This window comes from Heterodontus francisci, chromosome 14 (assembly GCF_036365525.1).
Source record: "Heterodontus francisci isolate sHetFra1 chromosome 14, sHetFra1.hap1, whole genome shotgun sequence".
Lineage (NCBI taxonomy): Eukaryota > Metazoa > Chordata > Chondrichthyes > Heterodontiformes > Heterodontidae > Heterodontus > Heterodontus francisci.
Window position 1 is genome coordinate 99,034,506 of NC_090384.1, and position 1,153,433 is coordinate 100,187,938.

At 42.4% G+C, this 1,153,433-nt stretch overlaps 2 protein-coding genes across 10 annotated transcripts in view; one reads left to right on the top strand and one right to left on the bottom strand.

Annotated features, from left to right (window-relative positions):
- Positions 1–89,528, bottom strand: part of dnajc24 (DnaJ (Hsp40) homolog, subfamily C, member 24) — a 106,699-nt gene extending 17,171 nt beyond the window's left edge. For 2 of the 5 annotated variants that reach the window (XM_068046599.1, XM_068046603.1), the window contains exons 1-5: positions 89,310–89,528; positions 83,735–83,818; positions 79,204–79,349; positions 68,158–68,202; positions 40,583–40,721 (exon numbers count right to left, since the gene is read on the bottom strand). In XM_068046599.1, coding sequence (XP_067902700.1) covers positions 40,583–40,721; positions 68,158–68,202; positions 79,204–79,329 — 310 coding nt within the window. In that variant the 5' untranslated portion in view covers positions 79,330–79,349; positions 83,735–83,818; positions 89,310–89,528. The remainder of the gene's footprint in view (positions 1–40,582; positions 40,722–68,157; positions 68,203–79,203; positions 79,350–83,734; positions 83,819–89,309) is intronic. The other 3 variants (XM_068046601.1, XM_068046604.1, XM_068046600.1) reach the window with 2 other exon arrangements.
- A 53,125-nt stretch (positions 89,529–142,653) lies between these two features.
- On the top strand, positions 142,654–965,374 carry LOC137377181 (doublecortin domain-containing protein 1-like). 5 transcript variants are annotated; one of them, XM_068046610.1, is made up of 41 exons: positions 142,654–142,758; positions 149,407–149,456; positions 202,650–202,844; positions 373,836–374,078; positions 378,586–378,745; positions 385,499–385,661; positions 402,645–402,850; positions 410,379–410,472; positions 415,989–416,155; positions 514,422–514,514; positions 522,751–522,921; positions 529,126–529,224; positions 536,503–536,669; positions 539,989–540,111; positions 549,605–549,722; positions 552,672–552,818; positions 555,152–555,273; positions 557,766–557,826; positions 560,478–560,612; positions 570,125–570,282; positions 697,733–697,856; positions 705,224–705,405; positions 752,678–752,800; positions 769,534–769,633; positions 783,746–783,881; positions 784,989–785,166; positions 790,909–791,064; positions 792,533–792,733; positions 799,050–799,164; positions 801,408–801,578; positions 807,280–807,465; positions 810,917–811,120; positions 814,583–814,790; positions 815,419–815,583; positions 847,922–848,023; positions 849,215–849,351; positions 850,961–851,137; positions 856,452–856,602; positions 959,029–959,138; positions 960,291–960,356; positions 961,299–965,374. In XM_068046610.1, exons 3-40 carry the CDS (start codon positions 202,657–202,659, stop codon positions 960,345–960,347), a joined length of 5,598 nt encoding a protein of 1,865 aa, XP_067902711.1. In that variant the 5' UTR covers positions 142,654–142,758; positions 149,407–149,456; positions 202,650–202,656; the 3' UTR covers positions 960,348–960,356; positions 961,299–965,374. The 5 variants fall into 5 exon arrangements, with proteins under 5 accessions (XP_067902711.1, XP_067902710.1, XP_067902709.1 ...); XM_068046609.1 differs by having other exon boundaries at positions 149,410–149,456; XM_068046608.1 differs by lacking the exon at positions 149,407–149,456.
- Positions 965,375–1,153,433: the final 188,059 nt, after the last annotated feature.

Below are 1,153,433 nucleotides of genomic sequence, written 5' to 3' on the forward strand. Positions count from 1 at the left end.
AGAGACTGGGAATTCTGCAGCAAGAAATTTGCCTCCTGACTTCCCAAAACTTGTCCAGCGACAAGGCACAAGTCCAGAGCGTGAGGGAATACTTTCCACTTGCCTGCTCCAACGCACTCAAGAAGCTCGACACCATTCAGGACAAAGCAGCCCTCTTGACTGGCACCCCATCCAACTCCTTCAACATTCACTCCCTCCACCACCGACGCACAGTGGCAGCAGTGTGTACCATATAGAAGATGCACTGCAGCAACTCCTTCCAAACCCGCAACCTCTCCCACCTAGAAGGACAAGGGCAACAGATGCATGGGAACACCACCTCCTGCAAGCCACGCACCATCCTGACTTGGAACTATTTCTTCACAGTGTTTCTTCACTGTCGCTGGGTCAAAATCCTGGAATCCCTTCCTAACAAGCACTGTGGGTGTACCTACACCACATGAACTGCAGCAGTTCAAGGCAGCAGCTCATCAGCATCTTCTCAAAGGCAATTAGGGATTGGCAATAAATGCTGGCCTAGCCAGCGATGCCCAGATCCCGTGAAATAAAAAAAACTTTATAACTACCCCTTGTGGCAGAGAGTTCCATACTGTAACCACTTCCTGGGTAAAGAAGTTTCTCCTGAATCCCCTATTGGATTTATTAATGACTATTATATTTATGACCCCTAGTTTTGGTTCCCCCCCACTGCAAGTCTATCTTTTCTACGTCTACCCTGTCAAACCCTTTCATAATCGTAAAGGCCACTATCAGGTCACCCTCAGCTTCCCTTTTCTAAGAAAAAAGAGCCCCAGCCTGTTCAATCTAATCAAAAGCAGAACAGCAGTTGCACCATTACACTAGGTCAGACATGTTCAATGTGGATCAGCTGAAGGAAGGAGGGCTGCTTGCTCCACACACCTGCTGTCAAGCTGATTTACAAAGTACCTTGTGACATAGGGCATGCCAGACTAGAGCCTGTTTTTGTACCATATAGAAGATGCACTGCAGCAACTCCTTCCAAACCCGCAACCTCTCCCACCTAGAAGGACAAGGGCAACAGATGCATGGGAACACCACCTCCTGCAAGCCACGCACCATCCTGACTTGGAACTATTTCTTCACAGTGTTTCTTCACTGTCGCTGGGTCAAAAGAGGGATCTTTTCCTTTTACAAAATTAACTCATCTTTTATCACAAAAATAAATTTAACAATAGGAAGTTATCTATCCTACATGCAACTCTGTGCACTACATAGAAATGAAACATCCTCATGAATTTTATATAAGGTTTCTCAAAAATTAGACATCACACAAACATATTTGCTATTCAAAGTCTGGGAAATAAATTAGCTGATCTTCACAAATTACACATTATGTATACTACCATCTATTAACAAGATTTTATTGTATGTTTTGTCTTTAAATGTACATATTAATCATACAGTGAGCACTTAAATAAGCACTCAAGTTCTTTTTAGCAAATGTGGGAGAGAGTCTGGATTGAAAACTGTGCATTAATTAATACATAGGTGTGAACTTGTGCATTCCTGATGTAACCTCTCTACAGTTTAATTCGATAAGATCACTTTCTGCGGCAATTGTTTATATTAGGCTGGCATAAAGGTTAATGATGTCAGAATGGTGGAGACAGCAAGAGAGCGAGAGCGAAAGAGAGATGAATACTTTAGAGTACACTGTTTAGCTGAAGATGTCTGCTCCAAGATGCTGCTTTAATTGCATTACACTTGATAATTTTATTGGTTTTAAAACAAAATCAACAATGACATTCGGAGATCTACAGAGAATCGCGGCATCGCTGTGACATTCACTATACTGAGAACCGTTGCTGGTACAAAATTGGGCTGAAAGACTGACTAAATTACCCTGGAAAATTAATGCATCACAAATTAGATATCCTGCAGTTAGCCAACATTAAGGTTCAGATGACTTACTCCTGTGAAGTTCACTTTCCTGGTGTGTGGCAGGAAGCCTCTAGTTATACTTCACTTTTCTGATCTGTCTGACATCCGTTATTCTCAGTGTTATAAAAGTGCTTCTATTTTTTTTTTGAGGATTCGTGTGTTAGAATTCTGGAGATTGGTTTAAGTGGGAGAACTGAAAAGACGCCATGGATTTTTTTTTTACAAGGGTCACTCAGAAGTCTTGTTTGAAAACAACCTTTGTTGGAAGTCACATGCCTTAAGTTCAATAAACAACAGAAACCTCGGTGACTTGGGGAAGATGTTTACAAGAGAAGTGACATGTCAAGATTTATGATGGTCAGGAGGTCGCTATTGGGATATTGTTTTGACTTTCTGGTTAGGTTGTGGACTGTTTTCAGTTAGTTGGAGATCAACCTGCCAAGGGAGAAATACATCTTTCCTGCACCTCCCTAAGAGACCCAGAGTCATCCAGTGTGTCAGCTCCTCTTTACCTCTTTGAAAAACCTGCAAACCCAGAATGGGATAACTGAAACCCCTGTTGCCACAATTCTCCTGGAAAGCATACCAAACTACTTCTCGACACCTCCAGAATGAATTGCTCCAGAAGATATCCCAGTGATCCGTCTCCGTATACCCGGACGCCAGACCAAAAGGGACAACTGACATCCTTGCATATCTTTTTTATTCTTCAAGAATTAGCAAGTATTTGGTCAAAGTATTCTTTTTTGTTGTTGTTTTCTTTTGTAAAAGAGCTCTGCAGAGAAAATTTCTATTTTCCAGTTAACCTTTGTGTGTGTGTGTGTTACGGTAAAAGGGGAATTTTCATATTTCAATCTGTGTGTTGATGCTTTGCTTCATTACTAGATAAGTTTTGTTTTATAATAACATATACCAACTAGATTTCTTTAATAAACAAAATTATCAGTTTATTATAAAACAAGTCATAAACAGTAATGAAGCAAAGCATTAACACACAGAGTGAAATATGAAAGTTCCCTTTTACCTTAGCCCCTCACATACACACCCCGGTTAACCGAAAAACAGAGATTTTCTTTTTAGAGCTGTTACAAAAAAAAGACAAAAAAGAATACTTTGGCCAAATACTTGCTAATTCATGAAGAACAAAGAGAAGATATGGAAAGATTTCAGTTGTCCCTTTTTTGGTTTGGTGTCCCAAATACACGTAGTCAGCTGCCACTGGGATCTTTCTAGAACAGTTCTTTTCAGGCAATGTCGTAGATCAGTTTGGCAGGTTTCCCAGGCGAAATGGTTTCTGGCAGGCCTTTTAGGTGGAATGCAGCATCAATTTCTCTATTTCTTACATTTGCTTCAAAGAGCTGCTCAAAGAGATGGATAAGCTGACAAGCTTTTCAAAGAGATAGAAAAGGCTGAGTTGGGGGTGACTGCTCTCTTGGCTGGTTTTTTAAAAACTCCTTTCAAACACTCCACACTCCAACACACTCTCTAAAGCGAAACAAAAAACAATATCTCAACAGTCAAGACTCCTAACCCCTATAAATCTTGACCTGTTACTTCTCAGTAAACATCTTCCCCAGGTCAAAAAAGCCCCCTGCTGGGTATTTATCTGAAGACAGGTGACTTCCAGCAAATGTTATTTTCAAACAAGACCTCTCAGTGTCCTTTCAATGACCCCAGTGAAAAATACATCCACGGAATCCTTTTTAGTTTTCCCAAATAAACAATGTCCATAATTCTAAACTACGAGTGTTCAAAAAAACTTTAAAAACATAGAAGTACCATTATAACGTCATACAAAGTAGGTTGATGGGCAGAGCTCATGAAGTTTATGCTATGCTTTCTAAGGAGGCTTCTGCAGATTATGAGATGGCAAAAAATGCTATTCTTGCTGCTTATGAATTGGTCCCTCAAGCTTATAGGCAGAACCTTTTGGAACATACGGAGACAGCCTGGGCAGACTTATATAGAATTTGAGAGGGTAATGCAAATTAATTTTGATCGTTGGATTCAGGCACTAAGGTTAGAGGCCATATATAAGAACCTGGGGGAAGTGATTCTCATGGAAGAATTTAAAAATTCATTCCATCCTTTAGTAAGAACCCATGTAGAGAACCAGAAGGTTTCAACAGCCAAACAGGCAGCTGAGATTGCTGATGATTACAAACTTGTTTACAAGCCCAAACCCTTTGTCTGTCACCCCCAAAAACCCAAGAAGGATAGAAGGTGGGAGGGTGAAAGGAAGGCAAGTAGCCGGGGACAAGAAAGGACAGCTGGGAACGCCCCGGGATCTCCTCCTCAGGCATGAAAGGAAGATGCTGAGGGTGGAAGTGAGATCCAAAAGCCTAAGTATTACCATCGTCATAGGTTGGAACACCTTCGTGCAGAATGCTGGAAGTTGCAGGGTAAACCCATGGGACTTATTGGGGTACACAAGGCCAATGTAGAGAAAGGGGCCCTGACTGAAAGTACAACAAATCAGGCCGTAGCTCTGACTGCAGCTGAAAGGCCAAGTATAAAAACCGCTGTGAATGTGTGGAACGTGAACAAGATACCTGAGCGTTATAGGGAATTCTTGTCAAAAGAAAATGTAATTCCTTATCCCTCAAGTGAGGCAGGTAAACATATAATTATACTTAGGGATACACGAACTACCAAAACTCTTTTGCCGGGGCAAGGAATAACTTTTCCACCAGAGAGCACACTGAATGCCAAGGTTTTAGTGAATGTTATTGGCGAGGAGTATATACCCGTACCTTTGTATCGGGTGCACCTGGAGTGTGACCTAATGTCTGGAACAGTAACTATAGGAGTTGTTCATAGTTTGCCTGTAGACGGAGTTGACCTACTCCTGGGGAATGATTTGGCCGGAGCAAAAGTAGTAGCTTCTCCAGTAGTTACTAAAAGACCAAGTGAAGTCAAAGAGACAGAACAGTTGCAGGAAAAGGTTCCAGGAATTTTTCCTTCATGTGTAGTGACCCGAGCAATGGCTAAACAAGTTCCACTGTCTGAGATCAAATTGGCACCACAGACAGATAGCCGAATATCTGAAACTTTATTTGGGGATTTGGATAATCTGAGGGAAATGTTCAGTAAGTTATTTCTGATCAAGGCTCAGCAAGCCGATCCAGAGTTAAATAAAGTAGCACAATCGGCGCTAACTGAAGCTGAGACAAATGGAGTTCCGGAAGGCTACTATGTTAAAAATGGGATTCTGATGAGGAAGTGGAGACCCCCTCACAGACCTGCAGATGAAGAATGGATGGTAGTTCACCAGATAGCGATACTGCCCAAGTATCGTCGGGAAATATTAAGGATGGCCCATGAAATTCCTATAGCGGGGCATGTGGGGATCCGAAACGCCCAATCACGTATAGGTCGACATTTTTACTGGCCAGGACTTTTCATACATAAGGTCATAGGAACTAGGAGCAGGAGTAGACAATTCAGCCCCTCGAGCCTGCTCCACCATTCAATACGATCATGGCAGATCTCATCTCGGTCTCAACTCCACTTTCCTGCCCACTCTCCATAACCCTTCAACCCTTTACTAATTAAAAATCTATCTATCTCCTCCTTAAATTTACTCAATGTCCCGGCATCCGCCGCACTCTAGGGTAGTGAATTCCACAGACTCACGACCCTTTGAAAGAAGTAATTTCTCCTCATCTCTGTTTTAAATCTGCTACCCCTTATCCTAAAACTATGACCTCTCATTCTAGATTGCCCCACCAGAGGAAACATCCTCTCTACGTCTACTTTGTCAATCCCTTTAATCATATACCTCAATTAGATCAGGGCATACTGTCATGAATATCCCCATGAATTGAGGGCAGGTGGGGATATGGTAGGGAATATGGGATTAATGTAGGATTAGTATAAGTGGACGGTTGTTGGTCGGCACAGACTCGGTGGGCGGAAGGGCCTGTTTCAGTGCTGTACATCTCTATGACTCGATGATTGGGATAAAGGGCTAAAATTTCTTTTGTTTACCACTAGGGATTCACCTACTGAGTTCACCAGTTTTAGTCCTTTTGAATTAGTTGATGGACATGAGATAAGAGGTCCTCTAAAACTAAAGAAAAGTTTTTAGAACAGAGGGACAAATCTTCCATGTTAGATTATGTAACCGTGTTCCGGGAGTGGCTCACAAGAGCCTGCAAAGTGGCTCAAGAACACCTTAAAGCTTCTCAAACAACAATGAAGAAATGGGCAGACAAGCATGCCAAGACCCGAACATTTCAACCAGGGGATGAGGTGTTAGTACTACTGCCTTTACAGGGTGAACTGCTGAAAGCACAGTTCAGTGGTCCATATAAAGTGTTCAAGAGAATTGGTAAAGTAAATTATTTGATTAACACTGCAGATCGCAAGAAAAAGCATCGGCTGTGTCATATCAATATGTTGAAACCATATCATCACTGGAGGAGAATAAACAAGCACAGGTATGTTAGGTAGTAGGGACAGTGAAGGATGAAAGGGCTAGTGAGGATGAGGCAGAAGGAGGCTTAGGCAATTCTCAAATTGAACCTCCTACTATCCAGTTAGCTAATACTGAATTGTTAGGCAGATTAGACACGATGCTTTTATACTTAGATGCAGAACAACAAGAAGACCTAACAAGGCTACTCACAGCATTTAAAAGAGTCTGTAGGGATATACCAGGATGTACAACCTCAGCCATACATGATGTGGATGTAGGGGAATCCTTTCCTATAAAACAGCATCCTTGTCGCTTAAGTCCAGAGAAACAGGCCCAGGTAAAAGCAGAAATCCAATACATGTTGGAAAACCAGCTCAATGAACCCAGTCAAAGCAACTGGAGTTCCCCAGTAGTGTTAGTGCCTAAACCTGACGGTTCACTTAGACACTACACAGGCTACAGAAAGGTTAATGCGTTAACAAAGGCAGACTCCTATGCAATTCCTCGCTTGGAAGATTGTATTGACAGAGTGGGCAGTGCCACATTTCTTACAAAAATAGATGTTAAAGGGATACTGACAGGTTCCTTTAACATCCCGAGCTAAAGAAATATCGGCCTTTGTCACACCAGACGATCTTTTCCATTGCCGAATGATGACATTTGGGCTAAAAAAATGCCCCAGCCACTTTTCAGAGACTAATGAAGCAAGTGATGGTCAGTGTTCCTAACTGTGTGGTTTACCTTGATGATGTGCTGGTCTACAGTGATACTTGGAAGTGCCACTTGGAACAAGAAGAAGCTCTGTTTAGAAAATTACAATTGGCTGATTTAGTGATAAACCTTGCCAAAAGTGAATTTGCAAAAGCGAGAGTAACCCACCTCGGGCATATAGTAGGGCAAGGACAAGAGTTGCCAAGAATAGCAAAAGTACAAGCATTGGTGGAGTTCCCTACTCTTAAGACTAAGCGAGAAAGCATGAAGTTGACCTGGAGGACCGGAGAGGCAGACCTAGGATGAACTGGGACCGGAGCAGGAGCTATAAGTAGAGGTTAAAAAGTGTACAGCACAGGAATTTGGCAGTGTTAAAAGGTATTTATTTAAATAACAGGAATATGGTAAATAAAGCCGATGGGCTGAGGGCACAGACACATGGCAACATGTTATCATTGCTATAACGGAAAGTTGGCTTAAAGAGGGGCAAGAATGGCAGCTCAACATCCTGGATATAGAGTTTTTGGCGGGATAGAGAGGGGGATAAAAAAGGAGGGGTGTAGCATTATTGGTTAAGGAATCAATAACAGCTGTGAGGAGGGATGATATGCTGAATTAATCATCAATTGAGGCCATATAGGTTGAGCTCAGAAATAAAAAGGGGCAGCCACACTACGAGGAGTGTGCTATAGACCCTCAAATAGTGAGGAGATAGAAGAAAAAATATATAGGCAAATTTCTGACTGCAAAAACAATAGGGCAATAATAGTTGGGGATTTCAACTACCCTAATATCAACTGGGATACAAACAGTGTGAAGGGCACAGAGGGCATAAAACTCTTGAACTGCATTTAAGAGAACTTTTTTAGCCAGCACGTAACAAGCCCAACGAGAGGGGGAGCAATTCTAGATCTGGTCTGCAGTAATAGAGTCATAGAGTTATACAGCACAGAAACAGGCCCTTCGGCCCATCATGTCTGTGCCAGCCATCAAGCACCTAACTATTCTAATCCCATTTTCCAGCACTTGGCCCGTAGCCTAGTATGCCATGGTGTTGCAAGTGCTCATCTAAATACTTCTTGAATGTTGTGAGGGTTCCTGCCTCTACCATCCTTTCAGGCAGTGCGTTCCAGATTCCAGCCATCCTCTGGGTGAAATTTTTTTCCCTCAAATCCCCTCCAAACCTCCTGCACCTTCCCTTAACTCTATGCCATAATAAAAACAAGCAATGCAGGAAATACTCAGCAGGTCTGGCAGCATCTGTGGAGAGAGAAGCAGAGTTAATGTTTCAGGTCAGTGACCCTTCTTCAGAACTGGCAAATATTAGAAATGTGAAAGATTTCAAGCAAGTAAAGCGGGGGTGGGGCAAGAGATAACAAAAGAGAAGGTGTAGATAGGACAAGGTCACAGAGAATAACCGACCAGAAGGTCATGGAGCAAAGGCAAACAATATGTTGATGGTGTGTTGAAAGACAAAGCATTAGTACAGATAGGGTGTTAACGGACTGAAAACTGAACAGCTGCAAGTACAAACCACTGATGTTAGACTCACCGGTCTGTAATTACCTGGTTTATCCCTGCTACCCTTCTTAAATAATGGTACCATATTCGTTGTCCTCCAGTCCTCTGGTACCTCTTCTGTGGCCAGAGAGGATTTGAAAATTTGTGTTAGAGGCCCTGCAATCTCCTCCCTTGCCTCACATAACAGCCTGGGATACATCTCATCTAGACCTGGGGATTTATCCACTTTTAGCCCGCTAATCAGCTAATACTTCCTCCCTTTCAATGCTAATATGTTCAAGTATATCACAACCCCTTCCCTGATCTCTACACCTGCATTGTCCTTCTCCATAGTGAACGCAGATGAACAGTAATCATTTAAAACCTCACCTATGTCCTCTGGCTCCACACACAGATTGCCACTTTGGTCCCTAATGGGCCCTCCTCTTTCCCTGGTTATCCTCTTGCCCTTAATATACTTATAAAATGCCTTAGGATTTTCCTTTATCTTGCCCGCCAGTGTTTTTCCATGTCCCCTCTTCGCTCTTTTAATTACTTTTTTAAGTACCTCCCTACACTTTCTATACTCCTCAAGTGCCTCCACTGTTTTCAGCACTCTGAATCTGCCGTATGCCTCCTTTTTTTACTGATCCAATCCTCTATATCTCTTGACATCTAGTGTTCCCTGGACTTGTTGGTCCCACCCTTCACCTTAATGAGTACATGTTGGCTCTGAACTCTCACTATATCCTCTTTGAATGACTCCCATTGATCTGATGTAGACTTTCCTACAATTAGCTGCTCCCAGTCCACTTTGGCCAGATCCTGTTTTATCATCTTAAAATCAGCCTTCCCCCGTTCAGTACCATTATTTTCGGTCCATTTTTGTCCTTTTCCATAACTAACTTAAATCTTACAGAGTTATAGTCACTATTACCAAAATGTTCCCCCACTGACACTTCTACCGGCTTCATTCTCTAGGATTAGGTCCAGTACTGCCCCTTCTCTTGTAGGACTTTCTACGTGCTGGCTCAAAAAGCTCGCCTGTATGCATTTTAAGAATTTCGCCCCCTTTAAGCCTATCGCAGTTGATACTGGGGAAGTTGAAATTCCCTACGATTATTACCCTATTATTTTTACACTTCTCTGAGATTTTCCTACAAATCTGCTCCTCTATCTCTCCCTGACTGTTTGGCGGCCTGTAGTACACTCCCAGCCAAGTGATTGCCCCCTTTTTGTTTTTAAGTTCTACCCATATGGCCTCATTTGAGGAACCTTCTAAGATATAATCCCTCCTTACTGCAGTAATTGACTCTTTGATCAACAGTGCAATGCCACCTCCTCTTTTACCCCCTCCCCTATCATGCCTGAAGATTCTATACCCTGAAATCTTCATCGGCCGAGGCATTGAGTACAAGAGTTGGGACGTCATGTTACAGTTGTACATAACGTTGGTTAGGCCGCATTTGGAGTACTGTGTGCAGTTCTGGTCGCCGCACTACAGGAAAGATGTGATTAAGCTACAGAGGGTGCAGAAAAGATTCACAAGGATGTTGCCTGGTTTGGAGGGCTTGAGTTATAAAGAGAGATTGGATAGGCTGGGTCTGCTTTCCCTGGAGCGAAGGAGGCTGAGAGGGGACATGATAGAGGTATATAAAATTATGAAAGGCATAGATAGGGTAGATAGCCAGAGTCTGTTTCCCATGGTAGGGGTGACTAAAACTAGAGGGCATAGATTTAAGGCGAGAGGGAGGAGGTTTAAAGGGGATCAAAGGGGTAAATTTTCACACAAAGAATAGTGGGTGAATGAGCTGCCAGAGGAGGTAGTGGAGGCAGGAACAGTAGCAACATTTAAGAGGCATCTGGACAGGTACTTGAATGAGCAAGGCATAGAGGGATATGGAATTAATGCAGGCAGGTGGGATTAGTATAGATAGGCATTATGGTCGGCATGGACGCGGTGGGCCGAAGGGCCTGTTTCTATGCTGTACGACTCTATGAAATATTGAGCTGCCAGTCCTGCCCCTCCCTCAACCATGTCTCTGTGATAGCAATAATATCATAATGCCATGTGCTAATCAATGCCCTCAATTCATCTGCCTTACTAGTAAGACTCCTTGCATTAAAATAGATGCAATCCGCATTGCATTTTTCACTTGTGCCTTAACAGGTCTATATTTGCTCTGCCTTCCAGACTGACTCATTTTCTCTTCTATATTTGACTGTGCATCACCCCTTACTGTAACTCCACTCTGTATCCCATCCCCCTGCCAAATTAGTTTAAACCCCCCGCAACAGCACTAGCAAACTTCCCAGCAAGGATGTTGGTCCCGTTCCGGTTCAGTTGTAACCTGTCCAACTTGTACAGATCCCACCTTTGCCAGAAACAGACCCAGTGATCCAGGAAACTAAAGCCTTCCCTCCTGTACCACTTCCTCAGCCACACATTCATCTGCTCTATCCTCCTATACCTATACTCACTAGCACGTGGCACTGGGAGTAATCCAGAGATTACAACCTTTGAGGTCCTGCTTTTTAATCTGCTACCTAGCTCCCTAAATTCTTGTCGCAGGACCTCATCCCTCTTTCTAACTATGTCGTTGGTACCAATGTGTACCATGATCTCTGACTGTTCACCCTCTCCCTTCAGAATGTCCTGCAGCCGCTCAGAGACATCCTTGGCCCTAGCACCAGGGAGGCAACATACCATCCTGGATTCTCATTTGTGGCCACAGAAACGCCTATCTGTACCCCTTATGATTGAATCCTCTATCAGTATGGCTCTCCCACTCTTTTTCACCCCCTCCTGAGCAGCAGAGCCATCCGTGGTGCCACAAACTGGGCTGTGCTGCTTTCCCCTGGGAGGCCATCCCCCCAACAGTATCCAAAGCGATATATCTGTTTGAGAGAGGGATGGCCACAGTAAACCCCTGCACTACCTTCCTGCACCCACTACTGCTCCTGGTGGTCACCCAGCCCTTTTCTGCCTCTGCAGCCATTACCTGTGGTGTGATCACCTCGCTAAACATGCTATCCACGACGTCCTCAGCATTGCACATACTCCACGGTGAGTCCATCCGCAGCTCCAGCTGCGCAATGCGGTCAGCTAGTAACTGCAGCTGGACACACTTCCTGCACACATGGTCACCAGGGACACTGGAAGCGTCCCTGATTTCCCACATAGCGCAGGAGGCGCATGCCACGGGGCTGAGCTCTCCTGACATGACTGAGGCTTAGCTTAAGCTCCTTAGTTACTCCCTTTAATTTAGAGTACTAATTACAATTGGGACCTTATTCTACTCCAAACACGACCTACTACAATCTAAATTCCCTACCTTTACTTTTACTTCGATTATTGGAAGTAGTGAAAAAGGGTAGAAATACTCACCTGTTCCTACTCACTAATCAGCTGCCTCTGCTTGCAATGCATCACTTTCTGAACTGTAACCTCAGTCCTGAAACTCTCCCGCTGTCTCTGTGAGAGTGTGTGAGAGTATGCCTCTTTCCCTGGCCTTTCGCAGCCTCTTTTAAGCCGCTGGAACTCCCGCTCGCCAGTGCCTGTCTCCTCGCAGGTCTGCTCGGTCTGGCTCTTGCCCTGGCCTCTTGCAGCCTCTTTTAAGCCGCTGGAACTCCCGCTCGCCGGTGCCTGTCTCCTTGCAGGACTGATTGGTCTGGTGACCGAACAGATATACTGCTTTGGATACTGTTGGGGATGGCCTCCCAGGGGAAAGCAGCAACAGCCAAGTTCGTGGCACCACGGATGGCTCTGCTGCACAGGAGGGGGTGAAAAAGAGTGGGAGAGCCATACTGATAGGGGATTCAATCATAAGGGGTACAGACAGGCGTTTCTGTGGCCGCAAACAAGACTCCAGGATGGTATGTTGCCTGTGAAGTTGGGCAAGTGGATGAAGTAGCTGTGAGTGACCATTTTGGAGATAGTGACCACGATATAGTTAGTTTGAACATAAGCATGGAAAAGGACAAAGATAAATCAGGAGTAAAGGTTCTAAATTTGGGGAAGGCAAATTTTATGAAATTGAGAGGTGATCTGGCGAAAGTGGACTGGATACAGTCAAACCAGTAGGAGGCATTCAAATGCAAGATTCTACAGGCACAGTGTAGGCATGTGGTACGGCCAAATCTGGAGACCTCTTGAGAGGTGATCTGGTGAAAGTAGACTGGATACAGCTACTTGAAGGAAAATCAGTGGCAAACCAGTGAGAGGCATTCAAAAGCGAGATTCTACAGGCACAGTGTAGGCATGTCCGCACAAAGATAAAGGATGGTACGGCCAAATCTAGAGCCCCCTGGTTATCTAGAAGCTTACAGGGTTAAGTTAAAGGAGAAAAAGAAAGCTTTGACGATCCAAAAAAACTTAATACTTTAGAAAGCCTAGAGGAGTATAGAAAGTGCAGGGGTGAAGTAAAAAAGGAAATTAGAAAAGCAAAGAGAGGACATGAAAAATTATTGGCAGGTAAAATCAAGGAAAACCCAAAGATATTTTATCAGTACATTAAGAGCAAGAGGATAACTAAGGAAAAGGTAGGGCCTATCAGAGATGTACAAGGGAACTGTGCGTGGATGCAGATTATGTTGTGGGCAGGGTTCTTAATGAGTTTTTTGTCTCTGTCTTCACAAAGGAGAGGGATGATGCACACAGTGTAGTAAAAGAGGAGGAGTGTGAAATATTAGATACGATAAGCATAATGAGAGAAGTAGTACTAGAGGGTCTGACATCTTTGAAAGTGGATAAATCGCCAGGGCCAGATGGATTGCATCCCAGGTTGTTAAAGGAAGCCAGGGAGGAAATAGCAGATGCGCTGAGGATCATCTTCAAATCCTCACTGGATACGGGTGAGGTGCCAGAGGGTTGGAGGTCTGCAAACGCTGTACCATTATTTAAAAAGGGTGCGAGGGATAGGCCAAATAATTATAGGCCAGTCAGTCTGACCTCGCTGGTGGGTAAATTCTTAAAATCAATTCTGAGAGACAGGATAAACTGCCTCTTAGATAGGTACTAATTAATCAGGGATTGTCAGCATGGATTTGTTATGGGAAGGTCATGTCTTACTAACTTGATTTAATTTTTTGAGAAAGTAACACGCAGGATTGATGAGGGTGGTGCAGTGGATGTGGTCGACATGGATTTTAGTAAGGCATTTGACAATGTCCCACATGACAGACTGGTCAGAAAAATGAAAGCCCATGGGATACAGGAGAATGTGGCAGGCTGGATCCAAAATTGGCCCAATGACAGGAAACAAAGGGGAGTAGTCGATGGATTTTTTTGCGAATGGAAAGCAGTTTCCAGTGGCGTTCCACAGGTGTCAAGGTTGGGTCCCTTGCTGTTTTTTAAAAAATTTATTCATTCATGGGATGTGAGCGTCGCTGGCCAGGCCAGCATTTATTGCCCATCCCTAATTGCCCTAACTGAGTGGCTTGCTAGGCCATTTCAGAGGGCATGTAAGAGTCAACCACATTGCTGTGGGTCTGGCGTCATGTAGGCCAGACCAGGTAAGGACAGCAGATTTCCTTCCCTAAAGGACATTAGTGAACCAGATGGGTTTTTACAACAATTGACAAGGGTTTCATGGCCATCATTAGACTAGCTTTTTAATTCCAGATTTATTAATTGAATTCAAATTCCACTTTCTGATGTGGTGGGATTTGAACCCATGTCCCCTGAGCAATACCCTGGGTTTCTGGGTTACTAGTCCAGTGACAATACCACTATGCCACCGCCTCCCCCGTATATATTAATGATTTGGACTTAAATGTGGGAGGCATGATTGGGAAGTTTGCTGATGACACAAAAATTGGCCGTGTTGTTGATAGTGAAGAGGATAGCTGTAGACTCCAGAGTGGGCGGAAAAGTGGCAAATGGAATTCAATCCAGAGAAGTGTGAGGTAATGCATTTGGGGAGGCAAACAAAGTGAGGGAATACACATTAAATGGGAAAATATTGAGAGGGGTAAAAGAAGTGAGAAACTTTGGAGTGCATATCCACAGGTCCCTGAAGGTGGCAGGACAGGTAGATAGAGTGAAGAAGGCATATGGAATGCTTTCCTTTATTGGCCAAGGTATAGAATACTAAAGCAGGAATATAATGTTGGAACTGTGTAAAGCGCTGGTTAGGCCACAGCTGGAGTATTGAGTACAGTTCTGGTCACATTACAGGAAGGACATAATTGCTCTGGAAAGAGTACAGAGGAGATTTACAAGAATGTTGCCAGGGCTTGAAAGTTGCTGCTAAGAGGAAAGATTGGATTGGCTAGGGTTGTTTTCCTTAGAATAGAGGAGGCTGAGGGGTGACTTAATTGAGGAATACAAAAGTATGAGGGGTTTAGATAGAGCAGACAGGAAGGACCTGTCTCCCCTAGTGGAGAGGTCAGTTACCAGAGGGCACAGAGTTAAGGTGATGGGTAGAAGGATTAGAGGGAACATGAGGAAAACTTTTTTCACCCAGAGGGTGTTGGGAACGGTGGTGGAGGCAGAAACCCTCAACTCATTTAAAAGGTACCTGGACATGCACCTGAAATGCTGCAACCTGCAAGGCTACAGACCAGGTGCTGGAAGGTGGGATGATATTAGGTAGCTAGTTTTTTTTGGCCAGCGTCGACATGATGGGCTGAATGGGCTCCTTCTGTGCCAAAATATTTCTATGGTTCTATGGTTTTGGGGATTTGTGGTTTCTATCGCACGTTTGTACCAATTTTATTACTATAGCTGCTCCACTGACGGATTTGCTTCAAAAAAGGGAAAGCCAAAGTAATGTGGTCAGGGGAGTGCCAAGCATCTTTTGAGAGGCTGAAAGCCATTTTGATTAATGGACCAGGGTTGGCTGCTCCAAATTTCACTAAGCCCTTCAAGGTAGCAATTGATGCGAGTGACCTGGTGGTCAGTGCAGTCCTGTTACAAGACGATGAATCGAGCATAGAAAGGCCAGTGGGTTACATTTCCAAAAAGCTAAATCGACACCAAAAGAGATACTCAACAGTGGAAAAAGAAACCCTGGGCTTATTACAAGCTCTTACGCATTCTGAAGTATATGTCTGCCAGGACTACTGAGACACTGGTATATACTGATCATAACCCCTAGCCGTTGTAAAAAAAATCAAAAATCAGAATGCCAGACTATTCCAATGGAGTTAAATGTTGCAACCTTATCACTTAAAAGATTATCCACATTGCGGGCAACATAATGTAATTGCAGATGCTTTGTCTAGGATTTAAATCTGCTTTGAATTATCTGAGTGCAAAGATGGTACAAAGCAGAACTGTAATAGCTACAGGTAAAGAGTGAATGAGAATGAGTGCGTAAATGTGTTTTAATATTTCTTTTCATCTTCTGTTCTTCCATACTTTGTAATGAAACACATTTAAAAATGGCATTTCTTTCCTCCAAGGATGGAGGTGTTACGGAAGTGCTTCTATTTTTTTGTTAAATTTCTGAGGATTTGTGTGTTAGAATTATGGAAATTGGTTTATTTGGGAAAACAAAAACGACTCCATGGATTTTTTTTTTTCACAAGGGGTACTGTGAGGTCTTGTTTGAAAACAACCTTAACTGGAAGTCACATGCCTTAAGCTCAGTACACAAACCTTGGTGACTTGGGGAAGATGCTTACAAGAGAAGTGACATGTCAAGATTTATGATGGTCAGATCACTTTTGGGACATTGTTTTGACTTTCTGGTTGGGTTGTTGACTGTTGAGTTTCTGCCAAGGGAGAAACACCCAGCTCATCTTTCCTGCACCTCTCTAAGAGACCCAGTGAAATCCAGTGTGTCAGCTCCTCTTTCTCCATCTCTTTGAAAACCCTCCGAACCCAGAGTGGGATAACTGACTCCCTGATGCCACAATTTTCCCGGAACACCTACCACACTACTACTCCATATTTCCAGAATGAGATGCTCCGGAAAAGATGCCAGTGATCCGTCTCCGTATACCCGGATGCCAGACCAAAAGGACAACTGATTCCTTCCATATCTTCCCTTTTTCTTCAAGAATTTGCACATATTTCGCCAAAGTTTTCTTTTTGTTTTGTAAAAGAGCTCTGCAGAGAAAATCTCCTTATTTTTCAGTTAACCGTTGTGTGTGTGTGTAAGGGGGCTAAGGTAAAAAGGGAATTTTCATTTTTCAATCTGTGTGTTGATGCTTTGCTTTGTTACTGGATAAGTCTTGTTTTATAATAAACTGATAGTTTTGTTGTTTATTGAAGAAACCTGGTTGGTGTATTTTATTCTGGGATAAAGAGTAGTGTATATGATTGACCGTATTGGTACCTGGGTAAACATTTAAATATATGTTGTGACCTGTGGAGAAGTGGAACTAGAACGGACAGTGCATTTCTCCCACCTCAGTCGTAACACCAGCATCGTGCAAACTGCATTTCTTTTCCAATGATGTATTTCACCATCAATACTTTGTTAAATTACCAGTGTAAAATTACAATCCTCTTCTGATCTCTTCTTCAAACAACTGGGAAAAACATCCTTCAAGCCTTACCCTGGAAAATCTAGAGAGTTCCTATATTCAGCGCAGAGGCTATAAGCAGAGCTTTAAGGTTTAAAAAAAGGCAGCAGCTGGGCAGCTGTACAGTTCACCCACATCCCAACCTCCGCCAATATGGAAAAGACAGAAACCAACAGCTCAATAAATCTTGCTTACACCTCTGTGGAGTGCCTCAAGACTTTTTTTTCCTGCATTTAAGGTGCTATGTAAATGCAAGCTGCAGTTTTAACAAATAATTTGCACTTTCGACATTTAAGTGTACATTCTTTGTAGATCATTATGCAACAGAACTGACAGTTCAACTAACTGCACAGTTAATGCTGGCACTAAGTGCTACAGTTTTTGTTCATGTATTTGCTCCTATAATATTACACATTTATAGAGCTAAGTAAATGGTGATAAACAGCAACGTTTCAGGAGACAAATTTAGATTTTGAGTCTAGTACACGTAAATTGTCAGCAAAGTTAACCCTTTACCAAATACACTATCTGGATGCCAAGATAATTGGTTCTATAGGTAAATGCCATGAGACGTCAGTCGCAACTCACACTATTAAATACGAAGGAAAAATTGGAAATGTGAAGATTAGAAAATGCTGGAAACACACAGGTTAGTCAGCATTTGTAAAGAAAATAGAGAAGGTTATGCTGCTTTGGGTGTGTACCTTTCAGAAGTGAAATATCATAAACTTGCCTTTTCTTTTTATGCTGACTGACCTGATATATTTTTCCAGAATGCTCTTTTTATTTGCGGCTCATGCAGGTGTGGCTTGCCTCCATTCAACATTTTAAACAGATGCTGTACCTCAGTGACATGATGGAAGTAAGCAATTGCTCAGAATAATTTTCCCTTTATTAGTGACTTTTATCTTACACAAATCAGAATGTACTAAATTAAAGCAAAATTCAATTTCAAACAAACAGAGGGCAGAAGGTTAATGTTGCTTTAATACATAGCTCCTGCATTAATCTTTCACAGGTCATACATTGAACACAACCAACCTGCCTAGAAATTTTCATATGAAGTTGGGGGCAGTTATACAGTGGGAATTTTCATAACTATATTTGAAAATGCCAAAATATAGAAGCATAAAATTGTAGGGTAAGGTGCTTAGCCTTACTCAGTTAAGCCTAGAATCCAAAAGGACCGGGCTCATATCTAACACTATCGACCCATCATTAATGCTTAGAATTTTCCTCATGAGTGCAATGTCAATATTAAGGTTTGCAAAGGTATCCTGAAATGGTAGTAGCCATTCTCCTCAACCATCGTCAACCGCAGTAACTGCATTTCTTTTGTATGGGGGGTGGGGGGCGGGGGAGGTGGAATGGGAGGGCGAAGGTGCAGCCCAGTTTGCGGCTTTGAAAAATTTTTCCACACTGTATGGTTAAAAGACTACACCCGAGAACAGGACCGTGGGGAAATGAGACTATAAGAGCAAGACCAAGTCTCAATGGTCTCAAAACTGGCACTGGTAGCAGCAAGTCTGCTATGCAAGCTGAGGTAGCACCTGGAAATAAGTAGGGAAAGGACACCTGATTATTAACTTGGAGCAAAAAATTTAAAAGTACAGGAAAACATAGGCCAATACTGCTGTCTACGATATCAGCATCATTCCAATGCACTATACTGTGGAGTAACACAGTCATATATCAGGTGAATGCTTGATCTCAGCCATGCTCTGACCTGGCAGCAGGTACATGACAGCCAGTGGTTTCCTTCCCCTCCCACATCTTCCTGTGCAAAGAAACGGTTGGGGGGGGGGGGGGGGGGGGGAGGGGGGGAAAGGAGGAGTTTGAATTGCTCTTCTGGATCTCAAAACAACCAATTGCAAAGGGCCCAAAATGAGGCATACAGGCATTTCCTCGCAGAGAAGGTCGTGGTAATTCAGAACTGTTCTTCCAAAAAAGCTGGGAATCAATTGAGAATTTCAACGCTGAGATTGGTAGATTTTCTTTAGGCAAAGGTATCAAGGGATAGAGTCAAGGCAGGTAGATGGAATTAAGATACAGATCAGCCATGATCTAGTTGAATGACAGAATAGGTTCAAGGGTCTGAATGGTTTGATCCTGTCCCTATTTTCTATGTGGTATGAAAAATCAGAGTGATCCTATATTCTAGTCCTTCTAGCAAAGGAAAGCACTTGCACAAAGCTTCCCTCAAAAAAATTACAAGCGCAGGGCCCATGAATTTCTGTTTGCTGAAATGAATGGGACAAACATTTCATAGCTGCACACCTGTAATTCCCCCCACCCAAAGTGTGCTTCTTGAGAACAGCACTCCCTGCTGCGAGCACCTGATCACAGATTCATCCCTCAAAAGGAGAGAGAATATAACTTCATTAAAATATTTCATTGAAAACATGAGAGAACGTTTTTATCTGCTCGTATACATCTAATTTCAGTTACTGCAGTCTTTGAAGAAATATTGCAAGGTACTAATGTACCTCTGGTCAAAAATCCTGAAGGAACATCTACAGTCACAAGCATGACAATGATGTTACCATTAATCTTTAGTGACACACAAATGATGCAGCCTGAGGTTTAGTATGCCATGCTGCCAAGAACCTAGCATTAGAATGTGAAAGTCAAGTTTTCTTCCTCTGTTTAATTTGCTGGCCACCTTTAAGCTAATAAAATAAAAGGACGATAAAAGAGTTTTAAAAAAAAGTTGCATTTATAGAGTCATGTTCAAAACTTGCTGAACATTACAATTAATATGAGATGTTCAGAGCACAGAAGGAGACCATTCAGCCCATCATGTCTGCTCTTCAAAAGAGCAATCTCATTAGTTCCTCCCTGCCATTTCCCCATAGACATGAAAATTATTCCCCTTCAAGTATTTGTCCAATTCTCTTTTGAAAGTTACTATTAAATCTGCTTCCACCACCCTTACAGACAGTGCATTCCAGAACACAGAATTGTTACAGCGCAGGAGGCCATTCGGCCCAATGAGTCCGCACCAGCTCTCCGAATGAGCAGTTCACTTAGTGCCACTCCCCCACCTTCTCCCCGTAACCCTGCACATTCTTCCTCTTCACATAACAGTCTAATTCCCTTTTGAATGCTTCAATTAAACCTGCCTCCACCTCACTCTCAAGCAGCGCATTCCAGACCTTAATCACTCGCTGCGTGAAAAAGGTTTTCCTCATGTCACTTTTGCTTCTCTGACCCATTACTTTAAATCTGTGCCCTCTCGTTCACGATCCTTCCACAAGTGGGAACAGTTTTTCCCTCTCTACTCTGTCCAGACCCCTTATGATTTTGAATACCTCTATCAAATCACCTCTCAGCCCTCTTCTCCAAGGGAAACAGTCCCAACTTCTCCAATCTATCTTCATAACTGAAGTTCCTCATCCCAGGAACCATTCTCGTGAATCTTTTCTGTACCCTCGCATCTTTCCTAAAATATGGTGCTCAGAACTGGATGCAATACTCCAGCTGAGGTTGAACTAGTGTCTTATACAGGTTTAACATAACTTCCTTGCTCTTGTACTCTATGCCCCTATTAATAAAGCCCAGGATTCTTTTGGGCCTCCTTATCTCGAGAGACAATGGATATGTGCCTGGAGGTGGTCAGTGGTTTGTGAAGCAGCGCCTGGAGTGGTTATAAAGGCCAATTCTAGAGTGACAGGCTCTTCCACAGGTGCTGCAGAGAAATTTATTTGTCGGGGCTGTTGCACAGTTGGCTCTCCCCTTGCGCCCCTGTCTTTTTTCCTGCCAACTACTAAGTCTCTTCGACTCGCCACATTTTAGCCTTGTTTTTATGGCTGCCCGCCAGTTCTGGCGAACACTGGCAACTGACTCCCACGACTTGTGATCAATGTCACAGGATTTCATGTCGCGTTTGCAGACGTCTTTAAAGCGGAGACATGGACGGCCGGTGGGTCTGATACCAGTGGCGAGCTCGCTGTACAATGTGTCTTTGGGGATCCTGCCATCTTCCATGCGGCTCACATGGCCAAGCCATCTCAAGCGCCGCTGACTCAGTAGGGTGTACAAGCTGGGGATGTTGGCCACCTCGAGGACTCCTGTGTTGGAGATACGGTCCTGCCACCTGATGCCAAGTATTCTCCAGAGGCAGCGAAGATGGAATGAATTGAGACGTCGCTCTTGGCTGACATATGTTATCCAGGCCTCGCTGCCATACAGCAAGGTACTGAGGACACAGGCCTGATACACTCGGACTTTTGTGTTCCGTGTCAGTGCGCCATTTTCCCACACTCTCTTGGCCAGTCTGGACATAGCAGTGGAAACCTTACCCATGTGCTTGTTGATTTCTGCATCTAAAGACAGGTTACTGGTGATAGTTGAGCCTAGGTAGGTGAACACTTGAACCACTTCCAGAGCGTGGTCGCCAATATTGATGGATGGAGCATTTCTGACGCCCAGGATACTGTACGCTTTATTAACCAATCTCTCAACCTGTTCTGGCACCTTCAATGACTCATGTACATATACACACAGGTTCCTCTGCTCCTGCACCCCCTTTAGAATTGTACCCTTTATTTTATATTGTCTTTCCATGTTTTTCATGCCAAAATGAATCAGTTCACATTTCTCTGCATTGAACTTCATCTGCCATCTATCCGCCCATTCCACCAACTTTTCTATGTCCTTTTGCAGTTCTACACGATGCTCCTCACAATTCACATCATAACTCGCTGTGTAAAAAACCTGTCTCCTCATCTCCCCTCTGGTTCTTTTTGCCAATTGTCACATTCTACGATATCGTCAATGTGTGAACAACAGAGCCTTTTTTACCAAAACTATACAAGTGTTTTGGCCAAATTCGTAGGAACTTCATGAAATGTAAGAAGGGATTACATGGAACCTTTCAAGATTTTAAAATTACTAATCGGTGGTTTATTTGGTGAAGGAACTTGTAACATTCTTCAACAAATGATTAATCTTATTAAGTCTCAAGTTGTTCAAATGCGAAGCAACGGTGGTTAAATAGGAATGTTCTTGTGTGTAGTCTGCCAAACATACAATGGATTAGGCCATTTGTCAGCCATATTATTTTATTTCCAATATGTTGCATTTTCTCAATATCACTTCTCCGGCTACCATTTCCCTTATTAATAGTTCAATTGCTTCTGCATCCATGGTCTTTTGCACATGGCAATTTAGATCCTTATTTTGTGCGATGGTGCTTTTTAAAAAATTTGGATTAACAAGTTTAGTTGCAAATTCAAGATTAACTCCGCTGGCTCTGCATTCCCTGCAGAGGTGCAAATCATATGCCAGGGCAAAGGGTGGGTTGCTTTTTCACTATTTATTGACCAGAATAGCCAAATAAAGGGCCCCATGTACTGGAAGCACATGATATCATGACGCCACTCAGCCCTGGCGGCTGATGTGACACCCAACATCCAAATTTGGACCATGCAGGCTCTTTGGACAAATTCACTTCTCACTCGCCAAAGAACAATCAATCAGCTGCAGGAGGGGCCCAGGCAACCAATTTGCTGGTAAAGAAATTTTGAACAACTTCCGCTATTGCAACATCTCTGGTGTGTTTTTGGAAGTGTTGTGGAGAGTTCCTGCATCCTCAAAGGGAGGGCAGAGGATTTGGTGATCTGACCATATAAAGGCTGCAACAGGATTGGGGGCTGCACTGGCAGTGCCTCTGGATCTGCAACACGACAGGCAAATGGAGCAAAGGCTGTGGAGGGGCCAAGCTCTGTGCAATTCCTCTGCCAAGCTGGAGCCGAACTTTTCCATTCCCCTTCATAGTGATTGGAGGCTGTCTGACTGGCCTGCCAATTCACCCAGCATCTCCATGTGCAGGCCCAACAGCTTTCTCCTGTATGTCACCCCATCAGAGTCCTCTGCAGCAGAACTCATCTGCAACCTCTTCCTCAGGTGTGTCTGCAGTCCAGTCGTGCCCGGCGACTCACCATATGCAGATCCCAACTCTATACTAGCCTTTAAGGTATGCGCAGTGCCAGTATCTGAGCTGGTGGCACGAGTGTCAGATCAAGTGACGGGGACTCTTCATTAGTGATGTGGTGCTCTTTCTCTCTCCTCCTCCTCCTGGGCTGCTATGGCTGGAGCAGGTGGCAACTCTTGGGTATCTGGCATCAGAAAATCAGAAAGGGAAGGTTGGGGTGAGAGAAGAGAAAGCAAGAGGTCCATGGTCACACCCTTAGCAGCTTGCTCATCATGCCAGGTAGCAGAATGAGGGGGAGCTGGAAGGCAGCAACTTACCATAGTTCTCAATGTTCTCAGCAACATCGGATCCCATGTACTATGTCACAGCCGGCCCCACGACGCCGAGAACCATCTCCTCCATAGGGCTCAGGAGATACAGGCATCCTTGTCCCCTGCCAGTTCAGCTCTGTTCTCTTTTATTGTGTGCCAACTTGTCCAGCAACACAGAAGGAAGAGTGTCAGTGATTGTGTTGCACTGTATTTGGATGTGAAGCTGGCATCATTGGACAGTCTGGGAGGGCGAGGTGGAGTATCTGGATGTTAGGCGGAGTCTGGAGTGCCAAGGATTGCTGATGGGTAAATGATGGGGCTGTGGTGCATTGAGCAGCATTGAGAGATTGGTGGAGCTGTGGGTAGGAGATATCATGTGAAGATGCATTCACTGACCTTGACCACCTGCTTGAGATCATTAGGGCCAGACTCTGGGAATTGACCTCCTTGACCAATTGCTCCTAATCCCTTTGAGGGTGATCCTCGAAGGCTTCCTGGCTCCCAGTGGAACCTGACCACCTATACCAATAAGGCCTCCAGCACCGCATCAGTGACCCTTGAGCCCTCTCTTGGTCTTGCATTTTCCATGTTTACAATTGCAGCCATAATATTCAGCAGCAGCCTCCTGTAATTCAGTACAGCATCTCTTTAAGAGGGATAGACTGCCTTTAAGAACAGAACATTAGCAAATTTTGCTTGGCTCCCTGTTGAATGCTCGTCCCTACGTTACAATCAGGTAAATGAGGTGGCAACACCAAATGTGTGTGTTGCCTGCCCACATCTCAACAGGCACATGCAGCTCTCAAATCGCGAACCTTGTGCCCAAAAGACAGCAGGAACCAATTTTTAGCCCAATCTGTTTCGTCAACAAACTGCAAGAGAAAAGCGAGTGTGTCTTTTCATCAGATTATTGTATTATATAGCACCTTTCACAACTTCAGGGCATCCCAAAGTGCTTTACAGCAAATGAAGCACTTTTGAAAGTGTTGTCACTGTTGTAATATAGGAAATTCGTCAGCCAATTTGCACACAGCAAGGTCCCACAAACAGCAATGAGATAATGACCAGATAATCAGATGTTGGTTGAGGGATGATAAATAAATATTGGCAGGGAGAATTCCCCTACCTTTCTTCGAAAGAGTGCCGTAGGATTTTTCATGTCCACCAGACGGAACCTCAGTTTAACATCTCAGCTGACGGAGCACCACTCCCTCAATATTGCACTAGGAGCATCAACCTGGATTATGAGCTCAAGTCCCTGGAGTGGGATTTCAGCTCTCAACCTTCTGACGAACTCATCACATTGTTTCTGGTCAGTCAGGAATGCCCTCAGGAGATAGGTTCAGTAAGTGAAGAGTTCCTGGAATGTGCATGCTCAGTCAAGATCATCCCATTGTGTCTCAATATTTTAAGAGGTGCAATTATTTTTCTGACAAATGTTAGAATGGCTCTCTGAAGCACTTTAATAACTCAACTGATTTTCGCATAGCTCAAATTCTTCTGGTGCAGCAGAATTGACTTACTAACACACCATAGTTCAACAGTGTGATAACATACACCAATGGGAACTCAGATTACAGTCATAAAATTATTAGGTGTATTGTACTGAAGCACACTCCTACCTATTCTCTCTGCATGACAGTCCATTACTTGAAAAAAAAATCGTGCACAATGAAATTTGAACATGGCGTACAGATAAAAGGCAACAAAAACTGCAACTGGTGGAAATCTGAGAAACAGCAGGTCAAATAAGAAAATAACAAGTTTTAATGTTTCATCAGAGCCGGCTAAGAGTTTGTTGGAGTGCCAAGAAACAACATAACAAAACAATCTGCACATACCCACCAGCTTACAGAGCGCATCTCAAGTGAAAGTGGTATAAAATGCTTGTTACCAAGTATCGCAGTGTCGAATAGTTATTAGAAACAGGCTTTTCTGTAATTAACTATCTTTGAATAAAATGCTGAATAAAGATACATTTACATCACTAACTGTTTGACCATCACACTCTAGAACAGCCTACAAAGCCCAGACAACTCCACCTCTTTAGTGCTTATATTTACTGGTTTCTCCTATTTAAAATGCATGAGATTGGAGATTTGGAAAGAGCTATCCCTCACTGATAGATAAATTCTTCATTGGAACATCTGACCAGGAATTTCCTCAGAGTCACTCCTGCTCTGTTACCATTATATTGCCAGGAGTGCAGCGAAAATCCCATTTAACCTATGTAAAAGAGGTTATTTTCTCCACGGGCCTCCTCCTGCTCTATTTATTTCATCTCACCCTCTCAGCATATCCTGCTATTCCTTTCTCTGTACTGTTACATCAATGTGTTCTGATGAATGATAATTTTCTTTGGCCCACTGACTGGAGATCTGAATTTCTTTTGAAGAAATTTAAAAATAACATTTAAAACAAGATGACTGCTGGCAGCTTAAGATGATCACCTAGTTTGCTACACTGTATTCTACATTGCAAAGGACTGTGAGGAGAGACTAAATGTCTGCTCAGTCCCCAGCAAGAGCCAAGACCAGGAAGTTTAAAGGAACTACCTGTTCTTTTCAGCAAGCAGAGAAATACTGCTAACTGCTATGTTTGAATGACTGAGTGACTGTCATGTGACAAGCCCCTTCCCATCTGTGGCTGTATATTGGTGTTTTCTCTGCAGCAGAGGTGAAGTAACTGGATTTGACATGAGCAGACCTTAAGTGGGGGGTCCCGCCCAATTTCTCTCTCGCTCCATTCCAACTTGAAAGCTTTCAAATCCTGCTTGTTGACCGACCACCTTTGCATACTCCGGCTACAATCAGAAACCCTGCTGGAGGAAATCATCTGCATCGCTATCTTCGAGAGACTCACCAAACCAATCATCTACCTCTTCAAACTAAAAGCCTCAGTACCACTGATGTCAGCTAGAAGCCAGCAGAATCACCAAACTCCACAGACTGTATATCTTCTTTTAAATGGACTCTAACTCAGCCAATCTACCTTTCCCCACTCTGTAACCTAGTTTGTGTGTAAACCTTTAGTGTGCGTGTGAGAGTGAAGGTTGATGCGTTGTTTATTATTTTATTAGTTCTGTTTAGGTACAATAAAGTTAACCTCTTTCTTTGTTAAACTCAAGAAAACCTGTCTGATAGGTTCTTGTTATGATCATAGCAAGTAAATAATCAAACACCTACTGAATCGGCCAGTACATCCACTTTAAGGAAGAATTAAACCTGTTGTGGTCAAACAAGGAGATGGGAAAAGAGGGAAGCCCTTCGACCCCCTCCTCACTTGACCATAGCAGTACTTAACTAGCTTCCCCTTAAACCCATCTATGCTATTCGCCTCAAATCAATCCATTTGGAGTGCAATGCACTAAGCAAGTGCTGTTCCTTAGATCATCTACATTCCCAGCTTTCTGAGCTGTAATTAAACTCAGAATGGTGCTAACGCAGAGTCCTGCAGATGAACTGGTTACATAGGTCCCCTAGTGATTCACTCATATTGCATATACAATAAAGGCCATGTAGAATGAAGTGTTTACATATTATCTTTAGTGAGATATACTCTGCACATCCAAACAGGAAGTGGACATCAAATTTGTTTACCTCACTACTTAAAAAGGGTAGGTGTAGATGAAAAAGATGTTTACAGTTGTGGGTGAGTCCAAAACTAGGGCCATAGATATAAGATAGTCACGAAGAAATCCAATAGGGAATTCAGGAGAAACTTCCTTACTCTGAGTCGAGCATGTGGAACTTGCTACCACATGGAGTAGTAAGGGAATATCATAGATCCATTTAAGGAAAAGCTAGATAATCGCATGAAGGTGATAGGAATAGAAGGTTATAAAGCAGGGAGGGAGGAGGCTTGTGTGGAGCATTAACAATGGCATAGAATTGTTGGGCCGATTGTGTACTGTGATTTCTATGTAATATCAGCTTCTAATTGATCATTGGAGTATTACTGAACACCATGGCTGCATGCATGTTAAATTTTACCAGAAGCAAGAATTTTCAAGAATAGTGCCACTGAATTACTTAGTCTCCAATGATTTTAACTTATGACAGCAATCATATGATATGAATGGATAGTTGGGGGCGAGTTACAGGACTAATTTAAGCAGGGAGTTCAGATGACATTATAAACAATAGAAGCAAAAGGCAAGCAGTTTATAAATGTCAAATTATCCCCTTGATTGGATCACAGGTTCATAATTCACTACCTGACAATCTGGACTTGGACTGTGGGGATATTTCCCCTTTCTCAGCAGTATAAGTGATGGCTGATCCTGCACATCGTGTCCTTAATGTGCAATGACATTCAGACAAGAGTATTAATCCCTTGTCATATCATCAGTGCATTATTTATTTGGCAGCTGGTTACTAGAATCTAGTGCATTTAATGTAATATATATTGCATATAAAAACAGCACCATTTGATAAAATGGACAGAGAAGTTTAATTCGACATTTATTTTCACTGCTCTTAGCTCACAGCAGTGAATTACAAAAGATCCTAAATTACAGCCTTTTGCACTGTTTGTATCTTATGTAATATAATGAAACATTAGGGAGACAACAGCAGTCTTAAACTCTGCAAATGATTTTTTTCCTCTAATTGAAATGCACTCTTATTGTGAATATATCTGAAGGTGTGGGTGGTTGTGTTTCCAAGCCGCACCTCCTCTTTCACATAAAGCTTACAAACAGCACACACTCCATTAATTAACTCCTTTGACTAGCGTTCATCTACTGCTACCTGACAAATTGCACCCAGATGTTAGTGGAGTAGGAACAAGCACAGATCAAAGTTGCTGAGGGAGATGTGTTTGATCTGTCACAAGCACCAAGGCTGTTGATGGAAGCAAATTATTTCCCTTTAGATTAATCCTAAACAAGGGCCACTAGGGGAGAGACTGACAGTGAAAGCTTCCAGCCAATCAACAGGCTTTACAAGCAAAGTCCCAAAGGACCCTGGGAAACAGCAGTGTAGCCATGACAATCTGGTGCTGTACATCATTTATTAACCCAGTCCTTGCTGTATGCGTCTTTAAAGTTGGATTGGGTGGCAAGGTTCAATTGGGCCCTATTATCAGTTTGCTGAATACAGGAGATTGACTCAAGTATGTATTTAACTCATCAGAAACAATATTTTACATGGTGATACACATGTTCAGTCTGATGAGCACGATTTTTTTTAACTTGAGATATAGCATTGACATGCATTAATACACGAGAGAGAGATGGTTTGGATAATTAAGGTATAGATGATATAAACTAAGCACAAAGTTCCTTCAATTTAAACAAAATTTATAGTCTTAAAAACAGAATGTTCTCAAAATACAAATGTGAGCTTATAGTAGTGACCAATCCCATTAATAAGCTTCAGCCACCAGACGACTTGACATGTAACCTGAAAATTAACTGGATGTCACTATATGATGACTTCAACACTGAAGCAGAGATCCACGATCCTCACTCTGGTTGAAATGGAGTTCTTCATTGGTTTACATAGAACATTTGCATCAATTATGGAACTTCATCTCATCAAGACTCTAGATTAACTCCTTTACTTCTTTGCTTTTCTACTCAGCTGGGCTGGGCAGTTGTTTTACCCTAAGGATCCGTGATGGACAACTTTGGCTGTACTCCTTGAACTAACTTGCAGGAGGTGGGGAGAAGTGAAGGTCATGGTTGAGCAGTGCTGGATGGATTCACACCCCAGATTACTATTACTTTCTGCCCTGGAGGATGGAGTTGAGACTAAGCTGCCCAGCTGCAAAAGGCAGTCCAGGCTAGAGCATGGGCTCCAGTCTCCTAAGCTCCAGTGACCAGGTCACCTTCACAAAATCATTTTCTTTCCTTCCCAAATGCAAAAAACAAATCAGTAATTTAAGGCTTGTTAAAAACTCAGGGTATTTACTTAACAGAAGCACAAATTAATAAACTTCAAAAAGCTGGCACAGGTATGATGGGCCAAATGGCCTCCTTCTATGCTATAAAATTCTAATAATTCTAGATATTTTAATGAAACTAAAAACTCTTAACTTTCTGCTTACAGTAAACACAATTTGCCCAGATAATTAAAATGAGCTTTTTGACCCCAACATGTTGGTGCCTCTTCAAAAGCTTTTTGCTGGAGGTGCTAACACACAGTAATGCATTTTTACCCATCTCACCCCAGGTGAGGCAGCAGGAGGCACAAGCAACCTGTCAGACATACAAAATGCCATGGTCTCCTAGCCTGCTATATAGTGAGAGTTGTCAGGTTGATAGCAACAGATTCTACCTTCACAAGCAATCAATCCAGGATTACCGCTCTTTGCATATTAACTGACAGGTGTCCACTGGGACATCAACCTGTTCCTAAAAGATGCTGTACATATGCTTTCTCTATCCTATCAAAACCCTTCATAATTTTAAAGGCCTCTAACAGGTCACCTCTCAGACTACATGTTCAGATTTTAGAAATCCTTAAAAGATATTTAAAAATTTTGTGGTATGGGGAAAACAAGGATCATTCCAGAAATGGTTATTTTTAAACATTTAACTACTTAACCCATCCTGATGTGAAAAAAAGTGCAATTGTCACATGAATGTGAAGGCCGATTCTATTTTTATAAAGAAACCATTAATTAGCTGTTATCTTTGCAAGATTGACCTACTTGTGACTGCCCCCTGTTATGATGTGATGGTTCAAAAATTATTTTTTCAAGAAGATCCTTGTCACATATACCCAGGGGACAGAGGAGTACTGAAGCTGTTTCTTAACCGCAGGGAGCGCCATTTCCACAAGATAATAGCATATTTCTGAACAATTTTCCTGGGCAACAAACAGATGCCCAACTAGCTAATACTTATCACTACGCCAAAGATGGAAGCCACATTGAAACAACGATTAAAAACCTGTAAAATATTTCCATTATATAACTTTTGATTTGCATGCACACGATACATGTATGGGCAGATGTATGACAACTGCAAAGTGGTTTCAATTCGCACTGATGCTAACAGGCTCACTCCGCAATCCGGTGTGACCCTGCCTCTGGATGTATGCTATAATCTCACAATCAGTGTGATGCCAAAATGTTGTGCACGGGCATTGGTTGCAGCGTCAATGCAGCCTTAAAGATTTTGGTAGTTTAACAACAGTCCAAAATACAGATTTTTAATGATACACAAGAATGGGAGACAGATAATTAGACACTAAAATCCTGACCTCAAGGATCCGAACATTCTAGTCTTTGATTTCAATTTCATAGTCACTAGTTACACTAATCCGACTACTTGTGATCAAGTATAGGTTGTGGAGTCAAACCCTTCTCCAGACATCTGAACTGGTAATCTGGATGGGCAATTCTGCGCTGTATCAAGGGAATGCTGGACTATCAGAGGTGCCATCTTTCATGTAAGATATTATACTGAGGAGGCCCCATCTGCCCTCTCAGGTGTACTTAAAGGATTTCAGGGCAATATTTGAAGAAGTGGAGAGGAGTTCCTTGGTTCCCCGGCTTATCCTTAAATCAATACCACTAAAACAGACGTCTAGTCATTAATCTCTTGCTGTTTGTGGGACATTACTGTGCACAAATTGGCTGCCATATATCACCATACTACAACAGTGATTATTCTTCAATAGTGTTTAATTGGCTGTAAAGCACTTTGAGATATTCTGGGTGGGCTTGTGAGATAATATATAAATATTTTTATTCTAAAATCAAGTCTTATAAAATTACAGCCTGGTACTCTTGGCCTTTGTTTTAATTTCCATGTTACAGAGGGAATTTGAACTTCTCACCATCAACTACGATGTCGCAATGATTTAGGTAGAGAATATTCTAAACTTAATGCATCAAGAAGTAAGTTGCATTTATGAAATTATCTCGTGGAGAAACATTTCTTGATGAAGGACTGTTGAGGTGCATGGTGGTTATACTGGACAAGGAGTACAGATTCTAGGACACTAATTCTCCTGATCACTGCGCCAGTAATTAGCAGGCTGAATCAATGTTAGCACAACTTGCATGTCACATCATTCTCAATCTCTTCTGGAAATCGTTTAAGATCAGGTCATTTCAGGTCTTTCAATTTTGCTTCAGTTTTCTTTTTGCTAAGGGTGGCGAGGGGGTGGTGGTGACGACAGAACATACCATGGCTTTTTTGTATTTTATTCAACTATAGCAAGATTGTCAAAGGTAAATATCTAGTGATATTTGATACGTTTGCATTCCCATTCTTACTTCATCCCATTTATTTTTGGCAAAATAGACAGAGCTAATGATTTTTTTAAAAATTGCACTTCTTATTTTTTCCTCATTGCCTTTGCAACACCAGTAGTTTTGTAGTTGTATCTGTGATGCCTGGCTGAGTGACATGACACCAATGCTTGAACTCTATTGAAGAATTGTGCAACAACCTTCATGTTCATTATACTGTCCTTCCACCCTCCACATTTCATTTCTACTACTTTCAAGACATTCTAAGTTTCAGGTATTGCTGCAGTTGCTTTAAGTTCCTCTTCCCTCAACCAGACGATGTGCTAGTTCAGGTCATACATGGATTTCCTCCAGTATAAGGGACTCAATATGTGGGGAATTATGTTTGCAAACTCACATTCTACAATGTTGTACTGGCATACACATGTGCTATGTCACTGGATTGTCCATCTGATCACACTGGAATCAAGTTTCAGGTAGAACAAGCACACTGCTACCCATGTAACGAATTCCTGCACTTCTATATACTTTGGTATAAAATCTTTACTGTGAAAGGCAGATTTTAGTCATGCTGTGCAATATTAATGACAACAACTATAGCATTTGTATGAGATTCCTTTGGCCATCAGTTTAACAAAATTAACCAATTTATTTTATAACAGGTTAACAACTCATTTAAAACAACCAGAATTAGGTAATGTATTCAACATGCAGTCTGATTTTATATAATATAAACTCTCCAATTGAAACTAAACAGGTTCAGTGCATATTTACCTATTCAAAGTGAAGTATTTAAATGCTTTAAATTGTATGTGCAAGGGTAGCAATGCGAGTGTATATAGTGTTGTTGTGTTTTGAAATTGCAATTGCATTGTGTACTCTAGAAGCTGCTGTAGAACACACATGCTTGCAAAGGCAAAGTCAAACTAGTACAGAATAAAAGGAGAAGCCTTTATGTTCAGCTGCCGCACTCTTTGTCCCTCTGCCTTTGACTCATATCCTGTACCAAACACAACTAAACCTCGCTCAAGTCCAGAGGACATCACAGTGTACAGTAATTGAAAAATATCCTTAACCATATGCTTAACAGAATACTCTCAAATAACCCTCAGTATATTTTGCACTGGACTTTAAATTTCTTCAACAAGTAAGTGTGATGGAATACTCTCCACTTGCCTGGATGGGTGCAGCTCCAACAACACTCGAGAAGCTCGACACCATCCAGGACAAAGCAGCCCGCTTGATTGGCACCCCAGCCACAAACATTCACACCCTCCACCACCCAAGCACAGTGGCAGCAGTACCATCTACAAGATGCACTGCAGCAATGCACCAAGGCTCCTTAGACAGCACCTTCCAAACCCGTGACCTCTACCAACTAGAAGGACAAGGGCAGCAAATGCATGGGAGCACCACCACCTGCAAGTTCCCCTAAGTCACACACCATCCTGACTTGGAACTATATCGCTGTTCCTTCACTGTCGCTGGATCAAAATCCTGGAACTCCCTTCCTAACAGCACTGTGGGTGTACCTACCCCACATGGACTGCAGCGGTTCAAGAAGGCAGCTCGCCACCACTTTCTCAAGGGCAATAAATGCTGGCCTGGCCAGCGATGCCCACATCCCATGAATGAATAAAAAAAAGATAGAATTTTTATTTATTAACTAACTTTTAAAGAGGTCTGCATTTAAGTGTCAGAGTAAACTACAACTGCATTACACATCTGGCGATAGTGGGTAATTCGATTATTTTCCACCACACAGTGGCCTTTTTAAGCGACAAGTGGGTAAGGAAGAACTGCTACTGAAAGTGAACTACAGCCAGGACAACTGAGCTGAAACACTATGAATTCCTCTACCAATTCCTAAAGTTCAAGCAAGTTTTATAAGTAATGTTAACAACAACTTGCATTTATGAAAACATCTTTAATATAGTAAAATGTCATAAGATGTTTCACACAGCTCAATCCCACAAAAATTGATACCAAGCAAAAGAAGTAACTATCAGGAGGGGTGACCAAAAGCTTGGGAAAAGAAAGGTGAATTTTAAGGTGGTTTTAAAGGACAGAGGTGGAAAGGCAAACAATTCTAGGAAGGGAATTTCAGAGGCAACTGAAGGCACAGCTGTAAATGGTAGGGTGAAGACAGTGTGTGATGCACAGGTGCCAGAGTTAGAAGAATGCAGAGTTCTCACTGGGTTGTAGGGCTGGAGAGTTAGCAGAGATGGGGAAGCCTTCAAGGATTAAAACAGGGGAATGAGAATTTTCATTTGGGGGCATTCGGGGACTGGTAGCCCATGTGTGAGCACAGGAGTGGTCATGGTTCGATTTTAAGACCTTATTTTCAAATACCTCCGTGGCCTCGCCCCTCCCTATTTCTATAACTTCCACCAACTCTCCAAGATCTCTGCAGTTCTCCAATTCTGACCTCTTGCCCATCCCCAATTATAATCACTCCATGACTGACGGCTCTGCCTTCAGCTCTGAGCTAGTCCTCAAGTTCTGGAATTCCCTAAACCTCTCTGTCTCTCTTCCTTCCTTTAAAAAGCTCCTTAAAACCTACCTCTTTGACCAACCTGTCCTAATATCTCCTTTTGTGGCTCAGTTCAAATCGTCTTTGATAATGCTCCCATTAATCACCTTAGGGCGTTTTACTATGTTAAAAGTACTATATAAATGCAAGTCATTGTTGTTGTTGGGATAGCGTATCGGACGGAGATAGCACAATTTTCGATGAGTTAAAGGTTACGGGTGGGGTAGTGGTGGGGGCAGAGGAGATGTGAGGCAGGCAGAAGAGCTTTGGCATAAGCAAGGCTGGAGATGTCAAAAGCATGTTCGAGGGCTTCAGTAGCAGATAGGCTGAAGCAGGCATGAAGTGCAGGAAGTGGAAGTAGGTCGTATGGGGACAGGGTATGGGGTCAGAAGCTCAGCTTGGTGCCATATAGGATGCAAACAGTCTGACTCAACCCAATTCAGTAGGCAGGGAGGGGGATGGAATTGGTGGAAAGGAAACAGAGTTTATGTTGGGAGTTGAAAACATTGCTTTTAGTATTCCCACTGTTTAACTGGAAGAAATTCTGAATGTTGGACAAGAAGTCTGACAATACAGAGGTAGTGTAGGGGTCCAGAGAGGTGGTGTAGAGGTAAAGCTGAGTGCTGTCAGTATACACGTTGACCCTGATCCCATGTCTTTGGATAATGTCACCAAGTCTGTAGTTGAGGGAGCCACGGACAGATCTTTGGGAAACGCCAGAGATAATGGTGCGTTGGCAGGAAGAGGGACCATTTCTGGAGGTGCACTGGCTAAGATTAGCTAGGTGAAACTGTAACGAACAAAGTATGGTTTCAGTCATCTGGATAATGAAGGGGTTACATTGGACAAGAATGATTTGGTTGACTGTGTCAACTGCTGCAAAGAAGGTGAGGAAGATGAGAAGGGATAGTGCACCATGGTCACAGTCACACAGGATGTCATTTGTGAATTTGAATAGCATTATTTCCATGGCAGGACGTAAACCTGATTGGAGAGATTCAAACGCGAAGTTGCATGAATTTGGGTCGCGACAGCACATTTCAAGGACTTGGAGATGGAAGGATGGTAGGAGATTGAAAGGGCAGAGGTTTTTTGAAGTCAGGGTTTTGAAAGGGAAAGGAACAATACCTGGAGATGAGGGAATCATTTACAACATCAGGTAGCATGGGGATCAGCTCGGGAAGTTGGGTAGTCAGTAGTTCAGTGGGAATAGGGTCAAGGAAGCAGAAGGTGGATCTTATGGAGAAGAGTTTGGAGAGGGTACAAACTGAGATGGGAGAGAAACTGAATGTCATATTTATGGTAAATAAGAAGAGGTTTGATGTAACTTTAAAAGAATATATTTAGATATCATCTTTATCCATTATTGAACTTTGAGTAGGGGATATATGTTGCTGGTCAGGTATTATTGGTTTAAACAGACTATCAAGTGACAACAGTAATTACTTTTCCTGTTGAAAACGTTTTAAAAAGTAAAAAGTAAGTAATAAAAATTGAATACTTGATAAAGATTAAAGCAAACATACCTGCCCAGTGAACACTCTAAAAGTAGGGCCCTCCAAACATTTCACATGGTGGGCTACTCAGCTACACACCACATATAAACTTTAAATGAATATCCCATTACTTGTGCACAGCTCAAGATGGTGAGCTGACAGATGGAAGTGCTCTAATGTATAATATATCCCCAGTCAGGCAGCAGCACTATCCGCACCTCCAGGCCCACAAAATTCAAAATGGAGAAGCCACAAAAGAATAAATACAGGAATAAATAAAGGAAAATAGGACTGAGATGACTGGCCTTCAAGGGCCAAATGCCAGGACTCGAGAGTTGTAGGTTGGTCTCTCCTGCACTAAAGAAGGTGCAAATACTAATGTGAATAAGCTGGAGCAGACCCACAACAACCAAATTTCCCTGGCGTAATCCATTCCAGCATTCCCACTGGTTGGATGGACACCAGCAATCCATGAAAGAATTTCCTAAACTGAACTCAGATAAAACCAAGCAGGTGCCTTGCTACCAACAGTGAACCATTTCTTTTCCATAGCTTACAATAAACAAATGATACAGTGACCATATCAATTCCAATCAATGTGATCCCTTTCTGACCCCAAATGATTAGTTTTGCAATAAGCAGCCAGTGAAATGGCAGGACACTGCTTTCCTTTTGTACCTCTCCAAGTTATAAGTTCCTGATTTCATGTATGCAGTCAGGAAAATATGGGTGTGATGGGGTGATTAGCAAGAGAAAAGTTCGCTCAAGTAACTCTCAAGTAAGTCCTAGCAGCAAGTTCAAGGAAAACACTGGAAAATTGCCAAATTGCCTTGCAGCTACAGATGGTACTTGGCATTGAGGTCCAAATGAAAGTTCAGAATAAGGTTTGTCTATTAAAATGAGGGAGGAAACGATATGTATGTATAGTCTCAAGAAAGAAAAAGTCAAACTGAATAAGTGGTTATACAGTCCTAGTAACACAATTTAAGAAAAATCTCATTCCAATCTACATATAAATGATCAGATTATTTGTACTGCAACTAAATGTTTCATCTTTCTGCATTTATATAAGTCATCACCTGTTGAAATGCCCTGGAATCTGTAAGAGTATTGGTTGGTTCTTTGAATCACATTACCATATGATGGTGTAAATCTAAAATAAAAACTTACGTTTCTTACTGAGTCATTCTTAAAGCTGTGGGTCCAAATAAAGATAGCACTAAACCACCGTGTTCTCATGCGACAGCCCATGAAAGCTGTTGAGAGAGTCCTGAAATAGCCAAAAAGGACAAGCCTCTGTGACCTCCTGTCCTGCTGGGTTTGATCTGACAAAGAGAGGTGGAGTGATTGTGCAGCTCTATTGTCTCAACTGTCAGATCAGAGAAAACACTGTAAGGCTCATCATTAAGGTTTATGGGGCTGCAATTGAAGGGGATTAAAAGCAAAATCTATTGAGATCCTTTTAGACTGGAGAATAACATTAAATAACTATTAGAGACTTGGCTCAATAATGCTTTATTGTGGCTCTTGCTGGGGCATTCACAATTCCAGGAGTGCACATGTTCCCCCAGCTGCGCTACTTTATTTAGAGGGCTACCCGCAAACTAAACCTTAAAATAATTCTCAAGTATTAATGCACTGTCCAATTTTTAAGGAACACATACAAAATGGAACAACAATACTTTGAGATCAGCTTTGTAAATGCATCTGAGTTTTAAAACATACTTTCCTTACAGCATAAATATTTGTTTAAAACCTGCATCCCTGAAAAGCATATGTCCATATGCTATAGAAATTCTTCATCAACAAACCAGAGGTTAAATATTATGGCTGGTGATAGGCACGAGGAAAGAAAATTCCCAAAAATAAATGATTTATCTTGAAAGGCATGCCTTACGGAGTAACTTGGCCACATTTCGGCCTCTGACATTTATAAATAGACGTTTCTTATATGATTGGAGGAGAATCTTGTGATAAAGACCTGCACTTATCTATTGCTGTCAATATGTTGGTTCCAACAGACATCAGACTTGCCATAACCACTAGTTTGGGGAGGGGATCAAAATGATTTGAAAAGGAATAAGATCAGAATACATTCCCTCAAATTGGAACTCAGTTTTTTCTCGATAAAATGGTCATAAATAAAGCAAGATACTCCCATCTCTCCTACATTGCTAGCAATCCCATCAGACACATAGACTACAGCCTACTTGCGTTTTAAACGATTTAATGTTGTAGCAGTCACAGACAAGTACATAACATGCCCGTCAGATATGCTTGTAAAGATATTTACCATCTGTTTGCGTGTCTGTAAAGCTACCTGCAAAGTACAGATCATAATGTTTTGCAATAACATTGTCATTTTACCCATGTGTACATCTTCCAATTTCATACTAACTCGGGCATAGCTATGGAAACGATCTTTCTACGTTATTACTACGGTTATTCCACTCCAGTTTATCTTATAAGCGGAATGAACCAACAATAGAGAATGGATTCATGGGGACTCAGAAGCAAGACATCACTGGCACATGCAGAGAGCTTGGATGGCATTCTTAATTCTCAACCAATGACAGATGGTGGGTGAGGATCGAATGACAGCAGTCACTGGCTCAAATGCCAAAATGAACAGGAAAGTGGACCGCATTCCTGACTGCCCCTTCCCAGTGTGAAAACAGAGTAGATAATAGAACTCCATCAGGACATTGTTGTACAAGCTTTACATTCTCTCCACCCCCACCCCGCACCCCCCCCCCAACCACCCAAAAAGGGAGACAGCTATTTTCACTCCCAGGAAAAGTAAGACAACTCCAAAAACATTCTTTGCTACTGAGAAGAGCCACTGCGGAAACAATAGAAATACCAACCACTTTTTTGAAAGAATGTAAACTGGATGATTTGAATCAATGAAGTCAGCAACATTCTCACCCATTTTTGGGTCATCTTAGTTACAATCTTAATAATAAATAGATCCATTCCCATTTTAGAAGCACCAGATACATAACACTGCTCCTGTGAGGCTATTAACAGGCCACAGTAATATCAAGAGCGCCTCTAACTTTACAACAACATCCCAGTCACTCTGGCAATCATTTGTTAATAACTAAATAGATAAACAGATCCAATAGCCGAGGGTTCAATATCCTGGTCAGATACAAGAACATGTTCCTACATATATTTACAGAAATGCATTCACCTTTTATGACTTAAAGTAGTAGGTATAATATCTGTACAGCCTTACAACATACAACTGTGCGATAAAAAAGAGCATGGGCATGACTTGCTCTCACATCCATGGAAACATTCGAGCTATAGCTTGTTTACATTCAAGTGTTTTACGGTGCATTCCCTGAAATAATGGAAATTGGATAGAGGAATACGCTAAAGGTGCATGCTTGATCTGTTTTTTAAAATTTTTTTTTAAATTGCAAGATGCCAACAGGCAATCAAATGGGTGTTGAAGATTCTGCTGGTTATTTTTGATAAAATGTAACTGTTTATACCATCAGTAGCTGTATGGAATCACTCCCTTCAAGTACCAGGTTTTCTGATTCTAATACACAAATCAAAAGGATCATTAATGATACAGGTCGATTGGTAGCATTGATTGAACAGTAATTTGCAGAAGGAAGGTATCTGTACATCAACAGATTGAGTTTTATATTAAAGGTGTTTTATCTGATGCAGAAGTAAGATAATTATGTGGGGTGATCTGATTGGTGCCCAGCCATAGGTTTGAATGAAGGTCTCACAATCTGGCCTCACTTTAACTTGAAGTTCTCAATTGGGCCGATCTGATGTGAAAAAGATGCCCCTTAATTCAATGTAATCCAATTGAATGATACCTCCAAACCCTGAGGTGGGAAAGAAGGAGCTAAAATAATCTTACAAGATTGAACCAAATGCTCCTGTTTCCTAAGGAAAAGCAATTCTGCAGCACACACTGGTACTTGGAGACTTGCTTTAAACACAGATTTATTAATAAATTACTCTTTTAAATAGAGCGCAGCTCACGCATAACTCTTAATAACGTCTTGCATGTAATATTAGATGCAAGATTGATTGCAATATTCTGGAAATCATTAAAACAAAACATTGAAATCAGGCACAATGACAGAACAGAACTGAATTTCCTTTGGGGTGTGTAGGAGGTTGAGGGGTTGTGGTGCCAATGAGAAAGAAATTTAGCTCATAACCATAACAGCAGGGGCCTAAAAATCATTGCAATAGGGAAAGATTCAACACTATGCCATCGCAGAATAGGAGGAGTCACTAACTGGATGCAGATGCAGTGTGTCTTCATCAGACACATTGAAAAGTGATGGTGTCTTCACATCAATTTTGGACGAGAGTGTGTTGCAGAGAATGGCTGAGCGTTTTCCCCACAGGCAGCTCACAAATATTGACTTTTATTCTCCCCCCTCCCCCATTAGCTGTGTAGGGAAGATATACATTTATTGAAGGCTATAATGGAAGGCTGAGGGTTCCCTGTCCTGGGGCCAGAAGAGAAGACGAGCTATCACATCATGTAACGGCAGCCCATCTGTGACAGACCTGACCTACATTTTCCCTCCTCTTTCTCACAACTGTCTGCCTATGCTTTAAGAAGACATTTTATCAGCAGAAAGGAAGTGCATGCTGGGAATGCCTAGTTAATGTCTTTAGTGAATCTAGATTTAACCTCCCTCATAGCCAACTAATGTTCCAGCAAATATCCTGAATAATAAAGAAAATATTTTGTCCTTTCATCTAGAGTTCTCCATACAACAGTATAATTCAAAACCATTATCCATAGATTATGTTGAATTCTATTTCATTTTCAAGAATACACAAAAATATAGCAAGAATTTCGGCAATTGCAAATTAGGTTAAATACTGAATTTGGAGTTAGCAAAGAGAGAACAAATGCATAAAAATAAACCCACATAGCAGGTTCAGTAAAAGTATGCAGCAAGAAGGTTGCTCTCATCATAATTACACATAAATAATTTATTGATTTGATCTACTCGAGAAGCCTCTTTTAATTTAAGTGATACTGAATTGATGACTTAGAAAGCTGCTGCCTTCACAAAGCTCCTCGGCAGAACCTACCACGACGCTGCAGGTCATACTCTCTCTTTGTCTCTTCATTCCCTAGTATTTTCCACGCCTGATCAACTTCGATGAACCTCTGTACGCGCTCCTCAAGTTCTCCCACTGGCACATCTGCACTCTGTTTGTCCGGATGATACTGCCAATCAGAAAAAGGGGAGGGGGGGGGGTAGAAAATGGAGAGAAAAAAAGTTAACAGTGAAAAAAATAATCAATACTATAGCTCAGATTTTGTTTTGGGGAGGGTAGCGGAAAGCGAGGTAGTCAGGAATACCAGTCAAGACTGTTGGGCTCCAGAGACTGCAGCCAGGTTAATTAAACCACAGGAGTCACAGACATCGATGTCACAGCCTGCTCCGACAGCATTTTCTGGATAATTTGCTGTTGGCATTATGGACAATTTACCAAGAGATGTTGTGAACAGGAAGAATGAGAAACAAAAAAAAAAAGGGGGGGGGCAGGGATGTGCGAATGAGAAAAAAATACACAAGTTAAATGTGCAGCTGCTCAAAAATTTATAATATTCAACAAAACACACTATATTTTAAAAATTCAGTAAATATGGGTAAATACAACTCCAACAGTCAGCATCTGAGTGCATTCAGACAGCACTTATACCCAAGGCAGGAATGCATTTTGTTTATCTAACAGATAATGCAGAAAAACAATTATAAATGCAATAGGTGGTTATAAAGAAATCCTACTTCTGCTATATTGGGTTGAAAACCCAACACAGGGAGATTCTTTAACTGTCAGTTTACAATTAGTTTCATAGCAATAAATAAGAAGTCCAGCCTATTTTGTCTTTCACCCTATTAATATCACATCTTATAGCTCCTGATGGGGTCTGACATTAGCAGGGTGAAACCAGATGAAAAGTCTATCTTTCACTGCAATGATAAAACTCTGCATGTACTGTATTACATTTGAGAGAACACCACTAATTAAAACAGAGTGTGGTCTCCTTATCTACATCCCACTAAATTAATTACCAGCTGTACTTTATGCACTTTAAAATGTAGTATTAGACAACGTAAATGGTGCTTGACTTTCTCTTGTCTGAAGAGCATTTCAGTCCTTTTAAATGTAATAATAAAAAAGGCTTGCTACAAACAGGTTGCTGTCTTGGAGCACCTCTCATTTGACATTTAACTCATGGTTCTTAGTCCTCTTTTATTGTAGAAGTACCTATGTAGCATTTAATTAAAACAAGAGCACATCTGCTAGTAAACGTTTAAGCTTCTGTAATCCACTAAACACTTCTTTTGTGATCAAGGTAAGGATTCAATTTACTGAAAGGTATTGAGCACTGTACGTAAGACTAAATACACAGACTTCATGTAAGCAGGATTATATTGATTCTTAAAAAGTACAGACTTGAGTTTCATAATACAAAGCGCAAGTGTCAAGGTTTTTAAAAACAGTGTTACCTTTGAACTCAACAAACCCATTTTGAGTTCTTACTATATGATTACATTCCTTTTTCTATGCAATTTTACTACCTCAGCTGTCACGGACAGTAACTGTCTTATCACAGCACCCACACATTACAATAATGAAATGCTTTAATCACATTTTGCCCAAGTTTAAGAAAGCTCAGATGAGCAATGGGAGTTTCATCTGCCAGTCCTAATTAGCTCTTTATTTGGTTTTCACAGGTTACAATAAAAAGGAAAATCCAAAACTTTATAATGGTATCAGTTAACCCAATAGTGACAGGATTTGCTTTGTAAATCATAAAGTTCTCATTAACGGTGCAGGGCTTTGTGGTCAATGACATGATTCAGTTTTATGCAGAAAACCATTTTAAGTATCCAAGCACTCCATCAATGCCTCCAGAACACCATTCTACTTTTTACTGTTTATGTAAATCCTGCCTCTGTCAGTAGCAAGCACTAATGACTTGTTTCAACATGGGCAAAGGACCTGTTAACCCATATGAACAATAGAATTTTAGAATAATGAATGCTTCCCATAATATTCATAGAATGGCCATTTTCATAATCTTAATGCACTTGGTCATTTTGTTGGCTTATACTAGCCAACACTTTATAAGCAGCGAAAACTGACCAAACTCAGAGCACAAGTAACGTGGAGAAACCACCATCCCCAAATCGTCTTTTAGTGCACCATCGGGAAGAAGCTGCACCAGATTATGGCAGTCAGGAGGTGGGGGAAGAGACAGAGGTATCTAGAAAAGGGCATTGGGCAAATTACCATTTTCCCAGCTTGCCAAGTAAAATTGGTAGTTCAACTGAAGTATCACAATGAAACAAACCTAAAAGGGCCAACTTTAACACCTTCAAAACTGAGATTGATACATTTTTATTAAATAAGAGTATCATATGGACCAAAGGTGGGCAATTGGAGTTAAGGTACATATTTTTCATGTTTGGACAGAGGAACAGGGATTTCCAATACCTTGTGTAGAAAAAGTGCTTCCTGAGTTTGCTCCTAAATGGTCTAGCTCTAATTTTAAGATTATACCCCCTTGTTCTGCATTCACCTACCAGAAGAAATAGTTTCTCTCTAACTACCCTATCGAATTCTTTAATCATCTTAAACACCTCAATCTTGTACATTCAAGGGAATACAAAGCAGGTTTATGCGATCAGTCCTCATAATTTAACTCCCAAGTCCTGACTCTAGATTTCCAGCACAATAACCTTATATCCAAAAAGCAGTCATCCATTTCCTAGGATCTGATTCACATCATAAAACCACTCCCTCTCTCTGAACCAGGCCACATGCACCCAGTCTCTGGAACTATAGGACCTGCATCTGCTGGCCTTCAGACACCCATAACAGCATCCTGGTTCTTTAATCAGGCGATATCTTGGGCTGCCACAACGGAAATGGTGATCTTAACAATCCGAACCATTTCATCACAACATCTCTCCATGAGCCCCACAGATATGTCAAGTCTCCGTAATAATCACTGTTGCATTCACTAGTTCAGCATCAGTGTACCAGAAGTACTCCCTGCTGATTGTGAATCGTATGATGCGCTTTACTATCCTCGCATTCATGAGCTCAGCAGTGCCCCAAATTACTGCAATTTATTTTTCATAAAACCATCAAGTCCTGTCGCATGTCCTACATAAAGGATAGTCCTCTTAATGCTGCAACATTCATGCCATTGAAATAAATGCCTATGATTATGCTACATGATTCACATTACACCAGTAATGGTGGCATTATGAAGTAATTAGTTGCGTATAGTGCATCACGTCTAGCTAAAACTAATAAACTGAATTGGAGAAGTTTTGTGGCAACCTTGTTTGATCAATATAGAATCATAAGCCTAGAATGTTCCAGGTCAAAAACGGGCCTTTTGGATCATCAAGCCTTGTTTTTTGTCACATGAGCTATCTATATCTGCTCTTGCTCGCTCCCATTCCTTTTAATATTACCCTTTATCAAGCAACTATTTAATTCATATTTAAAGCACGTTTCACCAATGGTTCATGGCAGAGAATTCCACAATCTAACTCTCAGGACTATTTGCCCCCCAACATCTCTCTTAATTCTCTGTGATCATTTTAAATTTATAGCCTATTACAGCCTTGGCAACCAGTGGAAACAATCCAACGCTATTTTTCTTATTGCACCTTTCATAATCTTGAGACCTCTATCAAACCATGCCTTAACCTCAGTTAAGGTGAAGCCCTCTTAACTGTAACCTTTCATCCTTGGCTTTATCTTGGGTGAATCTATACTGCAGCTTTTCTATCGCTTTTTATTTCTTTCCTCGAATGGGGCATCTAAAACAATACAGAAGACCCAGGTCTTGCATTAAGTTCACATAACCTGCTTGCCTTTGTATTCTATGCCTCTAGATGCAAAACCAAGGAAAGTGTTTACTTTTTTAAAAAAAAGTAGCTATCTACGCATCTGGACACCAAGGACCCATTGCGTCTCTACGCCATTAGAATTCTAAAATGCATTTCCTTTCCTTATTTCCAAAGTGCATTACTGCACTTTTTTCTACATTGAACTGCATCTGTCACCTATTTGCTCATGATACTGATTCAAGTCTTAGTGCAAGACTGCAAGATCTGTTGCAATTTGCTATACCCGTCATCAATTCTGCGTCGTTGGAAAATGTTGATATCGATCCCTCAATTTCCAGATCATTTAGGTTCACTTTGGCAAGTCTAAATTCTTCAAGAGTTATCACATACCAACACCTGCTCAACACCCTCATCCATTAATTTATGCCATTCCCACTTCACTTTACAAACACCCTCATCTTTACTTCCACTGATACCAACAGTGATAACTTAGTTAGCAACTGGGGGGAAAAGCAGAAATAAACAATGCAAAAAAAAAAGCTTCCAAAAGGTAAATTTGAAGATTTAAAAACACAACACAACCCAAGCCCAACAAATAATCCCTTTCCAAACCAAATGATCGATTGCAAACACTGCAAGTAGTTTGTATTACATGCAGGCACAATAACCACGACTGATCCGTGACCCAAATCCATATACCCTCCTTTGTCCCATATCCAATCCAAAGTGATTATTGACAACGCAGCCGGTAGCTGACGTCATCAGACTGCGCCAAACTGCGCACTGGCGCAGATTGTCTCCTACTCTCTGCACATGCATTACATCCGTGTTGCCAGGACTGGTTGGTGCATACGCAGATGACGTCATCGCGTAATGCTGGCAGAGACCGGCAGTGGGGAAGCGGGGAGAGCGCAACCAAAGATCTCTTCCACCGCACCCCCCTGCCCGCTCCCTCCCCCCCGCTCCCGCCCCCCAACTCCCGCTCGCTCCCTCCCTCCATTCCACTTGCTCACTCCCCCCTGCACACTCGCTCACCCCCTCCCCCCCATTCACTCCCTCCCTCCATTCACACACCCCCCTGCTCGTTCACTCCCTCCCCCTGCCCCTCGCTCCCCCTCCCTCCCTCTCTCCCCCCACTCGTTCACTCCCTCCCTCCCTGCTCGCTCGCTCTCTCCCTCCGGCCATTGTGTGCTGCCATGTGTTGCCTTCGTGTGATTATTTGAGCAGCGCCATCTTTAGTCCTGGCAGCTGCCTGACGACGCAAACTGTGACATTTTAGTGGCAAAGGCTGCATTTGCACATGTGCCATTGCAGCACCACCTAGTGGTTGCGCTGTCAGCAAACACAGCCTATCCAATACCTTTGATTGGTTAACAAAAATCTCGGTTTTAAAATTAACAATTGGCCTAGCATCAATTGCCGTTATCAGAAGAGAGTTCCAAATTTCTAACGCTCTGTGTGTAGAAATGTTACCAAACTTCACTCCTGAAAGCCCACTAATTTTTAGGCCATGTTGCCTTGTCCTAGACTCCCCAACAAGCAGTACACACTTTCTTCTACTTACCCTATCAGTTCCCCTTATTTCTTGAAAACTTAGTTCAAATCATCCCTTATCCTACTAAATTCCAGGGAATACAAGTTTATGTAAAATACACACCTGAATATTATTGAATTCAAACAGCTGATGATACAAAAATTAATTACTTGGGGATTGCAATCTTTTTAAAATGAAGCTGCTTTTACATTGCATGTGAGCTGCTCCAGTACAGTCAGCTCCATACTGCTCGAATGCAATCTCTCAGGTTACCACTGTTGTTGCATTTTTAAATTGGTTTGGCATGCAGATCGCAACCCTTTGTCAAGCTTTGGGCCACACTAGCACAGGTCTCGCAACATATGAAAACAGTTTTATCTCGTTACAATATGTGATGAGCCACTAGCAAGTGCTCTGAGCAGAACCCATCATACTGTGCAACTGCAGAAATGGTGAGGCCCAAAAGAAAATTAAGGAAAAATGATATTTATTAGCTATGCAATAATGAAAGCATTCCAAAACAGAGTTAAATATATAGTGCAAAAATAGGACTTGTTTTTGTGAAATGTGCATGTCAGTTATTTGCACCTCTTTCTCGGTGGGCACTTTGTACCTAATTGGGGCCAGATGAACCAATGTCCTGTCAACACTTCCATGCTTTTCTTTCATTAATTGATCATTCTTTCAAATTAATAACACTGAAGTGGTGCCCCAGTATTCCCCAAGCAGTGTTGGCTGTTAACTGCTGAAAGAACAAACTATTGTAAAGGTCACAAGGTAACTGTACCTGTCCAAGATTAGAAGCAGCATTACAAAAAAGGTTAATTACTTGGACTGCTTCCTTCCACATCCAAATGGATGTGTGCAATTCCTTGATCTGTTTATAAAAGAGATTACATTTATATAGCACCGTTACATTGAAGCACTGTGCAACCAAATAATCATTTTTCAGTGCAGTCAGATATGTATGTGTACATTTTGTGTACGGCAAAGCCCCACATGGCCATTGAGATGTTCAACAAATTTTGACCGTGGTTGAGGGAGGAATGATGGCTCTTCTTCCAATAGTTCTAAGGTTCGACAGCACCTCCCAAACCACGACCTCTACCAGCTAGAAGGACAAGGGCAAGGGCAGCAAATGCACGGAACACCACAGGCAGGATTTTACCGACGGCAACCAATTAAGAGGCTGTCACCTGGACCGCCATCCAATTATGGACTGCAGCCTACCTCTTAGAGCTGCCGGTCCAATCAGAGGTGGCTTCTGCTGAGGCTGCAAGAAGATGAGGGTGCCACCAAGTTGAGGCACCCTCGAAGGCCAGGTAAGACTTGTTTAAAATAACTGTGCCTGGGCCAGGCAGGCAGGCCCCGATGACAGAGGGGTGATGTCAGAGCTGCAGGGACAGCCATTGCCGCAGAGGGCCCCTCTGTGGGCCATGGAGCGGCCATAAAGGGACACCCTTCACCACCCCACCACTGCTCCGGGAACCCGCTAGATGACAGCCACATTTTATCCGACGGTCTCCCCATGCAGCGGCGCACTGTCCCGCACCAGTAAAATGCCAAGGGGATGAGAAGTGGCCATTAATTGGCCAGTAAATTGGTTTAATTGGCCACTCGCCTGCAGTCGGCAGGCAACTGCACTGCAGCTGGCCCCGCCGTTGACAGCGTGACAGTGATAAGACGTCGGGCTCCCCTTCTGACTCCTTGCACGGCCATTTTACGACCCCTCCCACCTCCCTGCTGTTTCCAGAGGGCTGGTAAGATTCAGCCCCACCACCTGCAAGTTTCCCTCCAAGTCACACACCATCCTGACTTGGAAATATATTGCTGTTCCTTCATCATCACTGGGTCAAAATCCTGGAACTCCTACCTAATAACACTGTTGGAGTACCTTAAGCACACAGACTGCTGCGGTTCAAGAATAAAATAAGTTAAAAAGACACCCACACTTTATCATTCATTATTAGATATTGTACTCCATTCTCTGAACTATAAAATCAATTACTTAATTACCTGCCCATTAAATAGAGTTTAAGCTTAGGAGTGTCAGTTGCACCAGCCAGAAGTTTTACACTGAGGAGCAGATGAAGCAGATAATTAAAACTCTAAAACAACATTATAAGGGAGTATCCAAGTTTTCAAATGTTGTTATATTAATCAGAGCATGCTGAATTCTGGTGACCCATTCAGTACTTTCTTACCATGCTTCTAGAAATTATATGACACACAAAGTATGTCAATATACTCTTCGTGGAGGTGCCACCACCATGTAATTGACTCTTAACAGTCCGATGAAGGTGACCTGGCAAGCCACTCAGTTATATGAAACTGCGACAGTAGGAACCCTAACCATATGGAGTGCAGCAGTTCAAGGTGGCAGCCCACCACCTTCTCAGGGCAACTAAGAATGGGAAATAGATGCTGGCTTTGCAAGCACTGTCCACATCCTAAGAAGGAATATTTCAAAAAGTAAATATTTGTCACAAACACCTCGCTTCAGGAATTATTCTGCCCCAACAAATCCCCACTCTGATGATAAATGACATTAAAAATTCAGAATCTTTATAACAGTTGAAAAGTACTGTACACCCTCCAAGAATAGGGTCTGTCATTGTAAAACTCTGCAAATTATCCACCAGCATGCCAAACCTGCAAGTCCACATTTATTCGGCTATGAATTAACTGCAGAAAAATATAAGCACGGTGTCAATTGCTCAGGCTCCTCACATTTAAATTGATTATTCATATTATTGTGTTGGGAATTTCAATCACAATTTTGCAGTTCTACATTTTTGTCTATCACAAGCTGGGTTTGCTAATTTCACAGGTTTGAACAGAAGTGGAAACATACAGACTGTTAAAATTAACAGTGAAATATACATGAAAATAGTGTAAAATCTGATCCAGTAGATCGCTCAATTGAAAAAGGTTACGTTATAAATAGGCAAGTACTTGAAGTACTGACTGAAATCTAAAGTAGTCCCTGTCCCAAATTCTGATTCATAAATGGCACTAAGTGAATGCCAATTTTAGCATGGGCACAGTTCATCAGAACCATACTAAGAAGGGTCTACAGGAAGCCCTGGTCCTCCCTATTTCTCTTGAAAGGCAGTGTCAATGCTGGAAATAAAATGAACAGAAAATGCTGGAAATACTCAGCAGGTCTGGCAGCATCTGTGGACAGAGAGGGAGACAAAGTTAACACTTCTACCAAAATTCACTTTCACAGACACATCTCTTCCCTCAGCAACCGTCTCTGGCTCCAGCTCCGACTTATTCCACGTGGATTCCAACTGAAATTCTACCCTTCATGTTTCGGATCCACTCACAATCACAGATATCTCTTGGATATTCAGCGTTCCTTGAACAACTGCTCTCATCACATCCCGAGATCCACGCTCAATGCCATGCACTACCACATGCACACTCTTGACCTCTCTCTTCAGCAGCACCGACTCACTATCTCAAAGCTGCCCTAATACGCAGTTACGTTTCATGGATGCTTCTTCCCCTTCACTTTCCTTTGATTCCATCTCATCTTCCAATCTCACCTCTTGTGTTTTCGTGATCCCCTCGGATCTTCCCTTTTCTGATCCCAACTGATCAGTCCTCAGCAAAGGTTTATTCCCATATGCCCCACCTCAATGAATTTCGAGATCGGGCACAAAGCTGAGCTTCTCTTCCGTTACCTTCGGCTCCTTGCCCACTTTTTTGGTCAGGAGCCTACCCGCCGCATCAGCCATCCCAATTTCTCGCTCTGTTCACTAACTCTAACCGCTGAACTTGCAGCACTCTGTTCGCTCAGTTCCAACCTCAACATTGTCATCAAACCTGCTGTTGGGCTGTTGTTGTTTTGCGAACCGACCTCTACCTAGCAAAAGCTGAACGCCAAGTCCCTAACACCTCCTCCAACCTCTCACTTCCCCCAAAACCATAACCCACTACCAAACATCAAGCCATTGCTTCCAAGGCTGTCAATGGCCTCACCTCCTCTGAAGATCTTCCTCCATGACCTCCAACCTCATAGTCCCCCAACTTCAAACAACCCATTTCTACTTTCCTTCCAAGATACACAAACAGGACTGCCTTGGTAGATCCATTATTTCAGCCTGTTCTTGCCAAACAGAACTGATTTCTTCCCATCTTGACTCTATTCTTTTCCCCTTGTCCAGTCTCTTCCTACCTACATTTATGCCTTTTCCAACGTCCTCCACCTTTCCAGTCTTGGACATCCAATCTCTCTGCACCTCCATCCTTTACCAGAACAGGCTAAGTTCCAGCTTTAAAAGTAGGCACTTGCCCTCAAAAAACAAGTCACGATAACCAGTTGAAAACTGGCATGACGATGCCGGTACAGTAGGAAAAACTAGCCAGAATTGCTCACACAGTGAGTTCCAAAACTCAATGTGCTGTGTTTTGTTTTGAAATGGTGAGAAAGAGAAGAAAGCAAGCTGTGCAGTTCTCCTTGGGAGGGAAGAAAGGAAGGAAAGAAAGTAAATTGGAGGACACCCTTAGACCATCTCTCATCTCCCTGCAGCTAGTTTAAGAGCAATAATAGCAGAAGCAGACTACAGTGTGAAACACAATGGGACCTAAAACAGAGAAAAATTAGAAGAGAAATAAGCTTCATGGAGTGGTTATTGATTTGGTTTAAAGTCTATTTTGGCTTTTATAAAGCTCATTTCAATAACTACCTGCCTTGTGCTAGCCAGCCCTTATGGTGCATCTTAATTTGCAACAGGAGGCTGTAGTCCTACATTAAAATCAACAGCAGGGTTAATGCACAACTTAATGTACTGACATTGGGCTGCTGTAGACTCTGAAGCCCAAGGATATCCTTGCAGAGTTCAGAACTGGTGATAAAATGTCTTTATACATTGATAACCTCTCTACACCAGAATTAAACTGCTGTCATGCACTGTTCATTTCAAAACACAAAGAAATGCCAAGATAATCATGAAACAAGCCACCAACTGATCAGAGCCCGTAACCTGCATCAGAAGGAGGCATATCTAATATTTGGCATGCACAGCAACTATAGTAGGCGGCTTCTTTCATTCCTAATCCAAGGTAGTTAATAAATTATATTCTTGATTCACCCGGATGATGACAATTTACCAAGCCTAGAAATGCAGAAACTGGGGATGCTTCAGAATCCAACAATATCACACTACTGCCACCTAATGCCCATGACAAGCAAGAAAGCACTTCTGGATCCTGATACCTAAAGATAAAATAGGACTGTATGATTGTACTGTGAAAGAGTGTAGCTTTTAAAAAGACAGTGAAGCTTATTATCCACTTAGATTAATCCATACTTGTTTGAGCCTTCCCCTTTGGCCACCAAACTAATTACCAATAATTAAAGACATGAAGGCTGTTTTGTCTGACCACCTCTCTCCCAAACTCTCCAGGATTACAGCAAGAGTCTTCAAATGAATTGTTGCTTCCTAGTCTATCAAAATACTGCAATTAATACAAAGGCATTTGCTCCTCTAGTTGCAAAACTAGCATTAGAATTTTTTCTTAATACCATGCATTGCAAAAATATTTGTGACTAGTTATTGACAAAAAAAAATCAGTATGCAACAAATCAGATAGAAATCAAGTACTGCCGTATTCCTTATAACCAATGTCCAATGTAAGCTGTTTGTCAAAAGCCTACACAAGAGGCTGATTTTGTGTGCCAGCACGGTGCTAGATAATGGCTACGAATACTGGAGTGTGTTCATTGCTCCATCAGAGCAGTTGCGTACCCATTTTAATCAAGAAAATTAGTGTTTTCATTTGCAGTCTTGTTAGAGCAAAAGCAGATTTAGAAAGTTGCAAGAAAACTCGATACTCGAACAGCATTTTATAAAAAGGGTTAAATAACTGATCAGATTAACCTCCCATTCATTTCAAAAAGATTTAAAGAAAGACTTGCATTTATATAGCACTTTTCACAACCAGACATCTCAAAGTGCTTTTGAGATGTATTTTTGAAGTGTAGTTGCTACTGTATTGTCAGAAACATGGCAGTCAATTTGCAGAGCAAACTGTCGCAAACAGCAATGCGATAATGATCAGATAGTCTGTTTTTGTGATGTTGCTTGAGGGATAAATATTAGCCAGGATATCAGGTATAACTTCCCTGCTCTTCTCCCAAACAGTGCTATGTGATATTTTACATCCACCCAAGCAGGCAGATGGGGCAACGGTTTGACATCTCATCTGAAAGACAGCACCTCCGACAGTGCAGCACTCCCTCAGCAATGCTGTGCCAGCCTTGATTTTTGTACTGCAGCCCCAGAGCGGGACTCGAATCCGGAATCTTGTGACTCAGAGGCGAGAGTGCAACCAACTGAACTATGGTTAACATTAAAAATTGGCCACTACTGTGAAACCTGATGCTCTCAGAAAACAAACATTAGGCAGTCCCAAGTAACTTAGATTGTAAAGTATAGAAGAGACACTCTAAAACTACAGACACTCACAAATTATGAACTACAGACAGCCTTCAATGCATCAAGCCCTTTTTAGAACTTAAAATATGGCACACTGTCGGATGTCACACTGCAAGATGTTCAAACTCTGAAGACTGTGATGATCAATGGATTGTTACTGGATTCCTTTTTGTTCATGCAGGTATTGGCGTTAAAAGTCACATCTGCAACCGTGGTCCGATTCTAAATGCAGCCTGCTTGACAATGCAAGCTGGAAGATGCGTACACATCTGACCCCATGGACACAACCGACACCATGTGGGCCCAGAAGACGTGCATGCACCGAAGCCATGAGGACCTAGATGATGCATACACACCCAACACCACAGTTGGCTGCCACCTCAGACAGTCATTAGAAACAGCTTCTACTGTACATGGCAGACCAGTTTTGTTGTTGTAACTGCTTCTAAATTCTTAGTATTGTTGTAGCTTTTGGTACTGGTCATAATCTCAACTGGTTCTTCAAGATTGTCGAGAATTTTTTTAACTGTAAATACAATGGCCACTTTGAAAATAAGGACGCCTTCAAAAAAAGGGCATCTGATGCCCAACATTGTTCTATTTGTTTCAAAATGCTGTTCTGTAGAATAGATCTACCCTGTTATAGCTGATAACTACAAATGTTATTTTCTAACCCCCACACAGAATTCTCAAAGAACATTGCCATGTTTCCCTTCATTATAACAGTGACGATACTTCAAGAAGTATTTCACTGGCTGTGAAGCACTTTGGGACATCCCACGGTTGCGAAACTAGCTATATAAATGCAAGTTCTTTCTTTCACATGATCCATTAAATCCAGGTCCTGCCTGCTTGATTAGGTGGACAGTAAAAGATCCTATGGTACTATTCAAGAGCAGGGAGCTTTCCTTAGTGCGCTGCCCAACACTCCTGCCTCAACCTCGCTTACCAATAACTAGATTAACTAGTTTTTCATCTTATCACTGTCCACGGTTCCTTGCGGCTTACAGAAAGTCTGTGTTTGCTTACAGAACAGTAAATGATTGGATGTGAAGCAGAGACTGGAGAAGGGACATTACAAATTCAAGTTCTTTAAATAATTAGAAAACAGGTGTAGATATTTACGCTCAGTTACATGAGGTATAAATGAAGGAATATGTTGTGATATATGACAGATGATGCACACCATGAAACAATGAAAATATCTAGATTGTATTCCAAGATGCATGTATTTTAAAATCTTATTTGGATGCAAAAACACTGCTAGAATCTTCAAAAGGGTTAAAACAGGCTCGTTTTAACAAGGCAAGAATTACGGTTGAAGTACAGCTGCTGAGCTGTAGCTGCCTAAATCAAATCGAATTCTGCCCTCTAGCAGCAATTTCTATAGCTTGCAGTAATGTATGTGGTATGCATAGGGAAAATGGTCTAAAATTATCAAAAAGGCAGAAAGCTACTCATCAAACCTTGTGATCATTAACCACTGTTTACATTTGGCTCATTTGCTTGAACAAAACACCATAAATCAGGCACTACTATAGTGCTTATGCCAATTAACACATGGACACACATACTGTAGGCTTGCTAATCTGTCAACAGACAATACTGCCTGCAGTCAAGATCACAGATATTTAAATAATGTATCATGCTCTCACTAGGTGTGAGAGCATACCATGCTTGGTATGTTTGCTTGAGCATTCTGAAAAGCAGAGGTTTTTTAAAAAATGTGCGAACTGTTTAGATGATTGTTTACTTTTATATGTACAATATGGAACAGCAACAACTTCAATTTGCTTGAGGTATTTTACAAGACTAGTAGCAGTAGAACAACAACTTCCATTTATACAGCGACTTTAACAGTAAAGAGTCCCAAGGCGTTTCACAGGAGCATTAGCAAACAAAATTTGTAGCATTCCTGCCTGAGTCAGAAGGATGTGGGTTCAAGACCCATCCAGAGACTTGAGCTCAAAACCTGGGCTGACACTCCAATGCAATACAAGGGAGTGCTGCACTGTCAGAAGTGCTGTCTAATGAAGGAGATGTTAAATGTCTTATGGATGAGATGTCAGGTGGATGTAAAAGATCCCACGACACTATTTTGAAGAGCAGGGGAGTTCTTCCTGGACAATATTTAGTCATCAACTGACATCGCTAAAAAAACAGATGTCTGGTTGTTATCTCATTGCTGCTTCTGGGAGCTTGCTGTGCACAAATTGGCTGCCACGTTTCCTACATTACAACAGTGACTACACTTCAAAAAGCATTTTGGGACAGTGTGAGGTTGTAAAAAAAGCACTATATAAATGCAAGTTCTTTCTTTTCCTTTCTACTGCTGAGGAATAGAACGCACAGCTGATTACAATGATTTGAAAAGATTTTTATGGAGATGTGTTACACTCACCCTACAATACTACATAAATAATAAATCACGACATGTAACCTGGAGAAAGAGGACAGTTCTGAAATGTGGGGGCAGGGGCAGGAGAATGAAAGGCAAGTATGGGTGCCTCTGAATCACGTGGGTTTGTAATTCTTTTGTATAACAACCACCACAACCACTTGTATATATACAGCACCTTGAAAGTAGTAAAATACCCCAAAGTGCATGAATAGCAGAGTGATGTTGGGGATTGACGCGAAGTTGCAATCGCTGATCAATTTTAGACAGCAATGCACAGGATAACACCCAAATCCAAGGCTTGGGTAGCAAAAAACAATGCCAAATGGCATTTGTGAGAGCAGGTGAGAATAGCAGGAGGAATGTGCCTCTTGAACAGTCAAGGAACACATAGCTGAATTAGCATAAATTGCTGAATAAACAACCCTTGTGCGTATATATTTTAAGATCTAGTGAATCTCCCATGGTCTTGCACAGGTGACAGAGAAAAGGGTACATCTATTAGCTGTATCTTTTGGGCCTCCTTATCTCGAGAGACAATGGATACGCGCCTGGAGGTGGTCAGTGGTTTGTGAAGCAGCGCCTGGAGTGGCTATACAGGCCAATTCTGGAGTGACAGGCTCTTCCACAGGTGCTGCAGAGAAATTTGGTTGTTGGGGCTGTTGCACAGTTGGCTCTCCCCTTGCGCCTCTGTCTTTTTTCCTGCCAACTACTAAGTCTCTTCGACTCGCCACAATTTAGCCCTGTCTTTATGGCTGCCCGCCAGCTCTGGCGAATGCTGGCAACTGACTCCCACGACTTGTGATCAATGTCACACGATTTCATGTCGCGTTTGCAGACGTCTTTATAACGGAGACATGGACGGCCGGTGGGTCTGATACCAGTGGCGAGCTCGCTGTACAATGTGTCTTTGGGGATCCTGCCATCTTCCATGCGGCTCACATGGCCAAGCCATCTCAAGCGCCGCTGACTCAGTAGTGTGTATAAGCTGGGGGTGTTGGCCGCTTCAAGGACTTCTGTGTTGGAGATATAGTCCTGCCACCTGATGCCAAGTATTCTCCGAAGGCAGCGAAGATGGAATGAATTGAGACGTCGCTCTTGGCTGGCATACGTTGTCCAGGCCTCGCTGCCGTAGAGCAAGGTACTGAGGACACAGGCCTGATACACTCGGACTTTTGTGTTCCGTGTCAGTGCGCCATTTTCCCACACTCTCTTGGCCAGTCTGAACATAGCAGTGGAAGCCTTACCCATGCGCTTGTTGATTTCTGCATCTAGAGACAGGTTACTGGTGATAGTTGAGCCTAGGTAGGTGAACTCTTGAACCACTTCCAGAGCGTGGTCGCCAATATTGATGGATGGAGCATTTCTGACATCCTGCCCCATGATGTTCGTTTTCTTGAGGCTGATGGTTAGGCCAAATTCATTGCAGGCAGACGCAAACCTGTCGATGAGACTCTGCAGGCATTCTTCAGTGTGAGATGTTAAAGCAGCATCGTCAGCAAAGAGGAGTTCTCTGATGAGGACTTTCCGTACTTTGGACTTCGCTCTTAGACGGGCAAGGTTGAACAACCTGCCCCCTGATCTTGTGTGGAGGAAAATTCCTTCTTCAGAGGATTTGAACGCATGTGAAAGCAGCAGGGAGAAGAAAATCCCAAAAAGTGTGGGTGCGAGAACACAGCCCTGTTTCACACCACTCAGGATAGGAAAGGGCTCTGATGAGGAGCCACCATGTTGAATTGTGCCTTTCATATTATCATGGAATGAGGTGATGATACTTAGTAGCTTTGGTGGACATCCGATCTTTTCTAGTAGTCTGAAGAGACCACGTCTGCTGACGAGGTCAAAGGCTTTGGTGAGATCAATGAAAGCAATGTAGAGGGGCATCTGTTGTTCACGGCATTTCTCCTGTATCTGACGAAGGGAGAACAGCATGTCAATAGTCGATCTCTCTGCACGAAAGCCACACTGTGCCTCAGGGTAGACGCGCTCGGCCAGCTTCTGGAGCCTGTTCAGAGCGACTCGAGCAAAGACTTTCCCCACTATGCTGAGCAGGGAGATTCCACGGTAGTTGTTGCAGTCACCGCGGTCACCTTTGTTTTTATAGAGGGTGATGATGTTGGCATCGCGCATGTCCTGGGGTACTGCTCCCTCGTCCCAGCACAGGCATAGCAGTTCATGTAGTGCTGAGAGTATAGCAGGCTTAGCACTCTTGATTATTTCAGGGGTAATGCTGTCCTTCCCAGGGGCTTTTCCGCTGGCTAGGGAATCAATGGCATCACTGAGTTCCGATTTGGTTGGCTGTATGTCCAGCTCATCCATGACTGGTAGAGGCTGGGCTGCATTGAGGGCAGTCTCAGTGACAGCATTCTCCCTGGAGTACAGTTCTAGGTAGTGCTCAACCCAGCGGTCCATCTGTTTGCGTTGGTCAGTGATTATGTCCCCCGATTTAGATTTGAGGGGGGTGATCTTCTTGATGGTTGGCCCAAGAGCTCTCTTCATGCCATCATACATTCCTCTGATGTTTCCGGTGTCTGAGGCCAGCTGAATATGACTGCATAGGTGTTGCCAGTAGTCGTTTGCGCAACGCCTAGCTGTTCTTTGTGCAGTACTTCTGGCTGCTTTAAGTGCTGCGGATGTTAAATCGCTGGGGGCTTTCTTGTAGTTCAAAAGTGCAATGCGCTTAGCGGCTATGACAGGTTCCAGCTCTTCATTATGAGATTGAAACCAGTCTGCATTTCTCTTCGCACTTTTGCCGTAGGTGGTCAAAGCTGACTCATAGGTGGCGTCTCTGATGTGGGCCCACTTGGTCTCAGCATCCCCTGTGGGAGTGTTTTGAAGGGCTGTTACAAGTGAATTTAGAAATTTTTGTAACAGCTGTGGGTGAGAAATTCTGCTCGTGTTGATGCGCGGGTGGCCCTTCTGCTTGGAATGATGCAACTTCTTTGGTCTGAGTCTAACCTTGCTGCACACCAGGGAGTGGTCGGTGTCGCAGTCCGCACTGTGGAAGCTGCGTGTGATTTGAACACTGTTTAAGGCGGCTCGCCTTGTGACAATGAGGTCTAGCTGGTGCCAACGACGTGATCTTGGGTGCCTCCATGAAACCTGGTGACAGGGTTTAGTGTGAAAGAACGAGTTGGTGATGCAGAGGTTATGATAGGTACACAACTCAAGCAGTCTCTGCCCGTTCTCATTCATCCTTCCAACGCCATAGCGCCCAAGGCAGGAGGGCCATGAGTCATGGTCGGCCCCAACCCTGGCTATTAGCTGTGCACTTGTCGTAACTGGCTGAGAGAGGCTGCAGCGCCTCTCTGGAACAAGAACGAACAATAGTTTTTTTAAATGGTTGCAGACTGAGGTTACAGCAACACCTTTCAAGCAAGCAAGAATAAGAAGTGGAATCATTAATTGTTAGCTTTAGCATTAGTAAATCATATCATACATGAGAAACAGGAAGTTTCAAGAATTTTAATACATTTTACATAGCTTTTCCTGTCAAAAATGGCATCATAAAATGTACAAAAGTTTATGCTTTATGTTTTTGATACTTTAATAATAGTTCCTGGCTTTGGGCTGTGAATAACCTTGCACACGATAAAAGGAATACATTCTTTCCAAGTGGCTTGTCTATTTAAACTGGTTAGGCATGGAGGAACAAGAGGATATAAAGATAAAATATTAAGCAAGTAGTTAGGTTAGAAACACTAAGTGTTTATTTTCACAGTCAAAAGCCTCTGGAACAGACTTAAAGGGCAGTTCTAAGTATGGATTCATTGCAGTCTCCCAAATGGAAGCTGGACAGATTCTCCAAGTGTGGAGAATGTTACAGAGGTGGAAATGGACAGTTTTAGTGATTCCGCGAATATGTGGTTGGAAGTTCATCTCGGGGTCAAATATGACACCAAGATTGCAAACAGGCTAGTTTAAGTCTCAGACTGTTGCAAGAGAGAGAGAGAGAGATGAAGTCGGTAGCTAGGGAACGGAGTTTGGAGCAGGGATCGAGAACAATGGCTTTAGACTTCCCAATATTTAACTGGAGGAAATTTCTGTTCATCCACAGTGATAATTTAGCAACAGCAGAGGAATCAAGAGAATTGGTGGTGAGGTAGAGCTCAGCGACGTCAGCCTACATGGTGAAAACTAACGTGGTGCTTTTGGATGATATCGCCGAGGGACAGCAGGTAAAACAAAAATGAGGCGGCCAAGGATAAATCATTGGGGGACACCACAGCTAATGGGAGTAGGAAGAGAAGCCATTCCAAGTGATCCTCTGGCTACGATTAGATAGATAAGCATGGAACTGGATGAGAGCATTCCCACCCAGCTGGATGACAGTGGAGATGCGTTGGAGAAGGATGACATGGCCAATTGTGAAAAAGGCTGCGGACAGGTCAAGGACGCAGAGGTATAGTTTACCTTTGTCACAGTCACGTAGAATGTTATTTTGAGCAGTTTCGGTACTGTGCCAGGGCGGAGAACTGATTGGAGGAATTCAAAAACATGGAGTGCCTGAAAAGATGGTAACGGATTTGGGAGGCGACAACATGTTCAAGGGCTTGGGAGGGGAAAGGGAGACTGGAGGTGGTGCAGTAGTTTGCAAAGATGGTAAGGTCAAGGGTGTTTTTTTTGAGAGGGGCAATGACAGCAGATTTAAAGAAGACCGAGGCAACAGCTGAAGAGAGAGAACCATTAACAACATCAGCTAATGTAGGAACCAGGAGGGGAAGCTGGGTGGCCAGCAGTTTCATGGGAACGGGGTCGGGAGAGCAGGAGGTGGATCTCATGAACAAGATGAGTTCGGAGAGGGCATGATGGGAGATAGGAGAGAAACTAGAGAAAGATGCAAGTTCCAGGGCCAGGGCAGCAGGGAACTTTGGAGGAAGTTTGGGCCGGTGGGCTAATAGAAGGGAGGCACTTGGCAGAGGCAGCTGATTGTCACTAAGATCGAGACCATTCAAAGAAGTCCATAAGCTCCTTACACTTACTGGAGGTGAGGGTGTAGGAGACAGGACAGAGGGGGTCTCCAAAAGCAATAACATTTTAAATGCAGTATGTTGCTGTATACCTCATTTTAAATGTTTTCTCTGTAAATTTTGCAATGTATTCATCTATCCAGCTTTCTTCTCATTATACTGTAACAAAATGTTCATATTTCTTCACTGGCCCAGCATCAACCATTTTGTATTTTCCTTCAGGAGGCCAATCCCTGCAACCCTGGTCTACTACAAACAATAGAGGCAGAGATGTGGTCTAAAAAGACTGTACCATAAATAATGTAACAACCACCTCTTTTTAATCATTTTTTTCTCCTTTCATGGGATGTGGGCATTGCTGGCAAGGCTAGCATTTGTTGGCCATCCCTTATTGCCCTTGAGAAGGTGGTGGTGAGACGCCTTCTTGAACCGCTGCAGTCCATTTGGTGTAGGTACAGCCACAGTTCTGTTAGGGAGGGAGTTGCAGGATTTTGACCCAGCAACAGTGATAAATGGCAATATAGTTCCAAGTCAGGATGGTGTGGGGTTTGGAGGGGAACTTGCAGGTGATGGTGTTCCCATGCTTCTGCTGCCCTTGTCCTTCTACATGGTAGAGGTCAGAAGTATGGCCAGGGCGCCTTGAGGCCACACTCGGTCAAATGCTACCTGGTATCACCTCTTGCATTCAGCCCCTTTGTCCATGTTTGGGCCTATGGTGTAATGAGGTCTGGAGCCAAGTGCCCTTGGCAGAAACCAAACTAAGGATCAGTGAGCAGGTTATTTTAGAATAAGTGCTGCTTGATAGCAATGAAATGATACTTTCCATCAGTTTGCTTGATGACTGAGAGTAGATTGATGGGGCAGTAATTAGCTGGATTGGATTTACCCTGCTTTTTGTGGACCGGACATACCTGACCAATTTTCCACATTGTCAAGTAGTTACCAGTGTTGTAGCTGTACTGGAACAGCTTGGCTAGAGGTGCAGCTAGTTCTGGAGCACGAGTCTTCAGTATTACAGCCAGGATGTTATCAGGCCTTTGCTGTATGCAGTACCTTCAGCTATTTCTTGATATCACTTGTAGTGAATCAAATGAGCTGAAGACTGGCATCTGGGGATACAAGGGGGAACATTATAACATGTAATGGACCATGTATTATTCAGATGGTACAGTGGAGCCATGTACATTTAAGGTCACAAAGTCTAAGGTACAGGGTTTATAAAGTAGCTCTCTGACCGGTGTAATTTCTGCACTATATCCTATGTGGGTAGGAAGTACTTTACTGAAAGCTATGCAAGAAATTGCCAGAGGGAAGAATTTGGTTCATTCAAGCAGCTATGCCTCAAAGTTCTTTCCTATCTAAAATAAAAACAGAAAATGTTGGAAATGCTCTACAGGTCTGGCAACATCTGTGGAGAGAGAAAAACAGAGTTAACATTTCAGGTCTGTGACCTGATTATTTTCAACATTTTCTGTTTTTATTTCAGAGTTCCTGCAATATTTTGCTTTTGTTCTTCCTTACATACTTCAGAGAAGGCTGCTTTTAACCCTTTGATAAGCGTAGCAGTATCTCTAATTGTTGATAAGTAAACACAGCCTCAATGTGAGATAGAAGTGAACTGTTTGGTGTGGGACTGCGCAGGAGAGATCAATAGATTGAGTACAGTGGGCCTGTATACTCTGGAGTTGAGAAGAATTAGAGGTGACCTCATTAAAATGTATGACATTCTGAGAAGGCTTGACAGGGTAGATGCTGACTGCAGAGTCTCGGACTAGGGGTCATAGTTCTAGGATATGGGGGTCAGCCATTTAGGATTCAGATGAGGAGAAATTTCTTTACTCAGAGGGTTGTGAATCTTTGGAATTCTCTACCCCAAATGGCTGTGTCAAAAAGGTGTCATTAAATATATTCAAGATTAAAATTCTTGTGCACGAAAGAAATCAAGGGACGTGGGGATATGGCAAGAAAGTGGATTGATGTAGAACTTCAGCCATGATCATATTGATTGATGGAGACTGCCCCTATTTATGTTGAATTTCCATCCAGGCTGCAGGTCAGAACTACAATAAAATGCCTGGATTTCTTTTTCTTTTAGTTAATAAATATATTGGATCCAAGGTTATTTTTGAAGTTGCAGGATACAGATTGTGCTGAGGTGTTTCACATTTGTAATGTAAGAAAAAACTATTGTTAAGACCGAGGTGGGAGGCGTGCACTGTCTTTTCTAGTTCCACTTCTCCGCAGATCACGTCATGTATTTTAAAAATGTTTACCCAGTCTACTCTTTATCCCAGAATAAAATACACCAACCAGGTTTCTTTAATAAACAAAAAATTATCAGTTTATCATCAAACAAGACTTACCCAGTAATGAAGCAAAGCATTAACACACAGGTTGAAATATGAAAGTTCCCTTTTTAAACTCCACAGACACACACAGGAAGAAATGCAGAAATTCTCTCTGCAGAGGTTTGTTACAAAAAAATAATTATTTGCCAAATACTTGTTAATTCTTGAAGAAAAAGAGAAGATATGGAAGGGAGTCAATTGTCCCTTTTGGTCTGGCGTCCAGATACATGGAGACAGGTCACTGGGATCTTTTCCAAAGCTGTTCTTCTCAGGCAGTGTTGAGAATTTATTTGGCAGATTTTTCCAGCTTCTCAGGAGAGATGCAGCACCAGGAATTTTAGCTCTCCCAAACTGGATCTTTGCAAGGTTTCTTCAAAATCGTAGAGGAAGAGGTGAGCTGCATGGTTTGTTTTTCCTTGGCAGGCAAAACACCAACTGTCTTCAAAACAGTTCACACCCTAACTGAACTAAAACAATATCCAAACCCCAAACAGAAAGTCAACCTCTTAACCTCCAAAAACCTTGACATGTGGCTTCTCTGTAAACATATTCCCCAGGTCACCAAGGTTTCTGAAACACAAACAAGAAATGCTGGAAATACTCAGCAGGTCTGGCAGCATCTGTGGAGAGAGAAGCAGAGTTAACGTTTCAGGTCAGAGACCCTTCATCAGAACTGGCAGATATTAGAAATGTAAAAGGTTTTAAGCAAGTAAAGCAGGGGTGGGGCAAGAGATAACAAAACAGGTGTTGCTAGGACAAGGTCACAGAGAACAAAGGTCAGAGAACAAAGGCAAACGGTATGTTAATGGTATGCTGAAAGACAAAGCATTAGTGGAGAGGGTGTTAATGGACAGAAAACTGAGCAGTTTTCTGTCCATTAATACCCTCTCTGTACTAATGCTGTGTCTTTCAGCACACCATTAACATACCGTTTGCCTCTGCTCTCTGACCTTCTGGTCAGTTATTCTCTGTGATCTTGTCCTATCAACACTTCTTTTGTTATCTCTTGTCCCACCCCCTCTTTACTTGCTTAAAACCTTTTACATTTCAAATATCTGCCAGTTCTGATGAAGGGTCACTGACCTGAAACGTTAACTCTGCTTCTCTCTCCACAGATGCTGCCAGACCTGCTGAGTATTTCCAGCATTTCTTGTTTGTGTTTCAGATTTCCAGCATCTGCAGTATTTTGCTTTCACCAAGGTTTCTGTTGTATACTGAGTTTAAAACACATGATTTCCAGCACAGGTTGTTTTCAAACAACATCTCAGTGTCCCTTCAGTGAACTGTCAACAAAACACAGTCCAGCATTTATAAAATCTTCAGCCTTCCAGTGAATCCATCTTCACAATTTAAATGAGTCCTCAAAAAAAAGTTTAAAAATAGAAGCACTTTCGGAACATTATCAATAACTAGCTTTCTTTTTTAAAAAAAAGATTGTTGGAAATCAGCTTCATGAAATTTGTCTGGGACATATATCCCTATAATTAAGGAAGTGCGATAGAGGAAGTGCACACAGGTACATTGTTTTGGAAAGAGATATCAAATCATTGAATCGTATGGCACAGAATGCCATTTGGCCCATCGTGTCTGTGCTGGTTCTTTGAAAGAGCTATCCAATTAGTCCGATTCCCCTACTATTTCCTCATAGCCCCGCAAATTTTTCCTTTTCAAGTACGCATTCAATTCTCTTTTGAAAGTTACTATTGGATCCACTTCTACCACCCTTTCAGGCAGTGGACTCCAGGTAGTAAAAAGTCCGTGTAAAAAATATTTCTCCTCTTCTGTTCCTTGCCCATTACCTTAAATCTGTGTTCACTGGTTACCAGCCCATTTGCCAGTGTTTCTCCTTGTTTACTCTATCAAAACCCTTCATAAATTTTGACCATCTGTATGCAATCTCACCATAACTTTTTCTTCTCTAAGGAAAACAATCCCAGCTTCTCTGCTCTCTCTTCGGAACTCCCTTCCTAACAGCACTGTTAATGTACCGACACTCAATCTGTTTCAGGTGATAACTGGGCATAGCTTGGCCATGTTAGGCTAACCAAAATAGCCCATGTATGTTTTAGACGCACAAGTCCATCCAGGACAAAGCAGTCTGCTTGATTGGCACCCCATCCACAAACATTCACTCCCTCCACCACCGACGCACAGTGGCAGCAGTGTGTACCATCTACAAGACGCACTGCAGAAATGCACCAAGTGTCCTTAGACAGCGCCATCCAAACCTGCGACCTGTACCAACTAGAAGGACTAGGGCAGCAAATGCATGGGAACACCACCATCTGCAAGTTCCCCTCCAAGTCACACACCATCCTGACTTGGAACTATATCGCAATTCCTTCACCGTCGCTGGGTCAAAATCCTGGAACTCCCTTCCTAACAGCACTGTGGGTGTACCTACCTCACATGGACTGCAGTGGCTCAAGAAGACAGCGCACCAGCACCTTCTGAAGGGCAATTAGGGATGGGCAATAAATGCTGGCCAAGCCAGCGATGCCCACATCCCATGAATGAATAAAAAAAATGTTGCAGCTAAGAGACACATACAAGGGCTATATCAAGTTACTACAACTCTATTGCCCACAAAGTCATGAACATTGATATCTGCCAGACCCTTAGTGTCAGAAAAACAAATTACAAGCCAGCATAATATCAAATATATAATCATTTTCACTTTGACAGCAAAGCCATTTACCACACAGAACTTCTGAAATGAGACTTTCCCACAGCCCTACTCTGTACTTGCCTCATTCCTTGCACTCATCTCCTTTCAGCTGATGTGCTCCCTCAGCTACAGTTAACAGGATCACTGGCAATGCCCAGCCCCTTCCCTGTGCCTGTATTCATCTCATCAGAACAATCACAGGGCCCTAATCCTCACTTTGCACCCTGGCCCCAGGTGTTGCATTTTACCTTACGACCTCCTACTCACCCAACATCTTCCTCCCCCACCCCCATTCAAAAAGGTCCTTAAAATCTACCTCACATCACTGTTGGTCACTTCCCCCAACATTTGCACCTATTTGGATCTGATAACCAATTGTGAAGAGCCTATGAATACTGAAACACATTAAAGGCGCTAATATAAATGCAAGTAGATGTTATTTTAAATTCTTGCACGGGATGGTGGGGTAGTGGTAATGTTACTAGACTAGTAATCTAGAGGCCCCCACTTAATACAGTGGAGACAAGTTCAAATCCCACTTTGGCAGCCGGTGGAATTTAAATTCAATTAATTAATAAATCTAAAATTAAAAGATAGTGTCAGTAAAGGTGACCATGAAACTGCCAGATTGTTGTAAAATCCCACCTGGTTCACTAACATCCTTTAAGGATGGAAATCTGCTGTCATTACCCCTTCTGACCTACATGTGACTCCAGACACAGAGCAATGTAATTGACCCTCTGAAATGGCCTAGCAAGCCATTCAACTATACCAAACTGCTACAGAAAAGTCTGAAAATTAATAAAACTGGATGGAGCACCCAGCATTGACCTAGGCACCGGAAATGACAATGACATGCCCGGTCAGTTGACCATACAAAGTCTTTATTAACATCTGAGGACTTGTGCCAAAATTGGGAGTGCTGTCCCACAGACTAGTCAAACAACAGCCTGACACCGTGATACTCACCGAACTATACCTTACAGCCAATGTTCCAGACTCCTCCATCACCATCCTGGGGTATGTCTTGTCTCATCAGAGGTGGCAGCACAGTGGTATACATTCCGGAGAGAGTTGCCCTGGGAATTCTCAACATTGACTCCAGATCTCATGAAATCTCATTGCATCAGGTCAAACACGGATAAGGAAACCTCTTGCTGATTACCACCTACCACCCTCCCTCAGTTGAAGAATCAGCTCTCCTCTATGTTGAACAACACTTGGAAGAAGCACTGAGGGTAGCAAGGGCACATAATGTACCGTGGGTGGGGGACTTCAATATCCATCACCAAGAACTGGCTGTGTTCTGAAGGATATATCTGCAACAGGTAGTGAGGGAACCAACAACAGGAAAAAAAACTGGCTTGACCACCACCCCTCCCTCCCTCCCCCTCCCCCCAACGAATCTACCTGTTGCAGGTGCATCTGTCCATGACAGTACTGGCAAGAGTAACCATCGCACAAACACTGTGAAGACAAAATCCTGTCTTTGCACTAAGATACCGTCCATAATGTTGTGTGACACGACCATCAAGCTAAGTGGGATAGATTTAGTACAGACCTAGCAGCTCAAAACTGGACATCCATGAGATGCTGTGGGCCATCAGCAGCAGCAGAATTGTATTCAACGACAATCTGTAACCTCGTGGCCCGGCATATCCCTCACTCTACCATTACCATCAAGCCAGGGGACCAACCCTGGTTCAATGAGGAGTGCAGGAGGGCAAGCCAGGAGCAGCACCAGGCATACCTAAAAAAGAGGTGCCAACCTGGTGAAGTTACAACACAGAACTACATGCATGCCAAACAGCGTAAGCAGCATGCAATAGACAGAGCTAAGTGACCCCACAACCAACGGATCAGATCTAAGCTCTGCAGTCCTGCTACATCCAGTCATGAATGATGGTGGACAATTAAACAGCCAACAAGAGGAGGAGACTCCACAAACATTGCCATCCTCGATGATGGGGGAGCCCAGCACATCAGTGCAAAAGACAAAGCTGAAGTATTTGCAACCATCTTCAGCCAGATGTGCTGACTGAATGATCCACCTCAGCCTCCTCCTGAGGTTCCCAGCATCACAGATGTCAGTCTTCAGCCAATTCAATTCATTCCATGTGATATGAAGAAATGGCTGAAGGTACTGGATACAGCAAAGGTTATGGGCCCTGACAACATCCTGGTTGTAGTACTGAAAGCTTATGCTCCAGAACTAGCCATGCCCCTATCTAAGCTGTTCCAGTGTAGCTACAACACTGGCAACTACTTGACAATGTGGAAAATTGGTCAGATATGTCCTGTCCACAAAAAGCAGGACAAATGCAATCTGGCCAATTACTACCCTATCAGTATATTCTCAAATCATCAGCAAAGTGACTGAATGAATCATTTCATTGCTATCCAGCAGCACTTACACAGCAATAACCTGCTTACCGATGCTCAGTTTGGGTTCTGCCAAGATCACTCAGTTTCAAACCTCATTATATTCTTGGTCCAAACATGGACAAAAGAGCTCAACTCAAGGAACTCAAAGTGGGTTGGGGGGGGGGGGGGGGGTGGGGGCAAGGGGTGGAGAGAGTGGTGTCATGGCCCTTGACATGAAGGCAGCATTTGACTGACTGTGGCATCAAGGAGCCCCAGAAAAACGAAGTCAATGGGAATAAGGAGGAAAACTCTCCATTGATTGCAGTCATACCTAACAGAAAGGAAGATGGCTGTGGTTGTTGCAGACCAAACATCTAAGCCTCAGGACATTGTTGTAGGAGTTCATCAGGGTAGTGTCCTAGGCCCAACCACCTTCAGTTTATTTATCAATGACCTTCCCTCCATAAGATCTGAAGTGGGGATGTCCACTGACGATTGCACAGTGTTGCAACTCCTCGGATACTGAAGCAGTCTATGTCCACGTGCAACAAGACCTGGACAACGTTCAGGCTTGGGCTGATAAGTGGCAAGTAACATTCGCATCACAAAAGTGACAGGCAATTACCATCTCCAACAACAGCATATCTTAACCAGCTCCCCTTGACTTTCAGCAGCATTACCCATCACTGAATCACCCATCAACAACATCCCTGGGGGTTACCTTTGACCAGAAACTTAACTGGACCAGCCATATAAATACTGCGACTACAAGAGGAGGTCAGAGGATGAGGATTGTGTGATGAGTAACATACCATCTAACTCTCCAAAGCCTGTCTGCCATCAACAAGGCACAAGTCAGGAGTGCAATGGAATACTCTCCACTTGCCTGGATGAGTGCAGTTCAACAACATTCACAAAGCTCAACACTATCCAGAACAAACTGCCCACTTGATTGGCACCCCACCAACACATTAAATATTCACTCTTTCCACCAATGGAACACAGTGGCAACAGTGTATACCATCTAAAAGATGCAGTGCAGCAACTCACCAAAGCTCCTTCAATGGCACCTTCCAAACCCGCGACCTCTACCACCTAGAAGGACCAAAGCATCAGTCAAATAGGAACACCACCACCTGCAAGTTGCCCTCCAGGCCACACAACATCCTGACTTGTAACAATATCACTGTTCCAGAAACGTCAAACCCCCTTCCTAAAAGCACTCCGTGCACATGGACTGCAAAGGTTCAAGTAGGCGGCTCACCACCATCTTCTCAAGGACAATTAGGGATGGGCAATAAGTTCTGGCCTTGCCAGCAATGCTCCTATCCCATCAAATCAGCATTGTGAAAACAATAACTTAGAGTACTGTGTTCCATTCTGGGAACTACACCTCAGGAAGGATTTATTGATCTTGGAGGGGGTTCAACACAGAGTCACCAGAACGATACTGGGGCTAAATGAATTAAATTCTGAAGAATAGGGTGCATAGACTAGGCTTGTATGCCCTTGATTATAGAAGATTAAGGGGATATCTAATTGAAAAGTTTAAGATGACTGAAGGATTTGATAGGGTGGATAGAATCCATGATAGGGAAGAACCTTAAAATTAGAGCTAGACCATTCAGGGGTGATGTCAGAAAGCACTTCTTCATACAAAACGGTAATGGAAATTGCTTAAAATAGAGACATGTTGTTGAAACTTTTTGTCTTGCACTCATCAGGACAATCCACAAGAATAACCAATGTAAGAGAAAACAAGTTATACTGTATGAGAAGAGAGTGTTGATAAGTTGGCAAATGAACTGTGATTGGTAGGGGTGTTGCCATAGAGAATGCACCAGTTGACAGTGACTGACAGGTAACTGCCAAACTTTGTTTGAAATTTAAAATGGGCAGCTTGACTCTGGTCAAGGCATTGCCCTGAGGAATGAACCAGTGAATGGCTGTCACTTATTTTTTTTAGCTGAAACAGGCGCAATGTTTGTACATGTTCTGCCTACAAAGAACAGGGCCCTGTGTATTAATATATGCAGCTTCCAGTATGTGCAAATGCGCCACACTGTGAGCCCTACTACAATCTTAAATTGATTGTCAGTGCAATCCTTAGCACACTGAGGGTTATTTAGCAAATGTTGTCCAATTGCGGAATCACATCTAATGTTGAAACACGGTGTTTTGAGTTTTGCTTGCATGGGCTGGTTAGGTCCGGCCTGTACCTTGCCCGTTGCTGACAGTGGAAGGGACATGTTGTTTGGTCTTTGGTCCTGCCTATCACACAAATGAGTAACGTGATATATGAATTTCAATGCCAGTGTGATGTTAGGTGTATGGGCCGTACGTCCCAAAGACCGTTCTTTGCAGACAGAAAGAACATGTACAAACATTGCACTTGTTTCAGCTAAACAAAATAAATGACAGCCATTTGCTGCTTCATTCCTCAGGGCAATGCTTTGACCGGAGTCAAGATGCCTGATTTAAATTTCAAAGCTTGGCAGTTAACTGTCAGTCACTGTAAACTGGTGCATTCTCCATGGCAATGCTTCTACCAGAGTTCACTTGCCAACCAATCAGCACTCTCTTCTCATACAGTATAAAGTAATTGTTTTCCCTTACATTGGTATTCTTGCAGATTGTCTTAATGAGTGCAAGATGAAAAGCTTCAACAACTTGTCTCTATTTTCAGCAATACTCAAGTTCTGTACTATCAAATGACTATTGGTAATGGAAATCTGAAACTCCGCAACAAGACTTTTGAGGCTCGTTAGTTGAAAATTTCAAAACTGGGTTTTAGAGATTTTTATTAGGCAAGGCTATTAAGGGCTATGGAACCAAGACAGTTAGGTGGAGTTAAGATGCAGATCAGCCATGGCCTAATTGAATGGCAGACAGGCTTGAGGGACTAAATGGCCTCCTCTTGTTCATTTAAAAAACATTTTTCCTTAATTTAAATTCAATGTGCACCTCTCCTTCTCACTAGTTATTTTTTGTGATGCATATTTAAACAGCAGTTCCAGTTTTCTCTTTGTTCAAACTCACAGGGGAATCCATCATCATAGATGGTTCTTTCAGCATCAGTACTTAAGTAACCACGAAGGCACTCAATGAACTCTGAATGCTACACAACATTCTGGACTATAAAGGAAACCCTCCAGCACCTTGCTCAAGTAGCCTTTTAGCATAAGTGCCAGACAGTGAGTGCCATACTATCTGGCAATGGAGGGCATCACAACTAAACTGAATTTTCAACCAACAGCCACAAGCTTTCCAGTAGCAGATAATCACAGGACAGCAGTGGCACAAACTGGGAACTGAATCTAGAATCTTCCAGAACTTTATATTTTTAAGTATTTTCTGAATGCTGGACCTCTGTTCAGTGCCATACAATCGGGGATTTTTTCTCTATTCATTGTCAGATATTTTGTCTACTATCAAGGTACACAGTGAAAACAGATTTTATATGGAAGAAGAATCTAATTGTGCAATAACAGCTAATCTACAAACAAAAAAGGTTTCTTACAATAGTGACCTATCTATGCTTAAATGCATTCAGACTTACTCAGGGCTACCTACGTTATACTTAGGTTCCAGCCATGGAGGCAGGCAGTAGTATATTAATCACAGAGCCAAGTCCAGTGTCTTGTAACCAGACACAGTTTCCTACATTGCAGGTTCATTATCAAACATATTCTATTTAATATCCTTCACACATTACTACGCGAGTGTAAATTGCATCAAAACTCATAACTTCTAATTCATTAAAGTCTCTGTCACCTAAATCACAAGTACTAATGTTGTCATTAATTTGGCTTCAGAAGAAACATGATACTTTCAAACCCACCCTCAAGAAATGAAATATCCTTAATACTAAATATTGTTCGGAATTATTTTGTTTAAATCAAATAAGTGTTACGACCAGGTGAGAAGGGATCTAGGGGTTCCCTCAGCCTTTGCCTGGTTTAACCGTAACAGGGTTCAATTTTAAAGAACACCGTGTTTTTAGCTCCCCCCTCAGTGAATCCTGGTTCACTGCTTTCCAGTTGTAAGGCAAAGAAATCAGACAGGTTTTCTTAGATTTAAACAAGGTGGAAGTTTATTAATCTTAAACTCTAATTCGGTTAGCGACTACAAATATGCGACACGACCACGCTAGCGTGCATATGCGATAAACACACACGCAGATAGAGACAGAAAAAGTCGAAAGAATAAAAGGGGAAAAGTTTGAGGCAATATCTGGTAGTTACAGTCCTTTGAGTTTGACGTTGAGTCATTGGTTGCCAGTAAGTCTTGCTGTTCGTTGGGGCCCAGTGCACGCTTTAACTTGTTTCGATGTAGGAGTCTTTTCTCTCTTGAGTTTACATGTCTTCAGTGGGTCCGGAGGCTTGTGAGAAAGCGAGAGAGCCAGCCAAGAGAGAGGCTGTCTTGTTCCAGGTTCAGTTGCAGTCTGAATTCAAACTGTCCTGTGTCTAATTCAAAAGCTTGGACCAGCTGGTTAGTCATGTGACCAGCTGGTTTAACCACTTCTGCGTTTGTGGATTCCATCATCTCAGCAGACCCTGGAATGCGAGCTTCCTTACACATTCAATGTCTGATCAAGATCCATTTGGGTTAATTGGACCAGGGAGTAGTTCTGTGTCTTTCCCAGCACTGTCTTGGTATGCAAATGTCCTTCCAGCCAAGTGTCTGGTGCTCTCTTGTAAAAGAAGTAATTTCTTCAGTCCAGTAACAGTTTAAAAATTAAGGTTCATATGATGAAATTAACACGCCTCATTCTTGGCAGGTGGGGGTCTGCATGACATAAAACAATACCCTGGTGTAGGGTAGCTTGACGTGTTCATTATTTTTGTATTACTTTGCAAATCAGAATCGAATCTGATCGTACGTTCACTTGCTGCAAAATAAAGCATCTCGTCAATTCATAGCTAGGTGTCGTCACACCAAGTGTTTTCTCATGCCACTTTGAAAGAACCACAGATGCGAGAGACGTAAGTATGCAGTTAAAATCACTCCTGCAGTATGCTATCACGCTGTTAGCTATGTTAGAGAAACTTCTAAGCTTGTTTGTGAAGAAGACAGAGACTCGGATGCTTTGGTGGAGACTGTTTATTGCTTGCCGCAGAGCTTACTTCTCCACTCCGAACAACACCCAGCCAGTGCTGGCTGGCTCTTCTTTATACATACATCTGAGTACAACTAACTAATCAACACCCAACATCTGTTGACCCTACTACCTTCAACTACTAGGTATTTAAACATCCATTAACAGAACTTATTAGACACTAACAGATTCCCCTCTTTTCTTTAAATTAAATACATATATATAGAATGAAAATGAGACAAAATAATGATATTCTTCTTTATCTTACATTATTATACCATCAACCTTCAACAGCACCAGCCATTAACATACTGTATATTACCCCTTTTTTAAAAGCAAACAAAAAAACTTGTTTAATTACAAAGCAATCTTAACATTAAAAAATTCCATGTTTTCCGAACTCATCATAACACAAGACAGCCCTCTTCTAGGACATCCAATAATTTATTTTGCACCTCTCTTTGTAAAACAATGCAAAAACTGATGACTTACGTTGATCTGTTTTATTTTGGAAATTTCTTTTCCTTCCAACATTTCTTTTATACTCGTGAGATCAATCCTCAACCTCTTTTCCGTGACATTTTTTGTCGAATGGACATTGTCCCAGACAGAATGGTTATCCTTATAGCATTCTATTAGAAAATTTATCTCTGATTGCCCTTATATGAGAGTTCCTTTAAGATACTCGATAAATGCATACCCACATCTATCACTTCTACCAGTGCAAGTGTCTCAGCAGCTAAGGTGCTTTTAACTATCCTCTTCATTTTCTTCGATTCCCAGGCTAATGGACCACATTTATCATTTCTTCCCACCAAAAATATAATGAACCCTGCTGTGCTCGAATAGCCATTGGGAAGATTAGTGTGTGAGGCATCGCTAAAAATTTCATTTCATTTCTTCTGGGTCACCCAAGACTGGAAGCTTGAGTGTACATTTGTCTAAACTCAATTTCTTCAATGTCTTATTTGCTTTCAGCACTTCCCCAACAGTAGCATGTTTCAGCATGGTGCTCAATTCTAATACATCATAGCAAGCATCTGGTCTCGTGTGTGTACACAAGCAGTTTAATTGCCCAATTAAGCTCTTTAACTGGTCTGCTTCTTCCTTGGTTGCTGTCTTCCTTTTGTGAGGATCTGGTGCGGTTTATTGGGATCCTATTAACATTCTCTAGGTAAGATTGTTGATTTAGGGTTACCCCCAACTTAGTCTGCCTAATATTCAACCCTATATATTTAAAAACTCTGGAAGCCCGAGTTCCAATTTTAAATTCCTGCAGAACTTTATCTACCACAAATTTCTTAAATGCCGCAGATCCTTCCCCCATCAAGAAAATGCCTGCTAGTTTTTCTTCATAGTACCAATAAAACATTGCCAGTTCTGCTTTTAGCTGAATACCACAAGCTTTTAGTAGGACGGACCTAACTGCACAATACCACACCCTGGATGCATCGTTTAGCCCATAAACACACTTGTTTAGCTTCCATAATGTCCCCTCTATATCTCCAGCTGGCTTTAAAAATGCTTCCCTTTGAAATTTCTCCCCTTGCAAAAATGCTGCTTTGATGTCAATGGACTTACATTCCCATGAGTTAAAGGCCTGCTACCCGACCTGAACCCAACGTCATGTGTCGGGTTCGGGTCGGGTCCCACTTCCAGGTCCGGCATTCGGGCTCGGGTCGGGTCAGGCTGGATCGGACACGCTCTATTACCACCTCAGATAAGTGACTCTAATGTTAATTTATTTTTTGGACTTTAAAGGTGGTTTTGTTAGTTATTTTAAGCTTGTGCAGGTAAGGAACAAAGTGAAAAACAGAAGGTAGGTTAACTGATGGTTGGGTCGGGTCGGGTCGGGTGCAGGAAAAAATGGAAGGACTCGGGCCGGGCCGGCCTCGGGGTCGGATGGGGTTCTGTCGGGCTCGGGTTGGGTCTCATTTGCAGACCCAAGCAGGCCTTTACCATGAGTGCGTTGCTAAAAGGGCTAGGAAAATCCTCAGACTTGCTTTTCCTGCTGTTGGGGAGTCTGCCCTAACTTCTTGGTTGCCTAGTCATTCCTCAAACCTCCAAGCTACAAGTCTGGCCTTAGCTTTATACGTACCATCAGGAAGTACTTTCGCTGTACAGATCCATCTATGGGACAATGCTTGTTGTCCTCTATCTGGCACCTCTGTGTATATGCCAAACTCTCTTCAACTGTCAAGCTCTTTCTGCTTTGCATCCTTTACCAATTACCATTGTTAGTAGCCGCTCGAGCTTCTCTATTGTAACAGCTCCTACTTCTTGTGGTGCTCCTTGCTCTTGTGAAACCACGTCCCCTACTAGATTTCCTATCTCTTTCTGGACTGCTACTACTTGACCTGTCCCTCCTACAACCAGACTTCCTTTCACAAGTTTGTGACCTTTTCCTTGGACTATGATCATCTTCAGGCCCGCTTACGCTATGTTTTCTGGCCTTCCACATTTCACTTCCTTCTGCCAATCTATAGGTCTGATACCCTATCCCTTGTCTTGCACATTCAGTCAATGTTTGTATTTCCCTGTGGTCTTTCTTGCCCTTCCTATAATGGTGGCTTCCCTCCATTCACTAGCCCCTTCTGGCATATATGTCACTCTTGTCCCAAATTTTGGTAGTTGGCCTTTGGAATAAATGGCCTTATCTTGATCTTCATTATCACTTGGTTCACTCTCAGTTAGCCCGTTATCTGCCACAATATGTTGCTCGTAAAGGCCCGAAATATGTGCATGCGAAGTACATGGTTCACCATCAGTGTCCATCGTTGGTTCAGATACTGTCAATGTATAATCAGTGCCAATAAGCTGTGAGGAATACACTCTAACGGCTTGGTTACCATCTTGCAAAATTTCCATTTTGCCATCAATGCCTACAACTTTTCCTGGGCCTCTCCATTTTTTCTGCCCTTCTCTTCTGTAATACACCATGTCCCCGGTATTCAAATTCTTTTCTGGTGGCCTGATCCAATACCTCAAAGCTCTCCTGATTTTTTTCTGAAACCTCCGCCTTAATAAATGCTCTTCTCCCTGCATGCATGGCATTCAAATGTTCTGCAAAAATTGAACTAATTGTAGTCCCCTCTAAAGCCGAGGGATGATCCCACATTACCAAAGGTATTTTCGGATTCCTGCCATAAACTAATTGATAGGGGCTGTAGCCCCCAACCAACATCCATTAACATTCACTCCCTCCACCACCGACGCACAGTGGCAGCATCTACAAGATGCACTGCAGCAACACACTAAGGCTCCTTAGACAGCACCTTCCAAACCCGCAACCTCTACCACCTAGAAGGACAAGGGCAGCGGATGCATGGGAACACCACTACCTGCAAGTTCCCCTCCAAGCCACACACCATCCTGACTTGGAACTATATCGCCATTCCTTCATTGTCACCGGGTCAAAATCCTGGAACTCCCTTCCTAACAGCACTGTGGGTGTACCTACCCCACAACTGCTGCAGCGATTCAAGAAGGAGGCTCACCACCACCTTCTCAAGGGCAATTAGGGATGGGCAATAAATGCTGGCCTAGCCAGCGACGCCCACATCCCATGAATGAATTTAAAAAAATTGAAGCATGCTTCTCGCACGTACTTCCCATGCCAGAGCAGTCGTCAATTTACAATTTGGCTGGTTGGCTAAAATTTTTCAGAGCATGTCGTCAATCACGGTGTGATTTCTCTCACAAATCTCATTCCTAAAAGGACTTTCTACTGCCGTGTGCATTGCTACAATATTCATATTTTCACACATACTTCTGAACTCATTATTGGCAAATTCTCCTCCACTGTCAGTCAGAAATCTAGCCAGTACTCCCAGTGCCCTTCCTATCCACCTTTCCATTATCTTGTCCACTATTACTTTTTTTGTCTTTACTATTAATTACTGTGAACAGACCGAATCTAGTCACTATGTCTATAAACCGTAGAAAAAAAATCTTTGTCTTTATCCCAAACCTTCACGTCCATCGCTACGGTTTCATTAAAGTCCCTTGTTATTGGGAGACTCACTACGGGTCGCAATGGTGTCCTCCTGTTTTTTTTTTACATATCACATTTATCACTGATATCCTCGATAAGTTTAGTATGGTCATCATCTATTACTTCACATCTTTTAACAGAATCCCTATCCCCAGATGCCATTAATACCTCTTCAACATCCTGCTTAGAGATGTTAGGTCTCGCTAAAGGAATACAATAATATACTGACTATGTAAACTGCAAAGCTACAGATTTCCCAAAGACTTATCATGTTCCATATCCAATTTCATCTGAGCCTTTTTCATAGATAGTTTACTTAACAGTAAAAGGGATTTCACTGGATACTACACCGTACTAATAAAATGGTTTACCCCTGCTACTTTTACACGGAATTACCACTCTTTTAAGTGATTTCAACATGTTGTCATCCCCAAACCTGAAACAGGTAGAAAGGTCACATTCTCTGACCTTACTTCAGTCTTCCTTACTTAAAGGATCCATGTAACACCTTAACCATTGCACTCCACATACCGTGGACGTACACCCGCTGTCCAGTACTGTGCAACTGAACGAATCTGTGACTAGGACGTTCATTAGCAGACTGAAGCTTCTCATGAGCAGTACAATTACTTCTGATTGATCAGTAGTGTCATCCTTGCCTTCCGAACCTTCCACGTCATGTGTCATCTCAAAAACCGTTATTCCTTTTTAGACAGTGCAACACACAATGATACTTTGAGTCACATCGGAAACACCTGTTGACCACCCCTTGGTTATTCCCGGGGTTTATCCTTCTGCCATAATTGCCCAATTCCTACCGTCTGTTATAGCTGCCAAAAGGGTCTCTATCCTCATTTATTTTGTTTGTAATTCTCCTTTCGTACTAACGTTTGGGCCCCATATTTGAACGGCCTTGAAATGCTACTAGCATTGTATCCTCCACCTTCGGTGTCACTGCTGAAGAGCCCATTTGCGTCATGAAAGTGACCAGAAAGGAATGTCCTCCCACAAATTTTTTCAGGGCATCTGACATTGAGTCATAGAGTTGTACTGCATAGAAACAGGCCCTTTGGCCCAGCGCGTCCATGCTGACCATAATGCCTATCTACACTAATCCCACCTGCCTGCATTAATTCCATATCCCTCTATGCCTTGCTCATTCAAGTACCTGTCCAGATGCCTCTTAAACGTTGCTACTGTTCCTGCCTCCACCATCTGCTCTGGCAGCTCATTCCAGATACCCACTATTCTTTGTGTGAAAAATTTACCCCTTTGATCCCCTTTAAACCTCCGCCCTCTCACCTTAAAGCTATGCCCTCTAGTTTTAGTCACCCCTACCATGGGGAAACAGACTCTGGCTATCTACCCTATCTATGCCTCTCAATTTTATATGCCTCTATCATGTCCCCTCTCAGCCTCCATCTGATCAAGAAGCATATCTCTTTCTTTGTACCTAACTCCGGTTCATACCAAGAGGCTATCCATGTTCGATATCCAAGCACAATCCAACATTTTGAAGGCAAGTACTGATTTAGGAATTTCTAAGTAGAATCACTGCAACCTTGCATATAATTGGTTAAACTCCAAAATAAGAACCATCCATTTTTCTAAATTTATCAAAGTCCGACCACGCCTCATAAGCACTCAAGTCATCTTTCATATAAATTTTATCTATAAATGTTAAGAGATTGTCCAAACCTTCCTCATTGTCCAAACGATGAGCCTCTAGCTCTGATAACACTTTGCCCCTGAGCTTGCTTCTGGCGGGAAACGCTAAAATGCAAGGGTTATTCCTTGCTTCCTTTTTGGTAAAGACGTAACCCATATCCATAGATCAACTTCATTCTTCCATTGATCGTAAGGTTCGGCTTCACAAAACAGCGGTGGAAAATCATATCCCGACACCTTACACCTGGTTTCAGTCATCTTTCTTGAAAAAAACTCCAATTCTAATCTCCTATCTGAAAACAAACTTTAGACTCCAATCTTCACTTTCAGGCAGCCATCCTCTGCTACCAATGTTAGAGAAACTTCCAAACCTGTTTGTGAAGAAGAGACTGAGACTTGGATGCTTTGGTGGAGACTGTTTATTGTTTGCCACAGAGCTTACTTCTCCACTCTGAACAACACCCAGCCAGTGCTGGCTGTCTTTTCTTTATATGTACATCTGAGTATAATTAATTAATGAACACCCAACACCTCTTCACCCTATTACCTTCAACTACTAGGTATTTAAACATCCATTAACAGAACTTATTAGATACTAACAAGCTATTGGGAAGTGCAAATACATCCCTAAATCCAAGACACTCAGACCTCTTATAGGAATGACTAGCACCATTATATCCAAAATATGCCAAGTTCCCAAACTTGTAACGAAAACTAATTAAATTTTATGAACCTTCAAAAGGGGCAAGTGAACTCGCTTTTGCATGACACGACAAGTCTGCTGCACAACTAGATAGGTATTCTTTCTCAGAAAGTACACATTGGAGCAACTGGACATTTATCATGGCCCAATTTTCTCTCCAGGTTTGCAGTCCCATATTGTTCCAGTCTGGAAAGCATCTTCATACAGTCAGTTTAAATCAGATATTGCTTCTTCAGTACAGCCTTTACCAGGTCACCTGTTCGGCTTGCTCTCAGTCAGTCCACTCCTGCACAACCTCTCATTATCTACTTCATCTGCTGCCACTGTGGGTCCTTGGTATGCAAAAGTAGCTTAAATTATGTAATTCGTATCTGTTTCGCTCATGCGTTATACTCTGTTACCCATTTATATAATCTCATGTGCGCCACGTTCCTTCTCTTTGATAGCAATCTTGTAGGTCTGTTTATTTACAATTAATTTTTAGGTTTCAATTTCCTCTCAGCCTTCTGCTGCTTGAACTGCTCGATTACCACCCAGATGGACCCTACTGTTCTCTTAGCCAATTACTGCAAAGCTAAACATGAGCAATACTGCTTTTCAATGTTAGTCCCCAACTACCAAAAACAGACTTACCATTAGGACCAGTTTCTGATAATTCTGCTTGAGTTCCTGCAGACTGTCTGATGGACTTGCACCCAAAATTTCATACCAATCCTTTTGAAAAGTATTTTCAGATGTCATCCTGCAGGTGGTTTTCATATGCGTCCGACAAATCCTTGCTTTAAAAAAACAAATATACTGGTAACTGATTTTGGCCTTGTGCATAAGTCTATACTGTTAGGCTTCAGAAACTATGAACATACTTAAAAATAAATGATAAAACAGCATGACAATAAGCAATATAAAAGGAAAAATAAAAGACATCCATCATTGCAGAAGGCTGCAATAGTTGAGGAGGGAGGAATACTTTTACAGGGGCTAACAATACATTCTCTCGCAGAATTGGACACCCCGATGGGTACGAGGATTTTGCATAGGAACCTTTTCAGTTCACCACTGCCGCCTTCTTTTTAATTTTACAATTAAACTATCTATATTACCAAATCATGCATGGGACAGCCTCCAGAAACAAAATTTGTAGGAAAAAGGCCATTCTGCCCTTCTTGGGGGCTGACCTTACCAAGTCCCATTCTCCTGCTTTTTCCTCATGTCCTTTTATATTATTTTCTTCACTGTAATTATTGAGTTGCATTTTGAATGCTGTAATCAATTAGTATCAACCACCACTTGTGATAATTTACTCCATATTCTGAGCTGTGAAAACATCTCTACTGAGCTCTGCCACTACGTATTTAAAGCTAATCTCAAGATTACAGCCCCTGGCCTTTGATTTACCTACCAGTAAAAATCTTCTACATTAACATGTCTATTTCTTTTATCGTTCTGAACAACTCAACAAATTGCACCATCACTTTTCTCAGGGGAATGCAAACATTGCTTTTCCAGTCTTTCCTTGAAACTCAGACCCATCATTTGGGTTTGAGTTTTGATTCGTTCAGGGGATGTGGGCATCGCTGGCTAGGCCAACATTTATTGCCCATCCCGAATTGCCCTTGAGAAGGTGGTGGTGAGCTGCCTTCTTGAACTGCTGCAGTTCTTGGGATGCAGGTACACCAACAGTGCTGTTAGGAAGGGAATTCCAGGATTTTGGACCAGTGACAGCAAAGGAACGGCAGTATAGTTCCAAGTCAAGATGGTGTGTGGCTTGGAGGGGAACTTGCAGGTGGTAGTGTTCCCATGCATTTGCTGCCCTTGTCCTTCTAGGTGGTAGAGGTCGTGGATTTGGAAGGTGCTGTCGAAGGAGTCTTAATGAGTTGCTGGAGTACATCTTGTAGATCGTACACACTGCTGCCACTGTGCATCAGTGATGCAGGGAGTGAATGTTGAAGGTGGTGGATGGGGTTCCAATCAAGCAGGCTGCTTTTTCCTGGATGGTGTTGAGCTTCTTGAGTGTTGTTAGAGCTGCACCCATCCTGGCAAGTGGAGAGTATTCCATCACACAAGAGAAAATCTAACCATCTCCCCTTGACATTCAATGGCATTACCATCGCTGAATTCCCCACTATCAACATCCTGGTGTCACCATTGACCAGAACTTGACCTGGACCAGCCACATAAATACTGTGAACTACTTGGAACTATATCGCCATTCCTTTGCTGTCGCTGGGCCAAAGTTCTGGAACTCCCTTCCTAACAGCACTGTTGTTGTACCTGCACGGCAAGAACTGCAGCGGGTTGATTGATCTTCAACAACCACAACCATCATCCTTTGTGCTAGGTATGACTCCAACCAGTGGAGAGTTTTCCCCGATTCCTACTGACTTCAGTATTGCTCCGGCTCCTTGATGTCATTCTCGGTCAAATGCTGCCTTGATGTCAAGGGCAGTCACTCTCACCTCACCTCTTGAGTTCAGCTCTTTTGTCCATGTTTGGACCAAGTCTGCAATGAGGTTGGGAGCTGAGTGGCCCTGGTGGAACCCAAACTGAGCATTAATAAGCAGGTTATTGCTGAGCAAGTGCCACTTGATAACACTGTCGACGACACCTTCCATCACTTTGATGATGACGGGAGTAGACTGATAGGGCAGTAATTGGCCGGGCTGGATTTGTCCTGATTTGTGTGTACAGGACATACCTGGGCAATTTTCCACATTGTTGTAGCTGTACTGGAACAGCTTGGCTAGGGGCATGGCTAGTTCTGGAGCACAAGTCTTCAGTACCATTGCCGGAATGTTGTCCGCCCATAGCCTTTGCAGTATCCAGTGCCTTCAACCGTTTCTTGACATCACATGGAGTGAATCGGATTAGCTAAAGACTGGCATCTGTGAAGCTGAGGACCTCAGGAGGAGGCCGAGATAGATCATCCACTCAGCACTTCAGGCTAAAGATGGATAATAAATGCTTCAGCCTTGCCTTTTGCACTGATGTGCTGGACTCCCACATCATTGAGAATGGTAATATTTGTGGAACCTTCTCCTCCTCCTGTCAGTTGTTCAATTGTCCACCACCATTCACTACTGGATGTGGCAGGACTGCAGAGCTTAGATCTGATCCATTGGTTGTGGGATCACTTAGCCTTGTCTATTGCATGCTGCTTCCACTGTTCGGCATGCAAGCAGTCCTGTGTTGAAGCTTCACCAGGCTGACACCTCATTTTGAGATAAGCCTGGTGCTGCTCCTGGCATGCCCTACTGCTCTCTTCATTGCTCTCTTCATTGAACATGGGTTGGTCCCCTAGCTTAGTGGTAATGGTAAAGTGGGGGATATGCTGGACCATGAGGTTACAGATTGTGCTTGAACAGAATTCTGCTGCTGATGATGGCCCACAGCATCTCATGGATGCCAGATCTGTTAGAAATCTATCCCATTTAGCACGGTGGTCGTGCCACTGAACACGATGGTGGGTACCCTCAGTGTGAAGACGGAACTTCGTCTCTACAAGGACTGTGCGGTGGTCACTCCTACCAATACGGTCATGGACAGATGCATCTGCGACAGGTAGATTGGTGAGGACCAGGTCAAGTAGGTTTTTCCCTTTTGTTGGTTCCCTCACCACCTACCACAGACCCAGTCTAGCAGCTATGTCCATTAGGACTAGGCCAGCTCGGTCAGCAGTAGTGCTACCGAGCCACTCTTGGTGATGGAAACTGAAGTCCTCATGCAGAGTACATTTTCTGCCCTTGCTACCCTCAGTACTTCTTCCAATTGGTATTCAACGTGGAGAAGTACTGATTCATCAGCTGAGAGGAGGGCAGTAGGTGATAATCAGCGGGAAATTTCCTGGCCCACGTTTGACCTGATACCACGAGACGTCATGGGGTCTGGAGTCAATGTTGAGGACTCCTGACTGTGTACCACTGTGCCACGACCTCTGGTGGGTCTGTCCTGCCAATGGGACAGGACATACCCAGGGATGGTGATGGTGGTGTCTGGGACATTGTCTGCAAGGTATGATTCCATGAGTATGACTATGTCAGGCTGTTGCTTGACTAGTCTGAGGCACAAGCCCCCAGATGCTAGTAAGGAGGACTTTGTAGGGTCCACAGGGCTGGGTTTGCCGTTGTCGTTTCCTGTACTTTGGTAAATGCTGGGTGTTCCGTTCGGTTTCATTCCTTTTCTTAGACTTTGTAGCAGTTTGATGTAACTGAGTGGCTTGCTAGGCCATTTCAAAGGGCAGATTTCCTTCCCTAAAGGACATTAGTGAACCAGATGGGTTTTTAGAACATTCGACAAGGGTTTCATAGTCACCACCAGACTAGCTTTTATTAACTGAATTCAAATTCCACCGTCTGCCGTGGTGGGATTCGAACCCATGTACCCACAGCATTAGCCTGGAGCTCTGGGTTACTAGTCTAGTGACATTACCACTACACCACTGCCTCCCCAGTACTGCTATGAGGCTTTATTTTATAAATGTTGGTATTTTAAATAAATTGCTGCTCCTATGTAGAGGTTACACAGTTCCAACCAATATCAACTGATGTTCCCACATTCCATTTAATGCCGTATAACATATGATAATAAAAGCAAAATATTACGGATGCTGGAAATCTGAAATAAAAACCAGAAAGTGCTGAAATACCCAGGTCTGGCAGTATCTATGGAGAGAGAAGCAGAGTTAGCATTTCAGGTCTGTGATCTTTAAGTTACACTTTCGGCGTAACATATGATTAGTTGCAGGTCACAAACATGTGTGGCATATGCAGGACTAATCTCAGAGTGCAGAATGTCAGATTTAGAGTTGCTGAATCTCTTCACATTTAAATGCATTTGTAAATTCAAATCTAACCACACTGTTGAAAACTATATTTTAACTTCAGATTTTAAAATAGTTGCGGTAGTGAAGGAAATGCTAATTGAAATATTTTGCAAGCGTCATTAAAAATTACATAATCAACTCAAAGATTTGGTTTGTGAAAGCACTGTCACTTAAAACAGCACGTAAAATTGTTGTTTTACTGCAGTAGTATATTTTGGCATATAGGTGTAACACATAAAGGGTTCTGAAAGATTTTTTAAACTGCAACACAAACTCAACAACTGGATTCTGAACACTGCACACCTGAGGGTTTTATCAAATCTACAGGGTGACACAATACCTCACCTCACTGCTTGAGAGTTATGGCATCATCCTACTGATCCAACGACCCTCTTCCGTTCAGGGACGTTGCATCAATCTTCAATGGCGCTACAAAGAGGGACGAAGACAACATAATCAGCAAAGAAAGAAAATAGAAAGTGACTGATGCAGCACAAATTTACTCAATGGTCAATGTGAAGGAGTTCCAGTAGAATTCTCCAAGTGGCTCATTCCTGATTATTTCAGGAATTTAACCTCGTCAAGAACTGTCCAAAATGGTGATGATTAAAAAAAAATGCCTTTCACAACCTCAGGACGTTCCAAAATGCTTTACAGCAAACAAAGTACTTTTGAAGTGTAAGCATTGTTGTCGTACTCCAATAATATTACACCACTGCAACCTAATGTAACGTCTTTATTGCATTATGCACCAGCATTTACTCCAAAAGACTGGGGAGACAAGGACAGGCTGTAACTCAATCCTTCATTCACTCTTGAAAACGCTAACCTACGTTCAACATTTGAGCTGGTAACCGGGCTGTCGATCACTGTCATCCACTTTGGGAGTTAAAGGGAGTTAAATGGGTTCAGTTTCACAGATGTTCTTCATTCATTTTACTTGCAAGGTAAACATATTACAGTTCCTAAGGTTATATGAGTTATGTATGTCTGCAGTCAGGGCAACCTAAAATTTTGTATATACCTCAAGAAAAGCACTCACCCTCCTACTCTGTATTAACAATGTGGATTATGCATAGCGTTGAGACACCAGAATGACAGAGTTGGTGTTCACCTGAACCGAGGAGTGAGCCACTTCCATCTATAACAATGGAAACAGAACCATAGTGCCCCATTCTCCTTTATAATGTGACTTTAAAGTTTGCTGCTCCACTCACACTTTAAGCCATTTGATTGTTAGCTTTATCAGATTAGTGCTCCTATTTCTATCATGTTATTAAAAGTGATAGCATCATTGGTGGTTACAGGAGAAAGTAGTGTTATTCTGCTTTGTCTTTCCTCTATGGCATGTTTGCTTCTTTCTTTTTACCCCACGCACACATCTTTTACTGGTCATCTTTAATCAATTTATTGGAGTTCTTTGAAGAAGTAACATGTGCTGGATAAAGAGGCACCGGTAGATGTACTGTACTTAGATTTCCAGACGCATTTGATAAGGTGCCACATCAAAGGTTATTGCAGAAAATAAACGCTCATCGTGTAGGGGATAACATTTTGGCATTGATAGAAGATTGGCTAGCAAACAGGAAACAGAGAGTAGGCATAAATGGGTAATTTACTGGTTGGCAAGATGTAACGAGTGGTGTGCCACAGGGATCAGCGCTGGGGCCTCAACTTTTTACAATTTATATAAATGGCTTGGATAAAGGGACTGAAGGTATGGTTGTGAAATTTGCTGATGACATAAAGATAGGTAGTGTTAGGCAAACCCCCCACTTGCCAAGACTGAATTACACACGATTTTGCCACATGAGCATTAAAACTTAAAATTGCAAGCCCCTGGCTGGATGGACATTTGCATAGGACCAGACGGTGTTGAAACAAAGGAACCAGTCCTTGCCCCAATACACAGAAGAGACCTGATCAAACCAGTGGGTCACATGACCACCTGCTGGCCAACTAAGAGAGTTTTAAACTGGAAAACAGAATTTGAACTCAGAACCCCATGTGTTCCTGCAACTAAAGCTGGAATTACCTCCTCTCCTGTCTGCCTGCTCATCTCTCTGAGAACTGAATATTGCGAAGACACGTGAACCTCAAAGAGAGAACAGTTTCCTACATGAACAAGGTTTAAGCAGAATACTGGACCCCAACAAAACGCAAGACCAAACAAGGACTACAGCGAGCTCAAAGCAGAGTAACAAGATATTGCCTCAAATTGTTCCACTTTGTTTTTTCTTGTCTTTTCTGTCCCTATCTGCACGTGTATATTGCACGTGCATGCTAGCGTAGGTGTGTCGTATATCTGTAGGTGTGAACCGTATTAAAGTTAGTTTAATAAATTTCACTTTTCTTCTTTAAACCAAAGAAAGCCTGTTTGTGCTCATTACTTTGCCTTACAATCGGAAAGCTGTGAACAAGAATTCACAAAGCGGGAGCTCAAAACACAATGTGTTTAAAATTAAACTGTTACAATAAGACCAGGTGGAGATAGTAACAGCCCCTAGGTACATTTCTCACCTGGTCATAACAGTAGGAAAATAAGTTGTGAAGAGGACATAAGGAGGCTGCAAAGGGATATAGATAGGTTAAGTGACTGGGCAAAGACCTGATAAATGGAGTATAATGTGGGAAAATGTGAAATTGTCCATTTTGGCAGGAAGCATAAAAAAAGCATATTATCTAAATGGTGAGAGATTGCAGAGCTCTGAGATGCAAAGGGACCTGGGTGTCCGAGTGCATAAATCACAAAAGATTAATATGCAGGTACAGCAAATAATTAGAAAAGCTAATAGATTATTTATTGGGAGGGGAATTGAATACAAAAGTAGGGAGGTTATGCTTCAGTTGTACAGGGCATTGGTAAGACCACAGCTGGAGTACTGTGTACAGTATTGGTCTCTTTATTTAAGGATGTAAATGTGTTGGAAGCAGTTCAGAGAAGGTTTACTAGACTAATACCCGTAATGGGTGGGTTGTCTTATGAGGAAAGGTTGGACAAGCCAGGCTTGTATCCGCTGGAGTTTAGAAGAGTAAGAAGCGATATGACTGAAACATACAAGATTCTGAGGGGTCCTGACAGGGTGGATGTGGAAAGGAGGTTTCCTCATGTGGGAGAATCTAGAATTAGGGATCACTGTTTAAAAATGAGGGGTGGCCCATTTAAGACAGAGATGAGGAGAAACTATTTTCTCAGAGGGTTGAGTATCTTTGGAACTCTCTTCCCCAAAAGGCAGTGGAAACACAGACTTTAAATATTTTTAAGGTGGGGTAAACAGATTCTTGATAAGCATGGGGGTGAAAGGTTATTGGGGGTAGGCAGGAATGTGGAGTTGAGGTTACAATCAAATCAGCCATGATCTTGTTGAATGGTGGAGCAGGCTTGAGCAGCCGAGTGGCCTACTCCTAACTCATATGTCAACCAAGTCATTTCATCAAGTTAGTTATGCTACAGACATCAGAATACACAGATTGATCCATCGAGTTAGATTGTATATTTTTAACCCTAAACTCAAGAAAAGAGGAACCTATCATGCAGCTTTGCTTTTGGAACTTTTTAATCAACAAAATGTAGTGATGCTTCTGTTTAAGAGCCATATCTATTAGGCTGCTTTAACATAGATCTCCTCCCCTTATTTCAATGATTTCCCTCAACAAGTATTGCACTTATATAGCACCTTTAATGTAGTAAAACATCCTAAAGCATTTCACAGGAGCATCAAATAAAGTTTGGCATCAAACCACATAAGGATGTTAGGATAGGTGACCTCCAGGTTAACTGGCTATCCTTGTTTAATTTACTATTTTCTCTCTAATACACAGGAACTGCAGAATTTCAATCGTCCCAATCACTCAACATGTTACAAAATAAATCGACAATGAAGAATTTCAAATGCAAGGTTTTACTTGTTATTGTTAACACTCTTGCTATGTAATCAGGAAATTGAGAGATCAATAAAAGCAAAATACTGCGGATGCTGGAAATCTGAAACAAAAACAAGAAATGCTGGATTCACTCAGCAGGTCTGGCAGCATCTGTGGAAAGAGAAGCAGAGTTAACGTTTCGGGTCAGTGACCCTTCTTCGGAACTGACAAATATTAGAAAAGTCACAGATTATAAACAAGTGAGGTGGGGGTTGGGCAAGAGATAACAAAGGAGAAGGTGCAGATTGGACCAGGCCACATAGCTGACCAAAAGGTCATGGAGCAAAGGCAAACAATATGTTAATGGTGTGTTGAAAGACAAAGCATTAGTACAGATTAGGTGTGAATATACTGAATATTGAACATCAGCAAGTGCAAACCTGAAGAAAAACAACCTGAAAAAAACAGTGGGTGAGCAAACTGAACAAACTAAGATGAACTGAAATAAATACAAAAAAAGATTGTAAAAAATGTAAAAAGGAATGCCAAAAAAAAAAGGGAAGAAAAAATAACTAAAAATGAAAGTAAAGTGGGGGGCTGTCATGCTCTGAAATTATTGAACTCAATGTTCAGACCGGCAGGCTGTAGTGTGCCTAATCGGTAGATGAGATGCTGTTCCTCGAGCTTGCGTTGATGTTCACTGGAACACTGCAGCAATCCCAGGACAGAGATGTGAGCATGAGAGCAGGGGGGAGTGTTGAAATGGCAAGCAACCGGAAGCTCAGGGTCCTGCTTGCGGACTGAGCGGAGATGTTCCGCAAAGCGGTCACCCAGTCTGCGCTTGGTCTCCCCAATGTAGAGGAGACCACACTGTGAGCAGCGAATACAGTATACTACATTGAAAGAAGTACAAGTAAATCGCTGCTTCACCTGAAAGGAGTGTTTGGGGCCTGGGATAGTGAGGAGAGAGGAGGTAAAGGGGCAGGTATTACACCTCCTGCGATTGCAAGGGAAGGTGCCCTGGGACGGGGACGAGGTGGTGGGGGTAATGGAGGAGTGGACCAGGGTGTCGCGGAGGGAACGATCCCTTCGGAATGCTGACAGGGGAAGGGAGGGGAAGATGCGACTGGTAGTGGCATCACGCTGGAGGTGGCGAAAATGGCGGAGGATGATCCTTTGGATATGGAGGCTGGTGGGATGAAAAGTGAGGACAAGGGGAACCCTGTCACGGTTCTGGGAGGGAGGGGAAGGGGTGAGGGTAGAGGTGCGGGGAATGGGTCGGACACGGTTGAGGGCCCTGTCAACCACAGTGGGGGGAAATCCTCGGTTGAGGAAAAAGGAGGTCATATCAGAAGCACCGTCATGGAAGGTAGCATCATCAGAGCAGATGCGTCGGAGACGGAGAAACTGGGAGAATGGAATGGAGTCCTTACAGGAGGTAGGGTGTGAAGAAGTGTAGTCGAGGTAGCTGTGGGAGTCAGTGGGCTTATAATGGATATTGGTAGACAACCTATCCCCAGAGATGGAGACAGAGAAGTCGAGGAAGGGAAGGGAAGTGTCAGAGATGGACCATGTAAAGGTGAGAGAAGGGTGGAAATTGGAAGCAAAGTTGATAAAGTTTTCTAGTTCGGGGCGGGAGCAGAATTGAGAGATCAAACCTCACTTCAGAATTTGAGCCTATAATTCAGGTTGACATTCCCGGTGCAGCAGAGAGTGCTGCACTGTCGGCAGTGCCATCTGTTAGAATGAGACTTTCGGTCAAGGTCTGGTTTATCCTCTCAGGCGGATGTAACAAAAAAAATCCAGCGGTATTCCAGAATCTTATTAAAAAGAGAGAAAAAAGTAGTTTTTCCTGTGTCCTGCCAAAATGTTTAGGTGCTCTTGCTTCACTTTTTTTGCGGGATCTTGCTGTGCACAAAATGTGGCGGCACGTCAAAATGGGACATTCGATCAAAAGCCGCCACATTTCGAGGTTGGGAGATATGATCTGATCTGTGTATGTGTTATTTTCCGTTCACTCTCCGCCTGCTCGTTTCCTAACCGCCCCGCTACTCACAGCGATGCTGTCACTTCATGAACATTCCCCTAACAGCTCGGCTTTTGAGGCTTGTTCTGCCACCGGCCTCGGTTCTCAGGCTGCTGACACGCGGCCTCCGGAGCACAACAACGGCCCTTTAACCCAAGCCCACCAATGCGCCGTGACCGGAACCCAGTGAAGGGGCTTCAAAACAGAACTGACTGGCTCGAACAACACTGCCACCGGAAGGGAAACTTTAATGCGTCGGACCTCTTTATTTGAATATAAAAATCCGTTGCCGGCGGCGCGCGCAGTGGAACGGCGAGCAGTGAGGGATTGGCCGGTTCGGAGCGGCAGTTGGGAATCGGGCAGTTGCGATTGGGCGGTTGGGAATCGGGCAGTTGCGATTGGGCGGTTGGGAATCGGGCAGTTGCGATTGGGCAGTTGGGAATCGGGCAGTTGCGATTGGGCGGTTGGGAATCGGGCAGTTGCGATTGGCTCGAGAGGAGAATCAAGCGCTTCACCGCCATATTTGTAAAGTAGCTGAGAGCCTGGGATGGGGGATGTGGGATTGGGACGGGTCCGGGATATGGGATTGGTGGGGTATGAGATTAGGGGATTGGGGGATATGGAATTTAGGGATATGAGGTTGCATTAGTGGGGATATGAGATTACAGGATTGGGGTTATGGCAAGGGGTTGCAAGATTGGGGGATATGGGATTTGGGGGTATGACAAAGGATATCGGATTGGGCATATGGGATGGGGGTATGCTATTGGGGAGCAATAGATTGTGGGGTATGAAATTCGGGGGATATGGGATTGGGTGATATGCGATTCGGGGATTGGGAGCATGAAATTGATGAGGGGTATGGGATTGGGGATGGGATAGGGGATAGTGGTTTTGCAGAAGGGCTATGGGGAAAGGGCAGGGGAGTGAGAATAATTGGATAGCTCTTTTAAAGAGCTGACACAGGCACAATGGGCTGAATGGCCTCCTGAGCTGTAAAATTCTATGATTGGGTCGGGGGTATGGAATGGGGTCCAGAATAGTGTTGAAGGGGAAAGGGATAGGGGACAAAAGTGTAGGAAATAGAGTATGTGACGGGGAAAAGTGGGAACAGAGGGTATGGGTTAGAGCTACAGGGGAAGCGTAGGGAAGTAGAAATAATTGGATAGCTCTTTCAAAGCAAGGTGGATACAAAATTGGCTCAGTGGCAGGAAACAAATGGCAATAGATGATGGGTGTTTTAGCAACTGGAGAGCTATTTCCAGTGGCATTCCACAGTGCTCAGTCTTGGGTCCCCTGCTTTTTGTGGTATATATTAACGATTTGGACATAAATGTAGGGAGCCTGATCAAGAAATTTGCAGATGACACAAAGATTGGCTGAGATAGATAGCAAGGGGGATAGCTGTAGGCTGCAGGAAGATATTGATGGTCTGGTCAGATGGGCAGAAAAGTGGTAAGTGGAATTCAACCTGGAGAAGTGTAAGGTGATGCATTTGGGGAGGTCAAACAAGGCAAAGGAATACACAATTAATGGGTAAATACTGAAAAGTGTACAGGAAGTGAGGGACCCTGGACTAAATGTCCACAGATCCCTGAAGGTAGCAGCACAGGTTGATAAGGTGGTTAAGAAGGCATATGGAATCCTTTTTTTTATTAGACGAGGTATTGAATATAAGAACAGGGAGGTTATGCTGGAACTGTACAACTCTTTGGTTAGGCCATAACATGAGTACTGTGGGCAGTTCTGGTCACCTCATTACAGAAAGGATGTAATTGCATTAGAGAGGGTACAGAGGAGATTTATGAGGATGTTGTCAGGACTGCAAAAATGTAGCTATGAGGAAAGATTGGATAGGCTGGGATTGTTCTCCGTGGAACAGAGAAGGCTGAGGGGAGATCTGATTGAAATGTACAAAATTTAGAGGGGCCTGGATAGAGTGGAGGTGAAGGGTATATTCGCCTTGGCAGAGAGGACAGTGACAAGGGGGCATAGATTTAAAGTGATTGGTAGAAAGATTAGAGGGGAGATGAGGAAAAACCTTTTCACCCAGAGGGTAGTGGGGGCTCGAAATCACTGCCTGAAATGGTAGTTGAGGCAGAGACCCTCAACTCATTCAAAAGGAGTCTGGATTTACACCTTAAGTGCCGTAATCTGCAGGGCTACGGACCAAATGCTGGAAGGTGGGATTAGAAGAGGTGGATCGTTTTTTGGCTGGCACAGACACGATGGGCCAAGTGGCCTCTTTCTATGCCTTAAACTTACTATGATTCTTTCTATGAAAGAACTAGAATAGGCACAATGAGCCCAATGGCCTCCTTCTGTGCTATATGATTCTGTGCTGTGGGATAAAGAGGGTATGGGATGGGATAGGGGATAGAGGCAGGAGATGGGAGTATGGGAAAGAGAACAGAGGCTATGGAAAATGGGGGAGGAGATGGAGTATACAATAGGGGATGGGGTATGGAATAGGGGAAAGGAGTATAGATTTACATACGAACGTACATTTTGGAGGCATGGCTTGCGTTTAGAGGGTATGAATTAGAAGGTATGAAGTGATCGGCACAAAGTGGTCGTAAACTGAGTGCATCGCAAACTGAGTGTAAAAATTGGGATTTTGGTGCAAGTGGAACTCTTGTAAGTAGTATTGGGTGAGTTATGTCAAACTGAAAACTAGTTTCACTTTTTAAATTTAAGTTAGAACTTTAAAAAACTGTAAAAGAAACTGCAAGTTTGTCAACACTGAACAGAAACTGCCTATAAGTGGCAGTTAACTGTCAATCAGTTGCAAGTGATTGCCTGAGTAAGGGCTAATTACCGTGAGCAAGAAGCTGTCAGCAGTTGTAACTTCAGTATTGCTCAAAAAGGTTTATAAAAGTAAACAGTATCTGCTGATGCAGAGTGGTTGTCACAAAGTGCATCGTAAACAGATTGCAAAAGTTGGGATAAAAATACACAGCAGGTCTGGCAGCATCTGTGGAAAGAGAAGCAGAGTTAACGTTTCGGGTCAGTGACCCACCTTCGGGACTGACAAATATTAGAAATGTCAAAGGTTATAAGCAAGTGAGGTGGGGGTGGGGATTGGACAAGGCCCACATAGCTGACCAAAAGGTCATGGAGCAAAGGCAAACAATATGTTAATGCTTTGTTGAAAGACAAAGCATTAGTACAGATAGGGTGTTAATGGACTGAAGATTGAACAGCAGCAAGTACAAACATGAAATGTTTCTACACCTTCTCCTTTGTTATCTCTTGCCCTCATTTTTATTTCAGATTTCCAGCATCTGCAGTATTTTGCTTTTATTTTAATGCAAAAGTTGGGAATTTGGGGCAGAATTTTACCTCCAAGGTGGGGAGGTGGGTGAGTTCAGATGCAGGCAGAGGAGTTAAATCCCCGGAAAATGCCGGCATGTTGGAAACCTGACATGATCCCACTTTCAAGTTTTACTGGCGCGCATTAGGAAGCATGCAGGAAACCCCTGTGGAGCTATCGGGTCTTTAATTTCAATGAGTAATAACCCAACAAATTGTGCCATTAACTCAGAATTCTGAGTTTAATAGCCAGCGCACTAGTTTCCCAAGCTGTGTGGAACTCGCCAGGGTCAACAAGGCGAGAGCAGAGCGAGGAGTCATTGATCAATGAAACTGACAGGTTAGAAAGCCTTTAAAGAGTGCTACCATGTTTGTTAAGGCTGCCACATATGTCCACTTTGACACTGATGAGGCTAATCAGACACAGAGGGCTGTCACATTTACTGCAATGGCATAATTCGCACAAATACAGGGAATTATAGACTGCACACAGGTGGCAATCAAAACACCCACAAATCATCCGGGAGTATTTATCAATAGGAAGGGATTCCACTCCATCAATGTCCGGCTGGTATGTGACCACCTGAAAGTTTTCAAACGTGTCGACACAAAATATCGCGGAAGCTGCCTTGATTCCTTCATTCTGCAAAAGTCACATTACCCACAGGTCTTTGCACCTGCAAACAGAGTGAGCAGGTAGCTCCTTGGAGACAAGGTCTAATCTCTGAAAACTTGGGTGCTGACACCTGTGAGGAGCCCTACCACTGATGTAGAGGAAAGGTACAGCAAGAACCATATGCGCACAAGGGTGATCACTGTGCAAGCCATTGGGTTGCTGAAGATGTGATTCAGGTGCCTGGGGAGATCAGGAGGAGCCCTTCGGTATGCATCAGCAAGGATGTTGCGAACAGTAATGGTCTGCTGTGCCATTCACAACATTGCGCTGCAGAGAAAAATGGAGCTACAGGAGGAGGAAAGTGCTAACAGCTCTGCATCTTTGGACAAGGAGGAATCTGATGTGGTCAGGGTGTCTGCAGTCACTCACCTGGCTGCTAGAAAAGCCCACAATGGGCTCATACAGACACACTTCAAATAACTTATGTGCATGAAGCCATATGGCACATTTATGCTAAACCCTCTGCCCTCACATGTCGCCCTCCCCAACCCCCAACACAAAACAGACCCTCTATCAAAAAGCCCTCCCATCATGTTTACACCATCTGGAATTGAAAGCTCTTCTCAGTAATGGTGCCATGAAACCATCATCGATTGTCGTAAAAATCCATCTGGTTCACTAATGTCCTTTAGGGAAGGAAATCTGCTGTCCTTACCTGGTCTGGCCTACATGTGACTCCAGACCCACAGCAATGTGGTTGACTCTGAACTGTCCTCTGAAATGACCTAGCAAGCCACTCAGTTGACAAGGGCAATTAGGGATGGGAAACAAGTACTGGCCTTGCCAGTGATGCCCCCATCCTATTAAAGAATAAAAATGAACGTAATTAAGGAGGAAACAATGGAGATGTCAGGACAATGAAGGGTTCAAATAAAGTGCTTGTGGTTGGCATCTTTCCATCTACTAAAGGTGATGGGGGACACACAACAAACAATCCATTTAGGTAGGGTGTCTTCTCTTGGTGCACCCTTGTTGATGGCTGTGAAGGCAAATCCTTGAGAGGCAGGTTCTGCAACAAGTGCTGCACGTGAAACTGCCAAGTGACACTGTGAGTTGTTGTTTTTGACGTTGAGACCTGTTGCCACGCTTCTGTAGCAACTGGTCATTGTGGTAGTGCACACCAGTCCACAGGATGTGTCACAATTTACCTCTTTTGCCAGCTAATGACTCCCAAGTGCGATAGTCAACATTTAGAGCCCTCATGTCACGCTTGCAAGTATCCTTGAAGTGGAGTTCGGATGCCCCACTGATTGTCTTGCCCAGCTACCTCACCATACAGAAGGTCCTTGGGTACGTGACCGTCTTCCATCCTGCGGACGTGTCTGATCCACCGAAACCTCCTCTGTCAGTTAGTGCCAACACACTTGGAAGCTCTGCCTTTGAGAGACATTTGTGATTTGGTCCTGCCAGGTGCAGGTGGGATAGTCTCTGGCGGGGTCCTCACAGACTCCAAAACCCAGAGGACGTCTGCCACGGGCATCTCAGCTGTGAGAGCTGGGGATTGAGAGCCTGCCTCTAGATCTGTTGAAGCCACAGGGTAGCACCAGTAATAGAAAGTAGAAGAGGAAGACTTCTTACTCGCATAAGGGGATTCACTTGGGTGTTTACAACAATATCAATGTCATTATGTATATGAATATGTCAATGAATCAAGGTGTTGCATCTCCACCCCTGATCACACTAAATAACACCCCCTGGAAGTGGTTAGCAAATTCTGCTACCTAGGGTCCATGGTGACAGACAATCTGTCCCTTGATGCAGAGCTCGATACATGCACAAGGAAAGCAGCTACCACCTTTGGCCGACTTGCAAAATGCCAAACACCAAGCTGACCCGTAGGACCAAGTTGTGTTCTCAGCACCTTGCTGTATGGCTGTGAAACATGGGCGACTTACAACTACCAGGAAAAGAAGCTCAATAATTTCCATCTTCGCTGTGTTACGACCAGTTGAGAAAGAGGTCTAGGGTTCCCTTTCAGTCTTCACCTGGTCTTACTGTAACACGGTTTAATTTTAAACACACCGTGTTTTTAGCTCCCCTTTGGTGAATCCTTGTTCACCGCTTTCTAATTATAAGGTAACGAAACCAGCACAAACACACAGGTTTTCTTAGGTTTAAAGAAGAAAGATTAAAATTTATTAAACTTAAACTTAACCTCTAATTTGGTTAATGCCTATGGATAGGCCACGCAGCCACATTAGCATGCATACGTGATACACACATGCAGATAGGGACAGAAAGAGCAGGAAAAGAAATTGGAAAGATTTGAGGCAATATCTGAAGAGTTGTTGTTATTGTTCTTCGAGCTCACTGTAGAGTCCTTTGATTGTAGGTAGATCTTGCCTTTCTTTGGGGCCCAGTATTCTTCTTAAACCTTGTTCGCTGTAGGAGACTTTTCTCTCTTGGGGTTCATGTATCTTCAGTGGGTTTTGGAGTTCTGTGCGAAAGAGATGGGAGCAAACAGGAGAGACTGTGGCGAGCCAGCCAGGAGAGATCTTTTCAATCCAGGAGCAAACAGCTTTCTGCCAATTCAAACACTGTCTCTACAATTTAAAACTCCCCAAGTTGGCCAGCAGGGTAGTCACGTGACCGACTGGTATAACCACTTCTGGCTTTGTGTATTGTATTGGAGCAAAGGATAGCTTCTTTGTTCCAAGCAGTGTCTGTTAAAATGCAAAAATGTTCTTCCAGCCAGGGGCCTGGCAACCCCTTGTTACAGGCCTTCTCTTCTTCCCAGCAGCAATTTGAAATTTAATGTCCATGTGGTGAAATTAATGTGCCTCATTCTTGGCAGATGGGGGCCTGCATGACAACGTCTATGGCACATACGGGTAGCTGCTTCCCCTATGCGTGTATCAAGCTCTGCATCAAGGGACAGATTGTCTGCCACGATGGACCCAAGGTAGCAGAACAGGCTCGAGGGGCTAAGTGACCTATTCTTATTCCTATGTTGCTATGATTGGTTAAAGGACGTGAAACAGAGAGTACGAGTAAATGAGCCATTATCAGGTTGGCAGGGAGTGCCGCAGGGCCCCTGCAGTGCCCCATGTTGTGGCGGGCACTAGCATGAGTCTGCCATATGCTGGAAGCATGCAGAGTGATGTCAAACAGCCTCAAGCTGCAAACTTGGATTGCGCAGGTGCAGTTAATGCCCTCTCCTAATCACTCACAGCAGAACATGCGTTTAGCTGCCTGAAGGCCATCCATCCAACTTGCAGGTAAGTTGCTTTTGACTTTTTCTGTTACAAAGTTTGTAGAAGTACTGTTGTATGTTCTAGGAAGTGTTTTGGTTACTTGCTGGTTTTGGAAGGGTGTGTTGCTGCGTCCTGATATGGAGATCAGATGAGTTTTTCAACCTGTTCATAGCAAGGCTCCTACAGTTATCTGGGCTGTAGTTGCCCTTTTGGTCTGCAACACAACTGGGAGCTGAGGCTGCTGAGAGGGGTAGCTGTGTACAGAGACAGCAGGGGTAGAGCTCTGCACAGCAGGCCCTACCCATTAAGGGCCTACAGGGAGTTCTTCTCCTAGGAGACATAGCCACCATTTTCCAGCTCATCGTCCACTGCTGTATGAGAGAAAGAGGAGTGGGCATGTTGCTTTGCCAGAGCAGCAGGAATCTCAATGATTCAGGGAGCCATCGACTGCACACATGTGGCTCTGTGGGCCCCATGTAAATGGGGAGAGGCACAGGAACTGCAAGGGCTGCCACTCCCTCAATATGGAGTTGGTGTACGACCATGCCCAGAATATCATATTGGCGAATGCCCACCTTCCTGGGAACAACCACAATTTCTTCATCCCAAGGCAGTCAACCATTCCCGCCATCTTTGGCCACCATAACGAACCAGAGGCTCACTGTGTCAAGACAAGGGATACTCTCTGTAGACAGGGCTCATGAGACCCCTCCACCATCTGGCCATGTGAGGACAATGTGCATGTAATGAGAGTCATGCAGCCATGGACCATTTGTGTCCTCAAGCAACGGTTCCGCTGCCTGAATCACTTGGGGGGAGCACTCCAGTACTCACAAGAGTAGGTATCCAAGTTCATGGTGGTCTGCTGTGTCCTCCACAACCTCACTATCATGAGGGCATAGCCCTTGCCACCAGGTACCCACAGGCCACCTCAGGAGGAGGAGGAAGCATGGAGGAAGCATACGAGACCTTTTCTCCAGATGAGCTGTACATGAATGGCTACTGTGACTCCATTTTCTCCTAAGATCTTATCCCATCAGCATTGCTCCAGAATTCCCCACCTTTCAATCCATCTGATACATCCCATCACAGCAAATGCTTGGCCAAAATCAACACATCCTGTAATACATATAAAACTGAACTATTCATCCTGATGCACCCCTTAGTGCCTGTCTTGCTGGTGCCTTTGCCTGGTCTAGTGCTCCCATGCAGTGCTACCCGAGTGGCTGCAGCATGGCTGGTGGAAGGCTGCAGAGTTTCTCTTAAGGAGACTGCAGATGGCCTTGCTGGACGACCTCAACAGCAGGCCATACATCAGCATGGAGAGCAGCCATCTGGGGTGACTCGCTGAGAAGCAATAGCAAGGACACTGACAGAGTGAGAGCGGTGGGAGCACAAATGCTTTCATCCTGAGAGAGGACAGCAGGTTTGTGCTCCATAGAGCTACTGGCACTCCCCCAGGGTGGCACCTTAGCAATCCTAGTAATCTGCTGAAGGTCAGATTGCTGAACTGCTGTAAGAGCCTGCATGCCCCTTTGAGCACTGAGATCTGCAGCCATGGTGGCAGCAGTCTAAGCCTGCATGGCAGCAGGCTTAGATCTGGTGACTTCTTTGAGCTTCCAATGCAGTACTGAGATGTTGGGTGGCTTCTGCCTGTGCTACAATGGAAGCTAAGAATGTGGCCACCAGACGCTGCACCATGGCTGTGTTTGCAACTGCTGTCATGGAGTTGGTCACCTCTTTTATGCTGAAAAGGATGGCCTCCAAGCTCAACACGATACCATGTGCCACATTGAAGCTGGGCTCCTCCATGCTCCTTGATAGTGACAACAGGCTGCCAGGCAGGCCTGCCAATGCAGCAGTTAGCTTGGCGTATATTCCCTTGCTTTTGTCTCTCAGCTGTTGCAGAGGTGGTACAGTCCGAAACCAGGCCCTCAAGGGCTAGAGCTGTTTGAGGATATTCAACAAGGCCATTAACATTATCCTGTAGGGCATGCCATCAAAGTCCTCATCTGAGACCCCTGTAGCAGAACTCATCTGTGACCTCCCCCTCCAGGGAGTTGGGAAATTAACTATGCCCCAGCCTTGCTGCAGCCCACTTATGCCCAGTGACTCACCATGTGCAGATTCCGACTCAATTCTACCCTCTAACGTACGCGAGTACCAATATCTGAGCTCGTGGCTACCAGTGTTAGATCAAGTGAAGGTGCTTCTTCAAAAGAGGTGTGGTGCAGCCCTCGCCCATCATCATGAGGCTGCAGTGGCTGGGCAAGATGTAGTTCTTGGGTATCTGAAAGCAGAAATGCAGAAGGGGAGAATTGGGGTGAGGGAAGGTGTGGGGGTGGAGGTGGGGTCATGGGATGGAAAGTAAGAGGTCCATGGTGACACGATCTGCAGCTTGCACTTCATACCAGATAGCAGGATAAAAGTGAGGTGAGATTTGAGAAGGACCATAAAGCAGGAATCCTGAATGTTCTCAGCAGCGCTAGCTGTCATGTCCTTAGTCACAGCAGACCCCATGATGCTGAGCACAGTCTCCTCCACTGAGCTCAGGTGATATAGGCCTGCTTGTTTCCACACCCCACCTCCATCCCACTCCCCCAAGTTCTGCTCTGCTCCCTGCAGTTATGGACCACCTTGTCCTGTAAGAGAGACGAAAGAATGTCAATGAAGGTGTTGAACTGTGTTTGGGTGAAGAGCCTGCCATGGCTGAATAGCTGGAAGTATGTGGAGTTTGCGAGACTAAGGTGTGAGGCTGGCAAAATTGTGTGAGGGTGAGGTGGAGCATCTGAACATTAGGCCTGAATCCTGACTGCTGATCGGTGAGTGACGAGAGTATGGTGCACTGAGCAGTGTGGGAGGTTGGTAGTGCAGTGGGTGGGAGATGTCATGTGAAGATGCATTCACTGACCTTGATCCCCCACATGAGGTCATTGAATTTCTTCCAGCACTGCTGCCTGATCCTCGGGGCCAGACTCCCATTCACTTCTCAAGTATGTACCTTGGAGGCTTCCTGGCACCACCGCCCTCCCCCCAGCCCCGTGGAAGCCTGGCCTCTCTCCTCCTGTCGATCTCCTGAACTAAGGCCTCCAGCACCGCATTCGAGAACCTGGAGTCCCTTGTCTGTTGCTTTGTTCGGCTTACAGCCACTTGCACTACAGGCAGTCAGCAGTAGAGGGGCAGGTTGCCTTTGAAAGGTGCAGGCCAGCTGACTTGCCATGTGCAGATTCCGCTAGCCAGCCAACAGCACAGGTCATGTTCAGCTGAACACTACAATCGTTCAAATGAGGAGTAGCATGCCGCTTGCCTCAACTGAAGCGGGCGCAGGCTACTTGCAACCACCGTACCCAAAAAGCAATCCAATTTTTTACCCATTGTTTCAGGTCAATGACTTTTCCTCAGAATTAATCAGTCATCGACCTGCAACGTTAACTCCGTTACTCTTTCCACAGATGCTGCCAGACAAGCTGAGTATTTCTAGCACTTTGTGTTTTTATTTCAGATTATAGCATCCTCAGTATTTTGCTTTTGTCGTGTATCCAAGTTTGCTGATGATGCAAATGAAGTGGGAAAGAAAGCTGTGAGGAGGATACAAAGGGCTAAAAATTGGTCTGTGCTGTTATTTGGGATTGGGGGTCACCTACCCACGCCAGTTCCCGTGGCGGGAGACAACATGCAGATTTAGAACAAAAGAATCATAGAAAGTTTAAGCACAGAAAGAGGCCACTTGGTCCATTGTGTCTGTGCCACCTTCTAGCATTTGGTCCGTAGCCCTGCAGATTTCGACACTTGAGGTGCATATCCAGACTCCTTTTGAATGAGTTTAGGGATTCTGCCTCAACTACCCTTTCAGGCAGTGATTTCCGGACCCCCACCACCTTCTGGGTGAAAAGGTTTTTCCTCATCTCCCCTCTAATCTTTCTACCAATCACTTTAAATCTATGCCCCCGAGTCACTGTCCTCTTTGCTAAGGTGAATAGGCCCTTCAGATCCACTCTATCCAAGCCCCTCAAAATTTTGTACATTTCAATCAGATCTCCCCTGAGCCTTCTCTGTTCCAAGGAGAACGACCCCAGCCCATCCAATCTTTCCTCATAGCTGCATTTTTCCAATCCTGGCAATATCCTCGTAAATTTCCTCTGTACCCTCTCTAGTGCAATTGCTTCCTTTCAGTAATGAGATGACCAGAACTGCACACAGTACTCAAGTTGTGGTCTGACCAAAGAGTTATACATTTCCAGCATAACCTCCCTGCTCTTATATTCTATTACATCAGCTAATAAAGGAAGGGATTCCATATGCCTTCTTAACCACCGTATCGACCTGTGCTGCTACCTTCAGGGATCTGTGGACATTCAGTCCAAGGTCCCTCACTTCCTGTACACTTTTCAGTATTTTCCCATTAATTGTGTATTCCTTTGCCTTGTTTGACCTCCCCAAATGCATCACCTCACACTTCTCCGAGTTGAACTCCATTTGCCACTTTTCTGCCCATCTGACCAGACCATCAATATCTTCCTGCAGCCTGCAGCTATCCTCCTCGCTATCTACCACACAGCCAATCTTTGTGTCATCTGCAAACTTCTTGATCATGCTCCCTACATTTACATCCAAATCGTTAATATGTACCACAAAAAGCTGGGGACCCAGGACTGAGCCCTGCCAGACGCCACTGGAAATAGCCCTCCAGTCGCAAAAACACCCATCAATAATTACCCTTTGTTTCTTGCCAGAGCCAATTTTGTATCCACCTTGCTGCATTTCCCGAGATCCCATGGGATTTTATTTTTCAATCAATCTGTCATTTATTTTTATTTAGAGATACAGCACTGAAACAGGCCCTTTGGCCCACCAAGTCTGTGCTGACCACCAATTTATCCTAATCCTACATTAATCCCATATTCCTACCACATCCCCACCTTTCCTCAATTCCCCTACCAATTACGAGGGCAATTTATAATGGCCAATTTACCTATCAACCTGCAAGTCTTTGGCTGTGGGAGGAAACCAGAGCACCCAGCGAAAACCCACACAGTGACGAGAACTTGCAAACTCCACACAGGCAGTACCCAGAATCGAACCCGGGTCACTGGAGCTGTGAGTCTGCGGTGCTAACCACTGCGCCACCATGTGGGACCTTGTCAAAAGCCTCGCTAAAATCCATGTAGACCCATCAACTGCACTACCCTCATCTATCTTCCTTGTTACTTCTTCAAAAAATTTGATGAAGTTGGTCATCTATCTTCCTTGTTACTTTAGAAAATTCAATCAAGTTGGTCAAAAAAGACCCCTTAACAAATCCATGCTGACTATCCTTGATTAACATGTGCCTTTCTAAGTGACTGTTTATCCTGTCTCTCAGAATAGATTCCAATAATTTTCCCACTACAGAGGTTAGACTGACTGGCCTGTAATTATTTGGTCTATCCCTCGCTTCCTTTTTAAACAGGAGTACAGCGTTAGCAGTCCTCCAATCCTCCGGCACCACGCCTGTATCCAGTGAGGACTGGAAAATGATGGTCAGACCTTCCCTTATTTCCTCTCTTGCTTCTTTTAACAGCCTAGGGTACACTTTAGAATTAGAATTAGAACATTACAGCGCAGTACAGGCCCTTCGGCCCTTGATGTTGCGCCGACCTGTGAAACCATCTGACCTACACTATTCCATTTTCATCCATATGTCTATCCAATGACCACTTAAATGCCCTTAAAGTTGGCGAGTCTACTACTGCTGCACGCAGGGCGTTCCACGCCCCTACTACTCTCTGAGTAAAGAAACTACCTCTGACATCTGTCCTATATCTATCACCACTCAACTTAAAGCTATGTCCCCTCGTGTTTGCCATCACCATCCGAGGAAAAAGATTCTCACTATCCACCCTATCTAACCCTCTGATTATCTTATATGTCTCTATTAAGTCACCTCTCCTCCTCTCCAACGAAAACAACCTCAAGTCCCTCAGCCTTTCCTCGTAAGACCTTCCCTCCATACCAGGCAACATCCTAGTAAATCTCCTCTGCACCCTTTCCAAAGCTTCCACATCCTTCCTATAATGCGGTGACCAGAACTGCACGCAATACTCCAGGTGAAGGTCTCACCAGAGTTTTGTACAGCTGCAGCATGACCTCGTGGCTCTGAAACTCGATCCCCCTACTAATAAAAGCTAACACACCATATGCCTTCTTAACAGCCCTATTAACCTGGGTAGCAACCTTCAGGGATTTATGCACCTGGACACCAAGATCTCTCTGTTCATCTACACTACGAAGAATCTTCCCATTAGCCCAGTACTCTGCATTCCTGTTACTCCTTCCAAAGTGAATCACCTCGCACTTTTCCGTATTAAACTCCATTTGCCATCTCTCAGCCCAGCTCTGCAGCCTATCTATGTCCCTCTGTACCCTACAACATCCTTCGGCACTATCCACAACGCCACCGACCTTAGTGTCATCCGCAAATTTACTAACCCACCCTTCTACACCCTCTTCCAGATCATTTATAAAAATGACAAACAGCAGTGGCCCCAAAACAGATCCTTGCGGTACACCACTAGTAACTAAACTCCAGGATGAACATTTGCCATCAACCACCACCCTCTGTCTTCTTTCAGCTAGCCAATTTCTGATCCAAAGCTCTAAATCACCTTCAACCCCATACTTCCGTATTTTCTGCAATAGCCTACCGTGGGAACCTTATCAAACGCCTTACTGAAATCCATATAACCACATCCACTGCTTTACCCTCATCCATCTGTTTGGTCACCTTCTCGAAAAACTCAATAAGGTTTGCGAGGCACGACCTACCCGTCACAAAACCGTGCTGACTATCGCTAATGAACTTATTCTTTTCAAGATGATTATAAATCCTGTCTCATAACCTTTTCCAACATTTTACCCACAACCGAAGTAAGGCTCACAGGTCTATAATTACCATCTACTCCCCTTCTTGAACAAGGGGACAACATTTGCTATCCTCCAGTCTTCCGGCACTATTCCTGTTGACAATGACGACATAAAGATGAAGGACAAAGGCTCTGCAATCTCCTCCCTAGCTTCCCAGAGAATCCTAGGATATATCCCATCTGGCCCAGGGGACTTATCTATTTTCACACTTTCCAAAATTGATAACACCTCCTCCTTGTGAACCTCAATCCCATCTAGCCTAGTAGCCTGAATCTCAGTATTCTCCTCGACAACATTTTCTTTCTCGACTGTAAATACTGACGCAAAATATTCATTTAACACTTCCCCTACCTCCTCTGATTCCACACACAACTTCCCACGACTATCCTTGATTGGCCCTAATCGAACTCTAGTCATCCGGCCCCGGTGATTTATCAACTTTCAAGGATGCTAATCCCATTAATACTTCCTCTCTCCCTATGTTTATCACATCCAATACTTCACACTCTTCCTCCTTAACTACAATGTCTGCATCATCCCCCTCTTTTGTGAAGACAGATGCAAAGTATTCATTAAGAACAATACCAACATCTTGTGACCCTACACATAGGTTACCTTTTTGGTCTTTTATGGGCCCTACTCTGTCGCGGCATTTCTCCTGTAGCTGGCGAAGGGAGAACAGCATGTCAATGGTGGATCTCTCCGCTCGAAAGCCACACTGTGCCTCAGGGTAGACACGCTCAGCCAGCTTCTGGAGCCTGTTTAAAACGACTCGAGCGAAGACTTTCCCCACTATGCTGAGCAGGGAGATTCCACGGTAGTTGTTGCAGTCAACGCGGTCACCCTTGTTCTTATAGAGGGTGATGATATTGGCATCGTGCATGTCCTGTGCTCCCTCATCCCAGCACAGGCAAAGCAGTTCATGGAGCGCTGAGAGTATAGCAGACTTGACACTCTTGATTATTTCAGAGGTAATGCCGCCCTTCCCCAGGGCTTTTCCACTGGCTAGAGAATCAATGGTATCACTGAGTTCCGATTTTGTTGGCTGTTTGTCCAGCTCATCCATGACTGGCAGAGACTGGGCTGCATTGAGGGCGGTTTCAGTGACAACATTTTCCCTGGAGTACAGTTCTGGGTAGTGCTCCACCCAGCGGTCCATTTGCTTCCGTTGGTCAGTGATCGTGTACCCTGATTTAGACTTGGGGGGGGTGGGGGGGGGGTGGGTGGTGGCGATCTTCTTGATGTTTGGCCCAAAAGTGCCAGAATGTTAACTCGCTGGGGGCTTTCTTGTAGTTCAACAGTGCAGTGCGCTTAGCGGCTATGACAGGTTCCAGCTCTTCAAAGTGAGATTGAAACCAGTTTGCATTCTGCTTCTCACGTTTGCTATAGGTGGTCATTGCTGAGTCATAGATGGCGTCTCTGATGTGGGCCCACTTGGTCTCTGCAACCCCTGTTTTGAAGGGCTTTTCCAAGTGAATTTAGAAACTTATGTAACAGCTGTGGATAAGAAATTCTGTTAGTGTTGATGCATGGGTGGCCCTTCTGCTTGGAGTGATGTAGCTTCTTTGGTTTGAGTCTAACTTTACTGCACACCAGGGAGTGGTCGGTGTCGCAGTCCGCACTGTGGAAGCTGCGTGTGATTTGGACACTGTTTATAGAGGCTCGCCTTTTGACGATGAGGTCCAGCTGGTGCCAACGACGTGATCTTGGGTGCCTCCATGAAACCTGGTGACACGGTTTGAGTTGGTGATGCAGAGGTTGTGATAGGTACACAACTCCAGCAGTCTCTGTCCATTCTCATTCATCCTTCCACTGCCATAATGCCCAAGGCAGGAGGGCCATGAGTCATGGTCGGCCCCAACCCTGGCGTTAAGGTCCCCCAGCAGAAATAAATGTTCGGTATTGGGAATGCTACTAATGATATTATGGAGTTCCTCGTAAAACTGGTCATTTACTTCAGGTGGCGAGCAGAGTGTTGGAACACAGATGCTGAGTAGGTGTACTGGACCAGAGGCGGTGAGCAGTCGGATGGACAGTATGCATTCCGAGCCATTTGAAGGTGGCTCTATCATGCTGAGCAAAGAGTTTCTGATGGCGAAGCCCACTCCATGCTGTCTTGGTTCTTCAGGATCCCTACCCTGCCAGAAGAAGGTGTAGTCTTGCTCTCTTAGAGATCCGCTCGCAGGGAGGCATGTCTCCTGAAGTGCTGCAATGTCCACATTGAGTCTACTGAGCTCGTTGTTAAAGATGGCAGTCTTTCGAGAATCGTTGATTTGTGTAAGGTCTTCCGACAGGACAGGACACATAGTTCTGACGTTCCAGCTTGCACAACGAAGGGCTGGTACCGTCTTTCCTTTTTTTGTCGTGCTGTTTGGTGCGGTGTTACAGTCCACTTGTCGGGCAATGACCCTGAGTTCCAAGCACCCATTGAAGCAGGTGGACTGTGGCGGGACAGAACCTTACTGACCGGGGGCTGCCCAGTTTGTGGCGGGCAGTAGCTGTCCAGTGAGATGCGATGACCTCTCCCACCAACAAAGGCAGCCCGTGTCGCCAGCTACAGGAGAAATGCCGCGAACAACAGATGCCCCTCTACGTTGCTTTCATAGATCTCATCAAAGCCTTTGACCTCGTCAGCAGACATTGTCTCTTCAGACTCGGATGTCCACCAAAGCTACTAAGTATCATTACCTCATTCCATGACAATATGAAAGGCACAATTCAGCATAGCGGCGCCTCATCAGATCACTTTCCTATCCTGAGTGGCATGAAACAGGGCTGTGTTCTCACACCTACACTGTTTGGGATCTTCTTCTCCCTGCTGCTCTCACGTGCGTTCAAGTCTTCAGAAGAAGGAATTTTCCTCCACACCAGATCAGATGGCAGGGTGTTCAACCTTGCCCATCTTAGAGCGAAGACCAAAGTACGGAAAGTCCTCATCAGGGAACTCCTCTTTGCTGACGTTGCTGCATTAACATCCCACACAGAAGAGTGTCTGCAGAGACTCATCGACAGGTTTGCGGCTGCCTGCAACAAATTTGGCCTAACCATCAGCCTCAAGAAAACAAACATCATGGGACAGGATGTCAGAAATGCTCCATCCATCAATATCGGCGACCACGATCTGGAAGTGGTTCAAGAGTTTACCTACCTAGGCTCAACTATCACCAGTAGCCTATCTCTTGATGCAGAAATCAACAAGCGCATGGGAAAGGCGTCCGCTGCTATGTCCAGACTGACCAAGAGGGTGTGGGAAAATGGCGTACAGACACGGAACACAAAAGTCCGAGTGTATCAAGCCTGTGTCCTCAGTACCTTGTTGTACAGCAGTGAGGCCTGGACAACGTATGTCAGTCAAGAGCGACATCTCAATTCATTCCATCTTTGCTGCCTCCGGAGAATCCTTGGCATCAGGTGGCAGGACCGTATCTCCAACATAGAAGTCCTCGAGGCGGCCAACATCCCCAGCCTTTACACCCTACTGAGCCAGCGGCACTTGAGATGGCTTGGCCATGTGAGCCGCATGGAAGATGGCAGGATCCCCACGGACACATTGTACAGCGAGCCCGTCACTGGTATCACACCCACCGGCTGTCCATGTCTCTACTTTAAAGAAGTCTGCAAATGTGACATGAAGTCCTGTGACATTGACCACAAGTCGTGGGAGTCAGTTGCCAGTGATCGCCTGAGCTGGCAGACAGTCATAAAGGCGGGGCTAAAGAGTGGCGAGTCGAAGAGACTTAGCTGTTGGCAGGAAAAAAGACAGAAGCGCAAGGAGAGAGCCAACTGTGTAACAGCCCCGACAACCAATTTTATCTGCAGCGCCTGTGTAAGAGTCTGTCACTCTAGAATTGGATTTTATAACCACTCCAGGCGCTACTTCACAAATCACTGACCACCTCCAGGCGCTTACCCATTGTCTCTCGAGACAAGGAGGCCAAAGAAGAAGACTCTCTCCTTAGTTATCCTCTTACTCTTAATGTATTGATAAAACATCTTTGGGTTCACCTTGATTTTGCTTGCCAATATTCTTTCATGCCCTCTCTTTGCTTTCCTTATTTCCTTTTTGATTTCACCCCTCCACTTTCTATACTCCTCTCGGCTTTCTGTAGTATTGCGTTCTCGGTGTCGGACATAAGCTTTCATTTTCTGCCTTATGTTACCTTGTAAGCTCCTTGACATCCATGGGGCTCTAGATTTGACTGTCTCATCCTTTTTCTTTGTGGAACATGTTTACTCTGAACCCCTTGAATCTCCACTTTGAATGCCTTCCACTACTCGGACACTGATTTACCTTCAAGAAGCTGTTTCCAGTCCACTTGCACTAAATCACTCCTTAGTTTAGTAAAATTGGCCTTGCCCCAATTGAGAACTGTAACTCCTGTTCGATCTCTGTCCTTATCCATAATTATGTTCAGACTGACTGAATTATGATCACTACCACCAAAATGCTCTCCCACTGCCACTCCTTCCACCTGCTCATCTTCATTTCCTAAAACTAAATCTAAAACTACGCCCTCTCTTGTTGGACTTGCTACATACTAACCAAAAAAGTTCTCCTGAATGCACCTCAAGAATTCTGCTCCCTCAATTCCTTTCACACTAAAACTATCCCAGTTAATATTGGGGTAGTTAAATTCTCCGGCTATTACTGCCCTATTGTTCTTGCACTTCTCAGAGATTTGCCTGCATACCTGCTCTTCTATCTCCCTGACTGTTTGGGGGTCTATAATACACTCCCAGCAGTGTGATTGCCCCTTTTCTGTTCCTTAGCTCAATCCATATGGCCTCATTTGATGAACCTTCCAACATATCATCCCTCCTCACAGCTGTAATAGTTTCCTTGACCAAAATTGCCACTCCCCCCTCCTTTCTTATCCCCTTCCCTATCGCGTCTGAAAACCCTGTAACCAGGAACGTTGGGCTGCCATTCCTGTCCCTCCTTAAGCCATGTTTCTGTAATAGCTATGATATCATACTGTCACATGTCTATCTATGCCTTCAGCTCATCTGCTTTATTTGCTATACCCCTTGCATTGAAATAGATACCCTTGAGCACTCCCAAACTCTTTATTTTATTTTCTAACCTTTGTTTCCTCTGTCTTCCAGACTTATCCATTAATTTTCTGCCCTCCATTTTCATTTCCGAATTATTATTTGGTGCTGCCACCTCATAAGGCCAAGAATCTGCCATGCTGCTGTCTGCCTCTGCACTTCACAAGGAGCAAAGCAGCGTGTGCTAATATCACATGGTGCAGCCAGCCTTCTGTTCTCAAAGGCAGCCTGTCCCTATTAAAGAGAAGCTGCACTAGATTACAGAGACTGCTATTGAATAGTATTGCTGCAATTGTAAACAAGGAAAATGAAGCACTGAGATAAAGAGGGCTCCAGGGTCACAGATGTGGTACTGAGGCTTTAGTGGTGGAAGTAGAGAGGAGGAGAGATGTCATACTTCCATGGTGGGAAGGCCCTCAAGGTCAACCTTCAAAAAGGATTGCGAGCAGGTGGCCAGGGAGGTTAATTATAGACTTGAGGACCTGGCAGCAGTGCCACAAGACATCAAATGGCCTCACGTGGACAAGGCCGGTGAATTCATCTTCACATGACATTGCTCACCGCTCTATTAGCCTGTCATGCTGCTCAATGCACCACACCCCCGTTTCTCTCTCAGCACCAGTCCCTGGCACTCAGGGCTCTTGCAGAACATCATCTTACTCCACCTCACACATCTACCAATGCTGCCAGCCTCACACATTTCACTCACTGCCTCCATGTACCTCCAGCTATTCAGCTGTGGAAGGCACATAACCCAAACATAGTGCAACGCAATTACTGAAATTCTTCCCTCTCTCTTTTGCAGGCCAATGTGGCACACAATAGAAGGAAGAAGAGCAGAGCCGGAGGAGAACAAGGATGACTGCTCTCCTGAGCCCTACGAAGGCGATGGTTGTCTGCATCGTGTGTCCAGCTGCAACAGAACCTGTGGCATCTGGCATTGCTGAGAACATTGAGGATGACGGTATTTTGATGCCTTATGCCCCTTCTCAATTCCCAACTCATTCTCATCCTGCTATCGAGCATGAAGTGCAAGCTACAGAGAGAATCACAATGGACCTCTTTCTTTCCACTTCACACCCCCATCACTCACCCAACCATCTCCTTCTGATTTTCTGATGCTAGATACCCAAGGACTGTGCACTACTCATAAGACCCAGAAGTGGAAATAAATACCTTTTAATATTAAAAGAATTGATTTTAGAAACTTCTAGACAGACTGGAATTCCAAGCACAGACTATCCAGTCCATAACCCCAGCTATTCAAAGCTTTTACCTGCAAATGGATGGAAAATTAGAGGTGGGTTTTTCTCTAGTCTTCAATGATAGTATTTAGCACAGATCTGTCTCACTCGTTTTATTTTAAAAATTCTTTGTTTTGGTGGGTCTGTAATTAGTTTCATATTTTTCCTTCAAATAATTCCCACTTCTTTCTTAAATAAAAACAAGAAATGCTGGAAATGCTCAGCAGGTCTGGCAGCATCTGTGGGGAGAGAAGCAGAGTTAACGTTTCGGGTCAGTGACCCTTCTTCGGAACTGGCAAATATTATAAATGTCAAAGGTTATAAGCAAGTAAATCGGGGGTGGGGCAAGAGATAACAAAGGAGAAGGTGTAGATTGGACAAGGCCACAGAATAGCTGACCAGAAGGTCATGGAACAAAGGCAAACAATATGTTAATGGTGTGTTGAAAGACAAAGCATTAGTACCGATAGGGTGTTAACGGACTGAAAATTGAACAGCAGCAAGTACAAACATGAAAAAAAACAGTGGGTAAGCAAACTGAACAAACTAAGACGTAATAAAATAAACATACACAAAAATGTAAAAAAGAAAAAGTAACTAAAAATGAAAGTAAAATAGGGGGCCCGTCATGCTCTGAAATAATTGAACTCAATGTTCAGTCCAGCAGGCTGTAATGTGCCTAATCGGTAAATGAGATGCTGTTCCTCGAGCTTGCGTTGATGTTTACCGGAACACTGCAGCAAGCCCAGGATAGAGATGAGAGCAGGGAAGAGTGTTGAAATGGCAAGCAACCGGAAGCTCAGGGTCCTGTTTGCGGACTGAGTGGAGGTGTTCCGCAAAGGGGTCACCCAGTCTGCGTTTGGTCTCCCCAATGTAGAGGAGACCACATTGTGAGCAGCGAATACAGTATAATAAATTGAAAGAAGTACAAGTAAATCGCTGCTTCACCTGAAAGGAGTGTTTGGGCCCTGGAATAGTGAGGAGAAAGGAGGTAAATGGGCTGGTATTACACCTCCTGTGATTGCAGGGGAAGGTGCCATGGGAAGGGGACGAGGTGGTGGGGGTAATGGAGGAGTGGACCAGGGTGTCACGGAGGGAATGATCCCTTCGGAATGCTGACGGGAAGGGAGGGGAAGATGCATTTGGTAGTGGCATCACGCTGGAGGTGGCGGAAATGGCGGAGGATGATCCTTTGGATTTGGAGGCTGATGGGGTGGAAAATCAGGACAAGGGGAACCCTGTCACGGTTCTGGGAGAGAGGGGAAGGGGTGAGGGTAGAGGTGCGGGAAATGGGCCGGACACGGTTGAGGGCCCTGTCAACCACAGTGGGGGGGAATCCTCAGTTGAGGAAAAAGGAAGACATATCAGAAGCGCTGTCATGGAAGGTAGCATCATCAGAGCAGATGCGTCGGAGATGGAGAAACTGGGAGAATGGAATGGTGTCTTTACAGGAGGCAGGGTGTGAAGAAGTGTAGTCGAGGTAGCTGTGGGAGTCGGTGAGCTTATAATGGATATTTGTAGACAACCTATCCTCAGAGATGGAGACAGAGAAGTCGAGGAAGGGAAGGGAAGTGTCAGAGATGGACCATGTAAAGGTGAGAGAAGGGTGGAAATTGGAAGCAAAGTTGATAAAGTTTTCCAGTTTGGGGCGGGAGAAGGAAACGGCACCGATACAGTTATCAATGTACCGGAAAAAGAGTTGGGGGAGGGGGCCTGAGTAGGACTGGAACAAAGAATGCTCAACATATCACACAAAAAGACAGGTATAATTAGGATCCATGCGGGTACCCATAGCAACAGCTTTTACTTGAAGGAAGTGAGTGGAGTTGAAGGAGAAGTTGTTCAATGTGAGAACAAGTTCAGCCAGGCGGAGGAGGGTGATGGTGGATGGGGACTGGTTGGGCCTCTGTTCAAGGAAGAAGCGGAGAGCCCTCAAACCATCCTGGTGGGGGATGGAGGTGTCGAGAGACTGAGTGAAATAAGAATTTTTTTGCTCAGGATTATTTTTGACAGTGGTCTCATTAACACAGTAGCCTTTACAACAGCCACAAAATAGTGTTCAGCACTTTTTTCCCTCAGGCAATACCACCAAAACAGAATATCTGGTCATTTATCTCATTGCTGTTTTTATCTAAGTGTGCACAGATTGGCCAGCTCGTTTACCTATATTACAACAGTGACTACAACTCGAAGTGATAGAATTGGATATGAAGTGCTTTGGTAAGTCTTGAAAGCATGAAACAACATAAATGCAAACCCTTTCTTATTTACCAAACAGCATTTTCTGATCCACTATCATTCTTAAAGTTGAAAAAAAAACCTTCCAGCCCTTAAAAATGGGCATCTACAGAATGCAGTCATAATATGTCAGTGGCAAATATTTCGCAGATCACTCAAGGACTCACAAAAGAAGATCTGACATAAATGTGTGGGTCTTGCTCATGCCAGCTTGAAATAAAATTCAGACAGTACCTGCTGTTTTGAATCACTTATAGTCACATTTTGTAAGCAGCAGAATTTTACAGATATTAAATGAGCCAATGGTTTATCCATTGTGCATGTCTAAAAGCCTGGCAAACTAACAGTTAACTGTGTATGTATTTGAATTGTTTATTGTAGCTTTTGTATTGTTAAAGCCTAACCAAAATGATTATTTTCTTTTTGCCGAAATGGATACATTCGAGTAGGAATATACCTATTTGATATCATGCTTGGTAGTTTTTGCCAAATTCATTTGTATTTCATATTTTCATTTCATTGTAAATAAATGTTAATTGTTTTGAAAAACACTTTAGTCATGTGCAATATCTGCTTATTTGAAGGGAGTGTGCAGCATAGCACCAAACTACATTTAATTCAATAAACTGATTACTATAAGTCAATCTTAACAGTCATACAAGTCTGCACAGACAGATTACTAGCTTCTAGTTCTCTTACAACAATTGCTGTGAAACTCTTGAATGATAAAGTGGACCTTTAAAAATCCAAAATAGTAATCAGGTCTAAGGTGCATACAGAAAAACATTTCCAATGTTAAGCTCTTCAGAGTATGAATCTACATCTCACCTTGAATAATGCATAAATAAATACCACCAGATTTATTGACTCCCTAATCTAACTATTGAATCACAATGTGTCTCACAGTCAAGGAAAACTTGCTTTTTTACAATGGTTTGAAACTGAGAGATGTCTCAAAGCACTTCACATGCGCTACTTTTGAAATGCAGTTGCTGCTGTTATGTAGGTGAGTGTGCAGCCACTTGGCACACTGCAAGATCCTGCAAGCAACAATAAGATGAGTGGCCTGATAACTTGAACTTAATGAACTCATCATATGATGCAATTTTCTCAAAGGAATTTGTATGCCAATTACAATATTCGATATCACATCATGGGGTCAGATAACAGTTTTTTCTACACAACTGAACATTTGAAGATCACGTGATAGCAATTTCAGTCGTGAGTTTAGTAAAATTAGATAGTAGTTCCTGGTTATCTACTTAAAACTAACAGGGAGCATAGCAATTTGGAATGTCTGTGACAAATACATGCAATTGAATCAGGATCCACCATTTTAACTATGCTGTCAAACACTGATGTTTGGGTCAAGAGGTTTGAAGAGAAGAAAGTTGATGGCAGAGCTTTGAAAGAACAATTCAATATATATATGAACATTTTGGTTCACTGAAAACTATTTTGACAAAGAACTGGAGGACATGATACATGAATGTGTTCCTCACCTGATGTTGCTGTATGATTTGCGCACAAATAACAGTGAATGCATTAGCCTCACCATAATTTTGACAACAAAATCTGGGCCAATATTATTACTATTTGTACTTCATAAACTGAAATGCTTTGGAACGTCCTAAGGACATGAAAAGTATATATAAATGCAAGTATGATATTTTGTAGTTAAGCAGAAAAACTTAAGGTAATTTGGAAAGCAGACAAGTAGAGTTAATTGGAGCATAGGTGTTTCTACAGCACAGTTTGAGGAGCTGGAAAATGTAAAATTGAGATGCTATAACACTACCACTGTCAGGAGGGTATAATATGATAAATCTCCATCGTCAGTTTTCTTTAAAAATGTGGACTTAGGAATCTGTAATGAAAATAGTTAACACAGAAGTGTGGGAAGTAGGAACACGAAGTATGCACAATTTTGTAGACCAAAAGTGTGTATATATGTATGATTTTATAAGCTATTACTGCAGATGTTCGAATTCCCATGGTGTTACTCATGGGAAATTAGAGGATATGTTCAGTCTACCACCTCCAAATCACTTTTTTTCACTTTGTCCATTGTTCTCCTTGTCTTTGTCTCACCTCTGTCCCTTTTCTTTCTGTTATGCTGCATATTATTCTTTTTGGGCTTCTCTTCTGTTTTTCTTTCTTCGTCTCATTTTCTTTGGAGGGTGGATTCAGGTGATGCTGCAGGCCAGCACGTCAAAGTGTCAGGTTGTAGTTGAGGATGGAAATACCATTTGAATGTAATAAAAACATAAATGCTGGAAATACTCAGGAGGTCCAGTACTTTCTGTTTTTATTTCAGATTTACAACATCTGCAGTATTTTGCTTTTATATTTGCCATTTGAATTTGTTGAGTATTCATCTACTTTTGTTACCAACTGCAACCTGTAACGTCTACCCTATAATGATCTTTATGTATATCTTCCTCAGCAAGACATACATGCTATCCAAGATCTCAGATAATGATGATGGTGATAATATCAGTTTTTATTCTTTATGATTTCTCTGATCAATTTTTCAGTTTGTAAGTTTCAAATGCAATAGTGTTCCAAGATGATAAATCTAAAACTTATACAAACAGACAAATTAGGAGCAGGAGTAGGCCACTAGGCCTCTTGAGCCTGCTCCGCCATTCAACAAGATCATGGCTGATCTGATTGTAACCTCAACTCAACATTCCGACCTACCCCAATAACCGTTCACCCCCTTGCTTATCAAGAATCTATCTACCTTTGCCTTAAAAATATTCCTCCACCGCCTTTTGAGGAAGAGAGTTCCAAAGACTCACAACCCTCTGAGAGAAAAAATTTCTCCTCATCTCTGTTTTAAATGGGCAATCCCTTCTCATTAAACAGTGACCCCTAGTTCTGGATTCTCCCAAAAGAGGAAACATCCTTTCCACATCCACCCTGTCAAGACCCCTCAGAATCTTATATGTTTCATTCTTACTCTTCTAAACTCCAGCAGATACAAGCCTAGCCTGTCCAACCTTTCCTCATAAGACAATTCACAAATTCCAGGTATTAGTCTAGTAAACCTTCTCTGAACTGCTTTCAATATATTTACAACCTTCCTTAAATAAGGAGACCAATACTGTACACAGTACTCCAGATGTTGTCTCACCAATGTCCTGTATAGCTGAAGCAGAACCTCCCCACTTTTGTATTCAATTCCCGTCGCAATCAACGATAACTTTCTAATAGCTTTCCTAATTAAGTGCACACTAACTTTTGTGATTTATGCACTAGGACACCCAGATCCTTCTGCATCTCAGAGCTCTGCAATCTCTCACCATTTCGATAATATGCTTCTTTTTTATTCTTCCTGCCAAAATGGACAATTTCACATTTTCCCACATTATACTCCATTTGCCAGATCTTTGCCCAATCACTTAACCTAGCTATATCCCTTTGTAGCCTCCTTATGTCCTCTTCACAACTTATTTTCCTACCTTTGTGTCATCAGCAAATTTAGCAATCATACCTTTGGTTGCTTCATCCAAATCATTTATATAAATTGTAAAAAGTTAATTCCCCAGCACTGATCCCTGTGGCACACCACTCATTACATCTTGCCAACCAGAAAATGACCCATTCATGCCTGCTCTCTGTTTTCAGATAGCTAGCCAATCTTCTAAACATGCCAATGTTTTACTCCCTACACCATGAGCTTTTATTTTCCACAATAACCTTTGATGTGGCACCTTATCAAAGGCCTTCTGGAAACCTAGGTACAGTACATCCAACATAGAGTCATAGAGAGATATGGCACTAAAACAGGCCCTTTGAGTCTGTGCTGACAATCAACCACCCATTTATACTAAATCTATATTAATCCCATATTCCTTACCACATCCCCACAATTCTCCTACCACCTACCTACACTAGGGGCAATTTACAATAGCCAATTTACCTATCAACCTGCAAGTCTTTGGCTGTGGGAGGAAACCAAAGCACCCAGTCACAGAGAGAACTTGCAAACTCCACACAGGCAGTACCCAGAACACTGGAGCTGTGAGGCTGCCGTGCTAACCACTGCAGTTTCCCTTTATCCATAGCACATGTTACTTTTTCAAAGAACTCCAATAAATTGGTTAAACATGAATTCCCTTTCACAAAACTATGTTGACTCTGCCTGATTATCTAAGTGCCCTGCTATAACGTCTTTAATAATAGCTTCTAACATTTTCCCTATGACAGATGTTAAGCTAACTGGCCTGTAGTTTCCTGCTTTCTGTCTTTCTCCCTTTTTGAATATTTTCCAATCTACTGGAACCTTCCCTGAATCTAGGGAATTTTGGAAAATTTAAATTAATCTCAAGAACGAAAGAAAAAGCCATTGCAACAACTATCTCACTAGCCACTTCATTTAAGACCCTAGGATGAAGTCCATCAGGAGCCGGGGACTTGTCAACCTGCAGCTCTAACAATTTGCTCAGTACCACTTCCCTGGTGATTGTAATTTTCTTGAGTTCCTCCCTCCCTTCCATTTCCTGATTTACAGCTAATTCTGGGATTAGCCTCTATAGTGAAGCCCGATGCAAAATACTTGTTCAATTCATCTGCCATCTCCTTATTATCCATTATTAATCCCCAGACTCACTTTCTCAAGGACCAATGCTCACTTTGTTAACTTTTTTCTTTTTAAATATCTATTGAAATTCTTACTATCTGTTTTTATATTTCTAGCTAGCTTTCTCTCGTACTTTAATTTTTCTGTACTGCTGAAAGAACCATTAACGTTCCTGTTATTCGTGGTCATTCACCATGTTACCCATAATTTGCTCCGAGCTTCATTTTTATCAGCATTGGCTTCTGCATTTGTATTCATAAAACAATAATACTCCTACATTTTAATGTGCTGTAGAATGAGCCCTAAATCCTTTCATAAAATTGTTCTTGGTTTTCAATATGACTTGGCTCAGCTGGTATGTAACAATGTGTGTTAAGATTTTTTTTTGTGCATTATACTTAAATATTTCTTAATATATCTTAAATAGTTATTATACTCCATCATTAGACTCAGACCAAAGAAGTTGCATCATTCCAAGCAGAAGGGCCACCCGCGCATCAACACGAGCAGAATTTCTCACCCACAGCTGTTACAAAAATTTCTAAATTCACTTGTAACAGCCCTTCAAAACACTCCCACAGGGGATGCTGAGACCAAGTGGGCCCACATCAGAGACGCCATCTATGAGTCAGCTTTGACCACCTACGGCAAAAGTGCGAAGAGAAATGCAGACTGGTTTCAATCTCATAATGAAGAGCTGGAACCTGTCATAGCCGCTAAGCGCATTGCACTTTTGAACTACAAGAAAGCCCCCAGCGATTTAACATCCGCAGCACTTAAAGCAGCCAGAAGTACTGCACAAAGAACAGCTAGGCGTTGCGTAAACGACTACTGGCAACACCTATGCAGTCATATTCAGCTGGCCTCAGACACCGGAAACATCAGAGGAATGTATGATGGCATGAAGAGAGCTCTTGGGCCAACCATCAAGAAGATCACCCCCCTCAAATCTAAATCGGGGGACATAATCACTGACCAACGCAAACAGATGGACCGCTGGGTTGAGCACTACCTAGAACTGTACTCCAGGGAGAATGCTGTCACTGAGACTGCCCTCAATGCAGCCCAGCCTCTACCAGTCATGGATGAGCTGGACATACAGCCAACCAAATCGGAACTCAGTGATGCCATTGATTCCCTAGCCAGCGGAAAAGCCCCTGGGAAGGACAGCATTACCCCTGAAATAATCAAGAGTGCCAAGCCTGCTATACTCTCAGCACTACATGAACTGCTATGCCTGTGCTGGGACGAGGGAGCAGTACCCCAGGACATGCGCGATGCCAACATCATCACCCTCTATAAAAACAAAGGTGACCGCGGTGACTGCAACAACTACCGTGGAATCTCCCTGCTCAGCATAGTGGGGAAAGTCTTTGCTCGAGTCGCTCTGAACAGGCTCCAGAAGCTGGCCGAGCGCGTCTACCCTGAGGCACAGTGTGGCTTTCGTGCAGAGAGATCGACTATTGACATGCTGTTCTCCCTTCGTCAGATACAGGAGAAATGCCGTGAACAACAGATGCCCCTCTACATTGCTTTCATTGATCTCACCAAAGCCTTTGACCTCGTCAGCAGACGTGGTCTCTTCAGACTATTAGAAAAGATCGGATGTCCACCAAAGCTACTAAGTATCATCACCTCATTCCATGACAATATGAAAGGCACAATTCAACATGGTGGCTCCTCATCAGAGCCCTTTCCTATCCTGAGTGGTGTGAAACAGGGCTGTGTTCTCGCACCCACACTTTTTGGGATTTTCTTCTCCCTGCTGCTTTCACATGCGTTCAAATCCTCTGAAGAAGGAATTTTCCTCCACACAAGATCAGGGGGCAGGTTGTTCAACCTTGCCCGTCTAAGAGCGAAGTCCAAAGTACGGAAAGTCCTCATCAGAGAACTCCTCTTTACTGACGATGCTGCTTTAACATCTCACACTGAAGAATGCCTGCAGAGTCTCATCGACAGGTTTGCGTCTGCCTGCAATGAATTTGGCCTAACCATCAGCCTCAAGAAAACGAACATCATGGGGCAGGATGTCAGAAATGCTCCATCCATCAATATTGGCGACCACGCTCTGGAAGTGGTTCAAGAGTTCACCTACCTAGGCTCAACTATCACCAGTAACCTGTCTCTAGATGCAGAAATCAACAAGCGCATGGGTAAGGCTTCCACTGCTATGTCCAGACTGGCCAAGAGAGTGTGGGAAAATGGCGCACTGACACGGAACACAAAAGTCCGAGTGTATCAGGCCTGTGTCCTCAGTACCTTGCTCTACGGCAGCGAGGCCTGGACAACGTATGCCAGCCAAGAGCGACGTCTCAATTCATTCCATCTTCGCTGCCTTCGGAGAATACTTGGCATCAGGTGGCAGGACTATATCTCCAACACAGAAGTCCTTGAAGCGGCCAACACCCCCAGCTTATACACACTACTGAGTCAGCGGCGCTTGAGATGGCTTGGCCATGTGAGCCGCATGGAAGATGGCAGGATCCCCAAAGACACATTGTACAGCGAGCTCGCCACTGGTATCAGACCCACCGGCCGTCCATGTCTCCGTTATAAAGACGTCTGCAAACGCGACATGAAATCGTGTGACATTGATCACAAGTCGTGGGAGTCAGTTGCCAGCATTCGCCAGAGCTGGCGGGCAGCCATAAAGACAGGGCTAAATTGTGGCGAGTCGAAGAGACTTAGTAGTTGGCAGGAAAAAAGACAGAGGCGCAAGGGGAGAGCCAACTGTGCAACAGCCCCAACAACCAAATTTCTCTGCAGCACCTGTGGAAGAGCCTGTCACTCCAGAATTGGCCTTTATAGCCACTCCAGGCGCTGCTTCACAAACCACTGACCACCTCCAGGCGCGTATCCATTGTCTCTCGAGATAAGGAGGCCCAAAAGAATATCTTAAATAGTTATTATACTCCATCATCATGTTTTCTACCTGAATGCCACATATGTCCTTCATTTATCTTTAACATACCTTAAGATACCCATGTATCCATACCCATGTTCCAACCAGGGTAAGAAAAAGAACAACTGGGACAATGAGATAAATTTTAATCTTCACCGCAAACTCAGTAGTCTGGCAGAGATATTCCATTCATTATAAACCTGCTTGATTTTCACTCCATTCATTTCACTGAGGCAGGTTCTATACCAGGTGGTTGAATCACTTATTCTCTTCAAAATCCCCACTCCTCTAATCCTTACCACTTCCTTTCTCCTGTCATTCATAACAGTGTCTTGGTGTTGCTTTCCTGGTAGAAAACATTCTTGATGGAGCAGTGACCGATTCTCTGGAAACAATCTGTCTTTCTGATCCTGAGCCACCAGCCATGGCAACCCAAAAATATAACCTCATTCATTTTGCTCTTTACTGCTTAAAATTTCCATTTTGTGGTCCAGAATCAGTTCATTTAATTCTCAAGTTTATCTTTCACAACTTGGACAACATGTCTAAACTCATATATCCACAGCTGTGTTTTTTTGTTTGAATTGATACTGCATTGTATAAATTAAAATTGCAGCAGTGCATTCCAACACCTCAGTTTCAGTTTAATGTGGGCCTGTGGTGTATCCATCCAAAATGTCTTCATTGCCTTCCGTTAAAATACAACTTTTGAAAGGTATGAAAGCAAGACTAATGACAGATCTAGCATCCCAAAATTGGCATCTATAAAGCTCTGTAGGTCATCAACAGAAGCAGACTTATATATCAGCACAATCTGTAACCCTATGGCCCAGCACATCTCTCATTCGTCCATCGCAATCAAACCAGGAGATCATTCTATTTCAATGGGGAGCGCAGAAGGGTATGTTAGAGGAAGAATTGGCATACCTTAGAATGAGGCACTAACCTGGTAACCATACAATACAGGGCTACTTGCATGTTAAACAACAAAGGCAGCAGGCTATACAGAGAGCCAAGCTGTTCCACAATCAATGGATCAAAAGCATTGCTTTGTAACCCTACCACATCCAGTCAAGAATAGTGGTGGACAACCAGGAAACAAATCAGAGGAGGATGCTCCACAAACGTCCGCATTCTCAATGACAGCAAAGCCCAGCTCGTGATCATGGGTGAGAAGGCTGAAATGTTTGCAAAGAGTTTTAACCGAAAGTGTTGCGTGGACGCTCCCACTTAGTCACCTACAGAGGTAGCCGCCTACTGAGGTCTTCATCATAAATGCCAATGTGTGCACTAGTAGATCGACTCTACATAAAGTTAAGAAGCAACTGAATATACTGGACATAGCAAACAAGATGGTCGCTGGAAACATCCAGCTGCAGTGTCGAAGAGGAGTGTGGGCCAGATCTAGCCACACCCTAGCTAAGCTATTTAATCCAGTTGTGACATCGCCAACTACCTGACAATGTTGGTATTTGTCAGGTATGCATTATCCACAAAAAGCAGGATGGATCTAACCTATTTCAATGCAAAGCAGTAGAGTTAGTCAATATTTATTCCTCAACCACCATCACTAAAACAGATTGTATGGTCATTATCTCATTGCTGTTTCTGGAACTTGCTGACACAAACAGTGACTACACTTCAAAAGTACTTCATTGGCTGTAACGTGTTTTAGGATATCTTGAGGTTGCGAATGGCACGAAATAAATTCAAATCTTTCAATGGGGATTGAGGGGAAAATCATCCAGTGGCCAGAGTCCTACATGACTCAAATGAAAATTGTTGTCATTGTAAGGTGTTAATCATTGCAGCCCCATGATGTAACCAACCACAAGAGTTCCTCAGTGTATCTCCCTCAGCCCAACCGTCTTTATCAGTGATGATCCCTTCAACGTAATGTCAGGAATTGAACTTTTTATTTGAGAAGTCTACCTACAGCAGGACCTGGACAACACCAAGGCTTGAGCTGATCAGTTGCAGATAACAGTTGTGCCAGAAAACCAATGGCTGCTCCTGATCTCCAATTACATCATCAACATTCTGGGAATTACCATTTACCACAAATGGAACTGGACCAGACATAACAAGAGCAGGACAGAGACTGAGTTTTTGGCAATGAGTGACTTTCTTCCTGACTCTTGCAATACCCTTCTACCATCAACAAGATTCAAATCAGGAGTGAGTTGGAACCTTCACCACTCACCTGGATAAGTGCAGCTGTCAACACTCAAGGAACTCAACACCATCCAGCACAGAACAATCTACTTGATCAATGCTCTTGCCACTGAATTCAATTTCCATTCCTTCCATCACCAGCATCCTGTTTCAGTTTGTACCATCTACAGGATGCTTTGCATCAACTCAACAAACCTATTTCAACTGCACCTCCCAGTCTTGCAATTTCTACTGCTGAGAAAGATGAGAGCAGCAAAATCATGGGATTAACATCACCCCAAGTTCTACTCCACATACCATCCCGATTTGGACAAATATTGCTTCTTTAGCATTGCGAGGCTGATATCCTGGAATTCCCTACCTAACATCATTGTGGATGCCCAATAAGCACAAGAACTGCAGTAGTTCCAGGAGAAATGTCTACCACCACCTAATTGCAACTAGAGATGAGCAACAAATGTGGAAACCAATTTGCACACAAGATCCCCAAAATAGCAATCAGATAAAAAACTCAATTTGTTTCTGGAGGAGAGGGAAATGTTGAAGTGCAGAGAACTTCCTGGTCTTCAAATAGTGACATGAAATATTTTGAGTCAACTGATCCACAAGAATAGGCAACTGGAGTCTTAGTTTATAGTCTTACCTGATGGTTGGCAGGTTAGGGTTAGGGTTAGTATTCCCTCTGTACTACACTGAAGTATCAGATTATGTGCTCAAGTCTTGAAGTAAGAAAAAAAGAACTTGTATTTACATAGCTCCTTTCATGACGTTAGACTATCCTAAAGGGCTTCTCAACCAATGAAGTACTTTCAACCAATGAAGTGAAGGGAAACATAGCATCCAATTTGTACAAATCAAGGTCCCATAAACAGCAATGAGAGAAATGATCAATTAAACTGTTTTAGTGATGTTAGCTGAGAAATAAATGTTGGCCAGGAGACTAGGAAAATTCTTCTGTTCCTCTTCAAATAATGCCACAGGATATTTTAGATTTACCTGAGAGGGCAGACAGGACCTCAGTTTAACCTCATCTGAAAAACAACACCTCCAACAATACTGTATTCCCTCAGTATCGTCTGTGGTTATGTGCTGAGGTCTCTGGTATGCAGCTTGAACTCACAATCTTCTAACCTAGAGGTTAAAGTATTACCACTGAGCCAAGGCTGACACCCTGTAGTGGGCTTGTGATGCACTATTTTTTGCCTCAGAGCTATAAGTACTACCAAATGAGCCAGGATTTATATGCTTAATGTTGTTTCTTAACCCCCTTTATTATCTTATTTATTTTTTATCAGTCCAGTAACCTTATGATGGGGGTTGTGGCCATTGCTTCTCACCCATGATGTCACTGGCACTGAACTTTATGATGTCACAGCAGATGGAGACTACACAAAATACCTGTACCCAGGTTGCCTCTAGTCAGCAGTTGAACAAAATAAACAGGCGAGGAAAGAGTGACTGCAAAACCTTGGTGAGTGTCAAGATATTTACTGTTCTAACATTCAGGAAGTGTTGTAAGCGCTATCAGTACAGCCTGCAAACCAGCTCAGGAATGATCTCAAAGGCTTAGCCCATGTTGAATCCTGAAAAGGTTCCTGTAGGAATCAAAGACCCTGATAACTCTGAGGCATGTTCGGAGTGGGGGAGGTGGGGGGAATGAGTGCAGTATCAACTGCGAAACCCAGCAGAAGTTTCCAAAAGTTAAACACTGAGGATGCTGGAAATCTGACACAAAAACAGAAAATGCTGGAAATACTCAGTGGGTCAGGCAGCATCTGTGGAGAGAAAAACAGATAACCTTTCAGGTCAATGATCTTTCACCAGAAGAAGTTTCAGTGCATCAGTCTGTGGTATTTTAACAGAAACACCTCATTGTAATATTGCTTCTGGGTTTGGCATTGAATGCATGGCAGTGGGTGTGGTCCAGAACTGCATGACAGATTTCAACTATAGTATTTAAGCAACAATCCAATTTGGCTAACATGCAATTTGAAGGAGTTGGGAGCTTGCACAAAGAAGTTTTATCATGGATTCAGGATGGTCAAGGACTATGCCTCAACTTAATGATACATCGCTTGATGCGCGGTTGGGTGCAGTAAGGAGTAGGAGAAAGGTTCCCTTACCCAGCAATGGAAGGAAGAAAGCTGCTGCTATAGCAAAGAAGGTGTGGCTGGAGATGACAATGGAGGTCAGCAGCAGCAGCATTGTGTCACACGCCTGGCTTCAGTACAAGAACCACTTGAATGGTGTAATTTGATCAGGAAAGATGAGTATAGTTGCACATTCCCCTACACCCTGTTGTGCACATCACCCCTGCCATCCCCCTGCAAATTGTCAAACCCACTCAATAGTAACTCCTCACAATTATTTACCTTGCAAGCAAACACACGATTCTCTTTCTGTGCACATCCTCTCATCCCCATCTATCCATCGACCACTACCACTCACCGTCAACCATATGCAAATTGATGCCTTTGCCTTATAGTCATCCTCATCAAATGCACTGCATAAAACAACAACAACTTGTATTTATATAGCATCTTTAATGTAATAAACTGTCCCAAAGCGCTTCACAGAGGTATTAGAAAACAAAATATGACATTGAGCCACATAAGCAGACATTAGGGCAGATGATCAAAAGCTTGGTCAAAGAGGTAAGCTTTTAAGGTCTTAAAGGAGGAAAACAAGAAAGAAATGCGGAGAGGTTTAGGGAAGGAATTCCAGAGTTTGGGGCCTAGGCAGCTGAAGACACAGCCACCAATGCTGGAGCAATTCAAATCAGAGATGCTCAAGAGGCCGGAATTAGATAAACACAGATATAGGGCTGGAGGAGATTACAGAGATAGGAAGGGGCCAGGCCATGGAAGATTTGAAAACAAGGATGAGAATTTTAAAATCAAGGTATTGTGTAACCAGGAGCCAGTGTAGGACAGCAAGCTCAGGAGTGATGGGTGAACGGCATTTAGTGTGAGTTAGGACATGGGTAGCAGAGGTTTAAATGACCTCATGTTTATGCAGGGTAGAATGTGGGAGGCTGGCCAGGAGTGTGTTAGAATAGTCAAGTCTGGAGGTAACAAAGGCATGGATGGTGGTTTCAGCAGCAGAGGAGCTGAGGCAGGGGTGGAAATGGGCAATATTACGAAGGTTGAAATAGGCAATATTAGTGATGGCATGGATATGTGATTGAATGTTCATCTTGGGCATCAACTGAGCTTGAGAACAGTCTGTTTCAACCTTAGATAGTTGCCAAGGAGCGGGTTGAAATCAGCAGCAAGCGAGTGGAGTTTGTGGCAGGGACTGAAGAAAGTGCCTTCAGTCTTCCCAATAGTTAAGTGGAGGAAATTTCTGCTCATCCAGTACTGGAAGTAGGATAAGCAGTCTGACAATCTAGAGAGAGTGGACAGATCGAGAGGGGTCATGGTGAGGTAGAGCTGGGTGTCATCAGTGTATGTGTGGAAACTGATGTGTTTTCGGATGATGTCGCCAAGGACAGCATATAGATGAGAAATAGGAGTGGGCCAAGGATAGATCCTTGGGGGACACCAGAGGTAATGGTGTGGGAGTGGAAGAGAAGCTATTGATGGTGATTTTTTGGCTTCAATTACATAAGAATGCAACCAGGTCAGTTCAATCCCACCCCACTGGATGATGGTGGAGAGGTGTTGGAGGAGGATCGTTTGATTAACTGTGTCAAAGGCTGCAGACACATCGAGAAGGACGAGGAAAGATTGTTTGCCTTTGTCACAGTCACATAGAATGTCATTTGTGACTTTGATAAGAACTGTTTAGATTCGGCGGCAGGGGCAGAAACCTGATTGGAGTGATTCAAACATGGAGTTCCATGAAAGATGGGCACAAATTTAACAGACAACAGCAAGGACTTTGGAGAGGAAAGGGAGGTTGCAGAGGGGGTGATAGTTTGCAAGGATGGAGGAGTCAAGAATTGTTTTTTTGAGGAGGGGGTGATGATGAAAGATTTGAAGGAAAGAGGGACAGAACCTGAGGAGAGGGAACTATTAACAATGTCAGCTAACATGGGTGCCAAGAAGGGAGGTTGGGTGGTCAGCAGTTTAGTGGGAATAGGGTTGAGAGAGACGGAGGTGGGTCTCATGGACAAGCTAAGCTCAGAGAGGGTGGCATAGTAGTGCAATGGTTAGCACCGCAGCCTCACAGCTCTAGTGACCTGGGTTCAGTTCTGGGTACTGCCTGTGTGGAGTTTACAAGTTCTCCCTGTGACTGCATGGGTTTCCTCTGGGTGCTCTGGTTTCCTCCCTCAGCCAAAGACTTGCGGGTTGATAGGTAAATTTGCCATTGTAAATTGCCCTTAGTGTAGGTAGAAGAATTGTGGGGATGTGAGAGGGAATATGGGATTAATGTTCTTCTTTTGGGCCTCCTTATCTCGAGAGACAATGGATACGCGCCTGGAGGTGGTCAGTGGTTTGTGAAGCAGCGCCTGGAGTGGCTATAAAGGCCAATTCTGGAGTGACAGGCTCTTCCACAGGTGCTGCAGAGAAATTTGTTTGTTGGGGCTGTTGCACAGTTGGCTCTCCCCTTGCGCCTCTGTCTTTTTTCCTGCCAACTACTAAGTCTCTTCGACTCGCCACAATTTAGCCCTGTCTTTATGGCTGCCCGCCAGCTCTGGCGAATGCTGGCAACTGACTCCCACGACTTGTGATCAATGTCACACGATTTCATGTCGCGTTTGCAGACGTCTTTATAACGGAGACATGGACGGCCGGTGGGTCTGATACCAGTGGCGAGCTCGCTGTACAATGTGTCTTTGGGGATCCTGCCATCTTCCATGCGGCTCACATGGCCAAGCCATCTCAAGCGCCGCTGACTCAGTAGTGTGTATAAGCTGGGGGTGTTGGCCGCTTCAAGGACTTCTGTGTTGGAGATATAGTCCTGCCACCTGATGCCAAGTATTCTCCGAAGGCAGCGAAGATGGAATGAATTGAGACGTCGCTCTTGGCTGGCATACGTTGTCCAGGCCTCGCTGCCGTAGAGCAAGGTACTGAGGACACAGGCCTGATACACTCGGACTTTTGTGTTCCGTGTCAGTGCGCCATTTTCCCACACTCTCTTGGCCAGTCTGGACATAGCAGTGGAAGCCTTACCCATGCGCTTGTTGATTTCTGCATCTAGAGACAGGTTACTGGTGATAGTTGAGCCTAGGTAGGTGAACTCTTGAACCACTTCCAGAGCGTGGTCGCCAATATTGATGGATGGAGCATTTCTGACATCCTGCCCCATGATGTTCGTTTTCTTGAGGCTGATGGTTAGGCCAAATTCATTGCAGGCAGACGCAAACCTGTCGATGAGACTCTGCAGGCATTCTTCAGTGTGAGATGTTAAAGCAGCATCGTCAGTAAAGAGGAGTTCTCTGATGAGGACTTTCCGTACTTTGGACTTCGCTCTTAGACGGGCAAGGTTGAACAACCTGCCCCCTGATCTTGTGTGGAGGAAAATTCCTTCTTCAGAGGATTTGAACGCATGTGAAAGCAGCAGGGAGAAGAAAATCCCAAAAAGTGTGGGTGCGAGAACACAGCCCTGTTTCACACCACTCAGGATAGGAAAGGGCTCTGATGAGGAGCCACCATGTTGAATTGTGCCTTTCATATTGTCATGGAATGAGGTGATGATACTTAGTAGCTTTGGTGGACATCCGATCTTTTCTAATAGTCTGAAGAGACCACGTCTGCTGACGAGGTCAAAGGCTTTGGTGAGATCAATGAAAGCAATGTAGAGGGGCATCTGTTGTTCACGGCATTTCTCCTGTATCTGACGAAGGGAGAACAGCATGTCAATAGTCGATCTCTCTGCACGAAAGCCACACTGTGCCTCAGGGTAGACGCGCTCGGCCAGCTTCTGGAGCCTGTTCAGAGCGACTCGAGCAAAGACTTTCCCCACTATGCTGAGCAGGGAGATTCCACGGTAGTTGTTGCAGTCACCGCGGTCACCTTTGTTTTTATAGAGGGTGATGATGTTGGCATCGCGCATGTCCTGGGGTACTGCTCCCTCGTCCCAGCACAGGCATAGCAGTTCATGTAGTGCTGAGAGTATAGCAGGCTTGGCACTCTTGATTATTTCAGGGGTAATGCTGTCCTTCCCAGGGGCTTTTCCGCTGGCTAGGGAATCAATGGCATCACTGAGTTCCGATTTGGTTGGCTGTATGTCCAGCTCATCCATGACTGGTAGAGGCTGGGCTGCATTGAGGGCAGTCTCAGTGACAGCATTCTCCCTGGAGTACAGTTCTAGGTAGTGCTCAACCCAGCGGTCCATCTGTTTGCGTTGGTCAGTGATTATGTCCCCCGATTTAGATTTGAGGGGGGTGATCTTCTTGATGGTTGGCCCAAGAGCTCTCTTCATGCCATCATACATTCCTCTGATGTTTCCGGTGTCTGAGGCCAGCTGAATATGACTGCATAGGTGTTGCCAGTAGTCGTTTACGCAACGCCTAGCTGTTCTTTGTGCAGTACTTCTGGCTGCTTTAAGTGCTGCGGATGTTAAATCGCTGGGGGCTTTCTTGTAGTTCAAAAGTGCAATGCGCTTAGCGGCTATGACAGGTTCCAGCTCTTCATTATGAGATTGAAACCAGTCTGCATTTCTCTTCGCACTTTTGCCGTAGGTGGTCAAAGCTGACTCATAGATGGCGTCTCTGATGTGGGCCCACTTGGTCTCAGCATCCCCTGTGGGAGTGTTTTGAAGGGCTGTTACAAGTGAATTTAGAAATTTTTGTAACAGCTGTGGGTGAGAAATTCTGCTCGTGTTGATGCGCGGGTGGCCCTTCTGCTTGGAATGATGCAACTTCTTTGGTCTGAGTCTAACCTTGCTGCACACCAGGGAGTGGTCGGTGTCGCAGTCCGCACTGTGGAAGCTGCGTGTGATTTGAACACTGTTTAAGGCGGCTCGCCTTGTGACAATGAGGTCTAGCTGGTGCCAACGACGTGATCTTGGGTGCCTCCATGAAACCTGGTGACAGGGTTTAGTGTGAAAGAACGAGTTGGTGGTGCAGAGGTTATGATAGGTACACAACTCAAGCAGTCTCTGCCCGTTCTCATTCATCCTTCCAACGCCATAGCGCCCAAGGCAGGAGGGCCATGAGTCATGGTCGGCCCCAACCCTGGCATTAAAGTCCCCCAGCAGGAATAGGTGTTCGGTGTTGGGGATGCTGCTAATGATGTTATGGAGTTGTTCATAGAACTGGTCTTTAGCTTCAGGTGCGGAACAGAGTGTTGGAGCATAGATGCTGAGTAGGTGTACTGGACCAGAGGTGGTGAGCAGTCGGATGGACAGTATGCGTTCCGAGCCATTTGAGGGAGGCTCTATCGTGCTGAGCAAGGAGTTTCTGATGGCGAAGCCCACTCCATGCTGTCTTGGTTCTTCAGGATCCCTGCCCTGCCAGAAGAAGGTGTAGTCTTGCTCTGCTAGAGAGCCACTCGCGGGGAGGCGAGTCTCCTGAAGTGCTGCAATGTCCACATTGAGTCTACTGAGCTCGTTGTTAATGATGGCGGTCTTCCGAGAATCGTTGATTTGTGTAAGGTCTTCCGACAGGCCAGGACACATAGTTCTGACGTTCCAGCTTGCAAAGCGAAGGGCTGGTACCTTCTTTCCTTTTTTCATGTTGTTTGGTGCGGTGTATCAGTCCACCTTTCGGGCAATGACCCTGAGCTCCAAGCACCCATTGAAGCAGGCAGACTGTGGAGGGACAGAACCTTATTGACCGGGGGCTGCCCGGTTTGAGGCGGGCGGTAGCTGTCCAGTGAGGTGCAATGACCTCTCCCACCGACAAAGGCAACCCGTGGCGCCCAGTTTCTACGCCAATTTATCTGGACTTATAACCCGTAACTGCTGCCTTCCGTGTTGTTTCAGTCGCTGTGAGGCAACTATGGAGTGACCTCTCCATGGCGCATGCCTGGGCAAATTTATGGAGGTTGAGAGTTGCCCAGTCGTCAAAACCCCCCTCTCGGCCTTTCTGGTGGGGTCCAAAGGAGTGCAGGACACGACGTTTGGCACCAGTATGGCTGCAGGAACTGCCGGAAACATGCCAAAGGTGACACATGACCGCCTACGGGGTTCCGCTCCGGATTTTCTGTTAGGGTTTACTCCCTTAGCCTTGGTCTCTCCCGAGACGCCCACAAGGCAGTGGGGTTGTTGGGGCCCCTACACAGGTGTAGGATAGTGCCGGTGGGAGGAGGGGATGCAAGGGGGAGGGGTAGAGGGAGGGGGTGGGGGGGGGGGGTGCAGGGGAAGGGGGTGCGGGGTGAAGATGGTGCGAGGGGGGGGCGGGCTGGGACGGGGTTGTGAGGGGGTGAGCTGAGAGGGTGGAGCAGGAAAGGGGACGGGGGTGGGGGGGGGTGGAAGGGGGGTAAAGGGGGGGGAGGGGGGGTGGAATCTGGTGCAGGTAATAAGCCATTTCCTCAGTGCCCACCATCGACGTCCGGAAAGCTCATCCACGTCCTTCGGGAGGTGAAGCATCATTTGGCAGACTTAGAGGTGATTACATTTGCTAAGGGTTTTTTTTTTGCAGTGGTTTAAATAAAGGCATGCAGCATTGCCGACAGTGCGCTGCAGATGCTCTCCGAGCCATCTCCCGCGGGCGCTTTGAAGTTGCGGCCGGGGGGGCCGTTCGTGGATGTTTTGGGTGTTCGGGGCACCTTTTCACAGGACTTCTCTCGGGTCCCGCAGCTCCTTCTTCACCTCAATGGACTTACCGCACGCCGTGGCTGCAGACACTCTGGACTGTGAAGACAGCAGGATCGGAGATTAAAGTATCGGCAGCTGTGCTCGTCAGTTACATCCGGATCAATTTCATTGAGAAAACAAAGAGCAGGTGTGGCTGGGGGAGGGCAGTGGGCCCAGGTAACATACACTAAACTAACTGTTAACTTTTAGATAGGGCTAAAATGAACTGATTTAAAGAGCCAGGGGAATTTAAACAGTTTAAGAGGGCAGATTGGGGGAGAAAACGTTAGGGATGGGAGCAGATGGCCATGGATAGAGTTGAACAGCAAGGGAGCTTCCTAGGGAGCTTCCAGCCCAGGAGCCATCTTGTAACAAACTATCTATGGGATTAATGTAGGATTAGTATAAATGGGTGGTTGATGGTCAGCACAGACTTGGTGGGCTGAAGGGCCTGTTTCAATGCTGTATGACTCTAGGGCATGAGTGGAGATAGGAGAGAAACTGGAGAAGAAAACAGAGGAATCCATCAGGTGAGCACATACAATCAGAGTCACTCATAGGAGAAGATAGCTTAAAAATAAAGGGAGAGGAAGAAGACTAAAGGTTTTCCTCCACAGGAGGAAGCATTGGAGAACAGTGGCATTTTGATAATCCTGACCATCAGAGATGGAGAGATTGGGACTTCCCAGCTACACACATGTCATACAACACTCAGTCATGTTGATTTGATTTCATCAGTGAGTGAAATATCATCTTCATACCGTTAAATTTCAATATTCTTACCTTACCAGTAATAATTCTTATGATTCTCTTCGCTAGAGCCTTCATGCATATAGGAGCAATCAGTGGACTTCCTGATAGATAAATCCTCAGAGGAGCCGATTCCTTATGAGGATGCACCATCACATACGCTCGCACCAATGCAGATACTTACACTTTGGTGGGTCTGGTTCGGCAGTTAGTTGGAATTTCACCTGGTGACTCCCAGTTCACGTGAGCCACAGCAGACTATTGTGGCTACAACCACTATGAAGAGTCTATGTTGGAGGGCGCAACCCTCTCCAAGCTGTGCTCGGCTGGACACAGATGCTGTACCCCAGAGGTCATCGATGAAAAGGATAATCATTGAATGGCAGCAGAAAATCTGCAACATACTTACTGAGAAACCTTCCACACACACTGTCCACGATTCCTAAGAGAATGGAGAAGCCCTCCAACTCAGGCATGAGTTGGTTGATGTCACAGGGCATTGTGAGGATGTCTTTTTCCATGGATAGATTGGCCAACTTCACAGAACATCAATCACGGCAATCATATGAGTTCATGCAGGCCTTGATCATGGGCATACAGATTCTGAATACCAATATATCTGACACCTTAAATAGGATGACAGATACCTTAGCCTTCGCCTTAAAGCATGTCACACGGATCTGCGACAAGCGACTCTCCAGCTGAGTGGTAGGAGTGAAACCCATGAGAGATGATGCCAAAAAGGGACATGGAATTAGGAACTCACTCAAAGCACTCACTTCTCACCTGTTGACCTCCCACCCGCCACCTCCCCCTACCCCTCAGCCAGTATTCAACATGCTGCCTCATCTCCCAATGGCTGAGTCTGCATCTGCACAGGTGAAGATGAAGGGGCCTTCACGAGTTCCAATTCCTAGAGGTGGCTAGCCAAGAGCATCTCAACAGTCACAGCAGGGATCTGAGCAGGCTACCTCTACCTCTGTTGAAGGGGGTTGCACTAAATAGCAGCAGTAAAAAGATGATCAAAGCTTTGTAGTTGCACAGGGGCATGCACATTGGTGTTTGACAAAATGTTACGTTGTTAAGTTTCCGTTGTTTAGTAGAATCACATAAAATTTATTACTTTCCTACACTTTCCCATGCTGCCCATGCTTGGTTGCCTGGAGGCAACATGCCTTTTCAGTTTCTTATTGATGAATGGGTAGACATGAATTGACGGCGCGCAATGCAGGGATGTGCAAAGCGTGAATGGTTGAGTACAGGACTGTTTTGTGTCAGTAGGATTGTGGGGTAGGGGGGGAGCAGAGTGACCATTGGAGGTGATTGTTACATTAGTCCAATGATAGTGACTAACAACCTTACAGCTATTAGAGAATCCCTGGCATCCTTGGCAGCAATGTGAGTGGCTGGCGCTGCGTTAGGGTCACTATCTTCATCCTCTGCCTCTTCCTCATCCTCCAGCTAGTTCTGCTGTTACCATTTACAGCTCCTTTCGATCTATCTTTTCTTTCTCTACTTATTCCATTACTATCCCCTTTTGCCTTGTACCATCATCCCTTTTGTCATTTAATCACTCCTGCCTTTCCCCAACACAGTCCTTGCCTTGTGTTTTCTTCCCCTTTACCCTTTCCCTACTTCCGTACTTGTTTAAAAACTGTTATATCTCTAACTTCTCCCAGTACTGATGAAAGGCCATCGACCTGAAATGTTAACTCTGTTTCTCTCTTCACGCATGATGAGTATTTCCAGCATTTTCTGTTTTTCTTCCAAAAACATCCATTGCTCATTCACTTGTAAGACAAATAATGCTGTGATTGGTAAACCTATAACATTTACAGGATGTATTACCCAAACCAGACGAATCCTTAACCCTTGGGTCCTCATCAAAAAAACATCTTGGAATTTACCATCCACATTAAAGGAATTATTAAATGACTAAATTTGGCTTGCTTAAACAGTCTTACATTAACTGATCCAAATTATATTAACCTTTACACAACTAAATATTGCACCCTGAGTGAATAATTTAATCTCCTTTTGCCAAATTATCAACAAAAGAGTTAGACAATGAAATCACAAGTTAACATTTCTTTATTAGCACTTGTGGTAACACAATTAACAGCATTTTAATACTGATTGCTAAAAGTACATAAGACACATAAACAAGAATAATTAATCACTAGAATTAATAAGATAAAGATTATAAAGGTAGTTTTGGTATAAAAACAGTAATACAGGCTGGAATTTTATCAAAGCCTGGGTTGTCCTGCTGCCTGGACTGTAATGTTAAATTCAGAAAGTTTGTTGAGGAAGGATGATGCTGGAGCTCAGTTTCACATTTATTGTACTGAGTAAAGAATTACAAACATGTAGCTCCTCACTCAAAAACCTTACACCAGTCTCAGTAAGTGTCTCCTTATAAGTGCTCGAGAAAGACCCCAATCAACATCCTCCATCTGCATATAATTCAACAATTGATACTCAATTAACACGAAAGCGGGATCCAAGCCCGCGTGGATGGGCAGCGGGAAGCTGGCTGGCATTTTACCAGCGACAGCCAATTAAGAGGCCGCCACTAGGACCGTCATCCAATTGAGGATGGGGGCCTGCCTCCCAGAGCTGCCGGCCTAATTAGGTGCCCCAATTGAGATGGCCCCTGCTGAGGTTGCAGGAAGAAGAAGAGGGCACCTCCATGTTGAGGCGCCCTCAAAGGCCAGGTAAGATTTTACTTTAATGTGCAGGCAGGACCCAGCATTTGGAGGGGTGAACCCTCCAGTGGTGGCATTGTAGCCGCGGGGTGGCCATTGCCACTGGGAGGTCCCCTCCATGGGCCATGGAGTGGCCATGAAGTAGGACTCCTCTCTAAGAACCCACTGGGAAGCCTCCAATGTTTACCTTGAGATCTCTCAACGCAGTGGCAGCTCCTCCCGGCACCAGTAGAATGCTGGTAAGAGCAGGAAGTGGCCGATAATTGACCAATTAATCGGTTTAATTGGCCGCCCGCTTCCAGTTAGCAGGTGGCCACACCAATGCGGTTCCTGCTGTTGTGAAAATCCCATGGTGACAGGAAGACATCGGGCTTCCCTCCTGACACCTTCGCTGCCATTTTGCAAGGCAATCCAGCCCCCCAGCCCATCTCCAGAGGGCTGGTAACATCTATCCCTCAGCGTCAGCTGGGCTTTACTTATTATAAGTTGATATTAAGTTCAATGTCCAAAATTGGCACACAGTTGAAAAAGTTAGTTTATGAGTCGAATCCTTGTATAGCTGACAGGTTAACAGCTTTGAATGAAGAGTCTACGGGGATATAGTAGAGGGCTCATTAGTTCATCTTATTGCTGATAAGCTTTGTCATGCAGGCCCCCACCTGCCAAGAATGAGACATAATTTCGCCACCTGAACACTTATTTGGAATAAAGAAAGAACTTGCTTCTAAAAAGCCACCAGACCCTTGACTGGAAAGACATTTGCGTAGTAACAGACAGTGCTTGGAAAGGACAAAGGGGCCACTCCCTGCTCCAATTTAATCCACAATGGACTTTTGATTACCAGACATTGAAGGTGGAGAGGCTAGCATTCCAGGTTAACTGGCTGTTGGAGTTTTTAGAATTTAAACTTCCCACAGAGAATTTGAACTCAGAAAGCTGTTTGCTCCTGGACTGAAAAAGACCTCCCTCCTGTCTGCTGTCACCAGCTTCTGAAACCATTGAAGACATATGAACCCCAAGAGGGAAAAGTCTCCTACAATGGTGTGAGAAGAATACTGGGCCCCAACGAAAAGCAAGAATTACCTACAAGCAAGAACTACCTACAAAAGGACTACAGTGAGCTCAAAGCACAGTAAGAAACTCCTCTGATATTGCCGCAAGCCTCTCTATTTTATTTTTTCTTCTGCTCTTTTCTGCCTCTATTTGCAGGCGCGTATCGCGTTTGCATGCTAGCATGAGGCGCAGTGTGTATCTGTAGGCGTTAACCGAATTAGAGTTTAAGTTTAAGTTTTAATAAATTTCACTTTTTTTCTTTAAACCTAAGAAGGCCTGTTTGTGCTCATTTCTTTGTCTTATAATTGGAAAGTGGTGAACAAGGATTCACCAGAGGGGAGCTCAAAACACAGTGTGTTTAAAAACAAAACCCTTTTACAATATGACCAGGTGAAGGCTGAAAGAGACCCCTAGACACCTTTCTCACCTGGTCGTAACAGAAATTTGGGTGCTAGTTACTGGAATTTTACCAACAGACAAACGAGAGAAATTGGAAGTGGGAAGCCAAATTGTTCCCAAGCAAAAAAGAGCAAGATTAATACAGGTTTTCTTGTGGTTGTGTGTGATTGAATACCAATATATCTTCAACTGAAGTGAGAAGCTCTCCAAGCCAGGGTGAAGTAACTTGGGATAAGTTAAAAGCGCTGTCAATGGAGGAGTTGAGAAAAATGGCTGAGCAGTGTGGGATCACTGTACATGGCAAGGCTAGGAAGTCTGAACTCTTAAGGCTAGTGGCCAACCATTTTCCCCTTGAATCTGAAGAAGCAGAAGCAGTGTTAGAAGTAGACCCAGACAGGGTACTGCTGGCAAAGATACAATTGGAACTAAGGAAACTTGAATTAGAAGACAAGGAAAAAGAGGGATAAAGAGAGACGGGAGAGGGAGAAAGAGAGAACCTTCCAAAAGGAAGGTGAAGAGAATGAAAGCCAGGAAAGAGTGAGAGAAAGAATATTCCAGAAAGAATGCAAAGAAAGAGAGTTGAGAAGGCTTGAGTTAACTAGGGGGTGACAGAGTAACCCCAGTGAAAGCATGGCCAATATGGAGGAGAAAAATTCAGGGCTGGGTACAAGATCGATAAATCTTGCTTAATTAACTCCAAAATTCAATGAGGAAGATGTGGCAGTGTTTTTTGTGTCTTTTGAGAAACTGGCAAGGCAGCTAAAATGGCCAGCTGAGAGCTGGTCTCTTTTATTACAAAGCAAGCTAACTGGAAAAGCCCTTGAGGTTTATTCCTTGTTGCCAGATGAGAATTCATCAAATTATGAACTGACCAGCAATGCTATCCTCGGGCATATGAATTAGTACCTGAAGCTCACTGCCAAAAGTTTAGAACCCTCAAGAAAACAGCTAATCAAACTTATCTGGATTTGAAAGAAGTAAGCAGCTGGCTTTTGACCAGTGACTGAGGTCTCTTAAAATACAGCTCCGCAATGAAACTCTCAGAGAAGTAATTCTGTTAGAGAAATTTAAAAACTCTCTTCCATTCTCAATAAAGACCCGCGTAGAGGAGCAGCGGGTTCAGGGAGCCTGGCAAGCAGCCATTCTGGCCGATGAGTTTGCTTTAATTTATAAGTCGGTCTCCTAGAGGAGAACCTTTCCTAATCACCCCCACAAATCCAAAAAGGACAAAGGGTGGGAAGGTGATCTCCACCCAGGCAGAGAGAAGGAAAGCAGGAGACACAGGGGGCCCTGCTCCAGCCAAAAAGGAAGGTGCTATGAGCAAGAGTGAGACCCATAGACCTGTGTGCTTCCATTGTATAAGGCAGGGCATTTAAAAGCTGACTGCTGGAGACTAAAGGGAAAACCGGTAGGGTTAATCAGGGCACACCCGCTCAGTGAAGACAGGACCCTGACGGAAAGCCCAGCAGAACAAGCTGTGGCTTTAACTGCAATAAGAGTACAAACTAGGAAGCTTACTAAGGCCAGTGCAAGAAAAAGTAATAGGATTCCTGAAGGTTATCAGGGTTTTGTGTCTGAAGGGAAAGTAACCCCATGCCCCTCAAGTGGGCCAAGCAAGCCCATAGTGATTCTCCTGGACACAGGGGCCACTAGATCCCTTTTACTGGGAAAAGGCCTGACCTTTCCCCCAGAGAGTGCAGTGAACACCAAAATGGTGGTGAATGTTATTGGAGGACAGTGTATGCCTATACCTGTACACTGGGTGCACCTGGAGTGTGACCTAGTTTTGGGACCGGTGACCGTAGGGATTGTCCCTAGTTTGCCTGTGGACAGGGTTGACCTGCTCCTAGGTAATGATCTGGCAGGGGTGAAGGTGGTAGCCCCCCCCAGTAATGAAAGACCGCAGGAGGTCAGAGAGACAGGGCAGTGGCAGGAGACGGACCCCTGCAGAGTCCCTGAATGTGTAGTGGATCAGGCCATAAACAAAACCAGATCCCCCAGAGGAGACTGCATTGGCACTGCAGGCAGATGACCATGAAGTCTGCCTGTCCAAGACTTTCTTTGGAAAGTTAGGAGACCCAGGGAATGGGTTAAATGGATTTTCCCAGCCGAGGCTCAGCGAGCCGACTCAGTAGTGCGAGAGTTAACACAGGCTGCCCAGTCTGAAAGTGAAACAGAGGGTGTCCTTGATTGCTACTATTTAAAGAAGGAGGTACTGATGAGAATGCCGGTATACGAAAGACCAAAGCCCGCATAAGACAGCAGTTTGGCTAAAACTCCACAAAGATGTGGTGGAGTACTGCGAAAGTTGCCATATGTGCCAGGTTGAGGGGAAACCCCAACCTACAGTGAAACCTTCACCCCTAAGTCTTGTACCGGTGTTAGGAGGACCCTCTGGCAGAGGGCTGGTGAACTGTAAGGGACCCCCACCGAGAACAAATGGGCACAGGCAGGCACAAAGCAGGCAAGGCTTGGAAACAGAAGGGGAAAAAGTGACCAAGAGGGCTGGTTAAAGGAAGTCCGGGAGGAATGCCAGATGAAAACCCCTACTGTCCGGTCAGCCAACCCCGAAAAACGTGAAAAGTTAGACCCCACATCCTCTTATGTAAATGCAGACTCTAGAAGCACCCCACCGGAGTTGCTAACAGCATTTACAGGAACCTGCAGAGCCAAAGAGAGACCTTTAGGGGGCACAGAAACCATGAGGGTGATACCTCAGTCGCAGTGCCACAGGAGAGGGCAATCAAGCCTGTACACATACCTGCAGGTAGGAGTGTCCCAGAGAACAAAGGGGAGATTAGCAAAGAATCCTCCCCCACAGTCAGAGAAAGAGGGAACTACCCATCCCCTGAAGCCAAAAGCCTTGGAATGACTCAGCAAAGCACTGAAAGAGAGTTCAGGATAGACCCGCCCACTACTACCTCTTCTGGAAAAAAAAATGACCTCAACAGGAACAAAACCCTAAGCAGTCATGGCAATGCACAAATTGAAGAAAAGCTTCCCCAAAGAACCACATGGCTATTGGGATGCCAAAAAGGGGAAATTAAAGCAGCACTGGCACCCAGAAAAGACAGTTCTAATAGGCTTTAAGATTGATGAATGAATGGAAATGAATGAGAGACATGCATGGTTTTTCTTTCTGTATTTTATATTTCTCAAACCTTTTAATGAAATGCTCATTTTTTTCAAATAGCATTTCACTCCTCTGGGTGTGGAGGTGTCATGCAGACCCCCACCTGCCAAGAATGAGACACAAATTTCGCCACACGAACATTAATTTTTAAACTGTTATTGGAGTAAAGAAAGAACTTGCTTTTAAAACAAAAAGACCCTTGACTGGAAAGACATTTGTATAGTATCAGACAGTGCTTGGAAAAGACAAAGGGGCCACTCACTGCTCCAATTTAATCCACAATGGACTTTTGATTACCAGACGTTGAAAGTGGATAGGCTAGCATTCCAGGTTAACTGCTAAAATGGCCGAATACACAAACAGACGTGGTCAGACCAGTTTAGTCACATGATTAACTGGCTGTTGGAATTTTCTGAATTTGAACTTGCCACAGAGAATTTGAACTCAGAAAGCTGTTTGCTCCTGGACTGGAAAAGACCTCTCTCTGTCTGCTCTTATCTCAGTCTTACCAGCTTCGGAAACCATTGAAGACATATGAACCCCCAAGAGAGAAAATCTCCTACAGTGAACAAGGTGTAAGAAGAATACTGGGCCCCAACGAAAAGCAAGAATTACCTACAAGCAAGAACTACTTACAAAAGGACTACAGTGAGTTTGGAGCACAGTAACAAGAAACTCTTCTGATATTGCTTCAAACCTCTCTACTTTATTTTTTCTTCTGCTCTTTTCTGTCTCTATTTGCATGTGTGTATTGCGTATGCATGCTAGTGTGGGACACGGTATGTATCCATAGACGTTAACCAAATTAGAGTTTAAGTTTAAGTTTTAATAAATTTCATTTTTCTTCTTTAAACCTAAGAAAGCCTGTTTGTGCTCATTTCTTTGCCTTATAATTGGAAAGCGATGAACAAGGATTCACCAAAGGGGGAGCTCAAAACACAGTGTGATTAAAAACAAAACCCTGTTACAATATGACCAGGTGAAGGCTGAAAGAGACCCCTAGACTCCTTTCTCACCTGGTCGTAACAGTTTGCAGATTTAAATGGATCTTAAACAACCTTGTCCTTCCAATTGGATGTAATAGAGTTAGTTGCCTCACCTTTTTCTGGGATGCTTACATTGGCATGATGAATCATCTTCTGTTAATGGTGCTATCTGTTCCCTCTTACGTCACCTTTCTCCGTATACAAGACATAGGCATTGGGGAAGATTTTCAACTTACTACTCAATATAAGACTGAGACTTCAAATGTAAATGAAAATCAAGTGTTTTCTATAATGGGCAGCTGATCCACAATGCCAGTTTTATGCTTGGGTAATAAGTTGAAAATCTACCCCATTGTCTCTGTGGTTTCACTGTCCATAAGGTGCAGGTGCTGTGTGATGAAACAGTGTACAAGGAACAGGCACTTTATGACTTGGTGAGGCTCTCTCCTTGTGAAGATTATTCCATTTCTTTTCCTTTTCATGACTAAACCATGACTTTTGTGTAACCTCATTGGACCCTTCAGTTGCCTTCGGATCTGCCACATTATTTTGTCAGCCCTGAGTACCATGCCATTTGGATGAGTTTTGAATATCATTTGTAGCTTCTGTAGCAGGGCTTCATCAACAATGGCAATCACAATTGTGAACTGAATGCTCATTTTTGCAGGATTCAGATTCATAATGTTCAGTCAGTTAATGAAGATTTCAGATAATAGACCCTACAGTATCTCCCACTCTCTGCCTACTCTGGTGGAAGAGCAGCCTTTTAAGTTTTGTTTTAGAACAAAAAATTAATTTTTGCATCACTGTTTCATAGTTTTTGTCCTGAAAAAGTGGATAAATAAATGGACTGCAGTAAATATGGTAGATTTCAATTTTCAGAAGGCATTTAGAAAGGTACCTCAGAGGAGATTTGTTACAAAAATTCAGGCATGTGGTACAAGAGGAAATGCAGTAACATGAATAGAAAATTAGCTGACAAACAGAAAACAAAGGGTTTAGGTATTGCTCAGATTGGAGAATGGTGTACTGCAGGGGTTAATGTTGGGTAAGCTTTTGTTATCACTGTATATAAATGATTTGGACTTGGCATTATTCATTCCCTTTCTTTTGTGCCTGACATCCAGACGATCATGCTGTAGTTTTTTCTGTAACAAACTCTCCTTTTACATAGGGAGGTTGTTAGCCTGACTCACTGTTGATCTAACTATCCCGCACCAAGTCCGATTCACTCATTACCTCTGGTCTTGATGACATAGATTAGCTTCCAGTCTCCCAATGCTATAAATTTAAAATTCTCATCCTTGTGTTCAAATTATTTTATTTATTTAGAGATACAGCACTGAAACAGGCCCTTCAGCCCAGCGAGTCTGTGCCGACCATCAACCACCCATTTATACAAATCCTGCATTAATCCCATATTCCTACCACATCCCCACCTTTCCTCAATTCCCCTACCTATACTAGGAGCAATTTATAATTGCCAATTTACCTATCAACCTGCAAGTCTTTGGCTGTGGGAGGAAACCAGAGCACCCGGCGAAAACCCACACAGTCACAGGGAGAACTCGCAAATTCCGCAAATGCAGTACCCAGAATTGAACCCGGGTCGCTGGGGCTGTGAGGCTGCGGTGCTAACCACTGCACCACTGTGCCGCCCATTCTCTACTTCCATGCCCCTCCCTATCTCTAACCTACTCCAGCCCGACAACCCACCAAGAACTCTGCATTCCTCCAGCTCTAGATTCTTGTGCATCCCTCATTCCCTTTGCCTCACCAATCGTGCTTGTGCCTTCAGCTAAATAGGCTCTGAAAGTCCCTGGCTAAACTGGACTCATCTCTTACTCCTCTTCTAAGGCCAAGTTTTTAGTCACCTGTCCTAATGGCTCTTTCTTTAGTTCTGTGTCAATTTTATGCTTCTGTTACATGTGTTTGGATGTTTTTCTACACTAAAGGTGCTATGTAAATACAAATTGTTGCTTTAATGTAGCCATACATCCCAGCATGCACTATCTTCTCCTTGGCCACTGGTCTCCCCATTCCTTGCTCCACAATTCATTGATATTCTTTCAGCCACTATGCCATTGTTCTCTGGAGCTGCCTTCCAAAATTCATCTCCCATCACTTCCTGCTTTCAAAAGCCTCCTCCATACCCTTGTTTTGACTTTGCCTTCATTTCTATGCCCTACTCCCTTTTTTTCCCCTCTTCCTTTTTGCTCTTCTGCTTAGTGTCCACCTTCTGCAAAGAGTGATCAACACAGATAGAGAAATGGAGGCAAAAGCCCTGGATGCCAGAACTGGGGGAGTGTGATGACTTTCTGACTGAATGAACTAAGAGGAGGAAATAATTATCTTGTGAACACTGTTCGAATGTCAAGTGGTTGTTTACCTGGCCATTTTAAATTGTGTTAACAACTCATAGAAGAACACAGCAGTGTCATATGAGTGAGTTAGGTATCTGCTTGATAATATTGCCAGCAATATTTTCTACTATATAACTCGAGCTTCAACTCTGCCCGCCCATTGGGAATGGGACAGGCAGCATTCTCAACACTTTTCCGCTTGCTGAAGTTCCCGCTGCAGGCAGGGGATTGGGCCTCATGAATATATTAAGATCAGGGTTCAATGACACAATTCGGACCCCATACAATTTTAACCAGAAATCATGCAGTTCCTGACATGTCAGTAAAACCCAAGCAGAAGAGCCTTAGAAAATTATTTAATTTTTAATTGTTCTCTTTAGTTGTGGGGTCAGGAGCAGCAGAAGTGCCCTGGGTCTCACAACGAAGCCTTAAGCTTCCTTCTCCCTCCGCAAGCACAATGCCTCTCGAATCCCTGACACCCCATCTAAGAACATCTCATTGCTGGGGAATTGGTCCTTCGAGACCTTGCTGACAGCCTCTTATGGAATGAAATTCAGCTCCTGGCCAGCTGGTACATGCCCCTGAATTCTGGTGGGATGACACCAAGGAGTTAAAATCTCCAGGGCCCGATGTTGTCATGGGCCAGACAGTTTCCTGCCCACTTCAGCCACTGGCCCACAAAACATTTACAGGAGTTAAAATCTGAACTTAAAGGTTTGGAAGCCTAACAGGCTTTCAGTAGCAGAGATTTAAAGGTTAAAGTTAGGGAGAGATCGGCACAAAAACACTTTGAATTGTGACTTTTTCCTGAAAACACAGGAATAGGATCCAATGAACATTTACTAGTAATTTGGTAGATTTACTTAGGTAGGTGGGAAAATTGTTTTTCTTTGCTGGCTTCCACAATTAATGATTGACCTCAGAGTGACACCTGGTTACAAGTGCTCTGATCACATGGTTTTTGTGTCTAGCAACTGTTGCTAGAGATCCCAGGCTTTAGTTCTTTCCAATGCTTCACTGTGGAAGTGTTTATCAGTGAACAACCGTGATGATAGTTGTAAACTTTGAAAGAAAACATCAAAGAGCTGAAAACATAACTTCATAGAATTTTAATGCAGGTAAATCAGAATTTTTTGATAGTTTTATTAATGAAAGCACTTCTTCTCTCCTCTTAAGTATGACAGGTGCTGAAGTATCTGAAAGAGTTGAGTAAGGGCAAAAACAACACTAAAACTAAAAAAATAAATGCCTCATTCTCTATCGTTCAACCTTTACTAAAAAGTAATGGGGAATGCAGAACTTTATTTTAATGTGACAACATGAATTGCATTGTAGTAGGCCACAAATTAATTTTTGCTTTTAGTTCCATAAACATATATTCTAACTAATAATTGCCACTGGCTCTATTAATTCTAGCGATACAAAATTGAATTAGAACCATGCAAGGAATCAGGACAACAAAATGAAGAGAGAATCATGAGTGCAACACGGAGACATTGAAATTGGGATTGTCCCCAGTACAGTTTAGTGATGTCAACCATGAAAAATGAAGTGCAGCAAAATAATTTTTTAATAAGCCTTAAATCCAGAGTCTTATTTTCGTCAAGGTCAGAGTTTTACTAACGTATAAAGTCTGGTCCAACGATATGAAATACATGTTGATGGACTGAAGGGCACTGTTCCAGTTTATTTTATATTGCCCCTCTGGCAATTGTGCATGCTAAGTATGTGGGTACTGCATGGACACAATTGTCGACAGTTAAATTTTTATGTTCAGATTTAAAATAAGCACTGGCAACAACAAATGGTACAGGTAAGGTAGCATAGTGGTTATGTTACTGGACTAGTAATCTGGAGGTTGGGACTAATGATCCAGAGACACGTGTTCAAATCCCTCCACAGCAGCTGGGAAATTTAAATTTAATTAATTAAATAAATCTGGAGTAAAAAGCTAGTATCATTAATGATGACCATGAAAGTACCGAATTATCGTAAAAACCCATCTGGCTCATTAATGCCCTTTAGGGAAGGAAACCTGCCGTCCATACCCAGTCTGGTCTATATGTGACTCCAGACCTATAGCAATGTGGTTGATTCTTAACTGCCCTCTGAAATTGCCCAGCAAGCTACTGAGTTGCATTCAAGCAAGTGGCTTAAAACCACCTTCTCGAGGGCAATTAGGGATCAGCAATAAATGCTGGCCTTGCCAGCAATGCCCACATCTCAAGAATGAATTAAAAAATGGCAATCGGAATTGGATGGGTGCAGCATGTAATATGAGGAGACGAGGCATTTAGACATACAAAAAGGGTGAGACAGCATGGTTTTGTGAAGGGGAGGTCGTGTCTTACTAATTTGATTGAGTTTTTTGAGGAAGTGACGAAGATTATTGATGAAGGAAGGGCAGTGGATGTTATCTATATGGACTTTAGTAAAGCCTTTGACAAGGTCCCGCATGGCAGACTGGTACAAAAGGTGAAGTCACACGGGATCAGAGGTGAGCTGGCAAGATGGATACAGAACTGGCTCGGTCATAGAAGACAGAGGGTATCAGTGGATGGGTGTTTTTCTGAATGGAGGGATGTGACTAGTGGTGTTCCGCAGGGATCAGTGCTGGGACCTTTGCTGTTTGTATTATATATAAATGATTTGGAGGAAAATGTAGCTGGTCTGATAAGTTTGCGGACGACACAAAGGTTGGTGGAGTTGCGGATAGTGATGAGGATTGTCAGAGGATACACCAGGATATAGATCGGTTGGAAACTTGGGCGGAGAACTGGTAGATGGAGTTTAATCCGGACAAATGTGAGGTAATGCATTTTGGAAGGTCTAATGCAGGTGGGAAGTATACAGTAAATGGCAGAACCCTTAGGAGTATTGACAGGCAGAGAGATCTGGGCGTACAGGTCCACAGGTCACTGAAAGTGGCAACGCAGGTGGATAAGGTAGTCAAGAAGGCATACGGCATGCTTGCCTTCATCGGTCGGGGCATAGAGTATAAAAATTGGCAAGTCATGTTGCAGCTGTACAGAACCTTAGTTAGGCCACACTTAGAATATTGCGTGCAATTCTGGTCGCCACACTACCAGAAGGACGTGGAGGCTTTGGAGAGGGTACAGAGGAGGTTTACCAGGATGTTGCCTGGTCTGGAGGGCATTAGCTATGAGGAGAGTTTGGAAAAACTCGGATTGTTTTCACTGGAACGACGGAGGTGGAGGGGCGACATGATAGAGGTTTACAAAGTTATGAGCGGCATGGACAGAGTGGATCGTCAGAAGCTTTTTCCCAGGGTGGAAGAGACAGTTACTAGGGGACATAGGTTTAAGGTGAGAGGGGCAAAGTTTAGAGGGGATGTGCGAGGCAAGTTTTTTACACAGAGGGTGGTGAGTGCCTGGAACTTGCTGCCAGGGGAGGTGGTGGAAGCAGATACGATAGCGACGTTTAAGAGCCATCTTGACAAATACATGAATAGGAAGGGAATAGAGGGACATGGGCCCCGGAAGTGCAGAAGGTTTTAGTTTAGGCAGGCATCAAGATTGGCGCAGGCTTGGCGGGCCGAATGGCCTGTTCCTGTGCTGTACTGTTCTTTGTTCTTGTTCTTTGAGAAAAGAGCATCAGGACGATCAAACCCACCCTATCTACTTAATGGTGAAATTTCAGACGCAGATCGTCATCCCTTAACCCTGTTATCTCTTGAGTGAGAGAGAAAAGAGAGAGAAAACCTGAGGACAATTCAGGAGAAAATCAGAAATTCCTCTCTCACTCTGATGGAGTCAAACAAGGCTCGTAAAGGCAGCAGGTACCCATAACTTAACTAACCCTCTTAAAATGGAAATGTCCTTTTTCAGAAATTTGTCAAGTTCCCTTTTGAAGTGCTACAGTGACTCTATGGATTGGGTGGGAGGGAGGGAATTAGGGTTATAAATGGTCTGATTTGGCCAGGGGTTTGTTATCAGGTTATGCTAGGATTTACAGTATTTGAACCAGTCTTAAGGACTGTTGCAAGTTTAATGTCTGCCTTAGAGATTTTCTTAGGTACAGCAGTATTTACTGTAACGTTCAGGAATGCACCCGTACCTCCCAATATTTAAGCGTATGATTTTTTAAAAATGAAAGTGTAATAATGGGACCCTTCTTGTAATCTGATCTGAATAACGTGAATAATGTGTCTTTTGTGCATATCCTCATGTGCCCTTCCCAAATCTTTTTGATGATGGACTGAGAAGCTCTCTGTAGGACAAGGATAGATATAAATCTTTGAGCTGTGTTGTTTTGCAGACAGCAAGTGAACATCAAGTTACAACAAAAACAGCAATTTACATTTATAGCATCTTTAACACTGAAAAAAAATGTTCCGGTGTACTTCACAGTGAAAGCAAAGGCCACTTACATAATTTAATCTCACTACTTCCCCCCAAAATCTGAGGAAAAGTAATAAACCACACCCTGTCCTTTTTGGAAGAAAGGTAGTTCTAAAGACAAAGTCTAACTACAAAATAAAATGCCTGTCTGCCCTTTAGCTTCTAGATCTGGACCAAGGACTGCGTCTCGTAGTCCTTTGCTCAAAATCTGCTTCCCTTCTTTTCTATCAATTCTGGTCAGAGAAACCAGAGAGGCGATGTTCTGACACCTTACTGAACAGGGATCTGCCTGCTTGCTAGTCAACCAACCGAGCTACCCTCTCTCACAGGAGTATAGTCTCCACAGACACTTCATGCTGTGTCCATATGAATACAACCATCCTCATTACAATTAAGATTTGTTGACCATCTGAAATAAGATAATGAATTACTTAACGTCCCGAGTCATGCTGGCGAATGAGCCTGGATTGAGAAAATAAAACAGTTTGAAATAGACTGTGAGCTGTGACATGTTTGTCACATGAAGGTCATACCATGTATTGGTAGCAAGTTACTGTACCCAAAGACATTATTGAACCAGTTGTTTTTTGCAACAGTCCGAACAGCTTTCACGGTCATCTTTTAGTACCATTCCATGGATTATGAGGTTTAGCAAATTTACTTTCATAGCTTAAATTTCCATCTTCTCCATCTGCGGACTGTGGCCGCAGTACAACTTACAGAGTGCACTGCGGCAACTTGCCAAAATTTCTTCAGCAGCACCTTCACCGCCAAGTCAGACACCATCCTGACTTGGGACTATATCATTGTTCCTTCACTGTCACTGGGTCAAAATCCTGGAACTTACTCCCTAACAGCACATGGGCTGCGGCAGTTCAAGAAAGCAGCTCACCACCACTGTCTCAAGGACAACGACTGCTGACTTTATGATGGAGGGAAGGTCATTGATGAAGCAGCTGAAGATGGTTGGGCCTAGGACTCTACCCTGAAGAACGCCAACAGCAATGCCTGGGTCTGAGATGATTGACCTCCAACAAGCACAACCATCCTTTGTGCCAGGGGTATGACTGCAGCTATTGGAGAGTTCTCCCCCTGATTCCCATTGCCTTCAATTTTGCTCAGGATTTTTGATGCCATACTTGGTCAAAAGCTGCTTTGATGTCAAGGGCAATTACTCTCATCTCAGCTCTGGAATTCAGCTCTTTTGTCCATGTTTGGACCAATGATATAATGAAGTCTTGAGCTGAGAGGCCCTGATGGAACCAAAACTGAGCATTGGTGAGCAGATTGTTGCTGAGTAAGTGCCGCTTGATAGCATGTTGATGCCGCCTTCCATCACTCTGCTGATGATTGACAGTAAACTGGTGGGGCGGGAATTGGCTGGAATTTGTCCTGCTATTTGTGGACAGGACAATTTTCCACTTTGTCAGGTAGATGCCAGCGTTGTAACTGTACTGGAACAGCTTGGCTAGGGGCACGGCTATTTCTAGAGCAAAGGTCTTCAGCACTATAGCTGAGATGTTCTTGGGGCCCATGGCCTTTGCTGTACCACTGTTTCTTCATTGTCGCTGGGTCAAAATCCTGGAACCTCCTACTGAACAGCATTGTAAGAGTACCTTCACCACATGGAATGCAGCAGTTCAAAATGGTGGCCTTACACCACCTTCTAAAGGGCAACTAGGAATGTGCAATAAATGCAGGCTTTGCAAATAATGCCTTTATCCCAACAATTAATTTTTAAAAAGTTCCCATGGTGCAATCTGAACTTACAATCTCTGGGTTGCTCGTTTAGTATCATAATCATTAATCTATAAAATAATGTTTTACTCTGAGGCTCTACCTATTGTTTTCATAGTGAGAAGTTCTGAAACAATTACCAAAACTCCTGTGGTATTGCTCATAGTAAGTCAAGGGATGTGCTGTTTTAGAAGGATAGGAAAATTATTCCTATCACTGTGTGATTGGCCATTTAATAATTTGTAGACATTGCTGAACCAGTATATTCTTCGAGATAGGACCCGATACACACAGATTGTTTTCAAAGCTCTCTGTTTTCCTCCAGCAATTTCTTTCTTTTTTTTACCTTAGCTTGCCTTAGCTTAGTGGGTGAGTGGTTAACAGGCCATACCTACAGTTTGTTTATGACTTCAGATGTAGATGAAAGAAAATAATTGGCTGCAACATCTGTCATTGAGTCTGCTCTATTGATAGTCACATAGACACAAGCCTTAAGGATATCTACCTTGTGGCTGAGCATCTCGGCACGGCCACCAACCACTAACTAACTTGGCAATCATTCTGTCATGAGGTCAGCATCATGCCTTAGCAACAATCCTTGATTTTGAGGAAATTACTTTTTAAGCTGACATTGGGAAGTTGTATTACATAGTATACATATATTTCCAGAATGCTTTTGATAAAGGTTCCACATGAAAGACTGCTATGCATGTTTAGGCAATGGACATCGATGGTGAAATCTGAATGTGGATTAGAAATTGTCTGAAAGAGAGGAAGCAGCAGGTACTAATTGGGGGAGTAATGTTGGGTTATGGACATGCACTAAGTGCAGTGTCCTGGGGATTGTTGCTAGAGTACCTACACTCCTAATCTCCATGAAATCATCATAGCATTTTGACTGCAGCATATTTTCATGACAGCTTAGGGGTCTGCATTGTCAGCAGTTTAGTTGGATCAATGATTTTGACATTCTTTAATGCAGTATTAAGGGAGTGCTGAAGTGGGTAAGAAGAACTGTCAATGCAAAGGGGCTTTGTGGAACTGTTTAGGGAAGGGGAATTGTGTGCTGAATGATGTTCCTAGTGGTGCCATGGTTCTGCTTGTATCTGAGCTGTTCAGACCTGGTGGGATTGTAAACTGGGTCTGCACTGAGTGTTGCTGAAGGCACAGAGTGTGAAGAAAGGAGTTTTGTTTGTGAGTGGATTTTAAGGGTTAATCTCTCTGAAGTCTAGCTTTTGTTTTGTTTACATTTAGCAATTAATTGAATTACTGTTTAAGTTAAGAGGAAAGTTAGGTTTCTTACAGATTTAAACAAGGATATACAAGCTGTCTGTGAGTAGCTATAGCTGGTTAATTAGGGAACTAGCTTAAACTGGTTTCTGAACTCTAGCAGAGCTGAGACAGCATTGTTTACAGGAAGCATAAATTCAAGGGACTCTCAGTGCTGCTTGTCTGCACTGAGTGCTGCTGGAGGTACAGAGTGTGAAAAAAGGAATTTGGTAAGTGAGGGAGTTCGGTAAGGAGGGGAACTATAAATTAAGAGAGAAAATAAATTTGTCTGCACTGAGAACTACTTGGAGTGCACAGAGTGTAAAGTGTGAGTTAGGGCATGAGGGAATTCAATGAGGGAGGTGCTCCTTTCTTTTTCTACTTTTTTTCACCCTTCAGTAGCTGGCTGTCTCTTCGGTACAGGGGAAGAAGCTGATTGATGGTAACTGGTAAGTTATTTTACTTCTAATTATAATAAATAGTTTTTAAAGTTATGATATGGCAGGTCAGCTCGGCCAAGTTGAATGTACATCCTGCGGTATGTGGGAAGTCATGGATGCACCACATGTCCCAGATGAACACATCTGCAGGAAGTGCCAGTGGCTGCAGAAGCTTGAACTCTGGATTTCAGAACTTGAGCAGCGACTGGAGTCATTGTTGTGCATTCACGAGGCAGAGGACTACATGGATAGTACGTTTAGGGAGGTGGTCACAACGCAGGTTAGGAGCATGCAGGCAGATGGGGAATGGGTGACTGCCAGGCAGTCTAGGAGAACCAGACAGGCAGTGCAGGAGTCCCCTGAGTCTATCTTGTTTGCTAATTGGTTTCCATTTGGGATCCTGGTGAGGACAATGGTTCCCCAGGGGAGTGCAGCCAGAGCAAAGTCTGCGGCACCACTGCTGGCTCAGCTGTACAGGATGGGAGGAAGAAGAGTGGAAGAGCAATAGTGATAGAGGATTCGATAGTTAGTGGATCAAACAGGCGTTTCTGCGTCAGTAGATGTGACTCCAGGCTGGTGTGTTGCCTCCCTGGTGGCAGGGTCAAGGATGTTACGGAGCGGCTGCAGGACATCCTTCTGGGGGAGGGTGAACAGCCAGAGGTTGTAGTCCACATTGGTACCAATGACATAGGTAGGATGAGGGATGAGGTCCTGAAAGCAGATTTTAGGAAGCTAGGAAGGAAATTAAAAAGCAGGACCTCAAGAGAAGTAATCTCAGGATTACCCCCAGTGCCACGTGCTACTGAGCATAGGAATAGGAGGATTGATCGATTGAACACGTGGCTGGAGAATTGGTGTAGGAGGGAGGGCACCAGATTTCTGAGGCATTGGAACTGGTTCTGGGGCAGGTGGGACCTGTACAGGATGGACAGGCTACATCTTAACCGGACTGGAACTAATTTCCTCGCAGGGAGATTTGCTAGTGCTGTTGGGGAGGGTTTAAACTAGCTTATCAGGGGGATGGGAACCTGAGGGGTAACTAAAATTTGAAGGAAGTAAAGTTGGTAACAGGAGGTAGAAAAGTAGCAAGTGACATTAGAAGACAGGTGAAACAAAGGCAAGCATCAACTTGGTTTAGCATACACAATAATGTCAAGAAGACAAGGTTACCTGAATGCATGCAGCATTAGCAACAAGGTAGATGATTAAAGACCCAAATAGAGGTAAATGGGTATGGTCTCAATTGCCATTATGCAAATGTGGCTACAGGGTGACCAAGACTGGGAACTGAATAGTCAAGGATATTCAACATTTAAGAAGGACAGGAAAAAGGAAAAGGAGGTGGTGTTGTGCTGATAATAAGGGATGGAATCAGTACATTAGTAAGAGAGGATCTCAGATCGGAAGAACAAAACGTGGAATCTGAAATAAAAACAAGAAACTCTGGAAATACTCAGCAAGTCTGACAGCATCTGTGGAGAGAGAAGCAGAGTTAACATTTCAGGTCAGTGACCCTTCATCAGAACCCCTTGCTTTTATTAAAATGTGGAATTTGGATGGAGCTAAGAAACAGCAAGGGGCAGCAAACATTGGTAGGAGTTGTTTATAGGCCACCAAACAGTAGTGGTAGTGTGGAGCATGGTATTAATCAGGAGATTAGAAAAGCATATAGAATGGGTAATACGGTAATTATGGGAGAATTCAATCTACACATAGACTGGGTAAACCAATTGAGCACTAATGCTGTGGAGGACGAGTTTCTGGAGCATGTTAGGAATGGTTTTCTAGAGCAGTATGTTGAGGAACCAACTAGAGGACAGGCTATTTTAGATCTAGTATTATGTAATGAGAAAGGGATAATTAATAATTTTGTTGCAAAAGAACCTTTAGGGATGAGTGACCATAATATGATAGAATTTTACATTATGTTTGAAAGTGAGGTAATTCAATCTGAAGCCAGGGTGTTAAATGTGAACAAAGAAAATTATAAAGGTATGAGGGGCATGTTACGACCAGGTGAGAAAGAGGTCGAGGGTTTGCTTTCAGTCTTCACCTGGTCTTACCGTAACTGGGTTTAATTTTAAACACATTGTGTTTTTAGCTCCCCCTTGGTGAATCCTTGTTCACCACTTTCCAATTGTAAGGCAAATAAACCAGCAAACAAACAGGCTTTCTTAGGTTTAAAGAAGAAAAATTGAAATTTATTAAAGTTAAACTTAAACTTTAATTGGGTGGACACCTACGAGTTCCTACAGATTGGAGCGTAGCTAATGTAACCCCACTATTTAAAAAGGGAGGTAGAGAGAAAGCAAGGAATTATAGACCAAATAAAAACAAGAAATGTTGGAACCACTCAGTAGGTCTGGCAGCATCTGTGAAAAGAGAAGCAGAGTTAACGTTTCGGGTCAGTGACCCGAAGAAGGGTCACTGACCCGAAACGTTAACTCTGCTTCTCTTTTCACAGATGCTGCCAGACCTGCTGAGTGGTTCCAGCATTTCTTGTTTTTATTTCAGATTTCCAGCATCCGCAGTATTTTGCTTTTATTGAATTATAGACCAAGTCAGCCTGACGTGGGTAGTGGGGAAAATTCCAGAGTCCATTATCAAAGATTTTATAGCAGAGCACTTAGAGAACAGTGGTAGAACCAGGCAGAGTCAGCATGAATTTACGAAAGGGAAATCATGCTTGATAAATCTACTAGAATTCTTCGAGGATGTAACTAGTAGAGTTGATGAGGGGGAGCCTGTGGATGTGGTTTATTTGGACTTTCAGAAGGCTTTCGACAAAGTCCCACATAAGAGATTAGCATGTAAAATTAAAGCACATGGGATTGGGGGTAGTGTATTGTGATGGATAGAAAATTGGTTGGCGGACAGGAAACAAAGAGTAGGGATAAATGGATCTTTTTCCGAATGGCAGGCAGTGACTCGTGGGGTACCGCAGGGATCGGTGCAGGACCTCAGCTATTCACAATATACATTCATGATTTAGATGAGGGAACTAAATGTAATATCTCCAAATTTGCAGATGACACAAAACTGGGTGGGAGGGTGAGTTGTGAGGAGGATGCAGAGAGGCTTCAGGGTGATTTGGACAAGTTGAGTGAGTGGGCTAATGCATGGCAGATGCAGTATAATGTGGATAAATGTGAGGTTATCCACTTTGGTAGCAAAATCAGGAAGGCAGATTATTATCTGAATGGCTATAAACTGAAAGAGACCTGGGTGTTCTCATACACCAGTCGCTGAAATTAAGCATGCAGGTGCAACAGGCAGTAAAAAAGGCAAATGGTATGTTGGCCTTCATAGCGAGAGGATTCAAGTACAGGAGCAGGGATGTCTTGCTGCAATTATACAGGGCCTTGATGAGGCCACACTTCGAATATTGTGTGCAGTTTTGGTCTCCTTATCTGAGGAAGGATGTTCTTGCTATAGAGGGAGTGCAGCGAAGGCCTACCAGACTGATTCCTGGGATGGCGGGACTGACGTATGAGGAGAGATTGAGTCGGTTAGGATTATATTCGCTGGAGTTCAGAAGAGTGAGGGAGGATCTCATAGAAACCTATAAAATTCTAACAGGACTTGACAGGGTAGATGAGGAAGGATGTTCCCGCTGGTGGGGGAGTCCAGAACCAGGGGTCATAGTCTAAGGATATGGAGTAAACCTTTCAGGACTCAGATGAGAAATTTCTTCACCCAGAGAGTGGTGAGCCTGTGGAATTCGCTGCCACAGAAAGCAGTTGAGGCCAAAACATCGTATGTTTTCAAGAAGGAGTTAGAAATAGTTCTTGGGTCTGAAGGGATCAAAGGGTATGGGGCGAAGGCTGGAACAGGTTAATGAGTTGGATGATCAGCCATGATCATAATGAATGGCGGAGCAGACTCGAAGGGCCGAATGGCCTACTCCTGCTCTTATTTTCTATGTTTCTATGTTTCTATGGATACATGACGTGCCCACGCAAATAGAGACAGAAAAGAGCAGAAGAAAAATAGAGTGGAAAAGTTTGAGGCAATATCTGAAGAGTTTTTGTTACAGTTCTTTGAGCTCACTGTAGAGTCCTTGATTGTAGGTAGATCTTGCTTTTCGTTGGGGCCCTGTATTCTTCTTAAACCTTGTTCGCTGTAGGAGACTTTTCTCTCTTGGGGTTCATGTGTCTTCAGTAGATTCAGCGAGGTGTGAGAAAGAGATGGGAGCAGACAGGAGAGATCTTCTCAGTCCAGGAGCAAACAGACACTCTCAGTTCAAACTGTTTGTACAATTCGGCTGCATTTGCTGACAACGCAACCACTAGGTGGCGCTGCAGTGGCACACGCGCAAATGTAGCCTGTGCCACTAAAACGTCACAGTCGGTGACATCAGGCAGCTGCCAGGACTAAAGATGACGCTGCTCAAATAATCACACGAAGGCAACCTAAACACATGGCAGCACACAATGGCCGGAGGGAGTGAGCGAGCGGGCCGGGGAGGGAGTGAGCAAGTGGGCTGGGGAGAGAGTGAGCAAGCGGGCTGGGGAGGGAGTGAGCGAGTGGTGGGGGGGAGTGAGCGAGCGGGCGGTGGTGGGGGGAGAGCGCATCTGTCACCACCAAGATCTTCGGCCGCGCTCTCCCCGCTTCCCCCACACCCACTCTCTCCCCGCTTCCCCCACCCTGGCTCTCTCGCCCACCACCACCCCCCCGCTCTCTCCCCGCTCTCTGCCCGTGTTACGTGATGACATCATCTGCGCATGTGCCAACCAGCCCTGGCAATGCGGAACGCAGCGCACGCGCAGAGAATAGGAGCCAATCTGTACATGTGTGCAGATTGGTGCAGTCTGATGACGTCAGCTGCCTCTGCGTTGTCAATAATCACTTTGTTCAGGAAAACACAGGTTAGTCATGTGACTAACTGGTCTGACCACATCTTGGATTGTATCACTTTAGCAGTCTCTGGAAAGCTCCTGTTACACACAATACCTGGTGATCAAGGTCCATTGTGGGTTGAATGTGTCAGAGAATGGTCCTTTGTCCTTCCAATCACCGTCTGTTAATATGCAAATATCTTTTCAAGCCGTGGCTGATCTGTTTAACAATTCATTTCTTCACTCCAGTAACAGTTTCATATCAATGTTCATGACAAAATTAAAGTGCCTCATTCTTGGCAGGTGGGGCCAAGCATGAAATCTCCACACCCAGTGGATTAAAATGCGATTTGAGAAAAGGCGCATTTCATTAAAAAGGTCGAGAGAAAATATAAGATACAGAAAAAAACCCATGCATTTCTCTCATTCGTCACAAATCACCCCTTTTTTGGCATCTCCATAAACATGTGGTTCTATTTTGGGGATGTTTCTCTTCCGTTTGCCCATTTCCATGACTGCCTAGGGCCTTTGTTCCTGCTGAGGTAATTTTTTTTCCCCAGGAGAGTCAGCAGTGGGCGGATCTATCCTGAACTCTCCTTCAGTGCTTTGCTGAATCATGCAAAGGCTTTTGACTTTTGGGGGATGGGTGGTTTTCTTTTTTCTGACTGTGGGGGAGGATTCTTTGCTAATATCTCCTTTGTCCTCGGGACACTCGTGCCTGCAGGTATTTGTGCAGACTCTACTGCACTACCCTGTGGCACTTTGACTAGGTGAGGCATCACCCTCACAGATTCTCTGCCCCCTAGAGGTCTTTCTTCATCTCTGCAGGTTCCTGTAAATGCTGTTAGCAACTCTGGTGTGGTGCTTCTAGTGTCTGAATTTACATAGGAGGATGTGGGGTCTAACTTTTCACATTTTGCAGGGCTGGCTCACCGGACGATAAGGGCTTTGACGCAGGATTGCTCCTGGACTTCCTTTAACCTGCCCACTTTTACCCCTTCACTTTCTAAACTTTTGCAAGCCTTGTGCCTGTCCCCTTTTGTTCTCAGTGGGGGTCCTTTACAGTTCACCAGCCCTCTGCTGGAGGGACCACCTAACACCGGTACAAGACTTAGGGGTGCAGGTTTCACTGTAGGTTGGGGTTTACCCTCAACCTGGCACATGTGGCAACTCCTGCAGTACTCCACCACATCTTTGTCAAGTTTTGGCCAGTCAAACTACTGTATTATGCGGGCTTTGGTCTTTTGTATACCGGCATGTACAGCCACTGTAGTCTCGTGGGCCCTTCTTAATATTTCTCTCCGGTACCCCTGCTGCACCACTAACCGGTGAACTACTGTCCACTCCTTGCTCTCAGGCCTGTGAGGAGAACTCCATTTCCTCATCAGTACCTCATTCTTTAAATAGTAACAGTCAGGGACTCCCTCTGCTACACTGGGCAGTCTGAGCTAACTCTTGCAATACTGGGTCGGCTCGCTGAGCCTAAGCTAGGGAAAAGCCATTTAATTCATTCCCTGGGTCTCCTAACTTTCCAAAGAAAGTCTTGGACAGGCAGAACTCATGGTCATCTGCCTGCAATGCCAATGCAGTCTCCTCCTGGGGAGCTGGTTTGATCATGGCCTGATCCACTACACATTCAGGGAAACTGCAGGGGTCCGTCTCCTGCCACTGCCCTGTCTCTCTGACCTCCTGCGGTCTTTCTTTAGCTACTCGGTGGAGGGGGGGGGGGAGGTGGGGGGCTACCACATTCACCCCTGCCTGATCATTAACTTGGAGCAGGTCAACCTTGTCCACAGGCAAACTAGGGACAATCCCTACAGTCACCGGTCCTGAAACTAGGTCGCACTCCAGGTGCACCCGGTGTACAGGTACAGACATACACTGCCCACCAATACCATTCACCAACATTCTGGTGTTCACTGCACTCTCTGGGGGAAAGGTCAGTCCTTTTCCTAGTAAAAGGGATCTAGTGGCCCCTGTGTCCCTGACAATTACTATGGGCTGGCTGGCCCCACTCGAGGGGTGTGGGGTTACTTTCCCTTCAGATACAAAACCCTGATAGCCTTCAGGATTCCTATTAGCTTTTCCTGCATTAGGCATAGTAAGCTTCCTGGGTTGCACTCTTACTGCAGTTAAAGCCACAGCTTGTTCTGCTGTGCTGTCCTTGAGGTTTGCGTCTTCACTGAGCGTGTGTGCCCTGATTAACCCTACAGATTTTCCCTTTCGTTTCCAGCAGTCAGTTTTTAAATGCCCTGCTTTATTACAATGGAAGCACACAGGTCTCCGGGTCTCACTCTTGCTCACAGCATCTTCCTTTTTGGCTCAAGGAGGACCCCTGTGTCTCCTGCTTTCCTTTCTCTTCCAAGGCTGCCTGGGCAGATATCACCTTCCCACTCTTTGTCCTTTTCGGATTTGTCATAGAGTCGTACAGCATAGAAACAGGCCCTTCGGCCCACCGCGCCCATGCCGACCATAATGCCTATCTATACTAATCCCACCTGCCTGCATGAATTCCATATCCTTCTATGCCTTGCTCATTCAAGTACCTGTCCAGATGCCTCTTAAATGTTGCTACTGTTCCTGCCTCCACCACCTGAAATCTTGCCTACTTTTTCATTGGGAACAATTTGACTTGCTCCTTCCAATTTCTCATTTGTCTGTGGGTCAATCCCGGATGAGCCTGCAAATGTCTGTTACGACCAGGTGAGAAAGAGGTCTTGGGTTCCCTTTCAACTTTCAGCTGGTCTTACCGTAACAGGGTTTAATTTCAAACACACTGTGTTTTTAGCATTCCCTTGGTGAATCCTTGTTCACCGCTTTCCAATTATAAGGCAAAAAAAACAGCACAAAAGGCTTCTTTAGGTTTAAAGAAGAAAACTTATATTTATTAACTTAAACTCTAATTCAGTTGACACCAACGTATACATGACGTGCCCAAGCTAGCATGCATACGCAATACACACATGCAAATAGAGACAGAAAAGAGCAGAAGAAAAATAAAGTGGAAAGGTTTGAGGCAATATCTGGAGAATTTTTGTTATGGTTCTTCGAGCTCTCTGGAGAGTTCTTGCTTGTAGGTAGATCTTGCTTTTTGTTGGGGCCCAGTATTCTTCTTAAACGTTGTTCTCTGTCGGAGACTTTTCTCTCTTGGGGTTCATGTGTCTTCAGTGGATTCAGAGGCTTGTGAGAAAGAGATGTGTCAGGCAAACTCCCCACCTGCCAAGACTGAGGTACACATGATTTTGCCACATGAACATTAAAACCTAAATTTGCAAGCCCCTGACTGGAAAGACATTTGCGTAGTAACAGATAGTGTTGGAACAAAGGGACCTTGCTTCCCCAATACACAGACAAAGTGGTCAGACCAGTTTTAGTCACATGACTGACTGACTGTTGGAGTTTTTTGAATTTGAACTTCCAACAGGGAAAGAAATCATAAAGCTCCTTCTCTGAGAAGACCTCTCTCCTGTCTGCTCTCATCTCACTCTCACCTGCTTCAGAAACTGTTGAAGACATATGAACCCCAAGAGAGAAAAGTCTCCTATAGTGAACAAGGTTTTAGAAGAATACTGAGCCCCAACGAAAAGTAAGAGCTATTTACAATCAAGGACTCTATGGTGAGCTGGAAACACAGAAACAGTAACAAGCCCCACCCCACCCCCCCCCCCCCACCCCCACCATCTTTTTAGAAACTGCGGCAAAGGTCTCCATTTTATTTTTCTTCTGCTCTTTTCTGTCCCTATTTGCATGCATGTATAGTGTGTGCATACCAATGTGGGCATGTTATACACCAGTAGGTGTTAACCATATTAGAGTTTAAGTTTAAACTTCACTTTTCTCCTTTAAACCAAAGAAAGCCTCCTTATGCTCATTTCTTTGCCTTATAATTGGCAAGCTGTGAACAAGGATTTACAAAGGGGGAGCTCAAAACACAGTGTGTTTAAAATAATACCCTGTTACAATAAGACCAAGTGAAGATAGTAAAATACCCCTAGATGTCTTCCTCACCTGGTTGTAACAGATAGGAGCAGACAGGAGAGATCTTCTCAGTCCAGGAGCAAACAGACACTCTCAGTTCAAACTGTTTGTCCAATTCAGAAAAACACAGGTTGTCAAGCAGGTTAGTCATGTGACTAACTGGTCTGACCATGTCTTGGATTGTATCACTTTAGCAGTCTCTGAAATGCTCCTCTTACACATAATACCCGGTGATCAAGGTTCATTGTGGGTTGAATGTGTCAGGGAATGGCCCTTATTCCTTCCAATCACCGTCTGTTAATATGCAAATGTCTTTTCCAGCCATGGCTGATCTGCTTAACAAGTCCTTTCTTCACTCCAGTAACAGTTTAATATTAATGTTCATGACAAAATTAATATGCTTCATTCTTGGCAGGTGGGGGCCTAGCATGTCAGGCAAATTGGCTGAGGTGGATTGGGAAAATACATTGAAAGGTATGACAGTGCATAGGCAATGTATAGTCTTCACAGAATTATTACGTAGTTTACAGCAACTATACATTCCTTCAAGGCACAAAAACCCAAAAAGAAAAGGCAATCAACTGTGGCTAACAAAGGAAGTTAAGGATTGTATAAGATTAAAAGAAAAGGTCTATAAAGTTGCCAGCAATAGTAGTGAACCTGAGGATTGGGAGGGTTTTAGAATACAGCAAAGGAGGGCAAAGAAACTGATAAAGAAAGGGAAAATAGAATATGAATGTAAACTAGCAAAAAACATAAAAATGGACTGTAAAAGCTTCTATAGGTATGGAAAAAGTAAACGGTTGGCTAAGACAAATGTGGGTCCACTACCAGCAGAGTCAGGAGAATTTATAATGGGGAATAGAGAAATGGCAGAGAAGCTAAATGATTACTTTGTGTCTGTCTTCACTGAGGAAGATGCAGGAAATCTCCCAGAATTAGAGATCCAAGAGATGAGGGAGAATGAGGAATTGAAGGAAATTAGTATTAGTAAGAAGATTGTCTTGGAGAAATTAATGGGGCTGAAGGTTGTTAAGTCCCCAGGACCCGATATTTTACATCCCAGAGTGTTGAAAGAAGTAGCTATGGAGATAGTGGATGCATTGGTGATCACCTTCCAAAATTCTATAGATTCTGGAGCGGTTCCTGCAGATTGGAAGGTAGCAAATGTCACCCCACTATTTAAGAAGGGAGGGAGAGAGAAAACAGCGAACTACAGACCTCAGCCTTACATCAGAAGTAGGGAAAATGTTAGAATCTATTTTAAAGGATGTGATAAATGGACACTTGGATAATAATGATCTGATTGGGCATAGTCAACATGGATTTATGAATGGGAAATCATGTTTGACGAACCTGTTGGAGTTTTTTGAGGAAGTTACTAACAGAATTGATAAAGGGTGTTGCTGGGCATAGTATACTTGGATTTTCAGAAGGCTTTTGATAAAATCCCCCACACAAGTTTGGTTAGCAAAATTAAAGCACATGGGATAGGAGGTAATATACTGGCATGGATTAAGGATTGGTTAACGGGCAGAAAACAGATTAGGAATAAGCGGGTCATTCTCATGTTGGCAGGCTATGACTAGTGGGGTACTGCAAGGATCAGTACTTGGGCCCCAGCTGTTCACAAAATATATAAATGATTTGGATGTGGGGACCGAATGTAATATTTCCAAGTTTCTGGATGACACAAAACTAGGTGGGAATGTGTGTTATGAGGAAGATGCAAGGTGGCTTCAAGGGGATTTGGACAGACTTAGTGAGTGGGCAAGAACGTGGCAGATGGAATATAATGTGGAAAAATGGGAGGTTATACTTTTTGGTAGGAGGATTAGATGTGCAGAGTATTGCCTAAATGGTAAGAGATTAGAAAGTGTAGATGTACCTGGGTGTCCTTGTCAATAAGTCACTGAAAGCTAACATGCAGGTACAGAAAGCAATTAGGAAGGCTAATGGTATGTTAGTATAAGGGACCCCCGCTGAGATCAAAAGGGGACAGGCAGGCACATGGCTGGCAAAGGTTTGGAAAGAGAACTGAAAAAAGTAACTAGGATGCCAGGTTAAAGGAAGTCCATGAGGAATCCCAGATGAAAACCCCTGCTGTCCTGTCAGCCAACCCCAAAAAATGTGAAAAGTTAGATCCACATCCTCCTATGTAAATGCAGACTCTAGAAGCACCCCACCAGAGTTGCTGACAGCATTTACAGAAACCTGCAGAGACACAGAGAGACCTCTATGGGGCAGAGAAACCATGAGGGTGATGCCTCCCCGAGTCAAAGTGCCACAGGAGAGTGCAGTGAAGTCTGCACATATACCTGCAGGCAGGAATGTCCCAGAGAACAAAGGGGAGATTAACAAAGAACCCTCCCCCACAGTCATGGATAAAGGGAACTACCCATCCCCTGAAGTCTTTGCATGACTCAGAAAAACACTGATAGAGAGTTCATAATAGACCCGCCTCTCTCCTAACTCTCCTGGGGGAAAAAAATGACCCCAACTGGCACAAAGCCCTAGGCAGTCACGGCAATGGGCAAAATGAAGAAAAGCTTCCTCAAAGAACCATATGATTACTGGGATGCCAAAAAGGGGAAATTAGAGCAGCACTGGCACCCAGAAAAGACAATTTTAATAAGCTTTAAGATTGATGAATGAATGAAAATGAATGAGAGAAATGCATGGTTTTCTTTCTGTATCTCTCAAACCTTTTAATGAAATGAGCCTTTTTTTTTCAAATCGCATTTCATTCCCCTGGGTGTGGAGGTGTCATGCAGCCACCCCCCCCTGTCAAGAATGAGGCACACATATTTTGCCACATGGACATTAAATTTTAAAATTGTTACTGGGAAGAAAAGTAGGCCTATTACAAGGGGTTGCCAGGCCTCTGGCTGGAAAGACATTTTTTCATACTCGCACACAGTGTTGGAACAAAGGAACCAGTCCCTGCCCCAATACACAGAGACCTGGTCAAACCAGTCAGTCACGTGACCACCTGCTTGCCAACTAGGGGACCTTTAAATTAGAGAAACAGTGTTTAAAGGCAGAAAGCTGTTTGCTCCTGAACTGGCAAGACCTCTCGTGGCTGGCTCGCTGCAGCCTCTCCTGTCTGCTTCGATCTCTTTCTCACAGAACTGAAAACCACTGAAGATACATAAACGCCAAGAGAGAAAAGTCTCCTACAGTGAACAAGGTTTAAGCAGAACACTGGGCCCCAACAAGAAGCAAGATCTACCTACAAGCAAGGACTACAGCGAGCTCAAAGCACAGTAACAAAAACCCCGCTTCAGAGATTGCCTCAAACCTCTCTATTTTATTTTTTCTTCTGCTCTTTTCTGTCTCTATTTGCATGTGCGTATCTCATATGCATGCTAGTGTGGGGCGCGGCGTGTATCCGTAGGCATTCACCGAATTAGAGTTTAAGTTTAAGTTTGAATAAATTTCACTTTTCTTCTTTAAACCTAAGAAAGCCTGTTCGTGCTCATTTTTGTGCCTTATAATTGGAAAGTGGTGAACAAGGATCCACCAAGGGAGTGGGGGGGGGGGGGGGGGGTGCTAAAACACAGTGTGTTTGAAACAAAACCCTGTTAAAGCAAGACCAGGTGAAAGCTATAAGGGACCCCTAGACACCTTTCTCACCTGGTTGTAGCATTAGCCTTTATCGCAAAAGGATTTGAGTACAGGAATAGTTGCTGGAGCACTGTGTGCAGTTTTGGTCCCATTACCTTAGTAAGGATATTACTGCCATAGAGGGAGTGCAACGAAGGTTCACCAGACTTGTTCCCAGGATGATGGGACTGTCCAATGAAGAGAGATTGGGGAAACTGGGCCTGTTTTCTCGAGAATTTCAAAGAATGAGAGGTGATCCCATTGAAACCTACAAAATACTTAAAGTGATAGACAGGATCGATGCAGGTGAGATGTTTCCCCTGGTTGGAGAGTCTAGAACCAGGGGACACAATTTCATAATAAGGGGGAAGTTGCTTAGGACAGAGATGAGAAAAACTTCTTTACTCAGAGTGTTGTGAATCTTTGGAATTCTCTACCCCAGAGGGCTGTGGAAGCTCAGTCATTGAGTATGTTTAAAGCAGAGATTTCTAAATATCAATGACATAAAGGGATATGGGGATAGTGTGGAAAAAGGCATTGAAGTGGATGATCAGCCATGATCGTATTGAATGGTGGAGCAGGCTCGATGGGCTGAATGGCCTACTCCTGCTCCTATGTTCCTATCGTCAGCCGTGCATACAGGGTGTATCCCTTGTCCCCAAGCAGCTATCCTATTCTGTTCTTGGAAGAATGGAATAGTGGGGGGATGGATGTGTCACAGGATGAAGGTGGCATGACATGGTCTGTAAAACTGGCACAGACTTGCGACTTGCCTGATTCTTATGCAGCGATCACACACCAGCTGGGCAAAAAATTGATAGCCTTACCTGTGGATGAAAACTGCTGGCTGGTTTTCTGGTGCCTTGATGGCTACAGGAGTGCAATTTATAATGCCCCGGACATTAGGGAAGCCAGCCACTGCTGTAAATTCTTGAGCTCCTTCATTTTCAATGTTGACCTTCATTGGGAAGATGATATATTAGTTAACCTTGGAAAATGGGGCTTTGGCGACTTGTTTGATGCAGCTAAGTACTGCAGATTGGGAGACTTGGGTTATGTTTGCTGCAGTATCCTAGATGGAGCCCAACTTCAACGATAATAAAAATGTGCGGAGATATAGAACGGGTTGCCATTCGCTACACCTATTTTACAAAGTCAAAATCTTTTTTTTATATTCTTTCATGGGATGTGGGTGTCGCTGGCAAGGCCAGCATTTGTTGCCCATTCCTAATTGCCCTTGACAACTGAATGGTTTGCTAGGCCATTTCAGAGGGCATGTAAGAGTCAACTACATTGCTGTGGGTCTGGAGTCACAGGTAGGCCAGACCAGGTAAGGACAGCAGATTTCCTTCCCTAAAGGACATTAGTGGACCAGGTGGGTTTTTATGACAATCTACCCCATTGATTCTTGGGGTTGAGATATCTGGGGAAAGAGACGGTGCTAAGTTTTGCAGCACCTCTATAGATGCAGGCTGTCTACCCAAGCTTTGGGGATTGACCTTGTCCCCCTGATTTGGAACAAGGTAAACTTCCTGCAGAGTCACTGGCATGTCACTCTTACTTCTCTTTGCTCCACTAGCACCTAGCTCCATATGTAGTATCTTAGTCAAGCTTTCTGGTGCTACAACCCTATTGTGAATTCTTACCATTCTATTTTGTCCAACTGACACACATTGTGCATCCAATGCATCAAATTCTCATTCTTCCATGGCCTTGGTACATTGTGATCTCCACCCTAATCACCATTCCCAAGAACTTTGTTCCTCTAACTATGGCCTCCAGATCATTCCCTCTTTCTCTCCTTTCCAATGTAAATATTAGAACTGCTGGCTGCTTGAACCCTTACTCTCTGAAAGTCTCTCTCTCTAAACCCCTCTGTCTCTCTTCCTTTCTTGTCTTTAAATGTCTTCTCAAAATACACCTACTTGACTATGCCTTTGACTAGTTCTCTTAACTCCTCCACTCATGCTGAGTGTCCATTTTAATTTCTCTGCTGTGGGATATTTTCAGCATTAAATGCATTGGTCTAAATGCATTCTCTCCTAGTCTGAAGTCTTGCTAGAATCTAGTGGCTATCAGATAACTGGAGGCTGCAGTGTTGTAGCTGCACCTCAGCAGCTTCACTTGTTGCTAATCAGGCACTATGTCATCAAGTTACTCCTACAGTTTATGCCCTGTCTGCAATGACAGCTGACTGTGGTTCCTCTACTATTCACATCAGCACTGGTTCTCTCCATTGTACTATAGGTTTACAGGAAATCCTGCTCTGCTGCATTTCTGCTTGCAGAGTGGCAGGGGGGGAGTTTTATGCTCTCCCCCGCAGCGAGTTTGGAAGCGGGGAGAGCATTTAATCGGGCAGGATGGTGGCTGGGGCGGAGGAACCCACCACCTTCCCATCTCCATTCTAATTAAGGTCATGGCAGGAAGGCCTGTGGATGGCCTTCCTGCCCCATCACCAATGGAGGCCCGTAAATGGGCAATTAATGCCCAATTAAGGGCCTCATACCGCCTCCGGTGGTATTAGCCCAGAGGTGGGTGAGCCTGTCACCACGTGGGGAGCATGCCAAGCAAACTCGTGTGGGTTGCTTGCTCTCTCCAGGGGCTCCCTCGTTAAAAATCACTTAGTGCCTTATTGAGAGACTCAGCATCAGGAAAAGGGGAAGCCCACTGAGAGTCACCCCTGCCCTTGCTGTTGACCTCTCTACATCCCCCTCCCCCACGACCCTCACCCTGCAAAACCCCTCTCACCCTCACTCACCTGGGGCCTGGCTCCAGCACCTGCAGTGGGTCCATTACCAGCAGCAGCCACCACCTCTGCATTGGCGCTGCTCAGCGAAAGAGCTGCCAATCTCTGATTGGCCAGCAACTCTCAACAGGCTGGACTTCCATTGCTGGGGTCCTCAATTCCGGGGAAGGGCTGCTACTGTCCACTTAAGTGCCTTATTGGCACGTAATGTGGCGGGCCTTCCCCAGAGGAGGTGATGCGGGACTCTTGCTGGCACTTCAGCTGGTGGCTGAGACTCCCATCATCCACATAAAATCGCCTTCACAGCGATCCATACTTTGGGACATTTTTGTCTCCTTCTACCAAAATGGATTTAAGATAAGCTGTTGCTACATCTCTCATTTAATTAGCAGTCATCATCTTGAAATTAAGTTCTGTGAATACAAGTGTATAAAAACTTAATGGGGTGGATTCTAACAATCAAATGTCTGACTGGTGGACAGTGCTGGTTCACTGCCCGATAGTGTACTGGGGAGGCACGGTCCATTTTGAGGACTAGACCTAATTTCCATGCTGCTGTCTGTGGCAAATGGGCACCAGTGGCAGCTTGCCGGATGTGGGCTACCACCCACCCCCCCGCCACCCCAGGGTATCGGGCCCCCGATTACTCTTGTTGAACCAGAAGGAGCTCCTCCTGGCCTGACAAAAAAGATTTTAAACGTTGGTCCTTCTCAGCTGTACTGCTGGGTAAAACTGGGCAGAGCGTGCGCATTGCACAGTCCAACCAATTGTCTTCCAGAATGGCAATGTACATCATAGGGCCCCGATATGCATTTTAAAAGGGCATACCACCTTAAACAGTCAGGCGTTCCAGCCACCCAGTGGTAGGCCCCTTTCAGGATGCTATGGCTGGGTTGGGAGTGGGAATGGGCGGTTGGTTTTTCCCCATGATTTTTTGAGCACTTTTGTCCGACTTCCATCTGGCAGAGTTAGTGGGCTGGAATTTATACTCCTGCCACCGTAATCGCCAATGGTCCGCCCATGTGGGCCGCACATCGCAGAGCCGCTGCGTTATTAAGTGCGGTAACTCATTCAGATAGGCGGGGCGGACCTCCCACCCCGATGAGGGGGCGGGCAGTATGTCCCCGGCAAAGGCGTCAGCTGCCTTTGCGCAGGCGCTGACGCCATTTTTAAAGGGCCTCAAGCTTCAACATTAAATTTAAATATTTAAAGAAGTGATTTTTAAAAATTAAGTAAATTTATCCTGCCCCTCTCCCACCCCCACAATAACTATAGAATTAATTACTTTCCCTGCCCCCCCCCCCAAAACACTTAGCATGTGCACCTGACCTTTCCCCCAAAGTGCATCAGCTTTACACTTTCCCCCTTCCCACCATCCACTACAACAGTGAGATGGCTGTGAACCTGCTGTCCCCTCCCCCAACACCACACTGAAAAACTTACCTGCTGCCTCCTCCCCACCAGTGCTCTGCCTCGGATCCCCGTTTGGGGATCCGAAGGCGTGGGAGTGCCGCCACTGGCACCAATATCGCACTGGGACAGATGGCGGGAGCGAGAAGGTAATTTATTCCTTTATTTAAATTAATTTACATATTTAAATTTCACTCCTGCCGCCGCGACCTCGTTGCTGCCGGCAATATTGGGCCGGGTCTTCCTGGCATCGAGGCCCATGGCAGGACTCCGCCGGAGGCATTTTCTGCCCCCCTGCCATGACCTCTGACATTGAGGGGGGGGGGGGTGGGGGCGTGTGTAAAATTCGCCCCAGTGAAAGTCACCCCAATATGTTTGCAAGTAACTCTTTTGATACAGTCAGATGCTTATATCACATAAACCGTCATTAATAACACTGGAGCAAATTACTAAATGGCAGAGGTTGAGTTACTTCAATTATCCCATGCTCCTTGTGAGTAGCTGCACTCAGAGGGAATGTGGGTCAGAGAATCAGTACTACAGTGTTGTGGACCTATCTCTGACCAACATTCCCATCAAGTGATGCTCCCCACTGAAAAGGATTGGCAAACTCACCCTACATGTTGGAAATCACCTCTCACCATTGCCTACAAATTTACTTTTGGAAGCAATCATTTCATGTCAGTAAAATCCACATAAAAGAGAACAAAAAGTATGGCCCCCAGACATAACACAACAGAGACTATTGTCAACTCACATCACACAGCAGAGACTATATTAGATTACGCATTCACTAAAATCTATGAAAGCTTCCCTCTGTTTTTTATTTAATTTAGCCCAAAGGTATAATATGTATTGGCTCCAATTTTAGGCTGTAATTGGTAAACTTTGTCCCTCAAGTTACAGAAGTGACCTTGAACATGCAACAGTGGCTGAAGCCAAAGATACTTGGTCACTTCTGTGTTCCTTAAGGCTGTATTTTTCAACTTGATGCGTTTTATTTACACACGGTATCCTAGATGCAGTGTTGGAGATTGTATGAGCATGATGATTTGTTTATAGGGGACATGTTTACAGCTGAGCTCAGGAAAAGATTTAAGTACAAATACTCAGGATTAATGATAGTGATCCAACACTAATACTATTTATAGGCTATGTTTAGGAGAGTAGTTAACTATTGTGTAACTTGAGCTGTGTTATTAAGTATAAATAAAGAAGTAGATAACAATATTGCCTGCCGAGAGTATTCAGTTTGACAGTGCAGATTTCAAATGTCGGGTTAGTGCAGATGGCTGACACCCAAATATGACCTACATGGTCTTTTGTTACTGTAAACATGTAATGCCCAAGAACAGACTACATTGTGTTCAAAATGGAGGCTGTTTATTTGAAGCCTAATGGCCTTCTTTATATATTGCTTATTTCTGCTGAAGGTTGAAATAAATAGGCCTCTTGCGCATCCCCATTTTTTATTGCTCCGCCATTGGCGGCTTTGCCTTCAGCTGCCGGGGGCTTAAACTCTGGAATTCCTGTTCTAAACCTCTCTGCATACCTACCTCACTTTCCTCCTTCAAGTCACTCCTTAAAAATGATTTCTTTGAACAAGCTTGTTCTAACATCTCCTCACGTGGCTGGTGCCAAATTCTATCTGATAACGTTCCTCTGAAGCATCTTGTGACATTTTGACTAGTTTAATGGCATTATATAAATGCAAGTTTATGTTGTTTGTGGAAAGGGCTGCCTTGTAACCCAAAAGACAATCATAAGTTGCAGTGTCGAACATAAAAACAGGAACAAATTGCATTTAAATAGTGTCTTTAATGTTTTCCCATGGCACTTCACAGGAATATTATCAAACAAAATTTGACACAGAACCAATTAAGGAGATCTTAGAGAGATGGTCAAAAGCTTGGTCAAAGAGACAGGTTTTTAGCAGCATCTAAAAGGAGGACAGAGAGGTGAAGAGATTTAGGGAGGTCATTCCAGAGCTTAGGGCTTAGGCAGATGAAGGCATGGCTGCTAATGGTGCAGCAATTAAAATCGGGGGTGTGCAAGAAGCCAGAATTGAAGGAGTACAGAAATCTCAGAGGTTTATAGGGCTGATGGAGGTTACAGAGATAGGGAGGGGTGAGGCCATGGAAGGGGTTGAAAACAAGGTTGAGAATTTTTAACAATGAGGCAACGTAGATCAGTGAGCAGAGGGGTGATGGGTGAATGGGATTCGGTGCGAGAAAAGATACGGACAGTAAGGTTTTGGATGAAGTTTATGTTGGGTGGGAGATGGGAGGCCGGCCTGGAGAGCATTGGAATGATCGTGTCCAGAGACTAAAAAGATTAATCTTAAAGATGGAGAACAATTTAATGTAGGTCAACATGTTTTCTGTGATGGATTTGAAGACTAATGTGAGAGTTCACTCTTAAATACAGTCATTTAGAATAAGATTGTGGTACAACTTGATTATTTGTTTCAGAGAGGAAATATTTTGTTCCTCAAATTTGACATTAATATGTTTGATTCTAAGATAACACTACAATAGAACTGCAATGTGATCTAGGTATTGTATGCGTAATTGAGATGGAGGTAGGGGGAGTCTTACAATCTGTTTGGATTTATGCAGTAAGAATTCAGCTTTCACGCTGATCTTTAGAAATTTATAAGGTAAACTCTTGCCCAGGATGGTACAGTGCAATATCACCCTGTCAGGAGTTTGAATGAATGTTTTGCAAATTTGTGTTAACTTAATCATTTGAGTTTGGTTATATTATTACCTGTTTTCTGTTCATCTTTGAGCTTAGAGAAAGCTTTTCATCACTCCTCCAAAGCTCTCCCTTTGTTCAGATTCCGTACACCTATTTGTGCAATCCTTTCAGATGTTTCTTAACCTTAAAGGCAGTATTTAAGTATAATCATTGTTGTTGAGGAAACAGATATTGTCGACCAAGTTGAAGATGCTTCCTGCCAGTATCTGTGCACGATATCAAAGAATTATACAATCAGAATAATTCAAGACAGTTGCATCTTGTGACTTCTAAAGATAATGTACAGCAGTTTTCTGAGACTAGAATCTTGTAGGATATCATGTTATACAGGCCATGTATCTATTAAGAAGCTTTTAACATTCGCTTTTGAGCAAAAAGATCTCATGATAGTTTTACACTTGATGGTGGATCTGCTCGAAGACTGTGCCAAGACCGATGGAGATAATACAGGGATAAGGTTGTTATCTGGGCATTTATGATAAACAATTAAAAAAAACAAAAAAAAGCCATCCAGCCTCATCCCAGTTTTGAGCTCTTGGTCTGTAGTTCTGTAGGTTATGACACTTCAAATGCATTTTTTAAATGCATTGAGGCTTAGACGGTTGTACAGCCACAGTCATACATCTCTGATATGAGGAATGTGTTTGCATTAGTACTGGCATTGCTGTTGCAGCATTCATAGTGGGATATGCATCCCTATCACAAACACCTTCAATATAGTACAAAAGCAAAATACTGCAGATGCTGGAAATCTGAACTAAAAACAGAAAATGCTGGAAATACTCAGCAGCTCTGGCAGCATCTGTGGAGAGAGGAACACAGGTCTGTGACCTTTCATCAGACTTCATCAATATAGTATTTAGTATTGTGAAGATAAGTTTACCACTGTTTTGTTGAAATGCAGTTCATTTTGAACGCTATAAAATACTATAAATGCAATCTGAGCATGTAGCAAATTACAAACATACACAAAAGATGCGAAAAGACGGTAAGGACCATCAAGCTCCACACACCCCCACCCTCACCCAATTTTGCATTTACATAGTGACTTTAAGATAGGAACACATCCCAAGACATTTCACAGAGGCATAATGTGACAGAAATGGACTCTGAGACAAAGAAGGTCTTAGGAGCTTAGAGATGGATTTGAAGTAGCGCCTTAATGTACAAGTTTAATCAAGTGAAGGCAATCCCGCTGAACTGCACAATAGAGGAAACATATTAGAGGAGATGGTTGATTAATGAAAGGCTGCAGAGAGGTCAACAAAGACGAGGAGGGGTGGTGTACCATGGTTAATAGAGAGAAAAATTGGGCAGGGTGAAAAATGGGCTGCTGACCAGAACCTGCCCACTTCTTGCCAGATGAGTTAGGTTAAAATTTCCCCCATACTGTGTTTTTCTGACCTGGTATGAAAATTATCTGCACCTGGCAATCTTCAAATTTCTCTCCAATCAGTGGCTTTAAAGGAAAAGGCTTGGCTAGCAATAAACAGAGTCATTTATAGCATAGAAGGAGGCCACTCGACCTATCGAGTCCTTGCTGGCTCTCCATGGAGCAATCTAGTCAGTCCCACTCCCCTGCTCGATCCCTGTAGCCCTGCAAGTTTATTTCCCTCAAGTGGCCATCCAATTTCCTTTTGAAATAATTAACATCCCAACAATTTTCCAGGCTCCAGACTACCCATGATCAATGGCATGTGAGATAAGTTAGTATTTTAAATCACTTTGAATAACAGAAAGTGGTCACCTAAAACTGAGGTGCACATATCTGCAGAAGACTTGAAAGAAGTAACTTGGATGAAGGGACTGAATGTATGGTAGCTAAATAGACAGATGACACAAAGATACATAGGAAGGTCAGTTGTCAAGAGGACATAAGGAGTCTACAAAGGGATATGGATAGGTTAAGTGAGTGGGCAAAAATTAGGCAGATGGAATATAATGTAGGAAAATGTGAACTTTTCCACTTTGGCAGGAATAATGGAAAAAGCAGAATGTTACTTAAATGGAGAGAGACTGCTGATCTGGTGTCCTGGTACCTGAATCACAAAAAGTTAGTATGCAGCTAAAGCAAGTGATTAGGAAGGCAAATGGAATGCTGTTGTTTATTGCAAGGGGAATAGAATATAAAAGTCAAGAAGTTTTGCTACAGCTGTACTGGGCCTTAGTAAGACCATGGCTGGAAGTAAAAAATTTGAAAATACCAGCGGCGGTGGGAGGAGGCCCTTAAGTGGCAGTTAATTGGCCACTTAAGGGGTTTGATTGGCTTGGGACAGGCAGGCCGTTTCTTGCCGCCGCCTCACCACGTAAAATTGCAGCAGAGGCGGGAAGCCCCCCCATCCCCACCCCTCCACCTCCCACTCAATTGTACGGCCCACCCCTGCCACCAGCCTGCTCGTTGGGGTGTCGTAAAATTCCGGCCCACATCCGGAGTACTGTGTACAATTTTGGTTTCCTTACTTAAAAAGAATAAAATTGCATTAGAAGCTGTTCAGAGAAGGTTCACTTGATTGATCCCTGGGATGAAGGGGTTATATTATGAAGAAAGGTTGGACACGTTGGGCCTATACCCACTGGAGTTTAGAAGAATGGGAGGTGACCTTATTGAAACATATAAGATCCTGAGAGAACTTTACAGAGTGGATGCTGGAAGGATTTTTCCACTTATGGGTGAGACTAGAACTAGGGGACACAGTTTAAAAATAAGGGGTCTCCCATTTAAGATGGAGAGGAGGAGAAATTATTTCTTCATGAGTCTGGAATTCACTTCCTCAGAGAGCAGTGGAGGCTGGGTCATTGAATATATTCAAGGCTGAGTTAGATAGATTCTTGATAGACAAGGGATTCAAGTGTTATGGGGGGCAGACAGGAAAGTGGAGGTCACATTCAGATCAGCCATAATCTTATCAGATAGTGGAGCAGGCTCGAGGGGCCGGATGGCCTACACCTGCTCCTAATTCGTACGTTCGCATGTATAAAATTCTTTTGGGCCTCCTTGCATGTATAAAATAATCAGATACAAACTGCATGGGCTAAAAGCTTATGTGTGAAATGATAGGGACATGGATGATTTGGCCATCTGTTTTGTGAACTGTAAGATGAATGCCCTAGAAGTTACTTGGACACTGCACAGCAAAATAGTTCTGTAAAGACCAGCGAATCTTTTAATAATTTCCTCAAATAACTTTTTTTCCAGTATGATTTATATTTATGTTGGAAAACTTATATGCCATTAACTGAAAAGGCATATAAACAATGAACTGGCAAAATGGATGATTAAGTTATATAATTGTCCAATGCATTTTTGTGACTCAACCTTTGCAGTTAATTGGGATGGGCATTATCTCAAAATATTCTCCCTGCCTTCAGTGCTATGTAACAGTGGAGAGGCACTTCGACTACTGTCTTTTGTAGCTCATTAGCAATTTCTTTAATGAGCTTTTTTATCTCTCTGTGATAGATAGATAATGCAACAGACAAGTGACAGATTGTTTGCCATTAATTATTTCCATGTTTCAAACCCATTACAAAGCAATTAGAAATTTGACAGCAGATTCACTCTGCATTACTGATAATCTAAAGTGATGAGAAGTGAGAGGTGATGAATATTAATTATCTCTTTTCATATAATTATCATAAATTATTACCTTGTTTTTCATGCCGCAAAAAGTAAGAGTATATATGAAAACATTGCCATACGCAAATGGTGTTTTGTAATATCATTATAGCCATAATAAATGTCCCGAGGAGCGTGTTTTGACATGCGTTAGTATTAGCAGATTATGATTGTCACAATTAAAATATTTGTAGAGCTGTCTTTTCAGGGAATGATTTATTTCAACTTTTTTAAACTTTTGAATTTCCATATTCTCTTCGAAGTGATCCTGCAAGATAAGTATTTTACTCACACTGTTAATAGAGTACAGAAAAGTAAGTGAGTCTGGTTAGTGAGCCTGAGCAGCCTATTCAGCCCTAAGGACATCACAGTAACCTGATGACCATTGCCACATACATATTCCAGCAGGGGTCACTGGTTATGTTATGTACAGTCTTGACCTGTCTGAAGCTTTTGACAAGGTTGACCATATCAGCTTCCTCCAATGCATCTTCACTGTCGTCCAGCTGGGTGGAACTGCTCTCGCGTGGTTCCATTCTTATCTAATATAAAAGCAAAATACTGCAGATGCTGGAAATCTGAAATAAAAACAGAAAATACTGGAAATATTCAGCAGGTCTGGCAGCGTCTGTGGAGAGAGAAACAGAGTTAATGTTTCATGCCTCATTTTGCGCCTCCACTTTTGATGCCCTAGTCCCCCAAAAAACCGTTATTCTTTCTCATCCTGGCCATTCCCACTCATCCCCTCTACTTTCAGTCCAAGGGATGAAAACTGGAAAGGATATAGCAGACAACAACTTTTTGATGAAAGGTCATCAACCTGAAATGTTAACTCTGTTTCTCTCTCCACGGATGCTGCCAGAGCTGATAAGCATTTCCAGCACTTTCTGTTTTTATTCCATTCTTATCTATTTGTAGCCAAAGTACCACTTGCAATGGCTTCTCTTCTTACTCCCACACTGTTACCTCTGGTGTCCCCCAAGGATCTATTCTTGGCTCCCTCCTACTTCTCACATCTACATGCTGCCCCTTAGCGCCATCTTCTGAATGCACAGTTTTAGTTTTCACACGTACATTGACAACACCCTGCTCTACCTTGCCACCACCTCGCTCAACTCCTCCGCTGTTGCTAAATTGTCAGATTGCTTATCCGACATCCAGTACTGGATGATATGTAATTTCCTTCAATTAAATATTGGGAAGTATGAAGCCATTGTCTTTTGGTCCTTGCTCCAAATTCTGTTCCCTAGCAACCAACTTAATTCCTCTCCCTGGCAACTGTCTGAGAACTAAACGAGACTCTTTGCAACCTGGGTGTCAGATTTGACACCAAGATGAGCATCCGACCACATATCCATGCCATCATTAAGACTGTCTATTTCTACCTCTGTAACATCACCTGACTTTGCCCCTGCCTCAGCTCATCTGCTGCTGAAACCCTCATTCATGCCTTTGCTACCTCTAGACTTGACTATTCCAATGCACTTCTGGCTGGCCTCCCAAATTCAACACTCCCTAAACTTTAGGACATCCAAAACTCTGCTGCCCATGTCTTAACTCGTACCAAGTCACGTTCCCTTATCACCCCTGTGCTCACTGACCTACACTGGCTCCTCATCAAGCCACAGCTTGATTTTAAAATCCTCATCCTTGTTTTCAAATACCTTCATGGGCTTGCCCCTCCCTATCTCTGTAATCTCTTCCAGCCCCATAACCCTCCAACAGATCTCCGCTCCTCTAATTCTGCCCTCTTGTGCAGCCCTGATTTTAATTGCTTCATCATTGGTGGCTGTGCCTTCAGTTGCCTAGGCCCCAAGCTCTGGAATACCATCCTGCCTCACCACCTCGCTTTCTACCTTAAAATCTACCTCTTTAGCCAAGCTTTTGGTTATCTGGCCTAATGGCTGGAATTTTATGCTCCCCCAGTAGTGGACTGGGAGGTGGGGGGGGGGGGGGGGGTAAAATCGAATGAGAGGTGGGATGTGCCATTCCCGTCACCAATCCTCCCCCACTGCAATTTTACCAGCGGCGGGGGCAATGGCAAACAGACCACCTGCCCCAGGCCAATTTAGGCCTTAAGTGGAGACGATGGCACAGTGGTATTGTCACTGGACTAGTAACCCAGGGACCCAGGATATTGCTCTGGAACATGGATTCGAATCCCTCCACAGCAGAAGGTGGAATTTGAATTCAATTGATAAAAATCTGGAATTAAAGCTAGTCTAATGATGGCCATGAAATCATTGTCCTTTAGGGAAGGAAATCTGCTGTCCTTACCTGGTCTGGCCTACATGTGACTGCAGACCCACAATAATGTGATTGACTCTTTAATACCCTCTGAAATGGCCTAGCAAGCCACTCAGTTGTATCTAACCGCTACAAAATCAATAAAAAATGAAACCGGACGGACCACCCGGCATCGACCTAGGCACCAGAAACGACAACAGCAAACCCAGCCCTGTTGATCCTGCAAAGTCCTCCTTACTAACATCTGGGGGCTTGTGCCAAAGTTAGGAGAGCTGTCCCACATACTCACGGAAACATACCTTACAGACAATGTCCCAGACACTGCCATCAACATCCCTGGGTACATCCTGTCCCACCGGCAGGACAGACCCAGCAGAGGCGGCGGCACAGTGGTATACAGTAGGGAGGGAGTTGCCCTGGGAGCCCTCAATATCGACTCCATACCCCACGAAGTCTCATGGCATCAGGTCAAACATGGGCAAGGAAACCTCCTGCTGATTACCACCTACCGCCCTTCCTCAGCTGATGAATCAGTACTCCTGCATGTTCAATACCATTTGGAGGAAGCACTGAGGGTGGCAAGGGCACAGAATGTACTCTGGGTGGGGGATTTCAATGTCCATCACCAAGAGTGGCATGGTAGCACCACTACTGGCCAAGTCCTAAAGGACATAGCTGCTGGACTGGGTATGCGGCAGGTGGTGAGGGAACCAACGAGAGAAAAACATACTTGACTTCGTCCTCACCAATCTGACTGCAAAACTGGGCATCCAGGAGAAACTGCACTCAACCACGATCTGTAACCTCATGGCACAGCATATCCCCCACTCTACCATTACCATCAAGCCAGGAGACCAACCCTGGTTCAATGAAGAGTGCAGGAGGGCATGCCAGGAGCCGCACCAGACATACCTCAAAATGAGGTGTCAACCTGGTGAAGCTACAACCCAGGACTATCTGCGTGCCAAACAACATAAGCAGCATGTGATAGACAGAGCTAAGCAATCCCATAAGCAACGGATCAGATCTAAGCTCTGCAGTCCTGCCACATACAGCCATGAATTGAACAATTGACTGGAGGAGGAGGCTCCACAAATATCCCCATCCTCAATGATGGGGGAGCCAGCACATCAGTGTGAAAGATAAGGCTGAAGCATTTGCAAAAATCTTCAGCCAGAAGTGCCGAGTTGATGATCCATCTCGGCCTCCTCCTGAAGTCCCTAGCATCACAGATGCCAGACTTCAGCCAATTCGATTCACTCCGCGTGATATCAAGAAACGACTAAAGGAACTGGATACTGCAAAGGCGAAGGACCCTGACAATATTCCAGCAATAGTACTGAAAACCTGTGCTCCAGAACTAGCTGTGCCCCTAGCCAAACTGTTCCAGTACAGCTACAACACTGGCATCTACCCGGCAATGTGGAAAATTGCCCAGGTATGTCCCGTACACAAAAAGCAGGACAAGTTCAACCCGGCAGATTGCCGCCCCATCAGTCTACTCTCAATCATCAGTAAAGTGATGGAAGGTGTCATCAAGAGTACTATCAAGTGACACTTGCTTAGCAATAACCTGCTCAGTGATGCTCAGTTTGGTTTCCGCCAGGGCCACTCAGCTCCTGACTTCATTACAGCCTTGGTTCAAACATGGACAAAAGAGCTGAACTCAAAAGGTGAGGTGAGAGTGACTGCCCTTGACATCAAGGGAGCACTTGACCGAGTATGGCATCAAGGAGCCCTAGCAAAACTGCAGTCAATGGGAATCAGGGGAAAATCTCTCCACTGACTGGAGTCATACCTAGCACAAAGGAAGATGATTGTGGTTGTTGGAGGTAAATCATCTCAGCTCCTGGACATCACTGCAGGAGTTCCTTGGGGTAGTATCCTAGGCCCAACCTTCTTCAGCTCCTTCATCAATGACGTTCCTTCAATCATAAGGTCAGAAGTGGGGATGTTCGCTGATGATTGCACAATGTTCAGCACCATTCGGGACTCCTCAGATACTGAAGCAGTCCGTGTAGAAATGCAGCAAGACCTGGACAATATCCAAGCTTGGGCTGGTAAGTGGCAAGTAACACTCGCACCACACAAGTGCCAGGCAATGACCATCTCCAACAAGAGAGAATCTAACCATCTCCCCTTGACATTCAATGGCATTCCCATCACTAAATTCCCCACTATCAACATCCTGGTAGTCACCATTGACCAGGAACTGGACTGGAATAGCCATATAAATACCATGGCTACAAGAGCAGGTCAGAGACGAGGAATCCTGTGGCAAGTGACTCACCTCTTGACTCCCCAAAGTCTGTCCACCATCTACAAGGCACAAGTCGGGAGTGTGATGGAATACTCTCCACTTGCCTGGATGGGTGCAGCTCCAACAACATTCAAGAAGTTCGACACCATCCAGGACAAAGCAGCCTGCTTGATTGGCACCCCATTCACAACATTCACTCCGTCCACCACTGACACACAGTAGCAGCATTGTGTACCATCTACAAGATGCACTGCGGCAAAGCACCAAGGCTCCTTAGACAGCACCTTCCAAATCCGCAACTTCTACAACTTAGAAGGACAAGGGCAGCAGTCACAAGGGAACACCACGACCTGCAAGTTCCCCTGCAAGTTACACACCATCCTGACTTGGAACTATATCGCCGTTCCTTCACTGTTGCTGGGTCAAATTCCTGACACTTCCTAACAGCACTGTGGGTGTACCTATCCCACATGGATTGCAGCGGTTCAAGAAGGCAGCTTACCACCACCTTCTCAAGGGCAATTAAGGATGGGCAACAAATGCTGGCCTAGCCAGTGGCGTCCACATCCCATGAATAAATAAAATAATTAATTGCCACTTGAGGGCTTCCTCCCACTTAACTTCCTTGTGGGCTGGGGTGGCCCCTCCTGATGAAGCACACTGTGCCCCAGGGAGGGCCACACCAGTATCATGGGCTAGCTCTGCTAAAACTACCCCCTTTGCCCTAGACTCCAACCCCACCCCCTCACGGGGGCCCAGCCGATGGTCGCCGACGAGGTCCGAACCTCATTTACCGTTACCTTGCTAGGTGCAATCCCAGCAGTGGCCACTGCTCCCGGTGACGCTGCTGGGATTGAAGAGCTGCCAGCCCTCTGATTGGCTGGCAGCTCTTGGAAGCAGGACTTCCTGCCTCAGAGGAGTGGAAGTCCCGACTGAGGCCACTTAAGGGCTTGGGTTACATAAGATAGCAGCATGGCTTCCAAAGGCGGCGAAGGTGGGCTCTGCCCCGACTTTTTAGCTTGTGGACCCGCCACCGTCTTAACTTAAAATTCCAGCTGACATCTCCTTTTATGGCTCAGTGTCTATTTAATTTTCTAATGATCCTGTCAAGTGCCTTGGGACATTGTATTATGTTACAGGTGCTATATAAATGTCAGTTGTTGTTATCCTTGCAATCAAGTTTCCTATGCTTTAGATAATGTTAAGTTGGATAGTCAGCTGCATGTCATGACAAGTGTGTTGCGCCTCTTAACACACAATTCTGCTGCTAAGGGTTTGTGCTTTTTAAATTGACCATATCCCTTTCAGGGCACAAAATCTAATTTCTGTAAATAAAAACAGCCTGAGGTCAACCAAATTTTAATTATTGCTTATATAATATAAAATAAAACCAAAAAGTGCTGTAAATACTCAGCAGATCTGGCAGCGTCTGTGGAGAGAGAAGCAGAGTTAACGTTTCGGGTCAGTGACCCTTCATCCGAACTGGCAAAGGTTAGAAATGTAATCGGTTTTAAGCAAAAACGCAGGGGTGGGGAAAAAGATAACAAAAGGGAAGATGTTGATAGGACAGAGGGTCACAGAGAATAACTGACCAGAAGGTCATGGAGCAAAGGCAAAGGATGTGTTAATGGTGTGGCGAAAGACAAAGCGTTAGTGCAGAGAGGGTGTTAAATGACAGAAAAATGAACAGCCCTGGCCAAAAGCACAAACATGAAAAAAAACAGTGGGCAGGCACATGGTAAAAAAAATCAATGATGAAACAAACTAAAATAAAATACAAATAAAAAATAAAAAGTAAAACTAGAAATTAAAAAAGGAGGGCAAGTCATGCTCTGAAATTATTGAACTCAATGTTCAGTCTGGCAGGCTGTAGTGTGCCTAATCGGTAAATGAGATGCTGTTCCTCGAGTTTGCGTTGATGTTCACTGGAACACTGCAGAAAGCCCAGGACACAGATGTGGGCATGAGAGCAGGGTGTGTGTTGAAATGGCAACGGGCAGGAAGCTCGGAGTCATGCTTTCGGACTGAGCGGAGGTGTTCTGCAAAGCGGTCACCTACTCTATGTTTGGTCTCCCCAATGTAGAGGAGACCACATTGTGAGCAGCGAATACAGTATACTAAATTGAAAGAAGTACGTAAATCGCTGCTTCACCTAAAAGGAGTGTTTGGGGCCTTGGATAGTGAGGAGAGAGGAGGAAAAGGGGCAGGTATTACACCTCCTGCGATTGCACGGGAAGGTGACGTGGGAAGGTGATGATGTGTCGGGGGTAATGGAGGAGTCGACCAGGGTGTCGCAGAGGGAACGATCCCTTCAGAATGCTGACAGGGGAGGGGAGGGGAGGGGATGATGCGTTTGGTAGTGGCATCATGCTTAATGTGGTGGAAATGGCGGAGGAGGATCCTTTGGATGCAGAGGCTGGTGGGGTGGAAAGTGAGGACAAGGGGAACCCTGTCGCAGTTCTGGGAGGGAGGGGAAGGGGTGAGGGTAGAGGTGAGGGAAATGGGCCGGACACGGTTGAGGGCCCTGTCAACCACAGTGGGGGGAATCCTTGGTTGAGGAAAAAGGAACATATCAGAAGCACTGTCATGGAAGGTAGCATCATCAGAGCAAATGCATTGGAGACAGAGAAACTGGGAGAATAGAATGGAGTCCTTACAGGAGGCAGGGTGTGAAGAAGTGCAGTCAAGGTAGTTGTGGGAGACGGTGGGTTTATAATGAATGTTAGTAGACAGCCTATCCCCAAAGATGGAGACAGAGAAATCGAGGAAGGGAAGGGAAATGTCGGTGATGGACCATGTAAAGGTGAGAGAAGGGTGGAAATTGGAAACAAACTTGATGAAGTTTTCCAGTTCGGGGCAGGAGCAGGAAATGGCACCGATACAGTCATCAAGGTACCGGAAAAAGAGTTGGAGGAGGGGGCCTGAGTTGGACTGGAACAAGGAATGTTTGACATATTCCACAAAAAGACAGGCATAACTAGGACCTAGGTGGGTACCCATAGCAACACCTTTTACTTGGAAGGAAGTGAGTGGAGTTGAATGAGAAGTTGTTCAATGTGAGAACGTTCAGCCAGGTGGAGGAGGGTGGTGGTGGATGGGGACTGATTGGGCCTCTGTTCAAGGAAGAAGCGGAGAGTCCTCAAACCGTCCTGGTGGGGATGGAGGTGTAGAGAGATTGGATGTTCATAGTGAACAGGAGGCAGTTAGAGCCAGGAAACTGGAAATCGTCAAAATGACTTCGGGCATCAGAAGAGTCACGGATGTAGTTGGGAAGAAACTGGACCAGGGGAGAAAAGATAGAGTCAAGATAGAAAGAAATAAGTTCAGTGGGGCAGGAACAGACTGAAACAATGGGTCTGCCAGCACAGTCGTATTTGTAGATTTTAAGAATGAGGTCGAAGCGGGCTGTCCGGGATTGCAGGACTATGAAGTTGGAAGCTGCAGAGGGAAGATCTCCAGAGGAGATGAGGTCAGTGACAGTCCTGTGGACAGCAGCTTGATGTTCAGTGGTGGGGTCATGGTCCAGGGGGAGGTCGGAAGAAGTGGCTGAGAGTTGACGCTGAGCCTCTGCAAGGTAGAGGTCGGGACACCAGACAATAACAGAACCACTCTTCTGATGCCTAATGTCAGGTTGACAATTTCCAGTCAAACTGCAAACAGTTTGGTTCAGCCTGAGACAGTGGCCAGGGAGGGGGACAGAATTGATGGCAAAGGAACGGAGTTGGTGATGGGCACCAAAGACAATGGCTTTGATCTTCCCAAAGTTCATCCAGGACTGATTGGAATGGCTTGACCCATTCATAAGTTCTAAACAACTATCTGTGATCTATGAGATAGGTCCCTGTTGAAGCTCTATTGCAGCAATCAACCTACACATATTAAGTGTTTTGTCTTGTCTTGTCTTGCTAGTCTGGGATTCATATTTTCTACAGTCTGCAGAGCAACTAGCAGTAACCCATTGTCACCCTATGTGTGCTGTGCAATATTAGTTAAGGAGTCAGTTACTGCAGTAAGGAGAGATGATATCTTGGAGGGGGCATCAAATGAAGCTTTATGGGTAGAGCTTAGGAATAAAAAAGGGACAGCCACATTGCTAGGTGTTTATTATAGACCCCCAGACAGTCAGCGGGAAATTGAGGATCAAATATGTGCGCAATCTGCAGAGGTGTGTAAAAATAATAATAAGGTTATTATTATTATTATATTAGGTGATTTCAACTTTTGCAACATTAATTGGGATAGTCATCGTGTTAAGGGCTTCGATGGAGTGGAGTTCTTAAAATGTATACAGGAGAACATTTTAGTTCAATATGTAGAGGATCCAACTAGGGAGGGTGCAGTGCTGGACCTAATTCTGGGGAATGAAGCCGGACAGGTGGTTGATGTGTTGGTGGGAGAGCATTTTGGTGATAGCGACCACAACATGGTACAATTTAAGCTTGTTATGGAGAAAGAAATAGACAAGTTGCAAAAAATGCTTTTGGATTGGGGGAGAGCGAATTTTAGTAAAATAAGGCAGGATCTGGCCAAGGTAGACTGGAAAGAGTTACTTGTCGGGAAATCTACAGAAGAGTAGTGGGGAGCATTCAAAAAGGAAATGGAGAGGGTACAGGCCCAACATGTTCCCTCTAGGGTAACAGGTAGGAGCAACAAGGCACAGTGGCGCAGTGGTTAGCACCGCAGCCTCACAGCTCCAGGGACCCGGGTTCAATTCCGGGTACTGCCTGTGTGGAGTTTGCAAGTTCTCCCTGTGTCAGCGTGGGTTTCCTCCGGGTGCTCCGGTTTCCTCCCACATGCCAAAGACTTGCAGGTTGATAGGTAAATTGGCCATTAGCAATTGCCCCTAGTATAGGTAGGGAAATATAGGGACAGGTGGGGATGTGGTAGGAATATGGAATTAGTGTAGGATTATTATAAATGGGTGGTTGATGGGCGGCACAGACTCGGTGGGCCGAAGGGCCTGTTTCAGTGCTGTATCTCTTAAAAAAAAAACCATGGATGACCAGAAATATTCAGGGTACGATGAGAAGGAAAAGAGAGGCTTTTAGCAAATACAAGGAAAGCAAATCAACGGAAGCATTAGTGGAGTACAGAAAGTGTAGGATGGAGCTTAAGAAAGCAATTAGGAGAGCAAAGAGGGGATATGAGAAAGCTCTGGCTGGTAAAAGTAGGGAAAACCCCAAGATATTCTGTAAGTATATCAATGGGAAGAGGATAACCAGGGAAAGAGTAGGACCCATTAGGGACCAAGGGGGGAATCTGTGGGTGGAGCCAGAGGACATTGGTAGGGTGTTGAATGAATACTTCACATCTGTCTTCACCCAAGAGAATGAGGATGTAGATATGGAACTCGGAGAGAGAGACTGTGAGGTTCTTGAGCCAATTGTCATAGGGAGTGACAAGGTATTGGATGTTTTGGCAGGCTTAAAAGTAGACAAATCTCCAGGTCCGGCCGATTTGTGTCGCAGGATGCTGTGGGAGGCGAGGGTGGAGATTGCAGGGGCTCTGACTCAAATTTTTAATTCCTCTTTGGCCACGGGGGAGGTGCCAGAGTACTGGAGAACAGCAGGGAGGTCATGTTGGAGTTGTATAGAACTTTGGTAAGGCCATAGCTGGAGTACTGTGTGCAATTCTGGTAGCCACATTATAGGAAGGATGTGATTGCACTGGAGGGGGTGCAGAAGCGATTCACCAGGATGTTGCCTGGGATGGAACATTTAAGCTATGAAGAGAGGTTGGATAGGCTTGAGTTGTTTTCGCTGGAGCAGAGAAGACTGAGGGGTGACCTGATCGAGGTGTACAAGATTATGAGGGGCATGGACAGGGTGGATAGGGAGCAGCTGTTCCCCTTAATTGAAGGGTCAGTTACGAGGGGACACAAGTTTAAGGTGAGGGGCGGGAGGTTTAAGGAGGATTTGAGGAAGAACTTTTTTACCCAGAGGATGGTGACGGTCTGGAATGCACTGCCTGGGAGGGTGGTAGAGGCGGGTTGCCTCACATCCTTTAAAAAGTACCTGGATGAGCACTTGGCACATCATAACATTCAAGGCTATGGGCCAAATGCTGGCAAGTGGGATTAGGTAGACAGGTCAGGTGTCTTTAATGCATTGGTGCTGACTCAAGCCGAAGGGCCTCCTCTGCACTGTGTTATTCTGTGATGCTGTGATTCTGAGTATCAGGAAAGAATCCAATAAATAATCCATTAAAGACAAAACCGCTCCATTATTGTTGCAGAGCACTGTTATCAAGTAGTAAAATAATAATGATTGCTTTTTGGAAATTCTACATGTGTGTTGGAAGATATTTCACTCAAATTCACCTGGATAATATTGTGTCATAAGATCGTAAGAAATAAGAACGGGAGTAGGCCATTCGGCCCCTCGAGCTTGTTCCACCATTCAATAAAATCATGGCTGATCTGATTGTGGCCTTAACTCCACTTCCCTGCTGCCCCACCCCCGCCCCCGACCCAATAACCCATGTATATCAAAAATCTACAGTATTGGCAACACAAATATACACTGCCTGTCAGCCAATGAGTTGTCAAAGCTAGGCTGCCCAAGGATACCACAAGACCTGGCTAGCCTGACAGCTCCTGCAGCTATCTGTCCACTATTAATTTTCCATTCTTGTTTTTGCATAAACAGCACCACCTTCTCAGTTTTTGCCTTCTATGTGATCTTTTCTCAGCTTGCACCCATTTCATTAATTTCTCTCTGCCTTATCATTGATCAGAAATTAATGCTTCTCCTTGCACTATTGTTATGTCACTCTACCCTCAAGCTGATACCCCAATATTCTCCTTACATTGTATGTTGCAAAAGCATCAAGTTGCAGTTCCTGTACCTTTAGGAAGGTCTGTCTCTCAGCACCATACCTTAATGTGAACTGTACACCTGCCCGAACTCTTCTCTTCTTCTCTTAATATCTTGTGGCATTTTTCTTCTCCAGAGTGACTTCCATCAAAAACAAAAACTATAACCTGTGAATATCATAAAATCTGGGCATCTTAAGATAGGTTTAAGTCACATGTTTCTATTATTGGTATTTTAATGTAGTATTTATAGAGTGTGACATATTTGGAGGGACCATACATTGAATGGGACATTAATCCAAATCTCCATTTACCTATTCTGGTAGTTCAGATTGAAGATCCAATGGCACAATTTGAAGGAAACGAGTGGTTCTTCCTTATCCTGGCCAATGTTCTTCATTGAACAACACCTGAAAAAAAGAAACTAACTGATTTGATTTTGTGATTTTGCTGGCACAAAATAGCTGCTGCATTTGCCAACATAACAGAACCTACACTTCAAGATGCTATTTATTGTGTGATTGAAATATTTTGCCATGAAGAATCTTATATAGATGCATGTATATTATTAAAACAAATATAATCATTCTGCATTTAGTGCTTACAATATTGAATAAACAATATTCCGCCAGGGCCACTCGGCTCCTGACCTCATTAAAGCCTTGATCCAAACATGGACAATAGAGCTGAACTCAAGAGGGGAGGTGAAAGTGACTGCCCTTGACATCAAGGCAGCAAGTGTGGCAAGGAAGGAACCCTGGCAAAATCGAAATCAATGGGAGTCCGGCGTAATACTCTTCACTGGTTGCAGTCATACCTAACACAAAGGAAGATGGTTGTGGTTGTTGGAGGCCAATCATCTCAGTCCTTGGACATCACTGCAGGAGTTCCTCAGGGTAGGGTCCTAGGCCCAACCATCCTCAGCTGCTTCATCAATGACCTTCCCTCCATCATAAGGTCAGAAGTGGGGATGTTTGCTGATGACTGCACAATGTTCAGTACCATTCACAACTCCTCAGGTACTGAAGGAGTCTGTGTCCATAAGTAGCGAGACCTGGACAACATTCAGGCCAGGCTGATAAGTGGCAAGTAACTTTCGTGCCACACAAGTGCCAGGCAATAACCATCTCAAACAAGAGTGAATCTAACCCTCTCCCCTTGACATTCAATGGCATTACCATTGCTGAATCCTCCACTTTCAACATCCTGAATGTTACCACTGAACTGGACCAGCCATATAAATACTCTGGCTACAAGAGCAGGTCAGAGACTGGGAATTCCACTGCGAGTAACCCACCTCTTGACTCCCCAAAGCCTGTCCACAATCTACAAGGCACAAATCAGGAGTGTGATGGAATACTCTCCACAAGCCTGGATGAGTGCAGCTCCAACAACACTCAAGAAGCTCGACACCATCCAGGAAAAAGCAGTCCACTTGATCGGTACCCCCTCACCTTAAACATTCACTCCCTCCACCACCAGCGGACAATGACAGTAATGTGTATCATCTACAAGATGCACTGCAGCAACTCACCAACGTTCCTTCGACAGCATCTTCCAAATTCATGATTTCTACCACCTAGAAGGACAAGGGCAGCAGGCACAAGGGAACACCACGACCTGCAAGTTCCCCTCCAAGTCACACACCATCCTGACTTGGAACTATATTGCAGTTCCTTCACTGTCGCTGCATCAAAATCTTGGAACTCCTTCCGTAACAGCACGGTGGGAGTAACCGCACCAGATGGACTGCAGCGGTTCAAGAAAACAGCTCACCACAACCTTCTCACGGGCAATTAGGGATGGGCAATAAATGCTGGTCTTGCTAGTGATGCCCACATTCCTTGAAAGAGTACAAAATGGCGTTCACCCTTATTTGTGCATAAATAGTACAGCAACTTCAGGGGAGGAGCAGATACACAATTCAATGTGAATATCTATAGTTGCAGTCTGAGTCACGCAGCTCCGCTGTTAGCTTTGTGAAAATGGCTGAAATGCATTGAATGGTGCAAAATTGCTGTATTTGCGCAGTTGTTATGATCAGATGAGAAAGGGTCGAGGGTCCCCTTTCAGCCTTCACCAGGTCTTATTGTAACAGGGTTTAATTTTAAACACAACGTGTTTTTAGCTCCCCTTGGTGAATCCTTGTTCACTGCTTTCCAATTATAAGGCAAAGAAACCAGCACAAACAGTCTTCCTTAGTTTAGAAAAGAAAGGTTGAAATTTATTAAACTTAACCTCTAATTCGGTTCACGCCTATGGATACATGACGTGCCCACGCTAGCACGCATACGTGATACACACATGCAAATGGATATAGAAAAGAGCAGAAGAAATAAAGTGGAAAAGTTTGAGGCAATATTTGAAGAGTTGTTATGGGTCTTCAAGTTCACTGTGGAGACCTTGATTGTAGGTAGATCTTGCTTTTCGTTGGGGCCCAGTATTCTTCTTAAACCTTGTTCGCTGTAGGAGACTTTTCTCTCGGAGTTCATGTGTCTTCAGTGGATTCGGAGGCTTGTGAGAAAGAGATGGGAGCAGACAGGAGAGCGATCTTCTCAGTCCAGGAGCAAACAGCCTTCTCTGCCCAAACTGTTTGTACAAATTCAAAAAACTCAGGTTGCTCTGCAGGTTAGTCATGTGACTAGCTGGTTTGACCATGTCCATTTGTGTATTCGGCCATCTTCGCGGTCAACCTGGAATGCGAGCTCCCCCACCTTCAACGTCTGGCGATCAAAAGTCCATTGTGGGTTGAATGTCAGGGAATGGCTGCTTTGTCCTTCCAAACAAAGTCTGTTAATATGCAAATGTCTTTTCCAGCCATGGCTGATCTGTTTAACATGTCCTTTCTTTACTCCAGTAACAGTTTAAATCAATGTTCATGACAAAATTAATGTGCCTCATTCTTGGCAGGTGGGGGCCTAACATGACAACAGTAGAGACGGAATAAAACTGCTGGAGATACTTAGGGCTAGTAATTAATAGCATAAGTATTCATTTAACAACATGCTAATAATTGCCAATCAACCTCCCTGGCACCGAAAATTAAATATGGAGTCTTATTTGTTCAAGTTTTGAAATTTTGGGGAGACTTTAAACATGTCAAATTAAATTATTTTTGTTTTTTTTGGTGCTTAATGCTAGAATATGATGTAATTTGTCCTAATCACTCTTCAGTACTCCATTTAACTGACCATTCTTCATGGGTGGCCCTCGAAAGTGAATGGTTGACCATAAGGGCTATCCGACCCAAGCTGAAACCCACCTTTGTTAGATGTTCACACATAACTGTACATGTCTATTAAGAGTGGGAAAATCTTTACCCTTCCTATGCCATAAGCTTGGAACATCGCTTTAGCTGAGATCAGCTAAGGGGTGAGTGAAGGGGACCAAATCTGGGACAAAGCTAGCCTGAATGGAGTCCATCTATCAACTGATTTTTCAGATCAGTGGTTATTATTCTAAACAGCATTGAAGGCTAATACACAGCAGGGAAAATTGGAAGCAGGCATAAGTTAACCAGAATTGATCAGGATTTTGAGGTTGAACCCAGTCTGTATGACTCATCCCTGAATAATTTTATTATGGAACAAAAGGGTTTGTGTCTAAGATTTTCACCTTCTTGGCCTCAGATTCACAGAGACATCAAACATCAATATTAAGTTTCTAGTGTGTTGGCGGTTTTTTAGCAGTTTTTGACTCGGCAGCAGGTTTATCCCTATATTGAACTGGAGTGGGAAGATGCTGTGCCACGTAACGGGGTGGCGAAGAGGGAGATTCAGGGTAATGATGGATAAATAAAAGCAAAATACCGCAGATGCTGGAAATCTGAAATAAAACCAAAAAAGTGCTGGAAATACTCAGCAGGTCTGGCAGCATCTGTGGAAAGAGAAACAAAGTTAACGTTTCAGGCCGGGGACCTTTCATCAGATCAGATCAGACCTGCTGAGTATAATGATGGGTAAAATTTGGTATCTAAATAACAGTCTTGTTTTATATCCTTTCCCATTACTTGTCAGGACAAGTTGTTCAAAAGCATTTCAAGGCAATAGAGCAACTTGCATTTCCTGTGCACCACATGAAAATACAGGAGCTTGACAGTATTACACAGTTTACATTGGTAACAGCTGCACGGCAAACACAATAATTGTATGAACTGTCTAGATAAATTGGTCTGGAATCAAAAAAGTGTTCCAGTAGTAGTTGCAACAGATAAAGTCCGACGAGAGGCTCTGGTGAAAGGTTACTAACCTTAAATGCTAGCTATGTTTCTCGGTCCGCAGATGCTGCTCGGTTATTTCCAGCATTTTCTGTTTTTATTTCAGATTTTGCTTTTGTTATGGAGTCAATTTTGGCTTTAGTTGTAACACTTAAGGCTCTGAGACAGTATGTGCTGGGTCAAGCCTCATTCCAGGACTTGAGCAGATGTCACTGTAGTACTGAGAGTGTGAAACATCATCAAAGGTGACGTCCTTAGGATTAGGTGTTAAACCAAGGTACTATTTGCTTCTTCTGGTGAATTTTAAATATACCATGGTGCTATTTAAAGAAGACAATTGAGTTCCCCAGTCTGGACAAACATTTCTCTCTCATTCTTGTGACTGTTCACTGATTCTTGTTGAAAGAGCACTTGTGCGAATGTTGGGTGAGGACAGGAACAGGCTCAGGCTCAGCTCAGCTGTGAGGGAACCTCTCTGACACCTGCCCTCCATCAAATATCTTCCAACGCTCACTATTCAGGATCATGACCAGAACAATGCCCACAGTGTCTGTGGAATCTTATCCCAGCACTAGCCACTGCCTTCAAGAGAAGATTGGACAAGGGGCAAGGGGGGAATTAGAGGTGCAAAGAAAGTAATGTTTGAAGTGCCAGTGTCTTAATTCCAGTATAATAATTTTCAGTATAGATACTCACCCCAGTAGCCAACAGTAGCCAATCTGTTGTGATCTTATTTCATATAAAATAATGTGACATCCTCAAAAGCAATGCAATTTGATTTCCAATGCAATGTGATGGAAAATATTGACATGTAGACCATTGTTAACAAACTGGTTGAAAATAGATGTGCAAACTTTTTTTTTAAGACCTTCAATCACTTGAATGTTGACCTAAACCAGTTCGATCGAGGTACACAAATCTCAGTACTTTGGGAGAGATTTTTCTTTTAACACCTGGTATGGTGGGGGTGGGGGTGCTGGTGCATGGTGTACCCTTTGTAGCAACCACCTGATTCTCATTCCATTCATTTCAAAGGCCTGAAAATTGGGTGCATTCTATAAAGGATGAGGGATCTGCACTGACAGACTACCCCGCAAGTGGTGAGGATAAAAATCTGAATGTTAACCCGGCAGGCCGGATGGGTTTCTGTGTGGGCAACAGGTTAAAACATCAGAAACTGCCAGCATAACAGGAACCACTGCCTTGCAAATTTAACTTCAGCACGTTTGTTAGAGAGCAAGGAAACCCCTGTGGGATGGGCATTTGCAAATGTTATATGCTCATTAGCAACAGTTTTAATCCTGGATTCTATCTTTAACTCTGAGCGCATAGGTTTCCTGGGCTTCCTGGAATTCACCAGGTTGAATAAGGTGAGAAGACGGGGGTGTTAACAGAGATGTACAATTGGCAGGCAAGAAACCTTTAAATACTGTGATATGACAGCTGCTTCCTTGCCTAAGTTAAAGGCCTTTGCTCACAAGGACTTGCTCTGAGAGTATGCTTTCACTGCTTTGGAGGTGATTTTCAAGACATTGGATGTCATTCCTGCTACCTTGGAGTTTTTTTGTAAATTTTGATCTGCACTGTCAGCCTTAAGCAGCATGGGAGCTGCTTATGCAACTCTATCTTGAACATCTGATGAGGAACAGGAAGAGCAGCATCAACAATACCAGCTATAGCAGGAACAGTACCAGCAGCAGCCTTGTCTGCAACCACATGCCGCTGCAAAGGATAGAGCGATAGGAACCAGCTCCTGCTCACAGGAGGCAATATGCCCATCACAGGGAATACAGGCAGAGGATTAGCTTTATTGACATGACTGAGCACCAGTTCCCCAGGAGGCTCAGAAACTCCCATCAGGTGGTTGCTGACATTTGCAGCCTCCTGGAACAAGACTTCCTGCCAAGTGGACCATGTTAAACTCAAAAATGTTGTTATGGAAGGATAATGCTGGAGCCTGTCTTTCCACAGTTTCACTTTTATTGTACAGAGTAAAAAGGTGCAGCTCCTCACTCAAACCCTCCACCAGTCTCAGTAAGTGTCTGCTTATAATTGCTCAAGTAAGACCCCAAGTATAACACCCTCCATCTGCATATAATCAAACAATTGATACACAATTAACAGATAAACAGATTCCCTTTTTTCTTCCATAGTACAATGTGGATTAACATGCTCAAACAACATTTCAAAATAAATTCCATATTATGTACAAATTATTAACATGCTAAAAGAATATTTCAAACTAAATCCAAATAAATTCCATATTGGGTACAAAGTATTACATTGTGAGACACCCCTCCTCTAGCACCCCTAACAATTTCTTTGTACTGGCATTTCTTTAGTGTAACAATTGGATAGCTGATGATTTGCATCTACCCATTTAAATTTGGAGATTTCCTTTCTCTCCAGCATTTGTTTCAATCCAGCAAGGCCAATATGTAGTCTTTTCTCACTCTCACTTTTTGAAATGTGTACATTGTCCTACAAAGAATGATTATCCACATAACATTGAATGGATATCCTATCTTCAGTACGTCCCTTGTTCAGAATTTCACCCAAAGGATTTGACAACTAGAACCCACTATCCACTGCCTCCAGAAGACGTGGTGTTTTCCACAGCTAAAGTGTTTTTAACAACCCATTTTATTTTCTTAGCCTCCCAAGCTCAAGGACAACATTTCCCATTTTTACCCATCAGAAATATTATAAAGCCAGCTGCACTCGAATACCCATCAACAAGATTAGTATGAGAAGCATCGCTAAAAATTATTAGCTTCATGTTCTTTGGGTCACCTAAGGATGGGAACTCCAGTACACATTTCTCCAGATTTAGTTTCTTTAATGTTTCATTTGCCCTTAAAACATTCTTAACTTTTGGACGTTTCATCCTCATTCTTAACTCCAACACATCAAAACTAGCATCAGGCCTAGTCTGAGAGCACAACCACTTTAATTGACCAATCAAGCTTTGCAATTGCTTCGATATATCATCATCTTTCTGTGATGACCGAACACCATTAAGTGGGATGGGAATAACACTCTCTAAATAGATGGTTGATTTAAAGTTATTCCAGACTTAGTCTGATTAATATCTAAACCAATATATTTAAAGGTCCCACAAGCCTGACTCCCAATCTTAAATTCTGCCCTAATCTTATTAGTAACATATTTCTCAATATCAGCAGTATCACCCCATATGAAATCGTTAACATACATCATGAAAGTGCCTGAAAGTTTCCCTTTATGATATCAATAAAACATTGCAGGATCTGCTTTTAGTTGAACATGACCAATCAACAGATCTCAGCGAGATATACCACACCCTCAAAGCATCATTAAGGCTATAGACGCATTTGTTCAGTTTCCATAACTTTCCTTCTGCATCTGCTGTCTATTTGGGTGGTTTCAGAAACACTTCTCTCTGAATAGTATCACCTTGCAGAAATGCGGTTTTTATGTCAATGGATCTACACTCCCATGTATATGTGGCCAAAAGAGCCAAAAAGATTTTCAAGATTACTTTTCCAGCTGTGGGAAAGCCCACTCTAACATCTGTATCACCCAGTCGCTCTTCAAAACCCCTCGCAACTAGCCTTGCTTTAGCCTTATAAGTTCCATTGGGAAGGACTTTTTCAGTACATCTTTGTGCTAGCTGGTACCTCAGAATAAACTCCAAACTCTCTCCAACTTTTTAATTCCTTATGTTTTGCTTCTCTTATTAGTTTATCCTCAAGTTTATCGGCAGCCACTGAAACTTCCCGACCATGAGGACTTCTGCTTCTACTTCTATTCCGAGACTGCTCTCTAGCCTTCTTTCATTGTGGAATCTGTTCATTATTAGCACGTTGATGTCATTCGGGACTACTGCTAGAAGATCTCCCTCACACAGTATCAGAGGTTCTTTCTCCACTAAGTGATCGCTTCCAGACCAACTATTAGAAATTGCACTGCACTTTCTTACCCTCCACTCTTTCACCCCATTCTGCCAGTCTATGGACCTTGCTTCTTGGCCATCATCTTGAACATTTAAGCAATATTTAAACTTGCCTGTAGATTTTCCTGCACATCCCACAATTGTTGCATCCCTCCATTTATTAGACCCCTCTGGAATATATGTCATCTGAGTACCTACTTAGGGCAATTGGCTTTTGGATGCGATAGCTCTTTACTGAGCATCATGGTCCCTCACATTACTATCCAACCCTTGATCTACCTCATTCTGACCTTCATCACAAAACATGAGTATTTGAGGTACAAGGTGCATCGTTTCCCTTTATCAACTGCTCAGATTCTAAGATTTTATAATCAACCCTGATCAATTGCGAGGAATGAACCTTAACAGTTTGATTTCCATGCTTGATAACTACTGTCTTACCATCACGACCTTACCAGGGCCCTTCCATTCCCTATGACCCTCTCTTTTATAATACACCAAATTTTCTGAATTAAATTCCACCTCAGATGACGTTATAAGATGTCTCAGAGCTCTCTGAATTTTCTCAGAGACCTCAGCCTTAATGAAAGCCTGTTTCCCTGAATGTAAAGCATTCAAATTTGCAGAAAAAATGAACTAATTGTAGTACCTTCTAGACCAGGAGGACTGTCGCACAGTACAGAAGGCAATTTGGGATTCTGCCCATGGACCAATTGATAGGGACTATATCCTCCAACCAACTGAATCAAATTCTTCGCATGAACTGCCCATGCCAGGGCAGTTATCAACGTGCAGTTTGGTTAGTCAGCTAAGAACTTATGCAGTATTCCATCAACCACTGTGTGCTTCCTTTCACAGAGCCTAATGCTGAAAGGATGTTCAGCTGCAATATTCATAACCATAATGTTCATGTTTTCACACGTGTCTCTGAACTCATCATTGGAAAATTCCCCTAAATTATCAGTCAGAAACTTAGCTGGTCCAGTCCCCATTTCTTCATAATTTTGTCGATATGCACCCTTTTGTCCTTGCTATTTATTATTGTAGAAAGACTAAATCTAGTTACTAGGTCTATAAAATGCATACCTTTAAATCCATGGCAACTATCTCATTAAAGTCATGTGCCAATGGAAGGCTGACAATAGGACGTGATGGTGTCCTCCAAAACTTTTTACAGATTTCACGCTTTTCACTAATCTCTTCTATTATCCTTGTATATTCTTCATCAATCACACTGCATCCTTCTGCACAGTTTTTAATCTGTGACAAGAAGGGTGAGCAAATTGTCTGTGTAACTTTAAGACAATTTGTTTTTTTATCTCTCTGATTCTTAACACCTGATGCCATTAATAACTCTCCAATGCTCTGACTAGAAACATCAGATTTTGTTAAGGTGATACAATAATGCCCTGACTGGGTAAACTGCAAATTCATTGACTTTCCAAAAGCAATTGCCTTATCATGCTCCATATAAAGTTTCATTTATGCCTTTTTCATTGAAGACTTACTCAACAGTAAAGGCATCTCACTAGAGACTACATCAATGCTGATAAAGTGGCGTACTCCAGCTATTTTATATGGAATTACTACTCTCTTCAGTGAGTTCAATGTGTTGTCATCACCAAATCTAAAGCTGGTAGTACTTTTATACTCCTTAAACTTGCATCGATCCTCACTGCTCAGTGAATCCAGATAACATTGTAACCAATCAGTTCCACATACAGTCATAGTGCAAGCACTATCTAATATAGCACAGTTGAATGAATCTGCAACTAACACATTCATACATTCATCACAAATCTAAAACTCCTTGTGACTTTTACAGTTCATTCAGATTCATTAGTATCTTCCTCTCCTGCCTCAGAATTCTCTGTGTTGTGTGTTAATTCGAGAACTCTGCCCCTCTGCTTAGGGCAGTTCATTGCATATGATACTTTGAGTCACATCTGAAGCACCTATTAACTGTTCCTTGGGCATTCCTGGGGTTCATTTGCCTATGTTTGCTATTCCAATTCTGTCTTCCATTTTAATAGTCAGACCTGCTAAAGGTGCTTTCACCCTCATTCCTCCTATCTTCAACTCTTCCATTGTACTTATGCATGCTTCCAGTATCTGGACCATTTCGAAATCTAGTAAACATTGAGTCCTCCATGCTTTGTTCCACCAGAGCTGCAGGAAATGACTGTTTCCCCAGAAATTTCTTTTAGGCAGTTGACATTTGATTCAACAGGGATCTTTTTTTTTAGTTTGATTTATTTGGTTACAACAGATCACTGGACTGATCAATTATCTGTTTTATTTCTGTATTTCACTTTTATACAGGTAAATCTGCATGGCACAAGTACCTGAAGTGCACTTCGATGCAGCAGCGAGAGAACATAAGTTGCAGAGCTTGGTCAAGATTTTCCGCCTCTGAGAAAAATATATGCAAATTACTAATTAAATGACTGCGAATTGCTAATTAGCAGCTTAAAGGAATAGAATTGTGTTAATTCTAATTAGGAAGGCATGGCGGGTTAAAAATACCCACTGTGTTTTAGCACCTGTGTAGAAGGGATAGCAACATCACTTGTTTGACTTCTCAGTGCAGCACGCAAGGTAATTATTCTGCTTCCTTTAAAGATTGGATAACTGACTGAGTGATTTTCCATTTTGAAGAAAGAAAATTCCAAGTGTATGAATTCCTCCAGGTAGACTGGACGCAGGCAATATTCTAAAACAGACTGCAGTATCATGTCTACAACTGGAGTGGGCTATTAAATGTAGATGATTTGAACTTGCTCTTAGCTGAAGTTGGCTACCAGAAAGGTCCATAATCCTGTTAATATATGAGAGCCAATGTAGCTAATGTTTGTTAACTGCTATTCCTGTAACAGATATTAAGCCAATAACTATCAGTGACAACCAGATATTGCTGCTGGGATTCAACTTTGTTTGATTTATCTGCAAATGGGTGCACAGACACAGCACATTGGTAACAGGTTACAAATGATTCATAACTGCCATATTCTAGGCAAGGCACTTAAAATGCTTATTAATCTGTTAGCAAATGTCCCAGTAATAGAGTGGAGTCAAGTTCATCTTTCATTAGCTCTGATTTGGGGTTATACAACTGTAATTGGTTTGGCATTTAATAGCTGCATCTCTCTATCTTGGTAATAGGACGAGAATGCTAAAGTGAAGAGATGAGATTGAAAGTGTTGTGTGAGCAATTTTAAAGGTATGAAGCTGATCAATTTTTGCAAAGCTGCTTAGGTTTAAAAGGAATGTTTATTTTGCTGTGTGATGAGCACCTCAAGTGTGCGTCAATATATTACCAACAGCTCATCTGATTGATGATATTAAACAAATGTTTAATTTCTGCTCAGTTAGTTCACACTAAAGAAATGAGGGTGTACTTTCCTACACCACAACCAATTTTCATTTGAGGTATTTTTCATTTAATGGATGAAGTGCAGATTTTCGAAAGTTGCTTACCCATCTCAAATTCTGGTATTTTTGTATTATGTCAATGTTTTGTCAGACTCAAGCATCGATTTTTTTGGCAAACCTTTCCTGCAATATTCAACTTTAGCAGATTTAACTATTATAATGCAGTAAATTTGAAACAGTGTTGTAGCTGTTTGGGAATCTCTGATTAATCCAAAACAAAATTGTAAAATTCAATGAATGGGTTATATATATTTTTTTAGAAAAGCTTCTGTTGAGGATAATGAAAGTATAATTCATGATGTTCATAATTCATGAATGTGAATGAGATTACAAACCACGCATTAACAACAGTAGGATCTCCACTGTGGCAGACTGTTCCGATACATTTTAACCTCTTGTGCATCTGCATAGAGCGATACTGAAAATGCTTTCAAACGCGAGAGATTATGGGGATCCGGGGGAAAACTCTCGAGTGGCTGGAATCATACCAGCATAAAGGAAGATGGTTGTGCTTATTGGAGATCAATCATCTCAGAACATCACTGCTAGAATTCCTCAGGGTAGTGTCCTATGCTCAACTATTTTCACCTGTTTCATCCATTACTTTCCCTCCATCATGTGATCAGAAGTGCGGCTGTTCACTGACAAATGCAATGTTCAGCTCCATTTGCAGTTCCTTAGATAATGAAGCAGTTCATGCCCTCATGCAGCAAGACCATGCTTGAGCTGATGTGTGGTGCAAGTGGTACTTGCCAGTTAAATGCCAGGCAATGTCCAAACAACAAGAGAACCTGACCACCTCCCCTTGACATTCATTGGTATTACCATCACTGAGAGTCACACCATCAATATCCTGGGTGTCACCATTGACCAGAAACTCACTCAACTGGACTAGTCATAGGAAATAGGAGCAGGAGCAGGCCATTCAGCCCGTCGGGCCTACTCCGCCATTCAAACAGATCATGGCTGATCATCTACCTCTGCGCCATTTTTCCCCACTATCCCATGTCCCTTGATGTCATTAGCATCCAGAAATCTACCGATTTCTATCTTGAAAATGCTTAATGATTAATGATTAAGCTTCCACAGCCCTCAGAGGTACAGAATTCCACAGATTCACCACCCTCTGAGTAAAGAAATTCCTCCTCATCTCAGTCTTAAATGGCCTGCCCCTTATTCTGAGACTGTGTACCCTTGTTCTAGACTCACCAGCCAGAGGAAACATCCTATCCACATCTATCCTGTCACGTCCTGTAAGAATTTTGTAAGTTTCAATGAGATCACCTCTCATTCTTCGAAACTCTAGAGAATACTGGTCATATAAATGCTATGGCTGCGAGAGCAGGTCAGAGACTAGATATTCTACAGTGAGTGGCTCATTACCTAATTTTCCCAAAGCCTCTCCACTGCCTACAAAGGGCAAGTCACAAGTGTGATGGAATAATTTCCACTTGCCTGGATGGGTGTAGCTGCAATAATACTGCGAAAGATAAGGCTGAAGCATTTGCAACAATCTTCAGCCAGAAGTGCCGAGTTGATGATCAATCTCAGCCTCCTCTTGAAGTCCCCAGCATCACAGATGCCAGACTGCAGCCAATTCAATTCACTCCGCGCGATATCAAGAAACGACTGAAGGCACTGGATACTGCAAAAGCTATGGGCCCTGACAATATTCCGGCAATAGTACTGAAGACCTGTGCTCCAGAACTTGCCGCGCCCCTAGCCAAGCTGTTCCAGTACAGTTACAACAGTGGCATCTATCCTGCAATGTGGAAAACTGCCCAGGTACGTCCTGTACACAAAAAGCAGGACAAGTCCAACCCGGCCAATTACCGCCCCATCAGCCTACTCTCAATCATCAGTAAAGTGATGGAAGGTGTCATCAACAGTGCCATCAAGCAGCACTTGCTTAGCAATAACCTGCTCAGTGACGCTCAGTTTGGGTTCCGCCAGGGCCACTCAGCTCCTGACCTCATTAAAGCCTTGGTTCAAACATGGACAAAAGAGCAGAACGCAAGAGGTGAGGTGAGAGTGACTGCCCTTGACATAAAGGCAGCATTTGACCGAGTATGGCACCAAGGAGCCCTAGCAAAACTGAGGTCAATGGGAATCAGGGGGAAAATCCTGCGCTGGTTGGAGTCATACCTAGCGCAAAGGAAGATGGTTGTGGTTGTTGGAGGTCAATCATCTGAGCTCCAGAATATCACTGCAGAAGTTCCTCAGGGTAGTGTCCTAGGCCCAACCATCTTCAGCTGCTTCATCAATGACCTTCCTTCAATCATAAGGTCAGAAGTGGGGATGTTCGCTGATGATTGCACAATGTTCAGCACCATTTGTGACTCCTCAGATACTGAAGCAGTCCGTGTAGAAATGCAGCAAGTCCTGGACAATATCCAGGCTTGGGCTGATAAGTGGCAAGTAACATTCGCACCACACAAGTGCCAGGCAATGACCATCTCCAACAAGAGAGAATCTAACCATCTCCCCTTGACATTCAACAGCATTACCATCGCTGAATCCCCCACTATCAACATCCTCGGGGCTACCATTGACCAGAAACTGAACTGGAGTAGCCATATAAATACCGTGGCTACAAGAGCAGGTTAGAGGCATGGAATCCTGAGGCAAGTAACTCACCTCCTGACTCCCCAAAGCCTGTCCACCATCTACAAGGCACAAGTCAGGAGTGTGATGGAATACTCTCCACTTGCCTGGATGGGTGCAGCTCCAACAACACTCAAGAAGCTCGACACCATCCAGGACAAAGCAGCCCGCTTGATTGGCACACCATCTACAAACATTCACTCCCTTCACCACCAACGCACAGTGGCAGCATTGTGTACCATCTACAAGATGCGCTGCAGCAATGCACCAAGGCTCCTTAGACAGCACCTTCCAAACCCGTGACCTCTACCAACCAAAAGGACAAGGGCAACAAATACATGGGAACACCACCACCTGCAAGTTCCCCTCCAAGTCACACACCATCCTGACTTGGAACTATATCGCCGTTCCTTCACTGTTGCTGGGTCAAAATCCTGGAACTCCCTTCTTAACAGCACTGTGGGTCTACCTACCCTAAATGGACTGCAGCGGTTCAAGAAGGCAGCTCACCACCACCTTCTCAAGGGCAATTAGGGATGGGCAATAAATGCTGGCATAGCCAGTGACGCCCACATCCCATGAATGAATAAAAAAAAACTCGAGAAGCTCGACATCATCCAGGACAAAGCAGTCCGCTCGATCAGGATCTCATCCACTAACCTCCAGCGTAATGTGGTTGCAGTCTGGCTGCAGTGTGTACTATCTACAGGATGCACTGCAGTAACTTGCCAAGGTTTCTTCAGCAGCATCTCCTGAACCGATAACCTCCACCACCTAAAAGGACAAGTGAATTGGAATATCATTGTCCCCGAGTCTCACGCCATTCTGGCTTCACAGTTCCTCCATTATCACTGGGTCAAAATCCTAGAACTCCCTACCTAGCAGCATTGGAGGAATACCTTAACCACATGCACTGTAGCGGTTCAAGCAGAAAGCTCACCACCACCTTCTCAGGGGAAACAGATGAGGAATAAAGGCCAGCTTGTTAGCATTGACCACATTCCAGGAATGAATTTTAAAAAATTACACGTATAATATTTCTGTCATTATAAAATAACATACCATTTGATGAGTAAAAAAAAGAACTTGGAATATATAGCAATAAAATAAAAGCAAAATACTGCGGATGCTGGAAATCTAAAATAAAAACAGAAAGTGCTGGAAATACTCAGCAGGTCTGGCAGCAGCTGTGGAGAGAGAAACAGAGTTAATGGCCAGAATTTTACACGGACCCAGTGGGTTGGATGGTGGCGTGGGGGTGGCATAAAATTGAGCGGCAGGCTCCGGGAAGCTTACCCGCCCCAATTCCGCCTCCAAACGAGTTTACGGTGGTCCAGCAGGGAGGCGGGGGTGGGGGGGGGTGCTGGAAATGGCCCGCCTGCCTGAGGCCAATCAAGACCCTTAAGTGGCCACTTAACGGCCACTTAAGGGCCCTCGCCCACCTCCACGGGTATTTTATCCATGGCAAGCGGGTGTGCCGGGGAATTGAAAGTCCACCCAGCGATAGCTGCCGGCCTTTCCGCCAGGGGCGGGGTGCATGGCAGTCGGGCACAGGGTGCCTGATTGAGAGCCACCCCCGCCTCCCAACCCACCCCTGGGATCCAAGACGCCCCCCTCCCCGCAAACGACCACCCGAGCCTCACTAGGGCACGACCGATCTCCCTGGTGAGGCATGCCTCTACTTACCCACTCTCGGCTCCATCAGGTCAGCTGGGCTGCAGTCCCAGCAGTGGCCACCGCTCCCAGTGGTGCTGCTGATACTAAGAGCTGCCGGCCCGCTGATTAGTCGGCAGCTCACTGAGGTGGGACCTCCTCCCTCAAGTGGGTGGAAGTCCCGCCTCAGGCCAATTAAAGCTTGGGGATCTGTAAAATACGGGACAGATCCCCAGGCTGGGCGGAAGCGGGGTCGTCACCGACATTTACGTTGGAGTCCGGCTCCTGTCCGACCAGTGTAAAATTCCGGCCAATGTTTCAGGTCAGTGAGCCTTCATTAGAACTGACAAAGGTTAGAAATGTAATAGGCTTTGCGCAAGTGAAAAGGGGGAGGAGGCAGAGGAACAAAAGCAAAAGTGTGTGATAGGGCAGTGGGCAGGAGAAATTAAATGACAAAGATGTCATGGAACAAAGGCAAAGGAAGTGCTAATTGTTGTTAAGAGTTAAAAGACAAAGCAACAGTCCAGAGAGTGTGTCAATGGCAGAATAATGAACAGCTTTTGGACATTTCGAACCTTTGCCAGTTCTGATGAAAGGTCACAGACCTGAAACGTTAACTCTGTTTCTCTCTCCACAGATGCTGCCAGAGCTGCTGAGTATTTCCAGCACTTTCTGTTTTTATTTTGGAATATATAATACCTTTCACGACCTCAGGTCATCTTGAAATGCTTTGCAGTCGATGAAGTTCTTTTGAAGTGCAGTCACTGTTGCAAATACAGGAAACATAGGAGCCAATTTGCGCACAGCAAGGTCCCACAAACAGTAATGTATTAATGACCAGATAATCAGTTTACTTTAGAGATTTTGATTAAGGGATAAATATTAGCCAGGCCACTTTTACCTCCAGCGGAGAAAGCAGATGGGGGCTCAGTTTAACGTCTCATCTGAAAAAGGGCACCTCTTACATGCAGCACTCCCTCAATACTGCACTGGAGTGTTAATGTAGATTATGTGCTCAAGTCCCTGGAGTGGGACCCACAATCTCCTGATTCAAAGGTGAGAGTGTTACCAACTGAGCCATAACTGACACTGCAATGCCATATGAGATCCATTAGTATGACAAGGCTACGTTCATGATATAAAATTCTCATTTGTTATCTCCTTGTCTTAGAATTCAAATTCAAGCACAATTAAATGAATTATGTGAGTTATTATTACATTTATAAAAATTAGGGCCCCCAGCGCAGAGCTTTGCATTCTTAGAATTTGTGTGCCAATTTCTGCATGCAATGCACACTTTTCACTCCATGGCTAAGACTTCTTCATCCATGACAGAGGTATGTGCCCCTGCTGTGAGAAAACTGAATCAGGAGCACTAATGTGTAAAATCAAACTGGACTCATACTTAGAAAGAAGATCTGAATTTATCTTGTCAAAAACATATCAATTTTTATATAACTTGTCATTTTGGATATATATTAGACAGGTTAGCTACCAATAACCTGCTCTATGATGTTCAGTTTGGGTTCTGGTAGGATCACTCGGCTCCAGGTCACATTATAGTCTTCCTCCAAACATGGATGAAAGAGCTGACTTCCAGAGATGAGATGAGAGCAACTGCCCTTGACATCAAGGCAGCATTTGACCAAGTGTGGTATCAAGGAGCCCTAGTAAAAGTGAAGCCCATGGGAATCGAGAGAAAACTCCACTGCCTGGAGTCATACCTAGCATAAATGATGGTTGTGTCTGTTAAAGGCCAATCATCTCAGCCCAGGACGTCACTGCAGGAGTTCCTCAGGGCAGTGTCCTAGGCCCAAGCATCTTCAGCTGCTTCATCAATGACCTTCCCTCCATCATAAGGCCAGAAGTGGGGATGTTCACTGATGATTGTGCAGTGCTCAGCACCATTTGTAAATCCTCTAATAATAACGCTGTCCATGCCTGCATGCAGGAAGACCTGAATGACTTCTGGCTTGAACTCATAAGTGGCAAGTATCATCCATGCCACACAAATGCCAAGCAGTGATCATCTCCAACAAGACAGAATCTAAGCATCTCCCCTTGACGTTCAATGGCATTACCATCGCTGAATCCCCCACTATCAGCATCCTGGGGATTACCATTGACCAGAAACTTAACTGGACCAGCTACATAAATACTGTGGCAACAAGAACAGGGTATTCTGTGGTAAGTGACTCACCATTTCAAGGTGCAAATCAGGAATGTGTTGGAAAACTCTCAACTTGCCTGGATGAATGCAGTTCCAACACTACTCAAAAAGCTCAACATCATCCAGGTCAAAGCATCCCACTTGATTGGCACCCCATCTATCACCTTAAACATTCACTCCCTCCACCATCAGTGCACTGTGGCAGCAGTGCGTACTATCTACAAGATGCACTGCAGCAACTCACCAAGGCTTCTTCATCAGTACCTCCCAAACGCACAACCTCTACCACTAGAACAACAAGGGCAGTAAGCACATGGGAACATGTCCCACACCATCCTGAATAGGAACTATATTGCTGTTTCTTCATCGTGCCTGGGCCAAAATCCTGGAACTCCCTTCCTAACAGCACTGTGGGAGTATCCACACCACATGGGCTGCAGCAGTGCAAGAAGGCAGCTCACCAGCACCTTCTCAAGGGCAATTAGGGATGGGCAAGAAATGCTGGCCTGGCCAGGGACCCCCCCATCCCATGACTGAATAATGGAAAAAAAGCTAGTTAAGTTTCAAAAGAACTGAAAATGTGGAAATCTGAAATATTGGCATGAAATTCTAAAAAATAAAAACAGGTCTTGTAGGGTCTGAAATGATGAGTTTTGGATGCTCTGAATTTGCAACGTATTTCCAATATTTTCTATTTACGTTCAAATGGCTGGCAGTTTTTCTTCAAATAATTTTGACTCAGGCTCAGAATTAAATATTGAAACTAAGTTTTGTTAAATCATCCTGGAATATACACATGAACATGGATGAAGATGCCAAATCACAGGATTCACATTTAATCTCATTGTTCCCTGTGTCTATTTTATCACTTCTGGCAATGTCTTTGGAGTATGTCAACTCTCTCTTTTTCCCTTCTAGATACGAGATGGGTAAAAATCAGAGGCCAAAGAGTGCGAGCACATCTAGCAGCAAGACATCTGCGACTACAGCCAGAGGCAGTGTGCCATATACTGATTCTCTGAGATCGCAATGCAGTAGTCTAGAAGATGCTTTAGTGCAAGAATATATCAAAGAGATCAGTAAATTCCCCTCATCTTCACAGCATTTGCCAAGGTAATAATTTAGTGCACTGAACTATTATTATTCAACTGAAATTGGAGAAGGGTGGATTGCTTGATCAGATAAGGAGCTTCAAAATGCTTAGGTGAAATAATGAAAGAATAGTCCAACACAAATAACTTATTAGTAAAGGTAATAAATAAATAAGAAATTGTAACTATACCATCTATAATTTTAGTTTTAGAGGTGCTCATCAGAATAAGTACTGCGGTAGCCAATTGGCACCTTGGATGGATTTTTGTTACTTGACCGAAAGGGAGGATTGCAGAAAAGCAGCGGAATCAATAAGGTACAACAAAATAGACATATTTCCTTCCATTCTGAATTAATTGCAACATAAATTAGTAAATGCCACTGCATCCAGTGGGAGCCTGCCATGCATGCTTGGCTTTGAAACAATATTGCAAAGGAGCAGACCTTTCGTGATTCTGCTACACGCACAAATATTCAGCAGTACCTCAGCCAGGTTTGGCATTAGAGGGTGAGAGGGACAAGATGAGAGAAAAAGTGAAGGACTGAAGGAGTAAAAGAAAGATGGGGATGGGAGAAGTGAAATAGGGAATTAGGAGGCAAGGAAAAAGGAAGAGAGGTAATGAAAGGAGGGAAAGACAAAGTGAATAAAAAAGTGAGAATGAGTGAGAAAAAAGGGAGCGAAAGAATGAAAGGCAGCAGAGAGGGAATAAGGGAGATAGAGCTAATGGGAGAGGCAGGAAGGAATGAATGAATGAGATAAATTAGAAAAGATTGGATGATAAGGATGGGGGGAAACTGGCAATGTGAAATTACGTAACAAAGGGAGGAAAGATATAAAGATATAGGGAAAGAAAGAGGTAATGAGGAAAGAAAACTTGTAAGAGAGAGTGAGTGAAAGCATATAACACAGATTTCAAACAAATAACTGGAAACACAATAAATAATATGTCAAAAGTCATATTGGAAGGCTAAGTTTCAACCTTTCTGCATTATAGACTTATATTTTCAGTGAGAATGTTGTTCTCTCCCCTTTGTCTCTTTTGTTATTCTGTCTCTTTTTTTTTGTTCCAATGGATATCTGGAAATTCCTTTGATTGATTTTGGATTTAGGGCAAGGTCACATTTATTGCCCAACCCTAGCTGCTCTGATATGCCACTTCAAAAGCCATTAAGAATCAGCCATATAGTGTGGACTAGCATCACATGTAGGTTAAAGTGACGGGTTCTTTTCCCTGAAGGACATCAGTGACCCAGTTTGTTTTTTATGACAATCCAGCAGCTTTCATGGTCAGACTTTTTTGGTAGGTCGTTAGTGTCTAATAAATTCTGCTGATGGATGTTAAATACTTGTAGTTGAAAGTAATAGGGTGAACAGATGTTGGATGTTGATTAGTTAATTGTACTCAGATGTATATATAAAGAGCCAGCAATAGCTGGGAGTTGTTTGGAGTGGAGAAATATGTTCTGTGGAAAGCAATAAAAACAGTCTTCACCAAAGCATCCTAGTCTCAGTGTTTTTTTCACAAATAGGCTTGGAAGTTTCTCTAACATTGATAGCACAGGATGGCTGCCTGAAAGTGAAAATTGGAGACTAAAATTTATTTTCAGACAGGAGATTAGGATTGGAGTTAATTTATTTTTTTGAGAAGACTGTAATTGGAGATTTTATTGGAGAGATGACTGAAACCAGGTGTAAAGTGTCAGGAAATGATTTGCCACCCCTATTTTGTGAAGCTGAACCTTACGATCAATGGAAGAATGAAGTTGATCTATGGACATGGATTATGGCTGGAATTTTACAGTGGGTGGACGGGAGCCGGACTCCAACCTAAATGTCGGTGCCGAACCCGCTTCAGCCCAGCCCGATCCATCCTGTATTTTATGGATCCCCAGTCTTTAATTGGCCCAAGGTGGGACTTCCACCTGCTTGAGGGAGGAGGTCCTGCCTCAGTGAGCTGCTGGCCAATCAGTGGGCTGGCAGTTCTTAGTCTCAGCAGTGCCACCAGGAGTTTTGGCCACTGCTGGGATTGCAGCCCAGCTGGCTGAGGAGGATGCCATGGAGCTGGGACTGAAGGTAAGTTTGGGTTGCCTCACCAGGGGAATCAGTTGTGCCCTGGTGAGGCTAGGGTGGTCATTTGGGGGGGATGGACCTCTTGGATCCTGGGGTTATGTTGGGAGGTGGGGGTGGCCCTCAATTGGGCACCCTGTGCCTGATTGCCAGGCCCACCCCCACCCCAGGGTGCAGGAAGACTGGCAGCTATCGCTGGGTGGCCCTTCATGTCCCCGGCACACCTGCTTGCCATGGGTAAAATACCCGTGGAGGTGGGTGAGGGCCCTTAAGTGGCTGTTAAGTGGCCACTTAAGGGTCTTGATTGGCATCGGGTGGGTGGGCGGGCCACTTCTCACCCCTAGCCCCCCTGCTGAACCTCTGTAAACTTGGTCAGAGGTGGAATTGGGGTGGTTAGGCCTCCCAGAGTCTGCTGTTCAATTTTACGCTACCCCCACGCCACCATCCGACCCGCTGGGACGGTTTAAAATTCCGGCCTATGTCTTTGTCAAAGAAAAAGCAAGGAATGGCCCTTGCACTTTCGCTTCCTGCCGGAAGCAACATTGGGTGCAATGTGTTCTTGGCTCATCATTTGGAAATGAGGAATGGTTGGGCAATCTCTTAAAGTTTATCTGAAAAATGACTGATTGAATGCCTGTGAGGTGTGGTTGGGATTTGATAAATTTAGAAAAATAGATGCTTCTTCCGTAGAATATATCATGGAGTTTAACCAACTATATGCAAGATTGCTGTGATTCTCGTTGGAAGTTCCTAAATTGGTACCTCCCTGTAAAAGAAATTTTGGGGAAAACATTCCTTGCCGGCTGTTTTCATGGTACAGATGGCTCTTCAGCGATGACACAGAGGATGGAGGATACAAAGCTAGCAGTATTTTGAGGCTGTTCCAATGTGGGGCCCAGAAGCCTGTATGAAAGAAGAGCCTTAGTGCATTGCTGCAGTGCATCTTGTAGATGGTACACACTGCTGCCACTGTGCATCGGTGGTGGAGGGAGTGAATGTTTGTAGATGGGGTGCCAATCAAGAGGGCTGCTTTGTCCTGGATGGTGTCGAGCTTCTTGAGTGTTGTTGGAGCTGCACCCATCCAGGCAAGTGTGTTCCATCACACTCCTGACTTGTGCCTTGTAGATGGTGGACAGGCTTTGGGGAGTCAGGAGGTGAGTTACTCGCCACAGGATTCCTAGCCTCTGACCTGCTCTTGTAGCCACGGTATTTATGTGGCTATTCCAGTTCAGTTTCTGGTCAATGGTGGCCCCGAGGATGTTGATAGTGGGGGATTCAGCAATGGTAATGCCGTTGAATGTCAAGGGGAGATGGTTAGATTCTCTCTTGTTGAAGATGGTCATTGCCTGGCACTTGTGTGGCGTGAATGTTACTTGCCACTTATCAGCCCAAGCCTGGATATTGTCCAGGTCTTGCTGCATTTCTCCATGGACTGCTTCAGTATCTGAGGAGTCAGGAATGGTGCTGAATATTGTGCAATCATCAGCAAACATCCTCACTTCTGACCTTATGATTGAAGGTAGATCATTAATGAAGCAGCTGAAGATGGTTGGGCCTAGGACACTACCCTGAGGAACTGTAGTGATGTCCTGGAGCTCAGATGATTGACCTCCAACAACCACAGCCATCTTCTTTTGCGCTAGGTATGACTCCAACCAGCGGAGAGGTTTTCCCCCTGATTCCCATTGACCTCAGTTTTGCGAGAGCTCCTTGATGCCATACTCGGTCAAATGCTGCCTTGATGTCAAGGACTCTCACCTCACCTCTTGAGTTCAGCTCTTTTGTCCATGTTTGAACCAAGGCTGTAATGAGGTCAGGAGCTGAGTGGCCCTTGCGGAACCCAAACTGAGTGTCACTGAGCAGGTTATTGCTAAGCAAGTGCCATTTGAAGGCACTGTTGATGACACCTTCCATTACTTTACTGATTGAGAGTAGGCTGATGGGATGGTAATTGGCTGGGTTGGACTTGTCCTGCTTTTTGTGTACAGGACATAACTGGGCAATTTTCCACATTGCAGGGTAGATGCCAGTGTTGTAGCTGTACTGGAACAGTTTGGCTAGGGTCGTGGCAAGTTCTGGAGCACAGGTCTTCAGTACTATTGCTGGAATATTGTCAGGGCCCATAGCTTTTGCAGTATCCAGTGCCTTCAGTTGTTGCTTGATATCTCACGGAGTGAATCGAATTGGCTGAAGTCTGGCATCTGTGATGCTGGGGACTTCAGGAGGAGGCCGTGATGGATCATCGACTCGGCACTTCTGACTGAAGATTGTTGCAAATGCTTCAGCCTTATCTTTCGCACTGATGTGCTGGGCTCCCCCATCATTGAGGTTGGAGATATTTGTGGAGCCACCTCCTCCAGTTAGTTGTTTAATTGTCCACCACCATTCACAACTGGATGTGGAAGGACTGCAGAGCTTAGATCTGATCCGTTGGTTATGGGATCGCTTAGCTCTGGCTATCGCATGCTGCTTACGCACTTTGGCACGCAGATAGTTCTGTGTTGTAGCTTCACCAGGTTGACACCTCATTTTGAGGTATGCCTGGTGCTGCTCCTGGCATGCCCTCCTGCACTCTTCATTGAACCAGGGTTGGTCTCCTGGCTTGATGGTGATGGTAGAGTGGGGGATATGCCGGGCCATGAGGTTACAGATTGTGGTTGAGTACAATTCTGCTTCTGCTGATGGCCCACAGCGCTTCATGGATGCCCAGTTTTGCATTGCTAGATCTGTTCGAAATCTATCCCATTTAGCATGGTGGTAGTGCCACACAACACAATGGATGGTATCGTCAATGTGAAGGCGGGACTTCGTCTCCACAAGGACTGTACGGTGGTCACTCCTACCAATCCTGTCATGGACAGAAGCATCTGCGGCAGGCAGATTGGTGAGGACGAAGTCAAGTATGTTTTTCCCTCGTGTTGGTTCCCTCACCACCTGCTGCAGACCCAGTCTAGCAGCTACGTCCTTTAGGACTAGGCCAGCTCGGTCAGTAGTGGTGCTACCGAGCCACTCTTGGTGATGAACATTGAAGTCCCCCACCCAGAGTCCATTTTCTGCCCTTGCCACCCTCAGTGCTTCCTCCAAGTGGTGTTCAACATAGAGTACTGAGTCTTCAGCTGAGGGAGGGCGGTAGGTGGTCATCAGTAGGAGGTTACCTTGCCCATGTTTGACCTGATGCCATGAGACTTCATGGGGTCCAGAGTCAATGTTGAGGACTCCCAGGGCAACTCCCCCCTACTGTATACCACTGTGCCATCACCTCTGCTGGGTCTGTCCTGCCGGTGGAACAGGACATACCCGGGGATGGTGATGGCAGTGTCTGGGACATTGTAAGGTATGATTCTGTGAGTATGACTGTCAGGCTGTTGCTTGACTAGTCTGTGGGACAGCTCTCCCAACTTTGGCACAAGCCTCCAGATGTTAGTAAGGAGGACTTTGCAGGGTCGACAGGGCTGGGTTTGCCGTTGTCGTTTCCGGTGCCTAGGTCGATGCCGGGTGGTCCATCCGGTTTCATTTGCACTGACATAATCTGTACAAATGATGGACACTGATGTCCCAGGTACTTCGCAGACACATGTCAGACCTACGCCAGCAACAGGTTGTGGCAAATGACAGTCTAACCAAGAGTGGACAAAGTGGTGGTGAAGATCGAAATAAGGCAATTTATCCCAAAGGCCAACTACCGAAAGTTGGGACTAGAGTGACGTATGTGCCAGAAGGGACTAGTGAATGGAGGGAAGCCACCATTATAGGAAGGACTGGAAATGCCACAGGGAAATACTAACATTGGCTGAATGCACAAGACAAGGGATGGGATATCAAACCTATAGACTGGCAGAAGGAAGTGAAAATGTGGAAAGCCAGAAAACACAGTGTAAATTCAGACAGTGGGCCTGATGATGATCATGGTCCGAGGAATAGGTCACGAACTTGTGAGAGGACGTGTGGTTGTAGGAGGGACAGGTCGAGTAGTAGCAGTCCAGAAAGGGATAGGAAATCTAGTAGGGTCCGTAGTTGTAACAAGAGCGAGGACCAGAGAGCAGGCGAGGAGAGCCACAAGAAGTTGGAGCCCTTATGATAGAGAAGCACTAGCGGCTACTAACAGGTTAGATGGTAAGTTGGTAAAGGATGCAAAACAAAAAGAACTTGACAGTTGAAGAGAGTTTGGCATATACACGGATTTGAGGAACGAGTAGGCAACCAAAAAATTAGAGTAGACTCTCCAACAGCAGGAAAAGTGAGTTTGAGGATTTTCTTAGCCCTTTTAGCAACACACTCATGGGAATGTCAGTCTATTGACATCAAAGCAGCATTTTTGCAAGGGGAGAAATTTAGAAAGTATTTTTATAGCCACCAAAAGAAGCTGGAGATAGAGGGGAAATTATGGAAGCTAAACAAGTGTGTTTATGGGCTAAATTATGCATCCAGGGTGTGGTATTGTGCAGTGAGGTCCGTCCTACTAAAAGCTGGTGATATTCAGCTAAAAGCAGAACTGGCAATGTTTTATTGGTACTATTACTTGATGCACGCAGATGATTTTCTGTGGGGAGGATCTGAGGCATTTGAAAAATTTGTGGTAGATAAAGTTCTGCAGGAATTTAAAATTGGAAGTCAGGCTTCCAGAGTTTTTAAATATATAGGGTTGCATATTAGGCAGACTAAGTTGGGGGTAACCCTAAGTCAACAATCTTACCTACAGAATGTTGATAGGATCTCAATAAATCACACCAGATCCTCACAAAAGGAAGACAGCAACCAAGGAAGAAGCAGACCAGTTAAAGAGCTTAATTGGGCAATTAAACTGGTTGTGTACACACACGAGACCAGATGCTTGCTATGATGTATTAGAATTGAGCACCATGCTGAAACATGCTACTGTTGGGGAAGTGCTGAAAACAAAAATAGACATTGAAGAGATTGAGTTTTGATAAATGTACACTCAAGTTTCCAGTATTGGGTGACCCAGAAGAAATGAAATGAAATGAAACTTTTAGTGACGCTTCACACGCTAATCTTCCCAATGGCTATTCGAGCATAGCAGGGTTCATTATATTTTTGGTGGGAAGAAATGATAAATGTGGTCCATTAGCCTGGGAATCGAAGAAAATGAAGAGGATAGTTAAAAGCACCTTAGCTGCTGAGACACTTGCACTGGTAGAAGTGATAGATATGGGTAAGTATTTATCGAGTATTTTAAAGGGACTCTTTTATATAAGGGGCAATTGGAGAAAAACTACCCTGGAGAATACTATATAGATAACCATTCTCTCTGGGACAATGTCCATTCAACAAAAAGTGCCACTGAAGAGGTTGAGGATTGATCTCACGAGTATAAAAGAAATGTTGGAACGAAACGAAATTTCCAAAATAAAACAGGTCGATGCAAGTCATCAGTTGTCGAATTGTTTTACGAAAAGAAGTACTTGTTTAAAGAAATTGCTGAATGTCCTCGACGAGGGCTGTCTTGTGTTATGATGAGTTGCTGGACCATGGAAATTTTTATGTTAAGATCGCTTTATCACTCTCTCAACAAGTTTTTTTGTTTAAGGGGAAAAAAGCAGGGGAATATACAGTATGTGAATGGCTGGGGCTGTTGAAGGTTGATGGTAAGATAAAGAAGAATGTATCATCATTTTGTCTCTCTTTTCAGTTGTTTATATATTTAATTTAAAGAGGGGAATCTGTTAGTGTCTAATAAGTTCCGTTAATAGATGTTTAAATACCTAGTAGCTGAAGGATGACCTTTCATCAGAACTGGCAAAGGTTAGAAATGTAATAGGCTTGGAGCAAGTGAAAAGGGGGAGGGACAAGAACAACAAAGGGGAAAGTGTGTAATAGGGCAGAGGGCAGGAGAGATTAAATGACAAAGATGTCACAAAGCAAAGGCAAAGAGAATGCTAATAGTTGTATTAAAAGACAAAACATTAGTCCAAAGTGAGTGTTAATGGCAGAATAATGAACAGCTCTGTCCAAAAGCAATTCTAACCTTTTCTACATTTCTACATGTAGAAATTCTGCATTTCTAACCTTTGCCAGTTCTGATGAAAGGTCACAGACCTGAAATGTTAACTCTGTTTCTCTCTCCACAGATGCTGCAAGACCTGAGTATTTCCAGCACTTTCTGTTTTTATATCAAATATAAAGCACCTTCTGTTTTCCTACCTGTGTGAAGAAACTGATAATTTTTTTGCCATTTTTGGCAGGCTGTTGATGACTAATCAGTGGGACTTGGAGTGAGAAGTTGAGGGTTCAGTTGCTTTATAGAGTGGGTCCACCAGTAAGTGTGTCTCATTATAGGGCCATGGATCATTGTTCACAGTTCTGGATGTCAGTCTTGGAGTTGCCTGCAATTTAAAAATTCAGTGATACTTAGGATTAAGAAAAGCGATTAGCCATGTGTTTGAGAACATTACCACAGTCAAGTATTAGCCATTCATGGACACCTCTCTCAGCATTACATTTTTAATGATAGAAGCAGGGAGACATTATAGATGTGTTTATAATAAAATCTATGGACATTTTGGATTTCCAGCAATTGAATACAATCCTTTCTGCTGGTGCAAGTTATGTTATACAAAAGATGTGCGAAAAGTTCTTTGGACATGAAGTCTGAGACTCCAAAATAAGCAGACGGACAGAAACTTTTTAAAGTTCCTGTTGTGTTGGCTCTGATTTCACTGGAAGACAGACAAAGCAACCTGTTACCTGGGCCAATGCTACTGTGACCCGACTGATTCAACTGGACATTGATGACTGGCAGATGCTTGAAAAGCTGCCTGCAGGGATCCCAACAGGGTCACTGAGAGTGGGTGCTGCAGTCAGCCTCATTGCTGTTGGCAATGCTGTGCACTCTTCAAGGATACATGAAATTCATGATAATGCTTAATCAAAGTTCAACCTTTCTGGCCTGCGGAAGTGACACTTTGTGCTGGTTATTAAAAGCAGGAAAAATAAATTATGGCTGGTATCTATCAACAAAACATTATTGTGTTTTCTGATTTTGATATCTTTAATTTTGCACCTCCCCCACCCCTCACCATCTGGGGCACCAGTGTTAGTATCAAATGCTCCCAGGACAGATGTAATGTTGTTAGCAGTAATATAGTGTTCCAATCCTGGAACAGTGCTCTAGTTTCAACTGCATGAATTTTTTATTTCCAATAAACTAAATTTATTGTTTCTGTAAGTGAGGTTTGTGCAGTCGGTGCCAAATTACAGACACTTTTTTTTGTTGTGGATCGAGGGCCACTCGTAACTGGGTTTGAAATGGTTCTGACTCATATCCCGTAGCAGCCTTAAGGTCAGAACCAAGATAAGACTTGAACCCATCAGCGCCAACAGGCTTTGAACTGAGGCTCCAGGCAAAACAACATTACTCTAACTTGCTCAGCGCTCATTCCTTTAGAACATAAAAGCAGCCAATCTCTTTTTTTTGGATTTTCTTTTTAATATGGTAATACTAAAGAACACAGTAAACTAGTTCAAAATAAAACTACAAAGAAGAATACATAGAAGTCTTTACAAGGTTTTACCACATATTTTCTCAGTGATAAGCTTTGCTAATTGACCCATACATATTTATTAAAATGTTGAACGACCACATATTTAAAATTAGATGCCTGTTAGGAATAAAGGAATATATGGAATAATTTATAAATATTTCTAAAATATGATGGTAGTGCATCACATCTGTGGGGTGTAGTTTATGATATTTTACATTTCCAAAAATGTTAATAGTTCTATCCAATAGTGGAATTAACTTGGATCCATTGCTTATTTTCTAACAAGTGTAGGCATAATAGTGAGCGTATCCTGGTCCATCCGTGCGCTTTATGCTTGTAGAAAAATGAAGTGCAGTCAGAGGAAAATAAAAGTGCTGCTGGATTTCAAGAACCTTACACTCTTGAACTCACTTCTGGAATCCCCTCTGCCTTCTCTCCCTTCCTTTTCAGAGCTGTGTACCTACTCTTGCATTATGATTTAGCTTATCTCTTCTAACTCCCCTATTTCTTCTTGGCTTTGGCCCCTCCTTCATGAAGCCTATTGGGATATTTATCATGTAAAAGGTGCTAAGTTAAAAATAAATATTCCCACACAGTTCAAAGAAGTATGAAGAAACCAACAGAGCCTAGGGAGAAGCTAGGAGGGGTGATTAAAAGCCTCATAGGAGATGGGTTTTAGGAGGGCCTTAAAGGAAGTATGGGAGTTAGAGGAGTGCAGGGAGGAAGGGTTAAGGGATGGAATTCCGCAATGTGTGGGTGAATGGAGGAGATGTCAAAGGAAGCCCCGTCAATGTTGAAGTGAAGGGACGAGCGGGTGTACAAGAAGCTAGAGTTAGAGGAAGAGAGATATTTAGGGAGTGGGGGGAAAAGGGATTATAAAATCTTTCCCTCATTTGTCCATATGTCTTCTGGGTAGTGCAGATGCCATTTACATTTGCATTATCTCCCTACACTGCCCTCCTGAGGCTGGCCTGGAGCACCAATCAGAAGAAGGAACCTTCTACCCACCTACTTTCTGCAGCAACATCCCCAGCATTTCGTCACATGCCCAGATACTCATATTTGTGCCCAAATATGACCAGCTATGTAAATGCAAACTTCTCGTTAAATAACTGCTACAACTATTGCTACTACACAGAGTCAGGTTGCTCCTGGGGATCATTATCACCCAGGAGCACAAGTACTAGAAAATCTATCCTGTTGACTATTGTGATAATATGAAAACCCCTTTTCTGATCACGGGCTTCATTCCTATATGATCCTGGTATCATGGCAGTGGAAGTGCTGAGCTGGCATAGCTCTGGAGAAGGTCTTTCCCATCCCTCACATGTCTCCAGGCAACAAACGAAGGCAGTATAATGACTTCAAGCCACTGTACAACTGTCTCTTCTCCCAGCTGGGTAATTGGATTTAGAGTAAAATGTTGTGCGGTCTATGTCACTGCCAGGGCTGCCAGCCTTGGACTGCTACCCATTCAGGACTCACTCCAGTCACCATTTCAAATGCTGTGTTTGATGTTGGACCCTTTCAACTTAATTATATTTTAAAACGGTGACACTTCTCCACAGAGAATGTTTTAGACACAATTGCCTATGGAATCTATAAATTCTAAACTTGAAACTTGCTTTAATTGAAATTTAAAAAAAAAACTTTTTCTGTTACACATTTTTAACACCATGCAGTTTGCTGTTAGTTGTGTGGATCGACAACATACTGAATGCATCTGTGCGATTATCTGACTGCAAACATACAGAAACATACACATTGCACAATGCTGGTAAGTTAAGGGCATTGTGCAAAGTGACATTTCTACATTGTAGCTTAAATAGAGACGGAAAGGTAAACCTAGAAGTTAAATGGGATTTAACTGAACTGCACAACAGCATTGTGTCAGTTAGAAAGTCAAGAATACTAACACATGGTAATGGATTAGAAGGTTTTTTTGTCTTCAAATGGTGGATTGTATATTTAAGTAATGCCTGCCCGTGCGAATTCTCACAAATAGTTGTAGTGTTGGAAGAAAAAAGAGTATTTGACATGCATGTAATACTTTGGCAGCAAGCCGCAGCAAGTCTAAAACCCTGCCAACTGTCATTATCCTTCTGGTAAATTCAGTTCTTATAAACTGTGTGATAGCACAGGACTGCATAGTTCCCATTGAACGAGAGCCTGTCTGAGTAGCAGCATTTTCCGCTCTTGAATGGGTCTGTTGGCCTCATGGGGATTCATGTCTTAGAATCTGGTAAGTGATTAGATTGGCCCAGATTTTAAAATGCTCCACTGTTCTGCTACTGCTGAAAGACATTTCCTACTCTTCCCAGCCAGCTTTATCAAAGCAGTGGATTATCTCTGTGGTCTTCTTTGTGATGTGTAGCCTAACCTAATGCCAGTTCACTAAAGGCTTGCAATATGAAAGAAATGCTTTCTCTTTCTCTACATTTCTATAACTTGATAATCACATTGCTGGGTTTGGATAAAAATAATAATCTTTATTACTTTTTGTCCCTCTTGCATCAATATGGCTGGGTTAAAATGCAATTCATAATAAATATCATCAGAGATTATCAGGTTTTTAATACATACAGATATAAAATAACAGATACAACACTGTTATGGGGATCAGCTAGCATCGCAAGCAACAACAGCAACAAAATCTAATATAATTAGTACACGCACATCCTTGGATTGGAGGATGTACTACAGTTTTTAACTTTATTCCAATGATAGCCTCAAAATGACTGTTGGCAATATTGCGAAAGTACAATGTGTTCATAAGCTGTTCCCCTACCTCCTGCTACAATGGAGCTGTTAACTTGATTATTTTAAATGGGCTGATGCCTCTGTTAAAATCACAAACAAATGAATGTTTTTAGAATACAATAAGGGTTTGTCTGTGGACGATAAAATCTTAAAATGTCACAGCACAGAAATGGACCAGTTGTCCTATCAAGTTGGCCTCCATGTATCATCCAGTTAAATTCCACTATCTTGTTCTCTCTGTATATCTTTTACTATCTCACCTAGTTAAATTCCACTATCCTGTTCTCTCTCTATATCTTTTACTATCCCACCTAGTTAAATTCCACTATCCTGTTCTCTCTCTATATCTTTTACTATCTCACTTAGTTAAATTCCACTATCCTGTTCTCTCCCTATATCTTTTACAATCTCACTTAGTTCAATTCCACTATCCTGTTCTCTCTCTGTATCTTTTACGATCTCACCTAGTTAAATCGCACTATCCTGTTCTCTATCTATATCTTTTACTATCTCACGTAGTTAAATTCCACTATCCTGTTCTCTCTCTATATATTTTACTATCTCACGTAGTTAAATTCTACTATATTGTTCTCTCTCTATATCTTTTACTATCTCACGTAGTTAAATTCCACTATCCTGTTCTCTCTCTGGACCTTTTACTATCTCACCTAGTTAAATTCCACTATCCTGTTCTCTCTCTATATCTTTTACCATCTCACTTAGTTAAATTCCTCTATCCTGTTCTCTCACTATATCTTTTACTATCTCACCTAGTTAAATTCCTCTATCCTGTTCTCTCTCTATATATTTTACTATCTCACCTCGTTAAATTCCTCTATCCTGTTCTCTCTCTATATCTTTTACTATCTCATTTAGTTAAACTCGACTATCCTGTTCTTTCTCTATGTCTTTTACTATCCCACCAAGTTATATTACACTATCCTGTTCGCTCTCTATATCTTTTACTATCTCACCAAGTTAAATTCCACTATCCTGTTCTCTCTCTATATCTTTTACTATCTCACCAAGTTAAATTCCACTGTCCTGTTCCCTCTCTATTTCTTTTACTATCTCACTTAGTTAAATTCCACTGTCCTGTTCTCTCCCTATATCTTTTACTATCTCACCTAGTTAAATTCCACTATCCTGTTCTCTCTCTATATCTTTTACTATCTCAACTAGTTAAATTCCACTATCCTGTTCTTTCTCTATATCTTTTACTATCTCAACTAGTTAAATTCCACTATCCTGTTCTCCCTCTATGTCTTTTACTATCTCAACGAGTTAAATTCCACTATCCTGTTCTCTCTCTATGTCTTTTACTATCTCAACTAGTTAAATTCCACTATCCTGTTCTTTCTCTATATGTTTTACTATCTCACTGAGTTAAATTCCACTATCCTGTTCTTTCTCTATATCTTTTACTATCTCAACTAGTTAAATTCCACTATCCTGTTCTCTCTCTAAATCTTTTACTATCTCAACTAGTTAAATTCAACTATCCTCTTCTCTCTCCATATCTTTTACTATCTCAACCATTTAAATTCCACTATCCTGTTCTTTCTCTATTTGTTTTACTATCTCACTTAGTTAAATTCCACTATCCTGTTCTTTCTCTATATCTTTTACTATCTCAACCAGTTAAATTCCACTATCCTGTTCTCTCTCTATATCTTTTACTATCTCAGCTAGTTATATTCCACTATCCTGTTCTCTCTCTATATCTTTTACTATCTCACTGAGTTAAATTCCACGATCCTGTTCTTTCTCTGTCTTTTACTATCCCACCGAGTTAAATTCCACTATCCTGTTCTCTCTCTATATCTTTTACTATCTCACTTAGTTAAATTCCACTATCCTGTTCTTTCTTTGTCTTTTCCTTTCCCACCGAGTTAAATTCCACTATCCTGTTCCCTCTCTATATCTTTTATTATCTCACTCAGTTAAATTCCACTATCCTGTTCTCTCTCTATATCTTTTAGTCTCACACTTAGTTAAATTCCACCATCCTGTTCTTACTCTGTCTTTTACTATCCCACCTAGTTAAATTCCACTATCCTGTTCTCTCTCTTTCTTTTACTATCTCACTGAGTTAAATTCCACTATCCTGTTCTTTCTCTGTCTTTTACTATCCCACCTAGTTAAATTCCACTATCCTGTTCTCTCTCTTTCTTTTACTATCTCACCTAGTTAAATTCCACTATCCAGTTCTTTCTCTGTCTTTTACTATCCCACCTAGTTAAATTCCACTGTCCTGTTCCCTCTCTATATCTTTTACTATCTCACTTAGTTAAATTCCACTATCCTGTTCTTTCTCTGTCTTTTACTATCCCACCTAGTTAAATTTCACTATCCTGTTCTCTCTCTTTCTTTTACTATCTCACCTAGATAAATTCCACTATCCTGTTCTTTCTCTATATCTTTTGCTATCTCAACCATTTAAATTCCACTATCCTGTTCTTTCTCTATATCTTTTACTATCTCAACCAGTTAAATTCCACTATCCTGTTCTCTCTCTATATCTTTTACTATCTCAGCTAGTTATATTCCACTATCCTGTTCTCTCTCCATATCTTTTACTATCTCACTTAGTTAAATTCCACGATCCTGTTCTTTCTCTGTCTTTTACTATCCCACCGAGTTAAATTCCACTATCCTGTTCTCTCTCTATATCTTTTACTATCTCACTTAGTTAAATTCCACTATCCTGTTCTTTCTTTGTCTTTTCCTTTCCCACCGAGTTAAATTCCACTATCCTGTTCCCTCTCTATATCTTCTACTATCTCACTCAGTTAAATTCCACTATCCTGTTCTCTCTCTATATCTTTTACTCTCACACTTAGTTAAATTCCACCATCCTGTTCTTTCTCTGTCTTTTACTATCCCACCTAGTTAAATTCCACTATCCTGTTCTCTCTCTTTCTTTTACTATCTCACTGAGTTAAATTCCACTATCCAGTTCTTTCTCTGTCTTTTACTATCCCACCTAGTTAAATTCCACTGTCCTGTTCCCTCTCTATATCTTTTACTATCTCACTTAGTTAAATTCCACTATCCTGTTCTTTCTCTGTCTTTTACTATCCCACCTAGTTAAATTCCACTATCCTGTTCTCTCTCTTTCTTTTACTATCTCACTTAGTTAAATTCCACTATCCTGTTCTTTCTCTATATCTTCTACTATCTCACCAAGTTAAATGCCACTGTTCTGTTCCCTCTCTATATCTTTTACTATCTCACTTAGTTAAATTCCACTATCCTGTTCTTTCTCAGTCTTTTACTATCCCACCTAGTTAAATTCCACTATCCTGTTCTCTCTCTTTCTTTTACTATCTCATTTAGTTAAATTCCACTATCCTGTTCTCTCTCTTTCTTTTACTATCTCACCTAGATAAATTCCACTATCCTGTTCTTTCTCTGTACCTTTTACTATCTCACCTAGTTAAATTCCACCATCCTGTTCTTACTCTGTCTTTTACTATCCCACCTAGTTAAATTCCACTATCCTGTTCTCTCTCTTTCTTTTACTATCTCACTGAGTTAAATTCCACTATCCTGTTCTTTCTCTGTCTTTTACTATCCCACCTAGTTAAATTCCACTATCCTGTTCTCTCTCTTTCTTTTACTATCTCACTGAGTTAAATTCCACTATCCAGTTCTTTCTCTGTCTTTTACTATCCCACCTAGTTAAATTCCACTATCCTGTTCTCTCTCTTTCTTTTACTATCTCACTGAGTTAAATTCCACTATCCTGTTCTTTCTCTGTCTGTTACTATCCCACCTAGTTAAATTCCACTATCCTGTTCTCTCTCTTTCTTTTACTATCTCACTGAGTTAAATTCCACTATCCAGTTCTTTCTCTGTCTTTTACTATCCCACCTAGTTAAATTCCACTGTCCTGTTCCCTCTCTATATCTTTTACTATCTCACTTAGTTAAATTCCACTATCCTGTTCTTTCTCTGTCTTTTACTATCCCACCTAGTTAAATTCCACTATCCTGTTCTCTCTCTTTCTTTTACTATCTCACTTAGTTAAATTCCACTATCCTGTTCTTTCTCTATATCTTCTACTATCTCACCAAGTTAAATTCCACTGTTCTGTTCCCTCTCTATATCTTTTACTATCTCACTTAGTTAAATTCCACTATCCTGTTCTTTCTCAGTCTTTTACTATCCCACCTAGTTAAATTCCACTATCCTGTTCTCTCTCTTTCTTTTACTATCTCATTTAGTTAAATTCCACTATCCTGTTCTCTCTCTTTCTTTTACTATCTCACCTAGATAAATTCCACTATCCTGTTCTTTCTCTATATCTTTTGCTATCTCAACCATTTAAATTCCACTATCCTGTTCTTTCTCTATATCTTTTACTATCTCAACCAGTTAAATTCCACTATCCTGTTCTCTCTCTATATCTTTTACTATCTCAGCTAGTTATATTCCACTATCCTGTTCTCTCTCCATATCTTTTACTATCTCACTTAGTTAAATTCCACGATCCTGTTCTTTCCCTGTCTTTTACTATCCCACCGAGTTAAATTCCACTATCCTGTTCTCTCTCTATATCTTTTACTATCTCACTTAGTTAAATTCCACTATCCTGTTCTTTCTTTGTCTTTTCCTTTCCCACCGAGTTAAATTCCACTATCCTGTTCCCTCTCTATATCTTCTACTATCTCACTCAGTTAAATTCCACTATCCTGTTCTCTCTCTATATCTTTTACTCTCACACTTAGTTAAATTCCACCATCCTGTTCTTTCTCTGTCTTTTACTATCCCACCTAGTTAAATTCCACTATCCTGTTATCTCTCTTTCTTTTACTATCTCACTGAGTTAAATTCCACTATCCTGTTCTTTCTCTGTCTTTTACTATCCCACCTAGTTAAATTCCACTATCCTGTTCTCTCTCTTTCTTTTACTATCTCACTTAGTTAAATTCCACTATCCTGTTCTTTCTCTATATCTTCTACTATCTCACCAAGTTAAATTCCACTGTTCTGTTCCCTCTCTATATCTTTTACTATCTCACTTAGTTAAATTCCACTATCCTGTTCTTTCTCAGTCTTTTACTATCCCACCTAGTTAAATTCCACTATCCTGTTCTCTCTCTTTCTTTTACTATCTCATTTAGTTAAATTCCACTATCCTGTTCTCTCTCTTTCTTTTACTATCTCACCTAGATAAATTCCACTATCCTGTTCTTTCTCTGTACCTTTTACTATCTCACCTAGTTAAATTCCACTATCCTGTTCTCTCTCTATATCTTTTACCATCTCACTTAGTTAAATTCCTCTATCCTGTTCTCTCACTATATCTTTTACTATCTCACCTAGTTAAATTCCTCTATCCTGTTCTCTCTCTATATATTTTACTATCTCACCTCGTTAAATTCCTCTATCCTGTTCTCTCTCTATATCTTTTACTATCTCATTTAGTTAAACTCGACTATCCTGTTATTTCTCTATGTCTTTTACTATCCCACCAAGTTATATTACACTATCCTGTTCTCTCTCTATATCTTTTACTAACTCACTTAGTTAAATTCCTCTATCCTGTTCTCTCACTATATCTTTTACTATCTCACCTAGTTAAATTCCTCTATCCTGTTCTCTCTCTATATATTTTACTATCTCACCTCGTTAAATTCCTCTATCCTGTTCTCTCTCTATATCTTTTACTATCTCATTTAGTTAAACTCGACTATCCTGTTATTTCTCTATGTCTTTTACTATCCCACCAAGTTATATTACACTATCCTGTTCTCTCTCTATATCTTTTACTAACTCACCCAGTTAAATTCCACTATCCTGTTCTCTCTCTATATCTTTTACTATCTCACCAAGTTAAATTCCACTGTCCTGTTCCCTCTCTATTTCTTTTACTATCTCACTTAGTTAAATTCCACTGTCCTGTTCTCTCCCTATATCTTTTACTATCTCACCTAGTTAAATTCCACTATCCTGTTCTCTCTCTATATCTTTTACTATCTCAACTAGTTAAATTCCACTATCCTGTTCTTTCTCTATATCTTTTACTATCTCAACTAGTTAAATTCCACTATCCTGTTCTCCCTCTATGTCTTTTACTATCTCAACAAGTTAAATTCCACTATCCTGTTCTCTCTCTATGTCTTTTACTATCTCAACTAGTTAAATTCCACTATCCTGTTCTTTCTCTATATGTTTTACTATCTCACTGAGTTAAATTCCACTATCCTGTTCTTTCTCTATATCTTTTACTATCTCAACTAGTTAAATTCCACTATCCTGTTCTCTCTCTAAATCTTTTACTATCTCAACTAGTTAAATTCAACTATCCTCTTCTCTCTCCATCTCTTTTACTATCTCAACCATTTAAATTCCACTATCCTGTTCTTTCTCTATTTGTTTTACGATCTCACTTAGTTAAATTCCACAATCCTGTTCTTTCTCTATATCTTTTACTATCTCAACCAGTTAAATTCCACTATCCTGTTCTCTCTCTATATCTTTTACTATCTCAGCTAGTTATATTCCACTATCCTGTTGTCTCTCTATATCTTTTACTATCTCACTTAGTTAAATTCAACGATCCTGTTCTTTCTCTGTCTTTTACTATCCCACCGAGTTAAATTCCACTATCCTGTTCTCTCTCTATATCTTTTACTATCTCACTTAGTTAAATTCCACTATCCTGTTCTTTCTTTGTCTTTTCCTTTCCCACCGAGTTAAATTCCACTATCCTGTTCTCTCTCTATATCTTTTAGTCTCACACTTAGTTAAATTCCACCATCCTGTTCTTACTCTGTCTTTTACTATCCCACCTAGTTAAATTCCACTATCCTGTTCTCTCTCTTTCTTTTACTATCTCACCTAGATAAATTCCACTATCCTGTTCTTTCTCTATATCTTTTGCTATCTCAACCATTTAAATTCCACTATCCTGTTCTTTCTCTATATCTTTTACTATCTCAACCAGTTAAATTCCACTATCCTGTTCTCTCTCTATATCTTTTACTATCTCAGCTAGTTATATTCCACTATCCTGTTCTCTCTCCATATCTTTTACTATCTCACTTAGTTAAATTCCACGATCCTGTTCTTTCTCTGTCTTTTACTATCCCACCGAGTTAAATTCCACTATCCTGTTCTCTCTCTATATCTTTTACTATCTCACTTAGTTAAATTCCACTATCCTGTTCTTTCTTTGTCTTTTCCTTTCCCACCGAGTTAAATTCCACTATCCTGTTCCCTCTCTATATCTTCTACTATCTCACTCAGTTAAATTCCACTATCCTGTTCTCTCTCTATATCTTTTACTCTCACACTTAGTTAAATTCCACCATCCTGTTCTTTCTCTGTCTTTTACTATCCCACCTAGTTAAATTCCACTATCCTGTTCTCTCTCTTTCTTTTACTATCTCACTGAGTTAAATTCCACTATCCTGTTCTTTCTCTGTCTGTTACTATCCCACCTAGTTAAATTCCACTATCCTGTTCTCTCTCTTTCTTTTACTATCTCACTGAGTTAAATTCCACTATCCAGTTCGTTCTCTGTCTTTTACTATCCCACCTAGTTAAATTCCACTGTCCTGTTCCCTCTCTATATCTTTTACTATCTCACTGAGTTAAATTCCACTATCCTGTTCTTTCTCTGTCTTTTACTATCCCACCTAGTTAAATTCCACTATCCTGTTCTCTCTCTTTCTTTTACTATCTCACTTAGTTAAATTCCACTATCCTGTTCTTTCTCTATATCTTCTACTATCTCACCAAGTTAAATTCCACTGTTCTGTTCCCTCTCTATATCTTTTACTATCTCACTTAGTTAAATTCCACTATCCTGTTCTTTCTCAGTCTTTTACTATCCCACCTAGTTAAATTCCACTATCCTGTTCTCTCTCTTTCTTTTACTATCTCATTTAGTTAAATTCCACTATCCTGTTCTCTCTCTTTCTTTTACTATCTCACCTAGATAAATTCCACTATCCTGTTCTTTCTCTGTACCTTTTACTATCTCACCTAGTTAAATTCCACTATCCTGTTCTCTCTCTATATCTTTTACCATCTCACTTAGTTAAATTCCTCTATCCTGTTCTCTCACTATATCTTTTACTATCTCACCTAGTTAAATTCCTCTATCCTGTTCTCTCTCTATATATTTTACTATCTCACCTCGTTAAATTCCTCTATCCTGTTCTCTCTCTATATCTTTTACTATCTCATTTAGTTAAACTCGACTATCCTGTTCTTTCTCTATGTCTTTTACTATCCCACCAAGTTATATTACACTATCCTGTTCTCTCTCTATATCTTTTACTATCTCACCAAGTTAAATTCCACTATCCTGTTCTCTCTCTATATCTTTTACTATCTCACCAAGTTAAATTCCACTGTCCTGTTCCCTCTCTATTTCTTTTACTATCTCACTTAGTTAAATTCCACTGTCCTGTTCTCTCCCTATATCTTTTACTATCTCACCTAGTTAAATTCCACTATCCTGTTTTCTCTCTATATCTTTTACTATCTCAACTAGTTAAATTCCACTATCCTGTTCTTTCTCTATATCTTTTACTATCTCAACGAGTTAAATTCCACTATCCTGTTCTCCCTCTATGTCTTTTACTATCTCAACGAGTTAAATTCCACTATCCTGTTCTCTCTCTATGTCTTTTACTATCTCAACTAGTTAAATTCCACTATCCTGTTCTTTCTCTATATGTTTTACTATCTCACTGAGTTAAATTCCACTATCCTGTTCTTTCTCTATATCTTTTACTATCTCAACTAGTTAAATTCCACTATCCTGTTCTCGCTCTAAATCTTTTACTATCTCAACTAGTTAAATTCAACTATCCTGTTCTCTCTCCATATCTTTTACTATCTCAACCATTTAAATTCCACTATCCTGTTCTTTCTCTATTTGTTTTACTATCTCACTTAGTTAAATTCCACTATCCTGTTCTTTCTCTATATCTTTTACTATCTCAACCAGTTAAATTCCACTATCCTGTTCTCTCTCTATATCTTTTACTATCTCAGCTAGTTATATTACACTATCCTGTTCTCTCTCTATATCTTTTACTATCTCACTTAGTTAAATTCCACTATCCTGTTCTTTCTTTGTCTTTTCCTTTCCCACCGAGTTAAATTCCACTATCCTGTTCCCTCTCTATATCTTTTATTACCTCACTCAGTTAAATTCCACTATCCTGTTCTCTCTCTATATCTTTTAGTCTCACACTTAGTTAAATTCCACCATCCTGTTCTTACTCTGTCTTTTACTATCCCACCTAGTTAAATTCCACTATCCTGTTCTCTCTCTTTCTTTTACAATCTCACTGAGTTAAATTCCACTATCCTGTTCTTTCTCTGTCTTTTACTATCCCACCTAGTTAAATTCCACTATCCTGTTCTCTCTCTTTCTTTTACTATCTCACTGAGTTAAATTCCACTATCCAGTTTTTTCTCTGTCTTTTACTATCCCACCTAGTTAAATTCCACTATCCTGTTCTCTCTCTTTCTTTTACTATCTCACTGAGTTAAATTCCACTATCCAGTTTTTTCTCTGTCTTTTACTATCCCACCTAGTTAAATTCCACTGTCCTGTTCCCTCTCTATATCTTTTACTATCTCACTTAGTTAAATTCCACTATCCTGTTCTTTCTCAGTCTTTTACTATCCCACCTAGTTAAATTCCACTATCCTGTTCTCTCTCTTTCTTTTACTATCTCATTTAGTTAAATTCCACTATCCTGTTCTCTCTCTTTCTTTTACTATCTCACCTAGATAAATTCCACTATCCTGTTCTTTCTCTGTACCTTTTACTATCCCACCTAGTTAAATTCCACTATCCTGTTCTCTCTCTTTCTTTTACTATCTCATTTAGTTAAATTCCACTATCCTGTTCTCTCTCTTTCTTTTACTATCTCACCTAGATAAATTCCACTATCCTGTTCTTTCTCTGTACCTTTTACTATCTCACCTAGTTAAATTCCACTATCCTGTTCTCTCTCTATATCTTTTACCATCTCACTTAGTTAAATTCCTCTATCCTGTTCTCTCACTATATCTTTTACTATCTCACCTAGTTAAATTCCTCTATCCTGTTCTCTCTCTATATATTTTACTATCTCACCTCGTTAAATTCCTCTATCCTGTTCTCTCTCTATATCTTTTACTATCTCATTTAGTTAAACTCGACTATCCTGTTCTTTCTCTATGTCTTTTACTATCCCACCAAGTTATATTACACTATCCTGTTCGCTCTCTATATCTTTTACTATCTCACCAAGTTAAATTCCACTATCCTGTTCTCTCTCTATATCTTTTACTATCTCACCAAGTTAAATTCCACTGTCCTGTTCCCTCTCTATTTCTTTTACTATCTCACTTAGTTAAATTCCACTGTCCTGTTCTCTCCCTATATCTTTTACTATCTCACCTAGTTAAATTCCACTATCCTGTTCTCTCTCTATATCTTTTACTATCTCAACTAGTTAAATTCCACTATCCTGTTCTTTCTCTATATCTTTTACTATCTCAACGAGTTAAATTCCACTATCCTGTTCTCCCTCTATGTCTTTTACTATCTCAACGAGTTAAATTCCACTATCCTGTTCTCTCTCTATGTCTTTTACTATCTCAACTAGTTAAATTCCACTATCCTGTTCTTTCTCTATATGTTTTACTATCTCACTGAGTTAAATTCCACTATCCTGTTCTTTCTCTATATCTTTTACTATCTCAACTAGTTAAATTCCACTATCCTGTTCTCGCTCTAAATCTTTTACTATCTCAACTAGTTAAATTCAACTATCCTGTTCTCTCTCCATATCTTTTACTATCTCAACCATTTAAATTCCACTATCCTGTTCTTTCTCTATTTGTTTTACTATCTCACTTAGTTAAATTCCACTATCCTGTTCTTTCTCTATATCTTTTACTATCTCAACCAGTTAAATTCCACTATCCTGTTCTCTCTCTATATCTTTTACTATCTCAGCTAGTTATATTACACTATCCTGTTCTCTCTCTATATCTTTTACTATCTCACTTAGTTAAATTCCACTATCCTGTTCTTTCTTTGTCTTTTCCTTTCCCACCGAGTTAAATTCCACTATCCTGTTCCCTCTCTATATCTTTTATTACCTCACTCAGTTAAATTCCACTATCCTGTTCTCTCTCTATATCTTTTAGTCTCACACTTAGTTAAATTCCACCATCCTGTTCTTACTCTGTCTTTTACTATCCCACCTAGTTAAATTCCACTATCCTGTTCTCTCTCTTTCTTTTACAATCTCACTGAGTTAAATTCCACTATCCTGTTCTTTCTCTGTCTTTTACTATCCCACCTAGTTAAATTCCACTATCCTGTTCTCTCTCTTTCTTTTACTATCTCACTGAGTTAAATTCCACTATCCAGTTTTTTCTCTGTCTTTTACTATCCCACCTAGTTAAATTCCACTATCCTGTTCTCTCTCTTTCTTTTACTATCTCACTGAGTTAAATTCCACTATCCAGTTTTTTCTCTGTCTTTTACTATCCCACCTAGTTAAATTCCACTGTCCTGTTCCCTCTCTATATCTTTTACTATCTCACTTAGTTAAATTCCACTATCCTGTTCTTTCTCTGTCTTTTACTATCCCACCTAGTTAAATTCCACTATCCTGTTCCCTCTCTATATCTTTTATTACCTCACTCAGTTAAATTCCACTATCCTGTTCTCTCTCTATATCTTTTAGTCTCACACTTAGTTAAATTCCACCATCCTGTTCTTACTCTGTCTTTTACTATCCCACCTAGTTAAATTCCACTATCCTGTTCTCTCTCTTTCTTTTACAATCTCACTGAGTTAAATTCCACTATCCAGTTTTTTCTCTGTCTTTTACTATCCCACCTAGTTAAATTCCACTATCCTGTTCTCTCTCTTTCTTTTACTATCTCACTGAGTTAAATTCCACTATCCAGTTTTTTCTCTGTCTTTTACTATCCCACCTAGTTAAATTCCACTGTCCTGTTCCCTCTCTATATCTTTTACTATCTCACTTAGTTAAATTCCACTATCCTGTTCTTTCTCTATATCTTCTACTATCTCACCAAGTTAAATTCCACTGTTCTGTTCCCTCTCTATATCTTTTACTATCTCACTTAGTTAAATTCCACTATCCTGTTCTTTCTCAGTCTTTTACTATCCCACCTAGTTAAATTCCACTATCCTGTTCTCTCTCTCTTTCTTTTATTATCTCATTTAGTTAAATTCCACTATCCTGTTCTCTCTCTTTCTTTTACTATCTCACCTAGATAAATTCCACTATCCTGTTCTTTCTCTATATCTTTTGCTATCTCAACCATTTAAATTCCACTATCCTGTTCTTTCTCTATATCTTTTACTATCTCAACCAGTTAAATTCCACTATCCTGTTCTCTCTCTATATCTTTTACTATCCCACCTAGTTATATTCCACTATCCTGTTCTCTCTCCATATCTTTTACTATCTCACTTAGTTAAATTCCACGATCCTGTTCTTTCTCTGTCTTTTACTATCCCACCGAGTTAAATTCCACTATCCTGTTCTCTCTCTGTATCTTTTACTATCTCACTTAGTTAAATTCCACTATCCTGTTCTTTCTTTGTCTTTTCCTTTCCCACCGAGTTAAATTCCACTATCCTGTTCCCTCTCTATATCTTCTACTATCTCACTCAGTTAAATTCCACTATCCTGTTCTCTCTCTATATCTTTTACTCTCACACTTAGTTAAATTCCACCATCCTGTTCTTTCTCTGTCTTTTACTATCCCACCTAGTTAAATTCCACTATCCTGTTCTCTCTCTTTCTTTTACTATCTCACTGAGTTAAATTCCACTATCCTGTTCTTTCTCTGTCTGTTACTATCCCACCTAGTTAAATTCCACTATCCTGTTCTCTCTCTTTCTTTCACTATCTCACTGAGTTAAATTCCACTATCCAGTTCTTTTACAGTCTTTTACTATCCCACCTAGTTAAATTCCACTGTCCTGTTCCCTCTCTATATCTTTTACTATCTCACTTAGTTAAATTCCACTATCCTGTTCTTTCTCTGTCTTTTACTATCCCACCTAGTTAAATTCCACTATCCTGTTCTCTCTCTTTCTTTTACTATCTCACTTAGTTAAATTCCACTATCCTGTTCTTTCTCTATATCTTCTGCTATCTCACCAAGTTAAATTCCACTGTTCTGTTCCCTCTCTATATCTTTTACTATCTCACTTAGTTAAATTCCACTATCCTGTTCTTTCTCAGTCTTTTACTATCCCACCTAGTTAAATTCCACTATCCTGTTCTCTCTCTTTCTTTTACTATCTCATTTAGTTAAATTCCACTATCCTGTTCTCTCTCTTTCTTTTACTATCTCACCTAGATAAATTCCACTATCCTGTTCTTTCTCCATATCTTCTACTATCTCACCAAGTTAAATTCCACTGTCCTGTTCCCTCTCTATATCTTTTACTATATCACTTAGTTAAATTCCACTATCCTGTTCCCTCTCTATATCTTTTACTATCTCACCTGGTTAAATCCACTATCCTGTTCTCTCTCTACATCTTTTGCTATCTCACTTCGTTAAATTACAGCATCCTGTTCTCACTCTATATCTTTTACTAGCTCACTTAGTTAAATTACACTATCCTGTTCTCAGTCTATATCTTTTGCTATCTCACGTAGTTGAATTCCACTAACCTGTTCTCTCTCTATATCTTTTACAATCTCACTTAGTTAAATTACACTATCCTGTTCTCACTCTATATCTTTTACTATCTCACTCAGTTAAATTCCACTATCCTGTTCTCTCTCTATATCTTTTACTTTCTCACTTCGTGAAATTACACTATCCTGTTCCCTCTCTATTTCTTTTACTATCTCATTCAGTTAAATTCCACTATCCTGTTCTCTCTCTATATCTTTTACTATCTCACCAAGTTAAATTCCACTGTCCTGTTCCCTCTCTATATCTTTTAGTATCTCACTTACTTATATTCCACTATCCTGTTCTCTCTCTATATCTTTTAGTATCTCACTTACTTATATTCCACTATCCTGTTCTCTCTCTATATCTTTTACTATCTCACCTAGTTAAATTCCACTATCCTGTTCTCTCTCTATTTCTTTTACTATCTCACCTTGTTAAATTCCACTATCCTGTTCTCTCTCTATTTCTTTTACTATCTCACCGAGTTAAATTCCACTATCCTGTTCTCTCTCCATATCTTTTACTATCTCACCTAGTCAAATTCCATGATCCTGTTCTCTCTCTATTTGTTTTACTATCTCACCTAGTTAAATTCCACTATCCTGTTCTCTCTCTATATCTTTTACTATCTCAACTAGTTAAGTTCCACTGTCCTGTTCTCTCTCTATATCTTTTACTATCTCACTCAGTTAAATTCCACTATCCTGTTCTCTCTCTATATCTTTTACTATCTCACCAAGTTAAATTCCACTATCCTGTTCTTTCTCTATATCTTTTACTATCTCACCAAGTTAAATTCCACTGTCCTGTTCTTTCTCTATATCTTTTACTATCTCACCAATTTAAATTCCACTATCCTGTTCCCTCTCTATATCTTTTACTATCACACTGAGTTAAATTCCACTATCCTGTTCTTTCTCTGTCTTTTACTATCTCACTCAGTTAAATTCCACTATCCTGTTCTCTCTCTATATCTTTTGCTATCTCACGTAGTTGAATTCCACTAACCTGTTCTCTCTCTATATCTTTTACAATCTCACTTAGTTAAATTACACTATCCTGTTCTCACTCTATATCTTTTACTATCTCACTCAGTTAAATTCCACTATCCTGTTCTCTCTCTATATCTTTTACTTTCTCACTTCGTGAAATTACACTATCCTGTTCCCTCTCTATTTCTTTTACTATCTCATTTAGTTAAATTCCACTATCCTGTTCTCTCTCTGTATCTTTTACTATCTCATTTAGTTAAATTCGACTATCCTGTTCTTTCTCTATGTCTTTTACTATCTCAACAAGTTATATTACACTATCCTGTTCTCTCTCTATATCTTTTACTATCTCACCAAGTTAAATTCCACTATCCTGTTCTCTCTCTATATCTTTTACGATCTCATTTAGTTAAATTCGACTATCCTGTTCTTTCTCTCTGTCTTTTACTATCTCACCAAGTTAAATTACACTATCCTGTTCTCTCTCTATATCTTTTACTATCTCACTCAGTTAAATTCCACTATCCTGTTCTCACTCTATATCTTTTGCTATCTCACGTAGTTGAATTCCACTAACCTGCTCTCTCTCTCTATCTTTTACAATCTCACTTAGTTAAATTACACTATCCTGTTCTCACTCTATATCTTTTACTATCTCACTCAGTTAAATTCCACTATCCTGTTCTCTCTCTATATCTTTTACTTTCTCACTTCGTGAAATTACACTATCCTGTTCCCTCTATATTTCTTTTACTATCTCATTTAGTTAAATTCCACTATCCTGTTCTCTCTCTATATCTTTTACTATCTCACCAAGTTAAATTCCACTGTCCTGTTCCCTCTCTATATCTTTTAGTATCTCACTTACTTATATTCCACTATCCTGTTCTCTCTCTATATCTTTTAGTATCTCACTTACTTATATTCCACTATCCTGTTCTCTCTCTATATCTTTTACTATCTCACCTAGTTAAATTCCACTATCCTGTTCTCTCTCTATTTCTTTTACTATCTCACCTTGTTAAATTCCACTATCCTGTTCTCTCTCTATTTCTTTTAGTATCTCACCGAGTTAAATTCCACTATCCTGTTCTCTCTCCATATCTTTTACTATCTCACCTAGTTAAATTCCATGATCCTGTTCTCTCTCTATTTGTTTTACTATCTCACCTAGTTAAATTCCACTATCCTGTTCTCTCTCTGTATCTTTTACTATCTCATTTAGTTAAATTCGACTATCCTGTTCTTTCTCTATATCTTTTACTATCTCAACAAGTTATATTACACTATCCTGTTCTCTCTCTATATCTTTTACTATCTCACCAAGTTAAATTCCACTATCCTGTTCTCTCTCTCTATCTTTTACGATCTCATTTAGTTAAATTCGACTATCCTGTTCTTTCTCTCTGTCTTTTACTATCTCACCAAGTTAAATTACACTATCCTGTTCTATCTCTATATCTTTTACTATCTCACCAAGTTAAATTCCACTGTCCTGTTCCCTCTCTATTTCTTTTACGATCTCACTTAGTTAAATTCCGCTGTCATGTTCTCTCTCTATATCTTTTACTATCTCACCTAGTTAAATTACACTATCCTGTTCTTTCTCTCTGTCTTTTACTATCTGACCAAGTTAAATTCCACTATCCTGTTCTCCCTTTATATCTTTTACTATCTCATTTAGTTAAATTCGACTATCCTGTTCTTTCTCTCTGTCTTTTACTATCTCACCAAGTTAAATTACACTATCCTGTTCTCTCTCTGTTTCTTTTACGATCTCACTTAGTTAAATTCCACTGTCCTGTTCTCTCTCTATATCTTTTACGATCTCACCTAGTTAAATTCCACTGTCCTGTTCTCTCTCTATATCTTTTACGATCTCACCTAGTTTAATTCCACTATCCTGTTCTCTCCCTATATCTTTTATGATCTCAACTAGTTAAATTCCACTATCCTGTTGTCTCTCTATATCTTTTACTATCTCACCTAGTTTATTTCCACTGTCCTGTTCTCTCTCTATATCTTTTACGATCTCACCTAGATAAATTCCACGATCCTGTTCTCTCTCTATTTCTTTTACTATCTCAACTAGTTAAATTCCACTATCCTGTTCTCTCTCTATATCTTTTACTATCTCACCTAGTTTATTTCCACTGTCCTGTTCTCTCTCTATATCTTTTACAATCTCAACCATTTAAATTCCACGATCCTGTTCTTTCTCTATATCTTTTACTATCTCAACTAGTTAAGTTCCACTGTCCTGTTCTCTCTCTATTTCTTTTACTATCTCACTCAGTTAAATTCCACTATCCTGTTCTCTCTCTATATCTTTTACTATCTCACCAAGTTAAATTCCACTATCCTGTTCTTTCTCTATATCTTTTACTATCTCACCAAGTTAAATTCCACTGTCCTGTTCTTTCTCTATATCTTTTACTATCTCACCAATTTAAATTCCACTATCCTGTTCCCTCTCTATATCTTTTACTATCACACTGAGTTAAATTCCACTATCCTGTTCTTTCTCTGTCTTTTACTATCTCACTCAGTTAAATTCCACTATCCTGTTCTCTCTCTATATCTTTTACTATCTCACTCAGTTAAATTCCACTGTCCTGTTCCATCTCTATATCTTTTACTATCGCACTGAGTTAAATTCCACTATCCTGTTCTTTCTCTGTCTTTCACTATCCCACCTAGTTAAATTCCACTATCCTGTTCTCTCTCTATATCTTTTACTATCCCACCTAGTTAAATTCCACTACCGTTTTCTCTCTCTGTATCTTTTACTATCTCACTCAGTTAAATTCCACTGTCCTGTTCCCTCTCTATATCTTTTACTATCTCACTCAGTTAAATTCCACTATCCTGTTCTCTCTCTATATCTTTTACTATCACACTTCGTTAATTCCACTATCCTGTTCTTTCTCTGTCTTTTAATATCCCACCTAGTTAAATTCCACTCTCCTGTTCTTTCTCTGTCTTTTACTATCCCACCCAGTTAAATTCCACTGTCCTGTTCCCTCTCTATATCTTTTACGATCTCACTTCGTTAAATTCCACTATCCTGTTCCCCCTCTATTTCTTTTACTGTCTCACTTAGTTAAATTACACTATCCTGTTCTCTCTCTATATCTTTTACTTTCTCACTTAGTTAAATTACACTATCCTGTTCTCTCTCTATATTTTTTACTTTCTCACTTAGTTAAATTACACGATCCTGTTCCCTCTCTATTTCTATTACTTTCTCACTTAGTTAAATTCCACTGTCCTTTTCCCCCTCTATTTCTTTTACTATCTCACTTAGTTGAATTCCACTATCCTGTTCTCTCTCTATATCTTTTACTATCTCACTTAGTTAAATTCCACTATCCTGTTCCCCCTCTATTTCTTTTACTGTCTCACTTAGCTAAATTCCACTATCATGTTATCTCTCTATATCTTTTACTATCTCACTTACTTAAATTCCACTATCCTGTTCTCTCTCTATATCTTTTACTTTCTCACCTAGTTAAATTCCACTATCCTGTTCTTTCTCTGTCTTTTCCTATCCCACCTAGTTAAATTCCACTGTCCTGTTCTTTCTCTATATCTTTTACTATCTCACTTAGTTAAGTTCCACTACCCTGTTCTCTTTCAATATCTTTTACTATCTCACCAAGTTACTTCCACTATCCTGTTCTCTCTCTATATTTTTGACTTTCTCACTTACTTAAGTTCCACTATCCTGTTCTCACTCTATATCTTTTACTATCTCATTTAGTTAAATTCGACAATCCTATTCTTTCTCTATGTCTTTTCCTATCTCACCAAGTTATATTACACTATCCTGTTCTCTCTCTATATCTTTTACTATCACACTTCGTTAATTCCACTTTCCTGTTCTTTCTCTGTCTTTTACTATCCCACCTAGTTAAATTCCACTGTCCTGTTCTTTCTCTGTCTTTTACTATCCCACCTAGTTAAATTCCACTGTCCTGTTCCCTCTCTATATCTTTTACTACCTCACTTAGTTAAATTCCACTATCCTGTTCTTTCTCTGTCTTTTACTATCCCACCTAGTTAAATTCCACTATCCTGTTCTCTCTCTTTCTTTTACTATCTCACTTAGTTAAATTCCACTATCCTGTTCTTTCTCTATATCTTCTACGATCTCACCAAGTTAAATTCCACTGTTCTGTTCCCTCTCTATATCTTTTACTATCTCACTTAGTTAAATTCCACTATCCTGTTCTTTCTCAGTCTTTTACTATCCCACCTAGTTAAATTCCACTATCCTGTTCTCTCTCTTTCTTTTACTATCTCATTTAGTTAAATTCCACTATCCTGTTCTCTCTCTTTCTTTTACTATCTCACCTAGATAAATTCCACTATCCTGTTCTTTCTCCATATCTTCTCATATCTCACTTAGTTAAATTCCACTGTCCTGTTCACTCTCTATATCTTTTATATCTCACTTAGTTAAATTCCACTATCCTGTTCTGTTCCCTCTCTATATCTTTCACTATCTCACCTGGTTCAGTCCACTATCCTGTTCTCTCTCTACATCTTTTGCTATCTCACCTCGTTAAATTCCACTGTCCTGTTCCCTCTCGATATCTTTTACTGTCTCACTTAGTTAAATTCCACTATCCTGTTCTTTCTCTGTCTTTTACTATCCCACCTAGTTAAATTCCACTATCCTGTTCTCTCCCTTTCTTTTACTATCTCACTTAGTTAAATTCCACTATCCTGTTCTTTCTCTATATCTTCTACTATCTCACCAAGTTAAATTCCACTGTTCTGTTCCCTCTCTATATCTTTTACTATCTCACTTAGTTAAATTCCACTATCCTGTTCTTTCTCAGTCTTTTACTATCCCACCTAGTTAAATTCCACTATCCTGTTCTCTCTCTTTCTTTTACTATCTCATTTAGTTAAATTCCACTATCCTGTTCTCTCTCTTTCTTTTACTATCTCACCTAGATAAATTCCACTGTCCTGTTCTTTCTCTATATCTTTTGCTATCTCAACCATTTAAATTCCACGATCCTGTTCTTTCTCTATATCTTTTACTATCTCAACCAGTTAAATTCCACTATCCTGTTCTCTCTCTATATCTTTTACTATCTCAGCTAGTTATATTCCACTATCCTGTTCTCTCTCCATATCTTTTACTATCTCACTTAGTTAAATTCCACGATCCTGTTCTTTCTCTGTCTTTTACTATCCCACCGAGTTAAATTCCACTTTCCTGTTCTCTCTCTATATCTTTTACTATCTCACTTAGTTAAATTCCACTATCCTGTTCTTTCTTTGTCTTTTCCTTTCCCACCGAGTTAAATTCCAATATCCTGTTCCCTCTCTATATCTTCTACTATCTCACTCAGTTAAATTCCACTATCCTGTTCTCTCTCTATATCTTTTACTCTCACACTTAGTTAAATTCCACCATCCTGTTCTTTCTCTGTCTTTTACTATCCCACCTAGTTAAATTCCACTATCCTGTTCTCTCTCTTTCTTTTACTATCTCACTGAGTTAAATTCCACTATCCTGTTCTTTCTCTGTCTGTTACTATCCCACCTAGTTAAATTCCACTATCCTGTTCTCTCTCTTTCTTTTACTATCTCACTGAGTTAAATTCCACTATCCAGTTCTTTCTCTGTCTTTTACTATCCCACCTAGTTAAATTCCACTGTCCTGTTCCCTCTCTATATCTTTTACTATCTCACTTAGTTAAATTCCACTATCCTGTTCTTTCTCTATATCTTCTACTATCTTACCAAGTTAAATTCCACTGTTCTGTTCCCTCTCTATATCTTTTACTATCTCACTTAGTTAAATTCCACTATCCTGTTCTTTCTCAGTCTTTTACAATCCCACCTAGTTAAATTCCACTATCCTGTTCTCTCTCTTTCTTTTACTATCTCATTTAGTTAAATTCCACTATCCTGTTCTCTCTCTTTCTTTTACTATCTCACCTAGATAAATTCCACTATCCTGTTCTTTCTCTGTACCTTTTACTATCTCACCTAGTTAAATTCCACTATCCTGTTCTCTCTCTATATCTTTTACCATCTCACTTAGTTAAATTCCTCTATCCTGTTCTCTCACTATATCTTTTACTATCTCACCTAGTTAAATTCCTCTATCCTGTTCTCTCTTTATATATTTTACTATCTCACCTCGTTGAATTCCTCTATCCTGTTCTCTCTCTATATCTTTTACTATCTCATTTAGTTAAACTCGACTATCCTGTTCTTTCTCTATGTCTTTTACTATCCCACCAAGTTATATTACACTATCCTGTTCTCTCTCTATATCTTTTACTATCTCACCAAGTTAAATTCCACTATCCTGTTCTCTCTCTATATCTTTTACTATCTCACCAAGTTAAATTCCACTGTCCTGTTCCCTCTCTATTTCTTTTACTATCTCACTTAGTTAAATTCCACTATCCTGTTCTCTCCCTGTATCTTTTACTATTTCACCTAGTTAAATTCCACTATCCTGTTCTCTCTCTATATCTTTTACTATCTCAACTAGTTAAATTCCACTATCCTGTTCTTTCTCTATATCTTTTACTATCTCAACTAGTTAAATTCCACTATCCTGTTCTCCCTCTATGTCTTTTACTATCTCAACGAGTTAAATTCCACTATCCTGTTCTCTCTCTATGTCTTTTACTATCTCAACTAGTTAAATTCTACTCTCCTGTTCTTTCTCTATATGTTTTACTATCTCACTGAGTTAAATTCCACTATCCTGTTCTTTCTCTATATCTTTTACTATCTCAACTAGTTAAATTCCACTATCCTGTTCTCTCTCTAAATCTTTTACTATCTCAACTAGTTAAATTCAACTATCCTGTTCTCTCTCCATATCTTTTACTATCTCAACCATTTAAATTCCACTATCCTGTTCTTTCTCTATTTGTTTTACTATCTCACTTAGTTAAATTCCACTATCCTGTTCTTTCTCTATATCTTTTACTATCTCAACCAGTTAAATTCCACTATCCTGTTCTCTCTCTATATCTTTTACTATCTCACCAAGTTAAATTCCACTGTTCTGTTCCCTCTCTATATCTTTTACTATCTCACTTAGTTAAATTCCACTATCCTGTTCTTTCTCAGTCTTTTACTATCCCACCTAGTTAAATTCCACTATCCTGTTCTCTCTCTTCCTTTTACTATCTCATTTAGTTACATTCCACTATCCTGTTCTCTCTCTTTCTTTTACTATCTCACCTAGATAAATTCCACTATCCTGTTCTTTCTCTATATCTTTTGCTATCTCAACCATTTAAATTCCACTATCCTGTTCTTTCTCTATATCTTTTACTATCTCAACCAGTTAAATTCCACTATCCTGTTCTCTCTCTATATCTTTTATTATCTCAGCTAGTTATATTCCACTATCCTGTTCTCTCTCCATATCTTTTACTATCTCACTTAGTTAAATTCCACGATCCTGTTCTTTCTCTGTCTTTTACTATCCCACCGAGTTAAATTCCACTATCCTGTTCTCTCTCTATATCTTTTACTATCTCACTTAGTTAAATTCCACTATCCTGTTCTTTCTTTGTCTTTTCCTTTCCCACCGAGCTAAATTCCACTATCCTGTTCCCTCTCTATATCTTCTACTATCTCACTCAGTTAAATTCCACTATCCTGTTCTCTCTCTATATCTTTTACTCTCACACTTAGTTAAATTCCACCATCCTGTTCTTTCTCTGTCTTTTACTATCCCACCGAGTTAAATTCCACTATCCTGTTCTCTCTCTTTCTTTTACTATCTCACTGAGTTAAATTCCACTATCCTGTTCTTTCTCTGTCTGTTACTATCCCACCTAGTTAAATTCCACTATCCTGTTCTCTCTCTTTCTTTTACTATCTCACTGAGTTAAATTCCACTATCCTGTTCTTTCTCTGTCTGTTACTATCCCACCTAGTTAAATTCCACTATCCTGTTCTCTCTCTTTCTTTTACTATCTCACTGAGTTAAATTCCACTATCCAGTTCTTTCTCTGTCTTTTACTATCCCACCTAGTTAAATTCCACTGTCCTGTTCCCTCTCTATATCTTTTACTATCTCACTTAGTTAAATTCCACTATCCTGTTCTTTCTCTATATCTTCTACTATCTCACCAAGTTAAATTCCACTGTTCTGTTCCCTCTCTATATCTTTTACTATCTCACTTAGTTAAATTCCACTATCCTGTTCTTTCTCAGTCTTTTACAATCCCACCTAGTTAAATTCCACTATCCTGTTCTCTCTCTTTCTTTTACTATCTCATTTAGTTAAATTCCACTATCCTGTTCTCTCTCTTTCTTTTACTATCTCACCTAGATAAATTCCACTATCCTGTTCTTTCTCTGTACCTTTTACTATCTCACCTAGTTAAATTCCACTATCCTGTTCTCTCTCTATATCTTTTACCATCTCACTTAGTTAAATTCCTCTATCCTGTTCTCTCACTATATCTTTTACTATCTCACCTAGTTAAATTCCTCTATCCTGTTCTCTCTTTATATATTTTACTATCTCACCTCGTTGAATTCCTCTATCCTGTTCTCTCTCTATATCTTTTACTATCTCATTTAGTTAAACTCGACTATCCTGTTCTTTCTCTATGTCTTTTACTATCCCACCAAGTTATATTACACTATCCTGTTCTCTCTCTATATCTTTTACTATCTCACCAAGTTAAATTCCACTATCCTGTTCTCTCTCTATATCTTTTACTATCTCACCAAGTTAAATTCCACTGTCCTGTTCCCTCTCTATTTCTTTTACTATCTCACTTAGTTAAATTCCACTATCCTGTTCTCTCCCTGTATCTTTTACTATTTCACCTAGTTAAATTCCACTATCCTGTTCTCTCTCTATATCTTTTACTATCTCAACTAGTTAAATTCCACTATCCTGTTCTTTCTCTATATCTTTTACTATCTCAACTAGTTAAATTCCACTATCCTGTTCTCCCTCTATGTCTTTTACTATCTCAACGAGTTAAATTCCACTATCCTGTTCTCTCTCTATGTCTTTTACTATCTCAACTAGTTAAATTCTACTCTCCTGTTCTTTCTCTATATGTTTTACTATCTCACTGAGTTAAATTCCACTATCCTGTTCTTTCTCTATATCTTTTACTATCTCAACTAGTTAAATTCCACTGTCCTGTTCTCTCTCTAAATCTTTTACTATCTCAACTAGTTAAATTCAACTATCCTGTTCTCTCTCCATATCTTTTACTATCTCAACCATTTAAATTCCACTATCCTGTTCTTTCTCTATTTGTTTTACTATCTCACTTAGTTAAATTCCACTATCCTGTTCTTTCTCTATATCTTTTACTATCTCAACCAGTTAAATTCCACTATCCTGTTCTCTCTCTATATCTTTTACTATCTCACCAAGTTAAATTCCACTGTTCTGTTCCCTCTCTATATCTTTTACTATCTCACTTAGTTAAATTCCACTATCCTGTTCTTTCTCAGTCTTTTACTATCCCACCTAGTTAAATTCCACTATCCTGTTCTCTCTCTTTCTTTTACTATCTCATTTAGTTACATTCCACTATCCTGTTCTCTCTCTTTCTTTTACTATCTCACCTAGATAAATTCCACTATCCTGTTCTTTCTCTATATCTTTTGCTATCTCAACCATTTAAATTCCACTATCCTGTTCTTTCTCTATATCTTTTACTATCTCAACCAGTTAAATTCCACTATCCTGTTCTCTCTCTATATCTTTTACTATCTCAGCTAGTTATATTCCACTATCCTGTTCTCTCTCCATATCTTTTACTATCTCACTTAGTTAAATTCCACGATCCTGTTCTTTCTCTGTCTTTTACTATCTCACTCAGTTAAATTCCACTATCCTGTTCTCTCTCTATATCTTTTACTCTCACACTTAGTTAAATTCCACCATCCTGTTCTTTCTCTGTCTTTTACTATCCCACCGAGTTAAATTCCACTATCCTGTTCTCTCTCTTTCTTTTACTATCTCACTGAGTTAAATTCCACTATCCTGTTCCCTCTCTATATCTTTTACTATCTCACTTAGTTAAATTCCACTATCCTGTTCTTTCTCTGTCTTTTACTATCCCACCTAGTTAAATTCCACTATCCTGTTCTCTCTCTTTCTTTTACTATCTCACTTAGTTAAATTCCACTATCCTGTTCTTTCTCTATATCTTCTACTATCTCACCAAGTTAAATTCCACTGTCCTGTTCCCTCTCTATATCTTTTAGTATCTCACTTACTTATATTCCACTATCCTGTTCTCTCTCTATATCTTTTAGTATCTCACTTACTTATATTCCACTATCCTGTTCTCTCTCTATATCTTTTACTATCTCACCTCGTTAAATTAGAGCATCCTGTTCTCACTCTATATCTTTTACTAGCTCACTTAGTAAAATTACACTATCCTGTTCTCACTCTATATCTTTTGCTATCTCACGCAGTTGAATTCCACTAACCTGTTCTCTCTCTATATCTTTTACAATCTCACTTAGTTAAATTACACTATCCTGTTCTCACTCTATATCTTTTACTATCTCACTCAGTTAAATTCCACTATCCTGTTCTCTCTCTATATCTTTTACTTTCTCACTTCGTGAAATTACACTATCCTGTTCCCTCTCTATTTCTTTTACTATCTCACTTAGTTAAATTCCACTATCCTGTTCTCTCTCTATATCTTTTACTATCTCACCAAGTTAAATTCCACTGTCCTGTTCCCTCTCTATATCTTTTAGTATCTCACTTACTTATATTCCACTATCCTGTTCTCTCTCTATATCTTTTAGTATCTCACTTACTTATATTCCACTATCCTGTTCTCTCTCTATATCTTTTACTATCTCACCTAGTTAAATTCCACGATCCTGTTCTCTCTCTATTTCTTTTACTATCTCACCTTGTTAAATTCCACTATCCTGTTCTCTCTCTATTTCTTTTACTATCTCACCGAGTTAAATTCCACTATCCTGTTCTCTCTCCATATCTTTTACTATCTCACCTAGTTAAATTCCATGATCCTGTTCTCTCTCTATTTGTTTTACTATCTCACCTAGTTAAATTCCACTATCCTGTTCTCTCTCTATATCTTTTACGATCTCATTTAGTTAAATTCGACTATCCTGTTCTTTCTCTCTGTCTTTTACTATCTCACCAAGTTAAATTACACTATCCTGTTCTATCTCTATATCTTTTACTATCTCACCAAGTTAAATTCCACTGTCCTGTTCCCTCTCTATTTCTTTTACGATCTCACTTAGTTAAATTCCACTGTCATGTTCTCTCTCTATATCTTTTACTATCTCACCTAGTTAAATTCCACTATCCTGTTCTTTCTCTCTGTCTTTTACTATCTCACCAAGTTAAATTCCACTATCCTGTTCTCCCTTTATATCTTTTACTATCTCATTTAGTTAAATTCAACTATCCTGTTCTTTCTCTCTGTCTTTTACTATCTCACCAAGTTAAATTACACTATCCTGTTCTCTCTCTATTTCTTTTACGATCTCACCTAGTTAAATTCCACTGTCCTGTTCTCTCTCTATATCCTTTACGATCTCACCTAGTTAAATTCCACTGTCCTGTTCTCTCTCTATATCTTTTACGATCTCACCTAGTTTAATTCCAGTATCCTGTTCTCTCCCTATATCTTTTATGATCTCAACTAGTTAAATTCCACTATCCTGTTCTCTCTCTATATCTTTTACTATCTCACCTAGTTTATTTCCACTATCCTGTTCTCTCTCTATATCTTTTACTATCTCACCTAGTTTATTAACACTGTCCTGTTCTCTCTCTATATCTTTTACGATCTCACCTAGATAAATTCCACGATCCTGTTCACTCTCTATTTCTTTTACTATCTCAACTAGTTTAATTCCACCATCCTGTTCTCTCTCTATATCTTTTACTATCTCACCTAGTTTATTTCCAATATCCTGCTCTCTCTCTATATCTTTTACAATCTCAACTAGTTAAATTCCACGATCCTGTTCTTTCTCTATAACTTTTACTATCTCACTTTGTTAAATTCCACTATCCTGTTCTCTCTATATATCTTTTACTATCTCAACTGGTTAAGTTCCACTGTCCTGTTCTCTCTCTATATCTTTTACTATCTCACTCAGTTAAATTCCGCTATCCTGTTCTCTCTCTATATCTTTTACTATCTCACCAAGTTAAATTCCACTATCCTGTTCTTTCTCTATATCTTTTACGATCTCTCCAAGTTAAATTCCACTGTCCTGTTCTTTCTCTATATCTTTTACTATCTCACCAATTTAAATTCCACTATCCTGTTCCCTCTCTATATCTTTTACTATCACACTGAGTTAAATTCCACTATCCTGTTCTTTCTCTATATCTTTTACTATCTCACTCAGTTAAATTCCACTGTCCTGTTCCCTCTCTATATCTTTTACTATCTCACTCAGTTAAATTCCACTATCCTGTTCTCTCTCTATATCTTTTACTATCACACTTCGTTAATTCCACTATCCTGTTCTTTCTCTGTCTTTTACTATCCCACCTAGTTAAATTCCACTGTCCTGTTCTTTCTCTGTCTTTTACTATCCCACCCAGTTAAATTCCACTGTCCTGTTCCCTCTCTTTCTTTTACGATCTCACTTAGTTAAATTCCACTATCCTGTTCCCCCTCTATTTCTTTTACTATCTCACTTAGTTAAATTACACTATCCTGTTCTCTCTCTATATCTTTTACTTTCTCACTTAGTTAAATTACACTATCCTGTTCTCTCGCTATATTTTTTACTTTCTCACTTAGTTAAATTACACTATCCTGTTCCCTCTCTATTTCTTTTACTTTCTCACTTAGTTAAATTCCACTGTCCTTTTCCCCCTCTATTTCTTTTACTATCTCACTTGGTTGAATTCCACTATCCTGTTCTCTCTCTATATCTTTTACTTTCTCACTTAGTTAAATTCCACTATCCTGTTCCCCCTCTATTTCTTTTACTGTCTCACTTAGCTAAATTCCACTATCTTGTTATCTCTCTATATCTTTTACTTTCTCACCTAGTTAAATTCCACTATCCTGTTCTTTCTCTGTCTTTTCCTATCCCACCTAGTTAAATTCCACTGTCCTGTTCTTTCTCTATATCTTTTACTATCTCACTTAGTTAAATTCCACTACCCTGTTCCCTTTCAATATCTTTTACTATCTCACCAAGTTACTTCCACTATCCTGTTCTCTCTCTATATTTTTGACTTTCTCACTTAGTTAAGTTCCACTATCCTGTTCTCACTCTATATCTTTTACTATCTCATTTAGTTAAATTCGACAATCCTATTCTTTCTCTATGTCTTTTCCTATCTCACCAAGTTATATTACACTATCCTGTTCTCTCTCTATATCTTTAACTATCTCACCAAGTTAAATTCCACCATCCTGTTCTCTCTCTATATCTTTTACGATCTCATTTAGTTAAATTCGACTATCCTGTTCTTTCTCTCTGTCTTTTACGATCTCACCAAGTTAAATTACACTATCCTGTTCTATCTCTATATCTTTTACCATCTCACCAAGTTAAATTCCACTGTCCTGTTCCCTCTCTATTTCTTTTACGATCTCACTTAGTTAAATTCCACTGTCCTGTTCTCTCTCTGTATCTTTTACTATCTCACCTAGTTAAATTCCACTATCCTGTTCTTTCTCTCTGTCTTTTACTATCTCACCAAGTTAAATTCCACTATCCTGTTCTCCCTTTATATCTTTTACTATCTCATTTAGTTAAATTCGACAATCCTGTTCTTTCTCCCTGTCTTTTACTATCTCACCAAGTTAAATTACACTATCCTGTTCTCTCTCTATTTCTTTTACGATCTCACTTAGTTAAATTCCACTGTCCTGTTCTCTCTCTATATCTTTTGCGATCTCACCTAGTTAAATTCCACTATCCTGTTCTCTCCCTATATCTTTTATGATCTCAACTAGTTAAATTCCACTATCCTGTTCTTTCTCTATATCTTTTACTATCTCACCTAGTTTATTTCCACTATCCTGTTCTCTCTCTATATCTTTTACTATCTCACCTAGTTTATTTCCACTGTCCTGTTCTCTCTCTATATCTTTTACGATCTCACCTAGATAAATTCCACGATCCTGTTCTCTCTCTATTTCTTTTACTATCTCAACTAGTTAAATTCCACTATCCTGTTCTCTCTCTATATCTTTTATTATCTCACCTAGTTTATTTCCACTATCCTGTTCTCTCTCTATATCTTTTACAAACTCAACTAGTTAAATTCCACGATCCTGTTCTCTCTCTATATCTTTTACTATCTCAACTAGTTAAGTTCCACTGTCCTGTTCTCTCTCTATATCTTTTACTATCTCACTCAGTTAAATTCCACTATCCTGTTCTCTCTCTATATCTTTTACTATCTCACCAAGTTAAATTCCACTATCCTGTTCTTTCTCTATATCTTTTACTATCTCACCAAGTTAAATTCCACTGTCCTGTTCTTTCTCTATATCTTTTACTAGCTCACCAATTTAAATTCCACTATCCTGTTCCCTCTCTATATCTTTTACTATCACACTGAGTTAAATTCCACTATCCTGTTCTTTCTCTGTCTTTTACTATCTCACTCAGTTAAATTCCACTATCCTGTTCTCTCTCTATTTCTTTTACGATCTCAACTAGTTAAATTCCACTATCCTTTTCTCTCTCTATATCTTTTACTATCTCACCTAGTTTATTTCCACTATCCTGTTCTCTCTCTATATCTTTTACAATCTCAACTAGTTAAATTCCACGATCCTGTTCTTTCTCTATATCTTTTACTATCTCACTGAGTTAAATTCCACTATCCGGTTCTCTTTCTATATCTTTTACTGTCTCACCTAGTTAAATTCCTCTATCCTGTTCTCTCTCCATATCGCTTACTATCTCAACCAGTTAAATTCCACTATGCTGTTCCCTCTCTATTTCTTTTACTATCTCACTTAGTTAAATTCCACTATCCTGTTCTTTCTCTATGTGTTTTACTATCTCACTTAGTTAAATTCTACTATCCTGTTCTTTCTCTATATCTTTTACCATCTCAACTAGTTAAATTCCACTATCCTGTTCTCACTCTATATCTTTTACTATCTCACTTAGTTAAATTACACTATCCTGTTCCCTCTCTATTTCTTTTACTATCTCACTTAGTTAAATTACACTATCCTGTTCCCTCTCTATTTCTTTTACTATCTCACTTAGTTGAATTCCACTATCCTGTTCTCACTATATCATTTACTATCTCACTCAGTTAAATTCCACTATCCTGTTCTCTCTCTATATCTATTACTTTCTCAATTAGTTAAATTACACTATCCTGTTCCCTCTCTATTTCTTTTACTATCTCACTTAGTTGAATTCCACTATCCTGTTCTCACTATATCTTTTACTATCTCACTCAGTTAAATTCCACTATCCTGTTCTCTCTCTATATCTTTTACTATCTCACTCAGTTAAATTCCACTGTCCTGTTCCCTCTCTATATCTTTTACTATCGCACTGAGTTAAATTCCACTATCCTGTTCTTTCTCTGTCTTTTACTATCCCACCTAGTTAAATTCCACTATCCTGTTCTCTCTCTATATCTTTTACTATCCCACCTAGTTAAATTCCACTACCGTGTTCTCTCTCTATATCTTTTACTATCTCACTCAGTTAAATTCCACTGTCCTGTTCCCTCTCTATATCTTTTACTATCTCACTCAGTTAAAGTCCACTATCCTGTTCTCTCTCTATATCTTTTACTATCACTCTTAGTTAAATTCCACTATCCTGTTCTTTCTCTGTCTTTTACTAACCCACCTAGTTAAATTCCACTGTCCTGTTCTTTCTCTGTCTTTTACTATCCCACCCAGTTAAATTCCACTGTCCTATTCCCTCTCTATATCTTTTACGATCTCACTTATTTAAATTCCACTATCCTGTTCCCCCTCTATTTCTTTTACTATCTCACTTAGTTAAATTACACTATCCTGTTCTCTCTCTATATCTTTTACTTTCTCACTTAGTTAAATTACACTATCCTGTTCTCTCTCTATATTTTTTACTTTCTCACTTAGTTAAATTACACTATCCTGTTCCCTCTCTATTTCTTTTACTTACTCACTTAGTTAAACTCCACTGTCCTTTTCCCCCTCTATTTCTTTTACTATCTCACTTAGTTAAATTCCACTATCCTGTTCTCTCTCTATATCTTTTACTTTCTCACTTAGTTAAATTCCACTACCCTGTTCTCTTTCAATATCTTTTACTATCTCACCAAGTTACTTCCACTAACCTGTTCTCTCTCTATATTTTTGACTTTCTCACTTAGTTAAATTCCACTATCCTGTTCTCACTCTATATCTTTTACTATCTCATTTAGTTAAATTCGACTATCCTATTCTTTCTCTATGTCTTTTCCTATCTCACCAAGTTATATTACACTATCCTTTTCTCTCTCTATATCTTTTACTATCTCACCAAGTTAAATTCCACTATCCTGTTCTCTCTCTGTCGCGTTTCCGATCTCATTTCGTTAAATTCGACTATCCTGTTCTATCTCTATATCTTTTACTATCTCACCAAGTTAAATTCCACTGTCCTGTTCCCTCTCTATTTCTTTTACTATCTCACTTAGTTAAATTCCACTGTCCTGTTCTCTCTCTATATCTTGTACTATCTCACCTAGTTAAATTCCACTATCCTGTTCTCTCTCTATTTCTTTTACGATCTCAACTAGTTAAATTCCACTATCCTTTTCTCTCTCTTTATCTTTTACTATCTCACCTAGTTTATTTCCACTATCCTGTTCTCTCTCTATATCTTTTACAATCTCAACTAGTTAAATTCCACGATCCTGTTCTTTCTCTATATCTTTTACTATCTCACTTAGTTAAATTCCACTATCCGGTTCTCTTTCTATATCTTTTACTGTCTCACCTAGTTAAATTCCTCTATCCTGTTCTCTCTCCATATCGCTTACTATCTCAACCAGTTAAATTCCACTATGCTGTTCCCTCTCTATTTCTTTTACTATCTCACTTAGTTAAATTCCACTATCCTGTTCTTTCTCTATGTGTTTTACTATCTCACTTAGTTAAATTCTACTATCCTGTTCTTTCTCTATATCTTTTACCATCTCAACTAGTTGAATTCCACTATCCTGTTCTCTCTCTATATCTTTTACTATCTCACTTAGTTAAATTACACTATCCTGTTCCCTCTCTATTTCTTTTACTATCTCACTTAGTTAAATTACACTATCCTGTTCCCTCTCTATTTCTTTTACTATCTCACTTAGTTAAATTACACTATCCTGTTCCCTCTCTATTTCTTTTACTATCTCACTTAGTTGAATTCCACTATCCTGTTCTCACTATATCTTTTACTATCTCTCTCAGTTAAATTCCACTATCCTGTTCTCTCTCTATATCTATTACTTTCTCACATAGTTAAATTACACTATCCTGTTCCCTCTCTATTTCTTTTACTATCTCACTCAGTTAAATTCCACTATCCTGTTCTCTCTCTATATCTTTTACTTTCTCACTTAGTTAAATTCCACTATCCTGTTCCCCCTCTTTTTCTTTTACTATCTCACTTAGTTAAATTCCACTATCCTGTTCTCTCTCTATATCTTTTACTGTCTCACTTAGTTAAATTCCACTATCTTGTTCTCTCTCTATATCTTTTACTATCTCACTTACTTAAATTCCACTATCCTGTTCTCTCTCTATATCTTTTACTGTCTCACTTAGTTAAATTCCACTATCCTGTTCTTTCTCTATATCTTTTACTATCTCACTTAGTTAAATTCCACTGCCCTGTTCTCTTTCAATATCTTTTACTATCTCACCAAGTTACTTCCACTATCCTGTTCTTTCTGTATATCTTTTACTATCTCACCTAGTTAAATTCCACTGTCCTGTTCTCTCTCTATATCTTTTACTATCTCATTTAGTTAAATTCGACTATCCTTATCTTTCTCCATGTCTTTTACTATCTCACCTAGTTGAATTCCACTATCCTGTTCTCTCTCTATATCTTTTACTATCTCACCTAGATAAATTCCACTATCCTGTTCTCTCTCTATATCTTTTACTATCTCATTTAGTTAAATTCGACTATCCTATTCTTTCTCTATGTCTTTTCCTATCACACCAAGTTATATTACACTATCCAGTTCTCTCTCTATATCTTTTACTATCTCACCTAGTTAAATTCCACTGTCCTGTTCTTTCTCTGTCTTTTACTATCCCACCCAGTTAAATTCCACTGTCCTATTCCCTCTCTATATCTTTTACGATCTCACTTATTTAAATTCTACTATCCTGTTCCCCCTCTATTTCTTTTACTATCTCACTTAGTTAAATTACACTATCCTGTTCTCTCTCTATATCTTTTACTTTCTCACTTAGTTAAATTACACTATCCTGTTCTCTCTCTATATTTTTTACTTTCTCACTTAGTTAAATTACACTATCCTGTTCCCTCTCTATTTCTTTTACTTACTCACTTAGTTAAACTCCACTGTCCTTTTCCCCCTCTATTTCTTTTACTATCTCACTTAGTTAAATTCCACTATCCTGTTCTCTCTCTATATCTTTTACTTTCTCACTTAGTTAAATTCCACTACCCTGTTCTCTTTCAATATCTTTTACTATCTCACCAAGTTACTTCCACTAACCTGTTCTCTCTCTATATTTTTGACTTTCTCACTTAGTTAAATTCCACTATCCTGTTCTCACTCTATATCTTTTACTATCTCATTTAGTTAAATTCGACTATCCTATTCTTTCTCTATGTCTTTTCCTATCTCACCAAGTTATATTACACTATCCTTTTCTCTCTCTATATCTTTTACTATCTCACCAAGTTAAATTCCACTATCCTGTTCTCTCTCTGTCGCGTTTCCGATCTCATTTTGTTAAATTCGACTATCCTGTTCTATCTCTATATCTTTTACTATCTCACCAAGTTAAATTCCACTGTCCTGTTCCCTCTCTATTTCTTTTACTATCTCACTTAGTTAAATTCCACTGTCCTGTTCTCTCTCTATATCTTGTACTATCTCACCTAGTTAAATTCCACTATCCTGTTCTCTCTCTATTTCTTTTACGATCTCAACTAGTTAAATTCCACTATCCTTTTCTCTCTCTTTATCTTTTACTATCTCACCTAGTTTATTTCCACTATCCTGTTCTCTCTCTATATCTTTTACAATCTCAACTAGTTAAATTCCACGATCCTGTTCTTTCTCTATATCTTTTACTATCTCACTTAGTTAAATTCCACTATCCGGTTCTCTTTCTATATCTTTTACTGTCTCACCTAGTTAAATTCCTCTATCCTGTTCTCTCTCCATATCGCTTACTATCTCAACCAGTTAAATTCCACTATGCTGTTCCCTCTCTATTTCTTTTACTATCTCACTTAGTTAAATTCCACTATCCTGTTCTTTCTCTATGTGTTTTACTATCTCACTTAGTTAAATTCTACTATCCTGTTCTTTCTCTATATCTTTTACCATCTCAACTAGTTAAATTCCACTATCCTGTTCTCACTCTATATCTTTTACTATCTCACTTAGTTAAATTACACTATCCTGTTCCATCTCTATTTCTTTTACTGTCTCTCTTAGTTGAATTCCACTATCCTGTTCTCTCTCTATATCTTTTACTATCTCACTTAGTTAAATTACACTATCCTGTTCCCTCTCTATTTCTTTTACTATCTCACTTAGTTAAATTACACTATCCTGTTCCCTCTCTATTTCTTTTACTATCTCACTTAGTTAAATTACACTATCCTGTTCTCACTATATCTTTTACTATCTCTCTCAGTTAAATTCCACTATCCTGTTCTCTCTCTATATCTATTACTTTCTCACATAGTTAAATTACACTATCCTGTTCCCTCTCTATTTCTTTTACTATCTCACTCAGTTAAATTCCACTATCCTGTTCTCTCTCTATATCTTTTACTTTCTCACTTAGTTAAATTCCACTATCCTGTTCCCCCTCTTTTTCTTTTACTATCTCACTTAGTTAAATTCCACTATCCTGTTCTCTCTCTATATCTTTTACTGTCTCACTTAGTTAAATTCCACTATCTTGTTCTCTCTCTATATCTTTTACTATCTCACTTACTTAAATTCCACTATCCTGTTCTCTCTCTATATCTTTTACTGTCTCACTTAGTTAAATTCCACTATCCTGTTCTTTCTCTATATCTTTTACTATCTCACTTAGTTAAATTCCACTGCCCTGTTCTCTTTCAATATCTTTTACTATCTCACCAAGTTACTTCCACTATCCTGTTCTTTCTGTATATCTTTTACTATCTCACCTAGTTAAATTCCACTGTCCTGTTCTCTCTCTATATCTTTTACTATCTCATTTAGTTAAATTCGACTATCCTTATCTTTCTCCATGTCTTTTACTATCTCACCTAGTTGAATTCCACTATCCTGTTCTCTCTCTATATCTTTTACTATCTCACCTAGATAAATTCCACTATCCTGTTCTCTCTCTATATCTTTTACTATCTCATTTAGTTAAATTCGACTATCCTATTCTTTCTCTATGTCTTTTCCTATCACACCAAGTTATATTACACTATCCAGTTCTCTCTCTATATCTTTTACTATCTCACCAAGTTAAATTCCACTATCCTGTTCTCTCTCTATATCTTTTACGATCTCATTTAGTTAAATTCGACTATCCTGTTCTTTCTCTATGTCTTTTCCTATCTCACCAAGTTATATTACACTAACCTGTTCTATCTCTGTATCTTTTACTATCTCACTTAGTTAAATTCCACTATCCTGTTCTCTCTCTCTATCTTTTACTATCTCACCTGGTTAAATCCACTATCCTGTTCTCTTCTACATCTTTTGCTATCTCACTTCGTTAAATTACACTATCCTGTTCTCACTCTATATCTTTCACTATCTCACTCAGTTAAATTCCACTATCCTGTTTAATCTCTATATCTTTTACTGTCTCACTGAGTTAAATTCCACTATCCTGTTTTCTCTCTATATCTTTTACTATCTCAACTAGTTAAATTCCACTATCCTGTTCTCCCTCTATATCTTTTACTATCTCAACTAGTTAAATTCCACTATCCTGTTCCCTCTCTATTTCTTTTACTATCTCACTTAGTTAAATTCCACTCTCCGGTTCTCTTTCTATATCTTTTACTGTCTCACCTAGTTAAATTCCTCTATCCTGTTCTCTCTCTATATCGCTTACTATCTCAACTAGTTAAATTCCACTATCCTGTTCCCTCTCCATTTCTTTTCCTATCTCACTTAGTTAAATTCCACTAGTTCTTTCTCTATGTGTTTTACTATCTCACTTAGTTAAATTCCACTATCCTGTTCTTTCTCTATATCTTTTACCATCTCAACTAGTTAAATTCCACTATCCTGTTCTCTCTCTATTTCTTTTACTATCCCACCTAGTTAAATTCCACTATCCTGTTCTCTCTCTATTTCTTTTACTATCCCACCTAGTTAAATTCCACTGTCCTGTTCCCTCTCTATTTCTTTTACTATCTCACTTAGTTAAATTCCACTATCCTGTTCTTTCTCTATATCTTTTACCATCTCAACTAGTTAAATTCCACTATCCTGTTCTCTCTCTATTTCTTTTACTATCCCACCTAGTTAAATTCCACTGTCCTGTTCTCTCTCTATTTCTTTTACTATCCCACCTAGTTAAATTCCACTGTCCTGTTCCCTCTCTATTTCTTTTACTATCTCACTTTGTTAAATTCCACTATCCTGTTCTTTCTCTATATCTTTTACCATCTCAACTAGTTAAATTCCACTATCCTGTTCTCTCTCTATTTCTTTTACTATCCCACCTAGTTAAATTCCACTGTCCTGTTCCCTCTCTATTTCTTTTACTATCTCACTTTGTTAAATTCCACTATCCTGTTCTCTCTCTATTTCTTTTACTATCCCACCTAGTTAAATTCCACTATCCTGTTCTCTCTCTATATCTTTTACTAACACACCTAGTTAAATTCCACTATCCTGTTCTCTCTATATCTTTTACTATCTCACCTAGTTAAATTCCACTATCCTGTTCTCTCTCTATATCTTTTACGATCTCACTTAGTTAATTTCGACTATCCTGTTCTTTCTCTGTCTTTTACTATCCCACCTAGTTAAATTGCACGATCCTGTTCTCTCTCTATATCTTTTACTATCTCACTTAGTTAAATTCCACTGTCCTGTTCTTTCTCTGTCTTTTCCTATCCCACCTAGTTAAATTCCTCTATCCTGTTCTCTCTCTATATCGCTTACTATCTCAACTAGTTAAATTCCACTATCCTGTTCCCTCTCCATTTCTTTTCCTATCTCACTTAGTTAAATTCCACTAGTTCTTTCTCTATGTGTTTTACTATCTCACTTAGTTAAATTCCACTATCCTGTTCTTTCTCTATATCTTTTACCATCTCAACTAGTTAAATTCCACTATCCTGTTCTCTCTCTATTTCTTTTACTATCCCACCTAGTTAAATTCCACTATCCTGTTCTCTCTCTATTTCTTTTACTATCCCACCTAGTTAAATTCCACTGTCCTGTTCCCTCTCTATTTCTTTTACTATCTCACTTAGTTAAATTCCACTATCCTGTTCTTTCTCTATATCTTTTACCATCTCAACTAGTTAAATTCCACTATCCTGTTCTCTCTCTATTTCTTTTACTATCCCACCTAGTTAAATTCCACTGTCCTGTTCTCTCTCTATTTCTTTTACTATCCCACCTAGTTAAATTCCACTGTCCTGTTCCCTCTCTATTTCTTTTACTATCTCACTTTGTTAAATTCCACTATCCTGTTCTTTCTCTATATCTTTTACCATCTCAACTAGTTAAATTCCACTATCCTGTTCTCTCTCTATTTCTTTTACTATCCCACCTAGTTAAATTCCACTGTCCTGTTCCCTCTCTATTTCTTTTACTATCTCACTTTGTTAAATTCCACTATCCTGTTCTCTCTCTATTTCTTTTACTATCCCACCTAGTTAAATTCCACTATCCTGTTCTCTCTCTATATCTTTTACTAACACACCTAGTTAAATTCCACTATCCTGTTCTCTCTATATCTTTTACTATCTCACCTAGTTAAATTCCACTATCCTGTTCTCTCTCTATATCTTTTACGATCTCACTTAGTTAATTTCGACTATCCTGTTCTTTCTCTGTCTTTTACTATCCCACCTAGTTAAATTGCACGATCCTGTTCTCTCTCTATATCTTTTACTATCTCACTTAGTTAAATTCCACTGTCCTGTTCTTTCTCTGTCTTTTCCTATCCCACCTAGTTAAATTCCACTGTCCTGTTCCCTCTCTATATCTTTTACTATCTCACTTCGTTAAATTCCACGATCCTGTTCTCTCTCTATATCTTTTACTATCTCACTTAGTTAAATTCCACTGTCCTGTTCTTTCTCTGTCTTTTACTATGCCACCTAGTTAAATTCCACTGTCCTGTTCCCTCTCTATATCTTTTACTATCTCACTGAGTTAAATTCCACTATCCTGTTCTTTCGCTGTCTTTTACTATCCCACCTCGTTAAATTCCACTATCCTGTTCTCTCTCTTTCTTTTACTATCTCACTTAGTTAAATTCCACGATCCTGTTCTCTCTCTCTATCTTTTACTATCTCACTTAGTTAAATTCCACTATCCTGTTCTCTCTCTCTATCTTTTACTATCTCACCTGGTTAAATCCACTATCCTGTTCTCTCTCTCCATCTTTTGCTATCTCACTTCGTTAAATTACACTATCCTGTTCTCACTCTATATCTTTCACTATCTCACTCAGTTAAATTCCACTATCCTGTTTCATCTCTATATCTTTTACTGTCTCACTTAGTTAAATTCCACTATCCTGTTCTCTCTCTATTTCTTTTAATATCTTTCTTTTGGGCCTCCTTATCTCGAGAGACAATGGATACACGCCTGGAGGTGGTCAGTGGTTTGTGAAGCAGCGCCTGGAGTGGCTATAAAGGCCAATTCTGGAGTGACAGGCTCTTCCACAGGTGCTGCAGAGAAATTTGTTTGTTGGGGCTGTTGCACAGTTGGCTCTCCCCTTTCGCCTCTGTCTTTTTTCCTGCCAACTACTAAGTCTCTTCGACTCGCCACAATTTAGCCCTGTCTTTATGGCTGCCCGCCAGCTCTGGCGAATGCTGGCAACTGACTCCCACGACTTGTGATCAATGTCACACGATTTCATGTCGCGTTTGCAGACGTCTTTATAACGGAGACATGGACGGCCGGTGGGTCTGATACCAGTGGCGAGCTCGCTGTACAATGTGTCTTTGGGGATCCTGCCATCTTCCATGCGGCTCACATGGCCAAGCCATCTCAAGCGCCGCTGACTCAGTAGTGTGTATAAGCTGGGGGTGTTGGCCGCTTCAAGAACTTCTGTGTTGGAGATATAGTCCTGCCACCTGATGCCAAGTATTCTCCGAAGGCAGCGAAGATGGAATGAATTGAGACGTCGCTCTTGGCTGGCATACGTTGTCCAGGCCTCGCTGCCGTAGAGCAAGGTACTGAGGACACAGGCCTGATACACTCGGACTTTTGTGTTCCGTGTCAGTGCGCCATTTTCCCACACTCTCTTGGCCAGTCTGGACATAGCAGTGGAAGCCTTACCCATGCGCTTGTTGATTTCTGCATCTAGAGACAGGTTACTGGTGATAGTTGAGCCTAGGTAGGTGAACTCTTGAACCACTTCCAGAGCGTGGTCGCCAATATTGATGGATGGAGCATTTCTGACATCCTGCCCCATGATGTTCGTTTTCTTGAGGCTGATGGTTAGGCCAAATTCATTGCAGGCAGACGCAAACCTGTCGATGAGACTCTGCAGGCATTCTTCAGTGTGAGATGTTAAAGCAGCATCGTCAGCAAAGAGGAGTTCTCTGATGAGGACTTTCCGTACTTTGGACTTCGCTCTTAGACGGGCAAGGTTGAACAACCTGCCCCCTGATCTTGTGTGGAGGAAAATTCCTTCTTCAGAGGATTTGAACGCATGTGAAAGCAGCAGGGAGAAGAAAATCCCAAAAAGTGTGGGTGCGAGAACACAGCCCTGTTTCACACCACTCAGGATAGGAAAGGGCTCTGATGAGGAGCCACCATGTTGAATTGTGCCTTTCATATTGTCATGGAATGAGGTGATGATACTTAGTAGCTTTGGTGGACATCCGATCTTTTCTAGTAGTCTGAAGAGACCACGTCTGCTGACGAGGTCAAAGGCTTTGGTGAGATCAATGAAAGCAATGTAGAGGGGCATCTGTTGTTCACGGCATTTCTCCTGTATCTGACGAAGGGAGAACAGCATGTCAATAGTCGATCTCTCTGCACGAAAGCCACACTGTGCCTCAGGGTAGACGCGCTCGGCCAGCTTCTGGAGCCTGTTCAGAGCGACTCGAGCAAAGACTTTCCCCACTATGCTGAGCAGGGAGATTCCACGGTAGTTGTTGCAGTCACCGCGGTCACCTTTGTTTTTATAGAGGGTGATGATGTTGGCATCGCGCATGTCCTGGGGTACTGCTCCCTCGTCCCAGCACAGGCATAGCAGTTCATGTAGTGCTGAGAGTACAGCAGGCTTGGCACTCTTGATTATTTCAGGGGTAATGCTGTCCTTCCCAGGGGCTTTTCCGCTGGCTAGAGAATCAATGGCATCACTGAGTTCCGATTTGGTTGGCTGTATGTCCAGCTCATCCATGACTGGTAGAGGCTGGGCTGCATTGAGGGCAGTCTCAGTGACAGCATTCTCCCTGGAGTACAGTTCTAGGTAGTGCTCAACCCAGCGGTCCATCTGTTTGCGTTGGTCAGTGATTATGTCCCCCGATTTAGATTTGAGGGGGGTGATCTTCTTGATGGTTGGCCCAAGAGCTCTCTTCATGCCATCATACATTCCTCTGATGTTTCCGGTGTCTGAGGCCAGCTGAATATGACTGCATAGGCGTTGCCAGTAGTCGTTTGCACAACGCCTAGCTGTTCTTTGTGCAGTACTTCTGGCTGCTTTAAGTGCTGCGGATGTTAAATCGCTGGGGGCTTTCTTGTAGTTCAAAAGTGCAATGCGCTTAGCGGCTATGACAGGTTCCAGCTCTTCATTATGAGATTGAAACCAGTCTGCATTTCTCTTCGCACTTTTGCCGTAGGTGGTCAAAGCTGACTCATAGATGGCGTCTCTGATGTGGGCCCACTTGGTCTCAGCATCCCCTGTGGGAGTGTTTTGAAGGGCTGTTTCAAGTGAATTTAGAAATTTTTGTAACAGCTGTGGGTGAGAAATTCTGCTCGTGTTGATGCGCGGGTGGCCCTTCTGCTTGGAATGATGCAACTTCTTTGGTCTGAGTCTAACCTTGCTGCACACCAGGGAGTGGTCGGTGTCGCAGTCCGCACTGTGGAAGCTGCGTGTGATTTGAACACTGTTTAAGGCGGCTCACCTTGTGACAATGAGGTCTAGCTGGTGCCAACGACGTGATCTTGGGTGCCTCCATGAAACCTGGTGACAGGGTTTAGTGTGAAAGAACGAGTTGGTGATGCAGAGGTTATGATAGGTACACAACTCAAGCAGTCTCTGCCCGTTCTCATTCATCCTTCCAACGCCATAGCGCCCAAGGCAGGAGGGCCATGAGTCATGGTCGGCCCCAACCCTGGCATTAAAGTCCCCCAGCAGGAATAGGTGTTCGGTGTTGGGGATGCTGCTAATGATGTTATGGAGTTGTTCATAGAACTGGTCTTTAGCTTCAGGTGCGGAGCAGAGTGTTGGAGCATAGATGCTGAGTAGGTGTACTGGACCAGAGGTGGTGAGCAGTCGGATGGACAGTATGCGTTCCGAGCCATTTGAGGGAGGCTCTATCATGCTGAGCAAGGGGTTTCTGATGGCGAAGCCCACTCCATGCTGTCTTGGTTCTTCAGGATCCCTGCCCTGCCAGAAGAAGGTGTAGTCTTGCTCTGCTGGAGAGCCACTCGCGGGGAGGCGAGTCTCCTGAAGTGCTGCAATGTCCACATTGAATCTACTGAGCTCGTTGTTAATGATGGCGGTCTTCCGAGAATCGTTGATTTGTGTAAGGTCTTCCGACAGGCCAGGACACATAGTTCTGACGTTCCAGCTTGCAAAGCGAAGGGCTGGTACCTTCTTTCCTTTTTTCATGTTGTTTGGTGCGGTGTATCAGTCCACCTTTCGGGCAATGACCCTGAGCTCCAAGCACCCATTGAAGCAGGCAGACTGTGGCGGGACAGAACCTTATTGACCGGGGGCTGCCCGGTTTGAGGCGGGCGGTAGCTGTCCAGTGAGGTGCAATGACCTCTCCCACCGACAAAGGCAACCCGTGGCGCCCAGTTTCTACGCCAATTTATCTGGACTTATAACCCGTAACTGCTGCCTTCCGTGTTGTTTTAGTCGCTGTGAGGCAACTATGGAGTGACCTCTCCATGGCGCATGCCTGGGCAAATTTATGGAGGTTGAGAGTTGCCCAGTCGTCAAAACCCCCCTCTCGGCCTTTCTGGTGGGGTCCAAAGGAGTGCAGGACACGACGTTTGGCACCAGTATGGCTGCAGGAACTGCCGGAAACATGCCAAAGGTGACACATGACCGCCTACGGGGTTCCGCTCCGGATTTTCTGTTAGGGTTTACTCCCTTAGCCTTGGTCTCTCCCGAGACGCCCACAAGGCAGTGGGGTTGTTGGGGCCCCTACACAGGTGTAGGATGGTGCCGGTGGGAGGAGGGGATGCAAGGGGGAGGGGTAGAGGGAGGGGGTGGGGGGGGGGTGCAGGGGAAGGGGGTGCGGGGTGAAGATGGTGCGAGGGGGGGGCGGGCTGGGACGGGGTTGTGAGGGGGTGAGCTGAGAGGGTGGAGCAGGGAAGGGGACGGGGGTGGGGGGGGGTGGAAGGGGGGTAAAGGGGGGGGGAGGGGGGTGGAATCTGGTGCAGGTAATAAGCCATTTCCTCAGTGCCCACCATCGACGTCTGGAAAGCTCATCCACGTCCTTCGGGAGGTGAAGCATCATTTTAATATCCCACCTAGTTAAATTCCACTGTCCTGTTCTTTCTCTGTCTTTTACTATCCCACCTAGTTAAATTCCACTATCCTGTTCTCTCTCTTTCTTTTACTATCTCACCTACATAAATTCCACTTTCCTGTTCTTTCTCGATATCTTTTACTATCTCACTTAGTTAAATTCCACTATCCTGTTCTCTCTCTATATCTTTTACTATCTCACTTCGTTAAATTCCACGATCCTGTTCTCTCTCTATATCTTTTACTATCTCAACTAGTTAAATTCCACTATCCTGTTCTCTCTCTACATCTTTTGCGATCTCACTTCGTTAAATTCCAGTATCCTGTTCTCTCACTATATCTTTTACTATCTCACTTAGTTAAATTACACTATCCTGTTCTCACTCTGTATCTTTTGCTATCTCACTCAGTTAAATTCCACGATCCTGTTCTCTCTCTATATCTTTTACTTTGTCACTTCGTGAAATTACACTATCCTGTTCTTTCTTTGTCTTTTCCTATCCCACCGAGTTAAATTCCACTGTCCTGTTCTCTCTCTTTCTTTTACTATCTCACCTAGATAAATTCCACTATCCTGTTCTTTCTCGAGATCTTTCACTATCTCACCAAGTTAAATTCCACTGTCCTGTTCCCTCTCTATATCTTTTACTATCTCACCTGGTTAAATCCACTATCCTGTTCTCTCTCTATATCTTTTACAATCTCAACTAGTTAAATTCCACGATACTGTTCTCTCTCTATATCTTTTACTATCTCAACGAGTTAAATTCCACTATCCTGTTCCCTCTCTATTTCTTTTACTATCTCACTTAGTTCAATTCCACTATCCGGTTCTCTTTCTATATCTTTTACTGTCTCACCTAGTTAAATTCCTCTATCCTGTTCTCTCTCTATATCGCTTACTATCTCAACTAGTTAAATTCCACTATCCTGTTCCCTCTCTATTTCTTTTACTATCTCACTTAGTTAAATTCCACTATCCTGTTCTTTCTCTATGTGTTTTACTATCTCACTTAGTTAAATTCCACTATCCTATTCTTTCTCTATATCTTTTACCATCTCAACTAGTTAAATTCCACTATCCTGTTCTCTCTCTATATCTTTTACTATCTCACCGAGTTAAATTCCACTATCCTGTTCTCTCTATATATCTTTTACTATCTCACCTAGTTAAATTCCACTATCCTGTTCTCTCTCTATATCTTTTACTATCACACTTAGTTAAATTCGACTATCCTGTTCTTTCTCTGTCTTTTACTATCCCACCTAGTTAAATTCCACGATCCTGTTCTCTCTCTATATCTTTTACGATCTCACTTAGTTAAATTCCACTATCCTCTTCTTTCTCTGTCTTTTCCTATCCCACCTAGTTAAATTCCACTGTCCTGTTCCCTCTCTACATCTTTTACTATCTCACTTCGTTAAATTCCACTGTCCTGTTCTTTCTCTGTCTTTTACTCTTCCACCTAGTTAAATTCCACTGTCCTGTTCCCTCTCTATATCTTTTACTATCTCACTGAGTTAAATTCCACTATCCGGTTCTTTCGCTGTCTTTTACTATCCCACCTCGTAAAATTCCACTATCCTGTTCTCTCTCTTTCTTTTACTATCTCAATTAGTTAAATTCCACGATCCTGTTCTCTCTCTACATCTTTTGCTATCTCACTTCGTTAAATTACACTATCCTGTTCTCACTCTATATCTTTCACTGTCTCACTCAGTTAAATTCCACGATCCTGTTTTCTCTCTATATCTTTTACTTTCTCACTTAGTTAAATTACTCTATCCTGTTCTCACTCTATATCTTTTACTATCTCACCTAGTTAAATTCCACTATCCTGTTCTCTCTCTATATCTTTTACTGTCTCACTTCGTGAAATTACACTATCCTGTTCTTTCTTTGTCTTTTCCTATCCCACCGAGTTAAATTCCACTGTCCTATTCTTTCTCTATATCTTTTACTATCTCACCAAGTTAAATTCTACTGTTCTGTTCTTTCTTTATATCTTTTATTATCTCACCAAGTTAAATTCCACTATCCTGTTCTCTCTCTATATCTTTTACTATCTCACTTAGTTAAATTCCACTATCCTGTTCTCTCTCTATATCTTTTACTATCTCACTTAGTTAAATTCCACTATCCTGTTCTCTCTCTATATCTTTTACTATCTCACCAAGTTAAATTCCACTATCCTGTTCTTTCTCTATATCTTTTACTATCACACTTAGTGAAATTCCACTATCCTGTTCTTTCTCTGTCTTTTCCTATACCACCTAGTTAAATTCCACTGTCCTGTTCTCTCTCTTTCTTTTACAATCTCACTTAGTTAAATTCCACTATCCTGTTCTTTCTCTGTCTGTTACTATCCCACCTAGTTAAATTCCACTATCCTGTTCTCTCTCTTTCTTTTACGATCTCACTGAGTTAAATTCCACTATCCTGTTCTTTCTCTGTCTGTTACTATCCCACCTAGTTAAATTCCACTATCCTGTTCTCTCTCTTTCTTTTACTATCTCACTGAGTTAAATTCCACTATCCTGTTCTTTCTCTGTCTTACTTTCCCACCTAGTTAAATTCCACTATCCTGTTGTCTTTCTTTCTTTTACTATCTCACTTAGTTAGATTCCACTATCCTGTTCCCTCTCTATATCTTTTACTATCTCACCTGGATAAATTCCACTATCCTGTTCTTTCTCTGTCTTTTACTATACCACCTAGTTAAATTCCACTATCCTGTTCTCTCTCTTTCTTTTACTATCTCACTTAGTGAAATTCCACTACCCTGTTCTCTCTCTTTCTTTTCCTATCCCACCTAGTTAAATTCCACTATCCTGTTCTCTCTTTTTTTTTTCCTATCTCACTTAGTTAAATTCCACTACCCTGTTCTCTCTCTTTCTTTTACTATCTCACCCAGATAAATTCCACTATCCTGTTCTTTCTCGAGATCTTTTACTATCTCACCAAGTTAAATTCCACTGTCCTGTTCCCTCTCTATATCTTTTACTATCTCACTTAGTTAAATTCCACTATCCTGTTCTCTCTCTATATCTTTTACTATCTCACCTGGTTAAATCCACTATCCTGTTCTCTCTCTACATCTTTAGCTATCTCACTTCGTGAAATTACACTATCCTGTTCCCCCTCTATTTCTTTTACTATCTCACTTAGTTACATTACACTATCCTGTTCTCTCTCTATATCTTTTACTTTCTCACTTAGATAAATTACACTATCCTGTTCCCTCTCTATTTCTTTTACTTTCTCACTTAGTTAAATTCCACTATCCTGTTCTTTCTCTGTCTTTTACTATCCCACCTAGTTAAATTCCACTATCCTGTTCTCTCTCTTTCTTTTGCTATCTCACTTAGTTAAATTCCGCGATCCTGTTCTTTCTCTGTCTTTTACTATCCCACCCAGTTAAATTCCACTGTCCTGTTCCCTCTCTATATCTTTTACTATCTCACTTCGTTAAATTCCACTATCCTGTTCTTTCTCTGTCTTTTACTATCCCACCTAGTTAAATTCCACTATCCTGTTCTTTCTCTGTCTTTTACTATCCCACCTAGTTAAATTCCACTGTCCTGTTCCCTCTCCATTTCTTTTACTATCTCACTTAGTTAAATTCCACTATCCTGTTCTTTCTCTGTCTTTTACTATCCCACCTAGTTAAATTCCACTGTCCTGTTCCCTCTCTATATCTTTTACTATTTCACTTCGTTAAATTCCACTATCCTGTTCTCTCACTATATCTTTTACTATCTCACCTGGTTAAATCCACTATCCTGTTCTCTCTCTCTATCTTTTACTATCTCACTTAGTTAAATTACACTATCCTGTTCCCTCTCTATTTCTTTTACTATCTCACTTAGTTGAATTCCACTATCCTGTTCTCTTTCTATATCTTTTACTATCTCACTTAGTTAAATTCCACTAGCCTGTTCTTTCTCTGTCTTTTACTATCCCACCTCGTTAAATTCCACTCTCCTGTTCTCTCTCTATATCTTTTACTATCTCACTTAGTTAAATTCCACTATCCTGTTCTTTCTCTGTCTTTTACTATCCCTCCTAGTTAAATTCCACTGTCCTGTTCCCTCTCTATATCTTTTACTATCTCACTGAGTTAAATTCCACTATCCTGTTCTTTCTCTGTCTTTTACTATCCCACCTAGTTAAATTCCACGATCCCGTTCCCTCTCTATATCTTTTACTATCTCACCTCGTTAAATTCCACTATCCTGTTCTCTCTCTTTCTTTTACTATCTGACTTAGTTAAATTCCACGATCATGTTCTCTCTCTTTCTTTTACTATCTCACCTAGATAAATTCCACTATCCTGTTATTTCTCTATATCTTTTACTATCTCACCAAGTTAAATTCCACTGTCCTGTTCCCTCTCTATATCTTTTACTATCTCACTTAGTTAAATTCCACTATCCTGTTCTTTCTCTGTCTTTTACTATCCCACCTAGTTAAATTCCACTGTCCTGTTCCCTCTCTATATCTTTTACTATTTCACTGAGTTAAATTCCACTATCCTGTTCTCTCTCTATACCTTTTACGATCTCATTTAGTTAAATTCGACTATCCTGTTCTTTCTCTCTCTTTTACTATCTCACCAAGTTAAATTCCACTATCCTGTTCTCTCTCTATATCTTTTACTGTCTCATCAAGTTAAATTCCACTATCCTGTTCTCTCTCTATATCTTTTACGATCTCATTTAGTTAAATTCGACTATCCTGATCTTTCTCGATATCTTTTACTATCTCACCGAGTTAAATTCCACTATCCTGTTCCCTCTCTATTTCTTTTACTATCTCACTTAGTTAAATTCCACTCTCCGGTTCTCTTTCTATATCTTTTACTGTCTCACCTAGTTAAATTCCTCTATCCTGTTCTCTCTCTATATCGCTTACTATCTCAACTAGTTAAATTCCACTATCCTGTTCCCTCTCCATTTCTTTTACTATCTCACTTAGTTAAATTCCACTAGTTCTTTCTCTCTGTGTTTTACTATCTCACTTAGTTAAATTCCACTATCCTGTTCTTTCTCTATATCTTTTACCATCTCAACTAGTTAAATTCCACTATCCTGTTCTCTCTCTATTTCTTTTACTATCCCACCTAGTTAAATTCCACTGTCCTCTTCCCTCTCTATTTCTTTTACTATCTCACTTTGTTAAATTCCACTATCCTGTTCTCTCTCTATATCTTTTACTATCTCAACTAGTTAAATTCCACTATCCTGTTTTCTCTCTATATCTTTTACTATCTCAACTAGTTAAATTCCACTGTCCTGTTCTCTCTCAATATCTTTTACTATCTCAACTAGTTAAATTCCACTATCCTGTTCCCTCTCTATTTCTTTTACTATCTCACATAGTTAAATTCCACTATCCGGTTCTCTTTCTATATCTTTTACTGTCTCACCTAGTTAAATTCCTCTATCCTGTTCTCTCTCTATATCGCTTACTATCTCAACTAGTTAAATTCCACTATCCTGTTCCCTCTCTATTTCTTTTACTATCTCACTTAGTTAAATTCCACTAGTTCTTTCTCTATGTGTTTTACTATCTCACTTAGTTAAATTCCACTATCCTGTTCTTTCTCTATATCTTTTACCATCTTAACTAGTTAAATTCCACTATCCTGTTCTCTCTCTATATCTTTTACTATCTCACCTTGTTAAATTCCACTATCCTGTTCTCTCTCTATATCTTTTACTAACACACCTAGTTAAATTCCACTATCCTGTTCTCTCTCTACATCTTTTACTATCTCACCTAGTTAAATTCCACTATCCTGTTCTCTCTCTATATCTTTTACTATCTCACTTAGTTAAATTCCACTAGTTCTTTCTCTATGTGTTTTACTATCTCACTTAGTTAAATTCCACTATCCTGTTCTTTCTCTATATCTTTTACCATCTTAACTAGTTAAATTCCACTATCCTGTTCTCTCTCTATATCTTTTACTATCTCACCTAGTTAAATTCCACTATCCTGTTCTCTCTCTATATCTTTTACTAACACACCTAGTTAAATTCCACTATCCTGTTCTCTCTCTATATCTTTTACTATCTCACCTAGTTAAATTCCACTATCCTGTTCTCTCTCTATATCTTTTACTATCTCACTTAGTTAATTTCGACTATCCTGTTCTTTCTCTGTCTTTTACTATCCCACCTAGTTAAATTCCACTATCCTGTTCTCTCTCTTTCTTTTACTATCTCACTTCGTGAAATTCCACTATCCTGTTCTTTCTCTGTCTTACTTTCCCACCTAGTTAAATTCCACTATCCTGTTGTCTTTCTTTCTTTTACTATCTCACTTAGTTAGATTCCACTATCCTGTTCCCTCTCTATATCTTTTACTATCTCACCTGGATAAATTCCACTATCCTGTTCTTTCTCTGTCTTTTACTATACCACCTAGTTAAATTCCACTATCCTGTTCTCTCTCTTTCTGTTACTATCTCACTTAGTGAAATTCCACTACCCTGTTCTCTCTCTTTCTTTTCCTATCCCACCTAGTTAAATTCCACTATCCTGTTCTCTCTCTTTCTTTTACTATCTCACTTAGTTAAATTCCACTACCCTGTTCTCTCTCTTTCTTTTACTATCTCACCCAGATAAATTCCACTATCCTGTTCTTTCTCGAGATCTTTTACTATCTCACCAAGTTAAATTCCACTGTCCTGTTCCCTCTCTATATCTTTTACTATCTCACTTAGTTAAATTCCACTATCCTGTTCTCTCTCAATATCTTTTACTATCTCACCTGGTTAAATCCACTATCCTGTTCTCTCTCTACATCTTTTGCTATCTCACTTCGTTAAATTACACTATCCATTTCTCACTCGATATCTTTCACTATCTCACTTAGTTAAATTCCACTATCCTGTTCCCTCTCTATTTCTTTTACTATCTCACCAAGTTAAATTCCACTATCCTGTTCCCTCTCTATATCTTTTACTATCTCACTTAGTTAAATTCCACTATCCTGTTCTCTCTCTATATCTTTTACTATCTCACCTGGTTAAATCCACTATCCTGTTCTCTCTCTACATCTTTTGCTATCTCACTTCGTTAAATTACACTATCCTGTTCTCACTCTATATCTTTTACTATCTCACTTAGTTAAATTCCACTATCCTGTTCCCTCTCTATTTCTTTTACTATCTGACTTAGTTGAATTCCACTATCCTGTTCTCTCTCTATATCTTTTACTATCTCACTTAGTTAAATTACACTATCCTGTTCCCTCTCTATTTCTTTTACTATCTGACTTAGTTGAATTCCACTATCCTGTTCTCTCTCTATATCTTTTACTATCTCACTTAGTTAAATTACACTATCCTGTTCCCTCTCTATTTCTTTTACTATCTCACTTAGTTGAATTCCACTATCCTGTTCTCTCTCTATATCTTTTACTTTCTCACTTAGTTAAATTCCACTATCCTGTTCCCCCTCTATTTCTTTTACTATCTCACTTAGTTACATTACACTATCCTGTTCTCTCTCTATATCTTTTACTTTCTCACTTAGATAAATTACACTATCCTGTTCCCTCTCTATTTCTTTTAGTTTCTCACTTAGTTAAATTTCACTATCCTGTTCTTTCTCTGTCTTTTACTATCCCACCTAGTTAAATTCCACTATCCTGTTCTCTCTCTTTCTTTTGCTATCTCACTTAGTTAAATTCCGCGATCCTGTTCTTTCTCTGTCTTTTTCTATCCCACCCAGTTAAATTCCACTGTCCTGTTCCCTCTCTATATCTTTTACTATCTCACTTCGTTAAATTCCACTATCCTGTTCTTTCTCTGTCTTTTACTATCCCACCTAGTTACATTCCACTATCCTGTTCTTTCTCTGTCTTCTACTATCTCACCTAGTTAAATTCCACTGTCCTGTTCCCTCTCTATATCTTTTACTATCTCACTTCGTTAAATTCCACTATCCTGTTCTTTCTCTGTCTTTTACTATCCCACCTAGTTAAATTCCACTATCCTGTTCTTTCTCTGTCTTTTACTATCCCACCTAGTTAAATTCCACTGTCCTGTTCCCTCTCCATTTCTTTTACTATCTCACTTAGTTAAATTCCACTATCCTGTTCTTTCTCTGTCTTTTACTATCCCACCTAGTTAAATTCCACTGTCCTGTTCCCTCTCTATATCTTTTACTATCCCACTTCGTTAAATTCCACTATCCTGTTCTCTCACTATATCTTTTACTATCTCACCTGGTTAAATCCACTATCCTGTTCTCTCTCTATATCTTTTACTATCTCACTTAGTTAAATTACACTATCCTGTTCCCTCTCTATTTCTTTTACTATCTCACTTAGTTAAATTCCACCATCCTGTTCTTTCTCTGTCTTTTACTATCCCACCTAGTTAAATTACACTACCCTGTTCTCTCTCTATATCTTTTACTATCTCACCAAGTTACTTCCACTATTCTGTTCTCTCTCTATATCTTTTACTATCCCACCTAGTTAAATTCCACTATCCTGTTCTCTCTCTATATCTTTTACTATCTCACTTAGTTAAATTCCACTAGTTCTTTCTCTATGTGTTTTACTATCTCACTTAGTTAAATTCCACTATCCTGTTCTTTCTCTATATCTTTTACCATCTTAACTAGTTAAATTCCACTATCCTGTTCTCTCTCTATATCTTTTACTCTCACCTAGTTAAATTCCACTATCCTGTTCTCTCTCTATATCTTTTACTAACACACCTAGTTAAATTCCACTATCCTGTTCTCTCTCTATATCTTTTACTATCTCACCTAGTTAAATTCCACTATCCTGTTCTCTCTCTATATCTTTTACTATCTCACTTAGTTAATTTCGACTATCCTGTTCTTTCTCTGTCTTTTACTATCCCACCTAGTTAAATTCCACTATCCTGTTCTCTCTCTTTCTTTTACTATCTCACTTCGTGAAATTCCACTATCCTGTTCTTTCTCTGTCTTACTTTCCCACCTAGTTAAATTCCACTATCCTGTTGTCTTTCTTTCTTTTACTATCTCACTTAGTTAGATTCCACTATCCTGTTCCCTCTCTATATCTTTTACTATCTCACCTGGATAAATTCCACTATCCTGTTCTTTCTCTGTCTTTTACTATACCACCTAGTTAAATTCCACTATCCTGTTCTCTCTCTTTCTGTTACTATCTCACTTAGTGAAATTCCACTACCCTGTTCTCTCTCTTTCTTTTCCTATCCCACCTAGTTAAATTCCACTATCCTGTTCTCTCTCTTTCTTTTACTATCTCACTTAGTTAAATTCCACTACCCTGTTCTCTCTCTTTCTTTTACTATCTCACCCAGATAAATTCCACTATCCTGTTCTTTCTCGAGATCTTTTACTATCTCACCAAGTTAAATTCCACTGTCCTGTTCCCTCTCTATATCTTTTACTATCTCACTTAGTTAAATTCCACTATCCTGTTCTCTCTCTATATCTTTTACTATCTCACCTGGTTAAATCCACTATCCTGTTCTCTCTCTACATCTTTTGCTATCTCACTTCGTTAAATTACACTATCCTGTTCTCACTCGATATCTTTCACTATCTCACTTAGTTAAATTCCACTATCCTGTTCCCTCTCTATTTCTTTTACTATCTCACCAAGTTAAATTCCACTGTCCTGTTCCCTCTCTATATCTTTTACTATCTCACTTAGTTAAATTCCACTATCCTGTTCTCTCTCTATATCTTTTACTATCTCACCTGGTTAAATCCACTATCCTGTTCTCTCTCTACATCTTTTGCTATCTCACTTCGTTAAATTACACTATCCTGTTCTCACTCTATATCTTTTACTATCTCACTTAGTTAAATTCCACTATCCTGTTCCCTCTCTATTTCTTTTACTATCTGACTTAGTTGAATTCCACTATCCTGTTCTCTCTCTATATCTTTTACTATCTCACTTAGTTAAATTACACTATCCTGTTCCCTCTCTATTTCTTTTACTATCTGACTTAGTTGAATTCCACTATCCTGTTCTCTCTCTATATCTTTTACTATCTCACTTAGTTAAATTACACTATCCTGTTCCCTCTCTATTTCTTTTACTATCTCACTTAGTTGAATTCCACTATCCTGTTCTCTCTCTATATCTTTTACTTTCTCACTTAGTTAAATTCCACTATCCTGTTCCCCCTCTATTTCTTTTACTATCTCACTTAGTTACATTACACTATCCTGTTCTCTCTCTATATCTTTTACTTTCTCACTTAGATAAATTACACTATCCTGTTCCCTCTCTATTTCTTTTACTTTCTCACTTAGTTAAATTCCACTATCCTGTTCTTTCTCTGTCTTTTACTATCCCACCTAGTTAAATTCCACTATCCTGTTCTCTCTCTTTCTTTTGCTATCTCACTTAGTTAAATTCCACTATCCTGTTCTTTCTCTGTCTTTTACTATCCCACCTAGTTACATTCCACTATCCTGTTCTTTCTCTGTCTTCTACTATCTCACCTAGTTAAATTCCACTGTCCTGTTCCCTCTCTATATCTTTTACTATCTCACTTCGTTAAATTCCACTATCCTGTTCTTTCTCTGTCTTTTACTATCCCACCTAGTTAAATTCCACTATCCTGTTCTTTCTCTGTCTTTTACTATCCCACCTAGTTAAATTCCACTGTCCTGTTCCCTCTCCATTTCTTTTACTATCTCACTTAGTTAAATTCCACTATCCTGTTCTTTCTCTGTCTTTTACTATCCCACCTAGTTAAATTCCACTGTCCTGTTCCCTCTCTATATCTTTTACTATCCCACTTCGTTAAATTCCACTATCCTGTTCTCTCACTATATCTTTTACTATCTCACCTGGTTAAATCCACTATCCTGTTCTCTCTCTATATCTTTTACTATCTCACTTAGTTAAATTACACTATCCTGTTCCCTCTCTATTTCTTTTACTATCTCACTTAGTTAAATTCCACCATCCTGTTCTTTCTCTGTCTTTTACTATCCCACCTAGTTAAATTACACTACCCTGTTCTCTCTCTATATCTTTTACTATCTCACCAAGTTACTTCCACTATTCTGTTCTCTCTCTATATCTTTTACTATCCCACCTAGTTAAATTCCACTATCCTGTTCTCTCTCTATATCTTTTACTATCTCACTTAGTTAAATTCCACTAGTTCTTTCTCTATGTGTTTTACTATCTCACTTAGTTAAATTCCACTATCCTGTTCTTTCTCTATATCTTTTACCATCTTAACTAGTTAAATTCCACTATCCTGTTCTCTCTCTATATCTTTTACTATCTCACCTAGTTAAATTCCACTATCCTGTTCTCTCTCTATATCTTTTACTAACACACCTAGTTAAATTCCACTATCCTGTTCTCTCTCTATATCTTTTACTATCTCACCTAGTTAAATTCCACTATCCTGTTCTCTCTCTATATCTTTTACTATCTCACTTAGTTAATTTCGACTATCCTGTTCTTTCTCTGTCTTTTACTATCCCACCTAGTTAAATTCCACTATCCTGTTCTCTCTCTTTCTTTTACTATCTCACTTCGTGAAATTCCACTATCCTGTTCTTTCTCTGTCTTACTTTCCCACCTAGTTAAATTCCACTATCCTGTTGTCTTTCTTTCTTTTACTATCTCACTTAGTTAGATTCCACTATCCTGTTCCCTCTCTATATCTTTTACTATCTCACCTGGATAAATTCCACTATCCTGTTCTTTCTCTGTCTTTTACTATACCACCTAGTTAAATTCCACTATCCTGTTCTCTCTCTTTCTGTTACTATCTCACTTAGTGAAATTCCACTACCCTGTTCTCTCTCTTTCTTTTCCTATCCCACCTAGTTAAATTCCACTATCCTGTTCTCTCTCTTTCTTTTACTATCTCACTTAGTTAAATTCCACTACCCTGTTCTCTCTCTTTCTTTTACTATCTCACCCAGATAAATTCCACTATCCTGTTCTTTCTCGAGATCTTTTACTATCTCACCAAGTTAAATTCCACTGTCCTGTTCCCTCTCTATATCTTTTACTATCTCACTTAGTTAAATTCCACTATCCTGTTCTCTCTCTATATCTTTTACTATCTCACCTGGTTAAATCCACTATCCTGTTCTCTCTCTACATCTTTTGCTATCTCACTTCGTTAAATTACACTATCCAGTTCTCACTCGATATCTTTCACTATCTCACTTAGTTAAATTCCACTATCCTGTTCCCTCTCTATTTCTTTTACTATCTCACCAAGTTAAATTCCACTATCCTGTTCCCTCTCTATATCTTTTACTATCTCACTTAGTTAAATTCCACTATCCTGTTCTCTCTCTATATCTTTTACTATCTCACCTGGTTAAATCCACTATCCTGTTCTCTCTCTACATCTTTTGCTATCTCACTTCGTTAAATTACACTATCCTGTTCTCACTCTATATCTTTTACTATCTCACTTAGTTAAATTCCACTATCCTGTTCCCTCTCTATTTCTTTTACTATCTGACTTAGTTGAATTCCACTATCCTGTTCTCTCTCTATATCTTTTACTATCTCACTTAGTTAAATTACACTATCCTGTTCCCTCTCTATTTCTTTTACTATCTGACTTAGTTGAATTCCACTATCCTGTTCTCTCTCTATATCTTTTACTATCTCACTTAGTTAAATTACACTATCCTGTTCCCTCTCTATTTCTTTTACTATCTCACTTAGTTGAATTCCACTATCCTGTTCTCTCTCTATATCTTTTACTTTCTCACTTAGTTAAATTCCACTATCCTGTTCCCCCTCTATTTCTTTTACTATCTCACTTAGTTACATTACACTATCCTGTTCTCTCTCTATATCTTTTACTTTCTCACTTAGATAAATTACACTATCCTGTTCCCTCTCTATTTCTTTTACTTTCTCACTTAGTTAAATTCCACTATCCTGTTCTTTCTCTGTCTTTTACTATCCCACCTAGTTAAATTCCACTATCCTGTTCTCTCTCTTTCTTTTGCTATCTCACTTAGTTAAATTCCGCGATCCTGTTCTTTCTCTGTCTTTTTCTATCCCACCCAGTTAAATTCCACTGTCCTGTTCCCTCTCTATATCTTTTACTATCTCACTTCGTTAAATTCCACTATCCTGTTCTTTCTCTGTCTTTTACTATCCCACCTAGTTACATTCCACTATCCTGTTCTTTCTCTGTCTTCTACTATCTCACCTAGTTAAATTCCACTGTCCTGTTCCCTCTCTATATCTTTTACTATCTCACTTCGTTAAATTCCACTATCCTGTTCTTTCTCTGTCTTTTACTATCCCACCTAGTTAAATTCCACTATCCTGTTCTTTCTCTGTCTTTTACTATCCCACCTAGTTAAATTCCACTGTCCTGTTCCCTCTCCATTTCTTTTACTATCTCACTTAGTTAAATTCCACTATCCTGTTCTTTCTCTGTCTTTTACTATCCCACCTAGTTAAATTCCACTGTCCTGTTCCCTCTCTATATCTTTTACTATCCCACTTCGTTAAATTCCACTATCCTGTTCTCTCACTATATCTTTTACTATCTCACCTGGTTAAATCCACTATCCTGTTCTCTCTCTATATCTTTTACTATCTCACCTAGTTAAATTCCACTATCCTGTTCTCTCTCTATATCTTTTACTATCTCACTTAGTTAATTTCGACTATCCTGTTCTTTCTCTGTCTTTTACTATCCCACCTAGTTAAATTCCACTATCCTGTTCTCTCTCTTTCTTTTACTATCTCACTTCGTGAAATTCCACTATCCTGTTCTTTCTCTGTCTTACTTTCCCACCTAGTTAAATTCCACTATCCTGTTGTCTTTCTTTCTTTTACTATCTCACTTAGTTAGATTCCACTATCCTGTTCCCTCTCTATATCTTTTACTATCTCACCTGGATAAATTCCACTATCCTGTTCTTTCTCTGTCTTTTACTATACCACCTAGTTAAATTCCACTATCCTGTTCTCTCTCTTTCTGTTACTATCTCACTTAGTGAAATTCCACTACCCTGTTCTCTCTCTTTCTTTTCCTATCCCACCTAGTTAAATTCCACTATCCTGTTCTCTCTCTTTCTTTTACTATCTCACTTAGTTAAATTCCACTACCCTGTTCTCTCTCTTTCTTTTACTATCTCACCCAGATAAATTCCACTATCCTGTTCTTTCTCGAGATCTTTTACTATCTCACCAAGTTAAATTCCACTGTCCTGTTCCCTCTCTATATCTTTTACTATCTCACTTAGTTAAATTCCACTATCCTGTTCTCTCTCTATATCTTTTACTATCTCACCTGGTTAAATCCACTATCCTGTTCTCTCTCTACATCTTTTGCTATCTCACTTCGTTAAATTACACTATCCTGTTCTCACTCGATATCTTTCACTATCTCACTTAGTTAAATTCCACTATCCTGTTCCCTCTCTATTTCTTTTACTATCTCACCAAGTTAAATTCCACTGTCCTGTTCCCTCTCTATATCTTTTACTATCTCACTTAGTTAAATTCCACTATCCTGTTCTCTCTCTATATCTTTTACTATCTCACCTGGTTAAATCCACTATCCTGTTCTCTCTCTACATCTTTTGCTATCTCACTTCGTTAAATTACACTATCCTGTTCTCACTCTATATCTTTTACTATCTCACTTAGTTAAATTCCACTATCCTGTTCCCTCTCTATTTCTTTTACTATCTGACTTAGTTGAATTCCACTATCCTGTTCTCTCTCTATATCTTTTACTATCTCACTTAGTTAAATTACACTATCCTGTTCCCTCTCTATTTCTTTTACTATCTGACTTAGTTGAATTCCACTATCCTGTTCTCTCTCTATATCTTTTACTATCTCACTTAGTTAAATTACACTATCCTGTTCCCTCTCTATTTCTTTTACTATCTCACTTAGTTGAATTCCACTATCCTGTTCTCTCTCTATATCTTTTACTTTCTCACTTAGTTAAATTCCACTATCCTGTTCCCCCTCTATTTCTTTTACTATCTCACTTAGTTACATTACACTATCCTGTTCTCTCTCTATATCTTTTACTTTCTCACTTAGATAAATTACACTATCCTGTTCCCTCTCTATTTCTTTTACTTTCTCACTTAGTTAAATTCCACTATCCTGTTCTTTCTCTGTCTTTTACTATCCCACCTAGTTAAATTCCACTATCCTGTTCTCTCTCTTTCTTTTGCTATCTCACTTAGTTAAATTCCACTATCCTGTTCTTTCTCTGTCTTTTACTATCCCACCTAGTTACATTCCACTATCCTGTTCTTTCTCTGTCTTCTACTATCTCACCTAGTTAAATTCCACTGTCCTGTTCCCTCTCTATATCTTTTACTATCTCACTTCGTTAAATTCCACTATCCTGTTCTTTCTCTGTCTTTTACTATCCCACCTAGTTAAATTCCACTATCCTGTTCTTTCTCTGTCTTTTACTATCCCACCTAGTTAAATTCCACTGTCCTGTTCCCTCTCCATTTCTTTTACTATCTCACTTAGTTAAATTCCACTATCCTGTTCTTTCTCTGTCTTTTACTATCCCACCTAGTTAAATTCCACTGTCCTGTTCCCTCTCTATATCTTTTACTATCCCACTTCGTTAAATTCCACTATCCTGTTCTCTCACTATATCTTTTACTATCTCACCTGGTTAAATCCACTATCCTGTTCTCTCTCTATATCTTTTACTATCTCACTTAGTTAAATTACACTATCCTGTTCCCTCTCTATTTCTTTTACTATCTCACTTAGTTAAATTCCACCATCCTGTTCTTTCTCTGTCTTTTACTATCCCACCTAGTTAAATTACACTACCCTGTTCTCTCTCTATATCTTTTACTATCTCACCAAGTTACTTCCACTATTCTGTTCTCTCTCTATATCTTTTACTATCCCACCTAGTTAAATTCCACTATCCTGTTCTCTCTCTATATCTTTTACTATCTCACTTAGTTAAATTCCACTAGTTCTTTCTCTATGTGTTTTACTATCTCACTTAGTTAAATTCCACTATCCTGTTCTTTCTCTATATCTTTTACCATCTTAACTAGTTAAATTCCACTATCCTGTTCTCTCTCTATATCTTTTACTATCTCACCTAGTTAAATTCCACTATCCTGTTCTCTCTCTATATCTTTTACTAACACACCTAGTTAAATTCCACTATCCTGTTCTCTCTCTATATCTTTTACTATCTCACCTAGTTAAATTCCACTATCCTGTTCTCTCTCTATATCTTTTACTATCTCACTTAGTTAATTTCGACTATCCTGTTCTTTCTCTGTCTTTTACTATCCCACCTAGTTAAATTCCACTATCCTGTTCTCTCTCTTTCTTTTACTATCTCACTTCGTGAAATTCCACTATCCTGTTCTTTCTCTGTCTTACTTTCCCACCTAGTTAAATTCCACTATCCTGTTGTCTTTCTTTCTTTTACTATCTCACTTAGTTAGATTCCACTATCCTGTTCCCTCTCTATATCTTTTACTATCTCACCTGGATAAATTCCACTATCCTGTTCTTTCTCTGTCTTTTACTATACCACCTAGTTAAATTCCACTATCCTGTTCTCTCTCTTTCTGTTACTATCTCACTTAGTGAAATTCCACTACCCTGTTCTCTCTCTTTCTTTTCCTATCCCACCTAGTTAAATTCCACTATCCTGTTCTCTCTCTTTCTTTTACTATCTCACTTAGTTAAATTCCACTACCCTGTTCTCTCTCTTTCTTTTACTATCTCACCCAGATAAATTCCACTATCCTGTTCTTTCTCGAGATCTTTTACTATCTCACCAAGTTAAATTCCACTGTCCTGTTCCCTCTCTATATCTTTTACTATCTCACTTAGTTAAATTCCACTATCCTGTTCTCTCTCTATATCTTTTACTATCTCACCTGGTTAAATCCACTATCCTGTTCTCTCTCTACATCTTTTGCTATCTCACTTCGTTAAATTACACTATCCAGTTCTCACTCGATATCTTTCACTATCTCACTTAGTTAAATTCCACTATCCTGTTCCCTCTCTATTTCTTTTACTATCTCACCAAGTTAAATTCCACTATCCTGTTCCCTCTCTATATCTTTTACTATCTCACTTAGTTAAATTCCACTATCCTGTTCTCTCTCTATATCTTTTACTATCTCACCTGGTTAAATCCACTATCCTGTTCTCTCTCTACATCTTTTGCTATCTCACTTCGTTAAATTACACTATCCTGTTCTCACTCTATATCTTTTACTATCTCACTTAGTTAAATTCCACTATCCTGTTCCCTCTCTATTTCTTTTACTATCTGACTTAGTTGAATTCCACTATCCTGTTCTCTCTCTATATCTTTTACTATCTCACTTAGTTAAATTACACTATCCTGTTCCCTCTCTATTTCTTTTACTATCTGACTTAGTTGAATTCCACTATCCTGTTCTCTCTCTATATCTTTTACTATCTCACTTAGTTAAATTACACTATCCTGTTCCCTCTCTATTTCTTTTACTATCTCACTTAGTTGAATTCCACTATCCTGTTCTCTCTCTATATCTTTTACTTTCTCACTTAGTTAAATTCCACTATCCTGTTCCCCCTCTATTTCTTTTACTATCTCACTTAGTTACATTACACTATCCTGTTCTCTCTCTATATCTTTTACTTTCTCACTTAGATAAATTACACTATCCTGTTCCCTCTCTATTTCTTTTACTTTCTCACTTAGTTAAATTCCACTATCCTGTTCTTTCTCTGTCTTTTACTATCCCACCTAGTTAAATTCCACTATCCTGTTCTCTCTCTTTCTTTTGCTATCTCACTTAGTTAAATTCCGCGATCCTGTTCTTTCTCTGTCTTTTTCTATCCCACCCAGTTAAATTCCACTGTCCTGTTCCCTCTCTATATCTTTTACTATCTCACTTCGTTAAATTCCACTATCCTGTTCTTTCTCTGTCTTTTACTATCCCACCTAGTTACATTCCACTATCCTGTTCTTTCTCTGTCTTCTACTATCTCACCTAGTTAAATTCCACTGTCCTGTTCCCTCTCTATATCTTTTACTATCTCACTTCGTTAAATTCCACTATCCTGTTCTTTCTCTGTCTTTTACTATCCCACCTAGTTAAATTCCACTATCCTGTTCTTTCTCTGTCTTTTACTATCCCACCTAGTTAAATTCCACTGTCCTGTTCCCTCTCCATTTCTTTTACTATCTCACTTAGTTAAATTCCACTATCCTGTTCTTTCTCTGTCTTTTACTATCCCACCTAGTTAAATTCCACTGTCCTGTTCCCTCTCTATATCTTTTACTATCCCACTTCGTTAAATTCCACTATCCTGTTCTCTCACTATATCTTTTACTATCTCACCTGGTTAAATCCACTATCCTGTTCTCTCTCTATATCTTTTACTATCTCACTTAGTTAAATTACACTATCCTGTTCCCTCTCTATTTCTTTTACTATCTCACTTAGTTGAATTCCACTATCCTGTTCTCTTTCTATATCTTTTACTATCTCACTTAGTTAAATTCCACTATCCTGTTCTTTCTCTGTCTTTTACTATCCCACCTAGTTAAATTCCACTATCCTGTTCTCTCTCTATATCTTTTACTCTCACACTTAGTTAAATTCCACTATCCTGTTCTTTCTCTGTCTTTTACTATCCCACCTCGTTAAATTCCACTCTCCTGTTCTCTCTCTATATCTTTTACTATCTCACTTAGTTAAATTCCACTATCCTGTTCTTTCTCTGTCTTTTACTATCCCTCCTAGTTAAATTCCACTGTCCTGTTCCCTCTCTATATCTTTTACTATCTCACTGAGTTAAATTCCACTATCCTGTTCTTTCTCTGTCTTTTACTATCCCACCTAGTTAAATTCCACGATCCCGTTCCCTCTCTATATCTTTTACTATCTCACCTCGTTAAATTCCACTATCCTGTTCTCTCTCTTTCTTTTACTATCTGACTTAGTTAAATTCCACGATCATGTTCTCTCTCTTTCTTTTACTATCTCACCTAGATAAATTCCACTATCCTGTTATTTCTCTATATCTTTTACTATCTCACCAAGTTAAATTCCACTGTCCTGTTCCCTCTCTATATCTTTTACTATCTCACTTAGTTATATTCCACTATCCTGTTCTTTCTCTGTCTTTTACTATCCCACCTAGTTAAATTCCACTGTCCTGTTCCCTCTCTATATCTTTTACTATTTCACTGAGTTAAATTCCACTATCCTGTTCTCTCTCTATACCTTTTACGATCTCATTTAGTTAAATTCGACTATCCTGTTCTTTCTCTCTCTTTTACTATCTCACCAAGTTAAATTCCACTATCCTGTTCTCTCTCTATATCTTTTACTGTCTCATCAAGTTAAATTCCACTATCCTGTTCTCTCTCTATATCTTTTACGATCTCATTTAGTTAAATTCGACTATCCTGATCTTTCTCGATATCTTTTACTATCTCACCGAGTTAAATTCCACTATCCTGTTCCCTCTCTATTTCTTTTACTATCTCACTTAGTTAAATTCCACTCTCCGGTTCTCTTTCTATATCTTTTACTGTCTCACCTAGTTAAATTCCTCTATCCTGTTCTCTCTCTATATCTTTTACTGTCTCATCAAGTTAAATTCCACTATCCTGTTCTCTCTCTATATCTTTTACGATCTCATTTAGTTAAATTCGACTATCCTGATCTTTCTCGATATCTTTTACTATCTCAACTAGTTAAATTCCACTATCCTGTTCCCTCTCCATTTCTTTTACTATCTCACTTAGTTAAATTCCACTAGTTCTTTCTCTCTGTGTTTTACTATCTCACTTAGTTAAATTCCACTATCCTGTTCTTTCTCTATATCTTTTACCATCTCAACTAGTTAAATTCCACTATCCTGTTCTCTCTCTATTTCTTTTACTATCCCACCTAGTTAAATTCCACTGTCCTCTTCCCTCTCTATTTCTTTTACTATCTCACTTTGTTAAATTCCACTATCCTGTTCTCTCTCTATATCTTTTACTATCTCAACTAGTTAAATTCCACTATCCTGTTTTCTCTCTATATCTTTTACTATCTCAACTAGTTAAATTCCACTGTCCTGTTCTCTCTCAATTTCTTTTACTATCTCAACTAGTTAAATTCCACTATCCTGTTCCCTCTCTATTTCTTTTACTATCTCACATAGTTAAATTCCACTATCCGGTTCTCTTTCTATATCTTTTACTGTCTCACCTAGTTAAATTCCTCTATCCTGTTCTCTCTCTATATCGCTTACTATCTCAACTAGTTAAATTCCACTATCCTGTTCCCTCTCTATTTCTTTTACTATCTCACTTAGTTAAATTCCACTAGTTCTTTCTCTATGTGTTTTACTATCTCACTTAGTTAAATTCCACTATCCTGTTCTTTCTCTATATCTTTTACCATCTTAACTAGTTAAATTCCACTATCCTGTTCTCTCTCTATATCTTTTACTATCTCACCTAGTTAAATTCCACTATCCTGTTCTCTCTCGATATCTTTTACTAACACACCTAGTTAAATTCCACTATCCTGTTCTCTCTCTATATCTTTTACTATCTCACCTAGTTAAATTCCACTATCCTGTTCTCTCTCTATATCTTTTACTATCTCACTTAGTTAATTTCGACTATCCTGTTCTTTCTCTGTCTTTTACTATCCCACCTAGTTAAATTCCACTATCCTGTTCTCTCTCTTTCTTTTACTATCTCACTTCGTGAAATTCCACTATCCTGTTCTTTCTCTGTCTTACTTTCCCACCTAGTTAAATTCCACTATCCTGTTGTCTTTCTTTCTTTTACTATCTCACTTAGTTAGATTCCACTATCCAGTTCTTTCTCTATATCTTTTACCATCTCACTTAGTTAAATTACACTATCCTGTTCCCTCTCTATTTCTTTTACTATCTGACTTAGTTGAATTCCACTATCCTGTTCTCTCTCAATATCTTTTACTATCTCACTTAGTTAAATTCCACTATCCTGTTCTCTCTCTATATCTTTTACTATCTCACCTGGTTAAATCCACTATCCTGTTCTCTCTCTACATCTTTTGCTATCTCACTTCGTTAAATTACACTATCCTGTTCTCACTCGATATCTTTCACTATCTCACTTCGTTAAATTCCACTATCCTGTTCCCTCTCTATTTCTTTTACTATCTCACCAAGTTAAATTCCACTGTCCTGTTCCCTCTCTATATCTTTTACTATCTCACTTAGTTAAATTCCACTATCCTGTTCTCTCTCTATATCTTTTACTATCTCACCTGGTTAAATCCACTATCCTGTTCTCTCTCTACATCTTTTGCTATCTCACTTCGTTAAATTACACTATCCTGTTCTCACTCGATATCTTTCACTATCTCACTTAGTTAAATTCCACTATCCTGTTCCCTCTCTATTTCTTTTACTATCTCACCAAGTTAAATTCCACTGTCCTGTTCCCTCTCTATATCTTTTACTATCTCACTTAGTTAAATTCCACTATCCTGTTCTCTCTCTATATCTTTTACTATCTCACCTGGTTAAATCCACTATCCTGTTCTCTCTCTACATCTTTTGCTATCTCACTTCGTTAAATTACACTATCCTGTTCTCACTCTATATCTTTTACTATCTCACTTAGTTAAATTCCACTATCCTGTTCCCTCTCTATTTCTTTTACTATCTGACTTAGTTGAATTCCACTATCCTGTTCTCTCTCTATATCTTTTACTATCTCACTTAGTTAAATTACACTATCCTGTTCCCTCTCTATTTCTTTTACTATCTGACTTAGTTGAATTCCACTATCCTGTTCTCTCTCTATATCTTTTACTATCTCACTTAGTTAAATTACACTATCCTGTTCCCTCTCTATTTCTTTTACTATCTCACTTAGTTGAATTCCACTATCCTGTTCTCTCTCTATATCTTTTACTTTCTCACTTAGTTAAATTCCACTATCCTGTTCCCCCTCTATTTCTTTTACTATCTCACTTAGTTACATTACACTATCCTGTTCTCTCTCTATATCTTTTACTTTCTCACTTAGATAAATTACACTATCCTGTTCCCTCTCTATTTCTTTTACTTTCTCACTTAGTTAAATTCCACTATCCTGTTCTTTCTCTGTCTTTTACTATCCCACCTAGTTAAATTCCACTATCCTGTTCTCTCTCTTTCTTTTGCTATCTCACTTAGTTACATTCCGCGATCCTGTTCTTTCTCTGTCTTTTTCTATCCCACCCAGTTAAATTCCACTGTCCTGTTCCCTCTCTATATCTTTTACTATCTCACTTCGTTAAATTCCACTATCCTGTTCTTTCTCTGTCTTTTACTATCCCACCTAGTTACATTCCACTATCCTGTTCTTTCTCTGTCTTCTACTATCTCACCTAGTTAAATTCCACTGTCCTGTTCCCTCTCCATTTCTTTTACTATCTCACTTAGTTAAATTCCACTATCCTGTTCTTTCTCTGTCTTTTACTATCCCACCTAGTTAAATTCCACTGTCCTGTTCTCTCTCTATATCTTTTACTATCTCACCTAGTTAAATTCCACTATCCTGTTCTCTCTCTATATCTTTTACTATCTCACTTAGTTAATTTCGACTATCCTGTTCTTTCTCTGTCTTACTTTCCCACCTAGTTAAATTCCACTATCCTGTTGTCTTTCTTTCTTTTACTATCTCACTTAGTTAGATTCCACTATCCTGTTCCCTCTCTATATCTTTTACTATCTCACCTGGATAAATTCCACTATCCTGTTCTTTCTCTGTCTTTTACTATACCACCTAGTTAAATTCCACTATCCTGTTCTCTCTCTTTCTGTTACTATCTCACTTAGTGAAATTCCACTACCCTGTTCTCTCTCTTTCTTTTCCTATCCCACCTAGTTAAATTCCACTATCCTGTTCTCTCTCTTTCTTTTACTATCTCACTTAGTTAAATTCCACTACCCTGTTCTCTCTCTTTCTTTTACTATCTCACCCAGATAAATTCCACTATCCTGTTCTTTCTCGAGATCTTTTACTATCTCACCAAGTTAAATTCCACTGTCCTGTTCCCTCTCTATATCTTTTACTATCTCACTTAGTTAAATTCCACTATCCTGTTCTCTCTCTATATCTTTTACTATCTCACCTGGTTAAATCCACTATCCTGTTCTCTCTCTACATCTTTTGCTATCTCACTTCGTTAAATTACACTATCCTGTTCTCACTCGATATCTTTCACTATCTCACTTAGTTAAATTCCACTATCCTGTTCCCTCTCTATTTCTTTTACTATCTCACCAAGTTAAATTCCACTGTCCTGTTCCCTCTCTATATCTTTTACTATCTCACTTAGTTAAATTCCACTATCCTGTTCTCTCTCTATATCTTTTACTATCTCACCTGGTTAAATCCACTATCCTGTTCTCTCTCTACATCTTTTGCTATCTCACTTCGTTAAATTACACTATCCTGTTCTCACTCTATATCTTTTACTATCTCACTTAGTTAAATTCCACTATCCTGTTCCCTCTCTATTTCTTTTACTATCTGACTTAGTTGAATTCCACTATCCTGTTCTCTCTCTATATCTTTTACTATCTCACTTAGTTAAATTACACTATCCTGTTCCCTCTCTATTTCTTTTACTATCTGACTTAGTTGAATTCCACTATCCTGTTCTCTCTCTATATCTTTTACTATCTCACTTAGTTAAATTACACTATCCTGTTCCCTCTCTATTTCTTTTACTATCTCACTTAGTTGAATTCCACTATCCTGTTCTCTCTCTATATCTTTTACTTTCTCACTTAGTTAAATTCCACTATCCTGTTCCCCCTCTATTTCTTTTACTATCTCACTTAGTTACATTACACTATCCTGTTCTCTCTCTATATCTTTTACTTTCTCACTTAGATAAATTACACTATCCTGTTCCCTCTCTATTTCTTTTACTTTCTCACTTAGTTAAATTCCACTATCCTGTTCTTTCTCTGTCTTTTACTATCCCACCTAGTTAAATTCCGCGATCCTGTTCTTTCTCTGTCTTTTTCTATCCCACCCAGTTAAATTCCACTGTCCTGTTCCCTCTCTATATCTTTTACTATCTCACTTCGTTAAATTCCACTATCCTGTTCTTTCTCTGTCTTTTACTATCCCACCTAGTTACATTCCACTATCCTGTTCTTTCTCTGTCTTCTACTATCTCACCTAGTTAAATTCCACTGTCCTGTTCCCTCTCCATTTCTTTTACTATCTCACTTAGTTAATTTCGACTATCCTGTTCTTTCTCTGTCTTTTACTATCCCACCTAGTTAAATTCCACGATCCTGTTCTCTCTCTATATCTTTTACTATCTCACTTAGTTAAATTCCACTATCCTGTTCTTTCTCTGTCTTTTCCTATCCCACCTAGTTAAATTCCACTGTCCTGTTCCCTCTCTATATCTTTTACTATCTCACTTCGTTAAATTCCACGATCCTGTTCTCTCTCTATATCTTTTACTATCTCACTTAGTTAAATTCCACTGTCCTGTTCTTTCTCTGTCTTTTCCTATCCCACCTAGTTAAATTCCACTGTCCTGTTCCCTCTCTATATCTTTTACTATCTCACTTCGTTAAATTCCACGATCCTGTTCCCTCTCTATATCTTTTACTATCTCACTTAGTTAAATTCCACTATCCTGTTCTCTCTCTATATCTTTTACTATCTCACCTGGTTAAATCCACTATCCTGTTCTCTCACTACATCTTTTGCTATCTCACTTCGTTAAATTACACTATCCTGTTCTCACTCTATATCTTTTACTATCTCACTTAGTTAAATTCCACTATCCTGTTCCCTCTCTATTTCTTTTACTATCTGACTTAGTTGAATTCCACTATCCTGTTCTCTCTCTATATCTTTTACTATCTCACTTAGTTAAATTACACTATCCTGTTCCCTCTCTATTTCTTTTACTATCTGACTTAGTTGAATTCCACTATCCTGTTCTCTCTCTATATCTTTTACTATCTCACTTAGTTAAATTACACTATCCTGTTCCCTCTCTATTTCTTTTACTATCTCACTTAGTTGAATTCCACTATCCTGTTCTCTCTCTATATCTTTTACTTTCTCACTTAGTTAAATTCCACTATCCTGTTCCCCCTCTATTTCTTTTACTATCTCACTTAGTTACATTACACTATCCTGTTCTCTCTCTATATCTTTTACTTTCTCACTTAGATAAATTACACTATCCTGTTCCCTCTCTATTTCTTTTACTTTCTCACTTAGTTAAATTCCACTATCCTGTTCTTTCTCTGTCTTTTACTATCCCACCTAGTTAAATTCCGCGATCCTGTTCTTTCTCTGTCTTTTTCTATCCCACCCAGTTAAATTCCACTGTCCTGTTCCCTCTCTATATCTTTTACTATCTCACTTAGTAAAATTCCACTATCCTGTTCTTTCTCTGTCTTTTACTATCCCACCTAGTTACATTCCACTATCCTGTTCTTTCTCTGTCTTCTACTATCTCACCTAGTTAAATTCCACTGTCCTGTTCCCTCTCCATTTCTTTTACTATCTCACTTAGTTAAATTCCACTATCCTGTTCTTTCTCTGTCTTTTACTATCCCACCTAGTTAAATTCCACTGTCCTGTTCTCTCTCTATATCTTTTACTATCTCACCTAGTTAAATTCCACTATCCTGTTCTCTCTCTATATCTTTTACTATCTCACTTAGTTAATTTCGACTATCCTGTTCTTTCTCTGTCTTTTACTATCCCACCTAGTTAAATTCCACGATCCTGTTCTCTCTCTATATCTTTTACTATCTCACTTAGTTAAATTCCACTATCCTGTTCTTTCTCTGTCTTTTCCTATCCCACCTAGTTAAATTCCACTGTCCTGTTCCCTCTCTATATCTTTTACTATCTCACTTCGTTAAATTCCACGATCCTGTTCTCTCTCTATATCTTTTACTATCTCACTTAGTTAAATTCCACCGTCCTGTTCTTTCTCTGTCTTTTACTATGCCACCTAGTTAAATTCCACTGTCCTGTTCCCTCTCTATATCTTTTACTATCTCACTGAGTTAAATTCCACTATCCTGTTCTTTCGCTGTCTTTTACTATCCCACCTCGTTAAATTCCACTATCCTGTTCTCTCTCTTTCTTTTACTATCTCACTTAGTTAAATTCCACGATCCTGTTCTCTCTCTATATCTTTTACTATCTCACTTAGTTAAATTCCACTATCCTGTTCTCTCTCTCTATCTTTTACTATCTCACCTGGTTAAATCCACTATCCTGTTCTCTCTCTCCATCTTTTGCTATCTCACTTCGTTAAATTATACTATCCTGTTCTCACTCTATATCTTTCACTATCACACTCAGTTAAATTCCACTATCCTGTTTAATCTCTATATCTTTTACTCTCACTTAGTTAAATTCCACTATCCTGTTCTCTCTCTATTTCTTTTAATATCCCACCTAGTTAAATTCCACTGTCCTGTTCTTTCTCTGTCTTTTACTATCCCACCTAGTTAAATTCCACTATCCTGTTCTCTCTCTTTCTTTTACTATCTCACCTACATAAATTCCACTTTCCTGTTCTTTCTCTATATCTTTTACTATCTCACTTAGTTAAATTCCACTATCCTGTTCTCTCTCTATATCTTTTACTATCTCACTTCGTTAAATTCCACGATCCTGTTCTCTCTCTATATCTTTTACTATCTCAACTAGTTAAATTCCACTATCCTGTTCTCTCTCTACATCTTTTGCGATCTCACTTCGTTAAATTCCAGTATCCTGTTCTCTCACTATATCTTTTACTATCTCACTTAGTTAAATTCCACTATCCTGTTCTTTCTCTGTCTTTTACTATCCCACCTAGTTAAATTCCACTATCCTGTTCTCTCTCTATATCTTTTACTATCACACTTAGTTAAATTCCACTATCCTGTTCTTTCTCTGTCTTTTACTATCCCACCTCATTAAATTCCACTCTCCTGTTCTCTCTCTATATCTTTTACTATCTCACTTAGTTAAATTCCACTGTCCTGTTCCCTCTCTATATCTTTTACTATTTCACTGAGTTAAATTCCACTATCCTGTTCTCTCTCTATACCTTTTACGATCTCATTTAGTTAAATTCGACTATCCTGTTCTTTCTCTCTCTTTTACTATCTCACCAAGTTAAATTCCACTATCCTGTTCTCTCTCTCTATCTTTTACTGTCTCATCAAGTTAAATTCCACTATCCTGTTCTCTCTCTATATCTTTTACGATCTCATTTAGTTAAATTCGACTATCCTGATCTTTCTCGATATCTTTTACTATCTCACCGAGTTAAATTCCACTATCCTGTTCCCTCTCTATTTCTTTTACTATCTCACTTAGTTAAATTCCACTCTCCGGTTCTCTTTCTATATCTTTTACTGTCTCACCTAGTTAAATTCCTCTATCCTGTTCTCTCTCTATATCGCTTACTATCTCAACTAGTTAAATTCCACTATCCTGTTCCCTCTCCATTTCTTTTACTATCTCACTTAGTTAAATTCCACTAGTTCTTTCTCTCTGTGTTTTACGATCTCACTTAGTTAAATTCCACTATCCTGTTCTCTCTCTATATCTTTTACTATCTCACCTAGTTAAATTCCACTATCCTGTTCTTTCTCTATATCTTTTACTATCTCACCTAGTTAAATTCCACTATCCTGTTCTCTTTCTATATCTTTTGCTATCTCACCCAGTGAAATTCCACTGTCCTGTTCTTTCTCTATATCTTTTACTATCTCACCAAGTTAAATTCCACTGTCCTGTTCTCTTTCAATATCTTTTACTATCTCACCATGTTACTTCCACTATCCTGTTCTTTCTCTATATCTTTTACTATCTCACCTAGTTAAATTCCACTATCCTGTTCTTTCTCTCTGTCTTTTACTATCTCACCAAGTTATATTACACTATCCTGTTCTCGCTCTATATCTTTTACTATCTCACCAAGTTAAATTCCACTATCCCGTTCTCTCTCTATATCTTTTACGATCTCATTTAGTTATATTCGACTATCCTGTTCTTTCTCTCTGTCTTTTACTATCTCCCCAAGTTAAATTCCACTGTCCTGTTCCCTCTCTAAATCTTTTACTATCTCACTTAGTTAAATTCCACTATCCTGTTCTCTTTCAATATCTTTTCCTATCTCACCAAGTTACTTCCACTATCCTGTTCGTTCTCTATATCTTTTACTATCTCACCTAGTTAAATTCCACTGTCCTGTTCCCTGTCTATATCTTTTACTATCTCACCTAGTTAAATTCCACTATCCTGTTCTCTCTCTATTTCTTTTACTATCTCAACTCGTTAAATTCCACTATCCTGTTCTCTCTCTATATCTTTTACTATCTCACCTAGTTTATTTCCACTATCCTGTTCTCTCTCTATATCTTTTACTCTCTCAACTAGTTAAATTCCACTATCCTGTTCTTTCTCTATATCTTTTACTATCTCACCGAGTTAAATTCCACTATCCTGTTCTCTCTCTATTTCTTTTACTATCTCAACTCGTTAAATTCCACTATCCTGTTCTCTCTCTATATCTTTTACTATCTCATCTAGATTATTTCCACTATCCTGTTCTCTCTCTATATCTTTTACTATCTCAACTAGTTAAATTCCACTATCCTGTTCTTTCTCTATATCTTTCACTATCTCACTTTGTTAAATTCCACTATCCTGTTCTCTCTCTATATCTTTTACTATCTCAACTAGTTAAATTCCACTATCCTGTTCTTTCTCTATATCTTTTACTATCTCAACTAGTTAAATTCCACTATCCTGTTCCCTCTCTATTTTTTTTACTATCTCACCTAGTTAAATTCCACTATCCTGTTCTCTCTCTATATCGCTTACTATCTCAACTAGTTAAATTCCACTATCCTGTTCTTTCTCTATATCTTTTACTATCTCACCTAGTTAAATTCCACTGTCCTGTTCCCTCTCTATATCTTTTACTATCTAACTTAGTTAAATTCCACTATCCTGTTATTTCTCTGTCTTTTACGATCCCACCTAGTTAAATTCCACTATCCTGTTCTCTCTCTTCCTTTTACTATCTCACTTAGTTAAATTCCACTACCCTGTTCTCTCTCTTTCTTTTACTATCTCAACTAGATAAATTCCACTATCCTGTTCTTTCTCGATATCTTTTACTATCTCACCGACTTAAATTACACTATCCTGTTCTCACTCTATATCTTTTACTATCTCACTCAGTTAAATTCTACTATCCTGTTCTCTCTCTATATCTTTTACTTTCTCACTGAGTTAAATTCCACTATCCTGTTCCCCCTCTATTTCTTTTACTATCTCACTTAGTTAAATTACACTATCCTGTTCTCTCTCTATATCTTTTACTTTCTCACTTAGTTAAATTACACTATCCTGTTCCCTCTCTATTTCTTTTACTTTCTCACTTAGTTAAATTCCACTGTCCTTTTCCCTGTCTATATCTTTTACTGTCTCACTTAGTTAAATTCCACTATCTTGTTCTCTCTCTATATCTTTTACTATCTCACTTACTTAAATTCCACTATCCTGTTCTCTTTCTATATCTTTTGCTATCTCACCCAGTTAAATTCCACTGTCCTGTTCTTTCTCTATATCTTTTACTATCTCACCAAGTTAAATTCCACTGTCCTGTTCTCTTTCAATATCTTTTACTATCTCACCATGTTACTTCCACTATCCTGTTCTTTCTCTATATCTTTTACTATCTCACCTAGTTAAATTCCACTATCCTGTTATCTCTCTATTTCTTTTACTATCTCACCTCGTTAAATTCCACTATCCTGTTCTCTCTCTATATCTTTTACTATCTCATTTAGTTAAATTCGACTATCCTGTTCTCTCTCTATATCTTTTACGATCTCATTTAGTTAAATTCGACTATCCTGTTCTTTCTCTCTGTCTTTTACTATCTCACCAAGTTATATTACACTATCCTGTTCTCGCTCTATATCTTTTACTATCTCACCAAGTTAAATTCCACTATCCCGTTCTCTCTCTATATGTTTTACGATCTCATTTAGTTAAATTCGACTATCCTGTTCTTTCTCTCTGTCTTTTACTATCTCCCCAAGTTAAATTCCACTGTCCTGTTCCCTCTCTAAATCTTTTACTATCTCACTTAGTTAAATTCCACTATCCTGTTCTCTTTCAATATCTTTTCCTATCTCACCAAGTTACTTCCACTATCCTGTTCGTTCTCTATATCTTTTACTATCTCACCTAGTTAAATTCCACTGTCCTGTTCCCTGTCTATATCTTTTACTATCTCACCTAGTTAAATTCCACTATCCTGTTCTCTCTCTATTTCTTTTACTATCTCAACTCGTTAAATTCCACTATCCTGTTCTCTCTCTATATCTTTTACTATCTCAACTAGTTAAATTCCACTATCCTGTTCTTTCTCTATATCTTTTACTATCTCACCGAGTTAAATTCCACTATCCTGTTCTCTCTCTATTTCTTTTACTATCTCAACTCGTTAAATTCCACTATCCTGTTCTCTCTCTATATCTTTTACTATCTCATCTAGATTATTTCCACTATCCTGTTCTCTCTCTATATCTTTTACTATCTCAACTAGTTAAATTCCACTATCCTGTTCTTTCTCTATATCTTTCACTATCTCACTTTGTTAAATTCCAATATCCTGTTCTCTCTCTATATCTTTTACTGTCTCAACTAGTTAAATTCCACTATCCTGTTCTTTCTCTATATCTTTTACTATCTCAACTAGTTAAATTCCACTATCCTGTTCCCTCTCTATTTTTTTTACTATCTCACCTAGTTAAATTCCACTATCCTGTTCTCTCTCTATATCGCTTACTATCTCAACTAGTTAAATTCCACTATCCTGTTCTTTCTCTATATCTTTTACTATCTCACCTAGTTAAATTCCACTGTCCTGTTCCCTCTCTATATCTTTTACTATCTAACTTAGTTAAATTCCACTATCCTGTTATTTCTCTGTCTTTTACTATCCCACCTAGTTAAATTCCACTATCCTGTTCTCTCTCTTCCTTTTACTATCTCACTTAGTTAAATTCCACTACCCTGTTCTCTCTCTTTCTTTTACTATCTCACCTAGATAAATTCCACTATCCTGTTCTTTCTCGATATCTTTTACTATCTCGCCGACTTAAATTACTCTATCCGGTTCTCACTCTATATCTTTTACTATCTCACTCAGTTAAATTCTACTATCCTGTTCTCTCTCTATATCTTTTACTTTCTCACTGAGTTAAATTCCACTATCCTGTTCCCCCTCTATTTCTTTTACTATCTCACTTAGTTAAATTACACTATCCTGTTCTCTCTCTATATCTTTTACTTTCTCACTTAGTTAAATTACACTATCCTGTTCCCTCTCTATTTCTTTTACTTTCTCACTTAGTTAAATTCCACTGTCCTTTTCCCTGTCTATATCTTTTACTGTCTCACTTAGTTAAATTCCACTATCTTGTTCTCTCTCTATATCTTTTACTATCTCACTTACTTAAATTCCACTATCCTGTTCTCTTTCTATATCTTTTGCTATCTCACCCAGTTAAATTCCACTGTCCTGTTCTTTCTCTATATCTTTTACTATCTCACCAAGTTAAATTCCACTGTCCTGTTCTCTTTCAATATCTTTTACTATCTCACCATGTTACTTCCACTATCCTGTTCTTTCTCTATATCTTTTACTATCTCACCGAGTTAAATTCCACTATCCTGTTCTCTCTCTATTTCTTTTACTATCTCACCTAGTTAAATTCCACTATCCTGTTCTCTCTCTATATCTTTTACTATCTCATTTAGTTAAATTCGACTATCCTGTTCTCTCTCTATATCTTTTACGATCTCATTTAGTGAAATTCGACTATCCTGTTCTTTCTCTCTGTCTTTTACTATCTCACCAAGTTATATTACACTATCCTGTTCTCGCTCTATATCTTTTACTATCTCACCAAGTTAAATTCCACTATCCCGTTCTCTCTCTATATCTTTTACGATCTCATTTAGTTAAATTCGACTATCCTGTTCTTTCTCTCTGTCTTTTACTATCTCCCCAAGTTAAATTCCACTGTCCTGTTCCCTCTCTAAATCTTTTACTATCTCACTTAGTTAAATTCCACTATCCTGTTCTCTTTCAATATCTTTTCCTATCTCACCAAGTTACTTCCACTATCCTGTTCGTTCTCTATATCTTTTACTATCTCACCTAGTTAAATTCCACTGTCCTGTTCCCTGTCTATATCTTTTACTATCTCACCTAGTTAAATTCCACTATCCTGTTCTCTCTCTATTTCTTTTACTATCTCAACTCGTTAAATTCCACTATCCTGTTCTCTCTCTATATCTTTTACTATCTCACCTAGTTTATTTCCACTATCCTGTTCTCTCTCTATATCTTTTACTATCTCAACTAGTTAAATTCCACTATCCTGTTCTTTCTCTATATCTTTTACTATCTCACCTAGTTAAATTCCACTATCCTGTTCTCTCTCTATTTCTTTTACTATCTCAACTCGTTAAATTCCACTATCCTGTTCTCTCTCTATATCTTTTACTATCTCACCTAGATTATTTCCACTATCCTGTTCTCTCTCTATATCTTTTACTATCTCAACTAGTTAAATTCCACTATCCTGTTCTTTCTCTTTATCTTTCACTATCTCACTTTGTTAAATTCCACTATCCTGTTCTCTCTCTATATCTTTTACTATCTCAACTAGTTAAATTCCACTATCCTGTTCTCTCTCTATATCTTTTACTATCTCAACTAGTTAAATTCCACTATCCTGTTCCCTCTCTATTTTTTTTACTATCTCACCTAGTTAAATTCCACTATCCTGTTCTCTCTCTATATCGCTTACTATCTCAACTAGTTAAATTCCACTATCCTGTTCTTTCTCTATATCTTTTACTATCTCACTTAGTTAAATTCCACTATCCTGTTCTCTCTCTATATCTTTTACTCTCCCACCAAGTTAAATTCCACTATCCTGTTCTCTGTCTATATATTTTACTATCTCACTCAGTTAAATTCCACTATCCTGTTCTCTCTCTTTATCTTTTACTATCTCACTTAGTTAAATTCCACTATCCTGTTCTTTCTCTCTATCTTTTACTATCTCACCTAGTTAAATTCCACGATCCTGTTCTTTCACTCTATCTTTTACTATCTCACTTCGTTAAATTCCACCATCCTGTTCTTTCTCTATGTCTTTTACTATCCCAACTAGTTAAATTCCACTAGCCTGTTCTCTCTCTATATCTTTTACTATCTCACTTAGTTAAATTCCACCATCCTGGTCTTTCTCTATGTCTTTTACTATACCACCTCGTTAAATTCCACTATCCTGTTCTCTCTCTCTATCTTTTACTATCCCACCTCGTTAAATTCCACTATCCAGTTCTCTCTCTATATCTTTTACTATCTCACCGAGTTAAATTCCAGTATCCTGTTCTCTCTCTATATCTTTTACTATCTCACTTAGTTAAATTCCACTATCCTGTTCTTTCTCTCTATCTTTTACTATATCACATAGTTAAATTCCACTATCCTGTTCTTTCTCTATATCTTTTACCAAATCACTCAGTTAAATTCCACTATCCTGTTCTCTCGCTCTATCTTTTACTATCTCACTTAATTAAATTCCACTATCCTGTTCTTTCTCTCTATCCTTTACTATCTCACCTCGTTAAATTCCACTATCCTGTTCTCACTCTATATCTTTTACTATCTCACTTAGTTAAATTCCACTATCCTGTTCTTTCTCTATATCTTTTACTGAATCACTTAGTTAAATTCCACTATCCTGTTCTTTCTCTATATCTTTTACTAAATCACCTAGTGAAATTCCACTATCCTGTTCTCTCTCTATATCTTTTACTATCTCACTTAGTTAAACTCCACTATCCTGTTCTCTCGCTCTATCTTCTACTATCTCACTTAGTTAAATTCCACTATCCTGTTCTTTCTCTCGATCTTTTACTATCTCACCTAGTTAAATTCCACTATCCTGTTCTCTCTCCATATCCTTGACTATCTCACTTAGTTAAATTCCACTATCCTGTTCTTTCTCTATATCTTTTACTATCTGACTTAGTTAAATTCCACTCTCCTGTTCTTTCTCTATATCTTTTACTATCTCACTTAGTTAAATTCCACTATCCTGTTCTTTCTCTCGATCTTTTACTATCTCACCTAGTTAAATTCCACTATCCTGTTCTTTCTCTATATCTTTTACTGAATCACTTAGTTAAATTCCACTATCCTGTTCTCTCGCTCTATCTTTTACTATCTCACTTAGTTAAATTCCACTATCCTGTTCTTTCTCTCTATCTTTTACTCTCTCACCTAGTTAATTTCCACTATCCTGTTCTCTCTCCATATCTTTTACTATCTCACTTAGTTAAATTCCACTATCCTGTTCTTTCTCTATATCTTTTGCTAAATCACTGAGTTAAATTCGACTATCCTGTTCTCTCTCTATATCTTTTGCTATCTCACTTATTTAAATTCCACCATCCTGTTCTTTCTCTATATCTTTTACTATCCCACCTAGTTAAATTCCACTATCCTGTTCTCTCTCTATATCTTTTACTATGTCACCGAGTTAAATTCCACTATCCTGTTCTCTCTCTATATCTTTTTCTATCTCACTTAGTCAAATTCCACTATCCTGTTCTCTCTCTGTATCTTTTACTATCTCACTTAGTTAAATTCCACTATCCTGTTCTTTCTCTATATCTTTTACTATCTCACTTAGTTAAATTCCACTATCCTGTTCTTTCTCTATATCTTTTACTATCTCACTTAGTTAAATTCCACCATCCTATTCTTTCTCTGTCTTTTACTATCCCACCTAGTTAAATTCCACTATCCTGTTCTCTCTCTATATCTTTTACTATCTCACTTAATTAAATTCCACCGTCCTGTTCTTTCTCTATATCTTTTACTATCCCACCTAGTTAAATTCCACTATCCTGTTCTCTCTCTATATCTTTTACTATCTCACCGAGTTAAATTCCACTATCCTGTTCTCTCTCTATATCTTTTACTATCTCACTTAGTTAAATTCCACTATCCTGTTCTTTCTCTATATCTTTTACTATCTCACTTAGTTAAATTCCACTATCCTGTTCTTTCTCTCTATCTTTTACTATCTCACATAGTTAAATTCCACTATCCTGTTCTCTCTCTATATCTTTTACTATCTCACTTAGTTAAATTCCACTATCCTGTTCTCTCTCTATATCTTTTACTATCCCACCTAGTTAAATTACACTACCCTGTTCTCTCTCTATATCTTTTAGTATCTCACCAAGTTACTTCCACTATCCTGTTCTCTCTCTATATCTTTTACTATCTCACTCAGTTAAATTCCACTATCCTGTTCTTTCTCTTTATCTTTTACTATCCCACCTAGTTAAATTCCACTATCCTGTTCTCTCTCTATATCTTTTACTATCTCACCGAGTTAAATTCCACTATCCTGTTCTCTCTCTATATATTTTTCTATCTCACTTAGTCAAATTCCACTATCCTGTTCTCTCTCTGTATCTTTTACTATCTCACTTAGTTAAATTCCACTATCCTGTTCTTTCTCTATATCTTTTACTATCTCACTTAGTTAAATTCCACTATCCTGTTCTCTCTCTATATCTTTTACTATCTCACTTAGTGAAATTCCACTATCCTGTTCTTTCTCTATATCTTTTACTATCTCACTTAGTTAAATTCCACCATCCTATTCTTTCTCTGTCTTTTACTATCCCACCTAGTTAAATTCCACTATCCTGTTCTCTCTCTATATCTTTTACTATCTCACTTAATTAAATTCCACCGTCCTGTTCTTTCTCTATATCTTTTTCTATCTCACTTAGTCAAATTCCACTATCCTGTTCTCTCTCTATATCTTTTACTATCTCACTTAGTTAAATTCCACTATCCTGTTCTTTCTCTAAATCTTTTACGATCTCACTTAGTTAAATTCCACTATCCTGTTCTTTCTCTCTATCTTTTACTATCTAACCTAGTTAAATTCCACTATCCTGTTCTCTCTCTATATCTTTTACTATCTCACTTAGTTAAATTCCACTATCCTGTTCTCTCTCTATATCTTTTACGATCCCACCTAGTTAAATTACACTACCCTGTTCTCTCTCTATATCTTTTAGTATCTCACCAAGTTACTTCCACTATCCTGTTCTCTCTCTATATCTTTTACTATCTCACTCAGTTAAATTCCACTATCCTGTTCTTTCTCTTTATCTTTTACTATCCCACCTAGTTAAATTCCACTATCCTGTTCTCTCTCTATATCTTTTACTATCTCACCGAGTTAAATTCCACTATCCTGTTCTCTCTCTATATCTTTTTCTATCTCACTTAGTCAAATTCCACTATCCTGTTCTCTCTCTGTATCTTTTACTATCTCACTTAGTTAAATTCCACTATCCTGTTCTTTCTCTATATCTTTTACTATCTCACTTTGTTAAATTCCACTATCCTGTACTCTCGCTCTATCTTTTACTATCTCAATTTGTTAAATTCCACTATCCTGTTCTTTCTCTCTATCTTTTACCATCTCACCTAGTTAAATTCCACTATCCTGTTCTCTCTCTATATCTTTTACTATCTCACTTAGTTAAATTCCACTATCCTGTTCTCTCTCTATATCTTTTACTATCTCACTTAGTTAAATTCCACTATCCTGTTCTTTCTCTATATCTTTTACTATCTCACTTAGTTAAATTCCACCATCCTATTCTTTCTCTGTCTTTTACTATCCCACCTAGTTAAATTCCACTATCCTGTTCTCTCTCTATATCTTTTACTCTCACACTTAGTTAAATTCCATCTATCCTGTTCTTTCTCTGTCTTTTACTATCCCACCTTGTTAAATTCCACTATCCTGTTTTCTCTCTCTATCTTTTACTATCTCACTTAGTTAAATTCCACAATCCTGTTCTTTCTCTGTCTTTTACTATCCCACCTAGTTAAATTCCACCATCCTGTTCCCTCTCTATATCTTTTACTATCTCACTGAGTTAAATTCCACTATCCTGTTCTTTCTCTGTCTTTTACTATCCCACCTCGTTAAATTCCACTGTCCTGTTCTCTCTCTTTCTTTTACTATCTCACTTAGTTAAATTCCACGATCCTGTTCTCTCTCTTTCTTTTACTATCTCACCTAGATAAATTCCACTATCCTGTTATTTCTCTATATCTTTTACTATCTCACCAAGTTAAATTCCACTGTCCTGTTCCCTCTCTATATCTTTTACTATCTCACTTAGTTAAATTCCACTATCCTGTTCTCTCTCTCTATCTTTTACTGTCTCACCAAGTTACTTCCACTATCCTGTTCTCTCTCTATATCTTTTACTATCCCACCTAGTTAAATTCCACTATCCTGTTCTCTCTCCATATCTTTTACTATCTCACTTTGTTAAATTCCACCATCCTGTTCTTTCTCTGTCTTTTACTATCCCACCTAGTTAAATTACACTACCCTGTTCTCTCTCTATATCTTTTACTATCTCACCAAGTTACTTCCACTATTCTGTTCTCTCTCTATATCTTTTACTATCCCACCTAGTTAAATTCCACTATCCTGTTCTCTCTCTATATCTTGTACTATCTCACTTAGTTAAATTCCACTATCCTGTTCTCTCGCTCTATCTTTTACTATCTCACTTAGTTAAATTCCACTATCCTGGTCTCTCTCTATATCTTTTACTATCTCACTTAGTTAAATTCCACTATCCTGTTCTTTCTCTATATCTTTTACTAAATCACCTAGTTAAATTCCACTATCCTGTTCTCTCTCTATATCTTTTAATTTCTCACTTAGTTGAATTCCACTCTCCTGTTCTTTCTCTGTCTTTTACTCTCGCACCTAGTTAAATTACACTACCCTGTTCTCTCTCTATATCTTTTACTATCTCACAAAGTTACTTCCACTATGCTGTTCTCTCTATATATCTTTTACTAAATCACTTAGTTAAATTCCACTATCCTGTTCTTTCTCTATATCTTTTACTATCTCACCTAGTTAAATTCCACTATCCTGTTCTCTCTCTATATCTTTTACTATCTCACCAAGTTACTTCCACTATCCTGTTCTCTCCATATATCTTTTACTAAATCACTTAGTTAAATTCCACTATCCTGTTCCTTCTCTATATCTTTTACTATCTCACTTAGTTAAATTCCACTATCCTGTTCTTTCTCTCTATCTTTTACGATCTCACCTAGTTAAATTCCACGATCCTGTTCTTTCACTCTATCTTTTACTATCTCTCTTAGTTAAATTCCACCATCCTGTTCTTTCTCTATGTCTTTTACTATCCCAACTAGTTAAATTCCACTATCCTGTTCTCTCTCTATATCTTTTACTATCTCACTTAGTTAAATTCCAACATCCTGGTCTTTCTCTATGTCTTTTACTATACCACCTAGTTAAATTCCACTATCCTGTTCTCTCTCTATATCTTTTACTATCCCACCTAGTTAAATTCCACTATCCAGTTCTCTCTCTATATCTTTTACTATCTCACTTAGTTAAATTCCACTATCCTGTTCTTTCTCTCTATCTTTTACTATCTCACTTAGTTAAATTCCACCATCCTATTCTTTCTCTGTCTTTTACTATCCCACCTAGTTAAATTCCACTATCCTGTTCTCTCTCTATATCTTTTACTCTCACACTTAGTTAAATTCCATCTATCCTGTTCTTTCTCTGTCTTTTACTATCCCACCTTGTTAAATTCCACTATCCTGTTTTCTCTCTCTATCTTTTACTATCTCACTTAGTTAAATTCCACAATCCTGTTCTTTCTCTGTCTTTTACTATCCCACCTAGTTAAATTCCACCATCCTGTTCCCTCTCTATATCTTTTACTATCTCACTGAGTTAAATTCCACTATCCTGTTCTTTCTCTGTCTTTTACTATCCCACCTCGTTAAATTCCACTGTCCTGTTCTCTCTCTTTCTTTTACTATCTCACTTAGTTAAATTCCACGATCCTGTTCTCTCTCTTTCTTTTACTATCTCACCTAGAAAAATTCCAATATCCTGTTATTTCTCTATATCTTTTACTATCTCACCAAGTTAAATTCCACTGTCCTGTTCCCTCTCTATATCTTTTACTATCTCACTTAGTTAAATTCCACTATCCTGTTCTCTCTCTCTATCTTTTACTGTCTCACCAAGTTACTTCCACTATCCTGTTCTCTCTCTATATCTTTTACTATCCCACCTAGTTAAATTCCACTATCCTGTTCTCTCTCCATATCTTTTACTATCTCACTTAGTTAAATTCCACCATCCTGTTCTTTCTCTGTCTTTTACTATCCCACCTAGTTAAATTACACTACCCTGTTCTCTCTCTATATCTTTTACTATCTCACCAAGTTACTTCCACTATTCTGTTCTCTCTCTATATCTTTTACTATCCCACCTAGTTAAATTCCACTATCCTGTTCTCTCTCTATATCTTGTACTATCTCACTTAGTTAAATTCCACTATCCTGTTCTCTCGCTCTATCTTTTACTATCTCACTTAGTTAAATTCCACTATCCTGTTCTCTCTCTATATCTTTTACTATCTCACTTAGTTAAATTCCACTATCCTGTTCTTTCTCTATATCTTTTACTAAATCACCTAGTTAAATTCCACTATCCTGTTCTCTCTCTATATCTTTTAATTTCTCACTTAGTTGAATTCCACTCTCCTGTTCTTTCTCTGTCTTTTACTCTCGCACCTAGTTAAATTACACTACCCTGTTCTCTCTCTATATCTTTTACTATCTCACAAAGTTACTTCCACTATGCTGTTCTCTCCATATATCTTTTACTAAATCACTTAGTTAAATTCCACTATCCTGTTCTTTCTCTATATCTTTTACTATCTCACCTAGTTAAATTCCACTATCCTGTTCTCTCTCTATATCTTTTACTATCTCACCAAGTTACTTCCACTATCCTGTTCTCTCTATATATCTTTTACTAAATCACTTAGTTAAATTCCACTATCCTGTTCCTTCTCTATATCTTTTACTATCTCACTTAGTTAAATTCCACTATCCTGTTCTTTCTCTCTATCTTTTACGATCTCACCTAGTTAAATTCCACGATCCTGTTCTTTCACTCTATCTTTTACTATCTCACTTAGTTAAATTCCACCATCCTGTTCTTTCTCTATGTCTTTTACTATCCAAACTAGTTAAATTCCACTATCCTGTTCTCTCTCTATATCTTTTACTATCTCACTTAGTTAAATTCCAACATCCTGGTCTTTCTCTATGTCTTTTAATATACCACCTAGTTAAATTCCACTATCCTGTTCTCTCTCTATATCTTTTACTATCCCACCTAGTTAAATTCCACTATCCAGTTCTCTCTCTATATCTTTTACTATCTCACCGAGTTAAATTCCAGTATCCTGTTCTCTCTCTATATCTTTTACTATCTCACTTAGTTAAATTCCACTATCCTGTTCTTTCTCTATATCTTTTACCAAATCACTCAGTTAAATTCCACTATCCTGTTCTCTCGCTCTATCTTTTACTATCTCACTTAGTTAAATTCCACCATCCTATTCTTTCTCTGTCTTTTACTATCCCACCTAGTTAAATTCCACCGTCCTGTTCTTTCTCTATATCTTTTACTATCCCACCTAGTTAAATTCCACTATCCTGTTCTCTCTCTATATCTTTTACTATCTCACTTAGTTAAATTCCACTATCCTGTTCTCTCGCTCTATCTTTTACTATCTCACTTAGTTAAATTCCACTATCCTGTTCTTTCTCTCTATCTTTCACTATCTCACCTAGTTAAATTCCACTATCCTGTTCTCTCTCTATATCTTTTACTATCTCACTTAGTTAAATTCCACTATCCTGTTCTCTCTCTATATCTTTTACTATCCCACCTAGTTAAATTACACTACCCTGTTCTCTCTCTATATCTTTTACTGTCTCACCAAGTTACTTCCACTATCCTGTTCTCTCTCTATATCTTTTACTATCTCACTCAGTTAAATTCCACTATCCTGTTCTTTCTCTATATCTTTTACTAATTCACTTAGTTAAAATCCACTATCCTGTTCTTTCTCTATATCTTTTACTAAATCACCTAGTTAAATTCCACTATCCTGTTCTCTCTCTATATCTTTTACTATCTCACTTAGTTAAATTCCACCATCCTGTTCTTTCTCTATATCGTTTACTATCTCACTTAGTTAAATTCCACTATCCTGTTCTTTCTCTATATCTTTTACTATCTCACTTAGTTAAATTCCACTATCCTGTCCTCTCGCTCTATCTTTTACTATCTCACTTAGTTAAATTCCACTATCCTGTTCTCTCTCTATATCTTTTACTATCTCACTTAGTTAAATTCCACTATCCTGTTCTTTCTCTATATCTTTTACAAAATCACCTAGTTAAATTCCACTATCCTGTTCTCTCTCTATATCTTTTACTTTCTCACTTAGTTAAATTCCACTATCCTGATCTTTCTCTGTCTTTTACTCTCGCACCTAGTTAAATTACACTATCCTGTTCTCTCTCTATATCTTTTACTATCTCACCAAGTTACTTCCACTATGCTGTTCTCTCTATATATCTTTTACTAAATCACTTAGTTAAATTCCACTATCCTGTTCTTTCTCTATATCTTTTACTATCTCACCTAGTTAAATTCCACTATCCTGTTCTCTCTCTATATCTTTTACTCTCTCACCAAGTTACTTCCACTATCCTGTTCTCTCTCTATATCTTTTACTATCTCACTTAGTTAAATTCCAACATCCTGGTCTTTCTCTATGTCTTTTAATATACCACCTAGTTAAATTCCACTATCCTGTTCTCTCTCTATATCTTTTACTATCCCACCTAGTTAAATTCCACTATCCAGTTCTCTCTCTATATCTTTTACTATCTCACCGAGTTAAATTCCAGTATCCTGTTCTCTCTCTATATCTTTTACTATCTCACTTAGTTAAATTCCACTATCCTGTTCTTTCTCTATATCTTTTACCAAATCACTCAGTTAAATTCCACTATCCTGTTCTCTCGCTCTATCTTTTACTATCTCACTTAGTTAAATTCCACCATCCTATTCTTTCTCTGTCTTTTACTATCCCACCTAGTTAAATTCCACCGTCCTGTTCTTTCTCTATATCTTTTACTATCCCACCTAGTTAAATTCCACTATCCTGTTCTCTCTCTATATCTTTTACTATCTCACTTAGTTAAATTCCACTATCCTGTTCTCTCGCTCTATCTTTTACTATCTCACTTAGTTAAATTCCACTATCCTGTTCTTTCTCTCTATCTTTCACTATCTCACCTAGTTAAATTCCACTATCCTGTTCTCTCTCTATATCTTTTACTATCTCACTTAGTTAAATTCCACTATCCTGTTCTCTCTCTATATCTTTTACTATCCCACCTAGTTAAATTACACTACCCTGTTCTCTCTCTATATCTTTTACTGTCTCACCAAGTTACTTCCACTATCCTGTTCTCTCTCTATATCTTTTACTATCTCACTCAGTTAAATTCCACTATCCTGTTCTTTCTCTATATCTTTTACTAATTCACTTAGTTAAAATCCACTATCCTGTTCTTTCTCTATATCTTTTACTAAATCACCTAGTTAAATTCCACTATCCTGTTCTCTCTCTATATCTTTTACTATCTCACTTAGTTAAATTCCACCATCCTGTTCTTTCTCTATATCGTTTACTATCTCACTTAGTTAAATTCCACTATCCTGTTCTTTCTCTATATCTTTTACTATCTCACTTAGTTAAATTCCACTATCCTGTCCTCTCGCTCTATCTTTTACTATCTCACTTAGTTAAATTCCACTATCCTGTTCTCTCTCTATATCTTTTACTATCTCACTTAGTTAAATTCCACTATCCTGTTCTTTCTCTATATCTTTTACAAAATCACCTAGTTAAATTCCACTATCCTGTTCTCTCTCTATATCTTTTACTTTCTCACTTAGTTAAATTCCACTATCCTGATCTTTCTCTGTCTTTTACTCTCGCACCTAGTTAAATTACACTATCCTGTTCTCTCTCTATATCTTTTACTATCTCACCAAGTTACTTCCACTATGCTGTTCTCTCTATATATCTTTTACTAAATCACTTAGTTAAATTCCACTATCCTGTTCTTTCTCTATATCTTTTACTATCTCACCTAGTTAAATTCCACTATCCTGTTCTCTCTCTATATCTTTTACTCTCTCACCAAGTTACTTCCACTATCCTGTTCTCTCTATATATCTTTTACTAAATCACTTAGTTAAATTCCACTATCCTGTTCTTTCTCTATATCTTTTACTATCTCACTTAGTTAAATTCCACTATCCTGTCCTTTCTCTCGATCTTTTACTATCTCACCTAGTTAAATTCCACTATCCTGTTCTTTCATTCTATCTTTTACTATCTCACTTAGTTAAATTCCACCATCCTGTTCTTTCTCTGTCTTTTACTACACCACCTAGTTAAATTCCACTGTCCTGTTCTCTCTCTATATCTTTTACTATCTCACCGAGTTAAATTCCAGTATCCTGTTCTCTCTCTATATCTTTTACTATCTCACTTAGTTAAATTCCACTATCCTGTTCTTTCTCTATATCTTTTACCAAATCACTCAGTTAAATTCCACTATCCTGTTCTCTCGCTCTATCTTTTACTATCTCACTTAATTAAATTCCACTATCCTGTTCTCTCTCTATATCTTTTACTATCTCACTTAGTTAAATTCCACCATCCTATTCTTTCTCTGTCTTTTACTATCCCACCTAGTTAAATTCCACCGTCCTGTTCTTTCTCTATATCTTTTACTATCCCACCTAGTTAAATTCCACTATCCTGTTCTCTCTCTATATCTTTTACTATCTCACCGAGTTAAATTCCACTATCCTGTTCTCTCTCTATATCTTTTTCTATCTCACTTAGTCAAATTCCACTATCCTGTTCTCTCTCTATATCTTTTACTATCTCACTTAGTTAAATTCCACTATCCTGTTCTTTCTCTATATCTTTTACTATATCACTTAGTTAAATTCCACTATCCTGTTCTCTCGCTCTATCTTTTACTATCTCACCGAGTTAAATTCCACTATCCTGTTCTTTCTCTCTATCTTTCACTATCTCACCTAGTTAAATTCCACTATCCTGTTCTCTCTCTATATCTTTTACTATCTCACTTAGTTAAATTCCACTATCCTGTTCTCTCTCTATATCTTTTACTATCCCACCTAGTTAAATTACACTACCCTGTTCTCTCTCTATATCTTTTACTATCTCACCAAGTTACTTCCACTATCCTGTTCTCTCTCTATATCTTTTACTATCTCACTCAGTTAAATTCCACTATCCTGTTCTTTCTCTATATCTTTTACTAATTCACTTAGTTAAAATCCACTATCCTGTTCTTTCTCTATATCTTTTACTAAATCACCTAGTTAAATTCCACTATCCTGTTCTCTCTCTATATCTTTTACTATCTCACTTAGTTAAATTCCACCATCCTGTTCTTTCTCTATATCGTTTACTATCTCACTTAGTTAAATTCCACTATCCTGTTCTTTATCTATATCTTTTACTATCTCACTTAGTTAAATTCCACTATCCTGTCCTCTCGCTCTATCTTTTACTATCTCACTTAGTGAAATTCCACTATCCTGTTCCTCTCTATATCTTTTACTATCTCACTTAGTTAAATTCCACTATCCTGTTCTTTCTCTATATCTTTTACAAAATCACCTAGTTAAATTCCACTATCCTGTTCTCTCTCTATATCTTTTACTTTCTCACTTAGTTAAATTCCACTATCCTGTTCTTTCTCTGTCTTTTACTCTCGCACCTAGTTAAATTACACTATCCTGTTCTCTCTCTATATCTTTTACTATCTCACCAAGTTACTTCCACGATGCTGTTCTCTCTATATATCTTTTACTAAATCACTTAGTTAAATTCCACTATCCTGTTCTTTCTCTATATCTTTTACTATCTCACCTAGTTAAATTCCACTATCCTGTTCTCTCTCTATATCTTTTACTCTCTTACCAAGTTACTTCCACTATCCTGTTCTCTCTATATATCTTTTACTAAATCACTTAGGTAAATTCCACTATCCTGTTCTTTCTCTATATCTTTTACTATCTCACTTAGTTAAATTCCACTATCCTGTCCTTTCTCTCGATCTTTTACTATCTCACCTAGTTAAATTCCACTATCCTGTTCTCTCTCTATATCTTTTACTATCTCACCTAGTTAAATTCCACCATCCTGTTCTTTCTCTATGTCTTTTGCTATACCACCTAGTTAAATTCCACTATCCTGTTCTCTCTCTATATCTTTTACTATCCCACCTAGTTAAATTCCACTATCCTGTTCTCTCTCTATATCTTTTACTATCTCACCGAGTTAAATTCCAGTATCCTGTTCTCTCTCTATATCTTTTACTATCTCAGTTAGTTAAATTCCACTATCCTGTTCTTTCTCTCGATCTTTTACTATCTCACTTAGTTAAATTCCACCATCCTGTTCTTTCTCTATGTCTTTTACTATCCCACCTCGTTAAATTCCACTATCCTGATCTCTCTCTATATCTTTTACTATCTCACTTAGTTAAATTCCACCATCCTGTTCTTTCTCTATGTCTTTTATTATACCACCTAGTTAAATTCCACTATCCTGTTCTCTCTCTATATCTTTTACTATCCCACCTAGTTAAATTCCACTCTCCTGTTCTCTCTCTATATCTTTTACTATCTCACCGAGTTAAATTCCAGTATCCTGTTCTCTCTCTATATCTTTTACTATCTCACTTAGTTAAATTCCACTATCCTGTTCTTTCTCTCTATCTTTTACTATCTCACTTAATTAAATTCCACTATCCTGTTCTTTCTCTCTATCCTTTACTATCTCACCTCGTTAAATTCCACTATCCTGTTCTCTCTCGATATCTTTTACTATCTCACCTCGTTAAATTCCACTATCCCGTTCTTTCTCTATATCTTTTACGATATCACCTAGTTAAATTCCACTATCCTGTTCTCTCTCTATATCTTTTACTATCTCACTCAGTTAAATTCCACTATCCTGTTCTTTCTCTATATCTTTTACTAATTCACTTTGTTAAAATCCACTATCCTGTTCTTTCTCTATATCTTTTACTAAATCACCTAGTTAAATTCCACTATCCTGTTCTCTCTCTATATCTTTTAATATCTCACTTAGTTAAATTCCACCATCCTGTTCTTTCTCTATATTGTTTACTATCTCACTTAGTTAAATTCCACTATCCTGTTCTTTCTCTATATCTTTTACTATCTCACTTAGTTAAATTCCACTATCCTGTCCTCTCGCTCTATCTTTTACTATCTCACTTAGTGAAATTCCACTATCCTGTTCTCTCTCTATATCTTTTACTATCTCACTTAGTTAAATTCCACTATCCTGTTCTTTCTCTATATCTTTTACAAAATCACCTAGTTAAATTCCACTATCCTGTTCTCTCTCTATATCTTTTACTTTCTCACTTAGTTAAATTCCACTATCCTGTTCTTTCTCTGTCTTTTACTCTCGCACCTAGTTAAATTACACTACCCTGTTCTCTCTCTATATCTTTTACTATCTCACCAAGTTACTTCCACTATGCTGTTCTCTCTATATATCTTTTACTAAATCACTGAGTTAAATTCCACTATCCTGTTCTTTCTCTATATCTTTTACTATCTCACCTAGTTAAATTCCACTATCCTGTTCTCTCTCTATATCTTTTACTCTCTCACCAAGTTACTTCCACTATCCTGTTCTCTCTATATATCTTTTACTAAATCACTTAGTTAAATTCCACTATCCTGTTCTTTCTCTATATCTTTTACTATCTCACTTAGTTAAATTCCACTCTCCTGTCCTTTCTCTCTATCTTTTAAAATCTCACCTAGTTAAATTCCACTATCCTGTTCTTTCTCTCTATCTTTTACTATCTCACTTAGTTAAATTCCACCATCCTGTTCTTTCTCTGTCTTTTACTATCCCACCTAGTTAAATTCCACTATCCTGTTCTCTCTCTATATCTTTTACTATCACACCTAGTTAAATTCCACCATCCTGTTCTTTCTCTATGTCTTTTACTATACCACCTAGTTAAATTCCACTATCCTGTTCTCTCTCTATATCTTTTACTATCCCACCTAGTTAAATTCCACTATCCTGTTCTCTCTCTATATCTTTTACTATCTCACCGAGTTAAATTCCAGTATCCTGTTCTCTCTCTATATCTTTTTCTATCTCACTCAGTTAAATTCCACTATCCTGTTCTTTCTCTATATCTTTTACTAATTCACTTAGTTAAAATCCACTATCCTGTTCTTTCTCTATATCTTTTACTAAATCACCTAGTTAAATTCCACTATCCTGTTCTCTCTCTATATCTTTTACTATCTCACTTAGTTAAATTCCACTATCCTGTTCTTTCTCTATATCTTTTACTATCTCACTTAGTTAAATTCCACTATCCTGTCCTCTCGCTCTATCTTTTACTATCTCACTTAGTGAAATTCCACTATCCTGTTCTCTCTCTATATCTTTTACTATCTCACTTAGTTAAATTCCACTATCCTGTTCTTTCTCTATATCTTTTACAAAATCACCTAGTTAAATTCCACTATCCTGTTCTCTCTCTATATCTTTTACTTTCTCACTTAGTTAAATTCCACTATCCTGTTCTCTCTCTATATCTTTTTCTATCTCACTTAGTCAAATTCCACTATCCTGTTCTCTCTCTGTATCTTTTACTATCTCACTTAGTTAAATTCCACTATCCTGTTCTTTCTCTATATCTTTTACTATCTCACTTAGTTAAATTCCACTATCCTGTTCTTTCTCTATATCTTTTACTATCTCACTTAGTTAAATTCCACCATCCTATTCTTTCTCTGTCTTTTACTATCCCACCTAGTTAAATTCCACTATCCTGTTCTCTCTCTATATCTTTTACTATCTCACTTAATTAAATTCCACCGTCCTGTTCTTTCTCTATATCTTTTACTATCCCACCTAGTTAAATTCCACTATCCTGTTCTCTCTCTATATCTTTTACTATCTCACCGAGTTAAATTCCACTATCCTGTTCTCTCTCTATATCTTTTACTATCTCACTTAGTTAAATTCCACTATCCTGTTCTTTCTCTATATCTTTTACTATCTCACTTAGTTAAATTCCACTATCCTGTTCTTTCTCTCTATCTTTTACTATCTCACATAGTTAAATTCCACTATCCTGTTCTCTCTCTATATCTTTTACTATCTCACTTAGTTAAATTCCACTATCCTGTTCTCTCTCTATATCTTTTACTATCCCACCTAGTTAAATTACACTACCCTGTTCTCTCTCTATATCTTTTAGTATCTCACCAAGTTACTTCCACTATCCTGTTCTCTCTCTATATCTTTTACTATCTCACTCAGTTAAATTCCACTATCCTGTTCTTTCTCTTTATCTTTTACTATCCCACCTAGTTAAATTCCACTATCCTGTTCTCTCTCTATATCTTTTACTATCTCACCGAGTTAAATTCCACTATCCTGTTCTCTCTCTATATATTTTTCTATCTCACTTAGTCAAATTCCACTATCCTGTTCTCTCTCTGTATCTTTTACTATCTCACTTAGTTAAATTCCACTATCCTGTTCTTTCTCTATATCTTTTACTATCTCACTTAGTTAAATTCCACTATCCTGTTCTCTCTCTATATCTTTTACTATCTCACTTAGTGAAATTCCACTATCCTGTTCTTTCTCTATATCTTTTACTATCTCACTTAGTTAAATTCCACCATCCTATTCTTTCTCTGTCTTTTACTATCCCACCTAGTTAAATTCCACTATCCTGTTCTCTCTCTATATCTTTTACTATCTCACTTAATTAAATTCCACCGTCCTGTTCTTTCTCTATATCTTTTTCTATCTCACTTAGTCAAATTCCACTATCCTGTTCTCTCTCTATATCTTTTACTATCTCACTTAGTTAAATTCCACTATCCTGTTCTTTCTCTAAATCTTTTACGATCTCACTTAGTTAAATTCCACTATCCTGTTCTTTCTCTCTATCTTTTACTATCTAACCTAGTTAAATTCCACTATCCTGTTCTCTCTCTATATCTTTTACTATCTCACTTAGTTAAATTCCACTATCCTGTTCTCTCTCTATATCTTTTACGATCCCACCTAGTTAAATTACACTACCCTGTTCTCTCTCTATATCTTTTAGTATCTCACCAAGTTACTTCCACTATCCTGTTCTCTCTCTATATCTTTTACTATCTCACTCAGTTAAATTCCACTATCCTGTTCTTTCTCTTTATCTTTTACTATCCCACCTAGTTAAATTCCACTATCCTGTTCTCTCTCTATATCTTTTACTATCTCACCGAGTTAAATTCCACTATCCTGTTCTCTCTCTATATCTTTTTCTATCTCACTTAGTCAAATTCCACTATCCTGTTCTCTCTCTGTATCTTTTACTATCTCACTTAGTTAAATTCCACTATCCTGTTCTTTCTCTATATCTTTTACTATCTCACTTTGTTAAATTCCACTATCCTGTTCTCTCGCTCTATCTTTTACTATCTCAATTTGTTAAATTCCACTATCCTGTTCTTTCTCTCTATCTTTTACCATCTCACCTAGTTAAATTCCACTATCCTGTTCTCTCTCTATATCTTTTACTATCTCACTTAGTTAAATTCCACTATCCTGTTCTCTCTCTATATCTTTTACTATCTCACTTAGTTAAATTCCACTATCCTGTTCTTTCTCTATATCTTTTACTATCTCACTTAGTTAAATTCCACCATCCTATTCTTTCTCTGTCTTTTACTATCCCACCTAGTTAAATTCCACTATCCTGTTCTCTCTCTATATCTTTTACTCTCACACTTAGTTAAATTCCATCTATCCTGTTCTTTCTCTGTCTTTTACTATCCCACCTTGTTAAATTCCACTATCCTGTTTTCTCTCTCTATCTTTTACTATCTCACTTAGTTAAATTCCACAATCCTGTTCTTTCTCTGTCTTTTACTATCCCACCTAGTTAAATTCCACCATCCTGTTCCCTCTCTATATCTTTTACTATCTCACTGAGTTAAATTCCACTATCCTGTTCTTTCTCTGTCTTTTACTATCCCACCTCGTTAAATTCCACTGTCCTGTTCTCTCTCTTTCTTTTACTATCTCACTTAGTTAAATTCCACGATCCTGTTCTCTCTCTTTCTTTTACTATCTCACCTAGATAAATTCCACTATCCTGTTATTTCTCTATATCTTTTACTATCTCACCAAGTTAAATTCCACTGTCCTGTTCCCTCTCTATATCTTTTACTATCTCACTTAGTTAAATTCCACTATCCTGTTCTCTCTCTCTATCTTTTACTGTCTCACCAAGTTACTTCCACTATCCTGTTCTCTCTCTATATCTTTTACTATCCCACCTAGTTAAATTCCACTATCCTGTTCTCTCTCCATATCTTTTACTATCTCACTTTGTTAAATTCCACCATCCTGTTCTTTCTCTGTCTTTTACTATCCCACCTAGTTAAATTACACTACCCTGTTCTCTCTCTATATCTTTTACTATCTCACCAAGTTACTTCCACTATTCTGTTCTCTCTCTATATCTTTTACTATCCCACCTAGTTAAATTCCACTATCCTGTTCTCTCTCTATATCTTGTACTATCTCACTTAGTTAAATTCCACTATCCTGTTCTCTCGCTCTATCTTTTACTATCTCACTTAGTTAAATTCCACTATCCTGGTCTCTCTCTATATCTTTTACTATCTCACTTAGTTAAATTCCACTATCCTGTTCTTTCTCTATATCTTTTACTAAATCACCTAGTTAAATTCCACTATCCTGTTCTCTCTCTATATCTTTTAATTTCTCACTTAGTTGAATTCCACTCTCCTGTTCTTTCTCTGTCTTTTACTCTCGCACCTAGTTAAATTACACTACCCTGTTCTCTCTCTATATCTTTTACTATCTCACAAAGTTACTTCCACTATGCTGTTCTCTCTATATATCTTTTACTAAATCACTTAGTTAAATTCCACTATCCTGTTCTTTCTCTATATCTTTTACTATCTCACCTAGTTAAATTCCACTATCCTGTTCTCTCTCTATATCTTTTACTATCTCACCAAGTTACTTCCACTATCCTGTTCTCTCCATATATCTTTTACTAAATCACTTAGTTAAATTCCACTATCCTGTTCCTTCTCTATATCTTTTACTATCTCACTTAGTTAAATTCCACTATCCTGTTCTTTCTCTCTATCTTTTACGATCTCACCTAGTTAAATTCCACGATCCTGTTCTTTCACTCTATCTTTTACTATCTCACTTAGTTAAATTCCACCATCCTGTTCTTTCTCTATGTCTTTTACTATCCCAACTAGTTAAATTCCACTATCCTGTTCTCTCTCTATATCTTTTACTATCTCACTTAGTTAAATTCCAACATCCTGGTCTTTCTCTATGTCTTTTACTATACCACCTAGTTAAATTCCACTATCCTGTTCTCTCTCTATATCTTTTACTATCCCACCTAGTTAAATTCCACTATCCAGTTCTCTCTCTATATCTTTTACTATCTCACTTAGTTAAATTCCACTATCCTGTTCTTTCTCTCTATCTTTTACTATCTCACTTAGTTAAATTCCACCATCCTATTCTTTCTCTGTCTTTTACTATCCCACCTAGTTAAATTCCACTATCCTGTTCTCTCTCTATATCTTTTACTCTCACACTTAGTTAAATTCCATCTATCCTGTTCTTTCTCTGTCTTTTACTATCCCACCTTGTTAAATTCCACTATCCTGTTTTCTCTCTCTATCTTTTACTATCTCACTTAGTTAAATTCCACAATCCTGTTCTTTCTCTGTCTTTTACTATCCCACCTAGTTAAATTCCACCATCCTGTTCCCTCTCTATATCTTTTACTATCTCACTGAGTTAAATTCCACTATCCTGTTCTTTCTCTGTCTTTTACTATCCCACCTCGTTAAATTCCACTGTCCTGTTCTCTCTCTTTCTTTTACTATCTCACTTAGTTAAATTCCACGATCCTGTTCTCTCTCTTTCTTTTACTATCTCACCTAGAAAAATTCCAATATCCTGTTATTTCTCTATATCTTTTACTATCTCACCAAGTTAAATTCCACTGTCCTGTTCCCTCTCTATATCTTTTACTATCTCACTTAGTTAAATTCCACTATCCTGTTCTCTCTCTCTATCTTTTACTGTCTCACCAAGTTACTTCCACTATCCTGTTCTCTCTCTATATCTTTTACTATCCCACCTAGTTAAATTCCACTATCCTGTTCTCTCTCCATATCTTTTACTATCTCACTTAGTTAAATTCCACCATCCTGTTCTTTCTCTGTCTTTTACTATCCCACCTAGTTAAATTACACTACCCTGTTCTCTCTCTATATCTTTTACTATCTCACCAAGTTACTTCCACTATTCTGTTCTCTCTCTATATCTTTTACTATCCCACCTAGTTAAATTCCACTATCCTGTTCTCTCTCTATATCTTGTACTATCTCACTTAGTTAAATTCCACTATCCTGTTCTCTCGCTCTATCTTTTACTATCTCACTTAGTTAAATTCCACTATCCTGTTCTCTCTCTATATCTTTTACTATCTCACTTAGTTAAATTCCACTATCCTGTTCTTTCTCTATATCTTTTACTAAATCACCTAGTTAAATTCCACTATCCTGTTCTCTCTCTATATCTTTTAATTTCTCACTTAGTTGAATTCCACTCTCCTGTTCTTTCTCTGTCTTTTACTCTCGCACCTAGTTAAATTACACTACCCTGTTCTCTCTCTATATCTTTTACTATCTCACAAAGTTACTTCCACTATGCTGTTCTCTCCATATATCTTTTACTAAATCACTTAGTTAAATTCCACTATCCTGTTCTTTCTCTATATCTTTTACTATCTCACCTAGTTAAATTCCACTATCCTGTTCTCTCTCTATATCTTTTACTATCTCACCAAGTTACTTCCACTATCCTGTTCTCTCTATATATCTTTTACTAAATCACTTAGTTAAATTCCACTATCCTGTTCCTTCTCTATATCTTTTACTATCTCACTTAGTTAAATTCCACTATCCTGTTCTTTCTCTCTATCTTTTACGATCTCACCTAGTTAAATTCCACGATCCTGTTCTTTCACTCTATCTTTTACTATCTCACTTAGTTAAATTCCACCATCCTGTTCTTTCTCTATGTCTTTTACTATCCAAACTAGTTAAATTCCACTATCCTGTTCTCTCTCTATATCTTTTACTATCTCACTTAGTTAAATTCCAACATCCTGGTCTTTCTCTATGTCTTTTAATATACCACCTAGTTAAATTCCACTATCCTGTTCTCTCTCTATATCTTTTACTATCCCACCTAGTTAAATTCCACTATCCAGTTCTCTCTCTATATCTTTTACTATCTCACCGAGTTAAATTCCAGTATCCTGTTCTCTCTCTATATCTTTTACTATCTCACTTAGTTAAATTCCACTATCCTGTTCTTTCTCTATATCTTTTACCAAATCACTCAGTTAAATTCCACTATCCTGTTCTCTCGCTCTATCTTTTACTATCTCACTTAGTTAAATTCCACCATCCTATTCTTTCTCTGTCTTTTACTATCCCACCTAGTTAAATTCCACCGTCCTGTTCTTTCTCTATATCTTTTACTATCCCACCTAGTTAAATTCCACTATCCTGTTCTCTCTCTATATCTTTTACTATCTCACTTAGTTAAATTCCACTATCCTGTTCTCTCGCTCTATCTTTTACTATCTCACTTAGTTAAATTCCACTATCCTGTTCTTTCTCTCTATCTTTCACTATCTCACCTAGTTAAATTCCACTATCCTGTTCTCTCTCTATATCTTTTACTATCTCACTTAGTTAAATTCCACTATCCTGTTCTCTCTCTATATCTTTTACTATCCCACCTAGTTAAATTACACTACCCTGTTCTCTCTCTATATCTTTTACTGTCTCACCAAGTTACTTCCACTATCCTGTTCTCTCTCTATATCTTTTACTATCTCACTCAGTTAAATTCCACTATCCTGTTCTTTCTCTATATCTTTTACTAATTCACTTAGTTAAAATCCACTATCCTGTTCTTTCTCTATATCTTTTACTAAATCACCTAGTTAAATTCCACTATCCTGTTCTCTCTCTATATCTTTTACTATCTCACTTAGTTAAATTCCACCATCCTGTTCTTTCTCTATATCGTTTACTATCTCACTTAGTTAAATTCCACTATCCTGTTCTTTCTCTATATCTTTTACTATCTCACTTAGTTAAATTCCACTATCCTGTCCTCTCGCTCTATCTTTTACTATCTCACTTAGTTAAATTCCACTATCCTGTTCTCTCTCTATATCTTTTACTATCTCACTTAGTTAAATTCCACTATCCTGTTCTTTCTCTATATCTTTTACAAAATCACCTAGTTAAATTCCACTATCCTGTTCTCTCTCTATATCTTTTACTTTCTCACTTAGTTAAATTCCACTATCCTGATCTTTCTCTGTCTTTTACTCTCGCACCTAGTTAAATTACACTATCCTGTTCTCTCTCTATATCTTTTACTATCTCACCAAGTTACTTCCACTATGCTGTTCTCTCTATATATCTTTTACTAAATCACTTAGTTAAATTCCACTATCCTGTTCTTTCTCTATATCTTTTACTATCTCACCTAGTTAAATTCCACTATCCTGTTCTCTCTCTATATCTTTTACTCTCTCACCAAGTTACTTCCACTATCCTGTTCTCTCTATATATCTTTTACTAAATCACTTAGTTAAATTCCACTATCCTGTTCTTTCTCTATATCTTTTACTATCTCACTTAGTTAAATTCCACTATCCTGTCCTTTCTCTCGATCTTTTACTATCTCACCTAGTTAAATTCCACTATCCTGTTCTTTCATTCTATCTTTTACTATCTCACTTAGTTAAATTCCACCATCCTGTTCTTTCTCTGTCTTTTACTACACCACCTAGTTAAATTCCACTGTCCTGTTCTCTCTCTATATCTTTTACTATCTCACCGAGTTAAATTCCAGTATCCTGTTCTCTCTCTATATCTTTTACTATCTCACTTAGTTAAATTCCACTATCCTGTTCTTTCTCTATATCTTTTACCAAATCACTCAGTTAAATTCCACTATCCTGTTCTCTCGCTCTATCTTTTACTATCTCACTTAATTAAATTCCACTATCCTGTTCTCTCTCTATATCTTTTACTATCTCACTTAGTTAAATTCCACCATCCTATTCTTTCTCTGTCTTTTACTATCCCACCTAGTTAAATTCCACCGTCCTGTTCTTTCTCTATATCTTTTACTATCCCACCTAGTTAAATTCCACTATCCTGTTCTCTCTCTATATCTTTTACTATCTCACCGAGTTAAATTCCACTATCCTGTTCTCTCTCTATATCTTTTTCTATCTCACTTAGTCAAATTCCACTATCCTGTTCTCTCTCTATATCTTTTACTATCTCACTTAGTTAAATTCCACTATCCTGTTCTTTCTCTATATCTTTTACTATATCACTTAGTTAAATTCCACTATCCTGTTCTCTCGCTCTATCTTTTACTATCTCACTTAGTTAAATTCCACTATCCTGTTCTTTCTCTCTATCTTTCACTATCTCACCTAGTTAAATTCCACTATCCTGTTCTCTCTCTATATCTTTTACTATCTCACTTAGTTAAATTCCACTATCCTGTTCTCTCTCTATATCTTTTACTATCCCACCTAGTTAAATTACACTACCCTGTTCTCTCTCTATATCTTTTACTATCTCACCAAGTTACTTCCACTATCCTGTTCTCTCTCTATATCTTTTACTATCTCACTCAGTTAAATTCCACTATCCTGTTCTTTCTCTATATCTTTTACTAATTCACTTAGTTAAAATCCACTATCCTGTTCTTTCTCTATATCTTTTACTAAATCACCTAGTTAAATTCCACTATCCTGTTCTCTCTCTATATCTTTTACTATCTCACTTAGTTAAATTCCACCATCCTGTTCTTTCTCTATATCGTTTACTATCTCACTTAGTTAAATTCCACTATCCTGTTCTTTATCTATATCTTTTACTATCTCACTTAGTTAAATTCCACTATCCTGTCCTCTCGCTCTATCTTTTACTATCTCACTTAGTGAAATTCCACTATCCTGTTCCTCTCTATATCTTTTACTATCTCACTTAGTTAAATTCCACTATCCTGTTCTTTCTCTATATCTTTTACAAAATCACCTAGTTAAATTCCACTATCCTGTTCTCTCTCTATATCTTTTACTTTCTCACTTAGTTAAATTCCACTATCCTGTTCTTTCTCTGTCTTTTACTCTCGCACCTAGTTAAATTACACTATCCTGTTCTCTCTCTATATCTTTTACTATCTCACCAAGTTACTTCCACGATGCTGTTCTCTCTATATATCTTTTACTAAATCACTTAGTTAAATTCCACTATCCTGTTCTTTCTCTATATCTTTTACTATCTCACCTAGTTAAATTCCACTATCCTGTTCTCTCTCTATATCTTTTACTCTCTTACCAAGTTACTTCCACTATCCTGTTCTCTCTATATATCTTTTACTAAATCACTTAGGTAAATTCCACTATCCTGTTCTTTCTCTATATCTTTTACTATCTCACTTAGTTAAATTCCACTATCCTGTCCTTTCTCTCGATCTTTTACTATCTCACCTAGTTAAATTCCACTATCCTGTTCTCTCTCTATATCTTTTACTATCTCACCTAGTTAAATTCCACCATCCTGTTCTTTCTCTATGTCTTTTGCTATACCACCTAGTTAAATTCCACTATCCTGTTCTCTCTCTATATCTTTTACTATCCCACCTAGTTAAATTCCACTATCCTGTTCTCTCTCTATATCTTTTACTATCTCACCGAGTTAAATTCCAGTATCCTGTTCTCTCTCTATATCTTTTACTATCTCAGTTAGTTAAATTCCACTATCCTGTTCTTTCTCTCGATCTTTTACTATCTCACTTAGTTAAATTCCACCATCCTGTTCTTTCTCTATGTCTTTTACTATCCCACCTCGTTAAATTCCACTATCCTGATCTCTCTCTATATCTTTTACTATCTCACTTAGTTAAATTCCACCATCCTGTTCTTTCTCTATGTCTTTTATTATACCACCTAGTTAAATTCCACTATCCTGTTCTCTCTCTATATCTTTTACTATCCCACCTAGTTAAATTCCACTCTCCTGTTCTCTCTCTATATCTTTTACTATCTCACCGAGTTAAATTCCAGTATCCTGTTCTCTCTCTATATCTTTTACTATCTCACTTAGTTAAATTCCACTATCCTGTTCTTTCTCTCTATCTTTTACTATCTCACTTAATTAAATTCCACTATCCTGTTCTTTCTCTCTATCCTTTACTATCTCACCTCGTTAAATTCCACTATCCTGTTCTCTCTCGATATCTTTTACTATCTCACCTCGTTAAATTCCACTATCCCGTTCTTTCTCTATATCTTTTACGATATCACCTAGTTAAATTCCACTATCCTGTTCTCTCTCTATATCTTTTACTATCTCACTCAGTTAAATTCCACTATCCTGTTCTTTCTCTATATCTTTTACTAATTCACTTTGTTAAAATCCACTATCCTGTTCTTTCTCTATATCTTTTACTAAATCACCTAGTTAAATTCCACTATCCTGTTCTCTCTCTATATCTTTTAATATCTCACTTAGTTAAATTCCACCATCCTGTTCTTTCTCTATATTGTTTACTATCTCACTTAGTTAAATTCCACTATCCTGTTCTTTCTCTATATCTTTTACTATCTCACTTAGTTAAATTCCACTATCCTGTCCTCTCGCTCTATCTTTTACTATCTCACTTAGTGAAATTCCACTATCCTGTTCTCTCTCTATATCTTTTACTATCTCACTTAGTTAAATTCCACTATCCTGTTCTTTCTCTATATCTTTTACAAAATCACCTAGTTAAATTCCACTATCCTGTTCTCTCTCTATATCTTTTACTTTCTCACTTAGTTAAATTCCACTATCCTGTTCTTTCTCTGTCTTTTACTCTCGCACCTAGTTAAATTACACTACCCTGTTCTCTCTCTATATCTTTTACTATCTCACCAAGTTACTTCCACTATGCTGTTCTCTCTATATATCTTTTACTAAATCACTGAGTTAAATTCCACTATCCTGTTCTTTCTCTATATCTTTTACTATCTCACCTAGTTAAATTCCACTATCCTGTTCTCTCTCTATATCTTTTACTCTCTCACCAAGTTACTTCCACTATCCTGTTCTCTCTATATATCTTTTACTAAATCACTTAGTTAAATTCCACTATCCTGTTCTTTCTCTATATCTTTTACTATCTCACTTAGTTAAATTCCACTCTCCTGTCCTTTCTCTCTATCTTTTAAAATCTCACCTAGTTAAATTCCACTATCCTGTTCTTTCTCTCTATCTTTTACTATCTCACTTAGTTAAATTCCACCATCCTGTTCTTTCTCTGTCTTTTACTATCCCACCTAGTTAAATTCCACTATCCTGTTCTCTCTCTATATCTTTTACTATCACACCTAGTTAAATTCCACCATCCTGTTCTTTCTCTATGTCTTTTACTATACCACCTAGTTAAATTCCACTATCCTGTTCTCTCTCTATATCTTTTACTATCCCACCTAGTTAAATTCCACTATCCTGTTCTCTCTCTATATCTTTTACTATCTCACCGAGTTAAATTCCAGTATCCTGTTCTCTCTCTATATCTTTTTCTATCTCACTCAGTTAAATTCCACTATCCTGTTCTTTCTCTATATCTTTTACTAATTCACTTAGTTAAAATCCACTATCCTGTTCTTTCTCTATATCTTTTACTAAATCACCTAGTTAAATTCCACTATCCTGTTCTCTCTCTATATCTTTTACTATCTCACTTAGTTAAATTCCACTATCCTGTTCTTTCTCTATATCTTTTACTATCTCACTTAGTTAAATTCCACTATCCTGTCCTCTCGCTCTATCTTTTACTATCTCACTTAGTGAAATTCCACTATCCTGTTCTCTCTCTATATCTTTTACTATCTCACTTAGTTAAATTCCACTATCCTGTTCTTTCTCTATATCTTTTACAAAATCACCTAGTTAAATTCCACTATCCTGTTCTCTCTCTATATCTTTTACTTTCTCACTTAGTTAAATTCCACTATCCTGTTCTTTCTCTGTCTTTTACTCTCGTACCTAGTTAAATTACACTACCCTGTTCTCTCTCTATATCTTTTACTATCTCACCAAGTTACTTCCACTATGCTGTTCTCTCTATATATCTTTTACTAAATCACTGAGTTAAATTCCACTATCCTGTTCTTTCTCTATATCTTTTACTATCTCACCTAGTTAAATTCCACTATCCTGTTCTCTCTCTATATCTTTTACTCTCTCACCAAGTTACTTCCACTTTCCTGTTCTCTCTATATATCTTTTACTAAATCACTTAGTTAAATTCCACTATCCTGTTCTTTCTCTATATCTTTTACTATCTCACTTAGTTAAATTCCACTATCCTGTCCTTTCTCTCTATCTTTTACTATCTCACCTAGTTAAATTCCACTATCCTGTTCTTTCTCTCTATCTTTTACTATCTCACTTAGTTAAATTCCACCATCCTGTTCTTTCTCTGTCTTTTACTATCCCACCTAGTTAAATTCCACTATCCTGTTCTCTCTCTATATCTTTTACTATCTCACCTAGTTAAATTCCACCATCCTGTTCTTTCTCTATGTCTTTTACTATACCACCTAGTTAAATTCCACTATCCTGTTCTCTCTCTATATCTTTTACTATCCCACCTAGTTAAATTCCACTATCCTGTTCTCTCTCTATATCTTTTACTATCTCACCGAGTTAAATTCCAGTATCCTGTTCTCTCTCTATATCTTTTACTATCTCACTTAGTTAAATTCCACTATCCTGTTCTTTCTCTCGATCTTTTACTATCTCACTGAGCTAAATTCCACCATCCTGTTCTTTCTCTATGTCTTTTACTATCCCACCTGGTTAAATTCCACTATCCTGATCTCTCTCTATATCTTTTACTATCTCACTCAGTTAAATTCCACCATCCTGTTCTTTCTCTATGTCTTTTACTATACCACCTAGTTAAATTCCACTATCCTGTTCTCTCTCTATATCTTTTACTATCCCACCTAGTTAAATTCCACTCTCCTGTTCTCTCTCTATATCTTTTACTATCTCACCGAGTTAAATTCCAGTATCCTGTTCTCTCTCTATATCTTTTACTATCTCACCAAGTTACTTCCACTATGCTGTTCTCTCTATATATCTTTTACTAAATCACTTAGTTAAATTCCACTATCCTATTCTCTCGCTCTATCTTTTACTATCTCACTTAATTAAATTCCACTATCCTGTTCTTTCTCTCTATCCTTTACTATCTCACCTCGTTAAATTCCACTATCCTGTTCTCTCTGTATATCTTTTACTATCTCACCTCGTTAAATTCCACTATCCCGTTCTTTCTCTATATCTTTTACTAAATCACCTAGTTAAATTCCACTATCCTGTTCTCTCTCTATATCTTTTACTATCTCACTTCGTTAAATTCCACTATCCTGTTCTCTCGCTCTATCTTTTACTATCTCACTTAGTTAAATTCCACTATCCTGTTCTTTCTCTCTATCTTTTACTATCTCACTTAGTTAAATTCCACCATCCTGTTCTTTCTCTGTCTTTTACTATCCCACCGAGTTAAATTCCACTATCCTGTTCTCTCTCTATATCTGTTACTATCTCACTTAGTTAAATTCCACTATCCTGTTCTTTCTCTATATCTTTTACTATCTCACTTAGTTAAATTCCACCATCCTATTCTTTCTCTGTCTTTTACTATCCCACCGAGTTAAATTCCACTATCCTGTTCTCTCTCTATATCTTTTACTATCTCACTTAATTAAATTCCACCGTCCTGTTCTTTCTCTATATCTTTTACTATCCCACCTAGTTAAATTCCACTATCCTGTTCTCTCTCTATATCTTTTACTATCTCACCTAGTTAAATTCCACTATCCTGTTCTCTCTCTATATCTTTTTCTATCTCACTTAGTCAAATTCCACTATCCTGTTCTCTCTCTATATCTTTTACTATCTCAATTAGTTAAATTCCACTATCCTGTTCTTTCTCTATATCTTTTACTATCTCACTTAGTTAAATTCCACTATCCTGTTCTCTCGCTCTATCTTTTACTATCTCACTTAGCTAAATTCCACTATCCTGTTCTTTCTCTCTATCTTTTACTATCTCACCTCGTTAAATTCCACTATCCTGTTCTCTCTCTATATCTTTTACTATCTCACTTAGTTAAATTCCACTATCCTGTTCTCTCTCTATATCTTTTACTATCCCACCTAGTTAAATTACTCTACCCTGTTCTCTCTGTATATCTTTTACTATCTCACCAAGTTACTTCCACTATCCTGTTCTCTCTCTATATCTTTTACTATCTCACTCAGTTAAATTCCACTATCCTGTTCTTTCTCTATATCTTTTACTAATTCACTTTGTTAAAATCCACTATCCTGTTCTTTCTCTATATCTTTTACTAAATCACCTAGTTAAATTCCACTATCCTGTTCTCTCTCTATATCTTTTAATATCTCACTTAGTTAAATTCCACCATCCTGTTCTTTCTCTATATTGTTTACTATCTCACTTAGTTAAATTCCACTATCCTGTTCTTTCTCTATATCTTTTACTATCTCACTTAGTTAAATTCCACTATCCTGTCCTCTCGCTCTATCTTTTACTATCTCACTTAGTGAAATTCCACTATCCTGTTCTCTCTCTATATCTTTTACTATCTCACTTAGTTAAATTCCACTATCCTGTTCTTTCTCTATATCTTTTACAAAATCACCTAGTTAAATTCCACTATCCTGTTCTCTCTCTATATCTTTTACTTTCTCACTTAGTTAAATTCCACTATCCTGTTCTTTCTCTGTCTTTTACTCTCGCACCTAGTTAAATTACACTACCCTGTTCTCTCTCTATATCTTTTACTATCTCACCAAGTTACTTCCACTATGCTGTTCTCTCTATATATCTTTTACTAAATCACTGAGTTAAATTCCACTATCCTGTTCTTTCTCTATATCTTTTACTATCTCACCTAGTTAAATTCCACTATCCTGTTCTCTCTCTATATCTTTTACTCTCTCACCAAGTTACTTCCACTATCCTGTTCTCTCTATATATCTTTTACTAAATCACTTAGTTAAATTCCACTATCCTGTTCTTTCTCTATATCTTTTACTATCTCACTTAGTTAAATTCCACTATCCTGTCCTTTCTCTCTATCTTTTAAAATCTCACCTAGTTAAATTCCACTATCCTGTTCTTTCTCTCTATCTTTTACTATCTCACTTAGTTAAATTCCACCATCCTGTTCTTTCTCTGTCTTTTACTATCCCACCTAGTTAAATTCCACTATCCTGTTCTCTCTCTATATCTTTTACTATCACACCTAGTTAAATTCCACCATCCTGTTCTTTCTCTATGTCTTTTACTATACCACCTAGTTAAATTCCACTATCCTGTTCTCTCTCTATATCTTTTACTATCCCACCTAGTTAAATTCCACTATCCTGTTCTCTCTCTATATCTTTTACTATCTCACCGAGTTAAATTCCAGTATCCTGTTCTCTCTCTATATCTTTTTCTATCTCACTAAGTTAAATTCCACTATCCTGTTCTTTCTCTATATCTTTTACTAATTCACTTAGTTAAAATCCACTATCCTGTTCTTTCTCTATATCTTTTACTAAATCACCTAGTTAAATTCCACTATCCTGTTCTCTCTCTATATCTTTTACTATCTCACTTAGTTAAATTCCACTATCCTGTTCTTTCTCTATATCTTTTACTATCTCACTTAGTTAAATTCCACTATCCTGTCCTCTCGCTCTATCTTTTACTATCTCACTTAGTGAAATTCCACTATCCTGTTCTCTCTCTATATCTTTTACTATCTCACTTAGTTAAATTCCACTATCCTGTTCTTTCTCTGTCTTTTACTCTCGTACCTAGTTAAATTACACTACCCTGTTCTCTCTCTATATCTTTTACTATCTCACCAAGTTACTTCCACTATGCTGTTCTCTCTATATATCTTTTACTAAATCACTGAGTTAAATTCCACTATCCTGTTCTTTCTCTATATCTTTTACTATCTCACCTAGTTAAATTCCACTATCCTGTTCTCTCTCTATATCTTTTACTCTCTCACCAAGTTACTTCCACTTTCCTGTTCTCTCTATATATCTTTTACTAAATCACTTAGTTAAATTCCACTATCCTGTTCTTTCTCTATATCTTTTACTATCTCACTTAGTTAAATTCCACTATCCTGTCCTTTCTCTCTATCTTTTACTATCTCACCTAGTTAAATTCCACTATCCTGTTCTTTCTCTCTATCTTTTACTATCTCACTTAGTTAAATTCCACCATCCTGTTCTTTCTCTGTCTTTTACTATCCCACCTAGTTAAATTCCACTATCCTGTTCTCTCTCTATATCTTTTACTATCTCACCTAGTTAAATTCCACCATCCTGTTCTTTCTCTATGTCTTTTACTATACCACCTAGTTAAATTCCACTATCCTGTTCTCTCTCTATATCTTTTACTATCCCACCTAGTTAAATTCCACTATCCTGTTCTCTCTCTATATCTTTTACTATCTCACCGAGTTAAATTCCAGTATCCTGTTCTCTCTCTATATCTTTTACTATCTCACTTAGTTAAATTCCACTATCCTGTTCTTTCTCTCGATCTTTTACTATCTCACTGAGCTAAATTCCACCATCCTGTTCTTTCTCTATGTCTTTTACTATCCCACCTGGTTAAATTCCACTATCCTGATCTCTCTCTATATCTTTTACTATCTCACTCAGTTAAATTCCACCATCCTGTTCTTTCTCTATGTCTTTTACTATACCACCTAGTTAAATTCCACTATCCTGTTCTCTCTCTATATCTTTTACTATCCCACCTAGTTAAATTCCACTCTCCTGTTCTCTCTCTATATCTTTTACTATCTCACCGAGTTAAATTCCAGTATCCTGTTCTCTCTCTATATCTTTTACTATCTCACCAAGTTACTTCCACTATGCTGTTCTCTCTATATATCTTTTACTAAATCACTTAGTTAAATTCCACTATCCTATTCTCTCGCTCTATCTTTTACTATCTCACTTAATTAAATTCCACTATCCTGTTCTTTCTCTCTATCCTTTACTATCTCACCTCGTTAAATTCCACTATCCTGTTCTCTCTGTATATCTTTTACTATCTCACCTCGTTAAATTCCACTATCCCGTTCTTTCTCTATATCTTTTACTAAATCACCTAGTTAAATTCCACTATCCTGTTCTCTCTCTATATCTTTTACTATCTCACTTCGTTAAATTCCACTATCCTGTTCTCTCGCTCTATCTTTTACTATCTCACTTAGTTAAATTCCACTATCCTGTTCTTTCTCTCGATCTTTTACTATCTCACCGAGTTAAATTCCACTATCCTGTTCTCTCTCCATATCTTTTACTATCTCACTTAGTTAAATTCCACTATCCTGTTCTTTCTCTATATCTTTTACTATCTCACTTAGTTAAATTCCACTATCCTGTTCTTTCTCTCTATCTTTTACGATCTCACTTAGTTAAATTCCACTATCCTGTTCTTTCTCTCTATCTTTTACTAAATCACTTAGCTAAATTCCACTATCCTGTTCTCTCTCTATATCTTTTACTATCTCACTTAGTTAAATTCCACTATCCTGTTCTTTCTCTATATCTTTTACTAAATCACTTAGTTAAATTCGACTATCCTGTTCTCTCTCTATATCTTTTACTATCTCACTTAGTTAAATTCCACCATCCTGTTCTTTCTCTGTCTTTTACTATCCCACCTAGTTAAATTCCACTATCCTGTTCTCTCTCTATATCTTTTGCTATCTCACTTAATTAAATTCCACCATCCTGTTCTTTCTCTATATCTTTTACTATCCCACCTAGTTAAATTCCACTATCCTGTTCTCTCTCTATATCTTTTCCTATCTCACCGAGTTAAATTCCCCTATCCTGTTCTCTCTCTATATCTTTTTCTATCTCACTTAGTCAAATTCCACTATCCTGTTCTCTCTCTATATCTTTTACTATCTCACTTAGTTAAATTCCACTATCCTGTTCTTTCTCTTTATCTTTTACTATCTCACTTAGTTAAATTCCACTATCCTGTTCTCTCGCTCTATCTTTTGCTATCTCACTTTGTTAAATTCCACTATCCTGTACTTTCTCTCTATCTTTTACTGTCTCACCTAGTTAAATTCCACTATCCTGTTCTCTCTCTATATCTTTTACTATCTCACTTAGTTAAATTCCACTATCCTGTTCTCTCTCTATATCTGTTACTATCTCACTTAGTTAAATTCCAATATCCTGTTCTTTCTCTATATCTTTTACTATCTCACTTGGTTAAATTCCACCATCCTGTTCTTTCTCTGTCTTTTACTATCCCACCTAGTTAAATTCCACTATCCTGTTCTCTCTCTATATCTTTTACTATCTCACTTAATTAAATTCCACCATCCTGTTCTTTCTCTATATCTTTTACTATCCCACCTAGTTAAATTCCACTATCCTGTTCTCACTCTATATGTTTTACTATCTCACCGAGTTAAATTCCACTATCCTTTTCTCTCTCTATATCTTTTTCTATCTCACTTAGTCAAATTCCAGTATCCTGTTCTCTCTCTATATCTTTTACTATCTCACTTAGTTAAATTCCACTATCCTGTTCTTTCTCTATATCTTTTACTATCTCACTTAGTTAAATTCCACTCTCCTGTTCTCTCTATATATCTTTTACTACCTCACTTTGTTAAATTCCACTATCCTGTTCTTTCTCTCTATCTTTTACTATCTCACCTAGTTAAATTCCACTATCCTGTTCTCTCTCTATATCTTTTACTATCTCACTGAGTTAAATTCCACTATCCTGTACTTTCTCTATATCTTTTACTATCTCACTTAGTTAAATTCCACTATCCTGTTCTCTCGCTCTATCTTTTACTATCTCACTTAGTTAAATTCCACTATCCTGTTCTTTCTCTCTATCTTTTACTATCTCACCTAGTTAAATTCCACTATCCTGTTCTCTCTCTATATCTTTTACTTTCTCACTTAGTTAAATTCCACTATCCTGTTCTTTCTCTATATCTTTTACCAATTCACTTTGTTAAAATCCACTATCCTGTTCTTTCTCTATATCTTTTACTAAATCACCTAGTTAAATTCCACTATCCTGTTCTCTCTCTATATCTTTTACTATCTCACTTAGTTAAATTCCACTATCCTGTTCTTTCTCTATATTGTTTACTATCTCACTTAGTTAAATTCCACTATCCTGTTCTTTCTCTATATCTTTTACTATCTCACTTAGTTAAATTCCACTATCCTGTCCTCTCGCTCTATCTTTTACTATCTCACTTAGTGAAATTCCACTATCCTGTTCTCTCTCTATATCTTTTACTATCTCACTTAGTTAAATTCCACTATCCTGTTCTTTCTCTATATCTTTTACAAATCACCTAGTTAAATTCCACTATCCTGTTCTCTCTCTATATCTTTTACTTTCTCACTTAGTTAAATTCCACTATCCTGTTCTTTCTCTGTCTTTTACTCTCGCACCTAGTTAAATTACACTACCCTGTTCTCTCTATATCTTTTACTATCTCACCAAGTTACTTCCACTATGCTGTTCTCTCTATATATCTTTTACTAAATCACTGAGTTAAATTCCACTATCCTGTTCTTTCTCTATATCTTTTACTATCTCACCTAGTTAAATTCCACTATCCTGTTCTCTCGCTATATCTTTTACTCTCTCACCAAGTTACTTCCACTATCCTGTTCTCTCTATATATCTTTTACTAAATCACTTAGTTAAATTCCACTATCCTGTTCTTTCTCTATATCTTTTACTATCTCACTTAGTTAAATTCCACTATCCTGTCCTTTCTCTCTATCTTTTAAAATCTCACCTAGTTAAATTCCACTATCCTGTTCTTTCTCTCTATCTTTTACTATCTCACTTAGTTAAATTCCACCATCCTGTTCTTTCTCTGTCTTTTACTATCCCACCTAGTTAAATTCCACTATCCTGTTCTCTCTCTATATCTTTTACTATCTCACCTAGTTAAATTCCACCATCCTGTTCTTTCTCTATGTCTTTTACTATACCACCTAGTTAAATTCCACTATCCTGTTCTCTCTCTATATCTTTTACTATCCCACCTAGTTAAATTCCACTATCCTGTTCTCTCTCTATATCTTTTACTATCTCACCGAGTTAAATTCCAGTATCCTGTTCTCTCTCTATATCTTTTTCTATCTCACTCAGTTAAATTCCACTATCCTGTTCTTTCTCTATATCTTTTACTAATTCACTTAGTTAAAATCCACTATCCTGTTCTTTCTCTATATCTTTTACTAAATCACCTAGTTAAATTCCACTATCCTGTTCTCTCTCTATATCTTTTACTATCTCACTTAGTTAAATTCCACCATCCTGTTCTTTCTCTATATCGTTTACTATCTCACTTAGTTAAATTCCACTATCCTGTCCTCTCGCTCTATCTTTTACTATCTCACTTAGTGAAATTCCACTATCCTGTTCTCTCTCTATATCTTTTACTATCTCACTTAGTTAAATTCCACTATCCTGTTCTTTCTCTATATCTTTTACAAAATCACCTAGTTAAATTCCACTATCCTGTTCTCTCTCTATATCTTTTACTTTCTCACTTAGTTAAATTCCACTATCCTGTTCTTTCTCTGTCTTTTACTCTCGTACCTAGTTAAATTACACTACCCTGTTCTCTCTCTATATCTTTTACTATCTCACCAAGTTACTTCCACTATGCTGTTCTCTCTATATATCTTTTACTAAATCACTGAGTTAAATTCCACTATCCTGTTCTTTCTCTATATCTTTTACTATCTCACCTAGTTAAATTCCACTATCCTGTTCTCTCTCTATATCTTTTACTCTCTCACCAAGTTACTTCCACTTTCCTGTTCTCTCTATATATCTTTTACTAAATCACTTAGTTAAATTCCACTATCCTGTTCTTTCTCTATATCTTTTACTATCTCACTTAGTTAAATTCCACTATCCTGTCCTTTCTCTCTATCTTTTACTATCTCACCTAGTTAAATTCCACTATCCTGTTCTTTCTCTCTATCTTTTACTATCTCACTTAGTTAAATTCCACCATCCTGTTCTTTCTCTGTCTTTTACTATCCCACCTAGTTAAATTCCACTATCCTGTTCTTTCTCTATATCTTTTACTATCTCACTTAGTTAAATTCCACTATCCTGTCCTTTCTCTCTATCTTTTACTATCTCACTTAGTTAAATTCCACCATCCTGTTCTTTCTCTGTCTTTTACTATCCCACCTAGTTAAATTCCACTATCCTGTTCTCTCTCTATATCTTTTACTATCTCACCTCGTTAAATTCCACCATCCTGTTCTTTCTCTATGTCTTTTACTATACCACCTAGTTAAATTCCACTATCCTGTTCTCTCTCTATATCTTTTACTATCCCACCTAGTTAAATTCCACTATCCTGTTCTCTCTCTATATCTTTTACTATCTCACCGAGTTAAATTCCAGTATCCTGTTCTCTCTCTATATCTTTTACTATCTCACTTAGTTAAATTCCACTATCCTGTTCTTTCTCTCGATCTTTTACTATCTCACTTAGTTAAATTCCACCATCCTGTTCTTTATGTCTTTTACTATCCCACCTGGTTAAATTCCACTATCCTGATCTCTCTCTATATCTTTTACTATCTCACTCAGTTAAATTCCACCATCCTGTTCTTTCTCTATGTCTTTTACTATACCACCTAGTTAAATTCCACTATCCTGTTCTCTCTCTATATCTTTTACTATCCCACCTAGTTAAATTCCACTCTCCTGTTCTCTCTCTGTATCTTTTACTATCTCACCGAGTTAAATTCCAGTATCCTGTTCTCTCTCTATATCTTTTACTATCTCACTTAGTTATATTCCACTATCCTGTTCTTTCTCTCTATCTTTTACTATATCACTTAGTTAAATTCCACTATCCTGTTCTTTCTCTATATCTTTTACTAAATCACTTAGTTAAATTCCACTATCCTATTCTCTCGCTCTATCTTTTACTATCTCACTTAATTAAATTCCACTATCCTGTTCTTTCTCTCTATCCTTTACTATCTCACCTCGTTAAATTCCACTATCCTGTTCTCTCTCTATATCTTTTACTATCTCACCTCGTTAAATTCCACTATCCCGTTCTTTCTCTATATCTTTTACTAAATCACCTAGTTAAATTCCACTATCCTGTTCTCTCTCTATATCTTTTACTATCTCACTTCGTTAAATTCCACTATCCTGTTCTCTCGCTCTATCTCTTACTATCTCACTTAGTTAAATTCCACTATCCTGTTCTTTCTCTCGATCTTTTACTATCTCACCGAGTTAAATTCCACTATCCTGTTCTCTCTCCATATCTTTTACTATCTCACTTAGTTAAATTCCACTATCCTGTTCTTTCTCTATATCTTTTACTATCTCACTTAGTTAAATTCCACTATCCTGTTCTTTCTCTCTATCTTTTACTATCTCACTTAGTTAAATTCCACTATCCTGTTCTTTCTCTCTATCTTTTACTAAATCACTTAGCTAAATTCCACTATCCTGTTCTCTCTCTATATCTTTTACTATCTCACTTAGTTAAATTCCACTATCCTGTTCTTTCTCTATATCTTTTACTAAATCACTTAGTTAAATTCGACTATCCTGTTCTCTCTCTATATCTTTTACTATCTCACTTAGTTAAATTCCACCATCTTGTTCTTTCTCTGTCTTTTACTATCCCACCTAGTTAAATTCCACTATCCTGTTCTCTCTCTATATCTTTTGCTATCTCACTTAATTAAATTCCACCATCCTGTTCTTTCTCTATATCTTTTACTATCCCACCTAGTTTAATTCCACTATCCTGTTCTCTCTCTATATCTTTTCCTATCTCACCGAGTTAAATTCCACTATCCTGTTCTCTCTCTATATCTTTTACTATCCCACCTAGTTAAATTCCACTATCCTGTTCTCTCTCTATATCTTTTGCTATCTCACTTAATTAAATTCCACCATCCTGTTCTTTCTCTATATCTTTTACTATCCCACCTAGTTAAATTCCACTATCCTGTTCTCTCTCTATATCTTTTCCTATGTCACCGAGTTAAATTCCACTATCCTGTTCTCTCTCTATATCTTTTTCTATCTCACTTAGTCAAATTCCACTATCCTGTTCTCTCTCTATATATTTTACTATCTCACTTAGTTAAATTCCACTATCCTGTTCTCTCGCTCTATCTTTTGCTGTCTCACTTTGTTAAATTCCACTATCCTGTTCTTTCTCTCTATCTTTTACTATCTCACCTAGTTAAATTCCACTATCCTGTTCTCTCTCTATATCTTTTACTATCTCACTTAGTTAAATTCCACTATCCTGTTCTCTCTCTATATCTGTTACTATCTCACTTAGTTAAATTCTAATATCCTGTTCTTTCTCTATATCTTTTACTATCTCACTTGGTTAAATTCTACCATCCTGTTCTTTCTCTGTCTTTTACTATCCCACCTAGTTAAATTCCACTATCCTGTTCTCTCTCTATATCTTTTACTATCTCACTTAATTAAATTCCACCATCCTGTTCTTTCTCTATATCTTTTACTATCCCACCTAGTTAAATTCCACTATCCTGTTCTCACTCTATATGTTTTACTATCTCACCGAGTTAAATTCCACTATCCTTTTCTCTCTCTATATCTTTTTCTATCTCACTTAGTCAAATTCCACTATCCTGTTCTCTCTCTATATCTTTTACTATCTCACTTAGTTAAATTCCACTATCCTGTTCTTTCTCTATATCTTTTACTATCTCACTTAGTTAAATTCCACTCTCCTGTTCTCTCTATATATCTTTTACTACCTCACTTTGTTAAATTCCACTATCCTGTTCTTTCTCTCTATCTTTTACTATCTCACCTAGTTAAATTCCACTATCCTGTTCTCTCTCTATATCTTTTACTATCTCACTTAGTTAAATTCCACTATCCTGTACTTTCTCTATATCTTTTACTATCTCACTTAGTTAAATTCCACTATCCTGTTCTCTCGCTCTATCTTTTACTATCTCACTTAGTTAAATTCCACTATCCTGTTCTTTCTCTCTATCTTTTACTATCTCACCTAGTTAAATTCCACTATCCTGTTCTCTCTCTATATCTTTTACTTTCTCACTTAGTTAAATTCCACTATCCTGTTCTTTCTCTATATCTTTTACTAAATCACTTAGTTAAATTCCACTATCCTGTTCTTTCTCTCTATCCTTTACTATCTCACCTCGTTAAATTCCACTATCCTGTTCTCTCTCGATATCTTTTACTGTCTCACCTCGTTAAATTCCACTATCCCGTTCTTTCTCTATATCTTTTACTAAATCACCTAGTTAAATTCCACTATCCTGTTCTCTCTCTATATCTTTTACTATCTCACTTAGTTAAATTCCACTATCCTGTTCTCTCGCTCTACCTTTTACTATCTCACTTAGTTAAATTCCACTATCCTGTTCTTTCTCTCGATCTTTTACTATCTCACCTAGTTAAATTCCACTATCCTGTTCTCTCTCCATATCTTTTACTATCTCACTTAGTTAAATTCCACGATCCTGTTCTTTCTCTATATCTTTTACTATCTCACTTAGTTAAATTCCACTATCCTGTTCTTTCTCTCTATCTTTTACTATCTCACTTAGTTAAATTCCACTATCCTGTTCTTTCTCTCTATCTTTTACTAAATCACTTAGTTAAATTCCACTATCCTGTTCTTTCTCTATATCTTTTACTAAATCACTTAGTTAAATTCGACTATCCTGTTCTCTCTCTATATCTTTTACTATATCACCGAGTTAAATTCCACTATCCTGTTCTCTCTCTATATCTTTTTCTATCTCACTTAGTCAAATTCCACTATCCTGTTCTTTCTCTATCTTTTACTCTCTCACTTAGTTAAATTCCACTATCCTGTTCTTTCTCGATATCTTTTGCTATCTCACTTAGTTAAATTCCACTATCCTGTTCTCTCGCTCTATCTTTTACTATCTCAATTTGTTAAATTCCACTATCCTGTTCTTTCTCTCTATCTTTTACCATCTCACCTAGTTAAATTCCACTATCCTGTTCTCTCTCTATATCTTTTACTATCTCACTTAGTTAAATTCCACTATCCTGTTCTCTCTCTATATCTGTTACTATCTCACTTAGTTAAATTCCACTATCCTGTTCTTTCTCTATATCTTTTAATATCTCACTTAGTTAAATTCCACCATCCTATTCTTTCTCTGTCTTTTACTATCCCACCGAGTTAAATTCCACTATCCTGTTCTCTCTCTATATCTTTTACTATCTCACTTAATTAAATTCCACCGTCCTGTTCTTTCTCTATATCTTTTACTATCCCACCTAGTTAAATTCCACTATCCTGTACTCTCTCTATATCTTTTACTATCTCACTTAGTTAAATTCCACTATCCTGTTCTCTCGCTCTATCTTTTACTATCTCACTTAGTTAAATTCCACTATCCTGTTCTTTCTCTCTATCTTTTACTATCTCACCTAGTTAAATTCCACTATCCTGTTCTCTCTCTATATCTTTTACTATCTCACTTAGTTAAATTCCACTATCCTGTTCTCTCTCTATATCTTTTACTATCCCACCTAGTTAAATTACACTACCCTGTTCTCTCTCTATATCTTTTACTATCTCACCAAGTTACTTCCACTATCCTGTTCTCTCTCTATATCTTTTACTATCTCACTCAGTTAAATTCCACTATCCTGTTCTTTCTCTATATCTTTTACTAATTCACTTAGTTAAAATCCACTATCCTGTTCTTTCTCTATATCTTTTGCTAAATCACCTAGTTAAATTCCACTATCCTGTTCTCTCTCTATATCTTTTACTATCTCACTTAGTTAAATTCCACCATCCTGTTCTTTCTCTATATTGTTTACTATCTCACTTAGTTAAATTCCACTATCCTGTTCTTTCTCTATATCTTTTACTATCTCACTTAGTTAAATTCCACTATCCTGTCCTCTCGCTCTATCTTTTACTATCTCACTTAGTGAAATTCCACTATCCAGTTCTCTCTCTATATCTTTTACTATCTCACTTAGTTAAATTCCACTATCCTGTTCTTTCTCTATATCTTTTACAAATTCACCTAGTTAAATTCCACTATCCTGTTCTCTCTCTATATCTTTTACTTTCTCACTTAGTTAAATTCCACTATCCTGTTCTTTCTCTGTCTTTTACTCTCGCACCTAGTTAAATTACACTACCCTGTTCTCTCTCTATATCTTTTACTATCTCACCAAGTTACTTCCACTATGCTGTTCTCTCTATATATCTTTTACTAAATCACTGAGTTAAATTCCACTATCCTGTTCTTTCTCTATATCTTTTACTATCTCACCTAGTTAAATTCCACTATCCTGTTCTCTCTCTATATCTTTTACTCTCTCACCAAGTTACTTCCACTATCCTGTTCTCTCTATATATCTTTTACTAAATCACTTAGTTAAATTCCACTATCCTGTTCTTTCTCTATATCTTTTACTATCTCACTTAGTTAAGTTCCACTATCCTGTTCTTTCTCTATATCTTTTACTAAATCACTTAGTTAAATTCCACTATCCTGTTCTTGCTCGATATCTTTTACTAAATCACCTAGTTAAATTCCACTTTCCTGTTCTGTCTCTATATCTTTTACTATCTCACTTAGTTAAATTCAACTATCCTGTTCTCTCGCTCTATCTTTTGCTATACCACCGAGTTAAATTCCACTATCCTGTTCTTTCTCTATATCTTTTACTAAATCACTTAGGTAAATTCCACTATCCTGTTCTTTCTCTATATCTTTTACTAAATCACCTAGTTAAATTCCACTATCCTGTTCTCTCTCTATATCTTTTGCTATCTCACCGAGTTAAATTCCAGTATCCTGTTCTCTCTCTATATCTTTTACTATCTCACTTAGTTAAATTCCACTATCCTGTTCTTTCTCTCTATCTTTTACTATCTCACTTAGTTAAATTCCACCATCCTGTTCTTTCTCTATGTCTTTTACTATCCCACCTAGTTAAATTCCACTATCCTGTTCTTTCTCTCTATCTTTTACTATCTCACTTAGTTAAATTCCACTATCCTGTTCTTTCTCTATATCTTTTACTAAATCACTTAGTTAAATTCCACTATCCTGTTCTCGCTCCATCTTTTACTATCTCACTTAATTAAATTCCATTATCCTATTCTTTCTCTCTATCCTTTACTATCTCACCTCGTTAAATTCCACTATCCTGTTCTCTCTCTATATCTTTTACTATCTCACTTAGTTAAATTCCACTATCCTGTTCTTTCTCTATATCTTTTACTAAATCACTTAGTTAAATTCCACTATCCTGTTCTTTCTCTATATCTTTTACTATCTCACTTAGTTAAATTCCACTATCCTGTTCTCTCTCTATATCTTTTACTATCTCACTTAGCTAAATTCCACTATCCTGTTCTTTCTCTCGATCTTTTACTATCTCACCTAGTTAAATTCCACTATCCTGTTCTCTCTCTATATCTTTTACTATCTCACTTAGTTAAATTCCACTATCCTGTTCTTTATCTATATCTTTTACTATCTCACTTAGTTAAATTCCACTATCCTGTTCTTTCTCTATATCTTTTACTATCTCACTTAGTTAAATTCCACTATCCTGTTCTTTCTCTATATCTTTTACTAAATCACCTAGTTAAATTCCACTATCCTGTTCTCTCTCTATATCTTTTACTATCTCACTTAGTTAAATTCCACTATCCTGTTCTCTCTCAATATCTTTTACTATCTCACTTAGTTAAATTCCACTATCCTGTTCTTTCTCTCGATCTTTTACTATCTCACCTAGTTAAATTCCACTATCCTGTTCTCTCTCTATATCTTTTACTATCTCACTTAGTTAAATTCCACTATCCTGTTCTTTCTCTATATCTTTTACTATCTCATTTAGTTACATTCCACTATCCTGTTCTTTCTCTCTATCTTTTACTATCTCACTTAGTTAAATTCCACTATCCTGTTCTTTCTCTCTATCTTTTACTAAATCACTTAGTTAAAATCCACTATACTGTTCTTTCTCTATATCTTTTACTATCTCACTTAGTTAAATTCCACTATCCTGTTCTTTCTCTCTATCTTTTACTATCTCACTTAGTTAAATTCCACTATCCTGTTCTTTCTCTCTATCTTTTACTAAATCACTTAGTTAAATTCCACTATCCTGTTCTTTCTCTATATCTTTTACTGAAGCACTTAGTTAAATTCCACTATCCTGTTCTCTCGCTCTATCTTTTACTATCTCACTTAGTTAAATTCCACTATCCTGTTCTTTCTCTCTATCTTTTACTATCTCACCTAGTTAATTTCCACTATCCTGTTCTCTCTCTATATCTTTTTCTAACTCACTTAGTCAAATTCCACTATCCTGTTCTCTCTCTATATCTTTTACTATCTCACTTAGTTAAATTCCACTATCCTGTTCTTTCTCTATATCTTTTACTATCTCACTTAGTTAAATTCCACTATCCTGTTCTCTCTCTATATCTTTTACTATCTCACCAAGTTACTTCCACTATCCTGTTCTCTCTATATATCTTTTACTGAATCACTTAGTTAAATTCCACTTTCCTGTTCTCTCGCTCTATCTTTTACTATCTCACCTAGTTAAATTCCACTATCCTGTTCTCTCTCTATATCTTTTACTATCTCACCTAGTTAATTTCCACTATCCTGTTCTCTCTCTATATCTTTTTCTAACTCACTTAGTCAAATTCCACTATCCTTTTCTTTCTCTCTATCTTTTACTATCTCACCTAGTTAAATTCCACTATCCTGTTCTCTCTCTATATCTTTTACTATCTCACTTAGTTAAATTCCACTATCCTGTTCTCTCTCTATATCTTTTACTATCTCACTTAGTTAAATTCCACTATCCTGTTCTTTCTCTATATCTTTTGCTATCTCACTTAGTTAAATTCCACTATCCTGTTCTCTCACTCTATCTTTTACAATCTCACTTAGTTAAATTCCACTATCCTGTTCTTTCTCTCTATCTTTTACTATCTCACTTAGTTAAATTCCACTATCCTGTTCTCTCTCTATATCTTTTACTATCTCACTTAGTTAAATTCCACCATCCTGTTCTTTCTCCATGTCTTTTACTATACCACCTAGTTAAATTCCACTATCCTGTTCTCTCTCTATATCTTTTACTATCCCACCTAGTTAAATTCCACTATCCTGTTCTCTCTCTATATCTTTTTCTATCTCACCTCGTTAAATTCCACTATCCTGTTCTCTCGCTCTATCTTTTCCTATCTCACTTAGTTAAATTCCACTATCCTGTTCTTTCTCTCGATCTTTTACTATCTCACCTAGTTAAATTCCACTATCCTGTTCTCTCTCTATATCTTTTACTATCTCACTTAGTTAAATTCCACTATCCTGTTCTCTCGCTCTATCTTTTACTATCTCACTTAGTTAAATTCCACTATCCTGTTCTTTCTCTATATCTTTTACTAAATCACTTAGTTAAATTCCACTATCCTGTTCTCTCTCTATATCTTTTTCTATCTCACTTAGTTAAATTCCACTATCCTGTTCTTTCTCTATATCTTTTACTATCTCACTTAGTTAAATTCCACTATCCTGTTCTCTCTCTATATCTTTTACTATCTCACCGAGTTAAATTCCACTATCCTGTTCTTTCTCTATATCTTTTTCTATCTCACTTAGTCAAATTCCACTATCCTGTTCTCTCTCTATATCTTTTACTATCTCACTTAGTTAAATTCCACTATCCTGTTCTTTCTCTATATCTTTTACTATCTCACTTAGTTAAATTCCACTATCCTGTTCTCTCGCTCTATCTTTTACTATCTCACTTTGTTAAATTCCACTATCCTGTTCTTTCTCTCTATCTTTTACTATCTCACCTAGTTAAATTCCACTATCCTGTTCTCTCTCTATATCTTTTACTATCTCACTTATTTAAATTCCACTATCCTGTTCTCTCTCTATATCTTTTACTATCTCACTTAGTTAAATTCCACTATCCTGTTCTTTCTCTATATCTTTTACTATCTCACTTAGTTAAATTCCACGATCCTGTTTTCTCACTCTATCTTTTACTATCTCACCAAGTTACTTCCACTATCCTGTTCTCTCTATATATCTTTTACTAAATCACTTAGTTAAATTCCACTATCCTGTTCTTTCTCTATATCTTTTACTATCTCACTTAGTTAAATTCCACTATCCTGTTCTTTCTCTCTATCTTTTACTATCTCACCTAGTTAAATTCCACTATCCTGTTCTTTCTCTTTATCTTTTACTATCTCACTTAGTTAAATTCCACCATCCTGTTCTTTCTCTATGTCTTTTACTATCCCACCTAGTTAAATTCCACTATCCTGTTCTCTCTCTATATCTTTTACTATCTCACTTAGTTAAATTCCACCATCCTGTTCTTTCTCCATGTCTTTTACTATACCACCTAGTTAAATTCCACTATCCTGTTCTTTCTCTATATCTTTTACTATCTCACTTAGTTAAATTCCACTATCCTGTTTTCTCTCTCTCTATCTTTTACTATCTCACTTAGTTAAATTCCACCATCCTGTTCTTTCTCCATGTCTTTTACTATACCACCTAGTTAAATTCCACTATCCTGTTCTCTCTCTATATCTTTTACTATCCCACCTAGTTAAATTCCACTATCCTGTTCTCTCTCTATATCTTTTACTATCTCACCTCGTTAAATTCCAGTATCCTGTTCTCTCTCTATATCTTTTACTATCTCACTTCGTTAAATTCCACTATCCTGTTCTCTCGCTCTATCTTTTCCTATCTCACTTAGTTAAATTCCACTATCCTGTTCTTTCTCTCGATCTTTTACTATCTCACCTAGTTAAATTCCACTATCCTGTTCTCTCTCTATATCTTTTACTATCTCACTTAGTTAAATTCCACTATCCTGTTCTCTCGCTCTATCTTTTACTATCTCACTTAGTTAAATTCCACTATCCTGTTCTTTCTCTATATCTTTTACTAAATCACTTAGTTAAATTCCACTATCCTGTTCTTTCTCTATATCTTTTACTATCTCACTTAGTTAAATTCCACTATCCTGTTCTCTCTCTATATCTTTTACTATCTCACCGAGTTAAATTCCACTATCCTGTTCTTTCTCTATATCTTTTTCTATCTCACTTAGTCAAATTCCACTATCCTGTTCTCTCTCTATATCTTTTACTATCTCACTTAGTTAAATTCCACTATCCTGTTCTCTCGCTCTATCTTTTACTTCTCACTTTGTTAAATTCCACTATCCTGTTCTTTCTCTCTACCTTTTACTATCTCACCTAGTTCAATTCCACTATCCTGTTCTCTCTCTATATCTTTTACTATCTCACTTAGTTAAATTCCACTATCCTGTTCTCTCTCTATATCTTTTACTATCTCACTTAGTTAAATTCCACTATCCTGTTCTTTCTCTATATCTTTTACTATCTCACTTAGTTAAATTCCACGATCCTGTTCTCTCACTCTATCTTTTACTATCTCACCAAGTTACTTCCACTATCCTGTTCTCTCTATATATCTTTTACTAAATCACTTAGTTAAATTCCACTATCCTGTTCTTTCTCTATATCTTTTACTATCTCACTTAGTTAAATTCCACTAACCTGTTCTTTCTCTCTATCTTTTACTATCTCACCTAGTTAAATTCCACTATCCTGTTCTTTCTCTTTATCTTTTACTATCTCACTTAGTTAAATTCCACCATCCTGTTCTTTCTCTATGTCTTTTACTATCCCACCTAGTTAAATTCCACTATCCTGTTCTCTCTCTATATCTTTTACTATCTCACTTAGTTAAATTCCACCATCCTGTTCTTTCTCCATGTCTTTTACTATACCACCTAGTTAAATTCCACTATCCTGTTCTTTCTCTATATCTTTTACTATCTCACTTAGTTAAATTCCACTATCCTGTTCTTTCTCTCTATCTTTTACTATCTCACCTAGTTAAATTCCACTATCCTGTTCTTTCTCTTTATCTTTTACTATCTCACTTAGTTAAATTCCACCATCCTGTTCTTTCTCTATGTCTTTTACTATCCCACCTAGTTAAATTCCACTATCCTATTCTCTCTCTATATCTTTTACTATCTCACTTAGTTAAATTCCACCATCCTGTTCTTTCTCCATGTCTTTTACTATACCACCTAGTTAAATTCCACTATCCTGTTCTCTCTCTATATCTTTTTCTATCTCACTTAGTTAAATTCCACTATCCTGTTCTTTCTCTATATCTTTTACTATCTCACTTAGTTAAATTCCACTATCCTGTTCTCTCTCTATATCTTTTACTATCTCACTAAGTTTAATTCCACTATCCTGTTCTCTTGCTCTATCTTTTACTATCTCACTTTGTTAAATTCCACTCTCCTGTTCTTTCTCTCTATCTTTTACTATCTCACCTAGTTAAATTCCACTATCCTGTTCTCTCTCTATATCTTTTACTATCTCACTTAGTTAAATTCCACTATCCTGTTCTCTCGCTCTATCTTTTACTATCTCACTTAGTTAAATTCCACTATCCTGTTCTTTCTCTCGATCTTTTACGATCTCACCTAGTTAAATTCCACTATCCTGTTCTCTCTCTATATCTTTTACTATCTCACTTAGTTAAATTACACTATCCAGTTCTTTCTGTCTATCTTTTACTATCTCACTTAGTTAAATTCCACTATCCTGTTCTTTCTCTATATCTTTTACTATCTCACTTAGTTAAATTCCACTATCCTGTTCTTTCTCTATATCTTTTACGATCTCACTTAGTTAAATTCCACTATCCTGTTCTTTCTCTCTATCTTTTACTATCTCACTTAGTTAAATTCCACTATCCTGTTCTCTCTCTATATCTTTTACTATCTCACTTAGTTAAATTCCACTATCCTGTTCTTTCTCTATATCTTTTACTATCTCACTTAGTTAAATTCCACTATCCTGTTCTTTCTCTCTATCTTTTACTATCTCACTTAGTTAAATTCCACTATCCTGTTCTCTCTCTCTATCTTTTACTAAATCACTTAGTTAAATTCCACTATCCTGTTCTTTCTCTCTATCTTTTACTAAATCACTTAGTTAAATTCCACTATCCTGTTCTTTCTCTCTATCTTTTACTATCTCACTTAGTTAAATTCCACTATCCTGTTCTCTCTCTCTATCTTTTACTAAATCACTTAGTTAAATTCCACTATCCTGTTCTTTCTCTCTATCTTTTACTATCTCACTTAGTTAAATTCCACTATCCTGTTCTCTCTCTCTATCTTTTACTAAATCACTTAGTTAAATTCCACTATCCTGTTCTTTCTCTCTATCTTTTACTAAATCACTTAGTTAAATTCCACTATCCTGTTCTCTCTCTCTATCTTTTACTAAATCACTTAGTTAAATTCCACTATCCTGTTCTTTCTCTATATCTTTTACTGAATCACTTAGTTAAATTCCACTATCCGGTTCTCTCGCTCTATCTTTTACTATCTCACTTAGTTAAATTCCACTATCCTGTTCTTTCTCTCTATCTTTTACTAAATCACTTAGTTAAATTCCACTATCCTGTTCTTTCTCTATATCTTTTACTGAATCACTTAGTTAAATTCCACTATCCGGTTCTCTCGCTCTATCTTTTACTATCTCACTTAGTTAAATTCCACTATCCTGTTCTCTCTCTATATCTTTTACTATCTCACCGAGTTAAATTCCACTATCCTGTTCTCTCTCTATATCTTTTTCTATCTCACTTAGTCAAATTCCACTATCCTGTTCTCTCTCTATATCTTTTACTATCTCACTTAGTCAAATTCCACTATCCTGTTCTCTCTCTATATCTTTTACTATCTCACCGAGTTAAATTCCACTATCCTGTTCTTTCTCTATATCTTTTTCTATCTCACTTAGTCAAATTCCACTATCCTGTTCTCTCTCTATATCTTTTACTATCTCACTTAGTTAAATTCCACTATCCTGTTCTTTCTCTATATCTTTTACTATCTCACTTAGTTAAATTCCACTATCCTGTTCTCTCGCTCTATCTTTTACTATCTCACTTTGTTAAATTCCACTATCCTGTTCTTTCTCTCTATCTTTTACTATCTCACCTAGTTAAATTCCACTATCCTGTTCTCTCTCTATATCTTTTACTATCTCACTTAGTTAAATTCCACTATCCTGTTCTCTCTCTATATCTTTTACTATCTCACTTAGTTAAATTCCACTATCCTGTTCTTTCTCTATATCTTTTACTATCTCACTTAGTTAAATTCCACGATCCTGTTCTCTCACTCTATCTTTTACTATCTCAGCAAGTTACTTCCACTATCCTGTTCTCTCTATATATCTTTTACTAAATCACTTAGTTAAATTCCACTATCCTGTTCTTTCTCTATATCTTTTACTATCTCACTTAGTTAAATTCCACTATCCTGTTCTTTCTCTCTATCTTTTACTATCTCACTTAGTTAAATTCCACTATCCTGTTCTCTCTCTATATCTTTTACTATCTCACTTAGTTAAATTCCACCATCCTGTTCTTTCTCCATGTCTTTTACTATACCACCTAGTTAAATTCCACTATCCTGTTCTCTCTCTATATCTTTTACTATCCCACCTAGTTAAATTCCACTATCCTGTTCTCTCTCTATATCTTTTTCTATCTCACCTCGTTAAATTCCACTATCCTGTTCTCTCGCTCTATCTTTTCCTATCTCACTTAGTTAAATTCCACTATCCTGTTCTTTCTCTCGATCTTTTACTATCTCACCTAGTTAAATTCCACTATCCTGTTCTCTCTCTATATCTTTTACTATCTCACTTAGTTAAATTCCACTATCCTGTTCTCTCGCTCTATCTTTTACTATCTCACTTAGTTAAATTCCACTATCCTGTTCTTTCTCTATATCTTTTACTAAATCACTTAGTTAAATTCCACTATCCTGTTCTCTCTCTATATCTTTTTCTATCTCACTTAGTTAAATTCCACTATCCTGTTCTTTCTCTATATCTTTTACTATCTCACTTAGTTAAATTCCACTATCCTGTTCTCTCTCTATATCTTTTACTATCTCACCGAGTTAAATTCCACTATCCTGTTCTTTCTCTATATCTTTTTCTATCTCACTTAGTCAAATTCCACTATCCTGTTCTCTCTCTATATCTTTTACTATCTCACTTAGTTAAATTCCACTATCCTGTTCTTTCTCTATATCTTTTACTATCTCACTTAGTTAAATTCCACTATCCTGTTCTTTCGCTCTATCTTTTACTATCTCACTTTGTTAAATTCCACTATCCTGTTCTTTCTCTCTATCTTTTACTATCTCACCTAGTTAAATTCCACTATCCTGTTCTCTCTCTATATCTTTTACTATCTCACTTAGTTAAATTCCACTATCCTGTTCTCTCTCTATATCTTTTACTATCTCACTTAGTTAAATTCCACTATCCTGTTCTTTCTCTATATCTTTTACTATCTCACTTAGTTAAATTCCACGATCCTGTTTTCTCACTCTATCTTTTACTATCTCACCAAGTTACTTCCACTATCCTGTTCTCTCTATATATCTTTTACTAAATCACTTAGTTAAATTCCACTATCCTGTTCTTTCTCTATATCTTTTACTATCTCACTTAGTTAAATTCCACTATCCTGTTCTTTCTCTCTATCTTTTACTATCTCACCTAGTTAAATTCCACTATCCTGTTCTTTCTCTTTATCTTTTACTATCTCACTTAGTTAAATTCCACCATCCTGTTCTTTCTGTATGTCTTTTACTATCCCACCTAGTTAAATTCCACTATCCTGTTCTCTCTCTATATCTTTTACTATCTCACTTAGTTAAATTCCACCATTCTGTTCTTTCTCCATGTCTTTTACTATACCACCTAGTTAAATTCCACTATCCTGTTCTTTCTCTATATCTTTTACTATCTCACTTAGTTAAATTCCACTATCCTGTTTTCTCTCTCTCTATCTTTTACTATCTCACTTAGTTAAATTCCACCATCCTGTTCTTTCTCCATGTCTTTTACTATACCACCTAGTTAAATTCCACTATCCTGTTCTCTCTCTATATCTTTTACTATCCCACCTAGTTAAATTCCACTATCCTGTTCTCTCTCTATATCTTTTACTATCTCACCTCGTTAAATTCCAGTATCCTGTTCTCTCTCTATATCTTTTACTATCTCACTTCGTTAAATTCCACTATCCTGTTCTCTCGCTCTATCTTTTCCTATCTCACTTAGTTAAATTCCACTATCCTGTTCTTTCTCTCGATCTTTTACTATCTCACCTAGTTAAATTCCACTATCCTGTTCTCTCTCTATATCTTTTACTATCTCACTTAGTTAAATTCCACTATCCTGTTCTCTCGCTCTATCTTTTACTATCTCACTTAGTTAAATTCCACTATCCTGTTCTTTCTCTATATCTTTTACTATCTCACTTAGTTAAATTCCACTATCCTGTTCTTTCTCTATATCTTTTACTATCTCACTTAGTTAAATTCCACTATCCTGTTCTCTCTCTATATCTTTTACTATCTCACCGAGTTAAATTCCACTATCCTGTTCTTTCTCTATATCTTTTTCTATCTCACTTAGTCAAATTCCACTATCCTGTTCTCTCTCTATATCTTTTACTATCTCACTTAGTTAAATTCCACTATCCTGTTCTCTCGCTCTATCTTTTACTTCTCACTTTGTTAAATTCCACTATCCTGTTCTTTCTCTCTACCTTTTACTATCTCACCTAGTTCAATTCCACTATCCTGTTCTCTCTCTATATCTTTTACTATCTCACTTAGTTAAATTCCACTATCCTGTTCTCTCTCTATATCTTTTACTATCTCACTTAGTTAAATTCCACTATCCTGTTCTTTCTCTATATCTTTTACTATCTCACTTAGTTAAATTCCACGATCCTGTTCTCTCACTCTATCTTTTACTATCTCACCAAGTTACTTCCACTATCCTGTTCTCTCTATATATCTTTTACTAAATCACTTAGTTAAATTCCACTATCCTGTTCTTTCTCTATATCTTTTACTATCTCACTTAGTTAAATTCCACTAACCTGTTCTTTCTCTCTATCTTTTACTATCTCACCTAGTTAAATTCCACTATCCTGTTCTTTCTCTTTATCTTTTACTATCTCACTTAGTTAAATTCCACCATCCTGTTCTTTCTCTATGTCTTTTACTATCCCACCTAGTTAAATTCCACTATCCTGTTCTCTCTCTATATCTTTTACTATCTCACTTAGTTAAATTCCACCATCCTGTTCTTTCTCCATGTCTTTTACTATACCACCTAGTTAAATTCCACTATCCTGTTCTTTCTCTATATCTTTTACTATCTCACTTAGTTAAATTCCACTATCCTGTTCTTTCTCTCTATCTTTTACTATCTCACCTAGTTAAATTCCACTATCCTGTTCTTTCTCTTTATCTTTTACTATCTCACTTAGTTAAATTCCACCATCCTGTTCTTTCTCTATGTCTTTTACTATCCCACCTAGTTAAATTCCACTATCCTGTTCTCTCTCTATATCTTTTACTATCTCACTTAGTTAAATTCCACCATCCTGTTCTTTCTCCATGTCTTTTACTATACCACCTAGTTAAATTCCACTATCCTGTTCTCTCTCTATATCTTTTTCTATCTCACTTAGTTAAATTCCACTATCCTGTTCTTTCTCTATATCTTTTACTATCTCACTTAGTTAAATTCCACTATCCTGTTCTCTCTCTATATCTTTTACTATCTCACCGAGTTAAATTCCACTATCCTGTTCTTTCTCTATATCTTTTTCTATCTCACTTAGTCAAATTCCACTATCCTGTTCTCTCTCTATATCTTTTACTATCTCACTTAGTTAAATTCCACTATCCTGTTCTTTCTCTATATCTTTTACTATCTCACTTAGTTAAATTCCACTATCCTGTTCTCTCGCTCTATCTTTTACTATCTCACTTTGTTAAATTCCACTATCCTGTTCTTTCTCTCTATCTTTTACTATCTCACCTAGTTAAATTCCACTATCCTGTTCTCTCTCTATATCTTTTACTATCTCACTTAGTTAAATTCCACTATCCTGTTCTCTCTCTATATCTTTTACTATCTCACTTAGTTAAATTCCACTATCCTGTTCTTTCTCTATATCTTTTACTATCTCACTTAGTTAAATTCCACGATCCTGTTTTCTCACTCTATCTTTTACTATCTCACCAAGTTACTTCCACTATCCTGTTCTCTCTCTATATCTTTTACTATCTCACTTAGTTAAATTCCACTATCCTGTTCTTTCTCTATATCTTTTACTATCTCACTTAGTTAAATTCCACTATCCTGTTCTTTCTCTCTATCTTTTACTATCTCACCTAGTTAAATTCCACTATCCTGTTCTTTCTCTTTATCTTTTACTATCTCACTTAGTTAAATTCCACCATCCTGTTCTTTCTCTATGTCTTTTACTATCCCACCTAGTTAAATTCCACTATCCTGTTCTCTCTCTATATCTTTTACTATCTCACTTAGTTAAATTCCACCATCCTGTTCTTTCTCCATGTCTTTTACTATACCACCTAGTTAAATTCCACTATCCTGTTCTTTCTCTATATCTTTTACTATCTCACTTAGTTAAATTCCACTATCCTGTTTTCTCTCTCTCTATCTTTTACTATCTCACTTAGTTAAATTCCACCATCCTGTTCTTTCTCCATGTCTTTTACTATACCACCTAGTTAAATTCCACTATCCTGTTCTCTCTCTATATCTTTTACTATCCCACCTAGTTAAATTCCACTATCCTGTTCTCTCTCTATATCTTTTACTATCTCACCTCGTTAAATTCCAGTATCCTGTTCTCTCTCTATATCTTTTACTATCTCACTTCGTTAAATTCCACTATCCTGTTCTCTCGCTCTATCTTTTCCTATCTCACTTAGTTAAATTCCACTATCCTGTTCTTTCTCTCGATCTTTTACTATCTCACCTAGTTAAATTCCACTATCCTGTTCTCTCTCTATATCTTTTACTATCTCACTTAGTTAAATTCCACTATCCTGTTCTCTCGCTCTATCTTTTACTATCTCACTTAGTTAAATTCCACTATCCTGTTCTTTCTCTATATCTTTTACTAAATCACTTAGTTAAATTCCACTATCCTGTTCTTTCTCTATATCTTTTACTATCTCACTTAGTTAAATTCCACTATCCTGTTCTCTCTCTATATCTTTTACTATCTCACCGAGTTAAATTCCACTATCCTGTTCTTTCTCTATATCTTTTTCTATCTCACTTAGTCAAATTCCACTATCCTGTTCTCTCTCTATATCTTTTACTATCTCACTTAGTTAAATTCCACTATCCTGTTCTCTCGCTCTATCTTTTACTTCTCACTTTGTTAAATTCCACTATCCTGTTCTTTCTCTCTACCTTTTACTATCTCACCTAGTTCAATTCCACTATCCTGTTCTCTCTCTATATCTTTTACTATCTCACTTAGTTAAATTCCACTATCCTGTTCTCTCTCTATATCTTTTACTATCTCACTTAGTTAAATTCCACTATCCTGTTCTTTCTCTATATCTTTTACTATCTCACTTAGTTAAATTCCACGATCCTGTTCTCTCACTCTATCTTTTACTATCTCACCAAGTTACTTCCACTATCCTGTTCTCTCTATATATCTTTTACTAAATCACTTAGTTAAATTCCACTATCCTGTTCTTTCTCTATATCTTTTACTATCTCACTTAGTTAAATTCCACTAACCTGTTCTTTCTCTCTATCTTTTACTATCTCACCTAGTTAAATTCCACTATCCTGTTCTTTCTCTTTATCTTTTACTATCTCACTTAGTTAAATTCCACCATCCTGTTCTTTCTCTATGTCTTTTACTATCCCACCTAGTTAAATTCCACTATCCTGTTCTCTCTCTATATCTTTTACTATCTCACTTAGTTAAATTCCACCATCCTGTTCTTTCTCCATGTCTTTTACTATACCACCTAGTTAAATTCCACTATCCTGTTCTTTCTCTCTATCTTTTACTATCTCACTTAGTTAAATTCCACTATCCTGTTCTTTCTCTCTATCTTTTACTATCTCACCTAGTTAAATTCCACTATCCTGTTCTTTCTCTTTATCTTTTACTATCTCACTTAGTTAAATTCCACCATCCTGTTCTTTCTCTATGTCTTTTACTATCCCACCTAGTTAAATTCCACTACCCTGTTCTCTCTCTATATCTTTTACTATCTCACTTAGTTAAATTCCACCATCCTGTTCTTTCTCCATGTCTTTTACTATACCACCTAGTTAAATTCCACTATCCTGTTCTCTCTCTATATCTTTTTCTATCTCACTTAGTTAAATTCCACTATCCTGTTCTTTCTCTATATCTTTTACTATCTCACTTAGTTAAATTCCACTATCCTGTTCTCTCTCTATATCTTTTACTATCTCACCGAGTTAAATTCCACTATCCTGTTCTTTCTCGATATCTTTTTCTATCTCACTTAGTCAAATTCCACTATCCTGTTCTCTCTCTATATCTTTTACTATCTCACTTAGTTAAATTCCACTATCCTGTTCTTTCTCTATATCTTTTACTATCTCACTTAGTTAAATTCCACTATCCTGTTCTCTCGCTCTATCTTTTACTATCTCACTTTGTTAAATTCCACTATCCTGTTCTTTCTCTCTATCTTTTACTATCTCACCTAGTTAAATTCCACTATCCTGTTCTCTCTCTATATCTTTTACTATCTCACTTAGTTAAATTCCACTATCCTGTTCTCTCTCTATATCTTTTACTATCTCACTTAGTTAAATTCCACTATCCTGTTCTTTCTCTATATCTTTTACTATCTCACTTAGTTAAATTCCACGATCCTGTTTTCTCACTCTATCTTTTACTATCTCACCAAGTTACTTCCACTATCCTGTTCTCTCTCTATATCTTTTACTATCTCACTTAGTTAAATTCCACTATCCTGTTCTTTCTCTATATCTTTTACTATCTCACTTAGTTAAATTCCACTATCCTGTTCTTTCTCTCTATCTTTTACTATCTCACCTAGTTAAATTCCACTATCCTGTTCTTTCTCTTTATCTTTTACTATCTCACTTAGTTAAATTCCACCATCCTGTTCTTTCTCTATGTCTTTTACTATCCCACCTAGTTAAATTCCACTATCCTGTTCTCTCTCTATATCTTTTACTATCTCACTTAGTTAAATTCCACCATCCTGTTCTTTCTCCATGTCTTTTACTATACCACCTAGTTAAATTCCACTATCCTGTTCTTTCTCTATATCTTTTACTATCTCACTTAGTTAAATTCCACTATCCTGTTTTCTCTCTCTCTATCTTTTACTATCTCACTTAGTTAAATTCCACCATCCTGTTCTTTCTCCATGTCTTTTACTATACCACCTAGTTAAATTCCACTATCCTGTTCTCTCTCTATATCTTTTACTATCCCACCTAGTTAAATTCCACTATCCTGTTCTCTCTCTATATCTTTTACTATCTCACCTCGTTAAATTCCAGTATCCTGTTCTCTCTCTATATCTTTTACTATCTCACTTCGTTAAATTCCACTATCCTGTTCTCTCGCTCTATCTTTTCCTATCTCACTTAGTTAAATTCCACTATCCTGTTCTTTCTCTCGATCTTTTACTATCTCACCTAGTTAAATTCCACTATCCTGTTCTCTCTCTATATCTTTTACTATCTCACTTAGTTAAATTCCACTATCCTGTTCTCTCGCTCTATCTTTTACTATCTCACTTAGTTAAATTCCACTATCCTGTTCTTTCTCTATATCTTTTACTAAATCACTTAGTTAAATTCCACTATCCTGTTCTTTCTCTATATCTTTTACTATCTCACTTAGTTAAATTCCACTATCCTGTTCTCTCTCTATATCTTTTACTATCTCACCGAGTTAAATTCCACTATCCTGTTCTTTCTCTATATCTTTTTCTATCTCACTTAGTCAAATTCCACTATCCTGTTCTCTCTCTATATCTTTTACTATCTCACTTAGTTAAATTCCACTATCCTGTTCTCTCGCTCTATCTTTTACTTCTCACTTTGTTAAATTCCACTATCCTGTTCTTTCTCTCTACCTTTTACTATCTCACCTAGTTCAATTCCACTATCCTGTTCTCTCTCTATATCTTTTACTATCTCACTTAGTTAAATTCCACTATCCTGTTCTCTCTCTATATCTTTTACTATCTCACTTAGTTAAATTCCACTATCCTGTTCTTTCTCTATATCTTTTACTATCTCACTTAGTTAAATTCCACGATCCTGTTCTCTCACTCTATCTTTTACTATCTCACCAAGTTACTTCCACTATCCTGTTCTCTCTATATATCTTTTACTAAATCACTTAGTTAAATTCCACTATCCTGTTCTTTCTCTATATCTTTTACTATCTCACTTAGTTAAATTCCACTAACCTGTTCTTTCTCTCTATCTTTTACTATCTCACCTAGTTAAATTCCACTATCCTGTTCTTTCTCTTTATCTTTTACTATCTCACTTAGTTAAATTCCACCATCCTGTTCTTTCTCTATGTCTTTTACTATCCCACCTAGTTAAATTCCACTATCCTGTTCTCTCTCTATATCTTTTACTATCTCACTTAGTTAAATTCCACCATCCTGTTCTTTCTCCATGTCTTTTACTATACCACCTAGTTAAATTCCACTATCCTGTTCTTTCTCTCTATCTTTTACTATCTCACTTAGTTAAATTCCACTATCCTGTTCTTTCTCTCTATCTTTTACTATCTCACCTAGTTAAATTCCACTATCCTGTTCTTTCTCTTTATCTTTTACTATCTCACTTAGTTAAATTCCACCATCCTGTTCTTTCTCTATGTCTTTTACTATCCCACCTAGTTAAATTCCACTACCCTGTTCTCTCTCTATATCTTTTACTATCTCACTTAGTTAAATTCCACCATCCTGTTCTTTCTCCATGTCTTTTACTATACCACCTAGTTAAATTCCACTATCCTGTTCTCTCTCTATATCTTTTTCTATCTCACTTAGTTAAATTCCACTATCCTGTTCTTTCTCTATATCTTTTACTATCTCACTTAGTTAAATTCCACTATCCTGTTCTCTCTCTATATCTTTTACTATCTCACCGAGTTAAATTCCACTATCCTGTTCTTTCTCGATATCTTTTTCTATCTCACTTAGTCAAATTCCACTATCCTGTTCTCTCTCTATATCTTTTACTATCTCACTTAGTTAAATTCCACTATCCTGTTCTTTCTCTATATCTTTTACTATCTCACTAAGTTTAATTCCACTATCCTGTTCTCTTGCTCTATCTTTTACTATCTCACTTTGTTAAATTCCACTATCCTGTTCTTTCTCTCTATCTTTTACTATCTCACCTAGTTAAATTCCACTATCCTGTTCTTTCTCTTTATCTTTTACTATCTCACTTAGTTAAATTCCACCATCCTGTTCTTTCTCTATGTCTTTTACTATCCCACCTAGTTAAATTCCACTATCCTGTTCTCTCTCTATATCTTTTACTATCTCACTTAGTTAAATTCCACCATCCTGTTCTTTCTCCATGTCTTTTACTATACCACCTAGTTAAATTCCACTATCCTGTTCTTTCTCTCTATCTTTTACTATCTCACTTAGTTAAATTCCACTATCCTGTTCTTTCTCTCTATCTTTTACTATCTCACCTAGTTAAATTCCACTATCCTGTTCTTTCTCTTTATCTTTTACTATCTCACTTAGTTAAATTCCACCATCCTGTTCTTTCTCTATGTCTTTTACTATCCCACCTAGTTAAATTCCACTACCCTGTTCTCTCTCTATATCTTTTACTATCTCACTTAGTTAAATTCCACCATCCTGTTCTTTCTCCATGTCTTTTACTATACCACCTAGTTAAATTCCACTATCCTGTTCTCTCTCTATATCTTTTTCTATCTCACTTAGTTAAATTCCACTATCCTGTTCTTTCTCTATATCTTTTACTATCTCACTTAGTTAAATTCCACTATCCTGTTCTCTCTCTATATCTTTTACTATCTCACCGAGTTAAATTCCACTATCCTGTTCTTTCTCGATATCTTTTTCTATCTCACTTAGTCAAATTCCACTATCCTGTTCTCTCTCTATATCTTTTACTATCTCACTTAGTTAAATTCCACTATCCTGTTCTTTCTCTATATCTTTTACTATCTCACTTAGTTAAATTCCACTATCCTGTTCTCTCGCTCTATCTTTTACTATCTCACTTTGTTAAATTCCACTATCCTGTTCTTTCTCTCTATCTTTTACTATCTCACCTAGTTAAATTCCACTATCCTGTTCTCTCTCTATATCTTTTACTATCTCACTTAGTTAAATTCCACTATCCTGTTCTCTCTCTATATCTTTTACTATCTCACTTAGTTAAATTCCACTATCCTGTTCTTTCTCTATATCTTTTACTATCTCACTTAGTTAAATTCCACGATCCTGTTTTCTCACTCTATCTTTTACTATCTCACCAAGTTACTTCCACTATCCTGTTCTCTCTCTATATCTTTTACTATCTCACTTAGTTAAATTCCACTATCCTGTTCTTTCTCTATATCTTTTACTATCTCACTTAGTTAAATTCCACTATCCTGTTCTTTCTCTCTATCTTTTACTATCTCACCTAGTTAAATTCCACTATCCTGTTCTTTCTCTTTATCTTTTACTATCTCACTTAGTTAAATTCCACCATCCTGTTCTTTCTCTATGTCTTTTACTATCCCACCTAGTTAAATTCCACTATCCTGTTCTCTCTCTATATCTTTTACTATCTCACTTAGTTAAATTCCACCATCCTGTTCTTTCTCCATGTCTTTTACTATACCACCTAGTTAAATTCCACTATCCTGTTCTTTCTCTATATCTTTTACTATCTCACTTAGTTAAATTCCACTATCCTGTTTTCTCTCTCTCTATCTTTTACTATCTCACTTAGTTAAATTCCACCATCCTGTTCTTTCTCCATGTCTTTTACTATACCACCTAGTTAAATTCCACTATCCTGTTCTCTCTCTATATCTTTTACTATCCCACCTAGTTAAATTCCACTATCCTGTTCTCTCTCTATATCTTTTACTATCTCACCTCGTTAAATTCCAGTATCCTGTTCTCTCTCTATATCTTTTACTATCTCACTTCGTTAAATTCCACTATCCTGTTCTCTCGCTCTATCTTTTCCTATCTCACTTAGTTAAATTCCACTATCCTGTTCTTTCTCTCGATCTTTTACTATCTCACCTAGTTAAATTCCACTATCCTGTTCTCTCTCTATATCTTTTACTATCTCACTTAGTTAAATTCCACTATCCTGTTCTCTCGCTCTATCTTTTACTATCTCACTTAGTTAAATTCCACTATCCTGTTCTTTCTCTATATCTTTTACTAAATCACTTAGTTAAATTCCACTATCCTGTTCTTTCTCTATATCTTTTACTATCTCACTTAGTTAAATTCCACTATCCTGTTCTCTCTCTATATCTTTTACTATCTCACCGAGTTAAATTCCACTATCCTGTTCTTTCTCTATATCTTTTTCTATCTCACTTAGTCAAATTCCACTATCCTGTTCTCTCTCTATATCTTTTACTATCTCACTTAGTTAAATTCCACTATCCTGTTCTCTCGCTCTATCTTTTACTTCTCACTTTGTTAAATTCCACTATCCTGTTCTTTCTCTCTACCTTTTACTATCTCACCTAGTTCAATTCCACTATCCTGTTCTCTCTCTATATCTTTTACTATCTCACTTAGTTAAATTCCACTATCCTGTTCTCTCTCTATATCTTTTACTATCTCACTTAGTTAAATTCCACTATCCTGTTCTTTCTCTATATCTTTTACTATCTCACTTAGTTAAATTCCACGATCCTGTTCTCTCACTCTATCTTTTACTATCTCACCAAGTTACTTCCACTATCCTGTTCTCTCTATATATCTTTTACTAAATCACTTAGTTAAATTCCACTATCCTGTTCTTTCTCTATATCTTTTACTATCTCACTTAGTTAAATTCCACTAACCTGTTCTTTCTCTCTATCTTTTACTATCTCACCTAGTTAAATTCCACTATCCTGTTCTTTCTCTTTATCTTTTACTATCTCACTTAGTTAAATTCCACCATCCTGTTCTTTCTCTATGTCTTTTACTATCCCACCTAGTTAAATTCCACTATCCTGTTCTCTCTCTATATCTTTTACTATCTCACTTAGTTAAATTCCACCATCCTGTTCTTTCTCCATGTCTTTTACTATACCACCTAGTTAAATTCCACTATCCTGTTCTTTCTCTCTATCTTTTACTATCTCACTTAGTTAAATTCCACTATCCTGTTCTTTCTCTCTATCTTTTACTATCTCACCTAGTTAAATTCCACTATCCTGTTCTTTCTCTTTATCTTTTACTATCTCACTTAGTTAAATTCCACCATCCTGTTCTTTCTCTATGTCTTTTACTATCCCACCTAGTTAAATTCCACTACCCTGTTCTCTCTCTATATCTTTTACTATCTCACTTAGTTAAATTCCACCATCCTGTTCTTTCTCCATGTCTTTTACTATACCACCTAGTTAAATTCCACTATCCTGTTCTCTCTCTATATCTTTTTCTATCTCACTTAGTTAAATTCCACTATCCTGTTCTTTCTCTATATCTTTTACTATCTCACTTAGTTAAATTCCACTATCCTGTTCTCTCTCTATATCTTTTACTATCTCACCGAGTTAAATTCCACTATCCTGTTCTTTCTCGATATCTTTTTCTATCTCACTTAGTCAAATTCCACTATCCTGTTCTCTCTCTATATCTTTTACTATCTCACTTAGTTAAATTCCACTATCCTGTTCTTTCTCTATATCTTTTACTATCTCACTAAGTTTAATTCCACTATCCTGTTCTCTTGCTCTATCTTTTACTATCTCACTTTGTTAAATTCCACTATCCTGTTCTTTCTCTCTATCTTTTACTATCTCACCTAGTTAAATTCCACTATCCTGTTCTCTCTCTATATCTTTTACTATCTCACTTAGTTAAATTCCACTATCCTGTTCTCTCTCTATATCTTTTACTATCTCACTTAGTTAAATTCCACTATCCTGTTCTTTCTCTATATCTTTTACTATCTCACTTAGTTAAATTCCACGATCCTGTTTTCTCACTCTATCTTTTACTATCTCACCAAGTTACTTCCACTATCCTGTTCTCTCTATATATCTTTTACTAAATCACTTAGTTAAATTCCACTATCCTGTTCTTTCTCTATATCTTTTACTATCTCACTTAGTTAAATTCCACTATCCTGTTCTTTCTCTCTATCTTTTACTATCTCACCTAGTTAAATTCAACTATCCTGTTCTTTCTCTTTATCTTTTACTATCTCACTTAGTTAAATTCCACCATCCTGTTCTTTCTCCATGTCTTTTACTATACCACCTAGTTAAATTCCACTATCCTGTTCTCTCTCTATATCTTTTACTGTCCCACCTAGTTAAATTCCACTATCCTGTTCTCTCTCTATATCTTTTACTATCTCACCTCGTTAAATTCCAGTATCCTGTTCTCTCTCTATATCTTTTACTATCTCACTTCGTTAAATTCCACTATCCTGTTCTCTCGCTCTATCTTTTCCTATCTCACTTAGTTAAATTCCACTATCCTGTTCTTTCTCTCGATCTTTTACTATCTCACCTAGTTAAATTCCACTATCCTGTTCTCTCTCTATATCTTTTACTATCTCACTTAGTTAAATTCCACTATCCTGTTCTCTCGCTCTATCTTTTACTATCTCACTTAGTTAAATTCCACTATCCTGTTCTTTCTCTATATCTTTTACTAAATCACTTAGTTAAATTCCACTATCCTGTTCTTTCTCTATATCTTTTACTATCTCACTTAGTTAAATTCCACTATCCTGTTCTCTCTCTATATCTTTTACTATCTCACCGAGTTAAATTCCACTATCCTGTTCTTTCTCTATATCTTTTTCTATCTCACTTAGTCAAATTCCACTATCCTGTTCTCTCTCTATATCTTTTACTATCTCACTTAGTTAAATTCCACTATCCTGTTCTCTCGCTCTATCTTTTACTTCTCACTTTGTTAAATTCCACTATCCTGTTCTTTCTCTCTACCTTTTACTATCTCACCTAGTTCAATTCCACTATCCTGTTCTCTCTCTATATCTTTTACTATCTCACTTAGTTAAATTCCACTATCCTGTTCTCTCTCTATATCTTTTACTATCTCACTTAGTTAAATTCCACTATCCTGTTCTTTCTCTATATCTTTTACTATCTCACTTAGTTAAATTCCACGATCCTGTTCTCTCACTCTATCTTTTACTATCTCACCAAGTTACTTCCACTATCCTGTTCTCTCTATATATCTTTTACTAAATCACTTAGTTAAATTCCACTATCCTGTTCTTTCTCTATATCTTTTACTATCTCACTTAGTTAAATTCCACTAACCTGTTCTTTCTCTCTATCTTTTACTATCTCACCTAGTTAAATTCCACTATCCTGTTCTTTCTCTTTATCTTTTACTATCTCACTTAGTTAAATTCCACCATCCTGTTCTTTCTCTATGTCTTTTACTATCCCACCTAGTTAAATTCCACTATCCTGTTCTCTCTCTATATCTTTTACTATCTCACTTAGTTAAATTCCACCATCCTGTTCTTTCTCCATGTCTTTTACTATACCACCTAGTTAAATTCCACTATCCTGTTCTTTCTCTATATCTTTTACTATCTCACTTAGTTAAATTCCACTATCCTGTTCTTTCTCTCTATCTTTTACTATCTCACCTAGTTAAATTCCACTATCCTGTTCTTTCTCTTTATCTTTTACTATCTCACTTAGTTAAATTCCACCATCCTGTTCTTTCTCTATGTCTTTTACTATCCCACCTAGTTAAATTCCACTATCCTGTTCTCTCTCTATATCTTTTACTATCTCACTTAGTTAAATTCCACCATCCTGTTCTTTCTCCATGTCTTTTACTATACCACCTAGTTAAATTCCACTATCCTGTTCTCTCTCTATATCTTTTTCTATCTCACTTAGTTAAATTCCACTATCCTGTTCTTTCTCTATATCTTTTACTATCTCACTTAGTTAAATTCCACTATCCTGTTCTCTCTCTATATCTTTTACTATCTCACCGAGTTAAATTCCACTATCCTGTTCTTTCTCGATATCTTTTTCTATCTCACTTAGTCAAATTCCACTATCCTGTTCTCTCTCTATATCTTTTACTATCTCACTTAGTTAAATTCCACTATCCTGTTCTTTCTCTATATCTTTTACTATCTCACTAAGTTTAATTCCACTATCCTGTTCTCTTGCTCTATCTTTTACTATCTCACTTTGTTAAATTCCACTATCCTGTTCTTTCTCTCTATCTTTTACTATCTCACCTAGTTAAATTCCACTATCCTGTTCTCTCTCTATATCTTTTACTCTCTCACTTAGTTAAATTCCACTATCCTGTTCTCTCTCTATATCTTTTACTATCTCACTTAGTTAAATTCCACTATCCTGTTCTTTCTCTATATCTTTTACTATCTCACTTAGTTAAATTCCACGATCCTGTTTTCTCACTCTATCTTTTACTATCTCACCAAGTTACTTCCACTATCCTGTTCTCTCTATATATCTTTTACTAAATCACTTAGTTAAATTCCACTATCCTGTTCTTTCTCTATATATTTTACTATCTCACTTAGTTAAATTCCACTATCCTGTTCTTTCTCTCTATCTTTTACTATCTCACCTAGTTAAATTCAACTATCCTGTTCTTTCTCTTTATCTTTTACTATCTCACTTAGTTAAATTCCACCATCCTGTTCTTTCTCTATGTCTTTTACTATCCCACCTAGTTAAATTCCACTATCCTGTTCTCTCTCTATATCTTTTACTATCTCACTTAGTTAAATTCCACCATCCTGTTCTTTCTCCATGTCTTTTACTATACCACCTAGTTAAATTCCACTATCCTGTTCTTTCTCTCTATCTTTTACTATCTCACTTAGTTAAATTCCACTATCCTGTTCTCTCTCTATATCTTTTACTATCTCACTTAGTTAAATTCCACCATCCTGTTCTTTCTCCATGTCTTTTACTATACCACCTAGTTAAATTCCACTATCCTGTTCTCTCTCTATATCTTTTACTATCCCACCTAGTTAAATTCCACTATCCTGTTCTCTCTCTATATCTTTTACTATCTCACCTCGTTAAATTCCAGTATCCTGTTCTCTCTCTATATCTTTTACTATCTCACTTCGTTAAATTCCACTATCCTGTTCTCTCGCTCTATCTTTTCCTATCTCACTTAGTTAAATTCCACTATCCTGTTCTTTCTCTCGATCTTTTACTATCTCACCTAGTTAAATTCCACTATCCTGTTCTCTCTCTATATCTTTTACTATCTCACTTAGTTAAATTCCACTATCCTGTTCTCTCTCTATATCTTTTACTATCTCACTTAGTTAAATTCCACTATCCTGTTCTCTCTCTATATCTTTTACTATCTCACTTAGTTAAATTCCACTATCCTGTTCTTTCTCTATATCTTTTACTAAATCACTTAGTTAAATTCCACTATCCTGTTCTCTCGCTCTATCTTTTACTATCTCACTTAGTTAAATTCCACTATCCTGTTCTTTCTCTCGATCTTTTACTATCTCACCTAGTTAAATTCCACTATCCTGTTCTCTCTCTATATCTTTTACTATCTCACTTAGTTAAATTCCACTATCCTGTTCTTTATATCTTTTACTATCTCACTTAGTTAAATTCCACTATCCTGTTCTTTCTCTACATCTTTTACGATCTCACTTAGTTAAATTCCACTATCCTATTCTCTCGCTCTATCTTTTACTATCTCACTTAGTTAAATTCCACGATCCTGTTCTTTCTCTCTATCTTTTACTAAATCACTTAGTTAAATTCCACTATCCTGTTCTTTCTCTATATCTTTTACTGTATCACTTAGTTAAATTCCACTATCCTATTCTCTCGCTCTATCTTTTACTATCTCACTTAGTTAAATTCCACTATCCTGTTCTTTCTCTCTATCTTTTACTATCTCACTTAGTTAAATTCCACTATCCTGTTCTCTCGCTCTATCTTTTTCTATCTCACCTAGTTAATTTCCACTAACCTGTTCTCTCTCTATATCTTTTACTATCTCACTTAGTTAAATTCCTCTATCCTGTTCTTTCTCTATATCTTTTACTAAATCACTTAGTTAAATTTGACTATCCTGTTCTCTCTCTATATCTTTTACTATCTCACTTAGTTAAATTCCACTATCCTGTTCTTTCTCTATATCTTTTACTAAATCACTTAGTTAAATTCGACTATCCTGTTCTCTCTCTATATCTTTTACTATCTCACTTAGTTAAATTCCACCATCCTGTTCTTTCTCTGTCTTTTACTATCCCACCTAGTTAAATTCCACTATCCTGTTCTCTCTCTATATCTTTTACTATCTCACTTAATTAAATTCCACCATCCTGTTCTTTCTCTATATCTTTTACTATCCACCTAGTTAAATTCCACTATCCTGTTCTCTCACTATATCTTTTACTATCTCACCGAGTTAAATTCCACTATCCTGTTCTCTCTCTATATCTTTTACCATCTCACTTAGTTAAATTCCACTATCCTGTTCTTTCTCTATATCTTTTACTAAATCACTTAGTTAAATTCCACTATCCTGTTCTCTCGCTCCATCTTTTACTATCTCACTTAATTAAATTCCACTATCCTGTTCTTTCTCTCTATCCTTTACCATCTCACCTCGTTAAATTCCATTATCCTGTTCTCTCTCTATATCTTTTACTATCTCACTTAGTTAAATTCCACTGACCTGTTCTTTCTCTATATCTTTTACTAAATCACCTAGTTAAATTCCACTATCCTGTTCTCTCTCTATATCTTTTACTATCTCACTTAGTTAAATTCCACTATCCTGTTCTCTCGCTCTATCTTTTACTATCTCACTTAGTTAAATTCCACTATCCTGTTCTTTCTCTCGATCTTTTACGATCTCACCTAGTTAAATTCCACTATCCTGTTCTCTCTCTATATCTTTTACTATCTCACTTAGTTAAATTCCACTATCCAGTTCTTTCTCTCTATCTTTTACTATCTCACTTAGTTAAATTCCACTATCCTGTTCTTTCTCTATATCTTTTACTATCTCACTTAGTTAAATTCCACTATCCTGTTCTCTCTCTATATCTTTTACTATCTCACTTAGTTAAATTCCACTATCCTGTTCTTTCTCTATATCTTTTACTATCTCACTTAGTTAAATTCCACTATCCTGTTCTTTCTCTCTATCTTTTACTATCTCACTTAGTTAAATTCCACTATCCTGTTCTCTCTCTATATCTTTTACTATCTCACTTAGTTAAATTCCACTATCCTGTTCTTTCTCTATATCTTTTACTATCTCACTTAGTTAAATTCCACTATCCTGTTCTTTCTCTCTATCTTTTACTATCTCACTTAGTTAAATTCCACTATCCTGTTCTTTCTCTCCATCTTTTACTAAATCACTTAGTTAAATTCCACTATCCTGTTCTTTCTCTATATCTTGTACTGAATCACTTAGTTAAATTCCACTATCCGGTTCTCTCGCTCTTTCTTTTACTATCTCACTTAGTTAAATTCCACTATCCTGTTCTTTGTCTCTATCTTTTACCATCTCACCTAGTTAAATTCCACTATCCTGTTCTCTCTCTATATCTTTTACTATCTCACCGAGTTAAATTCCACTATCCTGTTCTCTCTCTATATCTTTTACTATCTCACTTAGTTAAATTCCACTATCCAGTTCTTTCTCTCTATCTTTTACTATCTCACTTAGTTAAATTCCACTATCCTGTTCTTTCTCTATATCTTTTACTATCTCACTTAGTTAAATTCCACTATCCTGTTCTCTCTCTATATCTTTTACTATCTCACTTAGTTAAATTCCACTATCCTGTTCTTTCTCTCTATCTTTTACTAAATCACTTAGTTAAATTCCACTATCCTGTTCTTTCTCTATATCTTGTACTGAATCACTTAGTTAAATTCCACTATCCGGTTCTCTCGCTCTATCTTTTACTATCTCACTTAGTTAAATTCCACTATCCTGTTCTTTGTCTCTATCTTTTACCATCTCACCTAGTTAAATTCCACTATCCTGTTCTCTCTCTATATCTTTTACTATCTCACCGAGTTAAATTCCACTATCCTGTTCTCTCTCTATATCTTTTACTATCTCACTTAGTTAAATTCCACTATCCAGTTCTTTCTCTCGATCTTTTACGATCTCACCTAGTTAAATTCCACTATCCTGTTCTCTCTCTATATCTTTTACTATCTCACTTAGTTAAATTCCACTATCCAGTTCTTTCTCTCTATCTTTTACTATCTCACTTAGTTAAATTCCACTATCCTGTTCTTTCTCTATATCTTTTACTATCTCACTTAGTTAAATTCCACTATCCTGTTCTCTCTCTATATCTTTTACTATCTCACTTAGTTAAATTCCACTATCCTGTTCTTTCTCTATATCTTTTACTATCTCACTTAGTTAAATTCCACTATCCTGTTCTTTCTCTCTATCTTTTACTATCTCACTTAGTTAAATTCCACTATCCTGTTCTCTCTCTATATCTTTTACTATCTCACTTAGTTAAATTCCACTATCCTGTTCTCTCACTATATCTTTTACTATCTCACCGAGTTAAATTCCACTATCCTGTTCTCTCTCTATATCTTTTACCATCTCACTTAGTTAAATTCCACTATCCTGTTCTTTCTCTATATCTTTTACTAAATCACTTAGTTAAATTCCACTATCCTGTTCTCTCGCTCCATCTTTTACTATCTCACTTAATTAAATTCCACTATCCTGTTCTTTCTCTCTATCCTTTACCATCTCACCTCGTTAAATTCCATTATCCTGTTCTCTCTCTATATCTTTTACTATCTCACTTAGTTAAATTCCACTGACCTGTTCTTTCTCTATATCTTTTACTAAATCACCTAGTTAAATTCCACTATCCTGTTCTCTCTCTATATCTTTTACTATCTCACTTAGTTAAATTCCACTATCCTGTTCTCTCGCTCTATCTTTTACTATCTCACTTAGTTAAATTCCACTATCCTGTTCTTTCTCTCGATCTTTTACGATCTCACCTAGTTAAATTCCACTATCCTGTTCTCTCTCTATATCTTTTACTATCTCACTTAGTTAAATTCCACTATCCAGTTCTTTCTCTCTATCTTTTACTATCTCACTTAGTTAAATTCCACTATCCTGTTCTTTCTCTATATCTTTTACTATCTCACTTAGTTAAATTCCACTATCCTGTTCTCTCTCTATATCTTTTACTATCTCACTTAGTTAAATTCCACTATCCTGTTCTTTCTCTATATCTTTTACTATCTCACTTAGTTAAATTCCACTATCCTGTTCTTTCTCTCTATCTTTTACTATCTCACTTAGTTAAATTCCACTATCCTGTTCTCTCTCTATATCTTTTACTATCTCACTTAGTTAAATTCCACTATCCTGTTCTTTCTCTATATCTTTTACTATCTCACTTAGTTAAATTCCACTATCCTGTTCTTTCTCTCTATCTTTTACTATCTCACTTAGTTAAATTCCACTATCCTGTTCTTTCTCTCCATCTTTTACTAAATCACTTAGTTAAATTCCACTATCCTGTTCTTTCTCTATATCTTGTACTGAATCACTTAGTTAAATTCCACTATCCGGTTCTCTCGCTCTTTCTTTTACTATCTCACTTAGTTAAATTCCACTATCCTGTTCTTTGTCTCTATCTTTTACCATCTCACCTAGTTAAATTCCACTATCCTGTTCTCTCTCTATATCTTTTACTATCTCACCGAGTTAAATTCCACTATCCTGTTCTCTCTCTATATCTTTTACTATCTCACTTAGTTAAATTCCACTATCCAGTTCTTTCTCTCTATCTTTTACTATCTCACTTAGTTAAATTCCACTATCCTGTTCTTTCTCTATATCTTTTACTATCTCACTTAGTTAAATTCCACTATCCTGTTCTCTCTCTATATCTTTTACTATCTCACTTAGTTAAATTCCACTATCCTGTTCTTTCTCTCTATCTTTTACTAAATCACTTAGTTAAATTCCACTATCCTGTTCTTTCTCTATATCTTGTACTGAATCACTTAGTTAAATTCCACTATCCGGTTCTCTCGCTCTATCTTTTACTATCTCACTTAGTTAAATTCCACTATCCTGTTCTTTGTCTCTATCTTTTACCATCTCACCTAGTTAAATTCCACTATCCTGTTCTCTCTCTATATCTTTTACTATCTCACCGAGTTAAATTCCACTATCCTGTTCTCTCTCTATATCTTTTACTATCTCACTTAGTTAAATTCCACTATCCAGTTCTTTCTCTCGATCTTTTACGATCTCACCTAGTTAAATTCCACTATCCTGTTCTCTCTCTATATCTTTTACTATCTCACTTAGTTAAATTCCACTATCCAGTTCTTTCTCTCTATCTTTTACTATCTCACTTAGTTAAATTCCACTATCCTGTTCTTTCTCTATATCTTTTACTATCTCACTTAGTTAAATTCCACTATCCTGTTCTCTCTCTATATCTTTTACTATCTCACTTAGTTAAATTCCACTATCCTGTTCTTTCTCTATATCTTTTACTATCTCACTTAGTTAAATTCCACTATCCTGTTCTCTCTCTATATCTTTTACTATCTCACTTAGTTAAATTCCACTATCCTGTTCTTTCTCTATATCTTTTACTATCTCACTTAGTTAAATTCCACTATCCTGTTCTTTCTCTCTATCTTTTACTATCTCACTTAGTTAAATTCCACTATCCTGTTCTCTCTCTATATCTTTTACTATCTCACTTAGTTAAATTCCACTATCCTGTTCTTTCTCTATATCTTTTACTATCTCACTTAGTTAAATTCCACTATCCTGTTCTTTCTCTCTATCTTTTACTATCTCACTTAGTTAAATTCCACTATCCTGTTCTTTCTCTATATCTTGTACTGAATCACTTAGTTAAATTCCACTATCCGGTTCTCTCGCTCTATCTTTTACTATCTCACTTAGTTAAATTCCACTATCCTGTTCTTTGTCTCTATCTTTTACCATCTCACCTAGTTAAATTCCACTATCCTGTTCTCTCTCTATATCTTTTACTATCTCACCGAGTTAAATTCCACTATCCTGTTCTCTCTCTATATCTTTTTCTATCTCACTTAGTCAAATTCCACTATCCTGTTCTCTCTCTATATCTTTTACTATCTCACTTAGTCAAATTCCACTATCCTGTTCTCTCGCTCTATCTTTTACTATCTCACTTAGTTAAATTCCACTATCCTGTTCTTTCTCTATATCTTTTACTAAATCACTTAGTTAAATTCCACTATCCTGTTCTCTCGCTCTATCTTTTACTATCTCACTTAGTTAAATTCCACTATCCTGTTCTTTCTCTCGATCTTTTACTATCTCACCTAGTTAAATTCCACTATCCTGTTCTCTCTCTATATCTTTTACTATCTCACTTAGTTAAATTCCACTATCCTGTTCTTTATATCTTTTACTATCTCACTTAGTTAAATTCCACTATCCTGTTCTTTCTCTACATCTTTTACGATCTCACTTAGTTAAATTCCACTATCCTATTCTCTCGCTCTATCTTTTACTATCTCACTTAGTTAAATTCCACGATCCTGTTCTTTCTCTCTATCTTTTACTAAATCACTTAGTTAAATTCCACTATCCTGTTCTTTCTCTATATCTTTTACTGTATCACTTAGTTAAATTCCACTATCCTATTCTCTCGCTCTATCTTTTACTATCTCACTTAGTTAAATTCCACTATCCTGTTCTTTCTCTCTATCTTTTACTATCTCACTTAGTTAAATTCCACTATCCTGTTCTCTCGCTCTATCTTTTTCTATCTCACCTAGTTAATTTCCACTAACCTGTTCTCTCTCTATATCTTTTACTATCTCACTTAGTTAAATTCCTCTATCCTGTTCTTTCTCTATATCTTTTACTAAATCACTTAGTTAAATTTGACTATCCTGTTCTCTCTCTATATCTTTTACTATCTCACTTAGTTAAATTCCACTATCCTGTTCTTTCTCTATATCTTTTACTAAATCACTTAGTTAAATTCGACTATCCTGTTCTCTCTCTATATCTTTTACTATCTCACTTAGTTAAATTCCACCATCCTGTTCTTTCTCTGTCTTTTACTATCCCACCTAGTTAAATTCCACTATCCTGTTCTCTCTCTATATCTTTTACTATCTCACTTAATTAAATTCCACCATCCTGTTCTTTCTCTATATCTTTTACTATCCACCTAGTTAAATTCCACTATCCTGTTCTCTCACTATATCTTTTACTATCTCACCGAGTTAAATTCCACTATCCTGTTCTCTCTCTATATCTTTTACCATCTCACTTAGTTAAATTCCACTATCCTGTTCTTTCTCTATATCTTTTACTAAATCACTTAGTTAAATTCCACTATCCTGTTCTCTCGCTCCATCTTTTACTATCTCACTTAATTAAATTCCACTATCCTGTTCTTTCTCTCTATCCTTTACCATCTCACCTCGTTAAATTCCATTATCCTGTTCTCTCTCTATATCTTTTACTATCTCACTTAGTTAAATTCCACTGACCTGTTCTTTCTCTATATCTTTTACTAAATCACCTAGTTAAATTCCACTATCCTGTTCTCTCTCTATATCTTTTACTATCTCACTTAGTTAAATTCCACTATCCTGTTCTCTCGCTCTATCTTTTACTATCTCACTTAGTTAAATTCCACTATCCTGTTCTTTCTCTCGATCTTTTACGATCTCACCTAGTTAAATTCCACTATCCTGTTCTCTCTCTATATCTTTTACTATCTCACTTAGTTAAATTCCACTATCCAGTTCTTTCTCTCTATCTTTTACTATCTCACTTAGTTAAATTCCACTATCCTGTTCTTTCTCTATATCTTTTACTATCTCACTTAGTTAAATTCCACTATCCTGTTCTCTCTCTATATCTTTTACTATCTCACTTAGTTAAATTCCACTATCCTGTTCTTTCTCTATATCTTTTACTATCTCACTTAGTTAAATTCCACTATCCTGTTCTTTCTCTCTATCTTTTACTATCTCACTTAGTTAAATTCCACTATCCTGTTCTCTCTCTATATCTTTTACTATCTCACTTAGTTAAATTCCACTATCCTGTTCTTTCTCTATATCTTTTACTATCTCACTTAGTTAAATTCCACTATCCTGTTCTTTCTCTCTATCTTTTACTATCTCACTTAGTTAAATTCCACTATCCTGTTCTCTCGCTCTATCTTTTACTATCTCACTTAGTTAAATTCCACTATCCTGTTCTTTCTCTCGATCTTTTACGATCTCACCTAGTTAAATTCCACTATCCTGTTCTCTCTCTATATCTTTTACTATCTCACTTAGTTAAATTCCACTATCCTGTTCTTTCTCTCTATCTTTTACTATCTCACTTAGTTAAATTCCACTATCCTGTTCTTTCTCTATATCTTTTACTATCTCACTTAGTTAAATTCCACTATCCTGTTCTCTCTCTATATCTTTTACTATCTCACTTAGTTAAATTCCACTATCCTGTTCTTTCTCTATATCTTTTACTGAATCACTTAGTTAGATTCCACTATCCGGTTCTCTCGCTCTATCTTTTACTATCTCACTTAGTTAAATTCCACCATCCTGTTCTTTCTCTGTCTTTTACTATCCCACCTAGTTAAATTCCACTATCCTGTTCTCTCTCTATATCTTTTACTATCTCACTTAATTAAATTCCACCATCCTGTTCTTTCTCTATATCTTTTACTATCCACCTAGTTAAATTCCACTATCCTGTTCTCTCACTATATCTTTTACTATCTCACCGAGTTAAATTCCACTATCCTGTTCTCTCTCTATATCTTTTACCATCTCACTTAGTTAAATTCCACTATCCTGTTCTTTCTCTATATCTTTTACTAAATCACTTAGTTAAATTCCACTATCCTGTTCTCTCGCTCCATCTTTTACTATCTCACTTAATTAAATTCCACTATCCTGTTCTTTCTCTCTATCCTTTACCATCTCACCTCGTTAAATTCCATTATCCTGTTCTCTCTCTATATCTTTTACTATCTCACTTAGTTAAATTCCACTGACCTGTTCTTTCTCTATATCTTTTACTAAATCACCTAGTTAAATTCCACTATCCTGTTCTCTCTCTATATCTTTTACTATCTCACTTAGTTAAATTCCACTATCCTGTTCTCTCGCTCTATCTTTTACTATCTCACTTAGTTAAATTCCACTATCCTGTTCTTTCTCTCGATCTTTTACGATCTCACCTAGTTAAATTCCACTATCCTGTTCTCTCTCTATATCTTTTACTATCTCACTTAGTTAAATTCCACTATCCAGTTCTTTCTCTCTATCTTTTACTATCTCACTTAGTTAAATTCCACTATCCTGTTCTTTCTCTATATCTTTTACTATCTCACTTAGTTAAATTCCACTATCCTGTTCTCTCTCTATATCTTTTACTATCTCACTTAGTTAAATTCCACTATCCTGTTCTTTCTCTATATCTTTTACTATCTCACTTAGTTAAATTCCACTATCCTGTTCTTTCTCTCTATCTTTTACTATCTCACTTAGTTAAATTCCACTATCCTGTTCTCTCTCTATATCTTTTACTATCTCACTTAGTTAAATTCCACTATCCTGTTCTTTCTCTATATCTTTTACTATCTCACTTAGTTAAATTCCACTATCCTGTTCTTTCTCTCTATCTTTTACTATCTCACTTAGTTAAATTCCACTATCCTGTTCTTTCTCTCTATCTTTTACTAAATCACTTAGTTAAATTCCACTATCCTGTTCTTTCTCTATATCTTTTACTGAATCACTTAGTTAAATTCCACTATCCGGTTCTCTCGCTCTATCTTTTACTATCTCACTTAGTTAAATTCCACTATCCTGTTCTTTGTCTCTATCTTTTACCATCTCACCTAGTTAAATTCCACTATCCTGTTCTCTCTCTATATCTTTTACTATCTCACCGAGTTAAATTCCACTATCCTGTTCTCTCTCTATATCTTTTTCTATCTCACTTAGTCAAATTCCACTATCCTGTTCTCTCTCTATATCTTTTACTATCTCACTTAGTCAAATTCCACTATCCTGTTCTCTCTCTATATCTTTTACTATCCCACCTAGTTAAATTCCACTATCCTGTTCTCTCTCTATATCTTTTACTATCTCACCGAGTTAAATTCCACTATCCTGTTCTCTCTCTATATCTTTTTCTATCTCACTTAGTCAAATTCCACTATCCTGTTCTCTCTCTATATCTTTTACTATCTCACTTAATTAAATTCCAACATCCTGTTTTTTTCTATATCTTTTACTATCCCACCTAGTTAAATTCCACTATCCTGTTCTCTCTCTATATCTTTTACTATCTCATTGAGTTAAATTCCACTATCCTGTTCTCTCTCTATATCTTTTTCTATCTCACTTAGTTAAATTCCACTATCCTGTTCTTTCTCTATATCTTTTACTATCTCACTTAGTTAAATTCCACTATCCTGTTCTCTCTCTATATCTTTTACTATCTCACCGAGTTAAATTCCACTATCCTGTTCTTTCTCTATATCTTTTTCTATCTCACTTAGTCAAATTCCACTATCCTGTTCTCTCTCTATATCTTTTACTATCTCACTTAGTTAAATTCCACTATCCTGTTCTTTCTCTATATCTTTTACTATCTCACTTAGTTAAATTCCACTATCCTGTTCTCTCTCTATATCTTTTACTATCTCACCGAGTTAAATTCCACTATCCTGTTCTCTCTCTATATCTTTTACCATCTCACTTAGTTAAATTCCACTATCCTGTTCTTTCTCTATATCTTTTACTAAATCACTTAGTTAAATTCCACTATCCTGTTCTCTCGCTCCATCTTTTACTATCTCACTTAATTAAATTCCACTATCCTGTTCTTTCTCTCTATCCTTTACCATCTCACCTCGTTAAATTCCATTATCCTGTTCTCTCTCTATATCTTTTACTATCTCACTTAGTTAAATTCCACTGACCTGTTCTTTCTCTATATCTTTTACTAAATCACCTAGTTAAATTCCACTATCCTGTTCTCACTCTATATCTTTTACTATCTCACTTAGTTAAATTCCACTATCCTGTTCTCTCGCTCTATCTTTTACTATCTCACTTAGTTAAATTCCACTATCCTGTTCTTTCTCTCGATCTTTTACGATCTCACCTAGTTAAATTCCACTATCCTGTTCTCTCTCTATATCTTTTACTATCTCACTTAGTTAAATTCCACTATCCAGTTCTTTCTCTCTATCTTTTACTATCTCACTTAGTTAAATTCCACTATCCTGTTCTTTCTCTATATCTTTTACTATCTCACTTAGTTAAATTCCACTATCCTGTTCTCTCTCTATATCTTTTACTATCTCACTTAGTTAAATTCCACTATCCTGTTCTTTCTCTATATCTTTTACTATCTCACTTAGTTAAATTCCACTATCCTGTTCTTTCTCTCTATCTTTTACTATCTCACTTAGTTAAATTCCACTATCCTGTTCTCTCTCTATATCTTTTACTATCTCACTTAGTTAAATTCCACTATCCTGTTCTTTCTCTATATCTTTTACTATCTCACTTAGTTAAATTCCACTATCCTGTTCTTTCTCTCTATCTTTTACTATCTCACTTAGTTAAATTCCACTATCCTGTTCTTTCTCTCTATCTTTTACTAAATCACTTAGTTAAATTCCACTATCCTGTTCTTTCTCTATATCTTTTACTGAATCACTTAGTTAGATTCCACTATCCGGTTCTCTCGCTCTATCTTTTACTATCTCACTTAGTTAAATTCCACTATCCTGTTCTTTGTCTCTATCTTTTACCATCTCACCTAGTTAAATTCCACTATCCTGTTCTCTCTCTATATCTTTTACTATCTCACCGAGTTAAATTCCACTATCCTGTTCTCTCTCTATATCTTTTTCTATCTCACTTAGTCAAATTCCACTATCCTGTTCTCTCTCTATATCTTTTACTATCTCACTTAGTCAAATTCCACTATCCTGTTCTCTCTCTATATCTTTTACTATCCCACCTAGTTAAATTCCACTATCCTGTTCTCTCTCTATATCTTTTACTATCTCACCGAGTTAAATTCCACTATCCTGTTCTCTCTCTATATCTTTTTCTATCTCACTTAGTCAAATTCCACTATCCTGTTCTTTCTCTATATCTTTTACTATCTCACTTAATTAAATTCCAACATCCTGTTTTTTTCTATATCTTTTACTATCCCACCTAGTTAAATTCCACTATCCTGTTCTCTCTCTATATCTTTTACTATCTCATTGAGTTAAATTCCACTATCCTGTTCTCTCTCTATATCTTTTTCTATCTCACTTAGTTAAATTCCACTATCCTGTTCTTTCTCTATATCTTTTACTATCTCACTTAGTTAAATTCCACTATCCTGTTCTCTCTCTATATCTTTTACTATCTCACCGAGTTAAATTCCACTATCCTGTTCTTTCTCTATATCTTTTTCTATCTCACTTAGTCAAATTCCACTATCCTGTTCTCTCTCTATATCTTTTACTATCTCACTTAGTTAAATTCCACTATCCTGTTCTTTCTCTATATCTTTTACTATCTCACTTAGTTAAATTCCACTATCCTGTTCTCTCGCTCTATCTTTTACTATCTCACTTTGTTAAATTCCACTATCCTGTTCTTTCTCTCTATCTTTTACTATCTCACCTAGTTAAATTCCACTATCCTGTTCTCTCTCTATATCTTTTACTATCTCACTTAGTTAAATTCCACTATCCTGTTCTCTCTCTATATCTTTTACTATCTCACTTAGTTAAATTCCACTATCCTGTTCTTTCTCTATATCTTTTACTATCTCACTTAGTTAAATTCCACGATCCTGTTCTCTCACTCTATCTTTTACTATCTCACCAAGTTACTTCCACTATCCTGTTCTCTCTATATATCTTTTACTAAATCACTTAGTTAAATTCCACTATCCTGTTCTTTCTCTATATCTTTTACTATCTCACTTAGTTAAATTCCACTATCCTGTTCTTTCTCTCTATCTTTTACTATCTCACCTAGTTAAATTCCACTATCCTGTTCTTTCTCTTTATCTTTTACTATCTCACTTAGTTAAATTCCACCATCCTGTTCTTTCTCTATGTCTTTTACTATCCCACCTAGTTAAATTCCACTATCCTGTTCTCTCTCTATATCTTTTACTATCTCACTTAGTTAAATTCCACCATCCTGTTCTTTCTCCATGTCTTTTACTATACCACCTAGTTAAATTCCACTATCCTGTTCTTTCTCTATATCTTTTACTATCTCACTTAGTTAAATTCCACTATCCTGTTCTTTCTCTCTATCTTTTACTATCTCACTTAGTTAAATTCCACTATCCTGTTCTCTCTCTATATCTTTTACTATCTCACTTAGTTAAATTCCACCATCCTGTTCTTTCTCCATGTCTTTTACTATAACACCTAGTTAAATTCCACTATCCTGTTCTCTCTCTATATCTTTTACTATCCCACCTAGTTAAATTCCACTATCCTGTTCTCTCGCTCTATCTTTTCCTATCTCACTTAGTTAAATTCCACTATCCTGTTCTTTCTCTCGATCTTTTACTATCTCACCTAGTTAAATTCCACTATCCTGTTCTCTCTCTATATCTTTTACTATCTCACTTAGTTAAATTCCACTATCCTGTTCTCTCGCTCTATCTTTTACTATCTCACTTAGTTAAATTCACTATCCTGTTCTTTCTCTATATCTTTTACTAAATCACTTTGTTAAATTCCACTATCCTGTTCTCTCGCTCTATCTTTTACTATCTCACTTAGTTAAATTCCACTATCCTGTTCTTTCTCTCGATCTTTTACTATCTCACCTAGTTAAATTCCACTATCCTGTTCTCTCTCTATATCTTTTACTATCTCACTTAGTTAAATTCCACTATCCTGTTCTTTATATCTTTTACTATCTCACTTAGTTAAATTCCACTATCCTGTTCTTTCTCTATATCTTTTACGATCTCACTTAGTTAAATTCCACTATCCTGTTCTCTCGCTCTATCTTTTACTATCTCACTTAGTTAAATTCCACTATCCTGTTCTTTCTCTCTATCTTTTACTATCTCACTTAGTTAAATTCCACTATCCTGTTCTTTCTCTCTATCTTTTACTAAATCACTTAGTTAAATTCCACTATCCTGTTCTCTCGCTGTATCTTTTACTATCTCACTTAGTTAAATTCCACTATCCTGTTCTCTCTCTATATCTTTTACTTTCTCACTTAGTTAAATTCCACTATCCTGTTCTTTCTCTGTCTTTTACTCTCCCACCTCGTTAAATTACACTACCCTGTTCTCTCTCTGTATCTTTTACTATCTCACCAAGTTACTTCCACTATCCTGTTCTCTCTTTTTATCTTTTACTAAATCACTTAGTTAAATTCCACTATCCTGTTCTTTCTCTATATCTTTTACTATCTCACTTAGTTAAATTCCACTATCCTGTTCTTTCTCTCTATCTTTTACTATCTCACCTAGTTAAATTCCACTATCCTGTTCTTTCTCTCTATCTTTTACTATCTCACTTAGTTAAATTCCACTATCCTGTTCTTTCTCTCTATCTTTTACTATCTCACTTAGTTAAATTCCACTATCCTGTTCTTTCTCTATATCTTTTACTATCTCACTTAGTTAAATTCCACTATCCTGTTCTCTCTATATATCTTTTACTAAATCACTTAGTTAAATTCCACTATCCTGTTCTCTCGCTCTATCTTTTACTATCTCACTTAGTTAAATTCCACTATCTTGTTCTGTCCCCATCCTCTTCAATATTCCTCTTTTTTCAAGCAATGATCTAATTGTGTCCTCAGTACCTTGCTCTACGGCAGCGAGGCCTGGCCAACGTATGCCAGCCAAGAGCGACGTCTCAATTCATTCCATCTTCGCTGCCTTCGGAGAATACTTGGCATCAGGTGGCAGGACTATATCTCCAACACAGAAGTCCTTGAAGCGGCCAACACCCCCAGCTTATACACACTACTGAGTCAGCGGCGCTTGAGATGGCTTGGCCATGTGAGCCGCATGGAAGATGGCAGGATCCCCAAAGACACATTGTCCAGCGAGCTCGCCACTGGTATCAGACCCACCGGCCGTCCATGTCTCTGCTATAAAGACGTCTGCAAACGCGACATGAAATCGTGTGACATTGATCACAAGTCGTGGGAGTCAGTTGCCAGCATTCGCCAGAGCTGGCGGGCAGCCATAAAGACAGGGCTAAATTGTGGCGAGTCGAAGAGACTTAGTAGTTGGCAGGAAAAAAGACAGAGGCGCAAGGGGAGAGCCAACTGTGCAACAGCCCCGACAAACAAATTTCTCTGCAGCACCTGTGGAAGAGCCTGTCACTCCAGAATTGGCCTTTATAGCCACTCCAGGCGCTGCTTCACAAACCACTGACCACCTCCAGGCGCGTATCCATTGTCTCTCGAGATAAGGAGGCCCAAAAGAAAAGAAAAAAGATCTAATTGCGTTTTAAATTAATTTACAGACTCTGCTTGAGTAACACTTTGTGACAGAGAATTCCATATTTTAACCACCCTATGTGTAGTAAATTTTTTTCTAATTTCCTTGTTGACAACTTTATGACCATCTTAAATATGTGACCTCTCATTACAATCTCACCAACAAATATGTACAATCTGTCATTATTTACCCTCTTATAACCCTTTATAAACATGAAGTCCTTTATCAGATCACCTCTTAATCTTCACTAATAATAATTCTAGGCTTATATCCAGTCGATAGACATGAAAAGTATCTTTCAGATCATACTGAAGTCCAGAATGAAGTTTTCTAAACTAATAGTTATTTTCTAGATTTCTTTCACCACTCCAATTCCTTGTCATTTTCTGCAAAGAAGGATATTCTGATGTTTTCACACATATGGAGCAGAGTGAGTCAGCAGACAGTGTTTCTTCCTGTCCTGGAAAGGAATGACCCCTCATATTTAATTGGAAGAAGACTTTGAGATCAGTTTTCAAAAGACTGTTTATGACTTTTGTTTTTGTCAAATATTCAACAAAGATTTCTATTAACTACAAACTGTAATCAATTTGTGCTGTTTGTGCCTCAGTTCAGGACAGCAGCATTATTTCAGGGACTGTTTTAATTCCATTAGCATTGCAGCATGAATTAAATGTTCATATTTATCTTTGTTTTTGACAATTATTTATGCCAAGGGAAGGTAGCACTGGGAAATGGAAGACTTTTATCATTTTAGACACCAAAGTTTAATATCCAACACTTTCAGATCAGTTATGGTACAGCCAACTGCTAAGACCCCTCAACTCTGGCCGAAAAATATGTTTTAGCCATAGTCCCAATGGAGCAAGCCCCTAAAATTGTGATTGTGTGACTTTTTCCAGTTTTATTTTTTTTCTCCACAAAACAGTCTTCATGAGAAAGAGATTACCAGTTTTCTGTTGTGGTACCATAAAAAATAGGTTGAGTACGAGATAGAGAATGCAAGAATTCATTTCAAATAAAGAATTCACATTTACCTGCTATCTGTCACGTCTTCAGGATGTTCCAAAGTGCTTCAAAGTCAATGGATGAATTTTGAAGAGCTGTCATTTGATTTGGCGCAATTACCGTAATTATTAAAGCATGGATTCCGCTGGACTGAGCTGTGTCTACTCGCTATAGAAACGAACACTATAATAATAGATAGGTTTGATGAGATCCAAGGATTTGTTATTTTTTCTGATGACAGTCCTGAAACATTAACTCTGTTTCTCTCTCCACAGATGCTGCCAGACCTGCTGAGTATTTCCGGCACTTTTTGTTTTGTTTCAGATTTCCAGCATCTGCAGTATTTTGCTTTTATTTGTTATTTTTTGCATTATTTTCAAATTAGAGAAATGGTGGCCGGACCTTTACACCACCCCAACGAGACGGATGGTGGTGGGGCGGCGTAAAATGGAGCGGGAGGCTCCGGGAGGCCTTCCCTATCCGCTCCCGTCTCCGCCCCACTTTAGGTAGGGTGGGGGGGGGGGGGGGGGCAAAAACGGGCCGCCTGCCCCAAGCCAATCAGGGCCCTTAAGTTGCCATAAGGGCCTTCGCCCGCATCCACGCGGATTTTACCCATGGCAAGCGGGCATCCTGGAGCCAGGAAAGTCCGCCCAATAAAAGCTGGCGGCCTCTCAGTGCCCCAGGCATGGGCCTTGACAATTGGGCACAGGGTGCCCGATTGAGCGCCGTCCCCACTTCCCCAACTACCCCCAGGAACCCTTGCCCCCACACGACCACCCTTACCTCGCTGGGGCCCTACTGATTACCCCCAGTGAGGCAACCCAAACCTACCTGGACGCCTGGCTCCATATCCTCCGCTGGGCTGCAGTCCCAACAGTGGCCACCACTCCCGGCAGCGCTGCTGGGACTAAGAGCTGCCAGCCCGCTGATTGGCCGGCAGCTCAATGAGGTGGGACTTCCTCCCTCAAGCGGGTGGAAGTCCTGCCTTGGAACAATTAAAGCCTGGGGACCCATAAAATGTGGGACGGATCCCCAGGCTGGACGGAAGCGGGTTCGGCACCGACTTTTATGTTGGTGGCTAGCTCCCGTCTGGCCAACGTAAAATCCAGCCCCGGTGTATGTTGAAATTGGACAATTCTTGATTTGTTGCTTTAAAATATTCCACTGAACAAGTTCTATCAGCTTTGAAACAATAAATACATCACAAAGTCTGGAACATTACTTTGTGTTTTTTTTTAATAAACACAGCCTAACTCAGTGACCTCGTGTCCACAGTTGGAAGCTGTGTTCGGAAAAGATACAGTTCAGAGAATCAGTGATACAATTTTGTAGCCCTGTCTCCAACCTGCACTCCTTTCAAGCATATCTTCCACTCTGGGGATCGTGGAATGAACCTCATGGATATTAGAACGTCCACAACCATTAAACAGATGTTTCATTGAATCTAGCTAAATAAAGTAAAAATCTGAATTTTCTATTTAATTTGTAATTATGGAACCTGGAGTTAAAAGCTTTATTGTCTCTCTTTGTATTTAGAAAGGGCAAATCACCATATAAAATGAGAATCCGCATTCGTACACAAAGAGCAAAACCGGTTTTGCGGTCTCCAGTTGGATCTCTTACTTGTTCACAGTCCAGAAGATCAAGATTCCAAAATTCAATCGAAAGCTGTGGTGTGGTTTCAGATTGCGAGAGCAGCATTTCAATTCGTAAAAAGAAATGCGGCCTTCGGTTTCCAAGGATCAAAAGATGTCTGAGTGCTCCCCCTGGATCAGTCAGGTAATTTTTTTTTTATCCATTCCTGGGAGGTGGCCCTTACAGCCTGCAGCATAACCTGCAGGAATGCCTCGGAGAACTGGCTGCAGCCTTCCCATCTTGAGCCTCCATCTGTATGCTTGCTCTATCTTTATTCACAGTTCTGCAACGGAGACATTGTGACTCTTGCTGGGGTCCCTTGAAGTAGAGAGTCTCCAACTGTCAGGATTGGTCAGGAAACCCAGAAGTGGGATGCTAATGCCGTAGCTGAGTTAAATAGCCATGGCAAAGCCGATTCCATGAACTTGCAGGTTCCCGTCCCCACCCCACCCCCACCCTCCACCACCCGGCTGCGAGTGGGTCCAGAAGGTCTGCCCATTCTATTTCAGGGGTCTCTCATGGTCTTGCTCATGGGCAATCTGGAGTTTAGAGTGCAGTTGCTCCATTTAGCTGATGTGATGGAGTTCTTTTTAACTTCTCCTGTCTCTTTAAGACCAATGGTCATATATTTTCTGTGGGAATAGGCAAATTCAAGAATTGTGGATGCTTGTAAATTTCAGTAGAAAAACTCAAAAGGAATTGACTGGTTTATTTTCACTTTTTTAAAGATTGTTTTGTGACTGAAGTCATTACCTCTTTGATTCTTTTCTACCTTTCTTACCCTAGATTTTTTGGCTTCTCACTGGCAGAGGAAGTTGGGAGTCACTTTATATGCATTTGTTCATATTACATTATAAATTCTAGGGCCTCATTTATGATGGAAACTGCCCGTGCAAAATTGCCACACTATAATTACACTCTTCCACCAGTGGTGACGTTTCAGTGCCTCAGTTGAGTATCACCCAACTCCTCAGCCTATATCAACTATAATGCTTCATGCAATTCTACTTCTGTGCTCTCCAAATTGTCCTAAGTTTTGCTATTAAAATCATAAATAATCAAAATAAATTAGATAAAAGTATTAACAGATTGCATCACTTTAAAATGAAGACTGAATTATTTCAGTGAATTCTGGTTCCAAAATCCACTGCCCCCCCGAACCCTGCTTTACATGAAGTGTACATGATCTCAATTTTGCAATGATGATAGCAAATCAGCAGCCTGTTTTACATCTCTCCTGATATTTATTTATGTCGATTGAAGTATCATGAGAGGTTGACTCCTATGTACAAATCTAGAGCACATTTCCTATCAGAAGTCATACTCATACTTCTATCCTGTCTGTTACACTTGAAGGGTCACACTTAAATTTTTATTTCACGCACCCAAAAGATAGAAAGAAACAAAGATAATGATTTGACACCAGAGCTAGAATACCTGTAATCTCTAAATGACCTTACAGATCACATTTAAAAACACAGAAAAAGGTCAGCGTTGTTACCTGCAGTATGAAATGCTGTAAAGCTTTGACTTCATCCACTGAGGCTTTATGAAAATTAGACTTTTGAGGCCATCAAGGGATGAAAGTTTCAGATTAGCAGCAGAATAATACATTATATATTACTTTCTATAACTTGGACCTTATAAAACAACATAAGAACTGATTTACCATGGAAATCTGCTAGTATCTTTGAAAAATGCTGGCTGTTGAAATTGGTCTACGCCAGCAGTGTGATATGGGTTTATACTGAATCGGCAGCCGATTTTTCACTAAGCCCAATTTTCTTTCCACTGAAGTTCAGATAACGATGGTTCAAACTCTTTTCGGAGTCTTGTTTCCTAATCTCGCTTTCACTTTTACTTGGTTTGAAATTTTAAAAAATTGTCAGTATTTTTCAAAATAAATGTATATAATAGGCTGCCCGTTCACTCTGAGCGTGTTCTGCATTGCTGTCATAAACCAGTTTGACCCCCACTCTGACTAACTTCTGCAGACATCATATTCCAAGTAGCTTTTGCTACAGATGCAAAATGATCTTACAGTTCCAGGTCCTCCTGAGGTGCAACCTGAAACAGAGAATCGCATTCCAATCAGCTTCCCTGATAAAACAATAATTTTACTGATTATCCTGTGTTATTCAATCATTATTAGACTTTTGTTCTTAGTAGCTGCAACATCACGCAAAATAAAGCACTGTGCGTAAACACTCCTGTCATTTCTCGTCATTAGCAATGCCATGGGAGATCTGCTAGTATATATAAAAAGGTCTTCCATTTAGCATTGCAGACTCATACCCAAGACATCACTCTTTGCGATAGATACAAAACTAACTTTTATGCCAGTCAATGAGTTGGAGTCTATACAAACAGTAATGATAACTGCTTTTGCATTGACCTCAACGGTTTATAAGAAGCTGGAATTAACTGAGATTGAATCACAGAATCATAGAATGGCTACTGCACAGAAGGAGACCATTCAGACCATCGTGTCCATGCTAGCTGTCTGCAAGAACAATCAGCTAGTCCCACTCCCCTGGCTTTTCCCCATATCTCACCAGATAATTATCCAATACCACTTTGAAAGCCACAATTGAATCTGCCTCCACCACACTCTCAGGCAGTGAATTCCAGATCTTAACCACTTGGTGCTTAAAAAAGTTTGTCCTTATGTCGCCTTTGGTTCTTTTGCCATTCACCTTAAATCGGTGTCCACTGGATCTCAACCCATTCCCCCATCTACTCTGTCCAGACTCCTCATGATTTTGAACATCTTTATCAAATCTCTTCTCAACCTTCTCTTCTCTAAGGAGAACAGCGCCAGCTTCTTCAGTCCATCCCTGCAACCATTCTTGTAAATCTTTTTTGCAGCCTCTCTAATGCCTTCACACCCTTCCTAAAGTGTGGTGCCCAGAACTGGACACAATAGTGTTTTCTAAAGGTTCACCATAACTTCCTTGTTTTTGTACTGTATGTCTCTATTTATAAAGCCCAGGATCCTGTATGCCTTATTAACTGCTTTCTTTACCTTCAACGATTTGTGCACATATATTCTCAAATCCCTCTGTTCCTGCGCCCCCTTTAGAATTGTATCTTTTATTTTATATTGCCTCTCCTCGTTCTTCCTCTCAAAATGTATCACTGCATTCTTCTCTGCATTAAATTTCATTTACCATGTGTTCAGACATTCCATCAGCCTGCTATGTCCTCTTGAAGTCTATTGCTATCTTCCTATTGATACTTCCATGTTTTGTGTCACTTTAGGGCGGCACAGTGGCGCAGTGGTTAGCACTGCAGCCTCACAGCTCCAGGGACCCGGGTTCGATTCTGGGTACTGCCTGTGCGGAGTTTGCAAGTTCTCCCTGTGTCTGTGTGGGTTTTCGCCGGGTGCTCCGGTTTCCTCCCACATCCAAAGACTTGCAGGTGATAGGTAAATTGGCAGTTGTAAATTGCCCGTAGTGTAGGGAAGTGATAGGGAATATGGGATTACTGTAGGGTTAGTAGGGTGGTTGTTGGTCGGCACAGACTCGGTGGGCCGAAGGGCCTGTTTCAGTGCTGTATCTCTAAATTTAAAAAAAATTAAAATTAAAATGGTTGTCTGAAAGTGACAGGTCAGATTAGCAGCAAGTACCACAACCATGCTCTAGACCCCCAACTATTCATGAGCAATGTCAGCAGAGATCCACTGGTCATGATCTCATTGAATGATTGAACAAGCCCAAGGGGCTGAATGACCTGCTCCTGTTCCTATGTTCCTAAACTCTTAAACAATAATTTACTCAAGCCTTCCTGTGTTTTTTTATTCATTCTTGGGATGTAAGCATTGTTGGCAAGGCCAGCATTGATTGCCGATCCCTAATTGCCCTTGAGAAGGTGGTAGTGAGCTGCCTTCTTGAACCGCTGCAGTCCTTGCGGTGTAGGTACACCCACAGTGCTGTTAGGAAGGCAGTTCCAGGATTTTGACCCAGTGACAGTGAAGGAATGGCGATATAGTTCCAAGTCAGGATGGTGTGTGGCTTAGAGGGGAACTTGCAGGTGGTGGTGTTCCCATGTGTCTGCTGCCCTTGTCCTTCTAGGTAGTAGAGCGTGAGTTGAAAGGTGCTGTTGAAGGAGCCTTGGTGCGTTGCTGCAGTGCATCTTGTAGATGGTACACACTGCTGCCACTGTGCGTCAGTGGTGAAGGGAGTGAATATTGAAGGTGGTGGATGAGGTGCCGATCAAGTGGGCAGCTGGATGTCGAGCTTCTTGAATTTTTTGGAGCTGCACTCATCCAAGAAGGTGGAGAGTATTCCATCACACTTCTAACCTGTGCCTTGTAGATGGTGGACAGCCTTTGGGGAGTCAGGAGGTGAGTTACTCACTGCAGAATTCCCAGCTTCTGACCTGCTCTTGTAGCCACAGTATCTATATGGCTGGTCCAATTAGGTTTCTGGTCAATGGTAACACCCAGAATGTTGATGGTGAGGGATTCAGCAATGGTAATGCCATTGAATGTCAAGGGAAGATGGTTAGATTCTGTCTTGTTGGAGATTGTGTGGCGCAAATGTTACTTTCATAATTCACTTGTTTAAAGTATTTTAACCATGCATCACTACTATTGCATCTTGCTCATAATTGCTTGTTTCATACCCTGGACTTATTTCACTCTGTACAGGAAGACACAGTCTCCATTATCTTCAAGGCTTCTGTCAGGTTGCCGAGATTGCAAAGAAAAGCCACTCTTTAAACGTCAGCAGTGGATCATAAAAGTGACGGCCTACAAGAATGGGACGAGTGATGTCTCTGCAAAAGTAACAGCATCTAGCATCAAACTGGTAATGGCTGATGTTTGACTTTCTTTATGGCATTAGGTATAATATTTATGCTGAGAATCATTTCCAGCTCCACTTGCTTCTCACAGGTAGTTGAATAAATTTCATCTTTAATTCTCAAATTCTTCAACAATTTCACATTTTTTAGGCAATGAAAGTGATGATCATCTTCCTAAAGGCTAAACAAGCCTCAATTATTATCCTTGATTATTATTTATTGAGGCTCCTACTAGTAGTATCATGGGGTACAAATTGGACCTCATTGTGCTCATCTTTGGGGTGTGAAATAGGGGCAATGAAGCCCAATTTTGTGCACCAACATCCTGTGCTTGAAGAAAAATATACAAACGTATGAATTAGGAGTAGGAGTGGGCCACTCAGCCCCTCGAGCCTGCTCCACCATTCAATAAGTTCATGGCTGAACTGATTACTCCACATTCCTGCCTACCCCTGATAACCTTTCTCCCCCTTGCTTATCAAGAATCTATCTACCTCTGCCTTAAACATATGCAAAGACTCTGCTTTCACCACCTTTGAGGAAGAGAGTTCCATACTCATGACCCTCTGAGAGAAAACATTTCTCCTCATCTGTGTCTTAAATGGGCAATCCCTTATTTTTAAACAGTGATTCCTAGTTCTAGATTCTCCCACAAGGGGAAACACCTTTTCCACATCCACCCTGTCAAGACCCCTCAGGATCTTATATGTTTCAATCAAGTCACCTCTAAATTCCAGCAGATACAAGCCTAGCCTGACCAATCTTTCCTCATAAGATAGCCCACCCATTCCAGGTATCAGTCTAGTAAACCTTCTCTGAACTGCTTCCAATGCATTGACATCCATCCTTAATTAAATATCTGACGCAAAATTGCCCTAAAGCAGGTGCCTGGTCTCTTTCTTTGATGAATGAGCCTAACACCTGTTTTCGGACACCTCACAGAAGTTGGGCAGCAATAAGTGGGGCAGATGGAAAGCCTCCCCCAGTCAGAAGTCTTCTGGCATCACTATGGCTGCCAACTAAAGATGTATTCTTTTTAAAGAGATTTTCATAATATATTTTTGTGGAACCAGGAGGAGCAAGAGTACTCCCCCGACTCCACAATCACCTCCTATTGCCTACTCGAACTCCCTCCGGGTTCTTTCTCTCGGGGTGTTGACAGCGAGGCAAATGGACCGACATTCATGTTGTTCAACTGCGTCAGCCTCATGTGGAGTACAACATATGTCAGCAGCTTGCACATAAAATGTTAATGAAGCCTCAGACCCAAATTTTGAGCTAGCCTTGGGTTTCTCGGTTAGGGCACACACTACCTGTGCAGCGCTGGGCCTGCGATTGAAAGTGGATCCAGGAAAACTTCTACCTCGAGTGGCATCATTAGAGCTGTAGACCCCTTTCTGTTCTATTTTTGAGGTATTCACAACATATCTTTTAAGCAATCAATTTGAAAATGAATTCCCATTGAAAAATACAAAGATAGTTGTGACTCGGTGTCTCTACTTGATGGTGTAGTGATCCCTCCATTGTACCCAAGAGCAGTTCAGCATTTTGTGTGTGTTTATACAATAAAATGGGCCAAAATACTGAAAGTGTTATGCAGATAAATAGCAGAATATCTTGACTTTCAAATGAATTTTGTTTTAAAGAATGAATCCTTGCCAAAGAGTTCGTAGAATGTGGAAGGCACTGCTTCAGAAGGTCAAGGATTTGAAATCAATTGAGCTGTTTAAAGGGAGATGGATGTTTACTTGGGAAGAGTATTAAGGGATAAAGGAAAAGGGCAAGCAAGTGGATTGAAAAAGATAAAAGTTAGCACCTTACCTAACAAAATAATAGAGCAGGCTTGAATGGCCAAAAGGCCTCCTCTAACTATTAAAAATAAATTGCTGTAACAATCAGAGTGCTGCCTATTAAAACAACTGAGATTAATACACATTACAAATCAACCATTGCACCATTTTTATGCTTCATTGCCAAAATAATTTTAAAAGTCTAATCAATCAAATTTTGGAATGCACAATAACAGTTACTTTTAATTGTATTTCACCAATGCAAAAACAGGAGAAAAATAGAAGATCTGCTTATTATAACTTTACAGGCATATTATAGTGACTGGTAGGCTGTATACCTCAGTGACCATGTTACTTCTGTAAGTATCAATATCTCTTTGACATTTACTTGAGAACATGCTTTCCTTGACCATAAGGAAGAATCGCTGAGGTTTCTATTGATGCTTTTCTGTACCGTGCCAATGCCGCATGTCCTGTACACCACCACCATAGATAAACTTACCAGATCTTTTGGTGCCAGTGACTGCAAAGACCTGGAGTCTTGTCTGCTTCCAGCCATAGAGAACCTGACAGGTCCATCTTTGATATTGTCACCTGTTGGGTAAATCCTACATATCGGGGAAACCTACGACACTCTTACAGTTAAGGGTGGATTTGCACTACGAGCATAGCTTCAGTGTGTATTGATTTCAGCTTTGCACTGACACCAGGTAGTCTAAGTCAGAAGTTGGGGTCTGACCTGATTTTTGAGCAATGCAATGAAAATACAATCTGCTTTATATATGTTTGATACAATATTAAAACCTCTGTTCTAGTTCAAATATGAGGAAAGAGTCTTTGGGGGCGAAATTGGATCAGTGCTCTGCTCTATCATGATGTGTGATTAACCTGCACCCATTGATTGCAATACAGGCAGCACATTGTTCATTGGCTGGACACACCAGCAGGAGGACAATATCATGAGTGGCTAGTATCACTTAAAGCTAGCTTGCACTGCTTAAAGCTAACCTGTACCCCCAAAGGAGAGGTGCATTGTCGCTGCAGCAGGTGCTGGGAGTCTATAATGAAGAGAATCTGACCTGAGAAAGGCACAATAGGGGAGAGCGCGGGCTTCAAGGTTTTCACACACTGCGCTGGAGGTCTAGGTGGAGGAGGTGGAAAGGAGGTGAGATGCCCTGTGTCTGCAGGGGGTAGGGAGGCCCTCAAAACACATGGTCAAAAGACAGTGGGAGCAGATAGCTGTGGATGATCGATGCCAGGAGTCAATGTCAGGAGCCAGGCACTGAGGGAATGCACCAGGGTGATTAATTGACTTTGTATGGATATAGCACAATTTCATTTATAAATTTGGTTTGGAATGTTTATTGTGTGGTGGCTTTTATTTTTGTATTGTGGCCAAGTGGATGGTGTGACGGTCAATGACAGAGGGGAGCTAAGGCATGGGACTGTTGGTGAATGGCGGATTGTGGTTGCAGTTACTAGTATCACACTAAGATGAATACTTCACTGACAACCTGGGCAAAAGGGGCTGTATATGTTGCCTCCTTCCTTCCTTTTCCTCCTATTCCTCCTTTCAGCACATCAGTGCTCTGCTCTATCACTGTTTGTATGGTCGCATGACTTTCATCACATGCACATTGCACACATGTGCATGGGGTTCGCACCAGAGTCGACAGCCATGTCATCAGTGGATAGCCCTTGTCGCCCAGAAACCACCTATGGTTTGCCACGGTGGATCAAATGCAGCTGGCATAGAGGATTGCTGCAGAATGAAGGCATAATGATTGCCGACAGTATACCAGGCATCGTGTTGCATGATTCACTTCCTATGATAACACAGCAGCTGGATGTTGAAGGAGTGGAATCTCTTTCGGTTCCGGTATAGAGCAGAGTTGACATGCAGCACCCGCAAAGCAATGTACAGTCAATAGCACCCTGCACCACAGGGAAGTCTGCAATTCTAGTGAAGCCGTTTGCTCTCTCGTTTTAACTGTCTCTGTCAACAGTGGATGAAAAGTATTCATCTGTTTTTGATTAGAGGGTCTCAGTGACCTCCCTTATGCAACAGAGCATGGCAAACTGCAAAGTGTTGCAAATATCTCCAGCTTAAGCCTAGAAGGTGCCAGGCACATAAACGTTAACCGCCACGGTCACTTCACAGCATCTGGCAATGCAGTCCTCAATCTACTCTAAGGTTGCTGTTGTGGCTGCAGCAGGTGGTAGATTTCAGTAAGGAGGTCCTGACTGAAGTGCTGACATCTCACACATTGGCCAGGATTTTACGGGACCCCTGAGGAGGGATCGGAGGTGGCCAGTAGCGGGGGCGGGTGGGGGGGTGCACGGAGAATCATGATGGCTGGTGGGGGTGGGGTGGAGGGTCAGAGAGCCTGTCACCTCCCTGTCGCCCAGCGATCTTCCCGGGGGCGGGATAGGCCAACGGTGGCCTTCCGCCCAGGGGCAAATTGAGGCCCTTAAGTGGCTTATTTAGGGCCAATTAAGGGCCGCTTCCCGCCCCTGCTGGGATCTTATCAGCGACGGGGGCGGAGGGGCCTCCTTGTAAAATGAGACCCCCTCCCTGCAGTCTTGAGAGGGGCATCCCTCCTTCATGGGAAATTTGTGGCCCACAGAGGACCCTTACCGGGAACAACTTTACCTCCTGGGACCCCTCTCCCCCTGGACTGAATGACCACACCCCTAAGTCCCCCACCCCACCTCGCTGGGGCCTTCCAGACTTGCCCTGGCAACTCCACCTCACCTACCTCTGGTCCAGAGTTCCACTGCTGGGCCTGGGTCTGTGACTGGCTGGCAGCTTTTGGAGGTAGGACCCCCAGCTCTTTAAAGTCTTTAAAACGCCTCCTAAAACTTTGACACTAAAAGACCGAAGTTTCGCTCTGGTGGGGTAGGGGGAAAGACAGAGGTGGGGTTCCGCCCGCCTTTTCGGCCTGGCGCCGGGAGCCCCGCCTCCAGCCCAAAATCCAGCCCATTGTTCCTCACTGAGGTTCAGGTTGGAGAATTGTTCCCTGAACAACCTGTGTGGATATGTCGTCCTGCTGAGAGTCCTTCTCCTCCTCCCTCTTCCAGCAGCTTGTCCTGCTCTTTATGGCTTCTGTTCATTGTCCAAGTCACATTGTATTTAAAGGGGATGCCTACCAGTGCATCCACAACTGGGACAACTGGTTTCTGCAGAAACCTTGAAGTCAGCAAAAAGTCCTTCAGCAACTGCCATGCCACTCCGTGTAGACTTCTACAACTTCAGAAACTATTGAAAGCACCAAACACTTGTAGAATCATACCAACAGCCAGAAGAAATCAACCAGCCAATAACCTGTAAGTAATTGATTGTCCCTTTAAATAGCACGGGTGAGGGGTCCTTCCTGCTGTTGAATGCGTGTTCAGTTGCGTGAGGTTAAGAAAGGATGTTGGATGGAGCGTTGAGCTCCAAAATGGCAGCGCTGGTGTTAAATCGGTGTTGTTTGCTGACTTATGTCATGATCTGCCGGCTGTGCAAATTTCTTGCAGATGATCACTGCGTGTGTGTTAATGCCTGCAGGAATATGATTTCCAGTGTGATTCACCCCACAGTGTGTGCGCGTACTGCAGATGCCATTTTGGAACTCCAAGGGTACTCATAGCACCCAGAAAATGTTGCTAATTAACTGTAGACAGCATCGACCCAAATCTCTATCCACCCTGTAGTTCTCTCTGCTGAAATAACAGGCAGGATTTTCCTTCCTGATCCCTCTGTCGGGATGAAATGCAGGTCGAGGATCCCGAATTGCCGACGGTGGGACACCAAGAGAGATTTTGGAGGAGAGGCCAATTAAGTGACTGCCCCAGAAGCCCAATCCAATTAACGATCGCGAGCGGGCTGCCTGGTCTGGAGGGCCAATAAGAGGGCATCCCGTACTGAAAGACGAGTGGGCTGCTGAAGTATGTAGGGAAGCACAAGGGCACCTCCGTTCCCGGTCACTGGCCACAAATGGTGCATATAAAGGGACCAAAAGCTTTAGGCTGTCGAACAGGAGGGGGAAAGTCCCCCCCTCCCACAGTTACGAGCTGTGGTTGTCGCCGTTTATTAACACAGTAACGTCCCCATTGAATGAAGCCTCCAGCTCCAAAGGCTACCTGGCCTGTCACTGGGAGCCCGCCAATGTTTCACGGATGGCCTCCTGGCTTGATGGGTACTCTGCACACCAGCTGGAAAATCCAGGTTACATTGGGAGAGTGTCCTTAATAAAGACTTCAATGGGCTTAACTGGTTCCCAACACGGTCGGTTGGGTAACCTGTCCCGCCGTTGCCCCACCTCCTGCAGAATCCAGTGGAAGTGGGAACATGTTGTGGAGCCATCCTGAATGAATTTTCCTCCCATTTCCTCCCACCACCTCCAGACCTGCCCCCATGGGCCCTTGAAAATTCTGCCCAACATGTCACAGCCATGCAGTTGAAATGAGGGTGATTCAACTTTAGCAAACTAGGAAAAAAACTTACCAAGAGTCAAAGTAATAGTCAGGAAAGAACTTCACAAGAGTTGCAATTTCATACTATTCCAATTGCTGAAGAGGTTAATGTCACCTTTTTCCCCTAAAGCGGTAAATGGTAGATTTAAATACAGCAATTGTTTTACTTAGAAAAAAATAATAGGAGTTGATTTCCTCAGTGCACCATTTACAGCAAAATTGGAAACTCTTTATAGGCTTCTCTTAATTAATTGACCTTGAAATCAAATTATCCGATATTTCAGTTTCTTAGCGCTGTATGCCAATCTTCTTGTATTATTTATGTTGCTCAATTGCTTTGAATTATTAGGAGTGAAATTGGTTTACATATTCCTGATATTGCTACAAATAGAAAATGGAAATTAACCCATGATGAAATGTCTAATCACATCTAATTGTCTCCTGATTAAAACAGTATATTTAAAGCATTTTTTTAGTGTTTTATTGATGGGATATTATTTCCATTCTCAGTTACTGGAGGCCTGCACTACAAAGCTCGATCTGAACTCAGCTGCACGGAGGGTATTTCTTTCAAGTGGCCGAGAAGCATTTGAGCCAAAGGACATTCCTCATAATGCTGACGTTTACATCTCAACTGGCGAGCCGTTTATGGATCCTTCCAAAAAACTGAAAGGTACAAAGCTAAAGAAGCAAAATGCTGGAAATATATAGCAGGTCAAAGGTCAAGTTAGCGTTTCAGCTGAAACCCTTTGTGAGAATTTGCCTTTTATCTTGATAAGTGCTGGCAGGCCTCCTGTGTCCTTCCAGAGTTTTTTCAGTTGTTGTTTCAGATCCTCTTCGGCATTTGCTGTTTCCTTTACTTTTTTATTTAAAATGTACAGACGGTTGCATTTACACTATGGTGGCAATTTTTAATAGGCACGCTCTCAGGGCAAACTTTCCCATCACTAGCACACACTTATAAAATGACCACTTACAAGTGAGACTCAGTATTTTGACCCGGAAACCTCTCACGGTTCAAAACCAAAACCCATACTCACTTCCAGATCAGGAATCCTTCATTGACATCTGTGGACAATTTTATGTGAATTAAAAAAGATTAAAGAGGTACGCTGGATGCCAGTTGATGGTAGATACCAAATCTTGAACTAAATGTTGAGTTGGACTAAACATCTCATTACTCAGAGCAGTTGTGAGAATCATACATATACACCTTCCAGCTGTGAATAAGTAGAAAGCTGTATGAAAGCTACGTGTACTAACTGTGGTGATGAGTTTCTACTTGTGTCTCTGCAATTCTAATCACAGATTCATACTTTTAAAAATATTACTGCCAAGGATTTTGATTGAAAGTTGCAATATATCTATCTGGTTAGCATTACTAAGCAAAATACATTTGTGCTCCTTTACATTCCAGTTTATTATGAACTATGATTTTAAGTATGCTCATTTTATACACTGAAACACTGCTGCATTAATTAATTCACTGTCTGACAGACACAGTGGAAGTCTCTTGGGGAACCAATAGTGTGCATTTTAATGGGATATGCTGTCCTGCTTACAGAAACACCCCCACTCGCAGTTTTGTTGTTGAAAATGATTAATATACATTTACCTTGAGAGCTTAAATGGGGAAATCCATTCTAAAATATACTGATGAAATCTTCACTTCACATATATAATCCAGTACAGACATGATGGGCTAAATGCCTTCCTTTTGCATTGCAAATCTCAGTGGGTTTTACAATTCTAAGTGCTTTATGATTTACCATCATAAAGTATCTTCAATTCTTCAAGGACTCATTTTACTTTGAAAATGACATTGTTTAGACTTCTTTCATGTTATAACATGTTAATATGTTAAATTAGATGCAGTTTTAATACTAAACATTTAAAAGAGATAGTAATCTAAATTAAAAAATCTAATTGTGATATTTTGGCTGAGGTACAATTAGTCGCCATAGAGTTTAAAGGATGAATGCTGAAAAGAAAGTCTAGGCTTACTAGTCCTTGTATTGCGACAGCTACTGCAAGTGTTCCAGCTGCACTTTCTCTTTTAATAGGCTAAACTGGGAGGACAGAGTTTATGCTTTGTTTGTGTTTCTTTTGGCTGTATTTCATGGCGACATGCACTGCTGTTCTTTCAGCACCAAAATGTTGGCACGCAATGCTGAAATTTCATACCAACTCTTGCTGGATCAGCAAGCTTAACCCACAGAAATCTGGTGCTCTGTTATTGCTTTTGACTGATAATCAATCTTGGTGCTGCTCGACAGTTGTCGCTGGGACACAGACAAGAGCAGGTGGCAGATGGGCCTTGTCACCAGAGAACAGGGATAGTAGGTATACTAAGGCAGAACAAAATGTGCAGTGTTCCCATAACTTTATTAAGGCATGTGAAGAAGAGAATTGCAAATGTGATATAAAGGAGCACTGTAAACAATGTGAGATCATACGATTGTGGCAACTTAATCAATATTCTACGATATCAAATAGAAAATATGCGTACACCCTTTACATGATGGGCTTACCTGTGCTAAAGCGATAGTGAAGCATTGCAAATGAATATGGAAAACCACAGAAAATTATGTCCCTCACACATCTGTTATTTACAATATGGGAATAATCCTTTACATGACTTGTAGAACTATCACAAGTGATATAGCAGAGATGGTGCAAGGAATGGATTATATTGTTACCTTGCTTATCTTATTGGAAGGTGCTGTAGTAACTATATCTAGGACTCTCATTACTTTAGCAGGTGTTTCTGAGTGTTGTAACAATTCACAATACTACTTTTCAGGGTTGATTATTTCTAGAGATACTTAAAAAGAAAAGGGCAGTGTGATGGTTTTGCCAAGTGAGATGCCACAGGAGTACAGGCCATCAGTTCACATCAATGGTGCCCTCATTGCAACTACTTAACATTAGCCATAAGGCAAGCAGGGAAGCTATTAAAATACTTGACTTCTCACACTTAATTAGTTTACTTGATTCAGTTCTACCTGAGCATTAGAGGAGTGCTTCGCTACCCATTTGATCTGTGTCCTTGATGTGCTGCTCCTCTCCCCACTCAGAGAAAGTAATAGTTTGTATATTGAAGTATAATGTGTGAGAGAGATCCTAACAAATTCTCTAACCTGTAAACAGAGGTCTTTCTTCCAATGGAATATTCAGTGTGTTAACCCATAGGAGCTGCTTTAATGCCAGTGCTCTCCTGTTGGAGACCCTCATTTGGTGAGAGTTCAGAAAATGGTGGGTGAGCTCGCCATAATTTTCCATACATTAATATGAATTTCCTGTGGTGCTTTTAGCAGGTGAGGCTCTCTACTGGAATGCGCACATTCATAATCTTGGCCCAGTCGTGCACAGTGATCCTTTCTGCATGTGTAGTCATTATTATTGATACAGTGGTTTCTGTTTCTGCTGTGAATTATGGGGAAAGTGTGCTACTATGAATGCTGTATTCACCAGTAACCTCATTTAAGCATGAAACAAATAACAGTTAATTACAATTTAGGCCATTATCCTGCCAAACTGAAGCGTAATGAAGTGATGGTTATTGACTCTGTAACATGCACTGCGTGTTTTATTCACTGTGAAATGCACAATGAGAGTTTAAAAAGTTCATATATTAGAATAATTAGACTCACAAAGTGTAAATGATAAAATGTGACCTGTTTAATAACTGGAGCTACTCCCTGTTCGAAACCTTGTCCCTTGTCTAATATTCTACCCGCTGTCCAATTTGGATTGAGTAAGATAGCAACTCTCAGGTGTCCTGGTTTGAAAGAATTTTGCTTTAATCACTGGGAAAGGAGGACTCAGAAGGATTCACCCAGGTTGATCATGCACACCTCCTAGTGGTTGATTTTAGAACCACAGGGGCAGAGCACCAAAAGCAGGTCAGTCTTTTGGCCAAGAAGTGGTTTATGCTTGGAACAGCTTGGGACAAAAAGGAAAAAAAAAAAATCCCATTATCGGTTTGATGTAGTTTGAAAACTGGTGAAAAGGAAATTTTGGACAAATGCCCGGAAGCGTTTCTTCATGCAAAAAGTGATCAACATTTGGATGACCTTCTGGGTGGAGTCGAGAAGACACATGATGTTATTGTGGGCAAGAGAGAATGGAAGATTTTCTTTATTCTGAATAGATGAGCTAAGGTGGACTGAATGAGTTCCCTCATTTAACCCTCTTGTGATCTTCTGCTATAATGGTAGAGAACCATTTGATGTTCTAATATATGAGAACTGCATTATTCTTTGTTGGGCAAAAAAGTGAGCCTGTTCGGAAAGGGAATTATTGATCGTTCACCTGACTGTTACAAATTCTCTTCCTAGAGTGAGTAATTCCATTATTCTGGTACTCACAAAGGGAAGCGGTGCTTGCGGGAAGAACATCTTGGGAAATGAAGGGCAGCTTCTGTCCAATCATTGTGCACCCGTCATTGCCTAAACTTGCACCACTCCTTGCTGGGAGCATCAGATTGCAGAATGACTCTTCTAAACTTCTCGTTTAAGCAGGGCTTTTCTCTGGCTACGACACCGGCCCTATTGTATTTTTTCAAGGGACTCAAAGCTTGGATAACACGCATGCCTAACGAAAAGCATTGTTGCCCATGAGTTTGCAACAAAGAGATTTGACTGTATAACAATGGATACCTGTTTACAAATGCCACTCAACTCAAGTGCAACTGGAGTTCAAACAGAATAGAACACGTTGATTATCTGCCGGTATGTGGTGGCATGTACTACTTAATGATTGGTTACCTGACTGTTTTATAAAGAAAAGCATTGTGCATGTAAACGGATAGGAAGAAATGTTTCTCTTGCATTCAAAAGGTGCAGCTAAGGGTTACATGACATAGAGAAGTTATCTAACAAGCAACTAGAGAAACCAGTTGGTGCAAATTTCAAACTGTAAGTGCCACCTATGGGAAGTTCGAACAGCGATCACTCAGGACAAATTTTATTGAAGGAAAAATAGGAAAGATCTTTCACTGTTCATTGAATTTCCCAGCCCATCCAAATTAGCCACTTGGGAACAAGCTGCTCACATGGTTGAGTGCATAGCACACTTTTATGTTTGAATCAGAAGTTTGTGAGTTCAAGCAGCCCTGTCCCCTTCAGGGCTCAAGCACATAATCTAGGCTAACATGTCAGTGGAATACTAGGGAGTGTTGGATTGTTGCTTGGCTGAGATCTAAATCAAGGCTTCTGCCTACCTGTTCATGTGATGTCAAAGGCCCCATGCCACTTTTCGAAGATCTCTCCTATTGCCCTGACCAATATTCATCCCTCAAATACCAGCAGCAAAGCAAATGAATTGGTCAATCATCTTGATGGCTGTTAGTGCGACTTTACGGGCACAAATTGGTTGCCCACAAAACAACCATGACTGCACCTCAAAATAAAATTAATTGGCTCTGTCATCCTGAAAGGTGCTATATAAATGCAAGTTTTTTTATGTAAGATAATTATTTGCTTAACAGCATCATTGTAAAATATCATTTTTGCAGTTATCAAACATGCAAATCCAAAAATATTTCAGAAGGGTTAACCTGTGCCATCTCATTTCAGTGACTTAGTTCTTGGTTGAAGATTTTTTTTTAATTTATATTTTTGAAAACAAATTACCATCTCAATTTATTTTTATTTTTAATTTAGCTGCCTTATTTTTATACGTGGAGCTTTTCCTTTTCTTTTATGTGAACTGTATAAGGATTTATTTATTTCACTGAGACCTGAGTCTAATGCCCTTTCCTTCATACACACATACAATACTCCAGTTGTGATTCTTGCCACTATTAGGAGACGAGCGCTCAAGGTGTTCGTATAATATGCCTCTGGTGGTTGTTTCAATAGAAGGGTTAACTTGTTTGTTTAAATGTATTAGAGTCTCTGCTAAAGTAATGAACAGAGCAATTTCACCCCAATAGTAATTGCTCAGCTAATTCTTCTGCCCAAACACTTGATACCTCCCCACATAATGATTCTCTCAAACAATACTGATTTTCACTTTATTGTAAGTTGAAAATGTCACGTGCAGGCCATCAAACTGATTGATCTTCCGGCCGTCATGGTGATTGGTGATTGTTTGGAAAAGGATTTAGTGCTCCAATTAAATTTCTAATTCAAAAAATTTCTTCATGAGTTTTTTTATATATATATGTGCTTTGCAAGTACATTCAGATCACAGATTTTAAATGATGAGGGTGTCCAGCTGCTGAGGAGAAAATTAATTTCAGATTACATATTGTTTATTAATTATTAATATGTTTCATCTGTACTTTGTTCTCTACAACTGCCATTAACGCTGCAATGCCTTGTCATTTGTAATATCCTTTAAGATGGAAGATAGATGGTTAAAGTATATATCCGCACTAGTGAGAAAGAACTTCTCTAACATTCAATTCATGCTGAGATGATCTGACGTGACAAGTCCTGATTGACAGAATATGTGTGATTTGTGTATAATAGAATGCATGTTTGCTGTAGGTGTATGTGTCAGAAAAATGATGGATTCAAATCAGCTTAATTGCTATCTAATTTGGTAATACTAGACACCAGATATGATTTCAGGTAACAAGTTAACACATCTACCTTTAGGCATCCAGGAACTTGTATGTCCTGTCATTTTCAGTATTTCAGAATGCGCAGAAATCCATCAGTTTAATGAACCTGAACTTCTCAGTAATATCACAAATGTTCTCCAGAATGTTTGCTAATTTCCATGCTGCATGCCTGCCAAAACAAGAGATTTAAATATACAGTGAAATCCTGTTCTGTGTAATGGGCTGCGCTGGGCAGAAAAAAAAAATGGGTCAAATTGAACTTGTAACCAAAAGGAATGATTATGTTGTTAGTGACTGTAAGGATTCAGTTTGGACTATGATCAGAGTTTGTAATTATGAGGCCATTCTGAGACGTGTATTCTACTAGGTCTGCACATATGGAAATTTGACTTAATATATATTGAAACTATGGGGGAGATGGTGGCATAATGGTAATGCCACTGCACTGGTAATCCAGAGGCTGAGCCTAATGCCCTGGGGACAGGGGTTCAAATCCCACCACAGCAGTTGATGGCATTTAAACTCAATTAAAGAATAAAAAAATCTGGAATTAAAAGCTAGTCTCAGTAATGATGCCATGAAACCATTGTCGATTGTTATAAAAACCCATCTGGTTCATTAATGTTCTTTAGGGAAGGAAATTGGCCATCCTTACCTGGTCTGGCCCAGACCCACATCAATGTGGTTGACTCTTAACTGCCATAAAGCCTAGTTGGGTGCCTCTCAAATTCTGCCAAATTACCATTTTTGGAATTCACTTCCCGGCCATAGCTGGGGAGTTTAGAGGAGGAAGGGTGAGACTGGGGGTCGGGGGGTGGTGGTCATCGATGGAAGTCTGGAGAGATAGGATTATGGAGGGGGCATTAATGGGGGTAATATGATGGGGGTGTGTGAGAGGTTTTCAGGGGTCCCATGGAAGAGATCGCAGGGTGGATCTGGAGGAATTGAGAGGAGGACATCAGGAAGGCATCAGATCCAAGAGAGAGTGTCCAAATTCTGGAAATGTTAACAGGTAGCTCGTTGAGTGGGGTTGGGTGGGGGAAGCGCTCCTGTTTCTCCTGGCCCACAAGCAGTTCTGGAAAGGTACTTACTTGTTCCATCCAGCACTCCTCATCTCCGAGCCTGGAAAATCCAGCAAGCCAGTGCTAAAGCTGGAACGGAGGCATGAAACCTTACTAAATATTTAAGTGAGAGGATCTGCCTCCTGAGAGTGGGTTGGTTGCTCTCCCACTCCTGCTTCCATCGAAATGGGCAAGTTTGAAGCAGGTCGGGTTTGGGTTTGAAATTTTTAAAATTTGAACTTCCTATTCGACCCAAACCCACCCTTTCTGGAGGTTGAAATTGCCTTCTGAGCATCAGTTTGAATCAGAGGGTAGCACTCTCACCTCGAAATTTGAAGGAGATGGGTTCAAGCCTCACTAGACACTTGAGTATGTAATCTAGACTTCAGTGTAGTATTGAGGGAGTTCTGCATTATCGTTGAATGAGCTGTTAAACTGAGGCCATACCTGCTTGCTCTGGTAGTTGTAAAAGTTACCTTTGCATTATTGCAGCAACATAGGGACCTGGTGCATCGCAAAGCTGCATGCACCGAATGGGGCCAACGGCAGAACCACGGAAAAGTCAGCCTTAGAGTACCAGCAAGCTGCGGGCACCAATTGTAGCCCCAGAGGCAGCTGATGGGAGAGATTGAAATTGAGTAGTGAGGGTGCCAGCTCGGGATCTGAGGTTAATCTGGCAAAGGGAGGAAGGTGGAAGGGAGTGATAATCAGTGAGGGGGTGGGGGTGACTCCTACTGATTTAAGAGTAAATTAGTTTCTGTTTTTGGTCTTAAAAAGAGTGTTTTTAGGTGGCTGTCAGGGACGGAGTGCCTGAACTAATACGGTACAGGATGTGGTTCGGGCACAGGAGATTGGCCTCCTAAATTGGACCCTTGTGCCCCTGTTTTCCACCTGCTAAATGGGCACAAGTTTATCCCTAAAAAGTTCTCCTGATCAATGGCCTGACATTTCTCCTACAACCATCATCACCAAAAGAGACATCGAATCATTTATTGCAGCATCTGTAGAGAGAGAAGCAAAGTTGATGTTTCAGGGCTGTGTCCTTTCATCAGGAGTTCTGATGAAGGGTCACAGACCTGAAACATTAACTTTGCTTCTCTCTCCATGGATGCTGCCAGACCTGCTGAATATTTCCAGCACTTCTTGTTTTTGTTTCAGAGTTCCAGCATCTGCGGTATTTTGCTCTTCATCTAATAATTTATCTTGCTTTCTAGGTGCAAATTGATTGCCACATTTGCCTACATAACAACAGTGACTACAAAGTAATCTGATAGCTATAAAGTGTTGTGGGACATACTGAGGATATGCTATATAAATGCTAGTTTTTTTAGTTCCTGGCTTAATTTGTGCTCCATGTTATCAAAGTTTGTGTTATGTCATGCCATTAAGAACTAATTTTATTAAGTGGGTTACAATGGAGACTTGCAGCAATGAATGGCCAATAGCAGATTTGTTGCTGTGTGTTTCCCCTGCACTTCCATGTTGTTGATATCAGAATGATACCAATGGTCTCCCACAAAGTGAGAGATTTGAGGGGTTGTGCCCACCATTTGCTTTGATTGTGAAACCTGAGTAAAGGACCAAAGGATGTTTGAAATTCCTGCCCCATCTACGACAGTTGTTTGATCATTTGTTAAGTCAGCTGAGATAGAGGAAAAGCACTATGGATCAAGTTGCTATTTAGCAATGGCACAGCCGAAAAAGATGCCACCCCATCTTAAAATGTATAATTTTACTGAGAGAATATTGCACAGATGCTGAATAATGAACGTGTAGTATACAAGGAAAATGTATTGTGATCCCCAATGAAAAATTTAATTTTTTTGGAAATTTCAACAGGCTTTTTTTTTATTTTACTGCTGTCATGCCCAGTATAGACATATCATATTCTTACTTTTAAAATACGAACTTTATTCAAGGTATTCTTTAAAATTGACTTTACTTTCTAAAAAAAGGGGACAATGCAGAAAAAGATGGCCACCAAAGGTCAGATGACCTAGCCTTGTGTATTCAAACACTGCCTCACTATCTGTTAAGGACTAAAGGATACATTCCAGGCTAAGATGTGTCAATTATACCCATCCTGAAGTCAACAAGAGACATTCCAGAATTGAGTGGGTTCTTCTGAAATAAAGAAGGTGTGAAGTAGATACATCATGACAGAATGATTCCCGTTCAAACATCAAATGGTCATGGTTATCATATCTTGGCTCATTGTGTGGTTATGACAGGGGAGAGGGCCATGCGTCTCCTAACAGAAGCTAATATAAGAGATGTTCACCTTAAAATGTAGCTCTGGAGAGAAAGGGAGGGAGATCACAGCAACATCACAGAAGGCAGTCAAGCCAGGGACTGCGGAACGATCCAGCCAAAACAAGGAAGGAGCCCTGCTGCGAATTCTACACTTCAACTTGATGCAGCAGAGAACTGAGAGCAACCCACCACCTCCAATCTGAAATCATAACCACCAGAAATCTACAATACCTCAACAAGTCAAGACTACAAACAACCCAGGCATGCATCATTAAAAGAGACTGTTCTACTTAGAAGATTCAACAGGTTTACTGTAAACCATGAACACCTACCAACCTTTGAACCCTTACCCTTTGCCTTCTATCTATCTTCTCTTGAGAATGCATATGAGAGTGAGTGTGTGCATGAGTGGTGTTACAAACATTTTGGGAAATGAATATTGTTCAATAAATATTTAATCTTCTCTTTTAAACCTACAAGAAAACCTGTCACTGTCTGTTTATTTGACAAGTAAAACACTCAGAGGTGAACTCATCATTTTAAGCAAAACACGACTGCAGTCAGTTGGGAGGTGAACAGTGAGAACCAGCCACCCCATTACCACCTGTCCAAAACACTGCACAGTCATAATTCTGATCATTTCAATCCTATTACTTTGTGATGACTCAGATGGTGATTCACACCAACAAGTGTCCATCCCACATTCATGTCTTTCTGATTTGAATTTTATTTTTGTTCAGTGTCTAGGGTGTGGCAGAACTTTGTGTCATTCCCAGCTTTAATGTGAACCAGTTAACCCCATACAAAGCATCCAGCTTTATTAGTTTGACAGCTATTAGACCATAGAGCAGTAAAAAGCTATACCAAACAAATGTAGGTGTAAATAACGTGGCAAGAACCTAACTACCCAACAATCTTGATGATTAGATCTGAAAAACTGACATCATGGGAGTGACTTTTGCTTGTGGCAGCAGCACAAATTGGTCAATAGTGAACTGACAACTTGTTTACACTTCGCTCAATCGCCACTGTTGTAGTGAGAGAAACATGGTGCCAATTTGCACACAGCAAGGTCCCACAATCAATAGTGAGATAAAATGTCCAGGTAATCTGCTCTAGTGATAGAATCATAGAATGTTTATGGCACAGAAAGAGGCCACTTAGCCCATGGTGTCTGTGCCGGCTGAAAAACGTTCCACCTATTCTAATCCCACCTTCCAGCATTTGGTCCATAGCCTTGCAGATTATGGCACTTGAGGTGCATATCCAGACTTCTTTTGAATGAGTTGAGAGTCTCTGCCTCAACTATCCTTTCAGGCAGTGAGTTCCAGACCATCACCACCCTCTGGGTGAAAAAACATTTCTTCATCCCCCCTCTAATCTTTCTACCAATCACTTTAAATCTATGCCTCCTAGTCACTGACCTCTCTGCGAAGGTGAATAGACCCTTCACCTCCATTCTATCCAGGCCCCTCAAAATTTTGTACATTTCAATCAGATCTCCCCTCAACCTTCTCAGTTTCAAGAATAACAATCCCAGCCTATCCAATCTTTCCTCACAGCTGCATTTTTCCAGTCCTGGCAACATCCTCGTAAATCTCCTCTGTACCCTCTCGAGTGCAATTACATCCTTTCTGTAATGAGGTGAACAGAACTGCACACAGTCCTCAAGTTGTGGCCTAACCGATGAGTTATACAGTTCCAACATAACCTCCCTGCTCTTATATTCTATACCTCGGCTAATAAAGGAAAGGATTCCATATGCCTTCTTAACCACCTTATTAACCTTCAGGGATCTGTGGTTGAGTTATAAATGTTTGCCAAGACACCTGGCAGAACTACCTTGCTCTTCTTTGAAATAAGGACATGGAAACACTTACATTCACCTGAGAGGGTAGTCGGGGTTTAAGTTTAACGTCTAATCTAAAAGATGGCACCGCCAACAGTACAGCACTCCCTCAGTACTGCACTGGGAGTGTCAGTCTGGATTATGTGCTTAAGCCTCAGAGGTGAGTGTGTGACCACTAAGTCAAGGGTGATACCCAAACATGGATATCAATGTGCTCATTTTTACTGCCTTCCAAGATGTATTTTATTTTAAAGTTAAGGTGGGTTAAATGTTGAGGTCAGATGAAGTCTGCAGATAGCTGTGTCCTAGCAACAGCTGATGCTTAGGGTCACAAGCCATGCGTATCAAGAGTTTTTCACTTTGCCACTTTTCATTCATGAAGACTTGTAGTAAGCAGACCTCATCTCATAGAGGCATAGAGTTATACAGAACAGAAACAGGCCCTTCGGCCCATCGTGTCCATGCCAGCCATCAAGCACCTAACTATTCTAATCTCAACTGAGTAAAGAAGAGTCTGAAGTCTATTTGCCTGTCACAACTCAAAGAGTTTGTGCAGAGATGGGAGTAGGGGGACAACAAACCAAATAGATTCATAAAGGTGTGGCCAGTCTCTCTATTTGACTCCCTGATGAAAGGTCACAAGATCATCCCTGTTCTGCATTTCATTCAGCCTTACCTGCCTAAGTTGGGGGGAACATTATTTAATTAGTCCTGGTCACCTTGCTGAAAGAACCACATTGAAGCAAATCAATAGTGCTCATCACGCTCACCTCATTTTTGCAGTCAGCCAATCATAATTTTGTAGTTGCAATAATCCCGGAGAAGCCTGAAAGAGGAAACATGGCAGGTGAAAATTCAACAAAGGAGGAGAGTCCAAGAGAAAATTGAAAAAAGGCTGCATCAATACTTTTGGATTTCAGACTTCAATATTAAACATATTCATGCTTGCAATTGATAAATACAATTCAATATGCTATACTCTTTTCTCCTCACCAGTTTTCTTCTTCCTGAGGATATAAGCCCTGCACACCTTATAGCATCATGCCTCAAGGTATATGCATAAATAGTAATCAGTAAGTGCGGGCAGGCTATTTCACCGGGGCAGTGAGTGGGAAGCCTGATCCTGTCCTCACCTTACAGTCATCATGCACATCCAACAGGAGGCACTAGAGAGCAAACAGGAGCAGGAACCCTGGGCCATTTAATCCTTTCTAACCTAGGGCTCTTGCAGTCTGAGGCCAGAGACGAGAAGATTGGAAAGTTCTTCTGGGGTTGATGTTGCTGCTGTATACTGAGTAATAAAAAGCACTGTTTGTCTTCATCCTTCAAATCTTCAAAATCAATTGAGTTGACGCATGAAAGGTGATTTTGTGCGCATTTTAAATGGTTAAACCTCCAAATACTGAGGAGCCTTTTTTAAAGATGTAGTTGGTTTTCTGGGTTAATATCCTGACACATGCAATGAATCCTTTACTCAGTAAAGATACCAGACTAACATCTTTTCCTTGGCTCATCTTTACGTCCTATAATATTTAGTGACATGAAGAGCAGATAATTATACGCATCATCCCTTATGTCACAGTTAGTGATATAATCTCAGCACTACAGCACATGAATGAAAATCAACCTTATTAACTTGTGAAGAGCATTGGGTAAGTTTTATGTAGCTCTACTCCCAGTGAGAATAGATCCTATTTGACTGTCTTGTCCAGTGTTGCTCCACTCAAAGTGGGGAGTTTAGTGTTATGTGATCTATTTTCAACCTGTGCTCCTGTCCAGTAAGATTGCGCTCCTAGCGAGTGTACAGTGTTTATGTGAAACAAAACAAAAGGTGCTGGAAATACTTAGCAGGTCTGGCGGCGTCTGTGGAGAGAGAAGCAAAGTTAACGTTTCAGGTGTGTCACCTTTCATCAGAACTGGCAAAGGTTAGAAAATAATTAGGTTTTGAGCAAGTGAGGGGGAGGGGAGTGGGGGAGAGAACAAAGGGGAAGGTGTTTGATAGGGCAGAGGGAGATTAAATAACAAAGCTGTCCTGGGACAAAGGCAAAGGATGTGTTAATGCTTGTGGTGAAAGACATATCGTTAGTCCAGAGAGAGTGTTAATGGTGGAATAATGAGCAGCTCTGACTACATGAAAAGCAGGCACATGGTTAAAAAATAAAATATTAAAAAAGGCCAGTCATGCTCTGAAGTTATTGAACTCAATGTTCAGTCCGCAAGGCTGTAGAGTGCCTAATGGAAAGATTAGGTGCCGCTCCTTGAGCTTGTGTTGATGTTCACTGGAACACTGGAGCAGGCTAAAGACAGAAATGTGGGCATGAGAGCAGGGGGCAGTTTTGTAATGGCAAGTGACCGGAAGCTCGGGGTCATGCTTTCAGACTAAGCGGAGGTGTTCAGCAAGGCGGTCACCCAATCTACATTTGGTCTCCCAAATGTAGAGGAGACCACATTGTGAGCAGCGAATACAGTATACTAAATTGAAAGAAGTACAAGTAAATCGCTGCTTCACCTGAAAGGAGTGTTTGGGTCCTTGGATAGTGAGGAGAGAGGAGGTAAAAGGGCAGGATTACACCTCGCCTGGACCAGCACACCCATTCACCCACCTCCAGCATTCTCCCTCCGCCTGGACCCCTCACTCTGGCCTCTTACCCACTCTTGTTCTTTTCATTGAAAACTGTCGGCGAGACATCGCCATCTCAATTTCTCTGCCCCCCCTCACTCACTCTAACCTGTCTCCCTCTGAACTTGCCGCACTCCATTCTCTCAGGTCTAACCCTGACATTGTAATCAAACCTGCAGACAAGGGTGGTGCTGTTGTTGTCTGGCATTGTGACCTCTACCTTGCAGAGGCTCAGCACCAACTCTCAGACACTTCTTCCTACCTCTCCTTGGATCATGACCCCACCACTGAACATCAAGCTACTATCCACAGGACTGTCACTGACCTCATCTCCCCCGGAGATCTTCCCGCTACAGCTTCCAACCTCAAAGTCCCGCAGCCCTGGACAGCCCGCTTCTACTTCCTTCCTAAAATCCATAAACAGGACTGTCCTGGCAGACTCATCGTTTCAGCCCGTTCCTGCCCCACTAAACTTATTTCTTCCTATATTGACTCTATCTTTTCTCTGCTGGTCCAGTCTCTTCCCACCTGCATCCGTGACTCTTCTGACGCCTTACGTCATTTTGACAATTTCCAGTTTCCTGGCCCTAACTGCCTCCTCTTCACTATGGACGTCCAATCTCGCTACACCTCCATCCCCCACCAGGCGGTTTGAGGGCTCTCCGCTTCTTCCTTGAACAGATGCACAACCAGACCCCATCTGTCACCACCCTCCTCTGCCTGGCTGAACTTATTCCCACATTGAACAACTTGTCCTTCAACTCCACTCACTTCCTTCAAGTAAAAGGTGTTCCTATGGGTACCCGCATGGGTCCTAGTTATGCCTGTCTTTTTGTGGGATATGTCGAACATTCCTTGTTCCAGCCCGACTCAGGCCCCCTCCCCCAACTCTTTTTCTGGTACATTGATGACTGTATCGGTGCCGTTTCCTGCTCCCACCCTGAACTGGAAAACTTTATCAACCTTGTTTCCAATTTCCACCCTTCTCTCACCTTTACATTGTCTATCTCCGAAACTTCCCTTCCCTTCCTTGGCTTCTCTGACTCCATCTCTGGGGATAGGCTGTCTACTAATATCCATTATAAGCCCACTGACTCCCACAGCTACCTCGGCTACACTTCGTCACATCCTGCCGCGTATAAGGACTCCGTTCTATTCTCCCAGTTTCTCCGTCTCTGACGCATCTGCTTTGATGATGCAACTTTCCACAACTGTGCCTCTGATATGTCTTCTTCTTTTTTCCTCAACCGAGGATTTCCCTCCACTGTAGTTGACAGGGACTTCAACCGTGTCCGACCCATTTCCCGCACCTCTGCTCTCACGCCTTCCCCTCCCTCCCAGAACTGCGACAGGATTCTCCTTGTCCTCACCTTCCACCCCACCAACCTCCACATCCAGAGGATCATCCTCCGCCATTTCCGCCACGTCCAGCATGATGCCACCCCTCCCCCTTTCAGCATTCCAAAGGGATCGTTACCTCTGCGACACCCTGGTCCACTCTTCCATTACCCCTGACACCTCATCCCTTTCCCAAGGCACCTTCCCCTGCAATGAGGTGTAATACCTGCCCTTTTACCTCCTCTCTCTCCTCACTATTCAAGGTCCCAAACGCTCCTTTCAGGTGAAGCAGTGATTTACTTGTACTTCTTTCAATTTAGTATACTGTATTAGCTGCTCACAATGTGGTCTCCTCTACATTGGGGAGACCAAACGCAGAGTGGATGTCTGCTTTGCAGAATACCTCCGCTCAGTCCGAAAGCCTTTTAATACTCCCTCCTGCTCTCATGCCCACATTTCTGTCTTTGGCCTGCTCCAGTGAACATCAACACAAGCTCAAGGAGCAGCACCTGATCTTTTGAATAGGCACTCTACAGCCTTGCGGACTGAACATTGAGTTCAATAACTTCAGAGCATGACTGTCCTTTTTAAATATTTTTTAACCATGTGCCTGCTTTTCATGTAGTCAGAGCTGCTCATTATTCCACCATTAACAGTCTCTCTGGATTAATGCTTTGTCTTTCACCACAAGCATTAACACACACTTTTCCTTTATCGCACGACAGCTTTGTTATTTAATCTCCCTCTGCCCTATCAAACCCTTTGTTCTCTCCCCCACTCCCCTCCCCCTCACTTGCTTAAAACCTAATTATTTTCTAACCTTTGCCAGTTCTGATGAAAGCTGACACACCTGAAACGTTAACTTTGCTTCTCTCTCCACAGACACTGCCAGACCTGCTGAGTATTTCCAGCACCTTTTGTTTTGTTTCAGATTTCCAGCATTTGCAGTATTTTGCTTTTATTTTAGTGTTTATGTGACTTATCTACCACCTTGATGAGGTTCTGTCCTCAGTGGGGAGTTTGTGTTATGTGACCTTTCTATGACCTGCACTCTTGTCCAGTGCTACTCTGGTTCTGGTGGGGATTATAATGTCAAGTGGCCTGTTGACGACCTTTGCTACTGTCCAATGAGGCATCATGCTGGAAACCTCCATGTGCAAAGGTAACTCTTATGCTTCGTGACATTTGTTGAACCAAGCTGAGAAATGAGGCCCCAGATAGGTTTTGCTTTTGGGGGATGCACTTTCATTGCTGTTTCTAACAGGATCTTGTAGCTTTAGTTCATTGCTTTCTCCGATTTAATGGACACCTATTTTAAAAAGTGAGGAAGCTGATTGTATAAAAGATCATTAAGGAGGTTTTGAGACCATGGGGTAGAAATTCATCTCGGGTGGTGACACAAAATTTACTGCAATGGAACCGATTATCAGTAACTGCGTCTTACAGGCAATTGATCCGATATCTCATGTTTTATCCACAGTCCGAGATCAATGTCCAGCCCCTTTACTTTTACTGATTTGGGTTATCTTTATCCACGATGAGCTCAATTTAGCTTATTATATGAATGAATGCAGATTTAGGGAACATTAAGCTTTTATTATACTTCATTAATGGATGGAGGCAAAATATCTCTGTTCTCTGGCAAAATAAAGCTGCAATAAAAGTAATATTGCAGATCCATTACTGAATGATCTACTGATTAGTCAGGGAGGCATGCTAAGGTGAATTTTAATTATGACTAAATTGTGATATTACTCTTTCATACCCTGAACATCTGTTCCCTTCAGGAACAATGATTTATGCCCACTATCAACATGGCCAGCTTGCTACAGCTTATGTCATGCTTAGTGGGAAGCGGTATGTGTACCAAAGTGGAGTAAGGCCAATATGTGTTAAAGCGATAAGGCAGACAAGGCACTTGATCAGATGGAGCCAAATGTTAACTTTAGCTTTTCTTACAGACCACATGTTATTGACCAAGAGGGTCAGTTGGACAATGAAAGGGGTAGTGCTTCCTATTGACAAGAAACGTGGCAAGACTAAGCCCATTCTCTCAAAGCGTCTGAAGAAGCTCACTGAAAACAGCTCTGTCAGAATCCTGGTTTTTAAGAATGGTGCTGGGCAGGATGGGTATGAGATCATCACATCACTGGAGGATAAACAACAGGTAAGGATAAGTCATCTGTGATTTTTGGTAACCATCTTCTTTCTGCTTTCCTGCAGTTTCCATCCAGAAGTGTGGCTGGAAGTTCTGGCGACGGAGAAAATTAACAGCAATTATTTTTTAACAGCGTAATTTATTCATTTGAAAAGAAAAATAGGATTTTTCTAAATTAGTAAAGTAAAAAAAAAAATCCATATGATGTGCCATATTGACATGACTGATAATTATGTAAGCATGTTAATTTTTAAACTGAGAGGCTATTTATAGTATTAGGTCATCAGGATAATTTTGATGCATATAATTGCTGAAAAAACTAATTTTTTGTGTGTGCCTGGATTGCAGGGATGGTAACATGAAACTCTTTGACAGGATGTCCCAAGCAAATGACAGCTTTGAAAATATCACATAATTGCAATTTGTTTGAATATTCTAATGGTTTTCACAGCCACTATCATTACTTCTCTTGCATCTTTATTCTATCTTTATGAAATGTAAATGTCTGCATTATTATTGGATTATTATTGCTAGATTTCACTACTCCTCAACCTCACAGCTCTCTTGCTGCCGACTCAGCTTGATTCCCTGCTAGACAAGTCTACAGCTTTCCTCTGTGCTTCTCTTGACATCCTCCCACGGGCTCATTGAGGCACTTGGCATTGGCTCATTTTGAGCAGCAACCCCATTTGCCCCATCCCACTCTCTCGTCGACCTGCCTGACAACTGCACCCGCTGGGGGCTAATCTCGCCAATCTTCTTCCATCCAACTCGCCCTTCTCGTGATGACCGTGTGGACTCTGCCAACAGATCAGTTCTCACCCCCCTCCCCAACGCATCTCATCCAGAATGTCTGTCCACTTGTGAACAAGGCTCTTGCCATCCATGAACCGATTATGGATGATTGTATCGTCTTCTTGGCCTCAGAAACCTGGCTGAGGGGTGAGGACACCTTTCCTCTTAATGAAGCCTCCCCACCTGGTTATACCTTCCACCACTTGCCCTGTCAAGACCATCGTGGTGACAGTGTGGTGCTTATTACCAGATCACATCTTGGCCTGATCCCCTACTCCTCTGGCGTTTCTCCTCCTTTGAGCATCTCACCGCATTCCACACCTCTCACCTCACATTAAAAATCATCGTTCCCTTCCGTCCTCCCAAAATGGATAAATTTTCTCACTGAGATATCGTCACTGCTTCCTCCCTCAGCCTCTACAGCGACCGACTTCTCATTCTTTGTGATTTCAGCCTCCATCTCAGCTCATCGTGTTCTCTCTCCTCTGAGTTCACTGCCCTCTTATCCTCTCTAAATCTTTCCCTCCACGTAAACTCTCCAACCCCTATTCATCAACATTCCCTTGTCCTTGCCATCTCACATGGTCTTGCTAGTCATAGTGGGCTGCATTTTGTGTTGGAGGCAGGGCTGCCGGCGCTGGCCTTTTTGTAACCCCCGACCCCACCACACCCCACACCCCGGGGGTAAACTGGTTCCTGGAGGGGGTCCTCCATGGGCCACAGATTGCCCACAGAGGAGGGATCTTCCCCCCCAAGGCCACAGAGTGGGCGCCTCATTTTACAAGGCGTCCTCCCGGCATGGTGGAGGCAGTCACCCCACCCCCCGCCCCCCACTGCTAGTAAGATCCCAGCGGCAGCGGCAAGAGGTCCTTAATTGGCTGTAAATAGGCCACGTAAGGGCCTCAATTGGCCTCAGGAGAGGAAGCCCGTTGTCTGCCTTTCCTGCTTCTGGGAAGATCGCCTGGCGATGGGGAGGTGACAGGCTATCTGCAACCCCCCACCACCCCCCCCGCCCCACCTCACCACCTGTCGCGATACCGTGCCCACCGTCTCCAACCCCGCCTCAGGGAACCACATAAATTCCTGGCCATTGTGTCAATTTTACACATAAGGCATCTCTGATCACTTCCTTGTATCAGTCACTACCCACATCCCCCTACCATGACCCAACCCTACCACCTCCAGTCACATCCCTGGAAAAGTCTATCCCCTAATTCACTTACAACGGCACTTTCAAAATCCCGATTGTTTAGCCTCTGGCTCTCCATTTGCCACAACATTTCTGCAGCTACTGATTTGCTCAACCGCACCCTCACCTCTACCTTTGATGTCCTAATCCCAAATAAAACTATTACTCTCTCTCACCCTGGCTGTTGCCCTGGTATGGCCCTCATCTCTGCTCACTTAAGTCCATGAGATACAGACTTGAAAGGGTATGGCAGACAACTGGTTTAACCATCCATCACCAGGTCTGGCTGGACCACTTAAAGCATATTGGGTCCTGCTCGTGTCTGCTAAAACTATTCCAGGATCATCCTGGAATGAGAAAATAATCCTCAGCTTCTTTTCTCTACCTCAAACCGTCTTCTTAAACCCTTGTCTCCTCCGCCCTCACCTCCAACAATAAGTGCGAGGAGCTCGTGGACTTCTTTTCTTCTAAGATCAAGACCATCTGATCAGTTGCTTCTGTCACATTCCACCCTTCCACTAGTCCACCTGACCAAACATCCTCTAACGCTCCCTGCCCTAGCCCTGAACTTGCAACCTTCTCCAGTTTCTCGCCTATTTCCCCTCATGCCCTCTGAGCTCATCTTGTTTATGAGACCTTTGTTCCCTTGATCCTAGTCCCACTAAACTGCTGACCACCCAACTTCCCCTCCTGGCCCTCAAGTTAGCCCATATTGGTAACGGTTCCCTCACTTCAGGGGATGTCCCTCAATCCTTTAAATCTGTCGTCATCAGCCCTCCCCTCAAAAAAAAATTAACCCTTGAACCCACCATACTTGCAAACTACTGTCCCATCTCCAAACTCCCTTTCATCTTCAAAGTCCTTGAATGTGTTGTCACCTCTTGGATCTGTTCCCATCTTTCCTGGAACTCTATGTTCGAATCCCTCCAATCAGGTTTCTGCCTTTGCCCCAGTACCAAAACAGCTCTTATAAAAATCACAAATGCCATCCTATGTGACTGTGACAAAGGTAAGCTATCCGTCCTCATTCTTCTTGACCTGTCTGCAGCCTTCGACATGGTTGACCACATCATCCTCCTCCAACATCTCTCCACTGTTGTCCAGCTGGGTGGGACTGCTGACAACTGGTTCCATCCTTACCTAGCTAATCGTAGCCAGAGAATCACTCCTCTTTCTGCTCCTGCACTGTTACCTCTGGTCTCCCCCAAGGATCTATACTTGGACCCTTCCTAGTTCTCATCTACAAGTTGCCCCTTGAGCACAACATTAGTTTTCACATTTACACTGATGACACTCAGCTCTACCTCACCACTACCTCTCTCAATTCCTCCATTGTTGCTAAACTATCAGACTGCTAATCTGCCATCCAGGACTGGGTGAGCAGAAATTTCCTCTCATTAGATATTGGGAAAAATGAAGCTCCAAACTTCATTCCCTAGATACTGACTCCATCCCTCTCCTTGGCAACAGTCTGAGATTAAGCCAGTCTTTTCGTAATCTTGGTGTCCCATTTGACCCTGAGATGAGTTTCCGACCTCAAACTCGCGCCATTGCTAAGACTGCCTATTTCAACCTCTGTAACATCGCCCGACTTCGCCCCTGTCTCAACTTATCTGCTGCTGTAACCCTCATCCATGCCTTTGTTACCTCTTGACTTGACAATTCCAACATAAACTTGAGGTCATCCCAAACTCTGCTGCCTGTGTCTTAGTTCGCACCAAGTCCTGTTCACCTATCACCCCTGTGCTCGCTGACCTACATTAGCTCCTGGTCAAGGAACGTCTTGATTTTTAAAATTCTCCTCTTTGTTTTCAAAACCTTCCATGGCCTCACTCCTCCCCATCTCTGTAATCTCCTCCAGCTCCACACCCTTGGAGATATCTGCAGTCCTCTAATTCTGGCCTCTTGAGCATCCCTGATTTTAATCTCTCCACCATTGGTGGCTTTACTTTCAGTTGCCTAGGCCCCAAGCTCTGGAATATTCTCCCTACACCTCTCCACCTCTCTAAATCACTTTCCTCCTTTAAGACACTCCTTAAAACCTACCTCCTCGGCCAAGTGTTTGATCATCTGACCTAATATCTCCTCATGTAGCTTGGAGTCATCTTTTGTTGTACAATGCTCCTGAAAAACATCTTGGGACATTTTATTATATGAAAGGTGCTAGAAGTTGTTGTTAGAATCATAGAATGGTTACAGCACAGAAGGAGGCCATTCGGCCTGTCGTGTCCGTGCCGGCTCTCTGCAAGAGCAACTCACCTAGTCCCACTGCCCTGCCTTTTCCCCATAGTTCTGCAAATTTATGTTGTTCCTTTGGCACTAACAAGGTGATGAATTAATATCAGTATTTCTGATCAAGATTTTCCAATATATGATAATGACACAGGTAAACAAACTGGATTTTTAAGCCAAAATTGTGTTTGGGATTTTGGAATCACCAGAATTATTATAAATAGAACACAGCAGTGATAAGGTACAGCAGGAAAAGATTCCAGAAATAAGTTGAGCAATTTTATAAAAACTTTTGCAACCCAATGCAGAGAAAGCAAAAACTGCAATAAATTCAGTAGCGATCAGGCAGGTTTGTGGAAAAAAACTCACGCGCCAATTGCCTTAACTGAAGGGACAGGGAAAAGATTAATCGGCAGGGTTCAGAAACACTTAGTGAAGCAAACAAGATGACAAGGAAAGGTCCAGCAATTCAGACATAAACCGTGTGAGAATCTTCAAATAGGTTTACTTATATATATATTTGTGTGCAATATATCTTTTAAAAAAGCATAACATTTGTACTCAAAATGTGAACTTAGCACTTCATAGTCTGTCCCTCACAACTCTGTTGAATGCAAATAATAGTTGGCTGATTTTTTTTTTTGCAATATTCCAGTCAGTTTAGCGATTTGATTTCAACAAGGAAGTTAAAGCGAAGCACTGGCAGGAAAGCATTGAGACGTCACATCTTTCTCACTATTCATCCCAAGTTTCTCAGTCAATTTTCAGATTTAACACTGTTGTACCTTAGGGGCAGTTTTCAATCTCTGCATTGAAAAGAATGCTAGATACAAGAAAGGAGATTAAATGAAAGCAAAAATTAGAAAACATAAAAAGGTGAATAGCATTCTAGGTTCAAAGATTTGGAGGTGTCAAACTGAACTGTGAAATTGATAGGGTGTCTTTGTTATGGGGTATATACTTCAGGGCTCAACAGACTCCTGACTGTGCTAATCTTAGACAGTCAGTCAGTTACATATTGTTTTGTTCTTAGGATCTTTTGCATGTAGGTATCTCTTATCACAGCAAGTGACGCTCAAAGAGCCACAAACCATTACAAAGCTTTCAATGGAGGGGCTTCTACCCCTGTTATTTAGAATAATTTGAATAGTTTTAAAAAATATTTTTAAAGCATAATATCAAGTAAGATCTCCACATAGCAGACATTGGCTTCAGTGTATTTGTATACAATCCCTTTGCTGTTTTAAATAGGCATTTATGATAAACGAGTTATAGCCTCTTTTTAAAAAAAAAATACTTTATTCATAAAATTTGTAAATGTACATTACATAATTGTTCATATTTGACATTGAATAAAATGCATACAATTCAATCTCTTTCAATACAATATGTGGCACTCCGAGGTGCCTCACTACACTTACAATATACATTTTACGTCAAACATTCTCTGGTGCGTTCAGCCCAAGGGGTTTTACACAGGCTCCAGCTGCTCGGTGTACCATTTTGGGAGGGCTTTAGACAATGGCGTTTCCCCATTGAGCCTTTGCCGTGGCTGACCCAAGCTTCAGTGCGTCCCTCATCATGTAATTCTGGACCTTGGCGTGTGCCAGTCTGCAGATCCTGGTTGTGGACAGTGCTTTGCACTGGAAGACAAGCAAGTTTCGAACGGATCAAAGAGCATCTTACACCGAGTTAAAGCCCCTTTTAACATATTAGATAATATGTTAAACTCACTAAGTAGTTGTACAGCAATATGTGTATTTGCCTATAATTTGAAGGACACTTTTAATGTGGTTTCTGCTTTAAAAGTTTTGAACAGTTTGGCTGTATTAATCTGGACTGATACATTTTTACATAACACCTTGATTCATTGTTTGTACTTAATTGGCAAAATGATGCCAATTTGTGAAGCAGAGAAGGAGGGTAGGTTGGAGCACAGGAGTTTGCCTGCAGTAGAGGCTGAGGACTGGGAATCAGGTGGGGCTGACAGAGGTACTGCAGTGCTATCACTGTGGCAGGTTGAGATTACAGTGCGGCAACTTTACGTTGGCAAAAACCATAATAAATGTAGGCATAGGAATTTCACAAGATAATTATAGATGAGGACTGTCATTTGGCCTATTTAATTCATCCACCTTGAGGTTAGAATGCATGTAGATTGGGTAATACTGAGCACAGCAGGAGTGACACTTCTCTGCTCAGGGTAAACACATTTCCAGATTTGGTCCTGAAACAGGCATTAGGCCCCTTATTAACATATTCAAGGAGGGTAATACCTGTTTTTGGTAGCCCCTTAAGGAAGCCTGTACATCATCTGAACTTATATGGTGTTGGACATGTTTCCGACTGTTTGGGCGCAGGAGGTTCGCTCCCTAACTTGGACCTCCAATTCCCTGTTATATGCCTGGAAAATGGCTGTAACAATATCCAATTTTACTCCCAATCTCTGATGTTATTAGCAGTAATATTGAAAGGTATATAGTGAAAATATAATGCTTGCATTTATATCGTGCCTTAACTATCATGTGGCTTGACATAGTGAATTACCTTTACAAATTCAGTGACTATTGTTATGTAGCTGTGGCAACCATTTTGTGTCACCGACAAACAACAATGAGCTGAATGACCAGTTAGTTTATTTTTGGTGTGACTAGTTCAAGGTAGAATGTTGGTCAGAACACTGGGAGAACGATCTTCTTCTCTATCAAAGGTGTTCTGGGACCTTTAACTCCACCTGATCTATCAGAACAGGCATATGGGACATAGATTAAACATCCAATTTGAAAGATCGGGTATTTTCACATACATGATAATTAGGACACAAGAACGTGAGAAAATCCAGATCAGGAAGAGAATATTTGTCTATTTCTCCTGCTCCATTCAGAGTCCCTGGGGTTGAAATTGGTCTTGGGTGATAGTGCAAAATGGGCAATGGCAAATTTTCAGCACCTTTTACACTGCACTTGATTCTCTCTCTTTTCTAGTGAAGTAAATGGAAAAATAAATCAGAGTGAGTTTAAAAGGGGCTGCAAAGTTGTTGTCACCCTTTTTTGCTCCACCAAAACTGACAAAGGCCAATTTCACTTCTCCCGCCAACATCCCCACTCCCCAATCAATGAGTATTCTATTGTCAATTTCCCTCCCACTCTTTCCGTGATCTCTAGTTTAGATGCACTAATAATCTTTCTTGGTCTCTCCCACCCCCTCAAAAAAAAACAAGCAGTTTTGTTAAATATCTCTGTAACCGTCAATCCAGCTTCTTAACAGAGCCATCAAAAAATTATTTTTCCCTCTTCTACTTCTTTTTACTTTCATTTACAGTTTCTGGATCAATGCACTCAAAAGATCAAATTGGCATCTCCAGCAAGGCGCCTGTATGACTGGCATGGTGATCGAATACGGGACCTCAGAACAGGTATGTCCTTACTCTGAAAAGTAGCTGCGTCATTGTACCGGGAAAGTTGCCAAATCTTGATTTATCCTCACAGATGTGCGGAGAGAACCCTGTTTTAGAACGTGAGCTAAATGATTATACTTAATATGGATAGTATTGGGGTAATTGTGGGAGGTTCCAGGGTCAGGGTGGAGCATTGGTTGCAATGAATGTGGGTTGGAGAATGAGGGCTGTAGTGTCATAACCTTGTGTTCAACCTGAGTTTACATTGAATATGGCTCCACAGTGGCAGTAGAGCCTAGTGATAATTGGACCTTATTAGTTTAGAATGGACAAAATGATTTCATTGATATCTTAGCAGATCTTTGAAGGTAAAGTTAACATTTAAATATTCCACATTGTAAGTATTTTGAGCATTGAAAACCAAATATACACAAGAATTTCTGACTAAAATGTCACTTTTAAAACATAATCTAATCTAGAAGTTGTGTTGTTTGCAATAATATAACCTAATGTAATTCCTAAATATAGTCTGTTTAATTTCCCATTTTACTCATCTTTCTCATGGAAATTAGTCAGATTTATCAAAACTCATGCCCCTCCCAATGAGTCAAATGTTTCTGTCGTATAGCGATTAAGCAACAAAGGTTTATTTGCATTGTTTGAAAAAATAATGAGCACATAATAAAATGAACCACTACTTAAGTGGAGCCTTCAATAGGCAAAGTTGTGGCAAATCCCAACACTTAAATAAAATATAAATCCTAGTCTGGCGCAGTTGTTAAAACAGTTTAAAAAAACATACTGGACGCTGGTTTGTCAACAAGACTGGAACCAAGAAATTACTGCAGCCAATATCAGTGAATTAATATGACATTCCTTTGGCTTCATTTTAACAAAGGCATCAAAGAATTTGCAATATTTGGGTCATGCCTGTATTACAACAAAAGAGTTATGTTATAGGAATGTGTTCAGTGTTCATTCCCAAATATTGCCAAAGGTAATCTCTCTGATCATGATGCTATGATAAAATCTCACACGTTAATTGTTGTGGTTTTCCAAAGATCTAGTTACACGAAACAAAGTGCACCGAATTAATGTATTGTGGGGAAAGAAACAAGGAATGGGATATATACTCAATGGAAAGATCTAGGGGTTCAAACACCTAATTCTCTGGAAGTGGGAGAGCAAGTAAATAAAGCCATAAAAAAGGCTAATAGGCTTTTGGATTTTATAAATTGGGAATAGGTTGTAAGAAATAATGATGAGTTTATATAAACCATTGGTTAGGCCACATTAAAATCATAGTGAGCAGATAGTGCAGAATCACCAGGATGATGCCAGAGATGGGAAATTTGGGACTTTTTTTTAATTCATTCATGGGATGTGGGCATCACTGACTTTCTTCTTTTGGGCCTCCTTATCTCGAGAGACAATGGATACGCGCCTGGAGGTGGTCAGTGGTTTGTGAAGCAGCGCCTGGAGTGGCTATAAAGGCCAATTCTGGAGTGACAGGCTCTTCCACAGGTGCTGCAGAGAAATTTGTTTGTCGGGGCTGTTGCACAGTTGGCTCTCCCCTTGCGCCGCTGTCTTTTTTCCTGCCAACTACTAAGTCTCTTCGACTCGCCACAATTTAGACTAGGCCAGCATTTATTGCCCATCCCTAACTGCCCTTGAGAAGGTGGCGGTGAGCTGTCTTCTTGAACCGCTGCAGTCCATGTGAGGTAGGGACACCCACTTTCACTTTAACAGAAAAGGCTAAGAGGAGATTTCATAAAGATTTTAAAAATTATGAAGGGTTTTGATAGAATTAATAGGGAAAGACACTTTGCTCTAGTTGTGTTAGTGGTGTGCAATGATCAATTTGAAATTATCACTAAGAATGAGAGGAGAAAGATTAGGAAAGGCTGCTGGAGCATGGAATGCTTTACAAAGGAAATGGTTGTGGCATCATTTAAAGGAAAATTAAATAAATATTTGGAGTAGAGGAATATACAGGGCTGTAAAGAGAGAACAGGGCAGTAGAATCAGCTTTGGTTTGCCCCAGCAAAGAGACAATTGGCAGAAGGGTCTCCTATGCTGTAAACATAAAGTTCTATTTTGTTAACACTAATGCAAATTAAACTTTTAGTCAGAGGTAAATGGAAATTTCTTAATTGGCTTATTTTGTTTATGGCAATGGAACTGCTGACTACAAGAGACCAAGGTGATGAGGTATGTGATACTAATTGATATGTGTTGTTCCATTATCAGGGCATAAAATGGGCACAATGCATACCAATTTAGCAGTAGGATGATCGGCATCAAATCAGTGCAGGTGTTAGTCCCACTGCTATATTTGTGAGGTCTTGAATATGTAAATTAGTGGCCTAATGCCTGTTAAAAGACCTCTTTGACAAATTGGTCACTGATGAATGGGGCAGGCATTGGGTCTATCCAGCTCAGGATTCCAGTGGCCTCTGAGTCTGCCAGCCAAAGTTAATGTTTCTTTTAAGATACAGAAGTTGTAATCACCCACTCACCTCCCGCTGTCCCCCTCTCACGTTCGTTACCCGCTCCAACCCTTCTCCTGAGACTTACCCGAGGGCCACTGAAGGTGCAACCATTACGGGCATCTTGTCTCAATCATTCAGATGAGGCCCAGAGACCGATTTCCATCGATCTTCAGGCCTCTTCCTTTGGGTATGTATTATGCACGCCAAGCTGGCTCTAAAGAAGGATCCAGACTGATTTTTACTCCACGGCCTACAGGAACTCTTAATACTCACTGTTTAAACATGTATTAAATCATTGCTGAAAAAATTTTGTACCAGTGACGATGAAACCAACTATAACAAAAATGCTTATACCTCTGAATAGATCACTTTCTAACAATATATTCCTCCATAACATAATCCGACCCCTGGAGGAAGTCTATACAAAAGGTGTTGCTTTTTCCTTAACCAGCATCCCATCTACTTACTCTGTCTAAAGTGGCAGTGCATACAATTTTCTTCCCTTACCATTATTCATGTTCAGAATATTCACACTTCTATTAATAGTGGCTTAAGTAATTAAAATAAATCACCAGAGAAAATAATTTTCTTTGTTTTGAAAAAAAAATCTATTTTCAAAGTTTTTGGACAGATAGACGTTGAAGTTGTAGGAAAGCTCCACATTTGAAATGCTATTGAAGCATACAACACCAATGTATTATTAGCTCCATCTGCACAGTAGTCAGGTTCAGGAGCAGATTAACCTGCATTTTCTTATTACGTTTTGATACTCTTCTCTGTGTACGGTGACCTTATAATTTAGGTCAGTTAATACTCTAAATTGTTATCCTACACCCCGACGGTAGTTAAGAGATGAGGAAGCTGGGTGGTAGAATAAGTAAGAGAGATAAAGAATATTGTAAAAGCCCAAGCATTTCCTATGACTGGGCCCCATTCAGAACCAGCAAGCGTATGATGAGTGTAGTGGTTTTGAATATCACCCTTAGATCCCATGCTGTTTTGAGGCAGGCCTGGAACATGGCAACTCTCTTTTACAGACACACAGCCTCTTCACTCTCAATTTAACCCTACATCTGATGAACCCATTACTCCAAACTTGATTTCATGGAACAAGGAGTGGATATAGTTACAAATGATCAATGACAATCCTTGAACTGAAGCAGCAAGGCATGAACGATTTACACATTTTGCTCCACTTGCTCAAGCAGAAGATCTGCCAGCATATTTAATGCATAACCGCTTCAACAATTTAAGACGAAAAAAATGCACGACACACGCTACTTTCTCTAAAGTAGCGAAGAATTACTTGATTGCGTGCCTGCTGCCCATTTATTGGCAGACTGCAAGCCCCCCTCAGACGCACAAAGCTAAAGAACCCAGGTGCTGAACACAGGCTGCAGCGAGAGGCGTTTGAATTTTCTTTATGGTTGTACAAATATATTACGCTAAGTAATTTTTTTTTATTTTCTCGGGGATAAAGCCATGTTTCCATTAGGTGCACTATGCAACAAAAAGAAAAATCAACATCATATTCCACAACTGTAATGCTGCAAACCCTCCAGGCTGATCCTGTCAATTTAATGGGATCACTGAAAAGCAAAGCAGCTGTGAAAGATTGCTTTAAGTACAGCAATCGTGCACTTGTCATTCCATTCAGTGGTTAATAAAAAAAAAATTCAAATTCAGATAGGCATCAATATTTAAGAAAAATGACTGCTTAACCATTTCTCGTCAGCACCCGAGGGACAATAAATGTGACGGCAAACGTATAAACAAAGAGTCACAGCGGCTGTTGGTTTAATTTTGTCTGAGAAAGAGTGATCAGGATGACATATATGGGTGTTTAGACAGCTATTTGAAAGCTTGTTGTTGGTAAACGAGGGCTCTTGCATGTCAATCCCAAAACACCTGAACAGAGGTTTGAAAGTGTAGAAACAGAAAATGCTGGAAATATTCAGCAGGTCAGGCAGCATCTGTGGAGAGAGAAACGGAGTCAATGTTTCAGGTCAATGACCTTTGGTCAGACCAGAAGGTCATCGAGCTGCAACATTAATTCTTCTCTCGCTCTACGGATGCTGCGTAACCTGTGGAGTATTTCCAGCATTTTCTCTTTTTATATTTTGGATTTCCAGTATCCGGAGTATTTTGCTTTTGAAAGCGTAGAGATGTTTTAAAAAACAATGTATTTAATATTGCTGATAGAATCACATATTCCTGTATTTTGCATAGAAAGGTAATGAGAATTAAAGTGGATTTCTAAGATCTGTTTGTGTACTTTGTGAATTTTAAGTTGTAAACTCAATAGTTTTATAATTAATTTAAACCAGTAATGTGTGCCATGAACATAAATGTTATAATATTGCTAATTTGCAAGTAAGTTATCCTCATTTTTAATGTTTCAATGCAACTTCATCATAAGTACTTAAATAATCAGAAAAACATCGACTGTGAATGGCAATAGCTGCAGAGGCTAATTTCTGAATGGAAATGATAGTGCAATTCAGTACACTTGCAGTTCAGTTGCAGCTCCGTAAAGGTCAGTGGGATATGTGTTTGCTCTATATCATCTATGACAATTGTAATTATTATCCACATCTGCTCCCCTGGGCTGGAAATCACTTTAAAAAAAACAACAGGGCTAATGCAAGTTTCAGAACAATGCAAGTTATGTTTCAGCAAGGCTTGCTTCAACTCATCTGTGATAAATGAGAAGATAAGGCAATCAGTGCACACCGTGACACTGTGTGCAGTTAGTTAGGCACACTTCAAACCAATTCAGGTGTACTTGGGAAGCTTCACAATTCCTACAGTTGGGGGCTCAGTTAATATGTATATATATCTTTACACTTGATGGTGACCACTAGTCATCTAGGAGTTGCTCTTGTCAGAGCTTCTTCAGGTCACATATAAATAATAGATATTGAGAGTTAGGCCTGGTTCGGAAGGCAATGTAGCTTCTGAATTACAGTTCAGACTGGTGTCTGCAGCTGTGGGTTAGAATGGATGTAAGATCCTTGTCTTTTTAATGCTGTTTTACTGCAGTTCCATTGCTCGACAAGTGCCTGCAGAATTCCAACACACCTCTCCGTGGACCTATCTGGGTCTCTAAGGGGGAAAAGTTCATCCCATCAGGAGCTAAGACATACATCCAGGGAGTCCTATGGGCCATAAACCAAAAGCTGACGCCTGCAAGGAATTACAGTAAGCAGGTGAGATACAACACTTTTAAAGAGGCTACTTTTCAGTTGTGCTTGTTATAGTTATAGACAGTGATTGGCACTTATGTCATTAAATAAATGTGACATGTATTACATGTGTTCCAGTACCCAGTGGAGGCCAGAATACTTTCACTGTGATCTCTGAGCCAACAATAATGATGCTAATTGTATCTGTCTTTCAGTGTAAGATGTCATGTGCCTAATCTTTCTGCGACACACTGTGAAATGTTACAGCAATTCACACACTCGGGAATGCTGTGAATGCAAATATTTCATTCTCGAAAAATGACAGACCTCTCTTCCCCTTTCCTTCATGGCCACAGAGTTTTTTTAAGCTACAGCAGAAGTACGAGTGTTTCAAAAGGCGCATTTTAAAAGCATAATTCTGTGATTGATTCGGTGAATTAACTCACTTTCAACAAAGTAGTGAGCAAAACTGATTTTAAAAGAAAATAGTAAGCAAAGCAGAATAAATAGTTAACGGTTGCTGTTTGGGTTACAGTGAAATAGTATGAAGAGGGATATTTTAATGATTAAGCTCGACCATTTATAAGTGCTTTTATTGGTAGTTTAGCCTATAGATATATGAAGAATCTAGATTGAAGGTGGTGTGTGTGGGGATTGTAAATGTAAATTGATATTAAAAACCAGTTGCTTTGATTTCACCATGCGTCAGGCTGAGTTAGATTGTTGAATAGTCAAATACCCTCTCTGTCCAATTAATATCTATTAAGTCAGCAATTGAGACTTAAAGATATGCAATTACACTACAACCCTCCCCCACCCACCAAAAAAACCCACTTCTTTACTACTTATAAAATGAAGTTTAGAAAACTTTAACACTTTCAGCCACTCTGGGTAGTAGCATCTAATTAGCATACCCATTACATGGTTGTTTTGGTGGCAAGGATGCTGCAGCTGGAATGCTATTGTGCTCCATTCCTCTGTTTGGGGACAAACACTGCTGGGGAAGGAACGTGTGAAAAAGCCACACCATAGTGACTGAAAGAGGGAGGCAGTGTTTTCTAGAGGCTTCAAGCTGGGTAGCTGTCATTCACTGCCTCTGCACAGCTAAACAGCTCAAAAAGAGAAGACAGAACCACCTTTCAATTTGAAGTCTATTCCTTCTTTTTTTCTCCTGAATGTAGCATTTTAATTTTGCCTGCATTCCCTTAGAATCAATCAAATAAAAATTCCACTGAGATGAAACATATATTTTTGCTCCTCAAATCCAGTTTGAATTGATGCGATTGCTATTTATAAAAGTACTCTGTGAAATGTACAACCATTACTGTTTATTGAGTAGATACAGCACTCAATGGTGATAGTGGGTAGGAGTTTCTTGAGCACTGTAAGATGCCAGTTTCTCTGCAGGGGTATAATTCAACAGGTTCTGTACATTCATAGTCCTTTCAACAGCTCGGAGAGCTTAATATGTCATCAAGCACTGTGCTGGAAATTTTATATTGTTTATAAAATGTCAATTAAAGTGTGCATTTATTAGTTTCTTTTCTTCAGTATTTCAGACAAGGTTTCAAAGCAGAATATAGTTTGCTAAATCTGGATGACACCACATGTCATCTTTTATTTATAATCTTTATCTTCTTCACAATTATCCTTAATTTTCTTGATCTTGTTCACTCAACACATTGGATACCTCTAGCAACAAAAGCACTGCAACGATGCTCAATGATAGTTGATGTTGCGATTGGAGTTTTCTTTTCTTGTTTTACAATACTAACCCATCTGCAGTACAGGCTCCTTTTTTCAGTTTTGACCGCTCAGGCATGGGCAATGACAGGAGTGTTGGGTCGGTCCATTATGCACAACATTTTCCTTAAATTGATTTTTTATCTCACGACCTTAAAATATTTATGAAGCAGCATCTGCTTCCTGCGCTCTCCATCCTGTGAGTGCTATGGAGTTAGTGGCACAAAAAGGGAAATAGCAGCAAAGCCCTGAATAGAAGGCAACCCATTATAAATGGGCTCTTGTAGTAAAACCAGGCCTTGCATTGGGCAGTGCTATTAGAATATAGGATCAGTGATTGACAGTTTAAGTGTAAAATATTATGAAGTGTCCAAAGTAGTTAGAGCTTTCCTTGTTACCAAAATTGGGAAAGCTCTGATTATTTTCTGAGGACCAGTATGACTGCTAAAGGAAAGTGGTGAATCACGCTGAATGTTTTCCTTTTTTCTCTATAACAATTTTCATTTCAGAACTGTTATGAACTTGCTCGCACTAGATATAAAATGTGACAGAATTGACATATATTGTAACTGGGTATTAACGTGACATAAAGCAGTGCAGATCATCTGCAAAAATGCTGTACATTTTAAACTCTGGGCCTAAATCCATGTATAAAATGGACATGGACAAAATTTTTCAATAGTTGGCAGATGAAAATTGAATGTGAATATCAAACTGGAGAGTGTTTATGATTGTCAGGATTGCATTCTTTCTAAATTTATCTCAGTAAATTGTATACATACAATAGAATCATTTTAAATATGTCACTTATTTTATATGGCTCAATCTTATAAATCACTTGCTATATATTTTGATACATTTATATATTAGATATGTGAAATTTATATATGGTTTTAAAAATATAATGTTAAATATATTGTTAATCTACATCTATTGCTTTGTTTAGATATATTCATACATGTAACTGTCATATTGGGTCAAGTTCATTGTGGGTGAGATACGTTACTACATATATAGATTGTTCCCCTACTTCAGGGTAAAAATTTCTGATCGTGCAATTTCATCATTTGTCAAGTTAGAATTTGAGAAGTTTTATCTGGGAGATATTAAGTTTTTAATCCAGGAGATATTTACATGTCAGTTTTAGTATGTATTTGCATTATTTTTTCTTTAATAATTGAAAATTGTGTAACAGGGATGTGAAGTTGTCAGATAGAGTTCAGTTGCTGAATAAGGGAGTTGTGACTGACTCGTGTAGAAAGTAATTAATCCATGAGACCGATTTAAAAAAATCTTTTTTCTTATATTAGACTGCCAGTGTAACTGCATCCAACATGTAGCATAGTATAAAGCATGAAAATTTATCTGGCATTCAGAAGTTGAACCTTATTCACCCTGCCCATAACACTGCTGCCTCCTGCTGGAATCTTCAAAGGGATATCCCAGGTTCGGCTTGTAAAAATGGTATTTGTGAGTTTTGCTTAATTATGGCCGGAATTTTACACCACCCCAACGAGCCAAACGGCCCACCTGCCCCAGGCCACTTAAGGACCTTCACCCGCCTCCACGCAGATTTTACACATGGCGAGCGGGCGTCCTGATGCCGAGAAAAGCTGCCTGGTAAAAGCAGGCAGCTTCTCAGTGTCCTGGGGTGGGGTGGAGGGGCCCTGCTCATCAGGCACAGGCTGTCCGATGGAGGGCCGCCCCCATTTCCCCAACCACCCCCAGGACCCAACATGCCCCCCCTTCCCCCCAAATGACCACCCTTGCCTCGCCGAGGCCCGATCGATTACCCCCGGCAAGGCAACCAAAACATACCTTAAATACCGGCTCCATGTCTTCCTCTGCGGTCGGCTGGGCTGCAGTCCCAGCAGTAGCCACCGCTCCTGGTGGCGCTGCTGGGACTAAGAGCTGCCGGCCCGCTGATTGGCCGGCAGCTCAATGAGGTGGGACTTCCTCCCTCAAGCGGTTGGAAGTCCCTCCTTGGAACAGTTCAAGCCTGGAGATCCGTAAAATACGGAATGGATCTCCAGGCGAGGCGAAAGCGGGTTTGCCACTAACTTTTCAGTCGGTGGCCAGATCTCATCCGCCCAACGTAAAATCCAGCTCTATGTGCAAGTGGTTTCTAGTGTAAGAAATTGCAATCAAGGGGCAGCTGTCCTGCATGTTGACATAGTCGCAACTAATTTTCCATTCTGTGCTCATTTACTGTTCTTAAATGATGCAGCACACTCTGACTTCAATGTCAAGTTGAATGCAGAACATTGTGCTGCTATCTCATCAGGCATGCCGATTATACATTTTACCCTTACAAAAATGTTCAGTTGAGTCTAACAAATAGAATGAAAATGAGCATTACTCTGCAGTATTTTTTAAATATGACTGCGATGGAAAAATGTACGGAAACCATAAATAATAGCTGTGTTGGTAAATACACGCAGAAATATGGGTCTGTGACTGAGCCACACAAAGCAGGTGGGGTCTAGATTTGTTCACGGTCTGCCTTCAGTTAGTTTTGTTCAGCCTCGTCAGAGGTAGAGTGACACAATCACCCTCAGTGCTCCCGAGTGAGGGGCAAGGAGAAATAAGGCAAATATTTACTCTTCAGTTCACTGCGCCATCATATCTGATGGAAGGTAAGTGCAAGTGGACATTGGCTGCTGACTAAAATTGGCTTGGCTGCAATGTGGTGGGATTGCCTTCCAACACTGAAATCACACAGGCAAGAATGGGTACTGGGGTGATTTACCGCATGAGTTCTGGAACTGTCAGCCAGCCTGAGTTTGTGGTTCTAGGCAAGGAAGGGAATTGGGAAGAAGCATTTGCTGCTTTTATAGTATTCCTAGTCTATCAGAAGAATTATACCAATTAAGAAAGGTTCTTCTACTATTTATGACAATACTGTTCATAACATGAGTTACTGCGCTTTAAAGCAATTCAAGGATGTGAAGAGCTGTGGGACATTTTAAGAAACATGATTAGGTGCTATACAAATGCAAGTCTTTGTTTCCAGATATATGAAAAAAGCAGGACCTTAGCTTGTAAACTGTAAAGGTCTTTCAGAATGCAAAGGATTGGATAGTTTCAACAAGTATGGCTCAGCAAGGTCATTGTAGACTAGCTGCAGGTAACAACATTTTACAAAGCATGCTGAATACTTTGCACGTCATAAAACAACATTTGTATTTTGTGATGATTGTATTATCAATCTCTCGACTGTTTAGGATAATGCCACATTGAAGTGTATTTGAAGATTTGTGCACACAGATCATTTCTGAAGCAATCTAATCAACCAAATACTATTTGGTTGTGAATTTTATTCTTGGGGAATGAATTTCCAAAGGGGTTCTCCTGATCCTCCCATAACTTTGGTGGGAGATTTGTGGAAACCCCAGATAAAGAACGTAAACAAATAAACCTTTGTGGAAATTCGACCTCATATTGTTTAGACTTGGCAGTTATCCTTTGGAGTTTATAATTTCAACCCACACAGACAAGGCATGACTGAGATTATGTGCTCAAGTCCCAGAATGCGGTTTAGACGACTCAACCTTCGGGTTTAGAGGTGAGAGCACTGCCAGTTGCACCAAGTTGAGGATTGTTGTGAGTTTGGATAATCTCATAGTATAATATTCATGTAAAAAAAAATTGCATACCAATTAAATCCATTTTTTGAATGGCAATCAAAACATCAAGCTTTTTTGTCATATTGGCAGAGTTTGACTTTTTGTCCATCCCTAAGTGCTCAGAGAAGATGGTGGTGGGGGGGGGGGGCGGGTTTCTCCTTGAAATGCTGTAGTCCATGTGGTGTTCAGTGCTCCCAAATACAGTATTAGGCAAGGAATACAAGGATTTTAACCCAGCATTTATGAAGCAACAGCGATATGTGTCCAAGGCAGGATGCTGTGTGATGCAAAGGGGAATTTGCAGGTGATGGAGTTAGAAAGATGATGTTGTCCTTGTCCTTTTCAGGACTTGAAGTCATGCAATTGGGAGATGCTGGTTAATAAATATACTAAAACATTAACCAGCTATATTTGTGGTTGCTAGAAATAATTCTGAAAAGCTTCAGCCTACCATTTTCAGGATTTGGGCATTGCTGGCAAGGTTGGCATTTTTTTGCCCATTCTTAATTGCCCTGAGATAGTGATGGGCTGACTTCTTGAACTGCTGCGCGCTTTGTAGCGGTTTGATATAACTGAGTTGCTTTCTGGGCCACTTCAGAAGGCAATGAGAGCCAGCCATATTGATGTGGGACTGGTGTCACATATAGGCTAGACCAGGTAAGGACAAGGAGATTTTCTTATCAAAAGGGCATTAGTAACTCAGTTGTGTTTTTAGACAATGGTAATTTTTTTATTGATATGAGTTATTTTTGTTTCCAACTTTTATTGAAACTGAATTCAAATTCTGAATCTGCCGTGGTTTAATTTGAATCCACGCTCGCTGGATTACTGGTCCAGTAACCCAACGACTACACTACCGTATTGATGCATCATTATATTATATGTAAACTTTCCACTGACAGAAGCCATTGATTGATCCAGCTTATCAGAACAGTTTGTTAAGAGAACATGTCAATGTAGGGAAAGCAACAAAAGTACGAAACATTGTGTCCCCCCCAGCAACTAACCCAATCCTTCAACACCCCTGTTTTGTTCAATTTTCAGTTTTTGAGACCAAACTTCAGGAAAGATATATTGGCCACAGATGTATGCCAAGGAATAATGGGTTCTCCCAAGGATGTAGCAAAGGATCAATTTCTTGTGTGGGAGGAGCTAAAGCACAACCCACACAGACTCATTCTAGTGTAAATTAGTTTTCAACTGCTCTTCGTTCAGATTGTGGGAGACCAGCATCTGTCAGCTGCCTCCCAACATCCACACCACTGTTTACTTCCCTTATCCTGGGTGCAGAATAGTAGATTTTGGGGATCTACACATCAGCTGCTCACACAAGGGAACTGGATATACTAGCAGAAGTACTGGAAGGTCGTGGACATATGATGCCCAGCATCCAATTTAAAACAGTGCCAGTCTAAAAGCAGCTTTTATTATTTTAATCAGCTTTTTTTGCTCCTTCACTTTAGGTGAGTGTTACACCCCTGCAACACATTCTCACTAACCATGACTAAGCCATACATGCAGTGCACAGGGAACAAAAATAAATCTTTCGCAAAGACCTCAGCTATTCAAGAACTTGCCCCAAATCGAGGAAAGATATGTGGATGATACAATTGCAGGCAGATTTGCAAAATGCTCTAAATTCCAGTAGAAAAGCAATTGAATTCATTCGTGAAATTAAAAGAGATAAATGACCATTCTAAGGTGTCATGGTAACAAGTCTTCAACAGGGACACTTCATCAGCAAAAGATCATAAGCTAACCCACACAGACTCATTCTTAAAAGCTTGATATCCAGTTACACCTGAAAAGCAGTCAAGGAGCCATTGTCAGCTGCCTGATAAGCAGAGCTGAGAAACTGCACTTCAATGAAAAAGAGAGTATGTTGTCGCAAGAACAAGGGGGCACAGTCAAAAAGTTAGTTTCACAAATGTAATGATAAGAAGTGAAAGAATTAAACTTGCACACCTTGTGGTCTACCAATCAATTATACCAAAAGAATTTCTGGCATGTAATGCATCCTTGATACACAGTTTTAGTGCATGTCATCTAAAATAGAAAGTCTGTCTTCCACATTTGCTTATTTCACACTGCATTTATACTGCAGTTGCTGGTCAGTGAGGGAGCCACTGAGGTTAGGGGCGGGATGTCAGAGAGGTCGTGACCCCCGCATCCCTTTAAGTTCAGTCATATTTGTATCGGGATTCGATCAAAACCGATCTCAAAAGAATTTACTCCCTTAACATTTAAATTTCCATTGGTGATTGGTCTGCCATTTTGAGGTGACCTGAACAGCAATGCAACATCGGAGACTGCCAACAGTGGTTATGCTTTGCCAAGTTGGCCAAATCTGGACTTTGGCCCATTTCCCCCTTCAATCCTTTGATCTTAGCTCTGCACCTCTTTTGTTTGGTTTTGGGGCCCAAACCTCAGGAAAGACAAACTGGCCATGGAAGGGATACAGATTCCCTGAAATGACACCAGGGCTTAGAGGGTTAAATTATGAGGACAGGTTGCATAGACTTGGCTTGTATTCCCTTCGATTTAGAAGACTGAGAGGTGATCTAATTGAGCTATTTAAAATGATCAAGGGATTCAATAGGATAGATGAGGAGAAGCTATTTCTTTGGGGAGGGCATCCAGAATGAGAGGAAATAAACTTAAAATTAGAGCTATGTGATTTAGGTGTGATTTAAGGAAGCACTTTTTCACACAGAGTAGAGGTAATCAGTTCCGAAGAAGGGTCACTGACCCGAAACGTTAACTCTGCTTCTCTTTTCACAGATGCTGCCAGACCTGCATTTCTTGTTTTTTTTCTAGAGGTAATCTGGAACTCATTCCCATAAAAGGCCGTGGATGATGTAACAATTGAAATTTTCAAGTCTGTGATTGATAGATGTTTATTAGTTAAGGTTTTCAAGGGATATGGTGCAAAGGCTAGTAAATAGAGTTGAGGGCAGATTGGCCATAATCTAATTGAATGATGGAACAGGCTTGAAAGGCTGAATGGCCTACTCCTGTTCCTATGTTCCCTGGTTACTTGTCTCAGACTGGTGAGCTGTGGTATGAGTTCTAGGCAGCCAGTACCCTCTTTACACTGCTTGATTCCTGTTTGGTTGGAGTGAAATCTGCATGTTTATAACCACACAAACACTCTTCCAACAGTTAAAAATTTAATAAATAGTATCGCAAAGAAAATCTCTGCTTTCCAAACACTTAAGGTCAGGCAGATTTACATGTTATGAGCCAGGTTTGACATGGCATTGGAATTGGACCCCATGTAATGTTAAACCGAAGCAGTCTAAGACTACAATTTACATCACTTCTCCCTAGGGTCAGGCTGGCCTGAGTGCAGAGTTAACACTGTAAATTTAGCATCCTAACAAAGAGGAAATGGCTTCATAATGAGCCCCTAACTGGCGGTATAAACACACAGAAAGGTAGATCACAGACAAGTAGATCTTAGAATGAAATATTGTTCCCTTCTTTAGTCCTATAGAATCATAGAATCTTACAGTACAAAAGGAGGCCATTCAGCCCATCATACCTGTGTCAGCTCTCGAGCTATGCAATTAGTTCCATTTCCCCGTAGCCCTGAAAATTTTTCCTTTTCAATTACATATCCAATTCCCTTTTGAAAGTTCCTATTGAATCTACATCCACCACCAGGTAGTGCATTCCAGATCATGACAACTTGCTGCTTAAAGCAAAAATGTATCTCTCCTCTGGTGCTTTTGCCTTTAAAGTGTGTTTGCTGGCTACAGACCCACCCAACACTGGAAAAGTTTATTTTTAGGATACTTTGCAGCCAAGTATGAATGGGTGAAGCATTCATGGTACATGCTGTGCCTGCTCTTACTTGAAAATTGCACCAGAGTCCTATTCTTGTCATAAGATCCCAATTTGCACGGGTCACTCATTTTATAGTCCGTTTCACAGTGTTACTGTCACATGCCCCCTCCCCATGGGAAGCTGAGAATTGGTGTTGCTTTCTCTAACACTTTTTCAGTCCGCATTGTTATAAAATAGTGTATCCTGAGTAATGACATGGGAGATTTGCCAATATAGCTATGGAATCAATGCAATAAGGCGGGTTCGATAACAGGCAGATGATGATTACTGGTCAGGTGGTGAAGATGAGAATCTACTCCTATTAAAAACTTAACATTTTTTTGGAAGTGCTTGACTGGATTTGGTCTCTTTTTTCTTGTTGGCAGTATTCAACACACACCTCATAACTCCAATATAGGGGAATCCTAGGAATAGTTTAGTTTAGTTTAGAGATACAGCACTGAAACAGGCCATTCGGCCCACCGAGTCTGTGCCGACCATCAACCACCCATTTATACTAATCCTACACTAATTCCATATTCCTACCACATCCCCACCTGTCCCTATATTTCCCTACCACCTACCTATACTAGGGGCAATTTATAATGGCCAATTTACCTACCAACCTGCAAGTCTTTGGCATGTGGGAGGAAACCGGAGTACCCGGAGGAAACCCACGCAGACACAGGGAGAACTTGCAAACTCCACACAGGCAGTACCCAGAATTGAACCCGGGTCGCTGGAGCTGTGAGGCTGCGGTGCTAACCACTGCGCCACTGTGCCGCCCCTAAAATATACATCTTTAATTAGCATTATATAATGCAATAAACCAGGCTAATACCCTGGGGACATGAATTCAAATCCCACCAGGCAGTTGCTGGAATTTAAATTCAATTAATAAATTCAACTAATTAATAAAAAATCTGCAATTGAAAGCTAGTCTCAGTAATGGTGCCATGAAGCCATAATTGATTGTAGTAAAAACCCATCCGGTTCACTAATGTTCTTTAGGGAAGGAAATCTGCCATCCTTACCTGGTCCGACCTACATGTGACTCCAGACCCACAGCAATGTGGTTGACTCTTATATGCCCTCTGAAATGGCCTAGCAAGCCACTCAATTGTCAAGGGCAATTAGGGATGGGCAACAAATGCTGGCCTTGCCAGCGACACCCACATCCGATGAAAGAACAAAAAAAAAAGCTCTTGTAACAATCCCATGCATCACTGAAACCAAAGTGATTCCTCAGGGGAAGGGTGCTCATTGTTTGTTTGGCAAAGCAGCTTATGAATTGTTATCAGACCGAAAATTTGACAATTCCAAAGTTAACATTATCGTTTAAACTTCCGATCTGCTTCTGCAGTTCTGTAGCTATTTCTCTGCACTGCAGATCATTCTTCTGTCTATATGACTGCCAGGCAGCCTGATACAATTCCTCTGCTAATGGCAGGAGCTGCATACAGTGGCCCAGGTTGGAGGGCACTCTTACTTAGTTTTGCTTTTCTCCTTATTGGCACCTGCCTCAATGACTTTAATTGAGAAATCACTGAGAATTCCCTAACGAGAAGCTCCTGGGGGTCTTTTTTTTATTTGTTCCTGGGTTGTGGGCATCGCTGGCCAGGCCAGCATTTATTGCCCATCCCTAATTGCCCTTGAGAAGGCGGTGGTGAGATGCCTTCTTGAACCGCTGCAGTCCAAGAGTACTGTTAGGAAGGGAGTTCCAGGATTTTGACCCAGCGACAGTGAAGGAATGACGATATAGTTTCAAGTCAGGATGGTGTGTGGCTTGGAGGAGAACTTGCAGGTGGTGGTGTTCCCATGCATTTGCTGCCCTTGTCCTTCTTGGTGGTAGAAGTCGTGGGTTTGGAAGGTGCTGTCTAAGGAGCCTTGGTGCGTTGCTGCAGTGCATCTTGTAGATGGTACACACTGCTGCCACTGTGCTTGGATGGTGGAGGGAGTGAATGTTTGTGGATGGGATGCCAGTCAAGCGGGCTGCTTTGTCCTGGATGGTGTCGAGCTTTTTGAGTGTTGTTGGAACTGCACCCACCCAGGCAAGTGGGAAGTGTTCCATCACGCTCCTGACTTTCACCTTATAGATAGTGGACAGGCTTTGGGGAGTCAGGAGGTGAGTTACCCACCGCAGGATTCCTAGCCTCTGACCTGCTCTTGTAGCCACAGAATTTATATGGTTACTCCAGTTCAGTTTCTACAAGGTCATCAGATATCTGTAAGTCTACCATCAGATTTCTGTACTTGTTCACTCATTCGTATATTATTTCTGCTGCTGTGCATTAATAAAACAATGTTTTCTGCAATGATAGCATTACTTCACTTAGGATAGTAGGCTTTTTCTTTGGGTAATTAGGATGGGTATCCTGGGACTGTGCCAATATTTTCCAGGTTCCCGAGGTTCATCTATACTCCATTTCCCTTTATTAACTTGCCCTCCCACAGATTTGTTTGAACTGGCAGGGGAATGGGCACCAAAGAGGAATAAAAGGTGCATTAAGGAGTGAGAGTGTTGGATAGTACAAGAGAAGGACGTAGTACAATTTTAGATAGGAGCAGACTCAGAAGGACGATGCGAAATACAAGGGCAGGTTTAGATTGCATATATATGAAGCATGTGTGGTGAATAAGGTTGTCCAGTGACAAGTACAAATAGTCGTGTGGGAATATAATGTAGTGGCAATAACGCAAACATGGCTTAAAATGATAAGGACTAGGTGCTTAATATTCAGGGATACAAAGTGTTCAGAAAAGATAGAGAAGGGAAAAAGGGAATTGCTTTACAGAGAGTAGACATGGACCTGATGGGCCAAATGGCCTCCTTCTGTGTAATAATGACTCTATCACCCCATGAGCCCCGAAGCCTCGCAATTTCACCAATTCCAATGTTAACAAAAAAGCAACCATCAGTCATCGTGGAAACAGAACCTGACACAGAGTTAGGTGAGACATAACTCTTATCTGACTCATTGAAGACTTATTAACACATTTATGCTGAGGTTGCTTAGAACTTATATTTTAATTCTCTCAAAGACGTGGAACTCATATTAAAACTGTGACAAGAAAGTTCTGAAATTCTGTCACTGCTTAGAGTCTCTGACAGTAAAAGATTAATAGGCAATGTAGGCGGAAATCTAAAGAATTTCAAGAGAATGATGGACAATTTTTTTGGCAGACAGGATTTTTGACGGGTAGGTGGGATCAAGTGGGTTGGGAAATCTCTGATCTCTAGGACCAGCCTGATGCATAGAAACGTTTTGCTTCAGTCTTGTGTGTTCCTAAGGACATTAGAATACATCGCATATATGTGAGTGGGTTAGTTAAAAGTCTGCGTAATGATGAATCACAGTCTCCTGGAACCTTATGGAGTGGGAGAGTAATTTCTCAGAGTTTTTCCTGAAACTGGCCACTTATACTTTTCTCTGTTTTTGTGCCTCCTTCAAGTCAGCATTGGGGAGTGTGGTGAATGAGGTTGCACAGTCCTTTCTATCTTCTTTTCTTTTTTTCTTTTCTTCTTTTGGGCCTCCTTATCTCGAGAGACAATGGATACGCGCCTGGAGGTGGTCAATGGTTTGTGAAGCAGCGCCTGGAGTGGCTATAAAGGCCAATTCTGGAGTGACAGGCTCTTCCACAGGTTTACATCTATTAATACTGAAAACTTCACATTCTAAGTTGTCATGCAAGTAATTAGGAAGGCAAATGGAATGTTGGCCTTTATTGCAATGAGGATGGAGTATAAAGGTAGGGAAGTCTTGCTGCAATGGTACAGGACATTGATGAGACCACACGTCTCCTTGTTTAAGGAGGGATAAACTTGCATTGGAAGCAATTCAGAGAAGGTTCACTAGGTTGATTCCTGGGATGAAGAGGTTGATGAGGAAAGGTCGAGCAGGTTGGGCCTATACTCATTGGAGTTTAGAAGAATAAGAGGTGATCTTATTGAAATATCTAAAATACTGAGGGGGCTTGATGGGGTAGATGCTGAGAGAATGTTTCCCCTCATGCGGGCACAGTTTCAGAATAAGGGGTCTCCCATTTATGACGGAAATGAGGAGGAATTTCTTCTCTCAGAGGGTAATTAATCTTTGGAATTCTTTACCCCAGAGAGCAGTGCAGGCTGGGTCATTGAATATATTCAAGGCTGAGCTAGACAGATTTTTGATCGACAAGGGAGTCGAGGGTTTATGGGGGCAGGCAAGAAAGTGGCGTTGAGGCCACAATCGGATCAGCCATGATTGTATTGAATGGCGGAGCAGGTTCGAGGGGCTAAATAGCCTATGTTTGCTCCTATTTCTTATGACCTTGTGTCAGTATGCTGAAAACCTGAATCAAGGGAGAATGCTTCCTATCAGAAATAAAAACAAAAAGTGCTGGAAAATACTCAGCAGATCTGGCAACGTCTGTGGAGAGTTAATGTTTCAGGTCAGTGACCTTTCATCAGAACTGGCAAAGGTTAGAAATGTAATAGGTTTTAAGCAAATAAAGTGGGGGTGGGGCAAAAGAGAACAAAAGGGAGGATGTTGATAGGACATAGGGTCACAGAGAATAACTGACAGAGGTCACGGGGCAGAGGCAAAGGCAAAGAGTGTGTTAATAGTGTGGAGAAAGACAAAGTGTTGGTGTAGAGAGGGTGTTAAATGACTGAATAATGAAAGCCCTAGCCAAAAGCACAAACATGAAAAAAAAAAGTGGGAAGGCACATGGTAAAAAAAATTGGGTGAAACAAACTAAAATAAAATGAAATAAAAAAAAGTAAAACGAAAAATAAAAAAAGGGGGAGCCAGTCATGCTCTGAAATTATTGAATTCAATGTTCAGTACGGCAGGCTGTAGCGTGCCTAATCGGTAAATGAGGTGCTGTTCCTCGAGCTTGCATTGATGTTCACTGGAACACTGCAGCAATCCCAGGACAGAGATGTGGGCATGAGAGCAGGGGTGTGTGTTGAAATGGCAAGCAACAGGAAGTTTGGGGTCATGTTTTCAGACTGAGCAGAGGTGTTCCGCAAAGCGGTCACCCAGTTTGCGTTTGGTCTCCCCAATGTAGAGGAGATCACATTGTGAGCAGCGAATACAGTATACTAAATTGAAAGAAGTACAAGTAAATCACTGCTTCACCTGAAAGGAGTGTTTGGGGTCTTGGATAGTGAGGAGAGAGGAGGTAAAAGGGGCAGGTATTACACCTCCTGCGATTGCATGGGCATTGCGATAGACTTCCTATCAGACTGGATGGGTAAAAGTCATTTCTTGCTAAAGACTTTAAGTGCCATAAATAATTTATATTTTATCTAGGTTCCAATGCTTTATTAAATATACTGGTAGGATTCTTTGAGGAGTGGTCCCTCTGTTTTGGTATTACATCCTGTTATCATCTGTGCTTATTCCTCTAGAATATTGGAGATATTTAACAGAAAATGTAATTGAAATGGATCTTGAAAACTCCATTGAATCTTACGGAAATGCCAAATATGGAACTTAATGCCGATAAAGCAGTTGTTACGGCCAGGTGAGGAGGGGGTCACAGTCGCCCCTCTTGGCCTTCCTCTCTTCCTCTTATTTGACCGCAGCAGGGTTTATTCTTTTTTAAACAGTTGTTGTGTTTACCACCTCAGTGAGTGTTTTATCTTTTACCTTTAATGTGAACATGAAAGAACCAATTGGACAGGTTTTCTTGAGTTTAAACAAGAAAGAGGTAACCCGATCTAAAATAATAAAAAAATACGCGACTCATTCACGCACACATTCACATGAGGATCACACACATACAAAAAGATAACAAAGTGGAAAGTAGGTTTTTTGGTTGGATTAAAGTCCAGCATAAATATAAGTTAAAACACAGTCTGAGGTTGGATGATTCACTGGTCTTCCGGCTGGAGTTGTGTTCTTCAAGTCTTAGGCTGTTCAAAGTGTACTTTGCGGCTGACCCGCTTTTCTCAGGGTTTTCTTGGAGACAGACTTGTAGGTGGCTCTTGTCCACTGGTCTCTGGCTGTAGTGGTATGTAGGCTTGGAGGGTGCACAATCGTAGATGGTTTCCAAACTTGATGTTTTCTGGAGAGAGAGAAAGGGAGGCACACAGCCTTCTCTGCTGCTGCACACTCAGTTACTGCTTGTCTCTTTCTGAGTGCAACAAAACGCCCAGTTTTTTCAGAGATGGACAGATGGTCACATGGTTTCTCTCAATCCCCTTTGTTTTAATGAGGTCCAAAGTCTAAAACCCAAAAGCTCTCTCAGGTGATATTGTCAGTGTTTAACCCCTAGAGGACGTCTCCACTTGTGAATGCCTTGAGATAGCTTTGAAAATCCCACTAATGAGGGTGATCTGGATAATCTACTCAGTTAGCCAAAGCATTGTCCTGGCTGGGCTTCTTGTTAGACTTGTGTCTCCAATTCGATCTCCTGGTACTTCAGATGCAAATTGTGGCGGACATCATGGTTGTCAGCTTTTAAAAAAAAAAGTTAACTAGGATTTTCTCCATCAAAAAGTCTAATGTAAGTTTCCAACCGATAAATTAATATTTCTCATTCAGCATCTAGTGTTTTCTTGACACCTCTGCACGACGCGGAATGAAATGGGATGATGGAAGCATTTCATTAGTTGTGGAAAAGGGAAGAAAAAGAAGAAAACACACATTCATTCTTAACGCTCACTCCTCAAATTCACTCATTAATCTTAGATTTGCTGCAGCTGGCTTTGTCTGCAACAGCTATGCTGATTTAATAATTCTTTGGAGTTTTGTCGGGGATGGTCATGTGTTGTCAAATGGGGTTAAATTTTCTCTAGCATTAATTTGTAATACCCTGGGGATGTGCATCTCAGTAAACGTGATTGTTGGTGAAGCTTGGGGTCTGCAAATTTCCATTATTGCTTAAAGCAAGTTTTCCTGTTTATACAATCTTTAACCCCTTAGCTTCTGTTTTTGCAACATGTGGCTTTAACCATTCAGGTTCCAGTACCTTGATAACTTTTTTCTTTATAGTAGCAGTGGGTAATAAATTGGTTTATAGCCCCTGTGAGATGTCTGAGATTTAATCTGGGCCCTTGTCCTTGCTGACTTCTGAATTGAAATTGTTGGGTTTGATTAGCTTTGGGTTTGGGACCTGATCATTGGGTTCTTCAGTGGGTAGATCCACACTGAACTCACTCTTAGTTTTCTGGTGAGTCACAAGTACTATTTACTTTAGGGCATTTTTCTTTTCCTTTTCCCTTTACCAGGGGGAGGGTCTCTTTGCTTATCTGCCCCGTGTCCTCTGGGACATTCCTGCTCACAGATGTCTGTCCAGCTTTCACTGCACTCCCCAGTGGCACTTCTACTAGGTGAGGCATCTCCTTCACTGCTGATATGCCTTTTTGGAAACTTTCCTTGTCCCTGCAGGTTTCTGAAAATGCTGTGAGCAGCCTGGTAGGGTGCCACTTTGGTTTGCATTTAAGTAGGAGAGTGTGGGGTCTAATTTTCCCAACATTTCAGGACTTGCAAACTGGACAGTAGGGGGTTCCAGTTGGGAATCCTCCCGGCCCTCCTCTAACCTGTTCTCACTATCCTTTTCATCCCCTTCCTCCCTAACTGACAGACCTGTGCTTGTCTGTCCCCTTTTTTGTTTTCGACAGGGTCCCACACAATCCACCAGCACTCTGCTGAAGGGTTCCCCAAAAGCCATTATGGGAATTAGGGGCGCAGGTTTTATTTCAGTTTGGGGCTTCCCCACAACCTGGCACGTGTGACAAGTTTTACAGAACTCCACCACATCTTCGTGGAGTTTTGACCAGTTAAAATGCTGTCTTATGCGGGCTTGGGTTTTTTGTATACTGACATGTCCAGCCATTGGAAGCTCGTGGGCCATTCTTAGTATCTCTTTATGTTTCCTCGGCGGCACCACTATCTGGTGAACCACTGTCCACTCTTCATCCACAGGTCTATGCGTAGGTCTCCACTTCCTCATCAGTACCTCATTCTTTAAATAGTAGCACTCAGGGACTCCCTCTCCTTCAGTTTCATTTTGGGCAGTCTGTACTAACGTCTTTACTACTGGATAGGCTTGCTGAGCCTCACCTAGAGAAGATCTATCTAACCCATCCTTTGGGTCCTCTAACTTCCCAAAGAATGTTTCAGTCAACCAGACAGTTGGGTCATGTATCTGCAGTGCCAGTTCAGCCTCCTCTGAGGGAGCTTTTTGGGCCATGGACTGAGTCACCACAGAGTCAGGGAAAATACTGGGGATCTTCTCCTGCAACTGCTCTGTCTCCATGACCTCTTTTGGTGTCTCTAAAACTACTGGGGAAGCTACCAGCTTTGCCCCTGCCAGATCATTACCCAGGAGCAGGTAAACTAGGGACAAACACCATGGTTACTGGTCCTGAAACTAGGGCCGCACTCCAAGTTCACCCTATGCCCTCCAATACCATTCACTTCACTCTCTGGGGGAAAGGTCATGCCTTTTCCCTGCAGAAGGGATTGGGTGGCCCCTGTATCCCTAAGTATGATTATGGGCTTGCTTGCCCCACTCGAGGGGTATGGGGTCACTTTTCCTTGGGATACAAAATTCTGGTACTCTCAGGGATTTTGTAAAATTTTCCCGCACCCACAGCAGTAAGTTTACTGGGTCTTACTGCTGCAGTTAAATCCACAGCCTGCTCTGCTGTGCTTTCCATCAGGATCCCTTCTCCTGCACTGGTCTGGTGTGCCCTGATTAATTGATAGCTTTTCCCCATTTCCAGCAGTCGGCTCGAAGGTGACCTGCCTTGTTACAGTGGAAACATATAGATCTTAGGGTGTTGCTCCTGCTCTTAGCACCGTGTTATGACCAGGTGAGAAAAGTGTCTAGGAGTCTTTTGCTGTCTTCACCTGGTCTTATTGCAACAGGGTTTAATTTTAAACACACTGTGTTTTGAGCTCCCCCTTTGTGAATCCTTGTTCACAGCTTTCCAATTATAAGACAAAGAAATGAGCACACCAGGTTTTCTTTAGGTTTAAAGAAGAAAAGTGAAATTTATTAAACCTTAAACAAACTCTGATATGGTTAATGCCTACGGATATACGACGCACCCACGCTAGCATGCAGATGTGATACACACATGCAAATAGGGACAGAAAAGAGCAGAAGAAAAATAAAATGGAGAGATTTGAGGCAGTCTCTAAAAGGGGGTTTCTTGTTACTGTTTCTGTGTTTCCAGCTCGCTATAGAGTCCTTGATTGGACTTTTCGTTGGGACCCAGTATTCTTCTTAAACCTTGTTCACCGCATGGGAGACTTTTCTCTCTTGGGGTTCATATGTCTTCAATGGTTTCCGAAGCTGGTGAGAGTGAGATGAGAGCAGACAGGAGAGAGGTGTTCTCAGTCTAGGAGAAAACAGCCTTCTGCATTCAAATTCCTTGCTGGAAGTTCAAATTCAAAAATCTCCAACAGTCAGCCAGCCATGTGACCAGACTGTTTGTGCATTTGGCCATCTTAGTAGTTAACCTGGAATGCTTCAATGTCTGGTAATCAAAAGTCCATTGTGCATTAAATTGGTGCAGGGAATTGCCCCTTTGTTCTTTGAAGTGTTGTCTGTGGATATGCTAATGTCTCTCTCCAGCCAAAGTCTCCAATTGTTTTTAAAGCAAGTTCCTTTTTCACCAACAACTGTTTAAAATCAATGTTCATGTGGCAAAATTAATTTTCCTAATTCTTGGCAGGTGGGGGGCTTGCCTGACACTTCCACATCCAGGGGAATGAAATGCAATTTGGAAAAAATATGACGCATTTCATTACAGGGTTTGAGAGAAATATAAGAAACAGAAAGAAAAACCTTGCATTTCTCTCATTCATTTCCATTCATTCACCAATCTTAAAACTTATTTAAAATGGTCTTCTCTGGGTGCCAGAGCTGCTTTAATTTCCCTTTTTTTTCTCAGGAGAGTTAGTAGTGGGCGAGTTTATCCTGAACTCCCTGAGTCATGCAAAAACCTTTGACTTCAGTTGGTGGGTGTTTCCCTTTTCCTCTGACTGTGGGGGAGGATTCTTTGTTAATCTCCCCTTTGTTCTCTGGGACACTCTTACCGATAGGTGTTTATGCAGTCTTGGTTGCACTCTCCTGTGGTACTTCGACTAGGTGAGGTATCATCCTCATGGTCTCTGTACCCCCTAGAGGTCTCTCTTTGTCTCTGCACGTTCTTGTAAATGCTGTTAGCAACTCTGGTGGGGTGCGTCTAGAGTTTACGTAGGAGGATGTGGAGTCTAACTTTTCAAATTTTTCGGGGTTGGCTGACCGGACAGTGGGGGTTTTCATCCGGGATTGCTCCTGGACTTTCTTTAACCTGCCCTCTTGGTCACTTTTTCCCCTTCCCTTGTGCCTTTTGTTCTTGACGGGGGTCTCTTACAGTTCACCAGTCCTCTGCTGGGGGGTCCTCCTAACACTGGTACAGGACTTAGGGGAGCAGGTTTCACTGTAGGTTCGGGTTTCCCCTCAACCTGGCACATGTGGCAACTCCTGCATTGTGGAGTTTTGGCCAGTCAAACTGCTCTCTTATGCAGGCTTTGGTCTTTAGTATACTGGCATGTACAGCCACTGTAGTCTCGTGAACCCATCTTAATATTTCTCTCCGGTACCTCTGCGCCGCCACTAACTGGTGAACTACTGTCCACTCCTTGCTCTCAGGTCTGTGAGGAGAACTCCATTTCCTCATCAGTACCTCATTCTTTAAATAGTAACAGTCAGGGACTCCCTCTGCTTCACTTTCAGACTGGGCAGCCCGTGCTAACTCTGGCAATACTGGGTCAGCTCGCTGAGCCTAAGCTAGGGAAAATCCATTTAATTCATTCCCTGGGACTCCTAACTTTCCAAAGAAAGTCTCAGACAGACAGGCAGACCTCGTGGTCATTTACCTGCAGTGCCAATGCAGTCTCCTCCTGGGGAGCTGGTTTGATCATTGCCTGATCCATTACACATTCAGGAAAACTGCAGGAGACTGTCTCCTGCCACTGCCCTGTCTCTCTGACCTCCTGCGGTCTTCCTTTCACTACTGGGGGAGCTATCACCTTCACCCCTGCCAGATCATTACCTAGGAGCAGGTCAATCCCGTCCACAGGCTAACGAGGGACAATCCCTGCGGTCACCGGTCCTGAAACTAGGTTGCATTCCAGGTGCACCCGGTGTACAGGTACAGGCATACACTGCTGTCCAATACCATTCACCACCATTTTGGTGAACTCTCTGGGGGAAAGGTCAAGCCTTTTCCTAGTAAAAGGGATCTGGTGGTCCCTGTGTCCCTGAGAATTACTATGGGCTTGCTTGCCTCACTCGAGGGATATGGGGTTACTTTCCCTTCAAGCACAAAACCCCGATAACCTTCAGGAATCCTATTAACTTTTCCTGCATGGGCCGTAGTAAGCTTCCTGGATTGCACTCTGACTGCAGTTAAAGCCACAGCTTGTTCTGTGTTTTCCATCAGGGTCCTGCCTTCAATGAGTGGGTGTGCCCTGATTAACCCTACAGGTTTTCCCTTTAGTTTATAGCAGTCAGCTTTTAAATGCCCTGCCTTATTACAATGGAAGCACACAGGTCTCCGGGTCTCACTCTTGCTCACAGCACCTTCCTTTTTGGCTGGAGGAGGACCCCCTGTGTCTCTTGCTTTCCTTTGTCTTCCAGGACTGCCTGGGTGGAGATCATTTTCCCACCCTTTGTCCTTTTTGGATTTGGGGAGGTGATTAGGAAAGGTTCTCCCTGGGAAACTGATTTGTAAATTAAAGCAAACTCATTGGCCAGAACAGGCTCCCTGAACCTGCTGCTGCTCTACATGGGTCTTTATTGAGAATGGGAGAGAGTTTTTATTTATTTTTTTATTTAGAGTTACAGTACTGAAACAGGCCCTTCGGCCCACTGAGTCTGTGCCAACCAACAACCACCCATTTATACTAATCCTACATTAACCCCATATTCTCTACCACATCCCCACCATTCTCCTACCTACACTAGGGGCAATTTACAATGGCAAATTTACCTATCAACCTGCAAGTCTTTGGCTGTGGGAGGAAATTGGAGCACCCAGCAGAAACCCACACAGACACAGAGAGAACTTGCAAACTCCACACAGGCAGTACCCAAAACTGAACCTAGGTCACTGGAGCTGTGAGGCTGCGGTGCTAACCACTGCGCCACTGTGCCTCTAACTGAATTACTTCTCTGAGAGTCTCATAAGTGAGCTGCATTTTTAAAACCCTCAGCTACTGGTCAAAAGCCAGCTGCTTACTTCTTTCAAACTCCAGATAAGTTTGATTGGCTTGCTTTTTGAGGGTTCTAAACTTTTAGCAATAGGCTTCGGGTACTAATTCATATGCTCTGAGGATAACAGGTCAGTTCATAATGTGATGAACTCTCATCTGGCAACAAGGAATAAACCTCATGGACTTTTCCAGTTAGCTTGGTTTGCCGTAAGAGAGACCAGGTCTCAGCTGGCCATTTTAGCTGCCTTACCAGTTTCTCAAAAGACATTAAAAAAAACTTCCACATCTTCCTCATTGAATTTTGGAATTAATTGAGCGAGTTTTAGCAATTTTGTACCCAGCTCTGAATTATGTTCCTCCATTTTTCCATGCTTTCACTGGGGTTATTCTGTCGCCCCCTAGTTAGCTCAAGCCGCTTCAGCTCTCTCTTTTTGGATTCTTTCCGGAATATTCTTTCTCTCTCTCTCTCCTGCCTTTCATTCTCTTCATGTTGCTTTTGGAAGGCTCTCTCTTTCTCCCTCTCCTGCCTCTCTGTCTCTCTTTTTCTCTTTCTTCTAATTCAAGTTTCCTCTGGTCCAGTTGTAAGTTTGCTAACCGTACCCTTTCGGATTCTCCTTCTAACCCTGTTTCTACTACTTCAGATTCAAGGGAAAAATGGTGGGCCACTAGCCTTGGCGTTCAGACTTCCTAGCCTTGCCGCGTACAGTGATCCCACACTGCTCAGCCATTTATCTCAACTCCTCCATGGACAGTGCTTTTAACTTATCCCAATTTACTTCACCCTGGCTTGGAGAGCTACTCGCTTCAGTTGCAGACATGTTAGTATTCAATCACACACAATCACAAGAAAACCTGTATTGAAATTTGCTCTTTTTGATTGGGAAAAATTTGGCTTCCCACTTCCAATTTCACGCGTTTGTTGATGGGTAAAATCCCGGATGCTAGCACCCAAATTTCTGTTACAACCCGGTGAGAAAGGTGTCTAGGGAGTCTGTTACTATCTTCACCTGATCTTATTGTAACGGTTTTTAATTTTTAAACACACGGTGTTTTGAGCTCCCCCTTTGTGAATCCTTGTTCACAGCTTTCCAATTATAAGGCAAAGAAATGAGCACTCCAGGTTTTCTTTAGGTTTAAAAAAGAAAAGTGAAATTTATTAAACCTTAAACTTAAACTCTAATACGGTTAACACCAACGGATATACGACACGCCCATGCTAGCATGCAGATGTGATACACACATGCAAATAGGGACAGAAAAGAGAAGAAAAATAAAATGGAGAGGTTTGAGGCAGTCTCTAAAAGGAGGTTTCTTGTTACTGTTTCTGTGTTTCCAGCTCGCTGTAGAGTCCTTGATTGTAGTCAGCTCTTACTTTTCATTGGGGCCCAGTATTCTTCTTAAACCTTGTTCTCTCTTGGGGTTCATATGTCTTCAGTGGTTTCCAAAGCTGGTGAGAGCGAGATGAGAGCAGACAGGAGAGAGGTGTTCTCAGTCCAGGAGAAAACAGCCTTCTGTGTTCAAATTCCTTGTTGGAAGCTCAAATTCAAAAAACTCCAACAGTCAGCCAGCCATGTGACCAAACCAGTCCGGCCACATCTATTTGTGTATTCAGCCATTTTAGCAGTTAACCTGGAATGCTAGCCTTTACACCTTCAATGTTTGGCAATCAAAAGTCCATTGTGGCTTAAATTGGAGCAGGGAATAGCCCCTTTGTTCTTTTGAAGTGTTGTCTGTGAATATGCTAATGTCTTTCTCCAGCCAAAGTCTCCAATTGTTTTTAAAGCCCGTTCTTTCTTCATGAACAACTGTTTAAAATCAATCTTCATGTGGCGAAATTAATTTTCCTCATTCTTGGCAGGTGGGGGGCTTGCCTGACAACCGCTTTTTTTTGGCTTGAGGAGTGCTCTCTGTGTGTCCAGATTTTTGTTCTTGCCCATGGCTCTTCTGGCTCCTATCACGCTCCCACCTTTTACCCTATTCGGGTTTGTGGGGGGGACTGTGGTTTCCCCTTGGGGTAAATGATTATGTACAAGGGTAAATTCATCAGCCAGAATTGAGGCCTGCCTGGTTCTTTGAACCTTTTGTTCCTCTATTTGGGTTTTAATAGAACGAGGAAGTGAGTTTTTAAACTCCTTGCGAAGGATCACCTCTCGGAGTTTGCAAATGTGGGCTGTACCTTAAGTGCTCTTACCCACTGGTCAAAAGCAAGCTGCTCAACTGTTTCAAACGCGAGGTAGGTTTGGTCAAGCTGCTTTTGGAGGGTTTGGAATTTCTGATGATAGGCTTCCAGTGCTAGCTCTTATGCACCCAGGATAGCAGTTTTAGTCATCTCATACTCTGAACTTTCATCTGGCAACAGTGAATAAACCTCATGTGTTTTTCCTTTTAGCTTGCTTTGTAACAAAAGAGTCCAGCTCTCTGCTGGCCATTTCAGCTGTCTTGCAAGCTTCTCAAAAGTGACAAAAAATGCTTCCACATCCCCCTCACTGAACTGTGAAATCAACTGGAAAAACTTTAAGAGCTCAGCGCACGGTCCTGAGCTAGGGGTAACTTCCTCACTAGCCGTGCCCTCACAGGGTGCATTGGCTCTCCCCCTAGTTAATTCAATCTGCCTTAATTCTTTTCCTCCTCCTCCTTCTGGAAAGCTCTCTTTTCCCCTTTCTTTTACCCATTCTTGACACACACTTTGCTCTTTCTCCCTCTGGAATTCTAATTCTCGTCTCGTCTGCTCTAATTGTATTTTTGCCAACATTACCCTGCCTGTTTCTGACTCTAACCCTGTTTCTGAATCTTCAGGTTCAAGTGAAAAATGGTTGACCACAAGTCTTAGGATTTCGGATTTCTTCCATTTTGAATGGAAAGTAATCCCTAACTCCCCAGCTACATTCGTCAGCTCTTCAATAGATAGGGCCCTTAACCTGTCCCAAGTTACTTCACTCTGGTGTGGAAGGTACTGGCCTCGAATGTGGACATGTTAGTATTCTAACAGTGAAAACCACAAGAAAACCTGTATTGAAGTTTAATTTTTTTGTTTACTGGTGATCAATTTGGTTTCCCACTTCCAATTTCTTGTTTGTTTTTGGGTTACGATCCCAGACTAGAGCCCCCAAATTTCTGTAATGGCCAGGTGAGGAGTGGAGTGTGGGGTGGGGGGTGGGAGTCACAGTCTCTCCTCTTGCCCTTCTTCTTATTTGACCGCAACAGGGTTTATTCCTTTTTAAACAGTGGTTATCCTTACCATCTCAGTCAATGTTTTACCTTTTACCTTTAATGTGATTCTGAAAGAACTAGTCGGACAGGTTTTCTTGAGTTTAAACAAGGAAGAGGTAAGTTTATCATACTCACCAAGCTAAACCTTATCTAAAATAATAAAACATATACTACACATTCACATGAAGAGCACACATGTACAAATAGATTACGAAGTGAAAAGTAGGTTTTTTAGGTTGGATTAAATTCCAGAATAAATAAAAGTTAAATACACAGTCTGAGGTTAGATGATGCGGTGGTCTTCTGGCTGGAGTTGTATTCTTCAAGTCTCAGGCTGGTCAAAGTGCATTTTGCTGCTGGCCCGCTTTTCTCAGGGTTTTGTTGGAGACAGACTTGTAGGTGGCTCTTGTCCCTGTTCTCTGGCTGTAGCAGTATGTAGACTTGGAGGGTCCACAGTTTTAGACGGTTTTCAAACTTGATGTTTTCTGGAGAGAGAGAAAGGGAGGCACACAGCCTTCTCTGCTGCTGCAGTCTCAGTTACGGCTTGTCTCTTTGTGTGTAACAAAATTCCCAGTTTCATACAGCTTGGGGGAGATGGTCACATGGTTTCTCTCAATCCCCTTTGTTTTTAATGAGGTCCAAAGTCTAAAACCCAAAAGCTCTCTCAGGTGGTATTGTCAGTGTTTAACCCCTGGAGGGACGTCTCCACTTATGAAAGCTTCGAGATGGCTTTGAATGTCTCGCTGAGAAGGGTGATCTGGATAATCTACTCAGTTAGCCAAAGCATTGTCCTGGCTGGGCTTCTTGGTAGACTTGTGTCTCCAATTCGATCTCCTGGTATTTCAGATGCAAATTGCGGTGGACATCTTGGTTGTCAGTTTTTAAAAAAAAGTTAACTGTCGGAGTTTCTCCATAAAAAGTATAATATAAGTTTCCAACCTATTAATTAATATTTCTTATTTGGCATAGAACGTTTTCTTGACACAGTTGTCAAGTCTTTCCGGCCCCTGCTCAGCTGAGGGGTGAACTTACACTCCAGCTGGATTTAGGCTGCTTTCACATTATAATCAGCTTCACTCTGAAAAGTAAATGCAGCCTAAATCGGAGCCTTCATGATGTACTTATTGTGTATTAAAATGAATGGGAAGAAAATGATTGGCTGATGAGGGCAGACAATCCAGGTCCACAAGTTGAGGGCTGGTGTGAAGCAGCAACACATTCACACCAATGTTAACTTCTAGTATAAATGCAAATCCAAACTGTACAGGATTGAGAAAAATATGGGGATAAAATACATAAAGGAAAATTAAAAACCTCGTCCTGGAGCCTGCAATATGTACCATGCATGGATCAAACCTAACATCAGTTAAATGAAGTGAAAGTTGTATTCTTGTCTTGATAGAGATGAAAATGGATTTCTGCTCATGAAATAGATATACTTGTCACTTTTCAAAAAGGTGTTAGCAATTTGCCTCCCCAACAAAAGTGCAGATTCCATATGATACCAGACTCACGATCTGAGCAATCAATAAAAGCTTTAATAACTTCTGCTTCATTACACTTATAATAAAAGGCTATAGATCCACACAACATAAATGTAAGTACATGTTGGGATGTCGCAAGGGTAGGTTTCTGTCGACTCTTCATCTAGTACAACATTGCCACCTTGAGGCACAGTGCAGACAGTGTTCTTTGTATCTATACTAACAAGGTCCCAGATGGAAACAGCAGGGTGAATTCCTTGATCCTGCAGTTTCTAAGCTGGATTTAGTGAGCCCGCCACAGGTCCCGGGGGAGTGGACCCGGAAAAAGGTGCCGTTCCCTTTTATCACGTGGGTGACTGCCCCACTGCAATCATGTGGCAGGCGGCCATTTTGCATAATAGAGGCGGGGGGGACTGCCCAATCAGGGCAATGCTAGGGGTTCACAGCAGTTTGATATCTGACATGTGATGCTTCAGAAAGAGTTCATTTGTTCAATCCATGAACGTGCATTGTGTAAAAGTGATTATTCTATTGTGCCTTAATTGGGAGCCGCCGATTTCACCCTTCCCCCTTAGTAGGTTGAAATTGTAGGCACAGCCCTCATTTAAATATGATCTCGCATGGTCACTAACGTGTGTTTCAGCTGGGCACGAGGCACGGAACACAAATAGAAAGGAGGCAACAGACTACATGCATTGAGGTGAACCTTTATTGATTTCTGTGTGAGTGGCTATCAGGGTGACTGGAAGCGAGTAAGTATGAGACTGTCTCTTGCCTCCTTGGCCTCAATCTGCCTGGTGCGAGGGCTTTCAACATCCAGTACTGCCTGCTCAACTCCCTCCTCTGCATCCCCCTCTTCTGAGGAGGAGTAGCGTTCAGGCATCTCATCGTCATGCAAGACCTCTCCTCTCTGCAGTGCTAGGTTGTGCAGAGCACAGCAGGCCACCACGATACACGAGACCCTCGCTGGGACATACTGCAGGGCTCCACCGGATCAATCCAGGCAACAGAATCTTATCTCCAGCCGCCCAATGACCTGCTCAACAGTCATTCGAGTGAAGCAGTGGCAAGTGTTGGACCTTTCCTCTGCTGCAGTGCGAGGGTTCCTCACAGGAGTTTGTAGCTATGTATTTAGTGGGTAGCCCTTGTTCCTGAGAATCCATCCCTGAAGGTGAGCGGGGGGCCTGAAAAGCTGTGGCACCTGGGACTATCGGAGTATGTAGGTGTTGTGGCTGCTTCCCGGGAAGCGGGCACAGACCTGCAGGAAACACTTTCGATGGTCACAGACCAGTTGAATGTTGATGGAATGGAAGCCCTTCCTGTTGATGAAGGCGGTTGGCTGGTCTGTTGGTGCCTTAATGGCCACATGCTTGCAATCTATCATGCTTTGCACCTGTAGGAATCCAGCGATGGCCCCAGATCTGATGGCCTTCTTGGCATGACTGTCAGGGTCAGTCCGGTAGCTCACTGGCCCTCTCGAGCAAGGCATTGGTCACCTCCTTAATGCAGCAGTGGGCTGCTGCCTGGGAGACCCCACACATATCCCCCGTGGATCCTTCAAATGATCCAGACACGGAAAAGTTTAATGCCACCGTGATCTTCATTGAAATTAACCGCTCAGCAATTTAAAATACATTCCCGATGCTTCCAGTGTGATTCTCTGTACCCCCCCCCCGCCCCCAATGCCACCATTCCCGCTCCAAACGGCCGCACAAAATTCTGCCCCCAGTGAGCATGACTTTCTCGCAGGAAGTGTTGGATCAGAGCAATAGCTGTGATGTGCTGACTGAGCCCAGAAAAGACTATCAACAATAATAGAGTGTATAATTAATATTAGTTATCATAGAGAACAAGGTAACCCATTTAAAACAAACTGATTAGCAACCCTGTCAAAATAGCATTTTAAGAGTTAAGGAGATAGGAAATGTAGTCGGCCATTCTGCCCCTTGCGTCTGCTGCTCGATTCAATTAGATAATGGTCAATTTGCAACTCAACTCCAAATCCAGTGATACCCTTACATAAAAAAAACCTATCAATTTCATCCAGGAAAGCTCCAATTGCCCCAGCCTTTGAGGGGAGAGAGTTCCAGATTTCAACTATCCTTTTGTGTGAAAAATGCATTCTGGTTCACTCCTGAATAGCTTCGCTTTAGCTTTATGATTATGTCCCCTTATGTTCATTTGCTGGTGCCGCAAAATTTCTAAACTCATGTTTCTTGATTTCCTTATGCGTCAGATCAGGAACACGAGTTGTTCCTCAAAGGTCATGATGTTAAATGACATTTTCTAATTTGTTTCAGAGGTGGATTACTATGATTAATTAATTTTTGCTTTGTTCTTTATTCCTGCTACACATTCGTTTACAATAAAAGTGCTCGCAGCAATGTGGACCTGCTTTCTGCAAAGGAATTAAAAGGAAATGTATTTTTTATTTCGTTGTTATCCCTTTGCTAACGACTGAGCACAGCCTGCTCCACTCAGAAGGGTGGGATATTCTGGTTCACAGATTTAACCAGGACTGTTATCAGTGAGCCCGCTGTTACGGTTGGTTGTTAGTGAAGAGTGAGTTGGTCAGCGCCCTGAACTAGATGCAACATCAAGGTTTAATTCCACAATCTTGCATTCACAGTCAGGAGATGCACCTGCAGGGAGCCAGGGCTGCTGAATGTTGTAGCCCTATCTCCAACCAGCAATGGTCCAAGTGTGGCTTTCCTATTGATGGAGAATTTTCTGTTATACATTTCCAAATGATATGACCATCCAATGACTCAATTGAAAGTTGGCAAAACTCACAGAGAAAGGCAGATGAGAATTAGTGCATGAGGCACACAAGGGTCAGACTTCGAATCATGCTGTGCCACCTTTGTCATATGGCAGTCTAACCCTAATCCCACTGCCTTGCTTTCTCTCCATTGCATCCTCCTCTGTTTCAATTATTTATCCACTTTGCATGAAATGATGTGATGGCCTCTGCCTGAATTACTTCCTATGGCAAAGCATTCCATTTTTTAACAATCCTCTGCATAAAGAAATTTCAACTAACCTCTCTCTTCACTCCCCATCCTGGGGAAGTAATTTTTCCCCATTCATCCGATCAAAACCTTTCATAATTAAAGAACATTTTATTAAATCTCCTCTGAGCCTTCTCTGTTTCAGTGGAAATAGTCTGCCCCCATTACTCTAATTTCCCATTCCTGCTATTATCCTGGTGAATCTATGCTGTACACGCTAAGGTCGAATTTTACGCCACCCAAACGAACCGCATGGTGACGGGGAGGGTGGTGTAAAATGGAGCGAGAGGCTCCGGGATGTCTTCCCGACCTGCTCCTGCCTCCGCCCCACTTTATGTAGGGCGGGGGGTGGAGGGGGGGTGGTGGGGGAGGACAATAAACGGGCCGCCCACCCCAGGCCAATCAAGGCCCTTAAGTTGCCAATTAACAGCCACCTAAGGGCCTTCGCCCGCCTCCACGCGGATTTTACGTATGGCAAGCGGGCGTCGTGGATCCGGGAAAGGCTGCTTGGGAAATGCTGTCAGCCTCTCTTTGCCCAGGGAGTGGGCACTGACAATCGGGCATAGGGTTCCCGATTGAGGGCCGCCTCCGCTTCCCCAACCACCCCGGGACCCATGTCCTCGGCTGGGCTGCAGTCCAGTAGTGGCCACTGCAACCGGCCTGCTGATTGGCTGGCAGCTGAATGAGGCGAGACTTCCACTCTCAAGTGGGTGGAAGTCCCGCCTCAGAATAATTAAAGCCTGGGGACCCGTAAAATGCAGGACGGATCCCCAGGCTAAGCAGAAGTGGGTTCGCCACTGACTTTTACGTTGGTGGCCAGCTCCCGTCCGCCCACCACAAAATCCAGCCCTATGGCTTTAATGTCCTTTCTATGATGGGGTGTCCAAAACTATATACAGTATTCTAACTATAATCCAGTGACTTGTAAAAAATTATTGCTGCCTTTTTGATCTTGAACTCTAATTATAAAACTCATATGTCTTTTTGCTATTTTTGAAGATTCCATACCTCTGGATTAGTCTGAGATTACAGGCCGGAAGATTGTTGCATTGGATAATGAAGACGAATGCCTTCCAATTTTCTGTTATTTAGTTCAAAGGAATTTTGAGTCATCCATGTTATCATGACGGATAGTTAGAAAGTAGAGGCTCTGATCCTGGGATTGATGGAGGAGGCTGGCAGGTAGTGCTGAACGTCATCGGCATTCATGTGGAACTTTATCCCATGATTTAAATGCTGAGGAAATATGTGAAAGATGAAGAGGGGGTAAGCAAGATGAGTTCCTGGGGTATGAGGGGTGACTGAACAGGCATTAGAGGAAAAGTTTTCCATAACTAGGCCTACCTTTGGATTGTGTTTCAGGAACTATTTGTGAAATGCCAGTGTGATTTTGTAACAGAAAATTTGCAGAGCTCATTTAGACTCTCTCATAGCCCAGCGAATCCCCAATTATGCAACCTGATGTTTGGCAGTGTTTCTGTCAGGTGTTTGAAATTTATCCATCTGTATTTATTCTGGTTATATTTTTGCAATTTCTTTAGCCTGTCAGCATCTCCCTCGTTTCCAAGGTCCTGTGGACCACAGACGGACCCTCATCTCTGGCTTATGAATTCCAGTGTAACACAGTTCCATTTGCTGTACTATTTTATAACTTGCTGTTTTGTCCTGCTTGAATTTTCGTTGTCCTGTAAGCGACTGTTGTCTGTGCTGTTACCTCATCGGTGGATAAATCCAAAATCCCAGGAGCTGTTTAGGATCAGCAACTGGAGATATGCACAAATGAATGGGAGCATGGATTTAAACTTCAGAGGGAAATTGGAAATTAAGCTACGTGCTGCATGTGATTTTCCAACTTTTCATTTCAAATGGTTGTGAACTTGCTGTATTTGCCCAAATTTCAGATGTGCGAGGACAGTGGGTGAAGTTCCCTGGCAACAGCATAGTTAGAAAATTCTTGCCTTCAATGTGGCCCCCAATGCTTCATGATATGTACCCATCTATATAGGAAATCTTATATATTCCTGTGTAATACTTTCAATCCATTAACTTGAATAACATCATTTACACATTATTAGAATTATCAAGAAACATTGAACAGGTTGTGTCTCTTTTCTCTAGAAAAGAGATGAAGTGATGACTTGATAGAGGTGTTTAAAATTATGAAGGAATTCGCTAGGATAGATGTAGAGAAGATGTTTCCACTTGTGGGGGAGTCCAAAACTAAGTGTTGTAAATATAAGGTAGTCACCAATAAGTCCAACAAAGAATTCAGGAGAACTTCTTTACCCTGAGGATAGTTACCATGTGGAACATGGAGTAGGTGAGGCAAATAGCATCAACGTTTTTAAGGGGAAGTTATTTAAGCACATGAGGGAGAAGGAATAGATGGTTGTGCTGATAGGGTTGATGAAATGGGGTAGGAGGAGGATTGTATGCAACCAGTTGGCTTGTAAATTCTATGTGACTCCAATTATGTAATTCTATTTGTCAACCAGACATATTTACAAAATGAAATGGTGGAAATGTAAATTCCCACCAATGCTACTCTGAATTAATCAAGTGACATGAAGTATTTTGGGAGATAGCTCACTCTGTAATTCTCCATTCTCTAATGAGGAGGTCCTTCCAATGTAGCACCTCAGCTGTATGGAGGTCTCTTCGGTGCCCTACTGTAATGCCACTGCCTGTTTGTACTCCACAGCATAGCATCGCCATAACTGATGTCTTGTCTGCACTTGTCTTTACATCTGCAACTACAATATTTAATCAAGAGCTACAACAGTTCCAATTCTAAAGAAAATTCCAATTTCTCTTTCAAATTTACATATTCAGGAGGACACAAAGGTCAAATTCTGTTCTGATGATAGGTGAGAAATGGCCCGCCTGCCCCAGGCCAATCAAGGCCCTTAAGTGGCCAATTAACTGCCACTTAAGGCCTCCTCCCGCTGTCATGGGTATTTTACCCTCGGCAGCCGGACGGTAAAGGCTCCAAGAACCCTGCCTGGTAAAACCAGGTGGCCTCCTTGTGGGCTGGTGGAGGGGCCCTCCTGATCGGGCACCCTGTGCTCCATGGAGGGCTGCCCCCGAAGCCCCAACCGCCCCCAGTGCACAACACTACCCCCACCCCCCAAACCGATGGCTGATTGGCTGGCAGCTCCATTAGAAGGGACTTCCTGCCTCAAGGAGGTGGAAGACCCGCCCCAAGACAAATTAAGGGCCTGGGAGAGAAAAATCCTGGCCTGGCTCCCCAGGCCTGGTGCAGGTGAGCTCGGCCCCGACTTTTTGGCCAGTGGGCGGGGCCTCCCATCCAATGTAAAATTCCAGCCATTACCTCTGTTTCTCTCTCCACAGATGCTGCCAGATCTGCTGAGTATTTCCAGCATTTTCTATTTTTGTTTGATAAATATTACATTGTTAGATACTAAAGATACCACAACTTAAACCATCCGTGTTTAAATCAGGTAATCAATTAAATTGGCCAAAAAGCACTAACCATTTGACATTTCTATTGTGGTCAATTATAAAGTTGTCGGGTATTCCGGACAGGAAGTTTACTCTGTAGTTTGCACCTTATTAAGGTGCAATATCCTTGTATATTTAATCACCTCTCACCTTGGCTCACAGCTTGCACTGCTCAGCACTGACTGTAATAACACAAACATGGCAATAAGTAAATAGCATCTCATTAAGGCCCAATTACCTTGTGTACTTAATCCCCTCTATGAGTGGGGTTACAGCTCAATAGCAATTTGCTACAGTCCTGTTCAATAGTCGTAGCGCTAACCCTTTTAAACTGTCCAATGCATATAGCAGGCAAACTGCATTAGAACCGAACGCCTGCTATAAGTAATGGGGGCTATACCTGTTAGTTCATGTACATTAAACTGCACCGTCCATAATTACATTTAATTATTGAATACATATGTTAAGGAAGCTCACATCAAAGATTTATTCCAGACTTGCTCTATTTTTACAGTACAGTGGCACCTCAATGCAACACACTCACCTATTACAAATTGCTTATAGCTCTATTTTTTATTGCATTTCATGAAGGTATTGAACACATTGACAGAGCCTGCAAGAGGGGTACATTGATGCATAAAGGTTTCTTGGCATACCTATGCTTATAGTTAGAGTAACACAGGTTTAAGCCATACAAGAAACCTTAGGGTAGCACTTCCTCTTCGGTGCAGCTGTTGGGTAGCCTACAGGGTCTTGGAGAGGAAAAATTAGACCTTTTTCTTTCCCTACCTCACTACACTAGGGCCTGTTATAGATCTGAAGGCAGCCTTGTAGAGCAACTGAAAGAACTTGTGTGTTTGTGTGTATGGCATGTTTCATGGCCTCAAAACATGCCAAACACTTCATAGGCGATTAATCACTTTTGAAGCCACTTTTTTGTGTAGGCAAACACAGCAACAAATTTGCACACTTAGCTGTTTTTAGTTGGGAGAAGAATTTTGCCTCGGACTCCCTGCTCTTCTTCAAATAGTACAATGGGATCTTTATGTCCACCTGAACATGTAGATCATAAAGACAAAATTGGAATATTTTCTAATGGTGAGATTCTAGGATTGTTGGAAGAGCAACAAAATTTGTCTGTGCACACAAATCACTAAAAGCTAGTGTGCAGGTACTGAAAATAATCAAAAAGCTGAATGGAATGTTGGCCTTTATCTCAAGGGGGCTGGAATACCATGTGGTGAAAGTTATACTCAGATCCTATCTGGAGTACTGAGTTCAATTCTAGACATCACATTTCAAGAAAGGATACTCTGGACTTGAAGGGAGTACAGTGCAGATTCACCAGAGTGATACTGGGGCTTAAAGGGCTATATTATGAGAGCAAACTTTATGAAAATGGCTTGCATTCCCTTAACTTTTGAAAATGGAGGGGTGATCTAAAAGAGATACAGAAAAATTACTTCCCCTGCTGGGAGAATTCAGAACAAAGGGGCACAATTTTCAAATTAGAGCTAGGCCGTTCAGGAGTGAAATCGGGAAGTACTTTATCACACTAAGGGTAGTAGAAATCTGAAACGCTCTCCCTCAACAGCTGTGGGTGTTGGGGTGGGGGGGGGCAATTGAACTCAAGACTGTGATTGATAAATTTTTATTACGTAATCAAGGGAAATGGATCAAAGCTGGGTAAGTGGAGTTGAGGTGAGGTTCGGTTGTGATCTAATTCAATGGTGGAACAGGCTTGAGGGACGGAATGGCCTCATCCTGTTCCTGTGTAGACAAGGCTTTGGTGCAAAATCTCATCTGAAAAACAGCATCTGCAACAATGCAGTGCACCGCCTCAAAGTGTCAGATTATGTGGTCAAATCCCTGGAATGCGGATTGTACTCAGAACCTTCTGAATTTAGAGTCAAAAATGCTATCAATTTAGCCACTGACTATAACACTCAACCATGCTACAATAAGCTTTATTATGGCTCTAATAGCAGCCAGTGGATGTAATATCTCCAGTTCTTGTTATGTCAAGGCAGAGTTTGTGTACTTATTGTAGTAATATCCGTTTGTCACCTCAGTTGCTACTAATCATAGCACCAAAAAAGAGACACATGGACATGGGCTTAAGCTTTAAAACAATTTGTTTATGCTGGGAAAACAATGAACTGTTTTTAAAATGAATACAGTTGGCTTGTTCAGCTCTTACCTACGTCATAGGAAAAAGATTTAGAGCGATCCAGCCTTGATGGTGCAATCAAGTAAATACAGGTTAACATTGCAGGAGGCTGTTTATACATGCGAGTGTTGGGTTTGCTCAATTGGTAGCGCTAATGCATCTGAGTCAGAAAATTGCGACTTCAACCAGCTCTTGTGCACATAGTCTTCAATGTAGCACTGAAGATGTGCTGCTTTGTCAGTGGACTTTTGGGTGAGATGTTAAACCAAGGCCCTGTCTGTTCGGATGGATATTAACAATTCTACAGCATTATTTAAAAGAAGAAAAGGAGAGGTCCTGCTGTTTTGGCCAATATTCCTCCCTCAGTGAACATCACTAAAAGAAAAAAGAATTGAATTAATATAGTCTTTCATCTCATTGCTGTTTGTAGGACTTTGCTGTGTCCAAAATGGCAGCTACTCTTGCTTTTATGACAACAGTAATTTTTTGTGGATATAAATCTTTGGAACATCCTGAGAGACATGATAAAGTGTTATATCAATGGAAGTTATTTCTTTACTTGGCTATAAAATTGAATTAAAAGATGCTCTACAGCATTATTGCATCAAGGAACATTTTTGCGATTAACATAGCCTCTAATTTGGCACAGCTGCTAATGCGGTACAGAAATAAATTAGCAGCTGTAGTGTAAATGGATATTTAGTGAACCTTATTGACCTCAAGTAAATAAATGTAAGTGCATATTCCGCCAGTAACACTGAGGATTTGGAATGTGCTTTCTTATACGATGTTGACATTCAATGCAATAGCCAGTGCTATAAAGTATATTAACTATATATGTACGTACTAAATAAGCAGGGACTATTATTTGGCGTAACGGAATATACATCTAGTATGAATGCCATGTAAAATATACATCTGTCAGTTCATGAGTCCCATTTATGGCTTTGAATTGGATGAGAAGTGCAGTAAAAAGAAACAATAGATTCACAATTTTATTTCAAATTAGTTCACAGTTTAAAAAAATAACAATTAACTGGAACATTTAGCAAAATCTTTTTTGGTGATCCACAAAATCCTAAAATTTGTTATTAAGCTATTTGAATTTACACAGTTATATGTGCTGTCAAATTAGCGCAGGAGACTTTGAGTGTGGGAGAGGAGTGGGGGAAGGGTGGGTGGGGTTGTCACAATAATGGAAGTGTGGGTTTGACAGTTCTGCCTGAACAGCTTCAACACCCACAGGTATTATTCATGTGACAACAATCACAAAGCGTCCCCTTGTCAAATCGAGGGGCACACTGGCCATAGCATTCCATCTTCACCTGACATGCCGCCTATTCTGTCATGGCCTAGCAGTGCTTTACTCTTGCATCTGAAACTCCCACACTTCATTTTGAGGGTGGGGTGATGAGTGGACAGAGATATGGTTGATTTTGCAGATTTTCAACTGCTTTTGTCTTCACAGTAGAATAAGAGAAAAACCTTTTGTAGGACATGTTGTGTTTTTTTTGCTCCTTCAATGGTGTTTTCTTTGTCTGTCAGAATGAAATACGGATGATAAAATGAATCCTTTTAATCACTCTTAGTCTCTCTATGCTTTATTGGGTTGTGCTCTCTCCTCTTGCCCTGTCTGTAGAATGTTAAATATACTATAGTAAAATAGTTACCCTCTGTATAACCAGATCTTTAAAAGATTACATTCTTTAGATCCCTTGTTTTCTTATCTCTATCAATGAGTGCTGGTCCCTTTCTTCATCTTGTTGAGTATATATTTTTATAGTGCCTAATCCTGTAGTTTGCAAAATGTCTTTACGATTAGTTGAAATGTCACTGAACAAAGAAGTCACAAAATATTTAATCCAACATTACTGATAGCAGTGGAACTTGATGTCAAAAGTAATAAAAGTCAACAAAAAACATTCACCCTTAGTTTTCGAGAATAACAATACAAACTTTAGACAGAATTAATAACATAGGAATCAGGACATAAGACTGATAATATGAGTATCTTTGTTAGTGCTTCACATCGCATTTAACCCTTTAAACCTAATGCAGGATACCAATAACTTTCACTGGAGAATACTTAAGAGGGTTACTCCATAAAAATGCAACCCCCAATATTTTAAAGAAAAAATAATATAATAAATGAACCAATTGTAAATACCTTTGAAAGTATTAGTTTTGATATTACTTTTGAATAAATTCTATCCCAAATAGTTAATCAGCAGATCTGCTTTTATATATCTTTCACCCTTACATATTCTGTAGTGTTCAAATAACTTGTTCAAATTGTGAGTTTCTTTTTGGAAACTAAAGTTGTATGCGGCATGTACTTTAAAGTGAAGAGGTTTAAAGAAGGAATGACATGGAATTAGACCCAGACCTTCTGCAAATGCTTCTGCTTCATGTCACTTCATATTATTTTGAACTTGTTCATGAATCCTAGAGGGAATCAAAGCTTGATCTGCTCCCTTATGAATCTACATAATTCTGTGTGACGGCCCAGTCAAGAGGTGTCTCCCTGTGATATTTAAATCCTCGCGTAACCAAAAATTTATTAACCCTTGGAAGGCATCTGGTGAACTTGACGGACATTATTAGTGGGGCTTGTTTATTTCATGCTGTTATGGAGAACAAATTCAGGATGCACTCAATATTATATAATGGTTCATAAAGGAGCCCTTTCTCAAAAATCTAGTTCCGTTGAAACTTAAGAGTCATAGAAAGTTTACGGCACAGAAAGAGGCCACTTGGCTTATTTGTCTGTGCCGGCAAACTTTGTAAAACAACAAGGATTTCTCAAAATACTGTGGGGGAAAGGTAACCCCCAGTATCACCTTAGGTTTGTATCTTATATACAAACCATGAAGTGGTGCCAGGCATTACCTTTACCTCAGAGTTTATATCTTTATGTGTGTGTAGATATCTGAGTGTATCTGTATAAATATACACACAATGTATCACCATTTCTACTTAAAAAGCAACAACACTTTACAATGGCTAACTCTCAGTCTTGAAAGTTTTCAATCTATTTTGCTTAAAGATTATTGTATTTTGTTAAACATCATTGAAAAACTCTGAACGGTGTTGATGAGAAAAAAAGCTTGGGGACTCCAGACTCCAGCAACAAATAGCTTAGTCTGAGCTCATTGCACCCTATATTCTCTGAAGGACAAACTACCTGGTGGCATACAGAAACTGTGCTGCAACATATTACTGCTCTGCACTTTCTTTCACTCTAACAAAAGAAATAGTTTTGTGCTGTAAAATCAGTGAATGCCTATCAATTGAACTGCATGAAATATTTTGGACTATTATGTTACTAGCTTAAATCAACCATCAAGGAGTTCCTGCATAATTTTAATAATTTAAATGAAATATTATGTCATATGTCTATGTATATATGCAACACTATGGATCAAATAATTAAATACCTGTAATTAAATTACGTGCACAGTTTATTGTGCATATTTGTGTGATTAATAGTAATCCTTAAAGTGCAATACCCTATACTGAAGATTATATAAATGTGCAAAGATATACTTAGAAACATAATTTGCTTTGCTAACTTATTCCGGGGGTAGGTTTACTGTTGGTACTGCTCTCATTTAAATGTTTAGCTTTCTTGTATCAAATTTCCCTCCATGCTATTTTAATAGAGGGTTAATTTCAAACCAGCTAGTCTCCTTTAAAAGAGTAAAGAGGATGGACTGCTGTATAGGCACATTAAGCAATGTGTATGTCAGCATTTCCCAAAGGACTTCTAAACCTTGTGTCTTTGAGAAATCACCATAAAGTGTATTTTTTCTGTTCAAGAATGTAAGCAACACTTTAAAATACTGGCATAGACCAGTTGCACTGAATGGCCTGTTGCTGTGATATTAGTTCTATTTAAATCCTATGTAAAATTATTGATGATCTGGAGTTCTGAAAAAGAGCTCAAAAATCAGTACATTAATAAAAAGAATTCAAGTTTTATAACAGTTAAGTAAAGCATTTATAAACAGCAAGGCAACTACAATTTTTTTTTTCTATTCACAATGTAAAATAGTTGACTTTGTATTATAAGGGATATAGATTCCTGTCAGGAGCTAGACTATTTTTCAGTAAAGAATATTTTTCTGTGCCGATCGGTCTTGAATCACTGGGTTGGAAATGACTGCTGTTGATATTAGACGAACGTTTAACACATTTGTACAACGTTCCTCAGTCCGATATTGTTTAAATAAATGATAAACTGACTTATAGAGGAAAGTCATACGAAATGTGGCAAACATTTAATGACTAATATCAGCGAGTAATTTTCCTGGCTATTTCATAATAACCACAGCAGGTACATTTTTTCCATTTAATCAATAGTTAAGAAAAGGTTTGTTTTGATGCTATTGACTGAAAATATGCAGGGACAGATTTTTGTCTTCACCTGCTTGGGTGGTAATCTGGAGCAGTGCATTGCCCACTTTATATGGAATCCGCCTAGATTCATTCCATTCATTTCACTGGAATGACAATCGGGCAGGTTCTATAAAAGGCGGTCAATCTGTTCGACCAGATTACCACCCAGGCGGTGAAGGTGAAAATCTACCCCCAGAACTGCTAGCAGCAAAAAATGTGGATGTTGTAGAAAAGTAGTGCAGATTAGTAAATGAATGTGATGCTTGTAAAGTCCACACACTACCTAAAAGTTGTCATTCGTGTTCAATAAAAGGTGGCTGCAATCAGCACCTACATAAGCGCTTGTCACGTTATTCAGGCTGTTTAAAGTGTGATTGTCTGAACTTAACATTATATAGTGTGCAGAGAAATATACGTAGATAGAAATGCAGTTTTACTAGAACGTTATGGGATCAGTGGTGCTATAATATAAATGCTTCACTTGCTCATACCAAAGTGTGCTCTGCGATCTTAATGGAGGCTCTCACCTTTAAACCTCCTTTAAATGATAGAAAACTCTGGTAACATCAAAAGCAGGAATTTTACAATGTAATGTTTTAGCAAAACTGCCAATGGGAAAACAGAGAAGAATTTGAAAAGAAATATGAAATGAACCACCTGACCAGCCCTGCTTTTGAATTATGGTTAAAATCTTAGCTGTCGTCTGCAATTGGGTTTGGTATTCAGAATTCCCGAAAATGTGTAGTTCTTAACTTATTAATATTAACAATCTCTAGCAGAACTTTTTATATGATTGAAACTTAATTGCATACAAAGTGTAACATGAATATAGTCACATGCAAGAGGTTCCCATGCTTGATATATTATAAATTTTACATTTCCTTTTAAACATCAACACTGCCAATTTAAAAGGCATTACCAGCTTATTAATTAATGGTGAAAACTTCAGCTATCACAGTTTAAACTTTCAGCAAGTCCAACATCCTGTCAAAAATTTTGGTTCTCCTTATGTGCACATTGAAAATAATATGAAATTGTCAAAGATTTTGTTTACTATCTTAAAATATCTATCACCAAAGATCCCTTATGAAATTACAAACTACACAATAGAATTTGGCAGTTATTTGAATTAGAGAATCTATCTTGCCTTACCTGTTTAATTTATCACAGAATAAAAATTTCTTACTGTAAATCAGGTTTCTAATTTAAAATGCTGCATTACAAATTTATGAGAGCAAAACCTTTGTCTGTACAGTTCCAGGATAGTTGATTTAGCCTCAAGAAAAGATGACCGAAGCTATAATTTACTTTTATATCAAATGTAAAGGTGCATTGTGTTCAACGGATGTTATTCTCATGCTCACTTATCTTGCTTTAAACATCCAAAGAGAAACAAGTTGTTGATTTTGGTCTCCATCTAAAACCTGCTTTTCTTTGGCGAGTTTCTTGTCCTCCCCTGCCCCCACCTCCCATGTAACCATGTCTCTCTACCCACCCATCCAGCAATTAGTGCACATACACAGCATCCAACCCTCTGAAGAGTGGCATTAGCAATGTTGTCACAGTTAAGCTTAATGAAGGGTGAACAGTGGCTGGGTACAAGGCCATGGCATGCTTTGAGGAAATGACAGGGCATTCAGTATCCCGAACCATTAGCCTTTGTCAAAAATAAAGGAGAAAGAGATCCCATCCTTATAGTAGGACAGACTCGGCTGTTTGTTTGGAAAAGGGTCAAGATATTTTCTGTTGTTTGGTATGCTTTTAAAAAGACAATTCAGTCACTGAGCATCCCTCTTTTGATCAATTTTCAGAATATATCCTTGGCCATTTACTAAATATTTGCTTTAAAAAAAAACCCTCAGAACAATTTTTTTTTACCTACCTCTTTAACACATTGGTATTAGTACTTTTTAAAAAGCATTCTCTGCAGAGACACTGTCCCAAAAATCTTCATCTCCGTGGCCTGTTGTCCTGCATTAATGTATGTGCGCATTCAGAGCACCGCATCATATATTTCATAGTCGCCTCCTTCCTTTTCTTTTTCACATTACCTTTCCTGTTTTATTCCTCTTCTCTCTCTGCTCTCCTTGTTTTCACATCGATCTCCAGGAACATCTTCTTCATCCCAACTACTGAATGCTCAGAATCTACTTCCTTCTGTTATTATCTCTTCCATCACATTGTTTAAAGCCACTGCCCACCACAATTTGTGTGAAAAATCTCTATCTACTGGCATCCAGTAATTATGTGATAGCATTAAATACAAGGTAGATATTCTGTGATGTGGAAAAAGGCAATATGTTCATGTAGAATTAAAGCATAATTGAGGATTTGTTTTGCAGTTATTTTGTGCCACACTGAATGAGAACCAAAGCATTTAATTCATTTTTGAAAATATTCATTTTACAACTGTATATATATGTAATTCATTTGTTATATGTAAAGAGATTTTTTTTGGGCAGCTGAAATCTGGTAAATATATTTAGTTAATTAAGAAATGTAATGCTAGGTTCGGGGATTTATAGACTGATGATAAACAGGACTAGCAATGAGTAGATTTTGTGTACTAGAACTGCTAACAATTAAACTTAGATCATCAAGGGACAATTTTATGCTTGCTTCAAGATTTTGTATGAATGAGAAATTCCTTACAATAGGAGTGACATCATGTATTAGTATTCAATGTCTTATCCTAGTTATTTTTAAATCTGGAATGCATTTTATCTGTATTTCACTTGATTTCCCAGTTCACCATAATTATATTCATTGTTTTAAGGATTGTACTGACAGGCTGCTTGGGAAGAAATATATAAAACAATGTAGCTTTTGCAGGAAAAAATCTTTAAAATTGTTTAAAAAAGAACGCTAATGTGGTCTTTAGAATGTAATATTATACAGTTTCTTGTAAGGTTCTGTTTGATTCCCAATTCAGATAATTGAAGTTCTGTTGTGTTATTTTAGAATGCTATGATGTGCTAAATCCTAATGAATGTTTAACTACTTTTCTAAGGTAGTTTTTTTTCTAGGTCAGGGTTTCCATTCACTTCAGGTAAAAAAATAACCAGGTTTGCCTGAAGTTTATTTAGAAATTTGTAACTCACTCTACAAATAAATCAGCCAGAGCCAAAACAAGGAAAACAAATAAAAATAAAATTAAACAAAAATAAATAGATGTTTAGAATATGTTACTGTTAGTAAGTGGTTTGGTAAAAAAAAGATATGATTGCATCTCTCAGATATTCCAAAACATTTCATGTATAATAAAGCTACTTTGAAGTGCAGTCACTGTTGTTATGTAGGCCTTAGTGACCTGAACATTATCTGACCATAGTTCATTTTTGATTTAGCTATTGTATACCAGGCTATGAAATGTATATAATCGAGGCAGGATAATATTGTCAGATCAGGTCTGTCAAACTGTGTAGCTAATGTAGGATATAAGTCATTCATTCTAATACATTCCGTTCTTTGATTAGAAATTTCCTTCATGTGCCGAACAGGTTTAAGGAAAAAAACAGCAATTGTAATCAGTTTCAACAGATGGTTGTGAAGCAAATTAGTCTCATTCTTGTAAATCAGGAATTGCTTTACCCCTCCTTCCAGGCATTTATAGTGGACAGAAATTCTCATTAGCATCAAAACAAAATGTGTGTGAATTCTGTTACCTATTTATATGCCTTTACAGTAAGAATTCTATTTCTTCAAACGATCTCCTGCCAGGTTTTCACAATCCATTAATTCCTGGATCAACATCAGAAGGAATGTCAGACCAAACTGAAATTCCTGTAAGATACAGATGTCAGGATCAAAAGTCAGAGACATTCTGAAAACAGCAGGGAAGCATGCATGCTAGACCATAATCGTAACAATTAGTATCTGCCATGTGACAATCCCCTTTCCATTTATATATCTGTAAGCCCAAGCATGCTGAAAAGCCACAGTGTGTGTTTTCTTCAGTTGAATGTAAAATTGTATTTACTGGTGGACTGATGACTGCCCTTTGAGTTTTACCAGTGCCTTCCACTTCTATGTCAATACTGTATCATTGCCGTGATAAAGTTGTTCCTTCACCCATTAGTCACTGGTCATAGTATTTGTTGTATGAACAATATTGAGTTCCTGTTTATCACAGTCTTGTGGACAGTCAATTGTGGCAGTATTTGCTACATCAAATTGACTTGGCAACATCGCTTAGGCCACGCTATGGCTTTTTCCTCCCATCTGCTTTAAAAGCAAACACAAACCTTTGTGCAACTCAGCTCTAAACTCGAAAATGTAGCAACCAAGGAACAATTTTTTTTCGTTTGCACTGCTGAAGTTGACTGGAAATAAAATTCTCGTACTTAGATGTACCTTCTACATAGCTGGGAGCACAAAGATTGAGAAAATAAATTGCTTTGGAATTACCTCCTCTGTTCAGTCCAATACAGAAATCTGGTAACAACTGGTGCTCAGGAAGAAAACTATATCAGTAATCATATGTTAAAGGACCTGAGTCAAGTGAAGGGACGATGTGAAACTTAGGCATGAGCAGTGTAAGAAGGCTTTTCTCAAAGTAGTACATCTCCGAAACACACTAACAATGGCTATGTGGGTGCTTTAAAAGGCATTTTAGATGGGCCAGCATTACACTTAATGGGGCAGGATTTTCCTGGCCCCAGGGTAACAGGCTGGGAGACAGAGGACCCAGCAAAATAGTGGGAAGCTGTTCCGGGATGGCTTCCCGATACTGTTCCGCTGCTGGGGAAGTTTCCCAGTGGCAGGACTGGATGTGGAGCTGCTGCCCGCCAGATAGAGGCGGGCAGCAAATTAAAATTTTTAATTACCCTATTCGTTGGGCCCACCAGCATTTTGCTTCTTCATGGAGGTGGCCCCCTTGTGGGGGGAGCCATGGAACTGGAGGCTGTGGGCAAGGAAGGCTGTGGCTCCAATCGGCCATCCGGAGGGGCCTGCCTGCTTGGCCCTTATGAATTTTAATTTAAAAATTACTTCTCCCAGGGCGCCTCCATGTTGAGGCCTCCTCTCCATCTCCGACCTGCCTCGACAGCGCCCACCTCCCTCAGTGGTGCTTCCGAGGCTCTGGAACTGCTGGCCCTCGGGGCATTAGGAGCCAACCTGCCATCCTCAATTGTACGGCGAGCCTGGAGGCAGCCAATTAGGAGGCTGCCTTTGGGAAAACTGCTGAGGTGGTCCCCATTTCATCCTGACGGTGGGGTCCTGAAGCCTGCAAGAAAATCCTGCCCAACGAATTCATCTATGGATCAGGAATTCTGATCCAGCTCAAACTGATGCGAGGAAGTTGTTAATCATTGTTGGCAACAAGGGAGCTTTAATGAAACAAGTTTGGACAATCCCAATTTATTTCCCAATGAGCACAGGTTGACAGATGAAAATCATCCATAATTAGGCACTAAACTGCGATTTTATTTTACTTTAGAGAGGCCATAAGGATTGCTGGTTTTGGAACTGGAAAAAAGAGCAGTGGGGTAATGCTTTTCTGGGAATACAGTTAAGGATAATATTTGTGGCAGAGTAGAGGCATCCACTTCATGCTATACATCATCTGGGATTGCTTGATACTGATAAAGCACTGACCTTCATCAAATTGATGGATACAATTAGTCCCATTACTCCACAATAAATATTAAAACCAACAAATTAAGTTCTTAGGCTGTGAACATGCCATCAAGGCCCGTTTAATAAATTGCTATGTTGAGCCAGCAGTAAGATCTGACTAATAAGACTGAGTCATGAACAGCCATGTGAATGCAGGAGATATTTATCACATCAAATTTCTGGCCATGACGTGTATCCCATTTAAAACTATTGTAATATCTTTCTCAGCTGTAAAAAGATGTGTTTGGATAACTGTGTGATGCACCAGTGGAGAATTGAGTTTTTACTTCCACCAGTGTATCTGTGCCTTTCTGCGATAGGATATTGGCAGCAGGAGCAGTAAAGACCATTCAATCTTCTTTTGTGAGTGTGGACCTTGAATGTTCATTCTTGGATGTTATGCATAATTTTCATTTTTTCTCCACAAGTGTCTCTTCTACAAACACCTGAGCAAAATAAGTCATGAGCTTGCCGTTCGCCTCTCCCAGGAGATGACATGGTTGTGGAAGGGTAGGAAGTGTTTAGCCAATGATGCTGAGGTATCATGAATGTGGGGCAAGTTTGATGGACCAGTTGATCTATTCCTGCCTGTCAGTTTTGTAAGTTCGTATCTTTTAGGACCAGCCTTTTAAAGTGGAAATGAAAATTATGTCACACACTTATGTGAAATATGTACTTAATAACTTTTTTTTAACCATTTTTTACTGAAAAAGAACTGAAAACTTTTAATGACTTCTTGGCGGATAAATAATGTGAAGATGGAAATTACTGCAGGCGCTGTTATGCTAATTTTCTCTCTCTACTATTTTAATGGAGGCACTAATTTGATGTGTTGATAGCTCTGTTTTAAAAGGTTATCAATTTATACCTCGGCGGCTACTGAATTCCTGTCTCCACTATTTTAACGAGGAGTTGACCTGACACTGAGTTTGGTACAAGCACATTAACCATTTGTACGATAATGTCACCAATTCTAAGTTCTGCTCTGTGGTGATGTGAATGCCTCTCTGGTTTCAGAAATATGCCTTTATAATTTATCTTGTTCTGTAAACACATGGATATTATAAATAGATAGAAGAAAAGAACCTGCATTTTTATAACGTCTTTCACATTTTTTGGATGTTCCAAAGCGCTTCACAGATAATGAGTTACAAAATATACGTGGGCAAATACGACAGCCACCTTGTACACAGCAAGATCCCACCACTGGGTAATTAGATAAATGCCCAGTTAATCTGTTTTGATGATGTTAATTGAAGGATGGATATTTGCCAAGAAACAAAGAGAACTGCTTCTTCTTCAAATAGTGCATTCACCTGAACAGGCAGATAGGGCCTTGTTTTAATTTCTCCGAAAGACAGCATCACTGACAATGCAGCACTCCCTCCTCAGCACCGCAGTGAAGTATCAGCCTAGTTTATGTGTTATTGCACGTTTAATGAGCACGAGGCTAGTACATTGCTTAGAACACATGCTGTAGTGGGGAAGAAAAAAATTATGTTTAAATAATCACAACTCCAAGGCATTAAGAAGGTTCACACCCAATGATTTACTTGTGAAGAGTAATCACTTTTGTTATGTAGGCAAATACAGTCGCCAAATGTGCACAGCAAGATCGCAAAATTAGCAATTGAGATGAGTGATTAGATAGTCTGTTTTTTTTTTAGTGGTGTTTGTTTTGGGAGCAATGTTGAACAGGATATGAGGAGTACTCCCCTGCTGCTCTTAGAATGATGTTATGGGATCTTTTACATCCATCTGCACAGGTAGGGCTGAATTTTTTGGAGCTGGCATGGGTCCTGGTGCCAGGCCTAAAAGATAAGGGGATCTCCGCCTTGGCCCTTTCAAGTCCCCTGATTCTATTTAACGGCGCTTGGTCAATTAACTGCCCGGTGCTGTGGTCTCTGTCCCTTTAAGGATGGGGATGCTGCCCTCAAGAGCTGCCAGCCAATCAGAGGGCTGGCAGCTCAGTAGTATCAGCAGCGTCACTAGGAGCGATGGCCACTGCCAGTACTGCAGGAGGCCGAGGACCTGTGCTGGAGTCCCAGTGTCTTCGGCCTTTCCCGCCCGTGACAAAATCGCATGGCGATGGAAAGGCGACGGGCACTCCACCCACCATCTTCCGTTGCTATTTTATGGGCCCCCTCCCAAAACCTGCGTTCACAACCCTAGGGGACCCCTAAAATTCTGGCTGTAGAGAGATCAGTTTATAATACAGCACTCCCTGAAAAACTGCAGTGAAGTGTTATCTTAGACCATTTGCTGAAACCCTGGAGTAGGACTTAAACCCACAACCCTCTAACGTAAAGGCAACAGTGGTACCAATTGAGGCCAGTGATATTGTCGGTATGATAGCAACATGGTTGAGCATGAGTTATGTAAATGCAAATACAATGAAGACTTTATTCCCTCTATTGCCATTAGCTATGCTATTTATATAATTTGAGTTGAAAGCAAGGCACAGAACTCCTGAAAGGTGAATTTGGTTGAATTGCTGTGCCAAATCTACTGGGCTGCTTTCTTGAAGCACAACCCATCTGTGGTGTGTGAGCTGCATATTAGTCAGCATGTGTCTGTGGAATTTTTTTTATGCATAATTATTGGGGAGGAGGGTATATTTTGTGTTGGTGCCTGGCACGAGGATGTGACATGAGAGAGGCGATAACTGGCAACCGAGCAGTGCTGTTGGGCATCGATGCAAGGTGTCTCATGCTGTTGTCTAGGAGATTAATTTACCAGCTGTTCTGAGGAAGTGTCCCGGTCTGTGCCATATAATAAATTTCATACGGCAGTGCGGAGTGAAACCATCTTTTCTATCCAATATAAAATTAATCAAAATCCCAGTTTTAGTAAAACCAATGTGAATGATTGATTTTTTTGTTGTCACTAATGCAAGATTTTTTTCTGCAGTCAGTGATGGGCTGGTTCGAAGTTTTCCGAATACAGAGATCTCTAAATTATCACACATCTTACCTGTATTTGTATAACGTTTCAGAATGTGCCTGTCTGTCATCGTCCAGGTATTGCATTTTGCATGAATTGCAACCGGACAACCTTACCAAAAAAAAGTTGTAAGAAAACAAGCAAGAAACCCAATCATGTCCTGTTGTTATTTTTTCTGACCTTGAGATAACCTGGAGAGGTTGTTGAGATAATAAGGAGAGGAGCCAATTCACTGCCAATCTAGAGAAGCAACAATAATTAGCCTCTCATTGACCTCCAAGCACTTTCCCACAGGAAGTACCTTAAGGAGGTTAACAACGAAACATTGAAACCCTGTATCAGACCCCAGACTACCTGTGAGCAACACCACAGGAGAGCAGCTAGTGTGTAATATATCCAAATTCACAGCAACATTTATAATTTATATGATTTTAATACATTTTGCTTCCTTCATTTTGTAATACTATTTCTCTCTGAAACCTTGCTCCTTCCACATGCAAAACATCTGTCCGTGACTTAATTCAAACTGTGAAAGTCATAATTTTATCAACTGACAAATTTGCAAACCTCTGCACTGTGGTTTTTAGTGGCAGGGCAGTGTTTTCAGATATTTGCACTGTCTTAGTTACAAATACCAAAAATGTAATTTTATTCAGTACTTGCTAATATTTGATGAGCTATATATGCCATAAATTTTGTCCTTCAGACTACATAAATTTTGATTAATATTGTATTTCAGCCACCTGGGACATACTTATAATCTTTGTCCTGTATTTTAAATAATAGCAATTGAAATCTTAAAAAAGAACAAATATTAATGTCTGAAAGTTTATTTAAATTTAAATTATTACATCTTCCCTTCGTACTTAAATGGTCATAAACCACGTTTCTATAGAGAAACAAACTTCAAAGCCAAGATGACAAGCATTGAATTACATATTCAGGAAAAATACTATGGCCATTCTTTTTTAAGTACCACATGCTGAATTTACCTTTTACAGATATTTTATTGTGGAATTCAGTAATAAAATAAAGCAGTTTGAATCAGTGGGAAACGAGTTCCATTGATTGCTACTTTAGTGACGTGAGTTGAATTGCCTTAATGGCTCTTAAGATTCTTCAATGAAAGAACTTGTGGCACAACAGTTACAGAGACCCTTCACTTAGCACTAAAGACCACTTAGCATTTAATAGGTTGATTGATACACTTGTGGTACAATGAATTTGCCAGTAAAAGCAAGGCAAGATAAACAGCACTTTGTCCTCTAATCCTTTATGCGATTCACTGTTTAATTTCTTACACTTTAGCCATCAAAATACAGCCAGTTTCTTGGCTTTAAAGGGTATAATTGTATAGCTGCAAGAAGGAAATCATTTTCTGTACTGGTTATATTTATTTATATGTCTCATGTTTAAATTCATTCTCCATATATTCTTTCGTGAATGCAATATAATCAACTAAATCATTTAAAAGCGAGACCAGGATTCGGTTTATATTCAGGTTTTTCCAATATGAGTTCCAGTTAACCCTGCCCTTATGAAGAATCATGTGTACAGATGAAAAATGTTCAGCAGAGCAATGATGCCGACACAAGGCTCTGTTGAAATACAAGCAAACGCACGTTTTGAATTATCACAGTTTCGGTGTAAATCTCTTGCTGTAACTTTTTTAACTTTTATTTTTTCGTTAATGGACTTTCCCATCAGCTGCTATCGTATCAGCTTGAGTCAGTTCTCTGGCATGGTGTTTCTTAAGGGTCAGAGATTGTAGCTGTTCTTGTAGCTTGACAGCGGTACTTTAACTGAGCAACATGATCATTTAAATACACACAGTTTGTATTGTTTTTTTAATTTTGATTTCTAATGCTTCGGGTTGTCCAGCAGCAGAAGGCCGTTGATCAGATGGCCATTTAGTATGATTTGTACCTGAAGGATTTCAGTGATAATATAGCTTTTTTAAATTTTGGGGAATATAGGCATGCTTGGCATTTTATTGACCATCTCTAGTGGCCCTTGAGAAAAGGATGGTCGTGATGGAGATATGTAGCATTGATACAGAAATGGAGGCGGGAATTTTATGCTCTCCCCTGCAGCAGGTTTGGAGGTGGGAGAGAACATATAATCGAGTGGGATGGTTGCGGGGGTGGCGGGGGGGGGGAGCCCCCCACCACCTTCTCGCCTCCGCCAAAACTAAGTCCTGGGCAGGAAGGCCTTCAAACGGACTTTCTGCCCCACTGCCAACTGAGGCCCTTAACTGAGCAATTGATGCCCACCGAAGGACCTCATCCCACTGCCACCGCAATTAGCTGAGTGGCGGACGGGCAGTCACCGCATGGGAAGCAGGGCGCAACAAACCGTGCGGGCTGTCTGCTGGCTCCAGTGGGAGGTGGGAGGTGGGGGAAACGGTCCTTCATTAAAAGGGAATGAGGGACCTGGCATCGGGAAAGGGGGCGCCCGCTGAGAGCCATCACCCTGCCCAGGCCCACGACCCCCCCTATAACCCCTCCTCGAGATCCCCACCCCGCAAGACCCCTCCCGTCCTGATCTACCTGTGTCCTGGGTCCAATGCCACTCCTGGGCCTTGGGTGGGTGCGAGGATCCTTGATCCAGTAGAAGACCTGCGCTGTCCATTTAAGTGCCTAATTGGCACTAGATGTGGCAGTCCTCCCACGAAGAGGCATTTCCAGATGTCAAGATCCCCATCACCAGGATAACATCCTGTCTGGAGAGTAAGGTACAAACTATCCAAGATCAGGAGCTGAGCCAATACCCTTGACACATCTAGGTCGTTATAATCTTGTTCATAACTCCTGACACAGAAAGTTGGGTACAGTCCCAAAATAAAACAGCCAGTGGAATCCTACTTTGGGACTTTGAGCTGCCATAACAACCAAAGAAAGTATAGAATACAAAAAAAAGGTCAACTGTTGCATCAGGCCTGTTCTCGAGGGGAATTGAATACAAAAGTTGGGAGGTTAATTTTTTTAATTCATTTATGGGATGTGGGCGTCACTGGCCAGGCCAGCATTTATTGCCCATCCCTAATTGCCGTTGAGAAGGTGGTGGTGAGCTGCCTTCTTGAACCCCTGCAGTCCATTTGGGCTAGGTACACCCACAGTGCTATTAGGAAGGGAGTTCCAGGATTTTGACCCAGCGACAGTGAAGGAACGGTGATATAGTTCCAAGTCAGGATGTTGTGTGACTTGGAGGGGAACTTGCAGATGGTGGTGTTCCCATGTATTTGCTGCCCTTGTCCTTCTAGTTGGTAGAGGTCGCGGGTTTGGAAGATGCTGTCTAAAGAGCCTTGTTGCATTGCTGCAGTGCATCTTGTAGATGGTACACGCTGCTGCCACTGTGTGTCGGTGGTGGAGGGAGTGAATGTTTGTAGATGGGGTGCCAATCAAGCGGGCTGCTTTGTTCTGGATGGTGTCGAGCTTCTTGAGTGTTGTTGGAGCTGCACCCATCCAGGCAAGTGGAGAGTATTCCATCACACTCCTGACTTGTGCCTTGTAGATGGTGGACAGGCTTTGGGGAGTCAGGAGGTGAGTTACTCGCCTCAGGATTCCTAGCCTCTGACCTGCTCTTGTAGCCACGGTATTTATATGGCCACTCCAGTTCAGTTTCTGGTCAATGGTAGCCCCTAGGATGTTGATAGTGGGGGATTCAGCGATGGTAATGCTGTTGAATGTCAAGATGGTTAGATTCTCTCTTGTTGGAGATAGTCATGCCTGGCACTTGTGTGGCGCGAATGTTACTTGCCACTTATCAGCTGAAGCCTGGATATTGTGCAGGTCTTGCTGCATTTCTACACGGACTGCTTCAGTATCTGAGGAGTCACGAATGGTGCTGAACATTGTGCAATCATTAGTGAACATCCCCACTTCTGACCTTATGATTGAAGGAAGGTCGTTGATGAAGCAGCTGAAGATGGTTGGGCCTAGGACACTACTCTGAGGAACTCCTGCAGTGATGTCCTGGAGCTCAGATAATTGACCTCCAACAACCACAACCATCTTCCTTTGTGCTAGGTATGACTCCAGCCAGCGGAGGGTTTTCCCCCTGATTCCCATTGACCTCAGTTTTGCTAGGGCTCCTTGATGCCATACTCGGTCAAATGCTGCCTTGATGTCAAGGGCAGTCACTCTCACCTCACCTCTTGAGTTCAGCTCTGCTGTCCATGTTTGAACCAAGGCTTTAATGAGGTCAGGAGCGGAGTGGCCCTGGTGGAACCCAAACTGAGTGTCACTGAGCAGGTTATTGCTAAGCAAGTGCCGCTTGCTGGCACTGTTGATGACACCTTCCATCACCTAACTGATGATTGAGAGTAGGCTGATGGGGTGGTAATTGGCCGGGTTGGACTTGTCCTGCTTTTTGTGTACAGGACATACCTGGGCAATTTTCCACATTGCAGGGTAGATGCCAGTGTTGTAGCTGTACTGGAACAGCTTGGCTAGGGGCGTGGCAAGTTCTGGAGCACAGGTCTTCAGTACTATTGTCGGAATATTGTCAGGGCCCATAGCTTTTGCAGTATCCAGTGCCTTCAGTCGTTCCTTGATATTACGCGGAGTGAATCGAATTGGCTAAAGTCTGGCAGCTGTGATGCTGGGGACTTCAGGAGGAGGATGAGATAGATCATCAACTCGGCACTTCTGGCTGAAGATTGTTACAAATGCTTTCGCCCTGATGTGCTGGGCTCCCCCATCATTGAGGATGGGGATATTTGTGGAGCCACCTTCTCCAGTTAGTTGTTTAATTGTCCACCACCATTCACAGCTAGATGTGGCAGGACTGCAGAGCTTAGATCTGATCCGTTGGTTATGGGATCGGTTTGCTCTGTCTATTGCATGCTGCTTATGCAGTTTGGCACGCAGATCGTTCTGTGTTGTATCTTCACCAGGTTGACACCTCATTTTGAGGTATGCCTGGTGCTGCTCTTGGCATGCCCTCCTGCACTCTTCATTGAACCAGGGTTGGTCTCCTGGCTTGATGGTAATGGTAGAGTGGGGGATATGCCGGGCCATGAGGTTACAGACTGTGGTTGAGTACAATTCTGCTGCTGCTGATGGCCCACAGCGCCTCATGGATGCCCTGTTTTGCATTGCTAGATCTGTTTGAAATCTATCCCATTTAGCACGGTGATAGTGCCACACAACACGATGGACGGTATCCTCAATGTGAAGGTGGGACTTTGTCTCCACAAGGACTGTGCTTATGTGTGGTTATGCTTCAGTTATACAGGGCATTGGTGAGACCACAGCTGGAGTATTGTGTACAGTACTGGTCTCCTAATTTACGGAAGGGTGTAAATGCATAGGAAGCAGTTCAGAGAAGGTTCACTGGACTAACACCTGAAATGGGTGGGTTGTCTTCTGAGGAAAGGCTTGTATATGCTGGAATTTAGAAGAGTAAGAGGCAACTTGATTGAAACATCTAAGATCCTGAGGGGTCTTGACAGGGTGGATGTGGAAAGGATGTTTCCCCTTGTGGGAGAATCTAGAACTAGGGGACACAGTTTAAAAATAAGGGTCGCCTAATTAAGACAGAGATGAGGAGAAATTTTTTTCTCTGAGGGTCGTGAGTCTTTGGAATTCTCTTCCTCAAAAGGCAGTGGAAGCAGAGTCTTTGAATATTTTTAAGGCAGAGATAGATACATTCTTGATAAGCAAGGGGGTGAAAGGTTATCGGGAGTAGGTAGAAATTTGGAGTAATCAGCCATGAACTTATTGAATGGCGGAGCAGGCTTGAGGGGCCGAGTGGTCTACTCCTGCTCCTAATTTGTATGGTCATATGTTTGTATGTAACATTTTGCATGGCTAGAAGACCCAGACAGACATCTTGAATTTGCAGCTACTAAAGATATTACGAATAGCTGAAGCAGCTCCAGCACCATTGTAAATTGGCACGCTGAAATGTATCCTCTTATTCATAATGGCAGAGCTGATACTCGGCAGATGAGATGGTCTCATTTTCACCTCTTTATCAGAATCCATTTAAAAAAACTCCCTTATGAAGTACTGGGAAATGGAAGTCTTCTCATTTCCCTTTTCAGACATCCATTGCCAGTATAGGTCAGGTATAACAAAACAAATATGAGGTAAAGTGCCCCAACCTCAGAACAGCACCCCTTATTCCACTAATGTAATATTTTTCCATATCCTACATCAGCCACCATAAGTATTGGGTTTATCTGAGTGGCCTTGTTAATTCTTGGCAAATTAGGGACAGTTTAGGCCCATACCCACTAATAACCATGGGGACATGTTGGCGTAGTGGTATTGTCACTGGACTAGTAACCCAGAGACCCAGGGTATTGCTCTGGGGGCATGGGTTTGAATCCCACCACGGCAGAAGGTGGAATTTGAATTCAATTAATAAATCTGGAATTTATAAACTAGTCTAATGATGGCCATTGTTGATTGTCGTAAACACCCACCTGGTTCACTAATGTCCTTAGGGAAGGGAAGGAAACCTGCTGTCCTTACCTGGTCTGACCCACATGTGACTCCAGACCCACAGCAATGTGGTTGACTCTGAAATGGCCACTCAGTGGTATCAAACCACTACAAAGTCAAACTCCCTTCCTAACAGCACTGTGGTTGTACCTACCCCATATGGACTGCAGTGGTTCAAGAAGGTAGCTCACCACACCTTTTCGAGGGAAATTAGGGATCAGCAATAAATGCTGTCCCAGCCAGCGATGCCCCCATCCCATGAACAAATAATAAAAAAAACTCATTGCACATGGGACCCTTACTCCCAACAGACAGGGGTGACTTTCGTCCCAAAAGTCCTGAATATATTTGAGCCCAGAGTCCAAGGCCTGTGTCGGACTCACTCTGCTGCTTAGATTCCTTAGTGTTCTTTGTGTGAATTATTCACTGTTCATTAGTGTTTATCACAGAAACAACTCAAAGTCAGTGTGTTGCTACTTAATGTGCAATGTGCAACCACACAAGTATTTCCTGAACTTATTGTCTCACTCAGTAGCATAGCTGAGCAAAGACCAAATGCTTTTTCACTTCGGACTTTAGAAGAAAATTAGGCAATTGATTCAAGCCATTGTTGTGCACCTGCTGGTGGCTAACTGAAGGAATGCAATGGTTGGAGGAATTAGAATAACTTTCTTGCTCACCCACTCTGCTCAAGAACAATGTGTTTAGTTTAGGAAGGCCGAATGAGAAAGGGAGAACTTTGTGTAAAAGAAAATGGGGGAAAAATAGTAGCCCAGATTTTAACCTAATCCACTCATTGGGAGCAGGACAGGTTGATGTTGGATTCTCATTTTACACCCTACCCAATTTTACACTTCATGGATTAGTAGGGAATTAAATCAGATGGGATGAAAAGCAGGTTTCCCATTGCTGTCGGGTGGTGGTTGATGGGGAGGGAGGTTAAAATTACCCCAGTATTTCTGATTTATTGCTGGGCTTGTGGTGGGGGGTGGTCAGCTGGGATTTCACCACCAGTCAAAGATGGTTTTTTCCTCATCTCTTCAGTCTGTTCTCTTTGAATACAACAATTCACTTGCTGATGTCCCATTAGCAGTTAAAGCCATATAACCCTATTATTTCATGCTTCAATGGCCCCAGACCTGCTTATGAAAGAAGCTAACGGAAATAGCAAGACGATGGAATCATTCATATCTGCAGTTCTGGCAGAAGCTCAGGAGGTCTCATCCTTTTAAACCACACTGATAAAGAAGGCACATTTTTTGCATGCTCAAATGTTTACATCACATACAGAGGAGCAGAGGTTGCAAAATCTTCAATTGATATAGTCTCAAGTAGTTGCCTTTGTAGTGGCAATCAGTCTCATTCTCCTTAATCCAGCTAAGTATGAAAGCTCCCTGTGAGGTTTTATGCATTTTTGCTGGATCGTTCCCTCATCAGATTTCCCCATTGTCATAGCTGTCTGTTAGCCGCATTTGTTAATGGTTCTCTCTCTTCAGGTGCTGTCCCTCTCTCCTTTAAGTCTGCCGTCATCACCCCTCACCTCAAAAACAAACCTTGACCCCACCGTCCTTGCAAACTATTGTCACATCTCCAACCTCCCTTTCCTCTCCAAAGTCCTTGGCTGGAATTTTACCTTGTGGCAGTGGCCCTGCCCACCGGGGGCGAGCCTGCCTCCACCAGGCCTGGAAGTCAGGCAGCAATTTTATGTGGCCCAGGCCCTTAATTGGCTTCGGTTAGGACCAATCAGAGGACTGGCAGCTCTTCTGTCCCAGCAGTGCCAGCGGGAGGGGTGGTCACTGCTAGAGCTGCACTCAGTGAGAGGAACCATGTCGGACACCAACGTAAAACAGGTGAGTGGGGGTCGGGCCTCGTTGGGGACAATCGGCTAGGCCCTAGCATGGCGGGGAGGTGGGAGCTGGAATATAGGGTGGGGGGAGGAGTTTTAGAGGGAGTGGCCCATGCTGCTGGTTGGGGGGGGGGCCTCCATGGGGCACAGGGCGTCTGATCAGGAGGGCCACAAAAATCCCACAATGAGGTATTACTGGGTGGCCTCCACAGCTGGGAAGTGCTCGGCCACCGCTGGTATTATGCCAGCGGTGAAGGGACAAGGCCCTCAAGTGGGAATTACTTGGCCACTTAAGGGCCTCAATTGGCCTGGGGCGGGAAGGCTGTTTGCTACTTCCCCCACTGTTGGTAAAATAGCAGCTGGAACAGGTAGGCGATGGGAACGACAGCAACCCCCCCCCAACCCCCATCTCCCACTTGATTTTACGTCCCTGCCCTGCTTCCCATCCTGCACCCGGGTGGGGTGGGGGGGACATACAATTCCAGCCTGTGAATGTGTTGTCACCTCCCAAATCTGTTTTCGTTCTTCCTGGAACTCCATGTTTGAATCCCTCCAAACACATTTCCACCCCTACCACAGTACGGAAGCAGTTTTTATCAAAGCCACAAATGAAATCTTATGTGACTGTGACCGAGGTAAACTTTCCCTCCTCATCCTTCTCAACCTGTGACATGGTTGACCACAACCATCCTCCTCCAATGCCTCTTCACTGTTGTCCATCTGGTTGGGACTGCTCTCACCTGGTTCCATTCTTCCCAGGCTTGACCAAAGAATCACCTGCAGTGACTTCTCTTCCTGCTCCTGGTGTCCCCCAAGGATCTATCCTTGGCCCCCCTCCTATTTCTTATCTACATGCTGCCCCTCGGTGACATCATCCAACAGCACAGCATTAGTTTTCACCTGCACACTGACAACACCCATCTGTACCTCACCACCACCTCTCTCGACTCCTCCACTTTTGCTAAATTGTCAGATGGCTTATCTGACATCCAGTAATGGATGAGCAGAAATTTCTTTCAAATACATATTGGGAAGACTGAAGCCATTGTTTTCAGTCCCCACTCCAAACTCCGTTCCCTAGCTACCAACTCCATCCCTCTCCCTGGCAACAGTCTGAGATTAAGTCAGTCTGTTCACAACCTTTGACCCCTGAGATGACCTTCTGACCTCATTGGCAACATCACTAAGCCCGCCTATTTCCACATCTGTAACGTCACCTGACCACTCGTGTCTCAGCTCATCTGCTGGAGAAACCCTCATTCATGTCTATGGTGCCTCCAGACTTGACTGTTTCAATACACTCCTGCTGGTCTCCCACATTATACTCTTCATAAACTTGAGGTCATTCAAAACTCTGCTGCCCATGTTTTAATACATACCAAGTCCTGTTCCCTAATCATCCCTGTGCTTGCTGGCCTACATCAGTCAAGTAATATCTTAATTTTAAAATTCTCATTCTTGTTTGCAAATCCCTCTATGGTCTCACCCCTCCCTATCTCTATAATCTCCTCCAGACCCACAACCCTCCATGATAATTTAAGCCTCTTGAGCATCCCTGATTTTAATCGCTCTACTATTGGTGGCTGCGCCTTCAGTTGCCAAGGCCTCAAGCTCTGGAATACCCTTCCTACACCTCTCTGCCTCTGTACCTCACTTTTCTCCTTTAAGACACTCCTCTTTGACCTAATATCTCCTTTTGTGGTTCGTTGTCATATTTTATTTCATAATGCTCCTGTGAAGTGCCTTGGGACATTTTTATTATGTTAAAGGCGCTATATAAATTTGCTTTTGTTTAGAAGCCTGCTATGGGACCTGACGACATGTATCGGGTTCGGGTCGGGTTGGGCCCTTCTTCAGGATACGACTTTCGGGCTTGGGTTGGGTTGGGCCGAGTCCAAGTCGGGTTGGGCTGGGTTGGGCCGGACATACACGGTAAGTGCACTACTGGTAAGTATTAAAAATAAAAAACTTGCCTGAGCTGGGAGTCCGGGACGAAACTGAGTTTGCGCAGTGAGCGAGTGATATCATAATGACGTCACCGCGCATACGCTGCAGCTTCATGGAGATTCCGAGTCCGAAGGTGAGTAAAGAGATGGTCGGGTCGGGCTCGGGTCGGGTTGAGTCAGGACGGGTTCGGGTCGGATTGAGCTCGGGGCAAAATTGGAGGGACTCGGGCCGGGTCGGGCTCGGGTCCGCAGTGGTTCAGTCGGGTACGGGTTGGGTTCTTTTTTCCCGACCTGAGCAGGCCTCTACTGTTGTTGTTGTTTTCTGGTGCGAGTTAAGTGGGGCAGTCAGTTACTACCAAGAAAACAAACCAGAGAAGAAAATTGACACTAAATGCATTTTTTAATTGTTGTGGTTGGAACTTGGTATGTTTTCAGCATTCAATTCCATTCAGTTTGCAAATGGAACTAACTTCAATGTCAGGCACTGGATAAAGAAAAGTTGTCTTAATCCTAAACCTTAGTTGTTGGAGAATGATTTGTCTCATTCACTTTATGGATACAACTGATTCATGACGACTCTTTTATCATGAGATGGGACTTCAGCACAGATCACTGGAGCCATTAGGCGGGCACAACTGTACCTGCGATATCTACCAGTGTGCATATTTAACCAATTGTTCATCTATCGGTATTCGCATTCCTGATTTCGTTCTCCTGAAGGTCTGCCTTAGACCTGGACTAGACTGCTAGGCTTAGAGTGTTCCAGTTATCCATGTCTAAACTTTTCCCACTGTTGAGAAACAAAGCGCTTCATATAACGGAAGTACAATCCTTGAGTCAAGCCCTAATCTTTCTTTGATGGCAATAGCTTTTGTAAGATAATTTGAATCTGACAAACCAAAAATGGTTGCAACATGCAAGTGGACAGTATTCCATCACACTCCTGACTTGTGCCTTGTAGATCGTGGACAGGCTTTGGGGAGCCAGGAGGTGAGTTACTTGCCGCAGGATTCCTAGCCTCTGACCTGCTCTTGTAGCCACGGTATTTATATGGCTACTCCAGTTCAGTTTCTGGTCAATGGTAACCTTCAGGATGTTGATAGTGGGGGATTCAGCGATGGTAATACCGTTGAATGTCAACTGGAGATGGTTAGATTCTCTCTTGTTTGAGACAGTCATTGCCTGGCACTTGTGTGGCGTGAATGTTACTTGCCACTTATCAGCCCAAGCCTGGATATTGTCCAGGTCTTGCTGCATTTCTACACAGACTGCTTCAGTATCTGAGGAGTCGCGGATGGTGCTGAACATTGTGCAATCATCAGCGAACATCCCCACTTCTGACCTTATGATTGAAGGAAGGTTATTGATGAAAAACTGAAGATGGTTGGGCCTAGGACACAGTGTGTTGACAAAAGTAATCAACCGGTGCATATTCTGCACTTTCAGCAGAAGCGAAACAGCACAATGCCAGCTAAATTGTACCCTAACACATCAAACCCTAAAGCATCCTGGGAAAGAACAACTTAAATCATTTCATTATTTCTAGCTACAATACTAATCCACAAGCCATGTATAAGTTAAAAAGAAAGCAAAAACACTAATCATGTGAAAGTAAACCAAATACTAACCAACGTACATATGTATAGTCAATGAGTGTATTTTACACTGGTGAGGTAAAACATTAAGGGCTGATGCCCTCTTTGCCAAAGTTGGACAGTACACTCTTTTAACAACAAACACGACCTTGCAGGGATAGAGGGCACTGGGTTTTGCTGCCATCGCTGGATTCCCCCAGGTGCAGGGCAACATCGATTGCACCCATGTGGCCAACATGACACCCAGTGTCCAACCTGTGAGAGTCATCAATAGGAAGGGCTTCAACTCCCTCAATATTCAACTGGTCTGTGACCACAAATGGTTCCTCCCTATTTGCCCTCACTTTCCTGGCAACTGCCATGACTCCTTCATATTCCAGCCATTTAGGCTGCTGCATCTCTTCACTCTAACCCCCAAAGTGCATGGATAGATCATAGGGGACAAGGGAAATCCATTGAAGAGATGGCTACTGACCCCTCTATGAGAGCCCCAGACAAGGCATGGAGGCAATATATCCAATGCCACCTGCGCAGCAGGCCAACCATCGGGCTTCTGAAGATGCGATTCTAGTGCCTGGATTGGTTGGTTGGTGCCCTCGACTTACCCTCCCTCCTCCACGGGTCGCTGTCATTGTGGTGGTCTGCTGCACTCTCCATAACTTGGCTGTCTAGAGAGGTGTGGACCTTGAAGGTGGTGAGGGCCTGGAAGAAGACAGCTCATCAGGGAGAGGGGCAGGAGCAGGAGGTAAGAGAGGAGGAGGAATTAGAGGCAGAGGGAGATGACACTGAACAGAGAGGTGCCCTTGCTGCATGACAAGGTGGCCTCCTCCTGCCTCCGTCTGGGAAGAGGACTTTCCTCCTCTCTCTCACAGCGTCTAACATTGGATCCAGGTTGGCACTGATGAAGCAAGGGGCAGCCCTAGACCAGGTTCCAGGCCTCTGACTCTTCTGTGACTTCTCACTACTCTCTGGTGTAGTGGGAGATTTTGTCACAATCAGCAGATCCCTCCCTCAGGACAACCAGCAGCCTCAGTGATTGTTGTTGTGGGGAGTCTAAATCAGTCTCACACTTCATCTGACCCACCTCCGTTCCCACGCCCACTGGCTCTAATTGGACAGGAAATCCATCTCCATCTCAATTTAGGGCTCACACCTTTGAAAATCTTAAAATCACTTGAGGCAGGTTTCTGACCCGAAAACAAACATGGTTCCTGTTTCCCGCCTCCATGGTGAAAATGCAGCCTTTGATCTGATACTCTCAGCCACCAGCTCAGATACTGGCACTGCATGTACCTAAGAGGCTAGTATAGAGACCGGATCAGCACATGGTGATCCTGGGCATGGGTAAGCTGCAGTCAGGCCAGGGAGAAAGGATGGTTCATGCACCAGCTCACCAAAGGGCGAGTTTCGCAGATGAGTTCTGCTGCTGGGGACTCAGATGTGGACTTCGATGAGGCGACATACAGGACAATGTGGATGAGATGTTGGGTGCATTGGTAGCCCTGTCAAACAGTCTCCTGTCACTGTCGAGGAGCATGGAAGAGTTCTGTTCCAACTTGGCAGAGGGCACTGTGCAGAGCCTGCCCTCTTTGCAGACTCTGTTGCATCTCCCTGTGGTGTTGCACACCCAAAGGCATTGCAACTGCAGCCCCCATACCTGTTGGAACCTTTGGAGGTCAGCAAATTCTCTGCCCTCCCTGTAAGGACAGAACCACACACCCTACCAAATTCAGGAACTCACCATAAAACCTCCAAAAAATGCTCCAGATAGCTTTCAGAGACTATGAAATAGCAGAAGTTATTCTAAATTACCTTGCCTGCAGTTGGGTGCCTGGCCCTCTAATTAAAGCTACTGCTGGTTTACTGTTGCAACTGAATGCATATTCTTTGGTGAGTGACAGCGAATATGTTGAATGCACTGGTAAGGCTGTTTGTTGTCATGACAGCACACAGGGGGTGCCTGCATGAACTTCCTTCCCAGCATGAGGCACTGCACTTGGAGAGCTGTCTCCAGCAGCACGACAAATCCAAATTTTGCATCCCATAATTCATGGTTCACTTGGGATCAGTTGTGTCCGCTGGAAATCTCCCCTCAGGTCTACTAAGAATATTTTTTAAAACCATTTTATTTTACTTTTTTTACTTAATTTTCTCTGCCATATGTCTGCAACCTTCTGCTGTCCTTTTTAAAAAATTCATTCATGGGATGTGGGCGTCACTGGCTCGGACAGCATTTATTGTCCATCCTTAATTGCCCTTGAGAAGGTGGTGGTGAGCTGCCTTCTTGAACCGCTGCAGTCCTTGGGGTATAGGTACACCTACAGTCCTGTTAGGGAGGGAGTTCCAGGATTTTGACTCAGCAACATTGAAGGAACGGCGATAGAGCTCCAAGTCAGGATGGTGTGTGGCTTGGAGGGGAACTTGCAGTTGGCAGTTGTGTTCCCATGCATCTGCTGTCCTTGTCTTTCTAGGTGGTAGAGGTCGCAGGTTTGGAAGGTGCTGTCGAAGGAACCTTGGTGCATTGTTGAAGTGCATTTTGCAGATGGTACACACTGCTGCCACTGTGCACTGGCAGTGGAAGGAGTGAATGCTTAGTTATTCCACAAAATATGCTTTTCACTTCTCTCATGCATTACACCAGATGTTTATTTCCGTTAGGACCCACATTCTGCCTTGCTGCATCCTCACAGGATCTACATTTCATCTTTAAGTTAACATTTTACTCTTCTAAACTGGCGCTTTCTTTAGTCAAGGTCATATCATCGAAGTCAGTGCTGAAAACAGGCCTAGTGGATGAGTACACTAAAGGTGACGAATTAAGGTGCCAGTTCTTAGGCTGGCAGTCTATATGGGATTGACCTGAGCCCCAAAAAACACATTAGCCATTTGTAGTTTTCAGAAAATACCTCCTTTTGTCATGTCATAGAGTCATAGAGTCATAGAGTTATACAGCACAGAAACAGGCCCTTCGGCCCATCGTGTCTGTACCAGCCATCAAACACCTAACTATTCTAATCCCATTTTCCAGCACGTGGCCTGTCGCCTTGTATGCTATGGCATTTCAAGTGCTCATCTAAATACTTCTGAAATGGTGTGAGGGTTCCTGCCTCTACCACCTCTTTGGGCAGTGCGTTCCAGATTCCAACCACCCACTGGGTGAAAAAATGTTTCCTCAAATCCCCTCTAAACCTCCTTCCCCTTACCTTAAATCTGTGCCCACTGGCTATTGACCCCTCCGCTCAGGGAAAAAGTTTCTTCCTATCTAACCTATCAATGTCCCTCATAACTTTGTATACCTCAATCATATCCCCCCTCAGCCTTCTCTGCTCCAAGGAAAACAACCCCAGCCTTTTCAGTCTCTCTTCATAGCTGAAATTCTCCAGCTCAGGCAACATCCTGGTGAATCTCCTCTGTACCCTTTTTTTTTTAGAATTAGAATATTACAGCGCAGTACAGGCCCTTCGGCCCTCGATGTTGCGCCGATCATCTGACCTACACTATTCCATTTACATCCATATGTCTATCCAATGACCACTTAAATGCCCTTAAAGTTGGCGAGTCTACTACTGTTGCAGGCAGGGCGTTCCACGCCCCTACTACTCTCTGCGTAAAGAAACTACCTCTGACATCTGTCCTATATCTTTCACCCCTCAACTTAAAGCTATGTCCCCTCGTGTTTGCCATCCTCATCCGAGGAAAAAGACTCTCACTATCCACCCTATCTAACCCTCTGATTATCTTGTATGTCTCTATTAAGTCACCTCTCCTCCTCCTTCTCTCTAACGAAAACAACCCCAAGTCCCTCAGCCTTTCCTCGTAAGACCTTCCTTCCATACCAGGCAACATCCTAGTAAATCTCCTCTGCACCCTTTCCAAAGCTTCGACATCCTTCCTATAATGCGGTGACCAGAACTGCACGCAATACTCCAGGTGCGGCCTCACCAGAGTTTTGTACAGCTGCATCATGACCCCGTGGCTCTGAAACTCGATCCCCCTACTAATAAAGGCTAACACACCATATGCCTTCTTAACAGCCCTATTAACCTGGGTAGCAACTTTCAGGGATTTATGTACCTGGATACCAAGATCTCTCTGCTCATCTACACTACCAAGAATCTTCCCATTAGCCCAGTACTCTGCATTGCTGTTACTCCTTCCAAAGTGAATCACCTCACACTTCTCCGCATTAAACTCCATTTGCCATCTCTCAGCCCAGCTCTGCAGCCTATCTATGTCCCTCTGTACCCTACAACACCCTTCAACACTATCCACAACTCCACCGACCTTCGTGTCATCCGCAAATTTACTAACCCACCCTTCTACACCCTCATCCAGGTCGTTTATAAAAATGACAAACAGCAGTGGCCCCAAAACAGAACCTTGCGGTACACCACTAGTAACTAAACTCCAGGATGAACATTTGCCATCAACCACCACCCTCTGTCTTCTTTCAGCTAGCCAATTTCTGATCCAAAGCTCTAAATCACCTTCAACCCCATACTTGCGTATTTTCTGCAATAGCCTACCGTGGGGAACCTTATCAAACGCCTTACTGAAATCCATATACCCTCTCCAGTGCAATCACATCCTTCCTATAGTGTGGTGCCCAGAACTGTACACAGTACTCCAGCTGTGGCCTAACTAGCGTTTTATGCAGCTCCATCATAACCTCCCTGCTCTTATATTCTTTGATTCAGCTAATAAAGGCAAGTATCCCATATGCCTTCCTAACCACCTGTGCTGCTGCCTTCAGTGATCTATGGACAAGTACAGCAAGGTCCCTCTGACCCTCTGTATTTCCTAGGGTCCTACCATCCATTGTATAATCACTTGTCTTGTTAGTCCTCCTAAAATGCATCACCTCATACTTCTCAGAGCCACTGCTCTGCCCATCTTACCAGCCCATCTATATCATCCTGTAATCTAAGGCTTTCCTCCTCACTATTTACGACACCACCAATTTTCGTGTTATCTGCGAACTTACTGGTCATAACTCCTATATTCACGTTTAAATCATTAATGTACATTACAAACAGCAAGGGTCCCAGCACTGATCCCTGTGGTACCCCACTGGTCACAAGCTTCCACTCTCAAAAGCAACCATCGACCATCACCCTCTGCCTCCTGCCACGAAGCCAATTTTGGATCCAATTTGCCAAATTGCCCTGGATTGCATGGGCTCTTACCTTCTTAACCAATGCATGGTCTACAAAAATGATTTGCTCTGCAGAGTATGTTTTCTTATCTTGCTTATATCCAAATTCCTGCCTTATTTAAAGCATTAATCTACTGTGCGCTCATACCAAGAACAACCGCAATCTGAAAATATACCCTCACATTTCCAATACTGTCCATACTGTCAGGTGCACGGGGGTAATCTTTCCGGTTTTTAATATCATGTGGGTGGTTGGAGAGGAGGGGAGGGTTGGGTTCGGGTTGAGAGTGAGGCTTCGCTGCTGCTGCTATAGACTCAGGAAACTACCTCAACAAATCGGAATGTGCCTGGATGCCACCGCAGTTCTGAAAGGCTTAAAACTTTGTCTCCTGCTTCCACTTTGATTAATAAGTGGAGTTGATGTATAACTATATGAAGTGCGTGCTATTGTTCAGTAAGGTTATCAAAAACAGATCAGCTCGTGCGACAGTGCAAGATGCAGACCCAAATACACATGATCGGAAGGGGAGAGGGATTTTAACATCGACCAGCTTTCCAGTGGATAACCTTTCCGGTGCATTCATTTCCCGCCCGCTAGTGTTGGTAGGAGGCTTTTGCCGATCTAACCTCTTGGACTCATTTAAATACTGCGGGTCCACTTCCTGCCTGGAACAGGAAATATAGAGGGCACAAAGCAACTGTTGGCAGCCAAAGATCATGCAATCCTTGAACGCCCACCAGCTTCCAGGTAAATTTTCGGGAGGGTCACGTGGGTGGAAAAGTAGGGGCATCCAAGGCATGGGAGCCTGTGACTTTCCTTGTCTGGCCCATAAACTAAAGTTTACGACTTACTTTTCTTGCCTCTCTATCTTTCCTGACAGCTGTTTTCACCTGGTGGAAAGCCATGGATGAGGTGTCAGCTGTGGCTCAGTGAGTAGCACTCTTGCCTCTGGGTCAGAAGATTGTAGATTTAAGTCCAAACGCAGGGGCTTGAACACAAAATCTAGGTTGGCACTCTAGTGCAGTACTGAGGGAATGCTGCACTATTGGAGGTGCCGTCTTTTGGATAAACTGAGACGTTGAACCAAGGGCCTATCTGCTCTCTCAGGTGGATGTAAACAACCCCAAAGCATTATTCTGATGACGAACAGGGGAGTTTTCCCCCTGTGTCCTGGCCAATATTTATTCCTCAAACAAAATCACAAAAACAGATTATCTGGTCATTATTATCTTGCTGTTTGCGGGACTTTGTTGGCCCACATTGGCTGCTGTGTTTCCTGCATCACAACAATGACTACGCCTCAAAAATACTTAATTGGATGTAAAGCACTTTGAGATGGCCTGAGGATGTGAAAGCGCTGTATAATTGTGAATCCTTCTTTTGTCGCTGCTCAGAGAGGAAATGCAATTGGATCCTGTTGCTGTCCGTAGAATTCTGTAGGCAGCAGGAAAGGCGGGTTCTGAGTGAGTAATTAACCTGGTCGGTTTGAACTGCCCAGCGGCCAGGTTATGTCCATGTGGGTAGGGCTAAAATTGAGCCTTCCTTACACACTTAAATGTGCCAATAAGTGAAAGCAATCAGCAGGGGGAATTCATTCACTTAGTTTATACTGGTGTGCACTTACATCCATGAGCTCAATTTACACTGCTAAATCCGATTCTCTTATCTTGGTGGCAGAATCACAAATGCATGAGTTCGGAGAAAAGAAAACCTAGATTAAGCTGTGTGTGGACCCAATGAGCCCAGTCACTTATTACTAGTCTCCCCTTGTTAAATCTGAATAATCACCAGTGTAGAAGTATTTTTTAAGTTACACGTTGCTCAGCTCAGATCACTGACTCTTCAAAATGCTATCAGTTAGTTGTAGCAAAAAAGACATTAGTTAGCATTTCACAGAACTATTTATATAACCTGTATATCATTGAAAGCACCTGTTCTCTTGGATTCTTCTGAGCCCTGTGTGAAAAATTTGATTGAATAATATGATGGCGCACTTCTGCAATTACATTCCCTCGATTATTTAATTTGATTTATGCTTCAGTTACAGTTTTCTCTGCTTCTAAATTAGCACAAATGTCACTTAGTAGGTAGTTGTGAAATTGAATTGAAATTGACAAGTAGATGACGGTGAAATGGAAGTTGAAACAGACTGGAGACGAGCATCTTACCCATATGTCTTGCCTGTATCATCAGCACAATGCTCAGTTTAATTTCAGCTGGCTTGAACTGTAACAAGCAGATATCATTCAATAATTCACAATTTATTTCAACATTGAAGCTGATGCCTATGTAGAATTTGTTGGTAATGTAACAAAGATTATGAGGTCGCTTAGAGGCCTAGAATTAACTAATGTTACGTTTCTGTATTTAACTTAATTCATAGAATCATAGAATGGAATCATAGAATGGTTGCAGCACATAAGGAGGCCATTTGGCCCATCAAGCCTGCTCTACCATTCGATAAGATCATGGCTGATCTGGTTGTGGTCTTAAGTCCACTTTCTTGTTTGCTCCCCATTGTACTATATTGTCAGTGTGCTGTTAGTATTAAATGAGGATAGTAGACTTTGGGTCCAAGTAACAAGAGTTTATTTACAGGGGTCTTATCTCTAAGGTATCTACAAGAACACTGAGCAACATGAGGTTCAGACTCGTGACATCACATCCTGTGATGGTGCTTAAGGTCTACATACATAATCTATCCAGCAACCGCTTATGTACATTATACTGCATCTCCCCCCAAGTCTCTGACTTCATTCATCAGGTCTGTAACACTGTGGGGTTCTCACAACTCTGCTATAGCGTGTTCTTCTTTCACTTGTTTGTGGTATTGGTTCTTTCGGTTCTTCTTCACTTTCCTATGGTTGAGTGGAACTGCTGGATGACTCAGGTTCACTGTCTTCACTATCGTCTGGGTGATTTGTTGTTGGTTGTATCACCAGTTCATCAGCTGTCTCTAGTAGTTGATTCTCTTGATCTTTCCCTAATGGTTTGTTTGGAGATGTCAGTACCAAAGATCTTCGGTTTCTCCTTATCCATCCCTGGTCCACTTGGACTATGCATGAGCGAGAATATGGAGATTTCTCCATTACTTCTCCGTATCCACCCTGATCTTTAATCCAAACCAAATATGCAGATCAAAGGTCTGTTGATTTTTTTCTCTGTAATGTCTATCATGATTCTCCATTTAGGTTGACCTTCCTTTCTCTTCTCTTACTCTCACCCTTTCGCGGTCCTCTACACCGATTCATGGCTGAAGGGTTCTTGGGTGTGTGGGTAGTTGAGTTCTCAGTCTGCTACCCATTAGCAACTCACAGGGAGCCAGCCCGTTCTGGAGTGGTGTTGACCGATAGTTTAATAGTGCTATCCGAAAATCCTCATTCTTTTTCAGTAGCATTTTCATGGTTTGAACACCTCTCTCTGCTTCTCCATTGCCCTAGGGGTACCTCGGTGACTTGTAACATGGGCAAACTCATATGTTTCCGAGAAATGTTGGAAGTCCTCATTCATGTCTTATTTTATTTTATTTAGAGATACAGCACTGAAACAGGCCCTTCGGCCCACCGAGTCTGTGCTGACCAACAACCACCCATTTATACTAACCCTGCAGAAATCCCATATTCCCTACCATCTACCTACACTAGGGGCAATTTACAATGGCCAATTTACCTATCAACCTGCAAGTCTTTGGCTGTGGGAGGAACCCAGAGCACCCGGCAAAAACTCATGCGGTCACAGGGAGAACTTGCAAATTCCGCACAGGCAGTACCCAGAATTGAACCCGGGTCTCTGGAGCTGTGAGGCTGCAGTGCTAACCACTGCGCCACTGTGCCGCCCATGACAATTCAATTAAAAAAAAAGTGTCATTAAAAAAACTTATAAGGATACAAAATTCATACCTCAATATAAATGATATGTCCATTAATAAACTCCTAACACTATTTCAATGAAAGGCTATTATGATCGGTAATTGTCCAAACTTACAAGGCATTGCACAATGATGTTAAAGCTATTGGTTTAGGGTTGTGTGCAAGTCGCTGCTGTCATTTTTAAAATTTTTTAATTTTATTTTATTTAGAGATACAGCACTGAAACAGGCCCTTCGGCCCACCGAGTCTGTGCCGACCAACAACCACCCATTTATACTAACCCTACAGTAATCCCTAATAGACCTGTTTTATTTCCTGGAACCATCCCAGAGCACCACCTAGTGGGTTTAGGCACTGCGGAGATAACTCCTTGATTTATCATGGCATTAATTTCCTGCTTCACTTTTTCTAGGAGCGGGTGCGGGACCTTTCTCAGTGTGAACAAACATACCGGTTCTGCCTCTTTGTTGAGAGTAATATGATACTCTTTTTTTAATTTCCCTAAACTTTCTAATAATTTGGGGAATTCCGCCCTCAAATCGCTGAGCTATTTCTCCTGTCCTTTCATCTCTTCCACCCTGCATAACAGCTGTAACGCTAGGCAAGCTTTCTGACTGAATAGCGAACAGGTTTGGTTCCTAATAACATAGAGATTTTCCAGCATGGTGTTATTTCTGTGTGTTAAGGTTGTACGTATTTCTCCTACAACCTACAACTGAATGCCTCCTGGCCCATATAATTTCTTGTTGGTTTTCCTAAGCCTTTCCTTCCTCAGCCAAGGTGTTTGACCAGCCAGGATAGAAACCACTGCTCCTGTGTCTAACTTGAAATGGATTTTATTTTCCCCCACCAAGATTTCCGCTTCCTAGCATTCTTCGTTTTTCTCTTGCACTTCCCCAAGGAAGAGAGTGTTGTTTGCTTGTCCCCCCTTTATTTCCACTATCTTTTTACTAGTCTGCGGCATTTGTTTTCTGCTGTGACTGAAAGTGCTCTCTGCTCTTGCACCAGAAACATTCAACTTTCTGGACGGTGCAATTTTCCCGCCAGTGCCGCTCCCGGTCACACCTACTGCAATTCACTGTTGCTGCCTGTAGGTATCTTTCCCGCCTCTCGGGCTTTTTGGTGCTATTATTCTCTGTCTTCTCTACGGACCTAACTGATTCCAGAACCTTCAAGGCTTGACTCCCTGATACCCCTGATTAATACTAGTCTATTAACCTTTCAGACTTCTGCCTGCCTGCTCAATAGAATGGCTTTTTTGAAAGTCAAATCCTCTTTCGACTGAAGTTGGTCTGACAGTGCTTTGTCTATAACCCTGACGAAGATTCTGTCCCAAATCAGTTCCCCTTGCAAGCTCGCATAGTCGCAATCCTCAGCTACTTTATGCAATCATTAATAAATGAATCGATACTTTCACTAACTTTTTGGGTCCCTTTGTTGAACTTAAGCCCTTTCCACAATTACGTTTTTTCTGATCTGAAAGTATCCTTCCAATGCTTTAAGGACTTCGCCATAGGGGGTTTATTTTTCGATCCCTGGGTAGTCAGAATGTCGTCCGCACTGTCTCCCATGGCATAAAGCAAAACACTGACCTGTTCCTTGTCCAGCTGGGCCATAAACCTGATGCAGAATGATACCTGTCAAAGCTTTGAATCCATCTCAGCCACGTTTCGGCCTGGTTGGGCCCCCCCCTACTTCTGCGAAGCTCTCTGGCAAGGGTATCGACTTTTTCATGTTTTCCCTCAATGTTTTTGATCTATTCTGTTTTCTATGCTACAAAAGTCATTTTTACCACAGCCACCATATACTATATTGTCAGTGTGCTGTTAGTATTAAATGAGGATAGTAGACTTTGGGTCAAAATAACAGGAGTTTATTTACATGTACCATCTTTGCACTCAGATAATTCAAAGCAAAATTTTATTATAGATAAAGCATCTGCAATTACATTATTTTTGCCTGTAATGTGGATAATCTTTAAGTGATAGGGCTGGAATAGTAAACTCCATCGGAATAGTCTGGCATTTCGGTTTTTAAATTTTTCCGCAAAGGCGAGGAGGTTATGATCAGGATATACCAGTGTATCTGTGTAGTCGTGGTGGACATAGACTTCAAAATGCTTAAGAGCTAAAAATAAACCTAGGGTTTCTTTATCCACTGTTGAATATCTTTTTTGGTGTCAATTTAGCTTTTTGGAAAAGTATCCCACTGGCCTTTCTATGCCCGATTCATCGTCTTGTAACAGGGCTGCACTGACCACCAGGTCACTAGCATCAATTGCTACCTTGAAGGGCTTGGTGAAATTTGGAGCAGCCAATACTGGTTCATCAATCAAAATGGCTTTCAGCCTCTCAAAAGATGCTTGGCACTCCCCTGACCCTGACCTTGGTTTTCTTTTTCTGTAGTAAATTTGTCAGTAGAGCAGCTATGGTACGAAATTTGGTACAAACTTTCGGTAGAAATCACACATGCCAAAAACCTCATGATTTCTCGTTTATCCTAGGCATAGGGATCTCCACCAATGTCTGCACTTTTGCTGTTCTTGGCAACAGTTGTTCTTATCTTACCATATGCCCGAGGTAGGCCACTCTCACTTTTGCAAATTCACTTTTGGCAAGGTTTATTACTAAATCAGCCAATTGTAACTTTCTAAACAGAGCTTCTAGTTGTTTCAAGTGGTCTTTTCAAGTGTCACTGTATATCAGCACATCATTAAGGTAAACTCCACAGTTGGGAACACTGGCTATCATTTGGTTCATTAGTCTCTGAAAGGTTGCTGGGGCATTTTTTTTAGCCTGAATGGCATCACGTGGCATTGCAAAAGACCATCCTGTGTGACAAAGGCTGTTATTTCTTCAGCTCGGGGTGTTAAAGGAACTTGCCAGTATCCCTTTAACAAATCTATTTATGTTAGAAACGTGAATTACACGATCAGCCATGATCTTTTTTGAATGGCGGAGCAGGCCCAAAGGGTCAAATGGCCTACTCCTGCTCCTATTTTCTATGTTTCTATGTGGCACTGTCCACTCTGTCAATACAGTCTTTCAAGTGAGGAATTGGATAGGAGTCTACCTTTATTACAGAATTAACTTTTCTGTAGTCTATGCAGAGACTAATTGAACCATCAGGATTAGGCACTAACACCACTGGGGAGCTCCAGCTGCTTTGACTGGGTTCGATTAGATGGTTTTCCAGCATGTATTGATTTCTGCTTTTACTTGGGTCTGTTTCTCTAGACTTAAGCGGTAAGGATGCTGTTTTATAGGAAAGGATTCCCCTACGTCCACATCATGTGTGGCTAAGGTTGTACATCCTCACTTATGCTGACAGACTCTTTTAAATGCTGTGAGTAGCCTTGTTAGGTCTTCTCATTGTTCTGCATCTAAATATGAAAGCATAGTGTCCAATCTCCCTAATAATTTAGTGTCAGCTAACTGGATAGCAGGAGGTTCAATTTGAGAATGATCTAAGCCTCCTTCTGCCTCATCCTCACTAGCCCTTTCATCCTTCACTGTCCCTACTACCTGACATACCTGTGCTTGTTTATCCTCCTCCCAATAATGATATGGTTTCAACATATTGATATGACATAGATGATTCTTTTTCTGGCGATCTGGGGTGTTAGTCAAATAATTTACTTTACCAATTCTCTTGAACACCTTATATGGACCACTGAACCGTGCTTTCAATGGTTCACCTTGAAAAGGCAGTAGTACTAACACCCCATCCCCTGGCTGAAATGTTCGGGTCTTGGCATGCTTGTCTGCCCATTTCTTCATAGTTGTTTGGGAAGCTTTAAGGTGTTCCTGAGACACTTTGCAGGCTCTCGTGAGCTGTTCCTGAAAAATGGATACATAATCTCATGCAGAAAATTTGTCCCTTTGTTCAAAAAACCTTTCTTTAATTAGTCATAGAGTGATACAGCGCTGAAATAGGCCCTTCAACCCACCAAGTCTGAGCCAGCCATCAACCACCCATTTATACTAATCCTACATTAATCCCATATTCCCCACCACTTGCCTACACTGGGGGCAATTTACAATGGCCAATTTACCTATCAACCTGCAAGTCTTTGGCTGTGGGAGGAAACCAGGGCACCCAGCAGAAACCCACACAGTCACAGGGAGAACTTGCAAACTCTGCACAGGTGGTACCCAGAACCGAACCCAGTTATCCCGCAAAGAGCCCCCAGTTATATGTTACGATCAAGGCAGGAGGAGTGCACTATTTATTCTAGTTCCACTTATCCACAGGGCACAACATATATTTAATTTTTTTCTACTTACCGATACAATCATAGACTTTATTTTATCCCAGAATAAAACACACCAACCAGGTTTCTTTAATAAACAACAAAATTATCAGTTTATTATAAAACAAGTCTTAACCAGTAATGAAGCAAAACATAAACACACAGATTGAAATATAAAAGTTCCTTTTTTACCTTAGCTTCACACACACACACACACACACACACACACACACACACACACACACACACACACACACACACACACCAGTTAACTGAAAAAATAGAGATATACTCTTTAGATCTCTGGTACAAAAAAAAACAAAGAAAAGAATTCATTGGCCAAAATACTTGCTAATTCCTGACGAAAAAAGAGAAGATATGAAAAGATGTCAGAAGTCGTTTTTGGTTTGACATCCTAAATACATATAGATGGCTGTCACTGGGATCCTCCAAGAACAGTTCTTGTCAAGCGATGTTGAAGATCAGTTTGGACAGGCTTTCCAGCGAAAATGCAGTAACAGGGGTTTCAGGCAGTTTCTTACACTTGCTCTTGGTTTCTCAGGAGATGGAAAACTGGCAGGCCTTTTCAAAGAGCTGGAACAGACTGAGCTGGGTGCTGCTCTCTTGGCAAGTTTTCTCCAACTGTCTTTTCAAGCCATTGTCCATATCCCAACTCACTGTCCAAAATGAAACTATAAACAATGTCAGGAGTCAAGTCTCCTGACCCCTATAAATCTTGATCTGTCACTTCTCGGCAAACATCTTTCCCCAAGTCAAAAACAACCTCTGCTGGGTAATTATTTGAAGACAGGTGCCTTCCAGTAACTGTTTACAGTCCAGACTTCTCATTGACCCTTGTAAAAAAAAAAATCCATGGACTCCTTTTCAGTTTTAAACCACAAATTTTCAAAATTTAAGAACAAACAATGGAAGCACTCGTAACACTAGGATTAAATAAAAGACAAAATATGATTGTAGAATTGGGAGGAGGGCATTGACAGAATCAACAACCATTTGGTTGAGGGTGAGGGGTTGTTTACTTAGAAAACGTGGCAGTATTCTGTATGGCCTAATCCAGCTTTATCTTTGGTATGTTGAGTTATTCATATAAGTGAGCTTGAATTGTGCACTTCTGTGTAATCATCTTGGCAGCATCTTTAGAATTTTATTTCTGCTGATTGAGGGATGCAAATATTGAATTATAAGTTACGGTAACCTCGTGGATATGGCACTGATCTAGCAAAGGTAATGAGTTCAAATCCCATCATGATCAATTATGAAAGTGAATTTATTAGATCTGGGGGCTGGTGCCAGATACAATGACCACAGAAGCAGCTGGATTGCTGTAAAAACCCTACTGGCTCATTGGTATCATTCAGGGAAGGAAATCTGCCACTCCTACCTGGTCCAGCCAACATGTAACTCCTGCCCCACAAGATGTGGCTGACTCAGTGCCCTCTGAAGCAGTGCCCCTCACCACCCTCTCAGGGCAACTGGACCCCGTTGCCAATGCTGCCCACGTCCCAAGGAGGAAATAATGAGGATGCAGCAGAATACCAGAAGTACATATTTCTACAGCTGTTTAAAGGAATGATTTGGTTATTAGAAGAACATTGTAGTGATTGTAGCTGGTTTATTTTAATTCAAGAAAAAATATGACTTCATAGTGATATTAGCAGAGAATGTTTATGTACTTGTGACATTCCTGTTTCATGGAGACATTTAAATTAAAGAGGTGAACTAAGCTGCCAGACCCAAGAGGTGCTGGATAAAAAAATTCTGGTTAGTCAAGAATTGTACTTACCAAGGCAGGTGGAGATCTAACCTACCACTCCAAAGTTATTTCCAGGAGAGTGAAGGGTACCTAGGGCCCGGCATTGGGAAAAGCGATTCTTAATTTTTCCTTTATCCTTCTGGGTCGGTGCACCAAGCTAGTAGTCGGGAGAGTACACCCTTTCCAATGAGCCATCCCTGGTGGAGATTGGATGCGGAACTCCGGAGCAAAAAACATCCGATTGCAGGGACCAAGAATCCCATTATAATGAATGGGGAACCAGTCACCGGGGCAAGGTAGCATTTCCACCTGCGGACGGCAATCTGAATTCCCGTGGAAATTCTGGATAATAGAGCTTGCTGGTTGGTAAAATGCCAAATATCAAAGCTTTCACTGCATCTGAAAATTCAGTTTCTTTTAAGCACTAAGTTTCTACTGTCCTGTGATAGTTACATTGCTTCATTCAAATTACTGGATAATTCGGTTTTTTTTTTGTATGTACAAAACAAGACTTTGAATAATCAGGAGAAGACTGTACTTAGCCATTGCTATACTTCATATTTTCAAACTTTAATAACTGGAGAAATGATATCTGATTGTTTCTAGCTGTGATTATGATAAAGTAGAATTAGTGAACTGGGAAGTTGCACAGCATACTGTTTAAGTGAGGATACTCTGAAAATACTAAATGCAGTGACAAAAGGGTTAATAAATGTGTAATGTTGAAAATCGTAACAAGGGATGAGCAAAGCATCATTGTGAAGCTCATTATATTTCTGAAATGGTGCAGAAGGCTTGCTATAAAATTCAACTGATATTTATTATCACTTTCAAACTTTGTACACAAAGGAAGGTTGGTGCATAAACGTGAGTGCATACCCTAGAGTCATAACTGATTTTGACCCTGTTTATTTGATCTAACTTTTTTTTAATTGTAATGAAATCCCAGAATAATTATAATCCACATATTTCTAATTTGTACATTTTCATCCCTCTGGTAATATTATTCCGATCATTATCACAACAAGATTTCTGTAATGTCCCAGTGACGGTGATGTCAATGCCAATGAACCCTGCCTCAGTGAACCATGTGTGTATTTTACTTCAGGATAATTTAGATAACTCTCTAACCTTTACATTTCACCAGTCCATCAGTAGGCATATACAATCTTTATGATGATGGGGCGGAAGTCACGTGTAGCAGCCCAAATAATAGGCTTGCGCAGGCTCTGAATCACTAGCCCTTGAAACTATTTGAACATAGATTCATTCGAGCAGATCTTATAAGATAGAAATGTGCACATTTGGTAATCCAAGAAGCCTTAACAGCAACAAGCAAAATATTAGCCTAGAAGTAGCTGTTATTGCTAACAGCAAGCATTATGAACACACTTTTGCCATTCCTTTGTCTGCCTTTTGAGAGGAGGGGTTTACCCATTAAAAAGTAGTGGACAGAGGAATGACATGTCAATTTGTCTGCTAATGTTGCCAGCAGTAATCTCTGAGCTGTAGATATTACAGCGCAGTAGCATTCAGAACAGTATTGAAACAAGTCAGACATCATCCTAACTTCCTTCATTGTTGTGGGGTGGGGGTAATAAATTTCCTACCTAACATCATTGTGGGATTACCATCCCCACAAAAACTTCAGTGGTTTAAGGAGAAGATCCACGGGGCGGCACAGTGGCGCAGTGGTTAGCACCGCAGCCTCACAGCTCCAGGGACCCGGGTTCGATTCCGGGTACTGCCTGTGTGGAGTTTGCAAGTTCTCCCTGTGTCTGCGTGGGTTTTCTCCGGGTGCTCCGGTTTCCTCCCACAAGCCAAAAGACTTGCAGGTTGATAGGTAAATTGGCCATTATAAATTGTCACTAGTATAGGTAGGTGGTAGGGAAATATAGGGACAGGTGGGGATGTTTGTTGGGAATATGGGATTAGTGTAGGATTAGTATAAAATGGGTGGTTGATGGTCGGCACAGACTCGGTGGGCCGAAGGGCCTGTTTCAGTGCTGTATCTCTAATCTAATCTAATCTAATCCACTACCACCACCTCAGGACAACTAGGAATGGGCAATAAATGTGGCATTGAGAGTGTCGCCTACATTTCGAGGACAAATGAAAATTCATGGGAAAATGTATTAATTTACTTTTCGCTGGGTTGGCCAGCCATACTTTTCCTCACCATAGACTGCCATACCTCCAGCTGTTAAGGTCCCACACTCTGAAGTTCCCTCCCTAAACCCTCTTGCCTCTCCACCTTTCTCCTCTTTAAGACCTTCCTTTCAAACCCACCCCTTAAACAAAACCTTTGGTTGGCTCTCCTAAAAGCACCTTCTTTGGCTTGGCTGATGCCTCTGTGAAGCGCCTTGTGGTGTTTTTCTATGCTGAGGGCACCATATAAATGCGAGTTGTTGTTGTTGGAATGTGCATATAGGGAAATAAATTGTTTGGCAACATGTTCACTAGAATAGTCCGTTTTTGCCAGCATCAAATATTGTTTCCTAGTGCATTGCCAGTAACCCCCTTATTGCCCATCTCTCTTTTGTTAAACAGTCCAAATTAGTCAAGCAGCTTTTTAATTCCTTAATTGACCTTTGATTAGATTAGATTAGAGATACAGCACTGAAACAGGCCCTTCGGCCCACCGAGTCTGTGCTGACCATCAACCACCCATTTATACTAACCCTACACTAATCCCATATTCCTACCACATCCCCACCTTCTCTATATTCCCCTACCACCTACCTATATTAGGGGCAATTTATAATGGCCAATTTACCTATCAAACTGAAAATCTTTGGCTGTGGGAGGAAACCGGAGCACCCGGCAGAAACCTACACGGTTCACAGGGAGAACTTGCAAACTCCGCACAGGCAGTACCCAGAATTTTTTGTAATGTTTGTATCTTATTTATTAATTTAAAACTGTTGTCTAAACCATGAATGATGTCACAGGGTACTGGCCAGGGCGGCACAGTGGCGCAGTGGTTAGCACCGCAGCCTCACAGCTCCAGGGACCCGGGTTCGATTCTGGGTACTGCCTGTGCGGAGTTTGCAAGTTCTCCCTGTGTCTGTGTGGGTTTTCGCCGGGTGCTCCGGTTTCCTCCCACATCCAAAAGACTTGCAGGTGATAGGTAAAGTGGCCGTTGTAAATTGCCCCTAGTGTAGGGAGGTGATAGGGAATATGGGATTACTGTAGGGTTAGTATAAATGGGTGGTTGTTGGTCGGCACAGACTCGGTGGGCCAAAGGGCCTGTTTCAGTGCTGTATCTCTAAATAAATAAATAAATTGAACCCGGGTCGCTGGAATTGTGAGGCTGCGGTGCTAACCACTGCGTCACTATGCCGCCCCTCATTGTTCTCTCATTATTTATGTAGTTGTACGGTGGTGAAGATGCAGAGGAGTCGGTCTAAGACTAGTATTTTAAACTTAAATAAGGGCAATAATGTGGGCATGAAAGCTGAGCTAGCTGAAGTGAACTGGGTTACTAGGCTAGGAGATAGATCAATAGAGAGGCAGTGGCAGACATTTATAGGGGATATTTCAGAATACTCAGAATAAGTATATTCCTGCTATAAAGAAAAATTCTAAGGGGAGGACCCACCATTTGTGGTTAACTAAAGAAGTTAAGGAAAGCATCAAACTTAAGGAAAAAGCATATAATTGTGTAAAGATGAGTGGCAGGTCAGATGATTGGCCGGAATATCATGAACGGCAGAAAGTACCTAAAAGGTTAATCAGGAGGAAGAAATTAGAGTATGAGAGGAAGCTAGCTAGAAATGTAAAGACGGATAGCAAGAGTTTCTACAGGTATTTAAAAAGGAAAAAAGTAAGTAACGTGAGTGTTGGTCCTCTAGAGAATGAGAATGGGGAGTTAATAATAGATAATAAGGAAATGGCAGATGAAATGAACAAATATTTTGCTTCTGTCTTCACTAAAGGGGATACAAAAAACATTCCAGTAATAGCTGTAAATCAGGAGATGGAAGGAAGAGAGAATCTTGCTGAAATTACAATCACCAGGGAAGTGGTACTGAGCAAACTGATGGAGCTGCGGGCTAACAAGTCCCTGGGTCCTGATGGACTTCACCCCTAGGGTCTTAAAAGAGGTGGCTAATGAGATAATAGATGGGTTGGTGTTAATTTTTCAAAATTCACTAGATTCTGGAAAGGTTCCATCAGACTGGGAAGTAGCAAATATAACCCCTCTATTCAAGAAGGGGGGAGGCAGAAAACAGGTAACTATAGGCCAGATAGCTTGATGTCTGTCATGGGGAAAGTGTTAGACTTGATCATTAAGGAGGCTATAGCTGGGCACTTAGAAAAACTCAAGGTAATCAGGAATAGTCAACATGGTTTTGTGAAAGGGAAATCATGTTTAACCAATTTATTGGAGTTCTTTGAAGGAGTAACATGTGCTGTGGATAAAGGTGAGCCCATTGACGTACTGTACTTGGATTTCCAGAAGGCATTTGACAAGGTGCCACATGAAAGGTTATTGTGCAAAGTAGAAGCTCATGGTGTAGGGGGTAACATATTAGCATGGATAGAAGATTGGCTGGCTGGCAGAAAACAGAGAGTATGCATAAATGGGTCCTTTTCTGATTGGCAGGATGTGACGAGTAGAGTCCCGCAGGGGTCTGTGCTGGGGCCTCAAAATTTTACAATTTATATTAATGACTTAGATGAGGGGAGTGATGGCGTGGTAGCTAAATTTGCAGATAGTAGGAAAGTATGTTGTGAAGAGGACATAAAGAGGTTGTAGACCGATATAGATAGGTTGAGTAAGTGGGCAAAAATCTGGCAGATGGAGTATAATGTAGGAAAATGTGAAGTTGTTTACTTTGGCAGGAAGAATAAAAAAGCAGAATATTACTTAAACGGAGAATGACTGCAGAATTCTGAGGTGCAGAGGGATCTGAGTGTTCTAGTGCATGAGTCGCAAAAAGTTAGTATGCAGGTACAGCAAGTAATAAAGAAGGCTAATGGAATGCTATCCTTTATTACGAGAGGAATTGAAAATAAAAGTAAGGATATTGTGCTTCAGTTATACAGGGCATTGGTGAGACCACCGCTCGAATACTGTGTGCAGTTTTGGTCTCCTTATTTAAAGAAGGATGTGAATGCGTTGTAGGCGGTTCAGAGGAGGTTTACTGGATTGATACCTGGAATGAGTGGGTTGTCTTATGAGGAAAGGTTGGCCAGACTGGGCTTGTTTTCATTGGAGTTCAGAAGAGTGAGGGGAGACTTGATTGAAGTTTATAAGATCCTGAACGGTCTTGACAAGGTGGATGTGGAAAGGATGTTTCCTCTTGTGGGTGAGTCCAGAACAAGGGGGCACTGTTTTAAAATTAGGGGTCGCCCTTTTAGGGCAGAGACGAGGAGAAATCTTTTCTCTCAGAGGGTTGCACGACTTTGGAATTCTCTGCCTCAGAAGGTGGTGGAGGCGGGGTCATTGAATATTTTTAAGGTGGAGGTAGATAGATTCTGTTAGGCAAGGGAGTCAAAGGTTATCAGGGGTAGATGGCAGTGTGGAATTCGAGAAACAGATCAGCCATGATCTTATTGAATGGCGGAGCAGGCTCGAGGGGCCGAATGGCCTACTTCTGCTCCTAATTCGTATGATCGCAATAGGGTCAGGCAACATCTGAAAGAGAAAGAGAAAGACAGGCTAAGGTTCTGTAAAAAAAAAAGGAAGAAAAAATAACTAAAAATGAAAGTAAAATGGGGGGCTGTCATGCTGTGAAATTATTGAACTCAATGTTCAGTCCAGCAGGCTGTAGTGTGCCTAATCAGTAAATGAGATGCTGTTCCTCGAGCTTGCGTTGATGTTCACTGGAACACTGCAGCAATCCCAGGACAGAGATGTGAGCATGAGAGCAGGGGGGAGTGTTGAAATGGCAAGCAACCGGAAGCTCAGGGTCCTGCTTGCGGACTGAGCAGAGATGTTCCGCAAAGCAGTCACCCAGTCTGCGCTTGGTCTCCCCAATGTAGAGGGGACCACACTGTGATCAGCGAATACAGTATACTACATTGAAAGAAGTACAAGTAAATTGCTGCTTCACCTGAAAGGAGTGTTTGGGGCCTGGGATAGTGAGGAGAGAGGAGGTAAATGGGCAGGTATTACACCTCCTGCGATTGCAGGGGAAGGTGCCATGGGACGGGGATGAGGTGGTGGGGGTAATGGAGGAGTGGACCAGGGTGTCGCGGAGGGAATGATCCCTTCGGAATGCTGACAGGGGAAGGGAGGGGAAGATGCGACTGGTTGTGGCATCACGCTGGAGGTGGCGGAAATGGCGGAGGATGATCCTTTGGATATGGAGGCTGATGGGGTGAAATGTGAGGACAAGGGGAACCCTGTCACGGTTCTGGGAGGGAGGGGAAGGGGTGAGGGTAGCGGTGCGGGGAATGGGCTGGACACGGTTGAGGGCCCTGTCAACCACAGTGGGGGGAAATCCTCGGTTGAGGAAAAAGGAGGTCATATCAGAAGCACCGTCATGGAAGGTAGCATCATCAGAGCAGATGCGTCGGAGACGGAGAAACTGGGAAATACTGTATGAGTTTGCCAAATTATTTTGTACTTGAATCAAGAATTCTGCAAACTGCTTTTAGAAGGTGCCTAATTTATAATAGTGGTACCTCAGCCCATTTAGCCGTGCATGCTGCAACAGAATCTAAATGAAAATACTTTATAATGTAAAATCTAAAGATATGAGTGTGTGGAAGGTGACTGGAATGGCAAACAGCATGCTGAGCAGTGAAACCATGAACAGCTTATGCTCGAATCGGGATTGTACGCTTAAAGGTTGTACTCCTGGATCAAGGATTCTACATAGTGGGCTCACGGAAATGTTGTCCTTTAATGACAACTGTACTTGTGTATTTATCTGGCGTTAACAGTACTTTTCAGAATGAAATCTCTACTCCTGTTAAAGGATCTTAATTTGCTAATAATTGCATTGCAACACATTGCTTATATTGCAAATATTCCATGCTGGTGGCTTAGAAAAATATTGTTGAGTTGATAATGCATGCAACCACCAAAATTTTCGAAAGGCATTTTTAAAAATGTAGTTTATCTCTTTTTATTTTGCTTTATTTTCCAGAAATAACCATGAGGCCCCTTTCTGCATGACTCCTGTGCGATGCAGCATTCCTGAACCAGTCAGCCTGGCCCCTGGCAAGGCCTACTGTTTAGCTGGTCATTTGAAAGAGCAGGGAGGCAGCAGGGAGTGACATGCCTGCTGTTACTACCACTGCCCCTGTATGGAGACACCTCGTCTTTCATCAATACCTTCACTGATGACCCAAATAAAAATTGGGAATTCAGCTTTGGGGTTTGGAGCAAGCAAATCAACATCCCTTCGTACTCTTGGCTACCTGAAAAAGCCTTTGCTTAACTCTTTAATCTCCTTCCATATTTCATATCAGGATCTGCATTCTGACAATTCATTCTAGATATACCAAGCTCATAGAAATATATAAAGCAACTGCATCTTTAGAATCAATTAAAAAGATTAATTTTGTGGTATTTTATTTTCGACGTTGAAATCCTCTCTCACGTGCTTAGTGGTTCAAAGTAACTGCTATCTGTATAACTTTTACATTAAATGCATCAGGCCGGCAAGAGAAGGAGATTTCCAATTATTTTCCTATCAGTGATAGCCTCTTTGTGATAACAACCAATGTTGGCTCTCTTGGTGCTTTCACTATGAATATAGCCTGATGGTAAATTGAATACTTTATGAGGACTATACTTAAACATCAAAAGACCAACTGCAGAACAAAATTTCTTGCTTCATTTAGTGTGTCTACAGTATCTGACTCAGTTCCGACTCATTTTAGTAAGGAAGTCTTAAAGCTGTACTAAACAACAGAAGAACATCTCCGCTCAGTCCGCAAGCAGGACCCTGAGCTTCCGGTTGCTTGCCATTTCAACACTCCCCCCTGCTCTCATGCTCACATCTCTGTCCTGGGATTGCTGCAGTGTTCCAGTGAACATCAACGCAAGCTCGAGGAACAGCATCTCATCTACCGATTAGGCACACTACAGCCTGCCGGACTGAACATTGAGTTCAATAATTTCAGAGCATGACAGCCCCCCACTTTACTTTCATTTTTAGTCATTTTTAGTTATTTTTTCTTCCTTTTTTTTTACATTCCTTTTTACATTTTTTACAATCTTTTTTTGCATTTATTTCATTTCATCTTAGTTTGTTCAGTTTGCTTACCCACTGTTTTTTTCAGGTTGTTTTTCTTCAGGTTTGCACTTGCTGCTGTTCAATATTCAGTATATTCACACCTAATCTGTACTAATGCTTTGTCTTTCAACACACCATTAACATATTGTTTGCCTTTGCTCCATGACCTTTTGGTCAGCTATCTGGCCTGGTCCAATCTGCACCTTCTCCTTTGTTATCTCTTGCCCAACCCCCACCTCACTTGTTTATAATCTGTGACTTTTCTAATATTTGTCAGTTCCAAAGAAGGGTCACTGACCCGAAACGTTAACTCTGCTTCTCTTTCCACAGATGCTGCCAGACCTGCTGAGTGATTCCAGCATTTCTTGTTTTTGTTTCAGCCATGATCTTGTTGAATGGCGGAGCAGGCTCGAGGGGCCGAGTGGCCTACTCCTGCTCCTAATTCGTATGTTCATATGTCACAGAGGCCAGGTTACCTGTCCACTTGAAATAAAAACAGAAAATGCTGGAAACTCTCAGCAGGTCAGGCAGCATCTATGGAGAAAGAAAAGACAGTTAACGTCTCAGATCATTGACCTTTCATCAGAACTGGAAGATTTTAGAGATGATTAGCTTTTAAACAGGTGCAGAGCCAGGGAAAAGGGAAAGATCAGAGATAGGGTGAACAGCAGCACTGATTAAATGACAAAAGTGATGATGTAAGGAAAAAGGAGGTGATAATTAGAGTCATAGAATCATTACAGCACTGAAGGAAGCCATTCGGTCCACTGAGTCCATGTCAGCTCTCTAGAGCAATCCAGTCAGTCCCATTATAATGATGAAAGGTCACTGACCTGAAACGTTAACTTTGCTTCTCTCTCCACAGATGCGGCCAGACCTGCTGAGTATTTCCAGCATTTCTTGTTTTTATTCCAGTCAGTCCCATTACTCCACTCTATCCCTGTAGCCCAGCAATTTTATTTCCCTCAAGTTCCTATCAGATTTCCTTTTGAAATCATTCATCTTCTCTGCTTCCACCACCCTTGTAGGCAGCGAGTTCCAGGACATAACCACTTGCTGCATAAAAAAGTTCTTCCTCACATCCCCCCTCCTTCTCGTGTCTAAAACCTTAAATCTGGGTCCCCTTGTCATACGTACATATGAACATATGAATTAGCAGCTTTTCTTTGTCTACCTTATCTAAACTTGTCAGAATCTTGTACACCTCTATCAAATCTCCCCTCAATCTCCTTTGCTCCAAGGAGAACAACCCCAGCTTCTCCAACCTAACCTTGCAGCTAAAATACCTCATCCCTGGAACCAATCTGGTAAATCTCTTCTGCACCCTCTCAAGGACTCTCACATCCTTCCTCAAGCGCAGAACTGGATGCAATACTCTAGTAGTGGCCTAACCAGAGCTTTATAAAGGTTCAGCATAACCTCCCAACTTTTGTACTCAATGCCTCTATTTATGAAGCCCAAGATCCCATATGTTTTGCTAATTACTCTCTCAATATGTCCTGCCACCTTCAAAGATCTATGCACATGAAACCCCCAGGTCCCTTTGTTCCTGCACGCTCTTTAGAACAGTGCCATTAAGTCTATATTGCCTCTTCCTATTCCTTCTGGTAAAATGCATCACCTCACACCTTCTCTGTATTAAATTCCGTCTGCCATTTGTCTACCTCTTCTGCTAGCCTATCATTGTCCTTTTTCAGTTGATGGGTATCATTCTCACTGTTTGCCACACCTTCAAGTTTGGTATCATGGACAAATTTTGAAATTTTACTCTGTATTCCAATATCCAAGTAATTTATATATATCAAACAAAGCAGTGGTCCTAGTTGGGAAACACCATTGACTACCATCCTCCAGTTTGAAAAACAACCATTTACCACAACTTGCTGTTTTCTGTCTTTAAGCGAATTTTTTTTATCCAATTGGACACTGACCTTCCTATTCCATGAGTCTCAATTTTGTTAACCAGCCTTTTATGTGGTACTTTGTCAAACGCTTTCTTAAAATTCATATAGACAACATCCACTGCATTCCCTTCATTAACATTCTCTGTTACTTCATCAAAAAATTCAATTGGTAGTCAAGCATGATCTGCCTTTTACCAATCTATGCTGGCTCTCTTTAATTGACTGAAACCTCTCCAAGATTCTGTTAATTTTTTTCCCTTGATTATTGGGCTGGATTTTACAGGCCTCCCTCTGTCGGGGGTTGTGGCAGGTGTCTCAGAAAATGCCTCCGGGAGAGGCCCGCTACGGGCCTCAATGCCGGGAAGGCCCGGCCCCATACTGCCAATGGCAAAGCCTTGTGGCGGCCACCCCCCGCCCCCCGGCCCTTCACCGCTCGACGACGGGCCCAACATAGTCACAACAATGCAAATGAATGAATTAACTACTTACCCGTTCGGAGATCCGATGCGGGACACTGGTGGGGACGAGGGAGCAGGTAAGTGTTTCAGTGTGGGGGGGGGGGTGTGGGGGGAGTAGGGTAAAACTATTCTGATGGGTGGAGGGGATGGTGGGAAGGGGTTGAAGGTAAAAGTTAATGAACTTTGGGGAGGAAGGTCAGGTACACAAGGTAAGTATTCTGGGGGTTGATAAGGCAAGGAATGAACTGAATGAATATAGTGGGGCACTGGGAGAGGGAATAGAAACATTTCTTTAATTTTTCAAATTAAATCTAAAGTGCCTATTCCTTTGAATTTTTAAATTAAATGTAAGGACGAGAAGCCCTTTAAAAATGGAGTTGGCGCCTGTGCAGTGGTGCCAGACGCCTTTGCCGGGGATGGACCACCCACCCCCTCCACGTCATCGAGAGGTGGGGGGGGGGGGCGGGGGGTGCAGTCTGCCCTGTCCATTTAAATGAGCCGCTGTGTTTAATATCACTGCGGCTCCTTGACGAGCGGTCTGCACATGCGGACCACCATATTTAACGGCTCGGCAGCGGTAATGTAAAATCCAGGCCATTGGTTCTAAAACCTTACCCACCACTGATAAATTAACTGGTCTGTAGTTGCTGGGCTTGTCCTTACACCCTTTCTTGAATAATTTGCCACACTCCAATTCTCTGGCACTTCCCACGTATCTAGGGATGATTGGAAGATTATGGCAAGCCCTTCCACTATCTCCACCCCCACTTCCTTTAGCAACCTGGATGTAAGCCATCCGGACCAGGTGACTTATCCACTCTAAGCAGAGCCAGTGTTTCCAGTACATTCTGTCTATCAATTTTCACCTACCCATTATCTCTACCATCTCTGCTTCTACCGATATTTTGTCAGCATCCTCTTCCTTAGTAAACACCGATACAAAGTACTCATTAAGTATTCTAGTCTTGCTTTGTGCCTCTAAGCATATACTATCTCCTTTATCCCTAATAGGACTCACCCCACTTCTTACTCTTTACATGCCAGTGGAAGATTTTTGGGTTCTTTTTTTGTTAAGTGACATTCTATTTTCATATTCTCTCTTTGAAGTCTTATTTTCCTCTTCACTTACCCCCTCAACTTATAGTATTTGGTCTGGTTCTTGCTTGAAGAATTCACCTGACATGCATCATATATCATCTTTTTTTGCTTCACACATTTTCTAGGCCCTCATCATCCAAGGAACCCTGACTTTTGTTCCCCTAACTTTCTCCGTTGTTGAGTGTACCTAGTCTGTACCTGATCTCCTTAAAGATCACCATTGTTCAGTTACAGTTTTTCCTGTCAGTCTTTGGTTCCATTTTACCCTGACCAGATCCCCTCTATCCCACTGAAGTTAGTTCTCTTCCAATTTAGAAGTTCGACTTTAGCTTATTCGTCGCTCTTCTCCATTACTAATCTAAATACAATGAACACTCTAACCCAAGTAAATAAAAACAAGAAATGCTGGAACCACTCAGCAGGTCTGGCAGCATCTGTGGAAAGAGAAGCAGAGTTAACGTTTTGGGTCAGTGACCCTTCTTCGGAACTGACAAATATTAGAAATGTCACAGGTTATAAGCAAGTGAGGTGGGGGTGGGGCAAGAGATAACAAAGGAGAAGGTGTAGATTGGACAAGGCCACATAGCTGACCAAAAGGTCATGGAGCAAAGGCAAACAATATGTTAATGGTGTGTTGAAAGACAAAGCATTAGTACAGATAAGGTGTTAACGGACTGAATATTGAACAGCAGCAAGTGCAAACATGAAAAAAAACAGTGGGTAAGCAAACTAAACAAACTAAGATGAAATGAAATAAATGCAAAAAAAAATTGTAAAAAATGTAAAAAAGAAAAAAAGAAAAAATAACTAAAAATGAAAGTAAAATGGTTGCTGTCATGCTTTGAAATTATTGAACTCAATGTTCAGTCCAGCAGGCTGTAGTGTGCCTAATCGGTAGATGAGATGCTGTTCCTCGAGTTTGCGTTGATGTTCACTGGAACACTGCAGCAATCCCAGGACAGAGATGTGAGCATGAGAGCAGGGGGGAGTGTTGAAATGGCAAGCAACTGGAAGCTCAGGGTCCTGCTTGCGGACTGAGCGGAGGTGTTCCGCACCTTATCTGTACTAATGCTTTGTCTTTCAACACACCATTAACATATTGTTTGCCTTTGCTCCATGACCTTTTGGTCAGCTCTGTGGCCTTGTCTAATCTGCACCTTCTCCTTTGTTATCCCTTGCCCCACCCCCACCTCACTTGCTTATAACCTGTGACATTTCTAATATTTGTCAGTTCCGAAGAAGGGTCACTGACCCGAAACGTTAACTCTGCTTCTCTTTCCACAGTTGCTGCCAGACCTGCTGAGTGGTTCCAGCATTTCTTGTTTTTATTTCAGATTTCCAGCATCTGCAGTATTTTGCTTTTACTCTAACCCAAGTGTTCCCCTTACAAACACCTGGTCTACCTGGCCCACTTCATTCCCCAGCACCAGGTCCAGCAATGCCACCTTCCTAGTTGGACCGAGAACATACTGGTCAAAGAAGTTCTCCTGAACTTCAGAAATTCCTCCCCCTCCTTTCCCTTTACTCTAACATTACCTGAATTGATATTGGGTCTCCCACTTGTGTTATCAATTCCTGTCTTGGCAATTCCTCAAAATCCCTCTTGACCAAAATGGGCAGGCCCCTCCTCTGGAAAATCTTAAAGTCATAATATTAGCCCTGGTTGACTTCTCCCACCTTTTATGTGGGGAAGTTCTTTCTTCTAATGATTGCACATTGCTGGGAACGCACAATGGCAAAAATGCTAAGATGCATATATTATGTCGCAGTACTCTGGTAACTGCTAAATCTTGACAAACATATCCTGGTTTTAAATAGATTACAGATGTGGAATAACTGAAATGCATAAGATAATGCTGTAATCTTTGGGATATTCAGTCTATTAATGTATATCTTGAATTTATGTTTATATATCAATATGCAGTACTGAAGGACTGTTGCACTCTCAGAGTTTCTATCTATCCTTCTATGAAATGTTAAAGGACCAATTTGTTTGTGCAGGTGGATGTTAAAGAACATGTAATTGCTCAGGATGATACCCGGGATGAGAAACGAGTTATGAGGATAGAGATGTTGGGATTATTTCCATTGGAACAGAGAAGGCTAAGGAAGATTTAATAAAGGACTTTAAAATTAAGCACTTTAAAAAGTAAATGTGGGAAATCTATTTGGGGAGACAATTACAAAACATCATGAATTTGAATAGTCACTACGAAAGTGAAGAAATAGAGTGGAGAAATTGCTTTACACATAGAGTTGGTGCTTTCCCATGTGGAGTAATTGAAGCTTCTTTAAGGAAAGAGTAGATAAACATTGTGTTACGACCAAGGTGGGAGTAGTGCACTGTTAATTCAGTCCCACTTCTCCACAGGTGACAGCATATCAATAAATTTTCTCACTTACCGAAATAGCCAATCAGATACTCTATTTGTCTCCAGGATAAAGCACACCAACCAGGTTTCTTTAATCAACAACAAAATTAATGATTTATTATACAACCAAGTCTTAACTAATAATGAAATAAATCTATATACGAATTCTCTAGCCCTCATGCACATACATCCAAAAACTGGCTAACCGGGAAATGAAGGGATTTTTGGTTTACAGCTGTTTCATAGGAATAAAATGAGTTAAAAAAAAACTTAGACTGCCATGATCTGGAATAAAGTTCTTTGGTTTGGCGAGGTGTCCCAAAGTCGAACGGTTGGATGCCACACAAAGTGCTGAATTTTATTCGGGCGCTGTGCTCTGCGGCGGTGCCCTTTGAACTCAGCGGGTGCCTGCATTCGGCAACGGCCGCCAAGCCCCGCTATATTACACGCGGGGGCTCATTAGCGTCACTGCACTGAGTGAGACCTCTGAATATCAGAACTTACCTTCGATAGCAGAACCTTCCACCTCCGATGACCCGCCAGCTTTTCTCATCGTGAATGGGACGGCATGTGACGGCTGCCCATTCATCGAAAAATCTGGAAGTGTGCATGCAGAGGCGGTGGGCTGCATAATCTGCAGAGGTAAGTACCGTTTTACATATAGTAGTTGGGATGCCACTGCCCTGCGGCGAGGGGCCGCACTGAGGCCCCCCCACCGCCGATAATTTGTGGTGGACCCTTCTCAACATTGTGGGTTGAGGCGGGCCTCCATCCGCAGAATTTTACTGGCCCCCATGCCGCAATCCATGGTGTCAAGGGGCTGGTAAAATTCAGCCCAAAGTCTTTCCAGGCAAGGTTGTTGAACAGCATGGGTTGGGTAGGCGTTCAAAGAACTTCAATTGTAGAAGGCTTCACTTAGGTCTTCCATCAGGTGTCAGTTCTCACAGTCGATGCAAAAGCCCTTTTTTAAAAGATGCAAGATTTCTGCAAATTCAGGGTTTCTTCAAAAATGCAGGAGGCAACAGTACTGATTCATACAAGCTTTTGCTTTTCAAGAGCAAGGATTCTTTACAGAGAGGTTATATATTTCTGGTTCTTCTTCTGATCTCCACGCAGGTCTAAATCAAATTACAGTTGCCTTTTTGTTCAAACCCACTGGCTTTTAAACAGTTCAAAATGAAAGCAAAACCTTCCAGAAACAAGTCACATGCTAAGTCACAAATTCTCTCTTGTCACAAAAAGGGTAGCTCTGAGGTCAAACCCCCTGCTGGTTTCCTTGAAATTACCTGGTTTCCAGTATTTGCTTATCGGTCAAAACCAGGAACCTCTCGTTGACCCTGCCTTCCTTCCAAAAGCATCCATAAAGTTCAGCTATCTCCAGATTGTTCAATGTCCAAAAGACTTGCAGGTTGATAGGTAAATTCGCCATTATAAATTGCCCCTAGCATAGGTAGGTGGTAGGAGAATATAGGGACAGGTGGGGATGTGGTAGGAATATGGGATTAGTGTAGGATTAGTATAAATGGATGATTGATGGTCGGCACAGATTCGGTGGGCCGAAGGGCCTGTTTCAGTGCTGTATCTCTAAATAAATAAATAAAATAATAAATCCTTTTCAGTTTTTAAAAATATAGAATCCCAGGTTTTAATACAAAAATTGAAATCCTCGTAACAATTGAAGCACAGAAAGATACAAAATTATAGGAGTGCAGCAGGCAGTTTAGAATTGCTCTACTATATAGGTATGATGGGCTGAATGATCTTCTATGCTAAACTTATGTGGTTCTGTACTTCTAGAAGAGCAGGGAGTTCCTTTAACCAATCCACTAAAACAGATAGACAGATTCATCTTGTAGCTATTGGTGGGATTTGTTTGTACACAAATTGCCTACCACGTTTGTTTATGTGACATTGAGTGGACTTCAAAAATGCTTTGTGAGAAGCACTTTCAGAAATTTGATAATATGCTATTGTTATGATTGTGTAGTTTTATTTTGGGAAGAATGCGGTGTGTCTTTAAGGCTGGGGAAAGAGCCATACTGCTTTAAGGCAGCAAGCTCTAAAGACTGAGTCAAAGAATGCATTCTCATTGCCTTGGATACTGCCACTCGGACTGAGCATCGAGAGATACATTTGTTACAGTTTAATTTTGAACTGGCTTGTAGTGCAAACAGCCTGTTCTAACAGAGGACACAGACAGACAGCTGTGTGTTAGTACCTGAAAGAAGAGCTCTCAGCCCATTTAAACTGAAGGAAGAGAATTTAGTCTTCATTTATTATTCTCTCTCAAAATTCTAAAAAGTCAAGCCAAAACAGAGATCTCTGATAATTTAAACTGAAGGAAGGGAAGTTAGACTGTGACTATCTTTTATCCCGCAAAAATTCTAAAGCCAGATTGATGCTATTGAAAGTGGTTGTGAGTTGTTGATCTACTGTGGTCATCGCTGAAAGAAAGAGGAGTTTGAAACATCGGGTGTTGGACTGTTTTCCTTTCCTCATCGGAAGATTCCCTGGAAGATTGCGAGTGGACTTTAATCAGAGGATTGTTTATTGGGACGTGTAAATTTGCAAGGACTCTAATTTTTTTCTATTTTAAATGTTGTTTATATCTTCATAGTGTTTAAGAATTTAGTTTTTCTAATTAAACTGTTAATTTGTTGATTTAAAGACACCTGGTTTGGTTAGCCTCATTCGGGGCATAATAGATGGTACAATTTGGCTGGATCTTTCTTTAATTTGGAAAGTTTAAATGATATGTTTGGTGATCTGTGGAGGGACAGGATTGAATTAACAGTGCGTTGCTCCCACCACAATCAGAATTGTATATTTTGTTTGGGGGCTTTGACTGGTCGTAACACAATCTAAATGCAGCGTTTTTATCATTACCACAACAAGTCAGGAGTGTGATGGAATACTCTCCACTTGCCTGGATGGGTGCAGCTCCAACAACACTCAAGAAGCTCGACACCATCCAGGACAAAGCAGCCCGCTTGATTGGCACCCCATCCACAAACATTCACTCCCTCCACCACCGATGCACAGTGGCAGCAGTGTGTACCATCTACAAGATGCACTGCAGCAACGCACCAGGGCTCCTTAGACTGCACTTTCCAAACCTGAGACCTCTACCAGCTAGAAGGACAAGGGCAGAAGTCGCATGAGAACACCACCACTTGCAAGTTCCCCTCCAAGCCACACACCATCCTGACTTGGAACTATATCGCCGTTCCTTCACTGTCGCTGGGTCAAAATCCTGGAATTCCCTTCCCAACAGCACTGTAGGTGTACCTACCCCACATGGACTGCAGTGGTTCAAGAAGGCAGCTCACCACCACCTTCTTAAGGGCAATTAGGGATGGGCAATAAATGCTGGCCTAGCCAGCGCCGCCCACATCCCATGAACGAATAAAAATAACAACAACTTGTACTGATATAGCCCCGATCACAGTAAAATGCCCTAAGGTGCTTCAGACAATGGAATAGAACCTTGTTAAGGATAATAATGCCCCTATGTCTGTGTCAGTTCAATGACTTAAGGCTTGTAAGATACCCATTAAACTTAAACTCGACCTAAAAGCTGATGACTTAAGTGAATTGTAAAAGTCATAAATGTAACCATATTTGGTCAATGGAATGCCTATCAAGTGGGAAAAACTCTTGAAATCTGTCACTTTGAGTGAAAAGAAGACAGCATCTGAACCCAGCCGTGTTCCAAGTGTGAGTATCCCCTATCTGTATCCTATCTGTCTCCTTTCTCCTGCCACCTTTATGGGCCACGCAAGAATTCTCTTTGCCAGATTTTCTGATTCCCTCCCACTTGTCTTTGCTTCACACTGGATAAAAGTTATTACATAAATCTGGAGTGAAGGCCAGCCTTGATTTTGGAGTGGAGACTAAGCCTCCCTGGAGGAGCGAATCTCACTTCACTTGGCCCTGGAATCAATTCGTGCCTTACACTGCAACTATTCAGCATTGGTGTGAAAGGAAACCTCTTTATACATTTCATGGGCAGGTGCAGCCCACATTTACCAACTTCTGCTAAGTGGGCCTAATATTGTTTTGAAGTGAAGTATGAAATGAAAAATAGCTGGAAAATAAGTGACTAAGAGAGATTGATAGCAAAAAAAAAATGCCTGGAATTAAAAAATTATGCTAGCATGAAAGCTTCTGAATAAATAGGCCCAAGCACTGTGGCTGTAAGCTGGCCACAGAGGAATAGAAACCAGAGAAGCAATAATCCTGGTTACAGAATGTCTCCTGGAACTTGTAGAATTTTCTTCAATGTAACTTTTTCTTACTTATGTTGAAATATATTTTATAATTATTTACTATTTGTCATTAATATGGTACAAAGTAAGATGGACATTTATTGAGGTCTCTGTAACAAAAGCTTTTATATGTTTAGCACTGAAAGGATAAAACTCCATAAAGTACAACCTGGGTCATGTTCTTGCTTAAGTTATCAGCTCTTTGGGTTGCCGAGAATGGTTGATTAATTCCAGTAAGTTTTAGAGGTTTTTTTAATGGAAGCTAGGGAATACAGTAATAGTAATCTGAGAATGTCTGACAAATCTGCAGCACAAAACATGTGTTTTCCCATTCTATTGAGGCTCTCTTTTACCACCGCCCCCACTTCCCCCCCGCCACTCTCTCTCTGCCTTTCGTGTTGTATAGATTCTTAAAAAATAAAACACAAGCAGGCAGCAGGGAGATTACACTTCAGTGCAGTCTGTATTCTAGTAGAGAGAAATAAAGTTGTTTAGTGAACACCTGCCATGGTGTCAATAGAGAGGCTGTGAACTGAAATCACACCAAGCATAAGAGGCTGATGAAGGGGTGCAGGTTTTCACGCTGCTAGCAGTCAGAATTTAAAGGGAGAATTGCTATTATAAAGCAGAGTTCATCAAAATATGCACTGGCAGACTAAAATTACACCTGGTGTTCTGGTGAAACCTGGCTTTGTCCATGACCAGCAGTAATTTTTTTTATTATTCTTCCACATGCACTCTGTGACTTGCTTCTTTCTATTTTAGACTTCAATTGGCTTTGCTGCTTTCATTTCAGTGATGGGGAGATGATTTTAAATTCCCATTGAGTCCCTTTTATGTGCTGAAGTTTTTTTTCCCCTCTTCTGTGCATTTTGTACTCCAGGTATAGGTTACAGGGTTAGGCAATGCAGGTGAATGCAGCATGATACGCTAGTGTGGGATTGGAATTAAAAATAATGCCATATAGTTGCCATTCCTGAAACAATTGCTTATTTGTGCAACTTTCCAGCTCGTTCAGCTGCAAAGAATTTTTTTTCCAACGTCTCCTCTGTGCAAACTTTGTAGCCTAGAAATAACAATGTTCATATTAACAGACGGATGCTTAACATTTTCATATGACATTCTTCTGTGTGATATTTTAATGCAGGCAATACTTGCTTATTTTAGACAAATTAAATCCTCTGTTAGAATAGTGGACAAGGGAATGTCTTACATGGACATTAAACATTCATCTGTTCCTAGGCTGCCATTCTAGATTCAGTGAGCACATGTTTAATAGACAGAGAAATGAAATTAGTGTTGTACAGAGTGCCATTCAAATATGTGAACGTAGCTATATGATCTTAATGACGTTTCTGAGGTGGGGGTGGGGATATTATTGACAGTTCACATTGCAGAAAGATTTATCCTATTAACAACTATGAGCTCAAGGAAAAAAATGGTTTTTGAATTGGGTTTTTAGTAAAGAGAAAACCAAGAATATATTTGATCACAATTTGCTTCAAATCATGCCCTAAAATAATGTAAAACTGAGTTTACTATTACGTGCATACTCAAAATCTCGTACTACAATTGTTGGAAGTGATGTAAAATTAAATGTTGCATTGCTCCTAACATTATGGCTGTTTGCCAACAGAAAAGACAGACTCAGGGTACAGCATAAGGATCAAGGCCTTTGATGTCCTAGGCCACTGATTGTACCCATCATCGAGAAAGGTTTTAGTCAAAAAAATCAATCCAGTGCTGCCTATCGATTTGAGAACATCACAGCTGCTTCTAATAAGTGGAATAGAAGGGCTGGTTTCTATGGGGCTGGAATTACCTTTCGATTGCCAATGCCTGAGTGTTGGTCCTCTCAATTGCTGTGCTACCTTTTCTGATCAATACTGCATCATCCAGTGGATAGTAATTAGCTTTTAGCGAAGCACTCAACAAAGATCTGTGGTGAACTCTGATAGACTTCACCAGAAAAGGTCAGGCAAAATCAGCAGTGAACTAGAAGGTGATGGATAAAGAAAAAGACCCCTTGCCTGAGAAGTACTTAGCTCTTTTTTAATTACTGTAATTTTCAACAAAAGTAGGAGAGTGAGATGATGAAGTACGGCACTTTCCTCCCTGCTGTTCCTGATGAGGCTTGATAGTCCTCAAAATTACGCATTGACTCTCGTTGATTTCTCCCAGTGTTTAGTACTAATAACCTGTAGGGTCTTTTTTCTCTCTACCTCTCAGTCCTAGTGTCACTGCAGTAATTACACTGTGTGAAATCTGCACTGCAATCACAGCTGCCAACTCTGAGCTTCACAAGCTAGGTCAGACTTTGTACTGCACAGAAAAATGCTAGACCGACAGATAAGGCAGGAAGGAAAGAGTTGGGGTTTAATTCAGAAGTACTTTTGAAACAGAAACCTCCAGCCTCCAGATTGTGCACAGTTGTGTTCATGAGTATCTTTTAAATTAGAAATCTAATACGTAGCAGCTTAATTTTGTAATGAATTTCTCCTTAAGCTATTTACATACACAACCTCCATTTAAATGCACCTCCAGGGCTTCATTAAGCTGTATGAAAATTTACAATGTATTTTTCCTTTGTTTTTCCATAAAACGAGTCAAACTTTGTTTTTTTTTATCCGGTGACCATGATAAGAATTTTTTTCTTATTCATTCATGGGATGTGGGCATTGCTGGCAAGGCCAGCATTTGTTGCCCATCCTTAATTGCCCTTGAGAAGGCAGTGGTGAGCCGCCTTCTTAAACTGCTGCAGTCTATGTGGTGTAGGTACACCCACAGTGCTGTTAGGAAGGGAGTTCCTAATGCACATCAATAGAAACAACAATGAAGATATTAATATGAAGCAAAATAAAAATAGTTTTAGCTGTACGGCATCAGGAGACTCTGAATTCAATCTCTGGGTCTTGCCTCTATTTGAACCTTGTGGCAAGCTCTCACCTGCTCTTGGTTGACTGGCAATGGAGGATTGCCCGACAGCAGAATAATCTGCCTCAGGAAGGGAGGAATAACGCTGGCATCACCAGTTTTGTTCTCCTCTCCTCCCAATTTTCTTCAAAACCTTTTTCTTATCAGCCTACCGTACAATACCCGTTGAGGCTGAAGACTTGGTACCAAAGGTCAGAACTAGGCTCCCTTAAAGTAGGAGGAGAGCAATCATTATTCCAATAAAGAAAATTGAATTTGCTAGCATTCTTGAACTTAATAAGGAATTTTACCCTGATGGGTTATTCAAAAGGGTTACATAATTGTGTAAAATTAATTACTTCTACTCTCTGCTTTTTGTTGTTAAGTATGAAATGTTTAACATTAAAAAGCATCCACTCCAGCATAGACCATTCTCTCATTAGTGTCTCCTCAGCAGCTTGAGAGAATTACTCTGCAGTCTGTAGGTAGACGACCAGCAGCCCCAAGATTAACGTGGAGGCTTACTTAAGCATCAGTGCAAAGCACAAGCAAGAAAATAAAATATAATTCTCTTGTTGCTGCAGTGGGATGCACACTGTATACAGAGGCTTGCCAACAATCCAGCAGTCATTGTGCATTTACATTTTAAAAGGTAATCAATTCAGCCGGGGACTATCGAGAACACATTGGCAAACTTCTCCATTAGCCTTTCGTATTTTTTTCAGCACATTACAAAGTTTGTAACATCAGTGCCTGCTATGTGGTATTTCAATCAAGCATGTTAACTGCAGCAGCCAGTCCTAGTTTTTTTTTAAAGAATCTCTTGCAGTTACAAATAACTGTGGATGGCTATTTTGATGCAAGAGTGCAGATTTGAAGCTCAGAGAGGCATGGTAGTGTTAAAGAGGTAAGTAGGTGTAATGGCATATCTAAAATCACTTGTTCACGTTTAGCAGAATAAGAACAAATAAGTGCAGTGCACGATGGTGGCAAGGTTTCTTTTTCGGGGGGACTCTAATCGGTCATTTCTCTTTCCCATACATAAACGCCAGCCAGTACCCGATCGAAACAAAGGAACCTCTCCCAGTGTCTGAATACAGTGACACTCATTCTAAGAGGAGTGGGGCAGCTTTTTGTAAGCACACTGCTTCAGACAAACAATAGCACACAATGAGTTATTGACTTGTTTATATATAGGGCTCTTTTCACTAACTAAATCTGACTCCCACAGTCTGGACAAATGATTGATTTCGCTGGTAGAATGGGAAGCCCTATGCGTTTAACTCTATAGTGTAAACTGTTTCTTCCCCATTTGTACACCCTGAATAGAAGCTTATTAAAATGCACTTTCCAAAAATACCTGCAGCTGGCCATTATGAGTGAGTTCTGTATATATAAATAAGTAATTTGTCCCAGTCTTTTGTACGGCAACAGGGCATTGGAGTTTCATGTGGGTAGATATGAATGCTAGTATAATCTGTCTTTCACCAGATTGCAGCAGTTAATGTAAATGTATACATGATATGAAGTTATTTTATTCTTCAAACAATTACATTCATATTACAAAACAGAAAGGAAATGAATTCCTCCGCCAAACTGTGTCTAGAGGCAAATCTGTTGAATTTCATGCTCACGGCAACGAATGAGTTCAAGCCACATAAACTGTATCAGGGCACCATCCATTGAGCACAAAATACTATTATGGTTTGGTGTAGCATAAAAGCAGTTTGGCTTCTAAATGAATAAAATTCACTCTGGGTAATTTTCACAGCTGCACGAATCTTCATACTGTATTAATAAAATAAAATTGCCTTATAAGGAAATAAACTTTAGAGCAGAGACCTGCTGTGTGAAGATTTTATTTTTGCCTTTTTAATGCAGATCACAATAATGAAAGAAAAAGAATGGCAATTTAGGAGCTGTTCCGATTTTTCTTAGTCGTATTGTACCAATCTTTCCTGAGCCCTCCAATCTACAATGTATAGATTTCCGCCTGTGAAATGTTGAAGTTGCAAAAGTCACCTTGACTGTGCAAATAGTTTCTTTAATATGTATTTTTACAAGTCTGTATATTAGCAGAAATTCAAAATGTCATTTTTTTATGCTGGTAGAAAGGCTTTATAAATTCAAGCAGCAACATGCCCATCATCACAGAAATCCTCAGGAAGCAGACTGAACAATTAAACTGTTAACAGAGTCAACCTCTGTACATATAATCACTTGTAAGCTTATTCGTGTCAGCCTCCATTGATTTTATTTGAACATAATTGCTACAGAAGCAATATTTATTAAGAGGCACTTTGAAGTTTTTTACTAAACTGCTAATGAATTTTCTCAAAGCCCTTTCAGCAGAATCAGTTCAGTTTGACAAAAGATGTTTACTAACGGCAGGCTTTTAAAAAGAAAAAGAAAGACAACCAGAATAGGGAGAAGTCAGATTATGTGCAAAACCATCAGAGAAATAAAATTTTAAAATTTGTTTTACTTCCTTTTAGGTATATCATGCCTTGAATGGATGTGCACGGAAGGTTACAAACAAAGCCCTCCTCTCTATGACTACAGGAGAACTGTATAAAATAAGTGAAGATGTGAGAACATTTTTTTCAATGCTCTTTATTAAACAAGTCAGTCGCCCCTATGGGGGAGGGGCAAAAAAATGTGCTTGCTGGGAAAAGGTAGCCTTGTCGCTCAAAAGAGAGCATGATCTTTGCAAAGCATCTTGTCTAAATTCTGAGGCAAGCTGATGGCACAAGAAACTGTGCAAGTTATTAAGTTGATCTTATGTCTAACGGGAGGATAGTTGCAAGGCCGTCGAAGGAAGGTGGCTGGGTCTGAGTGTAGCATTTTCATGTGGCTGGCTGCCTTTGCACACAAACAGATTGAAATATGAACAGGCCCTAGTTATGTGGGGTCATGAAAGGCCAAGTTTTGTCTTCTTTTACTCTATTCAGATTGCTTTCGGTTGTGGGTGGGGAAAGCTTTGGTTGGAAAGAGAATTCTTGATATTGTATTTTATGGCCGTGTAGTTTAAACTTTACAACGTACGATGAGGAAATAATTCCTGCACCCCAAGAAAAAGCAGACCATATGCAACATTCAACCAATTACTTCAATAATTAATAGCAGGTTTTTATAATTCTTATGTTCAAATGCTTTATTGTGCAGGAATTAGGAGCTTAGATTTTTTAACATGTTGAAGATATCCTTAAAAGGACAGGCAATTTTTTTTTTGTTTGCTTTTAGTTTTATTTGAAATCTGCATAGCACCTCAATCGGAAATGCAATGCGATATTACAATTTGTCAAAATAAAATCTCATGGGTTATTTAAAAAAAAATGTAACTAATATGTTTGGACTGCACATAGTTTAAATGTAGTCATAAAATGAAAAATAAAAGGAGGAAGGAGCAGGCAATTTCAGCATTTTTGTGATCTTGGAGAAATTAATTTTGAATAGCTAATTTCACAATCATTAGATATACAAAACAGAGCCTGTGAAATTATGCTGTGGGATAATAGACGCAAGTACATAGCGTGTGCATCTGAAATTTCACTTGCCACTATTTTAGTGGAGATGTTGAGCTATTGAGTGGGGTTTCACCTCTGCCAGAGTGACAGAGTGAACATTTTGGGTTTATACACTGATTTCAAAATTAGGGGCAGAATGGTTTACGTCTTTTGAATTTAAATTTAGTGACATAATATATCAATAACTGAAAACAAAAGATAGATTGAAATCTATGAAGCCATGCAGCTGTACACTCCTGGCTTTCAATCAGAGTGTTGTAAGAAATATTTAAAAATAAATTATTTTTTGTATTAAGCAGTTCACAAATCATAGTGAATGCTTCATGGAGGCTCTAGTGAAGCGATTTGCATTCCCACACGTGTGAGGCCTATGTACCTTGGGAGGAGGAAAACCAGAGAGGAATTGTGGTGGCCTTTTGGGTTTAAACTATAAGGTAGAACTTCTGATTTGTGGAGTGTCTGTGTGTACACTTAGTGCACTTTTGATACATTCCTGTGTGCATTATATAAAATTAATATGTTAATGCCTGCATAAAAATAGAACATGGAGAAATCTGGCACCTAAGTGGTAGATGGTGGCGTAGTGCTAATGCCGCGGGACTAATAATCCAGAGGCCCAGGCTAATGCCTGGGCCACAGGTTCAAATCCCCTCATGGCAGGTGGTGGAATTTAAATTCAATTAATTAATAAAGTCTGGAATTGAAAGCTACACCCAGTAATGGTGCCATGAAACTATCATCGATTGTCATAAAAAAAACTGGTTCACAAATGCCCTGTGGGGAAGGAAATCTGCCATCCTTACCTGGTCTGGCCTACATGTGACTCCAGACCCACAGCAATGTGGTTGACTCTTAACTGCCCTCTGAAATGGTCTAGCAAGCCACTCAGTTCAAGGGCAATTTACAGATGGGCAAAAATTGCAGGCCTTGCCAACGATGTCCACATCCCATGAAAGAAAAAAAAAGTGAGATAAACTTTGGGAGGTGTAAATTAATGATCAGAAATTCTGGCTGCAAATCTGGGCTGTGTAGTGCCGCTGGTGGTCGATGGAGCTACCGGAGCCCGGAGATCTGTAAATGCCGGCCAATCTGCTTCAGGCCACATATGTTCAGCTGTACTCAGTATCCCGCACTAGTGCGAGTTAAAGGGATGGGCATGGGACTTTCAGGTGAGCTGCTTTTGTCAGTGAGTGGGTTGCAAGGTTTTTGGGTGGTGTGCCTGTCATAGCTGAATAGCTGGCAGTTTGTGGAAGGTGCAAGATGTGTGTGTGAGGTTTGCAGTAGGGGCAGGCCTCTCCCAGAGGCATTTACCAGAATTCCACCCCCCCCCCCCCACTATGACCCTGATCCCTGATGTGGGGGGAGGGGGGGCTGTAAAATCTAGCCCTATAATTTTATTTAATGCAGAAATCATTTTTGTTACTTCACAGTGTGAAATGAACATGAAATTTCCCATCGCTGCCATTCCCAAAGCCACAGCGTTTAAAAGGGTTAAACGATACATTGAAAAAGTCAGACTTAAATCCATACGCTATTCAAGCTTCTGTTTTTTCACAAACCTCAGAAGAAAGGCCCAATATGTTTGAGTGGTAGCCCTCTCTCCACTATCAGTGCAGGGGCTAATCTGTATAGTTTACTGCATCTTCCTGCTAAAATCGCCAGCAGAGGAAAGCTTTATTTTTGAGGAATTTCAGCAGCAGAAATCTCTAGGCTTTTTTGGAAAAATATATTCATCATTTAGTAGAACCTAAATGGCTACTTCACTGGACTGTTTGTGGAGGAAGGGATGTGTAAAGTCAATCTCAGGGACAGGTTTGATTTTTCGTTTTTTTTGTCCTCATTAAAGTGCTAGTGCTAGGGAATAGAACTCACCCAATTCTTGCACACAGTATTCAGGTCAGCTCAGTACAAAGTAAAGCTTCCTTTTCTCAGTCCTAACAAAATGCTTTAGTCCCAACCCCTTGCACCAATGGCTGGAATTTTTCATTGGGTGGGAGGCCTTGCCCACTGGCTGAAAAGTCAGAGGAGAGCCTGCCTCCACCAGGCCTGGGGAGCCATGCTGGGATTTTTTTGCTCTCCAGGCCTTGGGTGGGAGTTCCTTGAGGCAGGAAGTCCTGCCTAATGGATCTGCCGGCAGCTCTTCGTCCCAGCAGTTCCACTGGGACCTGTGGCCACTGCTGGGACTACACCCAGCCAAAGCAGCAAAAGAACAAAGAACAAAAGGAAGGATGGACCCGGAACAACAGTAAGATTTTGGGGCCTCGCTGGGAACAATCGGCCAGGCCCTGGCGAGGCAAGGAGGGTCAGTTAGAGCGGGGGCGGGGGGGGGGGGGGTGGGTGGGTGCTAGTGTTGTATGTTGGGGGCGGCCGGGACTTTGGGGGCGGCCCTCCATGGGGCACAGGGTGCCCGATCAGAAGAGCCCACCAGTCCTCAGGAAGGCCGCCTGGTTTTACCTGGCATTGTTCTTGGGGCCTTTGCTGTCTGGCCACTATGGTTAAAATACCAGCGACGGTGGGAGGAGGCCCTTAACTGGCAGTTAATTGGCTATTTAATGGCCTTGATTGGCCTGGGGTGGGCGGGCCGTTTCTCATGGGAACGTGTGTTGTGAGGAAGATGCAAAGCGACTTCAAGGCGATTTGGACAGACTTAGTGAGTGGGCAAAAAAGTGGCAGATGAAATATAATGTGGAAAAATGTGAGGTTATCCACTTTTGTAGGAGGAATTGATGTGCAGAGTATTTCTTAAATGTTAAGAGATTAGAAAGTGTAGATGTACAAAGGAACCTGGGTGTCCTCGTCAATAAGTCACTGAAAGCTAACTTGGAGCTACAGCAAGCAATTAGGAAGGCTAATGGTATGTTGGCCTTTATCGCAAGAGGATTTGAGTACAGGAGTAGTGAAGTCTTGCTTCAATTGTATAGTACCTTGGTTAGACCGCACCCGGAGTACTGTGTGCAGTTTTGGTTCCCTTACCTTAGGAAGGATATTATTGCCATAGAGGGAGTGCAACAAAGATGCACCAGACTTGTTCCTGGGATGTCGGGATTGTCATATGAAAAGAGATTGGGGAAACTGGGCCTGTATTCTCGAGAGTTTCGAAGAATGAGAGGTGATCTCATTGAAAGTTACAAAGTACAGAAAGGGATAGACAGGGTAGATGCAGCTAAGATGTTTCCCCTGGTTGGGGAGTCTAGAACCAGGGGACACAATTTCAAAATAAGGGGGAGGTCACTTAGGGCAGAGATGAGGAGAAATTTCTTTACTCAGAGGGTTGTGAATCTTTGGAATTCTCTACCCCAGAGACCTGTGGAAGCTCAGTCATTGAGTATGTTTAAAGCAGAGATTGACAGATTTCTAAATACCAATGACATTAAAGGGGTTTTGGGGATAGTGTGGGAAAAAGGAATTGAAGTGGATGATCAGCCATGATCGTATTGAGTGGCAGAGCAGGCTCGATGGGCTGAATGGCCTACTCCTGCTCCTATGTTCCCATGTCCTGTGTTCCTGTGTTCCCTGTGTAAAATTGCAGCGGAGGTGGGAAGGCGTTGGGAATGGGCCCTCTCCCTGGCTCCCACTCAATTTTACGGCTCACCCCCACCACCAGCCTGCTCGTTGGGGGGGGCTGTAAAATTCTGACGGATGCGTTTCCCCCCCGCCATTTCTCTCAACATACATTCCTGAGAGAGATTTGTATGAAGTTAGGGACAGTGTTGTGCTGTAGGCCCATGCCAACTAGGAACTGGATCAAGCTTTCCAAGCTCATTTCACATTGGACCCTTACAGCAAGTGTGGGCAGGATTTGAACCAAGGTCATAGAGTCATAGACAGCATAGAAGGAGGCCTTTCGGTCCATTGAGCCCATGCCAGCTCTCTGTGGAGAAATCCAGTCAGTCCCACTCCCCTGCCCCATAGCCCTGCATGATTATTTCCTTCAAGTGCCCATCCAATTTCCTTTTGAAATCATTGATTGCCTCCACTTCCACCACCCTCGTAGGCAGCGAGTTTCAGGTCATAACCACTTGTTGCGAACAAAACGTTATTCCCCCGCAACTCTTCCCCAAAACCTGCAACCTGCATCCCCTAGTCCTTACACCATCAGTTAATAGGAACAATTTTTCACTGTCTAACTTGTCTATGCCCGTCATAATCTTGTACACCTCTATTAAATCTCCCCTCAGTCTTCTTTGCTCCAGGGATAACAAACCCAGCTTTTCCAACCTAACCTTGTCACTAAAATCCCCCATTCCTGGAACCAGTCTGGTAAATCTCCTCTGCGCCCTCTCAAGGACCCTCACATCCTTCCTGAAGTGTGGTGACCAGAACTGGGTGCAATACTCTAGTTGGGGCCTAACCGGAGCTTTGTAAAGCTTCAGCATAAGTTCCCTGATTTTGTACTCTATGACTCTGTTTTTGAAGCACAGGATCCCATACTCTTTACTAACCACTCTCTCAATATGTCCTGCCACCATCAAAGATCGATGCACTTGCACCCCCAGGTCCCTCTGTTCCTGCACACTCTTTAGAACAGTGCCATTAAGTCTATATTGCCTCACACTTTTCCTTCTGCCAAAATGCATCACCTCACACTTGTCTATTACATTCCATCTGCCACTTGTCTGCCCATTCTGCTAGCCTATCAATGTCCTGTTGCAAGCGGTTTGTATCATCCTCACTGGGCTGAATTTTACCAGCTGCGGTGAGCTTCAAAGATGGCGGGGCACACGTGTGGGATTTACACCTTAGAGCCTCCGTGATATTCAACACAGTGGCTCACTTACATGGCCCGGGTGGACCGCACCCCACCCCCTCCCCCGATGATGTACAGGGGCCGGGCGATCCATCCCCGGCAATGGCGTCTGGCGCCACTGCGCAGGTACCGGTGCCATTCTGAATTTTTAAAGAAGCCTGATAAAATAAAACAGAATAAAATTATCGCGACCCTCTCCCACCCCCTCCAATGACCTTAAAATGTATTACTTGCCCTCTTTCCCCGCCCCCCCCAAAAAAAACTTATCTTGCGATCCTGACCTTGCCCCCCCACCAGTGTTAATGAACTATGAACTTTACCCCTTCCCACCATCCCCTAGACCAGTCAAAACAGTTTAACCCCGCTCCCCCGCCCCACCCTGAAAACCTACCTCCTCCCCCCTCCCCAACAGTGTTCCGCCATACGTCACTAGTTGAAGTTCAGATGGCGCGGGAGTGCTGCCGCTTACCATCGGGACGGCCGGCACGATGAGGTAAGTAATTATTCGTTCATTAGCACCATTAACATATTTAAATTTCGGCCCTGTCGTCGAGTGGCGAGGGGGCTGCCACTAGGCCTCACCACCGCTAGTCATATGGGGCTAGGCCTTCCTGGTGTCGAGGCCCATGACGGGCCTCTCCCAGAGGCATTTCCTGCCCCCCCCCCCATCATGAACCCCACCGTCAGGGGGCCAGTAAAATTCAGCCCACTGTTTGCAACTCCTCCAAGTTTGGTATCATTGGCAAATTTTGAATTTCTACTCTGTATTCCAAAAGGCAAGTCATTTATATATAGTTAAAAAAATTAGTCCTAGCACTGACCCTAGGAGAACAGCGCTGTCTACCACCCTCCAGTGTGAAAAACAACCATTTACCACGACTTGCTGTTTTCTGTCCTTGAGCCAATTTTTTTATCCAGTTGGACACTGGCCCTCAGAGGTGAAAGGCCAGAAAAAAACTGTCTAACCTATCAGGTCACCCAGTTCCCCCCACAAGATTTATTTCTGATTTTTGGAGGTTTAATCTGCAGATCAAGCTTAAGCAGATGGGTGGTGAGACATGTGTTCTGATTTCATGGCCCCGATTATAAAGGGTGGGGGTGTTGGGGATGGTGCATGTGAACCCACTGTGGGTGGTGAACCCGGGCTTACGGGGTGAGGAGGCCCACCCGGGCCTCATTTTTGTTAATTTTCCCAAAGTCCACCCAAACCCAGCCAGATCCACCTGGCAGGAGGGGAGATTCGGTGGAGGAGCAGGAAGCAGCAGCCAGGGAGCTGCAGGACCGGTCCCCTGCAGTCAGTTGAGAGGGGAGAAGGGGCACTGGAGGCCATTGGGGAGAATCGGGGGTAAAAGAGGCTCTAGGCTTCCTTGTGAGCCTTACACCAGGCAGAGGGAGTTAAAATTGGGTTCTACATTGTTTCAGCTGAGAATCATTTATCTCATACTGTGATTTGTCACATACAAGTGATATGTTAATGCAACTTCTGATGTATACAGACTGCAAACCAGCATTGTTCACCCTGTATCCTGAAGGAATGGCTGAAAACCCAACTGCAAAGTTGAACAGCCGTTCTGCATTTTGCAAAACCTATTCTTATATTGGACTTTTATACTACTTTGCAAACACTGTTTTTCACTACAGTACAGGTGCACTCAGTCCAGCTTGGAACTGCCTTGTCTTTAGAAAACTGTATCCCTCAATTAGCATCACAAAACAGATGATCATTATCGCATTGCTGTCTGTCTGTGGGATCTTGTAAACAAATTGACTGCCACGTTCCCTAAATTACAACAGTGACCGAACTTGGAACAAATAATTGGTTGCAAAGTGCATGGGACATCCTGTGGTTGTGAAAGACGCTATTTAAATGCAAATCTTTCCTTTTTTGGGATTTTAAAACATTTTAATTTAAAAAGAGATTTTGATGCATTGCACCATGGCGCTTATTCATATTCTTGTATAGGCAAGTTTATGATCGCTGCAGAATTAATAAATACCAAATATAACTGACATTTTATTTTAATTGGGTTTACATCTATAAAATGGTGGATCAAAGAATTTCAGATGAACACATTAAACACTTGTCGTCTCATATCACATGGTGTAATTTCAGGACTTAGGTATTCAATTCACCAAAGTATACAGCAATGACCATTCTGAGATTAGATTTTATAAATAACTCCAAACCTCCGCAAAATATTGGAGCCTCTTATACTTTCTCCTTCCTGCTTATGACATTTCACAAAAATCCCGATGGACAACTCACATTTCACATTGCAGTCAGTGAAATACAAAGACATAGATTATTTTTGTGACTGATATAGGCTCTAATCAGTAAGAGATGAAGTCAAAAGGAGTCAATGGAGGGGCAACAGCTATATAATGCACCCTACAACACATGTCAAACCTTGGGAGATGTTTTACTGTCAAAAGATTGTCAGATTCAAGTTGTGTAAAACTTTCGCAACAAAATAACATCAAAAAAGTATAATAGGTGTGACTTCAATAATTATCCCTTGCTAACAGCGTCTCGTATTTTAACCTCTTTAGTTGGACAACTTGATCGATGAACTGCGAGCTGTTATCAAGAAGCACAATGGTCAACTCTCCAAACTCGGCCCACAATTACAGGCTGAAGAGGAGTTGCAAGGTGCCCTTGTATCCCAGCACATTAATAAGCTTCCAGCAAGCACCACTCTTCCAAAAGGCCTGCAGCTAAAAGTGGGTATCACTTCTCTCATTGTTATATACACAAGGTCAAAATGTTCCATTTTCTTTTTGAATTATGTTTCATGTTGGTGGATATATAATAACAGTTTTTTTCAAAGACTGATCAAGTGTTTGTTCTTACCATCTATGTAAACTGACTCATTCACTTCCCACAGATATTGCTGCCCATTCGGTCCTGTAATCCCAATCAGCAAGAAAAACCTTGCATTTATAAATCACCTTACCACACCTCTCAGGACATCCAGAAGGTACTTCACACACTTTTGAAAGTGTAATCACTGTTGTCATGTAGGCAAATGCAGCAGCCATTTTGAACACCGTAAGATGCCACGAACACCAATGCATTGAATGACTAGATAATCTATTATTAATTAGTTGAGAATAACAATATTCAAAGTTGTTTTAACTGACTATTTATTTATTATCGTGACATGACCTGCATTACATCTTCTTTAATATAAATAGTTTTGCTGAAAAAGAGACATTATGTCAAAGCTTTTTGTCTTACACTCATCAGGACAATCTGCAAGAATACCAAAGTCAGGGAAAACAACAAATTTATACTGCATGAGAAGAGAGTGCTGATTGGTTGGCAAGTGAACTGTTATTGGTAGAGGTGTTCCCATGGAGAATGCACCAGTTAATGGTGACTGACGGTTAACTGCCAAGCTTTGTTTGAAATTTAAACCAGGCAGCTTGACTCTGATTGGTCAAGGCATTGCCTTGAGGAATGAACCAGCAAATGGTGAATGTTTTGGCTAAGCAAAATAGGTGACAGCCATTCGCTGGTTCATTCCTCAGGGCAATGCCTTGACAAGTCAGAGTCAAGCTGCCTGGTTTAAATTTCAAACAAAGCTTGGCAGTTAACTGCCAGTCACTGTTAACTGGTGCATTTTCCATGGCAATGCCTCTATCAATCAGAGTTCACTTGCCAACCAATCAGCACTCTCTTCTCATGCAGTATAAATTTGTTGTTTTCCCTTACTTTGGTATTCTTGCGGATTGTCCTGATGAGTGCAAGACAAAAAGCTTTGACATAATGTCTCTATTTTCAGCAATACTCAAGTTCTGCACGACTAAACAACTATAAATAGTTTGTGGCAGTTTGCTTCCCAGAACCTTGGTCAAGTTCTATAATGCTATTGCCTGTCTTTTACCCAAACAACCAAATCTGTTAACTGACTGTCCCAGTTCAAAGGTTCTTAAATTGCATTTATTCTGTTTCCCTCTGTACACCTTGGACAATTGGTGTACACTGTTCTGTTTCCCAATCACATTAACAATTTGTGTCTTGTTTTATGACAAAGAGAACATGATTATATCTTCCTAAATTTGAAGTAATTTAGCTTATTATTAATGCTGTTGTTTATTTGAGAATCTGCAGCCTCCTCAGTTAAAGGCAGCCATCCTGTTTATTACCCATTGCTCTGTATACCAGAGCCCATGAGCTGTTGTGTGGCATCGTTACACTTTGGTTCTAATGAGAAAAGACATGTCAAGGTTTAAGTAAATAGTTTTTCCATTGCTGTATGTTACAAATCAACAAATAACCTCCTTTCAGCCGTGAACTGCCCAGATTTTAAATCTCTGTGTCTTTTGAAGTTGTAAACACTTGTTCAGGGAAAGTTTGTTGTTTGTGCCTTGAAAACAGATAAAACACACAAATAGCGATTAGTTGTCATTAACAGCCTAAGGTGATGTTTTCCTCATTGCATGTCACCCAACGGCAAATATCGTGTTACTAATCTGATTTGGACAGTTTGGGCCTTGAATTTTGTTTAAAGTGTCACCCCATCCCCTCCCCCTACATAACGCACTTTGGAATGAAGTACATCCTTTCCTGTGTGTGTGGCATCCTGAAGCTGCCCTAGGAAATGCCAGCAGGAAGGCAGTCAAAACCAAGCTGCAATACTATCCCAGTGACAGACACATGGTAAATGTAAGCAGTCAACCTAAAACGCATTGACACATGCACAGGAGTGTGTTTGTCCTGCTGCTTTATTTGTTTCTACTTCCCAATTAGTGACTTGTCGGGGAGTATTTGATTTACTCGTGTTACTGGTTCATCACAGTCACATCTGACGGACAGGTTCAAAAAGTTTGTTCACTTTGGCAGTTTGGTTTGCTCACGGTGATTGTAAGTGACGTGACAGAAACATTTAGCAAGACATACAGTGCACAGGTAAAAAGACAACTGCCTTTGGTGAAATTCTGAAATCTAAGCAGAAGGCTGCCATTTCCAAATGTCTTTTGTCTTGCTTTTTTAGATGCTGCATTTCTAGTATTTTTTGTTCATATTAGGAGGTTATCAATAATAGAATACAAGTGTTTAACATTTTTGTGTGCCATTCCCCGTGCACTATTTTAACAGATATTATTTCAGCGTGCCTCAGACACACACTCCAGATCTCATACTCCAGGCTTTATGTTTTTTACTGATGAAAAATAGTCTTTAAAAAAAAAGGGACTCGTTGGTTCTGTAACTGGTATCTAGACCTCAGACAGTGCTCTTGTACTCCCTAGTAAATGTCATCTAGATTTTGTTAGCAATTTAGGATGTTAGTGCCTTTCATGTGCTCCTGTACAATTCAATTGAGTTAGGATTGGACTAACCCAGGGAACCGAAGATCAGACTAATCCAGCAAAGCAAAGATTGCATTAACCTGGGGAATCAAAGATTAGACTAACTTGGGGGATCACTGAATGGACCAACCCAACAGCAAACTGTATTTATATAGCACCTTTAAACATAACAAAATTCCCCAAGCCACAAAAGCTTGGTCAAAGAGGTAAGTTTCAAGGAGTATCTTAAAGGAGGAAAGAGAGGATAAGGGCATAGGCAACTGAAGGAATGACCACCAATAGTGGAGCCATTAAGATTGTGGATACTCAAGGGGTCAGGATTGGATGAACACAGATATCCCAGAGGGTTGTAGAGCTGGAGGAAATTACAGAGATGGGGTGGGGGGAGTGGGGGGCGGTGGCGGGGGTGCAGAGAACTAAGATCGGACTAATCCAGGGGACTGAGATTGGACTAATCTGGGGAACACATAATTTGGCTTGAGGGTGTTGGACTAGGGAGGGGAATGATCAGCTAATTAGTGATATTGGATGAGGAATGAAAAGAGCATACTCACACTCAGTGCCCAGGCTCACATGTAAAAGTTGTCACTTGGGGAGGAATCAAAGGGCTGCTGGTGCTCACGGAAGTATCATTGCCATTAGACAAAGTGGGGAATTGCTGCAGATGTGGCATAAATCCAACCTTGAAGAATTCCTTCAGATTTAAACAATGTTTGCAAGTTTTGTGTTTGTGTTTTGATAGAAACTGATTGGCTTCACAATGGCTCATTGAAGCTAGCCTTGTCTCCTATGATTTAGAAGCTGTATTTTTTTTTCAGCTCCCTCATTGCAGATGTATGCACCAGAAGGGTTAGCAATGCCCGCTTTGCTGTAACCTGTTTACTGGATTTAACGTAGCCTTGCCCCATACTCCCATTCTCTTTAAAACAGTGCACATTATCATATAGATCAAAGGCTTACAGAATTGACAGGAAATATAGTCCAGTGGGAAAGGCTGTAAGGAAGGACATGTGACGTGTTTACTCCTGGCTATTGTTGCGGGGAACATTTGATATAAATCGAAATACCACTGAAGTGAACATGATTATAATCAACCCCAAACCAAAATGGAAACTATAACAAGATTAGAAATTGGTTGTTTTATTCAGTGAATTGAAACAAATTATTTTGGGGTTCAAGGTGCTTCTCTAGTTTTTCTTGGTATTACCAGCTTCAGAAATGTAGAGAATATCCACTTTGTAGCTGGCAAAAAATATGAACAAATAATCTAAGTGACAAAGAGGCAATGAAATTCACAACATGCCAGCTTTATCATTACCTCAAAGGACAAACATCAATGAGAACACTGGCAGGCTTGGTCTACTTAGTATTGCAGGTTTGTGCTGAACTGAATTCTGAAGCCAAAATGACCTGAATTGGACTGGCATGGGTTAATTTCAGCAAAGCTTGTGGCCAATTGTGGTTTGCAAAATGGGACAGAAATGGAAATGTGACCAGTCCCCTGTTTACGTGTGAATGGATCAGTAAAATGTATTTATCACTAAGTGGTGTAAAATTTATTAATGATATTATCTTTGTTCAATTACTGTTATGATGGTTTTTAATTGTTAATGATTCTTCTGATTATATCCCACTGGTTTAGACTTTGAAGGCATGCATGGCTTACGGTGTACAGCTAATAATACCATCCTCTGACCTATGTGGCCAGTATTGGCCTGAAAGTGTATGTACTTACTGAAACTGGGAATGAAATGAGACCTTCAGGACAGAAAATCACTGCAGTGCTTGAAGAGAGTGATGTTACCACTGTCATTATCCAACTACGTAGCCCTTCTTCAGATTTTGAATGTCATATTGGTAATTCATTGTGCTCTATTTACCCTTTCTGTGAAAAACATGCCATTCCCTGCTCTCTGACAACATTTTCAACTTTCCAATAAACATGTCTTACATCACTGGGTATCTGGCACGCTTGTAGTTTAGCTGCTGTTGAACTCCCTCCTCAGCGGTGTGTCAGCCAATTGAAGACAAGATGCTTGATTAGCTGGTTTGCCATAGGTTAATGAGTTATCAGCCTTCACATTGTTCAGTGAGTGCTTGGCCTAAATGAACATTGAGCTATGAAAACTGATCCATCCATCTATCTACAAGTATTCTAGTCTTGGTGTCAGAAGGTCAAAGGTTCAAGTCCCACTACAGGTTTGATCATGCAATCTAAACAGGCACTTCCTTGTGGTAAGAAGGTACTTCTGAATTCTCTGAGGCATTGTCTTTCCAATTCCTGCTTTGGTAGATGTAAATATTCCGTTGCTGCTGTTTGAAGAAAAACAGGGACAGAAATAACCCTTCTCCTTCAAACAACGCAACCAAAAACAAATCATTTGCTGTTTGTGGGATCTTGCTCTGCACAAATTCGCAGCTGTGTTTGCCTAGATAGCAACAGAGATCGCACTTGACAATCTATTGGTTGCAGTGTGAATTGAGACAGTATGGGGTGCTACATTTAAAAAAAATACTTCTGTTTGGCTTCAAGAGTGACCATCACACTTCAAAGTATCACAGATATTTAAAAAGAAAGCTAATCATTTCAGGCAGATTTTTTCTGACACCTATCTTCCAATCAGCAAACTTCCCTTGCCTAACAGCAATTATACTCTAATTGATCTCATGTTGTGTTTACTTACTCCTTTAAATGGACTGGGCACTTTAATACAACTTTGCCTTAACAGAAAAGTGATATTTTCCATTACAATAATCCTGACCTATAAATAAAACAACGCATCCTCTGACTTATCACAAGCAATTCCATTGAAAATCCTTTAGTAGAGGATAAATCAGTGGTTTACATGGGACCAGGGGTAGGCCATTCAACCCCCTGAACTTGATCCACCATTGAATTCGATCAGGGTCATCTGTAATTCAACCCCACCCACCATCTTAGCTCCATATCTCTTGATACCCTCACCTAACAAAAATTTGCTGTTTTACTGAAATATAACCTATTAAGTGACAGCAGACCTGAGACCTCCAGGCTCGTGAGTTATCCAGTGTCACTATCAGGAGTTGCATTACCGTTCAGTTGTTTATTTTACAGCACTATTGTTAAACCAAGGCCACCTCTATCCTCTCAAAGTGGACTTAAATGATCCCAAGGCAATATCTTTAAGAGCAGGGGAGTTCTCCTGGGTGTCCGAGCCAATTTGTAGCCCTCGGTGAAAAAACAGATTCTCTGGTTATTATCTCATTGATGTTTGTGGGAGCTTGCTGTGTGCAAATTGGTTGCTGCATTCCTCTACATTACAACTGTGACTACACTTCAAAAAAAGTACTTCAATGGCTGGGAAGTGCTTTGGGATGCCCAGGGGTCACGACAAGTGTTATACAAATGCAAGTTTTGTCTATATAAATTGTTAAGCAACACTAGCAAATGGGAAGAACTGTAATGTCTGAAACAAATCTCTGCTGGACACAGCATGTTGTGTGTTGGAATAAATAATAGCAAGAAATATAACGTCTTCACTTCAAAATACCATAAAACACTCCAGAAAATGTCACACTGTAAGTGGATATTAACACCCCTGCAAACAGTAACTCCTTTGGTTAATTTATTAGGTGTATCGAAATGGTCACAGCACTGGAGAGGTTCTCATCTATATTAACATGAAGGTCATCGAGAAAGAGTCTGGAAATGACAAATTCATGATGGAAAGAGTAAGGATATTTTTTTTTGTTTGATTTAAAAAAAAAGTATCATTGCAATAATAATGATAGCGTTGGCTAAATAAAATAAAACAAATTGAGAGCAATTTTAACATAACTTACCATTTAGGATATCAATGGGCTTGGGTGCAATGTTGGATTACATCTTGCCCAATTTTACCCTCCGTTGAAGTCAACAAAAAGTGATATTGGGCAGTGTCTGAAACCAATGTTTCACCCTCTCCTTTGGGTTTCCCACCCAAAAATTACCCCCTTTGCTGTTTAGGCTCTATTGTTGGTTAACAGTTGCAGTTGGTTTGCATCACAACACTCAACGAGAGAACTCACACTGGCTGGATGCTCACAGAATAATAGGGAACATACTTCATTTTTCTTCATAACCTCTCTATTTTTAGGGCACTGTCCTGTGCCATCTACTCGAAAAGCTGTCTTGATAAATAATTCCACAGCATTCACTTCCTGTTGGTATCCCATTGAGATATAATCCAACCATTTAAAGAATTCATTTATTGAACAATGGGAAAATGAGAAAGCAATTTTAAGATCTAAATTATTCAGCTACGTTCCATGCAGCCACCCGATTGTGCTTCATATATCTACCCTGTATGAATAGTTTTTATGAGAAGGTAAGACTCCTGGATGATTCTACATTTGTGCTGCTCAGTTTCTAACAAATGTAAATTCATATTTTGTTCTGGCCTCTTTCCTCCTTTACAACTCACAATCTGCGCTATTAGAGCCAAAGTCATTGTCATGTATGGCAAAGAAGGAGGCCATTCGGCCCATCGAGTCCATGCCAGCTCTTCACAGACCAATCCAGTCAGTTCCACTCCCCCGCTTGATCCCCATAACCCTGCAGGTTTATTTCCTTCAAGTACCCGTCCGATTTCCTTTTTGAAATCATTGATTGGCTCCGCTTCCACCACCCTTGTGGGCAGCAGAGCCAGGTCATTACCACCCATTGCGTAAAAAAAGTTCTTCGTCACATCCCCCCTGCATCTCTTGCCCAAAACCTTCAATCTGTGTTCCCTAGTCCTTGTACCATCAGTTAATGGGAACTGTTTCTCCTTGTCTAACTTATCTAAACCTGTCATAATCTTGTACACCTCTATCAAATCTCTCCTCAATCTCCTTTGCTCCAGGGTGAACAACCCCAGCTTTTCCAACCTAACTTTGTGACTAAAATCCCCCATCCCTGGAACCATTCTTGTAAATCTCCTCTGCACCCTCTCAAGGACCCTCATGTATTTCTAAAGGTATATTTCTAAAGGACGGGCACTTGAAGGAAACAAACTTGCGGGGTTATGGGGATCGAGCGGGGGAGTGGGACTGACTAAATTGGTCTGCGGAGAGCTGGCAAGGACTCAATGGGCCGAATGGCCTCCTTCTGTGTCGTAAATGACCAGAACTGGACGCAGTACTCTAGTAATGAAACAACATACAGGTGGCCTGCTGCCACTTTTGTTAATTGTACTCTATAGCCGCCCACAGGAGGCACCCAAGAGCAGTCCAAAATGGTTAATTGTTGTTTTCCCATCGATCTCTGCAGGGAATGGAAAGTGAAACCTCTACTTGCTTCCTTCCCCCCGTGTAGACTGAGGTTATTGTGGGCAAAGTTCAACTTTTGCAGGACTGCAAAATGCGTAGTAGCGGATCTTCAATAGAAACCAAAATTGGACAGGGTGTATAATGGGGAACCAATCTACCACTACCCATTTTGAGTCCCTGCTGAAATTGAATTTCCCCCTTCCCCCAGTATTTCTTGTACTGGATGGAACTAAAGCTGTTTAATCTCACTCTGCAGTACATTAAGCAACAGCCTTTCAACATTCAACATAAATTCCAACCCAGCTCAGACTGATAGGATGGAGATCTGTTGTGCCTGATGGACGTGGGTTTTGGCAGCCTCAACACAATTCTTTGTGAGCTTGGGACACAGTACAAAATGACCAAATTTGACACTAAACGTCCCTCACTTAGAGAGGCTACAGGACAGACAGTGTAGGAAACAGACAATTTCACATAGGTGTAATAGGATTCTGAAGTAGGTACTAAGATGCATTGTCATGGCATGATTTAGAGAGTTTTACTTTACTCCATTCTGAAGCATGATTACAAGATAGGCACAGAGAAAGAATTGCACAGCAGTGAATTTGTTTTCCATTATGTCTCTGATTAAATATTACTTTATTAAACATGGCAGGGTGCAATAATAATAATAATGGTGGTGGAAGTGGAGACAATCAATGATTTCAAAAGGAAATTGGATGGGCACTTGATGGAAATAAACTTGAAGGGCTGCGGGGATTGAACGGGGTGGGGGGTGGGTGGACTTACTGGATTACTGCACAGAGAGCTGGCCTGGTCTTGATGGGTCGCATGGCCTCCTTCTATGCCATTAATGACTCTATGCTCTAATATTTGACTTCTGCCTGAAACAGGTGCCAAGTTGGTAGAGTGACCATGCTGCCTGCCCACTAGTACCAGCGTGTTGTCCTGGCCTCATTAACAGGCCACTGGTGCAATGCAGGAACAAAGTCATTGCCCCATTGCAGCTCACTATTTATGGGAGGACAGGATATCAGCCCACTTCTATACTAAGCCAGCGGGTAGGTCAAATCTAGGAAGTGTAGGGGTGGGGGTGGATGTTGGAGATGGGCAGCGGTCAATCAAGGCAGCAACAGGCTGGAGTTATTTTAGGGCAGCCCAGGAGCTCTCCTCACCCATGACCCATCAAAGACTCGGTGGGCCGAAGGGCCTGCTTCAGTGCTGTATCTCTAAATAATATAAAATAAAATTTTAAAAAACTTACCTGGGTTATTAGGTCATAGATTCGTTGCAGCATAGAAGGAGGCCATTCAGCCCATCATGACCATGCCAGCTCTGTGCAAGAACAACTCAGCTAGTCCCACACCCCCTGCCTTTACTCCATGGCTCTGCAATTTTTTTCTCTCGGGAATCTGCCTCCAGCACAATCTCAGGCAGTGCATTCCAGATCCTAACCACTCGCTGCATAAAAAAGTTTTTACTCAGATCACCTTTTTTTGCCAATCACCTTAAACTGGTGTCCTCTGGTTCTCAACCATTTCACCAATGGGAACAGTTTCTCCCTATCTACTCTGTCCAGATCTCTCATGATTTTGAACACCTCTATCAAATCTCCTCTCAATTTTTCTTTTCTAAGGACAACAGCCCCAGTTTTTCCAATCTATCTACAAAACTGAAGCTACTCGTCCATGGAACCATTCTTGTGAATCTTTTCTGCACTCTCTCTAATGCTTTCACATCCTTCCTAAAGTGTAGTGCCCAAAATTGGACACAATACTGCAGTTGAGGCTGTACCTGTGTTTTATAAAGGTTTACCGTAACTTAGAACATAGAACATAGAAAAATACAGCACAGAACAGGCCCTTCGGCCCACGATGTTGTGCCGATCCTTTGTCCTCTGTCACAGACAATTTAATCTATACCCCATCATTCTCCTTTATCCATATACCTATCTAAAAGCCGTTTGAAAGTCCCTAAAGTTTCTGACTCAACAACTTCCCCAGGCAAGGCATTCCATGCCCCGACCACTCTCTGGGTAAAGAACCTTCCCCTGACATCCCCCTTATATCTCCCACCCTTCACCTTAAATTTATGACCCCTTGTAACGCTTTGCTCCACCCGGGGAAAAAGTTTCTGACTGTCTACCCTATCTATTCCCCTGATCATCTTATAAACCTCTATCATGTCACCCCTCATCCTTCTCCGTTCTAATGAGAAGAGGCCTAGAATGTTCAGCCTTTCCTCGTAAGACTTATTCTCCATTCCAGGCAACATCCTGGTAAATCTCCTCTGCACCCTCTCCAAGGCTTCCACATCCTTCCTAAAATGAGGCGACCAGAACTGCACACAGTACTCCAAATGAGGCCTTACCAAGGTCCTGTACAGCTGCATCATCACCTCACGGCTCTTAAATTCAATCCCTCTGCTAATGAACGCTAACACCCCATATGCCTTCTTCACAGCCCTATCCACTTGAGTTGCAACCTTCAACGATCTATGCACATAGACCCCAAGGTCTCTCTGCTCCTCCACATGCCCAAGAACCCTACCGTTAACCCAGTATTTTGCATTCGTGTTTGTCCTTCCAAAATGGACGACCTCACACTTTTCAGGGTTAAACTCCATCTGCCACTTTTCAGCCCAGCACTGCAACCTATCCAAGTCCCTTTGCAGACGACAATAGCCCTCCTCGGTATCCACAACTCCACCAACCTTTGTATCATCTGCAAATTTACTGACCCACCCTTCGACTTCCTCATCCAAGTCGTTAATAAAAATCACAAACAGGAGAGGACCCAGAACTGATCCCTGTGGCACGCCACTGGTAACTGGGCTCCAGGCTGAGTATTTACCATCTAAGACCACTCTCTGCCTTCTATCAGTTAGCCAATTCTTAATCCAACTGGCCACATTCCCCACTATCCCATGCCTCCTGACTTTCTCCATAAGTCTACCATGGGGGACCTTATCAAATGCCTTACTAAAATCCATGTACACCACATCCACTGGTTTACCCTCATCCACTTGCTTGGTCACCTGCTCAAAGAATTCAATCAGGCTTGTGAGGCAAGACCTACCCCTCACAAAACCGTGCTGACTGTCCCGAATCAAGCAGTGTCTTTCCAGATGCTCAGAAATCCTATCCCTCAGCACCTTTTCCATCAACTTGCCTACCACCGAAGTAAGACTAACTGGCCTGTAATTCCCAGGGTTGTTCCTATTCCCTTTCTTGAACAGGGGCACAACATTTGCCACCCTCCAATCACCTGGTACCACCCCCGTCAACAGAGAAGATGAAAAGATCATTGCCAGCGGCTCTGCAATTTCATCCCTTGCTTCCCATAACATCCTTGGATATACCCCGTCAGGCCCGGGAGACTTGTCTATCTTCAAGTTATTCAAAAACCCCAACACATCTTCCCTCCTAACGAGCACTTCCTCGAGCTTACCAGTCTGTTTCACACCGTCCTCTTCAGTAATACACCCCTTCTCATTCGTAAATACCGAAGAGAAGTACTCATTCAAAACCTCACTTATCTCTTCCGGCTCAACACACAGTCTCCCGCTATTGTCCTTGACCGGACCTACGGTCCCCCTAGTCATCCTCATATTTCTGACATACGCGTAAAAGGCCTTGGGGTTTTCTTTTATCCTACCCGCCAAGCATTTTTCATGCCCTCTCTTAGCTCTCCTAATCCCTTTCTTCAGATCCTTCCTGGCCATCTTGTATCCCTCCAGAGCTATGCCTGTGCCCTTTTTCCTCAACCTTATATACGCATCCTTCTTCTTCCTAACAAGACTCTCAACCTCTCTTGTCAACCACGGTTCCCTCACATGACCATCCCTTCCCTGTCTGACAGGGACATGCTTATCAATGGCCCCTACTATCTGCTCCTTGAAAAAGTTCCACATTTCGACCGTGCCCTTCCCTGCCAGCATATGCTCCCAACTTATGCTCCTCAGTTCCTGCCTGACAGCATCATATCTACCCTTCCCCCAATTGTAAACCTTGCCCTGTTGCACATACCTATCCCTCTCCATTACCACAGTGAATGCTACAGAATTGTGATCACTATCTCCAAAGTGCTCGCCCACCAACAGCTCTATCACTTGCCCTGGTTCATTACCTAGTACCAAATCCAATATTGCCTCCCCTCTGGTCGGGCAGTCTACATACTGAGTCAGAAAAGCTTCCTGGACATACTGCACAAACACTACCCCATCCAAACTATTCGATCTAAAGAGTTGCCAATCAATATTTGGGAAGTTGAAATCCCCCATAATTACTACCCTGTGACTTCTGCTCCTTTCCAAAATCTGTTTCCCAATCTGCTCTTCCACCTCCCTGCTGCTATTGGGGGGCCGATAGAAAACTCCCATCAAGGTGACTGCTCCTTTCCTGTTCCTGACCTCAACCCACAGTGCCTCAGTCGGCAGATCCTCCTCGAAAATTCTTTCAGCAGTTGTTACACTATTTCTAACTAACAATGCCACCCCCCCACCTCTTTTACCACCATTCCTAATCTTATGAAAACATCTATAACCAGGTACCTCCAAGAACCATTCCTCCCCCTCACCTATCCACGTTTCAGTGATGGCCACAACATCGTAGTCCCAAGTGCCCATCCACGCCTTCAATTCACTCACCTTATTCCTGATGCTTCTTGCGTTGAAGTATACGCACTTTAACCCTTCTCCGTGCCCATCTGTCCTCTGCGATAGTGCTACCTTCCCCAATACCTCACTACACTCTTTGTCTTTCTGAGTGGACCCACTGGTCCCTGGACTACAAGTCCGGTTCCCATCCCCCTCCCAAACTAGTTTAAACCCTCCCGAACAGTACTAGCAAACCTCCCTCCCAGGATATTGGTGCCCCTCTGGTTCAGATGCAGCCCGTCCTGTTTGAACAGGTCCCATCTTCCCCAGAATGCAGTCCAATTATCCAAGAACTGGAAGCCCTCTCTTCTACACCATTCCTTGCTTTTGCACTCCATGCTCCTATTTATAAAGCTCAGGATTCCATATTCCTTATTAACCACTTTCTCATCCTGCCCTGCCACCTTCAATGGTTTGTGTATATATGCCCCTAGGTCCCTCTGCTCCTGCATCCCCTTTAGAAATGGGTGAGCCCATTTGTATCTGAAAATTGGAATCTGCATTTTACCAACTGTGTGGGAACCCAATTTGCCCATTTAAGTAGATGCTCGCTTATTTACAGAGCTGCCTCATTATTGCTTTGGGTGTCAGTGGTGTTTTCCCTTCCCGCTCATCAATTGCTGGCCACCCGTTATTCAGGCTGGAAACGGGCAACCGACAGTTGACAATCGTCTCCAGTCTCAGTTTCTCCATATCATTTTCTGTGTGTGCACTGGTTTTGAAGGAAAATTAATACGTAACCTGCACTGGATGGTGTCGCATCATGAACCCAGACTTAAGAAGATGAGTAAAATGAAGAGCAGGCTGATGATTACATTGAACAATCTCCTGTCTGTAACCAGCACAGGAACAGGAGTCAAAGCCAATGGTAATACAGTTGCACCACCTGCTGGTAAAAAGCCTGTGTTCTCCTTGGTTTCTTACAACAAGATAACAATTCAATCATTTCACAATAGTCGAGCACTCTTTTGAACTTAATTAATGTGTGTTAGGATTGCAATTGCCCAAGACCTGAAACAATTTTTCAAATCATTCTTTTTTTTTCACCCTACGGTCCTATCCCAGTTGCTTCGGATGATTTGCCAAAGGCTCCAGTGCTCACCAGGATACCATGCTTCAGGTCTTAACCTTAGTCCTACTCGGCTGTTTGATGAAAATGGACAAGAAATAAAAAATCCCCTTTTTCTTGAAAATGATCAGAAGGTTTGGGTTTCTTACGGAGAGGACTACAGGTAAATGAAAATGCACTTGTTATCTCTGTGATCTCGGGCTGACCTTCCCCCTTTGCTTAGCTTGCTGGAAAAGGGGAATACAACAATCCCAGGTAATAACTGTTTTAATACATCCCTGGGATTTTTCTTTTCTGAGGTTGTGTCTGTAGACGTACTGGGGAAGTATGACATCTCTGTCTGTCTAGCCTCATCTATAGAGCCCTGTCATAGTTCCTGATGTCTGCCTGTCAGCACTCCGAGAAGGAATTTTTCATGTTTGAATAGTCACCTTAATAATGGCAGATGGAAACACTACAGGGGGCACAGCCCATCATCTTGTCGTTGTTGTGGGCTGCTCTGACCTGTTCTACAACATTCATGTTTTGTCCATTTTTTAAGGCGAAATGGACAGTAATTGAAAAGTATCTTAAGTGAATTTTATCAAACCCTTTGACAACATGGTCCCCGTTGTTTGTGTCGCTCCCAATAATGTCTCAACCTTTTATACACCAGTGACAATAAATGGAATGACAAATAGATAGGGCTCGCACTCTCTATGGTTGCTTTCTGAAGCGATGCAATCTACTTGTAAGAGAGGGGAAGAGGTACGACGATGTGTTTCACGAATCCTTCAATATACTATCAAAGCACAAATCAAAAATTGAGTGGCTTGGGGAGCACAAACCAAAGCTGCAAATCTGACATTTTATTTTTTTGAGAGAGGTGCTTAAACTACAATCAAAAGAAATACTAAGGAACTTCTTAATATATAGTTTCTGTAGTTTTTCTTTAAAAAAAATTTATCAGTTTGATTCCTTTGAATTGGGTTATTACATCCAGCTAAAAATGAAAGGTTTTATTCAGGGAGTAATTATGACCGACAGTTTGTTTTCGCAGATTTAAGGAAAACGGCCTGTGCAGTTCATTTCCGTTTTCAGCAGGAAGTGAGGGCATAGAGTGAAGCCCTTGTTGACTCACTTGGGAGGTAAACCACAGGAGTAGATGGAAAATTGGTTGGGGGTGGGAGGGGGAATTCTGTAATGGGCAGATACGATGTTCCACTGGTGTACCATCTTAAAAATGGCCCCTTTTGATTCTTGGGTCAGTAAATTATTTAGTTTTTGAATTATCCCTTTAAAAAGTCATTGAAACTGATAAGGATCATGAACTGAGGGAATAGGTTACAATTAAACACTGCTTTCATGTAAAGCATCTGGAAATCTTGTATTATTTGCAGAGGGAAAAAAATAATCATTTTTGTCATGCTGGCATTGTACCGAAGTTGATAGCTTTTGGACTGCAGCGGTTCAGGAAGGCAGCTCACCACTACCTTCTCAAGGGCAATTAGGGATGGGCAATAAATGCTGGCCTAGCCAGCGATGCGCACATCCCATGAACAAATAAAAAAGTGTCAGATTATTGCAGATGGGTGTTTGTAAACAGGGGAAAAATTGCCCGATTTATTTACATGAAAAGAAGTGAGCCATGAAGTGTGAATGCAAGCTTCCAGTGTGAAGTTTTAGAGCTGTTCGATGTGAAACCTGTACCTGTACCAGTATCAGCAAAGGATGAGACATGGGTGGTGTCTCAGAATTGGGCTTTCTTCTGCCAGTGAGAACAATGACCCAGCCACTAAGCAGGAATACTCAATTGCTCCCTAAAGTTTCATGAATTTGCAATTTTTATTGGTGTTCTGCAGTCTTTATTTCTGGAATGTAATACACTAGAAACAGGAATAGGTCATTTAGCCTCTTGAGCCTGTTCTGCCATTCAATGAGGTCATGACCTAACACCACATACCAACCTTTGCCCCACATCTCTTCGTACATTTGGTGAACAAAAATCTTCAGTTTTACAAATGAACAATTGACCCAGCATCAATTGCTGTTTGCAGAAGTTCCAAACTTCTATTACCCTTTGCACGTAGAAGTGCTTCCTAACTTCAATCCTGAAAGGCCTGGCTCTAATTTTTAGGCTATGTTTCCTAGTTCTAGACTCCCCAACTATCAGAAATAATTTATCTCCATCTATCCTATCAGCTCCCTTTAATATCTTGAAAACTTTGATCAAGTCACAGATACTGTTCTATATTCTAGGGAATACAATCCTAGTTTGTACCTCCTTATGATTTAAGTCCAGATATCATTCTAGCTGCACTCCCTCCAAGGCCAATATATCGTTCCTCAGGTGTGCTGCCCAGAACTGAACACAGTAACTCTGGGAGTGGTATAACCAGGGCTTTGTAGAGCTGTGGCATAACTTTTGACCTCTTGTATTCTAGTCCTCTGGATATAATGGCCAGTTTTCGATTAGCCTTTTTGATTATTTCTTTTGTACCTGTCAAGACATTGTACATAGACCTCTAAGTCTCTTTGGACCCCCACTGCTTCTAGCTTTTCACCATTTAGAAAGTACACTGATCTATATTTTGGACTTTCAACCAGGGACTTTGTTATAAAATGAAAACTGTTAATGTAGAATTTCTGAAGGATGCTAATTATTGAACGAGTAGCAGATCTCCCGCACATCAGAAGCTGGAATTTGTACTCTTTTATGAAGACAATGCCATTACAGCATGTAGCACGCAATATATTATTCTGCTGGTAAGGTGGATTGGAGTTTTAATCAACCTGTCCCTTTAAGGCCACAAGGACTAATTGCTGTGAACAGATATGTCTTGAGGTCAATTAGAAAGGCTAATTGCTGTTAGACATATGCTAAAATCAACTAGAGACTAATTGCTTCTTTGAGTGTGACAGAAATTTGTATGCTGAAGGGTTAAAACCTCTTTTATGTACGCAGAATTATTTTTGTACAATATGTACATTTCCTATGAAGGAATCAAGCTGTATTCAAAATTAATTTGTCATAAAAAGCATTGCATAAGGCCTAATCTTACAAATGAGATTATGCATTAATTTGCAAGCTCGAATAGTTCATTTTTTGGAATTATGTATATCTTTTTATTTCAATTAGCTACCCATGTCAACTATATTATATGCAGTATAATTATGATTTAAGGAATGTAAAATATTTAAGCAAGAGACAGACAGCGACAAAAAAAATTCCTCAGGCAGAGTCCTGTGGTAATATAAATGTAGAGGTCACTGGAAATTTTAAGTAATTATTTCAATTTTACCATTTCATCAAGTTTTAAAAAATTCTTTTGTTTTTGGCGTCCTTAATTATGTAGTTTGTTTTAAATGTATAAATAATTGGAATCATGGAGTTAATCATTCACGTGCATTGGAGTTAATTGTCTGATTTTATTTTGTTCAACAGAAGAAAGATTTTTAGTTTTTTCCTAACAATTACTTGTTGCTATCTCTCTGTTTTACAGGAGCATCTGCAAACCATTTCTCTGTGTGAGGTTTGACCGGGTAATAGGAGTTATAGAGCAGGACCAGAAGGTGGTTTATAAAACTTCACTGGAATATGATGGCCCCTTAACTGGCTTGGAAAAGTATGCTGCTTTGACCACATTTTAATATCTTAGACTTCCCTTTTTACATTGCTTTCATGAGTTACTGTATTAAATTTGAAAGCCATTTAATGGAGACTAGCTCACTGCTTGTAAGAGACTCAACGTCATGGTTTCTGTTGGTACGAGGCATCAGTGCCCCTTTACAGAAGCATTGGAAGATCTAGACAAGATTTTACACTATTACTGTATTTTTTGTTCAGTGTAAAAGCCCCATTACCCACAAGCATGCATTTCTTTCTCAGGAACAGAGGAAGAACAGGTGTAATATGACCTGCTGTATTATTCCATTCATTTTTTGGATTGGATTTTAAAATTTGAAGCACAAAACATTTCATGGATTACCAGCAGAGGCTGAGTTCTGAGTGGTTGAAGGCTGGATTTTCTATGTGCTCAGGATCCCTGCCAATACAACCCATGAAACCCTGGGAACTCAGCCCCATTTGCACTTCTTTCCTTTTTCAGTGGTTTGACCTGGGGATTTAAAAAGGTTTGTTTTTATTGCCATTCAAGTCTTGTTTGTTAACGTTTCTGCAAAGTGCTATTTTACTAAGTTAAAGATGCTATGTAATTGTAAGTTGTTATTGTTCCTTCATTGGTGAATTGATCCTCAATCAGAATATCAAGCTGTTGAATCCACATACTTAGATCTGTGCAAGTTAAGGAGAATATGCCGTCTCCTGGCTGGTAATAAGCATTTATGTGTTCAAATTCATCACAAGTAGGTTCCAGTCCTTTACACATGGAGTCATGCACCTAGACATTGGTCAGTGAAACCCATGACGTCCGGTCGAGGGCAGCAAACTTGGATAACTGTTTTCTAATGAAAACAATGCTATCTTTTGTTATGGGATACGTTGGGATCCTTCCTCAAGGTTTAGTTCATCTCATTTGAAATGTTGAGAACAGCGTCAAGGGTTCCTCCCAGCTGTTTGTACCACCAGCCCCAACTGACACTAAGGAACCTAAACTTAAGTTGCGTAATTTGTTAAAGTCTATGGCCGCCAAATTAAGCTCCATAGTGCCCATAGTATTGGCGAGACTGAACATCATCTTGGTGAGAGTGTTAGCCTGGTGTTAGGAGCGTGCACTGGAAGAATGCAGATTGTGATGTCAGCCAGTGTGTAACGTTGATTTATTCCCCAGTGCTGCCACTTTGACCTCACCGCTTCAACTAATGCCCTCTCTTAAACACTTAGAGCTGAACACGCATTCAACAGCAGGAAGGAACAGGTGCCAGTGCTATTCACAGGGATCACCAACCACTCTCTGCTTAGTTGCTGTTAATTTCTACTGGCTCTGTTTGGGTTCATGGAAATGCTTGATAGTTTCCAGAGTTGGTTAAAGTTGGTGAAGTTGACAGGTCATGGTGCTAGCACATGGAGAGGCTTTGGTTCTGACTTCAAGTGTTCTGGCCAGACCATCTTCTCCCACTCATGGGTGTATAGTTACATTCCCCTTGGGCTGCAGGATGAGAGGGAGATGGAGCAGAGGCAATGAAGAGGATAAGCTGCTCACACAGGAAGGAAGATGCCGGGGAGAAGGGCTCTCAGCAGGAGGTCTTATCCACCTAGGGTCTTCCAGGAGCATTTCTCTTACCCCAACCTAAGCCAGGAGCAGTATGTGCATCATCTATGTTTTACAAAGGAGGTGCTCACAGAACTCGGCCACATCTAGTAGACCAGTCAAGCCTGAAATAGTCATACTCACAGAAACATAAATTACAAGGGAAGGCAGTGGCGTAGTGGTATTGTCACTGGACTAGTAACCCAGAGACCCAGGGTATTGCTCTGGGGACATGGGTTCAAATCCCACCACAGCAGAAGGTGGAATTTGAATTCAATTAATAAAATCTGGAATTTAAAAAAAACTAGTCTAATGATGGCCATGAAACCATTGTCAATTGTTGTAAAAACCCATCTGGTTCACTAATGTCCTTTAGGGAAGGAAATCTGCTGTCCTTACCTGGTCTGGCCTACATGTGACTCCAGACCCACAGCAATGTGGTTGACTCTTACACGCCCTCTGAAATGGCCTAGCAAGCCACTCAGTTGTATCTAACCGCTAGGAAGTCCAAATGGACTGCAGCAGCTCAAGGGCAATTAGGGATGGGTAATAAATGCTGGCCTAGCCAGCGACGCCCAAATCCCATGAATGAATATAAAAAAAATTATGTCCAATGTCCCAGACACCACCATCCCTATCCCTGGGTATGTCCTGCCTCACCGGCAGAGGCACAGTGGTATACAGTGGGAGGGAGTTTCCCTGGGAGTCCTGAACATTGACTTCGGACCCCATGAATTCTCATGGCATCAGGGCCTGCTGATTACCACCTACTGCCTCCCTCGGCTATTGAATCAGTACTCCTCTATGTTGAATGCCACTTGGAAGAAACACGGAGGGTCGACAGGGCACAAAATGTGCTCTGGGTGGGGACTTCAATATCCTTCACCAAGAGTGGCTTGGTAGCATCATTACTGACTGAGCAGACTGAGTCCTGAAGGACATATCTGTTAGACTGGGCCTGCAACAGGTGATGAGGGAAACAACAGAGGGAAAATCCTACTAGATCTTGTCCTCACCAATCTACCTTTTGCAGATGCATCTGTCCATGACAGTATTGGTAGGAGTGACCATTGCACAAGCCGCGTGAAAATGAAGTCCCATCTTCACATTGACGATACCGTCCATTGTGTTTTGTGGCACTACCACTGTGCTAAATGGGATAGATTTCGAACAGCTCTAAGAGCTCAAAGCTGGGCATCCATGAGGTACTGTGGACTATCAGAAGCAGCAGAATTGTGTTCAACTACAATCTGTAACCTCATGGTCTGGCGTATCCCCCACTCTACCATTATTATCAAGCCAGAGGATCAACCCTGATTTAATGAAGAGTGCAGAAGGACATGCCAGGAGCAGCACCAGGCATTCCTCAAAATGAGGTGTCAACCTGGTGAAGCTCCAACACAGGACTACATGCATGCCAAATAGTGGAAGCAGCATGCAATAGATAGAGCTAAGCAATCCCACAACCAACCGATCAGATCTAAGCACTGCAGTCCTGCCACATCCAGTCATGAATGGTGGTGGATAATTAAGCAACCAACCGGGGGAGGAGGCTCCACAAATATCCCCATCCTCAATGATGGAGGAGCCCAGCACATCAGTGCAAGAGATAAGGCTGAAGCATTTGTAACCATCTTCAGCCAGAAGTGTCGAGTGGATGATCCATCTCGCCCTCATCCTGACGACCGCAGCATCACAGATGCCAGACTTCAGCCAAGCCGATTCACACCATGTGAAATGGCTGAAGCAACTGGATACTGCAAAGGCTATGGTCCCTAAGAACATTCTGGCAATAGCACTGATGATTTGTGCTCCAGAACTTGCCGTGTCCCTAGCCAAGTTGTTCCAGTACAGCTACAACACTGGCATCTACCCGACAATGTGGAAAATTGCCCAGGTATGACCTGTCCACAAAAAGCAGGACAAATCCAACCTGGCCAATTACTGTCCAATCAGGCTATCTCAATCATCAGCAAAGTGATAGAAGGTGTTGTTGACAGTGTTATCAAGTGCCATTTAAACAGCAACAACCTGCTCATTGATGCTCAGTTTGGGTTCTGCCAGGGCTACTCAGCTCCATACCTCATTACAGCCTTGGTCCAAACATAGACAAAAGAACTGAACTCCAGAGGTGACGTGAGAGTGACTGCCCTGGACACAAAAAGCAGCATTTGACCATGTGTGGCATCAAGGAGCCCTAGCAAAACTGAAGTCAATGGGAATCAGGGGGAAAGTTCTCCACTGTTTGGAGTCATACCTAGCACAAAGGAAGATGTTATGGTTGTTGAAAGTCAATCATCTCAGCCCCAGGACATCACTGCAGGAGTTCCTCAGGGCAGTGTCCTAGCCCCAACCATCTTCAGCTGCTTCATCAATGACCTTCCCTCCATAATAAGGTCAGAAGTGGTGATATTCGCTGATTGTACAATGTTCAATACCATTCGCAATGCCTCAGATACTGAAGCAGTCTGTGTCCATATGCAGCAAAACCTGGACAACATTCAGACTTAGGCTAATTAGTGGCAAGTAATATTCGTACCACACAAGTGCCAGGCATTTGTCTCTAACAAGAGAGAATCTAACCATCTCCCCTTGCCATTCAATGGCATTTCCATTGCTGATACCCCCACTACCAACATCCTGCGAATTACCATTGATACTGTGCCTACAAGAGCAGGTGAGAGGCTGGGAATTCTGTGTTGTATAACCCACCTTCTGACTCCCCAAAGCCTGTCCACCATCTATAAGGCACAAGTCAGGTGCGTGATGGAATGCTCTCCACTTGCCTGGATGAGTTGGCTCCTACAACACTCAAAAAGCTTGACACCATCCAGGGCAAAGGAGCCCACTTGATCAGCACCCCATCCACTACCTTAAACATTCACTCTCTCCACCACTGACATATCATGCCAGCAGTGTGTACTATATTCAAGATGCACTGCAGCAACTCACTACGCCTCATTTGACAGACCTTCCAAATCCTTGATCTCTTCCACCTAGAAGGTCTAGGGCAGCTGACACATGGGAACACCACCACCTGCAAGTTCCCCACCAAGCCACACACCATCCTGACTTAGAACTATATCTCTGTTCCTTCACTGTCGTTGGGTCAACATCCTGGAACTCCCTCCCTAACTGTGGCTGTGCTGACACCACATGGACTGTAGCGGTTCAAGAAGGAAGCTCACCGCCACTTTCTCAAGGGCAATTAGGGATGGGCAACAAATGCTGGCCTGGCCAGCGACACCCACATCCCATGAAACGAATTACAACAAAAAATGTTGAGTTGGCCTGCACTTCTACGCTGGTAAGGATGGTCTCTGAGCTCTGCACCAAGCCCTGTAACAAGTTGGAGCCAATCACCTGCACTATGCTTTCTTTTCCCTTGCCCTGGCTAAAGGCCCCTCACCATGTGCAAATCCTGCCTCTAAGCTACCCTCTACAGCATGTGCAATGTCACTATCTGAGCAGGTGACTGCAAGTGAAAGATTATGTTATGGTGTTTCTTCTTTCTTAGTGTCCTGCTCCTCTTGCACTTCACTCTCCTGCACCAGTACCTAACCAACTGGCAGTTCTTGGCTAACCAAGAATTTTGATTCTATAAAGGCACGAGGCTAGGGTTGTGAGGTGGGAAGCTGCAGCTTGTAAATCAGAAGAGATTGCGGGATGAGGGGGAAGTAGGATGTAAGGAGATGAATTAGGTAGGAACATACCATTATCCTCTACAGTTTCAGCCCCGCTGCTGGCCATGCTTCAGTCATGGCCACTTCAGTGGTGGTCAGCACTGTCTTCTCCATGGGCATGAAGGTGTACAGATGTGTCTGACCCCTGACAGTTAGGTGTTGCTGCCTCCAGTTATGGGTCACCCAATTCTGCAAGAGAGAGAAATGTGTCAGTGAGTGTGATGCAATGTATTTGGGTGATGTGCCTGTCAGAGTTGACTATATGTGCAAGCTATGAGATGTGACTGTGAGGCTTGCAGCAGTGCTGAGTGTGAGAGGGTGAGGTGAAGCTATTAATGTTAGGCATGAGTCGTGCTTGATTACAATTGTTGATAGGTAAGTGAAAGGGGGAGTGGTGAATGGAGCAGTGTGTGAAGCTAGTGGTTCATTTGTAAGGATATAGCATGTGGCACATTGGGGGACTGGTTAGCTCAGTGGCTAGATGGCTTGCATGTGGCTTAAAACAATGTCAATAGCATGGGTTCAATTCCTTTCTGGTCTGTGGAAGGCAATGGGAACCACATCATCCCAGTCATGATCATCTCTCCTGTTTGGAGAAAAAGAGCAGAGGGCCTGCTGTTGGGTAGATTACCACCATGGCACAGCATGTGAAGTGAGCTTGACTACTTGTGAAGCCATTGAACTTTCTGTAGCACTGCATCCAGACCCTTGGGGCTAGACTGCAGCAGTTGCCACTGCTTTTAATGTCTGTCTGGGGGGCCTTCTGCCCCCCTAAGGGAAGTGGACCTCTCTCTTCCCACACCAAGGCCTCCAGTGCCTCATCTGAGAACCTTGGAGCACAATCTGTGGCCCGTTGTGCTAATTCCACTCTTTCAGCTCAGAGACACTTCTGTAACCATTTCCAGCATCTGCTGCAGCCAGACTGTACCTCGCCTTTAAGTAGTGCAGGCTAGCTTTAAGTGGTGCTAGACTCTGCTGCCGCAGTCATGTGCAAAACAACAGTGACTAATTCATTGGCTGTGCAGCACTTTGAGACATCCTGAGGTTGTGAAAGGTGCTATATAAAAGCAGATTTTCCTTTCTTTAAATATTGTGTGTTCAGTGAAAACTGGCTTCCTGGTTGAAGGCCACATACAGGCCATTTTAATCTGTTATCACAAACGGCATCCGCACCAACCCCACAAAGCGGATGAAGATTTTTACACACCTATAATTGTTGCCAATTTCATAGCCATAGTCATTTACGGCACAGCAGGAGGCCATTCGGCCCATCGAGTCCATGCCAGCTCTTCACAGAGCTATCCTAGTCAGTCCCACTCTCCTGTCAGATCCACGTAGCCCTGCAAGTCTATTTCTGTCAGGTGGCCATCCAACTTCCTGTTGTAGTCATTGGTTGTCTCCACTTCCATCGCCCTTGTGGGCAGCAAGTTCTAGGTCATTATCACCCACTGCATGTAAAAATAAAAAGGGCTTCCTCACATTCCCCCTGCATCTTTTGCCCAAAACTTTCAATCTGTGTCCCCTAGTCCTTGTACTATTAGTTAATGGGAACAGTTTTTTCTTGTCTAATTTATCTAAGCCTGTCATAATCTTATACACTTCTATTAAATCTCCCCTCAATCTCCTCTTGTTTTAAGGAGAACAAACCCAACTTTTCCAACCTAACCTTGTAACTAAAATCCCCCATCCCTGGAACCATTCTGGTAAATCCATTCTGCACCCTTTCAAGGACCATCACATCCTTCTTGAAGTATGGTGACCAGAACTGGATGCAGTACTCCAGTTGGGGCCTAACCAGAGCTTTATAAAGGTTTACTATAACCTCCCTGCTTTTCTACCCAATGCCTCTATTTATGAAGCCCAAGATCCCATATGCTTTACTAACCCTTTACTTAACTCTCTTAGTATATCCTGCTACCTTCAAAGATCGATGCACATGCACCCCTAGGTCCCTCGGTTCCTGCACACTCTTCAGAACAGTGCCATTAAGTATATATTGCCTCTCCCTATTCCTTCTGCCAAAATGCATCACCTCACACTTGTTGGTATTAAATTCCATCTGTCACCTGCCTGCCCATTCTGCTAGCCTATCTATACCCTGTTGCAGGTGGTTCATATCATCCTCACTGTTTGCCATACCTACAAGTCTGTTGTCATCGGAAAATTTTGAAATCCTACTCTGTATTCTAACATCCAAATCATTCATATATAGCAAAGAAGTGGTGGCCCAGCACTGACCCTTAGGGAACTGTTTACCATCCTCTAGTCTGAAAAGCAACCATTTACCACAATTCATTGTTTTCTGACCTTAAGCCAATTTTTCACCCATTTGGACACTGACCCACCTATTCCACGAGCCTCAATTTTCTTAACCAGCATTTATGTGGCACCTTATCAAATGCTTTCTTAAAATCCATATAAACAACATCCACCGCATTCCCTTCATCAACCTTCTCTGTTACTTCATCAAAAAATTCAATTAGATTAGTCAAGCATGATTTGCCTTTTACAAATTCATGCTGGCTATCCTTAATTAACTCAAACCTCTCTAAGTGTCCATTGATATTTTCTCCGATTACTGCTTCTAAAACCTGACCCGCCACTGATGTTAAACTGACTGGCCTGTAGTTGCTAGGACTGTCCTTACATCCTTTCCTGAATAAGGGTGTCACACTTGTCACTCTCCAATTCTCTGACACCACCTCCATATCCAGGGAAGGTTGGAAGATTATGGCAAACCCTTTCACTATCTCCATCCCTACTTCGCTTAGCAACCTGGGATGCAAGCCATCCAGACCAGGTGACTTATCTACCCAAGCAAAGCCAGCCTTTTTGGTATGTCCCTCCTCTCAGTTTTTATCCTATCCATTGCCTCTACTATTTCCGCTTCTACTGATATTTTGTCAGATTCCATTTCATTAGTGAACACTGATGCAAAGTACTCATTAAGTATATTAGCCTTGCCCTGTGCCTCTAAGCATATATTACCCTCTTCTTTTCTAATAGGCCCCAATCCACCTCTTACCACTCACTTACTATTTAAATGTCAGTAGAAGATCTTTGGGCTCCCTTTTGTGTTGACATCATGAAATCTAACCTTCGCGGAAACTGTTTCCACTGGTTGATGGATCAGTCACCAGTGGGGAAAGATTTAGAAAAACTGATAAACGAAACAGAGGGGAGAAGAGAGACAATTTTAAAATGAGTTGTGATCTGGAGTGCACTACCTGAAAGGTGTTCATTTCTGGACAGCCTTCTATCATTTATTTACAAAGTTAAACATTACGATCATGTACTTCCTAACTCAACCACATCACAGTTTCAATAAGTGTCTCTTTATATGTGCTTGAGTAAATCCCCAGTTAATGTCAACCACCTACATACAATTAAACACAATTAATATACAATTAACAGGTAGAAGCAGATTCCATGGTAACTTTCAAAGGGAAACTGGTTATATACTTGAAAAATAAAACTTTTCAGGGCTAAGTGGAAAGGGTGGGTTACTGGGATTAATTGGACAGCTCTTTCAAAAAGCCTGCACAAGCATAATGATTAGATTAGATTAGAGATACAGCACTGAAACAGGCCCTTCGGCCCACCGAGTCTGTGCCGACCATCAACCACCCATTTATACTAATCCTACATTAATCCCATATTCCTACCAAACATCCCCACCTGTCCCTGTATTTCCCTACCACCTACCTATACTAGTGACAATTTATAATGGCCAATTTACCTACCAACCTGCAAGTCTTTTGGCCATAATGGGCCGTAAAGTCTGGAAAGTCTGTGGGATCTTTTACGTTCACCCCGACAGTTTAATCTTAAAAAATAGCAGCTTTGACAATATAGCACTCCCTCAATCCTGTACTGAACTGTCAGTCTACATTATGTAGAGTGGAGCTTGCACCTGTGACCTGATTTACAGGAAAAAGTGCAACCAAGTGATGAAGCTGACATCAACGAAAGGCAATAAGAGTTTGAAAACCAAATTTTGTTGATTTTTTTTCTCCTTTAAGTGGGACAGAGTCCAACCTCTCCACCTAGGAAGCTTCCAACTGTGTTCAAATTACATTCTATTTAAATGAAGAAAATGCAGCCATAAATTGAAAAACAAATTTTACAAAAAATCTTTTAACCTTAGTTAAAATGAAGAAACTTTGTGGTTGATACAATGCACAAAAAAATTTAAAGATCTTAACAACACACTATTGACTTTGCAGGTGTGAGACTTGGGAAGTATGCACTGAGTTCCCAGAAAACTATGACTGGACACAAACGAATCAGTCCTGTCTTGAGAAGATGGACATGACAAGGAAGTATCACTTCCTTCAATGGAAGGTAAGTACTACTCAGGTTCAACTGTTAACTAAACCTGGCACAGTTTTAATTGTGATATTTGTTACGCTAGAGCTGAAAACCTTCAGCCCTACTCCACTGATCTAGGTATGGCAGAAAAGGCACTGGTGACCTCTGTTTCTGACCCTCCTTGGGGTCAGGCCAAAGTCAACTGATTTAAATATCTTCAATTGATGCCTGTGACAGTGCGCCACACTAGTGCCAGGCAATGCCCATCTCCAACAAGAGAAAATCTAACCATCTCCCCTTGACATTCAAAGGCATTACCATCGCTGAATCCCCCACTATCAACATCCTAGGGGCTACCATTGACCAGAAACTGAACTGGAGTAGCCATATAAATAACGTGGCTACAAGAGCAGGTCAGAGGCTAGGAATCCTGAGGCGAGTAACTCACCTCCTGACTCCCCAAAGCCTGTCCACCATCTACAAGGCACAAGTCAGGAGTGTGATGGAATACTCTCCACTTGCCTGGATGGGTGCAGCTCCAACAACACTCAAGAAGCTCAACACCATCCAGGACAAAGCAGCCCGCTTGATTGGCACACCATCTACAAACATTCACTCCCTCCACCACTGACGCACAGTGGCAGCAGTGTGTACCATCTACAAGATGCACTGCAGCAATGCGCCAAGGCTCCTTAGACAGCACCTTCCAAACCCGCAACCTCTACCAACTAGAAGGACAAGGGCAGCAAATGCATGGGAACACCACCACCTGCAAGTTCCCCTCCAAGTCATACGCTATCCTGACTTGGAACTATATTGCCGTTCCTTCACTGTCGCTGGGTCAAAATCCTGGAAGTTCCTTCCTAACAGCACTGTGAGTGCAGCGGACTGCAGCGGTTCAAGAAGGCAGCTCACCACCACCTTCTCAAGGGCAATTAGGGATGGGCAATAAATGCTGGCCTGGCCAGCGATGCCCACATCCCATGAATGAATAAAAAAAAGGTAATTTCATACCTCAAGAACCCTTTCGTACCCACTAGAGGGAGTGCAGGAAATGGGGCATAGCCCAGACTCTTTCTTCAGTGACAATGCTGGTTGCTGGAAGGACAATGAAGGTCCTTCATCGGACCTTCTGCACTAACCTCTGCCCAGGGATTGCTGTTGTGGGTGGCAACTTATGGCCCTAGTGTTCTTTATTAATAATACTAAGGCACTGTCACACCTATATGGTTAACAATTTTGTTGCAGCTGTTTGGCAGAGTATGTAAAACATAATGTAACTTGGCTTATGTTAAGTGCTTTTGATCTGCTTGACCTCCTCTGTGGATTGATGATACAACACTGACAATAGTAGTTCAATTTGAATTGTATAGACTATCCACAATTTGTCTATTCTGGGAATCCCAATTTCTGATAGTATTCCTTTGCTGAGAGATGGGTGAACGATCTGTGTGGAGAATCTTATCTGGGTCACTTCGAATAACCTAGTAGGCCATGAGAGCAGTGCAGGTTGATTTCTTGCTGGCTTTGTTTCATCAGATACTGCTGAGAAAAAGGATGAAAATTCCATAAGGGTCTGCGTCGGACAGTACATACACTCATATTCTGTATGTTGCTAATGACTTCATCTATCTATGTATACAAATCTTGCATCAAGGGTGTGTGTATGTGCTGTCCAGTGCAGACCCTGGTGGGGTTTGCAGGGTCAGTGGGAGGGCATCTCAGTTGCATGGGGCAGGTGGATTCTTGTGACACTACAGGTGCATGGCTGGGGCCCACCCTCCCTGCCCTACTAGAAAATTCAGTCCCTGTCCAATTTATTTTTGCGGGGTTGTGCGGGGCGGGGGGGGTGGAGGGGGTGGGCGGTGGTAGATGAGGGGGTGGGGAAGGCTGTCCAGAACCCATGCACTCTTCCATCAAGCTTTCAGCTAGAGGTCTAGACCCTCAGTGTCCTGGACGCTTCCACTCTTCCCTCCCCCACCAACCCCACCACCCATCTGGAGGTCGGTACACCAACAGTCGGCTTTCTCCCAGACATCTATCAATGCCTCTTTAATGTCATCGTTGAGGAAATTCTCAAGAGCAGCTGAGAGTGCTTAGCCCGTCAATCTTTCCTGTCTTCCTTTGGGAAAAGGCCTAGCCTATGCTTATCAACTCTCTCATGATGGTAGAGTCCAGATCAGGAACTCACCATTTAGGTGAATGACAAACATGAACATTTGGCCGATTGTTTTGTTTCATCGCACCTTACATCGCCTACTTCACACAATATCTGTTGGAAGTAGGGGGTTGGAAGGCATTCAAGTTAAGAAGGGCTACAGAAGTTTAAGCCACTCCCTCTCAATCAAGTGATCGCGAAGAGGCAGGAGTAGCAACAAACGTTCCATAACAGAAGAGATTTTCAGAGAGATTTGGTCATCAAATTAAGGATAATTTGGCAAGTACTTTATTACAACTGTAAAACATGCATGGAAATTGCAGCTTTAAAGGGTTAATGGTTCGCCATATTAGAGGGTATGCTCTTTTAAAATATTGCTGACAATAGCAAAATGCCTGCTGATACAATTATGCTTTGTGTTACCCCATGTCAACTAGATTTGACTCCCCTTTTTCCTATTTAACAAGTATTTCAATATGTTTCTTTTCTCTCGAAAAATAAGCTTGTAATTAGTCTGTACTGCCATGTAGCTCTAAGCTGCTGGCTCCAGCAGCTTGTCTGATTGTAAGGATCCAGCGTTTTGTGTTTTGACCTGCTGCTTGGTTTCTTCTATGCTATAAACAACACTGCTTTGTGGTGTGTTTATCTTCACCACGGCTGACAAGTACCATTTTAAATGGAAGTTAGGAAGGAATGAAAGCCAGAGCTGAAGATTTGGATGGAGTGGTGGAGCATGCAGAGCAATGGAGGTACGAGCCAGTAAAAGTAGGACCAGAACATCAAAAAAAAAAGCCAACTCAATGTCTTTTATGCTTTGCAAATAGAACGATCCCCAGCTGGTCCTATACCCTTCGATTACAATTGAAAACAGGAGTGACAAAGCTGCTTCCATTAAAAAGGAGCAAAAGAGAAACAAGACTTCAGTAGGAGCGTCAAAGTTGTCTTTCTCTCACATCTGGGTCATTGCAAAGGTACTGAACTAATCAAATACTTGATGTCCGATTGATTAGATCCAGTTTAAAAAGGCTGGCACTTCTCACAATATTGCCAAAAATATCCTAGAGGGGAGAAAGAAAGTCGCACGTGAGTCAGTTTAAAATTGCCATAAAGAGAGAGGTTAAGGAAAAAAAGGTCCTTTACACAGTAGGCTATTGGAGCATAGAAGGCTTTGCCACAGGGTGTGGTTGAGGCAGAGACCATTACATCTTTTAAGGGGAAAGTGGATAAACATTTGAAGTGGAGGAAGATATGTGACTATAAGGAGAGGGAGACAGTGGGATTGATTTTCAATTGCTCCAGTGTGGACCAACTGGCTGACCTACTGTGTAAACCTTTTTGGTTCTATGAGGAATAATTTGATAAGGAAAGCATTATAAAATAAAATAGGAAATCTGTTAAACTTTTCATTTGAAATGCCACGTTGTTTATATCTCATTATCTTAGAACATTGTTTCAAAAGGATCCAAAGAATTAAGGCAATCTTGCAGCAAGGATAATATTTATCCAGTGACATATGTCAGAAAATATACCTGTGAGAGCGGGACTGAGCTGCATTGTGACGGGCCCTTTCAAGGCTGAGTAGTCAGCGGATTATCACGGTCAAGAATGGCCACCTGAGCAAGGGACCAGCAGACTGCCAGTGCCTGTGGAGCCATATTCTGCTGGTGGGGAGTGGGAGGGGTTGGGATAGGGGGTTGCAGGGGTGCGGGGGGGTTGTGTGTGGGTCAGCATGTTCGGGAGGGGTGAAGAACTGAAACATTTTACTTTAAAGAATTTTTGTTTTATTCATTCATGGGATGTGGGCGTCGCTGGCCAGGCCAGCATTTATTGCCCTTCCCTAATTGCCCTTGAGAAGGTGGTGGTGAGCTGCCTTCTTGAACCACTGCAGTCCATGTGGGGTAGGTACACCCACAGTGCTGTTAGGGAGGGAGTTCCTTTTTTATTGACTTCGTAGTGGTTAGATACAACTGAGTGGCTTGCTAGGCCATTTCAGAGGGCATGTAAGGGTCAACCACATTGCTGTGGGTCTGGAGTCACATGTAGGCCAGACCAGGTAAGGACAGCAGATTTCCTTCCCTGAAGGACATTAGTGAACCAGATGGGTTTTTACAACAATCGACAATGGTTTCATGACCATCGTTAGACTAGCTTTTTAATTCCAGATTTATTAATTGAATTCAAATTCCAGCTTCTGCTGTGAAAGAATATTTTCCTGCAAACTGTCATCAATGAGTTTGGTCAGCAGAATCATTTAAAGGTAGCAGTGGCATTGGTAGCAGAAGACTTTTCTGGTTATTAAGTATAGGGTTATATTTTCCAATTGGGCTAATGGCCGCATTGAAACGGACAGGAATTTGGTGCAAAAGCATTAAGTGTTTGTACCAAAACGGTGCCATTGAGAATATATGTTTCATTATATGCAGGACTAAGATAATATAACATAAGGAGAGTAGGCGCGTTTTACTTTTAGAATTCACTCTTGAACTTCCAGGAACAGGCACATGTGGATTTAATGAGTCTTCTCTCAGTAGTTTTTAAAATGCCACGAGTAATCTTAAACTCCTGCTTCCAGTCCCCAAGGACCAACAAAATAGTCTTGCTCTCCGCATTGAGATGGCAACCTTTTTTTTTTAATCCTCCCTCCCTAACAGCACTGTGGACTGCATGGACATGACTACCTCACATGGACTGCAACGGGTCAAGAAGGGAGCTCACCACCACCTTCTCAAGAGTAATTAGGGATGGGCAATAAATGCTGGTCTGGCCAGCGACGCCCACATCCCATGAACGGAAAAAAAATTCCTGTGGTGTTTTGTAGCTAGTGTGCGAGTGTAAAACGCAAGTGATAGGAACAGGCGGAGGCTATTCAGTCCCTTGATTCAGTTGGATCATGGCTGATCTGTATCCTAACTTCATCTTCATATGGAACTGCCTTGGTTCAATAAATCTTGATACTCTTGCCTAACAAAAAGCATCAAAATTGATATTGATAGATTTCAGTTAAACCCCAACCTCAACAGCCTTCTGGGGGAAGAGAGTTCCGGATTTTTGTGTTGGCCTCAGATCATTTCAGTGCACCAAAGAGGAAAAGAAAAAGTAAGACCAAGAGACACATGATGATAGGAAAGCCTGTGGTGGACTTCAAATTACCACCATGGTGTATGATCACGATGACTGTTTACTTGACTATGATGTTTTACTTTCTGACAATAGTAATGTCCTGACCTATTTAAGCATAATGACCTCACCATGTCTTCTCCTTTTCTCTTATTCACCTCTTTCCTTCTGTGGAACGTATGAAAAGGCTGGAATGATCCTGTGTCGCGCTATTCCACAGCTCTGCCTTGCTGTTAGTGATCAACAACTCAGGTTGAAGAGCAAGGATAACCTGGATTTGGAAGGATATAAGTTAGTTGTGCAGAAAAGGTACAATATTTCTTCACTAGTAAAATCATTAAATCTGTTTGTGATATACCATGCATACAGTTAAATATATATGTACCCATACAGCGGAGTCTATATCTTTTATTTGAGGAACAAAATTAACCAGTACTTTCCGGCTTCAATTGAATAAAATTATTCCTAAAATTTGGAATAAAAAAAAGTATTCAATTGTTTTTTACACTCAAAATTATGATAGAAATAACTGCAGGGTAAAAATTACTGTAGGTGATTTTAACAAGCTGATACTTGATAAGTTCATGTGACTTTCTTTTGTCCACTGTTTTAATGGAGATGTCATCAGGTTAGCACCTTCATTAAAATAGTGAACAGAGGAATGTCACCCCCACACTCTGAATGCTCATCTGCTATTATCGCTAGCAATATGTTCATTGACTTATGGGTCTTGACACCATTGGGTTAACATCCACTTACACCAAATGCATGGGTCATCTGGGTTAGAGCTGTAGGTTTTTAACCCCTTTGTGTCTGAAGCCTCCTGCTGTTTTCCCCTCATTTGTAGACATCTGCTTTTTGGAAACTGTGACTGCTCCAAGACACACTCTGTAGGGGTTGATGTCAAAAAACTCAGAAGGAGATTCACACAAAGGAACACAGGGACATAGGAACACAGGAAGATAGGAACAGGAGTAGGCCATTCAGCTCCTTGAGCCTGTCCCGCTATTCAATGAGATCATGGCTGATCCGCGGCCTAACTCCATATACCTGCCTTGGCCAATATCCCTTAATATCTTTGCTTAACAAAAATCTATCTATCTCAGATTTAAAATTAACAACTGTTCTAGCTTCAACTGCTGTTTGTGGGAGAGAGTTCCAAACCTCTACCACCCTTTGCGTGAAGAAGTGCTTCCTAACATCTCTCCTGCATCATCTCAAAGAAAAGTCAGCAGAGCAGTTTGTTCACAATTTCACTTTAGGGTGAATATTATTATTTTGAAAGAATCTAGAAGAAAGCGAGCAAATGTATAACCACCTTCCAAAAATGTGCCAAATATGCTCCTTTTTAAAATTTTGGTTCTGCTCCTGTGTTTTGCCAATACCACACAACATTCTCAGACTGAAAAAAAAGGTTTGTCAAACAGCCTGGTATTAGTCCACTATCAACACTGCTCTTGAGCAGTAGGTAGGGTGAGTTGAGTGAAGATTTCCTTTCCCTCCCTCTCTGTTACAACATTTATGATTGTCGCTCAGCGTGTTTTCAATCCAGTAAGCTTAGAGTTATGGATTAGAAATTATGTTGACAATGCATTACAAATGCTTAATGGGTTCCCGACAAATCTCTTTGTCCAACATTTTAATAAAGATGTTATTAGCCCATTCATTCTAAATGCGTTAGTACCCCTGTTAAAGTAGTGGAAAGAAAATATTGTTAGGAGTGGGTTTGAGAGTTTTCATGAAAACATCCACAACAGGATTTTGTACCCGGTAGTTGTTATAGTGAATGTAAGTTTGTCCTTATTTATTTTTGCACCGTGGTGACACTGACACAGTCACATATATTGCCCATCCTTGGTTGTCCTGAGAAAGCAGTGGTGGAGGTGGGCATCCTTCTCCTTTTTCAACTTTATAACTCAGTAGCTTGCTGTTCCACTTCCGAAGGCATTAAGAGTCAATCATTTAGTGGGACTGATCTGTAGTCCAGACTGGTTAGGAGTCACTGTGTCCATTCCCTGAAGAGCATTAGTGAAACAGTTGGCTTATTGCAGCAGTCCGGCAACTGTTAGGAAGAAGGAAGAGAGGCAATATTGTAAAACAAAACCATTCCAAAGCTGGTGCAGGAGCAGAGTGACTTGGGATTATATGTGCACAAATCATTGAATGTGGCAGGGCAGGATGAGGAAGAAGTTCATAATGCATATGGTTCCTGGGCTTTGTAATAGAGGTATACAGTACAAAAGCAAGGAAGCTATGACGAACCTTTATAAAACACTAATTTGGCTTCAACTGGAGTATTGTGTCCAATTCTGAGCACTGTACTTTAAGAAGGATGTGAAGGCATTGGAGAGGGTGCAGAAGAGGTTTACAAGAATGGTTCCTGGGATAAGGGAATTTGGTTATGTGGATAGATTGGAGAAGCTGGGGTTGTTCTCCTTGGAGACGAGAAGGTTGAGAGGAGATTTGATAGAGGTGTTCAAAATCATGAGGGTTCTGGACAGAGTGGAGAGGGAGAAACTGTTCCCATTGGTGGAAGGGTCAAGAACCAAAGGATACTGATTTAAAGTAATTGGCAAAAGAACTAGAGATGTCATGAGGAAAAACTTTTTATGCACGAGTGGTTAGGATCTGAAATGTACTGCCTGATTGAGTGGTGGAGGCAGATTCAATCGTGGCTTTCAAAAGGGAATTGGATAACTATTTGAAGAGAGAGAACTTGCAGGGCTATGGGGAAAAGGCAGGGGAGTGAGACTAGGTGAGTTAACAGATTTTTACGCTTTCTTTCATTTTTCTCTCCACAGAATGCGACAAAGTCCACATCAGCAGTGGGGGTTTAACACAGCCGGTCACATTTACTCTATGGTTTGTGTTGTGTCTATTACTTTAAATTAAATCATTTAAGTGAAGAGTGAAGAGTGTGACCACTGCAGCAGATGCTGTTTCTGTTGGAACCCAAGTTCTTTCACAGATGGCAGGTTTGCTCTGTTCACTAGTTGTAGTGAAATCGCAAGTATCTCTGTAACAAATGCACTCACAATTTCACTACGAGTAGTGAACCCAGAGGAAATCCTGCCATGGAATAAGGCTTACATAGTTTGTATATCTTGGAATGCATAGGTAACTCGCCAGGCATTCCAAAAATCTAAGTATTCATTTGAACACTTCCCCGCACATTTAGAATGTGTATTTGGCCCCTCTTTAGTACTCTCTCTTCATTATACACTCTATGGCTGAGGGCGAGGCAGGCAGGCATTCTGCTTCCAGACCTCTGACTTTTCCTGTAACTAGGAAATGCTGGAGATTAAGCTGTTAGTCAATTTTACCACACTGTGACAAAGTTCCTCTTCAGTCCCCAGTCATTCCAATTGATCGGGATAAGGAATTATGAATGTAGGCCTTTGCCTAGGGCCATACAATTTGCATGGATTGTTTATTTCCTGCCGAATGCATGAAGATCTAGGAAATTGGGGGAAGGAGGAGAGTAACCTGATAGATACAGGAGATTGGGAAGCTGCAGGAATTCGGCAGAAAATATGCACACTTTGTAAAAAGTACAGCTTTCACCTATATCCGAGTACTTCTAGGAAAGAAAGACTTGCATTTATATAGCGCTTTTCATGACCACTGGATGTTTCAAAGTGCTTTACAGCCAATGATGTACTTTTGAAGTGGAGTTGTTAATTGTGTTGAGTATCATACAGGTGGAGGGTGTTAGTTAGGGTCTTATTTTAGTATATATAAGGAGACACATACAGAAACTGGGTGAAGGTTTGAGTGAGGAGCTGCATGTTTGTAATCTTTTTACTTTGTAAAATAAATGCAAGACTGAGTAAAGATTGGCTCTAGCATAATCCTTCATCAACAAGCTTTCTAGAGTATAATATGGTGGCAGCAGATGGTTGCTGAAAGGTGAAGGTTGGAAACTAAGAAAAAATAAATTCACATAGAAAACTAAAATCCCAGTGGCTATGGTGGAAAATGGCAGAAAGCAAGTATAAATTGTCAGGGTTTGATTACCATCAGATATCCTGAGTCTGAACCATACGACCAGTGGAACAATGAAGTGGATATGTGGACGTGGGTTACGTCCCTACCAAAGAGGAAACAAGGTGTGGCCTTGGTGTTGTCACTTCCTACCAAAAGTAAAATCCAAAATAAAGTATTTTGCAAACTGGATGTTGGATGTTGGACAGTTGGATACTGATGACGACTTGGATCTACTGTTACAATTCTTGGATGAGATGATCTATTAAATGCCTATGAGGCATGGTCAGACTTTGATAGATTATGGAAAACAGATGGTTAGAGGAATATATCATGGATTTTAACAGATTGTATTGAAGATTGAGGAAATTCAATTTAGAGATTCTTGGTTCAGTGCTCGCATTTAAATTGTTAGATTGTGCAAAGGTGTCACACATGGACTGGCTCCTGGTTCTAACTGGAGTTCGGTTCTCAGGAAAAAGACTTGCTGTTGGATCAAATGTCTGTTGTCTTAAAAAAAATTCAGGGGAAACAGTCATTTTCTGCAGCCTTGGTAGAACAAATGGGAAATTCTGCGGTGACACAAAGAATAGAGGACTTGATGATTGCCAGATTTTGAAATGGTCCAGATACTGGACGCAGGCACCAGTACAATGGAAAAGTTTGAAGACAGGAGGAATGAGGATGAAGGCACTTCAAGCAGATCTGGCTATTCACAAGTCATCAGAGGGTGTCTTCATCTTGAGGCTCCCTCGCGGTCTCCCACCTCTCCCGGTGGGGCTGCTGGCTGCCTAGAGCCTTGGGCACTCCCATTGGCCCTCCCAGCTACGGAGCCCGCCTGCCATCCTTAATTGGACTGTGCTCGTGGAGGCAGCCTGCTAATTGGCCGCCTCCTCAAATTTCCTCCAGGGTCCCGCCATGGCCACCTTCTTGACACGGAATTCAACCTGGCATCAGGATCAGGAAATAAAATTCAGCCTACAATCTTGGCTAACACTCCAGTGCAGTACTAAGGGAGTGCTGCATTTTTGGAGATGACATCTTTCAGATGCGATGTTAAATTGAGGTCCCATCTGCCCTCGAAGGTGGACGTAAAAAATTCCATGGCAGTACTTGAGGAAGAACAGGGGAGCTTTCCCGGTGTCCGGGGCAACAATTACCTAGACTAACATCACACAAACAGTGTAATTAACTATTCATTTCATTGCTGTTTATGGCACCTTGCTGTGTCCAAATTGCTGCTACATTACAACAGTAAATCTGCTTCATTGGCTTTGGAATGTTTTGGGAGGTCCTGAGATTGTGAAAGGTGCGATATAAATGTGAGTTCTTTCTTTCTTTAGTTTTTGCAGCTAAAATGCTGACCGGGTTAGATGAAAATTTTACTTCCACATTTTGTCATATTTAGTCTGTAAAAAATGTCCAGTGAAAGTATTTTCTCCTTTGTTCGACAAATTGCTGCAATTCCGCAGATTCTGTGACATCCAAGCTGTTCCCTTCAGCTTCTTTTGTTTATTTTTCCCCTGCAGGCTCACCCTGAAATGGTTCTCACATACCTTGGGGAACTGAAGTTAAGGGGGGAGGTGAGCCAGACAACGCACCAGGTACATTTTGAGTCTTGTTCCATTGATGGCCAGGGGAGATACAGCAGTTTGGAAGAAGAGGTCAGCATTAGAAAAAGAGAGACCGAAATCTTATGCAAAGCCATAAAAAGAGATCGAGTGCATGTTATAATTCGCTGTTGATTCAGCTTGCTTTTCTCTGAGAATTACATACTTTGTTTTGGATTGAACTACAAGTTACGAATGGAAGCAACCAGCAAAATATAAACACCAGCTGAAATGCAGTTTAACATGTAATTGTAAAACAAAAGTAAAATGCTGTGGATGCTGGAAATCTGAAATAAGAACAGAAAATGCTGGAAACACTCAGCAGGTCAGGCAGCACCTGTGGATAAAGAGTTAATAGCCAGAATTTTACGCCCCCAAACGAGTGGGCTGGTGATGAGGGGGCGGGGGGAGGGGGGGCGTAAAATGCCCCCGTTGCAAATTTACGTGGGGTGGCGGCAGTGGGAAATGGACCGGCCACCCCAGGCCAATCAAGGCCCTTAAGTGGCCAATTAACTGCCACTTAAGGGCCTCCACCTGCTGCCACGAATATTTTACTCTTGGCTGGAGGGCAGCTGAGGCCTCAAAAAGCCTGCCTGATGAAACTAGGTGGCCTTCTTGTGGGCTGGGGGGGGGGGCCTCCTGATCGACCACCCCCGCCCCCCCCCCCCCTTGCCTCGCAGGGGTCTGACCGATTGTTCCTGGCGAGGCCTTAAAAACTTACCCTTCTTCTGGGGCCGTCTTTCATCTTCTTCGGATGGCTGGGTGTAGTCCCTGCAGTGACCACCACTCCCGGTGGCGCTGCTGGGACGAAGAACTGCCGGCCCGCTGACTGTCCGGCAGCTCCATTAGATGGGACTTCCTGCCTCAATGAGGTGGAGGTGCCGCCCAAGATCAGTTAAGGGCCTGGGGATCGTAAAGTCTGGTCTGGATCCCCAGGCCCTGCGCAGGTGGATTTGCCACCAGCTTTTCAGGCCGGTGGACGTGGACCCCTGCTCAACGAAAAATTCTGGCCAATATTTCAGGTTGATGATCTTTTGTTGATATTTCAGGCCATTGACCTGAAATGTTGACTCTGGTCTTTCTGTTTCCACGGATGCTGCCCAACCTGCTGAATGTTTACAGCACTTTTTTTTATGATTTATGGATTATTTTAAAATGGCATTTGTCATCTGTTTTGATCAATGCTTATCCTTAATTCTGAAGCAAGCATTATAGCTCAGAAATGACGCTGTAATGCAGGAGTATGAACATTACAGCATCCTGTATGGCGTTCCTTTCTCTGCTAGTTTATCACAGACAAGTATCTGTTAATTTTCGATGGTTTAGCGACTCCCTTAAGATGATGAACAACTGAACATCATGGGAAAGAGTTAAGCAGTTGTATTGGTGTCATTTCCGGCCTCAGAAACTCATGCGCATTTTTCTAAAATATAACAAACACCACAAATTTATTGTTTTAAATCCCAGCTCTGAGATTGGCAATTCAAAAATGTCACTGTGCCATCACTTTCAAAATGGCATTACCAATCCTCCCCCACTTCATGTTTAAAAGCTTAATCAATTATGTCAATGGGTCAACTTACCAGCCAATATACCCCAATTAAAGAGGAGGTGTTCAGACCCGTTCAAATGAACCTTTAACTTGAGTAATGAAGAGGCCAGAAATGCATTGAGTTTCTAAAGAAATCATGTAATAATGTGAGTGGATATTGTTTTAATAAAACAATTTTTCCTTCAAACAATTCAGATAGAAAGGCTTTGACTATTGGTTTTTATAACCTGTCTGGTAAACACACAGCGAGAGATGTCAATTTGTTTAGTCAGTCTCCAAACTCATGCTTGATAAATTATGTTGTCAGAGCTTGATGGAGACAGCAGCATGTTCAGAATGGAAGTGAAACCTTCTGAATGGCATAACTTTATAGTCATTTATTTGTAACAAAAAACAGTAACACAAATAATGTACATTCTTCATGGCTCATTAGCACTTTGAAGTGTGCAGTAACATTTGTCTGACAAATTACAACTATATCCTTTCCTAACTTGAATCAAAAGGTAATACATTTTTACATTATACGTGGCCAGGAAATAATTTTTGCAATATCAAGCCTATCTCTTTTCTTTAATTAATTGAGAAACCTAGGTGGGGGGGTGGGGGGTGGTGGACAATGCCTATACTGCTGTGATGCCAGGGTTGAAAAGGTTAGGAAATATGAAATGAATCCAGAAGTAGTGGTTAGATGACATGAAGCTTGTCTTTCAGAAGACTGATTTGTAGGGAAGACTAAGGGAGTTGAGTAGTTTCCTTGCTTTGAGGAACGCGGTAAAAATAAATTAGAATGGAGGTGGTGCAATGAATGTTGAGCTTAACACAGCCAGGATATGGGGAAGAGGAAGTGTGTGTAGGAAGGAGATATATGGAGATTTCTAACCATATTTTGAAAGTATCTTTTAGTATATTGTATGGAAATGATTAAATCATTACTGTGAAGTTGTGTACTATTTTATTGTTGGCACATTGACTGTGACAGGTAAATATTTTCAGCAGACTTTGAGTGTCATGTAAAAGTAATAGATGGGGCTTATTTTACAATTGAACCATCCACTATGCCAATATAACATTTTAAATACAAAGCTCTCACCAACAATCTCTGAGCTGTCCAATTAGTGCCAAGTTTAGTTTAAGTTTAGAGATACAGCACTGAAACAGGCCCTTCGGCCCACCGAGTCTGTGCCGACCATCAACCACCCATTTATACTAATCCTACACTAATCCCATATTCCTATCACATCCCCACCTGTCCCTATATACTTCCCTACCACCTACCTATACTAGGGGCAATTTATGATGGCCAATTAACCTATCAACCTGCAAGTCTTTGGCATGTGGGAGGAAACCGGAGCACCCGGAGGAAACCCACACAGACACAGGGAGAACTTGCAAACTCCTCACAGGCAGTACCCAGAATCGAACCCAGGTCGCTGGAGCTGTGAGGCTGCAGTGCTAACCACTGCGCCACTGTGCCGCCAAAATTAGGAACTATACAAGGGGCTGGATTGAAACTTCCCAAAGTCACCACATAGGACACTTGCATCTGGCAGATTGAAAAGTATTTCCTCCTGTCAGTCTATGCTGGATTTAAACCCATATCCCAGAGGTCAAAAAAGTGTCTAATCGATGGCAACACCTAGTTTGCCAGGTGAACCGCTCTTTAATGTGACCTGGTGCTGTAAGGCAACAAAGTCTAATCACTGTATATACTATTTGCTGTTGGGAGAAATTTGTGCGCACATTTGCAGCCTCTTGTGAATTCTCAGTTACCTCACTTTGGTAGAGGACAGGTTACTAAGGTGAGATTACCCACAATTGGTTCAGTTCAGTGGAGCTGTGGCCTGTCCCTTTCTAAGCTCATAGCTCGGGTATGCTCCCATTCGGAAAGTAATCGCTTATCAGGCATGCCCCTGGGTCTTTCACCCAGATCTCTTAATAAAGAAAAGGTAGGTTTAGCATTGCATGAGGGCCATGTCAATTTGTGGCTAATTACTGATCAGCAAAACAAAAAAAACAGGAAGATTTCAGGAACCTGCCTCTCAGCAGATTGGTATGAGTGGGGTACAGGGAGTTTTGTAGATAGCGACTAATTTGAGCCTACAGAAATCAGGCCTCACATTAAAAAAAGACCTATTGAAAGCCTCTCTGTGCCCATTTTGATGGGATAAACATGTAATGCTGCAGGATGCTACTGAATAAGGAAATAATTCAACTTGAGGGCCCACAAATGACTTACAGGCTACATTGTTGTTCATGTGTTTCCCAATTTTGCTGACTAATAATTCAAAGAATGGGAATTCAAATCCCAGCACAGCAGCTTGTGAATTTGTATTCAGTTTTTAAAAAAATCTGGAACTAAAAAAACCTGTATTAAAATGACTATGAAGATGTCAGATTGCTCTTACAAGCTAACTTGTTCACTAATTCTATTTTGGGAAGGAAATCTGCTGTCCTTACCCAGTCTGGCCAATATGTGACTCCAGGCCTACATCAATGAGGTTGATTCCTAACAAGCCTAGAGGAGTATAGAAAGTGCAGGGGTGATGTAAAAAAGGAAATTAGAAAAGCAAAGAGAGGACATGAAAAATTATTGGCAGATAAAATCAAGGAAAACGTGGATGCAGAAGATGTGGGCAGGGTTCTTAATGATTTTTTTGTCTCTGTCTTCACAAAGGAGAGCGATCATGCAGACATTGTAGTAAAAGAGGAGGAGTGTGAAATATTAGATATGATAAGAATAATGAGAGAGGAAGTACCAGAGGGTCTGACATCCTTGAAAGTGGATAAATCCCCAGGGATGGATGGATTGCATCCCAGGCTGTTAAAGGAAGCCAGGGAGGAAATAGCAGATGTGCTGAGGATCATCTTCAAATCCTCAGTGGATACGGGCGAGGTGCCAGAGGATTGGAGGTCTGCGAACATTGTACCATTGTTTAAAAAGGGTGCAAGGGATAGGCCAAATAATTATTGACTGGTCAGTCTGACCTCGGTGGTGGGCAAATTATTGGAATCAATTCTGAGAGACAGGATATAACTGTCACTTAGAACAGCTTGGATTAATCAGGGATAGTCAGCATGGATTTGTTAAGGGAGGGTCATGTCTTACTAACTTGAGCGAGTTTTTTGAGGCAGTAACAATGAGGATTGATGAGGGTAGTGCAGTGGATGTGGTCTACATGTATTTTAGTAAGGCATTTGACAAGGTCTCGCATAGCAGACTGGTCAGAAAAATGAAAGCCCGTGGGATACAGGGGAGTGTGGTAAGTTGGATCCAAAATTGGCTCAGTGACAGGAAACAAAGGGTAATGGTTGATGGATGTTTTTGCAAATGGAAAGCAGTTTCCAGTGGTGTTCCACAGGTCTCAGTGTTGGGACCCTTGCTGTTTGTGGTGTATTTTAATGACTTGGACTTAAATGTGAGAGGCATGATTGGGAAATTTGCTGATGACACAAAAATTGGCTGTGTAGTTGATAGCGAAGAGAATAGCTGTAGACTCCAGATTGATATCAATGGTTTTGTTTGAGTGGGTGGAAAAGTGGCAAATGGAATTCAAACCGCAGAAGTGTGAGGTAATGCATTTGGGGAAGGCAAACAAAGTGAGGGAATACACAATAAACGGGAGGATATTGAAAGGGATAGAATAAGTGAGAGACCTTGGAGTGCATGTCCACAGGTCCCTGAAGGTGGCAGGACAGAGAGATAGAGTGATGAAGAAGGCATATGGAATGCTTTCCTTTATTGGCCAAGGTATAGAATTCAAAAGTAGGGATGTAATGCTGGAACTGTATAAAATGCTGGTTAGGCCACAGCTGGAGTATTGCGTACAGTTTAGGTCACCACATTACAGGAAAGACATAATTGTTTTGGAGAGAGTACAGAGGAGATTTACAGGAATGTTGCCCAGGGCTTGAAAGTTGCAGCTACAAGGAAAGATTGGATCGGCTAGAGTTGTTTTCCTCAGAACAGAGGAAAAGGGTGACTTAATTGAGGCATACAAAATTATGAGGGGTCCAGAGAGAGTAGGTAGGAAGGACTGTTTCCTCTAGCAGAGGAATTACCAGGGGACACAGATTTAAGGTGATTGGTAGAAGGATGAGAGGGGACATAAGGAAAAATGTTTTCAATCAGAGGGTGGTGGATGTCTGGAATTCACTGCCAGGAACCGTGGTGGAGGCAGAAACCCTCAACTCTTTTAAAAGGTACCTGGACATGCACCCGAAGTGCTGTAACCTGCAAGGCTACAGACCAGGTTCTGGAAGGTGGGATTAGATTGGGCGGCTAGTTTTTTCGGCTGGGACAGACACGATGGGCTGAATGGCCTCCTTCTGTGCCGCAATTTTTCTATGGTTCTATGATTCCTAACAGCCTTATGAAGTGGCCTAGCACGGCACTCTGTTCAAGGAAAGAGGCCCACCACCACATTCTCAAGGCAACTTGTGATCATCAATAAATGCTGACCTCACCAGCAACCCCTACATTCTGAGCCATGAATTTAAAAAATACTGTTCTCCTTTTGTCATCCTCTCTATTTATCTTTGCACATTGTGACGGAAATCACACCTGCCAAATGGAAACATATTAATTTTGTCATATGGGACACTACTGAAACTTTTTTTACTGGACATTGTACATAACTTGTTTAAAAAAAACAACAGAGCTGACCAGCTGAAAACATGGTTGCACATTTGCATTCTGAGAGACAGTTGAATAGAGAGACAATGGGAGTGCTCACTGATTCAATAAACAATGTCAGGCAAACACCCCACCTGCCAAGATTGAGGCACACGTGATTTCGCCACATGAAGATTAAAACTTAAAATTGCAAGCCTGTGATCGGAAAGACATTTCCATGGTAATCGATAGTGTTGGAACAAGGGACAAAGAGCCATGCCCTGACTCATTCACCCAGCAATGAAATTTTGATTACCAGACATCAACGGTGGGGGGAGTTAGCATTCCAGAGACTGCTAAGGTACAATCCACAAACCTCGCAGGAGAGACTGTTCCATATAAGGAGCTAGTCACATGACTAACCTGCTGGGCAACCTGGGAGTTTTTTTGAATTTGAACTCCCAACAAAGGAATTGGAACAGAGACAAAGCCGTGTACTCGTGGAGTAAAGATCTCTCCTGGAACTGAAGCAAGAAGACTTCTCTCCTGCCTGCTTCCATCTCCTTACCACGGAACTGAATCTTGTGAAAACACGTGAAACTCAAAGAGAGAAAGGTTTCCTATGTGAACAAGGTTTTAAGAAGACTACTGGGCCCCAACGAAAAGCAAGACTACTTACAAAAGACTACAGTGAGCTCAAAGCACGGTAACAAGATATTGCCTCAAACTGCTGCACCTTGTCTTTTCTTCTCTTTTCTGTCCCTATTTGTATGTGTGTATTGCATGTGTATGCTAGCATGGGTGCATTGTATATCCGTAGGTGTGAACCGTATTAGAGTTTAAGTTTTAAGATTTAATAAAATTTCATCTTTCTTCTTTAAACTTGAGAAAACCAGTGTGAATTGGTTTCTTTGTCTTATAGTTGGAAAACTGTGGGCAAGGATTCACAAAGGGGGAGCTCAAAACTCAGTGTATTTAAAATTAAATCCGGTTACAATAATACCAGGTGAAGATAATAACAGACCCCTAGACACCTTTCTCACCTGGTCGTAACAACAAGATTGCTCTGGGAAATCATGATAATCAACATTCTTTGTCTGTGTAAGAGCCAGAACTCCACAACCCACCATGTGTGTCTGGGAAGTTTTGAAATCAACAACCCTCCCAGAAGCAGCTGTTTCACACAAAGAGATGGTCTCATGACCTACCTGCTGGCCAGATTGGGGACTGTTTGAATCGTGCCTCACAGAAAGGTAACAGACTGCACTGAACTGTAAGAAGAAAGCACCTCTCTCCAGCAAAGTCCCAGGGAAACCACAGTGGCAGCGTAAGCCTCAAGACCACAGAACTTTACAGGCGACCAGCAAGAACACAATTGAAACCTCTCTTCAGCCTTCTGGTACCAGAGAAGCAAGCTTAAAATTGTGCAATGGGCCCCAGCGAGAACTCCAAGACCTTAACTTCAATCAAGGACATTACATCAAAGACAAAAGACGAGTAACTGAATTCCATTCATTGCCAACTCTACTTCTTTCCCCCAATTCTTTCTTCCCCTCTGTATCTATTTGCGTGTGTGTTTATTTCGTGTGCATGTGAGCGTCGTTGTGTCACATATTTTAGTAATTTTAATGGGGTTAGAGTGGTAAGGCTAATAAACTTGCATCTTTCTTGTTTAAACCTAAGAAAACCTGTTTGATTAGTTCATTTTTAAAAATTTCCCAAAATATACTTTATTCATAAAAATCTGCAAAAAATACATTACCAAACAGTTCCAAACAGCACCAAGTCAAAAATTACAAACAGTGCAAAGGAGGTCAGTTTCCTTCAATACAATCATGAGTTGCCTCACAACCCTTCCATTTCATTTGTCATGCCATATACATTTTTACATTTTACAGCAAACGAAAATTTTCCGGATACAGTTCGAGGGGTTTCCCATGGATCCAGCCCCTCCGTTCAACTTGGTGGGGAGACCTTACACAGTGGTCTTTCCCCATTGAGCCTTTGCTGCGGCTGCCCCAAGCTTTAGTGCGTCTGTCAGCACATTGTCCTGGACCTTGGAATGTGCCAGTCTGCAACATTCGGTTGTGGACAACTCTTTGCACTGGAAGACCAGCAAGTTTCGGGCAGACCAAAGGGCGTCTTTCACCAAATTGATAGTCCTCCAGCAGCAGTTGATGTTTCTCTCGGTGTGCGTCCCTGGGAACAGCCCGTAGAGCACAGACTCCTGTGTTACAGAGCTGCTTGGGATGAACCTCGACAAAAACCACTGCATCTCTTTCCACACCTGCTTTGCAAAGGCACATTCCAGAAGGAGGTGGGCAACTGCCTCTTCCCCACCACAGCCACCGCGGGGGTATTCTGTGGAGGGGGTGAGAGTTCGGGCGTGCAGGAAGGATCTGACGGGGAGGGCTCTTCTCACCACCAGCCAAGCTACATCTTGGTGCTTGTTTGAAAGTTCTGGTGATGAGGCATTCCGACAAATGACTTTGACGGTCTGCTCGGGGAACCATCTGACAGGATCCATCGTCTCCTTTTCCCGCAGGGCCTTGAGGACATTCCGTGCAGACCACTGCCTGATGGATCTGTGGTCAAAGGTGTTTTTCCGTTCATTGCAATTACAATTAGAGAGCAGTAAGCAAAGACTCACTGAGGTGGTAAGCTAAAATCACTGTGTTTTAAAAGATAAACCCTGTTACGGTCAAACCAGGAAAGGGGCCAGAGGAGAGCCAGATACCCCTTCCTCACCCAGTCATAACAACATCATTTTGAAATGTTTACTCGCTCTGGAGTTTAATATTTTTGTGCTGCTGTTATTGGATAACATCACATCAAAATATATAATATTTTGATGTGTTTTTATAACCTGCAGTGACCCTGTTTATCTTTTTTTTTAATTTTGTAGTACTAACTCTTTATGTCAAAGCACGAAATGACAACTGACTTTAAGTATTAAGCACATCAGTTTTAACAATGTCCTTTTAAGTTCAGAGGAACAGGAGTGTCTGAGTTTCTCCATTAAATACACACAACTGCAAGCATTTTTACTGCTTTTACCATAATGCCCCAAAATGCCAATTAGTTTGAAATGAAGTCAGTTAGGATTAGTTAGTCTGATTTGCAGTGATAAATGTATTAGTGTCTTTCCATAAAATGGCTCTGAAGGTTTTTTAATTACCGTAGAATTGCCCACACTGCCTTCAGTTACTTTCATTAGCTGAGGGAAATATTGTGAGTAATTGTGCCATTTAGCCGTAAGGATTTTAGAAGCATGATAAGTAATTATGCCAGTGCCTTTTGAGTGCTTTATGGAGACTTAAATACTGTAATAGTATGACAGTTTATTAAGGAGAATTATGTATCCATTTAATGAAAAGTTGTAATAATTGTGCTCAAACTCAGGTCTCTGCAAATAGTCCCAAGAAGGTCAGCCACAAACAAGTTTGCAAGGCCTCTGAAGTCCAATTAATACCTGGAGGATCCCTCGAGGGTGATAAGCAGCTGACTGCAGCACTCTTCAGAAAACTGGAAGAGAAACACCCTTGGACTGCAGCCCAGAGGTAAGCTGATGACAGTGCTGATATTTATTGTTCAATGACATTAGATGTTTTCCTTTGGTTTCATGTGAGATTGATGTTTTGGATATTTTTGAAATACCTTTGAAGCCCTGGGGCTGGGCATCATCAACAAAGACAGATGTTAGAACAAATCTAGGTGAAAATGACTTTTAGAACTCCGGCGTGGGCACTGGGCCTTGCCAGGAAGCATTTGTTGGTTTGATATTTACCCACCTTGGCTCCAAACAGCTTAAATGGGGCACCGTACTTCTCGATATAGCGACTGAAGAGAGGTAGCTAGCTGTCATAGGGAACTTCCTTTCCGATTTTAGAGTAAGTCTGTCAAGAATTCAATGTTGCTTCATTTGGAAGTACAAGACATAGTATATTTTGGATATAAGACCATTGGTCAATATAGCTTTGTAATAGATAAATATTTGAAAAATAGTTTTTTTTCAAAGGGTATGGGGAAAGGATGAGGGAATCAATCTCAGTGAATAGAACTTTCAGAGAGCCAGCACAGGTGTAAGGGGCTGAATGACATCTTGCTGTGCTCTAAGATTCTATGATTCTCTAATTCTAGCCTAATCTTTCCAAATCTGAAATCGGTTTGCATACCATAATTCTGGAACTAATCGACCTGGAATTCCCTTTATTAATAGTGAACCACCTTTATATAGTCCTTTTATAAAATTTGTCATGGGCTTTCTGTTCAACACTTGCTGGCAATCATTACCATAATTTTGCCACTCTGTTATTGGGAAAATGTTGCCTAAATTTCCTATCCTCCTACATCGATGGAAAGCTGTGGGATTTGTTTTTTGAATCTGTGGAGCCATGAAGCCATTTGTGTATTGTGTATCTTTTGCAGTTACACCTTACATTTTGTTTTGTGATAACTTTGGTAATTCTCAAAATAATTATTGGATAAATGTTCCATTGCATGGGATTCCTGGCAAATTTATGTAATCAAGAAATTTTTCAGCAAATGCTTCAGGCATTTTGGGGCCAATTCTGAGTCGTTGCACAAGAAGGCTATAGATGCAGAATCAATTGAGGCGTGGAGCTTCATGACAGAGGAGTCTGGGACCCGGAATCAGCCTATAACATCATAATTAAATCTCAAACCCACGTTCTTGTCCAGTGAGGTTCTTTTTTTGGGGGGTTGGGGTTAGGGGGTGAATCTTGCCTGACAGAATTGCTCCTTGCATAAACAAGTACAAACCTAATTTTGTGAAACATGCCCAGATCGATATTTTACAGCTTACTGCAGGCACACATCCTAACTGATCCAGCACCCGAACCTTGGATGGAATTGCAGGCCAGATGCAAGTTATTCACGTAGGAAGGACATACTTCCCCATAGAGGGAGTGCAATGGAGGTTCATTAGCTAGGTTCCTGGGTTGAGGGGATTGTCCTATGAGGAGAGATTGAGTAGACTAGGCGTACATTCCCTGGAGTTTAGAAGAATGAAAGGTCATCTAATTGAAACATATAAAATTCTTAAGGGGCTTGACAGGGTTTTTCATTTGTCAAAGGTGAGATGCAGCATTAGAGGCTCTGATTAGTACACAATAGCCCATGTCAGCATTATTTAAAAAGCAACACATCCAGAAATCAGCATTATCAGGTTAAACTGAAGTGGTATGAATGATCAAATCATGCAGTATCTGAGTTTTAAAACTCAAAAAGGGACTGGCCTCATGGCACATGCTGTGTGCAGGACGTGGGCATTGCTGGCAAGGCCAGCATTTATTGCCCATCTCTAATTGCCCTTGAGAAGGTGGTGGTGAGCCGCCCTCTTGAACTGCTGGAGTCCATGTGGTGAAGGTACACCCACAGTGCTGTTTGGGAGGGAGTTTTGGGATTTTGACCCAGCAACACTGAAGGAACGGCGATATAGTTCCAAGTCAGGATGATGTGTGACTTGGAGGGGAACTTGCAGGTGTGGTGTTCCCATGGGTCTGCATCCCTGGTTTTTATAGGTGGTAGAGGTTGCGGGCTTGGAAGTGCAGTTGAAGGAACCTTGACGAGTTACTGCAGTGCCTCTTATAGTTGGTACACACTGCTGCAACTGTATGTCGGTGGCTGATGGGGTGCTGGTCAACTAGGCTGCTTTGTCCTGAATGGTGTCGAGATTCTTCAGTGGCGTAGGAGCTGCACCCATCCAGGCAAGTAGAAAGTATTCGATCACATGCCTGACTTGTGCCTTGTAGATCGTAGACAGGCTTTGGGGAGACAGGAGTTGAGTTACTCACCGCAGAATTCACAGCCTCTGACCTGCTCCTGTCATCACAGTATTTATTTGGCTGGTTCAGTTAGGTTTCTGGTCAATGGTAACCCCCAGGATTTTGGTTTGTGGGGGTTGGTGGCAGAGAGGGATCCAGTGATGATAATGCCATTGAATATCAAGGGGAGATCGTTAGATTCTTGTTGGAGAGGGTCATTGCCTGGCACTTGTGTGGCGTGAGTGTTACTTGTCACTTATCAGCCCTTGCCTGTATGTTGTCCAGGTCATGAGTAAAGGCATAGACTGTTTCTGTATCTGAGGAGTCATGAACAGTACTGAGCATTGTGCAATCATCAATGAACATCCTCACTTCTGACCTTATATTGGAGGGAAGGTCATTGATGAAGCAGCTGTAGATGGTTTGGGCCTAGGACACTACCCTGAGGAACTCCTGCAGTGATGTCCTGGAGCACTACCACCATTGTAGATGCTGAGCAAATGCTTCCCCTGGCTGGGGAATCTGGAACATAGGGTCACAGTTTTAGAGTAAGGGGTCGGCCATTTAGGACTGAAGAGAAATTTCTTCACTCAAATGATTGTGAATCTTTGGAATTCTCTACCTTTGAGAGCTGTGGATGCTCAGTCGCTGAGTATATTCAAGTCAGAGGTTGATAGATTTCTGGGTATTAAGGAATATGAGGATAGTGCGGGAAGGTGGAGTTGAGGTAGAAGATCAGCCATTATCTTGTGCAGGCTCAAAGGGCCAAATGGCCTACTCCACCTCCTATTTCCTATGCTCTTATATTCTAACCCATCGAGCACGAAGCTTAAAATCAAAACAGAAAATGCTAGAAATACTCAGCAGGTCTGGCAGCATCCCTGGAGAGAGAAACAAAGTTAACGTTTCAGGCTGATGATCCTTCAGCAAAACTCAGAACGAGAAAGTTAGTCATCAGATAGGCCACCTCTTTTACTGGCTGTTGACTTTAGCGGAGAGTAATATGAGACTGGGTGTGGTGTTGTTATCTGACTCGAACCCAACCTGTTCCCGCTAGATTGGTTAGGTTAACATTAGTGTTAGAGAACTGTGAGAACATGGAACACATTGCACCAGAAAGATATAGATGCAAAATTAATTGAGGTGTTGAAAAGGGATATAGCAGTATATTGGGATTAAAAAGATCGAGCTTTCAATACTAGTAAAATGGTAGAGTACAATTCTTTGGCCTCCTTATCTCGAGAGACAATTGGTAAGCGCCTGGAGGAGATCAGTGGTGTGTGGAGCAGCGCCTGGAGTGGCTATAAAGGCCAATTCTAGAGTGACAGACTCTTCCACAGGTGCTGCAGAAAAATTTGATTGTCGGAGCTGTTACACAGTTGGCTCTTCCCTTGCGCTTCTGTCTTTTTTCCTGCCAACTGCTAAGTCTCTTTGACTCGCCACACTTTAGCCCCGCCTTTATGGCTGTCTGCCAGCTCTGGCGAACGCTGGCAACTGACTCCCACGATTTGTGATCAATGTCACAGGATTTCATGTCGCGTTTGCAGACGTCTTTAAAGCGGAGACATGGACGGCCGATGGGTCTGATACCAGTGGCGAGCTCGCTGTACAATGTGTCTTTGGGGATCCTGCCATCTTCCATGCGGCTCACATGGCCAAGCCATCTCAAGCGCCACTGACTCAGTAGTGTGTATAAGCTGGGGATGTTGGCCGCCTCGAGGTCTTCTGCGTTGGAGATACGGTCCTGCCACCTGATGCCAAGTATTCTCCGGAGGCAGCAAAGATGAAATGAATTGAGACGTCGCTCTTGGCTGACATACGTTGTCCAGGCCTTGCTGCCATAGAGCAAGGTACTGAGGACACAGGCTTGATACACTCGGACTTGATACACTTGATACACTTGATACACTCGGACACTGAAGAGTGCCTGCAGAGTCTCATCGACAGGTTTGCGGCTGCCTGCAATGAATTTGGCCTAACCATCAGCCTCAAGAAAACGAACATCCTGGGGCAGGATGTCAGAAATGCTCCATCCATCAATATTGGCGACCACGCTCTGGAAGTGGTTCAAGAGTTCACCTACCGAGGCTCAACTATCACCAGTAACCTGTCTCTAGATGCAGAAATCAACAAGCGCATGGGAAAGGCTTCCACTGCTATGTCCAGACTGGCCAAGAGAGCACATTCGGTGAGCAAAATGGCCTGCTCTTGTTCTTGCGTTTAACTGTAGATTATGAGCAATGAATGATGCTTGGTAACGAACATGGCATAAGACCTGGTTCAATTCAGTCTCTAAGAATCTTAGGTGTGAACTACAGTCTCTAGACTTGTCACAAAGCCCTAAATATTATCAGAAATTAATGGTTTTGCCACCTTGTATGTGCTGATTAGCGCAATATAGACTAATTGCACTGTCACACATGGCTTGCAATAAGTGCTTAAGGGGAGACTCAGGACTCCCAGGAGCACATATGGGAAACGGCAGCACAGCCTGCACTTTTTGTCCATTACAATTACTGGAAGTGAAATTGGGGGTACACACCCCAAAATCCCCAATGTGTATGGCTGGTCAGAAAGGCTCCCCGCCAGTAACTAGAATTTAGATAATTGACGCATGCACACGTGCGCAGATCGCAAAATGAGCAGGTAAGTGCACGACTTTAACAGAGATGGTAACACATCCACTAAACTGCCTGACAAAGAGTATTATATATGCGCGTTGAGTATTAGTTTGCTGATATAGCCAATAGAAATTTCTAGACATGCATCTGTTAGCACTGCAAGAGTTTGGTAAACAATTTCTAGATGTGTTTTTTGTTAAAACTCTAGAAATTAAGAATAATATATAAATAACAGTGGACGCAAATGCCAATGCAGCAACATCATTGTTTCCTTCTGTATTCACTAATGACACTGTATGAGACTGTATCTTGACGACTTTAAAGCCACAAGCTGACATGGTACCCTTTTTGCTAAACTTTAGAGCAGGTTGTTGAAGTACCTCTTGTGTTGAAAGGGTTGAACTTACATCAGCTAGGGAGAGAAGCAGCATGCACTGTGGAACCAGCCATTTTACCGGGGATCTTGCTTTTCTCAGTGGCACTGTTTAACGGTGGATCAAAATGGATCAAAGTGATTAAAATGGTACATTTGGGAAATATGTTGGAGATGAAGATGTTTGACAACGTCCTGCACACTATATTTGAGATGCTGCTTGCTGTAACTCTCACTAACTCTACTGAGTCATTGCGATGGTTTTCAGTGGTCAATGAGGTATATTGGACGTCGGAGGTCGTGGCGTGGGCGGCCTGGAAAATACCTCTGGGAAAGGCCCACATGGGAAGGCCCCTCCCCATTTTACCGGCGGCGGCAAGGCCTCGTGGCGGCCCCCCCACCGCTTGGTGACGGAACCGTTTCGGAGATCTGAGGCGTAACACTGGTGGGGAAGGGGAGGAGTGAAGTTTCAGGGTGGGTGGGGGGGGTGGTTGGAGCGGGGAAAACTATTCCTATTGGTTGTGGCAATAGTGGGAAGGGGTTGAGGTTGATGAAGTTTTGGCGGGACGGTAGTTCAGGATCGCAAAAAATGTTTGTTTTGAGGTGATAGGACAATTTACATATTGATTACTCATTGTGGGGGTGGGAGAGGGGATTCAAAGTGCAATTAAAAGTTAAATTTTATTTTGGACAGCAGGACCTATAAAAATTTAAATCTCACCGAAGGGCTAAAAGCCCTTTCAAAGTGGCGCTGGCACGGAACGCCATTGCCGGGGATGGAGTGCCCACCCCCTCTATGTCATCTGGGGTGGTCGTTCCGCCCCCTCCATGTTAATGAGCCGCCGCACGGAATGTTGTAGCAGCTCCGCGGTGCACATCCCGTGCGTGCGCTGCGCTGTTCGTGAAGCATCTCGGCGGTGAGCTTTAAAAATTCAGCCCATTATTTAAAATAAATTTGCAGTTATACAATTTGTTGTGCACATTACTTGCAGGCGGGGGTGGGGGGGAGGGGAGCTCAGTAAATTAAAATTAAGCTACCGGGTTTTCTTTACACGAGGGTTTGTTTCTCTAGGGTTTGTTGAAGCATGAACTCTTTTGCTACAGAGAATGATTGTGGCCATTTCATCTTATAAGGGAAAATTATATTCGAAGCAGACTATCATACAGGAATATGGGAAGAGAGAGCAGGGCAGTGGCATCAGTTTTAAATTGCTGTATTGAAAAACCGACAGATCCAATCGGCTCAATGACCTCTTTCTATGCTGTAAATGGCTATGATTCAATCACTTTGTTTTCTGAGCAGCCCTGTTCCTAATTGGCTTGTACTAAATCTCTCTGTGCACTTTTTATCACAGATTGGTTCAGTATTAATGCGTTCAGTGTATGTTTGGGAACATTGCTGACCAGAAAATGTACCTCGTGTATTTGTGCCAGGAAAAGATATCATGTGCGCTGATTGAAACAGGCTACAATTCTATTGCTATATATATAGTGATCTCAGTGAAGTGTTAATTCTAAGTCTTACCTTCTCAATGGGCCCCCATGTGATTCCCTGAGTTTTAGTACTGTCATCAGACAAGAGCATAATCAGAAAGTTGTCAGTAGCTTGCATTTCCTATTACTGGCAACTGGAAGATCATAGGACTGCAGGTGGCACTAACATCTCCTATTGCCACTGTAGGGAGACCATCCATGCTTTGAGTCAAAAGTACTGACCCCCCCCGCCCGCCCCACCACCTTTACAATATGTGTTCAGTAGAGCTCTGTTCACCTGCTGCAGCAAAGTCATGATGCTGTGTACCAACTGGACACAAGTACAAAAGTGCCCCACAACCACCAAATCTCTACTAACGTCCATTGTAACAAGTTATTTGGAATGAAAGAAAATGATCAGTTACTCATGAAAAAGGCTGCGTAACTTTCTATCTCTGCTAGGAATGGTACAGGAAAGGTTGTAGAGAACCTTTGCAATATTAGTTATTCTAGTTGCATGGTTATTTAAAGGTGGACATTACTATGTGTTGTACTCCGAAAATACTGATTACAATATTATAAAAATAGTAGTAGTTGATCTATTGTATTGCACATAGGGAGTGAATAACATGTGAAGGAAGGTTAGAGGGTAAGGGCATAATTGGACCTGACCAGGCACACAAACATAATCAATTTTAAAGTCATGCCATCTGTACTTAGCTGTTATAGGAGGGTTTGACTTTATATGATTTTATAATGACAAAGCTTATAGAAGTTTGGGGAACAGAGAAGTAGAAGTTAGTTGGAACAGAGAAATCATCTAATAGCGGAGCACAGAAGAAGACCATTCGACCCATTGAGTCTGTGCTGGCTCATTTGAAGAGCAATGCAGTTAGTCCTACTGTCCTGTTCTTGCTCCACATTGCTGCACCCTTTTCTCCTTGAAGTATTTGTCCAATTCCCTTTGGAAGGTTACTATTGAATTTTTATGCACCACCCGATCAGATAGTACATTCTAAATCCTAACCACTAAATAATTTTTCTTCATGAGTTTGTCTGCAGTACAACCTGAGGAGCTGGGAGACACAACACTAAGGTGCTACAGTGCCGTCACTGGTGAGAGGGTATGATTACAGGATGACAAGTTTACATAGACATTTTCCATCATAAATGTGCAGATAGGAATTTATAATGGAAAAGTTGATACTCAAGTGTGACAGAAATTTACCAACAGAAGGGAAGGTTTTGTAGACAAGTGTGTGCCTGACTGTAGAATTTTTAATTTATCAGTGGTTTCTTAGTCCCAAGCTGCTAAACTAAAGCAAGACAGGGGATTGACTTTGATAAAAGCAAAATACTGCGAATGCTGGAAATCTGAAATAAAAACAAGAAATGCTGGAACCGCTCAGCAGGTCTGGCAGCATCTGTGAAAAGAGAAGCAGAGTTAAAGTTTCAGGTCAGTGACCCTTCATCGGAACTGACAAATATTAGAAAAGTCACAGGTTATAAGCAAGTGAGGTGGGGGTGGGGCAAGAGATAACAAAGGAGGTCTAGATTGAACCAGGCCACATAGCTGACCAAAAGGTCATGGAGCAAAGGCAAACAATATGTTAATGGTGTGTTGAAAGACAAAGCATTAGTACAGATTAGGTGTTAATACACTGAATATTGAACAGCAGCAAGTGCAAACCTGAAAAAAACAGTGGGTAAGCAAACTGAACAAACTAAGATGAAATGAAATAAATGCAAAAAAAATTGTAAAAAATGTAAAAAAGAATGTAAAAAAAAAAGGAAGAAAAAATAACTAAAAATGAAAGTAAAATGGGGGGCTGTCATGCTCTGAAATTATTGAACTCAATGTTCAGTCCAGCAGGCTGTAGTGTGCCTAATCGGTAAATGAGATGCTGTTCCTCGAGCTTGCGTTGATGTTCACTGGAACACTGCAGCAATCCCAGGACAGAGATGTGAGCATGAGAGCAGGGGGGAGTGTTGAAATGGCAAGCAACCGGAAGCTCAGGGTCCTGCTTGCGGACTGAGCAGAGATGTTCCGCAAAGCAGTCACCCAGTCTGCGCTTGGTCTCCCCAATGTAGAGGGGACCACACTGTGAGCAGCGAGTACAGTATACTACATTGAAAGAAGTACAAGTAAATTGCTGCTTCACCTGAAAGGAGTGTTTGGGGCCTGGGATAGTGAGGAGAGAGGAGGTAAATGGGCAGGTATTACACCTCCTGCGATTGCAGGGGAAGGTGCCATGGGACGGGGATGAGGTGGTGGGGGTAATGGAGGAGTGGACCAGGGTGTCGCGGAGGGAATGATCCCTTCGGAATGCTGACAGGGGAAGGGAGGGGAAGATGCGACTGGTTGTGGCATCACGCTGGAGGTGGCGGAAATGGCGGAGGATGATCCTTTGGATATGGAGGCTGATGGGGTGAAATGTGAGGACAAGGGGAACCCTGTCACGGTTCTGGGAGGGAGGGGAAGGGGTGAGGGTAGCGGTGCGGGGAATGGGCCGGACACGGTTGAGGGCCCTGTCAACCACAGTGGGGGGAAATCCTCGGTTGAGGAAAAAGGAGGTCATATCAGAAGCACCGTCATGGAAGGTAGCATCATCAGAGCAGATGCGTCGGTGACGGAGAAACTGGGAGACTGGAATGGAGTCCTTACAGGAGGTAGGGTGTGAAGAAGTGTAGTCGAGGTAGCTGTGGGAGTCAGTGGGCTTATAATGGATATTAGTAGACAACCTATCCCCAGAGATGGAGACAGAGAAGTCGAGGAAGGGAAGGGAATTGTCAGAGATGGACCATGTAAAGGTGAGAGAAGGGTGGAAATTGGAAGCAAAGTTGATAAAGTTTTCCAGTTCGGGGCGGGAGCAGGAAACGGCACCGATACAGTCATCAATGTACCGGAAAAAGAGTTGGGGGAGGGGGCCTGAGTAGGACTGGAACAAAGAATGCTCGACATATCCCACAAAAAGCCAGGCATAACTAGGACCCATGCGGGTACCCATAGCGACACCTTTTACTTGAAGGAAGTGCGTGGAGTTGAAGGAGAAGTTGTTCAATGTGAGAACAAGTTCAGCCAGGCGGAGGAGGGTGGTGGTGGATGGGGACTGGTTGGGCCTCTGTTCCAGGAAGAAGCAGAGAGCCCTCAAACCATCCTGGTGGGGGATGGAGGTGTAGAGCGATTGGACGTCCATAGTGAAGAGGAGGCGGTTGGGACCAGGAAACTGGAAATTGTCAAAATGACGTAGGGCGTCAGAAGAGTCACGGATGTAGGTGGGAAGAGACTGGACCAGCGGAGAAAAGATAGAGTCTAGATAGGAAGAAATAAGTTCAGTGGTACAGGAGCAGGCTGACACAATGGGTCTGCCGGGACAGTCCCGTTTGTGGATTTTGGGAAGGAGGTAGAAGCGGGCTGTCTGGGGTTGCGGGACTATGAGGTTGGAAGCTGTAGAGGGAAGATCTCCAGAGGAGATGAGGTCAGTGACAGTCCTTTGGACGGTGGCTTGATGTTCGGTGGTGGGGTCATGGTCCAGAGGGAGGTAGGAAGAAGTGTCCGTGAGTTGGCGTTGAGCTTCTGCAAGGTAGAGGTCGGTACGCCATACGACAACAGCACCACCCTTGTCTGCAGGTTTGATGACCATGTCGGGGTTAGACCTGAGAGAACGGAGTGCCTCAAGTTCAGAGGGGGACAGGTTAGAGTGAGTGAGGGGGGCAGAGAAATTGAGATGACCAATGTCTCGCCGACAGTTTTCAATGAAGAGATCAAGAGCGGGTAAGAGGCCAGGGGGAGGGGTCCAGGTAGAGGGAGAATGCTGGAGATGGGTGAATGGGTCTGCTGGTCGGGGGGAGGACTCCTGGTCAAAGAAGTGAGCCCGGAGGTGGAGGCGACGGAAGAAGAGCTCAACGTCATGCCGAACGCGAAATTCATTGAGGTGGGGGCGTAAGGGGATAAAACTGAGACCTTTGCTGAGTACAGAACGCTCAGCATCAGAGAGGGGGAGGTCAGAGGGTATAGTGAATACACGGCAAGGGGTCAGATCAGAAGGGGTGGGGTCAGAGGGAAGTGAAGCGGAGGGAGGATCTGGAGGGGCATTAGTCCCCATCAGCTGCTGGAGCTTGCGTTCCTTAACACCTGAAAGGAAGAAAAAATGTTTTTTGTTAATGCGTCAGATGAGATGAAAGATGAAATGAAACTGCGGAGTAGAACAGCTTTGAGATAAGGTGAGGCGGTGCTGCTGGAGAGAGAGGTCCAGTGTGTGCATGTGGCGGCGCATAGCACTGAGTGTGGATCTCAGGATGCGGCGAGAGTAGCAGTCCGAGGAACGTTGTATTTCTCGGAGATACCTGTGATCCTGGGTGGTTTCAAAGCATGATGGTTTGACTTTGACCCTGCTTTTATAATACAATGTTTCCCAACATCTACCCTCAGAGAGGTACACTTTCATGCCAATATGAGATATCAATATGCCACTCATTTAGACCAGAGGTTTCCAAAGTTTTCTTTTTACGGGCTGCTTAAGTTCATGACACAGAGCCTCGTGGGCAATGTGTAAAATTTAAATCAACATTCTCATGAATGTATGTTAAATTCTGTGAACCCTAACAGATATGGTGCTCCAATTTATGATTCATCTATCGTAAGAGGCTACAGTACTGAGAATAGGCTCCTGAAAAGCTCAAGATTCAAGCAGCATATTTGAAATATAAGAGAAAGTAGAAGTGAGCTTCCTGGGCTTGCCAGGACTCCAGGGGTTGTATGTCGTCCAATGGCTGTTGTTTCGACACTTTTTATATGCACTGTGAGAATCAATGCAGTTTCATGGTATGCATCGCCTACTGTAAATGGGGTAAAATACATCAAATTCTCCGGTGAAGGGCTTAGAGTTCCTTGGGAAGATTACAGAAAACTGAACCATTCTGAAAGACTGAAAGGTGATTAAATCTCATTAAAACACTTGTGTGTAAAATGCAACCCCTGCTGGTTTTCAAAACATTTTGCTGGAATATATTGCCCTGCACCATAGCTACTTTGATATGAGCGGTTTACTGCCATTGAATCACTTACCCTCTAATGGCCTTCGAAGGCACTTTACGCTGTTTTTTTTATGTTAATGGTTACTTTCTTTTACATGACTATAATGTCTGTAATTGGGCTTTAATTTGCCAAGAGCTTCTGAGTTGCTTGTTGTTTTACGGATGCCAACTATATTTTAATATAATCATCCACTTCCCCTTGTGCTTTTAGTGACCATCTAACTTGACAGCAACCGTACTAACCGTAGATAATTTGTGCAGGCCTTTCAATATGAAAAACTCATTGAAGATAAACATAGGAACAGGAGGTGGTCATTTAGCCCCTTGTGAGCCAGTTCTGCCATTCAGTGAGATCATGGCTAGTTTGCAACCTCACTCCATATACCAACCTTTGCCCCATATCCCTTAATACCTTTTGGCTAACAAAAATCTATCAATCTCTGTTTGCAGAAGATTTACAAACTTCTACCACCCTTTACATGTAGATGCATTTCCAAATTTCACTCCTGAAAGGTCTGCCTCTAACCTTTAGATGATGCACCCTAGTCCTGGACTCCCCAACCAGCAGAAATAGTTTCTCTCTATCGGCCCTATCTGTTCCCCTTAAGTTCTTGAAAACTTTGATCAAATCACCCCTTAACCTTCTTAATTCCAGGGAATACAACCCTAATTTGTGTAATCTCTCCTCATAATTTAACTCTTGGAATCCAGGTATCATTCTGGTAAATTTACATTGCAATCCCTCCAAAGCTAATATATGCTTCCTAAGGTTTGGTACCCAGAACTGCTCAGTCTAACCAGGGCTTTGTATAGCTCTACCCCCTTGTGTTCCAGTCCTCTGGATATAAAGGCCAGCATTCCATTAGTCTTTTAAAACAATTTCTGTATCTGTCCATGACATTTTATTGATCTATGTACATGACCCCAAAGTTCTTTTAGTTCCAAAGCGTTATTGCTAGTTGAAGCTAATCATAATTGTAGTGTGCACCCGGTCCCGACAATACCTATTAAAGAAAACAAAATGGACCATATTGCTGGACCCAACACCTATGGATTACTTTCTCCCAAATCTGCATTAAGGCCCAACAACACAGTTCAGTAACATACTCAGGTCCCAATAAGACTAGGACATGCCATATTTGACATACACCATCATATACCCTGGTGCAGACAGTGAGGGATACTCACTGTGCAAGAGCTTGATATTTCATGTAGACTCGCTCAATCACCTAGTTTGAATTTTGACTCTCTTGATCATGTTGGTGTGGGACAAAGAACATCTGCAAGTATTAATGTGGTTACAACAGGCATGCTGGGGCTGTGCACTGCCTGCTCAACTGTTCATTGGTCGGCTAAAATGAAAATTGTTCCCAGTGTGATTATTTGAGCTACTTTGAGACCATACCATTTCTGACATTCTGCCGTGTATCCCACTTCTGGCATTCCTCATGTGGTGGTAGAAATATCAGCCACCTGGGTCCCCACCCGTTGGAATTCCTTTCCTAAATCTCTTTGCTTTTCTAATCCCCTCCCCACCTTTAAACATCTCTTCAAAGTATGTTTTTCAGTTTTCTATCTCAGTGTAAAGCTGGCATTGCAGAACAGTTTATATAGCAGTAATAAAAACAAGAAATGCTGGAACCACTCAGCAGGTCTGGCAGCATCTGTGGAAAGAGAAGCAGAGTTAACGTTTCGGGTCAGTGACCCTTCATCGGAACTGACAAATATTAGAAAAGTCACAGGTTATAAGCAAGTGAGGTGGGGGTGGGGCAAGAGATAACAAAGGAGGTCTAGATTGGACCAGGCCACATAGCTGACCAAAAAGTCACGGAGCAAAGGCAAACAATATGTTAATGGTGTGTTGAAAGACAAAGCATTAGTACAGATTAGGTGTTAATACACTGAATATTGAACAGCAGCAAGTGCAAACCTGAAAAAAAACAGTGGGTAAGCAAACTGAACAAACTAAGATGAAATGAAATAAATGCAAAAAAAAGATTGTAAAAAATGTAAAAAAGAATGTAAAAAAAAAAGGAAGAAAAAATAACTAAAAATGAAAGTAAAATGGGGGGCTGTCATGCTCTGAAATTATTGAACTCAATGTTCAGTCCGGCAGGCTGTAATGTGCCTAATCGGTAGATGAGATCCTGTTCCTCGAGCTTGCGTTGATGTTCACTGGAACACTGCAGCAATCCCAGGACAGAGATGTGAGCATGAGAGCAGGGGGGAGTGTTGAAATGGCAAGCAACCGGAAGCTCAGGGTCCTGCTTGCGGACTGAGCAGAGATGTTCCGCAAAGTGGTCACCCAGTCTGTGCTTGGTCTCCCCAATGTAGAGGAGACCACACTGTGAGCAGCGAATACAGTATACTACATTGAAAGAAGTACAATAAATCACTGCTTCACCTGAAAGGAGTGTTTGGGGCCTGGGATAGTGAGCAGAGAGGAGGTAAATGGGCAGGTATTACACCTCCTGCGATTGCAGGACGGGGACGGGGATGAGGTGGTGGAGGTAATGGAGGAGTGGACCAGGGTGTCGCGGGGGGAACGATCCCTTTGGAATGCTGACAGGGGAAGGGAGGGGAAGATGCGACTGGTTGTGGCATCACGCTGGAGGTGGCGGAAATGGCGGAGGATGATCCTTTGGATATGGAGGCTGATGGGGTGGAAAGTGAGGACAAGGGGAACCCTGTCACGGTTCTGGGAGGGAGGGGAAGGGGTGAGGGTAGAGGTGCGGGGAATGGGCCGGACACGGTTGAGGGCCCTGTCAACCACAGTGGGGGGAAATCCTCGGTTGAGGGAAAAGGGGGTCATATCAGAAGCACCGTCATGGAAGGTAGCATCATCAGAGCAGATGCGTCGGACATGGAGAAACTGGGCGACTGGAATGGAGTCCTTACAGGAGGTAGGGTGTGAAGAAGTGTAGTCGAGGTAGCTGTGGGAGTCGGTGGGCTTATAATGGATATTAGTAGACAACCTATCCCCAGAGATGGAGACAGAGAAGTCGAGGAAGGGAAGGGAAGTGTCAGAGATGGACCATGTAAAGGTAAGAGAAGGGTGGAAATTGGAAGCAAAGTTGATAAAGTTTTCCAGTTCGGGGTGGGAGCAGGAAACGGCACAGATACAGTCATCAATGTACCGGAGAAAGAGTTGGGGGAGGGAGTAGGACTGGAACAAAGAATGCTCGACATATCCCACAAAAAGACAGGCATAACTAGGACCCATGCGGGTACCCATAGCGACACCTTTTACTTGAAGGAAGTGCGTGGAGTTGAAGGAGAAGTTGTTCAATGTGAGAACAAATTCAGCCAGGCGGAGGAGGGTGGTGGTGGATGGGGACTGGTTGGGCCTCTGTTCCAGGAAGAAGCAGAGAGCCCTCAAACCATCCTGGTGGGGGATGGAGGTGTAGAGCGATTGGACGTCCATAGTGAAGAGGAGGCGGTTGGGACCAGGAAACTGGAAATTGTCAAAATGACGTAGGGCGTCAGAAGAGTCACGGATGTAAGTGGGAAGAGACTGGACCAGCGGAGAAAAAATAGAGTCTAGATAGGAAGAAATAAGTTCAGTGGGGCAGGAGCAGGCTGACACAATGGGTCTGCCGGGACAGTCCCGTTTGTGGATTTTGGGAAGGAGGTAGAAGCGGGCTGTCTGGGGTTGCGGGACTATGAGGTTGGAAGCTGTAGAGGGAAGATCTCCAGAGGAGATGAGGTCAGTGACAGTCCTTTGGACGGTGGCTTGATGTTCGGTGGTGGGGTCATGGTCCAGAGGGAGGTAGGAAGAAGTGTCCGTGAGTTGGCGTTGAGCTTCTGCAAGGTAGAGGTCGGTACGCCATACGACAACAGCACCACCCTTGTCTGCAGGTTTGATGACCATGTCGGGGTTAGACCTGAGAGAACGGAGTGCCGCAAGTTCAGAGGGGGTCAGGTTAGAGTGAGTGAGGGGGGCAGAGAAATTGAGATGACCAATGTCTCGCCGACAGTTTTCAATGAAGAGATCAAGAGCGGGTTAGAGGCCAGGGGGAGGGGTCCAGGTAGAGGGAGAATGCTGGAGGCGGGTGAATGGGTCTGCTGGTTGTGGGGAGGACTCCAGGTCAAAGAAGTGAGTCCGGAGGTGGAGGCGACGGAAGAAGAGCTCAACGTCATGCCGAGCGCGAAATTCATTGAGGTGGGGGCGTAAGGGGATAAAACTGAGACCTTTGCTGAGTACAAAACGCTCAGCATCAGAGAGGGGGAGGTCAGAGGGTATAGTGAATACACGGCAAGGGGTCAGGTCAGAAGGGGTGGGATCAGAGGGAAGTGAAGCGGAGGGAGGATCTGGAGGGAAATTCGTCCCCATCAGCTACTGGAGCTTGCGTTCCTTAACACCTGAAAGGAAGAAAAAAAGTTTTTTGTTAATGCGTCAGATGAGATGAAAGATGAAATGAAACTGCGGAGTAGAACAGCTTTGAGATAAGGTGAGGCGGTGCTGCTGGAGAGAGAGGTCCAGTGTGTGCATGTGGCGGCGCATAGCACTGAGTGTGGATCTCAGCATGCGGCGAGAGTAGCAGTCCGAGGAACGTTGTATTTCTCGGAGATACCTGTGATCCTGGGTGGATTCAAAGCATGATGGGTGAAACTGCAGTTGGAATCCACGTGGAATCAGTCGGAGCCGGAGACAGTCACTGAGGAAGGAGACGTGGCTGTGAAAACGAGTTTTGGTAGATACCTTATCAAACACCAGGAGAGAAATAGAAAGCAATGAAGGTGAACAGGGTAAAAGAGACAAACGAAAATCCCGTCGGAGAGAAGAGCAGATCTTTTATTCTTTTATATAGCAGACAAGTTTTACACCAGGGCGGTAAGTTGAAAATCTACCCCCATATCTTCCCAATTTTACTTGTGGTCAAGTCTCCTACTTCTCCGACATCTGAAGGTTGGTTGGTTTGTTCAATACTTCCAAAGCACCTTCAGATGTTTTCTTATGATGGTGAAAGTTCATTTTCATTCTTTGCCTTCTGTATTTCCGACTGGCTCATTTTTCTATTCTTTCGTGGGATTGGCCAGCATTTGTTGCCCATCCCTAATTTCTCTTGACACCTGAATGGCTTGTTCGGCCATTTCAGAGGGCAGTTAAGAGTCAATCACATTGCTGTGGGTCTCGAGTCACATGTAGGCCAGGCCAGGTAAGGACAGCAGATTTCCTTCCCTAAAGGACATTAGTGAACCAGATGGATTTTTACGACATTCGATGATAGTTTTATGGTGCCATTACTAATTCGATATTTTTATTAATTAATTGAATTTGAATGCCACCAGCAGCCGTGGTGAGATTTGAACCTATGTCCCCACGGCATTAGCCTGGGCCTCTGGACTACTAGTCCAGTGATATTATCACTTCGCAACCACCTCCGCAATTTTTGAGCAACAATGAGGCAGCTACAGAGAACAGATTAGGGCCTTGTCATTTGGGATCAATGTGGATTGAGGGAAGGTGGGGATGTGAGAGGGAAAATGGGATTCATGTAGGATTGGTATAAATGGGTCGTTGATGGTCGGCACAGACTTGGTGGGCCGAAGGGCCTGTTTCGGTGCTCTATCTCTCTATGACTCTATGACTCTAATATGTTTTTTTTTAAATTAAGAAATCTGTCAGTGGCCAAGACCCATAATTGAGAACAGCTCCAAGGTTGAAAAGAGTTGGTGGGGGGTGGTTGTTGGTGTTTCCCTGAGAACTAAGGAGCAGGAGCAGGCCATTTAGCTCCATCATTCAATAAGATCATGGTTGATCTACGTCACTCCACCTTTCTGCACTATCCCCGGATCCTTTGATTCTCTTCGCATCCAAAAATGTTTCAATCTCTGTCTTGAATATACTCAATGACTCAGCAAAAACAGCTCTCTATGGTCAAGAATCCCAAAGATTCACAACCCTCTGAGTGAAGAAATTTCTCCTCATCTCAGTCCTGAACGGCTGACCCCTTATTCTGAGACTGTGACCCCATGTTCTAGACTCTCCAGCCAAAGAAAAATCCTCCCATCATCTACCCTGTGAAGCCCCTTAGAAATTTGATATATTTCAATTAGATCACCTCTCATTCTTCTAAACTTGAGGGAATATAGGCCTAGTTTACTCAATCTCTTCTCATAGGACAATCCTTTCATCCCAGGAATTAGGCTAATGACTGATTTGTTGCATTCCTTTTAAAGCAAGTATATCCTTTCTTAGATGAGAGACCAAAACTCCACGTGTGGTCTCACTAAGGCCCTATATAATTGCAGTAAGACTACTTTACTCTGATACTCCAATCTTTATGTAATGAAGGCTTACATACTATTTGCTTTCCTAATTACTTGCTGCACCTGCATGTTAACTTTCTGTGATTTGTGTTCAAGGACACCAAGTTGCCTTTGAATTCTGTTTCCCAGTCTCTCACCATTTAAGAAATATTCTGCTTTTTCCACTTTTCCTACCAAAGTGGATAACTTCACACTTCTTCACATTATATTCCATCTGCCTCATTCTTGCCCACTTACTTAACCTGTCTATATCTCCTTGAGGTTTCTTTGCATTCTCCTCACTGCTTACTTTCCCACCTAACTTGAATACATTACACTTGTTCCCTCTATCTAAGTCATTAATGTAGATTGTAATTAGCTGAGGCCCAAGCACTGATCCTTATGGCATTCCACTCGTTATAGACTGCCGATCCAAAATGGCCCTTTTATTCTTACTGTTTTCATTCTGTTAACCAATCCTCAATTCATAACGAATATAATACTGCTAATCCCATGATCCCTAATTTTGTGTAATAATCTCTTGTGTGGCACTTTATCCAATGCTTCCTGAAAATCCAAAATACACTACATCCACTGGTTTCCCCCTCATCTACCCTGCTAGTTAGATCCTCAAAAACTTTTAACAGATTTGCCAAGCATGATTTCCCTTTCATAAATTGGGCTTGACTCTGCCCAATCATATTACGATTTTATAAGCACCCTGTTATCATTGTCCCACAACTGATGTCAGGCTAACTGGCCTATAGTTCCTAGTTTTCTTTCTCCTTAATTCGGGGGGTTATGTTTGCTACCTTCTAATCCACAGGGGCGGTTTTAGAATCCAGGGAATGCTGGAAAATCAAAACCAATGCATCCACACTCTCTTTAGTCACTTCTTTTAAAACCCTAGGATGTAGGCCATTGGATCCAGAGGATTTGTCAGCTTTTAGTCCCATTAATTTCTCCAATATTATTTCTTTATTACTACTGATATCCTGAAGTTTCATGGTTCCCATTATTTCTGGAATGTTTTTGCATCTTCTATCATGAAGACAGATACAAAGTATTTGTTTAATGTCTCTGCCGTTTCCTTATGCCCATTATTATTTTTCCTGTCTCTGCCTCTAAAAGGCCCACAGTTACCTTTGCCAATCTCTTCCTTTTTACATATCTATAGAAGTTTTATGATCTTTTTTCTGTCTCTTGGTAGTTTACTCTCATTCTATTGTCTCTTTATTCATTTCTTGGTCATCCTTTGCTGAATTCTAAAATCCTCCCAATTCTCAAGGCTTACTCCACTTTTTTGGCAACATTATAAGCCTCTTCCTTTAACATAATACTATCTTTGACTTCTCTTTTTTGCAATGGTTGGACCACCTTTCCTGTGGGATTTCTATTCTTGAAATTCATTGTGAATTACGAATTAATTCTTTCAACGTTTGCCATTGCTTATCTACAATAATACCTTTTAATCTAGTTTCCCAGTCCACATTAGCCAACTTGCTCCTCACCTGCGTAGTTTGCTTTATTCGGATTTAAGACCCCAGTTTGATACTTTATTAAATTGCTCTCAAACGCAATATAACATTTTATAATTTCTATCAAACTCTGCATGTGTCTGCAGTAAGTACCTGAGGCAGGCCCCACATTTAATTCCTGCTCTGTCCTGAGTAAGGTGTTGGTAGGGATGCTATTGGCAAGAAAGAAAGAGAGAAAATGAAGCAAGCTAAGAAGTGATAATTAGGTAATGCAAGCCAAGGGGTGGGTAAAGAAGGAGAAGTTTTGAGAGATATGACCGAGTAGACTGAAGGTGGCACGGAGGGATGCAGAGAAGTGGGGGGAAATTGTAGAAAAGTATGACTACAATCTCCACCACTTATACCAACCACGATTATCAAAGGCACTGCTGACAGTGGGATTGGCTTGGCAATTTTACCACAGGTGGTTTCCTAATTGGCTGCCTGTGGGCCTGCTGTTCGATTAAAGATGACAGTCAGGTTCCTGATGCTGTTGGCCCAATCAAGACTGGCAGCTCTGAAGCCTCAGCAGCGCCATTGGAAGAGGGGATTACTGCTGCGGCAGGCAGGAGACCTCGAGACTCCAGCAGATACGTTTAAAGTCTGCCTTCCCTGCATGCAGCTCCCTCTTTGGGCCATGGAGCCTCTGTCTCCGATGGCCCCCTGGGCTGCCTCAGGAAGGCTGCCTCCATTACCCGGCTGCCAGTAAAATTCTAGCCATTGATCAAGAGACGAATAAACTAAGCCTATTTCTAGTAATAGGTGACAAGTACTTTCTGCTGTTCTTTTTCCATTGTGATGACTTTAATGTTTGACGCAGTCATATGTATTGTTTTTCTTACCCATTGGACAATTTAGATAGTATTGGTTTTGATATCGATGGAATTAAATTTAAGAATTTGAGAAAAGCCCAGGATTTCTTTTATTGTCTGAATCGAACAAAAGCCTTGAAACAAGCATCCCTTATTGAAAGGTGAACGAAAATTCCAGTGATGTCAAAAAAGGGCCCAGCTTGCTGTGCCATAACAAGAATTGTTCATTTAGCAAAGACAGTTGAACTTTATTAGAAGTTGCACTAATGGAGGATGGTTGACCCATCATATCCTTACTCTTTGTATGTATCTTTACTTTTTAGAGTAAGTTTAGTTATTTGTTTCCATTATTGTGCTTCATGTTATGATATATTTGTAAAAACTTTTGTACACCAATATTCTGTATGGTAGCATCCAGCATTTTGATCCAGACCACCTAATAGCTCCTTCGTTGGCTCAATGTTTATTTTTTTCCCCATTATACCTTGGGTTAATTTTTCTACATTAAAGAGCTACAAAAATGGAAGTTTGTTGTTTGCGAGCATGGGGTGAGATTGTTAAATTCCGATTATTGCAAGTAGGGCAATGGCTAGCTCCTCAGGTATGTGCAAGGACTGCATATAGAAAAGGTATCATTCAAGATCTTAAAGAACAAGACCCACTTATGGGAACTGCTGTTAGACCATGAGAGAGGCAACAGTTCAGAAAACCCAGAGCCATAACAATAATAATAACCATGATCTAATTGAATGGCAGAATAGGCTGAAGGGGCTGAATGGCCAACTCCTGTTCCTATGCTCCTTCCTTCTTATGATGTACAAACATTGCAGTTGATGGACTTGGAAGGTTTGAAGAGTTGATTTGTTGGTATTAGTTTTCCAATCATTATTAGCACACCTTTATTTAAATCAGTTGTCAAACCTCACGCAGCTGATGAAACGTGCCGACCCGACTTGTCACCAAGTGACCTGTGATAAGGAAATAATGAACTGTGAGTATCTGTCATCATAACCGTTTCTGACAGTTTGGCTATAGGCTCATCTGCGTTACTTGCACAGAAAGGCCTTTGTTGTTCCCACTAGTGACTTTGCAGACTGCTGTGGGGTTTGCTAGCTGCTGCACTCCTCCTACAATATCTTGCTTTAAGGACGAGCAGCTGTCAATGACAAATCTAGCCTTTGTCCTGATGATGCACTTGGCACTTATTTGTATCTCCTTTTGTTTAAAAAAAATTATCATGCAATAAGAGAGAGGGGATTTTTTTTTTATTATGCTATCCACACTCTACTGCTTTCTATTTCTCAAATATAGCACTTCCAGATGTAAACAACAGAACAAGGTTTGTTTAATGCCTATTTTAAAAGTGTACTCTAGCCAATTAAGTATTTATAAGGTGGTCTGACACTTTACTTAAGAACCTCATTTTCTATATAATGATGCAATCTGAATTATTTAAAAAGACTTGCTAATCTTTATTGCACTTTCAATAATTTAGTGATGGTTGTTTGAACACTGTTTTCCTTCTGAGTCCCTGCATTAAAAAATATATGGGGTGTAAAGGAATAAAATGGCTTGCCATTTTAATTCTGAGGCTATAAATATAATACAGGTTCATTAGCATAAACTCATTAAGAAAACTACATTTTGCTGTTTAACAGTCAGTGTTTAGGGCTTTGAAGGATGTATTAGGTTTCTGAGAATTAAATGGTACCCGTCATATATTTCTTCTATAATTATGTTCTTGAATTTTACATGAAGTTGAGAGAATAACTAGTTCGTCTAAGGGAACATCTCCATTTTACTGCTTTCAGAAGTCAATGAAAATGTCATCCTCTGTTTTTGGAGGTTCCGTCTTTCTACTCGGATGATTGCTAGAAAATATAATTGAGGTCAGATGATCTCTTATGGCATTTGTTCTTGGGTAGTAAGGGGTCTGGATCACAGCTGTGCTGTTTAGCTGCTAACCTTACCTGTTACTTTAAAGCCACTGGGCTAAATAGGTAATTTAGGTTCTTATAAACTGCTCGATTCAGTTTGGGAAATTTCAGGACGTTACTGGATCCTTGCCTTTGTTTCTACCTTTTTTTTAAAAGATCATTTTATATTTATAGCAAAGGGTGCCATTTGGTGTAAACTGGACACATGATAAATACAAGACTCTAATATGTATAGCTAGCAGATCTCCTATGTCATTGCTCATAGTCTGTTGGATTACTCACTGTTATAAGTACTGAAGCATTATACTGTCTAAAAGTGATGTATTGTTCTGCCAAGGTGAACTTGTGTCCAAGGCCACAAAGTCCAATCATTGTTAAGGCAGCAGAGCTTCAGGTTAACTATTCATAGAAACATAGAAAATAGGAGCAGGAGTAGGCCATTCGGCCCTTCGAGCCTGCTCCACCGTTCATTATGATCCTGGCGGATTATCCAACTCAGCAGCACAGTGGCGCAGTGATTAGCACCGCAGCCTCACAGCTCCAGTGACGCGGTTCAATTCTGGGTACTGCCTGTGCGGAGTTTGCAAGTTCTCCCTGTGACTGTGTGGGTTTTCGCCGGGTCCTCCGGTTTCCTCCCACAGCCAAAGACTTGCAGGTTGATAGGTAAATTGGCCATTATCAGTTGCCCCTAGTATAGGTAGGTGGTAGGGGAAGGTGGGGATGTGGGAGGAATATGGGATTAATGTACAATTAGTATGAGTTGGTGGTTGGCACAGACTCGAAGGGCCTGTTTCGGTGCTGTATCTCTAAATAGAATAAAATAAGTAGCCTGTTCCGGCTTTTGCCCAATACCCTTTGATCCCTTTAATAGAAACAAAATATTCTGTAAAGGAACTGTACATAGTGAAAATGTTTGTATGTTGCACGTCCCAAATCAGAAGTGTTAAGCAACTAGCTCTCCTCATTTTTAAACCCTATTTTGAATTTGTAAGCGAATCTGTTACATAGGAACATAGGAAATAGGAGCAGAAGTAGGCCATTTGGCCCCTTGAGCCTGCTCTGCCATTCAGTTAGGTCATGGCTCATCTTCTAATTCAATGCCATTTTCCCGCACAGTCCTCATATCCCTTGATATCCTTAATATATAGAAATCTATCGATCTCTGTCTTGAACATACTCAATGACTGAGCCTCCACAGCCCTCTGGGGTTGATATTTCCACAGATTCATCACCCTCTGAATGAAGAAATTCCCCCTCATCTCAGTCCTACCTCTATTCTGAGCCTGTGTCCCCTGGTTCTAGAACCCCCCAGTCAGGGGAAACATCCTTCTTGTATCAACCTTGTCGAGCCCTGTAAGAATTTTGTATGCTTCAATGAGATCACCTCTCATTGTTCTGAAGTCTAGAGAATATAGGCCCAGTCTCCTTAATCTCTCCTCATAGGACAATCCCACCATCCCAGGAATCAGTCTGGTGAACCTTCGTTGTACTCCTTCTATGGCAAGTGTTACCACCAAGAGAGAAGGGGTCACAGGGTTCCCTCTCAGCCTTTGCCTGGTTTAACCATAACAGGGTTTAATTTTAGAAACAGTGTTTTTCGCTCCCTCTTAGTGAATCCTTGCTCGCTGCACCAATTGCAAGGCAAAGAAATCAGACCGGTTTCCTTAGAATTAAACAAGAAAGGTGGAGGTTTATTAATCTTAAACTCTAATCCGGTTGACGACTGCGAATATGCGACGTGACCACGCTAGCATGCATACGCGATAAACACACATGCAGATAGAGACAGAAAAAGTAGAAAAGAATAAAGGGGAAAAGTTTGAGGCAATATCAGGATTATAATTATAGTCCTTTAAGTTCAATGTGGAGTCTTTGATTGCTGCTAAGTTCTTCAATTCTTCGGGGCCCAGTGCACATTTCAACTTGTTTCGATGTCAGAGTTTTTTCTCTCTTGAGGTTTATGTGTCTTGTGTGGGTCTGGTGGCTTGGGAGAAAGCGAGAGAGAGACAGCCAGGAGAGAGGCTTCCTTGTTCCAGCTTCAGTTGCAAACTGCCTTCTCAATTCAAACTGTCCTGTGTCTCATTCAAAAACCTGCATTAGACAGTTAGTCATGTGACCAGCTGGTTTAACCAGTCCTGCCTTTGTGGATTGTATCATTTTAGCAGTCCCTGGTCTGCACTTCCTTACCCCTTCAATGTCTGGTGATCAAAATCCATTTGGGTTAATTGGATCAGGGAGCAGTCCTTTGTCTCCACAGGCACCGTCTCTTAGTATGCAAATGTCTTTCAGTCAAAGGTCTGGTGATCTCTTTAACAAGTCACTTCTTCACTCCAGTTTAAAATCAATGTTCATATGGTGAAATTAATATGCCTCATTCTTGGCAGGTGGGGGTCTGCATGATACAAATATATTCTTCCTTTGGTAAGGAGACCAAAACTGTACACAGTAGTCCAGGTGTGGTCTCACCAAGGCTCTATACAATTGGAGCAAGACTTCTTTCCTCCTGTACTCAAATCCTCTTGCAATAAAGGCCAAAATACCATTTGCCTTCCTAATTGCTTGCTGCACCTGCATATTAGCTTTCAGTAACTTATGAACAAGGACACCCAGGTCCCTTTGGACATCAACACTTCCCAATCTCCCACCATTGAAGAAATACTCTGTTTTTCCTATCAAAGTGGGATAACTTCACATTTTTCCACATTACATATTCCATCTGTCATGTTCTTGCCCATTCACTTAGCCTGTCTAAATCGTGACCTTTGGAGTGTAATGGATAAAATACATATTCGACACAATTGCAGTTTGTACTAGAAATGTCTGCCACTCGATCAAACATATCATTGTGACTTTTTCCAAATTGGTACAACTTTTAGAACTGCATTTTAATGAGCTGATTGGACATGATTTTAGTAAACTGCTAACAATTCCAGATTACATAGTCTTACATAATATTTACAGCACAGAGCATTAGTTTAGTTTAGATTTAGAGATACAGCACTGAAACAGGCCCTTTGGCCCACCGAGTCTGTGCCGACCAGCAACCACCCATTTATACTAATCCCATATCCCTACCACATCCCCACCTGTCCCTATATTTTCCTACCACCTACCTATACTAGTGACAATTTATAATGGCCAATTTACCTATCAACCTGCAAGTCTTTGGCATGTGGGAGGAAACCGGAGCACCCGGAGGAAACCCACGCAGACACAGGGAGAACTTGCAAACTCCACACAGGCAGTACCCAGAATTGAACCCGGGTCGCTGGAGCTGTGAGGCTGCGGTGCTAACCACTGCGCCACCGTGCCGCCCTGCCGCATTTGTCCAAAAGGTCTATGCCAGTGTTTATGCTTCACATAGGCCGTGGCCTATCATACTTCATCTCACTGTATCAACATAAAAACAAAAGAACATCAGAAATAGGAGCAGGAGTAGGTCAATCAGCCCCTCAAGCCTGCCCCGCCATTCAATCAGATCATGGCTGATCTGCCCGAGACCTCAACTCCTATTTCGTGCCGGCTCCTCATAGCCCTCAACTCCCCGATATTTCAAAAATCTATCTACCTCCTCTTTAAATGCTTTCAGTGATCTAGCCTCCACAACTCTCTGAGGTAGAGAATTCCTGACATTCACTAACCTCTGAGAGAAGAAATTCCTCTGCATATCCAGTTATTCCTCTCCCTCATGTACTTACCTTTCTATTCCTTTCTCCCTAATGTACTTACCTGGTTTTGCTGTATTCTTTAATCTGTTATTGTACAAGTGGCTGTTCGTTATTTCCCGATTAGTATTACACGGGAGATTATTATGAATTGCTGCAGTAGGTTTCAGACATCCAAAGAACAGGGGATCAAACTAAACCTGTTTCACTCCATGTCGGTTTGGTTTGTTTTTTTAAAAAAAAGTCAGCATGCATGTCAGCAACTCGGGTTAGTGCTTTTCATTTGAGAGTTTCTATCTGCAGCTGAGGTACTGATGCAGAATTAATGTAATCCAATTCAGAGAATCTTTTCTTTATACAGCCCCTGACCTATTTGTTTCTGCCACTGAGTCTTTCTCTGCAGTTTCAAACTATGGTTATAAAGCTTGAGGTTTATCTTGTTGGTTTTACTTATCCAGGACTGCTCAGTTCCAAGACTCAAACAGATCCAACTGGTTAACTCTTGCCGAAGAGCGTGGAGTTTTCTGGATGCGATGTTTAAGTTCAGTACCTTCCAATACCCAAGGTGCATTCTCAAGCTGCTCTCTTTGGCTTATCTTTCTGAAACGTTGTAATCCTCTTGCACAATACTTTGTGTATGTGGCATTTTCTATCAATCAATAGCACTTGGGGCAGCGCAGTGGTTAGCACTGCAGCCTCACAGCTCCAGCAACCTGGGTTCAGTTCTGGGTACTGCCTGTGCAGAGTTTGCAAGTTCTCCCTGTGACCGTGTGGGTTTTTGCCAGGTACTCTAGTTTCCTCCCACAGCCAAAGACTTATAGGTAAATTGGCTATTGTAAATTGCCCCCAGTGTAGGCAGGTAATAGGAGAATTGTGGGGGTGTGGTAGGAAATATGGGATTAATGTAGGATTAGTATAAATGGGTGGTTGATGGATGGCACAGACTCAGTGGGCTGAAGGGCCTGTTTCAGTGCTGGATCTCTCTATGACTTTCAATAACACATTCTATGTACAATCCTTAACTTTTTCAGAGAAATATTAGTTTCTATTTTGAAGTTTTCATGAATTAGTATTTTACTGCTATCCATATTATGTTTGTACTGTAAAATGAGATTTCCTTTGTACTTCAGGATCAGTGCCACTTTCTGCCAGATATTCATTAGCGCATATAATTATAGCCAAGCAACATCATAAGGCAAGATTATAGAACTGTAGAAATGATAAGTAAATTCAGGGACTCTATACATAGCTCTAATGGGTAAATTTGTTTTCCTTCAACTTTCACTTCAGTACTAAGGGAGGTTTTCTCTAGTTTTGAGGCAGTGTTGTATCATCAGATGTGGCAATGAACTGAGGCCCCCATATTCTTCTTCAAAAGGTCCCACGGCGTTGTTTCAAAGATGTACAAGGAGCTGTCCCTGTGTCTTAACCTGCATTAGCTTCAATAAACATTACTGAGACAACAGCTCATCTGGCCATTCATCTCATTACTGTTTGTGCCACAATTGTCAACTGTTTTCCACAGATTTTTGCCCCTTTGTAGAATGAGAAACGCACTTCATTACTGTCTCTCTCTGGTATGTCCTCCTGTAGCCAGAACCCTTTTACTGCTGGACTGGGGTAAGTCATGTTGGCTCTTTCTCCCTGTGTCACATGCGTGCACATCACTCAACATTGCAAAGACTTGGTGTGGGCATGTTTTTGTCCTTTTTAAAAAATAAAATGTAATGGATTTTTGGCTGGTTGATTATTTGGGATCCTCCTGATCACATTTTGAGCTGCACTGCAGTTCCCTCAATCTACATAACGCACATATTTTTATAATCTGATTTGTTTAAGCGTGTTCCATCAGTTTGTTTTGGATGTTCTCGTTAGTTTTTGGATTCAAGGAGCTGAGGTAATAATCTAGGCTGACAGTCCAGTGCATTGTTGAAGGTGCTTTCCTGTGGAACAGCCATTAAAGCTGTTCTGTAGTCCAGCTGGATGTTAAACACACCGTGACATTATTCAAAGAAAAGCAAGGAGTTGTCTTGAAATAATAAAAACAGAAAGTGCCTGGCAGCATCTGTGGAGAGAGAAACAGAGTTAACATTTTCAGGTTGATGACCTTTCAACAGAACAGATGAAAGGTCATCGATCTGAAACGTTAGCCGGAATTTTACTCTTGGCGGATGGGAGCGGGGCTGTGTTGGGTGTTGGGGGTGGTCGGGACAGGGTGCCCGATCATGAGGGCCCCCTCCCAGGCTGTCAGAGAGCCACCTGCTTTTGTCAGGTGGCTTTTCTCGAACTTGGAACGCCCACTTGCCAAGGGTAAAATCCCCATGGCAGCAGGCAGAGTCCCTTAAATGGTCTTGATCGGCCTGGGGCAATTTTGCGCTGCCGCTGCCCTGCGTAAAGTGGCAGCTGAGGCAGGATCGGGTCGGGAAGGGCTCCCCGAGCCTCCTGATCCATTTTATGCCCTCCCCCCCACAACCCCCCGCCACCGTCCCGCTCTTTGGGGGGTGTGCAATTCAGCCCGTTAACTGTTTTTCTCTCCACAGATGCTGCCTGACCTGTTGAGTATTTCCAGCACTTTCTGTTTTTATTTCAGATTTCCAGCATCTGCAGTATTTTGCTTTTATTTGAGCTTTCTTGGTGCCTTGGCCAACATTCCTTCAACTACCAACATCACTCAAGATGAATTAGTTGGCTATTCATACTGTGGGATCTAGCTTTATGCAAAATGTTTGCCGTATTTGCCTATATAACAATTGTCGCTGCACTTCAAGGTAATTCATTGTACGTGAAGCACTTTGAAAAGGTCCTCGGAAACATAATAAGGTGCGATATAAATACAGGTTTTTAAACCTTGTATTCTTTATGCTTGTTCTCCTTTACGGTTTGCAATTTGAAAAATCAAAGATAAGAGAAAAAAGAATTATCTTAGATCACAGCCAACACCTGCTCCAAACACACCACTGCCACACTTTAGCCAAGGCCCAAGCAAAGGTCTCTGGTTTCACATGTCTCCCCTGCTGTCTCTATTTAAAAACAAACTGTTTGATTCCCATTTTTAATAATCTCCTACTGCTTGGTCAGGGACGGAGAGAGATGGGATTGATGGCCGTTAGGCTTGTGTAAAGACACCTGAGTAGGTGTGGGGCCAAGGTGACAAAGAATTAAAGTGGAAGAGGCTAAATACCCTGCATCCCCACTAAATCTGGCACTGAATTAACTTGCAAACCAGTACCTTATTGTGGTATTGGATATCCCCTGTTATTTGCAAGGCAATACAGTTTGAAGCAGTAATATCTTGGAGTTAAATTTCAATCATACGTGATAATATTTTCTGACTTTGATTTCTACAAGGGTAGTTATGTCTCCAGATCCTCTGGTGTGACTCAGAAACCTCACAGGAATTCAACCCCTATGTATTTTTCACCTTTTCTTGTGAACAGACTACATGATTACACAGGCTTCAAAGTTTTCCTGGGTGAAGATTAGAGCCTCAAATGTTTTATTAAACTCTCTCCCCAGCAGTTTTAACAGAGGTCTCGGTCCATATTGTACTCCTGCTCCACTGGGGCCCACACAAATAATTCACCACTTACCATTGGTGAGCCTCTTTGGTTCCATTACACATGGAACTGATTGGAGCCAGGACAGTCCGGTGTCTCTGCATGGTCTTAATATGTAATGATTTTACATGTGGGTGATAATAGCTTCTAACCTCTTTTCACTGGGGTTAGCTAGAATTAATCTGCAGTTGATTACTGTGGAACCATGGGGCATTTTGGCTTTGTGCGATCATGTAAAACAGAAGATTGCGAATTGGCAACCCATCTTGCCTCCCTCCTGATTTATGTTCAATTGATCTACCCCCATGTCTCCAGTATACATCAGAATCCTGTTATGAGCAGGTGAGAAAGGTGTCTAGGGGTCCCTCTCAGCCTTCACCTGGTTTTACTGTAACAGGGTTTAATTTTTAAAACACCATGTTTTTTGGCTCCCCCATGGTAAATCCTTGTTCACTGCTTTCCAATTATAAGGCAAAGAAACCAGCACAAACAGGCTTTCTTAGGTTTAAAGAAGAAAAGTTTAAATTTATTACATTTAAATTTAAACTCTAATTCGGTTGATGCCTTTGGATACACGACGCGCCCATGCTCGTATGCATATTCGAATCACACATGCAAATAGAGACAGAAAAGAGCAAAAGGAAAATAAAGTGGAAAGGTTTGAGTCAATATCTGAAGAGTTGTTGTTACGGTTCTTTGAGCTCACTGTAGAGTCCTTGATTGTAGGTAGATCTTGCTTTTTGTTGGGACCCAGTATTCTTCTTAAACCTTGTTCACTGTAGGAGACATTTCTCTCTTGGTGTTCATGTGTCTTCAGTGGATTCAGAAGTTTGTGAGAAAGAGATGGAAGCAGACAGGAGAGAGAAGTTCTCAGTCCAGGAGCAAACAGACTTTCTGCCCAAATTGTTCGTACAAATTCAAAAAACTCAGGTTGCCCAGTAGGTTAGTCATGTGACTAGCTGGTTTGACCATGTCCATTTGTGTATTCGGCCATCTTTACAGTCAACCAGGAATGCAAGCTCCCCCACCTTCAAAGTCTGGTGATCAAAAGTCCATTGTGGGTTGAATGTCAGGGAATGGCTGCTTTGTCCTTCCAAACACTGTCTGTTAATATGCAAATATCTTTTCCAGCCAGGGCTGATCTGTTTAACAAGTCCTTTCTTCACTCCAATAACAGTTTAAAATTAATGTTCATGACAAAATTCATGTGTCGCATTCTTGGCAGGTGGGGGCCTAGCATGGCGATACAATAATCCTAGAGAAAAACAGCGCCAAACTGTTACTTTAACTCTCAGGTTTTTATTTAACTAATTCTCGGGATGTGAGCAAAAGAATATTTACTGCCCTTCCCCTGTTAGAATCATAGACTGGTAACAGCACAGAAGGAGGCCATTCGGCCCTCATGTCCATGCCATGGTCTCTGTAAGTGCTACTCAGCTAGTCCGAATCACTTGCCTTTTCCTCTGGTTCTCAACCCTTCCGCCAATGGGAACAGTTTCTCCCTATCGACTCTGTCCAGATCCCTCAAAATTTTGAATACCTCCAGCAAATCTCCTTTCAACCTTTTCTTCAAGGAAAACAGTCCCAGCTTCTCCAATCTATCCTTGAACTGAAGTCCCTCATCCCTGGAATCATTCTCATGAATCTATTCTGCATCCTCTTGAATGCCTTCACACCCTTCCTAAAATGTGATGCCCAGAAATAGACACAATATTCCAACAATAAGTGCGGGCAGCTCATGGACTTCTTTGTCACTAAGATTGAGACGATCTCAGCTGCCTTTGCCACATCACTCCATTCCACTATCCCACCAGGCTAATGTTCCCCTCTGTCCTAGCCCTGTTGCTCCGAGAGCACAGATTGGGCTGGATTTTGTTGCCTGTCGAAGAGGGATGGTGGCGTGTTGGTACTATCACTGAACTAGTAATTCAGAGGCCTAGACTATTGCTTGGGGAATGGGTTTAAATCAGTTTTTTTTTATTTGTTCATGGGATTTGGGCATCATTGGCTAGGCTATTACCCATCCCTCATTGTCCTTGAGAAGGTGGTGGTGAGCTGCCTTCTTGAATCGCTGTAGTCCTTGGAGTGCAGGTACACCCACAGTACTGTTAGGAAGGGAGTTCTAGGATTTTGACCCAGTGACAGTGAAGAAACAGCAATATAATTCCAAGTGTGGCTTGGAGGGGAACTTGCAGGTGGTGGTCTTCCCATGCATTTACTGCCCTTGTCCTTCTAGGTGGTAGAGATCGTGGGCTTGGAAGGTGCTGTCGAAGGAACCTTAGTGAGTTGCTGCAGTGCATTTGTAGATGGTACACACTGCTGCCACTGTGAATGTTAAAGGTGGTGGATGGGGTGCCAATCAAGTGGGCTGCATTGTCCTGGATGGTGTCGAGCTTCTTGAGTGTTGTTGGAGCTGCACCCATCCAAGCAAGTGGAGAGTATTCCATCATGCTCCTGACTTGTGCCTTGTAGGTGGGGAAGGATTTTGGGGAGACAGGAGGTGAGTTAATTCCCAACCTCTGTCCTGCTCTTGTAGCCACGGTATTTATGTGGCTGGTCCAGTTCAGTTTCTGGTCAATGGTAACCCCCAGGATGTTGATAGTGTGGGATTTAGAGATGGTAATGCCATTGAACATCAAGGGGAGATGGTTAGATTCTCTCTTGTTGGAGATGGTCATTGCCTGGCACTTGTGTGGCACAAATGTTACTTGCCACATATCAACCCAAGCCTGGATGTTGTCCAGGTCTTGCTGCATCAGTATCTGAGGAGTCATGAATGGTCCTGAACATTGTGCAATCATTAGCGAACATTCCCACTCCTGACCTTATGACGAAGCAGCTGAAGATGGTTGGACCTAGGATACTGCCCTGAAGATCTCCTGCAATGATATCCTGGGACTGAGATGATTGACCTCCAACAACCACAGCCGTCTTCCTTTGTGCTAGGTATGACTCCAACCAGCAGAGCGTTTTCCCCCGATTCCCATTGATTCCAGTTTTCCTGGAGCTCTTTGCTGCCATACTCGGTCAAATGCAGTCACTCTCACCTCACCTCTTGAGTTCAGCTCTTTTGTCAATGTTTGGACCAAGGCTGTAATGAGGTCAGGAGCTGAGTGGCCCTGGCGGAACCCAAACTGAGCATCACTGAGCAGGTTATTGCTGAGCAAGTGGCGCTTGATAGCACTGTCAACGACCCCTTCCATCACTTTGCTGATGATTGGAGTAGACTGATGGGGTGGTAATTGGCCGGGTTGGATTTGTCCTGCCTTTTGTGCACAGGACATAGTTGGTTCCCTATCACCTGAATTAATGAACCAGTTGGGTTTTTAAGACAATCTGGTAACTTTCATGGTCATTTACTGGTGCCAGCCGTAAATGACCAGCTTCATTGAAATCAGTTTAATAGCTCGATCTGGTGGGATTTGAACTAGTTCAGTGCCATCAACACCAGGTTATTGTATCCCAAGGAATCTTTACCACCTGTATTTTCTTATCCAAATACAGGTCTGTGGTAAAATGTGCTGTCCTGATTAAATGAATCTTCCTACAAAGCTGGTATTATTGATATTGAATCAAAATAGAGTAGAAATTACTTCTGATATCATACAAACTTTTAATGAACTCATAAGATTCCTTTCCCCACTAATTTCATAGGTTAACACCCTGAAACAAGAGGATGCCATTCAGCCCCTTGAGCCTGTTCCATCATTCCATTAAATCATGGCTGATCTGTCAAAATAGAGGAGTAGGGGAATTTGATATAAGTATGTTATGTTTCTGAATGATTTACTGACAGTAATTTCCACCCTTTCTTGAAATGAAAAGCAAATCAATTCCCCATCTTGACATAAAGTTGAATTAGCAAAAAGGGTTAAATTCTGGAAGGGGAGATTCCTGTAACACCACAAATTGGAAAACCAGACCAATTCTAGCATTATTGTACACTCAATAATCAGTACTCCTTTGTCTTAGCTGTGCTGTGCTGTGCTGTGCCAAAAATGTTGTACTGACAGAGGAAGCATTTAGAGCAGTGCCCCCTTTTGCACGGCCAGTGGGGAATGGGTTTTGTATCCTGCAGATGTGAATTTAATTCTGATGCAAAATCCGGTGCAGGGCTAGAATTAAAGATGGTGAATGCGATGGAATAGACCAAATCCCAGATGTGGTGCGTGCCCAAGATGTCTGCTAACACTGTAGACATGGGATTCTCTGGAAGTATCACAGGGGAGTACCAAGAGAAGCAGCTTTAGTATATCCGTGGTCTGTTTTGGTAACAGAACAACATGAACTCTCGCCCTGCCTTGCAATCGCAAACAGCAATAACAATTGGAATTTGCAGCTGAGAATAGGAATGATGAAGTCTGCACACATTGGAAGCAGGTAGAAAAATTATTTCAAATGAATGTTGAGATTCATATTACCAGATGTTGACTTAAAACTAGATCAGCTGATCCTAGTTGGGTCAGATTTCAGTAGCTTCTGACAGGGACAGAGCTTGGCAATGCGGTATTAATGTTGCATTTTCAAATAGCATTGAGTGAGTCTCCTGTCTTCTGTTTGGTGCCTTTTTCAACAGCTTTCTGTGACTCGTGAAGCCTTTGAATTAATTTCTGCCACAATTGTAGGAAGATTTTATTTTTAAGATTTACAGAAACCGTTCACAATATTAAAGCCGAGAAGCTGTACAAGGGGAATTTTTCTTCCATCATCCTGCCTGTAACAGCAACCAGCTTCTGCTTTCTTGAAGATTTTGTTTTTCTCATTTACAGCTATGACACTGAACCATTCCATGTGTAATAGGCAGTATTATTTTTCTTTATCGGAGCTTGGCTATTGATAAGGGTCTGCTGTGGCTCAGTTGGTAGCCCTGTTGGCTTAGTGACGGAAGGTTCTGGGTTCAAGTCCCACTCCGAAGAATCAGTGCTGAATTCTTGCCATGGAGGTGGGGAAAGTAGCCAGGTTAGTTTTCAGGTCAGCAACTTGCCTCTGGTGGGAAGCTGATTAAAGTCAAGACTTTCACATGGGTGAGCCCTTAATTGATATGTAGATGGGTTTCCTGTCCAGTTAGGGCCAGTGGGCATGGGCACAGAGGTGGGTTAGTGTAGTGTTTTATTTTGAAACTGCATTGTGCATTGTTTACTCTAGAGGCTGCTGTAGAACACACATGCTAGCAAAGTGTAACTAAAACAGGCAGAATAAAAGGAGAAGCCTTTATGTTCAGCTGCAGCAGTCTTTTTGTCTCTGCCTTTGCTTCATCCGATACTAAACTCGGCTAAACCTCACTCAAGTCCCGAGGACATCACAGTCAGATGGAGTGTGGGACTGATTTAGATTCCGTGCAGTAGCCATCACTGGAGGGCATGAGGAAGAGGACGGAGTCCTCTTCTTGGAGTGTGGCAGGAGGAGGCCACCTTGTCATGTCACTGGGGCACCTCTTCAGCATCATCTCCCACTGCCTCCATCTCCTACTTCACACCCGATGAGCTGTCTCCTTCCAGGGCTTCACCATCCTCACCTCTCTGGAAGGCCATGTTATAGAGAGCGCAGCAGATCACCACAATGACAGAGACCTTGCAGGTGGGTATTGGAGGGCACCACCCAACCAGTCCAGGCACCAGAATCGCACCTTCAGAAGCCCAATGGCCTGCTCAATGATTGTCCTACTGAGCAGGTGGCATTGGTTGTATCACCTCTGCCTCTGTCTGGGGCTCCCAAAGAGTGGAGTTGTAGCCATGTCATCAAGGGATATTCCTTGTCCCTGAGGATGCATCCACACACTTTAAAGACTGGAATGAAGATCTGCAGCAGCGTGGACTGGCAGAGGAGATGAACGACTCATGGCAGCTGCCTTGATGAATCTGATTGGCCGATCACATGGGTGCCTTGATGTTCACATGCATGCAATCTGATGCCCTGTACTTTGACGAAATCAGCGAATGTGGGAAAACCTACTGTTCCTGCGAGGCCGCATCTGACAAAAATGAATGTACTGTCTAGCTCTGAAAAAGAGGGCATCAGTGACCTGCGAAATGCAGTGCTGTGTAGCCACTTGTGAGATGCCACTAAGGTTCTCCTTGGAAGGAGCCAGAAGCAAAAAAGTTCAAAGCCACAGTGACTTTTGTGGCCATTGCCAGGGCGTGGTGACCAGTGCTGTGAGGTCTTTGGCGGTGAGGTCACAGTTTGTGACCATCTGCCTGGAGAGTCGCAGTCTCCTGTGGCACTGGGTCTCTGTCATCGCCAGGTAGCTCCATCTTTGTTAGATCCTGTGTTGAGAGTGTGGCTTCTGTTGCCATCCTACCCCTCATTCCTCTCACCTGCCCTCCTGCTGCTTGGGGTTCCACCCTTCCAGCTGAGGGTGTTGCCCCTCATCGCCACTGGGCCCAAAATCTGACAGTCGTGCCCTCGTTGCCAGATTCAGCCTTTCTTTTGGACAGGTAGCTGTTCCATTTGTACTGGGCAGCCTTGCTCCCACCCCCTCTGCTCCTTTGATGCAAGGGCAGGGGTGACGACTCTGTTCAATTCCCAAGCGCTGAGTGCCCACTCTTCCTGCCACCTGCGCAGTGCCAAGGGCACCTCCTATCCAATGCCGAGTCCCCCTTTGCCCCGCTGACCCTCTTATGGGGCTGAAGTGGTGCTCTCTACCCACCCCCCTTCAGCTGATCTGCAACAGACAAAACCTGGGCGCCCCCTTCAAAATTCCACCCTCTCCAAGAAGCTCCTAACAAGTTTTTAAAATACTTTAATTGGCCTCAATAGGGAGGAGAGCAGCCCCTGTCCTGCCCTCACCCCACCCTGGTTAACATTGCTGGGGTTGGGAACAGTGTCCTGGAACTGACATGCCAATTGGCACTGGTATTTTCAGGCCTCCCATCCGCCCCATTCACTTTTGTTCCTGTCTTTAGGGGAGGGGCCTGAAAATTCAGCCCATGCGCACAAAATCCTAGACTGACACTTCAGTGCAGTATTGAGGGACGGCTGCACAGTTGGAAATACATCTGCCTTCTTAGATGGCTGTAAAAGATCCCATGACACTATTTTGAAGGAGAGCAGGGGAGTGCTCCCCGGTCTCCTGCCAATATTCATCCCTCAATCAACGTCAGAAACAGATTACCTGGTTGTTTATCTCGTTGCTGATTGTGGGATGTTGTGTGCAAATTGGCTGCTACGTTTCCAATCACAACAGTGACTGCACTTCAGATGCACTTCATTGGCCATAAAGAGCTTTGGGACATCCTGAGGTCATGCAAGATGCTATATAAATGCAAATCTTTCTTTTGAAAGGTCTGGTTGGCTGTTAGGCAGTATATCTAATTCTTGTCGTCCTTCATGGTTTTTTTGCACAGTTTTATTTTTTAACAATAACGGGATTGTATCACATTGTTATTGTTATTTTTCTATAATAAACCCACATTCCTCTTGGTAACTGAGAAAGTGATGAACAGGCAAGGTTGCCATCAGTGGGACCAGGAATTCAGTGGCACACAGGTGCCTTATGTAGTTGATCAGTGAGCATGTTAACCTCTGCAGCAAAAATTAAATTCCCACCCTTTTAAGTGGGAGATTTTATCCCATAGCAAGCTCCTGGCTGAAAATCTGCTGCAGTTCATTGATTGTATGTAAAACTAGGAGTAAATGGTGTTGGCAATAATTTATTAAAATTATGGATAAAACTCCTTCACCTTTCACAGAGCTTTTCAAGATTAAGGAACTATAAAGAGTTGGTATAAGATCTGACGCAAAGCAATTCCTTAAAATTGCTAACAGCAAAATACTGCAGATGCTGGAAATCTGAAAACAAAAATAGAAAAAGGCTGGAAATATTCAACAGATCAGGCAGCATCTGTGGAGAATCAGAAGTTACAGTTTGTGGCTTTAAGGGACTGGTTAGCTTTAGTAGTGTCATCTTGGCTCAGTTGTTAGCACTTGGCTCCGGTTCAGAAAGTTGAGAGTTGAAACCCTGCTACAAATTTGCTCACATGATCTAATCTGACACTTCACTGTGATTAGTGCTGCCTTTCAGATGAGATATTAAACTGAGGTTCTATCTACCTGGATGTACAACAAAATCTTATGGTACTGTTGGTATGGGTGTGGGAAATTCTCCTGGTGCCCTGATTAGTGTATGTCTCAACCAACGGCACTAGAACAAGTTAATTGGCTAATCATTCATTTGCTGTCTGTAGGACCTTGCTGTGTTAAAATTGGTTGCATTATCTACCAAACAGCACTGACTGCACTTCAATAGTGATTCATTAGTTCTGAAGCACTTTGGAACTTTCCAAGAACGTGATATAGGGCTATCTATATGCAATGTCTTTTTTCTTCACCCATCTTGCCTTAGCATCTTGCCTTGTGTAATATGTGGTATAACAATCCTGTCATTACAAAACAACACACCATCTGACTTATTGTAGCACCTTGGTAGATCCATGAGTACAAAAGAATTGTGGCACTATAATGTTGAAATGTGTAGCTAGTTTGCCAAACTGATGTTTGCATTAGGACTTATCCTACCAGACCAACAAATCTTTGCATTGTAGCCCATTTAATTGTTCATTTAGCAACTGTGCACTGATAACACTTAACAAATTCTACATGATGTGGTTGTCTTCCGGTGCAAATGCGTTGTGGATTTGCCTTTGTGTAATGCGCTGAGTTAATTAAGAAACATCTTGTGCTTGAATTGTGACTTGTATCTGATTGAAGTCAACAGAGCACAGTTGGATTTGAAGGGCCGGGAGTCTTCGGAACTGTCTTCCTCAAAAGATGGTGGAAGCAGAGTCTTTGAATATTTTTAAGGTAGAGGTAGATAGATGCTTGATAAGCAAGGGAATGAAAGGTTATTGGGGTAAGGAAATGTGGAGTTGAGGTTACAATCAGATCAGCCATGATCTTGTTGAATGGCGGAGCAGGCTTGAGGGGCCGAGTGGCCTATTCCTGCTCCTAATTTTTATGCTCATGTGTGTTGTGCTAAGAGCAGGCCTGTATTTATTTACATGGAATTGTCTATGTACAAAATAATACTAACTGACAGGAAAAAAAGGAAAATTAACCGTTTGAAAGTTAAAGTTGCTGTACGGTTATTGCAAGTTGCACTTAATACCTTATTGTTGGCAATTTTAATGGATGAATGCTTCGCCCATTCACGTGACATTCCTCTGTCCAGCATCTCAGTAAAGAGGAATTAACCCGTGTAAAATTAACAGGTGAATGCCTGTATTGAGATTGGGGACAGAAAATGAAACAATGATCCACTAATAACTGCAACAACAAATTCTGCCAACGTAATCCACAAGCCAAGCAAAAGAAAATCTATTATTGTGCAACAATTGAAAATAGAACCCACGAAAAATGCACAGCAAACTTCTCTGCAGCATTCTTTGAATCCAATATAGACATTAACACTGCAGTTGCAGAAATTCAACCGGAGTTCTCAGTCAGCTCAGCAGGATTATTTAAATGTACAAGCAACTGATTTATTTTTCTAATGAGCAGTTCAGTGCACTGCACCTAATTTCTAGCTGTTTAAAAACAGTTTTGCCTGTTACTGATTATTATTGATGAGAACAGCCTTTTTGAAAGCAATAGCTATACTACAAGTTCCATTCGCACATCCATGAAATATTCATCATAATGGCCTATTTGATGATGTAAATCCCTGTAGCATTGTGTGCTGTAATTTGTTTAGGGTTAACAAAACTCAGGCATGAAATCAGACACACACACAATAGGATACTGTTTATGTGCCTGTTACTGGAGTTATAATGTAACAAGATTGAAAGTAAATCTATTATTTAGGAAAAATCTGTCGGGTTTAGTACATTAAAAGGTGGTGGTAAATTAATTTTGTAGAGACTTAACCCTCTATCCCCGAAATTACAACCCGATATGCTAATTAGTGCACAAGCACTGAATGCATTCATCTGAAATTCCTCTCACTGTTATCTTAACAGGCATTTTAATATATTTACTTTCAACGGAAAGTAATAAACAGTCAAACAAAATGTTTGTATTCCAGTCTCCCATGGGGTAAAGTCTGGGCCTCTGAAGCTAGAGTTTTATGATTTTCAATCATGTATTTTCTTTTAAAACTGGGAAACCTTTCCATTTCAGAAAAAAAACCTGGGAAAATATTACACTGTGGAGAGACAGGTTAACCTGACACAGTTAATCCTCTGCCTCTGAAATTACAATGTGGGATACTAATGCACAAGCATTCTTTTTGTGTGGCAGTCACATGAGTGCCATGTCTGTCTGTTAATGTCTGCTATGTTCAAAACTTATTCGTAGATATTCCTGACTTTTTACAGGACAGGAGAATATCATGAATATATGACTTAATTACCTGCATACTTGGGATTGGTTGTTACGGTAGGCTTTCATTAGCTGCATTTAAAACATATGAATTCCACGATATTATTAGGCAGACAGTTACGAATTTACTGAATGAGTACTGTACCACTTTACAGAAAGCAATGGATTCCTAAATTAGCAGTTTGCCACATGAAGAGATTGTATACATTGTTTAAAAACTCTAGCTTTGTTAAAAAATTCTAGTTTTGCTTTTAATACTCTTTCTTCATGAGTTTTGGTTAAATTGCTGTATACTAGGTTAGAATTGTTATCTTGAATGGTACAATGGGGAATAGAATTAATTTTTTTTACTGCAATATTAACCCATGTTGTTTGAATTTTATTTAGTAAAATCTAACACTTTTAAGCAGACATAACTGTACCAGCACAGAAAAAAATCTGTTCATTGACTGGAATTGTATTCAGCCATTTATTTTTCAGATTGGCACATGCTATACATGGGTTTGGTTTTGCACTGGACACTGCAGCAAGTACATATGAACATGTGAATTATGAGCAAGAGTAGGCCACTCGGCCCCTCAAGCCTGCTCCACCATTCAACAAGATCATGGCTGATCTGATTGTAACCTCGACTCCACATTCCCACCTACCCCCGATAACCTTTCACCCCCTTGCTTATCAAGAATCTATCCAGCTCTGCCTTAAAAATATCCAAAGACCTTTTGAGGAAGAGAGTTCCAAAGACTCACAACCCTCTGAGAGAAAAAAATTTTCATCTCTGTCTTAAATGGGCAACCCCTTATTTTTAAACAGTGACCCCTAGTTCTAGATTCTCTCACAAGAGGAAGAATCCTTTCCACATCCACCCTGTCAAGACCCCTCAGGATCTTATATATTTCAATCAATATTACTCTTCTAAACTTCAGCAGATACAAGTCTAGCCTGTCCAACCTTTCCTCATAAGACAACCCGTCCATTCCAGGTATTAGTCTAGTAAACCTTCTCTGAACTGCTTCCAATGCATTTCCATCCTTCCTTAAATAAGGAGACCAGTACTGTACACAGTACTCCTCATGTGGTCTCACCAATGCCCTGTATAACTGAAGCATAACTGACATTTGTATTCAATTCCCCTCGCAAAAAAAGATAACATTCTATTAGCTTTCCTAATTACGTGCTGTACCTGCATACTAACCTTTTGCGATTCATGCACTAGGACACCCAGATCCCTCTGCATCTCAGAGCTCTGCAATCTCTCACTATTTAGATAATATGCTTCTTTTTTATTCCTGCCAAAGTGGACAATTTCACATTTTCCACATCCACCCTGTCAGGACCCCTGAGGATCTTATATGTTTCAATCAAGTCACCTCTTACTCTTCTAAACTCCAGCGGATACAAGCCTAGCCTGCCCAATCTTTCCTCATAAGACAACCCGTCCACTCCAACGCATTTTCATCATTCCTTTACATTTTCCCACATTATACTCCATTTGCTGGATCTTTGCCCACTCACTTAACCTATCTATATCTCTTTTTAGGTTCCTTATGTCCTCTTCACAACTTACTTTCCTACCTATCTTTGTGTCATCAGCAAACTTAGCAACCATACCTTCAGTCCCTTCATCCAAGTCATTTATATAAATTGTAAAACGTTGAGGCCCCAGCACTGATCCCTGTGGCACACCACTCATCACATCTTGCCAACCAGAAAATGACCCATTTATGCCTACTCTCTGTTTCCTGTTAGCTAGCCAATCTTTTAACCATGCCAATATGTTGCCCTCTACACCTTGAGCTTTTATTTTCCGCAATAACCTTTTGTGTGGAACCTTATCAAATGCCTTCTGGAAATTGAAGTACACTACATGTTATGCCACACAACCTCAAGGCCCAGAAAAGGAACAGTTGAACTTGTGGAGTATTACTCCTGCAGGTCGTAAATTGTTTCTAGAGGTTTTAAAATTTAAAATTTTTGATTTTTTTTTTTGTTCCCCTTTATCCACAGCACGTTACTTCTTCAAAGAACTTCAATTAATTGGTTAAACATGATTTCCCTTTCATAAAACCATGTTGACTCTGCCAGATTGCCTTGAATTTTTCAAATTGCCCTGCTATAATGTCTTTGAATAATAGCTTTTAACATTTTCCCTAAGACAGATGTTAAGCTAACTGGCCTGTAGTTTCCTGCTTTCTGTCTCCCTCCCTTTTTAAATAAAGGAGTTACATTGTCTATTTTCCAATTTAATGGAACCTTCTAGGGAATTTAGGAAAATTAAAACCAACACATCAACTATCTCACTAGCCACTTCTTTTAAGACCCTAGGATGAAGCCCACCAGGACCCGGGGACTTGTCAGCCCGCAGCTCCAACAATTTGCTCAGTATCACTTCCCTGGTGATTGTAATTTTCTTGAGTTCCTCCCTCTCTTCCATTTTCTGATTTACAGCTATTTCTGGGATGTTACTGGTATCCTCAATAGTGAAGACTGATGCAAAATACCCGTTCAATTCTCCTATTTCCCCTTATTAATTCCCCAAACTCTCTTTCTATAGGACCAACGCTCACTTTGTTAACTCTTTTGTTTTTTAAATATCTATGGAAACTCTTACTATTTGTTTTTCTATTTCTAGCTACTTTTCTCTCGTACTCTAATTTTTCCCTCCTTGCTAATCTTATAGTCATTCTTTACTGTTTTTTATATTCTGTCCAATCTTCTGACCTGCCACCCATCTTTTTGCAATTATATTCTTTTTCTTTAAGTTTGATACTATCTTTAACTTTTTAAATTAACCCCAGGTGGTGAGTCCTCTCCTTGGAATTTTTCCTTCTTGTTGGAATGTATCTATTCTGTGGATTCTGAAATATCCCCTTAAATATCTGCCACTGCATCTTGTTACGACTGAGGTGAGAGGAGTGCACTGTCTTTTTCCGGTTCCACTTCTCCACATATATTTAATTGTTTAGCCAGGTACCGATACGACCAATTATGTACTCTATTTTTATTTCAGAATAAAGTCCACCAAACAGATTTCTTTAATAAACAACAAAATTATCAATTTATCATAAAACAAGACTTATTCAATAACGATGCAAAGCATTAACACATAGATGGAAATCTGAAAATTCCCTTCTAACTTAGCCCAACAGATACACACATGCACACCAATTAAAGAAAATATAAAGAAGTTTTCTCTACAAAGAAAATGACAAAAAAATTAATTTGGCCAAATACTTGTTAATTTTTGAAGGAAAAGGAGAATATGTGGAATGATATCAGGTGTCCCTTTATTCTGGCGTCCCAAATACACGTAGATGGCTGTCACTGGGATCGTTTTGGAGCAGTTCTCTTCAGGCAACTTTGAGGATTAGTCTGGCAGGCTTTCCAGGAGAAATGCGGCATCTGGGGTTTCAGCGATCACACCAGATTCTCAGGGTTTCTCAGAGAGGTGGAAAAAGGATGAACTGGTTGCATTTCTGTTGGCAGGCTGACTCCCCAACTGAATCAAAAAAATATCCAAAACAAAACCAACTCTTGACCACCATAAATCTTGACATGTCACTCCTCTGTAAACAACTCACCTAGTCACCAAGACTCTTGCTGTTTATTTAGCTTATGGCATGTGACATCCAGTAAGGGTTTGTTTTTAAACAAAGTTCCACAAGTCCTTCCAGTGACTTTAAAAAAAAACAAAGTCCAGCACCTACGGAATCTCTTCAGTCCCAAATGGATCCATCTCCACAATCTTCAAGCATGAGTCCTCAAAAATATTAAAAACAAATGGATGCACCTGTCCCTTAACCTAATTTGCCTGTTCTGCTTTCATTCCCTCATAATTGCCCTTATTCAAGTTTAAAATACTAGTCTTAGACCCACTCTTCTCTTCCTCAAACTGAATGTAAAATTCAATCATATTATGATTGCTGCTGCCTAGGGATGCCTTCACTATTAGGCCATTAATTAATCAGATCTCATTGCACAATACCAGGTCTAGTATAGCCTGCTCTTTCGTTGGCTCCAGAATGTTCTGTTCTAAGACACTATCCTGAAAACATTTTATGAACTCCTCATCTATTCTACCTTTGTCCATTTGATTTTTCCAATCTATATGTAGATTAAAATCCCCCATGATTATCCCCATACCTTTCTGGCAAGCTCCCATTATTTCTTCCTTTCTACCCCGTTCCACCGTATGGTTACTGTCAGGGGACCACAAGTTACTTCTTGCCTTTATCATTTCTCACATCTACCCAAACCACTTCTACACACTGGTTTCCTGAATTTAGGTCATCCTGTCTATTGTGCAAATACCATTATTAATTAACGGAGCCACCCCTCCACCTTTTTCTAGCTTCCAGTCTGTCGTAAATGTCATGTATCCTTAAACATTCAAATCCCAATCTGTGTCATCCTGCAGCCATGTCTCTGTAATGGCTATCAGAGTGTACTTATTTATTTCTATTTACGTTATCAGTTCATTTTTTTTTCGAATGCTACATGCATTCAGATACAGAGCCTTTAGTTTTGTCCTTTTATTATTTTTGTAACCTCTAGCCTTATCTGCTGATTTATTCTTAGATTTGTATTCTCTGTCCCTTCCTGTCATGGTCTGTTTAGTTCTGTCTTGCCTTGTCTCTACTCTTTGATTTACCACATCTCCCCAGATTTGATCCCTTGCCCCCACTATTTGGTTTAAAACCCTCTCTACTTCCCTAGTTATGCGGCTTGCTAGAACACTGGTCTCAGCATGATTCAGGTGTAGACCGTCCCAACGGTGTAGCCTCCACTTTCCCCAGTTTTGGTGCCAGTGCCCCATGAACTGGAACCCACTTCTACCACACCAGTCTTTGAGCCACACATTCATTTCTCTAATCTTATTTGCCCTATGCCAATTTGCATGTGGCTCAGCTAATAATTCAGAGATTATTACCTTTGAGGTTCTGCTTTTCAATTTAGTGCCTAGCTCCACATATTCCCTACGCAGAACCTCTTTCCTCATCTGATCTATGTCATTGGAACCTAGATGGACCACGACCTTTGGATCCTTCCCCTCCCACTGCAAGTTCCTCTCCTGCCCTGAGATGATGTCCTGAAACCTGGCACCGGGCAGGCAACACAGTCTTCTGGACTCTCGCTCTCCAATGCAGAGACCAGTGACTATACCCCTGACTATACTGTGCCCATTACCACAACATTCCTTTTAACTCCCCCCACTTGAATGGCCTCCTGTACCATGGTGCCGTGGCCAGTCTGCTCATCCACACTATAACTTTCACTCTTGTCCATACAAACTGCAGGAACCTCGAGCTTGTTGCTCAATTGCAAGGGCTGAGGCTGCTCCACTCTCACCTTTGCGATCCCCTTACCTGCCTGACTTACTGGCACACCCTCCTGTCCCTGACCACTGACCAAATCAGATGACCCTATCCTAAGGGGTGTGACTGCCTTCTGGAATAAAGTGTCCAGGTAACTTCCCCCTCCCTGATGTATCACAATGTCTGCAGCTCGGCCTCTAGCTCATCTACTCTGAGCCGAAGCTCCTCAAGCTGCAGACACTTACTACAGATGTGGTTGTCACGGATTGCCATGGCATCCAGGAGCTCCCACATACAGCAGCTGTGACACACCACCTGTCCTGTCATTTTTATTGTGCTAATTAAATTAAATTAATTAATTTATAGTTCCCCTCTTCACCGAGCTCCCTCACTCGGTAAACTGACCCACATATCTGTCCTCTTGAAAGCACAGGTTTAAGTAACATTGTAGCCTTTGGTCTCTGGTAAAACATGAGTACGACATATTCCAGTTATTCTTTGAACAGATTTCTCAGCCAAGGCCCAGAGCAGAAATGGAAACAGTTAATAGCCTCATTTATGGGACTGATTTGGAACAGGGAGGTTAGAGACCAGCAATGGCTGTTTATATTATAAATGCCTCCATCAAAATATTGGACAGACAGGTGGGATATATCCTCATGTTCCAAACAATTTCTAAACCTAAAAGAAAAAGCCTCTCCTTGATCTAAAGGATGAATCTCAGCTATACGAAGTTTATTCTTAGAAAGGTCTTATTCCCATTACATATTGACAGAGTTTCTCTGCTTCATGTAAAGGATGATTGCCATTTCACTCTGATTTGCTTGTTTTTGGTTTGCACATGGACACAGGTGCTTATTTTACACTTGTAAAATGGGTGTGGAATCGATGAATTTCAAGGCCAACATGTCAGCTGAAAATACACTCAAGTTTTACAATAATAGTAAATTGAGGCAATGTGATACTCAAAGCCTAATGATGTAAGATATCTGATTCTTATACCTGAATTTTTTTAAACATCAACCATGTTATATATTCTATTCAGGTTCTATAATTCTCCATAAAACAGATGTATTCTTTAGTGACAGACAATTAAACATTATGAGGTGGAATGAAGTTCAGTTCATTTACTACAGATTCCTTAGTGTGCCTTATTTTAAATGATCATTTAGCATCGTTGGAACTCATTTTAAATTGGTGAAAAATACATGATAGATTTATTAATGAGGTGTGGATTGCTATATCAACAGAGGACAGTGCTCTTCAACTCTCTCAGTACCTCAAAGTATGGCAATGTATGAAACCAGAGTAGGCTATCACTGAGAGGGAGGATGACGAATTACTTTTTGTTAACTTATGACTGCCATTCTTGAATGTTACGCTCATTCCTGCGCATTAATCTGTCAGAATATTGATAGGAATTTGTGTGTGTGTGTGTGTGTGTGCTGCTCGTTAAATGTCCTGAAATCCAATGCATTGATCTTTTCCACATGAACGATGTCCTCACTCAGCTGAACATCCGTCACTCTCTGAGCTCAGGAGATTGGGGAGGGGCTGAGATTTCTGACAAGCTCACGCTCAGTATTCCCATTGGTGCCTTGCTTCAGTGAAGCGAGCACCCCAAGCTCAGTGGCATTTCAAAATGTAGCTCAGCTGGAGGTCTGCACTTATTGAATGAAGGGTACGTACGGGGGGTCCATTGGATGAGGAAATATATAATCTTTTTCGAAGCAATAGACGGCGTTCTGGCTTTTCACACCCCCCCCCCCCCCCCCCTATTTCCAGCACTGTACACTAACAGCTCCTAATAAATACAGACTTCTTGCACATTTCAAGCACAGCAGTAAAGGTCCATTTCTAATGCATAAGTGGAAAAGTCCTTCACTTATTTCTGCCAACTGCACAATGCCCTTCTCTGCAATAATGCCATTCACTCAATGGTGTTTGCATTACCACGAAGGCAGTAAATGATGCTTATTGTACGAAGGTAATTGATTTTCAGTGAGTGGAAGTAAACAGCACAGGGATATTCAGAGAAAGGATAGATGAGACTGAGGAAGAAAATAAAATCCTTTCCTAATACTCCATAATCTGCAGATTTCACCCTGAGTGCCACTTTATGACTGGAGAATTTTGGAAGGAGCTAGATGGGCTTCACGTGTAGATGGTCTGATTTATTATGGATTACAGGTTCAGAGATTTGAGGCTGTGCACTTATGCAGGTTTGAACGAGTTGCGGTATAACAGCTGGAAGCTATTGCATTTTAATATCTTGGAATACCTCTGCCGTTAACCACTGAAATTAATGAAGTATCTTGTTAATCATTGAAAGTAAGTGTTTCCTCTGCATAGATATGGCAGACCTGTCTGGACAGCTCAATTACTTGTGAAATGATACTCTGATATTTATTGAGTACCATAAAACCATCCTGGAAAAATAAATACACATTGGGCACAGAAATAAAATGCATGTTGTATTTCCATTCAAAACCTTTGGTGCTGATGTTCCGATAAGACCGCACTGTTGGTGGAAGTGAACCCGATGGCCAGAATTTTACACCCCCCAAAAGAGTGGGCTGGTGGCGGGGGTAAGGCGTAAAATGGAGTGGGAGGCTGGGGCGGGGGGCCCTTCCCGAGCTGCTCCCGCCTCCGCCGCCAATTTACGTGGGATGGAGGCGAGAAACGGCTCGCCCGCTGCAGACCAACCAAGGCCCTTAAGTGCCCAGTTAATGGCCACTTAAGGGCCTCCGCCCACTGCCACCGGAATTGATAAAATTAGGTGACCTTCTGGCGGGCTGAGGAGGGAGCCCTCCTGATCGGGCATTCTGTGCCCGATGGTGGGCCGCCCCCGAAGCCCCAACCGCCCTCAATGCAGAACACTCCCCCCACCCCATCCCCTAGCAGCCCCCCCTTGCCTCACTGGGGCCCAACCGATTGCCCCCGGAAATGCCCCAAAAACTTACTTCTTTTTCCGGGACCGTCCTTCATCTTCGCTCCGTTGACTGGGTGCTGCTGGGACTAAGAGATGCCGGCCTGCTGGTTGGCCGGCAGTTCCTTTAGGCATGACTTCCTGCCTCAATGAGTTGTAAGTCCCACCCAAGACCAATTAAGGGCCTGGGGATCATAAAATCCATTCTGGATCCCCAGGCCCAGTGGAGGCAGGATCCCCACTGACTTTATGGCCGGTGGACAGCTCCCTGCCACTGTAAAATCCAGCCCTAAGTCTATCCAAGCCAGGGGCTCCTGACACCAAATTATGGAGGCCCTGTCATTCACATACTTGGGGCAGGTGGCATTAGCAGTGCCCATATTGAACCGCCCTTAGCAAAGTCACACATAGGAACTCTAGGAAGTGCCCGCCAAACAGCTTCTTCAATCCTCAGCTCATCAGGGAGCTATTGGGGCACTTTTATTTTGGAGGCTATCAGTCTTGTATGGCTTCACAAGTTATGGGGTCTTTCCACACGCCAGTGTTAAGCTTGTGTAAGATTCCCGAGGTCTGCTAAGGACATATTGGGCAAAAATCTATGGCCAGCCTCCCTCAGATGTCTCCTTTTGTTGTGGGTGGGGGTTAAAACAGGCAGAACAATCTCCCCCCTCCCCTTCCCTCTACCAGAAAATTAGTTTGGCATGCAAGTGGGACAGAACCCCAGTGAAACCTTGTTCCCCATTTTCTGGTCCTTTTGGGGCCCTTTTTGCATTCTTAGGTCTTAGTCAAGGCACCAACCCATTGTTCCTCCATGCCACCCTTCAGAGCTTGTGGTACATTCCTGAAACGTGTTACCATCTCTACTCTACCTATAAACCCTACTTACTTGGTCCCTCTCTTGTACCTACCAGTTGTTTTCTCTTCAACAATATCATTTAAGTCTGGGTTCATCCAAAACCTAATCCCTGGCCCCATGTCTAAGGATGGTTTGACACCTCACACACCTGAATAAACTTTTTGTATTGATACAATTCCTTTCTCAAGTCCACTGTCTAACCTTTGTCAGCATTTTTTCCATTGCTGCTACAATAGCGCTTTGCTGATATGACTCTCCCCTTTTTGTTACGACCAAGACGGGAGGAATACACTGTCTTTTCTAGTTCCACTTCTCCACGGGTCACAACATATATTTAAATGTTTACCCAGTTACCAATAGGGTCAATCATATACTCTTTATCCCAGAATAAAATACACCAACCAGGTTTCTTTAATAAACAAGAAAATTATCAGTTTATTATAAAACAAGACTTATCCAGTAAAGAAGCAAAGCATTAACACACAGATTGAAATAGGAAGTTGCATGTTTAAATACCCAACACACATAGGTTAAAGAAAAAAATAAAGGCATTTTCTCTGCGGAGAAAAGAAATAAAGAATACTTTGGCCAAATACTTGTTACTTCTTGAACAAAAAGGATGAGATATGTTATGTCCCAAAAATGGCATATAGTTGTTGGCTTTGGGTTATCCCACACAGAGCCCTCAATTATACATCATGCCCAAGACAGGAGGAGTGCACTGACTTTTCTAATTACACTTCTCCATGGGTCACAATATATATTTCAATGTTTACCCAGTTACTGATACGGTCAATCATATACTCTACCCTTTATTCAAGAATAAAATCCACCAACCTGGTTTCTTTAAAATTGTCAGTTTATTATCAAACGAGGCTTAACCAGTAAAGAAGCAAAGCATTAACACACAGATTGAAATATGAAAATTCTCTTTTTAAATATCCAACACACACATGCACACATTGGTTAAAGAAAAAAAATAAAGAAATTCTCTCTGCAGAGGAATTTTACAAAAAATTGAATACTTTGGCCAAATACTTGTTAATTCTTCAAGAAAATAGATGAGAGATGTCGTGTCCCAAAAATGGCATACAGTCTGGTGTTCAAGTACATGTAGATGGATCACTGGGATCTTTTCTGGAGCAGTTCTTTCAGGCGGCGTCAAAAAGTAATCTGGCAGGCTTTCCAGGAGCATCTCAGGAGTTTTAGCTCTCACACACTGGATTTGCAGGGTTTTTCAAAGAGGTGGAGAAAGAAGAGCTGGGTCTTTTCAGTAGGCAACAAACCCATCTGCCTTCAAAACAGTCCACACCCCAACTCAACCAAAACAATATCCCAAAAAAAACCTCCAGACCACCATAAATCTTGACATGTCACTGCTCTGTAAATATCTTCCCCAAGTTATCAAGGTTTTTGTTGTTTATTGAGCTTAAGGCGTGTGACAAGCAGTAATGGTTAATTTTCAAACACGACCTCTCTCTCAGTGACCCTTGTAAAAAAAATCCATGGAATATTTTTCAGTTTTTCACATGAACTAATGTCCATAATTCTAAAATATGAATTATTTATATAATTAAAAATAGAAGCACTTTCATAACATTTTTCTTCTGAGCTCTAAATTGCCCATTCTACATGCCGTTCCTCCCTCTACCCTCAGTATATCAAATCAAGACTTATTGCACTATCCCCTACTTTGATTCATTCCTTTTCAGTTACTTGAAATTCCTTGCCTCTCCGCAGCTTATCCTTTTGCCTGAAATTTACTAGACAAGCAATGTCTCCGCTTCTCGTAGTCGTGCTCAATGTCTTGCTCATGGAGGGAACAGTGATAAAATATGAAATGAGCTGGAGGAATTATGAAATAAAAGTAAACTGTTAAACTAAGCTACAGGAAAATGAACAGTTTGCTACCTGGCAACATGGAGGGAGAGGTCAGGTGATCCCCTCCTGTTCTACCAATTAACCTGTCAGTCTGTTGAAGACGGGACCATTTTTAATGTCTTGAACTGCCTTGAGGAGGCATATTGATATGTAAAACATCCCATTTCGTGCTAACAACTCCTATCATCAAAAATTGCCCTAGTAAAGGTTTTTGCAGACAGACTGACTCCAAAGCCAAAGCTAAAATAATAGGTGTGAAATAACACTATTTGTCAAAATGGAGCACATTCAGATGCCACTATGTAACAATGGTCCCCACATTCTGGGACATTGAATGAACATCCCAGGGGAGAGCCTCTTGAGTTACCTGACTAAAACCAGAAACTGATAAGTTATTACCTTAAAAGAAATAGCTGCTCTGAGAGACTCAGAAAGCCGTTCCAGCCAGTGAAGCTGTGAGTTTGATCCAGCTGTGCAATAAGCCCCATTAGGACCATCTTTAATTAACAGAGTCAGAGACCACAAAGGCGACTTGAAAAACTCCCCATCTGAGAAATTGAACCAGGATGCCCACCACCAATTCCAGACTGAGTTTTAACTAAATTGGTCTGCGACACTTCAACAGTTCTAAGACAATGAACACCAAGCCTGCAATACAGTTATAAAATTTCCTCCTGGAAAAGCTCTGAAGGTTTTAAACAACAAACCCTTTTACAGCAATCAGACTCTAATTGCCTGCTGCCCTCTACTCTCTATCTTTTCTTGCATGTGTGTGTATGTGAACGTGTGTGAATGCATGAGTGGGTGAGGTTACAAACACATTTGGGCATTGTTTAAATAAATTATTTTTAAACCTATGAAAAAACCTGTCATTTGTTTATTTGATCTTTAAACACACAGGAACTAAAACACTATTTTGTAAAAATACTATCTGTGGTCAGTTCAGAGGCAAAAAACAGAAGTGACCCACACCATTTCCCAACATCCCATAACATCATGTTCTTCAGTATCAACCAATCAGATTGGTTAGATGATTGGACTGAAGGCTTTGGAAGTAATTAACTTGGCATTCCCCCCCCCCCCCCTCACCGTTAGTTGACACCAACTTATAACTGAAATGTTTTCAGATAAGCTGATGGATTTTGAGAGTTGCAGTTAGAAGTCTGTTCATTTCATGTATGTCTCTGGAGAAGTTATATGTAAGATTCTAAATGCATCTTAAATGAATTTCATTTTCTTCAAAGGAACTTTCAAGAGCATGATCAAGGGTTGTCTCATGTGAAGATTGTCTTTGAGACTAAATCAAACTGTACATACGCTAACCAGCTTTATTTGAACATTCCTGTCACTGCCTTTTATAATTGTCAGGGTTTAGAACTAATACAGAGAATGGAATGAACTGGTATGAGTTTTACGTAATTAAAAAATGACGCACTAATTCTCATGTAGGATTTTTGTGCTTTTTATGACTCAGGACATCTGAAAGTGCTTCACAACCAATGAAGTACTTTTGAAATGTTGTCACTGTTGTAATGTAGGAAATGCGGCAGCCAATATGTGCACAGCAAGAGCCCACAAACAGCAATGAGATAAATGATCAAGTAATCTGTTTTTTAAGTGATGTTGGTTGGCCAGGCTGCTGGAGCGAACTCCCCAGTACTTTGAATAGCACCATGGGAGCTTTCATGTCCACCAGAGAGGACAGAGAGGGCCTCCGTCTAAAAGCTCATCTGAAAGATGACACCGCCGACAGTGTAGCACTCCCTCAGTACTGCACTTAGGTGATCGGCTAGATTATGCGCTCAAGTCTCTGGAGTGAGGCGTAAACACACAACCTTCTGACTCAGAGGTGAGATTGCTATCGCTGAGCCAGTACTACAGTATACTACAGTATAATGTATGGTGCATAATGAGGACAGTTGGCTTTTTTGTGGGTGAGTGTTAGTGCCTGCTTATGCTTATTAACTTTGGAAGCTGTCTTCAGTTTGTTCAGATTGTCATACAACCACAGAGAAAACCTATCTGTGGGGAATTATGGAAAGTTATATTAATAATCCATAATAGATGACCAAGCCTCAGATATGGGACAGTCAGTCAATTGTTATAATTAAAATAAATACTGTAACATGGATGGGGAATTTTATTGGAGTAACCGGAGTTTCCAGCGAAGAAGCAACAACAGTGGAGCTGCAGTAGCTGGTGTTTGTGTTTGTATGGCCGAGCAATCTCAATGACTCGACAAGTTGCCAGTTGGATTCTTGAGCATCCCCAGTTTTATTCGCTCGGCCATGGGCGGCCATGCCTTCAGCTTCCTCGACCTGAGATCCCTCCCGAAACCTGTTCATCTCTCCTCCTCTCTCTCCTCCAGAAAGATGCTCTTTAAAACATACCTCTATGACCAAGGTTTTGATCACTGGTCCTAACATTTGCTGATGTGCTTAGCGTCAAATTTTGTCTGATTCCCCGCGAAGTTGCTTTGGTTAAACGTGCTATATAAATGCAAATTGTTATTTATCCAGTTAGTAGCTGAAGCATATGCACCAGGCAGGAATAGGTTTGATCCCCAGTCTATGCTAAGTTAACTGATCACAGCTAGGTTGGCAATATGATTGCCAACTCAAAGGGCTTCAAGGGCCAAATGGCCTCCTCCCGCTCCTGTTTTTCTATTTTTATTTCTATGATTGCTGCAGTTATTGGGGTAAAGGGAAATCAGCAAAGGTTCCTGCTTCCGATCACTTTCAAGTCATCCTTCCTAGACTTGCACATGTGTAAGGACAGAATCAGACTCAGCTGTGATGTCTGCATTAGTCAAATAGCTTGCCACCACTCACTGTCAAGGCTAATAAATGGACTGCAGACTGAGCAGGACCCCCAGCTTCAGGTTGCTTGCCATTTCAACACTCCTCCTTGCTCTCATGCTCACATCTCTATCCTGGGATTGCTGCAGTGTTCCAGTGAACATCAACGCAAGCTCGAGGAACAGCACCTCATTTACCGATTAGGCACACTACAGCCTGCCGGACTGAACATTGAGTTCAATAATTTCAGAGCATGACGGGCCCCCCATTTTACTTTTATTTTTAGTTACTTTTTCTTTTTCCTTTTTTATATATATATATATATTTTGGGTTTATTTTATTTTATTTCATCTTAGTTTGTTCAGTTTGCTTACCCACTGTTTTTTTTCATGTTTGTACTTGTGGCTGTTCAATTTTCAGTCCTGTAACACCCTATCTGTACTAATGCTTTGTCTTTCAACACACTATTAACATATTGTTTGCCTTTGCTCCACGACCTTCAGGTCAGCTATTTTGCGACCTTGTCCTATCTACACCTTCTCCTTTGTTATCTCTTGCCCCACCCCTGCTTTACTTGCTTATAACCTTTTACATTTCTAATATTTGCCAGTCCTGAAGAAGGGTCACTGACCTGAAACGTTAACTCTGCTTCTCTCTCCACTGTTGAGTATTTCCAGCATCTCTTGTTTTTATTTCAGATTTCCAGCATCCACAGTATTTTGCTTTTATTTAAATAGACTGGGCCTTTATTCTCTGGAGTTTAGAAGAATGAGAGGTGATCTCATTCAAACATACAGAATTCTTACAGAGCTCAATAGGGTTGATGCAGGAAGGATATTTCCCCTGGATGGGGAGTCTAGAACCTGGGGACAAAGTCTCAGAATATTTAAGACTGAGATGAGGAGGAATTTTTTCACTCAGAGGGTGGTGAATCTTTGGAATTCTCTGCCCTAGTGGGCTGTGGAGACTCAGTCATCGAGTATGTTCAAGACTGAAAACAATAGATTTCTATATATTAGAAACATCAAGGGATATGGGGATAGTGCAGGAAAATGGTGTTGAAGTGGAAGATCAGCCATGAATGGCAGAGTGGGCTCGAAGGGCTGAATGGCCTACTCCTGCTCCTATTTCTTATGTTCTTATGAAAGGGCAGTGTAAGTAGATTCAATAATAACTTTCAAAAGGGAATTGGAGAAATACTTGGAAGGGGGAATATTTTCAGGGCTATGGGGAAAGGGAAGGAGAGTGGGACTAATTAAATAGTTCTTTCAAAGAGCTGACGCACACACGATGAACTGAATGGACTCCTTCTATGCCATGACTCTATGAAACAAAAGTGGATGTTTTAACACTCTCTGCCTGGCAGAGATGAGACAGTAGCAGAGTTAGAATCGAAATGATGCCCCATTGTTGCCATTTTCCCAGGCACTTCCACTGGCAGCTCAGGCACCTGCCTGAATCGGGCAATAACCACATTAATCTATGCAACTCCAAATCCTGTGACATATATTAGATGCAGACACGTTTTAACTGCTTACTTGGTGGAGCATCAGCCATGAACACACTGCTCAGTCAAACCTGGCGTTACAGCAGAAGTGGCCTGGCGAAAGAAGTGCTAAAACGGTTCTTGTGGAGTGTAGAGGAGCAATGTGAGCAGCTACCACCTGGGGCTCGCCCAATAAATAGGGAAAATTGAGGAGCTCTCTTGTGCAAGCCTTAGTGTGTGCTTACTGTGCTTGTTTACTTACGTTAGTGCTCCTATGAAGTCTTTTTCCCTGGTGGTTAGATCTTGGGAGGTGGAAAGTCACTGAGCTCCCATTGAGGATACTTCAGATGGCCATGGTGGATGACGGCGAGCAGCTCTGGGCCTTGACCGATCTGTAGCCAGCATGATCTCAGCATGACTGGGTGTTCTGGCCAGACTGGTGAAGTAGCACTAACAGGGGCACTGGTGCAATGGATGGTGGGGAAGCAGGTATACTCATAGAGAGATACAGCACTGAAACAGGCCCTTCAGCCCACCGAGTCTGTGCCAACCAACAACCACCCATTTATACTAATCCTACATTAATCCCATATTCCCTACCACATCCCTCCATTCTCCTACCACCTACCTACACTAGGGGCAATTTACAATGGCCAATTTACCTATCAACTTGCAAGTCTTTGGCTGTGGGAAGAAACCAGAGCACCTGGCGGAAACCAGAGCACCTGGCAGTTACAGGGAGAACTTGCAAACTCTGCACAGACAGGACCCAGAACTGAACCCAGGTTTCTGGAGCTGTGAGGCTGCAGTGCTAACCACTGCACCACCCACAGAGCCAAAGCGCACTCCTGAGATTGCATCTAATTACTCTGACCCCTCCTCTGTCCTAAAGCATGGGTGGGGCTATTTAGCTTTGGCTGCTGCCCAAATGGGAGAAGGTACTCAGAAGATAAAAGCCTTGAAGACAACGTGAAACCACCTCAACTACTCTTCCCTAATAAGTGGCTTAAGAAACTTGTGTGAGACTTGAATCAGGTCCTGCCCTAGGGCACAACACAACAGATGGACAGATTACATGGTGGTCAAAAACACTGTGAGACTCATCACACTGACAGACTAAGATGATGGGAATTAAGGAGCTGTGTGAGAGTGGACAATATCAATAAAAAATAAATATGAAAAGCAAAGGTGGGAATAGCAATGAAAATGAGTTACACTAAAAAGTAGGAAAGGACAAAAAGATAGAATCAGATGGGCAGAGAAGAAAAAGAAGACATCGACTAAACAAACATCAAACAGAGGCAGAAAGACAGTTGCTGACTTGCTGGCTGGCTGTTTTGTTTTAGTTATAAATTTATTCTGCTTGTTTTTTGCATTCCCTTCTCTGTTTCTGTCTACTATATTTTTGTCCTTTGCGCATACTCACTTTCTCTCTCTTTCCATCTCTGTCTTTATTTTCCTCCCTCGTCCTCATGTTCTTTCTCTTTGCGGGTAATTTTGATTTTGGACACTTATGTAACATGGTTAACATTGGGTCTGCCACCCCATTATACAACTCCTGAAAATTCAGACAGACGTATAACGGGTGGCTGATCTGAAACTATACCCATTCTACGCTATCATCCAAAGTCAAAATTACCTCCAATGATCTTTGTCTGTCTGTTTCACTGTTGTGCAAATCCAACACATCAGTATTTTTTGCTGTCTCTACTGCAGTTTCAGAGTAGCCCAAGTTATTAAAAAATATGCCCCAGATATATTCTAATGAGTGCTGTCTTGCTCACTCTTTCTCCATCAACTCACATTGACCATCCCTCGCACTCCTAATTGCTACTTCCCTTTTAAGCCACTTAACTTCTGTTTTATTGTTTCGAACTCTGGCCCAGGTCTCCTCAACTTATCATGCTCTCACAGCAAATCCCAGCAGGAAGCCCTGGCCTGACATCGAATGCCCTTTCGAGGGATTATTTCCCTCGCTATTATGACCAAACATCAAGACCCCTGTCTTCCTCTAGTCCCTGCTGAGCATTGCATGACATATCATGCTTACATTGTTCTGTTTATTTTCTTATTCTTCTTCAACACTCTTAGGGAAACATGTGCAGGCAGGAGGCTTGCATTCCACTGAGCTATGTCAAGTTTAATATATCATTTTAAACTCAGCATCACAATTCAGCTATCAGACTTCAACTAAACTCTAATGTAACTCACAGGGGGAAAAATTACATGTTAATCGTTGTGCATTCTTGAAAGTAACAAGTAAGCTTGTTATGACTGAAATATTACTGTTCAATGATGTTCTTCCATCTAAAAGGCATTCTATGGTGGGGAGTGCATAAATGACTTGTCAAACTAGCCTGTAGAATCTTAAGGAGCAGACTCTTGCCTGAATGTTAGAATATGTTCATCACATGTCAAACAATCCACATAATCGTTGGGAAGCTGTCTGACAGGAAATAAAAAGTAAAATATTCAACATGTCAACCACAACTGAATATCTCGAGAACTTTAGTTCAGAGATTACAGGATGGAAAATAATGAAAAATGACTTTGTCACTGACCCAGGGGAGAAACAAGTATTTACACACTTTGAAATAAACATGCAAGTCACTGTCACTCTAGATGTTTGTTCTCCAGGATGACTTTCACTTTAAGGATAGGATAGAAAACAGAGAGTGCATAGTTTCATTCACGCAGACCCAGTCACAAAGTGATGCTGTGATATGATTTCTGTCAGAAACAATCTGTTTGAAATTTCTGTCCCTTACTTATGAACAAGAGTCTCTTGTCTTGTTTCCTAACCCTAGGTGATACGATCTGCTGCCTTGTCAGATAGCATTTGATGCCAGTGACTACCTGCTTGTTGACTAAATGTAGAATCACAGTGGTGGCAGAAGCCTGAGGGCAACTTGGGTCCTGTCTCTTCCTGTAATTAGCACAAGCCTCGGGTGTTGCAACACAATGCAAAATGTTGCTGGGACAAAGTAATTCACAGGGACAGCAGCTTTTTAAGTTGGAAATAAAATCAGGGTGCTTAGCCCATCAGATGGTTCTCACTTGTGGAAAGCATTTCCACTCGTATAACTGAGGAAAAGTACGCTTGGTACAGAACATGCCATTTGAAAGGGGCACTGTTGTCGGGAATTCTCTTCAGCTGGTTGTAAACTGAACAAACCACCTCCTATTTCAGGGGCAGTGATTACTGCATTTAAAGGGAAACTAGACAAGTATATGAGGGAGATAGGAGCAGAAAGTTATACTGATAGGGTTAAATGAGGTAGTGTGGAAAGATGCTCATGCAGACTACTTGTGCAAAATAATTATGGTAATACAGTGGTTATACTACAGGAACAGCAACCCAAACAATCCAGCTGTTAATACCCAACCAGAGTGGTCGACAAAACTGAATTCAATAAGTCTGGTCATTTTTGGGCTGCCGCCAGGAAATAATTACCATAAAACTTGCCTGACTGTCATTAAACCAACTGATTCAGAAATTACATTCAGCAGGAAGGGAACCTACTATCTCCACTTGATCTGCTCTACACATAACTCCAGTCCCATGTTATGTGGTTAACTCTTAATGCTCCAACAAGTTACTCAGTTCTTTTATTTTTAATTATTCTTTCGTGGCATGTGGGTGTCACTGCCAAGGCCAACATTTGTTGCCCATCCCTAATTGCCCTTGAACAGAGTGACTTGCTGGGACATTTCAGAGAGCAGTTAAGAGTCAGCCACATTGCTGTGGGTCTGGAGTCACATGTAGGCCAGACCAGGTAAAGACAGCAGATTTCCTTCCCTAAAGGACATTAGTGAACCAGATGGGTTTTTGTTTCATGACAATTGATAGTTTCAAGGCACCATTACTGAGACTAGCTTTCAGTTCCAGATTCCTATTAATTAGCTTAATGACTTGTATTAATTAATCAAATTTAAATTCCACCACCTGCTCTGCTGGGAATTGAACCCATGTCCCCACAGCATTAGCCTGAGTCTCTATTTTACTAGTCCAGTGATATTACCACTACACCAACATCTTTAGTGCAACTACAGCTGGGCAATAGCTGTGACCTTGCCAGTAGAGCCCATATCACAAAAATAAATTCTAAAATGTACCTTCGATGTTAACTGTTGAAAGCTCCAAAAGATTATGCCTGCCTTTTAACTTATCTGACTCGCTGGGAGCAGGGAGATCAGTAAGGCACTGTGAACCCAAAAGTTAGGATTCCGGGAGGTAGGGGCATTCCCGGGGAGGACTGCTGATTCCTGTGTCTTGGTAGGGAGGAAGGTCGAAAGTCTTCATGGGGTGGGGGGAGGGGGAGGTTCAGAGGCTGGGAGCGGTGGGGGCGGTGATGGGTATCAGTGGCCTCAGTGATGGGGAGGTACCCGAGGCCCTGGTGTGATGGGGGGAGGTCAAAAATCCTGGGGGCTATTGGAGGCCTTGGGGGTGACAGGTCAGAGGTGTGGGGGAGGTATTGGAGACCTTGGTTTGATGGGGGGGCGGAGGTCACAGGCCTGGGTGAGGGGGAAAGTGGGAGGCATGGGGGAGGTGGGAGAATTGGAAGGCTTGTGCGAAAGTTCAAGTAGGTGGGGATGGTTTACGATTACAGGGTGTTGCACAGGCAGGCATGCTGGTGTAAAGGCATTCGCTTCCTGGATCCAGTGCCCCTTTCCTCGATGTAACTGCAGGGTTTCCCTAGGCTCGGGAAATTTGGCCATTTGAAAAGCTGCAGCCTTATTATCTAAAGTGCAATCCTGCCTCCTTGGAGCAGGTTGGTCGCCCGCCCATTTTCCCCGCCTCAGTTAAAGCTGGAAGTGGGTGGGCTAGGGTGAATGTCTGGATTCTGATATTTCAGATTTTAACCCAAATCCACCTGTTTTCTGTGATTTAAACACCCCCCCCCACCCCCCCTTACCCCAGCCTATACATTTTTACAAGAAAAATGTTGTGGTTAAGGCCAAATCTGTGAGGTTATACTTTACTTTTTCTCTGATGCGTCTTAATTAAAGTTCTTAATTAAATTTAATAGAGAATTCACTTCCTGAACCCCTCTGCTTTAGTACATTATGATTTGAGTTACACCAGAGAAGCATTAATGGGATATAATTAGTGTTCCTAGGGAGGGGGAGGGGGGGATTTGGAGTGTCTTTATTTGGTGTTAACAAAGCAATGATAGTCTTAAAATGGGGTCCGTATTTTTCCTGCCCTGCTACCACCAGCAATGCAGCTGGTTCCATTATGAACAGGGCCTACTGCCAGGTATCCAAACTGCCAGGTATCCTTCTGCCCTCCCGTTTCACGCAATAGGCCCTTTTAAGGTGGAAATTGGGGTCCCATGTTGTAAATCGGATGCTAGTTCCCATTTTAGGTGAGGCCTTGTGCAGCAGATGTTCCAACAAGTTACACAGGCAATTGAGCTGACTAGGCCTGCCACAGGCAAGTGTAAAATTATTTTTTGTGAGCCCATGGCTGAAACCCTCTGGGAGCGTGACCCCACAGCTCCCCCCTACCAACCCAACCCAACTTATCATTCTGGCAGCTGCCTGATTACAAGTCCTCGATCCAGCAAGCTTGGTTCCCTACAGTAATATAAAAGCAAAATACTGCAGATGCTGGAAATCAGAATTAAAAACAGGAAATGCTGGAAATACTCAGCAGGCCTGGCAGCATCAGAACCTTCTGATGGAGGGTTACTGACCTGAAACATTAACTCTGCTTCTCTCTCCACAGATGCTGCCAGACCTGCTGAGTATTTCCAGCATTTCTTGTTTTTATTGGCTCCCTACAGCTTGTGTTCCAGATTCGAAGACTCAAAATGATGGAGAGGGTGGTTGGGAGGTGGTGTGGATGGCTCCCCCACTATATTTGAGCGAGAGAAAGAGTTACATATAATTGCTGAAAAGTAAGCAACTCAATGGTGAAAATTAGCATAGATTTTGCATTAGAAGAATGTTGTGTGCCTTGAAGAGTGATGTCCCTTTAACATCATAGTATGCAAATGAGCTGAGTACCAGGATGCAGTCATGTGACGACATGCAATTCTCTCTCTAGCCGTAGCACCAAGAGGCAAGACCTGTAAATAGTTAGCTCTGCACTGTATATACTTGTTAGCTGTGAATAAACCTGTTTGAGATCTTCAATCAACTGAACTCCATGCATCTCATTTATGTTGCATCAGACAACATAAAAAGATTCTCATTTCAAAGAACAGGCAGTTTCTTCTGCTGTCCTTGGCAAAAATTCCTTCCTTAACAAACACCATCAAGCTCACTAATATTTCATTTATCTCCCGGCCATGTGTTACTGTGTGCAAAATGGCTGCTGCATTTAGTGACCTAACAGCAGTCACTGTGTGTGTGAAATGCTTCAGGGCTTTTCTGATAAGATGTTGTATAAATGCAAGTTTTTCAACATTTTTTGTCCTGCAAATCATACACTTGAATGAAAATGGCTTACAGTTATTTTTGCTTCTGATACTTGCACAATGAGTAGATACAGAATGACAACTGAGCCTTGGTCTCTGATTTTATAGTGCAGAATTCACAAACACACGTCATGTTGGAAATATAAAATGTAAACAGTAAATACATTCACTTCATTTCCCATGTTTGTGGTTCTGATAACATACTCTTGGATGCTTAGATATGTATTAATTCCTTGTGGTTAGATATCTTTCCACCACATTTCATCCTTTTTATTATCCCTGGAAGTATTCTTTTAGACATATTATTAGACATTTTGTGAGTCATAAGTCCACACAGTAAAATAAACATAATTCATGAGTAAGGCACCACTGATAACAGTCTTATGAGCTTTTGAATATCATGTTCTGATAGGGGAGGCTCAGTGTCATAAACACTTGTGTTGACATGAATGACCCCAGTAGTGCTGTGACGAAGGCATCGAACACTGCCTTACAATTAAACCTTCCAAACTCCCATATTTCAGATGGATGCATGCAAGCAGAGTCCATAAATTATTTTTAAATTAGATAGTTGTTTGAAAAAGAAGCATCTTAAAAGGTATACGAAACCAGCAGGGAACAGGATTGGACAAACTGTTTCATGTGTACAAAGACTGCAGCATAAATTTGATCGGCCAAGTGATCGACCTCTGTGCTATAACATTTGCTAAAACTTTGTACAGGCGTCCAAGAGATTCTGGTTAGTCCTCAGTTAGTCTTCTTCAAGAGATTGAACGGCTCCATTTGTTTTACAGATGATCAACATTTTTGGTCTAGGACCCTTGCTTTTCCTGATATATATTAATCATCTAGACCTTGGTGTACAGTTTGCGGATGATATGAAACTTGGAAGCATTGTGAACTGTCAGGAGGATAGTGTAGAACTTCAAAAGGACATAGACAAGTTGGTGGAATGGGCAGACAGGTGGCAGATGAAGTTCAACTCGGAGAAACGTGAAGTGATACATTTTGGTCGGAAGAACATGGAGTGAGACAATATAAACTAAAGGCTACAATTCTAACTGTGGGGGTGGGGTGGGGGGGGGGTGGGGGGTGGTGGTGGATGGTGCAAGACCAGAGGGACCTGGGTGTATATGCACATGTCATTGAAGGTGGCAGGACAGGTTAAGAGTGCAGTTAATGAAGCATACAGTATCCTGGGCTTTATTAATAGGGTAATTGAGTACAAGAGCAAGGATGTTATGTTGAACTTGTTTATGACACTAGTTTGGCCTCAGCTGGAGTACTGCGTCCAGTTCTGCGTGCCGCACTTTAGGAAAGACGTGAAGGCGTTAGAGAAGGTGCAGAAAAGATTCATGAAAATGGTTCCAAGGATTAGGAACTTGTGAAGATAGATTGGACAGGTTGGGATTGTTTTCCTTGGAGAAGAGAAGGCTGAGAGAAGATTTGATAGAAGTATTTAAAATCATGAGGGGTCTGGACAGAGTAGATAGAGAGAAACTGTTCCCACTTGTGAAAGGATCAAGAACGAGAGGGCACAGATTTAAAGTAATTGGTAAAAGAACTAAAAGCAACATTAGGAAAAACATTTTCAGTACAGAACTTGAGTATTGCTGAAAATAGAGACATGTTGTTGAAGCTTTTCGTCGTGCACTCATCAGGACAATCCGCAAGAATAAACAATGTAAGGGAAAACAACAACTTATACTGCATGAGAAGAGAGTGCTGATTGGTTGGCAAGTGAACTCTGATTGGTGGAGGTGTTGCCATGGTGAATGCACCAGTTTACAGTTACTGACAGTTAACTGCCAAGATTTGTTTAAAATTTGAACCAGGCAGCTTGCCTGTGATTGGTCAAGGCATTGCCCTGAGGAATGAACCAGCGAATGGCTGTCACTTATTTTGTTCAGCTGAAACAGGCGCAATGTTTGTACATATTCTTTTTGTCTGCAAAGAACAGGGCCCTGTGTATTAATATATGTAGCTTCCAGTACGCACAAATTCGTCACACTGCGAGCCCTGCTTAGCATCACACTGGCCGTCTTTTTGGGCCCTGAAAAGTGCCCTGAAAATTACCCCGGAAGAGTAATGTATCCCAAAAATTTGAGCAACAGATAAAGTTGGCTGTTTCACGCTGCTACTGTGCAGTAGCAACACATGTGGTGTTCGCCACTAACAGGATGCTGCCGACAAGCCAAAAAGACATTCTGCCTATCACACAAATGAGTAATGTGATATATGAATTTCAATGCCAGCGTGATGCTAGGTATATAACCCGTACATCCCAAAGACTGACGGATCGTATCAAACGGCATGTCCCTTCTGCTGTTCGCAATGGGCAAGGTTTGGGCCGTACCCAACCAGCCCGTGCTTGCAAAACTCAAATCACAGTGTCCAACATTAGATGTGATTCCGCGATTGGATAACATTTGCTAAATAATCCACAGTGTGCTAAAAATTACGCTGACAACCAATTGAAGATGGTCAGTAGGGCTCGCAGTGTGGCGCATATGCACATACTGGAAGCTACATATATTCATACAGAGGGCCCTGTTCTTTGCAGACACAAAGAATATGTACAAACATTGCACTTGTTTCAGCTAAACAAAATAAGTGACGGCCATTCGCTGGTTCTTTCCTCAGGGCAATGCCTTGACCAATCACAGGCAAGCTGCCTGGTTTAAATTTTAAACAAAGCTTGGCAGTTAACTGTCAGTTACTGTTCTTTTCTTTCTTTTCTTTTGGGCCTCCTTATCTCGAGAGACAATAGATACGCGCCTGGAGGTGGTCAGTGGTTTGTGAAGCAGCGCCTGGAGTGGCTATAAAGGCCAATTCTGGAGTGACAGGCTCTTCCACAGGTGCTGCAGAGAAATTTGTTTGTTGGGGCTGTTGCACAGTTGGCTCTCCCCTTGCGCCTCTGTCTTTTTTCCTGCCAACCACTAAGTCTCTTCGACTCGCCACAATTTAGCCCTGTCTTTATGGCTGCCCGCCAGCTCTGGCGAATGCTGGCAACTGACTCCCACGACTTGTGATCAATGTCACACGATTTCATGTCACGTTTGCAGACGTCTTTATAACGGAGACATGGACGGCCGGTGGGTCTGATACCAGTGGCGAGCTCGCTGTACAATGTGTCTTTGGGGATCCTGCCATCTTCCATGCGGCTGACATGGCCAAGCCATCTCAAGCGCCGCTGACTCAGTAGTGTGTATAAGCTGGGGATGTTGGCCGCTTCAAGGACTTCTGTGTTGGAGATATAGTCCTGCCACCTGATGCCAAGTATTCTCCGAAGGCAGCGAAGATGGAATGAATTGAGACGTCGCTCTTGGCTGGCATACGTTGTCCAGGCCTCGCTGCCGTAGAGCAAGGTACTGAGGACACAGGCCTGATACACTCGGACTTTTGTGTTCCGTGTCAGTGCGCCATTTTCCCACACTCTCTTGGCCAGTCTGAACATAGCAGTGGAAGCCTTACCCATGCGCTTGTTGATTTCTGCATCTAGAGACAGGTTACTGGTGATAGTTGAGCCTAGGTAGGTGAACTCTTGAACCACTTCCAGAGCGTGGTCGCCAATATTGATGGATGGAGCATTTCTGACATCCTGCCCCATGATGTTCGTTTTCTTGAGGCTGATGGTTAGGCCAAATTCAGTTACTGTAAACTGGTGCATTCACCATGGCAACACTTCCACCAATCAGAGTTCACTTGCCAACCAATCAGCACTCTCTTCTCATGCAGTATAAGTTGTTGTTTTCCCTTACATTAGTTATTCTTGCGTATTGTCCTGATGAGTGTAAGACAAGAAGCTTCGACAACATGTCTCTATTTTCAGCAATACTCAAAAACTATTTCATGCAGCAAGTGATTAAGGTCTGGAATGCGCTGCCTGTGAATGTGGTGGGAGCAGGTTCAACTGAAGCATTCAAAAGGGAATCAGACTGTTATATGAAAAGGAAGAATGTGCAGGGTTATGGGGAGGAGGCGGGGGAGTGGCATGAGGTGGTACAGACACGATGGGCCGAATGGCCTCCTACTACGCTGTAACAGTTCTGTGAATTCTGTGATTTTGATGCTGCACCCAACAACGCAGGTTGGATATTACAACAAAACAACCATAATCCCACTGGGATACATGCTGGTAATGCTGATATGGTTTTTTTTTATTCATTCACGGGATGTGGGCATCGCTGGCCAGGCCAGCATTTATTGCCCATCCCTAATTGCCCTTGAGAAGGTGGTGGTGAGCTGCCTTCTTGAACCGCTGCAGTTCATGTGGGGTAGGTACTCTCACAGAGCTGTTAGGAAGGGAGTTCCAGGATTTTGACCCAGTGACAGTGAAGGAACGGCGATATAGTTCCAAGTCAGGGTGGTGTGTGACTTGGAGGGGAACTTGCAGGTGGTGGTGTTCCCATGTATTTGCTGCCCTTGTCCTTCTAGTTGGTAGAGGTCGCGGGTTTGGAAGGTGCTGTCGAAGGAGCCTTGGTGCGATGCTGCAGTGCATCTTGTAGATGGTACACACTGCTGCCACTGTGTGTCGGTGGTGGAGGAAGTGGATGTTTAGTTTAGAGATACAGCACTGAAACAGGCCCTTCGGCCCACCGAGTCTGTGCCGACCATCAACCACCCATTTAAACTAATCCTACACTAATCCCATATTCCTGTCACATCCCCACCTGTCCCTATATTTCCCTACCACCTACCTATACTAGGGGCAATTTATAATGGCCAATTTACCTACCAACCTGCAAGTCGTTTGGCTTGTGGGAGGAAACTGGAGCACCCAGGGAAAACCCACGCAGACACAGGGAGAACTTGCAAACTCCACACAGGCAGTACCCAGAATTGAACCCGGGTCGCTGGAGCTGTGAGGCTGCGGTGCTAACCACTGCGCCACTGTAGATGGGGTGCCAAAGATACCGATAATACCACGCCAATACTTGGATCATCTTTTGCTATTAATCAGCTAACAAGAGAGTTGTGGATAGTGTGGAAGGCTGTTGTAGGTTGCAATGGGACATTGACAGGATGCAGAGCTGGGCTGAGAAGTGGCAGATGGAGTTCAACCTGGAAAACTGTGAAGTGATTCATTTTGGAAGGTCGAATTTGAATGCGGAATACAGGCTTAAAGACAGGATTCTTGGTAGTGCGGAGGAACAGAGGGATCTTGGGGTCCATGTCCATAGATCGCTCAAAGTTGCCACCCAAGTTGATAGGGTTGTTAAGAAGGCGTATGATGTGTTGGCTTTCATTAACAGGGGGATTGAGTTTAAGAGCCGCGAGGTTATGCTGCAGCTCTATAAGGCCCTGGTTCGACCACACTTGGAATATTGTGTTCAGTTCTGGTCGCCTCATTATAGGAAGGATGTGGAAGCTTTAGAGAGGGTGCAGAGGAGATTTACCAGGATGCTGCCTGGACTGGAGGGCATGTCTTACGACGAAAGATTGAGGGAGCTAGGGCTTTTCTCATTGGAGCGAAGAAGGATGAGAGGTGACTTGATAGAGGGGTACAAGATGATGAGAGGCATAGATAGAATGGATAGTCAGAGACTTTTTCCCAAGGTGGAAAGGGCTATCACCAGGGGGCATAATTTTAAGGTGATTGGAGGAAGGTATCGGGGAGATGTCAGAGGTAGGTTCTTTACACAGAGAGTGGTGGGTGCGTGGAATGCGCTGCCAGCGGTGGTAGTAGAAGCAGATACATTAGGGACATTTAAGCGACTCTTGGATAGGTACATGGATGATAGTAGAATGAAGGGTAGGTAGTTTGATCTTAGAGTAGGTTAAAGGTTCGGCACAACATCGTGGGCCGAAGGGCCTGTACTGTGCTGTACTGTTCTATGTTCTATGTTCTAAGCCCGATAGAAATTCAGAACTAGTTTCTTTTTAGGAAAAGCACAATTGATAGAGGCATTGACTGATTACATTTAGGATTTCTAAAATGGCTTGCTTTAAATATACTGTTACCACAAGAAAGAATGTTCTCTTCTATAGTGACAGTGTGTCCCTAAAACAAAAATCCAAAATACTTCGATTATTTAAATTGTGTCATTTCTATGGATAAACCAGGCAGCCATTTTTCATACATCAAGATCCCATGAGAGGAACAGACAGGTAGTCTGTTTTGGTGGTATTGGTTGAAGAAGGATGCTGCAAGAACCTCCTCTTTTTTTCAAAAACTGCCACAGGATCTTGAATGTCACCAGGACAGAAAGGCAAGACCTTGGTTTAACTTTTCATTTGAAAGGTGACACTTCTGATGATGCTGCACTCCCTCAGTACTGGACTGGAGCGTCAACTTTGGTTATGTGCTCAGGTGCATCGATATATATGTACACACTTTCTGCCCATTGCCTCTGCATTGAGTGACTTTTCATCCGCGGAGTTTTCAACCTCCATCTCAATTCTTCTTGTTCTCTTGCCTCCAAATTTACTGGTCTCCTTTCCTCCTCAAGTCTCTCCCTCCATTTAAACTCTCCTACCCACATTCACAGCCTCAATCTCGTCATCCCACATGGCCTCAATATCCACATTGTTACGATCACTATTAATGCAATCTCTGATCATTTCCTTGTATCACTTTCTATCTACATTCCCCTCTCCGCTCCCAAGCTCACTTATTTGCGTTCGATCCTGGAAAAAACTCTCCATCAAGTGTCTTGTGTGTACACCTTTAAGAGGTGTGGCTAAGTTATCTTGCTAGCAGTGTAAGAGCTATGATGTAACACACCATGTGACTTCAGGTGGTGGGGAAGTCATAAGTAAGTACCTGTACAGTGAAGACCTGTGAGTACATGCAGAACCATCGTTAAATAAAGAATCAATGTTACTGCGTTTTTGATCCCGTCTTCAATAGTCACTTATTTGTATATAGTATCAGATAATACACAGGTTAAGAGAACAAGCAACATATCTTACCACTGTGCTCTGAAATTCCCAACTATATAGCCTTTGACCTTTCATTCATCATGACATCTTGGCAGCTAGTGAATTGTTAAATCACACCCTCTCCATCTGCTTTGATGTCCTTGTCCCTACTGGAACTAATGCACTCTCTCACCTGAGTCATTCCCCCCTTGTATACCCCTCATCTCCAATCCCTTAAGGCCAAGGGACCCAGGCTTGAATATCTTTGGCGAACAGCTGGTTTAAGCATTCATCACCAGACCTGGCGAGATCACTTAAAACATTATTGAGCAATGCTCTCCATTACTAAAACTACCCACTACTCAAAGATCATCTAGGAAGGCAAAGGAAACACCTGGTTTCTCTTCACTGCTAACCCTTTTCTTAAACCACCCATCATCTCCAACAATAAGTGTGATGAGCTCATGGACTTTTTAGTTACAAAGATTGACATCATCTGTTCAGCTGCTTCCCTCCCTTCTCTGGGCAACTGGGCCGCATTTCCTCTAAGGCTCCCCAATGCCCTTAACCCTGAATTTGCATCTTTCTCTACTTTCTCCCATATCTGCCCTCATACCCTCTCCAAGCTCATCATATCGATGAGACCCATCTTTTGCTCTTTCGACCCTATCCCACTAACCTGTTGACCACTCAACTTCCCTTCCTGGCTCCCATGCTGGCTGACATTATTAATGGCTCACTAAAATAAAATCAAAATACTGCAGATGCTGGAAATCTGAAATACAAACAAAAATGCTGGAAATGCTCAGCAGGTCTGGCAGCATCTGTGGAGAGTTCTGTGCCAGCTCTGATGAAAGGTCACTGACCTAAAACATTAACCGTGCTTCTCTCTCCACAGATGCTGCCAGACCTGCTGAGTATTTCCAGCACTTTTTGTTTTTATTATTATTAATAGCTCCCTCTCCTCAGGTACTGCCACATTCTCCTTCATATCTACTGTCATCACCCCTCTCATCAAAAACCAACCCTTGACCCCTCTGTCCTTGCAAACTGCCTCCCCCATTTTGCACCACTTTTTGCCTCTCGAGGACCTTGAACATGATGCTTCCCAAATTTGTGCACACCTTTCTCAGAACTTTGAATCCCTCCAATTGGGTTTCTGCCTCCGACATAGTATGAAAACGACACTTACCAAAGTTACAAATTACATCCTGGTTGACTGTGACAAAGGTAAACTAGCCCTCCCTGTCATCCTTGAACTGCCTGTAGCCTTTGACATTGTTAACCTCAAAATTCTACTCCAACGCCTCTCCACTGTCATCCAGCTGGGTGGGGCTGCACTTGCCTGGTTTAATTCTTATCTATTCTGTCATAGCCAGTGAACCACCTTCAAAGGCTTCTCTTCTCATTCCTGCTTTGTTATCTCTGCTGTTCCCCAAGGATCTATCCTTGGGCCCCTCCTTTTTCTCATCTACATGGTCGCCCTCAGCGACATCACTCAAAATCATAATATTGGTTTTCACATGTTCGCATGATACCCTGCAGTCCCTCTCCTCCACCTCTCTTGACCCTTCCTCTGCCTCTAAATTGTCTGACTGCTTATCCGACATCCAGTATTGGATGAGCAGAAATTTCCTCCATTTAAATATTGGGAAGACCGAAGTCATTGGCTGCAAAATTGAGTTCTGGAGCATCGCTGGTATGAAAGCTCTGAAGTGAAATGATGAGGGTTGGAACACTTCTGGTTACCTCCGGTGTGGTCCCTGTGTGCCCTGACTAACAGGGCACTAGTGTGGGCATTCTGTGTGCATGCCAAAAGCATTACGATTGGGCAGTTCATGACCTCAGCTTCTAATACTGATTTGTTGCACTGAATGCCATTTTGGGCTTTGCAGCTCCAGTTAACGTCCTCTCACAGTCACTTCTAGCTGAACATGCATTCAGCTGCATGAGGGACTTCCCACTCAGCATTTCTCCTATCTTCACCTCAGCCAGGTGAAGTGTGTGAAGCACCTGCCTTTATCCAATGAGGTGGTCACTGAACTGTGCCACCTCCTGCAACTTGACCTGCAGCCCTACAGCTTGGGCTACCACTTTATCAACGTGCAGTTGGTGTACGATCATTACCAGTAGATTCTCTCCGTCAGTGCCTGCTGTGCTGTCAGTAGACATGACACATTCATCCGGCGCCAGTCAACCATGCATGTACGTGTTGTCTTAACTTCTGTGTTAGCTGCTACTATACACCAAGCACTGACCACTCAAGATGGGACCAGTAACGTGGGCTCTTTATTTAAGGATGGTTCCATATGTACCGACAGATCTTCACTGTACAGGTACTTACTTAAGACTGTCCCTAACCCAGAAGTCACATTGTTTTTTACATCACAGCTCTTATATTGATGGCAAGCTAGCATAGCCACACTTCTTAAAAAGGTACATACGTACACAATTCCCCTTTTCCCAAATAGTAACTTGACCCCTCAAATCAGTAGAAGCTAATTATATACCATTCAACGACAGTAATATTAACTATATACAATTCAACGACAGTAATAGAAACATGCAAGTGCAGTAGTCACGGTAACGTAAGGGTGGTTTAATCAAACGGCCTGATTTAGAAACAGGATAACAGTTCTTGGAATCCAGAGCAGATGTGCGTGGACTCGGTTCTATGGAAATAGAATGCATAGACTCTGCCTGGGGCGTCATCTTCGATCTCGCCCAATTTGCAATGGAGTCTTTCATGGAACTAGGATCATGGACTGTCTATTCTTATCTGACCTCTGTTCCTGTGCAATGTAGCACCAGTGGAAGTAATCTTGTATGAATGTGGTTCCGCTGTCCTATACTAATTTTGAAAGCTCACTCCCAACATGACTCATGCATCTCTTTCATCTTCCCTCATTGCCAAAAGAGTGTCCTTCGGGGTAGATTGTTTTGTTTGGGGTGTGCTTTGTTTTGGGTGCCTCTGCACTGGGCACAGTCTGAGCTAGAGATGATGTAGACTGGGTGGTAACAGGCTGTACTTCTTCCTCAATCTCTTCTCTAGGTATCTTGAAGCCACAAGGTTGTCAAAAGTTGAAAACAGCTTCGATCTGCTGGCCACAGTATGGGCAAAATTTAAAGATCAGTCTGAGCCCGTGGCGTTCCTTGCGCTCACTTGCTTCAGGGCCTTTCTGAGTCACTGTCTGAGGCCTGGAGGGAGGCGGTGCTTGGCACTGCCCAGTGCCATGTATTGTTACCAGGCTCAAATCCTTGCATGACTGTAGTCCAGCGATAGCAGGTCCAATCATACAAAAAATGAGCTGGGATTTCCAATCCGAATCATTGTATTTGCATTTAATCGTGATGGAGCCTAAACATAGGATCGAGGAGCCATTTTATGCGGCTAGTTGGGCATTTATCAGCGCCACTATGGCTCGACATTTACCTGGATACATGCCTTGTATGATGCATAGAGGTAAATATTTGTGCTGGTGCCTGTGCCCACCTTTGCCCCGAGAACATGTGGCCTTCCTTTTTCCGACATAGAACGTGAATCGATACAAACGGTGACAGTGACAACGTGAAACGACTGTTCCTCTTGCCCACTTGAACTTGGACCCTCACCATCATCATCACTAGTATTGACGTCAACTGCAACCTCATGGATGTATCAGTTGTGAAGTGAAGTATGACCGTGACGCTTGTCAGGGCGTGAAGCCTCCTTATGGCCTGTTTGAGTGTGGTCTTGACTCTTACCAGCAGCATCTGTCTTGGCTTTTCAACACTGACGTTTCCAGTGAGCCCCCTGACCTGAGTGGTCAGTGTTTTTTTGATAGTGCCAGCTAACACAGTGGTTAAGACAACATGCAATATAGAATCACAGAATCATTACAGCGCAGAAGGAGGCCATTCGGCCCATCATGTCTGCACTGGCTCTCTGAAAGAACAATTCCCTCTGTTCCATTCCCCTGCCTTCTCCCCGTAACCCTGCACATTCGTCCTATTCATATAACAGTCTAATTCCCTTTTGAATGCTTCAGTTGAACCTACCTCCACCACGTTCTCAGGCAGCGCATTCCAGACCTTAACCACTCGCTGCGTGAAAAATCTTTCCTCATGTCACTTCTGCTACTCTTACCAAATACTTTAAATCTGTGCCCTCTCGTTCTCGATCTTTTCACGAGTGGGAACAGTTTCTCTCCATCTACCCTGTCCAGACACTTCATGATTTTGAATATGTCTATCAAATCACCTCTCGGCCTTCTCTTCTCTAAGGAAAACAGTCCTAACATCTCCAATCTATCATCATAACTGAAATTCCTCATCCCTGGAACATCCTCGTGAATCTTTTCTGTACTCTCTCCAATGCCCTCACGTCTTTCCTAAAGTGCGGCACCCAGAACTGGACGCAATACTCCAGCTGAGGCCGAACTAGTGTCTTATACAAGTTCAACATAACTTCCTTGCTCTTCTACTCTATGCCCCTATTAATAAAGCCCAGGATACTGTATGCTTTATTAACTGCTCTCTCAACCTGCCCTGCCACCTTCAATGACTTATGCACATAGGCACCTAGGTTCCTCTGCGCCTGCACCCCCTTTAGAATTGCACCCTTTATTTTATATTGTCTCTCCATGCTCTTCCTATCAAAATGAATCACTTCACATTTCTCTGCATTGAACTTCATCTGCCACCTGTCTGCCCATTCCACCAACTTGTCTATCTCCTTTTGAAGTTCTACACGATCCTCCTCACAGTTCACAATGCTTCCAAGTTTCATGTCATCCACAAATCCAAATTGTGCCCTGTACACCAAGGTCTAGATCATTAATATATATCAGGAAAAGCAAGCGTCCCAACACTGATCCCTGGGGAACTCCACTACAAAAAAATGATTAACCACTACTCTTTGTTTCCAGTCACTCAGCCAATTTCATATCCATGTTGCGACCGTCCCTTTTATTCCATGAGCTACAAGTTTGCTCACAACTCTGTTGTGTGGCACATGCTTTGCAGATGTCATTAAATGCTGGGCAACCCTTAGGTTTATGTAAGAACCTGTACTGTTTACATGGTTCCCTGTACTTGAAATCCTTACTCAATGCAGCAAAGGTATTAGCAGGGATTATGAACTCTGTTGGCCCGCAATGATGGACTCAAAAGTTTTGACCATTTTTGAGCAGGGCGTCCACTGTAAGTCTCTTAGACTTCTCTAAAAGATCCCTCTGATATACCTTTGTTGTTGTGGATGCAGTCACAGGCTAATGATACAGTCTGCCAGCTCAGTCTCAGTGAAATCACACTTGCGGTCCTTAGCTCGACACTGACTGACAAACTGGTCAATAGACTCAGTCAGCTGCTGTCGAAAGGACATGAATTAGAGTTGATGGACCCAAAAACTGAGTCTGACATGAAGTGGCTCCTTTAATGTGGACCAGATTTTTGTAGGGTCCTTCTGCTCTTCTTTGGTCAGATCAGTAGTGTTAAGGTGGTGTAAGCCTTAATTGCCTGCTTCTGTGGATCTGTGACTGCTATAAGTCATTGAAACCTAGTTCAACTCTTTTATTGAAGAGCTGAAATTCTAATAGTAGGTCAGATGCTTTCCAGTTGATAGTCTGGAACTATGCTGTCATTCTTGTAATGACTCACTGCCATTTCTCTTCAAAGAAATCTCCTGCTGTACAGGCAAACAGAAATAACTGCCTGCAGTTCCACTTGTGAGCAGGCTTGGAGGGTGTGACGCTGTCTCCTGCTATACAGAGCTGGCTGCAGTTCCACTTGGAGGATGTGGCGCTGTTGCCTGATATTCACGTGCTTTTGTTAGGCCTCGCATACAAAGCAATCAACCTGGGAAGAGGCCTTGCAATGGCAGCCCAACTTTTCAAAAACTTTTGGCTGGGTTATAGAGTCATAGAGAGAGATACAGCACTGAAACAGGCCCTTCGGCGCACCGAGTCTGTGCTGACCATCAACCACCCATTTATACTAATCCTACATTAATCCCATATTCCCTACCACATCCCCACCTTCCCTCAATTCTCCTACCACCTACCTATACTAGGGGCAATTTACAATGGCCAATTTACCTATCAACCTGCAAGTCTTTGGCTGTGGGAAGAAACCAAAGCAACCGGCAAAAGCCCACAGGGTCACAGGGAGAACTTGCAAACTCCACACAGGCGGTACCCAGAACCAAACCTGGGTCGCTGGAGCTGTGAGGCTGCATTGCTAACCACTACGCCACTTAGAATGGTGTGGAACCCAAGAAACCTGTAGCAAACCTGGACAGCGTTATCCTCGACCGACCTGCTTCTTCAATTGACCATCAGTTTGGCAATTTTAAAATCAGATACTCACAGCTTTAAAGAGACTTTGCCTTTTCCTGTGTGTGGCTCTTCCTGACTTCAGGCTGGTTCCTCTCCACAACCTTGCACTGAAGTAAAGTAGCACAATCCTGATCTTCTGATCCATGTTTCATGTTTATTTTTTTTAAAGTTCTGCAGCATCCCTGGTGGTCTAGTTGTTAGGATTCGGCGCTTTCACCACTGCGGCCCGGGTTAGGGCGGCACAGTGGTGCAGTGATTAGCACCGCAGCCTCACAGCTCCAGCGACCCGGGTTCAGTTCTGGGTACTGCCTGTGCGGAGTTTGCAAGTTCTCCCTGTGATTGTGTGAGTTTCCGCTGGGTGCTCTGGTTTCCTCCCACCGCCAAAGACTTGCAGGTTGATAGGTAAATTGGCCACTGTAAATTGCCCCTAGTGTACATAGGTGGTAGGGAATATGTGATTAATGTAGGATTAGCATAAATGGGTGATTGATGGTCAGCACAGACTCGGTGGGCTGAAGGGCCTGTTTCAGTGCTGTATCTCTCTCTCTCATGGTCTGGTCTTCAAACGCACACCGCTGCCACCATGTTGCGTGTTGTCTTAACTTCTGTGTTAGCTGCTGCTATACACAAAGCACTAATCACTTAAGATGGGATCAGTAACGTGGACTCTATATTTAAGGATGGTTCTACAGGTACAGAGAGGTCTTCACTGTACAGATACTTCCATGAGTCTGCCCCAACTCAGAGGTCACTTGGTGTGTTACATCACTGCTCTTGCACTGTTGGCAAGATAACAGAGCCACACCTCTTAAAGGTGTACACACATAATGCTACCCATCATCTTTGCAACGGAACAGAGGTAGGCTGCAGGATAACCAGGATTCCCACTCCATGGTTCGACTCACAACCACCACCCAACCATGCAATGACAGCGCACCTATAGTGAGATCCATGCAGCAACAAGGAATGTTGTGGAGCACACCACTGCCATCTTGAAGTAACAGTTCCACTGCTGGGTCCATTCAGGGGCTGCTCCAGTACTTACCAGAGAGAGTGTCCAAGTTCATCCTGGTTTACTCTGTCCCCCACAACCTAGCTATCATGAGCGCGCAGCTATTGGCACCAGGCATTCGGAGACCACCTCAGGAGGAGGGGGAGGAATGGGAGGCAGGGAGGAGGCATCCAGGACCTCCGCTCTGGATGGGCTCTCCATGAGCAGATCCTGAGACTTCAGTTCCCCTAACCTGTCATCACAGTTGCCCCAGAATTCCCTACCTTTCAATTCTTTTGGCCCAGATCATCACCTCTTGGCCAAAATCCTGAAATACATGCTACCAACAAAAAAAAATTCTTAACAACTTTATCGAATAACACTTCCAATAATACTGAACTATGCCACCTTGTACATTCCTTTAGTGCCTGTCTAGTGGGTGCTTTTGCCTGTCCTAGTGCTCCTACACTGTGCTACCCCAGTGGCTGCAGCATGGCAGGTGGAATGCTGCTGTTCTCACTAGGGGAGATTGCAGTTGGCCTTGCAGGATGACTTTGAACAGCTCTATGGCTTGAGGGCATGGCTTTGGATTGTACCACCTCGGTATGAAGGGCAGAAGACCGAGCTGGCTGGCTGAAAGGCAGCATCAAGGGCATTGGTGAAGTGGCAGGGGTGGGAGAATGAATGCTGTCATCCTGAGAGAGGACAGCACGTTCACGCTCCATGGAGTCACTGACACTCCCCTGGGGCAGCACCTCAGCAATTCTGGTAATCAGTTGAAGGAGAGCCTGCATTTCCCTTTGAGCACTGAACTCCACAGCTGTGATAACAGCAGTCTGTACAGAGATGGAACCAAGCATGGATTTCACAACCTCCCTCTGAGCTTCCACTGCAGCACTGAGATGTTGGGTGGCTTCCGCTTGTTTGCATTGGAAGCTGAGACATCGGCCACCAGATGCTGCATCATGGTCTGTGAGCTGTCATGCATTTAGCTACCGCTTCCATGCTGCAAAGGATAGGCTCCGCAAAGCCCAAGTTGGAACTCATGCTCCTCAGCAGTAAGAACAGGTTGCCTGGAAGGCCAATGTACAAAGCATCGCTGTATGCATGACCATCAATGTTTCCTGTATGCTTCCCCATAGAAGTGCTCACCTGACTCCCTTGCAGCAGAACCCATCTGTGATCTGGTCTTCCAGTGAGCTGGCACGAGGGGCTGAGTGTTACCAGCCCTTTGGGAATGCCCTGGGAGACGGGAAGGCTGGAACAAGGCACGGGAAGGCGTTGGATAATATGTCTGATCTCTCCCCATTCCCCCCCACCACCCCCCCACTTCATGCTATTTTGCCAGCGGTGGGAAAGCTGACAGATGGCCCATTCCCCCAGCCCAATTGAACCACTCGTGTAATCAATTAAGGGCCTCCTCCCACCTCCGTTGGCATTTCACCAGTAGTGGGGGACTTGCTGCTGCGTGGAAAGGCTGCCAGATAAACCCTGGTGGCCTCCCAGCGGGCTGCAGGTTGGCAATGGGAGGGACAGCCCTCCTTTTTTGGGCAGTCTTTGTCCCACGGATGGGCTCCCTCGCGGCAATGGCCGCTGCCTGCCCTAAGCAACCACCATCCCTGCCCCCACCCTGCCGGGCCTGCCTAAATGGTCCCAACGCCCCCAGATCCCACTTACGCGACTTTGAGGGGGCGTAGCCATCAATGTGCCCTTATTCTCCAGGTACAAACATAACAGTGGCCAGCACTCGCTGTAGTGTTGCTGAGCTGAGAGACCTCTCCTGGGGGCAGGCCTACGTCCTTAATAGGGATGGCAGCCCCGGCAGCCACTTTATTGGCTACCGCTGGGAAAATGGGGTCCTGGGTCCTGCCACCCAGCAAAGTGGGGTCACCATCAGCTTTCGTCCCAGGTGGCAGGACCCCTGCCAACTCTGCAAAATACAGCCCAAACTATCCTTTCCTCCTGCCTTGTTGCAGCCCACTTGTGCCCAATGACTCAATGCATGCAGCTCCCGACGCTAATCTACCCTTTCATGTATACACAGTGCCAGTATTTGAGCTGGTGTCTGCGAGTGTCAGTACAAGTGGCGATACTTCTTCAGAGGGCTGGTGTTGCTCTCTCCCTTCTTCATGAGGCTGCAGTCACTGGTCGGATTGCAATTCTTGGGTATCTGAATGCAGAAGGGCATTTTATTTTGAAATTCTAGCACTTCAATCGCCTTGCCCCTCCCTGTCTCTGTAATCTGCTTCAGCCCCAAAACCCTCCAAGATTTTTGCCCTCCTCCAATTCTGGCCTCTTGAGCATCCCCAATGTTAATCACTCCACCATTTGGCGGCTATACCTTCAGCTGCCAAGGCCCTAAACTCTGGAATTCCCTCCGTAAATCTCTCCACCTCTCCTATCTCCTTTTAAGGCACCTTCAAACCTACCTTTTGACCAAACTTTTTGTCATCTGTCCTGATATCTCCTTGTGTTTCATGGTGTCAAATTTTGTTTGATAACCCTTCTGTGAAGCCTCTTGGTGCGATACACCTTTTTTTGTTGTTAAATGTAAATGTCTAATTCCATACTTGTGCACATGATCCATTGCGCTATGTGGCAGTTGTGTGCAAGCAGCCATTGGATCCTGGTCTACAAGTGGAATTTGAGTAAAATTGCAAGTTCCCATGTCCATAGTAAGTGGGATACAATAGTAAATCAGTTGCTCACAATTGTGTAATTTTTATGGAATTCGTATCCATTTTAAGCAATTGATTCAATATTGGACACTCTCACTTTGGTTTGAGATTTATGATATTGCAACTGATTGGTGCTACATCCAAGGCAACTAGAGGCGGAATCTTCCCGTTCCTGTGGGGGCGGGCTTCAAGGCAAGACCAAGAGGAATTTCTGAGGAATATGTGTCGGGCAGTGGCAGGTAGTCAATCTGCATAATTAAGTGCCTATTTGTGTGCTGATTGGGTTTGACGCTGGGACCTTCCCGTTGCCAAATGGACCCCCACTGAGGTCCAACCCTGACAGGTGCCTGGAGGCAGCTTGCCGGTGGCTGACTTGGGCGGGGGAGGAAGGAGGTCCTGGTGTCCCTTGTTTTAACCACTGCCACAGGGATAACCTCGCAGATGCAGCCACTGTTTATTTAATTGAATTTAGTACTTCATCAGAGGGTGCCTTAAGATAGAGGCACCCTCGCACTCCTCCTCTGATAGTGGCAGTGCCCACTCTGGACGGCTTTAATTGGACAGGGGACTGAAGGCGGCCTGTTAATTGGCAACCTCCAGGAAGATCTCCCAGGCGGGCGGGTTGACAGGCTATTGGCCTAAGAGCAGAAGATTCCGCCCTCTAAGTGCAGCCATCTGCAATCTTAGTTTACGGAATATTCCCGGCCGCGCCTAGGTGAATTAGGAGACAGGACTGTGTGGAAATTAGCCTCTGAGCAATCTTGCCAGAAATTGGGTTGATGTGGCAGCAGCTGGTAGCCAATTAGGTTCATTAGGGAGCCATTTGGCGGGGGAGGTTCATGGCACACCGGAATCTTCGATGGTGGATGGACCTCCTGATGAGGCTGGGGCCCAGCAGGTAAAAGGGGGCAGCCTCCCAGCAGCAGACCAGGGGGGCTATCCATGCCTTCTCTTAATTACCCCAGCATGGAGCTGCTGGGAGGAGAGGGCCATAGCCATAAAGGTTTCCCCTCCACATGGATGGCTTGACAGCTGTGTCCCCGAATGATTTTTAAATTTTTGGAACACTGCAAGAGCGCCTCTGTATTGAGGCTCCCTCCAGTCTCCTGCTTGCCTCAGCAGCGCCTATCTTTCCTGGTGGGGCAGCCGACTGTCCAGGCCTTCAGGCCCTCTGGCCCTCACACTTTGCGAACCCACCCACCATCCTTAATTGGATTTATTTGGAAGGTGCTGTCAAAGGAGCCTTGGTGAGTTGCTGCAGTGCATCTTGTAGATGGTACACACTGCTGCCACTGTGCGTTGGTGGTGGAGGGAGTGAATATTGAAGGTGGTGGATTGCTTTGTCCTGGATAGTGTCAAGCTTCTTGAGTGTTGTTGGAGCCACATTTATCCAGGCAAGTGGAGAGTATTCCATCACACTCCTGACTTGTGCCCTGTAGCTGGTGGACAGGCATTGTGGAGTCAGGAAGTGGGTTATTTGGCACAGAATTCCCAGCCTCTGACCTACTCTAGTAGCCACAGTATTTATGTGGCTACTCCAATTCAGTTTCTGGCCAATGGTAATTCCCAGGATGTTGATGATGGGGGATTCAGTGATGGTAATGCCATTGAACATCAAGGGAGATGGTAAGATTCTCTCTTGTTTGAGATGGTCATTGCCTGGCACTTGTGTGGCACGAATGTTATTTGCCACTTGTCAGCCCAAGCCTGGATGTTGTCTAAGTCTTGCTGCATTTGGACACGGACTGCTTCAGTATCTGAAGAGTTGTGAATGGTGCTGAAATTGTGCAATCATCAACAAACATCCCCACTTCTGATCTTATGATGGAGGGAGAGTCATTGATGAAGCAACTGAAGGTGATTGGGTCTAGGACACTACCCTGAGGAACTCCTGCAGTGATGTCCTGGAGCTCAGATGATTGATCTCCAACAACCACAACCATCTTCCTTTGTGCTAGGTATGACTCCCAACAGTGGAGAGTTTTCCCCTTGATTCCCATTGACTCCAGTTTTGCTTGGGCTCCTTGACGCCATACTCGGTCAAATGCTGCCTTGAGGTCAAGGGCAGTCACTCTCACCTCACCTCTGGAGTTCAGCTCTTTTGTCCATGTTTGGACCAAGGCTGTAATGAGGTCAGGAGCTGAGTGGCCCTGGCAGAACCCAAACTGAGCGTCACTGAGCAGGTTATTGCTAAGCGAGTGCCGTTTGATAGCACTGTCAATGACTCCTTCCATAAATAAGAGGAGGCATCATGGGATGTTAATAACAATAATGGTGCCCATATTTAATTGGTAATTATAATTAATCTTTAGATGACTTGAGAAATGAAGCCATTCAAAAGCATAATAGAAAACTAGGTTTAGCAGGCAAAGGGGTAATACACATTTTTACCAACTGCAAATTTTAGACACCGAAGACTCCTAAGTAATTGTCATATTTTGATGTTTCTATTCTACAACAGTCATAAAAGTCATTGGGACTGAACTTTTCTCATTTGAAATTCACTCTTAAACTCACTGATATCATAGAGCCCAGAACCCACCTAACTAAACCTCTGTGTGTCTTCATTATATATTCAGGGTGGGTTCATGGAGTTATTAGTGCCCTCTCTACACAGCTTAGCTTCTGGAGATGAGGAGGCAGATCCATTGCTGCTGCAGCAGCTGAAAGGTTCAAGGCAGAAGTTTTGGGGATGAAGTGAATAGAAAAGTTAATTGGATGCTGACTCCCATTGACCAATTTCACCCTCTTTGCACCTTTGTGGCCCAAATCAATGTTTGAAGCCAATGCCTCTTCAGGGCACTGTACCCATAGCTGATTTGATTGTAATCTCAACTCCTCATTCCCGCCTCCCCCCAATCACCTTTCACCTCCTTGCTTATCAAGAATCTATCTACCTCTGCCTTAAAAATATTCAAAGACTCTGCTTCCACCACTTTTTGAGGAAGAGAATTCCAAAGACTCTCACCCTCTGTGAGAAAAAATTTCTCCTCATCTCTGTCTTAAATGGGCGACCCCTTATTTTTAAACAGTGACCCCTAGTTCTAGATTCGCCCACAAGAAGAAAGATCCTTTCCACATCCACCCTGTCAGGACCCCTCAGAATCTTATATGTTTCAATCAAGTCGCCTCTCACTCTTCTAAACTCCAGCGGATACAAGCCTAGCCTGTCTAACCTTACCTCATAAGACAACCCACAAATTCCAGGTATTCGTCTACAAATCAAAGACTTCACCCTACTTATATTGTGATATTAACTCCCGGTGAAATAAAATTACGATGCAAAGCTAACATTTCATTTTAACTGATTTGCGATTTCAGAGTCAACACATCAGCTGCTGTGCCTCACATTGGGAAATAGTTAACTTTCCTGTTGTCATTTGTGATGGACTAGAACAATGCATTTTCCATCAAATATGCCAATAGAGATTCCAGTTGGCAGTGAACTTTCACTAATCACGTGTAGTCACAGTTTCTACAATGTAGAGTCTGAGTTAAAAGTGATAAACAAATCAATTGTCGTGTCACTTGACTTTGAAAATAAATGTACTTTTTGCCTGTGTCACTTTCACGGCACATTGAAGAAAACTTAATGCAGAACAGCTGTAGAGTATTGAAGAGCTGATTTTTTTTACATTAAGTACCGCTCAATTAGTCTTTGTTGATCCGCATGATTCAGGTGAGGTAGGAGCAAGATCAGATCAGTTTTTGCATAAAAATTTGTCATGAAAAATGTAAATTCGTAAAATTTTACCTCTTTTTTTCCCCCCCATTTGGGCCTCCATGACAGACCCACAGCTGTAATCATCTCAGTATGGTGCCACATTGGATGTAGTACAAATGATCACATTTGTGTTGAATACTTGCTCATTTAAATGTCATCCTTGATGGGACTGTACATCAGCAAAGCAAGAAAATAAACATCTAGCAGCTGAAGACAAGCAAATCAGTACACAGTCTCTGAAGATGCTGTGATCCTAATGCACAGAAATTGCCTTTTAATTACCCACATTTCCTTTCACACTTGTAATTGTTTCAGTATCACGGAGAAAGTCCTGTAATTTGAAAGCTATTTGCAGCTCACATAAGAAACCGTAGCATTTTATACATCATTGCACTGCAAATATTTTATTGATTAGACGGCTGGCCCTTCTTTAGGACCAATGTTTTGGTCAAACTAACTTAATGACATAAAGCAGTGCAATTAGAGGGTGCAATTGAATTTTGTGAAACATTTTTTGGGGCGGATTTCTTTGAGGTGGATTTTAACCCAGGAGCTTATAAAGTTAAATGTCCTTTGGCAGGATTGAGCAGGTGATGCAATCTTCCTCTGCCTGCATTTATTTTAATTGAGAATGGTACATTGGTTTTGACAGTAGTTTTCACCTTCACGTTGGATGTTCCATATCAGAAGTAATTTTGGACGTGCTTCGAAAGAAGGTGGCGTGGGGTGGGAAGGGGAGGGTTAAATGCAGTTTTTCTTGTTGAGTTAAATCAATGTTTAGCAATATGGAGTGCAAAGAGTAAAAGTCTCTTTCAAGAAGAGGGTACGTACAATGTTTCCGAAGGCAAATGTTCAATGAATTGCACAGAAACAGGCCATGTGACCCAGCTAGTGTGCGCTGGTGTATATGCTCCACACAAGTCCCTTCCCACCCTCCTTCATCTAACCCCATCAACGTATCCTTCTATTCCTTTTTCCCTCATACACTGAGCTAGCTTCCCTTTAAATGCATTAATGCCTCAACCACTCCATGTGGGAGTGAGTTCCATATTCTGACCATTCTCTGTGTAAAGAAGCAGTTTCCTGAGTTTACTGCAGTCTAGCATTAGACCAGAAATTAATCAATCTATACATCACATACTTTCACTGGTGGAATACTATGCACTGATTCTGCAGCTTACAATTCTGGAGGAGGGCAGAGATCCTTCAATGCATGAGATTCAGGACAAAAACAATTGGCGTGCAGCATTTCAGTGGCAGATTGTTAGTTGTATTGTTTGGCAATGGATAATCTCAGAAAGCATAACAGGTTTAATCTGGTTTTAGCCACATCAATGTAAGAAAATCTCTTGCCACATGGGCATTATAGGATATATTTTCTTTGGTTTGCTAGTATTAGGGGAAAGCACTTGTCTCTATTCTTCCGCACACTGACCTACTGACCTTTTCATTAACATTACTGTACTGTGGGAAATGAAGGCTAGCAGTGATGATTGCTGATATTAACAGATCAACAATTAGCACATTTTTATGATAATGCTCTGTTCGCTGTTTTAACAAAGATGTTGGAATAAACAGAGAATTGTCTCAATTAAAATAACAGACCAAGGAATGTGACATGAATGCGGATAAGGGTTCATCTGCTCATATCTGCTTATGTGCGTTTGCAGGGTAGAAATAGCCCAGGATTACACCAAAACAGTGTTTTGAATTGCATTCTTTGAAATACTGTTACACTTCCTTTTTGTGGCAAGTTTTGGGCAATAGATAGGCACTTCTAGTACATACCTCAACGGTAATGGAGATAAAGATTAGTTATGTTGCACACTTAACTAGTGTTAACAAAAGGCCTCAACATCTGCTGTAGTCTAAGATGCTGGTTGTTGACTTGTGTTAGGTTTAATAGTTCACATTATTGCCCAATTCAGCATGTCAATTGAAACAAATATCTGTTGCTCCCAACATAAAATCCAATCTGGCTTTAAATACTACCAGAAAATATGAAACCTGACTACATATTTAGTTTAGTGCAACTGTTATGGCCAGGTGAGGAGTGGGGTCTCAGGCTCCCCTCTCGCCCCTTCTCTTGTTTGACCGCAACAGGGTATATTCCTTCTTTAAAAACAATGGTTATGCTTACCATCTCAGTAATGTGATTACAAAGAATCAATCGGACAGGTTTTCATGAGTTTAAGCAAGAGGTAAGTTTATTACATTTAACACTCTAACCCAATTTAAAATACTAAAAATACACTACACATTCATGCCCACATTCACACAAGAGTCACACACACACAAATAGATTACAGAGGGAGACAGATTGGGTGGTTGGGTTAAAGTCTGGAATAAATGGAACTTAAATACAGTCTGTAAGTCCAGTAGTCCTCAGCTAAAGCTGTAGTCGTGAAGTCCTCGCTGGTCCAAATGCACTGTGGTTGGCTTGTTTTGCTCAGGGCTCCTGAAAGCAGAATTGGTTGTTGATTCTCTTCCCATGGTTGTTGGCTGTAGCTGTCTGTAGGCTTGGAGGGGATCCCCCAGTTGCAGCCGATTCTTTTCTTGATATTTTCTGGGGAGAGGGAGGGAAAGATAGACACAAGGGGAGCAGCTTCTGTCTTCGCTGCTACACCCTCAGTTACTGCCTGCCTGCTGTCTGTTTCACAAAACCTTAGTTTCCGCAGAGATGAGCCAGCAGTCACATGGGTCTACCAATCCCCTTTGTTTCCAATGAGGTTTTTTCTGGAACCTTCTAATTAAATTCAAGGTGCTACATGCCCCATAGTGTCCATCCACGCTTGGAGAGGTTTGGCTCTTTCAAAGCCAATGGGTGGGAATGGCCTTGATGGCTGTGCTGATAAAGCCATTCTAGGTAATTCAGATTAACTTTCCGCTCCTGCTATCCATCCCAGAGCGATATTGGTGCCAGTGGCCAGCATTCCTGGGCTAATCCCCATCTGGGGATCCGAGGTGGAACACTGGTGCGGAGGTGTGGTGGGGGGGGGGTGGTGGGTGGTGTGGGGAGCAGGTAAGTTTTTCAGTGCGTGAGGTGGGGAGTGGTATCAGATTCATTTCGTTGGTCTAGGGGATGGTGAGAAGCGATACATTTTAAAGTTTATGAACTTTTGGAAGGGGAAGTTCAGGTGCACAAGTTAAGTGTTTTGGGGTGGGGAGAGGGCAGGTAATCCATTCTATGGTTATTGGGTTTTTTCACAGCAAATGTGAGCCTGTCGCCAGGTTCAACAACAGTTTAATGGTCTTGCTTCTAAAAGATCCAGGACAAAAAGAATTGGAAGTGGAAGAAGAATTGTGAATGGCTCTAGGTCCTTCTCTAAACCTAGGATTGAACAGTGTTGAGACAACTGTGCAGTGTTGCTGCTAAACTCTATTCCGACTTAGAGCCAAAGATATTTACAGCATGGACGTAGGCCATCCCACCCTTGGTGTCTTTGCGAGATCAATCCAAAATTAATCCCAGTGTCCTGCTCTCTCCCCATAGACCGCTATCTTTCTCTGCTGCAAATGTTTATCTACTATTCCCTTAAAAGGTGCAATAGGCTCTGACTTAACCAGTCCATGCAGCAAAGCATTCCACGCCAGAACAGTCATGACTTAAAGTGGCACATTTTCCAATCTCAGCCATAGTTAGACTAATATTTCTGATAACCTATATAAATTATTCTCTTACATAACATAAACATACATTGTAAAAACCCATGAGATGGAATTAAATCGCATGAATAAGCTGACCTGATTACTTTGAGCAACAGAAAGGTATGGTGAGCACCATGAATAGAATATAAAATTGTTTCCTGTGGGTCTTAATGTATTCTGTTTGTGCCATGCATTAAGAATTAATTAGGTGAAGTTAATTACCTAAGAAGAATATGAGTTTAATAGCTCACTAGCATTAATGTTAGCCATGGCTCAGTGGGTAACACTCTTGCATCCTACTTAGAAGGTTCTGGATTCAAGTCCCACTCTAGGGACTTGAGCACAACAGCTAAGGCTGACACTCCAGTGCAGTATTGGGGGAGCATTGTGCTGTCTTTCAGATGGGACATTAAACCTCTTGGGTGGATGTAAACATCCCACAGCACTATTCTGAAGAAGAACAGAGGGGTTCTCTCTGGTGTCTTGGTCAATATTTATCTTTCAACCAATGTCACTAAAATAGATTGTCTTATCATTATCACATTGCTGTTTGTGAGAGCTTGCTGTGTGTAAATTGGCTGCCATGTGTTATGTTACAACAGTGATTATACTTCAAACATACTGAGCTTATACTGGGATGTTGGCCCTGTGGATATTTGGCCTCCTTAAGGGATTTTTTTTTCCATTTTTGTTACCATTGATCTTTATTAGTGCTCTGAGTGACATTGCCAATTTAGCAAGAAAGGTGAGCAATTTTGAACAGGTTAAGGCTAAGGGTTAATCTTATGCAGTCAATTTTTGTCCGCTGGCATAGGTCAGTTTTAAATTTTAAGAACTGTTGCAAATCTTGCCAGATTGGTAATGTGCTAAAGGCACTCAATTTTCCAAAGTCAGCTCATTGCCATAACCATAAACCCAAGTACAGATCTGGACAGGAGCTGGGAGATAGCCGAGTGATGATAATGGAAAATTGTTTATTGGTTCAGATTTAAAGGGATGTAAACAATTAAAGGGAGTGGCAGAATTCAGGGACTAAACATCTCTACAGAGACACTTGCCATGCTATAAAATCCAACCTTTGAATAGTTCAACTTATCTGAGTTTGCAAAATACAGAATGCCCGTGAAATTGGACAATCAATCATACTGAATAATATAGCAGAGCTGAACATGTTCATCATTGTAAAACAAATCAAATCCTGCATCATTAAGCTGATGATGTGTATGACTTTCAGCAAAACTTTCAAAAGAAAATTGCAGGGTAAAGCATGTCTGCTGCAAAATTGGAGTACTTTACTCTTGCAAATGCATCTCCCATGGAATTGCTCGGTAACTCAGAGGAGATAGTGTTTTATATTAACAGGAGTGTGATACTATGTAGCATGCAATGCATTATTCTCCTGCTATGTCAGGCTTTGTTTCATGTGGCCTATTCCTTTAAGGCTACAAATTCTAATTGCTCGATGTGAACAAAGCCTGAGGTCAATCTGAGTTTAATAGCAATTTGGTGAGTGACATTTTCAGATTGGAAGGTACTTAAATTTATGGCTCTAGATTAGAATTCCTTTTTAATGCATTTGGTAATTTAAAATGTGCTGTCTGAAATCTGGAGCTGAATTTTCGCATTGGGAGTGGAAAACGGAAGTCAAGACTGTTTCGGGTCCTGAACCCACCCCCGCAGGGGGCAGCAGAATTGAGTCATGATTTTCACAGGGGCAACCCCTTAATCGGTGGGGAGACGGGTTTGATAGCCAATTAGCAGCCACGGAGTTGGGCCAGATGAAGTACGGGCCCGATTTGAAACCCCCCAGGGGGCAGCCATTACTGTGGCTGCTGTGTGAGTAGTGAAGAGGCACAGAGAAGATTGCCATTGAGCCTTGATGTGGATTGCAGTCTCCCGTGATGTCACAGGAAAGCCAGAGGCCAGGCACCCGAGGCAGGGCAGCCCCTCTGTTCTCTGACAATGACCTTGAAGTGACGCTGGAGGCCATGAGGGAGAGGAGGAAGGTCCAAATTCCTCAAGAATGGCAGGAGGAGGCCACCCATACAAACAAAGCTGGCCTGGGTCGAGCTAGCAGCCACTGTCAGCAGCAGATGTGTCATTATACAATCCTAGATTCAGTCCAGCAAAAGATTCAATGACCTCATATGATCACGCAAGGTGAACGCAAGCCCCAATCTTCAGGACAGGTCGCTGGGCATTCACCCTCCAGCAGGCACAACGCCTGAGGACCCTGAGGGCACATTCTGCTCCTGAACATGGGAGGGGTGTATGCCCAAAGATTGGCTCATAGCCATAGTTCTTTGGAAATCATTGATCATCTCCACTTCCACCACCCTCCAATGCAGTAAATTCCAGTTCATTAACACTCGCTGCATAAAACAGTTCTTCCTCACTTCCCCCTCCCTGCATCTCTTGCCCAAAACCTTAAATCTGTGCCCCCTACTCATTGTACCATCAGCTAGTGGGAACAGCCTTTCTTTGTCTACCTTATCTAAATCTGTCATAATCTTGTACATCTCTATCAAATGTCCCCTCAATCTCCTTTTCTCCAAGGAGAACAACTCCAGCTTCTCTAAGCTAACATTGTAGCTAAAATCCCTTATCCCTGGAACCATTCTGGAAAATCTCCGCTGCAACGTCTCAAGGATCCACACATCCTTCCTAAAGTGTGGTGACCAGAACTGGATGCAATACTCTAAACATGGCATAAGCAGAGCTTTATAAAGGCTCAGCATAACTTTCCTGCGTTTGGACTCAATACCTCTATTTATGAAGCCCCAGATCCCATATGCTTTGTTGACTACTCTCTCAATATGTCCTACCACCTTGAAAGCTCTGCACATGAAACCCCAAGTCTCTCTGTCCTTGTACACTCTTTAGAACTGCACCATTGGGCTGGATTTCCCTACAAGGGCAGGAAACAGAGGTCGGGATTGTTTCCGAGTCCCAAACCCGCTCTGGGGGAGAACAGTCACTCACTGAGATTTTCATGGAGGCTTTAACATGGAAGTGCCCTCTCACCAACATTTTAAAAGTTTAAATAACAAATGGTTCTTGCAGCCAGGCCACCATTGTGGGTCGGGAGTGGTGCAGAGGAAGACACCCTCTACAGGGCAGCATGTGGCTGGCTCGCACCCAGGTGGGAAGGGAGGGCCTCTAGGCCTGCCTGGAGTGCTGACCCCTGGTGCTGCTGCTGGTGCCCCTCGCCAGGTACTTAAAGTGGCCCCTGCTGGTGCAGGAAACAGGAGGCTGACTGTGGTGGCTTAGTGATAATGTGGTAGTGGAACCAGAGGACCAGGGTAATGCCCTGGGGACATGGATTCAAATCCCACCACATGAGCTGGTGAAATTTTATTTCAATTAATTAATTTTAAAAAAATCTGGAATTGAAAGCTAGTCTCAGTAATCATCAATTGTTGTAAAAATCCATCTGGTTCACTAATGCCCTTCAGAGAAGGAAACCTGCTGCCCTTACCTGACCCACAGCAACGTGGTTGACTCTTAACTGCCCTCTGAAACAGCCTAGCAAGCCATTCAGTTGTCACGGGCAATTAGGGATGGGCAAAAAATGCTGGCCTTGGCAGTGACGAACACATCCCCTGAAAGAATTTAAAAAAACTTAAGGCTCTTAACAAGCCTAATTGGCTACCTGCCATGTGGGGGCAGGTAGCCCTGCCAGTCCTGAATCTGCTGCTGCTAAAATGGCTGGCACCGGGAACAGCATCAGAAAATTGGCATGCAGGCTGGCGCCAATATTTTCAGGCCCTGCCAGCCTCTGTTGCTGCCACCGGCAGGCCTGAAAATTCAGCATTAAGTCTATATTGTCTCTCCCTATCCCTTCTGCTAAAGTGCACCACTTCATACTTCTCTGTGTTAACTTCCATCTGCCACTTGTCTGCCTATTCTGCCAGCCTCTCTATGTCTGGTTGCAATTGATGGGTATTGTCCTCACTGTCTGCCTCTCCTCCAAGTTTGTTACCATCAGCAAATTGTGGAATTCCAATGTCCAAGTTGTTTATATATATCAAAAAAAACAGTGGTCCTAGCACTAACCCTTGGGGAACACTGTCTGAGAAACAACCATTTACCACAACTCACTGTTTTCTGTCCTTAAGCCAATTTTTTTTAAATCCTTGCTGACACTGACCCTCCTATCCCATGAACCTCAATTTTACTAACCAGCCTTTTATGTGGTACTTTGTCAGGTGCTTTCTTAAAATCCATATAGACAACATCCACTGCCTTCCCTTCATCAACCTTCTCTGTTACTTCATCAAAAAATTCAATTAGATTGGATTAGTCAAGCACCATCTGCCTATTACAAATCTGTGCCGGCTCTCCTGAATTAACTCAAACCTCTCAAAGAGTCTGTTAATTTTTTTTCCATGTTTATTGTTTCTAAAACCTTATTCACCATTGAGATTAAACTGACTGGGCTGTAGTTACAAGAATGTCCTTACAACCTTTCTTGAATAAGGTTGCCACATTTGCCATTCGCCAATTCTCTGGCACCTCCCCCATATCTAGGGAAGATTGGAAGATTATGGCAAGGCCTTCGCATCTCTACTCCCACTTCCTTTAGCAATCTGGATGCAAGCCATGCAGGCCAGGCGACTTATCCACTCTAAGCACTGCCAGCCTTTCTAGTACATCCGGCATATAAATTTTCACCCCATCATTTTCTCTACCATCTCCGCTTCTACCAATATTTTGTCAGCATCCTCTTCCTTAGTAAACATTGTCATGCAGACCCTCACCTGCCAAGAATGAGGAATATTAATTTCACCACATGAACATTAATTTTAAATTGTTACTGGAGTGAAGAAAGAACTGGTTAAAAAAAGCCACAATGGTTCCTTGGCTGGAGAGACATGTTTTGCATATTAACAGACAGTACTTGGAAAGGACAAAGGGACCACACCCTGCTCCAATTTAATCCACAATGGACTTTTGATTACCAGACATTGAGGGTGGAGGAGCTTGCATTCCAGGTTAACTGCTAAAACGGCTGAATACACAAACGGACGAGGTCACACCAGTTAGTCACATGACTAACCTGCTGGGCTACCTGAGTTTGTTTTTTTTTGAACTTGCCAAATTTCTGAGTTTTGAACTCAGAAAGCTCCTGGTTCCTGGACTGAGAACATCTTTCTCCTGTCTGCTCTCATCTTATTCTCACCAGCTTTGGGACACATTGAAGACACACGAACCCCAAGAGAGAAAATTCTACTACAGTAAACAAGGTTTAAGAAGAATACTGGGCCCCAACGAGAAGTGAGATCCACCTACAAACAAGGACTCTACAATGAACTTGAAGCACAGTAACAAGAAACTCTTCAGATATTGCCTGAAACCTCTCCACTTTATTTTTCTCGTACTCTTTTCTGTTTCTATTTGCATTTGTGTATCGCGTATGCATGCTTGTCCCTAATAGGCCCCAGCCGACCTCTTATTACCCGCTCATTATTTCCATACTGGAAGAAGATTTTTGGGTTCCCTTTTAATGTTAACTGCCATTTTATTCTCCTATTCTGTCTTTGTCAAACTTATTTTCCTCCTCCCTTCTCAACTTATTGTATTTGGCCTGTTTCTCACTTGAAGAATTCATCTGACATGCATCATACACCATCTTTTTTATTTCAGCATATTCTTCATCTCCCTCTTCATCCAAGGAGTCCTGGCTTTGTTTCTCCTACACTTCCCTCTTGTTGGAATGTACCTAGCCTGTACCTGAGACATCTCCTCCTTCAAGATCACCTATTGTTCCGCTACAGTTTTACCTGTCAGTCTTTGGTTCCATTTTACCCTGGCTAGATCCCCTCTCATCCCGTTGAAGTTAGGCCTCTTCCAACTTGGACGTTCTACTTTAGATTGTTCCTTACTCCTCTTCATTACTACGAACATACAACCGTACGAATTAGGAGCAGGAGTCGGCTCCTCGAGCCTGCTCCGCCATTCAACAAGATCGATCTGATTGTAACCTCAACTCCACATTCCCGCCTACCCCCTATAACCTTCCACCCCCTTGCTTATCAAGAATCTATCTACTTCTGCCTTAAAAATATTCAAAGACTCTGCTTCCACTGCCTTTTGAGAAAGAGAGTTCCAAAGACTCATGACCCTCTGAGAGAAAAAGTTTCTCCTCATTTCTGTCTTAAATGGGCGACCCCTTATTTTTAAACAGTATCCCCTAGTTCTAGATTCTCCCACAAGAGGAAGCATCCTTTCCACATCCACCCTGTCAAGACCCCTTGGAATCTTATATGTTTCAATCAAGTCGCCTGTTACTCTTCTAAACTCTAGTGGATACAAGCCGAGCCTGTCCAACCTTTCCTCATAAGGCAACCTGCCCATTCCAGGTATTAGTCTAGTAAACCTTCTCTGAACTGCTGCCAACGCATTTACATCCTTCCTTAAATAAGGAGACCAATACTGTACACAGTACTCCAGATGTGGTCTCACCAAGGCCCTGTGTAACTGAAGCATAACCTCCCTACTTTTAACATAAGAACTTACATAACATAACATAAGAACTAGGAGCAGGAGTAGGCAGTTCAGCCCCTCGAGCCTGCTCCGCCATTCAATACGATCATGCCTGATCTCATTTCGGCCTCAACTCCACTTTCCTGCCCGTTCGCCATAACCCTTCAACCCATTACTAAATAAAAATCTGTCTATCTCCTCCTTAAATTTACTCAATGTCCCGGCATCCACCGCACTCTGGGGTAGTGAATTCCACAGACTCACGACCCTTTCAGAGAAGTAATTTCTCCTCATCTCTGTTTTAAATCTGCTACCCCTTATCCTAAAACTATGGCCTAGATTGCCCCACCAGAGGAAACATCCTCTCTATGTCTACTTTGTCAATCTTCTTAAGCATCAATTAGATCTCCTCTCATTCTTCTAAACTCTAGAGAGTAAAGGCATAAACTGCTCAATCTCTCTTTATAAGACAAACCCCTCATCCCTGGAATTAATCTAGTGAACCTCCTCTGAACTGCCTCCAATGCAACTACAGCCATCCTCAAGGGGACCAAAATTGTACACAATACTCCAGGTGCAGTCTCACTAATGCCTTGTACCATTGCAGCAACACTTCCCTACTTTTATACTCTATTCCTTTAGCAATAAATGCCAAAATTCCATTTGCCTTCCTTATTACCTGCTGTACCTGCATACTAGTTTTCTGTGATTCATGCACAAGGACACCCAGATCCCTCTGCACTGAAGCATTCTGAAGTTTCTCTCCATTTAGATAATAATTTGCCTTTCTGTTCTTCTGACCAAAATGGATAACCTCACACTTATCCACGTTAAACTCTATCTGCCAAATTTTGGCCCATTCACCGAACCTATCCATATCCATTTGTAAATTTCTTATTTCTTTATTGCAATTTACTATCCCACCTATTTTAGTGTCATCTGCAAATTTGGCTATAGTACCTTCTATCCCTGCATCCAAGTCATTAATATAAATTACAAATAGTTGGGGCCTGAGGACCGAACCCTGTGGCACCCCACATCTTGCCAACCAGAAAAAGGATCCATTTATCCCGACTCTGTTTTCTGTTGGTTAGCCAATCCTCTATCCAAGCTAATAAATTGCCCCTAACCCCATGTATTCTTACCTTGTGTATTAACCTTTTGTGTGGCACCTTATCAAATGCCTTCTGGAAGTCCAGATATACTACATCTACAGGATCCCCATTCTCCACTTTACTTGATACATCTTCAAAGAACTCTAGCAAATTAGTCAAACATGATTTACCCTTCATAAAAGCATACTGACTGATGGATTGCGTTTTGACTTTCTAAATGTCCTGTTATTACTTCCTTAATAATGGATTCTAACAATTTCCCAATAACAGATGTTAAACTAACTGGTCTATAGTCTTCTACTTTCTGCCTCCCTCCCTTTTTGAATAAGGGCGTTATATTAGCATTTTTCCAATCCACTGGAACCTTCCCCGCATCCAGGGAATTTTGGAATATTATAACCAATGGATCCACTATCTCCGCTGCCACTTCCTTTAAGACCCTAGGATGTAAACCATCAGGCCTTGGGGACTTGTCTGCCTTCAACCCCAATAGTTTGCTCAGTACTTTTTCCCTAGTGATGCTGATTGTATTTTTGTATTCAATTCCCCTTGCAATAAATGATAACATTCTATTAGCTTTGCTAATTATGTGCTGTACCTGCATACTAACCTTTTGTGATTCATGCACTAGGACACCCAGATCCCTCTGCATCTCAGAGCTTCACAATCTCTCACCATTTAGATAATATGCTTCTTTTTATTCTTCCTGCCAAAATGGACAATTTCACATTTTCCCACATCATACTTCATTTGACAGATTTTTGCCCACACACTTAGCCTATCTATATCCCTTTGTAGCCTCCTTCTATCCTCTTCACAACTTAGTTTCCTACCTGTCTTTGTGTCATCAGCAAATTTAGCAACCATACCTTTGGGTCCTTCATCCAAGTCATTTATATAAATTGTAAAATGTTGAGGCCCCAGCACAGATCCCTGTGGCACACCACTCGTTACATCTTGCCAACCAGAAAATGACCCATTTATGCCTACTCTCTGTTTCCTGTTAGCTAGCCAATCACCTATCCATGCCAATATGTTACCGCCCCTCCCCCCCACCCACACCATGAGCTTTTATTTTCCACAATAACCTTTGATCTGGCACCTTATCAAATGCCTTCTGGAAATCGAAGTACAGTACATCCACCGGTTCCCCTTTATTCACAGCACATGTTACTTCTTCAAAGAATGCCAGTAAATTGGAGTTGATTTCCCTTTCACAAAACCATGTTGACTCTGCCTGATTGCCTTGAATTTTTCGAAGTGCCCTGCTATAACATCTTTAATAATAGCTTCTAACATTTTCCCTAAGACAGATGTTAAGCTAACTGGACTGTTGTTTCCTGCTTTCTGTCTCTCTCCCTTTTTGAATAAAGGAGTTACAATGGCTATTTTCCAATTTAATGGAACCTTCCCAGAATCTAGGGAATTTTGGAAAATTAAAACCAATGGATCAACGATCTCACCAGCCACTTCCTTTAAGACCCTAGTATGAAGTCCATCAGGACCCGGGGTCTCGTCAGCCCGCAGCTCCAACAATTTGCTCAGGATGACTTCCCTAGTGATTGTAATTTTCTTGAGTTCTTCCCTCCCTTCCATTTCCTGATTTACAGCTATTTCTGGGATGTTACTTGTCTCCTTTATGATGAAGACAAATGCAAAATACCTGTTCAATTCATCTGCCGTCTCCTTATTTCCCATTATTAATGCCCAGATTCATTTTCTATAGGACCAACGCTCACTTTGTTAACTCTTTTCTTTATTAAATATCTATTGAAACTCTTACTATTTGTTTTTATATTTCTAACCAATTTTTCCCTCCTTATCAATCTTTTAGTTATTCTTTGCTATTTTTTATATTCTGCCCAATCTTCTGACCTGCCACCCATCTTTGTGCAATTATATGCTTTTTCTTTAAGTTTGGTACTACCTTTAACTGTTTTAGTTAACCACGGATGGTGGGTCCTCCCCTTGGAATTTTTCTTTCTCATTGGAATGTATCTATTCTGAAAGATCCCCTTAAAAGTCTGTCACTGCATCTCTATTGACCTATCCCTATTGCCAGTTCACTTTTGCTAGCTCTGATTTCATGCCCTCATAATTGCCCTTATTTAAGTTGAAAATACTAGTCTTAGACCCACTCTTCTCTCCCTCAAACTGAATGTAAAATTCAATCACATTATGATCACTGCTGCCTGGGGTTGCCGTCACTATGAGGTCATTAATTAATCCTGTCTCATTGCACAATCCCAGGTCTAGTATAGCCAGCTGTCTGTTTGATTCCAGTACATGCTGTTCTAAGAAGCTATCCCGAAAACATGCTATGAACTCCTCATCTATGCTACCACTGCCCATCTGATTTTTCCAATCTATATGTAGATTAAAATCCCCCATGATTATTGTGGTACCTTTCTGACAAGCTCCCATTATTTCTTCCTTTATACCCCATCCTACCATGTGGTTACTGTTAGGGGGCCTGTACACCACTCCCACTAGTGACTACTTGCCATTATCATTTCTCATCTTGGCCCAAACTGCTTCTATATCCTGGTTTCTTGAAATTAGGTCATCCTTCTCTATTGTGCCAATACCATTAGTAATAAACGGAGCCATCCCTCCACCTTTTCCTAGCTTCCTGTCTTTCCTAAATGTTATGTCCCCTTCGATACTCAGATCCCAATCTATGTCATCCTGCAGCCATGTCTCTGTAATGGCTATCAGAGCATACTTATTTATTTCTATTTGTTTCGAATGCTATGTGCATTCAGATACAAAGCCTTTAGTTTTGTCCTTTTGTTATTTTTGTAACTTCTAGCCTTGTCTGTTGATTTACTTTTAGATTTGTACTCTCTGTCCCTTCCTGTCACAGTCTGTTTATCTTTTCCCATATTAATACCTTTTTCTGTTGCCTTGTCTCTACTCTTTGATTGACCACATCTTCCTAAATTTGATCCCTTGCCCCCATTATTTAGTTTAAAACCCTCTCTACTTCGCAGGTTATGTGTTCACTACAACACTGGTCCCAGCACAGTTCAGGTGTAGACGGTCCCAACGGTACAGCCCCACTTTCCCCAGTACTGGCGCTCGTGTCCCACGAACCGGAACCCACTTCTACCACACCAGTCTTTGAGACACGCATTCATTTCTCTAATCTTATTTGCCCTACTCCAATTTGAACATGGCTCAGGTAATAGTCCAGAGAGTCCTCATACTGACTATGCAGAACCTCTTTCCTTGTCTAATAATAAGGATAGTTACAGTGGATCCATGGGAATGTCTTGACATTAGTAAGAGTTGCCTGGGAGTGTGTCAATATTTGCAAGGGTCCGTACATACAGAAAGATTGTACATCACTGTTCTAAAGAGCAATTAGATGAGATGAAAACCTAAAAGTGCAAATTCGTACTTAGCTTGGCTGTATTTCTTCTCTTGTTCTGCTATTTAATTGCATTAGCTGGATAAAACATTATAAACTTATCATTGTTATTCCAGTGATGTAGAAAAGATCCTTAAACTAATTCATGTTGATGATGATGGTGATGATGATGATCACACTACAGCTAACAGCTGCCTTCAAAATTCCACAATAGTATTAAAATCCCAAGGTTTAACAAGTTGAATCCCAATGATACTATAATGCACTTTATTAATTCAAAATGAATTGACATCACACAACAGGCAATATAGCTCAAAAAAATTACCTAGTTTATTAGCAACCACAACAAGCAAGCAGTGTCAGCATGACAACAACAACAATAACAACTTGCATTTATGTAGCCCCCTTTAATGTAGTAAAGTTTTCCAAGGCAACTCAAAGGAATGTTATCAGACAAAATTTGACACAGAACCACACAGGTGACCGAAAGCTTGGTCAAAGAGGTAGGTTTTAAGGAGCATCTTAAAGGAGGAAAGAGAGGCAGAGAGTTTTCAGAAGATGTCCAGAGATCCAGCCCAGGCAGCTGAAGGCATGGCCGCCAATGGTAGAGCAATAAAGTTAGGGGATGCGTAAGAAGCCAGAATTGAAGAACCACATACATCTTGGAGGGTTGTAGAGCTGGAGAAGGATACTAAGATAGAGATGGGAGAGGCCATGGAGGAATTTGAACACAAGGGTGAGAATTTTAAAATTGAGGCATTGCCAGACTTGGTAGCCAAAGTAGTTCAGCAGACATGGGATGATGGCTTTACGTGGTAACTTAGTAAAATAGATATGGACGAGGAACACCTATCAGTCCATCTAAAGCTCATCCAGCCAGACTGAATGAGCAATCATCCAATCACAGCATCCTTCTATTTCTTAAAAATTCCTGGAGCTTCTGTCTGCAGTGCACTAACTAGAAACCCTCTACAGCACGTTGATCACTTGGCCTTACTGAGTACCACCTCCAGGGTTTGATTGTTTCCTTTGTGTTTTGGTGACCAGAAATGGGCACAGCACTAAAATGTTACCAGAGCATTGTATAAATTGACATTGGCTTTCTCAGACTAGTACTCGAATGATTTGGCTTTACCTTATTGACACTTGCCCCACAGTGATCATCAACTGCAGCCATCACTGAAGCTATTTTTCACCTCTCCTTGGGATGTAGTTTAGACAGCTTAACAATAAAGTGGGAGTATTTTGGCATTAGTTCCTGATGAGTGAGTCTCACTGGGCAGGCAACAAAACTAAAATGAACTTGCCAGATCCATTAAGGGAAGCAGCCATCAAACCCATTTTTGCTTTCGGTCTTTCCAGCAGCTATATGTATGTGTGCATAAATCATTGAAGGTGGCAGGGCAGGTTGCGAGAGTGGCTTCATTAATAGAGTACAAGAGCAAGGAAGTTATGTTAAACTTGTGTAAAATACTGGTTCAGCCTCAACTGAAGTATTGCGTCCAGTTTTGGGTGCCACGTTTTAGGAAGTATGTGAAGGCATTAGAGAAGGTGCAGAAAAGATTCATGAGAACAGTTCCAGTGATGAGGAACTTCAGTTACGTGAATAGATTGGAGAAGTTGGGACTGTTTTCTTCGGAGAAGAGAAGGTTGAGAGGAGATTTGATTGAGGTATTCAAAATCCTGAGGGGTCTGGACAGGGTAGATAGGGAAAAATAGTTCATATTAGTGGAGGGATCGAGAACAATAGGGCATAGATTTAAGGTAATTGGCAAAAGAAGCAATGGCGACATGTGAAAAAGCTTTTTCATGCAACGAGTGGTTAGGATCTGGAATGCATTGCCTGAGTGTGGTGGAGGCAGGTTCAATCGAGGTTTTCAAGAGGGAGTTGGATTGTTATCTGAAAAGGAAGAATGTGCAGGGCTACTGTATGGAGGAGCTGATGCATTCAAAGCTCTGAGCCATAGAGGCGCACATGAGCTGAATGGATTCCCCCATTCTCAGCCCATGACCCCACATTGCTCAGGGAACTCTGACGTGTGGGCACACATCTCCAACTGCTGATTAAAGTAGAACCTCCTTTCTTATGACTCCCAGGACCCTGCATCTGCACCCAGCTGAGCATGGCTATGTCCATTCTCCATCCTCTGAGGGGCATTGTCCACACCTGCCTCTGCTTCTTTCACCTTCTGCTGCTTAATAGTGCCGTGCTGTTCACCTAGTGCCACCCTATCTAAGCACATGCGTGAGTGTATCTGTGCTGGTGGAGGGTGTGCTTGGATGATGTGATGTTGCTGAGCTGTTGTTTCGGGTGCTTGAGAGGCCTCTGATGATGCTGCTGTACTTGCATGCTTCCCCTCTGCAACTGGCCCTGTGGGAGACGTAAGAAGGAGATCATGAGAACTCACCTGTGACAGTAGATACCTCTGCAGTTCTGAGGCTTCCCAATGCAGATGAGACTTTAGCATGCTGTCAGACGGGGCGAAGTGTGCTCCATTCCCTTCATCTACAGATCTCAATATCTTTTCACCCTCTCTTCCAGGAATTCCCATCTTTCCATCACCCACTCGTTTATGTGGGGTCATCCTGGTGATTTCCATCATTACCTCCTCTATGGCAGTGACAACTGGGAGCTGGGGCACTCCCCCTCCTGTGCAAGCCCTCTCCCCTAAATTAGGTGCCGTCTTCTCCTGCAGTGACAGAAGAGGGAGAGATAAAGCACTGCTGGCCTCTCTGACCGATGCTAGCAGCTCATTTACAGAAGAATCTGCATGTATCAGTGCTTCCAGGTCCTCAGTAGCATGAGGGCTTTGAGCCTTGCTGACAGGTCAGTGAACATAAGATCATAAGAGATAGAAGCAGGAGTAGGCCATTTGGCCCCTCAAGCCTGCTCTGCTATTCAGCAGGATCACGACTGATCTGATTGTGGCCTTAATTCCACTTTCCTGCCGGCCCCCCTGCATAACTTTTGACTCCCTTGTAGATCAAAAATCTGTCTAACTCAGCCTTGAATATATTCAATAACCCAGCTTCCACTGTTCTCTGGGGAAGAGAATTCCAAAGATTAACGACACTCTAAGAGAAAAAATTCTTCCTCATCTCCATCTTAAAAGGGAGACCCCTTATTTTGAAACTGTGCCCCCTAGTTCTAGATTGCCCCACAAGGGTAAAACATCCTCTCAGCATGTACCCTGTCAAGCCCCCTCAGAATCTTAAGTGTTTCAATAAGATCACCTCTCATTCTTCTAAACTCCAATGAGTGTAGGCCCAACCTGCTCTACCTTTCCTCAGAAGCCAACTCTTTCATCCCAGGAATCAGCCTTGAGAACCCTCTCTGAACTACTTCCAATGAAAGTATATCCCTCCTTATAAAGGAGACCAAAACTAAACGCCGTACCCAAGGTGCAGTCCCATCAATGCCCTGTACAGTTGCAGCAGGACTTCCCTACTTTTATACTCCATCCTCCTTGCAATAAAGGCTAACATTCCATTTGCCTTCCTAATTGCTTGCTGTACCTGCATGCTAACTTTTTGTGATTCATGTACAAGGACACCCAGGTCCCTCTATACCAAAACATTCTGCAGTCTCTCTCTATGTAAATAATATTATGCTTTTCTAGTCTTCTTGCTTCACATTTTCCCACATTATACTCCATCTGCCAAATTTTTGCCCACTCACTTGTCCTATCCATATCTTTTTGAAGACACTTTGGGTCCTCACAACTTGATTTCCTACCTATCTTTGTGTTGTCCACAAATTTGGCTACAATACACTTGGTCTTCATTCAAGTCATTAATACAGATTATAAATAGTTGAGGCTGCAGCACTGATCCCTGTGGCACTCCACTAGTTATAGCTTTCCAACCTGAAAATACCCCATTTATCTCGACTCTCTGTTTCGTGTTAGTTAGCCAATCCTCAATGCAGGCTAATATATTACGAAGTGAGTCCTGACAACACAGAGCATGTGCAGAGCAATCACGGATGTCATCAGTGTGTTCGAACATTTGCTAGCTTGTAGTATGAATGCGCACATGCATGCACATGACGTCACCACGCAATGATTTCCTCACCCCTCAATAGCCGCCTTCATTCCCTTGAACATTACCCCACTCCCTCCCACCATCCCTGCTTCAATCGGTGCTTCCCCCCCTCGGCCACTCACCCCTCACCCCTCGCCTCACCGCTATCTTCGCTCAGCCACTCTGTCCCCCATTACACCACCCCCCGGGGGGGGGGGGTGTAGCCTCTTTCCCCCACTCAGCTATTCACTCCCTTTCATAAAACCATGTTGAATTTGCCTGATTGCATTATGATTTTCTAAATGTCCTGCTACTACTTCCTTAATAATGGATTCTAGTGTTTTCCCAATGACAGATGTTAGGATAACTAGCCTGTAGTTTTCTGATTTCTGTTGGCCCCTTCCCCTATATCGAATAGGGGTGTTACACTTGCGGTTTTCCAATCCGCTAGGACTATCCAGAATCTAGGGACTTTTGGAAGATTACAACCAAAGCATCCACTATCTTTGCAGCCACTTCTTTTAAGACCCTAGGATGCAGATCATTAGGTCCAGGGGACTTGTCAACCTTTAGTCCCATTATTTTCCTAGTACTTTTTCTTCTTTTAAGTCTGAAACTTAAAGGGTATATCAACAAAACATGTGACTTCCAAAATGTGAGGCCAGTGATAATGTACAGTCACTCTGTAGAGCTCTGACCTCTTCTACAGCAGACTGCAGTCGATCAGACCTTTGCTTAAAGTACCTTCCTCCCTTTTGCCTCTCAATTTTCTGCTACTCTTGGGATGCTTTTTGTATCTTCTACTGTGAAGACAGACACAAAATACTTGTTCAAAGTCTCTGCCATTTCCTTGTTTCCCATTATTAATTCGCCAGTCTCATCCTCCAAGAGGCCAACACTTTCTTTAGCAACTCTCTTCCATTTTATATCTTTGTAGAAACTTTTACTGTCTGTTTTTTATATTTCTTACTAGTTTACTCTCATACTCTAATTTCTCTCTTTTTTTAAGTCATCCTCTGCTGGTTTCTAAAATTTTCCTTTGTCTTCTGGCCTACCAATAATCTTCACAGCATTGTACACCTTTTCTTTTAATTTGATACTATCCTTAACTTCCTTAGTGAGCATTGGATGGTGTATCCTTTTCATAGTCTTTCCTTTTTAATGGAATATATCTTTGTTGAGAGTTATGATCTATTCCCTTAAATGCCTGCCACTGCTTCTCCACTGTCTTACCTTTTAACTTATTTTCCCAATCCACTTTAGCAAATTCTGTTTTTGTGCCCTTTTATTTGCCTTTATTTAGTTTAAGACACTAGTTTCAGATCCAAACCTCTCACTCTCAAACTGAATGTGAAATTCTATTATGTTATGATCACTCTTGCCTAGCCAATCCTTTACTGTGAGGTCATTTAATAATCCTGTTTCATTACGCTACCAGGTTGGTTCCAGAACGTATTGTTCTAAGAAACAATCCCTAATGTAATCTATGAACTCATCCTCCAGGCTGTCTTTTCCAATTTGATTAGTTCAGTTTATATGAAGATTACAATTGCTCATGATTATTTCAATACCTTTACTACAAGTCTCCGTTATTTCTTCATTTATATTCTGTCCGACAGTGTAGCTACTGTTAGGGCACCTATAAATTTCTCCCACCAATGACTGTTTTCCTTTGCTATTTCTTATCTTCACCCATACTGATTCTACATCTTGATGTTCTAAGCCAAGATCATTTCTTACTACTGTGCTGATCTCATCTTTTATTAACAGAGCTACCCAATCTCCTTTTCCTTTCTTCCTATCCTTCCAAAATATCAAATACCTTTGAATATTTAGTTCCCAGCCTTGGTCACCTTGCAACCATTTCTCTGTAATGGCTATCACATCATACCCATTTATTTCTACTTGTGCTAGCAATTCATCCAACTTGTTACGAATGCTGCAGTGATCACCTTGGACACCCATTTCTCCAATGTTCAGGAACACCATGCGCTCTCAGGCTGCTCAGCTGCTATGTCTGCTGGAGACTGCAGAGCTGGAGGCCTGTCATCTGGGTCTCGCGTTACACTCACCTTGACAAAATGAACAAGGTCATTAAAACTCTTGCACTGCACCCAATTCTTTTGCATGACACTTCTATTGCTCACTATTTCTGTGACTGCAGCCAGGCCTGCTTTATTTGGTCGAGTGACTTTCTGCTGCTGCTCTCTGGAAACAAGACTGCCCTCTTCTCGCTTGTAGCCTCCAGCAGCACCTGTATCAGTGGAGCATGGGGCAGCCCTGCCCCAGGTGCCTGGCCTCTACATCTCTTCCCTGTGAGCTGGAGCTTGCATACTGAATCAAAAATGACTGCCACAATCATGGCTGCTGTGATACCTTTAAGTCAGGCCCACAATTTACAAGTCCTGCAACCATCCTGCCACTGCTTATTGGCTGTCAAACTCATCCTCCAGCCAATTGGAAGCAGACAGTGAGGAAAATCATGGGCTGTGACTACTTTCCACTACCCTTTCCCACCCTGTGGGGTTGGGACCCAGAAATGGTTCCGATGTTGAGTTCACGACCCCGGAGGCAAAATCCTGTCCATAATCTTAAAATTAGAGTTAGACCATTCAGGATTGAAACCAGGACACACTTTTTCCACACTGAGTATTGGAAATGTGAAATTCTCTCTCCCAAAAAGCTCTGAGTTATTTGAAGCTTTCGAGACTGATACCGAATAGATTTCTGTTAGGTAAAGATGGCAAGGTATATGAAGCAAAGGCAAGAATATGGAGCTGTGGTGCAGATCAGCCATGATGTGATTGAATGGGGTGTTGCAATCAGGCAATTGGTGGGAGGTGGGGGGGGGGTTGTTGCTTCCTTCTTTTCCCTCCTTGTTTGACTGCAACAGGTTTATTATTTTTTTTGAAAAGGATATACTTGCCAATTTAGTGAGAGTTTAACTGTTTAAATGCTGTGACCATAAAAGAACCAATCGGACAGACTTTCTTGAGTTTAATAAAGAAAGAGGTTAGCTTTATTATACTTGAAAAAATGTAAGTAAAATAATAAATTAAACAATGACTTTCACACTCACACAAACACACACACACACACACAAAGTTCACACATGCACACAATTAAATAACAGTGGGGGAGGCTAGATTGATCAAATTAGAGTCCAGAGAAATAAAAGGGGTATAAGGTTTATGGAGGTTGGCGACTCAGTTGGCTTCAGGCTGAATTCGGTGGTCGTGATGACTATCCCTCAGTAGTCCCAATTCTTCTGATTTAAGGATATAGACAGCTGATTTAGCTGTTGTCCTGGGGAGAATAGTGTGGGGTGATTTTCTTCAAGGAGTCTCTGTCTGCAGCATGGGCATCCCTGAGTGGTTCCGGTCAGAAAACAGGGTTCAAAGCTTGCAAGGTGGGTTGAAGAGAGAGAGCGGAAGGAGGGACCCCATTTGGGTTTTCTCTCGTCATTGTCTCAGCTCCTTGTTCACTTACTGCAGAGAAAGCAGAAGCTTAAACATACGCAGGGTGGGCCTGTCACATGACCATCACCCAGTGACTCAAAGTGTAGTCCCCCTTATAACTTAATCAGTTCATGTCTGGGAATCCCCCTCTCACGGCTAGGGTCCCATTGTTCAATTGATTGGGTTTAAGGCATTCCCATTATAGCTTGATGAGTTCATGTCTGGGAACCCCCTCTCGGCTAGGGTCCATTGTTCACACTATTCGGTTTAATTGTTCATCTCCATCAGTTAAATACCCCAAGTGATTACCTCTATGTCCCACTAAGGGGGACAGGATATGTGGTTTACACATACTCCCCAGGTCATTGTCCTTGATGGATCTTTGCAGACATGTTGTCTCCATCTCAATGGATTGGAATGTTGAAGGTACAGTGATGCAAATTGGGGTAGCCATCTTTAGCTGCACGTTTAACTCACCTTTTGTTTCTGTTTTTTAAAATTCAAGTTGGGTTTCCAGCCGGTGGATTAAAAATCATCATTTGACAATAAATCACATTCTTGTGATAGAAGGAAGAGGCTTAAGGGGCTGAACAGGCTCCTCCTTTTCCTAATGTTCCTAAGGATAGAGAAGTGGATGAAATTTTGGCTTACATTCTGAAGTTTGCACTGCTCCTGATGACAATCGATTTAAAACATTAATAAAGAACTTGCATTTGCACAGTGACTTGTTACTTGGTCAGCGAATTCCAGATTGCTTCGCCAAATTACGTCTGAAGTGCAGTCACCGTCGTTATCAATAGTATCATCCGAAAGCATGATGTCAGTTTTCACATGTATACTAACAACGGCCAATGCCACCTCACCAGCTCCTCTCTTGACCCCTCCGCTGTCTCTAAATTGTTACAATGCTTGCCCAACATCCAGCTACAGACGAGCAGAAAGTTCCTCCAATTAAATATTGGGAAGACCGAAGCCATTATCTTTGATCCCTGCTACAGACACAGCTCCCTAGCTTCCGATTCCATCCCTCTCCCCGACAACTGTTTGAGGCTGAACCTGGCTGTTCATATTTGACCCTGAGATGAGCTTCCAACCATATATCCACTCCATCACTATTTGCACCTCCAAAACGTCATTTGATTCCATTCCTGCATCAGCTCATCTGCTGTTGAAACCCTCAATCGTGCCTTTGTTACCTCTAGATTTGACTAATCTAATGCACTCCTGGCCGGTGTCCCACATTCTACTGTCCGTAAACTTGAGATCATCCAGAACTCTGCTGTCCTAAATTGCACAAACTCTCATTCATCCATTACCCCTGTGCTCACTGACCTACATTGGCTCCCAGTTAAACAACACCTCTATTTTTAATTTCTCATTCTTGTTTTCAAATCCCTCTATGGCCTCTCCCCTCCCATCTGTGTAATCTCCTTCAGCCCCACAACTCTCTGAGATCTCTGCTGTCCTCTAATTCTGGCCTCTTGGGCATTCTCAATGACTTCACCATTGGTGGTTGTGCTTTCAGCTGCCTAGGTCTTAAGCTCTGGAATTCCCTCCTTAAACCACTCCAACTCTCTACCTTGCTTTCCTCCTTAAAGACAATCTTTGAAACCTATCTCTTTGACCAAGCTTTTGGTCACCTGTCCTAATATCTCCTTATGTGGTTCGGTGCCAAAGTTGTTTCTGCTATGTGGGGAAATGCAGCAGCCAATTTGCGCACAGCAAGCTTCCATCGGTAGTAAACAAACGAATGATGAAATTATCTGATTTTGGTGGTGTTGGTTGTGGGACAGACGTTGTCCAGGACACAAGGAGCATTCCCTGTTCTCCATTGGTCAGTGCAATGGGATCTTTTACATTCATCTGAGCTGACAGATGGAGCCTCAGTTGAATGTTTCAACTGACAATATAGCATCCCCTCAGTACTGCACTACAGTGTTAGCCTATGTGTTGAAGTCCTAGAGTAGGGCTTGAATGCATGAGCTTCTGACTCAGGTATGAGTGCTACCAACTGAGCCAAACTAACACCATAACGACTGGAATGTATCTTGACAAATGAGGGTAGATTCATTGGTTCAGTGCTCCCAGCATGAAGCTACACATGAAGGGAATGTGGATTGCAAAATGGGTGCTTCAATACTATAGCGCTGTCTCCAATCCACACTCCTTAAAGGATGGCTTCCTGTAAGATTGGTGAATTTGCCCCATAGGATTAAGAGGGGGAAGAAAATGGAATTATAACAACAGGCCTTTTTGTATCTGGACATATATTCAACAGTCCAGTCCAAAACCAGATGGTTGGCATCTCTCTGACAGTAATATCGACAGCTTGTGCTATGCAGATATGTTGTAACATTTTCTGCAAAATTTTGCTCCGAACAGATTCTAAGTAAACATATTTTATTTATAGGTTGAAATGCCATATAAGGTTACCGAGAGCAGCTGTGGATCATGAGTGTTAATGACAACAATTACAACTTGTATTTATATTGCCTCAGTGTCACAAGGTTCCAGGTTCAAGTCCCACTGCAGGACCTGAGCATAAAAATCAAGGTTGTCACACCCGAGTGCTGCACTGTTGGAGGTGCTGTCTTTTGGATGAGAAGTTAAACTGAGGCCCCATCTGCTTGCTCAAGTGGATGCAAAAGATCCTATGGCACTATTTCGAAGAAAAGCAGGGGTGTTCTCCTTGATATCTTGGCCAATATTTATCTCTCAATCAACATCACAAAAACAGATTATTTGGCCATTATCACATTGCTGTTTGTTGGAGCTTGCTGCACACAGAATTGGCTGGCACAATTTCTGCATTGCAACAGTGACTACACGTCAAAAAATACTTCATTGACTATAAAGCGTTTTGAGACATCCAGTGGTCACTAAAAGTGCGATATAAATGCAAGTTTTTCTTTCTTTTTATACCCTAGGTGTTTCACAGGAGCATTATAAAACAAAATTTGACACTGAGCCACATAAGAAGATATTAGGGCAGATGCCTAAAAGCTTGGCCAAAGAGAGAGGTTTTAAGAAGCAGTTTAAAGGAAGAAAGACAGGTTTAGGAAGGGAATTCCAGAGCATTGGGCCTCCATGGAGCAATTATAATTGGAGATGCTCAATGTAGTATAATGTACATAAGCTGTTGCTGGGTAGATTATGTATATAGACCTTAAGCATCATCACAGGATATGATGTCACGAGTCTGTACCTCATGCTGCTCAGTGTTCATGTAGATACTCTCGTAAGAAGACCCCGGTAAATAAACTCCTGTTAATTTGATCCAGAGTCTACTTTCCTTATTCAATACTAATAACACACTGACAAGATAGTATATGGTGGCAGTGGTAAAAACGACTTTTCCAGCACAAGAAAACAGAAGAAATCGAAGACTGCAAAGAAACATGCAAAAGTCGATAACATTACCAGAAAGCTTACAGCGAACAGTGGGGACCAACCAGGCTGAAGTGTGGTCGAGATGTATTCAAAGATTCGACAGGTACCATTCCACTTCTGGTTTAACAGCACAATCAGACAAAGATCAAAAGTGGGGATGTTCGCTGATGATTGCACAATGTTCAGCACCATTCGAAACTCCTCAGATACTGAAGCAGTCCGTGTAGAATTGCAGCAAGACTTGGACTGATAAGTGGCAAGTAACATTTGTGCCACACAAGTGCCAGGCAATGACCATCTCCAACAAGAGAGAATCTAACCATCTCCCCTTGACATTCAATGGCATTACCATTGCTGAATCCCCCACTATCAACATCCTAGGGGCTACCATTGACCAGAAACTGAACTGGAGTAGCCATATAAATGCCATGGCTGCAAGAGCAAGTCAGAAACTAGGAATCCTGCATCGCGTAACTCACCTCCTGACTCCCCAAAGCCTGTCCACCATCTCCAAGGCACAAGTCAGGAGTGTGATGGAATAGTCTCCACATGCCTGGATGGGTGCAGCTCCAACAACACTCAAGAAGCTTGACACCATCCAGGACAAAGCAGCCCGCTTGATTCGCACCCCATCTACAAACATTCACTCCCTCCACCACCGACGCACAGTGGCAGCAGTGTGTACCATCTACTACAGCAATGCACCAAGGCTCCTTAGACTGCACCTTCCAAACCTGCGACCTCTACCAACAAGAAGGAGAAGGGCAGCAAATGCATGGGAACATCACCATCTACAAGTTCCCCTCCAAGTCACACACCATCCTGACTTGGAACTATATCGCCGTTCCTTCACTGTCACTGGGTCAAAATCCTGGAACTCCCTTCCTAACAGCACTGTGGGTGTACCTACCTCACATGGACTGCAGCGGTTCAAGAAGGCAGCTCACCACCACCTTCTCAAGGGCAATTAGGGAAGAGCAATAAATGCTGGCCTGGCCAGCGATGCCCACATCCCATGAATGAAAAAAAAACCAGGTCAGTGTTTTGTTTTACGCCATGGGAAGCAATGCGGACAAAATTCTGACTACGCTGGAGATCGACGACGAAGAAACCCGATATGGCAAGGTGATTAAAGCGTTAGGATACTTTCAGATCAGGAAAAATGTAATCATGGAGCGGGCGAAGTTCAACAGGCACATCCAAAAAGTTGGTGAAAGTATTAATTCATTTATTAATGATCTGTATAAAGCTGAGGCTTGCGACTTTGGGAGTCTGTGAGAAGAACTGATTCGGGACAGAATAGCAGTCGGAGTTATAGACGAAGCGCTGTTAGACCAGCTTCAGTCAAAAGAAGATTTGGCTCTGAAAAAGGCCATTTCATTGAGTAGGTGGGCAGAAGTATGAAAGTTTAATCGACTACTAGTTCGGCGGAGTCCAGCCTCAAAAATTCTGGAAACAGTCAGGTCTGTTCAGAAGGCAGAGAATAATGGTGCCAGAAAGCCTGGGAGGGGGGAAAGATACCGACAGGCTCAACACTGAATTGCAGTAGGTGTGACCGGGAGCAGCACTGGCGGGAAAATTGACCAGCCCGGGAAGCTGAATGTTTCTGGTGCAAGAGAAAGAGGCATTTTCTGCAGGTCTGTTGCAGCAGAAAACAAATGCTGCAGACTAGCAAAAAGATAGAGGAAATAAAGGGGGGACAAACAATGAATACTCCCTTCCTTGGAGAAGTGCAGGGAAACAATGAAGATTGCTGGAAAGCAGAAATTTTAGTTTGGATAAAATAAAACATTTTTAACTTAGATACAGGAGCAGCAGTTTCTATCCTGTCTGACCAAACACCTTAGCTGAGGAAAGAAAGGCTTAAGAAAACCAACAAAAAGATTATACGGGCCAGGAGGGATTCAGTTAAAGGTTGTGGGAGAAATACAGACAACCTAACACACAGCAACATCACGATCCCATAAATCCAAAATCCTAGGAACCAAGCCTATTTTCTCTTTAGTAATAAAAGTGCGCCTCGCCTTACAGATGTTACGCAGAGTGGAAACAGAACGTCCCTGAAAACTCTCCATTGGTGGTCTGAATGCTGAAACAAATGAAGAGGCACTTGAAGCAGTGTTTGGCAAATATGGAAGAATAGTAGAAGTCCTCCTGATGAAAGATCGTGAAACAAGTAAGTCGAGGGCGTTTGCTTCCGTTACCTTTGAAAGTCCAGAAGATGCGAAGGATGCAGCCCGGGATATGAATGGGAAGCCTTTGGATTGAAATCCTATTAAAGTACAGCAAGCTATTGGACTGGCATTTGAAAATAGTAGATGATGTAGACCACCTTCACCCCAAGAAGCTGTGGTCCTCTTAGGAGGATTCATGGAGAAATGAGAGGTTCCACCCCCAAAAAAGGTGGGCATGGCGAGTGATTTCAGGAGAAGGAACAGGGCTACCTCAAGAGGAAGTTACCACCAACTAAAAGGCCCCATCCAACGCGATGTGTAGAAATGGGGGAAGGGGAACTGACTCAAGAGGACCTCCCTCAAGCGAAAGGGACGGTATGGTTTGCCTCCATCACAGAAAGAAATGATAGCATCCAAATAAAGAATTGATGACCGGTGACACAACCAACAACAGATCACCCAGATGACAGTGAAGACAGAGAACCTGAGTCATCCAATAGTTCCATTCACCCACAGAAAAGTGAGGAGGAAGAACCGAAAAACTCAATACCCCTAACAAGTGAAAGAAGAACACGCTAAGGCAGAGTCGTGAGAACCCTACAGCATTACAGACCTGATGAATGAAATCAGAGGGGGGGAGGTGTACTATAATGTACATAAGGAGGTGCTGGATGAATGATGTATATTGTTATGACCGAGGCAGGAGTAATGCACTGTCAATTCAGTCCCATTACTCCACAGGTCACAGCATTTTATTAAAGTTTCCCACCTGCCAGAAATTAGCCAAAGTAAACACTTTATTAACCCCAAAATAAAATGCACCAAACCAGGTATCTTTAAACAACAACAAATTTCTTCTTCTTTGGCCTCCTTGTCTCGAGAGACAATGGGTAAGTGCCTGGAGGTGGTCAGTGGTTTGTGAAGCAGCGCCTGGAGTGGCTATAAAGGCCAATTCTAGAGTGACAGACTCTTCCACAGGTGCTACAGATAAAATTGGTTGTCGGGGCTGTTACACAGTTGGCTCTCTCCTTGCGCTTCTGTCTTTTTTCCTGCCAACTGCTAAGTCTCTTCGAATCGCCACTCTTTAGCCCCGCCTTTATAGCTGTCCGCCAGCTCTGGCGATCACTGACAACTGACTCCCACGACTTGTGGTCAATGTCACAGGACTTCATGTCGCACTTGCCGACGTCTTTATAGAGGAGACATGGACGGCCGGTGGGTCTGATACCAGTGACGAGCTCGCTGTACAATGTGTCCTTGGGGATCCTGCCATCTTCCATGCAGCTCACATGGCCAAGCCATCTCAAGTGCCGCCGGCTCAGTAGGGTGTATATGCTGAGGATGTTGGCCGCCTCGAGGACTTCTGCGTTAGAGATACGGTCCAGCCACCTGATGCCAAGGATTCTCCGGAGACAGCGAAGATGGAATGAGTTCAGATGTCACTCTTGGCTGACATACGTTGTCCAGGCCTCGCTGCCGTAGAGCAAGGTACTGAGGACACAGGCTTGAAACACTCGGACTTTTGTGTTCCGTGCCAGTGCGCCATTTTCCCACACCCTCTTGGCCAGTCTGGACATAGTAGCGGACGCCTTTCCCATGTGCTTGTTGATTTCTGCATCGAGAGACAGGTGACTGGTGATAGTTGAGCCTAGGTAAGTGAACTCTTGAACCACTTCCAGAACGTGGTCGCCGATATTGATGGATGGAGCATTTCTGATCGTTTTCTTGAGGCTGATGGTTAGGCCAAAATTGTTGCAGGCAGCCGCAATCCTGTTGATGAGTCTCTGCAGACACTCTTCTGTGTGGGATGTTAATGCAGCATCGCCGGCAAAGAGGAGTTCCCTGATGAGGACCTTCCGTACTTTGGTCTTGGCTCTAAGATGGGCAAGATTGAACAACCTGCCATCTGATCTTGTGTGGAGGAAAATTCCTTCTTCAGAAGACTTGAATGCATGTGAGAGCAGCAGAGAGAAGAAGATCCCAAGCAGTGTAGGTGCGAGAAAAACAAATTAACTATTTATTAATAAACTAAATCTTCAACAATACTGAGATAAATCTATGTCTGAAAAGACTTTGTAACTTCTTATTCCTCCTAACCCTCATGCACACACACACACATTCAAAAACCAACGGTTAACCAGTTCTAAATTGATGTTTTAAATTAGAGCTATTTCTTAGGAATAATAAAACAATGGGGATGCAATTCCTGGTTGGTTACTTTCCTGGATCAGTGAGGTGTCCCAGAGTCAAATAGTCAGATGCCACTCAAAGTCTCCAGGCGAGTTGATGAACAGTCTGTAATGGATAGGCATTTGAGGCACTTTGGCTGCAGTAGGCATCACACAGATCTTTCATCAAGGAGTATAACAACAGGTCTATATGGATTTCGAATTAGCAATCTATCAGTAGAAACTTTACTGTGTTTCCAGAACTCCCAGAAACTCAAAATACAACAGAAAGTCACTCCTGAGGCAGAGACGTCTTAGAGACAGGAGTAAAAAGGAATTTACTGCCTCCAATAATGCAAAGATCAGAGAAAACTTATTGAACATTTCCTTCGGATTGTCCAAATCTCCAAAGAAAGTTTCAGACATTCAGTTATCTGTCTCTGGTGCCAAATTGACCTCCGACAATGGAACTTGCTTAGCCATTGCTCGGGCCACTACACATGAAAGAAAAATTCCTGGAACCTTTTCCTGCAACTGTTCTGACTATTTGACTTCACTTGGTCTTTCCATGATTACTGGAGAAGCTACTGCCTTCACTCCAGCCAAATCATTCCCCAGGAGTAGGTCAACTCCGTCTACAGGCAAACTATGGACAGCTCCTACAGTTACTGTTCCAGACCATTAGGTCACACTCCAGGTGCACCCGATACAAAGGTACGGGTATATACTCCCCGCTAATACCATTCACTAAGACCTTAGCATTCACATTCAGTGTGCTCTCTGGTGGAAATGTTATGCCTTCCCCCAGCAAAAGAGTCTGGGTGGCTCCTGTATCCCTAAGTATAACTATATGTTTACCTGCCTCACTTGAGGGATAAGGAGTTACATTTCCTTTTGACAAGAATTCCCTGTAACTCTCAGGTATCTTGTTCACATCCCCCTCACTCACAGCAGGTTTTGTACTTGGTCTTACAGCTGCAGTCAGACCTACAGCCTGATCTGTTGTACTCTCAGTCAGGGCTCCTTTCTCTACATTGGCTTTGTGTACCCCAGTAAGTCTCATGGGTTTACCACGCAACTTCCAGTATTCTGCACAAAGGTGTCCCACCTTATGGCAATGGAAACACTTAGGCTTTCGGACCTTACTTCCACCCTCAGCATCTTCCTTTCTGACCTGAGGAGGAGATCCCGGGGCGTTCCCAGCTGTCCCTTCTTGTCCCAGGCTACTTGCCTTCTTTTCACCCTCCCACCTTCTATCCTTCTCTGGTTTGTGCGGGTGATGGACAAAGGGTTTGGGCTTGTAAACAAGCTCGTAATCGTCAGTGATCTCAGCTGCCTATCTGGCTGCTGAAACTTTCTGGTTCTCTACATGGGTTCTTACTAATGGAGGGAGTGAATTTTTAAATTCTTCCAGGAGAATCATTTCCCTAAGGGTCTCATACATGGCCTCCACCTTTAGTGCCCGCATCCAGTGAAGTTAATTTGCTTTACCATCTCAAATTCTATGTGAGTCTGCCCAGGCTGTTTCCAGAGGTTCTGAAATTTCTGCATATAATCTTCAGGGCCTAACTCATAAGCAGCGAGAATAGCCTTTTTTGCCATCTCATAGTCTGCAGAAGCCTCCTCAGAAAACATGGCATAAACTTCATGAACTCTGCAAATTAACCTGCTTTGCAAAAGCAGTGTCCAGCTTTCCTTAGGCCACTTCATTTGTCAAGCTATCTTTTCAAAAGAAATGAAAAATGCCCCTCTACGTCTCTTCCCTCAAACTTCAGCAGAACTTGCACAAATTTAAACAGCTCTCCACTGGGTCCTGGGCTGGAGTCAGTGCTTTCCTCACCAGAATTTTCATCGAGGTCAAGGCGACCCTGTTTTTTTAGTTCTGGTTTTTAAAATTTGAATACCCTTGCTCCCTTTCTTCTTTTTCTCTTTTTTTCTCTCCTGCCTCTTTTCTTTCCATTTGAAATTGTAGTTCAAGTTTTCTTATTTCTTTTTCCTGTTCAAGCTCAAGTTTTTTTTGTTTCCAATTCTCTTTCCTGTTCAAGCTTCTTCATCTGTAACTGAATCCTAGCTAATTCAACTGGGTTATCATCTGGATTGCCTTTTCCTTCTTCCAATTTCAAATGCTGTGCTATTACTTCAATTATGTCTGCTTTCTTAACTCCTAGTTTTAACCCTAACTCCAACTTTGCTGTCAATTCCTTTAGGCTAGTCTTGGTTAAGATTTGCAAATCACTCATGGATAAGTCCTCTTTGCCCAGAAAGGCCGTAGCAATTGGAAAAGCCATTCCAGTGGTGTAAAGTTTAATCTAATGCACAAGAAACCTGGTGTTTTCCTTTACCCCTTTTCAGTTCTTATTACCCCACTTAGATTTGCATGTCGTCAGCTTTGGGTTATCCCGGACAGAGCAATTATATGTTACGACCATAGTGAGAAGAGTGCACTGTCTTCCTCTAGTTCCACTTCTCCACAGGTTACAGCAGATATTTAAATGTGTTCCCAGTTACCGATGTGGCCAATTATATACTCCATCTACTTTAGTTTCAGAATAAAATCCACCAACCAGGTTTCTTAAATAAACAAAAAAAATATATTTATTATAAAACAAGACTTTGTCAATAAAGATGCAAAGCTTTAACACAGTTTGAAATATGACAGTAAATATATATATTCCCGCTAAATACTCAAAACACATACACACCACGGTTAAAGGAAAAATAGGGATGCTTTGGCCAAAGTACTTGTTAATTCTTGAAGAAAAGGGATAAGATACATGATGTTCCAGATGGCATACAGTCTGGTGTCCGAGTACATGTAGACGGGTCACTGGGATATTTTCAGAAGCAGTTCATTCAGGAGGTGTCGAGAGGAAGTCTTCCAGAAGCTTCTCAGGAGAAATGCTGCTTTGGTTTCTCTATTTCTTACACTTCAGTCTCAGGGTTTCTCAAAGAGGTGGAGAAACGATGAGCTGGGTGTTTCTTTCAGCAGGCTACAAACCCAACTGACTCAAAACAGTATTCAAAAGTGAAACCCACACTTGAGCATCATAAATCTTGACATGTCACTTCTCTTGTAAACAACTCCCATCGTTAGAAGGCACCTGTTGTTTTCTTAGCTGAAGACATGTGACATCCAGTAAATGTTTTTAAACAGTGTCCTTCCAGTGACCCTTTAAAAACCACATCCATGGAACCCCTTCATTCTCAAATGAATCCATCACCACAATTCTAAAACACAAGTCCTCATAAAATATTTAAAATGTAAAAGCACTTTCATAACACACCTTATGTGGCTTGTGTCAAATTGTGTTTAATAACACTCCTGTGAGGCACCTTTGGCTGTTTCACCACATCAAAGGTGCTATATAAATGCAAGTTGTAGTTCTTTCCCCGGCAGGATTGAAAACACTGGAAGGATTATCCATGTGAATAAACCATTGAAATTCTATTTGGAGTTGAAATGTAAGCTGTGACCCATGGGTCACCTGCAGTCCATAAAGCCTGGCAACGTGCCCTGTGAGGCTCATGCAACTCAGTTCTACTGTGTTTCTTAGGAGACATTTTCCCAACTTAGTGCTCCCAGCACTTTGAAAATTTGGGGGCATGATTTCCTGACTGGTCAAAAAAGCATACACATGACATTGTACCCTCTTGGAGGCCGAGGCCCCTCTGCCAGGAGCTTGTTGTCAGAAAATTACTCCGAAAATATTTCCCTCACTGGCTTGTCAGCTGTGGCTTGCAAGTTTGAAAAGGGATGTTCTGTTTTTAATACTGTTGCTTCGATGGTGGAGAAATCCTGAATCGCAATACTGAGATCAGTTAGAGAGATGTATGTAAATGAATGAGAATACTGATATAAAACGTTAGAAGGTTCCATGATATTCCTCTCAGCTGCCCATGGAGGTAAGCTTGGGTAATTCTATCATTAGACGGATATTAATTCAGCTGCACTTTAGACATCTCTTCCGATATCCATTTCCAGGAGAGATGCTTAACAGGCAGTTGAATTGATTAGTTGCACAAAGTGAAAATTACCTTCAATGTTCTTTAACTGACCAGTTCATTATCAATACAGAATTTTTGTTTATATATAAATCCCCATTTCTAACACCATTAAATCTCAATTATTATAATAATGTTCCTCCCCTTTAGTGTTGGAAAAGTGGATTAGTTCAGTATAAGAACATAATAAATCTTGACTGCCCTAGTCAGAGTGCATATCTTTTTATTCTTTACTGGGATATGGGTGTTGCAGGCTAGGCCTGCATTTATTGCCCATCCCTAAATGCCTGTGAGAAGGTGGTGGTGAGCCGCCTTCTTGAACCGCTGCAGTTCATCTGGTGTAGGTGCACCCACAGTGCTGTTAGGGAGGGAGTTCCAGGATTTTGATCCAGCGACAGTGAAGGAACGGCGATATAGTTCCAAGTCAGGATGATGTGTGACTTGGAAGTGGTGGTGCTCCCATGCATCTGCTGCCCTTGTCCTTCTAGAGGAAGAGGCCGTGTGTTTGGAAGGTGCTGTTGAAGGAGGCATAGTGAGTTGCTGCAGTGTATCTTGTAGATGGAACACACTGCTGTCACTGTGGTGGATGAAGTGAATATTTAAGGTGGTGGATGGGGGTGCCTATCAAGTGGGCTGCTCTGTCCTGGATGGTGTTGAGCTTCCTGAGTGTTGTTGGATTCGCACTCATCCAGGCAAGTGGAGAGTATTCCATTACACTCCTGACTTGTGCCTTGTAGATGGTGGACAGGCCTTGGGGAATCAGGAGGTGAGTTACTCATTGCAGAATTTCCAGCCTCTGACCTGCTCTTGTAGCCACAGTATTTATGTGGCTGCTCCAGTTCTGTTTCTGGTCAGGATGTTGATAGTGAGGGATTCAGTGATGGTAATGCCATTGAATGCCAAGGGGAGATGTTTAGATTCTCTCTTGTTGGAGATGGTCATTGCCTGGAACTTGAGAGGCGCAAATGTTACTTGCCACTTACCAGCCCAAGCCTGGATATTGTTCAGGTCTTGCCGCATATGGACACGGATTGCTTCAGTATCTGAGGTGTCGCAGATTGTGCTGAACATTGTGCAATCATCAGTGAACATCCCCACTGCTGATCTTATGATGGAGGGAAGGTCACTGATGAAGCAGCTGAAGATGGTTGGGCCTAGGACAGTAGCTGGAGGAACTCCTGCAATGATGTCCTACGACTGAGATGATTGACCTCCAACAACCACTACCATCTTCCTTTGTGCTAGGTATGACTCCAACCAGTGGAGAGTTTTCCCCTTGATTCCCACTAACTTCTGTTTAGCTAGGGCTCCTTGCTCAGTCAAATACACAGTAGGAAATGTGGCTTGCCCACCACCCCACTCCTCCTCACCCCTATAATTGTCCAGCCATTATGGGCAGCTGCAAAGGAGAATTTGCCCAGTAGCTTTTCAGCTTGTTTGTTTTCTTCTCATCAATCTGGAATGGCGTTCAACTCTGTTGGACTCTGTGTCCTGCCTCCTGATTCAAATTAGAAAAGTTTTCCTACTGAGAGTTCAAGTGATATTTGAGACTGAAATGTTGAACTTCAAAGTCCTGAATGCTGATACACGTTGCTCTATTTTTTGACCTAAGTTTGAAATTGATGCGCGGTTTTCAGATTGGGCTGACGCTGACTGCAAGGTCTAAAATTGTGAACCTTAAAATTTGTATCAGGGTACTTCAAATACTGTGCAGATTACGTGCTTGGATCTTAACCCTGTTCCTGGAACCGAAACCGGTTCAAAATCAATTGCCTGCAGGTGGCACCGTGGTTAAGGGCAGTGCAGTGCCTCATTGCGTTGGTGATGGCTTTGTGCCCACTGCTACCCACAGGATCAGGTTTTGAACAGGTTCACAGCAAAGGCTGCTTTATCAGAGGGGAGGAAAAACCATCCAACAAGCCACCTCAGGGTGCAATTGTGCAGTTCCTCACACTTGGCCTAGTGGCAGCAGTGATTAAAGTCTGACAGCAGATTGCCTATCTCTCTCTCGGATGGTGAGTGGCAAAGGGACAGCAAAAAGGGGCGATAAGAATGTGTTTTATGCAAGGTATTATTTTTCACTTTAAGTGATTTTAGTCTGAAGGCCTAAACAGTGCCACATTACGTTAATGCACGATAGGAGCAGGAGGAGGTCATTCAGCTGCTCAATTCTGTTCCACAATCAACTAAATCGTTGTAAACATAGGTCACATCTCACCAACACACCTTTGCACCAATGCTACAAAATTAAAGCAGTTAGCCAGCAGAGGTCCTCCCTCAACCATCAAAGGATAGCTACAGGACTGGAAAGTCCCATCACCCACATCCCCTGTAAGGGGACCTAAAATAAAACATATTTGGTTTAAAGATTTTGAACTGGAGTCCGGAAGTAAGCTGCACTTATTGATTTGAAGCCTGTTCACCTCTGAAAACTATTGGACATACAGTATGAGTTGTAACACTATTAACTAATAATATGAATTGTTGTATCCCTTAGGTCCCTTGGAGTAGCCCAGAACTCCTACAGTTCTATAAATGAAAGAGTTGAGATGAAAATTAAACACTGGCCAGCAATTTCTGTGTGGGTTAGGGCTTAGGTCAGTGGTCTGACATAACCCCGAAATGCATTCTGGAGGTCCTTTGCTAGGGTAGCCAACCCTCCAGAAATTGGTAATTCATCTCCAGGACACAGCTGCAAGCAAATAGCCTGGGAGAAACATCATAGGGCCATTAGGAATAAGGTTGTGGTTTGTCCTTTTCTTTGAACATTTCCGTTTAATAGTTATAAAAAATATTGGAGATGGGAAAGAAAGGCTGCTTGACTGACCGTCAAGAATCATCCAGTTGGATAATAAGTCTTCCTGCTTTCCAATTTAATGGGTTGAGTGATCAATGATGGGCAGTGAGAGGCAGGAGTTCATGTGATAAAACCTCGAGGAACACACGGATCCAGAGTTGGCAATTCCATTCATGGAGTATGTGACTAGTGAGCTTCGGACATTTTCAAATACTGAATTCATTTTTACAATATTTTTCGTGCCTGGAAGGTTAAAGCATTAAAGGCAGCAACTGACGAGGTGAACTACAACAGTGTTATTAAGCTGTGTTAAAAAGTCAGCCATAAGACTAATCGGGGCTTTTCCTGTGTTTTCTAAAGCTAAACAAAATGGCAATGAAGGCCAGCTTTCACTAGTCTAAACAAAAGTCCTACTCCTTTGTTTGATTATATGAATGAATTGGATATTGGAATTCTGCATAAAATTTCAAAATTTGCCTATGATACCAAACTTGGAGGTGTAGCAGACAGTGAGGATGATATCAATCAACTGCAACAGGACATAGATAGTCTAGTAGAATGTGCAGATGAGTAGCAGCTGGAATTTAGTATTGAGAAGTGTGAGTTGATGCATTTTGGTAGAAGGGAGAGGCAATGTAGACTAAATGGCGCAGTTCTAAAGAGTGTACCAGTACAGTGAGACCTAAGGGTTCATCTGCATAGATCTCTCAAGGTGACAGGTCATATTGAGAGAGTGGTTAGTAAAGCATATGGGATCTTGGGCTTCATAAATAGAGCTATTGAGCCCAAAGCAGGGAAGTTCTGCTGAGCCTTTATAAAGCTCTGGTTAGGCCACAACTGAAGCATTGCATCAAGTTCTGGTCACCACACTTTAGGAAAGATGTGAGCGTCATTGAGACGGTGCAGAGGAGATTTACCAGAATGGTTCCAGGGACGAGGGATTTTAGCGATAAGTTTCGGTTGGAGAAGCTGGGGTTTTTCTCCTTGGAGCGAAGGAGATTGAGGGGTGATTTGATAGAGGTGTACAAGGAAGAATGTGCAGGGCTATGGGGAGAAGGTGGGGGAGTGGCACTAGGTGAATTGCTTATTCAGACAGCTGGTGCAGGCATGATGGGCCGAATGGCCTCCTTCTGTGCTGTAACAATTCTGCGATAATGACAGATTTAGATAAGGTAGAGAGAGAAAAGATGTTCCCATTCGCTGATGGTACAAAAACTAGGGGACACAGATTTAAGGTTTTGGGCAAAAGATGTGGGGGAGGGGGGATGTGAAGAAGAACTTTTTTACACTGCGAGTGGTAATGACCTGGAACGTGCTGCCTTCGAGGGTGGTGGAAGTGGAGATGATCAATGATTTCAAAAGGAAATTGGATGGACACTTGCAGGAAATAAACTTGCAGGGCTACGAGGATAGAGCAGGAGAATGGAACTGACTGGATTGCTCCACAGATAGCCGTCGTGGACTCGATGGGCTGAGTGGCCTCCTTCTGTGCTGTAATGACTCTATGACATACAATTTTCAAAGAGAACCTTCTTGGACACAATTTGTGCTGACATTTAGAATTTTAACACCAATTTAAAATTTGACCAAGCTGTAAAGTCTGCTGTTTTATTGTGTGTGTTTTTTCATAGTTTTTTTTACTGCAATTAAGATTGAGTTAGATTTGACCAGTTAAATGCCACCAGTCCATCAAGTCCATTAAAAAGCAGTACATTAGCTTTCACATTAATGTAGCTTGTATTGCATGCATGATTGAACAGTTACATCATGCTTCAATCCCTTTACCCTTTCCGGCTCCTCTTCAGTCAATCAGTTCCTTTACAATGAAAAGGAACATTTTTAATTTAGTCGAGTAGGGGTGAAATCGGTCTTTGATGAAAGCCCAGCGTGGGCCCCAGCGAAATGGCAGCCCCTTTTACACCAGTTTGCATCTCAATTGCTGCTGATTCGCTATTGGCCAATTGTACTTTGGCCTGACACAATTCAGCCCCAGAAACTGCCACAAAAGATAGTGTTGTATTAACACTTACCGCCCTCATTCCAAAAGGAACATAGGAACAGGAGCAGGCCATGCAACCCCTTAAGCCTTTTCTGTCATTCAGTTAGAACATGGCTGACTCGTACCTTAATTCCATCTATCCCCCTTGGTTCCATGACCATTAACAGACTTACCGAACAGAAAATCTGTCAATATCACTTCTAAAATTTTTTTTTTATTCATTCATGGGATGTGGGCATCACTGGCCAGGCCAGCATTTATTGCCCATCCCTAATTGCCCTTGTGAAGGAGGCAGTGAGCTGCCGTCTTGAACCGCTGCAGTCCATGTGGGGTAGGTACACCCACAGTGCTGTTAGGAAGGGGCTTCCAGGATTTTGACCCAGTGACAGTGAAGGAACGGTGATCTAGTTCCAAGTCAGGATGGAGTGTGCCTTAAAGGGGAACTTGCAGGTGGTGGTTTTCCAAGGCATCTGCTGCCATTGTCCTTCTAGGTGGTAGAGGTCACAGGTTTGGAAGATGATGTCGAAGGAGCCTTGGTGAGTTGCTGCAGTATATCTAATAGATGGTACACACTGCTGCCACTGTGTGTTTTTGCTAAAGGGAGTGAATGTTGAAGGTGGTGGACGGGGTGCCAATCAAGTGGGCTGCTTTTTCCTGGATAGTGTCGAGCACCTTGTGTGTTGTTGGATCTGCACCCATCCAGGCAAGTGGAGAGTATTCCATCACACTCCTGACTTGTGCCTTGCAGATGGTGGACAGGCTTTGGGGAGTCAGGAGGTGAGTTACTTGACGCAGGATTCCTAACCTCTGACCTGCTCTTGTAGCCCCAGTATTTATATGGCTACTCCAGTTCAGTTTCCGGTCAATGGTAGCCCCTAGGATGTTGATAGTGGGGGATTCAGCGATGGTAATGCCATTGAATGTCAAGGGGAGATGGTTAGATTCTCTTTTGTTGGAGATGGTCATTGCCTGGCACTCGTGTGGCGCGAATGTTACTTGCTACTTTTCAGCCCAAGCCTGGATATCGTCCAGGTTTTGCTGCATTTCTACACGGACTGCTTCAGTATCTGAGAAGTTGCGAATGGTGCTGAACATTGTGCAATCATCAGCGAACATCCCCACTTCTGACCTTATGATTGAAGGAAGGTAATTGATGAAGCAGCTGAAGATGGTTGGGCCTAGGACGCTACCCTGAGGAACTCCAGCAGTGATGTCCTGGAGCTGAGATGATTGACCTCCAACAACCACAACCATCTTCCTTTGCGCTAGGTATGACTCCAGCCAGCGGAGGGTTTTCCCCCTGATTCCCATTGACCTCAGTTTTGCTAGGGCTCCTTGATGCCATACTCAGTCAAATGCTGCCTTGATGTCAAGGGCAGTCATTCTCACCTCACCTCTTGAATTCAGCTCTTTTGTCCATGTTTGAACCAAGGCTGCAGTGAGGCCCTGGTGGAACCCAAACTGAGCATTAGCGAGCAGGTTATTGTGAAGCAAGTGCCGCTTTATGGCACTGTTGATGACACCTTCCATCACTTTACTCATGATTGAGAGTAGGCTGATGGGGCAGTAATTGGCCGGGTTGGACTTGTCCTGCTTTTTGTGTACAGGACATACCTGGGCAATTTTCACAATGCAGGGTAGATGCCAGTGTTGTAGCTGTACTGGAACAGCTTGGCTAGGGGCGCGGCAATTTCTGGAGCACAGGTCTTCAGTACTATTGCTGGAATATTGTCAGGGCCCATAGCCTTTGCAATATCCAGTGCCTTCAGTCGTTTCTTCATGTTATGTGGAGTGAATCGGATAGGCTGAAGACTTTCATCTGTGATGCTGGAGACTTCAGGAGGAGGCCGAGATATATCATCCATTCGGCACTTCTGGCTGAAGATGAATGCAAATGCTCCAGCCTTTTCTTTCGCACTGATGTGCTGGACTCCCCCATCGTTGAGGATGGGGATATTTGTGGAGCCTTCTCTTTGTGTTAGTTGTTTAATTGTCCACCACCATTCACGACTGGATGTGACAGGACTGCAGAGCTTAGATCTGATCCGTTGGTTGTGGAATCGCTTAGACCTGTCTGATGCATGCTGCTTCCGCTGTTTGGCACGCAAGTAGTCCTGTGTTGTCGCTTCACCAGGTGACACCTCATTTTGAGGTTTGCCTGGTGCTGCTCCTGGCATGCCCTCCTGCACTCTTCATTGAACCAGGGCTGGTCTCCCGGCTTGATGGTAATGGTAGAGTGGGGGATACGCCAGGCCATGAGGTTACAAATTGTGGTTGAATATAATTCTGCTGCTGCTGTTGGCCCACAGCACCTCATGGATGCCCAGTTTTGAGTTGTTAGATCTGTTTGAAATCTGTCCCATTTAGCACAGTGGTAGTGTCACACAACGTGACCCTCAACGTGAAGATGGGACTTTGTCTCCACAAGGACTGTGCAGTGGTTGCTCCTAACAATACTGTCTTGGACAGATGCATCTGCGACAGGTAGATTGGTGAGGACAAGGTCAAGTATATTTTTCCCTCTTGTTGGTTCCCTCACCGCCTGCTGCAGACCCAGTCTAGCAACTATGTCCTTTAGGACTTGGACATCTCGTTCAGTAGTGGTGCTACTGAGCCACTCTTGGTGATGGACATTGAAGTTCCCCACGCAGAGTACATTCTGTGCCCTCGCTACCCTCAGCGCTTCTTCCAATTGGCATTCAACTTGGAGGAGTACTGATACATCAGCCGAGGGAGGTGCTACAGATGGTAATCAGCAGGGGCTTTCCTTGCCCATGTTTGACCTGATGCCATGAGACTTCATGGGGTCCAGAGTCAATGTTGAGGACTCCCAGCGCAACTCCCTCCCGACTGTATACCCCTGTGCCGCCACCTCTGGTGGGTCTGTCTTGCGGGTAGGACAGGACATACCTAGGAACGGTGATGGTGGTGTCTGGGACATTGTAAGGTATGATTCCGTAAGTATGACTATGTCAGGCTGTTTCTTGTCTAGTCGGTGGGTGAACTCTTCCAATTTTGGCGCAACAGCCTTTTGGCAGGAGAGGGCTCCAGATTTCCACGACCCTATATTTACCCTATTTTAATGCTAACCTGCTTATGCAAAGTTAAAATAGTGGAGAAAATGAATTCGCAAGTTCAGCATTCCTAAGAGTATGTTCTCAGACAGTATTTCTGTCACCATCTTTGTAAAAAATCTTGCTTTGCATTCTTGAAATATGTTAGGCAACTGGCCATTTTGGTATTTATAACTACTGAGAGATGGTAATTACAACATCCTAAATTTGGAGAATTCTGGCTTGAAACATTTAATGTGTAATCGTCAAATAAAGAACAAATAAGAGAAAGAGGAGCATGTGGGGAAGGGGCTACATGATGGAGGAGATGCTTTTAAAATAGTGCAACATTGCCACCATGTGGTGAATCTTCTCCGATGACTCCCAGGTAAAGTAACTGTCCAGTTCCATCTGCAGTGCGTAATTTTGCTCACTGCGAAAACATTGTTCGTATAATCAGGGCCTAAGTCAGTGCACTTGATTCTAGCCTGTTGCATTTCACGGTGAAGGAAATTTTTTTTTCTAGTGGCTGCACTGCTGACTAACACGAATCTCATCCAAACTCCTAATTCCTTTGTAAACGTCTCACACTGTATTTTACGACTTTTGAACCCTCTCCTAAGCCACAGCTCAGCTTACCCATAAAGTGGCCTGTTCTGCAGGATTTGTTTTCTTAAAGGTGGATCAAACTTTTCAGTATCGAATCCAAACCCAGCGTTATTTTTGCTTATTGTAATGCTTTTCTGCATTTCCATCAGTGTATCCCTTTTTGGTGTTACTATTCATAGAATGGTTACTGCACCAAAGGTGGCCATTTGGCCCTTCACATCCGTGCTGGCTCTCTGCAAGAGCAACTCAGCTAATCCCATTCCCCTGCCTTTTCCTCAAACCCATGGAATTTTTTCCTCTTCAGGTGCCTATCTAATTCTCCTTTGAAAGCCACTACAGTTCCTAACCTGTTACCATTTTTAAAAAAATGAATCCATCCTTTTTTTAGTCCAAAATCGATGACCTCTCACTAACCTACATTGAGATCCATCTGCCACACTTAGGACTGGATTTTACCGGGCCCCCGCTGTCGGGAGTCGTGGCGGGCGGGAGTGGGGTGGGGGGGGGGGGCCGAAAAATGCCTCCGGGAGAGGCTTGCCATGGGCCTCGATGCTGGGTAGGCCTGGGCCCATATTGCCGGCAGCGGTGAGGCCTCGTGGCGGCACCCCCACCCCAACTGCCACTCGGCGATGGGAGCAGGATTTAAATATGTTAATTCATTAAAATGACTGAATTAATGACTGACCTTCCCCTGCCGGCCGTCCCACTGTGATATTGAGGCAGGTTGCTGGGACTCTGGCGGCACACTGGTTGGGAGGGGGCAGCAGGTAAGTGTTTAGGGCGGGGGTTGGGGGGAACGGGGTTAAACATTTTCGATTGGTCTAGGGGGTGGTGGGAAGGGGTAAAGTTCATAGTTTATAAACTTTGGGGGGGGCAAGGTCGGGATTGTCAAGTAAGTTTTTGTGGGTGGGGGGAAGAGGGCAAGTAATAAATTGTTTATTCATTGCGGAGGGTGGGAGAGGGGCTTGAATCTTTTATTAAATTTTTTTGCATTAAATTTATAATGCCTACAACTTTAAAAATTCAAATCCAATGGAAGGGCTTGAAGCCCTTTAAAAATGGCACCGGTGCCCGTGTAGTGGCGCTGGATGCCGTTGCTGGGGATGGAGCGCCCGCCCCCTCCACGTCATCGGGCATGTAAATAAGCCATCGCATATACTATCGCGGCGGCTCCACGGAATAAAACCCGCGCATTCGGGCCACCATCTTTCGATGGCAGCAAAATAAAATCAAGGCCTTAATCTATTAATGTCTCGTTGTAATTTTGTGCTCCAGTCTACACTACTTTCTATGCCACCAATCATTGTGTCATCAGCAAACTTGAGTGTATGGCTGGCTATTGTATTATCTGCGTCATTAATAAATCGAGTGAACAGTAGAGGCCCCAGTACAGATCCTTGTGGGACACCATTAGTCACTTCATTCTAATCTCTTATCATTATTGTGAAGATCATTACTACATTAAACTTGGTGGGCACTGGATCATTCAAAACCATCATCAGTGACATCTTTATCATTTTAAGAAGCATGGAGAGGACTCAATTATTCACTATATTTAATAAATAATACAATTGGGAGCCATATATCCAGAATTGCCAATTACACAAAATTGAATGCTGTGACGGTAATGTTATTGGGGCTTGCTCGATGTTGCCCACTGGACTGGTGGAAATGGGATCTTGCAACCAGATTTAATTATCGCAGTTGATTCTGCACAGCACTGCTCTCCACATTGCTTTCATACTGCCAGTTGCATGCCTGTATTTTATCCTGGCAGCTACAGTTCCTCCATTATGGCCCAGCCACTAAGTACAGCAATCAGACTGGGTTGCGGGGTCAGGGGGAGGGGGGAGGAGGGGGGGGGGTGGTGGGGGAGGGGGGAGGTGATCACCAAACCTGGTCCATGTGAAAGGCAAGCACATTTTTCAGACAATGAGATTAACATAAAGTTATCAAAAACTCAAAAAAAAAATTGTGGCTGGAAAATAACAATGGCCCATCAAGTCCTGGAATATGTGCACAGTGAATCCCAGGAGACATTAAAGACCAGCAGTGTAAAGTAAGCAGCAAGACGCATTCACAAACCTCCCCCATTTCAGCGATAGAGAACACATCTATCCATTCAATAGCGGGTCTTTAGTTGTAGGAACCCCAACACCATTTCCATGAACCAATGTGTGGAATGAGCACCACGCAGTCTCCAATCATTGATAGTTGGTGATGCGCAGCCTAACCTGCGGTCTTTAAAGAGACCACTACAGGACACTCAAAAACAGAAAGGTGAAATTCTCTTCAAAGTTTTTTGGTGAGCCTAGGAGCAGCAAAACCTTCTGTCCTGCTGCCAGTCATGCCCTCAGCCCCCATGTTTGCATCTCTCCCACTCAAATCCCCCAACTTTAAAGTCTTCCGGCCTCGGAGTAGCCAAATGTCCCACTTCATTAGAACTAGTGAGCTGCCTGTGAGCACTATTTCCACACTTGCAGCTCACCAGCATTATGTAAATGAGATCCTGTTAAATTAGCACACTGCCCTGCCCCCACCCCCCCATGACATTGTTGAAATCCAATCTGCATATTTAAAGAAAGGAAAAATGAAAGATTTGTATTTATACAAAGGACCTTGCCAGCTTGGGGTGGATTGTCCTTGTACCTGTAATTTAAAATTGCAATTGGCCTAATTGGTGTGAGAAAGGAGTGGGTAAATTCCCCCTGCTCCATTTTAACCATATCACCCCACCCCCACCCCAGTTTCTGCCAGATGGAAGGAGTTAAAATTCCTCTTGGAGTGTGAAAATAGTGTTCTGTTCCCCACAATCAGCATCCTGTTCATTCACAAAAAATCTAACTAAAAAAATGAAACTGGATGTAATAATTTTGTTAACGGTTTAGCAATTTAGTAGCAGCAAGCTCCCATTTCTAGCTCTCTCTCAGTCTTCGGTACCAAACGAGTCCTTTTTCAGTTTCAGGCCCCAAGATCTGTTTATATAGCCAGGAGACAGCTTCAAGTCGTAGTGTTGAAACATTTATGCTGATTAATATTAGTATTTCCATGTTTGGGAAATAGTTCTGGCTTGATATTTCTTTCAACAAACAACATTATTGTTTCATTAGATGGGCTATCAAGCATGAAGGAACAGCAAAGCCCGGTCAATGGAAGCATTCGAAATTGGAGAATCCGCTGTGGAACAAGTTAACCTACATGTGGCCTGTGCTGCCAGATGGTGAATTGAATGAGGTAATAGCACTTCACTGATGAATAGTCAATGTACAACATCTCGCTATAAATTTTTCATATTACATAGAAACCCAGCAATTGAAGTTGCCCAGGCAAAGAATGCATTAGTTCAGAAATCTCAGAAATGTAGGGTAACATGTTGGAGGGCTTCAATCATGGAGGCCATTTTTATAAACTTGAATATTAAATGCATAACAAGTTTTATGGAGGTATAATTATAAGGGGAAAAAACATTTATAAAAAAAGAGGGAGAAGACTTGGATTTATCCAACGCTTTATCACATTGCTCTGAAACATGCCAAAGCTCTTCAGAAGTAGCAAGCTGATATGCAGGCAAATGTGGCAGCCTATTTTGAATGCAGCAAGATCCTACAAATGGCAACACATGACGAGTTGATCTATTTTTGGTCATGGTTGTTGAGGTAAGAAAAGTTGACCAGGATACTGAAAAACATGAATGAGTTCTTTGAATTGTGGCATGGGATCTTTGATGATTAATGTTCACCTCAACAATTAGGCAGACAGGGCTTTGGTTTAATGTCTTATCAGGAAATGGAGATGAATTACAATGTGGTAAAGGTGCACTATCAGCATTTGTGTAGCACATCAATGTAGAGTTGCTGGGGACTTACTATAGAATCATAGAATGGTTACAGCACAGAAGGAGGCCATTCAGCTTGTCGTGTCCGTGCTGGCTCTCTGCAAGAACAACGCAGCTAGTTCCACTCCCCTGCCCTCTCCCCCTCAGCCCTACAATTTTTTTCAGTTTCCAATTCCCTTTTGAAAGCCCTGATTGAATCTGCCTCCACCACACTCTGCATCCCAGCTCCTAACAACTTGCTGCATAAAAACATTTTCCCTCATGTTACCATTAGTTCTTTTTGCCAATCACCTTAAATCTGTGTCCTCTGGTTCTCAACCATTCCACCAATGGGAACAGTGTCTGTCTATCATTCTGTATCTAGATCCATCATTATTTTGAACACTTCTATTAAATTTCCTCTCAACCTTCTCCTATCTTAGGAGCACAGCCCCAGCTTCTCCATTCTATCCACGTAACTGAAGTCGGTCATCCTTGGAACCATTCTTGTAAATCTTTTCTGCACTTTCTCTAAAGCTTACACCTCCTTCCTGAAGTGCAGTGCCCAGAATTGGACACAATTGGTAGTCGTTTGATACAATAATAGTGGAGTTGTTGACTCATGATCCCAATCAATGTCTATCAATCAGTCTACAACAGACCTAGACATACCACAATCAAGACATCAAGGCGGAATTTGACTGAGTGTGGCATCAAGGAACCCTAGTAAAATGGAAGTCAATGGAAATCTTTTACCTTTTTCCTTTTGTCAAGGGCAGTCCCTCTCATCTTACTTCTTGAATTTAATACTTTTGTCCATGTTTGGACCAAGGCTGTAATGACATCTAGAGCCCAGTTGTCCTGCGGAACCCAAATGGTACCATTATTGCTGAGTAAGTGCCGCTTGATAGTACTGTCAATGAAGGGAAAAAAATTAGAAAGCAATGGGTCTCAAAAGAAATGCTGAAGAAAATAGAAGAGAAAAGGAAGTGGAAGAACCAAAACACTACTAAAGGTGAACAAATGTATAGAAAACTAAACAATGAGCTAAGAGAGACTGGCCAGGCAAGACATAGTTGGTGGGGAGAGCAATGCAGAAAATTGGAAGAACTACAAAAAAAAGGAAGAACGGACAGTCCCTATGAGAAAATAAAAGAATTGGCTGGAGGAAGGAGAGGTAAGCAAGTGCAAAGAGAGTTAGAGAGTAGAGATGGCACATGGCTTATAAAACCTGAGGAAATAATGAATAGATGGAAAGAGTACATGGAAGACCTGTATGTCAAAGATGGTAAGCCAACAGCACTAGAACCAGTGAAACATTTCCAAGGATGATTTTGGATCGGACCTTCTGGAGTGTGAAATAATTAGAGCTATTAGAGAACTGAAGCCAGGAAAAGCAGAAGGATGTGATGGAATCCCTGCAGGAATGATAAAAAGACTTGGAGAGAAGGCAACAAGAGAATTAATTAACTTGTGTAAAGGAGATGAACACTAAGGGAGAATGGTCAGAAGACTTTTTGAGGGGAACAATGGTCCAATTGCAGAAGACAACAAATACGAAATGTGAAGAGCTCCACACCATATCTTTGATTACCATATCCAAGGTAATGTTAACGATCCCAGCAAATAGTTTGGAAGCCAAAGCAAGCAATTACATAGGCTGTGATCGATTCAGTTTTAGGAAAGGTTGTGGATCTAGAGAGCCTACAGCAGTGATGAGAGTGTTAAGTAAAAGAAGCATAGAATACCGGCAAGAGGTTTTCACCTGCTTTGTGGATTATGAAAAAGCTTTCGACTGGGTGAACTGGCAAAAGCTGTTGAAAGTGCTCAAAGCAATCAGAGCTGACTGGAGAGATAAGTGAATGATTGTAGCTCCGTAGGTGGGACAGACTGCTATAATCAGGACAGTATTCGGTGAAACTGAACCTGGTGTAATCGGGCGCGGGGTGAGATAAGGCTGTCCACTATCTCCATTGCTCTTCAGAATCTATGCAAAAGCCATGATAAAAGAAGCACTAGGTGAAGTACAGAAAGGTGCCAAAGTAGAAGGTCAGTTGGTGAAGGCAGTGAGATTTGCAGACAGCCACGCCCTAGTGGCAAGCACAGGAGAAGATCTACAGATACTACTAGATAGAATGAAGTGTGAAGTGATGAAAGCTTATGGAATGAATGTTAATGTAATACATACCTAAGTTATGAAGATTGAAAGAAATAATAGTGGGAAAGCAAAGGTGATAATAAATGGTCAACAGCTGGAACAGGTATCACAATGAAGAGTTCAGGAGGGCATGCCAGGAGCAGCACCAGACGTACCTAAATATGAGGTGACAGCCTGGTGAAGCTACAACACAGGACTACATGCATGCCAAATAGCAGAAGCAGCATGTGATTGACAGGGCTAAGCGATCCCACAACCAACGGATCAGATCCAAGCTCGGCAGTCCTGCCACATCCAGCCATGAATGGTGGTGGAAAATTAAACAACGAACAGGAGCAGAAAGCTCCACAAATATCCCCATCCTCAATGATGGGGAAGCCCAGCACATTAGTGCAAAAGACAAGGCTGAAGCTTTTGCATCCATCTTCAGCCAGAAGTGCCGAGTGGGTGATCCATCTCGGCCACCTGAGGTCCCCAGGATCACAGATTCCAGGCTTCAGCCAATCCAATTCACTCCATGTGATATCAAGAAATGGCTGAAGGCACTGGATACTGCAAAGGCTATGGGCCCTGACAACATTCCGGCAATAGTACTGAAGACTTGTGCTCCAGAACTAGCCACGCCCCTCGCCAAGCTGTTCCAGTACAGCTACATCACTGGCATCTACAATGTGGAAAATTCCCCAGGTATATCCTGTACACAAAAAGCAGCACAAAGCCAAACCGGCCAATTATCGCCCCATCAGTTTACTCTCGATCATCAGCAAAGTGGTGGAAGGTGTCATCGACAGTGCTATCAAACGGCACTTACTCAGCAATAACCTGCTCATCGATGCTCAATTTGGGTTCTGCCAGGGCCGCTCAGCTCCTGACCTCATTACAGCCTTGGTCAAAACATGGACAAAAGAGCTGAACTCCAGATGTGAGGTGAGAGTGACTGCCCTTGCTATCAAGGCAGCATTTGACCGAGCATGGCATCAATGTGCACTAGCAAAACTGGAGTCAATGGGAATCAAGCGAAAAACTATCCTCTGGCTGGAGTCATACCTAGCACAAAGGAAGATGTTATGGTTGTTGGAGGTCAAACATTTCAGTCACAGGACATCACTGCAGGAGTTCCTCAGGGTAGTGTCCTAGGCCCAACCATCTGCAGCTGCTTCATCAATGACCTTCCCTCCATCATAACGTCAGCAGTGGGGATGTTCGCTGATGATTGCACAATGTTCAGCACCATTTGCGACTTCTCAGATACTGATGCAGTCCGTGTCCATGTGAAGATAGACCTGAACAGCATCCAGTCTTGAGCTGATAAGTGGTAAGTAACAGTTGCGCCACACAAGTGCCAGGCAATGACCATCTCAAACAAGAGAGAATCTAACCATTTCCCCTTGACGTTCAATGGCATTACCATCGTTGAATCCCCCACTATCAACATCCTGGGGGTTACCATTGACCAGAAACTGAACTGGACCAGCACATAAATACTGTGGCTACAAGAGCAGGTCAAAGCTGGGAATTCTGTGATGAGTAACTCACCTCCTGACTCCCCAAAGCCTGTCCACCATCTACAAGGCACAAGTCAGGAGTGTGATGGAATACTCTCCACTTGCTGGATGGGTGCAGCTCCATCAACACTCAAGATGCTCAACACCATCCAGGACAAAGCAGCCCGCTTGATTGGCACCCCATCCACCACCTTCAACATTCACTCCCTTCACTACCAGCACACAGTGGCAGCAGTGTGTAACATCTACAAGGTGCACTGCAGCAACTCACCAAAGCTCCTTCGGCAGAACCTTCCAAACCTGCGACCTCTACCACCTAGAGGGACAAGGCCAGCAGATGCTTGGGAACACCGCCACCTGCAAGTTCCCCTCCAAGCCACACACCATCCTGACTTGGAATTATATCACAGTTCCTTCACTGTCGCTGAGTTCAAATCCTGGAACTCCCTTCCTAACAACAGCACTGTGGGTTTACCTATACTGCAGGGACAACAGCGGTTCAAGAAGGAAGCTCACCACCATCTTCTCAAGGGCAATTAGGGTTGGGCCATAAATGCTGGCATGGCCAGTGACGTCCACATCCCATAAGCGAATAAAAAAAATTGAAATAGCTGGGAAACATCTTGTCAGAAGATGGTTACTGCTATAAAGAAATCAGAGCTAGAATAGCAATGGAAAAGAATGCATTCCCGAAACATAAAGAATTACTCAGTATAGGAATGAGCAGAGATCTTAAGAAAATAATTATCACAACTGTGAATTGGAGTCTCTCGTTGTACGGAGATGAAACGTGTACCTTGAGAAAAGCGGACATCCAAAGACGAGAAAGTTGTGAAATGTGGTTCTGGAGAAGGAGGGAATGGGTCACTTGGTGAGAAAACAAGAGCAATGAGCAATTTCTCAGGATGGTGGAGGAGAGTAGATTGTGAATGAATATCATCAAGAAAAGGCAACAATGTTGCATTGGCCAAGTTCTAAAGCATGACAACTTGCTGAAGGAGGTGATTGAAGGAAGATTAGAAGGATATAGACCAAGAGGAAGAAAGAGAATGATGATGTTAGATAACTTGAAATTGAAAATGGGAAGCACCTATGAGCTGAATAGAAGCGTGCAAGGCCTCGAGGCATGGAGAAAAGAGCAGAGGACCTGCCCTTTGGCAGATCGCTGTAACCCAATGGAAATCAGGGGGAAAATGCTTCACTGTTTGGAGTCATACCTGGCATAAAGGAAAATGGTTGTGGCTGTTGGAAGTCAATAATCTCAGTCCAGGACATCTCGACAGGAGTTCCTCAGGGCAGTGTCCTAGGCTCAACCATCTTCAGCTACTTCATCAATTTACCTTTCCTCCATTATAAGGTCAGAAGTGGGGGTGTTCGCTGATAATTGCACCATGTTCAGTTTCATTGCATATCCTCAGTTAATGAAGCAGTTTGTGCCCACATGCAGCAAGACCTGGACAACATTCAGACTTGGGCTGATAAGTATCAACTAAAATCTGTGCCACACAAGTGCCAGGCAATGACCATCTCCAAAGAGATTCTAACCACCTCTTCTTGATATCCAGTAGCATTGCTGTTGCTGAGTACCACCCCCCTACCCCCCCACCCCAACCGTCTACATCTGGGGGATTACCATTGATCAGAAACTTAACTGGACCAGGCACATAAATACTGTGGCTGCCAGAGCAGGTCAGAGGCTGGGAATTCTGTGATGGGTGACTCACTTCCTGACTCCCCAAAGCCTTTTCACCATTTGCAAGGCACATGCAGTTCACTTGCATGTATAAGTGCAGCTCCAACATCATTCAGGAAGCTCAACACCATCCAGGACAAAGCAGCCCACTTGATTGGCACCATATTACATGTATAAGATGCAGTCCAGTAACTCCCCATGGCTTCTTTGACCCACCATGTTCTATGAGAGATCTGTATCACAAGTCTTGTCCGTAGCACACACTTGTATAAGCATCAGCTTAATTTCAGCTTTACTTTAGTTGCCTCACTTCACTTTTGCATATCTTCCAACTCACTGTGAGATCTGTTATCTCTATTCAAAAAACTTGTACCCAGCACGTACCTGTCAGGCGACAGACATCACCCTTCCAACCGCCACACTTTGTTTTAGCAACAACAATTTACATTTATATAGTCCCAAGGGACTTGGCAGGAACATTATCAGACAAAATTTGACATCAAGCTACATAAGGAGATATTAGGACTGCTGACCAAAAGCTTGGTCAAAGAGGTAGGTTTTAAAGATTATCTTAAAGGAAGAGAGAAAGGTAGACAGGCAGAGAGGATTAGGGATCGAATTCCAGATCTTAGGGCCTAGGCAGCTGAAAGCATGCTGAATGTATGCAAAACAATCTTTAAAAAAAGCAAGGAAGCCAATCGGTGAGTTTACAAGCAGCTATCATTCTCTGGATTTATCTATTGACACCATTTTCACAGAGGGGAGTGATGAGAGGGGGAGTGGTGAGAGGGGGAGGTTTAACGGGGAGATGGTCTTAAAGAGGCAGGCAAGAACGGCAGCTCAACATCGCAACCATGATGCAGAGCCAGCCTGCTGTCGGAGATTGTGCTTTCTAACAGGATATTGCAGTAGATCTGTAGTCAAGTTAACACGAGCCCAGATTTTGCAGTATTAAGAACGGTGTATCTGACAGCATTTGCCGTTATTATTCTGTGAAACTGACAGTAACGTTTGGCATCGGCACCTGCACAGTTAAGCACAGAAATCCAGAGGTTGCATGTCAGTGATTTCCCACTCATCCTCAACGTGCACTGTTGAGGTGCTCACATATGTAAATATTAGAAATCACTTGAATTGATGTGAACTTACACTTTTAAAGTGAGACTAATAATGTAAAAACACTTGAAAAAGTTATGCCTCGTTGAAGGATGTGTTACTGGATTTTTAATGAAATACTAAGCCACAATTACTGCTGAATAACCTCTCTGGCTCTGAAAAAACTAATCTTATACTTGTGGAATATCAAATTACTCCATTATGATAAAAAAAAATCCATAGATGTTTGAAATAATTTTTAAAAATCTTTAAAGTTTATGATATCTCAGCTCTACCTTTAAAAAAAATTATATTATTTTTACCTTTTAAAACTAGGAATATGATTGGCCAATTGAGGGGTCCCTTCTTCCTAATGCACCGCCACTGCTAAAACCAGCTCAGAAAAGTCAAGAAGGATACACGCCTGTGAGAATAAAGGTTCTGAAGAATGGGGAGAGAGATAGGTCCAGGATATTAACGGTTACAGGACCGGATATCACAAACATGCTCAAGAAAACGTAAGACCGCAAAATACCTTTTTCACTCCAGTCACAGTTACTGAATAACAGTGTGAAGGCAGTTCCTATTGGGAGTTTGGCACAAGTAATGTGCATGCTGAAGTTCTTCTGAAGATTTCTCCTTTCCACTGTAACTAGATAATCCATATTCTGAGTAACATTAGGCTGCTGCACTGTGAGAACAAAGAAAATGTAATTATTAGCATGTTTTGAAAGATGGATTAAAACTATTTGAAATGGAACAGAAAGCCTCAGGAATCCTTAAAGGGTTAAAAACAGAGTCACCCATTTATGTCTTTAACAGTAAGCCATATAGATAACGTCACATCAACCAAGGTATATGACCTGTCAGCAACCAGGCAATGGGGCACCTCATTTTTGTTCATCATTCAGTTTCGGGCTTTTAATTCTCCCTGCTTTCTTGTTTTTTTACTCTATTCCTCTATTTATAAAGCCAAGGATCTGATATGCTTTTTAACAAACTTATCAACTTGTCCTAGGTGCAAAAGGTGCCCAGGAGGCTCATTGGATTTCTTGGCTAGCTTTTAAACCAACCTGAAATTAATTCAAGCATGTTGAAACGGCCACCCACTCTAAGCATGTGGAATCCAACTGATGAGAGAAGTATTTCTCCATTGCACATATCTTTAGACAAAACAAGCTCTCTCCTGGTCTGATACCTGTAGCTTCAGGATGACAGTTGGAGTTCCTCCTAGTGTGTCCTACCTCAGATCTGAAAAAAGAAACACTGGCACATTTTCAGACTTGTCTCATCTAAGTCAATTAGTATGTTTATTATTAATTGTGTGTTGTTTCTGATTTTTTTTTTAGCAGCACACTTACTGATTGTCAGTTTCCTGCACAGAGGTCTCATTCTCTGTGTCATCTCACAGTGCATAAGGAAGTGGTGAGATGGCACTTGTAATTTGCAGCTGGTACAATGAACACATTCATTGTAGATACTGTGCACAATCCTGGCCAACATTACTGAACACTCTCCCACTGTGAATGACACAAAAAAAGCTTCAAATCTCCATTTCGCAAGCTGGCTTTCCAGTAATGGTCCTCTTTCTTGATTACAAGCCTCCCTTGCACAGGATGTTTCCCTTCCTTTGAATACAGTCTAGACAGAGCCACCCTGAGATTCTGGTTCATCTCCCTTTCTGTGGCTGGGTGTTTCTCAGTTTAATTGATAGATATTTCAAGCCAACCAATCAGAAGTCTATGTTCATCAAGCAGTCACGATTTCCACAATGTTCCCTTTTGCTTAGTGCCGCTCCTGAAGAAGATGGATTAATACTGTGTCAGACACTGTGGTAGTCTAATTACCTAAATGGCCATTCTTTATTTGTTACTTCGTTGGTTACTGGTGGTGACTAATTCCTACGAGGTGCATCTGTACACGTTCCTTTCCAATATAAGTCTCTGAGTGGCAATCAGGAGCGGGCATCCTGAAAAATATTAATGAAGACAAATGTAGGTTCCTTACAGTCAGAAACGCGGGAAATTATAATGGGGAACAAAGAAATGGCAGAACAATTGAACACATACTTTGGTTCTGTCTTCACAAAGGAGGACACAAATAACCTCCCAGAAATGTTAGGGAACCAAGGGTCTATTGAGAGGGAGGAAATGAAGGAAATCGGTATGAGTAAAAAAATGTTCTAGGGAAATTAATGGGGTTAAAGGCTGACAAATCCCCAGGGCCTGATGATCTACATCCCAGAGTACTAAAGGAAGTGGCCCTGGAAATAGTGGATGCATTGGTGGTCATCTTCCAAAATTCTACAGACTCTGGAGCAGTTCCTACAGATTGGAGGGTGGCAAATGTAACCCCACTATTTACAAAAGGAGGGAGAGAAAAAACAGGGAATTACAGACCAGTTAGCCTTACATCAGTAGTGGGGAAAATGCTAGAGTCTATTATAAAGGATGTGATAGCAGAACACCTGGAAAGCATAAATAGGATTGGGCAAAGTCCACTGGAGTTTTTTGAGGATGTAACTAGTAGAATAGATAAAGGAGAACCAGTGGATGTGATGTATTTGGACTTTCAGAGGCTTTTGATAAGGTCCCACATAAGAGACAAGTGTGCAAAATCAAAGCACATGGGATTGGGGGTAATGTACTGGCATGGATTGAGAATTGGTTGACAGACAGGAAACAGAGAGTAGGAATAAACAGGTCTTTTTCCAGGTGGCAGGCTGTGACTAATGGGGTACTGCAGGGATCAGTGCTTGGGCCCCAGCTATTCACAATATATATGAATGGGTGAGGGAACTAAATGTAACATTTCCAAGTTTGCAGACAACACAAAGCAAGGGGGGGAATGTGAGCTGTGAGGATGATGCAAAGAGGCTCCAATGTGATTTGGACAAGTTGGATGAGTGGGCAAATGCATGGCAGATGCAGTTTAATGTGGATAAATGTGAGGTTATCCACTTTGGTTGTTAAACAGAAAGGCAGATTATTATCTGAATGGTGATAGATTGGGAAAGGGGGAGGTGCAATGAGACCTGGGTGCCCTTGTACACTAGTTGCTGAGAACGAGCATTCAGGTGTAGCAAGCAATTAGGAAGGCAAGTAGTATGTTGATCTTCTTTGCGAGAGAATTTGAGTACAGGAGCAAGGATGTCTTACTGCAGTTATACAGGGCCTTGGTGAGACCACATCTGGAGTATTGTGTGCAGTTTTGGTCTCCTTATCTGAGAAAGGATGTTCTTCCCATGAAGGGAGTTCAAAGAAGATTTACTAGGCTGATTCCTGGGATGGCAGGATTGACATATGAGGAGAGATTAGGTCGACTGGGCCTATATTCACTAGAGTTTAGAAGAATGAGAGGGGATCTCATAGAAACCTATAAAATTCCAACAGGACTAGATGCAGGGAGGATGTTCCTGATGGCTGGGGAGTCCACAACCAGGGGTCACAGTCTCAGGATATGGGGTGTGCCATTTAGAATCGAGATGAAGAGAAATTTCTTCACTCAGACGGTGTGGAACCTATGGAATTCTCCACCACAGAAGGTAGTGGAAGCCAAGTCATTAAATATATTCAAGAAGGAGATAGATATATTTCTTAATGCCAAAGGGGTCAAGGGATATGGGGAGAAAGTGGGAACAGGGTACTGAATTAGACCATCGGGCATGATCTTTTTTGAATGGTGGAGCGAAGGGCTGAATGGCGTCCAGATCACCTTTCCCTAGCCAAGGGAACATTGGAATATAGGGACATGAGAAGGCCATTTAGCCTGTTACGACTGGATGAGGACGGGGTCTTAGGCTCCCCTCTGGCCCCTTTCCTGGTTTGGCCATAACAGGGATTAACTTTTAAAACACAAGTGTTTTTCGCTTAACACCTCAGTGAGTCCTTGCTCACTGCTCTCTAATTGTAATTGTAAATGAACCAACTAGAAAGGTTTTCTTAGGTTTGAACAAGAAAGATGTATGTTTATTAGCCTTATCACTCTACCCCAGTTAAAGACTTGCAGGTTGATAGGTAAATTGGCCATTAGCAATTGCCCCTAGTATAGGTAGGTGGTAGGGAAATATGGACAGGTGGGGATGTGGTAGCAATAAGTGTAGGATTAGTATAAATGGGTGGTTGATGGTCGGCACAGACTCGGTGGGCCGAAGGGCCTGTTTCAGTGCTGTATCTCTAATCTAATCTAATCTAATCTAAAATTACTAAAATACGCAATACAATCATGCTAGCATGCATACGAGATAAACACGCACACAAATAGAGGGGGGGAAAGAATTAAGGGGGGGTTGGAGTAGTAAATGGTTTTTTGTCCTTTGTTTCTGTCTTTTGTTTTGCTGTGAAGTCCTTGGCTGAAATTGCAGTCTTGGAGTTTGCACTGGGGCCCAATGCACACTTTCAAACTTGCTTCTCTGGTACCAGAAGGCTGAAGAGGTGCTCTGTCTTGAGGCTTAAGCTGCTGCCGTAAGTCCCTGGGACTTTGCTTGAGAGAGAGAGAGACAGGGAGAGAGATCTTCAAATTGCAGTCTGCCCTAAACCTTTCTGTGAGGCACAATTCAAACAGTTCCCAGTCTGGCCAGCAGGTAAGTCATGTGACCAGCTCTTTGTTTGAAATAGCATCTTCTGTGAGGGTTGTTGATCCTCAAAGTTCTCCAGTCACACTTGGTGCGGTGTGGAGCTCTGGCCCTTACACAAACAAAGAAGGTTGATTCTTATGATTGCCCAGACCAATCTTGTTAATTGAATCAGTGAGCACTCCCATTGTCTCTCTATTCAACTGTCTCTCAGAAAGCAAATGTGCAGCCTTGTTTTCAGCTGTTCAACTCTGTGGTCTTTTTTAAACAAGTTATGTGCAAAGTCCAGTAAAAATGTTCGAGTAGTGTTCCATCTGACGAAATTAATATGTTTTCATTTGTCAGCTGTGGTTTCCGTCACACCTCTGCCCCTCGCTGAATGAAATGCCATGTTAGGGGAACATTTCATTATAAATTAGAAGGAAGAGAATATACAGGAAAGCATTTCTCTCATTCATTCTCAATCATTCAGAAATCTTAAAATTGTTTCAGCCTGTCCTTGCTTTGTAGCAGTCCTGCTTTAAACTGCCCCTTTTCCCTTGAGGTGGGTCTGAGATAGTTATGTCTTGCCCTCGGAGTTTAAAGTTTCTTCACTATCAGCCTGAAATATGTTGGGAATGGGCATCCTAATAAACATGTGATTTTTGGGAAAGTTTGAGGTATGCACGTTTCCATGAATGTCTCGGGTACCTTTGTTCTTGTTGGGGTCTGCAGGGGGATGATTATATTTAATTAGCCCTGGTTTGGAACTCTGATCATGGGAGTCGGCAGTGGGTGGATCCACTCTGATCTCCCTTTCAGTGCTTTGATGAGTCATGCAAGTGCTTTTCACTTTAGGGTATTGTTGGTTCCCTTTTCTCCTGGCTGTGGGGTCGGATTCTTTGCTAATCTTTCCTTTGCCATCTGGGGCATTCCTGCTTGCAGGTATTTGTCCAGATTCTGCTGCATGCCCCATGTGGCACTTCGACTAGGTGAGGTATCACCCCCACTGTTTCTCTGCCCTCTTGAGGACTTTCTTTGTCCCTACAGGTTTCTGTAAATGCTGTTAGCAACCCTATGGGGTGCTTCGATTGTCTGCATTTACATAGGAGGATGTGGGGTCTAGTTTTTCCAACATTTCAGGGTTGGCTGACCGGACAGTAGGGGTTTTCATTTGGGAATCCTCCCAAACCTCCTTTAACCTGTCTTCTTTGTCCCTTTCTCCGCTTTCCTCTCTAACTTTTTGCCAGCCCTGTGCCTGTCTGTCCCCTTTTGTTCTCGGCAGGGGTCCCTCCAAATTCACCAGCCCACTCCTGGAGGATTTCCCAAAAGCCGATAAAGGAATTAGGGGTGCAGGTTTCAATGCAGGTCGGGGTTTCTCTTCAACCTGGCATATGTGGCAACCCCTACAGTACTCCACTACATCTTTGTGGAGTTTTCGCCAGTCAAACTGCTGTCTTATGCGGGCTTTGGTTTTTCGTATACCGACATGTACAGCCATTGTAATCTCATAGGCCATTCTTAATATTTCTGTCCTGTACCTCTGTAGCACCACTAACTGGTGAATCACTGTCCACCTTTTGTCGTCAGGTCTGTGAGGAGAACTCCATTTCCTCATCAGTACCTTTTTCTTTAAATAGTAGCAATCAGAGACTCCCTCTGCTTCAATTTCAGACTGGGCAGCCTGTGCTAACTCTCTCAATACTGGGTCAGCTCGCTGAGCCTCAGCTAGGGAAGATTCATTTATTCCATTCCCTGGGTCCTCTAACTTTCCAAAGAAAGTTTCAGACAGACAGACCACATGGTCATCTGTCTGCATTGCCAATTCAATCTCCTCTGGGGGAGCTGGTTTGGTCATGGCCCGATTCACTACACATTCAGGGGAACTGCAGGGGACCGTCTCCTGCCACTGCCCCATCTCCCTGACCTCCTTCGGTCTCTCTTCCACTACTGGGGGGGGGGGGGGTGGGGGGAGGGGGGAGCTATCACCTTTGCCCCTGCCAGATCATTACCTAGGAGAGCAGGTCAACCCTGTCCACAGACAAACTAGGGACAATCCCTACAGTCACCGGTCTAAACTGACTAAAAATGCTATCCTCGGGGCAAATAAGGTCCCGAAACTCCAAGTGCACCTGGTGTAAAGGTACGGGCGTACACTGCCCTCCAACACCATTTACTATCATTCTGGTATTTACTGCACTCTCTGGGGGAAATGTCATGCCTTTTCCCATCAAAAGGGATCTCGTGGTCCCTGTATCTCTAAGTATTATTATGGGTTCTGAAGAAGGGTCACTGACCTGAAACGTTAACTCTGCTTCTTTCTCCACAGATGCTGCCAGACGTGCTGAGTATTTCCAGCATTTCTTGTTTTTATTTCAGATTTCCAGCATCCGCAGTATTTTGCTTTTATATTACTGTGGGCTTGCTTGTCTCACATGAGGGGTACGGGGTTACTCTCCCTTCAAACAGAAAATCCTGACAACCTTCAGGAATCCTATTAAATTTTCCGTTTCCCGCAGCAGTATGTTTTCTGGGTCTTACTACTGCTGCAGTTAAAGCTACAGTTTGCTCAGCTGTGCTTTCCATCAGGGTCCCTTCTCCTGCACTGAGCAGGTGTGCCCTGATTAACCCTATAGGGTTTCCTCTTAGTTTCCAGTAGTCAGCTCTCAGATAACCTGCCTTATTACAATGGAAGCACACAGGTCTCTGGATCTCACTCCTAGTTACAGCACCTTCCTTTTTGGCTAAAGGAGGGCCCCCTGTGTCTCCTGCTTTTCTTTCCCTCCCAGGACTGCTTGTCTTCTATCACCTTCCCACCCTTTGTCCTTTTTGGATTTGTGGGGGTGATTAGGAAAGCTTTTCCCCTGAGAAACTGACTTGTATAGAGCAAACTCATCAGCCAGAACTGCAGCTTGCCTCGCTCTATGTACTTTTTGTTCCTCCACATGGGTCTTTATGGAGAGGGGGAGAGAGTTTTTAAATTCTTCGAGGAGAATTACCTCTCAGGTTTTCATACGTGGGCTGTACTTTAAGAGCCCTCAACCACTGGTCAAAAGCCAACTGCTTACTTCTCTCAAATGCCAGGTAAGTTTGATCAGCTTATTTCCGGATGGTTTGGAACTTCTGGTCGCAGGTCCACAACCGAAGCCTAACTTAACTAACTTAAGCCACCTCAGCTCTCTTTCCTCCTGTTCCTTCTGGAAATGTCTTTCTCTCTGTCTTTCTTTCTCTCCTCTCTCTTTTTCTCTCTCCTGTATCTCTTTTTCTTTCTCCTGTCTGTCCCTTTCTCTCTTTCCCTGTCTTCTAATTCAAGTTTCCTCTGTTCCAATTGTATCTTTGCGAGAAATACCCCACCGGAGTCTATTTCTAATCTTGTCTCTGATTCTTCGGGTTCAAGGGAAAATGGTTGGCCACTAGTCTTGTGAGTTCCGATTTCCTAGCTTTGGCATGGAAAGTGATCCCACACTGCTCAGCCATATTCCTCAACCCTTCCGTAGACAGTACCTTTAAATTATCCCAAATTACTTCACCTTGGCTTGGGAGTGTACTGGCTTCGGTTGTGGACATGCTTGTATTCTAGCACACACAACCACAAGAAAACCTGTATTGAAATCTTTCCTCTTTTTGATTGGGATCAATTTCATTTCCCACTTCCAATTTCTCATTTGTCTGTGGGTCCAATCCAGACTCTAGCCCCCAAATTTCTGTTATGACCGGGTGAGGAAGGAGTCTCAGGCTCCCCTCGTGCCCCTTTCCTGGTTTGGCTGTAACAGCGTTTAACTTTTAAAACTTAGTGTTTTTAGCTGAACACCTCAGTTAGTTGTTGATCACTGCTCTCTAATTGTAATTGCAAATGAACCAACCAGACAGGCTTTCTTAGGGTTACACAAGAAAGACATAAGTTTATTAGCCTTATTACTCTATCCCAGTTAAAATTACTAAAATACGCGGCGCAACCATGCATACAAGGTGAACACGCACACAAATAGAGGGGGAGAAAGAATTAAGAGAGGGCGGTTGGAGTAGTAAATGGAATTCAGTTACTGTCTTTTGTTGTAAAGTCCCTGGTTGAAATTTCGGCCTTGCAGTTCTTGCTGGGGCCCAATGCACACTTTCAAACTTGCTTCTCTGGTACCAGAAGGCTGAAGAGGTGCTCTGTCTTGAGATTTTAGCTGCTTCCATGGGTCCCTGGGACTTTGCATGAGAGAGAGACAGGGAGAGAGAGCTTCCTTCTCTTTGGCCTTCAAATTGCAGTCTGCCCCAAACCTTTCTGTGAGGCACAATTCAAACAGTTCCCAGTTTGGCCAGCAGGTAAGTCATATGACCAGCTCTTCGTTTGAAACAGCATCTTCTGTGAGGGTTGTTGATTCTCAAAGTTCTCCAGTCACACTTGGTGCGGTGTGGAGCTCTGGCTCTTACACAGACAAAGAAGGTTGATTCTTATGATTGCCCAGACCAATCTTGTTAATTGAATCAGTGAGCACTCCCATCGTATCTCTATTCAACTGTCTCTCAGAATGCAAATGTTTAGTTTAGTTTAGTTTAGAGGTACAGCACTGAAACAGGCCCTTCGGCCCACCGAGTCTGTGCCGACCATCAACCACCCATTTATACTAATCCTACACTAATCCCATATTCCTACCACATCCCCAACTGTCCCTATATTTCCCTACCACCTACCTATACTAGGGGCAATTTATAATGGCCATGTTTTCAGCTGTTCAACTCTGTGGTCTTTTTTAAACAAGTTATTTGCGAAGTCCAGTAAAAATGTTCAAGTAGTGTTCCATATGCTGAAATTAATATGTTTCCATTTGTCAGCTGTGGTTTCCGTCACAAACCTCTCAAGTGTTTTCCACCATTCAATTAGGTCATGACTGATCTCTATTTTAACTCCATCTACCTACCTCAGTTCCATAACCCTTTAATATTCCAGTCTAACAAAAATCTACCAATCTCAGTTTTTAAATCTTCAGTTGGTCGCCAGCTTTTTAGGGAGATAGTTCCCAATTTCCACTACCCTTTGTGTGAAGAAGTGCTTCCTGACGTCACCCCTGAATGACCCAGCTCTAATTTTAAGGTTATGCCCCCTTTCTCTGGACTCCCTTAGCAGTTGAAATAATTTCTCTCATTCTACTCTATCAACTCCTTTAGTCATCTTAAACACCTCAATTGAATCACTCCTAATCTTCTGTACTCAAGGGAATACAAGCCTAGTCTATGCAACCTATCTTCATAATTTAACCCTTATAGTCCTGATATCTTTCTGGTGAATCTGTGCTGCACCCCCTCCGAGGCCATTATATCCTTTCTGAGGTACGGTGCCCAGAACTGAACTCCAGATGGGGATCTGACCAGAGCATTATACAATTGGAGCCTAACTTCCAGGGATAGTGGGAACAATTGTAACATCTCTTGCTGCCAATGCAGTGAAGTCGATAACTCAACATAAAGCATGCACTGAATCTAGCACCTGCATACCTCTTTGTATTACACTGGGTGGTGCTCTTACCCAACTAAACCATTAAGAGAGCTGAGCAGTATTCATGAACCAGGCAATCATTAAATCAGTAAAATGCACATGAATATAGAAGGTATATTGGAAACAATGCTAAAGGGCCATCAGAGGGATAACTATTATCACAATAACTTAATAAGAAACAACCAGCCCTGCTTAATATTTTTTGAGGGTAAATGGGATAATGGCACATAAAATGTTAGAGTTTATTTCAGCTTTCAGAAAATTGTTGAAAGTTCGAACAAGACTGTAAACCACTGGAATCCAGGGTAAAACAAAGGACTGGATAAAAATCTGGTTACAAAACAGAATGTTCGAGAGGCATAACACGAAGAATTCCTGTGGGAACCGAAAACATCAACAGTGTGATCAGATTCACTGATAACCTAAAAAACAGGTAGGGCAGTAAAGATAGGGGATGCAGCAATGGATTTTCAAAAGGATTCGGATTGGTTAGCAATATGGGCAAACACATAGCAAATGAATTTTTAACACTCAAAGGCCAAATATTGTGGGACATTAGTAAAATATGCATGCAACTGAATTAGCACTTGATGATCCAGAAAGGCCCTGGGCGTGACAGCAGGCTCATACTTACAATGGCCAATGTGGTTAAGAACCCAGTAGAATGCTGGGAGACATAACCAGAACAGCAGAAGGGGCAGTAAGTTGTACTGAGGCTTTATGATGCACTGGTGAGTTGCAATACTCTGTTTAGTTCTGGACACCACTTCACAAAAAAGATGCAAAAGTAGTTGAAAAGGCACCGAATAGAGTTATAGAGTCATAGAGTTGTACAGCATAGAAACAGGCCCTTCGGCCCACCACATCCATGCCAACCATGATGCCTATCTATACTAATCCCATCTGCCTGCATTAATTCCATATCCCTCTATGCCTTGCTCATTCAAGTACCTGTCCAGATGCCTCTTAAATGTCGCTACTGTTCCTGCCTCCACCACCTCCTCAGACAGCTCATTCCAGATACCCACTATTCTTTGTGTGAAAAATTTACCCCTTTGATCCCCTTTAAATCTCCTCCCTCTCACCTTAAATCTATGCCCTCTAGTTTTAGTCACCCCTACCATGGGAAACAGACTCTGGCTATTTACCCTATCTATGCCTCTCATAATTTTATATACCTCTATCACGTCCCCTCTCAGCCTCCTTCGCTCTAGGGAAAACAGACCCAGCCTATCTAATATAGCTCAAGCCCTCCAAACCAGGCAACATCCTTGTAAATCTTTTCTGCACCCTCTCTAGCTTAATCACATCTTTCCTGTAATGCGGCGACCAGAACTACACACAGTACTCCAAATGCGGCCTAACCAACTTAGAGCAATAAGGCAAATCCTCAGTGGAAAGAGGATGAACTATGATGACAAATTAAAGAGTGAAATAAGGCAGCTAAGAGGGAGTCTAATTGAAGCATGTAGAATATAATTAATATGGATAAGGTAAACCCAGAAGATTAATTACATCAAAGTAAGCTAAGGAAGTAGGAGAAGAGGACAGGAAAGGAAATTAGTGAAACATAAATTCAGAGCAAATGCGTACTCACCATAAATTGGACTTGAATATAGAAGGTTCAGCTGGAGTCTATGTGAAAGGGCAGGTCAGAGCAATAACTGTTACAGACTTGGTAATCAAACCTTTGGGAAAGCTACTGCAGGCAAATAAATATTTATGGTGAGAAACGAAGGGTGTGGCCAAAAATGGCCGCAGAACCTGGCAAGGTTGGGGTTGCGGATGTCCTGTTAAACTTAACGGCGGAGACTCATTTTCACCCTGTAGCTCCAACTCCCACCAAGCAGCCAGTCAAATGCACAATCTGACTAGTGGGCAGGAGGGTACACCAGCAGCTGGAGAGCCTTGGGGGTGGTCGCTGGCAATTGGTGGGGTGGATGCAAGGTCTGCAATCTCAGGAGGGAAGGAAGATCAGCAATCAGGGTTGGGGGGTGTGAAACGGTAGGAGGCCCACAATCAGTAAGCCTGGGAGAGGCTGCAAGCTTCATTGAGGGACCAGCAAGGATGCAGTCCTGCTCCTCTGCACCCACAAGGAGTGCTGCAAAAAGTAACTTACTTTGGGGAGACGTCAGCTCGCACCACCGTTTCCTGACCCATGCAACAGCAATTAATTTCTAATCCACCTCCCAATTACACAGTGGGAACCTGATATAAATATGTCAAAAAGCGTTCCATCTCTCCACGGCTATGACTTGGAGTTCCTGATATCCGCCACTTGAAAAATGGCAGCAAGCGTGTTGCATGGCTTGTTGGGGCTGTGGTCTGCGCATTTCATTTTGTACTTGCCTGTTGTGTCGGGGTGGGTTAATATCGAGGCCACTAGATTTATTTAAATACAGATAGATGCCGAAGTGGTGTGATAGAGGGTTGTGTTTTGATGAGTTGAACGGGACTTTTTCTGACTTGTCTTCTATTCTCGCCCAATCTGAACAGAATTTAGTGCAGAGACTAGCAAATTAGAATAACTTGATTCTAGGCAACTCTGAAATATAAGATGTTGATTTCCCCTGACCTTTGCATCAATTCTCTGATCTCTTGGTTCTCGATCTATTACCTGGGCCTTATCATCAGACCCCGGCAGCCAGTGAAGTGTTGTTGGCTCCAGGTAGCATTCAGGCACCAGGTAAGGAGGGCACTGATGCCGGGGCATGAGGTGGAAAGGGGCAAAGGTGCTTGAACTTCTTTTTTATCGTTTTTGGTAGCCTGTCAGCCCTGGGATTACAGACCACAAAGTGTAGGCAGTTCAGCTTTATTTCCATTTAAACGCATTACTGTCCTGTTTTTACAACAATTGATAGCTTCATGGCACCCTTACTGCAATGAGATTTCAATTCCAAATTTATATTAATTAATTGAATTTAAATTCCACCAGCTGCCGTGGTGGGATTTGAACCCATGTCCCCAGGGCCTTAGCCTGGGTGTCCTGTTTGAATTTTGTGAACCTGGAGGTGTGAAAAGAAAGAAATATTTGCTTTTCTATAGCTCCTTTCATGACCTCAGGACATTCCCAAAGTGCTTTACAACCTATGGAATACGTCTGAAGTGTAGCCACTGTTGTTATGCAGGGAAAGGCCGTTCTTCATGCTGTTGCTCCATCAGTGGATGAGGAACACAAAGAGCTTCTACAGACAGCAATATGAGAGATATTTCAAATTAATATGCAACCCATGAACTGCATGGTGTCAACCTATTGAACTCGTGAATGGAACAACCATAGACACACGCACTGTAGAGCACTAATCCATGATAAACTGCCACTTCGAAGCAAATGTAAGATTTAATGAAGAGAATTCAAAAGTAGCGTCAAGACAGTACAACCAATACACTGATGAAAACTATGACTTGATTTATTATTATTAACAAACCTCTTAGAAATGATGTGAAATCATTCCAATCAGCTCTGTTCAGTTCAAGCAGAACTAACAATTATCATGACTCAGGACACCCCATAGCTCTTTAACATCAATGAAGTACAGTTGAAGTGTTGTTACTGTTATAATGTAGGGACAGCTGCCCATATCCGAACTCACACCATGTTCCTTTCACCCCTGTGCTCACTGACTTACATTAAACCTGGTTCAGCAACACCTCAATTTCTTTTTTATTTGTTTATGGGATGTGAGCGTCACTTTCAAGGCCAGCATTTGTTGCACATCCCTAACTGCCCTTGATAAGTGAGTGGCTTGCTGGGTCATTTCAGAGGGCAGTTAAGAGTCAAAAACATTGCTGTGGATCTGGAGTCACATATAGGCCAAACCAGGTACGGACAGCAGATTTCCTTCCCTAAAGGACATTAGTGAACCAGATGGGTTTTTACAACAATTGATAGTTTCATGACACCATTACTGCAACTGGATTTCAATTCCAGATTTATATTAATTGAATTTAAATTCCACGAGCTGCCATGGTGGGATTTGAACCCATGTCCCCAGGGCATTAGCCTGGGTGTCTGGATTACTAGTTTGGTGACATTACCACTACGTCACCATCTACCCGATTTTCTATCTTCCCCTGTTCCCCCCGCAATGCCCTCCCTATCTCTGTAGCCTGTCTCCTCCAGCCCTTAAAGCCTCTGGGAACTCTGCATGCCTCCCATTCCAGCCTCTTGTGCATCCTCCGCTTCCTTCACCCACCATGGGGGGCCATGCCTTCAGCCATGTAGACCCTAAGCTCTGCAATTTCCTGCATAAACCTCTCCCTCTCTACCAATCTCTCGTAATTTAAGATGCTCCTTAAAACCTAACTCTTTGGTAAGGTTTTTGTCACCTACTATCTCCCTCTTTGGCTCTGTGTCAATTTTTGTATGGTTATGCTCCTGTGAAGCATCGTGGGAAGTTTTATTGCGTTAAAGTTATTATTTAAATGTGAGTTGATCAAAACATGGCAGCCAAATTGCACACAGCAAGATCCCACAAACAACAACGAGAAATGTCTGTTTTAGTGATGTTGGCTGAGGATAAATATCAGCCAGGATACCAGAAAGACTCCCTTGCGTTCCTTTTCCAGGATCATTTACTTCCGCCTGAGAGGGCTGACAGAGGGCTGGATCTTGTTCTTCTCCTGAAGTCTGGTTCCGAGACGGTGGGGGAGGGGCCGGAAGATCGGAGTGGCAGCGGCCAGCACGGAAACGGAACCCGATGCTGGAATTGCCGGGCCTGGTCTTCCCGGGAGCAGGAATGTTCTGTGGTGGCAACTCCACTGCTCTGCGACGGGACCCCAGTTTAAATATTTAAAATACCTCTCTGCATAAATTTCAATGCCATCCGCTGTGATCGTCCCATCTGTTGTTGATCTTGAGCTCGTCGTGCGGCACTCACGCGCCTTCACTTTCCCGTCCATGAGGAGCTGACGCCACTGAGGAGGAGGGGAAGGGGTCGACTCTGCATTCTGTGTATAGATGGGGGGCGGAAGGGGTCGACTCTGTGTTGTGTGTATAGATGGGGGAAGGAGTCAACTCTGCATTGTGTGTATAGATGGGGGGAAGGGGTGGACTCTGCATTGTGTGTATAGATGGGGGAAAGGGTCGACTCTGCATTCTGTGTATAGATGGGGGGGAAGGTGTCGACTCTGTGTTGTGTGTATAGATGGGGGGAAGGGGTCGACTCTGCATTGTGTGTTTAGATGGGGGGAAGGGGTCGACTCTGCATTGTGTGTATAGATGAGGGGGGAAGGGGTCAACTCTGCATTGTGTGTTTAGATGGGGGGAAGGGGTCGACTCTGCATTGTGTGTATAGATGGGGGGAAGGGGTCGACTCTGCAATGTGTGTATAGATGGGGGGAAGGGGTCGACTCTGCATTGTGTGTATAGATGGGGGGGGAAGGGGTCGACTCTGCATTGCGTGCATAGATGGGGCGAAGGGGTCGACTCTACATTGTGTATTTCGATGGGTGGGGAAGGGGTCAACTCTGCATTGTGTGTATAGATGGAGCGAAGGGGTCGACTCTACATTGTGTATTTCGATGGGTGGGGAAGGGGTCAACTCTGCATTGTGTGTATAGATGGGGCGAAGGGGTCGACTCTACATTCTGTGTATAGATGGGGCGAAGGGGTCGACTCTACATTGTGTATTTCGATGGGTGGGGAAGGGGTCAACTCTGCATCGTGTGTATAGATGGGTGGGGAAGGGGTCAACTCTGCGTTGTGTGTATAAATGGGTGGGGAAGGGGCAAACTCTGCGTTGTGTGTATAAATGGGGGGGGAAGGGGTCAACTCTGCATTCTGTGTATAGTTGGGGGGAAGGGGTGGACTCTGCATTGTGTGTATAGATGGGGGAAGGGGTCGACTCTGCATTCTGTGTATAGATGGGGGGGAAGGGGTCGACTCTGTGTTGTGTGTATAGATGGGGGGAAGGGGTCGACTCTGCATTGTGTGTATAGATGGGGGGAAGGGGTCGACTCTACATTGTGTGTTTGGATGGATGGGGAAGGGGTCAACTCTGCATTGTGTGTATAGTTGGGGGGAAGGGGTCGACTCTGCATTGTGTGTTTAGATGGGGGGAAGGGTTCGACTCTGCATTGTGTGTATAGATGGGGGAAGGGGTTGACTCTGCATTGTGTGTATAGATGGGGGGAAGAGGTCGACTCTGCATTGTGTGTATAGATGGGGGGAAGGGGTCGACTCTGCATTGTGTGTATAGATATGGGGAAGAGGTCGACTCTGCATTGTGTGTATAGATAGGGAGAAGGGGTCGTCTCTGCATTGTGTGTATAGATAGGGGGAAGGGGTCGTCTCTGCATTGTGTGTATAGATAGGGGGAAGGGGTCGTCTCTGCATTGTGTGTATAGATGGGGGGAAGGGGTCGACTCTGCATTGTGTGTATAGATGGGGGGGGAAGGGGTCGACTCTGCATTGTGTGTATAGATGGGGGGAAGGGGTCGTCTCTGCATTGTGTGTATAGATGGGGGGAAGGGGTCGTCTCTGCATTGTGTGTATAGATGGGGGGAAGGGGTCGACTCTGCATTGTGTGTATAGATAGGGGGAAGGGGCCGTCTCTGCATTGTGTGTATAGATAGGGGGAAGGGGTCGTCTCTGCATTGTGTGTATAGATGGGAGGAAGGGGTCGACTCTGCATTGTGTGTATCGATAGGGGGAAGGGGTCGTTTCTGCATTGTGTGTATAGATGGGGGGAAGGGGTCGACTCTGCATTGTGTGTATAGATAGGGGGAAGGGGTCGTCTCTGCATTGTGTGTATAGATGGGGGGAAGGGGTCGACTCTGCATTGTGTGTATAGATAGGGGGAAGGGGTCGACTCTGCATTGTGTGTATAGATAGGGGGAAGGGGTCGTCTCTGCATTGTGTGTATAGATGGGGGGAAGGGGTCGACTCTGCATTGTGTGTATAGATGGGGGAAAGGGGTTAACTCTGCATTATTTTATGGATGGGAGAAACATGGACAACTCTGCATTATTTTATGGATGGGGGAAACAGGGACAACTCTGCATTATTTTATGGATGGGGGAAACATGGATAACTCTGCATTATTTTATGGATGGGAGAAACATGGACAACTCTGCATTATTTTATGGATGGGGGAAACAGGGATAACTCTGCATTATTTTATGGATGGGAGAAACATGGACAACTCTGCATTATTTTATGGATGGGAGAAACATGGACAACTCTGCATTATTTTATGGATGGGGGAAACAGGGATAACTCTGCATTATTTTATGGATGGGGGAAACAGGGATAACTCTGCATTATTTTATGGATGGGAGAAACATGGACAACTCTGCATTATTTTATGGATGGGGGAAACAGGGACAACTCTGCATTATTTTATGGATGGGGGAAACAGGGACAACTCTGCATTATTTTATGGATGGGGGAAACAGGGACAACTCTGCATTATTTTATGGATGGGGGAAACAGGGATAACTCTGCATTATTTTATGGATGGGAGAAACATGGACAACTCTGCATTATTTTATGGATGGGAGAAACATGGACAACTCTGCATTATTTTATGGATGGGAGAAACATGGACAACTCTGCATTATTTTATGGATGGGGGAAACATGGACAACTCTGCATTATTTTATGGATGGGAGAAACATGGATAACTCTGCATTATTTTATGGATGGGAGAAACATGGACAACTCTGCATTATTTTATGGATGGGAGAAACATGGACAACTCTGCATTATTTTATGGATGGGGGTTAACATGGACAACTCTGCATTATTTTATGGATGGGAGAAACATGGACAACTCTGCATTATTTTATGGATGGGAGAAACATGGACAACTCTGCATTATTTTATGGATGGGAGAAACATGGACAACTCTGCATTATTTTATGGATGGGGGAAACATGGACAACTCTGCATTATTTTATGGATGGGAGAAACATGGACAACTCTGCATTATTTTATGGATGGGAGAAACATGGACAACTCTGCATTATTTTATGGATGGGGGAAACAGGGATAACTCTGCATTATTTTATGGATGGGGGAAACAGGGACAACTCTGCATTATTTTATGGATGGGGGAAACAGGGATAACTCTGCATTATTTTATGGATGGGGGAAACAGGGACAACTCTGCATTATTTTATGGATGGGGGAAACAGGGATAACTCTGCATTATTTTATGGATGGGAGAAACATGGACAACTCTGCATTATTTTATGGATGGGAGAAACATGGACAACTCTGCATTATTTTATGGATGGGAGAAACATGGACAACTCTGCATTATTTTATGGATGGGGGAAACAGAGATAACTCTGCATTATTTTATGGATGGGGGAAACAGGGACAACTCTGCATTATTTTATGGATGGGGGAAACATGGACAACTCTGCATTATTTCTGCAGGTCTGGCAGCCTTTTCAAAATAGCACCAGCATCTGCTCCCACATCAGATGACACCGTTTACGGCATTGCTGATGCCACAACCTCCACGTGATTGGGTGGAGCGGCCTCCGTCAGTATGTTAAGTGGCCGCCCGTTGGAGAATCACAGCAATGCAGTGGCACAGGGCCCATGCAGGGCAGACACCGTTTTCTGCACCAGCTGTCACTTCCGGCAGCAGGACAACATGAACTAGCCGGGGGCCTCAGTTTAACAGCTCGTCTGAAACACAGCGCCTCTGACAGTGTAGTTTAAATTATTGGAAGGAAAGCTGGCTTGGTTCTGTTCCAGGCGTGTGTTCCAACCACTATCATTGTCCAATATCTGTTGCACCCAGGTGGTCTCCACATCTGCAGGAGGATCCGGGAAATTCTCCCCCCCTATTTTCTGCTGTAAACTCAATTCAAAGCTTGAAACTCTGGGTGGCTTTAGCATCTAATTGGACCTGAACATGTTCAAGGAATGGGAGCTTGATTCTCGACTTAATATCACTGTAAGGAATCAGGGATGCTCAATAATCCAACCAGTTATACAGGCAACAAAATGTTTTAGAAAACCATTGCAGTGCTTGGCCAGAAAAATGAGAGAGATGGTATTAACAGTCAATCAGTGCAAACTCAGTCAAAGTAGATCCAATTTTGAGTTGGCAATGACCTCATAGCTCCAACAAAGGACCTCAAACCACCAATCTGTCTGTTTTCGGACACTATCCATTGTGCATTTTCTGTGTCAACCTCAGAATTCACAGAATTTTTTTTTATAATTGCTCCAAGCTAATTTCATGGATAACTGAATGAGAAGATATAGGCTTGTTTTTTTAAATCTGTTTTGAAATTAAAAGGAAAATGAAAATCTCACTTCTGTTTATTCCCCTCATTCGAGTTCCCTGAACCACAACACTACCCTGAACTGACAATCTGCTTCTTTGGTGCCACTCCTGCCCAATGATTTGCCTTCCCTCCTTCTGGGATGCAAAGTTATTTCAATGCTATTCTGAACATCATTTATGGCTCAATGAGGGTACCCCTCTCACCTCTGTGGCCGAAGGTCATGGCTTCATTGGGCCATTCTAGAGGTGTGAGCACAAAATCTTGGCCAACACTCCAATGTAGTACTGAGAGAGTGCTGCACTGTCAGAGATGCTGTCTTTCAGAGAAGATGTTAAACATTAAATTGTCTTCCCTCTCAATTGGATGTAAAAGATCCTGTTTGAAGAAAAGTAAGGGTGTTTTCTTGATATCCTGGCCAACATTCACCCCCTTGACCAATGACACTAAAACAATATTATCTGGTCATTTATCTCATTGCTTATTGTGGGACCATCCTGTGCACAATTGGCTACTGTATTTCCTTTCTTAACAGCATGACATAGCCTGATTCATTTACTGTGAAGTTCCTTGGGACATCCGGGGGTGTGAAAGGTGCTATATAAAGTTCTTTCTTACCCTTATCCAGCGGAATCAGCTTTGACTCAGTGGTAACACTCTCACCTTTGATCTCTGATGCAGAGGTCATGGGTTCAAGTCCCATTCCAGGGATTTGTGCACGTACTTTAGGTTGGGATATCTGTGCAGTGCTGAGGGAGTGCCGCTCCTTCCTGCTTAAATGTACTTTGCTGTTTGTTCACATTGCCTTTTTCTAAATGACCCAGCTGTGATTGGGAACTTGCCCAATAAGCAGTACTAGGCAGCAACTTCCACTTTACTAGTACAGTGCTTAATGTATTGGCAGTCAGTGCATCTGATATCTTGGTATTCTGTTACTCTGCCCCAAAGAAATCCCAATTAGTAACAATAACAAGGCAGTGCTTTCAGAGTCCTCCTATTAAAATGAAGTAATAAAGGGAGCTGTGTTTTTTTTCGTTAATGGGAGTTGGTATTATTCAATCTGATTCATCCCGCACTCTCAGTACAGGCCTGCGAAAATGCTAATGCTACAAATTAGTCCATAAAGCAAAGCCAAGCCTGAAATTGAAATCTCTGATGCATGGATTTTCATATCAAATACATTATTAACCAGACTGCGATAGCTAAAATCTTTTCAAATATTTTCTGCACACTTTGAATAAAACAGATCATTTAGACATCTAGCCAAGTAAATACGACTGCTGCACTTTTATTACCGCCTCTGCCTGTGACAGGGAAAAGCCACTCCATTATTCTCATTAATTCACACTGTGTCATATCATTCTTTCAAATGGACATTACTCTTCACCTCCTGCCTCTGCCATCACATCACCCCACATCAAAGAGGATAGAATGAGTGCATGCTATTTTTATTTTCACTGAGCAGTTGGAGACACACATAAAATGCTAATACATCGTTATTTACTTGCTTCTTGCATATTAGATTAAGTGTATAGATTGCCAGCAGTGCAGTGTAAAAAATTGTACTTTAGAGGATTCTTGTCTGCGATGGAAATAAAAGGGGACACTTAGACAAGAGCAGAAAAAGCACACAGCACTCTACTTTTAATTCAAGCAGAAAATGTTGGAAACACTCAGCAGCTCTGGCAGCATCTGTGAAGAGAGAAGCAGAGTTAACGTTTCAGGTCTGTGACCTGCTGAGTATTTCCAGCATTTTCTGTTTTTATTTCAGATTTCCAGCATCTGCAAGATTTTGTTTTTGCACTTTTAATTCAAAGTTGCTTATTTCAAACTACCAAATAATTCATTTTTTCCACTTCTTACAGTTAAATATTCCCGTATCTTAATTGAAGTTGGTAGTGACTCTGCTCTGAGTCAGGAGGTCATGGGTTCAAATCCTATTCCAGACAGAATCAGGGCTAACACTCCAGTGCTGTGGTGAGAGTGTGCTGACTGTCGGAGGTGCTGTCTATCAGATCAGACAATAAATCAAGGCCCCATCTGCCATCGCAGATGGATGTAAAAGATCCCAAGGCACTATTTTGAAGAAGAGAAGTTGAGTTCTCCCCAGTGTTCTAGCCAACATTTATCACTCAACCAATATCACTAAAAATCAGATTATCTGGTTATTGCAACATTGCTGTTTGTGGGAGCTTGCTGTGTGTAACTTGGCTACATTACAACACTGAGCACGCTTTGAAGATACTTTATTGGCTGTAAAACGTTTTGGGACATCCTACGATCATGCAAGATCATGACATCTTGCATTCTTTCTTACAAATTATTAATTTGTTCAGGACAAAACAACTTTGAATTATTAGAAGTGAGCTGTATTTTTGCCTTGGTGGATTTATTACTGTGAAAATATAATTCATCCACAGCCTATGAAACAGTAAAAGCTGTAGGCTGGGTTGGTACAATGTACACTCAGCTCAGAGACTGGCAAGAGTTTAAGCAGAGTGCCTGAGCTTGGGTTTTTGTTCGATTTTATTGAGGTGTGCAAAGCTCACACTTGACTGGGTCACTGTACATTCTGTACACTCAACACTTCTTCATGCTTGCATTGAGAATTCTCCAGTTTTGTCCATCTGGATAGCGCTACAGTCAAGGTCTTAACTCAGCAGTAAGCTGAGGTCAAACAGTTGGATGCTTTGATGTGGTGCAGTAATTGGGTAGGGGAGGCATATCTACTCATAGGCAAATCCAGTTCTGATGAAAAGTTATAGATCTGAAACATTAACTCTCTCTCGGTCTCTGTCTCTCTCTCTCTCTCCTGACCTACTGAGTCTTTTCCAGCACTTGCTGTTTTTATTTCGGATTACATGCCCCTGTGGCATTTCACCCTTTTATGTCAGTTCTGGAATGCCATCCTGTCACTGAATGTAAATATACATTTTTTTATTTCAGCATTTTCCAGTTATGTGAAAGCCACCAAGCAGATTAATTCCTTCAGTTCTATAAAGTAACCACAGTAAGATTTTTGGCGTCACAATTTAACACAATATGCAGTTGAATAGATGACTGCCAGATCTTTTGAAATAGGCAGTCAAAGGGCACAGCCCAGTGAAAACCTATGAAGTTCCTGCAAGTGTAACCTAACACAAGGTCTTCCAGTGGTGGTGTGATGTATGATGATCACGATCCATAGCACTTCACTCCAGCGTCTCTATGGATATACACAACACTCTACTGAATCAAGAGACAACCCCATTGCCAAATCTTTGATATGACAGAGATTTAGACAAGGTAGACAAAGAAAAGCTGTTCCCATTGGTTGATGGTACAAGGATGAGGGGACACAGATTGAAGGTTTTGGGCAAGAGATGGAGGGGGAATGTGAGGAAAACCTTATTTATGCAGCGAGTGGTAATGACCTGGAACTTGCTACCTACGAGGGTGGTAGAAGTGGAGACAATGAATGATTTCAAAAGGAAATTGGATGGGAACTTGAGGGAAATAAACTTGCAGGACTAGAGGAATAGAGCAGGTGAGTGGGACTGATTGAATTGCTCTACAGAGAGCTAGCATGGACTTTTTAAAAATTCATTCACGGGATGTGGGTGTTGCTGGCTAGGCCAGCATTTATTGCCCATCCCTAATTGCCCTTGGGAAGGCTGGTGGTGAGCTGCCTTCTTGAACCGCTGCAGTCATGTGGGCTGGGTACACCTACGGTGCTGTTAGGAAGGGAGTTCCGGGATTTTGATCCAGTGACAGTGAAGGAACGTCGAAATAGTTCCAAGTCAGGATGCTGTGTGGCTTGGAGGGGAACTTGCAAGTGGTGGTGTTCCCATGCATTTGCTGCCCTTGTCCTTCTAGTTGGTAGAAGTCGCAGGTTTGGAAGGTGCTGTATAAGGAGCCTTGGTGCATTGCTGCAGTGCATCTTGTAGATGGTACACACTGCTGCCACTGTGCGTCAGTGGTGGAGGGAATGAATGTTTGTAGATGGGATGCCAATCAAGCGGGTTGCTTTGTCCTGGATGATGTCGAGCTTCTTAAGTGTTGGAGCTGCACCCATCCAGGTAAGTGGAGAGTATTCCATCACGCTCCTGACTTGTGCCTTATAGATGGTGGACAGGCAATGGGGAGTCAGGAGGTGAGTTACTCTTCTGCACTCAAATCCTCTCGCTATGAAAGCCATCATACCATTTGCCTTTTTTACCGCCTGTTGGACCTGCATGCTTACCTTCAGCGACTGGTGTACGAGAACACCCAGGTCTCGCTGCATATTCCCCTCTCTCAGTTTATAGCCGTTCAGATAATAATCTGACTTCCTGTTTTTGCTACCAAAATGGATAACTTCACATTTATCCACATTATACTGCATCTGCCATGCATTAGCCCACTCACTCAACTTGTCCAAATTACCCTGAAGCCTCTCTGCAACCTCCTCACACTCACCCTCCCACCCAGTCTTGTGTCATCTGCAAATTTGGAGATATGATGCTGGGGACTTCAGGAGGAGGCCGTGATGGATCATCAACTTGGCACTTCTGGTTGAAGATTGTTGCAAATGCTTCAACCTTATCTTTTGCACTGATGTGCTGGGCTCCCCCATTCATTGAAGATGGGGATAGTTGTGGAGCCACCTCCTCCAGTTAGTTGTTTAATTGTCCACCGCCATTCACGGCTGGACGTGGCAGGACTGCAGAGCTTAGATCCGATCTGCTATTTATGGGATGGCTTGATGGGCCGAATGGCCTTCTTCTGTGGCGTTGTGATTTTATGACTCGATGACTTTGCTTGGTTAGGGGACACTTTGAGTATGTAGGTAGCTCTGGGGCAGGAATAGTCAGTTTTCCAACAACACTTATACTGAATGATATGGAATCCCATAACCTTTACAGTATTCCTTTGGATTGGAGCACAGTAGATAATACTCTATGTGCTACACTGACATAATGGCCCCTGTGGAGAGCCCAAATTCTGCATCAATGTATACCTTAGTAAAAACATTGGAGCAAGCCATTTCATGTATGCTAAAGGAGTTCCGTGGTGCTGCTCATGATAAGTCAGATGCTTTGCGTTTCCAGAATGTTATATCTTGCACAGTGTAATAGTCTGCTACTAAGGTGGGATTGTGTTTGTGACAGCCTGCCCCTTTAAGGCCACTGCATTTAATTATTGCAAATCTTGAGGTCATTTAAAGTTCAACTTCTTTTTGGTGAAGGGAATAGATGCCTGTAAATTTCCAGCTTTGGTCAGAGGAAACCAGCATGAAATTACTGTCTTTTCCCAAAATAGATTTCACACTTTGAAGTGTGATGTTTCACCCACCTATGTCTTTTCCCCATAGCCCTGCAAATCTATCTCTTCAGATACTTATCCAATTCCCTTTTTGGAAAGCCATGATTGAATCTGCCATGGCTATACTCTCAGGCAGTGCATTCCAGATCCTAACCACTCGCTGCATGAAAAGGTTTTCCCTCATGTTGCCCCTGATTCTTTTGCCAATCACTTTAAATCAACTCTACTGTTATCACATCTCTCAACCTTCTCTTTGCTAAGGAGAACAACCCCAGCTTCTCTGATCTATCCAGGTAACTGAGTCTCTCATCCCTAGAATGATTCTTGTAAATCCTTCCTGTATCCTCTCCAATGCCTTCACATCCTTCCTAAAGTGTGCTACCCAGAATTGGGCGCAATACTCCAGTTAAGGCTGAACCAGTCTTTTATGAGGGTTCACCATAACTTTACTTTTGTACTCTGTGCCTACATTTATAGTGTCCAGGATCCCATATGCCTTTTTAACCACTTTTTCTCAACCTGCCCTGCCACTTTGAACGATTTGTGAACATATACTCCCAGGTCCCCCTGATCCTGCACCCACTATAGAATTGTATCCTTTACTTTATATTGTCTTTCCTCGCTCTTCCTACTAAAATGAATAACTTCACACATCTTTGCATTAAATTTCATCTGCCATGTGTCTGCCCATTCCACCAGCCTGTCCATGTCCTCTTGAAGTCTATCACTATTCCTTCTTGTCATCTGCAAACTTTGAACTTGTGCCCTGCACACCTAAGTCTAGGACATTAATATAGATCAAGAAAAGCAGCAGTCCTAATACCAACCTCTGGGGAACCGCACTATAAACCGTCCTCCAGTCCGAAAAACAACCTGTCACCACTACTCTTTGTTTCCTGTCACTCATCCACCTTCTTACCCATGCTGCCACTGATCCTTTTATTCCATGGGCTTCAACTTTGCTGCCAGGCCTGTTATGTGGCATTTTATCAAATGCCTTTTGGAAGTCCATGTACACCACATCAACTGCATTACTCTCATTCAACCCTCTCTGTTACCTCATCAAAATACTCAATCAAATTAAATACGATTTGCCCTTAACAAATCTATTCTGGCTTTCCTTAATGAATGCACATTTGTCCACTTGACTGTTGATTTTGTCCCAAAATAGAATCATAGAGTCATACAGCACAGAAACAGGCCCTTCGGCCCATCGTGTCTGTGCCGGCCATCAAGTACCTACCTATTCTAATCCCATTTTCCAGCACATGGCCCATAGCCTTGTATGCTATGGCATTTCAAGTGCTCATCTAAATACTTTTTAAATGTTGCAATGGTTCCTGCCTCGACCAGTTCTTCAGGCAGTGCATTCCAGATTCCAAGCACCCTCTGAGTGAATTTTTTTTTTACCTCAAATCCCCTCTAAACCTTCTGCCCCTTACCTTAAAGCTATGACCCCTGGATATTGACCCCTCCACTAAGGGAAAAAGTTTCTTCCTATCTAATCTATCAATGCCCCTCATAATTTTGTAATGCTCAGTCATGTCCCCCCTCAGCCTTCTCTGCTCTAAGAAAAACAACCCTAGCCTTTTCAGTCTCTCTTCACAGCTGAAACGCTCCAGCCCAGGCAAAATCCTGGTGAATCTCCTCTGCACCCTCTCCCGTGCAATCGCATCCTTCCTATAGTGTGGCGCCCAGAACTGTACACAGTACTCCAGCTGTGGCCTAACTAGCATTTTATACAGCTCCATCAGAACCTCCCTGCTCTTATATTCTGTGCCTCGGCTGATAAAGGCAAGTATCCCATATGCCTTCCTAATCACCTTATCTACCTGTGCTGCTGCCTTCAGTGATATATGGACAAGTACACCAAGGTTCCTCTGACCTTCTGTACTTCCTAGTGTCCTACCATCCATTGTATATTTCCTTGCCTTGTTAATCCTCCCAAAATGAATCACCTCACACTTCTCAGGATTAAATTCCATTTGCCACTGCTCTGCCCATCTTACCAGCCCATCTATATCGTCCTGTAATCTAAGGCTTTTCTCCTCACTATTTACGACACCACCAATTTTCATGTCATCTGCGAACTTACTGATCATACCTCCTATATTCACGTCTAAATCATTAACATACACTACAAACAGCAAGGGTCCCAGCACCGATCCCCGCGGTACACCACTGGTCACAGGCTTCCACTTGCAGAAACAACCCTTGACCATCACCCTCTGCCTCCTGCCACTAAGCCAATTTTGGATCCAATTTGCCAAGTTGCCCTGGATCCCATGGGCTCTTACCTTCTTGACCAATCTCCCATACAGGACTTTATGAAAAGCCTTACTGAAGTCCATGTAGACTACATCAACTTCTTTACCCTCATCTACACATCTAGTCACCTCCTCGAAAAATTCAATCAAGTTAGTTAGACACGATCTCCCCCTGACAAAGCCATGCTGACTATCCCTGATTAATCCCTGCCTCTCCAAGTGGAGATTAATCCTGTCCCTCAGAATCTTTTCCAATAATTTCCCAACACTGATGTTAGACTCACTGGCCTGTAATTACCTGGTTTATCCTTGCTACTCTTCTTGAATAATGGTACCACATTTGCTGTCCTCTAGTCCTCTGGTACCTCTCCTGTGGACAGAGAGGATTTGAAAATTTGTGTCAGAGCCCCTATTATCTCCTCCCTTGCCTCACATAACAGCCTGGGATACATCTCATCTGGGCCTGGGGATTTATCCACTTTTAAGCCCGCTAAAACAGCTAATACTTCCTCCCTTTCAATACTAATATGTTCAAGTATATCACAATCCCCCTTCCTGATCTCTACACCTACATCGTCCTTCTCCATAGCGAACGCAGATGAAAAGAAATCATTTAAAACCTCACCTATATCCTCCGACTCCACACACAGATTGCCACTTTGGTCCCTAATGGGCCCTACTCTTTCCCTGCTTATCCTCTTGCCCTTAATATACTTATAAAATGCCTTAGGATTTTCTTTTATCTTGCCCGCCAGTGTTTTTTCATGTCCCCTCTTCGCTCTCCTAATTACTTTTTTAAGTACCCCCCTACTGTTTCTTTACTCCTCTAGTGCCTCCGCAGTTTTCAGTGCTCTGAATCTGCCATAAGTCTCCTTTTTTTACTGATCCAATCCTCTATATCCCTTGACATCCAGGGTTCCCTGGAATGAAATTATCGTTTTTAAAAGCTTTTCCACCACTGAGGTTAAACTGAATGGACTGTAGTTGCTGGGCTTATCCTTACATCCTTTTTTGAACAAGGGTGTGATATTTGCAATTCTCCAGTTCTCTGGCATCACCCCTGTCTCTAAGGAGAATTGGAAGATTATGGCCAGTGCCGCCACAGTTTCCTCCCTTGCTTCCCTCAGTATCCTCAGATGCATCTGATCCTGTCCTGGTGACTTATCAACTTTAAGTAAAGCTAGCCTTGCTTATACCTCCTCTTTATCAATTTTTAGCCCATCCAACAACAACAACTTAAATTTATAAAGCACCTTTAACGTAATAAAATGCCTCAAGGTACTTCTCAACATCATAAAGCAACATATGACACTGGGCCACGCAAGGTGACATTAGGTCAGATGACCAAAAGCTTGGTCAAAGAAGTATGTTTTTAAGGAATGTCTTAAAGGAGGCAAGCGAGGTAAAGAGGCAGGGAGGTGTAGGGACAGCATTCCAGAGCATAAGGCCTAGGCAACTGAAGGCACGGCCGCCAATAATGGAGCGATCAAAATCAGGGAGGCTCAAGAGGCAAGAATTAGAGGCTCAAGAGGCAAGAATTCTTTGACCAAGCTTTTGGTCATCTGACCTAATGTCACCTTGCGTGGCCCAGTGTCATATGTTGCTTTATGATGTTGAGAAGTACCTTGAGGCATTTTATTATGTTAAAGGTGCTATATAAATTTAAGTTGTTGTTGTTGGATGGGCTAAAAATTGATAAAGATATTTCGGAGGGTTGTGGGCCTGGAGGAGATTACAAAGATAGGGAGGTGTGAGGCCATGGAGGGATTTGAAAACAAGGATGAGAATTTTGAAATCAATATGTTGCTTGATCGGGATCCAATGTAGGCCAGCGAGCACAGGGGTGATTGGTGAATGGGACTTGGTGTGAGTTAAGACATGGGCAGCAGAGTTTTAGATGACCTCAAGTTTATGGAGGGTAGAGTGTGGGAGACCAGCCAGGAGTACATTGGAATAGTCAAGTCTAGAGGTAAAAGAGGGTTTCAACAGCAGATGTGCTGAGACGGGGTGAAGTCAGGCGATGTTACGGAGGTGGAAATAAACAGTCTTAGTGATGGCACAAATATGAGGTCAGTAGCTCATCTCAGGGTCAAATGTGACACGAAGGTTGCAAACACATTGATTTAATCTCAGACTGTTGCCAGAGATAGGTATGGAATCGGTAACCAGGGTTTGGAGCGGGGATTAAAAACAATGGCTTCAGTCTTCGCAATATTTAATTGGAGGAAATTTCTGCTCATCCATTACCGGATGTCAGATGGGCAGTCTGAAATTTAGCAACATTGGAGGAGTCAAGTGAGGTAGTAGGTTGGTAGAGCTAGATATCATCAGCATACATGTGAAAACTAACACTGTTCTTTCGGATGATGTCGCCAAGGGGCAGCATGTAGATGAGAAATAGGAGGGGGACAAGAATAGATTCCTGGGGGACACCAGAGGTAACGGTGTGGGATCTGGAAGAGAAGCCATTGCAAGTGATACTTTGGCTATGAATATATAGGTAAGAATGGAACCAGGTGAGAGCAGTCCCACCCAGCTGGACGACAGTGGAGAGGCATTGGAGGATGATGGTGTGGTCAACCATGTCAAAGGCTACAAACAGGTTGAGGAGGAAAGTTTACCTTTGTCACAGCCACACAGGATGTCATTTGTGACTTTGATAAGAGCTGTTTCGGGACCAACCAAGGTGAGTGTGTCTGTGCTGGTGGAAGGTGTGGAAGAATAATGTGACAGTGCAGTCTTTGGAACATCTCTACCCGCCGAGGCAGCCGTCGACAACTGTCCTGAGACACTCTGCACCCCCTCCGCTACTGGTCCTGTGCGAAACACAAGAAGGCCGTGATGAGAACTTGGGCTACTCAGCAGGTGCATCAGCACAACCAACCCAGTAGATGAGAGTGGTCAAGGAGTCACAGTGAGCATTGGACAGAAGTTGCCTCCAAGCCCTTCACCTGAAGACAGAGCCATCAAATTACCCTGCTCTTCATAGCCTCCCATCTCGCCATCACCCATGGCCTGCCATAATGGCACCCTCTTAATGTCCAACCCCACTTCCTCCATCAGTGTCAGATTGTGCAGGTCTGTCTGTATGCACTGCCTGTATGAGACATCTCATGACTGTGAGCTCTCTCTTTCTGCAGGATGAGGAGAGAATGATGTATGAGTGGCCTAACCCCCCCCACCCCACCTATTACAGCATGACATTGGCAAGAGTTGTCGTGCTCCTCAGTGATGCCCATTTATCAATCGTGCTCCGTATGTGAGAGGGCTGACTTCTCAGTGATGTAACTGGCCACTTGATCTGACAATGTTAGGGAGAACTATGTGTGTCTTCTGCTGCATGCAGAGTTGGAGACCTGTCGCCTGTGTGTCGCTTGCCACCTCCCTTTCCAGACTTTATCAGGCCATTGAATCTTTTCCAACACTGAACCCACATCCTTCTGGTTACTCCTGTACTATTAACACCATTGCCATCCCCATCTAGGTCCTATTGGTGTCTCCAGGCAATTTCTTGTGCAGAATGCTGGGAACAATGGGCTGAATTATAGCAGCCCCTCGACACTCTGGGTCATGGCGGGGAGGCCTGTAAAATACTAGCGGGAGCAGCCCGCCTTGACCCACGACGCCGAGAAGGCCCCGTCGGATATTAGCAGCAGCGGCAAGGCCTCGGTGCGACCCACCCCACCGCTTGGCAGTCGGGCCTTCATTAAAATATTGAAATGAGTTAAGTTAAACTGCAAGTTAACCTACCTGCCTCCGGCTGCTGTCCCACACTGATTTTACAGCCAACCGGCCGCAACTCGCACGCCTTCGGAACTCCGTTGGAGTTTATTAATTTTTTTAAGCTCACCCGCACCTTTTAATGTTTAAATATATCCTGAAGGACTTAAAGCCCTTTAAAAATGGCATCGGCGCCTGTGCGGTGGCGCGGATGCTGTTGCCGGGGTCACGGCGGCCGCCCCCTCTATGTCATCAGTGTTGGCCACTCTGCCCCCTCCATTTTAAATCAGTCCCCGTTCGAAATATCGCAGGGGCTGTGCGGCGGCACTTCTGTGTCAGAAGGCTGTGGCCCACACAGCGCGTTGCCACGGAGCGAGGCGCGCTGATAAAATTCAGCCCAATATCTCTCACCTGTCAACAACTGCCTCAGTTAATGACACAAGAGAGTCATCGGAGACCCTTGGGTCGCCCTGTGGTTGCCTGCCTGTGCCAATACTGGCCCTCTGCCAACTCTCCTGCACCATCTCCTCAGCGAACGCCAAGCCCTGTCATTGCTGCCGCTCGCCTTTTCAAAGGGCCCTCCATTTCTAGCTCCTGCCTCCAGGCAGCTGCCGACACTGCTCATTGGGCGCCAAACTTGCTCCCGGGCCAACTAGGCCCATTGTATTTTAAGATCGTGTCGCGTCACTGACGCTGACATGATGCGGGGTCCGGACCCGGAAATGTTCTGGGTGTCATGTTCCTGACGCTGGATTATCTGGGTTTCATCATCCAGGGAGCCTGAGTTTTGTTTGTCCTATCTTTGTGGGAAAGTACCTCAACTGTGTCTGAACCATCTCCTCTTTAAAGGCAGCCCATTGTTCAGTTACAGTTTTGCCAATCTTTGATTCCATTTTACTTGGGCCAGATCCATTCTCACCCCATTGAAATTGGCCCTCTCCCAATTAATTATTTTTTACTCAGAATTGCTCCTTGTTTTCTTCCATAGCTAACCTAAACCTTATGATACGATGATCATTGTCCCCTAAGTGTTCCCGACTGACACTTGTCCCATTTCCTTCCCCAGGACCAGATCCAACAATGCTTCCTTCCCTGTTGGACTGCAAACCTACTGATCTGGAATATTCTCCTGAATAGACTTCAGAAACTTTCCCCCTCTCTGTCCTTTACACTATTACTAGCCCAGTCTATATTAGGAGAATTGAAGTCCCCATTATAACTACCCTATAGTTGTTGTACCTCTCTGTAGTTTCATTTCAAATTTGTTTCTTTATATCTTTTCCATGAGTTGGTGGCCTATGGAATACAGCCAGTAGTGTAATGGTACCTCTACTGTTTCTTAGCTCTAACCAAATAGATTCTTGACATCTCTAGTACATCCTTTCTCTTCGACATTGTATTGTTATCCTTAATCAATACTGTTACGACCTCAGTTGAGACCGTTAACTTAAAAACAAAAGATATGAACTCCCCAGGCCAATTTAAAGAATTACACAATGTTACGGCCAAGGCGGGAGGTATGCACTGTTAACTCAGTCCCACTACTCCACAGGTCACAGCATATTAGTAAAGATTCTCACCTACTGAAAAATAGCCAAATTAAACACTTTATTTATCCCCAGAATAAAGCACACCTAACAAGGTTTCTTTCAACAACAACAAAATTAACTATTTATTAATAAACCAAATCTTAAACAATAATGAAATAAATCTATATATATATGAAAAGTTTTTATAACTCTTGTTCTTCCTAACCCTCATGCACACACACACATACATTCAAAAAAGACAGTGAACCGGGAAAAAGGATGTTTTGAGTTGCTACGGTTTCTTTGGAATAATAAAATAATTGGTTGTCACAGTCTGGTAGGATATTTCCAGATCGGTGAGGTGTACCAGAATCGAATAGTCGGATGCCACTCAAAATCTCTCCAGGTGAGATTAATGAACAGTCTGTGATGGGTAGGCGTTCAAGGCACTTCATCTGTAGCAGGCTTCACACAGATCTTTCCACAAAAGGGTATAGCAACAGGTCTACTTGGATTTTGAAGTAGCAGTCTAACAGTAGAAGCTTTCTTGAGATTTCAGGATCTCTCAAAAACACAGGAGTAACAGGAATCACTCTTGAGGCAGGGAGTCTTGAGAGACTGGAGGCAATAGTAACCATCCACACCTGAAACACAAGAATTCCTCTCTCCAAAGCCGTGTTCCTCCACAGGATGTAGCAACACCCCTTTTCCTGGGTCTTTCCCTCCCTTCAGGCAGGTCAAAACCACACCTTAAATGTAGAATTTCTTTCTAAGAGATGCAAGGTTTCTGTTGCAGAGAGTGGTAACACTTTCTGTGTCTTCCTGTCTTTCCAGGTTGTGCAAAGCAAAGATTTCAAAGCCTGCTCCTTGTACAGTACACTGGTCCCTTTTAATCCCAAGATGAAACTAACTTTTATTCAACAGCCAAGTCACAAGACAATTATAAATCTTCCTGGTTGATTGGAAACAGGTCTTGCACTCTGCACTCTTCAAACACCAAGGGCTGGATTTTATAGAGCCCTCGATGTCTGGATCCGTGGTGGCGGGGAGTGGGGGGGCGTGGCAATGAAGATTGCCCCGGATGAGGCCCACCATGGACCTCGACACCGGCAGGGCCCTGCCTGATCTTGCTAGCAGCGGTGAGGCCTCGTGTCAGCACCCCCCCCCCCCAACCCATTGCTCGGCGATGAGACCACAACATCCATATTCAAATTGAGTAAATTAAGACATTTATATGTACTCGCCCACGATCTTGAGGGCCCACCGTGATCTTCATCCTGGCGGCCGGCATTGACGTGCCTTTGGATCCCTGTCTGGGAAGCGAGGCGTGACACCTGTGGGGGGCTGGGGAGGAGGTAAGGTTATCTGTGTGGGAGCGGGGTCAAACTTTTCTGATTGGTCTAGTGGGTGATGGGAAGGGGTAAAGGTAAACGGTTCGGAACTTTGTGGGGGGGGGGGGGGGTGGGGGGAAGGTCAAATATTCAAAGTAAGTATTTCGGGGCAGGAATGAAGTGTACATTTATTGGGAGCGGTGGGGGGTGGGGGGAGAGGGGCTGGGAATAGTTCTGCACTTATTTTTAATAATGTAGGACGCAATGTCCCTTTAATAATGTGCGCTGTCAGTAAGGGCTCTAAGCCCTTTAAAAATGGCACTGGTGCCTGTGCATTGGTGCCGGACGCCCTTGCTGGGGACAGCTCACCCACCCCCTCCAAAGGATGGAAACCTTTGGCGGGTCGGTTTTTGGCCTGCAGGCTGTATGTTCGACAACCCTGTTCTATACAGTTGAAGCAAGACTTCGCTACTCCTGTACTCAAATCCTCTTCTGATAAAGGCTAACATACCATTAGCCTTCCTAATTGCTTGCTGCCCCTGCATGTTATCTTTCAGTGACTTATTGACGAGGACACTCAGGTCCCTTTGTACATCTACACTTTCTAATCTTTTACCATTTAAGAAATACTCTGCACATCTATTCCTCCTACTAAAGTGGATAGCCTCACATTTTTCCACGTTATATTCCATCTGCCATGTTTTTGCCCACTCACTAAGTCTGTCCAAATCCCCTTGAAGCAGCTTTGCATCTTCCTCACAACACACATTCCCATCTAGTTTTGTGTCATCCGTGAACTTGGAAATACTACATTTGGTCCCCACATCCAAATCATTGATATATATTGTGAACAGCTGGGGCCCAAGCACTGATCCTTGCGGTACCCCACTAGTCTCAGTCTGCCAATGCGAGAATTACCTGTTTATTCCTACTCTCTGTTTCTGCCTGTTAACCAATCCTTAATCCATGCCAGTATATTACCTCCTATCCCATGTGCTTTAATTTTGCTAACCAACCTCCTGTGGGGGACTTTTTCAAAAGCCTTCTGAAAATCCAAGTGTACTACATCCACCAACTCCCCTTTATCAATTCTGTTTGTTGCTGTCTCAAAAAACTCCAATAGATTTGTCAAACTTGATTTCCCGTTCATAAATCCATGGTGACTATGCCAATCAGATTATTATTATGTCATGCAGACTCCCACCTGCCAAGAATGAGGCATATTAATTTTGTCATATGAATATTGATTTTAAACTGTTGTTGGAGTGAAGAAATGACTTGTTTGTAGATCACCAGACACTGGGCTGGAAGGACATTTGCATACTAAGAGATGCTGCTTGTGGAGACAAAGGACTATTCCCTGCTCCAATTAACCCAAATGGATTTTGATCACTAGACACTGAAGGTGCATTCCAGGGACTACTAAGATAATACAAGCCACAAACCTCACAGGAGAGTCTGTTCCAAATAAGGAGCTAGTCACATGACTAAACTAAAATAAAAACAAGAAATGCTGGAACCACTCAGCAGGTCTGGCAACATCTGTGGAAAGAGAAGCAGAGTTAACGTTTCGGGTCAGTGACCCTTCTTCGGAACTGACAAATATTAAAAATGTCAAAGGTTATAAGCAAGTGAGGTGGGGGTGGGGCAAGAGATAACAAAGGAGAAGGTGTAAATTGGACAAGGCCACATAGCTGAAGAGATCAAGCGGGTAAGTGGCCAGGGGGAGGGGTCCAGGTACTAAACTGCTGGGCAACCTGGTGTTTTCTGAATTGTGCCACACAGAAAGGGACAGAAGGCAGTTTTGCAACTGAAGCTGGAACAAGGAAGCCTCTCTCCTGGCTGTCTCTCTCTTGCTTTCTCCAAAGCCACCGGACCCACGGAAGACATGTAAATCTCAAGAGAGAAAAGACTCCTACATCGAAACAAGTTGAAGCGTGAATTGGGCCCCAACGAATAGCAGGACTTACCTGCAACCAAAGACTCCACATTGAACTCAAAGAACAGTAAATAACTAACAGATATTGCCTCTAACATTTCCCTTTTATTCTTTTTACTTTTTCTGTCTCTATCACGTATGCATGCTAGTGTGGTTGCGTCACATATTCGTAGTCGTTAACCGGATTAGAGTTTAAGATTAATAAACTTCTACCTTTCTTGTTTAAATCGAAGGAAAATCTGTCTGATTTATTTGCCTCACAATTGGAGCAGTGAACAAGGATTCACGGATGGGAGAGCTAAAAACATGATGTTTCTAAAGTCAAACCCTGTTACGGTTAAACCAGGCAAAGGCTGAGAGGGAACCCCTAGACCCCTTCTCACCTGATCGTAACATTATCCAAGTGTCCATTTATCATATCCTTTAGAATAGATTCTAGCATTTTCCCAATGATTGATGTAAGACTAACAGGTCTGCAGTTCCCTGTTTTCTCTCTCCCTCCCTTCTTAAATAGTGGGGTGACATTTGTGACCTTCCCAACTGCAGGAACCATTCCAGAATCTATAGAATTTTGGAAGATGATCTTCCTCAGTGAAGATGATCACCAATGCATCCACTATCTCCATATTCACCTCTTACAGCACTCTGGGATGTAGAATATCAGGTCTTGGGAACTTATCAAACTTCAGCCCCTTTAATTTCTCTAACATAACCTTCAGTACTAATTTCCTTCAATTCCTCATTTTCCATCGTCCCTTGGATCTCTAATTCTGGGAGCTTTCTTTTATCTTCCTCAGTGAAGACAGACACAAAGTAATCATTTAGCATCTCTGCCATTTTTCTATTTCCCATTATAAATTCTCCTAACTCTGCATGTAATGGACCCACATTCGTCTTAGCCAAGTGTTTCCTTTTTACATACCGATAGAAGCTTTTACAGTCCATTTTTATGTTTTTTGCTAATTTACATTCATATTCTAATCTCCCTTTCTTTATCAGTTTCTTGGTCCTCCTTTGCTGTATTCTAAAATACTCCCAATCCTCAAGTTTACTATTATTTCTGGCAACTTTATCAGCCTTTTCTTTTAATCTTATACTATCCTTAACTTCCTTTGTTAACCATGGTTGACTGCCTTTTCTTTTGGGGTTTTTGTGCCTTGAAGGAATGTATAGTTGCTGTAATCTATGTAATAATTCTTTAAAGACTATCCATTGCCTATTTATTATCATGCCTTTTAATGTATTTTTCCTGTCCACCTCAGCCAATTTGCCCCCCATACCTTCATAATTTCCTTTGTTCAAATTTAACACCCTGGCTTCAGATTGAACTACCTCACTTTCAAACATAATGTAAGATTTTATTATATTATGGTCACTTATCCCTAAGGGTTCTTTTACAACAAGATTATTAATTAATCCTTTTTCATTACATAATACTAGATGTAAAACAGCCTGTTCTCTAGTCAGTTCCTCAAATACTGCCCGAGAAAACCATCCCTAACACACTCCAGAAACTCGTCCTCCACAGCATTAGTGCTCATTAGGTTTACCCAGTCTATATGCAGATTGAAGTCACCCATGATTACATGCTTCTCTAATTTCCTGATTAATACCATGCCCCCCACACTACCACTACTGTTTGGTGGTCCATAAACAACTCCTATCAATGTTTGCCGCCCCTTGCTGTTTCTTAGCTCCATCCAAACAGATTCCACATTTTGTTCTTCTGATCTGAGATCTTCCCTTACTAATGTACTGATCCCATCCCTTATTATCAGTGCAACTCCACCTCCTTTACCTTTTTGCCTGTCCTTCCTAAATATCGAATATCCTTGAATATTCAGTTCCCAGTCTTGGTCTTATTTGTGCCTTTAAATCATTTACCTTGCTACGAATGCTGCAGGCATCATCACTCTCACCTGTATTCAGCATGGAATACTGGTTCGAGAGCAAGATGCAGTCAGGGGACACCTGCACTACCTGTCTGGTCCTCCTTGACTGCCTGGTGGTCACTCATTCCCTCTCTGCTTGCACACCCATAAGCTGCACGATGACCACATCCAGAAACGTGTTATCCAGGTAGATCTCAGCCTCACTTTAGCAGAAGCCAGTTCCTGCACTTCCTGTTGTCCAGCATATGAGAAGCATTCTGGAGTTCCCACATGGAACAGGATGTGCACTACACACATCCTGCCACACCTCTATTTATTAGACTTAACAGAAATAAACTTAAGACAAATAAACAAACACTCACCAGCTACTCGCCAACCTTTATTTTATAGGGAGCTAACTGAAATGTTTTTACTGAACTCTTATCATCTATATACCTCAGATTTTAATTTACTGAAATATTCAGAATACTTTAGTGTTACTATTTCTTGCTATTTAATTTTAACTTTATTCCCTCGATCTGATTAATTAATTGAATACTGATTTTAATTATAGATAAATTATGGCTTTAGATTTTTATACTCATTAATTGCTCTAGTCTTACTTCATAGTTGATCAATTTAAATTAAATTAAAAGCATACCAGTATACTCGCTCCCTGTGACTTTCTGTCCTGTGATGCCACTTCACGAATTTTTTCTCATCTGGTTCAGACTCAGAGTGCTGCTCCTCTCCCGGGCCTCTCCTTTCGTGCTGCTCCTCTCCTGGGCTTCCCCTTTCATGCTGCTGCTCTCCCGGGACTCTCCTTTAGTGCTGCTCCTCTCCCGGGCCTCTCCTTTAGTGCTGCTCCTCTCCCGGGCCTCTCCTTTTGTGCTGCTCCTCTCCCGGGCCTCTCCTTTCATGCTGCTCCTCTCCCGGGCCTCTCCTTTCGTGCTGCTCCTCTCCTGGGCTTCTCCTTTCGTGCTGCTCCTCTCCTGGGCCTCTCCTTTCATGCTGCTCCTCTCCCGGGCCTCTCCTTTCATGCTGCTCCTCTCCTGGGCCTCTCCTTCTGTGCTGCTCCTCTCCTGGGCCTCTCCTTTCATGCTGCTCCTCTCCTGGGCCTCTCCTTCTGTGCTGCTCCTCTCCCGGGCCTCTCCTTCTGTGCTGCTCCTCTCCTGGGCCTCTCCTTTCGTGCTGCTCCTCTCCCGGGCCTCTCCTTTCGTGCTGCTCCTCTCCTGGGCCTCTCGTTTTCTGCTGCTCCTCTCCCGGGCCTCTCCTTTTATGCTGCTTCACTCCTGGGCCTCTCCTTGTGGGATGACGCATGTGATATGCAAGATTTGTATAAAACTAGCTGATCGCCTGTAGTATTGGGAAGGGGAAGTCTTGGGAGTAGTTATAGGGTGGGAGGAGGAAGGAGTGGAGGAAGGATGATGTCCTTGCTACCCTCAGTGGTGTTTCCCTCACTCCCCCATTACCATCACGTGAGGGGACAAACCCTGGTTCAATAAGGAGTGTAGGAGACCATGCCAGGAGTAGCACTAGGCATACCATGAGGTGTCAACCTGGTGAAGCTGCATGACTACATGCATGCTAAGCAGCAGAAGCAGCATGCAATAGAGCGAAGCAATCCCACAATCAATTGATCAGATCAAAACTCTGCAGGACTTCCATATCCAGTCTGAATGGTGATGGGCAATTAAATAACTAACGGGAGGAGCAGGCTTCATGAAAATCTGTACCCTCAATGATGGTGGATCCCAGCATGTTACTGCAAAAGACAAGGCTGAAGCATTTGCAACCATCTTCAGCCAGAATTGCTGAGTGGATGATCCATCTCAGTCTACTGCTTAGGTCCCCAGTATCACAGATGCCAGTCTTCAGTCAATTTGATTCACTCCAGTTACTAGGGGACATAGGTTTAAGGTGCGAGGGGCAAAGTTTAGAGGGGATGTGCGAGGCAAGTTTTTTACACAGAGGCTGGTGAGTGCCTGGAACTGCTGCAGGGGGAGGTGATGGAAGCAGGTACGATAGCGACGTTTAAGAGGCATCTTGACAAATACATGAATAGGATGGGAATAGAGGGATACGGACCCCGGAAATGCAGAAGGTTTTAGTTTAGACAGGCATCATGATCAGCGCAGGCTTGGAGGGCCGAATGGCCTATTCCTGTGCTGTACTGTTCTTTGTTATTTGTTCCACATGATATCAAGAAATGGATGAGTGTACTAGATAAGGCAAAAGCTCTGACAGCAACCCCCTGGCTGCAGTACTGACGACTTGTGCTCCAGAACTAGACATTCCACTAGCCAAGCTATTCCAGTACAGCTGTGACATTGGTATTTACCTGACAAAGCAGAAAATTGCCCAGGTATGTTCTGGCCACAAAAAAAACAGGACAAATCCAGTTTTCCCAATTACTGCTTCCTCAGCCTACTCTCAATCATCAGTAAAGTGTTGGAAGGTATTATTGACACAGCCATCAAGTGGCACTTACTCAGCAATAACCTGTTCACTGATGCTCAGTTTGATTTCCACCAGTACATTGCAGGATCAGACCTCATTACAACTCTCGGTTTAAGCATAGACAAAAGAGCTGAATTCCAGAGGTGAGTTGAGAGTGACTGCTGTCGACATCAAGGTAGCATTTGACCATTTTACAAGGAAGTCTAGTAAAATTGAAGTCAATATGAATCAGAGACAAAACTTTACACTGGCTGGAGTCATACCTAGCACAAAGGAAAGATGGTTGTGGTTGTTGGAGGCCAATGATGTCAGCTCCAGACAGCGCTTGCAGGAGTTACTTAAGGAAGTGTCCTAGGCAAAACCATCTTCAGCTGCATCATCAATGACCTTCCCTCCATTGTAAGGGCAGAAGTGGGGATGTTCGCTGATGATTGCACAGTGTTCAATATCATTTGCTACTCCTCAGATACTGAAGTAGCCTGTGCCCGCATGCAAGACCTGGATAACATTCAGGCTTGGTCTGGTAAGTGGCAAGTAATATTGCATCACACAAGTGCCAGGCAATGACCATCTCCAACAAGAGAGAATCCTAAACATCTCCCCTTGACATTCAACAGCATTACCATTGTTGAATCTCCCACCATCAACAGCCTGTGGGTCACCATTGACCAGAATTGTAACTGGACCAGCCATATAAATACTGTGGCTACAAGAGCAGATCAGAAGCTAGGAATTCTGTGGCAAGCAACTCACCTCCTGTCTCCCCAAAGCCTTTCCAGCATCTACAAAGCACAAGTCAAGGGTGTGATGAGCTTTTGCCTACTTGCCTGAATGACTGCCGGTCTAACAGCATTGAAGAAGCTTGATACTACTATGGATTAATTCAGGAAAGCCAGCATGTTAAAGGCAAATTGTGCCTAACTAACTTAATTGAGCTTTTTGATGAGGTAACAGAGAGTGTTCGCGAGGATAATGCTGTTGATATGATGTATATGGACTTTCAAAAGGCCACATAATAAGCTTGCCAGCAAAGTTGGAGCCCACATAATAAGATGGACAGTGGCAACGTGGATATGAAATTTGCTCGGTGACAGGAAACAAAGAGTAGTGGTAAACAGTTGTTTTTTTGTACTGGAGGAAGGTATATACTGGGGTTCCCCAGGGATCGGTAATAGGACCATTGCTTTTCTTGATATATGTTAATGACTTGGACAGGGCACAATTTCAACACTTGCAGATGACACAAAACTTGGAAGTATTGTGAACTTTGAGGAGGATACTGATAGACTTCAAGAAGAAATGGACATGCTGGTGAAATGAGCAGACATGTGCAGATAAAATTTAACGCAGAGAAGTACGAAGTGATACATTTTGGTAGGAAGAATAAGGAGAGACAATATAAAGTAAAGGATGCAATTCTGTAGGGGGTGCAGGAGCAGAGGAACCTGGGGGTGTATGTACACATTTCATTGAAGGTGTCAGAGCAGGTGGCAGAAAGCAGTTAATAAGGCACATGGGATCCTGGGCTTATAAATAAAGGTATAGAGTACAAAAGCGAAGAAGTATGATGAACCTTTATAAAACACTGGTTTGGTCTCAACTAAAGTATTGTGTCCAGTTCTGAGCATACACTTTAGGAAGGATGTGAAGGCCTTAGAGAGAATGCAGAAAAGATTTACGAGAATGGTCAACAGAATCTCAGAATCGTTAGAGTGCAGAAGGAGGCCATTCGGCCCATCGAGTCCGCACTGACTCTCCGAAAGAGCAATTCCTTCAGTTCCAATCCCCTGCCTTCTCCCCATAACCCTGCACATTCTTCCTTTTCATTTAACTGTCTAACTTCCTTTTGAGTGCTTCAATTGAATCTGCCTCCATCACGTTCTCAGGCAGCGCATTCTAGACCTTAACCACTCGCTGCATGAAAAAGTTTTTCCTCATGTCACTTTTGCTTCTCTTACCGAATACTTTAAATCTGTGCCCTTTTGTTCTCGATTCTTTCACGAGTGGGAACAGTTTCTCTCCATCTACTTGCACCAAGGCTCCTTAGACAGCACTTTCCAAACCCGTGACCTCTATCACCTAGAAGGACAAGGGCAGCAAATGCATGGGAACACAACCACCTGCAAGTTCCTCTCCAAGTCACACACCATCCTGGCTTGGAACTATATCGCCGTTCCTTCACTGTCGTTGGGTCAAAATCCTGGAACTCCCTTCCTAACAGCACTGTGGGTGTACCAACCCCACATGGACTGCAGCGGTTCAAGAAGGCAGCTCACCACCACCTTCTCAAGGGCAATTAGGGATGGGCAATAAAATGCTGGCCTAGCCAGCGACACCCACATCCCATGAATGAATAAAAACTCTGTCCAGACCCCTCATGATTTTGAATACCTCTATCAAATCACCTCTCAGCCTTCTCTTCTCCAAGGAAAACATTCCTAACTTCGCTAATCTGTTTTCATAACTGAAATTCCTGATCCCTGGAACCATTCTCATGAATCTTTTCTGTACTCTCTCCAGTGTCCTCACATATTTCCTAAAGCGTGGTGCCCAGAATTGGACTCAATACTCCAGCTGAGGCCGAACTAGTGTCTTAAACAAGTTCAACATAACTTCCTTGCTATTGTACTCTATTCGCCCTATTAATAAAGCCCAGGACACTGTATGCTTTATTGACCACGCTCTCAACTTATCTTGCCACCTTTAATAAAGGTGAGAGACTTCAGTTACAAAGATAGATTGGAGTTGCTGGGGTTGTTCTCCTTAGAGAAGAGAAGATTAAGAAGAGATTTTATTGAGGTCATAGAGTCATACAGCACAGAAACAGGCCTTTTGGCCCTTGGTGTCTGTGCCGGCCATCAAGCACCTATTTATTTCAATCCCATTTTCCAGCACTTGGCCCATATCCTTGTATGCTATGGTGTTTCAACTGCTCATCTAAATACTTGTTAAATGTTGTGAGGGTTCCTGCCTCTACCACCCCTTCAGGCAGCGCATTCCAGATGCCAACCACCCTCTGAGTGAAAAAATGTTTCCTCAAATTCCCTCTAAACCTCCTGCCCCTTACCTTAAATCTATGCCCCCTGGTTATTGACACCTCCGCTAAGGGAGAAAGTTTCTTCCTATCTACCCTATCAATGCCCCTCATAATTTTGTAAACCGCAATCGTGACCCCCCTCAGCCTTCTCTGTTCTAAGGAAAACAACCCTAACCTATCCAGTCTCTCTTCATAGCTGAAATGCTCCAGCCCAGGCAACATCCTGGTGAATCTCCTCTGCACCCTCTCCAGTGCAATCACATCCTTCCTATAGTGTGGCGACCAGAACTGTACACAGTACACCAGCTGTGGCCTAACTAGCATTTTATACAGCTCCATCGTAAACTCCCTCCTCTTATATTCTATGCCTCAGCTAATAAAGGCAAGTATCCCATATGCCTTCCTAACCACCTTATCTACCTGTGCTGCTGCCTATGGACAAGTACACCAAGGTCCCTCTGACCCTCTGTACTTCCTAGGGTCCTACCATCCATTGTATATTCCCTTGCCTTGTTAGTCCACCCAAAATGCATCACCTCACACTTTTCAGGATTAGATTCCATTTGCCACTGCTCCGCCCATCTTACCAGCCCATCTATAGCGTCCTGTAATCTAAGGCTTTTCTCCTCACTATTTACGACACCACCAATTTTCGTGTCATCTGCAAACTTACTGATCATACCTCCTATATTCACATCTAAATCATTAATGTACACTACAAACAGCAAGGGTCCCAGCACCGATCCCTGCGGTACACAACTGGTCACAGGCTTCCAATCGCAAAAACAACCCTCAACCATCACCCTCTGCCTCCTACCACTAAGCCAATTTTGGATCCAATTTGCCAAATTGCCCTGGATTGCATTGGCTCTTACCTTCTTAACCAATCTCCCATGCGGGACCTTATCAAAAGGTGTTCAAAATCATGAGGGGTGTAAACAGAATAGGTAGGGAGAAACTTCCCATTGGCGGAAGGGTTGAGAACCAAAGGACACATGTAACCACAATAGCGCATGTCAGAAATCTCGATATGCTGCATCAGTGAATGAAATATTTTGGGCAGCATTTGGCCAAATTTCTGACTTGTTCTGGTAAGTGAAGCTTTCTCCCAGGAGTCTGGGCTTGTTAAATGAATCCTTGTAAGTATAGTGTCAGTAGGTACAAGGCAAAGCTGCTTTGTGCCGACTCTACTCTGAGGTGATGCATTTTGGGAGGTCAAACAAGGCAAAAGAATACACGATTAATGAGAAAATACTGAGAACTGTACAGGAAGTGAGGGACCTTGGAGTGAACGTCCACAGATCCCTGAAGATAGCAGGAAAGGTCGATAATGTGGTTAAGAAGGCAATCCTTTCCTTTATTAGCCGAGGTATGGAATATAAGAGCAGGGAAGTTATGCTGGAACTGTATAACTAATTGGTTAGGCCACAACTTGAGTACTGTGTGCAGTTCTGGTCACCTCATTACCGAAAGGATGTAATTGCACAAGAGAGGGTACAGAGGAGATTTACGAGGATGTTGCTTGGACTGTAAAAATGCAGCTATGAGGAAAGATTGGATAGGCTGGAACAAAGAAGGCTGATGGGAGATCTGATTGAAATGTACAAAATTTTGAGGGGCCTGGATAGAGTGGAGGTGAAGGGTCTATTCACCTTAGCAGAGAGGTCAGTGACTAGGGGGCATAAATTTAAAATGATTGGTAGAAAGATTAGAGGGGAGATGAGGAAAAAGTTTTCACCCAGAGAGTGGTGGGGGGTCTGGAACTCACTGCCTTGAGGCAGAGACCCTCAACTCATTCAAAAGGAGTCTGGACATGCACCTCAAATGCTGTAATCTGCAGGGCTGTGGACCAAATGCTGGAAGATGGGATTAGACTGGGTGGATCGTTTATCAGCCGGCACATACACGATGGGCCAAGTGACCTCTATTATGTACCATAAAATTTCTATGATTCCATGATTTAAAATGATTGACAAAAGAGCCAATGGCAACATGAGGGAAAAATAGTTTTACGCAGCAAGTGGTTATGATCTAGAATGCACTGTCCACCAGGTGGCTCTCAAAAGGGAACTGGATTAGCAACTAAAGGGGAAACATTTGCAGGGCTGTGGGGAAAGGGTGGGAGAGTGGGTCTAGATAAATTGCTCTTGCAAAGTGTCTGCATGGGCTTGATAGGCCGCAAGACCGCCTGTGCTGTAACCATTCTATGATTCTATGACACCATCCAGGACAAAGCACTCTCCACCACCTGAAACATTCACTCCCTGCACCACAGACACATCATGGCTGCAGTGTGTACCATCTACAGAATGCATTGCAGCAAAATCGCCAAGACTTCTTCAAGCACCTCCCAAGCCCACCTTTATCTCTCAGAAGGACAAGGGCAACAGGCACATGGGAACACCACCACCTCCAAGTTGCCCACCATCCTGACTAGGACATTTACTGTTGATCCTTCATTGTTGCTGGGTCATAATCATGGAGCTCCCTCCCTAACAGCAATGTGGGAGTGCCTTCACCACACGGACTGCAGTGGTTCAAGAAGGCAGCTCACCACCACTTTCTCTAGGCAGTTAAGGATGGGCAATAAAAATGCTGGTCTTGACTGCGACGCCCACATCTTGTGAATGAATGAAAATAAACACAGTAGCCAATCTGTGCACAGCAAGCTCCCACAAACAGAATTGTGATAATGACCAGATAATGTGTTTTATTTTTTAGTGATATTGGTTAAAAACTAAGTACTGGCCAGGCCACAGGGGATAAATCCCCTCCTCCTCTTCAAAATAGTACCATGGGACCTTTTGCACCCACCTGAGAGTGCAGACAGTGCCTTGCTTTATTGTCTCATCCAAATGACACACAGTCAGCTGCATCAAAATGGAAAACAAGGACTGATTGGAGGATTAAAATATTTATTTACATGCTAGAGGAGGTTTGGTGAAGCAGTCCCAGTGCAGGGTGCTCGGTGGGGGGAATGGGTGTTTGCTAGTCACAGGTAGCAGATAATGACATTTTAATAAAATTTCAAACTTGAAGATAGTTAAACCACTTACAAGTACAAATCCGAAATGGACAAGAAAATACCCGGTGGTCCATCTAAACTGATCCACACACCCATGATGCCAGATATAGAAACTGTGGGGTTTTTCATTTGCGACAGCTTCAGTTTTACGCCCAAAGACTGCAGGTTCAAAATCTGCCCCAGCGTCTTTATTAAAATGTTTCCCCGAAGCTTCACAGAGGCAAAAATAGATGCTGAGCAACAGCAGGAGAAGAACCAGGAGAGGTGACTGGAGGTGTGGTCTGGCCAGCTTGGGAAATGATCCAGTACAGTCGCTATGACAGGCATTAATATTCTCCCGAGATCCAGTCCCCTGTCTGCTCGACCTGGCTCGAGGGATGGGAGATTCAAGGCGATTATCATTGCCAGCAGTAAGAAGACGCACTCCTCCACTGAGCTGAAACTCCTGCCAGTCACATGTGAAATAGGCACCTGTGAAACAGTATCTCAAGGGGGCTTTAATATAAAGGAGTGGAAGTTATGTTACAGTTGTAGACCCTATCTGGTTTACTGCATTCAGTTCTGGGCACCGCACCTTAGGAAGGATATATTAGCCTTAGAGGGGGATGCAGCACAAATTCATCAGAATGTTGACTACAAGGGTTAAGTTATGAAGACAGGTTATGCATGTATCCCAGAAGAGTAAAAGGTGATCTAACTGAGGTGTTTAAGTTGATTAAAAGAATTGATAGAGATAAACTATTTCCTCTGGTGGGATAGTCCAGAACAAGGGAGCATAACCTTTAAATTAGAGCTCGGCCATTCAGGGATGATGCCAGAAAGCACTTCTTCACACAAAGGGTAGTGGACATCTGGAACTTTTTTATCTTTTCATGGGATGTGGGTGTCACTGGCAAGGCCAGCAGTTGTTGCCCATCCCTAATTGCATTGACAATTTGCTACACCATTTCAGAGGGCAGTTAGGAGTCAACCACATTGCTGTGGGTCTGCAGCCAGGTAAGGACAGCAGATTTCCTTCCCTAAAGGACATTAATTAGTCAGTTGGGTTTTTATGACAGTCACTGATAGTTTCATGGACCATTACTGAAACTAGATTTCAATTCCAGATTTTTAAAATTAATTAAATTCCATCAGCTGCCATGGTGGAATTTGAACTCATGGCTCAAAGGCATTAGCCTGGGCCTCTGGCTTACTAGTTAGTGACATTACCACTACGCCACCACCACCCTGGGCACTGTGCCAGAAAGCTGTTAAAAGATTGTTAAATTTTTGTTTGGCAAGGGTTTTAAAGGTTATGGAACTAAGGCAGGTCGATGAAGTTAGGACACAAATCAGCCTTGATCTAACTGAATGGTGGAACAGGCTCGAGGGGTTGAATGGCCTACTTCTGCTCCTAAGATCCTATATGCCAATTAGAGTGTGTATGCAGAACTGGGAAAATATTAAACTTCCCGATGGTCTCCCTGAAGCTTTATACAATGGGTCACCTTTCACAACCCCTCACAATACAGCCCTGCAATGGGAGTTAATTCCAATGAGAACACACATCACCACTGGATCCCAGCTGTACAGAACAAGTAACTGAACCCAAATTCAGCCTGAGAGGATGGGAAAGCCCCTGTGTTCTCCTGGCCATGGTCATGCTTACTTCAATCCCGAATCTGCCACGGTCCAGAAACATGTTAAATTTTTGTTCAAATCTGGCAACATGCACTCCTGTAAACCATGTTGAGACTTTACACAAATATATCATTGTCAGAATACAAACCAGTACTGTATCAGTGTCAGTATCTGTACTGTGAATATATCAGTGTAGAAACATACACCAATACTGTAGACGTTTGAGTACATATCAGACAAATATATCAGTGTGAGAATACACATCAGTACTGTCTCAGGGTTATAATCCAGGCAAGTACTGTCACAGTGTCAGAAAATAGAACATCGGAATTAAGCATCATTAGTGCCAGTTAGTATTCTCATCATGACTTGAAATGAATAATTTGAATATGCTATTAATAAAATACTTGATTCTCTGTTTCCAGCCATAATGCTGCAAGGAACAAGATTCGACGGACAGGGGACTGTGAATTCCAGAAAAGTAAAGATACACAGGAGGACACTACAATTAAAGTACATGAGCTTGAATTTGAGCAGTTTCTAGAGAGGTAATAAATTGCCATTAAGAAGATTTCAGATACCATGCTTGTGAGCTAAAACTGTTTAAGTGAAGGATTAAAGTCTTACCTTCGCTGGTCGTCTACCCACTTAGGTGCACATTATTTGCATTGGAATTAGTTTTGACAGATTATTTTCCTGTTCCAAAGAGGCAGTAAGTGGCTCAGAGTTTGCTGGCGTAGGGCATCTGACAGTGTGCTCTGTCATTTGGATCTTCCTCCTCAGCCGTTAGCTCCAGGTATCGCTGTGCTGCAAGTTGCTGGTTGTGTCAACCGATAATAGCACAGCAATCACCAATGGGTGACTGGGACGTCACTGACCGACAGGCCCAGCAGTCTGTCTCCTTAACCAATTGGATTTAAGGATTGAGAAAGAAATAGAGGAATGACAGAGAAGGAAATCGGATGAATTAGAATTAAATCAGGCCTAGAAAGAGAAATAAAGAGAAGGGAAAAGAAATATTAGATTAAGAGAGAGAGAACAAATGCTGAAGGAAAAGTAACAAAAAAGTTTAAATTTTTTAGGGAGACTCTCATTTCAAATGTTCCCCTTCTGGGGGTTGAATGTTAAGTAACATGTCAGGGGCCATAAATCACCCATTAATAGGGATCTTACGCAGTGAAATAGCAGCCCTAACTTTCTGTGGCAATTTAGTTCATATTTCTGTCATGCACAGATCCATGTGACCTCTAAGCACTTGCTGCAAACAGCCATGGGAACAACAATGTAAAGCACCTTCCCAATATTGCCATGTAAGTTAGTATCTTCAATCAAAGAATCTACCTTTTAGATTTACTGATCTTGTCTGTGTAATTGGCGTGTCCATGTTATAACACAAAACGTAATGGGAGAGAGCATGAACATCAGGGAGCAAGGATAAAAATATCTATAAGTATTTTTAGCGCAAGGAAGGGTGCTGACTGGTGAGTTTTTTTTAATAAGCTTTTCACAAGTCTTTAGTTTATTTCTGTTATGATAATATAGAGGCATGGCTAGGATTCTCAGACCCATGGAATGCACATCCTGTAACATGTGGGAACTCCAGAACACTTCTTGTTTCCTGGACAACTACATGTGCAGGAGGTGTTGTCAGCTGGAACAGTTCAAGCTCTGGATTTCGGAGCTTCAGATGCAGCTGGCATCGCTACAGTGCATCAGCGAGGCTGAGAACTATGTGGGTAGCACTTTTCTGGATGTGGTCACCCCTGCAGCTTAAAGGTGTGCAGGGGGAGAGGGAATGAGTGACTGCCAGGCAGTCAGGGAGGACCAGGTAGGTAGTGCAGGACTCCTTGAGTGCATCCCGCTCTCCAATCAGTATTCAGTTCTGAATACTGGTGAGAGTGATGGTTCCACAGGGGAACGCAGCCAGAACCAAGTCCACAGCACCACAGGTGGCAGGAGGAATATTGGAATACAATTGTGATAGGGAATTCTTTAGTTAGGGAAACAGGCAGGCATTTCTCCATCTGTAGACATGAATCCAGGATGATATGTTGCCTGCCTGGTTCTAGGGTCAAGGAGGTCAATGAGCAGCGGCAGAGCACTCTGAGGTGGGAGGGTAAACAGCCAGAGGCTGTGGTTCATAGTGGTATCAATGACATAGGTATAAGAGGGATGAGGTCCAGCAGGTAGACTTTAGGTGCTAGGAAAGAAATTAGCAAGCAAGACCTCAGAGGCATTAATCTGCGGATTACTCCCAGTGCCACGTGTGAGTGAGTATAGAAATAGGAGGATGAGAGGACGAATGCATAGGTGGAGAGATAGTGCAGGAAGGAGGGCTTTGATTCCTTGGACATTGGGCATGGTTCTGAGAGAGACGCGACTTAAACAGGCCAGATGGGTTGCACCTGAACAGAGCTGGGACCAATGAGCTTGCAGGGCGACTTGCTCGTACTATTGGGGAGGATTTAAACTAACTTGGCAGGGGGGTGGAAAGCAGGAGGTAAGATTAGAGAATAAAAATAAGGTGTTCAAAGAATTGGGAAAGACAAAGAGTAAGAAATAGTTAGGTATTAAGTGGAGTCAGAGTAAGAGAGAATGCTATAATACCTAAAATAGGTTTACTGTGCATTAATGGGAACACACGGAGTGTGGTAAATAAGGTTGGTGAGCTGCAGGTACAGGTAGCTATGTGGGAATATAATATTGTGGCAATAATGGAGACCTGGCTTGAGGAAGGACAAGACTGGGTGCTAAATATTCCGAGCTAGGAGGCATTCAGGAAAGAAAGGAAGAGGGTGGCAGTATTGATTAAGGGCAATATTACATTGCTGGAGAGAGGGTGTCCTAGACGGATAAATGATATAATCTATTTGGTTAGAGCTGAAAAACAATAGAGGTATTATTACACCATGGAGCTGAGTGACAGGAAACGGGGTAGAGGTGAACGGTTGTCTTTTGGACTGGAGGACAAACAGTCTGTATTGGGACCACGGTTTTTCTTGATTTATATTAATCACCTAGACTTGGGTATGCAGGAAAGAATTTAAAAATTTGCAAATGATACAAAAATTGGAAGTATTGTGAACTGTGATGAGGATAGTGATAGACTTCAGAGGACATTGACATGCTGGTGGAATGGCAGATGAATTTTAATACAGAGAGGTGTGAAGTGCTACATTTTAATAGGAAGAATGAGGAAAGGCTATATAAGTAAATAGCACGAAGCTCTGCTCAACTGAGTGCTGTGAGACTGAGTGCTTAACTCGGGAATTTGGTAAGTGTGGGAATTTGGTGCAGTGAGGGAGCAAGTATGTTCTGGTCTTCTACAGAACAAGCAGTGATGCAAGAGAGGGAGAAGGAGACAGTGAGACCTGACAGCTGAACCCCAGAGGCATTAAGTAGGTCAGCAGGTAGATGACTGGTTGGTGAGTTTTAAGGTTTTTTCCTTTCTAAACTGGGGCACTAATTTAAACTGGTACTGGGGAGATATAAGTATCGTATTAAATTTGTAGCTCGACTAGCTAAGCTGCTTGATATATCTAGAAATTATCAGTGATATTTCTAAACTTGAAACCTAATTAGTTAGATAAAACACAATACAGATAGCAGGGCAGGGGATGTGTTGCAGCGGTGGCATGTGAGAGATGATGGACACTAGTGTGACCCACTGCAATCACATCTGCAGAAAGTGTCTGTTGCTCAAGGAATTTCACGTTAGAATTGATGAGCTGGAGTCTGAGATTCGGACACTGTGATTCATCTGGGAGGGGGCAAGTTACCTGGACACTTTGTTCCAGAAGGCAGTCACATCCCTTAGGCTAGATACTTCTAATTTGGTCTGTTCTCAGGTATAGGAAGGGTGTGACTGCGAGTGAGGCAGTTATGGGGATCAAGAAGGTAGCAATGGAGGATCCTCAGCCCCTGTAATTGTCCAACAGGTTCGAGGTTCTTGCAGTCTGTGCGGACGAGAGCAAGAACTGCAGGGAGGGTGAGCAAACTGACCACAGCACTGTGGTACAGGGGGCCATTCAAGTGGAGGGAGTAAAAAGGAATGTGATAGTAATAGGAGATAGTATAGTTAGGGGGATATATACTGTTCTCTGCAGCCGAGAGCATGAGTCCCGTAGGCTGTGTTACATGACCAGTGCCAGGGTTAAGGACATCTCCTCGGGGCTGGAGAGGAATTTGGACTGGGAAGGGAAGGATCCAGCTGTCATGGTGCACGTGAGTACCGAGGACATAGGTGGGAGTAAGAAAGAGGTTCTGCTGAGGGAGTGAACAGCTGGGGGTTAAATTAAAAAGCAGAACCACAAAGGTAATCTCTGGATTATTACCTGAGCCACAAAAAAATTGGTATAGGGTAAATAAGATCAGAGAGTTGAATGCGTGGCTCAAAGATTGGTGTGGGAGAAATGGGTTTTGATTCATGGGGCACTGGCACCAGTACCGGGGAAAGAGGGAGCTAAATCATTGGGATGGCCTTCACCTGGGTAGTTGTGTTAATAATGGATGAGATCTGTACAGTAATGAGAAATGAGCCTGGCTCAAAATATCAAGATGTTGAATCAATTTGGGTGGAGATAAGAAATGGCAAAGGAAAGAAGTCACTGGTGGGAGTAGGTTATAGGCTCCCTAACAGTAGCTACACTGTAGGACAGAGTATAAATCAAGAAATAATGGGGACTTGTAGGAAAGGTACTGCAATAATCATGGGTGATTTTAATCTTCATATAGATTGGACTAATCAAATTGGCAAAGGTAGCCTGGAAGACGAGTTCATAATGTTTTAGGGACAGTTTCTTCAAACAATTAATTCTGGAAACAACCTGGGAGCAGGCTATTTTAGACCTGGTAATGGGACAGGATTAATAAATGACCTCATAGTAAAGGATCATGTAGGCAAGAGTGATCATAACATGATAGAATTTCACATTCAGTTTGGGGTGAAGAGTTGGGTCTGAAACTACTGTCTTAAACTTAAGTAAAGGCAATTTCAAGGGTGTGAAGACAGAGTTTGCTAAAGTGGACTGGGAAATTATGTCAAAAGGTAAGACAGTAGAGAAGCAGTGGCAGACATTTAAGGAGATATTTCATAACTCTCAACAAAGATATTCCATTGAGAAAGAAAGACTCTATAAGAAGGATACACCTTCCATGGCTAACTGAGGAAGTTAAGGATGGCATCACATTAAAAGAAAAGGTGTACAATGCTGCAAAGCTTCATGGTAAGGCCAGAAGATTGGGGAAATTTTAGAAACCAGCAGAGGATGACAAAAAAAAGAGGGATAAATTAGAGTATGAGAGTAGGAAGAAAGACAAAAGCAGGCAGTAAAAGCTTCTACAAATATATAAAAAGGAAGGAAGTAGCCAAAATAAGTATTGGTCCCTTCCAGGATGAGACTGGGTACCTAATGGGAAACATGGAAATGACAGAGACGTTGAACAAGTAGTTTGTATTTGTCTTCACAGTAGAAGACACAAAAAGCTTCTCAGGAGTAGCAGAAAATCAAAAGGCAAAAGAGAGGGAGGAATGTAAAACATCCACTCTCACTAGAGAAAAAGTACTAGGAAAACTAATGGGACTAAAGGTTGATAAGTCCTCTGGATCCAATGGCCTGCATCCAAGGGTCTTAAAAGAAGTGGCTTCTGAGATAGTGGGTGCATTGGTTGTAATCTTCCAAAATTCCCTAGATTCTGGAAAGTTCCCATGGATTGGAATATCACATATATAATGTCCCTATTCAAGGAAGGGATGGGGGGAGGGGTGGTGGGGGCAGTGGGAGAGAGAAAGTTGGAAACTTTAGGCCTGTTAGTTAACAGCTGTCATTGGGAAAAGACTAGAATCCATTACTAAGGAAGTAAGTAGTAGCAAGACATTTAGAAAATCATAATGCAGCCAGGCAGAGTCAACATGATTTTATGAAAGGGAAATCATGTTTGACAAATTTGTTTGAGTTTCTTGAGGATGTAGCAAGCAGAGAAGATAAAGGGGAACTAGTAGATGTAGTGTATTTGGATTTCCAAAAGGTATTTGATAAGGTACCATATAAAAGGTTACTATGCAAGATAAAAGCTTATGGTGTTGGGAGTGATATATTAGCATGGGAAAGAGGATTGGCCAACTAACAGGAAACAGAATCGGGATAAATGGGACATTTTCAAGTTGGCAAACTGTAACTAGTGGAGTGCCACAGGGATCAGTGCTGGGGCCTCAACTATTTACTATCTATGTTAGTGACTTGGATCAAGCGTATTGTAGCCAAATTTGCGGATGATACAAAGATAGATAGGAAAGCAAATTGTGAGGAGGACACAAAGTGTCTGCAATGAAATGTGGATTGGTTAAGTGAGTGGGCAAAAAATTGGCAGATGGAGTACAATGTGTGAAAATGTGAGGTTGTCCACATTGGTGGGAAGAATGGAAAAGCAGAACAGTATTTAAATGAAGAGAGACTGCAGAATGCTGTGATATAGAGGGAGCTGGGTGTCCTTGTACATGAATCACAATAAGTTAGCATGCAGGTACAGTAAGCAATTAGGAAGGCAAATGGAATTTTGGCATTTATTGCAAGGGGGATTGAGTATAAAAGTAGGGAAGTCTTGCTACAACTGTGCAGAGCATTGGTGAGACTGCATCTAGAGTACTGCATACAGTTTTGGTCTCCTTACTTAAGGAGGGATGTATTTGCATTGGAAGTAGTTCAGAAAAGGTTCACTAGGCTGATTGCTGGGATGAAAGGGTTATCTTATGAGGAAAGGTTGAGCAGATTGGGCCTATACTTATTGGAGTTCAGAAGAATGAGCAGTGATCTTATTGAAACATATAAGATTCTGAGGGGGCTTGACAAGGTAGATGTTGAGAGGATGTTTCTCCTCGCGGGGGAATCTAAAACTAGGGGCCACAGTTTCAAAATAAGGGGTGTCCTTTAAAGATAGAGATGAGGAGGAATTTTTTCTCTCTGAGGTCATTGATCTTGGAATTCTGTTCCCCAGAAAACCGTGCAGGCTGGGTTATTGACTATATTCAAGGCTGACTTAGACAGACTTTTGATTTACAAGGGGTGGCGCAGTGGTTAGCACTGCAGCTTCATAGCTCTAGGGACCCGGGTTCAATTCTGGGTACTGCCTTTGTGGAGTTTGCAAGTTCTCCCTGTGACCGTGTGGGTTTTTGCCGGGTGCTCCAGTTTCCTCCCACAGCCAAAAGAACTTGCAGGTGATAGGTAAATTGGCTGTGCTAAATTGCCCCTCGTGTAGGTAGGTGGTAGGGAATATGGGATTACTGCAGGGTTAGTATAAATGGGTGGTTCTTGGTCGGCACAGACGCAGTGGGCCAAAGGGCCTGTTTCAGTGCTGTATCTCTAAAAAAAAGGGAGTCAAGCGTTATGAAGGTTAGGCAGGAAAGTGGAGTTAAGACCACAATCACATCAGACATGATCTTATTGAATAGTGGTGGAGGCTCGAGAGGCCTAATCCTTTTCTACTAAAGACCTGATCCTTTTTCTTATGTTCCTAAAATAAAGCATACAATTTTAAATGTGTTACAAGAGCAGAGGGGCCTGGGGTATATTTGCACAAATTGTTGAAGGTGGCAGGGCAGGTTGAGAAAGTGGTTAATAAGACAAACAGGATCCTGGGATTTATAAATAGAGGCATAAAGTACAAAAGCAAGGACGCTATGGTGAACCTTTATAAAACACTGGTTTGGCCTTATTTGGAGCATTGTGTTCAATTCTGGGCACCACACTTTGGCAAGGATGTGACGTCATTGGAGAGGGTTGCTGAAAAGATTTACAAGACTGCTTTGAGGGATGAGGGACTTCAGTTACGAGGATAGATTAGTGAAACTGGGACTGCACTCCTTAGAGAAGAGAAGGTTGAGAGGAGATTTGATAGGGATGTTTGAAATCATAAGGGGTCTGGACAGAGTAGATAGGGAGAAACTGTTCCAATTGGCAGAAGAGTCGAGAACCAGAGGATATCAATTTAAAGTAATTGGCAAAAGAACCAGGGACGGCATAAGGAAAAGCTTTTTTACACAGCTAGGGTTAGGATCTGGAATGCAGTGCCTGAGAGTGTGGTGGAGGCAAATTCAATCGTGGCTTTCAAAAGGGAATTGGATAATTATCTGGAGAGAAAATTTGCAAGACTATGGGGAAAAGGTGGGGATTGGGCTAGCTGAGTTGCTCTCATAGTGAGCCGGCACAGACAGGACAGACTGAATGGCCTCTTTCTGTGCTATAACCATTCTATGATTTGCAACTTATGCTGTATCTTTTCCTTACAACGAATTCCTGTCTTTTTTACACACTAATAATGGACTGCTCTATTGAACTCGCCATTGTTTTCACAGCCAATTCCGACCCATCATGTCGTCCAATTACTAAAGCAGCTAAGAGAGTCATTACTGAGAAAGACTGGACACTGCCTGTCAAAGAACACTGACATAATGAGATTTGACTACAGATGAAATCTAATTTCATGCAGAGTAGCAATGGTTGTGCTTGCCTTCCGGCGTTCTAAGGTGTCCAGTGCCTTATCTGGTGGTCCTACTAATTCATCGTTGCTTTGGGTTATCCTTCATTCAGCAGCTGAATTTATTTCAAACATAAAATGTAGTGATTACCCTGTGGTACTCGATTACTGTACCAAAGCTGTTCTGATGATTTGTGCAATGGTTAAAAGTTGATTGGAATGCAGGCACCGTGCTGCTATTTCATCGTTGCAGAACTGACAAGATTCTGCTTTTGTTAATTTTGTTTGGACAAAAATGAGAAAGAAGCAGTTCTGAAGCTAAATAAGTCACACTTGTCATATAACTATGGCGGGGGTGGTGGTGGAAGGTGGGGTGGGGGACGCGGGGTGCGGTAGGTGACGTCTATAGATCCTTGGGATCACGAGGACATTTCAGAACTCCATGACATCTTTATGTAAAATTTGGAATTCTGTCCATGTTCTTCTGGCAAATCAGTATTCCCAGAGCAATATTCCTGACACCAATACTGGTTAGAGAACTGTTCTGTACGTCAGGATGTGATCCATGCTGCAATTGGTGTAATGCACTTATACATTTGAAGGTGAGAATGATGCGAACACTTACAGGGTTAAATTATGAGGACCAGTTGCTTAGACTGGGCTTGTATTCCTTTAAGTATGGAAGATTGAGGAGTGATCTGAGTCACGTGTTTAAAATGTTAAAAGAATTCGATTGGGTAGATACAGATTCCTCTGATGAGGAATCCAGAACAAGTGGCATAATATTAAACTTGGAGTTAGGAGGGAGATCTGGAAGCACTTCTTCACATATAGGGTAGGGGAATGTTGTGTGATTGCCTTTAAGAGTAATGTACCTTTAAGATCTTAGTATGCTAATGAGTCAAGTGCGCGGATGCAGTCATGTGACTACATGCCAGTCGGACTGTGTTACTGTAACACCAAGAGGCAAGTCCTGTAAATAATTAGCTCTGTATTGTATATAGTTGTTAGCTGTTAATAAAGCTGTTTTGAGATCTTCAACTATCTGGACTCCATGCATCTCATTTTATGTTGCATCAGACAACATAAAGAAGCTTCTCATTGCATGGCGGCAGCGATGGGATAAAAAAAGCTTCTCATTGCATGGTAGCAGATGGGTGAGAAGACAGAATCCAAGTTTGAAGACCACAGGAAAACAGCTTTAAAAGCTACCTACAGCTAGAAGAGAGAAAGTTAAAAGAAACACTGGCCCAAAGTGTGTAAAGAAAAAACTCACTATCAGCTGCAGAGACAGAGCTCTGAATGACAGGCTGCAGATCAATCACTGTGATCGGGTGCCATCAATAGAGGAAACCCCGTTTTAAAAAAAGAGAGAAGCCTTGATGTCCTTAAAAAATTGATTTCTTTTGTCTCTCAAAGACTTCCTGGGGGAGTAAAAATCCAGGGGAGATCCAATCCCTTTTATGAGCTGAGCAGGTCGCACCATTACTGGAGGCGACTGACAGTGAAAAGCGCAGGAATCCTCCATTGACACAGCTCGCAGCTGAAGCTATAAATAGAAACCATTAAATCACAAACACTGAAGAGATTTCATTCACTCAACCTGAATTCAAAAAAAAACTCAAAACCACTCAACCATGAAGAATTGCCTGTATAAACAAACTACCAAAAACAAGGCACTTGAAATACCTGTTACACAGCTGTGTAAACAAACAGGCTTAGTGCTGGAAGCTAGACAAACAGACAAGCTGCTGCTGTCAATCAAATTAGCCAAGAGAGTTTCTTAAAGAGGAAACAAGCACAGAGTCTTAAAGCAAGTTCTTAAAGCAAGCTGTAAAGGAAAATAACAGCAGAAACATGGATACCAATGTTCCCAACATGAACTGGAAAGCCATGGATCTCCTATCTGAGTCCCAACTGTTCAAACAGAGAATTCAATAATGCTTTACAGGCCAAGTGATGTTAGAACCAGGGAAGCAAGCTCTAAAAATAATGTTAGCGATTGGAAATGAGGGATCGCACATAATCAATACCTCTGGGTTATCTGAACAGGACCAGAAAGATCCCACTAAGTTATGGAAAATGCTGGAATATCAGCTCCGTTTATGAGTGAATTTCAGAATTCATTGCCTAGAGTTGATGTCCTGCAGGCAACAGCCACAGGAATCAATAGACCAGTTCGTCAGCAGATGCCTAAGTAAGGGCAATGAATGCAACTTCTCAGAAACTGAGCTGTCAGACCAAATAATGGAGCTGGTGATCATATCAACAGCCATTGAAGCATTTCGGAAATACTTCTTGGGGTAGAAGAAAGGTCACAACATTGACGCACTGCTGGAAGATGGTAGGAAATATGAAGCCATTCTGGTTGGACAACAGAACCTGCAAGCACTAGGTACAGTCAACAGACCTCAACATCATAACTATTCATGAGAGCATTGTCAAGTGGAAATCTCCAAGGGCCGGTACCCATCTTGCAGACTCTGGCCAGCTCAAATGGTGCAGTCTGGGAATCCAGCAACAGAACAAATATGTCGCCCCTTCACTTCTGCTCTATAGAGAACTGCCAGCACCACAACGAGCCAGAATGGACAGGTATCTCCATGAGACCAAGTACTCTTTCCTCCAACAAGTCCTCGACCTTGAGCCCCAAGCCTTCAGATGCGGAGGATGAGGAGAGGCAGAGGACATGCAATGTCCTGAAGAGGCAGAGGAGGAATGAGTTGAAGCATTGTCTGTTGGCTCTTCAAGATGAGGTTCCAGAACTTTCCAAGAATGACAAGATCCCAAAAGTGGTCATCTTGGGAAAAGCAACAGATTATGTTCGCAGGCTGAAGGCAGAGCAACAGAAACTGAATGCAGAGAGGGAGAAACTTCAGAAAGAACAGCAACAGATGAGACGCAAACTCCGAGTAAGAGTTGTCAAACCACCAAGACAATATATGGACTTTTGAGCCTCTATTCTTGTAAAGTTCATAATCTCTAGCCATGTCTAAATAATTTTGATGCTATGTTATGTGTTTTTACTGTTAGTATACAAGACGTATCTTTGGAAAGAAGGGGGATGTTGTGTGATTGACTTTAAGAATAATGTACCTTGAAGAGCTTAGGATGCTGATGAGCCAAGTGCCAAGATGCAGTCATGTGACTACATGCCAGTCATACTCTACTATTATAACACCAAGAGGCAAGTCCTGTAAATAATTAGTTCTGTATTGTATATAGTTGTTAGCTGTTAATAAACCTGTTTTGAGATCTTCAACTACCTGAACTCCACGTATCTCATTTTATGTTGCATCAGACAACAGAAAGAAGCTTCTCATTTCAGGGAAATCTGGAATTCTGTCCCCGAGATTGATAGATTTTTGTTACGTTTTGTTAGGTAAGGGTATTAAGGAATATGGATCCAAAGCATGAAAATTAAGTTGAGGTACAGTTCAGCCATGATTTAACTAAATGGCAGAGCAGGCCCGAGGGGCTGAATGGCCTCCTCCTGTTCCTGTGTAAGTTGTGCTAGCCACCAACCTCATTATGAGGGGATCATGATGACGGCACAAACCAGTATTTGTCAGTTGTCTAAGGACCCACTGGTGACTTTCCTCCTTGGTAGGGGCAGAAGGGGAGGGAATTGCGGTCTCTTTGGAGCTCATGGTTGGTGGTCTAGTTCACGGAAGGTAATAGCCAAAGTCAACCTTTTGTGGTAAACTTATGGATCAGAGAGTCGGGCACCTCTGCATTACTTCACAGCCTGGTTTAATAAAGGGACATGAAGCAGCAGGTGTGGACTGAGATTCTTCACACATTGCACCAGACAACCTGCAGGAACGTTACAAGTGCTCTGCATTGGTAGGCTATCTGATTTAGCAAGTTAAACTCCAACAACAGAGTGGGCACTAAGAGTATGTGCTGTATAATGGCAGATCGGAAACTTGTACGGATTTCTCAGTTGTTTGTTTTGAAATATCTTAAACATGGTGATGGGTTTCTGTACATGTTAGATACTCAGTGACCAAGAATTATGTTTTCTGCACAGTAACTTGAATGATTGATCCATTTTTGGTGATATGATTAGCAAACTAGCAACAGTTATTCTTTTTACGTTGGAAGCATACCATGATGGATTAAGAAAATGTAATTAAAGCACCACCTATATTCATGATTATGGATTGAAATCTACCATAGATAACTTCTCTGGTTCGCTACTTATTCCTGTGTGTGGCCTTTACCTGTTACTTTTATGGGAGTTGACTGTGGGAGGGGCCGGGAAAATTAAAAAAAAGAATGCCATTGAAAAGTTATGCTGACATGTTCCCACCTCCTCCCATTTTTCTGAGCCGGCTTGTATGCATTGCTGGCAATCCACCTGGCAGTGGTGAGAAACCAGTTGAACTTGTTAATGAAATAAAAACAAAATACAGGGGATGCTGGAAATCTGAAATAAAAACAGGAAGTGCACGAAATACTCAGCAGGTCTGGCAGCATCTGTGGAGAGAGAAACAGAGTTAACGTTGCAGGTCTGTGTCCTTTCATCAGAACTTGTTAATGAGACAATGATCAGCCTATTTGCCAGGACAATGGAATCTTTCCAGCATAGCACGGACTCCCGCACTGTCTGAAACTCGCCAACTCACAGGAGCAGCATGAAAGTGACATGCAATCTGAGTGTTAAATGGGGAAAATGGAAAACCTGAGGAGACAGTGGTGTCGTGGTAATGTTACTGGACTAGTAATCTAGAAATGCAGGCTAACATTCTGGGGAGTATGGGTTTGAATCCCACCACAGCACATAGTGAAACTTACATTTAATTAATAAGTCAAGAATTAAAAAAGCTAGTCTACTGATGACCATGAAACCATTGTCAGTTGTTTTTTTTTTGAAAAAAAACACATCGCGTCCACTAATGTCCTTTCGGGAAAGAAATCTGCTGTCCTTACCTGGTCTGGCCAACATGTGACTTGCAACCCACAGCAATGTGGTTGATTCTTAAATGCCCTCTGAAATGGCCTCGCAAGCCACTCAGTTCAAGGGCAATTAGGGATGGGCAATAAATGCTGGCCTAGCCAGTGATGCCAACATCCCATGAACAAATGGTAAAAAAAAATCCTGCAAGCAGAGGCTTGGTACTGCATGAGAAGCTCCTGGAGACTGCCATTATGGATAATACTGGCGGTGAAGGAATGGCTGCAGCTATCTGCAGCCTTATCTCACATCCATTTCGCTCCACCCTCTCTTGTGCCATTCACCTCAGCAGCACTCTCAGTGCAGCCTCAGTGAAAGCTGCCGGCCGCCCTTCCAATAGCATATGCTGAATCACCCTCAACCCACCACAAACTCCATTCCCTAGCCACTTACTCCATCCATCTCCCTGGCAACTGTCTGAGGCTGAACCATACTGTTTGCGGCTTTGGTGTCATATTTGACATCGCCCGACTCTGACACTGTCTCAGCTCAACTGCGGCTGAAACCCTCATTCATGCTTTTGTTCCCTCTAGACTTGACTTTTCCAATGCACTTCTAGCTGGTGTTTCATGTGCTATCCTCTGTAAACATGAGGTCATGCAAACATCTGCTATCCTTATCCTAACTCGCTCTAAGTCCTATTCACCCATCACTCCTGTTCTCGTTGACCTATATTGGCTCCTGCTTAAGCAATTCCTCGATTTCTAAAATTCTCATCTTTGTTTTCAAATTCCTCCATGGCCTCCCCCTTCCCTATCTCTGTAATCTCTCTCATCAGCTCCAGACTTACGACCCTCCTAAATCTCTGTGCTCCTCCAATTCTGTCCTCTTGAGCACCTCCAATTTTAATTGCTCCATCATTAACTGCCTTGCTTTCAGCTGTCAAGGCCCTAAGCTCTGGACTCTCTCCCTAGTCACACTGCCTTTCCTCCTTTAAGATGCTCCTTAAAACCTATCTCTTTGACCAAACTTTTGGTTATTTGCCTTAACGTCGCCTTATGTAGCTCAGTGTGATATTTTATTTTATAATGCTCCTTTGAAGCCTTGGGATATTTTACTACATTAAAGGCACTATATAAATACAAGTTGTTCTTGAAGTTTGGTTCGAATCATTAAACTGCTTTGCTCAATGATAAGGTAAGATATACAGATATAATCAGAAATGCTTACTTCAAGCAACAACTTATATTAGTATGTTGCTGCTGCTGCTTGCAGCTACTCCTACCAGGAGATCTGCTGTCATGGTATGTCATGCTCGTCTTTTGTTTTATTCATTCAGGGATGTGGGCGTCGGTGGCCAGGCCACCATTTATTGCCCATCCCTAATTGCCCTTGAGAAGGTGGTGGTGATCTGCCTTCTTGAACCACTGCAGTCCATTTGGGGTAGGTACAGCCACAGTGCTGTTAGGAAGGGAGTTCCAGGATTTTGACCCAGCGACAGTGAAGGAACAGCGATATAGTTCCAAGTCAGGATGGTGTGTGACTTGGAGGGGAACTTGCAGGTGGTGGTGTTCCCATGCATTTGCTGCCCTTGTCCTTCTAGTTGATAGTGGTCGCGGGTTTGGAAGGTGCTGTCTAAGGAGCCTTGGTGCATTGCTGCAGTGCATCTTGTAGATGGTACACACTGCTGCCACTGTGCATCGGTGGTGGAGGGAGTGAATGTTTGTAGATGGGGTGCCAATCAAGCGTGCTGCTTTGTCCTGAATGGTGTCGAGCTTCTTGAGTGTTGTTGGAGCTGCACCCATCCAGGCAAGTGGAGAGTATTCCATCACACTCCTGACTTGTGCCTTGTAGATGGTGGACAGGCTTTGGGGAGTCAGGAGGTGAGTTACTCGCCTCAGGATTTCTAGCCTCTGACCTGCTCTTGTAGCCACGGTATTTATATGGCTACTCCAGTTCAGTTTCTGGTCAATGGTAGCCCCTAGGATGTTGATAGTGGGGGAATTCAGCAATGGTAATGCCATTGAATGTAATGCAGGGTTGTTACTGGGCAGAATATGTTGTCATGCTAGGCCCCCACCTGCCCAGAATGAGGCACATTAATTTTGTCATGAACATTGATTTTCTACTGTTACTGGAGTGAAGAGAGGACTTGTTGAACAGATCAGTTGTGGCTTGAAAAGACATTTGCATATTAACAGACATTGTTTGGAAGGACAAAGCAGCCATTCCCTGACACATTCAACCCACAATGGACTTTTGATCACCAGACATTGAAGGTGGGGAGCTCACATTCCAGGTTGACTGCTCAGATGGCCGAATAGGCAAACGGACATGGTCAAACCATTTAGTCACACGACTAACCTGCTGGGCAACCTGAGTTTTTTGAATTAGTACCAACAATTTGGGCAGAAAGCTGTTTGCTCCCGGACTGAAAAGATCTCTCTCTCGTCTGCTCCCATCTCTTTCTCACAAACCTCTGAATCCACTGAAGACACATGAATCCCAAGAGAGAAAAGTCTCCTGCAGTGAACAAGGTTTCAGAAGAATACTGGGTCCCAACAAAAAGCAAGATTTACCTACAATCAAGGACTTTACAATGAGCTCGAAGAACCATAACAACGACTCTTCATATATTGCCTCAAACTTTTCCATTTTATTTTTTTCTACTTCACATTTCTGTCTCTATTTGCTTGTGTGTATTGCGTATGCATGCTAGCGTGAGCGTGTCGTGTATCCGTAGGCGTTAACCGAATTAGAGTTTAAGTTTAAGTTGAATAAATTTCAACTTTTCTTCTTTAAACCTGAGAAAGCCTGTTTGTGCTGGTTTCTTTGCCTTATAATTGGGAAGCGGTGAACAAGGATTCACCAAGGGAGAACTAAAACACAGTGTGTTTAAAAATAAAACCCTGTTACAGTAAGACCAGATGAAGGCTGAAAGGGAACCCTAGACCTCTTTCTCACCTGATCGTAACAATGTAAATAGACTGTGAGCATCATCACAGGAAGTGATGTAATATAATCCGTGCAGCACCTCATGGAGAGTTGTAGAGGAAGCCATAGATGCAAAACATGTTCAATAAACTCCTGTTATTTCAACCATCAGATTCGTATATATTCTGTGCTAAGCCTTAATAGTTATCAGAATATTACAAGTTCGACCACTCTTGCTGCTGCCCTTCACTTTGTCCTCTGATTAAATGGTCAAAATACTGATATTTTCTTTTCTGGATGTCACTTTTTAAGAGTTCTTTTGCTGTTGCAATTTGAAGCACCTCTTTGTTTGTCTTATGGTCTGCATAAGGAATTTTAAGCATCCACATTTCAAAGGCCTCTATTTTCTTCCACACATCTTTACTTATTGTCCAGGTTTCTGAGGCATACAGGAAAGTGTTAAAAGCTTGAGCATTCTTGTTTTTAACACATGCTTCATCTTCACGAAATTACTTCTGGCTATCTCTATCCTTCTTGTGACTTCGGGATCGTATCTACCATCTTCTGTTATCATTTGTCCTAATGGACAAACATATCTACTTGTTCCAGTATGGCACAATCCACTTCAATCTTCACTCTGGTTTCTTCTAACGTATTTCATCTAACTACCATTAGTTTTGTCTTTTTGGGGTTCATACTTAATCCATATTCTAAACTTCTAAATTTTACTTGAAATACTATATATTAGTATAACGATACAAAATAAAGAACAGACCTGTATTCCCACATTGGTAGGTCAATGAGAATTCTGCCCATTGAGGCCAATGTTGCTTCTTACCATTGAGGTCAATGATGATGATGTTAGCACAGAATGGTGTAAATGAACAGAAGTAGGGCATTACCATTACCCATGTGATCAGTGCTACATGCTATTCCCACTGTTAATTTAATGAGTTGATTGAATTCTTGCTGCAGATGTACTTCAATGCTGGGACTGCCTTTTGCAGCCCGTCGGCTGTTTGATGAAACTGGAAAGGAGCAGACACTTCTGAAAGATCTCCAGAGGGATCAGTTGGTAAGTTTGATCACTCAAGAGCACAGGAGTAAGCAATTCAGCCCCTCCAGCTTGCTTCACCATTCAATCATCATTCATCGCCACTGGGTCAAAATCCTGGAACTCCCTCCCTAACAACAACAATGTTGTATGTTTGTTTGGTATGTTGCCACCTTAATTAGTCTAGCTGATAGAGATACTTCAGTCTGGGCTAGTTAGAACATTAATATTTATTATATGAGAGCTATACACATCTTCATACTAGTCTTTTGATACCCCCCAAAGCCATGCTGCATCTAGCTTCAAGTCTCTCTCACATGTGATCTCTTACATCATCATGGTAGGAGGTATTCTTTACACTCTCTCAAGATTAACCCTTTCAGACCCATATACTACATACACCATGCAGATTGCAGCAGTTCAAAAGGCACCTCACTGCCACCTTCTCAAGGGTAATTAGGCATGACCAATAAATGCTGGCCTCGCCAGTGACACCCAGAATGAATACAAACAAAATGATGTCTGATCTGTATCTTAATTTACCTTCCTTTGCTCCATATCCCTTGATACCCTTAACTAATAAAAGTTTATCAATCTCAATCTTGAAATTGTGCAACATCCACAGCCTTTTGGGGGAGAAAATTCCGAATTGTTACTACCTTTTGTGTGAAAAAGTCATTTCTGATTTCTCTCCTAAATGGAGAGAAACTTCAGAATGCTTTGGTGCAGAGGGATCTAGGTGTCCTTGTGAATGAATCACAGAAAACGTCTTTGCAGGTACAGCAGGTAATAAGGAAGGCTAATGGAATTTTGGCATTTATTGCTAAAGGAATAGAATATAAAAGTAGGGTAGTGTTGCTGCAACTGTACAAGGCATTAGTGAGACTGCACTTGGAGTATTGCGTACATTTTTGGTCCTCTTACTTGAGGAGGGATGGAGTTGCATTGGAGGCAGTTCAGAGGAGGTTCACGAGATTGATTCCGGGGTGAGGGGTTTGTCTTATGAAAAGAGATTGAGCAGTTTAGGCCTTTACTCTCTGGAGTTTAGAAGAATGAGAGGAGATCTAATTGAGATGTATAAGATGATTAAGGGGATTGACAAAGTAGACGTAGAGAGGATGTTTCCTTTGGTGGGGCAACCTAGAATGAGAAGTCATAGTTTTAGGATAAGGTTTAGCAGATTTAATACAGAGATGAGGAGAAATTACTTCTCTCAAAGGGTCGTGAGTCTGTGGAATTCACTACCCCAGAGTGCGGTGGCTGCCAGAATGGCGTGGCACAGTGGTTGGCACTGCAGCCACATAGCTCCAGTGACCCAGGTTCGGTTCTAGATACTGCTTGTGTGGAGTTTGCTAGTTCTCCCTGTGACCATGTGGGTTTCTGCTGGGTGCTCTGGTTTCCTCCCGCAGCCAAAGACTTGCAGGTTGATAGGTAAATTGGCCATTGTAAATTGCCCCTAGTTTAGGTAAGTGGTAGGGAATATGGGGTTAATATAGGTTTGGTATAAATGGATGGCTGTTGGTCAGCACAGCCTCGGTGGGCTGTATCTCTCAATGACTGAGTAAATTTAAGGAGGCGATAGACAGATTTTTAATTAGTGAGACCGCACCTGGAGTATTGCGTACAGTTTTGGTCCAACTAGGGTTATGGAGAATGGGCAGGAAAGTCGAGATGAGATCAGCCATGATCGTAATGAATGGCGGAGCAGGCTCGAGGGGCTGAATTGCCTACTCCTGCTCCTAGTTCTTATGTTCTTATGTAAATGACATAGCTTTAATTTTAAGATTTTTCCCCTTCATTCTTGATTCGTGTACCAGAAGAAATACTTTCTCTGTATCTACCCTATTGAATCCTTTTAAGTTTTTCAATACCTTGATCAGATTACCCCCTCAACCTTCTATACCCAAGGGAACACAAGCCAGGTTTATGCCACCTGACCTCATAATTTAACCATTTAAGTCCCAGTGTAATACTGTTGAATCTGTGCTGAAGCCCCTTCGAGGCCAATACATCCTTCCTGAGGTACAGTGCCCGGGAGTGAACACAATATTCCAGATCGGGTCCGCCCATGGCTCTGTACAACTGAAGCATCACTTCCTCCCCTTTGTATTCCTGCTCAATTGAGATAAAGGTCAACATTCCATCAGCCTTTCCAATTGTTTTTTTGTGGATAAAAAGCATTATTCAAAATATATTCAACATGTTTTAGTGCTTTTTAAACCACAACCACACTTAGAATAAACATTAATACCCAATGGCTGGAATTTTATGAAGCCGGCCGAAAAGTCGGTGGCGAGCCCGCCTCCACTGGGCCTGGGGATCCACGCCAGGATTTTTCACTCCCCAGGCCTTTTAATTGGTATCGGTTGGGACTTCCACCTCCTTGAGGCAGGAAGTCCCGCCTAATGGATTCGTCCCAGTAGGGCCGCCGGGAGCGGTATCCATTTCTGAAACTACACACAGCTTCAGCAGGAAGAGGCAAGATGGCTCCCGAAAGATGGTAATTTTTTGGAGCCTCACCGGGGACAATCGGCCGGGCCCCGGCGAGGCAAGAGGGGTCGGTTACTTGGGGGGGGGGGGGGGGGGTGGAGAGGGTGTGGAGTGTTGTGCATTGGGGAGGATGAGGAATGGCCCGGGTGCAGTTAACAGCCGTGGGCCGGATGGGAACCTTCGGTGGGCCGGATCCTGGCCCGCAGGCCGTATGTTGGACAACCCTGAGCTAGAAGGACAAGGGCAGCAGATGCATGGGAACACCAACACCTGCAAGTTCCTCTCCAAGCCTCACACCACCCTGACTTGGAACTATATCGCCGTTCCTTCACTGTTGTTGGGTCAAAATCCTGGAACGCCCTTCCTAGCAGCACTGTGGGTGTACCTACAACACATGGACTGAAGCGGTTCAAGAAGGCAGCTCACCACCACCTTCTCAAGGGCAATTAGGGATAAGCAATAAATGCTGGCACACATCCCAGGAACAAATAATAATCATAAAAAATGAAGAAGAAAGGCTTACATTTAGTTAGCACCTGCACGATCTCCAGACCTCCCAAAGTGTTTACAGCCAATGAAGAACTTTTTAATGTGTAGTTACTGTTGTAAAGCTGGAAACCCGGCAGTCAATTTAAGCACAGCAAGACCCCACAAACAGCAATAAGATAATGGCCAGATGATCTGTTTTAGTGATGATCGTTGAGGGATAATATTGGCCCAGGACGTCGGGATGAACTGCCCTGTTTTTCTTCGAATAATGTCATGGGGTCTTTTACACTTACCCGAGAGGGTGGACGGAGCCTTGATTTAACATCTCATCTGAAAAACAGCAGTTCAGTGCAGGTTGTAAGTGCAAACCTGACCACAAAATTTAAGCATCTACTCTTAACTAATGCCACTGCATTACTGAGGGAGTACAGCACTGTCAGAGGCACCATCTTGTGGATGAAGCATTAAACTGAGGCACCGTCTGTCCTCTCGGGTAGGTGTAAAAGGTTCCAAGAGATTATTGAAAGAAGAATAGGGAGTTCTCCCGTTGTTATGAATATACAGAAAGGCATTAGGATTCAAACTCAGGCATAACTGGGAGGGCTGCAGTGCTTCACAGACTCCACAATGATCCTCTGCTTTGTACGTCAGCTGGTTTCATTCATTAACTTGTCATTTGGGATCTTGCTGTGAGCAGATTGGCTGTCACGTTCGCCTACTAAACAAAGTGACTGTACTCTAAAAGTAATCCATTGGCTTTAAAGTGCTTTGGGATTTCTGAGGATGTGATTAGTTCTTTATAAGTGCAAAATCTTCCAATCGTATCTTTCGAGGTATGGTTCTTTGGAACCAAAAATCCACATTTAAGCTTCAAGATGTGCCTGCCTGTGACTCCACCACTGACCTTGCCAGATTCTGTGGGTTCAGGGAGCTTGAATAAATTAAATGCCATTTGCAGCTGCCAACACCACTGGGTGCTCATCTCGGGGTCCCAAAGGCTACAAGTTGCTGCTTCGGAATGCGGTGCTGAATTCCCCCTCTCAAAAACTTTGAACGTCCTTCAAGCAGCTTCCATCGCAATTAAATGAAAAAGTCTTGCATTTATGTAGTGCTTTTCATGACCACCAGATGTCCCAAATTGCTTTACAGCCAATAAAGTATTTTTGAAGTGTAGTCACTGTTGTAATGTAGGGAACACAGCGGCCAACTTGCATAAACTCCCACAAGCACCAGTGTGACAATGACCAGATAATCTGTTTATTGTGATGTTGACTGGCGGATAAGTATTGGCCAGAACAGTGGGGATAACTCCCCTGCTTTTCTTCAAAATAGTGCCATGGGATTTTTTACGTCCACCCAAGCAGGGAGATCCTCAGTTTAATGTCTCACTCAAAAGGCAGCACCTCTGACAATGCAGCACTCACTCCCTGAGCCTTGATTTTTGTGCTCAAGCCCTGGAGTGGCTCTTGAACCTGGAACCTTGTGACTTGGGTGAGATAGTGCCACCAACTGAACCATGGCTGCTATCTTTAAAAAAAAATGCTTTTTACGAATTCCGATTTGTATTTGAGTGTCCAGGCCATGATTCCAAAAAAAGAACAAAGAACAAAGATAATTACAGCACAGGAACAGGCCCTTCGGCCCTCCAAGCCTGCGCCGATCCAGATCCTCTCTCTAAACATGTCGCCTATTTTCTAAGGTTCTGTATCTCTTTTCTTCCTGCCCATTCATGTATCTGTCTAGATACATCTTAAAAGACTCCATCGTGCCCGCATCTACCACCTCCGCTGGCAATGCGTTCCAGGTGCCCACCACCCTCTGCGTAAAGAACTTTCCACGCATATCCCCCCTAAACTTTTCCCCTTTCACTTTGAACTCGTGTCCTCTAGTAATTGAAACCCCCACTCTGGGAAAAAGCCTCTTGCTATCCACCCTGTCTATACCTCTCATGATTTTGTACACCTCAATCAGGTCCCCCCTCAACCTCTGTCTTTCTAATAAAAATAATCCTAATCTGCTCAACCTCTCTTCATAGCTAGCGCCCTCCATACCAGGCAACATCCTGGTGAACCTCCTCTGCACCCTCTCCAAAGCATCCACATCCTTTTGATAATGTGGCGACCAGAACTGTACGCAGTATTCCAAATGTGGCCGAACCAAAGTCCTATACAACTGTAACATGACCTGCCAACTCTTGTACTCAATACCCCGTCCGATGAAGGAAAGCATGCCGTATGCCTTCTTGACCACTCTATTTACCTGCGTTGCCACCTTCAGGGAACAGTGGACCTGAACACCCAAATCTCTCTGGACATCAATTTTCCCCAGGACTTTTCCATTTACTGTATAGTTCACTCTTGAATTGGATCTTCCAAAATGCATCACCTCGCATTTGCCCTGATTGAACTCCATCTGCCATTTCTCTGCCCAACTCTCCAATCTATCTATATTCTGCTGTATTCTCTGACAGTCCCCTTCACTATCTGCTACTCCACCAATCTTAGTGTCGTCTGCAAATTTGCTAATCAGTCCACCTATACTTTCCTCCAAATCATTAATGTATATCACAAACAACAGTGGTCCCAGCACGGATCCCTGTGGAACACCACTGGTCACACGTCTCCATTTTGAGAAACTCCCTTCCACTGCTACTCTCTGTCTCCTGTTGCCCAGCCAGTTCTTTATCCATCTAGCTAGTACACCTTGGACCCCAAGCGCCTTCACTTTCTCCATCAGCCTGCCATGGGGAACCTTATCAAACGCCTTACTGAAGTCCATGTATATGACATCGACAGCCCTTCCCTCATCAATCAACTTTGTCACTTCCTCAAAGAATTCTATTAAGTTGGTAAGACATGACCTTCCCTGCACAAAACCATGTTGCCTATCACTGATGAGCCCATTTTCTTCCAAATGGGAATAGATCCTATCCCTCAGTATCTTCTCCAGCAGCTTCCCTACCACTGACGTCAGGCTCACCGGTCTATAATTACCTGGATTATCCCTGCTACCCTTCTTAAACAAGGGGACAACATTAGCAATTCTCCAGTCCTCCGGGACCTCACCCGTGTTTAAGGATGCTGCAAAGATATCTGTTAAGGCCCCAGCTATTTCCTCTCTCGCTTCCCTCAGTAACCTGGGATAGATCCCATCCGGACCTGGGGACTTGTCCACCTTAATGCCCTTTAGAATACCCAACACTTCCTCCCTCCTTATGCCGACTTGACCTAGAGTAATCAAACATCTGTTCCTAACCTCAACATCCGTCATGTCCCTCTCCTCGGTGAATACCGATGCAAAGTACTCGTTTAGAATCTCACCCATTTTCTCTGAGTCCAAGCATAACATTCCTCCTTTGTCCTTTAGTGGGCCAATCCTTTCTCTAGTTACCCTCTTTCTCCTTATATATGAATAAAAGGCTTTGGGATTTTCCTTAACCCTGTTTGCTAAAGATATTTCATGACCCCTTTTAGCCCTCTTAATTCCTCGTTTCAGATCGGTCCTACATACCCGATATTCTTTCAAAGCTTCGTCTTTCATCAGCCGCCTAGACCTTATGTATGCTTCCTTTTTCCTCTTAGCTAGTCTCACAATTTCACCTGTCATCCATGGTTCCCTAATCTTGCCATTTCTATCCCTCATTTTCACAGGAACATGTCTCTCCTGCACGCTAATCAACCTCTCTTTAAAAGCCTCCCACATATCACATGTGGATTTACCTTCAAACAGCTGCTCCCAATCTACATTTCCCAGCTCCTGCCGAATTTTGGTGTAGTTGGCCTTCCCCCAATTTAGCACTCTCCCTTTTGGACCACTCTCGTCTTTGTCCATGAGTATTTTAAAGCTTACGGAATTGTGATCACTATTCCCAAAGTAGTCCCCTACTGAAACTTCAACAAGCTGGCCGGGCTCATTCCCCAACACCAGGTCCAGTATGGCCCCTTCCCGAGTTGGACTATTTACATACTGCTCTAGAAAACCCTCCTGGATGCTCCTTACAAATTCTGCTCCATCTGGACCTCTAACACTAAGCGAATCCCAGTCAATGTTGGGAAAATTAAAATTTCCTATCACCACCACCCTGTTGCTCCTGCATCTTTCCATAATCTGTTTACATATTTGTACCTCTATCTCACGCTCGCTGTTGGGAGGCCTGTAGTACAGCCCCAACATTGTTACCGCACCCTTCCTATTTCTGAGTTCTGTCCATATTGCCTCACTGCTCGAGTCCTCCATAGTGCCCTCCTTCAGCACAGCTGTGATATCCTCTTTGACCAGTAATGCAACTCCTCCACCCCTTTTACCTTCCTCTCTATCCCGCCTGAAGCATCGATATCCTGGGATATTTAGTTGCCAATCATGCCCTTCCCTCAACCAAGTCTCAGTAATAGCAATAACATCATACTCCCAGGTACTAATCCAAGCCCTAAGTTCATCTGCCTTACCTACTACACTTCTTGCATTAAAACAAATGCACCTCAGACCACCAGTCCCTTTATATTCATCATCTGCTCCCTGCCTGCTCTTCCCCTTAGTCACACTGACTTCATTATCTAGTTCCTTACAGGCTTTTGTTACTACCTCCTTACTGTCAACTGACCTCAGTTGGTTCCCATCCCCCTGCCACATTAGTTTAAACCCTCCCCAACAGCGTTAGCAAAAGCACCTCCAAGGACATTGGTTCCAGTCCGGCCCAGGTGTAGACCGTCCAATTTGTAATAGTCCCACCTCCCCCAGAACCGGTCCCAATGTCCCAAAAATCTGAACCCCTCCTTCCTGCACCATCTCTCAAGCCACGCATTCATCCTGACTATTCTTTCATTTTTACTCTGACTATCACGTGGCACTGGTAGTAATCCTGAGATTACTACCTTTGAGGTCCTACTTTTTAACTTGGCTCCTAACTCCCTAAACTCTGCATGTAGGACCTCATCCCGTTTTTTACCTATATCATTAGTGCCTATGTGCACAATGACAACTGGCTGTTCACCCTCCCCCTTTAGAATGTTCTGCAGCCGATCTGAGACGTCCCTGACCCGTGCACCTGGGAGGCAACATACCATTCGGGAGCCTCGTTTTCGACCACAGAACCGCCTATCTACTCCCCTTACAATCGAATCCCCTACGACTATAGCCCTTCCACTCTTTTTCCCGGCCTTCGGAACAGCAGAGCCAGCCACGGTGCCATGGACCTGGCTACTGCTGCCTTCCCCTGGTGAGCCATCTCCCTCAACAGTATCCAAAACGGTATACTTGTTTTGGAGGGAGATGACCGCAGGGGACTCCTGCGCTGCCTTCCTGCTCTTTCTCTGCCTTTTGGTCACCCATTCCCTTTCTCCCTCAGCAATCCTAATCTGCGGTGTGACCAATTCACTAAACGTGCTATCCACGACCTCCTCAGCATCGCGCATGCTCCAAAGTGAGTCCATCCGCAGCTCGAGAGCCGTCATGCGGTCTAACAAGAGCTGCAGCTGGACACACTTCCTGCACGTGAAGGAGTCAGGGTCATCAGCCATGTCCCTGAGCTCCCACATTGAGCAAGAGGAGCATGATACGGGTCTGAGATCTCCTGCCATTTTTAATCTTAAGTTTAAACTTAGTTAAATGAAAAAGGAACGAAAAGTTTTGACCAATCACAATAAAACCAGAGAAATCGAAAAAGCCTTACCTTATAAACACCCCACCGAGTCCTTTTTTTTGGTTAGAGGAGGAGGGCGGGTGGGAGACACTACAAGTGTGGTGTCTCGGGTTTAGAAACCGCCCAAATATATAGTGTTTTACTTACCCAGCAGCCCCCTGGCCTCCGCCGAAAAACAAAAGGAAATTAAATTTACTTTCAAACGGACTTTCCCAGCTGCTCACTCGCTCACACGCTGCTCCCGAAAAAGCTGCTGCACTGAAAGGAAAGTTATTTTAAACCGCCCAAATATATAGTGTTTTACTTACCCAGCAGCCCCCTGGCCTCCGCCGAAAAACAAAAGGAAATTAAATTTACTTTCAAACGGACTTTCCCAGCTGCTCACTCGCTCACACGCTGCTCCCGAAAAAGCTGCTGCACTGAAAGGAAAGTTATTTTAAACCGCCCAAATATATAGTGTTTTACTTACCCAGCAGCCCCCTGGCCTCCGCCGAAAAACAAAAGGAAATTAAATTTACTTTCAAACGGACTTTCCCAGCTGCTCACTCGCTCACACGCTGCTCCCGAAAAAGCTGCTGCACTGAAAGGAAAGTTATTTTAAACCGCCCAAATATATAGTGTTTTACTTACCCAGCAGCCCCCTGGCCTCCGCCGAAAAACAAAAGGAAATTAAATTTACTTTCAAACGGACTTTCCCAGCTGCTCACTCGCTCACACGCTGCTCCCGAAAAAGCTGCTGCACTGAAAGGAAAGTTATTTTAAACCGCCCAAATATATAGTGTTTTACTTACCCAGCAGCCCCCTGGCCTCCGCCGAAAAACAAAAGGAAATTAAATTTACTTTCAAACGGACTTTCCCAGCTGCTCACTCGCTCACACGCTGCTCCCGAAAAAGCTGCTGCACTGAAAGGAAAGTTATTTTAAACCGCCCAAATATATAGTGTTTTACTTACCCAGCAGCCCCCTGGCCTCCGCCGAAAAACAAAAGGAAATTAAATTTACTTTCAAACGGACTTTCCCAGCTGCTCACTCGCTCACACGCTGCTCCCGAAAAAGCTGCTGCACTGAAAGGAAAGTTATTTTAAACCGCCCAAATATATAGTGTTTTACTTACCCAGCAGACCCCTGGCCTCCGCCGAAAAACAAAAGGAAATTAAATTTACTTTCAAACGGACTTTCCCAGCTGCTCACTCGCTCACACGCTGCTCCCGAAAAAGCTGCTGCACTGAAAGGAAAGTTATTTTAAACCGCCCAAATATATAGTGTTTTACTTACCCAGCAGCCCCCTGGCCTCCGCCGAAAAACAAAAGGAAATTAAATTTACTTTCAAACGGACTTTCCCAGCTGCTCACTCGCTCACACGCTGCTCCCGAAAAAGCTGCTGCACTGAAAGGAAAGTTATTTTAAACCGCCCAAATATATAGTGTTTTACTTACCCAGCAGCCCCCTGGCCTCCGCCGAAAAACAAAAGGAAATTAAATTTACTTTCAAACGGACTTTCCCAGCTGCTCACTCGCTCACACGCTGCTCCCGAAAAAGCTGCTGCACTGAAAGGAAAGTTATTTTAAACCGCCCAAATATATAGTGTTTTACTTACCCAGCAGCCCCCTGGCCTCCGCCGAAAAACAAAAGGAAATTAAATTTACTTTCAAACGGACTTTCCCAGCTGCTCACTCGCTCACACGCTGCTCCCGAAAAAGCTGCTGCACTGAAAGGAAAGTTATTTTAAACCGCCCAAATATATAGTGTTTTACTTACCCAGCAGCCCCCTGGCCTCCGCCGAAAAACAAAAGGAAATTAAATTTACTTTCAAACGGACTTTCCCAGCTGCTCACTCGCTCACACGCTGCTCCCGAAAAAGCTGCTGCACTGAAAGGAAAGTTATTTTAAACCGCCCAAATATATAGTGTTTTACTTACCCAGCAGACCCCTGGCCTCCGCCGAAAAACAAAAGGAAATTAAATTTACTTTCAAACGGACTTTCCCAGCTGCTCACTCGCTCACACGCTGCTCCCGAAAAAGCTGCTGCACTGAAAGGAAAGTTATTTTAAACCGCCCAAATATATAGTGTTTTACTTACCCAGCAGCCCCCTGGCCTCCGCCGAAAAACAAAAGGAAATTAAATTTACTTTCAAACGGACTTTCCCAGCTGCTCACTCGCTCACACGCTGCTCCCGAAAAAGCTGCTGCACTGAAAGGAAAGTTATTTTAAACCGCCCAAATATATAGTGTTTTACTTACCCAGCAGCCCCCTGGCCTCCGCCGAAAAACAAAAGGAAATTAAATTTACTTTCAAACGGACTTTCCCAGCTGCTCACTCGCTCACACGCTGCTCCCGAAAAAGCTGCTGCACTGAAAGGAAAGTTATTTTAAACCGCCCAAATATATAGTGTTTTACTTACCCAGCAGCCCCCTGGCCTCCGCCGAAAAACAAAAGGAAATTAAATTTACTTTCAAACGGACTTTCCCAGCTGCTCACTCGCTCACACGCTGCTCCCGAAAAAGCTGCTGCACTGAAAGGAAAGTTATTTTAAACCGCCCAAATATATAGTGTTTTACTTACCCAGCAGCCCCCTGGCCTCCGCCGAAAAACAAAAGGAAATTAAATTTACTTTCAAACGGACTTTCCCAGCTGCTCACTCGCTCACACGCTGCTCCCGAAAAAGCTGCTGCACTGAAAGGAAAGTTATTTTAAACCGCCCAAATATATAGTGTTTTACTTACCCAGCAGCCCCCTGGCCTCCGCCGAAAAACAAAAGGAAATTAAATTTACTTTCAAACGGACTTTCCCAGCTGCTCACTCGCTCACACGCTGCTCCCGAAAAAGCTGCTGCACTGAAAGGAAAGTTATTTTAAACCGCCCAAATATATAGTGTTTTACTTACCCAGCAGCCCCCTGGCCTCCGCCGAAAAACAAAAGGAAATTAAATTTACTTTCAAACGGACTTTCCCAGCTGCTCACTCGCTCACACGCTGCTCCCGAAAAAGCTGCTGCACTGAAAGGAAAGTTATTTTAAACCGCCCAAATATATAGTGTTTTACTTACCCAGCAGCCCCCTGGCCTCCGCCGAAAAACAAAAGGAAATTAAATTTACTTTCAAACGGACTTTCCCAGCTGCTCACTCGCTCACACGCTGCTCCCGAAAAAGCTGCTGCACTGAAAGGAAAGTTATTTTAAACCGCCCAAATATATAGTGTTTTACTTACCCAGCAGCCCCCTGGCCTCCGCCGAAAAACAAAAGGAAATTAAATTTACTTTCAAACGGACTTTCCCAGCTGCTCACTCGCTCACACGCTGCTCCCGAAAAAGCTGCTGCACTGAAAGTTTGGATCCAGTTTGGATCTCGAGGTTGTGATCCATGTTATTGGCTTTTGGACAACCTGACCCCTTGACCTGTCAAATGGCCTTGCAAGGGCTGAGAATCAGGCAGGTTCTATAACAGCAAGCAATTCACTCTGTCAGTTTACCGCGCAAGTGGTCAAGGTGAAAACTACCTCCTAAGACTGCTTTGGTCTAAATTACTCATGACACCTTCTCTGATTGTAAATGTTTATCCTTCTCTACTCATTTTTCTCTCCCCATTGCTTTGATAATGTTGGATCGAACTAACCCCTCCACCAACAGGGCACTACTCTTCACTGGTTCCATTCATTCTTCTGCCAACCGTAATGATACAGGTGAACGCTGATAATTCAAAGTCACTTTTTCAAGTTATTGAATAGTTGGAATTGTGCTAAAAAGCCTTGAGTGCCTCCTTTCCCTCACTTGGATTATTGGATAATTTGGATAATTCAAATACTTTTAGAAACAAAGATGACTTTGATTAGGAATAGACTGTAGAGACGTTTTAATGGTTTCACCTCCTTGACCCAACAGTTTCCATTGCTATACCTAGAACTTCTACCTTGCGCCCCCTCCCCCATCTACCCTCCCTTTCCACCCTCTCCCCCCATCATTATCTTTCGCTGCCCATTTTCTGCATCTTTAGCATAGTTGCTTGATCCAGAGTTTAGTTCGTTCTCCAAATCCACTTCACCACCAAAAACCACATTCTTCCACCCTGGAAACATCATCTGGACCTCACTCCTAGCCTTACTCCTAACTCTTCCCTATTTTTCCTATTGCTGCTGAGACTGTAATCTATGCCTTTATCAGTTCAGTTTCTAATGCTTTCTTAGCCAGCTTCCTTGCTTCCACCCTTCACATTGCTAACTCTTTTGCTGAGTCATGAAGGTTGTGGGTTCAAATCCCACTCCAGATACTTGAGCACAAATTCCAGACTGAAGCACCTAGCGCAGTGCTGAGGTAGTGCTGCACTGTCGGAGGTACCACCTCTCAAGTGAGATGTGAAACTGAAGTCCCTGTCTGCCCTCTTAAATGGATGTAAAAGAATTCCATTGCATTATTTTGAAGACGAACAGGGGAGTCTTCCCTGGTATCCTGGTTCTTATTTATCCCTCATTCAACATCACTAAAACAGATTATCACATTATCACATTGCTGTTGGTGGGAGCTTTCTGTGGGAAATGTTGCTGCCATATTTCCTATATTACAACTATGATTACACTTCAAAACTACCTTGTTGACTGTAGTGCTTTGTAACATCTTGAGGTTATGTGGCTGCTCTTTCTGGTGAAGGGACTAGAGGAATAAGGGGTGGGGGGATGGGAGGAGGGATGGGGGGCTGGGGGGAGAGTGGGCTGAGGTCACAAATGGGAAGAGGCTCCTGTAGAGTAGAAGTTGGTTGGGTGGTCGGCACGGACTCAGTGGGCCAAAGGGCCTGTTTCGGTGTTGTATCTCTCTATGACTCTATGACTTATTGGGTGGAATAGCTAGTTTCTGTGTTGTAGAATCTATGTAATGTGCCATCCTCTAAAGCTCACTTTCCAAATCCTCTCACTCACCTGCTCCCTTGTTGAGTTCAAAAGCTCCACTGCTCCCAATTCCACTTTATCCTTAACTAAAAGCAAAATACTGCGAATGCTGGAAATCTGAAATAAAAACAAGAAATGCTGGAAATACTCAGCAGGTCTGGCAGTATCTGTGGAGAGAGAAGCAGAGTTAACGTTTCAGGTCAGTGACCCTTCTTCAGAACTGGCAAATATTAGAAATGTGAAAGGTTATAAGCAAGTAAAGCGGGGGTGGGGCAAGAGATAACAAAGGAGAAGGTGTAAATATGACAAGGTCACAGAATAGCTGACCAGGAGGTCATGGAGCAAAGGCAAACAATATGTTAATAGTGTGTTGAAAGACAAAGCATTAGTACAGATAGGGTGTTAACTGACTAAAAATTGAACAGCAGCAAGTACAAATGATTAAGCATTCTGAGATGTAATTGCAAATATGTTCAATTGGAGCCTCCTATGTGCACAAAGAAAGTGCCAAAACTGAGGGAGTATCAAGGTTCCAAATGTGTCTGGTTTTTGGTGAATTGGCAATTTCATTTCCTCATGAGTGCTAAGTTTGAACAGAATTTGGCTTCATCCAATGGTTTAACTAAGCCTGTTATCTTTCAGGTGTATGTTTCCTGTGGAGAGGCATGGATAGATCCTAACCTAATCTCCGTGGAGCAGAAGAAACGTCTTCGCCTTAACAACCTGACATGTGATGTTGCTTTGATCCGCAGTTATTGTGCCATGCGTAACCCCAAAGGTATAATGAATGGCCTAGAAATTTGGCAGCACAGCATCCATTTATTGAATGCTAAGTGACCACATGAGCCTTTAATATGATGGCCAGGAGTGCTCCTCCCAATCCCACATTCAAAGAAAATGAGCTGCTGCCGGACCACCAACCCCGCTCCCCTCATTGAAGAACACTGACCCCACTCCTATTCATCACCACTCACTTCCCCGATCATCAAAGCTCAGCCCCCTGGTCACCACCGCTTACCATCCCGATGAACACCAATCCCCCCCCCACCTTTCCCGATTGGTGCCGATAACAACTTTCCTCACTTGGTGATCTGGTCCAGTTTCTTACACGTCTAACTAGCTCTTTCTGATCAGACAAGTCAGGAAATGTACTGCCACTTCCCTGTCAAAATCCCAGGTGGGGTGACACTCTGTGGTGGGGTGAGGCTGCCCCATCATCTGCCATTTAGCAAAAGAGATGCGAAAACCCCCAGGGAAACAGTGTTTGTAGAAAAGGAGGACTTGGAGGTCACTAGTCTTTACCTCCAGCTGCCGTCCAGGCTCCAAAGCATCAGTGCAAGATTTCTGTAAGAATATAATTGTGACCTAGCGGCAGTTACGTAAGTGTCAGCTGTGGCTCATTGGGTAGCCCTCTCGCCTCTGAGTGAGGAGGTTGCAGGTTCAAGCTCCTGCTTTAGAGATTTGAGCACAAAATGCAGCTGACATTCCAGTGTGGTACGGAGGGAGTGCTGCACTGTTGGATGTGCCGGTTTTTGAAGGAGACATTAAGCCAAGGCCCTGTATGCCCTCTTAGGTGGGCATAAAAGATTCCATGGCACTATTGCAAAAAAGAGCAGCGGAGTGATCTTCAATGTTGTGGCCAATATTTATCCTTCAACCAACATCACTAAAATCATATTATCTGGTCATTTTCACATTGCTATTTGTGGGAGCTTGCTGTGTGCAAATTGGTTGCAGCATTCAATGGTGACTAGAGTTCAGAAGTACATCATTGGTTGTAATGGGTTATCCTGAGGTCATAAAAGGCACTCTTTAAAAGCAAGGTTTTTTTTCTTAATACAGAGCATTTCGCATCCTATTTCAACATGTGTTTATTACCATGCAGGTTTGGTCCTTGAGGTTGTAGGTAGTCTCGCACCTGGAGCCAAATTGGCATTAGCTGAATGTGCCATGCCCATTGACCATGAGAAAACCATTTGTGAACTGGATAAGCAAGATCAATCTTGTACCATAACAACTGATGAAGATCATAATGAGGATGGAAACATCTTAAATGATTTACTGTAAGGAATTGAAACCATTCTGCTCAAGAGCCTGAGAATGCTTGAATATAACAAAAACTTTGTTTTAGCCATTTGTGATTGATTTATTGACTAATCTTTTCAATGCAGTCCTAGCTGATAGATAGGTGTACTGATAGGAAGAGATGTCCAATAGGTGGTTTTATTTAGGATGTTGTAAGAACATGGAAATATAGGAAGATAGGAACAGGAATGGATCAATAAATCTTTTACAATACTTTATTGGCTGTAAAGCACTTTGGAATATTGTGAAAGACGCTACATAATGCAAGATCTTTCTTCAGTTGAAAAATCTCAGGATCCATACTTATAAAATTGTACAGCACAGCGGGAGGCCACTCTGCCCATCATGCCTGCGTTGACTCCTTGAAAGAGCTATCCAATTAGTTAGCTCTCCCTTGCTCTTTCCCCATAGCCCTACAAATTTGCCCTTTTCAAATGTTTATCCAACTCCCTTTTGAAAGTTACTATTGAATCTGCTTCCACCGCCCTTTCAGGCAACATGTTCCAGATCATAACTCGCTGTGTAAAAATAAAAATTCTACTCATATCGAGCCTGGATTTTTTTGGCAATTACCATAAATCTGTGTCCGCTGGTTACTAACCCTCCTGCCAGTAGAAACAGCTCCTCTTTATTTACTCCAGCAACGCCCCCATAATTTTGAACTTCCCACTTAAATCTCCTCTTCACTCTCTTCTCTAAAGAGAACAAGCCCAGTTTCTCCATCCCCCACCAGGACGGTTTGAGGGCTCTCCGCTCCTTCCTCAAACAGAGGCCCAACCAGTCCCCATCCACCACCACCCTCCTCCGCCTGGCTGAACTTGTTCTCACATTGAACAACTTCTCATTCAACTCGACTCGCTTCCTTCAAGTAAAAGGTGTTGCTATGGGTACCCACATGGGTCCTAGTTATGCCTGTCTTTTTGTGGGATATGTTGAACATTCCTTGTTCCAGTCCTACTCAGGCCTTCCCCCAACTCTTTTTTCGCTACATTGATGACTATATCAGTGCTGTTTCCTGCTCCCGCCCCAATTTCCATCCTTCTCTCACCTTTACATGGTCCATCTCCGTCATTTCCCTTCCCTTCCTTGACTTCTCTGTCTCCATCTCTGGGGATAGGCTGTCTACTAATATTCATTACAAGTCCACCGACTCCCACAGTTACCTCGACTACACTTCTTCATACCCTGCCTCCTGTAAGGACTCCATTCCATTCTCCCACTTTCTCCGCCTCTGACGCCTCTGCTCTGATGATGCTACCTTCCACAACAGCGCTTCTGTTATGTCTTCCTTTTTCCTCAACCGAGGATCCCCCCCACTGTGGCTGACAGGGCCCTCAATCGTGTCCGGCCCATTTCCCGCACCTCTACCCTCACCCCTTCCCCTCCCTCCCAGAACCGCGAGAGGGTTCTCCTTGTCCTCACTTTCCACCCCACCAGACTCCACATCCAAAGGATCATCCTCCGCCATTTCTGCCACGTCCAGCGTGATGCCACTAACAAACACATCTCCTGCTCCCCTCCCCTGTCAGCATTCCGAAGGGATCATTCCCTCCGTGACAAATCCATTCATGGAGCAAAGGCAAAGAGTAAATCCACTCCTCCATTACCCCGACACCTCGCCCCTTCCCATGGCACCTTCCCCTGCAATCGCAGGAGGTGTAATACCTGCCCTTTTACCTCCTCTCTCCTCACTATCCAAGACCCCAAACACTCCTTTCAGGTGAAGCAGCAATTTACTTCTTTCAATGTAGTATACTGTATTTGTTGCTCACAATGTCGTCTCCTCTACACTGGGGAGACCAAGCGCAGATTGGGTGACTGCTTTGTGGAACACCTTTGCTCATTCCGAAAACATGACCCCAAGCTTCCTGTCGCTTGCCATTTCAACACACCCCCCTGCTCTCATGCCCAAATCTCTGAACCAGATTGCTGCAGTGTTTCAGTGAACATCAACGCAAGCTCGAGGAACAGCATCTCATTTACCGATTTGGCACGCTACAGCCTGCCGGACTGAACACTGAGTTCAATAATTTCAGAGCATGACTGCCCCCTTTTTATTTTTATTTTTATTTTAATTTTATTTTAGTTTGTTTCATCATTCATTTTTTTACCATGTGCCTGCCCACTTTTTTTTCATGTTTGTGCTTTTGGCCAGGGCTGTTCATTATTCTGTCATTTAACACCCTCTCTGCACTAACACTTTGTCTTTCACCACACCATTAACATATCGTTTGCCTTTGCTCCATGACCTTGTTGTTAGTTATTCTCTGTGACCCTCTGTCCTATCAACACCTTCCCTTTTGTTATCTTTTGCTCCACCCCCGCTTTATTTGCTGAAAACCTATTACATTTCTAACCTTTGACAATTCTGATGAAAGGTCACTGACCTAAAACGTTAACTCTGCTTCTCTCTCCACAGATGCTGCCAGACCTGTTGAGTATTTCCAGCATTTTTTTGTTTTTATTTCAGATTTCCAGCCTCTGCAGTATTTTGCTTTTGTTTATCCCAGTTTCTCTAGGCTTGTCACATTAATTTCCTCCACTTGAAACCTTTGATTCTTTCACATAGAACAACTTAGAAATTACAACACAGAAACAGGTACTTCAGCCTAACCAATCCATGCTCATCCTCCAAATGAGCAGGAGTTCTAATCCCACGGGCCTACCCTATTCTCAATTCCTTTGACCAGTTTTCCATCAACCATCTGTGTAATGTATTCTTAAATGTTGACATAGTATCTCAATCAGTCACTAATTTAGGGCAAGCTTTTGGCTTAGTGGTAGCATTCCTTTCCTCTGAGCTAGAAGGTGGTGGGTTGGAACCCTGCTCAAGAAAGTCCTGGTGAGCTCTATCTCTGAAATCTGGGTCCAAGTCCAGTGAAACATTTGTGCCTGGAGGATGTGGTGATCCCCTTTCCTTCTTGGGAGCAGCTTAGAATTCAGCAAAGGAGGACCAAGGGATTGATTAAGAAGGGAAAAATAGAGTACGAGAGCAAGCTTGCGGGGAACATAAAAACTGACTGTAAAGGTTTCTATAGGTATGTGAAGAGAAAGAGATTGGTGAAAACAAATGTAGGTCCCTTACTGTCAGAAAAAGGGGAATTTATTATGGGGAACAAAGAAATGGCTGACCAACTAAATGCATATTTTGGTTCTGTCTTCACAAAGGAGGACACAAATATCATACCAGAAATGTTGGGGAACACAGGGCTTAGTGAGAAAGAGGAACTGAAGGAAATCAGTATTAGTAGAGAAATGGTGTTGGGGCAATTGAAGGGATTGAAGGCTGATAAATCCCCAGGGCCTGATGGTATGCATCCCAGAGTACTTAAAGAAGTGGCCCTAGAAATAGTGGATGCATTGGTGGTCATCTTCCGAGATTCTATAGACCCTGGAACAGTTCCTATAGATTGGAGGGTAGCTAATGTAACCCCACTATTTAAAAATGGAGGTAGAGAGAAAGCAGGGAATTATAGACCAGTCAGCCTGACGTCGGGAGTGGGGAAAATGCTAGAGTCCATTATCAAAGATTTTATAGCAGAGCACTTAGAGAACAGTGGTAGAATCGGGCAAAGTCAGCATGGATTTACGAAAGGGAAATCATGCTTGACAAATCTACTAGAATTCTTCGAGGATGTAACTACTAGAGTTGATGAGGGGGAGCCAGTTTATTTGGACTTTCAGAAGGCTTTCGACAAAGTCCCACATAAGAGATTAGCGTGTAAAATTAAAGTGCATGGGATTGGGTATAATGTATAGCGATGGATAGAAAATTGGTTGGCAGACAGGAAACAAAGAGAAGGGATAAATGGGTCTTTTTCTGAATGGCAGGCAGTGACTAGTGGGGTACCGCAGGGATTGGTGCTAGGACCCCAGCTATTCACAATATATATTAATGATTTAGATGAGGGAACTAAATGTAATATCTCCAAATTTGCAGATGACACAAAACTGGGTGGGAGGGTGAGTTGTGAGGAGGATGCAGAGAGGCTTCAGGGTGATTTGGACACGTTGAGTGAGTGGGCTAATGCATGGCAGTATAATGTGGATAAATGTGAGGTTATCCACTTTGGTAGCAAAAACAGGAAGGCAGATTATTATCTGAACGGCTATAAACTGAGAACGGATGTATGCAGCGAGACCTGAGTATTCTCGTACACCAGTCGCTGAAGGTAAGCAGTCAGGTGCAACAGGCGTAAAAAAGGCAAATGGTATGTTGGCCTTCATAGTGAGAGGATTCAAGTACAGGAACAGGGATGTCCTGCTACAATTATACAGGGCCTTGGTGAGGCCACTCCTGGAATATTGTGTGCCATTTTGGTCTCCTTATCTGAGGAAGGATGTTCTTGCTATAGAGGGAGTGCAGCGAAGGTTTGCCAGACAGATTCCTGGGATGGTGGGACTGACGTATGAGGAGAGATTGAGTCGGTTAGGATTATATTTGCTGGAGTTCAGAAGAGTGAGGGGGGATCTCATAGGAACCTATAAAATTCGAACAAGACTTGACAGGGTAGATGCAGGAAGGATGTTCCCGGTGGTGGGGGAGTCCAGAACCAGGGGTTATAGTCTAAGGATACAGGGTAAACATTTCAGCACTGAGATGAGGAGAAATTTCTTCACCCAGAGAGTGGTGAGCCTGTGGAATTTGCTACCACAGAAAGCAGTTGAGGCCAAAACATTGTATGTTTTCAACAAGGAGTTAGATATAGCTCTTGGGTCTAAAGGGATCAACGGGTATGGGGCGAAATTAAACTCAGGTTACTGAGTTTAATGATCAGCCATGATCATAATGAATGGCGGAGCAGGCTCGAAGGGCCAAATGGCCTATTCCTGCTCCTATTTTCTTTGTTTCTATGTTTATGTTTCTTATTGTATGGGCTGTGGGATGCCATTAAACCTCCCACTGTGTAGGACCATTCACCCCATCAATTGTTGTAAGGATGGCTATAGATGTGGAATAAGTGTTTAAGTGCAGATCAAACTGGTAATCAACTTGTGAACTCTTCCACTACATCACTGTAGTGTACGGCTACTTGAAGGAAAATCAGTGGCAAACCAGTAGGGGGCATTCAAAAGCGAGATTCTACCTATACAGCGTAGACGTGTCCCCACAAAGATAAAGGGAGGTACCGCCAAATCTAGAAGCTTACAGGGTAAGATTAAGCAGAAAAAGAAAGCTTATGATGGTCTGCCCCCAGACCTCAAACAAACCTGAGTGAACTGATTCGCTATCAACCACCATCCACCCCACCCCCATCCCAACCCTGATTGCTGGTCTGATTTTATCCTCACCAAATGCACAATCTCTTCCAGTCCCCCATCCATCCCAATTGCTGGTTGGATTCTCTACTCTCTCACCAAACCCACAATCTTTCCTGGCCCCCAGCTGTGATCTTCAACTGTTGGCTTTCCTGCCCGCCGGTTGGCCTGTAAAAAAAAAAGGAAGAGCTGCTGTTAAAATCGACGAGGCCTCCACATTCCTGAGTTTCTCCACACCCTCCGCCTGACAAAGGCAAGCCCCACTCCCTCCCTGTCTCCCTTTAAATATGTGTGTGTGGGAGAAAAAAAGTTGAAATATGTTCACATAGTGTGAACCCTCCCTCAGGAATAATATAACGGATTTTTAATACTTACGGTTCCTTCCAAGGAAGTATATGGAGACACTAAATGATTTAGGTTTTGCATAAAGAAGTTCAGCCATGTTTATCTGTATTTTTCAGTGACGCACATGCCAGAGCCCACCTTGCTCTCAACGCTCAGCAGCCTAAGGGCCATTATCCATGGGAAAGAAATTTGAAGGCATTTGATGATGAGGAAGTCTCACGGCAAGAAGATGGGAGGACTTTCACAAACGTTGATCTATACAATAAATACAGGTTCATCACCACTTTTTTTTTGATAATCTGATATCTGTACCGGGCAGGCCCATAGTTTTTTTTAAAATTCATTCCCAGGATGTGAGCCCCATTGGTGAGGCCAATGTTTATAGCCCATCCACAGTTGCCTTAGAGAGGGTGGTGGTGGGCTGCCGGCTTGAACCACTGTAGTCCATATGGTAACGGTACACCCACCGGTTAGGAGTTATAGAATCTAGAACCAGTGACGGTGAAAGAGCGACAATACATTTCCAAGTCGGGATAGTGTGAGGCTTTGAGCGTAACTTGATGCTCCCAACCACCTGCTGTCCTCTTCCTTTAGGTGGTGGAGGTCACAGGTTTGGGAGGTGCTGCTGAAGAAGCCTTGGCCAGAGGTTGCCAGGATGCTGTTAATGACTGGCCAGTTAGTCTGTCCAATTAATGGAATGTGGAGGTATGGGCCTGTCACTTTGAAGATGGATTCCTTCCTGTTTGGTTCCACATGGCCCTGGAAGCCATTGCTTTAATAGGTGGACCTAGCTGAAAAGCAGTGGGGTGGTTACCAGCAGCTCTTTGCTGGTCAATCGCAGTTTTATCCAGTTTAATTCCAGGGGTGCCCATGGAGTCCCAGTCAACCAACCTGTGCCTACACTCACTTAACGTGGATAATTGGAGGCCTCCTCTTCAGGGAGTGCCTCCGTGTCAGGCAAACAGCAATTCTCCAGGCGTACATTGCTCAGTGGATCGGTTTGGACATTCTTAAACGTGGTATTGCGTTAATTGTGTCTCCTTGAAAAATTTAACTTTTCTTCTTACTTTTAATCACAATTTTAAAAGTTTACACTGTTACTATATTAAAAAATTATCCACAGAGCTAAAAGTCAGTGAACATCAGGGTGTAATTGCCAGAGTATGCCCACTGGTACCTTCCAGCACTGACCACACTAGAATTTGTGTAATTATCCCTGCCCACCTGCGCCATCTCGAGCACCTACCATCCCTTGAGAACACAGTGCAGCAGATGAACGATTTGCCTTAGGAGCTGGTGCTTGGCCTCCACTAACTCGACCCCGACCAGTCCTGAAGGAAAACAATACAGACACATCCACAGGTCTGCTTTGTAATGGTTCCACATTTAACTGCTGCGCAACACATTTTCTCTGGAGGTCCAGACCATGATGCAGCTGAGACCCCTTCCAGATAAGGCTCACTTCCATCATTTAACAGCCTGATCCCTTCCTGGCTGCACCAAGTGCTGATATTCAGTGAGCCCAGTGAGGGGCAAAGCAACCCTGGCATTAGGAGTTTCCTCCCACATTCCCCTCCTAACCAGGCCCTGACCTCTCCCGTTTTTCTGTGTCAGTGGTTTTGTTTGGGCAGTTGCAGGCTCAGCTCCCCCACAGGCCATTTGGGCTTTGCTGGAAGACCCGCATCCTTTCGGAAGGTTTTTGGGGGTAATTGATGCAACTCACAGATCATTCACCCACAGGCCCCGGCCTAAGCCTCTTAAACCACAACAAATACATCAGCAACAGTTTCATTTCGAAGAAGGATACATCATAAACTGCAGCTGTCCTTGGCTTGTGTTGGGAGTTCCGGAGATGAACGCGCGACCGGGCGCGGAAGTGACACTGGTAGAGAAGAAAGCTGATGACATCTTTCAACGCTGGACACTGAGAGAGGATAACAGGTAGAAAAATCCTTTATCCAAAGCTTTGCTAGTAGCCAAGTACTGTGTAGTTATTATTGAGTTTGCTTTATTTTAAAGTTTGTTTTCAGGAAGTGGGTGGCGATAGCAAGGCTGGCATTTATAGCTCATCCTTAGTTGCCCTGGAGAAGATGGTGGTGAACTGCCTTCTTGAATTGCTGTAATCTTGTGTGCCGAAGGTGCTCCCACAGTGCTATTAGGTAGAGAGGTCTGGGATTTTGGCCCAGCAACAATGAAGGAAGGCCCAATATATGACAAAGTCAGGTTGGTGTGTGACCAGAACCGAATATAATATCCCAGAGGTTACATGGAGGGCTGCCGTGAGAATATTTATGAACACAGAGCTATTAAGTTACCAGTCGATTTGTGGAGTGAGTTTTAATGAAGAACTGATATGTAAGGGATTTGCACCAGTTGTCTATACGATTTCAGTGCGCATGTCCTGCAACACAGTTCCAGACAGGACCGGAAGCAAGTACTTGTTTGCACACCTTCCTGCCTCTATACTAAACAATCTTTTTTTTTTCTTAACCAACTTCCTGGAATTTTTGCATCAGTCATAAAATCTGCTTTTCACAATATCTCATATGAACTCTTCATTGCAGTGCTTTTGTTAAATAAAAGATTATAGATATCTAATCAAAATAGCCATTGAAAAAAAAACACTTACCTTTCAGTCTTTATATTTATTCTTTCCTGTTTTTGAAGCTATTCCATTGCAATATTTAATTTACCCACACCCAACTCCCTTGACCATTCCCACAATAGTGCTGAGCACCCAACTTCCCTTCCTGGCTCCCATGTTAGGTGATATTGTTAATGGTTCTCTCTCCTCATGTATTGTCCTCCTCTGCTTCCAATCTGCTGTCTTTTTTTCAATCGTTCATGGGATGTGGGCATCGCTGGCAAGGCCAACATTTGTTGCCCGTCCTTAATTGCCCTTGACAAGGTGGTGATGAGATGCTATCTTGAACCGTTGCAGTTCATGTGGTTCGGGTACACCCACAGTGCTGTTAGGCAGGGAGTTCCAGGATTTTGACCCAGTTACAGTGAAGGATCAGCGATATAGTTCCAAGTCGGGATGGTTAGTGACTTGGAGTGGAACTTGCAGGTGGTGGTGTTTCCATGCATCTGCCGCCCTTGTCCTTCTAGGTGGAAGAAGTCGCAGGTTTGAAAAGGAGGTGTGGTGAGTTGCTGCAGTGTATCTTGTATATGGTACACAGGGCTGCCATTGTTTATCGGTGGTGGAGGGAATGAATGTTGAAGGTGGTGGATGGGGTGCTGATCAAGCGGGCTGCTTCTTCCTGGATGATGTCAAGCTTCCTGAGTATTTTTGGAGCCGCACTCATTCAGGCAAGTGGAGAGTATTCCTGACTTGTCTTCACCCCACTCCTCATAAAATCAACCCTTGACCCCTGAGTCCTTGCAAACCACCACCCCATTTCCAACCTCCCTTTCCTGTCCAAAGTCCTTGAATGTGCTGTTGCCTCCCAAATCTGTTCCCATCTTTCCTGGACTCCATATTTGAATCACTCCAATCAGGTTTTTGCCCCTGCCACAGCATTGAAACAGTTCTACTCAAAGTCACAAATGACATCCTAGGTGACTGTGACAAAGGAAAACTTTCCCTCTTTAGCCTTCTCGAGCCGCCTGAAGCCTTTGACAAGGTTGACCACACCATCTTCCTCCAACATCTCTCCTCGTCTAGCTGGGTGGGTCTGCACTTGCCTGTTTCCATTCTTACCTATCCAGAGATTCACCTGCAATGGCTTCACTTGCCACTCCTGCCCTTTACCTGTGGTGTCCCCCAAGGATCTAAATTTGGTCCCCTCCTATTTCCCACGTACATGCTGCCCCTTGGCAACATCATCCAAAAGCACAGTGTCACCTTCCACATGTACGTTGACAACACCCATCTCTACCTCACTACCACCTCTCTCATCCCCTCCAGTGTATCTAAATTATCAGACAGCTTGTCTGATGCCCCACACTGGATGAGCAGAAATTTCCTCCAACTAAATATTGGGTAAACTGAAGCCACTGTCTTCAGTCTGCACCACAAATTCTGCTCCCTAGCTACCGACTCCATCCTTTTCCCTTCCCCTCCCGAACCTCTCTGCCTTTCTTCCTCTCTTTTCTCCTTTAAGACGCTCCTTAAAACCTACCTCTTTGACCAAGCACTGTCCTAATATCCCCTTATTTGACTCGGCGCCATATTTTGTTTGATAACCCTCCTGGGACTTGGGACTTTTTGTCACTTTCAAGATGTATATAAATACAAGTCATTGTTGTTTTTCAGGGTTGGCCCACAGATAAGTACTTCTTGGTCTATAAAGTCTTGTCCAATTCTGTGTAAATATTCTGGCCTATTACGAAGGCTTGTCAAGTCAGATTCCGAGTTCTGTAATGTGGAGAATTGTAAATAAGGTCGGCCAGGTTTTCTGAGTTCATCATTTCCCATGAGAGAGACACATTTCGTCCTTTCATTCTGTTCAATATCTCTCTGAGTTGAAGTATCATGTACATATAGCTGAGTCCAGTGAGTATACATATTTCAGTGCTTGTCAATTGTTTTGCTTTGTAATTCAGAGTTCCTGCCCTGTCACATTGGAATGCACATGACGTACAGAATCATAGGGCTGAATTTTATCATCCCTTTAGGGACAGGCAGGCAGGTGTGGGGACTGTAAAATAGCAAGGGAAGGTGAGGGGTGGAGTGTCTGTCGCCTTCCCGATGCCATTCTGTTTTGTTGGTGGAGGGCAAGGCCGAATGGCCTTCCTGCCCAGAGGCCAATTGAGGCCCTTAAGTGGCCAGTTAATGGCCACTTAAGGGCTTCTTCCTGTCGCTGCTGCCATTTTACTGGTGCGAGAGGAGCGCCCTCTGAAAAGGTCACCCAGTAACACCAGGCGGCCTCCCTGTGGGCTGGGAAGGACCCTCCTGCATGGGCAATCTGTGGCCCACAGACGGCCCCTTGAAGCAAAGTCTGCCCCTCTGCCAACACCCACCCCCCCCCCGTCCTCACAAACACCTACCCCACCACCCCACACTGGGGCCTCCTGGACTGGCATCGGCAAGGCCACCCCACATGCCTGAGGTCCAGAGGTCCAGTAAAATAAAAGCAAAATACTGCAGATGCTGGAAATCTGAAATAATGACAAGAAATGCTAGAAATACTCAGCAGGTTTGGCAGCATCTGTGGAGAGAGAGGCAGAGTTAACGCTTCAGGTCAGTGACCCTTCATCAGAACTTAAGAGTTCTGATCCAGAGCTCCAGCACTTCTTCCGGTCCTGGGCCTCCTGCAGTACTGGCAGTGGCCACCACTCCTGGTGGCACTGCTGAGCTGCCAGCCCACTGATTGAAATCCCCTTCCTTAAAGGAAGTTAATTGGCTGCCCGTCGTGGAACTCGGCCGGGGGTCTGAAACCGGGCCAAGGCAGGATTGCCCCCAGTGCCTTCTGACTCATCGCCGCGACCCCCCCACCCCCCACCCCCCTCCACCCATTGGGGTAAAATCCAGCCCATAGAATCATAACAGCAGGGAAGGTGGCCATTTGCTCCTTCATGTTCCTGCCAGCTCTCTGAAAGGGCAACGTCCACACCCCTGCCCTTACCCCATAGCCCTGCAAACTTTTTCTCTTCAGCTAGTCATCCAATTCCCTTTTGAAAGCCACGATTTAACCTGCCTTCACAACACTCTCAGGCAGTGCATTCCAGATCCTAACCACTTGCTGAATGAAAGAAAAAACATTTCCTCATGTTGCCTTTGGTCCTTTTGCCATTCACTTTAAATCGGTGTCCTCTGGTTCTTGACACTTGTGCCAATGGGAACAGCTTATTCTTATCTTCTCTGTCCGGACCCCTCATGATTTTGAACACCTCTATCAAATCTTCTCTCAACTTTCTCTTCTTTAAGGAGAACAGTCCCAGCTTCTCCATTCTATCCACATAACTGAAGTCCTTCATCCCTGGAACCATCCTGTAAATCTTTTCTGCATCCTCTCTAATGCTTTATAATCCTTCCTAAAGCGTGGTGCATGGAATTGGACACAATGCTCCAGTTGAGACCGAACCAGTGGTGATGCTTAACAACAAATTCACTGACTATAACAAGGGGCCAGCTATCAGGAATAAAGTAATAGAATTAGTTTTTAACCATTTCAACATACATTTTGGAGGGAAAGTCAGTAGAATTTCATTACATCAATTTTATTCTCTTCTGACAATAATATACTTAAGATGACAGACTTAAGAATTGGGCCATTTTGTTAGATCAGATTACAAGGTGATTTGAGAGAGGTGTTTAAAATTGTGAAAGGATGTGACAGAGTCGAGAGAAACAGACTGTTTTCAGTGGCTGAGGGGCCTAGAACAATGGGATATGTATATATGATTACATGTAAGAGATTTAGGATAGACAACAGGAAACATCTGTTTTACACTGGGGTTTGTGTGGCTGTGGAATTCACTACCAGAGTCAATAATTGATGCCAACTTTTAAGAATAAGTTAGATAGATTAGTTGAAGGAAAGCTGGTCAAAGGGAAATGGGAACAGAGTGGGTACATGGGATTAGGATACTTCTTGTGTGGAGGACAAATACTAACTTGGACTGGATGGGCCGAATGGCCTGATTGAGTTTCGTAATTTCCATGTAGTTCTATTTAGAACAGCAGCAACTCGCATTTCTCCAAACTCATTGGCGACATCACTGTAATAACATGGGCATCATATCGGACAGCACATAAACCAAGGCTAAATTTACCACAGTCAATGGGGCAGTACAATTGCCCTTGATATTCTTGGACTAGGGAGGGGAAGAGGGTCAAATAAAAATCCAGGGCACGAAACAGCTAATTAATTAATCCTACTCCCTCCACCCTGCTTTTCTTGCCACAGCCCTGCAGATTTTTCCTTTTCAAGTATATATCTAATTCACTATTGAAAAAGTCTGATCCTCACCACTTAATTTTTCTCCATGTATCGTGCACATGCAACCCTTTATGAATGATACATTAGCTTTTATTGCAAGGGGGTTGGTGTATAAGAGTAAGGATGTCTTGGTGCAATTATGTATAGCTTTGGTAAGACCACACCAGGAGTACTGTGTACAAATGTGGTCTCCTTGCCTCAAATGGGGTGCAGTGAAGGTTCACTAGATTAATTCCTGGGATGAGAAGGTTGTCCTATGTTTAGACATTGAGTAGAATGGGCCTATTTTCTTGGGAGTTTCAAAGAGTGAGAGGTGATCTCATTGGAACTTATTAAATTCGTAGAGGGCTTGACAGGGGAGGTGGTGCTGTAGTGGTAATGACTAGTAATCCAGAGGCCCAGGCTAGTGTAATAAAAGCAAAATACTGCAGATGCTGGAAATCTGAAATAAAAACAAAAAGTGCTGGAAATACTCAGCAGGTCTGGCAGCATCTGTGGAGAGTGAAGTAGAGTTAACATTTCAGGCCTGTGACCTTTCATCAGAATTATCATCAGATTTTCACCAGACTATTAGCCCAGGCTAGTGTTCTGATGACATGGGTTCAAATCCCGTCGCGGCAGATGGTAAGATTTGAATTAATGAATCTGGAATTTGAAAAAAAAAGCTAGTATAATGGTGACCATGAAACCATTGTCAATTGTTGTAAAAACCCATCTGGTTCACTAATCTCCTTTAGGGAAGGAAATCTGCCGTCCTTACCTGGTCTGGCCTACATGTGACTCCAGACCCACAGCAATGTGGTTGACTCTTAAATGCCCTCTGAAATGGCTGAGCAAGCCACTCAGTTCAAGGCAATTCAGGATGGGCAATAACTGCTGGCCTAGCCAGTGATGCCCACATCCCACGAACGAATTTAAAAAAAGATACCGAGAGGATGTTTCTCTGGCTGGTGATTCTAGAACTAAGGGTCTTTGTCTCAAGATAAGGTATTGGATATTTAGGACTAAGATGAGGAGAAATTTCTCCACTTCGAGGGTTGTGGATCTTTGGTGTTCTACGGATGCTCAGTCGTTGAGTATGTTCAAGACTGAGATTGATAGATTTTTGGACACGAAGGAAATCAATGGATAGGGAGGGAAAGTGAATTTGATGTTGAAGTTGAGCCATGATTTTACTGAACGGTGGAGTAGGCTAGAGGGGCTATATGACCTACTCCTGCTCCTATTTCTTATATGCTAATGTTTACTCTGAAGTGCCAGGAAAGAGAGATCTGCCTTGTTAACCCTAAGCTGAGCCTGTGTGAAATAACGTAGCCATGCTCTGACTACAGAGGAAAACAACTCAACCCCTATACATTGACTATCAACAGGACCTTCCATTTAATGGGTAATCCTGATCTGGTGCTCGCAGTCTCAATGCCCCAAATTAAATCGGGTGATGGCAAGAGTGTGATGGAAATTCAGGGATGTTCAATTATCCTGCAGGTCAGCATCATTTCCATTATTCTATTCACTATTTTCTTTTAAACTGTGTAATGTTACGGCCAGGTGAGGAGGACGTTCCAGGTTCCTCTCTTGCCTTTCCTCTTATTTGACCGCAACAGGGTTTATTCCTTTTTAAACAGTGGTTGTGCTTACCACCTCAGTGAATGTTTTACCTTTTACCTTTGATGTTATCGTGAAAGAACCAATCGGACAGGTTTTCTTGAGTTTAAACAAGAAAGAAGTGAGTTTATTACACTTAACCCTCGAAAACCGATCTAGAAAAAATAATAAATTTATGCTACATATTCACGCACACATTGACACGGGACTCACACATGCACACAGATAGATTACAGAGGGAAAAATAGATTTTGTGGTTGTATTAGAGTCCAGAATAAATGGGACTTAAATGCACAGTCTGCGAAGTTGGATGATTCTGTGGTCTTCTGGCTGAAGTTGTATTCTTGAAGTCCTTGGCTGGTCAAAGTGCACTTTGTGGCTAGCCCGCCTAGCTCAAGGCTTTCTTGGAGACAGACTTGTAGGTGGCTCTCTTCCCCTGGTCTCTGTCTGGAGCAATCTGTAGGTTTGGAGGGTCCACAGTCACAGACAAGGTTCAAACTTGTGTTATCTGGAGGGAGAGAGAGACAGAGAGACAGAGAGAGAAGGGCACACAGCCTTCCTGCTGCTGCGCATTCCGAGTTGATGCCCATCTGTCTTAATTCAAGGAAACTTTTTGGCTTTCATAGAGATGGACAGACGGTCACATGAAGGCCTCCGTGTATTTATTGGAACCTTCTAATGTTAATCGAAATTTGGAATTGGCTTCCCAGTCCCCAGGATGCCAATAATTACACTTGAAGGGGGTTTGCTCTTTTAAAGTCAAGGTATTAGGATTGCTTTGAATGCCATGCTAATGAAGCAATCTTAGGTAATTCAATCATTTAGAGCAAGCAATTGTTCTGGGTCCATGCTCCTCAAACCTCTGTCTCAGGTGGGTCTTTGGAATGTGAGAAGGTGTTTCAGATGCCAATTGGGGTGGCCATATTGGCTGCTAGTTTTTTATACTATACTATAACTATACAAAAGTTAATTGCAGTATTTTATCCATTAGAAGTTTAATGTAAGTTTCCAACCAATGGATTAATAATCCCTCATTTGGTGTATCGTGTTTCCTTGACAGAAATTATAATGAAACATGAACGTATATGATGTAGTGCTAAATGTATTATTGTATGGCAATTAAATAAACCTGTGCCAAATAAAAAAAAAGTCACAGGCTGAGATAATGCTGGGATAATGCAATGCAGTGACAGTAATGTCCAGTTTACTGTGACCATCATCTTAAGGGTGCATTTATACTAAAGCTTTCCACTTTGTGGCATTGCAGGAGTTAGGACTGGAATTAACTCTAAGGTGGAGGGGATAGTCTCACGCTGACTTAAATCTCACACCGACTTACATTGGACACTGCATGGAGTACAGTGCCAGAATGGGTTTAAAAAGTAGCTGAGTTGTACCATGGTGAGACTTCACTCAGAATGAACACCCTTGCCTCTGATTCAGAAGGCTGTAGAGTCAAGTCCTGCTCCAGAAACCTGAGTGCACAACCAAGCTGACACTTTGTTGCAACATTTGGGGATGGATGTGAAAGATCACATTACCCCTTTCAAAGACGAGCAAGGGCTATCTTGGTGTCCTGGCCAAAATTTATCTCTGATTCAACGCCACTGCAAGCAGTTTATCTGGTCATTTATCTCATTGCTGATCATGGGACCTTGCTGTACACAAATTGGCTGCTCATAGTGTCAGCTGTAGTGGCAGCACTCTTGCCTCTGCGTCAGAAGGCTGTGGCTTCAAGCTCCGCTCCAGATCTTGAGCATTTAATCTAAACTGTCACCTCAGTGAAGTTCTGAAGGAATGCTGCGCTGCCAGAGCTGCTGTTTTCCAGGTGAGATGTGAAAGTAACGTCTCACCCGTCCTCTCAGGGATATAGAAGATCCCTTGGCAATATTTAAAGAAGAGCAGGGTAGTTCTGGCCAATGTACTTGCCTAGATTATGTGCCCAATTCTCTGGAGTGGGGCATGAAAACATGATCTTCTGACTCAGTGGCAAGTGTACTGCCAATCCAAGCAGAAATCCATGTTATCTTAAAATGTTCTACTTTTGTAATGGCAGCTATAAAGATCTCATTATATGTGGGTTTATGTTTCCTCGATGTAATATTTTTAAAATCTCATCACAGAAGTATAAAGGGTACAGTTATGGAGTCGCTAATCAGAAATGGTTCTGGATGCCAGAGATGAAAGTGTTGAGTGCTTTTTACACCTCAGTATTGGACAATGAAATTACAGCAGCCAACCAGGCCTCTGTCTGCACCTTCTGTATCTGTAGAACAGAGGAACTAGATCAACCTGTAAGTGCATGAGAAGCCCTGTTACCATTGTAATTTTTTATAAATTGTATTGAACCTTTTAACTGACTTATATTCGCAGGTATGTGGATGTTTGGAGCAGTTACACCATCCAAACCAGGTTTAAGAAAGCTGGTTTGCTTGAATTTCTGATGTTATAGAAATGGAGCAATAATGAATCACAGAATTGTTATTGTGCAGAAGGAGGCCATTCAGCCCATCGTGTCTGTACCAGCTCTCTGAATGAGCAATTAGTGCCATTCCCCCACCTTCTCCCCGTAACCCTGCACCTTCTTTCTTTTCATATAACAGTCTAATTCCCTTTTGAATGCTTCAATTGAACCTGCCTCCACCACACTCTCAGGCAGTCCATTCCAGACCTTAACCACTCGCTGCATGAAAAAGTTTTTCCTCATGTCGCTTTTGCTTCTCTTACCCATTACTTTAAATCTGTGCCATTTTGTTCACGATCCTTTCATGAGTGGGAACAGTTTCTCTCCATCTACTCTGTCCAGACACTTCATGATTTTGAATATGTCTATCAAATCACCTCTCAGTCTTCTCTTTTCCAAGGAAAACAGTCCTAACATCTCCAATCTATCTTCATAACTGAAATTCCTCATCCCTGGAACCATTCTCGTGAATCTTTTCTGTACTCTCTCCAATGCCCTCACAACTTTCCTAAAGTGCGGCACCCAGAACTGGACGCAATACTCCAGCTGAGGCCGAACTAGTGTCTTATACAAGTTCAACATAACTTCCTTGCTCTTGTACTCTATGCCCCTATTAATAAAGCCCAGGACACTGTATGCTTTATTAACCACTCTCTCAAACTGTCCTTCCACCTTCAATGACTTATCCACATATACACCCAGATCCCTCTGCTCCTGCACCCCCTTTAGAATTGCACCCTTTATTTTATATTATCTCTCCATGTTCTTCCTACCAAAATGAATCACTTCACATTTCTCTGCATTGAACTTTAGCTGCCACTTGTCTGCCCATTCCACCATCTTGTCTATGTCCTTTAGCAGTTCTACACTATCCTCCTCACAGTTCACAATGCTTTCAAATTTCATATCATTCACAAACTTTGAATTTGTGTTCTGTACACCAAGGTCTAGATCATTAATACATATCAAGAAAAGCAAGCATCCCATCACTGACCCTTGGGGAACTCCACTGCAAACCTTCCTCCAGTCCGAAAAACATCCATTAACCACTATTCTTTGTTTCCTGTCACCAAGGCAATTTCGTATCCATGTTGCTGTTTCAGTGCTGTATCCCTAAATAAATAATAAATAAATAAATAACTTTGCAACAAGTCTGTTGTGTGGTACTGTATACCTTTTGGAGGTTCATGTACACCACATCAACAGCATTGCCCTCATCAACCCTCTCTGTTACCTCCTCAAAAACTCCAGCAAGTTAGTCAAACATGATTTCCCCTTAAGAAATCCATGCTGGCTTTCTTTAATTAACCTGCATTTGTCCATGTGACTATTAATTTTGTCCCGAGGTGTTCTTTCTAGAAGTTTCCCCACCACTGAAGTTAAACTGACTGGCCTGTAGTTGCTGGGCTAATCTGTACACCCTTTTTTGAACAAGGGTGTAATGTTTGCCATTCTGCAGTCCTTGGGCACCACCCCAAAATCTAAGGAAGACTGAAAAATTATGGCCAGTGCCCCTGCAATTTTCACTTTCATTATCCTAGGATGCATCTAATCTGGCCCTGGTGCTTTATCCACTTTAAGTACAGGCAACCTATCTAATACGCCCTCCTTATCAAATTTTAACCCTTCTCATGTCTGAATTACCGCCTCTTTCACCATCGTCTGGGTTGCATCTTCTTCCTTGGTAAAGACAGTTGAAAAGTATTCATTTAATACCTCAGCTATGCCCTCTGCCTCCATGTGTAAATCCCCTTTATGTTCCCGAATCAGCCCAACTCCTCCTTTTACCACCCTTTTACTATTTATATGTCAATAGAAAACTTTGGGATTCTCTTTAATGTTAGCTGCCAGTCTCTTTTCATGATCTCTCTTTGCTGCTCTTATTTGCTTTCTCACTTCCCTTCTGGACCTTCTATATTCAGCCTGGTTCTCAGTAGTATTTTCTACCTGGCACCTGTCATAAGCACACTGTTTCTTCTTTATCTTAATCTCCACCTCTTTTGCCATCCAGAGAGTTCTGGATTTGTTTACCCTCCCTTTCTCCTTCGAGGGAACATAACTTGACTGTGGCCAAACTATCTCTTCTTTGAAAGTAGCCTATTGTTCAGCTACTGTTTTTCTGCCAACCTTTGACTTCAATTTATTTGTCCCAGCTCTGTTCTTACCCCACTGAATTTGGCTTTCCCCCAGTTAATTATTGAATAGTTCATTTTCCTTTTCCATAATCAGCCTAAACCTTATGATACAATGATCACTATCCCCTAAATGATCTCTGACTGATACTTGATCCACTTGGCCCACCTCATTCCCAAGAAGGGTCCCGCAGTGCCTTCTTTCTTGTTGGACTAGAAACATACTGCTGTAGAAAGTTTTCCTGAGCACACTCTAGAAACTGCTGCCCCTCACTGTCCTTTACACAGCTATGATCCCAGTCTATATTTGGACAATTAAAGTTCCCCATTATAACTACTCTGTAATTTTTGCACCTCTCTGTAATTTCCTTGCAAATTTGTTCTTCCATGTCCTTCTCACTGGTGGCCTGCAGACAACACCGAAAAATGTAACTGAACCTTCTTTGTTCCTTAGCTCTCGCCAAATTGATTCTGGCCTCAACCCCTCTGGGACATCCTTTTTCTCCAGTACTGCAGTGCTCTCCTTAATCAATACTGCCACCCCTCCCCCTTTTTTCCCCTTTCCTATCTTTCCTGAACACCTTGTATCCAGGTGGTTGCATAGTGGTAATGTCACTGGACTAGTAAACCAGAGCCCAGGCTAATGCACTGGGTACATCGGTTTGAATCCTACCATGGCAGATGGTGAAATTTGAATTCAATTAATAATAAATCTGGAATTAAAAGCTAGCCTAATGGTGACCATGAAACCATTGTTGATTGTTGTAAAAACCCATCTGTTTCACTAATGTCCTTTGGGGAAGGAAATCTGCTGTCCTTACTTGGTCTACATGTGACTCCAGACCCACAGCAATGTGGTTGACTCTTAAAAATGCCCTCTGAAGTGGCCCAGCAAGCCGCTCAGTTCAAGGGCAAATTAGGGATGGGCAATAAATGCTAGCCTAGCCAGCGACGCCCACATCCCACAAACAAATAAAAAAAAACAATTAACTGGGCACCACCAGTAATGAAGTTAATGATTGGTTATGGTCAACAGTAGTCAAAGTAACAATGGGAGGCGGTTGGCCTCTCCATCACGTTTGGGGTCCTTGAATGCAGAACCAATGAATGTTCCCTGTTGTAATCATCTGTTGTGTGATTTACCGGTTATCATGTACTTATTAACCAGGTATTGCTGCTCCATGCAGCTTGTACACGACGTCCACCGTTCCAAAGTTCAATCCATCAATAAACCTGTAAAGGACAATCTTGTTTGCCCCAGTCTGCCTGAACATTGCCATAAGTCAGGAGTTTCCTCAGACAAGCACCCTCTCCATCTCCATAACCTCACCAGAAAGGGGTTTCTGCTGCATATCCGTGAAGTGACAGCAGTGGAGCAGGAGCAGCTCCGAGGAAATTTCCAACCATAATGTTAGCTTAGTATTGTGTAGAAATTTTCCCAAAATTATTAATACTGCAATTTGGGAGATACTCCCAGAACAATTGAAGCTTAGCTGTTTTATCCAACATCAAAACAACATCATTGGGAACAGAACGATCTTCCTGAGGCATGTAGTAGTCTTGGGTATAGTAGGCCTGGGGCAAGCATAGAGGAGAACTCTCTTATAAATTACTGCAAATATGTACCATCTGTTGTGTATGACCTTTACTTCCAAAGCTCTGGTCCAGGGCTGTTAAATGATGCAAACAATATTTACTAAGTGCTCCAATAAAAGTTTACAACACTTTGGAACAAATTACAGTGCTCTCTCTGGAAGCTGATGTAACTAAAGAAATATTGACCTTGCACATCTTAAACCTATGTTTCGTGCAGCTCCTTGAAGATCGGATTGGGACCTGATCTGCAGGACATCTTCATCTTTCCACAATGGTCCATCCCAATGGTTAAAACCTCTGTACTTAGCCTCATGAACATCAAATAACATTTTGATTTCTCTCAAAGAGAGTGAGGTGAAGAAGAAATATTATTGTATTCTTGAGAAAGCCATGTAAAGAGGACCCATTGCAAACAACAGCATCCAGCTTTGATTAAGCAATACCTTACAGACTAACAATATGACTATGCCTCAATATATTTTAAAAAATGAAAAATTCATTGTCGCTGTCTCGACACTAAAGTCTGGAACTCTCTCCCTAAACCCCTCTACCATGCTACTTCCCTGTCTCATGACAAAAACCTCTTCAAAACTTTTCCAATGGTTACTCAGCTCCCTTAATTCTTTTGTTGCTATCGTTTCATGCCCAGTTCTGCTCTGTGGAGCACCATAGGAGGTTTTCTATGTTAAAGGTGCTCTAGAAATATAGGGGTGAATTTTAACTCCTAAAAAATGGATGGGTTAGGATCAGATCAGAGATTAAAATTATAAAATTCTCAAGCCTGATCCCAACCCTCCTTCAATCCACCTGCTTGTGGATTTAACTGCGTTGGGACAAGGGACAGGCAGCCAACCCACTGCCAGGAGGCTGGTTGGCAATTTAAATATTCTACTGAGGCCAGAATCCTCTGACTTAGCCTGCTTTACAGATTTAACAGTGGATGGCTGGGTTTCCCAAGCCTCGGGAAGCCCAGCATCTGAAAGGAGGTGAGGGAGAAGTGCCTTTACAGCACTGCTTGTGGGCCAGGAGGAGCAGGAGTGCTCCCCACCCCCCGTCCCTTGCACAGCCCCCATACAAATAACCTGGGTTCCAGAGTCAGACCCCAACAAATATTGTCGGGTATTTGACTCCCCTCCCCACCATTCTCCAAGTATCAGAGCCATGGACTGTTATTATAGACTTACATAGAAGTTACAGCACAGAAACAGGTAATTTGGCCCAACTGGCCTGTGCTGTTGATTATGCTTCACTTCAGCCTCCTCCCACCCTACTTAATCTAACCCTATCAGCCTATCCTGCTATTCCTTTCTCCCTCGTATGCTTATGTAACATTCCCTTAAATGCACCTATGCTATTCGACTCAACTATTCCTTGTGTTAGTGAGTTCCATATTCTAACCACTCTACCCAAAGACATTTCTCTTGAAATGCTTGTTGGATTTATTTGTGGCTATCTTATATTTAATATTTTGGATTCCTCCACAATTGGAAACATTTACCCTATCAGTCCCTTCATAATTTTAAAATCTCCGTTAGGGTACCCCTTGCCCTTTTCTGGTCTAGAGAGAGGAGTCCTAGTCTATACAATCTTTCTCATAGTTATAACCTCTGATATAATTCTGGTAAATCCTTTTGCACCACCTTCTGGGCCTCTATTTTTTTTGTAATATGGAGACCAGAACTCTAAGTGCACTAAGTGTTGTACGTATGAACACATAATTGGGACAGATTTTCACATTCAATGACGCAGTTGTATCTGTGTGGAAATATTCATCTGTTTTATTCTCTTTAATTTCTGTATTAGGGCTATTGCATCACCCATGCCAGCACGAAGCAGAGAACTGTGGTTTGTTTGGCATGCGCCAGCGCACTGAGGGGGCGGAATGTTATGACAAAACTCCACCCAGGTAACTCATTCATCTGTGCGACAGGCCATAAACAGAGCCAGATTGAAGAAACTGGGCCTTTTAAGTGTCTCCGAGTTGCCAGGGTGAGCTATGCTTTAATCTGGACTAATATTTAATGAAGTGAGTATTGACATCACTGTTATACTGTGCCAGCCACTCAGTTGGGGGTGGGGTAGACTTTACAGCAGGTCTCATGGCAAACAGTATATTTTACATCAAACAGTCTATTTGCTCAGCAAACAGAGTCTATTTGAACAGATTCTCTATGAACTACAGCAAACAGAACTCATGACTGAAACTACAGCAAAGACCTCCAATAAAGGCATATTTATTTTTGTAACAAAATGCAGTCAGTGGAGGATGGGTCCATAACACACACTAATTATTTCTCCAGTAAAATGCTGTGAGTAGGGGATAGTTACTGTTACGACTGAGGCAGGAGAAGTGCACTGTTTATTCTAGTCCCGCGTCTCCAAAGGTCACACCATCTATTTAAATTTTCCCACTTACCGATACAATCATATACTCTATTTTTCCCAAAATAAAATACACCAACCAGGTTTCTTTAATAAACAACAAAATTATTAGTTTATTTTAAACCAAGTCTTAACCAATAATGAAGTAAAACATACAGACAAATTGCAATATTAAAGCCGCTTATTTATCCTAGCCTTCACACATATACACCAGTTAACCAGGAAAAAAAAGTAAAGGGATTTTTGATTAAAGTTGTTACAAAGAAAACAGAAGAGAAAAAAAAAACATATAGTCTGAAGAGAGGGTATGGAAAGATGTCCTTTGTCTTGGTTAAGCATCCCAAATGTGTCAATGGCTGTCAATGGGATCTTCCTAGAACAGTTCTTTCCAGGTGATGTTGATGATCAGTTTGGGTAGGCTTTCCAAAAGATGTAGCGACAGTAGTTCCAAATAGGTCTTACAGCAGGAAGACAGCAACAAGGTTTCAGTTCCCACGCATTTGATGTGCGAAGGATTCTTCAAGCAGGCAGGGTTTCTTCAAATATAGGAAGAAATCGGAATCTGACACATTGGAAATGCAGGGTTTCATTTCAAGAGAGAGAAAGATGAGCTGTCTTCTCTGGCAGGCTAGAAGCAACTGGCTTTTTAACAGTTCAAATTGAAACCAACACTTTCTAGAAAGAAAGTCTCCTGACAACCAAAAATCTTGGCTTGTCACTTCTTTGTAAACATCTCCCCAGTCAAAAACAATCCCTGCTGGATTATTTGAAAAAAGGTGCCTTCCAGTAACTTTTTACAGTTCAAGCTCAGCCCAAACCTTCTGGTGAACTCCTTTTAAAAAACAACACACAAAGTTCCAGCATCTATGGAATTCTTTTCAGTTTTAAAACACAAATTCTCAAAATTTAACCAAAAAGAGGAAATACTCGTAACTTTACATAATATAAATGATGGGTATAAAATCAATCCTAGTCACTTACAGCAGTGTGGCCTCCAGGGGTGATCAATGGGGGAATTACCCAAATTATCTCCATTCTGGCTGGGATTTGTGGGATCACTGTATGCAACAATGACTTAATTGCACTAATGAGGAAGGGCTGCCTTTTTGTAGGTGTTGATAATGAGATGTCCAACTCCTGTCTACCAGTTCAATTGGGAGTAAAAGATTTACACGGTATATTCCCCAGTTTAATGTGGTAAGAGTACCCATGATGAAGGTTTCATCTGTTCAGGGGGCAGCATTGCTGACCCTTGAGTTCTACCTTTTGCACACTTCGCTATGTGTAGCAAACCATAAATGAATTGCTCACCAATCATGTAATATGATGAGATTAGCGAAGCTGGGATTGTTCTCCTTAGAGCAGACAAGGTGAAGCAGACTGTCAATAGAGGTGTTCAAAATTATGAGGAGTTTTAATAGAGCAAATGGGTAGAATCTGTTTCTAGTGGCAGGAGGGCTGTTAACCAGAGGCCACAGATTTAAGATAATTGGCCAAAGAGCCCTAAGGATGTAGGAACAGCTGGAGACCATTCAGCTCCTCAAGCCAGTTCTGCCATTCAGTTAGATCATGGCTGATGTGTATTTTAATTCCATTTACCCACCTTGGCTCAATAACCTTTGATAACCTTGCCTAGCAAAATTCTATCAATCTCAGCCTTTGAATTTTTATTTTGCCTGCACCCTCCCAAACCCACAATATCTTTTTGGAGGAGAGTGTTCCGAATTTTTACTACCCCTTTGTATGAAGAAGTGTTTCCTGACATCAACCCTGAATGGCCCTGCTCTAATTTTAAGGTTATCCTTCCTTGTTCTGGTCTCCGCCACCAGTGACACTCTATTTGCCTTATCAAATCCAACCAGAGAGAAAATGAGGGGAATTTTCTTCTACAGTGAATTGTTATGATCTGGAATGCACTGCCTGAAAGGGTGATGGAAGCAGATTCAAAAGCAACTTTAAAAAGGGAGTTGGATAAATACATGAAAAAAAACATTGTATGGCTATGGGAAAGAGCAGGGGACTGGAACTAATTGGATAGTTCTTCCAAAATGCTGTCAGACACACAATGGGCTGAATGGCCTCCTTCTGTGCTGTATGCTTCTATGATTTTATGAAATGCTGATGTTTGCCATCGATACATGGATGTAAGGGTTTCCTGATCTTCGGCCTGTTTTTGTACGGAGTGGGGTGGGGGGGTTAGTGGGTGGTGATGCAGAAGGTTGGTGTTCTTAGGCAGAATTTTTACAGTCGTCTTTTGAATTGCTTCTGGAATTATTTGGGGGCATATTTCCCTTGAGGGCTCTCCTGCTTACCACAGTATCGTCAGTGGTAGTGCCCACATGGGCTGCAGGTGACTCTTGGGCCACAGCTTACATTTTGACTCCAACCAGAATCACAATGGCTTTTTCACATGGATAATACTTTCTTAATTAAGTGTTCTCAGTCCTGCTATAGGGAGAGCGACTGTGGCAGCAGCAACAACTTGCATTTATATAGTGCCTTTAATGTGGTAAAACATCTCCGGGTGCTTCACAGAAGCGTTATCAGACAAAATTTGACATGGAGCCACATGAGATATTAGGACAGGTGACCAAAAGCTTGGTCAAAGTGGTAGGTTTTAAGAAGTTTCTTCAAAGAGTGGAGAGAAGTAGAGCAATGGAGAAGTTTAGGGATGGAATTGTCTGCTATAATCTCAGCGAAAGAGCCATGGAAACCCCAGGAAAACAGTCTAACCATTAAGGCTGTTTGCCGTTGACAATTCTATGATGTACATTTAATGCTGGGCCACAGTCTAATTCTAAAACCACAGCAACTTTAGCTGTTGAATGCTCCGATTGGATACGTTTAGGGAGAGGTTAGGGCCTTAACAGCTGAAAGCACAGCCGCCAATAATGGAGTGATTAAAATCGGGTATGCACAAGAAGCCAGAATTGGATGAGCACAGATATCTCGAGATTCAGTTTGGTGGTTGCCAGTTCAGCATTAAGCTATCTTATATTTAAAATATGGCAGGTGGCATTTGCAAAGAGCTGGACGATTTTACTTTTCTCGGTTACAGGTTGACCTTTCTACCTCTGAAGCCGAAAATAGCTTGGCCTATTGGGAAGAGAAATGGTTTTCTTTGCGGAGGGAGACATCGGTGCAGACCATCTCATGGGAGATCTCAGCGGCCAAGGCCCAACTGGCAGTAAGAGTCTTGGCCTACCGAAACGGGGCTGGATATAATGATGGTCAACTGATCATTGGGACAATCTTTTCCTCGGTAATAAAGCCAGGATAACATGTTCAGATGTAAAGCAGAAAACATTGGAAATAGACAGCAGATTCATCAGGTTGTCAGGAGAGATGACTGGTCAAACATTTTCTGTTCTGATGAAGTGTTTACATGAGAAACATTGTGGGTGGTGGGTGGGTGAATTCCTGTAAGAGGGCAAAGAGTAGGGTGGGGTGGGGGTGGGAGTTCTCAGTTTGTCTGCTTTAATCTCAGAGAAGGAGCCGTAGAAACCCTAGGAAAACAGCCTAACCATTAAGGCAATTTCATGATGTGCATTTTGCTGGGATACAGTGTAATTCTAAGACCACAGCAAGTTCAGATTGGCAGCATGTAATTCCCGAACAATCCACATATTGATTGGGGCTGAGCCTGCATGCAGTTTTAATTTTACATTTTATCAAAGCCCAGCACAGAGACGCAAATTAAAGAGAAGCGTTTCGCAAGTTCCTATTTACCTTATATATGAAGTGCCCTACATTGAGCACGCTGTGCACGCTGGGGCAAAATTTGACACTTGGGGCCAGTTGAGGTGAGAAACGTCATGCGCGCCACTCCTGATTGCTTCTGGCGTGGCCCATGCCGATCACCGTTGTTGAAGACGATAGTGCGGGCATGATGTACATGTGCCGTAAGAATGCAGAGTAGGTTGATCCAATGCTGATTTAATGCACGACCTGCCATTTTCAACATCGCCTTTCTAGTTAACACCCTCTCTTAAACATGCACAGCCGAGCATGTGTTCAGCTGCACAAGGGGCTCCCTCCTCCTATTAGCACTATTTAAAGGGATCCATCCAACTTGCTATCTATTGGCTCTTGCAGAGTTTGAGAGTTCGGTTGTTGGAAGAGTTCAGAAATGTTGGTAAACTCTGCAGGAAGTGGTGTTGGATGTTGGGAAGGTGGCGATTATTACAGGAAGGCCTCTGAGTATGCCACTTACTCTCAGTCATGGGGGCTATAGGCACAGTCCACCTTGGACCGTTTTTTTTATTTGTTCGTTCATGGGATGTGGGCATCGCTGGCTAGGCGAGCATTTATTGTACATCCCTAATTGCCCTTGAGAAGGTGGTGGTGAGCTGCCTTCTTGAACCGTTGCAGTCCATTTGGGGTAGGTACACCCACAGTGCTGTTAGGAAGGGAGTTCCAGGATTTTGACCCAGTGACAGTGAAGGAACAGTGATATAGTTCCAAGTCAGGATGGTATGTGGCTTGGAGGAGAACTTGCAGTTGGTGGTGTTCCCATGCATCTGCTGCCCTTGTCCTTCTAAGTTGTAGAGGTCATGGGTTTGGAAAGTGCTGTCGAAGGAACCTTAGTGAGTAGCTGCAGTGCATCTTGTAGATGGTACACACTGCTGCCGCTATGTGTTGGTGATGAAGGGTGTGAATGTTGAAGGTGGTGGATGGAGTGCCAGTCAAATGGGCTGCTTTGTCCTGGATGGTGTCGAGCTTCTTGAGTGTTGTTGGAGCTGCACCCATCCAGGCAAGTGGAGAGTATTCCATCACACTCTTGACTTGTGCCTTGTAGATGGTGGACAGGCATTGGGGAGACTGGAGGTGAGCTATTCGCACAGATTTCCCAGTCTCTGACCTGCTGTTGTAGCCGTAGCATTTATGTGGTTGGTCCAGTTCAGTTTCTGGTCAATGGCAACCTGCAGAATGTTGATAGTGGGGACTCAGCGATGGTAATGCCATTGACCGTCAAGGGGAGATGGTTAGATTCTCTCTTGTTGGAGATGGTCATTGCCTGGCACTTGTGTGGTATAAATGTTACTTGTCACTTATCAGCCCAAGCCTGGATGTTGTCCAGGTCTTGTTGCCTCTGTACATGGGCTGCTTCAGTATCTGAGGAGTCGCGATCGGTGATGAATATTGTGCAATCATCGGTGAACATCACCACTTCTGACCTTATAATGGAGGGAAGGTCATTGATGATGCAGCTGAAGATGGTTGGCCTAGGACACTACCCTGAGGAACTCCTGCAGAGATGTCCTGGGACTGAGATGATTGACCTACAACAACCACAACCTTCTTCCTTTGTGCTAGGTATGACTTCAACCAGCAGAGAGCTTTCCCTCTCATTCCCATTGACTCCAGTTTTGCCAGGGCTCCTTGATGCCATACCTGGTCAAATTATGCCTTGATGTCAAGGGCAGTCACTCTCACCTCACCTCTGGAGTTCAGCTCTTTTGTCCATGTTTGAACCAAGGCTGTAATGAGGTCAGGTGGAGCACAAACCTGCTGTCCTCTCTCAGGATGACAGCATTTGTGCTCCCACCATTGCCTCATTGTCAGTCCCCTTGCTTTTGCCTCTCAGTGAGCCAGCCAAGATTGCACTCTCCATGCCGGGTGATGCAGTCCGAAACTGAGCCTTCAAGGCCCAGAGCCAGGTGCGGACATCTCGCAAGGCCATCAACAGTCTCTCCCACTGAAAATCAGCAGCCTTCCACAAGTCATGCTGCAGCCACTCGGGTAGCACAGTGTAGGAGCAGTAGACCAGGAATAGACACCTGCAAGAGAGGCACTAAGGGAATGCACAAGGGTGATTAGCTGAGTATTCTGTGGAGTATTGGATGCATTTCCGCCCGGCAACTGGACAGATGCTAGAAGGCCACAGCTGGGGAACTGAGAGAAAGGGTGGAGGGAGGGATGGTGAAATAGAGAGATTGTGTGGGGATGGGCAGATCAGGGGCTCGGCATTGGATCGAGAGTTGAGGGTGTAAGAAACCGTGAGTTGGGAATGCTTTGAATTGCAGGGAGGGTGGCAGATGGCAGCACATTAGTTTGGGGAGCTGGGAGGAAACAATCCAGCTCTTGCTTGCCCACTGGCCGTGCTGGAATGGCATTTACCTACTGCATCCGACACTTCTTTCCTCCCTTTATCTGTCAAGTTTCCCGATCCTGCTGCCTTTAAATCCAAATGGGGCTAAAAGCCAAGGCACGCAGCCTCATTAACATATTTAAATTGCTGACCCACCTCTCAAGATGAGGTAACTCGCCCGCTCCCAACCTGCCGAGGTTAAACCAGAACGATGCATGTTCACAGTGGGTTTGGGTCAGGTTTCCCATTCTGAAGGATGCAACATATCCCCTCACCACTCTTCCCCACCCCTGCCCTGGAATTCCCCCCCATTGTGCGTGTAACTGGCAATGGGTAATACAGAGCATTACCTTTTAACCCTAAAGAATAATGCTGGCAATAAAATGAACAATTAACTTGCTCATTAAAAGTTTGTCATATCATCATGCTGATTTTAAGGATTAAATGTTCAGGCTCTGTCCCCATTGTGCACCATTTTAGCAGCAGTGTTAAGCTGTTGAATTAAAAGGAGTTGATTCCTCCTGTCAGGAGCAGGGAGAAAAATGTCGCACAAATGTTGTCGACAATAGTAATTAATTTCTCATTTATGGTGCAACACGTTTTCCTATATCTCCTCTGGTTGTCTTGATCTAGTTGCTTGCCACGTGTACTCAAAGACTAGGACTCACCAGGCCAGCTTGCAGACTGTACACGGCAGATGGAAGCCTGATCCTGACTACAAGTGAACTGACAGCATGGGCAGTCAACGAGACTTTACAGGCGAACAAATCAGAAACAAAACGAGATGAACAGGTTGAGGGTGGAAGAGCTAAGGAGTTGCCAAGTGGGGAGACTGAAGAAGGTATACCAATCTTTTTATACACACCTTAACCCCCCACACTCCCCTGTCCATTTGTGGGCTCTGATGTAAAGTTACTGATGATTTACTGTTAACTTTGCCTCTCCCTTTAAAGCTACTGCTGCTCAAGCACTTCCCCCTTGGGGGGGGGGGGGGTGGTCTAACTTGTTAAACAGCTGTTCTATGAGGGACCAGAATACCAGGGAGAGCTCACCACCTCTTCTTCAAGTAGTGCCATGAGGTCTTTTACTTTTACCCACAACAGCAAACAGGATTTTGGCTTAACGTTTCATCTGAAAAATGGCACCTGCGACAGTGCTGCACTCCCTTGGTACGGCATTGGAATGTCAGACTAGATTACGTGCCCAAGTTCCTGGGGCGGGTTTAAACCCACAACTTTTCTCATTCAGAGGCGAGAGTGTTACCAGCTGAGTCACAGTTGACCCCTCTTTCAGTTGCAAGGTCTGGTGAAAAAGTCAGAAAGGACGTGGGGGTAAGTGGAGCTGCCCCACTACTGAGCGCAAATGGGATGGCAGCAATGGTCAGAATATTGCCCACGTTATCTTTTAGTATACACGCTCCGCAGCATGTAGACTCGGTTCATTCCTGTGGTGCTTGTTTCCACTCTCAGGGTTCGGCAAGTTAGCCCAGTCTGAGGATGACCACTTGGAGCAGAGGTTACCGCGGGTGACCCCAGAGGATTTGAAGAGTATGGACACTGAGCTCATAAGCCTTATTGTCAGGAACCCCATTGAGGTCTGGGTATCCTGTGGAGAGCCGTTCGTGCCTTTGAGTGGTAAGAGTTTAATATTTGATATTTCAAGCCTTTAAAATGGGTGCAGCATATCCTCAGTGTAATGTGTTCATATAGAAACTCATATATAAAGTAGTTCATTATATTTGCAGTCAGAACAGGAAATGCTGGAAACACTCAGATGGTCAGGCAGCATTGACCTGAAACACTGAGAGGAATTTTAAACCCCAATAACGTGTGTGTTTGGATCAAGTGGGATATTAAAATGTTAAAAATCTTAAATCCAATCTCAACCTGCCTCCAACCTCCACCACTTCCAGTTTTAACAGGACCAGGGGTTGGGCATCCAGGAGGCTGGTCAGTCATTGAAATATTTTAACAAGTCTGCATGCTTCAGATTTAATGTCCATTTTAAATTTAATCTTGGCTGGCTGTGTTTCCTGGGCATCAGAAAAGCCAGCAGCTAAAGAGAGGAGAGAACTGCCGATTCCAGCAGGTGAGTCCACTTAACTGCTGGATTCAGGTTAGCAGCTTCCACCTTCACCTCAGTCCATGATCGGACAGGCCCTCCGAGCCATGATCTCCAAACTCCTCCCTTGTCTTTCCAATCCCTCCCTCCTGTCTCTATGCTCCCCAGCTGCATCTTCTGATCTCCCATCTGGCCTTCGATCTCCTCCTGGACACCCCTGTCTCCCTCTGACCTCCGATCCATCCCTCCCTCCTCTCCACTCATCCCCTTCTCTCCACTTCTTAGCTATTGCCTGGTGCCAAGAGCCCATGCACCCACAGGACTTTCTTCTGGGTTCTCTCCGGGTAGAACAGTCCCCCCACCTTTCTCTTTCCCTGTTTCCAAGCTAACATTGGGGCCATTACCTCTGTTCCTCTTTCCACGTGTGCGATCTGACCTGCTGAATATTTCCAGCAGTTTTTATTTTGCATTTCCAATGCCTGCTTTTATAATTATTTGCATGCAATTTTCTATCATAAGATTGATGGTTAATATAGTCACATTTGAAATTTGGATCTATTTGTGCTGCAGTGATGCTCAGTATTGAAGTAGACTCCAGGATTTGAGACTGCTTATCATCCTGTTATATTATCATATGATGGTTTCTTTCTCCTCCATTCTAATTGAAGCTTAAGCTTGTTTAAAGATCCAGATGACCTGTTCAGTTTCCTGTAACTGCATCTTGATTTGGTGGAAGACCTGAAAGTGTAACTGCAGATTAGAATGCCCAAGCCAGACAGGTTGAAAAGCAGAAGCCAAGCTAAAGGCAATGCACAGCCCTCCTGGTAAGGGGTTATGAGTCAAAGTAATGACCCATCCATAGAACAATGCTGTTAGTTCCGGGAACAACACAGAGACAAATCTGTTATAGACTCGCAAACATCAACTGTAGAGAACCAGGAGCTCCAAGGTAGTCAAACATTTTACTCTGGACAGACATCAAAGAAATGGATTGTTTTGTTAGGCACGGGAGATGAACTAATCAACGGACAAACTAACTAACCTTGTCAAAAGGCTTTTAGCCATCAGGATTGGCTCTTTTCACTGCAGAAGCATTTGATTTAGGAACGCAGGAATAGGAATGGGCCATTCAGCCTCTCAAGCCTGTCCTACCATTTAATTAGATCATGGCTGAACTGTATCCCAACCCCACTTACCTTTGCTCCATTTCCTTTGCTACCCTTACCTAACACAAAGCTAGCGATCTCAATCTTGATAAGTCAATTGACCCCCAGCAATTCACTTTGTGCCATTCCCCTGCCTTCTCCCCATAACCCTGCACATTTTTCCTTTTCTGGTAACTATCTAATGCCCTTTTGAAAGCCTCGATTGAACCTGCCTCCACCACAATCTCAGGCAGTGCATTCCAGATCCTAACCACTCGCTGCATGAGAAGGTTTTTCCTCATGTCGCCATTGCTTCTTTAACCTTAAATCTGTGCCCTCTCGTTCTTGATCCTTTCACGAGTGGGAACAATTTCTCTCTATCCACTCTGTCTAGACCTCTCATGATTTTGAATCCCTCCATCAAATCTCCTCTCAGCCTTCTACTCTCCAGGGTGAGTAGCCCAAGCTTCTCCAACCTAACCACGTATTGGAAGTTCCTCATTCCTGGAATCATTTTTGTGAATCTTTTCTGCACTCTCTCCAACGCCTTCGCATCTTTCCTTCAATGCGGCGCCCAGGACTGGATGCAGTACTCCAGCTGAGGCCGAAGTAGTGTCTTATACAAGTTCAACATAACCTCCTTGCTCTTGTCCTCTATGCCCCTATTAATAAAGACCAGGATATTGTATGCTTTATTGACCGCACTTTCAACCTGCCCTACCACCTTTAATGACTTATGCACAGGTCCCTCTGTTGCTGCACCCCCTTTAGAGTTGTACCCTTAACTTTATATTGTCTTTCCATGTTCTTCCTACCAAAATGAATCACTTCACATTCCGCCACATTGAATGTTATCTGCCACTTGTCCGCTCATTCCACCAGCTTGTTTATGTCCTTTTGAAGTTCTATACTATTCTCACAGTCCACAATGCTTCCAAGTTTCATATCATCAAGTTTTGAGATATTCATCTAGCCCAATCAACATATCCTTCTATTCCTTTCTCCCTCATGCATTTATCTAACTCCCCCTTAAATGCATTTATGCTATTCACCTCAATTACTCTTGGTGGTAGCGAATGCCACATTTTAACCATTCTCTTAATAAAGAAGTTTCTCCTGAATTCCCTATTGGATTTATTGGTGACTATCTATATTTATGGCCTCTAGTTTTGGATTCCTCACAAGTGGAAAGATCTTCTCTACATCTATTCTTTCAGACCCCTTCATAGTCTTAAAGTCCTCTATTAGGTCATCCCTCAACTTTTTCTTTCAGTCTTTCCTATTGGTTATACCAATTCTGATATCATCCTTGTAAATTTTTTTGCACCTTTTCCATTGTCATTTGAAGGAGGGTGTAGTGCAGATTCACCAGAGGGCTCCAAGGGTTAGGTTATGAGGAGACATGACATAAACTAGGCTTGTAGTCTGTGGAAATTAGCAGGTTAAAGGGTGATTTGATTGAGGTTTTTGGGATTTTGAAAGGATTTGGTAGGGTAGATAGAGAGAAACTTTTTCTGCTGGTGGGGGAGTCTAGGACAAGGGGATATAACCATAAAATCAGAGCCAGACCATTCAGGAGAGAAGTTGGGAAACGCTTCTTCATGCAAAGGGTGGTTGAAGTGTGGAACTTTCTCCCATAAAAAAGCAATAGGTGATAGGTCAATTAATGAATTTAAATCTGAGAGCAATAGATTTTTGCTAGACAAGGATGAAAAAGAATAAGGAGCCAAGGTGGGTGGATGGACTTAGGATACAGATCGGCCCTGTTCTCAATGAATGGTGGAACAGGCTCGACGGGCTGAATGGCCTTCTCCTGTTTCTATGTTTCTGTGAGAATACGTTACAATCAATTTTTATTTTGTCTCTCCTAAAATATTAGGGAAGGTGTGGACGGAATCACTCTTGACTTAGTGGAATAGTGTAAAACGGGCAGCCAACCCACCCAATTTCCATTGAAGTCAATGAAATAAGAACCGGGGGATGGTACAACAAGTGGGTGACCCGCTTCGCCAGGTTTCTGCACAGGCGGAAAAATTGAAAATCATGCACATTCTGCCGTACTAGTTGGTGAGACCCTGGCCGCGCGATTTGATAAGACCTGAAAATGGGTATGGGGATCACAATGCACCCATTGCTTCCGATGCAGACAGCAGCAAATTTTGTGCTGCCTGCTCATTTGAAAGATTGCTGCATGCAGCCAGCATTAAGCACACTGTTGAGTGGTTGTACATCTGAGCAAGGGACGCAACATCGTGCCTGCATAACGTAGAGCTAGCCTGCCCCTGGTTGCAGCAGGTGCTGGAACTAGTTGCAGAAGAGAGTGTGAGCAAGAGGAACACAGAATGATGGCACAACCTGGCGGAGACCGGCATCCAAGATTTTCTGATGCTGCACTGGAGGCCTTGGTTGCAGAGAAGGAGAAATATCATCTATCCACAGGGGACCAGGAGTCCATCTAGACAAAATCCTAGAAGGCTGTGAGAATAGACAGCTGTGGCAATCAATGCCAGTAGTGTAACCCCTAGGATCTGGATGCAGTGGCGCAAGAAGTTCAATGGCCTCACATGAGTGGTCAAGGTCAACAAATGCATCTTCAAATGCCATATCCTAACAACTGCCCCACTAGCCTCACACACTGTTCAATGTACCACACTCTCATCACTCACCTGCCAACAATCTCTATCAATTACAACTTACATTTATATGCAGTTACGACCGACCGCTCCTGACAAAGTCCCTAATCAAAATATACGATTCTGATTGTGATGGGAGAGACGCACTGATAATTCAGTCCAGTCACTCCACAGATCGCCTAACATATCATTTAAAATTTTCCAAATTATAGAAAGACCTAGCCAAATTGTACCATCTATTAACCACCGAATGAGGCTAATAACCAAATTAACTCTTTAATTGGAAAAACTAAATTCTTAAACACTATGAAGATATAAACAACATTTAAAATAGAAAAAAATTAGAGTCCTTGCAAATTTAAAGTCCAATGTTGCTTGAAGTCCTCACAGAATGTTACTTGAAGTCCTCACAGAGTGTTGCTTGACATCCTCACAGAATGTTGCTTGAAGTCCTCACGGAATGTTGCTTTCCTTCTTCAGTGAATTTCAACAATTAACGACTTGCAAACTCTTTCAATGAAATCAAGCTGACTTTAGAGTTTTTGAGGGATAAATGATTGTCACAGTCTAACTTCCCTTTCTTCAATTTAAGTTACCAGAGATCTCTGTTTTGGCTTGACTTTTTTTTTAGAATTTTGAGAGATAATAATTAAACAGACTAAAAATCCTATTCCTTCAGTTTATATATATGAGAGCTCTTTTTCCAGGTGCTGACGCCACATCTGTGTCTGTGTTCTGTTAGAACAAATTGTCTTCAACTCAAAGCCAGTTCAAAATTGAATTGTAACAAATGTATCACTTGCTACTCACTCCCAGTGGCTGCATCTATGGCAACGAGAGTGCACCCTTTGAATCGCAGTCTCCAAATGGCTGTTTCTAACTGCAACCGAAAATGCACCTTTCTCTAACTCCTGAGGCTTGCTGGTTCTTAAAGCAATACTGATCCTCTGCAAACCTTAAAGGCAAACCGCATATTCCTGAAAAAAAACTACAGGACTATGACACCTCCGCCCCTAGCAGAATGAAACGCCATTGCTGAAATGCATTCCATTACAATGGGTTAAAAAAATACAAATTGAAAAAACACAAATATTTTGTTTCACACATTGACAGATATACACATTTCCAAAGCAAAACAATGTTTACACTATAGCAACAAGTTCCACCAGAACATTTTGGCTTTAAATTTTTAAAAGGTTGTACCAATTAACCCATTTTAAATTTCCAAGCATAGTCTTCCAATTGTTTTGTGTTTTCCTTCCAAGTGTCCCTATTGTCCATCACTTCAGCCAGGTGAGCTGCACAGCTAGGAGCACTGACAACTACTGGGTTCACTATTCTCTGCAAAGTTTCTTGAGTACCCCTTAACCTATGTGGCATCACTTGACACTGGAAAATCCTGTCTGGTGTAATAGAAGCTGATTTTTTCTTACCCTGGGGTGTCAAAGGAATTTTACAGTGTCCTTCCAACACATCTGCCTCTTTAAGGCATATTGGGTTGCCCACTCTGTCCATACAGTTCTTTAAATGAGAATTTGGTAGGAGTCTGCCTTCTTTACCACAGTTACTTTTCTAGAGTCTATACAAATGTAAGCTGACCCACCAGGTTTAGTCATCAAGACCATCTGCGAATTCCAGCTGTCCTGACTAGGTTCATCTAAGCTGTCCTTCAGCATGCATTGTACCTCTGCTTCCACTTGGGCCTGTCTGTCTGGACCTAAACAACAAGGATGTTGTTTTAAAAGCTCCCCCTATACACACATCATGTGTGGCTAGGGTTGTACATCCTGGCTTATCCCTACAATCGTTTTGAAACATTGTGAAAACCCTTGTTAGGACTTCACGCTGTTTTGCCACTAAGTGGAAAAGCCTATTGTTTAATTTTCCTAGCCATTCTGCATTCACTAATTGGATAGTTGGAGATTCAATCTAAAAATTTCCTAGACCTACTTCTGCCTCATCCTAACGATCCTTTTCCTTCTCCACAGTCGCGATTACCTGACATACCTGTACTGGTTTATCCTCCTCCCTGCGGTAATATGATTTGAGCAAATTAATGTGACATAATTGGTTCTTCATCCGGCGATCAGCGGTGTCATTCAAGTAATCTACCTTACCCATTCTTTTGATCACACTATATGGGCCACTGAACCATGCTTTCACTGGTTCTCCCTGTGATGGTAACAACAGTAATACCTCATCCCCTGGTTTTATGGTAGGTTGTGGTTTTCCCACCGTTTGACAGGTGTGGCATGCCCTACAAAATTGTCTCACATCCTTTGTAAGACCTGGCCAGTAATAATGTTTGCTTACGTGTGATTTGGTCTTCCGAATTCCCCTATGTCCTGAAAAAGGAATGTTGTGTGCTAACCTTAATAATCCTTGGCGATATTTAGGTGGTACAATTATCTGTTCAACAACTGTGCAGTCTTCGTCGGCAGGTCTATGAGGTGGTTTCTGTTTCCTCCTCAAAACCCCGTTTGCCATATAATAGCCTTCTGGAACTCCTTTCACCTCAGCTTCTGACAGAGCCGTCTGTGCTATTTGGTAGCTCTCTGGATCAGCTTGCTGTGCTGCAATGATAGATGATCTGTTAAACACCTCAGTTGGATTATCGAAATCCCCAAATAATATTTCAGATGCCTGATCATCTATTTGTGGTGCCCCTTTTACCTCCGACAATGGACCCTGTTTAGCCATTGCTCAGGTAACTACACGCACGGGAAATATTCTCAGAACTTGCTCCTGTAATTGCCCCGTTTCCTTAATTTCACATGGTTCCTCTGTAACCATAGAAGAAACTGATATTTTTGATCCAGCCAAATCATTTCCTAGGAGTAGATCAATTCACTTTACTGGTAAACTGTGGACAACACCTACAGTTTATACAAATGTACGGGTATATACTCCCCGCCAATTCCATTAACTAAAACTTTAGCGTTCAAGGCGCTTTCTGGTGGAAACCTCATATCTTTCCCCAGCAAGAGTGCTTGGGATGTTCCCACATCCCTGAGAATAATTATTAGGTTTTCCTGCCTCACTTACAGGATATGGAGTTACTCTCCCCTTTGACAAAAAATCATTAAAACTCTCAGGTATTTTATTCTTAACCTCTACACTCCTCTTAGTTTTAGTATCTGGTTTCACATTCACAGCTGTCGTTAAAGCTACAGCCTGGTTTGCTATACTCTCAGTCAGTCTTTTCTTCTGCACTAACTTTGCATACCCCAACAAGTCCTATGGGTTTACCTCACAATTTCCAGCACTCTGAACGAAGATGACCCATTTTGTTGCAATGATAACACTTTGGCTTGTGAACCTCACTTCTACCCTCTGCACCTTCCTTTCTGACCTGAGGAGGTGATCCTGGGGCATTCCCAGCTGTTCCTTCTTGTCCCCGGCTACTTGCTTTCCTTTCACTCTCCCACTTTCTATCCTTCTTGGGTTTATGGGGGTGACGAACAAAATAAGTTGGCTTATTCACAAGCTCAAAATCATCAGTAATCTCTGCTGCTTGCCTAGCTTTCAAAACTTTCAGGTTATCTGTATGAGTTCTCACTACTGAAGGAATGGAGTTTTTAAACTTTTCTAAGAGAATCAATTCTCGAAGGTTCTCATATGTGGTTTCTATCTTTAATGCCCGTATCCAACAGTCAAAATTAATTTGCTTCACCCTCTCAAATTCTAAATATTACTGCCAGTCAATCTCCGTAAGTTCCTAAACTTCTGACGGTAAGCTTCAAGGACTTATTTATACACAGCGAGAATAGCTTTTTTGCCATCTCATAATCTGCAGAAGTCTCTTCAGGAAGCATAACATAAGCTTCATGAGCTCTGCCTACCAGCCTGCCCTGCATGAGCAATGTCCAGCTTTCTTTCGGCCATTTAATCTGTTTGGCTATTTTTTCAAAAGATATGAAAAATGCCTCTACGTCCCTTTCCTCGAACTTAGGAAGAGCCTGTATAAATTTAAACAACTACTTGCCGGGTCCTGATCTAAATTCAGATTCTTCCTGACCCGAATTTTCCCTGGATTCAAGACTACCCTTTTGAATAGTTCCATCTCTTTTAACTTAAATTCCCTCTCTTCTCTCTCACTTTCTCTCCGAAATGCTCTCTCTTTCTCTCTTTCCTCTTTTTCCAATTCAGGTTTTCTTAATTCTTTTCTGCCACAAGTTTTTTTGTTTCTTTTTCCTGCTGAAGCTCCAGTTTTTTCATTTCTAACTGGATCCTAGCCAATTCCACTGCATCAGTCTCGGACCTATTGCCTTCATGTCTCTCAGGTTCCCTTTCTTGTTCCTCGTATTTCCCTTCATCTGTATTATCATCATCATCCTCTTCTTCTACTAATTCCAGATGTTCGGCTATTATATCAATTATCTCTGTTTTTTTGGCACCTGATTTCAATTCCAACCCCAATTTCGCTGCCAATTCTTTTAATTTGTTCTTAGTTAAAATTATTAAGTCACTCAGGGAAACATTCTACTTTCCCAAAAACTCTGCTAAAACCACTAATGCCATAACAATGGTATAGACTGTACCTTATTATACAAGAGACCTGGTTCTTTTAATTTCTTTGTAATTGGTGTCCGATTTAGATTCTAACAATCAAGTTTCCAATTGATAAGATCCCAGACTCGAGAGCAATTAATCTGATGCCAAACATAGGACCCCAATTTAAATATGTTATCCCAGAGACAAGTAATAACTATGATTCCAAATGCGAGCCCTCCAAATTTGTGTGATTCTGATCCCAGACACAAGACACAGAATTAAATATGATTCAACTGCGAGCAAGCCCCCAATTAAGATATGATTCAAAACCCGAGACCCAATTAATATGTGATTCAAATCTTGAGTGTACCCCCAATTAATATGCTATTTAAATCCCGGGACAAGCCCCCAATAAATATGTTACAACTGACCGCTCCTGTCAAAGCCCCCAATCAAAATAATTCAATCCCGTCACTCCTCAGGTAGCCTAACATATAATTTAACAGTTTACAAATTAAAGAAAGACCCAGCCAAATTGTACCATCTATTAACCCCCGAATGAGGCTAACCAAACCAGGTGTCTTTAAATCAACAAATTAACTCTTTAATTAGAAGAACTAAATTCTTAAACACTATGAACAACACTTAAAATAGAAAACATTAGAGGCCTTGCAAATTTACAGTCCAATGTTGCTTGAAGTCCTCACAGAATGTTGCTTGAAGTCCTCACAGAATGTTGCTTGAAGTCCTCATGGAATGTTGCTTTCCTTCTCCAGCCAATTTCAACAATTAATGACTTGCAAACTCTTTCAATGGAATCAAGCTGACTTTAGGGTTTTTGAGGGATAAAAGAATGTCACAGTCTAACTTCCCTTTCTTCAATTTAAGTTACCGGAGATCTCTGTTTTGGCTTGACCTTGTTTTTGGAATTTTGAGAGATAATAATTAAACAGACCAAAAATCCTATTCCTTCAGGTTAAATGGCTGAGAGCTCTTCTTCAAGGTGCCGACACCGCAGCTGTGTCTGTGTGTCTCTGTCTGTGTTCTGTTAGAACAAACTGTTTTCAACTCAAAGCCAGTTCAAAATTGAAGTGTAACAAATGTATCATTTGCTACTCACTCCCAGTAGCTGTATCTATGACAACGAGAATGCACCCTTTGAATCGCAGTCTCCAAATGGCTGTTTCTAACGGCAACCAAAAATGCACCTTTCTCTAACACCTGAGGTTTGCCGGTTCTTAAAGCAATACTGATCCTCTGCAAACCTTAAAGGCAAACTGCATATTCCCGGAAAAAAAAATTACAGGACCATGACAATGCCTTATCTCACCCTCACACACTTAACACTGCTGCAAGCTTCATACCTACATTTCACAGTTTGCACACTCTGCCAGCTATTCAACCATGACAGCCACATCTCCCAAACACATTGCACCACACTCACTGACCTAATTCCCTCTCTTTTTCAGGAGATGATAGGACGTAACCCTAGGCAGGTGAAGCTAACTGACAGCAGAAGTGTGGACGCAACATGGATGCCATTTTGGACTCGAAACGGCTCCCATGGCATTGAAAATATGTGCACTATGTAGCAAATTTTGCAGCTTCTGAGTTTACACTGGTAATCCACAATATTTCCTACACAAGCCTCTCTGAAAGGATCCATTGTTCACTTTGCATTCTGCTAGCTTGTGCAAATGGTCATGTTTTAGTTCATTGTGTCCTGTGGAAGGAGCCTTGTGTTGAGATCATGAAGAAGTATCCGCAGCACACTCAAACCATAATAGGACCAATGATCTCTTTCTCGCGTGTTTTTATGCAGCGCAAAATTCAGCCATTAACTTTCTGGTGCTGATAGAAAATTCACCACATCCTCACAGCAATCAAATTGAATAATATAAAGCTACAGAACACAGTGGAACAGCACATTACTAAATGTTTCGCTAGTTAAAATAAGTCAATACTTTCTAGGGAGTCATATTCTGGGCCACAGCTTAAATGATTAATCAATTGCAGGCTAAGAATATGCTTAATTACAAAATATAATGAATCCTGCAGCTTATTGTCTCATTTAACCCAATGCTCCTTTTCTACTAGCATTCAATGAAGCAAAGTAGTCTGAAGGGAACCAATGCCAAATGTTCCTTCTCATTGCAAAATATATAACTTGCATTCAAACAGAACAGAATCTAAAAAGGTGAAAAAGCTGAAAGACGGAACCTGTTCTGGATGAAGATTTGGGTCTGTGCCATGCGAAAGCTTAAGATTAGATTAGATTAGAGATACAGCACTGAAACAGGCCCTTCGGCCCACCGAGTCTGTGCCGACCGTCAACCACCCATTTATACTAATCCTACACTAATCCCATATTCCTACCAAACATCCCCACCTGTCCCTATATTTCCCTACCACCTGCCTATACTAGTGACAATTTATAATGGCCAATTTACCTACCAACCTGCAAGTCTTTTGGCTTGTGGGAGGAAACCGGAGCACCCGGAGAAAACCCACGCAGACACAGGGAGAACTTGCAAACTCCACACAGGCAGTACCCAGAATCGAACCCGGGTCCCTGCAGCTGTGAGGCTGCGGTGCTAACCACTGCGCCACTGTGCCGCTTGATGACTGAAAAAACGATTAGAGATTTTAATGGGGCAGTAGACAGATTTGAGGAATGCGATCCCCAAAATACTGGAAAAAATCCTGGAAAATCCCCAGATCCCATATAAAATGATGGAACATGACTCATACAGTCACCATATACCTGAAGCGTTAACTCTGTTACTCGCTCCTCAGATGCTGCCAGACCTGCTAAATATTCCCAGCATTTTCTGTTTTTGTACCATAAACCAGTTGTCCATATTAACAAACGGGCCAGATTGTGGAGAGCAACCCTTAAAACACTGGATCAAAAATCCAGCAACGTCCACGCAATGAAAACAAAATTTGATTTTTTCAGTCACTGAGGCAGTTGGTCTGTTCCCTTTCAGACCATATATACTCTCAACTCCTCCAAATAATTGAACAGCAACAACTTGCATTTATATAGTGCCTTTAACATAGTAAAACATCTCAAGGCACTTCACAGGAGTGCAAACAGACAAGAATTGATACTGAACCATAGAAGGGCCTATTTCTGTGCTGTATAACTCTATGACTCTAAGAAGATATTGGACGACAAATCCTGCCATTCACTTGCCCATAGATTTTCCCTGGCGTTTTGCACAGCAACTTGCAATCAGTGACCTCCAAATGGCACGCACCCTCTACAGGGCATCTGGGACCTTTGTGAACAGAGCAAGCAACCGCATGTCACTTTAACCAATCAGATTGAATAATCGTTAATGGGCCACACAGAGTGTGAACCAGAAAGTGTTGGGTAGAATATTGAATTCAATGTCAAATGAGGTATAGAAAGCAAAATAAAGAGAGGGAAAGACTTGATTAAGAGAGAGAGAGACAGGGATAAAAGAAACGGAACGTAAAAGTAAACTAAAAGTTTTTATATACATTTTTTAAAATCTCCAACAATAATTCAAATGAGACTCCACACTTATAAAGTGAATTTTCTGTGTCAGAGAGGATTTTTGACATTAATTACGATTTATCACAGCGTTAAAAGGATACATAGACTGAAATGGACAAGAAATAGCTTTCGGTTTTGTGTTTAGTCTGTATCTACAATGTCAGTACAGGAACTTCACACCGTTCAATACATTTCAACAGTGAGTCAGACAGCAAGATGCCATTTTTGTACATCTTTCAGAGGAGTGGCATCTCGGATTACAACTCCCGAACTTTGAGTTTAATTGCACATTTCAGCTCGCCGGTTGTTACTGTCTGATTTGCGCATAAGTAACGGCGAGCGCTGTTAGCCTCACCATTATTTTCACAGCACTATCTGGGTCATTAGAACAGGCTTGGTCAATGAGGTAGGTTTGAAGGAGGTTCAAACAGGAGAGCAAGGTGGAGAGACAGAGGGGTTTAAGGAGGAACTTCCAGAGTTTTGGGCCCAGCTGGCTGAAAGCACAACCTTCAATGAGGGGAGGAATGAAGTAAGAGATGCACAAGAGACCAGAGACTGTTCACATAATTATCACTGTCTGTTGAGCAATTAGCCTCCCACCTACCAACTTAATTAGCCACGTAGATGGTAGAGATAATGGATAGGGTGAAAATTGATAGGAAGGATGTACTGGAAAGGCTGGCTATGCATAGACTGGATAAGTCACCTGGTCTGAATGGCTTGTATCTCAGGTTGATAAAAGAAGTTGGGGTGGCGATAGCAGAAGGGATTGCCATAATTTTCCAATCTTCCCTAGATACCAGGGAGGTGCCAGAGTATTGGAGAATGGCAAATGCGACACCCTTATTCAAGAAAGGGTGTAAGGACATTCCTAGCAACTACAGCCCGGTCAGTTTAACTTCAGTGGTGGGTAAGGTTTTAGAAACAATAATCAGGGAAAAAAATCAACAGGCACTTGGAGAGGTTTGAGTTAGTTCAGGACAGCCAGCACAGATTTGTAAAAGGCAGATCATGTTTGACTAATCTAACTGAAGTTTTTGATGAAGTAACAGAGAAGGTTGTTAAGGGGAGTGCAATGGATGTTTTCTATATGGATTTTCAGAAATCGTTTGACAAAGTACCATGTAAAAGGCTCGTTAACAAAATTGAGGCTCATGGAATAGGACGATCAGTGTCAGCTTGAATAAAAAATTGCCTTAAAGACAGAAAAGCTGTGAGTCGTGGTAAATGGTTGTTTTTTTCAGACTGCAGGAAGGTAGACAGTGGTGTTCCCCGAGGGTCAGTGCTGGGACCGCTGCTTTTTTGATATAGATGAATGACTTGGATATTGGAATACAGAGTAGAATTTCAAACTTTGCTGATGATCCCAAACTTGGAGCTGTGGCATACAGTGAGGATGATACGAACTACCTGCATCAGGACATAGATTGGCTAGCAGAATGGGCAGACAGGTGGCAGATGGAATTTAACACAGACAAGTGTGAGGTGATGCATTTTGGATGAAGGGCTAGGGAGAGGCAATATAGACTAAATGCCACAGTTCTAAAGAGTGTGCAGGAACAGAAGAATCTGGGGTTCATGTGCATAGATCTTTGAAGGTGGCCGGACATATTGAGAGAGTCGTTAATAAAGCATATGGGATCTTGGGCTTCATAAATAAAGGTATAGGTTACAAAAGCAGGGGAGTTACGCTGAACTTTTATAAAGCTCTGGATAGGCCACAAATAGAGTATTGCATCCAGTTCTGCTCACCACACTTTAGGAGGGTGCAGAGGAGATTTACCAGAATGGTTCCAGGGATGAGGAATTTTAGCTACACGGTTAGGTTTGAGAAGCTGGGGTTTTTCTCCTTGGTGTTACGACCAAGGTGGGAGGAGTGCATTGTTTTTTCTAGTTCCACTTCTCCACAGGTCACAACATGTATTCAAATGTTTACCCAGTTACTGATACTGTCAATCATAGACTCTTTTTATCCCAGAATAACGTACACCAACCAGGTTTCTCTAATAAACCACAAAATGATCAGTTTATTATCAAACAAGTCTTAACCAGTAACAAAGCAAAGCATTAACACACAGATTGAAATATGAAAGTTCCCTTTTACCTTAGCCTCTCACATACACACACACACACACACACCCAAGTTAACCGAAAAATATAGAGAATTTCTCTTTAGAGCCCTGTCACAAAAAAAAGAATGATTTGACCAAATGCTTGCTAATTCCTGAAGAACAAAGAGAAGATATGGAAAGATGCCAGTTGTCCCTTTTTGGATTGGCATCCCAAGTATGGGTTGATGGCTGTCAGTGGGATCTTTGTCGAACAGTTGTTTTCAGACGACGTTGAAGATCAGTTTGGCAGGATTTCCAGGTGAAATGCAACAACAGGGATTTCTGGCAGGCCTTTCGAGAGAACTGCAGGATCAGTGTCTCTATTTCTTACACTTAATTCTCAGGAAGTTCTCAAAGAGATGGAAGAGGGTGCTGATGGTGACTGCTCTCTTGTCAGGTTTTCTCCAACTGCCTTCAAAACAATTCACCTCCCCCCCCTCCCAACACACTGTCCAAAGTGAAACCAAAAACAATATCTCAAGATTGTGCCCTTTACACCAAGGTCTAGGTCATTAATATACATCAGGAAAAGCAAGGATCCAACACTGATCCCTGGGGAACTCCACTACAAACCTTCCACCAGCCCAAAAAATATCCATTAACCACTACTCTTTGTTTCCTGTCAATCAACCAATTTCGTATCCATGTTGCTACCATTCCTTTTATTCCATGAGCTACAAGTTTGCTCACAAGTCTGTTGTGTGGCACTGTATCAAACACCTTTTGAAAGTCCATGTACACCACATCAACAGCATTGCCCTCATCAACTCTCTCTGTCACCTCTTCAAAAAACTCCAACAAGTTAGTTAAACGTGATTTTCCCTTAAGTAATCCATGCTGGCTTTCCTTAATTAACTCACATTTGTCCATATGACTATTGATTTTGTCCCAAATTATTTTTTCTAGAAGTTTTCCCATCACCTAAGTTAAACCGACTGGCCTGTAGTTGCTGGGCTTACTTTTACACCCTTTTTTGAACAAGGGTGTAATGTTTGCAATTCTCCAGTCCTCTGGCATGATCTCCAAGTCTAAGGAAGACTGAAAAATTATGGCCAGTGCCTCTGTGATTTCCATCCTCACTTCCCTCACTTCCTTGGATGTATCTCATCCAACCCTGGTGCCTTATCCACTTTAAGTACAGACAGCCTATCTAATGCTTCCTCTTTATCAATTTTAAATCCCTCTAGTGTCTGACTTACCTCCTCTTTCAACATTGCCTGTGTTACCTCTTCTTCCTTGGTAAAGACAGATGCAAAGTATTCATTTAAGACCTCAGCTATGCCCTCTGCCTCCATGTGTAAATCGCCTTCCTGGTCCCTAATCCTCCTTTAACACCCTTTTACTATTTATATGCCTATAGAAAACTTCGGAATTTCCTTTAATACTAGCTGCCAGTCTCTTTTAATGTTCTCTCTTTGCTTCTCTTATTTGGTTTTTCACTTCCCCTCTGGAACTTCCAAATTCTGCCTGTTTCTCAGTAGTATTTTCGACCTGGCATCTGTCATAAGCACACTTTTTCTTCTTTATTATAATCTCTACCTCTTTTGTCATCCAGGGAACTCTGGATTTGTTTGCCCTACTTTTCTCCATTGAGGGAACATAACTTCCTAGCTCCCTGAAATCTGCTTTCAGGACCTCATCCTCCTTCTTACCTATGTCATTGGTACCAATGTGGACTATGACCTTTGGCTGTTCACCCTCCCCCAGTAGAATGTCCTGCAGCCTCTCCATGACATCCTTGACCCTGGCACCAGGGAGGTAACACACCATCCTGGAGTCAGGTTTACTGCTGCAGAAACGCCTGTCTGATCCCCTGGCTATCAAATCCCCTGTCACTATTGCCCTTCCACTCTTCTTCTACCCCTCGTATGCAGAAGAGCCACCTGTGGTGCCACAAACTTGGCTCTGACTGCACTCCTCTGAGGAACCATCAACCTCACCAGTATCCAAAATGGAAAACCGATTAGCAAGTGAGATCATATCAGGGGACTCCTGCACTACCTGCCGGGTTCTCTTAGACTGCCTGGCGGTCACCCATTCCCTATCTGCCTGCATGCTCCTAACTTGTGGTGTGACCACCTCCCTAAGCATGCTATCTACGTAGCCCTCCACCTTGCAGATGCACAACAGTGACTTCAGCCGTTGCTTGAGTTCCGAAACCCGGAGCTCAAACTTCTGCAGCCAGTGTTACTTCCTGCAGATGTGTTTGTCTAGGACACATGGAGCGTCCATGACTTCCCACATGCCACGGGCTGTACATTCCACTCGGCAGAGCTGCCCTGCCATACCTTAACTTTACAGAATATTTGTTATAAATAGAATAACTTGCCAGATACTCACCCATCAGCTCCTTCCACTGCACTGAAGCAGGAACCAAATACCGGAGGTTTAAAAAAGTAGGGGAAAAAAATAGAAAAATGGAGCACTTCCTCGCCCTTCACTGAATTCACCACTCACCGAACTCAAATCTCCACACTCAGCTTGCAATCTGCACTTCATTTGCAGGCTGCACCCAGACCTCTGTATTTATATCTTTTGAGGCTGAAAATGCAGCAACCAGATTTGACTAGTCAACTACTTAACTAATCAGCTACTCTGCAGTCGAACCTGTTAATCTCTGCCTAAGACTGTAAGAAACTTACTTTTGTTTGTTAATCCTACTTTGCTTAACCCTACTTTATCTAGAGGGTAAATCCCAAGATCCAGGGGGAAATGTGAGCAAGAACATTTTTATGCAGTGAGTGGTAATGACCTAGAAAAACACGCTGCCTACGAGAGTGGTGGAAGTACAGACAATGAATGATTTCAAAAGGAAATATGATGGGCACTTGAGGAAAATAAACTTGCAGGATTACAGGAGAATGGGACTAATTAGATTGCTCTGCAGAGAGCTAACATGGACTTGATGGGCCGAATTGCCTCCTTCTGTGCTGCATTTGATCAGTATGGGCAGGATTTTCTCTGGAATGCGGAAACCTAAAAATTACTATCAGACACTCAATGTTCCTTCAGAGGGTGTGTTTTGTGGTCCCCTAGAGTGCATCAGTGAATTGGTGAAAACCTCTACACTGTTAGTCTTCCTGCAAAAGCCCTTGAGAAAGTTACATCTTGTTGAATGAGTTGTAACTGAGTTTTTAATGGCATACCAACTACATAAATACTGCTCAACACCCTCACTGACCCTGAAAAGCTAATTTTATATTTGTGAAATGTCAAATTGTTCTACTATGGTAGAAAAAATCCACATATTTTTAAAATAATATATATTTTTAAAAGTTTGTTTGTTATATTTTATCTTCTTTCTTAATCTATAATCATAATTATTTATTGCACTACCTGAAAATTTAAATAAAAAGTGAATGCATTCGATATTTCTAACTTCCAGCTTTGCTGTCTATGACAATACTTCATTGTGATTGGCTGCTTACTCTGCTTGCTAACATCACTGTTGCTGCATGCCCCAATTTCTCATTCTCCCCCTCCTACCCCTTCCCCCTCCCCTGAAACCCCTCCCCTTCCTCCCCCCTTTTCCCCCACCTCTTCCACCTCTCTGCCCTTCTCTTCCCCCTTCCCTTCCCTTCTCTTCCCCCTTCCCTTCCCTTCCCTTCTCCACCCTCACTCCCCTTCTCCCGTTCCCCTTGACTCGGTGCTAGATTTAAACTGGTGTCAGGAAAGGGGAAATCCGCGCCACAGAGATCGCTAGATCTTTGTGTGCAGCTTTCTTCGGGTTGGCAGTGAGCGCCGTTCCTTCATTACTACCTGCAAAATTTGGGCCAATAAAACTAATTTAATCAGCTTCTTTTTGTACCACCCCAAAATCAGCCACTGGCATTCATATCAGGACACCAGAAATACCACCAGACACCTTTAGAGGGCCCTATGTGCCCGTGTGCTTACAGTTGTTAGAGATAATCACCACTGAGCTCGGTACATGAATGCTGCCAATTTTTAACCTACCACATAGACCTTTTACATAGAATGTACAGCATAGAAACAGGCCATTCAGCCCAACAGATCCAAGCCAGTGTTTACGCTCCTCACAAGCCTCCTACGTCATCCCAACCTATCAACATATCCTTCCGTTCCTTTCTCCCTCATCTGACAATCTGTCCCTTGATGCAGAGCTCGATACATGCATAGGGAAAGCAGCTACCACCTTTGGCCGATTTGCAAAATGCACATGTGATAACACCAAGCTGACCCTTAGGACCAAGCTGATGGTTTATAAGGCCTGTGTTCTCAGCATCTTGCTGAATGGCTGTGAAACATGGGCAACTTACAGCTACCAGGAAAAGGAGCTCAATAATTTCCAATTTCACTGTCTGAAGTGCATTATAGGTATATCCTGGCAGAACAAAATCACAAATGTGGCAGTCCTCTCAAAGGCAGCGCTCCCAAGTGTGTTGGCACTAATCAAACAGAGTTGGCTTCAGTGGATTGGATACTTCCGCAGGATGGAAGACAGTTGTATATCCAAGGACCTTCAGTGTGGTGAGGTAGCCGGGGCCAGACAACCACCCAAAGCTCTGCTTCAAGGATGCTTGCAAGCATGACATGAAGGCCCTAAGTGTTGACTACCGCACCTGGGAGTCACTAGCTGGTGAAAGAGGGAAATGATGACACATCCTGTGGAATAGCATGCACTACCATGATGACCAGTGGCTACAGCAGCTTGGCAACAGGCAAAAACAACAACTCACAGCGTCACTTGGCAGCTTCACGTGCAGCATTTGTGGCAGAACCTACCTCTCAAGGATTGGCCTTCACTGCCATCAGCAAAGGTGCACCAAGAGAAGACACCTCACCGAAATGGATTGTTTGCTGCATGTCCATCATCTTTCGGAGATGGAAGGATGTGAACCAACTCATCTAGCTTCCCCTGAAATGTATCTGTCATTATTCACCTCAATTACTCCATGTGGTAGCGAGTTCCACATTCTAACCATGATTTGGATGAAGATGAACTGGCCTCCTGTAGTTGGTGGTCCGAGCCAATTCAGGGGACATTGGAAGTCAGGCATGTTCAGACAGCTGCCTTTTCCTGATGGTCTTTCTGAGTATCTGGCAGCCTTCCTAGTGATTTTCTGCTGCACCTCACGTATGACTGGACTCTTCTAGGGTGGAGGGGTGGGCAGCAACATGATTTTTGACATGCCTAAAATGGGCATGCCGTCGTCCGTGTCCCACAGCTTTCGTCCAATGAGTTCAACAGGAGTCCTGGACTATTTTGTGACCTGGGCCTGATTTGTATTTAGTTGACGAGATGCCCCACGATGCTAAATAAACGCCAGTGTCAACTTGCCAAACCGGTGGGGGTGGGGAGGGGGGTGGTGGGGTGGGTGCTGGGGGGGTGGGGTGAGGCAGAAAGACCAGCTGCTCCTCAGGGAGATCAAGCCAGAATGAAAGGAGGTGGGCAAGTTGCACTGAAGGGGGCCAACCAGGAAGCAGGAAACATTCTGATTCCTCCTGGCCCCACACACAAAAAACAATCTCCTCGGAAAAGTTGCAGCTCAGCCCTTTAATTAACCTCTGGTTAGGCCGTTGACCGCAGGCAGAAAATCAAGTGTGTGTCACATTCTGGGTGATCTAGGCTGACGTTTGAGTGTTAAGGGTGTTCTATATTGTTGGAGGTGCTGTCTTTAGGATGAGACGTTAAACTGAGGCCTTGTCTGCCCTCTCAGATGGGCAGAAAAGATCCATGGCACCATTTTGAAGCAGAGCAGGGGAAGTTATTCCTGGAGACCTGGCGAATATTTATCCCTCAATCAACATCACTAAAAACAGATAATCGGCTCATTATGACATTGCTGTTTGTGGGAGCTTGCTGTGTGCAAATTGTCTACTGCCTATATTACAACAGTGACTACACTTCAAAAGCTGCTAATTGGCTGTAAAGTGCTTTGGGGTATTCTAAAGTTGTGACAGGCACTTTAGAAATGCAGATTCTTTCCTTCTTCGAACCAATCTGCACCTCCAAGCAGCTTCCCATTTGTATCGGACTGCAGTGCTGGGCCCCCATTCACAAACCCACCTTGGAAACAGCTAAAAGTGGGACTTGTGCATTCAAGACACATCTACTGTTTCCCTTGTTGCTTCTGACCCCCACTCGCCTCGTAAACTGAATAGGCAGGCAGCCATTTAAAAATGGCCCCATGTTAATTTTAACTTTGCAGGTCACCATTTGTGTTGAGCTGCTAGTCCTCTACTGTACTCGGACTGTAAGGGACAGCCTCATATTATTCTCGTCTTTTAAAAGATGTCGGGGAGTTGCTAAGAGTGTGCTGTTGTCATTTCAGTGCAACTCAGAAAGGAAGAGACCTGTGTCTGGAAAGGCTGCGTTTGCTGACAATGCAACCACTAGGTGGCGCTGTACTGGCACATGCGCAAATGCAACCTGTTCCACTAAAATGTCACCCCACCACCGCTCTCTCCCCGCTTCCCCCTCCACCACCCCGCCCCCCCCCCCCCGCTCTCTTCACATTCCCCCCCGCTCTCTCCCCGCTTCCCCCTCCACCACCACCCGCCCCCCCGCTCTCTTCACATTCCCCCCCCGCTCTGTCCCCGCTTTCTTGCGTTATGCGATGATATCATCTGCGCATGTGTCAACCTGTCCTGGCAATGCGGAACGCCGCGCACGCGCAGAGAGCAGGAGCCCGTTTGCACATGTGCACAGCTTGGCGCAGTCGGATGACGTCAGCGGCCAGCTGCATTGTCAAGAATCACTTTGTTTATTAATTCACTTTGTGTCGCGAGGATTCTCTTCAAATTGACACCTCGTGTCAATGCCGTCACATATAAGGTTTATGAATTATATCAGCTTAGTGATAAGGTATGTTGTATATTTTCAATGTCAGCTGTTCAAAGCACATATGTAGCATGCAAAAGAAACCATATACATTCCGTAAAGTAGTCATACTTCTGTACCTTTATGATTTCGATCTCAGTGTTGAATTTACACAATAACTGAGCATCCACAGCTCTCTGGGTTAGAAAATTCCAAAGATTCACAGCCATCTGAGTGAAGAAATTTCTCCTCATCTCAGTCCTAAATGGCCGAACCTTTATCCTGAGGAACTATGACCCCCTAGATCTAGACCCTTCAGCCAGGGGAAGCATCCTCTCAGCATCTACCCTGCCAAGCCCTCTCAGAATCTTATAGTTTTCAATGCGACACCTCTCATTCTTTGAAACTCCACAGATTATAGGCCCATTGTACTCAGTGTCTCCTCAGAGGACAACCCTTTCATCCTAAGAATCAGACTAGTAGCGAACCTTCATCGAACGACACTTTTTAAGGAATGTATATCCTTCCTTAAGTGCAAGGACCAGAACTATACACAATACTCTAGGTGTGGTCTCACCAAGGTTCCCCTGCCATGTTATAAAAAATGCAGGAAGCCCGAAGACAACGGCAGTATTTTTACTGTAAAAAATTAGTTATGCAATTAAACGTATATTTTTATTATTCTTATTTTAGTTTATGTGAAACATGTTGCTGCTGCTCAGCAACAATTCTTTCACGATCCACAGGAATCTTCAAGCACACACACATGTTATGCTCAATATTTATCCTGGCGCGATTATGCTCAATTTGGTAGACTGTCACTGTGAGGTTAGTAGACTGTCACTGTGAGGTTAGTAGACTGTCACTGTGAGGTTGGTAGACTGCCACTATGAGGTTAGTAGACTGTCACTGTGAGGTTGGTAGATTGTCGCTGTGAGGTTGGTAGACTGTCGCTATGAGGTTAGTAGCCTGTCACTGTGAGGTTGGTAGACTGTCACTGTGAGGTTAGTAGACTGTCACTGTGAGGTTAGTAGACTGTCACTGTGAGGTTGGTAGACTGTCACTGTGAGGTTAGTAGACTGTCACTGTGAGGTTGGTAGACTGTCACTGTGAGGTTAGTAGACTGTCACTGTGAGGTTGGTAGACTGCCACTATGAGGTTAGTAGACTGTCGCTGTGAGGTTGGTAGACTGCCACTATGAGGTTAGTAGACTGTCACTGTGAGGTTGGTAGACTGTCACTGTGAGGTTGGCAGATTGTCGCTGTGAGGTTGGTAGACTGTCACTGTGAGGTTGGTAGACTGCCACTATGAGGTTAGTAGACTGTCACTGTGAGGTTGGTAGATTGTCGCTGTGAGGTTGGTAGACTGTCGCTATGAGGTTAGTAGACTGTCACTGTGAGGTTGGTAGATTGTCACTGTGAGGTTGGTAGATTGTCGCTGTGAGGTTGGTAGACTGTCACTGTGAGGTTGGTAGATTGTCGCTGTGAGGTTGGTAGACTGTCGCTATGAGGTTAGTAGACTGTCACTGTGAGGTTGGTAGACTGTCACTGTGAGGTTAGTAGACTGTCACTGTGAGGTTAGTAGACTGTCACTGTGAGGTTGGTAGACTGTCACTGTGAGGTTAGTAGACTGTCACTGTGAGGTTGGTAGACTGTCACTGTGAGGTTAGTAGACTGTCACTGTGAGGTTGGTAGACTGCCACTATGAGGTTAGTAGACTGTCGCTGTGAGGTTGGTAGACTGCCACTATGAGGTTAGTAGACTGTCGCTATGAGGTTAGTAGACTGTCACTGTGAGGTTGGTAGACTGTCACTGTGAGGTTGGTAGATTGTCACTGTGAGGTTGGTAGATTGTCGCTGTGAGGTTGGTAGACTGTCACTGTGAGGTTGGTAGACTGCCACTATGAGGTTAGTAGACTGTCACTGTGAGGTTGGTAGATTGTCACTGTGAGGTTAGTAGACTGTCACTGTGAGGTTGGTAGACTGTCACTGTGAGGTTGGTAGACTGTCGCTATGAGGTTAGTAGACTGTCGCTATGAGGTTAGTAGACTGTCACTGTGAGGTTGGTAGACTGTCGCTATGAGGTTAGTAGATTGTCGCTATGAGGTTAGTAGACTGTCACTGTGAGGTTGGTAGACTGTCGCTATGAGGTTAGTAGACTGTCGCTATGAGGTTAGTAGACTGTCACTGTGAGGTTGGTAGACTGTCACTGTGAGGTTGGTAGACTGTCACTGTGAGGTTAGTAGACTGCCACTATGAGGTTAGTAGACTGTCACTGTGAGGTTGGTAGATTGTCCCTGTGAGGTTAGTAGACTGTCACTGTGAGGTTGGTAGACTGTCACTGTGAGGTTAGTAGACTGTCACTGTGAGGTTAGTAGACTGTCACTGTGAGGTTGGTAGACTGCCACTATGAGGTTAGTAGACTGTCACTGTGAGGTTGGTAGATTGTCGCTGTGAGGTTGGTAGACTGTCGCTATGAGGTTAGTAGACTGTCACTGTGAGGTTGGTAGACTGTCACTGTGAGGTTAGTAGACTGTCACTGTGAGGTTAGTAGACTGTCACTGTGAGGTTGGTAGACTGTCACTGTGAGGTTAGTAGACTGTCACTGTGAGGTTGGTAGACTGTCACTGTGAGGTTAGTAGACTGTCACTGTGAGGTTGGTAGACTGCCACTATGAGGTTAGTAGACTGTCGCTGTGAGGTTGGTAGACTGCCACTATGAGGTTAGTAGACTGTCACTGTGAGGTTGGTAGACTGTCGCTGTGAGGTTGGTAGACTGCCACTATGAGGTTGGTAGACTGTCACTGTGAGGTTGGTAGATTGTCACTGTGAGGTTGGTAGATTGTCGCTGTGAGGTTGGTAGACTGTCACTGTGAGGTTGGTAGACTGCCACTATGAGGTTAGTAGACTGTCACTGTGAGGTTGGTAGACTGCCACTATGAGGTTAGTAGACTGTCACTGTGAGGTTGGTAGATTGTCGCTGTGAGGTTGGTAGACTGTCGCTATGAGGTTAGTAGACTGTCACTGTGAGGTTGGTAGACTGTCACTGTGAGGTTAGTAGACTGTCACTGTGAGGTTAGTAGACTGTCACTGTGAGGTTAGTAGACTGTCATTGTGAGGTTGGTAGACTGTCACTGTGAGGTTAGTAGACTGTCACTGTGAGGTTGGTAGACTGCCACTATGAGGTTAGTAGACTGTCGCTGTGAGGTTGGTAGACTGCCACTATGAGGTTAGTAGACTGTCACTGTGAGGTTGGTAGACTGTCGCTGTGAGGTTGGTAGACTGCCACTATGAGGTTGGTAGACTGTCACTGTGAGGTTGCTAGATTGTCACTGTGAGGTTGGTAGATTGTCGCTGTGAGGTTGGTAGACTGTCACTGTGAGGTTGGTAGACTGCCACTATGAGGTTAGTAGACTGTCACTGTGAGGTTGGTAGATTGTCACTGTGAGGTTAGTAGACTGTCACTGTGAGGTTGGTAGACTGTCACTGTGAGGTTGGTAGACTGTCGCTATGAGGTTAGTAGACTGTCGCTATGAGGTTAGTAGACTGTCACTGTGAGGTTGGTAGACTGTCGCTATGAGGTTAGTAGACTGTCGCTATGAGGTTAGTAGACTGTCACTGTGAGGTTGGTAGACTGTCGCTATGAGGTTAGTAGACTGTCGCTATGAGGTTAGTAGACTGTCACTGTGAGGTTGGTAGACTGTCACTGTGAGGTTGGTAGACTGTCACTGTGAGGTTAGTAGACTGCCACTATGAGGTTAGTAGACTGTCACTGTGAGGGTGGTAGATTGTCCCTGTGAGGTTAGTAGACTGTCACTGTGAGGTTGGTAGACTGTCACTGTGAGGTTGGTAGACTGTCGCTATGAGGTTAGTAGATTGTCACTGTGAGGTTGGTAGATTGTCACTGTGAGGTTAGTAGACTGTCACTATGAGGTTAGTAGACTGTCACTGTGAGGTTGGTAGACTGTCACTGTGAGGTTGGTAGACTGTCACTGTGAGGTTGGTAGACTGTCGCTGTGAGGTTGGTAAACTGTCACTGTGAGGTTGGTAAACTGTCACTGTGAGGTTGGTAGACTGTCGCTGTGAGGTTGGTAAACTGTCACTGTGAGATTGGTAGACTGTCGCTGTGAGGTTGGTAAACTGTCACTGTGAGGTTGGTCAACTGTCACTGTGAGGTTGGTAAACTGTCACTGTGAGGTTGGTAAACTGTCACTGTGAGATTGGTAGACTGTCGCTGTGAGGTTGACAAACTGTCACTGTGAGGTTGGTAGATTGTCACTGTCAAGTTGGTAGACTGTCATAGTGTGGTTGGTAGATTGTCACTGTGAGATTTGTAGACTGTCACTGTGAGGTTGGTAGACTGTCGCTATGAGGTTAGTAGACTGTCGCTATGAGGTTAGTAGACTGTCACTGTGAGGTTGGTAGACTGTCACTGTGAGGTTGGTAGACTGTCACTGTGAGGTTAGTAGACTGCCACTATGAGGTTAGTAGACTGTCACTGTGAGGTTGGTAGATTGTCCCTGTGAGGTTAGTAGACTGTCACTGTGAGGTTGGTAGACTGTCACTGTGAGGTTGGTAGACTGTCGCTATGAGGTTAGTAGATTGTCACTGTGAGGTTGGTAGATTGTCACTGTGAGGTTAGTAGACTGTCACTATGAGGTTAGTAGACTGTCACTGTGAGTTTGGTAGACTGTCACTGTGAGGTTGGTAGACTGTCACTGTGAGGTTGGTAGACTGTCGCTGTGAGGTTGGTAAACTGTCACTGTGAGGTTGGTAAACTGTCACTGTGAGGTTGGTAGACTGTCGCTGTGAGGTTGGTAAACTGTCACTGTGAGATTGGTAGACTGTCGCTGTGAGGTTGGTAAACTGTCACTGTGAGGTTGGTCAACTGTCACTGTGAGGTTGGTAAACTGTCACTGTGAGGTTGGTAAACTGTCACTGTGAGATTGGTAGACTGTCGCTGTGAGGTTGACAAACTGTCACTGTGAGGTTGGTAGATTGTCACTGTCAAGTTGGTAGACTGTCATAGTGTGGTTGGTAGATTGTCACTGTGAGATTTGTAGACTGTCACTGTGAGGTTGGTAAACTGTCACTGTGCTGTTGATCTACTGTCACTGTTTGGTTGGTAGACTGTCACTATGAGGTTAGTAGACTGTCACTGTGTGGTTGGTAGATTGTGGCGATGAGGGTGTTAGACTGCCACTATGAGGTTAGTAGACTGTCACCGTGAGATTGGTAGATTGTCACTGTGAGGTTGGTAGACTGTCACTGTGAGATTGGTAGACTGTCACTGTGAGGTTGGTAGACTGTCACTGTGAGATTTGTAGACTGTCACTGTGAGGTTGGTAGACTGTCACTAAGAGGTTGTTAGACTGTCACTGTGAGGTTGGTAGACTGTCACTGTGAGATTGGTAGACTGTCGCTGTGAGGTTGGCCGACTGTCACTGTGAGATTTGTTGACTGTCACTGTGAGATTGGTAGACTGTCACTGTGAAGTTGGTCGACTGTCACTGTGAGATTTGTTGACTGTCACTGTGTGGGTGGTAGACTGTCACTGTGTGGTTGGTCGACTGTCACTGTGAGATTTGTTGACTGTCACTGTGAAGTTGGTAGACTGTCACTGTGTGGTTGGTAGACCATGGCGATGAGGGTGTTAGACAGCCACTATGAGGTTTGTAGACTGTCACTGTGAGATTTGTAGACTGTTACAGTGAGATTGATAAACTGTCACTGTGAAGTTGGTAGACTGTCATTGTGTGTTTGGTAGATTGTCACTGTGAGATTTGTAGACTGTCACTGTGAGATTGGTAAACTGTCACTGCTGTTCATCTACTGTCACTGTGTGGTTGGTAGACTGTTACTAAGAGGTTGTTAGAGTGTCACTATGAGGTTTGTAGACTGTCACTGTGTGGTTGGTAGATTGTTGCGATGAGGGTGTTAGACTGTCAGTGTGTGGTTGGTAGACTGTCACTGTGTGGTTGGTAGATTGTTGCGATGAGGGTGTTAGACTGTCACTTTGTGGTTGTTAGACTGTCACTGTGAGGTTGGTAGACTGTCACTGTGTGGTTGGTAGACTGTCACTGTGTGGTTGGTAGACTATCACAGTGAGATTGATAAACTGTCACTGTACTGTTGATCTACTGTCACTGTGTGGTTGGTAGACTGTCACTATAAGGTTGTTAGACTGTCACCATGAGGTTAGTCGACTGTCACTGTGTGGTTGGTAGACTGTTACTGTGAGATTGGTAGACTGTCACTGTGTGGTTGGTAGACTGTTACTGTGAGATTGTTAGACTGTCACTGTGAGAGTGGTAAACTGTCACTGTGAGGTTGGTAGACTGTCACTGTGAGATTGGTAGACTGTCACTGTGAGGTTGGTAGACTGTCACTGTGAGGTTGGTAGACTGTCGCTGTGAGGTTGGTAGACCTTTACTGTGAGGTCAGTAGACTGTCACTGTGCTGTTGGTAGACTGTCGCTGTGAGGTTGGTAGACCTTTACTGTGAGGTTAGTAGACTGTCACTGTGCGGTTGGTATACTGTCGCTGTGCAGTCAGTAGACTGTCGCTGTGAGGTTGGTAAACTATCACTGAGGTCATTGAAGCTGATAGAATTGATGAGCCTAATGGCTTTGAGGGCCATACTAGCTCTTGCTTATTCTCTTTTCGATGACTCATGAGCTGAGCCGAATACGCCTGCTGAGACTTGACACTGTCTCCTTGACAACACAGCTCTGGACCGATGAACATTAGCCTCTCGGGCCAAGGGGCGATTTCTGCTTTCTTGCATCCTGTCCAGGGACCGGGGACGAAGTAACTGTGGTGGTGTCAATCGGTCACTCAGGACTGGAAGGCAAAATTTTGTGCTATGAATACGGGATGGCACAGTGGTGCAGTGGTTAGCACCGCAGCCTCAGAGCTCCAGCGATCCGGGTTCGATTCTGAGTACTGCCTGTCCGGAGTTTTCACCGGGTGCTCCGGTTTCCTCCCACAGCCAAAGACTTGCAAGTTGATTGGTAACTTAGCCATTGTAAATTGCCCCTAGTGTAGGTAGGGGAATTGAGGGAAGGTGGGGATGTGGTAGGAATATGGGATTAATGTAGGAATAGTATAAATGGGTGGTTGATGGTCAGCACAGACTTGGTGGGCCGAAGGGCCTGTTTCAGTGCTGTATCTATAAATAAATAAAATAATGTGAACTTCCAGGATTGATATGAAATTTAATTTGAATTTTCTACATGGAGACAGGGAGCCACTGGTGGTGCCCTTGAAGTCTTTGCACAGACCTCAAGGGGGCCTCCAGTCGAGAAAACCTGCTCTAAAGGACTCACACACTCGCTCTCACACAGACACACACGCACATATATACTCACACTTGATCTCACGCACATATTCACATACTCCTTCACACGCACAAACACACACACTCATACTCACATCATTCTGACACACTCAGTCATCTACTCTTGTTACTCTCACACTGAGCCGCGGGGGTCCCGGTGCCAGGCCTAAAAGGCGAGGGGAATCCAACCTTAGCTGTTTGGAGACAACCCCCACGCCCCCTCCCGCCCCTACCCACGACCCCCTGGTTCTATTTAACAGCACTCGTACAATTAACTGCCCGGCACCGTGGTCCCCATCCCTTTAAGGAGAGGGATCCCGCCTCCCAGAGCTGGTGACCAATCAGAGGGCTGGCAGTTCAGTAGTATCGACAGTGCCACTGGGAGTGATGGCCACTGCCAGTACTACCAGGACCATTGCTCGAGCCGCGGACCCCAGGTTAGTATGGTGGGGTCGCTGGGGTCTACCGAACTGGGTGGAGAAGTTGCTCGTTGAAGGCAGTTGGGGGGGGGGCGGTGGTTTTCGCAGACGGGTGGCTTTTGCCATTGGGGGCACTCCATGGGCCACAGGTTGTCCACGGGTGAGGCCCCTCACCCCAAAGCGCACAGGGAGGCCGCTTTGTTTTATTGGGCACCCTCCCCATGTGGTAGACGTGCCCGCTGCCACTGGTAAAGTACCAGCAGCGGTGGGAAGAGGCCCGTAAGTGGCTATTAATTGGCCATTTTAGGGCCTCGATTGGCCTCTGGAGAGGAAAGCTGTCTTCGGCCTTTCCCGCCCCTAACAACATCGCATGGTGACAGAAGATGGAAGGCGCCTCCCATCTAGTCTCCCAGAGGCACAGAAAATTCCTGCCTCATATCACACTATCTCACTCGCTCACACACTCTCAAACACTCACTCACATACTCTAACCTCTCAAACACTCACTCACATACTCTAAACTCTCAAACACTCACTCACATACTCTAAACTCTCAAACACTCACTCACATACTCTAAACTCTCAAACACATACTCTAAACTCTCAAACACTCACTCACATACTCTAAACTCTCAAACACTCACTCACATACTCTAAACTCTCAAACACTCACTCACATACTCTAAACTCTCAAACACATACTCTAAATTCTCAAACACTCACTCACATACTCTAAATTCTCAAACACTCACTCACATACTCTAAACTCTCACTCACATACTCTAAATTCTCAAACACATACTCTAAATTCTCAAACACTCACTCACAAACTCTAAACTCTCAAACACTCACTCACATACTCTAAACTCTCAAACACTCACTCACAAACTCTAAACTCTCAAACACTCACTCACATACTCTAAACTCTCAAACACTCACTCACATACTCTAAACTCTCAAACACTCACTCACATACTCTAAACTCTCAAACACTCATTCATATACTCTAAACTCTCAAACACTCACTCACATACTCTAAACTCTCAAACACTCATTCATATACTCTAAACTCTCAAACACTCACTCACATACTCTAAACTCTCAAACACTCACTCACATACTTTAAACTCTCAAACACTCACTCATACTCTAAACTCTCAAACACTCACTCACATACTCTAAACTCTCAAACACTCACTCACATACTCTAAATTCTCAAACACTCACTCACATAGTCTAAACTCTCAAACACTCACTCACATACTCTAAACTCTCAAACACTCATTCATATACTCTAAACTCTCAAACACTCACTCACACACTTTAAACTCTCAAACACTCACTCACATACTCTAAACTCTCAAACACTCATTCATATACTCTAAACTCTCAAACACTCACTCACATACTCTAAACTCTCAAACACTCACTCACATACTTTAAACTCTCAAACACTCACTCACATACTCTAAACTCTCAAACACTCATTCATATACTCTAAACTCTCAAACACTCACTCACATACTTTAAACTCTCAAACACTCACTCACATACTCTAAACTCTCAAACACTCACTCACATACTCTAAACTCTCAAACACTCACTCACATACTCTAAACTCTCAAACACTCACTCACATACTCTAAATTCTCAAACACTCACTCACATAGTCTAAACTCTCAAACACTCACTCACATACTCTAAACTCTCAAACACTCATTCATATACTCTAAATTCTCAAACACTCACTCACATACTCTAAATTCTCAAACACTCACTCACATAGTCTAAACTCTCAAACACTCATTCATATACTCTAAACTCTCAAACACTCACTCACATACTCTAAACTCTCAAACACTCACTCACATACTCTAAACTCTCAAACACTCACTCACATACTCTAAACTCTCAAACACTCATTCATATACTCTAAACTCTCAAACACTCACTCACATACTCTAAACTCTCAAACACTCATTCATATACTCTAAACTCTCAAACACTCACTCACATACTCTAAACTCTCAAACACTCACTCACATACTTTAAACTCTCAAACACTCACTCATACTCTAAACTCTCAAACACTCACTCACATACTCTAAACTCTCAAACACTCACTCACATACTCTAAATTCTCAAACACTCACTCACATAGTCTAAACTCTCAAACACTCACTCACATACTCTAAACTCTCAAACACTCATTCATATACTCTAAACTCTCAAACACTCACTCACACACTTTAAACTCTCAAACACTCACTCACATACTCTAAACTCTCAAACACTCATTCATATACTCTAAACTCTCAAACACTCACTCACATACTCTAAACTCTCAAACACTCACTCACATACTTTAAACTCTCAAACACTCACTCACATACTCTAAACTCTCAAACACTCATTCATATACTCTAAACTCTCAAACACTCACTCACATACTTTAAACTCTCAAACACTCACTCACATACTCTAAACTCTCAAACACTCACTCACATACTCTAAACTCTCAAACACTCACTCACATACTCTAAACTCTCAAACACTCACTCACATACTCTAAATTCTCAAACACTCACTCACATAGTCTAAACTCTCAAACACTCACTCACATACTCTAAACTCTCAAACACTCATTCATATACTCTAAATTCTCAAACACTCACTCACATACTCTAAATTCTCAAACACTCACTCACATAGTCTAAACTCTCAAACACTCATTCATATACTCTAAACTCTCAAACACTCACTCACATACTCTAAACTCTCAAACACTCACTCACATACTCTAAACTCTCAAACACTCACTCACATACTCTAAATTCTCAAACACTCACTCACATAGTCTAAACTCTCAAACACTCACTCACATACTCTAAACTCTCAAACACTCACTCACATAGTCTAAACTCTCAAACACTCATTCATATACTCTAAACTCTCAAACACTCACTCATACTCTAAATTCTCAAACACTCACTCACATACTCTAAACTCTCAAACACACACTCACATACTTTAAACTCTCAAACACTCACTCACATACTCTAAACTCTCAAACACTCACTCACATACTCTAAACTCTCAAACACTCACTCACATACTCTAAACTCTCATTCACTCACATACTTTAAAATACTCTCCCTGACTTTCACAACAAAAGTAGATGCAGAGTTTTCCACTTGGTCATTTTTGCTCCAACACTAACAATCTGAGAAATATACCCCTCGGGCCTGAAGAATGGATTCGCATCAACTTCTCTATTATTACAGCCAGGTCCTCAGGAGATCTGCTGACATCAAAAACCTTCTTCAAATCAGCAGTTTCTCTGCCAAGTAAGCATTAATCTTAAGACACATCCAGTGTATGAGTAATTTATAAATGACTGTATCAATATAATCTGGAAAGCTGCAATCAGTAGAATGGTAACCATAGCTGTCTTATAATTTCAGAATCGAACAAAAGACTGAGGCTACAGCGAAAACAGTGGCTGCAGAAAGAAAAAGTTCTCTTTGATCTTGACAAAATGAAGCACAAAATGCGTCACCTTCAAGGTAATGAAGCAGAGAAGGACACCGCAAACACTGAGGTTCAGCCCTTTTACATTATTTGTCACCCTTGTCCATTTTTGATACGATTGGCTGGGTCGTCACCCCCATTTTTTCAGGCGCCAAATGGATGCCTAGGCACCCAATATGTCGGAAGCAATAAAGAAGCAAGACAGGAAATAGCAGAGAGTCTGACCATCATTTTCCAGTCCTCACTGGATACGGGTGTGGTGCCGGAGGATTGGAGAATTGCTAATGTTGCACTTCTGTTTAAAAAGGGAGCGAAGCATAGACCGAATAATTACAGGCCAGTCAGTCTAATCTCAGTAGTGGGCAAATTATTGGAATCTATTCTGAGAGACAGGATAAACTGTCGCTTAGAAAGGCACACTTGTGCAGTTCTGGTCACCTCATTACAGAAAGGATGTAATTGCACAAGAGAGGGTACAGAGGAGATTTATGAGGATGTTGCCAGGACTGGGAAATCGCAGCTATGAGGAAAGATTGGATAGGCTGGGGTTGTTCTCCTTGGAACAGAGAAGGCTGAGGGGAGATCTGATTGAAATGTACAAAATTTTGAGGGGCCTGGATAGAGTGGAGGTGAAGGGTCAATTCACCTTAGCAGAGAGGTCAGTGACTAGGGGGCATAGATTTAGAGTGATTGGTAGAAAAATTAGAGGGGAGATGAGGAAAATCTTTTTAACCCAGAGGGTGGTGATGGTCTGGAACTCACTGCCTGAAAGGGTAGTCGAGGCAAAGACCCTCAACTCATTCAAAAGGAGTCTGGATATGCACCACAAGTGCTGTAAGCTGCAGGGCTACGGACCAAATGCTGGAAGGTGGGATTTGAATAGATGGATCGTTTTTCGGCTGGCACAGACACGATGGGCCAAGTGGCCTCTTTCTCTGCCTTAAACTTTCTATGATCCTATATGCGCATTTAGTGAACCTTATCATTGAAGACAGTGAAAAAGGCGTCCACAGCCGGCACCTAAAATAGGCATTAGGCCCTTTGTATATGCTGGTAGTGGGCCGTCAAACCTCTTTGAGGACCCCTATGCAACACTGGACTATCCCGATTGCAGCTAGGCCCCCGACACTTTCCCCACTCTTGAGATTTTTCTTCCTTTGAATCCGGGGTGAATAGATTAGCTGCAAAAGAATCAGAGGGTGAAGTTCCACCGTTGCTTTTCACAGGGAGGCGAGTGGGATCCATGGGGCCAGCCAGCATGGTGCCTACAAAGAGTCCGATTCAGCCTGTTGTGGTAGCAGGTGGTTGGACAGAGCCTTCTCCAGAGGAGGTGAAGCTCATGGAAGACGTACAAAGCATGGAGGTGGGTGGTTCTCTCTACATCCAAAACACAAAGCATATTACTACTACCATTAGTTCTTAGTTTGACTCAGTTGGTAGCACTCCTGCCTCTGAATCAGAGAGTTGTAGATTCAAGTCACACTCCAGGACTTGAGTTCGTATTGCAGATTGATACTTCAAAGGAATACTGCATTGTCAGAGGTGTGTTCTTAAAATGAGATGTTAAAGAAGGCCCATTGGGTTATTTGAATCCATGAATTCGAAGAGATTTGGGAGTTCTCCTAGTGTCTGGCCAATATTATTCCCTCAAAAAAACACCACCATTAAAATAGACAATGTGGTCATTCAATTCATTGCTGTTTGTGGAATCTTGCTATGCATTTGGCCACATAACAAGAACAGCATTTCCAGAAATAAATGGTGTGAGGCAGTTGGAGTCATTTCTCAAAGAATTTGGAAGCCATTAAAAGAAATGCAATCCTTTTGTTTGTCTCCACCATAATATAAAGTGCACTTACAAAAAGTGATAAAGCCTTCTCGAATACACAGAAAGTTATAAGATTACGAAAAAGAAATAAAGTTCAGCCAGAAACCTTCCCACCATCAGTATCATGTGCAAATTCACTTAGTTTTGATGATTAGTTACTGAGTAGTTGAAAACATTGTCCATTAAGTTTCAAGAACCGCGAGTTCAGATGTAGACTGAACTAATAGAATGCTGGTCTCCTCTCTCTGAGGTGACTGTGGAGATTCTAAATTAAGTGGGTCTGAGCAGCCACAAAGTGCCGATAATTCAGTATAGCTGCGAGTAAATTGGCAGTCTCAAACAGAGAGGCCATAAAGGGAAAGGGAAATGGAAAATGTCACGTTGGTTCAGGACTAAGTGCTTTTTTAAGTTTGGGATTGGACCAATTACTAGGAAGTGTAGAGGAAACTTTACATCGAGGCTCCACTTTCCTTGATCTCAAGTGCTTTATGCCAACAATGGAATGCCTAAAGGTAGAGTATTGTTTAATTTCCCGTCATTCCTGAGAACTCTTGTACTTGTTGCAGCCGAACACCTTGCGCATAACAAAGTTAGGCAAATCATTTTTTTCTAGTATTTGTGTAACATTTTTTAAATACAGAACTAAGCTGACAATCTACTGGTGGTAATATTAGTAGTTAAACATTTTAAATGTTTGTATGGCAATCCTCTGTCCACCAGTTTAACATAGGCATTGACGCTTGTATTTTAAGTGATGAGCAAAGGAAGTCACAAGAATATGGTTGCTTGACAATAGTTATTTCTACGCTACAATAATTCTTAATAGCTTAGGTCTGCACCCCTTACTGATGCTTACAAACAAACAGCATATACCTGGTATGCTGTGGGAATAGCCAGTTTGCCATCACTCATTGAACAGTGACTATATTTTTAAAAAGTACCTCACTAGCTGTGGGGATCCTGAATGTAACTGCACATCTTTCATTCATCACCAAGCTATTATGAAGAGGAGCATCCAGCCCGCATGTGTCTATAGTTCTTTGGACATTGCAATCTGACTTGCCTTCTTCATTCTCAGTCATCATGTGTGTACACTTTATTTGGTGCTGACTCCTATTAATCTATCAATACCTGTATCTCTTAGATGCATCTATCAGAAGTCCAAGCTGTGCTAATGAAAGAACGGCCTTCAGTTCACAGTAAGTTGGTCTCCAATCAGAGGCCTCTCTACAGTCAACCAAACGTCAAGAGGGTTCTGGCATATCTGAACGGTGATTTCCCAGACCAGGGGACTTACGCCTGGGGCAAAACAATTCCAGAGGTAAGCAGTTGGTGAAAGAACCTCTTTGTTTGATCTCTGTGCTCATATAATTCTGGCCCCTTGCGCATCCCAGATTTTAATCCCAGGCCCAACCGTCCTCAGCTACTTCATCAATGACCTTCCCTCCATCTTACGATCAGAAGTGGGGATGTTCAGTGATGATTGCACGGTGTTCAGTAAGGCCTGGCCCTGGTATAAAATTAAAACCCAACCCAGGCCCGACCCAACCGCAGCCAACCCGACCCCTAACCCGAACCCGAGCCCTTGAATTTTTTTTCACGCGTGACCCGACCTGAACCGACCCGACCCGAATCTCCTTCACCTGTTCTGGCAGCAGGCTATTCCTGCAGCTGGAGTTGTGGGTAAGCCTGATCCCATGACTTCCCAGAAGCAGTGTCCAGCCCGACTCGACCCGAGCCCGAATACTGGAGTCAGAATTTCGACCCAACCCAACGCAAACCTGACACATGTAGTCGGGTCTAGTCGGGTCCCGGTCGGGTAGCTAGTCTTTAGTGTTCAATACCATTTACAACTCCTTAGCTACAAAAGCAGTTCCTGTCCACTTATAGCAAGACCTGACAACATCCAGGCTTGGGCTGATAAGTGGCAAGTAACATTTGTGCCGTGCAAGTGCCGGGCAATGACCATCTCAAACAAGAGGGAATCTAACCAACTCCCCTTGATGTTAAATGGCATTACAATCACTGAATCCCCCACTATCAACATCCTTGGATTACCATTCACCAGAAACTGAACTGGACCAGCCATATAAATACTGTGGCTACAAGAGCAGGTCAGAGACTGGGAATTCTGTGGTGAGTACCCCACCTCCTGACTCCACAATGCCTGTCCACCTTCTACAAGTCACGAGTCAGGAGTGTGATGGAATACTCTCCACTTGCCTGAATGGGTGCAGCTCCAACAACAATCAAGAAGCTTGACACCATCCAGGACAAAGCAGCTCGCTTGATTGGCACCCCATCCACAACCTTCAACATTCACTCCCTTCACCACCGACGCACAGTGGCAGCAGTGTGTACCATCCACAAGATGCATTGTAGCAACTTGCCAAGGCTCCTTCAACAGCACCGTCTCTACCACCTAGAGGGACACAGGCAGCAGACACATGGAAACACCACCATCTGCAAGTTCCCCTCCAAGTCACACATCATAGCTGGGTAGATGCCAGTGTTGTAGCTGTACTGGAACAGCTTGGCTCGGGGCGCGGCAAGTTCTGGAGCACAGGTCTTCAGTACTATTGCCGGAATATTGTCAGGGCCCATAGCCTTTGCAGTATCCAGTGCCTTCAGTCGTTTCTTGATATCACGTGGAGTGAATCGAATTGGCTGAAGTCTGGCATTTGTGATGCTGGGGACTTCAGGAGGAGGCCGAGATGGATCATCAACTTGGCACTTCTGGCTGGAGATTGTTGCAAATGCTTCAACCTTATCTTTCACACTAATGTGCTGGGCTCCCCCATCATTGAGGATGGGGATATTTGTTACGGGTCTCATGCAGGAAAATGGTGTTAAAGTAGATCATGGGCCATGATTGCATTGAATGGCAGAGCGGGCTCGAAGGGCTGAATGGCCTACTCCTGCTCCTATTTCTTATGTTCTTAACAGTAAAATGTTCCAAGGTGCTTCACAGGAGTATCATCAAACAAAATTTGACACCAAACCACCAGAATATTAGGATTGGTGACGAAAGGTTTGGTCAAACAGGTAGGTTTTAAGGAATGTCTTAGAGGAGGAGATAGAAGTGGAGAGGTGAAGAACTTTAGGGAGGGGATTACAAAGCTTGAGGCTGAGCGAGCTGAAGGCATGGTTGCCATTTGTGGGTGAAGGATGTTGGGGATTCACAAGTGGCCAGAATTGGAGAACTGCAGATTTCACAGAGGATTGTAGGGCTCCAGGAGTTTAGAGAGGTAGGGAGGAGGAGTGAGGCCATGGAGGGATTTGAACCCCAAGATGAGAATTTTAATTTCGAGACGTTGCTGGACCAGGAGGCAATGTAGATCAGCGAGTACCCAGGTGAAGGTTAAACTGGACTTGGTGTGAGGTGAGATACATGAAGCAGAGTTTTGGATGAGCTCAAGTTTAAGAATTGGGTGCGAAACGTGCCTAAAGCTTCCTCGATTAGTTTTTCTGCAGCCAACTGGTATCAATGATTGATTCTTCAACTTCTTCCCTGTGAACCCACTTCAGCTGTAGATTTGTTTTATAGTTGAATTTGATGCCGGTACCTTCTAATCGGGGCACTCATTAAAAGTGAAGGACAAGGATCAGTCATCACCAAAATGCTCATTAAAATACAGTTTACTTGCAGAATTTGGCCCAATTCAGGCTTTTCCTATATCTGAATGCAACTGTCCCAAAAGCTTTCAGCATTCACGTCCTGTGACTTTTCTTGTGTTTACTCATGGGTAGTACGCATAAAAGTGATGATGGAGGATTTTCATCTCATTCATGCTGATAAATGGCAATGCAGGGAAACAATATGAAACCTAAAATAAAAGCAAAATACTGCAGATGCTGGAAATCTGAAATAAAAACAAAAACGTTCTGGAAATACTCAGCAGGACTGGCAGCATCTGTGAAGAGAGAAGCAGAGTTAACATTTCAGGTCAGTGACCTTCCATAAGAACTGGCAAAGGTTAGAAATGTAATAGGTTTTCAGCAAATAAAGCGGGGGTGGGGCAAGAGATAACAAAAGGGAAGGTGTTGATAGGACAGAGGGTCACAGAGAATAACTGACAACAAGGTCATGGAGCAAAGGCAAAGGGTGTGTTAATGGTGTGGTGAAAGACAATGCGTTAGTACAGAGAGGGTGTTAAATGACAGAAAAATGAACAGCCCTGGCCAAAAGCACAAACATGAAAATAAAAACAGTGGGCGGGCACATGGTAAAAAAATGAATGATGAAACAAACTAAAATAAAATAAAAATAATAAAGAAAAAATATTACCAAAAATAAAAAAGGGGGCCCGTTATGCTCTGAAATTATTGAACTCAGTGTAAAACCTACTGCCCAAGGACCACCTGATTCGGTTTTTGAGTGAGCCACGAAATGGATGGACAACTCTCCTGCCTGAAATGGGTGGGAATCTCACCAACATGTCTCAGTCTGTGTCCTACGCCAGTTATAGGACCCTCAGTGCGATTTTTGTGCTGCACAAGACAGAGCCTTATCTCTGCCCACTGGGAGGCTGAATGCTGAGCGGCCTAGCCACTGGGCTTTACCCAGCCTACTGCAGGTGTCCCACAAAAATGAAAGAGGCACTGATTTGTGTGTGGACTGGAAAAGCATGAATACTCCTCCTGACCTCTTGAAAGTTGCCCAGCCTGCAACCGGTCCTCCTGTGCACCTGTTTCCCCACCACCACAGGACTGGCACACCCACCCCACCTTTAAAGCGATGACTCTCATCCAGGCTCCACATTTTCCCACACTCCTCTGACCGATTGGCAAGATGACTGTCAGCGGTCGCTCACCATTCACATTCAGATGCCCACCAGGTGCCATCTATGGCCTTTGCACAGTCTATCTGAAAATTGACCCCTGGCGTCTAGAGCTATCGAAACAAACCATTGTTCTTGCAAATAGAATCTTACAGCTAAGAAGAACAACATTTGGCCCATTGTTTTTATGCCAGCTCGTTGAAAGTAATTTACCTTTACTTACTTCTTAATTAGCTGGTGGTGGAGTGTGAAATGCCAGAATCCCAGCCGCCAGGTTAGACACAGACCCTAGATTTGGGTTGCACTTACATTGCAGGGACAGCTGTAGAATTGCATGTTGACAACTAACAGCTGAGCACACTGCAATCATAAATTTGGAACCAACTAAGTTGGCAATGTGTGCCTGAATTTCCAATATGCGCTGCCAGTGGGTGAGACTCCAAGCCCGCAAAGCCCACACAATAAGTTACCCGCATAATTGAAGTATTTGGGTGCAAAGATCAACCTCTTTGCACTGACACTGCTGTAGTGCGACTCCAGCCTGACATACAACAGTATCAATTACTTTCATCTCTCCATTTCCAATATTTTAACACTAGCTAATGATTATGTAATGCATAATGCCTGTGTCTGCGTGGGTTTCCGCTGGGTGCTCCAGTTTCCTCCCACAGCCAAAGACTTGCAGGTTGACCGGTAAATTGGCCATTATAAATTGCCCCTAGTGTAGGTAGGTGGTAGGAGAATGGTAGGGATGTGGTAGAGAATATGGGGTTAATGTAGGATTAGTATAAATGGGTGTTTGTTGGTCGGCACAGACTTGGTGGGCCGAAGGGCCTGTTTCAGTGCTGTATCTCTAAATAAAATAAAATAAATAATTTTAAATAACACAATTTTCAAATATATTTTGATTAGATTTATTACAGCTTTGGATCTGTTATAGGTTATGCTATGCAGCAGTTGTGGCTCAGTGAGTAGCCCACTTGCCTCTGAGGTTTGAAGGTTGTGGGTTCAAGTCCTACTCCAGAGACTTAAGCATAGAATCTTAGCTGACGCTCCAGTGTAGCACTGAGGCAGTGCTACCCTTCAGGTGAGATATTAAACCATAACCTTGTCTGCTGTTGCAGGTGGACACAAAAGATCTTATTGCACTATTTCTAAGGGGAGTTTTAGCCAATATTTATCCTTCAACCATCACCTAAAACAGATGATCAGATCCTTGGTTATAAAAGGTGCTATAAAAAAAGACTCATGTTTCTATTGTGCTTTTCAAGATCACAGGACATCCCAAATCACTTTACAGCCAATAAAGTACTTTTGAAATGTAGTCACGGTTGTAATGTAGGAAACATGGCTGCCAATTTGCACACAGCAAGCTCCCACAAACAGCAATGTGATAATGACCAGATAACCTGTTTTTGTGATGATGATCGAGGGATAAATATTGGCCAGGACACTGGGGAGAATTCCTTTGCTCTTCTTTGAAATAATGCCACAGGATCCTTTATGCCCAGCTGAGAGGGCTGATGGAGCCTCAGTTTAACATCTCATCCAAAGGACGACACCTCTGACAGTGCAGTACACCCTCAGTACTGAGCGTCAGAGATTTTTGTGCTCGAGTCCCGGAGAGGGACTTAAACCCACAACCTTCTTACTCAGTAATACCTAATGAGCCACAGCTGGAAAAAACGCATCTTCTTCCTTGCTTAACTATTTTCCACCGGCAGTTTCTCATGAGGAAATATAAAAATATAGAAAATAAAACAGCAGAAGCTTCCTTATGATTTTTGTTTATCACCATTGATATGTTTCTCCGTGGCTGTGAGTTATAAAAGTTTCTCTCTTTCTCTGCTTTAGCTGCTGGAGGACTGCACAGTTCGACTTAAGCTGCGATGTGCGGCTAAGATTCTCTTCAGCCCTGATGGAGAGCAGATCACCTCGTGGGAAAGAATAGAGAGAGACATGTTGGTGTGCGTCTCTCTGGGCGAGCCTTTCATGACTAGCACTGGTTGGTACTGTCTTGACATCCTGAATGAATACCAGAGAGCAGATTAAAAAAGTGCTGACATACAAGCGTCCCTCAGATTAATAGGCTTTATCAGCCTGGGTAGGGAGTATGAAGCCTGTTTTATGTTGTCTGATACACTAATTAACAGCCTATGTGCACACATTCAAACTTGAAGGGCTTCATGAGTCAGATGAATGACATGATCCAACACCTAATTATTATTTCTTTTGTTATAATGCACTTTTATTTTAAATGATTCATGTTTTCAAAGATGCGAAACCAACGGAAATGAAATCATGGTTGTCGGGTGGTCAGTTCTCAATGCCAGATCAATCCCGGGTTGGGTGGCAAATTGAAAATCTACCCCAGTTTTCAGAGGTCAAGCGTTACTTCCACGCTCCCAATAGGTGTGTTGGTCGCACCTGGTGGGTATTCATGGGCACACAGCCTGTAAATGTCCAATGGATAGTTAATCATTAGCTGTGCCCCCATAATTTATCACTACAACTCTCGGTGAGTGTTGTGACCCACTGGGAGTGCAGGATTAGACTTTAAACTCACAATTAGCCCTCAGTTTTGTTTTTTTAACCTTTCAGCATTATGCAGAAAAGCCATTTTATTTTTGATTATTTTCATTTCAATTTTCTTGTCCTTTCAACCTCTCTCCTCTCCCCTCTACCTCATCTCATCTCCTCTTGCCTTTCCTCACCTCCACCCTCCTTTTCCCACATCCTCTTCCCTTCCTCCTCCTCTCCTCTCATCTACTTTCCTCACTCTACTTTCCTCTTCCTGCCTTCTCTCCTCCATTCCCCTTTTCCCTTTCTCCTCTCATCTCTGTCCCCTTCAGTCCCTTTTTCCCTCTACTGTCTTTTTCTTTGTCCTCTCCTCTCACCCCACCCAAACAATGAACAGAGTTTCCATTACAAAGTAACCAGATCCTCACAACAGTTATATCCAGCCTGTTTCTCTAATCTTAGGTACAACAATTATTGGTGTTTTAACATTATTATCCTTCCCTCAAAAAAAGGCACAAGGTTTCTTTGAATACAACTTCAACCCACATAATTAACCTTTCATTTTTACGGGAAGCTGACCAAAGAGAAACTGTTTCAATGGCTGAAGAGTCGATAACCTAGGGACACAGATTTAAGTGATTGGCAAAAGAACCAGAGACGACACGAGGAAAAATTTCCTTATGCTGCGAATAGTTAGGATTTGGAATGCGCTGCCTGATAGGATGGTGGAAACAGATTCAATAGTAGCCTTCAAAAGGGAATTGGATAACTACTTGAAGGAGAAAAACATTTCAGGGACATGGGGAAAGAATGGGGAAGTGGGACTAATAGATTGCTCTTTGAAAAAGCCGGTGTAGACTTGAAGGGCTGAATAGCCTCCTGTGCTGTGCGATTCCACAATAATGCTACAGGAACAAATCTTACAGTCCACACACAATGTAGCTTTGCTACTCAACTCCTTTAAACAAGCAGGAAACAGTAGACTTGCACTGTTAACTATTGGTTGCACTTCATTCCTATTCTCCTAAGAAAAACGAATTAGCAACCAAGAGGTCAAAGGTCGAATTTCTGCCAAGGTAAGGTGATGAAACCAATTATTGAAAACATATTTTGATTTGATCACCTGACTGGTGTGGATAATTCTGAAGATAGTTTTGCTGCAATGTCGTCCTTGCACAGTGGCTCCCAAAACTGCCTTTACACTCACAGAGAGGATAATTCAGTCCAAGAGTCAAAGATGGTGAGCACTATGGAACTAATATCTCAGTGTATGTAATTGTCCTAGTATTGTTATCACCATGGTAATGTCATCTGTTCAACATGCATTGTACACTGATGTGATTGCCGTTGTTTAGAAGGATAATAAAGGAGATCTCAAACTGAACAAAACAAAGGAGGAATATCCATCAGTCTAAGTTTATAAATGTGCAGTGTCAAACACTGAAGAATAAGTACTACATAAATTCCACTGCCTTTTGGCAAGTTTCTTAAAATTATAACATCATTAGTGCACATGCCTGTGGGCAATGTTGAAATAGGAACAAAATCGATATCATCTATACGGATTCCTCCTTGTCCGTTATTTACACTTACATTTTAAATTGATTCTGTTCGCTGGCTACAGTACAGAAAATAAATAAAGCTCATGGATCTTGCCTCAGATTCTCTCTGGGATCTGGAATATGTTATCTGAAGTGCAGTCTAAGATTGTCAGTTATGTTAAAGTGACAGCCCAACACTCGAATACAGAGCAGTTCAGAGGCTAGGCACTCATGTGATAGGTAGCTCATCCCCCTGACTCCTTAAAGCTTCTTCACAGAATCATAGAATTGCTACAGCACAGAAGGAAGCCGTTCAACCCATCGTGTCTCTGAATGAGCAATTTACCTAGTGCAATTCCCCTGCCTTCTCCCCTTAACCCTGCACACTCTTCCTTTTCAGATAACTATCTAATTCCCTTTTGAATGCCTCAGTTGAACCTGCCTGCACCACCCGGTCAGGCAGTGCATTTCAGACCTTAACCACTCGCTGCGTGAAAAAGCTTTTCCTCAAGTCACTTTTGATTCTTTTGCCAATTACTTTAAACCTGTGCCCTCTCATTCTTGATCCTTTCATGAGTGGGAACAATTTTTCCCTATCTACTCTGTCCAGAGCCCTGTGATTTTGAATACCTCTATTAAATCTCCTCTCAGCCTGCTCTTGTCTAAGGAAAAGTGTCCCAACTGCTCTAATCTATCTTCATAACTGACATTCCTCATCCCTGGAACCATTTTTGTGAATCTTTTCTGCACTCTCTCCAATGCCCTCACATCTTTCCTAAAGAACTAGACGCAATACTCCAGCTGAGGCCGAACTAGCGTCTTATACGAGTTCAACATAATATCCTTGCTCTTGTAATCTGTGTCCCTATTAATAAAGCCCAGGAGACTGTATGCTTTATTAACCACTCTCAACTTGTCCTTCCACCTTGAATGACGTGCACATTTACACCCAGGTCCCTCTGTTCCTGCACCCCCTTTAGAGTTGTATTCTTTATTTTATATTGTCTCTCCATGTTCTTCCTACCAAAATGAATCACTTCTCATTTCTCTGTATTGAACTTCATCTGCCACTTGTCCGCCCATTCCACCAACTTGGCTATGACCTTTTGGAGTTCTACACTATCCTCACAGTTCACAATGCTTCCAAGTTTTTTATCATCTGCAATTGTTTTTTCACTGTCCATAAGGCTCAAGCCAGGAGTGTGATGGAACACTCACCTTTCAACTGGATGGGTGATGCTGCAACTACACTCAAGAGGCTCAGTGCCACTCAGGACAGAGCAGTTTTCTTAATTGACACCCTGATTATCAGACTTAATATCCAACCCCTCCATCAGTAATGTACTGTGGACAATCTGCAGGATGCACCGCAACAACTCACAAAGGTTACTTTAGCAGTATCTCCCTCCTGTGACCTATTCCACGGAGAGGAGCAAGAGCAGCAATATTGTGGGATCACCATCACCTCCAAATTCAAATCCCAATGTCACACGCCATCCTGACCTGGACATATATGGCTGTTCCTTCATTGTTACTGAACCAAAATCCTAGAATTCCCTGCCTGGCACTGTGTGAGAGCACCACCACTGCAAGGACTGCTATAACCCAGGAAGGTGACCCAACACCACCTTCTCAGGGCAATTAGGGATAGGCAATAAATGGGGCTTTGTCAGTGTTGACTAAATCTGGAACCTGTAAATCAGAAATCAAGACAATTTGGGCTCTCTACAATAACAACTTTCATTTATATAGTGCCTTTAACATAATAAAACAACTCAAGCCACTTCCCAGGAATGCTATCAAACAAAGTTTGGAACCAAGCTACCTAAGGAGGTCTTAAGACAGGTGACAGAAAACTTGGTCAAAGTGGTAGGTTTTAAGGAGCATCTTAAAGAAGGAGAGAGAGGTGGAGAGGTTTAGGGAGGGAATTTCAGAGCCTGAAGCCTAAATAACTGGATAGCTATATGTAGGAATGACAAACATTGATAATTTATCTGGGTTTTTGCTATCACCAAATTTATTTCCTATTGTTTGTGTGTCTAATTTATTCCATAATATCTCCGCTAGTGAAAATCTGTTCAGACAAGTCACATAATAGAGAATTGAGCCTCCTTTTTAATGATCTGTATTGCATCAATGCTGTTCATCTAGTGTCACCTCCTGTTAAAATGAAGTTGACAATCACATTCTAATATTTCTCCCAAAAAATCAGATCCACATATTGAGCACCTCTTAAGGTGTCTGTCTAATGACACATCAGCAAGCTACCATATACTTTTAGAACATTCAGAAGGATTGAAAAGAAATTATTGCCTTTATCTTTTCATTTTTGTTGACTCCTTTCCTTAAAGATGCAGGTTTCTGTTACACTGCCACCACTATCCCTGTGGTACCTCTCTCAAGTGGATTTCCTTCCTTATGACAGTATAGACAGTGAGGATCAGCAGGCTATATGAACATTGCAACCAAACCTGATCCTATCCTCATACCGACATGCACTTTTCAGCAGGTGCCACTAGATTATTATTATTCTTCCTAACCCTAGCCCAAGGTGTTGAAGGCAGTTTTATCATAAGACAGTGACACAGTGGATTAGAGCCTGGCCTTTCTCCTCCAGCATCTGGGTCCAAATCAAGCTAGACTGATGCTGTCCTTAGAGAATTGAATTCTTTGCGAGCATCGTATTTGATTGCCTACATTAACTCCCAGACTAACAACATCCCAATTTTACAATCCTCATCCCTCTGTTCATATCCTTCATGGCCTCGCCCCTCCTTATCTGTAACCTCCGCCAGGCCTACAACCCTCCGAGATCTCTGTGCTCCTCTAATTCTGCCTCCTGCGCATCCCTGATTTTCCTGCTTCCCCATTTGTGGCCATTCCTTCAGCTCTGAAGTTCCCTCCCTTCAACTCTCTGCCACGCCACATTTCTGTCCTCTAAGACGCTCTTCAATCACCTAATATCTCCTTATATGGCTTGGTGTCAAATTTTCTCCAATAATACTCCTGTGAAACACTATTGGTGGGGGGGGGGGGGTGGAGTTTTATGCTCTCCCCCGCGACGGGTTTATAGGCGGGGAGAGTGTGTAAATTAAGTCTGGGGTGAGAAGGCCTGTGAACTCACCTCCAATTGAGACCCTTAAGTGGACAATTAATGCCTAATTAAGGGCCTCATCCTGCCGCCGCTGCAGTTAGCTCAGCAGCAGGTGGGCCTGGCACTGCACGGGGAACACGGCAAGAAAAACTGTACAGGTTCCTTGCTGGCTCAGTATGGGCCCTTTCCCCCTTAAAAGGCACTCAGTGCCTGAATGAGGGACCTGGCATTGGGAAGGACCACTGACAGCTAGCCCACTGCCCTTACTAATGATTCCCATACACCCATCTCCCCACGCCTCCCACCCCACGAGACCTCTCCCACTCTGACCTGCCTGTTGGCTGGGTCCAGCACCGCTCCCTGACCTTGGGTGGTTGTTCCACAATGCCGCTGCTCAGTTAAAGAGCAGCCAGCCTCTGATTGGGTTGCAGCTCTCAGAGGGCAGGACTTCCATTGCCAGGGTCCTTGATCCTGCCGCTGTCCAGTTAAGTCGCTAATTGGCATTTGATTCGGTCGGCCTCCCACAGACGGGGCTACACAGGGCTCTCGCCAGTGCCTTTGCTGGGGGTCGTGAGTCTTTGGAATTCTCTTCCTCAAAAGGCAGTGGAAGCAGAGTCTTTAAATATTTTTAAGGAGCGGTAGATCGATTCTTAATGAGTGAGGTGGTGAAAGGTTATCGGGGGTAGGTAGAAATGTGGAGTAATCAGTTCAACCATAAACTTATTGAATGGTGGAGCAGGCTCAAGGGGTCGAGTGGCCTACTCTTGCTCCTAATTCATATGTTCGTATGTAGGTTGAGACTCTTGTCACCCAGAAAAAATTCCAGCCCTTGCAATGCTTTACGATGTTAAAAGCATTTTATAAATGTAAGTTGTTAATGGGCTCTGAGGGCATTGTCACTCAGGGAGTCCATGGGAAGGCCAGCGTAAGCTAGCAGAGGCATCACAGTGGCCTACTGCTCCTCTGAGTTTGGGGATGAGGTGCATTGTTGAGACAGAGTGGAGGAATACACATTCTGCATGAATCCACACTCTGCCTGATCTGAGAGTGCTGTTTCTGATGCTTATCCTTAGGTATTGAACTTTAAAAGAACCCTGGACTCAATTTTCCAACCCCGCTGTTTAATCACAGTGAAAATGCACTAAAACACTTTCGCAAGGAACAAACATAAGATAGAGCTTCCCTTAGTGATAAACCCCTCATAACAAAAGCAGAAAACTTCACAGTAACAGGATAACATTGATCCTATCCTCACTCAAGACCTTCGATATACAATCAAATGATGGAAAAGCAAGATAGCAAACCGCACTCACTGCTCTTGTGTAAATAAGGAGAGAACCAAGTCCAGTGACAACTTATGACAATGAAGGAACTTGATTGAAAGCAATCACCAATAAATTGGAGGTTATAGCCAACTAAGTTAGATTGGCTGACTAGAAACTTCCCCTCATTGAGAAGAGTGTAGAAAAAGAAATGAAATGACTCAAAGTTTGACTAAGTTAAAAACAGACATTCTGCAGTCAATCCATTTCAAACTTACCAAACAGAACAAGATATAAAATACCAGGCAGATCTATTTTCTCAGAAGGGTTCATTTGAAAGCTGAGATGAAAGGTCAGAAACAGACCCATTATTTATCACAGTATAGTGTGATTCCGTGATTTTCAATTGCTCTATTGCACTTTCTGTGTGTCTAAGGTAAGGCAAGGACACGTCCTGCCATTAAAAATAAAGGTCGACTGAGACATAATGGAAAGAAAATTATGATGTTTCGGAGCTGTTAATAGAATATCAGCACTTCACTAAAAATTAACTCCAGTCTACAAAAAGCTTCAAAATTTGGGCCCCTGGTACATAGAAATGTATGTGCAAAAATGGGCGAATAGATCTATGGGAAGTAAAACAAGCCATCCCAAATGATGTAACAAACGATCTGGCTATTCTTTGACAGAACAGATTGAGAATGATGTAGGCTGGCAACTGAGCCAGAATATCTGGGCTCCAAACTCAACAATCGTCATTTTAAAGAAAAGGATAGCACTAAAATAATAGTGGGAGTTCAGAGCCAATATGTTCCCGTAAAGGTGAAGGGTAGGACCAACAAGTCCAGGGAACCCTGGACGTCAAGGGATATAGAGGATTGGATAAGGGAAAAAAAGGAGGCTTATGGTAAATTCAGAGCGCTGAAAACAGCGGATGCCCTAGAGGAGTATAGAAAGTGTAGGGGGGTACTTAAAAAAGTAATTAGGAGAGCGAAGAAGGACATGAAAAAACACTGGCGGGCAAGATAAATGAAAATCCCAAGGCATTTTATAAGCATATTAAGGGCAAGAGAAAAACCAGGGAAAGAGTAGGGCCCATTAGGGACCAAAATGACAATCTGTGTGTGGAGCTGGAGAACATAGGTGAGGTTTTAAATGATTACTTTTCAACTGTGTTCACTATGGAGAAGGGCGATGTAGGTGTAGAGATCAGGGAGGGGGATTGTGATATACTTGAACAAATTAGCATTGAAAGGGAGGAAGTATTAGCTGATTAGCGGGCTAAAAGTGGATAAATCCCCAGGTCTAGATGAGATGTATCCCAGGCTGTTATGTGAGGCAAGGGAGGAGATAGCAGGGGCTCTGACACAAATTTTCAAATCCTCTCTGGCCACAGGAGAGGTACCAGAGGACTGGAGGACAGCGAATATGGTACCATTATTCAAGAAGGGTATCAGGGATAAACCAGGTAATTACAGGCCAGTGAGTCTAACATCAGTGGTAAGGAAACTATTGGAAAAAATTCTGAGGGACAGGATTAATCTCCACTTGGAGAGGCAGGGATTAATCAGGGATCGTTAGCATGGCATTGTAGGGGGAGATTGTGTCTAACAAACTTGATTGAATTTTTTGAGGAGGTGACTAGATGTAGTAGATGAGGGTAAAGCAGTTGATGTAGTCTGCATGGACTTCAGTGAGGCTTTTGATCAGGTCCCGCATGGGAGATTGGTTAAGAAGGTAAGATCCCATGGGATCCAGGGCAATTTGGCAAATTGGATCCAAAACTGGCTTAGTGGCAGGAGGCAGAGGGTGATGGTCGAGGGTTGTTTTTGCGAGTGGAAGCCTGTGACCAGTGGTGTACCACAGGGATCGGTGCTGGGACCTTTGCTGTCTGTAGTGTACATTAAAGATTTAGATGTGAATATAGGAGGTATGATCAGTAAGTTCGCAAATGACACAAAAATTGGTGGTGTCATAAATAGTGAGGTGGAAAGCCTTAGATTAGAGGACGATAGAGATGGACTGGTAAAATGGACGGAGCAGTGGCAAATGGAATTTAATCCTGAGAAGTGTGAGGTGATACATTTTGGGAGGATTAACAAAGCAAGGGAATATACAATGGATGGTAGGAGCCTAGGAAGTACAGAGGGTCAGAGGGACCTTGGTGTACTTGTCCATAGATTGCTGAAGGCAGCAGCACAGGTAGATAAGGTGGTTAGGAAGGCATATGGGATACTTGCTTTTATTAACTGAGGCATAGAATATAACAGCCGGGAGGTTATGATGGAGTTGTATAAAAGGCTAGTTAGGCCACAGCTGGAGTACTGTGTACAGTTCTGGTCACCACACTATAGGAAGGATGTGATTGCACTGGAGAGGGTGCAGAGGAGATTCACCAGGATGTTGCCTGGGCTGGAACATTTCAGCTATGAAGAGAGACTGGATCGGCTAGGGTTGTTTTCCTGAGAGCAGAGAAGGCTGAGGGGGGACCTGATTGAGGTATACAAAATTATGAGGGGCATTGATAGGATCGATAGGAAGAAACTTTTTTCCTTAGCAGAGGTGTCAATAACCAGGGGTATAGATTTAAGGTAAGGGGCAGGAGGATTAGAGGGGATTTGAGGAAAAGAAATTTCACCCAGAAGGTGTTTGGAATCTGGAACACACTGCCTGAAGGGGTGGGAGAGGTAGGAACCCTCACAATATTTAAGAAGTATTTAGATGGGCACTTGAAATGCCATAGCATACAAGGCTACAGGCCAAGTGCAGGAAAATAGGATTAGAATAGATAGGTGCTTGATGACCAGCACAGACATGATGGGCCAAAGGGCCTGTTTCTGTGCTGTATAACCCTATGACTCAAAAGACTTGTATTTATATAGCACCTTCCATGGCTTCAGGATATCCCAAAGTGCTTTACAGCCAATTAAGCTCTTTTGAAGTGTAGTCACTGTTGTAATGTGGCAAACACGACAGCCAATTTGCACACTGCAAGCTCCCAAAAATCAGATTATTTGTTTTAGTGATGGTGGTTGAGGGATAAATATTGACCAGGACGCTGAGGTGCACTCCTTACTCTTCTGCAAAATGGGATCTTTTACATTCACTTGAGAAGGCAGACGGAGAATTGGTATACATTTCATTCAAAAGAGAGCACTTCTGATAGTGCAGCACACCCTCAGTACTGCACTGGGAGTGTCAGCCTGAATTATATGCCAAATGTGAGACTTGAGGAAAGAAGAAGGAAAAGCAAGTGCATTTTTCCTTTATGCAACCTTTACTTTCTCTTCTGTTTGACCTGCTGTGTGCATTCAGGCAATAGCTGTTGATAATTAATGAGTAGATTCTAAAAAAAAGGCAACTGGAGGTTCAGGTAAACTTGCTGAATAGTTGCTGGTCAGCATATCTTATGTACTCACTGGAGAACAAATTAGTACTGTTCATGCAAATCCTCGATATACTTTGAGTCTTTCTGTGTGGATTATTCTTCTCCATGGACTACAGATTATTGGCTAGAAATTTCCTGTCAGTTTTGTTACCGTAGGAACAATCGGCATTTTAAAGAAAAAGATGGCGCTGAAGACTTATATTTATGTAGCATCTTGCATGACTTCAGGATACTCTGAACATGTTTCACTGAACATGTTGCACCTAGCATGTAGCACTGAACATGTCACACTTGCATGTAGTACTGAACATGTCACAGTTAACATGTTGGGCTGAATGTGTTGCATTGGCATGTAACACTGAACATGCCATACTTAACATGTTGCTCTGCACTTGTTGCACTTAACAGGCATTACTGTCGTAATTAGCATGTTGCACTGAACATGCAGTGCTGAACATGTCACACTGAACATGCAGTGCTGAACATGTCACACTGAACATGCAGCGCTGAGCATGTCACACTGAACATGCAGTGCTGAACATGTCACACTGAACATGCAGCGCTGAGCATATCGCACTGAACATACAATGCTGAACATGTCACACTGAACATACAGTGCTGAACATGTCACACTGAACATGCAGTGCTGAACATGTCGCACTGAACATACAGTGCTGAACATGTCACACTGAACATACAGTGCTGAACATGTCACACTGAACATGCAGTGCTGAACATGTCGCACTGAACATACAGTGCTGAACATGTCACACTGAACATGCAGTGCTGAACATGTCACACTGAACATGCAGCACTGAACATGGCGCACTCAACATGTTATGTCTAGCATGTAGCATTGAACATGTTGCACTTAACATGTAGTGCTGAACATGTCGCATTCGCATGTAACACTGAACATACCATACTTAACATGTAGCTCTGTACTTGTTGCACTTAACAGGCAGCACTGGGCATGTCGTAATTAAGATGTCACATTGAACATGCAGTGCTGAACAAGTCACACTGCAGCACTAAATGCAGCATTGAACGCGTCACACTAAACATGTCACACTGAACGTGTGGCACTGAACATGTGGCACTAAAGACATGGCATACTCATATCAAAGTCCTCTCTCCGGTATTTGAACAGAACCTATGGGTTAATGCCTCCGTTAACATAAGGAAGAGAGAAACTTGATACAAGTGCATTCAGCAATCATATAATTATAGGCAACAGCAATTTCTGTCTGAAACTGTTTTGATTTTGGCTTGCTCCAGTAAAAGTAAGCTATTTTGCTCGTCCTGCTCATTCCCTTCTCCCTCTAAATCTCTTCCCGTCTCTCCTGAGGGCTTTGACTCCTGCTGGTTTACGGTTTCACAGATGTGGGCTAACCTCCAATATCTTAGCTGAGGGGTTAGTGTTCCAGTAGGAGCCTGCCTCAGCCCATCTGCTGCCGAAACCCACATCTGTTCTTTTGTTACCTCTAGACTCGAATATTTACTGGTCTGGTGGCTGGCCTTCCATCTTCCACACTCCAGAAATGTAAGATCATCCAAAACTCTGCTGCCTATATCCTAACTTGCATCAAAACTCTTTCACCCATTACTCCTGTGTTCACTGACCTACAGTGGCTCCTGCTCAATAAACACCTCGATTTTAAAGTTCTGATTCTCATATTCAAATCCCTCCATAGCCTCAGCCTCCAACACCCACCACTCAACCTCACCCCCTCCCCCCACCTCGCCATCTCTGTAACCCTGCATGAATTATGTGTTCCTTTAACTCTGGCCTCTTGTCCATCCACATTCCCTTCACACCACCATTAGCTGACGTATCTTCAGCTACCTAGACACTAAACTCTGGAATTCTCTCCTTAACCTCTCCACTTCTTCACTCCTCTCCTCCTTCTTTTAAGACGCACCTTAAAATCTACTTCTTTGTCCAATCTTCTGGCCACCTGTCCTGATGATTCCTTGTGTGGCTCGGTGTTAAATGTTTGTTTTCTGATAACACTCCTGCGAAGTGCCATGGGACTTTTTACTATAATTAAGGATGCTATATAAATGCAAGTTGTTGAGAAAATGGGGGAGGGCAAACTCTTTTGCTTGGCGCGGAAGATAATTTAGGCATAGCCCCAATGGAGCCCATAGATTAATGGGACGAATATCAGGCGGGTTCCGTGCCAGTTGTGCGATCCTCCCCACCTGATTTTTCCTGTAGGCGCTACGTCCAAATGATCCATCATTCTTGGTACCAAGTGTCAACAGGCTCGATGAGCATGGAAGAGATGACAACCAAGTCCGATCTTCATAGAATCATGGAACCTACAGCACAGAAGGAGGCCATTCAGCCCATCATGCCTGCCCAACTCTTTGAAAGAACTTTCCAATTATCCCCACATTCCCCTCAAGTATTTATCCAATTATCTTTTGAAAATTACTATTGAATCTGCTTCCACTGCCCTTTCAGGTAATGCATTCTAGATCATAACAACTTGCTGTGTAAATAGAAAAGAAAAAATCGCCTCATTTCCCCTCTGGCTCTTTTATCAATGATGTAAATCTGTGTCTTTCCCCTACCGATCCTTCAACCAATGGAAACGGTTTCATTCTATATATTCTATTCAAGCCCCTTGTAATTTGAACACCTCCGTTAAATCTCCCCTTAACCTTCTCTGCCCTAAAGTCAGTTGCAGTTTCTCTAGATGACAAGAAGTGCAATCTTGTCCTCACCTATATGCACCTTTCAGCAGTGGGAAGGCAGGCATGCCTCATCCCCTTCCCATGGCCAGTGGTTCAGTTCCACATCAGCCAGTCTCTCTGGGGAATATGCTTCCTGAGTAGCATTGAAACTGCATGATTAGAGTGAGGCCATTTGCACATTCAAACCTGACAGCTACTTCTTGAATGCATGCCTAATCGACCTCGTTCCCTGATAAAGTCAGGGGTAACACATTCATGCACACACCCTTGCTGACACAGTCACATATAATATGCGATTCGTTGTGACTGGCCTTATCTTCTCCCAGTGGTGACCCATCAACTTTTGTCTGCTGCCTGTGGAAATCCGTAGCGGTCAGCAAGGCTGTACAAATGTTACTCTTGACATGTTTCTGCCAGACGTAGGTTGTCCTTGGGAGCCCCTCGTGAGTTTACAGTTTATGTTTGGAGTTCTTACTGTTCCTTATTTCCTGCATTGAAATGAAACTTTGGAGCCAACTCTTATCGGAACGAAAGATCTACTTAAGGAATTGAACTGCCATGAGCATTTTGGAGGATTTTTCTTTTTAACTGCTCTTTGCTGAATCCAGAAAATACTCCATGAATTAAACACACAGTTGCTGCAATGTGTTCCCAATTTAAAATAAGATCTATCAGGTTCTGGAGGAATGAATGGGACCAGCCCACACTAATATCACAATAAGCCTCCCATTCATCCTTTTGCTATCCTCTGGCATCTTCCCTCTGTTTTTGAGAAAAATTACAAATGGAAAATCATACTTGCAGCGGTGTATCCTTATTAAAATGCTGGCCCACAATTTTTCATCAGTTTACTAATAGATTCCAGCATCTTAGTAGTTAGAGTAATAGAGTTATACAGCACAGAAACAGGATCTTCGGACCAAAGCGTCTGCGCCAACCATCAAACACCCATCCAATCTAATCCCATTTTCCCGCACTTGGCCCGGAGCCTTGTATGCTATGGCATTTCAAATGCTCATCTAAATACTTCTTAAATGTTGTGAGGGTTCTTGCCTCTACCACCTCTTCAGGCAGTGTGTTCCAGATTCCAACCACCCTCTAGGTGAAAAAAAATTTCCTCAACTCCCCTCTAAACCTCCTGCCCCTTACCTTAAATCTATGCCCCCTGGTTATTGATCCCTCCGCTAAGGGAAAACGTTTCTTCCTATCTAACCTATCAATGCCCCTCATAATTTTGTATACCTCAATCAGGTCCCCCCTCAGCCTTCTCTGCTCTAAGGCAAACAACCCCAGCCAATCCTGTCTCTCTTCATGGCTGAAATGCTCCAGCCCAGGCAACATACTGGTGAATTTCCCCTGCACCCTCTCCAGTGTAATCACATCCTTCCTATAATATGGTGACCAGAACTGTACACAGTACTCCAGCTGTGGCCTAACTAGCATTTTATATAGACCCATCATAACCTCCCTGCTCTTATATTCTTTGCCTTGGCTAATAAAGGCAAATATCCCATATGCCTTCCTAACCACCTTATCTACCTGTGCTGCTGCCTTCAGCGATCTATGGACAAGTACACCAAGGTCCCTCTGACCCTCTGTACTTCCTAGGCTCCTACCATCTATTGTATATTCCCTCGCCTTGTTAGTCCTCCCAAAATGCATCACCTCACACTTCTCAGGATTAAATTCCATTTGCCACTGCTTCGCCCATTTTACCAGCCTAACCATATCGTCCTGTAATCTGAGGCTTTCCTCCTCACTATTTAAAACACCACCAATTTTCATGTCATTTGCGAACCTACTGATCATACCTCTTATATTCATGTCTAAATCATTAATGTACACTGCAAAGAGGAAGGGTCCCAGCACCAATCACTGTGGCACACCACTGGTCACAGGCTTCCAATCGCAAAAACAACCCTCGACCATCACCCTCTGCCTCCTGCCACTAAGATAATTCTGAGTCCAATTTGCCAATTAGTTGGTGAACAACCAAAGCTGTTATGAACAAACGCTGGAAATGTTTAGCAGGTCTGGCAGCATCTTTGGAGAGAGAAGCCGAGTTTTTTTCTCTCTCCACAGATGCTGCCAGACCTGCTGAGTATTTCGAGCGTTTCTTGTATTTATTTCAGATTTCCAGCATCCGCAGTATTTTGCTTTTATTTTAATACTGACTTTAGTTTTCAGCCCTAGCCTAGTGGGTAGCACTCATGTCTGAGTCAGAAGATTGTGAGTTCAGTCCCCACATTGGGACACAAGTGCAAAACCTCAAACTGGAGTAAGGTTAGTAGCACTATATTTTCTATGAGAAGTTAAACTGAGGCCCATCTACTCTCTCAGATCAGTGTAAAAGGTCCCATGATATTTTGAAGAAGAGCAGGGGAGTTCTCCCAGTGCCGTTGCCAATATTTATGCTTCAACCAACAAATTATCAGGCCATTGTTGTTTGTGGAATCAGGCAATGTGCAAATTAGCTGTCCCATTTCATACTTTACATGTAACTACACGTCAAATTGGCTGGAAAGCACTTTGGCACATCCTGAGGTGCTATATAAATGCAAGTTATTTCTTTCTTCTCACTTAATGCTGCAAATTAGTTTTATAAGTAATGTCACAGAAAAAAGATTTTGCAAAAATATGGGACTCCCAATAGTCCTGTGGCTGCATTCAGTTCTGATGAAGAATTCCCAATAAACTTAGCCATGCTCCTTAGTTTAATGAAGGTTTTACAAATGCTTATGTAAATGCAGGGAGGATTAAATCCTTCTGACTAGAAATGGTTGTTTAGCAAGTAACATGAATGATTTGTTTAGTTTTGAAGTTCAGGTAGTATGATTGCAAAGCTGATGAACTGCTGTGGAAAGCCTATTTAATCCACCAGCTAGGACGTTAGCAAGCTTATTCCCTCCAGCACATTGCGGCATGAATGTGTCCATTTGCAACCACCAGAGATGGGCATTATGACTAGGCAATCAGCCTCACAATGATAGGTCTTCCCAAAGAATAAAGAATAAAAGCTAAACCTACAACTAAAAAAGAGCAAAGTAATCCAAATTCACAACTCTACATAAAATGTAAAAGTGGTTCAGAGATAAATATTGGCCACGAGAAAGGGAGGACTCCTTGCTGCTCTTCGAAATGGGGGAACTTTTACACCCGCCTGAGAGAACTGTTAGCATGCCAGCTGAAAGTGGTATCTCCAACAGTGCAGCACACACTCAGTACTGCACTGGGGTATCAGATTAGATTTTATGCTCCAGGCAATGCAATGGGCAAATAACTAGTTAATCTGCATTTGGTGATGTGGCTTCAGAAAACACCCCTTATTCCATTATTGCCATGGGATTTTTTTATATGGACTTGAGAGGGCCACTGCTTAAAATCTTATTCAGAAGATGGCACCACAGAACAGAAGCTGCCAGTCTCCAGTTCACTGTATTTCCACTCTGCATCTCACTATATTTCCACTCTCCAGCTCACTGCATTTCCACTCTCCATCTCACTGTATTTCCACTCTCCATCTCACTGCATATCCACTCTCCAGCTTACTGCATTTCCACTCTCCATCTCATTGTATTTCCACTCTCCAGCTCACAGCATTTCCACTCTCCAGCTCACTGAATTTCCAATCTCCATCTCAAAGTATTTCCACTCTCCAGCTCACTGAATTTCCAATCTCCATCCCACAGCATTTCCACTCTCCAGCTCATTGTAGTTCCACTCTCCAGCTCACAGCATTTCCAAGCTCCAGCTCATTGTATTTCCACTCTCCATCTCAATGTATTTCCACTCTCCAGCTCACTGTATTTCCACTCTCCAGCTCATTGTAGTTCCAATCTCCAGCTCACAGCATTTCCACTCTCCAGCTCACTGTATTTCCACTCTCCAGCTCATTGTATTTCCACTCTCCAGCTCATTGTATTTCCACTCTGCAGCTCACTGTATTTCCACTCTCCAGTTTATTCAATTTCCACTCTCCAGCTCACAGTATTTCCACTCTCCAGCTCATAGTATTTCCACTCTCCATCTCACTCTATTTCCACTCTCCAGCTTATCCTATTTCCACTCTCCATCTCTTCGTATTTCTACTCTCCAGTTCATTGCATTTCCACTCTCCATCTCTTTGTATTTCCACTCTCCAGCTCACTGTATTTCCACTCTCCAGTTCATTGCATTTCCACTCTCCAGCTCACTGTATTTCCACTCTCCAGTTCATTGCATTTCCACTCTCCATCTCTTTGTATTTCCACTCTCCAGCTCACTGTATTTCCACTCTCCAGCTCATTGTATTTCCACTCTCCAGTTCATTGCATTTCCACTCTCCAGCTCATTGTATTTCCACTCTCCAGCTCACTGTATTTCCACTCTCAAGCTCATTGTATTTCCACTCTCCAGCTCATTGTATTTCCACTCTCCAGCTCACTGTATTTCCACTCTCCATCTCACTCTCCTTCCATTCTCCAGCACACTGTATTTCCACTCTCCAGCTCACTGTATTTCCACTCTCCAGTTCATTGCATTTCCACTCTCCATCTCTTTGTATTTCCACTCTCCAGCTCACTGTATTTCCACTCTCCAGCTCATTGTATTTCCACTCTCCAGTTCATTGCATTTCCACTCTCCAGCTCATTGTATTTCCACTCTCCAGCTCACTGAATTTCCACTCTCAAGCTCATTGTATTTCCACTCTCCAGCTCATAGTATTTCCACTCTCCATCTCACTCTATTTCCACTCTCCAGCTTATCCTATTTCCACTCTCCATCTCTCTCTATTTTCACTCTCCAGCTCATTGTATTTCCACTCTCTAGGTCATTGTATTTCCACTCTCCATCTCACTATATTTCTATTCTCCATCTCACTCTATTTCCACTCTCCAGTTCATTGTTTTTCCACTCTCCATCACATTGTATTTCCACTCTCCATCTCACTCTATTTCCACTCTCCAGCTTATCCTATTTCCAGTCTCCATCTCTTTGTATTTCCACTCTCTAGCTCACTGTATTTCCACTCTCCAGCTTATACAATTTCCACTCTCCAGCTCACAGTATTTCCACTCTCCAGCTCATAGTATTTCCACTCTCCATCTCACTCTATTTCCACTCTCCAGCTTATCCTATTTCCACTCTCCATCTCTCTCTATTTTCACTCTCCAGCTCATTGTATTTCCACTCTCCAGGTCATTGTATTTCCACTCTCCATCTCACTATATTTCTATTCTCCATCTCACTCTATTTCCACTCTCCAGTTCATTGTTTTTCCACTCTCCATCACATTGTATTTCCACTCTCCAACTCACTCTATTTCCTCTCTCCAGTTTATCCTATTTCCACTCTCCATCACTTTGTATTTCCACTCTCCAGCTCACTGTATTTCCACTCTCCAGCTCACTGTATTTCCACTCTCCAGCTCATTGTATTTGCACTCTCCAGCTCACTCTATTTCCACTCTCCAGCTCATTGTATGTCCACTCTCCAGCTCACTGTATTTCCACTCTCCAGCTTATTCCATTTCCACTCTCCAGCTCACTGTATTTCCACTCTCCAGCTCACTACATTTCCACTCACCAGCTCATTGTATTTCCACTCTCCAGCTCACTGTATTTCCATTCTCCAGTTCATTGCATTTCCAATCTCCATCTCTCTGTATTTCCACTCTCCAGCTCACTGTATTTCCACTCTCCAGCTCATTGTATTTCCACTCTCCAGTTCATTGCATTTCCAATCTCCATCTCTCTGTATTTTCACTCTCCAGCTCATTGTATTTCCATTCTCCAGTTCATTGCATTTCCAATCTCCATCTCTCTGTATTTTCACTCTCCAGCTCATTGTATTTCCACTCTCCAGCTCACTGTATTTCCATTCTCCAGTTCATTGCATTTCCAATCTCCATCTCTCTGTATTTCCACTCTCCAGCTCACTGTATTTCCACTCTCCAGCTCATTGTATTTCCACTCTCCAGGTCATTGTATTTCCACTCTCCATCTCACTATATTTCTATTCTCCATCTCACTCTATTTCCACTCTCCAGTTCATTGTTTTTCCACTCTCCATCACATTGTATTTCCACTCTCCATCTCACTCAATTTCCACTCTCCAGCTTATCCTATTTCCACTCTCCATCTCTTTGTATTTCCACTCTCCAGCTCACTGTATTTCCACTCTCCAGCTCACTGTATTTCCACTCTCCAGCTCACTCGATTTCCACTCTCCAGCTCATTGTATTTCCACTCTCCAGCTCACTGTATTGCCACTCTCCAGCTCACTGTATTTCCACTCTCCAGCTCACTGTATTTCCACTCTCCAGCTCACTGGATTTCCACTCTCCAGCTCACTCTATTTCCACTCTCCAGCTCATTGTATTTCCACACTCCAGCTTATTCCATTTCCACTCTCCAGCTCACTGTATTTCCACTCTCCAGCTTATTCTATTTCCACTCTCCAGCTCACTGTATTTCCACTCTCCAGCTTATTCTATTTCCACTCTCCAGCTCACTGTATTTCCACTCTCCAGCTCATTGTATTTCCAAAGTCCAGTTCATTGCATTTCCACTCTCCATCTCTCTGTATTTTCACTCTCCAGCTCATTGTATTTCCACTCTCCAGCTCATTGTATTTCCACTCTCCAGCTCACTGTATTTCAACTCTCCAGCTTATTCTATTTCCACTCTCCAGCTCACTGTATTTCCACTCTCCAGCTCATTGCATTTCCACTCTCCAGTTCATTGCATTTCCACTCTCCATCTCTCTGTATTTTCACTCTCCAGCTCATTGCATTTCCACTCTCCATCTCTCTGTATTTTCACTCTCCAGCTCACTGTATTTCCACTCTCCATCTCACTCTATTTCCACTTTCCAGTTCATTGTTTTTCCACTCTCCATCACATTGTATTTCCACTCTCCAGCTCACTGTATTTCCACTCTCCATCTCACTGTATTTCCACTCTCCAGCTCATTGTATTTCCACTCTCCAGGTCATTGTATTTCCACTCGCCATCTCACTATATTTCTATTCTCCATCTCACTCTATTTCCACTCTCCAGTTCATTGTTTTTCCACTCTCCATCACATTGTATTTCCACTCTCCAGCTCACTGTATTTCCACTCTCCAGGTCATTGTATTTCCACTCTCCATCTCACTCTATTTCCACTCTCCAGCTTATCCTATTTCCACTCTCCATCTCTTTGTATTTCCACTCTCTAGCTCACTGTATTTCCACTCTCCAGCTTATACAATTTCCACTATCCAGCTCACAGTATTTCCACTCTCCATCTCACTCTATTTCCACTCTCCAGCTTATCCTATTTCCACTCTCCATCTCTCTCTATTTTCACTCTCCAGCTCATTGTATTTCCACTCTCCAGGTCATTGTATATCCACTCTCCATCTCACTATATTTCTATTCTCCATCTCACTCTATTTCCACTCTCCAGTTCATTGTTTTTCCACTCTCCATCACATTGTATTTCCACTCTCCAACTCACTCTATTTCCACTCTCCAGTTTATCCTATTTCCACTCTCCATCTCTTTGTATTTCCACTCTCCAGCTCACTGTATTTCCACTCTCCAGCTCACTGTATTTCCACTCTCCAGCTCATTGTATTTGCACTCTCCAGCTCACTCTATTTCCACTCTCCAGCTCATTGTATGTCCACTCTCCAGCTCACTGTATTTCCACTCTCCAGCTTATTCCATTTCCACTCTCCAGCTCACTGTATTTCCACTCTCCAGCTCACTACATTTCCACTCTCCAGCTCATTGTATTTCCACTCTCCAGCTCACTGTATTTCCACTCTCCAGTTCATTGCATTTCCAATCTCCATCTCTCTGTATTTCCACTCTCCAGCTCACTGTATTTCCACTCTCCAGCTCATTGTATTTCCACTCTCCAGTTCATTGCATTTCCAATCTCCATCTCTCTGTATTTTCACTCTCCAGCTCATTGTATTTCCACTCTCCAGGTCATTGTATTTCCACTCTCCATCTCACTATATTTCTATTCTCCATCTCACTCTATTTCCACTCTCCAGTTCATTGTTTTTCCACTCTCCATCACATTGTATTTCCACTCTCCAACTCACTCTATTTCCACTCTCCAGTTTATCCTATTTCCACTCTCCATCACTTTGTATTTCCACTCTCCAGCTCACTGTATTTCCACTCTCCAGCTCACTGTATTTCCACTCTCCAGCTCATTGTATTTGCACTCTCCAGCTCACTCTATTTCCACTCTCCAGCTCATTGTATGTCCACTCTCCAGCTCACTGTATTTCCACTCTCCAGCTCACTGTATTTCCACTCTCCAGCTCACTCGATTTCCACTCTCCAGCTCATTGTATTTCCACTCTCCAGCTCACTGTATTGCCACTCTCCAGCTCACTGTATTTCCACTCTCCAGCTCACTGTATTTCCACTCTCCAGCTCACTGGATTTCCACTCTCCAGCTCACTCTATTTCCACTCTCCAGCTCACTGTATTTCCACACTCCAGCTTATTCCATTTCCACTCTCCAGCTCACTGTATTTCCACTCTCCAGCTTATTCTATTTCCACTCTCCAGCTCACTGTATTTCCACTCTCCAGCTTATTCTATTTCCACTCTCCAGCTCACTGTATTTCCACTCTCCAGCTCATTGTATTTCCAAAATCCAGTTCATTGCATTTCCACTCTCCATCTCTCTGTATTTTCACTCTCCAGCTCACTGTATTTCCACTCTCCATCTCACTATATTTCTATTCTCCATCTCACTCTATTTCCACTTTCCAGTTCATTGTTTTTCCACTCTCCATCACATTGTATTTCCACTCTCCAGCTCACTGTATTTCCACTCTCCATCTCACTGTATTTCCACTCTCCAGCTCATTGTATTTCCACTCTCCAGGTCATTGTATTTCCACTCGCCATCTCACTATATTTCTATTCTCCATCTCTCTCTATTTCCACTCTCCAGTTCATTGTTTTTCCACTCTCCATCACATTGTATTTCCACTCTCCAGCTCACTGTATTTCCACTCTTCAGGTCATTGTATTTCCACTCTCCATCTCACTCTATTTCCACTCTCCAGCTTATCCTATTTCCACTCTCCATCTCTTTGTATTTCCACTCTCTAGCTCACTGTATTTCCACTCTCCAGCTTATACAATTTCCACTCTCCAGCTCACTGTATTTCCACTCTCCAGCTCATAGTATTTCCACTCTCCATCTCACTCTATTTCCACTCTCCAGCTTATCCTATTTCCACTCTCCATCTCTCTCTATTTTCACTCTCCAGCTCATTGTATTTCCACTCTCCAGGTCATTGTATATCCACTCTCCATCTCACTATATTTCTATTCTCCATCTCACTCTATTTCCACTCTCCAGTTCATTGTTTTTCCACTCTCCATCACATTGTATTTCCACTCTCCAACTCACTCTATTTCCACTCTCCAGTTTATCCTATTTCCACTCTCCATCTCTTTGTATTTCCACTCTCCAGCTCACTGTATTTCCACTCTCCAGCTCACTGTATTTCCACTCTCCAGCTCATTGTATTTGCACTCTCCAGCTCACTCTATTTCCACTCTCCAGCTCATTGTATGTCCACTCTCCAGCTCACTGTATTTCCACTCTCCAGCTTATTCCATTTCCACTCTCCAGCTCACTGTATTTCCACTCTCCAGCTCACTACATTTCCACTCTCCAGCTCATTGTATTTCCACTCTCCAGCTCACTGTATTTCCACTCTCCAGTTCATTGCATTTCCAATCTCCATCTCTCTGTATTTCCACTCTCCAGCTCACTGTATTTCCACTCTCCAGCTCATTGTATTTCCACTCTCCAGTTCATTGCATTTCCAATCTCCATCTCTCTGTATTTTCACTCTCCAGCTCATTGTATTTCCACTCTCCAGGTCATTGTATTTCCACTCTCCATCTCACTATATTTCTATTCTCCATCTCACTCTATTTCCACTCTCCAGTTCATTGTTTTTCCACTCTCCATCACATTGTATTTCCACTCTCCATCTCACTCAATTTCCACTCTCCAGCTTATCCTCTTTCCACTCTCCATCTCTTTGTATTTCCACTCTCCAGCTCACTGTATTTCCACTCTCCAGCTCACTGTATTTCCACTCTCCAGCTCACTCGATTTCCACTCTCCAGCTCATTGTATTTCCACTCTCCAGCTCACTGTATTTCCACTCTCCAGCTCACTGTATTTCCACTCTCCAGCTCACTCTATTTCCACTCTCCAGCTCACTGTATTTCCACTCTCCAGCTCACTCTATTTCCACTCTCCAGCTCACTGTATTTCCACTCTCCAGCTCACTCTATTTCCACTCTCCAGCTCACTGTATTTCCACTCGCCAGCTCACTGTATTTCCACTCTCCAGTTCATTGCATTTCCAATCTCCATCTCTCTGTATTTTCACTCTCCAGCTCATTGTATTTCCACTCTCCAGGTCATTGTATTTCCACGCTCCAGCTCACTGTATTTCCACTCTCCAGCTCACTCGATTTCCACTCTCCAGCTCATTGTATTTCCACTCTCCAGCTCACTGTATTTCCACTCTCCAGCTCACTGTATTTCCACTCTCCAGCTCACTCTATTTCCACTCTCCAGCTCACTGTATTTCCACTCTCCAGCTCACTGTATTTCCACTCTCCAGCTCACTGTATTTCCACTCTCCAGCTCACTCTATTTCCACTCTCCAGCTCATTGTATTTCCACTCTCCAGCTTATTCCATTTCCACTCTCCAGCTCACTGTATTTCCACTCTCCAGCTTATTCTATTTCCACTCTCCAGCTCACTGTATTTCCACTCTCCTGCTTATTCTATTTCCACTCTCCAGCTCACTGTATTTCCACTCTCCAGCTCATTGTATTTCCAAAATCCAGTTCATTGCATTTCCACTCTCCATCTCTCTGTATTTTCACTCTCCAGCTTATTGTATTTCCACTCTCCAGCTCATTGTATTTCCACTCTCCAGCTCACTGTATTTCCACTCTCCAGCTTATTCTATTTCCACTCTCCAGCTCACTGTATTTCCACTCTCCAGCTCATCGTATTTCCACTCTCCAGTTCATTGCATTTCCACTCTCCATCTCTCTGTATTTTCACTCTCCAGCTCATTGCATTTCCACTCTCCATCTCTCTGTATTTTCACTCTCCAGCTCACTGTATTTCCACTCTCCATCTCACTATATTTCTATTCTCCATCTCACTCTATTTCCACTTTCCAGTTCATTGTTTTTCCACTCTCCATCACATTGTATTTCCACTCTCCAGCTCACTGTATTTCCACTCTCCAGCTCACTGTATTTCCACTCTCCAGCTCATTGTATTTCCAATCTCCAGGTCATTGAATTTCCACTCTCCATCTCACTATATTTCTATTCTCCATCTCACTCTATTTCCACTCTCCAGTACATTGTTTTTCCACTCTCCATCTCTTTGTATTTCCACTCTCTAGCTCACTGTATTTCCACTCTCCAGCTCACTCTATTTCCATTCTCCAGCTCACTGTCTTTCCACTCTCCAGCTTATTCCATTTCCACTCTCCAGCTCACTCTATTTCCACTCTCCAGCTCACTGAATTTCCAATCTCCATCTCAAAGTATTTCCAGTCTCCAGCTCACTGAATTTCCAATCTCCATCTCACAGCATTTCCACTCTCCAGCTCATTGTAGTTCCACTCTCCAGCTCACAGCATTTCCACGCTCCAGCTCATTGTATTTCCACTCTCCATCTCAATGTATTTCCACTCTCCAGCTCACTGTATTTCCACTCTCCAGCTCATTGTAGTTCCAATCTCCAGCTCACAGCATTTCCACTCTCCAGCTCACTGTATTTCCACTCTCCAGCTCATTGTATTTCCACTCTGCAGCTCACTGTATTTCCACTCTCCAGCTTATTCAATTTCCACTCTCCAGCTCACTGTATTTCCACTCTCCAGCTCATTGTATTTCCACTCTGCAGCTCACTGTATTTCCACTCTCCAGCTTATTCAATTTCCACTCTCCAGCTCACAGTATTTCCACTCTCCAGCTCATAGTATTTCCACTCTCCATCTCACTCTATTTCCACTCTCCAGCTTATCCTATTTCCACTCTCCATCTCTTTGTATTTCCACTCTCCAGTTCATTGCATTTCCACTCTCCAGCTCACTGTATTTCCACTCTCCAGTTCATTGCATTTCCACTCTCCAGCTCACTGTATTTCCACTCTCCAGTTCATTGCATTTCCACTCTCCATCTCTTTGTATTTCCACTCTCCAGCTCACTGTATTTCCACTCTCCAGCTCATTGTATTTCCACTCTCCAGTTCATTGCATTTCCACTCTCCAGCTCATTGTATTTCCACTCTCCAGCTCACTGTATTTCCACTCTCAAGCTCATTGTATTTCCACTCTCCAGCTCATTGTATTTCCACTCTCCAGCTCACTGTATTTCCACTCTCCATCTCACTCTCCTTCCATTCTCCAGCACACTGTATTTCCACTCTCCAGCTCACTGTATTTCCACTCTCCAATTCATTGCATTTCCACTCTCCATCTCTTTGTATTTCCACTCTCCAGCTCACTGTATTTCCACTCTCCAGCTCATTGTATTTCCACTCTCCAGTTCATTGCATTTCCACTCTCCAGCTCATTGTATTTCCACTCTCCATCTCACTCTATTTCCACTCTCAAGCTCATTGTATTTCCACTCTCCAGCTCATAGTATTTCCACTCTCCATCTCACTCTATTTCCACTCTCCAGCTTATCCTATTTCCACTCTCCATCTCTCTCTATTTTCACTCTCCAGCTCATTGTATTTCCACTCTCCAGGTCATTGTATTTCCACTCTCCATCTCACTATATTTCTATTCTCCATCTCACTCTATTTCCACTCTCCAGTTCATTGTTTTTCCACTCTCCATCACATTGTATTTCCACTCTGCATCTCACTCTATTTCCACTCTCCAGTTTATCCTATTTCCACTCTCCATCTCTTTGTATTTCCACTCTCCAGCTCACTGTATTTCCACTCTCCAGCTCACTGTATTTCCACTCTCCAGCTCATTGTATTTGCACTCTCCAGCTCACTCTATTTCCACTCTCCAGCTCATTGTATGTCCACTCTCCAGCTCACTGTATTTCCACTCTCCAGCTTATTCCATTTCCACTCTCCAGCTCACTGTATTTCCACTCTCCAGCTCACGACATTTCCACTCTCCAGCTCACTCTATTTCCACTCTCCAGCTCACTGTATGTCCACTCTCCAGCTTATTCTATTTCCACTCTCCAGCTCACTGTATTTCCACTCTCCAGCTCATTGTATTTCCACTCTCCAGTTCATTGCATTTCCAATCTCCATCTCTCTTTATTTTCACTCTCCAGCTCATTGTATTTCCACTCTCCAGGTCATTGTATTTCCACTCTCCATCTCACTATATTTCTATTCTCCATCTCACTCTATTTCCACTCTCCAGTTCATTGTTTTTCCACTCTCCATCACATTGTATTTCCACTCTCCAGCTCACTCAATTTCCACTCTCCAGCTTATCCTATTTCCACTCTCCATCTCTTTGTATTTCCACTCTCCAGCTCACTGTATTTCCACTCTCCAGCTCACTGTATTTCCACTCTCCAGCTCACTCGATTTCCACTCTCCAGCTCACTGTATTTCCACTCTCCAGCTCATTGTAGTTCCAATCTCCAGCTCACAGCATTTCCACTCTCCAGCTCACTGTATTTGCACTCTCCAGCTCATTGTATTTCCACTCTCCAGCTCATTGTATTTCCACTCTCCAGCTTATTCAATTTCCAATCTCCAGCTCACTGTATTTCCACTCTCCAGCTCATTGTATTTCCACTCTGCAGCTCACTGTATTTCCACTCTCCAGCTCACTGTATTTCCACTCTCCAGCTCACTCGATTTCCACTCTCCAGCTCACTGTATTTCCACTCTCCAGCTCATTGTATTTCCACTCTCCAGCTCACTGTATTTGCACTCTCCAGCTCATTGTATTTCCACTCTCCAGCTCATTGTATTTCCACTCTCCAGCTTATTCAATTTCCACTCTCCAGCTCACAGTATTTCCACTCTCCAGCTCATAGTATTTCCACTCTCCATCTCACTCTATTTCACTCTCCAGCTTATCCTATTTCCACTCTCCATCTCTTTGTATTTCCACTCTCCAGTTCATTGCATTTCCACTCTCCATCTCTTTGTATTTCCACTCTCCAGCTCACTGTATTTCCACTCTCCAGTTCATTGCATTTCCACTCTCCAGCTCACTGTATTTCCACTCTCCAGTTCATTGCATTTCCACTCTCCATCTCTTTGTATTTCCACTCTCCAGCTCACTGTATTTCCACTCTCCAGCTCATTGTATTTCCACTCTCCAGTTCATTGCATTTCCACTCTCCAGCTCATTGTATTTCCACTCTCCAGCTCACTGTATTTCCACTCTCAAGCTCATTGTATTTCCACTCTCCAGCTCATTGTATTTCCACTCTCCAGCTCACTGTATTTCCACTCTCCATCTCACTCTCCTTCCATTCTCCAGCACACTGTATTTCCACTCTCCAGCTCACTGTATTTCCACTCTCCAGTTCATTGCATTTCCACTCTCCATCTCTTTGTATTTCCACTCTCCAGCTCACTGTATTTCCACTCTCCAGCTCATTGTATTTCCACTCTCCAGTTCATTGCATTTCCATTCTCCATCTCTTTGTATTTCCACTCTCCAGCTCACTGTATTTCCACTCTCCAGCTCATTGTATTTCCACTCTCAAGCTCATTGTATTTCCACTCTCCAGCTCATAGTATTTCCACTCTCCATCTCACTCTATTTCCACTCTCCAGCTTATCCTATTTCCACTCTCCATCTCTCTCTATGTTCACTCTCCAGCTCATTGTATTTCCACTCTCTAGGTCATTGTATTTCCACTCTCCATCTCACTATATTTCTATTCTCCATCTCACTCTATTTCCACTCTCCAGTTCATTGTTTTTCCACTCTCCATCACATTGTATTTCCACTCTCCATCTCACTCTATTTCCACTCTCCAGTTTATCCTATTTCCACTCTCCATCTCTTTGTATTTCCACTCTCCAGCTCACTGTATTTCCACTCTCCAGCTCACTGTATTTCCACTCTCCAGCTCATTGTATTTGCACTCTCCAGCTCACTCTATTTCCACTCTCCAGCTCATTGTATGTCCACTCTCCAGCTCACTGTATTTCCACTCTCCAGCTTATTCCATTTCCACTCTCCAGCTCACTGTATTTCCACTCTCCAGCTCACGACATTTCCACTCTCCAGCTCATTGTATTTCCACTCTCCAGCTCACTGTATTTCCACTCTCCAGCTTATTGTATTTCCACTCTCCAGTTCATTGCATTTCCACTCTCCAGGTCATTGTATTTCCACTCTCCATCTCACTATATTTCTATTCTCCATCTCACTCTATTTCCACTCTCCAGTTCATTGTTTTTCCACTCTCCATCACATTGTATTTCCACTCTCCAGCTCACTGTATTTCCACTCTCCAGCTCACTGTATTTCCACTCTCCAGGTCATTGTATTTCCACTCTCCATCTCACTATATTTCTATTCTCCATCTCACTCTATTTCCACTCTCCAGTTCATTGTTTTTCCACTCTCCATCACATTGTATTTCCACTCTCCATCTCACTCAATTTCCACTCTCCAGCTTATCCTATTTCCACTCTCCATCTCTTTGTATTTCCACTCTCCATCTCACTGTATTTCCACTCTCCAGCTCACTGTATTTCCACTCTCCAGCTCACTCGATTTCCACTCTCCAGCTCATTGTATTTCCACTCTCCAGCTCACTATATTGCCACTCTCCAGCTCACTGTATTTCCACTCTCCAGCTCACTGTATTTCCACTCTCCAGCTCACTCTATTTCCACTCTCCAGCTCATTGTATTTCCACTCTCCAGCTTATTCCATTTCCACTCTCCAGCTCACTGTATTTCCACTCTCCAGCTTATTCTATTTCCACTCTCTAGCTCACTGTATTTCCACTCTCCAGCTTATTCTATTTCCACTCTCCAGCTCACTGTATTTCCACTCTCCAGCTCATTGTATTTCCAAAATCCAGTTCATTGCATTTCCACTCTCCATCTCTCTGTATTTTCACTCTCCAGCTCATTGTATTTCCACTCTCCAGCTCACTGTATTTCCACTCTCCAGCTTATTCTATTTCCAGTCTCCAGCTCACTGTATTTCCACTCTCCAGCTCATTGCATTTCCACTCTCCATCTCTCTGTATTTTCACTCTCCAGCTCATTGCATTTCCACTCTCCATCTCTCTGTATTTCCACTCTCCAGCTCACTGTATTTCCACTCTCCATCTCACTATATTTCTATTCTCCATCTCACTCTATTTCCACTTTCCAGTTCATTGTTTTTCCACTCTCCATCACATTGTATTTCCACTCCCCAGCTCACTGTATTTCCACTCTCCAGCTCACTGTATTTCCACTCTCCAGCTCATTGAATTTCCACTCTCCAGGTCATTGTATTTCCACTCTCCATCTCACTATATTTCTATTCTCCATCTCACTCTATTTCCACTCTCCAGTTCATTGTTTTTCCACTCTCCATCACATTGTATTTCCACTCTCCAGCTCACTGTATTTCCACTCTCCAGGTCATTGTATTTCCACTCTCCATCTCACTCTATTTCCACTCTCCAGCTTATCCTATTTCCACTCTCCATCTCTTTGTATTTCCACTCTCGAGCTCACTGTATTTCCACTCTCCAGCTTATACAATTTCCACTCTCCAGCTCACAGTATTTCCACTCTCCAGCTCATAGTATTTCCACTCTCCATCTCACTCTATATCCACTCTCCAGCTTATCCTATTTCCACTCTCCATCTCTCTCTATTTTCACTCTCCAGCTCATTGTATTTCCACTCTCCAGGTCATTGTATTTCCACTCTCCATCTCACTATATTTCTATTCTCCATCTCACTCTATTTCCACTCTCCAGTTCATTGTATTTCCACTCTCCAGCTTATTCTATTTCCACTCTCCAACTCACTCTATTTCCACTCTCCAGTTTATCCTATTTCCACTCTCCATCTCTTTGTATTTCCACTCTCCAGCTCACTGTATTTCCACTCTCCAGGTCACTGTATTTCCACTCTCCAGCTCATTGTATTTGCACTCTCCAGCTCACTCTATTTCCACTCTCCAGCTCATTGTATGTCCACTCTCCAGCTCACTGTATTTCCACTCTCCAGCTTATTCCATTTCCACTCTCCAGCTCACTGTATTTCCGCTCTCCAGCTCACTACATTTCCACTCTCCAGCTCATTGTATTTCCACTCTCCAGCTCACTGTATTTCCACTCTCCAGTTCATTGCATTTCCAATCTCCATCTCTCTGTATTTCCACTCTCCAGCTCACTGTATTTCCACTCTCCAGCTCATTGTATCTCCAATCTCCAGTTCATTGCATTTCCAATCTCCATCTCTCTGTATTTTCACTCTCCAGCTCATTGTATTTCCACTCTCCAGGTCATTGTATTTCCACTCTCCATCTCACTATATTTCTATTCTCCATCTCACTCTATTTCCACTCTCCAGTTCATTGTTTTTCCACTCTCTATCACATTGTATTTCCACTCTCCATCTCACTCAATTTCCACTCTCCAGCTTATCCTATTTCCACTCTCCATCTCTTTGTATTTCCACTCTCCAGCTCACTGTATTTCCACTCTCCAGCTCACTGTATTTCCACTCTCCAGCTCACTCGATTTCCACTCTCCAGCTCACTGTATTTCCACTCTCCAGCTCACTGTATTTCCACTCTCCAGCTCACTCTATTTCCACTCTCCAGCTCACTGTATTTCCACTCTCCAGCTCACTCTATTTCCACTGTCCAGCTCACTGTATTTCCACTCTCCAGCTCACTCTATTTCCACTCTCCAGCTCACTGTATTTCCACTCTCCAGCTCACTGTATTTCCACTCTCCAGTTCATTGCATTTCCAATCTCCATCTCTCTGTATTTTCACTCTCCAGCTCATTGTATTTCCACTCTCCAGGTCATTGTATTTCCACTCTCCATCTCACTATATTTCTATTCTCCATCTCACTCTATTTCCACTCTCCAGTTCATTGTTTTTCCACTCTCCATCACATTGTATTTCCACTCTCCATCTCACTCAATTTTCACTCTCCAGCTTATCCTATTTCCACTCTCCATCTCTTTGTATTATCACTCTCCAGCTCACTCTATTTCCACTCTCCAGCTCATTGTATTTCCACTCTCCAGCTTATTCTATTTCCACTCTCCAACTCACTCTATTTCCACTCTCCAGTTTATCCTATTTCCACTCTCCATCTCTTTGTATTTCCACTCTCCAGCTCACTGTATTTCCACTCTCCAGGTCACTGTATTTCCACTCTCCAGCTCATTGTATTTGCACTCTCCAGCTCACTCTATTTCCACTCTCCAGCTCATTGTATGTCCACTCTCCAGCTCACTGTATTTCCACTCTCCAGCTTATTCCATTTCCACTCTCCAGCTCACTGTATTTCCGCTCTCCAGCTCACTACATTTCCACTCTCCAGCTCATTGTATTTCCACTCTCCAGCTCACTGTATTTCCACTCTCCAGTTCATTGCATTTCCAATCTCCATCTCTCTGTATTTCCACTCTCCAGCTCACTGTATTTCCACTCTCCAGCTCATTGTATCTCCAATCTCCAGTTCATTGCATTTCCAATCTCCATCTCTCTGTATTTTCACTCTCCAGCTCATTGTATTTCCACTCTCCAGGTCATTGTATTTCCACTCTCCATCTCACTATATTTCTATTCTCCATCTCACTCTATTTCCACTCTCCAGTTCATTGTTTTTCCACTCTCTATCACATTGTATTTCCACTCTCCATCTCACTCAATTTCCACTCTCCAGCTTATCCTATTTCCACTCTCCATCTCTTTGTATTTCCACTCTCCAGCTCACTGTATTTCCACTCTCCAGCTCACTGTATTTCCACTCTCCAGCTCACTCGATTTCCACTCTCCAGCTCACTGTATTTCCACTCTCCAGCTCACTGTATTTCCACTCTCCAGCTCACTCTATTTCCACTCTCCAGCTCACTGTATTTCCACTCTCCAGCTCACTCTATTTCCACTGTCCAGCTCACTGTATTTCCACTCTCCAGCTCACTCTATTTCCACTCTCCAGCTCACTGTATTTCCACTCTCCAGCTCACTGTATTTCCACTCTCCAGTTCATTGCATTTCCAATCTCCATCTCTCTGTATTTTCACTCTCCAGCTCATTGTATTTCCACTCTCCAGGTCATTGTATTTCCACTCTCCATCTCACTATATTTCTATTCTCCATCTCACTCTATTTCCACTCTCCAGCTCATTGTTTTTCCACTCTCCATCACATTGTATTTCCACTCTCCATCTCACTCAATTTTCACTCTCCAGCTTATCCTATTTCCACTCTCCATCTCTTTGTATTATCACTCTCCAGCTCACTCTATTTCCACTCTCCAGCTCATTGTATTTCCACTCTCCAGCTTATTCTATTTCCACTCTCCAAATCACTGTATTTCCACTCTCCTGCTTATTCTATTTCCACTCTCCAGCTCACTGTATTTCCACTCTCCAGCTCATTGTATTTCCAAAATCCAGTTCATTGCATTTCCACTCTCCATCTCTCTGTATTTTCACTCTCCAGCTCATTGTATTTCCACTCTCCAGCTCATTGTATTTCCACTCTCCAGCTCACTGTATTTCCACTCTCCAGCTCATTGTATTTCCACTCTCCAGTTCATTGCATTTCCAATCTCCATCTCTCTGTATTTTCACTCTCCAGCTCATTGTATTTCCACTCTCCAGGTCATTGTATTTCCACTCTCCATCTCACTATATTTCTATTCTCCATCTCACTCTATTTCCACTCTCCAGTTCATTGTTTTTCCATTCTCTATCACATTCTATTTCCACTCTCCATCTCACTCAATTTGCACTCTCCAGCTTATCCTATTTCCACTCTCCATCTCTTTGTATTTCCACTCTCCAGCTCACTGTATTTCCACTCTCCAGCTCACTGTATTTCCACTCTCCAGCTCACTCGATTTCCACTCTCCAGCTCATTGTATTTCCACTCTCCAGCTCACTGTATTTCCACTCTCCAGCTCACTGTATTTCCACTCTCCAGCTCACTCTATTTCCACTCTCCAGCTCACTGTATTTCCACTCTCCAGCTCACTCTATTTCCACTCTCCAGCTCACTGTATTTCCACTCTCCAGCTCACTCTATTTCCACTCTCCAGCTCACTGTATTTCCACTCTCCAGCTCACTGTATTTCCACTCTCCAGTTCATTGCATTTCCTATCTCCATCTCTCTGTATTTTCACTCTCCAGCTCATTGTATTTCCACTCTCCAGGTCATTGTATTTCCACTCTCCATCTCACTATATTTCTATTCTCCATCTCACTCTATTTCCACTCTCCAGTTCATTGTTTTTCCACTCTCCATCACATTGTATTTCCACTCTCCAACTCACTCTATTTCCACTCTCCAGTTTATCCTATTTCCACTCTCCATCTCTTTGTATTTCCACTCTCCAGCTCACTGTATTTCCAATCTCCAGCTCACTGTATTTCCACTCTCCAGCTCACTCTATTTCCACTCTCCAGCTCACTGTATTTCCACTCTCCAGCTCACTTTATTTCCACTCTCCAGCTCACTGTATTTCCACTCTCCAGCTCACTCTATTTCCACTCTCCAGCTCATTGTATTTCCACTCTCCAGCTTATTCCATTTCCACTCTCCAGCTCACTGTATTTCCACTCTCCAGCTTATTATATTTCCACTCTCCAGATCACTGTATTTCCACTCTCCTGCTTATTCTATTTCCACTCTCCAGCTCACTGTATTTCCACTCTCCAGCTCATTGTATTTCCAAAATCCAGTTCATTGCATTTCCACTCTCCATCTCTCTGTATTTTCACTCTCCAGCTCATTGTATTTCCACTCTCCAGCTCATTGTATTTCCACTCCCCAGCTCACTGCATTTTCACTCTCCAGCTTATTCTATTTCCACTCTCCAGCTCACTGTATTTCCACTCTCCAGCTCATCGTATTTCCACTCTCCATTTCATTGCATTTCCACTCACCATCTCTCTGTATTTTCAATCTCCAGCTCATTGCATTTCCACTCTCCATCTCTCTGTATTTTCACTCTCCAGCTCACTGTATTTCCACTCTCCATCTCACTATATTTCTATTCTCCATCTCACTCTATTTCCACTTTCCAGTTCATTGTTTTTCCACTCTCCATCACATTGTATTTCCACTCTCCAGCTCACTGTATTTCCACTCTCCAGCTCACTGTATTTCCACTCTCCAGCTCATTGTATTTCCACTCTCCAGGTCATTGAATTTCCACTCTCCATCTCACTATATTTCTATTCTCCATCTCACTCTATTTCCACTCTCCAGTTCATTGTTTTTCCACTCTCCATCTCTTTGTATTTCCACTCTCCAGCTCACTCTATTTCCATTCTCCAGCTCACTGTATTTCCACTCTCCAGCTTATTCCATTTCCACTCTCCAGCTCACTCTATTTCCACTCTCCAGCTCACTGTATTTCCACTCTCAAGCTCATTGTATTTCCACTCTCCAGCTCACTGTATTTCCACTCTCCAGCTTATTCTATTTCCACTCTCCAGCTCACTGTATTTCCACTCTCCAGCTCACTGTATTTCCACTCTCCAGCTCATTGTATTTCCACTCTCCAGCTCAGTGTATTTCCACTCTCCAGCTCATTGTATTTCCACTCTCCAGCTCACTGTATTTCCACTCTCCAGCTTATTCCATTTCCACTCTCCAGCTCACTCTATTTCCACTCTGCAGCTCATTGTATTTCCACTCTCCAGCTCACTGTATTTCCACTCTCCAGCTCACAGTATTTCCACTCTCCAGCTTATTCTATTTCCACTCTCCAGCTTATTCTTTTACCATTCTGAATTTCACTGCACTTCCACTCTTCATCTCATTGTATTTCCACTCTCCAGCTCACTGTATTTCTACTCTCCAGCTCATAGTGTTTCCACTCTCCAGCTTATTCTATTACCATTCTGAATTTCACTGCACTTCCACTCTTCATCTCATTGTATTTCCACTCTCCAGCTCACTGTATTTCCACTCTCCAGCTTATTCCATTTCCACTCTCCAGCTCACTCTATTTCCACTCTCCAGCTCACTGTATTTCCACTCTCCAGCTTATTCCATTTCCACTCTCCAGCTCATTGTATTCCCACTCTCCAGATCACTGTATTTCCACTCTCCAGCTCACTGTATTTCCACTCTCAAGCTCATTGTATTCCCACTCTCCAGCTCACTGTATTTCCACTCTCCAGCTCATTGTATTTCCACTCTGCAGCTCACTGTATTTCCACTCTCCAGCTCACTGTATTTCCACTCTCCAGCTCATCCTATTTCCACGCTCCAGCTCATTGTATTTCCACTCTCCAGCTCATTGTATTTCCACTCTCCAGCTCACTGTATTTCCACTCTCCAGCTTACTCTATTTTCACTCTCCAGGTCACTGTATCTCCATTCTCCAGCTCACTGTATTTCCACTCTCCAGCTCATTGTATTTCCACTCTCCAGCTCACTGTATTTCCACTCTCCAGGTCATTGTATTTCCACTCTCCATCTCACTATATTTCCACTCTCCAGCTTATCCTATTTCCACTCTCCATCTCTTTGTATTTCCACTCTCTAGCTCACTGTATTTCCACTCTCCAGCTCACTCTATTTCCACTCTCCAGCTCACTGTATTTCCACTCTCCAGCTTATTCCATTTCCACTCTCCAGCTCACTCTATTTCCACTCTCCAGCTCACTGTATTTCCACTCTCCAGCTCATTGTATTTCCACTCTCCAGTTCATTGCATTTCCACTCACCAGCTCATTGTATTTCCACTCTCCAGCTCACTGTATTTCCACTCTCAAGCTCATTGTATTTCCACTCTCCAGCTCATAGTATTTCCACTCTCCATCTCACTCTATTTCCACTCTCCAGCTAATCCTATTTCCACTCTCCATCTCTCTCTATTTTCACTCTCCAGCTCATTGTATTTCCACTCTCCAGGTCATTGTATTTCCACTCTCCATCTCACTATATTTCTATTCTCCATCTCACTCTATTTCAACTCTCCAGTTCATTGTTTTTCCACTCTCCATCACATTGTATTTCCACTCTCCATCTCACTCTATTTCCACTCTCCAGTTTATCCTATTTCCACTCTCCATCTCTTTGTATTTCCACTCTCCAGCTCACTGTATTTCCACTCTCCAGCTCACTGTATTTCCACTCTCCAGCTCATTGTATTTGCACTCTCCAGCTCACTCTATTTCCACTCTCCAGCTCATTGTATGTCCACTCTCCAGCTCACTGTATTTCCATTCTCCAGCTTATTCCATTTCCACTCACCAGCTCACTGTATTTCCACTCTCCAGCTCACTACATTTCCACTCTCCAGCTCATTGTATTTCCACTCTCCAGCTCACTGTATTTCCACTCTCCAGCTTATTCTATTTCCACTCTCCAGCTCACTGTATTTCCACTCTCCAGCTCATTGTATTTCCACTCTCCAGTTCATTGCATTTCCAAACTCCATCTCTCTGTATTTTCACTCTCCAGCTCATTGTATTTCCACTCTCCAGGTCATTGTATTTCCACTCTCCATCTCACTATATTTCTATTCTCCATCTCACTCTATTTCCACTCTCCAGTTCATTGTTTTTCCACTCTCCATCACATTGTATTTCCACTCTCCATCTCACTCAATTTCCACTCTCCAGCTTATCCTATTTCCACTCTCCATCTCTTTGTATTTCCACTGTCCAGCTCACTGTATTTCCACTCTCCAGCTCACTGTATTTCCACTCTCCAGCTCACTTGATTTCCACTCTCCAGCTCATTGTATTTACACTCTCCAGCTCACTGTATTTCCACTCTCCAGCTCACTGTATTTCCACTCTCCAGCTCACTGTATTTCCACTCTCCAGCTCACTCTATTTCCACTCTCCAGCTCATTGTATTTCCACTCTCCAGCTTATTCCATTTCCACTCTCCAGCTCACTGTATTTCCACTCTCCAGCTTATTCTATTTCCACTCTCCAGCTCACTGTATTTCCATTCTCCAGCTTATACTATTTCCACTCTCCAGCTCACTGTATTTCCACTCTCCAGCTCATTGTATTTCCAAAATCCAGTTCATTGCATTTCCACTCTCCATCTCTCTGTATTTTCACTCTCCAGCTCATTGTATTTCCACTCTCCAGCTCATTGTATTTCCACTCTCCAGCTCACTGTATTTCCACTCTCCAGCTCACTGTATTTCCACTCTCCAGCTCACTCTATTTCCACTCTCCAGCTCAATGTATTTCCACTCTCCATCTCTCTCTATTTTCACTCTCCAGCTCACTGTATTTCCACTCTCCATCTCACTATATTTCTATTCTCCATCTCACTCTATTTCCACTTTCCAGTTCATTGTTTTTCCACTCTCCATCACATTGTATTTCCACTCTCCAGCTCACTGTATTTCCACTCTCCAGCTCATTGTATTTCCACTCTCCAGTTCATTGCATTTCCACTCTCCATCTCTCTGTATTTTCACTCTCCAGCTCATTGCATTTCCACTCTCCATCTCTCTCTATTTTCACTGTCCAGCTCACTGTATTTCCACTCTCCATCTCACTATATTTCTCTTCTCCATCTCACTCTATTTCCACTTTCCAGTTCATTGTTTTCCCACTCTCCATCACATTGTATTTCCACTCTCCAGCTCACTGTATTTCCACTCTCCAGCTCACTGTATTTCCACTCTCCAGCTCACTGTATTTCCACTCTCCAGCTCATTGTATTTCCGCTCTCCAGGTCATTGTATTTCCACTCTCCATCTCACTATATTTTTATTCTCCATCTCACTCTATTTCCACTCTCCAGTTCATTGTTTTTCCACTCTCCATCACATTGTATTTCCACTCTCCAGCTCATTGTATTTCCACTCTCCAGGTCATTGTATTTCCACTCTCCATCTCACTATATTTCTATTCTCCATCTCACTCTATTTCCACTCTCCAGTTCATTGTTTTTCCACTCTCTATCACATTGTATTTCCACTCTCCATCTCACTCAATTTCCACTCTCCAGCTTATCCTATTTCCACTCTCCATCTCTTTGTATTTCCACTCTCCAGCTCACTGTATTTCCACTCTCCAGCTCACTGTATTTCCACTCTCCAGCTCACTCGATTTCCACTCTCCAGCTCACTGTATTTCCACTCTCCAGCTCACTGTATTTCCACTCTCCAGCTCACTCTATTTCCACTCTCCAGCTCACTGTATTTCCACTCTCCAGCTCACTCTATTTCCACTGTCCAGCTCACTGTATTTCCACTCTCCAGCTCACTCTATTTCCACTCTCCAGCTCACTGTATTTCCACTCTCCAGCTCACTGTATTTCCACTCTCCAGTTCATTGCATTTCCAATCTCCATCTCTCTGTATTTTCACTCTCCAGCTCATTGTATTTCCAATGTCCAGGTCATTGTATTTCCACTCTCCATCTCACTATATTTCTATTCTCCATCTCACTCTATTTCCACTCTCCAGTTCATTGTTTTTCCACTCTCCATCACATTGTATTTCCACTCTCCATCTCACTCAATTTTCACTCTCCAGCTTATCCTATTTCCACTCTCCATCTCTTTGTATTTCCACTCTCCAGCTCACTGTATTTCCACTCTCCAGCTCACTGTATTTCCACTCTCCAGCTCACTCGATTTCCACTCTCCAGCTCATTGTATTTCCACTCTCCAGCTCACTGTATTTCCACTCTCCAGCTCACTGTATTTCCACTCTCCAGCTCACTGTATTTCCACTCTCCAGCTCACTCTATTTCCACTCTCCAGCTCATTGTATTTCCACTCTCCAGCTTATTCCATTTCCACTCTCCAGCTCACTGTATTTCCACTCTCCAGCTTATTCTATTTCCACTCTCCAAATCACTGTATTTCCACTCTCCTGCTTATTCTATTTCCACTCTCCAGCTCACTGTATTTCCACTCTCCAGCTCATTGTATTTCCAAAATCCAGTTCATTGCATTTCCACTCTCCATCTCTCTGTATTTTCACTCTCCAGCTCATTGTATTTCCACTCTCCAGCTCATTGTATTTCCACTCTCCAGCTCACTGTATTTCCACTCTCCAGCTCATTGTATTTCCACTCTCCAGTTCATTGCATTTCCAATCTCCATCTCTCTGTATTTTCACTCTCCAGCTCATTGTATTTCCACTCTCCAGGTCATTGTATTTCCACTCTCCATCTCACTATATTTCTATTCTCCATCTCACTCTATTTCCACTCTCCAGTTCATTGTTTTTCCACTCTCTATCACATTCTATTTCCACTCTCCATCTCACTCAATTTGCACTCTCCAGCTTATCCTATTTCCACTCTCCATCTCTTTGTATTTCCACTCTCCAGCTCACTGTATTTCCACTCTCCAGCTCACTGTATTTCCACTCTCCAGCTCACTCGATTTCCACTCTCCAGCTCATTGTATTTCCACTCTCCAGCTCAATGTATTTCCACTCTCCAGCTCACTGTATTTCCACTCTCCAGCTCACTCTATTTCCACTCTCCAGCTCACTGTATTTCCACTCTCCAGCTCACTGTATTTCCACTCTCCAGCTCACTGTATTTCCACTCTCCAGCTCACTCTATTTCCACTCTCCAGCTCACTGTATTTCCACTCTCCAGCTCACTGTATTTCCACTCTCCAGTTCATTGCATTTCCAATCTCCATCTCTCTGTATTTTCACTCTCCAGCTCATTGTATTTCCACTCTCCAGGTCATTGTATTTCCACTCTCCATCTCACTATATTTCTATTCTCCATCTCACTCTATTTCCACTCTCCAGTTCATTGTTTTTCCACTCTCCATCACATTGTATTTCCACTCTCCAACTCTCTCTATTTCCACTCTCCAGTTTATCCTATTTGCACTCTCCATCTCTTTGTATTTCCACTCTCCAGCTCACTGTATTTCCAATCTCCAGCTCACTGTATTTCCACTCTCCAGCTCACTCTATTTCCACTCTCCAGCTCACTGTATTTCCACTCTCCAGCTCACTGTATTTCCACTCTCCAGCTCACTGTATTTCCACTCTCCAGCTCACTCTATTTCCACTCTCCAGCTCATTGTATTTCCACTCTCCAGCTTATTCCATTTCCACTCTCCAGCTCACTGTATTTCCACTCTCCAGCTTATTCTATTTCCACTCTCCAGATCACTGTATTTCCACTCTCCTGCTTATTCTATTTCCACTCTCCAGCTCACTGTATTTCCACTCTCCAGCTCATTGTATTTCCAAAATCCAGTTCATTGCATTTCCACTCTCCATCTCTCTGTATTTTCACTCTCCAGCTCATTGTATTTCCACTCTCCAGCTCATTGTATTTCCACTCTCCAGCTCACTGCATTTTCACTCTCCAGCTTATTCTATTTCCACTCTCCAGCTCACTGTATTTCCACTCTCCAGCTCATCGTATTTCCACTCTCCATTTCATTGCATTTCCACTCACCATCTCTCTGTATTTTCAATCTCCAGCTCATTGCATTTCCACTCTCCATCTCTCTGTATTTTCACTCTCCAGCTCACTGTATTTCCACTCTCCATCTCACTATATTTCTATTCTCCATCTCACTCTATTTCCACTTTCCAGTTCATTGTTTTTCCACTCTCCATCACATTGTATTTCCACTCTCCAGCTCACTGTATTTCCACTCTCCAGCTCACTGTATTTCCACTCTCCAGCTCATTGTATTTCCACTCTCCAGGTCATTGAATTTCCACTCTCCATCTCACTATATTTCTATTCTCCATCTCACTCTATTTCCACTCTCCAGTTCATTGTTTTTCCACTCTCCAGCTCACTCTATTTCCATTCTCCAGCTCACTGTATTTCCACTCTCCAGCTTATTCCATTTCCACTCTCCAGCTCACTCTATTTCCACTCTCCAGCTCACTGTATTTCCACTCTCAAGCTCATTGTATTTCCACTCTCCAGCTCACTGTATTTCCACTCTCCAGCTTATTCTATTTCCACTCTCCAGCTCACTGTATTTCCACTCTCCAGCTCACTGTATTTCCACTCTCCAGCTCATTGTATTTCCACTCTCCAGCTCAGTGTATTTCCACTCTCCAGCTCATTGTATTTCCACTCTCCAGCTCACTGTATTTCCACTCTCCAGCTTATTCCATTTCCACTCTCCAGCTCACTCTATTTCCACTCTCCAGCTCATTGTATTTCCACTCTCCAGCTCACTGTATTTCCACTCTCCAGCTCACAGTATTTCCACTCTCCAGCTCATATTATTTCCACTCTCCAGCTTATTCTTTTACCATTCTGAATTTCACTGCACTTCCACTCTTCATCTCATTGTATTTCCACTCTCCAGCTCACTGTATTTCTACTCTCCAGCTCATAGTGTTTCCACTCTCCAGCTTATTCTATTACCATTCTGAATTTCACTGCACTTCCACTCTTCATCTCATTGTATTTCCACTCTCCAGCTCACTGTATTTCCACTCTCCAGCTTATTCCATTTCCACTCTCCAGCTCACTCTATTTCCACTCTCCAGCTCACTGTATTTCCACTCTCCAGCTTATTCCATTTCCACTCTCCAGCTCATTGTATTCCCACTCTCCAGATCACTGTATTTCCACTCTCCAGCTCACTGTATTTCCACTCTCAAGCTCATTGTATTCCCACTCTCCAGCTCACTGTATTTCCACTCTCCAGCTCATTGTATTTCCACTCTGCAGCTCACTGTATTTCCACTCTCCAGCTCACTGTATTTCCACTCTCCAGCTCATCCTATTTCCACTCTCCAGCTCATTGTATTTCCACTCTCCAGCTCATTGTATTTCCACTCTCCAGCTCACTGTATTTCCACTCTCCAGCTTACTCTATTTTCACTCTCCAGGTCACTGTATCTCCATTCTCCAGCTCACTGTATTTCCACTCTCCAGCTCATTGTATTTCCACTCTCCAGCTCACTGTATTTCCACTCTCCAGGTCATTGTATTTCCACTCTCCATCTCACTATATTTCCACTCTCCAGCTTATCCTATTTCCACTCTCCATCTCTTTGTATTTCCACTCTCTAGCTCACTGTATTTCCACTCTCCAGCTCACTCTATTTCCACTCTCCAGCTCACTGTATTTCCACTCTCCAGCTTATTCCATTTCCACTCTCCAGCTCACTCTATTTCCACTCTCCAGCTCACTGTATTTCCACTCTCCAGCTCATTGTATTTCCACTCTCCAGTTCATTGCATTTCCACTCTCCAGCTCATTGTATTTCCACTCTCCAGCTCACTGTATTTCCACTCTCAAGCTCATTGTATTTCCACTCTCCAGCTCATAGTATTTCCACTCTCCATCTCACTCTATTTCCACTCTCCAGCTAATCCTATTTCCACTCTCCATCTCTCTCTATTTTCACTCTCCAGCTCATTGTATTTCCACTCTCCAGGTCATTGTATTTCCACTCTCCATCTCACTATATTTCTATTCTCCATCTCACTCTATTTCAACTCTCCAGTTCATTGTTTTTCCACTCTCCATCACATTGTATTTCCACTCTCCAGCTCACTGTATTTCCACTCTCCAGCTCACTCTATTTCCACTCTCCAGCTCACTGTATTTCCACTCTCCAGCTCACTGTATTTCCACTCTCCAGTTCATTGCATTTCCAATCTCCATCTCTCTGTATTTTCACTCTCCAGCTCATTGTATTTCCACTCTCCAGGTCATTGTATTTCCACTCTCCATCTCACTATATTTCTATTCTCCATCTCACTCTATTTCCACTCTCCAGTTCATTGTTTTTCCACTCTCCATCACATTGTATTTCCACTCTCCAACTCTCTCTATTTCCACTCTCCAGTTTATCCTATTTGCACTCTCCATCTCTTTGTATTTCCACTCTCCAGCTCACTGTATTTCCAATCTCCAGCTCACTGTATTTCCACTCTCCAGCTCACTCTATTTCCACTCTCCAGCTCACTGTATTTCCACTCTCCAGCTCACTGTATTTCCACTCTCCAGCTCACTGTATTTCCACTCTCCAGCTCACTCTATTTCCACTCTCCAGCTCATTGTATTTCCACTCTCCAGCTTATTCCATTTCCACTCTCCAGCTCACTGTATTTCCACTCTCCAGCTTATTCTATTTCCACTCTCCAGATCACTGTATTTCCACTCTCCTGCTTATTCTATTTCCACTCTCCAGCTCACTGTATTTCCACTCTCCAGCTCATTGTATTTCCAAAATCCAGTTCATTGCATTTCCACTCTCCATCTCTCTGTATTTTCACTCTCCAGCTCATTGTATTTCCACTCTCCAGCTCATTGTATTTCCACTCTCCAGCTCACTGCATTTTCACTCTCCAGCTTATTCTATTTCCACTCTCCAGCTCACTGTATTTCCACTCTCCAGCTCATCGTATTTCCACTCTCCATTTCATTGCATTTCCACTCACCATCTCTCTGTATTTTCAATCTCCAGCTCATTGCATTTCCACTCTCCATCTCTCTGTATTTTCACTCTCCAGCTCACTGTATTTCCACTCTCCATCTCACTATATTTCTATTCTCCATCTCACTCTATTTCCACTTTCCAGTTCATAGTTTTTCCACTCTCCATCACATTGTATTTCCACTCTCCAGCTCACTGTATTTCCACTCTCCAGCTCACTGTATTTCCACTCTCCAGCTCATTGTATTTCCACTCTCCAGGTCATTGAATTTCCACTCTCCATCTCACTATATTTCTATTCTCCATCTCACTCTATTTCCACTCTCCAGTTCATTGTTTTTCCACTCTCCAGCTCACTCTATTTCCATTCTCCAGCTCACTGTATTTCCACTCTCCAGCTTATTCCATTTCCACTCTCCAGCTCACTCTATTTCCACTCTCCAGCTCACTGTATTTCCACTCTCAAGCTCATTGTATTTCCACTCTCCAGCTCACTGTATTTCCACTCTCCAGCTTATTCTATTTCCACTCTCCAGCTCACTGTATTTCCACTCTCCAGCTCACTGTATTTCCACTCTCCAGCTCATTGTATTTCCACTCTCCAGCTCAGTGTATTTCCACTCTCCAGCTCATTGTATTTCCACTCTCCAGCTCACTGTATTTCCACTCTCCAGCTTATTCCATTTCCACTCTCCAGCTCACTCTATTTCCACTCTCCAGCTCATTGTATTTCCACTCTCCAGCTCACTGTATTTCCACTCTCCAGCTCACAGTATTTCCACTCTCCAGCTCATATTATTTCCACTCTCCAGCTTATTCTTTTACCATTCTGAATTTCACTGCACTTCCACTCTTCATCTCATTGTATTTCCACTCTCCAGCTCACTGTATTTCTACTCTCCAGCTCATAGTGTTTCCACTCTCCAGCTTATTCTATTACCATTCTGAATTTCACTGCACTTCCACTCTTCATCTCATTGTATTTCCACTCTCCAGCTCACTGTATTTCCACTCTCCAGCTTATTCCATTTCCACTCTCCAGCTCACTCTATTTCCACTCTCCAGCTCACTGTATTTCCACTCTCCAGCTTATTCCATTTCCACTCTCCAGCTCATTGTATTCCCACTCTCCAGATCACTGTATTTCCACTCTCCAGCTCACTGTATTTCCACTCTCAAGCTCATTGTATTCCCACTCTCCAGCTCACTGTATTTCCACTCTCCAGCTCATTGTATTTCCACTCTGCAGCTCACTGTATTTCCACTCTCCAGCTCACTGTATTTCCACTCTCCAGCTCATCCTATTTCCACTCTCCAGCTCATTGTATTTCCACTCTCCAGCTCATTGTATTTCCACTCTCCAGCTCACTGTATTTCCACTCTCCAGCTTACTCTATTTTCACTCTCCAGGTCACTGTATCTCCATTCTCCAGCTCACTGTATTTCCACTCTCCAGCTCATTGTATTTCCACTCTCCAGCTCACTGTATTTCCACTCTCCAGGTCATTGTATTTCCACTCTCCATCTCACTATATTTCCACTCTCCAGCTTATCCTATTTCCACTCTCCATCTCTTTGTATTTCCACTCTCTAGCTCACTGTATTTCCACTCTCCAGCTCACTCTATTTCCACTCTCCAGCTCACTGTATTTCCACTCTCCAGCTTATTCCATTTCCACTCTCCAGCTCACTCTATTTCCACTCTCCAGCTCACTGTATTTCCACTCTCCAGCTCATTGTATTTCCACTCTCCAGTTCATTGCATTTCCACTCTCCAGCTCATTGTATTTCCACTCTCCAGCTCACTGTATTTCCACTCTCAAGCTCATTGTATTTCCACTCTCCAGCTCATAGTATTTCCACTCTCCATCTCACTCTATTTCCACTCTCCAGCTAATCCTATTTCCACTCTCCATCTCTCTCTATTTTCACTCTCCAGCTCATTGTATTTCCACTCTCCAGGTCATTGTATTTCCACTCTCCATCTCACTATATTTCTATTCTCCATCTCACTCTATTTCAACTCTCCAGTTCATTGTTTTTCCACTCTCCATCACATTGTATTTCCACTCTCCATCTCACTCTATTTCCACTCTCCAGTTTATCCTATTTCCACTCTCCATCTCTTTGTATTTCCACTCTCCAGCTCACTGTATTTCCACTCTCCAGCTCACTGTATTTCCACTCTCCAGCTCATTGTATTTGCACTCTCCAGCTCACTCTATTTCCACTCTCCAGCTCATTGTATGTCCACTCTCCAGCTCACTGTATTTCCATTCTCCAGCTTATTCCATTTCCACTCACCAGCTCACTGTATTTCCACTCTCCAGCTCACTACATTTCCACTCTCCAGCTCATTGTATTTCCACTCTCCAGCTCACTGTATTTCCACTCTCCAGCTTATTCTATTTCCACTCTCCAGCTCACTGTATTTCCACTCTCCAGCTCATTGTATTTCCACTCTCCAGTTCATTGCATTTCCAAACTCCATCTCTCTGTATTTTCACTCTCCAGCTCATTGTATTTCCACTCTCCAGGTCATTGTATTTCCACTCTCCATCTCACTATATTTCTATTCTCCATCTCACTCTATTTCCACTCTCCAGTTCATTGTTTTTCCACTCTCCATCACATTGTATTTCCACTCTCCATCTCACTCAATTTCCACTCTCCAGCTTATCCTATTTCCACTCTCCATCTCTTTGTATTTCCACTGTCCAGCTCACTGTATTTCCACTCTCCAGCTCACTGTATTTCCACTCTCCAGCTCACTTGATTTCCACTCTCCAGCTCATTGTATTTACACTCTCCAGCTCACTGTATTTCCACTCTCCAGCTCACTGTATTTCCACTCTCCAGCTCACTCTATTTCCACTCTCCAGCTCATTGTATTTCCACTCTCCAGCTTATTCCATTTCCACTCTCCAGCTCACTGTATTTCCACTCTCCAGCTTATTCCATTTCCACTCTCCAGCTCACTCTATTTCCACTCTCCAGCTCATTGTATTTCCACTCTCCAGCTCACTGTATTTCCACTCTCCAGCTCACAGTATTTCCACTCTCCAGCTCATATTATTTCCACTCTCCAGCTTATTCTTTTACCATTCTGAATTTCACTGCACTTCCACTCTTCATCTCATTGTATTTCCACTCTCCAGCTCACTGTATTTCTACTCTCCAGCTCATAGTGTTTCCACTCTCCAGCTTATTCTATTACCATTCTGAATTTCACTGCACTTCCACTCTTCATCTCATTGTATTTCCACTCTCCAGCTCACTGTATTTCCACTCTCCAGCTTATTCCATTTCCACTCTCCAGCTCACTCTATTTCCACTCTCCAGCTCACTGTATTTCCACTCTCCAGCTTATTCCATTTCCACTCTCCAGCTCATTGTATTCCCACTCTCCAGATCACTGTATTTCCACTCTCCAGCTCACTGTATTTCCACTCTCAAGCTCATTGTATTCCCACTCTCCAGCTCACTGTATTTCCACTCTCCAGCTCATTGTATTTCCACTCTGCAGCTCACTGTATTTCCACTCTCCAGCTCACTGTATTTCCACTCTCCAGCTCATCCTATTTCCACTCTCCAGCTCATTGTATTTCCACTCTCCAGCTCATTGTATTTCCACTCTCCAGCTCACTGTATTTCCACTCTCCAGCTTACTCTATTTTCACTCTCCAGGTCACTGTATCTCCATTCTCCAGCTCACTGTATTTCCACTCTCCAGCTCATTGTATTTCCACTCTCCAGCTCACTGTATTTCCACTCTCCAGGTCATTGTATTTCCACACTCCATCTCACTATATTTCCACTCTCCAGCTTATCCTATTTCCACTCTCCATCTCTTTGTATTTCCACTCTCTAGCTCACTGTATTTCCACTCTCCAGCTCACTCTATTTCCACTCTCCAGCTCACTGTATTTCCACTCTCCAGCTTATTCCATTTCCACTCTCCAGCTCACTCTATTTCCACTCTCCAGCTCACTGTATTTCCACTCTCCAGCTCATTGTATTTCCACTCTCCAGTTCATTGCATTTCCACTCTCCAGCTCATTGTATTTCCACTCTCCAGCTCACTGTATTTCCACTCTCAAGCTCATTGTATTTCCACTCTCCAGCTCATAGTATTTCCACTCTCCATCTCACTCTATTTCCACTCTCCAGCTAATCCTATTTCCACTCTCCATCTCTCTCTATTTTCACTCTCCAGCTCATTGTATTTCCACTCTCCAGGTCATTGTATTTCCACTCTCCATCTCACTATATTTCTATTCTCCATCTCACTCTATTTCAACTCTCCAGTTCATTGTTTTTCCACTCTCCATCACATTGTATTTCCACTCTCCATCTCACTCTATTTCCACTCTCCAGTTTATCCTATTTCCACTCTCCATCTCTTTGTATTTCCACTCTCCAGCTCACTGTATTTCCACTCTCCAGCTCACTGTATTTCCACTCTCCAGCTCATTGTATTTGCACTCTCCAGCTCACTCTATTTCCACTCTCCAGCTCATTGTATGTCCACTCTCCAGCTCACTGTATTTCCATTCTCCAGCTTATTCCATTTCCACTCACCAGCTCACTGTATTTCCACTCTCCAGCTCACTACATTTCCACTCTCCAGCTCATTGTATTTCCACTCTCCAGCTCACTGTATTTCCACTCTCCAGCTTATTCTATTTCCACTCTCCAGCTCACTGTATTTCCACTCTCCAGCTCATTGTATTTCCACTCTCCAGTTCATTGCATTTCCAAACTCCATCTCTCTGTATTTTCACTCTCCAGCTCATTGTATTTCCACTCTCCAGGTCATTGTATTTCCACTCTCCATCTCACTATATTTCTATTCTCCATCTCACTCTATTTCCACTCTCCAGTTCATTGTTTTTCCACTCTCCATCACATTGTATTTCCACTCTCCATCTCACTCAATTTCCACTCTCCAGCTTATCCTATTTCCACTCTCCATCTCTTTGTATTTCCACTGTCCAGCTCACTGTATTTCCACTCTCCAGCTCACTGTATTTCCACTCTCCAGCTCACTTGATTTCCACTCTCCAGCTCATTGTATTTACACTCTCCAGCTCACTGTATTTCCACTCTCCAGCTCACTGTATTTCCACTCTCCAGCTCACTCTATTTCCACTCTCCAGCTCATTGTATTTCCACTCTCCAGCTTATTCCATTTCCACTCTCCAGCTCACTGTATTTCCACTCTCCAGCTTATTCTATTTCCACTCTCCAGCTCACTGTATTTCCATTCTCCAGCTTATTCTATTTCCACTCTCCAGCTCACTGTATTTCCACTCTCCAGCTCATTGTATTTCCAAAATCCAGTTCATTGCATTTCCACTCTCCATCTCTCTGTATTTTCACTCTCCAGCTCATTGTATTTCCACTCTCCAGCTCATTGTATTTCCACTCTCCAGCTCACTGTATTTCCACTCTCCAGCTCACTGTATTTCCACTCTCCAGCTCACTCTATTTCCACTCTCCAGCTCAATGTATTTCCACTCTCCATCTCTCTCTATTTTCACTCTCCAGCTCACTGTATTTCCACTCTCCATCTCACTATATTTCTATTCTCCATCTCACTCTATTTCCACTTTCCAGTTCATTGTTTTTCCACTCTCCATCACATTGTATTTCCACTCTCCAGCTCACTGTATTTCCACTCTCCAGCTCATTGTATTTCCACTCTCCAGTTCATTGCATTTCCACTCTCCATCTCTCTGTATTTTCACTCTCCAGCTCACTGTATTTCCACTCTCCATCTCACTATATTTCTCTTCTCCATCTCACTCTATTTCCACTTTCCAGTTCATTGTTTTTCCACTCTCCATCACATTGTATTTCCACTCTCCAGCTCACTGTATTTCCACTCTCCAGCTCACTGTATTTCCACTCTCCAGCTCATTGTATTTCCGCTCTCCAGGTCATTGTATTTCCACTCTCCATCTCACTATATTTTTATTCTCCATCTCACTCTATTTCCACTCTCCAGTTCATTGTTTTTCCACTCTCCATCACATTGTATTTCCACTCTCCAGCTCACTGTATTTCCACTCTCCAGGTCATTGTATTTCCACTCTCCATCTCACTCTATTTCCACTCTCCAGCTTATCCTATTTCCACTCTCCATCTCTTTGTATTTCCACTCTCTAGCTCACTGTATTTCCACTCTCCAGCTTATACAATTTCCACTCTCCAGCTCACAGTATTTCCACTCTCCAGCTCATAGTATTTCCACTCTCCATCTCACTCTATTTCCACTCTCCAGCTTATCCTATTTCCACTCTCCATCTCTCTCTATTTTCACTATCCAGCTCATTGTATTTCCACTCTCCAGGTCATTGTATTTCCACTCTCCATCTCACTATATTTCTATTCTCCATCTCAATCTATTTCCACTCTCCAGTTCATTGTTTTTCCACTCTCCATCTCTCTCTATTTCCACTCTCCAGCTCACTGTATTTCCACTCTCCAGCTTATTCCATTTCCACTCTCCAGCTCATTGTATTCCCACACTCCAGCTCACTGTATTTCCACTCTCCAGCTCACTGTATTTCCACTCTCAAGCTCATTGTATTCCCACTCTCCAGCTCACTGTATTTCCACTCTCCAGCTCACTGTATTTCCACTCTCCAGCTCATTGTATTTCCACTCTGCAGCTCACTGTATTTCCACTCTCCAGCTCATTGTATTTCCACTCTGCAGCTCACTGTATTTCCACTCTCCAGCTTATTCCATTTCCACTCTCCAGCTCACTCTATTACCACTCTCCAGCTCATTGTATTTCCACTCTCCAGCTCATTGTATTTCCACTCTCCAGCTCACTGTATTTCCACTCTCCAGCTCACAGTATTTCCACTCTCCAGCTCATAGTATTTCCACTCTCCAGCTTATTCTATTCCCATTCTGAATTTCACTGCACTTCCACTCTTCATCTCATTGTATTTCCACTCTCCAGCTCACTGTATTTCTACTCTCCAGCTCATAGTGTTTCCACTCTCCAGCTTATTCTATTACCATTCTGAATTTCACTGCACTTCCACTCTTCATCTCATTGTATTTCCACTCTCCAGCTCACTGTATTTCCACTCTCCAGCTTATTCCATTTCCACTCTCCAGCTCACTCTATTTCCACTCTCCAGCTCACTGTATTTCCACTCTCCAGCTTATTCCATTTCCACTCTCCAGCTCATTGTATTCCCACTCTCCAGATCACTGTATTTCCACTCTCCAGCTCACTGTATTTCCACTCTCAAGCTCATTGTATTCCCACTCTCCATCTCACTGTATTTCCACTCTCCAGCTCATTGTATTTCCACTCTGCAGCTCACTGTATTTCCACTCTCCAGCTCATTGTATTTCCACTCCCCAGCTCACTGTATTTCCACTCTCCAGCTCATCCTATTTCCACCCTCCAGCTCATTGTATTTCCACTCTCCAGCTCATTGTATTTCCACTCTCCAGCTCACTGTATTTCCACTCTCCAGCTTACTCTATTTTCACTCTCCAGGTCACTGTATCTCCATTCTCCAGCTCACTGTATTTCCACTCTCCAGCTCATTGTATATCCACTCTCCAGCTCACTGTATTTCCACTCTCCAGGTCATTGTATTTCCACTCTCCATCTCACTCTATTTCCACTCTCCAGTTTATCCTATTTCCACTCTCCATCTCTTTGTATTTCCACTCTCCAGCTCACTGTATTTCCACTCTCCAGCTCACTGTATTTCCACTCTCCAGCTCATTGTATTTGCACTCTCCAGCTCACTCTATTTCCACTCTCCAGCTCATTGTATGTCCACTCTCCAGCTCACTGTATTTCCATTCTCCAGCTTATTCCATTTCCACTCACCAGCTCACTGTATTTCCACTCTCCAGCTCACTACATTTCCACTCTCCAGCTCATTGTATTTCCACTCTCCAGCTCACTGTATTTCCACTCTCCAGCTTATTCTATTTCCACTCTCCAGCTCACTGTATTTCCACTCTCCAGCTCATTGTATTTCCACTCTCCAGTTCATTGCATTTCCAATCTCCATCTCTCTGTATTTTCACTCTCCAGCTCATTGTATTTCCACTCTCCAGGTCATTGTATTTCCACTCTCCATCTCACGATATTTCTATTCTCCATCTCACTCTATTTCCACTCTCCAGTTCATTGTTTTTCCACTCTCCATCACATTGTATTTCCACTCTCCATCTCACTCAATTTCCACTCTCCAGCTTATCCTATTTCCACTCTCCATCTCTTTGTATTTCCACTCTCCAGCTCACTGTATTTCCACTCTCCAGCTCACTGTATTTCCACTCTCCAGCTCACTTGATTTCCACTCTCCAGCTCATTGTATTTCCACTCTCCAGCTCACTGTATTTCCACTCTCCAGCTCACTGTATTTCCACTCTCCAGCTCACTGTATTTCCACTCTCCAGCTCACTCTATTTCCACTCTCCAGCTCATTGTATTTCCACTCTCCAGCTTATTCCATTTCCACTCTCCAGCTCACTGTATTTCCACTCTCCAGCTTATTCTATTTCCACTCTCCAGCTCACTGTATTTCCACTCTCCAGCTTATTCTATTTCCACTCTCCAGCTCACTGTATTTCCACTCTCCAGCTCATTGTATTTCCACTCTCCAGCTCATTGTATTTCCACTCTCCAGCTCACTGTATTTCCACTCTCCAGCTCACTGTATTTCCACTCTCCAGCTCACTCTATTTCCACTCTCCAGCTCACTGTATTTCCAGTCTCCATCTCTCTCTATTTCCACTCTCCAGCTCACTGTATTTCCACTCTCCAGCTCACTGTATTTCCACTCTCCAGCTCACTCTATTTCCACTCTCCAGCTCATTGTATTTCCACTCTCCAGCTTATTCCATTTCCACTCTCCAGCTCACTGTATTTCCACTCTCCAGCTTATTCTATTTCCACTCTCCAGCTCACTGTATTTCCACTCTCCAGCTTATTCTATTTCCACTCTCCAGCTCACTGTATTTCCACTCTCCAGCTCATTGTATTTCCACACTCCAGCTCATTGTATTTCCACTCTCCAGCTCACTGTATTTCCACTCTCCAGCTCACTGTATTTCCACTCTCCAGCTCACTCTATTTCCACTCTCCAGCTCACTGTATTTCCAGTCTCCATCTCTCTCTATTTTCACTCTCCGGCTCACTGTATTTCCACTCTCCATCTCACTATATTTCTATTCTCCATCTCACTCTATTTCCACTTTCCAGTTCATTGTTTTTCCACTCTTCATCACATTGTATTTCCACTCTCCAGCTCACTGTATTTCCACTCTCCAGCTCATTGTATTTCCACTCTCCAGTTCATTGCATTTCCACTCTCCATCTCTCTGTATTTTCACTCTCCAGCTCATTGCATTTCCACTCTCCATCTCTCTCTATTTTCACTCTGCAGCTCACTGTATTTCCACTCTCCATCTCACTATATTTCTATTCTCCATCTCACTCTATTTCCACTTTCCAGTTCATTGTTTTTCCACTCTCCATCACATTCTATTTCCACTCTCCAGCTCACTGTATTTCCACTCTCCAGCTCACTGTATTTCCACTGTCCAGCTCATTGTATTTCCGCTCTCCAGGTCATTGTATTTCCACTCTCCATCTCACTATATTTTTATTCTCCATCTCACTCTATTTACACTCTCCAGTTCATTGTTTTTCCACTCTCCATCACATTGTATTTCCACTCTCCATCTCACTCTATTTCCACTCTCCAGCTTATCCTATTTCCACTCTCCATCTCTTTGTATTTCCACTCTCTAGCTCACTGTATTTCCACTCTCCAGCTTATACAATTTCCACTCTCCAGCTCACAGTATTTTCACTCTCCAGCTCATAGTATTTCCACTCTCCATCTCACTCTATTTCCACTCTCCAGCTTATCCAATTTCCACTCTCCATCTCTCTCTATTTTCACTATCCAGCTCATTGTATTTCCACTCTCCAGGTCATTGTATTTCAACTCTCCATCTCACTATATTTCTATTCTCCATCTCAATCTATTTCCACTCTCCAGTTCATTGTTTTTCCACTCTCCATCTCTCTCTATTTCCACTCTCCAGCTCACTGTATTTCCACTCTCCAGCTTATTCCATTTCCACTCTCCAGCTCATTGTTTTCCCACACTCCAGCTCACTGTATTTCCACTCTCCAGCTCACTGTATTTCCACTCTCAAGCTCATTGTATTCCCACTCTCCAGCTCACTGTATTTCCACTCTCCAGCTCACTGTATTTCCACTCTCCAGCTCATTGTATTTCCACTCTGCAGCTCACTGTATTTCCACTCTCCAGCTCATTGTATTTCCACTCTGCAGCTCACTGTATTTCCACTCTCCAGCTTATTCCATTTCCAATCTCCAGCTCACTCTATTACCACTCTCCAGCTCATTGTATTTCCACTCTCCAGCTCACTGTATTTCCACTCTCCAGCTCACAGTATTTCCACTCTCCAGCTCATATTATTTCCACTCTCCAGCTTATTCTATTACCATTCTGAATTTCAATGCACTTCCACTCTTCATCTCATTGTATTTCCACTCTCCAGCTCACTGTATTTCTACTCTCCAGCTCATAGTGTTTCCACTCTCCAGCTTATTCTATTACCATTCTGAATTTCACTGCACTTCCACTCTTCATCTCATTGTATTTCCACTCTCCAGCTCACTGTATTTCCACTCTCCAGCTTATTCCATTTCCACTCTCCAGCTCACTCTATTTCCACTCTCCAGCTCACTGTATTTCCACTCTCCAGCTTATTCCATTTCCACTCTCCAGCTCATTGTATTCCCACTCTCCAGCTCACTGTATTTCCACTCTCCAGCTTATTCTATTTCCACTCTCCAGCTCACTGTATTTCCACTCTCCAGCTCACTGTATTTCCACTCTCCAGCTCACTCTATTTCCACTCTCCAGCTCACTGTATTTCCAGTCTCCATCTCTCTCTATTTTCACTCTCCAGCTCACTGTATTTCCACTCTCCATCTCACTATATTTCTATTCTCCATCTCACTCTATTTCCACTTTCCAGTTCATTGTTTTTCCACTCTTCATCACATTGTATTTCCACTCTCCAGCTCACTGTATTTCCACTCTCCAGCTCATTGTATTTCCACTCTCCAGTTCATTGCATTTCCACTCTCCATCTCTCTGTATTTTCACTCTCCAGCTCATTGCATTTCCACTCTCCATCTCTCTCTATTTTCACTCTACAGCTCACTGTATTTCCACTCTCCATCTCACTATATTTCTATTCTCCATCTCACTCTATTTCCACTTTCCAGTTCATTGTTTTTCCACTCTCCATCACATTCTATTTCCACTCTCCAGCTCACTGTATTTCCACTCTCCAGCTCACTGTATTTCCACTCTCCAGCTCATTGTATTTCCGCTCTCCAGGTCATTGTATTTCCACTCTCCATCTCACTATATTTTTATTCTCCATCTCACTCTATTTACACTCTCCAGTTCATTGTTTTTCCACTCTCCATCACATTGTATTTCCACTCTCCAGCTCACTGTATTTCCACTCTCCAGGTCATTGTATTTCCACTCTCCATCTCACTCTATTTCCACTCTCCAGCTTATCCTATTTCCACTCTCCATCTCTTTGTATTTCCACTCTCTAGCTCACTGTATTTCCACTCTCCAGCTTATACAATTTCCACTCTCCAGCTCACAGTATTTCCACTCTCCAGCTCATAGTATTTCCACTCTCCATCTCACTCTATTTCCACTCTCCAGCTTATCCAATTTCCACTCTCCATCTCTCTCTATTTTCACTATCCAGCTCATTGTATTTCCACTCTCCAGGTCATTGTATTTCAACTCTCCATCTTACTATATTTCTATTCTCCATCTCAATCTATTTCCACTCTCCAGTTCATTGTTTTTCCACTCTCCATCTCTCTCTATTTCCACTCTCCAGCTCACTGTATTTCCACTCTCCAGCTTATTCCATTTCCACTCTCCAGCTCATTGTTTTCCCACTCTCCAGCTCACTCTATTTCCACTCTCCAGCTCACTGTATTTCCACTCTCCAGCTCACTGTATTTCCACTCTCAAGCTCATTGTATTCCCACTCTCCAGCTCACTGTATTTCCACTCTCCAGCTCACTGTATTTCCACTCTCCAGCTCATTGTATTTCCACTCTGCAGCTCACTGTATTTCCACTCTCCAGCTCATTGTATTTCCACTCTGCAGCTCACTGTATTTCCACTCTCCAGCTTATTCCATTTCCAATCTCCAGCTCACTCTATTACCACTCTCCAGCTCATTGTATTTCCACTCGCCAGCTCACTGTATTTCCACTCTCCAGCTCACAGTATTTCCACTCTCCAGCTCATATTATTTCCACTCTCCAGCTTATTCTATTACCATTCTGAATTTCAATGCACTTCCACTCTTCATCTCATTGTATTTCCACTCTCCAGCTCACTGTATTTCTACTCTCCAGCTCATAGTGTTTCCACTCTCCAGCTTATTCTATTACCATTCTGAATTTCACTGCACTTCCACTCTTCATCTCATTGTATTTCCACTCTCCAGCTCACTGTATTTCCACTCTCCAGCTTATTCCATTTCCACTCTCCAGCTCACTCTATTTCCACTCTCCAGCTCACTGTATTTCCACTCTCCAGCTTATTCCATTTCCACTCTCCAGCTCATTGTATTCCCACTCTCCAGCTCACTGTATTTCCACTCTCCAGCTCACTGTATTTCCACTCTCAAGCTCATTGTATTCCCACTCTCCAGCTCACTGTATTTCCACTCTCCATCTCACTGTATTTCCACTCTCCAGCTCATTGTATTTCCACTCTGCAGCTCACTGTATTTCCACTCTCCAGCTCATTGTATTTCCACTCTCCAGCTCACTGTATTTCCACTCTCCAGCTCATCCTATTTCCACTCTCCAGCTCATTGTATTTCCACTCTCCAGCTCATTGTATTTCCACTCTCCAGCTCACTGTAATTCCACTCTCCAGCTTACTCTATTTTCACTCTCCAGGTCACTGTATCTCCATTCTCCAGCTCACTGTATTTCCACTCTCCAGCTCATTGTATATCCACTCTCCAGCTCACTGTATTTCCACTCTCCAGGTCATTGTATTTCCACTCTCCATCTCACTCTATTTCCACTCTCCAGCTTATCCTATTTCCACTCTCCATCTCTTTGTATTTCCACTCTCTAGCTCACTGTATTTCCACTCTCCAGCTCACTCTATTTCCACTCTCCAGCTCACTGTATTTCCACTCTCCAGCTTATTCCATTTCCACTCTCCAGCTCACTCTATTTCCACTCTCCAGCTCACTGTATTTCCACTCTCCAGCTCATTGTATTTCCAATCTCCAGTTCATTGCAATTCCACTCTCCAGCTCATTGTATTTCCACTCTCCAGCTCACTGTATTTCCACTCTCAAGCTCATTGTATTTCCACTCTCCAGCTCATAGTATTTCCAATCTCCATCTCACTCTATTTCCACTCTCCAGCTTATCCTATTTCCACTCTCCATCTCTCTCTATTTTCACTCTCCAGCTCATTGTATTTCCACTCTCCAGGTCATTGTATTTCCACTCTCCATCTCACTATATTTCTATTCTCCATCTCACTCTATTTCCACTCTCCAGTTCATTGTTTTTCCACTCTCCATCACATTGTATTTCCACTCTCCATCTCACTCTATTTCCACTCTCCAGTTTATCCTATTTCCACTCTCCATCTCTTTGTATTTCCACTCTCCAGCTCACTGTATTTCCACTCTCCAGCTCACTGTATTTCCACTCTCCAGCTCATTGTATTTGCACTCTCCAGCTCACTCTATTTCCACTTTCCAGCTCATTGTATGTCCACTCTCCAGCTCACTGTATTTCCACTCTCCAGCTTATTCCATTTCCACTCACCGGCTCACTGTATTTCCACTCTCCAGCTCACTACATTTCCACTCTCCAGCTCATTGTATTTCCACTCTCCAGCTCACTGTATTTCCACTCTCCAGCTTATTCTATTTCCACTCTCCAGCTCACTGTATTTCCACTCTCCAGCTCATTGTATTTCCACTCTCCAGTTCATTGCATTTCCAATCTCCATCTCTCTGTATTTTCACTCTCCAGCTCATTGTATTTCCACTCTCCAGGTCATTGTATTTCCACTCTCCATCTCACTATATTTTTATTCTCCATCTCACTCTATTTCCACTCTCCAGTTCATTGTTTTTCCACTCTCCATCACATTGTATTTCCACTCTCCATCTCACTCAATTTCCACTCTCCAGCTTATCCTATTTCCACTCTCCATCTCTTTGTATTTCCACTCTCCAGCTCACTGTATTTCCACTCTCCAGCTCACTGTATTTCCACTCTCCAGCTCACTTGATTTCCACTCTCCAGCTCATTGTATTTCCACTCTCCAGCTCACTGTATTTCCACTCTCCAGCTCACTGTATTTCCACTCTCCAGCTCACTGTATTTCCACTCTCCAGCTCACTCTATTTCCACTCTCCAGCTCATTGTATTTCCACTCTCCAGCTTATTCCATTTCCACTCTCCAGCTCACTGTATTTCCACTCTCCAGCTTATTCTATTTCCACTGCCAGCTCACTGTATTTCCACTCTCCAGCTTATTCTATTTCCACTCTCCAGCTCACTGTATTTCCACTCTCCAGCTCATTGTATTTCCACTCTCCAGCTCATTGTATTTCCACTCTCCAGCTCACTGTATTTCCACTCTCCAGCTCACTGTATTTCCACTCTCCAGCTCACTCTATTTCCACTCTCCAGCTCACTGTATTTCCAGTCTCCATCTCTCTCTATTTCCACTCTCCAGCTCACTGTATTTCCACTCTCCAGCTCACTGTATTTCCACTCTCCAGCTCACTCTATTTCCACTCTCCAGCTCATTGTATTTCCACTCTCCAGCTTATTCCATTTCCACTCTCCAGCTCACTGTATTTCCACTCTCCAGCTTATTCTATTTCCACTCTCCAGCTCACTGTATTTCCACTCTCCAGCTTATTCTATTTCCACTCTCCAGCTCACTGTATTTCCACTCTCCAGCTCATTGTATTTCCACTCTCCAGCTCATTGTATTTCCACTCTCCAGCTCACTGTATTTCCACTCTCCAGCTCACTGTATTTCCACTCTCCAGCTCACTCTATTTCCACTCTCCAGCTCACTGTATTTCCAGTCTCCATCTCTCTCTATTTTCACTCTCCAGCTCACTGTATTTCCACTCTCCATCTCACTATATTTCTATTCTCCATCTCACTCTATTTCCACTTTCCAGTTCATTGTTTTTCCACTCTTCATCACATTGTATTTCCACTCTCCAGCTCACTGTATTTCCACTCTCCAGCTCATTGTATTTCCACTCTCCAGTTCATTGCATTTCCACTCTCCATCTCTCTGTATTTTCACTCTCCAGCTCATTGCATTTCCACTCTCCATCTCTCTCTATTTTCACTCTGCAGCTCACTGTATTTCCACTCTCCATCTCACTATATTTCTATTCTCCATCTCACTCTATTTCCACTTTCCAGTTCATTGTTTTTCCACTCTCCATCACATTCTATTTCCACTCTCCAGCTCACTGTATTTCCACTCTCCAGCTCACTGTATTTCCACTCTCCAGCTCATTGTATTTCCGCTCTCCAGGTCATTGTATTTCCACTCTCCATCTCACTATATTTTTATTCTCCATCTCACTCTATTTACACTCTCCAGTTCATTGTTTTTCCACTCTCCATCACATTGTATTTCCACTCTCCATCTCACTCTGTTTCCACTCGCCAGCTTATCCTATTTCCACTCTCCATCTCTTTGTATTTCCACTCTCTAGCTCACTGTATTTCCACTCTCCAGCTTATACAATTTCCACTCTCCAGCTCACAGTATTTCCACTCTCCAGCTCATAGTATTTCCACTCTCCATCTCACTCTATTTCCACTCTCCAGCTTATCCAATTTCCACTCTCCATCTCTCTCTATTTTCACTATCCAGCTCATTGTATTTCCACTCTCCAGGTCATTGTATTTCAACTCTCCATCTCACTATATTTCTATTCTCCATCTCAATCTATTTCCACTCTCCAGTTCATTGTTTTTCCACTCTCCATCTCTCTCTATTTCCACTCTCCAGCTCACTGTATTTCCACTCTCCAGCTTATTCCATTTCCACTCTCCAGCTCATTGTTTTCCCACACTCCAGCTCACTGTATTTCCACTCTCCAGCTCACTGTATTTCCACTCTCAAGCTCATTGTATTCCCACTCTCCAGCTCACTGTATTTCCACTCTCCAGCTCACTGTATTTCCACTCTCCAGCTCATTGTATTTCCACTCTGCAGCTCACTGTATTTCCACTCTCCAGCTCATTGTATTTCCACTCTGCAGCTCACTGTATTTCCACTCTCCAGCTTATTCCATTTCCAATCTCCATCACATTCTATTTCCACTCTCCAGCTCACTGTATTTCCACTCTCCAGCTCACTGTATTTCCACTCTCCAGCTCACAGTATTTCCACTCTCCAGCTCATATTATTTCCACTCTCCAGCTTATTCTATTACCATTCTGAATTTCAATGCACTTCCACTCTTCATCTCATTGTATTTCCACTCTCCAGCTCACTGTATTTCTACTCTCCAGCTCATAGTGTTTCCACTCTCCAGCTTATTCTATTACCATTCTGAATTTCACTGCACTTCCACTCTTCATCTCATTGTATTTCCACTCTCCAGCTCACTGTATTTCCACTCTCCAGCTTATTCCATTTCCACTCTCCAGCTCACTCTATTTCCACTCTCCAGCTCACTGTATTTCCACTCTCCAGCTTATTCCATTTCCACTCTCCAGCTCATTGTATTCCCACTCTCCAGCTCACTGTATTTCCACTCTCCAGCTTATTCTATTTCCACTCTCCAGCTCACTGTATTTCCACTCTCCAGCTCACTGTATTTCCACTCTCCAGCTCACTCTATTTCCACTCTCCAGCTCACTGTATTTCCAGTCTCCATCTCTCTCTATTTTCACTCTCCAGCTCACTGTATTTCCACTCTCCATCTCACTATATTTCTATTCTCCATCTCACTCTATTTCCACTTTCCAGTTCATTGTTTTTCCACTCTTCATCACATTGTATTTCCACTCTCCAGCTCACTGTATTTCCACTCTCCAGCTCATTGTATTTCCACTCTCCAGTTCATTGCATTTCCACTCTCCATCTCTCTGTATTTTCACTCTCCAGCTCATTGCATTTCCACTCTCCATCTCTCTCTATTTTCACTCTGCAGCTCACTGTATTTCCACTCTCCATCTCACTATATTTCTATTCTCCATCTCACTCTATTTCCACTTTCCAGTTCATTGTTTTTCCACTCTCCATCACATTCTATTTCCACTCTCCAGCTCACTGTATTTCCACTCTCCAGCTCACTGTATTTCCACTCTCCAGCTCATTGTATTTCCGCTCTCCAGGTCATTGTATTTCCACTCTCCATCTCACTATATTTTTATTCTCCATCTCACTCTATTTACACTCTCCAGTTCATTGTTTTTCCACTCTCCATCACATTGTATTTCCACTCTCCAGCTCACTGTATTTCCACTCTCCAGGTCATTGTATTTCCACTCTCCATCTCACTCTATTTCCACTCTCCAGCTTATCCTATTTCCACTCTCCATCTCTTTGTATTTCCACTCTCTAGCTCACTGTATTTCCACTCTCCAGCTTATACAATTTCCACTCTCCAGCTCACAGTATTTCCACTCTCCAGCTCATAGTATTTCCACTCTCCATCTCACTCTATTTCCACTCTCCAGCTTATCCAATTTCCACTCTCCATCTCTCTCTATTTTCACTATCCAGCTCATTGTATTTCCACTCTCCAGGTCATTGTATTTCAACTCTCCATCTCACTATATTTCTATTCTCCATCTCAATCTATTTCCACTCTCCAGTTCATTGTTTTTCCACTCTCCATCTCTCTCTATTTCCACTCTCCAGCTCACTGTATTTCCACTCTCCAGCTTATTCCATTTCCACTCTCCAGCTCATTGTTTTCCCACTCTCCAGCTCACTCTATTTCCACTCTCCAGCTCACTGTATTTCCACTCTCCAGCTCACTGTATTTCCACTCTCAAGCTCATTGTATTCCCACTCTCCAGCTCACTGTATTTCCACTCTCCAGCTCACTGTATTTCCACTCTCCAGCTCATTGTATTTCCACTCTGCAGCTCACTGTATTTCCACTCTCCAGCTCATTGTATTTCCACTCTGCAGCTCACTGTATTTCCACTCTCCAGCTTATTCCATTTCCAATCTCCAGCTCACTCTATTACCACTCTCCAGCTCATTGTATTTCCACTCTCCAGCTCACTGTATTTCCACTCTCCAGCTCACAGTATTTCCACTCTCCAGCTCATATTATTTCCACTCTCCAGCTTATTCTATTACCATTCTGAATTTCAATGCACTTCCACTCTTCATCTCATTGTATTTCCACTCTCCAGCTCACTGTATTTCTACTCTCCAGCTCATAGTGTTTCCACTCTCCAGCTTATTCTATTACCATTCTGAATTTCACTGCACTTCCACTCTTCATCTCATTGTATTTCCACTCTCCAGCTCACTGTATTTCCACTCTCCAGCTTATTCCATTTCCACTCTCCAGCTCACTCTATTTCCACTCTCCAGCTCACTGTATTTCCACTCTCCAGCTTATTCCATTTCCACTCTCCAGCTCATTGTATTCCCACTCTCCAGCTCACTGTATTTCCACTCTCCAGCTCACTGTATTTCCACTCTCAAGCTCATTGTATTCCCACTCTCCAGCTCACTGTATTTCCACTCTCCATCTCACTGTATTTCCACTCTCCAGCTCATTGTATTTCCACTCTGCAGCTCACTGTATTTCCACTCTCCAGCTCATTGTATTTCCACTCTCCAGCTCACTGTATTTCCACTCTCCAGCTCATCCTATTTCCACTCTCCAGCTCATTGTATTTCCACTCTCCAGCTCATTGTATTTCCACTCTCCAGCTCACTGTAATTCCACTCTCCAGCTTACTCTATTTTCACTCTCCAGGTCACTGTATCTCCATTCTCCAGCTCACTGTATTTCCACTCTCCAGCTCATTGTATATCCACTCTCCAGCTCACTGTATTTCCACTCTCCAGGTCATTGTATTTCCACTCTCCATCTCACTCTATTTCCACTCTCCAGCTTATCCTATTTCCACTCTCCATCTCTTTGTATTTCCACTCTCTAGCTCACTGTATTTCCACTCTCCAGCTCACTCTATTTCCACTCTCCAGCTCACTGTATTTCCACTCTCCAGCTTATTCCATTTCCACTCTCCAGCTCACTCTATTTCCACTCTCCAGCTCACTGTATTTCCACTCTCCAGCTCATTGTATTTCCACTCTCCAGTTCATTGCAATTCCACTCTCCAGCTCATTGTATTTCCACTCTCCAGCTCACTGTATTTCCACTCTCAAGCTCATTGTATTTCCACTCTCCAGCTCATAGTATTTCCACTCTCCATCTCACTCTATTTCCACTCTCCAGCTTATCCTATTTCCACTCTCCATCTCTCTCTATTTTCACTCTCCAGCTCATTGTATTTCCACTCTCCAGGTCATTGTATTTCCACTCTCCATCTCACTATATTTCTATTCTCCATCTCACTCTATTTCCACTCTCCAGTTCATTGTTTTTCCACTCTCCATCACATTATATTTCCACTCTCCATCTCACTCTATTTCCACTCTCCAGTTTATCCTATTTCCACTCTCCATCTCTTTGTATTTCCACTCTCCAGCTCACTGTATTTCCACTCTCCAGCTCACTGTATTTCCACTCTCCAGCTCATTGTATTTGCACTCTCCAGCTCACTCTATTTCCACTCTCCAGCTCATTGTATGTCCACTCTCCAGCTCACTGCATTTCCACTCTCCAGCTTATTCCATTTCCACTCACCGGCTCACTGTATTTCCACTCTCCAGCTCACTACATTTCCACTCTCCAGCTCATTGTATTTCCACTCTCCAGCTCACTGTATTTCCACTCTCCAGCTTATTCTATTTCCACTCTCCAGCTCACTGTATTTCCACTCTCCAGCTCATTGTATTTCCACTCTCCAGTTCATTGCATTTCCAATCTCCATCTCTCTGTATTTTCACTCTCCAGCTCATTGTATTTCCACTCTCCAGGTCATTGTATTTCCACTCTCCATCTCACTATATTTCTATTCTCCATCTCACTCTATTTCCACTCTCCAGTTCATTGTTTTTTCCACTCTCCATCACATTGTATTTCCACTCTCCATCTCACTCAATTTCCACTCTCCAGCTTATCCTATTTCCACTCTCCATCTCTTTGTATTTCCACTCTCCAGCTCATTGTATTTCCACTCTCCAGCTCACTGTATTTCCACTCTCCAGCTCACTTGATTTCCACTCTCCAGCTCATTGTGTTTACACTCTCCAGCTCACTGTATTTCCACTCTCCAGCTCACTGTATTTCCACTCTCCAGCTCACTGTATTTCCACTCTCCAGCTCACTACATTTCCACTCTCCAGCTCATTGTATTTCCACTCTCCAGCTCACTGTATTTCCACTCTCCAGCTTATTCTATTTCCACTCTCCAGCTCACTGTATTTCCACTCTCCAGCTCATTGTATTTCCACTCTCCAGTTCATTGCATTTCCAATCTCCATCTCTCTGTATTTTCACTCTCCAGCTCATTGTATTTCCACTCTCCAGGTCATTGTATTTCCACTCTCCATCTCACTATATTTTTATTCTCCATCTCACTCTATTTCCACTCTCCAGTTCATTGATTTTCCACTCTCCATCACATTGTATTTCCACTCTCCATCTCACTCAATTTCCACTCTCCAGCTTATCCTATTTCCACTCTCCATCTCTTTGTATTTCCACTCTCCAGCTCACTGTATTTCCACTCTCCAGCTCACTGTATTTCCACTCTCCAGCTCACTTGATTTCCACTCTCCAGCTCATTGTATTTACACTCTCCAGCTCAATGTATTTCCACTCTCCAGCTCACTGTATTTCCACTCTCCAGCTCACTCTATTTCCACTCTCCAGCTCATTGTATTTCCACTCTCCAGCTTATTCCATTTCCACTCTCCAGCTCACTGTATTTCCACTCTCCAGCTTATTGTATTTCCACTCTCCAGCTCACTGTATTTCCACTCTCCAGCTTATTCTATTTCCACTCTCCAGCTCACTGTATTTCCACTCTCCAGCTCATTGTATTTCCAAAATCCAGTTCATTGCATTTCCACTCTCCATCTCTCTGTATTTTCACTCTCCAGCTCATTGTATTTCCACTCTCCAGCTCATTGTATTTCCACTCTCCAGCTCACTGTATTTCCACTCTCCAGCTTATTCTATTTCCACTCTCCAGCTCACTGTATTTCCCCTCTCCAGCTCATTGTATTTCCACTCTCCAGTTCATTGCATTTCCACTCTCCATCTCTCTGTATTTTCACTCTCCAGCTCATTGCATTTCCACTCTCCATCTCTCTCTATTTTCACTCTCCAGCTCACTGTATTTCCACTCTCCATCTCACTATATTTCTATTCTCCATCTCACTCTATTTCCACTTTCCAGTTCATTGTTTTTCCACTCTCCATCACATTGTATTTCCACTCTCCAGCTCACTGTATTTCCACTCTCCAGCTCACTGTATTTCCACTCTCCAGCTCATTGTATTTCCGCTCTCCAGGTCATTGTATTTCCACTCTCCATCTCACTATATTTCTGTTCTCCATCTCACTCTATTTCCACTCTCCAGTTCATTGTTTTTCCACTCTCCATCACATTGTATTTCCACTCTCCAGCTCACTGTATTTCCACTCTCCAGGTCATTGTATTTCCACTCTCCATCTCACTCTATTTCCACTCTCCAGCTTATCCTATTTCCACTCTCCATCTCTTTGTATTTCCACTCTCCAGCTCACTGTATTTCCACTCTCCAGCTTATACAATTTCCACTCTCCAGCTCACAGTATTTCCACTCTCCAGCTCATAGTATTTCCACTCTCCATCTCACTCTATTTCCACTCTCCAGTTCATTGTTTTTCCACTCTCCATCACATTGTATTTCCACTCTCCAGCTCACTGTATTTCCACTCTCCAGGTCATTGTATTTCCACTCTCCATCTCACTCTATTTCCACTCTCCAGCTTATCCTATTTCTACTCTCCATCTCTCTCTATTTTCACTATCCAGGTCATTGTATTTCCACTCTCCATCTCACTATATTTCTATTCTCCATCTCAATCTATTTCCACTCTCCAGTTCATTGTTTTTCCACTCTCCATCACATTGTATTTCCACTCTCCATCTCACTCTATTTCCACTCTCCAGTTTATCCTATTTCCACTCTCCATCTCTTTGTATTTCCACTCTCCAGCTCACTGTATTTCCACTCTCCAGCTCACTGTATTTCCACTCTCCAGCTCATTGTATTTGCACTCTCCAGCTCACTCTATTTCCACTCTCCAGCTCATTGTATGTCCACTCTCCAGCTCACTGTATTTCCACTCTCCAGCTTATTCCATTTCCACTCTCCAGCTCACTGTATTTCCACTCTCCAGCTCACTACATTTCCACTCTCCAGCTCATTGTATTTCCACTCTCCAGCTCACTGTATTTCCACTCTCCAGCTTATTCTATTTCCACTCTCCAGCTCACTGTATTTCCACTATCCAGCTCATTGTATTTCCACTCTCCAGTTCATTGCATTTCCACTCTCCATCTCACTATATTTTTATTCTCCATCTCACTCTATTTCCACTCTCCAGTTCATTGATTTTCCACTCTCCATCACATTGTATTTCCACTCTCCATCTCACTCAATTTCCACTCTCCAGCTTATCCTATTTCCACTCTCCATCTCTTTGTATTTCCACTCTCCAGCTCACTGTATTTCCACTCTCCAGCTCACTGTATTTCCACTCTCCAGCTCACTTGATTTCCACTCTCCAGCTCATTGTATTTACACTCTCCAGCTCAATGTATTTCCACTCTCCAGCTCACTGTATTTCCACTCTCCAGCTCACTGTATTTCCACTCTCCAGCTCACTCTATTTCCACTCTCCAGCTCATTGTATTTCCACTCTCCAGCTTATTCCATTTCCACTCTCCAGCTCACTGTATTTCCACTCTCCAGCTTATTGTATTTCCACTCTCCAGCTCACTGTATTTCCACTCTCCAGCTTATTCTATTTCCACTCTCCAGCTCACTGTATTTCCACTCTCCAGCTCATTGTATTTCCAAAATCCAGTTCATTGCATTTCCACTCTCCATCTCTCTGTATTTTCACTCTCCAGCTCATTGTATTTCCACTCTCCAGCTCATTGTATTTCCACTCTCCAGCTCACTGTATTTCCACTCTCCAGCTTATTCTATTTCCACTCTCCAGCTCACTGTATTTCCCCTCTCCAGCTCATTGTATTTCCACTCTCCAGTTCATTGCATTTCCACTCTCCATCTCTCTGTATTTTCACTCTCCAGCTCATTGCATTTCCACTCTCCATCTCTCTCTATTTTCACTCTCCAGCTCACTGTATTTCCACTCTCCATCTCACTATATTTCTATTCTCCATCTCACTCTATTTCCACTTTCCAGTTCATTGTTTTTCCACTCTCCATCACATTGTATTTCCACTCTCCAGCTCACTGTCTTTCCACTCTCCAGCTCACTGTATTTCCACTCTCCAGCTCATTGTATTTCCGCTCTCCAGGTCATTGTATTTCCACTCTCCATCTCACTATATTTCTGTTCTCCATCTCACTCTATTTCCACTCTCCAGTTCATTGTTTTTCCACTCTCCATCACATTGTATTTCCACTCTCCAGCTCACTGTATTTCCACTCTCCAGGTCATTGTATTTCCACTCTCCATCTCACTCTATTTCCACTCTCCAGCTTATCCTATTTCCACTCTCCATCTCTTTGTATTTCCACTCTCCAGCTCACTGTATTTCCACTCTCCAGCTTATACAATTTCCACTCTCCAGCTCACAGTATTTCCACTCTCCAGCTCATAGTATTTCCACTCTCCATCTCACTCTATTTCCACTCTCCAGTTCATTGTTTTTCCACTCTCCATCACATTGTATTTCCACTCTCCAGCTCACTGTATTTCCACTCTCCAGGTCATTGTATTTCCACTCTCCATCTCACTCTATTTCCACTCTCCAGCTTATCCTATTTCTACTCTCCATCTCTCTCTATTTTCACTATCCAGGTCATTGTATTTCCACTCTCCATCTCACTATATTTCTATTCTCCATCTCAATCTATTTCCACTCTCCAGTTCATTGTTTTTCCACTCTCCATCACATTGTATTTCCACTCTCCATCTCACTCTATTTCCACTCTCCAGTTTATCCTATTTCCACTCTCCATCTCTTTGTATTTCCACTCTCCAGCTCACTGTATTTCCACTCTCCAGCGCACTGTATTTCCACTCTCCAGCTCATTGTATTTGCACTCTCCAGCTCACTCTATTTCCACTCTCCAGCTCATTGTATGTCCACTCTCCAGCTCACTGTATTTCCACTCTCCAGCTTATTCCATTTCCACTCTCCAGCTCACTGTATTTCCACTCTCCAGCTCACTACATTTCCACTCTCCAGCTCATTGTATTTCCACTCTCCAGCTCACTGTATTTCCACTCTCCAGTTCATTGCATTTCCAATCTCCATCTCTCTGTATTTCCAAACTCCAGCTCACTCTATTTCCACTCTCCAGCTCACTGTATTTCCACTCTCCAGCTCATTATATTTGCACTCTCCAGCTCACTCAATTTCCACTCTCCAGCTCATTGTATGTCCACTCTCCAGCTTATTCCATTTCCACTCACCGGCTCACTGTATTTCCACTCTCCAGCTCACTACATTTCCACTCTCCAGCTCATTGTATTTCCACTCTCCAGCTCGCTGTATTTCCACTCTCCAGCTTATTCTATTTCCACTCTCCAGCTCACTGTATTTCCACTCTCCAGCTCATTGTATTTCCACTCTCCAGTTCATTGCATTTCCAATCTCCATCTCTCTGTATTTTCACTCTCCAGCTCATTGTATTTCCACTCTCCAGGTCATTGTATTTCCACTCTCCATCTCACTATATTTCTATTCTCCATCTCACTCTATTTCCACTCTCCAGTTCATTGGTTTTCCACTCTCCATCACATTGTATTTCCACTCTCCATCTCACTCAATTTCCACTCTCCTGCTTATCCTATTTCCACTCTCCATCTCTTTGTATTTCCACTCTCCAGCTCACTGTATTTCCACTCTCCAGCTCACTGTATTTCCACTCTCCAGCTCACTGTATTTCCACTCTCCAGCTTATTCTATTTCCACTCTCCAGCTCACTGTTTTTCCACTCTCCAGCTCATTGTATTTCCACTCTCCAGTTCATTGCATTTCCAATCTCCATCTCTCTGTATTTTCTCTCTCCAGCTCATTGTATTTCCACTCTCCAGGTCATTGTATTTCCACTCTCCATCTCACTATATTTCTATTCTCCATCTCACTCTATTTCCACTCTCCAGTTCATTGTTTTTCCACTCTCCATCACATTGTATTTCCACTCTCCATCTCACTCAATTTCCACTCTCCAGCTTATCCTATTTCCACTCTCCATCTCTTTGTATTTCCACTCTCCAGCTCACTGTATTTCCACTCTCCAGCTCACTGTATTTCCACTCTCCAGCTCACTTGATTTCCACTCTCCAGCTCATTGTATTTACACTCTCCAGCTCACTGTATTTCCACTCTCCAGCTCACTGTATTTCCACTCTCCAGCTCACTGTATTTCCACTCTCCAGCTCACTCTATTTCCACTCTCCAGCTCATTGTATTTCCACTCTCCAGCTTATTCCATTTCCACTCTCCAGCTCACTGTATTTCCACTCTCCAGCTTATTCTATTTCCACTCTCCAGCTCACTGTATTTCAACTCTCCAGCTTATTCTATTTCCACTCTCCAGCTCACTGTATTTCCACTCTCCAGCTTATTCTATTTCCACTCTCCAGCTCACTGTATTTCCACTGTCCAGCTCATTGTATTTCCAAAATCCAGTTCATTGCATTTCCACTCTCCATCTCTCTGTATTTTCACTCTCCAGCTCATTGTATTTCCACTCTCCAGCTCATTGCATTTCCACTCTCCATCTCTCTCTATATTCACTCTCCAGCTCACTGTATTTCCACTCTCCATCTCACTATATTTCTATTCTCCATCTCACTCTATTTCCACTTTCCAGTTCATTGTTTTTCCACTCTCCATCACATTGTATTTCCACTCTCCAGCTCATTGCATTTCCACTCTCCATCTCTCTCTATATTCACTCTCCAGCTCACTGTATTTCCACTCTCCATCTCACTATATTTCTATTCTCCATCTCACTCTATTTCCACTTTCCAGTTCATTGTTTTTCCACTCTCCATCACATTGTATTTCCACTCTCCAGCTCACTGTATTTCCACTCTCCAGCTCACTGTATTTCCACTCTCCAGCTCATTGTATTTCCGCTCTCCAGGTCATTGTATTTCCACTCTCCATCTCACTATATTTCTGTTCTCCATCTCACTCTATTTCCACTCTCCAGTTCATTGTTTTTCCACTCTCCATCACATTGTATTTCCACTCTCCAGCTCACTGTATTTCCACTCTCCATCTCTTTGTATTTCCACTATCCAGCTCACTGTATTTCCACTCTCCAGCTTATACAATTTCCACTCTCCAGCTCACAGTATTTCCACTCTCCAGCTCATAGTATTTCCACTCTCCATCTCACTCTATTTCCAGTCTCCAGCTTATCCTATTTCTACTCTCCATCTCTCTCTATTTTCACTATCCAGCTCATTGTATTTCCACTCTCCAGGTCATTGTATTTCCACTCTCCATCTCACTATATTTCTATTCTCCATCTCAATCTATTTCCACTCTCCAGTTCATTGTTTTTCCACTCTCCATCACATTGTATTTCCACTCTCCATCTCACTCTATTTCCACTCTCCAGTTTATCGTATTTCCACTCTCCATCTCTTTGTATTTCCACTCTCCAGCTCACTGTATTTCCACTCTCCAGCTCACTGTATTTCCACTCTCCAGCTCATTGTATTTGCACTCTCCAGCTCACTCTATTTCCACTCTCCAGCTCATTGTATGTCCACTCTCCAGCTCACTGTATTTCCACTCTCCAGCTTATTCCATTTCCACTCTCCAGCTCACTGTATTTCCACTCTCCAGCTCACTACATTTCCACTCTCCAGTTCATTGCATTTCCAATCTCCATCTCTCTGTATTTCCACTCTCCAGCTCACTGTATTTCCACTCTCCAGCTCATTGTATTTCCACTCTCCAGTTCATTGCATTTCCAATCTCCATCTCTCTGTATTTTCACTCTCCAGCTCACTCTATTTCCACTCTCCAGCTCACTGTATTTCCACTCTCAAGCTCATTGTATTTCCACTCTCCAGCACACTGTATTTCCACTCTCCAGCTTATTCTATTTCCACTCTCCAGCTCACTGTGTTTCCACTCTCCAGCTCACTGTATTTCCACTCTCCAGCTCATTGTATTTCCACTCTCCAGCTCACTGTATTTCCACTCTCCAGCTCATTGTATTTCCACTCTCCAGCTCACTGTATTTCCACTCTCCAGCTTATTCCATTTCCACTCTCCAGCTCACTCTATTTCCACTCTCCAGCTCATTGTATTTCCACTCTCCAGCTCACTGTATTTCCACTCTCCAGCTCACAGTATTTCCACTCTCCAGCTCATATTATTTCCACTCTCCAGCTTATTCTATTACCATTCTGAATTTCAATGCACTTCCACTCTTCATCTCATTGTATTTCCACTCTCCAGCTCACTGTATTTCTACTCTCCAGCTCATAGTGTTTCCACTCTCCAGCTTATTCTATTACCATTCTGAATTTCACTGCACTTCCACTCTTCATCTCATTGTATTTCCACTCTCCAGCTCACTGTATTTCCACTCTCCAGCTTATTCCATTACCACTCTCCAGCTCACTCTATTTCCACTCTCCAGCTCACTGTATTTCCACTCTCCAGCTTATTCCATTTCCACTCTCCAGCTCATTGTATTCCCACTCTCCAGCACACTGTATTTCCACTCTCCAGCTCACTGTATTTCCACTCTCAAGCTCATTGTATTCCCACTCTCCAGCTCACTGTATTTCCACTCTCCAGCTCACTGTATTTCCACTCTCCAGCTCATTGTATTTCCACTCTGCAGCTCACTGTATTTCCACTCTCCAGCTTATTCCATTTCCACTCTCCAGCTCACTCTATTTCCACTCTCCAGCTCACTGTATTTCCACTCTCCAGCTTATCCTATTTCTACTCTCCATCTCTCTCTATTTTCACTATCCAGCTCATTGTATTTCCACTCTCCAGGTCATTGTATTTCCACTCTCCATCTCACTATATTTCTATTCTCCATCTCAATCTATTTCCACTCTCCAGTTCATTGTTTTTCCACTCTCCATCACATTGTATTTCCACTCTCCATCTCACTCTATTTCCACTCTCCAGTTTATCGTATTTCCACTCTCCATCTCTTTGTATTTCCACTCTCCAGCTCACTGTATTTCCACTCTCCAGCTCATTGTATTTGCACTCTCCAGCTCACTCTATTTCCACTCTCCAGCTCATTGTATGTCCACTCTCCAGCTCACTGTATTTCCACTCTCCAGCTTATTCCATTTCCACTCTCCAGCTCACTGTATTTCCACTCTCCAGCTCACTACATTTCCACTCTCCAGCTCATTGTATTTCCACTCTCCAGCTCACTGTATTTCCACTCTCCAGTTCATTGCATTTCCAATCTCCATCTCTCTGTATTTCCACTCTCCAGCTCACTGTATTTCCACTCTCCAGCTCATTGTATTTCCACTCTCCAGTTCATTGCATTTCCAATCTCCATCTCTCTGTATTTTCACTCTCCAGCTCACTCTATTTCCACTCTCCAGCTCACTGTATTTCCACTCTCAAGCTCATTGTATTTCCACTCTCCAGCACACTGTATTTCCACTCTCCAGCTTATTCTATTTCCACTCTCCAGCTCACTGTGTTTCCACTCTCCAGCTCACTGTATTTCAACTCTCCAGCTCATTGTATTTCCACTCTCCAGCTCACTGTATTTCCACTCTCCAGCTCATTGTATTTCCACTCTCCAGCTCACTGTATTTCCACTCTCCAGCTTATTCTATTTCCACTCTCCAGCTCACTGTGTTTCCACTCTCCAGCTCACTGTATTTCCACTCTCCAGCTCATTGTATTTCCACTCTCCAGCTCACTGTATTTCCACTCTCCAGCTCACAGTATTTCCACTCTCCAGCTCATATTATTTCCACTCTCCAGCTTATTCTATTACCATTCTGAATTTCACTGCACTTCCACTCTTCATCTCATTGTATTTCCACTCTCCAGCTCACTGTATTTCTACTCTCCAGCTCATAGTGTTTCCACTCTCCAGCTTATTCTATTACCATTCTGAATTTCACTGCACTTCCACTCTTCATCTCATTGTATTTCCACTCTCCAGCTCACTGTATTTCTACTCTCCAGCTCATAGTGTTTCCACTCTCCAGCTTATTCTTTTACCATTCTGAATTTCAATGCACTTCCACTCTTCATCTCATTGTATTTCCACTCTCCAGCTCACTGTATTTCTACTCTCCAGCTCATAGTGTTTCCACTCTCCAGCTTATTCTATTACCATTCTGAATTTCACTGCACTTCCACTCTTCATCTCATTGTATTTCCACTCTCCAGCTCACTGTATTTCCACTCTCCAGCTTATTCCATTACCACTCTCCAGCTCACTCTATTTCCACTCTCCAGCTCACTGTATTTCCACTCTCCAGCTTATTCCATTTCCACTCTCCAGCTCATTGTATTCCCACTCTCCAGCACACTGTATTTCCACTCTCCAGCTCACTGTATTTCCACTCTCAAGCTCATTGTATTCCCACTCTCCAGCTCACTGTATTTCCACTCTCCAGCTCACTGTATTTCCACTCTCCAGCTCATTGTATTTCCACTCTGCAGCTCACTGTATTTCCACTCTCCAGCTTATTCCATTTCCACTCTCCAGCTCACTCTATTTCCACTCTCCAGCTCATTGTATTTCCACTCTCCAGCTCACAGTATTTCCACTCTCCAGCTCATATTATTTCCACTCTCCAGCTTATTCTATTACCATTCTGAATTTCACTGCACTTCCACTCTTCATCTCATTGTATTTCCACTCTCCAGCTCACTGTATTTCTACTCTCCAGCTCATAGTGTTTCCACTCTCCAGCTTATTCTATTACCATTCTGAATTTCACTGCACTTCAACTCTTCATCTCATTGTATTTCCACTCTCCAGCTCACTGTATTTCCACTCTCCAGCTTATTCCATTTCCACTCTCCAGCTCACTGTATTTCCACTCTCCAGCTTATTCCATTTCCACTCTCCAGCTTATTGTATTCCCACTCTCCAGCTCACTGTATTTCCACTCTCCAGCTCACTGTATTTCCACTCTCAAGCTCATTGTATTCCCACTCTCCAGCTCACTGTATTTCCACTCTCCAGCTCACTGTATTTCCACTCTCCAGCTCATTGTATTTCCACTCTGCAGCTCACTGTATTTCCACTCTCCAGCTCATTGTATTTCCACTCTCCAGCTCACTGTATTTCCACTCTCCAGCTCATCCTATTTCCACTCTCCAGCTCATTGTATTTCCACACTCCAGCTCATTGTATTTCCACTCTCCAGCTCATTGTATTTCCACTCTCCAGCTTACTCTATTTTCACTCTCCAGGTCACTGTATCTCCATTCTCCAGCTCACTGTATTTCCACTCTCTAGCTCACTGTATTTCCACTCTCCAGCTCACTCTATTTCCACTCTCCAGCTCACTGTATTTCCACTCTCCAGCTTATTCCATTTCCACTCTCCAGCTCACTCTATTTCCACTCTCCAGCTCACTGTATTTCCACTCTCAAGCTCATTGTATTTCCACTCTCCAGCTCACTGTATTTCCACTCTCCAGCTTATTCTATTTCCACTCTCCAGCTCACTGTATTTCCACTCTCCAGCTCACTGTATTTCCACTCTCCAGCTCATTGTATTTCCACTCTCCAGCTCACTGTATTTCCACTCTCCAGCTCATTGTATTTCCACTCTCCAGCTCACTGTATTTCCACTCTCCAGCTTATTCCATTTCCACTCTCCAGCTCACTGTATTTCCACTCTCCAGCTCACTGTATTTCCACTCTCCAGCTCACAGTATTTCCACTCTCCAGCTCATATTATTTCCACTCTCCAGCTTATTCTATTACCATTCTGAATTTCAATGCACTTCCACTCTTCATCTCATTGTATTTCCACTCTCCAGCTCACTGTATTTCTACTCTCCAGCTCATAGTGTTTCCACTCTCCAGCTTATTCTATTACCATTCTGAATTTCACTGCACTTCCACTCTTCATCTCATTGTATTTCCACTCTCCAGCTCACTGTATTTCCACTCTCCAGCTTATTCCATTACCACTCTCCAGCTCACTCTATTTCCACTCTCCAGCTCACTGTATTTCCACTCTCCAGCTTATTCCATTTCCACTCTCCAGCTCATTGTATTCCCACTCTCCAGCTCACTGTATTTCCACTCTCCAGCTCACTGTATTTCCACTCTCAAGCTCATTGTATTCCCACTCTCCAGCTCACTGTATTTCCACTCTCCAGCTCACTCTATTTCCACTCTCCAGCTCATTGTATTTCCACTCTGCAGCTCACTGTATTTCCACTCTCCAGCTCATTGTATTTCCACTCTCCAGCTCACTGTATTTCCACTCTCCAGCTTATTCCATTTCCACTCTCCAGCTCACTCTATTTCCACTCTCCAGCTCATTGTATTTCCACTCTCCAGCTCACTGTATTTCCATTCTCCAGCTCATAGTATTTCCACTCTCCAGCTTATTCTATTACCATTCTGAATTTCACTGCACTTCCACTCTTCATCTCATTGTATTTCCACTCTCCAGCTCACTGTATTTCTACTCTCCAGCTCATAGTGTTTCCACTCTCCAGCTTATTCTATTACCATTCTGAATTTCACTGCACTTCCACTCTTCATCTCATTGTATTTCCACTCTCCAGCTCACTGTATTTCCACTCTCCAGCTCACTGTATTTCCACTCTCCAGCTTATTCCATTTCCACTCTCCAGCTTATTGTATTCCCACTCTCCAGCTCACTGTATTTCCACTCTCCAGCTCACTGTATTTCCACTCTCAAGCTCATTGTATTCCCACTCTCCAGCTCACTGTATTTCCACTCTCCAGCTCATTGTATTTCCACTCTCCAGCTCATTGTATTTCCACTCTGCAGCTCACTGTATTTCCACTCTCCAGCTCATTGTATTTCCACTCTCCAGCTCACTGTATTTCCACTCTCCAGCTCATCCCATTTCCACTCTCCAGCTCATTGTATTCCCACTCTCCAGCTCACTGTATTTCCACTCTCCAGCTCATTGTATTTCCACTCTCCAGCTCATTGTATTTCCACTCTGCAGCTCACTGTATTTCCACTCTCCAGCTCATTGTATTTCCACTCTCCAGCTCACTGTATTTCCACTCTCCAGCTCATCCCATTTCCACTCTCCAGCTCATTGTATTTCCACTCTCCAGCTCACTGTATTTCCACTCTCCAGCTTAGTCTATTTTCACTCTCCAGGTCACTGTATCTCCATTCTCCAGCTCACTGTATTTCCACTCTCTAGCTCACTGTATTTCCACTCTCCAGCTCACTCTATTTCCACTCTCCAGCTCACTGTATTTCCACTCTCCAGCTTATTCCATTTCCACTCTCCAGCTCACTCTATTTCCACTCTCCAGCTCACTGTATTTCCACTCTCAAGCTCATTGTATTTCCACTCTCCAGCTCACTGTATTTCCACTCTCCAGCTTATTCTATTTCCACTCTCCAGCTCACTGTATTTCCACTCTCCAGCTCACTGTATTTCCACTCTCCAGCTCATTGTATTTCCACTCTCCAGCTCACTGTATTTCCACTCTCCAGCTCATTGTATTTCCACTCTCCAGCTCATTGTATTTCCACTCTCCAGCTCACTGTATTTCCACTCTCCAGCTCATTGTATTTCCACTCTCCAGCTCACTGTATTTCCACTCTCCAGCTCATTGTATTTCCACTCTCCAGCTCATTGTATTTCCACTCTCCAGCTCACTGTGTTTCCACTCTCCAGCTCACAGTATTTCCACTCTCCAGCTCATATTTTTTCCACTCTCCAGCTTATTCTATTACCATTCTGAATTTCAATGCACTTCCACTCTTCATCTCATTGTATTTCCACTCTCCAGCTCACTGTATTTCTACTCTCCAGCTCATAGTGTTTCCACTCTCCAGCTTATTCTATTACCATTCTGAATTTCACTGCACTTCCACTCTTCATCTCATTGTATTTCCACTCTCCAGCTCACTGTATTTCCACTCTCCAGCTTATTCCATTTCCACTCTCCAGCTCACTCTATTTCCACTCTCCAGCTTATTCCATTTCCACTCTCCAGCTCATTGTATTCCCACTCTCCAGCTCACTGTATTCCCACTCTCCAGCTCACTGTATTTCCACTCTCAAGCTCATTGTATTCCCACTCTCCAGCTCACTGTATTTCCACTCTCCAGCTCAATGTATTTCCACTCTCCAGCTCATTGTATTTCCACTCTCCAGCTCACTGTATTTCCACTCTCCAGCTCACTGTATTTCCACTCTCCAGCTCATTGTATTTCCACTCTGCAGCTCACTGTATTTCCACTCTCCAGCTCATTGTATTTCCACTCTCCAGCTCACTGTATTTCCACTCTCCAGCTTATTCCATTTCCACTCTCCAGCTCACTCTATTTCCACTCTCCAGCTCATTGTACTTCCACTCTCCAGCTCACTCTATTTCCACTCTCCAGCTCACTCTATTTCCACTCTCCAGCTCATTGTATTTCCACTCTCCAGCTCACAGTATTTCCACTCTCAAGCTCATTGTATTCCCACTCTCCAGCTCACTGTATTTCCACTCTCCAGCTCAATGTATTTCCACTCTCCAGCTCATTGTATTTCCACTCTCCAGCTCACTCTATTTCCACTCTCCAGCTCACTCTATTTCCACTCTCCAGCTCATTGTATTTCCACTCTCCAGCTCACAGTATTTCCACTCTCCAGCTCACTGTATTTCCACTCTCCAGCTCACTGTATTTCCACTCTCCAGCTCATTGTATTTCCACTCTGCAGCTCACTGTATTTCCACTCTCCAGCTCATTGTATTTCCACTCTCCAGCTCACTGTATTTCCACTCTCCAGCTTATTCCATTTCCACTCTCCAGCTCACTCTATTTCCACTCTCCAGCTCATTGTACTTCCACTCTCCAGCTCACTCTATTTCCACTCTCCAGCTCACTCTATTTCCACTCTCCAGCTCATTGTATTTCCACTCTCCAGCTCACAGTATTTCCACTCTTCATCTCATTGTATTTCCACTCTCCAGCTCACTGTATTTCCACTCTCCAGCTTATTCTTTTACCGTTCTGAATTTCAATGCACTTCCACTCTTCATCTCATTGTATTTCCACTCTCCAGCTCACTGTATTTCTACTCTCCAGCTCATAGTGTTTCCACTCTCCAGCTTATTCTATTACCATTCTGAATTTCACTGCACTTCCACTCTTCATCTCATTGTATTTCCACTCTCCAGCTCACTGTATTTCCACTCTCCAGCTTATTCCATTACCACTCTCCAGCTCACTCTATTTCCACTCTCCAGCTCACTGTATTTCCACTCTCCAGCTTATTCCATTTCCACTCTCCAGCTCATTGTATTCCCACTCTCCAGCACACTGTATTTCCACTCTCCAGCTCACTGTATTTGCACTCTCAAGCTCATTGTATTCCCACTCTCCAGCTCACTGTATTTCCACTCTCCAGCTCACTGTATTTCCACTCTCCAGCTCATTGTATTTCCACTCTGCAGCTCACTGTATTTCCACTCTCCAGCTTATTCCATTTCCACTCTCCAGCTCACTCTATTTCCACTCTCCAGCTCATTGTATTTCCACTCTCCAGCTCACAGTATTTCCACTCTCCAGCTCATATTATTTCCACTCTCCAGCTTATTCTATTACCATTCTGAATTTCACTGCACTTCCACTCTTCATCTCATTGTATTTCCACTCTCCAGCTCACTGTATTTCTACTCTCCAGCTCATAGTGTTTCCACTCTCCAGCTTATTCTATTACCATTCTGAATTTCACTGCACTTCAACTCTTCATCTCATTGTATTTCCACTCTCCAGCTCACTGTATTTCCACTCTCCAGCTTATTCCATTTCCACTCTCCAGCTCACTCTACTTCCACTCTCCAGCTCACTGTATTTCCACTCTCCGGCTTATTCCATTTCCACTCTCCAGCTTATTGTATTCCCACTCTCCAGCTCACTGTATTTCCACTCTCCAGCTCACTGTATTTCCACTCTCAAGCTCATTGTATTCCCACTCTCCAGCTCACTGTATTTCCACTCTCCAGCTCACTGTATTTCCACTCTCCAGCTCATTGTATTTCCACTCTGCAGCTCTCTGTATTTCCACTCTCCAGCTCATTGTATTTCCACTCTCCAGCTCACTGTATTTCCACTCTCCAGCTCATCCTATTTCCACTCTCCAGCTCATTGTATTTCCACTCTCCAGCTCATTGTATTTCCACTCTCCAGCTCATTGTATTTCCACTCTCCAGCTTACTCTATTTTCACTCTCCAGGTCACTGTATCTCCATTCTCCAGCTCACTGTATTTCCACTCTCTAGCTCACTGTATTTCCACTCTCCAGCTCACTCTATTTCCACTCTCCAGCTCACTGTATTTCCACTCTCCAGCTTATTCCATTTCCACTCTCCAGCTCACTCTATTTCCACTCTCCAGCTCACTGTATTTCCACTCTCAAGCTCATTGTATTTCCACTCTCCAGCTCACTGTATTTCCACTCTCCAGCTTATTCTATTTCCACTCTCCAGCTCACTGTATTTCCACTCTCCAGCTCACTGTATTTCCACTCTCCAGCTCATTGTATTTCCACTCTCCAGCTCACTGTATTTCCACTCTCCAGCTCATTGTATTTCCACTCTCCAGCTCACTGTATTTCCACTCTCCAGCTTATTCCATTTCCACTCTCCAGCTCACTGTATTTCCACTCTCCAGCTCACTGTATTTCCACTCTCCAGCTCACAGTATTTCCACTCTCCAGCTCATATTATTTCCACTCTCCAGCTTATTCTATTACCATTCTGAATTTCAATGCACTTCCACTCTTCATCTCATTGTATTTCCACTCTCCAGCTCACTGTATTTCCACTCTCCAGCTTATTCCATTACCACTCTCCAGCTCACTCTATTTCCACTCTCCAGCTCACTGTATTTCCACTCTCCAGCTTATTCCATTTCCACTCTCCAGCTCATTGTATTCCCACTCTCCAGCTCACTGTATTTCCACTCTCCAGCTCACTGTATTTCCACTCTCAAGCTCATTGTATTCCCACTCTCCAGCTCACTGTATTTCCACTCTCCAGCTCACTGTATTTCCACTCTCCAGCTCATTGTATTTCCACTCTGCAGCTCACTGTATTTCCACTCTCCAGCTCATTGTATTTCCACTCTCCAGCTCACTGTATTTCCACTCTCCAGCTTATTCCATTTCCACTCTCCAGCTCACTCTATTTCCACTCTCCAGCTCATTGTATTTCCACTCTCCAGCTCACTGTATTTCCATTCTCCAGCTCATAGTATTTCCACTCTCCAGCTTATTCTATTACCATTCTGAATTTCACTGCACTTCCACTCTTCATCTCATTGTATTTCCACTCTCCAGCTCACTGTATTTCTACTCTCCAGCTCATAGTGTTTCCACTCTCCAGCTTATTCTATTACCATTCTGAATTTCACTGCACTTCCACTCTTCATCTCATTGTATTTCCACTCTCCAGCTCACTGTATTTCCACTCTCCAGCTTATTCTATTTCCACTCTCCAGCTCACTCTATTTCCACTCTCCAGCTCACTGTATTTCCACTCTCCAGCTTATTCCATTTCCACTCTCCAGCTTATTGTATTCCCACTCTCCAGCTCACTGTATTTCCACTCTCCAGCTCACTGTATTTCCACTCTCAAGCTCATTGTATTCCCATTCTCCAGCTCACTGTATTTCCACTCTCCAGCTCATTGTATTTCCACTCTCCAGCTCATTGTATTTCCACTCTGCAGCTCACTGTATTTCCACTCTCCAGCTCATTGTATTTCCACTCTCCAGCTCACTGTATTTCCACTCTCCAGCTCATCCCATTTCCACTCTCCAGCTCATTGTATTTCCACTCTCCAGCTCATTGTATTTCCACTCTCCAGCTCACTGTATTTCCACTCTCCAGCTTACTCTATTTTCACTCTCCAGGTCACTGTATCTCCATTCTCCAGCTCACTGTATTTCCACTCTCTAGCTCACTGTATTTCCACTCTCCAGCTCACTCTATTTCCACTCTCCAGCTCACTGTATTTCCACTCTCCAGCTTATTCCATTTCCACTCTCCAGCTCACTCTATTTCCACTCTCCAGCTCACTGTATTTCCACTCTCAAGCTCATTGTATTTCCACTCTCCAGCTCACTGTATTTCCACTCTCCAGCTTATTCTATTTCCACTCTCCAGCTCACTGTATTTCCACTCTCCAGCTCACTGTATTTCCACTCTCCAGCTCATTGTATTTCCACTCTCCAGCTCACTGTATTTCCACTCTCCAGCTCATTGTATTTCCACTCTCCAGCTCATTGTATTTCCACTCTCCAGCTCACTGTATTTCCACTCTCCAGCTCATTGTATTTCCACTCTCCAGCTCACTGTATTTCCACTCTCCAGCTCATTGTATTTCCACTCTCCAGCTCATTGTATTTCCACTCTCCAGCTCACTGTGTTTCCACTCTCCAGCTCACAGTATTTCCACTCTCCAGCTCATATTATTTCCACTCTCCAGCTTATTCTATTACCATTCTGAATTTCACTGCACTTCCACTCTTCATCTCATTGTATTTCCACTCTCCAGCTCACTGTATTTCTACTCTCCAGCTCATAGTGTTTCCACTCTCCAGCTTATTCTATTACCATTCTGAATTTCACTGCACTTCCACTCTTCATCTCATTGTATTTCCACTCTCCAGCTCACTGTATTTCCACTCTCCAGCTTATTCCATTTCCACTCTCCAGCTCACTCTATTTCCACTCTCCAGCTTATTCCATTTCCACTCTCCAGCTCATTGTATTCCCACTCTCCAGCTCACTGTATTCCCACTCTCCAGCTCACTGTATTTCCACTCTCAAGCTCATTGTATTCCCACTCTCCAGCTCACTGTATTTCCACTCTCCAGCTCAATGTATTTCCACTCTCCAGCTCATTGTATTTCCACTCTCCAGCTCACTGTATTTCCACTCTCCAGCTCACTGTATTTCCACTCTCCAGCTCATTGTATTTCCACTCTGCAGCTCACTGTATTTCCACTCTCCAGCTCATTGTATTTCCACTCTCCAGCTCACTGTATTTCCACTCTCCAGCTTATTCCATTTCCACTCTCCAGCTCACTCTATTTCCACTCTCCAGCTCATTGTACTTCCACTCTCCAGCTCACTCTATTTCCACTCTCCAGCTCACTCTATTTCCACTCTCCAGCTCATTGTATTTCCACTCTCCAGCTCACAGTATTTCCACTCTCAAGCTCATTGTATTCCCACTCTCCAGCTCACTGTATTTCCACTCTCCAGCTCAATGTATTTCCACTCTCCAGCTCATTGTATTTCCACTCTCCAGCTCACTCTATTTCCACTCTCCAGCTCACTCTATTTCCACTCTCCAGCTCATTGTATTTCCACTCTCCAGCTCACAGTATTTCCACTCTCCAGCTCACTGTATTTCCACTCTCCAGCTCACTGTATTTCCACTCTCCAGCTCATTGTATTTCCACTCTGCAGCTCACTGTATTTCCACTCTCCAGCTCATTGTATTTCCACTCTCCAGCTCACTGTATTTCCACTCTCCAGCTTATTCCATTTCCACTCTCCAGCTCACTCTATTTCCACTCTCCAGCTCATTGTACTTCCACTCTCCAGCTCACTCTATTTCCACTCTCCAGCTCACTCTATTTCCACTCTCCAGCTCATTGTATTTCCACTCTCCAGCTCACAGTATTTCCACTCTTCATCTCATTGTATTTCCACTCTCCAGCTCACTGTATTTCCACTCTCCAGCTTATTCCATTTCCACTCTCCAGCTCACTCTATTTCCACTCTCCAGGTCACTGTATTTCCACTCTCCAGCTTATTCCATTTCCACTCTCCAGCTCATTGTATTCCCACTCTCCAGCTCACTGTATTTCCACTCTCCAGCTCACTGTATTTCCAATCTCAAGCTCATTGTATTCCCACTCTCCAGCTCACTGTATTTCCACTCTCCAGCTCACTGTATTTCCACTCTCCAGCTCATTGTATTTCCACTCTGCAGCTCACTGTATTTCCACTCTGCAGCTCATTGTATTTCCACTCTCCAGCTCATTGTATTTCCACTCTCCAGCTCACTGTATTTCCACTCTCCAGCTCATCCTATTTCCACTCTCCAGCTCATTGTATTTCCACTCTCCAGCTCATTGTATTTCCACTCTCCAGCTCACTGTATTTCCACTCTCCAGCTTACTCTATTTTCATTCTCCAGGTCACTGTATCTCCATTCTCCAGCTCACTGTATTTCCACTCTCTAGCTCACTGTATTTCCACTCTCCAGCTCACTCTATTTCCACTCTCCAGCTCACTGTATTTCCACTCTCCAGCTTATTCCATTTCCACTCTCCAGCTCACTCTATTTCCACTCTCCAGCTCACTGTATTTCCACTCTCAAGCTCATTGTATTTCCACTCTCCAGCTCACTGTATTTCCACTCTCCAGCTTATTCTATTTCCACTCTCCAGCTCACTGTATTTCCACTCTCCAGCTCACTGTATTTCCACTCTCCAGCTCATTGTATTTCCACTCTCCAGCTCACTGTATTTCCACTCTCCAGCTCATTGTATTTCCACTCTCCAGCTCACTGTATTTCCACTCTCCAGCTTATTCCATTTCCACTCTCCAGCTCACTCTATTTCCACTCTCCAGCTCTTTGTATTTCCACTCTCCAGCTCACTGTATTTCCACTCTCCAGCTCACAGTATTTCCACTCTCCAGCTTATTCTATTACCATTCTGAATTTCACTGCACTTCCACTCTTCATCTCATTGTATTTCCACTCTCCAGCTCACTGTATTTCCATTCTCCAGCTCACTCTATTTCCACTCTCCAGGTCACTGTATTTCCACTCTCCAGCTTATTCCATTTCCACTCTCCAGCTCATTGTATTCCCACTCTCCAGCTCACTGTATTTCCACTCTCCAGCTCACTGGATTTCCACTCTCAAGCTCATTGTATTCCCACTCTCCAGCTCACTGTATTTCCACTCTCCATCTCACTGTATTTCCACTCTCCAGCTCATTGTATTTCCACTCTCCAGCTCACTGTATTTCCACTCTCCAGCTCATTGTATTTCCACTCTCCAGCTCACTGTATTTCCACTCTCCAGCTTATTCCATTTCCACTCTCCAGCTCACTCTATTTCCACTCTCCAGCTCATTGTATTTCCACTCTCCAGCTCACTGTATTTCCACTCTCCAGCTCACAGTATTTCCACTCTCCAGCTCACTGTATTTCTACTCTCCAGCTCATCGTGTTTCCACTCTCCAGCTTATTCTATTACCATTCTGAATTTCACTGCACTTCCACTCTTCATCTCATTGTATTTCCACTCTCCAGCTCACTATATTTCCACTCTCCAGCTCATTGTATTTCCACTCTCCAGCTCACTATATTTCCACTCTCCAGCTCATTGTATTTCCACTCTCCAGCTCACTGTATTTCCACTCTCCAGCTCACTATATTTCCACTCTCCAGCTCATTGTATTTCCACTCTGCAGCTCACTGTATTTCCACTCTCCAGCTCATTGTATTTCCACTCTCCAGCTCACTGTATTTCCACTCTCCAGCTCATCCTATTTCCACTCTCCAGCTCACTGTATTTCCAATCTCCAGCTCATCCTATTTCCACTCTCCAGCTCATTGTATTTCCACTCTCCAGCTCATTGTATTTCCACTCTCCAGCTCACTGTATTTCCACTCTCCAGCTTACTCTATTTTCACACTCCAGCTCACTGTATCTCCACTCTCCAGCTCACTGTATTTCCACTCTCCAGCTCATTGTATTTCCACTCTCCAGCTCACTGTATTTCCACTCTCCAGCTTACTCTATTTTCACTCTCCAGGTCACTGTATCTCCATTCTCCAGCTCACTGTATTTCCACTCTCTAGCTCACTGTATTTCCACTCTCCAGCTCACTCTATTTCCACTCTCCAGCTCACTGTATTTCCACTCTCCAGCTTATTCCATTTCCACTCTCCAGCTCACTCTATTTCCACTCTCCAGCTCACTGTATTTCCACTCTCAAGCTCATTGTATTTCCACTCTCCAGCTCACTGTATTTCCACTCTCCAGCTTATTCTATTTCCACTCTCCAGCTCACTGTATTTCCACTCTCCAGCTCACTGTATTTCCACTCTCCAGCTCATTGTATTTCCACTCTCCAGCTCACTGTATTTCCACTCTCCAGCTCATTGTATTTCCACTCTCCAGCTCACTGTATTTCCACTCTCCAGCTTATTCCATTTCCACTCTCCAGCTCACTCTATTTCCACTCTCCAGCTCTTTGTATTTCCACTCTCCAGCTCACTGTATTTCCACTCTCCAGCTCACAGTATTTCCACTCTCCAGCTTATTCTATTACCATTCTGAATTTCACTGCACTTCCACTCTTCATCTCATTGTATTTCCACTCTCCAGCTCACTGTATTTCCACTCTCCAGCTCACTCTATTTCCACTCTCCAGGTCACTGTATTTCCACTCTCCAGCTTATTCCATTTCCACTCTCCAGCTCACTGTATTCCCACTCTCCAGCTCACTGTATTTCCACTCTCCAGCTCACTGGATTTCCACTCTCAAGCTCATTGTATTCCCACTCTCCAGCTCACTGTATTTCCACTCTCCATCTCACTGTATTTCCACTCTCCAGCTCATTGTATTTCCACTCTCCAGCTCACTGTATTTCCACTCTCCAGCTCATTGTATTTCCACTCTCCAGCTCACTGTATTTCCACTCTCCAGCTTATTCCATTTCCACTCTCCAGCTCACTCTATTTCCACTCTCCAGCTCATTGTATTTCCACTCTCCAGCTCACTGTATTTCCACTCTCCAGCTCACAGTATTTCCACTCTCCAGCTCACTGTATTTCTACTCTCCAGCTCATCGTGTTTCCACTCTCCAGCTTATTCTATTACCATTCTGAATTTCACTGCACTTCCACTCTTCATCTCATTGTATTTCCACTCTCCAGCTCACTATATTTCCACTCTCCAGCTCATTGTATTTCCACTCTCCAGCTCACTATATTTCCACTCTCCAGCTCATTGTATTTCCACTCTCCAGCTCACTGTATTTCCACTCTCCAGCTCACTATATTTCCACTCTCCAGCTCATTGTATTTCCACTCTGCAGCTCACTGTATTTCCACTCTCCAGCTCATTGTATTTCCACTCTCCAGCTCACTGTATTTCCACTCTCCAGCTCATCCTATTTCCACTCTCCAGCTCACTGTATTTCCAATCTCCAGCTCATCCTATTTCCACTCTCCAGCTCATTGTATTTCCACTCTCCATCTCATTGTATTTCCACTCTCCAGCTCACTGTATTTCCACTCTCCAGCTTACTCTATTTTCACACTCCAGCTCACTGTATCTCCACTCTCCAGCTCACTGTATTTCCACTCTCCAGCTCATTGTATTTCCACTCTCCAGCTTACTGTATTTCCACTCTCCAGCTTATTCCATTTCCACTCTCCAGCTCACTCTATTTCCACTCTCCAGCTCATTGTATTTCCACTCTCCAGCTCACTGTATTTCCACTCTCCAGCTCACAGTATTTCCACTCTCCAGCTCGCTGTATTTCTACTCTCCAGCTCATAGTGTTTCCACTCTCCAGCTTATTCTATTACCATTCTGAATTTCACTGTCCTTCCACTCTTCATCTCATTGTATTTCCACTCTCCAGCTCACTATATTTCCACTCTCCAGCTCATTGTATTTCCACTCTCCAGCTCACTATATTTCCACTCTCCAGCTCATTGTATTTCCACTCTCCAGCTCACTGTATTTCCACTCTCCATCTCACTGTATTTCCACTCTCCAGCTCATTGTATTTCCACTCTGCAGCTCACTGTATTTCCACTCTCCAGCTCATTGTATTTCCACTCTCCAGCTCACTGTATTTCCACTCTCCAGCTCATCCTATTTCCACTCTCCAGCTCACTGTATTTCCACTCTCCAGCTCATCCTATTTCCACTCTCCAGCTCATTTGATTTCCACTCTCCAGCTCACTGTAATTCCACTCTCCAGCTCATTGTATTTCCACTCTCCAGCTCACTGTATTTCCACACTCCAGCTTATCCTATTTCCACTCTCCAGCTCACTGTATTTCCACTCTCCAGCTCATTGTATTTCCTCTCTCCTGCTCATTGTATGTCCACTCTCCAGCTCACTGTATCTCCACTCTCCAGCTCATTGTATTTCCACACTCCAGCTTATCCTATTTCCACTCTCCAGCTCACTGTATTTCCACTCTCCAGCTCATTGTATGTCCACTCTCCAGCTCATTGTATGTCCACTCTCCAGCTCACTGTATCTCCACTCTCCAGCTCATTGTATTTCCACTCTCCAGCTCACTGTATTTCTACTCTCCAGCTCATAGTGTTTCCACTCTCCAGCTTATTCTATTACCATTCTGAATTTCACTGTCCTTCCACTCTTCATCTCATTGTATTTCCACTCTCCAGCTCACTATATTTCCACTCTCCAGCTCATTGTATTTCCACTCTCCAGCTCACTATATTTCCACTCTCCAGCTCATTGTATTTCCACTCTCCAGCTCACTGTATTTCCACTCTCCTGCTCATTGTATGTCCACTCTCCAGCTCACTGTATCTCCACTCTCCAGCTCATTGTATTTCCACACTCCAGCTTATCCTATTTCCACTCTCCAGCTCACTGTATTTCCACTCTCCAGCTCATTGTATGTCCACTCTCCAGCTCATTGTATGTCCACTCTCCAGCTCACTGTATCTCCACTCTCCAGCTCATTGTATTTCCTCTCTCCTGCGCATTGTATGTCCACTCTCCAGCTCACTGTATCTCCACTCTCCAGCTCATTGTATTTCCACACTCCAGCTTATCCTATTTCCACTCTCCAGCTCACTGTATTTCCACTCTCCAGCTCATTGTATGTCCACTCTCCAGCTCATTGTATGTCCACTCTCCAGCTCACTGTATCTCCACTCTCCAGCTCATTGTATTTCCACTCTCCAGCTCACTGTATTTCCACTCTCCAGCTCATTGTATTTCCACTCTCCAGCTCACTGTATTTCCACTCTCCAGCTTATTCCATTTCCACTCTCCAGCTCACTCTATTTCCACTCTCCAGCACATTGTATTTCCACTCTCCAGCTCACTGTATTTCCACTCTACAGCTCACAGTATTTCCACTCTCCAGCTCATATTATTTCCACTCTCCAGCTTATTCTATTACCATTCTGAATTTCAATGCACTTCCACTCTTCATCTCATTGTATTTCCACTCTCCAGCTCACTGTATTTCTACTCTCCAGCTCATAGTGTTTCCACTCTCCAGCTTATTCTATTACCATTCTGAATTTCACTGCACTTCCACTCTTCATCTCATTGTATTTCCACTCTCCAGCTCACTGTATTTCCACTCTCCAGCTTATTCCATTTCCCCTCTCCAGCTCACTGTATTTCCACTCTCCAGCTTATTCCATTTCCACTCTCCAGCTCATTGTATTCCCACTCTCCAGCTCACTGTATTTCCACTCTCCAGCTCACTGTATTTCCACTCTCAAGCTCATTGTATTCCCACTCTCCAGCTCACTGTATTTCCACTCTCCAGCTCACTGTATTTCCACTCTCCAGCTCATTGTATTTCCACTCTCCAGCTCACTGTATTTCCACTCTCCAGCTCACTGTATTTCCACTCTCCAGCTCATTGTATTTGCACTCTGCAGCTCACTGTATTTCCACTCTCCAGCTCATTGTATTTCCACTCTCCAGCTCACTGTATTTCCACTCTACAGCTCACAGTATTTCCACTCTCCAGCTCATATTATTTCCACTCTCCAGCTTATTCTATTACCATTCTGAATTTCAATGCACTTCCACTCTTCATCTCATTGTATTTCCACTCTCCAGCTCACTGTATTTCTACTCTCCAGCTCATAGTGTTTCCACTCTCCAGCTTATTCTATTACCATTCTGAATTTCACTGCACTTCCACTCTTCATCTCATTGTATTTCCACTCTCCAGCTCACTGTATTTCCACTCTCCAGCTTATTCCATTTCCCCTCTCCAGCTCACTCTATTTCCACTCTCCAGCTCACTGTATTTCCACTCTCCAGCTTATTCCATTTCCACTCTCCAGCTCATTGTATTCCCACTCTCCAGCTCACTGTATTTCCACTCTCCAGCTCACTGTATTTCCACTCTCAAGCTCATTGTATTCCCACTCTCCAGCTCACTGTATTTCCACTCTCCAGCTCACTGTATTTCCACTCTCCAGCTCATTGTATTTCCACTCTCCAGCTCACTGTATTTCCACTCTCCAGCTCACTGTATTTCCACTCTCCAGCTCATTGTATTTGCACTCTGCAGCTCACTGTATTTCCACTCTCCAGCTCATTGTATTTCCACTCTCCAGCTCACTGTATTTCCACTCTCCAGCTTATTCCATTTCCACTCTCCAGCTCACTCTATTTCCACTCTCCAGCTCATTGTATTTCCACTCTCCAGCTCACTGTATTTCCACTCTCCAGCTCACAGTATTTCCACTCTCCAGCTTATTCTATTACCATTCTGAATTTCACTGCACTTCCACTCTTCATCTCATTGTATTTCCACTCTCCAGCTCACTGTATTTCTACTCTCCAGCTCATAGTGTTTCCACTCTCCAGCTTATTCTATTACCATTCTGAATTTCACTGCACTTCCACTCTTCATCTCATTGTATTTCCACTCTCCAGCTCACTGTATTTCCACTCTCCAGCTTATTCCATTTCCACTCTCCAGCTCACTCTATTTCCACTCTCCAGGTCACTGTATTTCCACTCTCCAGCTTATTCCATTTCCACTCTCCAGCTCATTGTATTCCCACTCTCCAGCTCACTGTATTACCACTCTCCAGCTCACTGTATTTCCAATCTCAAGCTCATTGTATTCCCACTCTCCAGCTCACTGTATTTCCACTCTCCAGCTCACTGTATTTCCACTCTCCAGCTCATTGTATTTCCACTCTGCAGCTCACTGTATTTCCACTCTCCAGCTCATTGTATTTCCACTCTCCAGCTCACTGTATTTCCACTCTCCAGCTCAGCCTATTTCCACTCTCCAGCTCATTGTATTTCCACTCTCCAGCTCATTGTATTTCCACTCTCCAGCTCACTGTATTTCCACTCTCCAGCTTACTCTATTTTCACTCTCCAGGTCACTGTATCTCCATTCTCCAGCTCACTGTATTTCCACTCTCTAGCTCACTGTATTTCCACTCTCCAGCTCACTCTATTTCCACTCTCCAGCTCACTGTATTTCCACTCTCCAGCTTATTCCATTTCCACTCTCCAGCTCACTCTATTTCCACTCTCCAGCTCACTGTATTTCCACTCTCAAGCTCATTGTATTTCCACTCTCCAGCTCACTGTATTTCCACTCTCCAGCTCATTGTATTTCCACTCTCCAGCTCATTGTATTTCCACTCTCCAGCTCACTGTATTTCCACTCTCAAGCTCATTGTATTTCCACTCTCCAGCTTATTCCATCCCACTCTCCAGCTCACTCTATTTCCAATCTCCAGCTCACGAGATTTCCACTCTCCAGCTTATTCTATTTCCACTCTCCAGCTCACTGTATTTCCACTCTCCAGCTCATTGTATTTCCACTCTCCAGCTCATTGTATTTCCACTCTCCAGCTCACTGTATTTCCACTCTCCAGCTCATTGTATTTCCACTGTCCAGCTCACTGTATTTCCACTCTCCAGCTTATTCCATTTCCACTCTCCAGCTCACTCTATTTCCACTCTCCAGCTCATTGTATTTCCACTCTCCAGCTCACAGTATTTCCAATCTCCAGCTCATAGTATTTCCACTCTCCAGCTTATTCTATTACCATTCTGAATTTCACTGCACTTCCACTCTTCATCTCATTGTATTTCCACTCTCCAGCTCAGTGTATTTCCACTCTCCAGCTTATTCCATTTCCACTCTCCAGCTCACTCTATTTCCACTCTCCAGCTCACTGTATTTCCACTCTCAAGCTCATTGTATTCCCACTCTCCAGCACACTGTATTTCCACTCTCCAGCTCACTGTATTTCCACTCTCCAGCTCACTGTATTTCCACTCTCCAGCTCACTGTATTTCCACTCTCCAGCTCATTGTATTTCCACTCTCCAGCTCACTGTATTTCCACTCTCCAGCTTATTCCATTTCCACTCTCCAGCTCACTCTATTTCCACTCTCCAGCTCATTGTATTTCCACTCTCCAGCTCACTGTATTTCTACTCTCCAGCTCATCGTGTTTCCACTCTCCAGCTTATTCTATTACCATTCTGAATTTCACTGTCCTTCCACTCTTCATCTCATTGTATTTCCACTCTCCAGCTCACTATATTTCCACTCTCCAGCTCATTGTATTTCCACTCTCCAGCTCACTATATTTCCACTCTCCAGCTCATTGTATTTCCACTCTCCAGCTCACTGTATTTCCACTCTCCAGCTCACTGTATTTCCACTCTCCAGCTCATTGTATTTCCACTCTGCAGCTCACTGTATTTCCACTCTCCAGCTCATTGTATTTCCACTCTCCAGCTCACTGTATTTCCACTCTCCAGCTCATCCTATTTCCACTCTCCAGCTCACTGTATTTCCAATCTCCAGCTCATCCTATTTCCACTCTCCAGCTCATTGTATTTCCACTCTCCAGCTCATTGTATTTCCACTCTCCAGCTCACTGTATCTCCATTCTCCAGCTCACTGTATTTCCACTCTCTAGCTCACTGTATTTCCACTCTCCAGCTCACTCTATTTCCACTCTCCAGCTCACTGTATTTCCACTCTCCAGCTTATTCCATTTCCACTCTCCAGCTCACTCTATTTCCACTCTCCAGCTCACTGTATTTCCACTCTCAAGCTCATTGTATTTCCACTCTCCAGCTCACTGTATTTCCACTCTCCAGCTTATTCTATTTCCACTCTCCAGCTCACTGTATTTCCACTCTCCAGCTCATTGTATTTCCACTCTCCAGCTCATTGTATTTCCACTCTCCAGCTCACTGTATTTCCACTCTCCAGCTCATTGTATTTCCACTCTCCAGCTCACTGTATTTCCACTCTCCAGCTTATTCCATTTCCACTCTCCAGCTCACTCTATTTCCACTCTCCAGCTCATTGTATTTCCACTCTCCAGCTCACTGTATTTCCACTCTCCAGCTCACAGTATTTCCAATCTCCAGCTCATAGTATTTCCACACTCCAGCTTATTCTATTACCATTCTGAATTTCACTGCACTTCCACTCTTCATCTCATTGTATTTCCACTCTCCAGCTCACTGTATTTCCACTCTCCAGCTTATTCCATTTCCACTCTCCAGCTCACTCTATTTCCACTCTCCAGCTCACTGTATTTCCACTCTCCAGCTTATTCCATTTCCACTCTCCTGCTCATTGTATTCCCACTCTCCAGCTCACTGTATTTCCACTCTCCAGCTCACTGTATTTCCACTCTCAAGCTCATTGTATTCCCACTCTCCAGCTCACTGTATTTCCACTCTCCAGCTCACTGTATTTCCACTCTCCAGCTCACTGTATTTCCACTCTCCAGCTCACTGTATTTCCAATCTCCAGCTCATTGTATTTCCACTCTCCAGCTCACTGTATTTCCACTCTCCAGCTTATTCCATTTCCACTCTCCAGCTCACTCTATTTCCACTCTCCAGCTCATTGTATTTCCACTCTCCAGCTCACTGTATTTCCACTCTCCAGCTCACAGTATTTCCACTCTCCAGCTCACTGTATTTCTACTCTCCAGCTCATCGTGTTTCCACTCTCCAGCTTATTCTATTACCATTCTGAATTTCACTGTCCTTCCACTCTTCATCTCATTGTATTTCCACTCTCCAGCTCACTATATTTCCACTCTCCAGCTCATTGTATTTCCACTCTCCAGCTCACTATATTTCCACTCTCCAGCTCATTGTATTTCCACTCTCCAGCTCACTGTATTTCCACTCTCCAGCTCACTGTATTTCCACTCTCCAGCTCATTGTATTTCCACTCTGCAGCTCACTGTATTTCCACTCTCCAGCTCATTGTATTTCCACTCTCCAGCTCACTGTATTTCCACTCTCCAGCTCATCCTATTTCCACTCTCCAGCTCACTGTATTTCCAATCTCCAGCTCATCCTATTTCCACTCTCCAGCTCATTGTATTTCCACTCTCCAGCTCATTGTATTTCCACTCTCCAGCTCACTGTATTTCCACTCTCCAGCTCATTGTATTTCCACTCTCCAGCTCACTGTATTTCCACTCTCCAGCTTATTCCATTTCCACTCTCCAGCTCACTCTATTTCCACTCTCCAGCTCATTGTATTTCCACTCTCCAGCTCACTGTATTTCCACTCTCCAGCTCACAGTATTTCAACTCTCCAGCTCACTGTATTTCTACTCTCCAGCTCATAGTGTTTCCACTCTCCAGCTTATTCTATTACCATTCTGAATTTCACTGTCCTTCCACTCTTCATCTCATTGTATTTCCACTCTCCAGCTCACTATATTTCCACTCTCCAGCTCATTGTATTTCCACTCTCCAGCTCACTATATTTCCACTCTCCAGCTCATTGTATTTCCACTCTCCAGCTCACTGTATTTCCACTCTCCAGCTCACTGTATTTCCACTCTCCAGCTCATTGTATTTCCACTCTGCAGCTCACTGTATTTCCACTCTCCAGCTCATTGTATTTCCACTCTCCAGCTCACTGTATTTCCACTCTCCAGCTCATCCTATTTCCACTCTCCAGCTCACTGTATTTCCACTCTCCAGCTCATCCTATTTCCACTCTCCAGCTCATTGTATTTCCACTCTCCAGCTCATTGTATTTCCACTCTCCAGCTCACTGTATTTCCACTCTCCAGCTTACTCTATTTTCACTCTCCAGCTCACTGTATCTCCACTCTCCAGCTCACTGTAATTCCACTCTCCAGCTCATTGTATTTCCACTCTCCAGCTCACTGTATTTCCACAGTCCAGCTTATTCTATTTCCACTCTCCAGCTCACTGTATTTCCACTCTCCAGCTCATTGTATTTCCACTCTCCAGCTCATTGTATTTCCACTCTCCAGATCACTGTATTTCCACTCTCCAGCTCATTGTATTTCCACTCTCCAGCTCACTGTATTTCCACTCTCCAGCTTATTCCATTTCCACTCTCCAGCTCACTCTATTTCCACTCTCCAGCTCATTGTATTTCCACTCTCCAGCTCATAGTATTTCCACTCTCCAGCTTATTCTATTACCATTCTGAATTTCACTGCACTTCCACTCTTCATCTCATTGTATTTCCACTCTCCAGCTCACTGTATTTCCACTCTCCAGCTTATTCCATTTCCACTCTCCAGCTCACTCTATTTCCACTCTCCAGCTCACTGTATTTCCACTCTCCAGCTTATTCCATTTCCACTCTCCAGCTCATTGTATTCCCACTCTCCAGCTCACTGTATTTCCACTCTCCAGCTCACTGTATTTCCACTCTCAAGCTCATTGTATTCCCACTCTCCAGCTCACTGTATTTCCACTCTCCAGCTCACTGTATTTCCACTCTCCAGCTCATTGTATTTCCACTCTCCAGCTCACTGTATTTCCACTCTCCAGCTCATTGTATTTCCACTCTCCAGCTCACTGTATTTCCACTCTCCAGCTTATTCCATTTCCACTCTCCAGCTCACTCTATTTCCACTCTCCAGCTCATTGTATGTCCACTCTCCAGCTCACTGTATTTCCACTCTCCAGCTCACAGTATTTCCACTCTCCAGCTCACTGTATTTCTACTCTCCAGCTCATCGTGTTTCCACTCTCCAGCTTATTCTATTACCATGCTGAATTTCACTGTCCTTCCACTCTTCATCTCATTGTATTTCCACTCTCCAGCTCACTATATTTCCACTCTCCAGCTCATTGTATTTCCACTCTCCAGCTCACTATATTTCCACTCTCCAGCTCATTGTATTTCCACTCTCCAGCTCACTGTATTTCCACTCTCCAGCTCATTGTATTTCCACTCTGCAGCTCACTGTATTTCCACTCTCCAGCTCATTGTATTTCCACTCTCCAGCTCACTGTATTTCCACTCTGCAGCTCATCCTATTTCCACTCTCCAGCTCACTGTATTTCCAATCTCCAGCTCATCCTATTTCCACTCTCCAGCTCATTGTATTTCCACTCTCCAGCTCATTGTATTTCCACTCTCCAGCTCACTGTATCTCCACTCTCCAGCTCACTGTATTTCCACTCTCCAGCTCATTGTATTTCCACTCTCCAGCTCACTGTATTTCCACTCTCCAGCTTATTCCATTTCCACTCTCCAGCTCACTCTATTTCCACTCTCCAGCTCATTGTATTTCCACTCTCCAGCTCACTGTATTTCCACTCTCCAGCTCACTGTATTTCTACTCTCCAGCTCATAGTGTTTCCACTCTCCAGCTTATTCTATTACCATTCTGAATTTCACTGTCCTTCCACTCTTCATCTCATTGTATTTCCACTCTCTAGCTCACTATATTTCCACTCTCCAGCTCATTGTATTTCCACTCTCCAGCTCACTATATTTCCACTCTCCAGCTCATTGTATTTCCACTCTCCAGCTCACTGTATTTCCACTCTCCAGCTCACTGTATTTCCACTCTCCAGCTCATTGTATTTCCACTCTGCAGCTCACTGTATTTCCACTCTCCAGCTCATTGTATTTCCACTCTCCAGCTCACTGTATTTCCACTCTCCAGCTCATCCTATTTCCACTCTCCAGCTCATTGTATTTCCACTCTCCAGCTCATTGTATTTCCACTCTCCAGCTCACTGTATTTCCACTCTCCAGCTTACTCTATTTTCACTCTCCAGCTCACTGTATCTCCACTCTCCAGCTCACTGTAATTCCACTCTCCAGCTCATTGTATTTCCACTCTCCAGCTCACTGTATTTCCACAGTCCAGCTTATCCTATTTCCACTCTCCAGCTCACTGTATTTCCACTCTCCAGCTCATTGTATGTCCACTCTCCAGCTCATTGTATGTCCACTCTCCAGCTCACTGTATCTCCACTCTCCAGCTCATTGTATTTCCACTCTCCAGCTCACTGTATTTCTACTCTCCAGCTCATAGTGTTTCCACTCTCCAGCTTATTCTATTACCATTCTGAATTTCACTGTCCTTCCACTCTTCATCTCATTGTATTTCCACTCTCCAGCTCACTATATTTCCACTCTCCAGCTCATTGTATTTCCACTCTCCAGCTCACTATATTTCCACTCTCCAGCTCACTGTATTTCCACTCTCCAGCTCACTGTATTTCCACTGTCCAGCTCATTGTATTTCCACTCTGCACCTCACTGTATTTCCACTCTCCAGCTCATTGTATTTCCACTCTCCAGCTCACTGTATTTCCACTCTCCAGCTCATCCTATTTCCACTCTCCAGCTCACTGTATTTCCACTCTCCAGCTCATCCTATTTCCACTCTCCAGCTCATTGTATTTCCACTCTCCAGCTCATTGTATTTCCACTCTCCAGCTTACTCTATTTTCACTCTCCAGCTCACTGTATCTCCACTCTCCAGCTCACTGTAATTCCACTCTCCAGCTCATTGTATTTCCACTCTCCAGCTCACTGTATTTCCACTCTCCAGCTCATTGTATTTCCTCTCTCCTGCTCATTGTATTTCCTCTCTCCTGCTCATTGTATGTCCACTCTCCAGCTCACTGTATCTCCACTCTCCAGCTCATTGTATTTCCACACTCCAGCTTATCCTATTTCCACTCTCCAGCTCACTGTATTTCCACTCTCCAGCTCATTGTATTTCCTCTCTCCTGCTCATTGTATGTCCACTCTCCAGCTCACTGTATCTCCACTCTCCAGCTCATTGTATTTCCACACTCCAGCTTATCCTATTTCCACTCTCCAGCTCACTGTATTTCCACTCTCCAGCTCATTGTATGTCCACTCTCCAGCTCATTGTATGTCCACTCTCCAGCTCACTGTATTTCCACTCTCCAGCTCATTGTATTTCCACTCTCCAGCTTATCCTATTTCCACTCTCCATCTCTTTGTATTTCCACTCTCCAGCTCATTGTATTTCCACTCTGCAGCTCACTGTATTTCCACTCTCCAGCTCACTGTATTTCCACTCTGCAGCTCACTGTATTTCCACTCTCCAGCTCATTGTATTTCCACACTCCAGCTTATCCTATTTCCACTCTCCAGCTCACTGTATTTCCACTCTCCAGCTCATTGTATGTCCACTCTCCAGCTCACTGTATCTCCACTCTCCAGCTCATTGTATTTCCACACTCCAGCTTATCCTATTTCCACTCTCCAGCTCACTGTATTTCCACTCTCCAGCTCATTGTATGTCCACTCTCCAGCTCACTGTATCTCCACTCTCCAGCTCATTGTATTTCCACACTCCAGCTTATCCTATTTCCACTCTCCAGCTCACTGTATTTCCACTCTCCAGCTCATTGTATGTCCACTCTCCAGCTCATTGTATTTCCACTCTCCAGCTCACTGTATTTCCACTCTCCAGCTCATTGTATTTCCACTCTCCAGCTTATCCTATTTCCACTCTCCATCTCTTTGTATTTCCACTCTCCAGCTCATTGTATTTCCACTCTGCAGCTCACTGTATTTCCACTCTCCAGCTCACTGTATTTCCACTCTGCAGCTCACTGTATTTCCACTCTCCAGCTCATTGTATTTCCACTCTCCAGCTCACTGTATTTCCACTCTCCTGTTCATTGTATTTCCACTCTCCAGCTCACTGTATTTCCACTCTCCTGTTCATTGTATTTCCACTCTCCAGGTCATTCTATTTCCATTCTCTATCTCACTGTATTTCCACTCTCCAGTTCATTGTATCATTGAATTATTTTCCTTTAACATCTTCCAGTAGATCTTAACACTCTCCCAGCTTCAGCACTTGTTTGCAACGTCAAAAGTATAGGGAAGGCCATGACTTGTATCCTCCTCCACTGCCTCTCCACTGTCGTCCAGCTGGTTTTGACTGCACCCTCCTGGTTCCATTCTTTGCTGTCTAATCATAGCCAGAGTGTCACTTGTAATGGCTTCTCGTCCCACTCCTGCATTGTTATCTCTGGTGTTCCCTTAGGATCTATCCTTGGCCTCCTCTTATTTCTCATCTACCTGCTGCCCCTCAGCAACATCAGCTGAAAATAGTGTTAGTTTTCAGATGAGTGCTGACGACACCCAGCTCTACCTCATCGCCACCTTTCTCGACCCCTCCACTGTCTCTACGTTATCTGACTGCTTGTCCAACATTCGCTATTACATGTGCAGAAATTTGTTTCAACTAAACATTGGGAAGATCAAAGCCATTGTCTTTGGCCCCCACTACAAACTCCATTCCCTAGCGAAAGACTTAATCCCTCTCCCTGGTAACTGTCTGAGGCTAAACCAGACTCTTGATAACCTTGCTGTCATATTTGACCCTGAGATGAGCATCCGACCACATAACTGCGCCATCACTAAGACCTATTTCCGTCTCCGTAACAACACCCAACTCCGCCCCTGCCTCTGCTCATCTGCTGCTGAAATCCTCATTCATGCCTTTGTCACCTCTGGACTTGACTATTCCAATGCTCTCCTGCCTGGTCTCCCACTTTCTCCCTTCTGTAAACCTGAGGTCAAAGAACAACAAAGAACAAAGAACAGTACAGCCCAGGAACAGGCCATTCGGCCCTCCAATCCTGCGCCGATCTTGATGCCTGTCTAAACTAAAACCTTCTGCACTTCCGGGTCCGAACCCCTCAATTCCCATGCTATTCATGCATTTGTCAAGATGCCTCTTAAACGTCGCTATCGTACCTGCTTCCACCACCTCCCCCGGCAGCAAGTTCCAGGCACTCACCACCCTCTGTGTAAAGAACTTGCCTCACACATCCCCTCTAAACTTTTCCCCTTGCGCCTTAAACCTCTGTCCCCTAGTAACTGACTCTTCCACCCTGGGAAAAAGATTCTGACTATCCACTCTGTCCATGCCGCTCATAACTTTGTAAACCTCTATCATGTCGCCCCTCTACCTCCGTCGTTCCAGTGAAAAAAATCCGAGTTTATCCAACCTCTCCTCATAGCTAATGTCCTCCAGACCAGGCAACATCCTGGTAAACCTCCTCTGTACCCTCTCCAAAGCCTCCACGTCCTTCTGGTAGTGTGGCGACCAGAATTGCACGCAATATTCTAAGTGTGGCCTAACTAAGGTTCTGTACAGCTGCAGCATGACTTGCCAATTTTTATACTCTATGCCCCGACTGATGAAGGCAAGCATGCTGTATGCCTTCTTGACTACCTTATCCACCTGCGTTGCCACTTTCAGTGACCTGTGGACCTGTACGCCCAGATCTCTCTGCCTGTCAATACTCCTAAGGGTTCTGCCACTTACTGTATACCTCCCACCTGTACTAGATCTTCCAAAATGCATTACCTCACATTTGTCTGGATTAAACTCCATCTGCCATTTCTCCGCCCAAGTCTCCAACCGATCTATATCCTGCTGTATCCTCTGGCAATCCTCATCACTATCCGCAACTCCACCAACCTTTGTGTCGTCCGCAAACTTACTAATCAGACCAGCTACATTTTCCTCCAAATCATTTATATATACTACAAAGAGCAAAGGTCTCAGCACTGATCCCTGTGGAACACCATTAGTCACATCCCTCCATTCAGAAAAGCACCCTTCCACTGCTACCCTCTGTCTTCTATGACCAAGCCAGTTCTGTATCCATCTTGCCAGCTCACCTCTGATCCCATGTGACTTCACCTTTTGTACCAGTCTGCCATGAGGGTCCTTGTCACAGGCTTTACTGAAGTCCATATAGACAACATCCACTGCCCTTCCTTCATCAATCATCTTCGTCACTTCCTCAAAAAACTCAATCAAGTTAGTAAGACACGACCTCCCCTTCACAAAACCATGCTGCCTCTCGCTAATAAGTTCATTTGTTTCCAAATGGGAGTAAATCCTGTCCCGAAGAATCCTCTCTAATAATTTCCGTACCACTGATGTAAGGCTCACTGGCCTATAATTTCCTGGATTATCCTTGCTCCCCTTCTTAAACAAAGGAACAACATTGGCTATTCTCCAGTCCTCTGGGACCTCACCTGTAGCCAATGAGGATGCAAAGATTTCTGTCAAGGCCCCAGCAATTTCTTCCTTTGCCTCCATCAGTATTCTAGGGTAGATCCCATCAGGCCCTGGGGACTTATCTACCTTAATGCTTTGCAAGACACCCAACACCTCCTCCTTTTTGATAATGAGATGACTGAGACTATCTGCACTCCCTTCCCTAGGCTCATCATCCACCAAGTCCTTCTCTTTGGTGAATACTGATGCAAAGTACTCATTTAGTACCTCGCCCATTTTCTCTGGCTCCACACATAGATTCCCATCTCTGTCCTTGAGTGGGCCAACCCTTTTCCTGGTTACCCCCTTGCTCTTTATATATGTATAAAAAGCCTTGGGATTCTCCTTAATCCTGTTTGCCAATGACTTTTCATGACCCCTTTTAGCCCTCCTGACTCCTTGCTTAAGTTCCTTCCTACTTTCTTTATATTCCTCAAGGGCTTTGTCTGTTCCCAGCCTTCTAGCCCTTATGAATGCTTCCTTTTTCCGACTGCCCATATCCTCACTCATGCCATGTCCCATTTAACCATCACCCCTGTGTTCACTGACCTCCATTGGCTCCCAGTCAAGCAATACCTCAGTTTTAAAATTCTCTTGTTCGTTTTCAAATTCCTCCAAGGCCTCACCCCTCCCTATCTCTGTAATCTCCTGCAGCCCCACAAACCTCCGAGATATCTGTGCCCCTCTAATTCTGGCCTCTTGAGCATCCCTGATTTTAATCTCTCCGCCATTTGTGGCCGGGCTGCCTCGGCCCTCAGCTTTGGAATTCCTTTCCCAAGCTTCTTCAACTCTCCACCTCACTTTCCTCCTTCAAAACCTTCTTAAAACCTACCTCTTTGACCAAGCTTTTAGCCATCTGCTCTAATATCACCTTCTGTGGCTCAATGTCCAATTTTGCTTCTTAATGCTCCTGTGATGCGCCTTGGGATCTTTGTTATGTTGAAGGCGCTATGTAAATAAAAGTTGTTGTTGTTGTTAAAGAAACCCCATTACACAGAGGCAAGATTCTGCAAAGTTACCAGCTACTCTGGAAAAGTATCTCTTCAGACATACTGATGTCTGACAATTGAAAATTGAATGCTGCTGCCCTGTAATTATAGAAAGCAGTGAGGCCACTGGCACAAAGCCCAGTCTGGCACAGATAAGATCAACTACTCTTTTTCTTTTGCCTGGAATTGTAAATAAGGACCTTAAAAAAAATTCGAGAAACAAGCTTTTATTAGACTTGTTCCTCACACAATGTTTGATAGAAACATATTCTTGCTGGATGTGACAGAAGGCATGGGCTTCATTTTATACTACGCTTTGAAGAAAATTAAAACTGGGCACCTTGGTATTATTCCATTTGCTGCAAAAACATTTGTGCGTTCCTGAATCAAGCAGCATTCCTCGAAGGGTCACTCAAACGATGGATTTCATTGACAAAATTGGAAAGGGCTGCTTGACCCAAGGCAGGTTTTCCGCCATTTTGTCAGAACATAGGGAGGCGTTTCGTTGCGGAGATGTGTCTGCTGGTCTTCAGAAAATTGCAATGGAATTAAAGTGAACTGTGTAGGCCATGCAGAAGGAAAGAACAAAATAAATTCCCCACAATTAAAGATAAAAATTTTGCTGAAGGCATTTTCAGTTACGTCATTTGTATATATTGCACAGCCTGAAACATTCAGGGACTTTAATATTGTGCCTTTCCACAGACATATTCCTGTAGGTTGCTGGACGCTCAGCTCTGTTTGCTTTCTTTCTTAGCTTGTCCCATCGATAACTACCATTATACCAGAATCACCAGTATCAGGTTACCACCATGATCGCAGGAAGTTTTACACCTGGATTTTAAAATTCTTACCCTGGTTTTCAAATCCCTTCATGGCCTCGCCTCTCCCTATCTCTGTCACCTCCTCCAGCCCCACAACCCTCCAAGATCTCTGCGCTCCTCCAATTCTGACCACTTGAGCACCCCCATTTTAATTACTCCACCATTGGTGGCCGTGCCTTCAGCTGTCTAGGCTCTACACCCTAGTCTTCTTTATCTCTCTCTCCCTCTCTCTCCTTCCTTAAAAGGTACCTCTTTAGATCACCTACTACCTCCTCAAGTGGCTCGGTGTCAAATTTTGTTTGCTAATAGCATGCTTCACTCCATTAAAGGCGCTATATAAATGCAAGTTGTTATTGTTTATATGGTGTAAAGAAGATCGCCAGTTGTCGCTTCATTAAACCTATATTTTGTTCAACAGAATGTTGTTAATCTGAATTTAAATGACTCATTATTGACATGCGAAGCATGTGTTACAGTTTTATCCTTAATGTTGACTACTGCTATGTAAATTATCATGTCAAGTCGGTCCATTGGCAGTCTGCTGGCACTTTCAATGTCTACACATCTGATGTATTGGGAAGCAGGCACCCATCATAATAGTGGAAGGCAATTAGTTTTAACAGAGAACAGTAGCATTCATTGACTGCCAGTTTCTTTCTCATTCGGACAGCGAGTCGCCAAAGGGTGGAGGTCAGAGCCAATTACGCCAGAGTCCGAAAAGAACAGGGACAAGATGCCACCAACATTGTCATTACTTCTAGAACAAATCCCAAAGCACAGGTATGGCATTCCATCAAGTGTCAGAGCCCACTACAAAAAGACAATATTGATTTGAAATCAGGTTTTATTTTTCAGTCATTTCTCAGTAGTAGGAATGAGGAAACTTATTAAAGTTGTTTTACACACCAGCTGATCATCTAAAACAGGTGTTAGGCTCCTTACATATATCACGTAGGGGCCTAACATGTGTTGAAGGACTCCAACTCATCTTATTCATATTTCAGCGCACCTTCCGGACATCGTCCAGATTTAGACAATATCATTTTCTTAGCTAAAGGCAAGTTACTGTACAAGTTCTGTGCCAGTGCAGATGTTTCACAAGGACACTATAATTGCAGAGTGAATCCAGAGTCATGGTTCAATCTGACTTCTGAGTGAAGTGGAGTGAGCAGAGGGAGCAAGCACCCACCACTTTGGAATGATCCTGCATGGTGTGTAAATCCAGTGTGGTGCAAAACTGTTGGGCAAATTCTAATCTTGTCTGACCTCAATTAGACTATCTGGATAGGAGAATTCTACCCTTCCCAATCTCTAAGCGTTTAAATTTCTAGCCCTCAGGAACCCTCCCTGATGTATCCAACTAGAATTCCAGACTATAGGAAATGTGGTGGCCAATTTAGACACAACTGTCCCACAAACAACAATGTGGTAACGAATAGATCAACTGTTTCTTTTAGTGATGTTGATTAATGGATAAATAATGGCCAGAATGCCGAGGAGAACTCCCCTGCTCTTCTTTGAAATATTGCTAGGGGGGGTCTTTTACTTCCACCTGAGAGGGCAGACGGGGCCTTGGTTTAACATTGCAACCAACGGACGACATCTTTGACAGTGCAGCACTCCCTCAGTACTGAACTGGGTGTGTCAGCCTGGATTATGTGCTCAAGTCTATGGAGTGAGGCCTAAATGCAGAATCTTCTGACTCAGAGACGAGAGTGCTACTCACTGAACCACTGCTGTTACTCAAAGAGAGTATCCGGCAAAATGGCAAGCACTGTTTTAGGCCAGTTTTTCTAGGTTTTTTTCCATAGCTTATCAGCCAAATTTACAATGGATAATCTAGAGAAAGCACATGAAATTATTGAATGAGAGTGTTATTTTTGCAGTAGCTGTGATTTGTTACACTTCTTAGCCAGTGTGTTTTGTGCACAGGTTGAGACGCCCAGTCCTTTTTTGGCCCTTCTCCCAGCCGGAGATATTAATGAATGAACTAGACAGGTAAGTAGTAAATCACAATCAATCTTCTGCCATAATGATGTCCTAATGTAATTGTTAGTGCTTTCATCTGTAATGAATCAGGCATAATGCTTGCGTTTCTCATTGAGTTATAATTGAGGGCCTAGAAAAATCCCTGTTTATTGTCCAAATCTGTTCTTTGAAATTCTATGGTATTGTATTAGGACAGGACCTACTTATTTTTGTAGCTTTGTATAAATGGTGTGAAAATCTGTTGAGATTCAAATTCTGATTGAAACAATAGGCTTTGAAATGAAGTATGATGCTTATTAAATAACTGCGATGAGCTTTGACCAGCTAATAAAATTCAAGCAACTTCCCATGATTTGCAAACTAAGATTTGTGGGGGATTCTTTCATAAATATTGACACACTGCTGGCATTCCCTGAAAATATTGATACACTTCCAGGGAGCCCCTAAAATTATTGAAACATTCCCAGGGTCCTCTATAAATAATGACACTTTCCAGTGTTACCTCTTATTTTTGGTGTTCCTTGGCTAGGATCTAGACCTGGACCCCCAAGTGGTCCGCCTGTGGCCCTTAGGAATTCTCCCGGTGCCCACATCATTGGGGGCAAGGGAAGAGGGAGCCAAGAGAATTCCCATCATGAGCCTGCATGCTTCTTGGTCCGGTCTCTTCTGGTGTCTGGACCCATTTATTGGGGCAGATAGAAACCCCACCTGCCCCCAGACCCATGGGCTGTTTGTTAGGCAGCAGTCTTGAGGGTACAGCCTTGGTATAACCAGTTCTGCCACAATTTAGTGTTTGCCAGGCACCTTAGGCTCAATTTGTACCACCATTTCGCTGTTGCTGAGTCCACATTTTTGTTTAGACATAAAAACAAAGCCAATGACAGTTTCAGTGCTGGATGTAAAAGTACTTTTAATGTACCCTCTTTCCATTTTCTGGTTTTCTCTTCACAGTGGGAATGGATTTCAAGATCAAACAAGTGGAATTGTGAAAATCTGCAAATTCCCGATAAAGGACTGGAATTGCCAAATTGCAATGGATTCCTGCCATTAATCCTTTCAGCGTCCCAACAATGGACCAAAATCGAAGTGCCACAGCAATGGAATCGAGTGTTCCTGAGAAAAGTTGAATGATGAGCCATTTGCCAATGAAATTGTTACAAAAATAAATCTGCTGCTCTTCTCATTGGTTGGTTTAGCAGAGATTTAGATTGTGAAGCAGAAACTGCAAAAGGCTCACTAGTTGGACAAGCCACTGAACCACAAAGCAGATGATTTCGCTCAAATTAGATAATAAGCGAAAAGGAATCTATTGGAAAGAAAGAAGATCAATACTAAGTGATCCTCCGTTTCTGATAAAAACAAATTATTAGTCTTTATAAAATTTGCAACAATAACACAAAACTGAACACAACCATGCCAAGCAGCCAAACATACTGCTATCCAAACAGTTTCCAGCTGTGTATCATATTGAAGGCTTGCATTTATATAGCGCCTTTCAATACTACAGGACATCCCAAAGTGCTTTACAGCCAATGAAGTACAATCACTGTTATAATGCAGGAAACTCAGCAGCCAATTTGCACACAGCAAACTCCCATAAACACCAATGTGGTAGTGACTTTTTTTTAGTGATATTGATTCAAGGATCAATATTGGCCAAGCCACAAGGGAGAACTCCCTTACTTATTTTAAGTAGTGCCATGGGATCTTTTATATCCACCTGAGAGGGTAGGTAGGACCTCATCACTTTAATACCTCATCTACCTCCAACAGTATAGCACTCCCACAATGCTGCACTGGAGTGGTAGCCTTGATTTTTGTGTTCACGTCCTACAGGGGGGTCTTGAACTCATACCCTTCTGACTTGGTGATAAGCATGTTACCCACTGCACCACACCTACAATTGTACAATTGCATAACACAGAAGGAAGGTATTTCGTCCATCGTGCCTTTGCTGTCTCTTTGAAAGAGCTGTCCAATTAGCCCCAATCCATTGCTCTTTCCCCATAGCCCTGCTATTCTTCCTTTTCAAGTATTTATACAATTCCCTTTTGAAAGTTATTATTGAACCTACTGCCCTTTCAGACAGTGAATTCCAGATTATTACAACAACTCACTGCATAACAAATACTCTCCTGTGTTTTAGCTGTGGCTCTGTTGTAGCACTCTTGTCTTTGAGTCACAAGGTTCTAGCTTTAATCCCACTCCAGGGCTTGAGCACAAAAATCAAGGCTGACACTCCAATGCAGTACTGAGGGATTGTCGTCTTTTGAATGAAACATTAAAGCGAGGCCGCACCTGTCTGCTTGGGTGGATGTAAAATATCCCGTGGCATTATTTCGAAGAAGAGCAGGGGAGTTCTCCCCAGGAGGACGTAGATAGATTTTTGAAATCTCAGGGAGTCGAGGGTTAGGCAGAGCAGGCCTGATGAGGAGTTGAGGCCTGGGATAGATCACCCATGATCTTATTGAATGGCGGGGTAGGCTTGAGGGGCTGAATGGCCTACTCCTGCTCCTATTTCTTATGTTCTTATGTTCAGTGTCCTAGTCTCTCAAACAACACCCATAAACAGATGATCTGGTCATTGTCACATTACTGTTTGTAGGAGTTTGCTGTGCACAAATTGGATGCTACATTTCCTATATTCTAACAGTGACTACATTTCAAAAGTTGTAAAGCACTTTAAAACATCTAGTGGTTGTGAAAAGCACGATATAAATGCATGTGTTTCTTTTTCCCCCTCTGCTTCATTCATCTTAAATCTGTGTCCTCTGATTCCCAACCGTCCTGCCAGTAGAAACAGTTTCTCCCTAACTGCTCCATCAAAAACCCTTCATAATTTTGAACTCCTCTATTAAATCTCTCATTAATCTTCTCTGTTCAAAGGAGAAAAATTCCAGCCTCTCTACTCCATATGAAGAAGTGCTGCCTGGCATCACCCTTGAATGGTCAAGCTCTAATGTTAAGGTTATACCCCTTTGTCCTTGACTGCCCCACTAAAGAAAATAGTTTAGCTCGATACATCTCAAATACTTCAGTCAGATCACCGCTGGATCTTCTATACTCAAGGGAATATAAGCTTAATCACTGCAACCTGTCCTCATTATTTAACCCCTTTAGCCCCAGTATCATTCTGGTGAATCTGTGCTGCACCTGCTCCAAGACAAATACATGCAGCACCCAAACTGAACCCACTACTCCAGATGTTGCTAACCGGAGCTTTATACAGGAGTAACACAACTTTCATTCTGAATAGGACTTGGTATAAGAGTGGACATGGACAACAGTTTTGCATAAGCTGAAGTTTATGAATGGTGTTGGCTAAGAGCGCATTATATTACTCGTGTCTGGAGGTGACCATAGCATGGATGAGGGTGTCAGAAACACTGGGCAGAGGTGTGCAACATTATGGACTTGGATATAGGTTGTCTTTGTGTTGGACAGCACTCAGGGTCACAAACTCAGTTGGAGATTGAAGAGGAGAGTGAGATTGCTAGCAGTCCTGAACAGCCTGGGACAGCAAGGGAGAAGAAGTCAGTGGTGAGGGAGTGGAGTATGTGGAAGAGGCCAAAGACAATGGCTTCAGTCTTCCTGTTGTTTAGCCAGAGGTCATTAATGCTTAAACAAGTCAAATTTTGTTACCACTAGACTGGACAGTTCCAACGCTCTCCTGGTCAGCCTACCATCATCCTCGCTCCATGAACTCGAGCTCATCCAGAACTCAGCTGCCCCTATCTTAACTTACCCATGGTCCTGTTCATCCATCATCCCTGTACTCCTACTTGTTTTCAAATCCCTCCGTGGCCGCACGCCTCCTTATCTCTGTAATCTCCTCTAGCTCTACATCTCTCCGAGATCGCTGCACTCCTTCAATTCTGGTTACTTGTGCATCACCAATTTTCATTGTTCCACATTGGCCACTGTGCCTTTGGCTGCCTAGGTCCTTGGCTCTGTAAATCCCTCCTTAAACATCTCCACATCTCCATCTCTCTCTGCTCCTTTAAGACAGTCCTTAAAATCTACCTCCTTGAACAAGCTTTTGGTCATCGATCCTAATATTTCTTTATGTGGCTCGGTGTCAAATTGTGTCTGATTACTCTCCTGTGAAACACCTCAGTATGTTTTACTATGTTAAAGGTGCTATATAAGTCAAGTTGTTGTTGTAAACAGTGGGGAGTTGGATCCTACGGGTTTGCTACCTGTGGGACTCAGTGTGAAAGTGGGCTCCACATTCCGAATGTTAAAGGGGACGAGCAGCAGTTTCCAAAGACTGCATGGAGTTACATGAAAAATATAAAAGTGCCTCTGGATCCCTGACAATCCCATAGCCATCAGCCAGGACTTAAACTTCAAACTTCAAAGCTTAATGGCATGTTTACATTTCACTTCATAAAAACTAGCCCATGGGAGGTTGTGTGTACCTTAATTATAGTCTAACTTAATTATAGCTTCTTACTGGAAAGTAAAAATCTAAATGTGTTTATTTTAGATCGAGTCATCTGCACTTAAATATAAATAGAAAGCTTTTAAGAAGCTTTTGCAATTGAGTTTGTTTAACTAGACAGAACTGCGGCCACATCAGGTGATGTCATATGATGAGGGCTGTAGAGTGACAGGTCACATTGCAAAGCACTCAGTTTACAAAGAAGTCTTCACAGCCACGTTTAATCTTTTCAGCATATAAAACCATGGACAGCTTTGAAATTCAGGAAAATCTTCACTCAAGGGGCTGGATTTTGTGCAGGAGGCGGGGCTCCCAGCACAAGGCCGAAAAGGCGAGAGGATCCCCACCTCTGCATTTACGCGCCCCCCCCGGAGCGATCCTCTGGTATTTTTCAATTAAATATTCATGAGCTGGGATCCCTGCCCCATGAAAGACGGGGATTCCATCTGCATGAACTGCTGGCCAATCAGAGGGCCAGCAGCTCAGCAGTATCGGCAGCGCCACTGGGAGTAGAGACCTCGGACCCAGGCCCAGTGCTGGAACCCTGGACAAGAGGTAGGTGAGGTGGAGTCGCTGGGACCAATCGGAGAGCCCCGGTGAGGGGGATGGGGGGTATTCATGGAGTTCGGGGGGGGAGGGTCCTGGGGGGGAGTGGAGTTTCTTCCTGGTGGGGGTCTACTGTGGATCACAAATTGCCCATGGAGGAGACCCTGCATGGCCTCAATTGGCCCCTGGGTGGGAAGGCGTCATTGGCCTATCCCGCCCTCGGGAACATTGCTTGGCAACAGGGAAGTGTCGGGCCCTCCACCCTGCCAATCCCCCGCCACCTGTCACGATGCTCTATGCCCCCACCTCCTTCCCTACCTCAGGGGTGGGGTGGGGCCATAAAATCCCAGCCTAGGGTGTGATTCTGAACACTTGACAAATAGACAAGTGGGAAAGTGAAGGCGAATGCCATGAAAAATTCCTTCACTCACAGCACCTCAACCAAGACAAGCAGTGTTGGTGCAGCAAAGCTGTAGCTGACCTCCGGACTTCATTCAGTGCTTTGATCACACCTTGATTAAACGCTTGCTGACTGAACAGAATTGGGTTACATGCAGTACTGTTACTGTGCACTGCAGAATCTTGGCTACAATTTATTGTTACTGAATATTAAAAGGCATCGGGACGAGAGAAAGTTAACTTAGACTGGAGCAGATAAATAAAGAAAATGCATTGGAATTTTTATCCTATGGTTAGGCTCTCAACAGTAACCTTCGCCAAACTAAGCATTGTTCTCCTGAGCTCCTTTAGCACTGACGGTGAGCAGAGGGTGGGGGGGTAGGGGGTCGGTGGTATGTAGGGTCATGATTGTCGCATCAGGTTTCAAAACCTTTCTCTGTGGCACCTTCTGAAATCATTTGTTGTGCAGTCAGTGTTTCTGTTTGATTCTGGTAGTGCTCTGATCCATCCACAATTAACTGCAAACTGAGAAGAGATAGAAATCACATGAGCAACCATTGTGCTTTAAGAGTTTCTACTAAATAAATCAAAGAAATATTCATTTTCGACATGACTCTTCATCATCATGTGTTTTAATTTCATATTGTGTACTGTAATCTAATAAAAGAAAGAACTTGCATTTATACGGCGCCTTCATGTCCCAAAATGCTTCAAATACTTTTTGAAATGCAGTCTCTCTTCTAATGTAGTAAATTCAGCTGCCAGTTTGTGCACAGAAAGTTCCCGCAAACAGGAATGTGAAAGTGCAAAGATGATCTATTTTGGTAATGTTTGGTGATAAATATTAACCAAAACTCTATCAGAACCGTGCACTGAGTGGGCAGACAGGACCTTGGTTTAATGCTTCTTATCAGAGAACCAGTGACAGTGCTACCCTCAGTACTGCACTAAAGTTTCTATTGAAGTCTCTGGACTGAGCTTTGAGTCCACAACCTTCTGACTCAGAGACAAAAAGCACAACCCACTGAGCTACGGTTAACACAGCTAATAACTGAAGAATAATGTAGACAAGCAGCACGTCTGAATGCAGCTCACACAAGACGTAAAGCATGATAGATTATTTTGTAAGTCAACCTCTAAAGTCACGGTGTGCAAACTTGGTCAACGTCTGAATGCCTCTGATGCAGTGAACACTGCATTGAACGTCGAATTCACTCAGGTCTGTAGCATCTTGCCAATTTAAGATGGGCTACTCCATATAGGTTAGAATTTGAAGAAAAGAACAGAGCACCCAGATGTGAGGACATGCAAAACTCCACCATCCTTGTCCTAACTTGTACAAAATGGCTTTTAAAATGTAATTGGATGAGCACCTGAAGGGAATAAATTTGCAGGGCTATGGGGAAAGAGTGGGACTAGCTAAATTGCTGTTTCAGAGAGCCAGCATGGATTCAAGGGGCCAAATGGCCTCCTTCTGTGTTGTATCCATTCTATGATTTTATGAAGAAGTCCCATTCACAGATTACCCCTGTGCTTGTTAACTTACGTTGGCAATACATCAATGTCAAAATTTCATCCATGTTTTCAAATCCCTCCATAGCCTCACCCTTCTTTATCTCTGTAACCTCCTCCAGACCCTCCTAGATCTCTGTGCTCCTCCAATTGTGGCCTCTTACACATCCCGATTTTAATCACTCCACCATTGGTGACTTAGCTTTCTGCTGCCTAGGCCCTAAGCTCTGGAATTCCTTCTTCAATCTCTTCACCTCTCGGCCTTGCTTTCCTCCTTGGCTAACCTATGCCTCTTGACCAAGCTTTCAAACACCAGTCCTAGTCTGTAGCTGGGTGTCAAATTTTGTTTGATAACACTCCTGTGAAGCATCTTGGGATGTTTTACATTAAAGGCGCTATATAAATTCAAGTTGTTGTTGCTGTGACATCAGAGCACGCACACACATGCAAATTATATCTAATTCTCTGCTATGTGTATGTAGGACACAGGCCTGGTTTTCCTGAGTGCAGCTGGTGCTGGTAGGGACTACCTCAGGGTAAACCAATCTTGAGGTGGAGGGGGAGGGAACCTCCATCAGATTTTAAGCCCCTCATTTACATATGCAAATGTCCTAACACCTGCTTCAGGCACTGATAAAAAGGGCAACTATTTTTGTTCTATCCCAAAATCCACACAAAGATTGTTATTCACACATTACATTGCGGGAAATGATGATCCAACACCAGTATCATCCGCATACTAAAAACAAAGTAAAAAAGGAATAAAAACAAGAAATGCCGGAAATACTTAGCAGGCCTGACAGCATCTGAAGAGAGAGATAAGCAGAGTTAACGTTTCAGGTCAGTGACCCTTCATCAGAACTGGCAGATATTTGAAATGTAAAAGGTTTTAAGCAAGTAAGGCGGGGGTGGGGCAAGAGATAACAAAAGAGAAGGTGTTAATAGGACAAGGTCACAGAGAATAACCTACCAGAAGGTCATGGGGCAAAGGCAAACGGTATGTTAATGATGTGCTGAAAGACAAAGTGTGAGTACAGAGAGGGGGTTAATTGACAGATAACTGAACAGTCTGGCCCCAAGGACAAACATGAAAAAAGTGCGTAGGCACAGTAGAAACAAACTAAACAAGCTAAAATAAAATAAAATAAACACATAACAAAGAAAAAAGAAAAAAATAACTAAAAATAAAAATGCAAAGGGGGGCCCATCATGCTCTGAAATTATTGAACTCAATGCTCAGTCCGGCAGGCAGTAGTGTGCCTAATCAGTAAATGAGATGCTGTTCCTCGAGCTTGCATTGATGTTCACTGGAACACTGCAGCAATCCCAGGACAGAGATGTGAGCATGAGAGCAGGGGGGTGTGTTGAAATGGCCAGCAACTGGAAGCTCGGGGTCATGCGTTCGGACTGAGTGGAGGTGTTCCGCAAAACAGTCACCCAATCTGCATTTGGTCTCCCCAGTGTAGAGGAGACCACATTGTGAGCAGCAAATATAGTATACTAAATTGAAAGAAGTACAAGCAAATCACTGTTTCACCTGAAAGGAGTGTTTGGGGCCTTGGATAGTGGGGAGAGAGAAGAGGTAAATGGGCAGGTATTACACCTCCTGCGATTGCAGGGAAAGGTGTCGTGGGAAGGGGACGAGGTGGTGGGGGTAATAGAGGAGTGGACTCACTCTTTGCCTTTACTCCATGAGTGGATCAGTCATGGAGGGAACGATCCCTTCGGAATGCTGACAGGTGAGGGGAGGGGAAGATGCGTTTAGTACTGGCATCACGCTGGATGTGGCGGAAATGGCGGAGGATGGTCCTTTGGATGTGGAGGCTGGTGGGGTGGAAAGTGAAGACAAGGGTAACCCTGTTGCAGTTCTGCGAGGGAGGAGAAGGGGTGAGGGTAGAGGTGCGGGAAATGGGCCGGACACCGTTGAAGGCCCTGTCAACAACAGTGGGAGGAACCCTCGGTTGAGGAAAAAGGAGGACATATCAGAAGCACTGTCATGGAAGGTAGCATCATCAGAGCAGATGCATCGGAGACGGAAAAACTGGAAGAATGGAATGGAGTCCTTACAGGAGGCAGGGTGTGAAGAAGTGTAGTCGAGGTAGCTGTGGGAGTCCGTGGGCTTATAATGGATATTAGTAGACAACCTATCCCTAGAGATGGAGACAGAGAAGTCGAGTAAGGGAGGGGAAGTGTCAGAGATGGACCATGTAAAGGTGAGAGAAGGGTGAAAATTGGAGGCAAAGTTGATAAAGTTTTCCAGTTCTGGGCAGGAGCAGGAAATGGCACCGATACAGTCATCAATGTACCGGAAAAAGAGTTGGGGGTAGGGGCCTGAGTAGGACTGGAACAAGGAATGTTCGACATATGCCAGTGGAAATGGAGGGGATTAAAAATTTTAAGAGAGTGATGGATATATTTTTGACTGAGATATGTGAGATAAAGTGAGGTACGAAACCTGTGATTCTTGAGACCAGGTAGATGAGTCATAGAATCATTTATGCCACAGAAGGAGGCCATTCAGCCCATTAAGTCTGCATCAGCTCTCTGTGGAGCCCTGCAGTCAGCCCCTGCTGTATTCCCCAGCCCTGCAAGTTTATTTCCCTCAAGTGTCCATCCAGTTTCCTTTTGAAATCATTGATCATCTCCAATTTCACCATCCTCATAGGCAATGAGTTACAGGTCATTACCAATCACAAAAAGTTGTTTCTCACAAGCCCTCACCACCCTCCCCCCCCCCCCCACATCACTTACTCAAAACCTTAAATCTGTGGCCCTTAGTCCTTAAAGCTAATGGGAACAGCTTTTCTTTATCACAGAGGGATAATTGTTTATACGTGTACCTCATTAGGTCATTTATCTATCTCCAGTTCAAGAACATCTCTCATCTGTGGCTTGTCTGTTTTGTGATTATTTTCTGCTTTGCTTCTTATTTTTCCTCTCCTATAGACTTAGCATTGAGCGGGGAATCTTGGTTGGACTGATCAGATCTCCAAGAATGGATTGTACACACTTGTAAACAAGACTTTTCCGAGAAAGACTCCTACGTTCATTAACTTTTCACGGCTCATTTACAGTGGCAATGGCAGGTCGAAACACCTAACCTCTGCAAAAACTCTGGACTCTGCTTCTCAGTAAAGACAGTGCTGAGCAGTGAAGTGGAATGGATTCGTGCAGATCTGTGGTCATTGAGGGTCTATAGAGCTCGGATTGCACCCAGATCAAAGTGCATTGGAAGGAAGTCAGTGCAAGTGAGATTTAGGGCACACATACACTACAGATTTTGCACTAAACTTGCATAATGCAGACACGGAACTAAGATACGAGGCAATCCCAGCGTGAGGCATTTTCGTGCAGGGGTTCTCAGTCCGCTCCGTTCCAGTGTCAGGTTGGCCTTACGATTGCATTTGCAGTGTAGCTAAAGAAAGAATTTGCATTTCTATAGCGCCTTTCATGACCTCAGAGCACCTCAAGGTGCTTTACAACCAATGAAGTAATGAAATACAAACAGAAAATGCTAGAAATACTCAACAAGTGAGGCAACATCTGTGGCAAGAGAAACATTTGGCCAATGACCTTTTGTCAGAACTTGAAAACGTTAGTGATGTAACAGGTTTTAAGCAAGTATCAAACCTTAATTAGACAAAACTTAGATGTGTGCCGTTCTGGTCGCCATGTTATAGAAAGGATATAGAGGCAATAGAGAGGTAGCAGAGAAAATTTACAAGGATGATACCAGAAATGCATGGGTATACATTTCAGGAAAGGATTGACAGGCTGGGTCTCTTTATTCCTGAAAAAAGAAGGCTGAGGGGTGACCTAATAGAGGTCTTTAAAATTATGAAAGGTTTTGATAGAGTGGATACAGGGAGAATGTTTCCTCTTGCAGGGAAGAGCATAACTAGAGGCCACCAATATACAATAGCCACCAAGAAATCCAATTGGGAATTCAGAGAAACCTTTTTACCCAAAGAGTGGTGAGAATGTGGAACTCGCTACCACAGAGAGTTGACACTAATAGTGCAGATGCATTTAAGGAGAAGCTAGACAAGCATATGAGGGAGAAGGTAATGGGGCGGGGGGGGGGGGTTATGATGACAGATTTAGATAAGGAAGGATGGGAGGAGGCTCGAGTGGAGCATAAATGCCAGCATAGACTAGTTGTGCCAAATGGCCTGTTTCGGTGCGGTATATCCTATGTAATACTGAGGCAGGGAAAGGCAAAAAGAGAGGAAAGAACTAAAGAGAAGGTCTGTGATAGGTGGAAGACAGGGGAGATTAAATGACAAAATGAATGATGGTGCAAGGCAAAAGGGGGATGGTAATGGGACAAGTAAAGAAACAAAAGATGAGTCTTGAGGAGCAACAAATGACAACAGCAGAATCATTAGCACCACCTGCTGTCTGGAAAAATGGGAGCAGTGGTTATAATCTAAACTTGTTGTAGTGCAGTCATTGTTGTAGGAAGCGTGGCAACTAATCTGCACCCAGCAAGACCCCACAAACAGAAATGAGATAAATAGGATAAGTATTGGCCAGGGAACCTGGGAGAACTTCCCTGCCCTTATCCAAAATAATGGCCACGGGAACTATTATGTCCATGTGAGAGGAACGGCGGAGCCTTGATGCAATGGCCAGGATTTTTCCCTCGGCGGACAGGAGCTGTCCATCGACTGAAAAGTCAGTGGCGAACCCGCTTCCGCCAGGCCTGAGGATCTGACTTGCATTTTGCAGTTCCCCAGCCTTTAATTGTTCAGAGGCAGGACTTCCACTCGCTTGAGACAAGAAGTCCTGCTTAATGGAGTTGCCAACCAATCAGCAGGCCGGCAGCTCTTAGTCCCAGCAGTGTCAACGGGAGTTCAAGATGAAGATGTCGGGGAACCCCGGAACCAAGGTAAGTTTTTGTTACCTCGCCGGTGTGATTGGCCGGCCCCCAGTGAAGCAAGGGTGGTCAATTGTGGGGACGGGGGGTGTGTTGGGTGTTGGGGATGGTTGAGGCAGTGGGGGTGACCCATCGTCGGGCACAGGGTGCCTGATCGTGAGGGCCCCGCCACCCCCGGCCATCAGAGAGCTGCCTGCTTTAGTCAGGCAGCTTTTCTTGGGCCTGGGCCGTCCGACTAGCCACGGGTAAAATCCCCGTGGTGGTGGGTGGAGGCCCTTGTGGCTGTTAAGTGGCCACTTAAGGGCCTTGATTGGCCTGGGATGGGCAGGCAGTTTATCGCCGCCTCACATCAATGACGACAGCTGTAGTGTAAATGCAGCTTTGAATGTTGATGCGTACTTCTAACCACACACCACACCAGAAGAGATATCTGATGGATAAAATTGAAAAATCTTTCTGCCATTTTCCTAGATACCGGACTACTGTCGACATTGATGCTTTGGCACCTAACAAAATGGCAGAAGGTAGAGTTTTCACTGGTTTCAGTGCAGCTTGCGTTTAAACCCTACGGCTAGGGAAATTCCTCAGTGCTGCTCTCGCTCCATTGATGCTACTTTGGCGGAAACATCCGGCAAAAAATAATGCTGACGGAGCGGAAGCAGCTCCAAGGAATTTCTTGGACTATGTTTTATATTGTTTGAATGAGACCTGCTGAAGATACGGGATCTCTTGCATCAGTATTTTAAAATGCTGAGTTCCTCTCCCCCTCAACCCCAACTCCTCTTATTTTCTCTGTGATTTTCTCCCCTTGCCCCCTCTCCTGTCCAATTCCCAAAGAGACTGGAAGGTGAAATGGACCTTCCCCAGTAACATAAACAAGGCTCCCAGCAAATCAGCGGTCCTGTTTTATACAGCACCAATTTCCTTTGCTTTTGGTTTCATTGCAAAATGGGTTACCTATTTGCTATGAGGCCATTTCACACTACTGGCAGCGACCAACTTCATCCCCTTGACTCCTTGTTGGGATGTGATTCTGTGCCTTCTGTTACCTTGCGCAAGTGATGATCATCCAGCTGAGACCCTGGATGACATCAGCATTCCAAAGCCCAATCTTGTCCTAACACCATGTCCACACATCTGCTCTTCCAATAGGGGATCTCTGAATAGCAATCGAGAATGGGATTCATGGTGGATTTCCCTTACTGCCTCAGCTGACGCAATTTAGACTGTGGATTAAACTGAGGACGTTCCTGATCCATTCCAGTTTAACTACCCATTGCCATAATCAGCAGAGCCAACAGGGAGCTCCCACATACATCTTTATATTCATATTTTTGATGACTTCAAAATCAACAAAAGATGATTAATCTCTTCACCGCAGCATTTAGGCATAAATTAATAAAGGATTAGAGAATTTATAGGGAGTCATTTGCCGCATAATGCTTTTATGATGCTCTGGCTATACCAGGGAAATTAATTATTGACTGTTTCCTAAACTAGCTGTTTATCTTTATGATGAAGAATTGAAGCAGCTATAAAATACTTGATGCACAACAGAACTAGTTAGGTTACTACATGCAATTTACAGCCAGGTAAATTAAAGCTATTATCTTATAAAGACTTTGTATTCATGGAACTGAGTAACCCACTGTGTTCTCTCACCTCTTAGACATACTGGGTCTGTCTCAGTTCCCAGTGGGCATGACTGAACAGCAGAAAACTGCCCTTGGAACCCAGCACTAATTGCCTCTTATTTGGTTCTTGCTGAGAGAGACTATAATGAGAGTGTGGGGAATGTCTGAGTAACAGGGATATACATTGTTGTATAGTTAAGCTAACATGCATAAACGGCTCAAGTATTGCTACCATGGTTTATGATATCCTTGAGATCCTATTGCTACTTACCTGCTATTTATGATATGTATGTATCCCATCTAGTAATTCTACGGATATAAGCTAGAAAATAACCTTGAAGAGTTGAACTTCATTAGAGCAAACTGCATCATTAAAGGAGAGTGGAAACCCCAAATTAACAACTTGATCCGACAAGGGTTAATCCACAAATTCAGCTCATTTCAATTGCTTCAGATTCTGGATATCGTGTTCATTTGATGTATGTGTGCAGGGGCTATTGTATATCTATGCATGTGTGAAGAGGGACATTGTAGATCTATACATTCAAGCACTGTCATTATATGTTGCAGATCCCTATTGGTACAACAGGACATTGGCTAAGATGAAACTGACTGAAGAGTGTCAAAAGAGATAGCTATGTATGGGATATAGCAATCAGTTTCATCCATTTCCCTGACTAATCTGATTTTCTTGTCGGCCTTCTGCCAATTTTCTCATTTTGCTGCTGGTTTTGTTTGGAGGAAGAGGGACCAGAGTACAATGGGATCATTAGTGACTTAAAAGCAACAGTATGCACACGTTTCCTTGCTGGCAATGATTGTGATACCTGCCTGTATCTATCTCTGGCAGGCCAAGGTAAGTTTATATGTTTTACACAGGGGGTTGTCATTTGCAGTGGAAGGATGGTTCCATATTATCAGACAGGTCTTGAGAACAAATAACATTTTTTTTAAAACAAAATTTTTAGTCATGCCCTTCAATTGGTCACTCAAAGAATAAACTGATGCATGGAGATAGTGCAACACTAACAGCACTCATTGATAGTGTGTGAAGGTGCTGCTCGTAAGTCAGCAAAAAATAGGAAAACTCAACAAGAGAAAAAAGCCAAAATGGCTTGAAAGTTATCAACAGGTTTATTTGCAGTACTTTAAAATATCTCAGCACTTACAAGATTTAAGTACAATGTCTTTCTCAAAACACAGTCTCTGTTTACTAGAACTTCCCAGCCTCTCTTTCAGTTTCAAACACGAGGCTTCAGTAATCAAGCACAGTAAACACTGATTAGTGAACAGACTAATACATCCAAACACAGATCAATCAAACCATTTGACCACTATGGAAGGATCCAGCGGAGGTTCAGGATTCAGGTAAGTTGTACGAACTACTCAAGTTTCACTCACCCAAGTTCATGGCATCACCAGGAACAAAGGAATTGCTGGATGAAAACGACCATGGGTTATCTAGTTGATATTCCAACGTTGGTATGTTGAAAGTGTGAGATGAAGTAGGATGGAGGAAGCAGTATGCAGAGCATAAACACCAGCAGAGAGCAGTTGGGACAAATGGCCAGTTTCAGTGTTTCAAAATTCTATCTATTTCGCTTTCCACTATACAGCTAGTCACATGATCCAAGAATAATGGAGTTGTTGACTAATCACAGCAATCAGTTTCGATCAATGATTACAACAGACCCAGAGATGAGATGAGGAAGAGCACCACTGGTGGAAAGATTTGGGAAGCATAGATCTAAAGACACCTGTTCCTCCCAAGAATATTACACTCACCGCATGTGATGTCTCAAATTACTCACATACTGTATCCCAAAATATGATTTTCTGAAAGAAGCCAATCTAATTTGCATTTGAATGATTCAGTACTAACTGCTTCCATCGTTTCCCTCAAGGTCTTGTTCTAGAGATTGACCACTCACTCACTGAAATATTGGCCGTGATTTTATCCAGGCAACAGGGATCTTGACCACCGGCAGAAGTGCTGGTGAGAGCCCTGCATCGGCTCCTGTGGGGAAGGCCCGCCAGATCAAGTGCCAGTTAGGCACTTAAGTTGACAGCGGTGGGCCTTCCCCAGGATCAAGGACCATGTTGGCGGAAATCCTGCCTGCTGAGAGCTGTCGGCCAATCAGAGGCCGGCAGCTCTTTCACTGAGCAGTGCCACCGCAGAGGCAGTGGTTACTTCCAGTACTGGACTCACCCGAAGCCCTGGAACCAAGCTACAAGTGAGTCTCAGTGGGAGGAATTTTGTGGGGTGCGCGTCATGGGGGAGAGGGGTGTAGGGGAGTCGGCAGCAAAGGCAAGGGGCTGGCTCTTAGTGGGCCCACCCCTCCTTCCCGATTCTGGGTCCCTCATTCAGGCACTAAGTGGCTTTTAATTAATTGCCCAGTTAAGGGCCTCAGTTGGCGGCGAGGCGGAAAGACGGTTCACAGGCCTTCCCACCCCAGACTTAATTTGGGAGGAGGCGGGAAGGTGGCGGCGTCCTCCCTCCCCACCACCATCCCACCCAATTATATGCTCTCCCTGCCTCCAAACCTGACCTGGGGGACAGCATAAAATTCCCCCTATTGTTTCTACAGATTAGTTTTGAATTTACCCCCCCCAACTCCCCACCACTTTCAAATGGGGGCTGTATCCTCTGATCCTGCTGTCTGCACAAGGAACAAGGTGCCGTTTCCTGCTCCCGCCCCGAACTAGAAAACTTTATCAACTTTGCTTCCAATTTCCACCCTTCTCTCACCTTTACATGGTCCATCTCTGACACTACCCTTCCCTTCCTCGACTTCTCTGTCTCCATCTCTGGGGATAGGTTGTCTACCAATATCCATTATAAGCCCACTGACTCCCACAGCTACCTCGACTACACTTCTTCACACCCTACCTCCTGTAAGGACTCCATTCCATTCTCCCAGTTTCTCCGTCTCCGACGCATCTGCTCTGATGATGCTACCTTCCATGACGGTGCTTCTGATATGACCTCCTTTTTCCTCAACCGAGGATTTCCCCCCACTGTGGTTGACAGGGCCCTCAACCGTGTCCGACCCATTCCCCGCACCTCTACCCTCACCCCTTCCCCTCCCTCCCAGAACCGTGACAGGGTTCCCCTTGTCCTCACTTTTCATCCCACCAGCCTCCATATCCAAAGGATCATCCTCCGCCATTTTCGCCACCTCCAGCGTGATGCCACTACCAGTCGCATCTTCCCCTCCCTTCCCCTGTCAGCATTCCGAAGGGATCGTTCCCTCCGCGACACCCTGGTCCACTCCTCCATTACCCCCACCACCTCGTCCCCGTCCCAGGGCACCTTCCCTTGCAATCGCAGGAGGTGTAATACCTGCCCATTTACCTCCTCTCTCCTCACTATCCCAGGCCCCAAACACTCCTTTCAGGTGAAGCAGCGATTTACTTGTACTTCTTTCAATGTAGTATACTGTATTCGCTGCTCACAGTGTGGTCTCCTCTACATTGGGGAGACCAAGCGCAGACTGGGTGACCGCTTTGCGGAACATCTCCGCTCAGTCTGCAAGCAGGACCCTGAGCTTCCGGTTGCTTGCCATTTCAACACTCCCCCCTGCTCTCATGCTCACATCTCTGTCCTGGGATTGCTGCAGTGTTCCAGTGAACATCAACGCAAGCTCGAGGAACAGCATCTCATCTACCGATTAGGCACACTACAGCCTGCCGGACTGAACATTGAGTTCAATAATTTCAGAGCATGACAGCCCCCCACTTTACTTTCATTTTTAGTCATTTTTAGTTATTTTTTCTTCCTTCTCTCTTTTTTTACATTCCTTTTTACATTTTTTACAATCTTTTTTTGCATTTATTTCATTTCATCTTAGTTTGTTCAGTTTGCTCACCCACTGTTTTTTTCAGGTTGTTTTTCTTCAGGTTTGCACATGCTGCTGTTCAATATTCAGTATATTCACACCTAATCTGTACTAATGCTTTGTCTTTCAACACACCATTAACATATTGTTTGCCTTTGCTCCGTGACCTTTTGGTCAGCTATGTGGCCTGGTCCAATCTGCACCTTCTCCTTTGTTATCTCTTGCCCAACCCCCACCTCACTTGTTTATAATCTGTGACTTTTCTAATATTTGTCAGTTCCGAAGAAGGGTCACTGACCCGAAACGTTAACTCTGCTTCTCTTTCCACAGATGCTGCCAGACCTGCTGAGTGAATCCAGCATTTCTTGTTTTTGTTTCAGATTTCCAGCATCCGCAGTATTTTGCTTTTATTTTAGTGTGTGAAATAGCTTGTTATGGTCAACATTGTCTAGTCCCTCATAAAAACAGCAGCCACATCACCTCTCCGCCTTCTCTTTTCAGATAACTTTTGTCGTGTTACTGCTTTGTAACTGCCTCAGTCACTATTATCCTGTATATACAGTTCAACCCTTAGAGAATCTGAGAATGCTTTACTCTTGCTTCGGACTGCCAAGTTTATGCTTGGTCAATCTGGTCCTGATTCCCATCCCGAGTGAACTTGGCAGCCTTTACGCAGCTGCACTGTTCCCTTCTAGCCTTGCATCAGTGCGAAACCTGCCCCTTCATCATTAGGCTTCATTCTGGTTTGATTTCAGATGAGTTGGATTATATGCAGCATCAGAGACCCAGCTGTTATCTCTATCTCCTGATCACTGGCATCTGTCAGATCATAATGGCATGATGCTCTCAAGTCTCTCAAGAGAGCCAACTAAACTAAGGTCATGAACAGTTGACCTCTCTACTCTCCTGTCACGTTGCATTCCAGATTTTGGCTGAATGAGGCAGTTTGTGAGGTATCGCCAGGCTCCCAAAGTGAATGATTTCAGCTGCACTTTGGGCCCAGGTAACTGAAGGGGGCTGGTGGCCTGGAGATAATGTTACTGGACTAGTAATCCAGAGGCCCTGACTAATACTCTGGGGGACATGAGTTCAAATCCCACCATGGCAGCTGGTGGAATTTAAATTCAATTAATTAATAAGTCTGGAACTAAAAGCTGGAATGTGCCATGGGACTACTGGATTGTTATAAAATGCCATCTCGTTCACTAATGTTCTTTTGGGAAGGAAATCTGCTGTCCTTACCCAGTCTGGACTACATGTGATTCCATACGCACAGCAATGTGATTGACAGCACAGTGGCGCAGTGGCTAGCACCGCAGCCTCACAGCTCCACCAACCCGGGTTCGGTTCTGGATACTACCTATGAGGCATTTGCAAGTTCTCCCTGTGACTGTATCGGCCCCCTCTGGGTGCTCTGGTTTCCTCCCACATGCCAAAGACTTGCGCGTTGATAGGTAAATTGCCCCTAGTGTAGGTAGGAGAATTGAGGGAAGGTGGAGATGTGAGAGGGAAAAGGGATTAATGTAGGATTGGTATAAAATGAGTGGTTGACGCTTGATGCAAACTCAGTGGGCCGAAGGGCCTGTTTTGGTGCTGTATCTCTCTATGACTCTTAACTGCCCTCATGAATGGCCCAGCAAACCACTCAGTTGTTAAAAATAGAAAGGCACAGCTGCCAATGATAGTGCAAAGGAATTGGGGGACACACATGAAGCCAGATTTGGAGGTGTGTAGAATTCCCAGAAGATTGTACATCAGGAGGAGGTAAAAGGATAGGGAGAGGAGATGTACCTTGATATCTTGTCTGTCAGCAGATGCAGAAATGCAGTTTAATAACAAATTGCACTTGTATGCTCTTTTTAAAATATGTTCCAAGACAAGCTGAGGAAGAGGGGAGTTGGGAGAGTGATAGGATGATCAAGGACTGAGCAGAATTTAGGGGAAGATTTAGGGATTATGAACAAAGGTATGATTAAAGGAGGTTATTGAAGGCAGGGTGGGATGAAATAAAGGAGGAGAGGTTTAGAGAGAGAACTTCCAAAGATATGGGCTTATAGCAAGACCTGGACAACATCCAGACGTGGGCTGATAAGTGGCAAGTAGCATTTTCACCACAGAAGTGCCAAGCAATGACCATCTCCAACAAAAGAGAATCTAACCATCTCCCCTTGACATTCAACAGAATTACCAGAGCTGAATCCCCCACCATCAATATTCTGGGGGTTACCATTGACCAGAAACTGAACTGGACCAGCTATTTATACTGGACAGTATAAATACTGTGGCTACAAGAGCAGGTCAGAGGTTAGGAATTTTGTGGCGAGTAACTCACCTCCTGACTCCCCAAAGCCTGTCCACCATCTACAAGGCATAGGTCAGGAGTGTGATGGAATATTCTCCACTTGCCTGGATGGGTGCAGCTCCAAAAATACTCAAGCAGCTCAACATCATCCAGGAGAAAGCAGCCCATTTGATTGGAACCCTATCCACAACCTTCGACATTCACTCCCTCCACCACAATGCACAGTGGCAGCAGCATGTACCATATACAGGATACACTGCAGCAGCTCACCAAGCCTCCTTCGACAGCACCTTCCAAACCCTTGACGGCTACCACCTAGAAGGACAAGGGCAGTAGAAGCATGGGAACACCACCACCTGTAAGTTCCCCTCCAAGTCACACAGCATCCTGACTTGGAACTATATCGCCATTCCTTCTTTGTTGCTAGGTCAAAATCCTGGAACTGCCCCCAAACCCCCGCCCAACAGCACTGTGGGTATACCTACCCCACATAGACTTCAGCGGTTCAAGAAGGCAGCTCAGCACCACTATCTCAAGGGAAATTAGGGATGGGCAATAAATATTGGCCTAGTCATTGATGCTCACATCCCATGAAAGAATAAAAACAAAATGGCTGTGGGCTTTTCCACTTGTAGAGGAAGGGGATTTCTTTAGAATTCTCTACTCCAGAGGGCTGTGGAAGCTCAGTCATTGAGTGTGTTTAAAGTAGATTGACAGATTTTTGAATACCAATGCCATAAAGGGATATGAGGATAACGTGGGAAAAAGGCATTGAAGTGGATGATCAGCCATGATAGTATTGAATGGCGGAGCAGGCTTGATGGGCTGAACGGCCTACTCCGGCTCCTATGTTCCTATGAAAGATACGACCACCAATCAGAAGACTGGAGGAGGCAAGAGGTAGGGTAAGTCAAGCTGTGGAGGGATTTGTGAACGAGAATAAAGATTTTTAATTCACCATGTTGGGAAAAAGAGCCTGTGAACAGAACTTTGTCTGGGAGAAAGAGAAAAGAAATAAAGACTTGTATTTATATAGCATCTTTCACAATCCTAGGATATCCCAAAGCAATTTGCAACCAATAAAATACTGTTGAAGTGTAGTCAGTTGGGTGTGGATGGATTAGTTGTAGTGATTTTGAATTTTTGTACAATGGTTCTTGAAAATCTGGTGAAGAGAACTTTGGCGAAGTCAAGCCTGGAGGTAACATGGGCACAGGAAGGTTTGTTACGACTGAGGTGGGAGGAGTGCAATGCTTATTCTAGTTCCACTTCTCCACAGGTCACAACATATATTTAAATTTTCCCACTTACCAATTTCTTTCTTTTGGGCCTCCTTATCTCGAGAGACAATGGATACGCACCTGGAGGTGGTCAGTGGTTTGTGAAGCAGCGCCTGGAGTGGCTATAAAGGCCAATTCTAGAGTGACAGGCTCTTCCACAGGTGCTGCAGAGAAATTTGTTTGTCGGGGCTGTTGCACAGTTGGCTCTCCCCTTGCGCCTCTGTCTTTTTTCCTGCCAACTACTAAGTCTCTTCGACTCGCCACATTTTAGCCCTGTCTTTATGGCTGCCCGCCAGCTCTGGCGAGCGCTGGCAACTGACTCCCACGACTTGTGATCAATGACTTACCGATACAGTCAATCATATACTCTATTTTCCCCGGAATAAAACACACCAACCAGGTTTCTTTAATAAACAACAAAATTATCAGTTTATTATAAAACAAGTCTTAACCAATAATGAAGTAACAAGTTGAAATATTAAAGCCCCTTATTTATCCCCCCCCCTCCCCCCACCCCACCCCCGCCATACACACATACACACCGGTTAGCAGGGAGAATAAAAGGGATTTTAAGGGATTTTTGCTTACAGCTGTTACAAAGAAAACAGAAGGAAAAAAAACACTTAGGCTGAAAAAAAGGTATGGAAATATGTCCTCTGTTTTGGTTAGGCATCCCAAATGCATACAGGCGGCTGTCACTAGGATCTTCCTAGAACAGTTCTTTCCAGGCGATGTTGATGATCAGTTTGGGTAGGCTTTCCAGGAGATGCAGCTACAGAGGCTCCAAATAGGTCTTACAGCAGGAATGCAGCAACAAGGTTACATTTCCCACATTCAAAGCAAGGTTCCTTCAAGCATGCGGGGTTCCTTCAAATACAGGAGTAAATACAGCCACACCATATGCAGGGTTTGTTTTCAAGAGAGAGAGCTGAGGTGTTCTTCTTCTGGCAGTCAAAAATCAACTGATAATTGTAACATTTCAAAGTGAAACTGAAAACATTCCAGAAGTCCAGCCTCCTGACAACGATAAATCTTGGCCTGTCACTTCTTTGTAAACATATCCCCAAGTCAAAAACACCCTCTGTTGGGTGATTATCCACAGGCAGATACCTTCCAGTTTGACTTGTTTACTAGCCAAATCCAGAAACCTTCTGGTGACTTCTTTTTTAAAAAAAACCCACAAAGGTCAACAAACATTTCAAGATTCCAGATGAATCAATGCCCATATTTCAAATATAAGTCCTTAACATATTTTACAAAAGAAATAGAAGCAATCTCGTAACAGGTTTCTATGAGACTAGGGTGAGCTTGGGGAACTGATGGCCATCTTAGGAAGGTGGAAATAGTTGGTCTTGGTAATGGATAGGAGATGGGTTTTGCCACTCAGAGGAGTGATTAAAATGGCATAAGGCTAAATATTATGAGGCTGCACACCACCAATAAGGATCTTGCATGTGCCCATTGCATTTCAGATAATTGCAGAAGTAAAATGGTAGTCAGTATACTTGCACGTATCAATTATCAGCTGGCTATGAGCAAGGGCTCAGGGGATTGCAACATTTACCCTGTCATATTATACTCTTTACTGAGAGGTCCAGATTCAAGCCCTAGTCGGAACTGAGACCCGCACTCACAATTTGGAGAGATGGAATTGGGAATTAGTTTTATACTAGAAAGTTGTGGAAAAATGGTGGTGAAATTAATCCGCAATTGCTTCCTCGTTTCACTCCTTTATTCCTTACTAAATCAAGGTGGAACTATTCTGTCCTTCCACTTACTCCTCTCTGGAATCTGGTGCCTTATGCTAAGATATGGCTCACGGGCTTCTACCTTGCCCCAGTTTGTAAAGCTATTTGACTATGGAGACAGTGCAGCCTCTGTAACCTGCTCTCATCCTTATCTTTCATTTATATGGATGCAGTTCTACCATTGGTGACCAGAATAGGGTTAGGAGTATGAAGCTTGGCTGATGTAAACTTTTTGTTTCTCTCTCTCTCTCTCTCTTCCTCTCTCTCATTCAGGTTGGGTAACTAAAACCATAGAATCATACAACACATAAGGAGTCCATTTGGCCCATCGTGCCTGTGCTGGCTGTTTGAAAAAGCTATCCAATTAAATCCACTCCCCATGCATGTTCTCCATAATTCTGTGCTTGTTTCTTTTGCAGTTTCATATCCAGTTACCATTTGAAAGGTATATTGAATCTGCTTCCACCACCTTTTTAGACAATGCATCCAAATCTTAACAACTTGCAGCATTAAAAAAACACCCCCTGGTTCTTTTGCCAATTACCTTTTATCTTTGTCCTGTGGTTACTCTATCAAAGCCCTCAGAACTGAGGCCACCTTTAACAAGCTGCCAGTTGAGGTCCTCACAGACCAGGGATCTTCTTGCTTGGCATGGTGCAATCCCATGAAATGCATTGACCCAAAGATGGGCTGAAAGTTGTCTTTTATATTCTAGCCTCTGTCTCATGTGTTACAATCCAAATTTTACAGTCACTTCTCATCTCTCCCAACTTCACATCAATTGCAGTTGAAACGGCTGGATATGTCTCCAAGGTTGCAATACTTTTTTTTATTCTTTCACGCGATGTGAGCATCACTGACAAGTACAGCATTTATTGTTCATCACTAATTACCCTTGAGAAGGTGGTGGTGAGCAGCCTTCTTGAACCACTTGTTACAACCTAGGTGGGAGGAGTGCACTATGTTTTCTAGTCCCACTTTTAAGCAGGCCACAACATATATTTTTTAAATGTTTACCCGGTTACCGATTCGGTCAATCATATACTCTACTCTTTGGCCCAGAATAAAAGACACCAACCAGGTTTCTTTAATAAACAACAAAACTATCAGTTTATTATCAAACAAGACTTATCCAGTAATGAAGCAAAGCATTAACACACAGATTGAAATATGAAAGTTCCCTTTTTAAATTCCCCCCACATACACACTCACAAACACACACACACAGACTGAAAAAAAACACAGAAATTCTCTCTGTTACAATAAAAAGACAATAAAGGAAAACTTTGGCCAAATACTTGCTAATTCTTGAAGAAAAAAGAGTAGATATGGAAGGATGTCAGATGTCCCTTTTGTCTAGAGTCTGGGTAGATGGAAACTGATCACCGGGACCTTTTCAGAAGCAATGCATTCTGGAGATGTCAAGAAATTGTCTGGTAGGCTTTCTTGGAGATGTGTGGCATCAGGAGTTTCAGCCAGCATACTTGAATCACAGGGTTTTTCAGCTTCTCAGGAGAGATGCAGTCTCAGGGATATTAGCTCTCCCACATTGGATCTTTGCAGGGTTTCTTCAAAGAGGTAGAGGAAGAGGTGAGCTGGGTGGTTCCTTTTCCCTTGGCAGGCAAAACCAACTGTCTTCAAAACAGTTCACACCCGAACTGACTTGAAAACAATATCCAAAACCCCAAAACAGAAAGTCAACCTCTTGACCTCCGCAAACCTTGACTTGTGACTTCTCTGTAACCATCTTCCCCAGGTCACCAAGGATTCTGTTGTTTATTAAGCTGAAAGCACATGACTTCCAGCAAGATTGTTTTTAAACAACATCTTAGTGCCCCTTCAATGAACTGTCAACAACAAAGCAAAGTCCAGTTTCTATGAAATCTTCAGCCTTCCAATGAATCCATCTCCACAATTTCAATATGAGTCCTCAAAAAAATGCTTAACAAAAAATATAAAAGCATCTTCATAACACACTGCAGTCCATGTGGTATAGGTATACCCAGAGTGCTGTGAAGGAGGGAGTTCCAGGAGATGAATCCAGCGACAGTGAAGGAGCAGTGATATAGTTCCAAGTCAGGTATGTGGCTTGGAGAGGATGTTGCAGGTGATGGTGTTCCCATGCACCCACTGCCCTCGTCCTGGTAGAGGTCACAAGTTTGGAAGATGCTGTTGAAGGAGGTTTGGCGAGTTGCTGCAGTGCATTTTTTAATGGTACACACTGCTGCCACTGTGTGCCAGTGGTGGAGGGAGTGAATGTTTAAGGTGGTGGATGAGGCTTCGATCAAGCGGGTGGCTTTTTCCTGGATGGTGTTGAGGTTCTTGAGTGTTGTATGAGCTGCACTCATCCAGGCAAGTGGAGGGTTATTGTCACATTGCTGACTTGTGCCTTGTAGATGGCGAACAGGCTTTGGGGAGGTGAGTTACTCACTGCAGAATTCTCAGCCTCAGACCTGCTCCTGTAGCCACAGTATTTATATGGTTAGTCCAGTTACATTTTTGGTCAATAGTAACCCCAGGATATTGATGGTGGGGGATTCAGCGATGCTAATGAATATCAAGACACAAGCATCTTGTTCTAATAAAACCATCAGTTAAGGGAGCAGTTCCTGAGTAGGTCTTTGTTTTTTTAACCACAAATATTTATATATGATCCAAAGCAATTTATAATCCAGCACTTCAAGGCATTAGAGGATCTACTAATACTCTGCTGTCACAAAAATTTTTTATTTTCAAATGACCAAAAGCATCATTAGCTCATTGAAAAGCAAACACTTCAAAAGCAGTGTAGGCTAGAAATTGTTGCCTAATGGGTTAACTAAGCACTTGTTAAGCCGAGCTAGCTAGTTTGGCATGCTTGCAGATTTTACATGTTTGCTCAAGTGTGATAAAGCATGACTATGATGGCCACATAATGGGTGTGCAGTGAATTATAAGGATCAATTGTCATGACCATCACCTTCCACCATACTAAACTCTCATTAGGACCCTTGACTGGTTACATGGGAGACCAATCTAATTTTCCTGGACCGCAGACCAGAGGAAGCAAACTCGTTTCAGTCACGGTCTAGGGGACAGAGAAAGAAAGGAGAGAATAAATGAGATAGCTGGGCCCTTGCTTCCCCCAGGGTCACAGGAGAAAATTTTGGAGTGAGTGGCTACTGGCCCTTGAACACTGGCGAGATGTCAGAAAAAAAATCCGACTGTCACAAAATTCAATAAGGTTATTGGTCATCTAGGACTGAGATGAGGAGAAATTGCTTCACTCAGACGGTTGTGAATCTTTGGAATTCTTTACCGCAGAAAACTGTGAATGCTCAGCCATTGTGTATATTCAAGACTGAAATCGATAGATGTTTGGACACTAATGGAATCAAGGAATATTGGAATACGACAAGAAAGTGGAGTTGTGATAAAGTTCAGCCACGAACTTATTGAATAGCGCAGCAGGCTCCAGGGGTGTCATGGTGTACTCCTGCTCCTATTTCTTATGTTCTTTTATTCTTATGTTCTTCTGCGGTAAGTCAACACTATTAATTGTCATGACAAGCAGCTGCCATAAAGTGATCACAGTACAAATAAGCAGGGTAAGTCTGAATATAGCCAAAACAATTAAGCAGGAAGTTTTCGGTATTAAGAAACACTACTGCAGAGATGTTTAGTGAAGTTGTAAGGGCCAAGTTAGCTTTGTATTTCTTTAAGTTTTGGGTGCTCATTTCTCACAATAAAAGAAAACCTCGGGCTAAATGGAACAGTCTTTTTAGTCCTTCTATGCAGGATAAGAGTGTTTTTTTTTTTACGTTTCTCTCTCTCTAACAGATATTAAAATCTGTGTTTCGTTTGTTGAGAAATTTGTACTTGCAGCCAAGCAGGAGTTATGGAATGAATTATAAAGGCAGATCATCTAATATCAGTGACTTTTGATTTTGCTAAGAAAATTTCTGATTTCTAACTTCTCCTAGAGCTGCCAGGATGCCTTCATTTTTTGGGCACTAATTTATCCAATAATTTTTGAAGAGAAGGGAAGAGTTGAAGGGCAGTACCTGATGGACCGAGAGTGCCCCTGTTTATTCAATAAGTATAGAATGACTGATTGGATTAAATCTTTCTGGGGGCAAATAAAAGCTGTTTGTTTAACCACACTTGGCTGACTCCAGCTCTGAACCAGGAGAGAGGGAGACAAAGAAGAAACAAGATTGTTGAAACCCATTCAGGAGCATCCATAAGAGCATAGGAGACTTGAAGTCCTGGTGAAAGTGCCTAAATCCCTCCGTGACTTTTTGTTGATGCTGTAACTCTGACCATTTAGATCAGCTGCAGCTGATCACTGAGAATGGCTTGGAGGATCATTTGGTAGAGGGTCAATGTTTTAGTGGCTCCATTCTTTCCCATCGAGATCCTTGTCTGCCTTTTAGGTGGAGTATCCTGGCCAATATTTCTTCCTTAATCAGCATCACAAACACAGATTATCTGGCCATTATTATATTGCTGTTTGGGAGCTGGCTGTGCACAAGATCACTGCCACATTTCCTACATTACAACTGTGACTACACTTCAAAAGTGCTTCATTGGCTGTAAAGTGCTTTGTAACGCCCTGAGGTCATGAAAGATTCTCTATAAATTTCAGATTTCCAGCATCCGCAGTATTTTGCTTTAGTGCAATATAAATGTATTTGTTCTAACTACCCACCCACCATCCTACCCATGCACCCATTCACTATCACAACCACCCACCTCCCCTGACTGGAATTTGGGTTCAAGCCTAATTTTTATGCCATACAGTATTAAAATGCTTTGAAATTGCAAACAGGGAACAGGACAGATGGACCGTAATGTGAAGTGGTTTACCCCGAGGCATCCTCAGAATAAACAGACAGCATAAGTGAAGCTATAAGCTTAATAAACAGAAAAAAAACCTTGTTTCAGGGTTCTTCTAACTTCCATGCCACTTGAAGTCGGGCTACCAAACTGCATGTATTGATTTCCACACTGTCAGATAAGATAAATTAGCAGACGCAGAGTGGAAATTGTTCTCAGTCGTTTACTGCTCCCTGGTAAAAGTAATCAGTTTGATTGATAAACAAAGACCCAGTTAAAACATGTTTAATGAACATCGGTTAGTCTGCATGTGCTCTGGTGCTTTAAAGTACAACTTTGTAAAAACATATTGGAGAGACATTCAGCAATAGATTTTGAGAATTTGAATTCATTTTTTAAAATCTGGAAATTAAAAGCTGGTATCAGTAAGAATCGCCATGAAGTTGCTGGATTGCAGTAAAATAAAACCCCGACTGCATTCACTCTTGTCCTTTAATGAAGGAAATCTGTCGTCCTTACCCAATCTGGGCCTCGATCCAGTCCCACACCCAATGTGTTGACTCTTAACTGCCCACTGAAGTGGCCTCGGAAGCCTCTCAATCATGCTAAAGTCAGGGAAACTAGGTCGAAGTAGGAGTAGTGGTGATCTGCCCAATGACAGATCCTCTGCTCATTTCTCCACGCCTCACGGTCCTGTGCTTTCCTCTTCAGTTGCTTGTAAGAACCTCCCATTTTTTCAACTTACATGTGAAATGAGAAATATGACTAGGGAAAAGGTACAAGAGGTGTTTCGTTTGTTGAAAGTACAAGAGGTGCTTTCCCACTGCCTTCCTCAATTGTGCTATGCACGAAACACAAGTCCTCTTCCCAAAGGATCGTCTGCCTGTAAGCAGCCGTTGTCCCTCAAGGTTCTAGCTCTTCTGCCATCATCACCAAAAATTCACTGGTTCCGTCGTTGACCATGGCTCATAGCCCTGAGCATAAGACCCTTACCTGATATCAGGGTCACTTGAGACTGTAGTACTGTGGCAAGGTGCAATACAGAGAGGGAGATGGCACAAGTAGTAATTCATACCTTGGCTGAACAGGTCAGATCAGTAAGCTTCTGCAATGACAAACCACAATTTGCATTCATATCGTGCCTTTGGCATAGTGAAATATCACAGGAGTGTTATCAAATTACATTTGATACCGAGGCACATTAAGAGATATTATGACAGGCGACCAAAAGAGGTGGGTTTTAAAGAGAATCTTAAAGGAGGAGAGAAAGGTAGAAAGTCAGAGAGATTTCGCAATGGAATTCCAGAGCTTAGGGTCCAGGCAGCTGAAGGCATGGTCGCCAATGGCTGAGTGATTAAAATCAGGGATGTTCAAGAAGACAGAATCTCTCCTCCCCACCTAATCTCTATAATCTCCTCCGGCCCTACAACCCTCTGATGCCACTGAATATATTTAAGGCTGCAATAAACAGATTTTTGGTCCCTCAGAGAATCTAAGGAAATGGCGAACAGGCAGAAAAGTGGAGTTGAAGCCAAAGATCAGCCATGATCATATTGAAAGACGGAGCAGGGGCCGTATAGTCTATTCCTGCTCTTATTTCTTACGTTCTCATGTTCTTATGAGATCTCTGTGCTCCTCCCATTCTCTAGCTTGCTTTCCTCCTGTAATACGCTCCTTAAAACCTAACTGTTTGACCAAGGTTTTGGTGATATGTCCTAACATCTCCTTATGTGGCTCAGCTTCAGATCTTGATTGATAACGCTCCTGCGAAGCACCTTCGGATGTTTTACTTTGTTAAAGTTGCTATGTAAATGCAAGTTGTTGTCATTGCTGATGATGATGTCATCAAGGCCTGATCTGTTATTTTAAACCAAGGCCTGAGCAGAGGAACAGTGATTGTTTCTTTGACAGGCCAAACCTGGTGGGACACAAATCAAAGCCCAAAGGAAGCCCATCACGATAAGTTTTTATAAATTTTCTAAGTTTAGTTGGGTGCCAGGAGAAGCCAGGAATGCTGCTGTGGAATCCACAAGGAAACCTTGGGCCTCCCTTACTCCGAGCTCCCTCGTTCCCTCTTTTTGGACATTAAGGGAATCAAGGGCTATGGGGATAGGTTGGGAAAGTAGAGTTGAGGTAGAAGATCAGCCAATACTGAATGAGCAGAAATTTCCTTCAACTAAATATTGGGAAGACTGAAGCCATTGGCTCCGATGTTGGCTCATAGGCAGGGAGGGAGCCAGCTTCCCATCTTCAACCCTCCATAAACTTGTACTCATCCAAAATTCTGCTGCCTGTATTCTAAATGTACCAAGTCCCAATCATCGATCATCCCTGTGCTTGCTGACCTACATTGTCATTGTTACTGAATGGCAGAGAAGGCTCGAGGGACCATATGGCCTACCCCTTCTCCCCCCAGCAAGTCCCCGATCCCTGATCTGCCAGGACTGAACCTGCGGATCCCGGGCCATAACTTCCTGCCTCCTGAATTCCTGTTCCCTCCAGGCGGTGAGTCCTGCCAGGTTCGGGTGGAAATTGAGGCTTTGGATTCAGTCATGGAGCCCCCAGGAGTTCAAATCTCTCCAAGCTTGTCACTCGCCCTGGACAACCTTGCATAGAATGATTCCACATCCCACCCCACCCCCCGCCCTGAGTTAAAGCCGATTCATTTTATTGAATTGGCAGCCCTGCCCTTCATGCGTCGATTGGGCGCCTGATGTTAAACTGGATCCATGGGTGTTTTTTTCCATAGAGCAGGTAGCGGAACTAGGCAGGAGATTCAACATTGGTCCCCATACTTTGGGTGGCTTTGTGTATCCTGGGCCCTAAACTCTGGAATTTCCTCCTTAAACCCCTCTGCCTCCATTCCCTCCTTTAATACAGTCCTTAAAACCTACCTCTTTGACAAAGCTTTTTTACCATCTGCCCTAATATCTCCCTATTAGAATTAGAATTAGAATTAGAATATTACAGCGCAGTACAGGCCCTTCGGCCCTCGATGTTGCGCCGATCATCTGACCTACACTATTCCATTTACATCCATATGTCTATCCAATGACCACTTAAATGCCCTTAAAGTTGGTGAGTCTACTACTGTTGCAGGCAGGTCGTTCCACGCCCCTACTACTCTCTGCGTAAAGAAACTACCTCTGACATCTGTCCTATATCTTTCACCCCTCAACTTAAAGCTATGTCCCCTCGTGTTTGCCATCCTCATCCGAGGAAAAAGACTCTCACTATCCACCCTATCTAACCCTCTGATTATCTTGTATGTCTCTATTAAGTCACCTCTCCTCCTCCTTCTCTCTAACGAAAACAACCCCAAGTCCCTCAGCCTTTCCTCGTAAGACCTTCCTTCCATACCAGGCAACATCCTAGTAAATCTCCTCTGCACCCTTTCCAAAGCTTCGACATCCTTCCTATAATGCGGTGACCAGAACTGCACGCAATACTCCAGGTGCGGCCTCACCAGAGTTTTGTACAGCTGCATCATGACCCCGTGGCTCTGAAACTCGATCCCCCTACTAATAAAGGCTAACACACCATATGCCTTCTTAACAGCCCTATTAACCTGGGTAGCAACTTTCAGGGATTTATGTACCTGGATACCAAGATCTCTCTGCTCATCTACACTACCAAGAATCTTCCCATTAGCCCAGTACTCTGCATTGCTGTTACTCCTTCCAAAGTGAATCACCTCACACTTCTCCGCATTAAACTCCATTTGCCATCTCTCAGCCCAGCTCTGCAGCCTATCTATGTCCCTCTGTACCCTACAACACCCTTCGACACTATCCACAACTCCACCGACCTTCGTGTCATCCGCAAATTTACTAACCCACCCTTCTACACCCTCATCCAGGTCGTTTATAAAAATGACAAACAGCAGTGGCCCCAAAACAGAACCTTGCGGTACACCACTAGTAACTAAACTCCAGGATGAACATTTGCCATCAACCACCACCCTCTGTCTTCTTTCAGCTAGCCAATTTCTGATCCAAAGCTCTAAATCACCTTCAACCCCATACTTGCGTATTTTCTGCAATAGCCTACCGTGGGGAACCTTATCAAACGCCTTACTGAAATCCATATACACCACATCCACGGCTTTACCCTCATCCACCTGTTTGGTCACCTTCTCGAAAAACTCAATAAGGTTTGTGAGGCACGACCTACCTTTCACAAAACCGTGCTGACTATCGCAAATGAACTTATTCTTTTCAAGATGATTATAAATCCTGTCTCTTATAACCTTTTCCAACATTTTACCCACAACCGAAGTAAGGCTCACAGGTCTATAATTACCAGGGCTGTCTCTACTCCCCTTCTTGAACAAGGGGACAACATTTGCTATCCTCCAGTCCTCCGGCACTACTCCTGTCGACAATGACGACTTAAAGATCAACAACAACGGCTCTGCAATCTCCTCCCTGGCTTCCCAGAGAATCCTAGGATAAATCCCATCTGGCCCAGGGGACTTATCTATTTTCACTCTTTCCAAAATTGCTAACACCTCCTCCTTGTGAATCTCAATCCCATCTAGCCTAGTAGGCTGTATCTCAGTAATCTCCTCGGCAACATTTTCTTTCTCTACTGTAAATACTGACGAAAAATATTCATTTAACGCTTCCCCTATCTCCTCTGATTCCGCACACAACTTCCCACTACTATCCTTGATTGGCCCTGTTCTAACTCTTATCATTCGTTTATTCCTGATATACCTATAGAAAGCCTTAGGGTTTTCTTTGATCCTATCCGCCAATGACTTCTCGTGTCCTCTCCTTGCTCTTCTTAGCCCTCCCTTTAGATCCTTCCTGGCTAGCTTGTAACTCTCAAGCGCCCTAACTGAGCCTTCACATCTCATCCTAACATAAGCCGCCCTCTTCCTCTTGACAAGCGCTTCAACTTCTTGAGTAAACCACGGCTCCCTTGCTCGACAACTTCCTCCCTGCCTGACAGGTACATACTTATCAAGGACACGCATTAGCTGCTCCTTGAATAAGCTCCACATTTCGTTTGTGCCCATCCCCTGCAGTTTCCTTCCCCATCCTACACATCCTAAATCTTGCCTAATCGCGTCATAATTTCCTTTCCCCCAGCTATAATTCTTGCCCTGCGGTATATACCTGTCCCTGCTATTCGCTAAGGTAAACCTAACCGAATTGTGATCACTATCGCCAAAGTGCTCACCTACATCTAAATCGAACACCTGGCCGGGTTCATTACCCAGTACCAAATCCAATGTGGCATCGCCCCTGGTTGGCCTGTCCACATACTGTGTCAGAAAACCCTCCTGCACACACTGGACAAAAACAGACCCATCTAAAGTACTCGAACTATAGTATTTCCAGTCAATATTTGGAAAGTTAAAGTCCCCCATAACCACTACCCTGTTACTCTCGCTCCTGTCGAGAATCATCTTCGCTATCCTTTCCTCTACATCTCTGGAACTATTCGGAGGTCTATAGAAAACTCCCAACAGGGTGACCTCTCCTCTCCTGTTTCTAACCTCGGCCCATACTACCTCAGTAGACGAGTCCTCAAACGTCCTTTCTGCCGCTGTAATACTTTCCTTGATTAACAATGCCACACCCCCCCCCTCTTTTACCCTCTTCTCTGTTCTTTCTGAAACATCTAAATCCCGGAACCTGCAACATCCATTCCTGCCCCTGCTCTACCCATGTCTCCGAAATGGCCACAACATCAGGATCCCAGGTACCAACCCATGCTGCAAGCTCACCCACCTTATTCCGGATGCTCCTGGCGTTGAAGTAGACACACTTTAAACCAAGTTCTTGCTTGCCAGTGCCCTCTTGCGTCCCTGTAACCTTATCCCCTACCTCACTACTCTCAACAGCCTGTACACTGGCACTGCAATTTAGGTTCCCATTCCCCTGCTGATTTAGTTTAAACCCCCCCGAAGAGCACTAACAAATCTCCCCCCCAGGATATTGGTACCCCTCTGGTTCAGGTGAAGACCATCCTGTTTGTAGAGGTCCCACCTACCCCAGAAAGAGCCCCAATTATCCAGGAAACCAAAACCCTCCCTCCTACACCATCCCTATGTAGCTCAGTGTCAGATTTTGCTTCCTTTCGATCCTGTGAAGCACCTTGGGACATTTTATTATGTTAAATACAAGTTGTTGCTGTTGTTGTTGCAGTCTGTTCAACCTGCCCTCATAATTTAACCCTTTTAACTCTGTTCTCATTCTGATACCCTTGGGTGCTCATCATGGTCTAACAGTCAGACAAGGCTTTATTCTGGAGTGTGACTTATTGCTAGTTAGCAATGGTGTGCATACCACCGCGTAATATACAAGCTGTCAGCACAGCTGCTTTACATTGCTGCTGCTTTATCTTATCAAGGAGAAGTCAGAAGCCGTCTTTCCAAACAAGAACACTTTATTTTATGAGCACTTTTACTGTTTCGGGTCGAGCACTGTTACCATTTTTCACAATGACTGATACTACATGCGGATTTATGTGCAGGTAGTGCTCTGCCTGTGCATCAGATGGTGCTGTTATAGGAATCTATGGGACAGATTATTCCTGGTCTTGCACCTTATGTTATTGGATTGATCGGGCACCGGGAATTGGGTAGGGAGGGGCATAAACTGCAAATGAAACTCACCTGATCTTTCTCCCCCATTCTTTTAGTAGGAAAATTGAGTAGCCTCCCTTACGAGTCTATGGTCTTCCTGCCCTATTTCCCTGTATGAGCTGCCCAAACCAGATTGTTAGAAACCTTGGTCTTCCATTTGATCCTTTGCTGAGTTTCAAACATCGTATCCTATCCATCACCAAGACTGCCTATTTCCATCTCAGTAACATCTCCCATCGCTTCCCTTGCTTCAGATCATCTGTTGCTGAAACCCTCATCCATGCCTTTTTAAAAATTATTTCATGGGAAGTGGCAAGGCCAGCATATATTGCCCATCCCTAATTGCCCTTGAACTGAGTGGCTTGCTAGGCCATTTCAGAGGGCAGCTAAGAGTCAACCACATTGCTGTGGGTCTGGAGTCACATGTAGGCCAGACCAGGTAAGGACGGCGGATTTCCTTCCCTAAAGGACATTAGTGAACCAGATGGGTTTTTACAACAATCGATGATAGTTTCATGGCACCATTCTGAAGACTAGTATTCAATTCCAGATTTTTTTAGTTCATTAATTGAATTTTTGTTAATTAATTGGATTTAAATTCCACCAGCTGCTGTGGTGGGATTTGAACCTGTGTCAGGAGGGCATTGCCTGGACCTTTGGGTTACTAGCTCAGTCACATTACCATTACACCACCATCTCCTCTTGTTACCTCCAGATTTGACCATTCCAATGCTCTCCTGGCCAGCCTCCCACCTTGCACCCTCTGGAAACTTGAGATCAACCAAAACTTTGCTGCTCAGATCCTAACCCAAATCCTTCCATGACCTCTCCCATTCCTATCTCTGTAACCTCCTCCAGCCCTATAACTCCCCCCAAAAATATGTGTATCTCCAATTTTGGCCTGTCGCACATTGATGATTTTCACCATTGCATCATTGGTGGCCATGCCTTCAGCTATTTGGCACCTAAGCTCTGGAATTCCCTCCCTAAACCTCTCCGCCCCTCTACCTCGCTATCTTCCTTTAAGGTACTCCTTAAAATCTACTTCTTGGACCAAGCTTTGATCCCATATTCTAGTATCTCCCGATGCAGTTTGGTGTCAAATATTGTTTGCTAACACACCTGTGAAGTGTTTTGGGACTTTTTAAATCACATTAACGGTGCTATATAAATGCAAATTGGTGCTTTTGCCCAAGCAAACCAGTAACTCCAGGAGCAGGAAAATCAGCCCCAAATATTTGAGTTTGCTTCAGTAGAACAAGTCACCTTGCTACTTCCTATTTCTTGAAAGCTGTTCAAGTTAAGAATTGTCCATCGAAAGGCTTGGTAAGTACAGAAAGTGCTGGAAATACTCAGCAGGTCTGGCAGCATCTGTGGCGAGAATAGCAGAGCTAATGTTTCAGGTCAGTGACCTTTCATCAGAACTGGCAAAAATTAGAAATTTAATAGGTTTTGAGCAAGTGAAAGGGGGGCGGGGTAAGAAGAGCAAAAGGGGAGGTGTGTGATAGGGCAGAGGGCAGGACAGATCAACGACAGAGATGTCATGGAACAAAGGCAAAGGGAGTGCTCATAGTTGTAGTAAAAGACAAAGCATTAATCCAGAGAGTGTGTTAATGACAGAATAATGAACAGCTCTGTCCAAAAGCAAAAACATGAAAAACTAGTTTAAGACAGGCATATTTGGGCTGTGTAAATTCTCTTACCTTTTCATTGTGCAGCTTCTCCAGGAGCACAGGCATTGCGAGCGAGGAGTGAACAGCTGGGAAATCAATTTCATCGGGAGTTTCGGTGGAGCAGGGACTGCTGGGTAAGTAGAAACCTATATATTTGGGCTGTTTCTGAACCCGAGGCACCACTCTTGTAGTGTCTCCCACCCGCCCTCCTCCTCTTACCAAAAAAAAGGACGCGGTTGTGTGTAGGTAAGGTAAGGCTTTTTCTATTTCTCTTCTTGTTTTATCGTGTGATTGGTTAAAAACTTGGGAATTTAGAATAGTGGGAATGGAGGTTAAGGCAGTTGAATGTTCCTCCTGCAGAATGTGGGAGGTAAGGGTCGCCAAGGGTGTCCCTGCTGACTGCATCTGCGGGAAGTGCACCCAGCTCCAGCTCCTCGAGGACCGCGTTAGGGAACTGGAGCTGGAGCTGGAGGAACTTCGGATCATTCGGGAGGCGGAGGGGATTATTGAGAGGAGTTATCGGGAGACAGTCACACCTCAGGTAAAAGAAGAAGGTAGATGGGTTACCGTCTGGGGAAGGAGAGGGAACCAGCAGGCAGTGCAGGGATCCCCTGTGGCCGTTTCCCTCAACAACAGGTATGCCGTTTTGGATACTGTTGGGGGAGCCGACTTACCAGGGGTAGGCAATGGAATACAGGTCTCTGGCGCAGAGTCTGTCCCTGTTGCTCAGAAGGGAAGGGGTAAGAGGAGCAGAGCATTAGTCATTGGGGACTCCATAGTTAGGGGAACAGATAGGAGGTTTTGTGGGAACGAGAGAGACTCACGGTTGGTGTGTTGCCTCCCAGGTGCCAGGGTACGTGATGTCTCGGATCGTGTTTTTGGGATTCTCTAGGGGGAGGGGGAGCAGCCCCAAGTCATGGTACACAAAGGCACCAACGACATAGGTAGGAAGACAGATGGGGATTTAAGGCAGAAATTCAGGGAGCTAGGGTGGAAGCTTAGAGCGAGAACAAACAGAGTTGTTATCTCTGGGTTGTTGCCCGTGCCACGTGATAGCGAAGCGAGGAATAGGGAGAGAGAGGAGTTGAACACGTGGCTGCAGGGATGGTGTAGGAGGGAGGGTTTTGGTTTCCTGGATAATTGGGGCTCTTTCTGGGGTAGGTGGGACCTCTACAAACAGGATGGTCTTCACCTGAACCAGAGGGGTACCAATATCCTGGGGGGGAGATTTGCTAGTGCTCTTCGGGGGGGTTTAAACTAATTCAGCAGGGGGATGGGAACCTAAATTGTAGTTCCAGTGTGCAGGATGTTGAGAGTAGTGAGGTCAGGGATAAGGTTATAAGGATACAAGAGGGCACTGGCAAGCAAGAACTTGGTTTAAAATGTGTCTACTTCAACGCCAGGAGCATCCGGAATAAGGTGGGTGAGCTTGCAGCATGGGTTGGTACCTGGGATCTCGATGTTGTGGCCATTTCAGAGACATGGTTAGAGCAGGGACAGGAATGGATGTTGCGGGTTCCGGGATTTAGATGTTTCACTAAGAACAGAGAAGATGGTAAAAGAGGGGGGGTGTGGCATTGTTAATCAAGGAAAGTATTACAGTGGCAGAAAGGACGTTTGAGGACTCGTCTACTGAGGTAGTCTGGGCCGAGGTTAGAAACAGGAGAGGAGAGGTCACCCTGTTGGGAGTTTTCTATAGACCTCCAAATAGTTCCAGAGATGTAGAGGAAAGGATAGCAAAGATGATTCTTGACAGGAGCGAGAGTAACAAGGTAGTGGTTATGGGGGACTTTAACTTTCCAAATATTGACTGGAAATACTATAGTTCGAGTACTTTAGATGGGTCTGTTTTTGTCCAGTGTGTGCAGGAGGGTTTTCTGACACAGTATGTAGACAGGCCAACCAGGGGCGATGCCACATTGGATTTGGTACTGGGTAATGAACCCGGCCAGGTGTTAGATTTAGAAGTTGGTGAGCAATTTGGTGATAGTGATCACAATTCGGTTAGGTTTACCTTAGCGATGGTCAGGGACAGGCATATACAGCAGGTCAAGAATTATAGCTGGGGGAAAGGAAATTATGATGCGATTAGGCAAGATTTAGGATGCGTAGGATGGGGAAGGAAACTGCAGGGGATGGGCACAATCGAAATGTGGAGCTTATTCAAGGAGCAGCTACTGCGTGTCCTTGATAAGTATGTACCTGTCAGGCAGGGAGGAAGTTGTCGAGCGAGGGAGCCGTGGTTTACTAAAGAAGTTGAAGAGCTTGTCAAGAGGAAGAAGAAGGCTTATGTTAGGATGAGACGTGAAGGCTCAGTTAGAGCGCTTGAGAGTTACAAGCTAGCCAGGAAGGATCTAAAGGGAGAGATAAGAAGAGCAAGGAGAGGACACGAGAAGTCATTGGCGGATAGGATCAAAGAAAACCCTAAGGCTTTCTATAGGTATATCAGGAATAAAAGAATGACTAGAGATTGGTTAGGGCCAATCAAGGATAGTAGTGAGAAGTTGTGTGTGGAATCGGAGGAGATATGGGAAGTGTTAAATGAATATTTTTCGTCAGTATTTACAGTGGAGAAAGAAAATGTTGTTGAGGAGAATACTGAGATACAGACTACTAGGCTAGATGGGATTGAAGTTCACAAGGAGGAGGTGTTAGCAATTTTGGAAAGTGTGAAAATAGATAAGTCCCCTGGGCCAGATGGGATTTATCCTAGGATTCTCTGGGAAGCCAGGGAGGAGATTGCAGAGCCTTTGTCCTTGATTTTTATGTCATCATTGTTGACAGGAATAGTGCCAGAAGACTGGAGGATAGCAAATGTTGTCCCCTTGTTCAAGAAGGGGAGTAGAGACAGCCCTGGTAATTATAGACCTGTGAGCCTTACTTCGGTTGTGGGTAAAATGTTGGAAAAGGTTATAAGAGATAGGATTTATAATCATCTTGAAAAGAATAAGTTCATTAGAGATAGTCAGCATGGTTTTGTGAAGGGTAGGTCGTGCCTCACAAACCTTATTGAGTTTTTTGACAAGGTGACCAAACAGGTGGATGAGGGTAAAGCCGTGGATGTGGTCTATATGGATTTCAGTAAGGCGTTTGATGAAGTTCCCCACGGTAGGCTATTGCAGAAAATACAGAAGTATGGGATTGAAGGTGAATTAGTCCTTTGGATCAGAAATTGACTAGCTGAAAGAAGACAGAGGGTGGTGGTTGATGGTAAATGTTCATCCTGGAGTATAGTTTCTAGTGGTGTACAGCAAGGATCTGTTTTGGGGCCACTGCTGTTTGTCATTTTTATAAATGACCTGGATGAGGGTGTAGAAGGGTGGGTTAGTAAATTTGCGGATGACACGAAGGTCGGTGGAGTTGTGGATAGTGCCGAAGGATGTTGTAGGTTACAGAGGGACATAGATAGGCTGCAGAACTGGGCTGAGAGATGGCAAATGGAGTTTAATGCGGAAAAGTGTGAGGTGATTCACTTCGGAAGGAGTAACAGGATTGCAGAATACTGGGCTAATGGGAAGATTCTTGGTAGTGTAGATGAGCAGAGAGATCTTGGTATCCAGGTACATAAATCCCTGAAAGTTGCCACCCAGGTTAATAGAGCTGTTAAGAAGGCATATGGTGTGTTAGCTTTTATTAGTAGGGGGATCGAGTTTCGGAGCCACGAGGTCATGCTGCAGCTGTACAGAACTCTGGTGCGGCCGCACCTGGAGTATTGCGTGCAGTTCTGGTCACCGCATTATAGGAAGGATGTGGAAGCTTTGGAAAAGGTGCAGAGGAGATTTACTAGGATGTTGCCTGGTATGGAGGGAAGGTCTTACGAGGAAAGGCTGAGGGACTTGAGGTTGTTTTCGTTAGAGAGAAGGAGGAGGAGAGGTGACTTAATAGAGACATATAAGATAATCAGAGGGTTGGACAGGGTGGATAGTGAGAGCCTTTTTCCTCAGATGGTGATGGCAAACACGAGGGGACATAGCTTTAAGTTGAGGGGTGATAGATGTAGGACAGATGTCAGAGGTAGTTTCTTTACACAGAGAGTAGTAGGGGCGTGGAACGCCCTGCCTGCAACTGTAGTAGATTCGCCAACTTTAAGGGCATTTAAGTGGTCATTGGATAGACATATGGATGAAAATGGAATAGTGTAGGTCAGATGGTTTCACAGGTCGGCGCAACATCGAGGGCAGAAGGGCCTGTACTGCGCTGTAATGTTCTATGTTCTATGTTCTACATGGTTAAAAAATAAAATAAAATAAATAAAACGCTTAAAAAATTTAAGTGGCAGTCATGCTTTGAAATTATTGAACTCATTTTTGAGTCCCGAAGGCTGTAGAGAGCCGAATCGAAATATGAGGTGCTGTTCCTCAAGCTTACTTTGCGCTTCATTGGAACACCGTAGCAGGCCGAGAACAGAAATGCGGACATGAGAGCAGGGTGGTGACAGGCGACTGGAAGCTTGGGGTCACGCTTGCGGATTAAGCGGAGGTGTTCTGCAAAGCAGTCACCCAATGTGTGTTTGGTTTCCCCAATGTAGCGGAGACTGCACTGTGAGCAGTGAATACAGTATACAAAATTGAAAGAATTACAAGTAAGTTGCTGCTTCACCTGGTTCTAAGGTGAGGCAAGCTTTTTCACTGAGGCTCATATCCGTTTTGTATTATAGAGATGAATGTCTTTAACCTTTTAGGACATTGAATCTTTTTTGAAAATTCTTTAATCCCTCATTCATAGGAAAATAACTAATTTAACCTAATAACCCCTCATTATGGCCAGATTCCTTCACAGTTGGCTGAGTAAGTTTGATGCTTGCCCTCTTTGCTATTCTCATTGGTAATCTCTCTGCTTTTCCATTGTTTTGATTGGATACTTTATCAATGACATGAAATTTCCATTTCATGGCAAGTGTTTTGAATACTTTCCTGCTAAGCTGTCAGTCATTGCTCAGTGCGTAGCACTTTCACCTCCAAGTCAGAAGGTCAGGGGTTCATCGACCTACTCCAGATGAGCACATAATTCAAGCTGACACTTCAGTGTGGTACTGAGGGAGTGCTGCATTTTTGGAGGTGCCATCTCTTGGATGAGACATTAAACCGAGGCCACGTCTGCCTTCTCAGGTGGATGTAAAAGATCCTTATTGTACTATTTTGAAGAAGAGCAGGGCAGTTCACCCAGTGTCCTGGCCAATATCTAACCAACATCACTAAAACCTGCTTATCTAGTCGTCATCACATTGCTGTTTGTGGGATCCGGTTGTGCAAACATTTGCCACCACATTTAATAACAGTGAATAATAGTTCCTACATTATTCACAAAAGCTGTTGAATAAATGCAAGCTCTTTCTTTTAAACTGAATGATTGACTGAAACACAGATATCCAGTAGTTACTGTCTTGTCCTTTTGTATTTTCATACAATAATTTTTCAACTGCAATGTGACCTAAGAAGTAAATGTCCCTGTGCTTCAAACAGGAGTCATCAGATAGCCATCAGTATCATCAATGCACAAATGGATTCCACGTTTTGACATTGGGAGGTCAGCTGCCTGGTCAGGTGACAATGCTTTGCCTTGCTGGTTGGTTTACTGTTGTGCTACAGATCTTCAGATCATGAGCTGATGATGGCTCAGAAAGCGATTTGATTCATCCATCCAGCACCCCCGCCCCCTCCATTAGTGCCACATTGGACAATGTCATATTTCAGTTCGCCATTCACCCACGGACCAACAGACAAATTTAATTCTCTTCTGAAGCAATCTTTTGCTTCATAATAAGATCATAAGAAATAGAAGCAGGAGCTGGCCAGTTGGCCCCTCAATAAGATCGTGGCTGATCTGATTGTAACCCCAACTTCACTTTCCTGCCTGTCCCCCATAACCCTTGACTCCCTTGTAGATCAAAAATCTGTCTAACTCAGCCTTGAATATATTCAACGACCCAGCGTCCACTGCTCTGTGGGGAAGATAATTCCAAAGATTAACGACCCTCTGAGAGAAGAAATTGCTCCTCATCTCCATCTTAAAAGGGAGACCCCTTATTTTGAAACCCCCTAGCTCTAGATTCCCCCACAAGGGGCAAAATCCTCTTAGCATCTACACTGTCAAGCTCCCTCTGAATCTTTGGGCTGGATTTTAAGAGCCCGCCACCGCCACAAAAAAAGGCGGCCCGCACATGTGGGCCGCACACCGCCGAGCTGCTGAAATCTACCGCATGCTCATTCTCCCCTGAGAAAGGATGTCATTCTTTATATGAAGTAAGTACTGACAGCACTGTGCCAGCCAATGAGTTGGGAGTAGGGGCAGGGCAGCTCTTACAGCAGAACTCACAGCAAACAGCAAACAGAGTCTATTTAAATAGAATCTCTGGGTGGAAACTCCCAGGCCCCGTGGAGGCTGGTTTGGAGGTAGGACTGGGGACTGGGAGCAAGCTGCAAAAAGATCAGCTCCCCGAGACGTTTCCGCCTCCAAGAGCTGGTAGCAATGAGGGTCAATAAAGGACCCACTTTGGGCCTAGGTGCCACCTGGATGCTCCTGGTGTCACACCAGTGCCCCTCCCCTCCCCCCCCCCCCCCCCCCCCCCCCCACTGAGTGGCAACTGTGTGGCAGCTTCCCAACAGCAGAGCGGAAGGCCATTGGTCGTTCATCTCACTGGCTCCATTATTAAGCAGTATGATTGAAAATGGCAGAGCCTGGGCTGTGACCATTACTATGGAAGGGCTCCCCCTCCAAACTGGTGGCACTAAGAACTGTGGGCCTTCCGTATTTTCAAATCTTAGACAGGCTTCCGAAGGCACAAACATTTTGCACCGCCCTCGCGTTCCCTTATCTACCTCATCAGTGCTGACCTCTCCTGGTGGGGCTGAAGTGCATTGAGTGCTGCTGGCCCTCTGATTGGACCTCCCACCTTGGGAACCCACCCGACGTACTTAATTGAATAGAAAATGTGGAGGCAGCCTCTTAATTGGCGCATCACTTACCGGTGCGTGGTCACGACCTGAAATGGTCACCAGCGCCTGAAATGTTTCAAAGTGCAGAAGATTCCGCCCCATATGAGCTTCAGCAACATAACTGATGACCAAAACTACAGCAGTCTCCCGATAAAAGCAGGATTATTTCTCTGGCAAAATGGAGTGAGTGGAGGATAGCTACATAATACAAATTATGTGTGTAAAATCAATCCCAATCACTGATAGCAGTGACTCTCGGGGAATTACCCAATCAATAGCCAGTTTGCTGTAAAATAGACTTTATTTGCTGTGCGTCCTACCCTAAATCCTGCTCTGCCTCCAGCTCATTGGCTGACACATTGGTGTCAATGCTCATTTAGATTAATAATAGCAAAAGTTGACAGGAAGTGTGTGGAGATGTAATATATTTGGTATGAAATTATGTAATTGTTTTGCCTGTACATGGGAAGGTGCTGTTTTAGGAATCTAAGTGTTCGGTCTCCTGCTCCAGGATAACCAGTCACCCTGCTCAAATGGCCAGCGCACTCGAAGAAAAAAAAAGTTTAGAGTTACTGTAACTTTCTTTGAAACTTTTGACCAGACTCAGTGCAAATTGATTCAACAGTATGGTTAATTCTAAAAGGTAATTCTCTAGTGTGGTTTTATTCACTGCACCAAACAATGATGTACAATACAGCTGTGAAATGTTCAAGGAATTCCTGGATTTCAGTTAATTAAGCACATCAGTTTCTTAATGTGATCAATTTTAATTAAACGGAATTTTAATTGAGATCCTACTGGTCTGTGGAGAGCAGTTGCTCGTTCTGTAAAGCATGTGCTGTGAGTGCGACTGGTTTCACTTCAGATTTGCAGGCACCTAATTAAAATGGATAGATTCTCAAGCCTTTGTACTCAAGCGGTTTTCATTTCATGACTATTAATGATTTTAATGAACTGAACTAATTCAGCAGTTTCCATCTCCGTGTGTTAAGCCACTGATCATCACAACTTTAGCCCCATAATGAGTTTCCATTTCCTAACAGTGGCAATTGATCGGATTGAACGATTTGTGTTGCAGCCCAGAAAACACATCCTGGGTCAGTAAATGAAAGCTGTTCTTTGCCATGTGTTTGAGCTGTAGGTTATTAAATTTTACTAGTGCCAGAGATTTATCATCTGTAAATTCCTTTTATTATCGGAGTCTGTGTATAAATTTGTTTCACTGTTTCACCAATCATTAGGCTGTACTTTGCCCAATTTGTCATTGCTCTGTGTTATGCAGGATACAGTTGTTCTGAAATTAAGTAAGCCTGCTTCAAAAACAAGCCATATTCTTTCTTTCTTTCTCCAATTTCTTTCTCCATTTCTATCTATCTCTATCTCTATCTATCTATCTAAATCAATAATTAAGAGTTTGAAAGAGTACACAATGGGTACAGTGACAGCAGTGTGTACCATCTACAAGATGCACTGCAGCAACGCACCAAGGCTCCTTAGACAGCACCTTCCAAACCCATGACCACTACCACCTAGAAGGACAAGGGCAGCAGGCACATGGGAACACCACCACCACCTGCAAGTTCCTCTCCAAATCACACACCAGCCTGACTTGGAACTATTTTGCCATTCCTTCACTGTCACCGGGTCAAAATCCTGGAACTCCCTTCCGAACAGCTCTGTGGGAGTACCTACCCCACATGGACTGCAGCAGTTCGAGAAGGCAGCTCACCACCACCTTCTCAATGGCAATTAGGGATGGGCAATAAATACTGTCCTAGTCAGCGACACCCACATCACACAAATGAATAAAAAATGGTGTGAATGGCAGGATAGCTGCTGTCTCTACACAAAGTAAAGGAAATAATAGAAATGAAACGTTTCAGGTAAATGACCTTTTTTCAGACCAAACTCAAATTGCTTTGAAAAGGCAAAGCAATAGGTGTGCCTTTCAAGATCGCAGGACCTCCTGAAGTGTTTTACAATCAATGAAGTACAATCACTGCTGTAAAGCAGAGAATGCAGCAGGCAGTTTGCACAAAGCAATGTCCCACAAACAGTAACCTGTTTTAGTGATATTGGTTGAGGGATAAAAGTTGTCCAGTAGAACTCCCCTGCTCTCCTTTGAAATAGGAGATGCACCTAAGAGGCATACAGGGATTCATTTTAATGTCTTATCTGAAAGAACAGCATCTCCAACAGTGCAGCACTCCCTCAGCACTACAATTAGATGTCAGCATAGATTATGTGCTCTTGGAGTAAACTATGACTCTACAACCTTCTGACACAGAGGCAAGAGTGCGACCCAATGATCTACGACTAAATCCCTGCAAAAGTGCAGTATGTTAGATGTCTTTAGGTGACTTGCAGCATGAAATGCAAACCATTTTATAAACTACAATGAGCATTTCCTCTCCAGGCAACCTCTCCACATTCTTCCATCACACTTATTCAATGCTGCACAATTGGAACATTCTCAGCAAACTCCCTGGAACACCAGACTTGGCCACTGTCATCAGTCCTTTGCACGCGCCATGATGGTGAGAATTATGATACAGGTTTGATTATCTCCTAGAAAATTCAATTTGCTTCCCAGCTGGGCTGGATATCAAAGGAAGCTACAATTCTGCTAGAAACTTGCGATCAAAACCCGTGCCCTCCCCCCATTCCAATATTTCTAGGTGAGCTGTTGAAATGTTGCTGGAATATTGTTTCTGTGGTATCCCAAGAGATCTGCAGGACAACAGCTCACCTGTTCTGTTGCTGTAGCAACTGGATGTTACATACCTCAAGCATTCAAGCAAAAGGAGACCATTATAAGGTCTTTGGATGAGACATTAAACCGAAACCCTCTCTGTTCTCTCAGTTGCACTAAAAGACCACCAAACTCAAATTGCTTTGAAGAAGAGCAGGGGAATTCTCCCTGGTGTCCTGTTCAATAGTTATCACTCAACCAATGTTATTAAAACAGATTATCTGGTCATTATCACATTGCTGTTTGTGGGATCTTGCAAATTGCCTCCATTAAAACAAGTGACTATACTTCAAAAAGTACTTCAATGGCTGTCAAACAATTTGGAATGCCCTGAGGTTGTGAAAGGCGCTACATATATTCAAGTCTTCCTTTCTTTCTTCCTCCACACACATGTTCACTGGATTTATTATATCCGCAAGACGTTGCTGATTTCATTTTTCAGTTTGACCTGCAGACATATAATTTGTTTTCAAAATATTGAATCTAGGTTGAAGTACATTTCTTAAATAATGAGCAATTATTTCCTTTACAATGACAGTAGCATAAAAATAAAAAAGTATACATTGCTATATACATCTAGCCATATTTTCAATATCATTAACACAGTGCTAAGAATAATCCAAAAGCAAAATATACTGTGGATGCAGACAATCTGAAATGAAAACAGAAAATGCTGGAAATACTCAGCATGTCAGGCAGCATCTGTGGAGAGAGAAACAGGGTAAACAGTTCAAGTCGATGACCTTTCATCAGAATAAGAATAATTGGTGTTTATTGCTTGACGTCTCCTCATTTAAGGAGGGATATACTTGTATTGGAAGCAGTTCAGCAAAGGTTCACTAGGTTGATTCTTGGGATGAATGTGTTGTGTTATGAGGAAAGGTTGAGCAGGTTGGACCTATACTCATTGGAGTTTAGAAGAATGAGAAGTGATCTTATTGACAGGGTAGATTCTGAGAGGATATTTGCCCTCATGGGGAATCTAGAACTAGAGAGCACAGTTTCAGAATGAGGGGTCTCCCATTTAAGACGGAGAGAGGAGGTATTTCTTCTCTCAGAGGGTCATTAATCTTTGGAATTCTCTTCCCCAGAGAACAGTGGAGGTTGGGTCACTGAATAGATTCAAGCCTGAGTTAGACAGGTTTTTGATCTACAAGGGAGTAAAGGGTTATGGGAGACAGGCAGAAAAAGTGGAGTTGAGGCCACGATCAGATCTTATTGAATGGCGGAGCAGGCTTGAGAGGCTGAATGGCCTTTTCCTGCTCCTATTTCTTGTGTCTGATCATTCACATATGTTTAATTATATATTATTGTTGTGAGACTTTGCAACTTTTTCTACATTGCAGTAATAATCTAACTGTTTCCATCACTATCTTTACGCTCAAAAATTTACCTATGCACCCATTTAATGTCTACAAAGCTTTTCTTCCTGTTATGCTTTTGTGTCAACCTCTTTCCATGAAAATTGCAATCTCCACGTTTAGAACAGAAGATGCCTATGTGAACATACAAAGAACAAAGAGAACAAAGAAAATTACAGCACAGGAACAGGCCCTTCGGCCCTCCAAGCCTACGCCGATCCAAATCCTCTATCTAAACCTGTCGCCTATTTTCTAAGGGTCTGTATCTCTTTACTTCCTGCCCATTCATGTATCTGTCTAGATACATCTTAAAAGACGCTATCGTGCCCGCGTCTACCACCTCCACTGGCAATGCGTTCCAGGCACCCACCACCCTCTGCGTAAAGAACTTTCCACGCATGTCCCCCCTAAACTTTTCCCCTTTCACTTTGAACTCGTGTCCCCTTGTAATTGAATCCCCCACTCTGGGAAAAAGCTTCTTGCTATCCACCCTGTCTATACCTCTCATGATTTTGTACACCTCAATCAGGTCCCCCCTCAACCTCCGTCTTTCTAATGAAAATAATCCTAATCTACTCAACCTCTCTTCATAGCTAGCACCCTCCATACCAGGCGACATCCTGGTGAACCTCCTCTGCACCCTCTCCAAAGCATCCACATCCTTTTGGTAATGTGGCGACCAGAACTGCACGCAGTATTCCAAATGTGGCCGAACCAAAGTCCTATACAACTGTAGCATGACCTGCCAACTCTTGTACTCAATACCCCGTCTGATGAAGGAAAGCATGCCGTATGCCTTCTTGACCACTCTATTGACCTGCGTTGCCACCTTCAGGGAACAATGGACCTGAACACCCAAATCTCTCTGTACATCAATTTTCCCCAGGACTTTTCCATTTACTGTATAGTTCACTCTTGAATTGGATCTTCCAAAATGCATCACCTCGCATTTGCCCATGTCACATTGTAATTACACCCTCCTGCTAATAGTGGCACAGTAGCACCATAGATTGGTGCCTCTCAGCTCCTCAGCCTGTGCTGCAGAGAACTCCTACATTCCAACCAACCCTAATTCTCCACTTCCCAAATTGCTGTAATTTCAGTGATTAATTATGATTACCTTAGTCCAATATTGGCCCTGCCCTCTGACAGCCCACTTCAGCTGAGGACTTGTGGTGTGTGACTAACTTTTATTTCAACCAATTTGAATCACGGACCTGCAAGCCTTTATCTAATTAATTAGAATTCTCCTGTCATTTTTCACCAAAAGGGTGTTGGAAGCAGTTTCAATAGTAACCTTCAAAAAGGAATTAGATAAATACTTGAATACATCATTGAATACCCTTAAGGCTGGAATAGACAGATTTTTGGTCTCTCAGGGAATCAAGGGATATGGCGAGTACAGTGGAGTTGAAGCCTAAGATCAGCCATGATCATATTGAACAACGGAGCAGGCTCAATGGGCCATATAGTCTACGCCTGCTCCTATTTCTTGTGTTCTTGTGTGTTCTTGAAGGGAAAAATTTGCAGGGCTATGAGGAATGGGACTAATTGGATAGCTCTTTCATTGAGCCAGTACAGGCACGAAGGGCCAAATGGCCACTTTCTGTGCTGTATCATTCTATGATTCTATGTAAGTTTTGAGGGACAGGAGGAATGAAGAACAATGAGCTAATTGCTAGCTCTATACCTGTAAGTGTCAGCTGTAATGATATTCAATGTAACTAAGGTACTGAGACTGTATGCCAAGCAGCACACTGAGATGTTTCACCTTCTTGTTTTTCCCTCAGCACGAATATTGCCGGGGGACAAAGTGTGCTGTCAGCTTTTATAGGGGTGCACATTGCAAACTATATGATCTTCAAGATCAGTGGGGTGCTGTACAGCTTGGCACTGCATAAGCCATTCAGAGTAATGAAGATATGACTCGTGAGAAGGGATGATTTCTGCAGCATCCCTTGTGATGGATGGAGCTGGTGGTGATGTGAGCGGAAAGAAATCAGAACAAAGTTAATAATTGAGCAAAGATGAGAATGTGGTCATAAAGCTTAAGCACCAAACCCCAGCTCTGTGATGAGAGCAAGAAGATTCACCAGCCTGCCTGGCAAAAACAGGCATTGGTATGACCAATTTAATTTGCGGGAAAGGCTCCAGGTGTGCAAAGGCAGAGAATTTGGTGAATGGCTGAAGGAGAAAATGGGAACTGGAAAGAAGAATTAGGGCATATTAAACCATGAAATCATTCTTCAACCAAGTGAAGGAGCATGTCTGGGAGTAGTGAAAAGGAGTTGTGTGCAAGGACTCCTCAGAGGATTATAAACTCATTCGACTTAAATGTTACTGCCAATGTAAATATAAAACAGAGACTGCTAAAATTTAAACAGGTTTCGCTGGGAAGTAACAGATGAAGTAACTCTGTAATTGTAGGTGCATGTGGGCCTGCAAATGGCAGTAAGCTCCATTAGTCGATGAACACATTAACAGGTTCATAAGATGCCCGCTGTGAAAACAGAAACATTAAGTTCTTGTTTCAAATGGAATTCATTGAAAGAAAGAGAGAACTTGCATTTATATAGCACCTTTCACAATGACACAAACGCTTTACAGCCAATGAAATACATTTTGTGAAGTTTGGTCACTGTAGGAAATGCAGCAGCCAATCTGTGCACAGCAAGAGCCCACAAACAGCAAGGTGATAATGATTAGGTCATCTGTTTTTACTGGTGGTGTTTGTTGAGGGGTAAATGTTTTCCAGGAAACCAGGGATCACTCCCCTTCTCTTCTTTGAAATAATGCTGTGGGATCTTTTACATCCAGACAGGACCTCAGTTTAACATCTCATCTGAAAGGTGGCCCCTCTGACAGTGCAGTGCTCCCTCAGTACTGCACTGGCAGTGTCAGCCTAGATTTTGTGCTCACGTCTTTGAATTGGCACTGGAATCTACAGCCTTTTGATGCCAAGAGGGAAGAGCTACCAATGAGCTATGGCAGACACAATATCTGAATTAGTGATTGAGGCAGAAACTAGGTCAACATTTATAAATCACCAGCTCGGCTAGAATGGTACAAGGGATGAGGAACTTCAGTTATGTGAAGAAACGAGAGAAATTGGGATTGTTCTCCTTAGACCAGTGAAGATTAAAAGGAAATGTAATAGAGATGTTCAAAATTATGAAGGATTTTGATAGTAAATAAGGGGAAACAGTTTCCATGAGCAGGAGGATCAATAGTTAGAGAACACAAATTTAAGGTAGTTGGCAAAAGAACAAGGAGGGAGCTGAGAATTTTTTAAACTTAGCGAGTTGTTGTGACCTGGATTGCGCTGCCTGAAAGGGCGGTGGAAACAGATTCAATAGTAATTTTCAAAAAGGAATTGGATAAATACTGGTAAAGGTGAAATTTGCAGTGCTTTGTGGAAAGAGCGGGGGTAGTAGGTGTAATAGAACAGCTCTTCCAAAAGGACATCACAGGCTTGATGGACTGACTGGCCTCCTTCTGTGCTGTACAATTCTATGATTTTATAATAGTTAGAAAGTGCTTGAAAGAAATGGGGCTTATAAACAGGGTGGTCACATATGGTTAGAGTTACTGCCCATGTGGATGATGAATGAAATGGAATGGTCAAGCTGAATAACCATTTTCCACATTGTACTTTCGAAGTCATTCCATTAAAACAGTGGGCTCAGGTATTGTATCAATGCATTAATCATTCATTCCCTAACAGTAATTCTGAGCCTATGCCGGAAAATGAATCAGGAAAACTCTTCAGAGTTGTCATCTCACACAGGTTCAGAACTCCAAAGTTGTTTTCATTACTGTTGTGTAATCGATAAAACAGTTGTTCTTTTGAACCAACCAAGTGGTGTCTGGAGGATTATTCATTGATTGATGTCAAAGATATCACTGCCACTGATGTAGGCGCACATTGCCATGAGAACTGTTTTAACGGCTGATGGCTAAGTCCAAAAATCCCAGCAGAGGGGGTTACCAACTCTGTTTGGATGTAATCCTGGAGGATTCCTCACCTGGCCTCCCAAGCCATCCGCTTATAACAGCCCTTTCTCCCCCCTCTCCAATACCTTTGATAACTAATACATAAAAATGCCCTATACCTCAGGTGTTGTTGCAGCAGTGCCCAGGAGATTCCCTGGAGACTGCAGGGCAATCCTGGAGGGTTGGCAACTCTAGAGGTGCTCCACGGCCAAAATGCCCCAGAGCAAAGTGTCTGCCCCTATTGATGTTCCGGGATCTAGCAGACTGCAGGATATAAGTGGGCACCTGTGCCAATATCGACACAGCTGGGGTGACCATAGGAACAAGAGTAAGGCCATTCAGCCCCTCAAGCCACCTCCCACAAATTCCCCTCATTCAATCAGACTGCAGCTGATCTTGTAGCTCAACTCCATTCATTCGGCATAGCCTTTGATACACTTACCCATCAAATATCTATCTCTCTCACTCTCGAAAGCTTCAATTAACTCCCTCCACACTGTGAAAAAATACTGTGAAGCAGCACTCAATAAAGCAAATGGAATATTAAAAACAATATAGAAAACGTCATCCTTTAATTACATAGTGATCTGGTCAAAGAAACAGAGCAACAGGAGGAGGCTTTTCAACCCATGGAGTCCGTTCCACCATTCAGTTAGATCATGACTGATGTGTGTCTTAATTCCATCTACCTTAACCCTTAATACCCTTGCCTGAAAAAAATCTATGAATCTCAGTTTTGGAATTTTCATTTGACTCCCAGCTTTTTTGGTGGTGGAGCATTTTTAACAGGATACTCCAAACAAGGTACAATTAATTACATAATTCAGGTCATAGGATCATCAAATCATACAGCACAGAAGGAGGCCATTTGGTCCATCATGCCTGTGCCAGCTGTTTGAAAGAGCTGCCCAGTTAGTTGCACTCCCCCTGTTCTTACCCCAGAGCCCTGCTAAATGTCCGCCTTCAAGTATTTATCCCATTCCATTTTTGCAAGTTTGTATTGAATCTGCTTCCACTGTCCTTTCAGACCATGCATTTTGGATCATAACAATTTACTGCATTGAAAAAAATCCTCATCTCCTTTATGTTTCTGAAATGTCCATCAAAAATGTACACTGATTTAGGAACATGAGGAGGCCATTTAGCCCCTTGAGCCTGTTCTGCTGTTCCATGAGATCATGGCTGATCTGTGACCTAACTCTATATACCTGCCTTTGCCTCACATCCCTTAATAACTTTGGTCAGCTAAGATCTATTAATTTCAGTTTTAAATTTTACAGTTGATCTAGAATCAATTGCTGTTTGCGGAAGAGAGTTCCAAACTTCTACAACAATAACTTCTATTTATATAGTGTCTTTGTGTAGTAAAACCTCCCAAGGCATTTTACAGAGGCATTATAGAACAAAATTTGACACCGAGCTTGACACCAATGTTAAGGAGTATCTTAACGGTGGTTTAGGGAGCGAATTCCAGAGTTTAGGGCCTAGGTAGCTGAAGGCATGGCAGCCTTTGGTGGAGCAATTAATATTGGGGATGCTCAAGAGACCAGAATTGGAGGAGTGCAGATATCTCGGAGGGATGCAGGGCTGGAGAAGATTATGGAGATAGGGAGGGGTGAGGCCATGGAGGGATTTGAAAACAAGGATGAGAATTTTAAAATTGAGGCATTGTTTAACCAGGCGCCACCGTAGCTCAGCAAGCGGGGAGGTGACGAGTGAAGGGCATTTAGTACGAGTTAGGATTCGGACAGCAGAGTTTTGGATGAGCTCAAGTATATGGAGGTTAGAATGTGGGATGCCACTTAGAAGTGCATTAGAATAGTCAAGTCCGGAGGTAACAAAAGCATGGATGAGGTTTCCGGCAGCAGGTGAGCTGAGGTGGGATAGAGATGGATGATATTACAGAGGTGGAATTAGGCAATCTTAGTGACAGCGCAGATGTGTGGTTGCAAGCTCAGCATTGGATCAAATATGACAGAAAGGTTGCAAACAGTCTGCTTCAGTCTTTGCCACACTTTGGATGAAGAAGTGTTTCCTAATTTCACTCTTGATAAGTCTGGCTGTATTCTTTACCCCGCGGGGTTTTTTTTTGTTGCAACATACTGCAGCAAATCTGAAGTACAGCTTCTGATCAATGGTCTTTATTACACTGGCTCTTTCCTCCATTTTTTAATCAATCTGAATTTATAAACCACTCATACAAAACTTTACGAGCTGACAACATGTAATGTGAAGCAGATGCAGGTATCAATATCTGAATGAAATATCTCCGGTGTTAGAAGGCTTGGGAATGTCAGGGTACTTAAGCAATGCAATTAACAAGATAAAAAAAACAAGCCAAACCTCTTGGCAAAGAAGTTTTGCATAGAAAAATCTTTTTCCATCATTTACTAATTGTCTTTCAAAATATGAGTGGGCATGTTAAATGTCTGATTTCAATGTGCCTGATTGGTTTGACATGGAGGTGTAGGGCTGGGTTTTCAAATGCTGGCAGAGTGCGGGCATGATCTAAAGATTGCGGACTCGGAGGGTATTTTGGATCCAGACGCTTCTGGGACAGACTACAATATTGAACGTGAGGGCAGAGGGGAGGAAATGAGGAACCCACTCACCTCCAATTAACGGCCCATTTAGCTCCTAGAGGAGCTTGTTAAGGGGTGCTTGGGAATAACATTTTCAATTCGGATTCCAGCAAACCCAAACAGTCTGGTGCACGTTAGTGCAAAGCTGTCAGGTTTCACTGCAGGGCGAAGGGAAACTGTTTTTTTTTAGCATGAAAATTATTATGGGGTCCTTGGGGATCTTGCGCTGGATCTTGCACATTTGGATGTTGAACTGCATCTTATTGCTTTATGCTGCTGCCCCTCTAAGGAGCTGCCTGCTTTCTTCGCCAAGGCAGTGGCAGGTCCCATCATGGCGGCTGTCTGTCTTTGGTGCCCTCATTCTGCAGGCAGCTCCCAGCTCCTGAAGACACTCTGTATCACTAATTGGGGGCCGAGCTCACCTCCTGCCCAATTAGGGCATTCACATTTCCAAACAGCGTTGCATGAGCGGCGCAGTTGAGGCACGGGGCCGGGACCCGGAAATTATCCGGGAATCGGGTTCCCGACCCCGTTTTGAAAATCTGGCCCATAATGTCTTTAAGTGCATGATCTTAATGCCTATTGTTTCATAGAGGCTGATTCTCATTTCAGCAAGCTTGTGTGCTAGTGTCAGCCGTGGCTTAGTGGGTAGCACTCTTGCCTCTGAGACAGAAGTTTGTGGGCTCAAGAGTCCACTCCAGAGACTGCAGCACAGAAGTCTAGGCTGACACTCCCAGTGCACACTGAGGGAGTGTTGCACTGTTGGAAGTGCTGTCTATCGGATTTGATGTTAAACTGAGGCTCCAGTCTGTCCTCTCAGGTGGACATGAAAGATCTTAGTGTACTTTTTGGAAGAGGAGCAGGGGAGATTTACATGGCGTCCTGGCCAATATTTATCTCCCAATTAACATCACAACAAAACAAATTATCTGGTCATAATCGTGTAACTGTTTATGGGATCTTGCTGTGCACTCATTCACTGCTGCATTTTCAGCATTACAACTGTGACTACACTTCAAGATTTTTTATTTGTGGGATGTGGGCATCGCTGGCTGGGCCAGCATTTATTGCCCATCCCTAATCGCCCTTGAGAAGGTGGTGGTGACAACTGAGTGGCTTACTAGGCCATTTCAGAAGGTGTTTAAGAGTCCACCTCATTGTCATGGGTTTGGTGTCACATGTAGGCCAGACCAAGTAAGGACAGCAGATTTCCTTCCCTAAAGGACTTGATGGGTTTTTACAACAGTCAATAATGGTTTCATGGTCACCATTAGACTAAGATTTTAATTCCACATTTATTAATTGAATTCAAATTTCACCAGCTGCCATGCTGGGATTCAAATCCATATTCCCAGAGTATTAGGCTGGGCCTCTGGGTTACTCATCCAGTGATATGACCACTATGCCACCACCTCTCTGCCACCTCAACATTGCCAGGTAGATGCCAGTGTTGTAGCTGTACTGGAGCAGCTTGGCTAGGGGTGTGGTTAGTTCTGGAGCACAAGTCTGGCTCACAAGATTAACTGTAAAATACTTGGGAGAATCCTGAGGCCTCGAAAGGCGCTAGTTTTTATTTTTTGAAATAATCATGAATATTTGTGCCTAATCGGTATTGGAAAGGAGATATTTAACCCATTTAACTTGCCTGTCACTGCCATGGCTGACTGTACTAGGTAAACAAGTTCTCGACTCACCCAGATTGCTGTCATACAGGCCCCCATCTGCCAAGAATGAGGCAGACGTTATTTAGCCACATGAACATTAAAAATTTTTTAATGTTGCTGGGAAGAAAAGAAGGCCTATCACATGGAATTGCCAGGCCCCTCGCCGGAAAGACCTTTTTTGCATACTGGCAGACAATGTTGGAACAAAGGACCTAGTACCTGCTTCTCCAATATGCAGAAGACCTGGTCAGACCAGTTTAGTCACATGACTAACTGGCTGTTTGAATTGAACTTGCCACAGAGTGTTTGAAACTCAGAAAGCTCCTTGCTGCTGAACTGAAAAGACCTCCCTCCTGTCTGATCTCATCTCGCTCTCACCAGCTTCGGAAACTATTAAAGACACAGGAACCCCAAGAGAGAAAAGTTTCCTACAGTGAACAAGGTTTAAGAAGAATACTGGGCCCCAACAAAAAGCAAGACTACTTACAAAAGGACTACAGTGAGCTCGAAGTACAGTAAACAAGAAACTCTTCAGATATTGCCTCAAACCTCTCCATTTTATTTTTCTTCTGCTCTTTTCTATCCCTATTTGCTGTGTTTATTGCCTATGCATGCTAGCATGGGGCGCAACGTGTATCTGAAGATGTTAAGCGAATTAGAGTTTAGGTTTAAGTTTTAATAAATTTCATTTTTCTTCTTTAAATCTAAGAAAACCTGGTGTGCTCATTTCTTGCCTTATAATTGGAAAGCGGTGAACAAGGATTCACCAAGGGGGAAGCTCAAAACGTAGAATGTTTAAAAATTAAACCCTGTTACAATAAGACCAGGTGAAGGCTAAAAGGGACCCCTAGACACCCCTCTCACCTGGTCGTAACATTGTATTCTTGTTACTATTAAGGGATACCACATGCAACGGAAAAATAGACCATTTGACCTCCTCCAGGCATATTCCTTTCACTTCTACAATGATGTCTACCTTGGACTCCATTCAAAACCATATCTTGAGAAAAGGTCATACAATTTTCTCCTCTGATCCCAAAATCAAACTGTAGCATACCCATCGAACGATACATCCTATACTGGCCACATGTTCTCTTCCACCCCACCCTTACCTGACAAATAGTCCACTGAATTTCAGACCCTAAGAGTGAATAACGTGGAGCACCTACCTGTGTGAGAACAAAGAACTTAAAGGAAAAAACAAAATGGTGAAAAGCTACAGGTGGTCAGTGAACAGCTGAATGCAAAATGGTGGCTTAATACTTTTAGTTGACGTTTTATTAGGGCTGTAAGGGAAGCATTGGTCTGGGAGTTCTGAATGAGGGATTCAATTCGAAATGTTAATCTGTCTTCTCTCTTCTCATTTTCTGCCTGTGGCCTATATTCGCAGTTTGTTTCCTTTTACCTTTTGGCGGGGGTGGGGAAGGGGAGAGAAGTCTAAGAGTAGGTTTCACAAATTTGCACTCGAAATGCAAATTTTCCCAAGCGGGGAGTGCAAGTGTTTCCCTCTGAATTTCTGATGCCCGTGCTTGTTGCAAGGATCTCTGCATCAGCAGTGCAAAAGTTTTTAAAAGTCGAGCTCTTGTGCCTTAAACTCAGGAGGAGCTGTGACTGTAACTGTGACCCCTCACCCTAATGTTTCTCACAACAGTGACTACTCTTCAACGAAGGGCGGCATTGACTGTGAAACACTCTGGGATATCCTGAGATTGTGAAAGGTGCTATCTATAAATGCAGATCTCTTTGTTTCTTCAAACATTGACAACAAAATGCACAGAAATCAAAATGTGTTCACTCTGTATTTCACTCCATATTGCATCACACTTATGAAAGGCATATGTCCAAAGGGACTTCATTTCTGATAGGTCCCACGAAAGGATGTGGCTGAATCATTTTGTGTTTCTCTGTACGGTTTGAGAAAATAGATGCAGAGATATCAAAAGCAGATTAAAATTTCTATCCTGTGCAGAGGCAGGGAATAAAAAAGTGTTTGTTGGAACTCACCACAAGAAAATCTCACTGGAAGAAAAGGCATTTTTTTTTATGTCGAATAATTGGTCAGATTCTGAGGCAAATAAACAATGAAAGCAGCCACAAAATATTCACTGTACCAGGTATCAAACAAATATTTGCCCAGGGACTCCCGATATAAATTTTTTATAAAGACTCCATATTACTGCTTCTGTAGAGAGATAATTGCCAGAGCTGTCTGTGCTCATTGCATGTGCAGCCAGGCAACTAAATTGACTGAGCTTCCTTACTGCAGTGTTAAACAAAGACGACTTCAGCTAAACCCTTGCGTTTGCCAAGAATACCCTTTGGTTGCTCATAGTGCGGAAAAATTCCAGCTCATGCTTGTCGTGCAAACACGTTTTGTGAGAACAAAAAGCTAGAAATGTATTCCTAAGTGGAGCAACAATGTTAGTAGATGTTCCTTATCCCCAGTGCTGTCATCACAAGGCTTTGTTAAGATATATATATTTTTTAGAACATTACAGCGCAGTACAGGCCCTTCGGCCCTCGATGTTGCGCCGACCTGTGAAACCATCTGACCTACACTATTCCATTTTCATCCATATGTCTATCCAATGACCACTTAAATGCCCTTAAAGTTGGCGAGTCTACTACTGCTGCAGGCAGGGCGTTCCACGCCCCTACTACTCTCTGAGTAAAGAAACTACCTCTGACATCTGTCCTATATCTATCACCCCTCAGCTTAAAGCTATGTCCCCTCGTGTTTGCCATCACCATCCGAGGAAAAAGACTCTCACTATCCACCCTATCTAACCCTCTTATTATCTTATATGTCTCTATTAAGTCACCTCTCTTCCTCCTTCTCTCCAACGAAAACAACCTCAAGTCCCTCAGCCTTTCCTCGTAAGACCTTCCCTCCATACCAGGCAACATCCTAGTAAATCTCCTCTGCACCCTTTCCATAGCTTCCACATCCTTCCTATAATGCGGTGACCAGAACTGCACGCAATACTCCAGGTGCGGTCTCACCAGAGTTTTGTACAGCTGCAGCATGACCTCGTGGCTCCGAAACTCGATCCCCCTACTAATAAAAGCTAACACACCATATGCCTTCTTAACAGCCCTATTAACCTGGGTAGCAACCTTCAGGGATTTATGTACCTGGACACCAAGATCTCTCTGTTCATCTACACTACCAAGAATCTTCCCATTAGCCCAGTACTCTGCATTCTTGTTACTCCTTCCAAAGTGAATCACCTCGCACTTTTCCGCATTAAACTCCATTTGCCATCTCTCAGCCCAGCTCTGCAGCCTATCTATGTGCCTCTGTACCCTACAACATCCTTCGGCATTATCCACAACTCCACCGACCTTAGTGTCATCCGCAAATTTACGAACCCACCCTTCTACACCCTCTTCCAGGTCATTTATAAAAATGACAAACAGCAGTGGCCCCAAAACAGATCCTTGCGGTACACCACTAGTAACTAAACTCCAGGATGAACATTTGCCATCAACCACCACCCTCTGTCTTCTTTGAGCTAGCCAATTTCTGATCCAAAGCTCTAAATCACCTTCAACCCCATACTTCCGTATTTTCTGCAATAGCCTACCGTGGGGAACCTTATCAAACGCCTTACTGAAATCCATATACACCACATCCACTGCTTTACCCTCATCCACCTGTTTGGTCACCTTCTCGAAAAACTCAATAAGGTTTGTGAGGCACGACCTACCCGTCACAAAACCGTGCTGACTATCGCTAATCAACTTATTCTTTTCAAGATGATTATAAATCCTGTCTCTTATAACCTTTTCCAACATTTTACCCACAACCGAAGTAAGGCTCACAGGTCTATAATTACCAGGGCTGTCTCTACTCCCCTTCTTGAACAAGGGGACAACATTTGCTATCCTCCAGTCTTCCGGCACTATTCCTGTCGACAATGACGACATAAAGATCAAGGACATAGGCTCTGCAATCTCCTCCCTAGCTTCCCAGAGAATCCTCGGATAAATCCCATCTGGCCCAGGGGACTTATCTATTTTCACACTTTCCAAAATTGATAACACCTCCTCCTTGTGAACCTCAATCCCATCTAGCCTAGTAGCCTGAATCTCAGTATTCTCCTCGACAACATTTTCTTTCTCTACTGTAAATACTGACGCAAAATATTCATTTAACACTTCCCCTATCTCCTCTGATTCCACACACAACTTCCCACTACTATCCTTGATTGGCCCTAATCTAACTCTAGTCATTCTTTTATTCCTGATATACCTATAGAAAGCCTTAGGGTTTTCCCTGATCCTATCCGCCAATGACTTCTCGTGTCCTCTCCTTGCTCTTCTTAGCTCTCCCTTTAGATCCTTCCTGGCTAGCTTGTAACTCTCAAGCGCCCTAACTGAGCCTTCACGTCTCATCCTAACATAAGCCGCCTTCTTCCTCTTGACAAGCGCTTCAACTTCTTTCGTAAACCACGGCTCCCTCGCTCGACAACTTCCTCCCTGCCTGACAGGTACATACTTATCAAGGACACGCAGTAGCTGCTCCTTGAATAAGCTCCACATTTTGATTGTTCCCATCCCCTGCAGTTTCCTTCCCCATCCTACGGATCCTAAATCTTGCCTAATCGCATCATAATTTCCTTTCCCCCAGCTATAATTTTTGCCCTGCGGTATATACCTGTCCCTGCCCATCGCTAAGGTAAACCTAACCGAATTGTGATCACTATCACCAAAGTGCTCACCTACATCTAAATCTAACACCTGGCCGGGTTCATTACCCAGTACCAAATCCAATGTGGCATCGCCCCTGGTTGGCCTGTCTACACACTGTGTCAGAAAACCCTCCTGCACACACTGGACAAAAACTGACCCATCTAAAGTACTCGAACTATAGTATTTCCAGTCGATATTTGGAAAGTTAAAGTCCCCCATAACAACTACCCTGTTACTCTCGCCCCTGTCGAGAATCATCTTCGCTATCCTTTCCTCTACATCTCTGGAACTATTTGGAGGTCTATAAAAGACTCCCAACAGGGTGACCTCACATCTCCTGTTTCTAACCTCGGCCCATACTACCTCAGTAGACGAGTCCTCAAACGTCCTTTCTGTCGCTGTAATACTCTCCTTGATTAACAATACCACACCCCCCGCTCTTTTACCATCTTCTCTGTTCTTACTGAAACATCTAAATCCCGGAACCTGCAACATCCATTCCTGCCCCTGCTCTACCCATGTCTCCGCAATGGCCACTACATCGAGAACCCAGGTACCAACCCATGCTGCAAGCTCACCCACCTTATTCCGGATGCTCCTGGTGTTGAAGTAGACACACTTTAAACCAGGTTCTTGCTTGCCAGTGCCCTCTTGCGTCCTTGTAACCTTATCCCTGACCTCACTACTCTCAACATCCTGTACACTGGCACTACAATTTAGGTTCCCATTCCCCTGCTGAATTAGTTTAAACCCCCCCGAAGAGCACTAGCAAATCTCCCCCCCAGGATATTGGTACCCCTCTGGTTCAGGTGAAGACCATCCTGTTTGTAGAGGTCCCACCTACCCCAGAAAGAGCCCCAATTATCCAGGAAACCAAAACCCTCCCTCCTGCACCATCCCTGCAGCCACGTGTTCAACTCCTCTCTCTCCCTATTCCTTGCTTCGCTATCACGTGGCACGGGCAACAACCCAGAGATAACAACTCTGTTTGTTCTCGCTCTAAGCTTCCACCCTAGCTCCCTGAATTTCTGTCTTAAATCCCCATCTCTCTTCCTACCTGTGTCGTTGGTGCCTATGTGGACCACGACTTGGGGCTGCTCCCCGTCCCCAAAAACACAATCTGAGACATCACGAACCCTGGCACCTGGGAGGCAACATACCAACCATGAGTCTCTCGTTCCCACAGAACCTCCTATCTGTTCCCCTAACTATGGAGTCCCCAATGACTAATGCTCTGCTCCTCTTCCCCCTTCCCTTCTGAGCAACAGGGACAGACTCTGCGCCAGATACCTGTACCCCATTGCTTACCCCTGGTAAGTCGTCCCCCGCAACAGTATCCAAAACAGTATACCTGTTGTTGAGGGAAACGGCCACAGGGGATCCCTGCACTGCCTGCTGGTTCCCTCTCCTTCCCCTGACGGTAACCCATCTACCTACTTCTTTTACCTGAGGTGTGACTACCTCCCCATAACTCCTCTCAATAACCCTCTCTGCCTCCCGAATGATCCGAAGTTCATCCAGCTCCAGCTCCAGTTCCCTAATGCGGTTCTCGAGGAGCTGGAGTTGGGTGCACTTCCTGCAGATGCAGTCAGCAGGGACACTCTTGGCGACCCTTACCTCCCACATTCTGCAGGAGGAACATACAACTGCCTTAACTTCCATTCCCTCTATTCTAAATTCCCAACAAATCTACTGAAAAACCAAAAAAAAAAGTCAAAACTTGTTAGGTTAGCAATCCAACGGACAGAACTTCTTAAATAAAAAGCTTACCTTATCAACACAACAGAGTCCTTTTTTTTGAATATCATCTGAAGGTAGCGAATCATAGAACTACATGGAATTTACAGCACAGAAGCAGGATATTAGGCCCAACTGCTTCACACCAGCATCCTCCCAAACCTCTTCATTTAATCCTATCCGAATATCATTCTATTCCTTCCTCCCTCATGCATTTATCTAACTATGCTACTCACCACAGCCATTCCATGTGGTAACGAGTTCCACATTCTCACCACTCCCTGAGCAAAGAGGTTTCTCCTGAATTCCCTATTGGATTTATTTCTGAGTGTCTTATATTTATGACCTTCACAAGTTGAAACATCTTCTCTACACCCACCTTATCAAAACCCTTCATAATCTTAAAGAGCTCCATTGGGTCACCCCTCAGCCTTCTCTTTTCTCCCTTCCAGCCTGTTCAATCTTTCCTGGGAGTTCTGTTCTGTTATCGTCCTCATAAATCTTATTCGCAGTTCCCCAGTATCTTTATATTCTTTTCGTGATATGGAGACCAGAAATGTGTACAGTACTCTTAAATTTCATCCATTTTCTTGAATAAGAAGCCATGGTTTCCCATTTTGTAAGTCCCAATTTAACAAGCAATTTACATAAAGAAGATGTGTTGTGACAACCAATGGGATAAGGTGAGCTTTTGTTATAATCTATTTACTACTCTTAGTGACAATCTGATAGTGTGTATCAATGTCTGTAACTTTCTCCAACCTTAGAACCCACCGAGATCTCAGCATTCTTCCAATTCGCCCGCTTTGACCAAGCTGTTGTTCATCTGTTCCAGTGTCTCCTTATGTGGCTCGGTGACAAATTTTGTTTGATAGCTCTTCTGTGATGCACCAAGGGATGTTTTATTACGCTAAAGGCACTATATAAATGCAAGGTGTTGTTGTTGTGGCATCCAAGAATGAATTAAGGAATATTAGTACACTTTTAAAAATGATTTGTGCTTGTGTTATGAAACCATGCTCATCAAAAAATGACTTTATTTATTGAGTGGATTGAAACCACAGGATAAGTTTTAAAAAAGACTGACAATCAGTATTTTTAAGTGGCCTAAACAGCAGTTCGTAAAATGGCCGAACATTTACATGACTTCACCTTGCAAATTATAAAACTATCCGAAAGGAGCCGGGTTGTCTGGAAATGAACCACCAGAACAATCAGCTTAGACGTGTGTGAATGGCCCATTATCTGAACTACTCACAGACATTCAGACATAATCTGAAATAAAGTTCTGAAGAAGGGTCACTGATCTGAAACGTTAACTCTGCTTCTTTCTGCACAGATGCTGCCAGACCTGCTGAGTATTTCCAGCATTTCTTGTTTTTATTTCAGATTTCCAGCATCTGCAGTATTTTGCTTTTATTTCAGACATAATCTGTTTACTCAGGTGTGTGCGGGCCGATCAGTCAAACTCATCACTTTAAACAATAGACCTGGAATGAGGTTGCTGTGACCATATTCGGTAACTGGCTAGATTTGGGGATAGAGGTTATGTGTAGCAAGCTAACTTTTGTGTTAGAAAGAGACTGCTTCTCTAGAGTGAATCAGAATCCACCAGACCATCAGAGGACAACAGTGAGAGGAGAACTCATGGTCCCTCTCTCTCTCCAGCCTTTCTGCAAACATGTACCCTACTTGTATATGCCAAGTCAAACCCCGCAGGCAGCATCTTCAACATAAACCAAATAGCCGCTGATTTCAGAGGGAAATACAGAGATCGTCCATCAAGACTGTAAATCATCTTTGTGCAGAATTCGGAGAAAATCACTGAACACGGCCTGAAATCAGTCACTGTTTAAAAATAAGGGGTCCCCCATTTAAGACAGAGATGAGAAATTGTTTCTCTCAGTGGGTCGTGAGTCTTTGGAACTCTCTTCCTCAAAAGGCGGTGGAAGCAGAGTCTTTGAATATTTTTAAGGCAGAGGTATTTTTATTTATTGGGTATTAAGAACAATAATCACTTTTTCCTTTTCCTTTAAAACCTCACAAGAAAACCTATCTTTTTTTTTATTCATTCATGGGATGTGGACGTCACTGGCTATGCCAGCATTTATTGCCAATCCCTAATTGCCCTTGAGAAGGTGGTAGTGAGCTGCCTTTTTGAACCGCTGCAGTCCATTTGGGGTAGGTATACCCACAGTGCTGTTAGGAAGGGAGTTCCAGGATTTTGACCCAGCGACAGTGAAGGAACAGCGATATAGTTCCAAGTCAGGATGATGTGTGACTTGGAGGGGAACTTGCAGGTGGTGGTGTTCCCATGCATCTGCTGGCCTTGTCCTTCTTGTTGGTAGAGGTCGCGGGTTTGGAAGGTGCTGTTGAAGGAGCCTTGGTGCATTGCTGCAGTGCATCTTGTAGATGCTACTGTGCGTCGGTGGTGGAGGGAGTGAATGTTTGTAGATAGGGTGCCAATCAAGCGGGCTGCTTTGTCCTGGATGGTGTCGAGCTTCTTGAGTGTTGTTGGAGCTGCACCCATCCAGGCAAGTGAAGAGTATTCCATCACACTCCTGACTTGTGCCTTGTAGATGGTGGACAGGCTTTGGGGAGGCAGGAGGTGAGTTACTCGCCTCTGGATTCCTAGCCTCTGACCTGCTCTTGTAGCCACGGTATTTATATGGCTACTCCAGTTCAGTTTCTGGTCAATGGTAGCCCCTAGGATGTTGATAGTGGGGGATTCAGCGATGGTAATGCCGTTGAATGTCAAGGGGAGATGATGTGTGTCGTTTACAGTCACAGCACTTAAACAGTTAGACACTCACTACATTGACAAGCAAATTCTTTTAAAAACACCTGCTGCAGCCAGCCGACAGGCGCAAAGAGACAGGAGGCATTTACCACTTCTCACCTGGCTGTAACACTTGTTAATGCCTTGTTAGAAAACAAATACTAAAAATGTGTGCAGGTTAACAAAGGGTTAAGCATTTCATTCCAGATCAAACCAGGCATTATTGCAAAGGAATATTTTGGCGCAGTGACAGTAGTGAATGGTACAAGGGCTATGATCATTCTTGCTTTTCTCCTCGTGCAGTAGAATGAAGAGAAGAAGGAGTCCAGAATGTAGGGACATATGAGATACACAGTTTGCAACAGGTACTCGCCTACTGTAAGAATGACTGATATGAGGTGCCATTTTTCCTCTTGTACCTGAAAATTGCAAGTGGGGTGTTCCCAACCAGGGTAGGGCACCAATTTCTATATGTAAACCATCTCACGCCTGTTTCAGGCATGTGCCTGTGTGCCTGTTTACAAGACCCTGCTGAAAATTGAATCAGGTGAGCCCTGGGCGGGGATGAGATGTCCTCCTGATTACCCAATGCTTGTCGTTAATTTCTCAGGTAAGAAACACTCCCATTATAGTTTTCCCTCACTGGAGATTTAGGTGTAGCGGGTAATGGACTGGATAAGGGGTTGGCCATTTAGGATTGAGGTGAAGAGAAATTTCTTCAATCACAGAGTTTAAAATCTTTGGAATTCTCTACACCAGAGGGTTGTGGATGCTCGGCTAGTAGGTATATTCAGGACTGAGATCAATAGATTTTTGGATACTAAAGGAATTAAGGGATATGGGCAGGAAAGTGCAGTTGAGGTAGAAGATTATTAAATGACAGAGCAGGCTCGAGAGGCCATATTGCCTATTTCTGCACCAATTTCTTATGTTCTTATGTACTAATTCTAAATAGGGCCTGATCAAAGTCTTTTAGTATTTCTTGTTTGATATTCCATTGTCCTGGAAAAACATCCAAACCCCTATTTACTTTTCCAATAGCTTCAATTACCTCCTATGACTCACACACTACAGTGACAGAGGTGCCACCTTACCGATGAGATGTTAAACGTGGGCATGTCTGCCCTCTCAGGTGGATATAAAAGATCCCATGGCACTATTTTGAAGAAAAACTGGGGAATTTTCCCTGGTGTTCTGGCTAATATGTACCCCGCAACCAATCTCACAATCACATTGCTGTTTTTGGGAGCTTGCTGTGTGCAAATTGGCTGCCATGTTTGCCTATATTACAATAATGGCTGCATTTTAAAAGTACTTCATTAGCTATAAAGCACTTTGGGACATCCTGAGATCATGAAAGGTGCTATAGAGATTCAAGTTCTTTCTTTCCTGCCAAACACTTTCATCCAGATCATTGATAGAGAGGTGAAAAGCATCGAGCCTATCACTGACTCCCCCATACAGAATCATTACCATTAATAACTACCTTCTGTCTACAAGAATCCAGCCTGTTCATTTGTAATACAACGTCACTCGTCAGCCAATTTGGACACAGCAAGATCCCAGAAATAGCAAAGTGATAAATGATCAAATAATCTGCTTTTGGTGGTGTTGGTTGGAGGTTAAATGTTGGCCGAAGGTCATTATTCAACAGAATTGTAGCAACGCTAGTTTACAAAAAGGGGAATTACAAATACTTTCACAAGGGCATTATCTTGTCACCTGCAAACCTCTGAACAGAATGAGTTAATCACCAAGCACTGAGAAAAATGCTGCCATGGTACCCAATTGCATGTTTGTTTATAACTGATTGCTGTTACATGCAGAACTTTCTGCCTCAAGCATTTAATTTAATCTGAAAATCAATGAACAAATGACAAACATTCAGAGCAAATGATGGATCGTTGTTCTTTACACGATCCCAGTATCCATTTCCTCACCTCGTCCAAATATGGAATGCTGGTGACTTAATCCTTAAGAGAGATGGTCTGTATTAAGAGGCACCCCTGTTCCTTCAAGCAAAAGAGAAGCCTCCCGGGCAACCCTATAGGAATCCAATCTCTAAATTGCTCGACATTATATTTCAAAAATATATTCACTACGTAGCATTTTGCTATACTGATTATTATACATTAACAAAATGACTTTATTCTCTGGAGAGTCAACCGTTGTTCACTAAATAGCATTTTCACCTCTGGTGACAGATTGTTGTGGGTTCAAGTCACTCAGAGACTTGACCACAAAGTCGAGGCTGGTGCTCCCACTGCAGTACTGAGGAAGTGATGCACTGTCCATAGTTGTCATCTTTAAGCCAAAGTGTTAAGCTGAGTCCCTGTCTGTCCTCTCAGGTGGATGTAAAAGATCCCATGGCACTATTGTGAAGAAGACTATTGTAGTTCTCCCTGGCGTCCTGACCAGTATTCATCCGTCAACCAACATCGCTGGAAAAAAAAACAGATTATCTGGTCATTATCACATTTCTGTTTGTGGGAGCTTGCCATGCAGAAATTGGCTGCTGTGTTTTCTACATTCCGACAGTGGCTACTGTTCAGAATGTACTTCTTTGCTGTAAAGGGCTTTTAAACACCATGTACTCCTTTAATCTTTGATAGCCAAAGCCTTCCTCCTTCCAGTATTTGTGGTAGCAAAGGGTGTTTTGCTTTTAATGATACTCTTTTTTTTTAAAAAAAAAGCACAAAAAATGTTCCAGGTTCATTATTAGATTGCCTAGTGTCTGTTTGTGGTGTTTTTCCTTTGTCAGTCTGAGAGTGCTTCAGGGCAGATATAGCAGGCATAATAAAGGCAGGTGCTGGAAATCTGAAATAAAAACAGTAAGTGCTGGAAATACGCAGCAGGTCAGGCAGCATCTGTGGAGAGAGAAGCAGAGTTATCGTTTCAGGTCTGTGACCTTTCATCCGAACTGGCAAAGGTTAGAAAAGAAGTCGGTTTGAAGGGGACAAAGGCAAAGAGAGTGTTAATGCTCGTGGTGAAAGACAAAGCATTAGTCCAGAGAGAGTGTTAATGGCAGAATAATGAGCAGCTCTGTTCACATGAAAAACAGGCACATGGTTAAAAATATAAAATAAAATAAAATAATAAAAAAAAGAAAGATATTTGTTTTAAAAAGGCCAGTCATGCTGTGAAATTATTGAACTCAATGTTCAGTCCGCAAGGCTGGAGAGTACCTAACTGAAAGATCATGTGCTGCTCCTCGAGCTTGCATTGATGTTCACTGGAACACTGCAGGAGGCCTAGGACAGAAATGTGGGCATGAAAGTAGGTGGGTGTGCTGAAATGGCAAGTGACCAGAAGCTCGGGGTCATGCTTTTGAACTGAGCGGAGGTGTTCCGCAAAGCAATCACCCAATCTGCATTTGGTCTCCCCAATATAGAGGCTAATACATTGTGAGTTGCAAATACAGTATACTAAATTGAAGGAAGTACAAGTAAATCGCTGCTTCACCTGGAAGGAGTATTTGGGGCCTTGAATGGTGAGGAGAGAGGAGATAAAAGGGCAGGTATTACACCTCCTGCGACTACATGGAAGGTGCCGTGGGAAGGGGACGAGGTGTCGAGGGTGATGGAGGAGTTGACCAGGGTATCACAGAGGGAACGATCCCTTTGGGATGCTGACAAGGGAGGGGAAGATGCGTTTGGTGGTGGCATCACGCTGGAGGTGGCGGAAATGGAGGAGGATGATCCTTTGGATGGGGAGGCTGGTGGGGTGGAAAGTGAGGACAAGGGGAACTCTGTCACGGTTCTGGGAGTGAGGGCAACGGGTGCAGGAAATAAGTCGGACACAGTTGAAGGCCCTGTCAACCACAGTGGAGGGGATTCCTCGGTTGAGGAAAAAGAAAGACATGTCAGAAGCGCTGATGTGGAAGGTTGCATCATCAGAGCAGATGGTCAGAGACGGAGAAACTGGAGATTGGGATGGACTCCTTACAGGATCCAGGGTGTGAGGAAGTGTAGTCAAGGTAGCCATGGGAGTCGGTGGGCTTATAATGAATATTAGTAGACAGTCTATCCCCAGAAATGGAGACAGAGAAGTTGAGGAAGGGAAGTGTCAGAGGTAGACCATGTAAAGGTGAGAGCAGGGTGGAAATTGGAGGCAAAGTTAATGAAGTTTTCCAGTTTGGGGCCAGAGCAGGAAGCTGCAGCGACACAGTCATTAGACATAGCAGGTGCTGCACATTCTGCCAGTCTCTCATACAGGGACTGACACAATCCTGTGTCATTTAAAGCATGATACGTCCCATAGAGTCTGTACCATAGATGTTTCAGTAATCTCCAGTGAAGTAGCAGTAATATGAACCTCACTGACAAATTGAGCATATTCACTCCAGGCACTTTAGGTACGAGAGTCTAGACTGCAGTCGATGAAGCCTCGAGGACAAGTATCACTTCTGTTAATGTATCAGAGAGCTGCAGCTGGTAAAATGTGTTCTATCAAACAGAATAATTAAGCAAAATAATTTGCTTATAATCATTTACTAAGTAACTCATGAATAAATTATTCACTTAAAGTTTTTTATTTTTAGGGATAACTTCCTCTGATGTATCCCACCTCCCCACCCACCCCCCCCCCCCCCGCCCTAGTCCTGAACTCACACCTTTCTCTATTTTCTCTCCTACATCCCCTCATGCCCTCTCTAAGCTCATCTTGTCCAAGAGACCCACCTCCTGTTCCCTCGATCTTCTTCCCACTACACTGCTGACGACCGAAACTCCTCTCCTGGTCCTCATGTTAGCTGATATTGTTAATGGTTCTCTCTCTTCAGGCTTTGTTCCTCTCTTCTTTAACTCTGCAGCAAACCAACCCTTGACCCCAACGTCCTTGCAAAATGCCATCCCATCTCCAACCTCCCTTTCCTCTCCAAAGTCCTGGATTGTGTTGTCATCTCCCAAATATGTTCCCAACTTTCCCGGAACTCCAAGTTTAAATCCCTCCAATTGGGTTTCTGCCCCTGCCACAGTACCGAAGCAGCTCCTATCAAGTCACAAATGACATCCTATGTGATTTCTCTCCACATTCTTCTCAATCTGTCTGCAGCATTTCTCATGGTTGACCACACTATTTATGTGGCTGGTCCAGTTAAGTTTCTAGTTAATGGTGACCCCCAGGATGTTGATGGTGGGGGTTTTGGCGTTTGTAATGCCGTTGAATGTCAGAGGAGATGGTTAGATTCTCCCTTGTTCAAGATAGATATTGCTTGTCACCTGTGTGGGGCGAATGTTACTTGTCACTTATCAGCCCGAGCCTGGATGTTATCCAGGTCTTGCTGCGTGTGAGCACAGACTGCTTCAGTATCTGAGGAGTTGCGAATGGTGCTGAACATTGTGTAATCACCAACGAACATCCCACTTCTGACCTTATGATAGAGGGAAGGTCATTCATAGTTGGGCCTAGGGCACAACCCTGAGGAACCCGTGCAGCGATGTCCTGGAACTGAGATGATTGGCTAAATGACGAAAGAGATGATGGTGCAAGGCAACCCGGAAATTCAGCTGGGCTCAATTATGTTGAATGTGGATGGGTTGTTGAACAGGCAATCCCCAAATTACCCTAGGTGAAATGAAGGGAGGAAGATCAGCCCCCATTAGCTTTAAACTTTATAAAGAAAAGTCTTGTATGTGATGCCTTATGAAGTATCTTCTGAAAGTCCAGATGTAACACATCAATATATTTCTTTCAACCATTTGCTTTGTGTTTTCCTAAAATAAAAATCAGTGCAAAAAGCCAAACGTGACCACCTCTTTAGAAATCTGTGCTGACTGTTTCCAATTAACTGATACCTTTATAAGTTTTGATTAAATCCTCCTGTATTATTTACTAGCATGATATTAATTGACCCAAATGCATGTATTACCACAAGTTATAGCTCATGAGAACTATTTCCTCAGAGGGTCAAGTATATATGCCAAATCTTAATTCTTTTGTTTCTTACATAAACCCACATAGTCAAGAATACTTGAAGAATAGTCAATAAATCACTCATACATTCTCAAATATAAACCTACAAGAATGTCACAACATATTTCTTTTTTTAATGGATAAAGTATATGCTACTGCACACAATCTTCCAATGTCCCATCTTCAGCAGATGCCTCTTTTTTTTTAATCACAAGTAAAAAGAGACCTTATCAGATCCTGAAAATCTTAAAATATATCAAACAATTGATCTGAAATTCCACCCAGCCTATAAGGTGCTTTCAGAAAGAAATTATATAGACAACACTTCAGCTTCAGGTGGGTGTAAATGTGACGTGCCAGGATTTTGAATTGCCATTGGTGCTTTATTTCTTGGTTTTCAAGCTATCTTGGTAAGTAAAATGTACTAAGGTGCTTCACAGGGGCAGTATCAAACAAAATGTTACACTCAGCCACATAAGGAGATATTAAATCATCCTATCAAATAAAGTAAGAACATTAAGGACCTGAGGAAGGATGGAGAAAAGCTAAATAAACCCACTTGATCAATGGAATAAGTTTTAAGGAGCATCTGATAGGAAGAGAGAGAGGCAGAAAGATTTAGGGAAGCAATTCTAGAGCCCAGAGCCTAAGTGGCTGAAGGCATGGCCGTCAATGGTGGAGTGATGAAAATTGGGAATGCGCAAGTGGCTAGAACTGGTGGAGTGCAGAGATCTTGGAGGGTTGTAGAGCTGGAGGAATTGAGGCTATGGTGGAGATGGCTGATGTGACAGAGATGGAAATAGGCAGTCTTTGTGATGGAGAGGATATGTGGTCAGAAACTTAGCTCAAGATCAAATATTTCAGGGTAAAATAATCCAGTCCTATCAAATGAAATAGGAACATTAAGGACTGAGGAAGGATGGAGAGGAGCTGAACAAACCTGCTCTTTCCACAGATCATATACATAGACTCTACCCAACCCTAGGAGTCTCTAGAGAGAAGATGCTCCTAGGTCTCCTTCCTAGCTCTCAATAAATGACATTAAGTCTGTTACAAAATAGTCATTGCAAAAGAACCGGAGGGGGAGATGAGGAGAAATTTTTTAATGCAGCGAGTTGCTACAATCTAGAATGCACTGTCTGAAAGGGAGCAGATTCAATAGTAACTTTCAAATTTTAATTGGATATATAACTAGAAGATGGAAAAATTGCAGGGCTATGGGCACAGAACAGGAGAGTGGGGCAAATTGGATAGCTCTTTTGAAGAACCAGCACAGACAAAGATGGGCTGAATGGCTGATGTGGCCATGCTGATGTTTGATTTTTGTAGGAATCACAATGCAGAGCAGTGAAATTTGAGTGTTTAAGCTCTCTTACATACATAACCTATAACTTTATCTGAATTAGCAGACGCTAACGGGTTATAAACCATGGCTGTAGTTTCTCATTGTCTCTCAAGGGTATGGTTTGTGAGCTGTGCTGTGTGGCCTAGAAACAGTGTATAAGAGTGCATGATTTTGAAGCTACTCATCAAGTAGTGATCATATTTTCAGGTAATTCCCAAATACCGTATTTACTGACGTTTAAACACAAGGGAAAGTTTGTGATGTGATAAGAACCTCCATATGGTGGGGCTGGAGTTCAGATTGGCCAGGAGTGGCAGGTTTTCATCATCAAAGAACATCAGTGAATCAACTAGGCTTGCACAACAATCTAGAAATTTCCATGCTTATAGTTCTGCTGCCAGCCCACAAAGTATTGAGCTCAATTTCACAATTTATGTTGGAATTGAACTGGCGGCCTAAGGGGAGGGGAGGGGGAGGTGGCGGTTGCTCGTCCAGTATCATAATGACTAAACTACCACATCCATTTAGCATTCCATTGATTATTTTTGTGCCACAATTTTCAATTTAATAATCCAATTCAATTTCAATCTAATTGACCATCTTAGACTGAGTAATCAAATCATCTCTTATACCTCGACATGTGCAGTAATCTACCTGCATTCGGCCCTATTGAAGTCCTTTACTGAAATAAATACATATATAGAAAGAAAACTGCTCTGGAACCTATTTCCTTCTCTACTTATATCAGGGATTGTGAAATATAAATAAGAATTTTTTTACTTCAGAGGATACAAATCTCCCGTCAGGCATCCCCTACCAGAGATTATTAAAAGCGAATGGGATGCAGCTCTACGTCTGAAGACATTTTTAGTTGTGCATTTTGTATATGTTAAGCTGAACAGTATCCACAAGCTCCCCCGCCTCATCAACTTTCCTGAGTAGCAGTGTGCTATCTGTTATTGTCCTTTATTTTATTCTGACAATACGATCCTCTCATTTCACATTTCCTTATCTATTTTTAAATTATTAGCATGCACAGAGGAAAAATATGCTTTGATTGGGACTTGCATAGCATGACATGTGATGTGGTGTCACACTGAATCAGATCTAAGGTTTCTGATATCTTCCGAACTTCCTTCATCTCTTAGTTGTTACGGTGGAATATAAATGCAATGTTTTTCGAGACAATGCCTGAAGATTGAGGAGAAGTGAAATATTTCTCTGCCAGTTTATCACTGGTGAAGTTCACTAGCGTGTGAACCTCACAATTCTGGGTTAGTGCATGTTGATTACATAACTAAGAGAACAGGCTCAAAGGAGTCCCTGAAGCTGATTCTCAGGAAACTTCATTTGAATTAGTCAAAATATTAAACTCGACATCATCCAAAATGCAGCTTCCCGTATCCTAACAATGCATCAAGTCCCTTTCACCTATCATCCCTTGTTCTCACTGACATCGGCTCCTGGTGCAGCAAAATCTTGATTTTTAAAAAAATTCTATTGCTCTTGTTGAAATCCCCCCCCATGGCCTCACCCCTCCCTATCTCTGTAACCCCCTCCAGCCATACAACTCTCCGAGATCTCTGCACTCCTCCAATTCTGACCTCTTGCATATCCCTGACTCTCATTACTCCACCATTGGTACCCATGCCTTCAGCTTCCTAGACCCCAAGCCCTGGAATTCACTCTCTAAATCTCTTTGCCTCACTACCTCTCACTCCTCCTTTAAATCGTACCTTAATTTTGTCCAAGCTTTTGGTCTGCTGTCCTAATACCTCCTCATGTGTCTCGGTGTCAAATTTTGTCTGATAACGCTCTTATGAAATGTGTAGGGGTAGTTTTATTATGTTAAAGACGTTATATAAATGCAAGTTGTTGTTATTGTCATGAACATAGGGATGATACAACATCAATTACAAATAATATTTAATTTCAATTCCTTCACGCTGCTGGGATCGATAACATCTTCAGAGCAGGACCACTTTTAAAGTCTGTTTAAACAGCACAAAATCAATGATCAGAATAAAACAAAAAAGGTGTAATGTTTAATAATAACCTTCCTTAAACATGAGATTTTTCAAAAGGATGCTGATGGTAAGGCTCACCTTGAGATAGGAAATTGGAGTTAGATTATGCATGAAGCTATTGAAGTAGAGTGCATTTACCTACAGAGACCCTGTGACAGTGCGGTGTTTCTATAAATGTGTTCATTGCTGTTGAGCAACAGGATGCCAGGAGATGAAAAACAATTAAATTAAAAGCAAAATACTGCGGATGCTGGAAATCTGAAATAAAAACAAGAAATGCTGGAACCACTCAGCAGGGCTGGCAGCATCTGTGGAAAGAGAAGCAGAGTTAACGTTTCGGGTCAGTGACCCTTCATCGGATCCGATGAAGGGTCACTGACCCGAAACGTTAACTCTGCTTCTCTTTCCACAGATGCAGCCAGACCTGCTGAGTGGTTCCAGCATTTCTTGATGAAAAACAATTGATGAGTTCCTTGAACATTCAAGGATAGAGTGGCAGAAATATGAAATATCATGGGCTTAATTTTGTTGAGGTCCCAACGTCGGGATCTGTGGCAGGGAATGGGGCTGGAAGATCATTCCGTCAGCGGCCTGCCACTGATCCTGACGTTGGGAATTCCGGGCCCAATCTTCTTGGCGGTGCTGAGGCTCCGTGGCGGCCCCACCACGACTGGGCAACGGGATCCGACTTTAAATATTTAAATAAAGTAAATGAATGTATTTAAATAAAATTGACAGTTATCTTACCGGCATCTTCCATGTGTAGGCCGGCACTCGCGCGCCTTCACTTTCCTGTCCAGGGAAAGCTGGCGCCACCGAGGTGAGGAAGGGGATACTTAAGATTTTTAGTGTAGTGGCGGGAGACGGGGTCTAATCAACATGTGTAGTGTAGGGGAGGGAGGAAGGGGTGACCTCTGCACTTTGAACAGTTGGTGGGGAGGGGGGGGTGCGGGAGGACAAATTTTCCATGTAAGTGTTTTGGATGGGGAGAGGGCAACTATTATATGTAAATATTATTGGGGGACTGGAAAGGGGTGATTTTTTTTTTGCTATGTACTGGGGAAGGGGTGCGGGTTTAAATATTTAAATTTAGCGGCAATTCTGGCTGCCCTTTAAAAATGGCGCCAGTGCCTGCTGCTACAACCAGTGAAAAAGGGGTCTAGGGCTCCCCTCCCAACCTTTTCCTGGCTTGGCCATAACAGTGTTTAACTTTTAAAACGGTGTTTTAGCTTCCCCTCAGTGAGTCCTTGCTCACTGCTCTCTAATTGTAATTGCAAAGAAATCAACCAGACAGGTTTTCTTAGATTTAAACAAGAAAGGTGTAAGTTTATTAACCTTAAAACTCTAATTCAGTTAAAAATACACGACGTGACCGTGCTAGCATGCATACGTGATAAACACACACGCAAATAGAGAGAGAGGAGGAGAAAGAATTAAAGGGGAAAGGTTTGAGGTCATAGATGGAGTTCAGTTATTGGTTTTGGGTTGGATGTAAAGCTTTCGATTGAAGTTAAGTCTTGCAGTTCTCGTTGGGGCCCAGTGCACACTTTCAAACTTGTTTGCTGGTCTTCTGTCTTGAGGCTTAAGTTGCTGCAGCTTTGCATGAGAGAGAGAGAGACAGAGAAAGGGATTGCTCTCTTCTTGAAGTTCATTTGCAGTCTCTTCCAAAAACTGTTCTGTGAGCACAATTCAATTAACTCCAGGTTGGCCAGCAGGTTAGTCATGTGACTAGCTTCATGTTTGGAATAGCCTCACCTGTGAGGTTTGTGAATTCCTCCAAGCTTACCAGACACTCTCAGTTGTGAGGGGCGGGGGAGGGTGAGCGAGTGGTGGGGGTAGAATGCTGGCTCTGACACATGCAATGACTCCCAATGTCTCTTGATCATCACTATTGACAAAACCCATCTGGCTAACTGAAATTGGGAGTACTCCCATTGCCTCTCCATGCAACTGTCTTTTATAATGCAAATGTGCAGCCATATTTTCAGCTACTGTTCTGTGGTCTTTTTAAAACAAGTTATGTTCAATGTCCAGAAAGCATTCAAATAATGTTCCATGTGACAAAATTAATATTTTTCCATCTGACAGGTGTGGTTTCCATCACACTGCACAGAGGCAGCTGATGCCAGCGTCACAGAGCCTGCTCCCACCACATGATTGAGGGGAACGGCCAGACCGGCATATTATCTTGAGTTGCCATGCGCTAGATCACAGCATGCAGGCCACCATTTTTTTCGCCCGCCACCACTCCAGACTGCAGTAACATTCAATCCAACCCCACAATGACAAAATAAGTGACAACCATTTGCGGGTTCATTCCTCAGGGCAATGCCTTGACCAATCAGAGTCAAGCTGCCTGGTTTAAATTTCAAACAAAGCTTGGCAGTGAACTGTCCATGGCAACACCTCTACCAATCAGAGTTCAACTGCCAACCCATCAGCACTCCCTTCTCATAAAGTATAAATTTGTTGCTTTTCCATACATTGGTATTCTTCCGAAATGTCCTGATGAGTGCAAGATAAAAAGCTTCGACAAAATGTTTCTATTTTCCGCAATACTCAGGTTCTGTACTATTTAAAATATTATAAATTGAGATTGATTGACTCTCTTTGCCAAGAGTTCCAAGAATGGCAGGATTGTATAGAATAAATGGAACATACTCAAAAATGTCACTGCACATGATTGATGCTGAATGGAAAGGAGTTAAGCCTCCTAAATTATATAGAACGCACAGCACTGAAACAGGCCATTCACCCCAACAGATCAGTGCCGGTGTTTATGCTCCACACAAGCCTCCTCCCATCCCTCTTCATCTCACCCTATCAACATATCCTTCTATTCCTTTCCTCCCTCATGTGTTTATCCAGCTTCCCCTTAAATGCTTCTATGCTATTCACCTCAACAACTCCTGTGCTTCCACATTCTCACCACCCTCTGGTTTCTCCTGAATTCCTTATTGGATTTACTAGTGACTATCCTATCTACGGTCTCCAGTTTTGGACTTACGAAAAGGGATTTAGTTGGGTTTTTTTTGGCCTTTCTAGTCACCTGTTCATCTTAACCTTTGCTTATTCAAACGGTTTAGATGTGTGCATGCGTGAGAGTTTGTGACATCACCTCAAGGGAAATCTATGCATAATCCAATCCTCACTCCGGGCCTCGGGTGGAACTCCATGATGTCACAGGGCAGCAAAGTTTAAGGCAAAATATCTGAAGCCAAGGATGCCCCTTGAGCATTGACTTTGAGCTGTTATAAGGGAGCAACAAAAAGTAATGCAGAAATGCTGAAAAAATGGAAAGGATTTCAAAGCAGGGCCATTGGTTTGCATAGAATTATATAGAATGTACTGCACAGAAAGAAGCTATCTGGTCCACCTGGTCCATGCCAGTGTTTATGATCCTCCATCCCTCTTCGTCTCACTCTACCAGCATATCCTTCCATTTCTATTTCCCTGCGTGCATTTATCCTCCTTCCCCTTAAATGCATTTATGCTGTTCACCTCAACAACTCCTGTGGTAGCGAGTTCCACATTCTCACCATTCCCTGGTTTCTCCTGAATATTGGATTAATTAGTTGACTGTCTTATATTTGTGGTCTCTAGTTTTGGGCTCAATAAGCACCATCCCTAAACTTGAGGAGGACAGAAAAGATTGCATCACTAGAGATGTAAAACATCACCTTCAAAATAAAGGTGAAGACACATTGGTTATGTGTTATCATAAATTAAAACCAAAGGCTACTCTACCTTGATGTTTTTGTGAACCTATAAATTCCAACATTAATGTCCCGCTGCCAGCCCGGGAATTATAATTATGTTTAGCTCCAAAATGTAATGGTTTAAGAAACAATGTTGTAAGCGCGATACATTTGAGAAGTGAGAAAAAATAAAACGTAAATGCGAGGTTAAAAGGAAATGTTGTAGAATAAAGTGCAAAGTGGTGTCATTTATATAGCATTTACGTCAGTTGGTATGGGCTTTATTTGCTGACAATTTAATGCCTGTCAAAACATAAGCATAACATATCCACCAAGATCAGATTAAATGGACTTTTCTCCCAGGCAGTGGTGGGTATGTGGTATAGATTAGTTAGAGCTGTGTCAGTTGCCACTATTATAATGAATGACTGGGTTAGGAACAGGATTAAGAGCGGTTGCAAGGAGAAGATAATTGAACGTTGGTTGGAACATGGGGTTTTCTGAGCTACTGAACCATAGAAACAGCCCTGGGATGTATCATATGGGACATCAAGAAGAAAAGAAAGACTTGCATTTATATAGCACCTCCAAGCACTACACAGCTAATGAATTATATCATCCAAAAGCACAATGGAATGAATTTTTATGGTGGTGAGCTTCAAAAAGCGCCCGGCGCACGCACGAGATGTGTGCTGCGGAGCTGCCGCGATATTTCGTGCGGCGTCTCAGGAAAGTGCTAGCTTTTCCAATAAATTAAAATAACATTTTATTCACACTTCCAATCCCCCTCCCACCACCTACCATGAAGAGATTTATTATTTGTCCTCTCCCCCACGAAGAAAATGCATTTTCAATCACGACCTCTTCCCCCCACCCCCCCTAAACTTTCTTTACTTTAACCTTCAACCCCTTCCCACCATCCCCTCAACCAATCGCGTTCATTTTCGCCACTCCCCCTCGCCTGAAAAATTCACTCCCCAACAGCGTTGTTCCTCGTATCTCTGAACGGAGATCCAAAGGGATGAGACTTCCGGCAACCGGCCGGAATATCACTGTGGGACAGCCATTGTGGAAATGTAAGTAATTATTCATTCATTACAATTTATCGACATATTTAAATTAAGTTTTGTTGCCAAGCGGTGGGCCTTGCCGCCTCTGGCAAAATGGGGTGGGGCCTTCCCAGCATCGAGGCCCATGGCGGGCCTTTGCCAGGGGTATTTTCCAGGACCCACCCCTGCCACGACCCCCGATATCAGGGGGCTGGTAAAATTTAGCCCAATGTAATTTAGCCCAATGTTAGTTTCCACATCTTTAGCATCCAGCTGAGGGTAGACAGGTCCTTGGTTTAATATCTTATCTGAAAGACAGCATCTCTGACCATATGTGCACTGCACCACTCCCTTAGCTGGTGAGTTTAAGATTTTATCCCTCTAAACAGGAGCAATAGTTTAAAACGGTACTGGGGAGATGTAAGTATTGCATTAAATTTATAGCCTACTTAGTATAACTACAGATAACAGCTGAGTGATATTTCTAAACTTGAAATCTAATTAGTTAAATAAAACACAATAAAGATGGCAGGGTAGGTGATGTGTTGCTGTCGTAGCATGTGTGAGCTGGTGCACATCAGTGTGATCCACTGTAACCACATCTGCAGTAAGTGTCTGCAGCTTGAGGAACTTCGGCTCAGAGTTGATGAGCTGGAGTCCACGATTTGGACACTGCGCTGCATCAGGGAGAAAGAAAGTTACCTGGATACTTTGCTCCAGGAGGCAGTTAAACCCCTTAGGCCTAGGTATTTCTGATGTGGTCCATGGTCAGGGACAGGAGGGTGTGACTGCGAGTGAGGCAGTTATGGGGACCCAGAAGGTAACAATGGAGGAGCCTCAGCCCCTGCGATTGTCCAACAAGTTCGAGGTTCTTGCAGCTTATGTGGACGAGAACAGACACTGCAGGCAGGATGAGCAAACTGATCACGGAACCGTGGTGCAGGGGGCCGTTCATGTGGTGGGGGGGAGGGGGGAGAAAAAAGAAGTGTAGTAGTAATAGGGGAGAGTATTGTACTGTTCTCTGCAGCTGAAAGTGTGAGTCCCGAAGGCTGTGTTGCCTGCCTGGTGCCAGGATTAAGGACATCTCCTCGGGGCTAGAGAGGAATTTGTTCTGGGAGGGGAAGGATCCATTTGTCATGGTGCATGTGGGTACCCATGCAAAAGGTAGGACTAATAAAGAGATTCTGCTGAGGGAGTATGAGCAGCTAGGAGCTGAATTAAAAATCAGAAACACAGAGGTAGTAATATCCAGATTACTACCTGAGCCACAAGAAAATTGGCATAGGGTTTGTAATATGTTGGTTCTGTATGCTGCCACCTTATTTAATCAGAGAGATTCTTAGCCTGTAGTAGTTGAACATTAACGTTTATTTCATTATAACTATTTACACTCCACACTCGCCTATGTGACTCCTGCAAAAGCCACGCAGCATCTGTACACGAGTCTCTCTTACATGTGATCTCTTACACCATCATGGTAGGAGGCATTCTTTACACTCACTCAAGATTAACCCTTTCAGACCCTATACAACATCTCCCCCCAAGTCTTTATCCAAATATATATTTACATACATTCACTTTTTTCTTTACATACTATCCCATCCTCCCCAAGACTTTGACTTCATAGATTCAATCTGTCAGGAGGCTTCACAACTCTCTCTGACCTTGTTGTCGTCAGTTGTGGAAGATTGGTAATCTTTTTCTGATCTCTTGTGTCTTGACTTGGATGGCCTTCGTTGAGGTTTGTAGCATTCGGTGCTTTCTGAATTTCCAGTTCAACATTCGTCTAAATGTATGACTGATTGACATCTTTAGTGTAAAGGAATAAGATTCCTTCTATTTCTTATGTACAGCTATTTACACTCTATATTAATGACTTGGATGAAGAGACAGAGTAATGTATCTAAGTTTGCTGATAATACAAAGTTCAGTGGAAAAGTAAGCTGCGGGGTGGACGTACAGAGGCTGCAAAGAGATATAGACAGGTTACGTGAGTGGGCAACAAGATGGCAAATGGAGTATAATGTAGGGAAGTGTGAAGTTGTTCACTTTGATAGCAAAAATAGAAACACAGAATATTTTTTAAAAGGTGTTAAACTGGTAAGTGTTGATGTTCAGAGAGAATTGGGGGTACTCGTACAAGGAACGCACAAAGTTAACATGCAGGTGCAGCAGGTTATTAGGAAGGCAAATGGCATGTTGGCCTTTATTGCAAGGGTATTGGAGTGCAGGAATAAAGAAGTGGTGAGACCACACCTGGAATACTGTGTGCAGTTTTGGTCTCCACATTTGAGAAAGGAAATACTTGCACTGGAGGCAGTGCAGCGAAGATTTATTAAATTGGTCCCTGGGATGAGGGTGTTGCCCAATGATGAGAAGCTGAGTAAATTGGGCCAATATTCTCCAGAGTTTAGAAGAATGAGAGGTGATCTAATTGAGACATACAAGATTCTGAAAGGGCTTGATAGGGTAGAAACTAAAAGATTGTTCTGACTGGTCAGGGAATCTAGAACATGGTGACAGAGTCTCAGGGTAAGGGGCCAACCATTCAGGACTGAGATGAGGTGTTAATATGCTCAAAGGCTTGTGAATCTTTGGAATTCTCTACCCCAGAGGGTTGTGGATGCTCCATCATTGAATACATTTAAGGCTGGGATAGAAAGATTTTTGGTTTCGCGGGGAATCAAGGGATATGAGGAGTGGGCATGAAAGTGGAATTGAAGCCCAAGATCAGCCATGATCGTATTGAATGGCGGAGCAGGCTTGATGGGCCATATGGTCTACTTCTGCTCCTATTTTATTTGTTCTTGTGCTCTTATAGTACCTTCTGGACTTCTTAGTAAATAAGATTGTTGTTGATCCTCCTCTTTCTGGAGAATTACTCCACTGTATTGGTCTCTACCCATACCTTTTGCCCTTTTGACAACTTCAGTAGGTTTCTGGTATGGTATTTCCTGTTATAATTATGGGCTTGTTTCTTTCAATGACTTTTCTTGGCCTTGTACTCTCCAATAGTCCTTGCTTTGTAACCTTGGAAGTAATTTCTGGGGTAGAATTGGAAGTTGCGTTCAGAGTTTTCTTCCCATTAAGAGCTCAATTGGTGCAAATTTGTATATTATTGGAGTAGTTCTGTAGGTCAGAAGTGCTAATTGGAAATTTTGGTTTTTCTTCAATGTTTCTTCAATGTTTCTGACTGCTTACTCAGCTTCTCCATTAGATTGTGAATACCTAGGAGAACTTGTTAGATGAACAAATCCACATTCTTCTGCAAAGTGTGTAAAGTAATCGTTTGCAAATTGTGGTCCATTATCGGATACTATCTGATCAGGTACAGAATGTGTTGCGAAAACTCCTTGTAAAACACTGATGACTGCTTCAGTTGTTGTTGTATACATCCGCTTAACCTTGATCCATCTTGAGAAGTAAGCAGCTATAATTAGATAGGATCTTCCATCAAAGATGAATAGATCCATTGCCAACCGTTCCCACAGTCTGGTTGGGAATTGGGTCGAAATTAGAGGTTCTCTCTGATCCTGTCTGTGAACTGCACATACGTCAAAATTTGAAATCAGTTGTTCGATAACCTTCGAGATTTTTGGCCACCACATGGACGACTGAGCTCGTGCTCTACATTTAGTTATGCCCATATGACGCTGGTGTATTTTATCCAATATATCTACTCGGAGTGACTCTGGAATCACCGATCTCTCATCATATACCAGCAAATCATCCACTATGGTAAAGTGTGTTCGAAGAAGATTTCCATCCTCTTACCCTTGGGACTCTGTTGTGGCCAACCTAGCTCACAACTTTGACGGACTTGATGCATTCTTCATCTTGCCTCTGTGCCTGATGAATTTGTTGGACTTGCTTCTTCCCGAGTTCTCTGTCCATGTAGAACTCCTGCAGGAACTTGCTGCATTTGTGTTTCTTGCTCTGGTAGTCTTGAGCGGCATGGCGGGTTGTGCTGTTGTGCAGGTTCTCTCTCCATTTGGCGGGCTCTCTGGCGGAGTTCGGACTCTCTGCGATATTCAGGTGGCAGTGGGGGCTCTCCCTCTGTCCCAGTTCAGTCTCCCTAGACTGGTGAACAATTTTGGGAATTCCTCTTGAAAGTGAGTCCTGGATTCTTGTTTAACTTCTACTTTCTCTAAAAGATGAAGGTCAATACAAGCTCTTCTACTTAAGAGAGAGAATTCCTGATTCCTTCGAACATACAATGTTTCTAATATCTGCTTTCCCTTGTACTGAAGTGTTGCCTGTCACTTCCCTTTTACTTCAATTTAACCCCTCCTGGGCCAACTAACTGAGTTTCCATTTGTTGCAGACAGTGTGTGGATAAGATGGTTACACTTGCGTTGAGTTTGAAATTAGTGATATGTCTGCTGACATATATAACTGCAGACCAAAATGCCTGATTCGGATCATTGATGTCGCCAAGAATATGTTCCGATTGCTCTGCTGCAGGAAGTTTTTTAACTTCGTTAACCGTTCTATTCTTAAATGCTTTTTCTTTAGATTGTCCACTGCTCGGAGCAGCCCCGGTGCCGTCTCCAGGCTCTGGTTCCTGGCGTAGTGGAGAGGCTTCCCACACTGACACTACCATCAGCACCGGGGAGCCGGCACCAGACTACCTGCAAACAGCCAGTAGTCGGGCTACACCAACAGCAGCTGTCGCCGAGGCTCGCGGAAAGGCCGACCCGCCCTGGTCGGGACACAGCGCGGGGCTGCAGTCAGAGATTAGCCCAGTGCTGCACACCCGGGGACATCACAGAGGCGCGGGGCGGGTGTGTGGGCCCCGAGGACTGGTTACAGGCCCGAGATCGGCGAAGCCCCGTGTTGGAGATTCCTGGAGTCAGCGACTCACATCGACATCAGCATCGACAGCGGCTTCTTGCCTGAGGTAAAATCCGAAAGTGCGATTAAAGATCCGAGAGCGGCCATCTTTGGGAGGGGCTGCGAGGTCGCAGTGCTGCTGGTAAGGTCAAAGTGCGGGCTTTGGTATACGTCGGGCTTCAGTGAGGAGGGTGAGTATTGACCAGGTAAGGCTTAGTTTTTTTTTATTCCCAATTTCTGTCTTTCTTTCTTTCTTTTAAGCCAGAAGTAATGCGAGGGGTGGAAATGGCAGTCAGTAGGGTAGTATGCTCCTCCTGTGAAATGTGGGAGATCAGGGAGAAGTCAAATGTCCCTGATGACTACGTTTGCAGGAAGTGTGGCCAGCCACAGTTCCTTTCAGATCGCATGGTTTGGTTGGAGCAGCAGTTGGACTCACTGAGGAGCATACAGGAGTCAGAAAGTATCATAGATTGGAGTTTCAGGGAGGTGGTCACACCGCAAGTTCAGCCAGATAGATGGGTGACCGCCAGGAGGGGCAGGCAGGCAGTGCAGGGGTCCCCTGTGGCTATTCCCCTCAATAACAAGTATGCTGTTTTGGATATTGTTGGGGGGGATGGCCTCTCAGCAGCAGCAGCAGCAAGGTCAATGGCACCACGACTGGCTCTGTTGTACAGCAGGGAAGGTCAAAGTGTAGGCGAGCGGTAGTGATAGGGGACTCTATAGTCAGGAGCACAGATAGGTATTTCTGTGGCCGCAAGCAAGAATCCAGGATGGTGTGTTGTCTCCCTGGTGCCAGGGTCAAGGATGTCTCTGAGAGGGCACAGGACATTCTGAAAGGGGAGGGTGAGCAGCAGAGGTCATGGTCCATATTGGACTAACGACATAGGCAGGAAGAAAGATGAGGTGCTGCCAAGTGACTATAGGGAGTTAGGCAGAAGGTTAAAGAGCAGGACCTCTAGGGTTGTAATCTGAGGATTACTTCCTGTGCCACGTGCTAGTGAGGGTAGGAATAGGAGGATAAGGCAAATAAATGCGTGGCAGACGAGTTGGTGTAGGCGGGAGGGCTTCAGCTACTTGGACCATTGGGATCTCTTCTGGTGCAGAAGTGACCTGCACAAGAGGGATGGGTTGCATCTGAACTGGAGGGGAACCAATATCCTTGCGGGGAGGTTTGCTAGTTCTACTCGGGAGGGTTTAAACTAGTATGGCAGTGGGGTGGGACCCAAAGTAGTAGTCTCTCCGATGAGATAGTTGAGGCAAATGTAGAGGTTAAAGCAAGCAAGTCCAGTAGGCAGGCCGGGCAGGGGCAGGACAGGGAGCGTGGAAGGTCTGGTAGGCTAAACTGCATTTACTTTAATGCAAGAAGCCTTACAGGTAAGGCAGATGAACTCAGAGCATGGATTGGTACATGGGATTGTGATATTATAGCTATTACGGAAACATAGTTGAGGGATGGGCAGGACTGGCAGCTCAATTTTTCGGGGTACCGATGCTTCCGGTGTGACAGAGGTGGAGGTAAGAGAGGAGGGAGACTGCACTATTGATTAGGGAGGACATCACGGCAGTACTTAGAGAGGATATCCTGGGGGGAACGTCCAGAGAGGCCATATGGGTAGAACTTAGAAATAAGAAAGGGGTGATCACTTAGATGGGATTATAATATAGGCCCCCCAATAGTCAGAAGGAATTGGAGGAGCATATATGTAGGGAAATCATGGATAGGTGTAGGAATTATGGGGTTGTAATTGTAGGTGATTTTAACTTTCCTAATATTGACTGGGACTGCCTTAGTGCTCAGGGATTAGATGGGGAAGAATTTGTTAAGTGTGTCCAGGATAGTTTTCTGAAGCAGTATGTGGATGATCCTAGTAGAGAAGGAGCTACACTCGACCTCATCTTGGGAAATGAGGATGGGCAGGTGGTTAATGTGTCAGTGGGGGAGCACTTTGGGACCAGTGACCACAACTATATTAGCTTCAAGATAGTTATGGAAAAGGATAGGACTGGTCCTCAGGTTGAAGTCCTAAATTGGGGGAAGGCTAATTTCGATGGCATCAGACAGGAACTCTCAAAAGTTGATTGGGAGAGGTTGTTTACAGGTAAAGGGGCTTCTGGCAAGTGGGAGGCTTTTAAAAGTGAAATAGGAAGAGTTCAGGGCCGCCATGTTCCTGTTAGATTGAAGGGCAAGGCTGGCAAGTTTAGGAAACCTTGGTTGACGAGGGATATTGAGGATCTGGTCAGGACAAAGAAGGAGGCATATGTCAGGTATAGGCAGCTGGGATCAAGCGAGTCCCTCGAGGAGTATAAGGGATGTAGGAGTACACTTAAGAAGGAAATTAGGAGGGCAAAAAGGGGCCATGAGATTTCCCTGGCAGATAAGATAAAGGAGAATCCTAAAAGATTCTATAAGTATATTAAGAGTAAAAGGGTATCTAGGGAGAGAGTAGGTCCCCTTAAGGATCAGTGTGGTAATCTATGTGTGGAGCCATGGGAAACGGACGAGGTCTTAAATGAATACTTCTCGTCTGTGTTTACCGTGGAGAAGGTCATGGAAGCTAGTGAGTTCAAGGGAGGGAACAGCGATATCATGGAGCATATCAACATTACAAAGGAGGAGGTGTTGGAGGTTTTGAAGCTCATTAAGGTGGATAAATCCCCAGGGCCTGACCAGGTGTATCCTAGGATGCTATGGGAAGCAAGGGAGGAGATTGCTGGGGCCCTGGCTGAGATTATTGTATCATCGTTATCCACGGGTGAGTTACCAGAAGACTGGAGGATAGCTAATGTTGTGCCTTTATTTAAGAAGGGCTGCTGGGATAAGCCAGGGAACTACAAGCCGGTGAGCCTTACATCAGTGGTGGGATAGTTATTGGAAGGGATTCTGAGAGACAGGATTTATAGCATTTGGAAAGGCAAGGTCTGATTAGGAATAGTCAGCATGGCTTTGTGCGTGGGAAATAATGTCTCACGAATTTGATTGAGTTTTTTGAGGAGGTGACCAAGAGGATTGATGAGGGCAGGGCAGTGGACGTTGTCTACATGGACTTTAGAAAGGCCTTTGACAAGGACCCGCATGGTAGGCTGGTCCAGAAGGTTCGAACACATGGGATCCAGGGTGAGCTAGCCAATTGGATACAAAATTGTCTTGGTGATAGGAGGCAGAGGGTGGTAGTGGAGGGTTGTTTTTCAGATTGGAGGCCGGTGACCAGTGGTGTGCCGCAGGGATTGGTGCTGGGTCCTCTGTTGTTTGTCATATACATTAATGACTTGGATGAGAATGTAGGGGGCATGATTAGTAAGTTTGCAGATGACACCAAAATTGGTGGTATAGTGGACAGTGAAGAAGGTTGTCTAAAGTTACAACGGGATATAGATCAACTGGGAAAGCGGGCAAGGGATTGGCAAGTGGAATTTAACACAGGCAAGTGTGAAGTGATGCATTTTGGGAAGTTAAACCAGAGCAGGACCTATACAGTGAATGGCAGGGCCCTGGGGAGTGTTGTTGAGCAGAGAGACCTTGGGTGCAAGTACATAGTTCCCTGAAAGTGGCAACACAGGTAGACAGGCTGGTGAAGAAGGCGTATGGCATGCTTGCCTTCATCGGCCGAGGCATTGAGTACAAGAGTTGGGACGTCATGTTACAGTTGTACATAACATTGGTTAGGCCACACTTGGAGTACTGTGTGCAGTTCTGGTTGCTGCACTACAGGAAAGATGTGATTAAGCTAGAGAGGGTGCAGAAAAAATTCACAAGGATGTTGCCTGGTTTGGAGGGCTTGAGTTATGAAGAGAGATTGGATAGGCTAGGTCTGTTTTCCGTGAAGGAGGCTGAGAGGGGACATGATAGAGGTATATAAAATTATGAGAGGCATAGATAGGATAGATAGCTAGAGTCTGTTTCCCATGGTAGGGGTGACTAAAACTAGAGGGCATAGCTTTAAGGTGAGATGGAGGAGGTTTAAAGGGGATCAAAGGGGCAAATTTTTCACACAAAGAATAGTGAGTATCTGGAATGAGCTGCCTGAGGAGGTGGTAGAGGCAGGAACAGTAGCGACCTTTAAGAAACATCTGGACAGGTACTTGAATGAGCAAGGCATAGAGGGATCTGGAATTAATGCAAGCAGGTGAGATTAATATAGATAGGCATTATGGTCGGCATGGACGCGGTGGGCCGAAGGACTTGTTTCTGTGCTGTACGACTCTATGACTCTAACTTGAGGTAGTCGAGATTTTATTTTGGCACATTTTACTGAAATTCCCTATTTTCCTACAATAAAAGCATTCTGCTCTAGTTGTAGGACATAGAGCCATAGAAATGTTATGGCACAGAAAGAGGCCATTCAGCCCATTGTTCGCGCCTGTGGGTACTGTTGGCACTACATGGCTAGCAGGGTTTAATTGCGTCTTTCACTTCCCCACAGGTGTATCTTTTTTCCTGGTGCCTCTTTTTCAGCCCTCTCGTGAAGGAACTGATCAGTTGCAGGAGGTTTCCTGAACCAAGGTCTTTCTTCACCTCGCAGGATTGCTCTTTTGGACCTCAGCTTAACTCACCAGCTGAATAGCTTTATCCAGGGTGAGGTCTTCTTTCGACTGCAATAAATCTGATATGGAGTCATCAGCAACACCCACAACAATACAATCTCTTATCAATTCTGCTTTAAGGCTAGTCTGTTAAGGTCATTGATAAAAGGATCGACTGTTTCATTTGATTTCTGTTGTTTTAGTTGAATCTTGCTCTTTCTAAAATCTTATTATTCTGCAAGTTGAAATAAATATCAAAAGCATTAAACGTTGTCAAATTTGGCAGTTGCCTCATTAAGACCTTGTCTGGCAATCACATCATCTGCTATAGCCCCAATGGAATACAACGGCATATTCACTTGCTCTGCTTCTGACTGGCTGTCTAACTTAGATGCAATTCTGTATCTAAGAAACCTTTCTCTCCATAATACCCATTTTTGAATCTGATTGGGTCCCTCTTGACCTTTGAAACTCTCTGGCATTCCCAATTTTTTGATTTCATGTTGCTTTATTTTATAGACTTTTTTTTAGCGTGTTCCCCTTTAAGAAACTCTTTTTCAGGCTATCTTGCTTTAATGGAGTCTCTCAGGTGCTCTGGAGTGTTCCCTGCTGTTTTAATAGGCTGTTTTACGGTTGTCCCCTTTGCTTGAGAACTTCACTCTGTTTGTTTATTCAGCTTGCCGTAATGGAGTTGACACAGTTTTTGAGCATTCTGGGCTGTTTTAATAGACTGTTCTAGGGTTTCCCCTTTCTTTGAGAACTTCAATTTATTTGTTTATCTTTAGGCCTGGCTACCTTAATGGAGTGTCTCTGCTGTGGGTGTTTCCACGCTTTTTGGCAGTTCGTGTGCTTTTTGGGGATTTCCCACTCTTCGCCCTTGCATTCAGCCCAAGTGAAAGATTGAGTTTTTTCTCATTTCTTTCCTAGCCCGTGCCTTCAGAAAATTTCTTTAAGCCTTTCAGAGGCTTTTAATGTGATTCCTCGACCATTGGCTCTGTAACTCACCCTATTGATGTAATTCATCAGCAAGCACCCATGCTTCCATTCTGTGGAGCAGCCATATCCATCACCACAGCTGCAGAGCTTCTCTCATCATCTTCTCAAGATCTGCAGTTTTTTGGTACTTTTTTTCCAGGTCAGGCCTTTTCAGCTAGTTGCTTCAAATTTTTCTTCTGGGTGTCGAATGGTACGAACTTCTTTGTTCTCGATCCCACTGCTGATCACCATATTATATGTTGATTCTGTACACTGTCACCTTATTTAATCTAGCCAGAGAGATTCTTAGTCTGTAGTAGTTAAACATTAATCTTTATTTCATTGTAACTATTTACACTCCACACTAGTCTGTGTGACTCCTCCAAAATCCACACAGTATCTGTACTTGAGTCTCTCTCACATGTGATCTCTTACATCATCATGGTAAGAGGTATTCGTTACACTCTCTCAAAATTAACCCTTTCAGACCCTTATACTACAGGATCAATAAGATTAGAGAGTTGAATGCATGGCTCAAAGATTGGTGTGGGAGAAATGGATTTTGATTCATGGGGCATTGACACCAGTATTGGAGAAAGAGGGAGTTGTACCATTGGGACTGTCTTGACCTGAACTACACTGGGACCAGTGTGCTGGTGAGTCTTACAACTTGGGCAGTAGAGACGGCTTTACACTAAATAGTGAGGGGAGGGTTCACATGAGGGGAGATCTGAAAAGTTAAAGGGAAAGGATAAGGCAATAGTGCACGGTAGCGATACGGGCAATGGTAACCAGAGTGTGACAGGAAGGGACAGAGCATACAAACATAAGTGTGTACCAACAAATATGGTCAGAGTAGGGACAAATAACTGTAAACTAACAGAGGGGAAGGAGGGTTCGGGTGAAGGGAGATTTAGAAATCCAAAGATAAAAGGTGAGGCAATAGAAAAGTATATCAATGTGAGGAAAGACAAGCTGAGTGGGGCAGGAAGGGACAGAGAGTTTAAGAGTAACAGTGCATCAGAGAGAAAGGTCCATGCAGGGAATAGTAGTAAAAAAAAATGAAGTCACTTTATCTGAATGCACAGAGCATCTGCAATAACATAGATGAACTAATGGCACAAATGGAGATGAATGGCTTAGATCTAATCATCATTACAGATACATGGTTACAAAGTGACCAAGGTTGGGGAATAAATATTCCAGGGTACACAATTTATCGAAAAGACAGGCAGTATGGAAAAGGTGGAAGGGTAGCCCTGATAATAAAGAATGACATAAGGACATTAGTGAGAAAGGATCCTGGCTCAGAAAATAAGGAAGTAGAATCAGTATGGGTGGAGATTAGGGATAGTAAGGGTCTATAAACATGGGAGTAATTTATAGGCCCCCGGACAGTAGTTATACCTTTGGAGAGAGTATTAAACAAGAATTTATTGGAGTTTGTAACAAAGGCAGTTCAGGAGAATGCATCCCCTTCCCCAAATGAAATGGTGCATCCATAAAAATGAATGGAGAGAAAATCTCAGAGGCACAATTTCTCAGTATGTATTCCTGAAGGACAAAACTCTGAGCAGGATTTTCCCTCCGTCATCAGGCTGAAATGAGGATCAGAAGCCCGCATTGTGTGGGAAACAGTCTCACTGTGATTTTCCCCGGAGCGGCCAATTAATTGCCAAAGGGTGGGCTCACTGTCCAATTAAAGACAGCTGGTGGGCTCTTGAAGTTGGAGGGCCAATCAAAGGCCTTCAGCAGCAGCACGATACCATGGCAGGTAAGTAAGGGAGAGGGCGCTTCAAAATGAGGACGCCTTCGCTCCAACTTTTTCAAAGTTTAAATAAAAAATTGCCTTTGCAGCTGTGCAACCACTCTGGTGGCGGCGGGGGGGCGGTTGGGAGGGAAGGGGGACACCCCTTCCACAGTATGGCCTGTGGCTACTGCTGCATTCAGGGAAGCCTCTAAGCCTATCTGGGGTGCTGCTCTTCCACTCCGCCACCAGGAGACCACTTCCAAGCAGCTAAACTGGTCCCTACTGCCTCAGAGAACCTGGAGGCCGACTGGAAAATCTCAGCCACCAACAAACAGAGACTGCAGAGCCAGCACTCTCACACCTGACAAGCACACTCTCCACCAGTGCAGTTACACTCACATTGATGGGTCCTCTTAGGTGATTAGATAGGATGGCACTGAATGAAGAGCCTGTCATGAGTAAGCAGGAGGAGGAGAGAGAGGCTGAGTTAGCGATGGGCAGTCCCCCTTGGAGGATGGAGGACAGACACAGCCCTACTCAGCTGAGCACAGATGCAGGTCCTCGGAGGTCACAAGAAAGGGGCTCTACCTAGATCAGCAGAAACAGATGTGTGCCCACATGTTAGAGTTCCCTGAGTGCAGATTCACGGGCAGAGAATGAACATACAAACATATGAATTAGGAGCAGGAGTAGGTCACTTGGCCATTCCAGTCTGCTCCGCCATTCAATAAGTTCATGGCTGAACTGATTACTCCACATTTCCACCTATGGTGGAAGCAGAGTCTTTGAATATTTTTAAGGCCGAGGTAAATAAGTTCTTGATAACCTTCCACTCCTTTGCTTATCAAGAACTTATCTACCTCTGCCTTCAAAATATTCAAAGACTCTGCTTCCACCGTATTTTGAGGAAGAGAATTCCAAAGACTCACGACCCTCAGAGAAAAAATTTCTCCTCATCTCTGTCTTAAATGGGTAACCCCTTATTTTTAAACAGTGATCCCCTAGTTATTGATTCTCCCACAAGGGGCAACATCCTTTCCACATCCACCCTGTCAAGACCCCTCAGGTTCTTATATGTTTCAATCAAGTCGGCTCTTACTCTTCTAAATTCCAGCAGATACAAGCCTAGCCTGTTCAATCTTTCCTCGTAAGACAGCCCATCCATTCCAGATATTAGTCCAGTAAACCTTCTCTGTACTGCCTCCAACTCATTTACATCCTTCCTTAAATAAGGAGACCACACTGTACACAGTACTGCAGATGTGATCTCACCAATGCCCTGTATAACTGAAGCATAACCTCCCTACTTTTGTATTCAATTCCCCTCGTGATAAACCATAACATTCTATTAGCTTTCCTAATTACATCCTGTACCTGACTACTAACCTTTTGTGATTCATGCATTAGGACACCCAGATCCCTCTGCATCTCAGAGCTCTGCAATCTCTCACCATTTAGATAATATGCTTTGTTTTTATTCTTCCTGCCAAAGTGGACAATTTCCCACTTTCCCACATTATACTTCATTTGCCAGGTCTTTGCCCACACCCTTAACCTATCAATATCCCTTTGTAGCCTCCTTATGTCCTCTTCACAAGTTACTTTCCTACCTATCTTTGTGTCATCAGCAAATTTAGCAACCATACCTTCGGTCCCTTCACCTAAGTCATTTATATAAATTGTAAAAAGCTGTGGCATACCACTCATTACATCTTGCCAACCAGAAAATGACCCATTTATGCCTACTCTCTGTTTCCTGTTAGCTAGCCAATCTTTCATCCATGCCAATATGTTACCCCCTACACCATGAGCTTTTATTTTCTGCAATAATCTTTGATGTGGCATCTTATCAAATGCCTTCTGGAAATCTAAGTACAATACATACACTGGTTTTCCTTTATCCACAGTACATGTAACTCCCTCAAAGAACTCCAATAAATTGGTTAAACATGATTTCCCTTTCACAAAACCATGTTGACTCTGCCTGATTACCTTGAATTTTTTGAAATGCCCTGCTATAATGTCTTTAATTATAGCTTCTAACATTTTCCCTAAGATAGATGTTAAGCTACCTGGCCTGTAGTTTCCTGCTTTCTGTCTCCCTTTTTGAATAAAGGAGTTACATTGGCGATTTTCCAATCTAATGAAACCTTCTCTGAATCTGGGGAATTTTGGAAAATTAAAGCTAATGCATCAACTATCTCACTAGCCACTTCTTTTAACACCCTAGGATGAAATCAATCAGGACCCGGGGACTTGTCAGCCCACAGCTCCAACAACTTGTTCAGTACCACTTCCCTAGTGATTGTATTTTTCTTCAGTTCCTCCCTCTCTTCCATTTTCTGATTTACAACTAATGCTGGGATGTTACTTGTATCCTCAATAGTGAAGACCGATGCAAAATATCTGTTCAATTCATCTGCCATCTCCTTAATATCCATTATTAATTCCCCAGACTCACTTTCTATAGGACCAATGCTCACTTTGTTAACTCTTTTCTTTTTAAAATATCTATAGAAACTCTTACTATCTGTCTTTATATTTCTAGCTTGCTTTCTCTCGTACTCTAATTTTACCTTCCTTATCAATCTTTTAGTCATTCTTTGCTGTTCTTTATATTCTGTCCAATCTTCTGACCTGCCTCTCATCTTTGCACAATTATAGGCTTTTTCTTTAAGTTTGATACTCTCTTTAACTGTTTTTGTTAACCACAGATGGCAGGTCCCACCCTTGGAATTTTTCTTTCTCATTGAAATATATCTATTCTGTGTATTCTGAAATAGCCCCTTAAATGTCTGCCACTGCATCTCTTTTGACCTTTTCCTTAACCTGATTTGCCAGTTCACTTTAGCTAGCTCTGCTTTCATGCCCTCATAATTGCCCTTATTTAAGTTTAAAATACTAGTCTTGGACTCAACCTTCTCTCCCTCAAACTGAATGTAAAATTCAATCACATTATGATTGCTGGTACCTAGGGGAGCCTTAACTATGAGGTCATTAATTAATCCTATCTCAGTACACAATACCAGGTCTAGTATAGCCTGCTCTCGGTTAGCTCCAGAATGTATTGTTCCAAGAAATTATCCCGAAAACATTCTATGTACTCCTCGGCTGAATTTTATGCCGCCGCAGTGATTCGGATGGTGGCGTGGGGACGGCGTAAAATTGAGTGGGAGGCTCCAGGAGGCCTACCCACCCCACTCCCGCTCCAGTCAACTTTACAGCAGTTGGGCAGGGGGTGGGTAGGGAAACGACCCACCTGCCCGAGGCCAATCAAGGCCCTTAAATGGCCATCTAATGGCCAGTTAAGGGCCCTCGCCCGCCTCCATTTGCAGTGACTGCCCACTTCTGTTCCCACCCCCATCGCGACCTAAAATTTCTGCCCTGTTTCTCTCTCTACAGATGCTGCCAGACCTGTTGAGTATTCCTAGCATTTTCTGTTTGTGTTTCAGCTTTCCAGCATCTGCTGTATTTTGCTTACGTTTGAACAAATGTCCGATACCTTTGACGCCGCCATTAAAATAGCGGAGAGGGACTCAATACATTTGTACAGTGACATTGCCAAGAGCAATTAGCCCTCTACATTCTTTAAAGCTCATTATTTGTGGGAATGTTTTGTGTCTTTTCGCCAAGCACTTCCACTGGGAATGTTTAATTGAGTGCGTGACTGAAAAAAAACAATCCATCTTTCCTTAAAACCCCTTCAGGCCAAACATGAGGTGGGTGCAGAAAGTTTAGCAACTTATTAAATATACATTCTGTAGATTCTGGTAATGCAATGCATGTCTTAACTTTGACATCACTTAACATTTTTTAAGGTATTCATTTTGAAAGATCATTCAAGGTGCAGCCTTTTCTTGTCCCACCTGTATTAATTTGTAGAGCAGTAATTCCACTAATTACAATGGGTGAAATGGGATTTGTTTTATTCTGAAATTAATTCTTGCACACCAAAGGGAGACTGAGATTGGATCAGTGAAGCTGAATCTGACTGATACTCTTTTTATTCCTCATCATGAATCATCATCCTGACTGGGAACTATGGGCTGAATTTTACAGACCCCCCGACATCAGGTTCGTGGCACGGCGGGGTGCGGGGGGAGCTGTAAAATACCTCCAGGAGAGGACCACAGCGCACCCCAAAGCCGGGAAGACCCGGACCAATATTACGGGCAGCGGCGAGGCCCCCCACCCCGCCATTCAGGGGGACCCACATTAACATATTTAAATAATTTTAAATTGATGAATAAATAATGCCTACCTTCCCGACGTCTGTCTCGGTGTGATCCTCCTTTGCCTTCGGATCCCTGTCCAGGGAACCGAGGTGGAACACTGGTGGGAAGGGCGGGGGGGGAGGAGAGTCAAAGTAATATCATTGGTGGAGGGGATGGTGGCAAGGGTTATATTTTAAAGTTTATGCACTATGTGGGGGGGGGAAAGATCAAGTGGACAAGGTAAGTGTTTTGGGGGGGGGAGAAGACAAGTAATTAAGTCTATGGTTATTGGAGGGATGGGAGAGGGGCAAAATAAATGTTTAAAATTTTTTTAATTCAATGTTTCTTTACATTTTTGAATTCAACGGTAGGGTTCAAAGCCCTTTAAAAATGGCATCAGCACTGCGCACAGGTAGCTGACACCATTGCCGGGGACGGACAGCCCGCCCTCTCCATTTCATCGGTGGGGGGACGGGGGGACGGTCCTGCCTGGTTATTTAAATGAGCCGCCATGCTTAATATCGCAGTGGCTCCACGCCGGCAGGTGTATAAATTTCAGCCCTATATCGCCGTTCTTCACTGTCGCTGGGCCAAAATCCTGGAACTCCCTTCCTAACAGCACTGTGGGTGTACCTACACCCCGAGGTCTGCAGCGGTTCAAGAAGGCATCACACCACCAACTTCTCAAGGGCAGTTAGGGATGGACAATAAATTCTGGCCTAGCCCACGACACCCACATCCCATGAACGATAAAAAAAAATGAATTCCCTACAGCTGCTCCTCAGAGGGACAGTTTGCAAATGCTTTTATAGAACAGGTGCAGCAGTGGTACCAGCCAATCCTTAATTCATCATTCATGAATACAATAGATTCAGCTTAGAAAGTTATCTCTAATTGAGAGGAAAATACTGCAGACGCTGGAGCTCTGAAAAGAGAACTGAATGTGCCAGAAATACTCAGCAGGTCTGGCAGCATATGTGGAGAGAGAAACAGACCGGGCAAACATGACCCTGAGCTTCCGGTTGCTTGCCATTTTAATTCACCACCCTGTTCCCATGCCCCCATTTCTGTCCTCAGCCTGCTGCAGTGTTCCAGTGAACATCAAAGCAAGCTCGAGGAACAGCAACTCATCTTCCGATTCGGCACTCTACCGCCTTCTGGACTCAATATTGAGTTCAATAATTTCCGACCATGGGGCCCATTATTTATTTATTTATTTGTTTATTTTATCATTTGTTTTTTTAACTATGTGCCAGTCTTAAACTTGTTTTTCATGTTCTTGCTTTTGGACAGAGCTGTCCATTATGCTGCCATTGACACTCTCTCTGGGAAAATGCTTTGTCTTTTACTTCAACTATTTAGCACTCCATTTTCCGTTTATTCCAGGACATCTCTGTCATTTAATCTCTCCTACCCTCCGTCCTATCACAGACCTTCCCTTTTGTTCTTCTTCCCCCCTCCCCCTTTTCACTTGCTCAAAGCCTATTACATTTCTAACCTTTTCCAGTTCTGATGAAAGGTCACAGACCTGAAACTGCGAGCTGCTGCCAGACCTGCTGAGTATTTCCAGCACTTTCTGTTCTCATCTCTAATTGAGAATTCGTGAGTGTGGTTGGGAGGATTTAAATTAAATTGGCAAAGGGTTGGGCACGAGTATATAGAAGTAGAAAAGAGGAATAAGGTGCTTAATGTGAGAGTGTTGGACAGTCCGAGAGAAGGGAGTAGATCCATAGATTGGAGCAGACTGAGAAGGGCTACGAGAAATACAAAGACAGGATTACAATACATGTAAATGCGCAAAGTGTGGTGAGCAACAAACACAAATAGCAGTATGGCATATGATCTAGTAGCAATAATGGAAATGTGGCTTAAAATGGTTCAGAAAAGATAGAGAAGGAAAAATGGAGGTGGGATGGCAGTACTGATGAGGGAAGACATTGTAGGAAAGGGGGGACGTCCTTGAGGCCGCAAGGACAAAATCTATTTAGTTAGAGTTGAGAAGTAAAAAAGGGTATGGTCACGCTACTAGGAGTATGCTATAGTCCTCCAAATAGTGAGAGCGAAATAGAGGAGCAAATCTTCAGGAAATTGCAGAAACGTGCAAGAACAATTGAGTGGTGATATTGTGGGACTTTAATTACGCAAATATCGATTGGGATAACGTTAGAGTGAAGGGAAAGGAGCAGGAGGAATTTCTGAAATGTGTTCAGGAGAACTTCCTTGATCAGTATGTTGTTACGGACAGGTGGTAAGGTGTGTGGAAGTGTTCACCTCCCAACTGACCGCCATCGTGTTTTGTTTCAAATGATGAGTTGGCCTCTGAGTGTTTTATTTGCCAAATAAATAGACAGTGACATGTTTTATTTGCCAAATAAATAGACAGTAACAGGTTTTCATGTAGGTTTGAAACAGAAGATTAACTATTTAATGAACAATATTCATTTCCTGAAATGTTTGCATTACCACTCATGCACAGATTCACTCTCACATTCACTCTCAAGAGTAGATAGAAGGTAAAGGATAAGAGTTCAAGATGTGGTAGGTGTTCGTGGTTTACAGTGAACCTGTTGAATCTTCTAAGTAGGTCAGTGTCTTTTAAAGATGCAGGCCTAGGTATTTGAAATCTTGAACTTGTTGAGGTGTTGTAGATTTCTATAGTTAAGATTTCAGACTGGAGGTGTCGGTCACTTCCAGTTCTCTGCTGCACCAAGTTGAAGTGTAGAATCAGCAGCTGGGCTTCTTCTTCTTGTTTGGGCTGGGTCTTTCCACAGCCCTGGCTCGACTGCCTTTTCGGTGATGTTTCTGTGATATCTCTCTCTCCCAGAGGGTTATCTTTTAAGATCACAATTCATCATATTAGCATTTCTAATGCCTGATACATGGTCTTCTCCCCTGGTGTGATCACACAATGGACCAGGATGTGGAATCCATGGCCATCCATTAATGTCTGGATGAGTATTATTCTGTTATGGTGTCTCCTTTACACCTTCTTTGTCTCAGAGGAAGCCATTCAATTTGAGAATGTCTTTTGATGGTTCCAGTATGGTTATAGTCGACCCCTCTTAGCCTGCAATATATCCTATTTGTCCTTTTGAGAGTGTGAGGCAATTTTCTAATACACAGGCCAGGTCATCTGACATTTGGTGGCCATTTTGCAGCACATTATCCACTTTTTAAAAGGAAAAGTCAATTTCAAAGTCCAGATTGAATAAAGTTCATATCATAAAACTAGGACTATGGTATGTCTTTGCCAGACATGACAATGTACTTGGCCCAACTAGAAAGGAGGCATTTCTGGATCTGGTGCTGGGAAATGAGGTGGACCCAAGTGGGCCAAGTTTCAGTGGGAGAGCACATGGGTAAGAGTGATCATCTTATCATAATGTTTAGACTCGTAAAGCAGAAAAGCAAGGAATGATATAAGGTAGAATGGCTAGATTAGAAGAGAGCTAATCTCAATGCAATGAGGAGGGATCTAGCCAGCATATAATGTAATGGAACAATGAGTTATCTTTAAGGAAGAGATGCTTCAGGTACAGGCTGGGTACATTCCAACAAGGGCGAAAGGTAGGGAACAAAAAACATGGCTCCTTGGATGACGAGGGGGATCGAGATTATGATGTAATTGAGTGTATGATTATGTCAGATGTATTCTTCAATGGAAAAATAGGCCAAATACAATCAGTTGAGAGAAGGGGTGAAAAGGAAAGTATAACTGGCAAAGAGAGAATTTAAGAATAGTATGGCAGTCAACATAAAAGGGAACTCACAAATCTTCTACCAGCATGTAAATAGTAAGCTGGTAGTAAGAGGTGGATTGGGGCCCATTAGGGACAAAGAGGGCAATTTATGCTTAGAGGCGCAAGGTAAGGCTAGAATACTTAGTGCATACTTTGTATTGGTGTTTACTAAGGAAGAGAAATCTGACAAAATATCAGTAGAAGTGGAGAGATTAGAGGCAATGGATAGGGTAAGAATTGAGTGGGAGTAGGTACTGGCAAGGCTGTATGCTTAAAATAGTATGTAATATTATTTGTTCCTTTGGCACGTGAACTGTTGTAAGAATCTCAGGACACCAAGTAATGTCCAAAAAATGTGTTTTTTTATTATAACCTAACTAGAACATTTATATACAGCTACTGCAGGGGCACATCTATATACATCTCTGTTGGGCCACACTCACAATTCCCTGGTCATGTGTGACACATCATCACTTCCTCCAGTGACCTTCACTTGCAGCTTCTTAAGGTGGTCCTCTTAAGGTCATCCCACAACAGGGTAGATAGGTCACCTGGTCACAGGAATGTGTTGGATATTGTCTATATGGATGTAAAGAAAATGTTTGATTTTCTGGTTAATAAAACGGCTGGTTAATAAAACTGAGGCTCATGGAATAGGAAGTTCAGTGTACAATTGAACTAAAAAATTGACTTAAGGGCAGAAAACAGCGAGTTGTAGAAAATGGTTGTTTTTCAGACTGGAGGGTGGTAGACAGTCGTGTTCTCCAAGGGTCAGTGCTGGGACCAATGCTTTTTTTTGCTATATATAAATGACTTGCATCTTGGAATACAGGGTAGAATTTCAAAATTTGCCTTTGAGACCAAACTTGGAGGAATGGCAAACAGTGAGGATGATATGAACTGCCTGCAACAGGACATAGGTGCTAGCAGAATGGGCATACAGGTGGCAGATGGAATTTAATACAGACCACATGTGAGATGGTGCATTTTGGCACAAAGAATAGGGAGTGGATATATATACGTAATAGCATAGTTCTAAAGAGTGTGCAGGAACAGAGGGACCTGCAGGTGCATGTACATCACTCTTTGAATGTGGAAGTATATATTGAGAGAGTGGTTAACAAAGCATATGGGATCTTGGGATTCATAAATAGAGGCATAGAGTACAAAATCAGGAAAGTTATGCTGAACCTTTATAAAGCTCTGGTTAGGCTCCAACTAGAGTATTGCATTCAGTTCTAGTCACCACACTTTTGGAAGGTCCTTGAGAGGATGCAGAGGAGATTTACCAGAATGGTTCCAGGGATGGGGGATTTTAGTTACAAGGTTAGATTGGAAAAGCTGTAGTTGGTCTCCCTGGAGTAAAAGAGATTGAGGGGAGATTTAATAGAGGTGTACAAGATTATGACAGACTTAGATAAGTTAGACAATGAAAAACTGTTCCCATTAACTGATGGTTCAAGGACTAGGGGACACAGGTGGAAGGTTTTGGGCAACAGATGCAGGGGGAATGTGAGGTAATGATCTGGAACTTGCTGCCCACGAGGATGGTGGAAGCGGAGACGATGAATGAATTCAAAAGGAAATTGGATGGGCACCTGAAGGAAATAAACTTGCAGGGCTACGGGGATGGAGCAGGGGAGTGGGACTGACTGGATTGCTAAACGGAGAGTTGGCATGGACATGATGGGCTGAATGGCCTCTTTCTATGCTGTAAATGACTCTGACTCGAAAATAAAGTAGCAATAACGGCCTTAGAAAAAGACTTTTGTTTATGCGGCACCTTATTTTAACAAGAAGAATGACTTTTCTCATTTGTTCATGGGATGTGGGCGTCTCTGACCAGGCCAGCATTTATTGCCCATTCCTAATTGCCCTTGAGAAGGTGGTGGTGAGCTGCCTTCTTGAACCGTTGCAGTCCACGTGGTGCGGGTTAACCCACAGTGCTGTTAGGAAGGGAGTTCCAGGATTTTGACCCAGCAACAGTGAAGGAAAAGTGATATAGTTCCAAGTCAGGATGTTGTGTGACTTGGAGGAGAACTTGCAGGTGATGTTCCCATGAGTCTGCTGCCCTCATTCTTCTAGGTGGGGGTAGAGGTTGTGAGTTTGGAAGGTGCTGTCAGAGGAGTTGCATCTTGTAGATGGTACACACTGCAGACACAGTGCGCCAGTGGTGGAGGTAGTGAGTTGCGTTTACATAATGCCTTTCACAACCTCTGGACATCCCAAGTGCTTGTCAGCCAATGAATACTTTTGAAGTGTAGTCACTGTTGTAATGTAGGGAACTCAGAAGTCAATTTGTGCTCAGGAAGCTTCTGCAAAAAGCAATGTGGTAATGACCAATCTGTTTTAGCAATGGTGATTGAGGAATAAATATTGGGCCAAGACATCAAGGAAAAGTCTCCATCTCTTTTTCACAATAGTACCACCGGATTTTTTACACCCACCTGAGAGGGCGGGCAGGCCCTTGTTTTAAAGTCTGATCAAAAAGGTACCACCTCCAATAGTACAGCACTCCCTCATTACTGCATTGAAGTTTTAATCCAGATTCTGTGCTCAAGTCTCTGGAGTGGGGTCTGAGCCTACAACCTTCTGACTCAGAGGTGAGTCTGCTACCCATTGACATTATGTAGCCCAGGAACATCTGAAAGTGTTTCCTATACAAATAACTACATTCACATTTACTGACTGCAGTATGTTGGCAATAATTTTGCTCACAAAAATTCTTGCAAATGTCATTAAGGGGAATAAACAGTTAATCTGTTCGTAGGAATGCAAGAATATTAGGCACAAGATTCAGCATTCAGCCCCCTCCAGCCTTCTCTGTCATTGAGTTAGATGAATCTAAGCATTCACCAGGCATGTGTGAAACATGTACATTTGATCTGTTCCCAAATATATTTATAGATATATGCTTAGTTCCAAATTGGTTTGAGTAGGGAAACTACTCTAGTTGTTTTAAACAGACTCCAGAAGCTGGCTGAACATGTCTACCCTGAAGCACAGTGCAGCTTACGAGCAGAGAGATCCACCATTGACTTCGCCAGCTACAGGAGAAATGCCGCGAACTACAGATGCCCCTCTACGTTGCCTTCATAGATCTCACCAAAACCTTTGACCTTGTCAGCAGACATGGTCTTTTCAGACTACTAGCAAAGATCAGATGTCCACCAAAGCTACTAAATATCATCGCCTCATTCCATGACAATATGAAAGGCACAATTCAGCATAGCAGCACCTCATCAGACCCCTTTCCTATCCTGAGTGGCGTGAAACAGGGCTCTGTTCTTGCACCTACACTGTTTGGTATCTTCTTCTCACTGCTGCTCTCTCATGCGTTTAAGTCTTCAGAAGAAGGAATTTTCCTCCAAACAACATCAGATGGCAGGTTGCACAACCTTGCCCATCTTAGAGTGAAGACCAAAGTATGGAAAGTCCTCATCAGGGAACTCTTCTTTGCCGACGATGCTTAACATTCCACACTGAACAGTGTCTGCAGAGACTCATCGATAGGATTGCGGCTGCCTGCAATGAGTTTGGCCCAACCATCAGCCTCAAGAAAACAAACATCATGGGACAGGACATCAGAAATGCTCCATCCATCAATATCAGCGACCACGCTCTGGAAGTGGTTCAAGAGTTTACCTACCTAGGCTCAACAATTACCAGTAACCTGTCTCTCGATGCAGAAATCAACAAGCACATGGGAAAGGTGTCTGCTGCTATGTCCAGACTGGTCAAGAGGGTGTGAGAAAATGGCGCACTGACACAGAACACAAAAGTCCGAGTGGATCAAGCCTGTGTCCTCAGTACCTTGCTCTATGGCAGCGAGGCCTGGACAACGTATGTCAGCCAAGAGCGACGTCTCAACACATTCCATCTTTGCTGCCTCCGGAGAATCCTTGACATCAGGTGGCAGGACCGTATCTCCAACACAGAAGTCCTCGAGGCAGCCAACATCCCCAGCATATACGCCCTACTGAGCCAGCGGCACTTGAGATGGCTTGGCCATGTGAGCCGCATGGAAGATGGCAGGATCCCTACGGACACATTGTACAGCGAGCCCGTCACTGGTATCACACCCACCGGCCGTCCATGTCTCTACATTAAAGAAGTCTGCAAATGTGACATGAAGTCCTGTGACATTGACCACAAGTCGTGGGAGTCAGTTGCCAGTGATCGCCTGAGCTGGCAGACAGTCATAAAGGCGGGGCTAAAGAGTGGCGAGTCGAAGAGACTTAGTAGTTGGCAGGAAAAGAGACAGAAGTGTAAGGAGAGAGCCAACTGTGTAACAGCCCCGATAACCAATTTTATCTGCAGCACCTGTGTAAGAGTCTGTCACTCTAGAATTGGCCTTTATAGCCACTCCAGGCTCTGCTTCACAAACCACTGATCACCTCCAGGCGCTTACCCATTGTCTCTCGAGACAAGGAAGCCAAAGAAGAAGTTTCATATTGGTTTGAGTAGGGAAACTATAGCTATTCCAGATAAAGAGGATTTAATAGGAAGTTTGGTCTGAATTTTACGTGGCGGCGGTAGTCCCGCCCACCGGTTGGAAAGCTGGGGGTGAGCCCGCCTCCGCCAGCCCTGGAAGCCACAATGCTATTTTGCACGGCTCAGGCAATTAATTGGCTGCAGTCGTGTCTTCTGTCTCCGAATGTCCCGCCTCCAAGAACTGCCGGCCAATAAGTGGGCTGGCAGCTCTTCAGTCCCAGCAGCGCCACCAAGAGCAGTGGCCACTGCTGGGATTACAACAGGCCCCAGACTCCAGAGCCAGCTAGCAAAAGAGCCGGACGAAAAGGTAAGCAGGGTTGAGGCTCTCCAGGGCCAATCAACCAGGCCCCAGTGATTGGGGGTGGGGAGGATCAAATATGAAGGTGGCGGGTTGGGGGGTGTTCTAGCCAGAGCAGCCCATGCTGCTGGGGGGGTGGGGGTTCCTCCATTGAACAAAGGGTGCCCAATCAGGAGGGCTACCCCAAGCCTGCAAGGAAGCCACCAGCTATTAGAGGGTGGACTCCCCAGGTGGTGAAGTGCCCATCCACCATTGATAAAATACCAGCGGCGGTGGGAAGGAGCCCTTAAGTGGCCATTAATTGGCCACTGCAGGGCTTTCAGTTGGCCTAAGAGTGGGCTTTTTAAAAAAATATACTTTATTCATAAAAATCTGTAAAGAGAATACATTACAACACAGTTCAAAACAGCACCAAGTTGACATTCCAAAAAATGCAGAGGAAATCAGTTTTTTTCAATACAGGAGTGAGTTGCCTCACAACCCTTCCATTTCATTTTACATGCCATGTACATTTTACAGCAAACCCATATTTGGTGTATACAGCCCGAGAGGTTTTCCATGAGTCCAGCCCCTCAGTTCACATTGGGAGGAGGACCTTACACTGTGGTCTTTCCCCATTGAGCCTTTGCTGTGGCTGCCCCAAGCTTAAGTGCGTCCCTCAGCGCATAGTCCTGGACCTTGGAATGTGCCAGTCTGCAACACTCGGTGGTGGACAACTCTTTGCACTGGAAGACCAGCAAATTTTGGGCAGACCAAAGGGCGTCTTTTACCGAATTGATGGCCCTTCAGCAGCAGTTGATGTTTATCTTGGTGTGCGTCCCTGGGAACAGCCTGTAGAGCACAGACTCCTGTGTTACAGAGCTGCTTGGGATGGACCTCGACAAAAACCACGGCATCTCTTTTCACACCTGCTTTGCAAAGACATATTCTAGAAGGAGGTGGGCAACCGTCTCTTCCCCACAACAGCCACCTCAAGGGAAACATGCGGAGAGGGTGAGATTCCAGGCGTGCAGGAAGGATCTGACAGGGAGGGCCATTCTCACCACCAGCCAAGCTACGTCTTGGTGCTTGTTTAAAAGTTCTGGTGATGAGGAATTCTGCTAAATGACTTTGGCAGTCTGCTCGTGGAACCATCCAACAGGATCCACCATCTCCTTTTCCCGTAGGACCTTGAGGACATTCCATGCAGACCACTGCCTGATGGATTGGTGGTCAAAGGTGTTTTTCCGCAGAAACTTTTCCACGAAGGATAGGTGGTACTGCACGGTGCAACTGGATGGAGCGTTCCACGGCAATGTGACCAGGCTCATCCTTTGTAACACCGGGGACAGATAGAACCTCAGCACTAGTGACACTTGGTGTTTGAGTATGGGGCTGTACGCGCAGCTTGACGCAGCCACACACGAAGGTGGTCATCAGGATGAGGGCGATGTTGGGTACATTTTTCCCACCCTTATCCAGAGGTTTGAACATCGTGTTCCTCTGGACCCCGTCCATTTTGGATCTCTAGATAAAGCGGAAAATAGCTCGGGTGACCGTCACGGCGCAGGAGTGGGGTATGGGCCAGACTTGTGCCACATACAGCAACAACGTGAGCCCTTCGCACCTGATGACCAGGTTTTTACCCACAATGGAGAGAGATTGCTGCTCCCACATGCTCAGCTTGTGTTGTACCCTGGCTACTCGCTCCTTCCAGGTTTTGGCGCATGCCCCCGCGCTTCCGAACCATATCCCCAGCACCTTCAGGTAGTCTGACCTGACGGTGAAGGGGACAAAGGATCGGTCGGCCCAGTTCCCAAAGAACATGGCCTCACTCTTGCCGTGGTTAACTTTGGCTCCCAAGGCCAGTTCGAACTGGTCGCAGATGCTCATCAGTCTGCGAACGGACAGCTGATTCGAGCAGAAGACGGCGACGTCATCCATGTACAGGGAGGCTTTGACTTGAGTGCCTCCACTGCCTGGGATTGTCACCCCTCTTATGCCCACATCCTTCCTAATGGACTCAGCAAAAGGTTCGATACAGCAAACAAACAAGACTGGAGAGAGAGGATGGCCCTGTCTGACTCCAGATTGGATCGGGGAACTCTCTGATTCCCACCCATTGATTGAGACTGCGCTACTGATGTTTGTGTAGGGCAGTTGGATCCAAATGCGGATTCCCTCCCCAAACCCCTTTTTGGAATGCACGTCCATCATGTAGGTGTGCGATATCCTGTCAAAAGCCTTCTCCTGCTCCAAGCTGATGAGGCAGGTGTTCAGCCTCCTGTCCTATACATAGGCGATCGTATCCCTGAGTAGCACGAGACTATCAGAGATCTTCCTGCCAGGTACAGTACAGGTCTGGTCAGGGTGAATCACCAACTCCAGAGCAGACTTGACTTGACTGGCGATGACTTTGGACAGAATCTTGTAGTCTACATTAAGCAGTGAGATGGGCTGTCAATTTCTGATTTCTGCCCTCTCCCCCTTCCGCTTGTAGATGAGGGTGATGATGCCTTTCCTCATGGATTCTAACATGCTGCCAGCCAGAAGCATATTCCCATACACTTCCAACAGGTCTGGCCGGTCCAGTCCCACAGAGCCGAATACAACTCAACCGGTAAGCCATCGCTTCCGGGAGTTTTACTCATCTCAAAGGACCTGATGGTGTTTGTCAGCTCATCCAAAGTTAGTACTTTGTCCAGTTTCTCCCACATGCTCTCATTCAGGACCTCCGTGATAGATGCCAGGAAGGACTGAGAGGCCATGCTGTCCGCGGGCTTCATGTCGTACAACCCGGCATCAAAGGATTTGCTGATCTTTAGTATGTCGGACTGCGAAGATGTTACTGAGCCACTCTCTTCCTTCAGGCTGCTGATCACAGAGCTCTCTCTCTGTGTTCCTATTGGAAGAAGAAATGCAAGCACATCTCATCCTGCTCAACGGAGTGGACTCTGGACCGGAAGATGATCCTGGAGGCCTCCGTGGCAAAGAGCGAGGCCTGCTGGCTCTTCACCCTCTTGGACGTCCTCCTTGACCTCGAACCCCATCGACTGCAGCCGGAGCAGATTTTGCATTCTTTTCTGGAGTTGGGACATTTCCCTCTGTCTCTCTCTCACCCTCTGAACACCTTTGGAGATAAAGAACCTCTTGATGTTCTCCTTTATCGCCTCCCACCAGTGAATTAGAGACTCAAAGAGGGATTTCATGGTTCTCCAACCTTTGTAATCCCTTTTGAGTTCTTCAACCTTCTCTGGGGTCAGCAGTGTAGCACTGAGCTTCCATGTCCCCCTGCCAACCCGCTGGTCGTCGGGTAAATGACAGTCGGCCAGTCAGGGGCAGTGGTCAGAGAGGAACACCGGGTTGCTGTCGGTGGATCTGACTGTGCCAGCAGAGGACAAAAACAGAAAGTCAAACCTGGAATGGGCAGACCCATCTAATCTTGACCAGGTGTATCTACACTGCGCTCCGTCTGCAGGTTTGCTGAAGACGTTGTGCAGCTTGGCATCTTTTACTGTTTCCATTAGGAATCTGGACATAGCATCCAGTTTGCCGTCGTCACTGTCGGATCGTCCAGCTGCATTGATGATGCAGTTGAACTCACCGCCTAGGATGACCGACCTGGATGTCGCCAGCAGCAGTGGGAGCTACTACAAGACGGTCAGCCAATCACTGCATTGAACCGGGGCGTACACGTTGATCAACCGGTGCCGAGCATTGTTATACATTACATCTGATATGAGGAGGCGACTGCCCACCACCTCCTTAACTTCGGAGATGGTGACGTTGCCTCCCCTCAGCAGAATACCCAGGCCGGAGGAACGGGAATCATTACGCCCTGACCAGATCGATGGCCCGTGGGACCACCATCGCGACCATTGCCTGTAGGTGCTGAAGTGCGGAATTCCACACTCCTGCAGAAACAGCAGGTCGGCTTTGACCTTGGAGAGGTAACCCAAGGTCGAAACACATCATGTAGTGGATTTAACACTACGCACGTTGATCAAATTAATCTTTATACCCATTTTAAAGTTGGGTGTTGCTTCCCACATCAGGAGTCCTTGCAAGTCCCAGTCCTTGGATATGTTCCTGCAAACCCATAGTGTACACAAGCTGTTTCACATTCATTGGGCTCAGAAACCCCTCCTGGTTAGTCATGGGGGTTTTGTTCCACTGGGTGACATTGGGTGGGGGGGGGGGTGGTGCTTGTAGGCAGCAAGGCTTGGGCTGTCCACTGCTGTTGGTGTCTTTCCCCTCTGTTCCTCCTCAAAGACATCACTGCTCCTGGCTTCCTGGAGCTGGAGTGCACCAGACGCTTCGTTGCTCATAGTGTCCCGGAGCTGGGGTACGCTGGACATCTCGCTGGGTTTGGGGCCTTCTGGGCCTAAGGGTTTTTTTAAATTTCCAAAATATACTTTATTCTGTAAAAAATACATTGCCAAACAGTTTCAAACAGCACCGAATAATACAAACATTGCAAGGGAGGTCAGTTTCCTTCAATACAATCATGAGTTGCTTCACAACCCTTCCATTTCACATTTGTTTTGCCAATTACATTTTTACATTTACAGCAAATGAAAATTTTCCCAATACAGTTCGAAGGGTTTCCCATGGATCCAGCCCCTCAGTTCAGCTTGGTGGGGGGACCTTACACTGTGGTCTTTCCCCATTGAGCCTTTGCAGCGGCTGCCCCAAGCTTTAGTGCGTCCCTCAGCACGTAGTCCTGGACCTTGGAATGTGCCAGTCTGCAACATTCGGTGGTGGACAACTCTTTGCACTGGAAGACCAGCAGGTTTCGGGCAGACCAAAGGGCGTCTTTCACCGAATTGATAGTCCTCCAGCAGCAGTTGATGTTTGTCTCGGTGTGCGTCCCTGGGAACAGCCCGTAGAGCACAGACTCCTGTGTTACAGAGCTGCTTGGGATGAACCTCGACAAAAACCACAGCATCTCTTTCCACACCTGCTTTGCAAAGACACATTCCAGGAGGAGATGGGCAACCGTCTCTTCCCCACCACAGCCACCACGGGGGCATTGCGTGGAGGGGGCGAGACTTCGGGCGTGCAGGAAGGATCTGACAGGGAGGGCTCTTACCACCAGCCAAGCTACATCTTGGTGCTTGTTTGAAAGTTCTGGTGATGAGGCATTCGGCCAAATGACTTTGGCGGTCTGCTCAGGGAACCATCCAACAGGATTCCCCGTCTCCTTTTCCCGTAGGGCCTTGAGGACATTCCGTGCAAACCGCTGCCTGATGGATCGGTGGTCAAAGGCATTTTCCCGCAGAAACTGCTCCATGAAGGATAGGTGCTAAGGGTGGGCAGACCACCTGCCACCTCCCCGGAAGCTGGTAAAATATCAGCAGAGGTGAGTAGGCAATGGGCATAGCTCCCCACTGCCATCTCACTCAATGTTACCCCATCCCCCCCCCTCCTCCCAGCCTGCTCCAGGATGGGGGAGGGGTTGCATAAATTCCGGCCTTTGTTAACGGAGGTTGAGAGCTGCTATATCTGTTCCACATGGTGCATAAAATAGCTGAAGCCAAAAGTCTTTATTTACATATCATGACATCAGAGGTCAAAGTGTACAAAGTGTACAGCAAGTCAAAGTGTACAAAGCTATTTATCCAAAAATCCCCCTTTCCATAAAAAAAATATCATTTACATTGAAACTATAAAAAATCATAGGGAACCATACATTTACACATTGGGAGAAGAGAATACTTAATAAATTTGACAAAATTCACAAAGGTTTACTTACAATTTTTGCCTTTACTTAATTGTAAGGGAGCTCCCAACACTCTCCAAACTGCATAGCCATTCAGTCCATGCAGAACTTTGGAATGTCCATGTCTGAACACAAAAAGGTAAGTGATTTTATGAGCCATTTTAATCAAATTTGATTTTCTTTCCTTAAGGAGCCATTTTTTCACCTCTGAATCCTCCAAATCTACCACGGCCTCTTCCAGCTCTTCCAAAGCCTTGACCACATCACTGGCTTTCACTTATTGGTCGAGGAAAGTCAAGTCTAATTTTACATTCATCAATTTCTCTATCTTCCATCATTTCCCGAGCTGATTTTACATCTTTTTCTGATGAGAAGTCCACAAAGCCAAAACCTTTTGATCTTCCAGATTGCAATCTAGCACTCTCAGCTTCCTTCACAGCTTTTTTTTAAAGGTTTCTTCTGTTGTGACATCAGAAAGGCCACTGGGATGCTGGGACGAGGCCTGCTACCCGACCCGAACCCGACGGGACGTAACGACACGTATCGGTTTTGGGTCGGGTCAGGCCCATTTTCCGGGGCCGGCTTTCGGGCTCGGGTCGGGTCGGGTCGGGCCGGACACACACGGTAAGTGCTCTGCTGCTCAGTATTAAAAATAAAAAAACTTACCTGAGCTGGGAGTCCGGGACGAAACTGAGTCTGCGCAGTGAGCGAGTGATGTCACTATGACGTCTCGCGCTTGCTCTTCAGCTTCTTGCAGGTTCAATGTCAGGAAGGTAAGTAAAGGGATGGTCAGGTCGGGTTCGGGTTGGGCCGAGTAGTGTCCAGTTCGGGTAGGGTCGGGTCAGGCTCGGGACAAAATCGGAGGGACTCAGGCCGGGTCGGGCTCAGGTCCATTGTGGTTCGGTTGGGTTCTTTTTCCCGACCTAAAGCAGGCCTCTAGCTGGGACCACCACCACTTGTGTGCCCTTGGTTGCTGAAATCCAACCTCACTGTTCTCCCTTCAATTTCTGTGTTGCTGTGACTCTCAAGAGTTTCTTTAGCATCCTCAATAGATTCAAATTTAACAAATGCAAATCCTTTGGTCTGCCGTACTTTTCTGTTATTTTGATCAATGATGCTTTTTCAAAAATACTCTGAAGTGTTTGTTCTGTTGCAGAATATGTCTACGTTATCTACTATGTCTCAGGATCTGGTTACGTTTGTCTACCCTTTATATTCAACATACTATTATCACCAGTGAAATCAAGAACAATGACCCTGCCCTCAACTTCTGTTGCCTTGTTTCTGTTCCGATGCTGTATCTAGAGCTATTTCTTTTTCAAATGTAATACACACAATGTCCCGAGTCCCTGAACCATCAGGAGAAGCAGCAATTCTAATGTCCATCCTCAAAAACCTCTTTGAGGCCATCCTGAGTTATCTTGAATGGGAGATTTTTGACAAACCATGTCTTGCAGTCCTTTTCTCTTTTGCTATCTGCCTTGATTTTCTTGCTGCATGTTCTGTCAAGTTTGACTTCAAGTCCCAGCACATTGTTTCTATTAATTCCAATGTCTTTTCCAGCTGTTCTTCTGTTTCAAAGACTGTGCGACCAAATTTCCTGCCAGATCCAATTCAAACATCTGTGACTGAAAATTTCTTTTTGGTGAAGCAATCATTCAGGGCTTTCTTTAGTTCCTCAAAGTTCTTTTCCGAGTTCAAATTTCCAACAAATAGTGAAAAGGATGCATCATTTTCAGTCTTATGCTTCTGCTCCTCTTTCATTTTCTTTCCAGCTTTCTTTGGCACAACTATCTCTACTTCTTCCTTTTCTTTTCTAGTCATTGCAGCTGCACACTTGGGAGAGGATTTCTCTTCTGGCACGTGGAGAGTTACCAGTCCAAGCTTTTGACTTGTTGCAGCCGAAATGAGGGAGTTTACTTAGTGTCCACTATCTGGAGCTGACGTTCTTCTTTCTTCTTTCTTCCTGCTTGGTTTTTCTCCTTGGAGTGAGCATCGTTCCATCATAGAGCCTCAACCTTACCTTCGACAGCTTCATACCCGGGCCACCACCCTGAGCAATTTCACATAAGTCTGCGAAGCTCATGATGTTTCAAATAGAACCAGTGTCTATCTTACACCTCACATCAGCTTGATACACTTGTTCTGCAGTCATCATTCCAACAGTCACAAAACACTTCCTGCCGGGAGACTTGCCGGCACCAACATGTTCTCAGGTATAGAGTGATTCATCAGAATCATCGTCCAACAACTCTCCATCGACCATCTTTACAGGGGGGGCTTGCTTTTCTTCTTTCTAGCAAAATACATGCGTGCAAAGTGGTTCAGCTTCTTGTTAGAGCACTGCTTTCCCCACACTGGACATCCTTCCTTTTCCTTCTTGTGGTGTCCCCCCACAGTATTTACATCCAGTATCTATCTCTGATGAGATTACCCTTCAGTTGCCCAAACTCACAAAATTCAGCTTGACCTCAGTGCAGTCACATACCAATCAATATTCTCCCTCTCTTCCTAAGCTCTAGTGTTAAACACATAGCGTTCATAAATGACATTAGTCGGGGGTTCAAAGTGAGACATCAAGGCCTCCAAAATCTCACAAGTCTTACTTTTCTTCTTAGTGAGATCTAAGGTGCAAAGCAACTTGCAGCATTCCTTTCCCATCAATGATAATAGAGTTGCTACTCTTATCTTTTCAGGTTTCTTGTCCAACTGTGTGACAATCTCATAATTCTGCATTGAGACTGGAAGAATTGCCAAATCCCTCTGAAATCTCCCTTCATGTCCATTAGAGCAGGTATTGGAAAATTCAAAGCCCAGTTATTGATGTCCTGTGCAAATATGCAGACAGGAGTTTTTTTTAAACTAAAACTTTCTCTGCTGGAACTCTCCAAGGCATAAATCCCAGCAACTCACCTCTGACACCATGTTCCATGTGGTGCATAAAATGGCTGAAGCCAAAAGCCTTTATTTACATATCATGTCATACGGCAAAACAAAGTGTACAAAGGTATTTATCCAAACAATATGTCTTAAATCAAAGATTACAAAGAGTCTGAAATGGGTTCAAACAAACCATTATTTGACGTCTTTAACAGAGTTCTCACTGCAGTTTTGCACAAAATTCTACAGTACTTATGCCACCGGGCAGTAAAGAGTTAAAACTGATTGTTATTCTAAAGGTCAGTTCACCGCTTTCAAATCCGGTTGCATGAATCTCCGTTTGCTTGTAATACATTCACCTGCTAATCCCGATTCCCAGTGATTCAGACATCTACCCACAGAATGAAAAATCCCTGTTTACTCAAATTTATATACTTGCAAGCTAGAGGGCAAATCTGGGATAATCAGGATTTACAGACACAATTCAATTATTTTTTTTGGCTGTTCTGCTGCTCTCTCTTGCTCTTCTCTCTCTACCAATGATGCAGTGATTGGTGTCTGAAAACCACTGATTTTCAGCAAATGACTGCATCTATAGTGAAGACATTAACTCACATTAAAGTGTTACGGCCAAGCGAGGAGGGGGTCACAGTCACCCCTCTTGCCCTTCCTCTTATTTGACCGCAATGGGGTTTATTCTTTTTAAAGAGTGGTCATGCTTACCACCTCTGTGAGTGTTTTACCTTTGATCTTTACTGTGATCGGCCATCAATGTCTCCGCTTTAAAGATGTCTGCAAACACGACATGAAGTCCTGTGACATTGATCACAAGTCGTGGGAGTCAGTTGCCAGCGATCGCCAGAGCTGGCGGGCAGCCATAAAGGCGGGGCTAAAGTGTGGCGAGTCGAAGAGACTTAGCAGTTGGCAGGAAAAAAGACAGAAGTGCAAGGAGAGAGCCAACTGTGTAACAGCCCCGACAATTGATTTTATCTGCAACGCCTGTGGAAGAGTCTGTCACTCTAGAATTGGCCTTTATAGCCACTCCAGGCGCTGCTTCTCAATCCACTGACCACCTCCAGGCGCGTATCCATTGTCTCTCGAGACAAGGAGGCCAAAGAAGAAGAAGAAGAAGATCGTGAAAGAACCAATTGGACAGGTTTTCTTGAGTTTAAACAAGAAAGAGGCAAGTTTATTATACTTAACACTCTAATCGCGATTTAAAAATAATAAGAACTACACTACACGTTCATGCATATATTCACACAAGAATCAAATGCACACAAATAGATTACAAAGTGGAAAGTAGGGTTTTTGGTTGGATTAAAGTCTACAATAAATAAAATTTAAATACACCATTTGAGGTTGATGATTCAGTGATTGTCAGGCTGGAGTTGTACTCTTGAAGTCCTTGATTGGTCAAAGTGCACTTTGTGGCTGGCCTGCCTTGCTCAGGGTTTTCTTGAAGGTAGATTTGTAGTTGGCTCTCTTCCCCTGGTCTCTGGCTGAAGCAGTCTGTAGGTTTAGAGAGTCCACAGTCGCAGATGGTTTTCAAACTTGATGTTTTCTGGAGAGAGAAAGAAAGGGAAGCAGTCAGCCTTCTCTGCTCCTGCACAATCAGTTACTGCTTGTTTCTGTATGAGTGTAACAAAACTGCCAGTTTATTCAGAGATGGACAGATGGTCACATGGTTCTCTCAATCCTCTTTGTTTTTAATGAGGTCCAAAGTCTAAAACCCAAAACCTCTCTTAGGTGGGATTGTCAGTGTTTATCCCCTGGAGGAGTGTCTCCACTTATGAATGCCTCAAGATAGCTTTGGCTGTCCTGCTAACGAGGATGATCTGCATAATCTACTCAGTTAGCCAAAGCATTGTTCTGGCTGGGCTTCTTGTTGGACTTTTGTCTCCAATTCAATCTCTTGTTATTTCAGATGTGAATTACAGTGGCCATCTTGGCTGCTAGTTTTAAAAAGTTAACTGTAGGATTTTTTTCCATTAAAAGTCTAATGTAAGTTTGCAATCGATGAAATTAATATTTCTCATTTGGCATATGGGGTTTTTTTAACAAAAGAGATGGCGGTATTTGCTTTCCGCACATTTGTGTCACTGTGAAGCTGTAGCTGCTTTTGACAGGGACTGAGTGTAGCTCAGTGGGCAGTATTTGAGCCTCTAGTTCATACCGGCTGTGGGTTCATGTCCCACTCCAGACACCAGAGCACTCTACCCCTGGCTGATACTTGCAGTGCAGTACTGATGGAGAGTTGTACTGTTGGCGGTGTTGTATCCTGTTTAACAGTTATCCCTCAAACAACACCACTCAAAACAGATTATCTGGTCATTATTTTATTGCAGGATCCAGATTGAAGCAAAGTAAGACTCCCTCAAGGGACTGATTCTCACACTGCTTAAGTTTGGCACAATGTAGAGCATACATCCAGTGTAGAGTCAAATTGATATAAAACTTGCTGGACCTCTCAATGCTTTGCAGCCTTATTGGACCTTAATTTACATTACAGAACAGGGATTCTCCACTTTCCACTCTGTAAACATTTCAAATTCCAACCATTGGGAGGGATTTCTGAACATGTATATATCCATGCCAGGGTATGACGTTCCCCTGGGAACAATAATTACAGTTTCAGCCAGTCAATGTAAACAAGGTTCCGCCTGGCTGACACCTGAATTTCAGCTATCACTCTCAGATCAGTGGCTACGGTCTAAATTCACCCTTAGACGGGTACAGAAATTTCACAGGTAAAAATTATACTTTTAGATTAATTTAGCTAAGCATGTCACTTCTACCTAAGGTAACTTGACATATCTAAATCAAGGTTGTCATAGATAATTGTAGAATAATACAGCAAGCCTATCAGGCGAACGCTGGTTCTATGAAAGAGCTCTCCAATTAATTCGACTCCTTTGCTCTTACAGCCTATAGCCCTGTAAGTTTTTTCCCCTTCAAGTATTTATTCAATTCCCTTTTGAAAGTTATTACTGAATTTGCTTCCAGCACCATTTTCAGGCTGTGCATTCCAGATCAAAACAACTCACTGTGTAAAAAACAGTTCTCCTCATCTTGTCTCTGGTTCTTTTGCCAATTACTTTGCATTTATGTCCGTTGGTTACTGATCCTTCTGCCAGTAGAGATCGTTTCTTCTTATTTACTCCATTAAAACTCTTTATGATTTTGAACACCTCTATCAAATCTCACCTTGACCTTCTCTGCTCTAAGTGTTTTGGTATGTTTTACTACATAAAAAGGTGCTATATAAATGCAAGTTGTTGTTGTTAGAGTCATAGAGTCATTTATGGTATGTAAGGAGAACAACCCCCAGCCTCTCTAGTCTCTCCATGTATCTGAATTTCTTCATCCCTGGTGCTGGGAAATGAGAAACCTGTGGATTATGGGGTGGAACATGTGTTCAAACATCCCAGGAAGTGAAATCTCTGGACACAGGGACCTTACACCATAACATACAAATTCTCGTTTCCAAGATGGTGGCCAGAATTTTACGTCCCCCTGGGAGCGGGCTGGGAGGCGGGGGAAGGGCACTGTTCCCATCACCTACCCGCCCCCGCTGACATTTTACCAGCAGTGGGGGAGGTGGAAAACAGCCTATCTGCCCCAGGTCAATTGAGGCCCTTAAGTGGCCAATTATTTGCCACTTAAGGGCCTTCTCCTGCTTCTGATGATATATTAGAAGCGGCGGACGGGCATTTCAGCACCTGTAGAGGCTGCCCAGTAATACCTGGTGGCCTCCTTGCAGGCTGGGAGGGACCCTCCTGATTGGGCACCCTGTGTCCCACAGAGGGCCTCCCCAGCGGCACAAGATACCCCCAATGGAGCACCTCTCCCCGCCCTCTTGATCAACCACCCCAACACCACCAATCCCCACCCCCACATCCAGCCTCGCCAGTACCCAGCAGATTGTCCCCAGCAAAGCCCAATCCCCACTTACTATTTTCAGGGCCTCCTGCTCCTCCATTGTTGCTGGTCCAGGCTGGGTGCAGTCTCAGCAGTGTTCACCACTCCCAGTGGCGCTGCTGGTACTGAAGTGTTGCCAGTCCACTGATTGGCAAGCAGCTTTTGGAGGCGGGACTTCCTGCCTCAGGGGGGGTGAAGTCCCGACCGAGGCCAATTCAGGGCCTGGGCTCAGTGCAATTGCCGCTTGGCTTCCAGGCCTGGTGGAGGTAGGATTGCCCTTGATTTCTTAGCTGGTGAGCAGGGCCACTGCTACAATGTAAGATTTCGCCCGGTGAGTAGTATTATAGCATTAAGGAAATAGAACTGTATGTAGCAATTATGAAATCATATTTTAACAACTGTTCAACAAAGAAAGATAAATAAAGAATATTGAAGACTGAGGAAAGATCTGGTTGAAATGTACAAAATTTTGTGGGGCCTGGATAGAGTGGAAGTGAAGGGTCCATTCACCTTAGCAGAGAGGTCAGTGACGAGGGGGCATAGATTTTAAGTGATTGGTAGAAAAATTAGAGGGGAGATGAGGAAAAACTTTTTTCACCCAGAGGGTGGTGATGGTTTGGAACTCACTGCCTGAAGGAGTAGTTGAGGCAGAAACTCTCAACTCATTCAAAAGGAGTCTGGATATGCACCTCAAGTGTTGTAAACTGCAGGGCTATGGATCAAATGCTGGAAGGTGGGATTAGAATAGGTGGATTGTTTTTCAGCAGGCACAGACACGATGGGCCAAGTGGCCTCTTTCTGTGCCTTAAACTTTCTATGATTTCAAGTAAAGATGGATTTATTAACTTGAGTTCCATTTATATTTGTTGAAAGTGTCTTTCAGAATATTTTGATCAAGAATGGTTGGTTAGTTCTAGCCACAGTCTCAAAGGACCATAAGCATCACTCCCCATGAGAGGGAAAGACAGTTAGTGATGTATAACTTGAGGGTCACCACTCCACAAGCATGGGGCAAAGCAAGGAGGCAGGCCTCCATGAGCTACTACAGCCGGTACAGAAATTGAACCGAGGCTGTTGGCATTTTTCTATATCACATTCTAGCTGTCTAGCCAACTGAGCTAACCAACCCCCACATTAGGAAGATAATGGTAATTGTAAAGGTAAACAGTAGTTTACTATTTACTAGTACAATGGTACTAGGCCAGAAACCAAGAGGTCATGAGTTTATATTCCCAAATGACATGTCGTACAACATTTTCCTAGATGACATACAAAGATGACATATACAATGAATGGCAGAGCCCTGGGGAGTGTTGTTGAGCAGAGAGACCTTGGGGTGCAAGTACATAGTTCCCTGAAAGTGGCAACACAGGTAGACAGGGTGGTGAAGAAGACGATAGGCATGCTTGCCTTCATCGGCAGAGGCATTGAGCACAAGAGTTGGGACGTCATGTTGCAGTTGTACATAACGTTGGTTGGGCCGCATTTGGAGTACTGTGTGCAGTTCTGGTCGCCGCACTACAGGAAAGATGTGATTAAGCTCGAGAGGGTGCAGAAAAGATTCACAAGGATGTTGCCTGGTTTGGAGGGCTTGAGTTATAAAGAGAGATTAGATAGGCTGGGACTGTTTTCCCTGGAGCGAAGGAGGCTGAGAGGGGACATGATAGAGGTATATAAAATTATGAGAGGCATAGATAGGGTAGATAGCCAGAGTCTGTTTCCCATGGTATGGGTGACTAAAACTAGAGGGCATAGATTTAAGGTGAGAGGGAGGAGGTTTGAAGGGGATCGAAGGGGTAAATTTTTCACACAAAGAATAGTGGGTATCTGGAATGAGCTGCCTGAGGAGGTGGTGGAGGCAGGAACAGTAGCAACATTTAAGAGGCATCAGAACAGGTACTTGAATGATCAAGGCATAGAGGGATATGGAATTAATGCAAGCAGATGGGATTAGTATAGATAGGCATTATGGTCGGCATGGACGCGGTGGGCCGAAGGGCCTGTTTCTATGCTGTACGACTCTATGTCTCGATGAGAGCTCAGGCTCTGTCCTTTAATGAGATAGCTGGCTGCTGGTGTTTGCACTCCCGATCATAGGGGATGTAAGGCTCACTTATGGAAGTTACTGCTGATGCTGAACCCAAGAGATTATCTCACTCAAAAATCATGACAGATGATTTATTGCTTTTTTCAAAACTGCTATGGCAATACTGACAAGGCAATATCTTTTGCCCATCCCTCATTACCCTGAGGGCATTAAGGGTCAACCAATAGCATAGGACTGGAGTCACATTTAGACTGGCCTATGTAGAGGTGATAGGTCCCTCCCTGAAGGATGCGAGTGACCCACTTCGTTTTTTTACAACAATTCATCGGCTTTCATGATCAATATTCCCGGTGTCAGCTCACAACAAGTTAGAATTACTGAATTTAATTTCACAATTTGCCAAGGTAGAATTTGAACTCATGATCATGAACTGCTGATCTCTGCGTGTTCCAGGTCCCGTTTACCAGGTGGTGGTGGCACCCCTCTACCGCCTTTGTTCGGCGGAGAGTTTCATCTGTTGACTTTTTTTTATTAAAATAAAACCACCCAGTTTGTATATTTTGGTTGCTAGTTTTGTACCATAACTAATGTTACAACCAGGTGAGAAGTGGTGTTTGGCGTTCCCTCTCAGCCTTTGCCTGGTTTAATTGTAACAGGGTTTAATTTGAAAACACCGTGTTTTTAGCTCCCTCTTAGTGAATCTTTGTTCACTGTTCCAATTGTAAGGCAAAGAAATCAAACAGGTTTCCTTAGATTTAAGCAAGAAAGGTAGAAATTTATTCATCTTAAACTCTAATCCAGTTAACAACTACGAATATGCGACGCGACCACGTTAGCATGCATACGCGATAAATACACACGCAGATAGAGACAGAAAAAGTAAAAGGAATAAAGGGGAAAAGTTTGAGGCAATAAGTGGCAGTTACAGTCCTTTAAGTTCATGCTTCAACTTGTTGCGATGTCGGAGTCTTTTCTCTCTTGAGGTTTACGTGTCTTCTGTAGGTCCGGTGGCTTGGGAGAAAGCGAGAGAGAGACAGCCAGGAGAGAGGCTTCCTTGTTCCAGCTTCAGTCGCAAACTGACTTCTGTTCCTGTTTCTGTGGCATAATTCAAAAAACCCCAGGTTGCCCAGCAGGTTAGTCATGTGACTAGCTCCTTATTTGGAACAGTCTCTCCTGCGAGGTTTGTGGATTGTATTACTTTAACAGTCTCTGGAATGCGTTTCTTTACACCTTCAATGTCTGGTGATCAAAATCCATTTGGATTAATTGGAGCAGGGAATATTCCTTTGTCTCCATAAGAAGCATCTCTTCGTATGCAAATGACCTTCCAGCCCAAATGTCTGATGATCTTTAGACAAGTAATTTCTTCACTCCAGCAACAGTTTAAAATCAATGGTCATATGACAAAATTAATATGCTTCATTCTTGACAGGTGCATGACACTAGTAAGCCAGTATGCCCTGAATAATGCTTCACATAGAGGATAGAATTATTTGACATAAACCAACATCCTCAATTCTTTTAAAGGGGAATTGAGAAATTGCTTGCAAAGGCAAAATTGTAACAGGTCTGGATAGCGAGCAGGGAACTGGGATAATACAAGGTGGCTCATGTGTATAAACAGGCTGGCACAACCTTGATGGACCAAATTCTATGAAAAGATCCATTTCAGTTAGAAAGGTTGTGCTCTATCCCAGAGTTGAACAGGATGTATTTGTATAAACTGTTTGGTCTTCATGGTTTTTTCCTCCTGAATTCATGGGAGGTCCCACTAGATTGGAAATAAGCCAGCATTTTTCAAAAATGATGAGAAGATTAACCCACAGCTCAAAAGCAAAATACTGCAGATGCTGGAAATCTGAAATAAGAACCGAAAATCTTGGAAAAACTGGGCAGGTCTGTCAGTATCTGTGGAGAGAGCAACAGGCTATGAACCGGAAGAACCTTGGGCTTCACCTGTGTAAAAACAACATAATAACATGGAGCCAGCACATTTGTAGAATCCCTACCAATCCCTCATGGCAGACTGGTACAAAAGGTGAAGTCACACGGGATCAGAGGTGAGCTGGCAAGATGGATACAGAACTGGCTCTGTCATAGAAGACAGAGGGTAGCAGTGGAAGGGTGCTTTTCTGAATGGAGGGATGTGACTAGTGGTGTTCCGCAGGGATCAGTGCTGGGACCTTTGCTGTTTGTAGTATATATAAATGATTTGGAGGAAAATGTAGCTGGTCTGATTAGTAAGTTTGCGGACAACACAAAGGTTGGTGGAGTTGTGGATAGTGATGAGGATTGTCAGAGGATACAGCAGGATATAGATCGGTTGGAGACTTGGGTGGAGAAATGGCAGATGGAGTTTAATCCGGACAAATGTGAGGTAATGCATTTTGGAAGATCTAATACAGGTGGGAAGTATACAGTAAATGGCAGAACCCTTAGGAGTATTGACAGGCAGAGATCTGAGAGTACAGGTCCACAGGTCACTGAAAGTGGCAACGCAGGTGGATAAGGTAGTCAAGAAGGCATACAGCATGCTTGCCTTCATCGGTCAGGGCATAGAGTATAAAAAATTGGCAAGTCATGCTGCAGCTGTACAGAATCTTAGTTAGGCCACACTTAGAATATTGCGTGCAATTCTGGTCGCCACACTACCAGAAGGACGTGGAGGCTTTGGAGAGGGTACAGAAGCGGTTTACCAGGATGTTGCATGGTCTGGAGGGCATTAGCTATGAGGAGAAGTTGGAGAAACTCGAATTGTTTTCACTGGAACGACGGAGGTGGAGGGGTGACATGATAGAGGTTTACAAAGTTATGAGCGGCATGGACAGAGTGGATAGTCAGAAGCTTTTTCCCAGGGTGGAAGAGTCAGTTACTAGGGGACAGAGGTTTAAGGTGCGAGGGGCAAAGTTTAGAGGGGATGTGCGAGGCAAGTTCTTTACACAGAGGGTGGTGAGTGCCTGGAACTTGCTGCCAGGGGAGGTGGTGGAAGCAGATACGATAATGACGTTTAAGAGACATCTTGACAAATACATGAATAGGATGGGAATAGAGGGATACAGTCCCCGGAAGTGCAGAAGGTTTTCGTGTAGGCAGGCGTCAAGATCGGCGCAGGCTTGGAGGGCCGAATGGCCTGTTCCTGTGCTGTACTGTTCTTTGTTCTTTGTTCTTTGTTCTTTAATCTCTTTGACTTCTTTCAGGAAGTAACATCCCGTGTGGATGCAGTAAACCCACAGGGTGCAGTATGCAATAAAAACAGAAAGTGCTGGAAATACTCAGCAGGTCTGGCAGCATCTGTGGAGAGAGAAACAGAGAAACAGAGTTAACGTTTCAGTTCTGTGATCTTTTATCAGAACTCTGTAGTATACACTTAGATTTCAAGAAGACCTTCAATCAAGTTCAAAAGAAGCTGCTGAACGCTTGTGGATATTTCCAAGTAAAACTTCGGAGACGGATAAGTAATTGGCAGAGACAGAGAAAGTAGCAGGTAAGATCCAATCCAATCTAATAGGGTGTTCAGGAGAAACTTTGGGCTGGATTTTAAAGCCCCGCCTCCCCCAACGTCAGGAGTCGTGGTGGGAGGGGCTGGAAAATGTCTCCAGCAGAGGTCCGCCACAGACCTCGACACCGGGAAGACCCAACCTGATATTTCCACTGGCAGCGAGGCTTCGTGGCAGCAAACCCCCCCACCGGCTACTCAGCGATGGGAGCAGAATTTACATATTTTTTTTAATGCAAATTAACAAATTAAATTCTTACCCGCTCCCCATCCTGCTCCAATATTGGTGCAAGTGGTTTGCACTCCCACACCTTCGCATCTCCATTTGGATATCCTATGTGAGACACTATTGTGGAGGGTGGAGTAGGTAAGTATTTTAGTACAGGACGGGGGGGGAGTGGGGTCAAATTAATCCGATTGGTGTAGGGGATGGTGGGAAGGGATTGAAGTTAAAAGTTTATGAACTTTGAGGCTGGGGGGGGGTGGGCAGGTCGGGTACACAAGGTGTGTATTTTGGGGGGGTGAAAGGGCAAGAAATGAACTGTATGGTTATTGGGGGTGGGAGAGGGGCTAGAAACAGTTATTTAATTTTTAAAAATAAATGTAAAATGCCGATATCTTTAAATGCTTAAACTAAACGGAAGGGCTCGAAGTCCTTTAAAAATGGCATCGGCGCCTACGCAGTGGCACCTGACGCCATTGCCAGGGACAGACCGCCCGCCCCCTCCACGCCATGGAGGGGGGTGGCGGACAACCCCGGCCATTTAAATGAGCCGCTGCCTTTAATATCGCAGCGGTTCCATGACTTGCAGTGTGCGCGGTCGTCATTCAGCGGCGAGCTGATAAAATGCAGCCCGACTTCACCCAGAGGGAGTAGTTAGAATGTGGAACTTGCTACTACAAGGAGTAGTTGAGATGAATAGCATAGATGTATTGAAGGGGAAGCTAGATAAACACGAGAAAGGAATAGAAGGATATATTGGTGGAATTAGGTGAAGAAGGGTGGGAGGAGACTGCTGTGGAGCATAAACACCAGCATGGACAAGTTGGGCCAAATGGACTGTTTGTGCACCAGAAATACTAGGAACAACATTTGATGTCCTCAGGACTTGAGTGAGGTTTAGCCCAGTTTGGTATAGGGTGTAAGGCAAAGATAGAGTGAAAAAGATTGTAGCAGCTGAACATCAAGGCTTTTTCTTTTATTCTGTCTTAGTTTCATAGAATCATAGAAAGTTTAAGGCACAGAAAGAGGCCACTTGGCCCATCGTGTCTGCACTGGCCGAAAAACGATCCACCTATTCTAATCCCACCTGCCAGCATTTGGTCCGCAGCCCTGCAGCTTACAGCACTTGAGGTGCATATCCAGACTCCTTTTGAATGAGTTGAGGGTCTCTGCCTCAACTACCATTTCAGGCAGTGAGTTCCAGAACATCACCACCCTCTGGGTGAAAAAGTTTTTCCTCACCCCCCCTCTAATTTTTCTACCAATCACTTTAAATCTATGCCCCCTCGTCACTGGCCTCTCTGCTAAGGTGAATAGACCCTTCACCTCCACTCTATCTAGGCACTCAAAATGTTGTATATTTTAATCAGATCTCCCCTCAGCCTTCTCTGTTCCAAGGAGAACAACCCCAGCCTATCCAATCTTTCCTCATCACTGCATTTTTCCAGTCCTGGCAACATCCTCGTAAATCTCCTCTATACCCTCTCTAGTGTGTCATAAAGTCACAGAGTCATACAGCACAGAAACAGGCCCTTCGGCCCATCGTGTCTGTGCCAGCCATCAAGCACCTACCTATATCCTTTCCGTAATGAGGTGATCAGAACTGCACACAGTACTCAAGTTGTGGCCTAACCAATGAGTTATACAGTTCCAGCATGACCTCCCTGCTCTTATATTCTATACCTCGGCTAATAAAGGAAAGGATTCCATATGCCTTCTTAAACACCTTATCGACCTGTCCTGCTACCTACAGGGATCTCTGGACATTCACTCTAAGGTCCCTCACTTCCTCTACACTTCTCAGTATTTTCCCATTAATCGTGTATTCCTTTGCCTTGTTTGACCTCCCAAAATGCATCACCTCACACTTCTTCAAATTGAATTCCATTTGTCACTTTTCTGCCCATCAGACCAGACCATCAATATCTTCCTGCATCCTACAGCTATCCTCCTCACTATGTACCATATGACCAATCTTTGTGTCATCCACAAACTTCTTGATTATGCCCTCTACATTTACGTCCAAATTGTTAATATACACCATAAAAAGCAGGAGACCCAGTACTGCGTCCTGCGGAATGCCACTGGAAACAGCCCTCCAGTCGCTAAAACAGCTGTCAACAATTACTCTTTGTTTCCTGCCACTAAGCCAATTTTGTATCTGCCTAGCTGCATTTCCCTGGATCCCATGGGATTTTAGTTTTTTAACCAGTCTGCCATGTGGGACCTTGTCAAAAGCCTTGCTAAAATCCATGTCGACCACATCAACTGCATTACCCTCATCTACCTTCCTTGTTAGCTCTTCAAAAAATTCGATCAAGTTGGTCAAACAAGATCTTCCCTTAACAAATCCATGCTGACTATCCTTGATTAAGTGACAGTTTATCCTGTCTCTCAGAATTGATTCCAATAATTTGCCCACTACTGAGGTTAGACTGACTGGCCTGTAATTATTCGGTCTATCCTTCGCTCCCTTTTTAAACAGAGGTACAACGTTAGCAATTCTCCAATCCTCCGGCACCACATCTGTATCCAGTGAGAACTGGAAAATGATGGTCAGACCCTCTGCTATTTCCTCTCTTGTTTCTTTTAACAGCCTAGGAGACATTTCATCTGGCCCCAGTGATTTATCAACTTTCAAGGATGCTAATCCCATTAACACTTCCTCTCTCCCGATGTTTATCACATCCAATACTTCACACTCTTCCTCCTTAACTACAATATCTGCATCGTCCCCCTCTTCTGTGAAGACAGACGCAAAGTATTCATTAAGAACAATACCAATATCTTATGCTCCTACACATAGGTTACCTTTTTGGTCTTTTATGCGACCTACTCTCTCCTTAGTTATCCTCTTACTCTTAATGTATTGATAAAACATCTTTGGGTTCACCTTGATTTTGCTTGCCAATATTCTTTCATGCCCTCTCTTTGCTTTCCTAATTTCCTTTTTGATTTCACCCCTCCACTTTCTATACTTCTCTCGGCTTTCTGTAGTATTGAGTCGGACATAAGCTTTCCTTTTCTGCCTTATCTTACTCTGTAGGTTTCTTGACATCCATGGGGCTCTAGATTTGGCCGCCTCACCCTTTTTCTTTGTGAGAACATGTTTACTCTGAACCTCTTCCAACTCCCCTTTGAATGCCTCCCACTGTTCTGACACTGATTTACCTTTAAGTAGCTGTTTCCAGTCCACTTTCGCTAAATCACTCCTCAGCTTAGAAAAATTGGCCTTGCCCCAATTGAGATAAGGCTGAAGCATTTGCAACAATCTCCAGCCAGAAGTTCCGAGTTGATGATCCATCTCGGCCTCCTCCTGAAGTCCCCAGCATCACAGATGCCAGACTTCAGCCAATTCGAGTTACTCCGCGTGATATCAAGAAATGACTGAAGGCATGGGATACTGCAAAGACTATGGGCCCTGACAATATTCCGGCAATAGTACTGAAGACCCTGTGCTCCAAAACTTGCCACACCCCGAGCCAAGCTGTTCCAGTACAGCTACAACACTGGCATCTACCCTGCAATGTGGAAAATTGCCCAAGTATGTCCTGTACACAAAAAGCAGGACAAGTCCAACCTGGCCAATTACCGCCCCATCAGCCTACTCTCAATCATCAGTAAAGTGATGGAAGGTGTCATCAACAGTGCCATCAAGCGGCACTTGCCTAGCAATAACCTGCTCAGTGATGCTCAGTTTGGGTTCTACCAGGGCCACTCAGCTTCTGACCTCATTACAGCCTTGGTTCAAACATGGACAAAAGAGCTGAACTGAAGAGGTGAGGTGAGAGTGACTGCCCTTGACATCAAGGCAGCATTTGACCGAATATGGCATCAAGGAGCCCTAGCAAAACTTGAGTCAATGGGAATAAGAGGGAAAACCCTCCGCTGGTTGGAGTCTTACCTAGCACAAAGGTTGTGGTGGTTGGAGGTCAATCATCTGAGCTCCAGGACATCACTGCAGGAGCTTCTCAGGGTAGTGTCCTAGGCCCAACCATCTTCAGCTGCTTCATCAATGACCTTCCTTCAATCATAAGGTCAGAAATGGAGACGTTTGCTGATGATTGCACAATGTTCAGTACCATTCATGACTCCTCAGATACTGAAGCAGTCCGTGTAGAAATGCAGCAAGACCTGGACAATATTCAGGCTTGGGCTGATAAGTGGCAAGTAACATTCGCGTCACACAAGTGCCAGGCAATGACCATCTCCAACAAGAGAGAATCTAACCATCTCCCCTCGACATTCAATGGCATTATGATCTCTGACTCCCCCACTATCAACGTCCTGGGGATTACCATTGACCAGAAATTGAACTGGAGTAGCCATATAAATACCGTGGCTACAAGAGCAGGTCAGAGGCTAGGAATCCTGCGGCGAGTAACTCACCTTCTGACTCCCCAAAGCCTGTCCACCATCTACAAGGCACAAGTCAGGAGTGTGATGGAATACTCTCCACTTGCCTGGATGGGTGCAGCTCCAACAACACTCAAGAAGCTCGACACCATCCAGGACAAAGCAGCTCACTTGATTGGCACCCCATCTACTAACATTCACTCCCTCCACCACCAACGCACAGTGGCAGCAGTGTGTACCATCTACAAGATGCACTGCAGCAATGCACCAAGATTCCTTAGACAGCACCTTCCAAACCCACGACCTCTACCAACTAGAAGGACAAGGGCAGCAAATGCATGGGAAGACCACTACCTGTAAGTTCCCCTCTGTAGACCCAGTAAAAACACATATAGTAAAAACACATACAGTAAAAACACATATAGCAAAATCACATAAGAACTTAGTTAAAACAAAGGGGCTAGTCACACAACAATGAACAGTGTGTTAAAGCATAGGGAGGATGAGTAGAAAGGGGCCACAGCATACAGATAGCTGAGGAATTGTAGATAGTGTAGAAAAGACATATTGAGGATCCCAGACACTGTCCTTGCGCATAGCAGATAAAGGAGTCGTCATGGACAGCAGATATGATTAGACGCATAGTAGGCAATGGGAAACTGTGAAGTTTTGAACAGGTTCTCGCTGAGCCAAATAAGGAATTATCATTATGTCATTATACCAGACCCCTGTGTGTAAGTAAGAGGGGAGGGTCTTAGAAACAAGACTTAACCCCTGACTGAAACTGAGGAAGGTACGAGAACCCCAGGGAAGAACACTCGAGAAGATATCCTGAGCCAGGGACTCAGAGAACAGAAGAGCAGCCGCAAGTCCGAGACTGATCACCTTGTGTCTTGACGGGTAGTATACTGTGCAAGTAGTGAAAGCTTGTACTTTGAGGAGTTTTGATACTGTACAAGTAGTGAGAGCTTGTATTTGATGATTTTGTGTGAATAAAATGTTGATATACCTTTCACCAATCGGATTCCACGGATTCTTTAAGAGTAAGTGTGTATTCGGCACAACACCTCCAAATCACACACCATCCTGACTTGGAACTATATCGCCGTTCCTTCACTGTTGCTGGGTCAAAATCCCAATTCCTAACAGCACAGTGGGTGTGCTGCAGCAGTTCATGAAGGCAGCTCACCTCCACCTTCTCAAGGGCAATTAGGGATGGGCAATAAATGTTGGCCTAGCCAGCAACGCCAACATCCCATGAATGAATAAAACAAAATTGAGAACTCTAACTCCTGTTCTATCTCTGTCCTTTTCCATAATTATGTTAAAACTCACTGAATTATGATCACTACCACCAAAATGCTCTCCCACTGCCACTCCTTCCACCTGTCAATCTTCATTTCCTAAAAGTAAGTCTAAAGCTGCGCCCTCTCTTGTTGGACTTTCTACATGCTGGGCAAAAAAGTTCTCCTGAATGCACCTCAGAAATTCTTCTCCCTCAATTCCTTTCACACTAAAACTATCCCAGTTAATATTGGGGTAGTTAAAATCTTTGCAAGCATATGTGTTCTACAGCAGCCTCTAGTATACACAATGCACAATGCAATTGCAATTTCAAAACACTACAGTACAGTATGTTCAGGTTAAGGGTGTATTGTTGAACTGGTAATATATACAAACTGGAACTCCACAATGTCTGGGCTGGAGCCACAACTGCATCTAATCAACATAGACAGCTTTTAATGGACAGCACAATGCAAGCTAGTTAGATTACTGATTATATGAAATTGAGAGTGGGGAAGGGTCTTTTGAGTCAAATGAGGCAGCCTAGGGACTATAGAAACAAACAGAAAATCTTTACAAGTGGAATGAACTATGGCAACACTGATAGATCCAAGATCTTTAACTGGAAGAAAAAAAAATCTGTTGAGTGAATGAGATTGATTTGGCTCGAGGGAGTCTGGAAAACATCTGGGAATTATAATGGAGCCCTCGTCCAATCATTGCAGAGTGCCCATCAGCAGAGCAAACAAAATGCTGAGCTATATTATCAACTCAGTATGGTGTAATAATGAAGCTGTCACACTGAACTTGGCTAAGCTATATCTTAAGTATTACATTCAACTCTGGCCACTGAAGCACAAAGAAAATATTGAGGTCCTGGAAGAAGTGCAAAGAAGGGCCATAAAACTGATCCCTCAGTGAGCAATTTTAACTGACCCCACTTGTTGGAAAGCTGGCAGAACTGAGTGTTCTGATAGTTTTGAAGGCAATATTGGTTAGTTGCAAAACTGGCATTCCAGTAAAACTCATACCAAGTCGCATTCACACATCACCTCCTCGTTGACCTATGTTGGCTCCTGGTCCATCAACATCTCAATTTTAAAATTCTCATCCTTCTTTTCAAATCCCTCCATGGCCTAGCCCCTCCCTATCGCTGTAATCTCTTGCTGCCTTACGACCCTCCAATATCTCTTTGATCCTCCAATTCTGCCCCCTGTTGCGCATCCCTGATTTTCATCATTTCAGTGGTGGTGGCTCTGGAATTCCCTCCCTAAACCCCTCCACCACTCTTTCCCCCTTTAAGATACTCTTTGTCCAAGCTTTTGGTCGTCTGTCCTAATATTTCCTTATGTGGCTCAGTGTCACATTTTGTCTGATGAGAATAATAAAGGGCAAGGGAACGGGGCTAGCTAAATTGCTCTAGCAGAGAGCTGGCATGGGTTCAAAGGACCGAATGGCCTCTTCTGTGCTGTAACCATCCTATGATTCTATTCTATGAATCTATACCCCTCCTGTGAAGTGCTTTGGGTTGTTTTACTATGTTAAAAGTGCTAAATCAATACAAGCTCTTGTAGTTTCCCAACTGGAGAACTGGGTTAAATTATCTCCCCACCCCGAGTGTCAGAGAACTGGGTTTTGAGGAGAAATTAGAAAACTGAAATTGCAAGGAGATGGATGATCGAGACTTTGTAGAGACATCTGATGACGTCTGCAAACGCGACATGAAGTCCTGTGACATTGACCACAAGTCGTGGGAGTCAGTTGCCAGTGATCACCAGAGTTGGCGGACAGCCATAAAGGCGGGGCTAAAAAGTGGCGAGTTGAAGAGACTTAGCTGTTGGCAGGAAAAAAGACAGGAGTGCAAGGAGAGAGCCAACAGTGTAACAGCCCCGACAACCAATTTTATCAGCAGTGCCTGTGGAAGAGTCTGTCACTCTAGAATTGGCCTGTATAGCCACTCCAGGAGCTGCTTCACAAACCACTGACCACCTCTAGGCGCTTACCCATTGTCTCTCGAGACAAGGAGGCCAAAGAAGAAGAAGATGATGATAAATAGAATAGAAAAAGATATTTGGAGCATTATTTCAAGTTAAATGACTTGTTTGACAAGGGCATACAGGTATAAACATATAAAAGGGAGGTTCAGGACCAATGTTAAGAGACATTCCATCACACAAAATGTCATTAATACCTGGAATGGTCTTGTGGGTAGGCAATGGTAAAGAATGAAGGAAAAGGAAGACTTTCATTTGTATAGCCCCATTCACAATCTCAGGATGCCCTGAAGCGCTTTGCAGTCAATTAAGTACTTTTGAAGTGTAGTCACTGTTGTAGGAAACACGGCAGCCGATTTATGCACAGCGAGCTCCTACAAACAGCCACATGATGGTGGCCAGATAATGTCTTTGTGATGTTGGTTGAGGGATAAATATTGGCCGGGATACCAGGAGAACACCCCTGCTCTTCTTTGAAAATACATGCACCTGAGAAAACAGAAGGGTTTAACATCTCAATAGGTTCACTCATGTCCTTTAGGGAAGGAAATCTGCCATCCTTACCTGGTCTGGCCTACATGTGACTTCAGATCAACAGCAATGTGGTTGACTGTTAAATGCCCTCTGAAGTGGCCTGGTAAGCCACTCAGTTGTATCTAACCGCTACAAAGTCTCAGAAAATTAATGAAACCAGACTGACCATCCGGCACTGACCTAGGCACCAGAAACGATAATGGCAAACCCAGCCCTGTCAATCCTGAAAAGTCCTCCTTATAAACATTTGGGAGCTTGTGCCAAAATTGGGAGAGCTGTCCCACAAACTAGTAAAGCAACAGCCTGACATTGTCATACGCACGGAATCATACCTTGCAGACAATGTCCTAGACGCCACCATCACCCTGGGTATGTCCTGTCCCACCAGCAGGACAGATCCACCAGAGGTGGCAGCACAGTGGTATACAGTTGGGAGGCAGTTGCACGTGGAGTCATTAACTTTGACTCCGGACCCCATGAAGTCTCGTGGCATCAGGCCAAACATGGGCAAGAAACCTCCTGCTGATTACCACCTACCGCACCCCCCACCCCCCACCCCCAGCTGATGTATCAATGCTTCTCCATGTTGAACACCACTTGGAGAAAGCACTGAGGGTGGCAAGGGCGCAGAATGTACTCTGGGTGGGGGACGTCAATGCCCATCACCGAGCGGCTCGGTAGCACCACTACTGACTGAGTTGGCTGAATCCTAAAGGATATAGCTGCTAGACTGGATCTGCAGCAGGTGGTGAGGGAACCAACAAGAGGGAAAAACCCACTTGACCTCATCCTCACCAATCTACCTGTCACAGATGCATCTGTCCATGACAGTATTGGTAGGAGTGACCACCGCACAGTCCTTGTGGAGACAAAGTCCCGTCTTCACATTGATGGTACCCACCATTGTGTTGTATGGCACTACCACCATGCTAAATGGGATTGATTTCGAACAGATCTAGGAACTCAAAACTGGGCATCAATGAGGCACTGTGGGCCATCAGCAGCAGCAGAATTGTACTCAACCACAATCTGTAACCTCATGGCCTGGCATATACCCCACTCTACCATTATCATCAAGCTGGGGGATCAACCTTGGTTCAATATAAAGTATAAGAGGGCATGCCAGGAGCAGCACCAGGCATATCTAAAGCTACAACACAGGTCTACGTGCACGCCAAACAGTGGAAGTAGCATGCGATAGACAGGGCTAAGTGATCCCACAACCAACGGTTCAGATCTAAGCTCTGCAGTCCTGCCACATCCAGTAGTGAATGGTGGTAGACAATTAAACAACTGACGGGAGGAGGAGGCTCCACAAATATCCCCATCCTCAACAATGGTGGAGCCCAGCACCTCAGTGCAAAAGACAAGGCTGAAGCATTTGCATTCATCTTCAGCCAGAAGTGCCGAGTAGATGATCCATCTTGGTCTCCTCCTGAGGTCCCCAGTATCACAGATGCCACTCTTCAGCCAATCCGATTCACTCCATGTAATATAAAGAAACGGCTGAAGGCACTGGATACTGCAAAGGATATGGACCCTGACAACATTCTGGCAATGGGGCAATAGTACTGAAGATTTGTGCTCCAGAACTAGTCACGCCCCTAGCCAAGCTGTTCCAGTACAGCTACAACACTGGCATCTATCCTGCAATGTGGAAAATTGCCCAGGTATGTCCTGTGCATAAAAAGCAGGACACATTTAACCCAGCCAATTACCACCCTATCAATCTACTCCCGATCATCAGTAAAGTGATGGAAGGGGTCATCGACAGTGCTATCAAACGGCACTTACTCAGCAATAACCTGCTCAGTGACGTTCAGTTTGGGTTCCCACAGGTCAGTCAGCTCCTGACCTCATTACAGCCTTGGTCCAAACATGGACAAAACAGCTGAACTCTAGAGGTGAGGTGAGAGTGACTGCCCTTGACATCAAGGCAACTTTTGACTGAGTATGGCATCAAGGAGCCCTCGCAAAACTGGAGTCAATGGTGTTGCAGCTAGGTGAGGAGCGGGTCTCAGGCTCTCCAATTGCCCTTCCTCTTCTTTGACCGCAACAGGGTTTATTCCTTTGAAACAGTGATTGTGTTTACCACCTCTGTGAGTGTTTTACCTTTTTTCTTTACCATGATCTTGAAAGAACCAATCAGGCAGGTTTTCTTGAGTTTCAACATGAAAGAGGTAAGTTTATTATACTTAACAATCTAACCCCGATTTAAAAATAATAAGAAATACGCTATACATTCATGCACACATTCATACGAGAATCACACACACACAAATAGATTACAAAGTGGAAAGTAGGTTTTTGGTTGGATTAAAGTCCAGAATAAATAACAGTTAAATGCATATTTTGAGGTTGTATGATTCTGTGGTTGTCTGGCTAGAGCTGTACTCTTGAAGTCATTAGTACACTTTGTGACTGGCCTGCTTTGCTCAGGGTTTTCTTGAAGGCCGACTGGCCAGTGGTTCTCTTCCCCTAGTCTCTGGCTGTAGCAGTCTGTAGGCTTCAAGGGTCCCACAGTTGCAGACGGTTTTCAAACGTCATGTTTTCTGGACAGGCTTGTGTCTTGTGAGTGGAACAAAACTCCCACTTTTTTCAGAGATGAACAGATGGCTAAATGATCCTTTCAATCTCCTTTGTTTTTAATGAGGTCCAAAATCTAAAACCCAAAGCTCTCTCAGGTGGTGTTGTCAGTGATTACCTCCTGGAGGGACGTCTCCACTTATGAATGCCTCAAGATGGCTTTGAATGTCCCACTAATGAGGGGATCATCTGGAAAATCTACTCAGTTAGCCAAAGCATCATTCTGGCTGGGTTCTTGTTAGACCTCTGGCTCCGGTTGGGGCCTTGTAATGTGCAAAGGTGTGAAAATGTGCAAATTACAGTGGCCGTCTTGGTTGTCAGTTTTTTTTTAAAGTTAACAGTAAGATTTTCTCCATTAAAAGTCTAATGTAAGTTTCCAACCGATGAAATAATATTTGTCTTTCGCCACACCATTAACATACCATTTGCTTTTGTTCCATGACCTTCTGGTCAGTTATTCTCTGTGAACTTGTCCTAAAAACACCTCTTTTGTTATCTCTTACCCCATCCCCTGCTTTACTTGCTTAAAACCTTTTACATTTCTAATATTTTCTAGTTCTGATGAAGGGTCATTGACCGGAAACATTAACTCTGCTTCTCTCTCCACAGATGCGGCCAGACCTGCTGAGTATTTCCAGCATTTCTTGTTTTTATTTCAGATTTCTAGTATCTGCAGTATTTCTCATTTGGCATATAGAGTTTTCTTGACAATGGGAATCAGGGGGAAAACTCTCCACTGGTCAGAGTCATACCAAGCACAACGGAAGATGGTTGTGGTTGTTGGAGGTCAATCATCTCAGTCCCAGGACATCACTGTAGGAGTTCCTTGGGCAGTGTCCTAGCCCCAAACATCTTCAGCTGCTTCATCAATAATCTTCCCTCCATCATAAGGTCAGAAGTGGGGATGTTTGCTGATGATTGCACAATGTTCAGCACCATTCGTAACTCCTCAAATACTGAAGCAGTCCATGTCCAGATGCAGCAGGACCTGGACAACATCCAAGCTGGTGCTCATAAGTGGCGAGTTACATTTGCGCCACACAAATGCCAGGCAATGACCATCTCAAACAAGAGAGAATTTTACCATCTCCCCTTGACATTCAATGGCATTACCATCACAGAATCCCCCACTATCAACATCCTGGGTGTCACCAATGACCAGAAACTAAACTGGAGCAGCCACATAAATGCTGTGGCTACAAGAGCAGGTCAGAGGCTGGGAATTCTGTGGTGAGTAACTCACCTCCTGTCTCTCCAAAGCCTGTCTACCATCTACAAGGATTAAGTCAGGAGTGTGATGAAATACTCTCCACTTGCCTGGATGGGTCCAGCTTCAACAACACTCAAGAAGCTTGACACCATCCAGGACAAAGCAGCCCGCTTGATTGCACTCCATCTACAAACATTCACTCCCTCCACCACCGACCCACAGTGGCAATACTTTGTACCACATACAAAACGCACTGCAGCAACTCACCAAGGCTCTTCAGCAGCACCTTCCAAACCCATGACCTCTACCACCTAAAAGGACAAGGGCAGTAGATGGATGGGAATGTCACCACCTACAAGTTCCCCTACAAGCCACACACCATCCCGACTTGGAACTATATCGCCATTCCTTCACTGTCACTGGGCCAAAGTCCTGGAACTCCCTTCCTAACAGCACTGTGGGTATACCTACATCCCAAGGACTGCAGCAGTTCAAGAAGGCAGCTCACCATCGCCTTTCAAGGGCAATTAGGGATGGACAATAAATGCTGGCCTAGCCAGCGACACCCACATCCCACAAGCAAATAAAAAAAATTATAAACTTGAAATCATTAAAAGGTGATTAGTTGCTGTATTGTGGAACAGTAGGTTTTAATGGAATGATGAACTAACTAAATTGAAACTATTTCCTCAACTGTTCCTGTCTTGGCAAAAATGTGAACAAAAGCATTCAGATCTCAAAACACTGCCATTATAGCAAAGAGTTTTAGGAGAAAAGTGGCTCATTACAACAAACACTTCTCCAAGATAGCACTGCAGTTAAACCCTGTTTATAATTACTTTTTATATAGCAGAGCTCCAGTTCAGGTCAGAGGCAGGCTGGTGCTGGGAGTGCAGCAGGGTTTCAGAACGGAGAGAGCGAGTGAGTTAAAAAGAAAGTAATTCAACGATATGTGCCAAAAAAAAAATGGAGAGCTGAAATTTAAAGTGAAATAAATAATTAAATTAAGAGAGTAGGAAAAGAAGGAGCTGTTTCAGCAGCAAGTTAGAATAGGCAAAAAATTGCATTCATGTAGCGACTTGGGTGGTGCAGTGGTTAGCACCGCAGCCTCACAGCTCCAGTGACCCAGGTTCAGTTCTGGGTGCCACCTGTGTGGAGTTTACAAGTTCTCTTTGTGACTGTGTGGGTTTCCTCCGGGTGCTCCAGTTTCCTCCCACATGCCAAAGACTTGCAGGTTGATAGGTAAATTGGCCATTGTAAAAAATTGTTCCTAGAGTAGGTAGGTGGTAGGGGAATTGAGGGAAGGTGGGGATGTGAGAGGGAAAAATAAGATTAGTATAAATGGGTAGTTGATGGTCGGGGCTGACTTAGTTGGCCGAAGGGCCTGTTTCAGTGCTCTATGACTTTAACATAGCAAAATGTTCCCAGGTGTTTTACTGGAGTGCAATCTGACAGTTTGACACTGAGCCATATCACAAGATATTAGTACAAGTGACCAAAAGCTGGTCAAAGATGTAGGGTTTAAGGAGCATCTTGAAAGTGGAGAGGTTTCGGGAGGGAATTGCAGAGCTTAGGGCCCAGACAGCTAAAGATATGGCCACCAATGGCAGAGCAATGAACATCAGGGATGCACAAGAGGCAAGAATTGGTGGAGCACAAAAAGTATCTTGTGTCTACTTGTGGAGCTGATGGTTGAGATGGGATTTAACCCATGATGACTGCGTCATCAAGTGGTTAAAATGGACCAATCAGTGACATTCAAATAGTGATACATTGCTCCAGACAGACACCAGAGCAACACTTTTACTTTAGAGACACTGTGTTATATACCAGCTGTTATATTAACTGATCTTCCATGGGTTGCTGTGACCTGAAGCATCATTTAATGTTTAGCTACTAATCTAGCTTGTCACTTTAAGGCTACTGCTCAGTGATCTGAATAGGTTCTGTGCTTAGTTAGAGGCTAATTATTGCTGCTGTTGTATAGTCACTTGATTGGCAGTGCCTTGACTCCCCTTATTGATATAACTCAGTGACCTTTCCAGATAATCCCAAGGTCAGGAAAAGAAACATAATGATGGGTTTGAATTTCTTTTGTATACTTTAAAAAAAAAATAGATTTCTCTGTTTGTGATTTCCTTCTTACAAAAGGCAATCCCTGGAATGTGACACTTGGAATCTGATGCCTGAGCTGTGATGGAGAGTCTCGGAATTTTCATATAAATATAGATGTATCATTTCTTGGTAGAACTCTTACTTTCTGACAGAGTAGTGTACTATCATATGTTGTTTCTGAAACAGCCCCTTATCTGTCACAGGACTGTGAAGGAATATTCGCTGCTTGTCTGGATGGATGCAACTGCAGTCAAGAATTTTGATGCCTTCCAGGACCAAGCATTTCACTTGACTGGTCTCCATGTCATTGGACTCAGTATTTACCCTCCTCCACCAATGGTGCACTTTATATTATGTATAATGCCAGACATAATGGCACAGTAGCGCAGTGGTTAGCACCGCAGCCTCACAGCTCCAGCGACCCCGGCTCAATTCTGGGTACTGCCTGTGTGGAGTTTGCAAGTTCTCCTTGTGTCTGTGTGGGTTTCCTCCAGGTGCTCCGGTTTCCTCCCACAGCCAAAAGACTTGCAGGTTGATAGGTAAATTGGCCATTATAAATTGCCCCTAGTATAGGTCAGTGGTAGGGGAATATAGGGACAGGTGAGGATGTGGTAGGAATATGGGGTTAGAGTAGGATTAGTATAAATGGGTGGTTAATGGTCGGCACAGACTCGGTGGGCCGAAGGGCCTGTTTCAGTGCTGTATCTCTAAATCTAAATCAAATATCTATGGTGTCAGCTGTGGCTCAGTGGGTAGGAGTCTTGCCTCTGAGTCCAGGCAGTTGTGGGTTCCTTCACTGTCGCTGGGTCAAAATCCTGGAACTCCCTTCCTAACAGCACTGTGGGTGTACCTACCCCACATGGACTGCAGCGGTTCAAGAAGGCGGCTCACCATCAAGGGCAATTAGGGATGGGCAATAAATGCTGGCCTGGCCAGCGACACCCACATCCCATGAATGAATTAAAAAAAAAGGATCCCATTCCAGACAGTTGAGCACAAAATCTGGGCTGATGCTCAAGTGCAGTACTGAGGGAGAGCTGCATTGTCGGAAGTGTCGCCTTTCAGATGAGAGGTTAAACCGAGGTGCTGTTCGCTCTCTCAGGTGGATGCGAAAGATCCCATGGCGCTATTTTGAAAAACATAGTGCTTTCAAATCCATCCATGGCCTTTCCCCATGCTATCGAAAATGGTTATAGGACAGAAGGAGACCATTCGGCCTGTCAAGTCCAAGCCAGCTTTTTGCAAGAGCAATCCAGCTACTTCCACTCCCCCCTATCCTTTCCCCATCGCGCTCTGTATTGGGGAGATGGTGGCGTAGTGGTAACGTCACTGAACTAGTAATCCAGAGGCCCAGGCTCATGCCCTGAGACATGGGTTTAAATCCCACCACGGCAGCTGCTGGAATTTGAATTCAATTAATTCATTTTTAAAAATTAATTAATAAAAAAATTCTGGAAATGAAAGCTCGTCAAAGTAATGGTACCATTACTATCATCGATTGTCTTAAAAATCCATCTGGTTCACTAATGTCCTTTAGGGAAGGAAATCTGCTGTCCTTACCTGGTCTGGCCTACATGTGAATCCAAACCCACAGAATGTGGTTGACTCTTAACTGCCCTCTGAAATGGCCTAACAAGCCACTCAGTTGTCAACGGCAGTTAGGGATGGGCAATATATGGTGGCCTTGCCAGTGAGGCCAACATCCCATGCAAGAATAATAAAAAAAACCTATATCCTTCTGAAATCTCTGTGCTCCTCCAATTCTGGCCTCTTGTGCATCCCTGATTTTAATTGCTCCACCATTGGCATTCGTGCCTTCAGCTGCTGAGGCCCTAAACTTTGCAAATCCCTCCTAAACCTCTCCGCCTCTCTACCTCTCTCCTCCCTTACAACCCTCCTTAAAGCCTCCCTCTTTGTCCAAGCTTCGGTGCCTTGTCAATATTAATCCCTCAACCAACATCACTAAAACAGATTCGCTGGTCATTATCACGTTGCTTTTTGTGGGAGCTTGCTTTGTCCAAATTGGCTGCCACGTTTCCAACATAACAACAGTTACTACCTTTCAAGAGTACTTCATCGAATGTAAATTGCTTTGGGACATCCTGAGGCATTTGCTATGAGTTGTGAGGTGGATTTGTGGCAAAAAGGGAATCAGACTTTTGCTGAGCTGCCAGTTTGTAGCCTGGAGGATTTGCAGCCTCACCTCGGGCACGATCTTCACAATAAATGCCTTAGATCTGGATCAGGAGTTGGAGGTCAGAGTCATAAAGACATAACGGCACAGAAGGAGGCCATTCAGCCCATCGAGTCCATGCCAGTAAGCCTTGTACGCAGCATTTGGACTTGGACATGCAGAGCATCAAGGTGACTGGCACCACGCTGAAAGCAGATTCCTTTCATTTAGGCAATGAAGAGACCTGGAACTACAACTTCCAGAAAGCATTAGGTGGAGGTGGAGTTGGGGGAATCTGCACCCATTCATCTGTCACTCAACATTTGCATTTTCTAAGAGACAGGCAGCTCCTGCTGAGCTCTGCATCTCCGACTGGGTGAAACCACTGTTCAAAGAGATGGTGGAGAGTAGACAGTGTGATTTTTATCCTAACTATCTGGGCTGTAATCTGGCGGAACTTGCTCTTCATCGAAGCTGATAATTTTCATTCCATTTTGTTGATTAGAAACCCATTTACTGTCATTTGCAGCAATTTTTTTTTAAGAATGCAGAATTATAAAATATAGGAGTTTCTATGTTGAGAGACAAAGAACCTTTCAGCTGCTGTGACTTAAAACAAGTGATTTTGAAATGGTTGATTTATTGTCGTTTCACTCATTAAAGTACAGAGCATCCTAATATAAACAGTGTGTTTACATGCACAGGATATGTCATCTTCAATTTGAAGCCCATTTATCTTCATGGTGCATCAAAACTGTTTATAAAGGTCTACTTTGGGTCACCATTAAATCGGCTGACAGATGCAGTGTTCTTTATTGTATAATCACATGCATGTGTTTTCTACACGTATCAGGCCTATCCTACATATGCTTCACATGTTGCCTTGTATGTGAGCCAGACAGGCCCTACACACTCTTGATGACTTAAGGGTAGATCTTGCACTGAGTTTCTTCTTCAGAAAACACAGGAAACCAATGGGAGAGGCTTCCCCCTTCTCCATGCTTTTGTTACCTCCAGATTTGAATATTCCAAGGCTATCCGAGCCAGCCTTTCATCTTCCATCCACCTCATTCAAATATCTGCCTCCCGTATCCGAGCTCGCAACAAGTCCTGTTCACCCATCACCCCACTGTATTCATATAATAAAAGCAAAATACTGCGGATGCTGGAAATCTGAAACAAAAACAAGAAATGCTGGATTCACTCAGCAGGTCTGGCAGCATCTGTGGAAAGAGAAGCAGAGTTAACGTTTCGGGTCAGTGACCCTTCTTCGGAACTCAGATCAAGAGCGGGTAAGAGGCCAGGGTGAGGGGTCCAGGTAGAGGGAGAATGCTGGAGGCAGGTGAATGGGTCTGCTGGTCGGGGGGAGGACTCCTGGTCAAAGAAGTGAGCCCGGAGGCGGAGGCGACGGAAAAAGAGCTCAACGTCATGCCGAGCGCGAAATTCATTGAGGTGGGGGCGTAAGGGGATAAAACTGAGTCCTTTGCTGAGTACAGAACGCTCAGCATCAGAGAGGGGGAGGTCAGAGGGTATAGTGAATACACGGCAAGGGGTCAGATCAGAAGGGGTGGGGTCAGAGGGAAGTGAAGCAGAAGGAGGATCTGGAGGGGCATTAGTCCCCATCAGCTGCTGGAGCTTGCGTTCCTTAACACCTGAAAGGAAGAAAAAAAGTTTTTTGTTAATGCGTCGGATGAGACGTAAGATGAGATGAAACTGCGGAGTAGAACAGCTTTGAGATAAGGTGAGACGGTGCTGCTGGAGAGAGAGGTCCAGTGTGTGCATATGGCGGTGCATAGCACTGAGTGTGGATCTCAGGATGCGGCGAGAGTAGCAGTCCGAGGAACGTTGTATTTCTCGGAGATACCTGTGATCCTGGGTGGTTTCAAAGCATGATGGGTGAAACTGCAGTTGGAATCCACGTGGAATCAGTCGGAGCCGGAGACAGTCACTGAGGAAGAAGATGTGGCTGTGAAAACGAGTTTTGGTAGATACCTTATCAAACACCAGGAGGGAAATAGAAAGCAATGAAGGTGAACAAGGTAAAAGAGACAAATGAAAATCCCGTCGGAGAGAAGAGCAGAACTTCTTCAAGGTAGGCATTCCTGGAAGAGAAGTGGCAGTGAATTAAATACTAAAATAAAAGCAAAATACTGCGGATGCTGGAAATCTGAAACAAAAACAAGAAATGCTGGATTCACTCAGCAGGTCTGGCAGCATCTGTGGAAAGAGAAGCAGAGTTAACGTTTCGGGTCACTGACCCGAAACGTTAACTCTGCTTCTCTTTCCACGGATGCTGCCAGACCTGCTGAGTGAATCCAGCATTTCTTGTTTTTGTTGTGACCCCACTGTATTCGCTGACTTCCGCTGGTCCAGGAAAGTCTCGATTTAAAAGTCCCATCCACATGTTTAAATCACTCCATGGTCTCGCTCCTCATCGCTGTAAACTCCAACAGGGGTCTGCGTTCCTCCAAATCTGGCATCTTGCGCATCCCCCACTTCTTTCACTCCACTATTGGCAGTCATGCCGTCAGCTGTCTGGGCCCTAATGCCTGGATTTCCCTCCGCAGATCTCTCTTCCTCTCTCTGCTCCTTATAGGATACTCCCTAAAACCTACCTCTATGACCTTCTAGTTCTCTGTCCTAATATCTCCTTCTGTGACTGGATTTTGTGCTCCCAGCAGTGGGCTGAAAAGGCAGAGGAATCCTGCCTCAGCCAGCTGGAGGCCACCCCCGAAGCGATTCTCCAGTGCCAGGCCAATTAACTGCCTGGCGCCGGGATTCCCGTCCCTTTAAAGTCAAGGATCCCGCCTCCAAGAGCCACCGGTCAATCACACAGCTGGCAGCTCAGCAGTATCGGCAGCGCCACCAGGAGCAGTGGCCACTACCAGTACTGCATGGGGCTTTGGATACAGTCCCAGCACTGGAATCCCAGACTTCAGGTAAATGCAGCGGGGTCTCTGGGACTGGACCAGCAGGCCCTGGCGAAAGGTGGGGCGGGAGGGTTGTCACGGAGATTGGGAGTTTAGTGCAGGGGGAGGGTGGTTCAGGAAGTGGTGGGGTTCTCGGTGGGGGCCCTCCATGGCCCACAGATTGCCCACAGTGGAGGGCCCCTCCCCAAGTCCCCAGGAAGGTCACCCCATTTTACTGAGTTACCTCCCCATGTGGCAGATGACTCCCTCTGCTGCTGGTTAAATCCCAGCGGCGGCAGAAAGAGGCCCTTAAGTGGCCATTAATAGACCACGTAAGGGCCTCAATTGGCCTCTGGGTGGGATAAGCCGTCTTCAGCCTATCCTGTCCAAAACAAAATTGTGTTGCGATGGGGAGGCAACGGGCCCTCCATCCCCACACCTCCCTTCACAATTTTATGGTACCCCCGCCTCCGCACCTGTCTCGGGGGGCCCATAAAGTTCAGCCCTCAGTGTCAATTTATGTCTGATTATGCTCCTGTGAAATGTCTTGGGAAAATTTACTATGTTAAAGACACTATATAAATGCAATCTGTTGTTGTTGCCTGGGCAAGCAATTGGCTGCTCTGTGCTCGTAAGCTGCAAGGGTTCAGCTGGTTGACCTCCATCTGTATACCCAAGCTTTTCCTCTTGCCAACATGCACCTAGGTTGCTGGGCTTAGGTAGGTGATGTGCATCTCTACAGGGAGCAAGTGTGGGCCCCATATCAGGCAAACAAATGTGCCCATGTGGGTTCCTCAGTAGTTTGGTTTGGAAAAGGTTAAATGGGGATGAGTTCTTTGTATGTGCCAGATATCCTGCTGACGACAAAATAAAAAACAAACTTCCATACTATTTACTTTGCATCATCCAAGCACAGCAAGACCTTGAAGATAGAAGTCATTGTGAACTCTTTCCATATGTTTAAAAGGAATTAGTGTATTGCCACTATTTCCCGTGCATATAAACACAAAGAACTATTGACAAATTTTATCAAGAACCTCTCCACCCATGTGGTAGATTGAGTGTAAAGATCAGAATGTGAAGCTGTTGTCAAGTTTGAGACTATTTCATTGGAAATAATTAATCAATGGAGCTCAATAAATTGCATATCTCGTTGGTTTTCATTGGGGAAGAATTGGCTATGACACAATTTGGGGCATAATTGCTTTTAACATACGGGGGGGAGGGGGTAGTGATTTTTTTTCCCCAGATTCTTCATTCACTCACAGAAATGGACAAATTTATTCTGTGTGCTTTCTAGCATCTTGGGACTATCAGAATTTACTACAAATAATGCACAAGTAAGGGAAATCTGGACCAAGAGATGAGGGAGAAAAGAATAGAAGGGTATGCTGTTAGGGTGAGATGAAGTAGGGTGGGAGGTGCCTGGGACATGAACACTGGCATGGAGCAGTGGGTTGATTGCCTGTTGCTGTGCTGTAGATACTATGGATATTGGTGGTTAATCAGAACATTGCTTAACAAGCTAGGCATGCCACTCAACTAGTATAAATGGTGCACTGTGAACCAATCAAGTGCTAGAGGAGGCAACTTCAGTGAAAAATGGATGAAGAACACAGGAGGCAGAGAGCAAGAATTTCAGATCAGGATGGTGTGAGGGCAATGGACACTCTACAGGGTAAAGGGCCCAGGGAATGCAAAGCCACTGTACAGAAGGCTGTCCAGGTGTCATAGAAAAGAAAGACTTGCACCTTTCATGACCTCAAGACATTCCAAAGTGCTTTACAGCCAATTTTTGATGTGTAGTCACTGTTGTAATGTTGGAAACATGGCAACCAGTTTGTGCACAGCAAGATGCCACAAAGAGCAATGTGATAACGATCAGATGCTTTTAGTGACATTGGCTGAGGGATAAATATCAGTCCAGGACTCCGGGGAGGACTCCCCCTGCTCTTCTTCAAAAGAGTGCCACTTCTGGATCAGCCTCAGTGAAAGGATTAGCTGACCGATTCTGATTGCTTGTGTACGGGAACTATTTAATACTAAGGGAATAAGGGACCTCAATTATGTGGAGAGACTTGAGAAGCTGGGATTGTTCTCTTTCAAGCAGAGAAGGTTATGGGGAGGCGTTCAAAATTGTGAGGGGTCTCAGCGGAATAAATAAGGAGAAACTGTTTCCACTAGCAGGAGGGTCAGTAACCCAAGGCCAGAGATTTAAGATAATTGGCAAAACAACCAGAGGGGAGATGAGGAGAATTTTTTTAAACACAGCATGCTGTTGTGATCTGGAATGCACTGCCTGAAAGGGTGCTGGAGGCAGATTCAATAAAAACTTTCAGAAGGGAATTAGACATATACTTGAAAAGGAAACATTTGCAGGGCAGTGGGAAAAGAGCGGAGGAGTGGCACTAATTGGGTAGCTCTTTCAAAGAGATGGCACAGGCTAGACAGACCGAATGGCCTCCTTCAGTGCTGTATGATTCAATGAGACTGTATTTCACTAGAGTACAATTGTTTAACATATTCATCTAAGATTCCTCTCTCTGTTAATTTACTGGAGGAACTATTCCATTTTAATGGATTAACACTTCCAATATAATAGTGGAGAGAGTAACATCAGCCAATAGTATTTGCCCACTAGCATTACATCCCATTCCATGTCTAAAAAGAGGAAATTTCTCACACTGACAGTGATTCACTTATAGAACGAGAGTGCTGAATTATTTGGAGAATTCAAAAAAGAAATGGCCAGACCTCTGACTCTGCACAGAGCAGAGAGCTTTAGGTTCATAAAGGCAAGAGGTGGAACTGCTTTGAGTTAGCCCTGAATGACAGGATGAGTTGAGGGACGGGCTCTCCCTCATACTTGTTGATTAACTGGATGGAAGTGTCTTCAATAATGAACAAACTAAAAGTTTACAGTAATACAATATGAGAAAGAGCACACGCAATGGTTTTGAAATGGATCATGAGATTATACGCTAAAATAACAAAATACTCTTCGAAATCTGAGATAAAAGCTGAAAGTACTGGAAATACTCAGCAGGTCTGGCAGCATCTGTGGAGAGAGAAACAGAGTTAACGTTTCAGGTCGTTGACCTTTCATTAGAACTGGCAAAGGTTAGAAAAGTAGGAGATGTTGATCAAGTGAAAGGGAAGAGGTTGGGAAGAAGGATAAAAGGGAAGGTGTGTGATGGAGCAGAGAGTGGGAGAGATTAAATGACAACAATGTCATGGAACAAGAGGCAAAGGGAGGGTTAATAGTTGTATTGAAAGACAAAGCATGAGATATACACGTTATGTATTGCGGGGCTTGCTGTAGTTTACATCTTGAGTAGTGCAATTCTTGTTCTGACCTCATGTATAGGTGTTGCTGGGCAAGTACTCTGCCTAAAAAGCAACCAGAATATTCATTCTGAATTTTGCAATTTAACTCCAGCAAAGGTCTTAAGGGATGAAAAGGATTACAAATCTTTCAGAGGCATCTATTGTGAATTGCTAACGTTGATTTTACAAAATACAATTCAAGAGCAGCTCCGGACATTTAATTCTACTTCAAGGGCAACTGCCTGAAAAATTGAAAGGAAAAGTTTAATAGACACGGAACAGTCTGAAAGTGCAAACATTCAGCACTTCAGTCAAAAGATAGCCTGCTGCCTTTGTTGTGAATGGGCCCTTAGGACATTACAGGTGACCTTCAGTGTACAGCAACACATGTCACTGAACAGACACCTAAAAACATTTGTGGCTGATGAAGGATTCTTTTGCGGTACAGGCTCCCAGAATCTATCACTAAAACAAACTACTCATTGCCTCAGAACGGACGGTGATATACATCACCCCCCTCCAATATTCCATATTTTGAAATTTATAGTGCTGGTTTGGCTGTTATTTTTGAGGTAGCCTGCTCTCCTCTCTTAATACTTTTGATAAACTTCCACTGACAACAGGTATGATTAATGATTGTTAAAAGAATTGAATCAAGGTGAGGAAAGACAAGTCCAGAAGTGAACTGTGAGAGGTCTGGTAAATAACATCTTTAAAGAAAAGATATGATGGGCCCTCCTTTTTTATTTGCAGCAAGTAATTACTCGCACTGGCCTCCTGTAATAATTTCGATAACAGCCAAAACGGAAAAGTCAGTAACTCAAGGCGTTGGGACAAGGTGAAGGCAAGGCCAGGGTAGTGCAGATCAATATTTCATTTACTCTGCAAGCCTTGCCTCTATCCCTTGTATCAAGTTCTTAACAAAACCATGAAAGAAATAAGGTTTCTGAAAATGCCATACAAGGCCTTAATTTCCTTTGGGCTCTCAAAGAATGCATGAAATAGCACAGGCAACATCCAGTCAAGGTCATTTGTTACATGTCCTTTGGAAAAAAAAATATTAATGTTGGGTACTAAAGTGAAATATGTTTACAATTTCGGATAGACCATCTGTTATGGGTTTTTTGTTTAACAACGGATATTTAGCACTGTTTCTAAAAATTTGGAAAGATACGAATTGTTTTTAGAGGGAAACTACACTTATTAAGGATTAACCGGTGGTGCTTTTCATCTCTTTGGTGATTTATTCATAGAATCATAAAATCATACTGCATAGGTGCCCATTCGGCCCATCGTGCTCTGCTGACTCTTTGGTGGAGCTTTCCAATTAATTCGACTCCTCTGTTCTTTCCCCATAGCCCTGCGTTATTTTGTCCATTCAAGTTTTTTATCCAATTCCTAGTTGAAAGTTAATATTGAATCTGCTTCCACTTTCCTATCAGGCAGTACATTTCGGATTAAGATCAATGCTAAGTTTCCAAACCATATTGTTCCTATTGTTTATTTTCATACACTCACCTAGGAGGTTACAGTAGCATAGTGGTTATGTTACTGTCCTAGTAATCCAAAGTCCTGAACTGTGTTCAAATCTCAACACAGCAAATGGGAATTTAAATTCAATTGATTGAATCAAACTAGAATAAAAAAAGCTGGTCTCAGTAATAGCGACTATGCAATTGTCATTAAAATCCCATCTGGTTCACTGATGTCCTTTAAGGATGGAAATCTACTGTTCTTATGTGATCTGGCCTACATGTGACTCCAGACCCACAGCAACGTGGTTGACACTTAATGCCCTCTGAAATGGCCTAGTGAGCCACTCAGTTGTATTCAAGAAGCCAGCTCACCACCTTCTCAAGGGCAATTGAGCATGGACAATAAATGTTGGCTGGGATTTTATGGGGCCTCAAGGAGTGGGGCTAAAATATTGGGTGGGAGGATGGGGGGAGGGGATGACGGGTAGCGAGCCTGTCGCCCCTGGCATTCTACTAGCAGCAGGGAAGGTGGCAGATGGCCCTCCCACGCAGAGAACAATTGACGCACTTAAGTGGCCAAGTAAGAGCCACTTAAGGATCTCTTCCTGCCGCCACTGGTATTTTATCAGCGGCATTTTGGGGAGAGGTGGGGGGCCTCCACCACATGGTGAGACTGCCAGGTAAACTCTGGCGGCCTTCTTGCGATCTTGGGGGAGGGGCCTCCTGACTCCTGATCGGGCACCCTATGGCCCACCGAGGCCCCGCCCAAACCCCAGTAGTGAGGGTCTCTCCCACGGAAACACCACCCCCTCCACCCTCACCAACCACCCACCCATGCTATTTGTCAGGGCCTGCCCGAACGACCCTGGTGACCCCAACCTCACTTACCCCCTCACGTGGGTTCCGGGCGACATCCATGAAGCTGTTGCAACCTGGTTGCAGTCCAGGTAGTGGCCACCGCTCCCAGTGGCACTGCTGGGACTGAAGAGCTGTGAGTCCTCCAATTGGCCAGCAGCTCTCAGAGATGGGATCGTGTCCCTTCAAGGGACAGGGGCCCTGACGCCAGGCACATAATTGCCTGATGCATGTAAAATCCGGCCGGGGCTCCCAGAAGCGGCTGAGGTGGTGTTGCCCCTGCCAGGTGTTGGGGCCACCACTAGCCTGTAATATCCTGGCCCCTGTGAATGAATAATAAAAAATCGTACATGATGTTAGTGTTGGGTGTAGTATGTTTCCCATTTCAGCCCATTGTCAACATCAAGTACTCCCAGGTCAGGTGTAACACAGCGTTAAGCAGAGTAAAGCCCCCTCCGCTTTGCACATCAATGTGGTTCAGTCCAACCTAATGAAAGGCACCGACTACTGCACCAATGTGATATTTTTCTCAAACCAGCCATACTATGGCCTCTCTGATAGATATTGCCAGTTAGCATTGAATTAGAGATATTTTGTATTGTAGACTCTTGTCCACTAGGCATTGGGTTGAGGCTGTGCAAACACATTTCACATGGAGTCAGTGGACAAAGATCAACCTGCCTTTCATCGGTCTGGGCTGCAGTTGACCCCAGGTCCTGTAGATGAAAGGTCAGTGTCAAACCCTCTCTGCCTTCCAACCCCTTCCCCCTTTTACAAATTTAAATTAAATTTAATTTTTTTCTTTTACGAGTTAATCTGAAAGGCATTGATGATTTTTGAACTGCTGTAGTTGTTCTACTTTGATACAATAGTAGATGTGCTGATCATTGGGAACAGTCCAGGTAGCAAAAAATAATCATGGACCTATTGATATTGCCAGGTCATTTCAATTGTGATTACCCTCATTATCTGAATGCAAGGTCTGGCATTATATTTTTACTTGCAATTCTGTAGGCTTATGTATGAGCACAGTATCTATAGATGTTTACAGTACAGAAGGAGGCCATTTGCCAGAGCAATCCAAAACTACTCCCACTACCCTGCTCCCTCCCCAAGATAGCACTGCATCTTCTTCTGCTTGAAATATTTAGTTGGGAGAGGCAAGAATTTTATACTTTGCTCTTGCAGCCCTTTAACCTGCTGCAGCAGCACTCCAAAATCCCGCTTTCGTACGAGCAAGCTCCCATGGAGAGCCCTGGCCAGAAGCTCTGCATGCATAAGTAACTAGAGCCAATTAGAAAACAGCCATGCTCAGCATAACAAGTGGGTGCCCTGCTGTTTAAGCATTCCTGCCTGGATGCCTCACTTATAGAATTTCTACCCTATGGATGCAGTTGTCATTTCCATGGGGAATGTACCAGACAGGAGGAAAAGAAAGACTTGCATTTCTATAGCGCCTTTCATGACCCAAGGATGTCCCAAAGCCGTTTACAGCCAATGAGGTAGTTTTTTGAAGTGCAGTCACTGTGATAATATAGGGATTCTTGCAGCCAGTTTGTGCACAGCAAGCTCCCGTCAAGCTCTGACCAGATAATCTGTTTTTTTTAGGTGTTTGTTGAGAGGTAAATGAGGAAGAGAATTCTTTGTCTCCATACTTCCCTGTTAGTCCTGTGTTTTTTTTTTGTTATAACAATCATTCTTTGCAAATCTGATACAAAGCCCATTCTGGGGAGGAAAATGAAAGCTAAACTTGAAGCTGGTTAAATTGTACATCTTCTGCCTATTCTATTAAATTTCATTATCCACACCTGAACCATGAATGAGAAAAAAAATTATATAAGCTATATATTCAGATTTTTTAAAAAATGTCATTTAGTTAGCCTGACAGCAATGAGATTACCAGTAATCCTTCCCAGTAAAAGCATGACTGCCCTATTCACATATACTCAGCTGGTCTCAAAAGCTTATTCCAATGATCAATAAAGAACTTGTTTGTATTCACGAGAATGACTTTTACAATTGCTTTAGGTGCTCGAATGTGCGTGGAGGGCATTTTGGAAATAGTTTAGAAGAAATCGAATCCTTTCCACTAGTCCCGACCAGGACCGGGATGGATTTAATTTAGACCAGTCCTTTACAGGTCTTTCACTTGAGATTTGGTTTGATATTTAATTGAAGGGCCACGCTCATACTGGCTACATGTTGTTATTCTGGATGGTATTGATGTGAGCACCAGCAATCGCTTGTCATTCTGTCTTTATTTGCCACAAAGCTCCAAACATAAGAAAGAAGATATTTCAGATTCTTCTAGTCAATGATTTCTACCTTTTGAAATGTCCTATTTGCACTTTAAAAAGTAGACAATTTGAAATATAGTCAGCAAGCATGACATACAGCAATTTCAGACACAGCTTGTTCAATAGCAACACATCCAATGAATGCAGCCCTGAATTCAACTGGGGACGATAGTGCAGCGTTTTGTTTTTACTGGTAATCCAGGGATCCGGACTAATAATCTGGTTAAGAATGTGAATTCAAAATCCCACCATGGGAAATCTGAGAATTTGAATCCAGTTTTTTTTAAATATGGATGTAAAAGTGACCATGAAACTGTCGGATTGTCATAATAACCCAACTGGTTCACTAAAGTCCCTTTCCCAGTCTTTCCTATGTGTAACTCCAGCCCGACTCTTCCTAAGAGATTTCCTCCTCTCCTAGCAGATTGCACAGCTATAAGGGAGTGGGAGAGGTAGACAGATGGGTTAGATGGTCAATAGATCAACTGGTCTTTTCCTCTCCTTTCTCATCTTTATTCATTCTCAGGATGCGGGTTTGGTGGGCAAGGCCAACATTTAATCCTAGTTGCTTTGAGAAGGTGATGGTGGGCCTTCATCTTGAACTGCTGATAACAGAGACTTGCAAGGTTACCTCAGAGGGCAGTTAAGAGTCAACTAGGTTGGGACTGGAGTCACCTATAGGCCAGACCAGGTAAGGATGGCAGCTTTCATTCCCTCATACTTATGAGTGAGCCAGTTGGGTTTTTACAATGACAGTTCATGGCAACTTTTACTGAGACCAGGGCCCAGATTTAACCATAGGCGGACGGGAGCCTCGCCTGGGGATCTGACCCAAATTTTGCAGGTCCCTGTGCTTCAGGTGTTCTGAGCCGGGACTTCCACCCGCTTGAGGTAGGAAGTCCCACCTAATGGAGCTGCCAGCCAATCAGTGGGCCGGCAGCTCCTGGACCCAGCAGCACCACTGGGAGTGGTAGTCACTGCTGGGACTACAGTCCAGCTAGAAGTAAAGATGCCGGGGTGCCTGGAAGGCAGTTAATTTTTGGTAATCGGTTGGGCCCTGGCGAGGCAAGTGTGGTTGGTTGGGGGGACGGGGGGGTGGGGGGGGGGGGGCGTGTTGGGTGTGGTTGGGGTAGCGGGGGTGGCCCTTCATCGAGCCCATGGTGCCTGATCATGAGGACCCCCCCCCCCCCCCAGGACGTTCGAGAGCCGCCTGCTTTTGGCAGGCAGCTTCTCTTGGGTCTAGGATGCCCGCTTGCCATGTGTAAAATCCACGTGGAGGTGGGAAAAGGCCCTTAAATGGCAATTAAGTGGCCACTTAAGGGCCTTGATTGGCCTGTGGTGGGTGGGCCATTTTTCGCCGCTGCTACCTAGAATAAAGTGGCAGCAGAGACAGGAGCGGGTTGGGAAGGACTCCAGAATGAGGCTATAAAATGCATTGCCATGTGGAAATGCTTAAAGGACATGCGGAAGGAGAGAACTTGATTCTGCATCTACCAAGCTGACAGTGGAAGAAAATAGGAAGAGAGAATGTTCCCTTCCTTTCCTTGACTCTGACATTCCTCAAGCAAAAGACAGAAAATGTTGGCAACATGGGAACATAGGAAATAGGAGCAGGAGTAGGCCATTCAGCCCCTCAAGCCTTCTCCATCATTCAACTAGATCATTCTTGATCTTCTACCTCAACACCATTTTCCCACACTATCCCCATACCCCTTGATATCTTTAATATCTAGAAATCTATCGATCCCTGCCTTGAACATACTCAATGACTGAGCCTCCACAGCCCTCTGGGGGAGAATTCCAAAGATTCACCACCCTCTGAGTGAAGAAATTCCTCCTCATCTCAGTCCTAAGTGGCCTGTCCCTTATTCTGAGACTGTGTCCCTTCGTTCTAGTTGCCCCCAGCCAGGGGAAACATCCTTCCTGCATCAACCCTGTCGAGCCCTGTAAGAATTTTGTATGTTTCAATGAGATCACCCCTCATTCTTCTAAACCTTTGAGAATATAGGCCCAGTCTCCTCAATCTCTCCTCATAGGACAATCCCACCATCCCAGGAATCAGTCTGGAGAACCTTCATTGCATACCCTCTATGGCAAGTATATCCTTCCTTAGGTAAGGAGGACAAAACTGTACACAATACTCTAGGTGCGTTCTCACCAAGGCTCTATACAATTGCAGCAAGACTTCTTTACACCTGTACTCAAATCCTGTTGCAATAGAGGCCAACATACCATTTGCCTTTCTAATTGCTTGCTGTTCCTGCATGTTAGCTTTCAGTGACTTATGAACAAGGACACCCCCGGTCCCTTTCCACAGGTCAGGTGGAATCCGAGGAGAGAAGAGAGAGGTTAACACTCTCTGTGTGACACTTGTCTCAAGGGACCCACCTGAAATATTGCAATCTGGAATGTGCTGCCTGAAAGGGTGGTGGAAGTGGATTCAATTGTAAATTTCAAAATGGAATTGGATAAATACTCAAAGGGGTAAACCTTGCAGGGCTATGGGGAAAGAGCAGGGAGGGAGTGAGACTAATTGGATAGCTCGTTCAAACAGCCAGCACCAGTACGATAGACCAGATAATTTTCTGTGCAGTATCATTCTATTATTCACCTGATCCTCTCCACAGTCACTTCTGAGTGCTTGTAGCATTCTTCTTGTAGATTTCCAACAGCTTTTGTTTGCTTTTTGTTCACTGAAATTCCTCACATCGATGAGCTAACAACAAAATCAAATCCCCAACTTGCTGAGATGAGTGCATTATCCTTGAAGTGGGAAATATGTTCCACAGCCTCAGTATTATCACCCCTCACTGTAACCTGGGCATATATATAAACCTGACAAAGCAGTCATGATCTAATGTGACTTTACAGGTGCTGCTCAGGCAGGGTCTCTATTTATGATGATCTTGTGTACTGTGCATAGCCCCATGCAAACCCTGCTACTGATTAGTTGTAATCTATAGCTTTACTAACGGTTTGGAACGACTGCTATATGTTCACTCAAGCAACTGGAGTGCAGATTGTGCAACTGAACAGCAGATGCATTAACTCATGTGTCCTTAGTGCCTTGTCATCATCCAGCTATCTAATTACAATATAACAACAACTTGCATTTACATAGCACCTTGAAAATAGTAAAACATCCCAAGGCGCTTCATGGAAGCGCTTTTAAACAAAATTTGACACCAAGCCACAAAAAGATTTATTAGGACAGTCTCGATCGAAGAGGTAGGTTTTAAAGAGCATCATAAAGGAAGAGATGGAGGTAGAGAGTTGGAGAGATTTCAGGAGGAAATTTCAGGGCTTATACGAACATACGAATTAGGAGCAGAAGTAGGCCATTCAGCCCCTCGAGCCTGCTCCGCCATTCAATAAGATCATGGCTGATCTGTTGTGTTTCGAATTCCACACCCCATCTACCCCCAATAATCTTTGATTCCTTTGCCTAACAAGAATCTATCTACCTCCGCCTTTAAGATATTCAATGACCCCGCCTCCATAACCTTCTCAGGCGAGAATTCCAAAGTCGCACAACCCTCTGAGAGAAAAATTTTCTCCTCATCTCTGTCCTAAAAAGGCGACCTCTAATTTTAAAACAGTGCCCTCTAGTTCTGGACCCACCCACAAGAGGAAACATCCTTTCCACATCCACCTTGTCGAGACCGTTCAGGATCTTATATACTTCAATCAACTCTCCCCTCACTCTTCTAAACTCCAGTGAAAACAAGCCCAGTCTGTCCAACCTTTCCTCATAAGACAACCCACTCATTCCAGGTATCAATCCAGTAAACCTCCACTGACACGTCTCCAATGCATTCAGATCCTTCCTTAAATAAGGAAACCAAAACTGCACACAGTATGCAAGATGTGCTCTCACCAATGCCCTGTATAACCGAAGCATAACATCCTTACTTTTGTTTTCAATTACTCTCATAATAAAGGATAGCATTCCATTAGCCTTCTTTATTATTTGCTGTGCCTGTATACTAACATTTTGTGACTCATGCACTAGAACACCTAGATCCCTCTGCACCCTGGAATTCTGCAGTCGTTCTCCATGTAACTAATACTCTATTTTTTTATTCTTCCTGCCAAAATGAACAACTTCATTTTCCAACATCATACTCCATCTGCCAGATTTTTGACCACTCACTCAACCTATCTATGTCGGTCTGCAACCTCCATATATCCTCTTGACAACATAATTTCCTACCTATCTTTGTGTCATCTGCAAATTTAGCTACCATGCCATTGCTCCCCTCATCTAAATGATTGATATAAATTGTAAAATGTTGAGGCCCTAGTCCCTGCGGGACTCCACTTGTCACATCCTGTCACTCAGAAAAGGACCCATTTATGCATACTCTCTGTTTTCTGCCAGTTAGCCAATCCTCTATCCATGCTAATATGTTACCCACTACACCATGAACTGCTACTTTCCACATTAACCATTTTTGTATCACCTTGTCAAATGCCTTCTGGAAATCCAAGTACAGTACATCAACGGGCTCCCCTTTATCCACTGTGCATGTTACTCTTTCAAAGAACGCCAATAAATTGGTTAAACATGACTTCCCTTTCACAATGTTAACGTTTCGGGTGAGTGACCCTTCTTCGGATATTTCTAATATTCTAATATTTGTCAGTTCCGAAGAAGGGTCACTGACCCGAAACGTTAACTCTGCTTCTCTTTCCACAGATGCTGCCAGACCTGCTGAGTGATTCCAGCAATTCTTGTTTTTGTTTCAGATTTCCAGCATCCGCAGTATTTTGCTTTTATTCCCTTTCACAATACCATGCTGTCTATTCCCAATTACCTTGAGTTTTTCTCAGTGACCAGTTGTAGCCTCCTTAATGATTGATTCCAACACCTTCCCTACGATAGACACCAAGGTAACTGGCCTACAGTTACCTGTTTTCTGCCTCCTCCTTCTTGAATAGTGGGGTTTTATTTGCTACTTTCCAGTCTGATGGAACCTTTCCAGAATCTAGCAAATTTTGAAAAATTAACACTAACGCATGTACCAACTTATTCGCCACCTCTTTTAGGACCCTAGGATGAAGTTCATCGGGACCCAGGGACTTATCAACCAGCAGCTCCATCAGTTTGCTTAGGCCCTCGGCAGCTAAAGGCACGGCTACCAATTGTGAGGCAATGAAAATCAGAGATATTGAAGAAGCCAGAAATGGTGTTTCAAAGGGTTGTGGGGCTGGAGGAGATTATAAAGGTTGGGAGGGGTGAGGCCATGGAGTGATCTGAAAACAAGGATGAGAATTTCTAAACAGAGGCGTTGTTGGACAAGGAGCCAACGTAGTTCAGCAAGCACAGGGGCGATGGATGAACGAGACTTGGTGCAAAGCAAACTGTACAGATGCTACATGAATTTTACTTTGATTATTCTTTCATCACAAACAATCGATCTGGAGATTTTGGCCCCAATCCTATCTAGGAGATGCAATGGGATTATGTGGGGGGTGGGGGAGGAATATCACGTGGGAAATCCAGAAGTACGTTAAGCCCATCTGTCAGTGTTTTTTTAACGCAGCCATCTCATTATCCTTCTACTTCTGGATTTCCTGTCCAATCAGCAGCAGCAGGCCCCACACGACGTGTTCTCGACTCTGGTATTTAAAGGGAGAATCTAAAGGTGCAGTTTGGAGGTGTTGGAGTTCAAGAGAAGAAATGAGTAAGTTGAGCAGTGGCAGTGAGATGGTCAAAGGCTGCACCTCATTTCAATGATGCCTCCCTCCCTGGATGTGCTGCTGGTGGCTGTGAGAAGCTGGAGGCAGGTACTATTTCCCAGCAATGGGAGGAAGAAACCTGTGGCAGAGACCAAAAGACATGGTTAGAGATTGCCAAGGAGGTCAGCAGCAGGAACATAGTATCCCGCTCCTGAGTGCAATCCAAGAAGCACTTTAATGATCTCACCCGGTCAGGCAAGGTGAGCACAGTGGCACATTCGCCTACATCCTGCTTCACCCCATCCCCTCACTCTACTTTCTCAAGCTACTCCATCACATCAGTACTCATTACAACTTGTCTTGCAGGTGCACCCATCCCTCTCTGTCTGTCCACTTCCTCGGATCCCCACCCTATCCTCTACTATGGGCATTCAGCTGCATCCTTCTGCATTTTTGCGCCTCTTCCTTATTGTCACCCTCACCATTCTTCAGATGAACACATGCCATTACACTCACTCATAGGTCTGTTCTTTCCCTCCTTACTGGGGAAAAGAGCACACAACACCAGGAAGAGGCTCAGGATACTCTGATTGCCTCGTATATTATAAAGGATATGATAGCAGAACACCTGGAAAACATAAACAGGATTAGGCAAAGTCAGCATGGTTAACAGATCTACTGGAGTTTTTTGAGGATGTAACTAGTAGAATAGATAAGGGAGAACCAGTGGATGTGGTGTATTTGGATTTTCAGAAGGCTTTTGATAAGGTCCCACATAAGAGGTTAGTGTGCAAAATGAAAGCACATGGGATTGGGGGTAATGTACTGGCATGGATTGAGAATTGGTTGACAGACTGGAAACTGAGTGTTGGAATAAATGTGTCTTTTTCTGAGTGGCAGGCAGTGACTAGTGGGGTACTGCAGGGATCAGTGCTTGGGCCCCAGCTATTCTCAATATATATTCATGACTTGGGTGTGGGAACTAAATGTAGCATTTCCAAGTTTGCAGACGACACAAAGCTGGGGAGGAGAGTGAGCTGTGAGGAGGATTTAAAGAGGTTCCAATGTGATTTGGACAAGTTGGGTAAGTGGGCAAATGCATGGCAGATGCAGTATAATGTAGATAAATGTGAGATTATCCACTTTGGTTGTAAAAACAGAAAGGCAGATTATTATCTGAATGGTGATAGATTGGGAAAGGGAGAGGTGCAATGAGACCTGGGTGTCCTTGTACACCAGACACTGAAAGCAAGCATTCAGGTGCAGCAAGCAGTTAGGAAGGCCTAGGTTGGCCTAGGTCTTACTGCAGTTATACAGAGCCTCGGTGAGACCACATCTGAAGTATTGTGTGCAGTTTTGGTCTCCTTATCTGAGGAAGGATGTTCTTGCCATGGAGGGAGTGCCAAGAAGATTTACTAGGCTGATTCCTGGGATGGCAGGATTGACATATGAGGAGAGATTGGGTCGACTAGGCCTATATTCACTAGAGTTTAGAAGAATAAGAGGGGATCTCATAGAAACCTATAAAATCCTAACAGGACTAGACAGGCTAGATGCAGGGAGGATGTTCCCGATGGCTGGGGAGTCCAGAACCAGGGGTCACAGTCTCAGGATATGGGGTATGCCATTTAGAACCGAGATGAGGAGAAATTTCTTCACTCAGAGGGTGGTGAACCTGTGGAATTCTCTACCGCCGAAGGCAGTGGAAGCCAAGTCATTAAATATATTCAAGAAGGAGATAGATATGTTTCTTAATGCCAAAGGGATCAAGGGATATGGGGAGAAAGCGGGAACAGGGTACTGAATTAGACTATCAGCCATGATCTTTTTTGAATGGTGGAGCAGGCCCGAAGGGCTGAATGGCCTACACCTGCTCCTATTTTTCTATGTTTCTATGTATGTGCAGTCAATGACACCCAGCACCTGTGGGAAGCCAGTCAGAGCCATTCATTCAGATTGGCACCATCGCAGGCAATGTTGGCACCATAGGCAGCCTTGGTGAACATCAATCACCTATCTTATGCATTTGTGGGTTGCCAAATGCGAGATACTGGCAATCTCCCTGGCAAAGTCCTGGAAGGATCCAGAGGCAAAAATGGTAAGGATGGTGGTTGTGATGTCCTCGAGACTTGAGTGAGGTTTAGTTGAGTTTAGTATAGGATATGAAGCAAAGACAGAGAGACAACGACTGCAGCAGCTGAACATAAAGGCTTCTCCTTTTATTCTGTCTTAGTTTCCCTTTCTCTTTGCTTGCATGTGTGTTCTACAGCAGCCTCTAGAGAATACAATGCACAATGCAATTGCAATTTCAAAACACTACTATACCACATTCCCCCCCATAGTAAATAAGTGACTTGGCATGTTTCAATGGTTTGTTTCTAAAAATGTAAACAATAAACTCAAAAATAAATACTTCATTTCGTAACACAGTCACTTAAGTATGGTGGGCGTTTTCTCTCACGACTAGGATATCGTCTGACATCAGATGTAGTCTCATTTGGCTCATGTTCTTCATCTGAGGTGTCGATGTTGGAATTGGATTCAATGCTTGTAAGTGGTTTTTTCAGTGCTTTGAAGAATGACATGTTTCTTGTGATGATTTGTGAACCGTGCTTAACAGTGATCATTGATCCTTTTGTGTTGGATGTCATAAGGGGTTGTTTGCTTTCCAATATGATCATCACATTTCACAAGTGCTTTATCTCCTGGCCTTAATGGTGTAGCTCTAAATTTCATGCTTCACTCTGCATGTGCTTTCATTCGATCCTTCTGCTCTCAATTGCGGACTCGTACATGTTGATCATTAGCTCCACAGGGTAGCTCAGGTAAATGTGTGCGCATAGGATGTGCAAAGATGAGTGTAGCTGGAGTTTTTCCAGTAGTCTGGTGAGGTGTCGCTCTGTAATTACGAAGAAAATGATATAGTTTTTGCTTCCATGACTTGTTCTCAGCTGTAGCTGTACAGGTCACGACTTCACCATTATCTCTTGGCCAACGGGGTATGATTTTCCTATGAGTGAATCCTCGGTATTTTGCGAGTGTTGAATGGGGGTCCATTGTCACTTCTTACCATTTGAGGGATTCCAAACAAGGTGAAGATCTGCTCAAACTTCGGGATGACGGCTTTTGTTGAAGTTGACATAATTAAATCCACGATTGGGAATCTGCTGTAGTTGTCAGTGACAGCAAGCAGGTGTTCACCAGTGGGCAAATCAGCGAAGACAATGCTAACTTCAATCCATGGTCCTGGAGGTAGTTCAGGCATCTTGAGAGGATCATGAAGATTTGACATTGTGGTTGTTTGACGTGGCGAACACTGATTGATTTTGTGCTCTATCATGCGATCCTGGGAACCATACCTTTTCCCTAAGAAGTTGTTTGGTCTGAACAATTCCTTGGTGTTCTTCATGTGCTATATTGATAACACATTCCCTTATTGAGTGTGGAATGACAATACAGTTGTTGCATAATACAAGATCAGATGTGATTGCAACTGATGGTTCATTCCGCACATTGTGAAGACCTTGTAGTGTGTGAACAATTTTGTTTATAGATGCTTTCCCAATCACGTCTTTCCAGTTTTGTGAGTCCATAGCCTCCATGCATAGTCGTGAAGCCTCATTTTGTTTTGTGTAGGAATCTCCTGTGGCTTGTCCCCTGCAAAACAGGTATACTGCTTTGGATACTGTTGGGGGGAATGGCCTCTCAGGGGAAAGCAGCAACAGCCCAATTCATTGCATCACGGTTGACTCTGCTGCACAGGGGAGGAGTAAAAAGTGTGGAAATGCAATAGTTACAGGGGATTCAATTGTAAGGGGAATTAGATAGGCGTTTCTGTGGCCGCAAAAGAGACTCAAGGATGGTATGTTGCCTCCCTGGTGCGAGGGTCAAGGATGTCTCAGAGCAGTTACAGGACATTCTGAAGGGGGAGGGTGAACAGCCAGTGGTCGTGGTACACATTGGTACAAACAACATAGGTAAAAAAAGGCATGAGGTCCTAAAAGCAGAATATAGGGAGTTAGGAAATAAGTTGAAAAGTAGGACCTCAAAGGTAGTCTTCTTCTTCTTCTTTGGCCTCCTTGTCTCGAGAGACAATGGGTAAGCGCCTGGAGGTGGTCAGTGGTTTGTGAAGCACTGCCTGGAGTGGCTATAAAGGACAATTCTACAGTGGCAGACTCTTCCACAGGTTCTGCAGATAAAATTGGTTGTCGGGGCTGTTACACAGTTGGCTCTCTCCTTGCGCTTCTCTTCGACTCGCTACACTTTATCCCCGTCTTTATGGCTGCCCGCCAGCTCTGGCGATCACTGGCAACTGACTCCCACGACTTGTGATCAATGTCACAGGACGTCATGTCGCGTTTGCAGACGTCTTTAAAGCGGAGACATGGACGGCCAGTGGGTCTGATACCAGTGACGAGCTCGCTGTACAATGTGTCCTTGGGGATCCTGCCATCTTCCATGCGGCTCACATGGCCAAGTCATCTCAAGCGCCAGTGGCTCAGTAGGGTGTATATGCTGGGGATGTTGGCTGCCTCGAGGACTTCTGTGTTGGAGATACGGTCCTGCCCCTGATGCCAAGGATTCTCCGGAGGCAGGGAAGATGGAATGAATTGAGACATCGCTCTTGGCTGACATATGTTGTCCAGGCCTTGCTGCTGCAGAGCAAGGTACTGAGGACACAGGCTTGATACACTCGGACTTTTGTGTTCCGTGTCAGTGTGCCATTTTCCCACACTCTCTTAGCCAGTCTGGACATAGCAGTGGAAGCCTTTCCCATGCGCTTGTTGATTTCTGCATCGAGAGATAGGTTACTGGTGATAGTTGAGCCTAGGTAGGTGAATTCTTGAACCACTTCCAGAGCGTGGTCACCGATATTGATGGATGGAGCATTTCTGACGTCCTGTCCCATGATGTTCGTTTTCTTGAGGCTGATGATAAGGCCAAATTCATTGCAGGCACGTTAGGGTTAGGGTTAGGGTTAGGGTCGATGAGTCTCTGCAGACATTCTTCAGCGTGAGATGTTAATGCAGCATCGTCAGCAAAGAGGAGTTCTCAAAGGTAGTTATCTCAGGAATACTACCAGGACCACGTGCTAGTCAGAGTAGAAATAGCAGGATATATTGGATGAATACGTGGCTGAAGAGATGCTGTGAGGGGGAGGGTTTTAGATTCCTGAGACATTGGGACATGTTCTGGGGGAGGTGGGACCAGTACAAACTGGATGGGTTACACCTGGGCAGGACCGGGACTGATGTCCTAGGGGGAGTATTTGCTAGAGTGGTTGGGGAGGGTTTAAACTAAAATGGCAGGGGGATGGGAACCTTTGCAAGGAGTCAGAGGAGGGGGGATCAAGGACAACAACTAAAGACAGTAAGGGGAATAAGGAAAGTGATAGGCAGAGAAATCAAGGGCCAGAATCAAACAGGGCCACGGTGAAAAATAGTGGGAAGGGGACAGGTAATGTTAAAAAGACAAGCCTTAAGGCTTTGTGCCTTAATGCCTGGAGCATTCGCAATAAAGTGGATGAATTAATCACGCAAATAGATGTAAACAGGCATGATTTGGTCAGGATTACGGAGTCATGGCTGCAGGATGACCAGGGATGGGAAATGAACATCCAGGGGTATTCAGAATTTAGGAAGGATGGACAAAAAAGTAAAAGGCGGTGGAGTTGCATTGCTGGTTAAAGAGGAAATTAACGCAATAGTGAGGAAGGATTTTCGCTCTGACAATGTGGAATCTGTATGGGTAGAGCTGAGAAACACTAAGGGGCAAAAAAAATTAGTGGGGGTTGTACATAGACCCCCAAACTGTAGTGGTGATGTTGGGAATGGCATTAAACAGGAAATTAGAGAGGCATGCGATAAAGGAACATCTGTAATTATGGGTGACGTTAATCTGCATATAGATTGGGCAAATCAAATTAGTCACAATACCACAGAGGAGGAATTCATGGAGTGTATACGGGATGGTTTTCTGGACCAATACGTTGAAGAACCAACTAGAGAACAGGCCATCCTAGACTGGGTATTGTGTAATGAAAGAGGAATAATTGACAATCTAGTTGTGCGAGACTCCTTGGGGATGAGTGACCATAATATGATAGAATTCTTCATTAAGATGGATAGTGATGTAATTGATTCTGAAACTAGAGTCCTGAATCTTAATAAAGGAAATTCAAAGGTACGAGGCGCGAGTTGGCTATGATAGATTGGGAAACGTTACTTAAATGGATGACGGTGCAATGGCAAACATTCAAAAAGCGCATGGATGAACTGCAACAATTGTTTATTCCTGTCTGGCGCAAAAGTAAAATGGGAAAGGTAGCCAAACCATGGCTTACAAGGGAAATTAGAGATAGCATTAGATCGAAGGAACAGGCATACAAATTCGCCAGAAAAAACAACAAACCTGAGGACTGGGAGCAGTTTAGAATTCAGCAACGGAGGACCAAGGGATTGATTAAGAAGGGGAAAATAGAGTCCGAGAGCAAGCTTGCAGGGAACATAAAAACTGACTGTAAAAGTTTCTAGAGGTATATGAAGAGAAAAAGATCGGTGAAGACAAATGTATATCCTTAACAGTCAGAAACAGGGGAATTTATTATGGGGAACAAAGAAATGGCTGACCAACTAAATGCATACTATGGTTCTGTCTTCACAAAGGAGGACACAAATATCATACCAGAAATGTTGGGGAACACAGGGTTTAGTGAGAGAAGAACTGAAGGAAATCAATATTAGTAGAGAAATGGTGTTGGGGAAATTGACGGGATTGAAGGCCGATAAATTCCCAGGACCTGATAATCTACATCCCAGAGTACGTAAGGAAGTGGCCCTAGAAATAATGGATGCATTGGTGGTCATCTTTCAAGATTCTATGGACTCCGGAACAGTTCCTACAGATTGCTAATGTCGCTAATGTAACCCCACTATTTAAAACGGGAAGTAGAGAGAAAACAGGGAATTATAGACCAATCAGCCTGACGTCAGTAAGGGGGAAAATTCTAGAGTCCATTATCAAAGATTTTATAGGAGAGCACTTGGTGAACAGTGGTAGAATCGGACAGAATCAGCATGGATTTATGAAAGGGAAATCATGTTTGACAAATCTACTAGAATTCTTCGAGGATGTAACTAGTAGAATTGATGAGGGGGAGCCAGTGGTTGTGGTTTATTTGGACTTGCAGAAGGCTTTCGATAAAGTTCCACGTAAGAGATCAGCGTGTAAAATTAAAGCACAAGGGATTGGGGGTAGTCATAGTCATTCTGCTCAGGAGTAAGTGTCTGAAAAATATCTTCTAATTCTTCACCTCCATGATGTAGAAGTAAGGCTTTTTTCCTTGCGTCATCTGTGATTGTGAAATCTGCCATTGCGCCTTTGAAACAGCACAGCCACTGTTGCCAACATGGGCATATGGATCAGGGTTCTGAATGCACATTGGGCATAGACAACGCCATACTGATCAGCAACACCATGAAAAAGGACCTGGGACCGTGTTCCTTTCAGAGGAAACTTCTCTGCAGTGAACTGAGGTTATTTACTTTATTTTTGATTGGATGGTTATTTTGGAGAGATCAGTGTGTGCATATACACTGTACAAGCTACCTGTGTGTCATTCTAACAGTCTTAAAGTTAAAATTCTGTCTGTGAAAGTAGACAAAAACGTTCCAAAATTTTCATTCCTGAAAGCAATGTTTCCATTTTGTTTTCATCCTTTTTCTGTTTACCACATCACCATTGCAATGTCCTCAGGACTTGAGTGAGGTTTAGCCGAGTTTAATATTAGATTTGAGGCAAAGGCAGACATACAAAGACTGCAGCAGCTGAACATAAAGGCTTCTCCTTTTCTTCTGCCTTAGTTTCACTTTCTCTTTGCTCGCATGTGTGTTCTACAGTAGCCTCTAGAGTACACAATGCACACTGCAATTTCAAAACACTACAACGGTGCCTTTGACAGTCACTGCTAAAGCGTGACCACCAGGTCCAGCTGGCAGTAGGTCTTGTACCAGCAGACTGCAAATACCTGCCACCACCTGAGCCTCCTGAGACAATGGTGTTCCAACATGTCAAGGAAGCTTATCCCCAACCTGGAAACCCTCCTGCAAGCTGCATCTCCCCTCTTTTTTTTCCTTCGTTTCATGGGATGTGAGCATCACTGGATAGGCCAGCATTTGTTGCCTATCTCTAATTGCCCTTGACAACTGAGTGACTTGCTAGGCCATTTCAGAGGGCAATTAAGAGTCAACCACATTGCTGTGGATCTGGAGTCACATGTAGGCCAGACCAGGTAAGGACAGAAGATTTCCTTCCCTAAAGGACATGAGTGAACCAGATGGGTTTTTACAACAGTCGATGATAGTTTCATGGCACCATTACTGAGACTAGCTTTCAATTCCAGATTAATTAATTGAATTTAAATTCCACCAGCTGCTGTAGTGGGATTTGAACCTATGTCCCCAGGGCATTAGCCTGGATTTCTGGAGTGCTAGTTCAGCGACAGTACCACTATGCCACCATCTCTCATTGGGGAGGGTGTTCCAAGATTTTGATCCAGTGACAGTGACAGTGATGCTCCTTTGCTGCTACAGGCTTGTGACCAGAAAGCTGCTGCTTTTACTGGTGTTCTTGGGAAATAAGGAAATGGCACAGAAACTAAACAAATTCTTCAGGCTGGATTCACGGAGGAAGATACAAAAAACCTCCCAGGAATACTAGAAAACCAAGGGACTATTGAGAATGAGGAACTGAAAGAAATTAGTATTGGTAAAAAAGTAGTACTGGAGAAATTAATGGGACTGAAAGTTAATAAATCCCCTGGACCTGATGATCTACATCCCAGAGTCTTGAAAGAGGTGGCTGTAGAGATAATGGATGTGCTAGTGATCACCTTCCAAAATTCTATAGATTCTGGGATGGCTCCTGCATATTGGAAGGTAACAAAGATAACCCCACTATTTAAGAGAGGTGGAAGAGAGAAAATGGGGAAATGCCGACCTGTTAGCCTGACATCAGTAATAGGGAAAATGCTAGAATCTATTGTAAAGGATGTGATAACTCGACACTTCGAAAATAATGGTAGGATTGAAAAGAGTCAACATGGATTTATGAAAGGGAAATCATGTTTGACGAGATAAGGGGGAACCAGTGGATGTGGTGTATTTGGATTTTCAGAAATTTCAATAAACTCAATAAGCAAAATTAGAGTATATGGAGTGGGGGTAATATACTGGCATGGATTGAGAATTGATTAATGGATAGAAAACAGAGAGTAACAATAAATGGGTCATTCTCAGGATGGCAGGCTGTGACTAGTGGGGTACTGCAAGGATCAGTGCTTGGGCCACAGCTGTTCACAATCTATGTCAATGATTTGGATGTGGGGTCCAAATGTAATATTTCCAAGTTTGCTGATGACAAAAAACTAAGTGGAAATGTGAGTTGTGAGGAGGATGCAAAGAGGCTTCAAGGGAATTTAGACAGCTAAGTGAATGGGCAAGAACATGACAGGTGGAATATCATGTAGAAAAATATGAAGTTATCCACTTTGGTAGGAAAAACAGAAATGCAGAGTATTTCTCAAATGGAGAGAGATTGGGAAGTGTTGATGACCAAAAGGACCTCGGTGTCCTTGTTCATAAGTCACTGAACGCTAACATGCAGGTGCAGCAAGCAATTCGGAAGGCAAATGGTATGTTGATCTTTATTGCAATAGGATTTGAATACAGGAGTAAAGAAGTCTTGCTGCAATTGTATAGAACCTTGGTGAGAGCGCATCTGGAGTATAGTGTACAGTTTTGGTCTCCTTACCTAAGGAAGGATATACTTGTCATAGTGGGAGTGCAATAGAGGTTCACCAGATGGATCCCTAGGATGTTACATTGTCCTATGAGGAGAGATTAAGGAGACTGGGCCTAGATTCTCTAGAGGTTAGAAGAATGCAAAGTGGTCTCATTGAAGCATCCAAAATTCTTTGAGGGCTCCACAGGTTGATGCAGGAAGGATGTTTCCTCTGGCTGGGGGAGTCTAGAACTAGGGGACACAGTCTCAGAATAAGAGGTTGGCCATTTAGGACTGAGATGAGGAGGAATTTCTTCACTCAGAGGGTGGTGAATCTGTGGAATTCTCAACCTCAGAGAACTGTGGAGTCTCATTCATTGAGTATACTCAAGACAGAGAGCGATAGATTTCTAGATATTAAAGATGTCAAGGAATATTGGGATAGTGTGGGAAAATGGTGTTGAGGTAGAAGATCAGCCATGATCATATTGAATGGAGGAGCAGGCTCAAGGGGCCAAATGGCCTACTCCTGCTCCTATTTCCTATGTTCCTATCGCTGGTCAGCTTGGTCCTCATCTGAGGTCCAATCAAAGCAGCATAAGCAGCACCCATCCTGATCTGATAGACCCAACCTCCAAAGTATGGAAGAAACTGAAGTGTAGAAAGTCAACTCTCAGGAAAAGTACCACGAAAAACCCTTTCCTACTATTAGGTAAGAAAGTGGCTGTGAGTACTTTGTATGTAGTGCCACATTTCCCTGAGATTGATCAATCCAACACCCCGCCAATTGCCACTATGTTCTCACCTTACCTTCAGGAGTTTCAGGAAGCCTGGGAAACCAGTGGATCACATTAAACTGAAAAATCTCTGTCAATGTTGTTCTAATTGATCAATTAACATATGTTAACCTTCCTCTCCCAAGGGCGTTGTGCACATGCAGCCTAACATGCTGGAGTGAAACCCAGAAGGTTTGGAACCAGATTCCCGACGTGTTAATTTCACTGGCTTTAACCCCCTCCCTGCTCCCAAGTCCACATATTCATCCATGGTAAAATTTCCCCCTTTGATCCAGAAAAGAAGCATCTTGCCAAAAAAAGTGTGAAGCAGACAACCGGGTTCAGAAGGCTTTTAAGATCTTCACCCATGGCAAGACACCTTGGCAAGACACAAGTGCCTGAGAGAAATCGCTTGTACGCTGTCCACACATTTCTGTCCCTGATTCCAAGATCGCAAATGTACCCGCAATGTTAGATTAGATTATGATTAGATTAGAGATACAGCACTGAAACAGGCCCTTCGGCCCACCGAGTCTGTGCCGAACATCAACCACCCATTTATACTAATCCTACACTAATCCCATATTCCTATCAAACATCCCCACCTGTCCCTATATTTCCCTACCACCTACCTATACTAGTGACAATTTATAATGGCCAATTTACCTATCAACCTGCAAGTCTTTTGGCAGGAAACCGGAGCACCCGGAGAAAACCCACACAGACACAGGGAGAACTTGCAAACTCCACACAGGCAGTACCCGGAATCGAACCCGGGTCCCTGGAGCTGTGAGGCTGCAGTGCTAACCGCTGCGCCACTATGTTCTGCTCTTTCTTTGTCGTAGGCCAGGTCTCAGATAAACTACTCTTTTATGTCCTCATTACTTGCAAGTAAATAACTTGTCTTTGTTGCACTGGAATAAGTTAGTTAACTTTGGAACAGTTGTAGAACCATTCAGCCCCTTGAGCCTGCTCCACCATTCAGTTAAATCATGGCTGATCTATTCACTAAAGTTTAAGTGCTAAATGTTAGCTTTGACCATCAGTACATCCAGTCAACAGTAGGCTACTTGGTTCCATCATTTATTGAGGTTTTCATCTCATACAATTTGATGACAAAACAAACTCTAATATCACAGTCATAAAAATACCCAGAAATCGGGAGTGGAATTATTATTGTAATATTAAACCTTGCAAATCCTTTTCCTCCTTCCCTTTATTTATTTAACTGTTGCTTTTTTGAAATTTCAATACTTTATTTTTCCAGTTCTGCTGCGCCTCCTTCATCCAAATCTGTTACAGCGTAAAATACATGTCAAACAAAGCAAAGTGCTCAATAATCCTGCTATTTAATTTTTGGGAATGTTATGCACTTATTTTGATTGACCATGCACATTCTAGAATGTGGATCAGTGACTGCAAACTGTTGGCATTTCTCCATGGATGGATCAACAAGGTTCTGTGATTAGGTGGTTTAATGCAGAGTGGAAAGTGCATGTTTTACAGCTGGTATTGGCTGTAAAGAAGGAACCTGCATTTATATAGCACCTGTCATGTCCTGAGGATGTCCAAAGTCCTTCAATGCTAGTAAATTAGAGCTGGTATTGGCTGTAAAGAGGGAACCTGCATTTATATAGCACCTGTCATGTCCTCAGGATGTCTAAAGTCCTTCAATGTTAGTGAGTTACTTTTTGAAGTGTAGCCACCCTTGTTCTGTAAAGCAAAGACAGCACGCAGTTTACACACAGCAAGGTTCCCCTTAACAGCAACATGATAAATGACCAGCTAATCTGTTTTTGGTGATGTTTCTATAAGGATGGATGTTGGCCAGGACACTAGGAGAAGTTCCCTTCTCTTTTTCAAAAGCTACTATGGGGTCTTCAAGTTCACTTGAAACTTGGTTGATGCTTCATCTCATGTGGCGGCCATGAGTACCATAGATTCACTTTGGAAGAAAAGACACTGATGATTGATGGGAGAGAGCAGGGGTGTCTTAAGCTGCCATTCAATTCACATTGTGACCAGTCACCTCTGTTGCGTTCCTTTAGTCTGTGATTCTATGGTTTGGATTTAAGTGGGTTCAACAGAACTGTGAGAGAAATTACAAAAAAGGGTAAGATGGACCTTCTTAGCTTCATCAAAAGGAGCAGGGAAGATCTCTTAAAGTGTTTGTTATTTAAAGGCTTTCATAGAACAGAGCATCTGGCAAAATATAACAACCCATTAAAAGATGTCTCCTCAGGTTAAGTCTTGCACAACTTCTTAGCACTGTGCTAGGCTTCAATGAGCATTGCTTACTCTGGGAAAACACTGAGCAGTCCTGTACCAATGAAGTGCAGGAAGAAGCATCCATTAATCTCGTTATTGGACAAACTGCATTTGATCCTTATCTACAAACCTTTGAGAAAGATGTGACTGTATTTGTTAATGGACAAGTAGTTTTTCTTTGGTATCTGAATCACAAGAAGCGTAGTTGAGGAGAAAGGACATTAATAATTTGCTTTCTGCGTTCCCTTTCCAACAATCAAGTTAATTTCAGTTTAGTATCATATTTCAGAATCAAGCAGAAACTCTGTAAAAAAGTGTAATCAGCCGACTTGATTAGTTTTTATTCTTTATATGCAGATTAGTTGTAAAATATAATAAACAATGATACAACAAATTTACGCAATTGTATTAAACTTTTGAGATCACCTCTCACAACCCAAGCATAGAAATCCAGGATTTGCATATCTGTCACACTGCAGACATTACACTCTGGATATAACACTATGTGAACCACCAAAAACACACAACTTTCAAATAAATACAATTATCAAGAAAGTATATCCATTCTTTCCTGCTGTTTTCCCTAACTTTGGCATGATTTGGAGAGCTTATTGAGATAACAAAGTAAATGGGCAAGCAGTTGACAATTAGACAGACTTCCAACAGCAATAATGAACATCCAATGACCCAAGAGCCTACTTTAACCTTTTCCCTAAACAAAGTACTTGAGCAATGGACTTAACAGGACAGGCCCAACCAGCAGCAAGGCATCACAACTATGGTCCAGATCCCAGGTGACATGTGAGCAACACCAACTAGTAATAACTATAAATATTCCAATCATCAAATCTTACAGCACAGAAGGGGGTCATTTGCCTCATTGCACCTATGCCAGCTCTTTGAAAGAGCTATCCATTTAATCCCTTGCCGCATAGCCCCTCAATATTCTCCCCTTGAAATTCCCTCTCGAATATTACTATTGAATCTGCTTCCACCACCCTTTCAGGCTGTGCATTCCAGATCATAAGAATTCACTACTGTTACGGTCAGATGAGGAGGGGTCGAAGGGCTTGCCTCTTTTCCCTCTCCTTGTTTGACCACAACAGGTTTATTTCTTTTTGAAGTGGATAAGTGAGTGTTTAACTGTTTACGTGCTGTGATCATAAAGTTTAATAAAGAAAGAGGTTACCTTTATTGTACTCAAACCAATACAAGTAAAATAATAAATTACGCTCCAACTTTCATACATACACGCACACAAATAGGTTTACACAGTGGGGACGGATAGATTGGTGAATCAGAAAAATAAAAGGGGTATACAGTCTGTGGAGGTTAGTGACTCGGCTGGCTTCAGGCTGAGTTCGGTGGTTGCGAGACTTTTCTATGGTGGTCCTGAGGCTTCCGGTTTGAAGATGTGGACGGCTGATTCAGTGGATCTCTGGGAGATAGCATTGCGGCTGATTTCCATCAAGGGATTTCTGTCTGCAACAGTGATATGCCTCAGTGGTCATGGTCAGCAGGCAGGGTTCAAAGCTTGCAAGGTGGAGTGGATAGAGAGAGCGAGGAAAGAGGGAGTCCACTTGGATCTTCTCTTGTCAGTGTCTAGCTGCTTGTCTGGTTGCTACGGAGAGACCATCAGCTTAACCACACAGATGGTGGGCCTGTCTCATGACCATCACCCAGTGATTCAGCATGGTGGTTATCAGTGTGTATTGCCTCTTACAACTTAATTAGTCCATGTCAAGCATTCCCTTCTCATAGCCAGGGTTCCATTGTTCAAGTGATTAGGTTTGAGTAATTTGTCTCCACCAATTTCATATTCAGATGATGGCCTTGATGCCTTGCTAATGGGAACAGGATAGGTTGTTCACTCAGATTCCACAGGTCATTGTTCTTACTGGCTCTGTGCAGACAATTTGTCTCCATCTCAATGCATTGGAATGTGGCGTGTGGTGATGCAAATTAGGGTGGCCATCATCAGCTGCTAGTATAGAGTTACCTTTTATCTGTTTCTTTCTTTTTTTTAAATTTAATTCAGATTCCAACCAGTGGATTAAAAATCATCATTCGACATAGCACTTCTTTTTAAAAAGAAGTACTTTGCATTGACATAGCACCTTTCACAATTTCAGAACATACCAAACCAAATTACAGTCACTGAAGTGATTTTTGTTTTGAAGTGTAGTCACTGTTGTAATGTAGGAAACAAAGCAGTCAATTTGTGTACAGAGAAGTTCCACAGACAGCAATGCGTTAATGATTGAGGGATAAATATTGGCCAGGGTACCAAGGAGAACTCTCCTGCTCTTCTTTGACATAGTGCCATGGGATCTTTTATGTCCACTTGAGTGGGACCAAGGGGCTTCAGATCTCATCCAAAAGACAGCACTTCCAAAAGTGCACCTCTCCCTCAGTACTGCACTGAACTGTCAGCCTAAATTTTGTGCTGAAGTCTCTGGAGTGGGACTTGAACCGACAACTTTCTGACTCAGAGGTAAGAGTCCTATCACTGAAACACTGCTAATGACAGAGTTTCCGAAGATTAGACTTCTAATGTTCACTGTGCTAATTCTCAAAACTTTGTTCTATTCCAAGAGACTTATAATTCCAAGAGTTTTTTCAAACTGCTGAATAAAGGCGAGTGATAAACTTTGTGTTCTACATCATAATTGGCACATCCTCGAAATCCAATCCAGTATATTTGATAACTACCTGATTTTGTAAATAAATTCAGTTAATTTTTTTAGCCTGCAAATTTGTTCTGTTAGTCATTTTTTTGTCTATCCTGAAAGTGAAAAGATGCAAATTTTATTTTAAGGAACATGCTCTACTTACAGATAGTGCATTGAACAAAAAAAAAACGTAAAATATATCTGAAACTGCAACAGCCAGTGTAAAGAACTCTTTCGCAATTTTGCTTTGAATAGTGAAGAAAAGGGAAGCTGGTCCTCATCTATTCTACTGCTGGCTTCACAGCCCAGACTGGGTGTGAGTTCAAGTCCCAGCACAACTTCACACTTAAGGGTCTTGGCACAATAGCGTAAAATGGACGATATTGGATCAGTTTCATGTTATGTATCACTCTCTCACTTTAAATTTCCATTAATATCACTTGTGTTGCATTATTGTACAAAGTCAAAATTGGCCCCCGAGGTACACTAGCACTGCTGTCATGATTAACAACGTTTGTTTCGAACTCTCCCATAGGTGGAGCCCTTCTTACTTTGCAAATCACTCACATGACTCCACTTAACCACAGATGTTTACTGCACAGAAGGAGGACAATCAGCCCATCATATCTGTGCTGGATCTTCACTTGAACACTTCTAAACTAAGCCCACTTTCCTGTTCTCGGTCTCTGTACAACACAGTATCTTCTTTTCTTTCAAATATTCATCCAATGTTCTCTTTAAAGATGGAATGGTCCCTATTATAACCATTCCCTGTGGCAATGCATTTCATAGTTCTTCAACTGACTGCGTAAAGAAATTTCTCCTAATCACATTCGCTAAGTGATAATTTTAAATTGGTGACTCCTTGTGTCAGACTTCCCAAATATTCTTTGCTCTATCAAAGCTCTACATTTTTAAAACTCTATTAAATTTTCTCTTAGCCTTCTCTGTTGTAGTGGAAATAGTTCCAGTGGTGAAGTGGATGTTGTATATGTGGACTTTCAGAATGCATTTGACAAAGCGCCACACAGGGTGTTTATTACAAAGATGGAAATCTATGGAATTAGGGGAAAGTGGTGGTAAGGGTACAAAATTCGTTCAGTGAAAGGAAGCAAAGGGTGGGGGTGGATGGACGATTTTCAGGCTGGGAGGTGGTTTTCAGTGGTATTCCCAAGCGTCAACCTTGAGTCCATTGCTTGAAACTTGGCAAAATAGAAGATTGGGATGAGGACAGCTATAAACTTCAGGATGACATAGACAGGATAGTAAAATAGGCAGAAGTATGGTAGATGAAGTTCAATGCGGAGTGTGGAGTTTTGCGCTTTGTAGGGAATAATATGGGAATACAGTAAACTATAACAGGCATGGTTTTGAAAAGTGTGGATAAGCAGAGAGACCTTGGTGTCCATATACACAAATCCGTAAAGGTGGCAGGACAAGTTGATAAGGTGATTAAAAAAGCATATGGATTACTTGGGTTCATAGATAGTGGAATAGAATTTAGAAGCAAAGAGATTATGCTAAAACTTTATGTGTTATTGATTAGGCCTCAGCTGGAGAATTGTGGCTAATTCTGGGCACCACACTTCAGGAAAGATGTCAAGGCCTTAGAAAGGGTAGAGAGGAGGTTTACCAGGATGTTACCAGGAATGAGGGACTTCAGTTATGAGGAGAGGTTGAAAAAGTGAGGACTGTTCTCCTTGGAACAGAGAAGGTTAGAAGGTGGCCTAATCGAGGTTTTCAAGGTGATGAGTGTTTTTGATAGAGCAGGTAGAGAAAAGCTATTCTCTCTGATGAGTGGTTCAATACCCAGTGATCATAGATTCAAAATCATTAGCAAATGATCTAGAGTGGAATCGAGGAGGACTTTTTTCATTAAGAGAGTTGTCAGGATCTGGGACGTTATACCTGAAAAGATGATGGGCACTGATTCAATAAATAAGTTTAAAAGTGAGTTGGATTGGTACTTGAGGATGAAGAACTTACAGCGTTATGGACAAAAAGCGAGAATGAGGGGCGAAGCACGACTGCTCTTTCAAAGAGCCAGCACAGGCACGAAGGGACAAATAGCCTCCTTCTGCACTGTAAGTTTCTATGATTCTATATTATAAGTAAGACTTGCATTTCTATAGTGCCTTTCATGACCTCAGGATGTCTCAAAGTGCTTTACAGGCAGTGATGTCATTTTGAAGTGGACTCACTTTTGTAATATAGGAAACATGGCAGTCAATTTGCACACAGCAAACAGCAATGTGATAATGCCCAGATAATTTGTTTTTAGCATTGTTGGTTAGGGGATAAATATTGGACAGGACACGAGGGATAATTTCCCTGCTCTTTTTCAAAAGAGTGCCATGGGAATTTTTTACATTCACCTGAGAGCGGAATTTAATGTCTCATCCAAAAGGTGGCAGCTCCAACACAGCAGCACTCCCTCAATACTGCAGTGGAGTGTCAGCTAGACTCAAGCCATGGAGTGAGCTTGAAACCATAATCTTCTGAGTTAGAAGCAAGAGTGCTACCCACTGAGCCATAGCTGGCACTGTCTCATGGCTCCCTTCATAAGGATAGTTATCCAACCCTGGCACCCTCCAGGTAAACCTATGCTGTACACACTCTGGGCTGAATTTTACCAGCCCCTCGATGAAGTGGGTCTCAGCGCGGGGGCTGGTAAAGTTCCGCGGGGGAGAGGCCCGCCTCGAACCGTGACGTCGAGAAGGGCCTGCCGCATATTACCGGCAGCGGGGGGACCTTGGTGAGGCCCCACCCGGCCACCTGGCAGTGGGCACTTCATCAGCAGATGCAAATTAACATTAAAGAGATGTAAATGTACTTACCTGCAGGCGGCAGCCGTCCCATACCGGTTTTACGGCCGCCATTCGTGCTCCTTCGGAACTCCGAGTTCTGAGGCGAGAACCTGGTGGGGAGGGGGGAGGAATACAATTTTCTGGGTGGGAGGGGTGGAGGAGCAGGGAAAACAATTTTGATTGGATGTGGGGATGGCGGGAAGGGGCTGATGGCAAAAGATTGAAGGCTGGGGGGCAAAGTTTGGGTATTTGAAAAAGCCAATTGCTGGTCATTTCAAGCAATGAAATGACCATTGGGGGGTTTGGAGAAGGCCTCCACATCTTCATTACTTCTTAATAAAAAATTACACTTAGGTACCTTTAAAAATTGAAATTAATTGTAAAGGCTTAAAGCCCTTTAAGAATGGCGCCTGTGTCTGTGCAGTGGCGCCGGACGCCGTTGCCGGGGATGTGGCGGCTGTTCTCTCTACGTCATTGGGGGCAGCCGCTCCACCCCCTCCATTTAAATGAGCCCCTGCGCATAATATCTAGGGGGCTCCTCGGCGGCACTTCCATGTCGGAAGGCTACTGAGTTGAAAGCACGCTGTCGCAGAGTGCGGCATATGATTAGAATTCAGGCCTCTATGTCATTAGTTCATTTCTATAATGGGGCACTTAAAACTGCACCAGTACTCTGACTGTGGCTGAACCAATCTTTTGCCACTGTATGCCACTATATAGAAAACCCAAACTTCTTGAAATTTTTTTCATGGCCTTATCTACTGCATTTTCAATCTGTCAGTCTCCCTGCTCACCCGTCGCTTTCAATGGTTTGAATTCTATAAGCCCGCAGGCGATTGCGAGAAAACCAGCGGCTCGCTCGTGCAGGCTGCACGCCAAAGAGCCACCACATTTTCAAGCGCGGCAGCTCATTTAAATAGCCGGGGTGGGCCGCTTGCCCCCGATCACGAGGAGGGGGCAGCCTGTCCGTCACCGGCAATGGTGTCAGCTGCCTGTGCACAGGCGATGACGTAATTTTTAAAGGGCAGTCAGCCCTACTGGCTAATTTAAACATTTAAAATGATATTGAATTGAAATCAATAAATGCATTTCTTTTGCCCCTCTCCCACGCCCCCCCCCACCGACATCAGTTAACTTAATTATTTGCCCTTCCCCCCAAAACACGTACCTTCACAATCTGACCTTCCCACCCCCCTCCAAACTACATAAACTTTAAACTATAACCCTTCCCAACATCCCCTACACCCATGACGTTAATTTGACCCCATCCCCCCAGCCCCCGCACTGAGAAAGTTAACTCCCGCTAACCCCCCCCCCCCCCCCCCGCTTCCCATCAGTGTTGTGCCTCGTTTCCCCAGCCGAGGCTCTGAAAGTGCGGCAGTGCCGGCTGCCGGGGTGAAGATCGCGACCGGACTGCAGGAGGCGACAGGAGACTCATTAATTCAGGTAATTGAATTTATTTAAATATTTAAATGGTGGTCCCGTCGCAAAGTGGTGCGGGGGGGCCACCTAGAGCCTTCGCTGTCACTGGCAATATTGGACCGGTCCCTGCCAGCTTCGAGGTCTGTGGCAGGCCTCATCCAGTACCATCATCATGCCGCATCCACCCCCGCCCCCCCCCCCCCCCCACCGCCACGGATCCCGACATCGAGGCCGCTATGAAATCCAGCCCAATGTCTTTCTATTAACTGTAAACTCCCATTCCTTGTTTTCACTTGCAAAATGTATTACCTCACATATATGCACTTTAAATAGCATCTGCCACCCTTCTTTACTCGGCTTCTTTGCTGTTTATCAAACCTCCTACTTCTGTGCCATCAGCACATTTTGAGATTGTGTTCCCTATACCCAAGTCCAAATCATCTCCATTTCTCTCTCGCGCTATACATTCATCTCAAGAATTAGATTGATCCTGACTGAACACTAGGGTACAATATCCCCAACCCATTTCAAATCCAGGCAATATTAATTTAACCTAACTCTTTGTCTCCTGTCTACCAACCAGCTTTCTATCTGTGTTGATCAGTTTCCTTTTATACACCTGAATTTTTCTCACAAGCCTCTTGTGAGACACTTTATCGAACATCTTCTGAAAACCTAAATGCACTACTTCTATTGGATGTGCTTTATCATGCCAATCCCTTGCTTCTTCAAAAAAGAAACTTCTATTAGATTTGGCCAACATGACTCGCCTTTAACAAATCCATGCTGGCTGAACTTGATTAACCTCAGCATTTCTAAATATTTACTAATTTAATTCTGAATTATGGATTCTAGAAGTTTCCCTGCATCTGACGTTAAGACTTCCTGGTCTGTAGTTACCTGGCTTATCCTTCTGTCCTGAAGACTCGTTCTTCAAAAGGACACTGACAACATTGGAGAAGGTTCAGAGAAGAGTGAAAATATCAGATATCAAGGGAGTCTCAGGAACAGAACTATTGTTATTGGCAAAACAAATAAGAAAGACATGAATAATATAGATGCAACTTGAACGATTGAGCTCATGTATTAAAATGTAAAAATCTCAAGCAAGAGTAGAAGTTTGAAGAGTTTCATTATCTTCAACAGAAGAAGTACAGAAGAGGTTTACCAGGATGTTGCCTGGTCTGGAGGGCATTAGCTATGAGGAGAGGTTGGATAAACTCGGATTGTTTTCACTGGAACGACGGAGGTGGAGGGGCGACATGATAGAGGTTTACAAAGTTATGAGCAGCATGGACAGAGTGGATAGTCAGAAGCGTTTTCCCAGGGTGGAAGAGTCAGTGTCCAGGGGGCATAGGTTTAAGGTGCGAGGGGCAAAGTTTAGAGGGAATGTGCGAGGCAAGTTCTTTACACAGAGGGTGGTGAGTGCCTGGAACTTGCTGCCGGGGGAGGTGGTGGAAGCAGGTACGATAGCGACGTATAAGAGGGATCTTGACAAATACATGAATAGGATGGGAATCGAGGGATACGGTCCCCAGAAGTGCAGAAGATTTTAGTTTAGGCAGGCATCAAGATCGGCGCAGGGTTGGAGGGCCGAATGGCCTGTTCCTGTGCTGTACTGTTCTTTGTTCTTTGTTTGTTGTTCACATAATAGGACAAACTACTAACAAAAACCATAAATTTTTCTGTCAATTAACTCACTTCTATAAAAAAAAGAAACTGAGTATATATTTGGATTGAAATGGGATTGAAAATTGCAGTTGTACAGGTGATCAAATAAAGTGGAGGACACAATGTTCCTGAGCTTCTATGAAAATGGAAATGTCATAACATTTCAGAACATGTCATAACAGTAGACTGCGAGGTTAGATAGATGTGCTGCAGTTTCACTGGAGCTGCCTAGGTTTAGGGGATGCAAGGTGTAACAGTAAAGAACATTCCCTCAAGAGATTAAATAAATTGGGTTAAGTCAACAACAGGGAAATGTGCATGAAATCTGTAGAAGGAACGGGGCTGAAGGGCCAAATGGCCTTTTGCTTTATTCTATATTTACATCTGCTCCAGTGGACCAAACAGGGAATGATTCCTGTGCACAATTTTGAATGCTTATTTTATCTGAATCTCACAAAGAACGTTAGAAATAGGAGCAGGAGTAGACCATACAGCCCTTCGAGGCCACTCCGTCATTCAAGATGGTCATGGCTGAGCTTCTACCTCAACACTTTTTTACCCATTCCCTATAACCCTTGATTCCCCGAGAAACCAAGTCCTGAATTTTACCGTGAGCATCAGGACTCCGATGTCACGGCGACAAGTGGGTCCTGAGCCCGCACTTGCTGGCAGTGGGATCGGTTCAGCAATTTTAGCACAGACAGCCTTCTAATTGGCCCCTGTGGACCCACCGTCCAATCACGGGCAGCGGACAGGCTCCTGATGCTGGTGGCCCAATCAGAGGGCCAGCAGCTCTGAAGCCTCAGCAGTGTCACCGGGAGAGGGAGTTGCAGCTGAGGCGTGCAGGAGACCTCAAGACTCCAGCAGGTAAGTTTAAAAAAAAATAAAATTCACAGGGCCATCTGTCAGAGAAGAAACACCTCTGGGAAGATCATTGGGGCCGCAGGGGCTGCCTTCCCTGTCCACAGCCCCCTCCATGGGCCGTGGAACCTCCATTAAGCTGGCGGCATCTCCACATGGTGGGGACCGCTCCGCTATCGGAAAAATGCCGGTGGCCCCATAAAATGTCCTTAATTGGGCCTATAATTATGCTAATCGGTTGCCCACCTCCACGGAATGGGCGGCTGATTTGCATTGCAGTTCACTGCAGGGAAAATTTCCAGCAGCGAGACAGTATCAAGGAGCCATCTCAACGTGGCTCCCCTGGATTTTACCAGTCCCCTCACCTCCTAGTCCACTACCTGGGAGCCAGTAATATTCTGGCTCAAAACTCTATCTATCCCAGACTTAAGTATACTCAGCGATTGTGTATCCACAACTCTCTGAGGCAGACAGTTCCAAAGATTCACTTTCTCTGAGGAAGGAGGTTTCTCCTCATCTCAGTTCTGAGATTGTGTCCCCGTGTTCTAGACTCCCCAGCCAGGGGAAACAACCGTTCTGTTTCTACCCTATCCTAGCCCCTTCAGAATTTTGTATGTTTCAATGAGATCATCTCTTATTCTTCTAAGCTCCAGAGTATAGGCCCAATTAATTCAGCCTTTCATCATAGGACAGCTCCCTCATCCCCAGTAACCAATCTAGTGAACCTTCACTGTACCGCATCTATTGCAAGCATATCCATCCTTAGATATGGAGACCAAAACTGCACACAGTACACCAGTTGTGATCTTACCAAAGCTGTGTACGATTGTAGCAAGACTTCCTTATTCTTGTACTCCAATCCCCTCACAATAAAGGACAAGATACCATTTGCCTTCCTAATTGCTTGCTGTACCCGCATGCTAACTTTCTATTTTCTTGTACGAGAACACTCAAGTCTCTCTGAAGGTCAACATTTAGAAGTTACAAAGGTAAGAAGATGAAAGTTTCAATCAGCTATGCACAATTAAGTAAATGAAACACTTTATCCATTCAAAATAAAACTGTCAACATTTAATCTTAAGAGTTATTGTTGGTGATATTGGCAGACAGACAATTCCTCTGTCTGCTATTTTAACAGAGACATTGGGCTGAATTTTCGCTTGGAGGCGGGAAACAGGAGCCGGGTGTGTTTTTGGGTCATAAACCCGCCTCCGGTGGGAAACTAATTAATGTTAAGATTTTCTCTATTCAGCATCATTTCCCTCCGCCTCCTCTTTCTCCTCCTCTCTCACCTCTTTCTCCTGCTCCTCCCCCGATGAGCTGTCTCCTTCCAGGACCTCATTGCCCTCAAGGTCCACACCTCTGTGGAGGGTCATGTAATGCAGAGCGTAGCAGACCACCACAATGACCAAGACCCTTGCAGGAGGGTATTGGAGAGCACCACCTGATGGGTCCAGGCACTGGAATCGCATCTTCAGAAGCACGATGACCTGCTCAATAATTGTCCTAGGTGGCATTGGTTGTATCTTCTCTGTGTCTCTGTCTGGGGCTCCTGTGAAGGGGTCGGGAGTCATCTCCTCACTGTGGGTGTACCGACAGCACAGGGACTGCAACGGTTCAAGAAGCAGCTCACCACCACCTTCTCAAGGGCAATTAGGGATGGGCAATAAATGCTGGGCCTTGCTTAATGAGTTGACATTCCAAGAATAAGTTTAAAAAGATTCTGCTGACCCTTGGGTCCTGGCTGTGCATTCCAGGTTTATACATTACCTTGTTACTCTTTCCTGTGTTTGTGAAATTGAGGAATGTGTTTCTTTGGAGCAGTCACGTATTCGAAGAGAATCAGGATGGTGGCTCAGTTGTACAACACATGGGGTTACTGATAGCATGTGGATAAGACAACGAGAGGACACGAATGGTTGGGGTGACATGCCAAGTGGAGGTAAGGAATTTCCCCAATGAAAGGGGTGGAGAGAAAGAAAGAAAAATACAGACTGCAGATCCCAGGCTCACGCCGAAACAGCATCAGCAGTGATTAGTTATTGCCTCTGCCTTAGTGAAGGGGAAATTGGTCAGGATTTCTGCTCCTGATGAAGATCCATTTGATGGAATGTGTATGTGCATGAACGGTAAGGAGTAGAGGGAAGACAGACAGCAACAGGCTTCACTCTGAAGCTCCCATGGTCTTCACACTGGAGTCAGAGTCACAGGGGGGAATTTTATGCTCTCTTCCACAGCGGGTTTGGAGGCCGGGGAGAGCATAAAATCAGGCCTCCGACAAAATTTAGTCTGGGGCAGAAGGCCTGTGAATGGCCTTCCCGCCCCACTGCCAATTGAGGCCCTTAACTGGGCAATTAACCCCAATTAAGGGCCTCTTCCCACCACAGCTGCAATTAGCTGTGCGGCAGGCAGCCCTGTTGACGCACAGGAAGCATGGCAGGATAAACCATGCAGGTTGCTTCCTGGCTGCAACGGGGGAGTCCCTCGTTCAAAGGCACAGTGCCTGAGCGAGGGACCTGGCATCGGGAAGGGGGGGAGCTCACTGATAGCCACCCGCCTTGATCTTGCTAACGACCCACACCCCCCCCACACCGCAACCCGCACCCCACGAGACCCCCCCTGCCCTGTGGCCTGGGTCCAATGATGTTCCTTGGCCTCTGGTTGGTGCTCTTCCAGCAACAGCCAACGCCTCCGCGGTTACATTGCGGCTGCTGGCCTCTGATTGGCCGGCAGCTCTCCAAGGGCGGGACTTCCAAAGCTGGGGTTCTTGATCCCGTGGAAGGTTCCCACGCCGCCCACTTAAGTGCCTGATTGGCACTGGATTCAGCGGGCGAGAAGAGACAACGCGGGGATCTCGACATTGCTTTTTCCAGACGTCAGGATTCTTGTTGCCAGAATAAAATCTCGGCCACAGAGTCATAATGGCACAGGCAGAGGCCTTTGGCCCATCTAGTCCATGCTAGCTGTCTGCTGAGCAAGCCAATCAGTCCCATTCCCTGGCTCTATCTCCGTAGCCCTGCAAGTTTATTTCTCACAAGTTTCCTCCAATTTCCTTTTGAAATCATTCATCCTCTCCATTTCCACTGCCCTCGCAGGCACTGGATAAAGATTTTCCTCACATCCCCCCTGCATCTCTTCCCCAAAACCTTCAATCTGTGTCCCCTAGTCCTTGTACCATCAGTTAATGGGAATAGCTTTCCTTTGTTTACCCTATCCAAACCTGTCAGAATCTTGTGCACTTCTATCAAATCTCCCCTCAATCTGCTTTGCGCCAAGGAGAACAACCCCAACTTCTCCAACCTAACCTTGTAGCTGAAATCCCTAATCCCTGGAACCATTCTGGTAAATCTCCTCTGCACCCTGTCAACATCACACATGAAGACAAGCCACCTGGATGAGGTGCCAAAGAGCATTTAATATTCAGAAGAATCAACGCTTTCGGGCAAGAAGGAATCAAGGACCAGTCGCTCAATTCCATTGTTTTGCATTCCCTTTGAAGGAATGGTTGTATGTGATACGTGGATAACCTGACAATGGAGGAGCGAAAATATGAAAAGGGAGACATTGAATAAAAGAGATTAAAATCAAATGGTCATGTTGAAGACGAATGCCATTGACCTATAAATGGTGAAGTAGTGTAACCCTAATTTCTCATCATGATGTGCAATCATGTGCGCTTTTACCATTAGACCATGTCAATAATATACTTCAGACCAGACCTAATACACACACACACACACACACACAAGGTGCTACTTCATCTTCATTACAGGTCAGCTACCTTCTGGTCAATATGCCTTTGGAGATGATCAATAAAAAAGCATAAAAATGAGATATAAAAATTCTGAGCATGCATCTATTTTGATGAAAATGACAGGACGAGCCCTGCTGAAGAATGTACATTGCACAGGCAAGAAATTCAAAGGATAAGAGAGGGTTACAATGGAAGAACAGCATTCGAATATAGAAATTACTGTCGGTGAGCAATGTTTAACACATCTGAATGGCACTGTGTCAGTCCACTTTTCTAACATGGGCACTAGCCAACTGAATGAAAGGGGTTAACTTCGCTGCTGGAGAAAGGGAAGCGTTATTCATTTGTTCACTCCTACCAGCAATAGTTTTTTCTTGGCTTCGGAGTGTTCTATTCAGCTCTCGTGGCATTTAATTCCCTGACCCAGGCCCTGTTTATAGCCACTTTAGTGACATGATGCAAATCTGTCCAAGAAATTAAACAGAATGAATGTGGAGGTGGAGGAAAGGGAAGGGAGAGGAGGAAATTATAGAATCATATGCACAGAAGGAGACCATTTGGCTCATTATATATATGCTGGCTCCTTGAAAGAGATATGCAATTCGTCTCAATTCACCTCTTCTTTCCCGGTAAACCCGTAATTTTCTCCTTTTATATTGTTACAACCGAAGTGGGAGTGCACTGCTTATTCTAGTCCCACTTCTCTACAGGTCACAACATGTATTTTTAAATTTTCCCACATACTAATAAAGTCAATCGTATACTCTATTTTTCCCAGAATAGAACACACTAACCATGTTTCTTTAATGAACAACAACATTATCAGTTTATTATAGAACAGGAAAACAGCAGATGAGATTTGTTGTTCCCAAACTGACATACAGTCTAGCCTCTGTGTACACGTAGACATGTCACTGGGATCTTTTAGAACAGTTCTTTTCAGGCGGCGTTGAGAATTATTTTAGCAGGCTTTCTTCAAAGACAGAGATGAGCACAGTAGACATCTCAGGGTCTTTTAGAGATGTGGGAAATGAGCTGGGTTGTGGTCTTCTGTCCTTCCTTCACTTCTTCTTCAGGCTAACTTTATCCGCCGCTCACTCCAGATGGTAAAACACACACTGACTGTACAACAAAAAGCTTGTGAGTTTTGTACCCTCTCAGGTGCGCTCTGCCATTGCCGGGCTTGTCCAATCAAGGGGCACTACTGATATCTCTGCCCATATTTATCCCTGTTACCAGGGTTTCTGTTCTATTTTTAACTTGAGTCATGCGACAACCAGTATACATTGTTGCCAAATTAGTTCTTTCAGTGTCCTCTTGAAAAAAAACTGGTCCAACATTTATTCAGTTTGACTATGAATTCCTCAAAAAATATTTTAACCAAAAAATAGAATCACTTTCATCACAATATCCACTTCCCATTTGAGAGTTATGATTGAATCTGCTCCCATCACCCTTTCAGGCAGTACATTCCAGATCATAATAACTCACTGCTCAAGTCTTTTGCCTCATCTCCCCTGGTTCATTTACCAAATGCCTTAAGTCTGTGTCCTCTGGTTATCGACCCTCCTTACAGTGGAAACAGTTTCTCTTTATCTACTCTTAGCAAAACCGCTCACAATTTTGAACACCTCTATTAATTCTCTCCTTAATGTTCTCTGCTCTGAGGATGAACAATAAATTTACATATTTAATCCAATGCATTTCCAAGCCAAGACAAATCTGTAGCCAGAAGCATTGCAACTGAACAGAAAGGTGAAGAATTGTCCGGCCAAAAATCTCCATGTAAGTCCCACCATTTAAAAAGCAACCCAATCTCATCTGAAGCCAATAAAATGGACTAAATTGGGATTTCTCTGCCAGATCTGCACTGATTTAAAATTCCTGCACTCTTACTGGATTCTCAGCAACTGCATTTGTGAGTCTTCTGACACCCGCAGACTGATATGCTAATAGGGTTAGATGAAGAGGGAAGGGAGGAGGCTGATGTGAAGCTTAAAACACCAGCATAGACAATTTGACCGAGTTATGCCTAGTAAAGGTATATCCTATTCATAACTTTAAACATGTCCATCTCGGCCTCCTCCTGAAGTCCCCAGCATCACAGATGCCAGACTTCAGCCAATTTGATTCACTCTGTGAGATATCAAGAAACAACTGAAGGCACTGGATACTGCAAAGGTTATGTGCCCTGACAATATTCCAGCAATAGTACTGAAGACTTGTACTCCAGAACATGCCGCACCCCGAGCCAAGCTGTTCCAGTACAGCTACAACACTGGCATCTACCCTGCAATGTGGAAAATTGCCCAGGTATGTCCTGTACACAAAAAGCAGGACAAGTCCAACCCAGCCAATTTCCACCCCATCAGCCTACTCTCATTCATCAGTAAAGTGATGGAAGGTGTCATCAACAGAGCCATCAAGCGGCACTTGCTTAGCAATAACCTGCTCAGTGATGCTCAGTTTGGGTTCCGCCAGGGCCACTCAGCTCCTGACGTCATTACAGCCTTGGTTCAAACATGGACAAAAGAGCTGAACTCAAGAGGTGAGATGAGAGTGACTGCCCTTGACATCAAGGCAGCATTTGACCGAGTATGGCATCAAGGAGCCCTAGCAAAACTGAGGTCAATGGGAATCAGGGGGAAAACCCTCTGCTGGCTGGAGCCATACCTCGTGCAAAGGAAAATGGTTGTGGTTGTTGGAGGTCAATCATCTGAGCTCCAGGACATCACTGCAGGAGTTCCTCAGGGTAGTATCCTAGGCACAACCATCTTCAGCTGCTTCATCAATGACCTTCCTTCAATCATAAGGTCAGAAGTGGGGATGTTCGCTGATGATTGCACAATGTTCAGCACCATTCGTGACTCCTCAGATACTGAAGCAGTCCGTGTAAAAATGCAGCAAGTCCTGGACAAGTAGCAAGTAACATTCGTGCCACACAAGTGCCAGGCAATGACCATCTCCGACAAGAGAGAATCTAAACATCTCCCCTTGACATTCAATGGCATTATGATCGCTGAATTCCCCCACTATCAACATCCTGGGGGTTACCATTGATCAGAAACTGTACTGGAATAGCCATATAAATACCGTGGCTACAAGAACAGGTTAGAGAATAGGAACAAAAACAAGAAATGCTGGAATCACTCAGCAGGTCTGGCAGCATCTGTGGAAAGAGAAGCAGAGTTAACGTTTCGGGTCAGCGACCCTTCTTCGGACCCTTCTGCTTCTCTTTCCACAGATGCTGCCAGACCTGCTGAGTGATTCCAGCATTTCTTGTTTTTGTTTCAGATTTCCAGCATCCGCAGTATTTTGCTTTTATTTTAGAGAATAGGAATCCTGCAGCGAGTGACGCACCTCCTGACTCCCCAAAGCCTGTCCACCATCTACAAGTCAGGAGTGTGATGGAATACTCTCCACTTGCCTGGATGGGTGCAGCTCCAACAACACTCAAGAAGCTCTACACCATCCAGGACAAAGCAGCCTGCTTGATTGGCACCCCATCTACAAATATTCACTCCCTCCACCATCGACACACAGTGGCAGCAGTGTGTACCATCTACAAGATGCACTGCAGCAACGCACCAAGGCTCCTTATGCAGCACCTTCCAAACCCGCGACTTCTACCAATTAGAAGGACAAGGGCAGCAAATGCATGGGAACACCACCACCTGCAAGTTCCCCTCCAAGTCACACACCATACTGACTTGGAACTATATCACCGTTCCTTCACTGTCGCTGGGTCAAAATCCTGGAACTCCCTTGCTAACAGCACTGTGGGTGTACCTACCCCACATGGACTGCAGCAGTTCAAGAAGGCAGCTCACCACCACCTTCTCAAGGGCAATTAGGGATGGGCAATAAATGCTGGCCGGGCCAGCGACACCCACATCCCATGAATGAATTTTTAAAAATCCAGCATAGAAACTTCTGGAACTGAATATTCCTTTTTTTTTAAATGAATCACAATGGACATTAAAAGGGCTGCATAATATGCTGCCAAGGGCCAGGTGACGCATGCAATTGAATGATCATGGGTGGAGTGCATCCCTTGAATGGACATACCAAGGCGAAACCATTTATGGAATTCACATTTCTTATTGTTTATGATCCTACCCAAAGCTCACTTTCTATGGACTCCTAGTCTCACTGTCTCCAAGCTCAAAATTAAACAAAGAGAGCTGTAAGAAACCAGTTAAGTCATAAGTAGGTGTGAATGACCGCCATCCATTCTCCATTGTGTAGCAATGGCTTCAAACTTCAAATCATTCTGGGTGGGCAATAGAAATATTGATCAGGTGGTCACATGACCGAAACTAATCACAACTAACAGATCTTATTACTTCAGGCACCAGGGAGAAATTAGTCAGTCTGCAAAACAACATCTGGAGAGACAGTTACAAATACCTATGCCTTAAACTGGAGACTACAACAACCTAAGGTCACCAAGCCTGTTCCTTTTCAAGTCCACCAACAGACAGTACAGAAAACCAACCTTTTGGTAATGAGATTGTAAGCAACTAGCAGCTTGCCTGGCTTTCAAAACTTTCAGTTTATCTATATGAGTTCTCACTACTAAAGGAATGGAGTTTTTAAACTCTTCTAAGAGAATCAATTCTCGAAGGTTCTCATATGTGGTTTCTATCTTTAATGCCCATATCCAACGGTCAAAAATAATTTGCTTCCCCCTCTCAAATTCTAAATATGTCTGCCCAGCCAATCCCCGTAAGATCCAAAACTTCTGCCTGTACGCTTCAGGGACCAACTCATACGCAGCGAGAATAGCCTTTTTTGCCATCTCATAATCTGCAGAAGCCTCTTCAGGAAGCATGGCATAAACTTCATGAGCTGTGCCTACCAACCTGCCCTGCATAAGCAGTGTCCAACTTTCCTTCGGCCATTTCATCTGTTTGGCTATTTTTTCAAAAGATATGAAAATGCCTCTACATTCCTTTCCTTGAACTTAGGAAGAGCCTATATAAATTTAAACAACTTTTCGCTGGACCTGAGCTGAATTCAGATTCTTCCTGACTTGAATTTCCCTGGATTCAAGACTACCCTTTTCTCTTGGTTCCATCTCTTTTAACTTAAATTCCCTCTCTTCTCTTTCACTTTCTCTCTGAAATGCTCTCTCTTTCCTCCAATTCAAGTTTTCTTATTGCTATTGCTTTTTTTGTTTCCTGCTGAAGTTTTGTCATTTCTGACTGAATCCTTAACCATTCCACTGCATCACTCTCGGACCTTCTTGTCTCTTGTATTCCCTTTCTTTTTCTTTTTCTTCTTCTTCTTCTTCTTCTTCCACTTCTAGAAGTTGGGCTATTTTGTCAATTATCTCTGCTTTTTTGGCACCTAATTTCAATTCTAACCCCAATTTTTCCACCAATTCTTTTAATTTATTCTTCGTTAAAGTTATCAAGTCACTCAGGGAAACACATAAAAGCAAAATACGGCAGATGCTGGAAATCTGAAACAAAAACAAAAAGTCCACTGATATTCATTATAAGCCCATTGAATCCCACAGCTACCTCGACTACACTTCTTCACATCCTGCCTCCTGTAAGGACTCCATTCCATTTTCCCAGTTTCTCCGTCTCCAACGCATCTGCTCTGATCATGCAACCTTCCACAACAGCGCCTCTGATATGCCTTCCTTTTCCCTCAACCGAGGATTCCTCCCCTCCCCACTGTGGTTGACAGGGCCCTCAACCGTGTCCGGCCCATTTCCTGCACTTCTGCACTTACACCTTCCCCTCCCTCCCAGAACCGTGACAGAGTTCCCCTTGTCCTCACTTTCCACCCCACCAACCTCCACATCCAAAGGATCATCCTCCACCATTTCCGCCACCTCCAGTGTGATGCCACCACCAAACGCATCTTCCCCTCCCCTCCCCGTCAGCATTCCAAAGGGATTGTTCCTTCTGCGACACCCTGGTCCACTCTTCCATTACCCACAACACATTGTCCCCTTTCCACATCATCTTCCCATGCAATCGCAGGAGGTGTAATACCTGCCCATTTACCTCCTCTCTCCTCACTATCCAAGGCCCCAAACACTCTTTTCAGGTGAAGCAGTGATTTACTTGTACTTCTTTCAATTTAGTATACTGCTCACAATGTGATCTCCTCTACGCTAGGGAGACCAAACACAGATTGGATGACCACTTTGTGGAATACCTCCACTCAGTCTGAAAGCATGACCCTGAGCTTCTGGTTGCTTGCCATTTCAACACACAGCCCTGCTCTCATGCCAATATTTCTGTCTTTGGCCTGTTGCAGTGTTCCAGTGAACATCAACGCAAGCTCGAGGAGCAGCACCTGATCTTTCTCATAGCCTTGCGGACTGAACATTGAGTTCAATAACTTCAGAGCATGACTGGCCTTTTTTTAATATTTTATTTTTTTAACCATGTGCCTGCTTTTCATGTAGTCAGAGCTGCTCATTATTCTCCTATTAACAGTCTCTCTGGACTAATGCTTTGTCTTTCACCACAAATATTAACACATGCTTTGCCTTTGTCCCAGGACAGCTTTGTTATTTAATCTCTCCTGCCCTATCAAACACATTCCCCATTATTCTGTCCCCCACTCCCCTCCCCTTCACTTGCTTAAAACCTAATTCTTTTCTAACCTTTGCCAGTTCTGATGAAAGGTCACAGACCTGAAACTTTAACTTTGCTTCTCTCTCCATAGATGCTGCCAGATCTGCTGAGTATTTCCAGCTCTTTTTGTTTTTATTTCACTCAGGGAAACACCCTGCTTTCTCAAAAACTCTGCTGCAACCGCTAATGCTATTACTAAGATATGGACTGTACCTTATTATACAAGAGACCTGGTTCTTTTTATTTCTTTGTAACTGGTGTTAGATTTCGATCCCAACGATCAAGTTTCCAATTGATATGATCTCAGACGCGAGAGAAATTAATATGATGCCAGACACAAGACCCTAATTTAAATATGTTATCCCAGAGATGAGTAATTAATATGATCCCAAATGCAAGCCCTTCAATTAGTCTGATTCTGATCCCAGACACAAATCGCCTAATTAAAAATGTGATTCGATCATGAATGAGCCCCCAATTAATGTGTTATGGCACGACCACTCAAGCCAAAGCCCCCAACCAATACATATATATATATAATTCTGACTGCGGTGGGAGCAATGCACTGTCAATTCAGTCCCGCCACTCCACACGTCGCATCATACATATCTTAAAACTTTCCAAATCAAAGAAAGCAGCAGCTGACTTGAAACAATGTAGTAACCCCCGAATGAGGTGAACCAAACCGGGAATCTTTAGATATCAACAAATTATCTGTTTATTAGAAAAAAGCTAAAACCTTAAACACTACTAAGATAAACCAATATCTAAAGAATTTATAATTTATTTAAGAATGTAACTCCCGCATTCACATAGATATACCCAAACAGACAGTAGTTTGGTGTTTAATTGGCTCTCCAAAAAAATAGAAATAGCAATAAAGTCTTTTCAGAATATGCTTCCTGACGAAATGGAATCTTCAATGAAGACACAATCCAAGGTTGCTTGAAGTCTTCGCAGTTGTCCAATGGGGAAAAAAAACAGGTTCTTCAACGATGGGAAATTCAGTAGCCCCGCTCAGCAGTTGAAGTGTTGCTCTTCTTTTTCCAGCGATGATCACAGCAGATCAACCATTTGCTATTATTTTTTCAAAGAATTAATCTGGCTTGACTTTTCAGAATTCTGAGAGAGAATAATAAATAGGGTTTAAATAGACTGAGGGAGAGCTCTCCTATTTCCTTCACGTGCCGGAACAGTCTGTGTTAACCGTCTGCAAAGCCAGTTTTCAAAGTCAAACGGCAACATTGTACGTCCTGTTGCACCTCACTGTATGGTTGTATCCAGGGCAACCAAGATGCACCTTTACTTAGTAATTTCTGAAGCTGGCTGCCTTGAAGAAGTATTGATCTCAGCCTTAAAGACACACTGCTTACTTCCCGAGGAGAAAAAAAAGAACAGGATCCTGACATGATGTAGCGTTAGACTTTCAGGGTGAATGTGTGAATAAAAATAATCCTCTTTATTTAAACCTATAAGAAGCATGCTGCTGGTTATTCATATTGGCCACACTCTCAGGGGTTAAGAAACTCACACATCTTCCTTGTCAAAAACACCCCTGATTACAGACAGTGAAGGGAACAGTTCTCTCTCAATTCTGTCTGTAACAGCTCCAATGGCCTGTTGCTGTGATGTAGAATTCTATGTACTTCTATGTAAGTTACCCATAATTAATGCACAAGTAGGCGATATGATTTGTAATCCCAAACATGGATCTTCAAGTGCTGAGAGCACATGTGGTCAACTCAGGAGCAGAGGTTAGCGGATCCAACAGAATCTTGCACAGAAATTCTTAATAGTAATAGAAATTCCATCTCCAAATTCCCAAAATTAATTCCCAATGCATGAAGCTCCATGCTGGCCAGTCACACGTTTGTAATAGCTGATCCAGATAGTTCAACTTTAGTTTGTTGAGATGAAACTAAACTCTGGGGTCCCCAGTTTCAATGTCACTCTGTATTGAATTGTGTGTCTAATTCTTCTGCAACTAACTCTGGTTTGCAGCTTTGCTAATTGAAGACATTGAATGAAAAATATATATTGAGCAAAAATACAACAAATATTAATATACTACAGCTTTGAAAAGACATGTTGCTTTTTAACTTCGGAAAGGTACAGCACAACTGGTTTGAGACATGACGGATGGGATTTTGTGAGGCCCCCTAAGGCAGGGTTGGAGGCGGGGGGTGAGGGGCATGGAGAATGGTGACTGGTGGCGGGGCGCAGAGGGCCCATCACCCAGCGATATTCCCGGGGGTGGGATAGGTCGACGACAACCTTCCTCCCCAAGAGGCCAATTGAGGCCCTTAAGTGGCCTATTAATGGACAATTAAGGGCCTCTTCCTGCTGCTGCTTTGATCTTACCAGTGGTGGAGGGCCCTCTGCTGTGTGGGGAGAAAGCCTTATAAAATGAGGTGCCTTCCCTATGGGCTTGGGGGTGGTCCCTCCTTCATAGAGTTATAGAGAGATACAGCACTGAAACAGGCCCTTTGGCCCACCGAGTCTGTGCTGACCATCAATCACCCATTTATACTAATCCTACATTAATCCCATATTCCCTACCACATCCCCACAATTCTCCTACCACCTACCTACACTAGGGGCAATTTACAATGACCAATTTACCTATCAACCTGCAAGTCTTTGGCTGTGGGAGGAAACCAGAGCACCCGACGGAAACCCACACGGTCACAGGGAGAACTTTCAAACTCCACACAGGCAATACCCAGAACCACATCCAGGTAGCTGGAGCTGCGAGGCTGTGGTGCTAACCACTGCGCCACTGTGCCACCCTTATGGCCAATTGCCATGGGCAATTTGGGGCCCACAGAGGACCCCCACAGGGAACAACTTTACTCCCCAGGACACCCCTCCCCTTGCACTGCACGGCCACCTCCCTACCCCACTCACCAGGGCTTTCCAGACTTGCCCCGATGACACCGCCTCACCTACCTCTTGTCCAGGGTTCCAGTGCTGGGCCTGCAGTACCAGCAGTGGCCACTGCTCCCAGTGGTGCTGCGGATACTGCTGAGCTGCCGGCCATCTGATTGGCCAGCAGCTCTTGGAGGTGGGATCCCCGTCCCTTTAATATCTTTAAAAGGATGGGGATCCCGCCTCCTGAAAGTTTGATGCAAACAGATCAGAGGATCACTACGGGGGAGAGCGGTTGGGGAGCGAAAATGTAGAGGCGGAGCCCCGCGTCCAGCACAAAATCCAGTCCGACGTGTGGTGAGTGTAACGTGCTCAGGAGGAACAGGTGAGTTTGGACCTATGGTTCCCAAAGCCCTCCACCACTGGGATTTTTCCTCACCTCATGTCTGGGTCTGTTGGAGACTTATTGATAGAGATTTATTGCTATGATTCAGCAGCAGCTCATCTGCTGTTGAAACCCTCATTCATGCCTCTGTTACCTCTAGAGTTGACTATTCCAGTGCACTCCTGGCTGATGTCCCACATTCTACCATCTGTAAACTTGGCGTCATCCAAAATTCTACTGCTTGTGTCCTTACTTGCAGCAAATCCTATGCGCCTATCACCCCTGTGCTCGCTGGCCTACACTGGCTCCTGGTTAAGCAATGACATGATTTTAAAATTCCCAGCTTTGTTTTCAAATCCCTCCACAGCCTCGCCCCTCCCTATCTCTGTAATCTCTTCCAGCCCCACAACCCTGAGATCTCTGCGCGCATCTAATTCTTGCTTCTTGTGCATCCCCAATTTTAATTGTTCTACATTGTTGGTTATGCCTTCTGTTGCCTAGGCCCTAAGCTCTGGAATTCCCTTCCTAAACCTCTCCTCCTCTCTACCTCTCTTTCCTCCTTTAAGACGCTCCTTAAAACCTACCTCTTTAACCAAACATTTTGGCCATCTGCCCGAGTATTGTCTTATGTGCCTCGGTGTCTAATGCTGTATAATGCTCTTGTGAAGCACCTGTGGATACTTTATTACATTAAAGGTGCTGTATAAATATAAGTTGTTGTTGTGATTAGTCAACGACTACATTAACATTATATCATGTGACTACCGGGATAGTAAATGGTGAACTAGATGGACTTCAGTCTTTCTCCATCCAACAACTAGTTATGTTCCCATGAGCAGTGTATTCTTACTGGTAGTCGGGTTCAATGCCCATTGCATTAGCTGGGAGGCTCGACCAGGTATTAAAGTGGCTGCAAGTTGGCTGGGCCAAGAGAGAGAAATAAAATAGCCAGGATATCACTCCTGATTGCTATCCTGTGGCCACCCTCCCCTCCCGACGTCACCATCCAACTCCCCCATTCTGGAAGGTCTGGGTGTGAACGCTAAGTGAATACATGATCAAGAAGAAAAGGACAACAACAACAACTTGCATTTACATTGTGCCCGTAACACAGAAAACATCCCCCAAGATGCTTTACACAGGTATGGGAAGAAATCGGGTCAAGTGGGTCACGTGTTCTGTCAACACTCCTGTCTCGGTCACAGATGACAAGTGGTTATTTGGTGACGTAACAGAGTTTCTGGTGCTCAACCTCCAGAGAGAAGGCCAGAGAAGGGAGAAAGAAATTAAACAGGTATTTTTAACTGAATAGCTGCATAAACAAATAACAATGAAAGGGTGCACTCTGCAAATGTTGCCAGGTAAACATGGATTCTCTTCAGCCTACTCATTTCCGGACTTTTTTGTCTTCTTATTAGAAAGAGCTCCTGGCTCCTCAATCTGAACCCTAAATCTGCTGTGCATGATTGAACGGGATACTTGCAGCATTATCTGAATAGATACAAAAATGCTTCATGTGTACAATAAGAGCATTTCCAGTGTTCATTGCTAGGAAAGCAAAAGAGATCACAGGGTGAAAAAAAATTGACAGCCAGATCAATGCAAGCAATGATAAGAAAATGAAGTGCCTGCTTTCCACTTGATTTTTGTCCATCTCCCTCCTTGGCTTCGTCCACCTTTATCGCTTTGTGCCCTGATTTCAATCATAGGAGAAAAGAATTTATAGAAAAAAAAAGTGCTGTATTTTTTTTTCCGGACTGCCCCAATTCCTTTTCACTTTGGCTTTCCTGAATTTTCAAGAGAGATGGGCTTCTTGATGATCTGCATTCAGCACCAGAGAAGGTAGGCCCTGGAACCAGTAATTGCCTCTGACAGGATTTAATTACCTTCTCCTGGCCCTTTTCTCTTTTTGATTAGAAACCGACCCCTGGCCTCAGATCAAATGAGACAGTAATAACAGGCTGAAGAGTGGCAGCCAATCACAAGTCAGAGTGTATAAATGACCTTGTTGAGTAGATGCTGATTGGTGGTGTCAGGTCTGTCAGAGCTGTCAGTCAACTATCAAACAGGAGGTGGGGGGGGGGGGAAGGAAAACAAATTTAACCCTTTAATTGTTGGGCCGCATGAAGAAATCCTCATGCTTGAATGTTGGGATAGATAGGTAAATAAACAGATATGCAGATCGAAAGATGAATAATAGATGGATGGGCAGATTGATAAATACACAGAATGATAGATAAATATTTAGATGTGCAATATACATTCTACTCCTAACAAGTTAAAGTGAAATGCTCAATTTGAAGTATCCAATAATTTAAATGAACCAATTTGGAATCTTATTATTTTTATCAGCTCCCCCGATGTAATATGAGGTTTACTTTATTTGAAATGCCCCATGCAAAACATGATTCAATTTTAATACATTAACGTTTTTAGTGCACATTTCAGAATCCTGTTTGCTTCATTTTTTTTTTACATTTATGCAATGTCTTCTCAAAGTGGTGAAAGCGATAACTCGCAGCCGAGAAATACCTTATAGTGCTGCAGGACGTGGCTTCACAATGATCAAATTATCCTTCAAAGTTCACAGTAATAGCCTTTTGTGCATGTCAGACCCCTTCAACCTTGTAACCCTGCTCCGTGTGACTGGAACAGGGGGAAATGCAGAAGTACCTGTTGATCCCCTGTGACATTGTACACAGAGTCAAGAGCAAGTCTTTGTTTTCAGGTAAAGCAGGGTTAGGGGGCAACAATTGAAATGGGACACAAGGCTGAATTTTACAGCCCCTCCCCCCCGACATTGGGGGTCGTGGCGGTGGGGGGGCCGGAAAATGCCTCCAGCAGAGGCCCACCACGGACCTCGCTGCCAGGAAGGCCGAGCCCGATATTGCCAATGGTGGCGATGCCTCGTGGTGGTGCCCCCCTCCCCCCAACCACCGCTCAGTGATGGGAGCCACATTTAAATATGTGAATTAATTTAAATGAACGAATTTATTAACTTCACGCTCCTGCCATCCGTCCTGGTGCGATATTGGTGCCGGCAGCCGGCACTCCCATGCCCTCTGATCCCCATTGGGGGATCCGAGTCAGAATAATGGTGGGGAGCGGGGAGCAGGAAAGTTTTGCAG

What these genes read in the sequence shown, in the direction of transcription:
- LOC137377181 (XM_068046610.1), top strand. Translation starts at nt 202,657, where the DNA reads ATGGGTAAAAATCAGAGGCCAAAGAGTGCGAGCACATCTAGCAGCAAG. An exon ending in TGTATAAAATAAGTGAAGAT is followed by an intron (nt 514,515 to 522,750) that starts GTGAGAACATTT and finishes TAACCTCTTTAG; the next exon opens with TTGGACAACTTGATCGATGA. An exon ending in TTGGGACAATCTTTTCCTCG is followed by an intron (nt 811,121 to 814,582) that starts GTAATAAAGCCA and finishes GTCTTGATCTAG; the next exon opens with TTGCTTGCCACGTGTACTCA.